At 38.4% G+C, this 1,153,433-nt stretch overlaps 1 protein-coding gene across 8 annotated transcripts; it reads right to left on the reverse strand.

Moving 5' to 3' along the window:
- Positions 1–199,164: 199,164 nt before the first annotated feature.
- ROBO1 (roundabout guidance receptor 1) lies at positions 199,165–948,145 on the reverse strand. 8 transcript variants are annotated; one of them, XM_075102145.1, is made up of 31 exons: positions 947,860–948,145; positions 851,384–851,524; positions 589,369–589,452; positions 477,047–477,373; positions 317,480–317,637; positions 290,601–290,721; positions 283,896–284,034; positions 282,484–282,623; positions 264,035–264,156; positions 261,964–262,135; positions 259,405–259,610; positions 257,912–257,993; positions 257,576–257,744; positions 257,309–257,475; positions 253,541–253,662; positions 250,855–251,086; positions 249,474–249,595; positions 245,785–245,956; positions 238,043–238,240; positions 234,616–234,642; positions 231,877–231,919; positions 227,424–227,578; positions 223,760–224,095; positions 221,226–221,333; positions 217,665–217,809; positions 217,102–217,353; positions 212,894–213,303; positions 210,960–211,112; positions 202,914–203,222; positions 201,451–201,650; positions 199,165–200,858 (listed from the first exon to the last, which is right to left on the reverse strand). In XM_075102145.1, the coding sequence occupies exons 2-31, from the start codon at positions 851,469–851,471 to the stop codon at positions 200,844–200,846; spliced, it is 4,974 nt and encodes a 1,657-aa protein (XP_074958246.1). In that variant the 5' UTR covers positions 851,472–851,524; positions 947,860–948,145; the 3' UTR covers positions 199,165–200,843. The 8 variants fall into 8 exon arrangements, with proteins under 8 accessions (XP_074958246.1, XP_074958253.1, XP_074958263.1 ...); XM_075102152.1 differs by lacking the exon at positions 589,369–589,452; XM_075102162.1 differs by lacking the exons at positions 589,369–589,452; positions 851,384–851,524; positions 947,860–948,145 and adding an exon at positions 522,813–523,658.
- Between the last annotated feature and the right edge of the window lie 205,288 nt (positions 948,146–1,153,433).

Here is a 1,153,433-nt window from a genome sequence, read left to right on the forward strand (position 1 = left end):
TGTGACTGGAAATGGGATGACTTATTTGGAAGGGTTTACATTCTTGTCCTGTTGAGTTGTCATTCTTCTTTTTTTCTTTGTTACAGATTTCACTGGCTGGAGAGAAATATATGTGTCCTTCCTGATAAGACTCAGTGTCTGGAGAAAATAGCCAAACCTGAATAGCTCTCAATGGACTTTTATTCTTCCTGGATTATCTTTTATTTACTAAGTCCTCTTAAACAATTAGTTTCAGTGTAAGAGTTACTTTGTAATTAAATTATATTAATAATAGCCTATTTCTGTTACACATGACACTGTAAAAGGTGTTCAATAACGACCTGATAGTACTTACTGAATTAATAAATTAATTAATTATCTGGGAAAGAGCTTCCCAGTGATGGCATTTTTCCATTGCATGATGAACATACATAGCAGACCATCATTCTAGCAGGCTGTGCAACTATTAATAGCGAGCTTTGCTATGCTCACTGGTTTTCTACTATTAAGAACTGTAATTTAACTATAATAATGTTGTCAACATATATATTGAAAAGGATCAAATTAGAATTTTACACCAAAATAAAGACCTCAGACCGGTTATGAAATAGCATCTAGTATAATCATTAAGCAGGAACTGAACTGGTAACATTAAGGATCTATGATTAGAAATATCTGAATAAGGTATAATTACTTTTATTAAGGAGCATAGAAACACTTTATATGTGTAGATCAAAACAAAACAGGCAGGAAATACTGGTGGTCCTTTGCTATACACAAATGTCAGGCTACTATTTTCAGTTAACAGTGTTCTCACAGGTCATTACAAGTGACATATCAGATTTGATTACTCTTTCTTAATAAAAGGGAATGCATAATTATGCCACTTTTTTCTTGGAATCAAGATCACAGTTGCAGGCTCAGGGGTTTTCATAGATTTTTTTGTTTGCGGCAAACTTTTTTCAAGCTCACCTGTGCATTCAGAGATGTTTGTGTTCATTTTAAAAGGTGGGGGCAAAAAGGAAAGTGAAAAAAAGCCATGGAAGTACCATATTGATTTTAGTGGCACACACTATCCATCACAAACAGCTAGCATACAGACGCACTTGTGAGTACACTTAGTTACCTTTATATACAGGATGACCTTTGAATCAGATCCTAGGTTGGCCAGCTTTCTACTGTGAAATGTCTGCCTTGAAGCTGGCAGAAGGAGCATGTGCCCAGTCCCATTCTGTTTATTCTCTGTAAGAAGGGGATAGAATTGGTATAAAATGTGTAGCTGGATTGTTTGAGCACCTGAGCAGAAGGTTCTTTGAATGCACCCTGGCTTTCTTCCTGTGTTGCTCTTCAACAATTCATTTTTACACCTAAGATGGTCTACCACCAACTTCAAGTATTTATAGACTGATTATAAAACATACTGAAGATTTACTTTTCCCTCTAGTTTCTGCGAGAACTTAAGAAGTTTTGAAAATTAAAACTCCAGATACCTAAGCTGGACAGGCAAAATTAGTGCACAGGGTTTTTCTTTGGTTTGGTTTCCTTTTTTTTTCCCCACAACTGACATGCCCAAAGTTACAGAGGGAGATAATGTTAGAGACAGTTGGTATTGAAACTCTGTCTTAAGAAAGATGTCATAGTTTGAGATCCAGACATCTGGTCATCATTAACTATTGCTGTTCACACATGATATTTTACTTAGACTGAACCAGGAGGCAGACGGTAATTTATATCCTGTAGTCAGTGGGAAAAAGTCTGGTAAAATGTAGAAGTGATCATAAATGGAAGTCTCTAGCAGGTTCAGCTGTGGGGCAAGGTCAGTGAGGAGACAGATTTAAGAAAGGAAATCACACCTTTGTGATTTTCCTGGCTTAGAATAGGGAGGCTCCACCTAAGCTCATCAGATGAGAGGTGGTGTTAAGGTACCTTTTCCAGAGAAAGTCAGGCTGTATGTAAAGATTTTGCAATATAAATGTTAAGCTGCTTTGTGGGTTTATTTGCTGTTGGTTTTTAGGTCTGTCTCTATAGCATTTTCTGGGGGGAAAAAATTACAACATTACTTCATTCAATTTCTGTTGGCATTGTGAAATGTTAGATTAATGGCTGTCAGGCAGTCAAATATCACAAGAGTTTGCCTGTGTACTTCCTAAATTTTGCCAAAGATTAAAATGTCATCACTACCATTATGGACATCGGTATACCTGAATGTACTGAATTATGCTGTGGATTATACTTTGAAAAGTTTCAGCAGCTGAGTATATTTCAACCATTCATCTCTTGTACTCAGCATTTCAAATCTTTATGAATTTGCTTCCTGGACTCAGTTTAATAACTCAGGAAAGACCACTAATTTAGCAGACTTCCACTTCAGATATTCTATTTTAAGCTTTAGCTCCTTGTATCTATACCTTTATAGTTTTTCCTAGTCTTTGAGGAGCTTTCTGAATTTGTACAAAGTTCAAGAAAGTTTATGATATGACTGCTTACATAGGCAGAAGGATTAACCAGTGAGATTGATGAAGTAATCTTGTGGGATCAAAGAATAAATTTTTTTAGATGACATTGAAATTAAAAGTATTTCACTGTTCTGGAAAGGCTTAAAAGAGGAAAGGGAAGAAGGGAAGAAGGGAAACGGAAAGAAGGGAAAGAGGGGAAAGGGAAAGGGAGAGGGAAGGGGAAGGGGAAAGGGAAGGGGAAGATGAGGCAGAAGGGAGCCTCCACTGTTATCTTTCAGTATGAAGAAGACTGCAGAAGACTAACAAGAGGCAGGGGCAGGGGTGGGAACGAAAACTGAGGTTTTTGGTTTTCATTTTAAAAAATGTCAGTGCAAGATGCAAAGCTCTCCTCTAAGTTGTTCTCTACTTAACCCAATTTTTGCTTCTGTGCACACCTGAACACCTGTAGGTTACCAGCTGTGCAAACTGGCAGGAGGTGCCATCCATGTGTAGAGGTCTTTGCTTTGCTTCCTTTCCAGGCAAGTAGTTCATGGCTTTCATTGGTTCAGCTAAGCACTGAATAGAGCCTTCAGAATTTGTCCCCACATACATTACTGATAGAAAAGACTCAAATGTCCCAGTTTCTGATCAGTGTATCTATTTCAGTGGCTCTGATAATAAATTTTGTCCTAATTTAATTAATACCTAGGCTTTTGGGGACGTTTATGCTTGTGCCTTTCTCCATACAGACAAAACAGCCATTGAAACCAATGAGCCAAGTAAAGGCTTTCCCACCCTTTCCTGGGGATGCACTAGAAAGCAATGTTGCAGGATTCCATGTTTATCTCTTCCCCCATGGCGTAACCATGTGCCTGATTACACCATCCCACCACCCCAGAGTATTTTTAAACTGCACTGAATTTGTTTCAATTCTCTCAGTTTTCTCTGTTAGTCTGATAGTTTGGATAAAATCTCATTGAGCTTGTGGACATACAGGCTATCCTTCAGTCATGATAAACATAAGAAACAATCCTCTTTTCAATGTGTATCTATGTGTGCACACAAACAGCAGAAGCATACCAGATGCAGACAGCTACAATGAGAAGATCACTTGCAGACTAAAACCAAGGAAAAGGTCTTGCTGGATATCGTGCTGGTGAAAACCTACTCTGAAAAAATTAAAACCAAAACAAAAAACAACCAAACAAAAAAGTCAGCTGTTGTGAGGTTTCTTATGTGTACAGGAAAGACTGGTTATAGTACCTTTTTTTGAAAATTAGATCGGTTTCAAAGAAACAGGTTTATCGTAATTAATGTTGCCTTCTAATAGAAGCAGAAATAAGTAAAAAGACACTGAACATTGTTGAACAGCTCATGTGAAAGGAACTAAATGATATTCATATAACAGACTTTTTCTTTCTGTGTTACTGGCCACTTCTGATTTTCATTTTGAGTTTTTGGCTCATTCGGTGTCAAAAAAGTAGCACATTTTTTCAAAAGAAACCAATACATTTGATGTCAAAAATGACATTAAGGAGTTCAGATCAAGAGTTAACATCAGTAATTTTACTCTGAGTGCAAGGATTGTCCCCAAAACAGAACGGATTAATGTGAGCTATTCAAATGAAAGCAAAAACTGATTAAAAATAAATTATGGAAGTGTGGTTTATATGGAAATGAACAAGTAAGATGTCCGAACAAGCTTGGTGATATGTTGAGGAAAAAAATGTGGGTTTTTTTATTTTTAGTTTTAATTTTTGAAACAGTTTTCTAATCTAGATTCAAACTTACTACATGACTGTCAAAGCTCTTCATGTGCCTTCATCCTGTATTTCCATTCCTCATCATAGCATGATTTTTTTCAATATTAATCTTCAGTATAAAGAACTTGCAAAAGCACTTTTTTTGAGTAGCAGGGAAATATAGGTGACCCATGGTACTCCATCAGAAACTACTAGCTTTCAGCATCCTTAACACTGATTAGCTTTAAGGTAATTGAGATCAGTTAATGTCTCACTGGGACAAGAACCTTATTTTCTTCAAAGTCTACCATAAAAACTTCTATCTGCAGTGAGAACTCTAGGAATTGAATGGGATTCCATCTCATTTTCTGCAGGCTGCTGAACATATTCTTTATAATTTTAAATTTAAACCTCTCTGGGATAGTCTCATGAAAATAGTGTTTCATTGGCTGCATAAGGGAGTAACAAAGTTGTTCCCCTCTTTCTGGTCAATTATATTGATTGTGATTCTGACATTTTAAAATTTATTTCTCCATTTACTCCAATTATATTAAGCATGATTGTTAAGATGATTGTCTTGGACTTCGAAAGACGTGCAATGAGCCAGCTCACTTGTAGCAGTGTCAAAGTTAATTAATTTTTCTAAAGCTAAAATGACCAGGGATGCATTCTGCTTTCTGTTTTGAATTAAAATCACTTTTTCACTGCTGTGTTATTCCCAGTTTGTATTGATTTTAGGTTCAAAGAGTATTAACTTCAATTCTAAATTTTCTTTTAACCTGTAGAGAACATGGAGGGATCACAAGCTCTGCTTAGATATTTCCCCAAGGGGCACATCCAAAGCTTAACGAAACATTCTCAGTGACTTAATTTCACTTGATGTCTTTGAAGAACCTTCTCTTTTATCCTTCAGGTTCAATTTTTTGGGAATGCTTTTATTCAAATGCAAAATATCCCAAAGTAAGGGTAGACTTTTGCAGCTGTAATTATTTGAACTTTTTCAAATGCCCAAAAGCAAAAACAACAAAAAAGAAAAATAGGTATTTAAAAGTAATTTTCATAAAAAAAAGAATATGTGGTGGGTTAACCTTGGCTAACATCCAATATCCCACCCAGCTGCTTGCTTACTCCCCTCTCGCAGCGGAATGGGGAAGAAAATAGGAAGAAAAGAACGAGAAAGCTCCCATATTGAGGTAAGGACAGGGAGATCAGTTAACTTTGTAACAAAACAGACTCAGACTGGGGAAAATATAATTTCTTGTAATTTTAAATAAATATTTAATTGCTGATTTGGGTACTGGTAAACCAAAAGACAAAATATTAAAACAACAATTCTCCTCCTCCTTTCCAAGGGTCAACTTCACTCCATCTCTGCAGATTCTACCACCTGAACAATGCAGGGCATACCAGGGGGCCACAGTCAGCATACAGCAATTTTCCTCTGTTGTTTCTTCCTTCTCACATCTTTTCTCTGCTCCAGCATCGGCTCTCCACGGCAGCAGCACCTTTGGGAACAGCCATGTGCTATGGCATGGGGTCATTCATGGGCTGCATGATACCTGGATCCAGTGGATACCTGGTCCAGTGACAAGTGGTACCTTCTGCTCTTCCTCCTCCTTCTCCTCTGACCTTGCCTTTTTTGTTACCAGTCTTTTTGTTCTCTTGCCCTGTCTCCATCTGGCTCTTTCTGCCCTTGCTTATACACATTTACTTCAAGGTGCCACCGCCATGGCCGCGGGGCTCAGCCGTGCCCTGGGGTGGGTGGGCTGGAGCCGGCTGGAACCGGCTGTGTCCAGCATGAGGCAGCCCCGGCCTCTCCTCACAGAGGCCGCCCTGCAGCCCCTGCCAGCACCGGTGCACCTGCACGCAATACAAATTCAAACAAAATATTTAAATCAAAACTTACCTCTGGGCCAGTTCTTAAAGATGTGGTCTCTATTTTTTTGCAGTTGCAGTTACTTTCAGCCAATAAAATCTATAGCTGAAGCAGTGTGGAGGAGCTATTACAGTCAGCCTTCTAGCTTGAAACAGGAGCGTGCTTTTTTTGGAAGCAAATTTAGTAATCACCCCTATCTACCATGACATGGTTCACACTGTGGTGCAGCCTCAGAGTACACAAACCTTACAGTGTCACCTCACCCACAAGGGAGGCCCCAGGGCACCCCTAGCCCGTGCTAAGCCCAGGCACAGCTCAGGAGTAGGGCCGAGCTGGTCTGAGCACCAGCATGCATGGGCATGGTCATGGCTGTGAACATGGGCACAGTCATGGACATGGGCACGGGCACATCTGTCAGCACCAACTGCTTTGCTGCCTGCTGTGGTCGATGTCTCGCTAGTGCACAAACAGATGCACTCACAAACATGCTGGTATTTGGTCCAGGGTCTGTCAGATGCCTCAAAGTATTGTGACCAGTGTGATATGATGTCTGCTTGCTGGACTACATGAGGTAAGCTCGACAGTATCAGTCTAAAACCTAGTGAGACAGAAGCCATATGATCAAAAAAAGATAAAAAATACAAGTTTGACGCAGTAATTACCCCTATGATAGCTCTTTCTGGGTAAGGCAAATTGGTGATGACAATGTAGGGAAATTTGCCTCTCTAGCACTGTTTTCTGAATAAAATTTCCCACAGCTGTCAATCAGGCCATTTTACCCTCACACTAAATTAGCACCATTTATTTTAAGTGTCTTTTGTACAACGCTGAAAGGTGAACTATGTGTTAATTCAACCTTGAGAATATGCTGTTGTGTTAAAAGTTCCTATCTTTGTGTAGCCGTTATCATTTCTTAACTAAAAGTCTTAGACAGATGAGCTTTACTTTCTCAGCTGGTCCTGATCTGTAGACTGTAACCTAAGAAGTACTGTTTGCTTTATAATTACTAGTGAATGATAATTTAACTTTGATAGTAGTTGTATATAGTTCCTTCTGATTTTACTGTGTAGCGGTAAGGTGTTGTCTGCTTCATATAACACTTAGTGTACCTGGATATTTTTTTAAAAAAAACCAGCAATTTCCCTTTAAAATTACTTTTGTATGTCTCCACTGTCAATAAAATGCTTTAAGACTGAGTGATGCATGAGACCTTGCATAGGGTTGTTAATGCTACAAGTAGTTTTACAAAGAGGTTATGGCAACTTAAAGCTGGGTATTTCAAAGTTAATTCTCAGGCAGATTACATTTTTCTCAAAATAAGAGCTACAAAACACAGGGTGCTAAAGCAGGGTATGCCAGGAACTGGTCACTGAGTTCAAGGATGATTTTTAATTCCTATCCATTATGAAGGTTTAATATTCTCATGGAAAGAGAGAGGACTTGGATTTCCATTCTGTTCTGGTTTTGGCTGGCATAGAGTTAATTTTCTTCACAGTAACTAGGATGGAGCTAGGTTTCGGGTTTGTGCTGAAAACAGTGTTGATAACACAGGGATGTTTCAGCTGTTACTGAGCAGTGCTTACACAGTGCCAAGGCCTTTTCTGCCTCTCACCCCACCCCACCAGCGAGTGGGCTGGGGTGCACAAGAAGCTGGGAGGGGGCACAGCTGGGACAGCTGACCCCAACTAACCAAAGGTATATTCCATACCATATGACGTCACACTCAGCATATAAACCTGGGGGAAGAAGAAGGAATGGGGGACACATGCAGAGTGATGGCGTTTTGTCTTCCCAAATAACTGTTATGCGTGATGGAGCCCTGCTTTCCTGGAGATGGCTGAACACCTGCCTGACCATGGAAAGCAGTGAATGAATTCCTTCTTTTGCTTTGTTTGTGTGCGCAGCTTTTGCTTTCTCAACCCACAAGTATCCTCACTTTTACTCTTCTGATTCTCCCCCCCACCCCACTGTGGAGGAGTGAGCAGGCAGCTGTGTGGTGCTTAGTTGCTGGCTGGGGTTAAACCATGACAAGGACTTATTTTATTCAATAATAATCATAGACACTGCTTCAGACAAAGACTGTATCCCACATTTCATCTTTCAGTGCCTGATCCCTTGACTGAAGACTTACACTCCTTAAGAAGCAATGAGAAGCTCTTTAGTAAGCTCTTTCAAGAAGCAATATTGTGCTCACTGTTCTTCTCCTGCCTGTCCCACATTAAATAAACTCTGACACAAAACCATGAAAGGTGCCAAGGCCTTCTAAGACTTGCCTATAGCCTACCATGAACGATGCTCTGAAAAGTAATGGCCGTGTAGGTTCTGGACCTGCAAATGCAAGAGAGGCTTCCTGACTGAGTTTAGAAAGGGACAGCTTTGGAAAAATGAAAACAGAAAACATTTACATTATTAGGTTTATCATAGATTAATAACCTTGGATGAGAATTATTTAATTATTAGTTTAAAATATTTCAGGTTTGCTCAGATTTGTTGTTTTCTCATGTATTAATATCAGGTAATATGGTCCCATAAAACAAGATGAACCATTACAATGAGACTTAGACACAGTACGTTTAGCCAAGTGCTTAATTCTTCTGTGTCTGCCACCTCCTTCCAGAGCCATGCAAATGCCTAGATGGCGGTGCTCATAAGCTTGAAACTCTCTCAGTGTCTGAGATGTCATCTTCATGCACAGATGCAGACCACTTTGGCTCACTTGAGCTACTTGGAGAGCCCAGATCACCTTTCATAGACAGAATCTGGCAGTACCATTTGTAGTTTCCTGAGGAGTCAATGCCAGGTTCATATCTGGAGCCTGCTCAGTGTGCTACAACTAAGACACGCTTAGGGTTTGAAATGGTGGTAGTGTCACTCACCTACCTCTTAGTGAAGGATAAGGAAGGACACCCATAGGTTGAAAATGGTCCACAAGTTGGTCCACCTGGCCACTGCCTTCCCTGAGACAGCGCAGAGCTCCCCCTGAGCTCACCCCAGCACATGCAGATAGGCCCCATACTGGGTACCGCTGGGAAGCATGAGCATCTGCTGGCTCAAGGACAAGGGAAACAGATAGTTGCTGATGAAAAAGAGGAATGAAGCAGGTGCTGCCACTGTGCAGGGAGGTGGATCATCCCTTTGGACAGATATTTGAAAGAGTGCAAGTGGCCAAGAAGAGCAGCTGTTTGAACCATATGGGCAGGTGTGTTTCTGTGCATGGGGGAAGGATAGGGCATCCTGGTGTGAATGGAGGGGAGAAGAGGCACTTGCAGGGAGGTGAGGCAGAGGCTGCTCTGGAGCCAGCAGGAGAAAGGACTTCCACAAGCACACTTGGCACTAGCTGTAAGTTGGCTCACCCTGGACCCTGTAACTTATTGGTTACTGTACAGTATACTCTCCATTTCCCAAAGTACCTGGGCTCTTCATTAAATCTCACCTTAACCACTCTGGCCTCAGCTGAGCTTTACATAACTGCATGGGAGACAGGCTTGTAAGATTAAGAAAATTTGGTACAGTCTCAGAGGTATCAAATAAACCTGAAACTACTTTAAATTTGTAACTTAAGAAGGATCTTCTTTCTGGTCTCTTGGTTAGAAAAAATATATATGGAAAATTTCATTTGGGAGTTTTTGCAAGCACTCAGATTTCATTCCATACCACTTTATCCACCCCTTATTGAAACTTTTCATCAGACATACAAATTGGATAATGTGAGGCCTCTCTTTAAAAAAATAAATGATTGAGCCTTTGCTAGCGAGCAAACCTATTTAATCAGCTTCCGTGTAGAAGCAGTTTTCAACATTAGCAACTGGATACCACCCATCAACATGACTTAGTGCAGCTGTGAAATGCTGCCAAACTTTTGTAATACAATTATTATGTGGTGGCATTGCATAGAATAAGCCAGGGCTGCCACTGTAAGCTCTCATTTGTAACAATTCTGTTTTTAAAAGCTGATGAAGAACATCAGGCAATTCTGTGGTACAAGGTGGATCTGGGAAATCTCAGAGAGTCCCAACTCTCACAGTACGAGACCTCTTATCAAATTAAAAGCCTGTTGTATTACTGTGTTGGTGCTTGCTTTCCTACAGAAAAATGCCAAAACATTCTTTTTCTGTGCAATTAAGTAAACATGAATTCCCAATATTTGCATGTCACAAATCAGGCTGCAGGAACTTATTGTAATGCCTTGCTGACTATTCAGAAAAAAATAGTACGCAAAAGTTTGTTGAATTAAATAAGATAAGTTTTCTATCAGTCTAATTCTCTAAGCAAGGAGGGAAAAACAGACCGTGTCTTTTAAATAATGGTGGGGTTTTTTCTACGAAAGCCAGGAGACTGTAAACTGTATGTGTAAACAAATAGTTCAGAAGAAACTCACCTGGTTATGGCTTTAAATAAAGACCTATGAATCCAGCCAGGACCTCAGAAAGGATCCTTAAGACTACTGAATTGTGTTAGTCCACAAGATCTTTACAGTACACGTTACTCTCAAATCTCAGGCAAAGACTCAGCTATGCAATGCTGACATTTAAATATATGTAATTATTTCCCACACACTAATGTAATAATGAAAGGTATATTGCTTCCTCACCTGTTAGTTCATTTAAGGTTTTATACTTTGTGGCCATATTTTGAAAGCTTTGCTCAGGGCAGACCCTGCTGCTGCAAACAAATCTTTGTCTGTAACCAGCTAAGCGGGGTTTTAGCAGCTTAGCTCCCCCTCTCATTATTTTCTGTTTCCCTGCAGAACTTGGCTCTTTCACCATTTACTTAACTACCAAATCTCACTTGCAATATGTTCTTTTCAGTCAAGTCATAACATTTCTCTGCTTTGCTCTTGCTTTTCTTTTTTTTGGATCCCTACTAAATAACACTGCTAGCTAAAGTCTGTATCATGTAATTCTGTGATTTTATCACTCATTAGCCTGGCATTTAAAACATTCTTCTTTCAGGACAGGATTTTATCTCAGTGAAACATTTCATTTCTTTACTGAAGAAGTTATTTACAGGATACTGTTTGCACTACCCTCATGCATCAAGAGGTAGAGAGGTGAGGAATCAATCATCTCATGTTGATGCATCACATCCTGTAACTTACATTTTGCTATTAATTAGTTATACTGGGTTTCCATCCTCGCTATAGGATGAGCAGGATGACTTCTGGTGATGTTAGGCCTTACAAATTCTTAGCTGACCCAGTTAATTTTAAGGACAAAAGGCAAGGATCTTCAGAGGTCAAAAACTGGATAGTTTATTTGCCAAACCCAAGATGTTTCTCGAGCACTGCTATATTTTGCTAAAAAGACCACGCAATTTTTAGCTGAAAAGCAAAGGTGCTGGCTGTGGAGCTCCTTCTATAGTCAGTTTGTCAAAAAGGCTTTGTGTTCTTTGGGGAAACCCACTTGATGGAGCAGATGTGATCTCATAGTTTGCTGCCACCAAAAGATAGAGGTCCTTTTCCACCTCCCCCTTGAGGCCGTGGAGTCCTGCCAATTTACTTTGGCCACTCATGCACCGCGGTGTGAGCCACTTTAACTCACTAAACAACTGGAATAGGGTGTGAATTGATTTCTGCTGGATTAGTGAGCTCCAAGGAAGCACATCAACCTGGGCAAGGGCAGAGATTATTTAATGGCCTTATTTGACAGGTGAAAGAAGAAATTGGAGTTGAAGCAAGCTCAGATTGGCTCGGGATATTTCACAACTCTTTGTGAAAGAATTGGGGTTCTATTTTTCTCCTTAATCTGCTCAAAAAACCCTGAGATGACAAAAAATCTAGGACATATACAACTAGGTTCTTGGGCTTTAATTCTGTTTAAGAACTCCTGAAGCACAAATTCTGTACTGTGTTTGAGCAGCTTTAAAGTGAGATGCAGAAAAAGGGAGGATTGCATGGAGTTATACATACTGTCTCGTCACCTTCACCTGGTTGTACTTATTTTCCCATTTGAAGTGCATAACTGTATGAGTTCTGTAAAGGTCAATTACTATGATCATTTTTCTATTTTAATTAGCTTTGGTTTGCATATTTGCATTTTTGTGAAATTTTGCTATAATTATTTCCTGCAATCTGGCAAATTCTCACCAACCCAGCTGCAGAGAGTTGCTGGAGAGTAAAACTTGACAGGAAACCTGGGAGTTAATTTTGTCTGTAGGGGATCCTAAGTTACCATAGAGATGGTGAGGGTGCTATCCCTTAATATTTAAAAGAAAAAAACCAGGAAAACAGTAAAAGCCCCAAAACCTGTGTTGTTCCAATGACTCCTAAAAGCTGGAATGGTCCCATGGGCCAAGGGCAGCCAGGTGTATCTTAGAATATGTGAGGAAATATTGACAGAAGGTGTTGGATCACAACCTTTGATGGCCTCGGTTTCTGGGAATTGCAATAGTGGAGAAAAATCAGCTGGCCTTCAGACACTCAGAAACTAACCTTCTCGAGCCATAGAGGAAATGTAATGCAGCTAAATTTCAGGAGGAACAACCTTCAGAAACTCTTGCTGCAAGCTCCAGGTTTACTGGAATAAACCTCTGAAATTCTGATGCATGGAAGTTTGATTAGAAGATATAGTAGTTGTTATTGTTTTTTTAGGGTCCTTTTTTATTACTTTCCAAACTTTGATTCACAAAGCATGTTTCTGGTCATACAAATTGCCACTGGGTTTGTGCTCGTCAAAATAAAAAGTTGGGGGGTTATGCTACATGTATACCATAGTTCAAAGAAAATCAAAATTGTGATGAATACTGAGAACTTGGACCTTCAGAACAACTTTGTTACAGAATTTTGAAAAAAGACCTCTATGTAGTCCGCATATATTCAGCTGTCTGTGTAGAATTAACATTTAGTTACGGAAAATATATCTGTTTAACTACTTGTTAGTTATAGGGGGGAAATCTATGCATTTTGCCATGGTTAAAGCTATATTTAAGTTAAATTTTCTTTTGGCAAACACCACAGTAAGTGGGTCAGCTTACAAACTGCTCTCTCCAAGGCAACTATTTGGGGAACATTCTTTACCCCAACAGTCTCTTTCTCTACATCCATGGGCACAACCTACTTTTAAAAATTCAGTCTAGCAATCTAACATAGATCTTTGATAAACCATACCATAGACCAAGCTACACTTTTGATTTTTCCATTTGCTCTCAGGCTGTTTGCTTATCTAAGCAGACTTTAAATTAGAAAATGCACCTAATTTCTCCTATTTCCCCGCCTATCATTTCTTAAACGGTTATTTTAATGTACGCTTAATACTTGGGGGACTTCCTAAACTCTAATGATTTATAACTCACTGTAGACTCAACCTTAAGAAACTTTATTTCATACTACAATCATGGTGTAATGATCACATAGGCAAATACAAATAGTTAGTAGAAATCAATAGGCCAAACACTGTTTTCTCATGTAAGCCTGCTAGCTCATAATACCCCCTTTGAAATCAATATATTTATTCTGGATTTACTGCTTCTTCCATGGCTAGCCTGATGCGAAGATCAAGACTTGGGATTTCTTAGAGTTTGTGTGTTGTACCGCTTGCCGAACAATGAAGTTTAGGCATCACTTCATAAAGGTAAATCAACCCTTTAAATATTTAAGAAGAAAGCTATCATAAATACTCTACCTGAATAGATTGAGAGGGAAACAACAGCATAACAGCAGAAAGAATGGTATCCACAACTAATTCTTTAATATTAATTTGTAATACAAATTTTGTTTATAGTTAGGATAATTTAAGAGAAGAAAATAAGAAGTCATCTATTCACAAAAGAAATATCAGACTTGATAGCTCACCCTTTGTAATACATACTAAATAGCATGTGTAAATGTTTTCATAAAATACTACCAGAAATCATATTAAGAAAAATTGAGTTCTAGATCAATATAAATTGTGTTTGCAGAAAATAAGATTTAACAGATTAGAAATGCAGTTAAAACATAGTTATAGAAAAAATGATAAATCCAGGAGAATAAAAGCAGTCTCCATTAGATGGGGAAGTGCTACATGATATCTATAAAGATTCGGAAGTTAAAATCACATATCAAAAACTAAACAGGTCTTGGAGCTGTCAATGTTTGAGTAGAAGAGTTCTAAGAAAAGCTTATTTTCTGCAAGAAATTGTTTGAATCTGTGAACCTCTGAGTGAACACTGGAACAATGCTGCACCACTGGGCTACGGAGAACACCATGGAGCCATGATTTGTCAGCATTCAGAGACGTTATTGAAAGCACTATTGATTTGCATGCTGGCTTTTTTTTTTTTTCCTGAGCAGCCAAGTGTGTTAATTCTGGTTCCCTGGATAATTCCCAATACCTAGTTATATTGAAGACTATATAGAATAAATGGTGTGACTCATTTTATCCTGAAATGATAGCTTTTTTCCTGCCTTTTTAAAAAATTGTTACTGCAAAGTCAGATCAGGTTAGGCAAACTGACTTTATCATTCTGTTAAGGAACTTTTTTCTTACCTTTTCTGCATAAGGCAAAGCGAAGATTTTCTAAAGCCGTATTTTAAAAAAATAAAATCTATTATTTGGAAAACATAGAATTCTCACGATTTTGAACTGGAATTTGGATACATAGGGTGGTCTTTGTCAGAGATCTGCCTTCTACCATCCCTGTAAAGGTCTACTCAAACTTGTTACATCATTGAGAAATCACTGTTCGTGTATGCCTGGTAATGATTTGTTAAATTTTTTAACAGTTATATATCCCAAAGGATACCATCTGCACTGACAGTGCTCCAGACAGGGCTGACAATTACTTCCTCTGCAATTGTCCTCTAAGGTGCTTCAGGCCATGCCTGGTCCAGCAGCTACACAGACAACTGAAAGTCTGTTGCTGTAGTGCTCTCAGTGGCACCCTACAAAGGACTCAAGAGGGGTGTAGTAAGAAGCCTCCCAGATTCAAACACACTGGAGATAAAACCTAGCAGTATTACGAGAGGAAAGATCCCAGGGTAAAGCATGGAGAGACAGAGACTGCAATGGCAGCCTTGGGTGGAAAGGACTGTGGTTCTTAGGGTGTAATGGGAGAAGAGCGTGGGCCTGTAAGGTTAGGGATGGTGGGACAAGAAGTCTGAGTGAGGAGGACAGTGAGATGTGATAAGGTCTCAAAGCAAAAGTCTAGGACTGGAGGCTACAAAGTGTGTGGAAAGGGAGAGCAAGAGAGAAACTGAACAAGGAAGCAGAGATGGAAACTGCATATGACTTATGAAACAAGCTTATTGTGTGACCTCAGGGTCATGTAACTTCCACACACTGAATCAGTTCCTGCAGTTTTAATGAAGTCTAGACTGGAGGGGGAAGCCATAAGCACCAACTCTAATCTTAGCCCCTTTGTTTCTGAGGCTGGCACTCTAATCCCATTGGGATATCTGCCACATCATTTAGACGAATCTGCCTTTCTTCCCCTAGGACCTCCCCTCTTTCCTGGCCTTGAATGATTCATCCTCCCCAGGAAATTTTCTCCTTTTTGTCCATAAATCTCCCAGCAGACCTGGCTCCAAGTCAGATGTTTCTTTCATCTCACAACCTTTACACTCACTTTGTTTATCTGTGAAGACACCGTTAACACTGGCACAGACAACACTTGAACATCCACACACCTCCTGACAGCCTTATATTCAAACCCTCTGCTTTGTTGTTGACCAGAGAACTCAACTGCACAAAAAATTCCACAACTATCAGAAACTGACCCCTAGCAAATGCACCCAAATTCTTCTTAAAGGCAACATTAAAAAAATGGTTTTTTTAAAGACAGAAGAAGCCACTATAGTTCTGTAGTTAGACAGTCTACATAAAGCAGCTTCTAGAATTTCAGCATACAACTCCTACTTTTCTGACTTGGGTAGCATAACTCCTTTCAGAAAGACAGACAGATGAACAAGCCAATGGTGATTTTTTTCTTCTTTTGTTTTGATTTTTTTTTCCTGAGGATAAGGGAAAATACATGGAGAAAGAGGCAAAAATCCTAGACTGTCTATGGCTGGTTAGACAAGGAATACCAATAATAAGATGTAGAAATGGGAATCCCATTCCTCACTTTTGAGCATAACTGTGAGCAAGCCCACAGATTTCTCTGTACCTCTTTTCCTCCAGCAGTATTGTTCTGTCTTTCTTCATTTAGCTGTGTGGAAAGCAGAGACATATTTGGGGTGTGTGTTTAGAGGCATTTGTCAGAAGATACCTTGCATATGACTGAAACAAAGTCCATTCCCAGCCTATGGTGCCAGCCTCTCCCTGCTTGTATTGCCTGAGATCTGAGAAAGCTTTTAGCAGCAAACTTTGAAGATATTTCCATCAACTACACGGAAGCGAATATAAAATTGCTTCTGATAAGCTTGCAGAAGAAGTGAGGACTGATGGCACAGAAAAAAAAATGACGACTGCAGGAGCTAGTCTACTTGGCAAATGGGTACCCTTTGGTCAAAATGCATTTCATTCTATCTCACCAAATGCCAGATAACTGACTAAGAAACACAAGTTAAGCCTAGAGAATGGAGTAGTTTGTCTTGGAAAGCAGTGACTCTGAAAGGAATTTAAGGGTCACAGCAGATATATGACTCCAAAAGCCTTCATGTGGTGCTGTGGGAAAAGGGTTAATGCTATCCATGGGTATATAAACACAGGAGTAGAGGGAGGTGAGCTTACCTCTGTGTGATTGTTATTGCAATACCTTGTGCTGTTCTGGTCTCCATATTTTTAAAGGATGTTGGTGAGGGTGCTAAAAAGAGCCATAAAAATTATTTAATGGCTGGAGACTTAATGACTTACAGTGAGAAGTTTAAAGCACTCATTTTGTTAAGCTTATAAAAAGGAAGATTGAAAGGTAATTTGATAATGGTTTATAACCACATGCATAGGAAAAAAACACCAGGGAACAAAGGATTCTTTAATCTACTAGGGGAAAAAAAGAAGTATAGAAAGAACTGATGACTAAAAGCTGAAACTGAAGATTAAAAATATGGTACATATTTTTAGCTAGAAAGGTAAAAATTGATGAAAATTAGCAGGGAAATGATGGACCCTCCATCTCTTACTGACATGTAGATCAAGACTGGACTCCTCTTCAGAAGTTGACTGTAACGAAGAAAATATTTTTAGTTATGTTAATGTAAAGGGAAAATGAAAAACAAAATAATAATGGTCTCCATCAACTTCCAATATTATTTTTTTTAATAGTCATGGCATGGGCAACAAAATTCTGTATTATTTGGCAGCTTGCCTGAACCTCAGAACTGTAAGTCCCCAGAGAGTGAAACAATGCAGAGGGTATAGTGTTAACATCCAAATCAACTGGACAGAGATGTGAACTTAGCTCTGCAGGAAAAAGTGAGTAAGACAATGGTTTGTACAGATAGATATTGGAAGAAGTTTGCCATCACATTTGTAGGACTTGCCAGAAGATACACAGCAAACATCATCTCCTTTCCCAACATTTATTTCGAATTAATTTGACCCCAGCTCTCTAAAAGTTAAGAGTCTTTTGTATTTAGACCATATTCAAATGGAGCATTCCCTTATGGAGTACATGAAGTGAAAGAACACTGAGCTAAAATGTCAGGGAAAAAAGTTCTCGGTAGAAAAATCCTTCATCTTTGAAAATAATTACAGGGGTTTTAGTCTGGGTTTGAATTTTATTTGTTTGCTTGCTTGTTTTCACATTACCTTTTTGCTTCCTTCCTCCCCTACTTTTCTGGGTATTTCTATATGTCCCACACAAGGCATCCAGGCTGGAATAGATCTCTGACAGGCATCTGCTCTTGTTACATCTGTTGTCCCCCTGGCTGTCTGTGCTGATTGACCGCACTTCACCTTACTGTTGAGACAGGAGGAGACTCTGGTCCTTGTTATTCTCCTTTAAGAGTGAGCAAATAATTCATAATGAATTGCTGATTTAGTTAATTTCACTCCCTCCTCCCTGTTTGTGAGTTATTTATGATTCTCATAAATACACTTGCTGAATAATTCCTATTAACAATTCTGGTCTGCATCTCATTTCAGAGCACTTCACTGCAAGTCTTCAATGTGTGACATTTGGGCTGTGTTATCTAGTTTAAAGAAAGGATTTCTGGTATACTTTTCCATCAGACGCCTGAATTCCTGGGATTCACTTTTCTTAACAGCTTAGGATAGTGTACCAAAGAAAAGAAAGACTCCTTCTTCTGTCACACGCACAGTGTGATCTCTGACAACCGTCGTCACCTTTCTCTGCCCCAGGTGTAAATTGGAGACAACACTTTCCTATTCACCTTTCATGCATGTATTTCTGTAATAAATAATGTTCTGTTAATAAACAGTATGTTAAATGAAGACTTTTCCAGTCTGGAAAATTATACTACCTCTTGTTTTCTCTCTCTTTCTTTTTTTAATATTTTTTTTTCTTTGTCTTTCTGAGTTCCTCCATGTTTCCTAGTATCTTCATGTCCTTTGTCACCTGGCACTAGAGGAGGTGCTGCCTCCTCGCTCATTCTGTCACTTTAGTCGTGATTCCTTTCCAGTCATGCAAGGATAGAGTCTAAACAAATTATATGAAATCCTGCCTTTAACATATTCCTCCAACAAGTAAAAAGAAAAAAGGCTGAGTGATTTCTGAACCTTGGGCCAGATATTACTATGTGAGGGGCTCTGTGTAGTACATTTATTGTGGCCACAGTGTCATTAATCATATAACACTGATACAGAATCACAGAATTACAGACTGGCAGGGGTTGGAAGGGACCTCTGGAGATCATCTCGTCCAACCCCCCTGCTTGAGCAGGCACACCCAGAGCAGGGGGCACAGGAACGCGTACAGGTGGGGTTTGAATGTCTCCGGGGAAGGAGACTCCACAGCCTCCCTGGACAGCCTGTGCCCCTGCTCTGGCACCCTCAAGAGACAGGTCAACCGTGAGCCTAAGGAACTTGAGTTGTAATAGCTCCACTCATGAACCTGGTAAATAGAAAACCACCATATTTCTTTGCTGTTCTTCAGCCTGCAAGGAAAATGTGGGCCTGGGAGAAAAGCACAGAAAGAGGATTTATTCTCATAGGTTTGTCTTTCAGATTCATTACAGTAATCACTTGGTCCATTCTTGCAATAATTTATGCTTTGTAAGTACAAGTCGTACTTGATGTTTTCTGTCTTACAGTTCTTGTTTTTCTTCTTAAAATTAATCTACTAACAATGCCGGCAGGAGGGAAGAGAAATATGTGTCAGACTCAAGGTAATGCATATGATTTGTATAGAGGTGGAAAAGAGGAACAAAATTAATTGCTTATTCATTGGTGGTAGACATCTAAGTAATAAGCACAAAGAACTGGAAATTCCCCTCATAGAGAGGTAATCTGGTCTAACTTGCTATGCTGAAACTCAGTGAGAAAGGTTGTATGGTTGGAATGTGAAAAAAAAATTGAAAATCACTGGCCACGATATTTTTTAGGATGAACAAGGCAGGGAGAATGATATTTGCTAATAAATATTGTTATCTCTCATTCAGAACTGGAGAGTCATGAGCATATGTAAATCAGTGTGGTCTAGTAGGGTGAGAGGTGGCTGTTTGTTACAGATCAAAATTAAACTAGCAAAGAGGATGAGTTACACATTCAGCAGTTGTCTGAACAGAAGCAAATGGTATTACAAATGAAACTGCAGTGGGGTGAGCATGAATAGCTATTTCAGATAATTTAAGACAGTTTCCTTATATAAAACTACTGCATTAAGATTAGCTAACTTCCCGGTCATCATGACAGTGGACAAAGGTGAATTGATCCTTAAAGCAAAATTACAGTGGTTGCCTAAACCCTGCCCAGTCATAGCCTGATAACATTCAATAAGCCTGAACAAATGCTGTAGTTTTAGACTTTCAGACTTAAATTTGACAACTAAATTATCCAAGTCTTAAGAACATTATATGTAAGGATTGGAAGGAAAAGAAAAGAAGAAAACCTCAACAAATGAAAGTAGGGAATATGCGTAAGATGTTTGCCAGTAATTAGAAAGCCAGCTCTGGCTCAAAGCACATTGTGGTTAAATGAGACACCTTCAAAACTCACAGCAGTTAAATGAGGTGGGAGAGCAGTACAGTGGCAAACTTGCTGTCTGACAGAACTGACTGTAGAGTTGCTCCGATTAGCAAGTAGTCCCCTTTGCAATAGTGACCGTTAGAAATATGTGACAGGGTGTTCACCTTTGAAAATGTGATCCAGATTTGAAGGTTTAGAATATACAGCAATTCCATTCAGTTAAATGAACACTCTTATGTAAAGTCTGTACACTATGGCTTTAGAAGTGGACTTCATAACCGTGGTCCTTGTGCCTGTTAATCACTGACACTCCAGACACAGATTACAAAGGCTTCTCCAAAAGCAGATTTTAGTTTCAGTAGCGTTGTTGCAAAAATATTGACCTACCCTAAGGGATACTGGTATTCAAATGACAATTTAGTCAGTTGTCACTCTTCTTATATTTATTAAAGGCAGTATTTAAAGCATGAGCTATTAGTAAGTTATGAGGACCTTCTTGTTATTTAAGTGATTTAGTTTCATTGGTTTTTATACCAACTTTTAACTTTCTTTCTCATAACTCAGGCAATAAACTACATATTATTGTATTAATATGTAATGTGTTATTATATTATTATTGGTATCCTCTCTGGATGTTCTGTGTATCGATAAATATTTTGGACCATGGCAGATATTGCTGAGCTGTTTCCAGTGAAGAGAAGATCTGCTAAAATGGATAATCCTTCTAAATGTACAGTTTGAATACACTCAGTAAAGATGCATGAGATTTTAGTTGCTAAAATACCCTATGCCTAGGATAAATGCTCTGAATTGTCTTCTGGAGGATTCTCTCATTCGTTATCTCTTACCCCTCTGTTGACTACAGGAGGCAGCCTAGTCAAACTGACCTAAAACTAGATGTCTGAAAGATGGTTTGCTAAGTGATTGGTTTGGTTTTTTCCTAAGCCATGGAAAAGTTGCAATATAAACCATTTAAAACCATTATAAAGGTTGTAGGATGAAACCTGTAAAAATTAGAAAATAATAATATTAAAACTTCTGGTGAAAATTTCATGTATTTTGGTATAAATTATATGACAGTCTAAATTGCATGATCACATTTTTCTTTTTTCCCTGTGAGTTCTCTTTGCTGTAATGTTCGCTTAATGAGCAACTATTCAAGATGGCTTTTATCATTATTGCCCAATGCATGCCTTTACAATTTATTTACTACACCCTGTCCAATCCTTCTCTGAAACCAGAAATATTAATTGCCCTGTGGATTTTTCTGATATCATCATTACTATAGCGTCTGAGTACTTCATAAACCATACCATAACACCTCTTTACAGCTAGAAATTCTAAAATCTCCAGATTATGCCTTATTCTTTGGAGGGTGTTGTATTATCTATAAAATCAGCTGCACCACAGGCTGATATGCCTGAGTCTTCTTAGTATCGTCAGTGGTGCTTATGTACCTCTGCTCTGTCACCTCCCGGAATAAATCTCTCCATGTCAGATTTAGGTCAGTTTAATGCTACTAAGAAACAGTTACACTCTTACACTGTTCAGGAAATGAAGTCATATGCAAATGAATAGAAATCAGATTGCAGTGAAACTCTTCAGACAAAATTTATTAGTCTCTGGCACATCAATCTAAGGGTGTGCATAAAAGATAGGTATCAGAATAATACTGCATCTTTCATAAAGCCTAAAATTTACAGTACCTATAATATCCTTATGCATAAACTTAAATGTGAATTGCCAATGTTTGCAATTATCTAGAAAATGGCCTGCTCTTATAATTATTAAAGCAAATGTATAAACCCTGGATGACAGAAAACACAATTTTACTGCTATTAAGAGACAATTTAATGTATGAAATCACATTAGCATGCTCAAAAGATGGCTTTCAATCTTTCACATGAACATTACAAACCTGTTCTATGGAACTTCAAAAAGAGGATGGATGATTTTTCAGAGATAAACCTTTATGAGTAGATTACTTGCACATTGCAAGTAAAGCAGAACAGCTATCTGCTGTCCTGAGAATCCATCAACTCTACAAACTTCCTTCATATACTAAGGAGTCAAACTACTTATATAAATCTGACATAAAAATTTTGTTTGGGACTAAAGCCAATTTCCAGTTCACATTCCTTAATATTAATTAGAAGTTTCTCTCCCACTTCAGGGGCTGGGAAGCAGGGAGGAGGAGGTGAAGGAGTTCTGTTCATGGGGCCTTTCACATACTCTGTGGCAGAATGAGGGAGGACTTAGACTCCCAGCTTCACCTGCCTGGCTGAGCTCAAACCAGTGACCAGGCTGGTATCCTAATGACAAACCACTGCATACTTGGAGGGGTGAGTGCAGACACATTGAGTACAGACCTGTCTGAAAACGTCTGGGTTTATATGCCTGAAGTTTCCTCTGTGAACCTGGTCTTTCTGCTGCTGCCCCTCCGATAGCAGCAGCTATCTCCCCCAGTCTTTCTCAAGAAGACTTCATCATCTCTTTGAGGATGTAGTCTATAGACATTTCTGAATGCCCTTACACTTCATCCTCAAAGAGAAGTTTAGAAAACTTCCCTGTCCTATTCTTTCTTTTCATTTGCCCGCCTGCCATATAGCTCGATGGCAATGTAGACTATTCCAGTTGGTACAACAGCTACAGTTTTTGACATAACTTTGTCTCATATCTGCTCTTTGGAGATGTACCTCCAGGTCCAGAAATAATAACAGCAGGAAAACTTACTTCCAATAGCATAGACATGATCCTGAATTTTGAGGATTACCCGGTTGTTGTACATTTTTACTAAAATGTTGTTTCTGTAGAAGTGCCACATTTTCTTGGCACAAAAGAACCTGCATCAAATTCATAGGAAGGTATCCAAAAGTGATCTGAGTGACAGAGCAGTGAACTGGCTGTCCAGGGAGGCTGTGGAGTCTCCTTCCCCGGAGACATTCAAAACCCGCCTGGACGTGTTCCTGTGCCCCCTGCTCTGGGTGTGCCTGCTCAAGCAGGGGGGTTGGACGAGATGATCTCCAGAGGTCCCTTCCTACCCCTGCCATTCTGGGATTCTGTGATTCTATGAAAAGGTAAGGTTGGAAAAATAGATATATTATATAATTTAGACATATTTTATGCTGTCTTTTTTATGAATAGCTTGCCTTTTTCATTATGGATTATTTAATGTCTGCCAAAAGTCAAGAGCCAGTTGTGCTGTAGCTATATTTCTGACTACCTGATAAATATGAAATCCAGTTTAATTTATGAGAGGACAGGTAAATGTGAGACCTTGATATAGACGATACATGAATGACAAAGGTCAAAAACAATAATAGACTTTTGTGTTTAAAGCTTAAATAATAACTCATAATCAGTAGAGATAGGAGAGAAAATGGAGGTCAAACACTGGTAGAAAGATTGAAGCAGCAAGTGCAGATGTTATTCAAACTGACAAAGTAAATATTATTTCAGTGAATGGCACATTCACTTTTTTTTTTCAGCTCCCATTTGTGATACGCTGTAAAACATTACCAGCCTGAATTAGAACTGCTTATCTGCTAAGAAAAGTGAGGGAAAGACGTGCATACAGGATCCATGCACGCAGAAACTGAGAGAGAAATCTTATTTGTGTAGACAGGCGTGTATGTATATAAATTCTTGGATTAGAAAATAGCACCCAAGCTCAGTTTTTATTGTTGTATAAACATGGCTGAATTTCAACTTTCATTTTCTACTTGAATTATCACCTACATATCCACCCATGAAAAAATTAAAATTATTTCCAAATAATTAAAACCAACCTCTGTCTTTCAATGCTAGAGGCTTCCATAGTTTCATACCCTCTGAGCTTTGATTAATAAGTCTTTAGTTGAAAGAAATTTTTATTAGGAGGGGACTCCAGGGACTATCTTCCTCTGAAATTTTTAGTGGTGTAAGATGGTATAGTTTAGAATTCAATTATGTGCATGGAATAAGAGATACATTTTTTACCAAAGAATTAAGAGTACTTGTTAGAATTCTTTATCATTTGTTTTCTTGAACTATGCATTAAATAAAGAGATTCAAATCTGTAGGAAGCCAGTGTCAATCAGTAGCTAGTGTCCATGTAAGGATGGATGTTTATGATCCATGGCGCAATGCAAGATCTCAGGACAAAGACAAAGCTTCAGGCTGAAGTCTAAGTGAAATAGGCTACGAAAAGAGCGATGTGGAGCAACGTAAAGCATAAACTATCTTCAGTCAGAAAAAAATAAGGAAAGATAAAGGATTTCTGAAGTGTTGGCTGACAGATATGTGCAAGGGCGAAGCGGTGCAGAAAAGAAAATAGACACCTCAGCATTGTCTCTTGAATGAAGAATTTATATGTGAACCCATTAGCTGTTGCTCAGAGCAGGGCACTGGGCAAGAGAGGAATATGAACAAAAATAGACTGAATACACTCACCTGGCCACATTCCATAGGGACTGACAATACTGGAGGATCATTTAGGAAAAAAAATTAAAATTACAACTTCAGTGGAGAGTAGAGAATAGGGTAATAGGGCTCACAAACCATCTGTATGTCATCCAGCTGTATGGCTGATAATCCTATAGAGAATGTGCTCGACAAAATATTTGTAAAGTGAGCCTGGTCATTTCTGCTTAAATAGCATAAGAATTGATGTAATGTCAAAAGTTACCACCTTTTACTGTTATATTGCCTTATACCTTCTGTTTGAGAACTAGCACAAACATTAATTCCAAACACATAAAGAGCATGTGACAAGTTCCAACAATAGAAAGAAAAGCTGTGCTACATTATGAATGGCAGTCTAGTTTCATCAAATTCTTGGTCACATAATGCAGAAAAAAATCCAACACATTACAGGCCAGAATTATAAAATAAGTAATCTCTTTACTGTGCAAGTCCATCTACATGAACCAAATGATCTCTTAGGCAAAGAGTAAATCAGAAAAAGTAAATCAATCAAATATTAAATGAGGAGAAGGAAGTGAGTTATTTTGCCTGCCCTCAGTGCTTTAAACAGCACATGCAAATCATATATGGTCATTGTGCAAGGCTGATATAATTGGATTCAGCACCCTTTTTTTGTATCCAACATGCTAGAATGCTAAAACAAAAATCTGCCCAATATTCATTAACATTAGTAAAATTAGTCTTTGAGCTTAAAGTATACAGTGCATTATGGACCAGTATGACTTCTAGGATCATTGTACTGTTGATACTTTTCTAAATAAGGAAAATCATAGAATATTGAAACACGGGCAAAAAGGAACCCAGTTTAGACAAACACAGAGCACTCTGATCCAGCAAGCTATGGTGGGACAAAATGAACCAAAGCATTTAAAGACTACTGGATCATCAACTCTCAAAGCTATCCTGGAGTTTATGAAAAGCCGCTTGCATAATCAGTGAATATATACTGATTAGCAATGGATTCAAGTGTACAGAAATGTGCAGGCTACTAACTGTACCAATCAAAAATTAATGATAAGATGTACAGAAGCATGCAGAATTATTTTAGTGATGACTGGTATGAAGAATAGAATTGTGATGAAGTTTGAAATGCACATGTAGTTTCTTTACTGCTCTCCACCTTATCATAGAATCATAGAATCATAGAACAGTTAGGGTTGGAAAAGACCCTTAAGATCATGGAGTCCAACCACTAACCTGTCACTGCTAAGTCCACCACTAAACCATATCATCAAGCACGTCTACCCTTCTTTTAAATACCTCCAGGGATAGAGACTCAACCACTTCCCTTGTCAGCCTGTTCCAATGTTTGACAACCCTTTCGGTGAAGAAGTTTTTCCTAATATTCAACCTAAACTTCCCCTGGCACAACTTGAGGCCATTTCCTCTCGTCCTATCACTTGTTACTAGGGAGAAGAGACCAACCCCTGCCTCGCTACAACCTCCTGTCAGGTAGTTGTAGAGAGCGATAAGGTCTCCCCTCAGCCTCCTCTTCTCCAGGCTAAACAACCCCAGCTCCCTCAGCCACTCCTCATAAGGCCTGCTCTCCAGACCCTTCACCAACTTCATTGCCCTTCTCTGGACACGCTCCAGCACCTCAATGTCCTTCTTGTAGTGAGGGGCCCAAAAGTGCACACAGTACTCGAGGTGCGGCTTCACCAGTGCCGAGTACAGGGGCACGATCACTGCCCTGCTCCTGCTGGCCACACTATTCCTGATACAAGCCAGGATGCCGTTGGCCTTCTTGGCCATGTGGGCACACTGCTGGCTCATGTTCAGCCGGCTGTCAACCAACATCCACCAGGTCCTTTTCCTCCAGGCAGCTCTCCAGCCACTCCTCCCCAAGCCTGTAGCATTGCATGGGGTTGTTGTGACCCAAGTGCAAGACCCGGCACTTGGTCTTGTTGAATCTCATACCGTTGGCTCTGGCCCAGCGATCCAGCCTGTCCAGGTCCCTCTGTAGGGCCTTCCTGCCCCCCAGCCGATTGACACTTCCACCCAGCTCGGTGTCATCTGCAAACTTACTGAGGGTGCACTCAATCCCCTCATCCAGATCGTCAATGAAGATATTGAACAGGACCGGCCCCAACACTGAGCCCTGGGGAACACCACTCATGACTGGCTGCCAACCGGATCTGACTCCATTCACCACCACTCTCTGGGCTCGGCCGTCCAGCCAGTTTTTAACCCAGCGCAGAGTGCACTTGTCCAAGCTGTAAGCAGCCAGCTTCTCCAGGAGAATGCTGTGGGAGAGAGTGTCAAATTCCTAGTAGACAATGTCCACAGCCTTCCCCTCATCCACTAAGTGGGTCACCTTATCATAGAAGGAGACCAGGTTATTGAGGCAGGACCTCCCTTTCATAAACCCATGCTGGCTGAGCCCGATCCCCTGGGTGTCCCACATGTGCTGCGTAATGGCATTCAAGATGATCTGCTCCATGACCTTTCCCGGCACCGAGGTCAGGCTGACAGGCCTGTAGTTCCCCGGATCCTCCTTCCAATCCTTCTTGTAGAGGGGCATCACATTCGTTAGTTTCCAGTCATCTGGGACCTCCCTGGTTGACCAGGACTGCTGATAAATGATGGAGAGGTCTAAAACATCTTCAGTATACTTGCCAGAGAACTATTGTGTTATTCCTGACTGGTATATTTAAAAAATAATTTTCTCTCCTAAATTACATAAGGCTGAGGTATAACGCAAAAATGTACTGCTTAACAGAAGGGAGAGCATCATCAATAAGAATGTCACAATCCATACTCTCAGAGAAGTTAGATCCAAACAGAATAATAGAATAATTCAGGTTGCAAGGTTCAGATTCAGAAGTCACTGGGTCCTACTCCACCACATGAAGCAAGGTCATCTGCAACAACTAATTAGGCACAGTTTCGGTGACAAGGGCTCCCTAAGATATCTTAGAGTAAGAGTGCAAGAGAGAGAATATCCTCCTTCAAGTCAAAACAGGGCTTGCTTTTATTTATTCTGTCCTGTCTCTGGAAGGTCTTTTGCAAATTAGAGCATTTAGTCTCTTAATGGCTAAAACTAATCTTTGTGAATACTCCTTTATATGTATAATCTGTCAAGTATTTCAGAAAAAGGTAGCTTCCAAACTATTAATTTTTCTTACCTCTATACAAAAAAAGTTTTGGTTTTCTCTTTCTTAAATAAAGCAGGTTTTTTTAATAAAGATTATTGTCATATGGCTAATTTCATGCCCCTAAGCTCCAAATCGGAGAATATTCTAACATCAAGTAACAGCGATGAAAGGCATTCTATGGCCTCCTTCGTTTTTGTAAGACTGCATCTGGACAGTGGTGGCATGTAACAGGAATGAAAGGGAAGGTGGGTTAAGTGGGAAAAGCAAACTGGTATGGATATTATAGGCTGCGATGTTGATGGCAGGTATGGTTACATCATTTCCAGAGGGATTTACGGTAGCTGTAGTCCAGAAGCTGTAAAAATTCTTGAGGGATACTAATGGAAATCACACAGCTAGTTCCTCCCAGAGAAACTCAGAAAACATAACCCTAAGAACAGATTCAATTACTACTTTTAAGCTATCTCTTGTTGCTGTGCAATTTTTCACGTCTCTGGACAATAATATTAATGTTTTTCCCTGAGCCACACTTTGTAGTGCACCGTGAACCTTCTTGTATGCTACAACTTTGATACCTTGCTCCCTGGCAGAGTGCAGAGTACACACACATGTACATGTACACACAGGCACACACACTCTGTTACAAGGCAGTTCTTACAAAGTTGGCAAAGGTTAAAATTAAGTTTTGGCATAGGTCTACCTTGTACTCAGATGGCAGTCAATAGATCTAACGGTACCATCAAGTACACAAAGTGTCTTTATAAATCTTTGGTGTTCAAATTAATTTCAGGCTGCTCTGCACGCTCATGCATCTACCAGTCTCTTATGTACCTGGGTTTTAATTGTTTCTCTCTTTGACATAATGAATGCCAGAAAGTAACCCTGAAGCACTGATTTTGCATCATAAATCACAGTGTCTTTTTAAAAGGGAAGGATAATTACAACAAAATAACAGTTCAAAACTGCTTGGAATTTATTTCTTACCTTTGACAAATAGTGGAGAAAATAATTGCCTAAAGACAATGTACAACACTGATTTAGATGGCTTGTTATGCACACATAGTGTATTCTGTGAAAACAACCTTCTTTCAAAAAAAAGCCACATTAATTTGTTCAGGGCAAAACACTGCACATTTGTAATTCCTTGTCTGTTTCTTAAAAGCCTGTGTGTCATATCTCTTCTGCCCTCTGTATATATGTGCGTTGTAGTTTATTTTAAAGAATCCTTCACTTTATAAGCCTGCTTTCTTATTGCTTCACTTACTTTTCATAAGAGTTGTTTTTCCTTGGCTTTTTTCCTTTTTAGCTCTTTTACTTTTGATGGAAATATGGTAAGATGCCAGGGTTATATGAACCACTGTGTTCTGGTACTGCTCTGCATGCTTACTCTCTTTCTGGTGTGGAACCTGTCTTTATAGATTCTGCTGCTTTTGCGGAAAGCTGCTTGAGGTCAGATAAAGTTATACTTGAAGATATGATGATCTCTTATAACTGCTGACCCAGACAAATAAATATTATTGGAATCATACACTAGCCATCAGACTGTACTAGACTCCTTCTTATGAAAAGCCAGGAAGAGTTGCCTTGTTCTTACTTTAAAGAAATATGAGGGTAACAGGCAAAGCCATTCCTGTTCAAGCTCACTAGCCTGAAGATGGTTCAGGTATGTCTATATGAGTTGCTGTTACTTTTGCATTTACTTGTGCTGTTATTTTTAAATAGTAAAGAAGACAGAGCCTGGATGATATAGGCAAGCTATTTTACCTCTCTTTTGCTGTTCCTCATCTCCAGTACTTTCTCTCCCCTTTTTAGATCCCATGTACAGTGCCTAAGACCTGTTTCACTAGGCTAGCACCTCCATTAAATTCACTCGGGTTTGTGTCTCCAAGCAGTCTGGGCAAACACTCTGCTCTTCAGGGTCAGGATTTACAAGAGAAAGCTGTTCAGCAGCTCATATGGAGCTGTCAGAATGAGGCTGCAATTTAATCTGAAGGTCTCCAGATACTACTGAAGTAGAAATGACATGAAGGATGGAAAGGCATAGAAAAAGCAGGTCGACTTGCTACTTCCACAAAGAGGGATATGGTCTGAGGGATCTGAATATAATTTTGTTCTCTTCCAAATTTTCTCTTTGCTTTCTTCCCTGTTATGAACTTCTCTTTGAGCTCTTTTGTGAATAGGATCCTTAGCTGTAACCAACCCCTTTCACGCACATAACAAGCTATTCTTACCTTCTTCTTTGTCCACCCTCCTCTACAGTGAGTTTCCCATGGCAGATCCACCATACTCAGGAGACAGTACTCAAACTGTAAAATAAAGAACAAACAGTACTCTTTAGCATGCCAAGATTTCACAAAATACTCTCAACGGAGGCTTATTTAATTACAGTATTTTATTTTTCATAAAGAATAACTTTAACAGCACACTAAAATATATAGCTAAGAATTACACTTATGTCTCCTTAACCTAGCAGGTCTACTTAATGAATTTACCATTGTTGTATACTTTTTCATAAACCATTGAGTAACTATGAATTTAATCATAATTAGCAAAATTATCTCTAGCAATGTACAACATTATTCCTTTCAAACTTTACTTGTGCTATTAAAAATTACTGTCCCAAGAAATTAGGAAGAAGACATTTTGAATTTGTTCTTCTAATACAAGGTCTGCCCAAAGCAAGCTGTGATTAACAAAATACCTCTGCTTGGAGCAACAGAAAATCAGAAATGTCAGTTTCTACAGAACAATTTGGTGATCTGAAGAAGGGCATCAAACCAGACTTCTTTTCCTGGACTGAAGATAATAGGGGCAGGAATGTCACAGGCATCAGCGAGAGGAGGGACTAAATTTTTTTCCTCAGGGTACCTTGGACAGAAGGAAAAGGAAAAGAACAGGGCACACCTGGGCAATTACACAGAATTGGGTTATTTGCTACTGGAGATGAGGCTTGAAGTCAAATGCTCACTGGAAGACAATGTAGAGGGCAGGAGGGAGAACTGATTAACCACCTATAGACAGTATTAAACAAAGAAATGTTGAAAGAGAATTATTAGAAAACCCATAAAGGATAGGAGCATCAAACTTCAAAACCCAGCTGGTAAGATTCTTTTCCATTTAAGGTTTCCTTGATTTCATTTGAATGTATCCTGTTATAACAATACTGTCAACATCCTACTGGAGTCACAGAAGTCTAGCTTCTGTTATTAAAAAATACCCCAGAATGGTTCATTGTCAGTATTCTCATTAGAGAAGAATGTTTCACGTACAAGTTAGCTGATACTTTTCTTAATGACTTAGATAATAGTAAAGCTCAATTAAATGTCTTTTTTTTCTTTACAAAACAACAACAATCAAATGGAAGTGACAGCAGTCAGAATACTAAAGCCACAACGGAAATTAAAATTTCCTAATAATGGGTGGATGCCGAAAGCCCAATTTATGTCTTTGGACATATTACTACAAAATTCATCATTGCCAAAGCATCATTTTTATGACATTTTTTAGAACAGCTTTTCATTAGCAGGATGTTTTGTTTCCTTTGCTTATTTATTAGTTGTGTAGTTTGGCAGCAACTATTGTAGAATAGTTCTTCAGAAGAAAACATTATATATTTTCTTATTATTTTACTATTGGAAGAAAACATAAATAAGGGTCTTTTTTCTTAACTGTACAACTAATATTCAAAATAACAAATTAACTGAGATATCAGTGTTCCCTCTTGGACTGGGTCCCAGGGAACCCCTCTCCAGCATTGGCCAGTTCCTGAGGTTAAGAGCTCAGTAACAGAATGACTTGCTTTAGACAAAGTTTCCTCCAATCTATGTTCTATGGTTTATACCTGGAAGCACAGCCAGTTTGTGGGGACGGGGGTTTATTATGAGGGTTTTTTCCCCTCATAAAAAAAAATAATAAAGCAAAGCATATATACAATGCCATGGGATGCATCTGTGCCCACTCTCAAAAGCTCTATAAAACATCTAATCTTGTCTCACAAAGTTCTCTGGCCTTACTGTCACCATGACAACACATTTCAACAGATACCTTGATCAGTATAAATCTGTCACTCATCTACTAATTATCTATTTCTGTGGAAACAATTTATCGAAAGCAAGTTAGGTAGCATCTGAACTGCAGACGGAATTTAATTTATTTACTTGGATCCAAACACTAATTTCACTTCTGTAAAGGACTGAAGAAGCATTCAGACTGAATATGCTGAGACCTTGGAGTTAAAATTTTAAATACATACATGAAGGATTTAAACTGTGGGTCCTACAAGGTTAAATCAAAATCCTTCAAGTTACTTTCAGGAAGGCATTACTTTGTTGAACATTGCTGCAGTGATTTCAGCAACAGTAACAAAGAATATTCATGCATGGCTGAAAATGTTTTAAGATCAACATGAATGATGTGCAAAAATGGTGGAGAAGGGAAACACTTAAATCAAACATATCTAAATGCTGATCTTCTGAGAATAGCCAGACACCTTTGGGTTATGCCTAAATGATATTGAAAGGAATATACTGTAGCAGGTCTCCTCCTTCTCATATTGCAGTGTGTTCTTTGGCATTCTGGACTGTTACCATTAACCTCTCAGCCTCAAGTATTTAGGCGGCAGCTTTTAATGTACTTTTAAGGATATGTACATGCATAGAATTACATAAATAGGCAAGTTGTGTACAATGCAGGCCACACTTTGATATAGATTTGGCTGAATAATGCTGGCAGGAAATAAAACAGCAGGAAAACCATCAGAAGTGGCAGACAAAGGACAGATTTCCAGAAGAACAAATAGTAAAGTGAACTAATCTGCAATCAGCAAAAGAGATATATTTGCTGGCCTTAATTAAGTTCACCTGAAGACTACCTGAAATACCAGGTTCTCAAGTTTATGCTGATTCTTTTCAGCTGGCATCCCATCTCCATTCAAAACAAAACAAAAAATTTATTTCTCTGTAAGCTTTTATACCATAGCCAATAAATTGCTTCCCAGTCAATGTCACTTATTTCCTCCTAATTATGAAATGTTAAATAAAACTGTCATTCTCCCCCATAAGAACTTCTGCTAGCCCAAACCCCAGATTTATTAATCAAAGGATCCTTAACAAAACTGTTTCTTCTTTTCTTAGTCAGTTGGTTTCAACACAAATTTCTCTATCCCTTTTCAGACAGTCCATTCTGACCCCAATTAAAATGTTCAGGGTTGTCCCCTGTGTTCAGCAGTGCTCAGCCAGTTCAGTCTGTCAGTTCTTCCAGCTCCCCACCCCTCCTCACACAATTATATCCACAGCTGCCAGTTCCCAAAGGGATCAGTCTCCAAAATTCTCATCTATGAAAACCTTACTCATATAAATAGTTCTAAGCAGGAAGATAAAACTAGGATACCAGATGTCAAGAAGTAAGTGGAACTGTAACCACCTTTAAAAATATATATATACTTTCAAACTATGTAGGACCTAAATAACATTTAGCATCTTGAAAGCATGGTAAAATAAATCAACTAGAAGAAACAAGTCTGTATTAAAATACCAGACAGTGTAAAAGAAACTTTTCAGACCTACACAGAAATTATAGAAAGGTTGGTATCTTGGAGGAAATAAAACCACAGACTTCCTATTGTTTAAAACGAGGTATGACAAGCATGAGCAGCAGAGAAAATGTCATTAAAGTTCTGTGTGGGAAAAGCTCTAAGTGTGTATCAATCAAGATAATATCAGTGGGAAAATGGCTTCAATCCACCAGTGGCTAAACCAGCAAGGTATACTTAGAAACATATGCTTACCTTGAAAATTTAATGCAGAAAGGAAAAGATTTAAGTAATCAGTTTGCGTGCTTAGCGATTCCCAGAAAGATTTTCAGCCCATCCTGTGTGAAAGTGTATGCTGGAACATAGCTATGGCTTTTGCTGTCAGGGTGTATTCTCATGGAAATTTCTAACTGAATCACTCAGTGGGCACATTTACATGGTAAAAAGCTGTAGGAAAATCTCCCAAAGCCAGAAGAAAGTTATACTGCCAAAACTGTTAAGCCCTAAGTGGGTTTCCAAATAAAATTCAGTTGCTCTATTGGGTGCCACTTGAATGAGTCAACAATAAACTAAGGCACTAGTTAAAAAAGGCCTTTTTAATATGGAAAAGTATCTTTCAGTTTCTGAAACAGCATCCCCCTTGAGAATAAACTGAAAGGTGAGACTTGTGAAAGGCTTTGTCCAGTCTCAGCCCAGTGCCTTTCATATGTTTAGAGATGCATTCTACTGTTGCTGCATATCAAGTTTGCGGCTTTAGTGTGGTTTTCATCAGTTGCGCAGAGCAAAAGAAACATTTCTTTGGACTTTAGACAGCTTTTTAACATTTTCCGTATTGTGACTAACCTTCTAACATACAGACCCATTCATGGACCACTTTCACTCCCTCTCCTGTTGACCTCATCTCACGCCTTTTCCTTCAGAAGTTCATCTGTTTGAGTACATGAAAAGTTCACAGAAGGTAAGATTAAAATGAACTTCAGTTAAGGGCTGTTGTGGAGGTTGTAATTAATTTCATATGGCAATGAGTCTTTGGAGACCCACTGTTATTTCATAAAGATCTTCATAATTTGTTTTGATCTGTAGGTTTCTTCAAGTACTCTTTATGTCATTGAGATAGAAAAGACATATTTGTTCTAAAAGCCAAATATCTGGAATGTATGGTTGACATATTATTGATGGTGACTTCAGGAAACAAAAAAAACCTGTGGTAAGAGGAGGTACGAAAAATCTTAGTGTTTGTGATGAATGCTACAAGACATTGGAGTTATAAATATATGCTGGGCTAAATTATTTCTTCTCTAAAAATACCAGTAAAATACCAGACGCAAATCTTGAATCTTAAGAAATTCAGTTACTTGAGCTCACCAAAATATTCCAGAATATGATTTCAGCATTATTAACCAGCTGTTAAAGAACTGGTACTCCTGCTCTTTACCTCTAGCAAATACTTTATGTAAGAATATTTTCTCTTTCGTTACTTGAAAAACGAGAGCAGCTGATAAAACCTAACATGAACCTTGGTCTGCTGAGGTTCACCCTTAAATACCACAACCACAGACTTCCACTGAGCTTTTGCCCATTCTGTGATTCTCTCTGTAGTGTTTCTTGTGCACTGTGATTATATTTCAAATGTGTTAACCAAGCTGCCTTTTTGTCATGTTTTACCCAGTTAGTAGGGTTGTACCTGGAGGGGTGGCTCCTACAAGATGCAAGATGTGGCAGCAGTTGAAGCCTAGTCTGTTTGAGAAGGGAGCGATATTTGCAATAAACATATATTTCAACCTTCCACATCCTGAAAAGTGCCAAAACCTCTACTTTCCTGTGAAATTTAAAGGTCCCTATGCAATATGACCTTTTTCCTACTTAAAAGTATATATTTAAATGCTTATTTAAAACCTTTTCTTTCCATATATAAAAGAGCATTTTCCAACTCATACCTAAATTTCCCAGCTTAGACCAGCCTTAATGCGGAGATTCAGAAGGTGGAATTATTTTCATTAAGACACACCTTAAAAAAATGCATGACTGGTGTTTGGGAGCACACATGATGCTGGTGGAGGCTTTGTTTTTCTGGTGAGACACAGGGCCAAAAAATTCAGTTGCAGTCATGATGGCCTTAAATTCTGCTTAATATTCCATTTGATTACAGTTCAGTCCTGTATAATCCTTTGTTTTCTGTTTAAATGCTTTGCTCCTATTTAAATTTTTCATTTACAGAACATAAAGTCTGACAAACAACAGCAGGAATTAACATATACTGAATATATGAAAAGAGCAATACCCATCATCTTTAGGAGCACAAATAAAATCCACTGCCAGATCTTCTCAATATTCACTGCGATATTTGAAAAAAACCCCACCCATCTGCCATGAAAGGAATTTTTCATGTTTATCCTTTCCCAGTCAAACAGGGTAGGTGGATAATAGCATTGAAAATAGGGGGTGAAAAGGGGGCTAAGTTTTAAATAGCACAGAAGATAGCAGCATATAGACAAGCTTGCTTTAATCAGTCAGCCAGCATTAGACAGTTTCAAAACCTGGCAGTTAACAGTGTTTTTCTTAGCTTGTGGTATTTGAAGGACATTGATATACACATCAAACAGAATTCAGGGCATGCATTGTGGAAGTGCCAGCTGAAGCTTTATATGTAAACTAAAGTTGGAATTCAATCCCTTTATCATACACAAGACATACAGACTCTTTCTCACCAAATTTCCACTCATTTTGAATGGAGAATGAATTTTCTGAGGATTTAAAGATAAACGTGTTCATTAAAATCTAGTATCTAACCAAAAATTGTCACATACTCTACACTAAAGATTTAGTGTAGGTCAAATTACATGGCAAGCTTGCAATGCTTGTGATGTTTTATTAATAATAAAATTTAGCATTAAAAATATAAAATGCTAAATTTCTTAAAGGGGTCTTACTAAAAACAAAACAAAACAAAACAAATCCCTTTTCTCTATGGAGGGCATGAACAAATGTCCATTCCCAAATCTTGATCTTTATTTTCTTGTTATACTCCTGCTTTAACCTTTCCATTGCTTTGCCCGTGTTCCGCTGTACACAAATGTGCATGTATGAGCATAAATATACCCAAATAACAACTTCCCTTTGCTTTCTGTGGCCACATTACCTCACCTGAAACTATTCCAGTCCAAATTCTTTTATCTTCCTGAAGTGTAACCCTTATTGAAATAATGATTTTTGCCATAATTTTTAATAACTAGCAGTTCAATAATCAGCAGAAGCAGCTGCATAACCTCTTCTCCAGGAGAGAATCACCAAGGCTATCTCCCAGTGATCTAAGGGAAACAGCAGAAATGGATGGCCTTCTCAAATAACCTCTTGAAAGCAAGTTGGTGACTTCAGTTGTATTATTGACAATGGAAAATGACAACTGTTTTGAAAGATATTTCTCTGTATACAACCTGTAAAACAACATTGTTTTCCTGAAGAGAACACTACTGGTTAGAGCATAACAGGGAAAGACTTAATGTATCTCTTCAGGTGGCTTTGTTGTCCTTATGATGAAATAACAAATTTTTCCTTGCGTGGGAATTGCAGGATATTTTCCCCTAAATGTTTGTACAGCAATGATACATGCTAATGAGAAACAAATGGAAGTCCTTGAAAATTAAGAAAGGCTTCTTAGCCCAAGCAACTAGTTACCAAATCTGCCAACTGTATTGTTAAATCATCATATGCAGTCTTTACAGAAAAGCTGTGGTATACCAAAAATGATAAACTAAACCCAGTTGCCTCACATTTTATGTATTTTACATTTGAGATATCAGGAAATATTTTTAATTGTTTCTAATGCTATCTGGAAAGGAAAGAGAGGGTGTAAAATGTAATGCAACACACTTCTAGGAAGAAAGGTAAGAAAGATTTGGAAACAGACTTATAATAAACACTTTAAAGATGAAAGACAATTACTTCTAGATAAATTCTGAATGTTTCAGCTGCCATGAAAAGGAACAATAAACATCTGGCAAATATGCTTGGGAAGATGTGACTAAGCAAAAGGCTTTGCATCTGGAAATAAATTTAGGATGCTGCAGTGCTTTGAAGATAAGACATCCCACCAAAGCTGCAGGTACAGTTGATCCCTGGGGGGGACTTGCAGCCCAAGATGCAGAGGGGGAACTGTGTCTCCTGCCAAAGTGTGTAGAGAGGGTGGAGTCTGGTCCTGCTGGTACCAGGCTCTGGGGAGGAATTCCCCTCCACAGGCACAGACTGGTACGCCTCCTTGCAAGGGCAAATGACAGCCAACACCCACTTCTAGGCAAGCATGCTACAAAATCCAGCATACTAAGAGTCTTTTCTTAAATATATTTAATGAGTCCTTTATGACTCTTGTAAGTAGCTACAGGATTTTATTCAGGACTGGAGAGCAATTTTTTTACATGTATGTAAAACTCCACTCAAGAATGGCAGCTGTTCCCATCCTAGCCAACAAGAGCAACAGATACTTAGACAACACACAGAAAGCTGTAGCCTTTTGAAAAGGAGGTATAAATCTCCAAGTTTATTTCTGTCCTTTACCTTAGCAATCCGTTTTTGTAGATTTTTGTACCACCATGCAGTGGTGAAAAGCTAAGGAATCATTTGGATGGAAGGCATGGTACAGTTGTAAGAAATTATCATCTTTGTTCAACAAATGTCACATAACTAATGAGAGGAAAAATTGTTTCTGTGAGCAATATTACTGCTTCTAAAAGATTAATGCTGATGAAAGAATAGCTAAACAACACCCTACCTATTCTAAATATTTTTAACTTCCTGAGGCAATGATTTTTGAACCTATACTGCGGATACATTTTTCTTATGTATCTCAGCTGTACAAACAGGAGAAGAGAAGAGAAGAGAAGAGAAGAGAAGAGAAGAGAAGAGAAGAGAAGAGAAGAGAAGAGAAGAGAAGAGAAGAGAAGAGAAGAGAAGAGAAGAGAAGAGAAGAGAAGAGAGAAGAGAGAATTGATTCACTGCTTGTATCAAAACATAACATTTTACACTAACTTCAGTATTTGGAAAACAAACTAGTGTTAAAATTTAAAAAAATGAAATTTTCTGAGATGTGAGAGGTTTGTGATCTTCATTGACTCCAGAGTGGTGCTTAAGGTGTCAGACTCACTGTAAAGCTACAGATATTAGTTACTGTGTGGTAAGCTAGACTAGGGATTCATGCTGTGTTAGCTACTCCACTGAAATTTCTCAAGTTTTCAGTTTGTAAATGTTTACCCTACAACAAATATGAGGAGCAAGTTATCTTACTTACTTGCTTGGGATAGAAGCATGCACACAGTTATTGCAAAGTAATTGAATCTGTAACTTGCTTATCCTATGGTGTCTTGTTCATGTAGCAACACCTGTAACACAGTGTACTTTGGAACAGATTTGCTAGTTTGTCTGGTTAAGGTCACTCAAAAATATTGATCTAAATAAACCAAATACATTTATTGTGGTTTTGTTAAATCACATTAAACTTGAAGTATTCATTAAGAACTTAAAATATCTGTTCAAACTTTAACTGAGCTTCATTTAGCTTAGTTCACATACAAGATAAGACCAGATTTAAGCTTGTACAGAAATTGTATCGCTTACCTAAAGTGATACAAATATAGAATCATAGAACGGTTTGGATTGGAAGACACCTTAAAGATCATCTAGTTCCATACCCCCTGCCATGGGCAAAGACATCTTCCACTAGGCCAGGTTGCTCAAAGCCCCATCCAACCTGGTCTTGAACTCTTCCAGGGATGGGGCATCCACAGCTTCCCTGGGTAACTTCTTCCAGTGCCCCTGCCTCATCATCCTCATGGTGAAGAATTCCTTTCTTATATCTAGGCTAAATCCACCGTCTTTCAGTTTAAAGTCATTAGCCCTTGTCCTATCGCTACCTGCCCTTGTAAAAAGTCCCTCTCCAGCCTTCTTGTAGGCCCCCTTGAGGTACTGAAAGGCTGCAATAAGGTCTCCCTGCAGCCTTCTCTTCTCCAGGCTGAACAACCTCAACTCTCTATGCCTGTCTTCACAGGAGAGGTGCTCCAGCCCTCGGATCATTCTTTGTGGCCCTCCTCTGGACTCCCTCTAACAGGTCCATGTCCTTCTTTTGTTGGGGGCCCCAGAGCTGGATGCAGCACTCCAGGTGGGGTCTCATGAGAGCAAAGTAGAGGTGCAGAATCACCTTCCTCAGCCTGCTGGCCATGCTGCTTTTGATGCAGTTGGCTTTCTGGGCTGCAAGCGCACATTCCAAGGTTGTGTTGAGCTTCTCATCAACTAACACCCCCAATCCCTTCTCCTCAGGGCTGCTCTCAATCTATTCTCCAGCCACCCTGTATTTGTGCTTGGGATTGCCCCAAATCCTATCAGATGAAGTAGCAACTCTGAGGCAAATCACTTTACAACTAGATAATTTTGTCACCAAGACTTACCTTTTAATTCTTATTTAACCTCAGATACCTTTAAGGCTTCTCCTAAAGTAGGTTTACCTACACTGCACTAGGACATTTATTTGATTACTGACTAACTAGTGGTAGCCAATAATGCTGGGAAAAAAGCTAGCAGGATAATAACTTCCGTCTTTCAAAGGAATTACTTTACTATAGAAGAGTCAAGATTACATTCAATAGCAACACAGTCAATATTTGAAAAATTGTCAGTCTCTTAATATTATATTTGCTTAGGGCAAAGCAGAAACATCCAAAGATTGCAGCAGAAAAATGTGTAGTGTCCTCTAGCCTTTAAGAAGCATGTTAACTACCTTAAGTCACCTGGTGACCAATTAACTGATGATAAAAGCGTCTCATGAAAAAATCTACTTCATGGTACATTTTGAAATTATTTGCTCCTAGAACATTTTCTCAGCAAAATGTACAGGTTTGGATCTCAATGAATCATAGAAAAACTCAAGGAATTACTTTGAAACACAGCTAAATCATATTGGGGAGGGTGGGCAAGAAGGCATTAACAGAGATTATCAGTTGGCCAATATAAATTGTTGTTTTCCAGCACAAGTAGGTGCAGGTCCAGAGCCCAAGTTTGGAAAACACACACAGATATATGCACACACATTTGCAGACACACAGAGTCATAGACTCATATAGATATGTATGCAGGCCCACACATGTGCCTACATATGCACATATTTGCATGACCAAAAATGCACAGACACTCACGTGCACACATGCACACACACAGATCCCACCCATGAAGGCAGCAGACTCTCTGCACCTACCACAGATTTGTTATGGTAGGTTGGCCTAAAATCTCAGAACAGCAGAAAACTATGGTTCCTTTTGTCCCAAGAAATACAGAAACGAAATTACATAATAAAAGAGACACTTGTTCTTCCCATTTCTATACTAATTCTAATGGCTGTCCCAGTGGACTTACTTTAAGGACCTTTGTGTACGTATCAGCCTGCACAGTTCCTTCCCTCACTATTCTTCTGTTAGTACCCAAAACCCAAAAATTATTTGCTCTGCTTTTGGCTGCGGTTTCTCTTCTCAGTGGAGAACAGAATCTCATGCCAAACCTACTGCCTAACATATAGATCAATAATGTGAAGTGATGCTGCCAGTGACACTGATATGGAGGGGCTGAAGGAGCCCTTCTGCTGTGCTGCTGGTCCCATGAGCCCAGAGGAGCAGCAGAAATGGCAGAAATGGGGAAACTGTGGCAGAAATGGGAAAATGTGGTAAGACACAGCAGGCACCACAGGAGTAGTTTTGGTGCTTGGGCAGATGTCACTGCCCTTGCGGTCAGTCCTGATCTTTCTTAGGGAAAAGGTAGAGCACTAGAGGGAAGTAGCTTCTGGGTTTAACCCATGGTATTACCTTGACCTATACTGTCCAGGTTTCACAGGGACTGCAGATAAGATTAAATACTAGATAAAATTAATAAAATCCCTAGTTTAATTGGCAGCTACTACTGATATTAAATAGACCCTCTTAAAGAATAGTGTTTCTGAATAACAAACGTTCAAATATAATTGAAAATGTGCTTAAGAGAAAGATTTTTTTGCAAAGCCTGTGAAACTGAGGATTAGGTTGAAGTATCCAACATGATCAATATCTTGCAATCGCATTAAAGCCTCAGGCAACAGGGGCCCTCATTCCTTCCCATTTCCTGTTTTCTGTTTTGTCTTTCTAGGCACCATCATAGGCAATCAGACATGAACAGAAAATGAATTTGCTACAAGCTAGTAGCATTGTAAGTGGCTTTGATATAAGCAGAACAAGGGTCGGTAACTTCTAAGCTTCAGTAGCCTGATAAGAATATTAAGTCCACCATTTATCCCCAATGAGTGCTTGATTAGCCATACAGTGCTCTGCTGACAGAGTTCACTAAAAATACATTATGCTAATAACACTTGAGTGCCAGCAACACTGGGAAAGCCCAAGTCTTAACACAAAGAAGAGTCATTATGGTATTTACCTGACAGATACAGCTACAGGCAAAAATATGACTTCCTAGTCCTGTTTGCAAAGATACAAGTAGAAACAGAGGTGACCCCTCAAAACAAGTAAGGGTTAGAAAAAATAAAAAGAAATACCTCACATTGGCATACTGGTATGTGGGAAAAATAGACGCTTAGTTTTTCAGAGCAGGCAGCTGTTAGTGGGGACAACTCATATATATTTATCTTTGTCTAAACTACATCATATGGCTATTCACTAGTGCCTCTTTCTGCGTGGTTTAAGATCAAATGTGTTTCCTCCTTGCTGGGTCCTTGCGCCACAATCAGGCATTCCCACTGCAGTCCCACAGCTCCTGCCTGTTCCCCAGCCCACTGCCATTGCCCTGCTACTTGTGCTCCTGCTAACACAGCATTTGCTGTCATCTAAGGAAGGATCTATAGGCTGTTTCTCTTCCTTAGCATCAGCTACAGGTGATACATACCCCAGCAACAATCCAAACTCTTCTTCAATGAATAGAAGACAGTTGGGTGGAAAGGTTCATTGCTACATCAAATTAACTCACTGAATCTTACAGCTTCTTCCAAACATTAAACACCCCAGTCCTCTTCACAGTTGTCTCGTCCTCTACCGTGGCTGCCAATGTGCAATTAGCAACCCGCCTAGCAGGCCTCTGGACTCCACACAGAAGACAGACGCATTCTGCAGCCGACTGCCTGGCTGCCAGCTATTGCACAGGCAAATTGGTTTGCAGTACTTGGCCATGGCTCACAGCAAGGGCAAGCAATCATTTCACAGACAGACAATGGTGAGTTTTTCAAAAAAGGATCAACCTTGGGAAAAAAGTGCCATTAACCTGGCCATTAGAACCAGTCAAACTTTTTTTTTTTTCCAAACATTTTACTAGTCAAATTGCTTTTTAAGCCCAGCCAACACTAAGTCAAATTTGCCAAACCGTTTCAAAGAACAAAGATAGCGTTTCAAAAGGCAAGTGAATATCTTTTTTATTTTAAAAAGGTTTGATTTTTTATATATTTTTAGATGTGCCATAAAATATTTGTAAGAGTTGATAAAAGTTAAAACCAGAAGATTTGCTTTGGAATGTGTAAAACATTTTGGTGTATCTGAAACATATCTTTGTGTTTAGTGCTTCATTTTGCCCAGAAAATGGAAGAACAAAAAATAACTTGGCACTCCACAAATTTTAAGAAATGTTGACAGCAAGCCAAAACCCCCAGCTACTCACAGTCAACAATTACAAGCACCAGACTGCTGAAATGCAAAGGTACAAAAGAGCTAAGTAATCTGATCTATTGTAGCTGCTTGTATGTGAAATAGTAATGTGAGAAAGGTCCAGGCAATGGAGAAAAGCAAGCACTTCCAAGCCACAATTTGTCTCATGCTAATGTAAATGCCTAAAATAGGTCAGATATATCATGCCTTAAAAATGTCAATTTCTCTGTACTGACTAGAGGGGAAACACAGGTGACTGGTGCTGGTGTAACATTCTACCTTACCAGTGCTGACAGTGGGGTGAGATGAATTTCTGCATTTAATAATTCACAAAAAAATAAAAAAAAAAATTTGCTGTGAAAGACCCAAAGTATGGGGCCAGAAACTGGAAGGACTGGCCAATGGAAAGGACATAAATTCTTGCTGACAACTCTGGCATTCAACATTTCATGCCTTACTTTTTCTCTTGTGTTTACCATTTTTTCTCACCTTTTCTTCCATTTAACCCTCTCATCTTTCTTTCCCCCCCGCCCCGTCTTCTGTCTTTCTCTCTTCAGACAACACAGCTTGATAGTTGTTTTTTTAGAAGTTACTGTTGACAGTGTCCACCTGCTTCTGTCATCTGCTTGCTATCTTTCATCGCCATTGGAAAATGAAAAAGGACACTTTAAAAACCATAAGCACTTGTGCATGGTAGGGTATGAGAATTTTCCCAAAATGACAAACTCTACTGCTGTCAGAAAGAAATGACATTAGATGTGGCTCCAAGCAAGGACTGCTCTGTTTTTTCGGACTTTAGCCCTACATGCCACCTTCATTACCCGCCATTTTTCAATGTATTGTCTGGATTCAGACCTCCCTTTGAAGTTTTGTTATGAAATCAAGTATTCCAGGAACCCTAACCTCAATTCTTCTGTCTCGCCCTTCAAGGACCTACTATGAATTCCATATGCAATATTCCAAGTTTTACATTCATCTGGTTTCCTTGCAAGCAAGACAGCAAAGTCCTTAGAGGGGCCTTAAAAGATTTTTCAGTCAGTCCAAATCTGGCTAACGGTTTCACTGTTGACTTCCATGTTAACAAGACAGTGAGCAAATTTGAAAAATATAACCCCTATACCTAAACAGAAGAGAGTTGTAGAGTTAGTAACAACAATTTAGCATGCATTCTTCCTTATGTATGCATACATATATGTATATGTACGTGTATATATATTCAAACTGCATCCATCTCTTAAATTTCTTTTCATTTTTAGCTACAGCTTTCTGATTATGCCTACTATACCCTAGAAAAAATACAGTAAGGATCACAACAAAAATCAAGGGCAATCTGTATCACCCCTACCTGTACAAAATCGTGTATTTGACTATACCTCTGAGGAAAGAGAGCAATGCCTTATCACCCCACTCCATAAAAGCAGTTTACAGGCACCAGGCAACTAAACAGAAAATATAATTCCAAAGGAACCCATCAGATTCCTGGATGACTGAACTGCTGATCACTTTATCTGGCTGTATGGAAAGTTAAAGCAAGCTAAAAGTTTTCAGTTTATAGTGAATAGTGTACTTAAGCAGCAGAAAATGATATACTTACTGTTCCACTCCAACTGCATGTGATATATGAAGTACAATGAATCCCAGTGAAAAAAAAGAAATTAAAACAGGTGATAAATAATCAAACTATACTGTTCATTAGCCTTGGTATTTATGCTATCATTTTGCAAGCAATAAGAAGCCACATGCAGTGGTAGTGCTTTTTGTGTCCTATTGTCCTTTATGTTTTGCCATTTACATTATCAATATTTCCCTTTTATCTTTTCCTTATTGTTCCATTTTCCTCCCCTTCTGGGGTTCTGCTATTGTCATTCACCAAATTTACTACCAGATTGAAATACTCTTTCATTTAAAAAGTTAATTATCCATCACTACAAACATGTCAATATAATTTCTCTAGTTAATTGTATGAAAGTTTATCCTGTTACCACCCTCTCTTTCCTGATAAATTCTCAGTTAATTCAGGAAAATAGGAAAGGGCAGATTTTTTTCCTGAGAGCTTATGAAAGTGATTTTTGACAGTGGAAGGATACATTTGGATACATGCAAACTACATTTGAGGCAGAACAGCTATGATCAGGCAAAATCCTGCCACTGATTTCTAAGAATTTCATCAAGGTAAGTGTACAGAAACTTCAGTAGATACTAAACATGAAGCAAATTGGAAGCAAACCACAATTCTTCCTTCAGTTAAACATCTGAAATTACTTTTATGGAAACTGGGGTCTTTGGCCCTTTTTTCCTGATTATTTAAAATCTCTCGTCATCTGTCTTTTTCATATTTGTGTGCTGTACACTTGGCAATGAGAGTGAGCATGTTAGACTCAGAAACAGTAATTAGTATCTGTTCATACAAATGTTCTGGCCTGTTTTTTCTCATTACTCAAACTCCATACACAAGACATGTTTAGAAGCATAAATTGTTTTCCTACTGCGCTTCTAATTAACACTTCCATTAAGACCCAGGCAGAGAGCATGGAACATACTGGAAGAAACTGCTGTTTACAAAAACGGTAATAAAATGTATACAAATATGTCCTGCAAAGTGCAATCAAGCCAGCTTGCATGACATGTGGATGTGTGTGTGTATGTAGGCACAAACAGATGTGGTACACTCACATGCAAGACTAATTTGTTCATTAACATTAAAAAAAAAATAGATGAATAACAGTCCATTAATTTTTATAATTACTTCTTGCGTGCCCATATCACTGCTTAATTTAGTTTCTGAAGCCCTTGATAGCTTCAGATTGGCTCCTTGGCATGATCATACAGGACCTTCAGTTACCTTCCACTGGTTTTACATTCACTTATTCTATGTAAAATTCAAATTGACCTTAAATTAAGATAAATAGTAAAAGTTTAGCCCTTTTTTTTCCCCATCTTAAAAGGCAGAATGAATTGATCACATGGATTTCTAAGCATCATAAATAGTTCTGGATTTCTAGAAGAGCTGATTTATGCCTTTGAATAAAAACATGCGTAATCTTTTTGATTTTGCATATATTCAGTACAAAACTGAGTGAGAAAAACCTCCAAGCAGCTGTAACTGAATTCCACCTCCAGAAATCCCATTGTGAGACTCAGGAGAGTCAATCCACAAGGAAAGAGATTAAACAAATAGTCTTGTGACCTCAAGCTTTGCACTGTGAGAGTAAGTTTGAAAGCCTGACAATTAACTGTAACTCAGGGTTGGTGATAGGGGGATATTGTTGTCTTTGTTTTTAATTACATTTTATTGAACAACTAAGTGATAAGCATCAGAAGACAAGATTGTCTTGGATCATCAAAGACAAGGGGAGTGTGTTTGTTCTGTGAATTCAGGCAAACTAAAAGAGCTTTTCCTGTGTTTACCTGAGTAATTAATGAAAGACCAAATTGCTTTTGAGCCAGCAGGCTGCAGTTAATTGGAGTTATGTGCATTCAGTGAACTTAGTGATTTGGAGTAAGAAGGATTTATAGTGTAGGTGACAACCCTTTTCAGGGAAATACCACAGCAAAGGCGGAATATTAGAAGACAGCTTCCAGATGATGTCATTTATGTAGACAGCTTTCTCTTTCAGTTAAATTTTGAGCATGGAAAAAGTAGTGGCTTAACTGAGCAAAATACTTGGAAAAAGTTTAGTTAAGTAACAAGTTTCAAAAGTGGGATTCAGACGTTCAGCCTATTGCTATTATTTTTTAACTGGTAAGATCAGTGAATTCAGAGAATTTTGGCAGTCTACCCTAAGGAAAATTATGTTTGCAGGGACAGACATGTCCTAATTTCTGAGGTTATTACCATGCCTGTTTTTCTAATATATCTCACTAAGGACTGGAGACATATTGTGATACTCTTGATCAGATGTAGTAGCATCTAATAATCACCTGTTATTATCAAATAATACTTAAGACAATCTGTTTTTAATTATACTACTCAAAATGCCAAGAATTATCAGTATTTGTAATCCTGTTTGTTATTTATTTTATTTTCCAGACCTGCCTGAATGTGTTCAGCAAAGTGTTCTTAGATAGAGCCATGACAGGACTGGGGATCAAAGACTGCCAATGGACAAACATACCGGGCTAAAGGACAAACAGAAAAGAAGGGGACACCCTTCTCCTTGATGAATGCTGTTATGTTAAACAGACAAGGTTCCTCCTGCCTCTCTGCTTGCTCTAGTAAACCTAGAGTTATTTTCTCTTCTTTCTCTTAGTCAAATCATTTTTCACTTATGTAAGAATACATTTAAAATAAAGATGAGGAAGTATTCTTCCTCCCTTCCTGAAGAAATTATCTTTTAGGTACATACACTCACTCTTGGATCTAGTTCTAACCAAATAACAATAAGGTCTGATCAGATCTCAATGTCAGCACACCTTATGAATTTGTGCACTAAATATTTATTTTATTTGTTTGGAAGATCTGTCAAATTTAGTTTTTTCTCCTTCACTCCCTTTTTTTTTCTCTACCAAAGCTCAAAACAATCTGAGTTCTTTCACTAAATAATTGCATTATACATTGTTGTAGGATAAATTAATTCTCACTCACTCCATCCTCTCTCTTATCTGTGCCCAAAAACCCTTTATCTGGATTTCTTGGAGTTTGTGATACTGCTGACTGGTGGATATTTCCATATATTTTTAGTTAGAAAAAATGTGAAATGGCAGGGTTGATTCACTTTCACATGACTTTAAATGGACTTGTTTGCTTTATATTATATTTTTCTGAAATAAGAGAAGTTAAAAGATATTCATTGTTCTCTGCCTTTAAAATTCATAATTTTACTGTTTTCCAGTAATGATTTTTATAGACAGTTTCAGAATTCTTTGTTCAAAATCAACAATCTACTTCTCCCTCCCCATCTCCCTTCCTTCTTTTTCTTCCTTGTCCTTTTCCAGTAAAAATGCTGATGAGCTGTACTGGTATTTCCACATACTTTCAAGCATAAAGTGTAATCAAAGTGGTATGTAAAATCTCATTGTCATCACTGGGCTCAGATCAGGCCTGAATGCCTTTACTCTGAGCCCTACTACTCAAATGCCTGCAACACTTTGTGGGAGGTAGTAAGATATTTTGACAGTTTTATTTTTAGCCTATCTTTTGGGACTAAAATTGTGCAGTGCATTAGAAAACTTCTTTCAGCCTCAAGTGCTGTGGGTGACTGCAGAGGCTGCAGTATAATCTGTGTTTAAGCTGTTATGGGCTAGATTCCCAGTGGCTTCCTTTCTAATTTGATAAACCTAGAGATCCATTACATTTTAATATGCAGTTCATGAGTTAATAGAAAAAGCTGGCTCAAATTAATAATAAAGCACTCATTTCCACACTGGACTTCAATCATTTCAGATGGCTGGATATTTACAAAGAACCAGAACTCTATAGGTTTCGCAAGCTGTGCTGCATGCGGGAAACAGCATGGAGCCATAGGGCGCCATTTTTTTTAAGCAGAGGCCTCCACTGAAGTCAATGAGGAACTGTACTGGAAAACTGGACCTCTATTTTTTGGTTAATTCAGGGCAAATTCTGGCACACTTGTTCCCATTGAGTAGGACCTTGCATTGTGAATAATGATAACGAAACTCTGGGACTCCGTGAGAAGAGTCGTCTCAGTGTGCATAATGTCAGCAGAACCTGGTCTTCTCCCTTCCCACACCCCCCACCCCAGTACAAAATGCTACAGAACAGGAGAACGGTACAGAATTCTTTGTTTCCATTGCAGTTGGTTGTTATTTTATACCTAAACCACCTAAGCATCATACAGCCAATGACCACTTAATGGCCCACATGCAAAAATACTATAAAATATATGCATTTGTATATGTATTTATAAATACACACATAAATATCTGTGTGTTCTCACTGTTAGCTATTTGAATTGTCAAATTCCATAGTTCGTTCTTCCACTTCCAAAACTGTTGAATACAACCGTGTGAGGCCAAAAGACTCAAGGCAACACCATTATTAAGTGTATATCAGTTACCTAGGGATGACTGACATTCAGTAACAGACATTTTGAGAAATACAAATATCATTATTTTCTCTGTTTATATAAGAATAACAGCCTTCTTTTAGAGAGATGGGAAATTTGCAAGGAAAGTACTGGTTTACTGCATGGTCAGTAGCTCTTCTACAGCCTTAGCAACATATTTTATAGTTCGATTTTCTTTCCTTGTTTGATGGCTGTTTTCATTACTTATTAGGATAATGTTGTAAAGTCACTGGTTGTTCATTGCACAATTCTGTAAATTATGTTAATTCACTGAACAAATTGTCACCAAAACAAAAGAAAAGGAACCATGCAGGCTTCTACGTAATGCCATGTATTTCCAATAGAGCTGAGAAGACCTATCTAAAAGTAATTTAAAAATCAGGGTAGAGAAAACAAAATACATTCTAAACTGATTTCTTTTGGTTGCACTCATTTGTACTTACTTTATAGGAAGATCTAGTGAACAAATTTTCTAAGAATAACAGTTTTGGAAAACATGAGCAAGGATACTTGCTGAAACACTTTTCCCATTTCCTTGTTCAGAACAGCTATATGCTGTATTGAACAATTATATTTTTTCAATTTGGAACTATTTTAGAAACCCAAAACATCAGAATTCTGACAATAAGTTCTTGTACACAAAGAAATGTTTTACAATTATAACTGGGTTGATACTTAGTTTTATCAGCAATACTATTCCTCTGAGGATAAATGGATTAATGCTATTAGTATGACATATTTTCATAGAACTGTGGCTGTATCACCACTTTCACCAGTATAATTATATCGGTTGTAGTGTGTACAATATTATTATTTACAAAGCAGGTTCACAAATAATGTTTGTTAATCAAGGAATTCAGAAAAAGTAGTAGATACACTGTGAATACTAAATATTTAAGCTGTCTGAAGATCCAGGTTTACTCTGAATAGCCAAATGGTTTTTGCAAGTGACAGTGTTCTCACAAACTACATGCAAATAAAAGAGAATTGATTGAATAATTAAATATCATGGTTTTTTTATATACAACTAATATTTGGTATCATTAATCCTGTGAATATATTATTACCCAACATAACAGTTCTGCAGAATTTATTGTGTTTCCGAGTTCATGTGAGAAAATACATACACAAAGGAATTTTTAATTTTTCATGATACAAAATTAATATTAAATGCAATGTATTTGATTCTCAGGCTTCCATGGACAAGAGACTTCAAATATTTCCTCTTCTAAAACTATCATTATCTGTGGAATTAGCTGACAAAGTAAATTGTAACTTATGGAACTACTTCTTTTGTAATGATTCATAATCACTGTATTTTTCCCTCTGGTTTTGCATGGAAACATATTTCCCATGCTTCATATTGAAGGTATCTAGACAAGCCAACAGGGATAAATACAAAGAAATAGAAAGAGAAAAATTCATAGTGTGATCTGTGGGACCAGAATCCCAATTCTGACATCCTGGACAATAAAAACACAGACCAACTGATCCAATTGGCAACTGGGCTCACCACTAGTGTATCCCAAAGGGGAAAATAAGACTGCTAATATTTAGCTAAAAGAGATGGAGAAATTAAATTAAAAATTGAAACCTTCAGTGAATTGCAAGTGTATCCCTTGCCTTCAAAATGGAAGTGTCTTTTTAGGAAAGGTATCGGTGTAATTCTGCTGCATAACACAAGAATTAGGCTCTGGAAATACAGCTTGATGTTACAGCCTTCCTTGCACAGAGGGTAAGGGATGGATGGGCTGGATAATGCCTCCAGCCCGTTGTGTTTTACCCTCTGGTCAACTACAAATGTCCATACATTCCTGGCTACTCAAAGTGGCCTGGCACAGAGCACACAAGATGAGATCCTGTGGGAGAGAGGGAGGGGGAGAGGAACAGGGAGAGGGAGAGGAGAGGCTATGGATTATTAGTTCCAGGCACAAAATCCAGCTTGCAGGCTTATTTTCTTATATGGCTTGTGTAGGCCTGTGTAGATAATTCAGATATCATAATGCCAAGTCACATAATAAATAAAAACCCAATTATACTCATCACCTCATATTTTGGCCTACGCAACGTTTGGCCTTATTCCATCCTATGGGATCATTTTCATGTAAAACAAGCCAGAAAGTTTAGCAAAGGAGAAATTGTTCCTAGGATAAGAGATATGCAGAGCTCCAGATACATGCCAAGCCCAGAGTTCTTTTAAAGGCATAACGATATGAGAAATTAATCTCAATGTGATTTGGGGATAAATTATATTTGTTGCTGCCTGATTTGTAGTGTAGAAAGAAAAAAGAGACACAAGGGGTTTCTCTCACACACACCTACAGATCCCAGCATGTAATTTTGCTGCATACCTCCATAGCAAGCAAATGATTCTTCCTAAGTTGTATCTAGAAAGGGAGAATGCATGAAAAAGGCCTTTTCAGCACACCAAACAGTACAGGTGCAAACTATCCCGTGTATTCTCTGTACGCTGAAAAAAAGCACAAAATAAAGGAAACAGGAAATACAGCTGTTCATTGCACTAACAAGCTGCTAGTAGCATTAGGCTTGATCCGCAAGATCTGCATTGCACTGAACAACTTGTAATCAACCTGCTGCCTGATGGAATTTGTAACAACATATTAGGCACAAAGGGTCTCTCCCCACCACAAGGCATCTCACCGAGGACAGAGTGTCCAGGAGCCAGCAGGTGCCAGGGGCCAACCTAATCCAGTCACATCAAATATTCCAAAGCGAACTTTTGAAGCTGTTCCCGTCCTCCAAATCATTAAATATTTGGGGGAAGAAGGAAGAGACAATGCAAGAATGACAACTAATATTCTGGTAGCACTGTTGTCAGGGTAGGATTCAAGTCTCTGCTCCATCAAAGATAACTAATTTTTTTATAAAAAGCACAAAGGATTCAGCAAGACAGAACTCAAGAGCCCTGAATCAGAATATGCTGCAATATGGTGATCAGCAAACTCCATCCAGTGTAGAAAACATGCTCAAGTAACTGCAATATCATTTTACAGGTGAGTTCTATAACCACTGAACTATTGGATAAAGAGACCACACTCTCCCCAGCTGTGCTTTCTGCAGATTTGAAATTGGTTTGACACTGCTTTCTGGATCAATTCCTCAAGTGAATTACACAAATAAATACCTATATTTCCAACTCTTGAGCTAGAAAGGGATCAGTACTGCCCTCTGTTTTCCTTTATATTTGTAAGAATATGTCGCCATATTCTTCCAATGACAAAAGCTGTTTCTAAATCCTTTGCATTAAGGACATCCAATTTTCATTTTTAATTTTTGCCCATAGAAATGAGTTTCCTGAAATCTAATGGAGTGTAAAGGAAGCAGCTCTTCCTTCTCAGAAGCAAATTTTCAAATAATTTTCAATGTGATGTTATGGTACTCTGTATACAAAGTTGTAACAAATCATTTATTTAAAACCATTAAAATTTCAAATATTACATAATTTTTTTAAATTAAATCAATGCATTTGAAGAAGGCTGTAAGAAGAAGAAAGCAACCTGCAGCCTAAAGCTAGGAATCTACTAATTAAGATATGCAATAAAAATGTTAATCATGTAAATTTAGGGAGTATGGGGGAAAGCGATTACATAATCCTCTTGGCACCGTATAATGTCTCAGTGCTCTCACACAGGAAAATGATGAGTAGGTAAACAAGTAAGAGAGAAAAAAACAGGTCCTTTGATTGTGGGCCAAAAAAGAAACTGTTCCAAATGGCTTCTCTAACCAACATTAACAGTTCAAGCAGAAAACATTTAGATGTAAGAGCTCTCTCTAGTGTGCCAGCCTGGGGACATCTCACAGAAACTAACCAAGCAGTCTGAGAAACTGGAGTATTTAAGATGATTCTTGTGTAGTATAGTCACAGCAATGTCTTTTGTTATTCTGTTTCTTTATAACTCTGTTCCCCCACTGCAAAACTATAGGTAAACAGGATATTTTGTTCTGTGTCCTGTATTATAGATGTTTCACTGCTAACCAACAAGTAGGTACTCGTAATTCATGCTTGCATGGATCCTTAAAGCAAGGGCTTTGGGATTACGTTGCTTTTAGCCTTGTTGCCCAGTAAGTATGGTGGTGTTTACAACAGGCTTTGTGCTAAGCTAGTAACACAGAAATCAACACCTATCAAGCTCTGTCTGGACTTGTTTTGGCCTAGCTGGAGCCATATTTAGTCTTGCTTAGCTGTAGCAACAATTATCTAATAATTTGGTAGCTGTTACCTACTTTGTTTTAGCTTGTGAACAACTGTATGGGGTAAAAGCAAGCAGCTATTCAGTGCAGAAATAACTATTTATGACTCTAGAATAAAATGAATAGTAGAGGAGTACTGGCACAGGGTGATAGCAGGAGTGTTTGAACTATGGGCACAGGAAGACACCAGGGACCCCAGGGCTATAAACGTGTCACCAGTGGTCAGTGAATGGTCATTAAAGGAATGCAACCATGTGAGGAGGGTAAAGTTAGTTTTAAGGATAACAAACAGAACAATGTACACGTATCTAACATAATTTAAATGTACCATACACAGTAAGGTGGAAACGTGAACCAACGAAGAAGCAGTAGGGCGTAGGTTATATTACAAAAATGTATACAATTACTCCAGACAGACCAGAAAGTGAGGAGAAAGGAAACATGTACATTGACATCTCAGTTCTCCCAAAAAAGGGCTTTGATGCTGATGACTAGCTGCAACCCTTCTCCCCCTGAACCAAAGCCTGAACCTTAGGATCCAGAAACACAGTGGAAAGATGACAGTAATACCAGAGAAACATAGAGATACTAGACTGTTTGTGTATACTAATCTTAAATGTATATAATTTCAATAGTAAGTGTTAATACAATTGTAAGGAGACTAATGGCTATTCTTTGATTAGTCTGTTGAGACTTAAGTGAGAATAACAACAAAGTCCCTGTTTGTGTGTGATATGTGCTTATTTTCCCTGTAACAAGATTTTGAGTGTAGCAAATAAGTGGGAATAAATGCAACTTACTCTGTAACCTGGGTGCAACAAACTGGCAACACTTGCAAGATGCACAATACCCCAGTGCATTTCTCTGGTGTTTCAAAAATGTGAGAAGATGCAATTCCACCAAGTTGCTGAGCCATTTTAGGAGATAATAATAATATGAAGTCCGTACGTACAGAGAAAGCATCTTCTCAACTTACCCAAGAATCCCCCGATCTGGAAGTGGGATAATAGAGAAAATGAAAATTGAGGATCATCCCAATTTCATAATAGATGTGAAATCTCTATCGTTGGCCACTGCAGCTCAAAGCTGTTTAGAACTGCCTGCCTGTCTGTCATGAATTTGTAAACCGGAACCACAGATTGGGGTTCACCCTTCTAGGCAGTATGCTTGTACTTTGGTTCTCTCCAGGACAGGTAAGCTCTTTGCTCAGGCAGATGGTAGGCCTTTTCTAGGGTTTTCCTCTCTTGGAGTAATTCCTTTTTAACATAAAAAAGATTGGTGCTTAACACCCAAAACAATGGTAGTCATTTTAGTTTTTCAGTACTGTTAAGATTTAAAATGCTTACTAAATAGTACAAGCATAAATTTCAGAGCACTTACTATCTTTTAATATAATTTACTTTTTCATTAGAAAGCAAAACAGTTAATCACAGCAATAGGCTAATTTCTGGCAAAAATAAACTCATTGGTACTAATTTTGGTGACATTTTCTTGCTACATTACTAACACTATAGCTTTAAATTTCCTGACCTGATTTTTTTATTTGTTATATTTACACTGAATTGTTTTGTCCAATACAAAGAATATTATGAATTAGGCTTTAAAAAATTATTCAGGTTAGGTGTAAGTCACTCTGTAAAGCTCAAACACTGTATTTATTTATTTATTACCTGGCTAAAGGTGCCTGCTGTTTTGGGATTATGTATATTGATTTCAGAGAGCTTGCTGTTATGAACTGCCTTAATACATCTCTCATTTCTATTACTTGCTTTCCAAAACAGTAATAATGATTTGCAATGTGCAGTTTTGATTGCAGTGGTAATACTTCTGTAGCTAATAAACAGAATTACTAACATGTGACCTCTTGACTGGAAAACCGCCAACAGTATGTTCAGTTTAACTTCATGAAACAAATTTGTGAGGGACCTGGATTTTTTTTTAATATGAAATGATTTATTTTTATATGAAAATGTTCATTTTGGTAAGGTGTGACAATGCAATATCAGAATAATGAAGAAAGAATTATATGAATTGAGATGAATGTATAATGTCTGTATGGAGATCACTTATCTTTTTTCTTAAATCAACATATTTTAAAGAAAGATATTTGAAGAGAAAAAGAAAAAAAATTAATTACTATATTACCTATATTGTAAAAAAATATGAAAATGATGATTTTTGTATCTAAGCCAGTCACATATGTCTCTCTTCTACTAATGTAAAAAAGGATGTGTCACAAAAGCTATGAAAGTAGAGAAATCAAATTAAAATAATATTTTTACTTTTTTCCCTAGTTATTGCCATTTTACATAGAAGGTAGCTTAGGAACAGAAGAGTTACCTGAGTTATCTGGGCACAGACTGGTCTGGCTGTTGATGTCCATTCACCTAAATCACCCTGGTGCACAAATGCAGTTCAGAAAGCACATCTGAGCCATTGTACAATCTTAGTCTTGATTTTAGTACCTTGGCTTTGTTTCCAAAGGCAACATATAAAGTTTTCTTCATACAGGTGGTGTTTTTCATGTAGTCTTCAAGTAGACATGGATTTCAGCACAATGCAAGTATTTCCAAAGATGAAATACAACCCCAATAGCATGCAGGTTGGGAACAAATCATGTATATCAAGGAGAAGTCTGGAGAATTAGGCTATAAATACACAGAAACAATGACAAACCTCTAACCCTTAACTGTGTACCACTACAGTCCAATACAATAATTTACTATGTCAATAAAACTGGAAGGAACATCAGCAAAAAATGCTTTTAAAAAGGAAAAAAATTCTCTTCCCAAGAATATCAGTGACAAAGGAAAGGTTAAAACAGCAATGAACATGCCTTTTTTCCTTTGCAGTCTGAAGTTTTAAAGAAAAAAAGAAATTTATTCCACTCGATAGCCAGTAATGTATATAATTAAATAGAAAGGTTTTGGAGGATGTGATTTTATGGTTACCGTAGCAACTAGTACCTAGATGGTCCATATTCCTATGCTCTTCTACCATAAAAAAAAAAAAAAATCCATCTATGACCCACTTGAAAACAAATAGGTCTGTACTCCTCAAATTCCCATTGTTCTTTGCAGGCATCTATTATCGCTCAGGATCAGGCTGGTGGGATAATCCTGCTCTGGAAATATTCCAGTAGTTTCACCAAACAGCAATATGCATCCTCTGTGGCTTGACCTATAGCATAGAAATGGAAAACTTGTGCACAGCCATATGCAGCTCTATTTGGCCATGTGTGGCTCTAATTCTACATATGGGGAGAGGAAAGGGAGATTTTAAATGGCTGTTGCATTTCATAGCCTAAGCTACTTACAATTAGAAAAGTTTTGGATTTTTTTACCAGTCACTCAACTACCCTTATCCCATCCCTTTAAGAACAATAAACTTTTGAAACCTTATTTATAGCGAGCAGAAGTTAGAAAGTTTTTCCCCAAGCTCACCTTGTTGTTGTTCTAGCATGAACTGAAGAAGAACTGAATCAGACGTGCTGAATAGCTTATTGCCAGAGAGAATTTTCCTGTGTTCATGTTGCTAAGAAAATCTGCTCACCAATCTCATGTTGTGCCTGAGAACTTAAAAGAAAGGGACAGCAGAAGTGTGACAGAGGGTACAAATTTATTATCTGTTGTAAAAACACGTAGTACTTGTGGACATTACTTAAATTATTTGTTCTGAGTTTAAAAGATCTCTAACTGCAAATCTTTCTCAGGTGAGTTTTTCAAAGGATGCAGTAACATTCAAGTATAAGAACAAAAATTCAGCCCAACAAAGTAAATTACAATTTTATTAAGTTTACCATCTCTTCTGTCAGAGGCATCACAAGTGTTACTCTTAATTTGACTCACCAGGAGCTTGCTTCTACCGTATGCACATATGACAGGCAGAATTAATAGTAACATTAATGTTAAAAAGGCAGGAAGATGTTCTTTTTTGTTTTCTACTGAAAAGTCTAGTTATCGTTCCAGACAAATTTGAGAGCAATTTCTTAAAATACCTCTCTCTCTTTTTCTTTTTTAAAGAAACATTTGTTTCTGTACTATCAGAGGTGGAAAAATAAAGCAAAACAACATAAAATGCCTCTTTATCACATATTGGTTTTAGGTCTTCTAATAATTGACTATACAGCCCAAGCAAATGTAATATATTTACTTATTAAATAAATATTTCTTATTAGAATGGCAGCTTCCCTTTTTACATTCCTTCACTCTTTTCCCTATGGGCCTTCCAATCCTTACTTGTAGACATCTTAACTTTAAATCATACCCATTTCACTTCTGTGATCAGAATATAAATACCCTGTACTGCCAGGCAGGCATATAAAAAACTACCTTTTCCTCCTCAGTCAGTTCATGCTTTTAGAATAACAGTGGGAAAAGTCCAGTTTTAGAAATAGGACTAGGGTGAGGTTTTATACAGGCAGTATTCTGCAAGTTTCTCTATAAGCCCTCATAGACTCCCAGTCCTCGCTGTACCTGCCAATCCATGTGCAGGAGACAGATGTTAGTCCTTCCACTTTGTTAACTACCTTGTCATAATACATAACCATTTATATATTATTTCATGGAGGTTTGGTTTACACAATTTAGTCTGCATTTCTACCTGTGCTTGAGTAGGATTGGAGACGTACTTGTTAAAGCTACTGGATTACCTTACATTTATATAGCTGGTTTTAATTTTATACCTTATACCTAAATTTTAAACCTTTATACCTAAAAATATTACCTTTAATATTCACATTACATAACAAATATTTTAAGTCTGTTCTATGCTCATTGCAGGTAACAAGTTTGCAGTTCTAAAACAGAGATCATTTGGCATCCTGCAGAGGTTAGGCAATGTTTGCACCAACCTGAGACAGGTTAGCTGTAAGTGTGGCAAGACAACCAAGCATCTAGCCCAACCATGCTGCATTTTGATGTTGCTCAGGTACAACCAGCAAGGACAGACACACTGTACCATGTACAGGCTGATCCATGAATTTCACGTGCATTTGAAAAGAGTCATCACATGTAAAAACTTATGTCCTGAGCAGTGTGTGACATTCAATCCAGAGATCTAGCAGAGACAAGAACAAGACCTGTACAAAATACATAGAGGCAGACTGCTGATGCCTAACAATGGGGCGTGCTGACCTCAAGCGCCCCACTGACGTTGGCAGTCAGCATGATGTGTGAGTGCACCACCCATGCGCTGGCATCAGGTATCAAGTCACTGGTCTCAAACCAAAAAGTTAGTGTTGTTTACATGCTTTGTAGGAGTCCTAAGCGGGGGATGATCCCTTCGGTCTCACTGTAATATATATATATATTTAACACTTTCCACTGTGCCAAATAAAAATGCAGAATGAACAATTCACAAGGTTAATAAACAAAGGTAGATTTTCTGATAGTCTATTATTTGTCTTAGACGAACTGCCTCATACATTTGACACATGTCCAGCACTATGGAAACACGAAACATGCTGCTGCCTCCTGACTTACGCTGCTATGACTGAAAGTGGAATTGGAATTATGTGAGGGGAGTTTAAGATGCTTCACCTTCAGTAAAACAGACCCTGCCCTTTTTCTTCTCAACACCAAATACAACTGCAAGTATGAGGCTATTCAGTGTATGGAGTCATAAAACACAGACATAATTCAGAAGAAATAATGAAGAAGTGCCAGGATTTCTGAAGCATGTCAATACTCCCTAAAATATTCCTACTGTAACCCTGCGCACTGTCAGACTCCAACTGAAGTAAGAAAGGGGAAGTTGGGAGGGCTGATGTTCACACACCATCAGTCCGAAGTTATTTAGCACAATTGTTTCTGTAATTGCAGCTCACTGGGAATGTTCAGTGTTCAATGGTCCTCGAAAATCAGACTTCCAATTGGCTGATGATGGGTTTTGTTAGATGCACACACTGAGCTGGGAAATTCAGCCACATATGTCAGGATCAGAGAATTCTCAAGACTGTCACAGGTTTTGAGTGAAGAGGGTCTTAGCAGGATTTAAGCTATTTTTCTTCATACAAATTCAAACAAATACACATATATAAGAGTCTAAGTTACTGGAATTCAGTAGCTGTTTTAAACTGGGGCAAGTGAAAAATTACTGTGACAACAGGAAATGCATTTTCTAAGAAAGGTCTTAAGGAACTTAAAACTAACCATTTACATACCACTACCTCTGACGAAATTGTTAAGTCTAACTGAGATGTCACAAAGGTTACAAAACTGAGTTTATAGAAAAAAAAAATGCAGATAGATTTTTTTAATTATTAGCAGCATATACAAACCATCCCTCAAGTTAAATGTGTTACCTTCAGGCTTCATCAGCAAAAGCAGTGACAGCCTTGGGGCTGGTGTAACAGAGAAACATGAGGAAATGTTCCTTTACAGGGGACACCAGATGACAAGTGTACACGCCTGCTTCAGGGGTGGGGGAGACAGGAGGAGACAGTGGCTTGAGACTGTAAAGGTGCAGGAGTACATACCCCTGCCCAGGACCACAGGTCGTCTCCACATCTGATAAATAGAGAAATCTCAGCAGGACTAAAGGAAAAAGTAGTGAACTGGTCCAAAGCTCTTCAAGGTTCTTTGGTACACTGCACTCCCTTCTAAATCCACACCCAAAGATACAATAATGACAAAACAGGGTGATAATTAAAGGCTATTTTACAGAGGCTTCTACTCTGCAGCAACTTAAACTATTGCAGTCAATAACACTGTTGCCTCAGGAAATACTGTGCCAGGTAAAATCATATCCCTAGGGGGAACAGAACTCTGTGTGCAAACACTTGATCTTACTTTATAGATGAGACTGTTCTCTGACAGTAAAGAAAATTACCGTCCATGTGTAGGAGCGGTATGAAAGAGCACTGTATGAATCTCAGTTTCGGACTGAGGAGCTCTGCTGTTCCTGGCGAGCAGCCTATTAGAGGTAGCCTAGATCTCTGTGGGTTTGCAGCCCAGTCTACAGCTTCTGCCTGCTTGACTTGGTGATAATACGCTGGACTGTCAGCTCTGCAGGGTGAGAAAGCTGATTCAGCCTCCTTGTCAGATGGAGCAGTGGCAGCCAAAGAGGGATAAGCCTCCGGGCTGGAAATGAGAGACCTAGTGGTGCCAAAGCTGCGATTTGCGAGCACACTCAGGGAGAGAGAGGCAACCCCAATGAAAGCACATGTAGGAAGGCACAGAAACCTGTGAGAGATGGGTGCAACAACATCACCAACAAAAAGATTGCAAACAGGCCATGAAATACATCTGTGTGAATAGTGCTACCATAGCCATCATTCTTCCCAAAACACATCACATCTGTTTTACAGAGATGTGCCAAAAGTGGACTGCCAAAAGTGGCCAGGCTCACAGGCACTCCCTTAACAACCTCTCCTGTTGCCACCACAGGCGGACCAGCTACTGTGGCAGATGAACCATTGCTACACCAGCCAGGGGACTTGTTTTCTTATCCCATCCGTTAAATTCTTGAACAGTAGTACAAAGCCACTGTAAAGAGACCAGCACATAAAATCCATTACTGAGTGGTATGCAAAGTTTAACCAAGACAACATTGCAAAGAAATAAAACGCACAATCAAAGCTTTATCTTTCACTATCTCCTACATGCTGCCTAGGTAATCTGCATATTTAAATAAAGCTTCCTAGTATTCATGCCTGAAGTGCCTACCAAGGGAAACTGAAGCCAGATGGTTAGATGTCATAGTGACTAAAAAAATTGCTTTTAAAAAGGTAGGATTCCAATAATTAATAGTCCAGATCTTCAGATAATGTAAACCACTGAAGTGAATTGCACAGTTCTGATTTACACTGCCACATGATCTAGTTGTGTGTGCCCAACCCTTATTCTCAAAAACATTTAGCACAGATTGCTTGAATAACTCATTTTTGAGATGGGGAGGGGAGAACCAAACCTCCCTTTGCTGAAAGCCTTTAAGGATGTGACATATTCTAAAACACTCTAAAACATAACCATGTGCTAATTAAAACTTCATACTTTTAAACAATAAAGGAGAGAAGAGATACAGCTCCAGCTGGAATAAACATCCACTACAGCGTACAGCCTAGGCAGGATTTCCAAAGGCACAAACGGCAGTGAGGCGCCTCCCATTGAGAACTGGTGATGACAGGTCAGGTCAGACTATTCTATACTCTCTCAGTATCCTCACAGAAAGATGTCAAAAAGCTTCTGAAGACAAAATGGCTGTCACTATTCTTTGCTGATCAAAGGAAATTTTGCTGTTTAAGTTTCAGCTTAATTCTTAGCACTCTGCAGAGTGGTTAAAAGATGTTATAGCTCTTCGCACCTGGTGGACTCTTGTGTTTCACCATTCATGGCAGTAATGAAGACAGATTAATGTTACTTATTTGCTGACACTGACAAGAGTAGCCTGTCTTTGTTTCTGTATTTTGTCATTAAAGTCTTGTTTCTCAGCCTCAAATAGCCCCAAGACGATGCACTGTAATAATTAAGTACAAAAAAAAAAAGTTTAGACAACATTAATAGACTGGGTGAGATCAACAAAAGGCAACAAATTGTACTCAATGCTGACAATTCAGCCCTAACACACTCCTGAGGTAGGAAACAAAAGAAGAAGATCGGTGGGTTTATTTATAAAGGTTTCCCCTCTTTGAATTAGTGTTCAGGGATCCCTGTTCATCAGGCAGTATCGGTAAAGTACCAAAAAAAGCCCCAAAACAAAGCAACAACAGCAAAGCTGAGTGGGTAGCACAGCACCAGAGCATGCTGCCCAGAGAGGCTGTCAAATCCGCAAATCAGTTTTGAAAAGTCCAGTTAGACCAAGCCAGAGCTGACCTGATCCAGCAGTGGCAACTGTGCTGCTTTGAGCTGGGGTTTCAACTAAAAGATCTTCAGTGGTCCGTTCCCACTGGCATTTTGGTGATTTGATGATTCTATGAAAACAATTGCAGGATGGTGTCCTGATGGCAGGATGTGCTTGGGCAGCTTACACCCTGACAAGAAAAGAAGTAATGCTGCTGTGCCTTTATAACTTATGCGCAGCCTGAGACTTTCCCTGCCTGCCAGTAGTGGTATAACTCTTACTGAAACAAGCAGGTAAAACATCCCCTAATGAAAATAGTTATACTTTTAAGTGCGGTTTTAATTACAGTGACAAAGACCATTGATTTTCACACATGGAAATAAATTTACTCTGATGCTTGTACTTACAAGACCCAGAACAGAAGTATGAAACTCTTGGCTTACTTCTTCTAAGTTCTTGAGCTGGCTTCTTTTATCTGCTTTATTTTTCTTTTATTAAGAATTAATTAAAGCAAGCTATCAAGCTCATCTTTCTACTGAAGTCATCCTTCTTTGCTTGGATAAGTACAGACAGTACTTACAGCTGCAAGCAGAGTAAAGTCTATTTTTAAAATTATTTTTATTTTAAAGTGTCCCTGCCAAGGTGATTAGCACTAAATCCAAATGAGCTTTTAACCTGCCTCCCTCACTGATGCTGACTTAACTAGTAAAATCCTGCAGCAACACCAGTTTTAAAAACCAGCCTTCAAAGCCATACCACAAAAGAAGGCTTCTTGAAGTCCAAGGAGATTATGTCTGCTCCAGCGCTCCTGTCAACTGTCATTGTCACTTACTAGGAGAATTTGATCAGATTTGTTCAGCCTGACCTCTGCTTTAGCTAGCCTGGACCTGTCTAAGACTGTGTGCGCCAGGTGCTCCCCATCGGGTTCCTGCTCACCTCTGCAGCCAGGCTTGGCTCCTTCCCAAATAGGGGTGTCAGGTCAGCTCTCCTCCCTGCTTGCCACTCATCTGCCCCTCCCAGCTGACAGGGAGTCCAGCCTCTCTGCCACTTGTCCTTCTCTTTCCTCATCTAGTGCTAACGGGTGTTCCACTTTCACCTTTCCTTTGTGTAACAGAGTGGGTATGTACATCCTCCCCAAATTCAGCAGCTTCACAATTAACCACACGGACTGAAATGGGGTTGTGGGGACCATAGCAGGGGGGAAGATCCTGCCGACGGGGCCCTCCCAGCACTAAGTTGTAAAACCTTCCTTTTATTTCAAATGTTTATTCACCATCAACTTCATTTTCTTTTACTCAGATCACATGCGTTTATTATGTAGAGAGCCAGTAGTGATGTTTTTAATTAAGGGTGTCTAATAATTTCCCTTATAGCTTTTGGTTTTCAGTATAGTTTATAACCCCAGGAATGTTAATCATTCCGGGCTAAATTTTGCATGCTTCATTTCTGCCTCAAGTGGAATTGAATACGGGATCATCAGCTACCCTGCTCCTGCTTCCTGTTTTCCTTCCCCAGAATATTCTCTTCCTTTAATAAAGTACAGTAGGCTGGGAGCCAGATGATCATAAATTGCACTTTCATAATTTCTACCGCATAATGTTAATAATTCTGTACAATTGTATCTGTAATCAAGCAAGATGTTATGCATCTTTGCATAGAAAGCAGAAAACTGTCAGTCCATCAGCTTGATTAATCAGTGAAGCAATGGAGGCCTTCAAAGGTTGTGCAAGGTCACCAGTGTATACTGGGATTAAAACTTTATGGAAGAAATGTGATGTTGTCCGCCATACACAATGCTTCTAGACTGCTTACTTTTGCAAAAATATTAACCAGAAGAAACCAAGACATGAAAAGAACTTCTGTAGTCATCAGATTTTTACACTCTGATTGCAGAGGATGCCATGCATACCATATAACGCATCAGAGACTCTCAGTTGAGCTGCAGACTACTACGCTATTCCGGCACTCATGATAGATGGCTGAAAGCCTAAATGCAGGTTTGCCAGATCAGCATGGGGAGTCACACATCATTTCTAAAGGTTGAAATAAAAAATTATTGTGATTATTAAAAAAAAAAAGTTATTTGAGTTTCCATTCCACTGAACATTTCAGTAGTAAATTCTGAAATAGAGTCTTGATGTTCTTGCTCCTTTCCTTTCCTTTCCTTTCCTTTCCTTTCCTTTCCTTTCCTTTCCTTTCCTTTCCTTTCCTTTCCTTTCCTTTCCTTTCCTTTCCTTTCCTTTCCTTTCCTTTCCTTTCCTTTCCTTTCCTTTCCTTTCCTTTCCTTTCCTTTCCTTTCCTTTCCTTTCCTTTCCTTTCCTTTCCTTTCCTTTCCTTTCCTTTCCTTTCCTTTCCTTTCCTCTCCTTTCCTTTCCTTTCCTTTCCTTTCCTTTCCTCTCCTTTCCTTTCCTCTCCTTTCCTTTCCTCTCCTTTCCTCTCCTTTCCTCTCCTTTCCTCTCCTTTCCTTTCCTCCCCTTCCCCTTCCCCTTCCCCTTCCCCTTCCCCTTCCCCTTCCCCTTCCCCTTCCCCTCCTTCACAAGGTTAAAATTACATGCAGAATGAAAATTGGGGATTTCAGATAAATCTCTCTTTTCCCTTCTACACCATGTCCCTTTTGGGAAGAACACTGATCTCAAAAACTCTCCAGAACTTGTAAGATCAGCTGCAGTCTGGGGAAGTTATAAGCAGTCACAACCCTCAGGACTGCTCAGCACCAGTAATTTGGGTGTGAGCTCTGGTGAGATCTATTCAGTTCTCAGGACTCCAGGCAGCAGAGTTGCCCTCTTTTCTTCTATTTAGTGCTACTGTCTTCAACAAATTGGCAAGACGGCTTTCTAGCCTATACTCATCCAGCATTCACCAGCTCAGAACAGGTGTCTCACATATTTTCTCCTTCATGGTTAGGCTGTTCAGAGGTCTTAAGGGAACAAGGTATTCAACAGATGTTGAGCACTGCTTGGTAAAGCAGAAGGGTAAGCATCTGTGGCCCAATCCTGGTCACCTAGGCTGTGAGAGCAGTTTCACTGAAGTTACTCTTCAAGCATGCAGAAAGCTGCCTTCACCTTTGGTACTCAGTGCAAGATCACTCACTCTTCTGCTTCTACTACAATACTTCAGTCCAATGGATAAGGAAGATGACCTGACTTTAAAGTTCTCCTTTTCTGTGAGGTTAACCTTCACTTTAATCCTTATACTTTTCATTCATTTTTGCGAGTGTGATTTCTTGAATATATCAGGTCATGAGTTTCAGCAGCAGAAAGAAAAGGGGCAAAACTCATTGTTAGACAAGAATGCTAATTCTGAGAGCAAGCATCGAAAGGTTGAGTCAGCCTGTGCCACATTGTGAGAGTTCAGCAATGCTCCATTCATTTGTGTGACAAGCCTCATTATGAGGCAGTTTTTAAAAGCAATTCATTCTAAGGAAGCTTTGGATACAGTTCCAAATGCAGAAAATAAAACCTGGGAGAACTGGGGAAAGCAAAAAGAGCAGGCAGCAGAATCAAGCAGGAAGGCATACAGAAATTGGCTCTTTTGCAAGCTCATTTTTTCATTATGTTTGACATTCTTTGGTAGACAGAACTGCACTGCACACTTGTGGCCTCAGGCAGTGAAGCTGGAAAAAGATATTTCAAGAACTGCAGAATACACGTGCAGCTGTATAACACAGGAATGATATAAAAACTGAATTGACAAGATCGTGATGCTAACTTGCTCCAGAATTACATCAGCCAAGGTAGTCTATTTTCAATTAGAAAATTCTACATATTCCTAACTATTTTACCACTTATTTTGACTCTTAGGAGGTGATCGAAAGATGTGGCATCTAAAGTTCAGTTGAAAAATTAATTTAAAGTCAAATCCATCACAAACAGGTTAGATTTTCTGAAGAAAAGCAGCAATATCTGGATGTTGTGGGTGAGTTTTTTTCAGAGATGAGTCACTGTCAGTAACCGTTCTATGCAGACAGCTAGAAAAATATGTAACTTGATGATGCCCTATGGGTTCTAACAACAATTTGTGATTGTCATTTTTAAGTCAACCACACCACCACCGAGAAATTAAAAGAAAACAAACAGTGTGTTGTGCTCCCTCTGCTGGTTCTGGAGCAGCAGGTGGTGACAAACGCCAGACCCAGAGCTCTGCTGTTTGGCACAATTCAGTGGCGATGAAACAGAAACAACAAGCTTTGACTTTCAGTGTGGTTTTGTAGGTAGCTGTTTTTGTTGTTATTAAACAAGTGAACAAAAAAGCCAAAATCTATTTTAGCTCCCTTTTAGAGGAAAAGTGCTCTTTTGAGAATGATAGAAAAATAATTTCTAATGTTTGCTGAACTTCACCTTGCAACAATCACCTCCTGGCCGATGCTTGGGGCAAGACTGTGAGTCTGAGTGGCTTGCAACAGTACAGATATTGTCAAACTCTCTTCAAGTACTTAATGCTATTAAGATTTTCAGTCTCAGACTGAGCTAATAGTTGATCAGGCCTCAGCTATGCTTATCAGCCCAGGAGAACTGAGGATTTAACTCTTATGCTCAGAGAATGTAAATACAAAAGACTTCCTATTAAAAAAAAATTGAAAGAGATGAGATTTCACATAAATAAACTAGTGTGCTCATGAAAGGAAATTTCTACTCACCAGGTTTACAGGAAACTGCAAATGAGTTTGAGATATGTTGATATTCTGGTATACTTTGATGTAAACAAAGTATTTCCTGTCCTACGCAGCATCCACAAGTGCTATGTAGAAGGATGGTTCCTCTCACCCAGCAATGGTACTTCTGCTGGTAGTTCCTGCAGGAAGAGGAAGGTGGAAGGAGTGATACCACAGCGCAGGGTGACCTCATGACTCCTGAAAAAGCGTCACATTTACCTTTTAGTAAAAAATGAAGAGAGAGCAGAAGTCTGGTGGAACTTCCTGGGTAGGTCAGATTTGATTCATACTAAATGAAGAACCTCTTAACCTTCAGAAGAACGGAAGTTGACCTTCTGCACATGAAACGATATTGGTAGATATTTTAGGTCTGATTAAAGCCGAGATTTGTTTCCACCATTAACTCGGGGGAAAACATGTGCTGTAAATAGAGAGTGGAATAAAGAAAATACATGCACAAACATCAACGATACATATAACCCCAACTTTCTCACTGTGAACTTGTGATGCTCTGAACAACCCAGATAACATGCATGTTAGACTTTCAATACATTGCTATGGCCCTAGAACTATAAAATATTATTCCACTACCAGGACATACATAATTCAACTAATTCTCTGTCCTTTTTCCTACTTCTGCTCTGGAACTGCATTCATACAATTCCTTCTATGTGAGCCACAGTTGTGGAGATCAATTGGGGAGTTCTCCTTTGGTGGCATAACTGAAAACCAGTGTAGTCCCAAGGCAGATACAGCTTCCCCAAGAACAACAGGATTGCACTAGCAGAGCACCTGTGTAAACAACTGGAGGACTAGGCCACCTTTTTGGTGCATCCCACACTTTTGACCTTAGCAGGCTCTTCATCATTTATAGAATTGCACTTAAAAGCAATTTCAGAGGGATATAAAATGCCTTCCTTCAGCAAAGTGACTTGTGTAAGGCACACATGAAAAAGCTGTGAGAAAATTCCACTGGCCATTTGATTAACTCTAAGGAACAGAACTTGCTAACATAATGGAGCATGACACATCATCAGGAGGCTGCATCTATCTGGAGAAGTGTCAAACAGCACAGTTTTATGAAGCATGAATAGTGTGCATTATGGAAAGAGAAAGAGATTTTAATTTTATTTCAACCTCAGCTACCAGCCCGCCACCCCTAGGGCAGAGACGCTTCCATATGCAGGATTGCATAGTTTAGAAAGTCACATAAATTATTGTGGCATGAATAACAGTAAAAGCATCAAAACCAGACTCTTCTTTGTTGGAAAATGTAGGTAAATTCCATCCTTTCTATGTTAATTTTTTTTTCTTTAAGGATATCCTACAGAAAATTAATTCTTGCTTTAAAACAAAGCGGACAAGGAATAACATAAAAATTGAACTACATAAATCATTCATTTGATTCAATTTTATAAGACAAAGATAGATTCAGGGAATACTTTCTTTGTGATTCGCTGAAAACTATTTTTCATGGGATCTATATGCTTAAATTTTCTGGATAGTTCAGAGCAATAATGTACCTCTGTGTACTATTTCCCTCTGTGAAAATTACAGCGTCTATGAATTATGTTTATAACATCCCAAAACTGGAGACAGATCAGATCTGGCAGTGTTAGGGTCTAATTTTAGAATGCACCCAGTTGCCTGATAATCATTTACAGCAGAGATGCTACTATGCTTTCTTATGAACTGCAGCTTATTATTTGTACTATATTACAGAAAAAATACCCTCCCTCATTTCTGCAATGACTTTTATATGACTAGATCCAGTAGAATGAAATCTCAGCATCTGAAGAAACAGCTTTAATTCCCGGACTAAGATTCAGCTTAGCTCCTACCCTGCGTGATGGTAGTTGCCTCACAGGGTCTGGGCTGGCTGTGGATCTATTCTCCCCAAGAGACCATATAAATGGCTGGAACCTTCATGACCACTTTTGGGCCATCCTCCCTTTCCTTCGGTTGCACTTTCAGTCTGGATTGAAATCCTGCTTCCTACATTTTCTTCCTTCTACGCAATGCCTTATAAAGAAATGATCTATTTCCACACTTGATTTTCTTTCTAGTCCATTTTAACTTATCAAACATCATTATTTCTGCTGAAAATGTCCTTTGGTGTCCTGAATACTCTATATTTGGCCTTAACGCCACTGCTAAATGATGTAATGAACTATTTTAATGAGAAAAGTCTCCACCAAACAGGTAACTGAGATGCTAATATCTTATTCTTAGAACTGTCACAATATTCATCAGGGTTAGGTAAAGATTGGGAATTAATTATTTCAGACAGGTATCTTTTCTGAAATTTTCAAGTGTCCTCATCAAGATTTGAGTAAAATATTCTCAGATCATTGCTCAAATATAATCTTCTTAGAAACAAAAATTACATAACCAGAATAATAATAAGCAAATTTAAGAGAAAAAAAAACGCACAACTGTATATAAAGGAGGCATTAAGACTCATTTTCAACTGAAATAATCAGACCAATTTCTTTCCTTTTCTACCTAATTTTCAATAAGTAGAAAGAGAATGTAAATAATATCCTGAGATACTGCAGAAGAATTATGGGGCAAATGATACCTGATCACTGTGCCCAGTTATTTTCTACGTACTAATTCCTGCACAGCATGGTCTGCTTGAGAGGTGCAAAAGATCAACAGCTGTAAAAACAGAGCAATAGCTGCACTGAAGTTTCACACCTGCACGGAGAGACTCCTTCATCAACTCTGTGAACTTTGTCCTTTATAAGGCGAAGGGCTTTTTAAGTGTCATGCTGCTGTTTCTTTAGTAAACAACAGGCATAATTAAAGCTATTATGTATCCTCCAGGCAAAAGGATACCAGTATTAAGTTAGAAAAAATATGGCTTAGGACTTAACTGTATTTCATTCAAACATAGATTTGTAATTCTTCTACTGTAGATGATAAAATGTTACCAAATGAAAAAAGCGGTAGTAAATTTTCGTTATTGCACAGGAAATGGCTGCAACACTTAGCTGTAAATGCAGTTCATAGTGAAGTGTTATTAATAAATAGGCTTCTGACAAGAAAAGTTTATTTAGTGCAGCATAATGTAAGTTGCACTGGATTGCATTGCATTTAGTAAACAGAGCTACCTACAGATCTGGAAATAACTATAGCTGGAGAAAAACAGGAGAGTTAACAGAATCACTTTGAAACTGTGAATTCAAACCCAGAAGTCAGTGATATAGTAATCTTTTGCTGGTCTCAAAAGAGACTAAGAAATTAGCAGAGAAGCAAGGTAGAACAAAAGAGCTGTAATTCATCATTCTCTGAGCTTTTTTTTTTTTTTTACAAAAAACGGTGGTAAGATGACTGGAAGAATTTAGTTTATTTTTTCCAAAACGATCAACTATGTAAGTGATACAGACCATATTGATAAATCATTAAAATGGAATGGAACTAACCCAAAAAAATAGGAAACCATGGCAACAGCTGCCCAAAACAGAATATCTCCATCTTTCATTTAGAAAACTTCAGCAGGTTGACTGAGTAATTCCATGCTGCAGAAATGCCTCTGGGATGTGCTTCTACTAGCATCCTTGTACCACCTGCTTTGGAAGTACTATACCATGGGCCTTAGCATTTGCACAGACTTCTGTAAAAGGAAAATGTCAGCTTCCATCTGATGTCTCAGTTTTGTAGTTACAAAAGATGTACATGAATAAGTGGTGGTTAGGCTTGTGGAAGCAAGATGCACACATGCAGAGAAGGCTCTGTGTGCTACATATTTCAGTGAGGTTGGAATCTGCCTCTTGATTTTTCCATCCAAGCAAAGTGATTATATGCTGAATGTACAGTGGATTTCATGCATGTGAAATAAGATCTATTCTGTACTAGCTGGGAAACGAGAGCCCAAAAAATTGCCCCTCAACTTCAGCATTAAGTATTTAAAGTATTAAGTATTTAAAAACTTCTTATAAGAAACATTTTTTAAAATATTTCCGATTTCATGACTGAAATGATTTATACAAAGACAGACCTTATGTTCTCCCCCTGCTGTTATTATAGACAATATTTTTACATCTCAGGGGAAGTGGTCTGAAAAAAGGTTTACATAGAGTGGTTAGGCTGGGGAATGACTACAGCTAAAGTACCTGGAGAATAAAACTAACAGCACCCTATAGGTTATAAAATAACAGTAATATAAAAAATAAGTTCTGCATTAAAAGCAGCATGGCCAGCAGGCTGAGGAAGGTGATTCTGCACCTCTACTTTGCTCTCATGAGACCCCACCTGGAGTGCTGCATCCAGCTCTGGGGCCCCCAACAAAAGAAGGACATGGACCTGTTAGAGGGAGTCCAGAGGAGGGCCACAAAGAATGATCCGAGGGCTGGAGCACCTCTCCTGTGAAGACAGGCATAGAGAGTTGAGGTTGTTCAGCCTGGAGAAGAGAAGGCTGCAGGGAGACCTTATTGCAGCCTTTCAGTACCTCAAGGGGGCCTACAAGAAGGCTGGAGAGGGACTTTTTACAAGGGCAGGTAGCGATAGGACAAGGGCTACTGACTTTAAACTGAAAGACGGTGGATTTAGCCTAGATATAAGAAAGGAATTCTTCACCATGAGGATGATGAGGCAGGGGCACTGGAAGAAGTTACCCAGGGAAGCTGTGGATGCCCCATCCCTGGAAGAGTTCAAGACCAGGTTGGATGGGGCTTTGAGCAACCTGGCCTAGTGGAAGGTGTCTTTGCCCATGGCAGGGGGTATGGAACTAGATGATCTTTAAGGTCCCTTCTGACCCAAACCATTCCATGATTCTATGAAAATTGAAGAGGTCATCCTAACTGGAGCCTATCACTGTAGGTAGAAAAAACATGGACAATAATCTTGTACTGTGAGGGAACTACACTAAACAGTTATGCTGAATGCATGTCTTGTAAGCAGGTAACTGGTGAGGTAAACAGCTTTCCATTCTGGTTTATAGATTACCTTGGAACATGCTTGATGAAAAAAATCCTAATTTACTACTGATTATCTTATAATGAAGGTCACCAAGGCTGATATATACCAATGTTTTATTGCCATGGGACTAATTCTTCCACTACAGGACATATTTTACCTATTTAACACTAAAATTTGGTCTGCTTACTCTTTGATGCATCTGCACCACGTCTTGTTCAGGATAGGTACTGGCGTACATCCCATGTTACTGAGTGCTCTAGCCAATAGGATTTCTATGGATAAAGAACAGCTGTTTCCTTCTCAGAGCAGAAGGCAGTAACACTTCCAGTTTAAGAATCAATATTTTAACTCAATCAGTATTTCAGCAATTTTACGATGTCTTTTGTGACAGCCCTTTTCCAATTAATCCCGTCAGAATCTATACTTCTGCTGGGATACAAACTTCTCCATTCAGGGATGCAAGCAGGCAATCCTGTGAAAACATGAATGTTAGTTAAGTATAAGCAAATAAAAAAGTAAACAACAGAAAGGCAGGCCTATGAATACCTCTAACACATAAAAAAAACCCCACATTAATTCCTCCCAAGGAGAGATAAGCTGCCACACTAAAAGATGTCTTCTAAGCTTGATACTTTATTGCAGCAAGAGCATGGAGGCAGATCCATCCCAGTAATTAGTTATTTAATTTTTATGTTTTCTTGCTGTTCATTGCAATGCATTTACAGCAAGTCATTTAAACTACATTCACTCTGAAAAATTAAGCCCTGGTACTCCATTTCAATCTTAAGAATTTATTTCATTGGCAGACATTAGAAGGACTCAGAAAATAAACACTTGAAAAGTAGACACAGGCTGTGTGTGCCTGGCTTAGTTTATAGGTCTAAGATCTTCTTTTTGCATGTACCATAAGCCTATAAATCCCATATTCAGAGATTCTGAGAAATAATTTCCAAGTACCTGAGTATTTTTCTAAGGTTCTGGTTACTCCTATGCAGCTGGCACCTCAGGTTTATTACATTTAAGAAACAAACAAAGCCATTTTAAACAACATCATTTTTTAAGACAAATTACCTTTCTGAAACTCCAAAGAAGTAATCTCACTCAGACACAGGAAGATCTATTGTCCTCTCATCCCTAGGCACAACTTCCATTAAAGCAGATCAAGGAGAAAATACACTTTCTAGTATTCAGATTTTTAAAACTACCTCAAATCAGATCCATGAAGAATATTAAGGCCATCTTAATTGACAAGCCATTAAAAAAGCGAGCAAAACACATATATTTTATTGAGCAGAAACAGCAATGTATTACACACAGGTTGCTACACTAGAACAACTCCATTTTACTGATTGCAGCATATTATCCTTTCGCCAGCAACACCAAGGTAAATGACAAAAAGAAGAAATAAAAAATCAGGGTGTAAGGCTCGAGTCCACTCTGGAAGAAAAGCAGTGGATGTCATTATGTGTTCTCTGTGGTTAACTAGAAAAATTGTGGAAAGCAGAGAGGGGAGTAAAGCTGTCATGAGTAACATCCCATTCTCCTTGTAGATAACCTTTATTTAAAGCCTCCTAGCCTGTTTCTGCCGCAGAATCTATAAAAACGTTATCAAAGAAATTTTAACTTCAGTGATAAAGTAAACATGAGCATCATGCTAAGATAGAAATTCTTCTCCTTCCATAACAGAAGCCACAGATGTTACTTTGTGTTTCTGTGTACGCAGCAGTTTTACAATCAACTCCGTACAGAAATAATTGGAACAGGTGGGGACTTCAGCAACATATGACCATGAATTTGTATCACAGCATCTCAAAATAAGATGCTGACTAAACTTAGAAAACATTTGTGGAAAAAAAAAAAAGATAATATCACCTTCTGCTTTTCTCCCTTTTTAATGTCCTCCTGAAACAACCAGCAATGTATATACATCCATAACGTATAAATATATCCTATACACCCTATATAATATCTCCCCACTATTTCTTTTAAGAGGTGAACAAAGGCCTTTCAGTACTCTAAGTCTGACAGTTATTCTCAGCACCCTGGAGTAAATGCCCTCCTTACGCTCCGTTTTTTTTGGAGCAGAGCCAGATAAAACACTCAAAGCTTAAGTTGGGTTTTGGTGTTTGGTTTTTTTCCCCCCAAATACTTTCATATTCTTTTCCACTGTTATAAAGAAAAAGACACATTGGGTAGTGTCCTATTAATACTAAAGGTTCATTGTTCACAGAAGGATTGGAAAGCGTCTGGAAATAAATCAAACTAATTTTTTTTACCATGCATGTCACCTAAACCTAAACATTTTTGTTACAACTTTACACTTATATGGAGCATTTTTTTAATATAATATTAGCATTCAAACTCTTTTACCCCTTCTTTCTGTTGCAGTGTTTGAGAAGGGGTGACAAAGCCTACTGTGTTCCAACTTTTGACCAGCTTCCTTTGCGTTTATAATATGTCATGCTGTAACTTTTGGGTCTGAATTTAGTATCCAGAAGGAAAAAGGTCCATGCCACTGATATTCTGTGGCTCAACCAGTTAAAGCATAATCTTCCTATAACTTAACTTCTGAGAAGAATTATGTATAACAGTGGGTTATTTCTTAGGTGCAATCTCTTTATTTTAGTAATTTTTTTAAAAAAGAATGCACATGAATTTTTTCCCCAAAACCAGAAGGTAAGAAGGAAAACAGTCAGTTTTCTTCCTCACCATTTCCAAGCCTGTTTCTCTAACAGCTTCTGTGTTAGAGAAACAGGCTTCTTTCTCCAACAACAACTATCTCTTTTACAAGAAAATTTTCTTTTCTCCATCCCAGGAACAGGGCAGATTTATCTCTCTGTCTTCTGATTCTCTACTTCAGAAATACATTATTTGGCCTGTCAGTCACTGCCCACCACCTCTGTTTGCAGCCAGTGCATGGGAAATGGGGCTGGGAGAGAGCACATGGGTGTCAGTTCTGCCATGCAAACCCAGACATTTCACCCTACCACAGCCACGGATACTCAGCTCCTTGCCTTTATGCTCTGAAGGACTAAGGAGTTCTCACAAGTTGTGGTCCATGGGCTGACCTGCATAGAGGATTACCCTCCAGCAAAAGGGCAGTACGAGTCTTCTGCCACTCCAGCTAGGTCTGAAATAGGTTGTCCATTGTACCTTTAGGTTTAACACTGCCTTTTGTTATGACCCAAGTTCTTGGACAGAGGCTTTGATGGCAGTAGTTACCAATACACAGAGTACATAGGAATATGTACAGCTGTGTTTATAATAAAGTACAACTTTGCCCTTAATAAAGGATGTCTAGTGTATGTGGTTCTGTTTAGGTTTGTCATCAGTGAAGGCTAGAAGCAGGATAAATATTATGATTGTATGAAGGATAACATATTTGGCAAAATATTACTTATGTTGATCAAGCCATTCCCATTTTACTTCCAATTCAGCAGTGCAGTGGGGTTAGTATTCACTCAGTTAGTACTTACACACAGATAGCTGAGGTGGTCCCGTATCCACTCTATAGCAAGTGGACAGAAAAAAAAAGATTTCCAATTTCTAATGTCAATAGTGATTTTTTTTGCCTAGTCTCTCTCCCAGTCAGCTGTTGGGATGTATGAGTGTGTGTACTTGCTAGTATACTGTAAAGGGCAAAGGACTTGCGATAACTTATCTGTACAGGACCAAGTCATCTTCTCTATTATGCTAATCTAATCTTATAGTAACTCAGGGGGCTCAATAAAGTTATTTTGGCAAAACTCTCACCCAGGATATTAAAATATGAGCAACCATACAGTTTAGTACAATTCTTTGGTTGAATCAGTCCTATTAGTGTAACATAAGATATTTCCCTACGTTATCAAGTGCTGTTCCTTCTGCATTATTGATAAACAGGCCCTTTTTACTGTATTCTTTTCATTGTATCATTCAAGAAAAGAGTATTTACATATGAACAGTAAAATTAGGGGGCTGAACTTTGTGTAAAGCTTCCTTATGGTATCTTCTGTGCTGTTTATGTTTGCCTTTTCTTTTTCTCCTAATATATGCCGCAGTGACAGAAGCTATAGACAGGAGATTGAAATGGAGAAAGGATCCTCCCTACCTGTAACTCGAGAACTATTGGCTGTTCTACAGTTCTAGTATCTTTTCACATAAAAGCAATACAATTTTTAATGCCAAGTCTATAGGTAGCATTTACAAATATGACTGAACTGCTTTGAAACTGTAAAAGGTATACTTTGCCTCTTAAATCCTTTAAGGATTTTGAAAAACTCTCAATTGATATTGGGTATAAGCATGGATGCTGATCAGTTGAAGTCTCCTCATTTTTTGAGGTTAGGTATAATTTACTGTTATATATAGTCCATATAGTCCTATTGATGAAGCCTTCTTACTCCAGCTACAGGAGGCATCGTGCTCACAGGCTCTCATCCTGCTGGGGGACTTCAGCCACCCCAACATCTGCTGGAAAAGCAACACAGCAAGCTATAGCCAATCCAGAAGACTCCTGGAATGCATTGAGGATAAATTCTTAAGCCAGGTAATACGCAGCCCTACCAGAGGGGATGTGGTACTGGACCTGCTGGTCACCAACACGTGAGCTAATTGGTGATGTCCAGGTTGGAGGCAGCCTGGGCTGCAGTGATCTCACACTGGTGGAGTTTGAAGTCCTGAGGGATATGGGTGAGGCAAAGAGTAAAGTCAGGACCCTGAATTTTAGGAAAGAAAACTTCCAGCTCTTCAAGGAATTAGTCAATAGGCCCCCCCTGAGAAACTGTTGTCAGGGACAAGGGAGCAGAACAGCACTGACAGAACTTTAAGGACACTTTCCCTAGAGTGCAAGAGCTCTTGATTCCCAGGTATAAGAAATGAGGAAAGGAAGGCAAGAGACCAGCATGGCTGAGTCAAGACCTGCTAGTCAAACTAAAGGGCAAGAAAGAAACCCACAGGGAGTGGAAAGAGGGACAGGTACCCTGGTACAGAGATGCTGCCCGGTTGTGTAGGCATAACAGTCAGGAAGGCCAAGAGATGGCTGGAGCTGAACTTGGCAAGGGATGCAAAGAATAATAAGAGGCCCTCTGTAGGTATGTCAGCCAGAAAAGGAAAGTCAAAGAAAGCATATCCCCTCCAATAAACAAGAATGCAAAGTGGTAACAACAGATGAGAAGGCTGAGGTACTCAACATTTTTTGCCTCAGTCTTCACTGTGAATCTCTCTTCCCACACCTTTCAAGTGGATGGACCACAAGACAGAGACTGGGGGAGAAAAGCCCCTCCCACTGTAAGAGAAGACCACATTCATCACCACCTGAGGAACCTGAACATAATAAGTCTATGGGTCCTGACGAGATGCATCCCAGAGTCCTGAGGGAATTGGCTGTTGTAGTTGTCAAGCCATTCTCCATGATATTTGAAAACTCATGGCCGTCAGGTGAAGTCCCTGGTGGCTGGACAAAGGGAAACATTTTTAAAAAGTGTGGAAAGGAGGACCCTGTCAGCCACACCTCTGTGCCTGGGGAGATCATGGAACAGATCCTCCTAGAAGCTGTGCTAAGACACATGGAGGACAGGGAAGTGATTTGAGGCAGCCAGCATGGCTTCACCAGGGACAAGTTCTGCCTGGCTAACCTAGTGGTGTTCTGTGATGGATTGACTACATCAGCAGACAAGGGAAGAGCTAAGGATGTCATCTATAAGGACATCTGAAAGGCCTTTGACACAATCCCTCACAACATCCTTCTCTCTAAACTAGAGAGATACAGATTTGGATGAGGAATTGGGTGGATGGTTGTATCTGGAGGGTAGTGGTCAACAGCTCAATGATCAGATGTAGATCAGTGACATGTGGTGTCCCTCAGGGGTTAGTATTGGGACCAGTACCATTTAATACTTTCATCAATTACATGAACAGGGAGACTGAGTGCACTTTCAGCAAGTTTGCAGAGTGGTACAGTTGACACACCTGAGGGGTGGGATGCCATCCAGATGGACCAGCACAAGCTCAAGCAGTGGGCCCATGTGAACTTTGTTAAGTCCAACAAGACCAAGTGCAGGGTCGTGCACATGGATCAGGGGAACCCTCAGTATCAATACAGACTGGGAGTGAAGGGACTGACACCAGCCCTACAGAGAAGGGCTTGGGGTTACTGGTGAAAGTAAAGCTGGACACGAGCCAGCAACATGCACTCACAGCCCAGAAGGCCAGCTATATCCTGGGCTTCATCAAAAGCAGCCTTGAGAAAAGGAGGCTCAGAGGGGATCTCATCACTGTGTACTAGTTCTTAAGGGGCAGCTACAAAGAAGATGGAGACTTCCTTTTTACACAGAGTCACATGGAGAGGACAAGGGGGAATGGACACAAATTGCTCTTGGGAAGATTCCAACTGGACACCAGAGGGAAATTTTTCACACTGAGGACAGTCACCCATTGGAATAATCTCCCCAGGGAAGTGGTTGACTTGGCCATGTTGGACACCTTCTAGAGTTGTCTGGACAGGGTGCTGGGCCATCTTATTTAGACTCTGCTCTTCCTAGAAAGGTTGGACTAGATGATCCCTGAGATCCCTTCCAAACTGTGATTCTGTGGAAAAAAAAAAAAAAAAAAGAAAAAAAAAGCAGCGTGGCCAGCAGGTTGAGGGAGGTGATTCTGCCCCTTTACTCCACTCAGGTGAGACCCCACCTGGAGTGCTGTGCCCAGCTTTGGAGCCCTCAGCACAGGAAAGATAAGGACCTGTAGAAGCAAGTCCAGAGGAGGGCCACAAAAGTGATCAGAGGGATGGAGCACCTCTCCTGATGAAGCAAGGCTGAAAGAATTGGGGTTGTTCAGCCAGGAGAAGAGAAGGCTCCAGGGAGATCTTATTGCAGCCTTTCAGTTCTTAAAGGGGGCTTATAAGAAATATGGGAGCAAACTTCTTAACAGGGCCAGTTGCGATAGAACACGGGGTAATGTTTTTTAAACTAAAAGAAGGTAGATTTAGACTAGATATAAGGAAGAAATTCTTTAGGGTGGTGAAGCACTGGCACAGGTTGCCCAGAGAGGTGGTAGATGCCCCATCCCTGGAAACATTCAAGGTCAGGCTGGACAGGGCTCTGAGCAACCTGATCTAGTTGAAGATGTCACTGCTCATGGCAGGGGGGCTGGACTAGATGACCTTTAAAGGTCCCTTGTAATCCAAACTATTCTATGAGATGCTAACAAAATCTTATGTTGCAGTCACAACTCCTGTTGACAATAACAAACTTCTGTTAGTATTGCTTACGCGTGTTCCTCAGAGTATGCCACAGCAGCTTCAATGGGAAGGCTTTCACTGGTAGAGAAGTGTTCTAAAGAATCACATCTCTAACTTGCCAAACTAGAAAAAAGTTTCCATCATAGAGGAATCCACAAGAAAACATTTTCATCATCCTTTGTTACACAGGTGACTATGTAAGAAGAATACAAGAAAGCAGGTGACCCAGCACTTGGTGCTGTTGCTTATAGCTTTTGAAAGAGTGGCTGTTTTGTTGATATGCTAAGATCTTGCCTTCTTGTTCCAGCAGTTGCCTTTAACAGCAGGAGTTAATGACTGTCTACAAAGACAAATCACATGCTAAAGAATTGGCCTTGTTCCCCTTGCCACTCTCCTGGAGCTAAAATGGGAAAAGTCTCCTAGCCTCGGCAGTGGCCCCGTTGCCAGTACAGGAAGTCAGAGCCAGCCTGCCCTCACTGGCAGAAATTCTGCACCATCTTCCCCCAGTACCGCTATCTAACACAAATAACTGGAAGCTCATTATTAACCATATTAAATTTGTTAAGTACCATACATATTTTCCTCAGCTTTGCATTATATGCAGTGTTTTAAACTGAAGCCATTTCTTTTTATAGTCTGTAGTCCCATTTTCTGATGTGAGTTGTCTGTCAGTTTTTTTCTTTGTTGGTAAAGAGGGCTTCACCCTTTTTTAAAGAGCATTAGATGCTAGTTGCTTTCATAAATAGAAGTAACTCGGTTGTTCTTTGATACATTTGCACTTCTGTAATATGTTGGGCTTTCATTTACCAGACCATCTCCAAATTAAGACAAATTGTTTGGCAACCTTGATGCACAATTTTCTTACGCTTATGTGAAATATGTAGCTATTTCACTAATGTATTTTAACCCCGGCTCTACATTCTTTACCATCATTCTTTGGTTCACAAGCTTAAAAAAGCTCTCTTCAGATCTATTTCCCTGCTGTCATATTTTCCTTTAGATATATTCTGAAGAAAGCTTCTTTTTCTGAATTGAAAAATGTCATAGCATGCTTTGTACTGTCTAATTTTTCATCTTATTAATACCAATACTATAATGTATTTGAACACTGCAATATTTTCATAAGATTCATTGGGGGGTCTATCTTTTTCCAGCACTACTCTAATGTTCAGATAATGAAGTGTGGGGGCTGAAATAGATAGCCTGCTGACCACCTGAACCCAGAAAGATTAAAATGTATGATTCAAAGCTGTTCAAGAGATATGCTTTCTGGAAGAAAGATTCCTGTAGCGCTCTATCATTAACATCTAGACACTTCATACCAGAAAACTCTGAGGATAGTAGAAATTAAATTGCTTCATGTAGCCAAAAATACATGTTTAGACAAAATGCTAGGTACAGGAATAAGGGTCATTGAGCTGCGTTTATGCTATCAATTAAGCTATTTGAAGAAATTTTTTTTTCTTCTGTAAAGGCTAAATTTTTAGGTGGCTCAGAAATGAACAAGTAACTGAAGTAAAACACCTCCTCTGGTATTTCTAGTAAGGAGGCAGAAAATGGCACCAATAAATATCGAACAAGGAGAATAAAAGCAACATGCTGATAATAAAGCTTCCTGTGACATTTTAGCCTCCAGAAGTTAGATGCCAAGGAAAAGGTATAATTAGTGAATTTGAATACATGCAGTAGTAAGAACAACTGTAAAGTACACACATTATTATCAGAAATTATTTTTTAACAAACATACCAGTGACGGACAGGGAACTGCAGGGGATTTTCAAGTTTTCAAAATGCAGATTTTATGGGAGCTATTAAGGAGGTAGAAAGCATAAAAGATTCAACAACATTAATTTTCATCAAAATTGTCTTTAATAATAAATGTTGTTGAAAACCTTAAACGCAGAAAATTTTGTGCATGTCTAATTACATTGAAAGAACTGTAGTGAACGAATATGGAGGTAATAACTTCCCTTCGACTTCTTCTAGACTTCTAGAAGTTAAAGACTGTGTCTTGGATCATAGCCTAGGTACTTTCTACAGACTGTCAGAAGAAATCCCCAGTCTGATTTGATGAAAACTCTTGGCTTAGTCAAGGGGCTTATTGACTTCATTCAGACTGAGTCTTCACTGACTTTTCAAAATAAAATTTACAGACAGCTGAACAAGGGCTTGAACTGTACTACTTTAAAGGATGTATTTAATTACCAAAACTCAATAACATTCATAAATGTTATTCTGTTCCAAATGTAGCTGTACTTTTAAATATAAAATACATTTTTATCTCCTTGCCTTCTTAAATAAAATACACATTGCAATAGCAAAGTGTAATTTTTCTGGCTTACTTCATTAATGTTACATCCAGATGTATTGCACAAACTCTCTGCAGAGGATCATTTATTGTACCTGGAAGCCCTGACACTTTGCTTGGTATGGAATACCCCGGCCAAGTCAGAGTCATCTGCATTTCAGAGGAATGTAAAGAGGTAAAAATCAAATTTTATTTGACACCTAGATTGTGCCTTGAGGCTACAAATCTGATGGTTTTTGATTAGTGAAAAGCATTGTGGTTGTGAGAACAGGTGGAATATGACAATTCAAGATGTTCCTAAGTGTCGTAAGGGATAAATAAACTTCAATGTCTTTGACAGGTGCTTCTAAGAGATAACTATAACCACTTCAGTCTCCAAGGTTTTTGTCCATGAATGAAACTTTTGGTAATCCATAAGCATTGTGACAAATTGTCAGCTCTTCTGCATTATTTTTAAGGAGGCTGGAGTTCAGCCTATCCTCTCTGCTCCCTAGGCTAATGGGAGACTTCTTTGGCGACTGCAAAGTTGGACGGGTTGCTATTTATCTTGCTGTGAAGTGAAGTTTTCTCACATAGCAAATCATTTTAGAAGGTGTTAACATTTCCCGTTCCCACTCATCAAAACACTTACCACGAAACAGATGCACCAAAGATGAATCAAGCTTGAACTCATACTTTAGCTACCAGGCTTCACTTTCAAGAGATCTATATAGGCAATTCAGATAACAAGAAGACAAAGCTGAGCTAACCAGGGGACAGCAAATTGCTCTCTTACTCTAAGGACAGCTTAGGTGAAGTAATGGGTTTACTTTTCTCTCCTAAATACTGAAACTAGATGGTATTTTGCACTGGCCAATCAAAAGGAGAGGATATCAAGATTTACTCTATTTTTATTAGCTATTCATGGCCCCAGGAGTTATTCCCTCCTACAGCATAGCTGCAGAATTGAAGTGTCCTGTTTGTAGGATAGTTTTCATTGCTTCTGTGTCCTGCATCAGAAAAGGAACTTTCTATTATATGTGGAGCTGTCAAAGGAAGACTGTGCTGAAAGACAGTCTTTCAGCAAGGTATGGAGGAAATGGAAGCAGCACAAAAGCACCCAGCTGGATAGGTTTCCAAGGCAAGAGAATATGCATATAGGTTGAAACAAACCCAAAAGCAACATCCAAGTTTAGTACCACTATCTAATATCCCCCTCTTATTTGTAATGATTAACCTTGAAAGAGTCAAGAGAATTTGGTTTACCATAACTAAACTATGTTTGCACCTTTTGAAGAATTTTTCCTGCTAATCCTCATAACCTCTTAACAGTCCACAACGATAGTTATTGCCTGGTACATTGGTGTGCTATTACCAGAATGAATCCTTTCAGTTGTGAGACCTCCAGGAATTTTAGCAAAAAATGTTTGCATAGGAAAGATCACAAATTAAAGCACCTGCTTTTCACTAATAAATGCACTAGGAATGCCTTTCTTCAAAGCATAATGAACAGTCATGAGCTTTTATCACTATGAGAATAAAGAGAACTAATTTGACAGTTCTGCCTTCAGTCTTCTTCGCACTTGTTTTATATCAAAATAACTCCTCTGACTTCACTGGGACTGCTTCTGCTTTGTACTGGGTTTTGAAAATAATCACATCTAAATTCTTTTATTTCAACAATGTCCTCATTTTTCTTAGATTTTTTTTTTTAAATTCTGAAGAAACTGTAAATGGGACCACCCCGGGTTTGCATGTGCTCCTTTGAACTGAAAAGCTAAGCTGTATGCTGTGCAAACTCCCTCAATGGCTTGACAAGAAGGGGCACAGCTTAGGTTTGGTCTTCGCAAGGTGTCCCTCTGACTCGTTTAAACCCTTTCATTAGTGCTAAACAGTCCTTCAGTCAGTGCCTTCTGTTGTCCCGTAGAAGTCAATACATCCTAAAAAGCTCACCTGAGGAGCTGGTTGAGGGCAGAGAATATTAGGTTTTGCCAGCCCCATAGTTACATGCCTGTGTGTTTCACTGCTTAATGCTTTCTACATAGGCACCAACAGAGAAGAACATACGCCTATAGGGGGTACAGCAGCCAATGCTGTATCCAAAATACAACCAGACACTTCACGTGTAAAAACAGAGAAAGGAAACATTTCAGAATACTTTTTTACAGGGCTGCGTACAAAAGCTTACTAATTAAAGTCGTGCTTGATTAGTACATGACATATGGTACTATTGATATTATTTAAACCATAACACAGCTGGATACTAATGCTGATGCATTTAATTTTAACCTAAACTGAAAAGTCTTACCTGTAAACTTTATATGCAAAAAGCTATGTTGAGACACAGGCCACAGTCTTCATACCTGAGAGAGCACATGGATCTCGTGCATGTGTGCCGGTCTGCAACACGGGGGTTCCCAAAGGAGTCGCCCTGTGATCTCCTTGTTCATCCATGCAGGTGCTTTTCCAAATTTGCTACACTTTAAAAAGAAGGCATGTACTTTTTTGCAGGCACGTCTTTATTCCTGTATTTTCTGATCAGGTTATACCAAGTATCTAGGACAGGCACATAATATGGATGAAATTAGGAGAAAACCCATGATTTGTCTAGCTTTTGTGGGGTCTGCTTATAAAAATTTTAAGTCTAAAATAACTTGAGAACTGTTTTCTTTCCATTGCTTTATGAGAAAACTCTCAAACAAAGCAGAGCTGATGAAATTTCTTGTCTACAATCATTTCAGATAAATCAAATAAATTACATGACCAAAAGGTTACACAAATTATTTAAACATCTGAGTGAAATCTTATGGGACCCATAAACATTTCTCAATGATAAAACATAACAATAAGAGTTTTCTTTGTGGAGGTTATGTGGAGGTTCTCTTGGATTCTTTATATATAAGAGCATAAAAAGTGATTCCTGGCATATATATATCAAATAAGGTTCTCTCTACCCCTTACATGTAGCTAGTATTTCTCTAAAATCTAATAGCATTATGGCTATAAACAGTAGAATATCCTGTATACAGGGATATGTTGAATGCTTACTAAAGCACTAACAAAATAGTATCTAGTTATTTAACACACTTATAAAAAAACCCCAAATAATGGAATATGAACTATGTATTATAATTTTTTGAAACATTACCTGCCTGTTTTTTAGTGTCTGAATAGTATGTTGCACAAAAGGATTCCCAAACATTAAAATACAATGAGAAATTCAAAAGTTGCAAGTTAAACTGTTTCAGAACAGTTCATTCAAATTTTTATTCCTGGTTTATGAAGATCCTACTCATCTGTTCGCATTGCTTTTTCAAAGTTCCCAAGCGCGGCATCATTTGCCTTTGTAGCTGCAGTTCCCTGGGTAAGTACAAGCTGACTTCCATCAAGCATGGTGTAATGAATAAATAGCTGTACACCACCTTCCCCCTCCTCCCAGGCTAAATACTTTTGTGGCTTATGAAAGAAAATTAACAGCAATAATACACTAAAGATGTTCTGTAATACCTAACCCTTGCATTTGGATGTACAATTGGTGTATGTAGAAATGCTAGTGGTATGTTAAAGTTACTACTTTACAGAATCTGAGCTTGCACTTTTGAAGTAAATAAGAATTAAATCACTGTGTTTCTTGCAGAAAGTGCTTGCCTTGTAAGCTCTTTATACAGGATTAGTTGTTTTGTAGTGTTTGTGTGGGGTGATGAGATTTGTATCTACAACCACTATCAAAATATAGATCCAGAGGTTTTCATTCCAAAGCAGAGACTTGATCACTTACTCAGGAAAACATTACTAGAGTTTCAATACGTAAATGTTATAGTATCAATTATTTGTGGGAGGAAAGTATCAAGAATGAACAGCAAAACACAAACCACCATGGAAAGATCAATAGTATCAACAATGCTGCCAGACTTTTTCTTGTTGTCTTGGACATAAATTGCAAATAGAAACTTGTGCTATGCCACTCTGTCTCAAAATTATAGATTTAAACCCACTAAAATTCAAGCCTTAGTAAATGAAACTATTTTTTCTTGTTGTCCCGCAGGACCTCAATGTTATTACATAAAGGAAACAGATGAATAAGACATATTGTTTCTACAACTAATTCTCAAAAACTATTTATGTATTTTATAAAAAGCAGATCACCTAGGGGTTGTTTTTTTCTGGATTATGTTGTTAAATTTAGTCACTCTAAAAATATGTTTCCAATATTCCTGCTTTGAACAGACCTACAACATCTTAGAGAAATGTAAAAAAAAAATAAAAATAAAAAATTGAATGTCAGCTATTTTCTGTCATCCTGTTGACATTTTTGCTGCTTTCACTGTTACATTTACCCATGCACACGCAATGGCATTATTTCAGCTAAGCAAATTTTAATTTCTTCTTTGTCTAAAGAAAAAAAGGACAAACAAAATGAAGCAGTGGCATATAAATTGATGCAAGCTAAACAATCTTTTGAGGGGGAAGGACAACTCTTTTTCAGAATGGTAAAATGTAGCAGGAACCACATTCTAACTAAATCATTTGGAAGTATCATATACAAAGTGCATTTATCAGCAGAATATGTGTGGTAAAACTGTATGATAGGGGTCTTTTTACTATTTCATTGCCTATAAGATTCTAAAAGTGAACTATTAGCATCATCTCTCTCATGTTCTAATTAAAACATTCAATGTTATCATAGCCGAGGCATAGTCCTTTTCAGATGGTTACGCCAGAGTTGTACATGATATGTTCATCACATTAAGACACATACCTTGAAATATTTTCCAGACAAGTAATTTGCTGTGCAGATGCAACCATTTAATGTCATTGAAAGAACACTAAATAGAGAAACTATAAGAAAAACACCTAGTATTTCAAATATACAGAGCTTTTTAGTTCTAAAGTAGAAATAAAAACCTATTCCTCAATTGCTATTGCCAAGATCTGGCTCAGTAGCATGAAAATGCATCTTCTGGATCGGAACTAATTTGTGTCTGGTAGTTTAATGTGGTCATAACCCTACATACTCTAATAAAAGGTGCATCTGATTTTCACATTAATCTAAGTTCATTTCTAGTCCCCCTGACATGATAAGACACATGAGTTTACATTGGTTGCAGCTTTACTACTCCTTGAAACCCTTCAGCTCATGAACCTACAGCTCTCATCCTTCACATAATTCTCACTTTTGGAACTGGTAAATTGGCAGTCCTGCCAGTTGACAAGTCCCCACCCTGGAATCAGTAGGGGTTCAGTGACAGTTTCTTCCCATCCATCCATATGACAGAAGTCCTAGCTTGATTTTTACCCTACATCTTAAATGCTGGCCATGCAGTGTAACACGGCAGGGAAACAAACCCACCAATCAACCCCACAGATATGTCTTATTTTGTATTAATATACACAATAAAAGTTCCATCTGTTTGGGGTTTTTTGCAGGCCTTGGTTCTAGCCAAGTATTTTACATCAGAAGGGTCCTCAGGCTTAGGTGACAACGAACACGGCTATTGGAAACGTAACGAACCCTTACCTCAGCACACCTGTAAATTTCCTTGTTAGTGTTACCATATTTGTGTAAAGGGTTTAATTGTAAACCAGAATCAGATCAGCTGATCATCTACAGCAAAACATTCCTCTAGTCACTGGAGATTCAAGATTTCCATACAGATTTGCTTTGGGTTTTTTTGTTTCTTACTTGGGAGGGAGTCACTCAACCTTTGTCCATTCTGTCTTTGGCTTCCAGCTGTGATAGTAGTTTTCCTGTCACTCCTACTTTTTGGGAACAATGCTGGGATGAACTGCTCAGATCATATTTGATCAGTGAACATGAAATAGATAATGTTTTTGCTTTTTACCAAGCTGACTATTTTATAACAGCTAGCGACAACCTCTGAATATCTCAGGTCCAGCTGCCAATCTTACCAGCTATCTTGTCCTTAGGTATATTCATTAGTTGAAAAGCAACACGTGAATGCTGGTGAATTTCTATAGCTCACATTCCCAAATACAATGAAAGCAGATGAATTTACAACTTTGTCAAAATAATCCACTTTAATGAGCAGAATATAAATATTTTACTCAAAAGGGAATTGCTGTTTACCTGTTATGACAATAAGGTTTTAGTGAATATTGAAAGTGTGTGCAAGAACAAGGATAGAAATTATACAGTGGTGTTACTGAGCAGGTACCTTGCAACAGCACAAAGGAGCCACAATCAGATACCCTCAGAAGCACACCTTTTATGGACACATGTTCTATGGTGCATGCATACCTTCCATGAGAAACAAAGTAGCCTGGAAAAATTAATTTGTAGACCACCAGTATAGTCAAAGACATTTTTGACTAACATTTGCTTCTTACTGTCAAAATGTTTATGATCATGTATCTTCTAAGCTAAAAATATTACATGTTTGAATAATGTACTTGGGGGAATGGATAGATGAGAGCCAAACATGCAGCTTCTTTTGAAGCATATGACCCAGCAACAGGATTTCCAGCTTCTTAAATATGATTCTATTGGTTTGGCAGATTTGATGTAGGATTCAACTTGCTGATTCCAAGTGAAACTGCAGTGGGTCAGTTGTGTGGTATTCTGTAGCTTGGTTTACAGCAAAAAGTGTTACATTAGTCTGCCAAAAAAGGGAATATTATATCTCTGTTTGTGCAAGACAAATCTGTTCCAGTGCAAAGTCGTCATGAGGCAATGATACTGATTCTCCCATGGAACAAAGAACTTTCCTAAAATGAAACTGGTTCAAGACACAAATTGCCCTGTGGTTCACTTGGTTTCCTGGTGAAAGAGACAGCCCTGTAGCACATTGAAGTCTGCCTACACGTACACTGCAAACCCTTCTATTTATGTAGCTATGGGCAAATTATTTATCTTTTGGCAAATTTTGAGTATAGTTTAAAGGCCAGATCCTGCATCCTTTGATATGAATGAGGCCAACAATGAGGCAATAGCAGGTTCCTAGTAGGGCTGAAAGGACAGTTGGTTAACACAAGTTAACCAACATCCTTGGCATCTGAAAACCTTATCTTTAAAAAGTAGAAATTAATAGTGACAAGCTGTCATAGGTTGAGGAGTGCCACAAAGGAAAACAGGAGGAGAATGTCTCTGCACATCTGAAGTCAAAAACGGCTGGCATCACTCCACATCCAATGCTTAAGTTGCCTTTGAATCCATCCCATGCCTAACCCTGCCCTAGTCCTGCCTTCAATAGCAAAAATACTCCAGAGTGGATAAAACAGCAGTTTTGGTATTGCTGTCCTAATACACACACCTCTGTGTGTAGGTGGAGAGACCCTGCCATAGAACCAAATAATGGTTGAGACTGGAAGGGACCTCTTGAGATCATCTAGTCCAAACCCCTGCCTCAGGCAAGATCAGTTTGGGATTTTGTTGTTGTTGTTTTTTTTTGTTTGGGGGTTGTTTTTTTTTAGGTTTTTGTTGTTTTTAAATAAGTAATGAGTATATTTTCCTGAGAAATCATGAAATACTTAAATACTTGAATGTAGAGTCTGCTAGGACAGTATTGGACCATTGTGAAGAGAGGGCCAAACCTGACATAGTCTCATCCATGTTATCTAGTACTCACAGAGTGATTTAACCTACCACCAGAACAACCCTGGATTTTGTCTAGTCGGGAATCTTCACATTTCCTTCAAGAAGAGTGCTGGAGTGAACTAGTATCTGTGGGGCAGAGAGCAGGGGCTTCAGAATTCAGGAGTGATGCGGGAGCTATGTGGTTTTACCACGCAGACTCATGTGGACATACGAAGGGCTCCTGCTAATGCACCAGCAACCAGCTCTCTCTGCAGAAAGAGCTTATCTCAGGGCGACTGAGCTACGTGTGAGCTTGCTGCTGCCTGAGCATTTGTTACCCTCTGTATGTGCTCACACAAGGTGCCAGGGGCCTCCGTGCCAGAACAAGTGTCTTGCTTGCTCTTCTGTCACCACAGCTTTGCCTTCACACTCCTGACTGAAATAGCTGTGCTGGCAGAATCCAGGGTAGATCTGTGCTTAGTTTCTGGAAACAAAGGAAAAGCACTTAAGGGAAGAGAACGTTTGAATAAATTTGTAATACACTGAAGATTGAAAGACAGGATGAAATTTAGATCTCTATTGTTGTTACATAGCTCGACATCCAAATTCTTACTATTCTGTTCAGGTTCAAAATCCCACACCTCATCACTGTGATCACTGAGTGCCTGCTGGCAATGGCTGAGATTTTCAAAGGACTGTAAGGGAGGCTGAATTTCAGTAAGGTTTGGACACCTGATTCTCCCATGATACCTTGATAATTCCAGCACACTAAATAAGTTTTTTTTTTCCTCTGGAAATTGTTTAAAAAAGAAAAAAAAGTGGTTAGGGTTCAAACACCAGAAATCAGCCCACAGCACTGAGAAATTAATTGCATAATGTTAGATCCCTTTCTAAGATTAGTGCTTACATCACCAAAAATAAACACATGCAGGACAAACTGATCTTAGGAAAACCAGAGTCCATCTGGGGGTAAGGGAAGATTTGTATTAAACAAACAGACAGAAATTTCTCCCCACACTGAAATATGGGATCATCCTTGAGAAAAAAAAAATTGCAGATGGATGGCAAAGCTCTGTCTAAAGAAAATCTAGTTATAGCAGAGGAAGAAAGCATATGTTCCAGATACATACTATAAATAGACTAGGTACTCTTATGGGATATATCAGCATACAGAAGAACCGCAACAGAAAATGCCAGAATAAATGTGCAGGGGTATTTTTTTTTTTGGTCCCGTCAGTTTCCTGCATGCATCCAGTGTCATTACAGTTCGTGGGGGTTTTGGGTTTTTTGTTGTTTTGTTTTTTTTTTAAACTCATCATATGTTTTTAAATCTAGTGTTTGATTCAAAATAAAACTAATTTGCATTGGCATAGTGGCTTAACTCACTGGTGTATTATTACTGTGTAAGCAGGTGTACCAGCAACTGCAAATAAATGCTTGCTGATGGAATCCCAGCAGGGTTTCTGATGAGTTTTCATTTTGTTCAACCTTACCCAGGAAATTATTGTGTAAAAAGCTTTGCTCTTAGTTCTTTGCCTGAAACATTATTTAGCTACACCTGGCCAAATTCACGGCAATTATATTAACTATTCATAGAGGACATACCAAAAATCCCATCAGCCTTTTTAAATCATTGTCTCAAAACCCATGTACGAACAGTGAAAAAATCCCCCTCAGATTAATATGCACAATGAGACTTCTGATCCAAATGCTGTTCGCTATATAACCTACATAGAGAAAGATAAAATGAAAGCTTTAAGGTGGAATCTAGGTGACACATCACTGGAATATTCTAACTGAAAGTATTTTACAGTAAAATATGTCATTCAAAGAAAAGTATTTATTTTTATTATGGTTTTGGCAACACATTTGGTCAAGTCATTAGAGTTCATTTTCATTTTAGTTATTTGGGCTGAAAGCATCTCCAGTTATTTTGCTGTTTGAGGGCTTAATGGCTTATTCAGATCAATTCAGAATACCCAAGAAATGCGCACCGGGTGCTGCATGTCCCACATTCTACAGTCTCCTATGAAGAAATTATTTAGGTCAATCTTTCTTACCTACAGTAAAGAGCAGGAAAAAAGTTTTCAGTTAAAGGCTGAAGAATAGCTATTGATGCTTTTATATAGTTCCACAACAGTAACCACCAAAAACACATAAAAAATCCACACCTAATGTTACATCAAGAATTGCAAATCACCTTCAAATATTACCAGGGTGATTACTTGAAAGCCAACAAACAAGATTAAAATAAATGTTTCCCTTTCCTACACTAGAAAGTGAGCATTTGACAAAGAATGGGAGTTAAAATGAGGTTTCCTATTGATTGCCATGAGTGTTTATGAATTCTTTTAAGTGATAATGATGGCAATTTACATATAAGGTAGAAAAATTGATAAAGTACCTAAAAAATTGCTATGAAAGGCTCTATAGAAAAACTGCACCATTATTGCAAAGCACAATGACCTACTTTTTCTTCTTTAATCCCACTCAGAAGAAAATATGTACTCAAGGCAGTAAAATTTTTTCCGGCTTAGAGTTAAATTTACCTTCCTGTTTAATTCCAAATTTATATACTATTGCACAAATTTTACTCACCTGTGATGTGAAAGTCACTGGACAGAATTCCTGCAGCACTGGGAATTGGCCAACCTACCCACTGAACCATCATGACATGACACCTGCCAGTAGCTGGAGGAACCAGTGTCTTGGCATGACTCATAAGGGCAGCATTTCAGGTTCCATTCAATGCAGTGTACCAGATTACACAAAAAATATAAAACATCCATCCTGTGAAGAGTTTCTTCTTCACAGCTTAGCTTTTAGTACTCAGAGCTGTCAATACCATGGAAAGGCTTGCAGACCTACCTTGCCCTGCTTAGAAACCATGATTTGGACAGACTCTTTACCTAAATCAGAGCAGAGAGAAGTAGTAACACTGGTGTCAGTAGGTTTTTGGATATCACTTCCAGATGCTTTTCAGCTGTGGAAACATTTATGCACAGCCAAGGGAAGAGGGTGAGGATAGCATAGTCACTTGAATACCCACATACAGACCTAACTTCTTTAAAAATATGTCTTGAATGCTTTGAGGAGGTTCCTATATGTATAAAAAAGTCACACTTGACTTTGGAAACGTAAATCTCTCACATCACTCAACTTTACTGCATAGTTTATCATTACCTTGTCATGGTTTTTAAGCAAAAAAGCAACATGTGAAGCAGGGTATAGAGCACAATGTGTGTCTAGGAAGCCATTATGTGGATAGCCTCAGTAATGAGCAGGAATATGACACCTTTTCTAGAGTTTGGACTGGGTTTTTCTGGCATCACACTGCCACCCCTCATTTGGGGAATACTATGCGGTTGCACTGTTATAGGTGCTTTGGAAGGGTGTCTCCTAGGAGCCAGCTATTTCCATCCTGCTGCAGGGCAGTCTCTCCTCTCTGTAAAAAGTGGCTGCTTCTGTTTCTCAGCTCCTGCTGAACTCAGCACTCAGCTGAATGTGCTGCCTCCTGCAGGGGCAAGGATCCCATTTTCCCCAGAAAAATGGGGTCCTGCTGCCTTCGGGCTGCTGACATGGCTCTGCATGAAGTTAGCTCCCACCTCTGTGATCCCACTTGCCTGCAAGCACAGCAGGATTGGGAGCTGTTACCTCTGCTGCAAGCAAAATTTCCATCTACTTAAAAAGCTGTGATTCACAAATCATGAGAACTCCAAATTTAGCAATGCAAGTTTTAGAAAAGCAGGAGTCCTGCCCTTTCTCCCCACTTGCCCTCAGACCTCAGGAGAAGCCTGAGCCTGAGCAAAGTCATAAACCCACCAGCTCCCCAGGAGCCAGGTGCAGGCTGGGGAAACTGCTTTAGAAGAAAATCTGTTGGGTTTTTTGTTTTTTTTTTTTAATTCAGTTAGGAAAGGAATGAGAAAGCAAGCATACAAGATGTACGGTTCATTTAAGAAGAGATGCGTAAACAGCATTTTTATCAGGTCAACCTGGAGAAGATGTGATACCTTGACAAAAATGTTTTCTCTCCCTTACTGAGATCTGCATGATAGACTGACTGGCAGAGCTTTTAATTGATTCTTTGTATTTCTGATCGCACTAGGGCCAGCAAGCATTCCTAACAGTTTCTAATTCCTCATCATGACATCCATTATGTTCACCTCTGAGATGTCTAAATGTATTCCATGTATAATGGCAATGTTATGTAAAATGCAAAATGACAGGAATACTTAGAATTCTTCAAAGCCACACTGTGGAAATCAACCTTATTTGTGCTAGCCATCCAATATGGGATTTGCATGTTTTGGTTTTCTACAGGCACGGTGAGAAACTCAACTATATAAGGGTTTAGACATTGCAGGTGGGCTAGTGTTATATCCCTTGTGGTTCCACTCTGAACAGAAAACCAAACACAAACAAAAATAATCTATACAAGAAGAACAAGCATGCTGACAGAGATTGTTTGACATTAGAAAAGCAAAGCTACAGCTGCCTACTCTTTGTTACAATGTCTACAGTAAATCTGGGATAAAGCTCACACAAGAAACAAAGAACTACCACAGAGGACACTTAAATAGAAGAAATAGATTCTGAAAGGTGTCAATTTAAGTAATTTAACTACGGCAAAGGAAAAATAAAACAGTTCTCTGAAATCTGAGCCTTTCAATTACAGAAAGCAGCTGTGAGAAAATCTAGCATCTCTTTGAAGCAGAAAAACAAGACAGTTGTATGACACAGGCAAGAAACTCTATTCATAAAATGCAGTGTGCTTTGCTTATCTATACAACACGGTGTCAATAACACTGTTCCTGAGCCTGAACTGTCAAGAGAGTTGTGCAAGGAGGCTGGACTAGATGATCTCTAAACGCCCCTTCCAACCCAAACCATTCCGTGATTCTGTGATTCTGTGATAGGTCTCCAGCATGGCAAAATGGCTTGTGTTCACAGAAACACATACGGCTCATTGGTTCATTGGTGTTATCTTGCTGTAGTGCCATATAGTAGCTGCCTCACAGGTCTCACCCAGCCTGGGAAAGTAAGAGAGTAGCCACTTAAAAGAAGAGCAAATCGTACTCTCCAGAGGGGCTCTGTAGGTTATGATTACATCAGAAAATTGTTAAGGCACTGTTTTAGGACTTGTAGGATTTGTAACTCAAAAGATGTTCCAAACTATGCTGAAAATAAACATAGTTTACTCTTCTGACAGCTGAGAGGAGGAAATCCAAGCTTCTTTGGGATTTACCAAATGTCTGGGAACAAATGTCCGGTCTGAAAAACTGCATGTGAAGAATAATTTGAACACAAAATGAATATCCGTGATGCAACTTTCTCCAACATCTGAGAAAGACCTGCAGCATTGCTCACACTCCAAATTCATCCACAGGTCGATTAACTAGTAGTGCTATAGCAACATGCAGAACCACTCGTTTTTGGCTTTGCATTAATGTGTATTATCTCCCAAATATCTGCAAGCCATATCTTCCTGTTTTGTCAAACAGAAGAAATATGAAAAGTCTCTTTAAAATAAAGAATTGAGATAAAGATATTAAACATGTGCTACTTCAAGAGCAACTAGATCATTGGTTCCTCCATATCATCACAAAAACAAGAGGTTCTTTTCTGAAACATATCAGAGCAAAAATCTATGAAGAACATCTGGGAGCCAGAACTGGCAAAATATAAGTTGAGAGCAGAAAGATTAAGTGAATTTTTTATTTTTTTTTATTTTGGAATTTGGATTTCACTCTAGTCTTTCTCAGCAGAGGCTCTTAATCAAATCAAAGTGCAGATAGAAGAGGTTGTGGACTGAATAGATTAAATGAACAGGAACAAATTGTCAGGTTCATATGCTACTCATCCAGCATTTTATCATAATTCAGGAATAAAATACCTTGTCTACTAATTATAGTGTATAACTTCTCTGTATTTACATGTGATAACTAGGAGGTGGCCAAATATCTGATATTTTAAAGGTTTTTGAGGATCTGACCTCCATGGAACTGCAAATTGATAAGTCTACCAGCAAAATGAGTAGAAGCATTATGAAGGAACTGATGGACTGCTGTACAAACAGGAAAAGAGAAATCAACACACCCTTTGGCAGGTAAGTCCAGACTCACAGATTGTTAGGGTTTTTTAAAGGAGTCAAAGGCATATGAATAAGACAGGCCTTGCTAATGCTAATCTCAAAATCTTTCACCATAGGCTTCTAAGGAAAATATCCAATCATGAAATAAGAGAAAAGGATCTTCCATAGATTAATTGATGATTAAAAAAAAAAAAAAAGGAAAAAAAGGTATTAGTAAATGGGAAGTTTTCATAGCAAAGGAAATGTCCAAAGGGGTCTGTGCTTTTGCTTTTCAGCATATTCATAAGTGATCTGAAAAAGGCATGGCAAAATTTGCGGCTGACACCAAGTTATTAAGGGTGGTGGTAAAAATTATGGTGAGTGAACCAAAGGAAACGGTAGGTAATGATAATGGCAGTTAAAATTCAAGATAGGTAGGTGTAAAGTGTTGCACAAAACTAGTCCTAGCTTGATAGATGAAATGATCACCTTGAAGATGACTGTTCCTATTTGGGAATGAGATCTTGGAGGGATAGCACTTCTAAACAGAATTCTTGGGTATAAAAAAACCCAAATAGAAAAGAGAGCAAAACCATTACACCCCTGTATAAACCTGTAATACACCAACTTGAAACTGTGTGCAGGCCTGACCTTCTGCAACTTGGAAAGAGTAACATGGAAGTGATAAAGGTTCAGGCAGGGACAACAAGGATGTGAAAAGTATGAATTTTTTTCTATAAGGGGACTTAATCAGCTAGGACTCATGAGCTTGAAAAGTTAAAAATAATAGGACATGCAATAGAGATCAAAAATAATGAGTGGCATGAACAGAATCATGAATGAATTATTATGTCTTCCAGCATAAGAACTAGGAAAGTTAGCAGGTGTTGAGTGCAAAACACAAAACAGAGGATCCTCTCACTGCTAAGCTGCGGAATTTTCTGAAGCAGGATGATGTGAATGATGAAAATTCAAGTTCCTCCTACAGGTCAGCTTCTTGGGAGGAAAAATTCATCACACCTAATATGAAAAGAAATAAGCTCTGGCACAGATAGTCCTTGAGCCACAAACTTTTGGAGGAAATTTTTTATGTAATGCCATTATTATACTCTTCAATCCACATCTACTAATGGCCACTGTCAAATCCTACCTCATTGAATTTAAGTCTTTTCCAGTATGACTACCCTTATGTACTTATCCTAAAAAATTTCCAGGCACATTACAAAAACAAGTCCAGGAAAAGAACCTTTCTTGAGAAAAGGTAGCAAATAAATCAGGGCCTACAGATCTCAACGAAAGTATTTAAGATAAATGTAAGTCTAAGAACCCTTCAGTTTTCTAGACATATTTTACAATTTATTTGTTATAAATGTTTAATGATACTTATTTTACTTCCTTTTTCAATATTTCTGAGCTCTCTGCAGGAAGAAGTTGGATCTGAAGATGAAGATGCGAAGGAAGATCGGGTAAAGATCACAAGGGAAACTGTGAAGAAGTATTTCAGAACGAAGAACAGGTAGCTTATTTTGAGTTTAAAAGACCACATGAAATGTAAGAAGAGCAGAAGAGAAGAATGGTACAAATAGCAGTTGGGATTTATAAACAGAAAGGATGAAGGAATTGTTAAATATTTTTTTAAATTTCTTCAGAAATTTGAATTGACAGAACACCTTCCCTACTTACACAATAAGGGACAGACTAAACCTCTTCTTGCTTTTGCCCCTTCTCTTAAAAGCCTCAAGCAATCTCTCCACAGAATCACATCCTTCCAACACTTAAGAAGATGATCCCTAAGCCTGTTAAAGGCATTTTACTAGCAAAATAATTTAGGCAAATTGTTTCAAGAACTTTTGAAGGAACCAAATTTAAACTTTACTTCAAATTTTGGAGTATCCACACTTTCAACATTTGAGAACAAGAAACCAGTAAATCTGGCTAAGCAAAGAGTAAACACAGGCTTTATTCTTCCTTCCAGCTACATCATTCTCTTTGTCAAGCACTTTTCAAAAATAGATTTCTGTGAGCTTCTTTGCATAAACACATCACTGAAACTCCTGCTGGGCAACTGCGTAAAGTAGTCATTTAAACTACCTTGCATAGGTACTGTGGGTTCTGTACATCTGGTATTTCCTATGGTAAGTTCTTAAATAATTTTCATAGTCATCAGAGGTTTGATTCATGACAACAAGAACATGTAGTTTCTCTTAAGTGAAAAATTATTGCTTGTGTCTTTTGTAAAGACTAAAATCTTGCATATTTCATTTGTAAATCTTAAAAGGCAGAATAAAAGCAGACACACTGGAAATCTAAGGCTTTGACTGTAACATTTTTTCAAAATATAAAATCCTTGAAGTAGAAAAAAAAAGAAGACACTTCTTAGTTCTTACCTTGACAAACTCCCTCTACAGAATCAAAAAGAGATAAGCCAACAAGGGATGAAGAAAACGGAAGAGGATTGTCATAGCAACCAGTTAAGAACATATTCAACACAGGAAACAATTGGATTAATCTTCTTTTTTAAGAACCACAGGACACACTGCACTGTTGAGTAACAGGGCATTTTTTAAAAGATAGTAAATTAAATCTCACTTCATTAAAATTTGTAGTTTATTTGCAGAGCTTTTGACTCATTCAAAGCATATATGACTTACAGGACCATAAATGAAAATGAAAAGAGCCAGGACTTCTGTTTGTTTAAATTACCTAGGCTGTAATTAAACCCATAGATTTTTGGTAGGAGACAAAGAAAAGGTGATATTACTTTTAAAAATTTGGAATAGACACTCTTGCACTGAAAATAAGAATATTAGAAAATTAAACTAGTCCAGGGCTAGAGTCTAAAGAATGTAATCCCAGCTATCCTTCCTCCTCATTTTTTCACAAGCCAATCTACTGTGCTACAGAAACCACACTTTTATTTTAGCATTGACATCAGCCGTTCACTTAGTCTTACTCAGACCCAATTGTACCACATTCAGTAGTCAAATACTGCTACATTGCTAGTTTTAAGAGAAAACATAGACACTTATTTACTTTTCCTTTCAGGATAGTCTTAATATAAGTAACACTTTACAAGATGTGTTTCTGAAGGACTTGTTTTCAGCCACTACATGCGTTCATGTCGAAGAATTCCAGGAAAGACTCATTAGCAGATGTGGATAGAAAACATTGTTGCTCATTAGCAAAGTTTTGATATAATGGTCCACCGTTTTTCAAAGAAAACCAAAGTGCTAAATACAGCCAAAGCGTTAAATACAGCCAAAGCCTGCTTTCATAGAGAAAGTTACAAATTCTGTAGAGCCAACACTTTCTTCTGCTAGTAAATAGTTTTTATAGGATTTCTATTTTTCGGCACAGAAGAATTTGCTCCAATAATAGGTTATTTGGTATTCTTCAAGTTTTCAGAAACAAACTGTATTTCCTACAAATCCTTTCCTCTGTGTAGCTGTTTATGTTTAAAAAGTCAAGGAAAAATACTGCATGAGCTAAATAAAAAGGGTGTTTATTACAAAATTGAAACCTGCCATTATTTTCTAGGAAGTTTAATGCATCTATCTATTTCAGATCCTTCAGGAAAAAGCATTATTCTTGCAACTATTAAGTCCTACATATTTCTGAAGTCTAAATTTTTACCCTCAGGGCTTCCTTCTTCAGATGCAAGAAAACAAAACACAGAAACTTATTCTGGTAGAAAGGATAAATTATAAGTTGGATCTCACTCATTCATTTGCTTTAAAATGCTTTAACAGATCCTAAATATTAAACCTAATTCTCCAACCCCAGGGCAGAGGCAGAGTGTTTACTGTATCTGCCTGTTTCTTGGCAGGCCCCTGGGAAGCACTCTTCGGTTCCTCAACCAGGCAGACAAGGGTGGTCCCCAGCCATGCAGTGCAGCAGAAGTGCTCCATGTCATCAGACCTGTCCCCAACACCTGCCCTTTCAATACTTACACCTCCCTTGCACCCCTGTCATGGCCAGACCTCACCAGTGCTCTCCCTACAGTGGCCTAGAGTGGCCACTTGTGCCTTCACCACTGTCTCTGTACAGCCGTGTGTCACTCACTATTGCTGCCCCTACTGTTGTCTTCATGGGAGAAAGCTGTGCTCTCTGTCATGCAGCTTTTGACAGTGGACCGAGCTGTCCCAACAGCCACAGCTTCCCCACAACAATGGGTGTATTTGGTGGTCAGGGACAAGCAGGCACTTCACTACTCTACAGACCTGGAAAAATCAGCAACAGGTACATTTCTGCATGATGACCTCCTTGCTTGGTGGCCTCACAAATATCTGATACGTCAACAGCATCTGCAGTACAGTACTTGCAAAACCAGCATCATGTGGGTTTGCTGCCCTGCTTCCTGCTTGCTTCTTCCCCCTCCTCTCTCCTTCCACACTCAGAGGCTTCTTCCACATCCCTGTTCTTGACTGGTCCCAGAAAGTGAATGAGTCACATTTGTGGAACTACTTGAGGTTCAGTTTTGAACTGTTTAAGAGCTGATCACAAAAAAGTACCAGTGATGGTAGCAGCTGAAACACACCCCTTAAAATTGAAAAAAAAAACAAACAAACAAAACCAAAACCAGAAGTTTGGCTTCCACTGTTTCCTGACATGCTCAAGCAGCCTTCTCTACAAACAGGTAAAGTGCTGGCCTGAAAGTGGCAGGGCAGACATGAAAGGCTGTGAGATTCTGTGAATTTCAACAAAAATGCTAGTAACCCCGTCCTCAAGAACACACAGAAAATGGAAACAGGCTCCGGCCCTACAGTTTGTCCATCATGCGATGTAGACATAAAGATTTAAAGATTTATGGCTCATACTTTAAACTGTCGGATGTCTAAGCTTCCTTCTGGTATTTTATGTTCCTGACTAGCATAGCTCTTATTTAATGTATTCAGCCTTTCATCTTACAGTAGCTAATTCATAAGTCAAATGCCCACTTATAGGATTTCAATTTCATCATTTGTTGTTTCATGTCCTCTTAGGATTTTGTTAAAACCCCTGATAAAAAGTTCCTGCTATTTGCCTTTTAATACTTAGCTGCATTTAATGAAGTCCCAACAAAGTATGTGTTGAAAGAACATACATCTTCAACTATTGTTGCTTTGTGTTGTCCTTACCTTTCATGAAGGATAAAGTGGTATTATTTTTTTTCCTGTATAAATACACCGATTTGCAATAGATTTATATTGTGCTTATATAAAATCAGGGATAGCTGAACACATTAGAGGGATTAAGAGTGTTAAGCACTGAAGAAAAAATTGTATTGTGCAAGTGTCAAAATTGCAAAATGCTACCAAAAAGAGAAGGTTTGAAAAGACAAAGTAGTGATATTTTTCTGCTTTTTTCCTATTGTAGGAAATGTGTATTAAATATTAACACAAATTATGGAGAAGCTGAATCCTCACCCTGGAAACCTATAGGAAATTGAACTTTGTTACAAAAACCTCAAAAGTTGGGGTTTTTATATTTTGGGTTTGTTTGGGGGTTTTTTTGGTTTTTTTTTTTTTTTTTAACATTACAATATAATAAATATTTTCCTTTTCTGTATTTAGCTTCATGACTATTGTATACAAAAACATCAGCAGAAATCTGCAATCAGTTCTAGAAGAATCCACATGAATTTATCTCCCAAATCTCTAAACAGAGGTTAATGAATGAACAGTCCTTGAACCTACACTGTATCTTGAGCATACTTGCAAATGCGGACAATCCACAAAACAGCAGAACACATTTAAACAACTTCCAAAGGGGCAGATAAAATTCTTTTGCCAAACAAACAAACATTATAACCAAAAGTCACACAAAGTTCAGATGGAATGAACGTGGCCACTTTGAAGTGGTCACTAATGACAAACTGCCTCCTACAGACATTTCAGTGACAACGCTGGAACATTTCAGGCCCATAGTTTCAGCAGTAAATACATTAGGCACTCATGCATTATCACGGTGAAGACCACTAGTAGAAGAAAATCCGTGATCTATAACACTATCCATTGGGAAAGTAATTTTTTAACAAAGTATGACTGGCAAAACAACCAGTTTGAGGCGGAATTTTGCTTTTATAGCTAAGGACTAAGTTGCATATATATGTCCTTTCCTTCAGTGCTGCTAGCTCAGACTTGTACTTCATTTTTGATATGAGTAGTCACTTACAATTCCAAAATTAATAAAATGATACAGTAAAAGGAAGCAATAAAAGCTGTATCATTTATCCCTATGAGTTTTCAATGTATTCTGGTTAGATCTCGTTGAATATTTTTTCACTGATAACTTTGTATTTCATTAATTTAGATTTCTGAGGTCATTTTTTTCTGAAAAAGAAAATTTTTCTACACTCGGACTTGCTAGTTGTTAAAGAAGTAAATTTACAAGGTCCTACAACTGAGGGAAATAACTTTTGAAAAACAGACAATGGAAAACTACTGCAAACTTACTGTAAGTGTAACCAGCTATATGAGATGGTGTGTAAGAACACATTATAATTTCAAACGAGCAGAAAAAAAAAAAAGAATATTGCTTAAAATTATAGAATTACCAAGACATTTGAATAAAAACTCATAAAATGATGTGTGAAACCTTTCTGAAAACTGAACCAATAGGCAGTATAAGGAAACAATTAGGATATTTGCTTCAAAACCACACTGCTGTTCCAACCCAAAAAAGCTAATGTAGACACAGCCTAGTCAGCCTGCTGAGGACAGATCCCCTACAGACACATCTATGTTTTTACACATGTGTATAGGTACATAAGTATGCATATAATACCAGTGTACAATAACATAGTGGTTTACAAAGTGAGCTGCTGATCAAAATACAGCAACAGAAAAGTTTAGAAGCCAACCTATTTTTTGTACCGTACAACCTTGCTCAGAGCAGAACTACAGAACATGGAGGTTGAGAGAAAAAATACATTGCTGTTATCAGGTTTCTGACTTTTATTTATTATCATTCACCACTGTGTAAAACTTCACTGGGTAATCTCATGTGACGTTCTTCTGCCTATGGTCCATGGACCGACAGCGACTTCTAAAAGTCACACGTGAAACCTATACATGCACTTTCCTGCGATTGCAAGCAAGTGGGACAATAAATAACGTAGAAGTGAAACACATAGATAAATACATATAATTTAGCCTAATTTTCAACTAATGTAAAGTAAACCACTGCAACAGTCTGTATAGAATGATTCAAGGGTTTGGGACTAGCATTGCTTCTTTTCTAGAAGGCTAGCTAAAGAGATTTAAAAGCAAGAGTCTATACATTGGCTGCCCTACTACAGCCACACTGTCATATATTTTCTTCTACAAACACCCACATCCACCCACGCTAGCTACATTTTAGAAATGGGGACCAAACCAACCTGTTTCAAGAAGGGTGTAGGAGACCTAGCTCCACGTCCAGTATAACATGACCATAAATATTCATGTGTTTAGATCAATACTGTAAGCAAGTCTCATTTCATAAGCGTATTTTGAGGCTTTAAAACAGAAGGCTGAACTGTCCCTTATTTTATTCTGTTCAGTACTACTGAAAGTGAAGTCACATTTTCTTAGTTAAGTCAAAAACAAAAGAACAAAAGCAACTTGTTTTGTTTGGAGGCTTTGCTTGCTTGGAAGCACTGGAGAGCTCAGATAGTCGAGTAAATGAGACAGCACTATTCATGGTTAGTTATGTCTCCTCCATGTTACTCTGACAGCTCAGCCATATGTCTTTAAATCTGCAAACAAGATAAATATGTGGTTTTGTGAGTAGTAAAATTGAAGAAACTCAGTTTCCTGTGTCTTTATGTTTTATTTCTGAATTTTCCCAGCCTGCTAGGTTTTTCTCTTCAGAGGAGCATTCACACATTCAGCGTAGATTTTCTGGTGTCTGATAAGGTAGTTGAGCTGGCTTGACAGTCTTTATCAGAACATACAGGTTCACAAAAATGTTTTGGAAAGATACACCAGAATTTAAAGTGAAGGAAGCCAACAAGTTTATACAGTAACAATCCTGAAAATCAATCTGTATCTATGTGGGTCTTTTTTTCATTTTCATCCGTGTTAGCTGGTGGGAGATCCTGGGCCTACTTCTCCAAGATTAGAAGCATGGTATCATCTCTCAAAACTAAAAGCTACAATAATGTTGGGCATATGTCAGCAAACAGTGAAAAGACTCTATATAGTTTGGTTTTTTTTAATATTTTCATGTTTATGGATATATGAACATTGTAGAATGAAGTCACCTGAGCCTTGCTTACTATAGTAAAAATATATACCCATACATAACATTGAACCAGGAGCTCCAGGGCAAAGGAATGTTTAAGGATAAAGGCATTTTTTGTTAGGCTATATGTCCCATTACTTTTCTGTGATTTTCAGTTCCTAATTTCTGTGGGTTTTGTACATTTGTACAGCATTAACAGAGGGCTTTTCAAAATTAGCCTCAGAACACTACAGAACACTACTTCAATAGATATTGTGTGCTTATACAAATGACTGTATAATGGATTTACAGGGCTTTAAGTGGGGGTATGTGTGGTTGGATGGACAGATTGATAGGTTTTTACACTTAACAGGAAGAGAACAACTGTTTTGTGCAGGTATAAATCTCTTTTGTGTGTTCGAATATTTGGGAACTTCATGCCATGATCCTGGTTTTATCTCCTGCCCAGATTAATAACCTAATAAATAGAAACAGAAAAGTAAAGAATAAAATGTGTGTGTTTGAAAATTCTTCTGTATTTAGGCATGTTGGGAATACTGGGCACTGATCTGATTTCACAACAACACAAGACCAGCAGACAGCAGAGAACTCATTTATCCTTCACACAGATCACAAAGTAAATATTCAGTCTTGTTGTTTGAGTGTTCTGTCTGGACACACTGCTCACATATTACATCTGACTACATTGCTTTGAACAAGTTCAGCTACAGCTACCAACAAACCTTTGTGATTTAAATTCCTCAGTCATTTTTCTCTTTATCGTCCAGATTTGATGTCTCATCTTCAACCGCCTTGGGCTACTACTGCTCTAACAACGCTCAGTCTAGAAAGCTGTCTAACCTAATGGAAAAGGTAAAAATCAGAAAACAGAATCACATGGACTTTGTTCTCTTATGAACTGTAGTTTATGTTCTGCATACTGTCCACAACGTTTTTGCTTATTTTTCATCATACTTCCATAGTCCGTTTTCTGAAATCTACAATAGTATAAATATTTTTATACCTCTGACTACCTCCAGGACTGAAAACATTAAATATTCAGAAATCATAACTCAGGCTGCAATAACATAAATATGAATAAATCTTAATTTTATATTCATATTCTTTTAAAAATGTCTTTGTAGTCCTCACATTGGAGCAGAAGAGCCTAGCAGGTAGCAGTCATATGAATAGAATTCCAAATGTATTGTTTTTGAAATTAAAGTGTTTTCGAAGGTGATCCGTTTTTTCAGTATTTGAGGCCATAGGTGAAAGATAGTGTGTGCCACATACTTTTCAATAGTCTTAAAAATCGAGTATCCATTAGTTCTTTCATATTCCTTCTTAAAAAAAAAAAAAACAGCAAAGAAACAAGAATCCCCAGATAATTTATGTCTGCTTGTTCTGTGCACAACAGAATATGCCATCATGAAGTGAGCTAATAGACCTAGGCAGCCTTCAGTATTGCATTTGAGGTTGGTCTTTGGTTGCATACAAAAGGAGAGAAGGAGAGGGAAAGGGGAAGGGGGGAAGGGGGGGGAAAGGGGGGAGAAGGGGGGGAAGAGGGGGGGAAGAGGGGGGGAAGAGGGAGGGAAGAGGAGGGGAAGAGGGGGGGAAGGGGGAGGAACAGGGGGGAACTGGGGGGAAGAGGGGGGAAGAGGGGGGAAGAGGGGGGGAAGGGGGGGGAAGGGGGGGAAGGGGGGAAGAGGGGGGGAAGAGGGGGGGAAGAGGGGGAGAAGAGGGGGAGAAGAGGGGGAGAAGGAGGGGGAGAAGGAGGGGGGGAAGAGGGGGGGAAGAGGGGGGGAAGAGGGGGGGAAGAGGGGGGGAAGAGGGGGGGAAGAGGGGGGAAGAGGGGGGAAGGGGGGGGAAGGGGGGGGAAGGGGGGGGAAGGGGGGGGAAGAGGGGGGGAAGAGGGGGGGAAGAGGGAGGGAAGAGGAGGGGAAGAGGGGGGGAAGGGGGAGGAACAGGGGGGAACTGGGGGGAAGAGGGGGGAAGAGGGGGGAAGAGGGGGGGAAGGGGGGGGAAGGGGGGGAAGGGGGGAAGAGGGGGGGAAGAGGGGGGGAAGAGGGGGAGAAGAGGGGGAGAAGAGGGGGAGAAGGAGGGGGAGAAGGAGGGGGGGAAGAGGGGGGGAAGAGGGGGGGAAGAGGGGGGGAAGAGGGGGGGAAGAGGGGGGGAAGAGGGGGGGAAGAGGGGGGGAAGAGGGGGGAAGAGGGGGGAAGGGGGGGGAAGGGGGGGAAGGGGGGGGAAGGGGGGGGAAGGGGGGGGAAGAGGGGGGGAAGAGGGGGGGAAGGGGGGGGAAGAGGGGGGGAAGAGGGGGGGAAGAGGGGGGGAAGAGGGGGGAAGAGGGGGGAAGAGGGGGGGAAGAGGGGGGGAAGAGGGGGGGAAGAGGGGGGGAAGAGGGGGGGAAGAGGGGGGGAAGAGGGGGGGAAGAGGGGGGGAAGAGGGGGGGAAGGGGGGGAAGGGGGGGAAGGGGGGGGGAAGAGGGGGGGAAGAGGGGGGGAAGAGGGGGGGAAGAGGGGGGGAAGAGGGGGGGAAGAGGGGGGGAAGAGGGGGGGAAGAGGGGGGGAAGAGTACCAATTAGCTGTATATTCCTCTCTGAGGACTAAAATTGCAGAAGACATGTGCCACTGAGTTTGCCTCTCTGCTGCCCAGGATTGGCTATAATAGAAAAATCTTCATGAGAATGTTCTTAATTCCAAACACCATTAGTCCCAAACACCATTAGTCCCAAACACCGAATGGAGCTCTATCCTTAACTGTTTAGGAATAAAATGCAATAATTTAACACTAGGTAGTCTGAGTGACAGAGTGATTGTAAAGTTAGTCTGACTGTAAAAAAGGGAAGGTGCCTGGAGGAGAAAAATGTACTCATAACAAGATTGAGTTCTAAACGCATTCAAGTGATTTATTTCTAGTATGTGTTTACCATTTATCTGTACAGACTGCTCATTAAAAAATGCATGTCCCAAGAGTCCAGGTCTCCATTTGAAATGCCGACAAATGCACTTTTGCACAAATGCCGAGTAGTAAATAAAAAATAAATTATCCAACTAAATAGTTTTTAACGAGGTTTAAATGGCAAAAAGAAACAAAGTAGTAGTGGAAGAAGGTTAGAAAAGATTCAGGCAAATCTCCATCTGGCTTTAGTATACAAAAGAAAAATAAGAGGAAAATAGAGATTCAGCAATGAATAAAGGACTGTCAATGGTATGGACAGTGAGAAACATCTGAGTTGTTTGTGAACTAATGTAAGGTGTAAATGAAGCAGCAAAATGAAATACTGGTATAAGATGGAAGAGCAGATACTAAAGAAAAAAATCTATAATCAAGCTTTGTAGGATTTAGTTTTAATTGGTTAAGGTCAGTAAACACTCTTTTTTGCTGTGTTTGTCTGTCTCTGCATTGTCAGGATACCTATTTCATGGTTGTAATTTCTGGACAACACAGCAATGACTGTGGACTCCTGGATAGGAAGTTCTGGGTCTCTAAAGTTATTGCAGGGAAGAAAGGATAAAACTGCTCAGAAATTACAATTACCAATAAGCATCAGCAATCAAACCTTGGTTTTAACACATAATTTTCAAGGAAAATGCAAAACCTAATATCAAGAAGCTTAATTAGAACACAAATATCAAAGGTACACACTAGAAAGTAAAATGTGAAAGTAAGAGAAATAAGGTAACTAATATAGACTACATAATTAATTTTAAGTACAATTATAAAATGAAGCTATTTCAGGATATAATAGTAAACAGATTTATTCACCAAATAACTACTGAGTCAGCAAGATGTGATTTTATGCTATTTTTAGATGAGGTTTTGGTAAGTGGCAAGGACAGAAAAGAAGAGCTGATTGCAGAAAATAACCTTGAATGGGGTGATCATGAGTGAATTCAATTTAAACTAAGATTAATAAACTATGGATTTCCATTTTGAAAAGACAGACTTCAAGATAGTGGAGTTATCTGGCCTGCATTGATGAATTAATGTGGAAGAGGCTTGGAATTCCTTTTAACCAAAAAGTGAAAGAAAAGATGTGGAATTCATACCCTAAGGAGAGAGTAAAAAGTTGTGTTACGGTCTGCATCCATACACATGGTCTTCTCCCATTTGCACTGATTTCGGTAGCTATATCAAATGCCATTCCCCATGAACATCTAAGATGCAACTTATGCACAACAAGAAGCACAACAGTTCTGTGTCATCTGCAATGCTCTCTATTGATTTGGGTTCATTCATCTCAGAATGGCAAGATTTGCTTGCAGAAAGCCTGAAATCTTTGTACTCTATAAATAAACTGTTTTCTCTTAATATTAAGTCTGATCTTGGCAGATATGTTGGTAAGGCAGGGTGCCAGCCCTTGAAAAACACTCGAGATTCCTCATTATCTGTATTCTTGTGTCCTTGAGTACTCAGAAAGTAGTTGATGTCAAAGATAGCCTCATGACTGGCCACAAAGAAAGAGGTTTTTTTCCACTTCCATATGTGAGAAAGAAATGAAATGTCTGGAAATCATCTCTAGGCTGCACAGACACTTCAATGTTCCAGCTGTTGCCACGAGACCTCTAGATTAACTGCCCACATGCCCAAAATTCTCAAAACCCACTAATAGGTTAAAGGCAAATGGAAAAACTTGCTGTAAATAAGTACATCATTAGCAGATGGAACATCACAAATCAGCAACAGAAGAGAATGGTAACATCTAAATAAACACATGTAGATTATATCAGTTTGTCCTGTGTTGTCAAGCAAAATCCTATCATTTAACTACCTACCCTGTGAGACCCTAAAAATTTTAAAAGTACCATTTGTGCCTACCTGACACAAATGTGTACACATACAGACAGTGATACTCTGTGGTAAAGGGCTTGATTACTTGTTTTTATATTGTTTCTTAAATCGGAGACTATCAAGCAAGAATCCAGGAAGTCTGAACTGCTGAACAATTCATAGGTTGAATTGAAGCAGAAGAGCAAGTAGAGGAACATATTTAGCCATTATCAGTTACATAGGAAAAACATTGGTTTGAAACCAGACACAAAGTTATGTTATCCTTTTTCCAAAAATTATTTTGTTGTTGTTGTTCTGAGGAAGCACTCTTTCGGGTAATGAAATTTTTGTCTTTATCAAAGAAAGGGCAAGCGTGTTCACACGGATGTGGACAAGCTATGTACCCAAAACATCATCCAAAATTAAGGAACTTGTTTTTCTTCACACAGAGGGTGACATATCAGCACAATTATGTATTTCTTCCAAACGCAAGAAAATTCCATACAAAAAACATTTCAAAGCTCAAGAAGCTTCAGTATTGAACAGAATCACTGACCTCTGGAAAACTCAAAATTAAGACACAATCCCTTCCTCTGACGTTATGTTATACTGACATAATATCAATAAGAATAAATGTGTCTTAGGCTAAATAAATTAATATAGCTGATACATCTTACTCTTACAATACCAATAAGTGTGACTGTGTCCCAACTTCAATATATTAGCATGATAAAGTATCAGTGAGAAAGCTATCACTGTAATCATTCCTACCCTTGTAACTGTAAACCTATACTTGAGCTGACATGTTCTCACAAGTCATTGACTGCTCCCAGGATTTAAAAAAGACATAAAATGGAAAAGATAAACAAACATAATCAGAGAACTGCTACAGATTTTAATACCATATATTTAATTCCATACTAAAGCTGCAGGCCAAGCAGCCTTTATTTTTTCAACTGTAGAGGTGTCTACAAGGTCTTGTTACATAGTTTACTATAATTTTAATCAATAATGGTAAAATAACAAGTTACTTGCTTTTCAAAATTGCCAGCTTCAGTATTAACAGTAATGGCACAATTCTCACAGATTTAATGGATAATCCAAAGCTCAGTGGCCAGTGCTTCACTGACTTTCACAAGCAGTGCGTCAGACCTCTGCTGGTGTAAACTTTATATTTAATAACATTTTATCTCATAACTTACAACCTATAAAAGAAGTAAATAAGATCCTACCTTTTTGATTATCATCCTCCTGACACCAAAAGAAAATTCTGTTATGTTTTCCTGTCCTAATAATATAAATTAATTTACCATTTTATGCAATTGAAGTTGTGCATCATATTTTTTATTCCTCTGTAAGTAAAATGGGAATATTGCTTAACTCACAGAGGGGATTTCAAGTTTAGCTTTATAATCATAGCTTTGAGTATCCTGAATGTAAAATTGCAAGCAAACACATTGTCCTTATATTGTACAAAATGAAGCAATTCTTTTCAGCAGGCACTTTCAAAGGTCTCCATGAGACAGTTTTCAATTACTTTTTCAATTGTTCAGTATTTACTACTAAACCTTAAGTTAAACAATTAGAAAATACTGTTAGAAGGCCACTGTCCTTAGGTTACTAGTCAGGTTTATCTCCAGTGTGAAAAGACCGTCCTTGAAAGTAGTCACAGCCTTCCTTCCAAATTGTTCTCACTGTTATTTGCTCAAGACATTCAGAAAACAGAACCTAGTACCAAATACCCTTTTCCTCCAAAAAATCTGTAGGCTAATTTTTATTGCACTATCTCTTTACCTCTGTTTCATTTCAAGCACTTCTGATTTTTCTTAATACTGATGCAATTTGGTTTTGAATTGGCAGTCTTGTATTTTTCTGCTTTATGATCATCTTTTCAAATGAAGGCATTGGACAAAGTCACTATATAATAGTCTACTCTAGAAACCTTTTTCCCCCATGTGTAGAAACGCAAAAAACACATATCATATACTTCTTTTAGGAATAAATACGTAACTGTGTTCCAAAACTACTTCAGTTTTACCTCTTTTTGCTCTCTTTGCATTGCTTAGATCTTGGATTAACTCAGGGATTAGATGCCTAGTTTGACATAAATGGCTGCTATTATAGTGTATTTAGGAGATTTATAGATTCAGGGAGTTGTAATAAACTGACTGAAGAAAGGAAGATAAACAGCTCCGAGGACATGAGGAAAAGACGGAGTGAGAGGGTACTAAGCAGCCTCCAGAAAGAAGTAAACTAGATTGGGAACTAATAGGAAGAGAGAAGGTGAGTAGTTCCCATGCGTTGCTGTGATATCATCTCTCATTTAATGCAAATCCATTGGAAGAGACTGCAAGGAGGACTTTGCTTTCATTTGGCTGTCAGAGAGAAGGGGAGGAACTGCTCTGGAAGATATTCGAGTAGCTGCTCACAGGTAGCAGTCCACAGGTCCCATTAATGGGGGGTTATTATCTCCTAGTGCAAAACAGATTTTCTCACTTCTCAGTGTGATTTTGCACAGCCAGAAGGGGCCTCTTCATCAACTCTCCTTGATAAGGAAGAGGGGGGCTAGGGGGTCCTCCATATGAAGTGAGGGGAAAAATAAATGGTGCATTAGGTGCATGAATGCAGTGTTACAGAGTTAGCCATGGCTGAGCCCAGCCCCTCTACTGTAACCCCTTCAGCACTCTGCTGGGGGGGATGAATTCCTCCTGAGGAAAGCAGAATGTGCCATGGAGGTGCTGTGCAGCACATCCCTCGGAGTGCCACTGCTGCCCTCAGCCAGTGGGACACACCCCAGGGAAAAATGTGGAAGCAATTCCTGCTCCTTGCTGAGCACAGGGGCTGTGACTGTCCATACAAGTTGGGGAAAAACCCTTCTAGCACTCTTGCCATCCTCCTTCTCCTCTGACGTTTTGCACCGATAAAAATTCTACACAAAATGGGGCTCTGAAAATGAAGCTGAGGATTTAAAATGAAGAAATTACCACTGCAGTCACGTTCACACAGCTTCTGTCCTCACCCAGTAGCAGTTCTTTAGAAAAGCACTTTGTGATACCTTGCTTGTAAACTCTATGATATAAAATTAAGTTCTTTGCCCTTCCTTGGCAAAAGGAAATATAAAAATCACCACTATAAATGCTGCATCCATCTTTTAAAATGTATAGCTTTTAAGACTATATCACACATGGTGAAAACAGATCAAGAAAACAGATTGAGGCTTTTTAAACCATCAGTTTTATCCTGCCAGCTACACTTATTCCCACTGTCATTTACTATCAACATTTTAGTGTTCCAAAAAAAGTGTAAAGACTCAAACATATTCTTGAAAAATAGTATAAGCTGCATGCTAATGAAGCCACTCTTCCTGAGGGTCTGTCTCCTGCTATTTGTCAATAAAGACATTTAAGTTTCTATAGTAAATAACGTCTGCTCCTTAGAACATATTGCAAAGCACCAAGAAGAAATAGGAGGATAACAAGTACCAGGCATTGTTACTTTGCTAAGAGAAACACTCATGACTCCCTCCATCAGTCACTATCTCCCCTCCCCAGACCTCCTGAAAATAACATCTAATTATTTGTTGTATCATTCAAAAATTTGGATTCCAGAATATGGCAACACAAATATTATATAGTGGACAGATCATTAAAACAGCACAATTTTTTGTGAACTGTAAATAATGAAAGAGAGAATCGGATCGATGCCATCATTCTCAGCAGTACATACAGCAGTTTTAAGAAGCTGAAGCTGACATCTGACTGACTTCTTAGCAAATATTACCTCTGGCTGCACTGGCAGATTCCACCATAATATCTGAGACTGAAACACTAACTGACTGCTGCCAAGCCAGGACTGAGCCTTGATTTTTATATTGCCTCCTTACTGTGTTTTTGTTTAGTTTTATTTGTTGGTTGGTTATGTTTCTTAAGAAATTATTAATTTGTGAAAGTATTTACATTTCTGCTTTACATTATCTCAACACACAGGAACAACAACAACAGCAAAGTATGCAAATACTTTCTCTCTCCAGTGGCCCAGAAAAGATTTATATGCTCTTATCTCTTAGCATTTTTGTTCTGTGCCATAAAAGCCATGAGAAATATGTGAGCATATAAAGGAAGGGGTAGCCAAGAGGATATACAAGTAATTTAGTTTTTATCCCAAATATAAACAACAATATTGTAGAGTGCATAGATAAGCACTGCTCCAGTTCCATCAGTGGGTTCTGCTGCTATCTATATGGCATATTTATCATTCATACAATGACCTTCAATCATTTACTTTGCTACACTACCAAGACCCCTCCATAGAATAAAGGCCAAGTTTTACAGAACGAGAGAATATTAGTCTTTCTATACAGTAGCTTTACATAGGTCTACATTTGCCATCAGGGTAAAGCAGGGCAACACACTTTCGCTCAGGTGCACCTACAGAGATTTCCCAGTGACTGAATTATTCATGAGTAATCTCAAGACAAAATACAATCTTTAAAGTATTGACTAACAGGACAAGGAGCAATGGGCACAAGTTGGAACACTTAATTCCACTTAAATATGAGGAAAAACTTCTTTCCTGTGCGGGTGCCAGAGCAGGGGCACAGGCTGCCCAGGGAGGGTGTGGAGTCTCCTTCCCTGGAGACATTCAAAACCCGCCTGGACGTGTTCCTGTGCCCCCTGCCCTGGGTGTGCCTGCTCAAGCTGGGGGGTTGGATGAGGTGATCTCCAGAGGTCCCTTCCAACCCCTGCCGTTCTGTGATTCTGTGATTCTCTGACTGGAAATTTGTGTTACTACTGGGGATGAGGCACATTTCTCATTCAAAACATCCCCAAGATGTTTGAGCACTACAGGATTGGAAACAGCAAGTATTCAATCCATATCCAAATGCATTTAAAATCTTCCACAGAGGTTTTCTCCCGAACCATTCTTGAACGCGGAGGAATGAGTTGGCTAGCAGGAGGAGCCCACCTCTCCCTGGGCAGCAGTAGGACATTTCTGTAACTTGAGAATATCCCCTGGCTGAAGACAGGCACAGTCTGTCTGTGAGTCATTTCTACCCAAACTATTCGTGTTAGCTGCACTGCTGAAAGAAGGGAAAAAATGAAGCCATATTTGCTGGCATTGGAGCAGAGAGATGCAACGTTACCTTCAGAAGATTGCATGAAGGTGTTTTACTCAGATTAAAAGGGAAAAAAAAAACAAACCACTTGAAACATAAGTACAGCCTTTGCAGTTACACTCAGTAGGATAACAGTTATAAGGACTATTAGCCTCCATATTACAGATCAGCAGAAGAGGTCAGGGACATATTTCAGCCAAGCAGTATATCTCAGCTAGGCAGAAGGAATTATTTTAATATCTTCTTTGGGCTATTCACTGGACTAAATCAAATGATATAAACAATCATTACAGAGTTTAGGGACCAGGGCTGCACTTAGAGTCCCTGGATTTCTATGGCTGTTGCCAGAAATAAATCAAAATTAGGGTGCATCCCCAGTGCTAGAGAGAGTCGCCTTGAGAAAGACCAGGCGATCGCTGAGGGTATTGGATAGGCCAGAAGTCAAAGAAAGGAACTGGTCTGGTTGTGCAATACTTGAACAGACCTACAATGGGGCTGAAAAGATAAGGAAGTCTTTTAGAGAGGTCTCTTGCACACCTTATTTTTAATGGCAGTGGTAAAATGCTGAAAGAGCTTTCTGTGTCTTTTTTTTTTTTCATTAAATTTGCATCCAAATGTAAGACTCAGAGAAGGGTTAAAAAGAGGCAATGAAGATATATAAAAGATTTTATATTCCTCTAGTATTTATTTTAGATTTTGAATGAAAAAAATGAAACGTTCAAATGAGAATCATTGGATTCCACACATTCCAATTTTAGGCAAATTTAGCTCAGAGTACGGGTACAAATTCCACTTTTCAGCCCTGTCCAGTAAACGTGCCCCAAACTACAGGTGAGGCCAGGCAGGAGGAAGGACTTTAATACTATCCAGCTAAATTCTCCCATTGATTGTGGGGAGGTGGGGGGAATGTCCTCTCTGCAATGTCAGAAAAATGCCGAAATCAAAATTACAATATTAAAAATAGATGTGACTTATCATACATTTTGAGAAGGATAATTTTGTCCTGCAGAAATGTAACAATATGAATTGCTGGTCAGTCTGGGATATTTATAAAGGTGTCTGCATTTTGCTCCTCCTTTTTGCATACTCTTTGCCTGTTAGGAACATTTTCTGAGTTTCACAATAAACATTTTATGCTTCTGTGTCCTGCAAGGTCAAATAAGCTTATGAAAACCAAGCTGCTGTCTGTCTGCCTTACCTCATCACTAAAATTCCCAGACAGAACAGAAACCCCAAAACTCATCAAAGCATTATCAGTTAGACTGGAGAGAATTAGAGCTGAATACTAATTTTAATACCTCTATTATGTATTCACAAGACAACTATACTTGAGGTTGAAATAAGCAACGTATCTTGAAGGACTCTTGTTTATTCACTCTTCCCCAGAAGAGGAGGAGTAACAATTCCATCTAATGAAGTGAGAAGGTGAAGGTAGTTTTACTTTCCAAGTGAGTTAGTTAAAGAGGCAATATCCTCTTGAATCTTTGAGATAAGCTTTAGGTCAAAAGTAGACAAATTAGCATAACATTCATATTAATATATTTCAGAATCAGATACAGAAACAACCTGCACTCTGAAACCTGCCTAATCACAGACAGCTAATTTTCAAAGGAGTTTTGGCACTCATTATGGTGATGGATGACAGTACTAAAAACATCAACATTTCCTTAAGATCTGCCATGCTTTGTAGGCACTTCTCTTATGTACTCCATGAATTGTATTTTACATTTTTCGTCATTTATTTAGATACTCAGAGAAGTAAAATGAGGTTCCTTGCTGAAGGTATTTTACCACACTGCAATAGGGCATTTGTGCACTTGCAACAGAGAGAAGCCGATACCTTATCATATTCTAGTACCAGGCAGTTGCAGCGCTGCTATTCTAAAGCTATTATTAACATATCCTAATGATAAATACACACAGACATTTGTACAAACACACACACAAAATATTCTGTATGTGAAGTACAGAATATTATGTGAAGTAAGCGTGCTTGTATTTATGGGCTTCTTCATGCCCACACATACAGACACACATACATACAAACACCTCTGCTCACATAGTTGTGTGTACAGGCTGTAGGAACTATCAACATGTACCAACCCACATGCTACTGTACACAGAAAAAGGCCCCTACAACTATTTCCTTAAGTTTTAATGGATTCCATTGATAAGGCTGGTTTAAGCAGCCTGCAATTCTGTGTTCACCTGACCTAGTCAACGTAGTAAGCTTGTTTCTAGAAAAACGTACATTTCTTATGGTCTCAAAATTCACTACTGCTGGAGAAAATTCATTTTGAAATACAGTATTAATTGTCAACAGAAATCAAATGCAGCCCTTTGCCCTGTGAGCACTGGAATTGGATAAATAGGTACTCAGGACCCCATCTTGGAAGTGTGTTAAGCATCTTTGGAGCCCATGAACACACTCGGCTTACACTGCCTACAAGGGAAACTGATATCTTTTGGCATTTTCTGGGTTCAGGCTCCTTTTGATTACAGTAAAAAGAGAACACAAAGGGTTCGTGCCTTTGGCAGCGCAGATTAGCCAAAAGCCCACATGCCTAAAAATAAGAAATGACTGGAGAGTGCAAGGCAATGGTAGGGATGATGGGAAGATTTACCCTGCAAGTTACTGGAACACAAACTGGCCATGGGCCTACTAGCAGCAGAAACTGGAGAGTGAGCCAAGGGAAGGGAGCTCATCTTGTCTGACATGAGAGCCGACACCAAGTTGGCAGCCCTGGTCACAGACATGACAGCTGTGAGTCTGGTTACAGCTTTCCCTCACCCGCCTCAGGGGCTCCCCTCCCGCTCTCATTTGTGATAGGAACAAAATCTGCAGCTCACTGGGTGCCACAGTGATCGATGCTACCACAGCATTTCTTATGGTGGTCACTTCCAGCTCACTGTTGGAAATGTCTTTATCATCTAAATATTATTTTTGCTCAGTTTCACAATATTGTTCCTCTTGCATCATCCTAAGACTCCCTTTCCTGCTTACTGTTTTCTGGACAACTTCTATTTATGGTCACCTCTGTCCCTTCGCTATCTGGGGCTGTGTAAAACGTAGTACAGAACACTGAATAAGATAGTCTCTATGTTCCTTTAAGCACTGTTACACTGGTAAAACCTTTGTTCTTTCCTGAAGAGCTCTCTGTCTGCTGGTACCTTCCTAATCCCTCATTATAAACATGATTCTTGGGGTCTCTTATGGCAGCTTGGCTGGCACAAGCTTGAGGGTAAGCAGGGAAATCGTTGGTGACATCCCAGCGTGGGGAGGTAGTGGCACAAGCGCTGCTGACAGCGCAAAGCAGAGTGGCTGTAAATTCCCTTTTATCGCTTGTCAGAGTGTAAGGCCTATGGGAGGGTCTGCATTTTTACTCTGTCCTTGCACACCACCTGGCACGAGGTGGTTCTCTTTCAGAAGAAGCAGCAGGAGACAGCTGCAGCTTGCAGCCTGAATGACTACATCCAGCTCCAGAGACCATGTTGCAACTATCCACCATGAGTGATGCCCACATCGATAAATATAACATGCTAACTTGATGTCCTTCTCTCAGTGCTTGGCCCAGGAAACTATGTTAGATTTAATAGCTGATTATAGCCTTTACACATAGCAACTTAATTCACTTTGATATCCAAGGTTTACTAGTGATCATAGTTGATCACAGGGTCATATATGTATTCACATGCAACATAAAGTGTTCAGCTGTTCAACCTCACTTGATGGAAACCAAAGACCACAACAAAAGGAAAAATTCAGTGAATGTTTTACGGGTTGGTGGGGTTTTGTCCTTCACTGTCTTTACAGTGTGTTTCATCTTGTATCTTTAAGCATTATAGATTCACAAGCATTATGCAAAGCATTATGAGGATAATCGGCACAATAGGGGTTCAGTATTTAATGAAAGTAACTCTTGTTTTTAATTATAGCATTTAAGATCATCTTATTGTCAAGTGGAATACAGCCTTGCTGTTTTGTGATTTGGCATCCATGGTTGGATTTAGGAAATATCGCATCACCCTCTCCTTTTACAATGAAGATCATTTCCCAGATTTTCAGGTAGCTGTATACATGTGATATACTTTAACTGGGAGCTTTCCAAAACCAGGACTGAATAGCAAACAAATCAAAGTATTGTATGAACATCCTAGGGGGAAATATTATTTTAACATACTGTAGATGAAGGAGGGCAGAAGTTCTGTTTTAGGTATCTCACTCCAAGATGTTTTTAACTTCTGGCATATATGGTTCCCCCTCTTTTGCAGTTTCTTCCTCCTAAAAAGAAAGTCCCATGACTAAAACAGCCCCAATGCTAGACTGCTTGGAGCAGACACTTTGGCTGCAGGTAATTAGACTTCACACATTTTGTATTTTCAATTATTTCATTTATGCTATAATCAATGTTTTTCACATGTAAGGAACACTAATTTGGACTAGAGATTTCTATCTTGCAAGAGAAACCAGCAAACAAAAGAATAGAAACCATGAGTAAAATATTGTTCCAATTCCTGTTTGCGTACAGATGTGCACTACACCTCAACAACAGCAAAAAGTAATTGTATCCAGACACATAGACATTTCAAGACTGAAAAAACCCTCATAATTGCTGTTTTAATGTTTGTATCTTTTGTGTGTATTTTAACCATATTTGCAATCTGCAAAGCTATTTGCCTGATGACATTATTATAAATCCATGAAATCCATCCTTTGAACAGATGGTGCTATAAAACACAATTGTATCTGGAAAGAGGTGTTTGAAGACATAGTGTATGTGTAGGCATACACGTGATGACACCTAGAAGGCCACAAAAGCTATGTAAAATAGATAAGCACACCAACTGGGAGGCCCAGTTTCCCAGGGTAGCTGATAGGTACGTCTTTTTCGTAATATCAAATACCATCTTTGCAAAGCTTGTAAAATAATACCCATTGGGTATAGGAACAAAGATCTCCACTGGTACTTCAGCAATATCTTTTTCCTGAAAGCTCTGTATTCCCTATAGATGATCTGTTTCAGCAAGAAAGAGATAAACAATATGTCATGTTATTTAGTTTCTCTGCATTTTCAGGTGAATTCTTTTTTTTATGGGGAAAAATCTGTTATTGGTATAAGAATGCAACAATTTAAACATTTCTTTTCATCATAACAGTAGCAACATTTATTTAGTAACTATTTGCAGCTTCTTTTCAATTAAAATATGCAGCAGAAATAATAAAAAGCCTGTAGTATATTATTTGACTTGATGTATATAAGAAGCTGGCTCCAAGTGCTGAAATTCATACAACATGTTGGCATAGCTCAAGGAGAGCAAATTTGCAATGAATGATGATAATTTGCACTGAAAGAAATTAGTGCCTATTTTGATTAGGAATTAGCCTTCTGTTCAAATTTCAGCAGAGTAATGTATTCATTCCTGGTTAGAGCATTAGCTGGGTTGAAAGGGTGAGAGAAAAGCTGGTGGACAAAGGGAAAATTAAAAAGTAAAAAGATTAAAGAGGTATTTCTCTAGTTCAGTAATAACGTAACTTATACAGTTCAAACAAAGAAATCACAACAAATGTGTTACACTTAAATGCACATCTACTATGGTACCCCATGTTGCCGACATAGGAACTCCTATTGTTCAGTTTTTAGGAGTACATTGGTCATCTTTGCATCTAATCACACCCAAATTGCTCAGTTTTGGAGGCAGGTAGAAACATTACCATTTTGTTACTTCCTGACAAGAAAGCAGCACTTGAGCAAATACTGTATCATTTGTACATTTGGCACGGTGTGCAGACAACGTAAGCTTTCCCTTAGTAACACTAATTTGATGTCAAACAAAGCACTTCACTAATGACTTTGGCCATGGGGTAGGTACTTAGCTAACAAAAATTGCCATTGGTCTTCTGACTTCATAGGCTATGACAACATACAGCCATTGAGGATGTAGTACATACTTCATAATTACATACATACAGATATTGGATAGCTAAGAGTTTGCTTCCTTCACTTTAGCCCTGATCTGGAAAAACAATTCATCAATTATCCTAAAACAATTCATGTTAAACCTACAGAAGCAGGCTTCAGACCTACTGAAATCTTCAGCTGCCCCACTATGGTTCTATCCAGGGTGCCACACCTGCCAGGACTACAATTCTTACAATTTCTAGCCAGGAAAAACACGTTTCCAGAAAGAATTTCTATAAATTCTGCTTTATGTATTGAAAAACGTGGTAGAGAACAAATGAATCCTGAGCAATCTCTGCTCAGCGAAAGTCAAAGCATTGGCTATAATGAAGTGGAACCTGGAAGGGTCTGCCATTCAAGTGTACAAGTGCTTTGAGGAATTAATCTATGAGATAAGCTTAAAAAATGCCAGTATTTCTGTTGTGGTGCCAGCTGTCAGAGTTCTGACAGTTTACCTCTGCACTGAATCTTCAGAACAAAGGAACTAGGTCATGAAACAGAAAATTTAAGCATATTCCCCATGAAACTTCCCTTAAAAAAAGAGCATTCAGGTTACTCAGTCAAGCACTGAAAATTCAGAAAATGACAACTTCAGGGCTGTACGTTCAACTTTAACTCTTCCTCTTTGTATACATGCACTGTTGAACTACTAATTATATGACTGCAGAAATAATTGTGTGTAAAGACCATACTTCAGCTGATGACAAAAAGGAGTGCGGTTATTTAATTTTAAATGATTAATCAAAACAGAAGTTTAAAATATCTTGGTGAACACGGCGCCTGTCCATCAGTGTTTTTAAGTTATTTATGATTAACCTGACAAAACTGCTCTTTTTAAAACTGAAATTAAGACAATTAGAAATATTAAAAAATATTTACAAATATTCTAAAGAAATTAGACTATTAAGTGCAAATAAGATCTCCTGCACAATGACAATAGCCTTCTGGGTTTTTTTCCCTCTGCAGAAAGATACCGAGTGTGGCCAATCTTTTCCTCAATTAATGTAATGTAAATTTAGGCTACTGAATGAATCTGGGCTTATGCGTTGAAGGTCTTGAAGTAAATCCAGTGAAAGCAAATCATGATCAGATGTAGAATTAACCTGAGGAGGAAAGGAACATCCCAATACCCAGGCCCATTGAGAAAGAAGTACCTGGACGATGGCAGCTCAGTCCATTTAGACATGAAGCCTGTGCAGCCAAGCTGTATGTTGCACTGCAACAAAATGGGAAGAGCCATGGGTCTAGTATTTCTTGGGTCCACTGAGGCCACAGCAGAGACAACTCTACCAGAAGCCATACACCCTTCTTATCCCCTAAGGTCTCCAAATTCAATGAAGTGCTCTAGCAATGATTATTTCTTTACCAGAGGAGAAAGTAGAAATCTAGAAAGGCTTGTTTAAGAAGGCGAAGGACTGGGACAGCATGGCAAAAATGAGATTGTTGTCTCATTTTCAACTTTAGGAATTGGAAGACATCACCTCCTTGTGTATCTTCCCCAACAAGCCCCTGCCACCTTCAAGCTCCTTCCCTTAGTCACCTACCTGTCCTCTTTCACTGCCTCAGTTTCCGCCCATCTCCAATCACAGTTCAGCTCCTTAGACCCCAAGGTGCTCTAACGCCATTGGTCAGCAGCACCTCTACATCTCTATGTTACTTTTTATTCTCCATATTGCTCTTTCTTCATCACTTCTTACTGGATAAGACAGGGGAAGATGGAGCAGCAGAGGCAGGGGAGTGCTACCTCTGGGCAGAGCTGATCTGACAGGTCTTTGCTCCAAGGACCAGTTCAGAAAAGCCAAGGCAAGGATTTTGGCCACCAACAGGAAGACACACCCTTAAGCTTTCTCTTTCCTACCCAGCTACTAATTTTTCAGAAGACAAAAATCATCAATTGCTTATAGCCAAAGGCTTTGACAGAGATTCATTCAGCATAACCCAACTTCAACTTCCTTATGCCACTCTTCAATATACAGCTCCCAGTGTAATTAAAGAGCTTATAGCTCAGAGAGTGCAAGTTTTAAAATGTTGATGGCCTCTGCAAGAGCAGCTCTGCTTCTTGTTCCCTTATGTCTTCCTGCTCCAGGTGGGAAAGGAAGGACACAGTCTATAGCTCCCCTTGTATCCAAAAGTTAAGGCAATGCATTTGCCTGGTCCCACTTTCTACCCAGACACAAAATACATGTACTGCGGAAAACACTCCTGAGGTTTGCAAAGTTTCTTCTGCTATTGGAGAAACTAATACAATGCTACCATAAATCAAACCTCAGTCTTTAATGAATGGGGCATTTCATAAAGAGAGACAAAATCTTTTATGAGGATAATAAAGCTGCAAAAAACCACGGAAGCTTTTGGGAATATGTTCTTCAAACCATGATTTCTTCAGGTCATGGATTTATGGGTCAAGTCTATTTAAAACACTGGCAATGAGTGTACAGTACCCTGTATAAGACACAGAGAAATAAGGCAGATTACATCTACTATGTACTTACAAAGCCATCGCTCATAAACTGTTCAGAGAATAAATGTTTCCTAAAGCCATTTTAAGCACACTGAAATATGCTCCCTGACAAACACATCCTTTACAACCTCTTCCAAGTCAGAAATGGTTTTCAGTTTAAAAACAGCAGATACTGTTTTTCTAAAGCAGTACAGAAGTGGCATATCCTTCTGCATAAAGTGCTTGCTTGGTGAAGATAATTGAGGATGGCAAATATATTATTTTTCTGTTCTATCCACCATGGCAATTAAAAACAACACTTAATTGTGTCAAGGTGCAAAACGACAATTTTAATTACACTGCCAGAGTAACATAAGAGGTTCACATGCAGTGTCTGCATCCTTGATTGGTCCAGGATCCTACAGAAGAAAAGAGAGAAATCCTTCCCTAGGGCAATGTTTCCTACCTCATTCGTGTTGATTTACTTCACAAATAACCTCGCTAACTTATTTTACTGACCTCCACGCAGCAGGTTTTTGAAAATAAAACCAAGATATTTTTCCCTTTTATGGAAATTTTATTATTTCACTCTATTTTAAATACTACTGAGGGAAGTATGTGCCATATACAGCATCATAGTTTACAGTCTGTCTTGTAATTTAAAATTGGTTATGAAGGTAAACAGAAATCATTCTAAAAGAGTGAAAAATTTTATTTTAAACAACCTTCACAATATCATTCAGGGCTCATGAAGTCCAGATTTCTCACTACCATTGCTATCACACGGAAGCACGCTCGGAAAACAGAACACCAAAAAGACCCTCTTCTCTTTAATTACGCCTTTACCTCTACCATCACTGAAACAGCATACCCTAAGGCAAACAGCAAACTCTTTCCTGAAAAGTTCATAAAGCAAACATGATCCATATATTTAAAAGTCTATTGCCCTTGTACCTTCAGGGAAAAAGGAATATTACTGAAATGATTAAGTTCATTTTACTGTCTAGTGCCTTTGAATAGTATTGTTAAATTGGAAAAAGAATATCACTACACTCTTGAAGCCAGGGTCTCTAATCCAGTGCTAGAGGCACATGGAACCATACCCACATGCTGCAGAAGATTAATATATTCAGATTTATATTAGATGTTTCAAGTTGAAGAGGGCAGTTTCACACTAATGCAATATACTAGCATAAATGGCTTTGTCAAAACAAGTTTTCCTGTGGTTTCTGACCTTTTTTTTCTTGAACTGTTACAAATACAGATTGTCTTAATCCTTCTTGTTTTTATTCAAACACCTGTGCTGGTACATATTCATAAAGAAGTTTCATACCCCTTCATGCATCTTCCACGTGTTTTTATTAAAGGTGTTTGGGAAGATTTTCCTCTTACCCCCTTCCTTGCTTCTTCAGGACAGTTAATTAAAATACTTCCACTGAGATGTACAACATGGACCCACTAACTAGTGTCAGCCATTGTGCAAAAATGAGCCAGTGTGTTGGGTAACTGGTTATTGCAACCTTTTTTTAATGGCAGCCTATGTCCTTATTGTGATTCAGCAGAACTGCTGAGGCATCGATTAGTGTGTGGTTTCTAAAAGCTTTTGTAATCCATGTTTAAAATGCCAGCTTCAACCTCAAAGCACAGCAGTCCCATAATCTCAAAACAAAATTTGGGCCTCAGTTTCCATTTACCTAAACTTCTTCAATAATAAAAATGTGTCTGCTGAAGACATCTGTTACAACTCAGTAACATCTAATTTTAATGGCAAATAATAGAGTTCAGCTCCATAAGATTAGAGGTTACGGGCTAGGCCTTTTGGCTGGCTTGGCGTCCCTGTTGAAATCTTCTGCCAGCCAACTTAATATATGCGTCAAGAAATCCCAGGGTCTTGATGATTCCCTGCACCTCCTAAGCCTCAAAATAAAACAATTCTGTCATCTCTTAATGCTTTGCTCCATTGCATTGTTGAGCCTATGGCAGTATCTGTTTGATGGGAATGACAATAATATTATTTCTTTTCACTAAAAATACAGGCTAAATGAGGAGAAATCCAGAGTTAATTATATGGTAGAAACATACGCTCTGCTGGAGAGGAGGCGGAGTTGCAAAAATCACTGTATTTCAGGCCAGCCCTGCTTGCTTTCCTGGATTTCAGATATTGGACTTTGTCAACCCAAAGCTTGAAACTCAAGTTTTTTTCAGATCAAATGTAGTCTTCTAGCACAAAACCACAAAATGGTACACAGCTACTGTAGAGGATGCTTTTGGAAAATAAATATAACAACGCTGCAATTCATAACAATCAAACCATCTGTGACTTTTAACAAAAGTTCCGCATTCCTTTTTAACCCAAAACCCTGTGAGAGATATTTATGATTGTCCTGGGTAATATATATATTAGTGAAATAACCAGATTTGAAATGCCTGTGGAAATCATGAGCAGAAAAAGGATACTGTCACTTCATTTAGCCTCTAACAGACCACCCAATCCAGTGAGTCACTAAATAGAACTGCTTGCTAAGACTTGCATGAATAAAGCTGCAGAGAGCCATTCACCAGAGACTCAAATGCTACTGAATAAGTCTCTGTAAAGCCAGCAGAATCTGGAAAGATTGTGCCATCAAAATCAATCTGCCCCATTTGAAAGCTGAGTAGCAGAAATATCGTAAGCTTTGGAAGTAAAATGATCAGACTCCCCACAGACTCGCTGCTGATGTTGCAGAGGTCTAAATGGCCTGCTGGACTTTTTTAGAGAGGAGAAAGCATGGGCCAGGTCATAATTTGGGTTTTACTGCCCCTCTGTGCCCTGTTTTCCCTCGGGGCATACACCCTTACTCTGACTGTCCCCTTTCCCAGCTCAGCAGCTTGCACTCTTTCTCCCTCCTTTGTAAGAGGGCTTACTATGATACTGTTTCTAGAGACTGTCCATGTAAAGCCAGTGCCTAAGAGGTACAAAAATTATCAAATCTGCCACTTGTGTGGCTCATACAAATTAAGAAACTGCAGTCCAGGAAAGGGAGAGTGCTCTGGAATAACATCACAGACCATCTCCCCAGTTAATGCCAGGCTTTCCTCAGCTATCACTCACAAGTAGCATTTTAATACACTATGATCTTGGTTCCTCACTATATCACTTCTGGTACAGTCATCTGAAGCTCTGCAAATCATGTGAAAACCAGGTGTCAGGTATTTTTATGTCATTTTAGTAGTCCTTTATGAACAAATCCATAACATAAAATTTGGAAGTGAGCAACCAAATTTTGACAAAAATAAAAACCAAAAACAAACCCAACCAAAAAAAAAACATTTAAAAGGCCCAAAGACTTTGGACGAGCCACTTGTACCTTTTATTCAAGCACAAGTCCATAAAATAGTCACACACTTCTCCAGACCCTTTTGCTCCTTTCTGTCTTTCCTCCAAGTTAGGATGAGGGCTGGCCACGAGCACCCATGTCAGCAGGCCGACACAGCTGACTGCATGACCACAGGCACAAGGGGATGCAACCAAGGAGCAAGACAGCCACAGCACCAGCATTTTAGAGGCTCTGTGGATGTAGTTTCAGACCTGCAGCTGAGCCAACTGACCGCTTACCTCCATGGAAAAGATTCTTACCACCACCCCTCCCCCCCTCTTCCTGGTACTGGCTCTGGCCTTCACGCAATCACTAGGTACATGACTTATTACTAATCAAATTAAAATAAAAAAAACAGATTTACTTTTTTTTTTTCCCTCTCCTTTCTGCCATAAACTATTTCCCTCCCATACTTTGTAGGAACAGTTACTGCAAGCTCACCCAAGGGCCACACCATGCTCAAGAAACACAGCAAGAGTGTGAGGCTGATAGGGGATGTGAAGGAGGGGGAAACCCCTTTTCAGAGATGACAAGCAATTACATCATTAAAACCTTGTCATGAAAACACATCTCCAGAGAGTGGGGGATGAGCCTGCAGGCTTAGCTGAACAGTTAGGATAAGCAATACTTACCTGCTATTTGCTCTTCCACATGAATGGCTAGGGAGCAGAAGTGGAGAAAAAGACAAGTGGGAAAAGCTCTGGTAATCTTTCTCTCTCTAGTCATTAGGTAGAACAGCTGAAAACAGTGTTTACCAAATGGGCTAAAGCACCTACTCAGCACTCCAGAGTGGGGAAGGTTAAGAGGATGCTGAAATCACAGCCACAGCTCATTCTCTTTTCTGTCCAGAGGTTAACTCTCCATCTCCCTCTTATTTAGGACATGCAGCAAAGCAACTGGCTAGCTCTTTGTGACTCGATGATTATTTTTGTTCATCGTGGCTTTTTGGAATGAACAAACATTAAGGAATGCTATTGTTTTTATCTTTTCTCAGTGCTACACCACATACCGCTTTTACTCCCCAGTTGTCTTTAATGAGACTCTCTGTGTGCTGGACACACCTGCAGAGCTCTTTAGGAACAGAAGATTGGTCATCATCAAGCAAATCTTTCTTTACCTCTCATGACTCTATTTATGATATACTGATTAATCAATCATCAGAGAGATTAAAGGTCAGCTTTGTAAAATAAATGGCTTATGGCTGCAGCAAATCATGGCTTTGAGATTTATTGGAAAAGGCTGTAAATTGTCAGTCATGTTATTACACAAATAAATCAGATAGTTACTACAAATTGATTAACTGATTCCAATTTTTTTAGGAACAAATTGTTGCTCCAACCTATTTTTCTCTCCTCTTGGACAAAATGATTGCTTTGTAGTCCAAGTGAATGATTGCCTGTGTGTCCAAGGCCACAGTTATTGCTTTAAGTTGCGTCACACTCATTAATGTTTTTTGAGCATTGTTCACCACAATTTGCTCTCACATGAGCACTGCTCCTCAGTTAAAAAGACTGAATCATACAATGGATGTTTGAGATGTTGAAAAGACTATTTCAACAGCATAATCAGCATTATATTTATATATGGAATAACACTACAATTAATATAGATAGGCTTTTTCAAGTTTCACAATAGAAATAGAGGACCAAGGATAATTTCCTACACTGAAAGAGAAACATTTAAGACCCTCTTATTATAGCTGTCTTACTGTAAACACGTCAGTATTGTGGGGTGAGGAGGGGAAAGAGATTTAATGGACTGTTTCAATAACAGAAAATAAAGTTGGCTGAAATTCAGGACATTCATTGCTGAGAATACAATGACATTTCTTAGCGAAAATAATTATACAGACATACATGAAATTAGAAATTAAGAGCCGACTAAGCACATTTAACTTACTCTTAGTCTCACTATATTTGCATCACCTGCATCTCAGATAAATCCCCCTGGGTCACAGCTGGTAGACACATTGGTTGAACTTACACTGTCAATTCAGATTACTCTCTCTTTCTTTTTACCTCCTTGTCACTGTGACCAGCCTCTCTGCACGCCTGTGGGATCCCTTCTGGAGAAAAAAAGATAGGTTCCTACCACCAGCTAAAACCCAGGCATGGCATCATGGCTTGATCAGCCGAGGCACTGCTCAGACGGATGGTATAGATAAGTCTGCACTGGGTTTTTCTGCTGCTGTAGAGCCCTGTCCTATGACGCTAGCAGGTCTTGCATCCTTGCACATCCGCTTGGCATGCCCTGCCTCAGGCACAACCTGAAGTGTCAGGTTTCCAGAACACAAATGCAAAAGGCTGTCATCTCCAGCACATTGCAAAGAAGTATCAATTATTAAAATACCTTAAAATAACCAAAACATCTCAGGATCAGAGAATGCCTCCTGGCCCTGCCTCAAACTACCCCAGAACTGGGAGCGTGTAGGGGGAAGGAAGAGACGTTCCTAACTGCAAGAGCCTTCATGGTCACTTATAAGAGGATGTACTAGCTCAGCCCGCTGCCGAGAATTTTAGAGCAGCACCACTCAAAACCGAAAAACTAAAAGCATCCCACTTGAAGGTCCATCATGAAAATTAGTATGGATATGTGAAAGGAATGGAACAGGCAAATATTGTGCACTGAATATATAATGGGCCAGAAGAACCTATGGGCGAGGCACAGAAAGCTGTGTGATAGGTGTGAGTCTGGGGTCATTCCATGTGCCATCCTTTGGGACTAGCCAGGTCTCCCTAAAAGATCTCTAAAGGGAAGGACCTGAAAACAAATCTCTTAATGCCAAGTTCAAGCAGTTTGGTAGAGTAAGAGTGGTTTGATGGACTGATAGGTGATGACACCCTTACATTTGCAGCACGTATGATTTGGGGTGTGCTTCAGACCAGATTAGGCTGTTCCAATGGGCCAAAAATACACACACAGAGGCTGCTCACAGTAAAGCAATCCCAAAATCTTGGCTTTCTTTGATGCATGTCCCTATAAAAACAAGTCTTGGAAGCCTTGAATGGTCGTCTTGCATGTTTCATGCAGAAGACTGAAGCGTGTCACTGCTCCCCCCATGATTGCCTGTAAAGTCTCACATGCAGCCACAAGCCTTATTTCTCTTCCTGCTCATTTCTGGTGCCTCTTCCCAGTCTCCTTTCTTAGTGTGAGTTCATTTAATGTCCAAACGAAGGCTTTGTAACGGTAGATGAAATCTTGCTTCTGCTACTGTGGGACAATACTGTGAGGGAGCAGACAGGGGTCCTCTGCAAAAGGAGTGAGGAATAAAACATATTAAATTACAGCTAACCACAGCAAATGCTTTGTCACTGGCAAACCCAGACCTCTGGGCTGGGTCAATGAGCCAGAGAGGTGGGACTGCAATGTTGCTTAGGTCTGAGACAACCATCACAGATAAGCCACTTTCAGCTGTGGAGGGACAAAACAGAGCCCCTTAGCTGTGTGTGATTGCTCCTTCACAAGACAAAATCCCAAACTTGTATTCAAGACAGTGACCATGGCTCGATGAGACCCCATCACCCTAGTCTGCAAAGAGGTCTTCAAGAAAGTCAAGTCATGACAGCCCTCACAGTCAAACTGTGATGATGATATACATCATCTTGCTGCAGCTCTGTGACCAACATCCTAACTCCAACAAAGGCTTCAGGTATTCCTTTTCACCCAATCTACTCTCCCTTACACACCCTCTATAAACTTGAATACAAAACTAGTGCTCTTGCCCTGGATGATATCTGAAGCAGAGTGTGCCCTGATGTAGACCATGATGGGAAGTCTCCAGATACTGCTTTGTAGACATCTTCTGTGGGTCTTAGGAATAGGGACCTGAATCAGCTCCAGAGGAAGTGCTACCTTTCTGGGTGTCCCACACTGTAAGCCCAAGACCCATAGTTGGGGCACTCAAAAGACTGACTGGCCCAGCCCGGTTTTGTCACCTGACCATCTGTACGAAGTCTCTGTAGTATGGACACAGTTTAAGTTGACACTGTTGCCCCATATCTTCAATAAAGGGACTTGATCTTCTTGAATATAATGTATCGCTTTGCTGGTCATTGTGTATGTGATTGCAGTCATGAGGTTAGTGATTGCTTGGATTGATAATAATGAAAGGTTATCCCGCCATCAGAAAAAGTTTTGGCCCTTAGGGCACAGGCTGATGTCAGCGTCACTGGAGCATTGTTCTGGAACTTCCATGAGAATAAAGAGAGGGGTCTTGCCATTTCCATGGTGAGCAGGAAGAAATGAACTATAATTCTTTAAAACAGTGATAGAATACAAAGAATGTTCAGCAACTGAAGATAAAGCAGTTAAAGGGAGAGGATCTTGAACAAAGAGAAGCCTGTATGATTGCCTGCAAATGTTAAGGAGCATATGTTTTATGGATCTTAGCATGCCATAAAGGAGCTGTTCTGGACATTGCAGGAGCTCTCATTGGTTTGTAAATCTTCAAGTGGCACGTGCATGCTTGGCATGCACAGGATGCCCTTGTGCTGTTGTGAACCAGTCATTGTGTTGCACCCCTGTGTCCTCCACAAGGGTTAGAGAACATTTGGTGCATATCAGCAGGAGAACTTCCAGCTTAGTCTCACTTGAAAGGATTCAAGTTTGCACACACCACACTAACTCTGTTAACCAAACTGATGCCTGGGAAGGTAGGATGATCTGCAATCCACTACAAAACAGTTCTAGCCCTATTACAAGGAAAATGCTAACACAATGCAAGCCACTTCTGTTACACAGATAATGGCTAGCAGAACTGTTTATGCTATCATGAAGCAGCAGCTCTGGCAATGTGGACAGCAGACCTGATTAGCAAGTCTGATTCATCCCGATCCCTCATTAGAGTCTTACCCCTTTGCATATACAGAAGCACAATAGCTCCTAAAACATCCACTTTGCCAAAATGAATAGAGCTGAAAAGAAGATATTGTTTGGTCTCCTGCATGTTGGAGTTCCTAGTCTCTGGAACGGTCCCAGCAGCTATGGGTTGCCGGTCATAAAACAGACAAGCTTGAGGATAAATATTTTATTGCAAAGATTTAAACTGGCAGGCCCTGAAAGAAGGAGCAGAAAGATAACCAAAATGTCACATTTTCCCTTCTGAACCTGAATGAAGCACAGTTCAGGCAAACCTGAGACTCTGGACCAGATGGCTAAAAGGTCTGGTCACCTCCGGCCTAGGAGGGGAGGGTACCAAGTGCTCTGCGTCACCAACTACTGGTTGGCCTCTGCCATTCATCTTTTTAGGAACTGTTGCTTTCAAGAAGGTATAATAGGGACTTGGCATAGTTTTTATGTAAACACATCGATCAAATGCCAGTTATCAAGTTATTATATAGCAGCTCATAACTCTTGAGGGGGCTAAAATTTCTACATGCTTGTTAACATACTTAAAAACCAAAAAGTGATAGGCTTCTCCATTGAAAAGAATCCACTAATCTGGTTAGGAGTTCATCTCACAAACACTAATGATACATGGACAAGTCAAAATTTACTGGTCTTAAAAGGTCAATAATACCTAGTAATTCCATTTAGGAATTTTTTAGGTAATTTCTTCATGCATGCTGACTCACATGCATCCTATATGCTAGATACTTATCTGTTGCAAATCGATCTTGTCCCATCAACTCAAAAATATTTCATTAGTTGGAACTAAGCTAATGCTTTTGTGATAGACTCCTTCCTGCAGATGCTTACAACACCAGATGGTCAGTGTAAGGTTATTGAATTCAATGGAGCAAGGCTGATTATCACCAGCTGAAAGCCCAGTCCTTCCTATAAGCATGACCAGTTATTCTGGGGAATTTTTTAAACTGTAACCTGAATACCTTAAAAAAGTTTGACAAAAGTTGCATGCTTTTTACAATGGGCTGTAAAACATTAAAAATGTCTATAAATGTTTTAAAGATTTAACAAAGCCAAATAAAAAAAAATCTCTGCAGGTTCATCCATTCCTATTCTGAAGTTCCCTGTGGGCACACTGCTGCATAGAAACTCTTTTTCCAGTGTAACAGAATATCCTTTTAATGACAAAAAGCTGTAATGTTATTCTTAACTCTTAGACTAATATTTGCTTTAGTTACATCATAATGAAGCTCTTTCTATAGAAATCAGCTGGGGAAAAAAAATCCCTATGGAACTGTAACAAACAGAATATGCCACCTAGCTCACTAATTTTAAAAGATCACAGTTATTTTTTCTGATATATCTAGTATGATACCTGTTATATACTTTCAAGTAGAACCAAGCAGAGCTGTTGAACTTTGCTTTTCAAATATCTTCTTTCTTTTCTTTTTCCTGTTTTGCCCTGAGGTCTCTGAACTTTGGCGAGTATATGAAAGTCCCCAAAATCCCCACTATTTTCTTTCTCTTTCTTCTGTTACTAGCCGTCTTCTGGGTTACCACTAAAAAAGCCACGCTGTAGTAAGCCAGCTGTAGGTGCTCCACTGTCTCTTGACAGTCAGTAGCCCAAAGAGCTGAGCAAACATGACTGCTGTTGAGCTCCCTTTAGGGTCCCCAAATATCGAAACGTCTTTCAAGTTGACCAGTAATAGAAGAAGTAAAATGCTGCCACTTAAAGATAGAATTCATTAACTTACTGCTCTGAATATTTGAAGTATAAGTAATAAGCAAAACTGTAACATACTAGCTTTCTTATATTGCTCAAGTATACCTATAAGTTCCACTGATAGATCTTGCCAGAAAAGAGTATAACTGGATCCATAAGTCAGAATTTAGAAATTCAAATGCCATCTTGGACAGTTATGAAGCCTTGATTTGATCATCCCAGTGAGGGATTTACATGTCCTACTGACCTACTCCAGTTTGAAAACTAAGAGCACAGAAATAAATCTTGAGGCTATTGAAGTAGATGGACAAATTTGCTTTGCTTTCCAAACAGATAGTATCTGGCACATTGCAAAATCACTGTAGAGAAACACATAATAAAATCAAGTTAGAAAAGTTGCTCTTAATCTGTTTTCAGAACACTGTGCAATGGCCCAAAATATTTGTATTCCTCTGTCAAGTACGTGTATATCCTATTATTTTAAAATAAGCTCCAGTATATCTTTAATATATCCCATAACTCCCTGAAAGGGTTTGCCAGTTTAAAGGAAAATATTTTCTGTCCCGTTGTACAATGTGTTTTAATACTGTGTTAAGCTGTTAAAAAAGACATTATAGCCTTCCTTAGGTTCTCTTCTTGGTGGCATTGCCACCACTGAGTTATTATGTAAATTATTGCAATCTGGTTAGCTCCTTCCGTCTCTTTTCTTAACAAAAAGGGTCTGAAAGTGCTAATCAAAATGTTGCAATTTACATATTAATGAAGTTTTCATAATGGCATTTGCTTCATATGCAATATGAATGGTATGGAGACTTTTCACTCTTCTTTTGAGCAACCACTACATTTTGATTTCCTGAAGTAGCTGAGGCACATTTGAAAAAAGAAAAGCAAAACTGTAAGTGCATCACAGTATGTCTCTCTATATATATCAATATTTCCATATGTCTTTGTTATCAGAGTGATACACTCCATCGTTTGAAGCTTAAACATAGCATCACTTGTGCCTGTGGACTGTCATTATTTACTCATATTCCCTTGAACACTTTTGTTGCAATCATTCTGCAAAATGCTAAAGGCACATTTTTCTGCTGAGACTGCTGAGAACAAATACGTAGTTAATCATTTCTGTGGTTTAAAAAAAAAAATAAAAAGAAAAGAAAAAACAGGGAGAGGGGGATGGAGAGAGAGGGAGAGAAATAAAGTTTTAAAATACCACAACCCACTCCTATGAAAAGTTGAAAGGTAAAAATTTGCCCTACAAGGATTAATGTCATGTTAAAAAAGCTAGGGAGGGAAGCACATTGAGTTTCCGTTTTCCAGTCCATTTTCTACTTTGTTGTTATTTTAAAATACAGCAACCACACAAATTGCGCCCAGTATTAGATGTTTAAAGAGTTCTAATTAAAGATATGGGATCACATCTATTTGTGAATCAATACAGTGGACTGTATTGATTTCTGCTTTCAGTTGAATAACCAAATGTAAACAAAGTTATGTTCCCTAAAGTCCTGATAGAAATTGTTAAGGAATGCCAAACAATATGTGTTATTCCAAGTAACAAATTGTCATCCATATTCAAATTGAATCTCCAATTGTTTTTTTACAAATTCCAGTTGTGGGATCTTGTTCAGTACTTTTCAGATAGACTGAAGAGTTCTTTACCACATTTTTTCTTCTCACTAAAAAATGGAGATGAGGCTAAATGTCTGTTTGCTAAACTAAATAGATCATGATGAATTTCTCAAAACAATCTATTTTCTTTAACTATTTTCTTTATTCCAATTTGAACCTTCTCTAGTATTTAACTATTTTCTTCAGGAGTGGACTCTAAACTTGAGCATTTCAGAAATGTTTCTTCTCAGTGATAGAAAATCTATAATCCTCATCATTTTCCCAGGCTTCTGCTCTTAACAATCCCATTGACCTTTTTTGGCCATAATTTCTATTGGGAGCTCATTTTCAGTGGGATAACCACTGTGACTCAGCTTCCTAAATTTGTAACTCTGTGAGACTTCTTTTTTATTATGTTCTCAACCCTTCAAGATAAAAGATTCTTTGTCAGGATAAGATCTAATATTGGATTACTTCCATGCTGGATGCAAAATATTTTGAGCTTAGAACAATACACATGGATGGCAGTCTTTAAGATATTTGAACCTTATAGCATGAAACTTTAAATGTTACTCAGATTCAAGACACCATCAGGAAACAGATTCACCTGTTTTCTAATAAAACAGCTTCAACGTAATTAACAGGCTTTCACAGTACTTTACTGTCATCCTCTACCTGAGGATGAGTTAGTGCTTTATCTGAGAACACTGGCACAGGAGTTTACAAATAATTTATCTCCAAATTTTCAGGAACAAAAAAATGAAAAATTAGATTTTTGTACAGAATTTCACTCCCTTTCTGCACTTTCTCACTCAATCCACAGTTTATCTCTTAGGGTCCAATCCAAAGCCAACAGAGCCAATATTATCCGGGCTCTAATGGAAGATTTGATTTGCATGGAATACGGTTTTTATCACTGAAAAAGAGACCTAGTAATGGTTGCACCTGAAGCTTCATGACAAATACTTCAAAAGTAGATTGAAGACATGTAGGAGTTATAGAATGATATTGGGGAAAGGATAATTTACACTGAATTTCAGAAAAACACTTGAGAATAAGATTGATTCAGCTACAGAGAATATTCCCAGGGGTGTTGATAAGTGTTTCATTGCTTTGACTATTTAGAACTAGTGATAAGGAATAAATATTTTTTCTTTTTTTAGTTCAAAGTGTTTGAAACTGAAGACATGTTAACTTCTATTTTTTGTTCTTTTTTGAAGCTGACATATGATCAATATTTTTAATTTACTGAAATAGCTAGTGTTTGAAAAATGATATATTTCAATAACTGTTTCAATCATATTTTCACTAAGCAGATCAGAATTAATCCACCAAGAGCACAAAATATAATCATAAGAATTTAATTATATATTTTTAAAAGTATTTTTTTCAACCAGAAAACCAAACCCACAGGAAAATGTAGAACACCTATATTTAGAACTAAGTTAAGTAATGCTTTGGCAATCACGACTGCTCTTTGCACCTCCTATCCAGTTCTTAATCTTTTATTGCCTGAAGGGAGAGGTAGGAATGATGTTCAGTGCCAGCCATCATGCCAGTGTCTCATATTGTTGTGCAGGGGAAAGATGGAAATACTTTGTGTACCTGTTCTCTTTGTCAAGATATCTTACACCCAAGCAGAGACCGGCAACCCTTCTAGCCATGTGAACTTCTTACCAAGAACATCATATGACTGAGGGCCATTTAACACATCCCACATACTCCAGAGACCAATGAGATGATCTCTGAGCAGGGTTAGTTGAAGCACAGCAATTGAAGAAGTTGCACTTAAGCAGTTCATAAGCTGCATGCACCTGAAAAGTTGCAAGTGGGACATCCTGATCTAACTCAGTGCTAGCATCTAAAGCAGGAAATAAAATAACCAGTATAATTCAGCACGCATAATGCATATAATATCTGATAACAGATAAGGAAGCAAACAGAAAATACTACTTTGAAACTTGCTTTTTCTCCATAGAACAGGTGGGAGATTAATTCCAACCTTGTATCATTTTTATGAGGAATTCTGGCAAGATGTTGATCCATCCTCCTTTTATGGTCATATTATTTATCCTTAAATTAGATACAGAAAATTAATTTTGTCAAAGGCTAAAGGTCCTGTTTTAGTGAGGAGAATGCTCTTGCCTGTAAAGATAGACGTTCTGGTGTTTTAGTGGCAGGTGAAGAAAAGAGATGGCTTTCTTTGTCATTTGGAACCAGAGGGGACACATATGTATATATAGGTATGCACATCTCAAAACAAAACCCTGCTTGGGAACTGGAATATGGTGTTTAATACTGTTATACTGTTAGAAGAGCCAGCTCACCTTTTGCCAATGCACCTCATATTCTTTTCCAAGCAATTCTCATGTACAGCTGAGGAACAAGGTCCTTCCAGAGCCAGTATTGGTAGGCAGCTTGCATGCAGCCAGCCTTGGTGTGAGTGATAAGGGATTTTACAAGCAATGACTTGGATAGTTCTCTGAAAGCTGGCATTCATGCCCAGGAGCCCTCCTGTTCACGTTCAGTTTTCTAGCATAGATATAAGCATACAGTTCTTCCAAGGATGAGAAGGGCATTAGATACACAGGTTTATTTTTATAAAACTTAGCTAACTATCTTTCTCTAGGATTCACTCACCCTTTGAGCAAATCAGGTGCTTTTTCCTATCTGTGATGTACCTTTGAAACTGGTGGGGGGTTTTCTTCATTTTTTTTATACATTTGATGGCTTTTTCAAATACATCGCAACTGGAACAAGGGTTTGTACAAATGCTACGACCAAAGAGCTAATCTTCTAAAGTAGATTTCACTCTGATTCCATGACAGTGGTGGAAGTATTATTCTCAAAATTGAAAGGCTCGGTTTTGAGGCATATCAATAATCTTCTGCAGTTGTTCTTTATTCCAGAAGGCATAGCACATATTCCAAATGCTGGAAAACAAATTACAAACTCACCTTCTGCTGTGAATGACAGGGAAACATCAAACACAACAGTGTATAGGTACCTGGAAAAACAAAACATAAAGAGTGTGCTGTGGAGGGTTCCCAATCAAGCATTCCTAAAGAAAGCAAAGTCACTGATCCATTCAGTCTCTGTTACTTCTCATCCCAGATCAAAAGGCCCAACAGAATTCTTTGTACTTTGTAAAAAAACATTACAGACAAAATTATTTCGAACCCAGCAAAACTGCCTTGCAGATTTTCTATTTTTGTGCAGATCTGCAGTGCATTCTGCCTCTCAGAAAACTCCAGCAGAGTTCCTTCTATAACATCAGTTATCTATCAGATTTGATCTCCTTAGAACAGATTTAGCAAAGAAGTGGAAACAGAGCAGCAAAAGGTTTAAAAGCATTCCCTGGGAAATACACTCTACAGGGCATCAGTATGAAATTACAGGGGAGGAAGGAAACGGGAGAGAAGCTTATTTCTAGTAAGGTGTGGCATCTGTGACATGCCTGGCTGAGGTATGGGAGGGAACAATGGAGATCTACACTGGCCAGCTGTTACCTGGGAAAGGCTCCACTACTTTAAGCACTCCATTTGTGTGGGTATTGTAAAGATTAAAAGGTGTATGGTAAATGAGTGGCAGAAGTGTCAGGGAAGAGGCAGAACAGTGGAGTATGGTGGGGAACCTGGATCCACAGTGTTGAGAGGAGCCTGGCTGGTGAAAGCAAAGAACCCTTGTTAGGAACCAATGAACCTCTCCAAGCTTAGGAATTACAGGATATTATGGTATGCATCATCAGTTTTGTAAAGAGCTGCAACTGAAGATAAACCTGGACCATCTCTGTTGACAAGTTTCTTTGCCACGTGAACTTTATTCCCCACTAAGTGAGAAAATATACCATTAGATATCAAATCCACCTCTGGAATAGGAATTTCAAAGTTCTTAATAAACACATTGCTTACTTCTATTACCTACCCTTTTTGCCTCATAAAGATAAATAAATGATTTGTAATTAAGTGCCATGGTGTCGTAATGAGTCCTGGCTACTTCATCGGGTTTATTTGTTATGAAAGACAATGTCACACTTCAATGAAATTAAGTTTGGAGTCCAGCCAGAAACATTTTCTGCACTGTAATTACGTTTCCTTTAGAAGAAAGGTGCTTTTAGTTAGTTATAACATCCTAGCTATGGCCAGGAGCACGAGGAAGAAAACATGTCATTCCCTCACATTAAGAAACAAGTGACAGGTGTCATTGTCCTAGAAATAGTAGGATACTACATAGATTTGGGGTGAACAGCAATGGTAGTCTATTAATATACTCTCCTTGTGAATCAGAAGTTCTCATGTTTTCGCATTTGGAAAATTGGCATGTCTAACAAGAGCAATGAGGAAATAAAGAACAAAATGTCAGTGGGGGAAAATGTGATGTTTGGAATTTATGGTAAGGATTTGAAAAAGACCATTTACCTGGAACCCTGAATGCACAGGTTCACTTCAAAGCATTTGTCAGTCTCCCAGTTTTAGTTGGGAGATACAGCCCTCTGACTTGGCTCTACATTTCAAACCTATGAGCAAGCAGATAAGGGGTTTGGGTTCATATGTCTGGAGACCAGTTGCTGTCCAAAACAATCACTTTCTCCTCTTTTTCTAACACTTACTTCCCAAGTAAAGCTAAAAAGCTTATTTCAAGTCACCTCACACCAGCAGTTAACTGAGATTTCTTGCTTTCTATGGTATTCTTGTTGGAAACAATTGCCAAGGTGTCCGGACTGTTGAATCACAGGGAAGTCGAGATTTAACCTTGGCAGAAAGCCATGTGATTGACATTTCCATTGCCAGAGTTTGTCCAAGTCATTTCAAGAGCCAACTAGATTTCATTTTGCCTTATCTGTGGGTTATCATTCTTACAAGAATCATCTCATTCTGGCGGGATCTTGATTTAAGGCTTTAAAAGTCAGCTGGGCTCAAACTGATTTTGCAAGGTCACAAACACTGCAGGTTCTCTCCATAATACAGAATTAGAAGATTGAGTGCCAGTCCTTTCAAGGTCCTAGAAACAGTTAGATGTGCCTTACAGTCTCATTCTCAATTAAGGCAATTTTTAAGGCTGTCAGCAGCTCACAATTTTATCTCATGGTTGTCACCTCAGTGTTTTTTCCAGGTGCACAGTCCTGACAAAAATTTGCCTCCCTTCCAACTGCAAGCTACTTCAAGAGCCCCTCTTTGTGTTAGATTTAGATAAGTACCTATTCCAAATTTTCATCCAATCAAATAAATTTTCCCTTCCTCAAAAATGTCTGCTGCTGTAATTGACTATCTCAACCATGGGGGTACATAAGATGGAACGCCTCCTTGCACCACACTTGCATATGAAGGATCAGCCATGCAAAATTGCTACCACGTTTGATTTAATTGCCAATTGTTTTATTAATTGACAATAATTAGTTATTGTCAAATATATTGCTGTTTTTCACACTAAGCCATTCCCCAGGGAAACAAAATAAGCACTGAACTGTTGGTAAGTAATTACAGGACATAGCTTTAATGGGTTTACTATGAAAATGCTATGAGTTAACTTGTGATATTACCATTCAATATATCCCTTTGGCTAGTAATTTTCTATTAGTTTCATTGCAAGAGGGAAGCTCACAAAATCCTAGGTGAGTAGTCATCATACACATGTGAACTGGCTCTGAGAGGCAGAGGTCCCACTGTGAGTACAGTTCAGAATTGATGCAGGCTGCATGCATATGAGCAATAAATGTGATACAGAGTGCACTTCTTGTAGGTTAGTCTGTCTAAGCCAAATCAATTGCATGGAGCAGACACCGCATGACTGATCCGTCCAGGAACTGTGAAACACTGTGAATATGTCATATGTTACATGAGCACCTTCTTCTGTGTTAGAAATATGAGACAGATCTCAGAGACCTTTTTCCTTTATAGAGGTTTTTTAAATTATTTTAGTTGGATGGCTCATGCCAACATGCAGCTCTGCATACATGAGGTATATTATGTGAGGTAATGACATTTAGGGGTGAGGGGGGAACCAATCCTATCAAATATTAACTTTTGAGGTAGCAACTACCAGCTGTTTTTAAATGTCTTCGTTTGCTAATTTTTACTGCCAAATGTCTCGTCCTTTAGTTGTTCCACTAAGCAATCTCTACCCACAAGATGCTCCTTAAGACCAAAAGTAAAGAAACTGCAAGCAAATGTTTTATTAACTTCTTGCAGCACCTTGAAGGAACAAGGCAAAACTATATAACCCAAATTACTAAAAAGATACTCTTTAACCAAGGGAGCCAACAAGCCACATAAAGTTTTATTTTAATAATGATGGTGAAACAGCACCATAAGTGCCACTACTTACTATCTGCATTGCAGTAATCTCAACAACAGAAGGTTACAAATCCTTCCCCACCAGAGCTTTGATACCAGTCCAGCCATGCGCTTAAGTAAATATACAACTTCAAGTACACCTACCAAATTAAAAATGCGACTAGTGCTTCAAGTTAAACAATGTGTTTAACAACTTTCCTGGGTCAGAAGCTTAAAATCTATTACTCTCTTTTTGGAAAACCAGCTTAGCAATGTTCAGCTATGAGATGCTTTATCTAATGAAGAATAAAGAAGGAAGCTTAATTTATATTCTTCCTTCAGTCTTTTCAAGTAAGACTAATTTCCATTTAGTTAGAAAATTGCTTCCTCATAAAAAGTGCCTCACAAACATACATGTCAGGGACTTCTGCTGTATCCATAAATATAACTATCCACAATATAGCCACCCAGGGATAGTCCTGTTATTTATTATATACCGTAAAGAACATCTTCTTCCCATCACTTTGAATTATCCTTGACGTCGTGCTCTGTACCTTCAGCAGGGCACTACTCTTTGTTTGAAAAGGTCACCGAAACCAAATACGGTGAACTAGCTGAAGTCTGGCCAGTAGCTTGTACAGCAAACAATAGCATTTCAATTTCAATTTCCCTATGGAGATGCCTCTATAGCCTGCTTGTGTTTTCCAGTGCCATTACTTGCAGTCAGGAATTCAAGGACTGTTAAAAAATAAAACCCCTTTTTTGTCACTTGTGTCTTCAATTTCCTACAGCTCTTATTATTTTTTTGTCATCCATTTCCTCTTACACACACAAGCATGCACTTTAGCCTACCTGTGACAGCATCAGAAACTGAGTGGAGGGGATGTCAAGGCCATATTCACTATTATGAAGTTTTCTGAAGACAAAAATGTTGCAAACTTCCTGTGTGCTAATAAAAAAAGGGAAAAAAAAAAAAAAAAAAGAAGTAATTTTGGTGTTCTGACCAAATAAGTCAGATGACATTTTCATCTGTTTGGACCAGCAGCATGACAGCTTCTGATACTATTGCAAACCATTCCTTAATTTGGGGTTTGTTTTTTTTTAACAGATGTGCTATGAGTAGTAAGCTGTGCTAGAATGATCAGTATTATGACTGGTCAGTGTTCATCAGTCTCATGGAGGAAGACGTAGCCCCTACTAACAAAATCTGAAAGTACTACTTGGTGGGGCTCAAGCTGGAGATGCTACATGGGAATACAACTGATTATTACAAGCATTTTCACATGTCTCAGATGTTCTGTATTTTCTTTCTGATTAGGTTCAAAAATCCTTGTGGTTCAGAGTGTGTCAGTCAATAATTCATACTCATGACTAAAACACAACTGCTTAAGGATTTTAGCAAGAGGCTTGGTTGACACTAGATGTAATTTGACAGAGTGAGGTGCAGTGTCTAACTGGGTCATGAAGCCTTTGTAAGGTAGCTATTTAACATCATTAAAGAATTTTTGTATCCTCAGTGAGCCATATACAATAGAACATAGGAGTCAATGTGTGCAAGCATCTGGAGAAAGCTCAGGACATAGAACTGGCAAAGCAAGTGGAACAACAAGTTCCATGGGTAAGCTACTGCTCAGTGCAGTCCTCAGCGGCAAAGCCAGGCTCTAACGCTGACGGCTCATGCTTGCAAATGAAATCACTGTCTGACTCATCACCCTGTATTTCCAGAATTACCTTGATATTTTGCTTGTAGGTTCCTGAAACATATTGCTTCCTCAGTCACAAATCTTGATGGTGCACGCAAAAAAGCCACAGCCTAAGGGAACAGGAACACAGTATCAGGTAGAATGAATAGAGTAAGATATTTACATTAATAACAAATAACTTGGTAATAGTCTATAAGTCTGATTTTTCAGACACTGTAGTGAGTACTTATAGATTAATTTGCCTTCTAACTGAAACAGTAATTCTGCAACAGTCACTTAGCTCCAAGATTACTATTGCATGGGTAGCAGTCCTTGACCAGGAAGACTCTACACCTGTTGAACAGCTATACATTCAGTACCTTACAACCTCGTGAGACTGCTGGGGAAGGCAAAAGGCTTCTGAACCTTAGTACCATTCTACTGTTTGCTGGAGAGAGAAATCCCCTCGTCCAAGTCCAGTGTAAACGATATCATCAGGTTTTTAGGAAATCTACTGAAGCAAAGGAAAGAAAATAACTGAATAAGTTAAATATATCATAAAGCTGATGACAAGCAAAATCTGTTTCAAAATCTGAGTTATTTTGACAATCTTGTTTAGACACTTCCATTTGGTTGGTGTCAGTCCAGAATTGTGCTCCTTCACAAGTAGCCTTTTGCTTGCTATTTTCTAGAAACTATGTGGGTAATTTGAGAACAATGAAATCATAACACAAAAAAAGTAGCACTACCTTTGATGAAAAACAATTGACCTGCAAGCTTCAGTCCCACTGTCAAAAGTGATGTGTAATATGTCAAAGCCAGCAGCATGACATGAGGAGACAAGCTGTGGCCATGCAGAGCCCCACAGGACAGACATCTCACCTGGCCTCTCTGTCACAGCCAGAACAGAGGAAGGGGCAAGCCCAAAACATACATCTAGAAGTATCACCTCATGAAATGGTGGGAACAGGCTCAGTCTTGAAAAGAAAAGGATAAGAATATATTTTTCTCCTTCACCAAGATAACTCCTTCATGAAATTAATCACTGTCAAGGGTGAAAATGGCATACATTATAAAATAAAATTATGTCAATTCTTCCTATACTGAATGCAGACAATACCACACAATAAAAACTGGGGGGAAAATTACAATTGAATTATGCAATACCAGATCTCAGAAATTTGTTATTTGTCTCTAAAGAAATTAAGTACCACAGCATGCTCTGTCAATGACCCTACACATTTTTGTTAATATTTCTCCATAATTGATGTCACAGACCTATCTCAGACTAATGCCATTATGTTTGCAAGTTTCTAGTGCTCTCATCATGGAACTTGGAAAGCAATTTCCCAAAGACTTCATCTGTTTCTGTCTTCGTTTTCTTGAACTCTCACACCTATGAATTATTTGTCTTCTAGTATTTCTCTTTGCTCAAGATACTAGAAATTTTCCTTTATGATCAGGTCTACATCACAAAGATCATGGCCCTGAATCATTTAAGAACACAAACTTGTTCTCAACCAGAAGAATGGTCTTTTTGAAAGTGGTGGAAACATTTCTAATTTTAAGTCATACATGTTTTTTTCAAGCCAGGGTCCATATTTTTTCTCTGGGACTGGACAAATCAGTCAGTAGCAGAAGCATGGAAGGAAGGGTGGAAGGAAGCCTGCTTGCAGCCTAGGCATACAAGTTGGGTTCTGTATGACACGAACATGCATGTGGCCTCTCACCTAGTGACCAGGTCCGTGCCTTCTCAGACACCCCAAACTATTGCACATGTTCCCAGTTCCCACAGGAACCCCAGATGCCCTCCTGCAAAATATTCCACTTAGGTGGAAACCTGCACCATGGCTCACCTCACCACAGCTGTCAAAGGTGTCTGCAGGTGCGGAAAGGTTTGTAAAAATTGGAGAATTTATTTCCTTCTTGCTCTTTTGCTTTACCTTCAAGAGTCGTCTGGGCAGGGTGCTGGGCCATCCTGTCTAGACTGTGCTCTTCCTAGAAAGGTTGGACTAGGTGATCCCTGAGGTCCCTTCCAGCCTGGGATTCTGTGATTCTGAGTTATTTTGTTGTCTCCCCCTGCCCATAATCAGAATTTGTCAATCCAATAAGAATGGGACCAGAGAGGAAGGGAACTATCAATCAAAAAGACCTTTAATTTCACCAGGGCTAATAATTTGCTCTGTACCAGCCTTAGCTCATCTCTGCCTCACTTCCCTGTCTGTAAAATGGAGCTAAGATTACTCCCCTGCATCTGTTACCAGGTAGTGCAGAGCTCTGAATGTGTTAAATGCAATGTTAAGTGTTGATAATTGGTTTAATTAGGAAATGTAGTCCTTGCCCCGAGCAGCTCACCATCTCCTGTCTCTTCTCAAAATCCGTTATTTTATTAGATTTTTTTTTTGGTTCCCCAATCTCCCTTTTAAGTAGACCACTTTCCCATTTTATTTTTTATTTGTTGTAAATACAGCAGCCGAATCCTTTGTTAGTTGAACTACCCTTTACAATTCAACATTCACTACTGCTAATTATGTTCTTGACTTGCTTATGCTTATTTTTAGAGATTTCCCAATCCAGCCCTCACTACTTTTTCTATATATTTTTAAAGAAGCCTTCTGTTTATAATTATTTTTACATTGCCACTTAAACAAACTTGCATCTGTTGCCTTTTTTCCCTCTAGACTGAACCAGGATAGATTTTAATTTTATCACCAACTGTTTCTAAAATACTTCTTAGAGTCTCCACCAGATTCCCTCTGCATAATAAAATCTTGACCAATAAAATACTAACCAAAACCTGTTAGGGCATTTCATGTTTTCTCAAAGTCAGGTTTCCTGCAGTCCAGAATGTTCACTTTGCTTCCACCAGTCTCCAAGAATATTTTGAACTAATGATATTGTAATGTCCTGGGTGTTTCTTTGCTTCAATCCTATTAATCATACTTGGTATATTTTCTAGGACTTGGTCCAAAATAGCCTCTAACCATCTGAAAGCTTCAATAAGCCGTGGAAGAAAGCAATCCTGAAATACCTCTCAAAATGTGTTCCTCCTCTTCATTTTCGTATTGAGCGGCATCCAAATCAACATCTGAGTAATTAAAACTCTGCCAGGATCAAATATCCTGCCTTGTTATAGGATTCTCCAGTGTGTAAAAACATTTGCTGATTCTGTGTTATTTTATTTTAACTACCCTAGAGATGTAAACTCTCTGTAGCATCCTAGAATCAACTTACCATTTATGGGTCTAATTTCTATACAGATTTCTATATGTCAGCCATAATATTTCTTTTCACAAATCAACATTCTGCCTAACCAGTTCACTTACATTCTGCTTTAATTTACTTAACACCTTGTCAGATTCTGTAGTCTTCATATTATAATTCTCTGCAAAAGTATTTAAAAATGTAGCCTACTTATACAATTAATAATATATTAAAAATATACAAAATATTAAAACATAATACAAGTGCATGGAAAAATATTGGCAAGGTGCATACACACAACAGAAAAGAATTGGAATAACTGCTTCAGAATTGCATTTGGTAGCCTTGCTAAAGTCTGCCTGACTTCCTTAGTCAAGTTACAGGTTTTGTAGTCACAGGCTCATGATTCTCCCTCACTGTCAGTACAAATGCTGTTGGTAGAAATGGATATCTGTTTAGCCTTTCAAGTGGAAAATGGGTCTTGATAGACCAGACAGACAGAAAAACAGAAATCAGAAAACAGTCTGATTAGATTAGATTAGAGTCATTGAAAAATGGGGTTGCAGTTCTCAAGGAGCATTGCACTAGTGAGGAAGCTGGGATATGGAGAGAGGAATACCAGTGGTAAAAAAAAATATGCCAGTTACTGAAGTAAGGCAGTCACTGAGAACCATCTCAGGCAGTGGAATATCGCAAAGACAGCTGGAATTACAGGGAAGTTATCTAGATAGGTAGGATGAAAATCCTGCACAAACTCAAGGGCCTTTGTTCAGGATTCAACACAGAATGAGACAAATTTCAGAGGCTGATAAGAATGGTTGGAGTTACGTGCCCTGTGTTCCCTGAACATATCTATGCTTCTTCCCTAAATAAAAGCTTTTTTCTTTTTTTGTTTCACCTACCATCAGCAAATAAAACTATTTTACACTCCCCTCTACACACGAATTTCTAAAATATTTCCAATTGCATATTGCCGATGTGATATTCCTTTCAGGAATCACAAGAAAATGCAGCAGGTTCATCCTTCTAATTTCTCTCAACTCACTAATCAACCTTCTCATTATCTTCACTAAGATTTGGCCTGTGCTGAATAATCATTTTCCAATTAGCCTTAGGCTTCTTACTTAAACGGTTATCCAAATGCTAATCAGTTTGCTCTGTCCTAGCAGAACTTCCATAGTGTCCACCTTGGTTCATGACATAATCCCCTTCTTTTCTTCTTTTGCTGCAAGCATCCCCTTTCTCTTAGTTACCCACAATGGGTACAAAACCATTAGCTACTTGGACAGCGAAGGGTTTTTTACATCTTTTTTCTAACTAGCATCTTCTTAGAATCCAGTGAGAGAGATGGATTTGGAAAAAAAGCTTCAGAAGAATTCTGACTTTCAGGGAACTATCAGATCATCCAGGCTCCCATTCAGATGTCCCGAACTAATGGCACCACCTTAGCTTTTCAAGCTTTAAAGTTTCCACATGTTCTATGGGAAAATAACAGCTTAGAAATACACTTGGGGAATTTCAGCATTGGGAAGCCACTGCTAGGGAAATCTTATGCAGGGCAGGATGAATATATGGCTTATCACTGTGTTCCTCTGTAATGGCTTAAATTGGAGTTCAGGAAATCTAGGGAAAGATTTAACATTGTGGACCTTGAGGAACTAGCTCTTGCCCAAAGCATATTCTCCTGAGCCTAGTGTCCACCTCCACAGAGTCATAGCTGCCCTCAACTATGAGGATGCCAGACCAGCACCAGTACAAACAGAACAGACCTAGAAATGTGTCCACTTGCTTCTTTGAACCCAAGCTTCTTCACAATGACCCAACAAAACCAGTTTGGTGTCTTTACATTGAACTCAGCTCTTCTCTTGATGGCATGCTGGTGCACAGCAGTACCTGAGGAGGAGCACCAGAAGGTAGCTTGATAGGCAGCTTTTTTTTTTTCCCTATTCCAGAGCTGGATAATCCATGCTCTACCTTTGCTCCTCCATCATATCTTTTAACTTTATTTTGGTTTTGCCAACAAGAATGCTGATGGTAGTCTCACACATACAGAAAAAAGACTGATAAATGTCTCAAATATGAACATTTTCCATGGAGCTTTGTTCACTTCTTCCAGAAAAAAAAAAAAGCAGACTGAAAAAAAACCCCAAACTTGAACTTTGCCTTTAATCTACCCTAGTTAAAGCAAATACATTTGCCAGGTGTTGAGAAAAATGCTAGGTGGTAAGGGAGAGTCGCCAGAACTCCTTTTCAACGCTGGCCTTTGTTCACATGATGATCATGGTATAGACATAACCATGGAGCTCTCAGTCTGCAGATGTGCTGAAAAAGGCATTAAGTGTCCATATTGCTATTTTACCTATGCTGGCAAATTATCCACATCAAGTAGGTGAATTCTTATAATACAAAAGTGGTACTGTCCTTGAAACTCTCAGTTTCATAGTGATTTTAAGTCAGTGTACACATTAGGGTTAACTTTATGTGGAAGGAGGTGTTCCTCTGCTTTTATATTCATTAAAATAGCTGTGTGTTTATTTTGATGTTAATATTCAGGCTACCTTATATTTCGGAACAAATATACATTACTTTTTTCAAGTACAAGCTCTTGTCTTTAAAAAAAGATATATTTCTTGTAATTTTCTGGAGGCTTGTGTACTTTATTTTAAACAACCAGTATTTCTCCCTTCTTTTCTCCCATGGATTTTTTTTTCCTAAGTAAAAAATGGAAATGAAAAATACCAGGGAAGAAAAATAATTTAAAAAAAAAGAATCATCATCTCTGATTAAAGATGCATTTTCTTCTTTCTCCTAAATAAGATAGTTTCCCCTCCCTGGAATATATACCACTGATAACAGCTTTCACCTTGATTCTTTTATAAGAGAAGAGGAAAAAAAATTTTTTTTTAGCCTTTTGACTGGTCTTTTCTGCAAAATATAAACTCTGGTTAAAAATCTTCACACATTATGCCCCCTCTAATTGTTATAGCTGTATTATAGCAGAGGATGGAATGTATGTGTCTACCTTTGATGAAAGAAAAGAAAGGAATGAAAAAGGAAGAAAGACATCTGGATTACCTTCACATTATACAGTATTATCGTTTGAAAGCATTGTTATTTCAGCAAAGCTTATTTTAGTTAATTCTCAAATTTCCAGAACAGGACAACACAGTCCAGAGAGGTGGCACATATACAGGAGGTCCCTACTCATTTTCAGCACTTGGAGTGATAAGGCTTAGCAAAAGTCTTCCTGAGATGATTAATGGCAGATTTGACTCTGGGAGGTAATTATAGGTTTTGACAAGAAGTTTGAGACTTTGGGGATGAAAGTGGCTGTGAAGGTTTCATGGAGGAAACCAATCCCTGACAGGCACAACATGCTCATTACAGAAAATTTGCAAAAGCACAGAGAGCTGTAAAATAAGCTAGGTACAGAAGAACATATTTTTATTAACCCCACTGCTGCTGATAGCAGATACATCTTCCTTGTTGTCTGGGGACTAAAGTGATTTGTAACCTCAGAAACTGCAGTCTTTTTAAGATGCAGAGGTTCATTTGCTTGTGAACTCCCTCGTATCCTCCCTCCTTCACCATTTTCTTTTGAGGGTTAGGCAGGGGGAGTGGAGGGAGGGAATATCAGATAAATAGTGTCATGAAAAATAAATCATGACTGATCAGAAATTTCTTCCCATAATGCAACTAGTTATATTTGCTGCTATCATTTTTTTAATTGTTTGGGTATCACCGGTGCTATGAATAAGGAAAATATTAAAGTGGCATAAGCATTTCTGATTCTCAGAACACTTATTTTCAGTATTCTGAAATATAATGTCTGAGAACTGGAACAAAGCCTAATTAAAAGGGCTTCCTCCAAGGAAAAGGTCCTTAAAGACAGCAGGGCTTCTGGTAGGAGCTCTTAGTGTCAGCAAGTGCCTTAGGCTATTCAAAGCAGCATCTCTCAGATGCATCAAACTAATGTTGAGATTGACCATCGTGTTACTACAACTGAGAAATACACTGACCAGGTTTTTACTGCAGACTGTCTTACTTCCCAGCTCTTTTGGAGATGGAGGGGGAACAGACTGTATCACACAGCAGAGACCAGAGCCCTAATGTCAATTCAGAACAGAACTTTTCCCCAAAGAAATATTTTTTTTCTTCCAGTGAATGAGAGCACTGAAATAGAATCAAGCTCTAGGAAAGGGCCATGAAAAGACTTATTGTCAAATCTAAATGTATTTACAAGTCATACACTCCTTTATATGTCTTGCCACTACCAGGTACAAACCTTCTTTTAGCAGTACCTTCAGGTTCCTTTGTGCCTTTTTGTCAATGTAAAGAAGTTGTAAACCTGCCTGCTCTGGCCAATTAAGTTGTTTTGTATTTCTGGAGTGGTGCAAAGGAAACCCAGCCCTCCTTCTCAGTTTTGTTTAATAAAATAGGATATATGGGGCACAAAGGAATCACAAAAGTCGGAGTGGAACAAGAGTCACGGGCCAGATTTTTGAGCTGCAATAAAATGGTGGCAATCCAAGGGAGAGATGGGAAATTATGCTAGCTGGGAGTCTGCCTCTGAGATTCCACAAATGCTGTTCTGTCAGAAAATAAAATGACATTATTAAGCCGCCTGTCACCACCATTCCCAAAAATATATCTTCTCAAAACATTTGTGGGAATCTGTGAAAAAGGGACATATGCCCAAGTTCATTTTTATGAGATCAGTTGTATTACTTCATATTAATTGTGAACAAATGCTCCAGCACAGCAGAGGCTTATCAAGACAGCCTGGGAACCTTCATGTGTCAAACGGGCACATCCTGGAGCAGGGAGTCAGCATGGGGCCATTTTACTTCCCTCCAAGGCCTTGTCCTGAGGTTTTGAGTAAAAATTAAATCAGAAGTTTGGCCTGGACTACAGTCCAAGAATAAATCTAACCTGCAATGCATAATGAAAACCTTAACAAACAGAAGAAAGGTGAGCAGCAGAGCTGCTCCCAAAGACACAACAGGAGCTTCGCTTTTCCAGGCAGAAATGAGTTCTTATTGTTACTATCCATACGCACATTCTCCACTGCATTAAAAACGTCTGTGATGTAGATAACCTCACTGTATTGAGGCACATAAGTCAAGATTCATTTAACCTAAATTCAGATATCTGCAATGTAGAAATTTCTCCTTGAGTTAGCCACCTTAGCATTGCTCTAGGATAAAAATTATCACTGTCTAGAAACGCCTATTTCACTAGTGTCCTCTACACTTCAGTTAGATAAAACCTGGTTTTGGCCTCCTGGTCTTCCACTATGATCAGCAACAAGAGTGAGCAAGATGATCTAGAGACTGATCCAGAGCATTTGTGATCCAAATTGTCCTTCTGGGATTCCTGTCATTGAACTGATTGAAAAGGGAGCCAAAACTGGTGGCTATCATGAAATAAACACTCTGAGAATGAGGCTTACCTCTCAAGCCTCACATAAGGTCCTCAGTTATGTGTCTGGAATTAGGTGGAAGGCATCTGGGTCTATACATTTCTGTTCAACAGGTATTTGCAGACTATACTTTCACTCAAATATATTAATTTAATGGTCTGTCTTCATAGAAAACACAAGAGGAATAAGACTAGATTGAGTACTGTAACACCTAAAGTTTTTTGTGACTCACCTATAACATTCAGTTTCACCTTCACTCCATAGTGAAAGAAGCAGCTACTGGAAGATCATGGTCTCAGGACCAGGCAGGTGAACATGAGGAAAAGCCAGATCGCACCATACAGAGTAAAGAAAATGATGTAACAAATTAAGCCTCAATGGTGAACTTAGTTAAAAAACTACAAGGGAAAAATGTTTTAAATTTTAAGGAAGTTATTTCATTCCCTATCTGCGGGAGCTTTTCAGAGCTGACCAATATATTCTCTGAAAGCAACTTCAGAGTTTTATGCATGAGAATTGGCAGAAACCGACCTTTACGTCTGTACATAAAATGCTCAGTAAGAATTGCTTGTGTTTTCATATAGCAAGGGCACAAAGTGCCATGAGATTCATGAGGCCAGTCACACCTAATGAAGGATGAGATAAAAAGCATCCCATGTATTTCAGCAGAATTGGAGTACATAGCTCCGTTTTCAAATAATTGCTGTCAAGACATAAAATAAAAACTCAAAAAGACATATGTCAAATAAAATTTTAATAACATATGAATCAGAATAAGTTGTGGCCTATTGTTTGAATATTCCAACAGTAGAAAAGGAGGTTAAATTCAGATGAATTATTCATTGACAATACTTGCTCATCTCTAGTATCTCTCTGTATAATTTAAAACAAAAAAAAAGGTGTGCCACAGAATAAAATCAGATTTTTTAGATACTTCCTTGAATCTAGGTGATGCAATTCCTGATCACTTTTCAAAATAATTATTTGCCATGGTTTAACCCCAGCCAATAACAAAGCACCACCCAGCCACTTGCTTACTCCCCCCTGATGGGATGGGGAAGAGAATCAGAAGAGTAAAAGTGAGAAAACTTGTGGGCTGAGATACAGACAGTTTAATAGGGGAAGCAAAAGACCCACGCACAAGCAAAGCAAAACGAGGAATTCACCCACTGCTTCCCACGGGCAGGCAGGTGTTCAGCCATCTCCAGGAAAGCAGGGCTCCATCACGCGTAACGGTTACTTGGGAAGACAAAACTCCATCACTCTGAACGTTCTCCCCTTCCTCCTTCTTCCCCCAGCTCTATATGCTGAGCATGACGCCATATGGTGTGGGACATCCCTTTGGTCAGTTGGGGTCAGCTGCCCCGGCTGTGTCCCCTCCCAGCTTCTTGTGCACCCCCAGCCTGCTCGCTGGTGGGGTGGGGTGAGAGGCAGAAAAGGTCTTGGCTCTGTGCAAGCGCTGCTCAGCAATAGCGGAAACACCCCTTTATTATCGACACTGTTTCCAGCACAAATCCAAAACACAGCCCCATGCTAACTACTGGGAACAAAATTAACTCTATCCCAGCCCAAATCAGCACATTATTAAGCACATGGAGAAAAATACTAATGCATAAAAAATTTATTCAGTGACAGATGACAAATACATTATTTATTGCTTCAAGTTATTGATGAGCTTTCATACCACCTCGTCATTCTGTTTTGCTCTGTAACTCATGAGCTATAAGATCATCAATAACTCATAATAAATAATGTATCCATAGCCAGTCCTTTGGGTAGCGACCCTTATTTATTTAGATATATGCACACTGATACGCACTTTCTCACCAAAAGGAAGTGGTCAGCACATTAAACAACGCTGATCTGCAGAGGTTTCAAGCTTATAGGCAAAGAATGAAAAAAAGGGATTGAGAACTTTACAATTTTTTTAGCTGTGTTTTTTAATGTTAAGAATGCATTGCTAGAATAATATGCAAATATGGAAGGTTATAATGGATCTGTTCAAGCCATATTTACAATAATTCAAAAGCATAATGAAAACCTATTTTAACAGATTTAATGTAAGCAAAGGGGACAAAATTAATACAGAGATTGGTGTGACTTGAGCCAACGAGCTGTACATTTTTAGGTTTGTGGATAATATTTGGTAAAGGTTAAACTGGAAAGTAAATTCAAGATGTAAGTTAGTCTTATAAAAATGACAATTACACATTATTGGACTGAATGAATGTTGTTAGTAAGAATAGATGGATTCTGATACAATAACATCATTTATAATAAGTAAATCTCTATTACCTTTTCATACTGTAACACAAATATTCCTGAATATTTGCACTGAGATGCCAATGCAGAGTGATTGCTGACGAAAATGCCCCTTTTTTTTGACCTGTATGATATTTCAAAGATATACAATGCAGTTATTAACTCTTTTTTCAACAAATGAAGTAAGAATTGGGTTAGTTCATGTCAGCTACACAATAGTATTCAAAATGGTTAACCTGTTAACCTGAGTTACAATTTGCATTTTCAAAAAGCAGCTGGAAGAGACCTTTTCTACATGCTTTGTCTTTGGGGAAAAAAAATGCTGGGGCCAGGCGCTAGAGCTTCCAACTCTATATGCTATGTGCTGGATTACATAGTTTTCTATTATTCTATCCCACCTTGTTTTCTTGTTTTATAATTTTCTATGTACATACATACTGAGAAGAAAATATGGGTATATTTAGCTGCATAAATTAGATGACTTGATGAAACATATAAGCAGGATGAACATGAACCATTAGTGCACTTTTTATCTTAAAAAAGCTAATATGATTGTACAACAATGCAAACCAAATATTTCCATAGGGACATGTATTATTAATTTTTTTTGTATAAGATCTTGACGACAATGTAGAGTACTGTAGGGATACTTTATGTAGTTTCAATCATGTACAGTCAAGGAAGACAGCTTCAGACTGGAACACAAAGAAAGAAAGGTGTCTAGGTTAATATGAGGACTAGAAGGGCTTCCTTTGTTCAGGTTAGGGAAAAAATTACTGTTCATATAAGTAGATATGTATATTTTGCAAGTGTGTGTGTGTGTGTGTGTGTGTGTGTGTGTGTGTGTTAAGGAAAGAGAGGGCTAAACATTCAAATGAAAAGCTATTTACGCTAAAAGACAGTGTATCCTTTGGCACAAGAACAAAGAGGAGGAAAACGTGGCCGGGAATAAGCTTGTACAGAAAATGAGAAGGTCTCCAGAGGAGTGAAGTTTTTAAGCAAATTTCTAGTCGAAGTAATAGGCCGCACAAAGAAAGAGCCTAACGGAAAAGGAAATTCTGTAACTCTATGAATGTCATTAGATAACACAAGGCCGGCTGTGGCTGCCCTTGACAACCCCAGGAACATTTCTTATGCTCTTACAGACTACGGTGTGATTTTTCCTCAATAAAGGCTAGCACAACTACATACAGAACCACAAAGTCTCAGCTCTAAGTGAGCAGAAGAAAAAAGAAACAATTAAAAGAAGTGCCTAATAAAAACCAAACAAACCAACAAACAAATCCCCGAAACCTCCCAGCTCTCAGCTGCTTTCTCAGTGCCCAGCACTGGAGCCATATGGCTAGCATCTTATCTTAGCAAGGCACAAAGACCATCACTACGAATTTATTCTTTTTGTATAGCACCTTTCTCCACAACTGAGAGGTGAGAGGCTGCTCACCAAGAAGTAACAAATACATATGGCTTTTACATATTAAAAAAGGTGCCTATGGAAACAACAGTGACTCACATCAACTGAAATCAATAGGTGTAGTAGCTGAATACACAGAAATAAAGAGCTGGCATGCCAAAAATCCTCAGTGCTTCCCACTGACTTCAGACTTGTGTTAGGAGAAGGTCCAAATTAATTCTGTATGTGTTATTAAAGTTTTCCATCATCCAAGGCAGAGATATGGTGAGGCCCCAGGGGCTGCAGTGAGCAGCTCTATGGCAGAGTGTGTGCACAGCTACCCTGAAGCTGGGGGGAATCCAAGCACCTCGATCCAGTCGTACAGGATGGAGGCCTGTGCTTGACTGCCGTGTAAGGCTCCAAGGTTGTCATATGCTGAAAATCAGAAACCAAACTCTGCCTTAGCAGAGTATAACAACACAGTCCCCACATATGGGCTGATTTCACACAGCGAGCATAAAGGAACAAATTACAGCAGCAAGCCACCTAAGAGTCTGGACTTTTTTTCCCTAAGAATAAAACGAACTAGTTCAATCCTCTACAGAATCTCATTATTCTTCTTTTTAAATCTGACATCTGCTGTCATATCCCGAATTTTACACTAGAAAGCAGTAGCCTGGAATTTCTGAAAAACGTACATTTTTCACGTTGCACTGAGACTGCAACAGCCTTACCTAACCAACTGGATCTATCTGTCACCTGCCATGCAGCACTTGCAATTTGTTTACAGTCAACTGCAAGGAGATATATAAAGTCCCCCAGATGAGGACGATGTTAAATTTACACAGACAAGTGACAAACGAGCTCAGAATGAGAATGCATACAAGAATAGCCTACAGTATGCCATTATATCATGACATAAATATATGACAACTACTCCAACCAATGCCCATGGCAAATGTTTTCCCATGTTACCACCACTAGAGTAATTTCTCTGTGCTGCAGTTTTTTCCTTTTTGCCTTTTTCCCTTGAATAAGAGATTTATTCTAAAGTAATAACAAATAAAAAGGCACCTATCAGAATAAGCAGATCATACTGTACTGAATGGGTTTCAGAACAACAGTCTAATTATTGCAGCTAATATAACTAATTTTTTGTGGATCAGTGTCCAGATACCAGTAATACGCTCTACCAGAAATAGACACATATACACTCCTTGGTAAATTATAAGAGAGATACTATAATCTCACTATGTCTATCATTACATCTAGACCCCAATGATCATAAACAGAATAACTTACCATATGTATCTGAAGAGTAATACAAAACAAACCTTTCAGTATACATGAACTGCAGCCTTTCATAAAAGGAGTGGCCTCTGCGTAAGTGTTAGCATGGGATTCAAGCTTCCTTCTGTCAAGCAGTATTTCCAGTTCTTTCAAAGCTTGAAAATCATGCCTCTGTAGAGAAGCAAAACAGAAATCCTCTGGGCACAAGAGAAATCCTCCCTAATCTCTCAAAATGAAGCTTACATCGCAGAAGGTGTTGCATAGATCTCGGGCTAATCCTCTGGAAGTGAAAGGCTATCTTTGAAAAACAAGGAAAAAGTGGCATCAACATGGCAACTTCCCCAATCTCTACAGATTGTTATTGGAGATAAGACTGATCCTTTTTCCAACATCTGACACATTTAAGAAGCAGCCTTTCAGTTTTAGAAGGGTAAACTTCTGTAGCCAACATAATCTCCTACCTAAACACACCCAACCCAGGATTTTCCAAAATAAGGATCCCACCTTTTCAGCTTGAAGCCCATCCCTGTCACTGATTATTCATACCTTTGCACTGTTTTACTGGGAAGCTATAATTTAGTTGAAGATGGTTGAAAAAGCACCCCACCTTTATTCAGAACAAAGATATAAACCAAGTTTCTTTCCCAGAGACAGTTGAGGCAAAAGTCATTGCCCAAATACAGGCCGATCAGTGCTAGTTGAAATCTAATCAAAGAGCTATGCCTGGAGTTTGTTTGTTTGTTTGAAGATGAATCCAGAACATCACATCAGGAATTAGAAAAGGCAGCAAGAAAATAATCTGTTTCTCAAAAGTCCAAGTGGTAAAACCTGGAGAAGGAGAGCTGGTAGGAAATCGTGAACTGTGATCAAGGATAATGAATCCTAGGTTTGGTTCCTAAAGAGTTCAGAAGACTCAGAATTTTTCTCTCTACTTTTTTTTTTTCAATGAAAGGCGAACACAGCAAGGAATTACCTGACTCCATCAACTGAATCTATCTCTAATAAATATAATCCACTGATTCCAACTAACCACTTAGTTCAAAAAAAAAGTTAATGTTTTCTTCTCTGTCAGTAAACATCTTTGCTGATTTTTGATATCTTATCCAACTTGAATGAGACACCTGGAATTGTCCCTGAGTATCAGACAAGACACCTTCTCTATGTCACACATATCACCAGCTGCTCCCTGGTCTTTCTAAGCTCATGTTATAGAAACATAATCAGGAAAGGTGGCTGGGAAGGAGCCATGGCACCTTTGGACCAAGTTCTTATTGCAGTTAACCAGAAGACTGCGACTTCATATTAAGCCTTGCTGTTTATTGTCTGCTCGGTAAAGATCTGACTGTAGTTCAAGACACACACTATGCATTACTAGTTTTTTGCAGAAAAAGGAGCAGTATTTTCAAATCCCAAAAGCTTTACAGAGTAAACACTCAAAGAATGCAACAGAGTCATCACTTTGCCACAGAAAAGCTAGGAGATGGACAGGAGTTGCCTGAAGTTACTCTAATAAAGAATAGGAATTTTGCGAAGGAGAAAGAAGCTTCATTATGTCCTTATGCAATCCAGTGCATGAAGCAATTTTCAAGTTCAAGACTAGTATAATTTATATTTAGACTTGCATAGCCCAGAAGAGCTGTCCCAGTTGTCAGGCAAAATGAGAGTAATTCAGGCAAGTAACCACTGAGCTTTTTTAGATACCCTAGAGTATTGCCTCCAGCCTTGCCTCCAGCTGCCACAGATCTTCCCCAAGTCCTACACCACATTTACGAGCCTTGCGAAGGTGTCTCAGGTGCCTAAGGACGTCTATCTAAAGTGGTCTACATACTTTTTTTCTAGGCAGCTGAATCTCACCCATTATGTTTTCCCTGGTTCTATGTTGGGGCAGTAAAGAAGATTGCAGTCCATGTTTCTTGACAGCCCTGGGATATGTTCTGTGCAAAAAGAACAGTTGCTCCAGCTTAACAACCCCTCTGTGTAAAAAGCAGCATAAAGAGGTCATATCAGAGCTGAAAATTGGGCCAAAGAGGGTATATTTTCCTCTGGATGCACAGTTATAATTGCTATTATGTTTAGGGAATTGGGCTTGATCACTGAATGGAAAACACTTTGCAATTAAGAGGGTTGAAAGCATAACTAGATTTGAATAATTGATGTTAATTTCCATTTGCAGAGAAGACTATCACAATGCTGAATCCAAATGCCATGCAATCTTCTGGTCCATCCCCTCATTTCTTGTTGCCATAAATTGCAAGGTAATGTTAACTGAAGGGCCTTGTACAGAATTGCTATATGGATCACATCCCAGTATACATCTGAATTCAGGAAGAACCCACGCTTGCATCACTTATGCTCATGAAGCAAGTTCTTTCCTTATTTGGCTATACAATTAACTTGAATGAAACTGAATGTAATGCCTTGAAAACAATACTAAATTAAATGGTAATGCAGTAATCCATCAATTACAACAGGGCAACTAATGGCTTGAAATAGCTTTGTATAAGAGTTTCTAGTTGGATTAATAATATAATTAATGCTATGTACTCGCCATTAAAGTAGGAAATAAAATATTGTTTTAGTTAATCTCTCTTTGTCATTGACGGGGAAGTGCAATGTAACCAAAATTAACATTCACTGCAATGGAGTGCCTAAGTATACAAGTATCTATCAAAAACCCCAACAACCAGAATTCTTCAACTATTAAAATATAGTTATTGCTGGGATTGCTGTAAGTATCAGAAATGGTGAAGACATTTTTAATAATTTAGGTATCCTAAATGCAATAACAGTCACACTTGCTTTGTACAGGTAAGAGAGAGAGAGGAAAATTTGAGCGATGCTGTGAGCTAGTAGCCTCAGTATTCAGTTGGTTTAGTTCTTTCAGAGGCACTACCAGAAACACAGTAAAATGGAAAAAAAGATAGGTATAAATTATCTGGTCAGCTGTAGTAAGAAGGAACAGAACAGAATCTATATTTGGTGAAATGTAGGGAAGCTCACTTCTCTGCTTTCTGATGTTACACATGCAGATGATCAGTTACTTTAGATTTTGACACTTTCTGCTGACATCAAACAAAGCTCGAGAACTGCAGAAATCCAAAGCCACATGCATGTGTTTAGTGTCCCTTGCGTGACATGCATGCAAAGAGACACACAGGAGATATCACCCTTTCTAGTCTCCGCCATTACACCCTGGATCTGAATTATGCCGATCACCCACCTGGTTTATTTAATTTACAAAAGCAATCTGTTCCACTGCCGACAGTTGTAAAACAGCCACCAGTTCCATGTTACAGAGCAGAGTACCCCATATTTACTCAGTAGATCCCAAAGACATGGCTTAACCACCCTTACCATCAGTTGAGAATGGGGTGGGAGCAGGAGGAGGCTCAAGAAGGCAGAGGAAGGGCAAGCACCCTCTCCCACCCTGATCCCACAGCAGGGACGTGTCTGTAGGCCTTCAGGGAGAGAAGGGAAGCTTATTTCCCTTATCCTGGCTCTCTTGCATTTTGTTCTGTCATGCAAAGCTGATGCCTGATGGCCAAAGCAGAGGGTACAGGCCTGCCCTCCAAGTGCTGCCAAGGGGGCACAGGGGTGGGGGTCAAAGCCAGAGGGAGAACAGTTCAGCTCAACCCATTTCCCACTGTTAAAACCATCCTGCTCACGCAATCTACAGATGGCAGAAGTCCTAATGTTCACACGGGAAAGCCATGCTGAAGTGTGTGATGTGCACAGGCATGCTGGGACTTTAAAGCCTTGTAGCCCACTCCTTTGAATACCTTTAGATCAGACAGCTCTGCACATAAGGTTGTATTTCAACAGTTGTTTAACACTTCCTATGGACCTAAAACGTAGCTATAAAAAGGAATCCAAAGCTCTGATTTCATGCTTTTTACGGAACATTTACCCCAAGAAACTGGTTAGCGCATGATGTAAGGTAAGGACACAAAGGTTTAAGTACAGTATCTATAAATAGAAGTAGGAACAAATATACACACAGACACATTGCAATTCATTGTGGTATGTTTACAGTGGGCTTTGAAGCACATATGAAAAAAACTCCATCGCAATGGGGTTTGCTCAGATGCTCCCCAGGAGAAATTATTTGCTCCTATACATCTTTGGACTGGTGAACTGGAAAGCAAAGATAATGGCACTGGCTCTTCCTTCTTTCACCTTTCCTTCTCTCAGGTTTTGTCTTGCCCAGTAGCTGAATAGACGCAGTTGTTTCTGAGCTGCAGAAAAGCAAGGAAATGGCAGTTCTGCTTTGCCTCCTAATGCTTTCCTCTGATTCCAGCAGAACACGCCGTGGGCAAGGTATATTCAAATACACTGTTAGCACATCCTACAGAGGTCACTTACAGAGTAAAAAGCTATCTTGTATTATTTACAAGAATTATTAGACAACATTTTGGCCACGGAGGCACAAAGAAACATCGTTAGATCATTAAAGCTCTAAAGTGCATGTAAAGCAGAAGGGTGTCTTTTTAAGAGGTTATCAAAGGATCCCACATGCGTATCAAGTCGACTCCAATGGAAGCAAAAAGAAATATGCCTGTTAACATTAATGGGAACTGCAGAGTAAGTTGAAAGGCATCCAATCTGGCTGTCCCTGAAAACTGGAGAATGCGTATTTCAGTAATGCTGAGATTTTAACTTGTGATTTAAGGGAATCGATACATTTCAGATAAGAAGTGTAGCCCATTAGACATCATGCCTAATAATCTGCAAATGTTTAACATATCCACACAGATTTTGTTGTTATTATTTGCTGTTTAGTGGGGGGAAGGTTGGTAAGGAAAATCAACTTTGCTTACCGTATTTATTTTACGCTTGCAAGGGAAATGGAAGAATACACAGGATACCATAAAACCCAAAGGGTGATTTGGAATAAAGGTTAAAATAACCATATGGGACAGAGTCTCCACTGACCTTGTGCATTCTCTCCTTTAAATGTAAATGCTGCCTTTCAAACCAAGAGTATTTTGTATTTCATTAGTGCCTGTGGAAGTACAATAAAAATGCAGAAAGTGTAAAAATCAGGCTTCTGTGAGATAGCTTGGATAAGCTAAAATTAGGAGCATATCCTACCCAATTAAGGGTTTCTTCTGTGTTACAGTCATGCCTAAGTATTTTCAAATATTGAAGGAAATTATTATGGGTATTTGTGGCTATACTTCTATGCTTCCCAAAGAGAGGAAAAGCTGCATGAGAAGCTTAGGTTTGGGGGGAAGGAGCACATGAAAGAGAGTGCAACAAAAGCAAAGGTTGGTGGTGGTGGTGGTGGGAGATCAAGAGGGAGAGAAAAAGTAATTTTGAAGTCATTTGGGTTGAGGAAGGACGAGGGAATTGCTTAGGGTTTTGGTTTTTGGTTTGTTTGTTTTTTTTAAAAATATTTGACTGTCTACAAATATCCTAGGTGTCTTAAAGTCTGGAACAGATTTGAATTATTAAGGGAGTGAATAACTAGCAAAAACAACTTCATTAAATTATGAATGGATGTGTTTTAATGCCCCTTAGCAGGAAAATACTGGTTCAAACAGAAATCTGTTCAAGTGTAGAACAGTGTCCCTCTCAGAAAACACAGTTCCTCTGCACTGCTTGGGATCTTTGGATAGTGGGATCAGGGACATGAAGCTGGGAACAATCCTGTGTGATCACCTTCTCCTATAATTTATTGACTGCTGTCATGGCATGTGGTACTGTGCAAACACTGCCCTAGGGTGTTTATCCTCTAAATCAGACACAGATAATAGAAGTCAGACACAAAATACCAGGGGAGACTCCAAACCAGATGGAGATAATCCATTTTATATCAGATGTGGATGTGACTTTCTCTTGGGCTGATTACGTCTTGTTAGAAAAGCGCTTTGCTCAAGGATTTAATTGAAAAGTGTCCATCAGTCCTACCAAGACAAAGAGCTCCCTTGCAGGAGGTGCAGCGTGGGTGCAACAGCTGTAAATTAAGAGCAGGGATCACAGTCCAGGGACACCCTGTGACTAAAGACGGTTTAGCTGAGCTTCTGGATGCAGCATAGTCACATCATGTAGTGCCAAACCTTGAGTAATTACTACATTATGAAGTAGCTGTTCTGCATCTCCAGAACAAAAAAAGCATGCTATGCTGACCTGCTGCCTCATTCAGAGCCAGCTTTTGTTTCTGTGCCTGGTCTTACACTGCACAGGCTGTATTTTACTCAAGAGGGAAGAAGAAAACTGAGTAGTTCTAGTGCAGTCTTTTGCCTACTTCAGCTGTTTAGACTGCAAGCTCTTCATGGGTCTGACCATATTTATGTATAGGAGGAGGATGCAACAATCCGACATGTGCTAAATAACTTCAGACCAAAAATTTTGGCAAACTCAATGACACACCTTTAAAATCATTGTAATAACCCTAAAAGAGAGCCATCAGGATCCCTAGGTACGACAACAGCATTGCCCAGTGCACCGAAAGTCTTCGCCAAGATAGTAACAACTAAAATTAACTCTTGGGCAATGGTCAAAGGACAGAAAGCCCCAGTGACTCACATGAGAGCGTTTCCCACAAAACAACCACTCTATCAGAATTCAGCCCTGATCTCAAGAGAAACGTGCAAAATGTTTCCAGACACAAGCTTGAGAACTAAAGTTTGTAAATCTACCAAATACCAAAAATTTCAAAGCCCAAGTAGCTGTTAGTTTTAAGACATCCTCAGTCTCATGCTCACCTACACTCCTACTGATCTCTTTAATTTCTGGAGGGTATGAACTATCGTTTTCTTTTCCTCTACTTTATTATCCCCTCCCAGCAGTAACATCCCCTCTACTTCCAACAGACCTAATACTTTTTGTCTCATGGTCTAACTGAGATTCAGCTAGTTAAACTCAGCTTATATTTAGCTTTGAAGTTTGCTGTTTCTATTGCAAACCTGAAAGGCGTGCAAAAGTAGTCCATTTCCTCTGCTAACTGTACTGGAAGTTTTATTAAAAGATGTTACCTCTGCCTAAAAACTTTTGGACACAAAACTAAGCTCCTGAAGGATTTCTAGAAGGGATTTTCAAATTTACCAGGTTTTTCCATTTACACCTTCATGAAAAGCAAAACAAATACTATTTCAAATATTTCCACTTACTTCTATGTGAATATTCCCAGTTATTGAACAGAGCCAATACTTTAGGCTGTATTTAGCACATGGAGGAACCTCAACTCCAGTACCATAAGATCTCATCCTCTCTGATCAACTCGGGTTTTTTTTTTTGCCAGATCACATCTTTCCTGGTATACAGTGGTCACCTTTCTTATTCAAGTGCACAGTGACCTCTGCACAGGGCTCACAGCTAGCCATTTTGCACTAAAGGGCAAGTCACCAAAACGAAATGTTTTTATTTGCATCAATAATTACTGAAAACTGGATTCTTTGAATCCTTATTCACATTTTGTCTATTTTGCTCTGCAATTAGTTTTGCTGGGATGAATGGGACCCTTGAAATCTAATGCATGCCTCAGTGAGGGTAAGTATAGTTGAATTGGGCCATAACAATGGATAAAGTAAACACATGCTTTTGTTGCCATCCATCCTGTTCTTAAAAGCCCTATTTAAAATAGCCATCAGACAAAGATGATGAAAAGACACAAAATGAGGCCATGAATAACAACATGATTCAGATTGAGAATCCTAACCCAAAATGGCCTTCAGAATTAATAGGCCATTCAAGGAAAAAGAATACCCTCAATAAAAACAACTATTTGTGTGAAACCCTCCCTTTATACCTTTAATTTACCCAGACATTTTCCTCCTGAGCTGCTGTTTTGCATGTATTCATGTGCTTCAGTACACACCCAGGAAGAAAGAGAAACTAGCTGTGCTATATATGTGATATATACAAAATGAGTAGAAAATACCCCTGCAGTTGCAGAACACCAAAATTCAGCTATTACAGCTGTGTGATGCAATTTGATTAGTTGCACAATAATACATAGATTATCACATTTGGAAATTACTGATTGATTTATTCTGGAAGTCAGTGGTAGCAACATTAAGTATACCTCCCATATGAAGAAAGCATTCAGATAGCTGTAAACTATAATATTAAAATTTGTACTTATATATAGAAGCCATTTTAACACATTTTCTCTTTTGTAATACAGAGCAATTATAAAGTATTTAAAATTATGCCATAATACTTTGGAAGATTGGGTGGCTCACACTTTGTTGCAGGGCAGGAAAGACTCACTATTTTTGGTGATATTTTCTTGAAAAAATTGTGTGCAATATTATGAGAATGTCTTACCAGCTCCTCTCAACTATATGATTGACATTGTGCACTCCAAAGACTCCTGAACAACTGGCTACAGAAATATCTATCCCCCCAATTTTTTATTCTTTACCTTCCTGAAAAACTTTTCAACCCATAAAAGTCTGTACAGTCTCTCTGCTAACAGGATTTTGCTCAAATTGCACTGGCTCTTACCTCGGGTATGAGTGATATTATTTTAGTAACAGTTATGACTTCCCTGAAGTACATGAATTTCCTTAAAAGTTTTCTAGTTAATGCAGGCAAAAGACACTATGTATTCAAAATTAATACAAAAATTAATTACAAAAAAATAAAGCAAAGTGAATTGGGCTTTTTTTTTTTTTTGAGGGGGGCAGGGGGTCCACTATGTTGTGCTTTGTTTAAAAGCACATGAATGTGTGAATACCTGGAAAACCATTTCACAACTGGGAAAAAGTAAAGAAGAATAAGAAACCAGACTAAGTCTGGGAAGGAAAATGGAATTTTGTCCAAAGTACTCAAAAAAACAGGGAACGCCCCATCTGACAAAAAAAAAAAAAAGGAAAAAGTCTTTCTGACTGAATCAGCCAGGAACAGTTGAAAGTTCTCAGAAACCAAATAAGTCATTATCCAAAATGCTATATGAAGAGACATCTGATAAAAAAAAAATCTCATATGCTCCACAAAGCTGGAGTCTGCAAAAGATTGCACATGCTGCTGCAAAAAGGAACATGCCAAGGCAATATCCCACCCTTAGTGAGAAGAGAGAGCTGCGTGAATTCTTTTGAACAGAGCAAGATTCTGTTAAATGTACCAAGGGCAGACTTCATGACCATTAAGGCAGAGTATGCATGACATTCTTGATTAGAAATGAGAAAAGACAAAACTCAGAATAATCTATAAGGAGAAAACATATTTCTGTTGGTTAAGAACATGGCAGTCCTTGGTCCACTAGAATTTGCAAGGTGCAACAAAAGTCATTGGAGATGTCATCCAAAAAGCGTATATAACATCTCAACAGATGAATAAAGGAATCTGAAGAACTACAAGTGCTAACATCAATGTGAAAGTTCTCCTCATTCTGAAGCACCAAGAAACAGAAAGCAAAGACAAATATTAAGAGACTCTACCCTCCATGATAACTAACTAAATATATATATTCACTTATATGTGTTCATATATACAGATATATCTCAAAGGTTGTTCAGTACTTACAGCGATAAACACCCAAGGGCAGATAACTGGTACTGATTTTCCTCCTGACACCTTGAGTGTCAGGGATGCCTTAGCTAGATCAAAGGACGAGAACATGCAGAATGTAATGAATTCTCCTGAGGAGGGTAAGGCGAATGATTGTAAGTTGTTGGAAACAAAGAGGTCTAAAAGAAATTCTGAAGATCATTAGGGACTGAAACAGAAGTAAACAATAAAAAGACAACTATAGGGTTCTATATTAATCTCAGATATGCAAACATTATTTCACATCAAAAACTGAATCATGAATGGAGCTCGTTCGTTAGAAAAAATTAGTAGGTAGTAGTTGACATTTTTACATTGGTTGTAAGAAAGAATGTCCGTGTCCTAGACTACTTAGACTCACTTCCCTCAGATAGTCTTACCAGATAATACTTCAGTTCAACAGTTATTTTTGCTACTCTCTATCCCTGAAATAGTGGGTATGACTATGCAATTTTCGGCAAATTACATGTTTTGACATAATCTGCTGAAAATCTAAATAAGAAACATGGAAAAACACCCTAAAGCCAGGCCTTTCTCCAGATTTAGCAGTGCTAGATTACAGTGAAATATAGGTTGCAAGCTGATAACATCTGGTTTGACAGAAATCAGAAAATAAAAATGTTTGCACTTATGTGAAAAGCACTGGAGAGTTCCAGCTGTACAAGACAAAACTCTCACTGTGATTTGGAGGTGAGGAAATGTCCATTAATTTCGCCAAAAGACAGCAAGTAGTCCTAAGGTCACAAACAGAGATGGCACCCAGGAATTAGCACCAGAGGGCCACAGATTGCTGTTCCCATCTCAGAAGCACACTTGGAAAAAGCATATATTCATTTCCCCAGTGACAGATAGCGGGGAAGACCAGAGGTAATGCTCCTGCCATTCTGTCAGACACAACAGGCTGATGCTGCTCAGCCTCGGGGCTTGGAGACACCAGAAAAATAGCACTGCTGGAGTCCATGGGGAAACATGTACATCTGCGAAGCAACACGTGGCGCTTCAGAGGCTACGAGAACATTGTTGGTTTATTGGGGGGGGAATGCATCTGTGAAACCTCCCCATCTTTTTTGTTGTTACTAGTTAATATCACTACATTTGGCTGCAGAAAGCAGGTATGGGAAGCTGTGCCTATAGAAAGTCATTGCTGGAGAGGTGAACCACTGGAGCTGTTGTGCTGTTTGGAGCATTACAGTATGCAGTAGTGAGCAGCCAGACTCTGCATAAAGCAAAAAACATCCAGCCCCTGATTCAGAGGGACTATTGGCCACATGTGCCATTAGTGAATGGGGAGGCAGCTCTAGGGACAGCTTAGCTCATCAAAAGCATATTGCTCCCATGAGGGAAAGGGCCTCTCCTGCTCTCACTCTTCTCCTTCACCAGAGACCCCCCCCTGGTTTTTGTACGGGTTTGCTCGCCATCCCTTAGCTCCTTAAGAAAGACACGTGGTGGGGTCTTGAGGAAACCATGGGGTTAATGCCTCAAACAAGGTGACGAGCAGGAGCCCAGGGCCAGGATTACCAGAAGGAATAAGGGAGGTGGGAATGGGACCCCCACCCTCTTTCAGTAGCAACGAGCTATTAATTTGCCTCAGCCATGTCTTATGGAACAACAGCCTGCAATCAATCTCTGCTCAGCATTAACTGCAGCAGCAGAGCGTTTCTGACAGGCTAAAAGCGCACAATGAATGGCAAGCAGAGATAGCAAGTGGTTTTGCTGAGCCGTTCTCCAACCTTCAGGTTGTAGAAATTGAAAGAAAAAAAAAAATGGTTGCCCCACCCTACTTTTGGGAAAAGGCCTCACATTCCTCTGTCCAATGCAAATCTACAAAATACTGGCATTTTTTACTGGAATAGAAGCAGCAAATACTAATTATTAACCAGTTACTACATATAGTTATTGGCTGAATCATATATGTTGAGCAGAGGAATCACCGCATCTGTTACGTGGGAGGCAGACATTGTACTGTAATGCGAATGAACTGAGTGTCAAGTAATTCAGTATTCTTGTTACAGCTTCAGAACAGATGTCATTTTGTCATAGCTACTGACACAATTTTGAAGATAAGAAGATTTGGAGATTTAGTCCATGATGTTTTAAAGCTAAACACAGACAGTATTAAAGCTTTAAATTTAAACATAAGCTAGATATGGCCTTACAAACATATGTTATATCAAACATATCCTAAAAAAAACATTTAGAAAATACCACCATACTCTTTTTAATTTATTGTAATTGTGGTACTAATGCTACTTCAGTTATTATTTTACCGTCTCATATATTATTAACCACTACTTTTACAGAATAATGTAGCCAGAAAACCTGACCCAAGATTGCTGTTCTGGAAAAAAAAAAAAAAAAAGAAGAAGAACTAATGAGGCTTGGTTTCCTTGGATTAAGTTTTATTGACTTTCATGTCTAGGATGATGTAAACTCCAATGCAAGCTTTTCTGTGTGAGTGGGACTGCTTAAATGAACATCTCCTGTGTGGATCCTCTGGTGTCTGGTACTGTATGAGCTTATGCTATAGCATTTTTTTTCAGTCAAGGGTGTTACAGAGTTTTTTTTATCCACCCAGCCTTGCATTTTCAGACAGCCCTGCAACATTAATAACTTTCGAAATTATGAACCCCATTCAGTTTTGACTGGGTTAGCCCAATAGGTTTGAGTCTATCTGTTGTGAGGAAAGACACTGGCCCATATCTGAAGGAACAGTGATCACTTAACCCTTGTTTGAATAGACGACTTTTAGTGGGTCTACCTTTAAAAAGAGAAATACTACATAACAATTAAAGATGCAGTAGGAATTTCTTCAGCGATCTCCAAGTTAATCTGAAGCCAACCAGGCTGGATATGGGTACGGGTCGAGACAAAGTGTGGAGTTAAGTACATAGGCAAGGTAGACTAAAGGAGAGGTAGCCCATACTGCTCTCTGGTCTACTACAGCTAACATACTGGTACTCAAAGTAGTTTAGGCCAGTTTAATGGCTAGATACACTTTTATATCCAGGTAAGCTGGAGTCCAATGCCATCTATATACATACGGCTATATCCCATTGTAGTCCTGATGTATATCAATATAAATGTAAGAGAAATCATTTCAATAAAAGAAAATGAGAAATGAGTCCAATCCAGACATGAAAACTTTACCACTTATTTTGAAAGAACTCTGTTCTGTGATTCTGGGTCCAGGGAAAAGGAAATACTAAATGCACTTGTAACTGTTTTCTAAATATTGCATGAGGATTTTCTTTACTGATTAAATAAACCTAGTAAAGGACTTTCATTCTGCCTAGTCATCTAAACTCTACATCAAACCAGTATTTGCTTTCTGCTGAGGTTTGGTCATGCCCACATGTACTACAGCAGATTTCAAACACATCAAACAGCACTCTGGCTGAATGGTTTGAAACCAAATCAAAAGTCTTGCCTTTGCAAGACTGAAAAAGGGACTCCTAGTGTTTTTGACAATGATTGAGCCAGGTCTTCCGGGAGCTTCCAAATCTTCTGCTAATACCTACTCAAACCTCTTCTTCTAGACATAGAAACACTACTGAAGAAATACTGCAAATGCTTATCAGTCTTTATCTCTTTTGATTCCTTTAACAAAGCTTTCAAATGAAGACCTCATGCAGATGTACTGCCAATGGTCTAAGCTGGTAAAAATAGTTTTAAAAAACCTACAGTGAATAGACTGAGCCCTCTGATTATCCTGCCTGTCTTTAGACATTTTAGTAACTTGTCTGTGATCCCTGACCACATAGTTGTTCACTGCTCATGATCATTTCTAATGCGGGAGGCTTATCCTTTCTTCTGCATTGTATCTGCACCCGAAGGCCATTGCTCCTGCAGTTCAAACATTTTTGCAATTAGTACACAACTATTGGTCTCACACTCACAAACACAGACTAGGAAAAAATGGCAAACTAACAAGTCAGGCAAAACTAGAATGGCCAGCACTGTATGGGCAAAATAGCCAAATAGCCAAAGTTTGTCCATCAGAGGACCACACATGTCAGTTTTCTCTTGAGGCTTGCTAAAATTTCCAAGGTGTGGGAGTTTGGAGTTTTCTTTTTCTTCCCCCCCCCCCCACTCTCCTTGAATTCTTTACTTTAAGCATATCCTAAACATGATCCCATTCCAGGACTTTGATTATTTTTTACTTTCTTAGGAAAAACACATCTTGCTCCGATTGTTACAGTTGTCAATGCCTTTTCTGTCATTGTTTTTCTACTGACACTTTAAGGGTAGATTTATTAAGGTCTGAAAGACATTTCCTTTTGGGGGCTTCTAGGGACTGGGGTGAAGAGGACAATGCGCCATTCCTGTGAAGTGCAAGGTGAAAGAAGCAGTTATGTTGTCCTTCAGATCTATTAATTCCTATAGGTGACTATCACCCTTCCTGAGTTCAATACACAACTGCAGGCTTGTGTGCTGAATCTTAATTCATGTACTTATTTCTCTCTATCGATTTCCTGCTATTGAATTTTCAGAAACACATGAATTAGAGAAACCTGTAGCTGTCATTTTATACTCAGTCAGATGAACGGTTAAAGACCAAACCATGACACAGTGAAATCCTCATAATCTTAAGAAATGGTTATAAACTAAAATGGGTTTGGCCCTCATTTGATTTTCAGGTTTTATTTATACTACTTTGGTCAGAGAAGTCCTTTATTTTCAGGAAAACAGATAAAAGTGTCTGAAAAACCAAACTCTAGTGTCTTGTTATGGAAACAAGGATATGTTAGGATATGAAAGCTGCTTAGGATATGAAAACTGTTTACCAGGATAAAAAGCACAAATCAGAGTCTCCAGACCTAAAACAGATCAAAATGTTTGTACTGGGGTTGTCACTCTCCTGCATTACAGCTGTAGCAGGAGAAGTGTCAGTTTTGTTCATTGCTGGTACCTCCCTGGGAGGGTACCTGGTGTTTGGTCGAAAGGCAGGCTGTGGTTTGTGGCACTCTGGCTCCTAGATGGCTCCTTACCTGTGTGTGCGTGTGGCATCTGGGCAGCTGAGAGGATTTCTGTCTCCTCAGAGTTGGCTGGCAAGGATGAGAAAGGATGAACATTGCCTGCATGGACCCCGCTGTGGGAAGGAGACTGAGAAACATTCAAGAAAGAGAAAAAGCAGGTACACATCCAGGCCTTCAAAAGACAGAAAAGAAATTCCCCCTTGGGAGCCAGGTGTTCATGTGTGGAGGTTTTCTGTACTTAAGAAATCTGGAGAGTGTTTCTGGACTGAGAACAAGGATGACCCTTATTGCAAGGGCATGATGGGCGGGAGGTCAGTCTTATCCTGCAGATACTATGTAAAATGCAAACGTTCTAGGCTGTCCTCCAGAAAAGCTTAGGGTTTGAGGGTCAAAATTCCCATTTTTTGTACATATTTTCCTGTGAGGTGGTTTGGCAGACCTACCTTGCCTTTTACTTGTAGTCCAGCCACAGCAGCAGCTAAGCATCTAACCCCATATGACTGGGGTTTTGCTAGTGGTGTTCTTTCTGCATTGCTGCTCATTCATCTTTTTATGTTTTCCCTTTCATTAAGAAAAGAATATCTATTTAATATTATGAACAAACAAGAACCTTTTTTTGAAGCCATGCCTTTTGTCATGGTATTACATCCCACCCATCATCAGACTCCAGTCCTTTTTGACAGGCTAATGTGATGCAAAAATGTCTAAATCCACAGGGGCAAAATATTCCTTGACAGACCTATCATAGAAAGCAGCATGCTGTTCCCTTGAACCTCTCATAGAGGAGAGAAGTCTGTGAAGGTGAGGGACCTGTGTCAGTGACAGGACTGATGATACCAAGAATAGCAATGTTGCCTTCTAGGTGAGTTGTGGCTACCAGAATAACTTAGCCTGGAAAATGGATTCAAATCTGCTGATGGTTGCAAGCCGCTTTGCATCTCTCTCATGCTGTGGGATACCAGACTCTTCCATTTCTGACCACTGGTATTAAATAAGCACTCCCCCTTGACGCACAGAGAAAGAAGTCTTTTCCTCAGAAAATGACATTGTATTTTAAAAACAAAGCTCTCTTAAGAACCAGTAAATATGATCAAATGTTTCTGCAAATTTGAGAATTCAAAATTTTCTGCTGTTCATGGGAAAAAACCCCTATACTTTTTCATCACATGCATCTGTACACATCTATGTACACATACATTTAGATATCTCTCTGTATATACATCTCTGTACACATACACAGAGTGCATAGATATGCAATACTCAGCACAACCTACTCATATTTCCCATCACTTCCTATTGCCCAAGAGCAGACTGAATACAGGTGGCCTCATAATAGCAAGCATAAAAACGACAAACATTTTTTTATTGTAGAATAATCCACACTGTCAGATGTACTGCCATCTGTGTTATTCAGTAATATTGCTCACCGCCTGCTGCCACCAGCACTGGTCCATTGTTGGAGAAATTACAGGAGATGCTTGGCTTTATGAGAGAGCTTGAAACTGGTCCCAGAGTCAAGTAGGACATAAACCCCAAACCTGGACTTAACATGTGTATTCAAATGGTGTCCCTGGCTGCTATACAACACCAGGCATGTCTGAAGGGAATGGTCTCCACTATTCCTTGTCAGAGACCAATGAGTTAAAATAATCAAGGCCAGAAAATGCTTTGTATGGTTGTGAGAGGAGATTAAAGATCCCAGTGACTCAAGCTTGCTTAAAACATTCGCCTCCGCAGCTGTCATCTCTGCTGTACTACAGAAACACTCCTAGCACCAAGCCGGTGCACAAATCAGACGTCAAACCTGCACCAGCTTCCACAGGACTGGGTGAATCCTCACAAGGATAAAACCTTTGTCACAATTTGGGGACTATTCTCTTTTCATTTTCTGTTACCGTATTGCGTTAAAATCAGGCCCAAACGAATGCTAGTCTACATCAACATTAAAATGAAGATGCTTTGCAGTAAGACCTTCTATGCTTGTAGTCAGCTCTTTGTTTTCTTCCCTTTTTCCTCACAGCCCCAAGTGCTAATGAAGAATACTTTCTGATATGACAAATGCTGTGGCAGTTTCATTTCTATAAGACTAGTACCTGCTTTTGTTTTACTGTAGGCAGTTATATTTTGAGAATGAAAAGGTTATAAAATTAAAACATTGCAAGACTGAGTGATGCTTCCATAATCACAACATTTTAAATAGATAAAAGAGAAAAAAAAATCTAAGCAAATAATTATCTTCAGTACAAAATACAGTTTAGTCACAAATATTTTGTCAGCCTTTGGCCTTTTTCTACATATGCAGTCATAATTCAAACCACCATCTCCTGTACAACAAATAAAACCTGCCAGATGGACTAAAGATTGGAGGTAATAATTACAGATTAAACATGGACTAGGCATGGTCCCAGTCGTCCCGTTCCACCTATGTCGGGCCTGACAAAATGTAGGAAGGGTTCCTACACTAATATTGCTTCAGGGGTGTTAAAAAGGTTTTTTCCCAGCCGTAATATTTGGACATGGCTTTATCAGTAAAACCATAGTGATCAAACACAAAAATCTTCAGAATGGCTTAGCAGTAATGCTACCTACCATAGGTTTGTATAATTTTCATATTGCTTCCAAACAAGGCTGTGGTAGTAGCCTTTCTCCATTCCTACACAATCCTCATCTGTGACAAAACTTGTTCTTTTTCATCTGGGTTTGAGCCCTTGAACAACCTAAGGTCAACTGATACCTTTTAGTCATCCATCATCAGTTTCTCTAATGTAATATTTATGCTATATTGTAATAATACAGTAATGCAATGATTTCATATGATAATGCAATGTAATCCTCTCTTTTTCTTTGCTCTGAAAGATCTTGAGTGAAGCTTTCAAAGTTGACTTCTCTCTTCACTGTCTCCCTCCAGCCCTGACATACTTCAACAGAGAAGCACAGTGTAGCTAGAGAGACCTCCATGTTATATTTTCTTTTACAAGATATCACATTGTAAGATTATAATGTGACATCTGTTTCACTGACCATTCTGCTATTCAGAACAAATGACGTTTTCATTCCTTCAGACTGTTGTTAATAGCTTCCATATATTTGCTGGAATCACCATAATATAGCAGCATCTCTTAGAATTAGAAAAAAAAAAAAAAAAGGCAAAAAACTGAGCATGTAATAAACACTGTAAATCATGTCTGAAAGGACAAAAAGTACCATTGAAGTAGATCGTAACCCTGGAAGAAGGATGAGTCAAGAACACAAGTAAGCATAAAAAAATCATTGCAGTTCTGAAAATGCTTTCAATAGGTATAAAATTTCCATTATATTACTGAAACGCATATATTTGATTGCTTTGTCTTTCACTTTCGTACTTCCTTTTAGTGCTATGAATAAGAAAGAAAGAGAAAAAAGATTAAAAAAGAGAAATGAAGAAAGCATAAAGCAGAAGATTAAATTGTACTTTTTAGTTCAGCCTTACAAAAAATCCATCAAATTAAAAAAGATTAAAAGCTTTGTTAAATTTTCTTCAAAAAGAAAAGTTACTTTTGATTCAAAAAAAATGTTGGTTAGCTAAGTGCAGTGAATATAAAATCTTGAACCTGGTGTTCCTCACTGATATATTAAAAGAAGACTCCAGGCATTAGAAGCTCCAAAAGAGAATTCCTTTTAGGTTATACATTGTTATGTTACAGCTATTCCCTTTCCTTTTCTTTGGGTTCTTCCTCTATATCCCTATAAATAGGAAAGCATATGCATAAATTGCACTTCTACATTCTTAAAAATAAATGTATTTATTAAAACTGAAGTCCTGGTAAATCTGGAATATATTTAAAATAAATTTAACCGTTGGAAAGGAAAAATACTATTAAGAACGTCACAGAGCGTGAAAATTAACTATGATATGTTAATTGCAGTTGAATTTTAAACAGAGCATGGACTCTATTACAAAAATGGTACATTGAGTTCAGCATAATAATAGTGTTCATTCTATCACAAACCAAAGGGTTTTTTAAACTCAAAAGTAAAGAATTATCAAGAAATGGGAGCATCACATCACACACAGTGTCTACTGATTATGCGTGTTTTCCAAACACTGATAGGGGTGGTATATGGCATCACTAGGAGAGGCTTAGTGAATATCTTGTCACTGAAATCTGTCTATTGCAGATTACAAATATTACCACATTTAGAACAAATTTTTGTCCAGGTTGCTCCTACCAGCAGTGTTTTTCAGGACTGGATTGACAGTCTGACTGCACCCATAATTTTCAGTTGGAGTTTCATGATCTGTTGTGCAATGGTGGCCAGCTCGGCACAGTGGGAAAGTCCATGATCCTATAAATGCCCCAAAAGACGTACCAAGATTTACCATGCATGTGCTGATCCACTGGGATGGGGTCCAAGTCACAAATCATTCCTTCCGCTCACAGGCAGGACAATGTTCCTGACCAGCAACAGTACAAGGATACCGTTCCTGTAAGCCTGGAGGCTTACCTTCTTGTCGTTGTGCTGCTTTTTTCTCTTTCCTTATACATGCATATATATGCACGCGCATGCATAGCTTATTGTGTTGACGATGCAGATAAAGACAAGAAAACATTTAGCTCTTGAGCGAAAACGCCTCCTTGCATGCTTTTTGGGCTATAATCTCAGCTATTATTAAATCTGTGAGCTGTTAAGCACCCTTATCTCCACTGAGATAACTAAGAGAAAAGGGTGGTTGGCACCTGGCAGCGTTGGGATCTAGATGATTTATAAAAGCTCAGTAGCCGCTTCTCTAATTCACAATAACTTGTATTGAGTATGATTTTATGTGTAAAAAGGATTTACCAGGTTCATCATAAAGACAAAACGGTGGACTATAATGAGGATTGGCAAGAAAAGTGAGGAGGAAGGGCACAGTATAATGGAAAAGAAAATGGAAAAAGTGAAACACAAAGAAGAGTGAGGAGAACAGAGGGAGAAGAATAAAGCTAGTTTCCTTTCAGAAAAAATCTCTTATAGCAGGGCTTCCTTATGCCAGTTACAACATACTCATACAGCATCCCAAAAAACCTTTCTCTTAGCAACCTTCATAGAAAGTGGTTGTTAGCAACATAGGGATGACTGAAAAGTCATTGTCTGGAGACTGATTAGGTTTCCAGCCTCACAGCTATTATTTCATCTTTCATTGTTACTCTGCTCAGTTATGTGCATTTCTTTATTTTTCTTCTGGCAACACATCTCCTCTACTTCAGCTTCTTTTCAGTTCATGGACCAAGGAATTCTACATTAGCTTTTTAAGTGGGACTCAGAGTAACAGCTGAGACTACCAATTTGCTCTCTTGACACAGATATTTCCTCTGGCCCAGAAGACACAGTAGCAAACTGCAGTGCAAAGAGGAGGACGCAAAGTCAGTGAAATAGATAGCTTACAAACAAGCGCAACCCAAAGGTGAAATGAGTCTGCGGGTAGCTGTTGCTCGATTAATGGAAGAAATAAAGCTAAACTACCGGCTCCAAGACAGTTAGCTGTCACAATGTCAGAGCTCAGGTAAGCCATTTTTTCCGAGACCGAATGTAAAATAACTTCTCCCTTTCATAATGGGCACATCTTTGTAAGCTCTGTGTTACAAAGGAGGTCTGCTTCTTTAGGAGACAAACAACATGCTTCCGTGACCCAAAGACAATACTGGGAGAGTGATCCTGGAGCTCTGAGGTAGATAAAAGGGATGTCAACCTCCAGCACTCCTTATTTTTTATATTCCCCAAAGTGCACCTGAGCAACTATTCAGCCCTCTCCTCTGCTTATCAGGGAAAGCTGCATTTTGGACTGAAAACTTGCTAAGAGCCAAACTTATAAGTAGCTACTGAAAACATTATTCTTTCTTTCATCTCTGCATTGCTTATTGAATATTAATGTGGCTCTGACTTTCTACCACCATCAAAATTCCCCAGCCATATCCTGGCACAAACCTCTGTTTCAGGATTTTTAACCTCATTTCTGCTCTGATAGTTTCCTGGTGCCTCTGTATTCCACACATCGCTTTACCCTTTTTTTGTGGGGACAAGTTAAGTGCCTTCCTGTTCCATTATACAGCTATAGCATACTACTACTCTTCCATAATTAAATACCTGCAAAAGAAATGGACTGACATGATGATGGATGTGATAGAGTCTGGAGGAGCGATGGTGGGGCGGGCATGTCAGCAAGGAGCCAGTACCAGTGGGAGCGTGTTGGCGCGGAAGAACCAGAGCAAGGAGAGATGCAGCAGCACTGTAGTTTGGCACAAATGACTCTGCAGTCATTATTCAGATGAGATCTCTCCAGCCAAACAGAGTGCTAGAAACTACATATCTGTGAAATAAGTATGCGGTTGTGGGTCATTAAGTCTACTGTATCTCTGTTCTCTATCTGATGGGGGCAATAATATTTGACTGTAATTTTTAAGAACGTCTGTGGTCACACGAAGGTTAGATTTCATATTTGCCAGATCTATTTTTTGTTTGTTTGTTTTCCATATGAAAAAAGTGTATAGAATATTCCTGGTTCAATGATAGCTAAAGCAGTGCTTATATATTTCTGTCATGGTCAAACAGTATCGTGTATGCATGCTTTTCCTGGGTTAATCTGAGAAAGAATGGGATAACAGGATAACAGAGCTGGCCCTCTTCCTGCAGGCTAACAACATATTGACTCTAAATTTTGTTCACGTACTACCTCTGCCAACAAAGTTGCTCCCTGAGCTATCAAACAATATAGATGCTCATGGCTTTTCCTTGACTTGGGAACTTCTAGCAATAATCTTTCAGGGTATAACAGTTTTCTTTCCTTTTTTTAAAAGTATGTCTCAATGTGATAGAGACTTGTCCATCATGATCTCACCTCTAAGTACTACACAGCCAAATACATGATTTGGAGGATTAAAATTTTGAGCCAAAGCACTTGGGAAGAAACAGAGATCTCTTTTGATGACTGCGTCACTTCAGAACCACAGTGCAGATCTCGTGCTATGCTGTTCTGATTTGTTGGGGTTTGTACCCTCATGATACTTTAGACTTCATTACTTACTGCAAACATGGAAAAAACAACAGCTAGAGCTCAGTGTTTGGGATGTAAAGTGTCTAGCTGTTCTGTCTTAAAAACACCAGAAAGGTAAAACTTAAATTTTCCCTGCTACACAAATTTGCACTAGGCTTCCAGTTCTTACAGGGACATTTTTAGCTATTATAAAACATTAATTTCTCTTTTTGGATAATGAGTCACGTAAACAATTTCAACTCCCTTATCTCATCTGTCCCTCAGAGGAGGGAAACATTCTTTTAGCTCTAGATGCTGGGCAGTATTGCTAAGGGATTTCAGTGTGGTAACAGCTCCCCACAGCCCACCCATCAGTGCAGCAATGAAACACAAGCCTTTGTGTTATTATTAATCCAAAATCCAAAAAAGTAATAATCAGCATGACCATTTTAATGTTTCCTACAGCACTGAATTGGAACTTCCCTTGTCATACATTCCTGTCAATCACTGTGGAAAAGCTTTGCCTGAGAGCAGAACTCATTCTGCTCAGCATGGAAGCTGAAAAATTCAGCTATGAGGCAGTTAGTGTTAATACGCGACCAGAAATGACATTAAGACAGTGAAAACTTCTGACAAACAAGAGTAAACAAATTTGAAGCTGTGACAAAAATATGCTCATACATATCCTTACAGTGGCTTAATAAACTAAGTCATATGTGACTTCTAGAAATACAGGGAAAACTGGTCTGCCTTTAAAGGTTCAGCGCTGATGCTTTAAAGTAAAAAAATCTGAGCCCTTCCGAAAACCTTGTTTCACAGCTTGCTGTCTGTTCCATCCTCATTTGCTCCATAATGCACATACTTCTTAAAATTAAATTACCAGGATAAAGGCTTGAATCTTTAATTTAAATAAAGTCATAACTAAATCTCCAGCTCTATTTTCTTGTTCCTGTGCTAAATGCACACCTATCTCACTCAGCCCACAGTGATGAATAATTAGTTACACCCTGCATTACTCTGAGTAGAAGAAGCTAAAGAAAAGTCTTCCCCACAAGAAAAAGGGCAGAACCCCTCCCTTTTTTTTTTTAATTTTTTTTTTTTCCTTTGGAAGCAGCAAGCATAGCTTCTCTCTTAGCTCAGGAGAAGAGGAAGCAATGGCAAGCAGATACTACATCCCAGTTTGCCCCTGCAATTTGCTGTCGTAGTACTGAGGTTCTTCCCTTGCATTCTTCCCTTGCAGCCGGGCCAGGGAGCTGGGCTGGAGGGAGCAGTGCTGTTGGGCAACAAGGCCATAGGGATGCATAAAGCAGAGTGTCCCGTTGCCTCCTAAATGAAGAAACCTGAAGCGACAAGGTCTCTGCTCATTGGATCAGATCTTGCTTCCTCTGTTACATTGCAGTGATGTCTTCAAACATCCTGAAGAGAGGTGTTTCTCCCTTTCCCTCCCTCTTGCTCTTTCACTGTCTTTTGCTCACTCTTCCCTTCTGTTTTTTTCCTGCTCCCTTTTCCTCCTTTTTTCTCTCTCTTGTTCTTTCTTCCTTTCTCTTCTTTTTAGCTCAGTCTGGGATACATTCACATGACCCCCTTTCACCAGAGACGAAATTGCTGCTATGAGTGCAAAAAGATTCTTTGATGGTGCTGCTAAGACGTTCAAGGGCAGAGCAACATTTTGCAAGCTGAAGTCTGTAACAGATCTTTCCCTAGGAAGAGTTCAAAAAAGGAATGGGGGTACCAAATATTGTGGAAATCCCTCCAGTTCATTCAATTTTCTGGAAATTAGCTTAGAGTGGTTTATCTCACACTTGTGCCTAAGTTGTAGATAAGTTGGAAAAAGTGAGAAGATATCCAAAACCTCTCTCTCTTGATCACCACCCATGAGATGAGCGCTTCTCCACCTAAGGAAAATGCCCAGCTCAGCTTTTCTGCAGAACAAATAAAAATAAATAAAATTATTTCTGGATCATGTTTTGTACAATACACCAAACTTGCGCCCGGAGCAAATTTTTACAGCCGAGTCATGAAACTCGAGAGGCAAAACCCATAATGAATATTATGACAGTGCCATTGTTCTGCTAATAATATAGTAATTTCAACCACTTAAAATAATACTGTGGCACAGAAAACATAGAACTGCCCTAGCAGACAAAAAGATTGAGTGAACGCAATTCAGAAAATCCGTATCATCAGACTCGATTTCTCGCTGTAGGGTAAATATCTGAAACAATATAAAGGGGATTCAGCTACATGATGCCCAGTTAAATCAAAGGGACCCCACACAGCTAAATCCCCCCATACAGACACTCCCATATTTCTGATATGACAATTAAGCTATGGGGTGCGAGCGCCGTTGCATTCACTCACGCTTACCCCATTAACCTCAGACCAGAAGCGAAGTACCAGCAGTACAGCCAGGCTTAGGTCAACAATACACAAGTCTTGTATTACTGCACTCTATTGCTATTAGGAGACGTTAGCTAGAAACATTTTTGTAGCTAACTAAGCAATGACGTTCTGGGCTGTAACTGTAATCAGCCCTATTCACTGCGAGCGAGTTCAGTGTCATGAATGGCGTTGATTACTCATGGTTTGTAAGGCTTCCAGACAATCAGATTACACAGTAGCTCGTGCCCATTTTATAATGATGTAACAGAGCAGTAAATAGAATTTTCATCAGAAATGCAACAAAAAACATCCCTACTTTCTTTACTTTATGTATCTGACCCTCCTCCAACATTTCCACCTGGAATCTCCTATTCAATATTACCAGGGATGAATTTGGCTGAAATTCCACGGACTAAAAAAGATCTATTTAACTTTGATTTTACTTCTGTGTTATCTGCTGTGATTTATTGAGGGTATCACAGTTTCACAGAACAGCTAGACATAAGCCTGTATTTTAAAATGTCCAGATCCATTCCTTTTTAAACGAGCTTTATTAATGTTATTAGATTCTATTTTAGCTTCATAACAGTAATAGGCTATAAAAATCTGCCTATGTTAATACAGAAGTGCCATAAGCCTAGAACGTAAAAGCAACATAGACATCCTTCAAGCTTTCACTAAGGATGAAATAACTTTCTTTCCTTAATCACTAAATAAAAAAAAAAACAAGTCAAAATACCAATATGTTGAAATGTAACAGTAATCATCATCACCAGTAGTCAATGATAATCCACAGGAGATCAAGTTCTGCTGAAACTAAGTAGAGGATTCTTCTAAGACTGCTTTGGTATCTATGCTAGGTGACTAATACAAGTGAGAAAGTGTACTTTCTGTTTAACTTTCTAACTGTTTAAAATCATTTGGGAGGGCAGTACTTTTCCTGACCTATGTGATAATGCTATTAGCTCTGGTAACTTGAGCCTCAGGGTGATCCCACACTGAAGCAATCAAACAATGTCTGAGCCGCAGGGTCCCCAACCCCAAGAGTTTTGTAGAGAAAGACAGAGCTAGACAAGACCAAAAAAGTAAAGGATCAAAGAGTAGTAGAGAAGCTACAATCTTGTTCTGCTTGCATAACTTGAGGTTAATACACAATATTTATTCATCACTAGGTATAAATCTGAGTGACTCTGACTAAGCTTAGCAGCAAGAGATTACTTGTGATTTAGTTATGTATCCGACTCAAAAGGATTATTTTAATACTTATATCAATATTACTTGGTTTGCACAGGCTGAGTGCTTGCCATGCTGTGACTGGAATTGGGAACTACAGAGTGTATCTTACCCTCCTAATGCCAGTTCCGTGGCTTGTTTCTGTCAAACAGAAATCGTCATTGTAAATCCTTGTTGTGATTGCAATGAGAGGCAGTATTATGAAGGTGTGAGGGGAGAAGAGGTATACTTCTGTGTGTTACCTGGACCCAAAGTGGGATCTGTTCAGTCAGAATTACTCTATTGGTAAACTTTACCCCAGCTTTTCCTTTAGTTTTTTTGGCCCGAACACAGGAAATCACTGAGATTAGATGTACACAACTAGGGTACTGGTATCTAGTTATCGAATCTCGACCGATGATACAAGGATCATAGGGTAGAGTGAGAGAAAAAGAAAACGTGAGCTTTCTACCCAGAGCAGAAAACACCAAAGCAATATTCGCTGCACACTATAAAAAAATATAAATCCTATACGCTGTAGATGATAAATAAATAATAAAAAATCACAATGATGAGTAGTGACAATATCAATAATAAAATAACACATGTGGAAAGAAAATAAAGCCAGAAAAAAAATCAAAATAATTAAAAACCAGAAAAGCAGAATATTTGTGAAATAAGGCTGTAATAACTAAGTATCCAGATAGCAAAGAAAACCTATGTGCTGGTTTTGGCTGAGAAGGGGTTAATTCTCCTCACTGTGGGGGTCGGCTACCTTTCCAGCTTCCCGCGCTCTGCCGCGTGGCAGGGGGGGCTGGGAGGGGCGGGGCCACGGGGGGGGCGGCTGACCCCGACTGGCCAATGGCAGGTTCATTCCATACCATGTGACACCGTGACCAGTATATTGAGGGGGGGCGGTGGCAGGGGGGAGGCAGCGCGGCGTCGGGTCGGTGGGCGGCTGTGGCGCGTGCGGTTTGTTTCGGCGGTTCGTTCCCCCTCTCCCCTCCCTTCCCCCCTCCCCCGGGGCTTTGCGCCTCTCGTTGTTCTCCTTTACATTGCATTTCTGTTGTTGTTTCTTTTAATTTTCATTATTAAACTGTTCTTATCCCAACCCACGAGCGTTACCCTTCTGATTCTCTCCCCCATCTACCGGCGGGGGAGTGAGCGAGCGGCTGTGTGGGGCTGAGCTGCCGCTAAACCACAACAGTCTTTTTGGCGCCCAACGTGGGGCTCAAGGGTTGGAGATAACAACAGCTGCTGGTCACAGCACCATGTTGTCCTTTTTGCAGTTGGCGTTAAAGATCAGTGTTGGTTTGTTGAGTCTGCTGTGTTCGGCTGTGATTAGTAATGTTTTGCCTACAAGATTTGTTATACAAACACTCGTTTTCAGCTCTATCTGGTATTTGGGGTTTTTGCTGCTAACCGTTACTGTACTTCGGATACCACCTTGTTGAGGCAATTAGCAATTATACCTCCTCCTCTGAGAGATTTTATATGGAGGAAATACAGAATAGTACCTTTGCAACTTTGTTCTATGATGTCTGTGCCTTTGTTACAACAATGTTTTTGTATCTTGAACATCCTTGGGTGGTTAAGGTGCACTTATTGTTAGTTTTTGGGCATGTTGTTTTGGTTTTGACTAAGCAACTTAAGAATATCACCCAGAAATCTGCCCCGAGGCTTGATAGTTACGAGTGGCAGGGCATGTGGGATAGCATGGGCAAATACCTAGGGCAGTGGGCACCCCCAGTGTTTTGGAGTTTCACCCCCGAACAAGTGCAGAATCCTAAAAAACTAGTAGAATATTTGGAGAAAGTATGTTGTTACGCTGGGAACTCCAGAGAGACACAGATAACTGCAACGTGCTGGGGCCTGGCCCATGCATACCGAGCCCTGCTCAACAGTATTCAGTGCCCCCAGGGGGAGGAGAATGTCTCTGGATTGAAATGCAAAGTGACTGGCACTGTAGACAATCCAGCCCTGACAACAGGCACTGCAGCCACTCAAACCCCCACAACAAGTACCGGAGCTAGCTCAGAAAATAAACCCGTACCAGTATCAGTTGCCCCCATACACAAGACGAAATACTGGAAGCGGACATCAACTCGTTTAGAACGGGATGATGAAGAACCAGGGCCATCGCGGGGAGAGGAGGGAGAAGTAATAAATGAAATAGAGACCACCCGATCCCTGTCCTTAAGCGAGTTGCGAGATATGCAAAAAGATTATAGCCGTCGTTCAGGTGAGCACATTGCCACCTGGCTGCTCCGATGCTGGGATAATGGGGCCAGTAGCCTGGAACTAGAGGGAAAAGAAGCCAAACAATTGGGATCCCTTCCTGGGGAAGGGGGCGTTAACAAAGCAATTGGAAAAAAACCACAAGCCCTCAGCCTCTGGAGGCGACTCCTGTCTGGAGTGAAGGAAAGGTATCCCTTTAAAGAAGATGTTACATATCGCCCAGGAAAATGGACAACTATGGAGAAAGGCATCCAGTATCTCAGGGAATTAGCTGTGTTTGAGGTGATTTATGGTGACCTAGACGATCAACGGTCATCCAAAGATCCAGATGAAGCCGAGTGCACACGACCCATGTGGCGGAAGTTTGTACGGAGCGCACCATCTTCGCATGCAAACTCATTGGCAGTGATGTCCTGGAAAGATGACGAGACACCAACGGTGGCAGAGGTGATAGATAGACTCCAGGATTACGACACAAATATCTCTTCCTCGCTTGTCTCTGCTGTGGAGAAACTATCCCAAGAGGTCCAGCAACTCAAAGAAGATCTGTCCTACTCCCCACCTCGACAGAGCAGTGTCTCAGCTGTTAGGAATAAGCGTCCTTTGTCTCAAAGAAGGGGATACACACCACGGGCCACCCTATGGTTCTACCTGCGTGACCACGGAGAGGACATGATGAGGTGGGATGGCAAGCCTACTTCGACCCTACAGGCACGAGTACATGAACTGCAAGGAAGAACAGTCACTCAGGGAGGCTCTTCCAGGAAAGCTGCCGCTCCAGTTTCCAGCGAGCAAGTCCCCAGACAGAGGAGTAGAAGTGCAGATTTTATTTCTAAGTGTAATAGAGGGACTCCTGATTCACATTTACAGGAAGTGAGTTGTGACTGCCATGATCAGGACTAGAGGGGCCCTGCCTCCAGCCAGGTGGAGGAAAGGGATAACCGGGCTTACTGGACTGTGTGGATCCGATGGCCTGGCACGTCCAACCCACAGGAGTATAAAGCTTTAGTGGACACCGGCGCACAGTGCACCTTAATGCCATCAAACTATATAGGGGCAGAACCCATCAGCATTGCTGGAATGACAGGGGGATCCCAAGAGCTAACTGTATTGGAGGCCGAAGTGAGCCTAACTGGCAATGAGTGGCAGAAGCACCCCATTGTGACTGGCCCAGAGGCTCCGTGCATCCTTGGCATAGACTACCTCAGGAGAGGGTATTTCAAGGACCCAAAAGGGTACAGGTGGGCTTTTGGTGTAGCTGCCTTGGAGACGGAGGAAACTGAACAGCTGTCTACCTTGCCCGGTCTCTCAAAGGACCCTTCTGTGGTGGGGTTGCTGAAGGTCAAAGAACAACAGGTGCCAATCGCCACCACAACAGTGCACCGGCGGCAATATCGCACCAACAGAGACTCTCTGATCCCCATCCATAAACTCATTCACCAACTGAGGAGCCAAGGAGTCATCAGTAAGACCCACTCACCCTTTAACAGTCCCATATGGCCAGTCCGGAAGTCTAATGGAGAGTGGAGACTAACAGTAGACTATCGTGGCCTGAATGAAGTCACTCCACCGTTGAGTGCTGCTGTGCCAGACATGCTAGAACTTCAATACGAACTGGAGTCAAAGGCAGCGAAGTGGTATGCCACAATTGATATTGCTAATGCATTCTTCTCAATCCCTCTGGCAGCAGAGTGCAGGCCACAGTTTGCTTTCACATGGAGGGGCGTCCAGTACACCTGGAATCGACTGCCCCAGAGGTGGAAACACAGTCCTACCATTTGCCATGGACTGATTCAGACTGTACTGGAACAGGGAGAAGCTCCAGAACACCTTCAGTACATTGATGACATCATTGTGTGGGGCAACACAGCGGAAGAAGTTTTTGAGAAAGGTGAGAAAATAGTCCAAATCCTTCTGAAAGCTGGTTTTGCCATAAAACAAAGTAAGGTGAAGGGACCTGCACGAGAAATCCAGTTCTTAGGAATCAAATGGCAAGATGGTCGTCATCAGATTCCAATGGATGTGATCAACAAAATAGCAGCCATGTCTCCACCAACTAGCAAAAAGGAAACACAAGCTTTCTTGGGCGTTGTGGGTTTTTGGAGAATGCATATTCCAAATTACAGTCTGATCGTGAGCCCTCTCTATCAAGTGACCCAGAAAAAGAATGATTTCAAATGGGGCCCTGAGCAAGGACAAGCCTTTGAACAGATTAAATGAGAAATAGTCCATGCAGTAGCTCTTGGGCCAGTCCGGGCAGGACAAGATGTAAAAAATGTGCTCTACACTGCAGCCGGGGAGAATGGCCCTACCTGGAGCCTCTGGCAGAAAGCACATGGGGAGACCCGGGGTCGACCCCTAGGGTTTTGGAGTCGGGGATACAGAGGGTCTGAAGCCCGCTATACTCCAACTGAAAAAGAGATATTGGCAGCATATGAAGGGGTCCGAGCTGCTTCTGAAGTGGTTGGTACTGAGGCACAGTTGCTCCTGGCACCCCGACTGCCAGTGCTGGGCTGGATGTTCAAAGGAAACATCCCCTCTACACACCATGCAACTGATGCTACGTGGAGTAAATGGGTTGCAGTGATCACCCAGCGGGCTCGAGTAGGAAACCCCAGTCGCCCAGGAATCTTGGAAGTGATCATGGACTGGCCAGAAGGCAAAGATTTTGGATTATCACCAGAGGAGGAGGTGACACGTGCTGAAGAAGCCCCACTGTATAACAAACTGACAGAAGACAAAAAGCAGTATGCCCTGTTCACTGATGGGTCCTGTTGCCTTGTGGGAAAGCACCGGGGATGGAAGGCTGCTGTATGGAGTCCTACACGACAAGTAGCAGAAACTGCTGAAGGAGAAGGTGAATCGAGCCAGTTTGCAGAGGTAAAGGCCATCCAGCTGGCCTTAGACATCGCTGAACGGGAAAAGTGGCCAGTGCTCTATCTCTATACTGACTCCTGGATGGTGGCAAATGCCCTGTGGGGCTGGCTGCAGCAATGGAAGCAAAGCAACTGGCAGCGCAGAGGCAAACCCATCTGGGCTGCCACATTGTGGCAAGATATTGCTGCCCGGGTAGAGAAACTGGTTGTAAAGGTACGGCATGTGGATGCTCACGTCCCCAAGAGTCGGGCCACTGAAGAACATCGAAACAACCAGCAGGTAGATCAGGCTGCCAAGATCGAAGTGGCTGAGGTGGATCTGGACTGGCAGCATAAGGGTGAACTATTTCTAGCTCGGTGGGCCCGTGACACCTCAGGCCATCAAGGGAGAGATGCAACATACAGGTGGGCTCGTGATCGAGGGGTGGACTTGACCATGGATATTATTGTACAGGTTATCCACGAATGTGACACATGCGCTGCAGTCAAGCAAGCGAAGCAGGTAAAGCCTCTGTGGTATGGGGGACGATGGCTGAAATATAAATATGGGGAGGCCTGGCAAATTGACTATATCACACTCCCACGGACCCGCCAAGGCAAGCGCCATGTGCTTACAATGGTAGAAACAACGACTGGCTGGCTGGAAACATATCCTGTCCCCCACGCCACTGCCCGGAACACTATCCTGGGTCTTGAGAAACAAGTCCTGTGGCGACGTGGCACCCCAGAGAGGATTGAGTCAGACAATGGGACTCATTTCTGAAATAGCCTCATAGACACCTGGGCCAAAGAGCACGGCATTGAGTGGGTGTATCACATCCCCTATCACGCACCAGCCTCTGGGAAAATTGAACGGTACAATGGACTGTTAAAAACTACACTGAGAGCAATGCGGGGTGGGACATTCAAGCACTGGGATACACATTTAGCAACAGCCATGTGGTTAGTCAACACGAGGGGATCTGCCAACCGAGCTGGCCCTGCCCAGTCAGAAATCCTACATACTGTGGGAGGGGATAGAGTCCCTGTAGTGCACACAAAAAGTATGCTGGGCAAAACAGTCTGGGTTCTTCCTGCCTCCGGCAAAGGCAAACCCATTCGTGGGATTGCTTTTGCTCGAGGACCTGGGTGCACTTGGTGGGCGATGCGGGAGGATGGAGAAATCCGATGTGTGCCTCAAGGGGATTTGATTTTGGGTGAAAACAGTCAATGAACTGAATGGCACAATGTGAACTGCTATACAATACTGTGTGTCACCTCTGTGTTGTATCAATGATATCAGAGTACGAGCCTCCCAACCCATGGAAGATCAACTATGAAACAAGCCGTGCAGCAGTGATGGAACGATGACTGACTCGGTATGCAGCAACCCAACGCCACACACCATCTCTCCCACCCGGAAAGACTGATACAACAGATGGAGCCCAGAGTCATGGACTGCGTGAACTCAATGGACATTTTAATGGACATTTTACAGGGAAGATCCATGAACTAAGGGAATGATGTCTGTGTATTATGTTAAAGGATGGGAAGGGGAGGGGTGGTGGTTGGTACGGTTGTATTGCATCATATGGGACCTGGGCATGGTGTAAATGGTATGGAATAAGGGGTGGAGAATGTGCTGGTTTTGGCTGAGAAGGGGTTAATTCTCCTCACTGTGGGGGTCGGCTACCTTTCCAGCTTCCCGTGCTCTGCCGCGTGGCAGGGGGGGCTGGGAGGGGCGGGGCCACGGGGGGGGGCGGCTGACCCCGACTGGCCAATGGCAGGTTCATTCCATACCATGTGACACCATGACCAGTATATTGAGGGGGGGCAGTGGCAGCGCGGAGGCGGCGCGGCGTCGGGTCGGCAGGTGTCGAGCGGCTGCGGCGCGTGCGGTTTGTTTCGGCGGTTCGTTCCCCCTCTCCCCTCCCTTCCCCCTCCCCCGGGGCTTTGCGCCTCTTGTTGTTCTCCTTTACATTGCATTTCTACTGTTGTTTCTTTTAATTTTCATTATTAAACTGTTCTTATCCCAACCCACGAGCGTTACCCTTCTGATTCTCTCCCCCATCTACCGGTGGGGAGTGAGCGAGCGGCTGTGTGGGGCTGAGCTGCCGCTAAACCACGACAACCTATTTAAGTGCTGAACACTAGTTGTTATATATGTATCAAGAAATATTCAGGGAAGATTTTGTTTTCAAGTTGGCTGCTTTCTTGCTAGTGCAGCTTCCAGCTACAGATATTATGTCAATGCATTTTGCAGATATGCTCATGACAGGAGACATATTAAAAATAAATCTGTAAAAGCGCTTAATGAATGTCAGTAGATCTGTAAATACTATTGAATTACTATTTTTTAGAAAATCCACACACCACAGCCAACAAGAATTAAAATGAAATGCCCACGTGCTCTTGAAATACATTAACAAATATTTTGCTTTCCTATTGTCATGACGCTCAAAGTCATTTTGTGTAGGAGCGCTCTAACTATTTATCAAAGACCTCTACTGGTAATTTGCAGGGAAATCATCTATGTCTTAGTTTAGACAAAGCATTAATTTTTATATTCAAGTAAAGGTCAACTACCATAGCCAGATGCAGCTGTAATGAAAACATGTTCTGCTGAACAATGAAATAGTTCTTTCCATATTCCATGTCAAATGCCTCTTTAAATTAGCTGTATTAAAACTGTACCCAAAAAAAGCACCCACTAATCCTTCAACTGGCGGGTATGATAAGGAATTAGTGAGATGTGAATTACAGGACTCAAACACGGAAACAGTACCAAGAAGAAAACACTTGAATAGTCTGAATTATAAGAAATGTTGGGACTGTTTAAAAGTAGCAAGGGCTAAACTGTTATGAATTACATTTTATAGTTTATATACCAGATTTTGTATGTGTTTATAGGATTTATAGAATTTTAGCCAATGCCGTTTAGAACAGAAGAGTAAAATATTATGAATGGTTTGGTCATATTCAGTGAAGAAATGGGAAAATTTGTGCTTAAAAACCCGTAGCACTTGCATTGTCCTGGGGACAAAGAAAGAGTCTGCACTAATTTATATGCACCTTTGATGACCTCTTCATGAACTTCTCTCACATGATTAGTGCAACAGTAAGAAGTGGGCCAAAATTATCTATGAACACGATTTATATAGTAACATTAGGATCTCATTTTGCAGCTTTTAATGAAAACATACTCTCAGCATTAAAAAATATTTTAAAAGTTATGGTCTACATCACAAAGCACTATGTATTATTGATAAAAGTATATCTTATAATTGCTGAGGTCGCACTGACTTCTAATAAAGCCACACTTAAGAATTTCTAGGAGTAAAACCAATTTATGTTAAAATGTGAACCCTAACTAAAGAGACTATAAAAGCTACCTGCCATAGTACTTTCCTTCAGAAAGAAAACTACCAAGCTTCTACAGATTTGCTGTTAAAGCCGTCTGTCTCTCTGTTGTCCTTGCTGCATTACTGCAGATTATGGTTCGGTTTCAGTTCAGTTCGAGGGGTAGCCTGAAAGACGGCAATATGGATCCAAGCAGCCTTCACATCATTAGAGTCTGGAAGCTAAGCAGACCTAGATTTTGAACGAAAACTCTGCTTAGAGGCCTCCAAACAAGATCAAGATTTCAATTGTATTTGCATCTGTATAAAGCCAGAAGGGTTTGGTTGAAACTGTAGACTTTCCTAAGCCAGCATTTTCAAGCTTCAGCGTCTGAAGAAATCACAGCTAGACATAAAACAGAATTCTCTTTTTTGTTTTTATTCCCTCTAAGAACCAAAGGTTAGTGTTTCAAAAATTTTCCACTGACAGGATTGGAAAAAATCCCCTGATAATCCAGAAAATGTTGAGTCCTTTCAAATCAATAATGTTTCATTTTTGCTGTGCTAACATGTAGTGACAAAACAGAATTGATAAAAATGAGAAATCAAAATTAACCCATTTCAGCATTTTCCAAGAAAAACATGCCTTGGAAGAAGCACAGCTGCACAAAACTTCCACCTTTCAGTAAAATAATACTTGCTACCTTTTTTTTTTAGAACAGCAAGTCTTCTTACCCTAAGAATGAAAGCAATATAAGCAGCTCCAAAAGTTCTTCTGAAGGAACTACTTGAGATGCTCAAATGTAAGCTTTCTGAGGTGTAATGGGAATGGTTATCTCAGTGGTAAAAATAAAGCCTGTATCTTAACACTGTAACTTCTTTTAAGTAAAGATGACAGGGATGGAATTAATCTTACCCACGTTCAGGCATCAGCAGCGCAGATACCTAAATCTGAGGTGGCCCTCCTGGTCCCCTGGCGTAGACCATCAGTCAAGAGAAAGAGGCAGTGTCAGAGCACGATTTATCTGACCTATTTTAGATATGGGTCTTAGTATGACATGAGTCGCACCAGAAAGGTGCCATTTCTTCTCCCACAAATGGGGCCAGAACGCAGTCCCAGCTCAGGCGTTGACCGCTATGGTCAGGTCAGAAGACGCTCACCCATGGGCTACAGATCACAACAAGAAAACCAGGGAACGTATCGCTGTCCTACCTAGAAAACGTGGATTTAATCTTGGCAATTAAAATAAGAGAAAGGTATGTGCCATCCATGCATGCATATGCCCAATTTATGCAAGGTTGTTGCCTAAACATGGCAGCTGGAATGAAAAATTCTTTCGGACAAGTTTGCCTACTCTCTTTCTTCTTTCTCCTGAAGAACAACATAAGATGTGGCTTTGCAATTTAATTAAATGTGACATTTGTTGCTATAAGCTACATACTTGCAAGTACAGTATTTACGCCAAGTATGAGCAATCCTAGAGTAATTATGGCTTAGGTTTTACAGAGGGCATGTCACTCAGCAGACAAGTTTCATGAAAGGCCTGAGAAAAAGAAATGCTAAAAAAAGGAAATTATGGGCCAGAAGGTTTAATGCTCCCAGCTGAATAAAGTGAAACTAGAAAGCCTCTTAATGACAGAGGAGCAGATATGACAATAATGATAATAAAAAACTAGAGGTTAGAGTTTAAGGTCAGACTGCCAAACCAGGCACTGTGCTCAGGCTGCTGAGAGGCAATTACTCCAAGACTTGCTAGGAGAAGCACTTTTTCCAAAGATCTGCTCCAGAGCCTTTGGGGCGTAATTCCCTTTCAATGATACAAGCTGGATACGAAAGACAATTTCAGGAGGTGGATGCAGAGAAGTAATGTCTACCAGGGGGGTGCCTGAACGTGTTCATAGGTAGACTCCATCTGAAAAATCATGCTACAGCTTTCGTGCTCCGGTGTATAACATCACCGGCAAAAGTCATAGGAGATAGTCAAGAAAATACATAAAGATATTTGGTAGTGGATACAATTTTCGAAAACTTTAATGCAAACTACACTTATTTTTTGCCGTGGAATGGATATTACGTTTAGAGTGGTTGATTTACCACTCTATAAACTACTGTGATTACATTTGTACTGGCATTTAAGTATCAGGTCACTGTAAGATACTTCAATAGCAATACAACATTATAAACTATTGTAAATCTCCTTCCCTTTCTGTGTGAGATTAAGCTATGCAGGTAGCAACGTTGTTACACTGAAATATTTGGGGAGGAGGTTACCTCTAATTACGCTGAGATATTAAAAATTACACAACCGTCATGTGAAGGGGCTTAAAATATTTGAATGTAGTAAAATGTGCTCAGGGGCTAAACCCTAGGCTTGTAAATAACTTAAGCATATTTGAAAATTATTTATTTTTACACTTAGCACCTTGGGTGAAAAAGATGTGCTCTCACGACACTGAATCACTCCTGCAGTCAGACAGAAATACGTAACACCTTATAAAAAAAGCACCAGTCCAAGAAAATCGCAAGAGGAGCTGAGTTGCCTCAATGAACTGCATGAAACTACCATGTGAGGGAATTTGTTTTCTACTCTCAAATTCAGGTATGGCAGTTAGGTCCTACTCATCATTAATGCGGCATCAGAGAAGCATCACCAGGCTCAGCAGAGCCTTCCTTGGGCCTGAACATGATCTGCTCAACTTTGAGAGCATCCTAGTTTCTGGTGACTGTGAGTTCTTCCCTGATGCCATGCTGGTACTGCCACCACGGCACTCTAGCTCCTTTGCACCGCATAAAATCTACCTTCTGGTTATAGGGTATTTATTCTCCCTGGCTTCCTGGTAACTTCCACTATCTCACAGGCTTGTCCTATTTTTGTCTTCTAGACCATGCCACTGGGAGGGGGGGTGGGGGTGTTCAGCTTTGCTTTTGGAGGGCTCATCTTCTCCCTTCTCATATTCTCATTTCTACTTCCTTACACTTTTTCTTTGAACTATCTCAGACATTCAGATGGTCTCAGCTGTCATCTTTCCAAATCGATTAAGACACCTCTAGTTCAGATTCAAGTTAGGGCGAAACATTCAACTTTGGACCCACCTCCAAAAGATAAGTTATTACAGGAATGAAGGTCATGATTTTCTGTCCATCCATTTAATTGTTTGAATAGTGAAACCAAGTTGACCACCGCAGCTTATCTCAAGCTATTGGTACTCTGCCATTTCTCCAAAAACACTAAGATAACTCTTCAGTTTTCTCTATCTTTAGATTGAGGTTTAGATGGAAAAGCCTGACTTTAATATTAACCTTAATGCCTTGCTCTGAAACTGAGTGTGATACACAGTCATTTCAGCCTGTTTCAGAAGCCACTTTCAGGGGAAAAGATGCATCTTGTGCTTTCACGACTTTCCTGATGAGTCCAGCTGTCAAAGGGTTACTACTGAAGAGTGAGATTTCGCTGGAATTTTAGACCAATTACACTGAGACCAAATAAAAATGGATCTGGATTTTCACATACAAACACAGCAAAGAGCTGTTTTTCCATGTGGATATAACAGCTCCTATTGAAAAGTTGCAGTATGACATGAATGAAAATCTCTTTACCACAATCCGCCAGTTTACAAAGAACATATCTGATTACAGAGCGTAGAAGCTTTTATTTTCCTATAAATTTGACCACAGCATCAGCTCCACATCCTATTTGTGGTTTTATAAGTACTGACACGATGACATCTACATGTCCCTCTCTTTCTACTGGAAGTACATTTTATGAGATATCTCAGGATTGCATTTGTTTTGCTTTGGTTTTATTGGTATAATCTCACCAGGAGCTTCTAAAACTTCCTGGGATCAACAAATACATTCAGGCCTTTTTCCTCCTCACGGCTGTTTACAACTGATGAATATCCAGCATATAATAGGCATTCATATTAATTCCTAAATGCATGACCTTGCATAGTGAACTATTTCACTTCATCCTATTTCTGTTACTCCAGTCCTCAAGGTGACCCACTCCTCCTCCACGCCAACAACTGTTCACAGCTCCGGTGATCAGCACATTCTGTTATCAGACCCCGGCTTTTGTGCCAAGTACTTTAATGAAAATATTAAATAAGTTTGTCCCAAAATTGATCCTCAAGGGGCTCTAATGATAGTCTCAGAATATCATTAGGCCTTACATTTTAATACTAATTATATTGTATTATTTACATTACGGCAGCAATGCTAGGCTCAACCGTCCTGCGGCACTACACACATATGTACACAGTAAGAGAGAGCCCTTGCCCAGAGGAGCCAACCACCTGAACTGACAAGACAAACGGAGACAGGCTGGAAGTAGTATTCTACTGTTTTGAGAGGCCATTATCTGGACGATGTTATGGCAGCTGTAACGAAGATTATCTGAGAATTTAACATTGTTTAAAAATTCGATTTCTGCTATCTGCAGATTAAGATGAGGGGAAAATAAAGAAATCCTGATATATCTTACTCAACTACAAGAATGATGATTTAAGGTTAGTAGAAAATTGAAATTTTTAAGCAGCTGGAAAGCTAACGGATCGTGATAAAGATACTTTACTACGTGTTATAATGCCTGAAGAAATATACAGAATTTTTCTTTGATGTTCTTCACAAATCCGCATGCTGTCACACAAGGCTTTTCTGGATGTGTTGAATGAGATTCCTACCCATTTAACAGAAACATTTTTTCAACATCAGTTTCTGCATTTCTGGGAAATTTTTAAACATACCATCTTTTGCCAATGCAAAATTGTTTTGATGATAATAATCAGCACCAATGAAGAACTGTAAGTATCACAAACAGCAGATACTTCAGGAAAGTACCCTTTATATTTTTCCTCTCAGATTTCCTTCGATCCTTTCTATAAATTGTCAGTAACAGTTGAATTTATTTCTTTAAAACTTGATGAATTTATTAAATCATTGGCTTTGTTAGGATCTTTGTCAGTATATCATTCATAACTGACAGTAACAAGATGTTCCTATTGTTAGCTGGACTAACACCCTCCATAGTCTGCCCTCAACATGAACTATAAAACAACTGAAATTGGTGCCTATGTGTTTTCCTGGAACTTGGAATCTGATTTTCCCCAGAGTGGGCATGATGTCAAAGCGTAGTGACAGTGTGCATGCATCCAAGAAAGCAAGCCTACAAGCAGTGAGCATGGAACAAAAAAAGAACCCACATAACATCTATTTTTTTGTTTTCCTTTTTTTTTTTTCCTATTTTTTTGTATTACAGATTTACTGCACTTCAGTGGACTGGTTATCTAACTAAATAAAAGCTCTCCAAAAGCTATTGAGAAACCATCTTGACTGTGATGGCAGAGCAAAACTGACAGAAGTGCTACTACTACTTACGGCTTACACAGAAACGTTCATATTCAGAGTGCTTGACAGACATTAAATTAATCCCACTGTATATTGATTCTAATTGCCACAGGGATTCAGACTGTTCTGAGGCATATCTGCTGCAAAAGTTAAGTGTCTGTAGCACCTTCCTACTGCAGGAAATACAGTTAAGCTCCAGTTTGTTATTTTAGTGACAATATTCTTTCAAGGATGTTTTCCTACATTTTAAAATGGGGCTCCGACATCCTGGTTGGTATGCCTTGTTGGCACAGCCTTATTTATCTCTCAGTTGTTTAAAAAATGGAGCTGAAATTCCTCATTTGAAAGTTTTATGATGATTAGTGTGATAGCCAAAAATGACAAACTCCATAGGAAATATCATCTGTTGTTTGTTTTCCTAACGCTTTCATACACAATACGGTAGGAACGAAATAGTGTTTACTTGTTCTTCTTTCAGAGGGAAAAACCCCCAAACAAACCACACAAAAAAATTTCTAAGCCCCTCTTCACCTCCCTTTTTCAGCTTTGAATTTTCATTCTAGGACACGTAACGTTTCTGACCAACTGCATTCCAAGCACGTGTGCACATGGTTACAGATCAGACTGTCAGGAGGACCAAATGTCTGGGGGTTTGACACCCTGATTTCTTTCATGGTCCAAGGCCAACATTCTGGAACGACAGCTTCCACCGCCTTACAGCTGGCTTCATGTTGCTGCCCGCCTCACTTCCTCTTCGTAGCACAGTGGACAAAGCCCTGCTAAAGGTAGAGGAGAAACACGTAAGTACATGTGGGCATAAGCAAGAACCGTATGGGGTGCTGCATTCCCAGAGCATCAGTCGGCTGAGCTTGTATTTGTGGCATTTATTACTGTGGAATGAAGGAAAACATTGCAAGGCTTCAGAAACCGAACATCAGCACTGTGCTACTCCTTCTCTGTGATTTTCATATATTCTCAGAGCACTTCTTGGAATCTAAGTTTCAGCTTATATTCTGTATAGCTGGGAAAAAAAAGCCACCTGTCTCACAGGAATGCGATGAGGGTGCCTACAGGAGAGGCTGTAATAGCATGGACAGGTGCCTAACACATAGGCAGGACAGTGTGCTAGTAGCATGTGCTCTGGATTTACTGCCTGCCTCTATTATAACCAGCCAGAGAGAGCTCTCAGGTATTGGTTTGCCAGCGAAGATGTTTTTGGTGTCATAGTACTGTGCAGAGTTCTAAGGGACAAATTAAAAATTCTCCCTGAAGAGCAGCATTTGCAAAATACTCACCAAAGGCATGAAAGTGTTCAACAAACAGAAAGGGTTTTAGCAAACTAGACAATCGGTCTTCATCCTGTATACTCTATGAAGGAGGTGTTGTAGAAGAAAAGGTAAAATGCAAGTGAAAACACTGTCATAATGCAAGCATAGAAGGGCAGAAAATTTTAGGTTGATAAACAAATGTACACTGTTTTCCTTTACACCTTGAACATGTAAAGCTGATGAGGACTCTTGTGAAGTCCTTCTGAAGCATTCAGTCTACAGCAGCAGCAGCAGCATAATAATATCCCTGTCCCTCCAAAATGGATCGCAGAAGAATGTTAGCTCGGGGAACACAAGATATAGATATATAGATGACAGATATATATATATGTATGTAAAGCTATATATACATATATATATGTAAAGCTATATGTACATATATGAAGCCTTTTGGCACTCATTTATTGTTTACATGTCTAAATAGATTCTGTTTCCTACAAGACCAGACTCCATTAGTACCTTGCATCGTTATACTCTCTGTACAATTATTTCAGGTACCAGTATCCAAGAAATAAAGACCTCAGGATTATGATGGCTTCTGAATTTTAAGCTGTCTAAGCCATCAAATGCTGCCACCTTTGTAACATCTGTTAATGATGGCTACGGCAAGGTAAGGTTCTGTTTCCATTTTAATTTGTATTAGTAAGGTGGGGTCAGATCAGTGGAGTACAGACTTGGCATGCCGCTGAGATAATTGTGGCAGGACCTAGTTCTCAGCTCCACTTTTGTCAGGCTTTTACTAGGTATGAGAAACTGCATTGCCCTGTACTCGGCTCAGCAGAGTGCAATTTCTTTTGCAAACATCTTGTTCAGGAGTATAATGAAATCTTTGATTCTGTGACAATTAACATTGCAGAAATAAAGATTCTTGGCCATTATTTTCATGCTATCCATAATGTCCTATTAGTTAACATTTGCTGAAAGAGGGGGAGTTTGGGTTTTGGGGTTTTCTTTTGCTTTATTTTGCTTTTGTCCTTCTATGCATCAAAGCCCATAAGGGCTCCTTTACTGTTATCCCTTGCTGCTGACTTTGAACCACACCTGTGCTTGAAGAACGGTAGGAGCCACAGAATAAAAGTCAATACTAAGTAGTTTTATTCTATATTTCCTGATATTTCTCTTGCTAAAAATACCTTAGGTCTGAAAAAAAAAAAATTCAATCAACACAATTTTTATCACCATGTCTTTGATTGTCAAGCTCCAAAAAAGATCTGAAAAGCAATTGGCTCCACTATGCCAGATACAGAGACTAGAGCCAAGTAGGTCCTCTCCTCATCATCTCATGCGACAAGAAAGCTGAATGCCACGGTGAATTAACCCCCCACTTTCCTCTTCTGGCAGCTTAAAATGAGCCCATTTGGTGTATATTTAGCAAGGACACAGAACAAAACAAGCATGCAGCAAGGATTTCACTCTTCTTGCAGTGTTCACTGCACTGTGATGGCTATTGTTTGCCAGTCTGTAAGGAGGTAATTCACTTCCAAGACAGTTCAATTCAACAGGATTTTTGCCATTAGCTTCAATGAGACTTCGGTTCCTCGGCTCCTCGAGTTTTTTTTCTCCTTATATCCCTTGATTCCCCTTCTCCACCTTGCCTTCCTGCTTTATGGCTTCCATAGAGACTGGATTCCAGTTTCACAAATTCCTTCTTCTCATTCTGAATAGGATGGAATTTTTTCCCATCCTCTGTATGGACATAAAAGGTAAAGGGATCCTCATTTCCATGGTGTCATCCCAAGTCTTTACCTATTTCTGTGATCTACAATTCAGTTGTGTGATGAAAAGAAAGGAATAGTTTAGTAAATAATGTTCCTACTCTTCAAATGTTTCACTTCCACAGACAGCACAATAGTGCATTGGCTTTTGTGAATAACGTATTTATAGGCAACAGAAAAATCATCATATACGATGAAAAAAAAAGTAAAGAAAATCAAACCTGAGGAAACAGTTCACACCAAGATCCACAGCTGGTGTCAATTTTAAGGATTCACCTTGTGATTTGAATTGTGAAATTTTCAGTTAGTTCAGTACAAAGTGAAGATGTTGAAGGACGTGCCCAGTGAGGGTGACGTCTGTAGCAACACTGAGGGTAAACCTCAAGCATCCATAAACACGTTCGCCTTTCAGCTGAGTGTTTGGAACAGACTCTCCGTTCCCAACCTTAATCTCAGCAAATACAAAACTGTATACACAGGCAAATATGCATTTGCAGATACCAGTATCTTCCTGCGTACACACTAAACGTATTACAATGCTTCTCTCATACATAAGCAGAAGAACTGTCTTTTGCAAAGAATTTTCATCTGTAACATAAGCAGCAACAATGCATAAACCCATTTTCTCCACCTCTAAGTACATAATTAATTTGAAAGTTTCACTTAAGGAATATGGTATTTTTGATTTTTCATACATGCTTCTGTTGCTGACAGTAAAGGAATCTCTTAGGAGCTGTGAATACAGAGGCTGGAGATCAGCTTTTGAAAAAGCATATTGCAGAATAGATGTTATGTTAGGCAGATCCTACATTTCCCTGTGGAAGTTCTTTCTTCCTTAAGTTTATTCAAACAATATAATAGATTATGGAAAACTAAAGTAGAAAAAGTTAAAAGCGACAGATTATGTAAAATTTACATGCTAACTAAAGCAATAAATTAACTAGGTTGGCATTTTAACAAATAGCTGGTTCTGGAACATAGGAAGTAAGGTGGTAGACAGTTCAAATGTATTTGCAGGAGCTGAAGGAAATTACATGGCTTAGCCTTCATGATCAGTTACAGCTAACCTACTCCTATAAAATTTTTGCAAATACAGATCTAGGGTATATTTGCATTACCCTACAATAATACCACTTTGTCATTTATGCTTCAAAATAAGTATGCTTTGGAAAATAAACAGATATATCGTGCTAAACCATATGCAAGGCATTTTCTAAAATTTTATCATTCTGATTGTTTTAGACATCTTTCATCGTACCCCAACAAATATTATTTTGAATAAAGTCAAACTAAAGGGTAACTCATACAGGATTTCACAGCACACGCTACAAGAAAAATCAAACTTCTGTGTTCTATTAATTCATCACACAAATGCTACGGATTTTCTAGTACAATACTTGTTTTCTTCAGGTATACAGCGTAATCAAAACCCCTGAACACTACCTTCTTCTGTTGTGTTGGCTTTCCAATCACTGAATTATTTTTTTGGTAAAGTGGCAATGAGTAAATGACCTAGTTTTACTGTACCTGAGTGCCAAAGATCAAGACAAGTGTGTATTGACACTGATTAACAGGAGTTATAATTTTGACCAAGCTGTCATATATTTTATTTTCATTATGGTGTTTTTGGTAAGAGCACAATGCACTGTGGACCCAATGCAGGTGCAAGAACCCTGTGACAACTCTGCAATGTAGTTTACCACAACTGAATGAAATCACAAAACAATCTAAATAACTTCTTAGGGAACACCGTCAACCATCAAACAAACTTACGATAACTCTTAATAAAAAAACTCACTGGGGAAGATTTCCCACTTACCACTGTTTGAGGTCAGAACTTCAGCTGGAGTCAGACTTCTAGTGAAGCTAAGCAGATGGACATGGACACCAGCTGGGGATCCAATGTGTGGCTTCCAGTATGTCACCACCCCAGTAAAGAATGGAGTGAGTACCTGTTATTTCAGGCATGCAGCACCAGTGTTTCTGGACAGATATACCTTCCAGAGGTCTACACACTACAGCTGCCACCAGATCCCAGTTTTGTGATGCAACTCTACACCTTTGGCAGCAGCTTAAGCTTTTGTGCCAAGTGGCTGACATGCTCAGGGACCCTGCCTCGAGCTCCACCTTGCTCCCCACACCCTGCTACGGCAATGGCTTTGTCCCAGACCATGGCCATTCCCAGTGCCAGGAAAGACAATCAGCTGCTGAAGCAGGCTGTGCCCATCGTATCAACCTCTCCATCCTTGTCCAAAGGAAAGGTACAGGCCAGATGGATGCCTCCTGTGGCAGTCAGGCCTATGGGCTCCTGTCCAGATTATGCTGGTGGCTCTAACACATGCCGGTCTGAACTTAGGCATGAAGGCTGAAGGCACCCCTAGGCAACATAGAAAGGTAACATATTTAACATATTCTACTATCTTAATATCTGCTTGAAAGCTACAATTATTTAAAAAAAAAACAAAAAAAAAAAAGACTTGAGGCTTATGCCTAATTAATTTGTCAAGCCTCTAGTGCTCTTCTGTGGCAAGATACCTGGTGCTGTAGTACACTGCAGCACCTTAGGATCCGGCTCCAGACTGTTTAAAGCTCTTGGGAAAGGAGAAGTATGGCAGTCAAAAAGACAAGGAGCAAAAGGTTTTTTTGAATAAAAGATACAGTGGTGTTTTTTTTGTTTGGTGTTTTTTTTTTTTTTTTTTTTTTTTTTAAACTGGGATGGTGGGTGCGGGGTAAGGAAGGGCAAGAATGAGGTGATGAGTAAGAGGAGAGGTTTACAAAAACACAAGAATGGAAAAGGGACCATCACCTACTTGACTGCGATCCCCAGCAGGACTCTGCCGACCACAGAGCGGCTAATGTGCAGGAGGACAGCAGGCACGTTAAGACAACTTGTATTTGTGCAGGCCCCAACAAACATACGACTCATAATATTCATTCCCTTCACATATTTGGATCTTCTTTCCTTTGTAACAAATGTATCTCACCCCTGAGGTGAATGCTTTTGTTGGTACAGATTTTCTTCATCAGCTCTCTCTGGAAATTGGCAGGCTAAGAGACGTTTTCGTTATCACAGTTCATGAAGCACCCAGAAATCAGATCTTTAAGGCAATCAATTGTAATTATGTAAAATCTTAGGCTGCATCCAGCTCTCCCACTTTGCTCGTGCTACTGTAACTGCATGATTTCAATGGAAAGATTCTGACTCTTAGCAATAGAAATAAGATCAGAGGTGGCCCTTAAATTATGTTTCAGGGAAGAGAAGAAACTACGCAAAAAAAGATAATGTATTTGAGAACATTTTTAATAAATAATGTGACAAAAATTACTTTTCTGATTACTGGATCCTCAGTATGCAAAATTATGGCTAAAATATGAGGTTTCTTACATGAACATAATGAAAACATTAATCACATGGATTGTTCCTTTAGTACTGCACACCCTTTCTATGGAACCTTTCTTTAAAAATTAGCTAAATGAAAAATTTCAGTCCTCGGTAAACACCAAAACACTTTTTTTTTCTTTTTTTTTTTTTTCATTGGGGCTAGTCCTGATAGCTGTCAATAAACAAACACACATTTTTCCATTAGCACCAATGACAAAGAAATTTTATAATTACAAAAAAGATCATAAAACCTACAGACGGAGGACATCATTTGGCAAATTCAATGCAACTAATGCCTCTATTCAGCTTTAATGATAATCCAATGTTGAAAGAGGCCACAGCAAAATTGATAATTTTCTGTAAGTCCAGGAAAAGTGAGAAGTGTTTTGATTATGGCCCACATTTACGTTTGTTACTTTACCATCTGTCATCATTCAAATATTCCAAATACAAACATAGAGCATTAACAAAAAGATGAAAAACATCCCAAACAAATGCTTAACATTTTCAATAAGACAAAAAAAAAGGTTAATAGTTACAATGGTTTACAAACAAAGTTTAGTGATTGTGCTTTTAAAACCAAAAAAAAAAAAAAAAGATAAGCAGTGCATTACAAAAAATTTACTCGCCAAGATCAAACAAAACTTCTTTAAGTGGCACTTCTTCAAGGTGAATTGACACAAGTAGAGGTCTGAGATTTGGGCCAGTAACAGTTAATGATATTACCCAAGCATTATTAAAAATGTCCATTGATTTTGCTGCTTATTTTCATAAGCATTTTTGAAGCTGAAAATTAGAAAAAGTTTCAGATAAACTTGCTCATGCCACGAATAGGCAAACAGCAATCACATTGGCTTACCTCCTGCCTATCCCAAAGGACATTTTTAATAAGAATGTACTTAATGATGAAAACGGAAAGACAAACCAAAGTACCACGGGGGATTTAAAATGAGTACATATTTACAATAAGAGCCACCTCATCCCAAGTTAATTTTACTTGCATTTCTAGAACTGTATCATCTGCAAAAGGTTAGCAAGAGACTGGCAGAAAACAAGACACACAGTCTGCACTGGAATTGCAAGATACCATTTGCACTAACTGCAGACTACAGTGAAACCCCTAGAATAAAAGAATGTTCTGCATGGTGTTCACTTTGAGGATCTTTTTAATCAATGCCGTATTTCTTGCAACGGTACCGCTTGGCTCACTGGTGTACCGGCAGTGTACTAACCACTGCCTTGCTGGGGAGAAACCTTGGGATCCCAGGCTCTGTTCTAATTCTGAAGCAGCAGCTGGCCCAAGTACCACAAAGAGCAGCTTACCTGCCTTCTTGGGCAGCGCAGGTGATGCACTTAGCGTTATGGAATAGGCAAGGGCCGTTCCTAAAAAGGAGGGTTTACAAAGAAAGAGTAAAATAAAAACTAGCGTTCTGATGGCATGAAGAAAAATGAAAAATTGTACACTCTGATTGCACTGAACATTATTTCTGGCGTCAAACATCATCAGACTTGAGGCATCTTAAGTGATTTTTTTTTTCTGATAAGATTTTAAAAGCCTGTTACAGTACATGTCGTCGTCTTCAGCTTTCCGTTTCCTGTATTAAAAAAACAATAAATGACTACATGTTATATTTTATTATTTAAAGTTTGTTTCACATATTTCTTAGAGGTTTGTTATCTTTGAATAATAATAACTACTTTTAATTATGTGCAGCAATGTGACTGCGCTTGGACACCCTTTCTACAATGAGGATTTAAACAGAATTAATATTAGGCAGCAAAAAAAGAAGAATAAAGTTCATGCCTTAATTTCTAACAAAATCTAGAATGATAAACTTTCAGAAAATGTGATAGGCAATGCCAAGGTGTTCTTAGATGCTCTAATGCTTTATTTTCATTTTTGAAAAAATCTGGATAATGTAAAGTGTACATTTAAATATTGTATTTCTGCAAGTTCTGTTCCATAGTGCAATGACAGTTATACTACACTACAGATTACTTGATTTTTTATGTTTTCGTCAATTCTTGAAGTTTCTTTTCTTGGCTTGTGCATAAGATCAATAGCTAAATGTACTAATTTTACTGAAGAACAATGTTTCTGTTTCAAGTGTGTTTTTTTCTTGGCCTCTGTCTAAGCACAGAAAATAGCCTTATTCTAGTCATCTTCAGCAGTACAACTGCAGTTACCTCCATCTCTTCTTCTTCCTCTTCTCCTTGTTCATACGCTCCCAGTACTTGCATTTCTGCAACATTCCTTCGGGCTATATTTGCTTGGTCTGCCCTCTGTCTGCCTCCTGATCCTCTTGATGACATAGAGCTGGAGGAGCTGGGATCTCTAGGATTATTTGATGTTGGAAACGTTGGTCTAGAATATGGCAGGATGTCCTCTGTATAATTAAATAGACGCATTGTTACGTTTGCAAGCCCAGAGATACTGTGATCCTAAGATTTCTGCATGCAGTTGATTTATTTTACTTTTTATGATCCTCAGTAGGTTTAAAGCGATGCCTGACAGGAATATGAAATACACTGTTTCCATAATAGCATTATAGAAGCTTTCTTGAGGAAATTTATAGTATCCACGTGGTAACATTCACCACAGAAAAACTAATTCATTATTACTGTCCACTTCATTTTAATTTATGATCACTGCTCTCTGTTCTACAGGAAAATGAAGAAAAAAATAACCCTTGTAGTATATTTTCATATGACTGAGTAGGAGGAAATGACAATACATGCATGATACTTGCAAGGAGCTCATTGCATCTACAGATTAGACCCCGTATTTCTCAAACTGAGTTTGAAACAAAATCGGCGGGAATGTTTTAAAATTTCAGCACCATCGTCTTAAGGTAAACTTCTAACAACTTTTCTCTACAGTAATCCTCTGTAATCAGTACCAATCTCTTACTAACGTGCCCATTTAACCAACTTACTGCCCAATCACCCCTGACATTGACACAAGATACCTGCAGGAATAAAGGAGCAGGCATTCGTATGAATCTCTGTTGAAAGCCTTAGTGAACACTTGGCAAATTCCATTAATTGTGTCCCATTAATTAGTAATCTTACCAACTTCTATACACAAGAGATTACATTGATCAGGTCTGATTCATATAATGCCATGTCACTTAGTATTTATAACTAATGCATTATTACTACAGCTTTCTTATTTTTTAAACAGGACCAGGCTTGCAAACAGACAAAAATGGGCCAAGTGCCTGCCCAATTCTTTGGCAGAAAAGTTAAATATCTGACTCACGGATCTACTATCTGACTTCACTCAGTTTCCTTGTAAATTAGATAGATTAGACATAGCTAGACTATAAATGTATGGTAGGGGCAAGGAGACTGACAGCCCTCGAGGAGTACTTCTGTTTGGGCTTCCTCGGCGTTAGTTTTAATTCATGATGGGTGCATAAGGAAAGCAAGATAGGAAAATCTATGCTTTCCATAAGATTTTGCTTCCATTTTACCCTAACAAGAACCTGCAACATGAGCTGTATTCGCACCTGTAATTAACAATAAATGGTGACAATTCAGCAGACCTAACTTCACTCACACCGTTGGTGTGAGAGACCTGGAAAGAGCTGCCTCTTCCCTGTGATCAACACACAATACCTCGTTAAACCCAGAGCATGCAAAATAACCTTGAAGAAGATGAGTTTTTGCTGGTGTGCCTTCTCGTTTTGGTGCTTTATTTCCTCGCAGTTTCCCATCATTTTGCTGCTCCTGTGATTCTCTCCGCTCTCCTGAATTTGTCCGCACGTCTGAATGCTGTCGCCCATCCACCCCGTCCCTCCCCTTGTAGCTCGCTCCTTTCCTTTCCGCAGACCTGTCTGTCCTCGCTTCTATAGAAGCAAGTTTTGGCAACATGACCGGCCGCACCTCCAGCTGTGATTTGGACTGGGCGGTTGGTGATTTTATTGCTGGAGGTGGCACAGGAGGGGGTGGCAAGTCTACAAAGTTGAAAAAGAATAATAATTACAATGACATCATACGCTAATGAAATTAAGAAATAATATTTAACTTCCACTGAATAAACCGATGCCCTATTTACTTTCAGGCCTCCCTCTGCCCTGCTCTCTCCACCCCAGAAAGTATTGTGTTACTGTTGTGACTGCTGATGGGTATTTTTCCAAAGCTTGACCTTTAAAAATGCAAAGTAAAGACCTCTCACTGCCTTTTCAAATCACAATATTTTCTTAAAAATCATTACAAAAAGCTGTAATATACTTTAGGCGCTTGGATATTAATATATCAGTTATGGATATCAACACAGAGTTAAAGATATTAACATTTTTTTGCTGATATTTATAATTTCTGCTGAGTCCACGCTAAGTCCATGCAACAACACAGCAGCTTGTGTTATAGTCACTCAAGCTCTTCAGTGTGCTGAGCATTAAAGCAAGTTGGCTGGGGTGTAAGAATGTATATCAGAAAGGATAAACTATATTAATTATTGCTTTCTTCTTCTGAAATAATAGGTTAATCTAACATACATGTATCCCTGATGTCTGTGGGCATCTCATGAGATATAAAAAAATCCACACTCAATCAATGAAGAAACAAGCTCTCAGGAAGAAAAAGAAAATAAAAAAAGGCACACAAGACACTTGAATTTGTCTCCTTAAGCCAGCACAGCTTAAGGGATTCTAAAATTCTGTATATTTTCAAACAGTATTTATAAGGTACACATATGTTTTAGTTAAATTTTTCTGTTCCTGCATTAAGATTTAAAACCAGAATGTATAAACTGTTCATCAGGATACAACAGTGCTCTGTGGAATATAAAATGTGAAGGAAAAAAATGTAAAAGTCAAACAAGGAAGGGACAATACAAAAGCAGTTCACCACAAAGCTGTAGGAACAAACTACATGCAAGAGAACAACAGGTTAAAAAAAGTGACATGTGAAAGATGTTTCTGAGGTTAACATTCTCAAGTAAGATTGCTAAAAAAAAACCCAAACAGCAGCACTATTAAAAAATGTAACTTCAGCATTTTATAATAGTGTGCATTCATTCTTTCTACTTCCACAAAAATCTTGGAGCAGCTGTGTTTTTCAAACACCATCACTACATATACAGCTAATTCAGAGCCTATTCAAGAGAACATTTCAACTGAAAATTAACTAAATTGGGCCAAGAATAAAGGTAGTACTCCTGAATAAGAAAAAAATAGGCATCTAACATATACATATAAATTCAGATATGGCAGATGCCAGATATTTTGAGAGGTTTTCTAGTGACACAAAGCGCAAATGACTTGATCTACCCCTGTCGAAAGGTGTAGCAATGCAGAATTCAGTGCTCTATGCAGGCTTACTGGGCACCATCCTCCATGTTAAACTGGTGACATAACTTGGAATTGCCCTTGACCTGTTTTAAATAAGACTGGAAATTTTATCGGTTGCCTAGACTAGGATGATGAGGAAGAAAGATGTCATAAAGTTAATTTCCTAGGGTTGGACTTACTTCAGGTAAATGAGATCTGTCACATCATTCTTGCTGCATTAACTCTACTGTCTTGGCAAAAGAACACAAAAAAATAGAAGAAAAAAAAAAAAAACACAAAAAACCAGCCAGGCAACCAAGAAGACCTCTTGTTCTAATTTATGGCTTGAATAACGGACCAAATCCTTTTAACAAGAAATGCAGAAATTTTTTTCCTTCTAAGAACAAGTTGGACATTTTTGTTTGGACAAGCCTTATATTCCTTGCAAATTATGTAGGGTGGTTTGTTTTTCGAACTCTGGCAGTTTGGGGAACATCAGTTTTAGATAGTAGCTAAAGGTAAACAATTCAATACTGACACGTGCTTTAAGCATCTACTTAACACTCAACATTTGCAGATGTATTTTACGAAAAAGCACTGTCATTTCCAGAACTTGAGAAGGCATAATGTAAATTAGCTGGAAGCCTGGATATACTAAGTGGCTGAATCAAAATAATTTTATTTATGGATTGGGAATTATTGTACTATAATGGAAGAACAAAGACACATCTGTGGGCAGTGGACTGGACTTGCTTAACTGAGGGAACTAAAACTGTAAAATGGAGAGGCACCTTCTGACTCAATGAGATATGAAATGAAACAGATTTTGGCAAGAAAGCACAGAACCAGTTACATTGCATTCCTCTGTTATCCATAATGCGTTAAACATGGTTTACAGTGGTAACGTCTGCCCAATACACAGCCTCAGCAATCGAACTCCGTAATTCTGCACATCAGAGCAGCATTCAGACCACCTCCTCTATGCATCTAAAATGCCCTGTGAACTCTAGACACCAAAGAGCAAACCAACCCACTTTCACTGGGCTGCCCAGCCCTGTAGATGCTTAAATTCAACATGTGCCTACAAGTGACAAGACATTTGCATCACAGGGATCCACAGGCACATGAGCTTATGTGTCAATACCCGCCCCAAAACATCTTGGTCTGAAGAAGTACATAACCTCTTACAACTCAACAACTAGGTGAAGAATTGTGTGAAGACCTCAGAATAGCATGTGATATGTTCCTTGAAAGCCCAGTGCATCATACTATGTCAGATCCAGCCCAAAGCTTATCGAGCACAGTAACTGTTCTTCAAAAGCATTGCTGGAGATGATGATGGTTCCCACCTTTGCAGAAGACTTTTAGTGATCGCAGAACTTGATCAGGATTTAAAAAATAAGATAACTCTTCATTAGGCTGAGGAGATTCAAACAATATTTTCCTTTCTCTGGAAAACATCCTTCTCGCATGTCTTCTCTCAGAAAAGGACGCATTGAATCAGCAGTGGACGAAGATACTCAAACTCCTACCTGCTCCTGCTACAAGTGTAGGCTTCTGGAACCATAGTTCATGCAATATCTTATGTCTCACATTCCCCACTCACTGTCTCTATTACGTTATCAGAGCACTGAATAGCCCTTCTGTTGAGCCTGCTGACGCAAAGGGAGTGTAGGTACTTAATACAAGCCTTTTCAGTCACCCTTGGAGCCAGTCTCCAACAGTTGTGACCCAGCAATGCACTGGCTGAATACCTAAGGGAAGGAACAGCATCTTTCCTGTGGCCTATAAAATACAACTTGGAACAAAATACTTTATCCAAGATTCCTATCCAGCTACACAGGACCATGAACAAATGAACAAAGTGGTGTTAAGTCTTGACTATGGAAAGGAAAGATGCATTGATATAAAAAGTTTCATAAAACTGCAGTAGCTCTATGGTACAGTAATAAATAGAGAAGCGATATTCTCTGTCAAGAACATTTTTGCAACCTGCAGGGAAACTATAAAAATCTTCATTATAACACAGTACTCCTCACTGAGAAGAATCCTTTACAGAGGAGAAAAAAACCCCAACCTTTTCAGAGGTCAACACTATTACACCCCTGTGGTATTTATTTTAACAGCTCAGATCACAGAGAATATCCAGATTCAATCTGCCTCCTCGAGTACAAACTGGCACACTTCTTATTAAAAGGAAAATGGAAGCTTCCATTGTAAGGAATAAAAAATAAATCACAAAGCAACATCAAACTAATATAAAGAACTCAGAAGTATTTGTTAAAGGTCAGCTGTGCTCACGTTTCATTCATGTCTATGTATTACTGTTGTACTGCTTCCCACTTAACTAAAACAATTAATGGATGCCATTTCATAGCACAGTCTGCAGGGGAAACCTTCCATATATGTCTTTTGAATGGAGCGACGATAATTTTCTAAATGAGAACATATATAGGAATCATGGGATAAGCAAAACAATAGGGGGGAAAAATAATCTGCTATGTTAGTTCGGCACTGAAGTGGAGAAACCACAAATAAGTGCAAAAAGATGAGTTGTAAGTAGTGACAAATGAGGGAAGTAGGCCTTGTTAGGCAACTCTCTCTTTTAAGCTCTATTGGGCTGTAGATTTCTACAGTCACACCGTGAAGAAAACAGCAGAGTTATAGATTTGATTCAGTAAAGGAGAAGACACAGAGTGAATTTTTTTCTACTGCATATTTATGCAGGGATGCAAAACTCAAGATCGTTCCTGACTTAGTAAAGCTTTAAGATAATTTAAGGTTCCTAGATACATAATAACCTCAGTTACTATTTATTTTCATGCCTTATCTTTCAAGAAACATGGCTCAAACTGTACATAATAACTGTATGAATAAACAGATACAGCAAAACCCAATATGATGTATAAAAGCAGTGGGTTGTTCGGTTGTAAGTTTTTTTTTGCCTGTATGTACATTTACATAATGCTTTTATCAAAACAGTTTTCATTCCACAAAAACTCCTTCAGTAACAAAATCAACATTTAAAAAATATCTAACAGTGGAATCAGAAGTAAGGACTGCAAAAAAAGCAGGGATCTAAGAATTATCATCATTCAGTAACAAGCTGTTTTTTAGCAGAGGTAAGAAATGCATTCCTAGGTATTTTTTACCTTGCTGAAATTTGTGCAGGATAGATTTATTTGTACTGCACAGGAAGAGGGAGACAAAAGTACAATGATGCTGGCATGCATAATGGCTTAATATTTCACAGTGAAAATTCAAGGAAATATTTGGCAGATATTCAGCTGCCCTAGTGGCTTGCCATTCGTAACACAGCTAAATAACTCCGCTGCAGTCTCAACCAGTTAGTTGTGAAAATGCTAGTATTTTTCCCGTTGTCAGAGATTTAAAAAAGAATCAGGATTTAAAGTCTCGTGTGAACTGTCAATAGCATAATTTCTACTGAAAGGCCTACTGAATCAAAGAAATTAAAAAATACTTTTATACTTTTTATCTAAATGATTACAATTCTGAGGGTTTATAACTACTAATAAATCAATTCAAGACAGTTCAGAAGAGACTTTCATATATATGATTTTACAAAAGACAAAAATATTCTTTTAAAATGTAAGTAGGTCAGGCAAGGTTGAGAAGGAGGATACATCTGTTTGGTGGTTCCTGTAATGCACTCTTAGTAGTTAACTCTCTAAAAGGCTAGATGAAGAGCAATTAAAAATTCATACACTTTAATCCTTACCACCTCCTGAGCAAAGATTTTTAGCAACAAATATAGAGAACATTTCGCTGCCTGGATGACTGACAAGGAACAAAACAACTGAGCTGAAATCCCATTCCACATAAAGTAGAAACTAATTTGAACTAATGCTAGCAGAAAATACAAAATTGTTACTGCTAATACAATGCAGAGTAGAACTGAGAGCACTCTATTTAAAAAAGGGTAGTAGGAGACCTTTCACTGCTACATTAGTAACAAATACACTTTCAGAAATACCAATCTCACAAATCTTGCTGTATAAAGGAGAAAAAAATACAAAATTTTTTAAGACTTAGATATATCGCTGCTGATAATACTCTCGATATTTTCGACCATTCATACAAAGACTTACTGATATATCTTTTCTGTCAACCAATCATGTAAATTCTTCATGACACTGGTATTTCATGAAACTGCTAGCAAATAGTAACTATTCAGGTAATTTGGGAACGGTAGAAAATTCTTTATACGTGAAAGTAAATTCCATTTTAAAAGCCGAGAAATTAATTAAGCCAACGCATTTTTCTCTTGTCAGTATTTATTCAATGCTTCTAGCCAAGAATAAATGCCTAAATTCAGAATTTCTGCTTTGCTCTACTACAAACACATGTATGTTCACACACACACCCCCACCCACACCCCCCCCCCCCAAAAATCTTTGTATCAGGCACTCCCTTATAAAAAAGATAAGTAACAACGTGACATGAAGCCAATGAAAAAACCTAAGTATATCTGGGAAAGGTGAATTGTGCTTAAAAAATGTTTCCTTCATGTCTCCTCTTTTATATCACTTTTAATTTTTACAGATGTTTCTAAAGGGACAATATACTAGATGTGGCTATTAAAATGAGTGGATAGAACCTTCAGTGAAGTTCCAAATATGCTTATGTTAATAGATTGGGGGGGAATCAAAACCAAACAAGCCCTTCAACCTTTGAACTGGGTTTTATTAGTTCTGCAGAAATTAAAGCCATAATTTGCTGTTCCCCGAATGACCACACTGTATTGCACACTAAACAGGTTAGGGGAAATTCCCACCTAATTAGAAAATACGCTGAAGAAAGCAGGTGCTATATAACACAAAACAAATATTGATCATGACTGTCAAATCTACCGCACTATCTAACCACAATGCTCTACGATTTAACTCTGTATAATTACTTTCACAAAACCCTGTCATCAAATACAGCGCCACCTCTTTATTTACTCCTGTGTTAGAACAAAACGGCCACATAAAATTCCTGTTCAGATTTTATTTCTGATGTCCTAGCTGTTGTGTTTGTATCGAGGTCTGATGCTCAGCCAATTATTCTGTTAAGAGCATTCTCTTCAAGAGAATAAAAGCTGATAAAATGTCCATAAAATCTTGCAAAATGCCATTACAAGGGTCTCGTAAATGTAACATTTCTGATACAGTTTTGGGATTCACACCTTGTGTTGTCCTTTCACAGAAGCATACACGCACAAAACCACTGTAATAACCTCTTGAAACCAGATATTATTCCAACAGCTTAGTTTCACTGACAGAAGGGGCCTGGGCATAAGCCAAGAGGCCCAGGTGCACTGTGTCATGCCTGCATCTAATGCAGCCTAGTATCAGATAGATGCTAGTGAGAGACAATACTCAGAATAAAGTACAGATAATAGCACGGACAACCACTCATTGCTAAATTACTTCTGCTCATCGTGCTGTGAGCTTTGTATTAAATTTTTTCGTCAAGTGGCAGGAATCATAGGGAGAAGTGGCTCAAAACTCCCTTCTTGTAACCCTGGATAAGGATCTATAACATTAGGCTTTCATATGATAATGGCAAATGATGCCCCTCTTTGAAAAATTTCAGACTGGTAATGAAAGTCCTAATCAGATTGTTGTTGCAGAGAATGAGGAGGTGGGGAACGATGCCTTACTTTCCCCTCCCCACCATTTGCAAATTTAGCAAACTTGACAAGATGGGTTAAGCCTTGCAGAATTTATCTTACATGAATTTCCAACAAAGCCCGTGGGTTGTTTTATAAAACTGGAAGGCAGTGCTTTAATAAAAGCTGCACCACCTGAGGCATTTTCATTAAAGGCTCTCTCTAGACAACATCACAATGTTTGCATTATCCTCCTACACTCCCAAGAGAATACAAGCACTACCTTTTCAGCAAGAGTTGATATTGTGTGTGAAGGCACGAAAGAAGATGATTAGATTTTGCTTTTACTCACAAAGTAACCGCTTGCAACAATGCTGCAGTCAGGATTAAAATTCATTGATTTGTGTTGCCCACCATTTGAATGGTATATTGCTTTTTTCAGGAAAAGATACATTCTGAAGGTTTTAATAGTTAGTCATGTGAACAAAGATTTTAATCCTAACCACACATTATTCTCAATGACTGTACTATTTATGCTCTCTGGGCTCTTAAATAATGACAGTAATTAGCCGATTAGGATACTACAGAAAACAGGTGCAAGGGTCTGCAGTGGAAGCATCAATGTACAGTATTAAGGAACTCTGGCATTCAAAATGATTAATCTGTTCAGTGTGTTTAGCAACAGGAAATACAAATCACTAAATTCTGAAGCATAACGTTATCTCTGTGGAGAAATTTCACACACACACACTGAATGCATATTCAGAAAGGTTCACTGACGTTTTCCCCCGTTTCAGTGGACTCACCATCTGTGTAGACTTCTCTGCGCAGATGTCCTGGCTGGTGTTTTTGCTTTTTGGCAGGTCGGACCTTCTGTATTACAACAGCACTCATGTTGCTATCGGTAGACATGGGGCTGGTGGGTCTAGGACAGTGTGATGCATGAAAATGTCTACGGCCTGGAAATTGTTACAGAACAATAGGTTTTATTTTCCTTATCTAAAATAAGACATTTCGTACTTTCTCTTTTTTCACATCAGAATGACCTAGTTATACAAAACCTGAAAATACACTGTTGGAACGATAACAGAACCCTCATCCTTCCTGTAATCAGTTTTAGAGTGAGCTGTAACTAAATTTGCTATCCTGTCAGTAGGCAGGTTGGCTTAGTTTCACAGAAATTATCCAACTGGTTGGTAGCTGGAAGCTCCTGCCCCAGGAAGCTGAACACCATTGGCAGTCAAGCACAGGCAGGCTTTTTGCCTTCCAGAAACAACAAAATATTTCACTTTTAAAAGGAGTTTCACCTCCCCTAGCTCTGGCAGCACGAGGCCACCCATGCCATAAGCAGAGCAAGTCACTAGCAGGTTTCAGGTACAGATGCCTCCTCTGCCTCTTTGAGTGAATTACCAGGAATGCATCGGGGATGTATGACTGGCATTTTGTCACAGCTTATTTGCAGATAAGAAGTGTCATATTTTTAGGATGTGTAGTCTGGTACGGGTAATAAAAATACATAAAAATCACTGCATAACATGAAGCCAACTGTTGTAAAATTATTTACGTGTAATGGGAACAGGATAAATAAATATGTACATTTACACATACATAGACACACATATTTCCATAAACATATATGTATAAAATGGATAAAATCCTGGCCCCATGGGTATGAATGGGAGTTTTGCCACCTACTTCAATCGGCCAGGATTTCATCCAGAATTACTAAATTACCTCCCCTCTCACTCTTCATGATGAGCAGCTGTGTTGAAATGAAACAAAGGACTGTTAACGGGGAGAGGGTATCAGAAATGGGAGGAAGGTTGCAAAGCTGTGGAGTCAGGGTGGCCACAGTTGTGACAGAGTACCTCTTCTCCAGGTTTGGCAGTTTAATAGGATTGATTGGCAAATATTCGTGGATCTGCTTGAAACCCGCGTGCCACTTTGCAGTATTCTTACTACTTAGCTGAACTATAACAGTATCTACTGGGCCTAGTTACTGATCAGGTTACTGATTACCTGTATATCCCTACAGGTAACCACTATGTTGTAAACCACTAAATATTTCAAATATCATATTTCGTATGTCCAGTGGTGATTTAGGAGGAAAAAAAGAAGCAAGAAACATATGCATAAGGCCTTGCTGCATATTCATAATCTATAATTCTAAACTGCAACTAATAACAGCTGTCATATTATGAAACCAGCACAAACCCAGTTCATCTCAATAATACAGCCGCAAGAACTTGAACAGCATTCTCCAAAAGACAACCACAAAAATATAAAATGGAAAACAAATATTACAATTCTTTTTCAAATCCAGGGGAAATACGACTCTAAAGGGTTATGACATTTCAATACAGAGGGATTAAATCTCATGAAGAGTGACTGAAAACACTGGGAACCTTTCATTAGGAAAAGGATACAATTCTGTAATCCTTTTTTTTTTCCTTTCTCATTCAGTTCTGGGTGGAAATCCACCAGCAGTGTTGAGGTTAGGCAGAAATCAATGAGACCAAAAAATCAGGAACTACTTATGAAAAACTGTGTAGAGTAGCAAGTTATTTGAACTGTTTCACCAAAACTCCTTTTCTGACACTTCCACCAGTGTAAATTGACACCCCCCACGGATTTCCACATGTTGTAAGAACAAGAATAATCCAGGAAGCAGTTGTGGATAAATACATTTCACAATGGCCTTTTTGTTTTCCTTCTCCCATCAAACAGAGGACAAACTCACCTCCTGCTGCATCCTGCATTTGACGTCTGGCTACTTTCAGGCCAGCATATTCCGCAGCTGCTGCAACAGCCTGTGCAAAATCTGCGTCGGTAAAAAATGATCCATCTGAAGAGCTAACGCTAGACCGCCCGCTTGAGATGTTATCTTCTTCGGAGGCTGAACCCCAGCCATTGATCATGGACCCTGTTACAGAGCTCTCCAAATCCCCAACGCTGGAGGCAGGTGTTTGCTCAAGGCCACGCAAAAGGAGCCTTCTGTTCTGCATCTTGGCAACTTCTACATCGGCCTCATCCTCCTCCTCTTCTGGTGCATCAGTATCCATATCAGAGACCAAGGGCCCTGAGATATATCCATAGGTGTGTGGTGGGGAGATAGGCCTTGGAGGGGGTGGAGGACTCACAGGCTGACGTCTGCACAAAAATACAAGGGTAAGAAGAATTGAAGTCACATAACAGAGTCACAGAAAATAACAGACTGATGAAAATACTTCTTTTATTTCCCAACAAGCTTGACTTGCCTTTTTAAATCAACAGAATATATCTGAAAGGTTCACTTTTTTTTGTTTTGTTTTGGGTTTTTTTAGTTTTTATTTTTGTGGTAAATCAGAACTGACTGACAGCTATGTCGTTTGAAATCTACCACAAAGAAATCTGATTTTTCAATATGATTCCTTTATCACTGATTTTAAAGAAAATTGGCTTATTTTGCATAAAGCTGTTCATTTTTCCTAAAACAGCACATGTACAGCCAGCTGAAGAGGTGGTTACAGTTCACGTGACTATTTAAAAAAATTATTTGTGCACCCTTGAGAGTATGAGCAAAAGAAGTGTCTGTATATTGCTCTAAAAGCTTGAAACTATCAATGACAACAGATGCCTCTATCCAAACAGATTGCTTCATAAATATTATCTTCCCTCCACCCACCCGTGATTCAGAAAGATATGAAAAGAGACAGTTATTTCATTATTTTTTAAATTGCTCTAGGTGGTAATATAAAGAAAGAATTCTCTACCATAACGTTAGTTCTAGGTCTTAAGGATACCAAAATGCATATAAATGTATTGGTTAATTTATTTTGAGCTTCCATCCTCAGTAATAGTGTCTCTAGCTTAAAGAGACAAAGTATTAGATACCATTAGATCAATGTTCTGTTTAGTTAATACTTCACTCAGAAATCCCAGATAGTAACAATGTCAACAGTTTTTCTTCACAGGGCCACAGGCATGCTCTTTAACTGCCATTTGTCTGATAGGAAGAAATACTTTCTGCAGCAATGGCTGCACTGTTGGCTTTGCTTATCAGGCATTTCTACTGCAGTCCGTTCTGCAAAAATTTCCAAAGTAATTTTCCTTTGTCAATTTTTCCCTCTGATTATCTCATTGACAAATAAATGGTGACTCTCATAAATTAGATCTTCTCTTTTGGGGGGGATGTGAGTTTTTTATTTTAATAAATGGGAATACTAATTTTGAAAGGAAAATTTAGCAAGAAAAAACCTAATACTTTGTGGCAAGAGCAAGCTGAAACCTCCCTGGGCTACTTCACCTAGCCACTGTTTTCCACTTGCTGTATTAAGTACTGAATGGAATGAAGAAAAGGTCAGTTAGGGATATATAGCCAATAATCATTTAATAGCCCCCTTCTCCTCCCAAATCCCAGAGGCCATTGCTACGGGAATCTCTACCTGCCTTTGACTAGAGACCTTGCCCAATAAAGTTTTACTGTCTTAATTTAATGCTCTTGTGACAACTGTCCTTGTAATATATTTGCCAGTCTTCCTGTTCCCTAGGCTTTGGTATTAGGAGAGAGGCAACTGGTTACAAAACATGTTAGGGTTCTTGAAAATATAGCTTGCCTGCCAACCTTTAAGGACAGGCTAATTGAGAGCAGCTGGTTCATGGGCATACAGAATTAACAATACTTCATTCACTTTATCTGATGCAGTGGTTCTTGCTATAACAGTGACATCGTCTCCTATCTCAGCTCTCCCTTTACATTGACATCACCTACTATCCCACTAAATCTTTTTTTCTCTGCTTGTCCACTCTTCCAGAGCACAGACTTCTACTTCAGTTTGCTATACTTCTAGCAAGCTTACCATACAGAGATATATTACAGTACACCATCACCACCAGAATCATATTCTAGATGCCTGGTTCTGATCAAAAATTGAGATAATATTCAGCAGAACTACAGGTAAAGCTAATAAAAAAGCACGACAAACAGTATTTTAGGTGTTATTTTCACTATAAAATCACCATTTACACACCTCCTGAAACAATAGAGAAGCACCACTCACAGTGTATTGTGAGTGAAAGTATTGTCACATCATATTCAAAACAGAAACCCCCCTTCCAGAATGGCTGCAGCTGTTGAGCACATGTACATCCAACTCCTAAACAGCAATACCATGGGTCGTATCAATGCTGTTAGATGGAAAAGGTAGTCAGCCAAGCCTTACAAATCAAGTAAATACGTGAATCCTTTTTAACTGATGAGATAAATGTAGCAAAAAGAAACAGTGTTTGAAAAAGTAAGATTAAAAAGACGTGTTTAGTCACTAACAATTCTAAAACTTTCAGCAAACCTAGACTTAACCACTGTAGGAAGAACAACATAAATTTAAATTCTATTTTTTCAGTCCACTCAATGAGTAAGCTGTATGCTCTAGGAGCTTAAATTGGAACATCCTTCCAGATACTTTTGCCACTTTCTTTGATGACATTTATGGTGACTAGCCATGAAGCTTTGTGTTGAGCAAACCTTCTACTTTCCAAGTGGTTGCTGGCTGGTTACGCATGTGTGCATACATCTGATTCCATGCGTACTCCACTCTGTACGTCAGTACGCATCTCCCACTCTCCAGAACATGGTAGCTGAGGCTCTGGAAAGTCACTCACAATGCATTGCTCACTTAGCATTTCCTTTTTCCATTAGTGTCCAGCTAGTTTAACCTCTAAATAACCCAGAAAACTTAAGTGATTAAAATGAAAACTTCTGTGCCCCGACACATCAGGGCCAATAGAAATTACAGGAAAATATTGCCAGCCACCCACTAATAAAAAGAGTGATTTTAAAGGCTCAGGAAGATAGAGGAAGAGAAAGAGATAATACAGTACAAGGAGTGTTACCATAAAGAATAAAGAAAACAAAACAAGGCAGACAAGTAGAAGTGGGGAGCAAAAGTAAAAGCCAATAGAGGCCCTTCAAAAAAAGGGCTTACTTAAAAAAGGGAAACAGAAAAATGAACCAATTTTTCAAAAACATTCTGGCAAATATATCCATAAATGTCCAGTAAGCTATATTAATAAAATCAAAGTTCTACCGTCTACTCAGCAAGATCAAATTAATTTCATCACAATAGGCCTGCACTTCACTCAAAATAAAAAATATGACTAGAATATTGCAGGTAAGTTTGTGTATTTGTGGTAACAAACAATATGTGCAAACCACTGGAGGAAAAATATAATAAAAGAAATATAATTTGGGATGGAAAAGCTGTGCCCTCTGAACAAAGTGCAAGACAGGTAAGCTGATGCTTACAGAAAAAGCCTCATTCAGAATTCACTATTTTATGGAAGAGAAGCTGTGAGACTGTATATGCAAAATAGTTTGTATTAAAAGCAACTCAGGGAAGAAACAGAATTTCCCTAGAACAAATATCTATCTTCATTAACATTGGCCATTCCTTTAAATAAGGGTAGGTGGAAATGTTAAGAAAATTTTGCAACCAATAATTTCCTGCATTAGGATTTATGAGAGGAGGAAAATCTATAGGTTACATAAATTATATATTTATATATATTCATACATATTAGTGACAAGTTAATTGCACAGTTACTGTGAAATAATGCATGCTATTTTATGGTAATAATGCAGTAAATCTATTGGAAACAATGGAACTGTAATTATATGGTAAGCTGTGTTAACGATACCACTTTAATATCCTGATGCTGTGAATTTAACTTATGTCAGCATCGTACGTACCGTAAAGTGATATACTGCATTTCTTTCCATGGAATAAGAATAAAGGAACATAATTATGTATTTCTTAGGTTACAAATAGTTCTAGCATCCTGGATTAGGAGTTAAATATTAACAGAAATTATCACGGGGAAAATCTTGGCCTCACTGAATTCAACATGAATTTTCAGTGGGGCCAGGATGACTTTTGTCACATCTTTCTCACTACATTTGCATTGACACACCTCCGGTCAGGTTGGTGTTGTATGTGTCCCAGATCTTCCTGACAGTCCTGTAACATGGGCTGGAGTTCTTCTTGGGGAGAGGGGGTGAGAGTGGCAGTTGACTGATGGCTATAGGAGACAGCGGCTGGAGAGGAAGCTGCTCCTCGGACAGGTGGAGTAGGACCTCGCTCATCTTCTTCCTCTTCCTCTAGCTCATCCTGCTGCAGATACATCCTTGCAGGTGGGACAGGACAAGGAATTTCTTGGTCATAGCTAAAATTAATTGTTTAAGAAAATAAGGACTTCGTTTTTTACTGTGTAATTAGCATATTTGACACAGATATAAATAGCCCAGAAATCAAAAATCATTGTTATATTTGTACTTGAAAACAGCTTAATAAGGATGTACTGAGTGGATGTACACCACTGTCAGAAAAGTGATCTCTAAATAGCCACACTACAGCTAGATGAGGAGCACCAAAACATTACTGAAGGAAGGTGTCTCTGCTGCCTCACAGGGCAAATTACAGTTCAAATAACTAGTGATTAAAATGAGAAATAGAAGTTGTATTCATTTTTCTTACCTTTCATCCACTGAAAGACTGTAATCTTCACTATTGCTATGGGGAGGTGGATGTGCTGGAGGGGGTGGAAGAAGATCTGCCCAGTTCATGCCAGCTTGCTTGGGAGCCTTTGGGGTCCGAGCACCCTTCTTGTGCCCTTGACTCCCTGTGAATAAAAAGCAGTACATATATGTAATGCTTTTAAATATCTCCTCACCACTAGCTTTGATAAACAAAATAACCATAGTCCCTCCCAGATCCTCTTGAATTCTCTGGGAATTTACTATTGTGCTGAGTTGGAAAAAACTGGCATTCCTCCTTTTTACACTGATTTGTAATTGTAGCTTCTTTGTAGAACTACTCTACATTTTAAGCAGTTGAATTTAACCAGAAACTTTACATACCGTGGAAAAAAAGCACGAGATACAAAACTGGAATTGTTAATAAATAGTGAAAATGCCATAAAATCATAAATGAATTTTACAAGCAATGTCATTAAGAGTGAGTTTCCTATTTCTATTAGTTACATTATAGATTATAATCTAAAACAAATGAGCTGTAGACATATTTTCTAAAGTGCCTTTATACTATTTAATTGCTGGAACCTAAAATACAATATGATACAGATATGATCTATTAAAGTTCCACTGTTGCATTAAGTCACTGAATATATGTAATTTGTACTTGTCCACTGAAACGTTTTAGGCACAATGAAATTACTAGTTTTAGTCTAAATGGCAGGTGCAGTTGAAAATAATTGCTGGAACAACTAAAATAACAGAAAAAAGAAGAAAGAAGATCGATGAAGTATGGCACACGTGTTTTCCACTACTATTACTGAGAAATTATACCTTATAATAGAACAACACAGATTTAACAGTTCCAGTAACTTTGAATAAGACCATTTATTCAGGTGGTCTTGAATTTTAACTTTGGACATGGCTTTACCGTTGTTCCTTGGTATTGTGCTGGTTTTGGCTGGGATTGAGTTAATTTTCTTCACAGTAGTTAGCATGGGGCTATGTCTTGGATTTGTGCTGGAAACAGTGCTGATAACACAGGGGTGTTTCCGCCATTGCTGAGCAGCGCTTGCACAGAGCCAAGGCCTTTTCTGCCTCTCACCCCACCCCACCAGCGAGCAGGCTGGGGGTGCACAAGAAGCTGGGAGGGGACACAGCTGGGACACCTGACGCCAACTGACCAAGGGATATCCCACACCATATGGCGTCATGCTCAGCATATAGAGCTGGACGAAGAAGGAAGGGGGAGATGTTTAGAGTAATGGCGTTTTGTCTTCCCAAGTAACCATTTCGCATGATGGAGCCCTGCTTTCCTGGAGACAGCTGAACACCTGCCTGCCCGTGGGAAGCAGTGAATGAATTCCTTGTTTTGCTTTGCTTGTGTGCGTGGCTTTTGCTTTACCTATTACACTGTCTTTATATTAGCCATGCGTTTTCTCACGTTTACTCTTCTGATTCTCTCCCTGATCCCACTGCGGGGGCAGTGAGCTGCTGTGTGGTGCTTGGCTGCCGGCTGGGGTTAAACCACAACAGGTATACCTTTTTATCCTTCTTTGTTTTTGTTACTTATTTAACTGCAGATAAAATCACTGTATTTTTGAGTATTTTTTAGAATCCTTCACATCTCTCTCTTCAACTGAGGCATGGTTTTATATTACCATAGTTAAGCCTTATACACATCATTAAATACATTGCAGTTGAGATTTAGGAAGCTTATTTTTCTCACTTCTGCTGTCTCAGATTTTCCATTCTTATGGACAGTAGTTCTGTTTATTATTGTCCCACATCAGCTGCCAGATACAAATATGTTATAGCTATGTAGAATTATTTTTCTGGTATCTCAGTATGTCAAGCAAGACCCTAACTATCCCAAGGCAACCATCATCTGCATTCTCTACCCTAAGCACCATGATATATACTAGGTTCAGCACAATTAATTTATTACTCTGGTCACCTTGCTTTGTTCCTGCTGGAGTCCTTGGTATAGCACTATAGATTGTTAGCGTTCTGAATAACTGTAATAGGTGTCAGCATGGAGAATACCACCTTCTCATTTTTTATTTGCATGGGTTCATACCCCTGAGATGTTTCATGCTGAATTTAATGTCTTAACATCATTGAGCACAGGCTCACCACCACATTCTGATGGTGTAGACCTGGGAATGGGCAAAAGCTAGCTCCCAGAAAATCCCTTAGCCACTGGGAGAATTGGGAGCAGTGCTTATCTCACCCAGCCACTGAGAACTCAGGCACCCAAAGGCACAGCAGGCTTGTCTACACGTTTGTGCCTCTGGTGTGCCTCAGTCACAATCAGTCAAGATGGAGCGCAGCTTAGGATTAAGGCAACTGGACTATCAAAGCCAACAGCAGGAGAAAAGGTGAAAAGAGAAGCCTTCATCTTGACTGGCAGATGTGAAGTCCAGGGCGTTAGTGATTGTGACCATAAGTCACCTTATAATTGGCCTGATGTAAATAAACATAGGCGATGTATCAGACAAAGTAAAGCCCCAAACCAAGCCTATGCACAGTTTCTGGTTAGCTCTGAACATTTCACATACCTCTACCAGAAACCAAAGCTGAAACGGGACAGGTTATACCATGATGAGACTTAAACCATATTCTGTGGTTCCAAAGAACAAAGCACAATTTCAGTGCCCTGCTTAGCATTCTTCAGCATAAAGAGTGGTCTTGTTTCAAGATTTTTACAAAGGAGTTTTAGATATTTTGCATAGGAGATGCTGACGAGAAACAAAATTTAATTATCTACTGTCTACATGTGAATGATGTACAAGAATAGTTTTGACATATAGCCACTGAAATCGTTGAAAATTTTATGTGTGCTTGCACACTCTTTTACTCAATAACATGCATGGGTTTAATTTTAAAAATAGAAAATTTCTTAAAGCATTTTTGTTAGGCATCATAGAATGGTTTGGGTTGAAAGGGACCTTAAGGATCATCTAGTTCCAACCCCCCTGCCGTGGTCAGGGACACCTTCCGCTAGACCAGGTTGCTCAAAGCCCCATCCAGCCTGGTCTTGAACACCCTCCAGGGATGGGGCATCACAATTTCTCTGGCTATCACTCAAATGTTCTGGTATCTTGAGCCTATTCATGAATAAGGTTGTCTTGGGTGAGTAGACCCAAGAGATGGAAAAGAAGTCAGGAAAGTACCAGGAAGGTAACACATAAATTTAAATCCTCTTTTTTTGTGACAGCTGAAAAGGAATTTCTACGACTCGCCTACCTGGAGGCCATAATATTAACCAGTAGGGCATTAACATCAGGGAATCCAACTTCTATTTGATTTCATGACTTTCATAGTTTTGGACAATCAATTACTTAATTGACATTTAGATGGCACTAAGCAATCATGAGGATGCAACAGAAATACAAGCACCTATTGGGCCAGTTTTTATACTGTTTAGCCTCCCTGTGCTGTATTACTGTCAGTGGGTCCCTCCCTGTCATCTCTTCTGTAAGTCCAGTACCTAGTGCTAACTATGGCTAGGGTGTCCAAATACCAAAAAACCTAAGGTTTGGAAAGCACTGTAGATACTCACCAGATGTACTACTGCCTCTGTCTGAGCTGTTGTAAGATCCACCTGTGTTCTGGTCGTAGGACTGGTTGTACGGAATAGTTGGAGCAATGTTGTCATTTACCCGGTAATCTGCAAGTTTAATAGTATAGTTAATGTTACCCTTCAGAAACACATCTACTTGTATATATCTATGTAATAACACAAAGCCCTGAAAATAACGAGGAAGAATTTTTTGAAAGGAAATAATTCTATAATCATGTTTTATTTTTATCATGTCTCTAACTGTGAGTTTAAGGAAAATCATGGGAACTTAGTAGCTCCACAGCAAAAACGAAGTAAACTGAAATTCTGTGCACAGGATTGTTGCAATGCCTCTGCAAGGATTAAGTCTCCATGTACATATATATGACCTGTGTGAGCACTTTGCATATGAACAAACCGTCACCTTGATTGATTTTCCATGGTCTCTGCTTAATTTACTCATACAGGGCGACCAAGGGTCTGTGGTAGCTACTTTTTGTATTTCAAAGGTGACAAACCCGGGTAGGAGTCAACCCTGCATTACAAGGGCTGAATGATCTGCTGGAACAACAATGCAGCTCCACTGAATTTGGTTTACAACAGAAGAGGTCTTTGTTTAACGCCTGCTGGCTCCAAGCAAGTTTCTATTTACATTGGGTCATGCAGCTTCTAGCTACAGGCAGGCTTTTTTTGCTAATGGCTATTACTGTAACTTCATTCTCCAGTTTCAAAGCACTTCATATACATATGTTACTTTTAAATCTAGATTTGGCAACCAGATCTGTAAAACTTTATCGGAAGTAAAATCTGACAAAACAGTACCCTCATGTCAAAAAGGAATTATAATTTACAGAGAACAGAGAGGAGCTGAGTTATTCTTCATACACCAAATAAAACTGCATCATAAACAGAACCACTGGACATAAAGTAGTGACAATGAAGCACAGCATGTTACTCATCAAAATGGTTATTTCCCATCACAAAAGCTATAGGTAAAATTGTCAGCAAGATGGTTTTGACTTAGGAAATGAGAAAATCAAGATCAGAATATTGACTCATAAAATATCAAATCCAAACAAAAATAAACAAAACTAAGAATCCGGTCCCCATCTGCTGCAGAAATGTTTGTGATAATGTAAGCATGGGAAAAGGAGCAAAATGATAAATTCCACACCAGAGTGTATTCCGTAATAGTTTCTCAGCTTAGTTGCATTCCAGAGACCACGCTGAAGCCCTACATACCACATATGTTTACACAGAGGATAAACAGTAAATCAGCACTCTGAAATATGTATATATGACTGTCAGCAGACAATGCTTTAAGGGGGCCTTTCCACACTACAATATACTAGAGAATATGCAGCTGTAATATACAGTTTGAAAGATGCAGTATCTTCCAGGGCATAAAAACCAAACATGTTTTAATTCTGAAACAGATATGTAATACACAGTTCATGAAAGAAAACATAATTACAAAAAAATACAGCTTTCACCCTCTAGTAAGGAGCCACAAAAATGGAATTTTCTTTTGACATGCTTATGTCAAGGGAAGGTGTCACATTTTATATTGCCCTTTGAACGCCTCTGTGAGTAGATGGGTCCAGTAGAGAAATCAACATTCCTGTAGTGAAACGTATTTACCGCATAACTTATCACTATGCGATCACTTGAGTTACAACAATCCATGCAAAAAGTTCCAAGTTAGAATGGGTCCAGTTCCTAGGGATACTCTTTTGCAAATCAGGTTATTAAAAGAGGTTGCATGGTAGCCTGGAGGACTAACAAGAAATCACATACCTATTTCTTCCAACTCCCACACATTATATTAAAGAAACATGCCCTCAAGGCCACAAAAGTACATTCTGATGCTTCCCGTTAACACTGAAATCAATTTATTTTTAGCTTCTGGATCCACAGACTTCAGTCAGGGTAACAAAGGAATTTAGTTTCCAAAACTGTGTGCGGTAGCACTGCCTCTCAATATGTGAATCGAAGGCTTGCTAGGACAAGTCTAAAATGAACTGGATCACTCCATTTATGTCCCCAGTGTACAACACAATACAATTTTACAGAGTTTGATATGCAAAATTTCATCCGTTTACATGAACATGTAGATTTAATTAGTCTCCATCCACGACTGGGAAGAGTGGGTTGACCTATTTAAAATTTAAGGTAGAGTATAATGTGACTGCCATGCATCTGGCTTATGAATAAAATATCTGGCCTCTGTCCTAACCAATCCCTCAACTACTATTAAATTTAAATTAATCTCAAATCCAGAGGAAATGTATTTAACTCTTTTCCAAAGATACAGCTTGTTATTTGTTATAATAAATTCAATATCTGAAGGTTATTGTGGTGCTAATTAACTTTCTGACACTGCTAACTGTGGATTTCTAAATCTAAAGAGGGAGAAGTCTAAAAGCACCACAGAAGTCTCTAATTGCTGAACCTGAAAGCTTTAGACTCCCAGCACCAGAAGGTCAAAACTCCTCTGATGCCTAAAGAGGAGAAACAAGCTAAAAGCTCTTCACCTTTGTTTAATTTGTTTTGCTCCATAATGTTGTACTGTATGGGTGCAACCTCTTGCTTTTGCTGAACAGAGGGTTTCCAGTGTTTCTCATTCGTATCCCCGCTGCCATTGTTAACATTATTGCTGATATTTGACTGGATGAGTTGAGTGGTAGCATAAGGAGTGGGCTGCCCAGGCTGGCTGACAAATCTTCCGTCCTTTAGATTTGGACTATTGAAGGTTTTCATCTCATTGATTTTGTTGCTGAGGTCCACGTCACCATATACAGTTGACTCAGGCAACATCAGGTTTGTTTGCTTGTTGTCCAGCTGATTGTTGTAATTTGCTATACAATCGGCTAACCACAGAGGAAAGAAAAAAGAAAAGGTCATTCTGTTCGCTTACACTATACTTTCAATGAAATTCCCTGTAAAAATGTTTTAGTGCATAACCATATAGCTTGCATCGCTGAAGCAGAGATACTGTGATTAGCCAAATAATTTACAGAATATTATTTACCTTATAAGCTACTGCTTCAGAAGTAGTGTTCACTGTTTTGATTCAGTTATAAATTCAGACCTTCTGAATTGTATCTAGAATGACTTACCTTGCTGGGCTTTTTCTACAGTGGCCATATAACATTCACAGTTTTAGACACTATTCTTGAAGCAGTACAGCTATCCAGTCAATAACTGCGATTAAAATAATTTGCATCGAAAGGAAAAAACAACCAAAACTTAATAGCGGGAAGAACTAAACATGACAGTCATCTCATGGTGTCTCAACAGCATTTAGACTTTCTTGTACTTGTGATAAGAAAGACAGATACAACACATTTTTGTAAAACAGACTGAAAGATGATTACACATAACAGAATTAAAGAGAAACAGTAAAATGTGAAAGGTAACTCAGTACCCAGTAGCAAGTCTTTATTGATCATCGTTTCCTTGTACAATCTTGTATTTTGGATTGAAACAAAAAGACAGGAAAGCAATCTGGAATTTTTTCTATTTTTAGTTGCTTTGGATATTGCAAAATAAGTAATACCATAGTAATACCATTGTCCTGTATGCTAAATAAATATCATATAGACAGCATGAATTGTCTCTTGTAATAGTTATTGCAGCATGAGATCACCACTTCTTGCACAGAGTAAATTAGACATGTATTGATGCTCTGGCCGCTACTCTGTGAACCAGTGCGCCTGCCTTTCCACGTTCTCTTGCCTCTGCGTGACAGCAGCTCCCCACACCTTTTTTTCTCCTCTCCATATTCATGGAGTTACACAGTCTGTGGGTCAGCAGTTGGAAGGCTTAGTGAAACCAGCATTCAATGATCATTAAGCAAAAAATCTCATTTGCCAGCTGATTAATGCATCAATAATTACATAACAATCACCAGGAATATAGTTTTCCTCCTTTAAAAGATGTGGTATTTACGCTAATGAGTTTGATTCAAGACCTGAAGTCCATTACCTGTGGCCACAATTAATTTACTGGAGAGGGCGCCAAGTAAAACTAAATGCACAATTCAGGATTTGTCCGTTATACTAAATGAAATAACTACTAAATACAGAGGATGTTCAATTTCAAAAATATTCCCTAATACACACTTTTTTGAGAAGTAGTTCCTGAAAAAGAGGAATAAAATACTACTTAAGGAAGAAAACCACTGATCCACATTTTCAGTGCTTAAGAAGCAGTATCAGAACATGCCACATACAACTTATCATTGCACATTTCATGCCCCCCAGCTTGTGTTTTTTGAAGGTTTTATTGTTTGATATATTTTTCTTTCTTATGTAAGCTGTTATTTATTGCTTCACAGTCTTCAACTTCTTGATTTCTACTTTTTAAATGTTTTCATTTCTGTTTTTTCTCTCACCTGCTGAAACCACGCTAGTCTTTCCTCCTTTCCAAGTCTATTGTATTATATTGGGCAATTATATACCCAGCATATTCTTCATTCCTAATACCTCATGCTTGGCTATAATATCCTTGCAGAGTCACTTTTAACATATATTTTACCTCCTTCCCTATTCAGCTACATCCGATTTGTGTGTAGGGCAATATAATTGATACAGCATATGCAGTAGGGACTTTTTTTTACATAGATACATTAGGATTCCTCTTACAAAGTACTTAAACAAAACTGGTTTACCTATGTAACAGAAGATTTATTCTGTTAGATTTTGTATAGCATCTACTTTTAGAACAACCTGTTCCCATTCTGTAGACGTGGAAGACAGTACCATACTAAAAGAAATTAAAAATGCACAGGTACTTACCGTATCCACAGCTATAGAGGGGATAGCCAGCTCTGCTGCTTCAGAGCATAAGCCAAGCCCAAGCTGACATAATTAAGAATATTTGCCAGATTTTCCAGGACAGAAGAGACCACTATGAGCATCTTGTCTGACCCTCAAGCTCATAAGCTTAACTTGAAAAGAAGGAATAACTTTGCAACACAACCAAACTCAATATAAAAGCTAAGTTGAGAAAGACTCTACTGCACCTCATGCCAAGAAGTTGTAATAGTTTACAACCCTCAAAAATGTGCATTCTCTTCCTTTCCTGAATTTGTTAAGTTTCAGTTACTAGAACTTGGTATGTCTGTTCTTGCCACAATAAAGAATATCTGTATCACAAAATTTTTATATAGGTATTTGTGGACGTGATATCCTCAGGCAGGGTAAGATACAAGTCTCTAATGTTAAAATCTCTCGCTTTCCTCTGAAGCACCTGGCACTGATCACTGTCAGACAGCATACTGCAGGAGATGAATTACCACCATCACATTATGATTGGTTTCACATTAATTACAGGAGGTAATGCTGTTTTGCACTTATGCAACTTCACTATAGGTACTCATACGCCCTCTCTGAAATGCTGGGAAATGCTACCAGCAAAAATCAGCTAGAGATGCTAGTAGTGGAAAAGACTCATTTTCATTCCTCGCCTGTAACACAAAACGGGCTAAACCAGAAGGAACCTGAGGTCTGTTTAAAACAAAATGTGCAACAGTTAGCGCTTCCAGATATATTTCCCCAACTGTGTTCCCACGGAACTCAGGAGGTTTTCTTCAAGGGCACTCCAAGTCCTGCCCAAGCTCCTGGGAACTACCACTTAACCTAACATTTCATAATTGCTTCTAGAGTGTGACGTTAACTTTTTTATCCACATGCCCGAAACAGAAAATGAGCTATCCAATTTTGTACAGAATGGCATCCCTCGGGAGGTTTTAAATGTGCCAAAGTTGACTGTCTTGCAAGTACTGTAGCAATGTTTTATTTCTCACTTCCCATCACACCCAAACCAGAAGGATAATCTCACTAGTGTCATTTTGGCACTTTTCTTTCCCCATCCAAGCAACAAGGATGTACAGAACAACCTAAAGATGACCTTATCTGCTCTTTTTCAGGTGCCGAAACATTTCAGTTCAGTTTGACTTTTGGTAACATTGAACTTTGCAGGGGCTCCTTCAGCCTACAGCTTGCTACAACTATCCAAGGGGGACCGAATAAAGGGACTCAAAAAGGGACCAAAAGATAATCACGACACAGAGAAACTCTATTAAGTCTAATCGCATTGGAAATATAATCCCAAACCAACCTGTACACTTCCTCAGGTATTGAAAGCATATAGTCTGTAAGGAAAAATTATTAGCAAGGTAGAAACATATCTAACCTGGTCGACTGTACGTCGTAAGGTTGCTATCACTGTTTCCATTGCCAGAGGTACAGCAGTTGATGGAGCAGTCATTGTGATTGTTCCCTGTGTTAGGCCAAGTATCTGCTAGCCATGGCTGAGCGGCTGGTTCACTGATGTTTAGGAGTCCTGGCCTTTAAAAACAAAGCTTGGTCATTTCAAAAATAAAACAAAAGCATTTTCACATTGCAATTATATTTCTCTCAAAAATAAAACAATAGCATATATTTAAAGGCTTGAGCATTGGAAAATACAGTTTGATTCAATTATTTCATGGTTTCTAGTCTCCTACATAACCTGTTCCTTGGTAAAACAGTCTGAAGTGAACATCTAAGGACAGTATCAGTTCAGTTTGCTGAACTATACATAGATGTTTGTGTGCAACCTTTAACTGTCATTATGGTTTTCTTTTGTTTTCGTTTGTTTGTTTTTCTGGGAAGGTTGTATTTTTATTTTTCTGCCCTTCTTCCTTTCTTAAAGAAAGCAAGGTAAAAGGAGGAAGTTGGCAAGTCAAACAAACAAAAAATGCACACATGGAAGTGAGATGGATATGTGGAAATAAGAGATGAGTTTGGATGTGAATAATCCCCAGTTCTTGGTGATTTATGAAGCCAAATTCTCCTCAACATCAGATAGTACTATTGTTGTGGATCAAAGGGAACAGCAGATTACAGAAACTTCTGTCACTTGGGAGTATTTGGATCTCACTACACATACTGAGTGTGTGATACATCTTTGTAATGAGTAAGCCACTTGCTTAATCTTTATGTGGGTGGAACAGCAGCAGCTCCTAAGCAAGTTTAAAGTAACTGTGAATACTCAACACCTCTAAAAATATCCAGATATCAATGCTGCATACTGGCTGCATTTGGAATTAAGTGTATTCCTGCCATCAGCAGAAAGAAATAGCATTCCTTAGTTTCCAAGTTGCTGAATTTTTCTAGTGAGTGTGAAAGATGCTCTGATTAATGTTTTGTAGCATCTTTGGTGCCTATTCAGTTTTCACTCTAACAATACAATGGCATGTTATAAGGTCCCACATAAGTACCACCCCCCCACCTACTTAAAATCGCCTTTGGTAACGAAGGTGCTTTTTAAAATAGACATTTTGAGCCACTGTCATACAAAAGAAAAAAAGAAAAGAAGAGAAGAGCATAGTCTCTTTCATCACAGGATTTAACAGGCAACTTTCCATTTGAAATAGTGTAGAAACTAGTCAACATAATATTAGATGTGATGCTTTTAAAAAAATAAAATATGCTAATCCTCTTAAACTGCAAGTTGAGAATACAAACGGCATGCAGTTAGTTGTGGGGGATATAGTCTGTCAGTGCTGCAGGCTTAAGTCATAGTCTTAGAGTGACATTTAAAAGATCTATATATACATGCTGATTTTGGCTGGGATTGAGTTAATTTTCTTCACAGTAGTTAGCATGGGGCTATGTCTTGGATTTGTGCTGGAAACAGTGTTGATAACACAGGGGTGTTTCCGCTATTGCTGAGCAGCGCTTGCACAGAGCCAAGGCCTTTTCTGCCTCTCACCCCACCCCACCAGCGAGCAGGCTGGGGGTGCACAAGAAGCTGGGAGGGGACACAGCTGGGACAGCTGACGCCAACTGACCAAGGGATATCCCACACCATATGGCATCACGCTCAGCATATAAAGTGGGGTGGGGGGAAGAAGAAAGAATGCGGGGGGCGTTCGGAGTGATGGAGTTTTGTCTTCTGAGGTAACGGTTATGCGTGATGGAGCCCTGCTTTCCTGGAGATGGCTGAACACCTGCCTGCCCATGGGAAGGACTGGATGAATACCTTCTTTTGCTTTGCTTGTGTGTGTGTCTTTTGCTTTCTCTTTGAAACTGTCTTTATCTCAACGCATGAGTTTTCCTGCTTTTACTCTTTTGATTCTCTCTCTGATGTCACTGACGGGGGAGTGAGTGAATGGCTGGGTGGTGTTTAGTTGCTGGCTGGGGTTAAACATATATGTTTCTGTACTGCATATGTCTGACAATTTAACACAGGAGGTGATGAGGCTTGACTTACTGTCCGGCTAACAAACCAGGCAATACACATGTACTAAACAAATATTTTCTGTAAACTGAAATAAATTTACAGCTTTCTAGTCCTGTGAGCAGGCCAGCTGATTTGAAATACCCTGCTTTTTTCCCTACCACACTTCTCTTACAATGAAACTGCACCTCAAAGCATTTGGAGGAGACAAAGCCTTCCACAATGTTTCAGCACTTTCAAGTCCTGTGTACTGGATTTTTGGCTAGAGAGTTAAAGGTCCTTTGCTTCTAAAATATACTTTGCATTCACACCTGATGTCATGGAAGAAATGTGGTGTGAGGTATACAAGTACAGGAAAACTCTACTAACTGGAGACATTTAAGTTGAACTGCAGGCAAGAGATGTTTGCATTACAGTTCCATACCCTGGTGATGATCAGAGATCGTAATTTCCAAAGATCTCAAATCTTTGCAGCAAATTCCTTGAATCCTTGAAATTACTGTACTGGGTCTGGAGTTGGGGGTGGACTGAGCAAGCAGCTGCATGGGCACCTGACTGCTGGCTGGAGTCAATCCACCACAACAACCATTACCCAAATCCTGTCCAGAAAAGGGATTGTCACAGAAATGGGTATTTATTCAGCACTGCAGAAGTGGGAATATGTCACTTATCACTGTGACATTCTGAAATCTGAATAATTTTTTTAACCTGTTCACATCACTGCACTCGGCAAAAATGTTAAACCTCTCCTAAACATTGCAACTATTTAAGGACGGGAAAACCTTAAGGTTGGAAATCAGAGTAAAGGTCTCATATGTAAAAATAACATTATTTTTTTTTTACATTGCAGAAGTATGTTCCATAGTCTACAAAATACAGAACAACATACAATCTATAAATGCTATATATGCAAATGAACAAAAGAAGCGTAGATGTTAGCACCTTGAAAAAATTATACTGCTAGATTGTGGCACTGACCCTTAAAACTAGGACAGTAAAAAGTGATGCTGTTTCTCCAGCAGCACCAAAATGACTGTATATGATGTAGATACTTCTGGGTTCATTTCTGTCCTCTGAGTCTACCTGAGTGTGCTTTGTCTAGCTTGCACTACGGGAAGAGTGAGAAAACATGGTGGCACAAAGAACACAAAGGATGTTCACTGTATCTTTTTGAACAACCTTGTCAGGGAAAGAGAGGCTTCATCTCTGTTCTCTCTTATTTTCCCACCATACTGGAGTGAAGGCAGCGACCCAGTGATTTACAGATCTGTCCATTCAAAAATCATATGGTAACTGTTCTACAGGTTTTCCTCCATGGTTCTGTGGCCTCGACAACACAGCAGCATATAGTGCTGGACAGAGACACCTGCAATTGGTCTTATCGTGTCAGGTTCAGCAGCAGGAGCAGCAGAGTAGCCTCGCCTCTGCACAGCATTCAAGTAGACTGGGAATGTTTAATTCTATGCCTAATCTTTACCATTACCAAATTTTTGTATGGTCTTGCAAATTAGGAATCACAAGATGCCAGTTGTGAAACAGGAATTGCTATAGGAATTTATCGCCCAGCTGCTCTCTGAGATTTCTGAGTTTATTTCAGCATCATGCCAAATCTTTAACTGAGATGCTTATAAAAAGGCATGCTTGAATGTGACCTAGGAAAAAAAAAAAAAGGTGCGCTACTAAAGCGACACTGCTCCGACCTGCCTTTTTGCTAAAATCAGTATTTTGCCTCCTGAAGAAAACTCCACCTTTATACAGGAAACATAAAATACTGTTTTGTCTGCTGTCATTCATTAAGCGGAAACCCAGTAAACATGTTTTAGTTAAATCTTCAATCTGGAATGGGCTAGGCTCTTGATGCGGGGGGCTTCAATTTTAAAACGTACCCGTTTCCCTCTCCTTCAGTGCCCTGCCTCCTGCAAGTGGTGCTTCAACTGTTCTGCATTCGTAGCAAGATTTTTTCCTTAAAAAGTCACCCTGTAAGCCGTTTATGTTTTCAGCAATTTTTTTTCCAATAAACGTTTCTTTTCTTTGTAGTATTTGTGAACCAGCTATATTTCTTAATCTTCATAAATGCCACGACTTAATTATTTTTACTTCCTTAATCAGCTGGTAAGCCAGGTCTTTATTTTGAAGTTAAAGTGCTCCCTCTGCTGCTCACGTTTTGAGATGCAGTTTTTACCGGTTAACAAAGCTGAAAATATTACAACTCATTCTTTAGAAATCAACCTAGAAATTCAAACCATATATCCTCCTTTTAAACAAAAAATATACGGCCAAAATGTATAAATTAATTTAATAAATTAAAACATGTCGTTGAAAGTGATTATTCTGCTATCACTTACAAAGAACACAGTACCCCTAGCACCCTTACATTTAGTTGCACACAATTTATAGCTTTAAAAATAAAGCACATAATTACCTGCCTCCACTGCTTACGGCCTCTCCTCCTCTCTGATACGTTACTGCAATAGTTAAAGATAAAAAAAGGAGATAATTTAAAAATCATAAAAGACTCCTTAAATAGCAGCACTAAATTTGCCTTTGTTTCATTTTAGCTAAGACAATAAACGTGCATTGTTTATACATTAATTCTGAGTCTCATCCAGCAAGCTATTCCTTCAAATGAAAGTTTATACATAATACTTGTGTCGCTTGATAACTATTAGTCTTAGCTCCAGCAAAATTTTGTATTTCAGTTCTGTTCTGAAACACACGCGTGCGCACACGTATGTATCGCTTAAGAAAGCAGGAAGCCATACATCAGGTTGAACTTATCCTTAACATAACTCTGCTGACTTCAGTGGAGTTACTCTGTGGAAGAATTTAGGTCATATATTTATTTCATGAATGGCTAGATGTTAAAGCTTTGCTCTGCCTTATTATTTTGGAAAGATCAAAGATGTATCATGATTCTATAACAAACCTTACTTCCAATGTAAACAGTGGCTCATTACAGCTGAACCTACTGCAACAACACATGCTCTTTCTGAATGTTACTGCACTATCCTCATGGAACAGGCACACTCAAAGTCCACAGAAGCTTCACATTTTATAACATTTTACAATTGGATTTATTAATGATATGTTTTATCTAAAAATCGAAATATACAAATCTTGGTAAAAAATGTCTGGCAGAAAGAATACTTCCTGAATTACAAGGAACGTTTTGCTAGCATTTCAGAAGCATTACACATTAACAAAGTGGACGCCCACCTGCATTTATTTGTTGGCATAGATTGCATATGCTTCACAGGAAGCATCATGGTTGAAAAGTTAGTTTCTAGGATGCAAACATCCAAGAAGAAACAGTGCTATAAGTTCTGCAGGTTTGCATAGAGTTTGGCAAAGGGTTAAGGAGCTTGCCTCCCTGCAAATGCTGGTGAATTCTACATTTTCCAACTAGGAATGTATTGAAAAAAAGCAGCCAAATTCTGCTCTTTAGAAGAACTCCAAACTGGGAGTCTGCAAGAGAGAGATAAATGCTGGCAGTGATTACAATAACAGGATTAAAATGTAGGATGCATTGCTACAGGTAAGTCTTTTACTATAAGTAATGCTAAAGAAGAGGGTCTGGTTCCATTTAAAGTCAATGGAAATAATGACTGGAATCTTGGACTGAAAAAGGATATTTTTTCCCTTTAAATGTTTTACATACTTCGTGTTTCTTCCAATTCTTTAAAAACCTCAGTGCTATTTATTTTGCAGCTTTGACATATCTTATGGAGCCCTGATATTTTCTTTTAATGTTAAGAATCCAACTGAGAAAATATATGTTAGCTAACCTACCAATCTCTGCAGAATGTCAGTAGTGTGCTACAATTGTGATTGCAAGAGAAGCCCTCTGTTAAGCCAATTAAAGTAACAGCAAAATAATAATAGTTTGAATTAGCCTCCACCGTGGATCTCAAAAGACTTCAGAAACATTAAGGGCCACTCTGACTCATGCTGAACGGTAAGCAACTCCACTGAACATAGTAGGATGACTTTTGAAACAGGATACTATTCAATGTGATTAAACGCATGTGGATAAGAATCTAACTCATTATGATTAGGTCTGTGCGGATGAATGCAGACAGACACGAGATTGCTTCATCTGCGGTCCAACTTGGAAGGATGTAACTCAGCTGCTGCCCGGAGGCCAAATTAGTACATTGCTGATTTTGAGCTAACACGCCCTGCTAACATGAGTGTGCAGAGGAGGGGGTAGGTGGTTTTCACCCTGCACGGATATCTATGTGCTGCAAGTCTCATAGACCTCTTGTGAAAATAAAGGATTTAGAACAAAGGAGAAAGAAACAACCTGTCTTATCACTCAGGCTGTAGTTAAAAGTACTGCACGCAGTATACTGGTGGATGCTGAATGTGCTGAATTGCGTCTACTGTAGAGGAAAAGCCGCTGAGCTGCCGGACTGTGGGACCAACTGAAGGCCAGCTCTACAAATGGAAAGGCTCTCATGGACTTGGGTGGGCTATGGCTCATTTCACATGTCACATTTTGTACATTTTGTACATTTCCAAGCAAAAGGAAACAGAAGATGATTTTAAACCCACCCTGAATGTGAAATGCACCTCTGTTTATGTAGAATGGGATGATTAATTTAAAATTTCATAGTACAAATACAGTTTAAGGCAGCAAGCAAAGAAATCTAACTGCTCTAACACTTTGATTTTCTGTATCTTCCAAAGCAGACAACTCCTAGGTCACTGGATTAATGCAGATTCAGAGGAAAGGAAAGACACAAATGTTTCACCAACTATAATCCCACTGAATCCCTTTCAAGTCAGCATCTGGACTCTGCTGAGTCATTCCTCCTCCATCAGAAGCACCTTTTGCATCGCTAGATGCAGAAGGCCACACTACTCCATCGTACTGTGCAAGAAAGGTGCCCAGGTTGTACAAACTGATGGGATCATGCTACAAAATGGCATGCTTGCATCCAATGGTATGCTGCAAAATGGTACACGCAAACGGAAAAAAGTGTCAGCTACAAAGCAAACACACACTACTTAGAGAACAAAATAATGATACCTGTCACTAATGAAATCGTTTTACAACAAACTTTCAGAACAGCTGGGGTGGTTATGTCAGAAAAAGAGAAACAGTACCACAAACACATGCTAAAGTAACAAAGAAGGGGGGAAAAGTGCAAATATATACCTGTTGGTGTGAAGGTAAAAGACGGGACTGAAAAATCAAAACAAAATACAAACTGGTTATTAAGCTGAAGAGAGAAAGGGAAACATACCACATTAGTATAAATCTAGCAGACAGCTGAACATAAAACAAATGTATATAACTAACCCAGTAGTTCAGTCACATTGATACAGAAATAAAATTAAATTTGCAATTCAGAAAGAAGCTTGTCTCTGCAGGTGCTAGTCTGAAAAAAAAGCTTGATATTCTATTGTGCTCCTGAGGGAACCGGACTGTGGTTTAGCCTTTCGCAATGCCTTGGTTTGGTATTTTAAGTTTTTCTGAAAATCCTAGCACAAACAAAACCCCCACACTGTTGACAATTTTAGAATGCAGAATGACAAATTCCTTAACAAAGCCTTATCAAGGTCCTATTGAATCTTATCTGCAGTTCACTAAGTAAATGCTCATTACACTGAACTAATAGGCACACTTAAGTATTCAGTAAGGAAATAATAATTATATAAAGGAACAAAGAGAACTGCTGTTTTACTCCCTCTGAATCAAGAACAGCACCAACTCTCACTGTAATAAAGACACTAAAATCTACCAAAGCAATTAATTTTTGTTTTCATAGATGAGACCATTAAACAGAGTTACTATCTTTCTTTCTTAAATGATCACTAAAAAAAAAGGTAAAAAAACTCCCTAGATGTAACACCTTTCTACCTTTCAACCCTTGGCTTTAAGAGGGAAAGGTTAACAACAGAACAATGACATTGCTTGACAATCTTCACTCTCACAGCTACTATAAATCCTCTTTGGATCAATAAGGTCTCTAATCCAAATACAGCACACTGGCGTCTGCTCTTCCTATTAGCACATGCTCCCCCTCCTGTTGACAAGACAGCATAGTTTTTCTGTCACTGATGGGCAGAAAAAGGCTAACATTGCCCTTTTCGATCTAATGACAGCAAAGCAATATGTAAGAGAAACAATAAAATATTCACTAAAAGTAGCCTTGAGACAGAATCTGATCAGCAAACCTGGCACAGAAAGAAAAGGTTCTGGCTAAGAGAACAACTGCTTAATCTAATTTTTACAATAACTCTGATATTTAGGGGGAGTCTAGAGTGTCTTCTTGTCATAATTTAGGATACACTGTAGTTTTTTCCCCCCTTTTACCAAGCCAATTTATTTCCAGGGATACGACCCTGAACAAAAAAAGAAAAACCTCTGAGCATTTGCCCATTTCAGGCTTCATTTGTAGCACAGCTCTTTATCTTGGGAATTCCATTGTACTTTCTTTGAGCTAGGCCTTTTCACACAGACAAGTTTAATTTAGCTACATCCAAAAATATAGAACCATAGTAACAAGCTTTCATTAAAATAGAAGGTGCATTTAAACCACAGCTATTCAAAAGAGAATCAAGTGTCTCAAAATTAATTTGCAATCACAGGGACATGAAAAAAAGGTCTTAAACTACTGCCTCATTACTCTTCTGTGAGCTAAGCACTAACCCTAGTTTAGTTTCTTAAGGAACTGAGGAACAGATGAACAGAGGTTCAACCGAATGAAATCTTTATCGCTACCACACGAAAGAACAACTTAATTCTCAGACTTTCTATTAATACTCTTCTGAGTGTTTAAAAGTGCTAGTACAATATGTATGTGTGGGAGTAGTGAAGTATTTTAACAGATGTCAGGCCTGAAGCTAAATATAAAAATTAATAAATAAATGCAAGACTGAAGAAAGTTTGGGCTTGCAGTGATGACTTGATGCACTGCACAGTGGCAAACTACTTTGCAATTTATATTTCACTAAAGATGGCTTTTTTTCTTGAATAACACTTGATAATGGAGATGCAGACCCTACTTTTCTGTATATTTTCATTGAAATCCCCACCAAATTACACAAAAGATATTTTTACAGATATTGAAAAACACAGCTGTTGTGAACAATAGCCGATGTCATTAAAGTAACCATTTTTAAGGACAAATTGTATGCGTTTTGCTTAATCATAGGTACTGCTGAAAGCATAGTGATGTTAGTTTGATAGAACTGTAGAAAGGCAGTATGGCAGCATGCTATTAGTAAAACAAAACAGCGCAGGCCAATGCAGCAGTATGTCGGGGTCTGTCTTATCTAAGAAACCCTAGCAGAACAAAATCAAAGGTGAAATTCATCCCTGATTTCTGTGGTTACAATTCCACTACAACTACTGTGCCTGAAGTCTACTGCGAGCATTGATACTTTAATAGCGTAGAGGGCACCTAAACTCTGCAACGCTCCCGAACTATTTCCATGTTTCCACTCATACAGTTGCTATTTTTAGCACTGCTTCTTCTTCATAGCAACACACTGCTACTGTTTAAAAACATTTGTGTTTTATTTGCCTGTCTTGCCCATCACACATTCATTCTTGAAGCAACTACAGAACATAATATCATGACACCTTTCATACATTAAGATGTGTGCACCTTTTGAGCCTAGGTCTAGCTTTTGATTGCTAAATATCAAACATTCTGCCTCTACTCCTTCAAAAGCAGGACCTCCCATTTTCTGCTACATTCCAGAATTTATGGTTCTTACTCTATGAGTGCCTGTGAGGTACTGCTTTGAGATGTAATAAACTGTAGCTTATTGAATTCAGCTTTAACTTTGGGGCTTAATCAAAAGATTACTGAATCAGAAGAAATCAAGTTTTTATTCCAGAGGATATTCCAGGTAGAGATTCTAGTTTTGCTTGTCACAGAGTACACCGTAAACCACTGCTTGCCCACCGACAATCTGATATAAAAGGTATCAATAACATGAAAACAAGGAGTGCATTAAGTTAGTCCCACTGCTGCCATTCTAACCGAATGCAGATGCAAGATGTGATAGCCCCAGAATTCAGGCCCAATGAAGGGTCTCCCAACAGCATTTATGAAAGTGTCTTGGAAAGTATTATGGACTATCGTGTTTTTGCAAACAGCCACTTCACCACGTTCCCCTGGAACACAAGGAAATTCAAGTACACACACCACAAGCGTTACTGTAATGTACACCACTGTTAGTATTCTTAGCAGCAAGCAAAGGCCCGAACCAGAGGGACGACAATGAGCTACCATCCACTTGCCTCCTTTCCAGATGGTACAGTGTCAGGTAGCAAGGGCATGTTGGAAGCTCCCAGCCTTAAATCCATCTTTGCATTTCTCATTTGTAGGAGTATCTTTATGAAAAGCTAGTCTAGGTATTTTGCTAAAGGCTTATGCTTTAAAGCCAGGATTAACACATGTAAGTACTGCTGCTTTCTGCATTGGCTCCTGACCCATACTTCCTGAAAGTACTGAAGTAATTTGATAATTCCTGCATCGAGTCTTAGAAGAACAAGAGACCGATGATAAAGTAAATAGCCAGTGAACAGGCACTCAGCAGCCAACAGGCTGAAATATATAATACGGCACCTTTTCTGATACCAGCGTAAGTACTAGTGAGTCCATTTCGCTTCTTCCTGTGGCGATATAACCAGATGCTGAAGACCATAAGGATAATCCAACAGGCTGCACCAATTCCAGCAATAAAGGCAGGCTGCTTTACTACATCAGAAATCTGCTGGGCTAAGCTGACTTGATCTTCTGAAGACACAGGGTTTCCATGAGAATCTGAAAAAAAGACACCCAAAGTAGCCAATTAATTTGAATGAGCAACTGTAAAAGGCAGCGTGAAAAGAACTGACATCACTGTAGTCCAGTTTTTCACAGTAAAATCCTTAAAACTGCTCTTCAGAATCTCTTTTTACAGGTCTACATAGAAATGGTTTGTTTTCCATACAAGACAGGTACATCCAACTCCACTGACTTTTGTTTTTTTAAGAAACCCACTAAAATCAGGCCACCAGGCACACAAATAAGAAGGTAGGCTCACACATTTCAAACTTGTGGACTGCTATTGTTTTTTTACTTTTATTTTAGCAAAGCAACACCAGCTTCAGGAAATTACTTAGAAAGTCAGCAAAGAACACAGAAAGTAAAAGAAAGCTCAAGTATGAAACATGCGTAGTCTGTTCTTTGAGCTCTGCAAATGGGTAGAAATCAGTTACCCAAACATCCACTCTCGTAACTGAAAATCACAGAGGAATTAAAAGTACACTCACATGAGGTTGGGTATGGAGGGATACATTTTAATTTAGCATTTCCTGACAATTGACTTAAATCTTGTATTAAACAGCCTAACATATTCTTTGCAGTCTCTCACTTTTACCTCAATTAAAAAAGACTGAATATTTAAAAGGATGTAAAGAAGTAAAAGTACAAAATAACCAATCCTGCCATCTTGATGTGGATGAAAAAGCTTAGGCATAACAAAAAAATGAGTTATGAATTGGTAAAAATAGTCAAGCAGTCTCATTATTACTGAACAAGCAGCCCTTTTCAAAAACAGTTTATCCTTAAATATCCCACATTAAAATAAAGAACATGAATTTTCCCACACGCTTTTGACTTTTTTTAATAGAGAAAGCACCTGTAAGAATCACTCTTTCCTGCTCTTCCCGTACTGAACTTTTGCAAGAACCTTCTAGGAACAGCAATAAGAATATTCAGTTAGTGACTAATGCTTTCTAACTGAAATGAAGCAACTCAAAGACAAAACACTGCCTTCCTGATTTTTTACTACTACAGTGAGCACTTACTGGAAATTTCATTACTGCACAGGGTGAGGGCAAGAATTTGAAACCTTTACTCAGAGCGGATATTGCTTTACACATTCCACAGCTTAGTCTTTGAAATACCCATTTTTACTCTTGTGTAACTCCAACAGTTAGTTGCTTTTTACTAAGGGTAGTGACATCAGATTCAGAATGAGAGATTAACGTTTTAAGGGGAAAGGTACTGTTATTAATTCTATTAATATAAACTACACAAGAAATGAAAACCTATTTACTTAAAAAAACTACACCTTTTCCCTATGAACTAAGCAGTGAATAGATTTTTTTTTTTTAATGATTACATGTCTTTCATTATTCCAAAACAAGCCTAAATAAAATATAAGAAGCTGCAACACAAACAGAAGACGGAATCGCAACAAATCATACAAATAACAAACCTCCTCTGGAAAAGGATACCTTTTGGAATGGGAAACGGTTAAATTAATAACAGCTTCTTCCAGGGAAGAATTCCAGGCTTCACTTTTTGCAACATCGAGGTCAAATACCAATTTTGCCAAGGAATCACCACTGCCTTTGACAGCTACCTTATTGGAAATTTTATTTCATATTTCAGGTCCCTTTATCTTCTGTGATCCTCAGTGCACTGCCTATTCTGAAAGTTCACCAGGCAGACTCATTCTTTTCTTACTAATACACCCTTTGTGTCTGCTGGGTTTATAGATTTCATGCCTATTTGTGCAAGGTTAAGCTGGGTTGCTTCAGATTTTATGGAGACAGCCAAGTGAAGTTCCACACAAGCAGCCAGATGGGCTTAAACGTATAAAGTATACTGTGACCAATGAATTAAATCTGTCACTCTCCATCTCATCTTTTGTCTCTTTGCAGCTGAGGCCATATTAAGATATGAAAACTTGGATCATCAGTCTCTTTTCAAAATGAGTAAGCCCACTATTTCTATATTTTTAAAGAGCTACACTACCTTGTACATCTTAATGGAATAGAACAAAAAAGAACCTACGGTCCTGACTAAATTTAGAAGACTGATAAATATTTTTCTCTAATCCTTTAAGTATATAGATTTATTCAACAAATCCAGGGGAAAAAAAATCACAAACTCAAAAGGCAATAATACTGTTTTTTAAACATGTCAACAATTCAGCCACACAGAAAGACGGTACTTTTGTATATACAAACATTTTGCCTTGCTCAGTCAATGAATGTCTGAAGATTACAAAATACTGAAGAATCTCTTCGAACATTTATGGTTCTACTTTTTTTATTGAAGATTTGTTTCATGGTATTATTTTCCTAGCCATTGCAAGCATAAAAACAGCCTATTAGTATATTTGCTGTTAAGAAATGAGGCTTATGGTGTGTTGTACATGGGTGGACTGTTAGAACCATTACTTTTATTTAGCTTGTATATATTTACACACACGGTGAATAGAAAAATGCATATGTGTTCATGTACAGTCATATAAACAGCATCATAGAAAAGATGATGGAAGGGCTTTCAAGAGGCCACATTTGACCCACATCCTGCTCCTCTTATAATTAAAAAATAGGAAGTAAGCTAAATATAAAGCAGAGGGAATTAACTCTAGTGAACCCTCATTACTAAAAATTTCCAGGAACATTATCTTGGAAGCCTGTCTTTGAGAGGGGCATCTTCCCTCTCCATAATAGGGCTGTGGGATCCTGAACGATCAGTCAGGAAAAAAGCTCTTCAACTAAAAAAAGTACTTTTTCTTCATCCCAGGAAATCTCTGGAAGCTTTGACTGAGATATAAACGGTTCATAATCAACATTCCTGTTCCTGCTTGCACTCCTCAGGGAGACGTGCCAAAATAATAAGCGAACATAAACATTCTACAGCAAAGAGCATCTTACTGCCAGAGCAGCAGCCGCAGCATTTAATGTACTTGAAAATGCCTTAGAGTTGTTGGCGCAGGCTGATCCCACAACTCCCTGAAACCAGCATATTATCACAGTGACTCATCCCTTCGTCTGCCCCAAGATAAGAGCCTTCTTTTTAATCACAGATAATGTTGCTATGGCTATTGCTCACAAGCGACCCGATTTGACTGTCTTGAAGCTCCAAGTTTCAAACTTCAATGAAAATGAACTAGAATTTACATCGAGATGAACCGGGACCTCTAATCCTCTAATGTTACATATTAATAACAACAACAACAACCACCACCATGATGTAAAAGCTAGCATTTAAGTTGTTAAATGTTAAATAAAAGATTAATATACAATTAAGATTGGAATGCCAAAGATTCAAAAAAGACAGGACAACCTTAACTTTGCCCTGTACGTGTAAAACCTATGGAACGATACTTTTCCATAAGTCTGCCTCATTTAGTATAAAAAATGTACAAACAGTAAGTAGGAAAATCGAAGTTTTGTTGGCATTGCTAATTCTGGCAATCCAAAACTTCCAAAACACCTGGAATCTGCAACTTAACGTTTGAGTGTTTCATCAAATGTATGTGCATGATGCAATATGAGAATTACTTGGTAAAATATTACCAGGTTATGAATATGCTGTTTTGCCTTCTCTCTAATTACACACGTTTCCAAAATTGGAAAAATATCAGTTTTGCACTTCAATCTTTTAACATACAGTTTGGAAAGACAGCACCGAACTGGTTTGGAAAGGTTTGCTGTGAGGGAAAAAAAAAGAGATTACTTTCTTTGAGTCGATATTTTTGCCTTGTGGCCTGCAAACAACAAAACAACCTTACAACTGTCACACTAGAAGTTCTTAAAGGGCTGACAGAAAAATATCCCTGAAGGCATGCTAGCTAGTTCACAAATCACACCTCCTAAGTGAAGCAATTAGCACTTACTTGTGTTTGGTGCACTTGAGACATCCACTGGTTGAATAATGCACTGAACATTTTTAATAATTGTGCAGACATCTCCTAATAACTAACTACATACCATATATTCATACAAATTATGTGTTAAGAGTAATATTAACTGCAGTTGTGGGACTTCTCAGAGCTGGTACCCTGAACAAAGTATGTTGCAATATATTCCAATTTCACTACTTTTTTGCCAACAAGCATAGGTAACACTGCCAAGCTATTGTAGGTGGTATCCCATCACTGTACCAAAGTTAGGCTAGAGATCAGCAAAAAATCATTTGTTGTGATAATTCTTGCCTTTCTGTACAGAGCATTTCTGTAATCAACATCATGACAAGACAAATGTTCTATCAAGATTCTAAGATTTTTTTCTCCACAGCACAGTATTGTAAGTACAATATAATGAGCTGTGGCTAACCCTCATGAAATACAAACTTTTCTTCCTTAACACCAAAGCTTTTGCACTCTTTATGTAAAACATCAGCTTTTCTTTTAAAACAAACAAGCAAGCAAACAAATGGTTTTCCAGACTTTGGAATTCCACAAGAAGTTTTCAAAGGTTATTCAAAAGCCAAGAGGAAAATTCAGAAGCCCCAAGGGGAGTGTTTTAAGACAACATATGATTTTTCAGTTTAAAGTCTCATGATTTTAAATACTGAAAGGTGATTTTTTAATAATAAGCAAGTATATCATTGGCTTGTCCGTGGTGGCACGGGAAGTCTGGGGTACTGCAGCTCAGTGAGCTGCTTCATGTCACCTGGGACATAGAAAATGAAAGAGCTTTGAGCTTACAATTTGTACCTGTCTTTGTAACAGGTTAAGTGCGTGCACAAGGTCAGTTATCACAGCTCAGCTGATGCATGGGACTGCAATTGCACGCCTCAGCTCTCAGAGAACCCAATGTCTCCTGTCCTCCCTCTTGTTCTGGAAGGCAGCCTCTGAAAGGTGAAGCTTCCTGCTGTCACACACCCGGCTGAAATTCTGCCCAGGCATTTCTCACCGTCACAAACCCAGGAGCACCCTGCACAGCATGCAGACTCAAATACAAGGTTGCTGCGCAAGACAGTAGGCTACCCTGGGGAAAAAAACCCTCTTCCTTGGATGGTCCAGAGCCAGCCACAACCTAGTCTCACAGTTTTGTAAGAAAAATGCACTATGAGGAGACAGACCTTTGATTTTAATGAAAAGTTCTTAAAAAAAAAAAGGTAAATGAATATCTAAATCGCATAGTATGTCCTGTTTCCACACACAGAATTCTTAATTAATTTAAAAAAACACAAAAAACCAAACCAAAACGTAAGGATTGTAACCTCAGGTGAGGTTTATATTGGATATTAGGAAAAATTTCAATACTGAAAGAGCGGTCAGGCATTGGAAGAGGCTGCCCAGAGAGGTCATGGAGTCACCATCCCTGGAGGTGTTAAAAAAAATGTGTAGATGTGGCACTTCAGGACATGGTTTAGGAGGCCTGGGGGTGTTGGGATGACAGTTGGATTTGATGAACCCAGAGGTCTTTTCCAACCTTAATGATTCTATGATTAATAATTCAGATATCAGGAAAAGATTTCCTGAAGGAACAGTTGGGGTCAGTGACAGAAACGTAGAAACTTGAAGTTGTCAGTGGCAAACACGCAGTTCCTAGAGCACGTAGGTACAGGGTGTCAAGGACTCTTTCAAAGCTTCTAAAAGCAGCATCCTTAGGCCTCTTTCCTCCCCCTCCCTGGCCTCCCTTCCTTCTCTCTGTAACCATGTAATTTATTGCTGGTGAAAAGTGCCAGTTGATGACATCAACAAATTAATATTCTTTCTTCAGAAGAGCTACCAGAAAACTCCAGTGTCTGCTCCACCCCCATACTGGGAGCACATCCAAGAACTAAGAATGCGATTCCTTGTGGGGGCTGTAGGAGAACTTGTATCACGGGGTACAATCAGGTAAACTGCAGCCATTCTCCTGACTTGATGATTTTAGGTTGATGGCTGCTACTAAAGGGTATTCCTTTTAAATTTAAGTGTTCATTTTCAACAGCCGCCTGCAGTTGCCTAAAGGACTGCAGCACTGTCTAGGTATTTCTTTGTGCTGTTTCCAGTGGCATGGATCTCGACAAGACTCCTCTCTCCAGGTCTTTGCCATGTAACAGCCAAATGATGGGATATTTACTACCGGATACGGATATGTAGATTTGGCCCTGGCACTTAATTAGAAGCAAGGAGTACAGACTATGAAAGCAAACCCCAGCCACAAGGAAATATATGGATTCTATCAGACTTGCACATTTGAACACCCTCTGAGGTATGTGATTGCTTCATGCTTTCTAACATAGTGTCAGTAAAGACCAGGAACCCAGAAGGAGGCAAAGATCTTACCCTGACAGAGCCTCATTTTTTGCTTTTTCCACTTACTAAAACCCCAGCGTGATTAAGTTCCATCATAAATTTCACCTTCAATTAGCTTTTCCTTATCATCAGAGAGAAGGAAAAAAAAAAGTGGTTATGAAGTCTTTGGCTTTCAACATTGAGGTCACCCCATTATTTTACACTCAAAAGCCTCACTAATTTAAAACTTTCAAAATCTAAGCCATGTAGAACAAACTTGACTTTGACTGGAAAGCTGGCTGTAGGAAGCTGTGAATGGAAACTGGCTGTAGGAAAGAACAATCCCACAAATAACTACGGGATTTTGCATATATTAATGGAATATCATATAAACTGTGTGTAATTTTGTTGTAAAATCTCTATTAACATAATTGGAAATCATATGCCTCTATAAGTTAAATAAGTTAAAGATGACCTTCATTTCAATAGCCAAAAAAATGTACATGTTATTTCCCAGAGAACATATGAGTCGTTCAGTCTTGTTTTCACAGGCAGCAATTACAGATTTTTGAATATAAAAAGTGAAATAACAAGGAAGCTCCACTGATGACACAGAGGTAGAAAGGACATAAAGTCCAAAGCAACATGCTGAGTTTGCTTTCACAATTACATACTGTGATGATAAGGTATTTTCATACAGGCATACTGGTAAAGCAGCATATGACTATACCTAAAGCTACTTTAAATAATCTTCAGCTAACCAACAGCAAAGATGCATTTCTCCCAGACACATCCAGGAGCAATGCCCCGGTCTGCATTTATGACGGAGAGATATTTGGTGTAAACGAAGTCAGAAGGTCAAGATTATTATAAGTCATCTGTGTACCTCTTTGTCCTGTACTCAGGTTATTTACTAGCGTTCACACATAGTTGATATTTATTGTGCCTAATTTTAGCATCCTCTTGGTTTTTTGCTTCAATAAAGAAAGATAAAATAAGATCAAGACAAATTACATCCCTAAAACTAAAGTGAGCCGATACTTAATGATTCATACTTCCCTATATGTTTTATTACACTTGTCTTAAGTGTGAAAATTCACTTTGAAAAAAATCAATAACCAAAAAGCACTGCTGAATTTAGAGATTAAAAAAAGCCACGTTGTTATAATTCCATCTTTAAAATGCAGTTCTAAGGCCAGTTTAAAACCAGAAATGCCAAATCCTGCTATTCCAGAGATCAAGTAACACTATCTATTTCACTTGTCTTGAAAGTATTTCTGGTGCCATAAAAGACAAAACCAAATAAACAAAAATAATTGAAACCAATAGATAGGATTACCAGCAGGCTTACCTAATTGGATAAACTGGGGATCGCTTTTCACTCCAGGTCCTGCCCCAGTACTTGCTGCCACTTCCACGCTGTATCGAATACCAGGAACTAAGGAGGGGATGACTACAGAAAAGGTGGAACCGTCTACTGTCTTGTTTATATGGTATCGACTTTCATTGCCAAGACACCAAACCTGCAGGGAAGTAAGCATATGGTATGTATAAATATTCAAAATTTGACACCAAAGGATACGTAGAAGGAAGGATGACACATTCCTTTCTGCTGGATAAAGAAATTTAGAATTTGTCACTAACACCTGCAGTCATGGATTGCTGCCCTATGCACTGTATCAATACTGAAAAGAAACTTCTTGTTCCAAAGAGCAGCTCCAACTACTACAATTATTTGATGGATTTATCATAATTAATTTACAGTTCAACCAATGACATCAGTCATTACAGCATTAGTAATATGGAACAAAGAAGGGAAGCCCCGTAGCCAAGAACAGTGCACATAAACAACAAAGTAAGAGCATTCAGTTAAATGACTTTATAATTCTCTTGTTCAGGAACCATTTGTCAAGCAAGGCTTTCTTCACTCAAGTGCAAGGGCAAGTTTTTCATTACATGATGTCACAAAACAACAGATGGCATGCTGGAATCCCAACTTTTTTGTTGTTTGTTTTTGTTTTTTTAAAATGGCAGCAAGAGGCAAGGATTGAGTAGCATGCCATCTTCTGTTGAGAGTCAACAGCATGATACCAGATCTAATTTTTTGGCTGAGATCAGGACACAGGCCTAATGACTTCAATTCACCCCTTTATAAATTACATCAGTGATATTAAATGATTGGGAGTAACAATATGATGAGATATTTTTATCTCTTTAGGCCTGCACCATTGATGTGGCAATTGCTTTTAAGAGTGTGGTTGAACTTCCAACTAATCTAGATCTGCTAAAACATTGATGAAGCCGTGTTGATTTCCTTTTCATGCCCTTTCCACAAATGTATTGCTCTACAATGAGTATTTGTAGAGTTAAGTTAAATTCAGTAAAGAATCTGTAAAGAAGCGAACTTTCCTGAGAACAGCAGCATTTCTGAACCTGTGCTGATTGTACACAGGAGGGAAGATTTTGCTTTTGACATATGGAGTCCCTAAAAGATTTAGTACCCAGATAGCTGCTTTTAATCCCTCGTGCAATTCTGCCACTGTGGAGATTGTCAGGTGAGTGAGCTCAAGTTTCACATACAGAACAATTGCTATGGCCCTTTCTGTAATGCCCTTTCTGCCCGGACGCTGGAAATTTTATTTCACTTTCAGGACATTTTAAGACCCTTTTTCCTTCTCTGGATGCCAAGGATTGAAACAAGGTTAGTGGGACACTGTGAGACAGTTTCAGAGGGACACTGAAATGTATTTTAAGCTCCTTTGAAATAGAATCCCAATGCAGCATATACATAAGTGCTGCTGTAGAGCAGGTCAGAGCACACCAAGAGAAGAGAATCTCCTTTTTATATTCTAAGTATACACTGTTTCACTCTGTAGTAGTAGTATAATTACTAGTAATATTAGTAATATTGCTCTTAAATCCTACAGGATGGTCCATGAAAATTTATGTAAATAAGAACACAATAAAGTGAGGAACAAAAGATTTAAATCTACGTTTTGACTTATGCCATTTTCACAAAAATTGTTACTGCCACCTTGTACAATGGTGTAGGCGCAAACAATAAAACCAATTTATTATGTACTTATACGTATGCACTAATTCATAAAAATGTTTTGTTCTTAGGCGCTCAGATACATGGAGAAATTCACAAAACAAGAATGTTAAGTTAAATATCAGGTTGTTCAGTAGTTGCCATACTATATTTGATTGTATACCTAAACAGGCAAGTGAAAACGAACTTTTAGAATGTTATGAAGGAAGGAGGAATTCACAATATAACAGACACATAACTGAAGAAAGAATTACTATAACAAGAGAATTTCTAACTTCATGCTAGGGAAGGAAGGAATGACTTTTGTTGTGATTTGAATTTCTGGCTTTTTCTGTGTGCTACTGACAGTTCTTCAATTAAGACTGTATCCTCCTTCCTATTTATTTTAACCTTTAATTAAAGTAGGCACACTCTTGCCTTAGATCTGAGTTGCTGAGAAAACAAAGGATTCCCCCTACATATGCATACCTTTTTTTCTGGGAGAAAACAGGAGATAGAAAAAACAAAGAGGAAAGAAAAAAGAGAAAATTTTACAAGACACCTATTTGGGCTGTTTTGTTATTAGTTCTTAATCTTAAATCACTGGTTCTGCATTTATTTAGTTTTTAGATGAGTATATTAATTACTTATAGCAACTTAAACAGCAATTACATATATATTCATCATGTCTGCTTTCTGTCCATGGTGAAAGCACAAAGGAAAATAAAGGTATCCACACAATAAATGTAGATGTGAAACGTGCCAGTGTGCCATCTACTGCCACACAAGCACTACAAGATGCTTGCTCCTACACCTGATAACCTGTTACCTCTGAATGCCAGGAGGTATGTTAGGTGCTATATCTACTGGTAAATGTGAATTTCCTGACTTCTATTGTTTTGTCCTTGCAACCTTAACATTCTTCTGATGCAGTTTCTTGATGGAAATAATTCCATCTCTTCAGCTCAAGGTCTGTCTTTAAATAAAATAAGTTTGCAAGTATTTTTTCTAATTATATCATAGATCTGAAACTAAGCCATAAACTGATTTTTTTTACCAGCTGACCTGGTTCTGAAAGGCATTTGATTATTCTAAATTGACCGTGATGCTTAGTGATCTCTTCCCTTTCCCATTTCTACTGAGAAAAAAAAAAATAGCAAAATGAGTTTTGATGGCTAGAAATATATCTGTAGCACAGTGTTTTAACCTGAAGAATAGTCAAGACATTATAGTCTGAAAAATTTTCTCAATAATGTGCATTTGTGGGACACTGAAACCAAAGATCCTGCCTCTCCGTGGCTATAAAGCTTACTTGATATCCACAGCTAGACATTTTAAATGTCTGTAGCTTGCTTAGGAAAAATAAGCTTAATTGACTTTGCTCTATAACTCACTGAAAAAGAATTTGAATTGAAAATAAATATAGTGTATGTTTCTAATCGAACATGAAATATTATTTTATAATGTACTTACATTTTGTTAAAAATTAAATAGCGTAATGAGAATTGTGTTTGTGTAAAAAATTTCTACACACTAAATACTTTTATTATAAAAGCACATGCTTTACTTGAAAGTTTTCCATTTGTTTTAACTACCCAGTTACACATAATTTACTCAGATGTTAACACTGTTAATTATTATCCCTGAGCTTTTCGAGTCATTAAGCATATTTACTACCTCAGCCAATGTCTCTGAGTCACAAAATGGTTCTCAAGCAGGTATGCTTCCCTCTCTAGTTGTATGCGCATTTCTCAAGTTATGATGAAGGCAAGAAGGTAGCTGTTTTAATTAAGAGTGTTGACCCTTTGCTTTGATTTATGGAGGCTGTTTAATTGCCTTCTACCATCTACACAGAATTACTAAATATGGAGTTTGAGGCAAAGAAGGGATTTTCTATCTCATTTACTCTGACTAACCGGTAGATGGAGCCAAGCATCCACGAACAACCTAATCTGCCACTACCCGGCCAATATCCCCTCTGCCAGGGGATCAAGGCATGACAGCAGTACCTTATATTCTTGAACCATCCCGTTTTGGTTGTCCTCGGGGGGCGGCTGCCAGGTGACCACAATAGCCGTCCCGTTCCCATCGTTCTTAGTTACTGAAACACTCTGAGGTGGAGCACTAGGAGCTGTTTGTTTGGAAAGAAGGATTGAACGGTTAAGTTTGTCACACATAGAAGTGAGCTTTTTTAAGAGGAAGATGGTTTCTGGGCTACACAAATGTATTCTTTTATGCCCCACCCTTCATTGAGGGCAGTTCCTGCCCACAAGATAAAAAGATACTGAAGGAAAGTGATGTGACCCTGCAACCTGGCTCCTCAGTTCTGCTGCAGTCTCGCTGTGCAGGACAGGGAAAGTCACACTCACCACCAGTCTCTCCACAGTCATTACCTGAATGTCACAGTCCTGAGCACTGAATTCCTCAAATCATCTCACCCAGGTTCAACAGTTTTGAAAAATAAAGTCTATAAATTGACCCCAACAGAATGCTAAATCTCAGTTCCTCTAGTGTGTAAACAATAATGAGTAATAAAAAGCTTATTAAGATCAGGACAGAATGTGTTAATATTAAGGCATTTATAATAATTTATGGTTTGCATTTTAAACAGTGTTCCTGAAAACTGGATGCTTAGCTCATGCTTGGGATGAATGCAGTTAAGCACACCTTTTCAACCACTCAAAGCAATAAACCAGATTTCCAGAGCATTTATTCTGGGGAGGGAAGAGAGAAGGGGAAAGGCTGCACCTCTCAACAGAGGCACCAAAATCCCTATTCAGAGGCACTGGCCATCTTGCATACTCATCATGCCTAAGCAGCAACAAAAGGAAGAGCTTCATGAACCTTCTCTTTTTAGCACATGTATGAGATGGAAATATATAATTTAGTCCACTATATCTGTTGCCCTCATTCATCTTTTCATTTTGTCTTACTGATTGATCCACATATAAAAGCCTACTAAAAATGTGGTTTCCATTCCCTCAGCTACAGCGCTTTGATGATTTCTGTGGTGTCTGCTATCTACTCAAGATAGTGATTAGCAGGTGCTTGAATCTGACAGAAGTCACTTGTGACCAGACCATGAACTCAGCAGGGAGGAGTGCACACTGCAGTGAAGATAAAAAGCGCATTTCCCATTGTGTGTTGGAGGGGATTTTTGCACATCTCTCTCTCTCTCTCTGTGTCTCTTGTGCACGGTTCTGAATATTTACTTCTGTATCACCAAACAATTCACATAATGATCAGTCCAACACAGCCTCCTCTGCTGCAGACTGCTGTTCTTGAACAGCACGCACTTCAAACAAAATCAAATAATGAACATATCAGAGGAAAGCAGGCCAGACTACTACTTCAAAAAGGAAAGATGAAGACAGTCTGGCTCCTACTTGCCTTCTTCCAGGGTCTTTGCAAATTTCACTTCGCTATCTGCCCCCTGAAACTCATTAAAAAAAGGGCGGGCCTTGATTTCGTAGTTTACACCTTTCTTCAGCTCGGGAATGATAACGCTGTTTTTGGTTGGAGTCCTCACTTCAAAGATTAACCACTCTGACTCTCCATAGGATGCTGGTGTAGGCCGGTACAGAATTTTGTATCCCTGAATATACTGGGATTGCTGGTCCACCTGGCGAGACAGCAGAACACACAACACATCATTTAACAAATATGAAGCAGGAATGATGTCCGTGACACTATGCACAGTCCTTGGACTACCCGTTCATTTTGTTCAAAATAAACAACACTGCCAAAGCAGATAAAGGCTCCTTGCATTACAGCAAATTACAGGCCTGATTCACAAGTGCATTAATCTGTTCGATGCTGGTAGAACTGTGCTGGTTTCTGTGGATTTATGAAGGCATTAAACAGGGATAATGGAGTTGTATAATATGGCCCAGCTCCATGAAATGAAGAGCCTTTGCATCTGCAGAGTGACGGAGCCCTGTACAGGCCAGACTTCTGCCCCCCTGAATCTGCCCAGCAGGGCAGGGGGCACATGGGGAAAGGGAGGGGGAGGGGGAGGGCAGGGGATCTACAGCTCCACAACTCAGGGTGATGAATACAGAGATCAAAGAGAGAGCCTGCCAACTCTCCTGAGGTGTGGAAGCCTCCCAAATTCCATGAAATGAGCACTGCTTCCTGCCTGCTTCCTTCTGGAGAAAGTGAACTGAAAGGGCAGCCAGCTGGCACTATCTCCATTGCTGTGATGAGGCTGGGCTCTGTCTGAGGGCAGATTTGTCCAAGCACTTCCTCCACGTCCACCCACTCAGCAGGAGGCTCCTCTGCTGGAGGGAAAGGGCTGTTTTGAGAGGGCTCTGAAGAGGCTTGTAAAACTCAGTGTGGTAACACAGCTGCGACTTGGAAAAGCAGATCAAAATGATGCTCAGTGGTCCTCAGTGCTTTTTAGACCGAGGTCATTTTATGTCACATGTACGGAGAAAGAGATCTTAATGTAAATGAGGGTCGGACTCAATGTATTTGGCTACATCTGAAACAGGAAGCTATCTTACAGCAGTGATCTTTCGTGGAGCATTCACTGTCTTTTAACTACCAGTTTCAATTTCTGATGAATTAGAAAATCCAGTAACAACAACAAAATTGTTAAAAGTGCATCAGATTTTCCCTCTTTTCAGAAATCTCATATATTGATATAATAAAACTGTTTTCTTGCTATTTTACTCCAAAAAGCAACACATTTCATTTTTAATAATCACACAAAGAATGTGTGTCTTAGCTGAAACTGAGGTAATGCTTATTTTTGAAATTGCAGAGAAGGCCACCCGAGAGACTGACAAAAACTGCCTGTCTGGAGAAGGTTGTTGTGTAACTAAAGGTCAAACAAAATCGTGCTAGAAACCTCAAAGATGTTTTAATATTATTAGTTAAAACAGGAGTTTGCCTGCTGCAGGTGGCCATACTGCAGGTGACAGCGTAATTACCGTGCAACACTGCAGATATTATTTGTACTCTTGCAGCACTGAGGAGCCCTGATCATGGACCAGGACTCTATTGGGCTAGGGCTCTTATATGAAGTCAAAACACCTTTTGTTCCTGTTCAAAATGTTCTGCCATGGCATGGCAGGGGCTACAGCCTGTGCTTTCCTGCACTGTCTCTGCCAATATATTGACATGTTCAGATGGAAGTCCTAAAAAGACCTCAAAGCTCAGTCCCTTTGGATTTATTCCTGCACCTGGTATATTTATCCCCCATTTTTCCTTCATTCTGCATTCTACTTTATAACTGCTCTTCTCTGAATTACATTTTCTTCTCTCATTGCTGGTACTTGCAGTTTCCCATGTTGTTCTTTCTCTTTATTTCTACCTCTTATTTGCTTCTACTCTCTCCCACAGTAAGCCATTTCTAATCCTTTCTCTCACTGAGGCCTCAGCCTCGTAAGCCTGCTTGAATCTTTTACACTATGTTCCCATTCCCCTTGCTTCAGGACTCCTACAGTATTGTTTCCTCACTCTCTCATTTCCTTTGCTATATCCTCCATGCGGCCAGCTTCCTACTTTCTCCTGCCAGAGCAACATCAATGCAACATCTGAAAACCATTTGCCCTTTTTGTCTCTTCATCCTGTACTGCTGGTACGTATAGCACCACGGCAAAGGATAGGTTCAGATGAGGCTATATGGGTTTGGGTGTGTTTCTCAGTATGTATGTAGGATGAAGGTAACACTTTCAAACAGAATTATGCAGTACTTCTCCCCACTGGTGACTGACAGACAGGGAAGTGCCCAAGTTATCTCATTAGGGGACTGATACACTTCCTACTGAAAGCAGCGCAAAAGCGTCAAATGATATGACTTAAGAAGGCTTTGATCAGTCCTTTAGCTTCCAGAGGACGACTCTGAAACTCTCACCATATTGTAAACAGCACTCTCTATGGAGACATAAAATGGTGAAAATGGGACAAAGCTTAATGAAGCAGGAAAGCAAACCCCAAGTAGCACTCATTCCAGAGGAAAACATTTGCAAGCATACAAACTACATGGCTTCTTTAAGTATGACTCCACTGCAGCCAAAAGTACAATTCAGCAGTATACACAACCACCTCCATGAAGCAGATCTATACTTACTGTCCAATGAACTTCAATTGAGGAGGAAGAAAGGATAGTAGGGTTGTGCAGATGTAGTACCACATCGCCTAGTTCTCTCTGGACCTGCTTGTGATCCACACCTTGACTTGTTGGTGGAACATCTGTAATAATTTAAGATTCCATTCTCACAAGTATATACGATTGTTAAAATAAGTATAGGTAAATACAAACAAATATACCATAAAGTATGTGATGCTGTCACCAATAAAGATTACCCTAGGTACTTCCCAATTCTGTAAGAAAAAAATAGACAAAGTATTTTCCCGAGCAAATCACCAATGCTTATGTAGTACCAAATCAATGCACTGCACTTTCTTCAACAAAGAGGAACAGAAGGAAATGCTGTGTAAGAAGAAAAAAACACACTCAGGGATGTCTTTGGTAAATTACTTCAGCAGCATCTCTTTATTCTTTCCCGCTGGGGGGAGAAAATGTTCTATTACCCATTGCAAATTCCAAGAGACCAGTAAACCTATAAAGAATGGCAAAAGCAGAAACCGTATCTTCAGATAAATTCATGAGCAAATTTACTGTTTTTAATTACAAAATAAATGTAACAACAGAGGGAAAGAAGTATGAGTCACGTGGCTGCAGCTCCTCTGATGGTAAGTGAGTTCTGTTAACAGGAGGCAGAGCACAGCTGGGTGCTGTCTGGCTCTTCTGACATTCGGTCTATCTTATAGCTAAAAGAATCGTTCACATGCATGAGAGGACAAATTCCTCTCAAAATACACAATGGTACAATGGAAACACATATTTTCTGCATGCAGAGCCCTTAAAAAGCATATTTAACTGAAATGGAATGACTGTCAGACATGTGTAAAATTTACAGGCCAATCACTAATAGGGTGTCTAAAATATACACGTACTGTGGACAGCAGAGTATTGATGTCATATATCTCTCTTTTATCACTTCATTTTAAACAAGTACCATGCTGACTATGGCTAAAAATCACAGACTGGGAAATTCATAAGAAGTACTTACAGTGATTTCTTTTTTTCTTTTTTTTTTTTTTTTATTTTTTAAATTAATCTAGTTCCAGATACAGAATAATGCATTACAAAAACTTTGCTCCAGCCTATTACTTCCCTGCCTGACCTCTGCTAGTGACAAAGCAAATTCAGGAAATCTTCAAGGGTTCTGTGTTCTGAAGACATTGGAAATTTCCATACCTGCCTGTTTACAAGAAGTACTGAAGCGAGAGTACACAGATATTGCACCTATATTTATGTACAACTACAGGACTACAGTAATAAGTCACTATAGGTGTGTAGACTATCTTGAAAGCTGAAGTTTGGATAGTGCAGTTGATGCTGATAGAGAAGATACTTATTAAATGCAAGTGCAACAGTTGTAAAGCATGCTTTTTGCACAGTGATCATATTCTCGGTTTACCAGCTTTTTGTCCTGTCTAAATAATAATAAAATAATGTAAGACTGCATTAGGACAAGGCATGAGGACAAGTTTCTTTCCAGAAATATAGTTCCCATTTGTGAATACAAAGCCTATGTCACTTTGAACTTTTATCATACAGTTTCTTCAACATATTTACAAGAAGATGAGATTTCTTCAATGTTAAAAAGCAAACTGAGGTTAGCATGCAGTCTAATGTGGGTGTGACGAATGTGGATTTTTTAGCAAGGAACGCTGATAACAGCAAAACAACAAAACCAAAAAACCTGCCACTGAGTCACTGCTGTATCCACATGTTGTATGTTCTGCCAAACAGTCCATTTATCAGACTATTTCCCTTCCCCCAAAGTTTGAAAGCAATAAAGATAGAAGCTTCTGTTTGGAGAGTTGCCTAAATATCACCCTGCTTAGAATGTAACAGGAAAGTCAGTGGAATAATTAATTCTATCTTTGCTAGTCATAAAAGATGAGTCATCAACAATATGCATCAAACTATTAATAGGCTCTGCTGTTTACACATCTGTGCTATACAGCAAGATGTGTGTTTTCTTGTTTCAGCTCCAAGCTTCCAAGACAGGGACTGTCAGTGAGAACACCTAAGCATGTTGCTGTTGATGTTGGTAAAGTGTAAAGATGGAGGTAGGTGAGGTTCCTAGTCTGGGTATGCATTTAGGGCAAGACTATACCACCCTCTAGGCAAAAGTGAACTGAAAAATTTTTGAACTTACTTAACTAGACCACAACTTCTACAAAACTGAAATGGAAGAAGAGTGGAACTGTTTTAAAGAACTTGACACTTGATCACATTTCCTACTACTGATGAAAATTCTATCTATTGGTTATCATTTTCATTCCAGCTTTCTGTGGTTCTCACGTCTTCAGCTGTACCAGAGGCCCAGAGGATGGCAAAGTTTTTCCATGCCATTATAAACCATTCAATTCTGTCGAGTGAATAGAGAACACTGCCTTACTCGCTGTTTTTGAGAGTCAGGTCAGTGATCAGCTCATTTGGGACATTCAGATCCCATACCTCTCTCATATCCAGGAATGAAACTACACTGCATGAAAAACAGCCTCATGCAGAACGCTGCAGCCTGCCTGCATAATAACACTTGCTGCCCTATTCACAGGAATACAGAAATCACTAAAAGATTACTAAATTTCTCCTTGGCATCAGACTTAGGAATCCATGCAATCCCTATCTGTCATGTGTCCGTGACTCTGCTGTCTATATATATACATTGAAACTGTCACCTATCAGAAGTAGTACGTAATAATAAAGGACAGCAATGTGAAATTGTTCACTCCCCAGGGCAGATGAGAAAGACTTGCTTTCAGACCAAGTTTAGAAAAAATGAAAAGTCACCAAAGGAAAAGACTTTGTTTCCTTTAAGGAACTTCCTTTCAAAAACAAACATGTACTTACTTATGCAAAAAAGAAACAAACATACATCACAGGCACTCTTAATAAGCCAGTGGGTCAATTTCTCCAGTGAGTCGGAAAAGCAGAAAAAGAACAATGATCTCTATCACTTTTACTTTGAAAAAGATTCCAGTTTTTCCCTTTTTAAGAGTCTAAGTATTTCTACTGGGAAAAAGTCCAGGCTGCGAAGTTGCAATGCATTATTCCCTGCACACCATCATAAGTGTCACTTATTTTCTACGGTGAACACAAAGTTATTTTAAATTTTACACAGCTGGATTCAGTCCATTGCTGGACTCAGCAGATGACTCCTTCATCCACTAGTACCCAGCCTTTTCTTCCACTTGGCTATCTGTAAGCATTGTCTCTCTTCCCTACTATTCTACTTTCAACAATTGTACTACTGAAATACTTTGAATATATTGCCAAAACATCTTCTTTACTGGCTCATGATGCCCAATTCCTTCAAATTTTAAGCTTCTCTCTTTCCTAATGCAGCAGAAACCAACTTAGATTATGTGCTTTTTCTCCCTCTGTCTCAGTCTTAAGCCTCATTTGATTCACTGGACATAATAACAACATCTCTATGGAATTTGAGGATTTGCGCGATAACTTAAAAAAATCAGAGATTACTTTTGTTGCTAACAAGAGCTATTCCGCAAGATGGAACTATCTTTGGATAAGAGATATTATGATTCCCTTAGGCAATGCAATATGCTGTCTACGCAGCTTTCAGAGTCTATGTTACAGAGAAATGCAAGTTTAAACACTGTATTTTATTATCTAGTATTTATTATAGCCAGGGTAGGTAGACAGTTGAAAGCTACCAGAATTCCTGCACCTGGTATTGTTCAGTCAACTTGTGGCAGCCACTGTGGACACCTAAAATGTTCAGTATCAAAAGCTTACCTTGAGTTTTCACTGGATCAGATATTTGGCTTGGGTCACTTAGTCCATATGCATTAGCTGCCCTCACAAGGAACAGATAAATTGCATTAGGTTTTAGCCCTTTAACTGCAAAACTCTCTGTTTTCACATTTTCAGCTACAGTTTGCCAGCTGCTCCCAGATGCGTGGCTAAGGATAAAACACACACGACAGCAGGTTAGCACGTGCTTTTTTAACAACACAGTATATATAAGTGTAAGTACAAGAAGATCACATGAGACTCATATACCTGAAGGCCTCAATTATGTAAGAGGTTGGTGTTGCACCTGAATTCAAATTAGGTTGCCATGACAAAGTTACTGTATTTCTGCTGACATCTGTAACCTCAGGTTTTGATGGAGCACTAGGAATCAAGTTTGGGTCAGTGGGTCTTGGTGGCTGCACTGGGACTCCAAACTCTAACAAAGGAGAGAGAAATGCTGAGTAGAGCCAGGAAGCAGCTGTAAGCTAAATGCTGTTCACATCTGCACCAGCAATTTATGACAGAGTGAGACAACTTCTGCATTTCAATTTCTGATTTTCCTTTATGCATTTTCTCCATGCAGAGAAACCCTAATTGATTTACCTTGGACCTCTATGTATGCACTCCATGTAGCTTCGCCACTTGGGGTTGAAGCAATGCAGGTGTACCGACCAGTGTCGCCCAGCTGAGCGGGAAAAGAGAAGAATAAATATTTGAAACAATCAGGCACTCAGTGGGATAGAAAAGTAATTACAGCTAAGTTCCCCCATGACTATAGATAAACGTATTATGCTGCAAAAACTTTGAACCAGAAACTTCTTCCATTAGAAGTTATGATTTCATGTGCTGCAAAATAAAAATGGATACTTATTTCTGAGCATTTGTTATAGAATTGGAAAAGCTGCAGATCCTTATTTGATGTTAGCTATTCTGTAATGAACAAACTGAAGGCCAACTCTTGTAGCATTTATTCCTTACTCTGCAGAGGTCCTAACAAACAAATTGGGAAGCAACTCAGATGACAAGACCCCATGCAACTGTCAACCTTCTGCCTAAATAATGCCTGGGGATTTGTCTGGGCTGCAGCACCGGAGAGCATGTCATCCTTAAAACAGAGCTTAAAAATTGCACAGGGCCTCGTACATGTGGGGTTCCCTGTGTTAGTATAAATTTCACTCTACAGCAGACCCAAAAAGGAACCTCCATATGCTATTCTTGTCCAGTTCTGAATGTTGGATTATTTGTCCATATGTGCCTTAATCACATTTCAAAAGAGTTCTTCTCTGAAAAGAAATGCTATTCTCCTAAGGTCCCAGCCTCAGCAGATGAGCTGAATGGAAGCGCTCAAAAATCGGAGGTTCAAACTCTAAGCCAGTGTAACTTGTAATTAGTAATAGGGCAACTCTAGGGATCACAGTAAAGTGATGTATTCAGCCTGATTAAAAAAAAAATACTGCATTTCAAACCACAGAAAAGATAGCAAAGAATAGCTAGTATGCCAAAACTTAACATTTTAAAACATTTTACAGCATGCAAGCCATGACGAGCAATACTGACCAGGTACTTGCTATAATTTGGTAAGGAAGGAATTTGCTAAGTATTTGACAGGTGCTTAATCATTTTAAGCAATGTTTACCCTGTCGAGTGAATATGTTTAAACTTTAAAAACTGTTTTGAAAAAGCTGCGTACATGGCTCTATTGCTGCAGTACTGTAAACAAAGGTTTTCTTTATAAACATTTGAAATAATTAAATCATTTTAATCTATTAATGCTAAAGCCCAAATAATTTAAAGATTTGTCTTACTGAAATACAAGTTTAGCTTTCCCCTTCATGTTTTAAGTACCAAATAATTCCCTTAACTAATACCTCTTAAAAGCATTTTCCCTTATGAAATCTGAAATACTGTGCAGAATAAGCCAAGGTGTTAAGCATAAAGAATGAACTCTCAGAAAGCGTGAAGTATCAAATATTTTAATACATTTCTTTAACACTTCTTCAATTGTAAATGCAGGCTTTACTATATCAGAAGTGCCTGGAGGTGAAAAAACAAAGTGAAACAAACAACAAGAAAACTTGTTTGCCAGTTCAAGGTACCTTGGCATATCGGATCTGTAATGCTCCGGTCTCCAGCTGCTTGATGCGGGAGTCCTGGGTAGAAATGAGGATCCCATCCTTTTTCCAGAGGATAGTGGGCATTAAAGTGCCTGTGGCCACACAGCTCAGTACTAAAGTACCATCTACAGCTACAGTCTGATTCACAGGACCCTGCCGAATGACAGGGGGAGGCCGGTCTGCAATCACTGCCAGAAGAAACAACAGGAGAGAAATTTCTGCAACTGGAAGCAATTTTCTAATCATTTAAGCAACAGCAGTTGCTTGAGGCTTTGAAACAAACTAAAGATAATTAAACAAGTAATTAAAGTTGGAGCCATGCATATTCAGGGCAGGGTGCATTATAATGATGCACAACTACAGAATACGAGAATGATACACAATGCAGTATTTTCAGAAAGTAAAGAAGTATTACGTATTACATAGTGGTATCCGCTAGGCATCCTCTAATTCCATTGCATTTATAAAGTGATAATGGAATGAGAAAGGACTTCCCAAATTCTTTGTCAAGGCACAGATTTCACCTTGTTCATCTTCTATTACGTAGCAAGCCTGTATAACAGAATTCATACTTTCAGCATTCAAAGGCAGAGGAAAAGGAGGTAGGCAGGCAGGGCATGCCTGGCAGGTAGGTACTTCTCAGAAAAACTTCATTGTGTACCATCAACTCATCCTGGTGCTGTTTCCTAATTGGGAGATGCCTAGCAGTAGGGTAAACACAAAGCTAGCGCATAGGAACATATTAAAAATTCTCAACTAAGAAATATTTTTCCAGTAGTTTCTGACTTTTAGTTTTTTCTTCCATTATCCAATGGATAATCAAAAAAAGAGGTAAAAGCTACCTCATTGTGTTTCACTGACCTCCTCTACCTGTACCATCCAACACGACAGGGACTGATGATCTGAAAATAGCCACAGCTTTAAAGGACGTAAATCTGTTCAGCAGTGTCATGGGGGTTCATGTAACTTAAAAACTGGTTTGGTAGCTGAAATAGAAACCTGAAGCGCTGATAATTTGTGAATATCAGGTATTTTGAAATTACTGTTCATAACAACAGAGAGGGTGTTAGGACTGCTTTGTTTGGCTAAATTCCATCTCCATAATTTCATTTGCATGTTCAAATGACACGCTGGGTTTTCAACTGCATAATTTATCCTTTGCTTCTTGTCCCAACCTGTTGCAATGCACAGCGAGACCATGAGTATCCTTCTCTGCAGAGACAGTCAAAGTAAGATCACTTATAGTTTGTATTTGACTTTGACAAGTTTGTAAAAAACTTTGCAGCTGTCAATGGTAAGAGGGTGACTGATCTGTGCTCTACAAGAAATCTAACGCCACTGAAATCCATGGCTAATTTCAGTGCCACCGAAGTTGATGGCAACTTTTATTACCTTTAGGAATACCAGGGTATCATTCTGCATACCCTGCCTTCACTTTTATAAAAGGACCAAAAAAATACCATCCCAAGACATTATACAAAACAACTACCCATCAGATCAATCCAGACCATATAGTCATAGTAAAGGAAATATACTTAAATTTATTTGCTTTTTTTCCAAGTTCAGATGGCATAGGTCATTAACAGAAAAACTCTTAATTTTCTTTTTTAAATTTATTTCTCACCTTGCCATGGCCTTCTCCCCAGTGAAAAAATGGATAAAACTGGATTAAGAAATGTGGTTTACCACTTGTGAGAAACCAGAAAGGATGCAGTCCTATTCCTCCAAACAATCTCAATCAGGTGGGTGTAAACAAATAATTTTATCCTCCAGGTTCACACCATGTTTCTGTGTTTTCTACAGGGCAAAGCCTAGTTTCTAGAAACTCTTTTCAGACATCAGCTTCCCTCCCCTCAAATTATCTCCACAGACTGCACCGAGCCTCTTTTTCCATAAGTGCTAAGATGATTATTTTTCCTGTGTATCTTTGCTATTAAAAATATTAAGCGTTTCTGATAATTGGCAAATTGGCCTCTCATCAGCATACACTACTACTTGCAGTCATGCTCCCTGTAGCTTTTTCATCTTAAATTTTTTTTCCCAACTGCTCCTAAAAAGGAATGTATAATAATATTGATTTGTATGTTATTCTACTGACTTCCATACAAGTTGAGGGTTTTTTCTTGCAATGCTGAGATATTAAAACACAGGAAAAAACCAGGTAAATGGAGATGCTAAGCAAATACACATAAAATAACAGGGATAAAGAGCTAGGCAGCAAGCAATCTACAAATAAACTGGATCTAATGGGTGAAGCTGAAAACAAGCCAGATAAATTAACAGATCTGACAAAATCCATAAACTGAAGTATAATCACTAAATAATATTTACTAAATACAACATGGAAATATAGTGTTACACAATATCCAAAATGTTAAACCCCTGACAGAGGTGGCTAAAACAGGACTTTTATGTTCAAATACGCATGCAATCCACATTTATGCAAAGCAGATTTTAAAGTAGTGCCGTATCACTCCACTGCTGTCTTCAAATAAAAATAAAAATAAAAAATTGGAAATGATGAAATAAAGGTATCATTACCATCAGTAACTTCCAAGTAGGCTTTTGTTATGATACTTCCTGCAACATTTAAAGTCTGGCAGATATAGTACCCAACATCAGATCTCTGGACGTTGGTGATAGTGAGGTCCCCTGTCTGGGAAACTGAAAATCGGCTGGATGACTGAGGGGGCTGGTATGAGAAAAGCAGATTCTACAAGATGTGTAAGAAAGAAAGCAGGGGAAAAAAGCGTTAAATAAATTCAAACATCAATAACCTTAACTCTAACATATCTAAACAAATTCATCTTTCCACATTATACATAAAACATTCTGCTCTTCATATCTTAAGCATGTCTATCCCACAACGTGACTAGCTTTTCTAGGATTTTTTTTTGAAAAAATAGGTGCAGATATGCACATACAATTGTGTAGTTCTTTTGGGATTGCTTTAACACCTTCTATGGTCAATGTTGGGCTTTACACCACGTTTAACAGGCACTAGTGATGATGTGATACGTACAGATACCATAATGGTGCCAGGAACTGTGGTGAACCTAAGAAATGTGTTTTAACATCCTTTTTCAGAACTCACTCCAGGGTATTCTATTTATTTCATTTAAATGCAGATGTTGGTTTACTTATTTGCATTTTAGCTTTTGCCTGCCTAAGAATGGAGCATTTTCTTTAAAAAGAGATGCTGTTTAGGTCCCTCTAATCATAGTGTTTGTGTTCTATATTGAGTCTTATTATATAGAATTAAATCCTATGCCAGTTTCTACTTAGAAGGTTTTGGTATGAAGTACATAGTATTTACCAACAGTGCCCAAAAATCAGAACTGCAATCAAAGTAATACAAGTCCTTTACACTAAATATTCCAAATTTCTACCTTTGGCTGAACAATTTGTGAATGAGAATACTTTAAGGTCACGGAGGCTATTTTTTTATCTCTCTCTCTTGCCTAGCTACATTTTGCATTTCCAAAAATCATCCAAAGGCATGGGACACAACATCCTCTACTTCAGTATTAGTAAACCCTATTCATTGACCTCCTCCTCCAGCTCCCTCAGTCATCACAAGTGGTCACCACTCAGTAGAATAAAAACGAGCCAGAAAAATTATGTACTAGAGAACACTTGGGGAAAAAAAATCCAGGTCACACAAAACTACAAGCATAATATACTGGTATACTTATGCCATTGAAGATTATAATCTAAATTTGGTTAGCAGTGTAGCTGTACTTAGACAGAAATGATGCAAACGGAGTAAAGAAGCCAATCTCTAAGTGTTCTCAATTTCTCTGGCCTATTGTTCTGTAACACAAAGAACCCTGTCATATGCTATTGCCCCATTCATTCCTTCATTCACAGGAAAACCAGAATCCCATATTCCTTCTTTCCTTCCAATAAAGAATACTTTGTGTCACATCACTCCTTCAAACGATGACTCTGAAAGAAAACTGATTCCCTTGCTGTGCTATATTGTGTTTCACCCACTGGCTTTCAAGATCCTTTACAAAGAAGCTGGAAATATTTTTCCTTCCCGTTCGAATAAGAAAGCTGGGAGAAAATGTGACCTTTTCAGGTATGACCTGTCAGCCAACTGACTGAGTGGCAAAGTGGATCTCCTTACCCCGAGATGAGAGTCCTACCCATGCAGTGATGCAGATCTATACAACAAACGGTTTAGTTCACCAGACACACAGAAACACATGGCAAACTAAGAGCTGCACCATAAACCCAGAGCTAAACTTTCTGAAAACTTGGGAGCGTTTGCCAGTTCAAACAAACTTCAGCATTGGTCATCTTGTCATCTCTTAAAAGTTCTCCCTGCTAGGTGAAAAAGATTTTCATAGTAGTGAAACACGGGATGTTTCTAGTTGTTTCATATATTTATTTTTACATTCATGGAGAAAAACATAGATATCCTTTCTAGTAAGGCTGACGTCATGTAGCATGCACATGACTTAGAAGTAGAGAAGAAATATCCAGCATCTCCAAGCTCTAGACCTATTTTCCACATCTTTAAAACAATAATTGAAATATTTTTCTCTCACGTGATATCATCTCTTCAAGAAACTGCCAGGCAGAAGGGACAGAAAAGCTGTTTTACCTGACTTCCCTCTCTCCGCCAAAAGATGGCCGGCTGAGGGTTCCCAGTTGCTTCACACTGGAAAGTCACCGTTCTCCCCAGTGCAGCTACCTGATCTCGAGGCTTTACAACAAACTGTGGAGGTTCTGAAAGGAAAATACCGGGGGGGGGGAGGAAAAAATCACACTACTATCAGAAGACCAAAGTTAGCCTGTTTGAAAGCACACATTGCCTACTGACTTTAAATGGTATAAAACAGAATAGTTAAGTTTCATTAATAAGGGGAGGCCGCACAAAGACACATCAGTCTCCAACAGCCACAGCTTCAGCATCACTCAGATCATCTTTCCTGTTGCTGGACCTCCCAGTTAAAACGCCGTGCATCATGTGCGTTTAGTACTGACCACTTTTACAAGGAAGTCCCACCGACTTAATGAGACAGCTTGCAGAGCAGCAGTCACTAACACGAACAAACTTGCTACAATTCGGGTTTCAAAGGAGGAGCACCGCTACAAGTCAGAGTGGAGAAATCTTTGAAGGACAACTGGCTCACAGGCCACACTTTGGCAAGGGTTGCAATAAACACTGAATTCAGGCTTCTATGCACAAAAGTCATCACCTTTAATTTAGGAAAGCTGAGGAGAGAAAAAGCACTTAATTGCTTATATAAGAGACTTTTGATGTAGTCAGGGTCTCAAAAACATTTAAAGGCAAAAGTCCCAGAAACACTATTGAACCATTTACAACCATTTAAAATCTTCCGTCCAATTACCGAAGAGGAATGAATTTAAAGGAACAGCAGAGCTAAATGTCTTGCTCATTTACATACGCAAGGGCATGTTCAAAAAAATATATATGCAAATGAAGGCAAATTTGAAACATCTGCTCAGCCTAACATTATAAATACTGCCAGCATTGGCCAAACTGTTTGATTTATACAGACTTCAACAACCCCTTCATCCAGTAGTAAAAAGAACGTAAATCATGTCAGTCACATTAAAAAACAAAAACAGCACAGACAACAATATTAGATATCTTGATGGGGCTACCACAGAAAAAAAAAATCCAGCTTGTTTTATAGGCTATTAACTCTCACTTCTTGAAAAATCTGCATTAAATGTAAGCCTATATACTTATTCATTTCCAATTCCTTCTGATCATCTGCCCAAAACTAATTATGCTCTCCCTCTTCTTTAGGTTGAGAATAAAGGCGATGTTTTGAATCTGACTTTAATAACTCATTGTTTTTTGTGTGTTTTTTTTTTTTTTCTTTCTTTCAAACACCTCTGTACATTGAGGACAGTCAACCATTGGAATAATCTTCCCAGGGAAGTGGTTGACTCGGCCATGTTGGACACCTTCAAGAGTCGTCTGGGCAGGGTGCTGGGCCATCTTGTCTAGACTGTGCTCTTCCTAGAAAGGTTGGACTAGACGATCCCTGAGGTCCCTTCCAGCCTGGGATTCTGTGATTCTGTGACTCTGTATTTACAAGGTTTTCCCTTAAAAAGAGAGTGAATCAAATAACTTAAAGGTATCACTCAATGTGTATTATAAACATCAAGTAATTATGGCTTTATCTAGAACGAATTAAATAACACTCAAAGTACTTCCTAAAGAAATTGCTCTGTTCCTGTGGGGCAGTACTTTCAGTTATCTGTTCCTCATGCCTTGTGTCTCTGCTCCCTATTGCATTCAGATTAGAATATACTCTTCCTATGACCTGGTTTGGGAGGAACTTTTAAAGCACAGTGTATTCTTATTTACATTTAGATGCAAATAGCATTTGCATCTTTCCTAGAATTTTCTTAGAGAAGAAACTACCCGAAGGGAAGTTGAGATTGACCTACAGTAATCAGCAAACTTCAAAACATTTAGCTCTGAAACTTTCAGTCAATACCTTAGAAGACGACGTGGGAAGACAGCATGTTTAATTTAGAACGGAAAGTGAAACTGTTGGGGGTTTGCCACAGGGTTGTAAGGTATGATGGTGAAAATGGAGATGAGGGTGAAGCACCTTTGTTAGGCTGTTGGATTCTAACAAGAAGAATAAATTTAGCATATAGTTAAATTTAGGGCTTGGCTGGTTCTGTACTAGTCTGTGACACAATGCCACAAAAAATGGAACTGAGGGTTTCTAAATCCTGTGTTAGTGAATAGGATTTATATGGTTTCAGATTTCATTAAACTTGAGAATGGGTTCAGCTATAAAGAGATTAAAATATTTCTAACCACTGGAGAAATAGCTGAATACCTGTGATTCTAGGATCTGAAGATGACTGTTCAGAGATTACTGAACACAAAAAATGAGGGGAGATTCAGTTTTTCAGGTAACCATAGTAGAATTTATGAAATGTAAATAGGTATATGTTTCTCTACATATTATTCTAAACGTAATTTGTACATATATTATTCTAAATATATATGCACATTATGCATATTATTCTAAATCTACTGCCAGTAAGGTAAATAATAAAAATCCTATTAGCTTCACCACCAGAGGAATTAAAACAGGGTTAAGTGAAACTTTGTCCATTCAATGTTTACTGTACTGGAAGCATTTTCACTGTCTTCTTTTTAACTTCAGTTTGCTTTCACACCTTGGGACACATATGTGTGGTATGTAATGAACATACTGTAAAAGATGCTGAAATAATAATCCACTTAAGGAAAGAACAACTTCTATCCTTGAGACCTTTAAAACAAAGATAATTTTTTATAGAATTCTTTGAAGCTTACCTAATGCAGTCACTGAAGAAAGAAGACATTAGGATTTGACTCGTTACATCATGTAAAAACAGACAGAAAGTTTGCAACCCATTACCTTTCTCTTTGCCATTAAGTTACCCATACTTCATGCAGAATTTATTCTGTGCGATGTGTCTTGTCAATAACAAGTAAAAGATGGGAGCTGACTGGTTGAAGGACATGGAAGGGGATGGATGGGAAGGGGAGGAGAAGTTCCCGTCACAGTGATACGATGACTAGAAGATGGCCAATAAAATTTCAACTTACCAGACACAACTAAAAAAAAAAACAAAACAAAAAGAAAACATGGAATAAATAAAATTGAATAGACATGAAACAAAGCAAAGAATAAAGCAAAATTAAAAAAAACCAAAAAAACCAAAAAGGACCCTTGGTAAACACCTTAGAAAGCACGCGTATATTCTGATACATGAAAAATAGGTTTAAAATGTTGAACCATATATTTTTTTATTTGATTGTTAAGCAGAAGTCTATATCAAATGCTGAAAAGCAGGCTGTAGGGGAAAACTGGTAACAGACTGAAATAACGATTAGGCAACCTGAGTTCTATTCCAAGCCTTTCCAATAAACCGTTGTGTAACCCTGAGTAAATTTTTTTTTTATATCATGATTATTTCTCTGCATCAAGAGCTCTCCATGGTAAAATTAATTGAAATCGCCAGTAAATACCACTCTGCAACATTGCTGAAATGAAACAGTGACATTTACACCCTTTCTAAAGCATCCAAACATCTGCAAATGGAAAATACTTTTCTGAGGCTAATAGCTATTACAAAGGTAGTTTATTAAAAAATTAATAATATGCTGAGGCATTTAGCCCACACACCAATCTCTTTAGTATAAGATTGCTGTATCAAGGTCATATTGCTCACTATTAAACTGCAAATGCAAACTAAACAATGCTTAAAACTAATTTGAAAAGACTCTTAACCCTACCCTCCCCCCCAATTTCACTAAAATATTCAAAGCCAGAAATTTATTGCAAAATATTAGATTTTTCAACAGAAATTGTCAGTAGATTATCTAATATTAAATTATCTTTCAACCATAGTTGAAAATTTTCATAAACTTTGAAATGGCACAGATCCTGGCAGGCTAACTTCACTTATAAAAGAAAGGCATGTTAGAAAGTGTTCCAACCACGTACCACTAACTGAAAGAACAGATTAGAAACAAAAATGTAAAAATTATGCGTATATAAAAATATACACAGATACTGACAAAAAAGTCAATCAAAAAAAGAGTAGTTGGTATAAGATAATTACAGTAAAAGTCCAAATATATATATATAAATGCATGTTACAAATACGAAGCCCTTCAACACTTTGGTCTTATCACTTTACATTGAGAGTAAACCAGCTATTGTTCAGCAGGGTACGCTTTCATATCAAGTAGGTAAGCAACTGTAACACACCATCCTCTGATAAAACACATGGAGGAAACTAATAATATCCAGTCTGCCGACATTCATTAGGCATGAGGAATACTGGCTTACTGTTCAAATAAATACAGAGGACTCCAGGTGTATTATGAAAATGAAGCAGAAAGAGAATCAGATATAATACTGGAATTTGGATTGTGTTGAAGCCAAGAAGCTGAAACTGAATGCACCAAAACCAGATCATACAGAGAATTTAGGTTTTATGTTATTACTTTTTTTTTTTAAAAAAAAATGGAAAGAAACCCAAACGGGAAGTTGAAATTGCCATTTTTCAAAAATTTGAGTTTCAATTTTAAGGAAATATTCTGGATGTACATTAGCCTTCTTTAAGTGTCAGGCTTCAGTATTTCTCAAAGAGAAAATCGGCGTGCATTATTCTGCTCTGATTTTCTGCAAGTAAGAGGAGTGGCCAAGAAATGATACACAAGAATTCCTGAGAGAAATATGCTTGTCTCCAAGACTCAGCTCATAGCTACTCTTGATCGCATCTAGGTATATATGACCCAGTAACCACTCCTTTTTAACTGAAAAGCTCTCTACTAAACTTGCAATTACAGTCTGACCTGCTCTGGAATTAGAAATGCTTCTCCATAAAACGCAACTCATATTCTACATGAAATAGCCTGATAAGAGACTTAATGGTATGCAATTCTTGCACAGAGGAGGTAACTCTAAATTACCAATTTTCCATTACTCGAGTAGTGCCAAAAAGAGAAAAGTTCAGCCTTCCTGGGAGCAATGCAAAGCTGCCTAAGCCCTCTACTGAAAGCTCACTTGAAAATTTCTAACAGATAGAAATCTGTCTTTGTTGCTCAATTAATTTTCTACAAATAAAATTAACTTGTAAGTGCTGAATTTACACTTTTCTTTTTACCAGACGGTTTTGTTATTTTAGCTCAAAAATAACCCTGCCAAGCATATGTATTTTTTTGCCCACCTGTAAAAACAGAGGGAATACTGATACATGAAAATAAATCCCTGTAGAAACAAGGAATCACATTGGTTGCAAATCTGCAGCAAAGGGTGAAATTTAAACAGTTCTGTCAGAGGGACATCATGGGGTTTTAAAAGAACAGCGACAATAGCAACAACTACAACAAAGACAATTCTCTTAGTTTGATTTACAACCTATTGATATCTAAGGTTACTGAAACTGAGAAGTACATAGTTTTTCCTCTATTATGGCACATTTTATTTGACAGCACTTTCAATTATAAAGTAAATTAATTTTCCATGTGTTAATCATGGCTTTTCACATGGCATTTAGGGGAATAACCTGTTTGTAAAGACAGGAAGTTAGAATGTAAAACCACAAATACCAAAGGAATAATATTTTTGTCTTTCCAATAATTTCCTTCACGTGTGAGGTTTTTCAGGGAAGACATGCCCAGTCACTGAACAAAAAACATAAGAAAAGCGGTTTCCAGACTAGTGACGTGGTATTTTAATGCCGTATTCTTGCCAGCAATCCTATCAACCTCACTGGGACTACGGGTATCATTAAATCCACTCAAAGATGTAGGAATTTGCAGTTTTAGGAATTAAACTACATATGCCAGATGTTAATGGAGCAACTATTGTATTTGACTGATGTAGTATTGTTGGGTCATAGAATAATCAGGTTGGAAGCAACCTTGGAGGTCTCTAGTCCAACCTCCTGCTCAAGCAGGGTCAGCTATGGGGTCAGACCAGGTTGCTCAGGGACTGATCGATCCAGTTGGGTCCTGAAAAATCCCAGGGACTGAGAATGCACAGCCTCTCTGGGCAACCCGCTCCACTGCTTGACTGTCCACACTGTGAAGAATTTCTCCTCGTATCCAGTCTCGATCTCCCTTGTTTCAACTTAAATCCATTGTCTCTTGTTCTCCCACCATGCACCACTGTGAAAAGCCTGGCTCCATCTTACCGACAACCTCCCTGTAGGTACTGGGGGCTGCTGTTATGTCCGTCCTGAAGTCACCTCTCCTCCAAGCTGTGCAAGCACCATTCTCTCAGCCCTTCCTCACAGGTACATATGAGACCTCAACATACTGTGCGTAATGCCTACATCTCTAAATAACACATTTTGCAATTCTCACAAAGGGAAAGACAAATGTTGATCTAGTGTTTCTCTATAACTCATTGGTTTCCCCATATTTAGAATTAAATATTACAGGGCGGTGTCTATTTCTTAGACTGGTATTGGACAAGCTATAAACCTCAAGTACCCATTCTTGAAAACTGTGGTAGTAATTATCTATCTCAAAGAGAGTAAAACTATAGAAATTTTCATTCATTTATACTAGTAAGGTGCTTTTGAGATCCTGAGATTCAAGGTGGTACTTAATTACTAAACAGTATTTTGTTCTGCATATTAAATACTTATTAATTATCGTTCTATTACTATTTATTAATACCTTCCAGGTGCTCAGACGATACCTTGTTATTCAGCAGACACAAGCTGAATACTTTCAATTTAAGCTCAACGTGTTTCATTTTTGATCATTTAAATAAAAATCTTCACGTCTTCAAGGACTGCTTGGCACCAATAAAGGCTATTATAAAGGAAGCAAGGAAGTGTAATTCTACGCCAGCGAAATGAAACAATCCCAATCTTCGGGCCAATAATTACATAAAACAATCAAGCTCATATACAATCTTTACTTTCTGTGTAAATCCGTGGCCATATGACTAATCTAGGAAATGGCAGTCACAATGAAATTTAGATTGCTTTCAATTCATTTTGTGATAGATTAACCCCAGTTCAAGGGAAAATATCAGAGGTTGAATGTGCCTGTGGAAACAAACTGGTAGGAGATGGGATGTGAGTATGAGCCAATGTGCTGGCAGAGACAGTGGAGCCTGGGAGCAGGCACCTCTGACGTGCTTGGCCAGGTAGAGACTAGACGGTGTGAGAGGAGATCCTCCAGAGCTAGCAACAGAGACAGTACAGAGATAGCTACATTACCTGTCATGGAGCATTGCAGTTCTACAAAATGGCTGAAACTCAGCTGTTTTCACCTTGGTGAAATGACTGGGTACAGGACATTTGGGTACTAGAGTTACATGCAGAGGAAATGGGAGAGTCTTGAGTACGTTTAGCAAACTGGTCGAACTCTGACTGCTCATTCCTTTAAAAAAATAAAGAAATTCTGAACAATTTTTCCAGTTCCTTTCCTAGTTCCAAACAAAAACTCAGCTAAGTCGCTGTCAACCTCTTCTTTCATATGTTTCATTGCTAAGCCTGCTAAACACTGAAATCTAATTAACTACTTTTTACCTTCAAGTATCTGAACAGGGACCATTGAATGCCTTTCTGCAACATGACTACCAGATATATATGCTGGTGTTTTGCAAAAACTATTATTAAGGGAGAGAGTTTAAGACAATGTGTCGTGTTTCATTTCCTGTTAGTGATTTGTACGCTATTTGTTCTTATCAAAGCAATCTGAAACACCCAATACCCTTGATATGCACATCTCTCTGCAGTCATTTGTGGAAAGTATCACTTTCTACAGAGAAACAAAGGCCAAAATCTCTTGTTCTGAAAAAAATATAAATGCTGCCATTCAGCTGCCTCCTGGTTTCAACCTCTGAAAAATAGGGGAAAATAACACCAGGTACATTACAAAAGAATTGGGATATATCTCTTTTCATCCTCATTGGTCTTTCTATTTTCAGATGTCACTTCTTGAGGTCCAGATACATGTATAAATAATTCATATTTTCCCAGATTTTCTGCTAAACTTCACATTCATGTGAGACCAGACTGGGACACCCTTACTCACCGTGAATGCTTTCACAGTACGTAGTCCCAGAGCATGAAGTGTGATACAGTGCAGTACAAATTTCTGAGGAAAGGTCTAACAGTCTGGCACCAAGCATGCCACAGCCATATAGTTGAGGTAAAATGTTTACATGAGATTTTTGGTGTTTCAAATCAAAAGTGATCACTTGTAATTCCAAACAGCCAGCAAGGGAGTGATCGTGGTTTATTACATTTATGATGACTGGAAAAATTCTGTTTTGGATTGCTGCTGATGTGTCAGATGAGCATTTCTTAAGTTTATACGAAAAAATGACTACGGTAACTTCAAAGTTACCAAAGGCAAGAAGACAGAAATCTAACTGATTTGAAAAGAAACAGTTTAATTGTTTTCTATAATGGTACTGTAAGTAGGGGAATGAAATTAAGAAAGAATACAGTTGACTGAATATTAGGAAAAATAGTTATGACTGTAAGATCATCTTTAGAAGTAGTGGAAACCTAGAAACCCGTAACAACGTTTCAGGTTCATGCACAGAAAAGTTAGTAAGGGGAAAATCCCAGTATCAACTAGCTGCTTTGTCCCTCAACATACTTCCCAAGTTTTTGGTTTTTATTTGTATTTATTTATTTATTGTTTACAATTGACCCAGATCCACTCTTCTGTCTGAATACTGCAGACTTGTCAGGGGCTGGGCAGTACCTTAGAAACAGGCTAGCCAGAGTCTGTGCCCTACATGAAAGCACCACCCTTAGGGTACCAGTGGGCTGCCAGCTGCAATTCTCACTGTGCACTTACCCAGCTGCGCTCCGAGCCAGCAGCCATGAGACAGCTGCAGTCTGGAAACCTGGTAGCCACGCCACCATGACACTCACTCTGACCATGCAGGGCAGAATATAATCTCTCATTTCCAGCACAGGACACATGTCTGGCAGGCTGGATTTATTTTACACCTCGCGACTTGGTACCCGGAGAAAAAAGGGCAGGTGCCTGTGTGTACTCAGAAGAGCTAACGTGCTCTAGGAGAAAGTGGTCTGACAACAACAAAGGCAAGTATTGCTCCTTGATGCTGACAGTACAAATAAAGCCTTGAAAATATAAGTGCATTTAGAGCCAGTACCCATACCAGGGAGAGACAAAGGCGAGAATACCGCTTTAGAACACATAGAATTATAGAGTCATTAAGGTTGGAAAAGACCTCTAGGATCATCAAGTCCAACGACCAACCCAACACTACCATGTCTCCTAACCCATGCCCTGAAGTGCCACGTCTGCACGTCTTTTAAATACCTCCACGGATGGCAACTCTACCACCTCTCTGGGCAGCCTGTTCCAGTGCCTTGGTCAGTAAAAAACTTACTCTTCCAGTAAATGAAATCTAAACCTCTCCTGATGCAGCTTGAAGCTGCTTTCTCTCGTTCTATCACTAGTGTCCTGGTTGAAGAGACCAACCCCCACCTCACTACAACCTCCTTTCAGGTAGTTGTAGAGAACGATAAGGTCTCCCCTCAGCCTCCTCTTCTCCAGGCTAAACAACTCCAGTTCTCTCAGCTGCTCCTCATAAGACCTGCTCTGCAGACCCTTCACATACCTAAACACATCCGTCACAACACACGCAGCGTGGCAGTTCAACATCATCAACTCTACCATCTGCTGATAAACAGCACAAGATCTGTGCATTAACCAAACGTCCTGCTTGGGTGCTATTCTGCTGTCAAAAGCTATCAAATGGCATTGACTCCTTATGGATTTCTGGCCATTTTGAGATTTAATTTAGGCTAAGAGGTGTTTCCCTCCTCAACTCAAATTGATGGGGCTCGGCAACAAAATCTGGTTCTCTCTCAGCTGTGCCTCAGTTGTGGAACTACATTATTTTAATGTCTGCTTCACAGCAGGCTAATGACTCTTCCCTTTAAAACATTTAAAAAGTCAAGATGAAAAGGGCTACACAAGCGTGTGTGTGTGTGTTTGTATCTGCATGTATGGGAGGAAGCTACTGCAAAAACTTTTTGGAAAAGAACAGTGTGTAAAATGTACTCACATGACATTTTTTGATTTGCAACTGATTTTGCTGATAAAAGCTACAAAACAAGAAAGTTCATAATCTCTCCTTCTGCAGGAGTCAGTGAAGATTTCTATAATAAAATGAAAAATGTGGAAATAGAATTTGCAGTGTGGTTTTAAAAGGTAACACTTCTCAGGTTAATACATGTAGTACACAGTTTAAATCTTTTATAAATCCTGTTGTCATTGCCTTGAGGTGACAAGACAAATCTGAAATATGGGGGTTAAAAGACAGAGAGAGGGAGAGAGGGATTTAAGGTCTTCCAGAAGTTTCCCTCCTATTCTCCCCTCCCCCTTCCTTGCTCTGAGTCCTCCTAAACCATCTTATAAACCACACACAATTTAGAGGGCACACTTAGGACAAGTCTAATTCCATCTATTTAAAAACTAGAGTAATGCAATAAACTGTGGAGTCCTGTTTCCCAGGCTTCTCTTTTTGGAGAAGAGTTGTCTTCCCGTGTTTAAAAAGAACTGAGGTAATTTTGGGCACTGATGCAACCTAAGTAGTCGTGGCTACAAATATTTATACTAAAGCCTTTTAAAAGAGCGAACAAAGACAGATTAATTTTAAATAAGCTGTGCAGAAGTACAGAAAGATTATGATAGCTAGATACTATTTGAAGAATTCTAAGGACCTTTCTACTGCATTTTTTGACTTAAGGGTAGTCGAGCTGTAAAGGAAACAGAGTGGGATTTTATTCCCAGCTGTTTATGATAGCACAGTTTTCTTCTTGGAAAGAAGTACTTGAAATCCATAGCAACCTAATAAGTTAAAGCTATGTCTGAAAAGTGGCCAAAGCCCCATGATCAATGGATACCAAACACACACTAAAAATGGAAGGACAATAAATCTCTATAGTGTGGTAACTTTTGCTCATTAAAAAAATGTTATTTTGGGCATGCAGTACTCAGTAAGGAATACTGTCAACTGAAACAGATACTATTTCAAAAGAAATCTGGACTTCTTTTTATGGGGACACCACAACCCCACACAGAGACAACCCAAGTCTACATATGGGACACTAATACCTGAACTTACTTTTTAATAATGTTAACAGGAAGGTAACAGTGACATACTAACAAATTTTAATTATAGGTAGCAAAACCCACAACATATAAGAATTCTGTACAAGATGGAATTAGCTGTCAGGTACTGAGATTTTTTACTGCGATGGAGGTAGAAAAGTGAACAAGTTGCTTAAGGAAATAATCAAAATGTGCAAAAATAAAATAAAATAAGAATTTCAGAGACACTCGGCCTGATTTTCATATAGTGAAGCAGTGGTTCACCTCTACCGAAAGACGATAATGCTATCAAAAATTGCTGGTAGTCTGAAACAAAAGTGCTGCTGCAGCTGTGATGGTCTAGGGATATTACCAAACATGTTTTGAGGTTTAGTCTTTAGTTAGGTTAGTTATACTCTTCAAGAAAAAAAACAATCTGACAAGATCTGAGCACCCAAGAATTCTGAAGGAAGAGGCACAGGAAAGGCCATCAGACCTTGCTGGTGGAAGACTGGACCACAGCAGAACTCTCAGGTGACTTCTTCCTCTGTAATGAGACTCAATGTGCTACCGTAACTGTATCAGAAGAGAGAGTAGCTGTTTAATTTGAGGAGGTGCAAGTCTAAATGGGCTCTCATTGTGCCACTGAAAGATGCGAAGAGAACAGAATCGCCTTCAATGCTGTGTTTAGGGAGCATAAGGTATTTATGAGAACAAGAGAAGCAACCTCATGTCCATCCAGACAGCTTTGGTTTTTTATTTCTCAATCCTCTCATCCTATTCCCTACTTAAATGGAAAAAAAAAATTCATCCCAAACTTTGGGAATTCATGTGTGGTCAGGGGGCATGAGGAGCATGCAGATACCTCCTGCAGAAGATAATGTGAGCATACTTGATACTTAGCAGTTTAACCTGAAGAAGCCATTTTTTTCTAGCATTGGAAGATTCTGATACTGAGCCCACTAGGTGATCTAGTTAGCCTATAAAGACTGTAAGATACTTTATTACTTTATTATTCTTGAATGTTATTCAGCACATAACAATAAAATATTTTAGTGTTCAACCAAAACACAATTCATAGTAACAAACAGTACTCAAAACAGCTATCAAAATAATGTTTGAACGCACTATTATTATAAGCCTGCTTTTTTTTGTTTTATCAAGGACCAATTCAGAAATTACTGATTTTAATGAGGCATGTACACTTAAAAAAAAAGAGAGTGCACTGTAAATACTGTATCGCCCTCATGAAAATTACTTACAGGCTATAAACAAGTCAAAAGTAAAGTGTGTATTACCTTTTTACGGATTTTTAGTATAATTTCATAAAGCCTAAATTTATTTCAGAACAAACACATAGCAGAAGTACTGTTTAACAAATAACCAATGAAAATTATTATTCCTACACTCTTACTTAACTTTATACATAAATCCAAAAATCTGCAAACTCAGCAACTTGTAGTAAAATTCTACTTTGTATATTCCAAAGACAGAATTATTGAAATGTTTTCTTCAAAAGAGCATTCACAAAATAAAGTTTGCAACAACGAAGCCTGACACACAAAGAATAGATTTTTCCCTAGCCATGGGATTTAGGAGACTGTAGGCACTAGAAGACAGTCTTCAGATTTTCTTTGCTACTTTTCAATTCAGTGCTGAAGTATGCTACACAAATCGACTTTCTTCCGTTCTCTGCAGCGAGTGATTAGAAGGTAGAATCTTAAAGAAATTTAGAGTAAATAAAACCCTGTCAGCAGGGAGACCCTCTAGCTTCAACTTATTTTTGTAGTAATGTTTCTCCAAATTACTTGGACTCCTCCTGCTCTACTTGCTCAGAAACATCTGTCTCAAGTCCTTGTTTCAAAGTACTAAGTTGCAGGAAGGAATCTCAAAAGTTTTAAAGTCTTATTTCCATGTAAGCAATTGCTGTCACTGTTGTGATGCTCTATGTAGAAAAAATAAAACCAAAAACAAACAACCCCCCCAAAAACATTTAAAAACTTAAAAACCACAGGAGCAGTTATTTATTAAAATGTTACATGGATTCTTTAGATGGCTTCCTCAGTTCCTTCTGATTAACTTCTAAGATTTATATTCTTTCACCAGAAATAGGTGGCAGTCAAACTCCTCAGATCCTTGATAGAAATCTTAAGTGTCATAGTTTACAGGAGTCATTAGGGGGAAAGGGCTGTCTCTTTAAGCTATACAAATCACAAGAGATGGTTTCTCTCATTCATCATGCCAAAAGCTTATTAATTGAAAAAAATCCTGAAGTTCATAGGACAATCACTGTTACTCCTTCCTCCTTCATGGGGACTGAAGACAGAATATGGCCTAAAATCAGTTCTTTCAAAAGGAGAAATAATAACTGAGAGACGATGTAGAGAACTTCAGACTTAAACTCAAATCCTAGTTTTAAAATTCAAGTGGTTAAATTCACCCACGATATTGTGAGTCCTTCACTGCAATACATAATATCCACCATATACCTCAATAGCATTTTTGTAATCCCATTAAAATCTGAATTTTGTTTTTGTTATTTTAACGTAGGTAGCTCAGACGCTTATGAAGCAACTACATTTACAACCAACTTATAATGTGTATCAGCGGCCTGTCACAGTGGAAACGTTTTTATGGTATCTGTCAGATAAAAGAGCAAATCCTATTCCTTTTCATTCTGGCTGGTATTCTCAGTCCTACCCAGAAGCCGTACCAAATAGACATCTTCTACGGTCTGCCTTAAAGCTGCTTTGTACAAAGAGAGGGTTGCAGGAGGAGGAAGTTCCAGACCTGAAGCATGTGCCACCTTTTCAGATTAAAATTCCTTGTCAGTTGACTAGTACAGCAAAAATCACAGCGAGAAGTCACTTATCAAAAGTTCTGCTCACTATCCACCTAGCAGACAAGCTCTGTTAACCCTAAAATTCATGACATCATAGGATAAAAAACCCTTGATATCAAAATCACCACTGTAAAATATGAATGGGCCAGCGTAATTTCCATAGGAATTCTTCTTTTTTGCTGCCAAACTGATAACACTGAATGTGTTTAGTGCCTTTGAAAGGCAAAATTTACATTTTGCAGTTCAGTCACTGCTGCCACATGTTTAGCTTAATATTAGACAGGGCACTGTAATAAGTTTTGCGAGCTCCTCCAGAGCCACTGCTTGAGGAAGGAGAGTTAAGTAGAACTCAAAGTTTGAGGACTGTTGTTCACTACCAACCTGCTGGTGACCGACCTACAGTCACCAACAGCTGCAGGGTTGGTATTGTTCTTGTGGGAAGTCCTCAAGTCAACCGACCTATTGATCTGCTGCTCTTTTGACTCCTTCTAAGTAGCAACTACACTGCCATTGCTATAATGGTTCCTGGTCAACTCCACAGTGGAACTTCCATGGGAGCCACAATTACCAATTGTATCAGAAGTAAAGCTTGTTTCAGCGTAATTATAAAGTAGATGTTAAAAAAGCCTAATTAAGTACTGCAAATGGAAGTGAAGCAAATGGAGGTAGGGAAAAATATTTAAAACCTTTTGTTGTTAGATTTACTTAAAAACATTTTTATGATGGAATGTGAAATTTGCAGATTTTTGAAGAAGCCCTACTTCTATTTGCATTAATGGTAAAACTAATTCTCTTTTAGAACTGAAGTTTTGAGACATGCATTTCTGGTAAATTTGTATGTCTTAGGAATGTGGGCTTCAATTATATATATAAAATAATGAAATATGTAATATTATAATTTCTACAGTCTTGCTTCAAGGAATAAAGCTAAGCAAATCACATAATAAGTCTCCAGAAAAGCATGAAAAATATCTTGCATATATATAAAAAATATATACGCAACAAAAATATCCAACTTGCTTAGTGCTACAGCAAGAGAGAAATCCACTGGTTCCAGAGATGCACTTTTGGACACTGTTTCCCTTTTCTGGAGCACATCAGCTAGTTGGTAAAATACAATGTATTGTGCTCTGGGCCGCTTCCTGGCAGTTTGCATTGACTGAGGTATTTATTTAATAATTAATCATCTCTTGAATGAAATGTTTCCACATGTATTTAGCAATGTCTCTGGATGCCTTACATATGCACTACATATTGCTGCAAAATGAAAACAGTGGACTGAGACACTCTAATTTTAGGAAAATGCAAACAACAGCAGGATTATATTTTCTTAACTATTTAATTTTTCAAGAAGAAAATAAAATAACCTGACAAACAGTTTCAAGGATGGGAATGCTTTTAAGCTGCAATAGTAAAAGACTAAGTGACGGGTTCAAACTTCTGCGTTAATACAGAGCTCCAAATTAGGTTTAAGAATATGACTGAAATCTCAATAAAAATACAGCCTCTGTACTTGACATAGGAAACCCCTATAACCCCCAAAGTTAGGAGTCTGTATAAAGGAAAACAGTGATTGCAATAATCAGAATCTGTGATGGTGGTGCCATGAGCAGGCAGAACACTAAAATGGAACTGATATTCCCACCTCTTTTTTGTGTTTTCTACAGTTAGCATCCTACTAAATGCAGTTGAACTATCTGAGTTGACAGTTCCCAATCCACAGACACAGACTGGGCCCATTTGCCTAGCTCAGAGGCACCGCTGTGCAGCTTTGCTGAGACAGGGAGAACTGCAGGGCATGCATCATGCCCTCCAACGTCTGCTAGATCAAGGAGGGTCAGAGCTGACCTGGAGGTAATAATACTGCCAGATCCAGGGCAGCTCTCTGCTGAGACACCAGGTTAGCTACTCGCTGCGTTTCATCAGCACGTCCCTGACACCTAGGTATCTCAATTAGGCCCGGTGTTGCACGCTCCACCTTTGAATACCCTAGATAACCCTGTATAGTGCAGCACATAGACAGGTCAATCACAGTGCTTGAGGCCTGACAAATGATGAGTACAGAAGAGGATATGCCCTCCTCTTAGCAGTGCTACCAACCCTAAGGCCCCAGCAGCATCCCGAAGAGCACCGCTTACAGCCCTTTCTGCTGTGTGCTATGTTTCATTCAGTGCAGCTGTACAGACACCTGACAGACAATGACTGCCCCTTTCCTAACACAGACACGTGACTTCTGGGGTTACTGTTAACAATGCTCACATTCTTTTTTGTAGTATAATCTGGCATGAAAACACCATAGCCTATCACTGAGATACTGAGGGGGTAAAAATCCAAATGAAACCCCCACAAAAAAAAACCCTCAAACCAAGCAAAACCCCCTTTTTGTCCTCTGCTGAATATAACAAGTCTACACAGTGGCAGGTGTAACTTCTGAGGCCACGATTTGTATCACAGCCCCCTATTTACAAAGATGTAACAGAAATAACTCTATTTGTCATAGCAGAACATACATTTAATAATCTTCACAGTCAACACATCACGTGACAGTTAACAAAAGCACAGAAGAGACTTGTCATTTCTGTTCCTTAAATTACCTGGAAAAAATACCACTCCTGAAAAAAAAAAATTCTCCTCAAAGAGCCACGTGTCCGTGAACAGCAACATCAATGTCATCTTAGCACCAAAACAAGAAGATCAAATCTACCTCTCAAGATGGAGCATAGTAAAAAACCTGACCTTTTAGGACAAAAAAAGTGTTTTCAAAAGGGAGAAGAGGAGGGGAGGAGGGGAGGGGAGGAGAGGAGAGGAGAGGAGGGGAGGAGGGGAGGGGAGGAGAGGAGAAGAGGGGAGGGGAGGGGGAAAATGTGGAAAAAAATCTGAATGGAAAATGCATGTTTTTTTAGAGGAGTCCTTTTTTTTTTCTTCCCATAAAACTAGGTCTCCTGGATACTCTAGTAAATGGCTTTTGATCATAATTTACTACATTACCAACTACAAATTGGCCTTACACATCACAGTTTCTCACATCAATCCCTTCTACGAAGACATTAGTACAGACACATGGCTCAGGAGTTAATCCATTCACACTGGGAAACAAATTATCCTATAACAGTATCCGAAGAGCAAAGCTGTTACAATGTAAATATGTACTGTGTAATACAAGTACTTTTAAAAAAATAAGGATCTTTCTGAATCAAGACTTAAGTTATGAACATGTTCGTTAAAAGTACCATTTCATTACCAAAATTGAAAAGATCTCACTCTAGATCTCAAAATACATACATAATTATGTAATTTTATATCTAAGTAGCACCATTAACCTAAATGAGATTACAGGAACATGTTTGCTTATTACTTTGAATAGGACTACAAAGGATTAGCGCTGCCAATAGCTTATTTCCAGCAATGTAACTGCTCAATCAGTCATAAAGCAAATTTTCTTAACAATAACATTTTACAAGATTAACAGCCGTTATAAGAAACAAGCTTCAAAACAAATTGCCATTTTAAAAAAAATTCAGCCTTTTTCTTTTGAATAAACTGTGTTTACTGCTCACATGTTAATCTTCAATTCTAAAACACTGAGCATAAGAGCTGGTTATTTTGCAAACATAAGGTATCAGGTTTGCTGTATAAACATCATGTTGACTAACAAAACATCTGAAAATTCTTGGTTTTATGAGAGCTTCAACAAAAGAATTCCTATTTTCCTAACAGCTACGGATATTAGGGACACCAAATGTTTTTGGTGGAAAAAGGAGAGCAGTTTAAGGACAAGACGCTTCGTGTTACAGTAAATGTGTCTAAATAGAGGCTTGTAACCAAATAAAATACTTTTAAGCCTCTGCTTCCCCCGAACTCCATAATGACTAATTCCCACTGAACAGAGAAACAGACAGAAGGACCATCAGTGCTTACAAAAAAGCATCAGGATGACATCATTGCCTCTCTGCTAGCCAGGAAAGGAAGAGAGGGATTATCTGAATAGTGAACATCTGGATTGTGTATATAAAGGCAATGAAGGATTTTTATACATATTAGTTCACTGAGTTCCACCAAAGTTTTGCCTTACGAAGAAACAGTAGTGCTATGATACACTTTTATAATGAAAAAGCAACAGGAATTCCAGTGGTCTGGGTTAGTGTATTACAAGATACACAGATTTATCATTCCCTGCCTCTTGATTATATTTAATTGAAAAAATTTGGCAGACACTTGAACTTACAACCCTTTCTTTTCAAGTTAAAACAAGGTAGTTTGGTAACACTGTTTTTTTCTTTTTTCTGTTAGGGTTTCAGATGCGAAGATTGCAAGTGACACGATTCTGATCACACTGAAGTTCAAAACATAATCAGTTCCCCATTCCAGCACTGTAAAGACTGCTTACAAAACTCCTTACATCTGAAGTGCTACTATTTCTTAAGAATACAACTCAAACCACATTTATATTTTTGCTTTTTTTTTTTTTAACAACACAGCATAGAGTTCCTGCTTAAGTAGCAACTCTACTAGTAGTGTATAGACTCAACTAGTCTGAGCATAGCAACACTATGAAGTTGCCATGCAAAAAAATCAACTTTAGTCTAGGTTAGAGTACTATGTAAAGAAACATTCTTACCTTGAACTGTCAGAGTTGCTGATGCTTCAGCTTTTCCAACCATATTTTCTGCAACACAAGTATACGAGCCCATGTCTCCTGCCATAACTTTCCGGATTTTCAAGGTATGATCATCACGGATTTCGTATCTTTAAATACATATAGTAAAAAAAAAAAAAATTAACAGGAATAATCGAAATTTGTACAATTTCTGTAAAGGGTAAAAGTATGGTACGTTTACTCCCAAATATTTTTATTTCTAAATTTCCCTTAGAAATACGCATAAATCCTTTAAAATTAGTAATGTAAATATAAAGTTTTAAAAGCAAAATATATCTAAATATTTGAAGACCTAATTCTGATTTAATTTGCAGTGTGAGTCAGTTTTACTGATGTCAGAAGAATTTCACTGGTGTAATACAATTGTAAACCTCTATCACAGGATGTTTAAATTGTTAGAAATCTTTTAACAAGTGAATGCAATAATAGTATTCTCCCTGTAATTCTTCCATCCGAATTAAGGATTTTTTTTTAATATGGTTGAAAAGAAAATACTGTTCTCAAGAAGATCAGAATTGCTTGAAAGTCAAGATAAACCACAATTCATTCAATAATTTGTTTTTAAAGAACAATGTGGCCTTTTATCATTTCCTCTCCTTTCATCAACTTTTTTCTCTTCTTTGTATAACACAGTCAATGTGTTTCTCTTTATGGAAGTAGATTTTTCTCTAAAAAATGCTGTAGTTTTGATTAAAGATATAGACTAGATTAACAGGATTTGGATGACCAACAGCCAACTGTTACAGGGTTTCTTCTTTCAGTCCCTTCCCCTAATACATTTTTAACTGATGACTGTGAATTCAAAGAAAATAAATAAATAATCTACCTATCACAGAATGTATTTCTTTTTAATAAGGTGGTTTATTTTTTGGCCAGAATTAGAGCAATGACAGAAAAAAAAAAGGTTAATTGGAAACTTAGTAACAAAAACATGTATAACGAAGGCAGCTTTCTACATTACCAGTCTATGTTTTGTATCAACCGTGATTCCAATATATACTTCTTGATGTTGCAATCTAATTTATTATTTGTTATACATTCTCCAAAACTTTCAGTAATTACAGAAGAATCTTCAGGTGAAGAATTAATCTGTATCAGATATTACTGATTGAACCTAGTTATTTTTTGCTGTATTTGTTGTGTGTTGTCACAACAAAAACTTGAGAACAAACCATTCTTAAGTTTCAATATAAATCATAACTTCAAATAGAGCTCAATGGTAACTAGAAATGTCGTATCAGATCAGCCTGATCTGATGGCCTTCTGCACTCACGAAAGAGAAATGCCAGCTGTCCAATGTTGAATGGCTACATCATATACTAAGCTAGATATCATAAAAGAGGTAAGTCCATGTACTGCACCTTGCTTTTGGTAATTCCCCATCATCCTTCCTCCATCTTACTGTAGGGACCGGGTCACCTCTTGCCTCACACTTGAACTCCGCACTGTCATCCACAGTTACAGCCAAATTACTTGGTCTCTTCACAAAAGATGGTCTCTCTGAAAGGAAAGGAAAGGAAAAAAAGGGATTAGTCCAGCATTTCTGTGCCCGAATTGTGATTTTCCCTGAAATGTGGCTGTTAGAGCAACAGCAGCAGGGTGACAGATCTGATGGAGGTGCCTCTGCCACCGCTCCTCTCGTTCCCAGCCCCAGGCAGAAGATCCGTAGCCCCACAGGTGGCCAGCACTGTGAAGCTCAGCACAGGAGGCAGATACTCTCAACAGTGGCTCAGGACCCAAGCACAGACTCACAGACTTCCTTACTTACGTATCATCGTCACAGCTAATACAGCTAAAGGAAAACACAATGTCCTGGTTTCAGCTGGAATAGAGTTAAATTTCTTCGTAGTAGCTAGTATGGGACTATGTTTTGGATTTTTGCTGGAAACAGCAGTGATAATGTGGAGATGTTTTAGTTGTTGCTAAGTAGCGCTTACACTGGTCAAGGACTTTTTCAGCTCCCCGTGCTCTGCTGGGTGCATGAGAAGCTGGGAGGGGGCACAGCCGGGACAGCTGACCCCAATTGACCAAGGGATGTCCCACAGTATATGATGTCATGCTCAGCATATAGAGCTGGGGAAGAAAGAGGGGGACATTTGGAGTGATGGCGTTTGTCTTCCCAAGTAACCGTTACGCGTGATGGAGCCTGGCTTTCCTGGAGATGGCTGAACACCTGCCTGCCCGTGGGAAGCAGTGAATGAATTCCTTGTTTTGCTTTGCTTCCACCCGCAGTTTCTGCTTTACCTATTAAACTGTCTTTATCTCAAACCATGAGTTGCCTCGCTTTTACTCTTCTGATTCTCTCCCCCATCCCACGAGGGGGGAGTGAGTGAGCAGCTGCGTGGTGCTTTTTTGCTGACTGGGGCTAAACCACGACAGTCCATTTTGGCACCCAACGTGGGGCACGAAAGGTTTGAGATAACGACAGATTTGATTGGAATGCACTAGATGGAATTTATAGTGGTTATTGCTGTTTAGCTATTAATTGGCAGGCTTCTGTGCTTGCTATGGGGCTTGCCTGACTTACTGTATGCCTTAAAATCTAGCGCTCATTAGTGGCTGCTTTTTGCTTTCGCTGCTTGCTGTACTGCTTATCACCTTACCATGCCGGGCCTGGGAACATTCTGATAACAGCCATGGCGATGCGCCTGGGCTGGCAGATGGCCAGGGCTCAGCTGCTGTTTCTGTGCTGCTGTACTGGACAGGCTGGAACTCTAGTGTAAACTCGAGTCAACGGGACTGTGACCTGAGGATGAGTCCATGTGGGAGCAGGACACCCCAAAGCATCTGTGTCTGTGTATAAGCCCGTGCCAAAGCAGGTATTTCTTGAAGCATCTGTGGCCTTGGTTATGTCTGTGCCACAGCAGGTATACCTCTGAGGCAATTGTGCCCCAAGGATATATCCATCTTGGAGAAGGTGGTACACCTCGAAGTGTCTGTGGCTGTAGATAAGTCCGTGCTGCAGCAGGTATACCTTGAAGCATCAGTGGCTGTGCATGAGGTCATGCCAGAGCACCTCAAAGTGTGTGGCCATGGATAAGCTCATAACGGAGCATGCTTACTTCTGGAGGGACTGCAGCCATGGGGCAAAGCCATGTTGGAGCAGGCTTTGCAGGGACTACAGCCATGAGCAAGGCTGTGTTGGAGCAGGTTTACTTCTGGAGGGACTGCAGCCATGGGCAAGGCCACGTTGGAGCAAGTTTACTTCTGGAGGGACTGCAGCTGTGGGTAAGGCCATGCTGGAGCAGGTATAGCTCTGAAAGCATTGAGGCCCATACAGATGGCCACGCTGGAACAGGCACACCTCGAAGCGGCTGTGGCTCTGGGTAAGTCTACACTGCAGCAGGTGTGCCCCTGGGGAGACTGTGGCTCCCGGGTAAGGCTCCACTTGGAGCAGGTACAACCCTGAAGGACTACAGCCTGTGGATAAGTCCAAACCAGAGCAGGGGCAAGGGGCGGAGTTCATTACGATGTTAAACCTGATGGTCTGGTCCAAATGGACCAGGAGCGGAGACTGTAATGGAAATACCTTTAAATTGTTCTAACCCGGGATTTGAGTTACATATTATGGAAATTACTATAGCAGAAACCCCTTGTTGCTAGCCAGTCTGGGAGCAAGGGGAGGAGTTCATTGCAATGTTAAAACCTACAACCTAGCCCAAAGGGGCCAGGGGTGGAGACTGTAATGGATATACCTTTAAATTGTTGTAACCTGTGATTTGAGTTGCATGTTATAGGAATTACTACAGCAAGAACCACCTGAACCAATGGAGGACAAGCCTTTCAAGAAGCAGTGCAAGTGCAGCAGTGACCTGACCTGAGCTGGCATTGGTGCCCAGTAACTCCACGCAACACACCACCTCTCCTGTCCTGAGTGACCACAAGAACAGGTGGAGACCAAAGCTGTGGACTGAATGATAGCCGTGTATTTTATCAAAGGATGGGAAGGAGGGGGTGGAGGTTAATGTAGTTGTATTGGATAGTGTGGAACCTGAGCATGATGTAAATGGTATGGAATAATGGGTGAATACTGTCCTGGTTTCAGCTGGAATAGAGTTAAATTTCTTTGTAGTAGCTAGTATGGGACTATGTTTTGGATTTTTGCTGGAAACAGCGGTGATAATGTGGAGATGTTTTAGTTGTTGCTAAGTAGCGCTTACACTGGTCAAGGACTGTTTCAGCTCCCCGTGCTCTGATGGGTGCACGAGAGGCTGGGAGGGGGCACAGCCAGGACAGCTGACCCCAATTGACCAAAGGGATATTCCATACCATATGACGTCATGCTCAGCATATAAAGCTGGGTGAAGAAGGAGGAAGGGGGGGACATTTGGAGTGATGGCGTTTGTCTTCCCAAGTAACCGTTACGCGTGATGAAGCCCGGCTTTCCTGGAGATGGCTGAACACCTGCCTGCCCGTGGGAAGCAGTGAATGAATTCCTTGTTTTGCTTTGCTTCCACCCGCAGTTTCTGCTTTACCTATTAAACTGTCTTTATCTCAGACCATGAGTTGCCTCACTTTTACTCTTCTGATTCTCTCCCCCAACCCACGAGGGGGGAGTGAGTGAGCGGCTGTGTGGTGCTTGGTTGCTGACTGGGGCTAAACCACGACACACAACTACACAGAAAATCTAAATACACATCCTCAGAAGAAGGCCTGCTGCAAGGACCCAGGCAAATGGCCACTCCTCTGCTGCACTGCTTCAAAAAGACAGAATGCACAAACTAAATGTTGTCTCACTGCAGGTTTTAACTCAATGGTGCCTCTAAATTCAAAGGCTAAGTAAGGTCCAGCACAGTATCTCTTTGAGGTTGCTTGCAGGTGTCAGCAGCAGCTAGCATTCAAGGCAATTGTTTCTAATGCTACATCAAAGAGACAACATCTTTCACTAGAACACATAAAGCAAACACCACCACCACCCCCCAGTGTTCTCTCTATAATTTTTGTTCACAAAAATTGCTGTTACCCCTGACGTACACTGCAGGACATGGATGACTCAAGTCCTGGCTGACCAGAGTCAGATTAATTGCTGCATGCTTTTTCTCAGGCTTTCTGAAACAAAACGGAATCTCAATAAAGGCTGTGCTATTCCAGCAACCCAGCTCCTAGCTAGAAATTTCAGGAAAGGGATCAACACACTTTTTAACCTGTAACAGGTTTCAAAGCTTTATGGTGCTGGGCTATTCATATTTCTGTATTTCCACACCAGGCTGGAGATCAGCGAGACTGCACATGCACAAGGCAGAATGTTTTTAACAATTTCTGGGATACTCCAGGAAGGATCTGCCACCTAGAAAGGCAGCACCAGATGACAACAGGATGTCCATGGAAGAACAGGGAAGGTTTAACAGGAGAGTGGTTGCCGGTTTCCTTAGCCTACGGCAAACAACCTTTTTGCCTATAAACCTGTGAACTCTCTGAGGGAGTTGAGAAGACAGTTGCATGTTTTGACTTGTACGTATTAAAGATATACATATAATCTCCCTGGAACTGGGAGAGTCTGAAGCCATTGGCACAATCAGGAAGTGTGAATAACCAAAAACATGCCACAGATTTCTCATAGGAGTACAAAACCAGCAGACAGAAGGATGAAGAGACAATCCCATATTCTTAGTGTCTCATGTGTGTGTTTGAAAAAGGTGATTCCAAATATTACTTTGACTTTGCAGATAAAGATACAGAGATTCTGCAATACAAAACCTTAGTGAATGGTTCAAAAAGGACTGAAGTGGAAATGTGAACTGAACAAAACTCTATAAAAGAGCTTCCTTTATTCTCGAGGATGTCCAGACCAATGGGACACTTGTGTTGTAGAAAAATTACTTTTGCTTGTAATGCTAGGCCAGAATGTTAGATGAAATAGCAAGTTCATCTTTAAGCTGTCAGTTCTAGCCTGGGTTCATACACAAGAAGTGAAAAATAAAGCAGAGACCTACAGCCATGAATCTAGCTGTGAATTAAAAAAAAATCCAAATATAGACATTCCCCCCCTGCCCCAGCCCCTTTCTTGTAGGTGCAGTAAAAAGGCAATCTGAATGCAAGAAAAGAACATTCCAGACTAAACTTCAGAGTAAGAACAGTTTGGGGAAGAATATTCAACTTAATTATGCAAGAGAGAAGGGACTGATCTGGTAAGGCCAGGACTGCTGCACAACTGCAAAACCCACAAGAGACACTCTGTTCTCTAGATCACCTTCCTAAAGGAAGAATAATAGTCCGAGGGTTTTTGTCTGCCCATTCATAATGGATAAGGGAAGTCAGCACCAATTTAAGTATCTATCTTTGTCACATGATGATTTGGTAAATACAGTGAAAGTTGAGGAAGGATCACTTTGAAACTTTCTAGTGTTACAGTTTCTGGCATGCAATCTTCCCTCTGATCTAAAGCAGAGCCCTAAAAGCAAAAGTTCAACTTCTAAATAACCAAAACCCATAAACAGAAGATTTACGTTGGAAGATTTTAATACATGAAGTCAGCATTTTTCTCATACTTTTTCACACATATCTAAGGCCTGAGTTGAAAGAATAAGGTGTATTAAAGACTTCTAGACACAGGCTGATAAGATATTCAAGGCTTTACTGTCCTGTTTGAAAAGAAAACCTCACTAGTTTTCCCAGGCTGAAAACCAGAAACATGTTTGAAGAGAAAACGAGATGAGGAAAAAGGCAAAGACAGACCTCTGTCTGCAATGCATGCCCCTTACAGGTATTCAGCAAGAGTAGTATTTTCCAACCTGGATTACCTAACAGTCCATACCATGGTTCCCTGGCTAGTAGTAGATTAGTGATAAGCAATTAACTAGTACAGTTAGTTAACTAGGAGACCAGTGTCGGGATTTTACTTGTGTAACTATGACTTTCTTTCAACTCTAGATTTCGTTTGGACGTTCTAAAAATCTATTTGATAATAAACTTCCTCCCAAAGTGCTTCAAAGGTGTCTATAAATAAAAAAAAAGACCAAAACCAACGAAACCAAACCAAAGAACAGTATAGTGGATTATAGGAAGTCTTCCTTAGCTTCTAAAAAGTCACACACTATCTTGCTGGATATTCAGTTTCATCGACTTTAAGATGGCGTATAATCTTGTTTTATTATGGAAAACCCCGCTTCAAATAAAACTCTGAACAGGACTTCCGGTTGCCTGAGTCCTAACTCTAAAAATGAGCAGAGACAGATAAAATTACCGAAGACTGACAAGACAGATCTTAAACCTGAATTAAAAAACCAAACCAAACCAAACCAAAACCAAACCAAAAACCAAGACAAAAAAGGTTAAAAAACAAGGCAAGAGCCAGGACTACTGCAGCAGCACTGTGATGGAAACCAGTCTGTTATAAACCATCGCTTGGATATTCACAGCCTGTGATGATAAAATATCTATTCCTTCTGCAGAAACAATTAAGCTATCTCAAGCCTCCCCTCCTTTAAAGTAAAATGGGACACATTTTGAATAAAAACTACCAAAGCTACATCTACAGTGATCGTGAGGCAATTCTCCCATGCTGAAGGTATCCTGAGATTGCACTTGGAGTTACAGTTTCTTTCTGCAATAACAACAAAAAATGCAATTTTCACTAAGCAGAGTTATCTTAAATGAAAATGTATATTTGATGTTCAGAGGAACTATAAATACCATTACTTGAACAAGTAGACCTGTTATATCTTTACAGACCTCAGTACACGCAACTACAAATGAAAGGGTAATGATTTAGAACAGAAATTTAGAATAATTCTGATTTTCTTTAACAAGAGGGAAAAATTAAGCCTCTACTTCTTAGTGATGTTAATTTTTGTTTTGCTATTATTTTACAATACTGATCCAGTCAGCAGGCACTGGAATTATTTTCGGTTCAAGAACTAAGTAAGAAAGTTCTTCTGATAGCAAAAACTGTCCCAGGTGGACTGCAAAGCCATTAACTGCCACCCTAGAATACAACCATGACAAAAACATTTTCATCATAAACACTGACAAGGAAATAGATGAGCATGATCCTTAATAAAAGGCTTACTAGGAAAAACAAAAGTTGGACATTCACATTAACACAGTCTTAAAGGAGGTGTTCTTACCTAAAACAGTGAGCTCCGCAACTTCACTTTCACGTTCTCCAACCATATTTGTTCCAACACAAACGTATTTGCCAGCGTCATTCTTTCTTGTGTATGTGATCATAAGCTTTCCTCCTCTGATCTAGGACAAATGAAGGATAATAAAAAACACTTTAATATGAACTAACGATTTGATAATATTTATTAACTTGAAAAAGGTTTTGTTACGGATAATAAAAACCCCAAGCTATCAGTGATTTTCCAACTCATACAAAAAAGCGGAAAAAAAAATTACTATTAACCTAGTTTCCTTCTCTTATGCAAAAAGCTTGCCTCTTGGTTTTACACCAGGATTTTAAAATCTCTCAGATTTGGACCCCTATTACTCTTTGCTTCATTCTGCAAAGTGTAATACTGGCAGTTCAACAGCCTGTTTAATGCTCGTTGGCCAGAAGGACTACAATTTCTTCCTATGTACTACTGCAGTTCGATATAATCAGTGGAGAGGAAAAATTAGCACTAGACATAAATCTCATTTTCACATCAAGTGCTGCAATTACTTTTTCCTGACAAGAAGTATGTATATGTTATCCTACCATTGGTCATGCTTGCTATTATTAATGAATTTTGTGTTTCTTTTGGGTTTCACAGAGTCACAGAATGGCAGGGGTTGGAAGGGACCTCTGGAGATCATGTTGTCCAACCCCCCTGCTTGAGCAGGCACACCCAGGGCAGGGGGCACAGGAACGTGTCCAGGCAGGTTTTGAATGTCTCCAGGGAAGGAGACTCCACACCCTCCCCGGGCAGCCTGTGCCCCTGCTCTGGCACCCGCACAGGAAAGAAGTTTTCCCTCATATTCAGGTGGATCTTTCCGTGTTCTAGCTTGAGCCCACTGGCAAAGGAAAATTTTTATTCTTTAGTTCTTCACCTTTAAATAAGTCATTTTAAAGGCTGACAAGCAATGGGGAGAAGCAATTAAATCCTTACTGGGAGATTAATAACATTCTGCTCTTAATTCTAAATTCAGTTTTTGAAGATATTAGAATTCAAATCACCCCAAAATTAGAAAACATACTTCCCCTTTGTGATTCCAAATCTTATTATTTTATTTAAAAAATATATATTAAAAGCATAGGAAGATCTCTGATCTCCCTTTAAAAGTATGTATTCTCCAATTTAATTAACAAAATGGTTGAACGAGTTTCAAAGTTCACCAAAATGCAGCAAAATTTATGTAGGCAACTGAATATGTACCATGTTTACTTTAATATGCAAACCTGACAATTACATTAATTGTATTTTTCGGTGAACATATGCTTGTAAGTCCAATCACATATGAAAACCACTGCAGTTCGAGGCATGGGTGGAAGTAAACAACAACAAATAAAAGCCACATATGAAGATACATGAAAGGGTCTAATGTGGTCAGTGACAAGGAGGAGAGCGTTCTCAATGAGGTATTTTGCTCAAGTTGCCTGCAGCTAGGAATCTATCCCTGAAAATCTGACATCTTGAGCCGCGTTGGGCTCTTATTATCATTGTAAGATGTACGTACGTAAAGATGACAGTCATTTATTGAGATAAATGAACATGCACATGCAACGTAGATAGTGTTGCATACAAATCTCATTCAGTTGCCTTTGGCACTCATTGTTTGAGAACAGAAAAGATATGCCCTTTATCATCCAGAAATCTAGTAAAGCTGAAATTTCAATGGGGATTTGAGGCACGAAGAATGAAAAAATAAAGGTGACCTGCACATAGACATTCCTCAAGAATCTGTGTGCGCTTTTAGATGGCTGACTGCCTGAAACGGTAAGCATGAGAAGAGAAAGTAACATATAACTAAAATTCTATCTATTTTTATTCCTTCTTACATCTCCCTAAATTACAGAAAGCTATTTATTTCCAATTAATCTATGCAAAGGATTAAAAAAACCCCAATTTTAGAAAGATCTCCACACGTTTTTTGGCGTGTTTGTATATCCAGATATATATGCAGAAATACATACTTTTCATGAATATCAATATCGAATATGCTGGATTTAACAGAGAAATGTATTTACATATCACAAGAATTTTCCAACTCAGCTGATTATTTCAAACCCATATAAACTGAAAGGACTGATTTTCATAGACATCTTAAGAGCTTAAGTCCTACAGATGTTCAGTAGCACTTGTGCTCCTCTGTGATTTTGGCACTTCAGAAAATCCCATTCAAACTCATTACAATATGACACAATGGTATATTTTGCACAGATTATAACCTCCAGCAAGAACTACCCTAGGAATTTCTTCTAGGAATCACCAGAAGACTCTTTTCAAAGCTAGATGGAGAGCAACATTAAAGCAGAAACATTTGAACTACTAAAACAAATCATTGAAAGCTGCTTTTCTTCCAAATTATTTCAGATTTACATAAGGAAGGAGAAGCAGAGGAAACATTCCCTCATGGACATCGAGGCAGACTTCCAAAGACGTGACATGCCTACTGAAGGAAGCTCTGCTTCCAAGACGGAATTCTGAATGTATCTGGTTATTTTTTCCTAGGGCTTTTCCTTTCTTGATCCTGTTTGTTTTCCTTAAAACGGAAGAAGGGTTTAGAACCTTAGCTACAATGATGTCTATACTACAATAAATTGTGATGAATTAAACAGTTACAGTAAAACGTACCACAAGGGCATGTGTAATTACATATGTCTAACTAGAGCATTCACAGATGGCTAGAAGAAAGCATACTTCCACTGGTGGGTCACTACCCAAGTTTTCCATTAAATTTTAACAATTAAGTACCCACCATCTCAGTAAGATTGATCAAGCCCTTCCATTTCTTAACAAGACATTGCAAATCAAACCTGTAGCTATGACATATTTACATTCTATATGTGCAATATTTGTCATTTTCTTTCAATAGCAAATGCTAGAAATACCTATGGACTATAGAGCAATGGCTTTAAGTAACAAAGGACGCAATGAAATACATGCATGCGAATTTTTGTAGGAACACATAAATAATCACTTCTACATTTCTTTGTCTTACTAAGTTCACATCCAGTAACCCAGAACTGTAGTTCTTATCCAGTATTTACAGCAGTAAAGAGCCAAACCACCTTTGGCGGCACTATCTGAAATCAGCCAAATTAGAACTAATCATAGTCTGTGGAAACTTAAGAGTTAATTGAGGCATTTTAATTTGAGTGCTTTGGCTCCTCTTCTCGTATTTGTGCCCTGCTCCAGAATACACCAGCTGGTCTTTATAGTAGCAAATGTTAAAATGGTTTGAAAAAGTGACAGGCAGGGTAGCATTTCATCTCAAACCTCCAGAAGAGCTGTTACCATACTGAACACAAAGAGAAGTCCTTTATTCCCAGTAAACAAGATATACCGAACAGTTTTATCACACTACTCTGGTAGATCCTGCATATCATGGGAAAAGAATTGCTTTGCTAACTGCCAAAGCTGTAAGTCCAATTCTGAAAAGACGGAAGTAAGTTATCATGTTTCATTTATACAGAAATGATGCCAAGGCACTTTTTGACTTTTCACGCCTTTTCAGGATTTTGTTCTGTCTGTGCCTCCCAGCAAATTTATAGAGGAATAGTACAGCATACTGATGAGGGGAAAAGGTTGTGATCAGTAGTTCACAGATGATCTTCCGTTGCCTGTAACATGCATGGATTGTTGTATGGATGTTAAGAGAGTATATGATAGCACGGTGACTTACAAAGACTTCTTGAAATCTGTTTTCTGTGACCTGCATGGCTGACCATATTTTGCTCCTCATGAGTAAATTGTTCATTCAGACAAAACCACTTCATTTATTTCTTTAAACAATAGTTGGAGATGTTCATACAGAAAACTCTAGGCACCCACAGAGTTAACTAGGTCCAGAATTGTAAATTATGGCCACCCAGCAGCAAAAAATCATATACAAATAATGAATTGACTCGGTCAGCCAATAAATCAAATCCACAAAAACTTACCCAAGGGTTCTACAACATACCACCAAGTATTCAGTATAGCTGTACACATATAGATATTTATCCTAAGACCATATTTTATATACCTATGCGTGTTGTGTGTGCATGTGTAAATTTCTGCATGTATAAATCCATACCCATCTGTGTTAAGAAATATTCTTATATACGTGGGTGATTCAATTACTCTTCACAGAAATGTGCTATGTAATATGAGAAAGAATGAACCCATGAGAGAAATGTTTGGGAATTTCAAATATAAATGTGACTGCAATTTTTTTTAACATTTTTTTAGCCCCTAATTTCATTCTATTTAATAAATGAAATCCGCTGCGTTGCAAAATTACTCTAAAGCAAATTTAAATTCATAAGAAAATGAAATTTAGACTGCAGAGCGAAATACTGACCTCTGTTTGTATAGCCAGTGTTTCTGCGTATGTAATATCAGAAATTTCACATATTTCAGTCTTCTACAGTACAGCATACATAATATCACATTTTATTTAAATGAATGTGACGGGCATGTGATAATAACCTGTCAGACATGGTCTTTGCTTTAAAAGTGTACCATCTAACTATAAATGACAATGAAACAGTTAGCAAACATGGTAAGTACAGGCAATTTTAATTAATAGCATCACCAATGGCAGGTACAAGTAAAACAGCTTTTGTTTCTTAAGTTAGGAAACACACAGTTTGCTCATTTCCCTCTATGCAGTCTGGCTTCCCAAAACAAATTAGTATATCCATATTATGTCTAATCATTGTGGCACAGACTGTAAGGCATGGAAATTCAGCAAGAGAAGACATCTTTGCAGTTTTAGCAAAGTTGAGTAAAAAAGAGTATAAATGAACACCCATCTTAAATTTTTATTTAAAAATGTGTATCTTGTTCTAAGCCTTACGAATCCCATGTATTCATCCCTAGCTACCTTAGCATGCTTAAACATCAGACACTAGACATAAAAAGTGTTTGGGCTAGATCTTCAACAATGGTTAAAGTTTGCTCTTGTTCAAAGTTCGCACAGAGGAGTCTGTCCCGCTTTCGGTTCCATTCTCTGGGACCCCGGGAAGGTACGTGCTGTCTCCTCCATATCAAACACACAAAAAATTCTATTTGAAAGAAGTTTAAAACATACTTTCAAGTGGTCTTCCTGTGCCAAAAAATCTGTTGTGACAAAGTGCAAGTCAATTATTCCCCCCTACCATACAGACCAACAAAACAGTCTTGCAATGAGGATAGGTCTGAAGGTAGAGTCTGTAGAGAATGGTGCAAAATGCATAGGAAGATAGCTTTACTTAGAAAGAAAGAGCATTCGCAGTAGATAAAATGGCAATAGATTCAAGCTGCTGCTTCTGGCACCCCTGCCAATCTGGCCAGGATACATCAGAGTCAGAACTGGATTCAAGTCTGCTCATGAGACTGCTTTTCCCTCTTTTATGGCCTCATTATTAATGGCTGTATCTACAAGATGATGGATATCTACAAAGGCTTAAGGGTTATCTGTGTCCTGAATTGTCTGGTGACTTCAGAAGGAGCTGAGGGTTATTGAGTACTTGGCATTATCACAAGACACCAAATATCAGAATTACCATATGTGTTTGATACCTCACCCAATTAACAAGATTGTGGAAGCAGCCAAGACATATGCAGTGTCACAAATCAACTTCACAAAAGAAAAATCCATACCTCAGCATATACACTTTTCAGAAGTTTAAAACTGTAACAATCTCAAACTTACTTTCCACAAACATTTGGCTTTTGTTAATCACAAAGGAAGATTTAATTCAAAATAGGCCGTATTGGCTCACATTAATTAGAACTAATTTCTGAACAGACAGCTATGTTTATATGAAAATATTTGAACCAGTAAAATACTTTCCTGAAATGTTTTCGCAGCTACAGTACAAAACATTTACTATGCAATATTTCCTTTCTTATTATAAACCAAGATTAAAATTCTACAACAAAAGCATGTTACGACTACCTTCGTGGTCTTAAATTTGATCTACCAAGATCTCAAAAAAAACCCCCAACAACCCCCAAAAAAACCACCCCCCCCCACCCCCCCCACCCCCCCAAAAAAAAAAAAAAAGTAGCAAATGCTTGCTTCGGAAACTGTTTTTCACAATGCTATTTACTGAGCATGGAAAAACCACTAAACTTAACTAATAGAAAACACATATGAGCATCCCATGGGTCAGTTAAAAAATATATGGAACTAACCAATCTTTCTGCAACACCCAAAGAAAGCCCAACTGAGCTCAACATGGGATCAGCGTGCATGTAGTGGCAACTACAATATTTCTGTAAAACTGTAAATTTAATGTCATGCATGAATCTTCCCTAGATGCACAGCTTTGGCTGCAATCAGAAAGAAAAGTGAACTTGAACTGAACTCGATGTCTGGTATGTCTTCATTTCTCTCCCCTTAAGCAAGTCATATGATTTGAAGTATCTGTTACACAGGAATTTTCTTTTAAGCATCACCAGCACTGTGTTATTTACACACCTCCAAGGATAAAATCCCAGACCAGCTGGGGTTAATTTGCCACACAAAATCTCTCAGTTTTTAATTATGTTACCTAAAGTATCACAAACGTAATATGGAAAAATAATCCTAACAAACCACAAATTTTATAACATATAAAAAACTCCTACCTGGTAACCATAAAAGAAACAACATAGCCCAATTCTACAGAGGAATTTAGCAGCCTGTTTCCCACTGAGAGCGCCTACACTGCAAAAGACAGATGCAAGGCCACTCTGCGTGGCTTTGTCAAAAGTCACCAGGAATGAAGCCAAGGACAGTTTCAGGCCAGCTCTCCAGGGACCACAAGGGCCCATTTACACGACCAGACCAGACTCCCCAGTGACTATGCATGCTGCAGAGCATGCCTAAACCCTCCAGACAGCACTGGGGGGCTGCAGGGGGCAGCAGTAGCACCACCATTACAGAGGAGTATGGGCTCTGCTGCTGATTTCAAGGGGATTTAAGTTCTTAACTGGCATAACAGGTATTGACCAATGTTGTCTTTTCTAAGCCTGGAGTTAATGTTGGCAGGACAATGACGTGGATTTAGGACAACTTGATATCATGGGGTGTATTTCCGTGATAGGAAGTTTCCTACTTTCCCCTAAGGAAAGAGGAGCTGTGCAGGGCATGAGTCTCCAACAGCAGAGTCCTAACTTTCAACCTCAAACCTTCGAAGTATGGGTAGATAAAACTTCACTAAGACTTGTAATCTGATGAAAGACATTTCTCACAGTGCAGATTTGTCGCAGCCTTTGTGCCAAAATAAGGGATTTTCCAAGGTCCTGATATAGTGTCTCCTAAAGGGAACTTTCTGACAGGACTCAAGTTATCAAGAGCTTTGAAGTAGACGTTCCTAGCTCCCACAAGAAACTGAAAGGCCTTTAACATGCAAAACCAAGGTTCCCCTAGACTTAAAAGTTCAATTGTGAAACAACAACAACAACAAAATCATCACAGTCTGAGAAGAGAGAGTAGAAATAAAAAAGAATTATTCACAATCTCTGTCTTGGTGTGGGTCTGTCCAGCGGGTCATTATTTTCTGCTTTGGCTTCAGGCATTCAGTGACTTTCTGAGACACAACAGATTTGGTTTAGACTCCCACTTGCCTTGAGGAGACAGCACATCCCCTCCGAGACTGGCTGTCCATGCTGGCTCCTTACTGAAGGGGATGAGAATTACAGGCTCCCGGATCCTTCTCGTGACCATTGCACTTCCTGCACTCGATTGCCTGTAAAAGCTCTCCTCCCTGGAGCTGGCACAGCAGCTTCTCAAGGGAAGAGGAATTTCTGCCTTCCTCTGGGAGTAAACCTGAGCCCTTTACGTCATAGAATACAAACTGAGAACACCAAACTAAGCAAATAAAATTTGTCACAGGTGGCAAAAATCCAGTTGATTCTTTCATACATTTCCAAGTTGATATTTTGACAGTTTTAAATTTTGAGACAGATTTGAGTTCTCGTTCAAAACATTTTCTTTCAAAGCTTTACGATCAGATTTACTTCCAAAGAAGTGTTGGCACTACCAACTAAGTGCCACAGATACACAAATATTTTGCAAAATATAACCTTGAAAAAATATAAAATGTTTTCTAACATAAATACTAAAAAACTGCCGATTCTCTGACTTTCGGCCAAGACCACACGTCATAGAAATGCGACCATGCTTCAAAAAAAGCACATAAACCTGGCTTCAGTTTCATTGCATTTACCTCTGTGCCTAAGCTTAGTAGAACTCTAACATTTATACTAAGACTATGCCGGACATACAGAGTTGAGAAAACATCAAACCTTTCACATAATTTGTTTAAGACTTTCAAAAAAAGGAACACATGCACCGTATTGTTCATTTTGCATGAACAGTTAAACACAAAATTCATATATTAATCTGCCACATTTCCCTCTTCCATCAGCGATCACTGCAGCACATGCAAATCATAAATCACAGATTTTCTTGTATTTTGTGGTCTGCACACAAGCGTTGTGCTACAGGCCTGAGGTAAAAATCTGCAGTCACAGACAACCACAAGCAAACCTGACTGTAACTTTCGTTTTTATTGAAGGATTACTGAAAAGCCACTGGGCTAGACATTACAGCTACAGATAAGGTCTCTGCTTGGAATATACTAAAATGTAAACTTACAAAGAATAAGGAGGAAAATGTATGGACAGAGAGGTGAAGATCAAATCCCCCAATTTCCCCAGCCCACACAGCAACTGCGCATCATTACTGTCATTTCTGTGCTCAACTTTTGATCCTCCAGACAGATCAACAGGCAGTGAAGGAACTACAGATCTTGGTCCATTCACAAATGCTCGGCCACAGGGGACTATACAATATAAGCTCATCTTTAGCAATAGACAGGGAAGCCAGGAGCTACTTGGAGTTTTTGTTACTCTTATAATAAGCCAGCACAGGTTGCAAGCAAGCAGAACAAAGCATACACTCTGTTCTCTGTATTGGGGTCATTGCTCCCTGATGCTCACACGTTTCCCATCGCCATCCTTCAACTACGATACCCTCTGAGAGTTGTTGGTTGTGGGTTACTGCTAAGCTTGCCACTGAGAAACACAGCTTCAGCGCCAGCAGGAACAGGCTGCCTACGGGTTCTGCTCCTCCCACTCGGCCCTCGCCTTTGGAGCAGCAAACCGCTTACCGCTCTGCTCCGTGTGTAAATGGAAGTGGTTACGGTGTGAATAGCCAAGGATGCTGAAGCAACCGAAGCTTGAAGAATGGTGCCTCTCCCTGTGCCTCGCCTGCAGCTGCTGGCTCTTGTCTGCCCCCGCTATTCAGGGGGACTCTCGAGCCATGCTGGGATAATTGCTTCCTTTGCAGGAGTTTCTTGCTGTTCCTCTCAGATGCTACGGTGGGTTTAAACTCCTGGTACAATGTTTGTTGTTGTTAAAAGGGTATTGTAAACTGCACCAACAGAAAAGGTGAGGGAAAAAGAAGTGGTTGGCAGGGGGGCGAAACTGTTCTAGACACTGGAAATATCAGCTTCCCAACTCTTCTCATTTGTATTTATGAAGCACAGTAAACTATGATCTAGCTGGCCAAGTTCTGTATGGAAATCAGTGTCTCCTGTTTGTGTCAGTTGGCTATTGATGGAACTGGCTTGCAAAATGGTAGAGAAATTGAAATTACTCTGCACTTTCATTTCCCCAGTTTTTCTTGTGGCTGAGTGCATGCCTTTTTTTGAACTAGTTCTATCCTAATGTAAGTAAGAAACTTTGACATCATCTGTGTGAAATGTGTAGAAACATAATGAATAGGAAGTGATCTTTACAGAAAACTAGAAGTGTTACCTGATCAGATTTCCATTCCTTTGGTATGAATTACCTTTTTTGTGACAGTGACAGGAAGTTAAAAGCTGCAGTTACATTCCCATAGTAAACTTTCTTCCCTAAAAACACAGCAACAGCCACACTACACTTCTAAAACAGATACAAATCTGAATGTTCAGTCTAAAGTGAACACTTAACTTTTAAAGACATTACTTTTTCTTTGCCAACTACACAGCCTGACAAACAGAAAAGAAGACATACCTTTGTATTTAGAAGGCTCACCTACCTAACATCCTGGCCACGTTTTTCAAAAGCAGATGGTAAAAGTTAGAAGACCTTAGCTGCTGGATAAGGTAAGGGGCAGTCAATACTTCTGACTCTCAGATGGACATACTGACTTGTCCAGGTTCGAGTTTGCAATTCCACTTTTAAAATCTGGTCCTGAATTCATGTCACCAAAAGGCGCTACCTGTAGCCCATGGCATGCAACACACCGGGTGCCATCCTGAACACGATGGGGGACCATTTACAAATGCGATGAGTATGAGCTGCCCATAGCTGGAGCCCCACCAAGGTCTGAACTCAACACTCTATGACTCCGATCAGCACCCCAAATGCATATAAATATTTTTAGGAAAAATATTTGTAACTGAAATTTCTCTGTGTTGTTCCTGTTACCGCAAATGTTTCCTTTGCTGGCTGACTTCCTATGTTGATGCACCTCACGGAAAAATAAGAAAAATGATGCAAAAACACACACTAAAAAATGCTGGGAAAAGTTGATGCATGTGAACAGGCATAGAAGGCAGCATTTAAAGGACTGTCCTGATAGCACCTATGCAAACAAAAGACCTTATCAATAAGCTTCCTTAGTCTTCTTGCCTTCTTTTCCAATACAAACAAACATTAACAGGATTAAGCACTACTGCAGTATGTAAACAAATTGCAGTAGGTCACACATCGGTACCCTGATGTCTGCATCAAGGTAAAATTTTACAGAAATTCAACAATGAAGTTCACCCTTTTTTATCTTACAGGACATGCTAGTTCCAACACAGGTTTTGCTTATTTATGTCCAGAAAAGGTAAAGAAATGATACCTTCTACCCTTGCAAATTCATTTTTAATGCAAGACTAGTAACGGGGGTTACAAACCCTAAATAAAGAAAACTTTCAGAAATTAAGGGAAAAAGTTCTAAAAACCCTCAAGCACAGTAATCATAAAACCAAAATAGTCAGCTGAATTAAGACTTCATCAACTATGCATTGTACTTTGCATAATACTATTAGGCATTGTACTTCATACAGACTTTTTCTGACATCCATACTGTTGATTTTTTGAAGAAAAAAGAAGGCCAAATTCTACTGAAAACCGATGTCAGTCATGACTAAAAAAGTCAAAACTTTAGAGAATGTGTGACATAGAGGGAAAGAAAGTGTTCTCATCATTCTCTTCACCTCTCAAACAGTTCTATGTGTTACTACACATTTGACAAAAGTGCCATAAAAATCTTAAAAAGTTTCATCCTTCGATGAGATCCACTTTCAGACTGTTTTGCTTCAATGGTTTCAGTGGATTGCAGTGAAATGCTACATGTCCTCCCCAGATCTAAAGTTTGGCAGGAAACGTTTGGTGGAATACAATACGAAAATTTCTACTATATTTCAGAAAAATGCTTAAATGATCCTTAAATATCTGAATACTGAATTCTAAACACTGAATTCTGGAAAATCCTATTATATTTTAAAATTTGTTCAAGACCTGTAAGAACTAAAGCATACATGCTGTACTATAGGTATTATTACTGACACTTTCAAATATCCATGCAAAGGACAATCTGATATGCAGGCATTCTATGCATAGAATATTAAAATATCATAGTTTCTGTACTTAGACTTGCCTTTAATAGTGCGTTACATTTTGATCTAGACTCATTCTGCTCACACAGCAAGCTGATTTAATAGGACAATTAGCTGGAAACATACCCACAAAGGTATGAACTTATGATCCTAATGGAATGTTTCAACAAATGCTTAGGAGAAATTCACCTTGAAGTGGAGAACTAGGACTGAGCCTCTGCTGAGCCTGACACACTTGTAGCCCAAAGCAGCAATTCTGCTCCTGAGACATAGGAGAAGGTGAAAGCCAAAGCAGGAAGAGGGATTTAATGAGATGCACACTTCCTTGAGGAGTGGAAAACCAGAAGCTCATTAAGTGGGGACTGGGAAGAAGGTATACATATGGGATTCCACCTGAAAGAAATTTTAGATGCTAAATTAATCAGCTAGGCATGTACACATTAGAGTGGTTTGAAGTATCGGTTCTTTTTCTGTATGATCATGTGGTTAAATAAACAATACTTTTCCTTTTCAGAAAGCTCTTTTGTGGCATTGTCAACCACTGTTCAAAAGCTTCCAAAGGGAAAAACCATGGGGTCACACCTAACTGGAGTTAGCATAGGTGGAAAATGCCAGAATTCTAACTGAAAGGAGTAAGTGATTTAAGGCTTGTTACCTAGAAGATTGTGTTCAGAAAGTTTACAGAGAGGACAGAAAAGGATACAGCACTGTCCCATTAATATCTCAACTCAACTGAATGTGTAGATGACAGAGAGTAACTTTGTATACAGTCTGAATGCTGCAGATAGGTACCTAAGTGTAATGCCTGTAGACCTGTTTTAAAGTAAAGAGGAAAGAATACAAAGGTAAAACCTTGTAGACTCTGTGCTGTTTGGGATTAAAAATAATCTCTGCAATTAGCAGGAAAAAAATTGCATTGGCATTCTCCACTGTACCTGAATAAATAGATCATCTTTACCTTATAAAACTTTTCAACTTTAGCTAGCATTCATTCTCCAATGAGAATATATGGAAGTCATATGAAAAAAATGTAGGAGTGAGAATAAAACTGATTTTGGTTTCCATTCCTTTTATTATTTCACAAACACAAAACAGTATCCAGAAGTAGATCCGGCTCATCAACTGGCCTATGTGTTTTATCAGAGGACAGTCTTGAAAAAATATGAACTTTGCTACGAGCACATTTACAGGGTACAATGTATTAAAATAATGAATTTTAATACGTATTTGGAAAAAACTGTGTCAACAGACTTCTCCCACAAAAGAGTTCCCTTGGCTAGATATCAGTCCCCCAGACAGGAACAGTATTTGCAATACAGTTTTCTGGGTTAGCAACTCAAAACCCATTTTAATTATAACAAGCTGATTATCCAATATGGTACCTTGGTAGGACAATTCCAAATAAACAAAGTGTCCTTAACCTGTCAGTAGCTAGAACTGATCCCACAAAGCCAACACTTAGTGATGTCCATTTGTCTGTCACCACATAATCTTTTCAACTGTGTAGCTATGTAGTACTGTAAGCAACAGTTCAGGTACGAATCTGCCCATTTTCAATTTTAAAAAGAAAATGCTTCCTCACCTTTTTATTATTGCTTATAAGCATATAGTTGTTATTTTAATAATTTAGGAAAAACAGGGATAAAGCTGTGAGTTTTAAAATTTGACATCTGTTTTTACACAAAACTAGAAAGAAACAATTCATTCTCAAAAATCATCAAAACATACTCCTATGAAACAGCAGTGTGAGACTGAGGCTTCTGTTTCAGTTATCTGAAACTGTGTAGGTTGATAAAGGCTCCAAATGAACAGGTACCCCGAACATCACAAGCCGTAATGATGTGTTAACCTTGGTGACAGTCAGAACAGAAGGGTCAAAGGTTCAGTTGGCATCCCTGGGGGTGATCCTTCAAGGTGAATTTGAGACTCATTGACAGGGCAGCACAGTAAAACTGACACTGCAGTCTAAGAAACATATAAGTTACAAAGATTAAGGACTTCCCCTTTCCTGAACTTCATATTCATAACAGTAGAAAATAGCCTTTGTTAAGCTGGTTAATGCATGGAGAACTGAGTTCTCCACCTGGTGAAATCCTGAAGCTGACTATTTTAAAAAGTTACCTTCTGTTTCCGAATCAGAAATAATTAGCAAAGCAGGCTCACAGGTTTATTTGCTCTGGTTATTCCAGCTACTCTTAATTTTGCAAATTTTAAACATTTTTCCTCCATGCCCTACTTAAAATGTTGAGACTGCTAAAATTAAAATTTCCTCTCCCACTGAAAAACCCATTACAAGAATAACAGATGCAACAGACGGCCTCTTATACTGGTGGTCCAAAGCCTTTGATTTTCTACGACAAAAGTAGAGTTACAGCTGTCACGTCCAGTTGGGTAATCCCTAATATTTAAAAATCACAAACACAAGAGATACCAGCTAAACATATAACACAGAAATTTTCTTAGCAGAAAGTCTCATGAGGACAAAAATGAGAATGAAAATGGAGTACGCCCATAAAACTCCAGCTGACAAAAGGAAAGTAATTTAATGGCAAACAAGCCAGTAACAACAAGAAGTGAAGCAGCAACAACAGGAACAAAAAGACAAAGAATGTCAACCCATTTAGCACTTCAAATAGGGGTTTCTCCCTTCCTATAAATTACACTATCTGCTTTCTTGGAAAGGGTGAAATATTGGTCTCAGTGAAGACAACGGTAATACTCACACTGACTTCAGCAGTGCCAGAGTTCCACACTGAGAGTTCAGGTTGCATGCGAAGAGTATTTTCATGAAACATACTACTCACAGTCTTTGTGACTGCAAATTTCCCAGGAGTTCCAATCATGCAAAGTACCTATTATAACTACGTTCCTAGTTTATTAATAAACTTTTGAGATCTTTGAGTACATGGGACAATCATTTCAAAACCATGTTGACACTTCAGAATATAAAGAGATGTTGTCTTTAAAATAAAAGGAGATCTCAAAATATTTGCACCCGGGCTAGATCCTGCAAGTATTACAGAGCCATAACCACCTAGAGTGGAGCATGGCCTAAATATCTAAGTGAGAATATTACTCTATCATTTTGTCTACAAAAAAAAGAGCCTATTCATAATTTAGGATGTAATAACATTTTTTACTTTGGCAAAGTGGCACAACACAGCTTTGTTGCAAAAGTGTCAGGCTGTTTTACATGTATGAATGCATTCAGTTCCATGACTCATGAAATGCTGAACAAGAGGTACTGAACAATTTAAAGGCTTGCCCAAAAATCACACAGGAAGATTGCAGCAGCCCAACAAACTGCTTTGTCCAGCTTGCAGACTTTCTACCTCAAGGCAATCTCTCCTTTACTGTTCAGTAATTTTCTCTGTAGGAAAATGTTTTGCAGCACACTTTCAAAAACCATGTTGCAATGACTGTATAGTCTCATGGTAAAAACAGCTTATCTTTAATTTTGTGTACAGGCTTGCCAGAGAGCAGAACCACTCATTCCTGGAGTCTGGAACATCCACCACAAACCATAAAATCGCTTTGATCAGATACCTGCAGTTTCTATGGTAACATTTTACCCTGAACAAGCAATTTTTTTCCTACTAGATTTGCATCAGGTCTTACACCAAGACAAATGCTCGAACTGAACACCAGATTCAAAGTAGTCCTAAGCGACAAATTACTCCAAATGAATGGGAAGAGCAAGATCTGCAGTCTGAAATGTGGGCTGTGGTGGAGGGAAGCCCAAGCCATCATGTCAACATCTTTTGCTTTCAAAAACTTGGCATTCTGAACGGCATAGCCCCTTGGAAAAGCAGTGGTGCAAAATACACAAACTTACAGTTAAGAAATCTTGAGTCATAATCATTGTGTTCAAGGAACCAAACTTCACACTTTGTGAGGGAAGGCAAAGTTACTTAAGCATACATCCAATTAAATTAATTATATTAAAATTAAATATTCAGAATTAAATGTATTCCACATAGCACTAAAAATATTTCAAGATATACACCAGGATGGTATTTTACTTTCTCAAGTTTTACTTTTTAAGAAGCATTATTTTCCCTGGAAGGTTTGTGAGGTTATTTCTCTCTTAAACTCATAGGGGGAAGAACTTATTCCCTTTTCCCCCTCTTAAATCTTGTATATCTTATAAATTTTTTTCTCCCCAATGCAGCCAGAACCAGGAGGCCTAGCAGAGGCAAGCAGACGACAGCAGAGAAGAGAGATGCAAAGCAAAGCTGTTGAGTTAGAAGAAAATGAGAATAATTAGACTGAAGTATAGCTAACCACCCATGCTTCCACGTTAAATAAAAGAACAATCTTTATGTGACCATGTGCCAAAGAGATTATTGTTAGACAGTGATTTTTCAGGAGGAAAAAAAGGATCAAGGCAGCAGGAGTATTAGCACGAATTGTCCTACAGCTAGATAAGGAAAGAAAGCAGCTTCATTTTCTTTCTTTTTTAAGGAGGGCAACCATAAGAAGGCAGACTTGGTCCTGCATAATATTACACAGGAGTCTGGAATAACACCCTGCAATGTGTGTGTTAGCCCCACACTACTGCACGTGGTGAATATCTGAACTTGGCAGTAAGTAATTGTGAGTATATTATTACCTGGAGAGAGAGAAGTACTCTGTTGGGTTGAGGAAACCCAAGAACTGAAAAATTATTATTTTTGAAGTGCTGTGATTTGGACTAGACTTTTCACATAACCAGAAGCATCACAGGAAACTCAGTAAGGCAAAACTATCCAAACAAAGTGAAATAAGCAAAAATGAAGTTGACAGAACTTTCAAAAACTAGACCAAAAAATCAAAGCAAACCAAACAAGAAGCTCTAATCATTTACATCTGTTAAAGGCTCCAAAAATGGGCACTGTTCTTCTCCACTATTTTTATTCTACATTTTTCTTTTGATTATGAGAACATAATATGTGCAAACTCAGCACATAGATTGTTGAGGTTTTATTAAACATGCTTTTAGAGTTAGTGTCATTTTTACTTCACAAAACTAATTCCTAAAAAAAGCATGATACACAATAAAGTCTCAGTTAGCAGTTATCCGATATTTAGATTTTAAGTGACAACATGTGGCTGCTGCGGTGTGCAAGCAACTAGGAATATAAAAAATGCCAAGAACAATCAAATTTATAAGGTCCACTAGAGACTTTCAAGAACAAGAATGTATTTTTTTCCTTCCCCCCAAATTCAGTGTTTGGAAAACAGTGAACACAGTGAGGAGCTGCATTGCTTCACTTCACTGATATAGACTCACCACAAATAATACTCTGTAATGTCTCAGAAATAGTGCCTCAATAACACCTCAAAAATACTTTGAAATACCTCTGTATATGTGGATAAAGTAAACTTAAATACAGTAAAAAATAATGTAAAAGGCTCACAGATCCTGAAGTCTGCATGAAAGAAACTTGGACCACAGAAGATCTGTAGGGATCTTAAGTCCCATGTCCAACAGACTGAACTCTACTCTGCTGTACACAGTGTGCATGCTTCCTAGCATGAGTACTAATGTTCAGTGTGCCAGATTCAAAAAGGCTTTCAAAGTTTGATTATCTGAATACTGCTTTGCTTCACATTGTTTTTGCTCATGATGAGGAACTGGAGAAGGCAGACAGTACAGCAGTCCCTAAGGGGCTGGGAAGAACGGTGTCTCCAGAAAGGGATTTTTAACTTAGGGGAGGATGTCCACACTCTACGTGTAGGATTTCCATATAGCCGATGAAGGGAGGGGAGGAGAAAAATTAACTTTCTAAACCCAATATTCATCTTTATTGTGTGTAATATAAGCAAAGGCTCCTTTCCTGACCATTTAAAAAACTAACCAAACAAAAATGTTTCTTTTTCATTAAGAGGATAAAATGAATGAAGAAATAATTTCCCTCCCACATCCTTTCTTCATCTCCTTTACCCATCCCAAAAAAACCCAACAACTAGACTGTCAGCCAAACAAAACAAAGAATTTACTTTCTCAGCATAATAAATCACCTTTGCTCCTAACCATTGAAATCCTGAAGTCCTACACGCTCTGGATAGCTCAAGTAACCTAGGCTGAGATAACAACCACCTGGTTTTTTATTATTTTTTTAAGGAGAAGCTTCCCAGACTCCATTTCTATAATTTCAGATGGTCCCAGAGGTTCAAAACTCTCAGTAAACCATTCCAACAAGAAAATCCTGGTAGTCTAATGTCTAGGCCTGTGGAAGTCTCAAAACTCAGATATCCTACACATAGCCTATTTGCTGCAGGCGTTTATTTTCTTTTACTATCTAGGTCATCAGTTCATGACTAGGGACAAAAGAAATCCGTGGAGAATTTTGACTCAGTGAGGAGTTTTCAAATTCCTTAAAGTTCACAGAGTATCTGCAAAAGAACTTAATTCTTCTTCACTTTACTTTTATATTTAGGAGTAGAAATCAGGATAAAATGAAGTAAAGCACGGAAAAATACACACTTAGTTCACATTAAAGGAGTGAAACAATACTGAGAAACCATAGTTATGCATGTCTAATGCCTAACATTTTACGTAGTGAGAAGACAAAATAGCTGAAGCAATGCGCATCACTGATACAAAGGAACGTTTTTGAAAGTTGTGAGAAAAACCAGAAAGAACAGATACTCTTAGCTATAGGGACAATACGATCAGCAATAACTTGGTTTAAAATGCCAGCAGTTCAATGGCCATAATGAACCTTTTAATCTAATGCTGAATTAGGATGAGTTTTAATTCCAGTAGTTTTGGTTAGTGTGAACACAGTCTATATATCTCGTAACCTCATACAGTAGGTTACACTATTACCGGGCGTGCCCTTGAGAACACACAAAGTCAGTCAGGTCCTAAATCCAAAATCTAGTCTGTGATAACCAGCACAAGCCTACAGAACCTGGTGTCCTCCCCAGTCCACAGATGTTTGACACTGGGCCACCCTTTTGCCCTGTGTCATGGTGTTCCTTCCCTTCCCACTAATTCCACAGACCAACATTATCCTCTGGAGATGTCCACTGAAAAGACGCATCACATCAAGTGTGAACTAATGCATGGTTTACCCTGTCCTACACTTCATTCAGCAACCTTGCAGAGGAGATTCTGGATTAATAATGAGACTTTTAAACTAATTAAAACAATGCCAGTCATTGAGCATAACTCAAACACTTTAGACTAACTGGCTAGCAGGTTTTTTCCTCACCATTTTCTTGCAGCAAACATCACGCTCATGGAGAAAACATCTTGTCCCCTAAACAAGTGTTTGAGACAGTTGATTGTAAGAGCTACAGAGAAGGAAGGGAATGTCCACACGGGCGTTTTCAGGCCATTTACTTTGGCTTGGCACGTGGAGACTCCAAGCCAACACAAGCTCATTTTGCCCTTACCCTCAGTGCAACAGAAGCTGTGTGGCCATATTAGTATAATACTGTGCCGGAGCGATCTAGCCTGTCTCTCAGCAGGGCTTATTAGCTCAGGCTTGGCGCCACATTAACCGCTGCCATATGGCTTCTGGTCGATTCAAAGAGCGAACTGAATGAGCTCACATCTGCCTGACGAAGTCTGTGTAGCTATGCGCTTTAAAATGGCAAACCTGCAAAAAGCTGTGAGGAGAGAATCTTGTAATAGGTTAGGATTTTCAATCCATGTTTACTTCAGTACTTGTAGAAATACAATCTGTCACTATTAACGGCTGTGGTCAGGGTTGGAATCTACTCATGGATGTGTTAGAGATGAAAAGTTTCACCTCAAAGAGCTGAGTCTGAAAAATGATGCGAGTACAGTAAGACTCCAAATAGGATGGAGGAAGAGAAAGCGGAAAATGAAGACAAAAAGGAAAGAATGCCCGATATTTTCTCTTCTTTCTGTTAGCCCAGTCTGTTAGTCAGATTTTTTACAGCCTTCCAAGATGAGCAGGGTTCTCTGCAGAAGATGTTATGTTTCTAAGGGCTCAACCAAAGAACCCACAATGTACAAAACGATGTGATAAATGCAAATCAAAGATTAATGTACCACTGAAAAGAGCTCAGATATGCCTGTGATAATAAAAAAAATGACAGGGGAAGTAGCAGCGCAGCAGAAGATACCCTGAGAACTCTCTGCCTTAACACAGAAAGAGCAGTTGTGCAGATGTGGAAGCTTGAGTGGTTTAGAAACAGCAGGAGAAACTGCAGGCACACAGAGAGAGTTGAGAAGGAAGATGGGAAAGGTGCCCTAATAATGCAGGAGACAACAGAAGCACATGCCATGGCCAGAACAGAAAGCAAGGGAGATGATCCAGAAGGCACATTTTGAATGGCTTGTGGAATCTGGAGAACACAGAGACTCCAGCAGGAGCAACGGGGACCCTGAAACAGCTTTAAGCGTGAACAGAGAAAAAACAATATCACATTTTGGGATAAATAAGAGCAAGAAATACCAGGGTTTAGAGCCATTATCACTATCCTCTGGGACAGCTATGTGGTTCCAAAATATTTTTAACAATTTTCTACATTTTTTTTCCCCTTGGAGTGCCAAGTTAACTCACAGCAGCTGCAGTTGTGTTGCCAGAGGAAGCAATATTAATAGTAGAAGAAATATAAATCATTAACAAAAACTGCTCTTGATCCTCAAGGAAGCTACTGTTGTAGGGATCAGCAGATGAAGGAAAAAGAGAGGTAGAGTGGGAAGCCAACCCTCCCAGGGAGTGAGAAAAAGAGACAGAATGAAGAAAAAGGACTGGGAAGAAAGGAAATTGCCAGGGGGGCAACAAATACATATTGGGACTCAGAATAAAAAATACTCTTCTCTTTCTAACCCTCCTGGAGCATATAGGAAATTGCTGCCTGCCCTTTAATCTGCCCCCCAAAAAAAGAAAAACAATTAAAATGAAATAAAACCCTGAACTGTAGGTACTTGCTCTCCACTTCCCCTCACCCCCATTGCTTTGTGTGCTGTGTACCCGGGCCATGATCTTTCACGCAGCTCTCCACAGGACTGACTTTGTTACCAGAAGCATTACATCTTCTACAGGAATATGCATTCTTTTCCTGTGTATCTAAAATACGTAATCTGGGGAGATTAAGATGTTAAGGAATTAATAAATTAATGAAAAAAGAGAGGAGGCCAGCAAAGAAAGAGAAGTAGAGGAGAAAGAAATAAGGATAAACATCTTGAATTAATTTGGAGTCGCACTGTAACAGTATGGTTTGCGTCAGGAGCATAGCTGTTTCAAAGGGTTAAGCCTGTTATTCCTGCACAGCACACATGAACAAATTCGATCAGGTTTTGTTTCCTTTTTCTCGATTCACCTCCCCTCTGCAATTTTTCCCACTGCAATTTAACTTTGGAAGGAAAGGCCCCTTTCCTAAATAGCAAATTAATTTCTGCTTTTTCCAGCGTTCCCTCCAATATGAACAACCCTTTTTCTTTTCCTTTTTAACTGATAGGCATCGTAATTTCTTCCATTTCTTTTTTCTTTCTTGTCATGACCAAGACCACGTTGGGATCACCTATGTAGTTTTAAACTTGCCAAAGCACGATGAGGCTGTGAATAGTCTCCACCAAGAAGAATGGACCAAGTTCTCTTTGACAATTCATTAACAAAAAATTTGGGGCAAATAAATAAAACGTCTTCCTGTGCATGGTATCTTTAAGGAAGTTTTCCTGTCACAGCAGAAGATCAGAGGCTTTGTTTTCACATTTTGTAGAAAACATTTTCATCACTCACTCGTGTAAAAATAGCACTGTGCAAGACACAATGCTTCGTATTTGTGATATACTATTTAAGGGCCAGGAAACGAAACAGGGATCAAGAATTCAAGTTACATTTTATCTAAAATAAGAGCCTAAGTCATTCAAAACTGTTGATGTCACAAGACAGCCACACAAAAAAGGAATGAAAACCTGTATGCATTATTCATCTTGTAACTTTGATCTTAAAAGCTAAGAAACTTGAACAAGGAAAGATAAATGGCTTCTCAAGCTTTTTCTTTTAAAAATCAAATGAGGACGATTCAGGATAAATGATAGGTAAGAGTTAATACGAAAGAGGGGGAAATTGCAATCACAGTGCTGCACCAAAGTTTCAATGCAAAAGCTTTGCTTTTTGTGTTCAATTACAAAGGATTTCTTTTTTAGATATCGGCACTCTTTTTCATGTATATGTAAAAGATTTTAGCTATTAAAATTTTATGTTCAGTATGCACAGCTTCTTTCTTCTACCACCTACATGATGGCTTCATGGGAACAATTAGGAAGCTTTCTGACACATGGGCTACTACTAGTCATGGGGCAGTAACAACAGAAGCTGTGAAACCCTGACCTCCAAGCCTTGCTCAAACACCAACTTGCTCCGGAGCTTATGCAAGATATGTATACGTTCTCCCACTGGGAAAGTATTGATAATTAAAGGCACTCTGACTGCATTCTGATTTTAATCGAGACTTTGTTAATTATGCAGTCATTGCCCCTAAAATAGGAGACAAATAAAGAGAGAGGCCCAAAAGTGCACAGCGGTTCTGCTGTGGAGATGGGAGATCCAACAAGATCCTCTTTGAACACTTTGTGCTCCTGAGTCTGTAATTATTGCCAGTTTTTGCCTAAAGATATGCTCAAAGGCCCCACCATCTTGGTTAGATTACTGATGTCAGCATCTTATATTCAGGCAATTGCATTTGGGATTCACAAAGAAGATGGAGCAGCAACACAGTTCCTTAAGGGAGGCTCTGAGCAAACCTAACACAGACAACGCCGCATTCATTACAAATCACAGCCATTTACATCAACAGCCAGAGGAAGAGTGCCTTTACATTACAGCATCCAGCAGGAGGTTTTGTTTATCTGAGCTTCCAAATTGTTACCTCCACACAAGCAGTTAGCACTAATCAGATGATAGACTGGGGCTAGGCAGGTGGGAGAAAAAGGCTGGGTGGATGCAAGGGCAGGTTGTGAGATGGAGGAAATGGACAGGGAATGAGGTGAAAATTTCATTGCAGTGGTGTGTGGTAGGACGGCAGTGGGGACACCATCTGAAAAGTAGTGGGAGGTTTTGGGATACAACAGGAAGATGGCTAAGAAGTGAATGGAGGCACACTGGAAATATTCACAGGCTTACAAGCAACCAATATTCACTGCAATTGCTGAGTGCCCAAGCAAGTGATTGCTAATGGTACTCATGGCCGTTGATGGTCCTGCGAACTGCATCTAGACAAAATACGTTTGGAAAGACCAAGCGCAGTGATTACAGGAGTCGGCAGAAACTATGAGACTGACTGTACTTCCTCCTCGGCCCGAGGGAATGCAAACTCATAGCTTTTGGTGCCAAGTTAAGTGCCTGAAACACGCGGCTCCATCCTAATGAAACTGGGCTGCCATGCAAAGGAGGTGGCTAGACTGATGGGGCTGGAAGGAGGCAGGTTCCTGGTGAGGATACCTAGAAGCCCAGAGTCCTGGCCTAGACCCTCGCTCCAAGCAATTCGCAGGTCTATGAACTTCACCTGGCAAGACAGCAATTCCAAATGCATAAACACTGCTAAGGGCTGGAAACAGAACGAGGAACTTCCCCACCCCGGTGAGCTCCCTTCTCTCTTACTCATAGAGAAGGAATTGCATCTTCTTTCTGCATTCTGTCTCACCTCCAGGAGGAGAGTCACACAGCCTCTCCCAGTGCAGACAGAACATTTCAGAAATAGGAAAAGTACATTTTATTTTTACATTGTTTGCAGTGAGAAATTAGAGCTATTCAATGGACTGCACTGAAGCACTCCTTTATCAGCTATGTATATATTCTAGGAGGGATTCTTGATTCCGCAGTAATCCCAAGAGAAAAATTAACTAGATGAGCACAGAATCACAGTAGTTCTGCTCTGGCCTCATGATAACTGTTTTTCAATTCAACAAATTAAGTTAAAGATAAGCATTTGCTTCACATGCAAGACTGTCGTTCCCGCTTCATTTGTAATATATGGAGAGGGATTAGCCACATCAAGCATATGCTTTCATACTGTGGTGTAAAGAATACACATGAGAAAAATTACGTTTAGCTCCAATGCACTGAGAGAACTGTTTATAGGCAACGTACTCAGGAGCAGAGAGAAAAAAAAATGTTTTGATGATGGCTCCTCATCAGACACACCCAGCGGACATGTGTACACTGAAGAGCCTACACCAAGTCTGACTTGGGCTAAAACTGAGCAGTACTGGCAGAGCTGTGCTCAGACAAAATGTCTGTTTCTATAATCCCCATCACAGATAGCTGTGCCCGTACCCTTATTTTAATTTCTTATTTGTTCCATTTGCTACTGGTTATAACCTGAAAAACATATATGTGTATTTCTCTTCAAAGCACATTTATTTGCCATACAAATAGACCAAAAGTATGCGAAGACTACTTTGATTTTTATTATCTCACCTACATAAATGTATCAATTTCCTTAACCCTACCAGGACAAAATAGTATTTTCTTTTTATTGCATTCCAGAAGAAGTTGTGCCTTAACTTGGATCTATTTAACTGCTGCTTATCTACATCTCTTGCTTCAAACTCTGTCAGGAACCAAGCTACCACCTCTGTTTCTCTGGCACCCTTAATACTCAGTCTGGAAAGCCCAGTTCTACTGACTCAAAGATCAACATTGTCATTTCAGACAAGAAAAAAAAGCTTCCATATATTAAAAACAAGGTTGCTTCATGGACATATCGCCTTTTGAAGAAAGTATAGATATGAATCAAAAAAGAGGTGTCAAGCATCATCCCTTATTCCAAAAGAAGTACAATCTTAATGTTCATTTTAAATCTCTTGTCAGAAGGGAAAACATTAATATGAAGTGCTTTGAACGGCCTTTGACACTTACAGAACTCTTAAAATGGCAATGAGTCAAAGATCAACAAGCCTTCAAGAATGAAAACAACTGGAAATGCTTTAGAAGTGGAGCCACTAAAGTATTTTCATTGATTAAATGCCCACTGGCATTACAAATATATTGAACACCAACACAGAGTTAGCTGTTTCCTGATCTCATAATTTCATGGCTTCAAAAGAAGTTAACACCTGTAAACTACATTACCTGAAATTTAGTCTCAGTGAGTCAATGACAATTTTGCCATCAAGTGAGTGTATGTGTTCATTTTAAATATAGGAACTTGTATGAAAACCTCCTTTTTTCTTTTTAAAAGGGTTGATTTAATGTAAAAATGAAATCTAATCACTTAAAACCTGACATCTTCATTCTTATTTCAGCTGCTGTACCCTTTTAATTCTTTATGTTCTTTGGAAATGACCTAAAGGAGATAAGTTAACAGAAATGGAATAATTCTAAGTCAGGTTTCAAAATTGATATTTTTTGCCCATCTGTCTTTTAGCATGTTGTCCACTCCAGGTCCCAGTCTCCCCGTGCCTCCCAGCCACTAGCAAGATAATACAGATGGCTACTGCAAAGCTGTTAAGACTTGCATCTGAATGCATCTTTATCCAGTTGGCAAGATCCTGCTACAGCTGTAAGTCGATGCAAATCTGCATTACAACGTCTCTTGCCTGTGTGAGAAGGCAGCCATGATATTAATCGTGCTGCTTAAGACAATGCCAGGCAAATATGATGTAAATGAATGCAGTTGGGCTAGCTATCGCAGCACTTTTAATTTACACCTCTGAAAACAAACACTCATTAGGGCACGTGAAACAAGGGTATATCTACACCTATACCAAAACTCATTTTCATTTGTTTGTTTTTGGAAACAGAAACTGATAATGCAAGATAACTCCACCAGATGTCATGGTGAAAGAATACTATGTAGGTGAGTATTTGATACAATCACCAGAAAAGAAAATCAAACTGAGGGTCTTTATTCCATCCTAAGCACAGTTTTAACAAAGACAGGTGGCACTGCCAGTCAGTGACAGTTGCTTTTGTTCTGGGTACGTCTTTGTTCCGGCAGCTGGGAGGAAGAGCAGTTTTCATGTATAACGAAAGAAATGTACTTAATAGGCAACACCTGAAAATCCTTCAAGAGAATAAACTATAGCAAAAAAAAAAAAAAGGGCATTTCAGGAAAGCATTTCCTGAAAAAAAAGTAGCACTGGAATCCTCCCTTTATCTCAGGTCAATTGACTTGTCACAGTGGGAAGGAGATTTGAAAAGGAAATTGCAAGTTCTTAGCAAGTAGATTGGAGGAATTGAGTTAACAGCCAGCAATCAGTAAAGGTTTGGTAGGGTACTTAAAAATTTAAATGTATGCATACACCACAACTATGGAACGCCTGAGCTTTGTCTTGTTTGTAAAAAACAAATGGAACAACAGACAATTTAAATCTCAAAAAAAAAAAAAGGTAATTTTTTACTCAGATTGCTGGGGTTAAAGTGTTCTTCCATTCAAGATCTCCCTCATTTCAGTATACAGTTGGGGTATATAAATCGTATGTGCCTCTGATCTTGTTTTATGCTGGTAATCCTCTCAGTACCAACAGGATTCTATATGGTATGTGCTTTCAGATGATACGGTTTCTCACCATATGGAAAGATGTTTTGTATCACCATGTTGGCAGCATATAAATGATTTTTGAACTCCACTTTTCATTGCCATTTCTTCAAGCCATTTAGGCTCAATAGCTTATTGTTTCACATGTCAGAAATTGAAAGAAGGATAGTTTTCTGTTTTGAGAAGCTGCTTTATCCATACTCTGAATAATTGTGCACTGTATTCAGCATAGCTACAGGTACAAAAGAGTTTTAACACCACCTGTAATGAGAAAATAGCTTAATTTGAGAGGGCAGGATACGCCACCACCTCTGTAAAGAAATGTGACCATATCCCCAAACCCTTCTTATCCTTTCTGTTACCACAATCTTCCAGCACAGATTCTTTTCAACAGAATTACAAAAGGAGGTCTCACCTAGACTACTAGTAGTTCCTTTTTCTAACCAAGGGAGGCAGATACTACAGGTTGCAGAAATTTGTAAGTGGATAAAAGGGAAGAAAATTATAGGACAGTGACAAATACAATGAATTTTATTTCCACAAGCTTCTAATTCCTCTGAGGAAGAGAAGAACATAGGTTTTGCATGGTCCTCTTCAACAAACAAATGTATGCCCTGGAATGAAGTAGGAAGAGAGAGGACACGTTCTAAGCGAAATGCAAACTCACCTTGCCTCTGAGGCAAGGGAAGGACAGATCCTAGAAAGTACAGCATGGCTGGATGCCCACACACTAAAGAGACTGGTAATTTTACATTAGTTGATTTTTGTGTTGTTTGAAAAACTTATTATACTTACTGTAATTCTCTCATCTTTGTCATCTAGAGGGGTCCCATCTTTTTTCCACGATATAGTGGGTTCTGGATGACCTCTTGGGGGCTGACATTCCATCACTGCAGGTTCACCCACGGCTACCATTACATCCGATGGATTTTGTCTGAAGTCGTCCCGTAGAACTGAAAGAATAAATAAAATAAATTAAAAATTACCCAACAATACACCAATAACACAGCAAAGTGTTTTGTTTTGGTGCTTAATGGTCCCTGTTGCCATTGTACTTTATATCGATGAACAATTCAGTTAATGAATTTCATTTGGCATCTGCAGATGATCTCTGGTACTTCCACACAGTGAAAGAGAAAACCCACGTACAATTCATATTTAACTTCCAACATACAAGTGAAGACTTAAGCACAGACAGAGGTGAAAGGCTGACACAGACATGGGACAGTCCACACAGAGAAGCTGCCTCACTGGGTTGTATTTAGCATAGCATCTGCCTAGTGTGTGAGCAGAGATTTCCTAGCACAGCTGAAGAAGGCACAATGTCTTCTGCTCAGGTAGAATGTCACTTGGGAAGAAGCACGGCAGAGATTGCTTTCTGCCCCTCTTTTTCTGAGGGATAAGGTCAGTCTGCCAATAACCCAAAGGTTTTTGCTTAAGGATTGGCCACTGGCCATATGAATTGCACCTACCCCTGAATTTATGGCAAAGGTGAACAAACTAGCTAAACCTCCCAGTTCTTAGATGACATTATAAGACACCAAACATTTGTGCAGCTTTAGCCAAACTCATCTTTGCAATATGGCTCGTTCTTTTTCAAGGGAAAAAAGGAAAAATTCCTGATCACTATGAGTCATCCCTTAGCCTGAGCCAGAACCACATCCTCCACTTGGAAGAAGTAAGTTTTACTACCTTTTCAAAGACGTAAATTTTTTTTTTGTGGCTTCATTACTAGAATTTGTTCTTTCTCATCATTTGGCCAAGTCCCAGGCCTAGGAAACTCTAGCTCCCTCCAACCACCTACTATGAATTTTATCAATAGCTTTGTGATTATTTTTCTTTTTGGGAGAGGAGAGACATCATATTGTGCTCAGCAGACCACTACACAGGGACACACTTTAACAGAATGATAGCATTCCTAAGCCTTACAAGTAAGTGGCATTAGGTTTAATCTAAAAATAAATAACTCACATGATAACAAATATACCATTCTAGTCCTCTCCACTGCTGTTACACCATCCACACTGAACAAAGGATATGGTAACGGGAAAGTACATTACAACCAAAGGACTTTTAGGATTTTGACAAAGCATCTGTCACTTGCTACCTGCAACAATCTTGTGTCAACAGTAATTAGTGCCAAGAATCTGCAGCAAAAAAATATATCCCCAAGCCACAGACCACAGATCTATGGACATTCACTGCTGAATAATGGTTTGGTTGTTAATGCTGCTTCAAAGAGAGGTGTGATTTATTGTTAGACATTAAGGAATGTGGGTGTGCTTACAGATTGGCAGGAGCACTGTCACCAAACCATTCCTCTCTATAAGGTCTTTCATGCTGTTAAGACATTTTAAAATGGTCTGAGGGCAAATGGGTCATCTGCTTTGGGACAGAGGGATATACCTTTCTCACACCTACTTTCTGCAATGCTGTATAATGTAAAACGAAGGGAGGGAGCAAAAATGACTTGCAGTCCTTTGTTTTGGAGGATTATTGGCAAATAGCCCTGTCAATAATCAGTAGGACTATCTTCTTTCTTCTCAAGTACATCTACCTTAGATTCGGACACCCTACCATTCAGTAGCTACAGTCGCAGGCCTGTGTGTCCCCCTTGGCTCATTATAACATAATACACAACAGGGGAAGTTCCAGATTGATACAGAAGTGTAGATGGGAATCAAAAGCAATAAATACAGGATATTTTACCACTGTTCTAGAAACTGATATAATTTCTGGAAGTAGCAAAGAACATCTGTGTACCAACAAGACTGAAGTATATTGTAGACCTCACAAGATGTCATCTGAATTTACCAATACCCTTCCATACTGATGCACTATCATTCCAAATACTTCAGTTTAATTACTGAGGTTTTGGGATGCCCTGGAGTCAGGAGATACTGATGCACTGAAAGAGGATAATCAATGATCAAATGTCTCTATCCTTTTAACAATACAAATTAACACAGCAGAATGATAGGACTTAATGAAGAAATTATAGAATAATTTAGGTTGGAAGGGACCTCTGGAGGTCACCTAGTCTGTAACAATGAGAGCTGTTGGATGAACATGTTCTCTTGTATGAACTAGGTCTCTTGAACAGACCTAGTCCAGAAAGTTTATTTAAAAAAACCAAAACCCCCAAAAAACAAAAACTAAACCCACAAAAAAAACCAAACAACCACCCACCCCAAAACAAACCAAAAAAACCCCCACACGCCTATTGCTTGGTATACAAAAACCTGAGAAAGTATACTCCATCTAAGAACAAAGAATTTCTCTCTCTAAAAAGCAAACAGGCTAGGGAAAATCGACAATGTTCTCAGCTATAAAATTAATCCAGGCTACAGCTAGAGGAAATAGTATGTTTTCAGAAAGGGGAATGATGTCATTTTTAGTTATTCAGAAAGGTAAGTCAAGACCAGTCCTTTAGCTTCCCTTCTGCTTTCAACAAAACTTTATTAAGTTTAACGTGCATTCTCTTAGCGCTTCCTTACTACATTCCCCTACATACTTATGCATCAAAATCAGACACATCAGTTATTTTGGTTATGGGAGCACTAATATACTACTCACATGTACTGAAAACCTTATATATACTTATTCCATTTATACTGAATATGACATTAATAACCAGATGCAACTTCTTGTGTTCCCAAGCGGCCCTGAAGCCATCCAGATACAGTAAATCATGGAGCATAACTGGCTGGGCTGACACTGTTTCTGCTGAAGTCAAAGAATTTTTTCTATTTACTTGAATAGAGACTTGATGCGGCTTAGAGCCACTGGTCATATTATTACCTCTTTTTTTTCACTTCTCCAAACTAAAGAACATAAAAGATGATGAAACGGATGTTCTACCATGTTACTAAAAAAACCCCCATGTATCCAGTTCCCAGTGCCAACAGCACATGAAAGCGTAGCAGAGTTTATTTGCTACACCACAGTCCTACTGCAACTCAATAAAAGGGGTGTTTTGACCAAGAAGCTTCTTGTTGCTGCAGAAGATTGTATCACTTGGACAAAGCTAAGACATATATAAAAAGAAGTGCCCTTAAGTTTGGAGAAAAAAAAAAAAAAAAAAAAATCAAGTGAAGTGATCTTAATAAGCCATAAGTGCTTTTCAAGTCTGAAAGATCTCATAAATCTAAGAGGAAAGCCTATCAGATAGCACCTCAGATGGCTTTTAGCACCTTTGAAGCCGCAAAGAAGTCCAGTACTTGCATAATAAAAACAAATTACTTCAGTAATTTCTACACTCCTTAGTCTCAGATCAGCTTTACAAGCACAGTACCTTGTCTGTAAACTAAGAGCTTTCACAAATTAACTAGTGCATAACAGAATGCCTTAGGAGGACATCAAAGGTTCAGGCCACAGATATATCAAAACAAGTATTTTTTTTTTTTTTACTATTAATTATTTTGGCTCTAACATCACATAATTAAACGCTAACAAAATGTAATCCATTAGAGATTACCCCACAGATAGTCATCATGTAATTATTTTTGCAGCTGTAAAGTAGATACATGCTCTGTTTTTTTGCCTCAGGCCCTGGCAATCTTGCATAAAGTTATAAATTTAATTTTTTTCCCTTACTAAAAAAATATCATTTTTTCTTTTCTGTCCTTCCTAGTCAAGGCTCACTGTAAATTGAGAATATATTTCCTTTTGAAGATATATTGGAAGTATACTTTGTAATCTAGTAGAGCATGTGCTTTCAGTCACCAAAGGGTCAAATTTCACCACATGCACCTCTTTCTATCTATATGCAGCTGTAATGAAAATAGATTAATTAAGTGGATGCTTGCCTTTTTTCCTTTTTTAACAAATTCTGTGTAGAATCTTTCTAGATATAACCACCTCCCCCCATTTCTGACATACTATGGGTAATGTTTTCTAACATTTTACTCTAATATTTTCTAAAATACAATGAATAAGGATCACAAGTATTGCCATTGCACAGGTAGGACAACTCCATAATCTTGCTGTGTAAACTCTGAACTCCTGTGCTTGTACTGAAAACATTTTTATGCTACACTTGCTGAACTCATCAGGCTCAAGAGTAACTTCTGTAACTCCACTTTAAAAGTCATCTACTCATACAACTATTTAAAACCATGTACTATTCAATCAATAAAGCAATTACACTTTCTCCAGAGACTCTTTCCCAGAGCAGAAGGGAACTAGCAATCACTTGAAGATAAATTTTTACTGACAAGCAACGTAATTAGGGACAGTATTTTTTGTGTAAACCCTAAACAGTGCTTTTCAAAATGCGGCAACTGGTGGTTTTTTTCTTAAGTTCTTCGCTGGCTACTATGAAAAAGAGTAGGGAGTCATTACTGGGTGAAATGGGAGGTAGGTAGGCAGGCGGGTTTTGCATATACACACTGCAGATATTTAAGAAAGATTATTGTAAAGAGTTTATCGTTAAATAACTGTGATCTAGTTCAAAGGCAATAAAGAAAAACAAAGCAAAACACAAGAAAAAGGAAACCAACCAGAAAGCTTTAGTCAGTAAGTGAAAAGAATGAATTTGTAAGGTACGCACTAATTACCATCATACATTGCGGATATCATGCCCTAACAGGTGGTATCGTTTAAGAACTGGAACTAAGAAAATCTCCTGGAAATTTTGATTACAGGTCTATTCTAGTCACACTGGCTACACACTTCATGCTACGTCAGTTCAAAGCAGCGCACCAAAATCTATCCAGGATCCCTAATCAACTAAGATATTACAGCCATGGTCACCTGGTGAACAGATGAAGAGAGAGAAATGAAGAAGTTTGGGGTGCAGTTTCACTATCAGATTAAGGCAATCTTAATCCGTTTTAATTCTTCTAAAAGAGATCATCCAGACTTGCATCCTGCTAACTCTCCTGCATTGCACTGGAGAAGAAAGCACCCTATTTTGCAAGGCTAGCTAGCTGTTGACTGAGATCAGTGAGCCATGGTGTCACACAATTAGGCAACTGAAGAGATCCCAACAACTTCCACTCTTTCAGCACGAAGATAATTTAAATGTTTCTTTGTATTGTAGCACGTGCCTCAAAAATCTGGAAAAGTGAAATAAATAGAAGAAATGCTTGCTCCTCCCATTGCTTTACAAAACAACCAGACCTCAACTAATGAGCAAGTTTCCTCCTAGCAAACAAAGATGTGCCAACATGAAACCATGTGCTAAAGCTGAGCAGTGTAACCCTACTCAAGGCCCACTGCCCTGCCTTATGACTAATTTTGTTATAAACCCCCATGAAATTGTTTTAATACCCACCAATTCTATTATCTTAATTCCTGTAAATTTATAACAAGTATTTCAATGTTTCTTTTCCATCCCCCCAAACAAAACAACGGCATTTCAAAGAAAGTTTCCATCTAATACAAAGAACAAAACAACAACAATGTGCACTTGCTGTAAAATGCTGTAAGATTAGGAAAACAAAAAATGGGATTCAGAAGGTTAATCCTGTGAACCCATAATCAAAGAGAAACTAGACACGTGGCCTAACAGTTTCTCTCTCCCACAGAGCCAGCCCTCCTGTGACTCAGGACTTCCCCGATTACAGAGTCTAAGAATTCACACTGAATAGGTTTCCAGATATGAGAGACTGGTCAATGTAAAGAGACTGATCATAAGCTGCAGCTAGATGTATGAAACAGCAGCAGTGAAATTAGATCACTTCTAAAATGTTAACAAAATGCACTGCCTCAATTACTGTAACCTTCAAATTGTTTTAAAATGTATTTTCTCCACAGAGCGCTGTTTTTGATTGATTGCTATTTATACAGCACCACCAAACCTGGATCTTGATATCTACTGAAGGTCAACTGTTACCCTCTCTGGAAAAAAGTGTCATTCCTTATTACATTAAGCAATACATGTTAGCAAATGTAACACCCGCATGCTTCTAAACCATTAATGTAGAAAGAAATCAAGGAGCACTGCACCTACTGGATCACATCTTTTAAAATTTATGACAAATACAAACGATAAGCTTGAATCAAGTGATAGGCTACACTGCAGAAGCCATTAAATATTGAGGCATTTGGTGGTAAACATACTGAATACATATAAAGACTTTAAAATAAATGCATTTATTGCCATTCATTATTTTTCATTCAGTTATTAAGAAATTTACAATTGTTAATATGGAGCTTAAGGAGCAGGTTCTAAAAAAGACTTCTGTAAAAACTGAAAGTTACTGACGATAATTACAAAATTTATGGAAACCACTCACAGTCAGTCTGATTTTATTTCACTAGTTGAAGATTTGGGCTTTAAGTATTGCCAGGAATCTTACCAGGCAACGTAACTGTCATCCCATAACAGTACTTCCATGTGTGGAAAGGAAAATGTAAATGAATTAGATGATGAATTGGGAATCAATTAAATGGCCAAATCTGATAAGTCATATGAAGAATAATTTTAACTCCTGTGAGAAGGGTAACTGACAGGCCTGAGAGAGCATGCTGCCGCACTGGGATTCCTAATTAAACCCTGAAGGATCTGTGGTGCCTCAGGCATGTGACTCTGAGAGTGTCCCTTAGGTTGATTGAAAATTGGAAATAGATAAGGAGAAAGGACCTAATTATTAATTTGATTGACTGTGTACAAAATGTGATCCCTCTCAACATCTTCCGCATATTATGGTCTGGGACAAGGCATTTACTACCTGTAAAATACCTCAGAATTTACCTTCTGGAAGAGCAGATTCATTTGTACAGACTGCAGAGACAGTTATTCACTTGTCCTAAATATTTAGCTATTTGCTTTTTTATTACTATTATTATTATTTTATTGTAGATTTCATTTTAGAGTTTTGGGGTTATTAGAATCACGCTTCATTACACACAATACTTTTAGTGTGACTAGCACAGCAGATTTCCAGACTTATGGACACAAACCAAGGGGGTTTAGACACAGTTCACAGAAGAACTGTGTCTTTGGGAAATCACAAATTAGTTTTCCCTAGGCAAAGAAGGGTTTACATCTTTAAATCCAAGGATTTGGGTGTGTTCTGTAAATAAAGAAGTTTTTTTCTGTACACTCCAAGTCAAGGTCCTGACGTCCAGTTTGCAATTAACTGTTAGCTGCAAAAGCCTTCCTTCAATGCAGATTATAATAGAAAAGAAGAATCAGATTAAGATGCTGCAGCAAGACCTTGTCTCGGCCCTCCAAATCAAAGCATAAAGAGATAACTGAAATGACAAGAGATATAAGGACCAAACAATGAAAGAGAAAAGGTGAGAAGACACTTCTCCAAAATGCCAGTGTTTGCCTTCACTACTTAGCAAACCTTATTTCAGGAGCAGAATGGTTTTCCCTTGTAAGAAAGAAGGCACAAAGCAACACAGAAATGCCAGTGTTCTGGAGCTCGGGATTCCAGGGAGAAGAATCAAGGAAGGAATACAGGCAGCAAGGACAGAATCAAACACTTAGCCAGTTTTCATTGAGCACTTAAAGCTGGGATATATGACACTGCAAGTGGAGCCACAATGCAATTGATTGAAAAGGTGTTGCTGCGAAACAGCAAGCTATGCTGGCTTGAAATGTGACTCTCTTCCCATAGTTTCTAAGCTGGAAAATCCCTCACTAGGCCGGAGCTGAAGGAACCTACTTTGCCTTAACTTGTGTTGTTAAAAGAGGATATACAACTCTTCCACAGACTTGACAATGAAACTGGCAGCACTGCCTCTGTAGTACAGGCAAGTCTTAAATGGCCGACGCTTGTAAAAGTGCTTATAATCATCCTTTCATGCTGAAGAAACCAAAAACTTATCAGAGGAGGTATTTTCGAGAAATAAAGATCCACACACCTGCGATAACAATGTTTCTGCAGCATAGCCCTACATCTGCATATGCACTGTGCTGTGTTTAGCTGAGGTCCTGCCTCAAGGCAATAATTCTAGCTGTGTCCTTCTGCTTAGCATTCAAATTTTTAGCATGTTGTAACTGTACCGCTACCATCAACATTTTTTGAAAGGACCCTATTTCCATGAAAAAATCCCCATTATGCTGTTAAAGTGGCTGAAAAACATGACATTTTAATATCAGAGAATACACAGTATTATTATCACACTCAACCAGCTAAGTCACATCTTTAATATTCTGGGAAATGATATTCCACTATTAAATCTGAGGTCAAGCCTGAAACATCAGTCAGAAGGTGCAAGATGCAGGCACTTCATACGGCTGAGTGGCTAATTCTAAATAACAGCAGAGCTAAGAACAGCGTTTGTTGGCACCAGACACTACAGCAAAGCCACGCTGCTCAAAACCGTTGCTGAGCTATTACATACACTTTATTCTATTGTTCTGTTGGTGTTGTATACAATTTCACTCTGTTGAAAGGAGCTACAGACCACAGAACTCCACAATCTTTTCTCACCTCTCCGGACCGCTATACAGCAGGGTATACCTGAGTTAGACAGTGGATGTTTCCTTAATTGTACTCTGCATGTCCAAATGCATGAATAAGTTATTCTTACGGTAATATTATCTTGTTTCTTTGCCTCCTAAAGCATTCACAATGTAAACTGACAACAGATTGCCACAGTAAAAACAGGCAAACTTTTTCAGAATTACATTTATGCCAAATATCATATACCTTTCAAATTACTTTTGCTGGGTTTAGAAAACTTTCTAGGAAATCACCTCAGGGAAAAATGGCAGACATCCTTATAGAGAGGTCATAGAGAAATATAGTCTGGATCTAATTCAATTAACTGCTTTGAGTTAGATCCCAAACAGTACAGGCAAACATTTGTTCTACCTCAGGCATATTCTAAAATACGAATCATTCCGCTTTCTCGGTATAAAGAAGCACAGTGCAATATCATACACTCATATTTTTTATTGCTCAGAATTTGAAAAATCTCTAGGCAGACATCTTCACAATTTACAGTGATAGCTCTTCATTTAGACAACCATCCAAAGGCTTCAAATATTGTAAAATTCTACCTAGAGCATTACAAAAAGTAGCAAAGTTAATAGCTACAACAATGAAAAATGGTATTGTAAGCAAATGGACATTACCAAATTCACCAAACCGGAACTCTGAACTGCAAGTCTTGGAGATTTATACGCTATCGTAAATGGCAAAAGACAATAAAATCATGCAGAAAAGTACTGCATTTGGACTCTTATTCTGGCTGCAATCCCTATGAGATACTTAAAGGCAATGTGCCAATTGATGAATATGTTAGTATTTAATGTGCAATAAGTGCTACTGAGTCAAAATCAGAGAAACATTGCCTGTTAAGCAAGGTCTGCCTTATTGCTGGCAGGAAGGAGTGCATGAAGTTTTGGATCACCCCGTGTGGTAAAACAGCAGCCAGAAGTCTGATTCAGAATTAACAAAAGGAAATGGAGGGCGATGCTCAGCATGAACAGAAATGCACGTAATGCCAGCCAGATTTCATTACTGAAGATTTTAATTTTGATTAAACGCTTCCTTCTATATTGGGTCACATTCATTGTTTTCAACCCTCTGTTTTCATTAATATTTTAATACACGCAGAACATTAAGTTGCATAACTTCAGCATTGCGGCTAAAGATAGAATCTTTAATAACAGCTACAAAAGAGAAGCTGGCATCCATTGCTGTCCACCTTTGTGATGCTGTGAGGCACCACGGGCCGGTAGGGACTTTGCAGCATACAAGACAACGCATCTGCACTCACCACCATGGAAAAGGAAAGTGGATGACTGTAACATTAGCTCAGGCTGTTTGAAATAGGAACTTATAAATGCATTCAAGACAACAGAAACCAGCATGACGGAAATGGCTGTGAAAATCAAAGGATCAAGGCAGTGAGTGCGTCTGGTGGAAATGTTGCTTTCACCTTTCTTTTACACCCTGTGAGAAACTGCAGTACAGCACAACTCCTTAAAAATTTCCCAGGAAATAGCAGCAGTAAAGAAACTGTAACATGTAATTTTAGCAATTTGACTGTTGTTTTTTTTTCTCCTTGTTTTTGCTATTTCTAACTCTTAATGACGAAACTTAAGTTTGGACAAAAGTCAAGACACCACACTTTTTCTTGATTCCATATGAGCTGGGGTTCCATTAGCAGAAGTGATCGATTTCCCTTGCCATTTCAGACCTGAACTGTGGGGTGCCATGATACACTCTACAAAGACCTGTAAACTCCATTAATTCGATTCCTATCAGTCCTAAGCAGCCCACATAGGTTAACTTCCTGGTAAACCACAAGACTCTTAGATTTCCATTAAGAACTGTTATAGAAAGAAAAGCAAATGTGCTATTGTGTGAGACCAGGATTCTTCTATTTCTCTATGAGCACTAAACACAATTAAATTTTCAAGTCAGGTCAGTGGAATGGTTCTTTTCTCTGTGTTTAAGCATAAAAAAGTAAAAACAATATGAAACTTGACCTAGATCGTCAATAGAAGCATAAAAATGAAAGTCATACATTTTCAGGACAGTTTTAAAAAGCACATACATTGCAACTGATTTTGGTAAACAGCATAATGAGAAGCCAGTGGCTTTGCAAGAAAAAAGCTACCAGTATCTTCTAATAGTTGACTCAGAAACAACTCGGTTAAGGGAAAAAAGCAAAACCACAAAACACTATCTGGATTGCCAAAATCCTCACACTTGTTTTACTGATATACTGTGAGAATGCATTTTTGCTGTTATAGGACTTGCTAGTAAACAAAAACTCCAGCTGCTTTGGTGCAGCTTACTTTCACTGTTAGACACTTTAAATCTTACTGGTGAATGGCACTGTGGAGGTTATTTACTGTTACTCATTACTATTAGTGTCTTTAGTGCAAAACAACATTGGCTTCAGCAGTCTACAGTCAGGAAGAATTCCAACTTCTGTTTTCCCACCCCACCTAGTTAGTTGGTGCAAAGAAGCTGTACCAGGCATGTCAGAATTTCAGTTAATTAGTTAGGTTTCTGGTCCGCACATTTATGTGGGCCTCCAGTAAATTCACAAGGTGTAATAAAAGAAATGAAAAATTAATTTTGGCTTCTGTTGCTTCCCTTCAGTTTTCCCCCAAACAGAGCAAAAACCAAACTCAAACACAAAATGGAAGTTCCTCCCTGGATGTGTTTATGTCAGTACTTCAGTCTGGATCCGGACTGCACTGTGAAGGAAGTCTCCAAATCCTTTCTACCAACCTAGCTTTCATTTGTATCTTGGATTGGGCTTGGAAAAGCAAAAACTGATTATTTGGAGGGGGGTGGATGGAACTCGACCAGAAGATGAACACCAGGTTCCAATGGATGTTCAGGCAAGAGACCGAACTGGAGGCCTCATGAAACATGCACAGCATAGACATCATTTCTCAGGCCCACTGTTTCCCTCTATAAATACACTTCTATTGGTTTGCGCTACTTGCAACTACTTGCTGTAGACATAACATACATATAGCACAACGAAGAACATCTGATTCCATAAAAATTCCCCATTAATAACCACTATAAAATTACCTTTTCCTCTCCCTATTTCTTTTAGCTACCACACCATGGCCTATCCACCAGTTCTTTCAACACCACCATGCCTTTCCTCACTCATGTCCACTAAATGACTATGGGATGAGTTACATGCCTGTCAATATTTATGTATTGTTTGCCCATCTGGGAGGCCAAAAAGGACAGAGATGTTTTAAGTTTATATTACAGGTTTTCTTTCAGTGTCTGTATCCATTTATTAGATTTTGGCCAGTGATCACAAAACCAACCCAGAGCAAGAGGGCTAAGACAAGCCTTCTCTTGTCAGGAAACAAGAAAATACGAAACAGCGAATAAGAATCTTCAAAGTCACCGTGTTCATTTATATATGAGAATCTAAAACAAAAAGAGAAATTATCTTTGCTAAAGAAAGTGCTTTGTTGTTGCTTGTATGTTTGAATGAAACTGATTGGCATCTTTCAGTAGCTTACCATGACAAATGATTACTCAGAAGCTTTGCTGAGCTTTCAGACTGAGGCACTACAGTTACTTAAGGTAGAAAATGCTTTTAAATAGTAGATACTCCTAATGTTTATACAAACTGTGAGGTGCATATAAGTACTCATTTTTCCGTGCTATCTTTCCTGTTCGCTTCACAGCAATTAGACATTCATCTCAGAACTGAAACACATAGTGTAGTACATAGTACCAAAATGCAATGCATGTATAATACAGCTAAATGTTAAAATATATTTGTCTATTTTGGATTTGTTGGGGGAAGGAGTCTATCTGTTGTGTTCTTACTAAAGCCACAGAAATAATAGTATTATATATCCACAAATCCACTGAATCAATGCACCTGGTTTAAAATGGGAACCCTTAAGTATGTAAAACTGAGTAGGGGAAAAAAAGGGAGTGGTTTTATCAGTAAACGGAAAGAAGCACTACTACTAACATTTACTCCCGTTTTTATGTCAAACTTCTGTTTTCACGCTAAGTCTGTATGAATAATGCCTAGGTAGCCTTTGTTATTTTAGCATGTAAAACTGTACAACAGACAAAACTATCTGATCTCTCAGAGGAAAATGTTTTAAAGAGCAAAGTGGTAACTCTATACATATTCATCTAAAAACCAGTAACAAATACCTCACTAAATTCTGTCAAGGTTCATGGAAACAATTGGGATTTGTATATACATCATTTGGATATAGGCCATTATCAAACTATCCAGAGAGTTAATCAACAGAGGACATTCGCAGCAAAACAAGACTGATGCTACATAATCAGAAACAGCAGAGCTGTAAACAATGGACATGCACATTATTCCCAAACAGTATAAATAATTTAAGACTTTCAGAACAGAAATTAATCTACATACCATTTGAAGCACACAGAACCACCAATTCAGACAGAATAATAAAAGGTAAGGGTAAAACGGATGGATAATTAAAAAGATACTTTCCAAGTGGGAATATACTTAGCTTAGCAGTGCTGGTAACAAGTAAAGAAATAAATATCAAGGAAAACCTATTATGTGTATGTGTTTTATATGATTCTTTTTTTTCAGAAGGGATTGGGTTTTTTTTCCTCTGGTATGATTGGACACTGAACCTGCTATATCCATCAACATCTACCTGATTAAGTCTTCATCTCTTTGAAGCTTCGATGTTTTATAGGGCATTCTTTGCAGAGAGATGGAAACAATCTGATGTGCCTGTATTTGAGATGGGAATTCTTTTAGCCCCTACTGCCCTAGAAGCCCATACCCTTTTGTCCCCAGATGAAGTCCCAACAGCGTACTTCAAAGGAAAAAGATATTCATGGTGTCTTAACCTTTCCTTTGAAACTGAATCTCTAGATCCAATATCATCTAGCAAGGCTAATTGCATAGTATGCAAGGGAATTACTATTATTTCAATATAACCCAGCATAGAGAAATGATGAAAGCTGAGGCACTGTTGTAACAAGCTTTACATAAAGACAACACTGCAAATGCACTATCAAAGGTGAATGTCTTGCACAGGTAAAACAGGAAGATTTCATTAATTACCTTTATAACCTTAACAACCTCATTCAAATATTGGCCAGCTTATCCTGCAAAGAAAACCTTCAGAGAAGAGGAAGAAAGAAGGGGGTGTGGGTGTGAACAAAAAGAATTGAGATATGAAAAAGGTATAGTTAGATTTACTGTGTATCTTTCATCATATTAACTCACTGTAGTTACTATTTATTTTACATTCAAATCTCCTTATTGTCTACAAGTTTTACATTTTCCTATAATAGAGGTCCTAATTACTCTAACAAGTGAATATATGATAAAGTAGAAAAAAATACGGAAATGAAACAGAGAAGCTAATAAGAAAATGTCATTGTAAACAAAGTAGAAATGTTATGCTTTTCATTAAATGTTCATATTTAAGACTGTCTACCTACCTACAAACCCAAGCCACATGTTCTAAACATCCTTTACAAGTCTGTGGCAAAATGTTGGCAGCTGCTCTATTACTTGACAGGAATTAGAAAATTAAGATTTAGAAATTAAGTTTTTATGTTCTAAAAGCCTAGTGATAACATTTTTGGAAGTCAAACATTGAAGAACCAGAAAGCAAGTTTTTTCCTGTTAGATAACTTCATCTTTTCAAAACGTCTCAATTCTAGGAAGTTATTTACTACATCACAGGAATTTACCATAGTAATTTACTGGAGTCCTTTTTAGCAGTGATACATACATACGTACTTCAAAATATTCACAGTACTACTGGACTTGAATCTTCTAAAATGAGTGGAGTTTGGATATTGCTATTTTCTTTCTTATACAGCAAGAAACAGTGCTAAAAAAAATTCTGAAGAAAGTGGCATGTGCACAAGTAGAGGTATGACCTAAACAGCAATTTGGAAAACTCCTAGTATGTTAGACAGCTTCTACTTTAAGAATGTAAACAAAAGGTGACTATTTTGGAGATAACTAGAAGCTTTGAACTAAAAAAGAGGAACCTTCTACTCCTCAAATGAAAATTCATACCTTCACAGAATCACAGAACGGCAGGGGTTGGAAGGGACCTCTGGAGATCATCTTGTCCAACCCCCGGGCTTGAGCAGGGACACCCAGAGCAGGGGGCACAGAAATGTGTCCAGGTGGGTTTTGAGTGTCTCCAGGGAAAGGACTCCACAGCCTCCCTGGGCAGCCTGTGCCCCTGCTCTGGCACCCTCACAGGAAAGAAGTTTACTCTCATGTTCAGGTGGAACTTCCTGTGTTCCACCTTGTGCCCATCGCCCCTTGGCCTGTCATTGGGCACCACTGAAAAGAGCCTAGTTCCATCCTCCTGACACCCATCCTTCAGATATTTATAGGTATTTATGAAATCCCCCCTCAGTCTTCTCTTCTCCCAGGTCTCTCAGCTGTTCCTCATATGGGAGATGCTCCAGTCCCCTGTTCATCTTGGTAGTTCTCCACTGGACTTGCTCAAGCAGTTCCCTGTCCTTCGTAAACTGCGGGGCCCAAAAGTGGACACAGCACTCCAAATGTGGTCTCACTAGGGCAGAGTAGAGGGGGAGGATAACCTCCCTCGACCTGCTGGCCACACTCCTTTTAATACACCCCAGGATACCATTGGCATTCTTGGCCACAAGGCCACAGTGCTGGCTCATGGTCAGCTTGCTGCCCACCAGCACTCCCAGGTCCTTCTCAACAGAGGTCTTTCTAGTAGTTCAGCCCCAAGCCTGTACTGGTGCATGGGGTTGTTCCTCCCCAGGGGCAGGACCTTGCACTTGTTCGTGTTGAATTTCACCAGCTTCCCCTCAGCCCAGCTCTCCAGCCTGTCCAGGTCTTGTTGGATGGCAGCACAGCCTTCTGGCGAATCAGCCACTCCTCCCAGTTTTGTATCATCAGCGAACTTGCTGAGGGTACACTCTGTCCCATTATCCAGGTCATTGATGAATATGTTGAACAGGACTGGACCCAGCACCGACCCCTGGGGAACACCACTAGTGACAGACCTCCATCCAGACTCTGCTCCATTGATCACGACTCTCTGAGTTCTGCTGTTGAGCCAGTTCTCAATCGACCCCGCTGTCCACTCATCCAACCCACACTTCTTTAGCTTGCCTGTGAGGAGGCTATGGGAGACAGTGTTGAATGCCTTACTGAAGTCAAGATAGACAACACCCACTGCTCTCCCTTCATCAACCCAGCCTGTCATGCAGTCATAGAAGGCTATCAGGTTGGTCAAGCATGATCTTCCCTTGGTGAATCCATGTTGACTACTTCTGAGAACCTTCTTGTCCTCTACATGCCTGGAGATGACCTCCAGGATGAACTGCTCCATCACCTTTCCAGGGATGCAGGTGAGGCTGACTGGCCTATAGTTCCCCAGGTCCTCCTTCTTGCCCTTTTTGAAGATGGGAGTGACATTTGCTGTCCTCCAGTCCTTCGGCACGTCTCCTGTCCTCCACAACCTTTCAAAGATGATGGAGAGTGGCTCAGCAAGAACATCCACCAGCTCCCTCAGCACTCGTGGGTGCATCCCATCAGGGCCCATGGATTTGTGAGGATCCAGTTTGCAGAGGTGGTCTCTGACCCAGTCCTTCTCAGCTGATGGTAAGTCTTCCTTTGTCCCAATTTGTCCTCTCTTCTCTGGGGGCTGAGATGCCTGAGGGCCAGCCTTAGCAGTAAAGACCAAGGCAAAGAAGGCATTCAGTAACTCCGCCTTCTCTGCATCCTGCGCTACCAGGGCCCCTTCCTTGTTCAGCAGCGGGCCCACTGTATCCCCAGTCTTCCTTTTACTGCTGATGTATTTAAAGAAGCCCTTCTTGTTGTCTTTGACTTGCATTGCCAGGTTTAATTCAAAGTGGGCCTTGGCCTTCCTCGTCGCATCTCTGCCCACCCTGACAACATTCCTATATTCCTCCCATGTGGCCAGTCCCTTCCTTCCACATACTGTGAACCTTAAATCAGTTCCATGGTTTTCATCATTACAAAAGTAAGAGAGAAGTACTGGATCCTAAGTTAGAAAAGTGCTTAAGCATGTCCCAACGCTTTTGGAGCAACAACAAGTGTAAGATATGTTTTATTCAAGTCAGTGAGAGACCTGTCAGTTCTCCCTATAAATTTCAAAAGCAGGGAAAAGGTCTTCAATCTTGTTGAAGTACAAGCATGGTGTTCAGATAACAACAACAACAAAAAAAAACCACCAGAAAAAAAACAACCAAAACAAATAATCAACAACAAGAACAAAAAAACACCCAAACCAAACCAACCATGAAAAAAACCCCAAAATTTGAACAACACTAACAATCAAAAATTTTATAGAATAGGAGCTGCCTTCTCTATTACCTTCTTACCTGAGAGTGGGGAGGTTGAATTACATTAGTTGCATTCAGCACTGCTTCATGCTACCTGTCATTATACACCAGGGACCACATACAATCTTATTCAGAACGAACAGTGGAACCCAAAGTCACTAAGGCCTGGTATCCAATAAGAAGATCCAGCTCCGCATGAGATACAGGGATTCAAGACAGCTTTGTCCACTGATGAAAGTTTTGTATGTTTAGCATATGAGGAGGTTGCAAATTTTTAAAATTAATGCTTTTGTACATTTATATATATATTCCCATTCTGTCCAGATACTTGATCAAAATAGCTTTTGTCTCTTCTGTTTCAAAATAAATGTAATGCACTTGCAAGTGCACATATTGTTTACCATAAAATAAAATGTGCCTAGAACTTACATGTTTACTTTAGGCAACATGATCAATCAAGAGAAATCAATCATGTCTTTGAAGGCAGCCAAACTCTTCAGAAATGGGCTGGATATTACTGGTTACTTTAATTATTTTTCCATGTGAGTCAATATTAGTAGCACCCAAGTTCAGCAAACACTGAAGCCATCACTCAGTATTTTTAAAGACATTTTATATCAGATGTAAAAGTTAAGCTTAAAATTTTTGATATAAATGTTTTTGAGGAAACAGTTATGAAAAAGAGCAAAGAAAATAAGGTTATCTTTAATTAAAAACAGAAATTAATATTGAGCGCCAAATAACACATTACTGATGTGGTAATTAAAATATTGTATTATGAAAGATAAATATGTTAGCAAACCAGAAGGATCTGGCCTTATTTTATTATACTTTAATAGAGGGGAAACAGAGTTAAACAGATGGCACTCAGGATTTCTCAATGAATTCAGCATCTGTGAGTACATGTTGCATAAATGCCAATTAACATGTGTCCGAGTAAATTTAAATCCCTTGCTGATAGAATGTAAGCCAACCTAGCTGGCTTAAGATCAAGGTTAAACTTAATAGTCGGCTCAACTTGTAGCAAGTTGCTCAAATTGTTCAGAAGTTCTCACTGAAATAACAGAACAGTGTTCCCATTGATTTGTATTTATTTACATTCATAACTCTCTTCTCAAGCATTGGGCTGGAGCACAAAGGAAAAAATAGCGCTATGTGAATCATTTGACAAGTCTAAATTGAAAAAATCCTTCTTTGATTTAAAAGGGTCTGCAGAAGTGTTCTGCAGACCTTTTCTGTTGGGTAGTTTTATGAAACAATCACTTCCGAGGTGTCTTCATAATTTTTATTAACCGCACAAGCCAGTTTTTACTTTCTTTTGCTGTTACTGACAAATTACCAATATCTTATATTAGGTTGTAATCTAAATTTTTCATACAATGCAAAGCGAATGTTGAATATTATATAGTAAAAAACGTACAGAATAGGCTACACTGACAAGTTAAAGCAGTGCTGTTATGCAACCCTAATTCAATTTGGCATTCAACTGCCTTGTAATAAAAAACGCAGAGACATGAACAGGAAAAACAGTACCTTTGGTATTAAAGAATTGAAGAAAAAAATTTTTAACCTCCAAAACTCACAAAACATTAAGTTTGCCATCTATTTCAAGAATTAAAAAGCATGGTTTAGCAGGTCTGTACCCAAGAAGGCTGAGCATCTACTCTCATGAGAAAAGAGAAGGCCTTTTCATGATGTTCTGAGCCATCCATAAAAATTTGGTTTCATTGACGGAACTGGGGCAATTGTACACCAAGCAAAGCTTGGATCTTTCGCAAAGCTAATCAATTAAGTGCCTTTATACATAATCCATGTGTGCAGCCTTTTCCCATACCAATTATTTCGTGCTGGCAGTGTTTTGTTGAGGGAAAAGCCAGTCAGAAACTATAAAACATACAACACAACAGCAAATGAAATTAAATGCCTGAAGTGCAAATTACTATCTAGGAAATGTAATCTGAACTATTCATGCATGTATACCACACTAGCAATAAATTAAATGATGGTTGTCAGGGAAAAGACCTAAATGTCATTAGGAAGAGTGCAGTGGAAACACTGGTGCCCCACTCAGCAACTATAAAATGAAATCTTTAAAGTGGGAAAACAAAAGGTTAATTCCTATTTTCTACAACAGCATGAATGAAGTGCCCCAGCAAGAAACATGCATTCCTATGTATCTTCAGATGACAGAAATCATAGTGGATTTTGAACAGTTCACTAATTCAGCAAAATCTGTTTCTTCGGCACTTCTGCAAGACTGGCTGGGGAAGACATACTGATGTCTTTACAGAAGGCCAATGCTCAACAGAATGCACACAAGGAGCCAGATTTCCAGACCTATTCAGCACTGAACTGTTAAAACTCTGGCTGAGGAGCATCACTGAAAATTAGGTCCCTCAGCATTTTAATAACTATAGACAAAGGCATTGGAGAAGAAAGGAAATTTAAAAAACCCAAAAGTCAGGGTCCACAAGAAGACATGTTTCCTCAATTGAATTATGAATTGGGTAATGTCAGCAGAATTTTCAGGTACAAATTTAAATAAGTAAGGACAGCACACTACTCTTGACCGCCTTGTGACTTGCACTCTTTTACTTAAGTGTAGAGTGCCTTCTGTAGGAACGGTAAAAGACTAAAATGTTGAAGTAGTCAAAGGTCATATAGTACAACATGGCTGACCATATAATTTACTGGGAGAAGCAGCACATGGTCCAAAATAAGAAAACCTGTCATTCAAAATACCAAGAAAAATAAACCAAAACAACTTCTGAGCACAGGTAGCATTCATCACAGAGGGAGGCTGAGGGAAGGAAAGACAGATGGACAGAGTAACTTAGCACAGCTGAAAACATGACCTGATGCTCACAGAGGGTGAACAAACAACCGATGGTGTCCACTTCAGGCCCTTTCTGTCCTCAGCCTCTACCTTCTGGGAGAAGCATTTTTGCCCGAGTCATCTGAAAAGAGGATGTCGGGGGCACAGCAAATTCCAATGGAGAAATGGAACAGACCCTGAAAGTCAGCCTTGCCTCAATCCCCTGCAGGAGAGCACCAGTGACAAGGAAGGAGAGGTCTGTGTGCTGTGTTCTTCTTTTGTACTTCTTTTGCTCTCCTGTTATTATTCCTGATTATACCGGTGCTTGACTTCTATTGGCTAATTTTCCAACCCTTTTCAGAGGCTTTATATCCTTGCACTTAAGTTTCACCAAAGTCAGGACAGGCCCCTTCCCCCAGTCTGCTGATAACGGCTGAATGTCACCTACATCACAGCAAACTACAAGATTTTTCAAAGTGGATTCAGACCTTTTGATGACAGAAGCTTTTCTAGCTTCACAAGCAGCAAGTTTTGCAACTGATGGTTTAGACATATTTGTCTCAAAGGTCTTGGAAAACGAAAGGCAGAGAGCCTAGTAGGATGGATCAGGCCCTATCAAGCACTAATCCTCACAATGATTGTAATGATACTTGGATTAGATTCTTTACTCTAGCTTCCAGTGTGCAAAAAACTATGATTCAACAATTGCTGTAATTCTCTGCAGCTGCACAAAAAATAAACACTTAAGGATTCAACTGAGCAGCTTTCATTGTTTTCTACTGTAACTGCTGCTCTGCGTAGCCAGAAGAGGTGACCTTGTAGCAACCTTGTTCTGTGGCTATGAATGAATGGAAATTTGAGTTTGACCTCACTTTATAACCTCTGCAAAAAAATTACACAACAATGATTTTGCGTCTTTATGTCAGATAAATATTTTATTCAATTGCTAGCCAGCAAATGCACTTTCAAAACACCTCACAACGCTGAATGTATTTTTAAAATATATTGCGGAATGAAGGAAAAAATTCAACTAATTTTTTAATATTTAAATATACTTGACATTTAAGAAATATGGGGCATATTTGCCTTAGCGAGACTGCATTATGGATTAAAAGTTTTAGCTTCCATTAGGAAGCAGTACCTAAGAATAGCACAGCTTTTTCTAATGTCTCTTTATGTACACAAGAACATCAATTTGTACCTAGCTTAAAAGAAACCTAAATTACAGGTAAGCCATCTAATGTGTCCCTTACTACCTTTTGGCAAGCTTAGTCTAATCATAGTTTTTCCACTAAATTACCCAGATCAACAAAAACCTGCACAATTATATCCTGCTCTCTAAAACAGCACATGATCTTTGCTCATGTGGGTAATTGCCAGGGTGGAAAATTGCAGTGAGGATGACGGTACAGATGTTCTCTTTCAGTTGACCAAACAAAATGAAAGAAAACAAATAATTCCTGTTTCATAATGACTTCTATTTAAAATACACTGTTTTATACACATTTGCACACACATAAACAAATACAATGGGAATTTTCAGCAGATTTTCTAACGGAAGATTACTTTCTTCTGTTGACAGTACAGGAAAAGATTAGATTTTAAGGGAAAGAAAGTATTAATAAAGCATCAACATGCGAAGAACAAATGTTCAATGTTTGCCAACTGTAAGAATGTAGAGTATGATACTTACTAAGTTAAAAGTTGTTGAAGAGGTTTCAAAAGCAGGATAGATACGCTGGAGAAAATCTTTTTCACTTGTATGCAAAGACGATAAACAAGCAATTTCAGCACTGACAGGATGAAAAAAGATTTGCCTGCAATCGTTATTACTGCTACATTTAGTGGCCCCCATCATTGAAACCAGAATTGCAGTTTAAGGTGATGAAGGTAGGTCATCACAGATAATGCCCTATGTATTCACCAGAGACTGTTGCAGAACCCTGCCCACAGAAGGGACATCTCACGAAATCAGTTTTCCAAAGCTCACAATCCCCTGCCCTCCTCCTCTCTTGTTCTCCTCTCCCCATAGGTACTCCCTGCTTTGTACACCTTTGGGAGCTGTTCTCCATTATATGTTCGTTCAGTGAGATTCTACCGAGCTGTGGAATTTTTTTTGTTTCGTACTATTAATTATTTTACATTGTACCCAAAAAAACATCAGCGAGCATCACTGCTGCCAGTTGAGGATTTTTACATTTAGGTTATTTCCAGAAGTACCCTGCTTATTCTCAAATACAAAGCAAAATGAACAAACAAGTCCTAGCAATTATTTTGCATTGACATACGTTGGCACCAGTCTTCAGTTATGACAATAGAGTGATCAAGATTTTTCTATGTTACAGGGAGACGCAACAAGGAGACACAGAACCAGGCAAAGGAGGTGGAGAGCTTAGAAGAGCTGCTGTTTGAAGATAGAACATAGCAGAACCCCTTTGTATAAAGCAACAGCAGTCATTTCCGTTAAAATGAGTAGCGTTCACGTATATCGGAAATGGAGGGGTTGGAACAGACCTTCTGCTGACCTGAGAGAATATAATATACTATGGGCAGTAGTGAAAACCTAATCGCCTTCCTTTACCAACACTGAGAAATATCTGGGCTGAAGATCTTCTATCAGTGTACCCAGGAGAAACAGAGATCTACACCATGTTATGCTTCCTATCTTTCAGTCCCTCATCAGCAAAAACATTTGTATATGAGAAGGAGGAGAACAAAGCTTAACGGGTGTCTTATATGCATACAGTTTTGCTTTCTGTGAGGAGTGCAAGAATCTGCCTCTCAAGAATAGCTGCATAACAAATTCTGGTGAGGCAGGCACACGGCAGAGACAAGCGTTGCCCACCTTCTATAGTCTAAGCAACAGTGCTTTAGTGTTGTCTGTCTTAAAGTTTGAGTTGCTTGGACACAAATAATACTTTTTCTTATTTAACATGGATATGAAAAAGACCAAGAGGCATCCAGGTCACATGCAGACAGCATGCTGCTATCACCTATCTCGAGTGCTCCATTACATCTAAGCCTATTATTAGGGAAGGGAGAATGTCTCAAAGTCAACATGAGATCGGAGACCAGGTATGTAGATGCTTATGTGTCTGGATTAAGAGGAAAAACTGGAAATAATCAATAAAGTTATCAACACTTTTAAAGGAACACAGTATCTCTTTCATGGTTCACAAGTGAATATCTTGCAAGGTGTGTAGCTGCTGCACAAAGGCTTGCTGGCACTCTTTACAACTCCTTCCATTACTGGTTCCTAACAGCACCACTGATCAGTTCTTTCAGATGATTCCATAACTACTGCCTCTCTGCACTGCTTTGCCATTCACTGTAAATATCATGTGTCAGAAAGGGAATAAATATCCATGTATGGTATAAACTGCAACTAAAGATCAACCAGATTTTTTCAAATGCCTTTTTACAAATCATGCTAAAAGCCATCTGCTCAGTGTTAGGCTAGACAGAAGAAGCACTAGAGGAACTGCCTTTCCCCAAGGTTTCTGAATACTGATAGGGAACAGAATATGCAATTATTTCACAGTAACATATGCACTGTTATGTATGCATAGTCCTGTATGATCTCTAACCATGAAGAGGGATGAAACTGTTCTTCCTATCAACCTCAAGTATGTGTTTTATTTATCCTCATTTAGAATAATCAAAAACATCTGACAAGTGTTTAACAATAACAAATACATAATTACTGAGAGATACAGATGGAAAGAGTAAGTCCACTATTTTTCAGCACTTCATAGTACTACCTGTCTGGAGGAGAGTCAGTTCCCATTTGCTTCCTCTGCAGAGCACATACCCATAACTACAGGCTAGGCTCACTCTCGCTTTGTAGATCAGCTTTACAGGCAACTAAGACAAAAATATAGCATCCCTTAGGAGTTTATCTCTAAAGCAGTCTGTCAAGGATCAGTCATACAAGGCAGGTTGCTGAGATGCTGACCATCTCTCAAATATGCAAGTAACAACAAGTCAAAAGAGGCATTTAATTTCTACGTAATGGCCTAACACCCACAGACTTAGCTGATGACTAAAAGATCCCTGTCATCCTCTTACACTTCAAAATATTTGCTCCAGGAGAATGGATGGGAGAGGGACAAAGCAGAGAACAACGTATTCACTGCCTCATAAGGAAAGTAAGTCTGAGGCATAATCTTCCTCCCCTCCCCCAGTCCAAAAACCAGGTTGTGGTGCAGGTTCTTCGCTACTTTTAAGTAGCAAAGTCCGATTAAGGTAAGCACTGAAGAGTGTGTTTCTCTTCACCATGCCCTGGCCACAGTTCTGGCTGATTGATCTGCACTTCTCCGACAACAGCTGAAAACAGCTTTTTCTGCAAAAAGAATCAACTTCAGAAACTTTGTGAATTATTTCTCGATTTGACTTGCATCACTGAATCACTCCAACAAATACGCGTTTAAATTTCAGAAATGACATATTAACGGTACTTAAATTGCCTCCCAAACAAAACTGACACCCATAGTATATATGCTGGTGACACACACAGGTTACCTCTCACACCCGAGAGGTCAGCAATTAAGTTCACATCTTGTTGTGATTCATGAAGAAACTTTTAATGTCACCCTTCTGAGCAGTGTCTCAAACACTAAGCTTTTGGTTTATCTGAAAAATAAAAACCTAGTACTGGCAGCTCCATCCTACTCTTATTTGTGAGCTCTGTTCTTGGCAAAAAGTTAGGCATTTCACCCGAGTAATTTAGCATGCAGAAGTTTCAGGCTTCAAGCTGCTTTAAGTATTTGGTGTTGAAAATAATCTTTTTTTTTTTTCTTTTTTTGCTTTTTTTTTACACTGTCTGCCTCCTGCACACAGATTGCAGAGTAACTACAATCAAGTTAGTACATCTCCACGGTGTGGTACCAGTGATGTGGGGATTCCACTGCAGGTCCGAAATCAGTGAAGCCACATAACTCAGCACCTGAAGTAACAAACCTACTTGTCAGCGTTTCCAAATCTGGGAACAGAACTGCTGATTGCCTCTGTAGTGTAAACATGCCTTTACTTTCTCTAGTCCCAGTTTCCCACCTGAAAAAACGCATGGCTTACCCCACAGCTAAAGGTCATAAAACATAAGAAATGTGAAGGCCGTATGAAAACCTCGGATAGATATAGAACATGACCTAGATCTAGATGTAAATACTGAAATGTAGTAAATCTGAGAGGATTTAGATCACTGAGCCCTTCAGAAACCAAAATGGCTTTATGTTAATGAAAATCCTTCCATTCTCTCCATATTGCTAAAAGCCCATGCACATATGTTAAGAAATTCAACTTACTCATAGCTTTCTGTGCTTAAGGTCCTATTTTTGCCACAAACACAGACAGGTTTTCCTTGACCACACTACCAATATGTTAACGTGAGAAGGTATTAACAAGATGCTTCGTTGCATTTGTTATATCCACATTAAGTTTTGAAATGAGAGCCTGCAAACCAGTCATTAAATAGATCTAAATCATACTGAAACTGTACAATGAGATTTTCTATTGTCTGTTTATAACATAAAAAGCACTGTAATCATTTATGTGATATGGATCTGATAATTTCCATTCACCTGTTCAAATGGGAGCAAGTGGTCAATAAAAGATGCCTATTTAAATGAAAAGTACCATAACTGGAATCTCATCTTTTCATTTGTTCTCATACTACCAAATCCTGCAGAGTAAACGGCTGTCAGATTTCTGGGGCAAAATATATGAGGACTTTACATCACTGATTTTTATTGGATAATGAGGCTGCTGCCGTACCTGGGTCTAGGCTACCATTTTATGTAGGCTCAAATTAAACTCACATTCTTCAAAAAGCTCCTTCAAGCTGTTGATATTATGTGTACTCTAATTATTGCTGTACTTTAAAGTTAGAAGTAATCACATTAACCTGAATTCATGTCAGACTGTTAAAGTTCAGAAATAGCTACAAGAGGTGACAGGAAGAAAGAGGACAGCAGTTCAATATATTCCTGGAGCTGGACTACACACAAATGTTCTACTCTTCCATAGGTTTCCACGTTTTCAAATTGCCTAAATAGCGATTGTTTTCTGTGACAAGACAAAAATTCACAATCTTACCAGAATCTGCATCTTGATCGATATGATTCCATTCAGACCACGAATTAGTTCCCCAAACTAAGAATCAACAGTTCCACATGCTTCAAACTCACATATACACACATGCAAACAAATACATCATGTTCACTGTCTGTCTGTCAGCAGTTCCGAAACAGCAGGCGATCCACTGGAAGTCCCAGTATTTCCCCATATCCTGACAGCAGCTTTGTGCCCTTCTGATTTCATAGGAGGCCTGGGGTTCATAATAGCTATACTAGCACTAACACAGGAATATGTTTCCAAGAAAACCTGCTTCCAAGCCTACTATGGGATTTTTTTGGGGTGGCTTGCTGTTGTTTTTTTTTTAAATACTTTTAAAAGCAGCATGCAGAGGCCAGCTCCTATGTAATTTACCAGAGAATATTTTTCAGCTAACTACCACGAGCCCTCCTGTGGTTCTGGACGCAATTCTGTAACACTGCTACAAGCTTACTGATCGCAAGACATTGTTGGATGCTTTTTTTGAAAAAAACTATGAGGAAGAGAAGACCAAATGTTAAAGTAATGCCAATCACCAAACTTGTACCAATAAAGCAAATTCAAAATTTAAGGTGAAATATTCCTTATTTATTGCACTGAATAACTACTTATAATTTTATATTTGGGTACACTCGTGGATGGTACCAAATTTCCAAGCTTTATATAAAATCACCTCCCCAAAAAAGACAACTGTTCTCCTTTGTGTCGTCTTTGGCGTTAGCCTATTATGATTTTCAACTGGCTGAAAACTGCTTCCTGAAACAAACTTGTAGCTCAAGTACAAATGCGTTCATACGTAATGAATGCAATGTGTTTTTAACATAATCAATAAAGCTTTGTGTTGAAGTACTCTCTCATCACTAAGAGATCATCTATATTCTACAAATGAATTCATTTTATTAATTCTAGTATGGAAGGATTACTGAAAACCCAGACTTTAGTCTATATTTAGGTTTGCATCAAACAGTTGTAATCATGTGACTGAATAATTTTCTGAACTAAAATTAAACTTGCACCCCGATAAAATAAGTGAACCTTGGTCAGTACAGCAGGATCTCTGTGGAAGAAGAGCCAACCTGGTAAGTTATAAAACTGAAGTCCATTTCATTGATGCTAAGTAATAGAAGGATTTATGAATAGTTTCTCTCCTTGTTACACCCAGATTACTGTGTCATCTGGGTGAGGCTGAGGGCTTAAAGAGTATTTCACCTAAACTAATAAACCTATTTACTGAATCTCAACTAAGTGCTGAAGTTTACTTCACTTCTAATGAGTGTTGACTGATCTTGGCAAATAATGTGAATTAGACCACACATAGCTGAGCCAGACAAGTCATCACTAGTCAGTGTGTCCCCAGGGAACAGAATGAATAAAAATGGTTTCTCAGCTTTTTTTTTTTTTTTTTGAATGATCACCACAAACACTCATGTTGATAGTAGCACTATCTTGACATGCTTTCAGAGCTGTTCTTAGCACTGGTAATATCTTGTCCCGTTGAGACTTCTTTTACAAGTTTAAAAAATTGAGCCATTTTAACAGTTTATTTTATTTTCATCTGTCCAAACACTTATAACACACTCATCACCCCCATGTTTGTAAGCCTGAGATTTGAGTGTTGTCATACAAAGGGTTAGTGTGCAAATCCCCCAGGGCTTGGAGTGCCCCACTTCAGACAAAAGGTTTCATCGCCAGTTTCCAGTGTAGCAGCGCTGGGCTGGCAAGGGGGTCTACTAAAAGGGATGCTGGATGGGGTGTCAGAGGACCCAGCTGGTTTGAGTCAGATTTTCCTGACACCCCGAACAACTCACATCTCTCTGCCTCGTTTTCCAAGCAGAATGGAAACAGCGACATCTCTCAAAAGCCTTTAGAAGTTATGCCTGGAAAACCTAACTAAAAATTCTCTATTACGACTCACTATTAAAAATGCACAAAATACCACTGAAAGGTTCAGGGTATTGCCACATCTACTTGCTTCTACCAAAAGCAATGCCATAATGCTACCAGACCTATTGCTATCCTGAAATCAAAACAGGAAAATTAATCCTGATCTGACAAAAACATGAACATGAAATACTGCGCACTTACAAGTTTTGCTGTTAGAAGTGAGAACTTGAAAAAGCATTTTTGTTTCCCTGGCTCGGGAACCAACTGTAACATGTCCTACACATCTGCCCTGATCTCTTGACCCGACTACGGCTGGAAGAAGGGAAGCCAATCTCTTCAGATGTACCTTTCATCACAAAAGTAACTTGGCAGAATTACTAACTTATTGCTCCCTGGACATCTTTTTTCCTCAGAATTCTGATTGCTGGGTTCAGAGCATGCGAGCGCAGCAAAGGCACCTGGGATGCTTCCCCGGGCCGGGAGGCTGGGCTGCGGAAGGTCAGAGACAGCCCAGCATCCACGGGGCCAAGGGCGGCCCCGTCCCACCAGGGCTGGGGGAGAGGGTGCCCCACAGTGTGGCAGGAGGCCACGGCCAGGGCCGACCCCAGGGATGGGGGACTGCCTGCCCCACACCCTGACACTGAAATGCAGAGGGCCGCTGCTTTCAGAGGAAGTAATGAGGGTGCCTGCACTTACTCCTTGTACTTACTTGTGCCAGAAAGACGTGGGAGACACATATTCAACCTCTCCACATCAGTAAATGCAGAACTGAATTGCTGAAGTTCAGTTACTGTACCTAGTCATAACCTGACTTATTCCTTCATGGACACTTACATTCGCGCTGCCTTTAACCTGGTTTTGGTTCAAAGTTTTACAGCCACTGGCCTCCCATAATTTTCTCCATAGTTTAGCTGTCTTTAAAATAAAGACAATTCACATACTATGTTATACAGAAATGTCATAATGGACAGATAAATCAGGCATTCTGTAAAACCCTTCAGGTGTGAAATCAGAATGAAGGCAAGATAAACTCTTCCAAAACACTATACAAAGGTTCAGTCTTATTTTCCATCTGAAGAAATCGTATGCTCCACTGACATTAGGTTTCCAAAAAATAAAAACCCAAAGAAACCCAACTCAAAACCAAATCAGTCCAACCCCCCTTTTTTGGCAAGGATGGGTATTACAGGCAGATTTGGAACACAAAACTGCTTGGACCACATCGCGCTACTGACCGTATCACCACACAGGAAGCTGGAGCTCTTCAAAGGTTATTTTAGAGACATCAAAAGCATTTGCAGCCTAATATAATAATAACACCTCCTTAAAAGTAACAATGCATCTGCTAAGCCTCTTTGTGCAAAGGACACAGCTCATTTGCTCCCTGGAGATTTTCGGCTGTGCTGTATATTAGCTTGAATGATCATAAAAAAAAGCAAATATTACCTGCCATGAATCTTTTTCTAAGTACATTGTGAGATGGTCCTGAAGTTCTTTTTAACTACACCCTTTGTTACCTGTATGTTTTCCAGATATCTAGGATCTGGGGCCAAAAAATGGTGCTTAAAAATACAAAACAACTCAATGTCAGTGTAGTGTTGGAGAAGGAAATTAGAATGCCCTTTGCATACTTCAGACAACCTGGAACAGGTAGAAGGAATTGGGGTTTCCTCTAATTGAAACCTAGTATCCAGATAAGCTTGCACACATCTAACCTTTGCTCTCTTATTACAAAGCTGTTCAATTACACGTGAGAAAATGGAGCACAATAAAAGCTATGGCATCTATTCACACCACAGGAATCCAGTTTAATTATTCCCACTAGGAGATATGAAGTATTTCCTAATGCAAATACTGGAGTCTCAGAACATCAACATCAAGGACCTTCACTGTATTTTTCCCCACAGGGAAGAAGTATAAAGAGTGTTGCATTTTACACTCAGTTTAAGCACAGTATTTTCTAATGGTCCTGCTATGGAATTAAAAAGGCAAATCTCTAAGCTATCAGTAAAGTCCTTGCATATTTTCGAACATGAAATATGAATCTGCATGATGGATTATTGCAAAATACAGCTATTTCTGTAAATATCGACAGAAATGGAACACAGTGCACTTCATTCATTCATGGACCTGCCATTAAAATATAAGTAGCATTCTGTAAGCACCAAACATTTTAGTGCTGTGTTTCACCGTTAGCTATGTAGTTACCACTTAGTACCAGTTATAATCAAAATGGGTGATACATTTGTAAAATATATCAAAGACCGAAATTTCATTTCTAAAGAAATGCCTCACGAGTGGCAATAAATGTAGGCTTTAAAGAGAGTAGATAGATTTGCTAATGGTTTGATCAACAAGTCAGAAGATTTTTAGGGCACAAAATTAAAAACTGAAGCTTCAACCTCAGCCAAATTAATATTTACTGCCATTTACAACCTCTCATTTACAACCTACAATATTTACAACCTCTAAGAAGAGGAGCTCCATCCCTGTTCTCTGCCAGTGCTCCACCCTCTGACCCTGCCCATGGTCACCTCTGTGTCCCTTTCATGAGTTGTTCTCAGAGTCTTCCTTTTCGACTTCCAAGTTACTTCCAGTGTCTTCTGCTGGTCTGTAAACCGAGGCAATTGCCAAGCAGTGACTTTCCATAGGCTGGTAGCTGCGCTCCATCACAGAACTCAGCTGCAGCACAGCTGATAGCCCCCAACACTACATACTCAAGTACTATAGAAATTAAAATTTATACTTCATATATTTTATAATAAATAAAAAAGAGTAAATAGGAGGGGGGAAAAGGTTTTGAATCTACAGGCAACCATACAAAGAGCCCATTGTATCTGCCCAGAGCTTATGGATTTTATCAAGTCCCCTGAAACAGCAACTGAGTCCCAGAGCACGCATCTGCCACGAACAAAAGCTTTTATTCCAGCAACAGAAATAGGAAATAGATTTTAAGAAAGTGTCTGTGTATTTTCATGAAAAGCATCTGTCATTTGATCCTGGGAGGAAAAAGGATCATGACTGGGCTATATTAAAAAAAAGTCACAAGGTTTAATCCTGGAGGAAAATTGCGATTTACATTGTCCTCCACGCTGTGCTAGCAATCCAAGCATTCTCACTTATACTGGAAACGGTTTGGTTGCAGATCACATTTACAAATAAAAGGAAATTGATCCTCAGTGCCTATGGTGAATGAAATAAACTAATATGTGAATTATATATATGTGCGCATATATATATATATATATATATATATATATATATATATATATATATGTCTTCATCCAAAATACTAAAGCTAAGGTAGGGTCTTCTTTCAGCATTATGTTCAAAAGTACACTTAAGCATAAAAAAAGTCTTTTCGATATAACATTTTTAACTTGATATATTATTTTTAAAAACGCCGGATAAGGGAAACGTTTTAGACAAATGTGGTAGATTTACCAGTTTAACTTCTGTACGGAGGCATATACACATCTTTGCCATCCACATAGCTTAAAATTGCTACCATGTGCCAAGTAAACTTTTGCAGATGTTCAGCAACAGAGTTCAAAGAAACTGCATTGTGTCTTCCTGGATATATACTAGCCAAATATATAAAACCAAAGAAATGTCAAGGTATCAAATGAAGTGTCCATTTGCTGATGTTCAGATAAACGAGAGATGCAGGACTCCTAATATTCTTTCTTTCCCATTATTTGAACTACATTCAAACAATGCTCTGCAGTTACTTTGAGCTTACATCGTGAGGCATTCCAGCTACACTATGACATGTTTTACAGTGACTTTTCCCCTTGGCTTTCAAAAGGATATTTCTACATCACAGTACATGCATGAATTCCTCCTCTGAGAAATTTTTGTGTGCGCACCTAGAAACTGTCCCCCTCTCTTTCAGCATTAGACATATTATCAAGAGAAAAAACACACTCTTGTTGGATTGGGGCTGCTTTTGTAAATTTAGTCACAAAAAACATTTAAGCATTTTGCTTGGTGGATGAATAATGTCCCAGAAAGGGTATGCCTAAATAAGGCATCACCTCTGCCCCAAAGGGTCTGCTTTTATTTTTTATTGCTTTAAGGACAAATATATTGCAAATTCATGTAATAAGTCTAAAAGTCATGTAATGAAGCCTGTAACTGTGTGCAAAGTTTAATTCATCATGTCCTGTTGACCGCTCACCTGTTTTATACTCCTTTGCCCACCAATCCATTTTCCCTAAGGCCATTTCTAGCATTCCTAACTTTTCAACATTTGAATGACTTCAATCACTTTTTAAAAATAAAAATAAAACCCTCTCCCCACCCCTACCAGGAAATATTTCCTTTCTTGCCATTGTTGGAATTTCCATTTACTTCTTTATCCCCAAAACACCCCCATACATACACTCCAGATTACACTTCCCGAAGGCACAGGACAAGCAATATTCAGTCCTGGAACAGTGACAGGTTTAACGTATAATATTTCACAGCCCATTAGGGCTGGAAAGTGAGGGTGTTTAGCATTTAGTGAGCTACAAATTCCCTTTCCAATAAGACAGAGCCTGCTCCTACTCTGGCTCATTCACCCACTCTCCTTCTATATGCATGTACATATATATGCACACGTATACACCCAGCCCAATACATATCTCTCTCATTCTCTATCAATCACATTTTTTCAACAGCAAATTTATGGAAAAGCTGTATTAGGCAATTTTTAAAGGGTTCTACAATTTATTGCTTATTATTTTCCTTTCTTTTCTAGTTCCACACAGGCGGATTTGTTCTATGAGACGAATTCAGTCAAGCAAAGGAAGAGATGAGGAATAATATCGATGCAAGTGAGAAATAATTCAAGAGAGTTTTATGCAGCTAGATTTTTATTCCATGCAAGTTATGCGGTACATAGAGAATTCATGGTGTTTTGGTATAACATAAAGGTTTTATTCGCCTTACCTTGCGATGAACTGCAGAAGTAACTTATGGCTTTCACATGCAATACCATCAAAATCCCTTGCCAATAAAAATGACTACCAACTCTTCATGCTTTCTTAAATCTAATATTTCCTCTCAGATACAATAGCCTATAATTATTACTATTGCAAAGTACAAGATTTTTTTTTTTTTTTAAACCAAAAAGACAATTAAATAGAAAACACCATTTTGTGAACAGCAAAATTAACAAAGCCTGATTTATGGTAGATTTGTGTTTCAACCAGTTACTCCAGTATCTAACAAGGTGGCAACACACTGCAGCTTTTCACTAGTTAGGTCATTTACAACAGCTGTGTTCTCTGGTGTCTTGTAAGGGCTGGACTCATGCACAGTACTTCCTCCAAGGTCTCTCCCTCTCTGCCTTTCTTACCTAGGTGACTATATTTCAGGAAATTTGTAGGAATGGAGTATCTGAGAAACTGGGCTCTTCTTCACCCCTTCAGATTTGGTTGAAATTGTCCAATGTGTTAAAAAATCTGTTGTTGCGGGAAGCACTCAGACGCATGTGGATGCACGTGTGCACACACACCCAGGCACACATAGTGTAATCATAAACCTCATTTCCTTCAGAAACCAGGCTAAAAATGACATAGCAACAGCAGATGTGAACACAGTTATGAAAAGCAGCTGCACGAGTTTTCCATGAAACAAACATACATAAGGTCAACATGCATACAGGTTCCTTTAACAAAGCTGAACTGGCAAGCCTTTGAAATATTTACATAGATATTTTAAATATCCTCTTTCTGTGGGGCAGAGGACATACATCTTGACTTCAGTTCATATAAGACATGTTCTTATTTTTTCTGGGTCAAATTCTTACCCACTGAAGTCAGTGGAAGCTTTATCTCTGATTTTTAAATCTACAGTCAGGATTTCTTTCTCTGAATACATTCATATACTTTCTGTGGTTGTGCTCATACATCCCCTTTCTCTGTCTACACTTATATGAATAATACATTTTTATATCTTCTCCATGCCATATATGAATATATTTGAGGAATTCCAAAATCTACCACTGCCAAAATATGCATGAAAACCTTTGTAACAAAATGAATTAAATCCCAGAAACACTTGGAAACAAGGATCACCACAAAACTATACTCTTAAGTAGAGAGACGAGCTTTTCACTGCTGCTGACAATGGAAAGCAGTTTGGGCTCTTTCAGACCAAGATGCGAGCATTTAGCAAACACTTTGTTACATTCAACTTCAAAAGCCATCTGGAAATTATACTGTGGCATAGAAACATAGGACTGCGAGGGTTCTTGAGGGGCAGCAGGATCCAGCCCCATCCTCCCCTCTTCTGCTATGCAAGAGATATTTAATCCAGAGAAGCCACAGCATACCTACCTTTTATACTCCACATTTCTTCTCTCATCCACTGCAGAAAGCTCAAGAAGAAACCAAAGCTAGCACCCTAATTAACCCCAAAATACTTCTTGTATTAAAGTATCTATTCCAAATATTAGTTTATACATGGCTTGACATTATTAGTTTCCAGCAGGTCACAGGAGCTACATTTCCTCCTTAGTACTCCTCAAGGAAAGCTTCCCACACGGAACATGCATAGTTTGAATGTTTCAGCTAACTAGACCATTACTTGCTGGTTTTATACCATTTCCATAGGTAAAAAGCGTTATGTTAACAGCTCCTATAGCAAATGCAGCAAAAGATTACAAAAAGCAATTATGTTTTGAAATACTCTAGCAAGGGCACCGTTTTGCAGTGTACTGACCATACCGTTAGGCAGTAATTAAAAACTCATACAATGATAAAATGGTTTAAGTTAGAAGGGACCTTTAAAGATCATCCAGCCCAACCCCTTCTTTATATAAGGGTTTTTATTTTCCTAAACTCTAATTTCACTGGGCTTTGTAGTGTGTTTAATGTAGCTTCTCCTTTGAAATGAGGGACAGTTTCATAGGAGATGAGCGAGTTCAGGGTGTTCTTTTTTAGCTGTATGGCTGATCCCTTATAGGCTAAAATTAAAGAACCCAACTGAAATATTGGATGAAGACATTACAATTAAAAAAATATATGCAGCAATCAAACTTTTACCAACTACCTCACTCACAAGCTGCTTTCCCATATCTAGCAGTTCGTCTCTCTTTTGCTTGGAGTAAGACTCAAAACACACTCAGTTACCTGTGCTGGAGAGATCTGGGTAAAAATTAGAAGAGATTAAGAACTATATGCATCTGATATTAAGGGCTCTGGCAGTCATACATTCGCAAGCTATAAACTGAAAATAGAGACTATTAGAACGTCGAGTGAAGCACAGATACCTTACAGTATTACAACTTCTCAATGTTCAGAAACCAAACAGCATTAACTGAAGTACACACTTAGCGATTACCAGTCTAGGTGCTATAACCGGGGTTAGTTATCTAAACTGAAATGTTTTCAGCTCACTCTAAAGTTTCCAAGCACTGCTGTGCTCTTTCCAAAAGAAAAACAGGCCATGTGCGTTTGCTGATGTTAATTTCTATGCAGTAGAACAGACTGTATTTCTGCATTTGAATGAATGAGCAAAGCAGTTGCTGAGACAAGGTCCCCTGAACTGCATGAAGCTCGGTAAATGCCTATGTGAATCCCCATTTGAAACACCATTATCAGTTTTACCACTTCTTCCCATTCTGTCACATTTGATCTTTCTCAAACGCTGGGGACACAGTGACAATTGGATTCTTATTAAGACTTTGCATAGTAAATGTTTCCTACAATATACGAGATTTAAAAAACTTCAACAGAGATGACAACACAATAAGTGCTCTGCCTGGTAAAAGGCATGCCACCTCCGAGGTGAGCACTCACTGTTTCGTTTACTTAGGAAGGGGTGGGAGAGGCAAGTTCAAATGAAGCCAGAAGATGAAGATATGAAATGTAAACATCAACATTAACTCAGTCCAGGATGACTCTACAAACATTTCAACTGCATTTTCAACAACACACAAAACTCATCATTAATGATGTCACCAAGTTTGCAGAGACAAAAGTAGAGTGCCCAGATTAATTTTGAAGGCTTATTTGTTGCCAGTGCTTCTCTGCTGTATCGGGAATATAATTAGAAGCCAGCAATCAAGGAAGGAGGTTGATCTGAGAAGCTGGTCTCCAGTGTGAGTGCTTGAACAATGTTATCTGTGCTCCCTGTCGAGAAAGACTGCTAGTACCCAATCTTGTTTAGTGTTTGGGATTAGAATTGTGCCCTAATTACACCTTGTTAACATTTTTTTTCTGCAATATAAATTCTAATTTTGTAAGCACATGCCTGTTCTTTTACTTTGCTAGAATATCTTTCTTTGTGTCTATAATTTTGTCATAAAATAAGAATAAGCTTAACGTGATGTGACAGTCATCAAGCACACTATTTCTCAGAAAGATATCCCCCTCCCCCCCAAAATATGTAAATATTATCTGGTGGCTTTTGTCCTCCCAGATGCGCTTTGGAATCTTCAGAATCAGGGCATGGTTTTTAGTTTAAGACTGCGGTCAGATCAATGAAAAGCCATCTCCACTTCAGTGTACAAACTGATACACAACTGCATGTAAGAGAGAACACAAAGCCAGATCGTAATGCCAGGGGCACTCCATTAACTTTGCAAGACCGTTATTTATCCCTCTGAAAAGGAAAGAAAAGTTCTGTTTCCTCAGTGAATCCTTGAAGTAAAATAAATACAACTGATTTTTGTTTTGCATCTGCATCAGGATCTGGCACATCCTGGATCAGCTTACCTGTGCTTGGCTGCTTAGTTCACTGGGGGCAGGTGGGGGGGTAGGGTGGGTCGGATATGATCAAAAAAACCAAAACACCCACCCCCAAACCCCAACAGAACAAAAATCCAACACACACCCACACACCCCCAAAAAAAAAAAACCAAACCCCACGAAAAGAAATCTCTCTGGCCTTGGCAAAGTCCTTTTCCCTCCTGGAAGCCCTCCCACAATAGTTATGGTTCTCGACACTTTTTAGTTTGGACAACTCAGACACCTCTGGGCTAGCTTGCCTTCTGCAGTCCTCTAGATTTCTTTGCTGAGCGTCTTGGATCAAGTTCCCAAACCCTTTCACTCATAAGCATTCTCATAACTCCCGCCTTTTGCATGCTCTTCTCATTTCTGAGCTGATTCTGGCACTAGTTTTTTCATAGTTCCTTTCCAGCAATGAGTCAATCTGTGGTGCAAGTCTCAGCACAGCAGCTGCCTTCATCTTCCTCTTATTTTAACTAGCAGCATTCTGCTTAGCATCTTACACAAGGCCAAACCTTAAAATGAGTTGCAGAGGTCAGCAGCAGCTTTGTTCTCTTTTGTCTGGAATTCAGGATTCCTCTGAGGCTTGTTGCTTCTCTCGAGTAGTGCACCGACACGGACAGATTCTCTTCACCTTTCCAGCAAGTTTTCAGATAAAGGGGCCTACTTAGATGGCAAACCCACCCGCTGAGAAAATGGTTACAGTTTGAAAAGAAAATATGGCATGATGTGCTTAAAGGATGGGAGCTTGCTTTAGATTTCATCTACCCCAAAAAAAATCACTCACTTGCACACACATGTTTGCTTTCTCTCTTTTATTAACCCCAAAAGTCAACACAGCTATGGAACACTGAAATGAATCTGACTTTGGATCCCATTGAGCACAATAAAATAGCCTAATCCTTGTCTTGTTCGTGAAATTTGCTTCTACTCAATCATAATGAAATGTAAGGAAGCCAGGAACTCTTCTATGAAACCTAAGGTGCTAATGAGGATATGCAGCCTAGAGGAAAAATACTTTTAAGGGAGTCAGGAAAGGAAATTTATTTGTTGGAAAGACAAGACTTTCAACTTATAAATCCAGCAGTATTTATATACAATAATTTTGCTTGCTGCTGTTACAGAAAGACCTCTAAAGCAGAACCAAATATCTAAAGTCAGCTCTTCCGTATGGTTTAGAACAAAATGCATTCATGCTATCATTTTCCTGTGCCACCAAATATCTGTCAAGTTTGGGATTTAGCAGCAGTTACAAAGCCATTACTGAAGCCCTGACATAACGAGGAACTCAGCATGCATCTACCTTCAACAAGGTAAGGAGCCCATTCTTCTTAACGTGGAGCACAGGTTGCATTTGCACGTGAGGTATCAGTTCAACTGGCTATTTTATGCTTTTAAATAGTGGAAATACTAGTACCACCACAAAGATCTAAACAAGGATTTCTTTAAAGTTTTTTACAAAGCTTTGTCCTTTCTTTTGCATTACAATGCAACAGTTCATATCAGATCAATCTTACTTTTATGTATTCCTTATTAAAATGCTGCAACTATTCCTGAATAAAATGTTTTTAATTAGTCAATCATTTCTGTAACTCTGAATTGTCATATCATAGAAAGATGTGTATGAGATTAGGAGTTGAAGTGAAATCTCAAATAGGATTCTGGCATTTGAAGGTTATTCGTCATATGGAGATTCATGCCATATCAGCCATTTTATGTATGGCTACATGGGAAACATCTGCAACGTCTAACAGCTGATAAAGAGCAACCTGCCCTGCTACTAAAAAAAGGAAGACTCTATTCAAAGGCTGCAGATAAGACTTAATGGACTGAGATTTCATAATGGAGAAATGATGGATAACATAGAGCTAATATATTCCACATACACAAAGCATTAAGAAAATATGTTAAAAAGAGAAACTTAAGCTTTTTTTTTTACCCTCATGTATTTGCAGCCCTGCATGAAACACGGATTTAACAGTTTTAAACAACTCTTTCAATACCAACTTTTCCAGAGATGCTATTGCTAAATTAAGATTGTGCGATTCCTTCTCCATCCCCCTCTCCCACCCATGTTTTGGCAAGTACTACTAAACACATTGTTTTAACCATGATAGAGCATGCAGGCTTAGAAAGGGCCTCGGAACATTAGCTTTGCTGGCCATTTTCACAGAGAAGAGGTTAAGCCACATAAATTTTAACAGTACTCTTGCTGGTCATTTTAGAGAGAAGCAAAGCTAGTTGGTGGCATGAAAAAGAAGGATGAAATTATAAGTTAAAGGCAGGGGGGACAGGATGAAAAACCTTTTCACCGACAGTAAACAAGCTTGACCTTTTGGAGGAGGGTAGTCTTTCCTAATACTGTAGCTCAAATGAGCTGAAAAGGAGATCTTAGCCCCACAGAATGATTTATAAAATGGTGAATGCTACAGCAGAAGAAAAGAGGGAACCTAAATGACAATGGATGAAGGAATTAATCCCCATGACCCTGGGCAGCGCATCACTTTTAGCTAGGTCTCAAACCAAATGCATCTGCAACTGCATACTCATTTCACTCCTTTGCAATCCTCTTCAGCAAAGGCCTGGCTTTGCGTCTCCGGTATATATATCTTCCCTATATTGTTAAATAAGTCCCTGATACTTCGTCTGGCTAAAGCTAGGACTGTAGCCTGGTTTTAGTTTCTGAGGTATTAAGGCATGGGAGTTTCAAAGCTAACAGAAATCTCGGAGACAACCAGAACTTCCACTCCAGATCAAGCCTACCACACCACAGCCCTTCACAATATTTGTAGCCCTGTCAACAGTTTTCCTTTCAAAATATATTGCTGAATCCAAACTTTAATCTAAAACATTTTATTTGGCCGGGAACTGCTACTTCTCAACCAAATGCTAATTGTGCCAACATTTTTTTCTTGTCTCAGTAACTCTGAGTTCTATTCTTGAAAAGATTGTTAAATATGTTACAAGACTTGCCCTTCACAGCAGTGATATTACACTAGTAAGTAAAGAGGCTTTCATCCTATAACAACCCTTAGCTCACAGCTTTCTTTACTGCATGTCAGTGAATAAAATGGGATAACCACGTGTTGTGGAAGTATAATTGGCTGAAGCGATCAATACGGTTGGCTTCCACTCGTGCGGTTTTCATAGCCACACAAATCAGTACACATTTGCCTAATTGCTCAGTAGGCGTTAAATAACAGAATGTGTGTTTTAGGACTGGCATTTAAAAAAAACATTAAAACAGTTTAAGGTCAATAACTGCTCCTAGGAATGCCAAAGGGGAAGTATGGTACCAAGATTTCTACATTTAAAAAAAAAAAGAAACAAAAAACCCACCCCACCCAAAACACAAACCCAACCCAAAAATAAACCCCTACGCAAGCAAATGCATCTGGTGAAAAAATTACTCTGTAAAATGGATTGGAAAAGTAACTTGATTCTGTAACTACTTTTCATAATTCAGCTCTTATGTTACCAGTAATGCTCCCAGGTCTGTGTGGGACAAAGGGAAGTTTGCATCCAAAAAAGTGATACATATGGCTTTAATTGCTTTTTGCAGGGAAGTCAGGGTCCAATGTAAAGAAAAGTTATTCCAAACTCCAGCTTGCAAACCAGGTTTTCATGTGAAAATTTCCAATAAAAAAGCAGCAACAGATGTGGCTGAGGCTATTAACTTGCTTGGGACATTTTTTTCAGTCTGTTCGCTTCCAATCAACTGCCATCTACTTCCTACTCACCACTGTTTTCGCTTAGTGCAGTCAAGACTTCCCTCACAAAATCTCTTCCCACAAAGAATCAGCTGTACATACAAAATTGTCCAACACTTTCCTTCTCTTCAGTTCTTTTTTATGAAAATAATACATGCCTGAGTTTTTCCTTTTATTCCTGAAATTATAGATTTAATATAGAGTATCATTTTTCAATGAGGTAATGAAATATGGTATCAAGCTACTGCACAGCAATGTAAGCTGTCTCTTCTAACACTAACCAAAGCAAGAGAACTCAACTTCAAACTTCTATAAAATATTACTAACATTTTCCTAATTCAATTCATTGGTCTTAGCTACAGTAATGCTGGGTGTTAGACACAGTAAACCTTCACTTACAGAAATTGTACCCAATGACACAATACAATTTTAATGTCATCAGAATAAATGCTACCTTTTTCTTAAACAAATTCATCTAAGACTTGCCATAAGGGAGAAGTATCTGCTGTTACATAGTCCACATTCCCCACTACCTGTGAACGTGTTTAACTCTGCAAGAGAACCGTTCGTATGTGGGTGGAAACCAGACAAAGACAGACTATGCAAAGCTAAATACTGGGGTCCAACGCAAAGATTAGCAGAGGATACGGGAAGAAACCTTTTAAAGTTTAAGGAAGAAGAAAAGATGATATGAGAGAGAGTGAAGGTGTCAGCAGAACAACAAAAACAGTAAAATTACATCACTTAATAAAATAAAACCATAATCTGAGTGTAAGATAGGCAGGTTTTTTTTTTTTTTAGGTCTGAGTAAATAAATAAATAAATACAGCAAGCACACTAGAGTGAAATAGAAATACTAAACAAACCACCTTAGGTAGGTGAAATTTTAGAAAGCACTGACATCTAGTTCTATAGAAGACAGTTGTTATTAGGACAAAATTATCTTTTTTGTCCGAAAATATAAATATTTTATTGAGTCCTTATGATTCACAGAAGATCTGGATTGTTACTACCTGTGACAGATATACAATAAGCAACTAAAACACAAGAATTCAGTTAAAATGCTGATCCATTTTGGGGGTTGCAAGCAACCACTAGAAACTGGCATCTGAATGAACTCCCTCCAGAACAAATCCTCACTTATATTTTCAACAAAATTATGGATGTGATGGTTGAAGTACGGAGTGAAAGAAAAACGCTCTATAAAGCTGCATTTATCCATCTTTTTGTTTTCTTCTGATTGCATTCTTTGTTATATACTTGGGGCAGGGATTATATATCTTTCATGTTCTTTGTATCTATTTTTCTGACATAATATTAAATCTGTCCAACATTTGGGCTTTCAAAACAACATTTCATTTATAACCAAGACATTAAAAAAAGCCCAAACAAAAAAAAGAAATTAAAATATTGCAAATGCTGACTTCATACGCAACCCCTTGAAAATGTGTAAAAAGAGGTGCACCTTACTCTATAGTCTACTTACTGTAATTTAGGTATCTTGCATTTAATGAAAAAACATTTACCAGTAACTTCCAAGTGAATATGAGGATACAAAATGCTCTGAAAAGCAGTGAGGCTTTCCTTCTATGCATATTCTCACGACAACATACTACCATGCAGATTCTTGATTTGGCTAGAGAGCACTTTTCAAATAAGAACACCTGACTATACTGAACAGACCCTGTAGCCCAACGATACTTTTTCTGCAGTGAAAATTTTCAGTAAAGAAGTCATCACAATGATAAATAAAAAAGGGAGTTTCTCAGTTTGGATACTGAACTCAGATTATTTTATGTGATAAGACAGCCCCAAAATTCTTTGATGAGCTGTGCAATCTAGCAATAAGAATCAATGACAGTACTATATTAAAAGACAACCTGAGAACTTCTTTTTGCTGTCCTTAAGCAAGTTTGCACTCTGCTCTCTATATTGGGTTTGCGTGGCAAGGTTTTGGTAGCGAGGGAGCTACAGGGGAGGCTTCTGTGAGAAGCTGCTAAAAGCTGCTAGAAGCTTCCCCCATGACCAATAGAGCCAGTGCCAGCCGGCTTCAAGATGGACCCACTGCTGGCCAATGCCGAGCCCAACAGCAACGTTGGTAGCGCCTCTGGGATAAGAGGAAAAAACCTGTACAACATCAACTGCAGCTGGAGAAAGGAGTGAGAATATGTGAGGAACAGCCCTGCAGACACCAAGGTCAGTGAAGAAGGAGGAGGAGGAGGTGCTCCAGGCACCAGAGCAGAGATTCCCCTGCAGCCCGTGGTGAAGACCATGGTGAGGCAGGCTGTGCCCCTGCAGCCCATGGAGGTTAATGGAGCAGCAGATATCCACCTGCAGCCCATGGAGGACCCCACACCCGAGCAGGTGGATGCCCAAAGGAGGCTGTGACCCCATGGGAAGCCCACACCAGAACAGGTTCCTGGCAGGACCCGTGGACCCATAGAGAAAGGAGCCCACACTGGAGCAGGTTTTCTGGCAGGGCTTGTGACCCCGTGGGGGACCCACACTGGATCAGTCTGTTCCTGAAGGACTTCATCCCATGGAAGGGACCCACACTGGAGCAGCTTGTGAAGAACTGCAGCCCATGGGAAGCACTCATGTTGGAGAAGTTTGTGGAGGACTGTTTCCTGTGGGAAGCACTCATGCTGGAGCAGGGGATGAGTATGAGGAGCCCTCCCCCTGAGGAGGAAGGAGCAGCAGAGACGATGTGTGATGAACTGACCGCAACCCCCATTCCCCGTCCCCCCTGCACCACTGGTGGGGAGGAGGAAGAGAAAATGCAGAGTAAACTTGAGCTTGGGAAGGAGCGGCAGGGATGGATAGAAGGTGTTTTTAAGATTTGATTTTTCATTATCCTAATCTGATTCAATTGGTAATAATTTAAATTATTTTTTTTCCCCAAGTCGAGTCTGGTTTGCCCGTGACAGTAATTGGCGAGTTATATGTTCCTTCCCCTGTCCAGCTGAGGAGGGGGAGTGATAGAGCAGCTTTGGTGGGCACCTGGATCCAGCCAGGGTCATCCCACCACACTCTCGTAAGCCTGAGCATAAAAAGGAAGAAAGGAACAGACAAAATTCCCAAGGTTCATGTTAACATTTCTAGTTCTTCTATGGCCATTTACAATGCACGTACAGTTCTTCTACAATTCAGTGGCTTATAATTGTGAATCCTATCTATGATGACACCTTCAATGTGAGAAAAAAGATATGCTGTTAATAATTACATTGTCAACTATGTATTTTCAGGTGATTTGAAAGCACAAGTAGAAGTAATCAAGTTAATATGCTTTGGCATATGTTAACCCAGTGCCCAACACATCTTTCGGGTTGTTCAGGAAATGTTCCTAGTGACTTTTAACATACTTTTAGGAGGAAATTCCTCAATATAACTGGGTGATATCTAGCTCTTTGGAGACTGCAGACACATGTATTCTCTTGAGCATTAATTTGGCTGGGAGTTTGGAAATATCAACAGTTTATGGACTAAAGCACAAGAAAAACAAGGAAAAAAATCCTGTTTATAAGAACATGGCCATCAGACATTTGTTACTGTTCTATAAAGGCCTTCCAAAGTTCATTAAAAATATATATAAGCCTTTTTGTTCTCTTCTTGAGAAAAGGCATATTGCCTCTGTACATAATGACAAGGATGTACTGGACAGGGATTTTGGTATCAATTCCTTCATCAAGAACAGCAGCATTGCCTCCATCATGCCCTCACAGACTGAGGTTGCAAATTACTTGACCAATGGAATTCGCTTGACAAATGATACAATTAAACTTTTGCACTACATCCCTGCTGTTACTTTCATTTTCTGTGCCTCTCGTTTCTCCTCTCTGCCACTCTTTCTCTGCAGCGACATTCAAATCTCAATTCTCTGCTGTTCTACTATCTCCAGTCTCATGAACAGTAGCAGGAAAGTGTCACACAGGAATGGCTTCAGATCTGATAATTAAAATAAGAGAATGGGCAAGGAGCTTATACTTGTGCTTTACAGCCACCAAGGCCAACAACATAAACTAACAACATCAATAATATTGTGTCATGCAAGCTATACTAATGTGCCGTGCCACCCGTGAGGCTGGTGGATTAAATATTTACAGTGCTTATCTATACGATTTCTTGGAGCAGTAGAAACCAGAGAAGATAGTTTTAGAGCGAGAAGCTTTGCAGGGTCTAACTTCAGGAAAGAGAACTAGGCTTTCTTCTGTCCATAGAAGTCTCTACTGCCTGCCAGGGAAAAGACATAAACAAGAAATCTTGCTCTGATACCTGCCTACCTACCTGCACACGTTTATTTTAAGGCAATACTCAACTCTATGCTTCTAATTTTATCTGAATGCAGGCATTTTCTCTAATAAGGGATGAAAATAAGTAGCTGAAAAGAATGTCCTATGGTCTGGAGAAAAGTCAAAAGACTTGAGCATCACCTGGGTGAAAGGATTAAGTTAAAGAACGGCTATGCAATAAGTCATGTGTACAAATATATTCTCCTTGCAATTCTTCCTCTTCTTACACAAATTCAATTTCTAGCCATCTAAAATGTGTGCAAGTTCAGCATGAGAGATCTCCCACTGATGTCAGTGTGCCTAAAGTCGGCATCGTGCTTCAGAAATTCTCTGAAACACTGTTAATGAAAGCCATGAACTGAAGTATACCAAGAAAGTGCTTAGTTTTCGCTTATTTTGAGTCTGTAATTATCTCAGTTTGATATAAATGGCTGACAACAGTACAAAAAACTAAGCAGTTCAATAATCACAAAAAAGGACAAAAGTAGTTCAGATAATTACCACACCAAAATAATTACAAAATTTTGGTGGCTGAAAAGATTACTAATTTGCACTTGTACTGCTGAAATATAGAATTCAAGATCCTGACGCTGCTACTGTGAACACTTGGGTTCTGGGACCTAGTCACTCTCCATAAGTTAGTTTCAGGACATTTGTTGGGTGACCACTTCCCAGTTTTTGGCTTTCTGTTAAAATCAAAATTTTTTTTTTTTTAAATTGGGTCATCCTATGCCCATTTATTCACAATAATTTTATATTCCAGTGATTTGATTTACTTGAAAAGTTTATTCCAATCACCGAGTATGTTTTTGTTCCTGCTTACTTTTGTAACCCATAGTCTATTACTCTGTAAACATCATCATTAAAGAATGTTCTTTTGTGGAAAAAAAATCCACAATTTTTTGTTTTTCTTGTTTTTTGTCTTTTTAGTTAACACTCAGGATCTAATAATATCTCTTTTCTTTCCTATCTGGAAACTTAATAGTCTAGCACTTCTCTATTTCTCATGTGGTTGTAACACAACACAGAGGAAAATCTTTAATTTTATAGCTTCATTATTACGATAAGTGAAGCTGAATAAAGAACTGCTCCTATAAAACTAAAGAACACCAAAGATTTGTAATTAGTATGGGCTCATAGATATTCATACATAGATTATGTACACTTTTGTACATTATAAAACATTCTTCTAAGGCCAATGCAAATTAAAATTTGCAAATTGTTCTGCATCTTTTTCTTTAAGAATACAACTGTTCACTTGTTAACACTGACATATTTATCTGGCCTTTCCCGGTTGTAGGAAAAAATTATGTCAATTTTCCCTCAGACTGCCTTCCTATTCTGTCACACACATTATTTCATGAAACATGAATCCAAACGTTCTGTTTCTTTTCAATTTCCTTTCACCACAAATTCCAGAGTCCCCCCCTCTATGGCTTTTAGTAACAATTCAGCCTTTCTAGTCTAACGGCAAAAACTCAATACTGCTGTCTTTAATCAGACTACTTTTCACTTCAATGTCTTCAATATGAAGATTCAACCATTTGTTAGAACTACTTCTTTCCAGGTCAGAAGTTATGCCTATGTTTCTACATTAAGCATCTATTCTCATAAGAAACAGCAGGGCTCAACAAGATATCTGAAAAACACAGAACACACACAGAGAAAGAAAAAGATAGAGTAATGGATTTTAATAAAGAACATCTTTCACAAGTTGTAATAATCAAGTACTCGGGCACTTCTAAAAGACTCAGGTGACTTTGTACTGGGATATGGGCCATTAGAATTATAGTTAATGCAAAGGTAACCCATAGTACTTAGAAAAGAAAAGAGAAAAAGGTGATGTTTAAATAATTAGAGGGACTCTTCCTCTCCAAATTAAGAACCATTCTATAGCTGGTTCAAACCATCTACAACTGCAAGTCTGTATCAGAATTCTGACAGCTAAATAGATGAAGGCCCAAAGCAGACAGGTTCAAATTGAGATCATAAAACTGACAAGATCCTGACGCTTGCTATCCTGAAAAGCTCACTAATACAAGATGTGACAGACTGTACAAATGAAAGGACACCATTTACTGATGGACTGAGGAGAAAAACACCATTATAAAGTGGAGTTTCTTTTTTCACTAGTTGCAGTTTTTGAATGGTTTGTCCTGTTGACAACATACTGCAAACTCTAACCTCAATGTGACAAAATGCATCACAGGTACACTGGTGAATCCCTATAAAAGTAAAGAATGGAAAATCATTTGATTAGAAGAGATAGCTGTCTTTCACATACTGCAGAAAGGCAAATCCCCAGCCTTGGATATACAGACTGTACAATATATACTGAACAGTCAAGTTTTACGCACTAACTCATCTAAGAACATCCTTGACTGTGAAGAACAATCACCCTTGATTAGCCACGTCTCTTAATCCCAAAGGAGTAGAATACTCCAAACTGCTAGAAACGACACGTGTAAATGGAATATCGTAACAACCAGTATGTAAGATACAAGAAAAACAAATTCCTCTGGATCTGTGGTCCAGCTGATGCTATAAAGACTAATGGTCTTAAAATCCTTTATGACCTTTCTTACGTTATTGAACAACAGTATATACAACCACCCAACTGCGCCATATAAGCTGTGAGACACAGGGAATATGCATTCTGAATTCAGTGCTCATATGAAAGATTCAAGTCACCCTTCCCACTGAGAGCTGAAGAAGGACAAACACCTGCGTGGATGCTTGAAGCTCACTTGTGTGGACTTCACATACATCAACAGAGACCTGCTGCCAGCTGCACATTCTGTTCAATCAAGAATACAAATTTTAGGTTCTTTACATCTATGTGCCACTGTAGGAGTGGAATATATCATGAGGAAAGATGGCCTACATTACAAATTGAAAACAGCATTAAAAGTGGATCTCAGGTTAACTCAACATTAAAAAAAAACCAGGAACATTGTCTGTTCTATTGGATTGTGTACATTTTAGGACTCTGTTCCAAAAGAACCAGATGTTTAAAATATATATATTAAGCTCAAAATCGGTTACTGAAATGAACAGCAGTTCTGATTCAGATATGTTTATGAACAGAGAGGTTATGCTGAAAGATATACAGGCATTTAAAAATGCTATGTATATTGGTGTATGACTCTCTGTATGTAAACTGGCCCCAAGTGTTATGCTTTGATTAATCCCTAAAAGGCAAACTTTCAAAACTACGGAAAATTCACAGTAACAGCAACTACATAAATTATACGGGGGGAAAAAAAGAAAAGGTTTACCTATAGGTAATACAGTTATTTCTTGAAAATTGGGGGTTTAGCCCACACATCCTTCTGCGATTTTTAAGGATGCAGATGGTAGGCACAGATTTGCTTCAACAGTGTCAATACTGTTTTTTCTCTTAAATGGGTAGGACTACATACTGACTGGCAATTACCTAAACTCTTCTGCGTTTTATCTAACCAGGTGACCTGGAAATCTGTTCAAATCGAAGTATTCTTTCATGGGATGTAAGTAAGGAAATGATAAAAAGTGGATTTAAAATTGCAGCAGCTTAGGCAAGAAAAATATTCAGACATGCTCATCCTGTCCCAAGGGGAAGTAAAGCAAAACAGAATACAGCTGAAAATGTTTTAGGATAACTCATCATGGAGAACTGCACATCACAGATTCCTAGTGGGATACAGAAATTACACCTCAATCACTGGTGTGCATATAGACTGGATTTTCAGTGGCTGAAAAATCTTGCCCTATGATGGTAATTAGTTGCTTTAGCACTGAGTTTTAAAATCAGATTTATGATCCTAATGCGGAACCATAGCTCCTTTTTACGTATTGATAATTATTTGCCCATTTAACTTTTTGATACAGTTGCAGTTTTGGAACAGCACAAATTAATGGTTTGATTTTCCTCTGAGCTGGTGGTAGCAAAAGCTTCGCATTAAGAGCGAGCTGTTGGAATACTGAATGTTAATTTAATAACAGAAGGGAGCCACCAAAGAAAGACCGAACAGTTTTCCCAGCGTTGAACTTCATATTGAGAAAGACAGGCATTGGAGAATGTAGTTTTCTTTCTAAAAATCTTTTCGGATGTGTAAAGGAAAAAAAAAAATTTAATACAGAATTTTGTAGAAGCTGCCTCAGACTGAAAAGTACTCCTGAGGTCAGCGCTATAGAAGAAAGATGACTCTAATAAGTCAAAGAATTAAGGCAATGAAAGTGAGATACTGCAGCCAGGTTATTGTCCTTAGATCTGATCCTAAGAATGAGGTAGAAAGAAACTTTTGAAGTGCTAGCAAGAGTAACCCTAAAGACATTTATTAGAAGGTACATAATTTGTACAAAACTCTACAAGAAGGCTGTAATGGAATATACCATGATTCTCTATTTCCTATTAAAAAAGGAAAGGGATATTCTGAAAAGACTAAGCACCTTTTGTTGGGAAGTTTAAACAGATTCTCACATTTCCAGTCCCCTGGTAGAAATTCAAGTGCGAAAGTTCCAGGTAAATCTTAATAAGGCTATGCAATTGAATTGATCTCACGGTGAACAAAAGGAAGGGAAATACTCTTCTAGAAGTGTTATTCAGTCCTTAGAGAAAGAGTTTCCCAGAAAACTGATGCCTGAGTATGTAGTTAGAGCCAAACAGGATTTTTACAACACACATCCAGGGGACGCATAACTCATGATGCGTGATCAAGCAACTGTATTGTTCTGATCTTACTTGTCATAGCACTTGAATGCTTCAAAATGATACTATGGCTAGGAAAACACACTTATATGCTTTCTACAGCTAGAGAACTGAAGCACAGATGAGCCAACGCATCCACAGTCACAAGCTGTCGATGAACAGGGAAGTCAGGACAACCAAGCATCAGATGAGCCTTCTAACTCTTCTGCTTTGGAGACCATGGAGGAAGACCTCAGCACTCACAGGGAAACAAGTCTGGAGAGTACTCACTGGGCTATTTTAATTCCTGTTACTGTAAAAGGGTACTTTGTACTATCCTAATCTGGAACTAAATTAGATGTAAAACTGATGACTGCAAAAATGATCTGTTAGTCTACTACGGATTGAATTAAGCACTGGATTTGGAGGAAGACTGAGCAGAGCTCTTCAGAGGAAAAAATTCCATGTTCTCTTGATCCTCCAAACCCAAAAGTGACTGAGATTTCACGCACATTTTTCAGCATATGCACCTGTGACAAGATTCAAGGCAGATTTGTTTAATGGACTGCATTTTGTCTCGTCTGCTCGCCTGGCATCGTACGTACGTACAAGACACCTTTGTGTACCGTAATCTGTATATGACTAAAAGACTTGGAAATGTATACTGTCTGACAGGTATGGACAGAGGCAGTGACCTCCTATTTAACTTCATCTAGAAAGCTAAACTCCACCTTATTTACATATGCATGGCTTAACTGAAATCAGTGAAGCTCCTTCTGTTTGCTTAGGCTAATAATATGGCCCAAGACATGTAATACAACAAGCCTCTAAGTACATCATCTCAGCTGTACAATAACACTTTTACTAGACATACTGATCACTGATTTAAAATATTAGACTTTGCCTATACAAATCATCTCATTCTGTTCCCTTGCTTTTAGTCAGATTTTGCTGCTAGCAAACAAAAACTTTCTCCTACTATCTCTTACTCATGTTCCTGGTACCAGGAACCCCAGAGCCACTCTATAAAACTCGATGCATGTCAAAAAGGCTATTTTGAGCGTTTTGACTTGGCTTTAAGCCAGCAAGATTATTTTGCAGGAAACGGACAGAACTGGAACATATTTTCTATTTACACTGATCAAGTCAGTCAGCTGGAATACATTGAAGAATTTGTTGGAGTTAAATTAAATTTTCTAGTAACTGCATCACCTGATATAGAAGCAACAGATCTTCTCAATTACAATAGGTTTATTTGAAGACCTGTTTCTTTCAGATTTTATGTCCACAACGATGACACATGAAACAACTTCAACTCTGCTTCATGCTGTACAGCTCAAGATCAAGCTCGTATTCTCCTGTGGCTAGGAATAAAACCGCACTAAATTTTAAATTATCTCTAATAAGCAGCATGTGCAAGTACACTTGTCAAAATTGCTCTGCTTACAGCAACAGCGGAAAAAAGTATTTTTTAATAATTGACTCATATTTACAGATGCTGAGTTTTAATTATTATATTCATTGGTAATTAGGAAAAATGTGGAATGCAATACATTTAATAGAAGATTGGGTTTTCTAAGAAATTAAGAGTCTCCTTAAGAAAAAGATGGAACCACTGAGTCAGAATTTAGTAATTCTTTGTAAGTCTTTTTAGACATTTGCTACTGCACAAAAATTTTTAAATTCCCTAGCACAATTTCTAACTTTTCTATCTACCTTTATAACTCAAAATAATATAAATTAATAGAAGAGGGATGCTAGTTTAAAAAAAAGTAGGAAAAAGTAAGCAAGCCAGGGAAATACTATTACACAATAAAATACTCAAATCTTGGAAAATATAAACAAGTAAAGTAAATTCATTGTTCTAACAATAAATAGTTAGGGCCTACAAATATCAATAATGCCAACCAGCAGGACTAGCAAACCAACCTGTTATATTTTTGTGATGGTGTTAGTGGTCTGTGTTGTGTTGATATCCTGGATTTTCATTTCCAGTTTAATAGCTGAACTTGATTTTGTTAAATACCTGCATTATATGTTTTCTTTTATGACTTTTTTGGCTCACAAAGAATGAGCAGAACTGCTTTAAGGTCCCCAGGGACCTGTTCTTAGTAGACTGCTATTTCCAACTGTTTTGGGTTGTGGGTTTGGTCTGTTGGTTTTTTTTCATTGTGGGTTGTTTTGTTGTTTTTTTTTTTAAACCATGATCTAAAACATAAAATCTGTATTGCAAGCATGCAGATGACAGAGAGATTAGTAAGCACATAAATAATTAAAGAATTAAAGCAACCTGGCTACTGCTACAGAATAATCTACCAAGTTAAACAGCTGCAAATCAACACAGTACATTTTATACTGACAAATCGAAAATAACACCTTTGATATTAAAATACAACTTACTGCAATAAGAGAACATAATCTAAGGTTTGGAAGGTCTTCATACAGCACAACAAAAACAATATAGATTGCAAACCCCTCAAATATGCTGTTGGCGGGGGAGAAGTATAGCTGCAGCAGTAGGGCTCCAAGCCAGAGCCCAACTAACCTTGGCACAATACTGCTCTGAGAGACAATCTGGTCACAAGCAAGTGAAACTAATCCGACATTACACTACCACTGAAAAAGGTTTACAAATTTCTCCTCTTCTGGCCAGAAGGCAGCTGTAGTGTTCTTTATGGGGACTTGGACCAGCTTGCTGACTCAAATGGAGACAAAGGTTTGGTTTTGGCTTTGTTTTTTTTTCATGGTAGGTTTAGTCAGATGAGCAAACTTGATTCACCATGCTACAACTTGGGTACAGGAGCCAACGCAGGGGGAGGAATGGGAACGTGTGGCTGTGGCTGAAGTAAGAACAGCCCGTTCCTTTCAGCAGCAGTGCAGCCTTTGACCAACTTTTAAGCCAACAAATAGCTACAGTGCTTCCAGAGCCACATCAAGAAAAACATGCCATATAGCAATGATTGCAGACAACTGCCATAACATGTTTCTAATGTAATACAGTGACCAAAGAAAAAAAAAAAGAAAAAAGCAGCATCAATACCACAATGGCTGTATACAAAGAGAAACTTCAAGTACAAGTGAAGACCTGGCGGTACCTTTACACAGTGGTAGAAGGCAACCTACCAGTTTTGGCTCCCGAAGTTCAAGACAGAGAGGCAGCCACCACTTCTAAGTCTTAAGAGAGAACCTAGACTTCCAGGCTGAACTGAGGACTGTAAGGAAATGCCATTCTTCACTTGATTCCCAGCAAGTTTAGATCACTATGTAAAACTGATCACATGCATTCTGGTCTGACTGCTTTTAGGTTTCACATTTTATTATTCTTTTTCTATTTCTGGGAAATGGAAAGCAGGAATAAAAGGAAAACTCTTAATTCCTTTAAAATTTTACATACTGGTCACAAACTACCAAAGAGCTACTACTCCTAGATGCCAGCCTGTGTGCACTGCTTGCTCACAGAGAGTCACGGTGATCCCACACACATAATCAGACGGGATGTATACCTGTAGGTCCTACTGACAGGAAGGGAAGGAGGACACAAATCGTCTCCCTTTTCAGCAAGCAAGGTTACACACCTGCTGAGATCATCTTAGCAAAATAATCATTTTGCACAGACCTCAAAAATTGATAATGTCCTAGTCTCTGCTGTCTTCAGCTGTTCTAAAAAATAATTTTATTTGTGTAAAGTTGCTAGTCTTAGCACGCAGATAACTGGGTGAAATTTAACAGATGTGACATGCACGGTCCCTATGAGACTAAATCGTTTATTGATCCTTCCCAGTCTTAAACATTATGAAAGCCAGACCTAGCGTGTGTAGCAGACAGATCTGAATTATGCTGAATCCCCAGATGAAAACAACTATTGTTGCTAATGACAATCACGGTGGTGGGAGGGATGGTGGTGAGGAGGTAGTTAAAAAAAAAGAAAAAAAATCAATGCAATATAAAATTATTTCCACTTTAACTAATTTAATTTGACTGAGCATGCAGCCAGATGCACCACATAGTTTGAGAAGATCTTTACTGCATGTATGCTTACAGGAGTATATGCAGATATGTATACCATCAGGTGGAATTCACAAACCATCGATTTGCCTATGCTTCCTCTAATGACACTCATCAAGGCAAAAGATCTGAGTCACAGCTAGAGGCATAGGGGACAGCAAAAGACTTCTTGCATTTTTCTAACTATATGCCCGTTTGTTTTGGTTCAACATGTGCCAATAAAGAAAAAATTTGAAACAACCGCGCACACACACAATTTACATAGACATTTTGCTTGCTCCTATTTTGACATTATTCAGGCCATGGACTGCTCTTGCTGCATTTGTACAGTTTCAAGCATAACAATGTTCTGGTCATAGCAGGAATCCCTAAGGTCTAGTGTAATATATGTAATGAGTAATAATGCAGTCGCCTGCTGTTTCCTGTGTCTCTAGCTGCTACGCTGACCTTTTTCTCTTGATATTGCACATGTCAGCTGGCTCCATTTGCTTCTGGAATTAGCATTAAAATGGCAATCCTTAGAGATTATGCTAAAGCCAGAATATTGATAATGGAGATTTTGAAAGAATTTCTAGTACTTTTTTTTTTAATTGCATATTATAAAATACAACACTTTTCCTATGATAATATGAAGCAAAGTTAAAACTTACTGGTTTCTTAAATAAAAAAAAAGAAAAAAAGAAAAAATTACGTTAAGAAATTTGTGTCAGGAGATATATAGCTCCATCTCCATCTCTTGTTGCCAAGAAAGGCTGTGGATGTATTTGTCAGAGCAATGCCATTAACGAGATTTCATTGTGAGCTTATCTTAACTGAAAGAATACCTCTTTCTCCTTTCTAAAATTACTGCTACAGACATGAAAATTCCTGCAATATTTGATGGGGTTTTAAAATGAAAGACAAACTAGATTAGTTTAAAAATCTGATCAATAGTTCTAAGATAGGTGGAAGGAACATAATACTTGACAAACAATAATATTCAGACACTGAAGTCATTGGTTAATGAAATTTTGCATGGATGTTGCATCTTGGAGGATTCCTGTCATGTTATATATCAAAGTTGTTATATATTAAATCTAATTCCTTCTGTTAACTTAACTGTGTTTTCTACATTTGTTTCGCCTGCCCTTTACCTGAAACTCAGTAGGAAGATATTGTCACAATAGATTTGCGAGACCATACGGAAGTTCAGGGAGAAATAAGATTAAGGAACAGCATACAACACAGCCGGCAACATAAAGGCTTTTTTTTGTTTGAAGATGAATCTTATTATTTAAAACTCTGAAATTGAATTTACACAGTATCTTTACAGTTTTTTTCCGGCGAACAAATATATATAAAGGAACCCATATCTCTGGATTCTTTTTGTTATGTTTATGATGCATGGAAACATATAAGGAAACACACTGAATTTGCACCGCAAGCTATTAACAATGTAAAGAAATACATTTGAGTACTGCGCTTCATAAATTATTTTTTAGTATCATCCCGATTATGTCTGCAGTATGTCAAACCTAAAACATTATTGCTTAGTTAAATATCTAAAAAGATGAATATTTCTAGTAAGAAAAAATTATACTTTAAACTGGCAAAAAAAGGATAAAATTCAATTGCTGAAAGTTGTAATTGGACACATTCAGTCCAGAAAATATAGAGAACACTCAACAGTCATGGAATGTAGTAGATTCTCCCTCATTTTACATCTTTTAATTAAGACTGGATGTCTGTCTTAAAGATATGCTCTACCTCAACCGCAAATTGCAGGCTGGATGTCGAAATTACTGAGTGAAATTCTAAGGCCTGTGTTATGCAGGAGGTCCATTCCTGGTCTACATTTATACTGAAATGAAAGGCACGCTAAAACTAAGTAGCACATAATTTGATTTCAGTGAATTTTGAAGTCAATGCGTGTTCTCATGGGACAGAAAGAAATAAAAGAAGAATGCAGGCACACTGACTGCAGTCTCTTTCTTCTAAATGAAGAGGATAATTTACCTTTCCTGTATGACAACACTTTCCTAACTATAGTAGTAGTACCCATGCCCTAGCAAAATATACCAGTGCATTAGAAAAACACAATTATTTACAGTATTTTTAAAATAGAAATAAATGTTACTTACTTAACTCATCTGTCATCGTGTCATTCAGACACCATCTCAGCTTACTACTCCACAATTCTGTGGAACAACTTAGAGTAATAATACTACCATTACAGATCAAGGGATTTTCACCACTTGAAATACCTACTATCAGGTATACATTTTCCTTCCCATTAACACAAAATGGAATTAAACTAGATTTCTAATAAACCCATGCGAAACGGTTTCTGCAACATCATACAAAGATTTTAGAATCTCTTTATACATAGTGCTGGGCGTGTTACAGCAAGAACCTTCTACACAATAACTCAAAAGTATCTCAACTGATGAGAATTTAAGGGCAGCAATAAAAAACACATACTGAAAGACTTAGAGGAATGGTTTATGCAGAAGTACGCAGGCATACTAACTTTTTCCCTTGCTAAGACGACATGAACTGGAACTACCCTGAAAACTGCCTCTGGGTATCAAGGGCAGAAAAGAGAGGCTGTGCTTAGACTGTACAAGTCTAGTGGCCTTATTTACACTGATACTCGCACTGAGCTTTGAACTTTAAACTGAAGCTCAGAACTTGCATACATTATTAAACACCAGCTATGGAGCATGGAGCCCCCCAGACGCTCCAAGGCCAGAAATGAGCCCGGCTGGGCTGACTCAGCACTACGTGCTGTGTAGGTGGATGCTCTCAAGTCCACAGGTTACAAAATCCTTCCCTCCCCCTCCTCTCCTGTTCTTGTTATTAGTGGGCTGGCACCAGGCTGGCAGCTTCAGGCAGCTCATCCCTATTCAGTTGTCAGAAGGATGTGGAGCCAGGATAAGCAACACCAGCCTTGCAGGTAAAGGCGGGCTGCTTCAGAGGAGACCTTGCTCATGTAAACAGCAGCACTGCGGAAGCAAACAGCTCAGGATAACCTGTTCTCCCAGGTTAACTTCCCATGCTGCTTGCCAGCCTCTGTAGTAGCGACAGGTGCTCACCTGTGCCTGAAAGACATCACAGCGCAAAAGCCCTCCTCTCCATCCAGAGCTTTTTCCTACTGCTTCTCAGCCCCAGTCTCTGATTGATGCTTACTATAGCAACTTTTTGATATACGCTGGAGCATGGAGAAAGGGAACCTGCTGTCCAAACAAAGGAATCAGAGAGAGAAAGAATATGGTTTAGAGATGACTGTGCGTACAAGTCCTCAGCGCTGGCCCAGCCCGCGTGGACACGCCATCGTTAAAAGCCTGGCTGCACTCGGCAGCTTCCCAACACCTTGCGTGCTGGCACTGTCTTCAGCACTGCCAGCCCGCACCACACAAGGCTTTCGACCCACGTGCACCAGCCTGTTAGGGGCTACAGGCCCTGCACGGAACAACTCACTCTTGCTGACACAGTTACTTTTTGTACCTCAAAAGCGACAGGTTGGTATATGGTCATTCTCCAACCAGGCTCATTTACATAAAAGCAAGAAAATCAAACCTACCTCAGCAAATAGGAAAAACAAAAAAATGGGGGTGGGGAGGAAGAGTGAAACTATCGAATAATGTGTAATTAGCTTGCAGGAAGCTGCTCCTGTGATGTGAAAGAAGCACCGATGTTTAAGTAATTAAAACGTTAACTTAATTACTCTCCTTTAGGAAGGAACTGCATTGGTGATGGGATGATGTAACAAGTTTCTCTCCTCTGTGAGCCTTTGGAAGGAAAAGCACTTAATTTTAAAACGCTTACTTGCCAGTGCTATGACATTATCACTTCTGATCATTCGTACAATACCAGTACCATTTCCCTAGTCCTACTCAACTTTTAACTAAGATGTCAAAGCTGTAATTTTCATCAAGGAATAAAACTGCAATGCATTTTTAAATGGCAGAATTACTCATTAACTTCACAGACTCCCTTATCTACTACTGAATGACCATCCCTGAGCTGTCTAACTGAGATCGCCTTAGGGAGTTGCTCCACTATCAGCTGAAGTAGCAGAACTCTTTGAAGTCATTCTCTTGTAACGTGAAGTTAAAAAGAAAACACTGCCTCTAAGGAATTCTAATTACAGTATTTCATTTCCAGGAAAATAGTTTTATTCTGACCCAATAGTTCAAGGTGCACACATATTTTTCTTGTCACTATGCTAAATTAATAAAGCAAAATATATATTTTAAATGTTTCCCATGCTGGAAGGTTTTAAATATGCAGTTTAAAAAAAAAAAAAATCGAGGTCAGAAACCATCTCCAATAAAGCAAATTAAACTGTAATGAGGATTAAAAATCAGGTCATTCGTCCGCTTTGCAGTTCTATTTACAGTGTGTCTACGTAGACTATTTACTAAAGTGTGTATATGAACAGATTAATGGGAGTGGAAAAGAATAGAATAAAGTCAGAAACAAGGAGAATATTGACAAATCAGGTTACAGTTTTTGTTGCTAAATACAAAACAGTTAAATAGATTGTATAAAGTTTCATTTCATTATGAAAGGCTACTTCACCCTTATTTTTAACCACAGTCAGATAATGGAAATATGTCTCTCACTAAAACCAACATACTTTAAATTGGTAGTCTGGAAAACGTTTTAGCATTTTGCTTTTCTGAAGAAAGTGAGGGAAAAGTCCATTCATTAAATCTCCAGAAAGGCAGTCACAAAGCAATGGCTTTGTGTGGACAGGCTCTAGCAAACAGGAATAAAAGTTCCCTAAGAAAACATTACTACTGTTTGGAAACGTTCATCCACCAACTTTAGAAAAAGTCATTTGGTGTCCTATGCTTCACAATCAATTTTATGAATATGGCAGAAATACAAAGACAACTGAACTAAGCCTACACAACAGTAATCTACATTGTTTATGTTACAAGACTGCATTCTAATTTTTCTACAGGGAGCACTTAGTGTTAAATTATAAAGCAATAATTTTTTACATAAAAATCCTACTGGGAAATGATATAACCTCAGTATTACAGAGGTAGTATGTCTAACAGATTAATTATACCAACTTAAGAATTCCAAGTTGCCTGTATTTAACCGACTGGGAAATGCACATTTCATTGTATTTTTAATGCTGTATTAATCTCCAGTATTTCAACTTACCCAGACGGTCAAATTAAACATTTTGGAATAGTACAGTGATATATCTTAAGTTTGTGTTACAGATATTCCCTGCTATGAAAGCTTAAGTATTCATTAGGAATTCAGGTGCAATAGAAAGGACTGATTAATTAAAAGACAAAAGATACGTGGTTTTACTACTTTTTGAAAGCCATTAAAGAAAGCAATAGGAGGCAATGGGATGAGCTTATCCTTACAGTTAGTTTGCCACCTTGTTTAAATGCTGCGTTCTGCTGAGCAAACCCAGCTCTCCGGAAGTTATGCCTCACTCCCACCATTCCTCTGGTCTTACAACTTGCATGATTCTGAGCACAACAAGAAGTCATTTGTTTGTATTTCTGTAGGTTTAGGAACAAAACTTCTCTTTATTGTCCCACGGGGTATAATGGGTTTGGCTACCAACAGGTGGCCTTTTCTAACAAGACCTACAGGACAGCACTGCAGAATCCGTATCACAGAGCGAGCAACGATGGAAATAGACAATGGAGGAAATGAAGAAGAAAACGGGAAAAGTTTCAGAATCTCTATTTCTAAAGGCATTTTCCCACATACTTATTCATGGACCCAGGTGTAAATGGCCCACTAATCATAAATGCTCCACAAATTCTGACTTGAACAGGTGGCAATATTTACCAGCTATATTATTCATATTATTTACACATGCTCACATTTAGGAACCTACTAATCAACAAAACATATTTGAAGAGTAATATTTCATAAAAGAATAGCAGAAAGACGACCAACATAAACAGGAAATTTCCACCACATTTATGAAAACAATAGTGCCTTTCATCTGCCTCCCCCAAATCCCTGCCTCCACTGGTGTCTCAACTAAAGAATTCATGAAGTATATCCATATTTAATCCAACTTTGTCATAAATTCAAAAACATTGTCTCCTCAAACTCTTAAAATACTTGAACACTTTTACCTGGAGATTGAGTTTTGCCAACACACTTCCCAAAAGATGTCAGCTAACTCTATAGGGTTAAAGAGAGACTAGAAAAGGATGACCTGCAAGTGTAGATGTGTCCTCAGAGGAAAAGGAGCAACAGCGCCCTAAAGAATGGATAAGACTGAAAGGGAGACATGATAACTGTCCTTGTTTATGTAAAAATTCCTTTCCTGTAACCTAGTAACGTATCAGACACGTTTCGGTTTCTTAAACACTGCTGAGAAGTTTTACTTGGACATGGTCATCTGTTGCCAGACTTGGGAGCGGGCTTGATGCGAATGGTTGAAGAAAGGTTACCTTACAACTCCTGGATCCTATTACAAAGCATGCCTCCTCTGACTCGCTTGCAAAATACGAAGAGCAAAATTTTTGTAGCACCAAAATTATGTTGGATGACATCCTCAAGTGTCAAAACTTCTGCTTTTGATTTGCTTATTTTAAATTCTTCAACTTTGAACTTTCTGTCAGGATGACAACAGGATGATCCCTTGAGGCTTGTTCTTTCTGGAGGTATGGATTAGAAGAATGATTTAACAAATCTTGATCCAAAAATGCTGCCACAGAATGAATTAAACCTTGGTATTGTGTAATGCAGAAACTGACTTCTGTGCTATTTTTTTTAAGTGGTCTTCATAACTTTACTTTGAATCACAGACTGAAGACAAAGTTATCTAAAACCATATTTAACAAACAAGTCATCGATAGAGGCAGTCCCAACTTCCATGAACTGCATGCCACAGTTCTTTGCAATGACTCCAAGCAAACTTGGTTTTGTCTGCCATGATAATATCTGGCGACAGGAGACTTTTTTTTTGCCTTTTCACTCAGTTTTTTAAATTTATTCTGGATGAACATGGAGGTATGTCAGCAAGTTAACAGATGGTTCAGAGGTTTCACAATAGTTTGCAAAATCACTATATTGAAAGGTTTAACAAGTTTTATGTAGAGAGATATGTAATGCCGCAGACTGGCAGGGATGAGAATTCCAGAGCCTTTCTTCATATTGCTAGTCACTATCACAGTGAATAAATCTTTCCATTTCAGATTTGCGTGTCCATGTGCGTGTACGTGCATGTTTACAAAGTCCCAAAACATCAGTAATATGATGAAAGAAAAACATAGGACTAGATAAATATACTTGGATGAATTTATGTGAGTGGTAGAGTCAAAGTCACCTGAAGAAGCTAGTTCTTGAAAAATACAGCTCCCTGCTCGGATTAGGAGGGCTATTCCAGTGATGCCCTTCTGCACCCAAACACAATATTTGTTTTCATTAGGCATTTTCTTCTCTATTGCTAATATGTAATAAAAAGGAATTTGTAAGATAACCAAGTCAAATACGATATTTGCTACACCGTCATTTCCGTAAGAGGGATAAGAGAAACACTGCTTGCCATTTTGCCTAATGCATAACTCAAAGACATTTCAACGGTAAAGGCACTACAAAAACGTATACAAGGCAGAACTGTTCCATGCTGGAGTCTTAAAATATTGCCATTGCTGCAGGGGATATTTCCACCCTACAGGATGCTGTCTGTAAGAACAAGTTCCTACACAGTTCCTACCTATTATACCTGCAGGACATAATGAGATTTGAAAGATTCAGTGTTGTATGAGTGATGCTTTTAAACAGAAGTAACTTTCCTAAAGAAGCAAGGTTTACATGGATAGATTGCTTATCTGTCTGCTTACCTGTCTCCTTCTGATAACTTTGTGGAATACAGTCACTTTCAACCAAATTTAACATCAGACTATGGTCTCTGAGATAATTACACTCCTACAAGTTTTGTGAAAATGAGCAGCTAAAGCCAGAGGAGTCTAAACTGGTGTTTCCAGCAAGAAAAAGCTTTTAGGCAGTAGCTGGCTTACAAATCAGCATAAACATAGATTAACCACAATAGCCCCATGGCTTATCTGAGCATCACAGACTACACAGAAATTAAGGGGGGTTATATGCGTACCTATCCAACCGTTGAAAAAGAATGAGGAAACAACCACCAGTACTTGGTTTTCCTCTTTGAACAGTATTTTTGCCTTTGCCTGTAGATTTGGGGTTTTAACAGAGGAAGTCTAGGTATCAGGATAGAGCACTCCAGTGTACAACCCTAATGTGAAGAAAGCTTTCCATGATGCTCCTCTACAGCCACCATGGAGAGGCAGAAAACACCTCTGACCCGCTGCTTTCTCCAACCCCTTCTGATGCTGCTAAAAGAAGCTCAGCTTCATGCATAGTGACAGAGTCTGGCAAATGGAACGTACCATTACATAATACAGCATATTCTTGACATTTCAAAAACATCTTCTACAGTAAAACCATTTGGCGTTTAATGATTGAACTGCTTTGTGTTATTCAAGTGCTGTAAAGGATACTGAGATTCAATGAGGAAATGAAATGAGAAAAGGAAAATTTGTGTTCCTTTCGATGCAATTACACATGCAACAGTCCCTATCTACCTAGCCCAGTTTTCCGTTTCTCCTAATTAAAAGCAATAAATCAGGACAGTTTATTGCTGTGTTTTGTGGTGTGGGTTTTTTTTTTTTTTCTAAAGAATGTTTTGACTTATCAGTTTGACATCTTCAGCATCAATTAACAACTGGACCTCAAAAGGGCATCTTCTGTCACATTCAGATCCATTCCAAAGCCTATTAACAAAAGCCTTTGGACTGAAACCTCACTTATACAGCAATAGGGCCGACAGAGATCACAGATTAGAGATGGATACATTTTATCGTAAAAGGACTGAATAACAATGGAATATCAGATTTGAGTAAAAGCATTATTTGCCTTTTCTGCACATTAGGCTTTGTCCTTCCAAAAAAGCTACATAGGAGATACCCATAAACTAGCCCTGAATCAAATGGTCCTGTGAAGCCCTCAGCCTCACACAGCACAGAGGTGCCCCTTTGAGTCTTGAAAGCAAGAGTATGCCTCATCACTGCCATACTGTGCCCACAAGGAAAACTTTATCATCTCCATGAGAGTACAGATTATTTTAAGGCCATACAATACAATCATTGCTGGCTGCACTGTGCCTCATCACACAGACATACAGAATACTATACAATGGGGTTTTTTTTCTTAATCCTTATTTCATTTTAATTAAGCAACTTAGATTAATAATAGAAAACAAGAACAGGAGAAAACTATTTCAGTCATGTCTGATATTTCTAATATTAATATCCTCTTAGGATTACAGATATAGTTTTACAGAACTGCTGAACTAAAGCACTGCCTTACAGACTGTGAAAAACTAAGTTTAAAAACATCTTTGGAGCGGCATTGCTTGATTTTTAAAATTTTCTTAAGCTACAAGCAAAAAATTGTATCAGGACCTTATGCTACATTTTAGTTAACTTTTAAAATTATTTTTAAACATGCAGAATCTCTACTGTGACAATGACTTAGACATTCATATTATTAAAAACTACAGTGAACTTGGATTAAAGCAGTAAAATCACTCTCTCTTAGTGCTATAGCATCTTTAAAAAAAAACAACCAACCACCCCAAAAAGCCAAAACCTGTTTCAAGACCTTCTAGTTTACCTTTCTAGTACACTTTTAGCTAAAGTAATCAAGATTAAAACAGAATAGAGTAAGTAGCCAAAAAGAAGTGAATTTGCTCAAGGTACAAAAAGATCTATGCTCCTCCTCTGAGTGAACACAGAGCTCATTTTCCAAGTCTCTTCTCTTAATGAGTAAGTGTTCAAGGATCTGAAGGTAGTTTTAGTCATTTAACTCTGGTTACAGTCAAGCAGAGTCTTGTTGCTAAAATCTCAATTACCACTTTGAGAACTGAAGTGTTGATGGAGGCTTTGTTTACGCCGCGTGTCTTCTGAAGGCTGTCTACAGTAAGATACTTTCTTCTTTAGGGAGCAAGTAACTTGGATCCAAATGACAGAAGAACAATGACCATAATATTTTTCATAAAACTGCTGGTGATAGCTTTCTAACTGCTCCAGTCAATGATAAATATCTCAAGATAAATGCTAATCCCAGATACAGAAATGTAAAAGCCACACCGACTTCATGAAAAGGCTCCCTAATAACTAAGTTGGAGCACTGTTTTTGTTCCTTGTCTGTCTTCAACAGAAAGCTTTAGCAGTGTCAGTGCTCGACTCCAAACATGTGGAAAACCCTCCCTGCTGAATTTAATACAGAATAATTCCGAGTTAAAAAATTCGGAATATGTACTTTATACCACCCCCAAACATTTGAGTACAAAGGGTGAGATAGGCAGTAACTACAGTACTTGACTACTTATCAATTTAGTAAATATTTCTACAGCAGTACAATGAAATTATTTGGCCTTTTATCTTAGTCCTCAGATTAACAAATAAGGATGACTCCAAAAACCAAAATTACTTTCACACAATTTTTAATGACATACCACCTATCTTTTAAGTACTGCTATAAAATGCATTCTCTTATTCAGAATTTGTAGAGTGATAAAGATAAATGGACATGGACAATGGCTAAAAATATCTGAGCTATGTCTAACATATATGAAAATACATCCACATTCACACAGAAGTATACAGACATATGTATATACAAAGAAAGCAAGTTAGCTTTATGTGCTTATGTGATACTACCTACTGCTGAAATAATAATAAAGTAACAAAACATTGTAATTGTTTTGTCAGAGAGAAATTTTGCTGGTTCCTCACCCGTCACTCCTCCAAAAGACTCTACAGACATATACCAAAAAACCCAGACATCTGTTTTTTGTGGTTTTGGCTCCATAGACAAAATCTGTTTGTAAACCTGTGATTTGAGATGGCCTGTGACTGGATATGGTAAAACAGTAGCATTAAAAAAAATGTACACATCATCATATACACGATATAACTTAAGTTAATAAGTTATAAGCTATAACTTCAGAGGACAATAGGAAACAGACTGATGCTTCGGAAATACCTGATTTATTTTTAACTCCTCTTTGACATCTACAGTTTATACAGTCAGAATATTTACTACCAAATTAGGATGGGTTTTCAAAAGCTCCCAATGTTGGTTAAATCTGCTACCACTAAAGTTAATGGAGGCCAGATTCACAGATGGTGTAAATCGGCTTAATCCTATCAAATCCAGCTTTGAGTATTTTATCACTAACCTCACTCAGTACAGATTAGGCCACTGCCGAGTCTTTTGAAAATCCCACTCCTTAATTCTTCTGCACACAGTAAATTTAAAGCCCAGTAATTAAAGAAAGGGAGAAAATAAAATTCTACGCAAAATGAGGCTACTAGCTCCAGAGGAGTCCAGTTATCCTCTCAACGAGCATCCCAGCTGAGGCCTGTAATCCCAGTTTTCAAAGACATACAACCTGCACATATTATTACTATTATTAAAAAGAATTCTGGCTCCTTCTAAGGGAAGTAGTAATATGCTGACTAACTCACTCATAACCAGCTACTCACTTGTGAACTAAATATTCTCAAAGCTATTTGATGAAATCAGGGGAGGCGAACAACATGTGCAATGGCTTTTTTTTTCTATTATCTTTAACTGAGCCAAATTAAGACTGTAATTATAATGTATTCATCTCATGATGCCACTGTACAATGAAAATACTGGTTCAGTTAGTTTGCCATCAATCTTAAGAAGTTGTAAATTACTCTGTAAATAATACCTTGAAAGCAAAGAAAGGGACTTTTTTTACCATAAGAGGAAGAGGGATGATGCCCTCTGCAAGGGTATCAACTTTTAGGGTCATAAAATTCATAGTGTATAAAGTCAAGCGAACACTGCTTGAGTACTGTTGATTTTCACTTATGTAGTGTAAAAACAAATCCACTAGCTTCAGCCATGCCAAAACATTTTCATTTGTTAGAAATAGCTTTGTACCACAGACAAAGAACTGGAGAAACCAAACTGCTGAAGCACTGAAGCGCCAAAGAATCGATTAGGTAGCACGATGACAGGACTGTATTGGCTAGTTTATATTTGTGCTGGTTTTGGCTGAGAAGGGGTTAATTCTCCTCACTGTGGGGGTCAGCTACCTTTCCAGCTTCCCGCGCTCTGCCGCGTGGCGTGGCAGGGGGGGCTGGGAGGGGCAGGGCCATGGTGGGGGCGGCTGACCCCGACTGGCCAATGGCAGGTTCATTCCATACCATGTGACACCATGACCAGTATATTGAGGGGGGGCAGTGGCAGCGCGCGGGCGGCGCGGCGTCGGGTCGGCGGGCGGCTGCGGCGCGTGCGGTTTGTTCCGGCGGTTCGTTCCCCCTCTCCCCTCCCCTCCCTTCCCCCCTCCCCCGGGGCTTTGCGCCTCTCATTGTTCTCCTTCACATTGCATTTCTACTGTTGTTTCTTTTAATTTTCATTATTAAACTGTTCTTATCCCAACCCACGAGCGTTACCCTTCTGATTCTCTTCCCCATCTACCGGTGGGGGAGTGAGCGAGCGACTGTGTGGGGCTGAGCTGCCGCTAAACCACGACAGTCTTTTTGGCGCCCAACGTGGGGCACGAGGGTTGGAGATAACAACAGCTGCTGGTCACAGCACCATGTTGTCCTTTTTGCAGTGGGTGTTAAAAATCGGTGTTGGTTGTTTGAGTCTGCTGTGTTCTGCTGTGATTAGTAATGTTTTGCCTACGAGATTTGTTATACAAACACTCGTTTTCAGCTTTACCTGGTATTTGGGGTTTTTGCTGAAACCGTTACTGTACTTCGGATACCACCTTGTTGAGGCAATTAGCAATTATACCTCCTCCTCTGAGAGATTTTATATGGAGGAAATACAGAATAATACCTTTGCAACTTTGTTCTATGATGTCTGTGCCTTTGTTACAACAACGTTTTTGTATCTTGAACATCCTTGGGTGGTTAAGGTGCAGTCATTGTTAGTTTTTGGGCATGTTGTTTTGGTTTTGACTAAGCAACTTAAGAATATCACCCAGAAATCTGCCCCGAGGCTTGATAGTTACGAGTGGCAGGGCATGTGGGATAGCATGGGCAAATACCTAGGGCAGTGGGCACCCCCAGTGTTTTGGAGTTTCACCCCCGAGCAAGTGCAGAATCCTAAAAAACTAGTAGAATATTTGGAAAAAGTATGTTGTTACGCTGGGAACTCCAGAGAGACACAGATAACTGCAACGTGCTGGGGTCTGGCCCATGCATACCGAGCCCTGCTCAACAGTATTCAGTGCCCCCAGGGGGAAGAGAATGTCTCTGGATTGAAATGCAAAGTGACTGGCACTGTAGACAATCCAGCCCTGACAACAGGCACTGCAGCCACTCAAACCCCCACAACAAGTACCGGAGCTAGCTCAGAAAATAAACCCGTACCAGTATCAGTTGCCCCCATACATAAGACGAAATATTGGAAGCGGACATCAACTCGTTTAGAACGGGATGATGAAGAACCAGGGCCATCGCGGGGAGAGGAGGGAGAAGTAATAAATGAAATAGAGACCACCCGATCCCTGTCCTTAAGCGAGTTGCGAGATATGCGAAAAGATTATAGCCGTCGTTCAGGTGAGCACATTGCCACCTGGCTGCTCCGATGCTGGGATAATGGGGCCAGTAGCCTGGAACTAGAGGGAAAAGAAGCCAAACAATTGGGATCCCTTTCTGGGGAAGGGGGCGTTGACAAAGCAATTGGAAAAAAACCACAAGCCCTCAGCCTCTGGAGGCGACTCCTGTCTGGAGTGAAGGAAAGGTATCCCTTTAAAGAAGATGTTACATATCGCCCAGGAAAATGGACAACTATGGAGAAAGGCATCCAGTATCTCAGGGAATTAGCTGTGTTTGAGGTGATTTATGGTGACCTGGATGATCAACGGTCATCCAAAGATCCAGATGAAGCCGAGTGCACACGACCCATGTGGCGGAAGTTTGTACGGAGCGCACCATCTTCGCATGCAAACTCATTGGCAGTGATGTCCTGGAAAGATGACGAGACACCAACGGTGGCAGAGGTGATAGATAGGCTCCGGGATTATGACACAAATATCTCTTCCTCGCTTGTCTCTGCTGTGGAGAAACTATCCCAAGAGGTCCAGCAACTCAAAGAAGATCTGTCCTACTCCCCACCTCGACAGAGCAGTGTCTCAGCTGTTAGGAATAAGCGTCCTTTGGCTCAAAGAAGGGGATACACACCACGGGCCACCCTATGGTTCTACCTGCGTGACCACGGAGAGGACATGATGAGGTGGGATGGCAAGCCTACTTCGACCCTACAGGCACGAGTACATGAACTGCAAGGAAGAACAGTCACTCAGGGAGGCTCTTCCAGGAAAGCTGCTGCTCCAGTTTCCAGCGAGCAAGTCCCCAGACAGAGGAGTAGAAGCGCAGATTTTATTTCTAAGTGTAATAGAGGGACTCCTGATTCACATTTACAGGAAGTGAGTTGTGACTGCCATGATCAGGACTAGAGGGGCCCTGCCTCCAGCCGGGTGGAGGAAAGGGATAACCGGGCTTACTGGACTGTGTGGATCCGATGGCCTGGCACGTCCGACCCACAGGAGTATAAAGCTTTAGTGGACACCGGCGCACAGTGCACCTTAATGCCATCAAACTATATAGGGGCAGAACCCATCAGCATTGCTGGAGTGACAGGGGGATCCCAAGAGCTAACTGTATTGGAGGCCGAAGTGAGCCTAACTGGCAATGAGTGGCAGAAGCACCCCATTGTGACTGGCCCAGAGGCTCCGTGCATCCTTGGTATAGACTACCTCAGGAGAGGGTATTTCAAGGACCCAAAAGGTTACAAGTGGGCTTTTGGTGTAGCTGCCTTGGAGACGGAGGAAACTGAACAGCTGTCTACCTTGCCCGGTCTCTCAAAGGACCCTTCTGTGGTGGGGTTGCTGAAGGTCAAAGAACAACAGGTGCCAATCGCCACCACAACAGTGCACCGGCGGCAATATCGCACCAACAGAGACTCTCTGATCCCCATCCATAAACTCATTCACCAACTGAGGAGCCAAGGAGTCATCAGTAAGACCCACTCACCCTTTAACAGTCCCATATGGCCAGTCCGGAAGTCTAATGGAGAGTGGAGACTAACAGTAGACTATCGTGGCCTGAATGAAGTCACTCCACCATTGAGTGCTGCTGTGCCAGACATGCTAGAACTTCAATACGAACTGGAGTCAAAGGCGGCCAAGTGGTATGCCACAATTGATATTGCTAATGCATTCTTCTCAATCCCTCTGGCAGCAGAGTGCAGGCCACAGTTTGCTTTCACATGGAGGGGCGTCCAGTACACCTGGAATCGACTGCCCCAGGGGTGGAAACACAGTCCTACCATTTGCCATGGACTGATTCAGACTGTACTGGAACAGGGAGAAGCTCCAGAACACCTTCAATACATTGATGACATCATTGTGTGGGGCAGCACAGCAGAAGAAGTTTTTGAGAAAGGTGAGAAAATAGTCCAAATCCTTCTGAAAGCTGGTTTTGCCATAAAACAAAGTAAGGTGAAGGGACCTGCACGAGAAATCCAGTTCTTAGGAATTAAATGGCAAGACGGTCGTCGTCAGATTCCAATGGATGTGATCAACAAAATAGCAGCCATGTCTCCACCAACTAGCAAAAAGGAAACACAAGCTTTCTTGGGCGTTGTGGGTTTTTGGAGAATGCATATTCCAAATTACAGTCTGATCGTGAGCCCTCTCTATCAAGTGACCCGGAAAAAGAATGATTTCAAATGGGGCCCTGAGCAACGACAAGCCTTTGAACAGATTAAACGAGAAATAGTCCATGCAGTAGCTCTTGGGCCAGTCCGGGCAGGACAAGATGTAAAAAATGTGCTCTACACTGCAGCCGGGGAGAATGGCCCTACCTGGAGTCTCTGGCAGAAAGCACCTGGGGAGACCCGGGGTCGACCCCTAGGGTTTTGGAGTCGGGGATACAGAGGGTCTGAAGCCCGCTATACTCCAACTGAAAAAGAGATATTGGCAGCATATGAAGGGGTTCGAGCTGCTTCAGAAGTGGTTGGTACTGAAGCACAGTTGCTCCTGGCACCCCGACTGCCAGTGCTGGGCTGGATGTTCAAAGGAAACATCCCCTCTACACACCATGCAACTGATGCTACGTGGAGTAAATGGGTTGCACTGATCACCCAGCGGGCTCGAGTAGGAAACCCCAGTCGCCCAGGAATCTTGGAAGTGATTATGGACTGGCCAGAAGGCAAAGATTTTGGATTATCACCAGAGGAGGAGGTGACACGTGCTGAAGAAGCCCCACTGTATAACAAACTGCCAGAAGATGAGAAGCAATATGCCCTGTTCACTGATGGGTCCTGTCGCCTTGTGGGAAAGCACCGGAGATGGAAGGCTGCTGTATGGAGTCCTACACGACAAGTAGCAGAAACTGCTGAAGGAGAAGGTGAATCGAGCCAGTTTGCAGAGGTAAAGGCCATCCAGCTGGCCTTAGACATCGCTGAACGGGAAAAGTGGCCAGTGCTCTATCTCTATACTGACTCCTGGATGGTGGCAAATGCCCTGTGGGGCTGGCTGCAGCAATGGAAGCAAAGCAACTGGCAGCGCAGAGGCAAACCCATCTGGGCTGCCACATTGTGGCAAGATATTGCTGCCCGGGTAGAGAAACTGGTTGTAAAGGTACGGCATGTGGATGCTCACGTCCCCAAGAGTCGGGCCACTGAAGAACATCGAAACAACCAGCAGGTAGATCGGGCTGCCAAGATTGAAGTGGCTGAGGTGGATCTGGACTGGCAGCATAAGGGTGAACTATTTCTAGCTCGGTGGGCCCATGACACCTCAGGCCATCAAGGGAGAGATGCAACATACAGGTGGGCTCGTGATCGAGGGGTGGACTTGACCATGGGTATTATTGCACAGGTTATCCACGAATGTGACACATGCGCTGCAATCAAGCAAGCGAAGCGGGTAAAGCCTCTGTGGTATGGGGGACGATGGCTGAAATATAAATATGGGGAGGCCTGGCAAATTGACTATATCACACTCCCACAGACCCGCCAAGGCAAGCGCCATGTGCTTACAATGGTAGAAACAACGACTGGCTGGCTGGAAACATATCCTGTCCCCCATGCCACTGCCCGGAACACTATCCTGGGTCTTGAGAAACAAGTCCTGTGGCGACATGGCACCCCAGAGAGAATTGAGTCAGACAATGGGACTCATTTCCGAAATAGCCTCATAGACACCTGGGCCAAAGAGCACGGCATTGAGTGGGTGTATCACATCCCCTATCACGCACCAGCCTCTGGGAAAATTGAAAGGTACAATGGACTGTTAAAAACCACACTGAGAGCAATGGGGGGTGGGACATTCAAGCACTGGGATACACATTTAGCAAAAGCCACGTGGTTAGTCAACACGAGGGGATCTGCCAACCGAGCTGGCCCTGCCCAGTCAGAAATCCTACATACTGTGGAAGGGGATAGAGTCCCTGTAGTGCACACAAAAAGTATGCTGGGCAAAACAGTCTGGGTTCTTCCTGCCTCTGGCAAAGGCAAACCCATTCGTGGGATTGTTTTTGCTCGAGGACCTGGGTGCACTTGGTGGGTGATGCGGGAGGATGGAGAAATCCGATGTGTGCCTCAAGGGGATTTGATTTTGGGTGAAAACAGTCAATGAACTGAATGGCACAATGTGAACTGCTATATAATATTGTGTGTCACCTCTGTGTTGTATCAATGATATCAGAGTACGAGCCTCCCAACCCATGGAAGATCAACTATGAAACAAGCCGTGCAGCAGTGATGGAACGATGACTGACTCGGTATGCAGCAACCCAACGCCACACACCATCTCTCCCACCCGGAAAGACTGATACAACAGATGGAGCCCAGAGTCATGGACTGCGTGAACTCAATGGACATTTTAATGGACATTTTACAGGGAAGATCCATGAACTAAGGGAATGATGTCTGTGTATTATGTTAAAGGATGGGAAGGGGAGGGGTGGTGGTTGGTACGGTTGTATTGCATCATATGGGACCTGGGCATGGTGTAAGTGGTATGGAATAAGGGGTGGAGAATGTGCTGGTTTTGGCTGAGAAGGGGTTAATTCTCCTCACTGTGGGGGTCAGCTACCTTTCCAGCTTCCCGCGCTCTGCCGCGTGGCGTGGCAGGGGGGGCTGGGAGGGGCAGGGCCATGGTGGGGGCGGCTGACCCCGACTGGCCAATGGCAGGTTCATTCCATACCATGTGACACCATGACCAGTATATTGAGGGGGGGGCAGTGGCAGCGCGCGGGCGGCGCGGCGTCGGGTCGGCGGGCGGCTGCGGCGCGTGCGGTTTGTTCCGGCGGTTCGTTCCCCCTCTCCCCTCCCCTCCCTTCCCCCCTCCCCCGGGGCTTTGCGCCTCTCATTGTTCTCCTTCACATTGCATTTCTACTGTTGTTTCTTTTAATTTTCATTATTAAACTGTTCTTATCCCAACCCACGAGCGTTACCCTTCTGATTCTCTTCCCCATCTACCGGTGGGGGAGTGAGCGAGCGACTGTGTGGGGCTGAGCTGCCGCTAAACCACGACAATATTTCACACAGTTTGGAAAAGCAAACCCGTTTTTGAAGTCCCTTCTATCTTGTTTGCAAACCCTCAGTCTGTATGTGGCAATTGAGATGGTAGAAAACCCACCCTTTCCACATTTAGTGCTCAGCACCTCTCTCTGAAGATATTGATGCTACAGAGCCAAAGAGGAATAGAAAGAAAATAAAAAGCATTTGATCAGCTGTGTATCAGGGAATAGTCTAACCTCCTGGCTGACTGCGCGGGTGGCCTGACAGAACAGTCAGGGACCGAGGATCAAGATTATGAGATGGCTGAAGGCAACACAAGCGACTCTCTTCTCCCCAGGGGCCCTGAAGGAATTGTGAAGAACTCCCAGCAATGTCTCTCTTGGGAAAAGCATACTACCAAAATCATAAACATTACAAACGAACATGTTTTCTTGCAGTTAGAAGGACAGGAGACACTTCCTGTTCTGCACACCTTTCTTACATTTCTGTGACGTTTTCTCCATAGCAAATGTCTTTAAAGAAAGTGAAAAAGTTATGCACATAATGTGGAGGCTTCCATGTTATAAAGACACAGGATGTGACAGGAAAATTGTTCCTGAGGTTTTTATGCTTATTTAGTTAAACACTGTGAAAGAGTTTCAATGGGATATCATCACTTCTCTGGCACAGAAAAAACTGAAAGGACTTTTAACTGAGACCAAAAATATGAAATAACAATTTCACTCTCGTTATTCTTTGAGACTGGAACCTGTCCCACAACCTGTTTCACAACTGGAATCTGATATTTAGAAAGACTCTGCCTTCTTTATCCCCTCATGAGTGTAGTCACACAACTGAAGGTTATAACAACACTTCAAGTGCTATTCTCTATGATAACCTTAAGTTTTGAGGCCCCCTAACATCTTACCCCTACATCTGTCCTCTCTTTAATCAGTTTCCTTTACTTCATTTTTCTCCACAGACAGCTAACTCTGATTTCTAAATAGCATCCCTGTAAGAGTAATGTTTCCCACAAAAGTCTCAAAGTCACAAAGCAGTTTTACCCAAGTTGTCCTGTTGCAATATTTACACAGAACTCAAAAATTGCTAGGCTGCTGATGGGCTGTCATCATAACTTACCATTTACTCTTTCCATGATTAGCTTATGTTCCCTCTGGCTGTTTTTTCTTTACCCATCTACCATCTCCCATCACACACCTACCTGCAGTGTGCATGGTATCACATACAGCACACATTGCATACAGTTTCTCCTTCTGTTTTCTTTCTCTAGCAACTGAAACGACTGAACTACAGCAACCACTTATTGCAGTGTTAATTAACAACAGAGGGGCAAGCACCCCTCCCAAGAGCAAGAACCATCTTTAACACTCACATTCAAAATGTATTCTCTAACCTTTCAGCAAGTTAAAACTTCTGAAACTTATCACACAAAGAGGTCATACAAAGCCGGAGGACGAAGAGGTGCTTGCTTTTAATTTGTAAGTGTACCTTTGCACTTAATTCCAGCAAGTAACAGCCTCCTTGAAATAGTGCTTTCAGATCTCAGGTTCTGTAGCAACACACAGGAATGATTATTTAATTTCTTCCTTCTTTTCATTCCAGGGAAATAACGAAGAGGGACAAATCTAGTTGCAAAGGAACCAAACAAGATCTCTTCCATGATGCACCCCTTGATAACTACACGTGTTCCAAATCTCCTTACAAAAGGTGGGATTTCAAAAGAATGTTGAAGGTTGCTCTCCATAGGAAAATGTAAGTACAATAAACTCTGCTATACTGTTCATAGGGATTTAAGTACAAAATCCAGAACAGAAATTAAAAAAAAAAAGAAAACCCCTCAGGCGTTAGATCTTTAAGCCTTGATTATTTGTCCAGCAAGGTGACAGATGGCAAATCTACTGTGATTATTAAAGCTCTTCCTCTGCATTGGCATCTGTTTTCCCTGGGGTAAGTAGAATAAGGGAGTTTGCCTGCCTAACAAAATCAGCCAAGTCTAGATACAACTCCTTTCAGTATATTAATACCGCACAGAACTACATATCCCCACATTGTCTTCCAGTATCATGCCTGCTAGTTATACATTAGGTTGTCATGATATTCTGTTCCAGTCTTTGCATAAAGGAGAACCTAAAGTGATATTAATTTACACCTATCTATTTCCAGTACATGAATTGCTGACATAAATAGGCTTCAAATATTACTGATCTCAGAGAACTGCAATTGTAGTCATGGAAACAAGATCCAAGCATCAATTTAAATTTGGGATTTGAAGTGAATGATCATTAAAATGAGGTTAGTATTGACAAACTCTTTGATACAGCTGTGTGTTCCTGCAAGCGTATCTAATCCCCTATCATACAGGCCTAGACTGAGTCCTAGATAAAACTGAAGCTGCAAGGATATCTGCATCTATGGATGGGCAATCTGGGGTGCCCGGATATTCAGAACACTGCATTAATGACAGGCTTTTTGTTCAATAAAAAAAAAAAAATTATTTGCTTCAGAGACCTGAAGGTACCAGCAGTTACCTGTGACATGTAACAGGAGTTTTTCATCCAGCTTAAAAGAAACAAAATAACATTCTATTTCATGTAAACTATGTAACAACATCCAGGGTAACAAAAGGAACTTGCTGAGCTTTTCCTCATAGTCAATCTTTTTGCTTTTTTGAAGCGTATGTAAACTCTAAGTGGTGTCTGGCAGGGACATGGGACAGTTCTGTTTTCTATTGTTTCAGAAGGAGAAACTATGACCTAGTTCAGAACTCTAACATTTAAGGTTTTTGTCTTCTCTGAAAACCAATTACATTCTTTCCCTCAAAATGTAAGGGTTAAATTTTGTTCTAAATGATATTTAGCACTATTTTGCCATTCCCTCTGAATTTTATTCACATTCATTACTAAGCGTGGAATGTTAGACTAAAATAATAAACTATAAGATAGTAAGCTTTGAGACTGTGATAATTATGATACGCATAAAGCTATATATCCATACACCTGCAATGATAATACTGTAATACTGTAACCTACTTTGCAGAAATAAACAACTGGTGTTCAAAGTATAAAACTTTTTTTTTTTGGGGGGGGGGGGGGAGGGGGGGAGGTGGCGCACATGGGCAAGGACTATAATTGATTCAGATGAGTTCCATTAACAGCTTTTTACAAATTATTGTAAACAAACCAAATAAAGGCATACCAAAGAAAAGAAGCCATTCGCACAATTAAAAGGTCAGTCAGCATATATAATTTATATAAGCCACATTACTGAACAAAGTAAACACTACCTCTCTGAGCTGACATCCTGGCAAAAAAAAAAAAAAGCAACCAAAAAACCCCACATCTTTCATGTCTTTGAGGTTAAAGTTGTTGTGAAGTGGTATACCTTGCTCTAGAGAAGAGGGCAAACACATACTTTATCTATGAAGAAGTGGGAAGGAAACAGACCCTCTCAGTGGTGTTCTATTTCTGAGCAAGATTAAAAGGAGGAAGCTTAAAACATGAAAAATGCAGCAATCAGGATCTTGTCTACCACTTTTCCATTTCCCACCCCCCCACTTGGTACAGATGTGAGTTAAAAGACAAGCAAGAAGCAAGAAAAATGCATGGGATAACAGGAGGAAGCTACCTGTTGTGAAACACGCAGGTTTACTCTCTCCTGAAAAAACTCATTGTTTAATTCTGAGAAATATTTTTGGCAGCCAGGTTTTCTAAACTTCTTAATTAGGGACAATTTGCCACCTAGATTATTAAACTGGCTGATTTATATAAAATGAGCCTTTTGGCCTTTTCAGTATAGAGAAAAAAACCCTATTAAATAGTATGACTCAGACATGTACCATAATTTTTCCAGCAACAAAACAAAAGGTCAAAGGCTGAGCTTAGAATTGACAGGTTAGCTGTGCTGTAAATCAATACTAGCCTTTGTTGACCACAGCGATCGCTTTATGGATAAAGGTCAAATCATTTAGAAGGTTCAAAGAATAGTAATGAAACCTCATGCTTAAACTCCTCCGTTTTTCTACACCCCCAAAATATACTTCTCCTGTATTAGTCTCCTACTGAACAGAAAGATGAAATGATGAACTATAAATCATTTAGTTACGAGTCATAAATGGGAGAGAGACAGAAATCATCATCCATAAACTCTAAAAGTTCCCCTGACACCAGAAATTAAGAGGATGATGCCTTTCCCTGCTGGCCTAAGAGACTGATTACTAGCACTGTGCTAGTGCTGGAAAATACCACTTAATTTGGAATTCACCATGAGACTACTAATTGGGTCAACAACCAGAAAGTGAAAGCCGGCAGTGACAGTCTGCCACTCAAGCATGCTTTTGCTATCCACTTAGAGAAATTTTATGCATCTGCAAGGAGCCACTAGCAACGGGATGCGGCTGCAATTACACGAGGAGAAGCAATGACGGGAGCAATACTAGTGGCACCTGTATGGAAGGTTGTGGGGTCTTTCCACTGCAAAACCTTCTGGTACCCAGCTAATGCTTTCTACAGCACTGCCTCCCTGATCATCCTATTACAAAGCAGTGCTCTAGGCCAGGTCAAACAGAAGAAATTTCACGGCTAGGCTAGAAGAGAGCATTTATTTTGAAAATAGAAGCGTCTTGACGAATCCAGAGTAGCTCTGACTGTCTTCTGTGAGAGAGAAACATGTTCATTGTCTACACTGAAAAGACAGAGCTAATTCATGCAGATCTTTTGGAACACACACATCTTATCTTGAGATAAATTGCTGCAAAAAGTTAGATAAAATGAAACCATAAAACATTTAATTATGTAATGTTTAGAGAGTCACCACTGGTTATTCCATTCTTACAAATTCTGTCACTGGGGTTTCCAGTGTTTACTTTGCAAACGCATTAAGGAAGGCAGTGCCTTGTCTGATCATTTCTTTTGATCTATTAAAGTTTTACTAGTTTCCACAATTTTTTGCTTACTGACTTAGCATTCTGGTTAGTTATCACTCAGCTTCTTGCCTATCGACAGATGCCTATCAGCAAGACTGTAAGCCACTTTGTCACTACACTGCAGGGGGGAGAGAGGTTTTCTCCTGTATTTCATCACCTTGGCAATCACTGACTTAGGATCTGGAAGAAAAGACAAATGCTTTTCTCTCAGTTTTGATGAAGGTCAGAGCAGGAATTTGTCCCTTCCTGGAAAGTCTCATACTATTATTATCTTACACTTCGCTGGAGTCAGTCAAGAAAGGTTAAAATGTCTGAGGTTCTCTCTGATGTCAGAAACATCAAGAAGCAAGTAACCCTCACATAAGCGCGTGGTCTTACCATGCGGTCTCAAAAGCTCTCCTCGCACTGCTCTGCTATTGTTCAATGCATTTCTGCCCATCATGTCAATGTAATTTATAAATGATTTGTACATCTGAAATACATTCTGTGTGCAACCTGATTCAAAGGTCATAATATGCAACTATCAAAAAGATTTAAACAAACCTCTTATGCTCAGTCTTTATGTGCCATGTTCTCTACTGAAATACTGCATTTTTTTTTTTCCGTGTTTAAAAAACAGCAACAGAATTCCTAACCTGGCTGTATGATGCATCAGTCAGTTCACGACAGACATCATACATAGATTACCTTAAAATGGAAATATTAATTTAAAATGGAAAGGCACTATTTTAAAAAGAAGGAAAAAAAAAATCTTCCTGTGGTTTTCCAAAAGCATTCCAACGAGGTTACTTACATTGCTTTGAAATTGGTTTGAGTTATGGGAAGGCCACAGCCTGAGACCGGCAGCTGAGACGGCAACAGAGATGAAAGTTTTTTAGCTTGCAGATTCAAGGGTGAACACAGCTGCTACAGCTGGTCCTCTCAGATCTCAACACTTACTATAGTGATTGAGAAAGTGATAACGTTTTGTGTCTTGGTTTGAAGAATGCATTAATAAAAACAGTCCTTAAACAGAACAAAAAAAAAAAAACCCAAAATGATTAATCAAACACTAGGCTTTTAGCCCTGGAAATTGAAGTGGGCTGATTTTAGGGAAACTGGGTTCTGTTAGGTACTTAATTATCATCTCTGCATGAAAACTGCCATTAGTGGGAGTCAGTACTTTTTTTTTTTGCTTCCCCCTAGAACAACCAGCACTTGTTCATGTTAATCCCACAAATTTGTTTCTGTTGATATACAACAGCATATACATGAAAGAGTCACAGAAGTTTGTTATAGAACATTAGAAAAAACCCAATTAAGACCATTAAATGTTGATCTAGGCAGATATACTGGGCAAGTGTGATACGAAGCACATTTTCAAAGAAAAACAGCAATAATAACCTAAGAGGAAAGGACAGGAGAACTTTAAGATCACTGTTCAGTAGTTGCTGAGCCCTCAACTCACAAATGATTGCATGATATTCTACATTCCCCTCCTGGAACTTCATAAGAAAGGTGTGGTGTGGAGGAGGAAAAAGACATAAATCTGGAATTTGGAAGAAAGTGCATTCTATTCCATACATACAATTTCAACAACATTGCTAATTTCAGAACTTACCTACAAACAAGTAGTGTTTTTTAAGCAAAATGGTAGCATGGCTACAGTTGTTGTTAAAGTATAAGTCTATGCAACCAACAAGAAATTAGTACTATTTTAACTGAGATTATCTATATCCTGGAAGAGAGAATAATTTTGTTAAAGTGTAGAGGAAAGCACCAAACCACAAACTCAAATTCAAATGTTCAGGTTCAATTTATAAATAGGTTTCAGTTCCCAACGGAGAACAATGAGAACTGCTGAACATAATAATGATGATGACACTAGTTCAATTAAGATGTTTAAACATGAACAGAGCAACTTTGAGAATTTGCCTCTATTCTTGGTCATTGTGCTGGTTTTGGCTGGGATTGAGTTAATTTTCTTCACAGTAGCTAGTATGGGACTGTCTTAGATTTGTGCTGGGAACAGTGCTGATAATACAGGGGTGTTTCAGCTATTGCTGAGCAGCGCTTGCACAGAGCCAAGGCCTTTTCTGCCTCTCACCCCACCCCACCAGCGAGCAGGCTGGGGGTGCACAGAGGGTTGGGAGGGGCCATAGTCAGGACAGCTGACCCCAACTGACCAAAGGGATGTCCCACAGTATATGATGTCACGCTCAGCATATAGAGCTGGGGGAAGAAGGAGGAAGTGGGGACACGTGCAGAGTGATGGCGTTTGTCTTCCCAAGTAACCGTTATGTGTGATGGAGCCCTGCTTTTCTAGAGATGGCTGAACGCCTGCCTGCCCATGGGAAGGAGTGAATGAATTCTTTGTTTCGCTTTGCTTGTGCATGCATGGCTTTTGCTTCCCCTATTAAACTACCTTTACTTCAACCATAGGTTTTCTCACCTTTACTCTTCCGATTCTCTCCCCCATCCCTCTGAGGGGAATGAGCGAGCAGATGGGTTGCTACTGGGGTTAACCCACAACAGTCAGCAACCAAGAGTTTGTAAAAAAAATAAACACCCTTTTCAAAAAAATAACACCAATGACTTCTTCAAAAAGACACCTGCAGTCACAGGTAGAATTATTTCGTACTGTGTTGTTGTAGACAATTTTATGAAGAATGTATTTCAAATCTGGAGCTTTTTATATATATAAAAAAATAATCTTTTACAAGAGATTGGAAATTATTTTGGTATGGAAATTTTTCTGGAAGAAAATTATCTAGCCAAAATTATAGAAAAACTTCAGGACTGAAATTAAACCAATGTACTTGACAGATAATGCAATGATGTTGCATCAGACATACTAGAAAACTATCTTGTCTTTCTTCGGTCACCTAAATACAGCTTATGAAGCTGATGATTCCTCTGTTATCAGCCAAACAAAATTTTCTTGTGTCTTAAATTCCTCCTAATTAGTTTTAAATGCTTTTTTTTAATATAAACTCATCATTGACTATAATAAAAGCTATCCTTCAAAACTTTGTTTATAAATTCCCTCTATTTCCCAATAGCGAAAAAGCTGAAAGCAAATAACCACTTGTATCGAAGTAGTCACGGTTCTATTAAGATAGCTAAACCACACAGGCAGTTGGAAATCAAAAAGAACTAAAAGCTGCAAGTCAGTATGCATGAAAACACACATTTAAACAGTCAAAAATCCAGAACTATTTACAGACAGTTTGCTTGTTAACTGTAATATGATCAGTGTTGGTTTACATCACAGGAGTGATAATGGAATTTTACAAAATCATCAAACTTGGTTCATGATAATTAATTAAAACAGTAAAGAAATGAAAAGTCCCTCTCCGCAGTAAACCTCATTTAAGAGCCACCAAGCAACAGATTTGGCATAAACTACTGTTACAACACAAAGAAACTTCAGATGTTTAATAATGTACCACACATGTAAGTCTTAAGCTGTGTTTTGATCAAATATTCTCAAGTAACGTCTTGACTGAAATGAACCCAATCATGATTTTTCTGCATAGAGCAAGCTTTAAAATAAACAGAAATGAACCTTTCCCCCGACCCTTTCTTGTTACTCAATAATGTACTTTTTTTTTTTAAAGGTGGAATCTTTGTGTCTACAAAAGGATTTTGTATGTTTTATTCAGATGCTCAAGAAACAAACTTCAGAGTAGTTAGTAATAAATATTATACTTTCAAACAGCAGGTGCAAATGCTTGAAGCTTTTGTTTCTGCAGTGTGGGAAGTGATTCATTTTAACATTGCTGGTTTTAATTAGCCAATAGTTGGAAAATGGATTTCAGACAAACAGCTTTCAGAGCTTTCAGACACAATTTTACGTTTAAAGAGGTATTCAGGGGAAAAGAAACGCACAACCTTCCTGAGAAATGCGCATATAGGAGGTAAATATTGATTCATTTACAGTGGGATTCTGGAGCTAATTAAGTCAACAATTGTCTGTTGTGGGCCTAGAATTTTTTTCTGATCTTCGAAAGTGTATTTCTTTCTAAGCTAGCGACTACCCCCATATTTTGGACTCTCCAACTAAAGGCTTTAGAAGCTGCCTGTATCAATATGAGCAGCACTGCTAGTACTTCAGTGCAGAAGACAAAGCCTCCAGTGAAGTGGATTCACCACATCCAGCTGTCTGTAAAAAAGTACCACATCATTTATTTCAGTTGTTATATACAGCAAATAGTGCAAAAATCTAAGTAGAGATCATGAAGCATTAGCTACAGCCAGAAGCAAGAGACAGCCTCACAGAGGCCAGAGCAGAGAAGGTCTTACAGACATGGGGAGACTCAGAGAACACCCGGCCCTGAGAGGGAGAAAGCTGGGGAAGTCCGTAAAAGCTTGATTTCCCATAGGATCCATGTGTATTTCACACTGCTCATGCTATAACTCCTCTGGAGGTAGACTAGACTTCAGGAAAAAAATCTAGCAAAAGACTGTCACTAGCACGAAGTGCAAAATGATCACAGAGCAGATGACACCCAACAGCAATTTAGCCTTCCAGCCAAAGACTGCCACTTTACTCTACTTTTGTATTTAGTTGAAACCTAAGTTTTCAGCAGTAGCCAGATTTGGTTCTCACCACTTGTATTCCTGGACAGCCAGGGATCCCATTACAGAATCTTATTATGGTGCACAGATATTCACGGACACTTTGAAAAATACTTGTTCTTTTTATCTCATACATTTCTTTTTAAATCCAGACACAGCTGCAAATCTCAGATAAGGAATAAATATCAAAACAAAGTCTTTTAATTCAGAGGGCTAGAATACTAACATGTCATGACCTTAATAATTCCTTTGAATATTTGACGTTGAAATATTATCCCTTCAACATCCAGCAGTGAAGCAGGTTTGAAAAAATTACCATTGGGATTGTCCTGCCTTACCAAAAATAACTGTTCCTTGGGGCTTATATTCCTTCTGCAAATCAAGGGTACCATCAGGTAATTCTGTTTGGCTACTGAACATTAAATGCAATATTTTCACTTAGATGCAATATTTGCATTTAAAAATTTCAAGACAACTACATTATCTCCTCCTTCAGAACTGACTTTGGGAATACATTCAGTGGGTGACTGCCACAACTTCAGTAAGAATACTTAGCATTTCAAAACCCCCCAAATCTCCATGACCCCAATGGAAACACTGGAGTAAGAAATACTCTTCTATTTTCTCAGTCCTTACTTAGATCTATTGGCATTGATCTATTCAAAATAAACCATCGAATCCTCCTAACCTTAAAATAACTGATGTATGACAGTGAAATTCCTACTTTGGAGTGTCAAACATGCTAGGAAAATTACAACTGCTGAAAATTTGGTATAACCGTCTGCAAAACTTTAGATGAAATAATGGAAAGAACTAGTGATGCTATTAATAGCAACTAATTTTAAGAAAAAAGATTCTGGTAATTACACAATCAGTGGAGTTTTAGGTCAGAATTACACATCCATGAGGTGCAATCAGCAAAAAGACAGACAAGAGCTCATACCATTTACATTAACAAAAGCACAGATCTACTTAAGAGTTTATAAGTGGGAACACTGCAGGTGTTTCTGGAATGGTTTTATACTTTTCCAATTAAAATATACAGCTATTTCTGACTTGATTAGGTAAGGCCTTTGCAGTTTGCGTGCTTGTTCAAGTAGCGTAGACTAACTTCCAATATTCCTTTGGGATTCACAAGGCATTCAAATTCACATCTACATCTTGTGGTGTTGTTTCCTGAGCAACCGGTCTAATAGGCTACCATGTAAAAACAAAGCAGCACAATAAAAATCGGCTTTTACAGCCATCATCTTTCTAAAATGAGGGTCACGACCAATAAGGCAGCCACGCTTTAGAACCCATCCCACATAAAGAAGATAATGCTAGGAAACAAACTTCAGATAGCGTAGCAGAGTTTTGTTTCCATGTCCCAAGCAGTTTTAGACATGAATTCAGAATGAGATGCTTACCTAAGCTGGGACAGTGCTAAATGCAAGTCCCCACAACAATAAAAAAGTAGACAGTTGGTAAAAGCATGGGCTACCAGCAACTTGCCAGTGCTTTTTTGAAATCTTTATTTGGGTTAAAACAAAACTTAAGCAGAATTTTTGTAGATCTAGTCTTAGATATCACCTGCAAAATTTAACTATTTTAAAATACTACTTTCCTTTTTGGTAAACGTAAGCTGGATATCAATTAAAACTGCAACATCTCTATCAGCTACAGCACAAAATTTGTAAGAGTTCTTTCTATGAGGTTAAGAAAAGTCTCCAAGATTTGCTATTGCTTTTAGAGAATCTGAAGGATAGCAGTAAAACTGTAAATAGTTATGCCAATGCCACACTACTGCTCAGTCAAATGCCCCAAAATAAATCCAAGCATTAAGAAAGTCAGGAAATAACATTATTTGTGGGGAAGTACGACCTAAAATCTCCTGTTACTGTGGGCAACCATGACCAAAAACTCAGACTGCGCAATGGAGATGAATGGCAGACACAAAACTTTGTATTCCTTCTTTATTTCTCAAGAGGCTTTGCCACGGGAGAACAGTTGAAAGCTCCTTCTCATCTCACCCTCAGTGTCAAAAGATAAATCCTGGCTAAAACCAAATCTATGAGGAGCTGAACAAGGTTCTGATCCATGCTAGATGCCAAACATAACAATTGGTATGACAAGGATATTGGACTTTGCATGAGGTTACAGCCTCCAGAATTTTGTCTACCATGTTTTGAAGATCTCCCTATAAAATCAAACTTTTTATTTAGACCAAGCAGACTGTGTTTCAAGTGGATGATCTCAACGTTTCTTTTCTAAGAGAATTCACCATAATAGCAGTCTCTGTAATAAACGGATGTAGACTGAAGTTTAACAAACTAATGGAGAAATACTTGAATTGAAGTCAATACTAAAAGGTGGTACAAGTATTGACGTTATTGTATTTTTCCTTGTGTTCATACAAAACCTGCTAAGCCTGAACAGATTATAAAAGCAAGTGAATGGGATAAGCCAATTTGTCATAGACCTTATCACTGCACTCCAAATATGTACATTAAGAGCAGAAAAATAAAAAGCTTCAAATCAGATGTTAGGACAATGGTAGAATAATAGTAATTACATGTCAGACAGAATTTTTCATTAAGTACCCCTTACTCCCCCAGCTCTGAAAAGCCTACAATATTGAGATATTTTAAGTATGTGAAGTCCCAACTCTATTTCCAGGCCACACAGAATCCATCCAAAATACCAGACACTTAAAAGAAAGTTACACGAAGAATTAAATACAAGATAATATTGCTGGTGAGCATCTGATATCTGTAACTACTTCCCCCCACCATAAGTTCTACACCAAAAACTACAACATTAAATGGGCAGTTTGCTTTTATAACTAAGCATTTCTTCTAAATATTACAATTAACTCACAAATGTTCTGCATTACATATAACATGAGTCTAAAACCTCTCCCTATGGTTCAAACAGTCTTTCTGCAAATCAGTGAAAGATTTTAATTTAGTGCAATAAGCTGGCAAACGAAACACCACTTCTGGCAGGCAAAGGTTTTAATGCTTTCTACCAATTTGCAGCCACTCCTGAAGCCATTTCAAGTTTGTATTTAGAACTACGCCACATTTATATTTAAAATAAGTGCTTTAGTATGTTTTGAGGATTTGACAAATTTTAAGAATTTTAAGAATTTTCTGAAACACTGTTTTCCACTCAAAGTGTATGTGGCTGATTCAGTAATTTCCAATTAAATCCCTTTCATTAGCACTCCGAAGGTTCCTTTTCAACTTTTTTAATTTTTGTTCTATGAAAATTATTTTAATATAATTCAGGCTGTAAATGATACAGTAAATATTTTTCAGTATGCTAACAACAGAACAACCTATGTATGTTTTGAAAGGGAATTAATTCTGAGAGAAGAATATATCTATAAGTGATCCAAAAGTCACCAAATGAATGGCAATACTGTGGCTCAGGTACCCGACTTCAACCCTAGAAAACGCAAATATTTAAGTCTTACACCTCATTTTATTTGCCTTCATTTCAACAATCCTCTGACAATGATTGCAGCTATTAAATTGAAGCCTGCAAATGAGCATTTTCTATTCACTCCTTTACAACCAGAAGTTTATCATTATCTAAGTAAACAAACCGCATGCTTTCACTAGAGATAATAAAACTATGATTAATTTCAATCATCAATGCATTTTAATCACATAGACCTACACTTATTTCATAACTTGTCTGCAATTTCAAAAGCATTTATCACTGTCATCATTTGTATGTATTTTTAGACCTCAGTCCTGTAAAGATTTATGTACTAGAAACACGTTCTAGTGTTGCTTTTTAATTCCCTTAGATAGAAGCCACGATTTATATTTTAAGTCTGTAATACGGACTTAAAGCTCTGAAATAGAATTAAATTATAATGGAATGTATTCCAGTTTTTAAGTTAAAGTAAATTCACAGAATCACAGAACGGCAGGGGTTGGAAGGGTCCTCTGGAGATCATCTTGACCAACCTCCCTGCTTGAGCAGGCACACCTGCTGGGTTTTGAAGGTCTCCAGGGAAGGAGACTCCACAACCTCTCTGGCAGCCTGTTCCACTGTTCTGTCACACTCGCAGTAATGAAGTTCCTCCTCATGTTCAGGTGGAACTTCCCGTGTTCCACCTTGTGCCCATTGCCCCTTGGCCTGTCGTTGGGCACCACTGAAAAGAGCCTAGTCCCATCATCCTGGCACCCTCCCTTTAGATACTGACAAGCATTGATAACATCCCCCCTCACTCATCTCTTCTCCAGGCTGAACAAACCCAGGTCTCTCAGCCTCTCCTCATAAGAGGGATGCTCCAGTCCCCTGATCACCTCTGTAGCTCTCCGCTGGACTCTCTCCAGTAGTTCCCTGTCTTTCTTGAACAGAGGAGCCCTGAACTGGATGCAGTACTCCACATGTGGCCTCACTGGGGCAGAGTAGAGGGGAAGGATAACCTCCCTCGACTGGCTGGCCACTCTCCTTTTAATGCAACCCAGGTGATTTTTTTGTTTTGTTTTAGATATTTAGAAGGTCTATCACTTCTTTTCTTGGTTTCAGACGGTAAGGTATAGAAACCACATCTGCTTTTGTCTACATACAGAACTTATGAACAATATTTTAATGTAGGCGCTGAAATTTAAGGAATGGTCACACATCTTGTAAGTTCAAACAAGAAAACCATTTAAAGAATCCGATATGCATGGCCATTTCTCAGCCTGAAAAAACTAGGTGCTGATACAATGACACACGAAAGCAGTGCCAGCAGCTGGCTCACAAGGCTACGGCAATCAACTCTTCCAACCTGTGGAGGAAATCAACTCACAACCAGCTCTTGAAAAACACGGTTTACCCCTTTGTTATTTAAAGGCATGCTCTTTTTCTATCCTGGAACTCTCTACTGATAGCCAAGGATCTTGGAACTCACAGAACCACAAGCTAAGTGACTACATTGCCTTTAACAAAGCATACGCAGTAATTTATAATGCACAACTAACATAGATTGTACACAAGTCCCAACAGTTAATTGAAACATAAGGTGACAGTGATTTTGGGTTCCATTTAAATTAACACAAATGTTAGCATTCATATAGAACTACTGTTGATATTTAAAAATATTATAGCAGAAACAAAACTGAATCTAGACGTGCTTCTAAACTGTTATGTACCTCAGCTGAAACTCAGCCTGTAAGGCACTATGGTGCAGACAGATGAACTTCACCATACTGGAATAACCACTTAAAGCAAACACTGAAAGGCAAAAGAAATATTACGTGAGTATTTCAGCAAAACAAGTCTGACCATCTCATAATTATCTGCACAACTCAACCAGTTAAGAAGATGGAACCTGCATTGTTTAGCAAAGATTGTTATACTCTTTGCTTCAGACTTGTAAAATAACCCAACCCATCTATTTCAATTTCACAAAAAAAACCCCCACGTACATAGCATTAGCCTAAGGTATTTAAGGGATTTCGTATCTTAAAGATTATTTTTTGTATAGTATTAAAATCCAAAAGTTATGTCATTCTCCATTATAGACCATTCATAATTAATCACAGAGCAGAAATAATATTTGAAAGAAGTAAAGACCAGAGTCCTCATGATACTGGGAAGCTATAAAGCAAAAGAGAAGGCAAAAGAGATTTTTTTTAAAAATTAAGAGTTTGTAAACTGCAAGGCAAATGGCTGCAGATTTAAAGGGCAAAAATGGGAATGGAGAAGGACATGGCAAAATGGAGAGTGGTTCAATGGAACACAAGGAGAAGGTGAGAGGGAAAGTAAATCTTGCCAAGAGAATGTGACGGCCACTAAACAGACCTAGAGAAAAATGACAGGAAATATGTTTAGAAATTAGGTAAGACATGGAAAGAAACCATGGGACTAGAATGTCACCTGTTCCCTCACAACAGGCAGGGGACTGAAGACAGGCAGAAGAAAGCAGAATAGCTTTCTGTTCTTGATAAAAGACTGAACACTGTCTCACAGCCAAAGAGAAAAATAATCACACATAAATTAGAAGTAATGTCTTTCCCGTCCTAAAAAGCACACTAATGTGATTAATCTGTAAAATTTTAAAACCAATCCAAATCAGACCAAACACAGTTGAGAATAACTCAGACATTTGAGTACTCTCCTACGTGAGAATAATAAATTTTAATTTTCTAGAATTTGTAGCTCGCAGTAATAGCAACTGAACTCTGGTTTACATTTATTGCATGTAGGAGAGAAAGTGCTTGTACTGATTTGAAAAGAGCGCTAAGTGAAAGTTATAGCACTTTCATTAAAGCGTGTCATGGCTATTGTCCAAAAGGGCTTCAGCACTGCTCTTATCTCTAATTAAAATATAACATTTGATTCTCTGTATCTGCCAATTTAGAAAGGATATGACTTATGAAGCATCAAAGGATACCGCAACTAGAAATCGTATTAGAGTTCAGAACAGCAAGGACTGCCAAAGAGCCGTCCTGCAGTTCATCATCTCAGAGTTAATATGTTGTCATTCCAGCAGCAGCACACCGTGAGCATACTTGCAAAAAATAAACCAGACAAAAAAATCCTTCAGGAAACAAATGACAGTTGACAACATACTCTTCTTTTATATGCACATATGAAAGACAGCAGGAGTGATGGAGAGACACAACAAGAGGGTTAACATCCTAAGATAAAGAAGGGGAGTGCATATATTTTGCTTAATATTAATGAGAATTGTTCCTAGAAGGCAGTCTCAGTCATACAACTGATTTGTGGAATTTTGCCAAGGACTAATGAGGCAAAACTTTCACCCACTGGGGTATTATTTTTTTCAGGTTAAAAAGAAACTGAAAACTGAAAAGTGGTCAAAAAACCTGCTCCTCCAGCCAGTCTTCAGTAACGTTTCCACTGCAGGACACAAGTATGGGTCGACTTTGCCATAATACGTAACAATTTTGTATGCAAAGCACCTCATGTGCCTACAAAGTAGTAGCCTGTATCTTGAATTACTGGTAATTATTTTCCGTAAAAACCTACTTTGTAAAATCATAATGTTGCACAAGAATCTTTTATATTGGGGAAAATATTTGAACCTGAGGGTATCTTTACGTTGCATAAAACTAAAACAGAATTTGTAAAAAAGCAAACTGGCCTATCAGCGTGAAGTGGGCTTCTCTCTCCAGGCAAGTCCTACAGTCCTCTAAAGTTCAAAACAGGCAAAGGCCATTTATCCTACTACTAGAAGTTTCTGCTCATTTACAGATCAGTGATTTTACAGAAAATACCGCAAGTCAAATCACACGCCATCATGGACACGCACAGAAATTTCAAGACTAACTCCATGATTGCCCGGAGCACTCCTCTTCCACCCAGGAACTGGTTAGGAAGAAATGTTATGATATTTACATTTGTTGAGATGATGAAAGAGCTGTGAGGGATGATGGAATACATGACTTTGGAATTCAGACTGTGATTTAGTGGCTTTTGCATGAACAAAGCATTCTGAAATCAGCGCCTGTCACATGGATCACTGGTGATTCAGAAAATATTTCAGTGGAAAAGATAGACACACAGGCCCTTGTTAGCATTTTGGCAACAGATCGTTGCAGTTTTCCTGCCAGACGTGCAGAAGCTGAACTGGCATAATGTCACGCTACACACTGTACATACTGCACGCATCTATCAGCTGTGATTGCTCTGGTAAAACAAATGGCATCTGAGATCCAATAGATATCAGTAAACAGTTCAAGCCTACTAATAGCTTGCCTCTCTAATTTGGCATTCCGTACAAATAACATCAGGCCATTTCTGCAGTTCTGAATAGAGAGCATTTACTTTTGGAAAGACAGACAGAAAGACACAAAACAAGAAGAAGGGAGGAAAAAAGGGACATGATTCAAGAAGAGAAAGATGCACAACTTGCTTTTTCTAAAACCACTGAATATATGCAGAATTCAATTCCTGTGCAATAGCTTTACACATGTAGCTGAGTGATTGAGTGCAGCTGGGATAAAACAGATGCTTGACTTTTTGCTGCTAGTTCCAGGCAGGAAAGTTAACAGCCACATGTTCTACATAGGCCGCTAGGGAAGTCCGGGCAAGACCTGTGGCAAGCCCTCTACTTCAGTACGACATACTTTTGTTTTTATCTGCATTGATGTTGCAAGCCCAGCAGCATGTATAAGAGAAGTCTAAGTCTTCTTCCATCTAGTGCTCAAGCTCATTAAATGTCACAAAATGTTTCAAATGGAGAAAGCAGAAAGGGCAAGGTTCATAATAGGATTTACAGAACAAAACATCCCTTTCACTCACTGTAACTTGGGAGAACATTCATATCAAAAGAAAAAAAAGCACCTAAATAAACAGTGGAAGAAGTTCAGTCATCTGACTGCCCTAAAAGCTGTTAAACAAAACTGATAAAGCTAACCTATTAATCCTCCAGCAGGACTACTGTAGAAATAATAATTTATGCAACCCCCCTGGTTACTCTGATGTCTTTATCTGTGGAAGTGCAGTGATCCCTAAATGTCTTTGACCTACTAAGTGCTAACAGATCAAACACTCAACAGCTTTTAATATATTTTCAGATTTAAGAGTCCTTCTAATCAGATGCTGACTCTCGAGTTCTCCGGCAATGAATGTTTCATAATATTCAGCCAAATACTGTTAAGAGTCAGAAAGTATCAACTCCTGGGGATTATACAGAATACATTCTCTGCATACAATTACAATAATTTTGTTTCCTAAATTCTTATCATTGGCAATATCGAGTGATTGAATGGAATAAGATCAGGCATGGTAATAATACTTAAATAATAAATTACTATGAAAAATATATGGAAATTTTTAGTATATAGCATTATAGCATTACGTACATTTATTTCTTTATACCTGCAAGGTACACTTGATATATTACATTTAGAAGTTTATACTAACAGGAAGTGTGAAGTGAAAATGAACTTTTTTGGACTGAAATTCCGTACGTTTATCATACTCACAAGGAAATAAACTATTCTTAACACAGCTCCAGATGTGGCATCATATTACAAAAAGAAACATATTAATTATAAATTGACCTACTCTACTGCATTAAAAAGAAAAAATATTTAGTAGTGCAATCAAACAAAAGCAGAGGGGAAATGAATGGTAAAGATTACCCAATACAAAAAAAAAACCTAACGACTGTAAGGGAGAATATTTTCTTAGGTTGTTGTCTTCAGTTATCAAATCAAAAGTAACAGCCTCAATCTAACCGAGAATAATGATAAGTTTTGTAAAATACTTATTGGCATTATAATATTCAGTTCTTCAGGTCTCCTTTATATGATGACCAAGCTTTTATAAGGACTTTGTAAGGAAGAATGAAGAAAAGATCAAGACAAAGGTTCATTAGAAGCCACTAAAATCTGTCCTGGAGAGAAAGACTGCCACTCACCTCAGTAAACTATTCTAAACATAACCCAGATCATCCTTCATTTGGTTCACTTCTGCTGTCACAGGAAGTACAACGTTATTTCAAGTTCGTCTCTACCTGGCAGAAATTAAATGCTAATAACATTTAATGACTCATTTTCCAGTTAATCTACTATTTGAATATAAGAATACTACACTAAGTGAAATCCTTCCAAACGTGCATCATTAATAAAACCACAGTATTCAAAATAGGGATTGAGAAGGCAAACATAATTTGCAATGTCTCCCAGTATGTAGCTTACCTTCTCATGAACTCAGATTTGATGATTGTTTTGTTGGTTTTTCAAGCCAAAAATTGCTTGCACTTTAGCAGTTTGCCAGAGGGAGAACAAACTCTGGTATCTTCTGAAGTGCAACAACGGAAGAACAATCAAGTGCATATCTGAACGGAACAATTGTACAATGTCACTCAGTTGGGTTAACAATAAATAATCAATCCTCTTTAAAAGATGCATTACTATGCTCTCATTTTTATTATGGAAAACACATTACCTTTTGAATAACATTTTATTAAATTATTTTTGTTCAAGCAAATGTTAATATATCACAATGTAAAATGAAAAAATGAGCATGAACTTTGGGGTTTGTTTCCCCTCCACACACACTGGGAGGATTATGAAGAATTCAGAACCTGACTTAACCTTATTGTCTCATCTTGCTGAAATGAAACCAACTGCCTGCATTTGTTCACAATAGCTGTCTAAAAGGAGAGCTGTTAAAGAAGAAAGCCTTCAACACATGATTTGCCACTACATACCTCACATTGTGACTTGCATTGAACAGGCCTGCAGGCTCCACTGAACCTCCTTCATCCTTCATCCTAAGCGCAGAAATAGGGTCCCAGAAGAAAGGAAACAGGTAGCAGTAGCCATGTCCTCTCTTTCTAATGTACAGAATAAGCACTGCTTGGAAGCCAGAAGGGGATTTGAGTCTTGATCTTTTGCTGAAGAATCCTCTCTCTGAAACCTGGATTTATAACTATTTGCAAACCAATAAAGTTGTCCGAACTTGTATTACAGGAAGTAGTACTCTCTACTTTCTGTGACAATAGCATCTTCTGCATTTCTGGGATTTATATGGAGTAAGAAAATAGCAGGAAGCACAAATAAGTAAGTCCTTTGAGATCTACATCTGAACAGTTAAACATTCACAATAACTAAACGACAGTATTCAGTTACTGTAAGAAAACCAGCAATGTCAAAAGTAGCCCGTAAAGATGATAGTGATTTCCACAGCTCTTTACTCAACACTTCACATTATATTTTGAACACAGACAAACTTCTTAATTGTTAGCATTTAATTAAAACAGAGTTTTTCCAACTAAACATAGCCAGTTGCATGGGAAGATTTTCTAAGGCAAAAAGGGGAACTTTTATTGAAACCATTGGGCAGATAAGCATAGCCTCTACTTGTGCATTTGGAAAGCATCACACCAGTGAATCCCTGAAAAATAAACATTAAATATTTCTGAACATTGTTGTTCACTGCTGTGAAGAAGGGAAATTATATATTTCACCAACACTGCAAATGCAATGATCCTCCTACTAACCTAAAGGAGGTCTGCTGCGGTAGGCTTGTCATAGGAAAAGTATAATGGCCACTAAGTCCAGACACTCTAATTGTTTTCTCCAGGGCTGCAAGGCTTGCTTGGAAGAGCAGCGTGCCACCCTTCACTGAGAATGATGGCTCCGCCTGGTGAATGCCAGGGAGAGATTGCTGCAGGGCTTCGGGCTGTAACGCCTCTCACTCACAAGAGTCGCCTTCACTGCCTGCAGACTTCCAAGGCATTTTGGATTTGTATAAATAGAGGTGAAGGAATAAAAGCCAAATGGAGGAAAACAGCACACAAGGAAAGATAATTAAACAGCAAAACTACCTAGGCTGCTGTTTTATCAACTATGTCCTCAGTCAGACACAAAGAAAGAACAGTAAGATTTGAAACCAGCAATACATCACATTAGTTATTACAGATACTGAGTAAGTTTCAGATTTACTGAATGGGAGGCAATAAAAATTTCCTTTCTAGATTGCCTTTTTAGGTGGTACGTATGCCAAGAACTACGAACAGACAAAGAAAGGAAAAGCATACCAACAGAGAAGAAACCAAGATAATTTCAGCAAGCTGAGGAGAAATGACAGGATGTCAAGCAAGACAGAAACCAAAATACATTTGTGCAACAACTCTCTCTTGCTATATTAAGTAGTGATTACATCTTGGCAATGTTCATATGCAGAAACGAGGCTGTTTAGAGGAGGAAAAAAAACCGAGACACTGTCCAGTTCAAAAACAAGGCAAACTTGTAACGATCTGGCTAAAAGGGAGTTGTGTTGTTCTGGCTCATTTGAGAGGGGTAGCTGGCAGGAAACAAACCTTTTGTCTCTTCTAATATTTGAATTCAGAAAATATTTTTTGGACACAAAAGAATATACTTCCCAAATCCTGGAGAAAATGTCTTTTCCTCTAGATGAAAGGGGCAAAGCTTAGAATAGAGTAAGAGAGTTGAAATAAAGCTTTTCTGTCTAACAAGCAGATGTTTTCTAGAGTATTGCTAGGGTATAAAAGAGAGTCTGGTGAGTGCTAGCATCGCAAGCAAGTGGTTGAACCTGTGTTCTTATCCAAACATCATTGAGCAATTCCCAGAAAGTGGTATGATGGAATTCCAGAGCACAATACAAAAACCTTCAGTTCTTCCTATGTATTAAGTCTCACCCAGCATGCAGACTAGTTTTACATCCCTTTTAAAACAAAGAATACCTATCATTTATACCACCTCTACTCAGATAAACTTTTGACTCTGCTACCTTAACATCAAGAATTATATTGAAATAAAATGCATCACAAAAGGATAGTTGACATTGTACGTGAAGCAACGCCTCTTGCACAAAAGTATGAAATATCATCAGCAGTAGCTACATAGTAACTACATTTGTGTTGCTAAATACTTGCCATGATATGGAAATAACAGCATACGTGCTCAGTGCTTAAGCGCTAATATTAGTTTCTTCCAAAAATACATTCAGATATTATTGACACAAGCATTTAACCTTTAGGTAACAAAACAGGATCTTTCTCTAGTAAATGGTATTAATTCACTGATAACCAAATTTACATGAGCTATGACTCTAAAATAAGTAGGAAAGATAGAAGGTAAATATTATTTGTATTGGCCTCCAAGTTGAAGTACTTTAGAAATAAGCCTTTAAAAAAAATAAATACCATACAAAAGAGAAAACAATTAGAAAAGAAAAAAACATCTATGACACTAAACAAGATTTATCTTTAGTAAATGAAAATTATTTCACTTCATTAAATGAAATTATGGACATCTAATTCAACATCTTCAAGATATCTTTCAGGAAAGGCCCATGGTACAGACTTGGATAGCTTCAGTGTTCTTACTCCAATTCTGCAGCAAATACAAGAGAATTATTCTCTGTTATTTTAGTAAGAAATAAAGATCACATATATTTCAGGCTAATTACTAGAGTCTGGAAAATTATTCCAAACTATTATGTACTTTTGTCTTCCATATAATTTCTGTATTTTAAAAATCCAACCATAATTTTCTCCTGTAAATTCTCCTGTAATTTCTCTCTGTAAAACATGGAGTGCCATCATCTGACATTTAGCAGAAGTGAAACCCTTCAGATATGAATCGATACTGTTGAGATTTTCCTCTTCATTTCAGTAGGTGATGACAAGTCAGACAGAAAGCAATTGCAATAAGTTGCACACATCCTGGAATTGCAACAAAGCTCAGTTTTGTTGTACTTGAGGGCCTGCAGTGTTTATACCATACTGTCAATTTTCTGTTATTATAATATCATTATCAAAATTCAAAACACAACATTGAGGTTCTTCAGACATGACTGCAACTCAACCTGAACAGGAACACTTTGTGGTAACCTGTATATTTTTATAACAGACCTAAGGAGTAAAAAAAAATGAAATCATGATGTAAGTTCTTTATTCTTCAAAAGACAAAGGTATTTCTCTCTTGCACGAGACCAACAAATCCAGAAAGCACAAGCTGCGCCAAATGAAAAACTGGCAAGGAAGCTTAAAGGACAAATTTAGCAGAGGCGAAGAATGCTTATTCTCAATTTGAGAGTATATGCACAGGTGCATGGGCACACACGTACACACACACACGAGATCTTTTCTTTATTACGCTCATGCTTTATTCTCCAGCCTCAAACAGGGTACCTCACTAACTGAGTGACAAGCCATCACATCAAGATACGACGTCTCTAGCTTGCCCAACCAAATATTGCATACACTCTGAATTGCCAGAAAATGGTTTCTGCAAGATGAAAGTCTGTCTGAAATTGCTAGTTGAAAATTCTATCTCATGCTCAGTGAGCTGACAAAAAATACTGAACATGCCAGAAAATGAACACATTCGGCTGTATCTTCCCTGAATTATTTTACATAAATATTGGATTTGGGGTTTTGACAGTGCTTATTTGTGAGGGTTTTTGACAAAAAAAGTCATTAAGTTGAGGGAAGCACGGGAGACACAGATGGACAAAAACATACGTTTGCTCTTCTAAACTAGAATCTACTGTTTGAATGCAAAGCATTAACCAGGAAAAGGAGACGTCAGGCTCTCATGGGATTATTTCATACCACAGCGTCTTCCAAACTTTATCCAATGCCTTGCTAGGGAAGTTTTTACAGTTCAATAATGAGAAACGGCCGATCTACTTGGCCCAAGATGAGTGCCAGTCAGGTGCTGAGAGGCCCCAGAGCTACAAGAACCTAAATAGTCATGTAGTCATGAATGCTGATTAGTTGGCACCAGAAGTACTTTTGTCCAACTTCGATAATTAACCACTCATCTAAATGCCCTCTACAGAACTTCTGAATTCACACAAGATACCTATCTGTGTATAGCAGGAGGCCCCTAAGTGTCTTTTTCAAATACCCCAACCATCTACCTTAAAGGTCACCTTTGTTTGTAAACCATTTGTGAAATGCCATGATTACTCTATCAGAAATGGACTTACCAAAAATGCTCCATTTATAAACCAACCAACCCACCTAATTGCTGAAGCTACAAAATCAAACTAGAATCTAACATCCAAGCTCTAGATTCTCCACCTTGCATACACTAATCAACATTCTACAAATGCCCCCCCCCCGTTGATAATTGTATAACTCTACTGTCCACAAAAGCTTGCCCTTGTGATGCTGGGAATAGCAACCTTGATATCAGTGAAGTTAACAAATTAAAATTCATGTTAATCTTGCTGGCCAAAAATCAACATAACTCTGATGTACAAGCTCCACAACGTACAAAGTAGAATTCGGACGACAAGTCCATTTTTCCGGGAGTAACAATTTACACAAGTTCTGCGACATACTCAGACTCAGAACTCTGAGAAGTTCATAAAAGCAGTGTATAGGAAAAGCTACTTGGTAAAAAACCCACAGGGTGTAACATTAAAATTTAGGAGGACTTCAAAACATGGAAAGACCTAATAGATCAATTATTACAGTTATGGCTCACAAATATTTCCCACTGATATTAGCATACACAGCACTAGCCCTAAGAAAAGGTCTGGATCTCATGAAGTTTTCTCCTATTAATTCTCATGGCATAATCCTCCCAGCAATGAGCGGTTCAACAAAACAATTCTCTCTCCCTTTAAGAAGATACTGGTCAGGAAGTTAGATATTGAATCAAGCAGCTACTAAACCAGACCACCCTCCTAGCTACCACATTAGATACCAGTCCTTTGGAAGCGCTACTAAAATGCTAAAAGCCAAGTCTGCAAAAAATTGGTTCCAGCAGACAGGAATGGAAACATCTGACTTAGTCTTGCTGTGGTGCACAGAACCAAGATTTTTCCTGTCATCTCACTCGAGTCCATGCTGCGTCGGCAGACAATGGGACTATTCTGAGTATGACCCTATTAAGCTGTGCAACTATAGCAAACTGCGAACTGAAAAATTGATTTGTTTACATGCAAGTCTAAACATTGTTTATCAATCAGATGGGAAGTGTCCTGCAGATAAATTTCCTCTCCAATTCCATGTACTAGGTTTTTCTCTTTCCAGAAGACTTTCCAAAAGCTCCAGTTAACATGATCAAAATGTGGCACTTTTTTTCTGTCCTTAAACGCTGTTTTGTAAAGCAGCTGACAAAGTCAGCTGACAGTATTAGCTTCAGCTCTGCTTTCTTTACATGTCCAAGACAAAACTCAAGTAAGCTGCTTTTTCGGCTTGGTTTAAACACATCATTGTGCCACTACAAATGGCATCAGCTCTGAGATGAAGTTTTATTATGTTCCTTTGTACAGTTTTAGTAGCAGTTCAGTTCTCACTGGTTTCATCCATCAGTTCTCCTCTCCACCTCTGTGTTTCTTTCTATGTTGCTCTCAAGGAATAAGATCAGAAGGCTTCAGCACATCAGGTCAACTGTCTCTGTTCATTTAACACCTTGCTAAAATAAACAATTTTTTCATGGCATTTAGTAAGGTTAATTCCTAGACATACACTCCACCCTTATACAGCAGAGAAAAAAGCAGATATTTGGAAACTTATTCCATTTAAGAAATTCAACCTAAGATAATTCTTTTCTATAGGTCTCCCTATAAGATCTGTCTTTTTCAGACTTTCATCTCTACAGGTCAAAGACATTCTGGCCACTGGGTGTCAGCCAGGCACACCACCAATCACTGTGAACATCTCATTAAATAATCAACTATATAAGCTGTTCCTCTTCGGGCATGAACAGTTACTACACTGGCTAGCTAGTTTCGTACAAGATTGCCTTTAACCTGAAGAGACCAAGTATTAGGATATAGACAGAAGAAACTCAGGTGATCTCGGAGAAAGCACCACATCAAACAGGCAATATCTCTAGGTCAAGCCAAAGCATATATGTACACACTCACAGTCAAAACCATTAAAACTCCTCTCAAAGAGGAAAAAGTGATTCATAAAGAAGGAGCCTTTTAAACTAAACTATATAAAATGGTGATAACTAGGCAACCATACTATACTAATTATACTTAATATTCAAAGATTAATAGGAACAACCAGCTCAAATTTTAGCTGTATATAACAATTTGATTTCAAGTTTTAATGTCTAGAATATGTGTATGTTGGATTGCATCCATTTCGGTAAATCTTCTCCTGTTAACTTAGATAATTGACTAAGACTCAGGTGCATCTGCCATTTGGTAGGATATAATTGTGAGACATCCATGGTAAATTTAAGGTTTAGTAAGAAAGAATAAACTGTTTTGATTAATGGATTGTTTTCTTTTTACAAACGCACAGAAAATTAAAAGCACCTGGAACCTGCAGGACATCTCTGCACATAAGACATTCTTAGTACAAGTTCCATCAATGCAAAAAAAATTTACCTTGCACATTATTTGACTAAACTTTCTGACTGAAGTGACCAGGTTACTCAAACAGTTATCCAGGCATCCATTAGCATGAAACAAAAGAAATGCCTGGACATATATAGTAAATTAGTACACAGAAAGCAGAAAACGAATGCTTCAACTATTATCTCAAGTGTATGCAGAAAAAAACTGCTGGATTTATTTATTTCACAACATGCATCATAAACATTTGAGAGAGACTCAAAAAATAGGCATATAAGGACTATAACAGTGCCACAGAAATTCATTTTTTTTAAATGATGAAATGTCTCTATTAAAAAAAAAAAAGTAAAATAACTTAGGTATTTGGGGTCCTTGATGCACACTACTCCAAGATTTTAAGGTATGCTATTACAAGACAAATCAAAAATATAAACCTTGTCAAAAGCACCAAAAGTAAAATAAGAAAAAAAAAATCAGGCTTAAGCTCCAAGGCAGAAATCCATAAGTGAATAAAACCAGAGATTTACAATGGAATTTGAGTTGCAACTTTAACTATAGCTTTCACAGTCAGGGACAGGGACAGTCATAGACATTACCCACTCACACAAAAGGGAAAAAAGTGTGTTTGGTACATCACAGCTGTCTTCCATTACCTTTAATTATCCATGTTCAGACCACACTAGGAACAAAGATATACAAGGAACAATAGTTAATTGCATGTTATAAGGCAACAGTGTAGTACTCTTTCCAGTACACAACATTCACTTGCAGTGAAAACCACCAGCATCCTCCTTGCAGGATACAAGGTTTTGCTTTACATTGTCGATGTTAAATCTGGTATTTTTTTTTTAAATCTATTGTTTTTGAAATCTGTTCCTTGTTAACTTTTATTCAAAGATGTAGCCTTACAGTCATGTGCTTCATAGCAAAAGATAAGTACAGATGTTCTGAATTAATGAGGCTAGTCCTTAGTTCCAATACAAAGTATATAAAGTTTCTAATATATTTATTGAGATCTGTCTTAGAATTGCCCCCAGAATTCCAACCAAAAAGCTGCTTCAGAACCTCACAACTCAAAATTCAACCCCCTTTTTAAATTTCTAGTCAGGTTTTATTTAACATAATCTTTTATTCACTTGTTCTTGGGTAAAATCTTGTCTTTTAACTGCAAGGAAACACCTTCCTCTGTACGCCATTCACACAGTACAGGCTTTTTGGCTCTCATTTTCACTAAGAGAAGTAAAGCTGCTCTTACAAGACACTTCTTACAACTCTGATTCATCATTCTTCCAGTCATTCTTGTAGCCCTCCTTAGCATCACATCTAGTCTCAGTTCATGTCTCTGGAACACGTGAGATAAGAGTTGCATACAGTATTTCAGATGAGGTCTCACCTAGTCTTACTACAGTGGCACAAAATGCTTCCTTATCTACTTAACAATAACATTTTTAAGCTAACTCTCACCAGATGGTGTGATACCCTCATACACCTTCTCATTTTCAGATACTTACGCTTCATAAAATAATTGGTTATATTTGACAGCTTTGTTATTCACCTTAAATGCAGGACTTTCTGTTCATCATTCCAGTACAGGGCTATGAGCTTCAGCCGATACTGAATTGAAAATTATTTTATCCCCTTTGCTGCGTGAAGTCCTAATACCAGTAATACCTGTAGACTCATGCTGTCACACAAGACTAAAGGTGACAATGTTTCAAAGTCAAAATCGGGGAGGGCGGGGGAATTTAATGACAGACTAACACACCTTTTCCTTAAAATACACTACCATTAAGAGGGTGAGGGAGTAAAGTATGGTTAAACATTCACCTGTCAAATTAAAAACCCACCACCACCCCAAACAATTTCCAAAACAGAATACATATGACCTTACACATTCACTTTCCCTCCCACTTCTATACTATTTGATAGTCCCACTACCATATTCATTATTGAAACAAAACCTTGAAGGCAAGGATTATGGGGAGTCAGACATTTGCAATGCTGGGTTAATCTCTTTTCCCTAACACCAAAATGCAGCAGTTTTCCTCAGACACGACTAAAAGGGTAAAAACTTATTCTGAGGAGGATGCTGAAAAGCCATCACGCTGAATAAAACCACACTTTGAAGTCAGCATGTTCAGCAGAAAGTTCCCTGTCATTAGGTAACAGAAATGCTGAGGAAAACAATCTTAAACCCCACCACTAAAGCAGGCACCTCGACTTCTCCATTTGTAAGGGAGATCCTAGCCAGTACCTTAAAAAGACGTAAATTCATAATAATGGATCGTTACCATAAACCACAGACTAATTTAAAGACAGACTGGTCTTTTGGGGTTTGCTTCACTCTCGAGAACATAAAACTCACATTTTTCATGCTATTGCTGCTGTAGAGCAGAGCAAGATTTGTTGTAACATCACCTCTTTACAAGATACAATCCCAAGACATGTGGTACTTTCCATAAAATTCTGACCTACTTTGTGGTTTCAAACTTGGCCTTCCCACTTGTTGAATTATGTCCCAACTTCTGTTGTTGCAATTCAGACATTTTCAACGTCAAGGATACTGAAAGAATTACAGAATTTGTGTGCAGGATAACTCTTTCTTTTCACATTTGAAGTAAATTTTAAAGTTTTTCCACCAGAAACAAAGTGATATTTCTGATGATGATGTACCCTTATCATACTCAGCTTTTTCAAGCCAGCTTCTTTGTAGCTTTCCTTGCTATGCATATGACTGAAAATACTTTTCTCTTCTTGCTATTTTACACAGTATTGAGCAAAAGCCAATATGGTTTCCTTTTTGGGCAGATGATTTTATAATTTAGCCATCTAATTTTACTTTGAACTTTCAATTTTCACACAATACCTTTCAGTATTGGATAGAAAACAAAGAAAAAGTATTTAGTCATGGTCCTTTTCTCACTTTGTCTTCAAACATACTTCAAACATTAAGCTACTCATAAAACCATTGCATTAAATTATCAGACTCAATCAAAAGTATCTTCCCTCTTCTCATTTTCTTCAATTCAAATGTTCTCCTTCCTTTCCAAAGGAGAAACTGCCTGAACAAAGCGCGTTATTCTTACATGTCTGATTTATTTTATTCGCCTTTCCAAGAGAACTGAGGTAACTGTGACTTTCAGAAGGATTTATTGTTTTGTTTGCACTGTTATCTCCCTCTGGAGATATCAGATTTTGCTGTCTCTCTTCTGCCAAAAGAGAAATAGATGGGCTAGCTAAACTGTTAGACCTTATTTCTGGGCTGCCCATATTCCTTTGTCCATTGACTGAAGCGCTGTCTGACGTAGTACGCCAGCACCAGGTCTCCCTCTTTCCCCAGGCTACTGCATAAACATTTCAATATCACTAGGATCACTAAACAATTGCTCAGAGAGTTCATCAGCTGCAAGGTTCCTGTCATGCTTACATCCATCCCTGGTAGTTCATTATTTAGATTAAAAATCAGACACCTAAATAGCAAAAGGGTTGCCAATGAGCTTCTGGATGAACAAAATCCAATCTCTAGCACAGTACAGATACTTTCCTCTTGGAAGTGTGACTACATCCCAAATTAATTAATTCACCTTTGTGCAATGTGCCTGGCATAAAAAGCAAGCATTTGTCCCCTCAATGATTCTACAACTGTGGCACAGTCCCATGGTTTTTCCTGTGGCACAGATTCTGCTACTTTGTCACATAAGCTGTTTGAAAACACTTGTCTCCTGGAAGTGAATTAAGAAAAATCTTAGCAGTTCCATTCATCAACTCACTATACCAAAAATGCCTTTTTAACAAAATAGTTTCCCCTGGAATATTTTTAGTACTGATATATTACATGAAAATAATATTCTGGAGGGATAGTGAATGCTTCTACTGTGAAAGAGTGTGCTACGTACCTGCTTGAGTGGTACTTGCTATCAGCATGCATTGTCATTCAGCATCAGCCTAAGGAGAACATTTGCATCTGTGTTTTAATAGATACTGCCCCAAATCTCTCTTTGTAACTCTATCTGAAATCCAACTCATCTTTTCATTCTTTCACCTCCCTTCTTGGCAGCTGGAAGGAACAGGGCATGGGGCATGTCCCGTCTCCACTCCAGCATGCCCCTGCCGTGGCTCAAATACAGTAGCTCTACATGCAACATGTACCATGAAAGGGCACCCTGAGATAATCACTGTTTTCTCAACGTAGAGAACAACAAAGCTGGACTAATGGGCACGTCACACAGCAAGGGTCCTGCTGCCTGTAGAGCTGCAGGGCCATTTTCACCCCACCAGAAGTTCATTCTTTCTCACATCTTGCCAGATGATCACAGTTACAAGCCAGAGTTGTTCTGTCAAAAGCTTGCTTACTTTAGTTATGTGAAAATGTGTTCTTGCTTTTGCTATCGTAATCACCGCACAAGACACATGAAAATAAGATTTATGCAAATCATATTAATGTCTCAAAACCCACATCTTTAGCTGGGAGAAAAGTGATATGGGGCCATGATAACAGTTTTCAAATGCGCACAGATTGCTGCAAAGAGAAAGAAAACAACTCTTGGTGTCCCTAGTGGACTGAACAAGGAGTAATATATTTAAATTACAGCAAGGATAATTTGGGTTAGATGTTATATAATGAAACAGTAGAATGGATTACACTCAGGAAATAGTGGAGTCTCCAACATTGCAGATATTTAAAAGTGGATTAGTCATTTACCAGGATTGATACTGGAGGCTGATTCAAGAGATCTGCTTTGCGATTCTTCCTGAAGAGTAGTGGAGAATGTCTCCTGTTGGCACTTTCTCTCAGGCTTAGACTTCAACTAGCTGAATAACATGACACTGGTATATACACTCACAATTAATGTTTATCTTTCAAACACTGTCCATTCTCATTTCCTTGGGAGACAAAATAATTTGAAGGACAAGTTTAGTGTAAGGCTTAACTGCCTACAGTACGACAGAAAAACTGTGGTAGTATGCAGCCAGCTAACAAAAGCCAGGCAATGCCAATACTTATCAAATGACAATAACAAGTTTGTTTACAATACAAAGTAGTCACAATAGCCATGTATTAAATATCATGTTAAACAAGGTATTCCACACCTCTGCTTCAGAGGCACATAAACCACCAACATTTTCTCAGGTATTTAGAAAAATATGGAACATCAGAGTTTACATGTTTAACAAAAATACCTTCAACTCCCTATACTTTTTTTAGACCCATGATACTTAAGAAATAAATACAAAAAATCTAAATAAACTTCACATAATAAGAGTATAGAGTCACTTAAAAGAATTAATAGTTCTCAACACAAAACAAATATTAGCCTTCCTCTCCAGTAACTCTCCAATTACAAAAACAAAATCCAATATTCTCAAATGTGGGAGAGCACACATACAAAGATCTGAAATGTGATCTTCATTACATGCAACCCATCATCCTTCAGATAGAAACCATCAGTTCCCTATTCCAACTAACACATGGGGAGCCTGCCTCTTCAAGAGGGCACAGAAAGAATCACTGAGTTCCTTCTGTTCATAAAAAACTTCAAATATAGAGCTATATTTCTTAGCAACACCCCTTTCCACTAAAACGTATACCCTTATCAATGATGCAGACAAGGGGATCAAGTACACCCCCAGTAAGTTTGCAGATGACACCAAGCTGGGTGGAAGTGTTGATCGGCTGGAGGGCAGGAAGGCCCTACAGAGGGATCTGGACAAGCTGGATCGATGGGCCAAGGCCAACTGCATGGGATCCAACAAGGCCAAGTGCCGGGTCCTGCACTTGGGTCACATCAACCCCATGCAACGCTACAGACTTGGGGAGGAGTGGCTGGAGAGTTGCCTGGAGGAAAAGGACCTGGGGTGTTGGTTGGCAGCCAGCTGAACAGGAGCCAGCGGTGTGCCCAGGTGGCCAAGAAGGCCAACGGCATCCTGGCTTGTGTCAGGAATAGCGTGGCCAGCAGGAGCAGGGAGGTGATCGTGCCCCTGTACTCGGCACTGGTGAGGCCGCACGTCAAGTACTGTGTGCACTTTTGGGCCCCTCACTACAAGAAGGGCATTGAGGTGCTGGACCGTGTCCAGAGAAGGGCAACAGAGTTGGTGAAGGGTCTGGAGAGCAGGCCTTATGAGAAGCGGTTGAGGGAACTGGGGTTGTTTAGTGTGGAGAAGAGGAGGCTGAGGGGAGACCTTATCGCTCTCTACAACTACCTGAAAGGAGGTTGTAGCGAGGCAGGTGTTGGTCTCTTCTCCCAGGTCACTAGTGATAGGATGAGAGGAAATGGCCTCAAGTTGTGTCAAGGGAGGTTTACATTGGATATTATGAAAAATTTCTTAACTGAAAGGGTTGTCAAGCATTGGAACAGGTTTGCCCAGCAAAGTGGTTGAGTCTCCATCCCGGAAGCTATTTAAAAGACATGTAGACGTGGTGCTTGAGGATATGGTTTAGTGGTGGACTTGGCAGTGAGAGGTTAGCGGTTGGACTCGATGATCTTAAGGGTCTTTTCCAACCTAAATGATTTTATGATATATTTTAATGATCGTAAAGAATTTAAAGGCACCCACAAACTATCTGTGAATCTGGTCATTTAAATAGCAATTTATTTATTTTAATACATGCTAATTCACCCATTAGTTCTCAGGCACTGAGATGATGCAGGTAACACTTTCTCATTGCTGTTATTTTAGTTCTATACAGAGTTTAAAATGTTTAGAACTTCATTGTATTACACATTTTCCTGAGGTCCCTTCCCAGCCTTCAATGTTCTGCTAGTCTTAGCACAGTATCTAAACTTTTTTTTTTTTTGGGGGGTGGGGGGTTGGGCAGGAGGGGATAGACTGGTGTCCATATGCCTTTTTCCTGTCCCCTATACTGACTGTTCTTTCTGCCTCACTGTTATGTGAGACAGGTGTCATCTTTTTTACTTTGAACAGGAAATCTGCTCCTGTTATTTTCTCCTCCACCTGCATCATTACTCCTATCTTCATCTAAAACCTTCACTTTCTACCAGTGAAGAAATACTAGAACTTATATCGTTCTCTCAGATTCTGTTAGCACTGGATTTGCAACATTTTGTTATAACCATTATTTCTTGATTTTATGTCTCCTTATCTTCCGGTTTTGCACTGTGGATGTTACTTGCATGTCTTTTGGGTTTTTTTCCCCCCTTACATTTGTTCCTTTGAAGTTCTTACGAGATTGTCTTCAACACTTCAAATACGTTCGGTAAGAAAACACAGTAGATCAGTGTTTTATCAAAACAACATGGAAAAATCCCATTTCATTTACTGAAAGTCCACCTTGGACAATTTAAAAGCTGCAATTTGATTCCAATTGCACCACATAAATGCCAGACAGAATGAAAAACTGTCACTGTAATTGGCAAGTTCAATATAGGATTTAAACACAGCAAGTCTCAGCTTTTATGGTGGCTTATTTATGTGTTATTTGTTGGTTCTGTGGGCGATAGAAAGAAAATGCAAAACACTGTCATCATTTTTAAAGCAAGTATGCAATTTTTCTCCCATGTAATATTGGGGATATTTATGTGACAGATTAAAAAAAATTGTCCACAAATGACTTCCCAGTACAAATGCTTTGTAATAATACATCTCCCTCTGACATCTACATTATATAATCCCTTTGTCCAAAATGCTTAAGTTATTCTATAGAAAATTAACCTACTATATATTTTAAACTTGAAAATTCAGTCTATCTTTGTCAGCGTTTGTTCTTCAAAACAAAAGTAAAGCATAGCTCCTTGATCATATACTATTGGATGTAACATTGGAAGACTGCAATAATGCAAACTTTACTGAATTTTACTTTTTGGGGTCAACAACCAAGATAATGAAAAAATTTGTTGCATTGTCACAGATATCACTAGTGTGGTGCAATGCATTTACTTATTTACTGCATGCTGTAAAGTGATTTGGTAAGAATTTCATTGTGTATTTAGGTTCAATTTCACATTTGTTTCCACCCAGTCGTCTGGCTCAAATACAAGTTTAAGAAATATGCAAGCAAAACCTATGTAGCATGTTTGATCTTATAAAAATTCATGAATATTGTTACCACATGCTTTCTTCACACACAAAAAGGAATCTAAATACCATCTGTGCAAGATAGACTAATTAGGGGATTAGGACCACAGAAGTTCTGCTCACTCACATGTTCAAGTGCCTGCTCCCTTGGCCACTTAAAAAAAAGTGGTGAAGAAGAGGAGAAAAGGGACAGCAGCACCCTTCCAGATCCAGTGTAGACAGGAGTTAACTACCCTGACAGAATTTAGTTGTCCAACTCTACCCACGGGAGCTTGCATTTTTTCCCTTGATGTATAATGCCTGGCCCAGCACAAGGCTTGTTAATAAACTTGGCACCAGATGAATCACATTTTAATAAGTTCAAACGATATTCTGCAACCAACTGGTATTTAATGGCTGCAGCATACTACAGGGACCAATTTTTCAGGATTTGGCACCAACAATAGAAAACTAAATGGTAAAAGCACATAAGTAGTTCTTAAACAAAATAAATGAAGTATAAACATAAGTAAAGGCTGTACTGAATGTATAAAAAGAGTGTGACTACACAGAAAAGCAAAGATCCATTTGGAACTACCTAATTTTAGAAATAGACATGATAAATATACAAAAAAATCTTCTATTAGAACAGAGTCACTAACATGCTTCACTATCAATTTAAAACTGTTTGTTTGCCATGTCATTTTTCGTCATCATGGGATAATTTATGAATGCGAGTAACAACACGCAACCAAAACCCTTAAAGGAAGATCACATCTTTGTATTTGAACATGAATTCTGAGAAGTTTCAACAGCTGATATCATATTCAACAATTTGACAGAAATTTGTAGAGCTAAGCAATGAACTCGCTCAGAAATACGTATTCCAAACTTTTTTTTCTTTTTGGCTCACCAAGTGCTCACAAACAGATGGGTTCTATTTGTTTAACATATTTAATAAATTTATTTTTGTATTTCATTTTTTTACCATTTCTGTTGCTGCCTGCTCATAGTTTGCTCTGAAGAATAATCAAAATGAGAGACTGGTCACGAATCACAATTATGCAACTAGCATGCTTCCTGACTGTGTATATCTTATATATCAACTTAAAAATTTATATTCTGAAAACATTTTCCAGTTTGAAGTTAAGTCAGAATATCTGTGTGGTATGGTCTATATATACCACAGGTATATACCTGTGGTATGTGGTGTGTACATATATATACACACACACACACCCCCACAGGCATAGTCTTTATTTGCAGACTATGGAAATGTTAAATGTACTCCCTGTTGCTATCCCAATCTTATAGTTAAGATAATGCCATACAAAAAGTCTAAGTGATATACCAAAGTTGAACAAGATAACTACGCGGGAAGGGGACATCAGGTCTCCAGGACCTTGCAAGTAGCATTCCCAAGACCAGATCATTGTGGCACCCCGGTAAAGCACAAGCACCTTTCCAAAGCACTGTTTAGTAAAAATGATAATCATTGTTTTGCAGTAATTTGGCTGGAGAAAGAAATAATTGAAGTCAGTAAATGTTGAGGTACCCAAAATTATTATGTCACTGAACCTAATTTTGATTTTCAGTGTTATCCCTTGTTTAGTCTAGCAATGCTATGGAAGACCGAAGATTGATTACAATGAATAATGTTTTGAAGTGATTTGGTAAGATACAACTGGCTGTCCAAAAGAAAAGCAAATCCCCAAACACAGTTTATTTAATTACTTGAGTGAGATTTTAAAGCAGCTCTGAAAAATCAGGGCTCTATTAACTTTCCTGAAAAGATTAGTTTTGAGTACAATTTCAGTAAATTCATTGAAACTAAAACTATGACTTTAATCAAGTATCCAGTAATTGGTCAAGCCAGAATGGACAGGCTTCTCCCAGCATTTTGGTCTTCCAACTAACCTACATAAATATTAGAGAAACAGAAGATGACAAATACCATATCCATGTTCCACAATGTGAGTAGTTAACTCAAAGTGTTCAAATTCAGAGCTCTCACTTGTTAGTGACTTATATCCCTTCTCCCATCCTGTACACTCTAGTGTCTTCTCAGATACTAGCTTCTGCAATGAACTCACGTGGTCAACAGATGTGAGGGTGCTGCTTACTCAGCTTAGGAAATGTTGCCAGAAGAGATTTGCTGCTTCAGGCTTCAGTAAATTAATCCCAGTAGTGACAAGGTTTATTTGTTTATCCAATACTTTGAAGAAAATACTGATGGCACAATTCTGGGCAAGGCTAAGGACAACTAAGCATTGGAAATAGCCTTGGAAAAGCCAAAGGTCTTCTGGAATGCTCTTTCAAGTCCCCATTACCTATAGGGTATTCACCTCAGAAAATCTGCTTACCCTTTACGAGATACTGCTGTTTGTTCTTCAAATGTTTACACAGCGAAAATTGTTAGTAACAGTGTATATATACATTTAAAGTCAAGGACACAAAGCTAGCCAGTGAGGGTAATTAAATCAAGTAAAGTGCAAGCTATGGAAGCTTTTTCCAAAGCTCTAAACTAGAAAGACAACAATTTTTTTTCAGCATAAATTCTTTCAAGACTGCTATTCTTAGAAATTCAACTTCTGCACAGTTGATTTTGTTTTAAATTTTTATGATCATAAGATGAAATCTAAACTAACAAAGGCAGATCAACTTTGCTTCCATTTTCAATATCTCACCTAGAAGAACAGGGGACAGCAAAGCTTTCCTCACTGTTCCGAAAGCCAACTCAACACTACAGAGTCATGGTAGTACTAAACCTAATTTTTTCCCTTTACCTGCCTGGTGAGTCAAAGAACTGCTACAAACCAGGCACTTGCTAGACTGCTTCTCTCTGTCTTTTGCCTACCATATTACATATGTTAGGATACCTTGCTTATCTATACCACAACAAAATTCTAACAGCTACTTGAAAAAGCCAATGCTGCAATATAGCTTTTTAACCTAATACAACTTAATTTTAAATATTATTTTAGTTGGACAGCCAGAGTCAGTGACACAGGAAAGAAATATCAAGAACTTACCACAAACTCTACGTATCTAATTGCAAATGCTCAAAAATAACACATGTATTAGGGAAACTGCAAACTGATCTTTCAAATCCTAAGTACTGCATGTAAGAATGAACTTCTCTCCAGCAACATTCACTACTCTTATGCTGATAAAAGCGTTACTGCCAGCAGGAGTATTTAAGTGATAAACTGTATGCTAGGCAACATAAAAAAGTTTGTCTGCTTTGGGTTCAGTGAAGAAAGAAAGAAATATGGAAAGTTCTATACTCAACTTTGATTTTCTTTATGTAGGCATGGATTTTCTACACTCAAGTTACACAGTTCCTACACAAAGTATGTATTTGTACAATATTTAACAGTGTAATATAGAACTGTACAATACTTCACGTTCCAGAAAATTTTCAACCTTTTTTCAATAATTTTCAATTATTGCCTTTTTTGTCAAGCCTTGACCTTCATTTTTAGCTTTTCCATGAACATTTATAAAACAAAGTAATTGAGTAAAAAAAAAAATCTGTGAAAGACACTCTGAGAGCTTACATGTGGGGAAAATGGAAATCTAAGTTCTGTCCACAACATAACTTAAAGGGAAATAATAATCTTCTGTGGTGCAGATACAAACATAATGTCATGTTTACTGGTAAATAAAGTATTACTAGTTAAAGCCAGTAGTTTCTGGACTTTATACTAAAAATCTCCACTAACTCAAATGAGCAGACAATTCAGAAACCTGTTGGATGTAATTATTTTTAACTCTTAAAGTTTCTACAGGAAAAAAAAATTTCAAAGCTGAGCTGGAACCTAATTGTTTCTTTTTCCTGATTCTGCCAAGCATGCTTTGCAACTGACACTTTGGGCTTTACGCTCATCCTCACTGAACGGCTCATTACTATCTCTGCCAGTTTAGGTTTCCTGATATTTACAACTTCATTTTGGGTTTTTTTTTCTCTGAAATACAGCATTTTTAAAAAGCTGTCAGGCTAGATAAATGAACTATTTACAACTGGAACTAATCTGCTAGATTCCACTTCCTCTACCAACACTATTAAGAGTCCCACGTTCTCAACTGTCACAGTGGGCCTTGGCAGGGTGTAATGGCAATGTCAAGTCTCAGTACTCAAGACTTGTAGCAGGAACAGCAAGAGGGAGCAAGGTTTGCTTCAGTCTGTTGCTGCTACAAGCATGCCCAGAAGATACAAACACAGGAAGGTGGCTGCAGAATGGCAAACACCAGATCTGGGTTATTTGCCATAGCCATGGATTTGAGTGAAGGACACATGAGCAACACACTGTCATCTTCTTTTCCCTTCTCCCAAAGGCAAACTGGTATGAGAAAGAAGGTTTAGGCTTAATTTATCAAGCATTTAGTAGAAAAAGCCAGAGGAAATTGAATTCATGAGCAACCACAGAAGCATGGGAGAACTTCAGCACTTCTCCCTGTAGACCGCCTCTAGTAAGTGATCAGTTCCTTACTTTTAATAATGTATGCCACCTCTTTTTGATCATGTTCCTAAAATAGCAGTTTTAAACCTCCTTCAAAAAAAAAAACTACTACATTTACTGCAGTAGCTGACAATTCTGTATGGAGGTTGCTGAGATTCTGCACCCTTGGGAAAACTGGTGCATTGCAGCGGAGCCAGCAGGCTAAGTAACAAAATGGAACCCAAGGCAACAGAGGGTTTGAAAGGCTCAAAGACGGTGTAAAGCCACTTCAGTTTGACTCCAGGCTGTATTCTTCGTGTCCCTGTTTGAACTCTACTGAATACTTAAAAAGTGCCACATATGATATTTATCTTTGTTGTTTCTCCATTGGCCTCTATAGCAAAAATATGTCTACCTATAAAACATAAGAACACAAAATAGTTCCTTGCAGGACTAGGCTCAAGGCCTGCTTTGCCCAGTATTATGTCCCCATTAGTAGTGAGCTGCAGATTCTTAAGTAACAGATTTAATAGAATTATTATTTTCCTAATACACAGAGTTCAGTTTCTGGCAGCCAGAAACTGTGGTTTGAATGAGTTTGCATCTGGACTTACATATTTAGTAGCCATTGACAGATTTATTCTTCATAGTTATTTCCTTTAGAAAAGTTTGTACTCGTATATTGCACCAACGAAGCCATTTCATCGTGCTAGAAGGAAAAAACCAGACTGAGATTTTCCAATTCAGTAAGTCGGTAATTTTCTTCAGTTTCTCCAGAACAATATCTCAATTAAGCAAAATGATACATCATTCTCAGTTCAACGGGAACGAGAGAAGACACAGAATCTTTTTGTCACAGTCATCTCGGACACCATGTAATCTTCAAAAATTACTTTCTCATTAGAAAGGACAACTAAAAAGTAGTGACAGAATTTTTCTGATTGTCACACGCAGGCTGTCGAAACACAAGAAAAACTTAGGAAATGTACTTTCCATGCCCATACTAGACCCTTAAGCCTTTTGCTCCTGATAACAACTACTTAATTTGGCCAAATGAACAAAATCTTCCTTTGAAAAGCACTTCCAGGACGAAAATTACCTAAGCTCCTCATTGAATAGAGCCTTTAAGTGTTATCATGGTTGTTACTCCAATGAGAAAGAATCCTGTCAATTTACCTGGAAGTACCCCGTTAATAAATCATTCATCGCAGGATGAATGCAACAATCATTTCATATATTAATATTTTAGGGTTTATGAGGCAATCACTACTGTAGGGAAGGACGTGCAGACAATGAAGACAAGAGAAAGGTTCTTCATCCTAATTCTACAGCTGCCCTCTCCCACTTTCTTTAAAAACAAACATACAAAAAACCCAGAAAAACACCCACAAACAAAACAGATAAATAACCAAACGAAACTAGCTGAGCCAACAAGGGCAATGGTCTAATGCTCACAGCAGAATCATTCAAGATATTCCTGGTGGTCTTCCAGAAGACAGAAAGAAAACAAGTTTTATCCAAAGTTACTGTCCAGCACAGAAAAGCCAAAATCAAATAAGTGATAGAAATATGACACTTAATTGAAAATGTGTCATTCAAATTTTATACACTTATTGGCTGGTTTAACTGCCCGTGTGACTGGAAGGGCTGAGCACCACCACACAACCTCTGATATCTCATGGTAGCCTAGAGTTCTGACTACTAGAGCTGACAGAATTACTACAACTGAGCCCCTTCCATAAATTCCCCTTAGCTCAAGAGCTGATTCTGAATACTAATTCTGCCTAATCTGTCAATACCAGGACCATTTTATTCCTGTTTCCTTCTAGTAAACTACAGACATTTTCTTATTACTTTTCCACCAACCATAGAACTGTTTCTACCCTCAGCTCTTTTATGATGTAGATGAATAGCAGTCTCAAAAACAACTGAATGTGTTTCACAGATACTCCGTTACAACAGGTATAATTGATTTTAAAACCTTTCCCAGACAATCTGGACAAATCCTGAAGTGAGTTCCTCAAGAGGCACTAGCTAATCTGAAAGAAAGAAACAAAACTCTTCCAAGATCTTCTCAGGGTTTAAACTTCTTAGAACCTTGCTTTTACTTTTCAAATTTACTGTGAGCAACAGAGAAAGGAGGACAGTTCTTCAATTGCCTTCCTGGACACATGGCGTTATTTAAATGCTTTATCAACATTTTGGAAAAGACCTCTCTTTCAAAACCAAGTTCTCACCACTTCCTTTGTGGTTGCACTTAAACAGTGGGCAATAGCATTAATTGAAACCAGCCAGCCAGATTTAGACTATGCACTCTGTTTGTTGTTTTAAATTCTTGAATATCAATTACCTTATTATTTTGTGATTAGCATGAAACATATGCATCTATGTCTTGTGGCTTTTGGCAGTGATTTAAAAAAAAATTCAGCGACTTTGCATACGGCTGTAAAACAGCATGTTTTCAGGCATTTTTAGCACTGACTAGAGCCATTCTCAATCTGGTCACCAGCATGAAGTCAATTAGGAGAGGCATGAAGCTTACGGCTGGGTGCAAAAATCAGCAATGGAGCAAAATTATCCTTTTTCTGGCTTCAGCCAGTAACTGCCACTGTATGTACATTTTTTTTTAAAACGCTTTCACTGTTAAGTATCAGCTTAAGCTTTAACTTTGTATCTTATCCAATTTTCTAAATCCTTCAATGAATGCAAATTGATGAACATATGAAAACAGAGCGCTAATTATGTAGAGCTCAGGGAGGTTATATACTAATTTACAGAAAATCCAGTTGCAGACACAGCTTTGGGATTCCTTTACCCACAATCCATTTTCAACCAGAGTGAAATTGGCCCAACCAAGCTTGTGCTGCAATGCATAAACATCCTACAAGAATATCCATGCAAATGGGAATCTCCCTGAATGTTTCACAAGCGTCCTGCATCATTACAGTCCACCCAGGGGAAAAAAAAAAAAACCACCCCCAAAACAAAACACACTACCTTGGCCCTGTCTATTTTTCTCACATAACAAGATCATGGTGAAAGCAAAGGAATATGATGAAGAGGCAGATCAGAAAAATCTTCCTACCAATCTCCCTAGTAACAGATTTCATTTCTTATATGATATGAGATCAGGGATTTATTAGGAAACAGGATGCATTACACAAACAAGTAATCTAGGACTGGACGAAATTCAAACTCCTTCATTTTTCTTCATTTTGCAAACTAAGGATAGATTTGCTTGTCTAGGTCACCTTCCACAGTAAAAGGACTATTCAGCTACATAATAAGGTATTTGTTACCCCTGCTGTGCATACATTGTTTTTCAATTTAGATAGGTCTGCTTTTTAAATTACTCCCAAACACCCTGCACCCCCACCCTTGGTATTTTAGTATGCATAGCTTAGCAGTCATGCGGTGTATGAACTGGATTTCCTTCAGAAGAAGCTAAGGGAGAAGACAGGGTCCTGGAGAAGAGCTAACATCATTCAGGCCAAGCATGCGGACCACACCTAGTTTAAAGTATAAACTCTAAGAGCCATAAACAGCTCATTCTGGAGCCTCACCCCAAACCTTTTCACTCCTATTACACTGTAGTGTTTGTCCACATCAATATAATCACAGTCTTGTTAAGTGTCCTTCAGCTTACGCTGGCGAGTTTAACAAAAGAAAGTTGAATCTCATATCCTATACAGTCGTCAGACATCAAGGAAACAACATGAGCTAGGTTCAAGAGGACACGTGGGAGGATGGAGTAACTAGGGTTTAGATGCTAATGACAGGAGGAGGTTTGGGATATACCAAATCTATCTCCTCTTTTTCAAGTGAAAGTGAATATTATAATGGATCTTTTCTGGAAACTGCTATTGTCTCTTCTGACACTGATTTAATTTTCTATTCAAAGTACTTCTTCAGGAAGTGCCATCAGCTTATTACATTCAAAAGACAACCATTTCATTAAGTGAACCTTTTTCTGATTGTTACCCCCTCAAAACAATTCTCTGGAAGAGCATCCACATTCTTTGGAATGTCAATTCCAAATGACACAGAGTGCAAAATACCAAAAGCCAGGAGATTTGAGCTGCAGCTCCAGCCTCCCAAAGAAAAACCTATTCAGTATGCTGTCACCTCTTGGATCGAACACCACCAGTGCACTTCTAAGTACAAAAGTGGACTTACACTTTGAAACTTTGAAACAGAACCACCAGGTTATCTCAAAACTTCATAATTATAACATTCCATCATGTCAAATTCACATTAAAACATAATCAGAATATTAACATTTTGATAGATGAATACAAAAGATGAATTTTTATAATGGGCACATCAATCAAATATTGGTATGTCTGATCTTAGCTTCTCTTTTTCTCTACTTTGAAAAAGATTTAAAGACACAGTCAAGATATCACAAGCAAAAAGCCCCAAAACACTACCCACAAGTGGAAATTCAGACAGTCCTACACAACACGGAGGTTTCCAAAAGGAGGAAATAAAAAAAGAAAAGAGAACAGATGAACACTGAACACTAGAGAAGGCAAAAGGAATCAGAGTTCAGAGTCACAAGCTCTGAACAAGGGCAGGAAAGCCCCTAGTCTCCAAGGCTTGTCACAGGGGGTTGTTTCAAACAAGCAGGCATATACAAACAACCACAAGTTAGGTACAATAGCTTGTCATGAGGTGAGAGAACTATGGAACTCACCTATCCCCATTCCTTACCACTACATACCCTTTTCCAAGCCTAAAATGGCAAAAAACCCAAACCAAAACCAAACATATGACACTAAATTTAGCCTTAGCCATTTAGTCATCTGCCAATGAAGCTCATTATCCATTTTGACAAAAGAAAAGTCCTTAGATTAATCACTAAATACAGCCAGGCATCCCAAGCAGTAGGTGGCCTTGCAGCTATAAGGACCATGGCTGGGACACCTGCCACTGGCTTCTCCACAGAGGAGAGCCAGACTTTCCAAAGGCTCTCATCACCCCCTCAGGTTGAAGCCAAACTCAGCCTGCCTAAGTTCTGGTAATCAATTAGCCAAGGTCCAGGCCAGCCCAGGAAGGGAATTATTTAAAAGGGAGGGTGGAGAGCAGATAGCACAAAGCTATCTCTTGCACTAGAAGAGCTTTTCATGTGCATATGTGCCTTGAGCATTGTTCTGCCACTGAAGAGCCACATTAATCAATGTTCAGGACTAGTTTAAATACAGAAGTGCAGAGCTGGCTATTCGTTGGTGATTTATTACCAGGCCCAACACACAGTTGATGTGAAACACGGGCAGTACTTTGGAAGCTGCCACCAACAGACAGAAGAAAGGGGATGTGGCAGTGGGTGTACGGAGGCACAGTCACACCAGCTCCATTTAACTGCCACGCGAGAGAAATGCAACGTCGGCAATCACCTCAGCAAAGATCCACAAAGCATCCCAAGGGACTGAATGCCTCATTTTGATTAGCAGAATTGTATAATTGCTGAGACTCCAGAAAATTAAAGCTTATGCAGTCATGAACACTGCCATTATATATACATACTGCCCTAAATGTCGTTTAGAAGTGCCGGGAACTGAGGTTATAAATTAAGATATCTACATCCCCCTCAGAAGGCTATGTAAGTTTCAAAGCTGTGTGTCCTTAAACAGGAAAAAAATAAAACCAGTTTCCATGTTCCTATAGTTCTAGAATTCTTGTAAGCCTTTTTAATTTAACCCCGAGATGGATGTTTCAAAAGCATCTTTCATTTTTTATGACTAGGGAATTTCTATTTAAAACTTGACCAAAATTGTCTCTGAAATCACCTCTTCTCTGGTTACATGCTTATGTCCCAGAGTACATATGATAATGTAGTATCTTCTCAACAAGTTCAGTCCTCTTAAAATTACTCAAGAAGAGAGGAAGGACAAAAAGCTCTCCGGCCCAAAAAAATATGAATATGTTAAACTCTGATTTCTCTTTTTTCCTCATGACAAATACTACAAGTAGCAATTGCACTTTTCAGTTATTACTGGGCAGTTAATATTTAAATTTTATCTTCAGATGCACAGATTATTTTTAAGTCAAAAAATGCTACTATAGCATACCTCATATTTAGGGGTTTTTTGCGTAAAATACAGATTACAGTAATGTGAACAAAAAGAACAGAAATTACATGGTAGAATTCTTAACACATGCATTGCACAAAGAAGAAACAATAAGAAATTGTTTCAGAAAGAAAAAGGAAATCACTGCACCTCAAAATACAAAGATCATGTTAATAGCCAGAGGTCACAAGTTTAAAAGTGTACCCAATAAGCTCTGACACCAATCCAAAATACATATGTTGCAAAGTGCCATCTGTGCAACGTATGTAAATGTTTTTTGTGATCTCTCTGGAAACTCAAAGGAAATATTACCCCAGCCTGTGGACAATTACACTTTGTCTGCTATTTCTAGGAAATTTAGGTTTGTGATCTTCATTCAAGGAGTGAGTCTTCACATTTGCTGGAATAATCTGTTAATTTGCTTTAAAGGATACAATCCCTGTGTTAATTCTGTTTTAAATACAACATACACACACAGAGTCCTCAGTGCCTTGGTTGGTTCTTGAAAGAACACTCCAAACCAGATGTAGCATTTGGCTGTAAAGCATTAAACCTATTGATATTACACTAACTGGCTTTGCCTCAGTGTCTACTGGATAAAATTAAAATTTAAAAAAGTTCTCGTCTTCCCGAATTCTGCATCACCAGAGCTAACATGTTCAGCCAAGTAAAGTGCCCTGTGTTTCTGGGTATGTTTCCTCATAATACCTTTATTTTCACAAAGCTTTATGGGAACACTTTTCTATATATCCTAAACAAATATGTCTCAGAAAAATCTGAAAACTTTCCCTAAAGCAACAGCTTCAAATTTCAGAGCCTGAAGAAACATTTAATCCATGCATTCTCATCTAAAACTTCTCTTTAAAATTAAAAAGGAAGTAACTTCTCTATGCTTTTTACTTCTAAGCTTCACTTGCAAGAATATTGCAAGTACACACAAATATACATAAAACAATTCAAAGATTTTTTTTTCCATTGCACTGCAACTTTATTAAATATTTGAGACTGCTACAATTACAAAATTAATCTGATCACTAGGTTTCAGTGCAATGGCTAGTCAGTGTAATATTGTACTTTAATTGACCTGAAGGTTTAAAAGTATCTCCCAAAGAAGGAACATTGCTCAGATTTACAAAGACAAAAGCAATTTAAAATTTATGGCATTTCTATAATTACCCAAATTAAATACAAGAAAGTTAGAAAGTACTTCTAGGATTTGTCCATGAATAGTTACTTTACACATTCATTAGTAAATCTTAGTACACACACACACTTTTAAATACCTTAACCTACTTGACAGGGGAAGCATAAAACAAGGTATAGCAATTAAAAAAATAAACATAAGTTTCAGAAACTAGAAAAGTTTACCTCCCTGAGGAACAGCAAATTTAGGTCTTATATAGTCCTGGAAGAAAGCAGGACTGTAATCATTATATTTGCAAATTATGTGGAATCAAGGAGAGCAAAAGCACTGAAGAACAGAAGCAGAGAAAGGCATCACATTTGAAGAAATATGTGAACAAAAACCAGGCATGTGGGTGGAACATAATCTGTACTGAGGTTGAAAAAAATGTATTCACTTTAACTATGAACTATAGAGGAAAAACTGGAATGAACTTGGGAAACGTTCAATATATTCACAAGAAACACATGAAAAGAAGATTGGCGATTGCAGGAGGATTACAGGCCTCAGGCAGCCATTAGTAAAATTATGAAGTACTGTATATGAGGATTCATTAACTATAATACTATTTACTTGGTTCAAAGAGAAACTGAAAAGGACATTATTGTAAGATTCTCTTATATAATTAAATACACAAATCAGAATTATAATGAGACAAAATGCAGATAGTATTATTTTGGGTCAATTTGCAGTTGATGCAAATCTGGACAGAGTTATTCACTATGGTATATTTATGTAAATATTCTACTGTTTTGAATGATGGCAACACAGAGAGAAAAAAGGAAGAAAACCAGAGCAAGTCTGAGGCCTATCATGTATAAAGCACACAGACTTTGAAATCAGCCATAAAGAATGTATTAGTTACTCCAGTGACAGCAGTCTTGGCAAAACACAGGCAAGAATTAAGAGCATTATAAAGAGCCAAGAATCCAGTATTTAGCTAGCTATGTAACAGTTTAAAAACAAGTGTCCTCTTCAAAAAAAAGATTACAAGATGAAATATGACAATGGGATAAAATCTATTACATCTAATACTTAAAAATCAAAGCTCAAGCCACAGGAAATCAAGCTAACTCAACATAGGTTATTCAAAAAAGCCGTTTACCTCACTTAACTAATTAAGTTAGTCTATTAGCCTTAGCTGGTTGTATAGGTCCCTGTTGAAATTATGCGAGCAGGACAGGCAACTCAAGGCTAAAGCTTTGCATGCACATGCTGTTTACTGATTTACTGTAGGAAGTCTATAAAAGTAGTATTCATGAGACACCATTCAAACAGTCACAGTCAGATGATACACAGTTCCTACTAACCCTACAGAGGGTAGTGTTTGCCTCACAGTTGCATCATGGGTTTTGACATGATTAAAAGAGTCAGGTAAGTTAATTTTTCTAACTAGTAGGCCATAACCTAGAACATGTAAACACTGTGCACCCATGCAAATACACCCTGTGTTTGCCCACTGAAGTAAATACTAACCTTAAGGGTCCACAATTACAACTGCAAGAATAATACACTCTGAGGTGCTCCTCGGCCTCCACTGAGCCTACTGAGAAAAGCATTTGCTATAATGGCAATTTTTTTTGTAACACAGGTGAGAAAGCGTCCAAATCAAAGACCTCTTGTCACTCAAGCAACAGGATTTCTGTAAAACTGCTTAGTTTGAGTACCATTACTGTGACTCCCATTTAAAATGGAAAACTAGGGGCTAAAGGCCCAAGATCCTCCAATTTCAAGTTTGGAAAGGCCTTCTCTAAATCTGAGAGGTACAATTAATGATTGTTATGACATACATTTCCAGTAGAATAGCCGTACCATGCCAGCATGAGAAGGAAAAAGACTAACAAATCACAGACTCATATTGTTGTCCAGAGAGGTAAAGTACTGCAAGGTCTCCTAGTTTTTTCTCATTTACAGCTAGGTGCACATTAATGTTTTACAGATACTTGGAAGGTAACAAAACAATTTGTTAATAAAACTCTAAAATACACTTCATTGGAAATCTGTTGAAGAAGTAGTTTATATTTAAAAACTAAAATCTCATTATACTATGAAACAAAAATTACGTTTTCATCCCCAAAGTGTTAGTTATACAAATATGTCTCCAAAGAATATTTTTCTTGAATAATTTTATTGAAATGCAAAAAGAACCGTCTCAGATGGCATTTTCTAACCAACTACTAAAAAATCCCTGAACAACCCTGACAGTGAAAGTGAGCTTTTTACCTTAATGTTTGAGCTAAAAAAAAAAAATCATTACAAAAGACAGCTTCAAAGAAAAGTCCCAATATAAATTAGCAATAATTCCTAAATGGAATTATCTATTTCAATTTCAATTCCTTCAGTTTCATTCTATCTCATGATACTTGAGGAGTCCCATTCACTTGAGGAGTTATCTGGTTAACAGGGTTGATGCCCTAGAGGAATCTTTGAAGACGTGATCTATTGTTACTGAACGACACAAAAGATATCTTCCAAACCTTATAAATCTCCAAGTAAGCTGTCCTTTAAAAGTGAAATTGAACCATCCATACACTTAGACCATATCTGATAAGGGCATTAGTTAACCCATGAAACACCTTACAATGTATTTTAATTGAAGGAATTTTTCTTAATCACAATACTGTGCTAAGATCAAATCAATGGTCATCTCTTGATAACCCAAATTTTATTTAAGCTACAAGAACCCATATGCTGAATAATTCTATTCAAGCTAATGAGAACTCAGGAGAATAAATTTACACAAATAAAATCAAATATAATTAACTTTTTGGGACAAGGGAAGAAACCTCCACAAGGCATTTACACACTAGCTTCAGTGTAAGTACTTAAATTTTTAAATAATATACATCAAGGATAAACACTGGAGGACTCGGAACGCTAGGATATAAGTGATGATAAACAGGACACTTTGTGCTGTTACCTGAGGTGTGATCTCACCTGTGCGCCATACAATCTTTGCATTCAAAGTCGACGCTTTTGTTTCTGCTGCTGCACCTTGCATTGAGCTGTTTTTAGCCAATTAATTTATTTCACACAGACAAGAATTATTTTTCCCCCCTTGTTTTAAACAATTCCCTTAGTGCCTTGAAGCCTGGTCTGGTTCAGTTTTGGATCAGGCAGATTGTTCCCCCTGCATGGACTTGAATGAAAAACATGGCAGTGGGGCAGTTCCCAGGCTGTGCAGCCTATCCAGCTGCAGGTCTACAGCTGGCCCACAGTCTCTTTAAAAATGGTTTTAATTAAAAACCTAAATGATCGTGTGCCTATTGGTCCTCGTGATGGTTCATTATTGGCCGTCACTTTTAATGTCTCATTTACTGCTGCAGAAGTTAAGGGGCAGCAAGGACAAGCAATCAACACAACCTTCCCTAAAGTAACTTTGACACAGCTCAATGTATGTGCTGTTTTTTCCAGTGTTATTAAGCCTTACTTGGAAATAGGGTGGGGGGAATCCACTTTAAATCAGATACTGATCTTGCCTATTTGGCTCACCTATTTTGTATTTGGGCTGATGTAACTTTTGTGGAAGGAATGCATCATTGGAAGACACGTTGATCTGTCAGTTTCTTGAAGATGTTCAGGATTATAAAACCTTTAAATAAGACCTGATGAAACACTTTAGCAAGCAAAAAGCAAATGAGGCATTCAAATGAGCATGAAAATCTTTTCTCCCCCCAACACAACTGTTTGTCACGTGACTAAACTCTGTGAGAAGCACAGCTAGTCACGCTGCACGTACATACATACATAGCTCACTGATGGACAAAGAAATCTAAGTTCTTTCTCTACAACCCTCCCCCCTTTTTCTTTTTTTTTTACAAAATGGGAGTGTTTACCATGCTCAAACTTCAAAGAACACTGATGCTGTCTCTCAATTTCGGAACTGTTATTAGTTCTTGAATCAATGTCAGTAATTCGTAAAAGCTGCAACTTAGTCTTTATTACCTGGGCTGTCATGGGAGAAGCATTACAAAAGCACTCACCGCAGGCATACACTTTGGTCACAAAACAATTCAGATGATTTTACTGATACTACTCAGGAGTAAGAGCTACAGGAAGACTGTTAACCCTGCCAGTAAATCAAGACTACCATAACATCTCTATGTGTAAGAAACACAGAAATAAATTAAGTCATAAAAAATAATCTTTCAAAAACAGAACAAAAGTAGCTACTGGCCTTGCCTCATATCCTGCCAGCACAAAGAATTCCTGCTCGCAAGAAAAACAGTCCATGTTGAAAGCAAGCAGAGAGGCCTGTGGGAATTTGAAAAGTGAAGGCCATTATTTCTAGGCTTTCATAGACAGAAATGTGATCAGAGCTCCAGGAAAATGCAGAAACCAGAAGACATGGCCATTTCAATTTTAACCACAAGAACTCTGAAAAGTGCAGTTATGCATAGCTGAGGCTCTTGAAATTATATCAGTATTACCACATAAGCCTTCACAATACAGTTAAATTAATATTTAATTTTATTCCAAGCAAGGTCCTTTTGACAAGGTAACCTGTTCTCTAACATGCACAAAATGAATTCAGATACGTAGCCTGACAAAAAAAAATAAATCCATTTGCTGGTTAAGGAACAGATTACTTTTTTTTATTTTACCAACTGGTCTTTAGGACAAAAATATCTTGACAGGCACATATTTGAATTCATTATTTCATTATCAGTTCTGGTAGTACTAGCACAGATTTGAGGGGTGGGGAGGGAGACAAGCGGCACAGGGGGAGTTGTCCAAAGAATATTCTGAGGAGAAACTTGATGTCTGGTCTCCATACAAAGTTGGACTGTTTTAATAAATCAATTCAACTTCACATGCTGACACACTTTAATGGCTCTACCACTGACTTGTATATTTTAACACGTGTCAGCAAATACACAGAAATAAGCCAAGCTGACATAAGAAGTTTGAGACCAGTACAAATATTCATTTGAGACACCGAATTTACTCAGTTAAATCAGCTTCAAAACCTACTTTAAAATGTAAACAAAGCATAGCAAGTGCATACACATAAACATATAACACTTATAAATCCCCAATGAGCCCGAGTCCTGAACATGCCAGAAACCTAGCTAGGGTGCAGCTTCTACAAAATAAGTAAGAAGGGGTTTTTGGTTTTGTCTGAGTGCGTTTCAAATGAATCTAAGCAGAAAGACAAAACACAGATATGTGGCATCCTTGTCTCTCTAATTTGCTGTTAGAAGACTACAGTAATAATATAAATATCAAGTTTATCTTCAAAACCATTACTTTAATAAGCCTTTGGCAAAGAATCATCCTTAAAACACACAAAAAACAATTATGGAAAGTGATATTAACATTAGGCTCCTGAACACTGCTCTGCTTTATTGAATATTCCCGTTATCCATGTTATTTGTGAACACTTACGATTACTCTTGACTTTAAAAAAAAAAGAAAAGGATTATTATATGTAAACTGGGAAGATGGACAATGTTTCCTCCTCTTATGAGCTGGCTAAAAAAAAAAAAAAAAAACAAAAAAACCACACACCCAATCAGTCAAACATACGCCACACTGACAGCAGATGACACCAATTATTCAAATTTTCTTGCTTTATACAGATTGTTCCTGAGTTAGATGATGTGACTTGCAATGCCAACCAAACCCAAAACCTAGGACTGACTGACCAAAGGAGAATTCTGTTCACCTCAGTTTTCACACCTGCAGAGGATATTTTTCAATTATTCAAGTCTATGAAAAATTGTTTATATTATTAGATTAAATTATAAACAGAAGCACAAATTATGTGATAACTCAGAACAAATGTTTACATTTTCTATGTAATCTAACAAAAATGAAGACAGAAATAAACAGAAGTAGGGACCTTCACAAATATGTGCTTTATTGTCTTACATTTTCTCTTCCTCTTTGGTAATAGTCTCCCCCCTCCAAATATTGTTGTATAATTACAGTGGAAATTGCTTAATATATAAATCAATATTTAATAAACTATAACTTCATAGGTGTATCTTAGGTTTATTCCTGCTAGAAAAACCTAATATATAGTGTACATATTGCAGCAAGAACTCCAGGACCCAGAGGCCATCACCTCTGCAGAAGTCAGCATGGAAACTCAGAAGTTCCCCCCTCTGACAAAAGCTCTGGATATGAGTTTCATGATGACATGACAGCCACGAGAAGTGACAGTCACCTCTGCACATCATGGAGAGTTAATCAACCAGCTCCATTTCATTAAAGTATAACCTTGCAGTGGCATTACCAGAACATAAAAGAAGCCGTGGCTCATGTTAAATACCATATTTTGAAAAAGAAGAAATTTTGAGACGATCACAGTAAAGAAACATTTTTGTTGAAGGACTGAAATTTGAAAGGACGTTTTCAAAATCATGAAACAGCAGCATCTAGGAACTATTTAAAATTCAGCAGGGAAGCACAATACTGGTGATTTTAATGTAGTAATATTTATTTAAAAATTTTGCCTGTTCCAATCAAATTTTTTAACAACTTTTTTTTTAAGGTTAGTGGGTAGGCGGGCAAAACACCGTCAAATTGATAGTGAACAAAAATTCTTGTTAAGGTGGGGGAAAACATTCTTGCATAGAAATTACTTAAATTTATAAAACATTAGCTTGACAGGCATGAATTGGCTCCTGACTTCTGATATGTAGAAGACACATTAGCTACCATATCTTCACACCCATACCTTTGGTAAATTAGACCACATCAAGTGTCTCCTCTAATAACTTCTGTGATAACCCAATTTTCCCTCTGTGATGGCCATTTCCATGCTTGTTTTCTTTCTCTCCTTATCTCAGTTACTTCCTTGTGTGCACCCTCCTCCCCCAATACTGGTTTAAGAAAACAAAACAATACAGTAGTTGGTGGCCATGTCCAAGTGAAAGTGAATATGCTGTTTGATTTCTTTATCCACAGTGTAAAAAAAGAATATAGAAAAAATTTACCTTTTTTCATAGAGCCAACTACAGCCCAACCTTTATAGACTGAACATTTGTCCTATTAATCTTTCACTTATAGATTTTCTGTAATATTTTTACCTAGTTCAAGAAGAAAAAGGAAATCTAGTTTTCAGAAGTCCAAAATATCAAAAGAACTCATTGGAAATTAAATACAGGAATAACTGTACCATGTTATAACTATTAAATTGGTCTAAAGAAAACATATTTATTGACAAGAATTTTTAGAACTGGCTTTTTTTTTTTAAATCTGGTTAGAGTGCACATACTAGAACAGGATGTACTTAGAAGTAAGCAACCCTATTTCAGATCAAAGGATTTTAGAGCCATTTCTAGCCAGAGAATGACATTATTTATACTACTGTCTCCACAGAGGATAAATCCATTTCTTGTTTGAAGAGGTTAGGCAATAAAGAGAGATTTATAAAACTAGTACAAATAATTGGTTTCCTTTTCCTTATCCTCTGTTGGCTTCAGTACATGTTGAATAACCTTAAACCTCCACCCAGTCCAGAGCAAAATATTTTTACTAAGATTTTACATTAATGTTTTCCTAAGAGATCTGCATAATTATCATTAGGTTTATACTGAACCAAAACCATATTTTAAAGGGAGATCTATCTGCATATATCTTCTCATACTGTCCTAAAATTTACGCTATGAAAAGCTCATTTTTCACCAAATCAATTTTACTATTTTATTCTTCTGTGGAAAATAAATAAAACATCCAGAAGACAAAAGAAGGGAAGAAATTTCTAGTTTATAAACACCAATATCAAGAATTCATTTAACAGAGAGTGAAGGCAGCAAAAAATAAGATAAACAGTGGCCTTAATCTCTGAAATCTGTTGACTGATACGAAGTTTTATTATGGCTTACTTTTTAGTTTAGTTCTCGATTAATACCAGCGTTGAGTCACTAGATCTATCCATCATTTTGTATACTGCAAGTACTATATCTCATTACCCCTTAAAAGACAGAACACTAAAAAATATTTTTTTAATTCATTAGCTAGAGGTAGCCCTTCAGAAAAAAAAAAGTCTTTTCATAAGCTGTGACAGTCATTGGTTTACAAATGTTATTAGGAAATTAACTCAAGGGTTTCAAGATTTTATTGCATTTCACACAGTCATTGATACTATCGTCAATAGCTACAACCTATTTTTAAAAGCACATCAGAGCTGATTATGCCTATCACTGACTACACTAAATAAAATCACTGAAAATGACTTTTAAATAAATATGAAGAGATGAGACTTAGAATGAAATAGTTTGTATCTTATATTCTATTTATCCATAACAGAGGTGAACAACACCAGCAAAGAACAACATTTTTTTTGAGTTAATTAAAAATGAAATCCTTCTAAACCATAATTGTAAAGGAGAGATTTCTCAGCAGAATGATTCAGTGCTAGTTTTCACGCTGTAATTTAGCAATTTGATCCTCTTACGCAAAAGACTTGGATACATAGTTAGCTGTAAGTTTCACATACTTAAAACTTTTTATTTCAAAGTGTCATAAGAATGAGCTTCAGCATTTTGCAAAATTATTGTCTAAATATTTGGTGTTTCTTTGATGACAGCTTGCCAATTAATGCAAATTACTACAGCACTTAATATACAACTTTAACACCTGGGCACCAGAAATTAGTGAGTATTCACTTATTCATTTCACAGAGGCTACTGAGCAATAAATCAGGCCTAATGGTTAGAATGCAACCTCTTACTGAAAATGGACAAATTGAACAGAACAAAAGAATATTTAACTTGCCTATAAATAGGTGCAGCTTTAGAAGCTTTATTAGTCTCTATTAGAAACACACAATAATTATCCAGCCAAAAGGAATGATATCACAAAAAGTCAAAGATGTTAGAGGGATGGTGTCCCCTTATTTTTCTCAAGTAAAGAAGTGAATAGCCAATTGCCTGTAAACACATCTTTATCATATACAAATCCAAGTATCACATACAAAAAAGAACATCAGGAGTTTTAGATGTTATTCATTTTCCTGTGGTCCCTTTGATCAGAGCCTCACATGCTGCTCCAGCAGAAGTAATGAAACAGACATTTGTGGGATTGTGTTTTCAATAACTACGCTAATACTGCACTGTTTCTCTGCTTCCCAATGCAAACACTAACCAAAGAAAAAAAAAAATCACATTTCAGAAAGAATTAATTCAGACAGACTCATTTATCATTAGGCGTATAGATACTGTAGTGATGAAGTGCCAAACCTAGTCCTTAGCTAGCAAGAGCAGCAGTGATGGAAGCTACAGGTACAAGCTTGTGCCAGGCAGTCTGCAGCGAACGCAGAGGTAAAATAAGGCTCAGTTCAGAAAACTGTTTTACTATAATGATCACACCATATAAGTTAACTCGGCTTTTTCACTGAACAGACTGAACATCTAGATTGAATGTGAACTCATTCAAACTGTTGATCGAAGCTGCCCGTGGGGTCCTTATCTAGTGACACACATCAATAAGCAATTTTTGAACTCAAACTGAAAGAGATCTTTCCTGTACAACTGCAGATCTACGAGATCCATGCTCTCCTTCCCCAGTTTCCTAACTCTTTGTATTATCTGGAATCTTAAAAGAGCCTGGACCTGTAGGAGATAAGAGGATGAGCTGATAACAGAGTGCTGTTGTGAGACTATACACATGCTTTGCATCAGTCAAGCTTCTGCTACAATGTGTGTCCAATTTTGGGTATCACTCTTCATTAAAAAAAAAAAAAGATAGAGTCAAACATCCGAAATAGTCCCTGGGAGTGTAACACTGATTACTAGAAAGTATGAAAAACCTGACATAAGAGGAAAGATCAACAGAGTTTGGATTTCTTAGGCAAAGGAAGCAACACTTAGGTGCAACAAGTAATAATGCTCTTCAAGTGGGCAAAAAACTTCTTGCAAAGAACACACTTGTACTCTCCATCTCCACAAATTACTGAACAAAGAATAAATTCCTGCTATTTCAATAATAATGACACAGCAAGGTCAAAGACTATGAAAATATTTGAAAAACTGGAGACTGCAAAGCATTACTGACTGCCTGGGGAGTTTACCAACTTCTCACTGGAGGTCTCCAAGGACAGGTCAGGCAACCATCCATCAGTAGTGATACAGGTATGGTTGGACAGGCTTTGGCGTAATGAGTTAGGACTAGATGGCTTCTGGGTTTTACACAAGCATAGAAAACAAGACATTTTAAGTTCATCCATTCTAAGTCAGATACATAAGACATTGCAACAAGCTAACAATTGGTTAGCCAAATTAAGAGAAACCTCCTTACAAAGAGTCAAGCACAGTTGATATTATGCTCAGAATCCTTGAAAAAAAAGTTATATTCTCCTAAAAATGTAAAGAAACAACTGTTGACTTGGTCTCCAGCACAAGACCATCAATAATGAACTACTTAAGACAGTGACCATAACACGCTGCAATTAACATCCAAAAGGAGAAATAATGAGCTAGAATAAAAAGGTGAACTACAGAAATCAAACAGAAATGTATTTTTGTTAAAACATTAGAAGAGCACTTTAAAAGATCATATTGTTGTAGCTGACAGAAATATTTAAAGATCCCATTAGAAATTAATCATATTTTGTCACTTTTAACAGAGTAACTGTTAACAACAAAAATACCAGGCAGCATATTTGCTCCTGACTTTTTCAAATTGTATTTTGTGGGTTTGTTTCGTTTCTATACACACAGTACATCCTGTAAATAGCTCCACAATGCTAACAATCACTGAGGGTGCAAGAGATCTATTGAAATCTTGTAGTCCAACCTTCCTGCTCAAGCACGGTCAGCTAGACCAGGCTGCTCAGGTCAACTATGTCCAGCCAGGTTTTGAGTTATCTCCACAGGTAGAGACTTCACAACCTCTCCAGGCAACTTGTTCCTCCCCCCTCACAGTAAAAAAGTTTCCTCCTGTGTTCAGATGGAATTTTGTGTGTTTTGATTTGTGCCCATTGTCTCTTCTCTTGTCACTGGCCACTACTGAGAAGAGTTTGGCTTCCTCTTATTCATTGCTTCCCACCAGTTAACTACAGACATGGCTAAGATCCCCCTGAGCCTCCTCTGCTCCAGGCTGAACAGTCCCAGCTCTCTCAGCCTTTCCTCATACAACAGACGCCCAAGTCCCTTAATCATCTTTGTGGCTCTGTGCTGGATGCACTCCAGTAAGTTTATTTCTCTCCTGTACTGAGAGGTCCAGCACTGGACCCAGCACTCCAGACATGTCTCACCAGAGCTGAACAGAAGAGAAGGATTACCTCACCTGACCTACTGGCGATGCTCTTCCTAGCACAGCCCAGAAGGATTGTGACCTTCTTAGCCAAATGGGTGTATTGCTGGGTTATGGTCAAGTTGTTGCCCACCAGGACCCCCAGGTCCTTCTCTGCAGAGCTGCTTCCCAACCTGTCAGCCCGCAGCCTGTAACTGCTATATGAAGTTATTCTTCCCCAGGGGCAGGATTTTGCACTTCCCACTGTCAAACTTCAAAAGGTTTCTCTCTGCCAGTTTGATTTCCTAAAACTAGTATGAAAGGCCAAAATATAAGTGCATTCAAAAGACACAAATTCTGCCAACAAGTTCTGTTCACCATTAGAAGCTGGGAAAGTACTCCAAGCACACCTGACATTTATTAAACCTTTTTCTGCCTTGGTATTTAATACTAAATAGTTGGATTTTTGGCCTGATGCAGCATTGCCCTTTCACATTCAGTAAGTTAGCATAAAAGGTGCAAGTCAAGGACACAGGAAGAAGTTAAGAAAAAAAGTTATCTTGACAAGAACTCCTTTCACATTCCTTCTCTTTATTAACAACATGTATTTGGTGAGATATACCTTCAGTTCCTAGAGTCTCTTCTGCACTAACACAACACATTTTTAGTGATAACATTCCAACCCGATCTATACTTTCCAATTACACTACCCTATAATTTCTCGGTAATAATTTCTACTGATCCTACTATTTGTCTGAATTATCAAAGCCTCTTTTCACTCATTCAGCTGTTAAATACTGAAAAATGTCTACAGTGGCTATTCAGTACTATATAATACTGTTCCAGTCCACCTTCTTCAAAGTAATATTAAGTCATCAAACCTGAACAAAACCTCTGAAACTGTAACCATGGACAACATATTACATGGCATCTCCAGTATATTACACATGGGACCTATTTCTGACATTACACTTTACTTCAAGAACTCCACCATTTACACAAAAACATGCAGTACAGTTTCTAACTGTATGTTTACTTTTCATCAAAGTGATGAACTGTTTTTAAATTTATAATCAAAAACATCAAAGTTGACAGTGAAGGATAATTTGTGAGAGAGATTACTAAGCAAAAAAAAATCAACTTTATTTCTTTTTCAATCCCATTCTAATTATCTTTTTAATCTCCCAGTTAATGGAAGTCTACTCTAAATGCTATTTTACTCTATTGTGTTTCCTTCCAGTTATATTAGTTAAGATGAGCACTGCAGTATATGTCTGCAAATCAACTAGGGTGGCTGTCTCTCCCAGTGTCTACTGACCAGAAGGCACAGCCCAAAAGCTAATGAGCTGCTAAACATTACTGCCATTGAAGAGAGATGTATTGTGAATTTGCAATTTTGCAAAACACCATGCACATAACTGATGATTCCTGTCAGTAGTTGTAGTGCAGGATCGCGATTGACTCCAAGATAACAATTAAAATGGAATACATTAAGTAACTCGTTATGGATAGGAGAAGCATAAAGCTTGTCACTGACTGTGGCTTCATCTCCCTGACACCACACTTCATGAAAGCTTTAATGATTTGTCAGGTATCATAGATGATGAGTCCATGTATAAAACTTATTTGGAATAGTCTATAGCTTTGCTCTACTGCAGACAAATCACGTATTTTATTTACTGAGGAATATAAACCTCTTTCATCAGGATGCCCAGACAGAAGAAAGGCTAAATGATTCAGAAGAAAAGTATTACCATACAGTCATTTCACTCATACAATATTAAAGATTTGATTCACAAAAGAACCTTAATTCCACATTGGACTTTACTGCTTTGTGCCTTAAGTTCCCATTTCACTGTAGAAGAAAAACAGATGGCTCAGAACCAGATTCACACAGAAAGATTTTGATAATTGCACTCTTGGACTCAGTATATAAATTCTGTTTATGACTTCCTTTAAACATTGACGCCCTTTTGTGAATTTAGACTGACCATTCACAAAAAAATTCAGGGCAGAATAATTTTGCCGAAACTAGTAAATGCTGAACAAGGAGCACATGAAATCTCAACCCTTTAGAGACTTAGGCATATATTTCAATGCTGAATTCATAAAACTTAATGGTCTAGATTTAGACCATAAGATTCCTCTTTTAAAAGAAAAAAGGGAGTGATTCCAAATATATCAATGTTTAGAAAATGTACCTTCTTCACAGTGGTCAAAGTTCTTGCCCATGTATCATCACATCCTCAGAGACCATCTCCCTAGCCATCTGACTGTTTTAAAGTGCACTCAATTATGTAAACATAAATAAATTATTAACAGTATTTTAAAAAAATCAGTTAACTCTTCACTTGTGACCAGCTCAAAATAAATTTCACATTTACTTTGGTCCCTTTCCACAAACCTGCTTTTGCCACCTTTGAACTCTCCTCCACCTTTCTGACTCACTGCTAGCATAAAATGTCTGTTTATATTTTGTCTGTGAAACCAAACACCAATATTGCTATGACTCCCTGAACCAATGTGACTGTTGTTTCAGTAGCAGCCATGTTCCTTCGTGACTAACAAAGTACATTTTCACTGACTCTGCTTTAAGTAGATATATATTTGTGCATACTGACCAATTGAACTATATGTATTCAAATGAAAACAGAAGTGACTTTACACCTTCTTACAGTAAGATTTCCAGCAGTGCATGTCAACCCATTGTAAAACAAAAAGATCTGTTGAGAAAAGCCCAGAATGTCAGGCTACAGATTTCAACATTTTCTTCAGATAATAACTTTTCATGCCACTTGAATTCTGAGGTGCAGTGAACTTTAAACACTAAAAATAAAGCTACACTGGTCCAAGGCTCAGACTTTTTGGAAAGGCTGTTTCTTTAAATGACAAATGAAAGCCAGACTTCGTTAAAATTAGACACATTTTCAATCTGAGGTGGGAGATAAAGCAATACACCAAACCAAGTTCAGAAATTTTCTATTTCTAATATCTTATTTTACTTCTCACACACACAAGAGCTGATAGGTCTGGAGACCTAAAAACTGTTATAGTTTTTTTTTGTGATTTGTTGGTTGGGTTTTTTTTGTTGTTTTGTTTTGTTTTGGGGGGGGGGGGGGTGTTTGGTTGTGTTTTGTTTTTGTTTTTAAACTAGTTTGCTGTGATACATTAGGTAAGTGCTAAGCTTGATCTTTTGCAACTAACAAAGCCTAAAGGACTAAATCTATGAACCATCACTTCCATTGTACTTTCCCTTTTAAGGCCAAAACCCAGCTTGCAAGCAGCAGTCAACATTATTAGCACCTAAGTGCATTGGCTCATGAAATATTGGACACTAAAATCAATCAGACTTTATCCTGGAAGCCTAGATAGAAATTGAGATGTTTCTAATGTGACTTTTGGAAATTAAAAAGGGAAAGAATTTTCATCATTGTCACTGATCATGGGTGGAAAAAACCACATGGACAGAACATTACAAACATTTTCATGCTTAGAAAATACTTGCTAAATGTGGATCTGTGAGCAGTAATCAAAAAAAAGCTGTTCTCCAAGGACACATATGACTAACAAGCTGGAACCAATTAAAGTCAAGTGAAATCCATTAGAACAGAAGATCGTCGAAGTTCTGCTCATGCCTCCCTCGGTGGCTATATGCTGCCTAAATATGTACATGCAACACAGAATAGGATAACCAGGAGTAAAGAGTTACTCTTCCACTGTTCACATTGGAGAAGAGATTCATTAACATTATTTCCAAAAGCTTTAGTACAACACTTAATGCACTGTATCACTAAAGTATATTTACTAGTCAATACAAAAATATTTCTTTGGCCATCTATTTAGGTTTCAAAAAGTAGTCTTTTGAAAAGTAATACTATAAAACAACCCCACATCTTGCCTTGTTTATGCAGGAACGCTTTAATTTGAGCACGTTTAAAACCTAAAAATATCTCTTCTGTAATATGAAAAAACCTTATAGTCTTACTTATTCAATAAAATAAGATTTGTTAATATTCTTTTTATTCCAGGCTGATTCATGTCAAATACATGTCTGTCTGTATAGAGAGAGATATCTTTCTTTGGGAATATCTTCAAAAGTTTAACTTGAATAATCTGGGAACCATCCCTAAACTTGAAAACCATGTTGATACTTTTGAATTTAACCTGCTTAGGGAAAAAAACATATCTACAGTGGTCATCTAAAATGAAGGTTAGTTACCGTAGCTCTTTTACCTGATGTTTCTTCTACCTCTAATTTAAAAGAAAAAGAGCTTTACCAAACAGCAATTAACCAGGGAAAATGCTGGCAAAATTGTTGATTTTCCTAAGCAATTTAGTTCTAGCTCTTCTACTGTAGAGTCTCTAGGTAATCATTTCATTCTAGTAAGGCCATTAAAACACTTTTTTAAACTCTTTTGTAAAATAATACATTTGGCTATTCATGAAGACTTCAAAGTTGAGAGCACTTTCTTGGTTAATATGAAAGTTTCTATTTCTAAAGTTAATTCATCAGAATTTCTTAAGAATTTCTGCTTTCACCTATCTAACCTTTATTACAATTCTAAGCCTCAGCAAGACCTCTACTAGAAAGTCCCAGCATAACCATGGGTTCTAAAACAACAGCCACCACCACAGACCAGTCTGTTCAGACAGAGATATGAAAATCTTTATCTCCAACTAACAATAAAGTGTCTGAACGTTGGCCTCCCTCAGACTTCGCAGTCCCTCCATCCCTCTCGCACCCTTCAGTAGATGTCCCTCTTTCCCCTCCTTCCTCCAGGACTGGTGTTGGCTGATCTCACCAATACAGCTTTAAAGACCGCTTCTGTGATAAAATTCCTAGAGCTTCTTCCCCGCTCCTGACCCATCCATTTTGTACTCTGTAACACTGTCCCTTGCAGTAGCTCAACATTACCAGAGCTTGTCTGGGGCTCTGACCACATCATCAGGTGGGATCGAGTAACCTTTATCAATTAACTGAACACAGCCACATGTAGAGACAGGCAAGTTTGGCTCCCACTTGCCAGTACGCAGAAGCAGGCGGTCAAATCCTGCAGGAGCCATGCCCGCAGCCTTTCACCGAACATCAGTACCCTTCTCCTCCACAATCTAGACAATTAGTAAATATTTAACAGAAAAATCAGCTGTGAGTAATACAATATTTGTTCCTAATTTCTCCTTGGGGCAGTGGGGGTGGTGGGCGGCAGGAAAAGAGGAAGCCAACCCATTGTACTCATGCTGGGAACCAAATTAACATGTTCAGAAAAGTTACACATGTATGTATAATAAGCAATATCGCTGGAAATAAACACAAGTTACAGAACAATTTTATTTCTTTTCTACATGACCTTAAATATTCTCCTAAATTAAATCAAAGGGGATGATTCTCAAACACTTCCTCAGTCTCCCATCAGACATTTAAAAGAAAAATCTATACAAATCATAAACTTTAAGATTTTATCTGCTATCTACTAATAAATATCATCATAGTTAACACATGTTAAGAGGTCTGTAATGCAAGCTGCATGCACCTTATATTACTACAAACATCAAATCACCATGCTTATGGAGAGGCAGTCTGATACCTCCAGCTTTGGGTATCACACAGACATAGATAAAAGGGTTAATATATACTCTGTATTGTTCTAACAAGCAAGATATCAGCTGGTAGGTGAGACCATACAGAAAAACACCACTGAAGCCCAAGGAAAATACCAGCTGTCTCCACTCAGAGAAGACAGATTACCACCTGTCCAGTTATCTTCCATACACAATACAAGGCACATTGGTCATTTTAACAGGGATAACTGTACCCATATGCTGTTTAATTTTGCACTGCACTCTTCCTACTTGTAAATATTCGTGATAGATAATTGTAAATTGTAGATTAGCCCAGTGGTTATGTTTAGCTAGAGGCTGAACTTCACGCTTACTTTAGCTCCCTGAAACTTTAATCTACAGTGTACTGTATTAGCACCACTACTTCAGGGAAACAACGGAAAGCAAACATATGCAAGCACACATACACACAGACAAAGGTAGGAAAAGAATTTTAAAAAAAATAAAATTTAAAAAATATTTTAAGAAAGAATTTTTTTTAAGTCACAGTCTGGCAAAAGAGCATTTAACAAGCTTTGTTTTATATTCTGTGAGAAGTCCTGCTTACATTTTAAGCAATACAACAATTACTGGTGTTAAAAGATCACAAATACTGTTGTAGGTTTAAAACCAATTAAGAAAAAGAAAAACTTCCCACATTCTATACAGCTAGAAAAAAAACCCTGCTCCAGTTACGTTTCACAATGTTAGTAGAACATGCCATTTATGACACAAAGACATGGTCAGCGCTTTTTTTTTTTAAAAGCAAATAACTAGAAACTCAGCAACAACTTTCTGTTGATTTGATTCTTGCATGTTAACTGAGGGTTTTTGTGTTTGAAATGTGGCTCTGAATAACTAGTTTTATAACACAACCTGAGTTTTATAAAGAAATAAGCAGGATAATTATCTACAGTGTAACTCTGCCACCTTCACAACCACTGCTCTTCTACCAAAAAAGCAGACTCAACCTGAATCCTCAGATCCCATAGGAGCTGCAAACTTTATTAGAATATTCTGGCTCTTCATATTATTAATTCTCTGTGTTAGAGGGAAAAAAAAAGGCACTTGAGAATCGCTGGCATGGAATACAGCTGACTGCTGTCTGTCAGCCAGATGTTAGTGGGTAAAGGCTGCATCATTTTCAAGGAACAGCAAGGATGTCTGAATAGGAGGCAGGAATACATCAATGAGGAGTGGGACGAAGGAGCTCCAATTTTGAGGGTCTCTGAAACTTCAGAGATTTGGGGTGCTCTCTAGCCTTGCTCTGTCCTTGCAAATACTTTGCCCTAGCAGATGTTCAGATGTTTGTTTGAACAAATGTTTGTAAAAAATGTTGAAATAATTATTTTGTATGAAGCTGTTGCATCATGGTCTAAACTGCTAGTTATTGCAGGGCTCAGACAATGCACTGTGGTTTTGACCCAGACTCAAGTATTCACTTATGCTGCTTTCAGTTTTAAAAAAAATTAAAGACCCAGAGCCTTGAAAGGTTTACACTAGAAGGATCACAGATTCCCTGTGAAATCTCTGTTTACTCACTCGTACCACTCACCCTATTAGATCAGGTGCGAAATTTGTGGCAGCTGAGCTGAAACCTAACACAATATCTATCCCTATGTTTGTTGCTAAAATAACAGCACAAATCAGAAATCTATCATCTAGCTTTTTCAGTTTTTTTTTAAATTCTCAATTTTCAAACAATAAAATGTCACCATGTATTTACTTATAATATATATTTTAATCCCTTCCTTGTCTACGCTTACTTGGTATTAAGTTGCTGAGTTAGCAAAAAAAATCCCACCCCCCCAAAAAAAAGCAAATCCATAGAACATGATTTTCAACAGTAACATATGATTTCTTATTAGAAATTCCAGGATAGAAAACATTAAATTGTCATAAAACTAAACAAAGGAAACTTTTAAAACATGTTATAATGTAGTTCAACATGCAACAGATGCAAAATTTCTTGACAAGTTGTCTTAAAATATCTAGTCATTTAATTATCTTCCACTTCACTGAAGCTGATAGAATTTATTTTTCTCAGCTGAAGCAAGTCAAGGCTTTTCTTGTGCTGATCTACATCACAACTGACATTTGCATGTTGCTTTTAATACAGCCTCAATTGCTCTGACAATAAGATTCTTTGAATATAAATTAATTTAGCTTCTTTAAATTGTTTCCCTATTTTGTAAGGGAAATACACATTAGATTAAATTAGAATTTAAAATAAAACTTCTAAGTTATATACAAAATAGTTTTTATATCTGAACTGCAGATACATTATTCATCCATATTCTATCTCCAGGTATATGCAGACTTATGTAACTTAATTGCCATATGTTTCCTCTGAGCATATTCAGCCGCATATACAAAGGATCATATACAAGTTAATTATATAGCTATACTCTGAGTCTGACCAAGTGGTAAGCTACCTTCTCAGCCCCAGTAGCACGTCACCCTGCCTGTGTCCCTGCCACCTGTGCCAGAGTTAATAGTTGGGTATCAAAGATACAGCTCTGCTTCAACTTCAAAATGGCAGCTTTTGCAACTCCAACTAAGTTTAACCACAACAGCCCATGAAACAGTAGTTATAACACTTTACTGCACTGAGCAAATGGTCTTGGATTATTATAAATGGACCAAAACCACAGATAAAAAATAAATTATTTCTAACAGCAAGTTTTACAGAAATTAAGGAATGCCTCAAGCTCTTACACATTGGAATTTCTTTCAAGAGCAGAAAAATTAAGTTGACTTAAAAATGTTACTTCAAAAGTTTCATACATGAGTTTATTCACTATAGAATAGTCTAATATTTTACCCTACAGTAGGATGTGACTATACTATACTAAACAGTAAATACTAAACACATTTATTTTTAGCTACTACATTAAATACATAAGTTTTTTTAACAATCAGTTCAAACAGACTCTCTTTCTAGAACATGGCCTTATAAATAGTCTGGCAGCAATATGTCACAGCCCCCTCCATGGTACCCTGACAGTGCGATGAGATTACCACCTTTGTCTGCTTATTCACACTCCTTTACCAAAAGCTATCCTCTCTGATACAGATCTGTTTAACTATGTTAGCCTAAATACTGGCTAAGTAACAGCCAGCATATAGCCTTTCCCTAACTTAGTTTTGTCAAAATAATTATGTACAGATTAAATAGCATAATTTAATTGTTTTTTTTCAAAACAGATCACCTTGACAGTGGCTACACATGCAGCTATGGTGCATCTGAGTGAGCCTGTAATAATGGTGGGGGAGGAAAGAAGCAAACAGCTGGGACCAAAAGCTCTTGGCTTAACTGTAGCCAGAAGAACACGTCTGACCTAAATTGACAGAGAAGCTCTTAGTGTCACACCCAGCCAATTCACCACCTCTGCAGTCACATGCTCAGAGGAAAGGGATGAGGTTAGTTTCCCAGTTCCTACTTCGAGCCACACAGCAACAAGCCCAATTGTCTGCCCAGGCTAACTAAGTCTAGTACTTCAGCAGCTGAGATCTGGAAAAGTGAATGCCACAGTACTGGAATTTCTTTCCCCATGCACCAAAATAGCCTGTACTTGCTGCTCTTCCACAGTTCCAAATGTAAAAAAAAAAAATTTTTCCAGAATACTTCCAAAGAAAGAATAAGCAACTATTCATTTTCAGATTTTTCCTGCTGTGGTACATTTTTGAGCCTATATAATCTCTCAAGTATTTAATTACCTATTCTGTCGTGCAACTATTATATTAATTACACCAGCTTTGACTTCTTATGGCATTGTGACTGAGATACAGCAATCCAGACCAGGAGCAGGCTAGTACCAGTCCTTTGCTGGTAGGCTTTCTCTGCACGCTTAAGTTGGTGAATAGACATCCAGGCTGAGCTATCTCGCATAAAACTAATATAACTCTTAAATAAAACTAATACTAAAACAAACCCTTCCAAACTATATTCAGGTTATTTATTTTAGGTGCAAACTCATTCATATTAACATCTACATTGTCGTCTTCTCATTCATGACATTTGCCAATGTGCTTAGTGACGCAGTAAGCTACATGGCTGTGGGGCTCCATTTCCCCTGCGAAACTACGCAAAGAATCACTTATCTCACCGTGCACAAAATGAGTCGTGGCACAGCATCACAAGATGTGCAACAGCAGGGTGGTTCAGCCCGTGGGTGCATCTGAGCTGAAAAATCCAGGAGACTCAAACCAAGCAGTAAACAGCTTTAGACCATGGCCGTGACTCAGTTCAGACTGTTAGCTCTGGTATCCAGCACCACTCACTCCAAATTGGCGGGAAGAACTTTCAAGACAAAGCCCAAGTTAAATATCCAAAGAGACTGAGCTACTGGCATTTGCTACCTCTGCCAGGGAAGAGTCTACAACAGCACTTTTAAAAAGTACAACACATCTGCTCCCTGCAGCTTATTCATCTCTTCCAACCCTTTTTCTATATTTTTACTCCTAGGCTAGTTGTGAAGCTCTTTTGATCCTGTGACTGCTGGATTTTATTCTATGGTCAGTATAAAAAAAATAAAACAGAGGGTGAAAATCAAGCAAAATGTTCCTAATGCCTTCCTGACTTGGTCAGTATCTATGCCTATAAATTCTAATTTTACAGAAGGACATGTTAATAAAAAGTTATTCTAGGAAAAAAAAAAGAATAAGATAGTAATACAGTAAAAGTTAGCAACAAAATTATTTGTATTTTCTTACTGGAGAACTTTCTCACAGATAAGAAAAAAATAACAGAGTTAAATCAGATGTCATTATATGACAAGAATAAAAGTAAATAAAAGTAAGCCAACCAAAGATGTTACGACCAGGATAAAGTAGGCTATTTTTCTCCTTTTAATATGTGCTTTCTGGAACTCTGGGACAGATTAGAAATAACTTTTTTTGCAAAGTTTCATAGAGAATTTAACGTAAAGATTTTTAATACAAAAAACCACACCACCATTTTCGTTTGGGTTCCTTTAAGTCTTTTTCCCTGTTGCCTGGAATAAAAATATATTTTTGTTTTGCCTATGTTAAGTGGTTTATACTTTCCTCTATTTTATTCCTTTGAAATATTAAGTTCTTGATCAAGACTCTGTATATTTATAAAGACTTTTCTTTAATTCACAAAAAAGGTAAAGTAAGGTCATATTGCATTTACTGAAATTTTCGTTTTCTCCCACACAACTGTGTACACTAAGAATCCGCTAAGAAAAGTCTGAGAGAGTGCAACTTTAAAAAGATCTATGCTGGATTGATATCTGCTTTCCTTGGTGCATCTCTTGCTTTCCCTCCCAGGTGAGAAAGTAGTGAAGTAAGCAATGAGCAACGGCTGAAAGGCATGCTTTATTCCATCAGGTTTATGCCAACCTGCCATCTCCCAATAAACTCAGGAACAGTTAGGCATTGACATTATTTTGAACTCTTTCCATACGACTAAAAGCTGACAGGGACTAGATGTTCTCCGCAGGAACCTTCCAAGCACAATGATTCTGAGGCTGGTTTAGAAACAACACTCTGTTACCTTTACATCTTTAAATACCCATCTTAGTAAAAGTATTTCTACGTTTATTTTGTATTAAAACTTTAATAATTTAACTATTATTTTTATTAAATGAACCTTGCAGCAGAAGGCCTTCATGCACACTAGACAACAGAATATTGCACTATGTTCAGAAAGGCAGAACATGCAAGGCCACTTCATACACACTAACAAATTATCTCCTCTAGGTAGTTGTACAACAAACATCTGTAAAAGCCTCACAGGGAGCATTCACTTATTTCAAATATAAAACAAACAAATTTGAAATACTCTTTAATTTAATTTATTTTATTTTATTTATTATTAATTTCATTTTTATTGGAGGTTCTGTGTTTTTTAAAAGGGGCTAACACATTGCTGGCTGTATGCAAAATCTGACATGCCCTCAAGGAATATCCCTGAACTTAAACATCTCAAATCATGTAATCAAGGAAGACCCCTTCCACAAAAGACTGTATTTTCCTCCTGAGAACATCAGGCATCTCAAAAACACTGAAAAAGTTAGGTCTTGCTGGTTTTTTGCTCTTAAAGTTTCTTTTTACCTGAAGTGAACTGGGAAATTAATGTTTACGAATTAAGAGAAAAGAGAAATATTACTTTAAAACATCAACAACATTTCTCACATTTCTCACCTTGAAATTCCTCCTCAAACTCATAAGCCCTAATGTCACAGTATCTTGAAGAAATTAATGTAAAACTCTACTAGATCTTTCAAGTTTAAGACCCTAACCACCTACTATCAGCATCATTTCACTTGAAAGAAATCTTGTATATTTTAAGATGATTCAGTGTCCTTACAGTGGGGAAATAAAGGCAACCAACACAATGTTTATCTTCGTAGTCCAAGAGACTTTTTCCTTTACTTTCTAAATTGCAAGCATCCAGGTTACAAGGAATTAAAACATTATTGAAATGTACCATTTCTACAAATTTGCTACAGCAGTGCTCTGCTGCTTTACACTGGGTTACATTTCCAACAGATTTTGCAGGGCTTTAATTCAAAGGACAATTATGATATTTGCAAGCAGGGATGTTTTTTCATCATAAGCGTATGCAACCAACTAACATTTTACTACTTCTAAGGAAAATATCAAAAAGAAGCTTTAAAATTACCCAGAGCAAATAATGCATTTATTCTTTAACCAGCTACTGTGGTTTTGCCCATTGATCAGGCTTACTGTACTTTTGCAAACAAGGAACAAATTGTTTGCATTAATTTTTACAATCTCCCCATCCAAATATTTCCAAGATAAATCTATTTCCCATTAAACAATAAATGACAGAGGGAAACACTCAAAAGGCAAATCTTAACTGTACCCACAACAATACCACCAAAGGCTTTGTTGAACTTTTCCAGTTACCTGGGTTTCAGCGCAGCTCATTTAAAACAGGAACCACTTCACTCCGTAAAGTAAAATGTTCTTCTGTCTTCTAGAGTTGTTACCAATTCCAGCGGGAAAAACTTAGATCTCTTTAGAAAACCCATAGACTATACAAATGAATCCCAAAAATACCTATTATTCTTTAATTCTGAAACTTAGTTCTTGTTTCTACTCATTTTTGAAAATACTTTACTTGGAATGAAACCTGAAAAGTAATGAAAATATTTTAGTTAAGTTTTCCTTAAATCCTACAATATGCAACATTAAGATGTTAAGCTGCAACACTCAGTGGAGCTGCCCTAGTAGAATGGCTAATCTGCCTCAAATACTTGTCAATGAAGACTGAGCTGGCACTTTTTCCTCAAAGTACTCACTAAAGCACTGCCTTTGTTGTATAGAACTACAATATACAAAGGTATATGGCTAAAGGTCTCTTTAGATTCACGTTCTACTCAGGCAGGGTAGAAAAGCTATACTAGTTCGGGGCCACAAAGCACATTAATACAAGTCTGAAATACTTCTTGGCCTCAGTGCTCTCTGACATAACTCCTTTAAAGAATTTTTTTTTTTCCCCTTTTAGGCCAGTTCCACCCTTGCCGTACTGTCTATTACAAAACCTGAAAACAGAGTACAGACTTCATTGATATACAGTCCTGAAAACTAAAACCAAGCTGCATTACATTTAAATAGTAATAATACACTCCAAAGTATATTTCATATTATTTTTAAATACTAATTAATTTCTCACTTTTTAAGACAGCAAGGAAAGAACTGGAAATTATGGGATTATTTGCTTTATAGAACACTTAAAAGATTATGTCTAAGGTTTTAAATACAATAACTTCTGCTCTACATTCATATGTGCAAATGTTTGGTACTTTGAATGTTAAGTTTGTTTGGGGAAGAAAAATCTGTAAAGAAAGAAAAATAGCAAATGAAAGTGACTTTAAGGACACGAATTTCTTGAGATAACTAGCCCTTCAGCAGACAAATGAAAAATAGTAGTAAGTAATAAAGATTAACAGCTCTTTTACTGGAAGCATGCTCAAGGCTGAAGTAAAAGCTGTGTAAGGATTCCATGGATAAAAGGCAAATAGTCTCCAAATCATTAAAATAAATTAAAATCTTTCACATTAGCATTTCCCATCCTTAACTAAAGGGGAAAGAAAAAACACCAGCCAAACAAAACAGGTTATTTCTGTTCCTGCCTAGTTGAACAGTTGAAAAGCTATTGGATTTTCCCATTGGAATTAACTTTCTCTCCACTAACAGAAGATCATGTCTGTATCACCAAAAGACTGCACACAAATCAGCTTTGTCCTCAACTACAGCCTTTTTTTCTTTCATCTTGAATTGAATCCAGATATGAACAGCAAGATTTCTTGCCTCCTTAAAATTTTCATAAACCTAAATGGTTCAGTGATAGCCAAAGGAGACTCTTCATATTACATTCCCTCCAAAATCTTACTATGCATTACAAACAATCTATCTAAAACTGCAGGGATTTGGCCTCTGCTCCACTAATGAACAAATTCAGGTGCTACCATCACACCATACAGCCAGCTTTCCCCAGGACATACACAGATGCTGACATTGGCAGGTAAATGGCTAGAGATAATGAAATGTTTCACTGATAAATAGCAAATTGAATATTTCCAAGACAAGATGCAAATCCTAGGTGCGAACAGAAGCCTGAAAGAGGTCCCAGTCACAAGACATCAAATTATTATGAAAAAAAATTTAATTTAAAAAATCCCTTCTAAAGAAAATCGCTTTAACCTTCACTGAAATGAAAGGCCCTTATGATCTCTGCATGCTACCATCTTATTTATCAACAGTTCTAATTATAAAGACTTTTATTGGCTAACAAGTCTTATTTCAGATCACCAGTAATCCTTACCATAGAGCAAAGCTGCAACAGAAACAATAGTCATCTACTAGGAACCTCTTACTGTAAACTAGTTCAAAATTTTTGTGACTACTATTTTTCTAAACAAAACGGCAAAGCATGCTCAGAAGCTATTTATGTGTTTTGACCTTCTTAACAATAATCACTGAAATCACATGCTTAACAATATTTAGAAAAAAATTTACTACTTTACCAAAAAAATCATCCTCCCTTATATTTTATTGATGACACAAAAAAACCACAATTACCTTCCCATCCCCATAAAGCTTACTTTTCCCCACCATAACAAAACACAACATCTGCCAGCACTAACTTTATTTCTATCCATAAAAAAGGTGAGGGCTTTCATATGGGTTTTTTTCTAATGTATTTTGGATAAAACTGTCTTTCATAAAGAGTACTTCTTTCCCTCTAATTAGCCCTAGTATAGCACTACTCCTTCCTGATTGTTATAGAAGCTCTCTCATTTCCAAGCACATCTTGAACTTCCTCAAGAAGGTGAAATCTGTAACATTTCCCAGTCATTGCCTTAAAGAAAATACAGCTGCAAAGCCTGCCGTAACTTTTTACAGCAGCCATATTACTTCCTTTATACATGATACAGTAAATCTAAGATACAAAAATAAAATGCACAAGTTCATAAACGATCTTTATTGCATGCAATAATTGAAGATGTATTTTGTATTTTACTTTTTAAGGTAGAGTTTCTCTGTGTATTAAATTAATAGAGCTTTGAGGAAGATGCCTGAATAACTTTGTGCAGATTTTTTATTTCAAGTGAGCTATATGTATATAAATACATGAAACCTATATAATATACACAGGTATATTTAATTAAACATTTTAAAAACAAGATCCTAGTACACTTTTATTTAGAAGATCAGCACACAAAACATAGGATACATTATCTAATGTTAAAATGTTTATTACTTGAAACAACTGAATCTATATGAACACTGACATGTCTTAATGTTACATTCAATTGATGTGTTTCCCTTGCAATTAAAAAAAAAGCAGTGTAATTTGTTCCAACGTTTGACACTCTGCTATGCTTATAGAAGAGCCCACCGTGATTATTTATTCCCACTATGCATATATATTTCAGATATGCTTTCTATTCACCAACCAGAAGAATCTCCAATACATCTACAGTAGGAACAATCAGATACAAATAATCATCAGGCATTAGTCACACTAAGCCATATGTCTCAACCAAATCATCAAGGGAAGAAATTTTTATTTCTCAAAAAAAATTTAAAGGAAAAGGCAAAAACTCAGATTATTAAGGTCAGGAATAAAGAGATCATTACACTTAATTTACCTCCTGTACTTCAGGTCTCAGCCACAACACAATGCTGAACTTGGGGCCAACAATACATACCAGCGGGAACAATCCCCCGTTTGCCTTCCTGGAAGAATAAGTTACTGAATTCCAGAGAGGCCTTCAACACAGTTTTTAAAAATATAAGCCTTTGGAAATAACAGACAAAATTTTACCTAGCTTTAACAGATTCACTAGCTTTTTTTGCCTTGTTGTGGGTAATGACCCCATTTCCAGGCCAGCACCACAACTGCCTGTCCAAGCCAACCCTGTGAGCAGCATTCCCTCCCCAAACCCTCCTGCAGCAGCACCTGCCCAAGGAGCCCGTGCCCAAGGGTGAACCCTGCAGTACAGGGCTGCCAAAGCCCCATTTCTACACTCAACTATCAAAAGCCTGAGATCCAGACGAGAAGATGAAACACAGCTGATTTAAGTGATAAAACTGCAGGCACAATAAATAGCATTATCAGAAAACAGACATACTTTTAAGAGCACCCAGAAACGGGATGAGGGGAAGAAAGGAAGGAGGCATAGAGCCCTGAGGGCCTAGCGCCTTCTGTCACTGGGCAGAGCACTTTCATTTTCCTACACAAGCCCAGCTGGCAGATCTGATGCCATTGAGTGCCCGCTGGCAGAGGTAGCTGAGGAATAAAGATTTCTTTTCTGTGAACTTTGCACATAATGTTTTACCTACTGATTAACATGATAGGCACAAAACTGTTTAGACATTCTTTAATGCCATAACTGTGGCCAGGGTAGTACACATATATATAGCTTCTTAGACACAGAATCCCTGCTTCTATTTTCATGTAAATATAGTACTAATTGGAATGTCTATATAGTATGAGTTGACTTGTAGCCTTAAGTTACCTTTTAACATTTGCTTTAACAAAACTATACTAGGTTGAACGAATGTCTCACATATACCAAGCTTTTCAAATTTGGAATCATTTGTGCAACTGTTTTCTAGGCCTGTTCCAACTTTCCAATGTCCTTTTTCGTGTGTGCGTGTGGACTCAGCATTTCAATAATGGTCCAGTCCTTTTCAGCATCACTCCCTGACAGACTATGGCCCCATAATGCTAAACTTCTGAACATACACCTTTCATGGTTAGACATATGATGTGGCATTTGAATGCAAGCATATATACTTGACAAGCCATTCAGTTCACATATGGACAGTGGACTTAGCTTTACCACTACTTGTTTATCTGTCAACATTTGTCTTACATGCAAATTCTGCAAGTTGTGACTAATGATTATTGGGTAATTCCATCTTGAGCTACGTACTCCTACTTCAGTGACTCTTTCTACATGATCTATGAACTTGGCAATTTTGTCAGTGTGTTTAGAGGAAACGGTCACTGCTCAATTCTTCCTATAAACTAGCCAGAAAATTTGAAGGAACGTAAATCATTTTTTCACCTTTAGTTTACACCACTCTTCTATGGACAAGCTCTCCTCAGACTCATCTAATCCTCTGTGGAGACTGGTTAAAATCAGGTTTCTTTTTTGTCTTAATTATAATCAGGAAAATATTGGACTTACTTTCTTCTTTCCAGTAAGAACATATTTAAATGATGACAGCGTACTAAAGGAGCAGAACCAGGGACTATGACTCCTAATTACTGCTCCCATTTTATACCCTCTTAACTTTGAAGCTCTGCATTTTTCTACAACACAGAGCAGAAATATGCACAAGTTGCAATTCTTCCTCCAGGATAAAGAAAACTAATTGGCAGCCTGAAGGCTGAATCCAGCCCCGCAAGACAGTTGTACTTGACTCCCGTGATGGCCTAGAGCAAGAGTCCACATTATGTACTGTGCTAAACAATTCGCTTAGCCCACAGGAGAGCAGGAGAGAAAAGGAAGTGAGGAGTAGGGGCGGAAGGAACAAAAGAGTATGCGTGATAGCTGACAGCTAAAATTTGAAGTGTAACCATTCCAGCACCTTTCCATATGGAGAGCAGTCAGCACAGAGCAGAGCTGGAGCAGGCTGCATCCTTCACAGGGTCTGCCCCAAACTGGGCCAAACCAAAGAAGGGTCCCTTCCTGCTGCAGTGACTCAGCCAACCATACCAGGCTCCAGGGTCTACATGCCTTTTGTAGCAGGTTTCTAAGAGGTAGCTTTGCTAGATCTACTAGATAATTAGGGTAGACCAGGAGTGAACCAGTGCTCCAAGAACCCCTATAAACAGAGGAGAGGAAGGCAGGACCATTCCTGTACCGGACCTACAATCTCTCCAAAGGGAGGTCATGCGGCTGGAGCAAAGAGATAGTTTGGATATTCTTGGTCTGGGCACAAAGTCCTCTTCTACGCATCCACTATGTATTAAAGCAAGGGGTCTGAATTTTAGTTTATAGGCTCTCCCTGAGCATGGATGAAATTAAAATCAATGACTCTCATATGCTTCTGCAGGAACAGTCACGAGCCCAGCAGGAACACATTAAACTGAAAGCCAAAAACACAACTATCCCTGTACCAGGCTCTCCAGCACCTTCTATAGCACCTATATATTATTAGGATTTCTCTTTTGTACCTTTCTCTCTCTAGGCAATGGAGGATTAAATACACAGTCTTAATTTATTCATCTGATCCATGAGCAGCTGGTGGGGGAAGGGCAGAGGGGCAGGGAGAGAGAAAAAAAGGGTGGCCCATAACCATAGGAATCAGCAATCCAGGCTCTAGAGGAATAAATCCACAGAAGAAAAATCAGAAATTACAAGTTAGAGAACTATATTTATATACCAGCACCACCCAAAAGGGATAATTTTTGGAACATTTCAAAGGACTTCTAAAGTTATCTGCAATTAGTTCTAAAAATAGCTATGAAACATTTCAAATAGTCCTTAAAGCAGAGTGATGAAGAGCAGCCTTGTGAAGAACAGATGTAGCAGTGAGTTCCCCATCTCATCACAGCTGACAGACATCTTTGTGACCCTCTGAGAACAAGAGATTTAATTTCTTCCTGCCTCAATTTTTCTGTCTAGAGAACAGAAAAAGTAAGACCTCCTTCCTTCCCAAGTATGAGTACAGTTGAACATTTATCAACTTTATAAATAAAGTTTTTACTTGATTTGAAATACCTACACAAAGACAGCAGAGTGGGGACTTCTCTCTTGCAAAAGAGAACGTCACAAAGCAAGGCTAAGATACCAGAATCCAAGTATATGCATTGATTCTTTCTTCTCTCCATGGACAATATTTACTAAGAATAGCTGGCCTTTATGAATTTTTTTCCTTTTTGGAAAGTATTGTGACTATTTTAGGCTTTAAAGCCTAATTACTTCAGCTAGCATTTTAAAATTAAACAGTTTGCAATGCCTACCATTACATCTTTAATTAACGTCAAAGGACTGGTTCAACTCATTAATAGCAAAAGTGCTACGCATTGAGGAGATTTTGATTATTTTTTATTTGACTAGCTAATTCCATGATCGCATTTTTTAATATTTCATTGTCCATTTTGTCAATAATTATTAATATACGTCTAGTACATCTTACTGTAGAAGGAAATTTTGCTATCATACCAAGTATCTTGCCAAAAATGCTGCCTGATGCTTATTTATGAAAGGACAGTCCTTTCCATTGTATTTCAATTTCTTTATTCAGAAAGTGGTACATAGGTAAATTTTCATATATTTTGAAGAAAATTTATCAGTTAACAAACCAAAACCATAGCTATTAGAAAGAGCAGTCCAGAAGTTGACGCAGTTTTATAGAACATCTTAGTAAAGTCACACTATCAGTGGAGCCTTTCCTGTCTTAAAACCTCACCACAGACTATACCAAAGAACTAATTCCACTAATAAAACTGGAGCCAAACAAATTATCTTCAGATAAAGATGTCTACAACAGAGACTTGCTAGTGTCTGATGAAAAATTTAAGAGCAGCATGGAATTCAAGGAATCCACTTAATTATTGCCATCTTACTCTTGAGGCATTTTTAGCCTATGTATTTTGTACTCTTTAGGGTGAAAAAGATTATTAATTTTTTTGAAATCAGATAAAAACCTCTATCTGTAGTATAATTGTTGAGTAAGGATAAGGCATTGAGCTGAATACCAGGCTTTTAACACAAAATTTCTGCCAGTAAAGCGTTTACTAATAGGAATTCAGGAACAAAAGCAACCAAGAACGCCTTTGCATCTGGAAATGGTTACAGAAACCAAAATGGTAACTGTGTATAAAGTAGCACAGTCAGAGATCAAGGTTTTGGTTTTTTTTCATTTAAGAACATGGGTTAGAAAAAATATTTAACATTTGTGCCTCCTTTTATTTTTTTTGTTAATTGGAATATATTAAAGTTGTAAATTAGTAAAAATAGTTTTTAGCATTTTTTCCACTTTATTATGGACTTTTGGAACTGAATAATAGCAGACGTATAGGTAAAATATTAAATTTCAGTCAAGCCAGCTCTAGCATACAGCTCTGCTCCAGTCACTTTTGGTAGCACAGAAGCACAAAGAAGCCCAGTTTAGAGAGTCCACATGTGTTTAATCTTTGATTAATTGAACAAAAACTAAGTGCCTCCAGACGTATTTCTTTTAATCATGGGAAAGATATCTTTTCAGTTGCTTTGCTAGTAGGAGAGAGTCAGCAGATGTCTGTCTGGTCTAAAGGGAATTTCTCTTTCTCTGGAGAAAACAGTTTAAATAGGAGAGGAACAGCCATATGCTGACTATGCACTGCTTAACAGATGACGTAGAGAAGCATCTACTACCACAGGGAGTAAAACAGGGCAGTTTTCAAATTATATTTCTTTCAGATTCAAAGCAATCAGCTGAAATCAATTTGCATACAGGATGCAAGTTAAGTCAGACAGTTCTCATCAAAACAGCTCACAGACAAAGATGCAAATCGATCTTTCTCAGGAGCATGATATTTAAGAAAGGTTTTAACCTGATAACAGTTAAAAGAAAGAAAATCAGTTTCTTCACTATTTCAAATACAGATGATACTTTTGTTTTTGGGGGAATGATGATTCAAAATAATAATGTCTCATTGATATGAAGTATTTGCCAAAGGTTCTAAATTCACACAGAAAAGGGTATTGGCACAATACAAATTTATCTCTAACTTTAGCTCAAGAGCAAGGCTTTCAGTACTTCAGGAAAATATCTCTTAAAATGTAGGACTGGGGAAAAAGCATCAGAACAACCAATGGATGAGGATTACTAGTCAGTATTTGTCTGACTATTCTTTTGCCCATAGGCCTATGTCCTATATTATCATGTAGGAAATGTAAACACTCAAAAATAGGAATGATCGCCCTTCACTTCATCACTACCAACACATCAGGGGGTGGTGGTGGTATGGAAATCAGAGTTTAAAGCAGAAACTTGGAGAGGGAAATACACTAGACATCTGTTAGCTGAAAACCACACAGGAAAACTCCCTTGGACCAGAGGAAGCTCACCAACCAGAAACACAGAGGAGACAGCCAATGGTCCCAATTCATTTGATAACTTCCACTAAGAAGCTCTCTCCAAACTCTGCTTGAGGCTCCATCTTTCACAGCCCACAGGGCACACAGGCTTGAGACATATCAAACTGCATGTCGCCTAACACCATGGGAAGGGAGGGAGAGTATGCAGCAGAGACTGAAAACAGGCTGTGATATCAAAACATCTGTTTTCTTCTTCATATAATTAGGATGCCTGCCTCTACTAGTATTTATACTTGATGCTAACAGTCTGAATTGTCTTCCACAGGCTTCTGAACAGCGACAGCAAAACTAAGGAAGGCTTTGGTATCAATTCACTATGTCAGTTGGATTCAGGAAAATGACATACATGTCTACCTCAGGCTCACACTTGGAAAAGTTGGGCCCTTTAAACCTGAACAATTTTAATTCAATTATTTTTTTCTCTGACACTAATGACCAGTGAGTCTAAATCTGCAACGCATAGCTTCCACCTTGTTCTAAGAATCAACTTCTCCAGTTCCGGTTCAAGGTTTCAGATGACCTTTTAGCCAGCAGAATCACCATTCCACAGAAAGACTGCTACCATATTCTTTGATTTATGAACTTGCAGATCTGCATTGCAATCTCTGGCAAGACTACAAAACGCATAATTTGCTTGATCATCCATCCCAGCATGGTCACCATAACATCCTAAATGACTCATCCACTTAAGAATAATCAGTATAGTTACAGTATAATAACGGATCAAGAACTCTGTTGGCTACAGGCAACCTGAATTCCTCTGTTCCACATAATTTCTGGGAAGACACAAAGATGTAAGAACAGCTTTCTTGGGTCAGACAAAGTGCTCATGTAGCCTATTATTTTGCCCTGACTTTGGCAGGAGTAGATAATGGCACTAAATAGGGATCTTTTTATGTGCTCTGTTTCACAGCAGTTGTATGTAATTCTCGTAGGTATCAGCATCTAGAAAAAGCTTTCATTTGTTCTATCAGTATCACTGTTATCCACGAACAGTAACACTGACCTGTGAACTGCTCTGAGAAGAGAATTAGGTATAATGCTCAATTACCATACAACCTCAGTAAAAGTCCTCTTAGTCTGTTTCTGAAATATATCAAATCTTAGCACTTCAGATCTAGTATGGAAGATATGAACAGTACATACTTCAAAACATCTCCATGGAACAAACAAAATCCTAACACACTAATCCTACAACTGTAGACTATACAACCTTCAGATCTTTAAAAATTACTCTTACATATTCCCAAATACAAACAAGTCATATTTCAGATGATTCACGTACAATTTTCCTTTAAGAATGGACTTAAACATAACTACAAAATAAAGTTCTACCATACCAAACTGTGTCACTTAGGAAACATTTTTAAGTTATGGCATTTACAGTCAAGCTTTGACGTTTTTAGCTTTCTAGGTTTTTTTTGTGTTTTAAATCTCTACATAATTTTATACCTCAATGCATAAGTTAGCCACATAACCTTCTCCATAGCATGCATATCCAGGTAACTCTGGTAAGGCGCATTCCTTATTTTATTTCTTTATTTAATGAGTACAGGCAAGACTAAATCATCAAAACTTCACCAAGCAATACCAAAAAAAGTAACTCTTCTTTTTGTCTCTCCCACTGCCCCTCCAAGGGTGGAGACTTGCCTGAAGAAACGTAGTCTTTGAACAAAACAATAAATGATAAAATAAAAAAATAAATACCTTTTGGGATATTTCAAAACCAACTGCATACTTGAAACAAAAATCATCCACAACTTTATGACACTTTGTCAAATAAAACTGTAACCAACATAAACAGCATGTTTGCCATACATAGGCTTTTGTTATAAAGCTGCAAAGTACTACGTACAGCATGCAAGTGCAGCAGGTCAGCTCTTTCCATTAAAAGCCTCTCTACCAGCATACTCTGAAACTTATCATCCATCCTCAGCAGCCTACAAAGTGAGGCAAGACTCTTCCCAAAGAATTCACTCTGTCATGTTCACTGCTACTGATAAAGTTCAGAAAGAAGCTCCAGAACCTATGGTGGAAGTGAAAAGCAATAAAAATATAAAACAAAATAAATAACTAAGACCTGCTCTTGACTTGGCATGAATACATATTCTTCCAAGTGAGTCCCCAGGCAACCAACTAAATCTTAGCTATCTTCACTATAGAAATGTTTGTTTTGGGTCCCATATAATAGGATTTGATCTCAAACAATTGACACTGAGGCAACACCTTTAAAGCCAAAGGAGTCTTAGTTTATGTGCACTTTGTACACAGACATTCTTTCTATCATCACTGGAACGGAAACAATTTTACATCCATCAATACTTCTAGAACAAATGTAGTTTGTGTTACTGTGTATCATCAAACTAAGTATGATTTCTTCTGATATGTTTATCAAGCACTAAATGGAAGCTCCAGTCTCCACCACAGCACGTGTCTACTGGCCCACTGCAAAGATGACGCAGAGCTAACAAAGTGATCATTGAGTTAAGACTGAGTTAATAAGACTTTTAGTGAAGTGGCAGTACGGATCATGGCTCTAGTAGCCATGTTCCACCCAAAAGTGAGGGGGGCTTCCCTCCCCAAGACAAAAAGAGAAAAGGTCATACTAAAACTAACAATAAATACCATAAGAAACACTGAAAGGTAGTCAACAAAAGTTGAGGGCATTTCTCCCCTGATCTGGTGAGGTATGAACTGTAAACCAGCGTGCAAATTAACAAAGTCATTACAATCATTTTAGCACAGCTTTTAACAACAAAATTCTTAAAGTTCTTTTAGTAAGAAATATTAAAATATAGTAAATGAGGTAGCTGTTGGAAGCACAGAAAATGTAACAGCATTATCTAATACGTATAGTCACTGTTGGTCATGACAGCAAATAAACAGAACTGTTGTTCTGAGGTTCACCCAATGCTACCACGATACAGACTGGTAGGACAATGTACTGCCAAAGCAGATCACCCCAGCAATTTTTGTTCTCATTTGGAAACTCCTGAAATATGTTTGTTTTGGATTTTTTGTTTGTTTGTTTGCACCATACTGAGTTAAAGGATTTCAGTCTGAAATGTGTCATTATTTCATTTTTAAACCCTGTGGACATTCATGGAGGGCTGTCGGGATGGCCATGGAAGGATCATGGAAGACCAGTTTTTCTAACCCTGAACTAGGAATATAATGGTAATAATAATAATAATAATAATATGATTAAGCCTGAGTATTGTGGGAGCCATAATATTTGAGCAGTTCCATTTGCTGCACTGCTAGACTTCTATGCACCCTCACTCCCCTATCTTGCTTTTGCGTTTGGCTGATTCATATTAGAAGTTAAAGGAGGCATACAGAGTAGAAATAGTTACATAAAATATGAACACAAAACCTCTCCTTACCTTTCACACTACTATCACTTTTTTATAGGTGAGAGTAAACACAATTGGGTAAGCCTTCTTTAAAATATGGGAAGTTTGTAAAACATCTGCTATTCTCATCAGGTCTGACTCAACATGTGACAAGATCTATTTTCATCTAGTAAAAAAATAGAAGTAAAAGGTTCACTTCTCAGACTTTCAGGGATGCTTAAGAGAGCATGCGTACATGCAAACACACACACTAGCATCTAGAAATATGACAGCAAGTTTCAAAGAAGTTATTTTTTAGTTTCTCCACATTTTCTCATTCACCCTCAAGTCTCATTAGGACAACTAGTTTTGCAGTGACATTGAGTGAGATTTCCGAGTAGTACTAATAAATGTCTTGAGTTCCAGAGTCAGCAGGAAGTTGGTTAGTAATGGAAACAGAATATTAGCAGAGTAAAAATAAGGCTGTAGGTATCTTTAAAAGTCAGGCAGGGGACTTAAAGGACTACATTGACATTCAAACTCTCAATGGTCTTTAACCGCCTGTAATGGCAGAAGAAAGTACCATACACAAACTTGTAAGAGTAGCTAAAATAACCATTCTTGCTTTCATCAACCAGAGATAACTACATTTAAAAAGCAGCATATCTGCATGCAACTTTGATATCATTGCAAAGAGATTTCTCCTAAGTGACATAACATCTTCGGTAAAATATGCTTCAGAGGCAGTTTAAAGTAATCCAGGCTTACCATGCAGGTGCAACAAGCATTGAAAGAGTCATGTTCAAGGTAAACCTACCACTGATAAATGGTAGGTTTTAAGAAGCATTAGGGACAGCACTACTATTAAAGCCTTCTATGCCTCAAACAACTTTTGTTAATGCCATTGCTTGTGGAAAGGGATTGTATAGTTTAACTCGGGTTTTTCCGATATGTACACATAGAAGCTTGAGATTTTTGTCAGATCGAAAGTAGTCTTTGTTATAATATGCACATAAGAATTCAAATTAAGTCACTTATCAGCAAGACATCAACAGCTCACATAAGAAAATCTGCAAATTTCTTCATTAATTTCAGCTTGGCTTCAAACATTGATGCTGGTCAACAGCAGTCAGGAGGACAAGTTTGCTAATGTAACCTCTCACCATACAGACTGAACATACGATAAAAAAGGCGCAAATAAATGACTTGTCACTGTGAGAAGGATATGGCTGTTTTAGAACCACTGAACAGACGGAGCTGTTAACTCACCTTTTGTATCAATCCTGTGCTATGTAAGGTTTTTGTTTGGTTTTGAAGTCACAGCACAGCAAGTCTATAACTGGGATATTCCTAGCATCTGCTGTAGAAAGTATTTTGACTATTATCCATTGTAAATTGAAAACAAATGGGAGCAAACTTATACACAACAGCTTAGTGTAAAATATCCTGTTATTGAGCTTAGAGGTAACACACATGTATATACTTCACAAATACTTTTGCAAAAGCATTGCTCTTGAGAAGCAAATCCATATATGAATGGAAAATAGACACACTGTGATAAAAATTACCCTAGCGCTTTCATGGCAAAAGTGAAATAAGCTTCTCTCAGAGAAACATTATTTGAAATAAAGATTCATTAAGCCACTGATCAGCAAACATAACCAACTTCATTTGCATTTTTCTTAGCATCCTCAAGAACTTCAGAGTGAAGAAAGATTAATATACCCCTACAGCTATTGTTGCCACTCTTGACATGGGTAGGTTTCTATATCATGCTACATAACAGACACTCATGAGATTGAGATAAAATTTTCCTCAAAAAGGGATAACTGGAGGAAAACAAAAGAAAAAAAATAAACACTGAATCTCACTATAACTCACCAATAACTGAATTTGATCTTGATCAGGTGCATCTGTCCTGAGAGATTCAAGCATATGAAGCAGCTGCAGTCACCTTCCAGTCTGCTAATGGGTAAGTTTCCACTTTTCCAAAACTTCTACTACTTTCAACTGTGAAAAATAACTTTTGTTTCCCAGATGTTTATGTGATAGTCAAAGCAGTCTCCAGCCCTTACTCTGAGGATCAAGCATGGTTCCATTTTGTGCTCCCCCCTGTAAAAGCTAGCATTTATAGAGAGAATCACCCAGTTTCATTTTGACAGGGACATGCCATTTCTCACGTTCTTTAGGACTTTTCACCACTGGAGAATGCATCACTGGTAGGCAGTAATCCGAAACCAGTTGCATTCCTCAAAAACAAAACAGGGAGCTTATTTAAGTAGCTCTGCAGTGATCAAAAGGCTGAGTTCAGGAAGTCAAGAGAGGGAGGCAAATGGACTTGAGACAGCCCAAGTCTGAAGGATGACTACAGACTTAGCTGATTACCCCATCACACACCCTTTCTGGGGTACCCTACTGAAACTTCATTCTACTGCAAATTAAGTTCAAACACATACAGCAAGTCTCCATTTCAAAAATTTTGTGGGAAGAATGTTTTAAATAAAGATCAAACCAGTCAACTATGAAAAAAATTCCCCCAATTAAACGGGAGTTACCTCTCTTATTTGACTTGTAATTCAGCTTTCTGCAGAGTTCCTATTTATGCAAATTTATATCCTTCCCATTTATGAAGGTCTTACAGATCTAAATTACACAGAAAATGTCATGTACTATTAAATTACAAAGCTATTTTGCACAGAGCTGTACAGCTTAGAATATTTTTACTAGTCTCTAAAGTGTCTGACAGATTTTAATTCTTGAAATATCAAGCGGCTTGCTGTTTGTTGAGGGAAAGTTACAGTCCCTGAACAGAATCAAACAGAATATAGACAGTGAAGGCTCAAGTACTCATTCTGTAGATTTAAGAAAGATACCACTCTTTACCAGCCAGAAGGAGTTTTTTTTTAAAGGCTTTTTTGGGGGCACAGTGTCAAGGAAATAAACTGCAGGAAACAAGGCTTCAAAAATATTTTAATATCTAAAATAACATTATAAAGAAGATATAACAAATCCCCAATGCTATGAGTAGACACATGGGATGTTCAAACATTTTGGAACAGCCACAAGAGGCAGAGACTGAAGAAGAATGAGACTTACTTAATTCAATTTGCTGATAATAAGTGGTATTTAGATCATATTCAATGGTACTAATTCAGGACTCCACTATCATGTCAACATACATACAAAAGTGGAAGAAAATGCAGCATCCTTTGGATTAAATGGCATGCACACCTCAGTCAAGTCAAAGAAAGGTTGATGAACAGAAAGGAACAAAGCAGAGGGAAAACTCTCTCTCCAATTTTATGATTTCAGTCTCTCCCCCATTGTGGCTATCACGACTAAAGCTATTTCTAAAGTTCTAAAATACACATGTATTTAAGAGAATAGAACAGCTTCTAATATATTGCATTTCTGAAATTTTTGTAGATTTGAAGTCCCTCTTTATTTTCTTCTTTGCAACTCTGGAATCTATGCATGGCGTACTCAAGAAAAACATCCAACTCATTACTTAGTCCACAAAGAATTTGTTGCCTATCTCAAAGACAAGCATTGGAACTGCTTTCTGCAGGAAGGAATAACAGACGTGAAAATCTATTTTTATTTTTACTATTAACCTGAATCTGAAGTCAAATCTACACATCCATTGAACAGTGAAGGAACATCATCTAATCGAAGTTGTTACTGTAAGGGGTCATGGAAAAAAATACTGTGATAAATTCCCTACCATGTTATGAAACAAACTGTTGCAGACAGAAGCTGCTGCTTCTCATGAAAGCTACCCGTTACAGTGCAAAAAACCCTGTTTCTGCTTTCTATATTTCACAACAGTTTTTTGGTTAAACTTGCAGCAAAGCATATAACCAAATGAATACTCCAAGTGATTTTCTGTACTTTGTAAATGGAAACCAAATAAAGGCAATTTTACTCGTAAACATACAAAAATTACTGTAACATAAGGATTTCTTAAACAGCAATTTTACATGACTACATGTATACAAATATAAATGCTGTGGTGCTCAAAACAGGTGTACTGAGAAGGTAATCAAAACAGTTTGCTGATTTGCAGCAATCCACTGTAAACGTAGCTACAGTTTATGATGACAATAGCCTTACAGCTATAATGCACAGATTTTGAATTTAATGCTAATTTATTCCACCAGCCTTCAACTCTTCCCTTGTTCCTCACCTCTTCTGTGTTATTTAAAGTGTTTTGGTGCTTTTGTACTGTCACATCACTACCTTTTCTACTAAAATCATAACCTTTTCTGTTAAAATTCTTTGTCTGTTATCTGCTGGTATACAATTAAAACTGTATACCATTACACCTACAAATCTTATTTCCAAATACAGATTGTGAATTATTTTTCCCCTTACAGCCTTGTTAGTGTTTATTTTCTGAAACTAGCTCTCAATATGAGAGTAATTTTGAGCTGGATTAACAATTTAATGCTATATTATTGTTAGGTGGTATCCATTTGAACCCCTTTTAGAAGATACTAATTTTTTTTTTTTTTTTTGTCTTGACTATTGCCAGAGGCTCTTAAAAATGTGGTGATACCAATATTTTGCATTCAGACCCTGTCAGGAGACTCTACTGTAATCACATGAAGATGACTTAAGGCAGGGGTGACAAACACCTTTAGCAATTAGTTGAATTGACGCATGCCACAGCATACCCACCACTGAAGTCTATCTCATCTTTCTGGGTCCTGATGAAAAATTGTGGAAGCCACAGAAACACTACACGCATTTCAAATATTACTTCAAGGTACCTCACAAACCAAAAGAACATGAAATAAGCACAACTGTCCATGCTGCTTTGCTGCATGGACACAATATTAAAACTCATTTTAAGAATCAACGAGCAGCGCTATAAAGTAAACAGCAGCAATAAAAATAAAAATTTCTTAAACGTTACCATTGTCTCAGAATTACACCTACAAGATACTAGATATAACATCTGGAAGTACGCAGTCAACATATAATTTAAACAGGTTATATATTTACTAGATAAGCATACTTCCAGCTAGCCAGACACTAATTACATTTATCACTAAAAGCAGCAACAAGAAAACAGCAGTGTCCTAGATCTTAATCATGTGTATTTACTGTATTGTAGTGATGCTTGGGATCTTTCTGGTATAAGAATGATGAAAATCCTTGGGATTTTCTGTGAATGTGAGCAAGAGTCGACAAAGGGCTCAAGCAATTGCACAAATTTATAGTCTAATTCCTTCGCCGTCTGTAAGAGTTATGAAAGTCTAGCTGCTCTTCTGAAGTTATACACCAATGGTGGCATTTAACTTGAGGCTTCTAACTTTTAGACATCAAAGCTACTTAACAACATGAATTGTTTAGTCAGAAAGATCAGTATTTTCAGAGAGAGACGCACCCAGTACTGTGCTAGCTCTTCAACATGATGCCAGATGAATTGCTGGAGATTGCTGAGGAAGACTATAAAAGCAACTTAAAACAGATACCTAACTTTTGAATTGTAAGGTTTCCTCTCATACTTCAGTATACCAAAACTGGTATTTTTTGACCTACACTTGTCCTTCTATATGAAGGCTTAAAATCCTTTCATGTACAGTCTCTTCCTTTAAGATAAGTAGAGTTTAAAGGCTATACAGGAAGAGATAAACATTACAAAGTGATGTGAACATACTTGACTGCTCCTTCCGTTGGCCAAATACTTAAAACTAGAGAGATAATTCATGGGCCACTTCTTTTAGAGGGGAAAAAAAAGTGTTCCTAAATCTGCCATTACTTTTTCTAGTGTTTTTGTTCAACAACAATTCCAAACATATCCTAATAGATCAAATCCTGGCTATCCTGCCTCCTATTACACATTGCATTTTGCATGGTTATCTGGAGAGGAAAAAACATCTATCACTTGAAATTAAGTATAAAAAAATCTAACAAACATTAAGTAATCATAATTGCATGGAAGCATAAAAGTAGTGAGAACGCATAAAAAGTCGAAACTTTTACAGCGATATGGTACCTCTTCTGACTATTTTTATGTTTTCCTATCTCCGTATTAATAACAATTAACCATACAGTTCTTCATTGCTTTTAAGCCAATACCTCAAAGGCAGCTCACACTTATTTTTGTTTTCCAATAACATCAAAGAAAGTAGCTGTTACCAAAGAGTGGGGAAAAAACCGATGTACTTACTTGCCACCTCCAGCGACGCATTGTGACTTACAGCTTCCCCAAGGTAATTCCTTGCCACACAGACATAGACCCCTTCATCTGGCCTACTCTTGCGCCCATGGACTATACGTAAGAAAAATAAAGACCCACTGGGCAGCAGCATGCGGTGGGAGCGTGGATCATCCTTGTCTGTTTCCACTCTTTCCCCGCCCTTGTACCACTCAATGGTGGGGGTCGGTCTTCCTTCTGCTTTACAGTTTAAAGTTGCTGGTTCTCCTTTGGAAACAATTAAATCAGAAGGGTGTTCGACAATTCGAGGTGGGAAATCTTCTTGCCGAAGACGGGAACCTGCAAAATGAAAATGCAAAGTTTTCTTAGGAGATCATTGCCAGGCACAGTCACTGGGTTTTTGCAATACAGCTACTTAACCATTTACCCTGTAGTACAGGATTTAGTAAAAACAGCTATTAACATCTTTTTAAGGTAGGAAAAAAACCCAACCTCTAATGCACTTCATTGTGTGCAAGGCTCTACCAAGTGAATACATTCAAAAGCATTTTTTCAACAGGTGACCTATATTAGTGAATTAAACTGCCATGTTCCTAAATCACAACCATTTTTATATTGATCTATTAATGTACATAAATTTATACATACACGCATATGTATGTAGAATAATGAAAAACTAATCCTACAGATATTCTACACACATCAGACCATCTCTACCAGAAAAACTGATACTGCTCTAATTCATAACACAAAGCCATAGCCAACCTCATTTGACCTTTTGGAAAGTCCATTAATTCATGCAGCATCTGCAGAATAAGTCTAACATCTCCAGCACCCACAAAGTTGCCTTATTTTACTTGCACTATCAGCTCTTTTTAGTCACTTGTTAAGCAGTACCATAGAGGTACAAATGTATGAGGTGTCTCAGTGCTTCTTTACACCTCCTGGGTCAACCTTTTACATTATAACTAATCCAGAATTCTGATACAAGGTGAGAGAACAATATCTGGGATAAAGGTTACAAGCAAACAAGATACTCTTCTAGAAAAGCATTCAATTTCAAACTAATTCAAACTGCAAGCCGATAATTACCAAGAAAAAACCTATAATAGTCCAGACAGATATATAACACAGAAGAATATGGCAACCAACTGGGTGCCCAAGAATTCCAAATAAGGAATAAGCAGCTACCAAAACTTCAGGGTTTTAAACTGTTGACTCAATTTCAAATTACTTTTTTCTTTAATATACAACTCTGCCACGGATAAAATCAGCCTCTTGGGTCACTAGTTCCTGATTATTAAAATGAGATGCCAAGATTCTTTATTAACATTAATAACATGGGTTTTGAACAACTGCAAAGCACCAGAAAGAAATACAAGATCTATTCACTGAAAGTTAATAGACCATAAACTGGTATGAAAAAAGGGAAGGAGACAAGGAGAGGAGAGTCCCAGAGAGACCTCTCTTTTCAATATCTACTCTGTGTGTGTATAATATATATAATATATATAATGAAAGTATTCTAAAATGTAGAACTTTCATGTAGAGTTTATTTCACATTTCCTTCACCTCAAGATAATAAATTAGAATTAAACATTACACTAATCAGCTAGTGCTAACCACACATTCCCAAGTCTCTGGTAGTATGGCTTTACTACAATGAAATATGTTTGCGTTCTGTATGCAGTAAAAGAGAGTTTTCTGAGAACATTACTGACCATTATGTTCAAATTAACTCAAACAGCAACAAACCTACTCTTTAGTCATTTGAAGAAAAGACAATATAAGTAGTATTGTGTTTAGGACTATATGCCTGAAATATAATAAGTATTTTATCATTTATCTAATTTGTCTATTTCTGTTCACAATATTGCAAGATTCTATAGCACCTAAAGCTACCAAGTAATTATATTCTACATTTATTTTTACCTGCAACAACTGCCTGAGACATGAAAACTAAAGTATGAGCAGACAGAACAGAAGGCAGGAAACTCACTAATCCTTTTGCGGGCTACACACCTCTGGGCAGCCTAGCCCTGCACATCACTATAAAGCAAGATTTTGAGCTGCACCTCCTAGAGGTAGGGCACAACCAATCCACTGAGAGAGGAGTTGAAAGTACAAGAGAATAAAATTGTGCCAACCAGCAGTGATCTTATGCAGTAGGTAAAAAAGCCTCTAATACACTTCTGTGTGCTCTGAGAGCATATCTCAGTCATTGCAAATTCTACTTCTGTCTACTCACCCTGAACTTTTACACAGCTTTTGTGAAAATCCCCTCATGCAATAATGTTGCCCTCTCAACTGGGGTGACCAATTTTAGACCTCTCTTTCCAAGGTAAAAATGCCTACACAGAGATAAAAACTTTATTGTGTTTATACTTCTACTCACTTATTATATACCTCACAAGGACAGGCACAGAAACAAAGGATTGGAGAACTGAAATTAATTGTCGTGTATCACTCTGGAAATATTAAAATCCAAGTTCAATGTAAAATGTTTAAAGATAGTTAAGAATTGTTTTAAAAAACAAAGTTTGCACATATACTAGTATTTATTTTCACAGATTACACTAGTCAACCAGCACACTATTTCGTACAAGCCTCCTATATTTTCTGTCAGCCTGTCCCAGACCACAAATAAATGAAAAACCATTTTCAGATATATCTTATGCACACTTTTCACACTGCCATTCAAGTCACTGTACACTAACTTCAAGTACTGTACAGAATGAAAGTTTAAAGACTGAGCTCTCAACTTTCTTGAAAACTGATACTCAAAACTCTTAGAGGGGAAAAAGTCTGCAGGAAGCTCCAGGAATGCTCATATACTTCTTAAATTTATTTGCTGGGTAACATTAGAGCAGTTAAAATGAGAGAAATGTCCATTAAAAAAATTTTTTTTCTTTATCTTAGCATTTGATAAAGTAACATTTCCCTAGAAAACGTCATTAAATTGCTTGAAACAGAAGGGGACAAAAGTTGCACGACTAGTTGAGTGGCACATAGTAAGAGCATTAACCACAGATTTAGTGACAACTGCCTGAGGGGCATAATGGCTTTGACAACCAAGTTATAATCTTTCTACATATCTACACTTTTCTAAAAAAAATCTTTCCTTTTAGCCTAGTTATTTAAGCTGCATTTACGTTCTACTGAGGAGCAGCTTCAATTAGCGACATAAATCTTACAGTGGGCACCAATCCTGTAATTTTCCTGTCAAAAATCCTTCCCAAAGGGATTTTTTTTTTCTTTTTGGCGGGGGGGGGGGGGGGGCAGGGAAGGGAATAGAAGCAGAACACCTATTGCACACTGAATCTGCCATTAAATATAAAACAGAGCTGCTTTTTCTTTCCCCCAAAGATGACAACACTGGGTTATGGGAACTAACCAACTTGTGTTCTCTGCTTTTATTATAATTCAAGCTTTCATAAAAAGTCAACAGGATGCCACCAATTAAAGTATGCCATACTAATTATTTCAGGCTGCTACTTAAAAGAACAATTATATGAAATCATGTTTCCAGTTTCTTGGACTGTGCCACAACTATTTTTACAAGAATTCAAACACTGAAATAAACAGATGTGAAGGTTTAAAGAAGGTTAGCATTAGATGAACGCTGAACTCATAGAGGCAAGATTTGCCTTTATTCCCACCTTAAAGCCTCCTGTTAGTAGCATATACAAATATCTTGTACTGAAAAACAGCAGGGAATGTGTTTAAATGGGAAAGCTGCTGGTATCAGGGGTACAAACACTGTGCTGTTCTCCTTTAGGGGGAAAACATGAGAGTTATGTGCTACTTTGAGTGCCTCAAATTAAACCATGCAGACTAAGACAGTTAAAAATCAAGATCATATCTACAGTTGATCTAAACTTCAGCTCAGATGGATATGGAAAACCTGACTTCAAGATCTATATATTGAAATAATAATTTATCCTGTGCCATAAAAATGTTGCATGACAGACTGTCTTTAGTCAAGTGCCAAAAAGCCAGTATACTCTTGGCCTCATTCCTTTTCCATTTCACAAGTGCAGCAGTTAACACTGATTTTCAGAGCACAAGATCTCAGCTCTTTTCTTTTACTGAAACACTTTACATCGTAACATAAGACCTGAGTGACTGGCCTAATTGGTATCAAAGGTATTAGAGTGAAATGCTAACAAAGAAAATCACGGGTTTAAAATCAGCGCTAGGTGATCCTTGCAAACAATTATACTTCAGAACATAGGAGCATTCCCAATTCCCCAGTATTTCCGCTACATATAATTTAACATCTTTCACAAATTTTTCAGAAAGTGGGGGATTTTTTTTTGCAGTTTTGTTTATGTTGACTGGAAAGATGATCCATAACTCTTGCTCTTGTGGTTAGAAATCCTTCTCTAATGCTCAGGTTAAACATCCCTGAGTAGTAAATACCTCATTCTTCCTGTGATTGAGCTGCCCCTTTAGTTCAGATCTCTCCACACACTTTTTGGCATTTTAGACCTTTGACATGCAGATTGCAACCTCCTCCTTTTTTATCATCCTCTTGGATTTCATTTTCTTGTTGCTGTTAGAAATCAGCAAACTAATCTCATCTGGTTTTCCCCTCATAAAATACACCCACCTTTTCCTCATCTTAAACTCTAATTTGAGTTCATCCTTTTTGTACATAAAAGGCCCAAAGCATATCCAGTTAAGAGGCAAGCAGACTTAGAATACTATTTCAAGAACACACTGCGAAGCAACATCACATCATGTTACAGGTGAAATATAACTAAAAGAAAAATCAAAGTATTTTTCTGAAAGTGGCTTTTCTGCCCAAAGACATGCAGCTAACCTAACATATTTGGTTTACCTGTTCTCAAAGACAGTGAATAATTTTTAAGGAAAAACAACAGGACAAGGAGGATCTGCAGAGATCTTTTGTTCCACTCGCTTTTTCTCGCCTTCTCCAATTTTTCTTTTTTTAATATTCTTACTCTTCGTATACTACCCTTGTTTAGCCTCAATAAACCATCTGATTTCTTCAGCTTTGTAGCCTGCAAGAATAGTGGATATTAAAAATCAACTATTTTGAGATTTCCTTTACCAGTATTCAGTCTTCCCTCCGTGACCAAATACATGAAGTAATTAACGAAGTCAATAATGCTGTGCCTACGCTTTTGGATTTTCCCAAAATGGACAACTACGTGAGAATAGAAATTTGACTTCTGAGTTCTACTTTGGCACAAAGTAGAAAGGCCAAAATTGCATTTAACTGGTACTTCTGAAACACTGATTTGAGAATAGCATTGGTCATTGTATCACTTTGGACTCTGAAAGCAGTGCTTGGCGCAGAGTTTCATTTACAACAGCTGTTCATCTCTCAAAACTGACTATTGAACATATAGTCTAGAAGAAAAAATATTATGCTTTTTACCTAAATCCTGCCATTACTTTGCAAGTAACAACTGTGAACATTTCCATAACTATTTTAAAAGGATGCTACCTCTATGAAAAAAAGATGTCAGGCAACAGAGGTGTTACAGTCCTGCAAGTGAGCTGGTATTGAATACTTGGACACAACAGCACTGTTACATCAGTTAATTAATGCCCACCCAGGACTACAGGTTTATTGAAATGCATTTCAAGATGTGTTTAATGTTTCCAAATACTGATCTAGGAATATGTCCAGTTCTTTCCAATAACTTAGATACCATAAAATGTGACTAGCAAGGCTCTCACTTTGGATCAGTAGAACCTGCAATTCCCCTATGTGTTCCCAATGAAGAATAACATCTCCATTTCTTTTTCTAAGCACACAATAGAAAACATGTGAGCAAGATGAAACTAAAAAGAAAAGCACTGAACACTAACTGATCATTCCTACCATGAAACCACTGTGAAGTTCCCTGAAAAAGAAGTTGGTTTTGTTTCTGTTTCACCATTACATCAAAGAATACTTTTGTTTCCTTCCTTTAATTGCTATTGGAGTTCCTCTTCCTAGTGAGAGATAAAATTATTAATACATATTGTTCTTCATTATCTCTGTTACTAAGGGATATTTTGGGGTAAAGCAAGTTGAACTTTAAATACAAAGTCTAATTATAAAATTTAAAAAGAAATTTTGTGGTCCTTGGCATTTAAACTTAAGTTGTAGGCGCCCACAAAACATTTTTCCTACTTAGAAAAGTAACGTTAAAGTATTTTATGTTGCTAAGACACTATGAATTACAATTACATTTCTGTCATAGCTATCACACTATCAGGAGGTGTCAGAAATCAATAATTTACTGTACACTTATGCTAGAGAAATCCTAGAATAACTACAGAGAGCCTGGAGCTTTAAGCCACATCTGTCTGTCTCTCTGAATCAAGAGATTAAGTGAGAGCTGTACTAAAAATGCCTCAAATCCAGACCGATCTTGTGCCTGGCTCTTATACTGAGAAAAGATGTAAGGCAAACATTGGAAGCTATAGATATTCAATTTACACAATACTCATATTGGTCAATTGAAAGGTAGTTAGATTAAATATTATTGCAATAAACTGAATAGACAAGGGAGAAAAATAAAAGCCATTTATATATTATGTTGGTCTAAGTGGTTTGTTTCCGTTCCTTACTCTGCAGCAATTCTGGACACATATGATTAAGTCAGAAAAAGTCAAATTTTTAGGCAAAGAGACTTCTGGAAAGAAGTATGCAATAGTTATTTAGATACTTTGCCTGGTGGGAATAAAAATATATATATATATATCTGTATCTATCTCAGCAGGTACTGTATTGCACAGACACTGAGTCTTTGTTTTAATACCTAAAGATGTATTTCCCAGGAGATGCTAAGAGAGACTAGCTCTCTGAAATAATCACTTTTAACAAAGAAGCTGAAAGTGGCAACAGTAAGAGTCACGCTTTAGTTTCTTAATCCAAAAATAAATACACTTTAAAATTGCTCTTGAACAAACTGTTTATTTTCGAGACACATGGCTTTACAGTCAACCTCTGTTACATGAACACACGTATGCTGGTTTTGGCTGACCAGGGGTTAATTCTCCTCACTGTGGGGGTCGGCTACCTTTCCAGCTTCCCGCGCTCTGCTGCGTGGCGGGGGGGCTGGGAGGGGTGGGGCCATGGCAGGGGCAGCTGACCCTGACTGGCCAATGGCAGGTTCATTCCATACCATGTGACTCCATGACCAGTACATTGGGGAGGGGCGGTGGCAGTTGCGGCTCAGGAGTGGTGTGGCATCGGGTCGGCGTGCGGTTTGTTTCAGGGGTTCATTCCCCTCCCCATTCCCACCCCGGGTTCCGCCCCTCTTGTTGGCCTCCTTTCCATTACATTTTGTTTGTTTGTTTTTTAATTTTACTTATTCAACTGTTCTTATCCCAACCCACGAGCGTTACCCTTCTGAATCTCTCCCCCATCTACTGGTGGGGGGAGTGAGCAAGCAAGCGGCTGTGTGGGGCTGAGTTGCCAGCTAAACCACAACAACATGCTAGTAGTCTGTCCAGTAGTTAGCATAAATAAGTCCTGACCTGGTTATTCATTAAATTAGCTAGAACATAAATTTAAAATAATATTTATATTGAGCTATGTAAAATGCTGACAATTACATAAGACCTCAGGCAGCAGGTGATCTTCCCAGTGTAAGAAAAGGCTCAGTTTCATTTTTGCTTTCCCTCCGTTCTGCTTTCTGGCAAGACATTTATCTCATCTGACTTCAGCAGATACTGGAGTATTCTTGAGATACCAAGTACGTAGAGCAGTGACCTTTACAACCAACCAAACTTCACTCAATAAAAATTAAAATATCCCACATCAAACTGGTAAGCTGGGAATAGCATTTTCCCTTCAAGAAAACACTAATGAAATTACAGGACTATTTTTCATTAATAATGCAAAATCAGCTATGACGCAGTTGAGCAACCGTACTATATTTGAAAACAAACACCGTGGTAATAAAGCCTACTTCATTAGTCATTTTGTCCTTGAAATGGCTGGAGCAATGCTGTGAGATATTTCCTATGCTGGGGTGGTATCAAGAAGAGCACAACAAGATGACTGAGAATGGATGAGATGCATCTGAAGGCAAGCTTGTCTTTGGAGATTTGGATATGACAAACTGCTTGGAGATGATCATACTAAGTTGCAGGAAGAGTGCAGCAATGGGAGTCAGGCAGGTACAGGGGGAACACAGAGAAGACCAAAGAATCATAGAATCGTTAAGGTTGGAAAAGACCCTTAAGATCATCGAGTCCAACTGCTAACCTATCACTGCCAAGTCCACCACTAAACCATATCCTCAAGCACTACATCTACCCTTCTTTTAAATACCTCCAGGGATGGAGACTCAATTTCTTCCCTCGGCAGCCTGTTCCAATGCCTGACAACCCTTTTGGTGAAGAAGTTTTTCCTAATATCCAACCTAAACTTCCCCTGGCACAGCTTGAGGCCATCTCCTCTTGTCCTATCCCTTGTTACTTGGGAGAAGAAACCAACACCCGCCTCGCTACAACCTCCTTTCAGGTAGTTGTAGAGAGCAATAAGGTCTCCCCTCAGCCTCCTCTTCTCCACACTAAACAACCCCAGTTCCCTCAGCCACTCCTCATAAGGCCTGCTCTCCAGACCCTTCACCAACTTCATTGCCCTTCTCTGGACACGCTCCAGCACCTCAATGTCCTTCTTGTAGTGAGGGGCCCAAAAGTGCACACAGTACTTGACGTGCGGCCTCACCAGTGCCGAGTACAGGGGCACGATCACCTCCCTGCTCCTGCTGGCCACACTATTCCTGACACAAGCCAGGATGCCGTTGGCCTTCTTGGCCACCTGGGCACACTGCTGGCTCCTGTTCAGCTGGCTGCCAACCAACACCCCCAGGTCCTTTTCCTCCAGGCAACTCTCCAGCCACTCCTCCCCAAGTCTGTAGCGTTGCATGGGGTTGTTGTGACCCAAGTGCAGAACCTGGCACTTGGCCTTGTTGAATCTCATACCGTTGGCTCTGGCCCAGCGATCCAGCCAGTCCACGTCCCTCTGTAGGGCCTTCCTGCCCTCCAGCCGATCGACACTTCCATCCAGCTTGGTGTCACCTGCGAACTTACTGAGGGTGCACTCAATCCCCTCATCCAGATCATCAATGAAGATATTGAACAGGACTGACCCCAACACTGAGCCCTGGGGAACCCCGCTCGTGACCTGCCACCAAATGGATTTGACTCCATTCACCACCACTCTCTGGGCTCGGCCATTTTTTAACCCAGCGCAGAGTGCACTTGTCCAAGCCATGATGCGAGATCTGCACCGACCCTGGAATGGGAGTCAAGAGTGTAAAAAGGATGGCTGAGGGAAAAGGGGTGGCAAAGGATTATCAAAGGGCTATAAATATTAGAACTGAAGTAAAGAGTGACTGGAAGACCAGTAAAGAAACAAGACACTTGAATATTCAAGTGATAGGACTTGATGATTCTGTTGATAACAGAGTTGAAAACATACTGGAAATCATCACTGGTTAAACAACCACTTGGGACATGGTAGGAAGATCTGGGACAGCTCAGAGCAATCACTGCTGCCCTTTTCTTCCATGACATACCATGTTCCTACACAAAGGAAGGCCTGACAGCTCTGATCTGTTGTTAGCAGCTTCACTAGCACACCTGAGAAGAGAAACCAACTACAGTAAATGGGGAAGTGTGGGAACAGAGGCTGGCATGAGACATCAAAGAGCTGCCATTTCCAGGGATTGCTCTTCTGTTGAGCAGCGAAGGATTAGGAAACAAAGAAGAGACTGTCAGGCTCCCTTCCTCTCCATTTCCATCCTTGTCCTCCACCATGTTTTATTCCAGACAGGAAGAGTATCTCCTGGGTTGTGAATCACTGATTTGCCAAATGCAACAGGAAAAACAGCTTGGAGAAAAACAATGGTAGCGCACCAAAACCAAAGGAGGACTCCTAGCTGCATTGAGGGAACAAAATGAACTGCCAATTCAGTGAAAATGTTTAGATCTGAAAATTAAATGTATTATATAAAATATTATATTAGTATACTTGCTTATAATGTATGTTATCTATTGTATTTTATTTATATATACACTGTGTGGGTAATTCAGATGGCAGACACACTGATGCAGAAAAATTTTATTTCACCTTGAGGTTTGTCTGTGATCAGTGTCAAATATTTCACCCACTTGTGATGTGATTACAGCACACTAGGCTATTTTACTGCACAATTTTACCTAGGTGGACAAAGAAAAAAAATGCAAAACATGTCTCTGGATTATCATACCCTTTAGTAAAAAAATATATCTAAAGATACACCTGCTTTTTGGGTGGTTGTTCTTTAAAATCATTTAATCATTAATACAAATGTAACACATTCTCTTTGTATTATTTCAGATGGGTTGCCCCCACATTCTTCCAGACTTTTCAAAGCCACCTCCTACCATGCTCAGGAATACTAATTTCTAATTCATTTCCAAGTCCAGATTCAGTGTGAGGTTGAACCTGGTACTGACCAACACATGTTCAAATGTCTGCGAGATGCTGAGAAAAGGGAAGAGGGATCCTCATTTCTACAGGACTATAGGGAAGCCAGAGAAACAGCAATTGCCAACAGGGCAAGGGTTTTCTCTTCTCCGCTGTACCAGGCAACACTACTCAACTCCGCGACAACAGAAACCCAGTATTTTAAGACCACAGCCAACGGCATTCCTAGGCTTTTGCCTCTGCCAATTTTGGTACACCTCATACAATCAATATTGCCATTTATTCTTGTTTCCAAAATAAATTCAAAGATAAATATGAGTAATCAAAACACGTATCCAAATTCCTACTTTAAGACAATTATAAGTTTGTTTCAGATGCAAGGGTGAGTGAAATATCAAAACTGCCCTCATGAATCCAAATGTTAGGTATTAATAGAAAGGGTAATGTCAGCTCAGGAATAAGTTTGAATTTAATTACTTACAGTGCTCATAACTTAGGACAGATTGTAACAATGGAATAAAAAGAATCACTATTAAGTAGTTCAGTTTCCTTATTTTTATTGTTGTTATTTTAATGTGTTAAAAATTTGGATTAAAACAGCTTTCTTTCACTCCTTTTAAATCAATTTGATTTTTTGTACAACATTAACTTTGGACAACTACAAAAAGGCCAGGCACTTTCAGTTACAAGTTGTTACTACCATAACACAATACTGTCACTTCAGTTACATAAGGAAGAATGGAAATGTAAATCCAAATGAAAAACTATTTTCAGTGAGTTGTTTACAACTACATAAAATGTACAGATCAGCATTACAATATTTTATAATTAATAGTTTAAAAAAATGGAAATCTAATAGCCACTTATTTAAAAGCCATCTATCTGTACCCTCTATCCAAAACACACCTTTATTAAAATATATAACTAATTAAATTAGTGTGAAAAGCGTAATAGATAACATGCTCTCAGGGGAAAGCAATAAGTATCTCTTCCTGTGAGGAAGAGAAAAATGGAACTATGATCCCACCAGTTTTGCAACTAAACAAGTGTTGAACTTGTAAGAACACCGCTAGTCAAATCAGACCATACTGCTGGACACTGGCATCTCAATGAGTCAATGAGGGACAATTTTGTTTGCAGCAATAAGGTAGAACCACTACAGTAATTTCAGAGAACCTGTGAAATATTTTACCTTCCCATATAAATGCAGATTTATCAAATACTCCTCAAAATACATTTCAGCTCATTTGTGTACTACCAAGCCATGAGTCACTCGGCATAGCAATCAACCCAACCACCACTGCATGATGACTGAAAATACCTTTCTGTTGCTGTTTTTCACCAATATAAAGATAAGTCAAAACAGCACACGAACTTTCACCCAAAATAAACTTCCACATATCAATGCCAACAAAAATCACCCTTTTCTGAGCAACTATGCAATGTTTTCATTTTGACTATGTTTGAATTTATTGTCCCTCAACAGGACAGAAAGTCCACTGGGTTTGGGTTTTGTTTCTTCAGAGGCTTCTCTGGTTCCAAATTCAAACTGAAAACCATAGATCTTCCACATGCCCGTTTCTTTTTACAATTGTTTCTACTTACTCCTTTACATAAAGCATAACTTTACAACACTATCATTGAATCCAACTGCAGATGCAGATAGAAAGCCACATCCCAGGACTTCCTTAGATGTAGCACAGTATGGGTCCAGAAGACTATCACTCAGTGAGTTTACTCTGAGGGATGAGGAATTAGTGTTGCCATTATCATCTGTGGTCTAACTTCCCATTACAGAGCATGACTGCTGAAAATCTAGTGACAAAAGTCATCAAAAATGTCAATCAACATCTCTGCCACTCTTATAACTTCGCAACTGGATTTTAGTTCTGGTAGTGAAAATGGTACAACTGGAATACAACCACAGTGAAGACTTTGGTGTCATTCAGTGCTACCACAAAGTTTCCTAAAAACAGGGCCTGGAGAAATTCCATTATTCAGGCTTCTGTATTTACTCTTATATAAACCTTAAGTTGTCTTGATTTCCTACACTCTAGCATCAAAAGTTCTCACACTTTGAGCTCCAAATTAAGTTATGAAGAAGGCTCTCTGGCACATGCCAAGAAACAAAGCTATGCAGGCCATCGCTCAGCTCCAGATACTCCTCCTCTACCAATGTACACTGCAAATTTCTGAGCTATCCAAATGCTAAAGTAAGACCAGTACAGAAGAAAAATTGGTTCACTGTAAGTAAAAGCTACGTTAAAGTGACTGAAGTAGAAAATATCACCTTTTTACACAGTAGAAAAAATCACAAGCAAGCAGCTCAGTGAAATTTCTCCATTATCTTATAGCTGAGCATGGGGAGATGTTTCAGCCAACAAGCTGAATGTTACCCGTAGGAAGAGTGAAGGGAAAAGCATAGCAGGTACCATGGTCTGAGAGGCACTCCCCCAGCTAGCAGTTTGACACTCTGCCAAATGAAACATATGGGTATAAATCGAAGTGAGGAAAGTACAAAGGATTTTCATTTTTCTTTTACAATCTCTAGAAGATTGCTGTACTAACCTCTCAATTCTCTCAACATAACAGCATGCCTTCTTGATAAAAGGTTCTACAGTGTATACAAAGCCCCCCTATATATATATATATTTAAAAAATACAGTTATCAATGTGGCTTTTAGTGTTTCTATCTAATTTTATACAACACAATCTGAATAAAGAAAGAAACTCAGGAAATATTTTCAAAATGAAAGTTCAAAGCACTCTTGTAGACACTAACTTCAGTCCTTCAAAGTGTGGAAGTTATATTTAAGATCTCTTTATAAAAAAAACAGGAGAAAAATAAAAAGCATACTCTGTCAAGTCGTTACTGATAAAAGAAATGGTAAAAATAAATGTTAACAGGCTATTTTCCTGAATATTCATAGCGAATTCTTCAGAAAACCTATTCCTAATAGCCTAAGTGTTCAGCAGCCTGAAATATATTTATACATTTAAAACAAAGCCTTTGAGAAGCCCTATATGATAGGCACACTCAAGGAAGACATTTAAATAGCACCTGGTTTAGGTGAGTTATTAACTTCTTCAGGAAAAAGTACTAAACCACAATTTTAAGGATAATTGTCTGAAGTCATTTATACTTTCAGAAAACAAAATATGTGAAATAGCCTTTTAAAGGATTAGTAACAAATCCCTAGAGGAATGCAGCCCACCTCAGTCAAATTTCAACCTTAAAAGCAAATTCTGACATAACCAGAACATTAATGAAGACAATGTTTATACCTTACATAGCATGCTAAATGTGAGAATTCTACAGATAAACAAAAATGCTGCTCACTCTGCCTACTGAAGCTTATAATGGAATGAAAAAAAAAGTCCAAGAAAGGCAGTAGCTTATGGTTGTTGAGCATGAGACTTAAGGAGTGAAGAACATAATTAGTAGTATGAGGAAAAAGTTAGAAAAATATAATTATTTGATCAAAAGAAAGTCAGGAGTGTGCTTTTATTTTTGATATTTTTAAATAACTTCAATAGCTAGTTTAACAACTAGCTTTTCAGTTACTATCATACAGAGTTCTCGTGAGGGGATTAGAGTGCTGGTAGAGAAACAGAGATCAATATTCAGAGGTCAACAATGGAAAAAGGAATGAGAGGGGAGAGGCAAGAGAAAGACACAGTGCTACATAACCATGAGGCCGAGTCAAAAGTAGCAGAGATTAATATAAGCAGCAAGCAAGGGAAGGGAAACAGATCTCAGAAGAGTTCTGCAAAACCGTAGGTGAAAATTAGAGGAACAGAGCTGTATGATTTCAGAAGAGTGTAATACATAATACAACATGACCACAGGCAAGCAGGCAGAGGTTTGTATGGGCTTGCATATATAAACGCAAATGATGATGAAGCCTCAAAATAATGAGGGAGAATAGCTGTTTGTAAACAACAATCACTGTGTGACAGGTGAAGGGGTTCAAACAAAGAAAAAGAGGTTACGCCAGGCATTAATAAGCTTTAGAGGAGTCTGTGTGCCCAGAAATATTACCCATCTTTTTTGCAACTTTGTCAGTAGATCTAAAAAACGGGCAGCTAGATTAAAAAAAATTCAACTAGGTATACTCCTTCAAAGGAAAGCTACTTTTCTCCAGTCTCTAAGACTCTAAGGTATTATTATATTATTAGAGTTTTCCTTCCAACAAATTAAACTGCATTTTACAAAGATGTAGAAATGCTGAGGAAAAGAAACCCTACTTATATTCATAGAAAGAAACAAATTTTAGCTCAAGTACAAGTATCTTACCTTCAGCTACTCAGGATAACAGTAATACTTCTTACTATGCATGCAAGCTCCCTGTTCACTAAGTTTGCACGTTCCTCTCTAATTTTTTAGAAAACGGACTAGTTTTAAATTACCATCTCCACTCCCTGCCTCCTTCCTTCCATGGCTACTCCGTGCTGAATTTGCTCAATCCCTCCAGAAAGATAAAGTAGGCCGGGACCTTTACTGCCAACACATAACATAAATCTCACTAGAAACTTACACTGTTCAAGTAGCTATATCCATCTCTGCTACAGCACAGGTAGGCCATCAGCCATGACTTGAGAGGCAGATACAAGGAACTAGAGGTTTTGCTCATTTTCATCCTTGCGAAGGGCTGTCCAAGGTTTTAAGCAGGCTTTTTCGCAACAGAGTTTCAAGGCTAATCATGAATGAGTACAGCATAATTTCTAAGTACTAAAAGGCAACCAATATATGGACTTTTCTACTTTATGTAAACAGCTATTTGAAACAAAAACCCCTCAACCTAAATTAAACCTTCAGTAGGACTAATTAGTAGGCCTTGAGGCTCACAGCTGCTCACCAGTACCCTCTGCAAAGGCTGAGAATTAAACACATGGTTAGGGGTTTAAACTGATGAACAGGTATCAGTATCAGTTGTCCCTTCTCTACAGGTGGAGCCCAGTCTTTTTAGTCTCTAATATACCATTATATGACTAATTAGTAGACATTATGGCACATGTATCAGTTTAAAGGAATTTTTAAAGGACAGATTAATCGTCATTTTTTAAATTCTTACTTTAAATGAACAGGAAATTCTCCCTTAGTGTTTTGATTAAAAACAAAGGCTAAGTATTGCTAAAAAACATTTATTAATGAAAGGGTCTTTTCTTAGAGATTGTAATGCAAATTGTCAGTCCCTATGTGTTGATTAGGAATTCTACTCTTAATTTGTTCTGTAATTTTATGATTGCTCCAAGTATTTATAAGCTGTCATATCTGCATTAGGAACACCGCACTGGAATAGCTACAGGACTTTCATATACATAAATTAATTATAAATAGCCAAGCTACATATGACAGATTCAACACTATTTGGTTCTCCATAAGGACAGTGGTAAGCAGGTAATTTTTAAGACTGTTAGGAAGGGAAAGACTGGGAAGTCTTAAACTGCTTAAATTTTTCAAACACAGCACATCATCATCATTGACAAACATTGCCATCAAAAGAGCACGAGTAAATTCATCAACTTTGAAAATTATGATCTAATGAAAAATAAATGGAAACTGGTGTATGAGGCTTAGAAGAAGGGAAGCAAAAGGTCTCCAAAATATTTCAGCCCAAATCCCATGTTTTATCATCAGGAAAACAATGGAAAAAAAAAAAGAAAAAAAATGAAAAGGGCTTCATGGACAGCCCAAAGCCCTCACAGAGACTGTGTGCCACTCAACCATATGTTCTTCTTTCAGCTTAAGAGTGATGTAGTGAGAAGCCATTCAAGGTCCTCTCTGGATATACTCCTAAGCGAAACCACTATACGTAAACACCAGGTGCTTGGCTTTTGCAGTAAAAAAAAAAAAGAAAAAAATCATCAGGACTTTCTGTTAGGTACATATACCCCCTACAGTGTGCAGAGGAAAGAAAATGACTCAATATATTTTTAACATTCTAAGCAGAAAATTACATAGAATTAGCTTACTTGGTGGGAAACTGCCTAACCAAGCCAAAGCCAAATCTCTTCTTTCTTCATGCCTTGCAGCTGAGGAAGGTGATGAGAGGGCCCATTTGTATCAGCAGTTAGAGAAGTCCCAGCACATAGAGAAGTCTTGAGATGAAGCCTCCAATCCATGGGCTACTCATCAATTTTACACAAAGCAGCTAAAATACCAATTTTAGAAGAAAGCGATGGGACTTTATGAAACCGAATTCCGCAGGTTTGTGATAGACAGTTACCTAACATGCTAGTGGACTGAATACCCTAAAGACCATAGGAAGAGTAGTCAGCATGAAGAGGGGCACAGAAAGTTGTGTCGGGGAGGGGAGAATTTGTCTGGCAGCATTTAGGCTTCCCTGTGATTAGGAAAGCGATCACGGAGGTTTCAGAATGGCAGTTTTAGACGTAGTTCCACTTCAGGTACCCAAGTCCCTTTCGGGTCCTAACTTTAACCTGGGTGCTTATTTCAGCTCTAGAAGAGAAACAGATATTTATTCACCCATTCATGGAAAATACCAGCCGCCCAATCTACTAACATCTGCAGAGCACTATTTAAATACTAATACAAATAATGGAGAACAAAACCAGAAACCTGAAAAGACTATGTTAGGTGCTGAATCTAATCAAAATTATTAAAACTTTGTTTTTTCCTTATCTCAAATGGCAGTTCCATGCTGATTTTAGTGCTATTTAGTCACTGCAATGACACTAAAAGGATCAAGAAGCACTTTTCAGAATATCCAGAAATCGCAAGCCCCAACAACACAGATACACAAAGCTTAACTGCTTAACAGTAAACATGTTGGGAGGGGCTTTTTTCCTTTATTATCAGTTAAAAAATAAATTAATATATTTGTAATCTGTGCAAACAACTGTTCTTACAAGCCAATATTACAATTTCACAACTGCTTTGTTAGGTAGCTTTCTTTCCTGTGCAAAAATATTTGGCATATTAAACAGGCTTTCCAAAATGGCAAGACACCATACCACTGTTAAATAAGATGGTCTTTGATTAGAAGAGAAAAGCTGATAAATTAGCAACAACATTATAGAAGTCTACTCAAGACACATTTCTATGTAAGACGATAGAGTCTGAGCTAAAGCTGACGACTTCTTATACTTAAGTCATTATATATAGCTTTAAGAATGAAAATAAAACCTGTGCCTTTCTCTTAAACAGGACTACTTCTCATCTAGTTGCTGTATTAGTTATTAACTGACCACACAACATTATCAATGAGACAGGAAAGTTCAATGTTTGTACTTGTAATTCTCCAGAAAGTCATCTGTTAACTGATGAAGACAGACACAGTGGATTGGGTTAAAGCCAATCTGAAGCAGAACAAGTTTTGTGCAAATGCTGAGCTACTAAAAACCTGTAAATGGAAGAATATCTTACTTGGAGATAAATTGCTAGCATAGGATAAAGCATTGAATAAAAGAAGAGTTGCTAAGTTACTTTGAAAAAACATATCAGAGAAAAGACTGGGTTTCGATCAGGAAGAAAAAATTTTTAAAAATCTAACAAAAAGACACTTCACATATAAGACTAGAGCACTCAAACTAAAAAAGCCACACAGCATATATTTGTCTGTTATTCTAATGACAGAAACGGAATACACTAAATATACATTCAACCAGTCATTCTATACACTTCATACACATGGCAGAAAGTGTTTCATGTAGTATACTTAAGGCACTTATTAGCAATGCAACAGACCGTTAACATGTCTGTTCTTACAATTAAAGTAATTGTCATCATTGTCTTGGCCTTTGTAATCACATTAAAAGTACTATTCTCTAACAAAATAAAAATAAAGGTGCTCACAGACCTATTCTGAAACCATCAGTTTACAAATTTAGGCAATAAAAAGGTTCTCTGAAGTACTAAGTCCCAGTGTGTTTCAATGGGATTCCAGTGCCTAAAATCTTAAAGCTGATTTGAAAACTGAAAAACTTAATATACTGCTGAGAAAGAATGTGGAGAGTTTGGTTGGTTGGTTTTTACTTTAGATCACTTGACCATAGAACTCTTCCCCTATTAGAGTGTGCCTACATACACACCAAATCAAATGGGTTACCTCAGCGACCATGTACCAACATTCATACATGTTTCACCAGTCAAGCTCTGAGTAAGTAATATTATGCGATGCTGACTAGAAGAAATAAAGCAAACAATCAGGAAGCTATACATTGAGTATTCTGCATGTGTATTTAAGCAAATGTCCCATCTCAGGTATCTCATCCCACCCTTTTCAGAGCCTAATAGTGCCCATCTTTAAGCAAGACTGGCTAAAGGAACCTGAGATATGAAGTGTAGTTTTCTATTCCTCATTTACTAAATACAAGAAAACTCTCCTTCCTTGACCTTGATAAAATATCAGCTTGTAATTCCTTGAAATTCCACCTTTAACAAAAAAAGAAATGCAGAATTACAGAATTGCAGTTGTTCAGCCTCACTTAATTACGCTCCTTAACTAGATTATTTTCTTCCACAAGAAGTCAGAGTTCGGTAGACCAACACAGACTATAGTTTCTCTCATATATCACCATAAATATAACTCAAACAAAACAAACTTAACCACTGTTTTGAAGTAAGACAATGGATTCCAAAAATATCCCTCATCCTAGTTTAAGTAAATATCCTTGATTAATTGCAAAAGGAATACTCATATAAACATACCAAATCAAGTCATAGTGAAGATCATCCTTGACCTTGATGAAAGCCTTTCTTGGTATATTTCAGGAGGAAAAATCCCCATTTTCCTGTTAATGCTCTCATAAAGCCTAGAACGAATTACTAAAAATCATTACTTTTATGTTAAAAGCTCTCATGATGACAGGAATGAATTAGCTGGGGACAGGAAGTAAGACGACAAATAATGCTAAAGAAGCCATCTCCACAAAACACTGCTGTGAATGCAAGTGCCTAAAGCCTTGCACACTCATTAGTATTGCTCATTGTAGTCTCCTCTCCCTCTCCATGCAACAATTTACCTGCTCTCCTTCACTAATGTACCATCTTCCCTTCCCCCCCTCCATTAAGAAGACTCCCTTCCTTATGAATACCTATCACTCACTCTACAGCATGCTGGCTCTCTGCTGAGACAGAACTCTATTAATAACTACCGGTGGAAAAAAGTCTGCAGGGGTAGGCAGAATTGTAGTGGTAAACAGAGCATTGCTTCCAGTGTAAAAAAAAAAAAAAGACAGTACACCACTAGACCCTACTCTGAACCAAATACTACTCCACACAACAATTCTATAAATCATTAAAGATAAACATTACTAAAATAAAACATAACTTAGTTAAAACAGCAAAGCTGGCTTGCGCATTTCTTCCAAGTAAATATGCTTTTAAGTTTAGCTTTCAATCAAAGTATGATAGGATGTCATAATTTGACAAAACGAGGTACTGTTCTCAAGACGAAAGATTTCTTCACATAGCTGAAAAAGAAGTTACATATTCACACCAGAGAATCCTTTTAAAAAAACAATACGTTGTTCGTACCTCTTCCTTTTCTATATACAAGGTCAACAAACTGCTGCATACAGATGATAGATTCCTCTGTCTTGCATATCAAGATATGTTAAAGACACCATTTCGTGACAGAGAAATAAATGAAGATATAAAATATGAAAGCAAATGTGGTTAACTTGACAAATTCCTATGCATACTTTATAAGAATCTATGTACTATTGACAGGAGTCTAAGTTATATTATAAACAAAGTTCAAAGCTATATTGCAACCGAAGTAATACAGCGCAATGTTGAAGATGTAACTTTATTACACTTTTAATTATGTATTGAATTGTCAAATATTCCTTTCCTTTTTAGTAAGGGTTTGAGGCTGTAGGCTTTTCAGTGTCTTTCATGCAGCCACTGTTGGATCACTTTTAGTTGTGACAAGGTCTCAGCGAAGTGATGAATAACACAAGCTGGTTTTAAGTTGGAATACCCTTGTGACTACTTCTAAACAGCTAGATATGAGACCAATAATAAAAACAACACCGTTCTATAAACCAAAACCAGATTTTTTTCCCCTGCAACGCATCAGCTCCTTTATGCTACAGATCTGTAAGTTACCTGAGAAATAGATCATTTATTCATTATGTCAAATCTTTGGTTTTTTTAAACTTAAATTTTAAAAAATTTTTAAAGTACTCCCAACATAAACTGTTATAGGAGCTGCCCGTATCTGCAGAACAAAAAGCAGTGCCTGAGACGCATGACCAATACATCTTCCATAAGAGATGTTCAAAATAAATTGTCTGTTTATACAAACAAGTGGAAAAGCTGAAAGATTAAATTTGTACTGCTGCCACCATCTCAATCAACAGCTGATTTTAGTGCCATAAATGAGTAAATTTAGCAGAGTACAGTTATTTCCCCCACGCTTCAAATTTAGCGACAATAGACGAAATCACAAACTCCCACAGAAATAGCAGGTCACCCAATCCTCCAGGACAGAAGAACAAGAATCTTGGGATATTACAGCATTATCAGGAGGAACACCGGTGCAGGACACCTAGAAAGGATTACAGGTTGGTTCTTTCTCTGTGAACCCCGAAGAAACTCAATAGACACAAATGGCAGGCGCTTTGAAACAATTTGCTGCAAACAACATTCATATGGTTAGGACATACTTGTCAAGTAGAGTACAGCACTACTAAATTCTTGTTATACTTGGATTTTTTGTTTACATAAAAGTATACACATTCTGCAAGACTAAGCAGATGAACTTAATATTTCTAAGTACCATTAAATTACATGGGTCTGGTGGCTCAGTTCAACTGAGAAAGTACCTACAACATCGGTATGGCATTTATAATTTAAAGCCTCAGATTGTTTAATATTAACCAAAGTTAAATATTACAAAAATAAGAAACACACATCAGCCAAACAGAAGAAACTTGTTCATTATGAAGAACCAACCTTAAGTCACTACCTGAGAGAAGTTAGATCTCCTTCCCAGAATCTCTAGCACTCGCAATAGCACTGCTGGCTCACTGCCATTGCTCCCAACTGGACCAACTTGGATCTTTACCTAGCTTTTTTTTATTTTTAAATGAATCTACTCAGATCAACTCATGATAAAGCTATTCTCCTCTCTTGACTAGATCCTTATTTACAAACTACGACTTTTGCTTTGACTTGCTAGGACTTTCAGCAAGCACAAACAATCACAATCACTCTTGCTTCGGAGAATGACCTTACTATTTTCACTTCATAGATATTGGTGAACGGCTCAGTGAGCCACAAGCTAAAGCTCCCCCATGCTTCAGAAGTTTTTGTTACAGAAGTCTACATTTTAATATAAATGTATATAATTGTCTCTCTAAATCATCAGCGTTAGCAACATAATTTGCCTAGAGCATCATGCTGCTTCTGCCAACCACAAATGGCAAGACTGTGCAGCATTAGTGACTACTGGAACACTGCACAGGAGCCTATGCATGCTTTCCTCCTCCCAAACACCCTCATACTACTCAACTAGAATAATCTTTAAAGAAATGTATATTCTAAGTATCAAGTACAATTTGACTCCACCTTGCAGAAATAGGTATTTCTATCATCAAACAGAAGTATTTCAAAAAATGTTGTTAATTCACCATCAGTTCATTTCTAGAAGCATTGTCTATGTACATCAAATAGTTCCCAAAATAACAAAACAATTTAAGAGACTTATCTGCAAAATGAGCTACTGATGTTTTATTTCTGTCCAGATTGCCCTACAGCTTCTATACTGTGATAGAACGTGCCAACATATCTTATAATACTGGAGAATCAGAGAAATTTACTGGATGTGCAAAAGGAAGTCGGGGGAGGGGGGAAGTTGTGGGAAATTCCAGTGTGAATCACCACTGAGGATGCCTGGGAGGGGAGAGGGAGCAGAAGAGAAAGAAAAGAAGAACACAGAAATAACTCCCCCTATAAAGAATGCTTTTCTATTGAAAACTAAACCAGACTTCGAAAGAGCGGCTGTGGATTCTTTAGACAGATGGTGTCAAGAGATCTGTCTATTAGTCACTTTGGCAGCAGCAGTATGGTGAGGGGGTTTGTAAAATGCCACTTAAAAACTCAACATAGAGACAAGTACATTAATTCAACTTTCCAATACATGACACTTTTTGCCACTTATCACGTAAAACTAGCTACTGTTCATGTCAGAGTTTGCAGTTTCTGCTGCAGTTTTAGACTGTAGTAGAAATGGACTTAAACCAAAACCCGACATGGGACAGCTGGCCTTAACAGGTGAAAAGCTCAGACCTAATGCCTTTCCTGTCAAAAGCCTTCTGCGTCTTTGCTTTTGCTTTCTTGTCAGAACTGAAGACACAGTGCTGTTTTCTCACTGACATACCATTTAAAATTGGAAGTCATGGTTGCTCATCCTCCTCCCTTCCCTATTGCAGGGTCTCTACTTAAAATGTTAGATCCCATTAGCAGGAAGTAATCTAATCTTAAACCTTAAATGCTTTAGTTTTAAATGTATCTGGTTTAACTCTCTGAATTTACATTCCAGGAATGTTTGACGCCAACAGATATAAATGAGGCATTCTTAAATGAAAACACATGAACCCTAGAATTCTTCACAACCCTGAAACCCCCTTGGTTAGCTTCTACGGAGAGGAAGTATTGCAAGGAATAAAAAAAAGAGACAACCTACCAAAAGTAAAAAATATATTTTGGAATTAAAATTGTAACACAACGTATTTTCATAGGACCTGAGAGGTTGGAGACAACTCTGATTTGACAGAATAGCTAAATGCATTAGGAACAAAGTCAAAGTTGTATTTAAGCAGAATTATGCACTAGCTAGTAAACGGCATGCATCTGGCTAAGTTCAACAAGTGTATGTAAAATAATACCACTCTACTAGACATGAAATATATTTTTAAAACACATATTCGTAGGATTACTCTCTTCCTCATTGTTAGTTCACTGATTAAAATAAGCTGTAGCAATAATGTTAAACAGCATTTCTGGTGGCAAGGAGCTCAAAGATTAACTTTTAATTCTCAGAACTATTTAGAACACTCAGGAATTCAGAGTCTACCCCACTGCCCTACTTTATTTCTCCACTAAGAAATGTAACTGAAAGAAGCAATAGTTGGATCCTGTTCATTTAAGGTGGAGGCAGATGCTTAACGCAGAACATTTGTCCTCAGTGGACAGACAGGTAGTTCCAATACCCATGGCCATTACCCATGTAAAAAGGAATGCATAAGCCAAACAAAGACAAGGTTGTCTTATCACAGGTAATGCACATGGTAGGAACACTCCTTGGAAAATGGTCAAGATCTAAGAGCAGAAGAATTGTAATTTAACTGCCCACTACAAAGCATTCCACCTGCCTAGCACAAAATCCAAGTCATACAGTTGCTGTTTTAATTAGAAAAGATTCATTGGTTATAACTCTGCCTCCACTGGCATGGCCAGTGTATCTTCAAGAACTTCTTCCTTCTCTTTGTTACTGTGCTAGAAGGGAAGGCATTTCTGGAAGAATCCACAGGACACACTTGAAGACAGGCAACAGCTCCTGGATGCAAGTATGTAGTCATGTTCAGATTAAATCAGCGAGACCTTAGCCTGCTTGTAAGATCTAACTCTGACCAAACGATACATATATATGGAGAACATACAATATGTAAAATATCAGTAAACCCCAAAAGTCCTTTCCACTACTATCTGTCATTAGAAAAGAAGTCCACCTTTGGTCTTTCCTTGAAGATGGATCCTAAACCATTAGTTGCGAGCCCCATGTGAGACTTTAAGAGGTTAATGATTTGATATGATGGAACAATATGGATAATGTGGAACTATCATCACCTTTACAGTATTTTCGATTAAGTTTCCATTTAATGATGCATGTATATATAGTAATGTACAAGGGGTTTGTTTTCACATTTACATAGCATCTTCATCCAAAACCTGGTGGAAACTACTTACACGTTATTTAATACTAGTCCTATAAACAATTAGTAAAATACTGCACTGTGTCTTTTATCATTCACCTTATAAAACTTAATTCTAGACTTTTTTTTAAGTCAACTATCTAGAAAAATTAAATGCTTTCTACTGTAGTACCACAACCTGCACAGACACACAAAAAAAATCAAAAACGCAGCTCCTGGCATTTCACACTGTTTAGACAAAACACTAGAGCAATACTGCTTTGCAACCAGAATGTTACGTAACATTTAAATTCACTCTGGAGTTTTGTGCTGTGGAACAGCATTTCCTTTACAGAAAAGGAATAGGGGCACTGTGGCCTTGTCTTCACACAGCAGCCTCAAGCAAGGTAGAGAGATAAAGAGGGTGTGGATGCAGGTGGAAGAGTATCATTTTCTAAGGAAACTGTAGCATTACCGTAGCAATGTTCCAACTAGTGTCACAAACAATTGTAGTCGGAGGAATCAAACACATATTCTTAGCAATGTGGATGGGAGGGCCAATGAATTGCTTTTCATTATATAGTTTTTAAATGGTATTTTCTGTTCTAATGAAACAGAAAGTACATTTTATAAACAGTATTCTCCCCTCCAGAACTTCCCAAACTATAACAAGCTGTTTAAATACACACGTGAAAGATTATAGGTATTTTTTTTTCTAACTATATGTAAGCTCCCTTATTTTAATAACACTCTAGGACACTTAACTTTTTCTTTAGGGATGAATATTGCCTCAAAGAAAATATTGCCCTCTCCTCTAGCGTGCCTGTATTTGTATTTGTGATGATGGAGACAGGCAGTAGTAGAGAATAAAAGGCTTGTCTAAAAGGAGTTGCTGAAAATCGTCAAAACTACTGGGTATTCACAAGAAGAGTGAATGCGCTAGGAAAAAAGATCACAACAGACTTAATAGTAATATGCTATGCAAGGATTAATATATTTCAAACTAAATAACTAGGTATCCTGAATGTAAAATATCGTAGTTTCGTCTGGAAGGCCAAGTTAATCCTTTCACTTACCTCTGAGAAGGAATTTGGAGTAAGACAAACAATTTGGAAGGAAGAAAAAGACATTTTTACCTTACTTAGGACAAAAAATTTTTTTGATTTTGGGATTTAATGACCCAAAAATAATAATTCAGTGCTCCATATCTGGAGCTGAATTACACCGAAGTACTAAGCAACATAATTATATATTTTCTTTAAGAAACATTCTTTATTACCTAGTAAACTCTGTTATTTAAATGTATTAAGAACAATACATGTTTATATTCAGGATAAATCCTACTGAATTATTTTGGTGTATCTCCTTTGTATAAAAAGCCTTTGTACAGAGAGAAGCAATGTAGGTGAAGAAAGCTTTCCAAGACACAGTAATGAGCACCTGTATTCAAGTATCAGAAAAAGCAATGACAAAAACACCAATGCAAAACAGAGAAAGCTAAAACTTATGAAGGACCTGAAACTGTCAACCAATAACTGATTATTTATGTAGCTGAAGTTTTACAGTATTTTGAAAAGGTATCTACCCTGATTTTTGTTGGACTTGAAAACACATGTTATACTAGCATAGTCATGTTACCTACTCCCAAATCCAGTTCAGTTCTGACACGTACTGAAATATGAGTGCACCAAACCCATTTGCTATATGGAGCCTGACTTGATTGTTCTAACAAGTACTTAATGATTTTTGCATGATTTTATTTATCAAATTTACAGTCTTAACTTTGAAGTCTATTCCCATGACAAGTTGCCTTCATTTCTTAGGAAGCAAGGAAGGAGAGAAAGAGTTTATCTTTAGAAACTAATATAATCTCTGCTTACAAGGTTTACTCCCCTTAAGACTGTTCAAAGTGAAAAAAGTAAGATAAAAAATATAATCAAAATAGTTGAGATTTTATCGCTGTGGTGAGGATATCTTAATCCAGTGAGAGGAAAAATGCTGCTAAATATAACCTAGAGAATTATTCTCTTCCTGCTGCTCCTAAAATTGAAAAATGGGGTTTTTTTCAATTATGTTGAGAAAATGTGTAGTGTTCAAGACTTCAAACACAAATATTATACTAAAAGTTATATGATTAATACTAACACATTTCAAGCAGGTGTAACACTTCCTGTACAATTCCAATATAATAAGGTAGTAACCGAACCTGATACATGAAAGTAAGCAATAATTTTTGTTGTTCTTAATAGATCTGCCTATTGCAAACCTAACCTCATGCTAGCACTCCTATCATGGACAAAAAGTCCAATTCATATTCCAACTATACCTTGAAGTAACTAAACCTTATCATGGGAAGAGTACTTGGAACATTTTAAAAATCGAATGCCAGTAGTTTCATATAGTACACATCAGCAGGGAAGATTAAGTGAAGATAATATCCAATACTTCTCAATAGTCTATGATAGGAGATAAAGAATTCTTTCTTTTTTTCCTACACTAATGAGTCACGGATTCAAATGTACATACATACACACAAAAACCACAGACAGAACTAGTGATTCATTATTAAAGGATTATAAAATATTTACCCCTAACAGAACATTTCCTTCAACTGTGAGACTAAAACCACTTCACTAGGATGGCAAGATATTGGATACACACTGATTTTTCCTTCATGGTGTTCAATGCAGTCTTGTTCTAAGACTGCACCCAAAAAGGTAAAATATGATTTCAAAACCCAGTATGTAGCTATTTTAATAAATCTTGTTCTTCAGACTCTACCAATTCTCTTCATGCTAGAAATATTTCCTTAAAAAACAACTACAGCTTGAGTAGCATCTACTTTTTATTGAATGCACATAACTAAAGCTGGCCAGTGTGTCAACAGCCTAACACAGAGAGGCATTAATTAGATCAACTGCTGAATACATCCCAGAATGCTATTGCTTCTCATGGTCCTCTTCCATTGCTTTCATGGAGTCCTAATTAGTGATTTCTTAATCCCATCAAAAACAAAACAAAAAAAAGACACCACCAGCAAAAAGCCAACCCGAAGTTACACTATGCCACTGCATAAACAGGTGACCATTTACACTAGGTCAAACCAAAACAGCGCATAAAAGCATCTTTACTCAATGTGAAGCTAAAGTGAAGAAAAGTCCTGCTTGCTTAATCTTTCTAGATTCCAGCTAATTAAAACAAAGGCTTTACATCACAGACCTGCTGACATCCTACACGTTAAAACACTAAGAAGTGGTGAATACCTGAACTGAATGTCTGTTGAAATGTACAGTTTCCAAAAGAAACTAAAGATTTCGATCCCCTAGTCCAGTTCCAATTCAGAAAGAAACACCAATTTACTTTTCACATTTTTCCTAGAATTTTTGTTCACTTATTTAATATTTTTAAGTCTATATGCTTACAGGCCAAATATATAAGTCTCTGGGACAGAGCCATATCCATGAAAACTAAGAAGCTTTGCATGCAATCTTTCAGGTGTGTGCACACTAGCATGCTTTTTGCCACTTTTCACAACCAAACTGTGGAAACATTGTTTCCTTTAGTTTAATTCACCCCCAGGTACAAATAGGCCTCTACTATTCTGACTAGATCTGTAATGGCATAGTAAACAAAGTTTAGGAGGTAAGAGTCCTGTCTGACACCTGCCCCGAAATCAGGTATTCGCCCTCTGACTGCCAAGTTATTTCACTGGGTACAAATATCAGCAAAATTGCAGTATTAACACTGACAATATTTAACCTAACTTCTTAAAGAGAAATGGGTTTTGATCCTACTTTATCCCCAAGGGTATTACTTCATATTTTAAAAAAATTAACTCGGTATGTAACTTAAGAGTAAAATAATAATTTCGTACACTACGATATATGTAAAGGCATAATTTTGCTTAACAGTTGCCAGGGAACTATGCACATTCCAAAACATACCAGATACATTATATAATATCTGACTTTAAAGTACATACATATGTATTTTAGACATACCTTAACATGTTCAAAGGAAAGTTAACTCAAACTGTAATTAAAACAAATCCCTATAAGCAGGGCAGGGCAAGCAAGACGTCTGGATAGACTGTTTTAAAAAAAAAAAAAGAAAAAAAAACCTAAGCAAAGCATTAAACGACAGAGCAATCACACAACCAAGTCAAACCAATACGTTTTCTGTTGCATGCTCCCACAATGCTATCAACTCTAGGGAATCTCCACTCCGGAAGGAAGTGCTGGGGAATTCCTGCATACAAGTCTTGCTCCTGAATAATCAGCAGAGATCACATGTCGCTGAGGACCTATAGGTCTCTCAACCCTCCACCTCCACCACCCTTACTATCATGCTTGCTGTGTTAAAATGCTGCTCCTCAAACTGTTGGCATGCAAGTGCCTCCAAATCCCCACTGACCTGGACCTAGAAAACAACTTCCTAATCAGCAGGCACACAGCTCAAGGCAGACCTTTGGACCGCTGCTCCTGCTGTCCAGCTGATGTACAGAAAGCAAGAGATTTCCCATGCTGTGAAGGTGATGCCAAACAAAATAGCTACCTGTGCTGGAGTATGCCTGCTCATCACAGACAAATTTGATAAGAGACCTGACTCAGGTCTATTTGCAACACTTGAGAATTTAAAAGGAAAACCATGCTTAAGTTACCCTAAACACAAAACCATGTATGATCCTCAGCTTTCTTACATGTACAAAGAACATTACAGATCTGGTAAAAAAATATTGAGTAAACTTTCCTTGTATTTGGCTATAACTTCCTTTATATCCCCTTAAGTCACATAACTGGCAAGTGAACATCTGATGATTCAAAGATCCTCTTGTGAGTCGCAGCTAGAAATGGCAACTAGTCTTATACAGTCAACCACGATGCAACCATGCCTTCAGCCTAGGACTGTCAACAACTCAGTTAAAAAAAATGTGATTATATCTGATACCATTTGGAAATATCCAGAACACATTCCAGGCTAAACTTTTCATTTGAAATTTGTGTGGATGGGGGAAAGGAACAAAGCTCCACATACTCTTGGTCTGAGACAAGTGTATCATTCTGCAAACGGTAATTCTTTGGCTTACTGCATTTTTTTCTTCCCTGATTATTTTTTAATGTTTGAAAAATTAAATATCAGCCCAGGCCTGTAGCTTTTTTATCAGAAAAATAGGAAATACACATTAAAGAATACAAACATTATACTTAGTTGCACCTACTATAAACGTACAGTCATTGATATGGAGAACAACTTACGTAAGAAACTTCAATAGATCTGCTTACAGGAGAAACGAAAACACCAGGCAGTAAAGAGTTGCTATTCAAGCTGAACAAAATAAATTTCTCCAGTCCTGCAAACACTTAGAACAACATTACATCTCGATAACGAAAACATCCCATCAGTTGGAAGAGTCTAGAGTCTCTCTGAGTGGCACTGAATTGTTAAGGGCAGGGAGGGGGGAGAGAAGAGAGTGAGTTGGCATTTTCCCTCCTCCTTTACTGCACACTCTTACAATATAAGTTTCTCTCTTACTTGCATGTCCTTTTTAAGTAGTACACAGTCCAATACTAAAAGCATCTGACTCCTCTCTGAGACTTAAAAACAGCACTTCTTGATAATGTTAGATTGGGAGACACTAATGGCTTAGTTACTCTGGTGGTCTTTGGATTCACCAGCTTTGTCACCTAGCTTGCTGGAAGGGCCACAATTTTCTCTTGACCTGAAGGCTACTATTTTTTGAACGACTGAAAATTCTAAGCATGACACTCTTGCAGTCCTCTGTAACATCCATTTGTATCTATAGGGACCAGGCTGATCCAAGCCTGTCTTTGATGCTCTGAATGGACATTCTCATGAGCTTCACCAAAGGCATAACCAGATTATATCCTGTTCAGTTCCTTCCACTGTGTAAGAGTGTCAGGTAAACACCAACTGTAAGACAACAAAATAAGCTGTTTCAGGGCAAAATACAGTGTTTATTTCATTTTCACTAGACATACCAAAAACCCTGGTATAGATGATGCCTTTATTCTCTAAACAGGGCAGGGCAAGCATCAGCAGTCTCCTCTAAAAGCACTCTTCAGTCTCCCCCACCTAGGAGCTGCTAATTATGTCAGTCATGTTGAATGATGACTGACAGTTTTGTGATATCACCTATTCTTCAACTGAGCTCAGATCACCCACTCATTTTATTAGTAGTGAGAGGATTTGGAATGAGAAGCTGAAGTACCTATTAGCGCTTTATTTCCAAAACAGCAACAGTTTGTAAACTTTTCATGTGTGAATAAATACTACTTGCAATAAACACAATCAGGATGTAGGAATGTTAACTTCTTCCTCAGAATAGAGGGAGAAGAAAACAAATACAAAACATCTAACCAATTTGAACTTTTCTTGTGGGATAAGCGCTTGCCTTTGAGTTTGCCAGTTGCTCATCTACTTGGGCAGAGTCCTAAGTGAAGTAAATTAACACTGGCTCATTGACTTCACTAGAACTACACTCCTTTACAACAGTTAAAGCTGACCTAAATTAAAGCAGCATTCTACACCAAGGAAGAGCTGCGTAAAGACAGCTGGAGCCAGGAACTGCAGTGTCTTTCTTCGGCATACTTCATCCTTATGCTGCACACCAGTCTTCCTCTTCTCTTGGGGCCTGCAGCCCTCCTTACACTGCAGTGATAACAAAGTGAGAGCTTATACAACCAGCAATTTCTAACTTACCAGCCCCAGCCAGCTCACAGCTGGTGGATGACTAGACAAAGCATGTGAAAGCTTGAGCAACTGCCCTTGAAACTTCAGGGAGGGAGTGGTGCCTGTGCTTGCCAGGCTAAGTTACAGAACTCCGTTTTCAATTGAATTTTATGGGCTTTGCCAGCCATCCTTCTAACAGTCAGAGACGTGTTCTGTCTGGAGCTGGTAGTTCCTTCTGACTGGTGATGTACTGTAAGGAAAGGAGGCTTGACACAAAGAGTGTCAGAGAAGAGGCAGGGAGAAAGAAAGAAAATTTGTGTAATTCAGAAGGGAGCACTATTAGGATACATCCACACCCTTAAAATTCTTTTCTAACATGCACAAATGTAGGCCTGAATACATAATCCAAACCACTAATTAAGGGAAAAAACCCAACAAAACCCCACAACTACTAGACCTCAAAGATTTCACATAACTTGGGGAGATACACAGCACCATTCAAGACTGCAAGAAGGACAAGCACATGAGCTCTGCAGCAAAATAAGATAATATTCAATAGACATAACTAGAAATAAAAGTTCTAAGAAGTCTCATTTTGAACTGGAGGCAAAACCAAACTGCCTACCTGCAGGTTTTAAGGAACAGGCTCTGGGAAAGCTACAAAGTCTGACACCTCCAAATCACTCAGTAGCAATAGGCATCCCCAAGCAAGCCTAAACAGAGGGCTATACTTCTCACTTTTCTCTTTTCACTTTTCCCCATGAACTGGTTAAATGAGGATATAGAGGCCATACTCAATTTTTTTATATCAAATGAGTGCACTTTGGGTGGGTGGTTTTTTTTTTGTTTGGTTTTTAAATTAGCTTAACCTTGTAAAATCAATTCTTATACTTACCAGGGCATGACATTGTTTACGTAAGACTAAGTGCAAAACCCTGACCTCTGTATTTCCATCATGACCTCAGAGAATAGAGCCCACTCACCCTACCCCAGTTCTTGCAACTTTAATTATGTTCAACAAAGCCACTGTGCTTTAAAACTATTATTTACCGAGACCAAAAGCTGTTTATTTTTATTCCTGTTAGTCACTTCCATTTTTGTTTTATTCCATTTATATGCCCTGGCTTTTGCCATCAGAGTTGCTGTCAGACTTGATCACTGCTTCAGAAGCAGCTGAACAGACACTTACGCTAGTATACAGCCCTATAAAAACCCACACCATTTAGCTTTTATCTGATGTAAAATGGAATTGATCATAAAAATTCAAAAAGCTTCCAAATTGCTTGGTTCTTTAATAAATCTTGGGGGGGGGGGAAGGTGGTGGCACACACACAGGGAACAAGGACAGGTCCTACCTGTCTCATTACTTACGATTTTAACATCATGAACCAGGCTGATCTCTTTAAAAGAAATTCAAGCCTTTCTGTACGACTTCCCCGTCAGTCCAAAAACACACACACTATTCCCACGTACTACTGAACTTCAATTTTCAGGAATACACCAAGTCAGAGAATTGAGTGAAAAGCCAAGTTACCAATCCAGCTTTCAAACTATCTAGAAGGAAAGCTTAAACACACTAGGGGGGTTTTATTAGGGTTTTATCGCAATAGGCTCTTCAAATTATTTAATAGCATATGAGCAAACCTAGAAAAATACATTAATGTTAGAAGTTAAGCTATAACAGTTTAAAGCTATTATATTTTAGTTTATCATTATCACTTAGTTTAAAGCCATTATCCTTTCACTTTACATTTAGAAGATGAACAGCCTAAATAAAAGTTGTATTAGAATCAGTTTATTTAACAGGACTTCTAAATTGAAATCAAAAGTATGCACTTTGAACTTTACGGCAAACTGCACAATCTTCACATTTTCTTTTCTGTACCACATGAGCTACTTGCTCAGTAGACATAAACAAGTAGAAAACAAGAGTTTCTTTGTTTGCATACATTAACTTAAAGCTGTAAAACTCATTCAGCCAAACTTTCACCTTTAAACCTTAACCTGACTCGTAACAACATTTGTAGCCTCTAAAATTACACTGCATGCACCCAGATGGAGTTAATCACCCTTCACTTTTGATGCGTAGAATAATGATCTACCACTTGAACTTGAGCCCTTAAAAGCCTGCAGAAAAATATGTACATATCCGTGTCTTAAATCAGTAGCGAAATAACAAAATTCTACCTAGCATTGCTGAGTTGAAAAGGAAAAACAAAACAAGACGTACAACTTGTAGCTCATGAAAGTTGAAAATAAGTGCACTTAAAGTCTCCTCAGAGAAGGAATTCATGCTTCCCAGCACATGCTATTGATCAGGCACCTGGTACTTTTAGGACAAATGACTGGTCGCAGAGGAAAGTCTGGCTTTACTTTTTATGCAATTTAAAATCGGGGGGGGCGAGAAATTAAGTAGAGATTTGCAATAGCATGTTCTAAAAGCTGATGAGCTTGTTATCATTTTAAATGGCTGACACCATTCTTTAAAGAAGTGATCTGTGCTTAACACTTTGTATACAATATATTATGGCTCCCTTCAAATACCGTGCTAGTAAAGAACCACACCGCATTCATTTTCAAACCTGAACAACAGCAAGAGTTGAGTATTTTTGCTATGTAAAAAAAAAAACAAAACATAACTATGTAAACCAAACTTAGATTTATGTATTACGCTCCTCTCACATTCCCGGCTAAACACCTCAGAAAAAAGGATATTATACAGCACAGGAAAATGCAAAGCCAAAAATGCTTTGAAATAAGTTATCAGACACACAAACAAACAAGTCAAACACAGCACATAAAAAAGAAGCTAAAACAAAACCAGTTCAGGTGTTGAGGAAGCAGGGGAATGACTGACTACAACAGGAATGACACCAACAGCACCAACACAACACACAATAAATCTAACTTTGCAATCAATGACAAAAACTGATCCTAAATTGCAGAATTTCATTAGTCTCGAAACTTTCCTCACTTCTTAAGTGACATTATTAATCATTTGTTTTTCCACACTATTAGGTTTTCTATATAATATCACATGGTGGAAGTGACATGCAACTTGAGCCACTGCAAGACAATATGAAAATTGAAATCAGTAGTTAAACTTCCTTTGACTTTAAGGGACTGAGAACTCATCCAGGTTTTGAGTCTTCCTCAGGTCACAAAAGGAATGAGTTGCTGTTTCTCTTTCATTTATGCTAATAGAGAAGAGCGCTATTTTTATTTTCTCTTTATTACTGCTTTTAAAAAAGGAATCCTCATTTTAAGACAAGTTTTAACAAGTACGTTACAGTCTGCACACCTAATGCGTTGGGTGGAGTAAAAGCCCTCAGAAACACAGTGCACAGAGCCAATAATGGACTTGTCGCCAACACCCTGTGATTTCATGACTGCTAGAACAAAAACAAATGCCACATTCATTTCATTGCAAAGAAAAAGGATTCATTAACTTGATGTGGCTTTCTACTTGACCTGCATAAGGCGAGTAAAACATAATTTCATTTTATGAGATTCAAAATCATCAGCTGCAAGCCTACAGGAATTGTGATGAAATTACCAAGTTACATGACTAACACTGGTAAATTCTAATTATTACTGGACTGTAGGTCACCATGACTTTTTAGCTGTGAGGTTGTTACTTTCCTTCCTGCAATAAGGTAACAGGCAAACGAAATGTGAATGTCTTTCTGTAAACAGGTAAAATAAAATGTTAATTCCTGTTGAGAACAGAAATATCAATCCTGAAGACAATAATCTGAGTGCAGACATTAAGCCAATCTTTTTGGAGTAATAACAATTTACTTCATTGACATTAAAATTGTCATTTCCTCCACCCACCCCCCCAAAAAAACCCACCAGTTATCAAGCTCAAATGTCCACCGTACCAATAGCACTTAGAGAGAAAAAAAAAAAAAAAGCTGCCTGTATCAATAACGTTCACTCCTTCTAGTCACAATGTTGAAGCACTGGGTCAGCCTAAATCTGCCAAACTTCCCAGTTTGGCTGTCCCAGCCCTTTACCTGGACAGAAATCCCTAAGGGGTTTGTAGGGGAAGAAAAATCCCCATCTGATATGGAGCACTTGGGGGCTGAGTGGGAGGGAATTAAGAGAGTCTCATTCCACACCATGGTAATGGCTACCACATAAACGTATAGATAGGAAAGAAGCAATCATTTAGCTTTAAAAAGTCTTACTTCCTTGCCTTCTGCTGGACACCCCCCCCAAAAAAAACAAACCACCAACATTAAAAAAAATGAGACTGACCTTAAGCAAGTAGGAAAACTGGCAACCCAGAAGTCAACAATGTTAGTACAGTTTTTTAAGCAACACAGTTTAGGGAACCTCAGCCCCTAGCTGACAGAGATTAAAGATTAATTCTATTTTACTATTTGCAGCGATAAGCCCAAGAAGGATAATATCTTATCCTAGAAGGGCCTACCTCCCTTTTATTTTCTGCCCCCTATGAATTTGCTGCAGAAAGGTCAACCATTTTAAGCAACAGCATCATAAATGATACCACTGTTTTTTTCTTTATACAGTTCTAAAAAAAAAATTAACACTTGAACACACACTTCACTGGTTTCTCTATTCCCTCCACTGAAAACTTGGAAGTAAACAGAGTGTATTTATATCAGTACTATAATCCTCCTGCAGAATGACAGCCTTTGAACATTTCGAGCACTATTCCTGATATGATACCAAGCTATATTAGCATTCAGCTCAGCAACTGCCAGAACCATGCTCAAGAAAAGTTAAAATAAGTACTCTGTATGTCTATAATCTAGTTTCACTTCATATGTTTCAATATTTTTCTTTCCCTACAGGCAACAGTTTAACACAAAGGAAAGAAAATAGAAAATAATTATTTTCCAAGAAGCAAAGTACTCACCAGCAGCAAAATTCCATCCTGCACACACCTTCCCATTTCAAAGGCTCTGACTGCTGCATACACATTTAAAAAGTCACCAAATGTTCCTCACAACAATTGCTCAAAAGTTAATTTCTTAGTTAAGAGAACTTTAGAGCAGCACTTAACAGATTTCTCGTTGTATCAAAAGGTAGGGAAAACTTTCTTCCACCATCTGTATTCAAGAGGTAAATAGTAACAATGGTTCCTTCTTTCTGCTTTGCATCTAATTTTAAATTATTCCTTTTAATTTTTAAGGGCTGTATAACCTAAGAAATTAGTCTCACTAATCACTACTGAATGATTTAACCTAGCCATTCCATTCCAGATGCCACTCAGTGCTAGAGATATGCTAATTTCTTCCAAGCTTTACCTCCTTTTGCAGTTGAAACCGTAATTTTCCACTTTGGTGGAGACAGGATTTTACTCCTTGTGCGGGGCCTCCTGCCAACCACTTTTATGCCCGAGGAGTGGCACAGTGCAAGTTCCATTCCACAGTTACATCAGACACCCTTTTCGTTAAACCTGTTCATTATATACATCCTTTCTCCCACATTCTGCTGCTACAGCATCATAGCCCTGAACTCTACCCTCTCCAGTGAGAGCTCCTGGTTTGGGTAGCAAAAAGTAAAGGTAAGGTAGGAACCAATTTCTTGTTTTCTCTTCTCTTGTCTCCCCACACTACTTTCTTGTTTGTTTTTTTTTTTTTTCTTTTATCACCTCCTACCATTAAACACTTTGATAGGGAAGTATCTGTCAACTGCTGTACCTAGGGCATCATCTATATTCCAAAACCAGAAAGTTGCAGTGAGAGAGTTGTTCTGTGAGTGGGAGGTGAGGGGGAACATTCAGAATCCACAAATCCCGGTTCTGACCTTGCCTAGCATCCACAAGATATCCCAGCACAAAGCTAGAGCAAGCATTGAGTTTAATAGCAGGTGCCAAGAAGTTTTGATAGAAGAGGAGTAGTGACATTGCTGAACATTTGATCCAAGCCCTGTATTTTATGACCCTGCTTATGCATTTACCAGAAAAAACACATCCACAACGTATGTTTGGATTTGGGGGCTGCTATCCTCCTCTTGGGCTTATATGCTTGGGCTCACTTGGCCAACAGGAGATGGCTAGTTTGAAAAGCCTGCTTTTGGCTGATGGTATTAGTAAAGTGCACTACAAAAGTGACAAGCCGTGAAGATTCTAAAAGACTAAATACACAAACACATTTTTTATTGGCTTCTCACCCTACACAGAGCTATAGATGCACATGCAAATTCAAAGGTATACAGCTTTGTTCAGTTACTTGGCTTTTAGGGAAATGTCCACCACAATCTCAATTTTTAAATGGGCTAAGTACCCACAATGATCCACAAACATTCGCAACTGAAGATAAAGTCAAACACTTCATGCAATTTAAACACTAGAATCAAGAATTTCAAAAGGCACTACTGATTTTAAGTGGCTCCAAATTTAGGCTGTAGGTTCCTAACTTCAACAATTCAATGTCCCAGATTACAAAAAAAGAAATCAGAGTTTTATAATTTAGTGACAATCAAGCCACTCTTTAAAGCATGTCCATCTGGTCACTATCAAAACCCCACTTCTTTCTCCTTTTACCTGCTTCCAGAAGAAAGGGAAGTTCATCCAGTGCACATCTTTAGGCCTATATTATATCCTAATTTCTAAGATGAGAAACTGATAATGTCTATTATGCTCCTGTAGAAGTAAATAGTAAAATTAAAGTCTTCTATAAATGAATTTAAAACCATGAATTGCTTTATACATCTAACCTTCAATGTAAAGGCATCTAAGCAGTTAGGTAAGAGGCAATATAACTAACCCAGAATGGAAAATAAATATCTTGCCTGGGGAAATGCTAATTTCAGAATGCACAAAATGCTAGCCAAGCACATTTTAATGCAATACTAGCATGAAACAGCTTAACACTGCTGAAGAAACCAAAATCGTGATTTATGTACAAGACCATTAAAGGAGCAGAAGACAAAGACTACAAAACTGAGTAACATCAAGAGTATGCAGGGTATACAGTTCTCTGACATGGCTGTCATGGATGACTTCAGATTTCATTGGTTGGAAATCAACCCGCGCTATACCCTCCACTGCAAGTCTGAGGAGATAGGTTGTTCCAAAGTTGAGCTTGTCCAACGGCTAATTCACTATACAAGATGCAGAAAATAAAGTATTAAGATTTTAAATCCAGAGCTCAGCACAAGGTTGTTGGCTTCACAGGTCTTTAATCTACAGTAAGGGGTGTTCATATTATTTTAATCATTCACTGTGTTAGCATTAGACTTAAGGTAACACAACACCATATTGAGCAAACACTTGCCAACAGAAAAGGGCAGCTTGAATAATTTTGCATATCTGGCTATGCATTTCTTCAAAGAAAGCATATGTATTTCAGGACTGCAGCAGTCCAGAGGACAATACTTGTTTTCTGATTAAAAAAATATTCAGACCTTTCAACAATTTCATATTCAACTAGCCATTTGGGCTAAGCTTAATTTATAGTATGTTATATTTACATTAAGTGCTCTATTTGTTTAACTTTCAGTGACTTAAATGTAACCAAATATAAACATTTAACATAGTACAGAAAACCCTATGCCCCTCTAGAGGTGTAAAGTCTGGTGGCAGAAAAAAAGGGGTGAATGGGAATACCTTGTGAAATTTACCCCTACCACCAGTGAGCAAACCCACAGAGGTACTCTCCTCTTGTTTAGATACGGAACCCAATTGTTTGCTATGGAAATTCTCTGAAAGCCAAGTAAGAAAGCAATCGTCAGCAACATATTTACTGTTTTGTGAAAGTATATATGCCAATACAAGTAGTCTATACATGCCAGCATTATGACTGAGACAACCAATACCTAAGATGTCTTTATACAAAAAAATTGGTTTTTATGCACTAACTGTATAGAATTTTTATTTAAAAATCCCTTAAGATAAAAAACAAATGCATTAAAAACAAGGTTGAAGACAACATAAAAAAATGCTATTGCTGTTATTAAAATCCACATATTGGGCATACATTTGACCTTCTGAAATAGATGTTCAAGTTACACTGTCAGGATGTCACTCCTCCTGCATCAACACATTGACATCATTTCACTAAAAGCTAGATGGAAAAGTGCTCCAGTTCTGTGTAGTTCTTTGGATAGTGGAGCAAAACGCAACTATAAATAAGCTTGACGACCTGAAATGTAGTTTCCACAAAGATGAAAAACTGCTTTTTAAACTTAAAACATGCTGATCCTTTATTTAGATCTACAAGTGCATTATCTGCTGATTAACAGTAGATCTTCCTTCCTAATGTTCCAAGTTCCTGTTTCTGGAAAATACAACATTACTTCCCACTTAAAAAAAAAAGTGAAGGCAAAAGATTTTCTATTCCCCTTCTCAGCACAGGGTTTGCCTCCTTTCAGTAAGGCCACCTTAAGGATGTACCATTCAATAAACTGTTTTGACCTCAGCAAATGAGAAACAACTTCTCTGCTCACAGGTGTGGACAGACCATTCTGCATCTTCCCCTTAACTGCAGCTGGTCAGACAACAAGTAGGCTCTAAATTAGAAGACTGGCCTGCCACAACTCACAAATCGTGTTATTGTCAGTGTATCTATTTTCTTTTAATCAGTCATACACAGACACATCAGTCTCTGTCAGAAACTTTCCCAAGCTTCAGAGCAAGAGAGGCATGGAAAATATCTACAAATCTCAGAGAACCCTAAAATAGTTTTCAGTATTGGACAGTCCTCAGCTTCATTAGTTGTTCATATACTCCTTCACTTTCCCAGTAAGAATAATTTTCTCACTTTATTTTCAAAAGACATGGAAAGAAATAGAACGTACTTTCCTTCAGCCTCTATTCATCGTTTTATCAAAGCATACGACATTTCCCCTACTACTTATACCTGAAATAGATACTCCAGGAAAGTTAAATGAGAATACTTACCTACCTCTCCCTCTAGCTGAGGGCTATTTGGTGTTAAACAACACCACAAATATAATACGATGGTAGGCCTCACAGACCAGGAATGTATCTCTTCACAGAATTTCCACAACCATATCTTATCATTTTTGTGGGTAAATCTGGGTAAATGCACAATTTTTCTAATTAAATCATTGTGTCAACTAACAAAGAAATTCTGGCATCCAGAATTGAATTCACCACCTTCTTATTTCAAAAAAGCTTAGCATCATCTTCAGGGAAAGCTAACTTCCAGTACCTGGCCTAAGTCTTTAAGTATCCTGATTATTAACTTAGCTCTTTAAAAAAAAAAAAAAGAAACAAAATCCAAAAACATAGAGTAACACAACTCCACACATCTGACTGAAAATGGAAGTCATTATGAGCTTCCCAGCTGCTCCTCTTTTTCACCTGTTGAGATTTTCCATGGTACTCTCAACTGTGCAAGTTCAACATAGTTGGCTGCCATCTATGGCCCATGTCTGCAGAACAAAATATTTGTTCTCACAAGACATTTTCTATCTTCACATTAAAAGCCCTTCTACCCACACCAATTCAGCACTGATTTAAGGCTAACACAGGGATGCCACTTGGCTGATGATTGCATGTGTGAAACATGCTATTAGTCAAATGGCAGTATTAGGACCTACATAGGTATTACTAAAGAAGGTATGAGAAGAAGATATAAACCAGTAAATTATATACCTTTAAAAGCACCTCTAACTTTCAAAATACTTGAGTATTTCTTTGTAGCTCTACTCTCACCTCTTGGTCAAGATTCTAGTCACCAACAGGAAAATACTCTTATTTTCTCTGCACAATTTATTGGTCCTAAAAATACACCTCAGTCAGTACTTAAGTTATTTCACTATTTACTTTACAGTTTTATGAAGAGGCACTTGGGTGAAAAGTTGAGGAAGGTTATCGCCACCGAACGTGATTATATAGCAGAATACACAAATAAAATGTGTCAGGACCTCAGCATATAAAAATCTTAAGTGCCCTTTAGATTGCTTGGAAAGAGTAGGTTCCTACTAACTTAGTGACCAAAAATAAACTTCAAAATATTAACAATTATTGACAACAAAGTCTCATTCCTAACTATTCATGTAAACAAAAACCCCAACAAATTTGCAACAATATCTTACACGTTGACAATGTTGAGCTTCACTACAAAAGAGAAATATTTTGAAGAAGCAGCTAAAACAGCTACCATGACATAAAGCCAAGTGACCGTTATTTGCACAACACATTTAATGACAACAAAAATAACAAATTGTAGAAGCTGAGCAAGTGACTGGACTTGCTAGCCCCAGCATATTATTAAATTAATTAGACAAAACTATCCCTTAATGAGACATAGTATTACACCTGTTTAGGATTGTGAAACAAAACTCCTCCAGTTATTTGCTAAATTTCAGTGCCAAACCAAAGGCAATATTATCTGAGAGCGAGGGAATAGGTTCTCAGATCCTTAAGTACAGCAGTAGGTTTCTCTATCTTGAATGTCTAAATATTTTCTCTCTCTAATTCTTACAAAAACAAGATAGGTTTTAGTCCCTCATCAGACCTCTTTGGACATCACTTCCAAGGAATTTTATATTTATTTTATATTATTTTATAGTAAAACAGCATTTGGTGTGGATATCACATGTTAATATTTGACATTAAACAACACCATTACAAATATTATCGGAAACCAGTGACACTTGGGTAATGGTCCATCTGTCTTTGTAGATCCAGTCAGAACGTTCAGCCTATAGTCTTTGGGCAGGACATTCAGGAGTATCCTTCACATAAATTCATGTTTTCTAATACAATCTTACAGAGCATACACAGTAATCCTCCAAAATTCAGTACCCTGAACATTACAGATGATGCCTGCTAATGAAAATACCCTGTTGCTTCAGGACTACATGACACTGAAGCAAGAAAACAGTTGACAACCAACGCCAACTGCAGAGAGCAAAAGTCAGCTTGAGCACTCTTCTGTTTTTAAACAGGTATTCAAATTAACTGCTAAGATAGATGAAAAAGTGTCTCTTTCTAGTTGAAAGGTAACAAACCCCACACTAAGATAAATTGAAAAGAAACCTCAAGCTTGATCACCATAGATACTATCAGTACTCACAAGGATAAGTGGTTTTGCATCAAACACCTGGATATGCAGAGAATATTCCATGACAAGTAAGGAATTATCACTTTCATAGAACATGGTTATTTCTTTTCTAGTTGGAAGTCCTCAAACACAATGCAAGCATGGCTAGCTCCTTCAACTCTAAGCAACTGACTCAATCTTTCTTAAAGATTTTTACAGTAAAATTACAGCAGCACACAATGCATTAGGGGTAGGTAAAAACACCTGTGTTTTATGTTTTCTTGGGTGACTTTTTTGCTTTACAGATTATGCACTCAGACGTTCATAATCATTTGAATGGCTGTGTAGTATTTTCTAAATCTCTTATTTTATTACTATTAGACAGAGAACACAGAAAAAGAACAGGAAACAATTCCTGAAATACTCCCCCATTTCACAAAGGGAAGCTTCCCTCTTTAAGGTGCAAACTTGTGAGACAAACAAACGAACAAAATATATCAAAGAAACAGCTGATTTATTTACTCCAATAGGTAGGCTAGCCAACTGGGAAGGACTTTGGGGGCACTCCATGGACACCCTTAAACTATTAACCGTCAGAAGATAACTCTCCCATGAAGGAATACAAGAGACAATTTTGCCCTCCACTGGCTAGAACAATCACTGGAAACCATGCCTGCCTCACTGCTGTCAGAGCTGCCTATTTCATACAGCATGAAAAGCCCTCGTGAGCAAATGTACCAATCCCATCTGAAGTACAGTAATTAGTACAGGATAGCGCAGACAGGAAAGGGAGGAAACATGTTGAGCAGGCGGAAATCATCTATGCAAGGAAATACCTTGTAGAAATATAAAGATTTCTGTGGAGGGCTTGGGGGGGGGGGGGGCGGGGGGGAAAATCACACAGCAACATGCTTAGCCTTGAGAATTGCTAGAGCAGTGAACACACGTGGAAAGCCAGAACCTTGACATTCCTATTCCCACCAAAAGCATTCTGCATGTTACTCGCCAGATAACTGAAAGCTTTTATTTTCTAAAAAACATTAATTCGATGCTGTTGTTTCTTGGGGGGTAGAAAGATGAAAACTCTATGGATTATAAAGGACAGACTTCCTCAAAATGGAGGAAAAAGGCAGAATGCAGGTAAACACTCGAGAAAACAAGCATACCAGAGAAGTACCCCTTAAAGCAATTTTTATGCTTATCTTTACTGAAAGAAGCATTGAAATTACACTGGGAGAGTAAGGGAGGAAAGCTGCCATATTCCGATGTTCAAAATTATTCAAATTTACATTTTTGCAACATTTATTAACCACAGGCTTAGATGAAAGACAGTACTTCACAGGATTGCAAAGAGGCAATACCACAGTAAAAATTAGGGTTTTAGATTCTAAGTGGTTTACCAATTACTGCTTTAACAACCACTAACCCACTTACCATTCTATTATTAAAGATTTCCTCCTCCCAATCCCCCAGTTATTTCCCACCTCTCAGTAGAAGTTTCTAACATCCCATTTAGAGTGTGGCCACGCAAACCATTGATTCAGTATTGGGTCTAAGTGAGGGAAGTGAAAATCTTCAGTGGAAAAGGGAGGAAAGGATCAATCAATTTGCAGGCAGATCAGCTGTCAGTAGAACTCAAAGGATTTCAGTGTGGAAACTGCTGTAGATGACTCCTGTCTGTCCTCCTGCACTGAGGCCATCTGCCCTCAAACTTCATCCTGCCAAAGGTTTCTGGCATCCCCATTGTTCTAGACACAAGACTATTTGATCACAATCTAGCTGAGGGGGAAAAGAAACCCCTCTGGTGAGTGAGTCGGAACAAAGTTTTTCTCTTGTGCTTCCCTCTATCTTTATTACTGACTTTGCTTACACAGCAAAATTAAAAGCCTCCATAAAAATCATGGCTTTTTTTCTTTTTTTTTTAACGTCCAACAGTTCAGCTGGAATCAACATTACTAAAGAGAACATCCCCATCCTCATAGGGGTGGGAAGCAATGAGAACAAAACACCTTACATCCATCTTACTCTACTGAGCATTTATGTGAGAAATAAATGGGGGGGGGGGAGGGGGGGGAACAAACAAACACACACCACCCACCACAAAACCCCAAACTGTTTCTTAACTTGGAGTTAAAGATACCCCCGTACAAAACTGAGTTACAGACTACGTTTATGAAGTCAACTTTTCCACAGCAGGGATGATCAGCATGAAAGATTTACAACAAGCAAAGCGGTGAAAAGGCTCTTCCCCATTCCAGTTGTTTCTTCCATTAGATAAAGAAGGCAATACAGAGACAAGCAAATGAGAAATAGCATGACTGTCACAGTCAAAAGCAAACAGGGTTAGAGCTACCTTCTTTTGAGAGAGAGAAATGCAAAGCTTTCCATATTCAAAGCCACAGAAACAAACCTCACACCTAACAGCAAAAATGTAATCGTTAGATTTATGATATAATCTAGAAATGGACGTAGGTTATTGCATTCAGTGACATAATTAAGACTTAAAGCTTCAGGCAGTGTACTTAAGTCTTTCAAAAACTTCATTCATTCATTTACTGACCAGGTGTCTCATGCTACCATAACTTTAACGACTCAAAGGAGTTCTCATCAAACTTATAAAAAATCAATTAAGGTTAGAAAAGTTAGCACCCTCACTAGCCTTAACTGTAACTCAAGGTTATATTGCGTTTACCCGTAGCTTAACGTACGACAAAAGGCGTTGCTGAGGACGGGAAGGAATACTGCAGCCCGGCAAACCCGGCCTCCGGGGAGCAGGAAGCTCACGCGGAAACACCCCCCCGCCCCAGCCCCCAGGCGCCCTCACGCCCCTCCGGGCCACTCCATGGCCCCGCCGCCTCCGGGCGGACGGGTAGGCACACCGGTCCGCAGTCACGGTAACGCAGCCCTGCATCGCATTCCGCGACACCGCGATTATAACAGCGGGTTTTGCTCAGCGTAAGCGCCCTATCAATGATAGCCTATTAGCGCGACCCTATCTTCAATCTACAGGCACGATAAGACGCCCCAACACGCATAAACCCCGCGCAAATAGTGACTAATGACCACTAATCCCCCCCCACCCCCTCAGCCATCTCTCCCGCTCCCATTGATCACGCCGGCGCGTCACTTCACACACGTGCGTAAACTTTACACGCCAAGGTGAAGCCAAGCCTGTCTCCCCAAGCCCCCCTCTCTCAACCGCCGTGCTCCCCACCCAGGACGGGCGTGCGGGGTTAACCCCTTCATGCGTGGGTCCGCGGCCCCGCCGGTTGGGAGTGGGAAGCGGCCGTTAACGGACCGCCAGGGGGTGGTGGGCACAGTACCTGCGGCCTCTCCCCCGGGGAGCTCCAGCCCACCTCCCGCGGGAGGCCGGGGCGCCCCCCGCCGCCGGGGCTCAGCGGCAGCCACCGCTACACCACACGGCCCCCAGGCGCTGCCGGCGGGGGGGACGGGGCGCCCACAGCTCCAGGGCCGCACCGGCGCCGCGTACCCCCGGGTCCCCGCGCCCAGCCCCGGGCAGCCCCCGCCCGCGGTGGCCACTGGCCGGCGGCAGCTGGCGGCACCGCGCCGGGGGGCAAAGGCGGCCCGGCTGCCCATGAGGCTTCGGTTCTGAAGCAAGCAACGGGCGGGAGGCGCGGGGAGGCCGGCTAGTGCATCGCTTCCCACCCCCCCACCTCCCCCAACCCCGCCAAACTGGGGCGGGCGGCGGGAGCGCGGCCACCGCCACGGCCTCGCACCGGACTCGCCCACGCGCGGTGGTTACCTGAGGTGAGACATATGAATCCAAAGAGGTAAAAGTGAGCAAACTCCGCGATCATTGTCCTCGGGTGGCGCCTGCAAGCAGTCTCATGCCAGAAGAGCGGGGTGGACACGAAGAGCCCCGCGTTGTAATTCCACAGAAGCTTAACGTAAGCGAGGTTCCCTAATCCCGCCGGACTCCTGGGGCGAGCCCTCTGCGGGAGGGCGCTGTCAGACCCGCGGGGCTCCAGCAGCAGCACGCCAGCTGCGGCCGGCCTCCCCTCTGCCGGCCCGGGCTTTCCTCAGCAGCGCCGTGACACTTCCCAGGACCATCCAAAGCGACAGAAGACAACAAAAGATCCCCGAGTTCCCGCAGCTGAGGTCCGGCCACCTCCCAACCGCAACTTGCTGCTCCGGCCCCAGGCTTGGCTCCGGGTGCTCGGGACGAGCCAGTAACGGAACGCGGCCGGGACGGGCACGGACCGGCCCCCGCCGCCCTCCGCGGAGGCGAGCAGGGAAGCGCCCTCGGCCGAGCGCCCCGCCAAGTCACTGGGCAGCCGAGGCGGGCGAAGGGCGGGCGGCGGCGCGGGACGAGCGGCGGACAGAGCGCGGCGGCGGGGGAGCGGCGGCGGCCCCCGCTCCCATCACGGGGGAAGGAGGCGGTCGCGTCGGGGGCCGCGGCGGAGCCCGGCCGCGGTCAGGCGGGGCGGCGGGCGGGGGAGCCCCGGCGGCTGCCTCTCGCCCTGCCCGGCATCGCCGCCGCCCCCTGCACGCGGGAATCCCAAACTCGCCCCCTCCCCAGCGCCGGAGGAGGGCACAGGAGGGGCGAAGGAAGAAAGGAAGGGGAGAGACAAGGAGAGGGCGAGCAAAACTTCCCCGGGCCAACGCCCCCAGCCCCCCGCCCGCCCTCGGTACAGCAGCAGCAGCGGGAGGAGGAGGAGGAGGAGGAGCGGCTGCTGGCCTTCCCCCGCCGCCGGGGCCGGGGAGCACGAGAGTCAGGCGGGGCCGAGCCCGCCGCGCCTGAACTTTCTGGTGTCACGTCGAGCCGCTGGCGGCTGCCGTGGGCTTCCCCTTCCCCGTCCCCCTCCCGGGGGGCCGCCGCCTCCGCCTCCTCCCCGCGCCGCCGCCGCGGCAGATCTGGTGCCGCCTCAGGACACCTTAAAGGAACCGCACCTATGCGGCCCCCGCACGACCGGTCCGGCCCGGCGGATCCCGCCCCACCCCGCTTCGCCCCGCCCGGAGCCGGCGCCGCTTCCCGCCCCCTCCCCCCGCCGGCCGGCAGCAGGGAAAGAGAGACCGGTCTGAGGTGAGGGCAGCAGCAGTCAAGGAAAAAGTTCAGGTTGCCCCCCGAAAACGAGCAAACAAACCCCCAGGTCGGGTCTCCGGGACCCCGGGCTCCAGACGGGAAATCGCCTCACGCACGTCGAGGCCTCCCTCGAGGTTACCGACGGGCTGGCTCGCCATCACCGGGCGACTGCGCGCCGCCAGGCAGCCCCTCGCGCCTCACGGTTCACCTGAGCATTTTCCTTCCCTCTGTTCTAAAGACCGATGGCACTGGCGAGAGGCACAGCGGGCAGGTACAGCGTGGTCTGGCGTTCCCGCGGCAGCGAGGAGGCTCTGGTCGGCCGGATGATCCCTAGTGCCTGCGGCCTGGCCACGCTCCAGGCGTGGATCAAACCTCTAGGACAAGCGTCCTCAAATCCTCGCTCCCGCAGCTGGGCGCAGACAACTACTTTGCAAAGCTACGGGAGCAGCTCTTACAGCCAGCTCCAGGTGGTCGTGATGCCTTTATCTCATGACACGAGAGGCAGTGGTAGGGAAAGAAGGCTTAAAAGGTAAGTAGGCAAGAAGGGTAGGAGGTAAGCCTTCGAGATCACTGCCTGACAAGTCAGGCGTGGCAGCGCTACTACCGCACAGCAAAACTCCAGCTATTCCCAAGTTTGATTCATTAGGGTATGAGGATTGAATGAAATGTACAAAAAAATTTTGTCTCCAAGAAGGGCGTTGGTTATATTAACCCCATTGGAAACGAGCCTTTTGTTGCCATGGGGTAATAAAACGCCAGAGAACCTTCCTTTACTTCCCATTGCAGGATTTATATGCACCCCACATTGTTATCACCCAGACAGGTTTGGATGCCCTCAGCCACCATCAGTCCAAGCGCACCGTGGTGGTGTGCCCCCGCATTTGCCCCGTTTTGCCTCCCTCAGGGTGGCAAACTGACTTAAAAGTCCAACAACAGAGTCCTGCGGGTTGCACTGAATCTCTTTTAGTCCACTTCTATGTGAGATCTGTAAAGACAAATCTTCAATAATGTAAAGCAAAACTGGTTTATGTTGGAAAAGGAAGTTCCTGTTTATGTATATCCAATGTCTCTGTGTATATATACACATATATATATCAGCAGCAACCAATCTGGCAAGATTGCCCAGTAAAACTGGTGAGAATAGACCAAACATGAGAACACTCAAAAGTTAGAACAATAACCTAGTGTTTTAACACCAATCAGACTAATTTTCAGAGAAAAAACTGAATTAGTGCACTACTTCAAACACATTTAGAAAACAATCATAACTGTGCAATCGCTAACAGTTAGTACTTTTGGATATGACAAGATTTCTTCAAGGTGTACCTAGCTAACAATTTCTGTTCAGTGACCTCATGCCATCGTTCTGCACTTCATGAAAGAAAAACGTACCAGTACCTCCAGAATTAAAGCACACTGCAAATCCAGTGAAGAGGTCCTAGATAATCCTTGAGCCCTAGTGAGAAGTTTGAGATTTCAATAAATTAAGTTTGGGCTGTTCTTTTTTTATTAAATAAATGCGAGTCACATGCAGGGCTGAAAATGAGCCTCAGGAGTTCATTTCTTTCACCTCCCTGTTCTGAGGCAGGGTCAAATGTAAGTAGACTCCCACTGTCAAGTATTTTTTAATCTCATTAGTATACATTTCTAATGACTGGAATTTCATATTCTCTTTAGGTAACCTGTTCCAGTTAGTATATAGTCAGATATTTTTTAAAGCCTATGCTAAATAGTCTCCAGGAAGAAAAGAAAATTTTGAAGACTTGTTTTTTATTCCTTCTGTAGTGTCAATACTTGGCAGACTCATGTTGTACTGAATTACATATTTTAATTGATTGCTTCTGTTAAAAAAGCAAACCCACAAATCTACAAGTCGGTCACTCTGTAGGGAATAAATGGGTTATACACACATATATTTTATATGTAAATGTATTTATTTACTTGTAAAGTGTCATGTTTATGTATCCCTGGTTTTATGTGATGCTGTCAATATTCCCTGTAATCTTTAATTGTAAAAACATCATTTTTAATGCATTTCTATGACATATGTATTATCTAGCAACATAAATTAATCCATTGACTTTGTAACTGGCAGCAAGCATATATGACATGGAGAGAAGGTAAATCAAGCATTTAGCTAATTCCCAGAGTGTTTTCTCTACTCAAGATAAGTCTGTTTCCTATGTAATAGTGAATAGTACGTTTCTAGAGTCACACACTTTTTTGCTTAAGTCATTCAAAAAAGGACCAGTAAAATTTTATTCTGTGTTGAAGTCTTATTTATGGTGGGTGTTAATTTTCTAATCTCACATTTCAGATACAGAGATACTCTAAATACAGCAGTGATTAAAGGTCTGAAGCTTGAATGACCTTGCCATATGATCCTGAGGTGAGCGTAAGTAAAACAGTTTAAAGCTTTTGTGCCACAGTTACTCCATCTTTAACAGGCATCTAAGCCTGTTTCTATCACTGTAAAGAAATCTTTATCCTTTGAGAAGTAGAGAGTCACTCTGCTGTAGGTACCTATAGTGAAAGTACACTAGAGCTTCAAAGACTTGTGCAATTTGTACTTAGATACTTCATAACCTAATATTTAGCTGTCAGTGTTTTCTTCGGAAAAAAATTACCAGGAGTGGATATATATTGCTCTAATTATAATTTTTAAAATTCATTTAAATTGTAGTAATATATAACAGCTGCACAGCTGAGTGAATCTCTTCAAATTGTAAGCCTACAGAAATTCATCAGAATATAAGTAATTGACATAATCTTTAATTCTGCAGATGTTCTTACAAAATGTGTGCTGTTCAAGTATCCTTATTGTCCTTAATACTGAGACATATATACATATATATGAGACACACACACACAAATATATATCTGTCAGAAAATGTTTCTAGGAAAAGGAGTATGGCTTTAACCTCTTCAGATCTGGGGAACGCTGCTTCTATGTGTATTAAAATGCAGATGTACTTGCTGTGTTAATTCTGTAATATATGCAGTGAAAATGCCTGAAAAATAATCAGATAAGATAAATTTGGTGGCATCTGAAAAGGACAAGGCAAAAATGTCATAAAATTGTATTCCACTCTAAACTATATCAATGGATAATTTTGACTCCAAAAAGCACAGAAAAAAAATAGCCCAGTTCCAGTGACATAAAGTCATGTTTTCAAATGAATTCTAAAACTACAGAAAATACAGTAATGTATGCATTTGATTGTACAATAACACACATCTACTGCATTCATCAGAGTGAAATATTAGCTCTAATTCCCAGCATTTATCTTTTTATTTAAATTACATGTAGTACTGAATGCACAACCGTTGAAGGTCTGAATTTTTAATCTGGTATTTATCTTCTTCTAAATCTTACCTCCCCACCCCCCGCCGTTTTTAAGGCTTACACAAACATGTAATTTCTGAGGGAAAAGGCTACTCCTATGCACAAAATTATACATGCTGCCTGTCTTTGAGGCACAGGACTCTGGTTGGGAATCCTCCAAGAAAAAGAAAAGGTTCTACAGAACTGATAGCTGTGATTCAGCAGATGGCACTCTTCCCTCAAAGTGACTGAAATCAGTGCTGCCTCTGATACAAGGGACAATGTGCTTTTAGAGATTATGTATTGCACGTTACCCAGAAGAATCTGAATTTCTGTAAGTACTAAAGATCCCAGGGTACTTCTCTCTAAAGGGAGAGGTATGCATATGATGTCTTGGGCATGTTATGAGGTTAACTGCACTCTCTCTCCACAAACCTTTTTGAACTTCAAATGACTCTTACCTTCCTGATCTTAAAACTACTGTGTAGCCTTCCAGTTATCTCCAGGAGCTGACTGCCAGAGATACCTATGTGCATGCTTGTGTATATTATATGATCACGGAGTTTATCATTCGGAGCATTCTGAGGCTGGGAGTGAGAATGACTGCACTCATGTGTGCGTGACATCCTCCTTGGCTTGGGTCTGCTTTCATATGATCAACCATATAGAATCAAGAATCCCACAAAAACAGCCAATGTACCTGAACATTCACCCACAGGAACTTACGTGATTCCATGTGTCCTGGCCTTTGTGGGTTTGTCCTTTCCCCCCTCTGCCCCGCAGTTAATCTCTTAATTACTTTAATGTTAGTTATTTACCTACTATAGTCTAAATTATGTTTAAATTACTGTATCACACTATGTTACTCTCAGAATGTAATACTAATTTAAAAAAAGCAGCCACATAAATAGTCCACCATATTCCTGCCATTGTTCTATCAGATACAACTACACTTCAAAAGCTGTTCCCTCCCCGACTGTTTAGGACACCACAGAAGTAATCTGTTTGATTATTTAATTGATTGTCCTCAAAAACTATTTAAAATCTTTTTTTCTAAGTGTAAGCATTAATAAGCTGAAAGGAAAAATACAAGAATTGTACATCTCTCGTTGTATATTTGCCTCTAAGTGTATTATAGGCCTAACCCATGGTAGGAATCCTACTGAGGTTAATAAACATATGTGACAGCAGAACAGTGTATAATTTCAGTAGTTTTTGCAGGTTTCAGTAGTAAAGAAATGGATTTTTCTATGTTAGAGCTAAACGAGCAGTGAAGTTGTTAGAAGAAGGAACACCGTAAAGTGTAGCTGAATATAAAAAGTGTATGGACAGCAAAAGCTTGAAAATCTACAGTTGCTATATAATGAATTGGGATAATGATTATGATGAAAAAAAACCAACTTATGATTTCTATGCCCATATAAGTCAATTTCTGCCTCTTTCTTGACCTGGCTGGTTACTGTCTAAACATGCTATTCAAAGAAATTATTTTCTTGTGTTTGATTGTTAGGGCCTTAACATGATTTTGCTTTTATTTACATTAATTTGGGGGTGTAACTCTTCTTTCTTTGATGTTACTTTTAATTACACTACTAGTGAAATCAGACTTCCAGTGTCTTTTATTGTGTGTAACATTTAGTATAGTACTCATAGTCATTGCAGAGTAAGGAATACTATCAATAATATATAAGATTTTATTTGCTATGTTGAATTCATAGAGACCCTAAACAACCTCAAGCCTCATTATGCTAGGTGAATAAAAACAACATGACAAAAGATCCTTTCTTCAAAGGGTTTATAAAGCAACATTATCAACGTAAAGAACTACAAGAAAAAATCACCACTGGCATAAACATGCAAAATTCCATTGAAGTTTATCCTTTAATACTCCTTTATATTAAGGGTGAATGTGGCTTTTCATTTCTGTTTCAAAGATGCTATAGCACATCCCCACTGGAGAGAAAAAAAAAATCACCAAAGCTATATTCCTTCTGTTCCCCCAGTAAAAAGTGCTAAGGGCATATTTTCTATTCAGTCTAGTCAGCAGACTAGCTCAAATGCTTTTTAAAAATTATTGTAATTATAGGAAATATTGCATACAACTTCTGCTCTGTGGTTTTGTTCCTGTAAATGACAAAATGCTAATCTGCTTAATATGTAATTTATATACAAACAACAAACAGTATTTATTACAAAACCAGTGTTATCTCTGATATGGCTAAACGAAGAGGGACCTGTCCCTGAAATCTCAGTATTTGCTTTAAATGTTTAACAAATGAGCCATTCAGTACTCACCATCTCCTTGTTTCTATACAGAACATAGGAAGAGTATGAGGGTGTCACCTAGTGGATTGTTTGGACTGCCTATAAGAGAGCTAACGAGCACAAACATCCAAATGGCATTGAATGAACTAACAAAATGGAAGAGAAAGGATTCTTTTTTCTTTATTTAATTACTCCAGGAATTGTGAAGCCTTCAACAGAGTGTTATTGTTCTGTAATATCTGCCTTGGGTTCCCATTCATGTCACAGAATCTACTGGCACTGAGAAGGGCTGTAAGAATGTTGCATCCAAAATTTTGAAGAGAAAATTACCCATGTGCCTGGGAAAGGTTTAATGTTACCACAGTCGACCATTTTTAATTAGTTGCACAAAACTTCTGTTTAAGATTACAAATAAGTGGAAGAAATGATATACAGTGCCCATAGGTTCCATCAACTGTATTTTAAAAGAAGGAACTATTCCATGGTTTTCAACAGGCCATCAAAAAAAGGGGGTTTACATGTATTAGTTTGAGATTGTTGTGTGCATTTATAATTCATGAATAGTTAAATTTAACCTTAGCAATCTGGAGATGAAAAGGATTATATAAACTATCCATCTTATTTCTTTGATTGAATTACTGCACATACTTAAAGCAGACGCCACTTAAGAACTGAATACCTGCAGTGAATTAACTCAGTCAAATGCAAAGCAGATACCCAAGCCAGCTCACCCAGTACAATTTCAATTGCATTTTGAAATTTAAATAACCAGCATACAATTTATAATTGCATGATGAAAGCCTATCTGATTCCATATATTTAACCTCTTTTAATTAAAAAAATGCTTACTATAGTTTTAATATTACATTCTGCCCTTGAGTGGAGGAAGGGAAAAAAGTAAGGATGGAACGACAGATGATAGAGACATCCTGTTTTAGTGCCTAGAGCATATATTTTATTACACCCCCTGAAGTTTTTCAGTGTGTGCTGTGTCACCAGCATGGGAAGAGGAGAAAGCCTTTGCCCCATGATGGTACACTTGTTTGCTGGTGTCAGAAGTACGTACTACCTGTTAGCAGACACAGTGTGCTACTGGAAGCACAGCAAAAATCTCACATTAGCACTACGCTTTGTGGGCCTTGCAAAGGCCTTGATACCCTGCTTGAAGTTGTAATATGTCTGTTTTAATGAACAAGTGGAACTGCCTCATTCTGTGTATAAGGGCTAGCCCAGCCTTAGCCTCTTCTGCATATACAGACAATCTAAAACTCCATGCAGAATGCCTTAGGTGAAAAGGTATAAAGAGCCCAGCAATCCTTATCCATACTGAAAGCTCTCAAAAACACACTTCAAGAGAACTGTGAAAATGTATATTAGTTTAATTACAAAACCAAAAATTTGTATGAGTAAAAACAAACTACCCCTACTTTTTGAGGTAGGAAAGAAAGGAAAAAAGGAGAACAGTTTAGTTAAGTTCCTCAGCCTCAAAACAGAGACTGGAGTTCTGTTGATCAGAAGTATCTTATTCTGCTAGATATTAAATGTTTTCTGTCCCTTAGAAGCATTTCTCTCCTCTTTAGGACACGGAGTTATTTTGGTGTTTTCTTTTTACTTTTTAATATTTTTTGTTCTCAAAACTGTTGCTCTAGGTCCTATTGGATTCTGGTGAGAAGTGCCCAAGTGATGTATGTTGTGAAGTTCAGTACTAGACACTGATAAAGTACAAAATCTGCTGGGCAAGTAAGGATTGCTGCTGAGGGAGAGGATGCTGTCAGTAAGTCTTGTACACCTTTTCATACAGCAGGCTATTTTATTTTAAAATAGTTCCTTCCAGCTTTGTGCAGAAAACAGCAGTACCAGGCTCCCATACTGCATACATCTCCTTTCTCTCAGAAGGCCAGGCTACCTTCAGAGTAAAAAGATAAAAAAAAAAACAAACAAAACCAAAGAAACAAAAAAACCCAACCAACCAAACAAAAAAAAAACCAGAAAAAAACCCAAAAAAACCAACAAACTAGACGGAAGGCTGTAGGCCCCAGATAAATATTTAATTAAAAAAGAAAACTGGTCTTGCATGTGTTCCCTTTAAAACCTCCCAAAGGACAAATCTGTCAGGGTATGTCTACATAGTTAGGAGCATCCAGTAACACAACTATTCCTCCCACTCTCTGAAACGGCCTGACATGAGCCAGCTCCAATCCAGAAGCTGAGTAAATATGCTATCATAGTGCCAAGCCTGAGCTAACACAGGTTGTGTCTCAACAGGCCTTATTAGCTCAGGCTCATTACTATAATAACATGGCTACATGGCTGCTGCACTGCAGCTGGCTTGCTGTGTGCGAGGAGCAGGCACTTAAGTATCTGCTCCTGACTGTGTAGACATGCCGTCAGCGTGTTCCTCCTCTTCTTCCCGGAGATTTTGTCATTTAATTTAAAGCCAGCAGCTGCCTCTCTCAAAAAACTGTACTGGCATAAAAGAAGAGCATTAAGAAATAGTATGTTTGTCAAAGGTTGTGGAGTGCTGACTGCCTTTAGCAGGTCAGAGGATCACTTCTGTTACACCGTAATGGTTTATTTGTTTCCCAAGTTTCCCAACGTTTTGCCAAGTAGAAAACACAACCGTAAGTAAGGATGACATAGGTATACAACTTCCAATTTCCTCTCTTCTTGCCTCTTAATGGAAAAGATGCAAGAGTAAATTACACACTGAGCACTGGAGGAGGCCTAAAAAATGCAGCAATCTGCTTTCAAATAAAAAGTTAAAATTGCACCCTTCTCTTTTATATAAATGGACAAGCTTTGTATTTCCCCAGTTGTTACTGAGTAGACACGATTTATCTCTATTTACCCTCAACTATACTGCTGGATGAACATCCTACTACATAGCTGGAGGGCAAGCCAGAGCTGCATGGACTCATAGCCAACCTCAAAGAATGCAACAAGAACAGAAAAATTGTGCTTTAAATCTTAATGCTGGAAGGAGACAGCACCAGCATGGTAGTTCAGATAGTAATATCAGACTAAATAAATACTCAGACCAAAGAAAGTCTCAGGCTAAGTTCTTTTAGACCACAACAGGAGAGGATATTACCTGGGATCTACCTCTTCCACATATGATCCCTGTGGTTGTAATTCTTGGGTGGGCAAGTAGAAAAGCAGCAGCAAGACACATACATTATATAGCAAAACACTCATTCTAAACCTACACCTACACCTACACCTACACACTTAGAAAAGTATTCCCAATAATTTTGCATTATTAATTTAATAAATTATTTTTGGTTTTAGCCTCAACTGACATTTTTAAATGTTGCTTCCTAATGATAGAGCTGGTAAACTGTCGTTTCTGTGTATTTAAAATTGATAATCTCACATAGAGATAACAACCTCAGGGCAGGGGAGATTGCCTTGGCATTGAGAGGGTTTGCAATATTGAACCTTTGCACGTTGCCATGAAAATGTGGTACTACCAAGGGACCTCTTCTTAACTGGTAGGGGAAACTATTCACCTGACTAGAAGTTGGAGAGGTTTCATTCAAACATATTCAGTTGGTTCTCTTTACAAACAACTTGATTTAGAATTTGAAAAATTAAAATTTGCTTCCCAACTTTTAAGAAAATATACATGCTTACTTTTTGCAACGCATTTTGGTATGCTATATTACTTGTGTTGCAACATTTGGATTTTGATTTAAAGAAACAAATGAGGTTTTAAAAACCGGATTTTTATTATTAAATGGGGACGTCCTCTCAGTCAGTTCAATGTGATCATTAGAGAGTCTACATGTCTTTCAGTAAAGTCCTTATCAAACCTCCAGTGTACTTTGTCTGTTCTTATCTGGATTGTTTCCAAAAAGTTTTTAGTTTTTAGTGAACTATGCTGTAATGCCCTCTGCTGGTATTAAGCTGGTAAAAGCACTTTAGATTTCCATTTTAGGTGATTCTAAAGAGGTATAAGAATGGTGTAAAGGCTGAGGGCTCAAACCACTATGAACTTCTACCAGTGCTCTAAGCTAGTGAGACGCTGTAAGAGGCTTTTAAGTAAAAACCAGCCAAATTGATCTTAAACAGTACCAAATTTGATATAAACTTTTTACAAAGCTGTCAAGACCTTTCAAGGTTTCTCAAGAAAGAATATTTGCTAAATTCTCAGAAATCAATGAAAAATTCCAGGCCTAAAGGAAGAAACTATTAAGAGCATCAACTGGCGTCCATTTAACTGCAAGAAGTTAAATCTGCATTAGCAAATCAACACTGTGACATTCTTATCAGAATAATCATGTTAGAATTCAGTATTTCAAATGGAATTTCAAAGCTCTTGGCTTACATTTTACCCAGCCAACACATGACAATAACTGTAGACCGATGCCACTGTTCAAACAAGAAACAGAATATATACACTAGGACTTACATGATACTCTTGGTCAATAGTCTAAATAGCTTTTAAGAAAATAGGAATGACAATTTAAACAGTTAAGTATACACATACTGAAGAATCCTGCTTCAATACTTTTATGGCATGAACAGGTGGAAGGAAGGAAATACTGAAAATCAACTTAAGTTTTTTCCTTCCCAACTTGCTACTGTCTTACAGAAAGCTTAGTGAGATGCTACCCATACCCAAGGAGTTAATTAATACTTTCTGTGAATAAATATCAAACACACAAGCATCTCCTGTGCAGCAAGATTAATCAAGTCATAATTGTTAAAGTGCCATATTATTTGAAGTATGTATTTCATAGTGGCTTGGTTAAAATGGTCTTAATTAGATAGGGTACTGATGAAAATAAGGTCTAGGATGTTCTTGGTTTTGTCTTTCAGTTTTCTCTGAGCACAGAGTAAAAATTACAAACGTGGCCTGAATTTGGCATCTTGGAAACATGAGTGAGAGTTTCAAAAGTGCTTTGCAGAGGGGGATGTTCAACTGCTACTGAAAGAACTCCCCTCGGTATTCTTGAAAATCCCATCCTTAAACCTTTATTATGAATCCCTTGAAAGAGATTTTAGCTTGAAGCCATGAATCTTCCCATCAGATATGCAGGGCAAATCACCAATTAACAGGAGACATGAAGGATTTTCTTGATTACAGTTTGGACTTGCATTTCTCTGGAGAGCTGCTTTTGTTCAAAACCAGCCTCTCTCCTCCATGTTTGAGCACACAGTATGTTTCACAATCAAAAACTGGACCATTTTAGTGCAACAGAAATATGGGTTTGATTAGTCTAAAATGTTTTAATGAGAGAAATCATTATACAAGAGCTGACATATTATTGTTTTGACACAACATCCTTTCAGATGGCAAAAACATTCTGCTTTTGTGTGACACAGTGGCATTGGATCCAAAAGATGAATACATGTAGATGTGCTAATAAACACGTTAAAGGCAAACATTAGCACTCAAGACTATTGTGTAGATTTAGGCTAATCCTTAGAGGGTTTTAGATTCTTGGATCTGCCTCATCCTAAGCTGGCAGTAGCTTGGGGTGACAACTCACTGCCCGAGAGCAGGTGTGGGAGGCATGCCTGCCACTTTTCAGATACGTATCAAAAGCTGGAGTCCATCTGTTTTCTTCCCCAACATTTTAATGATTTGCCATATCTCTGATTATCCATGTTATTTAAGCCACAGCGAAGACAACAGCGGAGATAAATTTTAAATAGCATAATGTAGTTGTCTTTGAAATCTGCTTTGCTCTGATGAGGATTGTAGTTGTTTTTATTTTGTTTGTTTGGGTTTAGGTTTTAAACTTAACATACTAACTACAAAAAATAGTTTGATCAGTTACCAGAGTTCCTATCAGTGAAATAATGTGAGGCCTAGCCTTTGTGAAATTTACTTTATTGCTTTTCTGGAAGACATTGTGCAATGTAGTCTACCGAAGTAACATTCTTGAACTGTCCCTTATCTCTTCTCTATTAAACAATGCATTACAGGTAATATTAGTCCCAATTATATATAAACATTTATTACTAAAGAGGTTAGTATTGTGCCCAGTGGCTAAAACAAGACATCTTGAAGAAATAGCATATTGTTTTATTATGGATTCAGGATAACCTGTTGATTTGACACTGATTTCTCACTTGAATAGTGGAGAGACTAAAGCAAGCACACAGTGGAAAACCCATCTTACAGAGAGGAGTGGACTTATTTCTAGAATCTTGGTACACAGACTTATGTAGATTGTTGTGGCACTTTAACAAGTAATTAAAGTATAGCAATCATGTAATATCCTTGCCCAAATGCAGCTATGCTTGCCATGATATTTTTCATAAAGCAATGGCCTCATTCTGAAAAAAAATCTGTCTTGGTAAAGAGTAAACTTAAGCTGTTCCAGGGGTGGCGGCCATTTCCGTGGCATAGCAATCTTCCCTGCGTCTCACAATCAAGCACATGCTAGCAGCAACAGGCAGAACGGAAAACTGAAAGGCCTTGTCTCTTTAATGCTCTATTGCTGCGCAGGTGACAATCCCTCAAGTCTGACTGAGATTCCATAATCATTAAGTTGGATCCAGGTCCATACACAAAATAACAACAAAATATTTATGTTCTGTCCACTCATTCTTCAAACATTTGCAGTCTGAAACACTGCCATGTCCAAGAAAGAGCACAGCAATTCTACCTCGTGAGGCTTGAGGTCATGACTTCTGGAGTAATGTGAAAGTCTTATTTCTGTCATATGCTGGAAAAACTAGGAGCATTGTATTTTTACCTACAGGAAAAAATAACTAAAGATGAATAGCTTTTTGGGTGCATTTATGCCAAACTGTTAACAAGTTTAGTAAGACATATGAAATAGGTTTCTCCTTTGGAAATCAGATACCAGCTTCTGGAACCAATATTTACTAACTTATTATTATTGTAATTATAATTGTAATTATAATTATAATTATATTATCCTATACTAACATGGTACTGAAGAGTCAAGGGAAGAAGTGGAATCTTCATTTCTTGACCCCTACAAATTAAGATAAGGTGCTTTTCTGGAAGCCTTAAGCAAAAACAAGCATACCTTATGGAGCCGAGTACAGGGGTTAAATGGGTGAAATATAAATGGCTTTTATAAGATCATACTTGTTAATCAAGTGGTCTTTTCTATCTTAAATGCTACCAATCATGCAACTGATACTAAACTATATATTATCTAGAAAACGAACATCAGTCTTTTAAAGATTTTATATACTACAACTAATTTAAAAGGTTTTATTTGTGCCTGCAACTATAACCACGCCACAGCTTGCAAAAGATTTCTATTCTATTGACAAAAATGAACAGAAATCCAAAACACAATAGTCTATACCCACAAAATGGGAATGAGTTACTGCTTTCACACCTCTTCAGTTAGTGGTTTCGAGACTACAGCGCAAGTTGATTACACTCATGTTCCTATTTATAAAAGTTAAGGGAATTTTCGATCTTTCAATAAAGTAATGTCTTCACCAGATTACAAGTGAGATTGGAAAACAAATCCTTCATTTAAATATGTGACGGAGTTGTACTAAGTACAATCACACATTGCTCAGCAAATCCACCAATAAAGTGAAACAAATACAGCTCCTCAAATGTTTCCATGAAATAAGTAATTAAAGGTTTTCTAGTATGCAGCTTCATGGAGTACAAAGAATAAATCACATAAAATAAAGGCAAGGCACTAACAACCCAATTTCATGCAGAATTCCAACTCCCGAAAGGTTTGAAGCCTCAGGCACTTAGAATTTACTGATCTCATTCAGAGAAATGATTTGCAGACCTAAATGAATATTTTAGGTTTTGTTCTTTGAGTCAAATGATCCATCTGTTTACTAAAACAATTCACTGCAAAGCCAAAGAGGTCATTTCAGGGTAAAGCCTCCATCTTAGCAAAGGGTAAACCAAACAGGCTGTCAAGTTGAACTATTTGAAGTATAAAGTGACATCAGGTAATGTTTGATGATGGTCAGATTGTATGATGTTTCCGCTGCAGCATTTTTAAGACTGGGATCCAAAGAATTGTTTTATTCAAAGGTATAACATTAACAAAGGCTTATATTTCTATATCGTTATCCTAGTGTTACGCTGTCAAATAGTGTTGAAAAGAAGCTTTATTTGTAAAAATGCATATACTTTGCAACTTACTAAACAACTTACAGCCACACCATTAGACAAGGAGGCATTTGTCAGCAGGCTATGAATTTTTAAGTTAAATCAAGGCAATAGCCATAAGCCAGAGGGTTTCTCATCTTCTCCTATTTTAGAATGAGAGATTCCGTTTATTTCAAATCACTGATTTGCAGTAAAGTTGGAATGCTTTGATGTGGGACTTGGTGGCAGGGGGAAAAGGGTAAAACCAGGATAGAATACATTCCTACATTGAGTAGGAAAATGTTTGTCTGAAATGAAACTCTGTGAAATCATGTAACTGTAATGTTACCAAAAATTTCAGTGGTGTTAGGTTTACAGTACAGCTTATACTAAAATCAAGGGAAAACTCCCTTTAAATGGATTATGGTCTCAAAATTAGAATCTATTTTTGCTTCCTAAAATAGAAGAATATTAGAGAAGTTACCATGGTGCTTCAAATGCCATCACCGTTCCCAAGAATTAGCAGAATATATAGAGAATAAGAGCTGTTCTCAGTGAGGTGATTCCCTTCGCATGGGTTTTTTTTCCTATTCCATGCATTAGAAACAGTCAGGTGGAAATGCTGTAGTAGTGACACTATGGATACTACAGAATATAGTGGAGGAAACTGACTTGAGCAAAAAAGCTGTATTGACAGTATTTTGTATACTCTTCCAACTCACAACCTTTGATATATTTGCAGCATCACATATGGTACAGCTCTGTGGAGCCCAGGGTTTAAAGGAGACCCTGTCCTGTTGAACTCAGATTTCCTTTCCTTGAACATAAATATCAGTCATTACCTCCAACAGAAAATACCAAGATAATTTGTTTTAATCATATGTTTTTCAAAAGTTTTGCAAAAAGCAAAAGTGTAAATTTGTAGAGCATTTTCTTTTCTGCAGTAATGACTTCTCTGTACCAGATTTAGAAGAGTGTTTCACAGAAGGTCGGCTGTCTAAAACCTAGTTCTGTCTGTATTCCATCTACAGCCAACACAGAGAAATGCGCAACTCCAGAGGCTTTTAAACGGATGGATCTTAACACACCTATCTTCGAACCGATGAATCGTCTTCTGGAGGTGCCTGTTTTTGCTCTCTTACTGCAGAGGCATGCATGATTGGCTTAGACTTGACCTAACAACTTCTCATACGCCTGGCAAGATAAATCCAACCTTTACATGTAGTACTAGAGGTCCACTTGAGTGAAGGATGTTGTTCTACTTGGAACAGATGTTCAAACAAAGGCATTGTCTATATCTAGCTTTAGATATATTTAACACAGGTCTTTGAGTTAGGAGTCTCTGCTGTAGACAAGGTCTGTGAAGAAATAGTGAAACTTCTTACTAAGACCCCTGAATCTGAGTGGTTTGGCTGAATCATCAGTCATCTGAATCATCTGAATGAAGCCGTTTCGTTGATTTTTTTTGCAGACAATTCTAAATCAGCTGTTTGCAGACATAAATTAATTTAAAACTGAAGTGGCTATAAGAAAGGGATAGAGTAATTACTCTGCAGTTTCTTTTAACACCATTACATTTCTCCTACTGTTATGCAAGGACAAACAGACAAACACAACTATGTTTCCCTGGCTAGCACTTTTGCAGTTCAAGGGGAAAGCGCTCAAGCTGTAGTAAAGGATTTCTGCTGAGCCTTACATATACACAATGTGTGTGCTGCTTTGTCTCCTTTGTCATTTATCCATTCTTGTATTTCAGAAGGAAACCATAATGAGCTCTGTGCAATTAAGATCTTGTCCTACAGTCTGTATTAGAGGTGTAAAATCTCTTCATGTCTAAAATCTTTTCATGTTTGTCTAGAAAGTTGCATCACTTCTTGGCTGACAGAAATTATATTGTCAATGTGCAAAAGTAGCATCAACAGTCTAATAAAGCAAACAGGGTACTAGGATGACTTTATTTTCATGGCCCTGGAATTGCAGGAGATCCTTTATCGGGGCAATGTTGCTTCTTCTTGTGCCCTGTTTCGGAAAATGCATTTTCCTTTGGAATTTGTGAAGATGAGAGAGAAATTGTAGTGAATCTATGTAAAATATCAGCATCAAAATCAAGCCTTATTCTCCAGACATGCTAGACATAGACACTAAGCAGGTGAAGAAGAATAATAAATCTAGCTATTTTCAATGGAAACCAGAAGAGTTCCCTGTGTTCTGCCATGTTCTGTACGGTACCGATGAAGTGTGATGATGATGATGACATAAAGCTGCCTCTTGCTTTACTCTGTTTTCACATCTTTTTTAAGTTTTAACACCCAAGCAAGTGTTTAATCGTAACTGCTTGTTTTCAAAGCCATAGATAAATTCTTCCAAAGCTCTTTAGATAAATGTTGAAAGTGCTGTTATGAAAACATATGTGTTGCTGTCTCTCTGTTTCTTCTTTCAAATCCATTCCTTTACGCGCTTCTTTTATACTGCTTTTGAGATTATTAGACACACAGGCTACAGGTAAAATACTGATATTACATAGATTTTATCTCATGAGAAAACAGATGCCATCTTTAAAATGATTTAAAGAGTACAGGTGCTTTATATTAATCAAAATCTTTTTTTGCTTTGAGTATAACAGTGTCAATTGAGGTGCTTATCTGTTCATGTTCTGTTCAGATAAATTACTGCTAATCATGTTTGAGGGCATGTTTAAGAGTCTTTAGGCTGGTTGTAGATATTGCACCGTTTCAAAACTATCATAAATATTATAATCTAACAGCTATAGTGCATCTGGATAACATTTAACCTGATCATAATCATTGCCACCTACTGTGCTACAGTAACCAAACATAAAAACATGTTGTCATTAGTCTCTGCAGACTACACTCGAACTATACAGTAAATATTTCTGACGTGGGTATCACATCCTTACCTGCTTGACTATCACTGTATATTCATATATTACAACTGTTAAAAATTGATTGCAAGATTGTAGCCTGTGCAATCTATTCAGACTTATTCCACTTTCTTATGCGAGTTGGCTGTGAGCAGGAGAGGCAGAAGAACTAAAGCTATTATTTTCATTACTCATTGCGAAAGATAGTTTTAAACTGGGGGAGGACAAGAGGTACCAAATTGATTCAGATAAAATGAAACCTTTTTTGACTCAAAACGTAGAGGTTCATGTGAGGTACACTTTCACTGGGTTGTAAGCCTGTTATCTTTCAGTATCACCAACAAAATAAACTGCACAATAGAAAGATAACCAAGTTGAGACTACTAAAAACATTTGGAGGTGGTAAAAAACACACTGGAAAAGATAAGGTGTGACTTGGCTGATGTTGCAAGGTGTAGCCATACAAAGTGCTCACTGAGAGAAGGGAGTAGGAGTGGGCAAAAGGAATCAGAAAACTTGGCTGTGAATTTCACATGATGATATTATGCTACCAAAAGGCAATAAGGGGAAAAGTGTGGGAGGGGAAATGGGGAAAGTAATACTGAAGACGGATCGTATGGAATATATTGAAGGAAACGAGGGAACAGGCAGATGCAGAAGCTGAGAAAAAGTGACAGCAATGCTCTAATGAGAAGTGGAAAGGACTAGAATAGCTTCAGCGAGTCTAGCAGCATTGCAATAACCCTGAGAAACCTAATGACATTCGGGAACTTAAACAAGGCCTCATATCTGGTGTGGATGCTATAAAGGTAAATGAAAATCTTTAGCAACAGCACCACTTGAGTTCTTATTCCAGTGTTATGACAGTTACTCACTGTTCATCAGACGACTGCACTGTTGAGAGGAGGACCGGGTTATGCATTAAATATCTGACTAGGAAAAAAAATCATCCTCTGAGCATACAGGAGTTCCTATCCCTTTCTGAAGAATACTCCCCTCCCTATTTTCTTTGACAGGAGTCAAACTGTTCAGTGTTAGACAAGGACTGGGCCTAAAAAACAGTCTCCAGTCATCACTGTGTTTATATTTTCCTCTCTGCTGCCTATCTTGGTAAATATGATTTTCCAAACACAGGGCCAGCCACCACTCTTCTTCAATCAAATTCTCCTAGAGACTCACAAGTGTCACATCAACCAATCCAGCACCTCATTATAAAACGGGGTAAAACACTGGGAAAAGAAAGCAAACACAAAAGAAAAATGTAAATAGCATCACTTCTTGGTTACCAGGTGCATCTTATCTTATCTCTCTCTGTCTCCCAGGCTGTAAATTCCTTAGGGGTAAGGGCTGTCTTAACAAGTGCTTTGTAGAGTGTTTATCACAGCATTACGCATGTGTTCTAGCACAGTGACAAATATGTCACAGAGGTGCTTTTCAGCTATTGTATGTTAGCTTATACAATACCATTTTGGGATTAATATCTCACATGATTTGTGTTTTGAAACAGCAAAACAAAAATCAAGATATTTGGATTTCATTGTCACCTTTCTAGGACAAAACTCCAGAAATTAGTGCCAAACCTGACTTCTAATTGAGGAAGAATGAGGAGATGCATGAGTAAAATGAGTATTTAATTTGTTCACTCCCAGTTTCTTTATGCTGAGATTTGCTGCTGCTTTGTTGAATTTTGACATGCTGGTCAGATTACATGAAACTTGGCAAACTGAACTGTCTTTATACAAAATTGCAAAACAAATTTCTAAAAACTGTCGTGAAGTAAGGACTGGCCATAGATCCCCACACTCTGAGCAAGACTGTTCACCTATTAGCCGACACAAGACATTCAAAGCATCTGTATTTTTGTATATGTCCACCCAATTTCTGCTTGGCTGTATTTCTGCAAAATCTTTTAACTCTAAGCGTACTGATTTCAGTTGATGCCAATGTAATTTAATCCCAAATTCATGGCATATTGGCCATTTTTAATCTAGCCCTTTCAAAGATTTTCCCTTGAAGCAGAGGCGTGGGGCTGAGCACTTTCTTTGCATTACCTGTAATGTAAGTTTGCATTTTTCCGTCCACCTAACAAGAGGTGATACTAAGAGAGGAATCAGTCATTTTTGACTCTTCTGGTACACTGATCTTTTATACTTTCTATTAATATTCCAAAATTACAGTGATAATATTTCTCATTTACTTCACTCTTTTCTGCAGTTTCCTAATCTGCTTTTCTCACAATCTCAGTGAAGCAGGTAGGTTGCATAAATAGAAATATTTTTGCCCAGTGGCTTAATACGCTGTGTCAGACAGTAAAAAAAGGATAGTTTCAGGGGTGCGATTAGACCTAGGAGATCAAAATTTACCTTCTTAAGCTCCAATCCAATCATCTACATATATATAGTTGAATTACATTTTGCATACAAGTCCATTAACCAAGGACCACATGACAATAGGTCTTATGGCTTATATTCCAACAATGAAAGAGAGCAATACTTCACATTTGAGCTAACAAGACACAGGAAAGCTGTTCAACAATGGTCAGCCTCTTATTTCTTGTGTATATGCACTGTGGTCGTCACGGACTTAATAGTAGCTAGTATTAAGAACAGAGCTAAAACCAAAGTTTCAGTTAGATCCAAGCAATGCCACTGTTGTCACTCTCCTTCCTTGTAAAAGAAACAGGTGTGCAATTGCATAACTTCTCTCCACTTTCATGTGGAACAGAATTACACTCACTTGTTATTTGTACCACCATTTTGTGGCAGCTCCTGGAAACCAAATATGCACCCTTGTGTTAGCGCTAGAACATGTCAATACACTTTAAAGTGATGAAAAGCAGAAGAGAATTTGGGGCTACATATATTTTGCTTCCTAAACCTCAGGTTTTAGAATATTAATTCTTCTGAAGCTACTTTAAATGAAAAGTGCCACTGCTAAGCAGAACTGCTAAGTCCTGCTGCTACTGCTAGCCAAAAATAGGAGGTCTGAAATTATTGATTACTTGAAAGAACTGCTTTGGCACCAGCTGCACGCTACTGAGAAATAGCACAAATGCAACAAATGGCTTACTTTGTTGGAGTTATTTTCTTAGATGCTGTGTATGAAAGATTTAGGCAGCTGTAAGGAGGGAGCTGAGATTACCTCCTCTCTGGTGTGGGGGAATCCAGACAGGGAGTTAGTGTGGGGTGAAACAAGCTCTTCAGTCAGGTTTTCTCTGCTAATTGCCACAAGGAAGTAAGGACTCACTAGAACGTACGTTTTGCTGTTCATCCCTAGTGCGGAAGGGGTAAAGCAAAGGTAATGCTTATTTAACGAGGATCCATGCCTATGAATAATATTTTCAGCCTTGAACTGAATTCCAAGTCTCAAAGTACGTGACAGATATACATCCATTTACTACAGGATGAAACATTACACCTAACCTATAATCACTGGAAGGCTTATTTTTCAAAACTCTGCATTCAGTATTGAAACAAAGACTTTTTTCCCTTTAAAATGAAAGAAGAGTAAAGTCACCATGCTGAGGAAATTATGCAAATTAAGCAGAGTCCATACAAACCAATTAGTTTCGAGATCAGAGGTGACATATTTTCTAACTAATACCAGTTTAAGTTTTTATTTATGAGCCTATAAATAAATATACCCTCACAGGAACATGTACGAAAGAAGACAGAGTTATCTATAGGTTAATTTTCCATACCACTAATATGTTATATTAATAAACAATAACCTCTGAAGAACAGTTTATTTGTAAATTACAGAATTCCTATTGTTGTCCTGTAGTCATGAGTTTACACAGGATTTTACAGACTAAAAATTTGCTAAGACCACGGACATAATGGCTAGATGCCTGGGGAGTCTTATAACAGACTCTTTGATTCAGAATATACTAGAGCAAGCATTCATTAGGTGATTTTCCTTGTGTCCACAATAACACCACCTGCCTTGAAATGGCTGCTTTGAGTCAGCTCTCCCCCAGAGCAGAGTCAGCTAGTGCTCTCCAGTGCATTGCATGCTCTTAATAGTGATGTACTATTTTTTCCCAAATACCACAGCATCTATTCATTTGGGAATCTGTAGCGAGCTGGACTGAGGCCAGAGAGTAGTTCCCCTGCTCTGACTGCTTCTGGCAGAGCTGCCATCGCTTGTAGCAGAATTTACTAGAGGTGCGTGGAAATTGTACTTATGGCTTCATAAGGAACTTTGCAACTCTATATTTTTTCCCTTTTCAGGCACCAAATAAAAAGAATATACAAAGCCTGAAGTATTTGGTTCCTGAAGAGGACATTGTCTAATTTTATCTTTACTACTAAAGTACATAATAAGTTATATGAGAAGTGCTTAAAAAAGGAAAATTTAAATGGCTCACTCAATCCTTATCTTATTGAAACACTTTATTTTTTATTTTCTCTTTTTATCTATTTCATTCATCTGAATTTTTTTTATAAATCACCATTTCAGGGGAAAAATTGTTTTGCTAAACATTAACTCCATTTAGCTATCATTAACATTGTTTTGCTTAACTGTGTTAATTTCACACATTAACTTTCCTGTGAAGGAATTACATTTTAAGTTTGATTTTGCACCAGCTATCCCTATTGAAAGGCTGTGCCTGAATTTTACTCCTCTGATGCACAGATGCCTTTTTCTAATTTGTAAGTTTATTTATAGCCACTTTACGCCTTTTTAGCATTGTGCCAACATTGGCTTTGTGTTTGATTGTTACCTTCTATGACTCTATGATTCTCTTTCCCTGATGAATATCTCCTCATGAATGCTTTGGGGAGCAAACCTTCTCCCTCAACTTTGTTTCTGCATCACTGTTTACTAGTTGTCATTTTGTGATTGATGTGTACACTCAGGTGGCTTTCCTTTATCATTTCACAATAATGAGTTCTCAAATTTGTGGTAGATAATCTAATTCCCATAGTTTATGACCTTTATGACTCAGTCCCACTTCAGTTTTGCTAGTCCATATGGTCAATACAGCTTTCCCTAAATGATGTTCTGGTATATTTCTGTATGATATCTCCAAATCTTACCATACATCATGTTCTCATACAAGGAGGGTTAGGAAAACTAGTAATCTAGGGCAGAGCAAAGACAAATATTTGAAAGATTCCACTGAAACTTTACTTCAACTTCAATATTTCTATAGTTCTCCCTTCAGCATCACGCTTTGAGTTGCTTACTCCATTTACTGATCTTATACTAGCTTCAGTCTTCTGCAATGTACTTTAATTTTTGCTTATATAGAAAAGAAAAAATATGTACCCAAGTCCAGGTATATCGAATATCTGCTTTTCTCTCATCTCTAGGTATCAGTTGTCAAAGAAAAATATGAGATCTCATAATTTGTCTTCATAGTCATCAAGTACAGAAAATCTTTTTTTTCCCTTCCCTTTCTCAGTCATAAATATGAATCTCATTTAACACCACTGTGATGACAGTGTTTTTCACAGTAAAAATCAATGTGCCTGTCAACACACAGTCTCCTTCCATCCACCATACTCTAAACACAAACCATGCAAAAACACAGTCCCTCTCTAATTTAGACCTAATACTACCAGTGCACAGCCCTGACCGTGTCAGGCAAGTGTGGGTAACTGAGGAGCAGGACATCTCACACCTTGGGTTTCAACACAGACTTCCAGCTTCCTACAAAACCTTTCCACACTGTCCCTGGTCCTCTAGCACGATCTCCGTTCTACTGTCTTTTCTAACTCCCCCAGAGAACTCAAAGCCAATGTCCATTCCCTCCTGCTCCATCAGCACTTCTACTGCACACCTCTCCTCATAGGAGCCATGCTCCGCACCTTCTGGATTTCTCTACCTTGGCTCCTCTTTCTGTACCGTCAGCTACTGGTGGAGCACCTCAGATTGGCTGAAGGGTAAACAAGAAAGCAGCTGGGGGAAGGGGGAAGCTCGTGCCCCTCACCAGAACTTACTCTGCTTCTAAACATGCTTTTGCCTTGAATGAGCTGCTTCCATTTTCCAGGCATCAATGCTAACATTCGTAGAGTCTGGGAATAAAAATCTGGTAAGTTTGTTTTGAATAGAAAACAAGCTGAAAATTAAATATAAGATTCAGCTGACATATTCTTTCCAGATTTGGTATTTCCTGGAAGGCTGCTTCTCTCATACCAGGTCCTCTCTAAGTCTTTGGTCAAAAACAGCATATCAAAAGGAATGGCCCTTAGCATCAGGTTAGATCTTTTTGCTATTCTTTATTCAAAGTAACTAAAAGTAATTTTGAAAAATTTCAGCACAGAAGCAAATGGAAATAACCAGAGTAGGTACTGAATCCTTCTCACGGCTGCTATAACTGGAACAGCAGCACTTTAATACTGCACCAATGTTTTTAACTCCAACAGTTTGTTTTTAATATCCCCCCAAAACTCTAGAAGTATTCCAAAGCACCTCGAGGTCTTTGCGATGGTAGCTTCTGTAGCACAGTGCAACAGTTAAAACTTCTGAAAAAGCCTGATCCTTTGGGAAACAAATAATCCATGTTTGCTTTCCCTGCCGGAATTTGTATTCTTGTGAAAGATGAGGCTCCAAGAAAACCCCAGAGCAACCCACACACACACACACACAAAAACACTGCCACTGGCATCTGCTTAAGGACCGATAGAATAGGCCAATGATTTGGGGGGCATCACGTCCTTTAAAAAAGTTCCCACACTCTGATGGCTGTCAATGGTGGTGCCAGTGAACCGTTACGCAAAAGTCCCCCAAACACTTTGTAAACTAGGATCCGGGAGGACAATAGTAAAGTTCAGTGCTGGAAAGAGATAGTGTACTGAATGCACAATGCCAAGCTTTGTCTGCAGGGGCTTCTGTCGAGGGAGAGGGCTACTTAATCTCCCCACTTGCCCTGGGGATTCTAGCTGTTTTAATGTGTCCTTTTTGAGAGCCTGTGAACTGTAGAATATAGGCTGGTAACAACTTTCTTTAGGACTGCCTCAGCAGAACCAAAAGCTGCCAACACAGAATACCAGCACAGTGGTGCTAATGAGCACAAAGAAGACCTTTAACTGTTTTTACAGCTACCGTGGCTAGGGTTTCATGTCATTCCTTGGTGAAGGAACTAATTCTTTGGCTTGTTTTATATGAGCCTAGCTTCTATCACGCTGCAGAGGATGGCCTCTTCACCCATTTTTCTTTTTTTTTTTTTTTTTTGAATAATAATAAAGCCTGATGCATCTTTAATGAACTGTGGGGCTTTCAGGCTTCCCCCCCCCCCTTCTTACTATATGGCATGCATACACAGTGCATATACACTGACTAATACAAAAAAATATTAAAATTATTATTGATTTGTCTAAGGATGAGTAGGAAATGCAAATCAAAATCACTGACATATATTTTAACATTCAGGGATAAACTTCTGAACACAGGGAAATTCCTGAAGTGAGAGCAGAATAAACCAATCATCTTTATTTCAGGACTGTTCTAATTTTTTGCATTTTTAGGCTATGTAATTTTTTTTTTATTTTAAGTAAGCTGTTTATTATATATTATGAATGAAACTGTGCTATAACTGAGAAAAGCAACATAGTAAAAATGACGCTATATATGAAAATGGATGCACAGTGCAAGCACAAAGACGTAGACCCTAAAACAATAGAACAAAATCAGAGATACCTTTTAGGGGAATGAATGACTTGAAGTAATTAAAGGAGCCCTTATAAATAAACATATGTACTCAAGGACTTTTCATTGTCCAACCAAAAATGTTTTCTTTATTAGCTACATACCACATTACCTACATGTGGACATAAAAAGTATAAATCATTTTCAGTTTAGTCTCTGTGAATGTTTGTCTCTGCATCAGTCTGATGACTGCACTTGTCAATGTACTCACGACAGGCTATATGAGCATTTGTATTTGACTGTTATTTCCTTCCCTCTAGGTATCTAGATCCCATATAAAATCTGCAGGTATAGATATCCATACTGATATCTAAATATCCTTTTGTTTTCTTTTCATCCTTCTTCATTTTCCTTTTCCTTTCTACTTCACTCTGAAATTTTGCATTAAAAATTAAAAAGATACAGTGCAACTAAGGTTGAAGTGTTAATGAGATACTCAGGGCAAAGGACATGTTCAAAAGCTGCAGTTAGTTGCTTTTTGCTGCAGTGGTGTAGGACAAAGCAGCACAGATGTTCTTTGTAAGTATGTGAGTTCTTCATATCAAATAATAAATGGACCATAAGTAACGGACTCTTGCATATGCAAGCCCAAAATGCAGCTGCTTGTTTCGAAGCATACTGTTGTCTCTTTGTGAATGAATGTACTTTATGGCCTCACGAGAAATCACAGATATTTACTCATATAAGCAAATCAAAACCAGGCTGATCAGATTGAATCCATGAGAAATGCACATGGTGATTAATCTGGAAGCATTACATTAACTCTACTTTTAGTACTTTAGGGCTTTCCCTATCTAGAATCATTAGTGCACCACTTTTTATGTGGAAAGCTCTGCTGTGAAGCAAAACTGCTTTGACATATACTGATGCCTCCTGAGATCAGCCAGCAAGGTGAGAACTCATGCTGAGACACTAGCTTTACACCTATCTGTCATGAGCCAAATCCATGACTCGTTTTAGTAAATTGTTGCTAATTTTGCACATGATGGCACAAGATGGTCATTGAAGTCAATTAAATAACATGGTTTAAGGAGGGAGAAAAAATATGGAATAAACACCTGTAATAAGTTTCATTCTAAGCTATACCAGAATTATGGGATACAGATTTAGGTATCTGACAAAAAAAGATAAACTATGCATGGCATCTTACAGGCAATGGGCTTTTGCTTGGCAAGAAACATTTGCTGAGAACCAAAAGCTCATACAAAACCAGTCCTCAGTCCTCAGTAACTCAGTCCTGCTCTAGAAAATCAAATAAACAATTTTGCTCAAGGATTTCTAGGGAATTAAACCAAGTTCTGCAGGATCAGTATTCAAGGATTTCTTTAAGCGGCCAGCCTAATAGATTAGGATTTCCCTAGAAACTGTGGCTTCAATTCAAGCCCAAGCCAATTGCTTTCATTTATTTCCCCTTGGTATTTTATACCAAAGCTGTTCTTATGGAATGTAACTTTTGAGGGTGACTCCAAAATACATAGCTAAGACAGCAATGGTGTTAGTGATGCCAGCATTTAATTAAATACAACCTCAAACAAAACAGAACAAAACAAAGCAGATGACAAAACAACACAGAGATTTGGAGTCTGTTGGTGTTTGAAGGAAAGAGAACACATGCAAACATAGTCTAATGCAATAAACTACTAATGAAAAATATGAAATTTATTCTAAAATTTTGCAGGCAAGTGTATGTTATTCAATCCATGAAAAAGCTGTAGGATGAACCCGCCGAACAGGTGGGAAATACCTTTTGTTTAGCCATGATGTGGGATAAAAAGTCTCAAAGAACTACAAACCCGTTAAATTTGCTTTGGAATGCTCTTATGGCACCAGGTTGGCTTATGTCTATCTGCAGGGAACGAACACCAGAAGATGTGGTAAGTGTAGAAATCATGAAGTGACATGATGTTTCTAAAAGAAAGGTTTTATGTCACTTGTACTTGCAGGCCCTGGTGTCGTGGAGCAGAAGTAAATATTTGTGAAAGGAGAATCAATGTGGCTGGAGCAAGGCCATGTTCACTGGCTGCCAGAACACTCCCCTTGATACATGGCAACTTGCCATAAATTAGAATTATCCTGGGGTTCCTCTGGGTTGTACCAGGGTATAGGCAGCTCCAGTACAAAAGCGTATAGATAGATTTTGTTGGTAGCTTGATATGTGACATGATGTTTGGTTACCTTGTGGAGGAGAGACCTCTTTGGATAGGAAAGGCTAAGGGAAAAATCTATTTTTCTGGCTTCAACAGAGAAAATTAATCTTTGTATTAGCAGTATAATTTCTGACCTAAAAAGCAGTTAGTTGGCCACAAGAGATTGGTTTTGGGTTCTCATGGATAAAGCAAAAAAGTGAAGAGGCAGAAAAAGGGAGATTAATTATATGAAAGCTACAGCCACATTTCCCTCTCTGAAACTGAAGTCTGAACAGAAAAGCTTCCATGGCTTTGCCGAGCAAGGAGCCAGTGCCTGTGGCTCACTGTGGATACAGGGAGCCCCTAGGTGACTATAAATTGCAGATCCCTGCATGAATGCAAATATAGCTACATTCACACATCTGTGTTTTATTAGGTCAATATTGGTTGCCAAAATAAGTATTATCATTTCCACTAATAAATAAATAGTATTCTTAGGACTAGTCAAATACAAACTTAATATTACTGCCACAGACAACACTGCTTCTACAGAAAAAAAAGCAAAGGTCTTGTTCTTTAGGCACGTTATTTTTGTGTACAAAGCACGAGTTATTTGATAGTGGAGTAATACAGTTTCCAGAAATTATCTGGTATAGCTGCAGCAAAATCTTTGTCCTAATAAACAACAGTCCCATTTGTGAGTTATGTCTTGTCTATATGAGGAAATGAATGTGCTGTGAACTAGCATGTGAATTAAAAGTATACTTGCTACTCAACACCAATTCCTTGTATGGATGTGCTAAGATCTAGATTCATCCACCTAATTTTGGGCATATAACTGAAGAATCCTAGTTAGGAGTGTAAGTCTCCTGCAGTTTTTCTGTTGCCAGTGAAGAATCCATTTCAGATTTCACTTACGCTCTAGAAGAATCTCTCTCCAGCTATCACCTGCATAGGGCAAGTAAATTGGGTGCCTCAAATTAAATACCAAAAGTTACATGAGATGTAGTGTGATGTAAGGGTGCACTGAAACAGCAAGGCAAATGTGTGCAAGGAGGCATCTTGCGTAGGTGTTGGCCCGGCTCTGTAATTGTCCCCTTTGTCCCCAGATCAGCAGTGAACAGGGGTTTGGTACTGTGACTGCTTATGCTATGCTGGCTCTCTGTATAGAAGGAAGAGTTCTGTCTTCAGGGCTGTCAAATCAATACTTTTTTTACAAGTTCAGTTTTTTACAAAGTTCACAGTTTTCTGGTGGAAAGGAAAGAGTATAAATAAAGAAAATATAATCCTCAGGCCCTTTCCCCCTCTCACTCCCACCCCAAAGGACATTACTATGTTCTGTCTGGTTTCTTTCAGCTTTAACATTTCCTGCTACACTCAGTGAAATTTAAACAAAATCACTTTTACAAACATTTAAATGGAAAAGTATGGAGTTTTGTCATTTCCCTCCTTGTGTAGCACTAATTAACAAAGCCTTTTTGTGAAAGCAAAAAGCTTTCCTTTTTTAGATCTGGCATGTTCCTCCTTACTGATTCCCAACTGTGGTGGCACAATCCAGTATTTTTGAACAATGATGAGAACAGAAATAGATGGAATTCAATAGAAGCATGAATAATGGCAACCAGAAACGGAGTGGTGACATAATCTGTCTTCCAAACTGACTTGAGATACAGTCAAGAAAACACCGCATTGTAACTTGTATGTTGTGATCGTCTCTGATAGGTATCACCAAATAATTCTCAGGACAGATTTATCTATTCCAGTTGGGCATTTGAACAGTTTTTAATGAAAGCTATGCTTACATACTTATGTCATGTGTGCCTTCAGCTCCCACATCCTAATGATTATCAGCTGGTTATTCTCCCTCTTGCGCTCGAAAAAGTGGAGGTTCTACAGCGTTTCCCATGCGGTGGTTTCTGAAAACACACTCAGGAAGGATACGCCATGGGAAGAACGTACTGAACAAAAATGTTCAAGGGGACAAAAGAGATGTAATGCTCTGTGAGCATTAAGATGCACAAATATGCGGAGAAATACAAGGGAATAACCTGAATGTGGTGTGAGACTGTTAAGATTTCAAAATTGAAGGAGGTGGAGGAATTTGTATTCACCAGAACAGCCCAGCTGATGCTTTGTTTTGTTTCCAACACCAAGCTATAAGCATGTTTTGTCAATGCTATATTAGGGTAACAGAAAGACGAATAAATTTTTTGAAATGGTACGGTTTTGCAGGGTTTTTTTAAATTAAAAAATATAATTAATTACTAGTAAATCAATCTAACACAGTGAAGATGCAACCTATTCAAATACTGGTTGAATTTACGGTCCTCAGAGGGATATGACCCATTACAATTTGCTGATTATTATAGCTTTTTGGGGAACAAGAGTTGCATGGCTGTTAAAGTTGTGCCACGATTTATCACAGTCTTCTGTTTTCATTTGTTTGTGACTTTCTGAAAGAGTCTTTTTTTGGGCTGAGACCTCTATAATTGGCCTCAGCACAATGGAACTCCTCCTCGCTCATCCCTCTTCCCTCCCCATCCCCCTGCCTTCAATCTGTTCAGCATTTTTGTGTTAGTGGTGAGTGGAAAAAATAGCACTTATTAGAGACTTTTTCTTTTGGCTTCACCATTATTGAAAAGCTGTCTAAAAAGAAACCAAGAGAATTTTTATTTGGCACAGTGAACGGCACAAGCTGCCCAGTTTAAAGGTGCAGTCGAAGTGGTGCTTTTGAAGGATGCTGGCAAAGTGCCTAGGAGGCATTTAAGTTATCTTTGCCACAGGCAGGTAAAATCCTTCCAGCTCCTTCCTGCTCGCTGACATAACGCCATGCCCACAACTCCCTAGAACACTTCCTGTTGCAATTGCCAAAAAGTAACTACTGAAAGCATACAAAAGTCAATACAGCAGCAAGATTAAATAGAGCATAGTGGAAGGAAAGGTGCTTTTGGGGCTACTGCAATGGTTTACAAGCTCTTTAAGTAAAGACCTCTCCTCCTTCTTTCAGATAGATCTGTGCATGATTTTCATCTCTATTTCCTTTACATGTGGCAATGACTGCTGCAATTGATCTGTCCTCCTCCATCTCTTTTCCTTCTTCCCATCATTTCTTTCTGATCTTTCTTCTCCCTTTTGCTCTACCCCTTTGTGAGATTTGCTAGTTGGAATTTAGTCTTTTTCACTTGCAGAGCCATTCCATTTGTTTTTGTTCTACTGCTGGTGTCAGTTCACTAGGGGTTACATGCAGCTAGTAGTAACACACCCTCCAAGAACTGTGAGGCTCCATTGTATTGACAAAAAAGGCAACAGGGAAAGAGAGCTCAAACCCCTGCCAAAGCGAGAGCTACAGTCCAACCATACAGACCTAGCACAGGACTGTGTATCAGAGGGCTGTCTATCAGCAGTCTGTGTCCGTGACTGATCGGTAACTTTTTTGGCACCTGTAAGCACTCCCTAACCTTTGTCTGCAATAGCTGGAAACTCTTTGGAATGGTTCCTCAGTGTATGTGAGTGCAAGGTTTAGGGCAAGACGACACTGCTTTTAGTTGGGATCCATAAATATGATTTCATTGCCTATAATTAATCACTGTAATATTGGATGTAGGTTCAAACATTCAGACTTGCTCCCCTCTTTCCTGCTCTTGAGTTTTGAGAAGTCATCTGGGCAAAGATGGGCCCTGGAGTCTCCTTGCATGCCTGCTTCGCATCAGTGGAATGCCCCTAATTTCACTCACATTCCTCCTCACCTAGATGAGGTCAAGGGGAGAAATAATCAGAACCAACCAGTGCTGTGTTGCTTGCACTTGATTAAATACACTGACACTATCATTAATCAAAGTTATGTTTTAATGGTATATTCACAGTGAAATATATGATTAATGCTATTGATACCAGAAGAACAACCTTCTCTTATCTTGCAACTACTTTGTCTTCTTTAAAATGATTGGCGATTTGCATTTGAGGGAATACATGAGTGAACGAATGCACATGTGTATTTATTCCTGGCTTTTATGTATTTATCCACAGTATCCATAATACAGATTTGCTTCTCTATGTATAAGGGTGCCACGTGTAATATATGCACAAATAATTTACATATGTGATTCAGCAGTGCATGCTTTTAGAGCAGCTTGTCATACCATTCGCTGCCTCCCAAGGAAAGCCTGGGGCAGCTGAGTAACAGCACTCTGCAGCAGGAGCTGGAAGACATTCTGCAATAGAGAAGCCCTCTTGTCTGAAGGCACAAAACATGGGTGTGAGGGCAAGAGCATATTTGGCATGACATTGATTTATGAGGTGCAATGTAGTCCTTCTGCATACCAAACACAGAGTGCAGGCTGGTGTGGAGATTAGAGGAGGTGAGGCCATACTTTATTTCCTGTCCCCTTGAGAGCCATTCTCAGCCCATAAGGACGTGGGATAAAGAAGTCTCTGTAAACACCTGTTTCTCTATTTTCCCTTTCTCATTCTGCACTGTTGTCATATCTAGGAAGAATCTAGCCCATATACTAATCCAACTTTTTTAAAACTTAAAACTGCAATCCATAAGGAATGGGTTTAGCAATCAAACAGATTACATTCTTTGCCATTCTCTAACGGGTCTTTAGAGTTTCAAGGCTTTGTAATTCCAGTCTCTGTGTGTACTACATACACTGCTTTTCCCTGAAGGAACTGAGAGAATTTGTCTTGATCACTGAAAACAGATGTTTGTAGCATATGCATCATGTGTTATAGCTATGTTGCATAAAAAATCGTTGAGAGGTTTCATCACATGCAGAATTACAGGTCTCCACTAGAGGGAGATCAGTAGAAAGCAGAAAAAAACATTCGGTATCCAAAAAGGATGATAGCAGCATGATCCTACTTTTCCCTAAACCGATGGGTTTAGGTATGTTGCTGTTTAGGCATTCTTACGTAACTATAATCCACCTATACATGCTTTTCAAGGTATGTGCATATTTATGCTAGAATTTATGGATTTTGGTTACTTCAAAATTGTCTTCTGTATGAAACAAGAAATTTCTACATTGGAGTTGACAATCTTAATAAGACCTAATTTTTAGCTTTATATTTTGCAAATTTGGTTTATATGTATGTTACAGCTGAAAACATATACATAAATACTTGAGAAATACAGCTAGAGGATCACACTGATGTTTAGCTTTTGTCTGGCTTCTGTACATTTTATTGGATATACTATAATTTGATATCTCAGGAAATACTTAAGCATGTGACATACTCTGTATTTATGGATTTTAGAATATGTCCCTCCCCAAAAGAAGATAAATCTCTGAAGAAGAAAGCAGTTCAATCATTTTAGCAATTAGAAGGCAAAATCAGCAATAAGACTTGGAAAGTACGTCTTAATAACTTAGTATTTCATAGTTGATAAAAAAAGACCAATACAATGCAGACAGTGTTTGAAAACAGAGGACACCATATAATGTCATGTCCTGGAATTTACAATTTTCACTCCTTGTTACCGTTCAATTACAACCATGTAGTTGGTATGCTGCCTTTTAGGAGCAGAATGTCTCCCTAGACTCTGTGTGTATTTACATGTTTTTCTAATGGCCATGCAATATAATAACCTCCACTCCTAAAAGTAGTGGTACCAGCCTCACTATAATAACTCTATTGGTTCATGGTGTTATAATAACTCTGGTTATTCTGTGCCTAAGAACTAGAAAATGAGAGTGAAATAGTAACAATATAGAACTGGAGTATTCTGTCAAACTAGACAAAATGGGCAAGAACACAGTGTGTGTGTGTATATATGTACACACAGTGTATATATATGTATTGCACAATGCATATCTGTATACAAACACACAGATTAAATGCATATGATTCAAATGGATTTCGTGATAATATGCATGTAGTATAAAAGATTTTATACCACTGTGTGGATGCGTCTTTTGCAAATGCCCCAAATAGGTCATCACAAAAGGAGATTACTCAGTGACAGTTTGTGAAAGACTATGAGTCCTTTCTGTTTCATAGATTTTACAGGCATTATTGCAGGAGTGTAAAAAGTTAATTTTCCGTGATCATTTGCCTGTTACATCTGAATACAGAGGTACAAGACTCCAACTTGCTCCTGTGCAAGGCAGTGACTCCAGCCTGTCCTAGGCATCAAACATTGGTGCCACTAATAACATTAGGGGTTACAACTCGTGATGCCACATTCAGAGGGTTCACCCCCTTCCCGTGACTCAGAACAGCTACAGCTACATGAAGAGCAATGCACTTTATTGTAAATTCTTCAGAAGAGTACAGCAACCGAGTTAACTAGAGGAAAATCACAATTTATATTGAAGTGTACTGGAGTTTTATCACCAGGGGCAATGCATTCTGGAAGGCAAATGGCTAAAGTTTTGTTAAATAAAGCTATGTGATATCGGTTGGGTTCACTTACTGGTAAACATGTATTTTTCAAAAGTGGACATCTCTGGCTGTCTTTCTTTCTTTGTCTCAGTCAAGCAATAACATACATTTGGCTAGCAGTGGATTTTGTTAATGTTTATGCTACCTAGATCTGAGAAAGTTGATATTCAAGTGGTATCCTAGATGTTGATTTCTAAAAGTGTAAACTCTTGCTTCTTAATAGCTCTTATTAAAAAAATATATTTTGAAACATTTTTTCTATTTGCAGTTGCAAATTTCTTTTTATCAATTCAGATTTAGACGCTTCTTAGAATTTCCCTTAAAATTCAGAAACACTAAGCTGGCTGTAAGTTTAAACAAAAAATAAATCTTAAAGACAATTTCTTATATCGTATGAAATACTGTTTTCCAATGAATTTTTATCAGGGTACAAAAGGCAAGCTTTAAAAAGAATGCTAAGGAGAGAAATCAAATCATTAATCCATCTAAAAGGTGACAGTTGTAGCCTGGAAATATTAGCATGCATATATGCAATGCAAATTCATTTTTACATCTATTTATGTTCACATGCATTTGCATTTACATTCAGATAGATGATTCATCATGCATTTTCATTCTGCCAAGTATGTTGGGAAAGTTGGGATGAAAATAACCAAAGTACAGCTGAAAAAAGGTGTAGTTTTTGTGCTATCTGGCTCTGATGGTGCAGATACTTTTTTTCTGCCTCTTGAGAACTGCTGTCTTTAGAAGCATGACATGAGCATGTTCTCCACCTGGTTGAAGCCTGAACATATTTATTCATAAATATGGTGTGCACTCACAGAGGTGGCATTATTTTGGATTAGTGCATATGGTTCTAACACTGTAGCTTACATCAGAGGGCTCAAAATGTCTACAACAGGCCGCTGCAAGATATAGGCAGATAGAGTAGAAGTTTCAGTAATCCGCTTTCGGAAGGGTGGTAAGTTAGTTTATCGTACGTAGTGGTTTTCACCCAGCTTGCACTAGGCGCTTATTCACAAATCTTCTTTTAGCTGAACCTGTGTCAACTGAAGAAGATTTATCCACGAGTCACTGCCTAACACCTCCCTGCTGGAAGTCAGGTTCCTACACAGGTGCTCTCTAACCTGTTCAGTGAAAACGAATGATGTGAGCTGAAGCAGTGACTTGTGTGTCTCTGTCACTCTGATTGATTAGGGAGCTTTCACAGGAGCAGCTGAGCCAGCAGCTCGCTGGAGGCTGTACCCTGCATACCCTCCAGCAAGATGAAGCAAAGAAAAGAGAGGGAAGACCAAAGGTACTAACTTCTTCAGCTATCTAGCTGAAGAAGATGTATGAGCAGGTCTGACCAGTTCAGGTAGATTCAGTTGCCACCCCTAGCAGACTACGAGGCTAACGTACAGGTTTAGGAATACGTACCTCAGCAGATAATCCCTGCCTCTTCAGCAGTATGTCTGCATGGCATTGTGCAGGAGAGTACAAGCCAGGTGTAGGCTGGCTCTGGAACATCCTGGCACAGTCTAGGTCAGTAAAACTTAACAGGAGCACAGGAACACTGACTGGATTTTAAGGCTGAGGATCATGAAATCATCTAAGTTACTTAAAGATCCATATAATTTTATGCCTTTTTCTGCAACCTGTGCTTAATAAACTGCATCACTGAATGAACCGCACTGTCATGGCCTCATGTTTCAAACATTTGAAGACCCTGAAAGATGAAGAATTCAGTGCTTCCTTGGCTGCTCTGTTAAAATGTGTTGCTTCTTTCTCAATCAAGTGTCTGGTTTTAACTGCCGTTCACTGTTATTCTAGATGCTGCCACCTTCCTCATCAAGAGCCATTTGTCAGGATGGTAACACACTGTGATCAGATTTCTCCTTGATCTTATTATTCATAATTAAGCTAAACAAACTAGGCTTATTAGTAGTCTTTCAGAGAGAAACACAGAACAGCTTATCTGACACTCTCCTGCATCCATTTTTTTCAGTATCCTCTGATATAGCATTAAAAAAGCAAAATATAGGACTTCTTACATCCTATAGGTTTGCATATAAAAATCCCAATCTACAGAAAATATATCAGGCAGAGTTAATGGCCCCAAAAGGACAATTTATCAGGCTTTCTATCTGTTTCAGATTCTGAAACAAGCTTTTAAACTGGAGATGTTTTTTCTACTTGTCTACCTTCTAAAGCTATGATTGGGAGACTGGGTCATATATAAGCTATAGTGATAAGCATTTTATGGATGTATAATTATATTGTTTAATACAAAATTATAATAATCAAGAATATGGGGTGGATCATTCTAAAGTTTGAACACAGAAGTGTTGTTTAGAATGAAGACTAGGATCCTAAACTCATTGAAATAAATGGAAACATCCTGTTGACTTCAGTGGCCTGAATACTTAGCATTTCTAATTTCCCAGAAAAGGGGTAATAGAAAATAATTACATTTTTCAGGGTGTTGGGGTGTTTTTTTTGTCCTTATTGTGCTACGTAAGAATGTTCAGAGTTGTTAAAAAAGATAGACATTGAATGCTGGTTAAAAAACCTCACCATATACATACAAAACCCCATCATTTTACCTGCAGAACTGTAGCAAAAAATTTAAAATTACAGGCATTACAAATATCGAATACTGGTTTTGCCGCAAAGGTGCTAAACAGGCTGCAGCACTGGGAATTCTGTGTAGTTTATCTTGTTACAACCTCTGCTTTAATTTATAGCAAAATTAATTCAGCATCGCATTTCTCTTCTTAGATCTTTAAAATAGAGACTGTCATTCCTACCAGATTATCCCGTATGAAGTGGTTTGATAATTTCCAAAATGAATTAGCTGAGCCATTAAGGCTGTTCATAATTAAGTTGTTGTCATTCATTTCTGAACCAAGCTCTGGAAATACAACAGAATTTTTTCCAATAAGTCAATTTTTTTTAATATCAGAAACCAATTGACCCAAATATTTTCATTGCCTTTAATAAAGGTGTAGTCCTGTTTTAATTTCTTAACCTCACACATTTAATATGAAGCTGTGAAAATTCTAGACCACTAATAATACGATGTGTCTCTTGTTCCCACAACAACAAGGAAAAAGAACACCTGTCTGACTTTGAAGCCACAACACTGAATTGTGTGGCAAAAGATCAAACAGAACAGCATTGTTTTCAATTGCTATTCATTTATGTGCTGCCAAAACACATTATACTGCTTTTAAAAAGTGTCGTGCTGATTTACCATTTCCAAAAACGATTGCATTTCTACAGATGATGAGCTCTGCTTCATCGCCTCTGTCAGAAATGAACACTTGCATTGTTAATTCTCTCATAGGTTCTGAAACACATAAAGGGGCTAACAAAGATTGTCAAAAATATGACTAATATTATTTAAGTGGTAGGTTTTGTTCCTATAAGATCTACTAAGCTTAATCTAAATAGAATCTAGGCAGATGTTGATGATGTAATTTTCTAGTTTTCTAAAAGACTGTGGATCTGAGACAACTATGACTGACATCAACAGATAATTTATCACTGCATTTTCAGTCAAGCCCAGAAAACTCTTTCCAAAGGAGCAAGATATTTATGCATGTGAATGGATCCATTTTATTTGTGTGATTCAAGTTTGGTGAACTGAGCCTTCAGCTGTCAAATTTTCTGACTGGTCACATTTTCAGAACTTCAGCATGTATTGGGTTTGCATGGCAAGGTTTTGGTAGCAGGGAGGGGCTACAGGAGTGACTTCTGTGAGAAGCTGCTAGGAGCTCCCCCATGTGTCCAACAGAGCCAGTGCCAGCTGGCTTCAGCATGGACCTGCCACTGGCCAAGGCCAAGCCAGTCAGCAACAGTGGTAGCGCCTCTGGGATAATGTATTTAAGAAAGGGAAAAACCCTGCACAACGGCAACTGCAGCTGGAGAGAGGAGTGAGAGTATGTGAGAGAAACAGCCCTGCAGACACCAAGGTCAGGAAGAAGGAAGGGGAGGAGGAACAAAGCTTCCCCTGCAGCCCATGGTGAAGACCATGGTGAGAGAGGCTGTCCACTTGCAGCCCATGGAGGTTAACGGTGGAGCAGATATCCACCTGCAGCCCATGGAGGACCCCATGCCAGAGCAGGTGGATGCCCAAAGGAGGCTGTGACCCCATGGAAAGCCTGTGCTGGAGCAGGATCCTGGCAGGATCTGTGCACCTGTGGAGAGAGGAGCCCACGCTGGAGCAGGTTTGCTGGTAGGACTTGTGACCCTGTGGGGGACCTACGCTGGAGCAGCTTGCGAAGAACTGCAGCCCGTGGGAAGGACTCCTGTTGGAGAAGTTCTTTGAAGACTGTCTCCCATGGGAGCAGGGGATGAGTGCGAGGAGTCCTCCCCCTGAGGAGGAAGGAGCAGCAGAGACAGTATGTGATGAACTGACTACAACCCCTATTCCACACCCCCCTGTGCTGCTAGTGGGGAGGAGGTACAGAAATCAGGAGTAAAGTTAAGCCTAGGAAGAAGGGAGGGGCTGGGGAAGGTGTTTTTAAGATTTAGTTTTTATTTTTTCATTATCTTACTCTGATCTGACTGGTGAAATATTATTTTCTCCCCCCCCCCCCCCATCGAGTCTGTTTTGCCCGTACAGTAGCTGGTGAGTGATCTCTACCTGTCCTGATCTCAACCCACGAGCCTTTTGTTATATTTTCTCTCCCCTGTCCAGCTGAGGAGGGGGAGTGATAGAGCAGTTTTCGTGAGCACCTGATATCCAGCCAGGGTCAACCCACCATGTCCTTTTTGGTGCCCAATGTAGGGCTCAAAGGGTTCAAGATAACAGATTTGGTCACAATACGCTAGATCAAATTTATAGTTGTTATTGCTATTTAGCTATTAACTGGTAGGCTGCTGTGCTTGTCATGGGGCTTGCTTGCCCTACTGTGTATGAGAATCTAGTGCTCGTTAGTGGCTGCTTTTTGCTTTCGCTGCTTGCTGTACTGCTTATCATCTTATTCTGCTGTGCCTGGGAACATTTTGATAAGAGCAATGGCCAGGTGCCTGGGTTGGCAGATGGCCAGGGCATCACTGCTCTTTCTGTGCTGCTGTACTGGACAGGCTGGAACTCCGGTGTGAACAGGAGGTACATCTTGAAGCATCTGTAGCCATGGTTATATCTGTGCTGCAGCAGGTATACCTCTGAAGGGATTGTGGCCCAAGGATAAGTCCACACTGGAGAACGTACAGCTTGAAGCATTGGTGGTTGTGGTTAAGTCTATGCTGCAGCAGGTACACCTTGAAGCATCAGTGGCTGTGCATGAGGTCATGCTGGAGCACCTCAAAGCATGTGGCCATGGGTAAGCCCTCAACAGAGCAGGTACACCCCTGGATGGAGGGACTGCAGCCATGGGCAACACCATGTTGAGCAGGTTTACTCCTGAAGGGACTGCGGCTGTGGGTAAGGCCACACTGGAGCAGGTGCACCTCAAAGTGACTGTGTCTGTGTATAAGTCTGTGCCACACGCTGTATACCCTTGGAGAGACTGTAGCTCACAGATAAGGCTCCCCTTGGAGCAGATACTCCCCTAAGGGAGTGCAGTCTGTGGATAAGTCCAAGCCAGAGCAGGGGCAAGGGGAGGAGTTCATTGCAATGTTAAACCCTATGGTCTGGTCCAAAGGGACCAGGGGTGGAGATTGCAGTGGAAATACCTTTAAATTGTTGTAACCTGTGATTTGAGATGCTTGTTACAGGAATTACTACAGCAGGAACCACCCGAACCAATGGAGGACAAGCCTTACAAGAAGCAGTGGAGGTGCAGCAGTGACCTAACCTGAGCTGGCTTTGGTGCCCAGGGACTCCACACAACACACCACCTCTCCTGTCCTGAGTGACCACCATAACAGAAGGAGCTCAAAGTCACGGACTAAATGAACTCTGTGGACATTTTGTGGACATCTGTGGACATTTCACAGGAGTTGTCCACAGACTAATGGAATTATATCTGCATATTATATCAAAGGATGGGAAGGGAGATGGTGGTTAATGAGGATGTATTGGATAGTGTGGGAACTGAGCATGACATAAATGGTACAGAATAAGGGGTGGAAAATGTGCTGGTTTTGACTCTCATAGATTTAATTTTCTTCACAGCAGCTAGCATGGGGCTGTGTTTTGATTTGTGCAGAAAACAGTGTTGATAACACAGGGATGTTTCGGCTATTGCTGAGCAGCGCTTGCACAGAGTCAAGGCCTTTTCTGCCTCTCACCCCACCCCACCAGCAAGCAGGCTGCAGGTGCACAAGGATTTGGGAGGGGGCACAGCCAGGACAGCTGACCCCAACTGACCAAAGGGATATCCCATACTATATGATGTCATGCTCAGCATAAAAGCTGGGGGAAGAAGAAGGAAGGGGGGGAAGTTTGGAGTGATGGCGTTTGTCTTCCCAAGTAACCGTTACGCGTGATGGAGCCCTGCCGTCCTGGGTATGGCTGAACACCTGCCTGCCCATGGGAAGGAATGGATGAATTCCTTGTTTTGCTTTGCTTGTGTGCGCAGCTTTGGCTTCCCCTATTAAACTGTCTTTATCTCAACCCACAAGTTTCCTCACTTTTACTCTTCTGATCCCCTTCTCCCCCATCCCACTGTGGGGGGAGTGAGCAAGTGGCTGGGTGGTACTTAGTTGCCAGCTGGGGTTAAACCACAATGCAGCACAAAATCCATTTACCTATACATCAACTAAGATTATTCAGACATTCATAGATCTGCACTTCCATAACTTGCAATTACATTATGCCTATGATCTCTCGGACTTGTTAGGGTGGAATCTGCCCATCACCCTCCCAAATGACAGGGCATCTTCCTCCTGACTAAAGGCTTAATGTTAAGAAGTGTCAGTTGAATAAAATTAAAATACAGCATTTCAACACTAATTTATACAAGGTAGCTGTAAGCCATTTTCATGAGTAGAGGTAAGTGAATCTTACTAAAAAGCAGGTGTAGCTTTCAAGGCTAGATTATGGGTTTTGGGTCAAAGCAAAGAATATATCATTGAATAAATTGCTATGACATACAGAGCATCAGGAAGGATTTGTGAAGAAGCATAAAACAGGTTAGTTACAAAATTTAGTAACTGAGGTTTTCCATCTAAAAGCACTTTATGCAAAACAAGCAACACTGTGAAACAATGGGATCCATCTTTTCAAAACTGACCTTCTTTTGTTTACTTTGAAAAATATTTTTTAAAAAAAATGCATTGCTTCAATGGACTTAAAAAAGCCTTTTCTGAATGCACATTTTATAGTATGAAACAGGATAGAAAAACCACGTAGTTTCTCAGTAGTCCAAAGCTGTCCAAGATTCTTAGCAAGACTTTCAAAGTGTTAAGAGAACATTATAAAATGATGCTGTAAGTGTAGAGAAATGGTGTCATAAAAAAGCTGTCTTCGGTGTTTTACAAAATGAACAGTTATGATTCTTGCCCTACAAAGTTTCTAGTCTTTGAGACAACTAAGTACGAATAGCAATGGGCAAAGAGAAAATTAAGATTTCAAAGAGAATTACCATGTGGTCTCTTTACCCCAATATGTTTCCAGCTCCCTGCACCATATTGATGTAATATGCAAAAATCTATAATGCTTATATTTTTCAACAGGGTTTTTAATAAGAGCCTAATTTTATATGTTCATCACACGAAGTTGGTAAAGCAAAACAATGTAGCAGAGATTGATCAAACTGAAGGAATCTCATTTTTTCCTACTACATGGCTCTTGAATTTGAACAAGTACTTTTATTTTTTCCTACTGGGTGGCTCTTGAATTTTAACAGAATCTGCCATTTTTATATTAATCAAAAGTTCAGAACACATGCAGAGACAAATGAAAACTACACCAAAGCATGTGCTAGAGAAATTCCTGCAAATGTGGACTTTGCACGGTTGTTTTTCGGTAGAAAAGAGTCAGCCATTTGAATTGTTTTGTTTTTTTCCCATAAAGTGGTTGTTCTTCTACATAGATTTCATCAATTGGAGTGACTGTTAGTAGGCAGCATTGAACCTCCAGTTGTTGAAAAATGAGAAAAAATAATAACAAAAACCACAGAAGTTTGTACATATGCTTTTTGTATGTATTCCCATCTTCCTGCAACCTGCCGTTACAGTTCAATTCCAAATAGTGCCTCAGTATCCCTTATCCTGCAGATACCCAAAATGAAAAGTAATAATGGATTATAGCCATTTCTAAGTATTTAAAAAATTCAGCTTTGAGTCTTGTGATTACTTTGATTAGTCTACAGTTCTGTAGATCTTAGTTACTATCCATCACTTATGCAAAAAGCTTTAGTCACACCAAATAATTTGTTAAGTTATTCCTCTTTATGATAGGTACAGTTCTCAGAATCATTCTTCCTCTAGCATTATAGACTTGCAATAAATCACTGAATTAATATAAAAAATAGGGGTGGTGAAATACTCTGCTCACTAAAATTAATAGCAAACTTCAGCCACTTCGACTTCTATTCACAGTATTTGCATTAGACATGCAGATTATTTAGTAGGCTCTTTTATCTCTCTATTGTACTAGTGTAATTCTAAAATTTGTTTTCTATAAATACATTTATGAAAACAAATTTCCATTTGTGTACAGAGAAACTGCACTTTTGGACCTGATATGCTCCTATCATTCCAACATAAGAACAAGTAAATCTTACAGTTTTTTACTAAGATTTTCAAGATTTTAGTAAGAAGTCAAAGATTTCTTTGAGAGACAGATAGTTTCTATCAAAAATAGCTGAAAACACAATCTTGTTTAATACAACGTTGCAAGAAAATTTCAGCCAGACAAAATAATGGCATAATTGTACTCATCAAAAACAGATATGCATAAATGGAAGCAGAGCATGTCCATTCAGAAAATAATCTAGTTTGGGACAAATCTACCAACCAAAGTTTAAAAAGAAATATAGGGTTATCTATTAAAATCTACAGCAAGCTCACTTATGCTGAAACACTCTGATCAGTACAACCAGAACTATTCATCCCACACATTTAATGAATGGTTTTGCAGAAACTACTTTTATTAACTGCTATAAGCCAAAAATAGGGTCACAGTTGCAGTACGGGGGTTCAGATCTAATTCCCCTAAAACATAGTGTGCATCTATATGTATTCATCAGAAATGTTAAATGTCAGAGCCTGCCCTAAGGATTTGTCTTCTGGGACCGACCCAAATGTGGACGCAGACTCTTCTCCTGCTCTGTTTTGGCCAGCTGTTTTTACAGAGTTTCAGACTACGATAAAAGAAAACTCAAAAGGAATAGATGACCTCATGAGATTTCCACTCCTTAGGGTAGAAGCCAACTAAGAGCAGTTTATGATATTTCCCAGCTGTCAAAGTCATAATGAAAGAGTCACATTGACTAATTTAATATAATATAAACAAGTACCTCCAGACTCCATTGACTTGGCCAACATCGAGTTTGCATTTAAAGATCTTCCAACAAACCAAAATCTGAGTTTGTTTTCTACAAATTTCTGTGTGCAATGATTCTGCAAAATATACCCTTTGCAGAAAACATTTCAAATTTCTTTCCAGAATGCCTCTGTTTAAAATAGCTGAATGTGATAACAGAACTATGTCAGTTTTCAGGTTTCTAGCATTTAAACCAAACATTTTAGTTTACAAGGATGGAAGCCGCTCTGTGGGATATTTCTGTGGCAGGTGGCAGCCTGCTTTCTTTCAACACACACCATGCATGCATTCATTAAAAAGAAAAAGAGAAAGCAGTGAATAAATTCCAATTTGGCATGATTATGTGATGTGTGGCCTCCTGTGCATGGAAACTCTCACCTATTGGCACTTACAATTTTAGTATCATGTAATTAAATTGATTTTTTTGTCAAGTCAGTTTTAAACTATGTCTTTGAGGTAAAAGGCCAGTGCATTAATCCACTGTGGTATTTATTATTTAAATACTAATCAAGAGGTCAATTAATGTTTTCATTGCTTTGTAAATGAGTAATGGAGTACTGCTCAGAGCTCTTGGGAGAGTCTACTGTTAAATAGGAATCTGATTTTGTTCCTTCTTTTCAAATGGCCCTGAATGTATTTATTATGCAGCTCTTGCCTTCTAGACGTTTTGCAGTTCATGTGAGTGGAGTGTTTCACTCGAACTCTAATCCCTATACTGCACATCCAAAAGCCCAAGCTTCTCAAATATCCTAGGATTCTAGTTCCATTCTTCAGGTCCAGGTCTATTTTGCAGTAAAAGGGTTTGATGAATATACAGCTGATTTAATTGTAAGAATTAAAGTCACTCCATGTGCCAGACATGAACTAGGAAGTTTCTATTTGACTTCATATTACCTACAATATTGAACAGAAGGGAAATCAACTCAGCAAAGGAAGATTAGCCACTTTGCTAAAATTGATTCGTGTGTATGGAAAAAGAGCTTTTGATGTATACATTCCTGAGTTTACTAACCACCTATATAAGCTCTATTTTCCCCACTCATTAGGGAAAACGTTATTTAATGCATTTTGTGTTAGAGCCAGACTTCAGTTCCTTTACCCTATGGGAATCAGAGGTGAACAGCTACTTCATCATAAAACGAAACTCCAGACTGCTATAAAGTGATCATGGCGTAACATACTTCTCCTCACGGTTATCATCTGTTTCATTCTAAACATTCAACTCTCAAAGGCTCCTGTCCCAAAAGTGTGCTGGCTGGCTCAGCTAGGAGCAGAGATGCCAGATGTCAGCATAGGAAAGGACTGGTTCAAGATCTTCATCCTAGCATGGTCTTGCTCACCGTCTCTCTGGAATCTGTCACTCTTCACTATTTCCTTTGGTTTCTTGTGCAAAGTGGAAAAATCAGATCAACAGGGCAAGACACACTCTCATATCAGTTTCTATGAAGAATATATAGAACTCTTCGAAAAAGTGATACTTACTTTTTTCCTACTCCTGCATTTGAGAAGAAATTTGACCAGCTAAAATATGATTTAATTACTGCCTCTGATGTTATAGAAGGAAGGAAGAGCAATAGACATAGCCTAGAACTCTTACATTGTTCAAATGCATTCTTCAAGTTAGGTCTCTAGTATTATCTGGACTAATTGGGCAGTTAGAGTGGGTTTTTTTATCTAAATGAATAACTGCAAGTAATGGCAAGCAAAATATATTTCACTATGACATCTCGGTGATCAAAACTAGTTTTTAAAGTGCCATAGAATGCAGTTTAGAAGCCATCACTACCATACTGATAAATAACACAAAAAGAGAAATACATACCCACAAGAGAGAGCTTGGGAAGAAGTTTAAGAGTTTTAGACCCTTAGAATATACACTCTACCCCAATAGAGAGGAGAGTAGGACCCAAGCATGACGATTAAAAAAGAAATGGAAAAAATGCAGGAACACTGAAGAACAGGGAACATGACTGAGCTCTGTACTTATACTGAAAGACAGAAATTTTCCTTCATGACTTTGTGTAAAACAAGCCCTTCTACTTAAGTCAAGTTGCAGACTGCCTCTTCTTTGACCTTGCTCATCTAGTCCTCATCTCTGATGTATGAAGTGAGAAGCAAGGTGCTGAAATGCAAATAAGGCTAGCAATGAAGATCACATATGTGCATGTGATGCTGGGACCTTCAAAGAGCCTCTAAAAGCAAATCTACCACAGAAATCCAGCATTGCTGCTACTCATCAAGATAGGCATACACTCAAGGCAATCAAGTAGGTTGTCTGTCACTTAGCAGAGGTAGTTAATTGACAATTCTCCACATCCATTTGAAGAAGGGTGCTTAATAATAGGATTTTCTGTCTTCCTATAAGGGATGCAGCTTCACTGTGCAGCTGGTTGTTTGGGTTTTTTTTTTTTGCATCAGAGTTTTATCTGGAACTGAAGCTTTGAAGTCTAGGTCCTGCTGTCAAGACTTATTTCCTTTATTGGCTCTTGCTCCCTCTGAGACTAAGGCAATATAAAAATTGAAACTGACAATTTTTCATTACTAATATATTTTTCATAGTTTTTGAACTTCATATTCAAAGGATTCTTCTCACAGAAGAAGAAAATCACGTTTAGTTTATATTACAGTAACACCCAAAAGCTTACTTTAAGCCAACTGCAATACGGTGCTCTTAAAAGGACAATTTCTGCTCCAGAGACCTTATGATTTTATATTATTTCTAACAGTTCTATTTCTGAGTATGCTGAGTGCTTAGCCAAGACGCAATCTGATGAATGAGGTTCAGAATATGACCACTGCTAATTAGCAGCTGTTAACAACTGAAAAGATGCATGAGGTACCAGTGCTTCAATGCCAACAGAGAGAAGGGTTTCCTACATGATGAGAGGTTATTCACAGGGCTGCACTGGTTCCCGAAGCAAGTCTATTGTTGTTGGCACCCATGCTGTAGGGACAAAGATCTTATCGGCTGCACGCAGGCACTAAGCCATCCTGACAGATGGTTTCTGTTGTGGGCAGAGCATGTGTGTTGTATGCAATATGTTAAGGCAATGATGCCCACTTAGGACAAGCAAAGTGTCTGCCTTACCTTGATTTTCCACACTGCCATTACCGACTCGGTTCTGAAGACAATGTGTTTTAAAAGCATGCTTAAACGGAGGTTTTCAGTACCCCTGGCCTTTGCAGAGAGCTTGAGAGGTAGGAAGGGTAACAGTAATGACAATCCCATCACCACCTTTCATCCTTCAGCTAGAAGAATCCAGTGGAATGAGCCAAAAATTTTTTGGTAGGCCTGCCAAGGTTTGTAAATATGTCAACAAGGGGAGGAAACTCTGCGATAGTCCCCGTGCTTGAATGAAAAGCACATGTGTGGACAACTGAATCTCTAGTGGTTTGAAGTGAGAGAGTTTTCTGTGTAACTGCTGATGTACTGTGGTAAAGGAGTTTTATTTACTGAAGGTATTTCAGATAGATGTACTTACTTAGTAGTTGGAAACTACTTTACTGAGAGCTTTTCTTAAATGACAGCAAACCAATTCATGACATTTTGTCCATTTACCTGCTTCACAGCACGGTAACATAATGCTTCTAGAAAAAATATTTTTAAGCCCCTAGAATTGAGAATGGTAAAGTTATTTTCCTCAGACCAATGAGAATTTTAGCTTTCTTTCAAACTGCACAGTGTCATCGGCAACGAATAATACATGACCATTACAGCACATGGTGTGAGAACAAATGGTTTCCTGACCGGGCAGATCAATGAAGCCGGGTTTCCTGAGGATTTCTTTCTTGCCTCCTCTCCCAGCACTGACATTGCCACAATTTGGTGCTTGCTCTTCTCATAACCTCTACGTTGTCTGCAGTGTAAGGCACTATCATCAGTTCTCCCACAGTCGTCTTGCACACTGTAAGATCTCAGCTCTCTCCTGTGTCTTCTGTTTACCATTTTAGAGATGTTAGCTGGCCAGGAGTCAGCCCATGCAGTAGGCAGCCTGCAGCTACATATCCCTTAATCTGCCAAGCAGCCCAAACAGAATGGGACCTGCCTTTTGGAGAAATAATAAGATCTTTCTCTTCTCTGTCAAATTCAGTTGACATTCAAATGTGAAAAGCAGGGCTGATCACAGACGTTTTGTTCACTTAGAAGTGCAGACAAATAAAGACTGTTTTTGCCCTTAAATCTAAAATATTCATACCATTTTGATGTATTATCCTACCTTTGAAGCAAATACTGCATTCCCTTTTTTTTTCTTTCCTGCTTAACATGTCGTGTTAACATTTTATTGACTGCAAAGCGTCTGATTATTATGGTTTATGTTGTATACAGAAGAACCCCCTGGCCCTCTTCCCTCGCTTTTCAACAAAGATTTACTAGTAAAGGCTGAAGTGCATAACAATGTTAAGGAGGCCTCATGATTTCCAGTATATCATGCTTCTGAGCCTTTATTCTGTTTTCATTACTTAACTGTGCTTTCTAAAATAACTGTCATTTATCAAAATGTAATGTACCTTTAATAAATATTCTCTTTTCATTTTGATTATATTTACTCTCTAACATGCAGTATTTGCAACAATCATTTTAAAAAGGGTTTTCCTTCGGAAGTATGGATATGAGAGGCTCTTTCCTGTTCAGCTGGAACTATATCGATCATAAAATCAAGAAAAAAATGGAAACAAGTCTGATCCAATTAAATTGTGAAACACATCTTTCTTCTGAACCCTTGTAGTTCGTTGCTTGCCGAGCTCAGTCTTATGTAACCAGAACCCAAGAGACTGTATTCTAAAGACAGAATGAAAAGCTTCTTACTGCATACCCTGATGTGGAACATGATGTTGTATAAAACTTTTAACATCATTAGGTTGCTGGTAGCTTGTTGAAGTCGGTAAGAACAGAAGATGTTTTCTGATATGTATTTCACTTGAGAAACTTATTCTTGGTTTGTATTGATTCATTCTGATGTATGGTAGCAATATCACGAAGTTTTGTAGCCTCTGAGTTCCAAACAAAGGTTATTTGGGAAACTTCATATATTTGTCTTATCGCTTTATATGATTATCTGTGAAAAGCATGCCTCATATTTTTAATACAGAGAGCCAGATCTTTTCCATCCACTGTAGCAGTCTCACTGCTGAAACAAAATGTAAATCCATTCACTCTGACATATGAAGAAACAATAGTTGTTTCATCATTGATTTCTGTGTATGTTTACAGTTCATCAATGGAAAAGTATTTCTGTAATGCAGTCATCTGTGAAATTCAACATTATTTTAATCCACAAGTTCATTTGTTTAGTGTTTTGGACCAATAGTATGTGTACCTGTCTTGTAATAAAGAGGATGTGTGACAATTAACTATTCTAAAACTTTATTCATCTTACATAGAGGTTACTTATCTAAGTATTTATAATGTGCCTTCCATTTTTTTACTCTTTTTCCTAAGAAAAGCATGTATTTTAGGAAGGAGAAACCTTATTTAATCTAAGACACAAATGTTAGTTTACTGTACCAGTTAAACAGATTCCTGGGCATTCATTCCTCTCTACTCTTAGGTGGTGTTAGAGGTGTAAAGAACTGGTAGCTGCAGAGTAAATGCTATGTTTGCTGCTTGAATCAGGTGTCTAGTTAGCCTTATATTTGCGCATCTATCTCAGTAGAATTCCTACTGATTTAAATCCAACCTGACCTATTTCCACTAGTTTCCTTATACAATACATCTGAAGAAGAGGGGTGGAGTTAGGCAGAGGTCAGATCCACAGCTAGATGGAATTCTAGGCATGGTTCCGTATAAATCTTTATAAGGCTTAATCCTTGCTTTGAGCAGTACTGAATAAAGGACTTGCCAGTCCTTTTTATTCTTTATTTTATTTTTTTCTTTATTTTATTCTTTCTTTTTTATTTATTTATTTCTTTATTTTATTCTTTATTATCCTTTATTTTATCCTATTTATTCAAAAGCAGTGCCCCCGAATTGCTGGCCACTGTGAACTGAACCACACCTTCATAAACAATGGTGTATTAATTTGGAACTCCTTAGGTTGCAATAATCTATATAAGTGGGACTATGGCATTTAGTAACTTGCATGCAACATATTAGTGTGGAATAATTTAAGACAGCACGTGGCAAAGATCAACAGGCCTGATCTAACTAAATTTACCATGCCAAAGGGGGTCGTTATTGAGATTTGAATTCCGTGTAATTAACTTTTGCCAAAATGATGCTTCACCTACTGGCATGTCATATAAATCATAATGATATTCCAAAGATGTAAAAAATTATATTAAGTGTTCTAATTTTTCAACTGCTTTAAAAAGAAAAGAAAGCCCCAAGCATTTTCATGAGAAGTCCTTGCATTCTTATTTTTAAGTGGTAGCTAATAATACAATCCCTTCAATACTCCACTCACTTAAATACAATGAAAATCTCAAGGGAGATAATTTAAGAAAATGAATGATATAGAGCTACCATATAAAATTCAGAATACCCTGAATGGTTTTTTTTAAAAAAGCTTTTTGATATATATCAGGTGTTACAGTAAAATCTATTTAGTGATTTAGAATTTTCCATCATATCACACTGAGAGCCATACAATGTAGAACAAAAAAGTATTATGCTTGATTTGGTAGTCAAGAGGAATTTCTATCTATAAATCAGAAATTGACTGAATACAATACGTATACCAGGTACCTTTGGGGAACATAAAGCTGTGAAACAGTTAGAGTGTAGTGGTACAGTTAATTTCTACTATTTTAGTATTATATTCCCAGGCTTTCATTAGGTGATCATTCTTTAAAGGAAATTTAATTGTTTCAAATCCCTTATGATTCTTGCCTGTATGTGAAAGGACGCATTGCAAATAAAAACAATTTCAGAATGACACAAAGTCTGTGCAGGAAGCTACAGCTTACTGCTTTTATTCTCTGGCAGTTTTTTGGCTTCTCATTTGAATATTGTATATTTAACCATTTAGTTTCTCTGCCATTTCTTTCTTATGCCAGAGGAGGTTGAATTAAAGTACGTTTCAAATTGGTACTTGTGTTGAACATAGGTACTTTAAGTTAGAAAGGACACATGTAGGAAGTCATGCTCAGATTATATAAGTATTGAATTGGCCTAATTTTTTGGCATCCTTAGGTTTTGCTGAAAGTGCTAAAGCGCTGAAGGATCAGCTTCAGTGGGACTATTTACAGAACATTTATGTGGTAGGTCCATTTATGGTATTCAAAATGAAGACCAATGAATACTTAATATGTTAATATTTTATTTACTAAATGATATTAATTTAATACATTTAATGTTGTTCCATGTACCTTTATATATTTTGATAAATAGTATTTAGCCTTTTCATGTAACAACCTTGATAATTAAGTGTATAAAATGTTATTAACGTCATAGATAATACACTTTACTCAGTCTTTACTCAGATTATCTCTGAATGCTCTTAATCAAAGAGTTAATTGTTTTGGAAAAGAAAATAAGGTATGTTATTGATTTCCTTTAGCAGCTAGTATTAATATGATAGATTAATAGACTCCTTTTTAAAGAAAAAGTATCAGCTGTAGAGAAATTTTTTTCATTACTGTCCTAGGAAAGTAGTGCTTGCTGTGCTAATGGCAGCATATTTTAGGTAAGTCTATTAATCTAATATCCTTGCCAGAATACAGAAGAAAATTTCTAAAGAAAAGAAAATAGAGGAAAGAATCTACTACTAGATGTATGATAAAAACATCAGAATAAGATTTCATTTCCCAGAAGAAGGTAATCTTTTCTACTTCTCTGAAAAACTATTTAAATGAGGTCTCATTAGCCTCCGTGGTTGGTGCTCAAGGTGTGCTGCTGCGTTTGCTAACCTTTTGATTAAATCCCCAGAGGTCTCGGACCTACTTCTTCTGTGCTGACCATCTAAAATATGTTCTGATGCACACTGTTGTTAAGGTAGTCCCAGAACCAGTATAATTAGTGAGCCTTAAGCTATTTAGAGCTTGAAAAGGCAAGAAACCATTCATATGGAAACTCACAGGCTTGGTGTCTCTTCAGACAGAATCAACAATTATCAGTGCAACCCTGGGAGCCTTTCATATACCTTATAAGACTACTTTCCTATTTTCTATAGACTATAAGACTACTTTCCTATTTACCTCTTTTTAAGCAGGTTTGCGTAAAAAAATATTGAAGTTTATCAATAATAGAAATTGTGAAGACAAGATAGGTGCAGAGATGGATGTTATTAATAATGGTGCAAAGGAAGGACAGGAGAAGTTGTAATCATCAGTACTTTTTCAAATGTAGCTGTTATTTAACTGTTGGGAAACAGAAGACCCTCACATACTATTAAAATATTTTCGTTTTGGTAGGTTTTCCATATACCGTAATGAACTAAACATCTCTGACTAACTAAAGAGAATGTTCCTCTGGGCTTTGTTTTGAGCAGTGTGCACTGAACCTTACAAATCATGGAGGTCAAGCTATGGCTTGTCCATCAGTCTGACTTACAGAATCTTAGAATAGTTTGGGTTGGAAACTACCTTAAAGATCACCTAGTTCCAAACCCCCTGTCATGGGCAGGGACACCTTCCACTAGGCCAGGTTGCTCAAAGCCACATCCAACCTGGTCTTGAACTCTTCCAGGGAGGGCGCATCCACAGCTTCCCTGGGAAATCTCTTCGTCATAGGGCAGTGTGTTCTTAATACTGACCTAAGAGCCCAAGAAACAGGTAGTGACTCGGTGGCAGCTACTGTCTGGGAGCTTTCACTGCAGCCAAGACCAGCTACCCCCTTTATCTGCTGCAGTGTATTTTCTGCATGTCCTCTTCTCCTCTCTATTGTATCTGCTACCACCAGAGCTGCTTCTGAATATGGGTTTGATGAGTTCAGCTGGGGAAAGTGCAAAAGGCAAAAGAGAGGGATGAGGGCTGATGGGGCCCTTCGTGGAAGGACAGAAGAGGTGGGTGCCATACAACCCAACAGCAGGAAAAGCAAGAGGGTAACTCTGTGGTGTGGCAGCCCTCCCCCATTACCTTACACTGGACAAAGACCCTTGATTGAGAGCAGAAATACAGGCCCAGGATTTCTGCACTTATCTGCAGCATTTCTGGGGCTCTACCCCAAAATACAGAACCTTTCAGCTTACAGCCTCTGGTGCGTCAATGCACGTGTGTTAGTGGGTCCTTCAGGAGGAAAAGGAAACAACCCCAGTGCTTTATCAGCTCATCCCTCCTTCCCACCTCTTCTGCTCTATGTACATGGGGACATGCAGAGAAAACCTATCCTATGACCAGACTAGTATACATGGTAAGGGGCCACAGGAGAATATGAAAATTGATAATGACCATTTATGCCTCAGGATGAAAGTTCAGGATAGCCAGTAATCTGGCCTGTTGGTTAAGAAATTCTTTAACCAAGACATTTCAGTGTTATTTTTAAAGAAACACATATCAATACCTGTAAATCAGAAGACTACATACAGTATGTGTCCTGTCATGACTCTCAGTAGCTTATAACCAACTCTCTAACTGGGCTAATACTTGAACATAGAAAGTTCAGAAAACGTTCAAACCCTCCCAGTCCTTCTCTTTTTCATGCCCAGACTCTCTTTTTCCTTCTATCCATACTATTTTCTTCCTTGCCTGCTTGTAGTGGCACCAAGAAGCCAAGCTCACTGACTCAGCAGGAAATACTGAATCGTTTATAAAGAGCCCTTTTGCAGGGAAAAGGCAGGGTAATCACTCAGGCTCTCGTAACTCTCCACTGTTGCTCCATTACAGTAGAAGAGACAAGCAGCCAGTGGGTATTTGCGGTGCTTCACCCACTGACTTCTATTAACACTTACCTAAAAATATTCCACTTACATGGAATATTCCACTGTATGCCAAACTACAGGTTATTTCACAAGAGAGGCTCATTATAATCCAAGCCCCAGACCTGTCTATGTACTCTATGTGCATATGTTGGAATCAGGTGGTTTCAGAATAATTCAGAATAAATTTTTATTCCATTGACCTCATCTAGTAAAAGGACAAGGAAACCCCACTGATTTTGAGATGCTGGAAAGCTAACTCAGAAGAGGATTTTATCTATTTATTAAAAAAGCTTATTGCAAGAGAAAGACTTCAAATTTAACCTTAACCATACTGATAAATCACAGATTTAAAATCCACTTCTATTATTAGAGTGCTCTAATGTAGTCCTAAAAGTATGTTCTTTACCCCTACTGGAAAAGATAAACAAATAAACAAGCAAAAAAAAAAAAAACAAAAAAATGTTCCATACCTTGCAGGACTGCACTCTCTGCTATCTTGGTAGCAAAAAGAAGGAAGCTACATTTTAAAAGCTGCTAGAGAACTTAGGATCCTATGTTGTTCTAGTTGGACTCATGCCCTTAACACATTTTTTAGTCATTTTTTTAAATCTTCCCATGAGTAGTATTTATTAGATCCATTGCTTGCTAAAGTAAATGGACTGTAGTTGGACGGGCATTGGATCAGTCTTACCATGAACAGATGTGTTATGGCTAGAGGGAAATCATATAGGCAGCAAAAGATTGTAGAAAATCATAATTTCTCACTGTATTCAGTTCAAGCTGTGTCCTGATGGATGTACAGCACTTTCTACCACTGCGCTACCCTGCCAGCACCACTGCAGAGCCTATCACAGGGACACAGTTTTAGGAATGCTAACTCAGCCATTTCAAACTGCATCACTTTGATACACTTGCCTGCCTAAATACAGCCATCCCACTTTGATCAGGCTGCCAAAATGACGCTTTTTCTTTATCTCAGTTCAGCTTCTGGACAGCAGATTTTAAGAGCATCTGCAGCTACAAAAAGAACTTAACCTTAATACAAGGACATTTTCCAACCAAAAAAGTAGAAAACTCATAAAATTGCCATCTGGGTATTACAAAATAATTATTCAGATTTTAAAACTAGCTGCATCCACTCTTCAGAGGACTTTTATAGACCTATTAAGAAAGAGGTCTCTCACCAAGTACATTCTTTCTATGTATTATATTTGCAGTCACATGGGTTTAAAAAAAATCACTTATCCTCTCTATTCTCTTCTCCTCTGAGTCCCTACTCTCTTGATAATATTTGTAGCTGTCTTGGTTTGGATCAATATTCAGCATGTTGGCAAGCACAGAAACACGGAGACAAGCTAGCCTGGCACACTTGTGTGTATGCTTCTATTGAATGTATATATAAATTATTTAGTTTATAAAGCACTTAAGGAACAGAAGTCTATTCTGACACATTTGTATAGCAAAAGCACATTCCTGTCAATAATGATAGGGCTTTAAAACTCTAGGTTGTGCTCCTGGAAGAAAGAGCAAGCAGCTCCTAATCTCAGTGGTGGTGGTTGTCTTTTTCTGGAAAGATAAAGCCTCTGCATTCTGGAGTTTAAGGGCAGCCCAAAAGATTTTGCTGTTCCTCATATCGCATAAGTACTAGTTTTTCAAGGAACATTTTTGGCCAAGAAAATAGCTAGCTTCAGGTAGGTTCAGATAAACAGAGCTTTTGTTGTTGTTGTTGTTAATTTTCTTACATTACAGAATCACAGACTGGCTGAGGTTGCAGGGACCTCTGGAGGTCATCTTGCCCAGTCCCCCTGCTCACGCAGGGCCACCTAGAGCTGGTTGCCCAGGACCACGTCCAGGTGACTTTTGAATATCTCTGTGAATAATCACAACCCCTCTAGGCAACCTGTGCCAGCACTCTGTCACCATCACAGTGAAAAAAAGTTTCCTGATGTTCAGACAAAACTGCCAATGTTTCAGTTTGCGCCCATTGCCTCTGGTCTTGCCACTGGGTACCACTGAAAAGAGCCTGGATCTGTCCTCTTTGCACCCTCCCATGAAGTATTTATATACATTGATGAGATCCCTGCCTGTTCTTACAAACTTTATTGGCATTTTAGCTCAATATTGTCTACTCTTATTAAACTAAAAAACAGCTCGCTGTGCTGATGTGCTGAAGTGAAGCCTAGATTACTTTATTTTTTTCCTCCAAATCTCAAATACATTCTTGCAAAACCCCCAAAGGGGATGGGGGATCAAATGTTGAGTGGGGTATCTATATCAGCTCTATTTTTCATTTAGCATTTATTTAATTGCTTGTTGCATACTATCTGATTGTCTTGTGGATATAATTTTGTTAGGTAAAAGTCTTAATAAACCCAGAAGCAGAAGGATTTATATTTAGATATATATAAATGCTATATAGAAATCCAGTTATCCTATGGGTAATATTGTATGCTCAAGAACTGACAATTGCAACAATATTCACACTATTGCCACAAATTCCTACAGTATCTTTCCCAAATAAGCTTTCTTTCTATTTTATCCATTTGATAATGGTCTGGAAGGTATAAATAAATAGCTACCATTTTGGAGGAAAAAATAACCCCAAAGGCATTTTCGGCCTCCTGTGATGTTCTCAGTGTTCATTAAAAATGGTCTCTAAACTCTATATAATGCTTAAACAATGCACCGTAGTTTTTTTCCAGAGAAACAGGCATCTTCCTCCCCCATCAGACTGTTATGCTAAATTTGCCATTTGAGGTTTTGTAAGAAATCCAGAACACTAATTTTCTCTAATCACTTGATCAGTAAGTTCATGATCCTTTCACGTTCCTTTTCCTTACTCTTGTGCTTGCTGCCAAAGTTTACCATTTTCATTGACGTGAAGACTGCAATACTATCCATTTGTTTTTAAGCAAAATATTTTTTAAAAAATCTACATATGAAATGATGAAACGCCTCTTTACACATCAGAGTAGAAGTAAATGATCTTACTGAAAATGAAACAAATGACTGTTTGCTATCCAAAAGTTTAAATCTACTATAAAGCAATTTGGTTCCCCTTGAGCAATACTTACTCCTAACAGAAAGAGCAAAACCTTATGTTTAGCTTTGCACCAATCCAGAAACAAGACAGATACATTTATTCTGCTAAAGATTAGACAGAAATAAATACAGAAAATAGTTTTTCAGTGGCTTTTGTGTGGGTGAGTTATGAGTGTTTGAGTGGGCTGGTTACTCCGTTCCAAGTTTAGCCAAACTGCAACCCTTCTTTTCCTGTTGGATACTCAGAAATTAACCATGAATTAGAAAAAAATAAAAGAGGCAAAACCAACCAACCAAACAAAAGAAAACAGGAGAACGAAGCAACTGGAGTTTATTACCTCACAAGAACCGTCTAATGGGAATAAAAGGAAAAATCGAAGAAGAGGCAGAGAATCTAGTCAAAAAGCTAGTGCAGGTTTGGAAAAGATTTCATAATATTCATAGTTAGAAAAAAATAAATTTAGGTTTCTGTCTATATGTACAAAATAATTTTGGATTTTATGCAGTAAAGAAAGCAGCAGTGAGTTTTAGTAGTAATATTTCACTGCCTTTTAGGAAGTATCAGAGAGAAACCCTATAAATAATATATTGTCCAGTACATTGTAAATTGTACTACAGAAAAATATCTCCTTTCTTATACAAGGGGCACTGAAAATCAATACAGTTCTTTCTAAAAAGGTCTCTACAATGTTTTAACACTTGTAGGTGATGGTTCAACTTGGTATGGTTTATGGTTACGTAACATACAAGAATCACACACACATAAAGCACTGAAACAAATTTCTGGTAGTACTTCCAGAAGGATCTGATAAAAATAACTCTGGATCTTCTGATATATGTTAATTGTTATTTTCTCATTCAGTGTTGATGTATAAAGCTGTAATGCTGGGACAAGAGTTGCAATTATAAGCAGTGCCACAAGGAGAGATCAGTTTTGGTGGGAAATCCTAATCTGGTAGATTCTTTGTTTTTCTAGACTGCCATGTATTGGGTTCAACACTGTCTCTCACAATGCTCCTGTATCTAGGCAGGGACATTATGGTCCGGATGGATGAACCACTAGATGAGGAAAGACTTGATGATTCATCATCTCAGAAGGTAATGGTTAATGTGCTGCAGCCTACCTGGAGGGCAGTAACAAGAAGGACCGCCAGGCTTAAGATCTTTATCAGTGACCTGGAGGAGGTGAGGAAGGGCAAGCTCACCATGCTTGCAGGCAAAACCTGCAAAAGAAAACTGGGGAAACCAGTCCACACACCCATCAGCAAGGCTGCCACCTGGATGGAGCCAGACTGGCTGGAGGAACAGGCCAACAGAAACCTAATGAAATTTAACAAATGCAAAGTCCTGCTGTGGGAAGGAAGGAAGAACCCCCTGCATCCATACAGGCTGGGACTGCCAGGCTTGGGAGCAGCTCTGCTGGGAAGGCCCTGGGGCTCTGGGCTGGCAGCAAGCTGAGTGTGAGCCTGCCCTGGCAGCAGAGACTGCCAGCAGCATCCTGGGATGGGTGCATGCACAGGTGCTAGATCAAGGAAAGGGATCCCCCTCTACTCCACACTCATGTGGAGTACTGCATCGAGTTTTGGGCCTCCCAGTACAAGAAAGACATTGATAAACTGGGACGAGTTCAGGGCTGGAGCACTTGCCTGGGAAGCTGAGGGTCGGGGCTTGTTCAGCCTGGGGGAGAGGCAGTTATAGGGGGACCAAACAGCCACCCGCCCATACTGACAGGGAGGTCACTGAGGAGGTGGAGACATGCTCTTCGCAGTGGTGCATGGCAGGGTGACAGACAACAGGCACAAGGCAAAAAATAAAGAGGTTCAGACTGAATATAAGGTGAAATTTTTTTCCCTATCAGGACAGGCAGGCAGTGGAGTGGGTTGCCTGGAGAGGCTGTGCCAGCTCTGTCCTTAGAGGTTTTCAAGATCTGACTGGATCAAGCCCTAAGCAGCCTGGTCTGACCCCATAACTGACCCTGCTTGAGCAGGAGGTTGGACTAGAGACCTCCAATGGTTGCTTCCGACCTGAATTATCCTGTAAATCCATGATCTATATAGTAATTATTATAAACATTATCAACAATACTAATATCTGAATTATAAGAAATTACCTTTCAATGTTCTTCTTTTCCTATAATACTCAGGAAAGTGTATTCTTTTAGACACAATAAATGAATGTTGCCATCTGTACAGTGCATTTCACTGCTATGCATTTAAAGAGACCGTGTGCATTACTAACTTCCTACTTCTTTAAATAAAACACATTGCATGGCTAAAACAAAAGACTAACTTGTATAACACACCCTGATGAGGATGGGGAGTGATCCTCTCTTACCTTTCTCATCCTGTGATAATTCATACTCTTTTGACCTTCTGGCAGAAATTTGCATGTCTGAACATCTTCACAAATTGCTTTGCATACTTAATTCACTGAACTGACAGCAGTGTCTGAGGGTAATTTGCTCTGTCTTTACTCTTGCTAGGAGGCCCTCAGCAGAAAGCCTCATCAACTCCAGGGGTTCCTGTCTGTGACAGTCCAAATGGAAAAGAGAAAGTATAATACGCTATGAACGCCTTTTGTTTTGATTTTACTTGTCTCATGATTAATTAGGAACACACAAACTCAAGATTAAAATTCTCATCCTGGGGAATCAAATCTAGCATGCATAGCCTATCATAGCTTGTCACAGATTTAAATCTTTTGAAAGGAGATTTCAAACCTCTGACTGAAAACTTCTCTGGAATCTGTTGCTGTAAACTAGCCTAAATTTCTATCCTCGATTAACTAGGGCCCATTTTATGTCCGCTAATTCTTTTGTCAAGTGGTAATGTATGAGTAAAAGCTTAGAATGACCCATTATAAAAGCACACATTTTGAGCAGTGTTTGAAGACGGGCTAATTACCAATAACTGGATTTCTTCAAATTGTATAGTCAATGTGCTCTGTACCTATTTTGGTTTTTTTGTTTTCTATGTGTTCTTTAAGAACATAAGGCTGACAACAAATGCCAGTCACATCCTCCTTTCATTAAGGCCTCTGTCAAAATAAGCTTTCTATTCCTAGAGTATTTTAATAGCCCCTTCCTGCACCTTCTCTAGCTCAAATTCATGTTCGTGAGATATAGTTGTTTAGAACAAGCCCCAGTATCTCAGCTATACGGGGGGGCTATACTGCTAGTAATGTCATTATTAGACAAATTCTTCACACAACATTTTGCAGTATTTCTTTCTGGGTGGGGTGGGAGGGGTGTCATTTTAAATTGGTCTGATGGCTACCACAAAACTTACTATCTGGTTGAGAAACATGAGATGTTGCCATTGCTTCCTGTTTTAATCAAAGCTCTGCCTTGAAGTATAACATAATAACCGGAGGAAGAAATTTTCTATAAAATTTTTCATAAAACCTGGCAGTGCAAGATTTATGTAAGGGGAAGTATCTGTGCTCCAATATTGCTACTATATGTTTTAATTAAATTAGTGCCTGAACATCGCTATTGTTGACAGGCAATTCTATCGATTGGTGTTATATTTATATTTATATGTCTATATTTATATCTATATTTTAATACATATTGAAAAAAAATCCACAGCATCTGTGTCAGAAGAGTGCTCGCAACGAGAAGAGCAGAATTGAAAGGACCTTTCTGGCAGTTTAGACTGACGTGGGGAACAGAGAGACTGCTGATAGACAAGAGCAGGGTATTTTCCCAAACCCCCCCCCCCCCCCCCCCTTTCTTTTTTTTAAATAAGCGTAACAGTATCCATCTGTTCCTGGATTTAGAGTGCAGATGTACTCTGAGAAGTAACTTCGTAAAATCGGTGTCATGGGGCGCTCTGTTCATTCTCCCAGTGACTCAGGAGCACACTTTTTCAGTTGGTAAGTTTTAAAAAAGAGAAAGACTATGAAAAATGCTTAACTGCTAGCTTTGCACTTATCCTGAGATGCAAAAGTCAAGCAGAAGTCTACTGTGTATTACCACTAGCAATAAGGATTCTGTGACTACAATTAAATTAATCTTGCTGCTATCTAATGTAGTGATTCATTCAGCTCTGTCAGACATCTGTTGGTTCTGCAGTGCAAACAAGTGTTTGTTTTTCTCTTCTGTTGTTGGACACGACGAACTCGGTGCAATACAAGGCATGCTGAAAACTTACTTGGAATACTTGTATGGAAACAAGATCTTTTTTTTGTTCAGACATCGCTACCTACCTGCTTCACAGATGAAATTACAGCCTCCTCCCAACCCAAAATATCCCAACTCTACAACCTACATATTCATTCACCACTTTTTGCAGCCCCTTAGCCAAACTCTACTTTTGTTTCATGCATTGTTTTCCCAATACGACTCATTCTTTCCAACTAATCCTTACACTAAAGCTGATAATTTAGAAGGAATTTAAAATCAAATAGCAACTATTTCTTTGCAACATCCTTATTTGTCATCCTGTTCCATATCATAGCTTTTTCTCCTCTTGCCTCTCCCTCTCAGCCACAAAATCTGTATGCGCATTTACTACCTCTCCTAATATGTTAGAAAAGAAATGGCTGAGAAGTACTCCATTTCTCACAGGATAAGTATTACTGTAGATTTCCACCTTTGATGTCAAAGAAGTCTTAGAAGTGTGTTCTTGAATGTGTTTTTAGAGCTACCACTTTTCAAATAAGGCAGTCTATAATACATAGGATAACCTAGGTAAAATTTCTGGAAGAGAAGAAGAAATGTCTCAGAAATGGCCCTGGAAGAGGTTTCCCCTTCATTTCTTGAAATGCTCACCAAGGGCAATCTGTCTTATTTGACAAGGGACAAGCGGTGATCCACTATGAACAAGTCTCCTGATCACATAACAACTTAGTAGTAAAAAAGAAAGGTAATGAGAGGAAAAGGGATGGGATCCCTTGCCATACAAAAGACCACCACCGCAGTGATTTCAGATCAGGGGAAAAAGATCGAAGGCTAACTTTGGGTCACAAGTGGGAACCACAGGATTTCTTTGCATACTGGAACAGTCTTTTGAGAAAACTATGAATGAAATAGTTTATTTGGAAATATTCCTTTAAAAAGCAATGAATCTACCTAATGAGGAGTGGTGATCCTTGTCTGCAAATGTTTGACTATATAGTGTTAATTTAACAAGCCATCATTCTGGTGTCTGTAACACAAGCGATACTCTGTGATCTGTTAAATGGTCCCCAATATTTATGTCACAGTTGATTTAACAGGAAATGTGCTACTTCCTGGAATATAATGCACATGCACACTTCAATAGCACAGCACAATGCGATCTTAGAGACTACTCTGCAGCCATTGATTATGCAGAAAATAACTGATGCTCATATTTGATGCTTACTGCGCTTGCGCTATTTTGGAGAGGAAAAAAGAAGCCTGTGAGCTAAGAGAGAATGGTTACTTTATTAATCAGGCTGGCAAACCACATGTGAAATCTGATGTGGAAATAGTAATTACTTTCCGCTTTTCTTGCAACTCTGCTCCAACAGATAAATATTAAAGAGAAAAGTATGTTTAGCAGTTTTAGCCAAGACAGTTTTATCCTATGCTCTTCAGGTTTCCTCACTCCTTGCTCCCTGCTGCAGGGTTGTGGCTCTCAAAGCTCCTCGGGCAGCAGGGGACATCATTCAGCATATCATCTGCTCCATTTGACCACTGACTACAAGCTCCTCTCTTGGAAATCCTGACGTTATTTAAGGCCCTCCCTTCTAGAGCTTTTTATCCACATTCTCCATCTGAGCTCCTCCAGTATCTTATTTGGATGATGTTCCATATTCCTCCTCTGATATACAGTGAGTTCCTCACCTAGATCTTTTTCCTTGCTTCCCTTCATTTTCTGTTTGTCCCTGTACTTCTTTCCAGGACTTCAATGAAAAAAATAACTATGGGTAAACCTAAGGTTTTCTTTCCACTCTAAAATAACTGTCCAAACAATAGTCCTATTCTGATATCGCTGCAGCCTAAACTTGACAAATAACTGAATTCCTACTTGCATCTTCCATTCCCCTCCCTTCCTTTGGCGATCAGAAAAGATTTCATTATATTCTCTGGTGCACGCTCCTATCACCTCCTTTCAGAACATAGATCCAAACTGATGGAGAGGTGGGATTACTTGCAATTGTTTTTAGGTATCTACATCACCGCTAGTCACCTAAAGTTCCATTAAAGTCTGTAGAAAGAGAAACAGGCATAGTTATAGAGCATTTTAGAGAACCACTTTGGATTCCTTCCTTAAGGCAAATTAAATACAACACAAAGTATCTAAATCATATGTTTTCATCCTACTGAATGTCCCTGTGATCTGGCCTGTTCTTTGTGCACATAGTTAAAATTGTAATTTTTTTTTTCACTGCTACACATCTTAACTCTGCCATTATTTTCCAATCTGGCCTTGACGGAGTAGAATTGGTCTTTTGTGCAGATGTAGAGAAGGTAATCTTCCTAGCTCACTTCTTTAAACTGACAGAGTTACAGTTAAAAGGTTTTGGTCTTCTAAACCCTAAATCCTTTGCTGAATCAATCCAGGTATGTCTAGCATCTTTAATATGCTACCTATGTGGTCACATCAGCTTTTAGATGTTTTTTATTCTTAGCATTTCTCTCATATCAAATATGCAAGAGAAAACCTTCCTATAAGCTCCTTCAGTTTAACATCAGTGTCATGCATATGGAACAATCCTCAGGGACTGAACTGCCTTTCTTGATTTGTTATTTAGTCAGCCCCTATTTATTTACATTACAAATACTTTCTAAAAGCGATCATCTTTAATATAGATGTGTAAAGAGCCTCTCCATTTAGGTCTACAGTTAATAACTAAAAATAATTATTTTGATAATAAAAATCTGACCTATAAAAAGTGCAACAATCTATTGGATACAACATTACTCTATTGATTAGGGAGATAAAAAAATCTAGAGTCCGGTCCTGTAACATACTAAGAATCATGAAAAGTCAAATACAAGTTCATCATTTTCCCATAATAATGGTCTTGAAATTTATCAATAACTTCAATCTTTATCTGAAATAGCTTGGGTTGGCAACTCCTCTCTCTCCCCTGAAACTGATGTGTTTCCCCTTTGGTGTGAGGTTACTTCTCAAAGCAAGTGCTTGCATCCACAGTGGAAACAACAGAACTTAATGGGGTTGCTAAAAATCTCCTGGTTTAAAGTGGACTTCAGGAGAACACACTGAAACGCTCTCTAGGACACATGCACCTCCACTTAAGAACAGTATGAAACAGCTGCATATATTCATCCTGCGAAACATATGTGGATAGCAAAATATGTAGGAAAAAATTATAATCTTCAGCCCTGAAGCTTCCCATAATAGCGAATGCTTTGCTCATTTACCTCACAGCTAAACTTACATGGAACTGGAAGATGTGCCCCATAGATGCATCCCTGCTCTCAGTATGAGTTAAAATGTATGATCCTACTGTATGACAGCAGTTATTAGCTTGTTTAGTTTTTGTCTATTCAGACACCACCTGAAGATAAATACAGGATTAAAAAATAAACTGCTGCTGTTTTGTTGTTTTGTTTTTTGTTTCTTTTTTCCACGGGTCCAGACACCCTGGACTTTATCTGAGTGATGTTAGCAATGAGTCTGAGAATTTTCAGTACAAACAAGCTTCTGCAATGGTTTTCCTTTTGGAGAATGGAATCCTATAGGTAAGAGAGAACAAAAACTGATCTAAGAATACTGCTGTAAAATCCAGGAAGTCCATATTAGGCCCACATAAATGGGCCCATAAATTAGAAAAGAATGTAATTTTACCTATAAGATTGTATTAGAGGTAATGTTATTTTAAAAAATCCTTACTGGTTACTATAGAAGCCTGTTGGACTAATTTTAATAAATACCTCAGGGATTTCCATATAAACCAAGGTATACTCACATAGTGCTACTGATTAATATTTAGTGGAGGAAAAACTACTGGATCATTAAATCTTTCAACATGAAAACTCCTTCGTTTAGTGCTCGTTCAAATAGAGGCACAAAACCTCCAATTAAAACCAGCCATCCTCTCGGTTTTCGTTTTTGTTCAGTTTGCGTTTGCTTCTAACTTAAGGCTGACTTTTGTGCTTGCTTAGAAAATGCAGATTAGAATACGGCCTAGAGTTAAGATCTGGAGCCTCTGGGGAGCTACTAGAGCAGGGTTTGATTTTGCCAGTGCTCTCAGATGACCCATTTGTCTCTGAGAGGCAGGTCGAACAGCCACAAGACCCCGCAGAGGCCTGTCCTCGGGCGCGGCGCCCAGATGCACGTGCGCACCTTGGTACGGGTGAAGGATGCTCGTAGGTGGACAGAAGCAGAAGGGTCTGTGCTCTGTTCAGGAAGCCGTCCCACGTCCCCATGCTCTCAGGGGAGCTGCTGTCCTATACCCTGCCTTATATGCCTTAAATACTGCCCTACAAGAGGAAGACAAAGTCTCCAATGAGGAGCAGGACCACCTGCAGCCCTAGCACCCGCTGCCTGCCATCACCCCCCCCCGGCACGCTTGCCATGGGGGTCCTGTGCCAGGCCTCCAGCCCCTCTGCGAAACATGTCGGCCGGAAAAGGCGATGGATGGTGTCTCTGCCCTGAATTCTTACCCCTGCTACTCCTGTGGCTAAGGGGGCCTGTGGAGGGCACATGAAGGGCTCCCTCTCCCACCACTGTGGGCAGATGTGAGGCTGTGGGGCGCAGGATTCTTCACCAGCCCCAGGCCAGGGGAGGAGCGAGGGGGCTGGAGGGGAAGCGACAGTTCCTCTCTAGGTAGAACTAAGCAACTTTATTAATAATAGAGTCTGACTCGTGGTCCCACGTAAATTAGTGGCTCTTTAAACACAAGACCCATGGATCACAATTCCCAGCCCTGTTTTCTGAAAGCAAAAATCTAACTTAAAAGTAAGTTTAAAAAAAGCATTCTTGAAGCTATATTAATTTTCTTTCTGCCAATATGATGACTCCATATGCATCAGGGAGCATAGATGTGCCAAACTCAGAGTGTGTGTGTGTGTGAGAATTTAGAAAAAAATTAATAGGAATATTCAGAGGGTAGAAAAGTCTAAATAATCCACATGCAGCAGGGTTCATGCTATGTTTTGCTAAGGCAGCACCTATCTTCTTGACTGAGGGGAAATTTGTACTGCTTTACTTTATCTTTTTAGAAAAAAAAGTGTTTTAAATGGGAAAAAAAACTATGTGTCAAGGTTTTAAACCACGTACAGGGATGGTTGCAAGGGCTAGGCGATGAAAGCTGTGATCATTTTAAGTGGTGTATAACCGACCTGAAGTTTTATGAATGAACAAGAAATTACTCCCTCTCTCTTATACCTGCCATTCCTCTTCTTGTATCCTGCAAGACTGTCATAGCTATGGATATCCGATTCACACACTTCTGTTAAAATCTTGACTACATGCATTTTTACAGTGTGAGCAGTAGTAGCACTAGTAACCCACCAATAAAGTATTTAAAGAATATCTTGCAGTTAAATGTCCAACTCATTCTCCCTCCTTCCCTTTCCAAAAGTTGCTACCACCAGAAGAATTAATACTTACCTTCACAACCTAAAAGTCATTTAGGTCTCGAGTCTGCCACTGTACTGGACACCAGTAGTTCATGAAAACCACAGGCTCAGGGACTCTGTAGCTGAGCCTGGGCTGTGGTGAGTAGTGTGACTCCTGGAGATAGGTATCATTGCAGTGTGCAGAGGAGTTACAGAATTGGGTCCTTCAGAGATCACTGCTGCAACACACCGTATGGCACTGCTTATCTGTGGCTTTTCTTATTTGGCCTAGAGACACGTTTCTCTACTTTATGCAAAGCAGAAGTCAATGAAGCAGATTCTTCTCCAATCACAGTTTAGTTTCACTTGGATTTTTTTCCCTGCTGCAATATCTTTTACTTTTGTTTATAACAGAAACAAAGGAGAAAAATAACCCCAAAACCCAAAATAAACATATGGAAAAATCCCTGCCTTTGGTCCTTGGAAAAATTTCTCTGAGGTGATATATTGCCTCATGCAGTAATATACCCAGTTTGAAGGAAAATAATGGGTGCATTGTTTAAACAATAGAAAATTACTTTAAACATTTAAATAATGGAAATGTACTAACACACACAAAAAGGCAGTCATCTTGGTTAGTTAAAAGGCACAATAATGTTTCCCAACAATACTAACAGCGCTGAACTCCTAGGGTGATGGTGAGAGATAGCCAGCTTGCAAAGATGATTGAAAAACCATGTACAGGTGGTAATGGCAGATGTAGGTGGAAAGTGTCAGAAGTAGGCAGTCAGGAATATTTTGGAAAGATGCACTCTACCTGTGTAGCCCAGCGAATTGTCGCCGTTATCAGAGGTGGGGAGTGGTGTCCCGCTGTCGTTCCCCCTCTCTAGGTCGTCAGAGTCTGTCGGAAACAACACCAGAGCTGCTGATGGGGTCACAGGAGTAACAGTAGTTGCCATTTCGATCACAACACGTCCAGACACAATTAAATCCACACACGACAGCAAGAGCCACAGTGCCAGCACACGGCACTCTTCATCCTTCCCCCACCTGCATGGTGGTGCCCAACGAAAGGCGGCCGGGAGCATTGCCTGGGGTCCCCAAAACGCTGCCCGCTGTCCCCCTCTGCCCACTCCCAAGCCTCACTCTGCAGCCCGCCAGGCGCGGTGGCCACCCTGCCAACCAGCCAGCACAGGCTGTGGTGAGCATATGGGGACGGGAAGGCAGGGGAGCTGAATGCTAGCATTGCTAATTTTCCACCTTATTGTTAATCAAAGCTATTGACTGTGATCACTCCCCATCATCGCTTCATCTCCTGGCAATTACAGACTCAGGGGACTTCACCTCTTTGTGGGGAGGAGGCGGGGGGACGACTGTGTCTTGGCAGGCATGGGGGGGGGGGGGCTGCTCTACCTCTTCTGGAAGACGGGGCAGGGGAAAGGGGTAAAGCCCCTCTATGAAAAGGCAACAGTTTAGCAGCATCAGGAGTAAGACGCATTTTCTGAGTTGAAAGATGCTTGCAAGGAAACACTCAATTGTAATGTCACATTGAAAAAAAAAAGAAATAAGGGAAGGCAGCTGGTCAGCTAAACACATAAATGAACATGTGTTTTAAGACCCCAAGATAAATTGCTGATCAAAACACCACAAAGCACCGCGAAGATAACTCATAATAATGAACTAAATAATTCAAAGCAAAAAATAAAACAAAAATCCCAGTGGCTCTGAAAAGGAAACGTCACGACCCAAAGGAATTTGTTGTCAATATCACTAGATCTTTTTACTCTTGTCTATACAGCTTAATATAAAACTGTTTATTAAACTTCAAATCTATTTTTATTTGCTTTTGATAGTATACTGTCCAACAGATAAGACCTAAAAAGAAACATTCTTATTTTGTTTAAAGAAAACTGCAAGAAGCAAATCTCTTTGCAAGAATATCACTACCAGAACAATAGGCTGCTTATTCCTTTTCTCGTTGACAGGTGTCAGATAATTTATTAATTATTGTAAAGACCCTGAATAGGAAAGAAATGTTTAGCGCTCTCTCACACAGGCATATTCTGGACTTCTATGATGACTGAAAGTAACAGTTCCTTTTCGATAAAATGCATATGCTACTAAAAATCATTCTGAAGTTTCACAAAACACCCTAAAGCAAGTATGTATGAAATTAAACTAGAAAACAACAGTAGTGGATTTTTTTTTCTAAATGCTTGATTTTCTAGCTCACTCCATCTAATTTTGGAAATGTGATGCCAAACATTCATACCCACCATTTGTTTTTTAAACAATCTTATAGACGCAGCATCCTTACAAATCAAAATCTTTTACCTGAATTACAAAAGAAAAACAAAAAGAAAACCAAAATCCTCAAGAACAATCCACATAAGGGGATTTATTGGAAAAAAATATTGCTTAAAAAAATTCAGTTAAAGAACTGATAACATGCCTTGTAAAATACTGTTGTGTAAATTAAGAAAATAAAACACCAAACAAAAGAAACCAACCAAACACCAAGATGTTGTTTCATCTTTGGCAGATGAAAAAAGTGAAATATGTTCATTTATTGGTCCATTCATCTTTGCTGGCTCACTAATGGCCAATGTCACGTACATCTTTAAAATCTGCTCTGAAAATGGCTGTAGAGTGACTAGCTCAACATTCTGCTTCTCCAGATTGCTCACTTATTTGCATTCAAGGATTGACTGGGTCAGAGTTTTAAATTACAGCAGTAAAGCACAGAAGGATGGGACTTCTTATTAAATTAAGAGGCAGAGGCTGTGCCCACTTTTTTAGATCAAATGTTTATAATCGACTACAGAAAGCTAAGACTGAGATTTCAAGCAACAAACCTGCTGATCATCATTTTAAAAGACTGATTGCCTTCTAGGAGATTTAACCGCACACTACTCAAAATGATGAAGAAGGAGGAAGACGCAACGAAAGCTACTGGAGTGTTCTACGTGTCAGTGTAACGTCTGGCATCATGTACAAAATATAATTGCATAAAGAATTGATCTTTTTTTATCCAAGATACTCCCTCTGACGTGGCATTCGCGGCAATGGGCCACCCTCCTCGTTACACCTCACAAAACAGCCGGTGCCAATGCCCGGTAGCAAGGCTCACTTAGGAGTTTAAATAGGAGCCGTCTCCATTTCAGAAATGCTGTGCATTCAATACAGCCAACTGAACACGAGAGCAGCAGCTTTAAAAACTAGACTACAACTACTTGCAGCCATTTAGGCATGAAAATCTTGGCTTCAGTCCCTCCACTGACAGAAATGAGGGGATTAGTCTTTTTTTAACACTACTGGTATTTACGTGATGTCTATTAGTGACAATGCACTTGTTATTTACAATCCAAAAGCACACAGACATTATTCACTCTCTCATTCTTTGAGAAATGCTACTTTTCCACCTGATATTAAACATGATATTCAAATAATGTTAAATTATGGCCTCTGGCTGGAAATGACTTTCACTAACGATGATCGCTGAAGTTCAGTTCTTGCTGTAGGTGAATTCTACCCATTTCATTGAACGATGTCTGGCCCAAGTCCTTCCTCTCAGGCTATTGCCCCCTGCACTGGGCTGAATTTAATTTCAGCTCTGTCTCAAGATCCAGCTTTGCCTTTGCTTGGGAGTCCCTGTTAAAACTTAACAGAAATAAATACTATTGACTTAAACGGCACGTTTCACCATGAGGCTGCTCTGAAGGCACTCTCTTGAATGGGGGGTAAAAGGCCTGAAAGTTAAAATGTGATCTATTTCTTATGACTACTGTGCTGTAGGATCAGGCAATTTTCCACTTGGTTTTGCTAAACATAATGAACTATTTCACATCCTTACACTTTTTGAACAAGTCGTCCTGCCAAAAAAAGTGAAAGGAATGAATTATCTAACCTGGAACAATTCACCTGATGTATGAAAAATTTACAGCTCAGTCTGAGTCAAAGCAAAGGCTGAACTCGATGCCCCATCCCTCACAGAAATGCCATAACCATCCTAAAACACGTTTCACAGAACTGACAGAGAGATGTCCCTCAAAACAACTCGCCAGCAAGGTTAAATATCTTGGTTGAATTTCTGCATCAGACTGGAGAAACTTAAACCAAGGTCTCTGATATCCTAGCCACTCAGAAAAGCCTATTTTCAGTGAAATAAAACTTACACCTCAAAAAACAGCTATGCAGTAATTGGTTGATTCATTAAGTAAACAAAAAAAAACCACCACAAACAAAACAAAGCCAAACAAACAAAAAACCAGAACAAAACAAAACCAATCATTTAATTCATCAGAAAATTATTTTTACCTGTACGTATGCAAAACTTCAGGAAGAAGGTAAAAACTTCCCCCCGCCCCCTTCCCCCCCTTTTGTTTTTTATTACCCCAAATGGGTTTATTTTGGAAGAGGAAGATGAGGAGCGAAGCCTTCATTACCAAAGAGAACAAAAGGAGAAAGGCACCCCCGACCAATGGCTACTACACCTTTCTTTCACAAAAGCGTTTGAAAGAGGCCTCATTTGAGAAGGGAACCCCCTCCCCGTGATGAAAAATACCTTGTTGCCTTTCCAGAGCCACATTCATTAAGTTGGACAAGTACCTTAATGCATTAATAAAACCCCAACAAACATCTATTTTGACTTGATAGGAGAGTGCTAAGTTTACCGGCACTGAGTGTTCTAGCATTTTGGTGGAATAGTTTCATGTTTAGTCAGTGCAGCCCAAGCACGGATGACACCTTCAAAGCAGCAAGAGGATTTGGCTTAATAATACAAGTTCAGAAGAAGCTTAGGTGGTCCAATGGCAGTCAGAGTGCACCAAAGATTTATGTGAATATGGGGAACCTTTTCCAATGAAATTTCCACTGAAATCTGTAAGTTACTCCATTTTATTGGACTGCAGCAGCAGCTACTAGACACCATTCATGCTTTAATTTACATATCTTTAACTCTTCAAAATGATCAGAAAATATGAATACTAAATATCTCCTATTGATATTCATTCTCTCAGCTCCTCCAACACCTCAAACCAGATGAACACATTTATTTTCACAGTTACTTATATTCGAGTACTTTGTGCAATCCTAACTTCAAAAATTATATTAAACATGCTTTTAACCATGGCTTTGCTGTTCATAGAAAATTCACCAGTGATTTTTTTTTTTCCTACTGGCAATAGAAAGTGATGCCATCATTATTGCTTCTTTTGTACCAAGGAGATATGTTTGTATGACACATTTTATTGATGATGCATCCTTAAAAGTCCCCAAATGATTCAGTATTGATGTCCTGGACCTTCCTCCTGGAGGACATAAAGAAAAATTGAAAAGACCTAAACAGACACAACTGCTTACTAGTGTAGGAATTCTCATGTGTCTGAGTTTCTACACTGGTCATTGTTTATCTAAAATTAAAGCCATCCACTGAAAACGTCTGACTACAAAAATAGTAACTTGCCATATTTAATTTCAAAATATATAACTTCGTTATTTCTTGTTATGTTTCTCTAAATTTCATTACCGTCATCAGCTCGGGGGTACAAAACTGGAAGGAAACTGCATGAACAGCATTTTTCAAATGAACATTAATAAAAGATTAGGGTGAAGCAAATGAATATAAACTACTATCAATATTAGAATTGTGTTCTACAAATTGGATCAATTCCCATTGATTCCTTTCTAGTGATCTAGAGGAATTCAGGAAGAGACATCAGGAAAAAAAACCCCTATTGTAACTGCATCAAACTGCAAGCTAAGATGAAGAACTAAATTAGTAGCCTGGTTTTTTTTCAGTATTTTGATTTATTCTAGGTTTTCATTGGAATTGCAGTAGAAATACACTAAATATATCTTGAGGGATATTTGATTTAATTCTACTTCTTCATTTGGTTATTCATAATGGCAAAACATTTTATGTTATCAGAGTACAGGCAAGTAAAGTTAAATTAACGTATCTATGAGAACTACCTTTGGTAGAGGGGAGCACTATCTAAAATTACATGTTTGCTTAGAAAAATGAAGACAAGCTTTCAAGAATGCAGACCTGTTCTTCAGATCTGGAACAAAATGGAAAAACTTCAAGGTATGTGCAGAATTGGGAATAATAGTGCCCAACGACAGGACAATGGCAATGGGCACATGTTGGAACACAGGAAGTTCCACTTAAATATGAGAAAAAAGCTTCTTCCCTCTGCGGGTGCCAGAGCAGGGGCACAGGCTGCCCAGGGAGGGTGTGGAGTCTCCTTCCCTGGAGACATTCAAAACCCGCCTGGACACCCTCCTGTGCCCCCTGCCCTGGGTGTGCCTGCTCAAGCAGGGGGGTTGGATGAGATGATCTCCAGAGGTCCCTCCCAACCCCTGCCGTTCTGTGACTCTGTGATTCTCTGATTAGGCCACCCTTAGACTATCACAGCTTGGTAAGCACTTACAGGCCTATATCAGAAGCCTGTGTAGCGTATGGCTGAGTAATCTGGAGAGTATCCTTACCAATGTTTCGTATTAGCTGAAAGGAAATATTCTATTCATTTTTATAAGACTTCATAGAGCAACTTTCTAGAGACATTCACATTCAGCCAGCTGACTTGTTTAAATTGGGTAACTTTAGGGAGTTATGACCATTTCCGTTAGCTAAGAGTCTCCACAAGTAAATAAGAACTTCTTCAATAAAAGTTTACACTGCTCAGCTGCCTCATCTTAAAAGTTAAGAAAGGTTTAAGCTAACGGGAAAAGGCAAGAATTTGTTCTCACATAATGGCTTTAATCCGAGGATCTAGCACAAGTAAATTACAAATAAATCCATAGGGATGCTTGTTATTAATAGCTGGTACAACTATGTTCCAGCCACTCAATATGTGGTTCTAAAAATAAAATGTACACTTATGCACAGGTACAGAAATGTTATTGTGCACAAAGAATTTTCTAATGAAAACATAATACTTTGTGGTGTAAAAACACCCTCAGAAACAGATGTTTCTAAAGCAAGTAAGAATACAGCTTTTATTTAATGCTTTCAGTATCTTTGTTTTGGTTGTCTTCAAAGACCAGTGCATATGACTGAAGTCCTGACAAAACCTCAGGAGTAGATGCTATTTAAACACCTTTCCTTCCCTTCATTTTCATGATTCATTCAATAACAGCCTTTAACTCAGTAAAAAGTAAATGAGAACTTCTAGTCATGCAAAAGCAGTAAACAACCTCTTTGCGTCTTATTTATTTATATTGGAAGTAGGTAGTAAACCAAGGTGTTAGTAACTTCAACACAGATCCAGCAAATATATTTTATGGAGTAGCCTAACTATGATTGTTGGGTTTGCTGTTTTGTTTTGTTGTTTTTGGGTTTTTTTTGTAAATCTGTGTTACTTCCTTTCAAATTCTAAAGCTGAAATCTTACGTGGGATCAGTCATGCAGGAAAACATATGAACATAATTACATAGCAACATTTCTGACTGACTTAAATTCTCAAAACATGCTACTGAGCAGAGACCACATAAACATGCACTGTAAGACTTTGATGCTCCCAACCTCTCTGTTTTCCTCTCCACTTCCCCCACACTCTGACTTCTCCTAGCTCTTCCTCACACTTCTTGGGTCATCCCTTGTAGGGATGCTCTGCATCTGCTCCCATTTCTTCCCTGCCAGATAAGCCTGAAGGCAACAGCCATTCAGGCTAATTAAGTGGTGCTGGAAGTGAGTTAACAGGTGGTGACCCCAGCTGCTTTTGTTCCAGGGGCAGATAAGAGACCCATCACTAGCCTGTATAAGGCATTATGATTAATTAGGACAAGAAGCCTTTTCCTAAGCAGGGACAACCAAATTTATAACAGAATTTTCTTCTCTAAGGCAGCAAGCAAACTTTCTCCATAAAATACCAAAATCAATGACTTATAAAGTGCTCACCAGTCATCTTGGCTATGTTCAGTATGGCATATGCATAAGACCTATCTGGCTTAGGTTTCTTCATATCAATATTTCATAGTTTCTTTTTACTGCAAGCTCTGAATTTGACCTTACTTTAGGAAATTTTCTGTCCCTTGGAGGCTCTCTTATTTTGTTTTCTTCCAAGTAAACTTACGTGTTTCTCAAGAGAGTTCTGATTACTGTGGGAACTACTATCAAGACATTTAAATAATAGCAACTAGCACCATGTACAGTTGAAGAACCAGCTATGCAAGCTTCCTGTGCAATCCTCCAACTCTGCTGGATTTCTTGCAACAATCCCCTTACCATTGTAATTAACTGTGTGAGACTACAGACAGTCCTCCAGGCATTAACCCCTGGACCTGCTGCTTCTATGACTTTAGCCTGTGACGTTGCTTTGAGGCTGAATTATGCAGCTGGCTTTACAAGTAGCTTCCTCCAAAATAGTAGCAAAGAACTTGGTTAATTTTCTCTTTACTGTAGAACTGGAGCAGAGCAAGAACCCACCATACCTAATTATCCCTTATTTTATTCAGCTGAGTGGTGAACTTAGGAAAGGTGATGAATTTCCCTCATTAATGAGTACTACAGAAGAACAACGAAAGTGCAGGAACTAATTCAACATGCCAATGCTAACAGCCTTGCAGGCACATGATTTGAAATTAAAACTACCACAAAAACGAACATTGAAGGGGACCTACACAATTCAAGAGCTGAGAAAGCCCTTTCTCTTTCCCTTTCTTTTCTGCATAGGCAAAGTCATCTTCTGAGTTGTCAAAGATATATCTGCAACACAGCTGTGTCATTTGCATTTTACTGGTCTATCTGCAGAGCTCAGCATGAAGAATAATATTAAATCAATGTGTATCATGCTTGTTTATAGAAAGAATGGACTTACTTGCACTAATACACTGTCCAGCAAGGGAATACCCTGGCACACTAAGTCTATTAAAACTGCTATATAAGTAAGAAAGTCTCTCTGATATTGCAAGAATCCCAGGTCCTTTTTTTCAAGACACACTCCTAGCTACACTTCTAGCTGTTCTGGTTTAGGTTCCCCCCCTTCCTTTTAGAAGGACAGCATTTTGAATAATTTTGCTGATGCCAATACATGTTCTCTACCTCCCAACAGTGACTTCAGACACATTGTGATTACTGGCACCCTTGTAGCATATAGATTTCTCAGAGGAAAGGTGCCTGGTTGTTGCTCTTCTCTGCTTTCCCTTCCCCTTTTGCCTTCCACAGTCCCACCCCTTTGGCTACCACAGAGAAGGCAGCAGGCAGGAGAGGCTCTGAAGGTCCTCTTCCTTTCATGCTTAAAGCCACTCACATTCTGTTTAACCTGTGTTCTGCACAAAGCAAAGGCCTGATAATGCTATATCCTTTGGGGCGACTCGATGATTTTAAAAAGATGTTTTAACCCTATCACAGCTTACAATTAAAATCTTTGTGGCCTCACAGAAAGTCATTTAGTAAGAAGTGTACAGGGATGATTTTGAAGTGAAATGAAAAGGTGCATTATAAGGTAAACAAATATTCACACTGACTTGTAAAAAGACATGGAGTTGAAAAACATAACCATGTTGACCAGTACAGCTCTACAGGAAAAAATTTACAACAAGCTACGGCCATTAACAAATGACAAATACATATCCATGTAAAGTAGTAGTAAATCAAGTCTGTCCAGAATTCGCTTTTCTATTGACCTTCCAAGACAGTGAATTAACCACAGATATCAAATGATTCTCACTTGCAACACAATTTTTTTTTTTTCCCAAAGACTCTTTTCTTTTATTCATACTAAATAGAGATAAGTACTTCAGGAAAGTTTTTGTCTTTTGTTATTAGATCACAGGCCTTCTTTCTGTGAAGCTCTTCCTAAGAGCTACCGCTTTTGTGCAGCATACTGAAATGTATTCTGCAAAGGAGGTTTTTAAGTTTGTCCCTTGGAGAGAAGAGAAGCCGTACAACAGGTGTTCCTCCTTTCTTTGTTTACCTGAGCTGACTACTCACCGCTCAAAATCATATCCTTAAGAAAACAAATGATGGAGCATGTAATCATTTGCCTGGAAAATTTGATATTAGGCTGAAGTCGTTTCTTGTTAAAGCAGCAAAATGCTCCCATTGACTGTATGCAGGGTTCTGTTAGCACAGCTGTGAATACTTCAGGGAAACAGGAGAAAGAGCCACAAATAAAGAATTAGCAATTGCTATCTAGCTCATAATGAAACATACACATACGTCCCAATCAACCTAATAATTCTCAGTCTAAACCAGGAAAAATTCATAAAATAGTGGAAAGTTAATTTAATAGTTCATAGTGGTTCTTTAGCATCTTCCAGCTGGGAATCTCATTTCTCAATGTGATTAATGTCAGCCTCAAAAGAAGGCACAGGGTCAAAAATTACTCCAAGTTTATGAACTCAAACTCCAGACAAAATAGAACAACGATGAAATGAAATAGCCAAGGAGAAGAATAATCAATAACTCTTCTATCTTGTCAGAATTCAGCTCTACAAAATTAATACCAGATAAGAAATCACACAACACAGCAAGGGGTACTTGGCTTTACAAGGATCTACAGATTTCTCTAGGTATTGTCAATTTGTAATATTGTGGACATTGAGCATGGGAATTACTAGCTAGAGGCAGTAATTTTGAAACAAAATAGGATCTTGAAGAGATCCATGGGAACCTCTGAAATAATTAGAGCTGCATCTGGAAGCAGAGAGCCCAAAGCAATAAAGCACAAACACTGAAAAATTATATGCTTTAAACGACACAAATATGATGAGAAAAATGCTACTGTAAATAACAAAAGCAGTCACATCAAAATTGTGATGGATAAGACTATCAAGATGGCAAAGACAGACCAAATCACGTATCTATGTTCAAAACTAACCAGACCTTTGAGATAAACTGCCCAATAAGGACATAACCTTCTCAGAAACTTCAGTTTGTCTGTTGGTAAGTAGAGGACAACATCTAAGTAGCAAACAGAATGAAATAGTTATGCCACCTTTAAAAAGCAAAACCAGAAAACCCACAGTGCTAGAGATGAGGAAATTAGGCTTCACATAGTAAGGCACTCATTCATCATCACAGCAATGAGTTGAAACTGGAAGTGCAGATGACTAAGAACGCATTGTGTCAGATTTACTTGTAGAAAGTTTCCCAGGTATCTCATTGCTGGCTAGGTCACAGCTTTAATATCTCAGAATTGAAGTACAACACTGTAAGAGTGACAGCTTGAAAAAAGAAAAATTTCTTTAGCAAACCCCAATTGTTTGTTTGTCCTAACTTCATTAAATGTGTTGGTGCAGCTGCTTTGGGCAGGAAATAAAAAATACTTCTGAAGCAACATTATACATATCATATGTTTCTAGCGTGATTGGTTCCATATTGTTGGGGCCCTCAAGTGCCTCTAGCAGAGTTCCTCAGCAAATTTTAACGTGTCAAACTGGATAAAAGTCAGAAGTAGATCCTTTATCCCTATGGGCTAGGATGACTGCCATTCAGCACAGACACTCCAACAGGGAAGATGATGCCCTGGCTTCGATCAGAGCACTGTATGCTCCCACAGGCTGCCGATAAGAGCACGTGGCCTGAGCCCTGAGGCGACTGCCAGCAGCCCCCTCCAAACTCCTGCATGCCCTGGAGCCCTCAGGGTTCTTCTCTGACTGGTCATGGCTGAGACCTCAGCCCAAGGGTGCCCTGGCTGAGTGGCAGTGGGGCCAGTAGCCCCCAGCCCTTGCTGGTTGCCACAGGTGGCCAACAGGCTACTGGATCACAGCAGATGTGTCACCAGACTAATCAGATGTCCTTCAGCAACACTTCTACTACCTAATCAATAGGGAAGCTTATAATCAAGTTAGATCTCACATTGAAAACTTTAGCTCAGTGCAGTGAATCTTTAAAACAGAATACACCAAGCAGCAAGTAAGTATACCACATAACAGACTGTGTCAGAAGATCAAGTCACTGATAAACACAGAGCTGTGGAACCAGATCTGTACACACCACCTGTCAGCTGCAAGCAACCGGTGCTCACAATTCAGTGATACATCATTACTACTACTGAATCTAAAGGACTGCATGCTGTGTCTCAAGGTTTGCTAGTTTGGAACTTCATCATATTATGATACTGAATATTTCCAGGTATGTCCAAGATTGCTTCAACTAGTACACTAAACTTCTACGACACCACAGACCACAATGGAAAAACTTCTCATATCATTACACACTTCAAATTTATTTTATCGACTTTGCTGGGAATACAGGTATGAAAGATTATGGGAAAAGGAGACAAGAGAACAAAACAAAAACACAAGAACCTAGAGAAATAAAAGCATATTTAGCAAAATAAAGACAATTAATCACCCCTCACTTTAGCAGGCCAGACTACAGAAAATTCCTGGAAAAACACTGTAATTTCAGAAGGTGCTAGATAAGGAAAAAAAAAGACTAACACATTGGATCAAATAACACATCCAGCTAGAGACTGATCTGATATTGAACACTGCGTAGAAAGTAAAACAACACAAAGCAGAACAGTATTGTTTTATTATACCAATTTAATATTTCAAATAGAAAAAAAAATGTCCTCCACAGACAGTGAGGAAATTTAAACATTAAAACAAAAGAAACAGTACTGAGTTTACATCATTCCCATTACTCAAGTTCTACGGTTTATCTATTCTGCTGGAACTTGTCCTGTTGCTGTTTTACAACTGGAGAGTGACCAAAGAGATGTGATATGATCTTGAAAGCATAACACGAGATAAATAAGCTGTAAGTGTAAGTGCGTGCTCAAAACTGAATACAACTGAAGCATTAACCAAGTCAGTGAAAAAGAGCTTACGTCTGAGATGAAGGCTTTTTCAAGCGCTCTTCAGCAAAAACTTCAAATATTATTAAGCATTTTAGATTTTTTCTTAGCTATAGAAGGCTGAGCAATGAGAACAAAAACATTTGCCACTAGAAATAATATAATTAAAAATAATATGTTTTCCCCATAGTTTTAATTTTTCTAAATGGCTATAACAAAAGGCTATGTTTTTGAAAATGCATTTACTCCCAGAAAGGGATGCACTAACACATACAAGATAAAGAAAGTTATGTTCAGTGATGAAAGGTAAACTGGGTAAAAAATTGAAATAAATAAATCTCCCATAAGCACTGACCGAACGTTAACTAGTTTTGTACTGATTAGCACTCATGCCTAAGAAGGCTCCCTAGGAAAGCTCCTATTTAAGCTTTTCTTATCAGGCAGAAACTTCAACATAATTATGTTTGACTAGATTCAAGCTGAGTCTTAGAGTCCTGCCCCCCCCAGTCATCCAAATCAGAGTCCTAACCAGAACCTTCCCTGGCTTCCTTGCAGCCTCCCACCACAAGTGTCTTTCTCAAGGCAACCAAAAGACAGAAGTTGGAGTATGGTGAGATCTTGTCCTAATATGCAGAAAAAATGTAACTCCATCCCCCATCCACTGGTTCAGACATAGCTTTGAGCTTCCATCTGTATTTAAGATTTTGGTTAAGATTAGCAAGCAAATTCAGAAGACAGTAGAGGAAGATACACCACAGATGCAGTCTATGGGATAACAGAAACCCTGTTCCGTAGAAAATCAGACTAAAGTAAAACACGTTCAAGCCCTTCCCCATCCCACTCAGCTGTATTTACCAATATGTATTTCATAATCTGAATTAGCAACACGACTACAAATAATGTATTTCAGAAGTCCGAATGACTGACTCCAGATTCACAATCTGAACAATTGTAAAGATTCTTACAATTTAAAATAAAGGCCAGTCGTAGGAAGAAAAAAAAATATCACTTGATGAAAAACGCTACAGGGACATGAAGATTTTTCTGATGATATAGTATCAAAGACAATTCAGTTGAATTTAAGCTGACCCCTCATTTATCATATCCTGTGGGTGAGTCAGTTAATGACCGTATTGATTCTGTGTTCATTCTTTTATACATCATCCAACCAAGGTGAAAATAACCATAATATATTAATTTCAGAGAAAAATATTTAAATGATAAATATTTTAAGCTGCAGTTAAGAATGATTATTATGCAACAGATTTGTTGTACTGAGATTATAGGACATATTCATATAATCACAGTGGGAAATAGCACATAATATGGACTAGGTGATCCCTTGAAGTAGTGTATTGCTAGTAACTAAAATGGACTTCAACAGAATTTTATCAGCTGAAGATCTGGTACATGTTAAATGCTACTTTTTGCTAAATGCGGGAATACTGCATTGCTCTAGGAATGTTTGATCATTCAGAGAACAATGATGAAATAGGTACCTGAGACCACAGTTTCTCTAGCCTACCAGTATATGAAGATGAGAAGAGAGGAAAATATTCCATTTCTACCCACATCGGATTTCACAGGCATCTATGGAGTTTGGGTTTTTGCTCTCACTGAAACATAAAGAGCAGAGCACATGGCTCCCACCCTAATGTTTCTCTTTTAAAGAAAAGTTGATCAACGAGAGAAATGGAAATTATCTTACTTCCACAGGGAGAAAGGATGCTCTGCATTTGCCTTCAATCTGTGAAGAAAGGCATAGAGCAGACTGAACAAGTATGTGATTAAAAAACAGCACAACGTATCTAATACTATCCGATCAACATAACATGCCTTTTAAAAGTACTTGAAGCAGCGTCAGTATTTTCTTTGACCTCCCTTTCACACAATGTAACTATTGTTCTGTCTTTCTTGTACAACTGGTTTTCTTTTTCCAACTAAAAGGCCTAACTAATGATCAATCCTTGATTCCCAGACCAATTCAATAAGTTATTATTTTATTAGTTGCATATTTAGAAAGTTTAATCTTTGCAAGGATCTTTTTTGGTATTTTCATCATTTAAAAGCCTTTTTCTCAACAGCAAACTTTTCCCCAATAAAGCAAAAAGTCTCCTGGCGTTTTTTTCAATATTTCAGGTTGTTCATTATTTCAGGTTTAGTTAGTAGGAAACAAAACAAAATTGAAAATGCATCTTTGTGAAAACCGTGTTTGCACTGGCTTCCATTAGCTGCTGAAAGGTCACTGTACTAAGGGAAGCTGCAAGGTGGTACGTAAGTTTATCTTATGATTTTACTTGACCTCTTTGGAGAAATGAAAAAGAGAGAGAGAAGGAGAGAGAGCACACATCTGGTCCATTTTGTAGCTCGTTTTAAGGAAACAATTGATTTCTTTTGTATTTTTATTACTAGAAAAACTGAAAACAGGTATCTTAGGAAAACAGAACCAGATCTCCCATTGCAAGGACACTCAGTAAAATCCAACTGCTGTCTCATGCAGTGCTCAACCACAGGAAAAACCTGGGCTTGAGAGGAGCCCCGACTGCCGCAGCTGGGGCTGGAGGCCCCGGAGGTCAGGGAGGTGTGGTGGCGCCTCCGGGGAGAGCTTCCTAGGGGCCCGACAGAGCTGAGGACAGCAGCTGCTGCTGCTGCTGGAAGGGGAGGAGATGGAATTATAGCGTGGAGTGGGGGGGCAGAGAAGGGAGAAAAGCAGAATGTCTGAAGGGATGAAAACACCACAGTTTCAATTTCATCCCTCTAATTTTCTTCAGAAATTGCTTTAGGGGGATGAAAGCCATCACTTGAAGCCTGATTCCTCTGTTTGCAGGCACCTACTGAGAGTAGAAGTGATAATGAACAAGCATTAAAACCAGTACAGACTGTTGCCTGAATCCCAATTAAGTCAGTGCAGCCAGACACACGTTCCTTCAACAAACATTGTGACAAGTTATTTTAGCCAACAGCACCAAAAAAATAGGCAGTTACAAGATGATTCCGCCACCCCAAATCCTTGCAAGTAAAAATACTCTTGCACAGTCTTACGGTCACAAAGACACAAACTTGAAACTTTGGAAACTGTAGAAGTAAAGCTGCATGACTGACCTTACTACACCTTCCCCAGCCCCATCTTAGTCATTAATTCCATGACCATACCAAAATATTCTCCCAGTGCAGAGAACAGATAATGCTTAGTCAACAAGCAGCTGTGCAATGTCTGGTTTCTCCTTATCGTTAATATAGATTCCAAACATCACTGAAATGATAGTTCCATTTTGCTAAGTGACTTTGCCCTGTAGTCATTGAAATCCAACGCATTCGAGGTATGTGGACAACAAACGCTGATTAGGAGTCAGGCTTCTTCAAAACCAACAAACGCACAGATGCCACTGCTGAATGTTCTGCCGATCTCAGCTAATACATTTTCCCCAAAAGCCTGTAAGCTGGAGGAGGTACTGTTATCATCTCCATTTTAAAGCTGGAGATCTAAGATGCTGTTGTGTTTAGAGTCAAGTTCTCTGAAGAAATTACTCTCTTCAGATTTTCACCACCAAGGCTTCCAGCATCATGTTTAAAAGCCCGAATGCTGGAGCTAGTACAGGGAGAAGAGGACACCAACGATGTCCCACTAACCTGATGATCTGTGTTTTGGAGCTTTTAGTCTGCTGTCTGATAGCACAAGGTTGACTAGTTTCAAAGCTTTAGCCTAGCTGGCCTGAGGCACCAAGCAAATCAAAAGTGTTATTTAGTCCAAATGGGACATTTCCTGCCTTCATGAACTTTACTAGGCCAATAAATAATTAATTGATTAACCTACAAAGCAGTATTTCCAATTCTTAGGAAAGGATTAGTAAGAACAAAATGTATCTGTCACTCCCACCAGATGTGTTTAAATGATGCAATGGTTGATCTGTAATATTCTGTGTAAGACTCACATTCAACGTCTACTTTTGCAAAAGACACTTAAATGTTATATTCAATCTTTAAAAATCTGGGTTTATGTTTGCACAGCTAATATGAAATCAAATATAAAATGCATACTTTGATTGCTGTCTTCTACATTTCTCTCCTTTTTCTTCCCCGTCCCTCTCTCAACAAAGGAAAAATCTAAGCCCTGTTGCCATTCGTAAGTATGCAAGTGGAAGAAAATTGATGGCTGAGGCAAAGTTCTATATGTGCTGCAGAAAATAAGGTCATGCTGACAAAGGTTCATTTTATTTAAAGGAAACAGTTTGTGACTGATTGCTTGGGAAGAAAACAAATGAAAAGCTATTTTATATAATGTTTTGGCTCCTGGAATCAAGACAGCTTAAAGAAGGAAATCTTAAGGAGAGACAGACATTTTGAAAGAAAGACTGCTAGCCTGGAAACAATTTCAGCTGCTAACTCTTGAAAACAAGTATCTTAATCTGTCGCTTTTTTTGCTGGATTACCATGATCAGATCAATTGTACTCAAATCCAGACAGGTACTAAGATGGCAGGCACCTCTGTGAATCTACTCCCAAGTCTCACTTTACCTGATTTATGAAACAGGAATAAAAGGTTTCTGAATTATAGAATATCCATGTCCATATCAAATTGAAATATCTCTTAATGTCTTTGTTATTACTATCCATTACACTATCAAAAGTGTTCTAGTAATAATCTCAGAGGGTTTGAGAAGCTATGAGGCATAAATTTATCTAAGACATTTCTTAACCACTTAACCTTCTTAGGCACTGAAAGTTAAAGAATTGTGTAAGTACAACTTTTATCTTACTAATCCTATACTTTGAAGAGAACGTTGTATTTGCATTGTAATTACATCTTCAGAAATCTCAGCTGCTGGACCCTGTAAAATAAATAGTTTTAGTAAGCCCAAGTTCACCACTACTCCTGAAAGCTGGCACTTTGCTGAGCATGTACAGTTATTAAGTATTCTACAAAATAATGATTTATGTCACATAGCACCATTCATTATTTAGAGGGAACAATTAGGAATTTCTTTGACATATAGAAAAATCTTAATACACAAAGTCTTGAAAATGTTCTTACTGCTAGTCTCTTAAATGGTCAAGTGACAATAAGTCAACTCAACTTTCTTAATATGAGACTCCTAAACTACAAAATCTAATTATGCCTACCAGATACGTACACTACATCTTAACAGATTAGTTTTTGTCATTACTGCAAACCAGTGTCAGAACTGCTTCTTGTATTTCTGTGCTACTACAGAAGCTGCTAGCAGCATTTAAACATGACATTTTGCAATATCAGTCAGTGTAATCCTGAAATGATACAAGCTGGAAATACTTTCTTTCTTCCCAGTGCTTCACTGAATGCAGACCCCACATTCACAAAAACCTGATTAGCAGCTTCCAAGACTGTTGACTCAGGTTCTGTTGATTTGTGTTATGAAATGAACTGCAAAATGAGTGGTTTGTTCATTCTCTATTACATAAAGCACCCTTTGACACCAAACTGAATTCTGGGATCGTGTCTGGGTGAAGAAGCCACAACAGCTTGCTCTTTTGTAGTTTAAGGAATTGGTGACCTTTTAAATATATCAAAAATTCTAATTTGGAAAGAGTAAATACTTCTCTAAATTATTTTTGCTTCATGAAGCTGAGCTAGCTGCAGCACACCCAGGTTATTCTCAAGACAAAGAAGTCCACACAAAAAAAATCTTGGCATCTACAAATGCCATATGGAGTTCCATGTGTCATTGTTGTATGACAAAATTATCTCCCTTTTTTTTTTTCCCCCAAGATATTTAAAATATATTGACATTTTTGCCAGTTCTTTTGCTTCCAAATCTGGGAGGAGGAGTGTTAAACTATTTTTGTGTCCAGAAGCGGAGAAAAATAATTAGCTTAGAAAACTCCCGCTATAGTCTGAAATGGCTTTTCCAGGCATAAAACTGCACATTATTAAGGCCTAGTGTTGTGGGACTTTCCATGGCTTGAGGCTAATGCTCTCCCCAAGCGAAGCTGAGGATCCATCCTTTCTCATGGTTTGATGCTCCTGTTTCTAACCTTCATGGTTTGTTAGCCAGGTGACCTTCAACCTTTGATCCTGGAAAGACTATTAGCAGTGACTCCAAGAGATTTGCCTCAATAGCACGGCTGTAGCGGAGCATTCCCAGGTGCATTATAAATGCAACTTATCACATCATTCTACAATTAAACAACGGGATATCATGATACACTCAGACTGCATATATATAAATATAACTAAATACACGTGCATATAAATAAAATTGGCATTTAGTGGAGATAAGTCAAGCTCCATCCATTTTGCTGCTCTGACCTGCTTTTATGTGCATATTCCCCACTTATCCTAATGCAAAATAGGATTTATGCTGGTACTTTGCTTCAAGCAAAATCTTAGTGTTATGACTGGGGAGGGTTCTTTAAACAATGCTATGGGAATCAATGATACAAACTACTAGAGAAATTATCCATGTGTTTCAACAGTTTTTGTTGAATTGGGGTGTAATCCCAGCTCTTTAGACTACAAACTAACATTTCAGAACTGGGGACAGGTTTGACTACATGTCAAGTAAACAATTCAACACCTGCCATGTTTGGGGCATTATTGTAACATCAATAATAAATAACATCCCAGACCTTGGAGCTGTTTAGAAGAATTGACAGCGAGAAATATTTTTGTTTCCCTCTCTTTTTCACTTTAATTCCCACCAGTTGCACTTCTGCCATCTCCTCAAGGTTCTCTGTAGTATTCCTCTTTGGTGTCCTCTAAAGGATTTCTTTCAGGATAAAAGGCTAAAAGGAAGCTTTGTATGTAAAAAATGTATCACCAGTTAAATTCTGCTGCGTTCGATATAGTTGTAAAACAAAGGTATACATGCTGTGGTATTTAGATACAAGATTTTGAAACAATCCTTAACTCATTCTTTTTTTTTTCCTGTTTAAATCATAGTTAAAATGAAGGTGTATGCCTAGGACATAAGGGCTATGACAATAGCCCATCTTCCAAAGAAGATGCAAAATAACATATTCCTTAAGGCAAGTAAGACAAAGCAGTATTGTTTTACTGATCTTATGGAATTTTAAATATATTTGTTTCACACATAACACAACATGATTCAAAACAGCTGACCAGAGGGTTAAGAAACAACTTTACTGACAATTACAACTTAAAATGGCTCCACTGACATCACTGTAACATGAACCAAAAGCCTCATCTTGCAAAGACTTTTGTGCTTCCTATTATGTGCTGTGGGAAGTCCCCCTGACCTCATAGCTTTGAAGGTTAAGCAGGCAACTATGTCTTCTCCTCTTTAGGGTTTAGTTGACTTGTGGTCTAGCAAATGAAGAACTAAGAATTGCCAAACTTAAAACTAATCATTTTTATCTGGGGGGCCAATAAGCATGTGGACTCAAAGGAAGGGAAAGACAGATAACAAAAGTAGAGTCACAAGGATGGAAGAGGGAAGAAAAAGGTTTGGTTGAGAAATGAGCCCCAGCTGCCGACTCACAGAAACATTTCTCAGTAAAGTTCATGAGGATGTTGCACGCGGATTCAGTATGCATGTGTGACTGCTGAATAATCCATGGATTAAGAGCCATAGACACAGTTAACATGCCTCCTGAGCTTTTAAATTCTAATAACTATCAAGGCTGAAAGATTCTCTTTTTATTTTCTCCAGTAAAGTTTATGGGTTGAATAACACACACTGAAAGTCTCTAGAGAGTTCCCATACCTATCTCGGCTGCACAGAACCCTTTGGTGATATTACTATGTAATCAATTATAAAGAAAGGGGAAAAAACATTTTCCAGACTGTTTCTGTAAACTTAAGTAGCTGAAAAATAAATATTGAGTCTACATAACAAATATCTTCATCAGTACTGAGGGAAAGATATAAACTCTAAACAAGCATAAAACCTGCCTCAACTTTCTGCTCCTCTCAGTCCACGGTTTCCATTTAAGAGAGCAACACAGGCAAAACCTGTCTTGAAATTTCTCCATCGTCATTACTAACAGAGCTGCATCACTGAAAACAACAACGGCTTAAAGCACCAAGATAGTCAATGCCCTCCTTTGTTACACAGTCTCCAAATACTTAGTAGTATGATAGGATGCATAAAATGTTCCAACTTCAGCAGAACATTGAACACACATTTAGGTTTATCCCCCTTAAACAGCAGTTAAGAATATACTCTAAGCATGTTTAAGCTACATTCATTTCAAAAGGTCTTAAGCATGGGGTTAGCGGCAGTTATATGCCTTGCCAAATAAGGATGGAAGTGCTATGAAATGAATATTGGTCTGCATTTGAATTTCCCAGTGTCTTTTTAAGACAGACTTTGAAAGTGGTTTATAAATATGTTCATTTATTATTGCATATTCACTAACAGACTTGTGCTGGGGAATCCTATAATAGCACAGTGCAGATTCCTCAGATTATACCAAAAAATCAAAATACCTATTATATGCAAAGTCTTTCCTGTAAAATGATATGCCAACTTCCATAATCATTTGCTATTCTCTCTTTAGAAAAATTTGATATCTTTTAAACCTCCTAATTACAATAACAAATAAAAAGTCCTTTTTAGTAATAGGGAAGGAAACTGGCATGGAATCACAATAAAGAAAAGCCAGCTGAGGAGCCTGCTAGAAAACAATACTATGTATAATTGGTGTTTAATTATGCAGAATTAACAAATGGCAGCAGCACTGGTTGTATTACTTGACCAGGGCTCTTTGCCAAGTCAACAAGCTGGTTCTAATGTAGGAAGTAGCCCATTCAGTTATCTGGCGCCTTTGAGCAGGGCCCTGACTGCTGCGTTCTCCATCTGTGTTGCCAAAAACATTTAGCAGAAGAAAGAAATCTGTTGATTTGCTAAAGCAAGATAAATTTTGGTCATTGATATGGGTGAATGCACCAATAAGATCATAAAAAAGTTTTCTAAATATTTTATTCATTTGTTGCCAACAATTTAGTAACACCATGAGAGCTCAAAATACTAATTATTATGAATTTGCAGGGTCTGTATATTATACAATAAAATATCAAACGTATTTATTTGAATATATTACCTCCACTAACCCCTCCCCTCTCCATACACACATATTTTAATGTATTTAAAAACATGTTTAAATATTTATGTTCTCTAGAGCCTCATTACATAATTTTCTCCTATGGTAAGCAATTAATTTGCATTTTGAAATGAACACAACTATGACGACACATATGAGAGGTTCCTGGAGAGCGCGTCTGCCAATGTCCCCACACTCAGAACCGTCCCCTGTAACAAACCTTAGCACTGGCCTCACCAGTAGCTCCTCCTGCTTCCCCACCAGAGGGTCTGCCGCACTCAAGAGGTCTGGCTGGGACACCTGTGACAAGGTGTGCTGACTCAGGGAAACTCAAACTCCATTTCAAAAAAGTGTTTTTGAAAACAACTCTTGGAGATCCCCAAAAGCATGTGGCGGTCTACCCCTTCTTCTGAACTTCTCTTTCATGCACAGGTTTCTTTGAGGGTTGTCACCATGATGATGGTAACAGTAGCAGACATACTGTCAAATAAATGAGAACCTTCAATGAGAAGTGCATTGATACATATATTTATGTTGTATATTTATGCTGTCCGCAGGAAGGCAGGAGACCTATTGAAAACCATGGACACAGAAGTAGATTTTGGGCTTTGATAGAACAGAGGATATGGACTGAAAGTATATAGAAAAAAGAAAGCTTCTGTCAACCAAACTCCTCTACAGATTTGCACAGATTCAGGTTCACCTGAGTAGCTGGTATGCTAAGATCCTGATTAGTTTTCTCTTAGATCAAACCAGGACTTGGATTACTGCAAGATACGATGAGCTAGTCCCTTCTGAAATCCTGGGAAAAAGGTTAATTTTGCCCTATCTTTCTCACGAAGAGTCGTTGTTACAGGAACCTGGTTGCAGCTTAAAAATCACAGAATCACAGGTTGGAAGGGACCTCAGGGATCATCTAGTCCAACCTTTCTAAAGAAACTAAGAACAGAAAGTCTTTGCTTTTGGTGCTTCTCAGGCGATAGGGTGCATGCAAACCAAGGACACCAATCTGTGGAGCGTGAAGTGCGATGCAGAGCTAAATCTAAAAATAATAGGCTTTAGAATTCAATGCTTATTTTAACCCCCACCTTCACTGGCAAAGAACAACAGTTTTCTCCTTCCTTTTTTGCCATACTTTTTCAATGACACTCAGTATCATAAAAAACAATTCTTAAATCCACAGCATGTTATGTTTGGAAACAGAAAGTTGTATAAAAATGCCCCTCTGTGTGTGCATGTATATCAGTATGCGACTTTATAAAGTTGAGCTATTTCCAATGCAAACATGAGGAAATCTGGATATCCTCATATATTCGACATTTTATAGGCCCAGTAAAACTTGATCAAAATCCACTTATACTTGTCGGTTGTGTGACTTAACCTTTAGGGTAGATTAATTAGATTAACAGACCACATACTGTAGATTCCAGTACTTCCTCAATGGCTATTAAATTACACAGAAGGAATTATGTTTTAGAGTCCTGCTTCCTTAAATCAAATTCCAGCCCTGTCACCTTTCTTTCATTTATTAGACTGCAAAGCTCTTGTTCCTTTTGTAATAAAAACTGAACCTCTGTTAAATTCCATCCTTAGCACTTGAAGTTATTAATGGTTGCTGTGCTTAGGATCAGATAACTTCAGACTCTGAGTCTACACCAGGAGAATACAACTCATGACAGGTATCCTACCAAAGGAGTAAAAAGGTGCCCCTTAATTTGCGAAGAGGCAGGGAGTAGCAGAACGTTCTTACTTTTAAGAGACCGGCTGCAAGCCACGCTGCACACAGACCGCAGCAGTGGAGTGCAGAGCAGCCACTGGCATGGCAGGAGGGAGCACCCGAGCTGGAAGACAAGGTACTGCTTGAAGGAGGCCAGTTCAGCTCTGACCATCAGGACGGATAACACTAACATGCAGAATGCCTTCTGGTTAAGGCATGGGGTTGGGTACATGGGGCTTAAAAAGTACCTCTGCAGCTTTCCCAATATGTTCGGTTTTTCTTTCTCAAAATGTTGTCCAGAGAGCGAGCAAAGATTTTTTACACTTGCCCTGTATTCCCAGACAGCAGGGAGCCTGGGCATGCACATAAGCATGAGCAGAATATCCAGGATTCCCCTGAAAACACCGAGAAGCTGTATACACACAACACAATGCAACTAGTGAGCTGAAGACAAGAGACATGGTTTTGGGATTTTTTGCACTCGCATCTACGTATAAACTGTTCCCAGGATATTATAAACAGCACAACAACTAAGAAACCTAGGTAAATACATAAAGCTTAAAAAACTAAGTTCTGAGTTCAGATCTTTGTTCTGAGAAGGCTGTACAGCTGGGAGGAGCGTAATGACAAGCAGTGCCAAGGGAAGGTCTGCCCTCTGCACTGCCTTTATGCAATGAGGCAGAGGAAGATGGAATCTAAAATCTGTGACACAAGAACATGACTACTGCACGCCTGCTGATGTACACTCTTCCACCCAAATGCCACCACGCTTCTGCTGTCATAATTGCTAGAAACACAGAAAGAGTTAGTATGGAAAAGTCAGTGATGGTGTATTTTTTTAAGCTATCAGGATGCCTGGACTAGCTTTGAGGCAGTGCCACACAAACAGGCACTGAACATATCGGTGTGTGCCCAGCCTCGGTCCCCATTAATGCTCCAGGCATCACAAACAGCATTCAGGACTGTCCCACTAGGATGTCAGAACAGCATCTCATCATCAAGACATCACGGTTTCATTCCTATTTCTCTGCAGCTCATTTCTGGCCCATGATATCAATTCTACAATACATGCCTAGCTTTCTCACTGCATTCACTGCTGATGCGGCTCCTTCTGTGCTCCCCATATTGCTGGAAGTATGTGCTGGCAGGTCCCATTACAGTTAGTACAGTTGCTTTAGTAGCGAGGGCAATCCATAGGTCCTAATGACAGGCCAATTATCTCTGAGGGTAGCAACTTACCCACAATTGTATTTCTCCAAAACCATGTAATTAAACCCATATGGCTTCAGTAAATAACAAAGCAGTCTTGGAGAAAAAGCTTGATGAATAGAGACAAAAGAATCCTCCACCTTTATTTACAATGTGCGAAAAGCCACCTACTTGTACACATTTTTAAGACAGAAATTTCCTTTCAATCCGAGGAGGCAGGCAGAGCCTTTGCGCAGCCTGAGACAAAGAGGGTTTGGAACAATGGATGAAATAGCAAACCCTGACAACCCTGCACTTGTGATCAGGTAGCAGAGCCCAGGAGGGGAGCCTGGTAAGGCAATTAGGAGCAGGTGAAGCTTGCCAAGAGAGACTTCAATCTTCAGGCAATCCATGTTAGAAGGGCTCCGACAGACCCTACAGAGGAATCCAAAGCTGCTTTAACTGCTCAGAACTTCTTCAGGGTTAAGAACTGAGTCCCACATCTGGTGCAAAGTATGACAAGCTGTGAAGTCTTCTTACTATAATCATGGCAGTGCGTAAAAGCATTATTTATATAGTGTTTTTTTTATTGGACTTTTAAGCCTGCTGATGCTGACATCTTTGTGTTTTGCACAGTAGGAAAAGGAAGAGTGTACATAGTTTATGCTATCTATTCTTGCCACCCTAATTTGGATGCCATCTACACCCCTGAGGATCCCTCCATGGCAGCAAGTTCCTCCACAGTGATTTAAAGCACCTGAACTACAACTACCATCTGGAAAACCTGTCCACGTTAATTAAGTACTTGTCAGCTAGAGATAAGCAGCTAAAATTTAATGCTTACAATAGGTGGTACAATACTGCACTGTAAATAATGCTGAAGGGTTTCTGCCCCAAAATGTGTAGAGTTCTAAATAAGAAAAGGAGGAAAAGGGACAGAGGCTTAATTTGCTATATGCCGCAATTTAGCAGCGGAGAGGGAAACGGTACCCAAGGTCTACTCCCCATTCACTAGGCTTCATTTGCGCAGCCAAAGACCTCTGTATGACCACGTTTAGAAGTTCAGTGAAAAATCTCCCACTGAAGAAAATCCTACCATGAATACCAGAAAAAAAGAAAAACATCCTCCTCCCTTCCTTGAACCTTGGAAAAATAAAATTCTTTACTGCCTTCATCTTCTCACTTAAGATATAAATCTGCATTCTGAACTCTATTTTTCTCCCATTTGATTACCACACTGAAACTGGGGGTAAAAAAGCACACAGTGAAAGATACATTCTTTGAATGAAAAAAGGAAAAATTCTTAGTGTCACAGATGGCTGTCAGGATGAAATGAAGCTTGTGTCTGCTGAGAGAATCAGACGTTAGTGTGAAATCTGAATAGAAAGGAACCTAGCAGAAGGCAACATTTCAAAAGGAGTTCAGCACCAACTGGCATTGTGAGGGTTAATTTACTGCCAGGAACTGCTGGGCTTTTCATTCTCAGTAGACACACAATAGACAGATCCCAAAAGTACCCATCATAATCACAGATGCTGGGGATTAATGCTAAAATGAAAGCTTCATGAATATTAAAAATATCAAAACTGCTAATGATGTAGCAGAGTTTGGAATAACAACCAATCTGAAAATCTAAGTGTGTGCCGTGCAGACATAGTGAGACACTGTCTTTTTAAAACTGATTAAACCTACTCAATTTGTAACAGAAAGAGGCTTATGCATATTAGGAGCTGAATTGACTGCCAAACTTTACAAATTGCACAGGCTAATTACCATAATTAAGCTTTGGATTGAAGAAGAAAATTCCATTTATCTCAGAATGACTCAGTGGAACTTCAACAAAGAAGGCAAAGTACATCAGATGGTTTGGCCTTTTATTTTTCCTTTTTTCTTTTTTTTTTTTTTTTTTTTTGCCTCTAAGTGGTGTTTCAAAAGCAGTTGTGAAAAAAATCATCAGAGTGACAGCATAGAAATACTTTTGCTTGAATATCAGGAAAAAACTGCATAATTTAGGAATCTGATTTTGGAATTTGTTGTAAACCCTCCCCTACAAACTTGTACAGTAAAATATGTTCTATTTTTCAAATATGAACTCTGAATCAGAGCGTAATGCAAAGCCACGTGTCTTTTATAACCTGAAGCCACATAGAATTCCTGTTACTATGCTGCTTCTGTTTCCTGGAGAGGACACTGGGTAGCGTTTGATCCACTGGATTCTCCTGCTATTATACATGTCTGTTCTTTGCCTGATTCTCATGCCGATGCAGAGAAGTTATCCTGAAAGATGAGAAAACAGCTACCACATTTTAAGATAAAGATTACATGTTATTCTACGACTCTGAGCTGGATCCAAAGTCCTCCGCTAATCTCAGATGGGATTTGGACATTGTCCTTAGGGAATGCTTAGTCTGAGAACAATAAAAGCACAGCTGTGAAAACTTTATTACGGGATACAGGAAAATGTCTTACTGTATTTCCTTTCCTTTCCCCATTTAGGAAGAAAACATAACATGAAGATCTTCCTTAAGCTTACCTATGCTTTTAAGTCACATATGTATGAGACCATACTTACATAGAGACATCATGCAAAGGACAACGCTGAGATACTGGGGGGAATATTAATCCTCCCATGTATAATGGCACTCTGACTTTTTGCCCATCTGTCACTTCAGTTTTGTTTGCTTTTATCTAATTTTTTGCTTCTAGGATGGTGATTATGATGATGTCTATACATTTTCAAGTCTCTTTACAGAATGCCTTGACAAAATGGTCCTGAAAAGATCTATGTACAGGTTCTTTTCTGGAAGATAAAGAAAACTCACAGTACCTAAAAAAAACCCAAACCAAATTAAACAGACCTGCATTGCATTCACTGAAGAACTCAGGACAGTTATAGCATAGCTACCATTATGGGCATTCTATAAATACTTGGAAAAATAAATGTGAATTAAAGGCCTAGGTAAACATATGAATGAAAACCAGGCAAAAATAAATAGATCATCATGTTCAAACGTTATTATATTCAGCTACATTAGAAGAATCATGGGGCCCTCAGAACAGAACTCTGCAAAGAGAAACCAGGAACATTTTCAAAATGGATACAACTAGAAGTGAGATATGTTACCCAAAAGAAGAGGGAGAAGAGCATAGTGGTATTTATCTATCAGCATTGGTGCTATCAAGAACCACCTGAATCGCCAGGAGCACATCTTTATTAAAGATCCACTACCATTATAAAAGAATATTATTCATATGTGAGCATTTAAGACAGAAGAAACTACCGGCTAGTTATAGTCCAGGATTTGCATCCATCAAGACAGATTCAAATTTTAATGTGATATTTCTCATCTCATCTGTACAAACCATACATACCTGCTTCTATGCAATTCTAATCCAAATAGCAACTAAAATACAGAAAGTAACACCGCATTTACTCCTTGAGGAATCATCAGAAATTATATTAATATACCAGCTCATGGGTACTTTTACAGAAATCTTCCATCTATGTGTGCCATGCCTTTCCCTCTTTTATATGGCTGCTAATGCAACCAGCTCTGAGATAGCCATTAGCTGAAATTCCCCACTCTGCAAACTGAGCATCCTGGCAGCAACTCCACTCTCTGCATTCTGAAAGATCAGAAGGCATTCACTTCACATGCTCAAAATTAAGCTTATGTTACTTCGTGTGGCGGCAGAAGAAAGAAATACAAGCTATGGAGACCCTCTAGTCATGAGGAATTTCTGCAGTTGGGACATATAAGTGATTATGTTGAAGATGGATGTATGTGAGCAACTTTGTCTGTTACTAATTTTGTATATGGAAACGTACTAGTCTTCTCATATAAGTTGGAAATAAGTCGACCAGACACAGTAGAGACACAAGTAGTAAAGGAAGAGGACAATCCCAGATTTACATGACTTTCACTCTTCCTTATGCTCATCCTCAGAAAACACACACACATTTATTATTGACAGATATAATAAGGAAGATTATCCTTTTTACCTTTTTTAAAGAATATTTTCTTGTCCTTGCATGGATCTATTCTGGAAGCACAGGCAGCTGTTATTGGATGAAATAGCAATAGAATAAGCTGCACTATAAATTGTCATAATGTGATTATGTCAGATTCTTTTTATATCAATCTGTTATCAGAGACTCCATTTTCTGTTTTTTCTTATGGTCCTGCACCCAATGGAAAGCTCCATGGCCAGGAACTGCACAGGCAGCTTGCAGCAGGCAAACCAATGAAATGTCCAAGCCCTGCTTTTAAGTAGAATGAAGAGGTTAAGTGGCATGTAAAGACAGAAAAAAAAAAAATTTTTTTTTAAATTTCATTATTCCTACAGTAAGACGCTGACTGACTGAACTCAAAATCAACATTCACAGTTCAACACCTTGAGTGAAAAATGCCAGCACTTAAGATGTCCATGCTTCACCTGACCTTTTGTCTGAGGGACCGTTCCTTGGTACCTGTGGCTAAAATGAACATCATAGAGATAACATACTACTTAATAAAACAATCTTTGTGCTTTCTCAGAAAATTTTTCCTTGCCCTCACTTTAAGGATTCATAGGTCTGTAAACAAGATCTTAAAACATGTAGTACTTGATATTTACAACCTTTTCAAGAAGAATACCCATACCTGAAGCAGGTCAAGCACAATTGTGTGTGCTATGCAAGGTGCCCTACTGTTAGTACTCCCTATTGTTTATCCTTCAAAAAAGAACAGGAAAGATAAATTCTAAATATTTGGGTTTTGAGTGAATGAATGTTCAGTTAATGATTCAAGGTTTCCCATAGTCTGTTCCCTTTCATTGGCCTGTTTGTCTTTAGTTTCTTGTTTAAACGAACTAACAAAACCACTTAAAATACCTCAATCCAATCTAAAATCCTGGAGAAGAGGCACAGGAAAGAAAAGCTACAGCTCTGTCATTTATTACATGCAGAAAACTAATGTCCTCAAAATATTTAAAACTAGTAAGAAGCACAAGGGTTGTGTATTATTGAAACTGCATTATTAAAATAAATTCATCCAAATAATCGGATAATTGCAAAATCTGTATTTTGCATTTCTAGAGAGAAAATAAAGCTGTATGTAAATGTTTTTTAGAGATGGTAAAGTAAGAAAAAAAAAACAACCAAGGTGGAGTCCTAAACCACTGATGTTTCACCAGTTTAACACAACATTAAGGAACTTTAGAAATTGGTATATTATTACTCAAGAGTAGTTTTATTACAATTTATAATATGCCTGTTATTTCTAAAATCACTCAGGACTTTCCTAAGTTTTCTTTACACACTTTCCTGTTCTGTGACAGTGGGCTAAAATCTTCACACCTTGCTCTGGTGTTAGGAACAGACATGCTGAAGAACTGTCCCCCCGCCAATGCTTTGGTGGGCTAAAAGAACCCGAAAGATGCCTTTGTTAAAACCTCTCGTTCTTGTGCCGGCCTAGAAGGAGTGGGGTAATTTTATCAGCTGATGATGATGAGGCTCTGGAAGTCTTCTGAGAAGCATAATATAGAATTGCACGCTTGGATGTTAATCTGTCAACGCAGTATAGCACAGACATACAGGTTTTAATTTTTTTTTCTTACTTTTAAAGTATTTCCAGATACAGAATAGAAAAAAATTAACTCAAGACACCTTGAGCCTTCAGTATGAAAATGCGTAGACATGATCTAAAAGATACCTGTAATGATCTTCAGAGGGAGAAATTTGGGAAATACCCCCAGGCTGACCTGTACTTGGGAAGAGAACATTTCTTTATATTGAACTATGGACCATAAATACGCTGAAATTTCATTTATTCTAAATCTTGAAATACGGATAAAATAGTGGCAGGATACCCCCACTCCGAGAATTAAGGAATATATTGCCTATCACCTGCAGGTTAGTGGTTCAAATTCTGTCAGATGTATAGTGACAGAAAGTCAATACAAACCAACGGCTGTTTCATGAACTACATGTGAATCAGGTAAGAAGTCCAAGAGCAGACCCCGGTATAGTGTAATTCCTGATGAGGAACAGCTGGTGGTTGGAGCAAAAAAGCCAAACTGAACTCCTCTCTAATAAAGACTCATCTTACTGGAGTATGCCTTTGAAAGTATGGGCTGCGCATCACTTGCACTGTAGATTCAAAAGCTCCATTTACCTTCGAATGTTGTTAATGGGGCATGAGCGTATACACAGAATCAATGTCACCAGGCACCATATTTCAGAACTCTGCAGAAGCATCTCTGCAGAGATCACTTTTGCTGCTCAGGGAAATGCATTCACCTCATAAAAATATGCACTTCAATAAATGGTATTCACTAATGCCCTTTCTTGCAAAGCAATAAGTGAAAATTATAATTTCAAAAAGGCTATATTGGTATTAGATGACTGAGTATTTTAATATTACTTAACCAACATTATGAGGATACTATTAGCGGTTTTTACTAGGTAGTACTCATAGAGTTTCAAAAACTTAAAAACTTTTTGAAGTTAAGTTTTTAAGGAGTGATTTTTTTGAAGAAGAATCACAGAATCACAGATTCACAGGTTGGAAGAAGAAGTAGTTTAAAGAAAAAGAGAGTGAAGAAAAGACAGGAGGATGCTAGTGAACATGCTGACTCTATTTTTTAAGAAGACATGAGTATTACTTAGGAGCAATTGTCTGATTTTCATGTAAGATTTTTCATTCTAGAAATTCATTTCCGGTACATTTCAATGAGTGATAAGTTACAAGTTAGTTTAACTCCCAGGAACCCCAAAGTGCACCTTTTTGGTGCTAGTCTAGCCAGAGCCACAGGGAATATGTCCAGGAAGCAAATTCACTGCTGCAGTAAATCAAGTTGCTTTTGAAATTTAATTTCCCACACTGGCCAGAGTTTTTGAGAAAATAGAAAAGCCAGCTCTTTACCACCTACGCTGTAGATAACGCAAAGGATTCTGCTAATACCATCTGGCAGCATAGTTAAAAAGTTAAATTATTTAAGTCATCAGAATTTAAATGACATGGTTTTGGAACAGATTTAAGCAGCTCCCAAATTAAATAAAATTAAAATTAGTAGGTTACAGAATAAAAAACGATCTAGAAAATACTGAAGTGATCTTACTAATGCTTTTATTCATACTGCACACATCATTGTCCTCTTCATTCCATATTTTCTCTTTTAATTACTCTCAGATTTTTATAAAATGCCATCTATTTCAGAACCTCAACCATACAATAGCTAATATAACACAAGTTTCCACTAACTTTATTTAAGGCAACAATTTTCATTCTATGCATTTTTAAAAGAACCTCAGATATCTACCCAGTGAAAATCCTTGGATTTTTACTCTCAGTTAGTCAAGTCACTTTAAGTAGATCTAGCTTCTTCTAACTAAAGTACGTACCTCTTCCACAATCTTTGTTTTTAATTAGTGTGAAGGCCAATCTAGAAATTAATCTCTGATGTACTTTTTGGTCACAGACAACTTCGTTCACCGTGGCTGATCTGCAGTTTTACCCATACAACTTTCTGAACAACAGAGAGGGGTGAAGTAGCTTTATACATCTTGGTTATAGCATAGGAAGAATGCTCTCAAGGAGCTGAGGAGCATCTGCAGTGCATTTCAAATAATAATGCAGATACTTGAAACATTTAAGAAAACCCTCCAAAAATCGGACATCCCTCCTCCACAAACACTTTTTCTTTGTGGAAAAGGACAACTTAATTTGTAATACCCTGCGAATTTAAAGTGCACCTACTTAGCAAAACCTCTTTTCAAACCACACAAAATTGTGGACATCTGTATCAAGGCTGGCTACTATTCTCCAATATCGGACAATAATATTAAACACCTGCTTTTACAGCCTACTGGATAAATATGGCTGCTTTTGACAGACAAGTACTGGAACTAAACCATCAAATTACAAACCAAGTTAATCTAGGGAGGAATAGAAGAGGTGGAAAGAGTTGAAACGGATACAAATGTCTGTTCGTGTGTAAGCAAGTGATAAATCATGGAGCACAATGTTGTTTCCTGGCATCTTTTTATAACGTGGCTAGAGACTGATGAAATACAGGACCAGCCACAGTAAATCTGATAACTGGTTCTATCAAGCCCAGATTTCTGTCTGTGCTGGTTGTTCAGAGAACTAAAATACACCTAACCTATTAGACAGTGTTAGAGGTGGAGGAAGACTACTAATAATCCACTTATGGTTAGAAGAATGAGTTAACTTATTTTTTCAAAGAGGAAAGACTAAAAAGAAAAGAAACAAAATATACTGCACATCAGAGAGATGCACCAAATGTTTCAGTAACTGTTGCTAATAGGAGTCCCATGCAACACACTTGGAGTGGAAATCACTGCCACATGTTAAATGTATTTAGGATGTGATGCAGAAGGGCAAGATTAGTACAAAAATTCCAAATATGTGCAGGGAAGGAGATAACCCCTAAGGAATTCCAGTTCCACACAATAAAGGTGAAACTGGTCTGCTCAGGTTTCTCCGGGCTAGCTGTAGCTACATCTGTGTTGCTATTCCCACCACCCATTTCATGTGCAGCTGCACCTAAACCTAACCGTGAGGAGAATCAGAGAACCCATCTGTGTTTGGCATAATATTGCCACAGGCACCGAGGTGGCAAACATGCAAATGAGCTGATTAATCAGGAGGTAATTATGCTTGGGTTACTCTTTCTGTTAGAGGACTGCTTTGATAGCAAGAACAGGTATTATACAAAGGAGCAGCTCAAAGGGGAAAACATTGCAGTACCCTGTGAGGCAGTTAAAGTCCTCTACAAGCGCATTTCCTTTAATATTTAGATGAACATTTCATTCATGAGAATAAGTTCATATGTCATTAACTAAGTGAATCTTGACAGCGAGAAGCAAGTCTATAAAATGTTGATTTCCAAAGTAAAGCATTTACATGGCACTTTCCCGCTGAAGTAATTCCCTGGCATAGGGTACAATCTATTTACTAATTTCCTTCAAGGACTATTTTCTCAGATTAACTGATTCTCATACCTTTCCACCTCTTAGGACTGTGTTGCTGTAAAACGGAGCAGGAGTCACTAAAGGAAGATTATCTGAAAAAAATATAAAAGGGCAAGATGGACTGAGCATCTTCACTGACTATGCAAAAATTGTTGGTTTTGAACTCAGATGGGCTATGTCAAAAAGCAAAAAATCCTCAGCACTTATGTTGCAGAGTAACAAGCAAACTTTTTGTGCCCAGAGTACAACTGTAAGGCAGTGGAGGATTTCTATCTCCAGCTTTGAGAGAGATTGCTCTAGAGGATGCTTGATGATAGCAATCAAGGAAAGCTATCCCAGCCTGCGACTCACGGATCAGCAGCTCTGGCTTACTGACTGCCTTACTTCCTCGATGGCTCCTCTGCATGCAGTGGGAATTGCTGCAGTTGGGGACTGGGTGTTATTCTGCAGGTAAGTACATTCTCAAACTGTGTTATTCTTATATTACTCAGTGTTCAGAACACAGCTGACATTATAACATTCGTTTCTGTATACTGTTTAATTCCCTATGTGTTTACATGCACGCATTTCTTACTTTTGAACTTCTATAGGATCTGGTCACGGACTGCCAGAATCACCAGAACGACATGCATGCTGGAGCTAATTCATGATACAAGGACTTCAATGCTTAGTTGCACTGATGATAATAAATCTCTATGGACTCAAGGCTATGTTATCTCTATCAGTTAAGGTTATTTTCCCCGCTGAGAAGATTTAGTACACTTCGCTGAGAGGGCAGCATGCCCAAGTAGGAAGCAGACTTTCACAGATGTCAAACACAATAGCCTGTTCACAGGTGAGAGTTACACAATGATTAGGATCACAATAGCAGAGGTTCGTATTTCTGGAGGGACCACTAAATGCCCCAGGATCCATTATTTATACTGAAAATATTTATATGTGCACAGGTATCGTTTGTCCAGCTTTCACCTCCTGAAGGGCCTAGCTTAGTATAGCAAACTGAGCTGAGACACAGGGACTTCAGCTCAGCCAGAGCCAGCCACAGCATGTCCATTCTCACTACCCAGGCACCTGCAACTCTCCATGCTTTCAGTGTGAAGAAATCTTGAAAGCAGAACTTGTACCTAGTATTAAACTTTGCAATAAACTAAGGATGAGAAGGATACACCTAATATATTTTTCCTCTGCAGGGAACTTCTCTGTCTCACATCTGTAGTGAGATGTCTATGGAGCATGTTTAAGAGGTGATGTGTGATTACTGCTCACTAGCATTCATACAAAAGCACCCTGTGCAGGTTAACTACAGCACTCCTCTAAAACACTTCAGTGCATCTCTCTTGCTGTTGCCTGGCCTTCTCGCTAATGTGCCTGATTATGTCTCTGATGGAAAGCTCTGCCAGTGTTTTTCTCCACTGGACTTCTTCAGAGTCTGGATGCTGGTCGCAAAAATCCGTCATTTTGGAACCTTGCTGATTCCAGCTGGGTGTTTGAACCCCATATTCATCTTCGATCGGGCTTATTTTAAAACTAATGAGCTGAAATATGCACAGCAGTGATTGATGACAGTAAATGAGTCTGTGTAGGGGACAGTCTCGTGGCAGCTGGCTCGCTTAGGAGTTCTTCAGTGCCTGAAGAGCTGGCTGTGGATTTGCCCCTGCTGTGCCTGGGGGAAGACTGATGATCCGCTGGATCCTTGCAAACTGAATAAGCGCTTTCCTATTCGGAAACTCTTCAGTCCTTTCACCTGAGTGCCTAAGCATTAGCCTATTTCCCACAGCATGCTACATGAGCTTGGGAGCTGAAGTAACACTGAAATCCAGTGCTAAATTCAGAGCCTTTGTTAGGGAAGAGGCTCCCACTGCTCACAGCTGCTCTCTGGCACCTGCATCTCTCTTGAAACAATACTAACATCTGTACCAACCAATGGAAAAAGTAGCAAATAAAGCTGAAAATATCTGTTCTCCAAAATATTCAGTGTTGTGTTATCAACTGTGACATTCTACACTGGCTGAACACTCTGAAAATTCACTGCAATTCCCTGAACCAAACTGCAACACAAAGATATATAAATAAATAAACAAATAAAATTTAACTCACTTCCTGTACATGAAACAGTTAATACAAGACAACTTCTTTAATATCCCTGCTGAGTAGACATGCTGGGCTGTCCCAGAGAAACTCAGACAACTACATTTTGTGGAAAGAAGAAAAACCAATAAACTTGAAGCTGTGGTGTCCCATCACTTGGGCTTTTTCCACTTCTTGCGGGGTGAGATGGGACATTGACCATATCTTTAGAGCGGATATGCCTACACCCTTCTCCTACGCTAGGTACCCAAAGTGGACCAGAGGATTAAAAAAAACAGGTTTTATTAAAAGAAAATCTTCAGTACTTAACTTCTAAAAGAGAGAAAACTCTACATACAGAAAAGAGACAAAAGTAATGTAAAAAGTCACAGACAATTCCCTCTGCTCTCTTTGCCTTGGTGTATATGCCTTAGCCCTTGGTTTCACTCACTTTTTGATTAGAGCAACTCTGACCAGTCTGAAGTTGTTTCTATCCCCACCATTGGCTGTAATTGATTTTTAATTTTTTTTTTACATGAGCTCTCGGTTGTATCTTTGGTGTGACTGTCTCCTTTTCCTTTTCATGTCAGTGACCCTCATTTATAAAACTTTTTTTTTCCCCGTAAGAGAATAAGAATCTGTCGACAAAATCAAGTAATTTCTTGTTCATCTATCTGTATTCCTGAAACAAAAAAATATTCTCTGTGAAAACACTTGTATCATTTGAAATCTTAGGTGTCACACGGGGTATGTTAAAAATCAACTGAAAAAAGAAGATGAACTAAAGAATGAGAGTTAAATTATTGCACAAACATAAGTTTTGCCAAGAGTGCATTATGCATTACCTATTTGTGTGGATAACACAGTATTTTTATTTTGTATCATAACTTCTTGAAAGAGTTTTACAGAAGACAAGAATCCCACCGCATTTAGAAGTCTAAAGCTACGTCACTGTGCTAGAGCTCTACACTGGTGAAGCCAGGGTTTTTGGTTTTTCACCAACAAAAATCAGTAGGGCATTTAAAAATATTCGGCTCAATTTGCCTGCCTATATTCAGCAAAAAATGAGTTATTTCCTTTTCAAAGTGCCAAGTCAGCCAAAAGGATAAAAGTTATTGTAGCCATGAGTCATCCCAGAAAATAGAAGGCTTACAGTTTACCTTTCTCTTCACTTATTGTGTAGAAATTATGCTACTTTTAAAACATGATGCATTACATGTATTCTTCCATATTCAGAGGTTTCTTCAGATTAATTTTGAATACAGCAATTCACAGCACATACCTTAAGTTTTCAGTTCTTCCAAAGAATAATAATGATGTGATTAAAATGGCTGTAAAAGAATATAGTGAAACCTTTTAGGTCATCTTTAGAAGCTTCACTAAAGCACTTTGAAATCATTTAAGCCACAAATATGTTCCTGAAAAGCATACTAAAAATATGGTATTTTAATTTAATTTTTTATCCTTTAAAGGAAACCTGTAAAAAGACTTCCCAATTTCTGCTGTTTTATTTTGCTTTCAAGAAATGTAGCTTTCATCAGCTACATGTGGAGCTGATACAAATATAAAGCTGACATAGGAACATCAGGCAGTTGGCAATACTTGTTAATACTTTCCATTGAGTGGACAGTTACAACTAACGTTGAGTAGATTTTTTTTTTACTGAAAACAGTAAAATTTGTCAGTATTGTTAACCTTAATAGTGAAAGAGCTGCCACACTGTAAAGAGTTATTAAGGAAGTTGTAATGAGGCAGCTCCAGGAACAACTGGATGTCATAATATTTGCTATTTGTTCCTAGCAGGCTGAAATGATGTGGAAATGGAACTGAAACTGTATCAACATAATGGCCCAGGGAAGGCTGCCCTCAAGTGATTTTTCTTTATTAGCATTATAAGCAGCTTCTGATACTATGACTAAAACACGCTGTTGATTTGCCTGCAAATTTTAGCAGGCCAGGCAGAATGCTCTTTCAGGTTACTGACGTCAGAGGCCCCAAAGGAGAATTTGGCATTTTTTCACCTTCGTACATGGATTAGAGTTTAGGTCCTCCCAGCGTAACCTGTTATGTACTGTTTACAATGTGCAAATATGTAAGTGGAAATCCGTGAAACGGATCCGTCTGTACGATTCGCAGCTTGGGCGGCATCCGATGCTCAGCCGTGTCATTCACTCAGCTTCATGCAATTCAGCTGGTGAACTTCAGCACCACAGCGTTCACTGGTTAAGCAGCAGACCGTACCGAGCACCTACTATAATACATCAGTGATTATGGCTTAGTTTCCCCTCTTATTACTGCAGTTCAATAACGAAAAAAATGGAAGGAAATTCTTAGGTCATCAGGTACAGTCCCTTGGTATTACAGGCAACCACATTTTGTAATCCCTTACGTAAACTGATCAAGCTCACTCAAACCTGTAATATTTTTATGGCCTTCAGAGATGGCAGCAGCAAGGTATATATATTTTGTTTTACACTGGATGAACTCTTCCTAGTTTTTTCTGTAGCCAAAGACTTAGCCCCACCCCCACCCCGCAACAAGCACAACAAAATTTTAGGAAAGAAAGCACTCAATGTATTAAAAAATAGCTGTCTCAAAGTTAGCCAAATACTTTTGTATGGTGAAAAAATCTAATATCATGCTATACTAACATTTATTTTAAATTATAAAAACCAAATACCTGTAATCACAAAATTGCCTTGAAATGTGAATTTTATTTTATGCTAAGCAATTGTGCCATACCAAGCTGCGGTTACCACTACAACTAGGGATGGGATTTAATTCAAAGCATTTGTGAAGCTGAAGTTGATCAAAGAATACAACATTTGCCAAAAATTCAGCTTAATTTGATTTGATCTAATATGTGGAATCATCCCTACTGCAACCAGAAGAAAAAGGATAAACAACACACACTGCATAGCAGAGCGGTTCGGCATCAGAAAATGAGCCTAATGAGACAGTATTATACTTACATCTGGATTATCCATCTATACATGTAGAATTTAAACTTGAACATATTGATGCCATCTTTCGAGCCAAACCTATCAATTTGTTTAAGGCCTGGAAATAGGAGTGGCAGAAAATATTTCTGATCCAAGGCTAAATAAGACCATTAAAAAAAATAAAGACAACTGGAACAAGTTGTATATTATTTTCCATGGGTCATGAAGAGCTGATAATTATCAGCAGTAGCACATCAGACATTCTTTAACTGAAGAATGGTGATTAGAACATTTGGTTATATTTTCAGATCACACTTTCATGTTGTTCAGAAAGCTGTCTTAAGAAAAACAAACACTTGCTTTACTTGGGTTTGCAGAACAGCAGCTTTATTTGTGGTCTCATGAAATGCTTCATACCTTGCTGATGACAGACGCGTACCTGTACTTCTTGTTCAAAGACAAGCTGGAAATCAGGGGTTTGGGCCAGAATATGCGTAATAAAATAGTTAGGTTCAAATTATGACTGTAGCAAGCACATGCTCAGTTTTCAATATGTAGGATGTGCTACGGCTTTCTTAGCTGTAAGGTAATCAGGTATATATTATAGCTTTCTCCAAACAGACTGACCTGGAAGAATGCAATGGCCCCAGAGCCAGCACCTGACTGCGGGGCGAAAGGGCGGTGGAGCGTTGGCAGCGACATCTGTGCTGTATTTGATTAGCAAGACCAGCTTCAGAAACAAATTCAGAGGATCAAGCTCAACTTCTTTTTGCAAAGATCTTGGTGCAGTGCTGGGGAGAGCAAGACATTTGACCTGGTGGCTGTTACTGTCAATCTCTGGACTTGGCAAAAACACAGCTTGGCAGCAGTAATTACAGCATCTTTTCCTGGGCTCAGTTTTTTATCGTACTTCATCTCGGACACTCATTTATGTATCTGGGAAGAGATGGGAGGATGACACTGTTCTCATGCAGTAACGTTTACAGCCACCTTTACCTCAAACCCTCAGTACATCCAAAAACAATAGTTACAAGTGAAAAAGAGCATGCTGAACCATCTGAAGAAATTCCATTTCTGTCACTACTATCAAGTACTCCAGACATATTTAAAATCTAAGGTATAATAACCCTGATTCTATAGTTCTAAAGCTGTGAAAACCACTTAAAAAAAATGGTGTGAAAACAAGGACCAAAAAGCCAAATTCAGGCCATTGTAGGTCTTGAAATACCAGCTCCAACTTTTCTTAAGAAACACAGATATCTCACCCAGAAATCAGGCTGTATTTGTTTTGCAGTTTGAGTGAGTCAGACACATAAATATTTAAGTTTTAATTCAATTGCCTCTCCTGCGGTCGATGAGTCACTACCACTATGATATCTGAGGAGTCTCACTAGGGGAGGTCCTGGAAATGTGTTATGACTCCCAAGTGGGTTCCAGCCGGAAAGTCTGTGAGCTGCACATTTAAAATGTATAAACTTATTTTCCTTTCGAACACTCAAAATATATGTAATGAACTAGAATGTGTTTGCGTCCTGGACAGCAAACAATCTTGCAGCCAGAAAAAATGTTTACTTTGTAAACACTGTTTTCTTTTCAGAAAACTGTTTTAGCAATAGGTTCCATGATGAAAAACAGTTTAGGTCATAAAAGACCTAAAAGAAATAGAAACTGTAACACTTTTTCTCCTCTCTAAGCTCCTGAAATTAACTTCCAAGATGTTACAGTCACTCCAATGCGCTAAAAATGCAGAGAACATACTTTATACAAATGGATGATGCAAGATAATGTCAAAGCCTTCGATCAATAGGGAGTATTATCAATCTCTCCGTACACAAGCTGCAAAGAGAGACTAATTAAAAACTGAAAAGCTACATCCCATTGGCGTACACCTTACAAATCAAGTGGGGAAGTCAGTTGAGACTGCAACATAAAAATAATTAATGCGAAGGTGTAAGAGAGGCATTTCCTTTTCTATACGACACTCTGTAATATTCCTGTAACCTTCCTGAGCCATCTTACCACCACTTAGCATGAAACGTGGCATCATTTACTCACTTGTGACAGCTCCTATTTTGACTCACACTGAATAGACCACGGGGTCAGTACCAAAGCAGCAGATGGACACCGAATTCCGTCCTGCTCTGAATTCAGGAGAAGCCACGTGATTCCTCTATAGAGGTACAGGCAAGAGAAGAAAAATAACCATGCCAGAGCTCAACAGGTCCAAAGCAATGACAATGGCAAAGCAAAAGACAAATCTTCACAACTTTCATGGCCTTGTAAGCCTTGCAGCCCCTCAGAGGTTCCTGACCCTAGCTGTGCACCAAGCCAGCTACTTTGCAGATGAAAAGTAAACCTGCTGCAGATGTCCTTACACAGACCAAAATCCCCAGGCCTCCAGCTACAAGTTATGGAGCCTGTCCAAATGAGTTCCCCATAGTCCACGTTTGACAACTCCCAGTCCTTAGAAAGAAGATCTCTACGCATCTCATGGGGATGAAGCCCAAAGTTGCATAACTTTGCTGCGCAGGTGTTAGTGTAGAAATATTAGGTGTGAGCACAGTATTACTAAATCTTCCCCCCAACAACCATCTGTTGTTATACCCTCGATCCAAATTCTGTATTTGTACATGAAATGCAAGGGTATGCACATAAACTGTGTAATTCCCCCCAAAACCAGGGACAAAACCCTTTGGTTTTCACTTCACTAGCATTTTGAAACTAGAATTGACATTTACCTGAAGTCCAGGCTTTCATATGTTGGTTGGTAGGTTTTGTGGCAGCTCAAATAGGCGTCACAATCTAATGGCACATATTTAGGAAAATGCTATTTTCACTGATCAGTAGTGATAACCCAGAACAGACACCCAAAGGAAACCTAATTTTACAGTACGCAAAAGCCCCTTTTACTATACACAGAAAGCCTTGCTTGCACATTCTTTTTTTTTTTTTTCTTTTCCTTCTGCCAACCTGTATTAATGAGGTGGTGGATATAGGAGAAAATGACATACTGCCTACATATGTTATTTCAGAATAAGGATTCCAAGAAGAACTCGGAATACAATGTCCCCACATGCTTCAGTTTAAACCCATCAGCTCTCTTGTTACACTGGCTTCTCTTTTTCACTTTGCAATAAGCATATCAATTTTCCAGATACTACACTACTTTTATGTGGCATTTTGTTCTCAACCATTGCATCCACCTTCAATTAATTTCATTTTTCTGAGATTCTTACAGGAGCGGCCACTTTCCTACGGTTACCCTGAACACAAGGATTTTCAGAGAGGGAAATATATGCCACGGGTAGTTTCATGGACACGGAACGACATCATGCCACTGGCGCCTGAAATTTAGCGGTTAACTGTGGGCGCTGCGGGGCTGCTTTCTATCACTGGTGTCAAATTTACAAGAAATCACCACAGAATGCCTTTAATGTCAGCTACAGTTTTCAGTTCTGGAAAGTATCAGAGGGATGCAAGGCAATGTATCCCTTCCCATGCACAGGGATTTGTCTTCCAAAGCTGGAGCTATTACAGATGATGGGCCATAGTTTGCAAACGATCGAGGCGTCACTGAACTACAAAGCATTTTTTTCTTTGCATCTCACATAAGTACGATAAAATTGAATTGTAAAGAAAAATAATCAGTTTACCTTTTTTTCTTTCACTAATTTAATGTTCAGATCTTAAGGGTGACTGGTGACTCCACAGGCTAGAGAAATTAACTGACATCACGTCATTACCTTGGACCTATACAGTCACAGGTAACTCTTCTGCAAAATGTTCATACAAAACAGAACATTTGCTTTCAGATAATTGTAAACTATGCTGCTATGCCCTCTAAATAATGTATTTTTGTTCATTAGAAATACAGGTCTAGAGTATTATCATGTGTAAATTAGCATTGTTTCATCAATAATTGCAGACACTTTAAAACAACAAAGTAACTAGTTTATTAACTAAATATTCACATTAAAATGGTAGCAAAAAAAAAGTGTTTGAATATGACTTATTACCACTGTAGCAAGAGTAGGGATTTTACATGCAATAATTTGGCAAGATTTGACATACAGTAGTTGTATTTTCCCAAAGGGAGAGCCAAAATCTGGCCAGATCTGTCATGGGTTTGTAAGTGTGCCAGATATGACACAGAATAGATGTGATTAATTATCTGAAGAATTATATGTAGATGTATTTTTATGAAATAGTCACAATCCCACTATGCAAGTCATCCCAACAACACCCGTCTTGCTGGGCAGCCTGAGATGAGGGAACAGAGAAATCTCACAGAGACAACGAGGTTCTAACAAGTACTGAAAAAAAGGAAAAAAAATCTCAACTGGCATTTATTTCTCATTCTAGAGTGATTTTTAAATCTCTTCCTTGCTCAGTTTCTCCTCATTTTGTCCATGGTATAAAACTACACCAAAGCATTCAATATTCACAAAAGCATATGGCTACTGGTTTGAATGACAAAATCCATGACAATAAATGACAAAATTTAAATTTCTGAAACATTCTTTAAATATATATGAAGTGGCTTAAATGTTAAAAAGGTCAAGCAACAAATGTGTGTTTCAATAACTTATTAAGAAGGCAATATTTTAATTAGGATCTCCTTTTTAAGATGTTCTTGTTTAAACCTTTCCTTAGCAGCTACAATAACAGAAAACACTTTTTTCAAAAAAAATCCTTGCTGTCTCTAGACAAGGAGTACAATATCTTTCCAAATTGAGCCACAGAAATAACTGTCATAATAAATCATAAAGATTACAACTAAAATGAAATAAGTTTAAAGACCATATTTTAGTAGATCTGGCACCAAAACACTATGTACTATGTATACTGTCAGACGATAATTTCCAGTTAAGCTTGAGTTACAGGAAAGCAGTATTTTAGACATGTTACGGTGCAGCCTCAGTGTTCTTGCAACTATAAAGGAATTCCAGAATTCCTTAGGCACAGTTCTGATTTTTGTGCCTTGGGGAAGACATAAAACAATTGCTTTATGGTCAATCAGTGAAGTCTTTAGAAGGCCTTGCTGGGGAAACTGCTACTGCCATCTGTAGTGAAACTGTATAGGCATAACTAAAACGGAGCACAAGTTATTCTTCCCTTATAAACTCAGACCTGCTGGAGTAATTCCTGTGAACAGCCACCTGCTCCTACAAGCCTTTTGTTCTATTTGAAAAATGGATGTTAGCTCCATACTAACTTCTGAATGAGAAATTCATTAAGCCAACCATTCACACAGCCATTCCATTGCAAAAATTACCTATGTTCCTATACCTCAAAATAATAAGTGATAACATGTCATTCAGATGTCATCCCTCTTAGACGGTATAATTAAAACACTCAAACTGCAAGTCAGAAGTGTGCAAGATAAAGGCAGATTTTGTAAGTTTTCACTTTTTTGAACTACGCATTGTAGAATTGCCCATATCCAACATATATGGTCATGTCACGACCTTCAAAGCCATTAGAATATCCAGCAGTCACGACAGTTGTGACGTTTCATGCTTTCACACTATCTATTCCAGACTGATCAACAGCTGAAGAAAAAGCTTGGCATTTTTTTCCCCTAGAGAATGACATCATCAAACCACCTTGAGGCAGAAACAGTTGTTTCCATGAGACATTGTGAGGTCACTGTGGACCCGGTCTTCAGCTGGTTCCATGCTGAACCACATCGCTATGACTCCTCTCATAGTGCCAAAGTTGTATTCCAAAGTGGAGAAGAAAAACACTTGAAACAGGTAAATTGCATAAGTTATACCTTGAATTTTGTCCCCTTCTGGATACATAATAGATGTCAGAAATAAGCTGCGAATTTTAAGTGGGAATTTTCTGACTACATACTACAGTTAGCACGTAGTACACATCTACATTATGGTAGGGGAAAGTATGAAGGACAAACTAGCAGGATAAGGCGCAGTCCATATCTACAATGGTAATCCTTGCCTGCTGAGGGATCCTACTCGGATTGTGGGCCAAAAGTGAAATTTATCGCTTCCGACCAGTCCCAAATGCACCACAGGAGCTGGAAACATTGCTAGGCCTGAGAGTGCCAAGTCCTGGCACTTGCTCTCCTTGCTGTGGATGTGCCAACAGCACTTCAGTGCCAGTGCGTGAAGAAAGATCGTGACTTTTTGTCACCATTCAGATGAAAGTGAAATTCTTAATTGCATGATAGCCAAACCCAACAAAATGGAATTTTAACCAAGGCCCAACTGTAAATACAAATCTGTTCCCTCACTTCATCCAGACTCTCAAAGACATGAATGCCCCTTTCTGTCCAGTTTCTGCACATTTATACTCCTCTGATGCCCTAGAATGAATGTCGTAAAATCACTGTTCACCTTGCAGTTTGTTCCGTGGGGTTGATCCCAAGGGAAAGCAAGATAATAAAAATCTCTTCATGAAGAATGCCCAGGCATTTTGTACTGATATTACATTGCTTTCAAATTGGTGGAATTAAAAAAGATGGAAAGGAAAAATCAATTTGATAGCTTTTGTTTGCCAAAACACAGTTGGTACATCAAAGCTACAAATTCAACGGTAACTCTTTGAAAATATGATCTGATGCAATGCACAGATTTGATGCTATAAGCATGTCATACGATTTGGATGTCCATGATGTGAAATACACATTTCCAACTCTGTTGACAGTGGCCTTCCTGTCACCTAAACAGGAAAAGAACATTTTAAATCCCTTTTCTGCTTTTGCTATTTTTAGTGTGTGCTCTTGGTAAGGAGGTGATACTCAGTTCCAACTGGTTACTAAATCACATTCATCAGATTATTTCTTTTAGTAGTAACTTTTTTTTATTAAACAGTAGATAGTTTATATCTTCAGAATTAACTTTTGAAACTCTAAAATATTATTCTTGTTCCAGTGCCTAGATGTCTGACTTTATTTCTAGACACTAGTCCAAATACTTGAAAATGCAACAGAGGTGAATTAGCAGACCATATTTAGCCACCAAGCAATGCCTTCTACAAAGGTCTTGCTGTTTTGAGCCTACTCATAGTCAGCCAGCCACCTTATCACTACTGTAAAAGATGTAAGATCATGCCATTTTGGGGTTCGGTTCATTTGCACTTATAACAAATATCACATGCACTTTCACATATGGCAGCACAACTGGGAACTTTGGTACAGCTCCTTGTGCCTTGGGAAGGGCTGGCTGGCAGCAGAGCCCTGCCAGGCCAGCCTGCAGGCAGCTGCCCGCTGGAGCTGAGTAGCTATAGGTGCCAAGACTAGAAGCAGGTTTCTAAAGCCCTTCCCCCTTTTTAAAATGCCTCTGGTTTTCTCTGTTCAAACACTTTGCAAATGAAGAAAATAGATTATCAGGTCACCCCTAATTAGCTACATGAGTGGTTCCTGGCACTGCTATATCTTTTTTACATGTAGGACATCACCCCAGTGAATTGATCCTCCTACACACATGCTGCAACTACCACTTTTCTATTTAAGTTATGAAGAATGCCTTTTTCCAGCAGGCACAGCACCCACTCAAGTGATGTGTGGTGCAGTTCATTCAGAAATACCTGTGTCACTGTTGTGCAGGAGTGTCAAAATGATGCCCCACAAAAGGAAGCCTGTAATACTGGGATCTGCCGGCAGCCCTGCTCTGCAGGTGTGTGACAGAAAGCAGGGTGGCAGGAAGGTGAGCTTTGAGAAGCACAGGCAATGTGCTTCTGCTTTGCCATGTTGCTCCCGTAAGAGCCAATGACTACGCGGAAGGGCGGGGGAAATGGGAGACCTCTAGATATGCTGGAGGTGGTTTGGATAAATTCAGTAATCACTGCCAGCATTTGTAGTATGAAAAGCAGAGGATGCGCTGCATCTTCTCCTCTGAGTCTGAATAAACAGCACCACCCTACTCTTCTCCTTTTGCTGTCGCGTGAACCGCCAATCCTGTTTCAAGACACTTAAACCAGCCACAACACACAAACAAGTTTCCAAATTATTTCGTTAGTAATTGTTTTTTCACTTAGAACATCTGCTGGGATAAATTAGGGATAGAATGTGGAAAGGATCAGCAACACGGGAAAAATGCTGAGGCCAGCTTCTCCTCAGAAGAAAGAAGTAAGACCGCCAGGATGAGGGCCTTAGCCTGATAAAATCAAGAATTAAGACACAGACCTTCTGTCTGACCTTGAAAAAAAATCACTTTGCTTCTGAATCAGATCTTAAAGTGACAGTATTGACACATTCTCCTTCATTATCAATAAGGCCTGCAAGCCTGTCAGATGACCTGGGAACAGAAACCATTAAAGCACACCGACATCGGTGCGACTGTTTTCCGATATGGATGACTTCAAATGGAATGAAATACATATGCACGTGCATACATCTCTTCATAAAGTACTTTCCTCAGGTTTATATGTTTGTGTTTAGTTTGAGAACAATGGAAGCAAAACATTTCCACTGATACATGTAATAATTTACTCCAAAATTCCCTGAAATGCATTGTTAATAGCGACAGCATGAATCCTGTCCTGTGTTTTTTTCCTCTCTACCTTACGTTCTTCTGAGAGACGGCATTAACTGTCACTTACGTGCACAATTCTAGTTATGTTTTGTTTATGGCTTTTCAGCAGCTCTGTAATCCTAGAGGATGAAAATATTTTCCATTTGCCACAGTGACACGTGCTGCAGAGAGAAAATATGAACAGCTGCAGGCTTCCCTAATAATGGGATCAGATAACACACTGTTCAGGATTTCAGTTTATCATTTTTCCTTAAAGGAAAAAGCAGGTCTTCTGTTCAGGCACCTCAATGTGAGACTACATAAGGACCATCACACTCTGGAGCAGAAGCGAGTGCTTCAAAACGAAACGTCTCTAGACTGTCTGGTGGAGGGACTTTCATCAATACAGATTCAGCCTATTTTAACCACCACCTTCTGAACCAAACTTACTGGCTTTAAATAAGCCATATGTGCTGTATGTGAGTACTCAAGAGTTCAGTCCTTTGCAATTAAACAAACTCTTCAGAAGAAAAAGCAGCCTGCAGGTCAAAGAAAATGAGGTGGTGAGTTGCCATTCCCGTACCGGAGAACTTTCAATATTTGTCAGTGATATATTAGGTCCATAAAAAATAAAATATCATTATTTAGGATGTTTACTTTAGCTTGGCTCTGAGAGGCATTTGTGACCTTACAGAAGTACTTCATTGGAGGTCATTATTTAGACTAAATTCCAGATACAGAAAACAAAGAGCCCTATTCATAACAACTAAGACAGCAAAGTATTCACAAGAGAAATGAGCAAGAATTTAAAAATGTAGACTAAATAGGACTGTGATTCAATAGAGGTCCCAATCCAGGAAAGCACCTCTGTAAAGCTAACTCTTTAAGCACATACTTATTTTCATTCTAAGCAGCAATGCATTTGACACAACTTTAAAAACACTTTAAAATCATTTTTTGACTCGGAACCTAGGTTTTGTCTTAACAAATTCCTTGATTATGTATGGATCAGACTTTATTAGAGAACAAAAGACCCACTACAGTATCAGTCACCACTGCAGTTATCAAACACTTCTTTTTCATGGTTCAGACTTAGAATCGTTCTTACCAAACGGCTAGAAGCACACAGGTCAGAAAGGGGTGAAACTTGTGGACATGCAACTTCATTGAATCAACAATAAGTAAGCGAGCCAGAAGAGGGAACTCTCTATTCCCAGGACATGCTGGAGAAGGATAGCCTGTAATACCTTGAGATCTGAATAAGCAGATCAGTTCTTAATGAATAGTTCATCTTTCTATCTTTTCAGCAATGAACACTACTGAAAATACTAGACACAAAGAACAAGCGATATCAGTGCGAGGAAGCCATTCTGTTTTGCCGTGAAGGATGCATCGGTTTCCCAAGGAATACAGAAGCACCGCTTATGTCAAGAGATCTCAGAAATATTCATGTATTTCAAGGTACCTACGAACATTCTCCAATGTAACAAGACAGATGGAACAAAAAGTCGAGAAGAGAATTGCTAAAGGCCATAAACTGTACAAAACAGTAAACTTCTGACTGAACTCAGGTCCATTTACAGAGGCTATGAAGAATGGGCCAGTGGCTGGAGAGGTCCTGAAGACTGGCATGTCAGTGAATATCAAGTCTAAAAAGAGTTGGGTATGAGATCTTTTCTGACAATCACTTGGAGTAAATACCACTTGATCTTCATTAGCTTCCTCCTATATGAAATGGGGATCTTTATTAGGGCAGTGCTGTCTTATACAAAATGCTCTGGTCATGAAAAGAGTAAAACTGTATATTTCAAGTTTTCTTCTTGAAGATATAGTGGAATAGTGGAAATTCTCACTGACATGTTAAACAAGACAGTCTTTGAAATAAATAAAATATTATCATGGAAGACCTTCAACAAACAACATTGTCAGTAAATGTCAGTGATTTACAAATGGAATTTTTTTGTTTCTTAAGTTGCTTCCTTTTCCACACCTGTCATTTTTAAAATGCTATTATAATGTGAAGGCTTTGTATAGGAGTGGTTACTACATGTACAGGCTGTACCACAGGGCTTACAAAGCCTTGGAGATGTTTGTAGTATTGTACTAACCATTAGTGAGACATAATGCCAAGAAAGGATAACTTTCTATAGAACATCCTTGAAAACCAATCCTCTTTCCCTATCTGTTGAATGTGGAGGTTGAAAAGCATTACAAAGACAGCGAAAATACTTTGCACTTTTGCAGAGATAGTAAAACAAATGCTATGTAACTCACTTATGGAATAGACATTTCTGCATCTATATTTATTATTTTTTAAGCCTTCACACTATTTAAAGACCATTGCTTTAACGACGCAACCTAGTACTTCTTCCAGATTGAAGAACAAAGTAGATTCCATCTAAATGAAGTTAATTTTGTTTAAATCATGGAGATTTTTTCTCTCATAGCAGGCATAAAGGGAAGAAAGCCTTCTAATCTCCCATTAGATGTATATAATTATATTAATATATTTTCTTCTAATATTTTAAGTCATTGCAGCAGATCTGATCTTTGTGTATGATCATCATTTTGATCTCTGAAAAGATGTTGATCCTGTAAAGAAGGAAACATCTCAGTTTCTAGCAGGAATGCTAACAGGAAATTGAAAAACATCTTTTTCTTGCTTTGAAGAAGAAAAAATACTTGCAACAGCTGGGATGTAGCCAAGAATGTACTTTGCCCTGTACATTCTTCATCTAATACATTGTTGTTTTGTTGTTACAGGCACAAGTCCATTTGCCATTGTTTTGAGGACTCCTAATGGTCACATACTTGCCAATCGGCTCACTTGCAGCTGAGGAAACCCTGACATCACTTACAAATATTTACAAAACTGTAAATCCTGATTTTGCTCAATCGTCTCAGGAAATACATATGTAGAGGTATATAAGCTTTTAATCAGCCTCATCTTCTGATAAGAATACTTCTATTAAAAACCAGTTTTTGAAACATACCAGCCTTGTTGTTTTTAATAGCAATATTGTCAAACTTCTTGAAATTATCTATGTCAAACAATTTCACTTTCTTCAGGAAAAAAACACATGTAGTCATTAATAAAATACATGATTGGGGTCCAATATGCTGGACTACAAGTAATAAGCAATAGTAATATGTTTGCAACAACAGAAACTGATATTAGGATTCCGTTTGAATCTTTCTCAATAATCACTATAACTATGAAATTCAAAATGAAGCCTACAACTTAGCTGGACCTGATCTTTGCATTACTTTACTGCCAAATTAACGATGATCAGTATTTACACTGATCAGGGTTATGGTTAGACCTGTATTTCAGAGAAGGACCAAAGCCTACAAAGAATCAGATACCATCAGCTATAGATTGCTTTTGCACTGTTCTGGACATTTTCTGAACATTCAAGATTCAAGCATTCTTAAACTGGAGGAATCTTTTTCCACCTTATGAAACAAATTAAAAATTCAAACCAATCCTTATCAGTTACAAAATTCTGATAGAGATTTGTATGAAGACATGAAATCCAAAAGGAAAAATTGCACTATGAATGTAGACTCTCATACATATGGAAGCACGGGAAGGTGAAAAGTGCAGAATTCATTCAAACATAATTTCACTGTACTGCTAAAATGCACAAAAAGTAGCTGCAAAATCTTTAATCCTAGCTTGCAGTTACTCCTCTGCCCTGCGAAGTATGAATTATCGAAGCACATGACACTAATTTTAACCATGGCTCATATTTTACTCTCATGTTCAAGAAGCCACAAAGATTTCCATTTTCTCCTACGCTGGTGTGTAGAAGTGCTGAATAAAGATTCAGATTTCCAGATATCACTGTATCTATTATACATGCTAACAGGATTAGCTAGCATTAGACTGGCATTCACAGGAAGCGTGATACAAAGTAAGACCTGAGGAATTCTCTCGGGAGGCAAAAGGTCTAAGTTGAGGCATGCATGATTTCAAAGCAATTCTTGGCACAATTAACTGCTTGACCTGCAAGATGAACAAGCATATCATTTAATTAATTGCCCAGCTTTTTTGAGCCGCGCTGCTCATTTTTCTCAGAAGTGAATGATAATATACTGCTACCAGATTTTAGAGAGACAATCAAAGAAATTATACATTAAATTGCCTGGTGATGAATCAGGACTGCATTTCACATTGCCCTCAATCTCTCCCATCAATTTTGCTGATGTGATATATATAGTTATGCAGCTTAATATTGCTGTAAAAATGAAGCAACGCTAATATTACTAGAAGTAGTTCTGGTTCTTACAGAAGTTCCGTATTTTTTTGTCTCCATGATAATAGGGGTAGAAAGATAAACTCTAAAATAAAGAGATTTTAAAATCCTTTATTAAGCAAGGTGTGAAATACCCAATTAATTCTGCTGCAAAAATAGTTTCTGTCACTTTCGGACTACACCAAATATACTCTATACTAACATCTATATAGTCTAGAGCCTGCAAGTCAGAACAAGAACCAATAACCACATAAGTAAATGGCTGGATTTTTATCTTTTCTTTCCATAGATATACACAAGTGTTTAATTTTTCCTTTAAGTTGGTATCTGCTTAGAAGTAAAACATGCTTTCTTTAGATTAGTGGCAGAAAATGCATTTGAAAATCTATTCTTTAACTTACAGTATGCACAAGAAAGCACACATGCTTTAATAATTTTAACTAGTGACTTTTAAAATTATTGTCATAGCACATAAGAAAAACCTGCTGCTTATGGAAAATGACAGTTTATTGTCTATAACTGTTCCTTCATGCAGTGTGCTCACAAACAGAAGACCTGCTTTACTGAGCCCTTATGATTTTCGTTTTGGCAACGAGGCTGGTATACATTTTATCAGTGTACTAAAGAATTCTTAGAGGACTTTGCCCCTCTACTCCACTCTGGTGAGATCCTACATAGAGCACTGCATCCAGCTCTGGAGTCCTCAGCACAGGAAAGACATGAACCTGTTGGAGCAAGTCCAGAGGGGGCCAGAAAAATGATCCGAGGGCTGGAGCACCTCTTCTGTGAGAACAGGCTGAGAGAGTTGGGGCTGTTCAGCCTGGAGAAGAGAAGGCTGTGGGGAGACCTTATTGCAGCCTTTCAGTACTTAACAGGGGTCTTATAAGAAAGATGGGGACAAACTTCTTCGGAGGGACAGTCGCGACAGGACAAGGGGTAATGTTTTTAAACTAAAGGAGAGTAGATTTAGACTAGATATACGGAAGAAATTCTTTAGCATGGTGAAACACTGGCACAGGTTGCCCAGAGAGGTGGTAGACGCCCCATCCCCGGAAACATTCAAGGTCAGGTTGGACGGGGCTCTGAGCAACCTGATCTAGTTGAAGATGTTCCTGCTTACTTCAGGGGCAGTTGGACTACATGACCTTTAATGGTCCCTTCCAACCCAAACCATTCTATGATTCTGTATTGCTTAAGGAAGATCAACCTGAAAATCTGGTTTACTCACATAGCTGGGAAGTTCTAGGAAAATTGTTCTGTGCTATTAAGAAGCTATAAAATTTTAATTGATCAAAATTTTGCTGTGGGGTCTCTATAGTTATGTCAAAAGTTCTAGGCATCCATAGAGCAAATGTGTTAACTTTTTCCCAGATATCATGTTAATCGTATGTAGTTTTTCAGTCAAATTAATTTTAAAAAGGGAGTAGAGTCACCAACAAATGCTTTTTAATTTCCAGTGTTTCTTTTAATTCTTCTTGGACTATACTGTTGTATTGCTGTTCTTTCCGCTGACCCCCATCATTAAAAATATAAAATTATTAGTTCAAACCACCTATATGAAGCCCATTATAAATATACGTGAAACAGTATTTAAACAACTAAGAAAACTGCTGTCTTTACATGACTAAGCTAAGCAAATAAAAAATTATGGCCACTTGATGTTCCCTTCCCTAATACTCCCATAAGGCAAAGCAGAGACCCATATGTATTTTGTTTGATTTAGTCATTTAGAACAGGCTACACTTTTTTCCTGTTTTTTTAAAATAACCACATCTTTGTATAATTTAGGTGGTAACCGATGAAATAGTTTTTCCTTTGTAAAAATGTGTATATTTATAAACTGTATAAATAATAGAACACTCACAAGAAGCCTCTAGTAATAATGTCTTCTAATGCTAACTTTTTAGTCTAAATGATTTCTCTTTGATCAAACAGCATCAATGTGTTGCAAAACCTGTTGCTTTTAACAGTTGGTGAAAGTGTAATAAAGTTTCAGAATGGCTTAAGAGTTTACTAAGGAATATATGAGGCAAAGGCAAGTTACATAGTGACTTTAAATGGAAATATAGTTCAAATCAGGCAAGGAGTTAAGCTGCAGGGATGAATGGAAGTGTATAAGTCTTTAGAGATGGAGGAAGCCAGCCTTTGTACCTCTTTTGGTCTCAGAACTATTCTTCCTGACAGCAAGAGATTTGCTATAAAAAGCACTTCACTCTTCCCAGTACTCTTCATTTACAAAGCATTAAAGATTTTCTATGACCTTATCAAGTCTTCACTTGCTCACGTTCACCTCTGCTCTAAAAAGTACCAACACGAGTTTTCTCTTTAATTCCCTAATATAATTAAGTTAAGCTTGAAGCAACTCTTCTCTTCTGTGATTAGCTTGAAGTTTGCTGTTTTTGACCTCGGTGCCTGAGAGCCAAGGAATCTGTATTTTCCAACTGTGCCACCTAGTCTAATAAAGTAATGTAAGAATCCCCAACAAGCCTTGTCCCTCGAGCCAGAACTCTCACCCAATTCAAACCAATTTATAAATATACATTATTTCTGAATGTGGAGACCTTAACACACACTGATGCTTTGAAACTAGCAGATTAATTATCTGGAAGAGCAGCCCTTCCACAGTTAAATTTTCATGGAAACACAGACACATCAAGACCCCAGCAACCTCTACCAGGAACATGTAAACAACACAGGGCAGCAAAAGGCAGGAAGGTTCCTGTATAATAAAGCAGTTTTCTATACAAGTAAATACATTTGAAGGAGGTAAGAGAAGCAACACCTCCAAACACAAAGGGTTTTTCTCAGAAGTCCAGTTTTCTTCCTCCTCCACCTCTCTTTGTTCACATAAACTTAACCACAGAACCTACTGATGTCAGAGAAGAAAATAAATTATCAGACTGCCGCTGCCACTCCCATTCCTTTTAACATGCAAGCCTGACAGAGTTGAGGCAGCCACAAATACATTGTAAGACAGAAAAGCGGCCCTAGGCTGCCTCCTGGTCTCTGATCTTTGGTGTCTTCTGGTCAAGAATATTCATTAGTAACAAAGAAAAACGGACTGATGGCATGCAACTCACCCATGCCTATCTGTAAAATATTGAAAAGACAGTCCATTGATTTGTACAGTTCACGGATTAACTATTTTAGCAATGTGCTGTCACACAAAGAAGGACAAGCGTGAACTCTGATAATTGTGCTGACACTGTAGAAAAAGGAATAATAACATTTCCTAATGCCTACCTATCCAAGTAGCTTCTTCTCCCTGTCTCTAAAATTATTGCTAGCAGGTATAAATGCCAACACAACTGACATATCTTCTGATTACTATCAGATCTGCACGTTTATTTCAAATAGGTAAAAATAAGATGAAAAATGACATTTACTATTTAGAAATCCTATGTGCATGTGGAATACCATATGACTATTCCTGTAGGCTTTTTACCTGCCCTAAGGCAGATGACCAAAATGCCTGCTGCATAATTTCCACAAAGTCCATCTCTGTCCCCATCCCAAGAGTCACAAAAGCACAAGCCAAGAAAGGCCACAGGGGGTGACATAGGCCATCTTGAAGAAAGCAGAGAACAATTTGTTTCTTAGTAAGGAAATAAAGGAAAATATTTTAATTTGCTGCATTCATGCTAGATGTCTTTGATATTAAAAAAATAATGTCCTAACATTACTTTCAGAAAGAAAAATGACTGGTACATTTAGTCAGTTAAGGTAAGGAAATTTCCTAAACAGCACAAACTTACCTGTCTGCTATGTGATACTCACTACATTTTCATAGAAATGGTGGTACACCTCCATAATTCCATCTCCCCAAGAATGTGTGGAAAGGTAAAGATGATCTTTTTATACAATACTCTACGCTTTAAAATTTTCAGTGGAATTACTGACATTTTGTTCTCAATGCAGGTGCCCCGGCGCTGGCAGGGGCTGCAGGGCGGCCTCTGTGAGGAGAAGCCAGGGCTGCCCCGGGCTGGACACAGCCGGTTCCAGCCGGCTCCAGCCCACCCATCGCAGGGCACGGCTGAGGGGGCCTCTGGAAAAAAATGTCAAAAAGAAGAAAGGAACAAAAAAGGTGTGAGAAACAGCCCTGTGAGCACAAAGGCAAGAGAAGGAGAAGGAGGGGGAGGAGTTGCTCCAAGTGGTGGAGCAGGGATCCCATGCAGCCCCTGGAGAGACCACACTGCACCAGGTATCCACATACTGCAGCTTGCAGAGGACCCCACGCTGGAGCAGGTGGATGTGCCCTGAAGGAAGCTGCAGCCCATGGAGAGCCCATGCAGGAGGAGGTTTACCCTGAAGGACTGCAGCCTGTGGGAAGGACCCATGCTGGAGCAGGGGAAACGTGTGAAGAGGAAGGAGCAGCAGAGATGAGCCCTTATGGACTGACCATGGGTCCTCCATTCTCCACCCCCTGGGCTGCTTGGGGGGAAGCAGGTAGAGGAGTTAGTAGTGAAGTTGAGCCAGGGAAATGTGTTTTATTTTTGGGTGGGTTTTTTTTTGTTTCTCACTATATTAATTGGCATCAATTTAGTTTTCTTCAAGTCAAGTCTGTTCTATCTGTGACAGTAATCGGTAAATGATCTGCCTGTCTTTATCTCGACCCACGAGCTTTTCCATCCTATTTACTCCCCTGTCCTGTTGAGGACAGGGAGTGAGCAAGCAGCTGGGCAGGTGTTTGGCACTTAGCCAAAGTTAACTCACCACACTTTTTCTCCAGATGATGCTTCCATGAACAGCATATCTGTCCAGACCCAAGATCTTCTATGAACCTTGACATTACAGAATTTCAACTACATAGTTAATAAAATATTAATATCCCATGAGGTAAGAACCATCTTGTCATCCCTAATTTATTTCTTTACAGAAAATTGACGTTTACAGATTGCTTGACTCCTCTAACATCATTTATTATTTCCATTGTAGCAGGACTTGAACCTACATATTCCATGTCTGACTCCTGGGCTGCAAGAAGTCAACCTGAAATGATACAATGCCTCACAATGTTGTTCAGCTTCCTGAGGGAAAGTAGCAACTACTGATGACATCTTTACAACAGCTACTTTTATTACTGCATGGTAACAGCATACTACCAACACTGATGAAATAAATTCCACTGAGGATACAAAAATAATTTTATAAACACCATCAAGTCCTCCTTATTCTTAATAATGTCACCTAAGTAAACCCTAAGTTGCACAGTAGCACTACCAAACCAGTTTCATTACATGCAGACCATGAAGGAAGCATGAGTGCCTTTGCCATAGAGGCACCAGCTGTATCAGGGGATTATAGCAGATGATTTTGCCAAGATCAACCAACCTGCTGTTGATTTCTGTTATTGAAGCGGCCTCCCAGCATAGTCTGTGCTAAAGCAGAATTTATCTGTGGAAAAATGTGCATCTTAGTTTCCAGTACAAAGAACTATCACTAGGAACAAACACTAACCCTAGGATTTAAAACAAAACAAAACAAAATGAAAACTAAAGGGGATCTAAAGTATAAGGAAATAGGTTCATCCAGCTACATATTTATTTCACAGGGGAGGTTACTGTAAGGACACCAAGGCTGACAAGTAAAGTAAAAAGGGCAAAAATATATAATTAAAAAAAGGCTCAGGACATAGGAATGAAAGGCCTACTAGCCTTTGGTTTTAGGCTAAATTTTCTTGAGAAGCTTCAGCCCACCAAAGGCAGATCTGCCGCTTCTCTTCAATCTTTCAACAGATCCAGCTGAAAACTAATCTCAGTCCCTTAAAAAACAAAACACCACCCCATAAAACAAACAAAGAAACACAGAATTTTGTTTTTAGCTTGATCAGATCCCTTATGTGGCTGAAGATGTGCCCACACAATACTAAGTCTGGTATTGGGTAACCTGTAAGAACCAAGTTTGTGGACCAGAAGTGGAAAGAAAGAGGAGTTGGATCATTTCCTCTAGTGGTCCATTCTGCCTTTAAAGAGATCTCAACTGCCTGTGATATTGCATCCCCACAAAAAAGATGCCAGATACAATTTTGAAAAAAGTACAAAGTAACATTATTCTTGTAAATCTGTGTGTGTAGCTCCCAGGCAGAACTGTTCATCTTTGTTTGTCACCTCAAGTCAAACTACAATACCTGGGAAGAGTTAAGCTCCTCACAATAACATTTACAACAGCCAGTAGCAAGAACAGAGTGTATTTTAGGTAAGCAATAGGAAATCCTGAAGAAGTAATTTCCATCCCCGCAGATAAACAAAACCCAGCTGGACATGGCCCCGAACAACCTGCTTGGGCTGACCCTGCTCTGAGCAGGGGGTTGGACCAGGCAATCTCCAGAGGTGCCTTCCTGCCTGTGATTGTCAGTGAAATTCACACCACCAAGACACCTTTAGGAGGCTCTATGGTGGTTGGAAATCCTCATCCCACAGCCACAGAAGTTTGGGGTTTCCTATCACTTTTGCTTTTGAGAATACCTTCTGCCCCACATAAAGTAAATGCTTTTATAAAAGTTCTCCAGAATTATATCTTTTGTTTTCTGACAGCTAAATGTATCACTATATTTCAAGTAGTAATATTTTTACTTTATTTTGAATACTAGTACAACACGCTAACTGATAGATTAAGGATTAAAAAACCAAAGCTATTTATACCCTAAAGATATCAAACAAAAAAAAAATCTCCATGTGTTGTCATTAAGATTTAAAACTTTCTGGCTATACCTTCTTCTCAGAAAGGTGCAATGATCTACTGTTTTCATGAAACTTTTTAGTACAACTTCTAATCTAAAAAAAATTGTTATTTTGTAGTCAGTAGTTTTTCTGGCAGGCCTTTAAACTACTCTTTCTTTGACTTACAGAGCTATCAGTCACTATTCAAAAGTCCTCAATAAACTAAATCGAATGCCCTAAAAGAAAGCCATCAATCATATTGACTAGTATTAAGAAAGGCCAACACCATGTTAATTGCATGCAAAATCAACAGGAATTTGCAAGTGATTTTCTCAAGCAGAATCCCTCCTATGCTTTGCATGTGTTGAATTACTAAGCAATCTTACCATAGGAGCAGCTCAGGAAATCACTTAATATTACCAAAACATAGGAAAAACAGTAGGACATGAAGAAATTTTTCTTTTAAAACTTTGGTTGCATCAAATAATAGCTACCACGCTCCTCTGATGTTTTAGGGTAGGGCTGCTCTCAGTGGCTGTGCACCTTCTAACATCCCAACAGCTGCTGCAGCTCTTGGACATTAGGCTCGCAGAAATCCCTGGCCAACTGAGTGTCAGTGTTTGAAGTGCAAGAAGTAGTAGTAGTGTAACATCCCTTACCAAGGACAACACGTTCAAATCCACTGAGCAAAAACCCCACTGCTACTGCCATATTTCTAAATTCCAGAAATATCCACTTTGGTGATCACACGATTCCTTTTGTAGAAGTCATAGCGTAATTCCTTATGAAGAGTATTAAAATTGTACGCACAGCTGTATCCATTTTAGTCTGACAAGCCTTTGTTCTTAGATTCAACCCTCTACTTCTTTCACTTTATAACTTGGGGGGATATCCTCGTATTGATGAGTTCAATGTTTCTTATATAACTCACTGAGCAGGAGAAGATAATTATCCCCTGAGTAAGGTCTGACACCTTTCTTCCCCGTTCCTTTTTTTTTCTTTAAAGAGTGGGTAGATGAAAGCATGCTTTTAGAATTTTATATTGTATGTAAAATAATCATACTTCTTTCCCATTTGATCTATATAATCTTTATCTAGCATCAGTCACATAAGCTTAAAAAACAACAGGGGCAGATCACATGAAAGCATTCTAGAGGGGCAGATGTGGAGATTAACAACTATGAGAAGGATACATTTTCACCGGCCTTCCAGACAGATCATAATATCTTTTAAGACAAAATTTTAATCCTGCAAGTAACAGTCTGATGACCTAAAACATTCTCGAAGTGTAGTATTATGTATGACATCTACACACGTTGGGGAGTTAAAATCCAAAAACATATAAAAACAAGTGGGGATTTTGGATAGTTTGGGCTTTTGTTTGTTTTAAAAGCAGCCTGTCAGCACTTCATGGTTCATTAAGAGAGTCATCTTGTGTTCTCCTTCAAATACTACTCCTTCTGGGAGACTTTTCTTAAGAATATGAAGGGCCAGATTGTGGGTTACACTCTGTCCACGTTGCACGCCTGTGTTGGCATAAAAAAGCTATAAAATTCAGAGCAATGCAGGCAAGACAGCTCAGCTGACCTAAGAGGCTACTGTAAGGGGCGGTTCATCCATTCCTTTGCTGTCTCCTTATTCTACCCCTTTTCTCTTTCACTCCCAGACACATGCTCTTGTGCCTCTCTTGCACTGGCTGGTACTAATCTGACTTAACAGGAGGCTGATATGGCTCACCCTGGTAGCAGTGAGTCTAGTTCCCTCCCCTTCCCCCCTTTATTACTTTTTTGTTCCTCTCTGAACTGCTTTGGTTTACCAAGGGGTCAACTGAGCACTGAGACAGAATACGGAGAAGAGGGAGGAGAACATGGGACCATCCCTTGCAGTGACAGTGAACCCTGCAATCAGCTAAGCCCATGTTGTCCAGTTACATTCTAATTCACCTAATTTCAATAGCTGAGAACCAGCAAATGGAAAGTACTGGCAACAGGAGCCTGTGTACCACTCAGCTCTCTACAGCACATTGCTGGGTGCAGTCCAAGCATTACTGTGCTCTGAAGTTCCTTTTAAACTAATTTTCAGGGAAAAAAAAACCAATGTAGCTGTACGCTTCTACGGGAGAACTTATCTTGGGCCGCATATCTCCGGGACACAGGGCTCTACCCACCCTGGGGACAGTGATGCACAGACATCAATATGATGGATACAAAATGTCCGTTTATTTAGCTGCGTCACACGCTTATATAGCTCTTGCGCTTCCTGTTCCTGCCACTCCTATGGGGAGGAGTCTGTCTTTCCGTCACATCCCGTGATCTTCCGGTCGCCGATCCCTGTCTATTCCCCTACAAACCAATTTAGAATAGCATTCAAAACTCTGAAATTTAGTCTGAAAGTAGGCCTCAACACTTAGAGATCAAGGGACGACAAGGCCTCCCCCCCATCTTGCGTCCTACTAGCTCAGCTTGTCTGAACCTAGAAGTATGGAGTTCTGCCTCCACCCATACAGTAGGAGGCATTGATTATATTACTGAAAGATGCATTTATTAACCAGTACCAGGAATTAATCAGGGGGCAAGGGAAGGGGAAAGAAAAGAATCATAATCCTTAATGCTGAAAAGCGAGAGAACCTGGATAAGTGTTTGGAAAAATTTTACAAGAGTCTTTGAAAGACCAAACTGAAGACATGGTCTGTTCAAAAATCCAGCTAGGTGAAAACTCAAATACATCCAGGAGGTCTTAGATCTAGGCATCACATTTGTTATAAATTGAGTAAGAAGTGAGCCTCCTGAGAAGCAACTCTGCTGCTCCCCCAGGTAATCTAACATTTTTTCTCTACAAGGTTACATGACTTGTAAAGATTACTCCAGTACTGGCTCTCCTGGGGAACAGAGTGGGAACAGCTGAATGGACTGATAATACTGAAGTATTGATTTGTTGGTCTAAACAGACTCACCGTCAGGCAAAACCTTTCCTGCAGTAGTTTCATGGGCAGGAATTCAGCCTGATCTTGCATTCAAACCTCAGTTTGCCAAGCAGCAGCAGCAGCACCGCCGACTGAAACAGCACCTCTCCTCCTCATGCCGTGTGCCCTTGGTCAGGCCAGGCCATCGGTGCCGACACCACAAAGAGAACCATACTCGGGAACGGACTCAGGCTCAAAATAATCTGCTTGGGGTTTTTGTGCACAGCTTTGTCTTTCTTTGGATCAATTTTTTAAATAAGTTACTTAATCCAATGGAACATAATGTCTCTAACATGGTTGAACTAAACCAGATTTTTCTGACATGAATAAAAAGCTGCTGATCCATTCCCCCTCCCAAACTCTACCTCCAGCCCTTTTTTAAAGAAAAATGCAACAATCGGGTTTAATTACTGCATTACTAACTATGTGTGCCCTACTAAGGGCTCAGATAAGTAAACTGAACCTTAGTTAAGGATTTAACTAAGTAGCCTCTTTAACTTGTTGCATGTGTGTTTTACCCATAGTACTGACTACATAAGACTAACAATTTTTCAGCAATGCCAGAGTCTCCTTGAAAATACTGACACCTTCAGTGAAGTACTGGAAATTAAATAAATACTGTATACTATGGAGAGATTTTCTCTGCTTTAACCCATATATGCCTGAAATAGAGTAAGCACAGATTCAGAATAACAAAGTCTAGTGTTTTAACTAAAAGATAAAAAGATGATAAGAAAACAGGATAAAAGTCCAAAAGCTGAAATCACAAGAGAAAATAAATGGAGATAGGTGTTGGGCATTAAAATAGTTTAAAGAAAGCACAATGCTCTTGAATGCCAATACAAGTACAACTCAGCGCAATATTCAGTGCAAGCATTCATATTTTCTTGAAAGGGTTAAAAATCTGAATAGTAAAGGTATGCTTAGATTAAGGTGCATGCTTAATTGTCAAGCAAATATCTAGATAGCTAAAGTGAGTCACAGAAATCAAAACATATGTCCTAAGCACTGAGAGTCTGAGGAGGTAAAGATTGATCAATTTGCAAAAATACAGCAAGCTAGTCCTCTTGAGCAATTTTTCATTTAAAAAAATGCGGTTAAAATGGTTTTTTCCTTGACACCACTTATCTGCTTTCTATCAGCTATTTAAATGGTTTATTCCCCCCCCCCCCCAAAAAAAAAAAAAAAACTTGCCAGGAGAAAAAAAACTTAACACGTTGAAGGCAAGCATACAGCTTTTAGTGAAAATCCTTTATTTTTCTGAACTTTTGATTTCTTGATAGAAAGGTCTCATAAAGGCACAGACCACAGCCAATACATAAACCTGGTGTTAACAGGAAGATATTAGCTTACAAGACTCTCAGGCTCTTAAATGAGCCAGGCTTTACTTTATCTTCGTGCAAGACACTTGACCTTATTTTTTAACCATGGCCAGTTTAGCTATACATTGGGTCTGGTACTCAAAATAAGAGTCAGCTCAGCAAAAATAAAGCGTTGTATCTGATTGGAACTAGCAATGCATATGTGGATTAAGTAGACTTTGTTAAGCTAAAACATTTCTGCAGGACTCAAATTCTTCTGATTAAATTATAATTTATATTATTTCTATTTATAAAATTATGAAAAATACTGCTATAGCCATTAATGCACTAACTGTGTGAACCCTCTTTATGTGTGCATGTTTACTGCAGCCACTGGAAGTGGAGCAACCTGGTTTGCTGGATCAGAGTTGTTCTAACTGCAGATCTGTCACCAAGTGTGCCGCCATTCTCTGGCGCCCATGCTGAAGGGGAACCTCCTGCTACAGACATTGTGTTATGGCACATAAAAGACAGAAATCCAGGTATGCCAGAGGATCCACTCCTACAACAAACAGGGGAGCTCATTCTTGGGTCACAAATACAGGACTGCTTGAATAATAAAGAAGTTGCCTCCTTCTACCACCTCTTCCATGTAGGAATTCAGTGAAAAATGTACAAGGTTACTTATTGAAGTTTTCCTCCTTTAGGATAACCCCCTCAAGCTTGCTTTTGCAATAGCAAGAAATTTGAGCCTGATGAAGGGCAGAGCTGGCTACAGTCAAATGGGATCCACATGCTTGTGCAACATGAAAAGGCAGAATAATAGAAAGAAGTTACTACATGTCATGACTGCAGAGTTTCCAGCCCAACTTCCTCCCATTTTCCTTACTGTCTGTCTCATTCTCATTCACATCACAAGTCTCTAAAAAATAAATAAAACCAGCTGGGCTTCTTTCTGTAGCATTATATCCAGGAAAGTATAGCTAAGCCCAGTGTTCAAGTTACACAAATATAGATCAGCTCAGGATGAGGTCCATAAAACTTCTGAAGTAACTCACCAGTATCATAAAAGCTCAAAACCACTGGCCAAGCCAAAAGGTCTAAAAACACTGGGAAGCAGCTGAAACTGGCAAAATTATAAGCAATTGAAAACAGACGTGGTAACAGAAAGTGTTAAGAAACTTTAGCTACAGACATTGCTGCCAACTCTAGCTATAAATCAGACAAGTAAAATGGGGGGCGAACCTTCAACAGTCTGTTCAGAGCTTTTTAAAATAAGAGCATGTCTGTTTATATACTTTTGTACAGTGCTAGAAAAATATGGTAATTAGAATGGAAATACTACTTTTTGCTTTACGCTAAGAACAGATTAAATAACGGATCTCCAGAATTTACAGAAAAATACAAAATAATAGAACTAAGGATTTCCCTTCATTTTTTCAGTGTCTTCTAAGGTTTTGTTAAGGTATCAACATTTGAAAAAAACTAGATCTCCCAACCAGCTTTGTTGAAAGTGTCATGAGCGTGTTCATCTTAATCTAGAATGTCAGCAAAATTCTCAATTAATTTCATTTCAATTATCAAGCATACTTCTTCAACAGTAGGAAAATAATTTGTATAGAACTATGGAATACTTTTTGAGTATCATAGGGTTAAGAGTGGGGTGAACAAGTGAGGCCCCTCCTAATTTTGGTCTTTGTGGCTAACCTTCCTCAGATCTGTTCGAGAAGTTTCTTCTTTCCATATTAAACCCCCAGACAAAATAATATTACTTGCCTCTTTTGCAGTGTTTTATATCTGGGATATATCCTCTCATCACAGAAATGTTGTCATTCCTCACCTTGCAGATGAGGAACAGAAGTGCTAGTCCCGTAGCAACTCAATAGTTAAGCTGGACAGATGGACCAAAATAATCAGAGCAAGGGACCCACATCCCCACTTCTCCTTCCGCTGAGCCCTGCCACTCCTCACGCCTAAGATGCACCACCACATCCCAGCCCTGGGCTCCAGGTCATCTTCTCACACCCTGCTCCATCCCCAAGGTATCCTGCCCTTTGCAGGATTTCCCTTATGTTATTCCTACCATTGTTGCTCCCGCAGCTCACTCTACTGATAGGTATTTATGACTTTTGATAACGCTAGTACTAGATAACCACTTGGAATGACACTTCAGCACTGACAAACTTTGTTCCATACACACAGCATAGGACTTCTCCAATGAGCCAGAGGCGGGCAAAGGAAAACTGTGATGAGGAAGACAAGTGAGAGTGGGAAGAAAGTAAAAAAGGAGGGCAGAAGCCTTGCTGTTCACTTTTAAGTACTGGTGATGCACTGATTACAAGTTATGTGCCAACTTCCTTACTCACACAAATAAGAGGTATTTCTAAAACACAATTCACCCTCAGCCAGGACTTGTGCTACTAAAGACATTTGTTGAAATACATAAAGAAAGGGGTTGTAGAAAAACATATGTAGTCAAGTTTTTATTAACTGTTTTATTATTTCAATTATTTTGCTCATGGCTTGGACAAGTGCACTCTGCGCTGGGTTAAAACTGGCTGGACAGCCGAGCCCAGAGAGTGGTGGTGAATGGAGTCAGATCCAGTTGGTGGCCGGTCACAAGCGGGGTTCCCCAGGGCTCAGTGTTGGGGCCGGTCCTGTTCACTATAGTCACTGATGATCTGGATGAGGGGATTGAGTGCACCCACAGTAAGTTTGCAGGTGACACCAAGCTGGGTGGAAGTGTCGATCGGCTGGAGGGCAGGAAGGCCCTACAGAGGGACCTGGACAGGCTGGATCGCTGGGCCAGAGCCAACGGTATGAGATTCAACAAGGCCAAGTGCCAGGTCCTGCACTTGGGTCACAACAACCCCATGCAACGCTACAGACTTGGGGAGGAGTGGCTGGAGAGCTGCCTGGAGGAAAAGGACCTGGGGGTGTTGGTTGGCAGCCGCCTGAACAGAAGCCAGCGGTGTGCCCAGGTGGCCAAGAAGGCCAATGGCATCCTGGCTTGTATCAGGAATAGTGTGGCCAGCAGGAGCAGGGAGGTGATCGTGCCCCTGTACTCGGCACTGGTGAGGCCGCACCTCGAGTACTGTGTGCACTTTTGGGCCCCTCACTACAAGAAGGACATTGAGGTGCTGGAGCGTGTCCAGAGAAGGGCAATGAAGTTGGTGAAGGGTCTAGAGAGCATGTCTGATGAAGAGAGGTTGAAGAGAGGTTGAAGAGACTGGAGTTGTTTAGTGTGGAGAAGAGGATGCTGAGGGGAGACCTTATCGCTCTCTACAACTACCTGAAAGGAGGTTGTAGCGAGGCGGGGGTCGGTCTCTTCTCACTAGTAACAAGCGATAGGACGAGAGGAAATGGCCTCAAGCTGCGCCAGGGGAAGTTTAGGTTGGATATTAGGAAAAACTTCTTCACCGAAAGGGTTGTCAGGCACTGGAACAGGCTGCCCAGAGAGGTGGTTGAGTCTCCATCCCTGAAGCTATTTAAAAGACATGTAGACGTGGTGCTTGAGGATATGGTTTAGTGGTGGACTTGGCAGTGATAGGTTAGCGGTTGGACTCGATGATCTTAAGGGTCTTTTCCAACCTTAATGATGCTATGATTCTATGATTAATTACCAGTAATGACTTAATCGTCATATTTATTCTCCCCTAGATAGCTTGATAATAAAATATACTACTACTTTCAAATAATTCTGGATTATCCTAAACATTGTTTCTGTAAAAGCTAAAGTAAATCTGTTACTGGCCTTGGCAGGAAATATAAGCTAACTAAGCATTTTATTCATTTTTCAAACTCTTACCTTATTGCTTCTCAGCTATATCTCTGTGTTTGAATGGCTACATAAAAAGTAAAGCTATGCAGTCTATTGATTTCAGCCAGCTTATCTAGCAGAGCTCTTACTTGCAAATTTTTTTTGCATACAGTTTTAAGGATTCAGTATTTCTTGCTCTAAATACTACTGGAAATACAAAACAGTTGAGCAGCTCTTGTTTATTGTAGTATGGAGCCAAGACAATAAATAAAACAATGGTTCAATGCTTCTTAGACATGTTTGAGTTTCTGTTCGATGCATTTCAGTATGACTTCAAGAATACATTGACCGATAGACAGTAATCTGGGTTTTCTGAACTAACACAAGCCCAAAAATTCTTTTACATGAAACGTGTTATTATATGGGACAGTTTCACTTTGATTTAACTACTTGCTGACTCAGTTTTAGTTGTTTTTAAGCACTGAAGAAATTGAAATATAGGAATTTTAGGAAAGAACAGACCTGAAAAGACTAAAATAAACCTCATTTACTTTGAAATAAATCAGTTAAATGGCAGACGTCACAGTATAGAGCCCTTTTATCCAGAAGACTAGTTCAAAAATTTTTTTTGCATAAATAGGAGAGTAGAGGTACATTACTATTGCTAGATTTGAATATCTACATATAGAATACACGGGGTTATCTAGAATAGGTATAGTTAGCAATGAAGTACGATATTAAATTACAATAAGAACAGAAACATGGCAGCAAGCACACACTAAATCTGTATCTGGGCGCAGTTTAAGAATTTCTATTCTGTAAATACAAAAAATAGGAAAATAAGGTGTGAAAAGCTTGTTTAAAATGCTTAATGTTGGTGAGCTATCCTTAAGCTGCTTTTCTGGACCATATAGTACCTGCCTTCTAGTAGGCCTACTTGATACAAACAAGACATACAATTATCTTGGATCTGAAGAATAAAGAATGCTAGCTCAGCATCTAGACTGTCCTTAAATAAACCTCTACTTTTCCTGTAAAAATTCCAGAGTGATTAGTTAGATACGAGCGGAAAAGATAAGTACAAATTGATCCACATCTAATCTAATAAACAGATGATCAAAACCTTATAGTTATTCTTGCACAAGTGTTCAAGAGTGTGGAACAAAACTTTCCATGCTTTGATCCACTGCAAAAAGATGTGAAGTCAGGTGTTTGGTAGTGAGAAAATACAGAGTAAAAGGGCTCGGAGTATTTTGTGTGGGTTTTTTTGTGTTCCCCAGCCCCCCAGCGATAAAAGTTAAACAGTTAGGGTGAGGCAGGCAACAAAGAAATAACGAACAGTATTGTTTTCTTTCATTTTGAACTTGAGAATGTCTCTAATGAGCAGAGAAGGAGAACCACTGGACCAGAATGTATTTAAAACAATTGGCTGGGTCAGGGTCAGTGTGCTCAGCGTTTGCCAGGACTGAAAGGAATTCAGATAGTAAATAGCACTATTTTCCTCCCTAAATTATAATCTCCTGAATCTATACCCACAGTGGCAGTAGTACACAAGACAAGGTAGTATTGAACAAGAATATATAATAGGTTAGCCATTTACCACTTATTACTGATTAGAGTGGCAGTCGATTCTGACCCTGTGGTGATTTACATGGTTTTTAGGCACTCATGCCTGCCTCGTGTCATCCTTACAGATCCTGAGCCCAGCTGCGTGTGACAGCCAGCCTCACCTCGTACATGAAGCAGAGCCCACAGGACAAGCCTGTGGCAGAAGGCAGTTGCAGGGCAGTGCTGGTACTAAACACTCTCTGAATCGATTCAGGAGCCACCTCAGCCCCTGGTGCTGGGTGGGCAGAGCCTGGTTCGGCCAAACTCAGCAGGGAAGGCAGGTTTGCACCAGGGGGGACAAGGGGACGCCTGGCACTGTGGTCCTGTACTGCACAAGCGCAGAGCCAGCGAGGCATCGTGCCACAGTGAGTAAACCTGGCACAACGAGGACCATAGCACAGAAGTACCCAAATGGCTCTGCAAGATGCAGCTTGTGGCTGGCTAATTACATTTCCCTGTCAGACCTGAAGTAACTCTCACTGGGGGCAAACTGGGCTTCTGCCCAGAACTACATAGCACATGCCACAGTATTCTATTGTCCTGAATGATCAAACACACAAATAACATTACCTTGAATGCTAGAAAACTCTCTCCTGAAAAAACATCTAGAAATATTTTCTAAACTTCAGGAAAGGGCAGAAGGTAATATGAAGGACAAATAGAAAAAAGTGGTCTGAAATTTATACACCTACCTTTTTCATTCTGGAGTTGTTATTTTTCATTTTTCTCTCTTAAACTAACCAGCTGCTTATTATTCTCCAGGATGTATTATCAAATGTGGTTTTGACTTGGTCAAATATCCTCCTTCTGTGCGAGGATGATTAGGCTAATGGAATTACATTATATATATTATTTACAGAGTACACGGGAATGGCTTAGCAAAAGTTCAGGTTGAACAACGCTCAAAAATGACTTTATTTTTGGCACTTGCCATGTTTGCAGAAGAAACAATATCTAAGGAAGTGCACTTAATGAAAGGAGTCTGTTTAATCAGCATAAAATAAACAGCTAAAAGCAGGTTGCACAAGGAGAAGCAATAAAAGAACAAGTGACTCGCTATGGTATTGTTTTCTTTTCAAGTTCTGCTCACAACAGAAGCTTTTCAGCAACTGTACTTAAATGCCTCAGTTTCAACACTAAATTCCATAAAGAAGAAAAAAAAACTTTCAGTCTTTTGTACTGTAATGCTCACAAGCCACCCTGGATTTTTTTAAGCCTTATAACATGCTCAAGTAAAAGGTAAAAGCACAAAATCGATAAATAGAGGGCACAATTTGTACACCAGATGCAAGTAAAAACAGTAACGGGGCATAAAGACTGCATTTTAACTGAAAAGCTATGTTCACTGTATAAATAAGCTTCTCTTAACAACACATACGTAGACTCGAGAGTACACATTGAATTTGGGAATGCACTGCCCCACTGGAAATGTTTACATGATCAGATCCTTTTATCCCAGTGGGACTTACAAAATTAAACCCTGGATTTTATTCCAATAGTAAACAGCTATGCTGCTATTTTGGTCTTAAGCTGCTACTAGAGCCAGACACAAATAATGCATACACTGTCTTTGGAATAATGATAATAGGATAAAAGGAAAAAAGGAAAAAAGAAAAAAACTTTTCTTCTCTTTCAGCAGCATTTCTTTTTAGAAGAGATTAAAATAATCTGACATTTTACTAAGTCACAGAAACAGAGAATTCCAAAATGCCAGTTTTAAACAAAACTGTCTTTTGCAAATTGCTTTATTAAGATAACAAGGCTTCAAATGCAACTCCTCCTCCTAGGAAATTAGAAGAAATCATATTTCCATCCCTAAAAGAAGGGTGCGCCGCACAAAAACCACTTTCTTCATCTGCTGAGTTCTCTCTGAAGGCGTTGCACATCAGCAGAAGAAGTTGGAGCACCCAGCTGAGTTATAGCAATGTGGTATATATGAGTTTGTTGTCTTATTGCTATAATTGAATAACAATCTCAATAGCCTCTGGTTCTGTGATCTGGAACAAGAGTTTTATACTAGAAGACACATACTTCTGCAGCATATTTTGGGTTTCGACTGTAGTTTCAGATTTTAAGTAAAGTGAAACTGGTTTCGCTGGCAAGACATCAGATAGGTATGTAGAAAAAGTAGTTAAAAGTTTTTCTTTAAAAACTCTCCAGCACAGGAATTAGAGTAAGAAGCAGGGCCAAGGATGAAAGGTGTGCTTGTCTTCAAAAAAGATTAATAAAAGGAGTCATACAACACCACAATGAAAAACAGTACAAGCGTAAAACCCCCAAGGTTTTCAGTTCATTGTACCTCACAATACAGGAACGAGAGAACAGTCCAAATGTTTAAGAAGTAGGAAGCTGAGAACAGTCAAAAGAGAACTTATTCGCCACCCTAAGAGACCATGGAAATCACTGCCAGAAGGCACAAGTGAGACAGCTATTAGGAGACTCAGAGATAAATTTTTCTGTTTCTTCTAATAATTGGTGGATGCCTATGTCCGTTGCTAATGCCGTGCAATGTTGTAGACGATTCTTTTCCTCAGGCCCAGCTTGCAATTGCTTACACCTTTCATTAGGCAGACAAAAGATCTTCATGGTGGATATAGTTGCAGAATGAAAGCATTGCAGGTTCGTAATAACCTCAGAGTGTCAATGTGATTCTACATCCTGGAATTTAAGATTTCTGGATTTTGTTTTCAGTTTCTTTCCTTACAAGCCAAACCTTAAAAAAAAAAAATAATCCACCACAACTTTCCTTCAAATCACTCATAACACTGACTACTGACAGCATTCTCTGCTGAGGAAGAACTAAAACAATATGGTGAAGGAAGCTTTGGTCAGCTTAATTTTCACAGAAACTAAAAGCCGTATACCAAATATGCCTAGAAACTTCCATTCCTAACTTCTATTCCAAAACAAATGCTTTGCAAATATGAAATGAAATGAATAATGTTCTGTCCGTGTGAATAAGGATTCTAGGATATAACTTATGATTAGCCTGAAGAGCCTGGAAGGTAAAAAAAAGGTACATGCCTGACAGCCATGAAGACAGCAGCAGCAGAGCACAGAAGACGTAAGAAAATTGTGATGTTATTCAAAGAACTACTGCCTCAAAGTGTATATGTGCTCTGAGAAAGCTAGGGAAGGCAGTACATTAAGACTTTTTTTCTAGAAACTAAATACAGGAGAAATAAAACTGACTAAAATTGTAGTGCTTTGTACTTACTGAACAGCTGCAGCACTCCAAGAACCTGGGGCCATGGCTGTAACGTACAGAAATGCAATAGTTCATAGAGCAGTTGCTGTGATGTGTAACATCTGAGAAGCAGCTCTGAATTTTAAGTAGAACTTGAAATAAAGCTTTGTCACCGATAAACTATGTTCATTGTTCTTTAGTTCAGAACAGCCACAATACCTATTATACTGTACTGCATCATACTGTAGCAGCATATTGATGCTATTCTGAAATGTCCTTTTTTTTTTTTTTTTCCATTAGGAGATGGGTTTCTAATTACCATCTGGGTTCTTTGATTTAGAGGTATTTTTATGTTCTGAGCTACTACGAAGTTCTTCACTTTTGCGGGATGTGAAGGGGGAGGGAAGGGAAGGAAAGGGGAGGGGAGGGATTTATTTTGTTTAAAGCAGTTTACTTTTGAAGAAAATTTCCATGAGGAAATATGTCTTAATTTTAAGGGTTTGCTTTTTATGTAATTAAGGATTTCACATTTTTGTACTGCATTTTACCTTTTTTTATGGTTAAAAATTTATTACCTTACATTTATTTCTGATGCTCCGTATATTTACAGTTGAAATATATATATACACACATATTGACATAAGAAAGTTCTGCCAAATTGTTTCAGATCAAGCGACATTTTGGAGAAAAGAAGAGGAGATATTTACTTAGTAGCAGCTGTCTGCAACAATTTAAAAAATGTACTAAAATAAAAATAGAAGAGAACATTTTGTGATATTCTGACATGATAGCAATAAAAGTGTGCTATTACTACTACTACCATGTAGTGATACATAAAGAAATAAAAATGTCACATATATAGAGTAAAATGATATTTCAAAAATATAAAAAAAAATTTTTCAGGAACATTTTTTAACTCTCTCTTCTATTATTTCCTTTTTACGGAAAATTTAAAGCACCTCCTAAATCTGAGAGGAAACTAAAATAGTGACAAACATAGGATTTCTAACAGCTGCAACTGCATTAAGCGTTATTAAGTCAACTTTTGAATTTATGCATATGAAGTTGTATATTAAGGGGCTTACCAAAATCTTATCTGACTGCACTGGATCAGAAATAACACATTGACATATATCAATTCAGTAATTTATCAGTTAAGATCTCATCAATAACTCCTCAAATAAGTATCAATAATTAACTCAGCAGTAATGCATAGCAATTTAGTAACTCCCCCAGAAAAGTTTATGTATAACAAGCCTTTGACTTCTATCACTAGTTTATCTTTTATATGGATTTTACATTAAACAGAATATATCAGAGGAAGGGCCAAATCTACTCTTGTAAATGGAGGAATTGCATCCATGCCTGGTTTATGATGAGCGCTATATACTTGAAAGAGGATCTGGAGGCTGTCCCTGCTTTTGCAGTCATTTGCTGAAGAGCAAGCTGGTGAGCTAGAAGACTTCTCTTCCACACCAGTGGTTTGCATTACCAGCTTAAAACTCTCTTATAACCACTTGAGAAGGAGCCCTGCTCCCAAGGTAGGCTTGCATCTTGTGCAGCTGATTCTGGACTACAAGAATTGTCCAGGACCCTGATTTTAAGACTTGTCATATCATACCTCTAGCTTGCCAGTTAACCTGAAACCTGCCTTGGCACTCAAGACGTGTTAAGGCAGAGGTAATGAAGCAACAAAGCAGTTAATCCATTATACTTAAAACATCAAGTATGAGCAGGTCTACAGAAAGGCATACACATATAAGGAAACAATTTGTACTTTAATTAATTTCCAAAAAGCTTCATTCTTGCTTTATCCAACTAACCAGATGCAATAACAGGTGATCAAAGGCTCAGAGCTGGGATCCAGGCCTACCCAGCCTTAATTTGAAGAACTTCTTCCATTGGACCATACCTCTGGTAGAATACACATAACCTTTTATTTTCAGAGTCTCCCCAGGATGCTTCTCAGACTCAGCCCTTCACCCACGAATATTTCACAACTTAATCAGGCCAATTATATCCCTTTTCTAGTAGAACTACTAACTGTCTTGGCCTAATTTAAGAAATATGGGTGTCCATTAGAAATGGCAAGGTGGAACCAGTAAACCTATAAAAAATTAAGAGAGGTGTAACCTTTTTTTTTTTAAATTGAAATATCGCACACTATCTCACACTAACATATATTAATATAACATACTGTATAGTCATATACAGTATGACTATGAATAGTATGAACAAAAAATATGCATAAGCTTCATTTGCAATTTTTTGGAGTGTTAAAGGCATTAGTTTATTTAGGGTGAACAATCTCTTAATCAAATTCATATTTATACTACTTCTCTGTAATGTTTTGGTTTAAATAGATGCAATATTTGCTTTCTACAGGAAATATCCATATAATGAATTTTGCAGATTGATGCATATCTCACTGCATAAATCTTAGTAAGTTTTTCAATTATAAAAGTTGCTAAGGAAGGAATCTGTAGAAGGAGCTGAGAGGTTAAAAAATCTCAGAGTGTAATTTATAATGTAGTAGGCTACCATGAATGCAGAAAAGATTCATAACTTCACACCATTTTGCAGAAAGAATAACTTAGGAAAGAAAGTGCTTGGGGAATTCACTAGACATGGAAGAGTATCTTTGCCTTGTAGCCATGCTTAATGAAGGTATTACATTTTTCTCGTCTGAGGCTGTCAACTTACCTTGCTGAGGTTCACAAATTCTCCCTTAAGAGACATTTGTATAGCACGCATTTCAAAAAAATGAGCTGAAGGATGGATATGAAGAGGGTGTCTTATGAACAGAATACAAGGAGCTGAATAAAACACTAGATTTAGCTGCTACACAGAGTTGTTTTATTCTCTTGCTTTGTTAAGATACCACCATTGCTTTTGCACAGACATGAAAGAAAAGACCAGATGAAAGTCAGGAAAAAGTGATGTAGGAAATGTGATAGCAGTGTAAAAGAAAAAGAAAAAAAATTTTAAAAATAGAGGGTACAGACACAAAAAGCCTGGGAATTAAAATGAGAGAAAAATATAAAAATGGACTTGCAAGACACCAGAAGACTACACAGTAAAAAAAAAAAAAAAGAGGAAAGGGAGAGAGGGAAAGAACTAGATAAAACTGGGGAAAAGCAAAAAAAGATAAAATCTTAAAGATAACAACAAAAGTGAGTTTGGAACATAAATCACTTGAGGTAATTAGCTTAATATTTAGTTCAATGATTTTCAAAGAGAAAAGGCTTCTAAGTAATTATATCTTCTGAATATAGGACTTGAATGACTTCGAAAGTTTTACTCAATAGAAATTATCTTGAGGAAAGGGAAGAGATTTTTGGAGAGAATAAGAGCTTTAGACAACATGTACAGCTACACGAAGTTAAAAATGGAAAAAGTAACTTAAAAAAAGGATCAAAGAGAAATTAAGGTAAGAAAATCAGTGAGAATAAGGGACTTTCAAGCTTTTTACTCAATTGCAGAATAAAGAAACAAAACAGGAAATGAATACAAATCAGGGACTTTCTTGACAGAACAAAGTTGAACATTAAAGGCAAATCTGTCATCTCAAACCCATGTATTTGCAGACAGTTTTGGTACTTCAATTTTTAGATATGACATTGAAACAGAGAATTCTCATTGAATTAGTAACTGTGAGCAAAAGACATCTCTTAAGTCATCATGTTACAAAGGCAAAACTGTGTTTTAAATTAACCTAATACATGTGACAGCATGTAATTGCATTGCTTCAAAAATCAGTCCACGAACAGGAGGGTGGCTCAGTCACATAGCCCCTTCTTATTTTCTGCTTGATCCACAGGGCAAGGTACTAACATTTATTTAAAATGGTATTTTAAATACTTTAAAAATGAATTGTTATTCAGTACATTTTAATTTTTAGGAACACACAAATTCAGACAGACTTAACCTGCATTGGAGCAGAATAAATGCATTGCTTATTGTCCCCAGTTTTCTTCAATAGTTTCCTGAGCACCAGGAAAAATGTGTGAGAAGTGCCAGCTAGGGAAAGCCTACTCCTGCTCCTGTCCTGAGGGGATGCTGAAAAGGGACCACAGAGAGGGACCTCTGTGGGGTCAGTGAACTTTCTGTTTGCTCAGAGGGGACAGCCTGGGTGTAGATCAAGAGAGTGCAGTGAAAAAGACGACATAATGTAACCCAAAGGAGATGGAATAAAGTCCTGGTCTTTGGACATCATCGCCTCCTAACCTAACCTCCTCTTACCGGGCTAGTCTCACTGCAGGTACCAGAGGTCTGGAGGACCTAGGGCTGTAGGAGCAGCAGAGAATTGGGGGAGAAGGACAGACTCAACTTCCCGCTCCTTTCCTCTCACCCTGCTCTGATCAGCCCAGGCCTCTTGTGAGCTGCAACAGATCCCAGGAAACTAGAACGGGACCAGATGTTACTGATACTATAAAATACTCTGTAGTTCTCAATGGTATATGCCCACTCCTAATACTTCATTGAAACCATGAAACGTTCATGATGACTTGTGGTCCTCATCCTTTATGTGTATCTGGCACTGCTGCAAAAAGGCCTTTGGAGATCACATTTATCTCTCAGGTCTCGGGCCTCAGTCTGAAGCTACCTGCTGTAAAGTACATATACTCACCTAAATACAGACATAATTTTCTTTTATTCCTAATATTATACATTTCTTAGTACTTAGGATTCTGCAAGAGACGGTCCCATCTCTAAATCAAGGCAGTTAAGACAAAGAAATACAAGGGAAAGACACAGAAAGGCAAAAACAATAACAAGACCCACTCACCCTTTCATTTCTATTGACAGCAGAAGTAGGAGACAATCCTGTGTTTTAACTGCCAGCATGGTGGTTTACTCTTCCCCACCTCCCCTGGCTATTTTGGAGTGTTGTATCTTGGTCAACCTTACAATTTCAGTTTGCCACCACCACAGATTTAATAGGAAATATTTAAATGGCTATCTTGGTCCATGGACTGGCTGCAGATAACTGATTGTCTAGCTTTGTAGTAAATCATAAGTCTGAAAAAAAACTTATTTTTAAAAAGCAGAAATTAAAATAATTCCTTGGTCACATAACAACAATGCAAAGACACTTTAAAAACATTCAAGTCTGAGTTAAATTTTCATTCAAAACCACCATTTTAAGCAGTAGATTTTTGTTTTATTTTTTGACAGTCAAAAGATTTTCCATATTCTCTTCTTTAGTCACAAAATTTTATAATGAAGAAGCTGTAAACAAAAGGTCATAAGAGGTAAGTCTTGAAAGCACTTGCCAAAGTGCACAACTAACATTTCAAAATGTCAAGCCAAACAGATCCTGATGTGTAACCCAGTGAAGGTATTTTATACTAGTAAAAAATTCAAACCATTTCTTTCAAATTAAAACTTAGACTATCTTAAAAAAAAAATATCTGCATTTCAGAAGGTTGTATTGTCCATCTACACTCAGGTGAAGGATTTAGTTCTGTGACCGTGATCAGTGACAGCAGTCTCAGTTATAATTTGTAGGCAAATAGTCTAAAGCCAGAGAATAAAAATTTAAAAAACATTAAAAAAAAAAAAAAAAAGACAGGCAGAGGTAGCCTTAAGAAGAGACAATAGAGAGGAAACCATGATTTGTGGAGGCAATGGCAACTTCCAGCTTCCCAGCTCTGCAGAAGACTTCCCTTTCTTCTGAAGGTGATACAGGGTCAACAGGGTCTGTAAAGCCACGGTACTCAAAACCAGTCTGTACTCATGTACTGTGACTGGACAATCCACCATAAGGGCGTCTGCCAGCATGTCAGTCAGGTCTAGGAACTGACACAGCAGTGTAGGCAAACCTTTTATGTACAGTAAGATTTCAGTCTCTTTTTTTTACCTTTTTTTAACAGCTTGCATGATTTTGATAATCATTTCCATCTGTCAAAACTGCTTGAAACATAACATTGCATATCAAAGCACATCTAGAATTAGTTAGTCTTGCATCTGCAATTACATTTTCAGCATATGTGAACCAGAAGCAAAATCTTGATGACAGAACTCACAGGGCAATATCTTAGCTTAACCTTGGGAAGGTGAAAATACCTTCATTTAATATTCATTGGCCTACCATCTTAGTTTTGATCAATATTCATTTCTGATGCTAATAAATCTTTACACTGTGCCAAGGACAGAGTCGTCAATAATTGCTTATTATAGTGAAAAATGGAAATATAATCTTGCATTTTATTCATTCCACACAAAGCAATTATGAGCCAGCATTAAAGTTTATAAAAGCATCTGTCTCAGGCTCCACCAGGTAAAAACAACTTAACATTTTCTGGGCAGCATGGCTGATTTGAACACCACAGAAAATTTGAGTTTCTTCTCAATGAGCCACAAAGTACCACCTCATTTAATACCTGTTATGTTGCAAGGAGATTATTCCATATGGACAATCAAGAGACGCATATCCCAAACAGTTTCTCATGGAGAAACTTTTTAGTAGATTCAGACCTCGTAGCTGAACACCATTCTTAAATTTTAGGCTAAACTTTTCTTTTCAAGATTTCATTCCCCTGCATTCTCTTAGACATCAAGAGTCAAAAGAGAGCTCCTGACAATACTTAAGGCAGTGCCAAAATTCCCATTGATTTCAACCAGGACATGGTCTCTCCCTAGGGAAATGAAGACAACTGTAAGTAATATTGGGAAAGCAGCCAAAAGGCTAAAATAGCCAATAGTGAATAACTGTATTTAATTTCAAAGTATCCTGATTTTGCCTGTAAAAACCATGCACACTCTACCAGCATCACTTCTGGCCCATACCAGTGAAGGAACATGCTTAATGGAATGGTGGTGTCATGAGAACAGGTCATGCAGATGAGAATGCAATACATAACGACTTGACATCTTCGTGCTTTGGGTCCTCTAATTCCAGTCCTAAAAGGAATTTTCAAGCCCATATGTAGGCTGCACACAAAGCTTACTGCACAATTAACTTCAACTGCTAAGTCTACTTTTTAAGTTTGATTCCATATAAGTCAGTGACTTTTGACTGTAATGATTAAGCTTTCTAATGGGATGCCACATGTTCACAGGGGCAAACAATCAATCAGTACAATATTCAAACCTCTTCATCAATGACCGCAGCAATTGCTCTTTATCACAGAGTCAGCAGTCTCCTGCTTTTAGCTGTCAGCCACACAAAAGCTGCTCAGTCCACTGCCTTTTTTGCCTCCGACACGAGATAGTGTGCCATTTATAGATAGCTAAAAAAAAAGGCAGTCATATGTTACTAAGTTTTCTGATTCTTGTCTTTTGATACAGTCTTTGCCTTTTTGTTAAAAAAAATAATTGTCATCTGATTTTACTGAAATCTAATTTAAACTTATGATAATTATGCAGCCAACAAGCCTCAAGGGATTATGTAGAAAGCCAATGGTACATTCTTTATCATCATAAATATTGTATTACTTCAAATGCACTTTGGAAATTCCATTCTCAGCATTTCTTAATGATATTCAGAACTCCAGGACAGAGCACACTCTTATCATCTGATGTTAGGACAAGTTCTACTGGTTGTGTATTATTTTTTCAATTACTGCAATATCAATCTTCCTTCATATTTCAATTATCCAGTAGAAGACAATATTATTATGCTAGTCAAAGGGTTGCTAAAATTCCTATTTAAATGCTTTTGATAAAAAAACTTGTAACATTTGCAAAGCTTTTACCACAGTAAGAAAAAGCCTGTATGCAACATTTTAGGCCATTAAAACAAAACAAAACAAACCCCACCAAACAACTTGGCAAAAAGCCAGCATATTTTCAGATATGTGTATTAATCTGTCTTAATACGCTAAAATGCTACTATGTGTTTTAATTAAATCCACCTGCTGTGGAGGAAGATTTTATTTCATGCCTCCAAAATACATGCTCAAAGTAATTTAAGGGCACTAATTGTTTCCGTCATTTAAAAGTCTTTCTTTATGGACCTCTGTTCATGACTGCCTTTAGGATATCTCTCTAGCTGACTTGCCACAGCTCCTTCATTTTTAAAGATGTGCTTGCTCCTGAAACTGCTATGCTTCGTAACTACTTAAATGCTTTGCTCTTAATTGCTGACATCAAAAAACAACCCACCTTGATACAAACACCTGATGTGCATTCCTTTCCCTTATGGCCTTTAGTTTGTAAAGGAACAAGTGGGACTTGTTCCTCCTGAAAACCAAATTGTGCAAGTGGCCTAAAAGGAAAGAGCTGCACAAATCACCCAGTCCCAGGCAGAAGACAGATATCACCTTTAAATTGTATTTTCTGCTTAAACACACTATTGTTCATTATGTGGATTCACAATATAAAATCTGAGCTGAAAATGTAATGAAAAAGACGCTGTGAGTGTGTCACATAGAATTCTACTTGCACGTTTGGTGATGGACTACATAGAGAGCAAGTAAGGCTGTGTGGCTGAAGGGTCACAGACTCTTGCTGTGCACTGCAGATTACTTTCTACAGCTTACATATCCCTTTTACTTCAGCTGTATAGCTGCTGGCTTGCTGTAAACAACATTAGGAACTCTGACCCACAGCTGTGGCTTTCTTTTTTGTTCTTCAGGGACCAGTCAAGGGTTGGGAGTGGAAAGGGACTTTGTTTTCATGGCTTCCCTCTGCGCCTGCAGCACATACACGTGGTTTCCTCTCAGATGCACACAGGTCCGATAAGCACAGCTAGTGGGACTAAACATAGCCCAAAGGCCATGTGGAAACAGTGCTGAAAGCTTCCTCAGATTGGCGATACCTCCTCCTGTATTTCAGAGGCAGTATGGGGAAGAGAAGATCAATGTCTAAAGAACACCTTTTTTATAGGTTAAAATGGATATACCCATTTCCCCAAACCAGCACAGAACAAGGTTTTAACCCCAAATTCAACACTGCATCAGAATGACAGCTTCTAGAAATCTTCAAGATACTGCCTCCCTGTCATAACTCAGGATGCAAGTAGAAGTCATGTGTCCCAAAGAGGAGGTGGAAAGAACAAAGCAAGCAGTGTTCTGAAATTAATTTAAGATAAAGTTCCAAACTGAGTAAATTCTCAAATATCACTTATTTCTCAATTCTTATTCCCACTCTATTTGTATAAGCGCATTCCAGGTTTTAATGTAAACTTCAGATGAAATACAGTTAAGTGTGACAGCTACTATTACTCAGGTGTAATTTAAAATGTGTTAGGTCTAGATGTGCAATAGGAGATAAATAAGTAATAAGAAAAGGAAAGTATAATGATAAATGCAAAAATAAATGCAAATAGACTATACAAAAATGCAGATTTTTTTTTCTAAATTCCAGAAATAATTCCTATTCATTATGCTTGGTTATGCTAACTCCCACGTTCACCTTCACCTGTTGCTCCCCTCCTCCCTTCCCACAGAAACGGTAAACCAGGCACCAGATCCAATCTACATACTGAAATGATCTGTCCACACAGCACTCGTAATCCCAGGGCCTAAAAAAAGAGCAAATGTTTACTTCAAGAGAACTTACTCAAAGTCAAAATTCAACCAGGAGCACAGGAGCAATTCTGCTGCTTCCTATCTCAGTCTTCATGCATGGTCCCTGCTGGCCACGTTGCCCTGAGCTAACAGATAAGGTGCTGTACCCCTTCAGATTCAATTGCTTTGAGTTCATGTCAGATGTCATGTCACAATACCTCCGGTGGCTCATACCTGCCTAGCTTCCTTCAAAAATGCAGCTAGTAACGGTTCTGTCATCCATCTAGGTCTCATCAGCACATGCAAGTCAGAGTCCCATCTGTGACCATAGATAACATCAACCTTATTCACTGCTAATCTAATGTTAGTTTTCCTAAAAGGAAAATTAAGCTTACATTCACTGATATAATAAGGATAAATTTCTACTGACGTATTCAATGTTTGACTAATATCATAACTTATTAATAAAATACCACAGATTTACATAGTCATTTGCAAACACATGGCTTTTTAATGGCTTATAAGAGTTGTGTGACCACAGTCTAAGCTACTTATCTGTCACAAAACTGCTGATTCCACATACTAAAGCTATCCATAGGTTTTCAGCATCTTTCTTGATTTGTGCTGACATTGTGCTTTTTGTACTACATACCTCTTCCTTTATTATGTATTGATTTTTATTCCTATTAACTATACAATTGTTTTAATCTTTTTTATCTTCCTTTTTAAGGTACTTATATCACATGAATTCATCTGTCATAGCTGGAGGCAGTCTAATTCAATAAATTATACTTAGCTTCTAATATATGAAAACAGTAGTTTCATACAACATTCAGGTTGTATGAAAAAACAACGTAGGTTAACAAATTATAAGTGCCTTTATACAAATGTCAATAGTTTCAAACTGCATTCTTTTTTACTAGTTAAATATTCCACTGAGATATTTTAAAATATAATGGTAAAACTAGCCACATATAAACACCGAGCATTTTAAAAATTGTAGCTCAGTAGGAACTGGATCCACAGATAAAGCCAATTTATTTGACTAAAATGGTGACTCCTCTCAAGATTTCCCTCAGTGACCTCTCATGGTCATCTAATAAAGAAAGGCTCCTTTATGGTCTGGGCAGCCCCTCTTTGCACAGTGTGTGTAAGTGCAACTCTTGACTATCCTAACATCTGGGGAGCAGCAGCCAACCCCAGGAATGCAAAGCTCAAGTCCTACTCTCTGCAGACACCAAGACAAAAGTACCCAAATTCTGTCCTTAACACTACAACTATGTTGTGGTGAGCGTAAGACAGGGCAACATTTTTGAAAAGGCTTAAATAACTTTGGCGTTTAAATCGTATAAAATTTTTGGGTGCTAAGCTCTTGAATACCTTAAAAATGTAATGCTATAGAGTTGTCTTTGTGAGGCAGAATTTGAAAGAGAGATGGGACGGGAAATTAAAAAGCACATACTATTTTGATACTAATTCTACCGTGAAAGCATTATCAGAGTGCAGTTAAGGAAGGTGATTTTCAGAAGTGAATGGGCCTATAACGTGGCACATGAGAAGACAGCAACAAGGAATGACCAGTTCTCACCCAGCGTGCTTTGCAGTAAACTCCTCCCCACTGATTCTGAAATCAGCTGCACCTTCTCAATTGCAATGTTTAAAGCTTGAACTTTGGACTCTCAGCATAAGCAATATAGAATTATAGAATGGTCTAGGTTGGAAGGAGCCATTAGAGGTCATCTAGTCCAACCCCCCTGCAGTGAGCAGGGACATCCCAACTAAATCAGGTTGCTCAGAGCCCCGTCCAACCTGACCTTGAATGTTTCCAGGGATGGGGCATCTACCACCTCTCTGGGCAACCTGTGCCAGTGTTTCACCACCCTCATTGTAAAAAGTTTTTCCATATATCCAGTCTAAATCTACCCGCCTTTAGTTTAAAACCATCACCCCTTGTCCTGTCACAGCAGGCCTTGCTGAAGAGGTTGCCCCATCTTTCCTATAGTCCCCCTTTAAGTACTCAAAGGCTGCAATAAGGTCTCCCCACAGCCTTCTCTTCTCCAGGCTGAACAGCCCCAACTCTCTCAGCCTTCTTTAAAAAAATTGGACATGGGAACCTAGGTAATGAACGAGGGAATGGAATCATCCCAAACCTAAAGAAAATGCTGTTTCATTCCCTGCTATGTGGTAATATAAAGAAACTAGACTACAGAATTATTTGAAGTATCTCAAATCTGATCTGATTTGGGGTAAACATGGAACATGATCCTTGCACGTCTGTGACTGTCTTCTCTCTCCCCTCTGAACCTACACCAAACTGAAAACCCTGAGAGGAAGAATGTGTCTTACTGGTCCAGGTGAGCAGATTTTCCCTCTTTTTATCCAACACATGCGCTCAGGTATTTCCACATCCCTTAAAAAGCCAGGCTTGGGTCTCAGTCCTTTAGCTGCCAGAAGGGAAGCGAGTGCTGACCCCTCACCCAAGCTTATCACACTCTGGCCTTTTAGCTTTCATCAAGACTCAACTGCTCAAGACTCCACCAATAACTGAAATAGCTGTGTCCCAGGGTGCCTACAAATCTAAGTTTCATGGCATAAGACTCCTAATTTTACTTTCAATAAATTATCCAATGTTTCTAGGTTACTTATAAAATTTCACAATTAAAAAGTAGTTTTTTAAAAATGCTGAATTCCCTGACTAGATGTATTTTATTAGCTATTTCTATAGCATAGGCAATTACAAAATCACCTAGATTAATGCAGCTTAGTTAATAATTTTGCAGTAAATTAATCTCGGCACCTCATACTCCAGAAAATAAGGTTTTTAATGAGCCAGCAGTGTGCCCAGAGACCAAGAAGGCCAATGGCATCCTGGCTTGTATCAGGAATAGTGTGGCCAGCAGGAGCAGGGAGGTGATCGTGCCCCTGTACTCGGCACTGGTGAGGCCGCACCTCGAGTACTGTGTGCACTTTTGGGCCCCTCACTACAAGAAGGACATTGAGGTGCTAGAGCGTGTCCAGAGAAGGGCAATGAAGTTGGTGAAGGGTCTAGAGAACAAGTCTTATGAGGAGTGGCGGTGGGAATTGGGGTTGTTTAGTGTGGAGAAGAGGAGGCTGAGGGGAGACCTTATCGCTCTCTACAACTACCTGAAAGGAGGTTGTAGCGAGGCGGGGGTCGGTCTCTTCTCCCTAGTAACAAGTGACAGGATGAGAGGAAATGGCCTCAAGCTGCGCCAGGGGAAGTTTAGGTTGGATATTAGGAAAAAATTCTTCACTGAAAGGGTTGTCAAACATTGGAAAAGGCTGCCCAGAAGGGTGGTGGACTCACCATCCCTGGAGCTGTTAAAAAAACATGTAGACGTGGCACTATGGGACATGGTTTAGGAGGCATGGTGGTGTTGGGTTGGCAGTTGGACTTGATGATCTTAGAGGTCTTTTCCAACCTTAATGATTCTAAGTTTTTGAATAAAAGTAATATCCTTCTTTAAAAAGTGTTTTGGATAGTAAATTCTATCAAACGATTTCTCCTGTTTGAGAACTTTCCTATCACAAGTGGAACCGTAGCAAGAGGATGTTCTAGCAGTTCTCCTAACCACCACCCCCAAGCACCTTCAAGGACACTACACCACATGAACGAAAACACAGGGAAGGCAAAAACGTTCTAATCAGAAAGCCTACTAGGCAAAGACTGAAACAGCTACAGCTCCTTTCTGCTTACAGGGCTAATATAGATAGGCACTATACAAAACTATTACTTGACACCAAGAAATAAAAATTCAAAACCAACTATTTTCAAGTTTGGTGTCAGGAGAAAAAAATTGCAGAACTGGAAGGGGAGAGGACATTTTGCACAGTTGTGTTTGATTTTTTTTGTACCTCTCTTCCTTTCCCCCTCTCCTGCCAAGAGGTAGAGGTGTAGCTCATGCGGAAACCCTGCTTACTGTCAATCATGGATGGAAAAAGAATGAAGCTAAAGCCTGACTAGAGCATCAATTCCCTGCTACAGCTCTTTAAAGTTATATATGTACACACACAAAAAAAAAAACAACCCCCAAAAAAACACTATCTATGTTCTACAGATATCTCAATTTTGACTGACCCAACTTTCGGGTTAAGACCATTTTTACGGGATGTTCATCAGCTTTCTTATTACCTGCAGTCAGAAGCTCAATTCTTACCACTTTGATTTGGCCTTCGGAGTTTGGATAATATCACATAAATATTTGGATTAAATCTGTAGTTGTGTGGTATAGTCCCAATTTCATTTACTAATTACATTCCAGATGTACATTCCATGCAGATACTTACCACTAATTGAAGATATTTAAAATAATTGCTCTAATGAATGCACCATTAAGAATTTCATCTAATAATTCTACTCCAGATTGTTTCAAAAAAAACCTCAGGAGATACAACCAATGATTGCATCTCCATCAAAAATGCTGTTTAATGTTTGGTATTTGAAAAGTAAGCCTACTGTAACAAAAAATAAATGAGTTCAATTCAACAGTATCCATCTCTAATTATGTCAATAAGATTTTAACAAGAAAGAATTTCGTTCTCTGGCTCTTAAGAGCTTGATTGTTAAATTCATAATGACATGGGAGCTGTCTTTCATTCAGCAGAGGAAAAAGAAAACCAGCAAAAAACAGATCCCCGAAATGAATATGTAGAGTTGAGGAGCCTAGTTTACTGTCACTGAATTTTATTCTCCTTTTCATTTTCCGTAATTGCAGCAAAATAGCTGCTCTTCAGGGGCATATTAAGGAAAGAATAGTAATTAAGCTTAGGAAGGTATAATCTGTATAAAAATGAATTAGAACTGACTCAGTCTAAAACTAACGTATTATAGATTCAAATGAAAACCTAGCTGTACACTGTGAATAGCTTATTCAAAAACACTTCCAGATTTCTAGATGTCAACTCTGTCACTCTGGGCACATTTATTATCCTCCTCAAAATGTGTAACCCTTCAATGAGAAAAACAGCATCGCCAAGGAGTCAACACTTCCCCTTCCCTAAGGAGTCATGTCTGGGAATACAAGCAAAAATCCTAGAACCAGATAAATAGAAACTCACTTTATGAATGAGCCTGCACAGTTTATCAACACAATCACTGAAATTGTCCATGTTATTTTAGCAAAACATATAGCCCATGCTCTATTTTTTAGCCAATTCCAGCAGTAAAGAAAACAATATCCTAAGGGCTTTTAAAAGCTAGTTTTCCAGCACAGCCTTGAGTTGAAGCAGTTTACTAGAACTACAGGAATTCACTGTTTAATAGTTCCTATACTTTGTTTCCAGCTAATGAACAGAGGAAGAAGGATCAACAATCCATAAACAATTGCTTTTTAGATGGTGTGCTTGACGAAGTAAGGCAGTGAAACCCTGTAGTCGGATGTATTTTATGGGACCATCTCACACAGTGCAAAGAAACTGGACAAAAAAATTTGTGGACTATTGGAACATACATTATCTACCAAATTTCCATTAAATGGCACAGACGTCAGTGAAAGATACCATCAGATTCACTGGACTTCACATTCCTGCGAGGTCAAAACTGGTCGACTTCCAAGTTTATACGACATAGGTGCTTTCCTCTCTCCCACTCCCTCACTCCAGCATTAGATCTTCCCTTATTGAAGGGATTAGAAATACACAGTTTATTCTGTCAAGTCTAAATACTAGATTTATTGTTAAAATTAGTTTAGTCAATATTTGCACAGAAGAAAATAAAAGGGCTTTAACCATACCTCTTAGATTTCTTCACTATAAATTATAAAACCAGAAATTAAATTAAACAGAAAGCAAAATAAAGCATGACCCTCCCTTACGACTAAATCATCTGTGGCAACCTGTACAAATGGATGTATTTTGGAATGTTCCCAAAATTGAACTGTTGAAGCTAGCTTTAAAACCAAGATGTGAATTAGCTTGTTATGCTGCACCCTTGACTTAACCCTCAAAGAAATGGCCAAAAGTTTGCTAGACAAGCAGATGAGGAAGGAAGCGCAGTGTCGCTGAAGGAATAAAATTTCTCTCCTCTGATTTCACAAAGCACTGCCCTCTGTATAGAAAATGTAAGAAATGTGGCACATGAAATGCTCTACTACCCCCAGAATAATCTGTTGTGTGATAATATTACTCTTTCTTATTTTTAGTTAAAAATTGTATTTTAATGATTATTACGCTACATTTCTTTCTGAGCATCATTCAGTATTTTCAACTTCCATCTTTCAATGACATAAGAAAATCTTATATATAAAAATTTATAAAACAGTAGAGAAAACAGGTGAGAATAGCTTCTTCTAGGATGTGACCCTAAGACTTGGAAAATGCATGACAGTTGTGTATGAAATTTATGCAAGCAAGAAGGGTTAGTGAAGCTTTACTATCAGACTAGAAGTACCGGTTTTAATTACTCTAAGAACACTTGCAACAGAACTGTATAAAAACCCAAGTAGATCTGAAATACTGTGCAATAACTTTCTGGTCTATGGATGCACGCACACACAGAACAGTGCCCTGTCATGCTCTTAACGCTGATGGGTAAGGCGCTGGCTCAGTTCCAGTCTGACACACATGGGCGTGCATTATAGCATGTCCTGGAAAATAGGCAGTTGGGTTTGAGTATGTAGGACTAGAGAAAAACTACCTCCTGCAGCATGCTAGATCGTAAAAGAGGTTTAAAATCTAATATAACAGGAGTTTGTAAAGTAGTCTTCTTTTTATTTTGAAAGACTTAACAGTGCATATCAAAGATATCACAAGCGTTTTACCTACATCATTTCTTTCGTAGTGCAATACAAAAAGAGAAACGTGCCCCAGCTCCTTATTGTATGTTAATATTAAATCATTACACACGGCAGCTGTTTTGTGTTCCATGTGGGTTTCAGTTTCTTTCTGACAGGTGTCCAAATCACAGAAACTATCCCCCACATGTAGTGGCAGCTGGCCACACTGCCATCTCTGAGATACCAGAAGGGGGAAAAGAGGGAGTTTGTTTACTGGGATGATTAATACAATCATTACATAGCTCTCTGTTTCGTCTGAAAACCAAGCAGAATTCAGAGCAATGTATTTTGAAGTATTTCAGAAAAGGTATTTCTAAAATTATAAGCAGGATATTGTTTTAGTATGGGGAAAAAAACACCTTAAAATTGCTTGAAATATTTGGTCAAAAAGCTGAAATAACATTTGCGGAGTTTTCCTTTAATTTAGTGAATTTTCCATAACATGGCTGTGTTCAAGTCAGGTAATCCTGTCATTGTAAGAATTCAGTGTAGTACAGAAATAGACCATGTCATTCCTGCATATCTGAATTTGGATTGTTGTGTACTCTTTGAATGTAGTAGTAATTTTTCTGGTAATAAGTGAGACCAGTTAAAATAAGACAGAGGTTTAATTTACGAAGTAACATTAGGTCAAATGTATTGTTATGTTTCTACTTCATTTACACTGGGAACACAACAATATTATTTTAAGCTGTCTGTTGGAGTGACAGTACAAGAACGACTGATATGCACTAAAAGATACAATGCAATAACACTTGCAACACCAGGTGAGGCAGAAGGTCAGCCTCCGCGGGCTGGTAGAACCCCACTGCACGCTGCTGTCCTTTCAATCGAGATATCAAACACCGTCGCAATGATAGCAGGACAGGTGAGACAGACCTTGCCGGGCTTTATAGAAACATATCCCGTTGAAAGGAACAGTGGCTGAAGAGCAAATGTTGGATTACTTCACTGAACAGCCTTTCCCAAACTCCGAGTCTGCCCGACATGCCGTGATCCAAGCTTCTCCAAGGTTTATGACTAGAAAAGAGAAGCTGAAGTCCAAATGAGCTTCATCTCACACTGATGCTCCTCCATTTTCCCTGTTAACTTCCAGGCTCTAAAGGGTTTAGCAGACTATTAACCATCTTGGTTGCAGTCTCATTCCCTGAAGAAATTCTAAACCTGGTATTGCAGAAAGGCATGGATATTTCATCCTCACACCTGCTAACCCTGGAGGAAAATATCTTTAAAACAATCTTCTGGGAATGCTTAAAAAAAATAAAAATCCTTAGAGCACATTCCCCAGAAATTTTAGAAATCTTCAAGAAGCACTGTGCCTTTGAAAAGGAAGCAAAAACCCTCAGCAACAAACAAGCCTAGTTAATTCAAAGCATATTTTCAAGTATCAGATATGCTTACTGTAGTAACTTCTGCTTCTACCATATAAAGTTATAGCTGAACAGTGCAAATGAAATGTATTCTATATTAAAAAAATCACAACGGGGGAAAAAAAGGTTTCTTTTTTTATTTTAAGAGGTTACAAGAGAAATAAGAGGGGATTTTTAAATGCTCGATCTACTCTTGCTAATAAATGTGTGTATAAGCATTAATGGATTCTGATTATCTGTAGTGCATCCAAAGGTGGTTCTCTTTCTGTTTAAAATTGCTTTTTAAAAAATACAGTAATTCCTACAACTATAATTCACAAAATATGTTACCTTTTAACTAGCATTATATTTAGAAATTATATGTATTTATTAACCTGGAGAAATTTTTAATTGAAAAGGTCACTACGTTTATAATCAGAAGGAGAAATCGCCCAAATTACATAAATGGGGCTCAGCTGTATACTATTTACAAGCCATTGCTAGTAAGGGAAGAGAGAAGCAGGTTGTCTTTTTCTCCTGAGTAGCTGCTAGGGCAGATGGACAATGCATGCAGGCAGATTCCTAGTGACATTATCTTCCTTCCTTCAACCCACCTCTCACTACAGCTACCTCAGGAGTTATTCCCTAATATGCTATCAGCAACTTAGCACAGAAGTCAATGTTTCTGGTGCAAACGCACACTATCCAGAGTGACGAAATCACAGTCCCACAGTTCTTTCTTTGCCTGTGCCTTACGAGAAGATAAGTTATCTATCTACACAAGGCAGAATGAAACAAGCTCAGATGGGAATTGTTCCTCAACAACGTAAGTCATGTGCTGATAAGCAATCCAAAACTCTGATTTTGGGTCCATGTGAAACCAAAAAGAGCAGATGCAGAATCTACTGGTCTGGCAATAAATCTCCCCTGCCCCCAGCACTGTGGTTTTCTTTATTGGATCGGCTGCCTTAGAAGTTCACAGCTGCCCCCAAGCCTGACCTTCAACCTTCTGCCGGACTTAGTGTTGCAAGTATTATTAACATTGTATCTTTTGGTGCATATCAGCAGTTATTGTCTTGTTTTGGAAGTTACTCTTTTCTCATTCAACGGGAGGTTAGCTGTTGAACATACAGGGGTGAGAGAGACTGTTGTAACTATTCGACCAACTATTGCTGCACCACTCACGCGTATGCCACAAAAAGGGGCACGGACACTTGGTACGTTTTTATATCATTGACTAGACTAAAGGCAGCGAGAACAGCCTGTTGTGCGATTACGTGAAGCCTGTTCCTATGGGCCACCGAAAGCAAGATGCGCAGATGCAATTCAGGGTAAAAGAAATAGTTCCTTTTCCTAATTCGAGGTGCGTAGTTATTAATTTATTATTTTAATTAGTAAAAGGATACCCAGAACAGACTTCTCCCCCCTCACCCCCTGACAAGGAGAATAAATGCGTAGGAAACAATAGCGTACTTTCTACCCTTCTTCACTGGCCTTCATGTTGACACAGACACAGAATTTGGGGAAGATCAGTGAATTTTGCAATTACAAGTACCAAACAGTCTGGGCAGGTTTCAAAATCTATCTGACCATGTTTCCATTATGAGATTTTCTCCAGTAGCGTAAATCTGTTTTACCTGACAAAGCCGGAGAGGCTCATGGCACTACATAATGAGCACAGACCCCCTTTTTTGCTATTCCAAAGTCATTTTTATGCTTTCATAAAGGTAGTACTACTAAGTACATGTTAAATATCATTAGTAATCATTTAAATGTATTAAAGGGAAAGACATGCGTAAATAGTATTTCTATTCTTGCATAAATTTATCTATGGTTCTGTTTATTTAAACTGATTGGTAATATAATCTGGTTATGAACTATAAATATTTTCTCCCATTCTGAGCATGACACTTTCTAATTTTGTTTGCAATATAATTATCCCTGTGTATCCCAGTGTATGCTTTAAAGCATATTTTTTTCCATATCAAAAATTAACTTCTTAAAATTTCCACTCTCCATGAATGCATAATTCAAATCTGTTTACTAAATGTTTTATACTAGTGTTCTGTGACCAGGAAAAGGAAGAGGTTTAAGCAACAGTATAAGGAAATTAATCTTTAGATCCAACCTGCCATTTTAAAATACCCCAATATATCTCTATTAGTCCAAAGCCAAAAGTCAACAGAAGTGCAGTCTGCCTAACCTCCTTATTCCTACATTAATCAATCTCATCCTGCTTCATTTTGCTTTTGGAATGGGAAATAAAAGAAATGAAGGGGGGGGTTGGAGGGAGAAGATGATTACACAAACATACACTTCAGGGACATAGATCCACTGCAGCTAGACTGTTGAAAAATATTCAATAAAATAAGTTAAGATAATGCTTTCTTTCTGCAAAAGAAAGATCAGTCATATTAATGAAATAGCCAAATGGAACCTTCAGGCCTATTGTAGTAAATCTCCAGTAAATTCCAATTAGTATTGAAGTAATAAGTCTGGAAATTATTTTTCTCTCTCTAAGTAATGCATATACTTAAAGGAAAAACAAATGATAATAACTTGGATGCCATCAACGACCAGGCCATTAGATAGCTAAACGCATCATGTATACTTACTATGTCATTAATTGACACACAGTTTTCAAGGTACACGTCTTTTAAAAACAAACAAAAAACAAACCAACCACACATCAGTAAATCAGAACCATAATGTTGCTCTTCAATACAGTGGTGCCCTGTGATGGCCACTTTCAAGCTGGCAGTCCCTTCCACTGACAAATCACCATAAAACATTCTGTTTTGAGAGCAGAAATCTCACTGTTGTAAATAAAAAGTCTTCAACAGAACAAAATAAAGATAAGTCAACAGCCATGTTGTACTAGTGCTTTGTGAAAGAGTGTATGAAGAGACATTTTTACATAAATGCTTTGTGCAATGTGTACATTATATTAAGCTAATAGTGAGTTTTCCTAAACGTTATTAGTTAAGGATACTTTCAGAAGTCAAAATTCAAGGCCAAAGGATGCTTACATTAGGTAAACGCTATAGATTTTTGACAAATACTATAATGAATACACTTTACCACATGTGAATCTAGAACCTGATCCCATCTGTGTTGACGTGAGGGTGAAACTGGAAGACAGAGATGCTTACCACTCACTCTCACCTGTTCCTTCTCCATTCCCATATATACAGTACAAAGTTGGAGAGAAATTCTGGATTTACTGGTATCAGAGACAAAATCTTATGGACTTCATAAGAATGGAGACTTAATCCCTGGGTCTCGGCAGTGAGTCTTAAATTGGGAGGTTCAACTTAAGACACAACTGATCCTTATGTTACTTTCCTCCATGATTTTGCACAACTCAGGACACTCCCAACACGACATACACAGTAAATATTCACACAGACCACCTCAATACCTCTGATCAGTAAAATAGGTCATAAAAGTTCCTTCTTTTGCCTTTGCTTGCTTTCCCCATGCTGGCTAGTAAATCAGAGCTAATACAGAGAAAAGGCAGCCCAGGAAAATCTGCCACCAGAAGGAACAAAGAAGAATCTATACAGCCTTCCCAAGACACCCCTGTAGCAGGCTTTTCTCCTTTCTATGGATTATGCCACGAAAGCAGTTCAATCACAGGCCAGAAGAATAAAGCAGAAGTTGTCTACCTCTTCCCAGCTGCTCTAATAGTGTACTTTTTTAGATAGCACAGATTGAAATCCACACATTGCATTTGCTTATCTGCTTCTATAGACATGCTCAGCACTGAAAAAAGGTGACTGTAGCTCTTGCTACTACGCAGCGACTTATGTTTATGCCAGTTCACCACTGCATACCTCCAAAGACCTGGTCACTCAGAGACTGCATTTTTATGCCACTATGATTTACAGAGTGTGAGGGGGACAATTACATAACTGTTTACTTAAACTCATAATTTCTCGGAAGCCCTACACAATCCTTTTGTTATCGTAATTTCTAACGGGCATATGTAGCATGAATATATCATGGCATGAAACTGGATATAGCTGACTTTGCCTGTCTGACTGGTGACTTACCGAGTCCTGCATGTCTGAACTTCTGGGAAACAGCTGCTGGTCCCACACTGAAATTAGAACATTTGAGCTCCTCTGATTTATGTTAATTCCCGTGGGAACAATGACATGAAAAATGAACACCACTTGTAAATAAAGTACCAGTTCTCTCAGGGGTGAAAAAAATACAAAATAATCTAATCTATTTCAGAACACACTAATCTATTTACCACCTTGCTACACTGAAACATATACAGTGTAATGGCATCTTAGAAAATAGAGCCTTGAGTATCCACAGCTATTCAAAGGAGGAGTTTATCTGTCCCTATCTTGCCATTATTTGAAGAACTAGTTTGCTCCAGTGATTGCATTGGTTTTAGTTGAGGAAGAAATATTATGATGTGGTGGGGCATGAGGGAGGCGAGTAAAAATGAAGTTCATGTAGAAAAAGACAAGGTACAGGAAATATGTCCAAGTGATCCAACTGTAAAGTAGTTCAGATTGTCTAAAATTTAGAAGCCATTACAGTTTATCTAGGAGTGATTGCTCAGCCTGACGGGAAACATTTGAAATCTGCTTTTTTAACATACTGGACTCTCACGGGAGACTCCACACAACATTACACTGTCCTCTGATCAAGGCTGGTGCTCATGAGACCAAGGCCAAAGCTGCTGGAAATGACTCCTCCAGGATTTAATAGTTTTTCCTGTAGAAGATTAATCCCTCAGAATATTTAGCATAGTCACAAAAATTGGTAAAAGCAAAGGAATAACTAGTTGTCTCTGAGACCAGAATATGACTGGATCATACAGTAGCATAGCTGAGATACTTATACTTGATGACCGTTTATCATTCAGGATTTATTGCTTCTGAAGCTCTAGCAAAAAAGCTCATCAGTTGGCAGTCTCTAAGTTTTACCTTATGAGCACAGACAGCCTTTAAGCATATAATCAGTCTGGAGATTCTGCTGTTTGAGTTACATGAAGCAGCAGAGCACAGGCAGAGTTACCTAATAAAAAAGTTCTCTTTTTTTCAGGGAACATCTCTCCATGCCATTAAGTCTTTTGCTAGGCTAGGTCGGAAAGGCGCAGTAATAGGAGGTCAGGGGAGGAAAGAGGCACAGTCAACGTGTTTGCAACTGCAGAGGACCAATGGCTAGAGCCATTTCAAAAGACAGAGCACTAACGTATTCTTACTAGTCATTTCCATATGAATGTTATATGCCAAGCTCAAGTCAGGGGTTAAGAAAAAGAAAGGGAAAAAAAAAAAGGTGAAGCAAAAGTGCCTCCCCCAGGTTTCTGTTGTCAAGATTTCATGTCATTTGTCAGTGTCATGTTTGAAAAGGCATAATATATAAAGGTAAAACCGACATCAACAGATTTAAGAAATTGTTGATTGTTTACTTAAGGAAGGAACTCCACAAAAGGTTCTTAGTTTTGATGTATAAAATTTAATGTGACAGACAACAACTTTACTGTGGTGTAATGCCGATTTGGAAATGGCCACTGAAGCCAAAAAGCAGGAATCAACAGTGGTATCTTCGTACAATGTGCTGATAAACTGTAATGCTTCAAAGGGCCCCAAAAGAAAATACACACGTATGAGCAACTGACTGAATACCTCCATGGTGTGCAGCTCTTCATATGAGCCTGTTTCAGGCACAGGGTGACTTGAATTTAAATTTTGATATGTTCTTGATATAACTCTTTGATATAATTTGAAAGTGTAGTTGACTAATCTGCAGTGGTATTAGTGCAAATAGCTCTGAAAAGAGGAGGAGGAAAGGATGGCTTTTGCCAAAGAAATAAGAAAACCTACAAATATCAAAGGACTGAAGCAAGGGCAGGGGAGCAAGACACAGCACTTCTTACAGATGTTTCGTTAATGATTTCCAATCCAATTGTGTCCCTTCTCAACATGCTAAAGGAGATTAAAGACTTTACTACAGTCTTCAGGGTTTAGAGGTAAATTAATGTGGAATAGGACTTATTGAAACTGGGGTTTGCACTAAAGTGACGTATAAAATAAACAGATGAAAACTGCTATCAGTAGAAGCTATTAATAAGAATTGAAATTTGGATTTTAATTTTTTTTTTTAAAACAACTGCACTGACTGAGGAGGATGAGGAACAGAATGTATACACTGGAAAGAAAGCTAAACTAAAAGGAAGAAGAATCTACTGTCACTTAATGTCTTACTGTCTAAATTTTTCTCAAAAACATAGGACTGGCAAGATCCAACACAACTACTTGGTTACATCAGGATGAAAACCCTGGGGTTGCAGATGGGGTACAGCATTATTACGAATTCTGAAATATGTCACAGTAATTTCTAACCTTACTTTAATATTTGCACGCTTTCCTTCAGAATTTCCAGCAAAGGAAAGGGGAGGTGAGAAACCCATATAAACAAAGTCAAATCTGTTTCACTAGTCACGTTCTACATTTACTAGTTTCCCTGAAATTACATTCCAAACTCCACGAAGTCAGCTTTCCAGTCTCTAAAACTTATATGAAAAGGTTTTGCCTTCAACATTTGGAAAACTCTTGAAGGAATATTTCTTAAGAGATGTGTATCAGTTGTTCTCATCCTTTTTTCCGGGTGCCTCAATTAAAAAAATAAAAATTGTCATCTACATACAATATACTTATATGTGTACCAAAAAAAAAGATAATATATATATAATAGAATAATAATTCTCCCTTCAGCAACTAGTCCGAAAGTACAGCAATTATGGCTTATGCTACAGCTCTTCATTAAGGAACCAGGAGTCCAAGATTTTGCTCATCAACAATGCAGTCGCTACAAATCCGAGGAGTAAAGACTGGATTTGTTTTTCTGTGTCCTAGCACTTTGTTTTCTCCAGAGGCGATGCTCAAAAAGCAAGTTTTACGCAAAACACACCACCACTTCATCAACTCTTCCATGATGCACAATAGAAACAATCACACTACAGAATTCTGTCAGTACTTGTTGTTTTCAGAAGTGATTGATGAGGGAAACAGTTATTTTTGAGCAGAGGACAATAAGGCATTAACATTTTAAGTCCATAATTTGATAACATGCTTGTCAAACCCAGTCCAGAAACAGGAGTACCAAACTCCATCTATTTCATGGCCAATGGATCCATACCATTGCAAGAATATTCACGCAGACAAATCCTGTTGCTGGGTGCACTAGGGTAAAGTCAAGCAGACAATCAGCATGTAATTTCTCTACTTTAACTACTGGACTAGCTAAACAGAAGAAGGGATTAGCAAAATGAAAAATACAAGAGAAAGCAAGCCTTCTGCATAGCAGGTAATGACGTGGTAAGGCATTCATATTCCAAAACTGACTATAGATTACTGGGCTGTAAGCTCACAGCATTGAAGGTACCTTTGCAACAATCCAGATGCTGAATCAACCATGGTGTCACAAAAGGAAAAAAAAGAGCAAACACCAAAAAAAGTTCCACCAAACAAAAACCACTGCCCCACCCCCAACATTCAGTCCAAATTAAAGGAATAACCTTAAATATTCCTTCTTGTACAACAGGTATTATGACACACTTATCTGGGTAATAATACACAGCAACAGTACAAAGTGCTGCCTTCTCTCTTTTTCCCCATTTATACCCTACATATATATATACACACATATATATACATAACTTCTATAACACTCCTGAAAAGTAAGTGAAGAGTGCATGATTGCTCTTTTATTAAGTATTGAGGGCAAATTCTAAGATCAAAATACTGATAAAACAATTTAAAATATATATACGCATATATTCGTGATTAAACTATTCAAGCACTTTTAAATTATAAATTGACAAGTATATGTGCTTCCATTGTGCTTGCTTTCCAGAGATTACCACTTAAGGTAGTTGAATATTGAACATCTTCCCCCGCAAACTGTGAATAGTTCTCCACCTGTGACAAGGAATGTCACTAGGAATATGACTGATTTTTTGGTATGGTTTGGCGTTTTTTGTTTGTTTTTGTTTACCAATACACCTTGGGACAGTGATATTTTAAGTAATTAAGGTGAGGGTTAGTAGTAGGAAGGTAAATTCTTTTTTCAACTTTTTTCAAATAATTTAATTTCTTCAGCTTAAATGAGACCAAGCCTTGCATATACGGCTTTGCTTTAACAGATAACATAAGAGGTTTTACACAAGACCCTTTTGTGTAAGGGATGTTTTGTTTGTTAAGATGAGGCAGATGGGCACGGTGGCGGAGCACACGCCTGTATGACACACTATCCTCCTTTCTCTCCTCTCTGCTTGGAGAACAGTTGTTTCCCCGAGACACTCCTTCCCCAAGCCCCTGGGAAGCCACACTAGCATCTAAGAGTGCAACCAAAGTTCAATGTCTCACTTTTCCTTCCAGACAGACAGGAACTCTCTCCTCCTCTTGTCTTTTTTCCTTCCATTTCTTATTTTGCAAACCTATACTAATCTTCACTTCAGGGGTGATAAGACTTCCAAAGAAAGATTATTAACCAGACTTTCTCCTGCATTTTTCACATCTTAGGAGTATTTCCCGGAGCAAAAATAAACAGAAAGATGCATGAATATAACTAACCCATCAGTGTTTCTACTTTGTCCTGAACTACCATCCTAGTACAGCTACTGCAATTCATCATATTTATGAAACGGTTGTAATGCAGCTGCTCTCAGCAGAATAATTTCTGTTGTTTCTACTGTACCCCCCTTAAATAGGGTCACTTGGATCCAACTGAAAGTAGTCTAGAACATACAGGGAGAGAGGAAGATGACCCTGGTCTGGAAGACCAATAAAGTAATTCTCACAGAAGCGAAGCCCTGGTGAAAGAAGCTTCACAGTGGAATAGGTTAGATCCAACCATTGTTCTGTTAGCTTCCTGGGGCCTTGAGTTTTGACCAAAACCAACACTTTTCCTATGGATTAACACAGAACAATGCAACTGCTTGCAGGTCTAACAACATTCCAGGTATGGCCTGTGAGGGAAATTAATACACTACATCCTTAACCTCATCTATTGTTTTTGCAGTACCATTCCTCAGAGCCTCTCCCTTTCAAACAGATACTGATCTTGTAGCTACTCTACAGCCACATAGCTAATACCAAATATTGTGCACAATCGTGCTTTCAGAATGATTTGTTTTAGCATGGGCTCCTGAACAGAGAGATGATGCTCAGGAGAAATCAGGGATAGAGTCCACCCTTGAACAGAGTCCTAATTAAAAAAAAAACAAGCAAACACACACACACAAACCCCAACAACCCTGCCCCAAAACAAACACCAAAAATAATAATTAAAAAAAAAAGGCAAAAATACCCCCAAACTCCCCAAAAGAAATACAAACACACCAGCGAAGAACTAGTATTCAAAAGTCTGCCCTATCAGCTGGAGTCCTCCACGCATTAAATATTTTTTCCACTGTAATTCGCCAAGGCAAAACAAAGATCAGTGGAAAGAAAACAGAAAAGCAAATGTTATGTCCTGCCAGCCCACAAGAAATATTGATGATAATTCATGTGGAAAAGAATTTAATGTTGAAGTTTATCAGCACTTGACACATGACACATTCTGAATAATTCGGAATTACTGTAGGTGATAAATGATCCAGACCTTTGTATCAATAGGAAGGGTCCGTTTCATAGCAGCCTTAATCTGTGTAGGCGTAGCCACAAAGAAATATGTTATTAATGAGAATTTCTCATTAAAAAGGAAAAAAAAAAAGAGAAGAAAAGAATCAAGAATCCACACACTGAACTCACTTAAAAGAAAATCCAGGTTTTTTTCCTCCAAGTGAGCAGTGAAACTCAATTCACACAGGATACCAAAAGAACAGGAAGCCCTATAAAATTGCAAATGCCTTTACACAGAGATCAATGGCAGCAGCTCAAAATTAATGAGAAAGAATTTTAAGAAAATGTATGTGACTGGCAAAATCTCTTAAAATCTGTTCAGCTGAAGAATCAAAGAGTACTTCTTAACCTCTTCTATCTTTATCTAACCTCTTCCCTAACCTCTCCTGCCTTTATGGAAGAGGTTAGGAAATAGTAGCAATTCATAGACTAGTTAATAATTTTAGAATGCTAAGTTCTGTAGAAAATGATAGTTAAAGCCATATTTTCTCTAAGTTTTATTAAATGTATATTTTTGAAAGTGCTGTGCACAAAAAGCAGAATATATTGGAAGCTGGAAAAGTGCAAAGGAGGCAAGAGCTTCATTTCTGTAATTCTGAAGATGAATATTGTCTGAACAAATATGTATTATAAAAATTTAAGATATTCTTCATGATAATAAGTAAAATAAGCAGTTAAGCTGTTATGCAAATCTCTGTAAGAGATTGTTTAAATAGAACATGGAAACATCTGCCTGTGTATTTTTCAGCACGCTTTCAAAAGGAATGTTGTCTCTACAAATAGCATCCTGTGAAAAGTCCCATTTTTTCCTAGAAATAAGTGTTCTCAATTAAAAGCCATTCTTTTCCATCGGTTACTATATAGCACTGACTTCCATCATTATCTGTTCCCTTCTCCATATACTCTTGGAATAGTTAAATCACTGAAATGCACCCAATCACTGTATTGCATTTATAATTTGGGGACAGGAGAGTGAGAGAATAAATTTGTGGAGATCTTTAGTAACAGTAAAAATTATCGAACATTGTTTGGCCACAACTGAGAAGTAAGGCTGCACCTTTCCTTTTAAATATGTTTATGTACAGTGTGTCTCGAGTCATCAGCACAAAGGGTTACCCAAAGGTGTAATAACTGGTGTCGGGGATCCTTTTCACACCTCCTGAAAAAAAAAAACCAGTTAGGTTTACTCAAGAAGACTCAGCTTGTAGTCCCTTTATTGTGATTGCTTGAAAGAGAATAAAAAAAGAAAGACAAGACACACACAGCGGACTGGCACAAAGACCTGGCAGAGTGTTAAGGAGATGGCAACAAGCACATGTCCTGCAGGTCTGGACATAGCTCCCACTTGGAAGGAGATATGTGAAAAGCCATGCGCAGCTGCCTGCCGCTGGCTAACTTAGCCTTGCTTGGGTTGCCTTTGCCGGCCTCCTGTAGCCACTGCGATGCGGCAGAAGAAGCTGCTTGCACAGACCAGACAATGCTGCAAATCAGAGCAAAGGGTTTATTTACTAAACCCAAACAGCTGCCATTTCCAGCGCAGCTCTCTCCTGCTTTCAGTTCACTCCAACTCCTGCTCTCCAGCAAAGGGTGGGGATGGCTACTGATGGACAGCCAGAACTATAAATATCCACGCTCTTGTTCTCTGGCCACACACTCATATCTCCTCGGGCATTCAAGGTCTTGAAATTCAAACCAAAGCCTCCAGAAAGAAATGCAGTTGTGTGCAATTCCAGGTTTTTTTTGTTGTTGTTTTTTCCAGGCAGCCGCGGCTATTGCTAAATCAGCACAAGAGCAGTTTGACATAATTATTTGCAGTCTCCCAGGCTGGCTAATCCCTGCTGAGCGAGGAGGCAAGCCTGCTTCTGTAGCCCTAGGAAGATAGGGAATAGAAAGCCTTCTGGCAGCAGATCAAAGAGTTACCCTGCTAGTTTGAAATACATAGAAGGCAGAGGCATTCTTAGCTTTTATTAATGTAGTGGATGATTTTCTTGTTTCACCGCTTAGCTGGCCATTTAGTTGACTATGCTGATTATCTGAGGGAGGCACAAGCCAGCAGACAGATGTAGAGCATGCACAGAGGAACCTGCAAAATCCTTTTCATCAACCTGAGGAAAAGCATCCAGCTAGAAATAGTTTTGCAAACCAGCCATTAATTGACAGGAAGTTTGGACAGCTCTGCATTTATCTGGCTACTACTAGACAAGCAAATCAGAGCATCTTTTGGTTTGTTTTTAAATGTGTACATTTAAAAGGGCAGCCTTTGGCTGCAGGGCGGCCTCTGTGAGGAGAGGCCGGGGCTGCCCCGGGCCGGGCACAGCCGGTTCCAGCCGGCTCCAGCCCACCCACCCCAGGGCACGGCTGAGCCCCACGGCCACGGTGGATGGCGGCGCCTCGGGGAGAGCCTGGGTAGGAAAGGGCAAAGGGCTGGACAGTCAGGGAGAGGAATGGGGGGAAAGTGTGAGAACCAACAAGCACTAAGGTCAGCGAGCGAGGATATGCTCCATGGTGCCCAAGCAGGGATTCACTGTGGGCCATGGAAAGCCCATGCTGTAAGCAGGGGAAAAGTGTCAGAGCAAAGCAGTGGCAGAAAGGAATCTCTATGTATTTATTGACTGTACCCTCCCCATGCCCCACTCCTTGCTGCTTGGGGCTGGGTATAGAGGAGTCAGGAGCGAAGCAACGACGTCGAGCCTGCGAAAAAGGGACCATGTGGAGGGAAACTGGTTTAGCTTTTGTCTTTGTTTCTCAACATCTGACTCTATTTTTAATTGGCAATAAATTGAATTTATTTTCCCCAAGTCAGGTCTATTTTGTCTGTGACAGTAACTGGTAAGCCATCTTCCTTGTCTTTATCTTGACACACAACCTTTCTCTTCCTATTTTCTCCTCATCCCACTCACAAGGGGGAAAGAGTGAGCAGCTGGGTGGGCATTTGGCTGTTAGCCAAGGCTAATCTACCACACAAATGGCCATATTGCTTTGGTTTCACAGAGCTTATGCAGGCTTTTCAAAATTGATTCAAGGAAAAAGCAGAATAAAAGAACTCTTTAGGAATGTTTTTGAAAAATGTCTTGATGATCTAGAACAAAAACATTTTGTGATACTGGAACTCCCTACAGATCGGAAGAAAGTCAGTGATCTCCATCTCAAATGTTAAAACATGCTAAGCAGTGCCAATTTAGGCTCAGTATCGCTCTCATTCATGCATGCTAAATGCAAGAACACACTGGATCAGAACAGAACTCTCCATGTCACAATGGCAGCAGTTTTCTATGCAGTTACTGCATGTGCAAATGACTTTTCAAGGTGGAGCGAGAAGTTCTGTTTTCTAATAAAGCTTTTCACTGCAGACAGTCTTATAACAAGAAATGAATTAATTCAAATCCATAAATTCTGCACCAGAAAAAGGAGAAATTGGAACCGTGTGAGACACAATCCGTGGTAAGGCATGATAATCTATAAGACCATATGTCAGTCATACTTACAACGGAAATGAAGGCACCACAGTCCCTAGTATGAAAAAGCCACTCCTCAGCCCTTTGATTGCTTGTGACAGATGAGAGCTAGAAAATACAGCATCCATATTTCATATCATACTGTAGATTGATGCATGCATATACTGCACTTTGAAAAACCTCCACTGTATTTCTGCATCATAATAAAATAATCTAAGAGTCCTCTCCCTTGCTGTATATCAAGATAAGCTGTGAGGAGAAAAGCAAACATCAAACAACAACAACAGCAAAGAAGTTTATTTCTGTATATTTCGTAGGTCTCCATGAATCAAATCCAAGAAGATATTGAAAATTCATATAGGTTTTCTTTGAAACATGTGCAACTGTCACATGCACTTTTTTCTTTAAATGCACAGCTGTCTAATTGAGCATTAACAATCTAATAAGGTACACAACAGGACCTGAAGAGCAACTTTTCTTTCAGACCCTGCAGTGCACAGGTTCTATATCACTCCCAGCTTTTTGATTAGATCATAATTATAACATGCCTCATTTAGAGCTACAGGAACCCTGACCCTGTCAACAGTACTGGACCATAACGTGTCCATCTTAATTAGATCTGATTAGTTCTGGGCCCAGATTTCATTGTGAATCTTAGCTCTGTTAAAAACTGCTCATCTGTTTGGCAGCTGCCGGTATTGCTAAGCATTTTTCATCATACTGCATGGGTGTGCTTTGCTCCTCCTGACTCCCCTGAGGCATTAGGGCTCAATGCAGCATTTTTGTTTGTCCCTCAGAATAAGGCAGATCATGGAAAGTAAATGAAAGAGGTAGAAGAGAAGCCTTTAACTGTTTTACAGACAATTTCACACTGTATCAGACTGGTCAATTATAGCATAATAAGGCTTAAAATTTGTAGTAGCAAGTCGGATTTTGGGAATAATAAAGGACGTTAAAAAAACCTCACAGATATGTTGAAATTGAAGACACATGAGCGTGCAAAATCACATGTGCCATCTGTGAGTAACAAAGTTGCACAAATAAGTGGTGTGGCCTTTTTTTTGTTGTTTTTGGGGGGGCTGCTGGGGTTGGGGTTTTTTTTTGGCGTTTTTTCTTTTTAAACATCAAAAAGTAGTAAAAGTTCTCAGCATTACAGTTCTGGGGGTGTTTCTCCACTGCAGTATTTTAATAATATTTTAATAATCTTAGAATGTACAGAAGCCTTCCACCTGTAATGATTTTATTTAATCTTGAGTTTTTGCAACACGCAATTGATACAAAGAAAATAAATCCCATCCATTTTAATACCCTTTCCCTCTTCTAAATTATAATAATTGTTTTTTCTTCTGTATCACACTTTTGGGGTGATATCAAAAGACCAATGTGGTTTCTCCTCTTATTAACAGTTATAACAGACATTCCCCAAGAATTACTTAGCAGTCTATTCTATAAGCTCAATTCCTATAGTTAATTTTCATAACTGTGTACCACTTAAAAAAAAAACACCAAAACACACCAACAAACAACAAACTAAACTCATAAACTTAGTTTACAAAAAAAATACTGGTACAATTGTGCTGCTAGAATTTACTCTGTATGCAATTATACTACTAGGTCTGACTACAAACCCCTCTTTCTTAAATCCTCCAATGATTCTCATGTATGGGCTATAATTGCAGTGGAATGCTGAAACATACTCAGCATTAATGGTACAGGACTTAAAAGCTGTGATTGTATACAATATGGCTACAACCATATTGGCTAGAAAAGGCATTTCCAAGAGCATCTACTATTCTCAAAAATGCAGAATTTTATTTAAATAATGAGACAACTGAGGCCACTCACAGAAGGTTGTCTCTACAGAGCTATAGTTTTTAAATCTCACTCTGCACATCTCTGGTTCTTAGCAAATGAAGAGAGAAGTCCTATGTGCTAACAAATTGTTTTTAGATGTATTTTATATCACAGCAAGAGTAACTTGCATCTACCCAAATATAGTTAATCTAGTATGAATTCCCAAGGATTTTAAAAGTTAGGAATATCTGAACAACATGACTTGTAAAAGCACAATATCAGAAAACTTACTGTTTGAATCAAAGTTTAAGGATGACTGAGCATTTTGGCCAGACATTTTCAGAAGTTAGAGGTAATCAATGCCTACCTTCAAGTTAACATAAGAGATGATATCAGAGTAAGATTATTTTGTTTTAAAACAAGAAAAAAAAACCACTTTTGATTCTTTAGTGCATGCTTCATTATTAATGCCACACTTCTTAAAGTGTCTGAATTTTGAAGTTTAGCTTTATAAAGGAAAACTGAATAAATGAAGAAAATCTGAACCTTATTTTTTTCTCTTCTATAAATCACAATAAATGTTGCAGCAAGTACAAAAATACTCAACAACAAAGTTTCCATTACTATAACTCCCTAAAGCCTTTTTTTTAATATGTGAAAATCCTAAGGAGGCAGCAAGGAAGTGTTATATTTAACTACCACCATAGTATCTGCATAGCAAAAAGAACTTGAATAAAACAGGCAAACAACCTTAGTCCAAATGATAGCTCCAAACCTATTATTGTTCCTTCCTGCTTCTCAAGTTTAAATAGAGGTAGGTTACCTCAACTACATTATATAGAAAGCCCTAAAAACCAGAAAGCCTTAATACTTAGGTTTCATTAAAGAACAGAAAATTAGAAGCAAAATGCTTTGAAGAAAAGAAATAACTACGTCTTTAGAAGTTTCAGGCATCATAACTGATGGTGCCCAAGGTATACTCAAGTATGTGATATTAGCTTTTTTTATTTATATACTTATTATTATTATAGAGTATTGAAAAAATCCACCTATTGCATATTCCTCTTCTGAAATTTCATCTTAGAACTTGCTTTGTAAGCACTGTTACTCCCCATTGAAAAATGTTTTCTGATTTTAGGAGTCTCAGTAGAGTAGAGGGAGGATATCCTTCCATTCTTCCATCTCAACTTCTTCAATCTACCAGATGTGCTGCTTTAAATAGAGCTGAGGATACCATTGACCATCTCTGCTGCCAGGGCAGGCTGCTGGCTCACGCTCAGCTTGCTGTCACCAGGAAGCAGGTCCTTTTCTGCAGAGCAGCCTCCCAGGCTGTTATGCTGCTTGGGGTCATTTCTTCCTAAGTTCAGGTCTTTGCATTTGTACTTGCTGAACTTCCTAATATTCCTGCTGGTCCGTTCCTTCAGCCTTAGTCCATCCAACCAGTATTTTACTCATCTAGTTGTCCATCCACTCAGACTGTAATACCTTAACTTGGGCACAGGAACACTGTAGGACACATTGGGGAAAGTTTTGCTGAAGGTGAGGTAAGTGGTATCTCTGCCTTTTCCTCATCTACAAATCCAGTTATTTTATTACAAAGGACAACCAGGTTGGTCAGATGTGATTTACCTTAGGTAACACAATCCATTCCCAGTCACTGACCACCTTCACATCCTCAAAATTTCTGCTTGCTGATTTCCCCAGAGATTGAAGTGAGGTCTGTAGTTCCCCAGATTGTCCTTTTGGCCTTTTCTGAAAGTGAGGAGCGTGTGACAGTTGCTCCAGGTCTCCCCTGGCCATATTGCTGATGCACAAATGGAAGAGAAGCAGGAGAAACTGTCCAAGGGTCAGATGAGCCTTGGCAGCCTCCATGACGTCCCAGCTGAGTCTCCAGCAAGCAGCAAGTCACCCTGGACAGTAGGTCCAGTCAGCAGACAGCACCCCCGTCCCCTGCAGCACAGAGTCTCCTGCCATGATCCCTTGGCACTTCCTCTCGTAGTGGACATGAGGTTCAGACTCAGCACCTGTGGTACTTCCCCAGAAGGAGCTCCCAGCCCCTCATCTGCCACTGGGCCACCAAACCTATTCTGCAGGTGCAGATCTGGGGGGGCAGGCAGAGCCATCCTCATGCTGCTGGAAGACACAAGCCTCCAGCCTTTGTAAAGATGGCAGTCCCCATTTGCAGCTCAATGAAGCAGCTTCCATCTGCCCTCTTCTGTGCAGATAGGGTGCAGGTACATTTCTACAGGCTCCTTGTGAAGATCCTCTTTTCTCTTCCTTCGTGACATGAAGTCTGCTCACCTCCTCCTGCAGCACCCTAACCTTGCAGGGACAGGCCCATTGGCACCGTGTACCTCCAGGGACGCGCAAGGACCCTGCTACCACCCCAGTCCTGGAGAGCAAAGCCCAGCCAGCCACCCCTAGAGCTACACCAAGCCCAGACCACAGGTGAGCTGGTGCAGCTGCCCCAGCCAGGGCTGTGGACTGGCCACTGTAACCTCACCACTAGGCTTGAGCAGCCCCTGCCTGAGTTTCTGCCAACCAGCCACATAAACTGCTGCCTCAAGTTTAATACTCACATGACAACCTTAACAATGGATGAATCTACTTTTGCTTAGAGTTTCCTCTACCCCTAACAGGATTCAAAACTGCATTACCACTTACGTAAGCTGAATTTATCTTCCACTTACTGTAACACAAGCATTTCCAGTGCCTTCAGCGGAATCCATACAGTTACAAGAACAAACACAACCGTACAGGATCATGCAAACTACAGGGGTTCTTGACACATTAAACGGTAATTACAATTTAGCCATTGACCCAAGTGAGTTGCACGTGTTAATTCAGGGAAAAAAAATTAATCTCATTTGCACTAAAGTGATCATCATTAAACTCTCCACAAATTCTTTTGAAAATTATTGCACAAACATTATAGTTATTAGGTATTAAACACACAGATTGCCATGGTAATCTTTGCAGCTTTATCCCGGTGAATAAATATGAATCATTGTACATCTGTGCATATTTCTCCCTGATCTCTGCTCTCTATTAAGAGTGTCATAATGTTTGCAGAAACAGAACATTTATCATAAAATTCCATGCATGCAACTTACTATAAATTAACACAGATATATTTTGAATAATGAGATCATTGATTGTGCAAAACACTGCTGTAAACATTAGAAGTTAAGTAAGTCACTATTTTAAGATACTGTGACCTCACTACATGAAGTTTCATAAAGCGGGAAAAAAACAGAGACTTTCCCAAAGTTTTTATGCAATACTTACTGCCATTAATCATAGAAAAAAATTTTGCATGAAAAGATTAATGTGCTTTGTATAATAAACAGTGTAAATTAAAATGAGTGTTACAAATCACTGGGAATGATTTTATTGAATTTATATCAACTAACAAAATACAGTACAAATTTGTATTCAAGTAATAAAAAACAGAACTCATGCTGTATTTTGTTAGTTGATATATTTACATTCCTTTGGGTCCTGTTGAAATTTCAACGGTACTGTTTTAGATTCATTCCTAATTTCACCGCATCAGCTGACAGAACAATGCCCAAGCACTTCGTGTTCTACCAGCAGTTAAAGGACATCAACTCACAGAAGCTGGCATATTGCTGGTTTTCCATTAGTATTTAAACCCGCATATATTCAACATACAAAAGATCGATTTCTACAGATTAATGATTACTATCAGTTATCCATGCATGTGCTAACTTAGAAGGATCATCTTTTCAGAAGCACATAGAAAATGGAAATCCTCACTTCTGAGGACTTCCCAAACCTGCCTAGTTTTGCTCTTTTAAATCTTTCAGGCTCCTGAAAGGCACCAGTAATTTTTCCCTCCAGTTCCAGAACTTCTTCACGGGCCATATCCCACCAGGAGTGCACAAGCCTATTAGGACAAGAACAGCAGTGTGGAAATACCCATCCTGTGGTACTGACAGAAACATACCAGTTTCTGCCTTCTTGACCCAGAAAGGCTGGCAATACCAAAACAGTTACATCGACATTGGTAGAGAACACGTCTGCCAGCGGTAAGAGCACCAGACCTTTTTCAAGAAAACCTTTCAAAACTGTCTTTGAAGGCAGAGCCCTGGGCACATGTACACTGAATCCAAAGCAAAAAATGAATTTGGAACTATGAATTTGTTATGGCTGAAAGAGCGGGTGAGACTTGCTGAGGACATAATCCATTTCTAGTGCTGTGTGGCAGCCAGTGACGAGCATCCAGTCGCTCATCACCTATTCCTACAGTAGCTGGTCTGCAGGTTTGGCACTGATGGGAAGGTGGGTCAGAAACTAGGAGAGCAGCAAAGAACAATTTAGTCCTGCAGACTCCACCATCACTTTTAGCAGTGTAATGAACATCCCATTTCTAAAAAGGCTTTACTTGATGGAGCAAAATATTAATTCTAAAAAAGTGTTTTCCCCCAGCAAGTGTTACAAATACTTGGCACGCCGGTAAGCAGGGGTGCGGAGGAAGAAATAGGGAACAAATATAAGGATTTTTTAATTCCTTTTGTTCCCTTAAAGGTAAGTCTAGGCCACAGCATTTAAGTCAATAAGCTATTAAAATTGCCTATGAACTACTGAAGCAAGAAAACATCTTGATGGTAAAATAAATTAGAACAGCGTTGTCCATTTCTCCCCACTGTTAGCTTAAAACATTCCAGGAATTACCAATAGCGAACTCCAAGCCCCTTTCCCTTACTGCTGTCATTACGTCTTCCATTCCCCCTCCCTTCCTTCCCTACCCACATAAAAACACAAATGCAAAACTAAGCAAGCCAACTCCAGCCAAGAGTCCTAGAAGCACACCAGCTAAATCTAAATATACTTCTAAATGGAAAAAATACCTACAGGGGAGGGGAAACACACATTGATTTGGGGTTTTGTTTTTTTAAACACAAAGGTGATTGTGAGAGATGTGCTTTAATCCATAGCACACTGCATGAAATAAATTCAGGCATGCTTTTAAAGCTTAATGAGTTGTTAGATTTATATATTGCCGCTCAATACCATCCCCCAAAAAATGGATGCCAAGCTTCATCTATGTAAATATATAGCCAAAATAAAAATGATCCATCATCAGGGAAATTAAATTGTCCCTAAAATACAAGGACTTCTGGAAATGATGAGGAAGAGAGAGCCCTGACAGTCAGATAGATTAATAGTGTGATAATAAATTAAACATAAACCACCAATCCCAGCTGCCCGAGATCTAATGGTCACTCAGGGACATTGCAGAGCTTTAACATCTGGTGCAAAGAGGGCAAAATTACCACTACACTGGCCTTTCACCTTCTAAAGGCACTGGGATTGCATATGGCACAGTTGCATGCGCACCAGATGCTCACTTAAAATGGGCAAAAAACCCTTCCCAGTAAACCCAAACAGTTTAAGTGATTTTAGGCCAAGTTAGATCACGACGAGTTTAAAAGAAAACAAAAACAGAATACTACTTTTTCTGTATAAGATTTCCTACTTGGGAGGCCTCTACTTAGATAAGAGAGGTACTTGTTTCATTCTAGGTCAAGTGAAAGGGCTGGCCATTAAGCCCTGGGAAGAAGCTTTGGGAAGCATTGGATAACAGTTGGCTCGCTCTAGCACGTTTTCAGCACACCCCCTTTCAAATGAAAATGGCTATGCCTGAAAGCACAAAGTTGCAATTTAGAAAACCAATGCCACAGCATACACAAATAATGAATTCCAAACCAATAAAAATGTAAATCCAAATTTAATGGGAGATTAAATACACAGGGAAATTAACATTAGATCAACAATTTTATCTTGCATACCAATATAATTTGTTTCATTCTTTCTTAATATTTGGGAAAAGAAGTGTGTCTAAAAGACTGACTACACTGTATACAATTGTGCCTAGCAGCACTGCAGTATTTAATCCGTATATAAAGGTTTATTTCTATTCACCACCAAAAGGTTTTCTTTAGTTATACCTTGTATCAATATGACAGTATTACATCAGACTGGGAGTACTTGCTTTGAATAAATGCGACCTTCATGAGTAAACGAGGGAATATTTGGGGATTTTGTCTTTTTGCTTGTTTTATTTTTTTTTTCTTCTTTTCTTAAAACGGTGTGTTTTTCTGCATATCTTACTATTCAAGCTGCCATTTGCTATTTAACCAACTACCTATTGCTCTTCTAACTACTAACAACTTCTCCTACTCAGGACATAATAAGCAGTTGGACAAAGCAGTAAATTCTTAACCATGCCTTCCCGAGGTGGACAAGCGGATCCCACCCCTACAGGCCCATGACTGCCCCACGCTACATGGCAATACAGCTTCACCTCAAACATGCTTCTGGAGTAGCATGACTTCCTTGAGAACTTTATACATGAGTGACTTCATGAAAATGGTAGTTTAAGGCTATGTAGATCTTTCCAGTAATTGCATAAAATCTTAACTGTCGTCTTGTTAGAAATTTTCTTCTTGTCATTTACTGAAGTATTTGTACAGCTTCTTACATAATGAAAATGCATTGTGTCTAGGTAACCATTTGTAATACCAAGTCATACAAAGAAAAACAAAAATTTCTTCCTGTGTGAAGAAGAGCAGGCAAGCATGGGAATGTTTCCTTCCATGCATCAAGCAGGGACTGGCAGCTGGCACTAAGACAGGCATTTTGTTACCTATGTGAAATATCACAATCCTAATCTTGCAAGGTTACATCATCACCAGAACTCAGTTGACTCCTCCAAAAGGAGAGATGGATAGTCTCGTTTTTGGCTCCTCCTCCTTTTTTTGAGATGATAGGAGTGGAGGAGAGGAAGGGAGACATGCTGGGGGGGTGGCGTGGGTGGGGAAGAACCTACAAAACTATAATTGTTAAATTTACGGGAACTTTTTGGAAGAGTGCTCTACATTTTTACTTTGGTTTTCTTTCACATGATGAGCAAATCATAAGTAGGAACCCTTTTCAAAAAAACAAAATAAAACCAACCAAACAAAAAGACATTACTTCAAAGCCTTCTTCCCCCAAAAAGGCCTAACACAGCACAGTACACATTAAAAGTTTGACTCAGTATCTGTGAGCTGAAACCAATTTTTGTTACATCTTTATCATGGTTAATCTCTAATGCAGCATATGTAATCCAGTATAGTCCAATACAGTACTCTTCTCCATCTCCACCAAAAATTAAAACAGGGGTACAATTACCCCATACTGCTCAGTGAACCCAGATGGTTATCACTGCAGTATCATCCTTACATTGTTGCTATTGTAGGTTGCTTTCTTTTTCTAAATGTAGCCTTCAAGAACAAAAATTTATACTATGCCACTTTAAACCAGGAATAGAAGTCTGCTGTAACACAAGTGTTAAAAGTATAACTATGTCTTTATGCTTGACTTCCAGTTTACTCAAAGACACATTCTGAACTTCTATTTTCTCTCCTTGTTCCTTTCAGTCTTCAACATTGTCACTTTTTTTCAGATTTCACAGATGTCTGAACATGCCTCATGGACCGGGTGTGTTCCGAATATAAAGCATAGAAGGCTTTGGGAAGAACGGGAAATGTTCTGCCATGCCAAACCTCCAAGTCCAACTAATACTAAGCCATCAACTACTTCCACAGAATCAAAGATGGAGCCTCTGAGTTACAGGACACAGGTGATTATTGATCATACCATGGTTTTACAACAATTTATCATGCATGGTCCTCTGAGGTCTTACAGCACTGTCTAAAGTACGGTTTGCGTTTAATATTTTAAAATTTGCACGTGCAAAAGACAGTATCATACAACTGAAGGTGAACATTTGGATAATGTATTTGTCAAACCGAAAGACACTGTTAAACTGATTCCCAAGTCAACTCCCTATTATTCAAGATTCCCCAATTAGAGGACCACCATACTAGTTGGGTTTCTACAGCAAGAACATATTCTGACATGAAACAAGAAAAAAAAGAATCTTGAACTGACAATAGGAGGGGAAGGGCCTATCACAGCAATTAAATAAGTTTTTACCATCTCTTGATGAGTTTTATTTTATTCTTGTTTTATGGTATTTTGTGGAATTGTATTACTAACAGAATGTTTTGCATATGAGCTGAACTCATGAGACAACATCTGGATGTTACATTCCATCTAATAGCATTCACAGAAACAGGCTGTTGGCATGAATATCATTCTCACAGCGAGAATGTCTCCATTTTATTTGTTTTACTCTTGGGCTCCTGTATAAAAATGCCTGGGTAAACACTGTCCACCTATCAGTTGAAGGATACACAAGGAGCTAGCAAGTTTTCTTCTTATATATATTCGTTTTATTACAGAAGACATTTCTATAGCATCTTTTGTGTACTATAATGCATTAAGATGAATCGCAGTACAGCACCAAGCTCAAGAGAGGTGACAAATATTAGTGAAGTTCTAATATTAAGGATTTTTGCATAGGCCTTTGACGTCTATGTGCCTCACCAACTCTGCAGAACATCAGAAAATATGAACACTTCTAGACTGTATCTCGTGAACAACTTAAACCATCAAAACAGGGGATCAAGACAGCAAAATGAGATGTTCAATTGCTTATAATTTTTCACTCTGACTGCTGCAAATATGTGACCAAGTTTTATGCCACTATGGTTGTGCCACCAGGAAACAATGTCAAATTTATGATTTTCTCAGAATTAGCTACCCCTTGTGTAACTAAGTTTTCACATACACAAAGCATTTCCAAAAATAACTATTCACATCACAACTTACAGTCACATTTTAAGGATTTTTCAACACAAATATGATAAGCAAGTATAACGCTTTAATGACTTACTGACACTTTCATCTGTTTTTATTTTACTGAGTTTATTTCAATCTCCGTATGTAGATGGTCCCATGACAAAAACACAGATATTTCATATTTCAGAGAAGTAACACAGGAAGTGGTCAGTGCAACAGAGGTGAGGGAACAACTTCCTTTGGTGCATAGGAAATGGGTCTAACCCTCCTCCTATTATGAGGGGAGGTGTGTGTGTATGTATTTATTTTGGAGGACAGCAAAGACTTTTCTTATGGTTGTAGACAGTAACCCTACTTTTCACTGTGAAAGTCGTCTTTTTTTTTTCCTTCCTCCTAATCTGTAGATCTGCCAGACAGATACTCACCTGGCAACACATTAAAAAACACACAAAAAGAAAACCCAACCGAAGAGCAACAACCTATTCATGATTGGTTTCTGTAGCTTTTTATGGGAAATAAACAAGTCTTCGTCTTATGCAACCCCATTATCCATACTCGAAAACAAAAACAAGCCCTAAAACATCAGGCACCGAAGCATGGTACCTGCAGGACTGATTACAGCCCTAGGAAGAAAACAGGCCATCTTCAGGAGCAGGTACAACATGCCCAAGTCCCTCACTCTCGACTCTATGTAAGAGAATAGCTTTTCTCATAGGTTCCATATGTCATCAGTCCCCATGTCACAGACCACCACCAGGGTAGGAGTTCACAGAACTCTCCTCTGGCAGCTCTGATGACTGATGAATTCTCAACAGAAAGTGATGTCATCAGCACTGTCATATGGTGCAAGGGCTGAACGCCTCAGCCCAGTATTGTTACCAGCAGCGACCTTTAGGATTTCCAGAATTCTTCTCCATATATAATGAATAAATGTCTCTAAATTAATTTGCAGTCTATAAAAGCATTTTTATCTATGGAATGGCTAACAGCCCTTATGTTTACTTAATGGCAGACTATGCTAGTACAATTTTGGCAATGAAGAAACGGTTCTGTAGCAAAAAGAAATTGTTTTGAACTTTCAGAAGGCATGGATACCCTTCCTTGGTTCTTGCCTTGGGAAATAACAAAAAAAAAAGGTGACAGAAACAGTCTGGTGGGTGATATTAGATACATATTAAAACTTTGACTTTTTTTTGGTTTTGTTTTAACTGAAATGGAGAGAAGCTGGATTAGTTTAAGAAGAAGCAAAACATTATATACATAGTTAGACTGGGAGTATGCACGAGATGTCTAGAGTAGGAAAAACAGAAATAATGTATTTTCAGGCTTGACAGCAGCTTCCTCCTTTACAGGCCTCAAAGGCAGTTTATTTTGATGCTACTGTTGGAACATATTTAAGTGACTAACCAGCACTTTTTCTGCCATAGTATGAAGTGGGGAGAGGGGTGGGGGGAGACGGGGAATCACAAAGAAACCAAACACAAACCCGTAGTGCATTACAAAATAATTTCTAACAGTCGTCTGACTACAGAAGGATAACATTGAAATATGGAGAAGTTAAGTATACGGTACGTGAACTAGACTGTCTGTATGTCCTCATATTTAGCTACAATATGATTTTCAGTTATCACTTCAACCTTCCCTTTTTATTCCTGCTTATATTGTCACTGGGCATTCAAATCTTTACTACAGTCAACATGCCACACCTCAACAGAGAAAGACAGCATTTGTCAAAGCTTGAGGGGAAGGGGAGAAAAAAAAAAAAGAAAAAAAAAGAGGTGCTGTGCTAGCTGAGATGCATATAAGAACCTGGATGAGAATTTTAGTTACGTGCATGAACAACAACTGCTATACTTAGGTATGAACATGTGATCGCAAGAAAAAGCTACCATGGCTTAATGAGTTATTGTTTGTTGGCTGAGCAATAATACCTGAGCATACACAAGCTCCCAGCTTGCTCCAAGCACAGAGTCTGGTATTTTTGCCCTTAAACATGCACCAGCAGGCCTGCACTCAATCTGACACAAGCCTCACTCTGACCTCTCATATATCAATGCTATGTCATTAACATGCAAACATCATGTTAGAGCTTGCACGTTTTGATGGGCACACTTAATTACAGATGCTTGATCTTTAAGGTACAGAACTGATTTCTGCACAAAAAAAAAAAACCCAAAACAAAATCATGTCAGAAGTGTCTCAACAACAGATACCATTTACCAGGTCATTCTGCCCTGAATACAGAGTACTGATATTTTTCTCCTTTGGCCCACTAAAGACAAAGAAAACAAGAACCTAACACTCAGCTACATGAATACAAAAATCACAAGGCAGAACAGAGCTGTTGAAAACAAGACTTTTTTACTTTGGGTGCTCCTGACTTCTTGATAATCATAGGGAAGTTAGATATTCAAATCTCACCTTTACATATTGGTGTGCAAAACCCTCACCTCCTCACTTTTCTGTGAATCTCCTCATAAGGGTAATTTGCCTTTGTGCAATCCTTCTACTTGTGTGCCCCAGCAACAGCTTGCAAGAGAAATAGGTAGTAATTCCAAAATTCTTCCTATTCAATTACATGAATCAGTTTCCATAGTTGTATTTCAAGAGATTTTACCAAAAAAAAAAAAAACAAACAAACAAAACCCACAAAACCCACCAACACACTATTTCAGGTCAGTTTCTAAACAACAGTACATACCTGTTATCATTTTAGTGCGCATTTTCTACACTAAAATTATTTACTACTTATTCATACGTTATCTGTTATAATACCAAGTAAAAATGCTGATGTATTAAGAGACAGACAATTGAAATATTTTAAATTGACAAACATTTTATTTTGGCCAATATTTGGTTACACTGAAATAACATTGGCTGACATTTCAAAATTAAACACATTTCACATGGGAAAGCTGGGTTTTATTTTTTATTTTTATTTCAATAAATAAAAAAGTGATAATATATCTTTTCACCCTTACTTGTCCTCAGATTAACTGCTGGGAGTACAACTGCAAACACTGTACAAGAATTTGGCAACTTCTAGCACAGATAAGTAATTTCTTTGAAAAAAATGAAGGAACATTGAGAAAATTCACTTATGCATGCCTCTTGCATACAGTAATGTCATCAATAATGCATGCCCGGTGACTTTTGGGTTTCTGTTTTACACAGTATGAATAACCAGTTCTTGTAATTTTATTGTAATCACAATGTTTCAGAACCGAAACTTTTCATAGCTACATTATCAATGACATCAACGCTACAACTTTTTTTTCTTTTGGTGGGGGACATGCGTGAGAATGCCAACGCTGGACAAGGCAATCACTTCACCAAAGTGAAATTACATTAAGGTTTTCATTACTAAAAAGGGCAATCAAATCCTTGTCAGATAGAACTAACTTCAATCCAGGCTGTATGAAAAGCCACAGCTAGAGATGGCATATGAAAAAGGAGCTATAAGGTAGGAATAAGGAAGGGAGGCAGAGGGGCCTTGGATTTGGGCCTCAGGAAGGTGGCCAACCTTGGCTGCCTGGCACCTGGAGAGAAGCACTGGGGGCTGCAAGCATTTCAGAAGCAGGCAGCAAGTCTGGCATGCAAGTCAAGACCAAGTATTGAGACAAGTCAACAAAAAGAAGTTTGGTGAGCGAGTGAGCACGAAAAAACCCCAAAGCTATGCAAGATGCTTGGATTTTGCATTGCAGCATATAAACTTTTTCACAAGGTTTTGTTCTGGCCTTTCCATTTGAGCTTTTTCTAGTCCTCAGCACAGGCATTCAGCTTCTGCTGGTACAGATTCTTCCCAGGTTCCAGGCAGTTTCCCACTCCACACTTGAGCATAATGAAAACTTGACTTAGACTTAGTCCTCTCAAAAAAAAAGTAAACTATGTTAACAACAGCCACCTGACCTTCTCAGAGGTGGAGCTACCTGGAGGTCTCTGCCTTCTGGTCCTGCAACAGGTCTTGTGTAGCACAGACACACTCTGGCCAGTACCTTGGTGCAGGCTGAGATCTGTCTGGCCAAGAGCTCCCAGAAACATATTTGTCTTTCGTTGGAGAACTGAGAGGGTAGGGAGTTATGTCAAGTAGGTAAATGCAGAAAAGGGAAATGTCAGCATACATCAGGAATAAATACATGGATCTAAACTGCAAATCTGTTCACCATACGTGCTGTTGGGACTGTAACTCTCCAACACTCCTTTCTTGGCATAAACAAAAAACAAGTTATACTGGATCCTAGGCTTGGCCTCCATAGTTTGGCATGCCTTACAACAACCACACTGCTTCTTTTGAGTTTCAAACTTCATGTAGTTCGTTGTTCATTAGCACTACTCTTTATTTAAAATGCTTTATTGAAAGGAGCTTTCCTTAAAGGTGTTTTCAGTGAAGTTTCTTTTCAATACAGGGTATTTACTCTATCATCAGTTATTCACACTAGTCACAAAATTTTGCCTTCCTAGATCTCTTAATTCTTGGACAACTCTGAAACGTTTGAGGTAAACTGAAAATCTGAAAGCTTCAGCATGTTTCACCTGTGGATAGAAGCCTATCTATGCTAGCATATACACCATATGATCTTTTTAAAGCATCCACAAAAAAGTGTTTCACAGACTTTTAATTAGCATTTGGGATTCTTAATATTGCTGACTTCCTGGTGCCTCCTTCTAACTTCTGCTTCTTAAAACAAGTACCATTTCTTCCAGTCTAAATCATCCTTACTAGCATTGGGACAAACATTTGGGCGTTAAGCTCTATCAGACTGAAAATACTTTATACGAGTGAATTTCCCTTCAAGAAAGAAACAACCCTCAATCACTAACACACACTGAAGAAGTTACATAGCAAGCCTGTGCTTTAACTAGAAACAGACATCAGAAGTCTGGCATCTGCTTGTATACGTGAGAATACTTTATGTTCAGCAGTAATTTTTGTTCATAGAGGTTACTTCCCAATAGACAAATGAATTAAGAAGGAAAATCGTATCCTATTCACCACGTCTTCCACTATTGAATTCTAGAGATTCCACCTCTAGCTGTTGAAGTACTTCCAAAACAACAACAAAAAAATCGATATTAATATCCAAACCTCAAAATTTTCTTTCTCCTAGTATCTGAGTCTGATTTAATGTAAACTAAATATGTAAGTAATAATTATAGTAAGTCTTCAACCATTAAATCATCTTAAAAAAAAATCAGGAACGAAATATTTTCATTCAATTGTTCTAACAAGTACCTCACATCTGTTTCATGAGAAAACCAAACCACAAATGTGCACTATAGGTAGTATTTCCAACGTCAGTGATAGTATAACCTAAACAACAGTGCACAATTATTTAGGGCTGTCTCTAAGCCCCAAGAGTGAAGTTATTTTAAAATTATTTTTCCTCAGTGCATCTTCTGGATGTTTTACTCATAAAAGGAGGAGGAAAAAAAAAAGATTTGTTTTTGTAACCTGTTTGTTCCTATAACATCATTTACTTTCCTTCCAAATGCATAATTGTTTTATATTCTTACTGTAGTATTTCTAATGCTGGTTTAGTCTGGATTATTTTTAATTAAGTGTTAGTATATTCTTCAAAACAATTATTCTATTCCTCAATAAAAATCAGAAGGAAAATTTTGTAATGAAGAGTTTTTACAGCCAAAATATGGGTTTGCCTTCAAAAGTTATATCTTATAAGAATCAAGTAATCACTCAGCATTTTACAAGAATTTTTTGTCTGTTTCCTTTAGTGTGCGCACACACACAGACGTGTATGTACATATTGATCAGGTTTTAGCACAACCTTTATCCTGGAGTAAGGCTTTCCTACAGACATACGAAGTTATTTTATATATATTTTCATGTTCCAATTTCCTATACAAAAAAATAAAACCAATGCCATTGTTTCTAACCAATCTCATTTCTAACCAATCTAACCAATTCTTAAGTTTAAAATGTCCTTCATCACAGACAGGAGACCAGCAGAGATAAGGATGGAGCATATCTACATTTGGCTAGCAGGACTATTCAGCCTCTAGTCCTTTCATTATTGGTCTCCACAAGATTTGGGGAGAATGTGAAAGGCAGCACAGAACAAGCACAAGAAAGGTAAGACACAGGGGCTTACTACGGTCACTCTTATTTTTGCTACTTTTCTACACATTAGAAACTGCACAGGTAAATATGTACTAGGTTCTACAGAAAGGTAAACAAACGTGTCTGTAGAAGATGAGAGCTCTCAGTGTCTGGCTGTACAAGACACCTTACCTTGGGCGTTCCTCTGCTACTGCAGGAAGTTGAAAGGCCATGATGTCCTCTGGAGCAATGGAAAACTGCTTAACTACATAGGGCGAGAGTTTCTTCTTAGATATCTTTCTTCCTGATGAAAAACAACTATGGCCAACTAACATGTTAACCAGTTAAATTGCTCATAACAGTCAGATACCTAAAACAATGTCCTACTTTGTTTCTTAATGGAGGCTCATTCTTGGAACACTCCAAGGGTCTATTCCAAGCTTTGGCCTCAGTCATAGGCGCAAAAAGCATTCCCCTCCCCATAAGCCTTTTCTAGTGACATTGGGAACATTTCCTCACAGGACAGTACAATTTCTCTTCTGATCAACTGCGCGCACATAGGCTAAAAGAAATGAGGAATTTTTTTGCGTAATGCCTAACTTATAACAGATCTTGACATCAAGCCAACAAGCTGGGCTCTGTTCTACCTGTACTTCCTTAAGCCAAGTTACAGCCCACTTTCTGCAGACACATTTCATGTCATTTGGCATCAGCCTGTAGCTAAGAAGTTTTCCTGATCCTTCTCTGCAAAGCAAGACATTTTAACGACCTGATATTTCATCATCTCCAAAGAAGAATATGAGAAGCTGTCTTAAGCTATCTCTTCTTGGCTATAAGCCTACTTTTTATGCTTGAAAACTGGGCTTCAGTAAGTATTGTCCAGCATTGCTTTAACTTTCTGCTTACTTTGAGAGATTTCCATGGAAAGAAATTAACAAATGAAGAAACATAACACATGACAAACTTACACAAATAATACAAAAATTTCCCTTTCGTTACAGCCTCACAGAAGCAGCCCTTACATAGGTATTGCTTGCAAACAACTTCAAACTGACAAACTTCCCCCTGTAAGGGCCAACTGATTATGCCAAAGAGCAACTAATTGTACATGTGATAGATACATGCAGGAATCAGCTGTTTTGCTTAAAATTAGTAGTTGCAGCCAATTCATACCACGAATGTGTTTCTAATAGAAAGCACAAGATTAGTCTTAGTTTTAAGCTCTTCCCTCATCTGAACTCAGTTGTAGTAAACAGTCGTTAATAAAATGCATTGCAGAACCCATTGGTTTCTGCAATTGTTAAAGTCCCCTTATTTTCCAGAGAGAAGTGAACTCTCATAATAAGCACAAACAACGTTGTCTATAAAGCAGAAAAGCCTGGCACTAGGCATGGAGTTGTTCAGTAACTGTCATTAAACCCAGAGGCTTATACCAAAGACCTCTCTACTGTAAGTGCAGGAAATAATCAGTTAACGCAAAAAATCCTGAAGAATTCTGACAAGGTACAGGAAAAATTGTGGTTTGCTCATAGCACGTGCTTTAAGATCAAACATGTGAAAAAAGCCTAATTCACTTGAGATTCAAGCTGAAAAAAGGTTTTTTTGTGGACATGAACTGGAGTTCCTCACAAAAGCTTATGAAGATGGTGCTCCTTGGTTCCCCCTCTGTAATCAGATGAGAGAAACAACCCTAATTGTCTCCCAGAGTGCTTCTCTCCAGCTGCTTTGAAAAAGATGAATCCTGCCCTTAGTGCCATTAAGCAAGAGCACTTACTTCCTCAAGTGGAATGACCTCCTGAACCACGGAGCCCCACAGCCTCCTGTTGTGAGCTGCGGGACCTACACCACTGTCGGTCATAAAGAACATACCAAACTCCTAACTTTATCCAGAAACAAAAGCAAGCCTGGAGTTAGTGATTAAAGCCAAGGGTGATGTATGAGAAGTCAGGACACCTCAGGTCTCTGTTAGTAGTCACCAAAGTTTGCACGTAAAACGCAGCAGTATGCAATATACACTACAGTAGCCTCACAAGTTACTTTCTGTGCTAGTAACAAGGAATTCAAGCACATTAAAGCCTATTTTGTGATATAATTAATATCTTCCTTATTAGACAAAAATCAGTATCATAACATGCAATCACACAAGACGCGATTTACTGCCCTGCCATACAAAAATCCCCATTGCTAACACTACGTGAAAGACCATCAGAGCCATTCCTCCAAATCCTTTTTTCATTTTGTACATCACCAGTCACCACAGATTGATGGGAACTCCAAGGCAGGTTCCCAAATCCCAGTCTAGCTCTCTTTGCTGTTGGAGTTATTGCTGTGAGGGGTGATGGCAGCACAGATTGCATTTTACCACCTCTTCTAATATGCGTATATAGAATACCTCCATCTGGTACAGAAATCAGAGTATAGATGTTATTAACTGAAGTGCAGTAAGGTGACTGTGAACAAGACTTCAGTGGTTTAAGTATCAAAATCTGCCATTGCTGAATGTGATTTGACCTTATAATAAAAGAGGCCTTGGTTTCTTTTGGGGTGTGGAGTTCAGCAGTTTTTCAGATCACAGTTTCTACTCTTTCTCAGAGCGCTGATTTTAAATAAAGGAAACATTACATCTGATATTATGCTTATCACTCTGGTATCATCCCTTTGATAAACAAACCCTTGGAAAGAATAACATAAAGGAAGAAGTTGATTATTATAGATCTCATAATACTGTTTGACTATAACGCAAAGATTTGCCTAGTTTTATTGCATGCAGTTGTGCAGTTGCCTAAACCCAGGTGCTTAGTGATATCTGAATGGCTTATAATATTCCTCCTAGTCTCCAGCTGGCTATTTCATTTGCTCTAGGGTAACCCAGACATCCCATGTATAGCTGGCACGTATGAGGAAGGACCTACAGGACATCAGTGACAATCCTGCGAAGCAGTTGGAAACTAGGAAATGTACTCTAAGATGACTTAAAGTCACAAAAACCATGCACAATTAGGCAACTGGATTCTGTCTTCAAAGACAGCCAAAGAACTATCACTAATCTGGGCAACTGCAGAGCAGAAAAGGAAAGGTACTCTATGTATTTGCAGCTGTTTTCAACTCTTTCCTGAGAGGAGAGACATGCCCAAGCAAATACTATCTGAACATATGTTATATTATATCTGTCCTATTTGTCTGAAACAAGTAATGAAAGAACTCAAGAAGCATTAACTGATGTTTACAGTACAGTAAAAAAATAGAAAGGAATTTTACTCAGGCAAAGATCATAACTGTTTCATTTACCTTAAAATACCATACAAAGTTCAAGTAGAATCGAATTACCGAGACCGATATAAGAGCACTAGCAAGGAAAATAGCAAGAGACAAACAGAAACAAGAAAAATCACCATACATTATTACAGTTTGCTGTACAGATGCCCATGAAAAAACACCCTTTTAAAGCAGTTGTTATATAGCAGGAATACTCCTTCAAGATGTCACCATTGCTTTTAATGGAGTTCACTCTTGCACTTTGAAAAACACGTAGCAAGAGAGTTTATCATTATGTTCCCCTAGATTCCACTGTTCTAAAAGTCGTTGGTGCACTGACTAAAACAGCAACAAACCCCAACCAAACACACCGCGCACACAAAACAATGGAAAAAACATATCCAGGATATTCAAGAGTGATTTAGACATTCAGATTCACATGGTAAAACACTGCAGCCATCCAAGTTGGGTGTAATTGAGCTTATTATTGAGAAAAAAAAAAAACAACCGGCTTTGGAGAAAAACTAAAAATCAAACAGGTGTCCCCAAAAGCCTGTTTAGAAAAAGAAAAGCTTACTGCATGTGTCATGGTAATCCTTCATACGATGCGTGATCTTCCATTCACCTGTCATATACCAGGACGATTATTTATTCATACGAAGTTCAATGCACAGTTGCAGAAAAGACAAATATTGAAGTTCTCGGCCCCTTCCACAAAAACCTGCCTACCAGGTTGCATCCTTGATTTAGATCAAGATCAGCCTGCTTTAGGTTCTGCTCAACCTGTGTTAAAATTACTCGATAATAAGGCAGTAATTTGTTTGCCTCTTCAGCATTTTAAGAGAGATTAATCTGCTACCGACATTTAATGGAAATTAAATCACAAGCATATTACAGGATAATTGGGAAGCATGAAGGGGGTTGCTCAGCTACAGTCATGCACATTCTGCTCTTTGAAATTACAGTGCCAAAGACTTGTCAGAGTTTCTTTTAGTTTCTCTGTAAAAGAAAGCAGAAGAATTTAGTCCCGAAAAGCTGTAACAGAAAGTGACTATCGAAGGCAAAAATACAGAACGCAGGTTGCAGCTGGCTGCCGCACAAAGCAGCTGAACAACTGCAGAGAGATGTGGGCAGCAGCGTGCCCAGCCTTGCGCTGCACTGGGGCGGACAGCGCGGCCGCCTTACTGCGGGGCCAAGACCAAGACCAGACACATGCTGCATGGGCGCAGCAAGAAGGGAGACAGTGACGGTTAAACCCTTTGTGGTTTTATTCTGTCTTACCTAGAACATTTTAGTTTTGTGGTTTTTAAGCAGTTAAATGGTCTAGTTTGTGTTCTGACAAAACTTGATCTGTTAGTGTTTGAAAGCATTGTGGTCAATCTCAGGCTGCTGGACTAAAGAACCCAACACAGGTTTCCCCACAGGTGTTAACTCTCTCATGACAAGAAGTATGGCTCTGCATACCGGAAGTCTATTTAATATACTCTACTGATACTTTTATCTACTTCACATCTTCAGATAAACAGACTCTCCTTCTGAAATTTCAGTTGCAAAAGACACAAAAAACTATGCATTTAATTACCCGTCTCCTGATAATTATTTGCAGCCTTCTCAAAACACAGAAACTTGATACAGCCCTCTGATACCCTTGATTATTAACAGAGAGCAGATTTTAGTCCTGATTAAATAACGAAACAAATCTGAGACAAACTCTAGACAAACCTGAAAACAGTGAAACTCAGTTACATGAAACTGTTTCCAACAATGGACTTGGCCCCATGTTACATTGCACATCATTGTTCTAATACCTCTACATCAAAAAAGGAATTATGTGGAAGTAGAACTAATTGCATCAGTCAAGACAGAATGATGATAGCTGAAGGCAGAACAAGAGTAAGCTGGACGCAATAAAGAATATCACAAGCTTTTTGATGCAAGTTTGATACTTGAGAGGAGAGAGGGGCGGCATGTGTGAGGCCTGGCTCAGGGCCAGAAGCAGCTGCTGTTTGGGTAAAGTCTCCTTTGATGGTGGTACCCAAGCAAGCCAGACTTGTGACTCTTAGATAAGGTGGATAAAACACGTAGGAGTTTGCACATCCAGGTTAGAACAGGTGGGTGCAGTCTCATGTGTTTTCTTGCAAGGTGCATTAGCAGTGCTGCTTTCCCCTTATGGCTCATATTCTTTACAGCAAGATAACAAGTAAAGATAAACTTGTCCCCAGAACCTCACGTCCAGGCAAAAACTGAACCGCAGCAGGACAACAACTAAGAAAATACCAACCAAAATCAATGCATTTCATTTTAAACAGAATGAAGTTTGGAAGCTGCATTCCATTCAGTTGCATTTTAGCAGTATAATACCAATTACAAACCAGAGTTAGCACAGCAAGACTTTCTTTGCCCTTACCTCAATGCAAGCAGCACAGTCCTGGATGGTCATCAGCTTGAACACATTATGCACAAGGAGGGTAGTTACAGGTCAAGAATGCTGTGCATTGGCAAGATTGTGTGGGAAAAAGCATATGGCACCTGCTGACACCCTACAGGCACTTCCCAATGCGTTACTCCTTCAAGAACACTAAATAAACAAGTCAAATTCTCATCCTGAGGTTTACAACTTATGGGCAGGCAGATTGCTGTGCCTACATGGTGCCTCACTGAAGTCAGCGTGGCTCTGTGCAGGTGCAGCTGTCCATATGCACATAGTAAACTGCAGGCTCAGAGCTTATACTTACTATCATAAAAAAAAAAAATAAAAAATCAAAGACAGGCAAAGAACAACAGGAAACTGGTTTACATTTTCCCTGCACTCTAAGTAATTGAATGTTTTGGAGAGAAAGAACTGATCCTGGTTCAATTTCTCTTTCCCCCTGTGTAGATGCTCAGGGAAAAGTCTCCCCAGAATAGCTTGGGAAAAGCAGCAGTAGATATTTTTACTTGCAAACTGGGGTTGTTGAAGTCACAGTAATCTAGTCAGAGTAAACTATAAAGAAGTATGATTCGCTACTGCTGAATCTATTTTGACTTCCTTATGTAGACATGAATCCTTAAAAAGAAAAGATACTGGCTGTAATACGCCTTGCTTTGTCAGGTCCTCAAAGTTTGGCTCAGGGAACGCATGGGAGTGGCATAAAGCAGACAGCTGTTGTTATAATCTTCACTAACCTCCTGTTTCATAACTGCTAGGCCATATTATAGGGAAAGCACATTGTAAGTATTACTTTTCAAAGTAACTTGGACTATACAGTTGTTGCTACATGAATACTTACGCTGGCATACAGGACAGAAAGCAGAGTTTCTGCAGTCTTAAGAAAGAAAATGGGTCAGAACCGCTATGGTCTGCTAAAGTGTGAGAAACAGGGTGAGAAAATGTAAGTCCCATTTTAGTCACCTGAATTCCCAGCTCTGAGGCTGGAAGTCATAGACTGTACGCTCCTTAAATCGTGATTTTTCAGTACGCTGTTCATTTTGTATGATGCCAGTTTGTCACCTTAGCATTGATTCAGAAGCCCCTTTCCATGAGCCAGCAAAGACTTGCAGAACTTATTTGATCAGTTTTTGCATTTAATCACAGTCTCATTTGCTTCTTGGTATTTGAGAAACCTCAGGAGACAGCAAAGCTTAGTGTCATGACAGAGCCATTTTCAAAGCAAGATTATCTCTCCCCCCACCCCCTTCTACTCTGATTGCATATAATTCCCAGGGAAAAAAAAAGACCAAAACAAAAAAAAATAACAAACACACAAAACAAAACAAAAAACCCAACCCAAACCCCAGCAGAAACCAGCCTTCTACAGCATGCTTATTTGGACTTCTGGCACAGGCAGACCTTCAAGACAGCTTTCCTTAAATAACATCTACCTTACAACAGAGATATTAAGGCTTATATTCACATGCAGCAAAGTTAATGGGCCACCTTTGCAGCCTCTTCTGTGTTTCATCTGTGTGGCAGATATTATGCAACCAGACACTTCCCCATTCACATTTGAGGTTAATATACTGGGAAATTAATTTTTTTTTCTACTCCAACATATGCATGACAGGTAATGCAGACCAGCCAGAGCAGGGCATGACTCCCTTCTGTCATGGTTCCTCAGCACAAGAGCCGCTCAGAAAGACTACATACAATTCTCCTGACACTTTGTGTATTCAATATATATTACTCAAAAGAACCAGGCTTAGGAGTTTTCACTCCACTGGGTTTTTAACAGCCAGAATAACACTTTTGGATTAGGAGGCAGTTAGGACAGGCTTAGCTGCAACAGTAAAGCAGAGCACAGCCCACAGACCTGCGTGCAGCCTCAACCAGCATTCTTTCTCCTTGCCTGAAGAATAATCCAGCATTACAGTTTGTTTGATTTTCATAATAGAAAACAGTTTGAGAATATAGCAAAATATTTTCCAGTCACTTGGTTGAAACTGAGTATTTTCTAGTTTAAAAAAATTGCTGAAGCATTTTGTGAGAGAGTCTGTTAAGCCCATTGTTTGGGAACTACTTTTAAGCCCCTGTTCTTCAATTTCCTGAGCAATGCCTTACGCGGCAGGTTGTAATCACTTCCATCCTTTTCAATATTTTAAATATGCCTATTTAAATCGACAGTCATAAAAAAACCAACCCTAAAACACTGAACTACAGTGAGTTTGTCTTTCTAGCCATTTAAAGAAAATATGGAAAGGGTATGACCTACAACAGCTTTTCTCTTCCAACCCCTTTTTAATGATGTTATATAATACATACATAACACTTGAAAGAGTATGGACTTTAAGGTGTCTTTTCTGTTAGATATTCACTGAACAACAAGGTTGGTAAAACCCACATTTTCTTAATTTTTTTCTCCCCCCAATAACTCCTTTTTCTCCAAGTGAAGCAAATGGCTTGCCTTTTTTGTGCTTTCGGAATTACAGCTTTTATGCGCTAAAGACACAGAAGAGTATCAAATCATCCACTAAAGTTCAGTACCCAAAGGGAAGACAAAATAAAAGCTTTTTTTTTTATCTATGATACTTCTTTCCTTCCAGACCAAATGTTTCTTAAATAATTTTTGCTTTTATTAGATGAATAAAAAAGTCAAACGTGAGTTTTATCTGTGTCTTCCCTAGGGAAAAAAAACAACACCTAGACTTGCACAAAACGCAAGTAGGATGTTAGTGGAAGCAAGTGAAGCATTCTTAAGAAAATGGAGTAATTTGAAAGCATAAACTACGTACAAGCAAATCTATGTGTGCTCCTGTACATGCCCATCTTTGAAACTTTGGGCTTATTTATCAACATCTTTAGGCAAGTCCAACAATAGTTAAAACGTTACCACCTCAGAGCTTTTGGATTTATATTTGAACACAATTTATAGCATAAAGCAAGAGATCTTGAGCATATTCTGAAGTAAAGCAAGAAACTACAAGAGTGCTTGCATTTTATAGTGACCCAGTTAAAATTCTTTCTCCATTAAAACTTTCATAAATAGGGTGTACTGTTTCTAATATTCAAAGAAATAAGCTCCAAGCATATCGCTCATCTCTTATATTGGTCTGCCATCTGTAGGTCACTCAGAAAATCCTTTATTCCTGCCATTTCAGACTGCTTTGTTCATTACTCTGCATTTTTCGGTAGATAGTAATTAGAAGTATTACCATCAGCAGTACCCTGTTCACATCATACACAGCTGATTTGCAAATCATTCCAGGCATAGGATCATCACGAGGGAGTTAATGCTCCTCCACACAAGAAATGCCACAATCCACAACGCAGAGTTGGTCTGTTATCCTCAGCTCTAAGGGCATCCTGGGATTATTAAGATGTAAGCTGGAGCCTCAGGAATGGCCATTTATAGCTGGGTAATACCAGCTTCTCAGCCCTATGTCTTTAGGCATTTTATCTCTGCTATGCCATACTGTAACTATATTGTGTGCGTGTATATACATGCGTACATACATTTATAAAAACGTGCACAAACACACATTCTTGCACCCCATGCGATTTCTCTGCAGGTTTCTTCCGAGTGTCACATAAGCAATGTTATTCAGGGATGCTGCATGAATAAAAACAATCTAATAGCCTTAAGGTGTAAAATACTCTTTCTGCTTTGAATGTCCTCAGCTAACCTCAGCTGCAATTTAGTTGTGAGCAGTCGGATCCTGCAGCAAACAGAAAACGCTGTGTCTGCATGTCATGCTCACAGATGTCGTTTAAACTGCTTGGTAGGAACAAGTGTTCCTTTAGAGATTACTCCCTTCCTATCTGTTATGATAGGAGAAGATAAAATAACTCTGGAATAGTTGAGACAAGGTATAGATAGAGGGCTCTGTGCCAGGATCTCCCAGATTTGTGCAGGTTGTCTAGCACATTTCAGGGTGTAAATTAAGTTACAGTCTATTGGGATTGTTGTGTGTCACACCAGCACAGACACACACAAATTCTCCTTAGATCCCTGTGTTCTGCACTGCGGCGACAAGCCCTTTATGAGGGATAAATTGCTTGGAGACACTTTCCTTCTATATTTCAGAGCCTTTCTGGAAGAAAAGGCAAAGGAGTCTTTAGGTTTACACATCAGTGAGTGGGTTCATCCAATATAGAGTTTTCACCAGTGATCTCAAGCATCTGTGAACACAGTTCCCACACTTAAGTAAGTATGGATATGAAACTGTACACAGTTCCTTTCCATGAAATCAGAGATTCCTAACAAGTCTCCGACCCTGCTGAAGCGAGAGAGATGCTCTTTTTGTTCAAGAAGTTCCAGACCACCGAAATCTACTCCACATGGTCTTGCCAAGTTTCATATGGCAAAGAACATCTGTACCGCAACACGTCTTATTGATCTGCGTGCAGAAATATCGCAGCTAGTTCTGAACAAATGGCTGGAGACCTAGAAGCAGCCGAGAGGTCCCTGCTTCAACTAGTTGCAGTGGGACTATGCTGCTCCCAGGGCTCTGGCTACTACTGCGGCCTATAGCTGTGTTGCACAGCATCGGTGCGTGCACATTCACTTGGAGCAGCTGATACTTTCAACGCCCAGTTTTTATATATTGTAAACATGCACAAAGAAACAGTAAAAGCATGGCTAGTGTACATGGTCAGCCCAGCCAGAATTTCTGCCTAAGTCTAAAAGATGTCAAGTTAATGATCACAAAGAAGGAAGGAGAAAAAAAAACCCAAACAAACAAACGACATCCTCCTTTATGATCTCCGCATGTATCATTCCTCTTCATATAATTGACTGGGTTTTTCCGAAATGTAGCTGTATGCTGCTGAAAATATAGACCACCCATCTGTTATCCCAGCCTTTCTTCTCCACAATTTAAATGTGAAAAGCCTAGTCAAATCACTTCAAAGCATATTATAATCTTTTCTTTCTGAAATCCATATTGAATTCCTCGTCCAGAAATCCATTTTTAAAAACGTGGCATAGAAAGGATACGCCATACTACTAATTTATCCCAAAGCCAAAACAAAACCCTACCGAAGTTAATTTTACTGCAATTAACTTGAGTGTTCAGTTCTGCCTTGGATGGCAGCAAAGCTGGCACTTCACCTGTTTTTTAAAAGAGCACAAGAGGAGGGAGGTTTCCCACACTTCCAAAATCAGAGCAGTGCCCTAGACGAGGGATAATCTTGCAGCACATCCCGAAGTGAAACTGCAAGGGATTGCTACCATCATTAGCAGAAGCAAGCGCAGACAGCCTGCATCTATCCAATAAGCTTCCTGACACTTTAAAGGCATCTTGGGCTTATTATCTGACAAAAAAAATGATACCTATAACTTCCCAATCCCACCTGAGCTTCTTTGCAGCAAGGTGGACTTAACTCCAAATTAATCTAGAAAGTCTTTCTATATTGGCATTGTTTCAAAAAAGAGGAGTAAATATTATAAAGAGGATTGACCAGTAGATGGTAAATCAGATCAAAGAGCCAAGTACCCTCTTTTGGACAGGTGTCAAGAAAGTGTTTGCACTTAAACACAGAACTGATACTTCCTCTGAATTATCAGTATCCTGTACACGGTGATATGCTCTACAGGCACTTACTAAGCTAGAGGTATTTTTTATTACATGTGCTAAGGGGGGTTTTCTGGGTATTTTCTTCCTCCTGTGCCATCTAAATATATTTTTTCAGGACTTGTTTGGGTTCCTACTAGTTTCCAGTCTCCACGCTCTCCTTCAGAAGAAATTTTACATGCAACAGCTTGTGGTCTCAGAAGCATCTCTTTCATGCATCAAAAAACCACCCACCCCTCAAAAAAAACCAGACGAAACAAAAAAAACCACCCAAACGAAAAAACCCAAAACAAAACACCAAACCAAACCCAAAAAACCCAACAAACCAAAAAACCAAACCAAAAAACCTGTCACCTGATGTCTGCTGGACCTTGAACTGGAAGACTATACTGTGCAGGCAATTGAGCACTTTGGTTCAGACTGCCAGACAAGTTTTTTTAATCTAATCCTAAATTGCCTCAGGAACAAAGAGTGCTGTACACGACTCTGTTTCAAAATACAGAGAGCTATAGCCAAAATACAAATTTATCCTTAATGTTGAGAAATGTTAAATTCAGAGGAGGATTTCCTATTCTGCAGTCTACAGCTGTGGGCTCCAGCATCCTATGACGAGATGCAGCGTGTGTGCAGTCCACAGCCCCAGCACAAACCTGGCTCATGTGCTGGCCAGTGAAAAAAATTCCTAGCTATCCCATAACTACCACATGATTATATCTGTCACAAATATTGAGCCACGCAGGAGAAAATCTGGGCCTGGAAACTTGAACTGTCATTCAGAACTTGAGACAATGAGGTATGTTTCTAATCATTTTACTTTTCAAATGCACATTTTTCCTGTAGAAGCCTGTCTATGGCAAATAAATTGGAAACAAATCTGAAGTTATATCACTGCACATCTGTGAGGTAAGCGAGCCACTGCAAGTCTATGCTCACAGCTTGAGAGCTGAGAGTGCAGAAAACTTACGATCTCAGGTGAGATGACGTGATCTCTGATGAAGGACCAATTGGATTATTATAAACAACTTGCAGTTAAGATTAAGCCTTTTTTTTTAAAAAAAAAAAACACTACAAATACGAGTTGTTGGGTTCAGTGTGGGGATATTTGGGCAACCGCTCAATGGTTAGTAGCATAGCGGAAGTCAGGCTGTTTTCCAATTACTTTTTGGAAATAACCAATCTATAATTACTGCTGTACTTAAATATATGTATCCTTGCTGATCAATACAGGTGTCTTGTGGCCTAAATAAAAGGCACTTCATGGTATCTTTCGAAGATAAGAGCATTATTAGCTTTGTGAAGAGGACAAACAAAATTGTTGGAATCCTCATAATTTCTCTGACCACAAAAGTGACAGACCCCAACATATTCCGATACTTGACTGTTCCAGCTGTGAAAACAAACTTTTCAAAGTTCCCAACCAGCAGGCTTTCACATTTCTGGGAAGTGAAACACTACTAGTTGTTTTATTTATGGTATCTTTGGTTTATGACAGTTAATGAGCTGTAATTTTATAAAAGAGAACAAAAACAGTACTTCGTGCCATCAAAAATAGCCATCAGCATTATTTATTGCAGATGTTTTAATCTATTGTGGTAATAATGAAACATTCATTGTTTTGCTACCCTGAGCAATCTGTGAGAAATTTAAAATGACAAAACCTCCCCCTTCTCTCCCCCCTGAAGCTTTTGCTCCTTTCCAGAAGGTTCTGTTGTGGAAGGGATAATGACGCGCTTAGTAAAAAGCATAGCTGAGGAAACAGCAAATGTACAAAAATAGTTTCACGATGAAGTTTAATCAATGCCTTCTGTAGAATGCAACTGTTTTGTAGACAAACAGGGCATTATAGGCCTGACTAAATGTTAAATATTAAGTCCTTGACTTGATAATATTAATGTAAAAAAGTTTCACAGTATTTACTCAGTGGTTTTAGTATTCCAACTTGAAGATGTACAAAAGCAAGCTGAAGACCATCAGTTCAGATGCATCCAGCCTCTGCTCTCATTAGGAACTACCACGGCTGTTCAATGATCTTATCAAAGCCAAGCAGACAGGTTCATGCATGCCAAAAAACACCTGCCAGAGAACAGGATATTGCTAACTGTTGGGGAAACTGGGTCAAACAGCTCTGCACTATAATCTGCCTTGTATCAGCAAAGGGTAGTGCTGGTACCTGCAAAAAGGCAACTCCTTCATGCTGATTCTTGGCTTCTCATCTAGTAAGCAATGACAGAGAGAAATCTGGGATGACTTTACCACTTGAGCTTCATCAACTTCCATGCAAAAATCATCAGGGGCAAACAAAACCAAACCCAACCCAATCCCTGGAGGCTCCCAGGACCAAGTTTTTGGTTCATGTTCCAATGAACACTTCACATTCCTCCTATTTCTCCGTTAGCTCAACTATTGACTAATGCAGCCCCACTCGCCTGGTAAAACAAGTAGACAACTTAATTTATAGCAGGTTTAGCATCTGTCAGGCAAGTAACAAGACAATCATTCACAAGGGTCTATACCTAAGAGAACGGGCAATTACTCAGCTGTCTGGAAAAGACAAAAGAAAAACTGAAAAATTTGTAGTGTGGTGAGCTCATGTTCCAGCGGTTGACTTTCTGCAATAACACTAAGGAGCAGGGAGCCCAACTTCCACAGTTCTCCAGTGTTTGCCAGCATTGTAGTTTCACTTAAAAGTTTAATCACAGAGGAAATAGCAAACTGGAGAAAAAGGGGATGCGTTGAGGAAGACAACCCATAGCTTAGATGAAGCCGTTTTGAGCTCACCATTACAATCTTATTGCTATAATCCAGTCTTAAGGAAACAAGTACTTTGTCTTTATTACAGTTAAAACTTAATTCTTCAAAGACTACTGCAAGCACTGCCTATTCCATTTTCACCGAAAGCAACTTTTCTATTACAGCTGCAAGAACGCACCACTCGTGCTCATGGGATACAACAGCTTATATTCACTTCCTTGCTCAGGCCACTTGAAGGAGTTCCCAGCAAGTACCAGCTCCCTGACTGTGCCCCAGACCTAGGTCTTGTACATATTCATCTTAGCCAGAACGACTGAAAGCCCTAGATGAAGCGCAATCCTCTGTGCCTACGTTCCTACCCTAATCCTTAATTTCCACTCCTCATATCAACCAGGCAGTGCAAGGGGAGCACTAGGGACCAGGGATCTTGCCCTTCATCACAGTTCATCAGCAAAATCAAGTCCTGTGAAGGTAGGCTGCAGTGAAAGAAAATTATGTTATCTGAGAGTGCTACCTACATTCTCTTAATCGCTTCTACAGCAACTATAGATGGAATTAAACTGTGAACCCTGTTCATAGGTAAAGTGACAATTAAAACCAGCATTATTATAGATGATCTGCGTTGCATTTCTTAAAGCATTTTCAAGGATATCAGGTACTATTTCACACACTTTCACGCTAGCCATACTGCAGGTAGCATCTTAGGATAGGCTACCCTATTTCTCTCTAAGTGCATTAAAAGCCACAATCACCTAGCAACATTCATTGCTATATTTTCCTCATCAAGCCAAGCCTCAGGTATGTCCTCAAACTCTTTCTGTCTTTATCTACCTCCACAATAGCCATATCTTCACAGCTCTCTGTTTCCTTTTTGAATTAGCTCAGTGATGCTATCTGCTTCAGAAAGATATGGTCTCTTCAGTTTAAGATTTCACAAAACTAACATAAAAACTTGGTAATATTAACATTACAGCAGAGATCTGTGCCTTGATGTTTGATTTACAGCTTCCTAGAGTTTGTTTGCCAGAGCCAAGAGATCTGCCTCAGCTTTAGACGCATTATTTGCACAGAGGTTTTTCACAGACTGTTTTCAATAGGTATGCTTTCAAATGTAAAACAAGGTAAACGCTGCTGACAATTGCCATTAATGGCAGGAGATTCCCTCCCCCAACCAAATGAAGCTCTTCAAGAGAGTTAATTACATTGCTAATGGGATCGAAAGACAAAGTAGCATTCAAAAGTGACCTTAAAGTAACCACTGTGATGCAGAACATGTCAATAGCCCTCATTGCCTATTTTATTTGTGGCAAACTGGTAGACAGGCTAGTGATATTCGCCTGTGTTATGAACAGTAAATCTGGGTTGTTTTTTTTTTTATTTACTTTAAGCCAAGGAACCTATCCTCCCACAGATGAGCTAATCCCATAGTGCAAGAGACCAAATACTTAGTTCCAATAGAGACTTTTCATGTGTGTGAATACTTAGCAGAAAACGTTGATACATTAAACCTATTAGAAGCAGACAGATAGCCAGGAATAAGGTTCCAACAACATTAAAGATACGTCAGAATTAAAGGGCACTGTGCCCTGCAGGCACACTGCAATTTGCTTTGCAAGCTGGTAAGAAACGCAATTTCAGAATAGTAATTTTCAACTTCGATGCCCAAACCCTTAGCTAAACACATGCACTGGAAAAACATCACACTGTATGCAAAAAGACCATTAGAGCCCCCAAAAAAACCAGCAAGCCAGGTGGTAACTGTGCCATACACACCACAGAACAGCAGTGATTCCAAATGTAAGACTGGACTCAGTATCATCACAAGCAAAAAGTGTGGTTCCTAAGATTGAAGGTCTTCTCAGAGCAATCACCCCTCAGAAGTACGAGAGGCAATCTTATGCTTCACAAGACTGATGACTACTTAGAGAGATGCTAGGATGTTTTTTGAGACAGCAGCTGTTGACAATAAAAACAAAACAAAACGAACATGCAGAATACCAGCAGGTAATCCCAAACTGCTGTTAGGAGAGGTAATTGCTAAAGAGATCCTTAGTCATCCTTATGCAGAAACTTCATGCCCAAAACAATTATCTCCCAACATGACTCAGTTAGCTGGAAAATGACAAACCTAAAGAAATGGTAGTTCTGTGAAACTACTTCCTTGATACAGGCCAGCACCCTGGCTTGTATCAGGAATAGCGTGGCCAGCAGGAGCAGGGAGGTGATCGTGCCCCTGTACTCGGCACTGGTGAGGCCGCACCTCGAGTACTGTGTGCACTTTTGGGCCCCTCACTACAAGAAGGACATTGAGGTGCTGGAGCGTGTCCAGAGAAGGGCAATGAAGTTGGTGAAGGGTCTAGAGAACAAGTCTTATGGGGACAGGCTGAGGGAACTGGGGTGGTTTAGTCTGGAGAAGCAGCTGAGGGGAGACCTTATCGCTCTCTCTACAACTACCTGAAAGGAGGTTGTAGCAAGGCGGGTGTTGGTCTCTTCTCCCAGGTCACTAGCAACAGAATAAGAGGAAACAGCTTCAAGCTGCATCAGGGGAAGTTTAGATTGGATATTAGGAAAAATTTCTTTACTGAAAGAGTGGTCAGGCACTGGAACAGGCTGCCCGAAGAGGTGGTGGCGTCGCCATCCATGGAGGTATTTAAAAGACGTGTATACGTGGCACTTCAGGGCATGGTTTAGGACACATGGTGGTGTTGGGTTGATGGTTGGACTTGATGATCCTAGAGGTCTTTTCCAACCTTAATGATTCTATGATGCTATAACAGAGCATTTTCCCGTACAATAAGGAATGCTGTTCGCATAGCTTCAGAACATTAGCAACCTAATACACCATGCATTATCTTTTAAGAACTTTTAGCACAACTATTAATTGCATTTATGCAGCATGTTAAAATAATCATGAACACATTACATTAAGCAGTTCTTATTAAGTTAAATGCAATTACAATTTACTCACTTTACAGTTAATGGCAAGATACAATTTTGCTCTTCACTGAACTGTATGTAGCTTATTCAGCTGACAGGGCTGCAATTTTATCTTTCAGACATTAAAATCATCAAGTGCACTTCAATCCCTTGTAATCAAAAGCTTCCTTTGATTTTCAGCAGCCTTACTCACTTCAATGAGATCAACAAGACTCAAACTCTTTTAGATACCACTTTCCTAAAGCCCAGTGGGGGAATTTTTGGAAGAGAAACAAGTTTACTCACTTTGATGTTCTGGACTCAGTAACAAGAAAAGCTTTGACTCTAGATTGCCAAGATCAGAACTAGAGATATGCCATGTGCTGCATTAAACTGCCAGCCTCACCATACCTAGGACCCTGCAACCAATGTAAGGCTTCAGTAAATAGAAATAAAAAAAAAAAAAAAAGGGGGGTGCGGGGGGGCCAGGACAACGCAACCTCCAAAACAATCTACAAGGTAAGCTTTAACCACATAAATTTAAACAACACAGAGAAAAGGATTCAAGAACAGCAATGGGGAAAAAAAGTTATTTTAGTTTTGTCTTCCCATGCCAATTTAAGCTACCAACTCAAGGCCAAAGGCCACCATATTATTATTTCCCCAGGGAAAACTACTTGGGCAACCTGTTCCCACCTCATTGTTGTATTCTCCCTGCCCCTAGCAAGAAGGCATACATTAAGGTTTGTTCCCTCCAAATTATTTCGTCTGTTTCCCAGTGCAGTTCAGCAGTAACCTCTCCAGACTGAACTGCAAGAATTAACCAGCTAAACATCACCTCTGGGGCTAGAAAACTTAACAAAAAAGCCTGCTCAAGACCAAACCAAGCTCAGACTGGAAAGCATACACTAAAACCCACCAAGGCAAAAAAATCAATACATAGCATTTTCATAACACAAGCATGATATCCCTGTATCTTGCAAAACAATTCTGTAACACCTACCTCCATCACCCATATAAATCCAAAGTCTTGATTTCAGTATGACCAGCCTGCTAATGTGCTGTTGTCTTTGATCCCACTCTTCTCTAACGGTGGGCAAGATCCACAGCTGATACAAATCAATCTCATCACTAAAGTCATTTCTGCCAGCGGAGGAAGGGGCCTCTTTTTACTCTGTGGCTTGGAGTACGCCTCACTTATTCTATCATTTGTCATCTCATACACAGCAGAGCTAGCCCAGAAATGGTTGTGTTTCTGACAGACAGCTACTCTCCCTACTTTAACTGGCACCTGACTTTCACGTTTTCCTGTTGAACTCTTGACAATAAAAACAATTTAAAGATCTGTGACAAAATAGTTATTGAAATCAGCTGCACGCTTTGAGTTTGACAAGTAGGGGTTTATTACTTCAGTCTAAGGGTATTCTTACACATATTTCTCTCCATAGATGGACTCAAGATAATTTGTAGCAGGAAGTCAAAACATTCGGCCAATTTAACAGCAGTCTTTAACTCTCCTTCATAAATAGGTGTGCACAAACTCTCTACATATTTAAACCCCAGAACCCATACAGACGGCTGACTATCCAAAAGCATGAAAATTCCTGAACTGTTCCTTTCCCCATCACCTCGCTTTGAGACTCGATGATCATATGAAACTTGTTGCATACAAAATTAATCTAAAAAGTGCAAGTACTATTTTAAGATCAGTACCTACTGACACTCCTCTCACTATACTACTTGCATTTTCTGTGAGATGAGAACACAGTGAGCTGTTTTCTGCGGCAGGATTCTGGAAGCCTTTTTGTCTCAGACGTTAAAACGCAACTGTCTAAATAAATATTCTGTACACAGAGAGATTTATACTGTAACTTTATACTACACATGAATAACTACATTAGAAGAATTAATGCATGAATGGAGCTTTTCTACATAATTTTGATCACCCTTCTGAAATTCAAACTCATAACCTATGCATGCACATTTTGCAAATTAAGCAAAATTTCTTGTCACCTGTGAAGCATGAAGAGTTGATTTCAAATCACCAGAATAACAACAGTTGACAGTCATGTAGCTTGAATGGCTCAGGTCCAAGTTGAAATGTTTTCTCACTTACAGTTTCAGAACTAAGAACTTCTTTGGACTTTTATATAATCATTTTACTATAAAGATATACCACTAAGGCTGAGGGCAAAAGAAAAAACAAACTCTCTCACAGTAATGAAAATATCTTACTGAAAAAAATGTGCCTTGCGTTCTACAGTATATTATTCCAAGAATTTTAAAGTTCTTAACAAATACTCTTAAGTACTTCACATTACTCCTTACAGTCTCACCTCTGTACTTTCTAACTCTTAAATGAATTTTTTAGTTGTCAGAAATGTATGAATACTATTGATAAGAACAAAAATAGCAGTCTAGAGGCAAAATTGAAGAACCGTTCCCTTTTAGTGCCTTTTTCCCAAGAACCAATAACTTTCTTGAACTTTCACCAGTGAGATCCAGATATTTTCCCGTGGTGCCATCCCCCATGAAAGTGATTGGTTTTAATTAAGCAAAAATACCTCTATCTCTTTTGAGTGAAAGAAATATTCTTCTGTGTTAGTAAGCACACAATTATCTTTCCTTTGAATAACTGGAGCAGGTGTAGTCTAGAAGACAAAATCTACTATAGGTGTATGTTTCAGTAAGTAGTTGTGCCCACCTGCCTCTGGAAGGTACTGGTTCTGTTACTATACGAACACACTGAAATTATGCACTAAATACACAAGATAAGTTTCCCTGACCTTGGAAATTATACCCTAAGAATGTGCTGTGTGATGGTGCAGAGATAATTAGAGTGCACAAATGAAATATTATGCTATATATTTGCATTCTTCTGAATGGGTAAAAACACTCGGTTTGCCATAGCCTTATTGCAGATGCCGTAGCACAAGGTGTGAAAGGGCTGAAAAAGTGCAAAAGTTCGTAGAAGACTAAAAGCCACAGAACTGATATGGAACAAGCCACAGAGATTTTGTCAGGGATTGACACTGACACAAGGGATTAAGAAAAGAGTGCATTTAAAAAAATAATCTAATGATGACTTAGTGTATGAATGCTCCCCCACTTCAGGACTGCAGCCTGAGCCTGTAACTGCTGTAGTGATGTACTGTAATAACAACACAGTGGCAAGCAAAGAGCGTGAACACATCTTTATGAATATGCACAAAGCAGAAAAAGTTTTGTATGATCAAAGGCAGTTGGATAATGCAAATGCGAACTAAATACTGGATTTTTAATCTGTATTCTGGCATTTTCAGAGAGCACTCATCAACGATTACATTAGTAGCATTTCGAGTATTTGAGCGTGAAATCACATTCAGTGTGGTTGGCAGCTTCAGTCTATTCTTTGGCAATTTCTAATTCTATTCCAAATGCTAGGCAGCTGCAAGGCAGTGACTTTTTTTTCGAAATATCATACCTGTATGAATACAACATATCTTCCAAGAGCTCTACAAACAACCAGCAACACACTGTCAGGCTGAACACAGCTGGCATTGCTTATGTTCCCCATCTCTGTGTATACACATAGGAGGCTTGGGCCTTTGGGTTCTGTTTTCCTTTATGTAACATCAAAACTCAGGTGAGCACCTATAACAGTTCGAGTCCAAGGTAATAGTAGCATTAAGTGTCACATTAGGCAAACCTGGGGTCAGACCGGGGAGGTTAAGGAGGCGTTTTTGCTAAATAGAACCAAAGGTATTGTAACAAGGTATTGCTTAAAGCAGCTGTGACACTTCTCGGCTGAATGGATATTTCTATCCTGCCTTCCACTGAGGCCAGCTAATCCTATGAGTGATACAAAACATGTCACAGAAGAACCTGGAATCTGTGTTTCACCGGTAACAGTGACATTGACCTTGCCAACTCCTAACAAAACAATTTTCTATTGTACTGATATAATGGTGAAAACTGAGCTGTTATGCCTGTTTCCTGTTCGTAGGAAAAGTCAGTTGCTATAACTTGCAACTAGATTGCTCTCATAGTTAAAAATAAAAAAAATTAAGTATACTTTGGAAGCTGTTGAGAAAAACATAGACAGCTGCAGAGGCTGATGTCACATCTCAAAATTTCCTGCAGATGTATTATTACTTTATTTATATTTATCTAATTCTTGCTAAACGGGAGAGATTTAATCCTAATATTTAACATAACATGTTTTGAAATATAAGTGCTCAGGTCTTCTGTAAGCAACTAATGAGAAGTTTCTTTCTGCTTTTTATTTTAGACCCTAATTTTATCATAGTAAGGGAACCTAGTTTATAGCTCGTGACTTCTTTTATCTAGAGAAAGTAATAATTACCCAACTGGCGAGTAAACACTTCTGATATATATGAGGGACATATATGGTGCTGTGCATACTTTAGAAGTACTACAGATTTGTTTTCAAGCTCTGCCACAAAAGAATTAATCCCTTTTGGTAATTACTTGACCATTGAGCAGCTTCTACTTGGCAGACTACTTACCATCAGATTCTACTTTTTTAATACTTCCTTCTCTGTATAAGTTGTGGAGACTGCTGTGTGTAATCTTGAGCCTGATTTACAGTTTGGTAACACCTTATTTTTGTTAGTGAGTAACATCACTTAAATGTAAAGCAGGGCTTTTTACAAGAGCACAAAGACTCAGATTTTCTAAGGTGGTCTCAGCACACTATTGTGTAATTGAAATCTTCAACTTCACATGTCAGTGAGATTGATCTGACTGCAAACACTCAGTTTCCCTAAGACACATGCTTTATTACGTGTTTTCTCTGTTGCTGAGATTCCTTTTCCTGGCTGCTCTGGAATTATGGATCCCTAGATATGTTCTTGGCTCCTGAGACATTTTCTGTTTTATTGAGGACCCCAAGCCCATAGCAGAGATGTGTTGTCCAAAAATGTTGTTGCACTTTGAGTGGTCCAAAGGCAAACTTTAGCCTAATGAGGTTAATTTCCCTAGGCTCCCCTTATTGGCTCTTTCAAAGGAAACTCTCTGCTGAGAAGCTTTGGGATTGCTAGGCTAAATTCAGCATTATAGAAATACCACCCTTATTTAGTTACTACCTTAATTGGCTTATACATCTGGTCTTTTGGACTCCAAACAAAACGCTAAATCATTTGATTCTGCCATAGCCCAGAGAAAAAACATTTTCCTCCATCATGAAAAAGCTGCTGTAGATTTTTCAGAGCTGCTTAAGTCCTAAAACTACAACTTCAATTTTTATTCTCTTGCTTATCTTCATTGTCATAAGCTGCTCCCTTTATGAGAAGAACTAGGTACTGAAAAGCATTCTCGCACAGCAGGAGAGAACGTGCTGCTATATATGTGCACTAGATTATGTATAACTTTTACTGGAATCTGTGCCAAAACAGTTTTATCAACGAAGAAATGCTTGAGCTAATCCAGAATTACATTTGTTTTCTACTTCTGCTGCAATGTCCTCAAAAGACCACATATGCCCAGATATTTCTGGATTGACCCTATTTCCCTAGCTGCTCGTAACATATGGCAACACTGTCAGTAACCATCATAAAATATCTCTAGAGCCAAAAACATGTACAAGAGGATACCCATATATAGACCTTGCACTATATACCGACGTATCAATATATACCGATGTATCAATATATACTTTTTTTTTTAGCCACACCATATTCTCATGAGCTTAGAACTACATGACAAGAATCTGTAAAACTACTAATTTTCTGTGTGGCTCTTGCGAATTCCCATACACACTTTGTCTATCATTGATCTCATCCATGAAGTCAAGACAGTAAACACAGTACTACTTATAGGACCTGGTAGTAATGCAAAGAAAATATATCAATTAATATCTTTAGATGCTAGAATTGCTGCAAGGTTGCTAGATTATATTCCTTGGGCTAGGGCTTCTTCAGAAACAAAATGCTTTTGGTAAAATACATCCAAAAAGGTTGAAACCCAGGATGAACTAACTCTTCAAGTCAGCTTTTGCTGCAGCACTGTTAGGTGACCACTGATGGTTCCTGTAGTTAAATTAAGCAGTGACAATGAGTCAGAAAGGGAAAATTGGTTCGTTCTGATGATACATATTTTCACAGAGCAGAAGGTGCTGCAGCTGCAGAAGGAAAGGGGGAGAACTTCTCAAAGAATCTGTCAGAAAACAAATCAGTAATGTTTGCTGTTCTTCAGCTACAGCATGACTCTCCAGAAATTAAGCTCTGGTATAGACTGAAGCATCTGCAGAAGCAGAATGATGGATAGTACTTACAACATATGGTAATAAATGGAACACATATCAAAAGTCAGAGATGTAACCTTACCAGAGTTACAGTTTAAGATTTTAATATTTAAGACAAGGAAAAAAACAAAAAAAAAGAAAAAAAAAAAAGGTGTGAACTTTATAATCTGGGTGGGATAAAACGCCTGTCAAAGATTTCCTTTGGCACCTGCCTCATCATTTTCATATTTCTCTAACAGTTCATACAAAAAGGGTTTCTGAAATACAGCAGACACTCCTGGGAGACAATCTGACAAAACAGGCTGAAGTCTGCATCCACCAGCACAATAGCATCATTGCTTCTCAGTCTACAATTTCCACATTATCTGGGAGGTGCTTATGTACACAGACTATCAGATGTCCAATTAAAGCTTAAAGGTGCTGCATATAAAATGCAAACTAAAATGTTTACAGTCATTAAAAAGAAGACATTAATGTCACAGTGTTACATGAAACTAAGCAGGCTTTGCTAAAAAAAAAAACCAAACCAAACAGTACTATTCAGAGCCATGTGATTTTTAAATCAAATATGGGATATAAAACCATTAGTAGCTGACATGTAAAACTGTAATATTCCCAATGGTCTTTAAGAAAAAAGAAAACCTAAGTCAGTGAGACTTTGTTTTCAAGGAAACATGGAGTTAGATTCTTTTTATGTTGCTGAACACACACAAAAAAGAAAAAAAGTAGCTTTATTGGTACCTGAACATTAATAAATCACATCAACAGATGTTAAAGCAACCAGAAATTGATTGTGAGAAAAATATTATCTTTGGATATTGTTGTAAAGGGACAACTGGTGTTAAGAAAGAAATAGGGTGTATCTGTAAAATGATACTGAAAACACTAGAAACAACAAAAAAAATTGGAACATATATTTATTAGTTTCTGTGGTTTCGTTTTTTTTTTTAATGAAGACGTACACAGAGACTGTTTATTGGACAGAGAAATTTAAAAAACTGTTATTTTAAGCAATATCTAAAACACCAAGCATCAAAGTAACATCTTGCTACACTGTCCTGTAACCTACTTTGGTTTTATTCCCTATGTTATGTGTTAGCTTCTCTTTACACAAAACAGTAGTCTTTCTCCACTAACAATACACAGGCCCCATCTGTTTCTCATTAAATACGTTACTTTTTCTGTAGCGCGCTGTGTTTCTGTTGCAGAAAGCTCTCTGAGAAAAATGGGTTTCATGACTAAGGATTTAGGTAAATTCTTAAAGTCTCCTCATCTCTAATTCAGCACATAGAAGAAGAAAGGTCAGCAACTGGGGGACGTTTCTTCCTCACTGACTCCTTCTGCTTGGAGTGTCCATGTGTTTCCTCACCCTGTGCTAGCAAAAGACACCCAGGGTAGCCCCAAAACATGCAAGGGCTTTCTCCGCACACTCTGTGATCTGTGACAGCCGAGAACTGTTTTGGGAGAGGAAGGATGAAGGTATGAAAGAGAGCAAGAGCTCCAAAAGGTAGCTCCTTTCCGCAAAGCCTGCTGAGGAGAAAAGGCAAATAAAAATGCAGTGAACAAAAGCAAGTCCATTTTGTGGACTGCAATATATCAGAGGAAACATTCCACAGGGGTAATTTCCCAGCCTGACAATTCAGTCCATTGGGTAGGCTGAAACATGTAAAAACCTTGATGAAAGGCAGTGTAATTGAGAGAAGCAAACTGATTGATTCTGAACATATGTAAAAGAATAGCAAATAAATGTATTTTTCTGTAGCAGCTACGTTTTTCAGCTCAAGTCCTCAGAGACAGATTTTTCACACAATGATTTACTACACAGTATATCCAGGTTTTAATTTTTGTAGATTCTTGTAATTTATACGATTTTCACATTATTTACTCAAATACAGACTTTTATTATGAGTTGTCAGTGCCTTCCTCCACTCAAGTATGTGGTTCCAAATGAAAAAGGCTTTTGTTCTATTTTGCCCAAATTCCTACCGAGCCCTGCAGCATGGATTTTCTTAGAGACACTAAGATCTTACATGTAGCATGAAAACAGGAGGTTGGGTAGGAGAGAGAGACCCTGTGAGCATCCTTTCTGCAGGAAAAGTTGGTGCCAAGGACAGAGGTTTGTGCTATAAATAGACAAAATGGGAGAGGAAGGAATTAAAAATATGCATGTGCCTTTAAAGATACTGAAAACATCCAATGTGAGACACACATCTATAGGCCTAATTATTTCTGCTGCATGTGAATTGCCTAATTTTTTGGTTTGGTTCCGTTTGATTTTTATATGCAATCTTGAGTAAAAGCACACTGATATTCCAAGTACTCTGTAAGGCACAAATCATGTTTCATGGCATTTTGCCTTAGTCATTTTGTATCACAATAAAAACATATAATGTTGTATCACAGTACCAAGATAAACTAGTTATGGCAAATAAATTATCATCTCATACATTCTTTTATTGTCTGATCCTGATTTTCTTAAATATATTCCTTGTAAATATAGGCAATACACTTCTGAAGAACAAACTCAGCATATGCATTGTTAAATGTATGTTCATTCATATTTGTATAAAGTTGCTTTAGGTAGTATGTGGCTAGTCCCTGAACGAACATACTATAGTCTTTGGTGCCTAATTGTATTGCAAACTTTTAATGAGAATGAGAACAGCCAAAATACTTGTCATTTTTCACTTGCAAGAATGCAAATATGGGTAATTATACAAAGAACAGCCATTCCCTAATCATTTGTGAACAAATCCAGTTTAAATGGATGTTTGCAAAAAGCAAGCGAATCACATCACTGATGGGGCCACTGAACAGCCATTTAGAAAATAAACTCAAGCTCACAAGCACCTCTTCAAGATTTGTACCAACAGTTGTCTTGAGTTTGCTCTCTTGTAGTTTTGGAATAGCAAAAGAAAGAAATGCAGCATTATCAACCACTTCCACTTTTGGAAGAGTCTTCTCTGATTTGGTGTTTTTATAGCCCAATTCAAAAATCCAAAGAACGTCCAGGAAACATGAAGTACATACTACCCTGGAGGTGCTCTATATAGAACAAGTTTCACGTTTATTATTTTGTTTCAGTGTTGTTCCTACATGCATCCTTTCACAATACAGAAATACCTCCCGGTTGACACCGAGTTCTGCTTCTAAAAAATGCATACACTTTATCTTGACTTGATTGTGGCATCTTCGTTCATTAATTCCTCACATAGAAATAAGTATTTCTATGAGTATTCATTGCCATAGGATTTGTTTTATATCTGTAACAAGACAGACAGATTTATAACATCAGTAGTCCAGCGTCATATCATTATAAAGCAATAATTTCACTCGAGGGCAGACCTGAAGCAGGACGGTGATGAATCAGGCAACTGTTCATTTTTAAGGATGTACAAATAACAAACCAAACAAATGGCATATCAGAAAAATATTTACAACCTATGTTATACTATATAAAAATAAAATTAATTAACAACTAAATTTACACTTGTTTTCTGGAAAACTACATTGTAGAGAAAAAACATAAAGCCTTCTTTGTAAGCAAAGACAAAGGACTGACTTAAGAAAGTCTTGAGGGTGCCAGTGGATTCCTATGTCTGTCTCTCTCTTGAAGCTTTGAGGCAGGCGTGCACAAGCATCATCACCATCAGTATCTGTGTAAACATAATAGCCTGTAGAAACACGTATGTGCTGAAATCATGATACAGAAATCAAGACTTTTGTAAAAAATCAACATGAAATGGAAAGCTTTTTATTTTGGCTAAAACATCTCACTTGCCCAATATAAGTAGCCCTGAAACATTGCTGTGTTCTCACTTGAACACAGGCAGTGGTAGCCCAATTTTCCAATCCTTCAACCTGCAGCCCCAGATCGTCATCTTGCTGAAATTCAACAGGTACTTCAGAGAGCCACATAAAGTAACTCTGATGGTGGAAATACCAGTCGAGTCCCCAGTTCTCCAAGAGTATGAAATAAAATCCCAGGGATAGACCAGAATACTGATCACAGAGCACTAGGTTGCTCATTTCCACAGGAAAGCTGGTTGCCCAGGGCTCACTGCCACGTGTGTCGGCAACACTCACACAGGGTACTGGCAAAGATGCAATAGATTGGAAAAGCTTGAAAATGCTTAAAAAATCACAACTGGGGCACCAGAAAAGTATGTGATAAAGGAGAAGGCACAAGGATAAGACAGAAGTGAAATGAACATGTGAGATGAAGGGATAAAGATACTCCCAAGTGCATGCCCAGGTAACACAGCATCGCTGTAGCCCCACTTGCGATTCCCTGGAGGGTTGGGAGGAATTGAGCCCTTGTCTCCTTTTGCTTTGCCGGTTGTGGGAAAGTAGACTGACAGTGGGATTTCAGATTCGCAAGAAGATAAGAAAGATCATCAAAAAGAGAACACCCCTTGAAGAGAAAAAGGAAATACATAAAGTGCTGTGATTCAGAGACGTTTTTCCCCTATTAGTAAGCAATGCATCTGTGTCTCATGTAGCTGGCCAGTCTTGTGGTTTTATTAGCAGTGGGACACCAGACAGTGTCTCAGTTACAGCTCCAGGCCGAGGAGATAAGTGGTGACTATTTGAATCTTCCTTGTGTTGGAAAAATCCTGAAAATGGAGGAGCTGAGTGCGAGTGCAGGGCTGTAGGATCACCGTAAAGAGGACGGCAGGGTTCTTTACTGTTCTTTTCTAAATCCTGAGATTTTTTAATCATGGTTTTAGATGTTTGGAGTTAATAACGGTGCTCTTGGCAAGAAAGCAGCCATAAATTGCTTATCTAGGTACTGGGTGGTCCCCATGTTCCTGCTTGGATACTTGTGCCTAATGATTCCATATATCACCAAGCAAAGAGGCAGAGGGAGATGAATTACTTGGGAGCCTGACTATCTAAGATAAGGAGAAGACAGAAGGGAATGCAATCACTGAGGGTTTAGTAGAGTTCATGAGGAGAATGGTGTTAACTCTTCCATTGTCCTTAGACAATTGCTAGAATAAGGAGTTACAAATTAAGAAAAGAAAAAAAGCTACTCTCGTAGGTGTTAGGAAATACGTATAATATTTTAAGACTTGACTACAGAGTAATTAAAAAGAAATTATCATCAAAAATACTTCAAGGACAATATACACAGGCTGGCTTTAACAGATGGTACAGGAAGGCCCACAAAGAGAAACGGGCATTTATATCTCAACATAACTAAGTTACAAAAAGATAAATTTTTGTTGTTGTTGTTGGTCAGAAGTAATAAATGAAAAATAAAGTTTCTAAAAATGTATAATTAAATAATTTTACACAAAAATAGAACAAATAGGAATACACAAATTACGCTTTCTTCACAGAAGTACTTCAAAATAATTAAAGGGTGCTCTTGAAATTGTGGCGTGTCTTACAGAAATGTAATCTTACAGCAGTTTCATTGACTATCTATCATATGGTACACTGTACACTGAAATTCAGTTCAATTCCATTCAAATTTATTAAAGGTCAAAAGTTCTGGGGCACCAGATGTTCCAAATTTTAATTACTCCAAAATCCTTATGCTTTTATGAATCAATGTCATCTCGCTGCTGTTTCTACCGTAAAATCTTACTGAGGGGATTTTAAAATAAAACAGTTCATTTTATCCTCATAACTTAGACACATTAAAGCTCTAAGTAAATTTATTTCTTGACATAAGAGGTCATTTCCTAGATCCTACAGACAGTGTGATGAAAGTGGGACACTGAAGTTAATACTACAGACAAAGTAGTTTGCATGAGAAATTGCAAATTAGTTAAATGGTAACAGCAGAAGTAGTTTGTTTTATGCCCTTCTGGATTCTCTTCTTTCCTCCTTATCTTTCCTTTCCTTTTTCTTTACTTTCCTTCAGCCTTCAGCTTTTAACTGTCACTTTTTTGTTTGCTTCCTATTCTCTCCCCTTTACTCCCTTTTTAAACCCCTCTCCTTCTTTTCTTAATCTCTCTTTTCGCCAATATTCTACATCTCTTATCAGCCATATCTACTCAAGCAGGAAAAAAAAGTCTCCTGCAACTGTCTTTTCTGTTCATAGTTCCTTTTAGATACTGAGTTATTTGACATTAGAATGTGATGAAATGCTATCCTCTGAGACAGTGCTGTGTGAAACAAGGCTTCTCATAAGGAACACAACCACCTGAAAGCAGAAAAAAAAAGTACTTTGAAAGTGGCCTCAAGGTTAGGAAAGGCTGTTTTAAACCTTTCTGATTACACTTTGACACCAAAGATCACTAAATGGTTTTGGTTTGGGATTCTGTTTAAAGCTTCCAGTGAAGCATGTAGTGCAAGATGATAATATTAGCAGGCAAACTTGCACATTTAAATTATTTGATACACGTCAGGGTTAAATACTGTAACAAAAGAGCAAATTTGAACATCAAAGACTACTCTGTAGCAGTTTAAGAGGAACAATTTTTTAATTCTTTTCTGTAAGATAAGGAACTTGCTGGTTTCTTTAAAAGAACACATTTTAGCAATCCAAAGCAGGTGTACTCAACCTTACACGTTTTACATATAATAATAATAAAATAAGACCATAATAAGGATAAAACTGCTTTATAAGATATTATCATTACTATGCAAAATATTTATAATATTTACCACCTTAATATTAGCTCTGTCCTCTATTCAGAGACCTTTATTGTTGAATAAGTACTTTACTGTTTACCCTCTTCTTCTATCAGTTTGAGCTGTAAAATGTTTGGAACATTAAATTCAGTATTCACAATGCACAATACATTCTGCTCTAGAGTGACAGTCTGTATCCTGTAACTGCATGGTTTGCCTTCTTGATGATCCTTTTGCCTACGTAAAGTTCCTCCCAAGGAACGAAGCACACACCCATGCACACTGTCAGCCCACAGGAGGCATGTGCATTGTTTATATTCTAAGCTTCAGCAGCAAAAATTTGAAGTAGAAGTCAGTTCTTTCTCAAGAGCCAGTCCTGCTGTGAGACCTTCGCTTTCAGATGCTTCCCTGGCACAAAATTTCTGTTAAAAATATTAAGATTCCATTAAAATCAGGTCTTCACAAATACCAACTAAACTTCAGGAAATTTTTACAATCATCCAGGTTCAGCAAGAGTATATTTTGTTCCAAAGTGCTCAAGTGAAAAAGGTATGGAGCTTTTAGAAAGTGTATGTATGTACCTATTACATACACTTATCTATGCGCGCATATGTGTGTGTATATATATATATCTACCTTCCAACATAAGAAGAATCAGTAAGAAAAGGTATCACTGTTCTTTGCTAGTGATATATTAGTGACAACTCTAATAATAACTATGGTTAAACAAAGACCATGACATTTGACATTGCTAGTGACAACTATAGTAAATAAGACAACGATGCTGATCTTAAGCTCCTTGCCTATAATGCAAAATGAATTGAACAATAGAAAGAATTCTTTTAACATCTTGTAAAAACAAACTTCATAAATCTATTTCTACTGAAAATACAAAACCACATTTTTACTCCAGCAATTCACTCTGTGACAACTTTAAATTCTGATCTTTATGTACGACATCCAAAACTTGTCCAGAAAATTACAGTTTTAGTCTCTGTGAGAAAATATATTTTATACACAGAGTAAGCAAACCATTTTGATTAAAATTTCCTAACAAAGAAAATTACATATAGTATAGCAATTAATATACAAACTTATGCATGCTGGATAATACGTGTGGACAATCTCCGACGAAAACACTATGGGCAGTATACAGCAATTAGTAATAACCATATAATATGTGGTTATATAAGCTATATAAAACTATAATACAGTTTTTCTGAGGGATGGTAAGACAGTCTTAATACATGGCCACTTCAGTATCAAAATAACAATGAGATTTCTTTGTATTACTTCCTGCAATCATAAGCATGTAAGATGTAAAATACAGGCATCCAAACAATAATTGTTGGCTTTCTTAAAAATGAACGGAAAAATGTAATAACATGCCAGAAGACACCATAGCACAAGCAGTTAACTAATGACATTTTATATATATTTAAACATTTTATATGTTTAATATTACCTCCAAGGTATGTTATTGCTGTCATCCCCCCGTCGCCCCACCTAGGCGTTGTTACAGTGAAAAGCAGAGATGTGTATGGGAATAAATCACCTTATTTTCCTTCCATACTATTTTTTGTTGTAGTTGCATTTGTCAGAAACGGTAATTTCTTCCCACTCTCCCCAAATCTGTTTTTACTCATCGAGCTGTGGTGGAGTAGAAACTAGGCTATAAAATTCCCAGGTCCAAGACACTTCTATGGGAAAGTAAAGAACAAAGCTTTGTCCAAGGAGGTGTAAACTCAGATAAAGCAAACACCACTCATAGACTCTTATTGTTGTCCTTGCTGGACTATTTGGTCATGCCTTTGAGACTCATGGCTAGACCTTGGGTCACAATGACTTTTCCAGGCAACTCATAATGCCTCTTAATGTACCATGATCTTCTTTGGAGAAGCATCACAGAGACTCTAAAGAAATGCAAAGTTATTCCACTACTTGGAGCAAAAGTATTTTGAAATATTTCCATACTGTAAATATAAAAGACTTTTAAAGCATTGTTATACTGCTATACCTGAATGCTTTAGTGAAAATTCCTGTTAAGTGATGCAGAAGCCAGCCATGCCCCCTTTCATTTAAAGTAATATTTTTTGGCTTGGGTTATGCAACTTAAGTGTAACCCAATTAAATGAACATATATATTACATAATCACACACCTTCTCAGAGTATTTTTTATTAGTATTTTAACTATGATGTGCAAAAATAACCCAGCAAGAGAACACCTTAGAGTACTCTGTCAATTGACAGGCAAAGATATAAAGATCAATAGCAATCGACAAAGAATCAATCTGCTATGATTACGTAGCATTTTGGCTTTCTCCTTTCTCAGAAAGATGGAGCCAGCTACTTCCCATAGCATCCAGCTCTGCATGATAGCTGCATTCTACTACTGGAGATATTTTTTGCATCATGGAGAGCAAAGCCAAACGGTATACAATTCAAATGATGTTACTGTAAAACCTCTCTTGTCCAGCAGTTGGTCCCAGTATGAATGTGGTGGAGCAGAAACTAACCTATAAAATTCCCAGTATGAATGTTGCAAACATTCAAATAAAAGGAACATTAAGGTCTGATCCAAAAACCTTCTCTTAATTTCAAGGGGACTTGATTCAGAACCATAACTTTTAACACATTCCGCAACTGATCTCTCTAAGCAATTAAGTATCACAATGTCAAAACAATATAAAAATTAATTTACATCCTTGTTTTTCCTTAAACCAAATATTAGTAATTTGCTGATGTGCTGGATTGAGGGTCCCCTGTCCTGAGAGAAGGAAGAAAGCCATCTGAATCCTTAAGGTCTAATACCCAACTACAGATGACATTAAATGACCTGTTATAATTACAAAACAATTTCCAAAAGATGTGGTGCTCTTCAACTCCTATATCTTTGTGTAATTTACTCATCAGAGCTAAACGCCATCCCAAACTGATTAACTTCAATAATGCTTTTCTGAGACATCAATATCCGTATCGTCATCTATTTAAGTTCTTTATAGAAAAAAATTGAGACTAAATACTCAGAATCACAAACTTCCAAACACTTGAAAATCAATTAATCAAAACAGAAAATACAGTATTTTTACTCTGGGAACTATCTTTTGTCATAAAATGTAGTGCTTGAAAAGATATACAGATACAGACCTTTTTACTGAGCAAGAAGCATTTCAACCAACCTATTTCAGGTCTTATATTTGTGCCTCAGTTTCCACACCCGTTAAATTAAAGGGCTCTTTTAGACATAATTAGTTAATACACTTAAGTATTTATAAGCTGTAGGATGCTATTTTTATGTGTCACTTATGCACACATTACCAGCCTGCTAGTTTGGGCAGTGTATTTTTCAGATGTAAATTACTTGTGAATGGATGAGGCAGTTCTCAGTTCCACTCAGTCCAGTGCCTCCTTCCTTAATGCTGCTGCTTTGGGGGACCAAGTGAAGTGGCAGATTTATTGATATGCATGCTCGTACTTGAGGAAAAAAAAATATTACTCAAGCTGCTGATCAGCTTCCAGACAACATGACTGTCAAGATAATACCCATCCCAAGGATACAAACAGCCACCCCTGTAAGTTCTGGTTATTTTAGGGACTTCCATTGTATATATTTTCCAGTCAACCACATCACATTTAGCTGAACTAAACTGAAAACCTGAATTCAACTTTCAATACTTCTTCCCCTTTTTGTAATCTAGGTATTTCTAAAAAAAAAGCATAGCAAAAATTCACAGGCATAATGACAATAGTATGTTGCCCATCCTGGGCATACTTATTTATACAGCTGGACAGGAATAAAGAATAATCTCAGCAAGAACTGAGTTGCCCTTTAAACGAAAATAATCATCTGGCTATTTCAGTCAAGCAACTGTGAATGCAGTAGGAAGTCTCATGCCCAAATATTATCATGACTCATCTACTTTCCCGTTCTAATAGTAATGTTCTTTTATCTTGTTAAGTGCAGCATTGATAAACCCTGCACAAGCTGCAATGCCGCATTAAATTCTCCTTTCTTAATCTGTAGATTTTAAACAGCATTTACCCATTTGTACCCATAAAGTTACCCAGTATAATCACCGTGGTTACAAGGTTCCTTCCCACAAACACTATACCTGTAAAATTTGCTACCTTTATCAATGCCAACATTTGAAAGAGCGTGCAAAATGGTAAGACTATAAATAGAAATGGTACAGCTGAAAGTAGCTTAGAAGTCTCACAACTCTCTGGAAACAGAGGAGTTAATCAGCCCAGGCAATTTGGAAAGCTTGCAGTGAAACACAGGACTGTACTGCAGATGTGTGGAGCAACAGAAGGTGTGGCCCGTGCTTTCTGCATGCATATTTAAACACCTAAAATTATAGGGCCTTAAGGTTATTATTAAAGAATAATCTCCTGAAGAGGGAGAATTACACAGCGAAACGAGGCCTAACACATTTCTTCAAACAGAGAGCCGAGACGAAGAGAAGGAAAAGCCTGGGTTACTCACGATTCTTTTCACCTCTCCACCTTGACCCCGCTTTTATTCTAGGCGTGATGTCCGCAGCAGCAGTTATGTCTACTAGCCCAAGCAGCAGCAGCAGCAGTGACAGCACAGCCATGCCAGGTAATAAAAAAAAAAAAAATCACCTCTACCTGGAGTACCGATAAAGATGAATTGGAAGACTTTCCTCAGGAATGAATAGTTGGAGCTAACAGCACTTACTCAGCAGAGGCAGAGGGAGATGTAAAATACTATTCCTACTAGAAATGTTTATTAAAGATTGTATTTCCATTGCATCGCTTATTTCCTTTATCCAGGGAATGTAAAAACAGACAGTCGTAAAGGCTTCCCCTAACCCGGAGCCTCTGGCACTCAGACGCAGGAAGAGATGCTCTGGCAGCTTTCTGTGGTCCCTCAGAAGCCACCGGCTCCTTACCTTCCTCTGCCACCTCTCAGCCCTTCCCAATGTTTATCAACATTCCCCACAGCACCCTAGCAGGGGACACAGCCGGGCTGAAACCGGAGGAGTCGTCTTCCCCTTCACTTGCGTATTTCACTGCACTTTAACAGAGCTGATGACATGGAACATTTTAATGTTGCACTCAAAACTTGCTACATTTATCAATGGGTGTAAAAACACAGTTTGTAAAGCTTCCTCCCCTACCCGCAAAGGGGGGGGGGGGGGGGGGGGGCAAGGAAAAAGAGGAAAAATAATATATCTAGATTGAGGAAAAAGGCTTAAAAAATAAAGAACTTTTTTTTTTTAAGCTGCTGAATAACTCTGTCTCTGATTCAGCATAAATATCTCCTATTTCTAGGGAAAATAACACAAACACTACCACCTGCCACCCAGGTTTCCGTCAGCAGACCCTGCATGAGTGGAACAGTTCACTGACAGTAAGAGAATCTCTCAGAATTTGTGTATCTAATCTATGTTACCTAACAAACCTTCACCCTGCAGCCCAACAGCCTCTGGGCAGCCAGTGCCCAGTGCAAGCAGACTCCGGTGCTTGCAGCATTAACAGCAGTGCTGTTGGAAGCTATTCAACTCCATATCTATCAGTGCCAGGGAGCTAGATCACAAACTTCCACGTGGCGATTGAAACGGTCTCGAGGGAAAACTGTATCAAAAATTATCTGCTAACTCTTTCACCAGTTACGAAATCATTCCACACGACCTATGGAGGCTCAGGAAAGCTTTATCCTGAGAGTTGAAAATCAGTATAATAAGACCAGAGTGCTTTTCACTCATAGTGACAGAGGGCTTTAGTCTGGATGAAGCTTACATTTATATTCAATGAAAGAAATTGCAAAATATCTAGTTCTTTAGCATCATAAGCATCAGCCTCAGGAATACTTAAAATTGTAACTTACTCAGTGGTCAAACTTATTTTCTTCATAGAATAGCAATAAATTAGCATTCCACAAGCTGATCTTCTGGATTACATGTTGCATATTGGCTGTTGTATAGATGCTACGGCTGTAACTGAGCTGCAGAATTAAGGAGGTTTTTGAATACAGTGCTGGAATCAATCTTTAGATGCAATTTCAATTGCAGATACAAAGCAAGCTATTTTAGTCTTAACAGTGCATCTATTAATTTATAGTGATCACAGCCACTGCTCTTTATGAAATTTCAGCTCAAAATGATTAGTGCTATTGAAATACTCTTCATTCAGGCCAGTTAGAGAAACCAGGAGAGGAGACCTGCTCTTATTTCTATTTGGGCTAACTACGTTCGGTACAAAAAGTGAAGTATTTACAGCACAGGACATAAAGAACCGGTGATCAGTCAAATCTCACACGTTACACAGTACAAGCAGTCTTCAGTTTCAGTCTGACCCCAGCAGCCCCCGCGGGGCTGTTCCCCTGTACAGATGACCAGGAGGGGGTTGTTTCTGAATACGGACTCAGCACTGTGTCTGGGCAGGGAGAGACTCACCACCTCCTCATCTCAGTGGAAGTTCCAGATGAAGAGGTTTGGTTTCTTTTCCATCATTTTATTCTACGGGAGTCACGCGTATGGGCTAAAGAACAACGGAGCATCAGTCCCATGGCTCCCATTGGGCCTTTGCTCCCTAGCAAAAATAACTCCTATGGAAACATACAGCATGAAACGAAATGGTTAAGATTTTCAGATTGCCTTTTTTAAAGCACATTCTAACTGCACATCCTGCAACATCTGAACTCATGCCAGGAAACTATATCAATACTCAGTCTCTAAAGATGACTCATTATGTTGCTGGTTATGTAAGACACCTGAACGCACCAAATTGTTCACTGCACCTAAATATGGCACAGGAGAAATCCTCAGTTAATACAGGGTGGTCCTTTAGGAGCACATTAGCAGTAATGTGGAATGGTGTCATTTACTATGAATGCAGAAAAATTGCCTTTTCAAGTGACAGCTGCAGCTCTGAGCACCAAAACCAAAAGCCTTTGTGATCTTGCAGTTGGTAGTGCACTGTCTGAAGGACAGAAGATAAAGATTTTCAAGAAAGAAAAAAAAAAGAGAAAGCATGGAGTTCCAGAATGAGCTACACAAAATGAACCTCAGCCAAAACCTTAAGCTGCCTCATAGAAGAAACCCCTACCTTGTAGCTAACGCTTGTTATTCTTTATTTCTTTATTTTTTTTATTTCTTTATTTTTATTTATTTTTATTTCTTTATTTTTTCTTTATTTTTATTTCTTGTTATTCTTTATTCTTTATTTCTATATATAGGTCCCAGATCTGAACCTAATTGAGCCTTGTGCTATGCAAAAGTAAAATGGTGCACGAGACTGGTGTTTCAGCAGATGCCTGCTCAGCTCTCAAGCCACACTTTTGTTTGGTATGCAGTCTTAACAGTGTTTATGGAAAGATTCAGAACTGTAGGCCAGACAGCTTTTTAGCTTACAAGACTAATGGAAGAGTACCTTTACGGACACAAGACCTGCACGGCCATTTTTGCACAGGTTGCATCCATTCATCCTGCCACAGGAGAAGGAGCTGTTGTCTTCGGAAAAGCTGCCCTGTGTTCTGATGGATGAGAAGGGATGCCTGAAGCAGCATCTCGTAAGTGACCATTTCTCTCTTCATTCACACAAAAAATGCAGTCAGACAGGGAAAACATCACCAAAAAAACTTTTAAATCACCTTGTCTAACAGAGTTCCTCATGTGCAATGTTGCTGGTTAGCAGGATAGTGGACAATTACTGCCATAGAAGCAATGCCAGTCCACCGCCTTCCCCACTGGAGCAATAGCAAGTAAAACCAAACTGATTAAGCATTCAGAGGTGTGAAGCCCAATAAAAGATGGAGTGCTCCTGTGTGATTCAGTGTTTTATAGCTCATTTAACCAGTTTCAGTTTCTGCTGTATAATTTCTGCTCATGTGAGTTCCTTAGCAATATGAAAGCTCAGTCAAAAGCAATGTAATTAATTCTGGAATTAGCCACGTGGACAACTTTTTCAGAGTTGCAGTGGGCCTCTTGAAGATGCTCCACCAAGACTGCATGCCTTTCTGACTTACACATAGCAGCTCAGTCAGAAGTTAAGGACTTGAAGATAAAATTACAAAATCAGTTTATGGTCTGTGTTAGACTGGTTCTATCTAGCCTTACTATGTCATTCTCTAAAAATGTCAGACATATTTAATTTCTTTTCTCCTCAGCTTTCATTATGCCCCAGCCTTGTAATTTTTGGTTTAGTGCGTCATAGGTAAAAGTCACTAGCAATTTACTGCACAGTTCTTTCCATGGATCAGTTATCTTCCACAGGGCTCTTTATCCATAAAGAACAGAACTTTCTTTACAGTTCTCCCTCCCTTCATTAGAGACTTCACCTTTAGCTTCTTCTAAAGGGTAGCAGAGCTCTCTGCAGCATCTTGGCACAGCTCTCCAGGAAGGGTTTGAAACAACTGTTCTCTCTTGTGCATTCATTCATCGAGACATGATGAAAGCTACAGCCTCTCTCATTGGAAGCCAGCGAGGCCATGAGGTCAGCCCTCTTGTGCACAGAAGTCCTTCTCCACTCTTCTCAAAGCCAAAGCCACTTCCTTACACAGAGACCTCTCTGTCACCTCTTCTGAAGAACCCACCACTGACTGTGTTGGAAATTGATGATCTGGGAAAGCCTTTTTTTTCCCCCAGAGGTCACATGCTGATTTAGTGCTGAGAGAGGACAGACCGACAAGGAAGAGCCTGGCCACTGTAGCACGGCCTCATGACTCATCCTCTCCTGAAAGTCACACTAGGACTGGATCAACTCATAAGTAAGGGCATCTATTGCTCTCTCCCTGTCTTATCACGGAGGGTAATGATCTGCCTTTTAGGGTCCTTGATTTTAAGGCATCTTTATCAAGTTTGCAAAACAAAGCAGGTCTCTATTTCTGCAGTATGAGCTGTACTTAATCCGCTGCCACACACTGTTCTTACATTGCCTTTGATGCATTTTTGCAAGTCTCCCATTTTAGAAGAAAGACTAAATCTGGTGACTATCACAGAGCCTTTGTGAAGCAGCCATACAGACACTTTAAGGCATTACAGGGTAACAGTTACAGAACTTGTTAAAGCTAAAAATGACTCAAGTTTTATTTTGCAGCCCCTAAGACTCTAACAGTTCTGGGGAGATCAACTCAGATGCAGCAATGCTCGCCATGAAAAAAGCGCAATTCTGTGAAGGGCACGCTCACATAATTCAGCAGTGGGGACCAGACCTACACACCATTTTACCTCTGCAAGCTTGGGGAAATGGTAAAGTTCCCAGATCAGCTTAGTAGAGTTTCTTTTTTTTAATTCCAAAAACCAAACAAAGGATCCTGAGGCTTTCTGTAGCTCATGGAGAGTACAAAACATGCCTTACATTATTTTTTTTATCATCCAAATACATAAAAGAAATATGCAAAATTTTCCACCCTACTAACATTTCCTTTACTTTTTCTGTTTACTTATTGAACACCATCAGTGCATTCGGCACTGTATAAACACATAAATTAATGTTACCTCTCCCCTAAAGACTTTATGGTCTAGCACAACTGTGTCTTAAAAGTCATCACTTCTATGAGGACACGTGTTTGTTTCTTAATTTCTTCACTTTTTAATTTAAATTCTCAACCATAACATCATACATTTTGCTAGCACCTTTTAAGTTCTTGGCGGTAGAGGAAAATAAATGTGTTCTGTGTAGATAGATACATGTGTACAAATCTTTAAGTGCATGTACATGCATCTATGTATACATGCTCCTGCTAATAAACTCACAAACACATAAACAGAGCAAGAGTTGCACAATTAAAAAATCAGCTTTGGTACATATTATTTAATCTTGACTGAAGTAACATTTGAGTAAACTAATCTTGGTTTGAGTTAACCAGCCTTACATATATATTCATTTATTGTATGCAATTGACATAGAATAAAGTTCCTCTTAATGAAAATTTTAGAAGAGATGAGCTGCTTTTTTTGAGGGAAAAATATAATTTTTCTTACTTGTGTGCCTTATCAATTTGCCATCTATCCTTATGCCCTCAAGTTAACACAGTTGGGTTTGTTTTTTTTTAAGTGCAAGGGTGTGAGGCTATCAACTATAAAAGACACTTCAAAACATATACAGAGATCAAAGAATATTACCAGACTTATTTTTTCCATCTGACTGCAAAAGAGTAGGCATTAGACAATGTCTGTAAAGCTAAGTCAGCAACTACAGTGTCTTTTACAAGAAAACCCACATTGCTGGCCAAACTAGTGTGAGAAAAGCAAGAATTATGGCTTCTTTTTTTTTTCTTATCTCCACCACGTAATTTTTTTCTCTTTGTTTGCAACAGACACTTTTAAGTCCATCAGGAAGTAAATGAGGGAAAAACTGATCCATAAACACGTAATAGTGAAGGGGTTTTGTTGTTATTGTTAAGAATGCAAAGTGTGTTCCTATGAGCTATCTCTGAATTTGCACTCAGGAAAAAAAAAAAAATCAGCCTTCCTAAGCAACCTAGATATCTGAGACATTGTAACTGGCTGAAGTCTAAATGAGAAAACACCTCTTAAGGGCTGCTATTTGAGCTGGACATAGCTAACTTATCCTTCACATCATGGCATCCCAGGAGAGTTTATGCATTTATAGTCAGTGTTAAAAAAAAAGACAAAAACAAACAAACAAACAAAAAACCCTAGCCAAATGGCAGAAGAGCAGGGCACTCCCACTCCAGCTGAGGTCAGGTATCTGAGTGATGCTGATGCTACCGCAGGCTACCAAGTCAAGTTCCTTCCTGTACCTTCTCCTTCCACAGCCACAAATAGCTTCTATGCAATACGCAATACAAAATTACTTCTTTAAAAGCAAAAAGTACCAGCAGAGTCTGAATTCCAACACAGCATTTAGTAAAGAAAGCACAGCTTTCACAGAAGCACCACATCTCAGTATCCCTTCTTAGCTCTGGTACTAAATCTTCATTTCAGCAAAAAAACTGACTACATCTCAAGAGCTCTCAGGACTCTTATGACAGCTTCTATTACAACATGGTACCTCTGTCTTTTACTGTTTTGACCCAAATAAATTGTCATAGCATGCCTTCTCATAATGATTATTTAGGATTTTTATGTGTGAGAGTACAACTAACAGATCTATACAGTTCTATGTGAACTGATATTTCAGCATAGCCAGTGATTTATGTTAGCATAAATGAGAAGCTGTATGAGACTACCGCAAGAATGCCTCCTAGATCATGTCGATAGTAAAATTTTATAAGATAATGTTGGTGCTTTTAACATAAAACTTATGGATTTAACACGTCCCAGACACATTTAATGTATGCAACTCATTTATCATTATCTGTTCTAGGAAACTGGTAATTTTTATCCTATTAATTCAGGCAAATGTAGGAGTGTTTACTGAGTGGTGGAGAATTATAAGATTATGTTCAGGCAAAAAATAAACACAAGAAAACTAAAATAAATATTGTTTAATGTAAAAATATGCCATCCTACTCAGCTCTCAAAATAAACTGCTAAACTGTGGTTGGCCTTCTGTTTTTCAAAAAATTATTGTTAGGCTAATCTGCCAGGCCTAATTTGCATTTCTATATTTACTTTTTCTCACCCACTAAAAATATAATGTTAGTGGGTTTCAAGAAAACATTCAGAGAAGATCTGGACATTTTATCATTGCGAGATGAAAGACAAAGCTTGTTCCATTTCTTCTTTATTTTTTATGCTTTTAAAACTTCTTCCCTTTTTGGTAATTGCTCTTTACTGAAATCTTTCTTACCTTTCCACCTAGCTCTGCCTTCTTTATTCTCTGTCTCTGTGAGCTACTCTCTTTTTTTCCAGTATATCCTCTGCTTTTCGTTCCTCACCTCCTCCTTCTGTACCTGCGGTTAACCAACCCCTGCTCAGCACCGAGGTACCACATGGAAGAGGTGCAAAGGAAAGGTAGCTGGGCTGAGAACTGCCAACACGAGCGAACAGATGATGAGAAACCAAGGCGAGGGTGGCGTTATCTCAGCAGCTGATTTTGAGTAGATGACATGAGATAAAACTGCGATATGCCTTGTACGCTGGCCCTGTTGGACGTTTCAGCTTAAAAGCCTGGAAACTGGAGCCACCCTACAAGTATATAAAAACCCATGAAATTTATCCCAGAAGATGGAGATATTCCTGGCATTCATTCTGTCCATTTAAGAGAAGCAATTGCTTGCTACTCATGCTTGCTGAATAGGGCATCATGCTGGAACACAAAATCAGCTGATTTTTCCTGGGGTGGGTGGTGCCAGAAGCATGGGGAACTATTTTGGCAGATGGGCAAGGAAGAGAACTATGACAAAATGTGTAAAAGCAGGTATAAGAGTCTGGATGAACTTTTTCTGCACCTGCCAATGCTATTCCAGCCTAAATTGCAATGCAGTGAAGGCATTACACTATCTTAATCCAAGTGGGTGAGGGCATCTCCTCTGCAGTGCTTCCATACTGATCAGAACATGAATAAAGGCCAACGTCTCACAGCCTAATAGAAAAAAACCCATCTCAGTTGAAGGATGACTTTAACAGGCAACTGCATTGGTGTTAATCAATGAATTTTTTTTTTCATAAAACATTTTTTTCATTTTTTACTTTTAGCTGAGAAAACTTAATTCTTTAATGTTGAATTTTATTATTAGGAGACTAAGGAACTTATAATCATGTTAGCAATTATATGGCTTGCGTCCCAAATGGTGCAAATAATTCAATGACCGTAGCAGAACTATAGCAAACTGTGAGCATCTGGCCTCCTCTGCTTTGATCAACATTTTCAAAGCTTGTTTGAGAAAGATGGATGCTCATTCCTATTAAGAGAACAATGGGAACTGGGTTTCCATGTATCCAGAGAGAAGGCAGTAATACAATTTTCAGCAGTCAATGGAAGTTAGCGGTCTGACTTCTATTTGTGCCTTTGAAAATCTCCCCAGTGAGATTCTTTGGGTGAATTAGAGCTGTGGGGTAATCTCCTAAATTGGAACAGAATCAATAAGCTAAATGAAAATATTTACCTTAAACTCTAATTTAAACCCTGGGCTGATGGAATTAAAAATGTTGTATCCTTAAGAGATGTATGGAAATAAAAAAGTCTCACCACTAATTGATACGTCATAAAGAGCATGGGGCTAAAATTACCATCTAAAATCTCATGCCAACTCTATGTTCAAGTGAAATATAGTACAAATATCTTTTTCTATGGGTTGGGATACAGTCAGAACAGAAGCCACTGTGCCTAGCTTTTGTTTATATATCAACCTAAAAAATACTTTCTCAGCTGATTCAGGGCAGCATTTCACTTTAGGTTTCATGCTGTACTACTGTACACAGATGTGTTAATGGAAATCAGCCCAAAGTTGAAAGTATGTATTTTTAATGAATTCCACACTTTCTAATCTAGAAAATCCAGTATAATATTTTGGTGTTTAGAATGATATCATAATAACCAAGACACAGAATAATAAACATTCCGAAGTATATGAGCTACTTGAAATTATTAACTTCATGAACAAAATCAATACTTTCCGCATAGTGTTTAGTAACTGCTTCCAGTATAAGCTCTGACTCGATAAATGCACAGAAGCTTTTGTCATCTGTTAGATGAAATTTCTTGTATGCCACCAGAAGGCTTGTTTAAGACTTGGGTTCATGTTATCATTTTTATCTATCATAAAGAGAAGCATTATTTGGGAGAATCATTGAAAATATGCATGAGATATAACCAGGAAATAACTGGAAACATCTAAGTGACTGTTTTAAAGATTACCAAATCACATTTTGGAGACATTTACTCTTGACCATTTACCTTTGAAAAAAAAAAACAAAACAAAAACCAAAAACCAAACCCCAACCAAAACCATAAAATGCAAACGCAGCATTCACTTCTCAGCAGGAGTCTGTTATGGGTATTAAAAAAAAAAAGTGTACATTTAAGTGAAAGATGTGGTTTTAACAACAGTGTGGCTGTCCTTACTAATACCAGGATGAAACATGGCTACATTCTGCTATGGAAGATGATTTTTTGAGATGCAGAGCTATGTAGCAATGTAATTTGCCAGCAGGCTTTTTTTTTCTTTTACAGATAAGATAGATATATGATTTATAACACAAAAATAAATAATAATCAGAAAAATAAAGTTAAAAACCCCTCAACTTTAGTACGGAAAGATGAGAGTGTTATTATCATACTTTCTCATAAGATGGGAATGATGAGGATCACCATTTATATCAGTATAAATCCCTGTCTATGAAAATGAATGCAACCTGAATGCTGTAGAATGGTTTCAGTACCTGCAGGTGTTGCCTCCCACAGAAAATCTAGTTTTTCTCTAATTAGTAAGCCTAGTTTATTCTTCTTCTCTTATTCTTTTTTTCCTGATTGTTTGATTTTCCATGCTAGCTAACACATTCGCTTCTCACTTACATGTGGACCTGTTGTCTCATACATTTGACAGCTTTCTGCTCAGTTGACAGCTATTCTGGGTGCATTCAGAGCTATTTTAAAGATGAAAGCTGTTAACATGACTTCCTCAGACAGGCCAGTTAGGACAATAGTTTTAAATTTATGTGAGTCTGTAAAAAGCCCCATTTTAAAAAAAATCAAAAGCACTCTCTTTTCTGTATCTTAATCAGATCTCAGAAAATATTAGCAGCAAGAGAAATACTGTTAGCTTACCAGATAGAAGACTAAATGTTTAAGTACAAAAATTATATTACTATTAAGGATTAGCATAAAATTTAAGTATATTTGCATATTGTGTACTGTAATAGGGAAGGTTTTTGAAAGGAGTAAAAACTAACCTCTAAAATTTACTGGATTTGCATATAGTGTATTCGCACTGCAAAGCTCATACGGGACTGTAGCCTGTAAAAACGAAGCCTGTAGAAGTATGCAGTATGACAGCCTGCCCGTGCCTTGCAAAGAAGTCTTCTCAAACTGAAGACTTGACATTAGCAAAACTAAAGACCAAGAGTGCCACGGAAGAGGTGAGTAAGTGCAAAGTATGAGTGGCAGTCCTTGGGATGAGTATGTACCCACGCAGACTCCAGGCTGACACGGCGGCAGCAGGCAGTCTGATGGAAGCTCATACTGGAAAAAGCCTGAATATGATTTTTGTGAGGCCCTGGAAGTAGGCAAAAGCATTCCTGGCTGACTTCCACTCCGCATTTCCTTCTCTCCACTGCAGACTGCTGCAGTTCGGCTCAAAATATCTAATACAAACCCAAAGGGCTGGCTCAAAGGTATTTTTTTGGATTTTAGATACACGACGTACACAGTATAAATGAATCTCAGCCTTGCTGTACAGGAACACGTTTAACATTCACATTGGTTTTGGAGTGAACCTCTGGCTCTAAAAGTGTTTTTTCTCCCATCATCTTCGAAGACCTACCATTAGCTTTTGTTATGCAGTGGGATTTTATTAATTAAAGTTTTTAAAAAAACAGTCAAAGCGAAGCCACAGTCAACTCTGATGTAAACAAACTCCACAGAAATCAAAAGCATTTGGTCCACAAACCTCAGGGCAGATTTCGATCCCACATAAATCCCAATGACATCTGGAAATAAGGAAAGAGGGGAGAGAGAACCCTGTAAGAACAGCACAGAGCTCTTTCCTTTGCTCATGGATGCTTTCATTCCCTCATCTTCATCTTCCTCCTCATTTTCTTCTCCTCCTCTCCATTCCCCACACTTCTTCACAAAACACACATGTAATTGGTCAGCTTGGACAACTCACATGGCATAGCTTTAGTTATGCCAATTCAGTTCATTTCAATAATTTATTCATTTACATAAAGTTGATTGGTTTATTGGTTTTTACTTTTAGAGGATTTTTTTTTACAGAAAAAATCAGCCTCGGCTGAATCAATCAACCTGTTTCCTTCATTCTACCTTTCTAGGGATTCTTTAATAATTTCTTCTTTTCCTCTCCTAATGTGATCGATTAAATGCAATTCCCTCTTTGAAGCAGTTCAAGTCTTTTTCATGGCTATATATTCTCTTACATATATATATATATACACACACATATTCAATATATATACAAAATAAATTAGGATATGTATTTACTCTTTGTTAGTAGTAAGTAAATAGGTGGAGAATAAAATGAAGCAAAACCTAACATCTTGTTTTGTAAGGTGATAGCTTCTCCTCTAACTAGCTGCTACACTTTGTAGCAGGCATTGTAAGGCCACCTGTGGATCCATTGCCATTTATCTGTAATTTAGCCTATTAGCCTTTACACTACGTGACATAATTCTCTGCTTACAACATATGTTGGCAGTTTCACTCTGTGAGGTCCATTTACTGAATCTGAAGTGTTAGCACATAGCAAAACTGTGCAGTGTATACACAGAAAACCCTAGAGTAACTCTATATTTGTAATCCGCATTGCTGCTTGATTTGTTTGGAATTAGATATATTTTAAATTCATGATTCTGAGGTATATGTAACTGCTTCATACATTCCCATGCTTACTGTGCTCATTGTATAATGCAATGTAGACCAGAAATTAGGAACTGCAACTTGCTATGTCACCGTTTAGGAAATGGTACGAAAGAAAAGGTGGAAAACCCCCAAACAAACAAACAAACCACCTGAAAGAAGAAGTAGGAAGAAGGAACTCAATTTCTCTTGAAATCAGCAGGAGTTATAACCAAAGGACAACTTACTCACTACTTAACAGAGTGATGAAACAGTCTATTAAATTTGCAGCTACAGGGAAATGTCTAAACTTGATTTCATGACTAACCCAAGCTCATCATATTGGCTTTTTAAACTTAACCCCAAATAAAGTCTGGAAAGCAATCCATTGTGAAAACTGTTTTTTAAAACATCTTTTTGTATTTTGTTTAATAAAATTCAGACTGTATCAAGCATTGTTAGAAGCAAATACTAGTGATTATAGTTGGCACCAACATAGCCAGATGAATTTTAAACAAACGACTTTTAACATGAAGAAAAACCAATTTTCATTGGTATTGTATTTAAATAGTCAACCAAATCTAAGAACATTTGGATCCAAAGTATGTAGCCAGCTGAAATGAAGGCTATGACAAGTGACTGTAGACATTATGAAGATCATTACACATACTTAACATGAAACACTGTTACACACTGCAATGCTGAGATGTGAAAGGCTCGGGGCATACCTTCTAAATCCTTTTCTATCAAATATAGGCTTGGGTCTATTAGTTCAAATTCCAAAGGTGAGGAGTCACCAGACCTATAAATATTCCTTTGATATATAGAACATTTTTTTCCTTCTGCAACATAGAACAATTGATTAATTAGCGTTTGCAAAAATATTGATGTAGACCTCTGGATAAAATTTGTTCTGGGATAGAAGCATGTGCTTTTGAACTTGAACCACCATAAGCTGATGAATAAATATTTGGCCTTGAACTAACTTGTGAAGTTCTGCATCAGCATTTTATAATTGTAGCACGTATTTCATTTTTATTGGCAAACCACAACTCATTAGAATAAACGTCTGATTTATACATAGCCAAACGGTACCATTTGTCAAATAGGAACATATGCACTTGGAAATAGTCAACCTTTTCCAGTAATTTCAGAATTTTTCACTGTTCTTGAAAGGGAGAGGTAATGGTTCTTAAATTTTCTAGAGTGTATATGAATAGCTTCAGGAGCCAAATCTTTTATTCTGTGTTTCTGTGCCAACAGATGGTTCCTTCAAAACCACCCTCCCGGTTTTTATCTTTGAAATAGTACTCCATGCAAGATTTCTGGTTCTGGCAGCAGAATATCCAGACTTTCTTTTATTCTTCTTTGAATCTTACGAACTTCAAATCCTCATGCAAAAAAAGCATGAGAACATGCTATTCTTTCAAGCACAGACAAGGGAACTGTAGAGAAGAAAATCGTAAGGCAGAATTTGAAAAGTAAAATGGTAAGAAGGATAAATGTAGAATGATGAAAAGGTGTAGTATTATAAGACAAAATTAAAATAAAAAATGAAAAGGAAAAACATCAGTAGAAAAAAACAGATTTATTTTTGTCAGGCACTTTGCTGGGAGCTGTGGAGCTGATAAACTATTCCAAGTAGTCTCTGGCAAAAGAGGATAGGAAATGTGAGGTCTGAGAGCCAAGAAACTTAAAATATGTATCACAATGACTTTCTAAACTGAGTTCCTCACATAAAAAAGTGGTCTCCACTCCAGTGAGATCAGTTGCAGTGTGCTTGCCACTCCTGTCTGAACATCTCTCTTTAATTTACAAAATGGTTAAAAAACATTAAAGCTAAAATCACATTATTTTTTTCTCTTCAGGATTGAAATACCTGAAGATTCATCTGTTCAAAACCTGCTTATTTTTGGGCATTTAATTTGCCCGAAATCCAGAAGGTATATTTATTGTTTAGTACTCTTTTTATAGGATCTCTTTTAAATAAAATTCTGTTAGACATTCTACAGCAGAACTTGTTTCTGAAATAGTCTATATGGTGGCTATAATTATAACAGTCTATAATGAAACACAGTATAAAATTGAAGTAATTTACAATAGTCTACCTAATGCTTGTAGCTTTGCTTACCAAGAAACTTTTAAAAACAGTATTATTTACTCACAACTATAAAATAATTGCTTTGTCATGGATCCTGACAAATAAAGCAGAATACTTTACTCACTAGACAAGAATGAGTGAGACTACATTAAAGTTATTAGAGCCTTTAAAATATCTCTATTGTATATTGTACAAATTGACAGTCCAAAAGTTTCAACCTAAGTCTAGTAAAGTTTTTCATCACTGAAACTATGACCTCACTCTCCATTTTGTTCTGAAAAACGTGTAGTTTGCTTGCTCATTTGTTCTTTAAAAAATTGAATGTGATACACTGAATTTCTTTTTGTTCCAGATTTTGCAATCTCAGCTTAACTATGAAACAAGATAATTACCAGTTAGGAATTATAACATGTGCAAAGCTTGAACATTTCCTTTTTTTTAGTAGCGTAAAAGTATTAGGTTCTTATATTCACTATGTATTGAACAAGGTATGTTATTGCAGCTAACACTAATACCAGTGTACGCTCTACAATGCATCTCTCCAGTTTTAATTTTATTAGAATACCATATATGCTGAATAATATCACTTTGGACTAATTCTGTTTGTTTTTGCTCCAGCCACACAGTGGAGGTTGGGTCATCCACCTCCTTCTGGAGAATGGGAATACAGCAGCAAGTCTTCAGTTAGCCATGGGGGCTGCTCCTGGCCCCATAAACACAAAAATAAAACCAGATGTCAGAGATCTGCAGAGGAGATTTGAGGATATCTTATGGCTCTCAGGCAGATAATAAAACTCCAATGACATTTTTAGATGAGGTAGTAGGATTTAAATATCACAAAATGCTCACATGGAGAATTTTAAGTTGTTTCTACCTCATACGATGTCAAAAACAATTCAGCCATCTTAAAAATGAATGCTATTCCAACTTTTTGTTTCTCACTCTCTCTCCCTCTTTCTTCCTAAATTAAGGAACGTGAAGAGTTATAAAGTTATAATAAAACTTGCACTTCAAAGAGAATGATCCAAAATAAGATACATGAAAGTTTTAGCACTATGGAAACAGATTAAAGTTATTTTTTCTGTTGAACGAAATTCTGTTTAGCTTCAACTTGTTTAAAAAATATTCAACAAACTTTTTGAAAGCAGAGGACCTATGTTCAAGATGGTGCAAAGCTATGAAGCCCCACACATTCTGGAGCTAATTCTGTAGCTTACAGTCACAAAAATATCCTTACAGAATACCATGCCCTTAGAGGTGATTTAGCCATATGAAGGTCAATGGAAATTTTTCCATTGGCTCGTACAGAATTTAGACAAAGACTTTGCGAAAAAGAAGTGTCAGAGTCTCAAAAAGACCTTTAAATGAGATGACTGGGGAAGGAAGCAAAGCACTGCTCTGGTCTGAAATGATAAATTCCAGAAAATATGCACACAATAAAAATCCCAGCTAATGATGAAGTGTCAATATTAAAATATGATATAATGTTATCAGATTAATTAATTTTCTGTACTCTGTAAGAATCATAGGCAGCTGCAAAATTTTAGAAAGGATTACAGTAGATTACTAAATGTGCTGAAGTAGTTTTGTCTTCCTTTAAATAGGATGGTCCTGTATTGCTTTTTTCTCATTAGAGTGCATGCTAAGGAAATAAGACGCGGTTTTCTGACTATGATTTTTAGGCATCTTTCACTAGACCATCCTTCTGAATTTTTCTATGTGTTTCATCTACAATTAAAGACAACTTAATATTGAAGTAGTTTACAATAATCCATCTAATGTCTTTAGCTTTGTTTACCAAGAAAGTTTTAAAAGCAATATTACTTACTCAAACTTCAATCTGATTTACTACTTTTTCTAAACTAATTTTTCCAGCAGAAATCTCATCCATGGATCTTGTTACTGATATCGTCCTCCTCCAGCTAATTTAATACAGGAGAATGTGTTACAGTCTTCACTGTTCCAAAAGCAAATGCTAATTCTAATTTAGTGATGTTTACAATGAACAATATACTAACAAAACACATTCCTATTACAAATATATTAAATATTGCCTTTGAAGTTTACGTTCTGTTTCATTAAGAATTCTAAAATTTAACCATTATACATGATGATGTTAAGCTATGAGATTTAAGTGGACTAATTCTCACAGCGAAGCTAGCAGATACATAGATAAGAATGCCCCTTACCAATATTTTTAGTGTATGTTTTGAAGCAAATAATTAAAAATATTTCTCCAGAAATAAGATGGAGGATAAGCACATACATCTGCCCACAGATAGTCCTCAGTGGATTATAAGTGGAAACTTCAGGTGAATTGATATAATCAATCCTGAAAAAAATCTCAAGACCTCACAAAGTGCCTACTGTATAATGTCCAAAAAATTAAAAAAAAAAGCCTTGGAAAGATCCTATAGACATAATTATCTTCTAGAAGAAAATGTCTGTTGTCAGTATAACTTACAGAGTACAGAAGATATAATGGTGAAGACAACAGTGGAGTGATAAAAGTATAGCTGATAAAAGAGACATGATCTCTCTGAAATTACCACATACCATATTTTCAGTCAAGACAAATGAGATTTTGAATTGATACAACACAGAAGTCAGGAATGTCAAAACTGTACTTTCTAAGAGTTCATTATGAAATGTAACTAGCACTGAAATTAATCTTTCTGCTGTCCAGAAATTACATTACAACATATAGCTCAGGGATATAGTCAACTAGTTAATATCTGTCCACAGAAAGCAGAAGTGCCTTTTTCAAGTCATTAGTCAGCCTTGGACAAGAAAAAGCCCAAGAATTTTATTTATGAGGGAAGATGGGTTACCACAGGGAAGCTTATCCATTTATTTCCCAGGATCTTCATCCATCTCTTCTGCCTGATGCCTAAACCGAAGATGAATCAGATCATAGACATGACAATTTACAGTCCAGTGTTTCAGTACAGAAGTGTACTGCGAGCAGTTCAGTAGCTGTTTAACATGCAGCTTATTCAGCTTCACAAATACAGAGAGATGAGGGTAGCAACTATTTTCCCATATGACCATTGCATCATCTTTTGTTTCTAAGTCAAAAAGGGCGAAATGCTACAAGTCACTTTGGTTAGTCAGTGTCAGTCAGCCACTTCCATCAGCCAAATTCAAGTTGGAGCTTAGGTTGTCCTACCATCCCCATGCTCATATGCACACTTGGGCCATGGATCAGGAACCTCTAGAGGAGGAATGACACTTCCTTAACACCTTTGAGGGTATTCTCCTTCCCCCAGGCTGGGTACCTCAGACTTAGGAAGAGATCAGCACCTGATATCCCACACTTAAACATTCATAAGTCACTTGCACAGGCTTTGGGCCAAAGCAAACAAGCAACAGTACAGACCAAAAGTTTATGCTTGGCTTCTGAGCCTTCACTTAGCCATGCTGCACAAAAATCTCTTGAGCTTTAAAATATTTCTGTGCCACGGACATCTTTCACTCTTCCCTCTGTCCATCTCTACAGAAAGGGTATAAACGCCTAGTAATTAAGAATCCGTGTCTTTGTCAGTGAGTTATTCGGTTCCAGCCACATGACACACCATGCAATTTCTGAAAGACCCTGATGTGGTAAATAGAAATAAATTGAAAAATCTTCTAATGACCACATCCATATCTTTGTAAGTTGCGAATATAACATGCCACAACAAAGAGAAACCCAAACTCAAGATCATATTCACTCAAAGAGAAAAAAATGCAATTGTAAGCCAGCAAAACTATGACATATGCAACAGAGAGCTACTGCCTGTCAGTATAATCTACTAGGAATACAATTCTTAAGCTCCATCCTTCTGGGCATGTGGGAAAAAGAAGTCATTACGGCAGTGGGAAGGGACAATATTCTTCTTTAAGGTCAGAGGGGCAACTCCTATTTACTGGCAAATAGACTCCTTAAAGCACGATGTGATCAAACGGACAATCCAGAACAAAGCCAAGGCACAATTGCCTGGTTTACTAATGTCACATACACTGATGTGAACTTGATATTAAAAGAAAACAGTTTTAGGCAGCACAAGAACTCCACATTTTGTGCATGTAAAATACCTTGCTATGAATATTAAAATATTATTGTTGTTATTGTGATGTGTGCTACTAGAAGGGTAAAATATGATTACGAAGATGAGCCTGCCCATGCACACAGTCTTGCACACGTTGCACACGGTGTATTAAGAATGGAGTTCTGCAACAGCTGACAGGACAGGGAAATGAGGGGAGGAGAGGGGGAGGGGAGGGAGAGGAATGGGGACAAGGAAAAGAAGAAAAGAAGGAGTCAGGGAAATGTAGACCCCCAGGCACGCAGCAACAATTTATTCAACCTGCCTGTTAGCTGTCAGGGTACTTCAAGCTCACTAGAATATGTTCCAGTACTGATAAAAAAAAATGTGTCACACAGAGGTGGAGGAAAAATAGAAACGCGTGTTGAAATTAGTGGCAGAAATCCATAATCCCTACTCAGCAATGCCTAGTAAATGAAAAAAAAGGTACAAGCAGCAGTAAACACTTTTTACCTGACCTTCAGCTAGGATTTTGTTACTATGGTTGGGATTGTTAGAGAGACTGGTAGAGATGCACCTTTGTTTAACATTTGCATCTCATCTCCTCTATGGCTGTCTGCCTGTGTGTGCGGGTGCGCACAGGTTTTGCCTAATGATTTTTCCAATTTAAAGTTCAGTTAATTTTGCGCAAACAGGTAGTGTTTATGAGAGTTATTAAACAAATGCTCTTTTTCTTTGCTTTATTAATTCCTTGTGTTCACAAAATACTTTTAGGTATCTGGTGTCCGAATTTCAGCTGTGTCCAAACATTTACTATTTTTGCTTGATATTGTTCTGTGGCTTGGATTCATATGTAATGGGAAACTGAAAAAAAATCAGGAGTGCCACACAAATCCACACTTCTGGCACAAATCTTCAAAGCAAAGTATGTTTGTACAAACATACATTAAATTTTCATTTTTTGAAACAATTTGCTGGGGGGAAAAATTATGTGGAGGAGCTCCAGAAATAATTCAGTACTGAAAACAAAACTTACCTCTAACTGCATGTTTGTAATTTAGTAACAGACGCTTAAAAATCTACAGTGTCTTTTTTTTAGTTAGATTACTTTCATTCCCTATTTTATCATCTGAATTTCTGCCCACAGCTAGTGTTTCCTAAAGGTGTTTTCCTGTATCATAAGGCAAAAAATTTATGGCATAAGGAATTGTTGGTGGTTTGTTTTTTTTTTTCCCCCTCTGGTGACAAGTAATACCTTGCAACAGATGCCATTCATTTCTTCTGGGTGAGCTTGATTCTTAGTGCGTTTGCAAGGTAATATAGGGAATGATTGATGAATAGTGTAAAGTAAATGAGTTGAGAAAAGTAATACTTTAGGAAAAACAGAAATGGGGTTGGGGTTTGAACATTGTGGTGGAGACAAAAGTGTGGTTAATGAAGAAGATAATAGGAAAGGGTAAGTTTTACAGCCTGCCTTGGCTCTTCCTATTAGAAGATCCAATCTCCCATATCCACCGGATGACAACTTAAAAGGGATCTTAGAGGCTGATAAAGCCCTCAGTGTTACACTGTCATGCTACTCTCACAAACAATCTACAACGATACCGTAGTGAAAAACTGGAGTCCTTTCATCCCTCTGACAAAGAGTAGGAAGATTAGAAAGACAAAAGATACAGTATCACACACATAAATAACTCACACGCATAAAATTAAGGGACGATGTTTAACATGATGCTCTTGCCAATGCCCTTGGCAACACCAGGTGCTAGTAATGGTGAGTTTGAACAGATCTGGTAAGTTGTGGCTAAAGCATCTAAAATAGGATTTTCAGAGGCACTCAATGTAGGTTTAACTGATCTTGCCAAAAGCAGCAGGAATTTTTTAATGCTGCCTTCAACAGAAAACAGAGTTGCATCATGGCTTCCTTTTGGATGTAGCTCTACTAATGATTTGTCTCTGGCTGAAACTGCGAAACTTTCCTGCAGTATAAAATTTGCCACACAAATACCTATGGCTTTGGTACCTGAGCATTTGATTGCTCTAAATCCCATGTTAGGCAAGGTGTCACACTGAAATCAAGGTAAACTTAAACCACTGAAGCATTCTGGGACCTTCTGGTTATAGGGCGTTTCACACCTGTGGGGCTACATCAGTGTTCTGGGCAGATCTACATGGTGCCGAAGAATAAACTGGTAGAATTCAACATGTTGGTTTTAATCTAAAAATCTCCAAGCGGTTTAAGAATGTGCCTTCCTCTGTGTGACAGACATCTGCAGCTATTTTATCATGAACACAAGGGGTGTGTTGGTTTGCATTCACTGAGTAGAACTGCACATCAGGAATGAAACATGCATGGCGCGGCCCCTTGATCATGCCCCTATGTCTTTACTTTCCAACCATACGGGAGCAGAGGCAGCTGACGTTCAGAAAGAGCAGAGCCATTATTTAGTTTTAGCGCGATGATCGTTTTCTTCTGTGCTATTCATTCGCACTTGTAATTGTGGACTGCAAGTTATGTTGGTCATCCAGAATTTGGGATAGACATTCCCTTCATTGCTTCCACCATTACAACATTGAGATAATTCTACAAACACAGAATGACTGAAGTTAAAGCACATCACAGAAGATTTCTTTAACAGTCAAGAACACTTCCTCATAGAAAATTCAGTTTTTTGGATCACATTTAGTTACGTAATTAGAGGATAAATCTCTCTCACTTGTACTAAATTCTCAGAGGCTAAACGCATGTCACTGAGTTGGATTTAATTTCTCATCTTGACGTACATGCTAACACATGATGAGAAAAGACTTTCATTTTGAAGTGTTGTACCTTGCAGTGATGTACCTTTAGCTGAATAAATATGCCTTGAAGATCTACACCTAGGTTTAACAATAATTCTGATGAATCAGGTAATGTGTAACATTTTACATCCATCCTTTTTTATTCTTTAGGAAATTAACGGAGTTAATTGTAGATTAGATGACCTGGATGCTTTGCCTTTCCTTTTGTAATCATTTTGAGACTAGTCTGTCAAAAAAATTAAGGTGAAATTTCAAAGATGAAAGGAAAGTGCACCTGCCAAAATGTCTCACTAATAAGAAATAATTTTAAAAGGAGGTTATTAAATACAATTTCGTCTGCATTTCATGTCAATGAAACCTGCTTGAACATTTCAAGCCCTTTCTCACCATTTTTTCAAATCACAACTTCCTATGTTGTCACAACTTGGGAATCCCAATGCATTATTTTTGCAAGTGCATACATCTACATGAGAAAGTGATTATTCAATTTATATCATCACTGCTACGCCCTACCATTGTTCCCACCACTGAAGAAAATGTTCTGTCAACATGACGATAGATGGCCTGGAGTCAGAACAGTGCAATTAACCTTTCTTAAGCTTATTCTCATTTAAGCAGGAAAATAGAATTTGAATTTTCTTTTCAGGGACTTCCGCGTTTTCAAAATTATTTTACAGTATGCAGAAGCTAAGCACTTTCTACATTTTTTATTTAAAAGCTGTGCAATTTTTGTATTAAATGTTTGCTTGTCATTCAAAAGAAACACTACTCTCATTATAATTAGCACACAAAAATATAACACTAAATAACAAGACGTCCCAAATAACAAGATTTTACAATACAGTTCAGATCTTGTGTTCTAATTTGTTTTCTGCTTTCCTGATTATGACTTTAAAATGCATACTCTTGAAGTTTTTAAGCATTCCTCTGGAAGCTTAGTCTCTACAAGAGAGCTTAAAACTATTTTTTTAAATGAAGAAGAAAAAATAGGGAACAAAATCCCGATGTTGTGAGTAAGAGCTAGGAGCTGATGGGAATTTCAAGCCTTGAAACAAGAGTGCAAGAGGTGGAAGCGTTGATTAACACACAGAGATCTTTTCCCGGACACAACAAAGGAGAATGAGCACAGCTGAGTCCACTTGTGACAGCTCCTGTTTAAAAAGGCTAAGTGACTTTTCAAAGTCACACAGGGATGACTTTGCCTTCTGATTTTCGTTCCCTTGCTCCATTAGATCTCCACAGTGCTCCACACACACACACTGACAGGAGGATGTGCATGAGCTAGTCATGACTGACAGTTTGCTGTACTGTCGTCACTACATAAGAAACGTTAAAAGAAAAAAGGAACTACAGACTACAAAGTCGGCTGCAGAAAATCTTGAAATATTACTTTCCAATGTTATTAACACCTCACGAGGTCAGTGAAAATTATACTTTTGTCTCTTAGAAAACATCTTCTGGTTGCATATTTAACTTTCTATCTTTCCTCCTAGTGGGAAGAGAAAATAAATAATGGAGTACCTCCCAGCGTAGCAGAAGACCTCCTTGCAAATCTTTTCTCATGTGAAAAGGTGTGTGGTTTTGTTTGGGGTTTTTGTTTTTTAAACCTTGAGTAATCCTACTGATATTACATTTCACAAGATTATATTTCCTAGAATAAAAGGGTATCTAGTAACTTTTCTAGTAACATTGGTCAGAGCATTTCCTTTGTGTTGGTTAGCCTGCCTCAGATTCAACAGAAAACAACGTGCTGTATTGCAGGAGAGATATTATCTGCGATACATCACCCTATTCCTAGTGGTACCTACCTGTAAAAGAGCCAGGATGCTACAAAACAGCTGTAGAGGCTGCCACAGTGAGTAAGGGAGATCGTCGTGATACAGGCACTCAGCAATGCGGCTGACTCCTCTACAGCGCTGACATTTACACTTCCAAAGAAAGTGTCTAGTGAACTAGAGCGGCCAGGCCAGAGGCTGAAACAGGTAATCTTCCTACAAGAACTGAGCAGGATATTGGAGTAAAACATTTTATCATCTGGTTAAAGATCCAGCAAGGCTAACTTGAGCATCACTCCAGACTCACCTTGGAACAACAGTCCTGGCTGTTTGAGCTATGAATGAGCACCTCCCGGAGACCAGGGTGGGCTACAGAGGTCTCTTTACTCCTTTGTAACCAGCTGGCTGAGGAAACTGACCTCACCTGACAGGGCAAGGGGTACCAGGAGGAACTACTGAGCGCATAAGGGGACTATTGGTGTGAATAAAACAGGAGAGTGTTAAATGGATCCTTAGGAAATTAATATCAAGCCTCAAATCTTTACCCAATTAAATACATAAATTGAAATAAATAAAGATATTAAAAAAAACATTTACTGCTGGGATATACTGCTGGGATCCACCATTTGCAGCTGGTTGATGAAAGCATTACAGAAATCACTGCTATAAACACATTTGGTTTAGGGTTTGGGGTTTTTTTTCCAGGAGTAATATGAACGAATCTTTATCAATTTTTTCTTACAAAAGAACTGACCGTGCTAGTGCAGAAAAGTGCTAACTTGCAGTGACTGAGGAGGAATATGAACTAATTTCACGTATCTTTGTGTACAGTAAAAATTAAGATGCATAGTTTAACTGAATTCTCCTTGCCTAACATAGATGGTAGTTTTTGTGTTCAGGATCTGAGATTTATTTTATCACTTCTCTCCAAATTTTATGTTTCTTTTTCCTTGCATTGCCGAAATGAACAATTAAAGGCTGATGATAGTCCATCTAAGGGCATGTATACAAAAATATAAAATGCAGTATTTGATTTTTCTCCCCTCAAAGAAGTAAAAATAAAAGCATGCTTTACATGCCTACCCTATGGTTTGATATCTGAGGCGGAGTTGTGAAAACTTCACGTATTGCAGCTTCCTACACAATTTAATTAATCCTTCACACCACTATGACTAAAGTAATGCATAATCCAATAGGACTTCATTCGTAATTTATCATCAGTTATTGTCTCTCATTGTAGTGTTAAATAATACCAACCTCATTTAATGTGTGAAATGAGTCCCATTGATTCCTTTGTCTTTATAATTGAAAGGGACAGTCCCATCAGTTTCATTAAAGGTTATTTGTCCTCTAACACATCAAACAAGATTTAAAGCTTAAATATAAAAAAAAAAAATCCATCACAAACACAAATAAGCCCAAAGGTAAAATTTATAAGGTCAGTGAAATACTAATATTAGGTTCAGCTACCCAAGCTTCCTGGAGACAGATAGCATATTAGCAGCTAGTACATGATTTCCCTGTGAAAATGGCAATAAAAGAAACAACTGTAACTTAAAAGCAATGTTAATATAGACTAGCATAACAATACACATTGCAGACCAGTGTACATTTCTGAAAAATATACTTTCATAACGGCTGTATCAGTAGCTAAGCCAGTCACACTTGTGTCACGCTCTGATTTAGGTCCCAGAGGATGCTGGGACAGCAGAAGCATCACTATGCAATCGTATTATTTTTGGCTTAGGAAGAGAAAATGCTTTTTAAGCAAGCAATCCAAGCCATAGATAAAAATCAGTCGTCCCTAATAAGTACCAGAATTGCCAATGGAGCTTAAAAATATGGAGGAACACATTTACTGGTCAGGGCAGTTAACCCTTTTTATGCTGGACTAGGCATGAAAGTGTAGTGTAATAATATTGGGACCTAGGCAGATGCTCAAGAGCCATAGTAGACTGTAAATAGGTGAGCAACTATTTCTTTTATATTCAGGGGTTTGGTCCATTATTATCCACTGTTTTTAGAATATTTTAGTTGCATTCTTCAGCCACGTTGGTGTACTATCTTAACCAGGAATCAAAGAGCAGGAAAAAAAAATAGCACTTAGCTATCTTGGAGAAACCATCACCTGAGTATTCATTGAGTTCAATATTATTATTCATGCATGAAAGAGCTACTTGTGACAAGCAGTTATGGATTAGAATTGATTCTTCACATTAGGCTTTAAGAATGAACCTTTACCTTTAACGTGTTATGTATTTCCCTGGTGTGAGAGACCACCTTCCTTCCTCCTCTTTATGGAGAGAAAGCAGTCTGTACTCCAGTCTGTACTGCAGCCCCAGATTATCTTCACTCTTCATATGTTGATTCACATTCTGTCTTTCTTGGCAAGAAAATTCAGATATGGGGTAGGGACTGGCTAACACTTGAGCTTTGCTTTTATGGGGTGCAAGAACTGAAATGGTTCAAACCAAGTTATCTCAGGCAATACAGATACATTACCTTCATTTTGAGAAAGACAAGGAAAGAAAGTTAAAACCTTTTAAGCAATTAGTACCTCACAACCAAGAAGTAAGCTGAAATTTCACAAATTTATCAGGAGGTTAGTGAAATGAACAAGTAAGTTAGTATAGCTTAATATTTTGTAACACATATTTCCTGCTTTCCATCTGGAAGTATGTTTTAGTTACTGCACCAAGAACGTATCACCTTAGCAAGGTCTCTGCAGTTAACTAGAGTTCTTCCCCTTATATAGTCTGCTCTGTCTTAAAATCCTTTCTTGGAAGATCAATATGTAGTTAACATTTATATGACCTAAGTCTTAGCTTGAAAACTTTGTACCTGAACACCATTTTCATCTTACTCATGTTTTATTTCTCCATAAGCATGTCAGGCAAATGTTTCTGGAAGTATTCATTCTCCTTTTATTAAATGTTTTTGGGTATCTTCAGGATGGACCTTTTTTTTTTTTCACAAAATGGCAGTGAGGAAGTTTCCTGGACTATTTAATGCATACAATACATATCAAAGAGCGAATTTCTCCTTTATCAAGCAGCAACTCAGTTTCATTCACAGACTTCAGCAAAATTAGCAACTGTTAATGAGCCTCGGCATACAGAGCAACAGAGCAACACGACAAATACATGTTTATTTCCATAGTTTATCTGAAATAATAAAGCTACCCTTTATCTCATGTTCTAGTCTTTTTTTACCAATACTTTAATATAATATAAATAGAAGTACATCTCTAAAAGCAAAGGACCCACAGGGAGAAGTATCACAGACCAAAGACTTTTCCAGCCCTTGAATTTTGGAGGAAAAAAGGGAAGCAACCTTTTCTCCTACATAGACATACACACAACAGTATCTCAGGTTTCCCCACGCTCTGAATCAAGCGCTTTCTAACACTGTGGGAAGGTCTTAGGTCGTAGGCTACTTGAGGAAGAATTTCAAACGGAGAAGTGGTCCCTGGCACCAGCCTCCTGCGTGACAGATCACCCCCCCTGCCCAACACAGCTCCAACGTGATGCTGATGGAAAGCCATCAGCTGCTTCAGCTGCCCCTCTGGGGTGAGGAGCAGAGAGGAAATAGCAGGTAAAGGTCTTTAGGCTTTTACACAAAGCAACTGCCATAATTTCCATCTGGGACATGATATATTTAACAGAAAGCTCTCTCCAAAATTCAGCACATAATCTATAAATCAAACCACGGACCCATAAGTAACATGAAAAGAAAGAGAAAGGCAACAGAAGATGATGATTGAGGGCATTCAACGAAAGGACCTAATAAATAACAGCAGAATAGAGGACAGGAGCAAAAACAAGATTAGGAGTGGGATTAGTAAGGGAAGAGCTGAATGGAAAGTATGAACATATTGAAGAACTTTTTCAATCTCCTCTTTGTCATTTTTGATACACAGAAGTGTTTACAATGTTTCTGTCACACTTTTTCAGTGTCCACTTTGTGACTTCCTATTCTTTAAACATTTTTTGTAATTACAGATATTACCATTTGACAATTCCATAATTACTCCCCACTTCAAGGCACTGTCTCTAATTTTGTGCTACAACACTCCTGCACCAGCGTGAAAAATTATTTATTCAGAAGTGAGTCATAGAAGAGCTTCACAGATATTTTAAGACACAAAACTGTCTTTATGGTTGGGACTTCCACTGTTCTCAAAATAAACACATCCATCTGTCTTGACTGGCTTAGAATGGTCTGTATATTCTCTTGATTAATAGTAGATGTTTTGTTTTCCTGCTCAGTTTTTTACCTTCAAAAAATACTGAGTCTATGCAAAAACTTCTACACATCAAATAAAATTACAGATTTACAATATACTACATCTTTTTCACTAATTCCTTTTTTTGACAACCTAGCTGGACAAGGTAGAATGAAATAAACTATCTTGTACAAAGGTATTCTTAGCATGTGCTAGAATTAAGATAGTTTGCTAATTGGTGTTTTATATTATTGAAAACTACTCTCTGTGTTGCTTCAGAACAGAAAAAAATGGAGAGTGAGGGGGTGCTGTAATTGGAATCTGAAGGAGACTCTGCGTTTAAATTTGCTATTGTTCATTTTAATGTCCCAGTATGGTTTCTCTATGATATCTGGTCAGCATTCTGAATTTCATTAAGTCTACTGGAATATGCTATGAAATATGATACCATATAAGCAATAAAAATTAAAAAAAATAGCCTTAGCTTCTTTCTGTCCATTTCTTTCTTTTCAAAAAGACAGAGTACATTAATGCCACCTCAGTAGTAAGCATTTATATATGACCTCTACATTTTGTATGTATCAAGTATGTTTTACTGCATTACAAGGGCAACTTTTATATCACAAAAGATGATCTCCAAGAAAAATATTCAGCTGTGTCCATCCAGAATCTGTAAGTAAATGCCAGGGTATGGAATTTGAAACACCATCCTGGTTAAAGCACGATGCTCCCCTGCATGTTTCATTCTGAAGGATGATAAGTCACTAAAATAATTAAGGGACTGGAGGTCTCTCCTATAAGGCAAGGCTGAGAGAGCTGGGGCTGTTTAGCCTAGAGAAAAGTAGGCTCAGGGGGATCTTGTCAATGTATAGAAGTATCTAAAGGGAGGGTGCAAAGAGGACAGAGCCAAGCTCTTTCCAGTGATGCCCCGTGACAGCATGAGAGGCAAAGGGCACAATCTGAAACACAGGAGGTGCTGTCTGAACATCAGGAAACACTTTTTCACTGTGAGGGTGACAGAGCACTGGCACAGGTTGCCCAGAGGGGTTGTGGAGTCTCCATCCCTGGAGACATTCAAAAGCTGTCTGGACATGGTCCTGAGCAGCCTGCTTTAGGTGGCTCTGCTTGAGCAGGTGGGCTGGATGACGTGACCTCCAGAGGTCCTTGCCAACTTCAACCATTCTGTGATTATACTACAGAAATGTCTAGCCATCCTAGCCAAGACTGCACATACCTGGTTAAGCAAGATGGACAGAAGGAACAGAAGCATGAAGGGAAAAACTAACTTTGCTTGCTAGAATAGAAATGAGCACACCTGAGTCCTGGAGCAGTGCTGTACTGCCTGGAGCAGGGACGCTGAAGATGTGGCATTCAGCAGCTACACGTCTGCTACACCACTGCTCCTCCAGGTATGCCACAAAATAAGCTAGATCCATGACCAGAAGCTGTCATTGCTGATAGACAGACTTGTCTTCATTGCTGTTGCTGAAGGCCTGAATTAGTCTAATGGAACAGGCACTCATAATTTTTACATATATACAAACAGAATATGTAAAAATGTGTTACTGACATCCAGCATTTCTATGGCATTCAGAACTTTAAATTTCTCTAGCTCTTTAAACTGCTAAGTAGTATCTCAGCCACAGTGCATTTTCTTTGGGGTATATACCTTATACAATCCCAAGGTTTATCTTCTTTAAATTAAACTAGCCCTCAGAAGCTTAACATTTAAGTCAGGATTACTTCTCAAGCAAACCAACACAGGCTGCACTCGAATATTCCAAATCAATGCACGACTAACAGGATTTTTCCTGCTGCAGACTGGCTAAATTAAAATACAATCTTAGTTACTGCTTCCTTTCTACTGATTACAGTCAAGGATGCAGCAACCTTTGCTGCTTGGGTAAACTCCTTCTGATATCTTAATGCAATTTACAGTACACCCTGGGATAATCCTGTGTTCAATATTGCTGAAGTGGCTTTTTCACTGGCCAGCGGTTTTGAGGAAAGCTCAAGACATTATCAGTTAGCAATCATTAATTAAGACTGTTTACTTTGAAACTGATTATAATACATATATCTGAACAAATGGTTTTAAATCTTTCATTACGTGAATATTAATTTTTAAAATTTCTTACAAAACTTCATTTTAGCCAGAAAACCCATTTAGTTAGATGCCAGTACCTTATTCAGAGGAAATTCAGTCAAATATGTATGCACATTTATGTACACGCAAGCTCTGTATTTGGTAATTTCAAAGACAGTACTGATATCTGATATCTCTATCTAATATCAGAGGAAGCATCCTCTAGCTTTGTTGTCAGATGAAAAACTTGTTCATAATGTGAATGACAAATTCTGCAGCATGCTCCTCTTCCTGTCCCTGGCCAGTAGGTGAGGGAAGGCAGCTTCCCCTAAAATGCAGAGGCTGACTTACATTTTGACTCCAACTAAAGTGCCTTTCCTCTACATTGTCGTTTAAAGCCAACATTTGCAGGAGGCTTCAGGTTTTACTGGACGACTCTTGTTAAGGAGCCACGATTGCCTACCAGCCGGTCAAAACAGCCAGAGACTCGGTGAACTATTTCACCTTTCTCAGAACAGGCAGCAAAGCAGGCAACAATTCATACTTCTAACAGTTAATATGAATGTTGTGATTATTCCCTTTTTGTGTGATAGCAATGCAGACAAAAGGTTAAAAAAGTGTTACTGGTAGACCTTTTACTATTTAAAATGGTATTAGATACCATTTTGTCCCTCTTTACACTGAGCCGAATTACTTTGGGAGGCTGAACAGTGACCGTTGTCTCCTAACTCCTGCATGAGGCCACTAAACTGATTAAATAGCCTACACCCTTTTGTCCCTTTTCAGTCATCTGCACGCCCTGACCAAATAAAACAATATTTTCATTCTCACATACAGTGTCCTCTGCACGTGTGCTCGCAACTTTCCCCGCCATGTTTGGGGACAATGTCTATTTATGAGAGTCCTCTGGCAGCCCCTTTCCATCCTGGGGTGCACTGAGTACCCAGCTGTCTTAAACCACGTCTACCCCTGCGCTGCTGCACAAGAGCAGCACAAAGCAGCTGGAGGATATTCCTGGGATCATTCCCTTACCTTTCCCTCTAAAATTCTTCTTTGAATTCAACGTATCTATCTTCCCTACTTTCATGGCTCTCCTCACTATCTTATCTAAGCACTGTACCACTTTTTCAATATACTTTGACACACCTGTGAGAAGGGAAGTATTTTTATTCTCCTTGCACTGACCTAGACTTGAGGTATGGAAAGTCTAATGGAGGAAAACCCACAGCTTATACGAATTCCCCTGTTCTTAGCAAATTCTGTAAACAGCTCAATGCATTAAGAACTGAAAAGGAAATAAAATTGTGTGTTGGATCTGTTTGCCTCTTCCAGAACAAATCATGAGAACACCTGAGATAACACCAACCTGCTTTTGGAATAGGGGCATTAGCTGCTATCAAACTGTATGTTTCTGCAGCATTAAGGTCAACAAGTAGAGGAGGACTACATTCAAGAACTCAAAGCTCAGCTAAAGTTATTATAACCTGAAATGCCTCAACTAGCTAAATCTATAAGCACAGAAGAATCCTTGTTTGGTTTTTTGGGAAAAAAACCCCAACCAATATTTTAACTATGTAAGCAAATGGTTGGATGACATTCTGGAGAAGAAGCAGTACAGTGAAATGGTCAGGAGAGTATTTACTGCATTTTGCAAAATAACTTAGCACAAAGTCATGCTCTAACTTTTTATTTTCTGTTTTACAAGTGGGAGTTCCCTCTCCATTCTTTTGCAATGCAACTAAAGAAGGTCACAAGTTCCCGGGTGGCCATCTTTTGAAGGCAGCTTCCATTCTTGTTCCTCCAAGCTCCTTTCTATCAGCACACACCAATGTCAAATGTAATTGCTGAACATAAAAAATGTTCTAATCAATGAAAAGGCCTAAAATGAAATAAATGGGTGGAACTAAACCATTAACTGAGCATTGTTCAGCATAGGGAGTGTTCTAGAAAAAAAGCTGCAAGACGAATTAACTTGAGATATTTGTAAGGAGAAAATCCGAGATCACGTCTGCCAAACTATAATTTAATCTGCTCCAAAGCAGAAAAATTAGATGGAACAGATAATTTCCATTACAGCGAAATGTTAAGCTAGTTGTAAGAGGCTTCTGTTTCTCGTGCTATTGTGGATATTTATATACACTAATTTGTAATTTTAAAGCAGATAACCTGGGGTTATTACCTATCAAACAGCCAAAGTGGACAGACCTTTTCAAAGGGCACATTTTACACCGATGGAAAGGAAGAAAGAAACTGAAACTTCTTTTCATTTTAGCTCTTACCCATTACTAAAATGGAGACAGCTGGATGGATTTTAGCACATAATGATACAGTCCATCTACCCGTGGAAACAGGTAGAGAGAGCTCAGCAGCTGTGATCAATGAACGAACGTATCTGCACTACAGTGACCTGATTGCAAATACAGAAATAATCCACAAAACCCCACTTTAACTAGAGACTTCACCCAGATGGTAGGCTTTGTATCACCTGAAAGACATCCTAGTTCTGATAATCAGGACAGAAAGTCAGAATATATTAAGCAAAGATCAGCTATAAAACTCAATTTAGCCTACAGTGAAGTATAAAATAAAAACTCCTGCCATGCCGTGGATGTCCACCCAATCATTGTCACAGAAAGTGCCTTGAAAGGTGTTACAGCCAAGATTCATACGAAGAGCCGATATTTAGTCAGGCCAAAAGTAGATCAGTCCTTTGTTTAGTCACCAAAATTAAAGGTGTTAGATAAGTTGGGGAAGAATAGTTTCAATTTTTCACTTCATGTTTTTTATTTGCTTTTAACAGACAGTTTCTGTAATGATAATAACTACATGATCTGTATCTGCAGGAATCATAAACTTACAACTGATGAACTGCGGTTCCTTTCCATAAAAGTGCGACCTGCTACTGAAATTAAAGATAGAAAATTTATTACAATGGACTTCCCACTTATGTACTAGCAAACTTTAAGAAATGTACTGTAATACAGGCTCACACTTAATTTTCATCTGCTGGATAGATTGCTGTGGAAAATATGTTGAAAAGTATCCCACATGTTATAGTAAGGACTGGCGGCATTTTCACTACTGGCAGAAGTGATGATAAACATCTGTCAGCCTCTAGACTGACTAGAGGCTATGAGAATTTGCTTAAACTGTTTATATAAAATCAGAGCATGTGGTCAACTGCAGAGGCTGGAAGGGACAATAATTCCTATGGCAGTCAAGGTCAAAGTGACCATCCCGCTGAAAAACACAGATACAATCACGCACTATTAGGTTTTACCGAACATTTTTGTTCGTTCAGACAACTGAAGAAACAAAGTCCCGGGGGAAAGAGCCAAGGGACCTTTCCAGGCACTGCCTTCAGAATCCTCAGCAACTTCTGAGTTACAGGACAAAGTCACATTTTAATATTGCTGCCTCATAGCAAGGGGTAAGGATGGTTTTGCCACAGGTAAATTAATAACCCATTAGTTATGCCTCCGGGTAACTGGCTGAAGTCGCATAAGGGTTTTCCCAGCTACAGAAAAAAAGTCTAATGAAATACAACCAGTGTATGTACACGTTCCTTGCTCTGACAGACAACAAACCACTTGTGGAACTTTTTGATGAAATGCGAGGGGGTGTTAGCCACGGCATCTGTTCAGCTGGGGCCCTGGTTTTGAATGTAGCTGCATGAATCTGGGATAATCAATTAGGTAGGGTGTCAGTATGCCAGCACAGATGTCCTCAGTCAATTGCAGATAATCATCAAGTTCTTTGAAATTTCTAGCAGAGATTGCATTACTCTTGGGACACCCTTGACCTGCCATCAGGAAAGGTTTCCCAGATAAGAAAAAGAAAAGGATCGTATCCTTTCCTAGTGCAGTAATATATACTGCAGGCTATCCATAACCTTGAAAGGGTTAGAACGATGCACTGAGAGCTGAATGCACCCCCCCAGTATGAAATCAAGACTTTACAGCATGATATGATCAATGGCATCAGTGATATCAGCAGACATTTTCCCCTCACAGTCTTTCCTGGGAAGACCAGCAGCTTCATGGAAGTGTAGCTTTTGCAAGGTCAGACAAAGGGACAGGGTTTTTAATTTCAGTGCATGCTTATTCAAGAAGGCACTTGAAATAAAAACAACTGTGTGTGGCAAAATGAGACAAAACTCTGTTTTACAGTGACTACAAGAAACACTTTCCCTATCAATGGTTCAAGTTTTACTAGTATGGACTTCAAAAACTTCCTAAGCAGGAATAAAACAAACCCAATAAAGTTTCTCCATAGCATCCAGCTTCAAACGTGGTGTTAGAAATCCTTTAGAGCCACTCAAGGGTATCAGTAGTATCAGCAAGGGTATCAGCTTGGAAACAAAAGATATCTTGATTTCTTTAGAAGCACAGGACAAGCTTTGAATCTGGAAGAACATCTCAGTGAGAAAACACAAACGAAGCTCATTTTGACTTAATCCATCACTGCACAAAGGATAATTATCACAGAAACAAAAGCCAAAAATGGCTACGATACCAAAGAAAGGGAGTTGGATCCAGAGAGCTATTTAGACTTACGGTCACCATATTCTGATTCTTAGTACAATTATAAAGACAGACCACACTTTTGATTTTTTTTTTGTGTTAAAGGAACTATTGATGTGCAGTGATGGGACAAGCAATAGCATCAATAACTTATCTACATAGGAAAGGACATGCAAGCAGGGGAGTCTTTTAACCAGCAGAGGTGCACCTGGAAGACCTAAGGAGAGAACAACTCCCACTTTTGCTGGAAATGCAATTTGAACATCCCGATAATTGCTGAGTGGGCCAGCAGATTGCGAAAGCAGGTATTAGCTACTTGAGACAAACCCTAATGCCTCCAGTTCAAACTACTCCAGGACAAAGCAAAGGGAAAAATAGCACTTAAATAGAAATAGGGAAAAAAAATTACATCAAGACTTTTAGACGAAAAAGATAAACACAGCAGAATAGGTATGCTAGAGTTAATCATGTCTACGTTTTAGTCAGGGCTGTGTGGCCGAGAGATAAACCAGCCAACCTTTATCTGGCCTGGGTTTCAGTAGTCAATCAGTTGTGACAGCATAGAGCTCACCACAGGCTAATTCATATATAAATAACTTCTGTGACTGCACTTTAAATATGTATGGGCTTACTTGGGTATGCATTGCATTTTCTGTTTTCTAAGTGAGGGTATTCACTCTCCACATATATTTGCTGTTTTATCGTATGGTTGACTTAAAGCAGCGAGTTCCTAGCATACTGAATGGTATGTAGTTTATTATTTTTGTTCCATTAAGCATTACTGAAAGCAAAATAAAACATAAAAAGCTGTATTCTTTGTCTGCTCTTTCTGAAGACTTTGGATAGATAGCATTAATTTTTCCCGCAAAGTTTTGCCCATTTCAGTGAGACTACTATGAAGAAGGAAGAAACCAGTTTGAGTGCTCTGTGAAGGCAATGATGGCTATCTCTATTCCTAAGTACTGACATAATGTGTCAGACACGCTGTAAGTTACAGCAAATTGTTCATAATGCAGTCAGGCTGAAGAGACAAGTGTGTGAATAATGAAGTATTTCACATATATTGAAGAAAATATTTTTCCGAGTTTGAGCATCCTACTGTATGGGCCAGTTCTTACGAACATGCTGTAAAACAACAACGCCCATTTTGACACTGAAATATTGATGTATCAATTCCTCTAAAGAAAAACTACTTCAAAGCTAGACTATATAAAAATGTTCCTATATGTTCTTTGGAAGGAGAGAAATAAGAACGCTCAACCCTTAGGTGTGAGCTTTGTGAGCCTCAAGAAACCAATGAGACAGCGAGCTTTATGCCAATGCCATCGATCAGATGTTGCTGTCTCACAGGACTGATTTAATTGTTTTGGACCAGGTTGGACCACCCTTATTCTGTTAAGAGTGTAATTGATTTAATTGTGATTACTTGCAGAGAAAAGTCCTATTCAGTGTATATAAGAAATGCAGGCTCCTACCCTAGTGAGCTAATGCAAGAGGAATACTCAGGTGAAAATTACACTTTCAGCTTTACAAGTTGGGTTTTTTTTTTTTTACACACTCTGCAAAGATTATATCCTTCAATTGTGTAAGATGGTGGTTTTTTTCCCCCTTCAAGTAACCTCCCAATGTTGCCATTAACCTACTCCAACATAAATACTAGCATATGCTCTGCTAACATGTGTCCTTCTAACAGACACTATATGCTTCCATTAGCCATAAAGGCATTTCCAACAAAGGAATGCTTGTGTTAAGACAGTCCAAGTGATAAATGAAATGCATATTAAGCCTTAATTGTAATTAATTATAAGTACATATAACAACAACCATGTTCAGTACCATATAAAATAGGATTGGTTTCTATTAACACCTATCAATGTGCAAGGTTTAGATAACAGTGCAAATTAATACAGACGAACACTAAATACAAAATCAATGAACTTTATCCAAGTCTGTTGAATAATGAAAAGATTTTAATAATACTGTTGTAGTTAAATGCCTGGTACATGTTGCCCTCTTGTGGAATCTGCGATAAAGTACAAGTTACTTTGTATTTATTTTTACGATTTTACAGTGATATTTTAATGTCTGGAATGTAATGATTTATTAAATTCGTGACATGAGGAGTTTATCATGATAAACACTGACTATATTCTGTAAATTGCTACATTTGACAAGCCAACCTAGGTAATTAACTCTAGTAAAACAGGCTCATGCACTGCAAACTGTAGAGACTTAGAATATTAGTCAATGTTCCATTTGTTCATTTGGAAAAGAAAAAAAAAAAGAAAACAAATATTACATAGAATTTTAGATCCTTGTTGAAGTTCAAATTTTCGCTAACCATGCAAAATGGTATTTTAGAATTTTCAGCTGTTTGTTACTGAAAATCTCAGGTTTACCTCACTTATGACTGCTACTACCTGCATCAGATACAACATAAATAGAATCCCTTGGATGCTTCACATTTTGCTATCAAATCTCTCGCATTCTTTAAATGCAGAGTAATTAAAATACTAACTTTCAAAGAACAATAAATTTAATCATCTTTTTTTAATACGTATTTAATAGAGTAATACCTTCCTTATTAACCAAGAAGAAAAGCAGGAAGCCTGAATTAAACATTTAATCAAACATTAGAGAACTAGAAAATAGATTTTAATGAGCTACAGAGAAGAATCAAGAACTTCAAAGGCAGTTTAACACACTATCAGGATATTTAAAAAGAGTTAAAAATTGAATTTTCCCTGGGAAAATCTGCTCATATAAGAATATGAATATTTTAATTCCTTTAGAATGTCTTTCCAACAGAAGGTAAGTTATATATAACACAATTACATAGCATTATATTTAGGGCAACTTCAGATACCTCTAAGTGGTTGTATTTTGTTGTTTGGTTGGTTTTTTTTTACCATTTCAGTTTGATTTCAGACACGAGTCAGTTTAGTACAACACTTGTACCCTTGATCAAAGATTCCCATCAGCTGTGGACAAAGGTCAGGTGTCCATGTTAATGTTATCAACAGTCTCTGATAGTGCTGACAGCTGGGTGTCACTGATACGTCTGCAGGATCTGATGGATTTGGTGTGATTGCTTTATTCTTCACCCACTGAGGTTTTATTTAGTTTAGAAAAAGGGGCTGAAGGGAGGTTGTGATTAGCTAACACATTTCAGTTCACCCTGTCCCATGACCCTTTTCCTAGCACTAGCACAAACTAAACATTTTACCTTGATTTGCCTGGATGAAATCAATCCAGGAGGCAGGGGCTTCGAAGTAGTTGGTATCCCTGGATTGTCTCACAAAAAAAGTAAATCTACAGGATTTTGAATTCTTTCAATATATGGGATTGTTTATGGAGACCGTGAACGACTTGGGGCCACAATGTCATTGATAAATATTTGGATGAATGGAAGTCCTCAAGCTTTGTTTTATTTCTAGCAACTCCCTCTTTCCTTCTCTCCCATTTGCAGTTCTTGGCTACGGCTTTCTCCTGCTCTAGGAGAACAATGAATAATGAGCATCCTATAAGCCGAGGTTGTGTAGACTGATCAGGCCCTTAACAACTTGCTAGCATCCTGAGATGATTTAACACACAGAAGTGTGTTAAAGGCAAATAGCATCTGCAATTTTTAATGCATTATGACTTTCCTATCAGCAACCTTATAACAAAATATAAGCTCAATGTTATTAATGTAGAAAAAAAACCTACTTCATATGGCTTATGCCAATATGAGATCAGCTGATCTGACTGAAAAGTAAAATTTTTTAACTTTTTTTTAAAGGGTTTGTTTATCAGAGCTAGTCTGATCAATTCTTTGAGCTGACTGACCACGTAGCTTCACAAACATTAATGCTGGCTCAAAGGAAGGGGAAGGATTGCCTGGCAGAGAGCACTGGGGAGAACACAACCAATGCTTTTTGTCAATGGTGTCAACTCCCTTTGACTTGATTGAGTTGTGAAGCAATACCACAGTTAGATGACCTAGGTGAAGTGAGGCTTTAGTGGTCCGAGGTCAACAATGCCCAGATTTTAAACCCCAAACCACCTACATATATCACAAGGCATTAGGCTCATGTGTTCACAAAGAGCAGCAGTACTAACAGAGCCTGCCCTTTTGACGAGGTCCTGTACCTTTATTCATGAAGAAGCATCATGTAGCAGAACCGATCTCCACACCAGAAAGGTATGGATCATGAAACCTTAGGAGCAATTGTCATAACATCCAAACTGAGGATAAATGAAAACATTTATTAAGGTGACTGCTTTTATATTCTTGCTCAAAAGCAGACATAAATATAGCACCAGTAACTCTAGTAATATCCAGGTGGCAATTGCTCTCATTTCAGGCAGCAAAACATACTTTCTTCTGACTTCTCACTTAGCCATTTACACCTTCATCTTACCTTATCTGATAAATCATCTTGAAAGGTACCATTTACCAGAGTCATGAAGGAGCAGTCAAGGTACTTGATATTTCTGTTCATTCTGACAAATGACTCGTACAGAGCAGAACATCAGCTGTGCACCAAAAACATTTTATCAATGAAAAAAACTACAGAAGTGTGAAAAAACCCTAGTCCTTCATATGCAGCACATACACAGAAAACTAAGTTACATCTCTGCAGTTGTCTAAAGCAATTTTTGGGTTTTCTGCAAGCCAGATACAGGCAAATCAGTGTTAGCTGATTATGGAGCTGAGCATAGCATGGTCAGGGTCTTGACCAGCCTGATGGCTTGCTCAGTCAAAGTTTTTAAGGTTTCAGTGTGATTATAACTTACTGGCGGAGCCACCCTGTCTTTGGATTACTTCTGCAGAGGAGAGTTAGAGAGTTTACCTGCAGAAAAAAAAAGGGGTGAAGATGTTTGGTGTGAAATGCTCCAAGAAAAAAATGTAGGCAATATTCAATACGGCAGTCACTGTGGAGAGAGGGTCCTAATCTCCAGCGTCCCTGTCATCTCCTTCATTTCCTCACAGCTTCAGGTGAAAAATACTTAACACTGTCCACACATAAGCTTCATAAATTAATGAGTTATATGAGAGGAAAAGGATAAATCTTAGAAAGCTTGTCTGCACCTGAATGCAAAAGAAAAGCAAAAAGATGGGATTTTAAGGTCATGCTTAGCAAGCTAACGGTCACGATTAAGTCTGTTGTAATCAAGAATTAAGATGACAGTCATACTAGATCTGAATTTCACCACTGCAACTTAGTGCAGAAGTAACTCTTAGTGTGGTCTGTGAAATATTCACTGATAGCTATGTTAGTAATTTATCAAGTGATGAAGTGATGACTGTGTCAAATGTACAAAAACATTACCTGATTTGCTCTTATAACACTTCCTTAGCATCTTACATACTCTGAAAATCAGGTTTTTAAACATAGCAAGCAAAAGTGCTTTCTGGTTTCTATCTGTCACTGAGTAATGCAGAAACACAAGTGGTTACTTGCAAGTCCCCTTTTACTAACACAATGATCGGCCCAAGACTATTAAGAAAGTCTGCAAACAGTCCCTTTGAGGAACAAATAAAAGCCATTCTGTATATACAAAGTACTTTCAGTTGGATAAAACATTTCATGGGTCATGATCAATGTTTCATATCCTGATAAATTTAGGTTAGCAGCTGTACTCCTTTTCAAAGGTCAGTGAAAAAAGTTCTGTGTTCAATAGACCTTCCAAAGGCTAGATGCCTCAAAAGGCCTCTAAAATAGCTTTTCTGTTTTTTTTCCCTCCAGAAATCAATATGCTTTAAAACATTTTACCTTCAAGAGTATTGCACTTTAAAAAGAATGTTTTAAATGCTGGACTATTCCCCCAAATATTTTTTAATTTAGCTCCCCCATATACAATGTTATTATACCCAAAGATACTACAACCCAACATTTAATGTTCAAAACATAGAGTCTTCTCTCATGGATTAATTTTTATTTTTGGTATTCAGAACTCAAAAAAAATACCTTTATTTAACACACTTCATGGGAGGTAGGAAGGGGTGAGAGGCCACAACATTAGCCCTACTGACATTCTTTGTGCTTTCCAGCTAGCAAAAGATTTATGCGGTACTTCAGTCTTCTGCTGACTTTGCTTCGTAGTGAACGTGCATGCATAGCAACTTTACAACTAAAATCAATGTAAAACTTTCAGATCTCTTGTTTGTTAGTCTGTTAACACAAAGCTCTTCTTTGCAGTAACATCTTGGCAGAGCAATACCTAATATGTTTTCCTATATTGAATGCTATTTTAATTATCTTAACACAAGGCGTATATGAAGAAGGCATTACTACAACATACTAAAGCATTTCAACCTGTTTCTGTTCTAAAACTGAATGATGATAATAATGACTTTCAAGCAAACCTGATTCTGAATACAACAAGGATAAGGAATATTAGCATTTGGTCCAAAATGTCCACAATGTCATTAAAATCAGTGGGTTCTGAATTAGTGCATTAGCCTCCAGCAACAGCCAAGGGTTAAACTGAACGTAATGGTAAAGCCCAGTAACAAAAGGAGGTTACACCTCTTTAATCATAGGATTTATAGTTTCTCTGTCATTTCTTATAGCTATCTGCAGCTTCTACATCTTCTGCTCTTCACTGAGTAAGAGTGAAGACACATCTACTGAATGTGATGGGTGACAGAAACCATGATCACAGCTTGTGGTAACCCATACAAGACTACTTATAAGGTACATGAACAATATGATAAAGAAGAGGTCCTGGGCAAAATACAGTGGGATTCAACTTAATTTGACATTTATTTACATAGGCCTCAGAATGTAAATTCTAAACTGACAAAATTGTTTATGTAAAGTATTATTTATTTTACTCATTCGTATCAAGACAGTGTTGAAAGGGGTAGCAAAAGCTTGCTTAGGCCATCCCTCCCTCCCTCTGGTAAGAACAGACATGGGTCTGCTGACTTCTTAGCCTATACCACAGTCCTGGAAAACTAGTCCAGGTGCCAGTCAAAGGGAGAGGTTAGGGCCAGTGGTGGCAGCAGACACTACTGGCAGGATGCATCTCTCATTTTCAGTTTTCCACCCACAGGAGGAGGTGCTACCCTTATCCTTTTTGACCACCTAATGGCTATTGGCATGGCCAGTGTAAAGCTAAAAAATTTTCCTTTGCTCTTCAGCCAGCACTCTGTCAAAGCTCTACTCCACATCAGCTGGGAGAGCAAAATTTATTTTTGCCTATATTGTTGAGGATCCCTGAGTCAGCTCTGCTAGAATGATCCCTCATGATGAAAAATTTATGGCTTTTACTCTGCCTTCCTCCCTTCCTTTTAATATCTTTCCCTCTTCCCCACAGTGTTCTTCCCAATTGGCTTTGGCAACCTCCCCAATTCCAGTTTAACATTCTCCATCATCAGTTTCAAAGTAAATGTATCTAACATCATGCCTCTATTTTGAGACCTCTATCCTTTGTTTTTAGACTGATGGCTTTTAAAGAGTCAGCCAAATGCCTAAACGTTTTAAATCAATAGTATTCTTTAAGACTTGCTTTAATCACTTAGATGAGACACCTAAGCAATTTCTAAGAGCAAAGTCACAACTCGTGGGAAGACGGAGTTATACAAGATAACACCATCAGCTGTGAAGTGCTGTGAACATCTAGAGATGTTGTAAAGTGCACAGTCAACTAAAAATAGTCAGCAAAGCACAGACATTGACTCCAAAATAAGAAAGTAAATCAAGTAATACCCCCTCTTTCCAGCTGCCTGCAAATTATCATTATCTCCACCCACTACAGGGCTCCAGCCCATTACAGTTGATGATAATCAGCAGAATGGAGAAGAGAATGGAGCTTTCCATCAGAGCCACCTGTACAAGAGCTCCAACAGGAGGGGAAGGGAAGGAAAGGGTCTGCCAGCCAACCTACTTTCTTGTACAGTAAGCCAGCCCTAACTAAGTCAGGGGAAAAACTACAACTGGGTTTACTCCAGAATTCTGTGGGCTTAATTTACAAGGAAATTTTCCGTCCCAGAAGAAAGTCACAACTTAAAGAAACATTCAAAAATGCACAGTATTTTAGCAACAACTTCATAAAAACCAGATACAAACATTTTCTTCAGTTTGCCTGGAGATTTCTCTGGATTACATTTTGATCTTTGTACTTTCCTCTTGCATTGGTTTATAGATAAATTCTTTGTCTATGATCTCTGAGAGAGTTTCTGCCACATCAACAAGTGAAAGAGATAAAAAACTGACCTAGATACACACTTTTACATATTATTAGTCATTTTTATGTACATTACTAGTTTATGAGTGGCACAAAATCTGTAGGAGGTAACTGCTATTTACACTCCACCTCTCCTTGCCTTCAGAATGGGGGAATGATGCATATGTGCTCAGAGGGTGCCAGATCGCTGCCTAGATTCAACTGGCAGGCAGCTCTCTGGGGTGGCACAGCAGCTGGCAGAAGTTGGGACAACCCTTCACATTTCTGCTTTTTGCCTAAAACTGTACCAGCCATAGTCAAGATGCAGCCAAAATATCTGGATTATTCTAAGGGACATGTAGTTACTAAAAGCCAGTGGGATATAGCTTCCAAAGGAATATGTCATATTCCAAAACTGTCTCTTGTGAAACTTCAAATTTCTGTGTCTGCTACTAACAGATTGCCTATCTTAGCAGAAACATATCCATTTTTGATTCATTCTTTCATTTCTTCCTAAAAATAGGACTAGAACCTTTAATGAAGGCCTAGTTTCAGTTCAAGGATAGACATTCCAAATAAGTCATAGAAAAGTGGCTACCTGCAGGTAGCAGAGCTGGTTGCTGCCTGTGCACATTCTGGGCAGGGGAGAACAGCTTTTGGGGGACTGTGTGGAGCTGAGACCCAGTCAGAGCCACCAAAGTAACTGGAACCAAGACCATATGCAATGACCCACCCGCAAAACACTGTGAGCAGAGAAAAGTTTACAGAACCTTCTTGCGGTATTTGACCAGAGCCCAAGTATTTCAAGAGAAGCATCTTGAGATACATTACATCTCAACTCAGTAGTAAGAAAACCAGTCCTTTAGGCAACAACAGCCAAGCGAGAGGAGCACGGAGCATTCCCCAAGCAGAAGAAATAGAAATATTCTGTATGTTGCACATCCAAGCAGACACTATGAGTCAATGGTAACCTGACCTTCACATAGAATATGTAATGTCTAGCAGCAGAGTTAGGGTTGAAAATCAAAATCTCATTTCCGGTTACTGATCTGTGAAATGCTTGTTGACAGCAGAAGAGTTTCAGAGAACAAATAATATCAAAAGAAATATCAGCAAACAAACTATGATATTTAATGACGCGTAAGATATATTTTTTATCTTTATTGACTGATCCATGCATCTGCAGATCTAGTCTTTCAGAAAACACTGTTAACAACAGGAGAACACCTTTGTTTTTACAGAGAGTAGCACATTTTGTCTTCATGCACTTACTGAAGAAGACAATAGCATTTCTAGGAAAGCAAGTTGCAAGTTTTTTATTATTTAGCTAATTTCTTGCTTTTAAAAGGAAAAACATCTCTTTAAGTGGAAATTTTGTCTTAAGCTGTGTATTTTGTCAAAACAGTTTTTTCTTAATTAACGTTACAAATGTTTCTGACAATTGAAAAAGCTGTCAGTAATATTGATGCTATAAATTATGAAATTTCAGTTGTTTAGAGTAATGGAGAATGAATACTGGGTAGAAGCATTGCTGACACCTTGAAAAGTCAGCTACGTAAATGTATTTGTTTCTTTCTGGAAATAAAACAGACCTCATTGGATTTTGTTGTGCACATGGAAGAATGCAAACTCGAATCCAATGACAGTAAATTGATTTTTTAAAATATATTTTTAACAATAGCCAAACAATGCAGCCAGAGCTATGTTTATTTACAGTATACAGTTTTGAAACTGTAACTTGGAGTTAATAACATATTTAAGTGGCTTGAATAAAAGAGGCACCTGAGCCTGTGAAGCTGTCAGCAGGAACTCCTTCGCAGCTCCAGCCCAATGGGTTTTAGTACATACATACATACATGTATAGGCGATACGCAAGCTAAAATTGTACATCTTGATTACATTTGGAATACGATGATAAAATGATTGCAAGGGTTGAAAAACAAGAAAATAATTTTCACTTTGAATTTACAGTCTTTTAATACTAACATGCTAGGGGAAAATAAGACTCTTTAATTACTATTGACTAGGATAGGGCAATGCATATAAATTTCTTAGCAGTCTTTTCTGGTGACCTAACTTTTATCTTCTTGAAGAGCCATTTCTGCCCAAGAATTAAAAAAAAAATAATAATCACATCTTACTACCTTTCTGCCTTTTCATTTTTCCTTCCCACTGCACCCTTTAGCGGTGTTTGTCCACTGCCTCTCCTTGGGCTCCCCCCTCAGCCCTTTCATGTTCATTCCCACGCTGAATAAGCATAGACCACCTCTGGTTTATGCTGCTGCTCTTCTTTCCCTACAGGATTATCAAAGAATTTGAGGTGCAAACATTTAAGAAACAAGATATACGTGTGTGACTAGAGGTAATAGGTAACTCCAGCAGTTCATAGCAGTAAATAAGTTGTTCATTTTGAGGCAATCAGCTAATACAAGCTGACAGTGGGGCCCTTTTCGCCATGTTCTTTCAATGTGCCAAGTACTATAGGCGAAAGGCTGGTGTAGCACAGAAAACAAATGGATGCCTGCATGTGTCATCTGTTCCAGGAACTAGTAGAGGGACAATGAGGACAGAGAAAATAGGAAAAAAAAACCCCAAACAAGTCTACATGCTTCATCTGCAGTGACTGGAAGATGTATGTTTTGGAAGAGGAAGGAAAAGAAAACCAGGCCAGACAAGCTTTCCTTGTTGGCATGGCTCCTTTTTTGTCTGCTGCTTCACAGTAAACCACTCTGTTGTTCTAAAGAGAGGGCAAAATACTCCCTCCCTTCTTTTATCCTTTTTCCCTTTAGAGTTATATCATGGTTGTTTAAAGTTTTCTGCAAAATACAGACGGTATGTTTGTTTAAACATACTGAGTGTTTTGCTCTAGACCACAATGCTGAATGAAAGGTTAGAAGTGGGCTCTTACTGAGGGGCACTTGCTTTCTCTCACAGCGAAAATGTTCCCCTTCTCTGGACAAGAGCATGAAAGCCTATTATTTTAGCATTATAAAAATGGATATCAAAACATGGAAACTGAAAATTATTTTTTCAGTGTCTTTTTCCTCCTCTCCATTAGTGGTAATTATGCAAGCATTTTTTATTTGTCTGTTCGCAATTGTGGACAATTACCAAGATACATACATTAAAAATTTCGATTCAAAATGTCAAAGCAATAGGATATGCAAAAATGCAACCACAAAGGATTTGAGATCACTGCATGGCAAACACATCATCTCTTCTTTTTGAGATGCAAATTTCCACATGAAATGTAAAAATTGTCTGCAGCCAACTAGAAAAATAACAGAGCTATGTCATGCCATCTCAATACACAGTTGAACATACTTATCCATCAGAGTTTTTACTACTGCATAAATAATGTATACCCACTTGACAGTTCTGAATAGCTATGTTGATTTTGACTTAAAAACAAATAATCCTGTTTATCTGTGAAGAATACAGAAATGAATGGATGCTGAGAAGTTATTGTGAAAGGAATAAAAACAAGTCAGGGTGCTGAGTGTTATAAATTTCAGACCGTATGAGATATTTTTGGAGGGCTGAACCCTGATAAAATCGATTTACTTTAATAGTTGCAAGAATATGTTCACACAAACCTGACTTATGGGATAAGGACCTTCTGCACTAGCAGTAGGCAATTCTCTTAGATAACTTGTACATATACCAAAAACGAGCGTTCTGTCCTTGATTCTTACATAACAGTTTTCTTCCTTTAGTCATAAGTTGCTTCACCCCAGAAAATAAAAATAGAAAGTTTAAACATGGAATGTTCTATAACATAAACTTCACGTTTGATAGCACAAAAAGGAGCAAAGGTCCTATTCTAGAACATAAAGTTAGCTTTTAAGATTATGAGGCACATCTGACAGAAAACAAAACAATGCATTGTTTTTTTGTTTCATAAGCATGCAAAATCTATAAATAGCAGCAGACAGGATTGTATCTTCCAGAAAGCAGAAAAAAAACCAACCTCCACTGAAAGTCTGTGGACTACAGTTCAAAGGTGAACTATTGCAGACCTGCAGCATGCTGTAATGCTGTTTGAGTTGTAGCTGAAGAAGTTCTTTGAGGACAAGCAGTCCACATACTGAAGGAGAGGAAAGGTAGAAACTTGCGCTATGATTGGACACAGAATGTGTGTGAAAGGTTAAATTACTACTATCTTGCACATGTAATTAAGAAATTAAATCAATGCTGTAATTCTTATTACAAGATGCTCCTTCAGTCATCATTTCTAACCAATGAAATTGAGAACTTATTAGAAAATTGGTTAAATACCCCAGTGACTCAGTGAATTCAGACTCACAGTTAAACTGCATCACTGAAAAAAATGTTTATTCCAAAGGACCCTACACAGTCCCATGGTCCAGTGGAATACAGCAATGACTGTGAAGTATTTAACAGAACATCAACCGTTTGCCAAATACTCGGAAGAAAAAAAAAAAGAAGTAAAAAAAAAAAAGCCTGGAAAACTGGATAAACCATAAAAATATGGGCAGTGCTAAATAGAAGAACTGGAAAAAAATACCATATATTTGTCAGAGCTGTCAATTAATCTATAGTAATATTAATGTTTTCTTTACCACCTTTCAGCTTTTTTATGAGATGATGCTTTTATATGACAATGCCCAGGGATTGATCAGAGGTAGTATAAACGTGGATAAGGAAGATTAGGGACACCATGCAGAATCCATCATGTACATTAAACAACAGTCTTAGGCATTTTATGGAATTCTTTTATGCATTCCAACTTAATCTGTAAATTTTGATAAGACTACAAGATATGAAGAGAGCATTTCAGATTTTGAAATAGGAAATGAGCCTACTTAAGTCTAAACAAAAGGTCATGGCAAATTAGTGCAACTCCACCAGAGTGAAAGGGTATGGAATGGATTTCACTGTTTATGGGTCTGATCCTTATTAAACATAAAATGTTATAAATTATGTATTTTCTTTTATTAGCTTTGTATTTCTTTTTTTTATTTCCCCATGAATTTTCATCTGTATTTCTTTTAAATCTCCTTACTCTCCTGTCATTTTCTCTGCCTCTCAGCATAGCTGGGATAATACTACTCCCGTTCTAGTGGTCTAGAGTTCATCAGTGGTTCATCTGTAATTCCTTGCATGTGATTTACTTTCAGTCAGCAAATGGTCTTTCATTCAGGACCTGGAAATGCACAGCACAGCTTAGCTTCCCACATAAAACACATTCTGGATCCCAACATGGCCAATGCCATACTCATTTTCCCATAGCCAGATGTATTATTGCCATAAAACTGAAGGCACCCTTCTTCTCATCTCCCTTTCCTCAGGAAATATCTCTTTAAGAACTCACTGTCATACTTTAGATTTCTGAAAATGCTTGGTTTGGTTTTTTTTTCTCAGTCATACCACTACTGATTATAATTTAGAATAAATTTGTAACAAAAAAAAAAAAAAAGGAGACCAAGAGAACCAACAGAAAAAACCCCAACACAGAAAAACAACCAGCCAATTAAACAGAAATGACTGGTGGAAGATAGTGGCTGTGCAAGATTTGAAGAAATCATTAAGAATCACTTTCCTAACCACAAGCTTTACTAACACAAAGATTAAATTAGTTGTAAAGCAAGCATGATAAAAAACTGTATTTAACTGGTATGTTTTATGTTCCAGAGTTTAACAGGGGTCCCATCAACACAGAATACTGTCCTGTACTATAACTTCCAGTCAAATAAGTTTCCACACATCCTAAGGCAGAAGTAATCTGATAAAGACTCCATCTTATAAGATCTGAAATAGAACCAATTATTTTCTAGTTTTAAAAGCCTAAATAATCAACCAAGCATTCAGAAGTCAAACACAACACAAATACAAGTGCCAAACAGTCAAAAGTAAACAGTCTGGGAAAAAAACCCAAAATCTGAAAGCCAATTATCCAAAGTGCTCGGTGACTATAGTAACAGATATGCTGTAAGGAACATCTGGACGCACTCCTAAAATAAATTTGCTCTTAACTAAACAAAAGAGAGTCCAAAATCATGGGACTGTAATAAAAATTTTTACAGCTCTACCAGTGAAAATGTTAGCCTCAACAACCACCAGTTAACTTACTCTCTCCAAGAGCGGTTCTACTTAGAATGCAAAAAAAAGCCATTTGTATTGAGCCTTCCCCCATTTTTGTTACATTTGCTTTCCACTAACAAATTCTGTTTCTCCGTCTTATTTTTAAAGGGTTTTATCCTAAAAATCTACCTCGAGAATCACTTTGCCGAAGTTGAAATTTGAGACGTTAAACACTAGATGGCAGAACAAGGCCGGAGCTGGGCATCTGCAAAAATAGGCCGCGCCTAAGCTCGCCTGCATTTCCACGGACGGCTTCAAATATTCCACCGTTTCTTTTTTCCGAGGAAAGCTGTCGGTGGTCACATCACAATCACCGCCCTACGCTTCGAGCGTTGCATGCGCACCCTGTTCTCTTTCCCTGAGAAAGAGCAGCGAGAGGCGCCGCCCCGGCAGCCCCCGGGCTCCCGCCTCCGCCGCCCGCTCCCGGGGCTCGGCCTCCCCGCGCCGGCGGCAGAACCCCCAGGCCGCGACGTCAGCTCCCGGGGCCAAACCGCGCTGACTTCAGAGAGCGGCGTGTTCACGTCGACAACGGCCAAAAAACTGAATGCAGGGTTTAGGATTCGGGCTGAAGTACAGATCAAAGAAAAAGGGTTTAGCTCTCAGGCTTGTCAAGGAATGTAACAATAACGCACACAGAAACAATACTTAGGACGCTAAACGCTCCAATGCTGAAATGAACAGATTAAAAAGACCTCTCCTAAAACTTGAAATTGCTCTCTATAAACGATATTAACTGAATTGAGATTTTAACAGAAATTAACGGGTGCCCTGGCTCACCTGTCCAACTTAATGCATAAGAGAATACAACGAAAAGCGCACCTAAACATATCAATGAAAGCAAGGTGCGATTCAGTTATATTGCCGCTGAAAGGAATTAAGATACCATTTTGCTCATAATCAGGCTCACAGACCCCTGTATCCCACCACATCTTTGGCAAATCCCACTGCAACACCTCAGCGGAGCAGCTCACATTTCGGGCAAGCGGGTAACAACGCGTGTTGGCGATCTGAGATGTTGGGTACAGCCGAACCTGAGCAGCGCTGCGTGCGATGTGCTGCTGATGGCACTAACACCTTTCAGATGGGACGGCAAATTTCACCGAGGCTGCACGGCAACTCTGCCTTTAATTCTCACATAGCAAACCTCATCGGTGGTAGCCAAAGGCTTTGCATAAGAGCAGCGCTGCATCCATTACAGCCTAGACATGTTAGGGAGCAGCACAAAAAAGGCAATGTATACACGCATTATCTGCTATCCTAAACCTTGTCCTAGCCATATTATATTTCTTCATACACCTGGAATTACACTTCAGAAGCTTCAGTTTTTCTGGTTTTGGCAGAGCTCTCCTACGCAGCCCCCTAGGAGCTCTCTGAACATACACTGCATGAAAACAAAAGGCAGAAATGTCACAAACTAAGGCAACAAATGGTCGGGGAGGGCTGCTGAGCTGCTGCTCCGGGGAAGGCAGAGCAGCTGTTCGGAGCTCTCCCACCTCACACAGAGCTGCTCCTGGCACTGCTGGGGAAAGGAAGGTGCAGCCAGGTGGCAATGGGACTCGCTCAAACGCATTTTGAAATAAAAGGGAATGGCTTGGGCAACAGCTACCATTTGTCATCAAATCTGTAAGTCACATTATGTTATTTCAGGCTTGTAATATCACATATATAATATTTCAGGCTTCATGCGGAACAATAGGCAGGAGATTGCTGCTTTGGGAGGATGACATTGCACTGTCTTCTAAGAATCAACACATAAGCATATAAACTACCGATAAAAGGTGAGAGAGGGGGAGAGAGGGAAAGGAGGGGGAGGAAGGGGAGGGAGAAGAAGGAGGCAAGGTAGAGAGAGAGAGGAAAAAGCCCCACTCCTTGTATGCCACTCACTGGCCATTCTTTGGTTCCTGTTTTGCCTCATTCTTAAAGTGGTACATTTAACTGGATTAAGCAGTAGTTTCAGCACAAATGGGTAGAAATAGTGAGAATATGGCTGGTCCACCAACTCCCCTTTCCCTTGGGTCACTATCGCCGTCATACGCAGCGGCAATGCCGCCGACATACCCTGCAGTCTGTTGTTCCTGCAGCCCTTCTCCAGCTCTCCCCCTGCAGCGCCAATGGAAAGAAACAGAAATGAACTCTAAAATGACCGAGAAAGGATCACAAGGAAATCAGATGACTGTACCTCAACAGACTCACTGTTGTTTTCTTTTTCCTCACAAATGCTTTGGCACTGTACAAGGGTAAATTCAGCAAAAAAGGATGCTATAGTATGCTAATATGAATTTCCTTTCATAGTTGTTCGCACCTAAGCTATGCAAGCCTTTATGTCTAGGGTATGATATTGCTCAGGTTAACTAGGCAGTGCAAGTTTACCTCTCATGTGCTTTAAAAAGCAGAACATCCCTAGTCATAAATATCCAAATGTGGTATTACAAACATAGCATAGGGATTCATTTCTTCCGTCTTTCTCTGGGATTAATTAGCTATCAACTGAAATCAGTCAAACTAGTGCAGAAGTACTACAAGGGGGGAAGGGAGACCCAAAATCCTCATAATCAAGTGGGTTCTGGGTAGCTCAATTTTTCTATAATTTTTCTGCTTTCCTATACCTCATCTTATATACAAACATCTTTACATATACACCCAGGAACCCATCTCACTGCTCTCTTTCAACCCTTTCTTTGCTAACAGAGCATTGCACAAACACTGTGGTGAAGGTAATTTCACAGCTTCTCACATGCTCCCAGCTTGCTCCCAGCTGTTTCAGAAACCTTATGCTCTTTTTTACCCAAGGAGAACAAACCTACTCATTTTTCACCTCAGGCTCTAGTCTCTTTCAAGCAGTTGCCAAGTTGCTACTGTATCACAATTACTCAGTTGGCATTAAAAAACCCACAAACAATGAATATACATATTTGATAAAGAACAAGGCTGGTAGAAAACCTACAAGTAGGTTTTCTGTTTGAGCCTGAGTATTACATAGGTGAACCAAAATATGACCCCAAATAATATCACCAGAGGAAAAACTGCTGGGAACACTTTGATGCCCACAATTTTTACTTACATATATACATCTGCTAAGTTCAAGAGTCTTCACACTTGACTGAGCATAACATCCTCTTTCATATTTGGAGATACCAGCTCTCCAGCATATTGACTGGATTAAAAATACTAATACTTAAGAAGAGGTTACTGAAGGATAGGAAAAGCTATTCTCCAGCTACACAAGAGCCATGGAGCAGCAACAGTAGGTGGCAGCAGGTGGCATATTTATATCCTCCGGAGTACTTTCTTTTTCTCAGAAGCCAAAGAAGCCATTGTACTTACTGACACAGACCAGAGAAGGTGCTAAAAGTTTACACAACTTCAAAAATTTTAGAGAAATTAATGGACAACCCCCGCCCCCACTAAGGACTGTTAAAGTGAAAGATACTACCTTGGGCTGGGAAATCCCTTGCAGTGTTTTAGGGACGTCAGCTTTCCTTGTTCTTATATGGCCTATGTATTCTCTGTTGGCAGTTTTGGATTTGAGGCATCAAGATAGATCACAATGGGTCCTGTGACAGCCTCTTCTACACTCTTGTTAAGCTGCAGCATATTTTGATGAGTGACATGTTAACCTCATCAGTTATTTCAAGGATTGCTATAGAATTTAGTTAAAGAAATACAACTTTAAATTTCTTGACTTTAAAGAAAAGATTTCATTAATAAAGTCTCTGCATACTGCTCTCCCGGGTTAATCAGACAGTCCAGCAAAATAACTAGCTTTTTCCAGGCTTTCCTGCATTTTTCTGTGTATTTTCATTCAGATTAGGGCAAGTTCCTAACTCAATAGAATTACTACTGAGCACAGTTATCACTCTGGCCATGGGTAAAAACATGTCATCCTCACTAATAGTGAGCATAAACAGAAACAGCTTTTAGTGCCATTAAACTAAACAAGACCTCTTGGACAGTAAAATATTATTTAAACTGATTAAGCACAGCAGAATCAGTCAGTATATGTGAGTTAGTTTATATTATTTTTATTTTGCCTCTCTGAACGTGAAAAGAATAACATCAGCTGTAATTTGCCATTGAAAGCTGATAACCATTTCTGACTTAAAGAAATTATGTTGCTAGTTACTTACAGGAACTTTGCTGTTTTATTTTGAAAGGAAACACCTTGTCACTGGTAGTTACAGAAATTGCCTACTGCCTTCAGCTTTGTAAAAAATTTCAAGCCCAATTAAACTTCTAGAAGTCTCTATAAATAAAAGCAATAAAAATCCAAATCCCCTGGAAAACCTTTTATATTAGTCTCTGACAGGGGAATTCAAATGGTCAGATTCTCCAGGGCTGCTCATGACAAACAATGGCTTAAGCCTATGACAGTGCTGGGGCTGGGGCTGGGGCAGGCACGCAGCACCAAAACACAATAGGTGGCAAAAGCCAAAGCTCTGCAGACAACAATAACCACTGTGCTTTGCCCAGGTGGGCATGTGAGCAATAGTAGCTTACACTAATATGGTAGGCTGACACGCCTGGAGTACAAGGATAGGTCCTCTCTGCGATCCCTTCTTTGAGGGACATAATTTCTTGCAGAGAGGTAAAGAACATAGCGGGCACTTACTCATTTTATATCTTAACGACCCCAGCAAGGTTTGGAAGAGAATGGCTTTTGAAACCATCTGCACACTATAGGTTTGGCAATTTTTATGTGAATTAGAAATTGCTATGAATGGCTTTATCATGAAAGTAAAGAGTACAGAATTTTAGTACCTATATAACTTTGATAGAAGTTGGTGTAAAGAGGAAAATACATGGGTCTTTGGCTAAAATCACTCAGTACAGCCTACCTGCAAGATTTTTGTAGGCTGTGGAAAATATATAAAATTCCCACGAATGCATATGCATTCAGTTATTTTGAAGCCTGATAACCAAATGCCTGAAATTTGATGTACTCTAGGCTGAATTAATTTTCAATGATGAAATTCTAAATGTTATGTAACACTACTTCTGAGTATATCTCTGTCTAAACACAAAGGGGTATATTTTCTTTTTAATGCACAGGGGAGTCATATACATAGCCACTATTAACAGCAGTGGATATTATAGGGAAAATATTCTATGTACAAAGAACAGATTCTATTTTTTCTTTATTTGACATATTGTATTTTATCAGTTGTCATACTACAATAAATCAACAAATAAGCATGTCTAAAAAGAAAATAAGATTGTGAATGACATGTAATCACAAATTCAGCCCTTCTTACAAATACAAGAATGGGTCAGAGCTATTCTGAGATACCACCAATTCTCTTTCTTACCATTTAAATTAAGACATTACAATGGTAGGTGGGTTCATGAGCTATGGAGTCTTGGAAGAAAACCAGTTGACAGTGGAAAACAATTTTAGAGAATCTGAACTACTTTAAAAAAATACATGAAAATGTGGATTCTGCTAAAATTTCTCTCTTTGACTTTGGGTGGATTTGGGATTCTGGGTAAAAAAAATCATTCAAAGAGAGAAGCAAAGTATGCACCTTGCAAAGACATGAGGAGTAATTATTACAGTTGAACTCGGCCTCAGTCGCATTCCCAGAGCCGGGCACTGGTACCTCCAGCTCCAGGTGGTTTTTAAACAGACTGCACATGCCTGTTCTGCTCTGAAGTGCAGACCCACCACTCCCTCACTCATCAGTGGCATCTTATTGCTTCCATAATGTCACTAAAATTTAGTGGGAATATTCAAGTGATAGCTGAACATAAATAACTGCATTGAGTCCATCCCTAAGTGGACAAAAGGAGGGAGACAGAAATCTAACTGCCATTTTGCCAGTGCTGAACTTTGGTACTGAGTGGTACATCCCCAGCTGTTTGCCAGAAATTGATGGCAGAAGAGATGTGTGCAGATCTCTTGAGTCTCAGTCTAACATCTGTACTACCAGGCTAATATCACTAACGTGTTGAAGGTACTCACAGCTTTGTCCTCCTGCGGAGGTCAGTGCACTGTGTCACTCCTCTCCCAATGAATGCTTCAAAAAGCAATCATCTCTCTCATTGACAGACATTTCTCTCTGCCAAACTGTTTTTTAATGGATCTCCACATATTCGGAGTATCTTACTTTTTCTGTCCCTCCCTATAAAATATCTTCTTTTTAGAAGCACATGATGCTATCCAACATAGATAAGTCACAGCTGAGCTAAGCGAAAAGCATATTTTGCTTGCCCATCTCCAGAGGAGATCACAGCCCCTAGCCTAGTCTAATCATTGTCTGGGATTGTAAACAGCATGCTGTAGCCTTCGGTTAAGACCCCTTGTAAAACAGCAAGGCATTCTGCTTTTATAGTCTCTTGCACATACTGGTATCGACTAGAACGCTTTCACTGAAGTCAATCTACAGTGACATAAAACCGTGCAATAGAAAATAGAAAAGAGAAAAGCTCTAAATACTCTGGTATTGCAACAAATCCAAAGAATAAAAAACAACACACGCATGATCAGAAAAAGTTTCACCAAATAAGAACAAGGTATTCTTTCATCCTCCACTAGGAAGCAGTATAATCATGTTTTTAACAATTTGGAAATAATAACTATTCAAGTCAGACTTCTGGAATATTTAAAGAGTGGACCCCAAGACAAAAAAAAGAAGAAAAAAAAGAAAGAAATAAAAAAGCCATTTCTGTCTGATGACTGTATCAACTACTTGTGACACTGAATGCCCCTACAGAGACGTAAAACTAGAGAGAATTCTGAACATAATGAAAAAGCTTCATGTATGATATTTCTGACACAATTAAAGGAGATCAACCTTTGCAGCCTTCTTGCATCGTTCCTGCACACAATTACCAAGCAAAAAAGGAGACAAAAAGCACAGAAGGCCTGCTACTGTATTATTTTGCACCATGCAAAGTGTTCAGATACAGTTTTTGAAAATGTCTGCTGTCTGCGTAGGATGCTTTTATAAAGCTGTGAGCAGTGTGGTGCATTTATAAGAATATGAAAAAGCTGACAATATTGTCATAAAATCTAATGGAACAGAATTTACCAGATTGGATTTTGGGCTCGATTAGTGTTTAAGAGATGCAAACGTGTGATAACTCTTGCTACCTATAGCATATTTTGTGATAGAGTTTAGTGACTGCGTCTTGAGCAAGAAGAGTAGGTGGCAAATATCTCACCTCTGTCTATACAATGGATCCATACTCTTCCTGATCCTTAAGCCCTAAAAAGGTCCTAATTATTTCAGTAGTAAAAGTGTCATATTCTTCACTGAGATTTCATTAAGAAGAAAAGTCTGAAGGCTTAGATTCTTTTGCAATTCAAATATCTCAACAAGATTACTTATTGTGGTAATAGCACTTAACATTTACACCCCTCATTCATCAACTACTTCACAAACATCAGCTAATAAGGCAGACTTAGATGTGTTTATTTTCTTTGCCTTCTAGACTAGGAACCCAATCCAGGGAAGTGGCTCATTAGTCAAACGCAATACATACCAAGTCCAGAAATGTTACTTTCCCTAGCTTTTTTTGCTCCCTGAAACCATCCTATCACACTTATCAGTATATATCCTGTTTCAGGAGATAGATAAAGTGAATACAGTGATTTAATATCTAAGACGTTTACGACTTTCCAGAGTATTAAATGTAGCTATTTTGCATCTTAACATCCATATAAAAGGTTGCTTAATTTCTGAGATGTTTCTAAATTAAGTTGTTAGCTTGATAAATATTTCATCATTTCCATCATTTGCAAATATATCATTGGTTTTATACTGATACACATAATGTACTTGTGTTATGTAACTACATATGCTTATCTCCCTTACATCTCTTCTAGGGAGAAAGTTTAAAAAATAGATATTTTGTACAAAATTGTGCTTCTTTTAAGTCCTGATTTATACTCTTGAAAGACCTGAAGCTCAAGTAATACTATGAACACTTTTCAGCTCTTCTGAATCCTTCATATTTTTCTTTCTTGAACATTAAGACATTTTACTTGTTCTTTCTAATTTAATTTCAGTAGTTTTGAAGACTGCTGACTAAGCCCTTGGCAAAACATCCTGTTGGTATTTATTCTAGCCTTAATGTAAAATGTCATTGAAATTCACACACACACAAAGGATCAGTGTATACATCGCCTAAGAGAGTTTACATGACCTCCTAGACAGAAGGGTCATCACTAGAAGGTAGATTAGGTTGAGCTGGGTAAACAGACTCACCCACTCCCATTTCATGCCTGACTCTGCTATCACATGAAATACATATTGCCAAATTACTAGCACTAATACACTTTCGATTATGGAAATGATTGCAGGAAACTGTATATGCTTTTACAAGCACAAAAACTTTAATATTGGGTAGGTCAGTGCCAAAGATTCTGTAAATCAATCTGTTAACCGAGGGAAGAGTGAGAAACAAAATAGGCCAAACATGATAAAGGAGAAGCAGAACAAAGATAATCTGGGAGTGCAGCCGGGCCTTAGTGAAGGCTATAGCAAAAATTGCTAAAACTGCAGAGTGAGGACTTTACTCAGACTTAAGACTTTATAGTTCTCCCCAAGCCTGTTGGTAAGGTTGCTGTGTGTATTTTGTGGGGAGGAAGACGGAAGAGTCCTTTATGAATTAATGCATTTTAAAATTTCTGCTCTATAGTAATAAAACACACTCTTTAAAGCAGCAGTACTGTGATTTCTTCCCCCCCAATGAACTCTTAAATATAGGACACAAGATTAAAAGATAGTACCATGTATCTTAGCAAGCAGTATAAATGATACGGAAATAAAATATAGCCTGGATGGCAGCATTCCAGCCTTCTTGGCTACTTGTCAACTCTCTGATGTGATGATATGCTGCATGAGACTTGCCTCCATATCTTCTACATGTAACCCTTATCTGACAGGGGTCTAAACAATGCCCTTTGCAGGAGACAGATTATGAATGCGGCAGTTTGTATTTCAAGCTAAATTCCACAATTAAGTATAATTATGTGCCATATGTTTTCATCCTTTCAATTTTATGTAGTATTGAAAGCTAAGTAAATACGTAGGCCTCTAAAATAATGGAATGTGTCACTGTCATGATGCAGTATTTGTGGTTTACTACAGTATATCTAAAATAAAAATACAATCAATGCAATTATTTCAAACTAAGGTATTTGAATTACAGGAGAGTTACCATAAGTCTGTGGAACAGTTTTTAAAGTTTGTCTGCCTGTACTTTTTCTATATTCGTGTCCCACTTCAGATCACAAAAGAACCAACATCAGTGCTCTCTAAAACCAATACGATCTCCCCAGGAAAACAAAAGAAGATACAATCTCCTCTCATATGTTTACAATGATAATACTAAAACCTGTGGTTTCATTCTTTCTTTTTCACCCAATCTATGACTACATGTCTCTGCAAGCTTGCTTCTAAATGAATTTCATTTTATAAACATAAGTAAAATTTGAAAGGTTTTTTAATTGAAATGCTGTAATATAAACCATTGATTCATTTAACTGAAGACTGTGAGAATACCTAAAAGTGCCCATCCTCACAAAGCATGAATGCTTTTGAAGCCAATTTGATGAAAACATCTTTCCTGAAGAACCCAAGGCAAAGTTATTCATTATGGTGGAGGTTTTTGGCCACAGTAATTGCAGCACAATTACTAGTCATCTCAACATTCTATAAGCACATTAACATATCTACTTGATTGAGAGAGATTCCACACTTATGAATAGGGGCGTACCCCAAGATCAACGCCTTCTTTTGTTTTCCTTTGTGGAAGGTTCACACCCAGAGTCAGTTTGAACTGAAAATCTAGGTAACATTGTGGCTCCTTTGAAGTCAGTTCCAGCACTGGCTGCAAGGGGACTAGGATCTCATGTGCTAAATTCAAGTACTTTTATGTAATTTCTTTGTTTGGACTTGGTTTTAGGGTTTGCTTCATTCTGAGGAAATAGTTATGCATTCAGGTAATAATTTCTCAGATACTTCCAGGAAATCATGACTTTTTTTTTTTTTTTTTACTCTTATTTTAAGAATTGTGCAAAAAAATAGACTCGTAATGGAAATGTTATTGCAACCATAATTACACTACAGGATCAGCTACGGCCTAACTTGTTGAGTTTCCTCAGAAAAGCCACTCTAATGATTTTTATCTGCTGGTTTGGATGGCATATTTAGGTCCAGCTTTAAAATAAGCAATATGCAGAGAAATATTTCATTATAAGGAATGTAGCTGAAGACTGTGTTAATTAAGCATTCAGGGCTCTCTACGGTCAGTGGCTTTATTTCTCCTCAAATAGTTTTCAACCGAAATGACAACTGCATAGTTACTATTCGTTGGTTTATACTAGTAACAATTAACATCCACTGTAGTAGTTTGCATACACAGTAACATGCTAAAAGATATGCCTAGTAATGGAATATAATTACAGAACAAACCAACAATGCTCCAATTTCGAAATCAGCAATGAAAGAGAGAAACAAAGGCAGCTTTAAGGAAATCTGGAAATCCTTCTTCCATAGTGGATATAGTTACTGGAACATTGCTTTTTTGGTTATTAAACCTCCACCTTAGAAAAAATATTCTATGAAAAAAACCAACAAACGAAAGACAAGTTCTGTACAATGACCTTGGAGTCCTACCACAGTTAACACTCTTACTACAAATCGGCACCAGTTAAATATAATATTTAAAAGACTGCAAGGAAATGTACCACAAATATGAATAATATTTTTTTTCTTCCTTCCTACTAAAGATTCATCATAGTAGCCAAAAGTCAGATAAAAATAAAACAAGCTTTTGTTTTCAGAGTTTGGAAAACTAATATTGTTTGCTCTATTGAGATGTCTGACTGCAACCTGAAACCACTAATTCTTGACCTCTACTCCAATACCAAGTTTCACAGTCTGCTTATGAGCATTTTATTATGAATAGAACAATTCAAAATTAAAATCCTTTGACTTTACTGAAACACTGCACTTCCATTAAGCTAATATGCTTTTGCTGAATTTTTAGTTAGCCTAAAATGCTGCACTTGTTTTATGAAGATTATACCTCTCACTCTCCATCTTGCAACAGATTCCAAAACGAACCAAAGCTTAAGAGTGTGATACTGAACCTCCCAAATAGTTTCCAGAGAAGGCTTTTTCCCTGATCTTGCACAAGCTGCTCCTTCAAAAAGTAGTTAAGATAGCATGTCCGGGGGGAGAAAGGGGAGAGGGTAAATCAGTTAAAGAGATAAAAGCAATAAGAAAATATTTAGCAAAGTCACAAGAGCAGAGCAAGCCAAATGAGTCAAGGCAAATTTGGTCCTCAGCCAGGAATCACTGGATTCCTGCAGCATACATGCAGGTGTATACCTAATATGACAGAAAGAAATAATAAGACCTTATGAAATCAGTAAAGAAGGTAATGCAAGCGATTAGCAGAGTCCAACAGATCTGTTAACCTTCTCAGCATTTTCAGACACTACATGTCCTGCACACCCTGCGTCAGTCTCTAGAGTGTATTTCCTATCTCCCTCCAACTCTCACTTAATTAGAGAGTTCACGCTATCCTGAAATCCCACAGGACCATGCCTTGGTGGCCAGCAGCAGAATTCAAGAAGCATTTCATGGCTCAGAGCCGGAACTGAGAGCTCACAGTCAGCCTCATCTCTCACTGGTACTTCTAAACCTCTATTCTGTTGCATAAATCTTTAAATAGCTTACACACTCTTTCTATTGATCACTGAGAAGGTATTTAACAAGTTTTGTTCAGGAAAAGATTAACTAGCTGTGATCTCGTCAGATTAGAAAGGAGACAATTAATTGATGATATGATCAACATGTAAATCCATGATTACCTGGAGCAGGTTTCTCTCATTACTAGGTAGAGAGGTTATGTTAGTTTCTGTACCACTTTTTTTTGTTTGTTTACCAATAAAGGCAATAAAGCCTTCCACTTTCCCCTCTCCTTCAGTATTTGTAGTACATTAAAGCTTTAGGGTATGAAGTGGTCTGAGCTGCAAAGGAAAAGATTGTATTTCGGTGAAACAGAAACAAAAGCCTATGGTCTCAGCTAGGCTATGAGGTGATGCACATAAGCATCAGAAAGCAGAACAAGGTATCATGAGATGTGTACAATGACAGTTTACTGTTTTTACAGCATTGCATGAATCAGCCAGGGATTTTGCACAGAACAGTTTGCTGGGGACCCCTCTTGGTTTTTTTCTCTCAGTTCTTACTGGCAATGGAACAAAATACAGCAGGTGGCTGGGACTCCATCTGGGTCCAGCGCTTAGCATTATTAAGCCACAACAGAAAATGACAGTGAGCCCACATCTTGGATACTACATACAATCGAAGGTAGTATACAGCAGAAATAGAAATAATACAGGAAAGAGCAACAAAGTTGATGGGAGACAGGTAGCAGAATTTGTATGAGTAGAGGTAAGGTAGTCTAGGGACTCTTCCAGTGATTTTGAATCTGAGGCTTGACCATTTTATTTTATGCAATTACTTTTGAAATAACCTTCTTCACGCCATTCTTGATTTTCATGCCTTTCAACATTTTTTCCCTAAGAAGCGACAAAAATAAATTCCTTTTCATACAATGCATATTTAAATTATAGCCCTGATTGCCACAAAACCTTGTGAACATCAAAAGTAGAAATTGTGACCCCTGCAGTGGGCGAAGGCTCTGAGGAGACAGGCAAGGCCTTTGTGCCCATGAAGCTCATGATGGGATGCAGGGAGTGACTGTCCACTCTTGATGCAATGGAAGCTGAACTTACCACAAGAGAGGGGGTCCAGAGGCTTTAGGCTACCTCAACTGTCTTCCTCAGCTAGCCAGACTGGTGAGATGCAGGTTGATACATCGCTCAGCCCAACACAGACTGCAGAAAGTGAACAGCTAACAAGCAAAGCTTAGAAGAGAGCAAAGGGCTGGAGCTGATTCGAACCCATGTACTCCTTCCAGAGGCTAGGGACACTCAGCCATTGTACTGGGATCTAGTTGTGCATTGCAATTGTTACACGCTGTTAAGTGTACTTACACTGTGATCTACACGCTCTGCTGCATCACTGTGCTAAATCAAAATCCCATGTCATGTCAGATAATGTCAAATAAGTAAATCTGATATTAAACATCAAACCCTTCACGTGTGGCATATCAAAAATAACCTGGTCAGAGAGAAGTGGACTCTTGACATTAATGCAGTCCAACATGGTTTGATCACTTAATGGAAGAAAAAGCCTTTAAGGACTATTAAACACCATTATTCAGTACAATCGTTCATCTGAGATTCCCTAACCTGCATGTGAGGGGAAATAACCATCTTATAACAGTTCTACTTCCCTAAGCTGTTGGCCAGTAAAAAACAAGCTGGCCCTTTAGCATGACCTGGTACATTGTTCTTGCATGGGATAATTCAGAAGCTCTAAAGCAGGTACCTCTGCTCAGTTCGTTTGTTTATTGGGGGTGCAGGGGCACAAGGGGTTGGCAGCAAAATTTAGTAATTTATTCTCCATTTTCATCTTCAGTGTGTGTCAGTTTTTGCAATGCAATAGAACGCTTACAGCTTGCATCCCATGACTATTCAATATATTTGGTAAGTGTTGTAAGAGATGTCTTCAAAGTCTCAGCAGAGTCTAAACAAAACGTCAGTTATGATCTTCTTAATATGCTTATTTATTAAAGTGTTTGTAAAATGTCAACAGATCAAGAAGGGAGAGTTCTTTTTCACACAGACTTTTCTGCTTAGAGTTGTCATGTCGGGGTCCCCCAGGTCTTGCCTTTCACTATTAGACTAGGCTGAAGTATATAGTTTGGAGGTCAGTAGTCCCCTGGTTCAAACACAGACATCTGTAAAATATGGATGTGATATCTGTCACTCTCCAGTCCCCTGGATAAGAAAAACCTGCATATTTTTAATAGCTTCTCATTCATTTTATACTCCTGTTATCTTAGCAGACTCGAATTTGTCCTATTTAATTTTTTTATAGTGTGAATAGTCCCAGAACCTCCCCAAACGCCCAGTCAAAAGAGGGAGGTATTTGTTCACAACCTTCATTGTCAGCAAGTCACACATACAGTTCATTTAGCATCTTATCACTGTCTGTAGCATCCTTGATTTCCCCTTTCTACACAATCAATGCATTTCTTATATATTAAAGTAAGGTTTTCATATGAATTCTCTATGTATAACAATAGCTCTTTTAATGTGTTTAAATGAATCTCAATTAGACCTAAATGACAACATTAGGAATCTATTTTCTACAGCCTTTTAGCAGTTATCCAGATTAGCTTCACCTCTGGTACATATATTGATACAAGAATTACAGCTAAAAGAAGTTTAGCTGGTTTTGTGGCAGACAATTTTTATGCTACCATTGCTGAAGACATATGTAAATATCAAACACTCTGTGACATTAGAATAACTATACTTTTGATTAACAATTGAATTTAAAATTATTAAAAAATAAACCACTCGTAGATTAAACTAGACAGAAAGACAGAAAACAAATTAAATTCTACCTTATTTTGTGACAGTTAATAAATCAACTTCAAACAAATTAGTGCATATGCTCAGAACAATCCTGCTTGAAAAATAATCTTTTGAGTTCACAGGAAGTGACACCTTAACGAACAAACTTAATTTCTCTGTTTTCACAAAGAAGTATGAAACAAAATTCTTCCTGCATACGTCTATGGACTCACACCTTCAAGTTAAATCCTGCCATAATCAACAAGCAGAGCATTTGACAAATTCCATTTGTTATTTCTTCTTTTTTTTTAATCTCTTGTCACTCTGCAATTCATCATGCTAAAAGCTTTGATCCCTAGCATTGAACAGACATGCATTTCCTAAATGACTAAAACTTATAGGCAAGTGTTTCCTTTTAGAGCTGTATGTAAATGCAATGTTAAATTTTATTTTTGCAATCTCTTTAATCAGAAACAAGGGAATTAGCCAGCTGTTTAGAACTCATGTTAAGATGTAATTAAGCATCTGATTGAATTTCTGTGCATATCAAACAGCAAAGGCTAGTATTTGCACACAAGACAGATCGCTTTCATTAAAATAAAAATCTTTTCACCAAATGACAACAGAAAGGGTTTACTCCAACGGTTTGTCTCTGAGATATCCTGCCGCAAGAAAGCACACATCAGAATGGCAAAAAAATTTGCTTTATGTGTCAATCATACCAACAGGATTCCTCACTGAGTGACACCTAGCTTTCTCTTACATCTGTACTGCATGCTACTGCAATACGCTAAGGAATTGCCTGTCTTGCAGGCTTCATAGAGGGGAAAAAAAACAGAAAACCACAAATTATCAATTACTCCAGTGTGGAAATAAGCCTTACTGCCACCTGTGCTTGTTTTTTTTTTTTTTTTATTTGTTGGGGAGTGGTTTTTGGTTTTCAATTACTAGTGAAAGACCTATTAAAACATATTACTGCTGAGTTGTATGTTTATATATCACATAAAGCCAGGATTATTATATCTGGTAAAGCAAACCCCAAATTTTCTCCTTTTCATGCAATATTGTCCAGAGATGAATATTAAGAAAGATCAGAATGTATTCTTTTATTTTTAATACTAACAGAGAAGTACAATAGTGAGCTAAACAAAAATAACCAACATGGGTTTATGGTGTAGGATGAAGATGGGTAAACAAATTATTAGTAAAAACTGCTTCTTTAAGTAATTTCATCTCAAGAGAAGTAGGAGCAGCCCCTTGACTATTGCAGTCAACTCTGATTTGGGTCAAAGCTTCCATATTCCCTTTGTGCTAGCTAGGAACAAAGCAGAGGCAGGAAGGAGTGCCTTTAAGGTAGGGTAGTTACTCTCTTTGTCTCCTCAGTTTCCAAGGGTGGAAGTAGGGTTTAATCACCGAGTTGTTCTCTTCCCAGGGCATTTCTGTTCTCTCTCACTGCTTAAGGGATGGGGCAGCAGACTGATGGTGACTCTTCCAGGAACAGTCTCTGTGTGTCTCACCGCAGTCCCTCTCCCAAGGACTTTCACTTGACTCAAGAAAGAACAGGGAAAGCAGCTGACTAGAAAGCGGTGGCACACGAGCTAGCGGCATCAAGCACCAGAGCCAAGAGCCACAGGACAATACGACTCTTAAGACACCAAATCAGTATGCTCAGTGTTGCCCAGCCTTATTCACATCCCACATGGTGGTGAGGGTCATGAATCTAACAAATTAGTCTGGTTTTGTAGAAATCCTTGATGTATAATACACACAGCGTGACTCCGAAAGATCCTAATCTGGAGTACCAGGGCAGACAGGGAGGGGGAGTAGAGTATCCAGAAAGTGAGAATACCTTTACCCAAGATATTGAAGGAGTTCCTGGCTTGGGGATCTGCACGCTCACTAGACATAAGCACACTGGACACCCTGAATTTTCCCGTTCTTACCTTCGTTCGTATGTTACACAGGAGGAATGCATTGGCTATGAGTTACTATGCAACACAAACCAGTCCTGTATTTGCTAATTCAGAGGAAAGGAACATCACAGTGCAACAGACTACATGTGCAATTCAGGTGTATTACTTTGGCTGCTTCTGATCACGACAGTTGAGAAAAAAATCCTTGTCTATGGCCGTCTTGCTATTCCTCTGCAAATTAACAAATATAAAATTTACAAAACATCTAAAAAATCACAAGTGTTGGGAGATGCGTTTGAGCATGAACTTGAAAGAGAGAGCCAATTTTGATATTGTGCTTATTTTATGCAGAGCTGTCTCATTCAGCTTACAAGAATGAGTTTCTGTAAGTTAAGTAATTTTCACTTAAGAGATTTTTTAGGAACTGTTCAGTAGAAAGTTTTCAGGTTTTGAGACAAAGGTAATTTTAAAAATTCAAAGGATTGTGCAAAGTTTTCCAAAGTGGTTCTCCTTCAAAATAGCAATTCGGTTTATAACAGAAAATGGCAATTATTTTAAATTAAATTCTATCTAGTCTACTTAATATAAGAAAGGTATATATTCCTAAGAAAGGAAAATGCTAATATTGGCATATTATCACAATGTTGACGAGATTCAGCTTTACATTTTTGAGCAACTACTATTGCTCATAACAAATATCTACATGGCTACTAGAAAATGCCACAGATGAAAGAGCGAGCTTGTTCTACAAAACAAGCCAAACCATACGCAAGCACCAACAAAGAACATTTTATCCACTCCAACAACATTGAATATTCTCCACCATAAATCACGAGCAGCAAACAATATTTCCTAAGATAAACATCTCGGGCAAAATATTGAGACTTATAACAAAGTTCCCCAAGCAAACACAACCTCCTTTAGCATAAACGATGCTGGAACAGGATATATGCATAGAAACTATATAACCCTACGTCTACAAATATACATGTAGAATTACATTAGCCACATGCCATGGTCTCCACTCGCCTGAGAACCACTGCCAGAAGGAACGTGCTGACTCAGATGGAGACCCCACACAAACACGCAGCTGTCCAGGTCTCCGGCTGCAGGGAGCGCCTGAGCCTGGCACTCACGTCGGAGGGCAGCAGAGACAACAGCTGCTTGCGGTGTGACCAGGAGGATGATCTACTCTGCCTGGTGGCAGAGCTGAAGGAGGAAGTGGAAGGGTTAAGGAACATCAGGGAGAGTGAGAGGGAGATAGATTGGTGGAGCCACACCTTATCATCCCCAGGGTCAAGTCAGCGGATGGAGGCTCCTCAAGAAGCTCCACAAGAAGCAGAGAATCCCCTACCCTATTGCCACCAAGCAGAAGGAGGGAACCTAAGAGATGGGGAGGAATGCAAACAGGTCCCTGCTCGGGCGGCAGGCGAATCTCCTGCCAGCCTTGCTCACCTTCCCAGCTCCCTTACACAACAGATATGGGGCTCTGGAACTTGAGGGCCAGGCAAATGAGGATGTAGGCGAAGGTCCATCTGGGGAGTTGCCTAGGGAGAGTTGGTCAGCCCCACGCATTATGACCGCCCCTGTTATGAAGAAAAGGAGGGTAGTTGTTGTAGGCGATTCCCTTCTGAGGGGGACAGAGGGACCAATATGCCGACCAGGCCCATCCCACAGGGAAGTCTGCTACCTCCCTGGGACCTGGGTCAGAGATGTTACTGGAAACTCCCTGGACTGGTACGGCCCTCTGATTACTACCCACTGTTGGTTGTGCAGTTGGGCAGTGATGAGGTTGTGGAAAGAAGCCCAAGAGCCATCAAAAGGGACTTCAGGGCACCGAGGTGACTGGTTGAAGAATCAGGAGCACAGGTAGTGTTTTCCTCAATCCTGTCAGTGGCAAGGAAGAACAATACTGAAAGGAACAGGTAGACTTATCTGATTAACACGTGGCTCAGAGGCTGGAGCCATCAGCAGAATTTTGTTTTTTTTTGATCTTGGGGAGGCTTACATGGCACCGGGCCTGCTGGCGGCAGATGGAGTTCACCTGTCTCAAAGGGGGAAAAGGATTCTTGCAAATGAATTGGCGGGGCTCATCGAGAGGGCTTTAAACTAGGTTCAAAGTGGGAGGAGGATGTAGCCAGGCCCACCAGAGAGAAGCCTAGGGGTGGCATGCCAGGGTTGGGGGTGAAACTGATAGACCAGCTCAAGTGCATCTATGCCAATGCACGCAGCATGGGTAACAAACAGGAGGAGCTGGAAGCCATTGTGCAGAGGGATAGCTATGACGTAGTTGCCATCACAAACACATGGTGGGATGACTCTTATGACTGGAGTGCTGCAATGGATGGCGATAAGCTCTTCAGAAGGGATAGGTAAGGATGGAGAGGTGATGGGGTGGCTCAGTATGTTCGGGAGTGCTTCGACTGAGTAGAGCTTAGCGACTTTGATGATAAGGTCAAGTGCTTATGGGTAAGGATGAGGAGGAAGGCAAACAAAGCAGATATCCTGCTGGGGGTCTGTTATAGACCACCCAACCAGGTTGAAGAGTTAGATGAAATGATGACTGAATAGTCGTCATGGTAAAATGAATCCCAAACTAATTACGATTGTTACTTATCAATTATGGTTCTTAAACTAAGGCTAGTTTGGACTTTTCCTGTCTCTTTTCCTTCTTCTGTAGAACAAAAATTAGATAATTCTCTTGCCCAAAATAATCTACACACAAAATTAAAGTTACACTCTCACAGCTACTCTCTAGCACTGGATACTAAATGCAGCTCTGCAAGTAAAACCCACTGTGGTAGATAAGATCTGCTTTCCTCAAACTCTGCTCATTTTTACAGTATTTAAACTTCATTCCAAAACTTCAGTTACTGTCACAGGAGAGACATTACTCAGTCAGTTTGGAGAAGGAATTCTTGAAAAAGTAACTGCTTTTGGACATTTTTTGAAACTTTGAATAAAACATTTGTTAAGGTTTGAGCTGTGTGAAGAGTTTAAAAAAAGCTTCATACACAGAGCACTCCATGCCATTAACTTGATAAAACTAGATTAAAAAAATGAGAAAGAATCAATTATTTTGCATGCAATTGTTAGCATTTTCCTGAGACTTGTTCAGGGCAGCATTCAGCCTAGATCTTCATAATCTTACTCTGAGACTGATTCCACTACTCACTCTTGCTCCTCAGGTGCTTTGTGCAACACTAATACCTGGATCTCTTGTGATGCAAGAAGGTCCAGTCAAGAACTATTTCAGTGAACAGCATGAAGAAAACTGGCCCATTACTATGAAGCTAGGAAGTTAGTTGATACCATGTAGCATTTCATTTTAGCTTTAAATACTCAGGTTCTGGAGCCACATGATTTGGTCAAGCACTCAACCATTATTTATTGATTTGCCTGAAGAGACTGAAAAAAATGTGAAGCTCAAATACAAAGAATCCAAATCACTGAAAATGAAAATAAATGGCATTTTTTCTCAGCCTATCTCATTATTTTTTTAAGCTTTGGATAGACAGTGTTGTATGTAAATGAAATTTTCAGCTTTAATTACTTCTATTAAGTTTTATCCGATTCCAAGTGAAGAGCAAAAAACAAATCAAAGATCAACTCTGATGCAACTGTGCTTCAGGTTAGACAGGGAACCCTCACACAGCTCATATTGATTCCAACAATGATTCCATAAAGTATTACAGAAGCAGAAGGTCTGCACACACTTCCTGAATTCAGTTCATTTTCCCTACTCTATATCAGTGTTTGTCCCTAAATAGTTTTCCCAAGCAAAAAAAGAAAAAGCCACAAGAACCTCCTCTCTTCCTCAGAAGACCTTAAAACTCCATTTAAGTATTTGTTCGCAGATAAGTACGAGTATAATATTTGTCAGTATATCTGAAATCCATTGTTCTTTATATGGAGCTATTGTCTGGAAACTAAACTATCTTAATAGTCACAGGTATTAAAAATAGAGGTTTAAATTTTTTTTTTTCAATAGAGCTGATTTTAGTTGTAAGTGTAGGAGACCACATGTCCCTATGCAATGGCATCATAGGCATTTCAGTCACACTTCACCTTGGGGGCTGAAGTACTTGTTGCCATGGCAACACCATGCTTAATGTGTTTCATTTTGTCTCTTTTCTCCTTTCATGAGTATGAACATAAAAAAAAAAAAAAAAGTAATATATCACACCATTTTCTAACCAAAATCTTATGAAAGTAAATGCTAATAATAATACCATCATAGGAGAGTTCATTTCCTAGACAAAGCATGGAAACAATATGCATTATAGAAAAAAGACAACCTGTTCTCTCAGAATCGAACTCCAAGGTTCAGTATTTTTAGCTTATTGGCAGCACCAGATGCTGTTTCCTTTAGTGGATAAGTACGATAAATATTTTTTTCCCTTCATTGAAGAAACAAATGTTATTAATTTTATATTTACATAACTGTGTACATATATGTATATCGTATTTTAATAAGTATTAAAATAATTTCTTAAAATTAGTGCTTTCTTATTTTACAGATGCATTAATATCTTCAATGAGATCATTGACAACCCTCAGAATGCAGTGTCTCTGCTGCTCTGACAACACCTTTTATTAACGAATAGGGCCAATAGCACTGTCTGTCTGTGCTAACAGGTATACACACACTTATTTATACATAATAAATGTGCGTATGCATATATGTATATATATGCATGCATATACATATCAAATACCTTAAAATGAGATGCAGAGTGCAAGTACTATTAGCAAGAGCTTAAAGTAGTGCCTGAGTAGTAACTAAGGTTGACACGTAGCTAGTTGCTTACTGGCCTGGCTTGTTTTGTTGATATTTTATCAGTCACTGGCAATGCAAGTGAATCTTCCAACTTTATGAAAAATAACTTTTACACAGGAAGTTTTGGGACCCTGCATATGCATGGCAATGGCCATGAGCATGCACAGCCTACTCCCATCCATCAAAAGTACCAAGGATGCACAGCAAATCTTCTAATTTCCTGAAATGACTGTGTGGTGGGGTTTTTTTTTAGCATCCATGTGATAAACATAATGCCAAATCTATGACTTGGTAGTGAGCACATCCTCAAGGTATGAGGATTGCAAAGGGACTTTTTGTTTCATTGCCAATATAAAGACTATAAAATGTAACACTTGAAGCTCCTTTTGCACTGGTAAAAATAACTCTAAAGAATGCACTCTGAAGAACGAGCCTTTTTATCACAAAAGGCCATGGTTTTACGCATACATATATGGTTTTACGTATATATGAATATGCTAAAGAAAAATCAGTTGAAAAATGTTTTTGAAAGTTCTGTTAAAGCAGTGAGGGATATTTTTGTACTGACTGAGACTATCATCAGGTCTAGAATGAAAGCATATTGAGATATGTAAGTACTCTCAATAAACTTTTCTGTAGTTTATAAAGCATATAAAACATACAAAGAAGTATACAGAGATTACATTTTCTGCTTCCTCCTTAGCCGAGTTCTTGACTGACCTCTTCATAACCAAGGAATCAGATTTAAATTCAACACTTCCCCATTTTTTCAGTCTGCTGAAATATTGTTTTTAAAGTTTAGAAAATACAGAGAAACAAATACCACACACACTTCACACTGCTTAACAGCTAAGTCTCAGAAGAATGGAAATACAGGAATTTGCAGTTTGTCTTTGCACCTGTAATCAAGCACATGATCTGGACATAACTTTAATACGACAGTCATCATGCAGCAGTAAGTTGTTCACAGAATCCTGAATCATTTTCTGCAAAGAGTCCACTTTACAGATCACAGAATCACAGAACGGCAGGGGTTGGAAAGGTCCTCTAGAGATATCTTGTCCAACCCCCCTGCTTGAGCAGGCACACCCAGGGCAGGGGGCACAGGAACGCGTCCAGGTGGGTTTTGAATGTCTCCAGGGAAGGAGACTCCACACCCTCCCCGGGCAGCCTGTGCCCCTGCTCTGGCACCCGCACAGGGAAGAAGTTTTTCCTCATATTGAGGTGGAACTTCCTGTGTTCCAACGTGTGCCCATTGCCCCTTGGCCTGTCATTGGGCACCACTGAAAAGAGCCCGGTCCCATCATCCTGATACCCGCCCTTTAGACATTTATAGGTATTGACGAAATCCCCCCCTCAGTCTTCTCTTCTCCAGGGTAAACAAACCCAGGTCTCTCAGCCTTTCCTCATAAGGGAGATGTTTCAGCCCCCTGATCACCTTGGTAGCTGGACTTGCTCAAGCAGTTCCACATCCTTCTTAAACTGGTGGGCCCAAAACTGGACACTACTCCAAATGCGGTCTCACCAGGGCAGAGTAGTGGGGGAAGAAATCTGAACCATTAGGACTTCAAATAAATAGTTTTCTGTCAGGTATGTTTCCCTTGTTATAGGAGTTAGAAAGCATGAGTAAGGTATGGAGGAGAGAGCAGAAAGAGCAGTTCTGGGGTTATACTTGCCAGAAGAAATGGATTAGAACTCTGTCTTAAAATGTGACAGCCAAGTCATTTAAAGCTGAGATTCTCACTAGTGATCTCTGTCCATTGCTCATATGCAGGTCTACACACAGCTGTGTAACACCTGATTTCCAAAACTGCTAAGCGCTCACAGCCGCCACTGAAGACAATGAGATTTGTGCTCTGCATGCTTCAAAGGCTACAAAAACTAGGTCTAAGGTTTCCCCAGCGGAAGATAAGAAGTAGGTACTTCTGATCTAATTTTCTCTTCATCTCAGATCTTCATTTATAAATCAGGATAACAACATCCCTTTTACCTTGCTGGAGTCACGTGAACGTAAGTTCAATGGTATTTCTAAATCACTCGGATACTTTTAGAATGCACACACTGGAAAAAAACATTAGAAAATTAATAGCTGTCTTCAAAGCTAACCAGTAAATTCAGCCTATATCCATACAACCGCGAACATTAAATGAGCACTACCGATTGTTTTAATTGCCATTCAGTTTGTCACATTCAATCCTTTATAATAGCTATTCGTTTTCTATGAGTATATCAGAAAGAGTAGTCGATGACATGGTTTGGCACACAGATTTTATGAGTGTGCATTTGGGATTGTCACTCATGGGTAGCTAAGTCAAAATATTAATTGTACAGATGAGTCTGAACAAATGGAAGCGAAGTGTTTCTGTTGCAGTGTTATGTGTTTTATATATAATGAATGGACTAATAAAAGTATTTGACAAGCACCTGAGAGGTTTAAGTAATTTTTAATTTTAACAATTATACTTACCTTGCTATATGCACTATAGTTTAGTTCTGCAATAGACATACAACATTTACTTGAGCCTACTTCACTTAGCCTGGGCGGAAGAAAAATATCTACATTATAAGGGTTTTTTCCTCTATTTAAAATACAGAAAAGATAATGTTATGACCTTGTTTTTGAATACAGTTAATGTTTTATGTGGAGACCTCCCGGGCTGCAGCATTTCCCAGCTACTGCTGCAGTGAATGCTGTGTATGCTGTGTTGGAAATTGAGATCTACTTTTTTTTAACATTCAAAACATCATTTGATTCACATAAACTTTATTAAAAATAACGATAAATTATTCCTTTACCTGTAACAAAACATATTTTTTCCTATTTCTGTTTATTTGGTTTTATCTTACAGTTACAAAAACAACATTAAGTTCAATACAAACTTAGCAAAGCCATAGCTGTATCTACAGCTCCTGCTTGTGCATGTTTTCCTTTGGGATCGACATCTTTATTGTTCTTTGAAAAACTTCTTACAGTTAAAGACTGCTTGCCACCCTACTCTCTCTCGCTCATGCACACAGGGGTACACACGTGCACACAGAAAGATGGAAATCTAGCAGCAAGTAAAAAGACTAACTTTTAAAAAGAGAAACATCATATTTTAGCTCTGCAAAGTTACATATATTTTTCAGCCAACTGAACCCAAACCTAAGTTCATATAATTAATATTGCCCCCACAGCAATTAATAAAGAAGTGCTGATCCTTATCTGCAAAGTTCATCATCCATTTACATCCTCACTATAAACCAGTAGAAACTGACACAAAACTAAGTTTTTAGGTTTTATTCGCTATAAACAGTTTGCTGGTAGCTTCTGGCCATGTAGCCAACAACAGCTTTCTTCCATCAGCAAATTATCTGGCAGTAAACTGGACATATAGTGTCTTTAATGTTGACTTATGAGGACTGACAGCTAAACATCCTATTACTCAGGGTTGACCATATGCACTTAAACGCATAAAATGAGAGGAAGATAGAAGATACAGAACAGCACATTTTCCACAAAGCATCACACTAAAACATTTCATCCCTGCTATTAAAAAGGCATGATACGAGTGTCATAAAAAAGTTGCTCATATTTTAAGCTGTCACTAAATTGATTAATGATTAAAAGGAGGTGAACAGTTCAGCAGAGTTAAGTCTGAATCTAATACATACCAAGGCACTAGCACTTGCTGAACAAAAACGATACTCTCTTTATTAGCTAGGTTCAGATTTGATGGGATGAACCATTCACCCAGACACAGTCATAACTCAAGAGAACTATAAGCAACAACATATCTTTTCTACTTTGGCATTTTATGTATAAATGGACAAACATAATATGGGTCAATCCTATTCTTTGTATTTAGAATAAAACCACTTGGAAATAGAATACTAAAAATATTATTAAATTAATATACTCTCATCAGAGTAGAAGTAGTCACCAACCATAATGCTGCACAGCTTCCCCATTAAATCATCTCAGGTAAAGAAAAAATTCAAATAAGGAGCCTTCTTGAAGGTAACTAGTGAAACAGGGAATATTGAAAACTACCAGAACTATATCCACAGAGCTCTATGCTTAATTTCACAATACCCTTAGGTTTCTTTACCTATGGAGCACTGGGCCATCATGAGTTTCCCTTCTGGCATATTTTTGGGTATGAAGAAACACTTAGCCTAAGGAGGGAATTTGCCCACCTCTCTCCTCATCTGTCTCTCTAACTGAAGAACATAAAATATGCAGGATCTAATGAATGAATGTTTAAAGGGCACTGAAAGGACAATTTAGAAGTATGGTTGCAGTTTTTAGAAAGATGTTTTTAATCACTTGTCATTAATTACAGTTATCACATTAATCTGTAATAGTGTGACCCGGCAAGGATAAGAACCATGGGCAAGTATACTGGTAGAGGGGAAAAAAGAGACTAATTAAAATTAAAAAGGAGTATCTTAGATAGAAAACAACAGAACTATAGGATACGATAAAAAGCAGCAGAGGTAAAATCTGACAATTAAATTGCTTAAATATTCTCAAAGTAAACTCTAAAGATTCTCAATGCAAGAAGTATGAAATAATGAAAATATATTTCAAGGTACATTAGCTCAAAACTTGTTAATAAATTCTCAGTTGTTACCAATTTCATAGCTAGTATAAATTTGTAATAATAAATAATGTGCGATAATAATTAAAATGTTTAATAATTAGTTGGTTTATTGGGGAAGGATCAGTGTCTGTTATGATGTATTTGAAGCAGCACTAGTTGTCAGGATGCTCTTGTCTCCTAGGACTGGTAAAGTGTATCCATTTCCTTAGGTGATTATGATTATTTGTTTAAAGGCGGGCATCATAGGCATTAATTAGAATCATTATGATAGATACTGTAACAAGCATACAGATATCTTATGCGATCCATGCCTGAAAATTTTGACATTCTAACTGAAAGGAAAAACAAAATTATTATAAAACAAACAAGGGGTATATGAAGACACAGAGTTCAATAACAAACCCTTGTGCTTACAGAAACAACCATATGCATAAATGAGATATCCTTTATCCTTTAATATATTGTATTTTCAAATGCCAGCTTCTATTTGATCTACTTTTCATTGGTTTCTCACTCATATCACTGCTGAAATAGTTTGATGTAAACTAATGTTCATAGTAAAAATTGAACAGCTTCTATCTGCAGTTGCTTCAGAAACTTTCACAAGTACAGGTTTCAGCAGACCTGTCTTATGAGGGAAGTGTATGTGCTGCAGTTACAACACAAAACATTGCCAAAAGTAACACTCTATTCATTATAGCTAAGCCTTATACAAATATAAGTGTACCTACAATTTGAGAATCAGATCAGTCTATTAACCAGGACACACATACAGATGTGTATCTTGTGATATTTAAGGGCATTAAATAAATTCCAACAACCAAGTTAAATTAACATGCAGAAATTATGCATGAATATCTGAAAGTACTTTTAACATGATTAATGAAGCCTGGAAGATAACTGCATTAAGAAACCAGTAGCATTAAACAAAGATAATTCTGTGTAAAAGAACAAAATTCATCAAAAATTTTAACAAATGGATGAAGGATTAAAGTTAAAAATCCAACTCAATTACAATCTATGGCCCCAATCCAGCAAACCACTTAAAGCATAAGTTTAGTTTTATCAAAGTTAACAGACCTCATCAGTCTAAAGATAAGCATCTGCCTAAGGCACTTCCGAGACTGGGGCCTGTGGATTCTGGGCAACTACACTGAAACACAACCCATTTGCCCCACAATAATTACATATTTAACTAATAATTAAAATACTGTCTGTCAAAACAAAATGTACTCTAAAAGGCTTCAGTAAAATGCAAACGCTAATGTTTCTATCACTGTTACACACAGCATAATCAGGAAAATTTCCAGGAAGCTAAATACGAGAGAACTGATCTCCAATCGCAGAAAGAAAGGATGCATTTTGCAACATTTTTTTCGTAATTTGTGCCTCTTATGAGCATATATATAATTTATGATAGTTATATGTAGCTGTCAAAAAAATCTTTCCATATGGTTTTATCAGATTTAAACATAGCCACTCAACCATCATTTAGCTTTTGCTTCAACTTTTTAGAACAGGAAAAAAATCTCCTAAACAAAAAGCAAAAGTAAGTCTTTTGGTATAGCGATAAGACCACTAACATTGGCTCCGGATATCAGTAGAGATCTCTGCTGAAAATTAGGGAGTAAATCATATTGGTAATTATGTTTTACATTGAAGAGACAGCTTAGAGAACAAACATTGCCTCTAGGAGTAGGCACATCTGAATGTGATAGCTGACGATCTCTTCACCACTGAATCAACAGCTGGGGATACTTTTTTTAGACATAGCTTCAGTAAGAACAACAAACAAACAGAACAAGGTATCGTAAAAATAACCTTGATTATTTGTATGTTGATTAACTCTAGAGATAGGCATCTAATATAAAATGCACCTGTAAACAAATGTTTAACAGTAAACTCATTACGAAAGAAAGTGCAATAGGAAAACCCAAAGACCAGACTGTGCTATTGCTCTGGAGTATTGAAGACAAAGATGAAAAAGAGAAACAGAAATTGTTTGCCAGCTACGAGGTAACCCTATTAGAGAATGGGTCCAGGCAGGACTTGCTGAACGATAGCAGGCATATGTTCATATTTTTCCTTTTTTAGGGCATAAAAATTGAGAAAACCTGAGAAATTGTGAATGCATGAAAATGTATTTTTTGTGTTTTCTAATAGTATTTGATGATACAATGCAATAGTATACTAAAATTTCACGTGAAGTATTTTATTTTTCCTTTGGCAATTGTAATAGAAGCAAACCAGGGTTGACTTCACCTAGTGGCTCGGTGACAGCTTTTGATTCTTTGAGGAGAAGGTTGTGGTGATCGTGCTCTTCTCTTGTAACAGTCTGATATCTAGAGCAGGAGAGTCCCTACAGATGTTTCAACACAGGAGATTTTATCTCAGGGAAGTGACAAATGTTTGAAGCACTAGTGGCAGTAGGAACAGGTTAAGGACTGGACATTTTCTCAATTCAGCCCTTTTAAAAAGGAGCAGGGCTAAAGTCCAAAGATTGGAAAGATGTCCTAACCACCAGAAGAGACAAGAAGTACCTTCTAAAACACAGGTATTGTTGCCTGAAGCCCAGTATAGACATTTTTGCTCTATTGCATATAGGGAGACATTCCAGTGTGTAATGGAGAGTCTTCTGCTTTGCATGGTATCATGTACAGTTTTTCATTGCCATAATTTTATAATATATAGAAACAATTTCTATTTTGGTGGGTTTGATTCCTTTATAAATAAATGTTTGAGCAATAATATGTACTCACAGAAAATATACAAAACATTGCTCACCAGAAACAACTATCCATATGGAAGAAAGCTATATATGTGACTTAGGTTAATTTGTTGGACAGAATTTAAGTAGCTAACTGTTAAATCTTTTAAAAAAAGAATATACATAGTAATAAAAATTTTTCCACTTTTCAGATAAATTTTTGGTAATTCAGCATTTTGTGTGATATTAATTTAGTTAACATGTAAAAATTGTTGATGGGTAGGACGTAGGCAATGTGTTCAATGGAACTTGGATGTAACAGCTCGCTCTTTCCAGATGGTGACCAAGACAGGAAATAACACTGTCATGACACAATTCCAGAGGATGCATATACTCAGAAACTGCCAATTCCTGCCTCACAAAAAAATGCTTCATAATATGCAATTCTATTTGAGATTCCCTGCTGTGAAAGCACTGTTTGTCTATGCCGCCAATATTCAATTGATTCCTTTGGAAAGCACTTGGGATAGGGTGTGATTGGCTCTATACCACTCTTCAATTAATGCATATTCCATTCTACTCTAAAAAACATTCTCTCTACCACAAGGTCAAGAAATAAATAAGCGACTTACCCATGAAATCCAGTATATACCTATTATTCTCAACTTCAGTATTTCTAATAATTCTATTATTTAATGTAACAGATGCACTGTGTTAAAGTTTTTCCCTTTTTAAGAACCAGAACACGTTTGGTATTTCAGTAAGTTCTTATTCATACAGCATCTACAAAGACTGTAATATTTATTTCAACATGAAAGTTGAATATAAAGCGAAAAACATTTTAGAAAAAGAGTGATCATAGCTTTCAAATAAACTCTACCACAGTCACTTCATCTCAGGTTCCCCCAGCTGGGTTTTAAAATTATTTTTAGCCTCTTTAGTCATAACTGAGGAAAACCAAATTATTTCAAATAAACAAACGGAAACATGGCTTTGTAAACTGTTTCCTTCCTTCCTGTCTTAAGTCAGAAAGAGACTGCTAGTTCAGCAGGTGTGAAATTCCAGTTTAAGTACAAGCTACTCTAATTTCACAGTTGAATCACAGAGTTGCCACAAAGTCCCCATTGAGCAAATTTCACATTTGCATGCATTCAAGGTCATTACTGAAGGTGATCGAAATGAGACTCGACACCTCCATTTATTTATTGTCAGGCAGTGGGTCTGAAATTTGCACTGACTCTAATCATTCTGATTCCACGTCTAAGTCAAGGTTATTGCAGTCTTTTCTTGCCTTGTCAAAGAAGAATTTCCACTTCTAAAACACTAGCTTTCAGTAATTCCCGTCTTTGATCAGATTTCAAGCTCAATAATTCTGACACAGATACTACACAATCTGCTTGTACATCGCTTCATCAATTCATATTATTACTTCTCATCGGATTAAAACAGCATCTTTTTCTTTCCTTTACCATATTCCTGAACAGTTCATTCACCTCAACATCTTAAATAACACAGAAGACAGTTTAAGACATATACATACCTATGTCTGTGTTTAAAAATATTACCCCCTATTTGTATACATATATTTTACATATATGCACATGGTGTATATAATATATATCCATGAAAATGTAAACATGCATATACAGACACTTATATAACAAGAGAGAATTTAGACTCTATATACTGATAGAAAAGACAGACTATGTGTGATTAATAGAAATTTGAATAACAGTTACAGTAGACATTCTATAATGAGAATGAAAATCACCCAAATATTGAAGTGTGCTGAAAATCTTACTGATTCATTATGTGTAATGAAAAATATTTCTGCTCAATAACTGGTTTTGAAAGTAAAGTCTTGAACTTCTGCAAAATATGTTCCTGCAAAAAAAATCAGTATATTTAGTCTCGGTTGGATTAGTATCAAAATAAGAAAATTTCACAGGTCTATGAGCAGTTCATATAAATGAGAATGTTTTTTCTCCATTATGTAGATGAAAAAATTTATGCACAGAAAGATTACAATACTTGTCCAAAATGACACATTGAACCAGAAGTGTTGAGAAGACACCACAGACTGTTTTGTGCAATTCCTTACTCTAAAAATTATGTGAGTATATCTACTCGTCCTTTCAGAGTTTGATCAAGTCCCAGGAGTAATTAATCTCACTTTTCTAGTATCCCGATACAGGTCCCGGAGTCTAGAGGTTTGTTGGTTTACTTTAATTGCATATTTTGCAGGCTTTGAGCCTAAACCTGGAACATGCTTCATTTAATCTATTATGATTTGTAGCTATTACAAAATAAATTTGTGATGTCAGACTAAGTCATGAAGTTAAACTACCCTAATTTTTAAGATCCAGCTCTATTTTCTTGGATTAGCTTCCATAGTTAGGTAATCTCTAAACAGACTAGAGAGGTAACTGCTATCAATTGATTTCCTTTCACTCACTAAAAAGCTTTCTGTTGAGCTGAAAAATAAGCAGTGAATTGATAAGTGTGAAATCAATTCCTTTTTACTCTTTGCAGGCCAAAGATAAATACTTGTAATAGAGTTGGAAGTTACAGCATACAGCTAACTTCTGATCCTTGTACTCTCTGTACTGCACTATATGTCAAAGTTATCAGTCAGAGTTTGTCTAATTCACAGATCCATTTCTCTTCCCTAAGAGAATTAAGTTCAAATGTCACTATAAGGAAGCATAGGAAGAACATCAAAAAAATAGTCATTTGGCCACTGCATTTATATAAACTGTTTTTCCACTGAGCATTTTGCTGACCTTAATATAGTGTATTCTTAATGTTACATGTTTAAGATCTTTTCTAGGTAGGCTGAAATATATCATCACTGTGGTATCTGGCTTTTTCAGTTACCACTGTGTTTATTCTCACATATACCTATGATTCAGGAAGTATCACTAACTTTACAGAACAACTGAAAATAACATAGCAGTATTAAATGAACTGAATTAAGCTGCACAAGCAGTCTACACAAAGGCCAAGAAAAGAATACTCATCTCACCACTGAATGCTTCACCCATAAGCATTTACTGATACTTCCTCTGGGAGATATTATCTATGCATCAAGGACGAGTTCAGTAATAATTATCAGTAAGAGAGACGACGTTTCTTCAATACAACGCAGTTTTTAAATTTGTTTCTGAAGCAATATTTTTCTGTAGTTTAAAACTAATTAATCATTTTTGCCTCTGAAAAATGTAAAATAGTGAGTTAATAAAATAAACACTTTGACACATTTTCCCAATCTTTTCTGTTTTCCATTCAAAAGTAAAGATGTGATTCCTTAGCCTTCTTTTAACTATTCTGAGGCAACCTTCTTCTCCTGACTGCAGGGCTGCACAAACATTTTCAGAAAGGAGGCAGTTCTGGGTACAAAGGCCAGAGGAACATCACAAATACCCTCTGTGCCTTTCCAGCTCTCCTTCAGAAATATCATGTCAACAAAAGGGCTCAGAAACCATAAACATGTTGCTTTTTACTTTAGGGCTTCTAGGAAAACTTCTATCAGATGCAGCATCATATGTTAACATGACATATCATATTGATAGTTTTGATATGCTAACACTGAAATATTTTTATTAATGTCTTGCTCTAATATAAAAATATCAAATACAATAAAGTGAAACAAAATGCGAAGTTACTAGCATTACTGACATGTTAGAATGAATCATACTGGAATTATATAAAATAAACATTGTAGATTTCAAATATATTTGAAAATTTTTTAAAATAAGAAAACCACTCAGGTTTTCTTTTCTTTTTCAGCAATGCCAAAAGAAAAATAAATAATAGTTTCACAATTAAACATTGTTTGGCGGTTTTGATGCCCATAGGTATTATAGGACTAATTTGCTTAAGAAGGCAGAAGATGTTTTTCTGGTGTAATATCGTCTTTCCCTGGTTATCTCAATGTTGACAGCATGGCAGATGACACAGACACACAGAACTCCATTACACCCCATCTTTAATAAGAAATCTGAGATGTTATGAATTAGCATTTTGCACCTATGGAGATTCAGCACTTCTCACTGCGATGACTCAATGAGAAAACACTGCCAGAAATCCATGGTGCACCTAGGCCCATGAGCGCAAGCTCTGTGCTCATGCCTGGTATCACTTTAAGAGATTACATAGCTAACGTTAGCATTGATCTCTAGATGGTACTATGTAGTTTCTTGATGAAGTTTAGATATTTCTACGATTCAGATTTCTTCTTTTAAGAATCAGATTATTATAAAAAACATTTACGGAATCTTTCCAGGATTCATGTTTTTTGTGCAGCTACATCAGTGAATTAAACATGCCACTGAGGTCCTTCAACGTGGAAGAACCCCCTTCTGTGCAAGCAAACTAGTTTACTCTCCAAAGGATGGAGAGAACAGAGGGACTGTTGTCTGGCTGACATTAACTGCTCCGCCATGCCTGGGGACTGGCTGGGCTTCTGGCTGGGCTGGGCCAACACCCATGCTAGGGGGTGGTCCAGGTATTCATCAGTGCAAACTGCCAGGTTTTGGTGGCCAGGAATGTTTTCATGAGAGTCTTTAATTTAGCAGGATGGGTACAACCTTACATGTGTAACTTCCAGTACTACAGTTAACCCAAAAAATTCAGCTGTGACAAGCATTTTGTACCTACATTTCAGGATATCTAGTTTGTAAGACCCTACACTGAGCTTTGACTTTCAGAAACTCGGAATATTCTCCTATTCAAATATAATGTACGAAGTGATTTCTTAGGGAAACATGCTCCTATCAGTCCTGAACATCATACTTGAAACCGTTATGCAGCTAGTACCTGTTAATGAAATGGTAAGAGGTGTGGGGAGTGTCTTCAGTTTTACTTTAAAATGCAATAAGGCGCTTAAATTCCTAGTTAAAGAGATTTTCAACTTTACAAAAGTCTAAAGCACTCAACAGGTTGCAGTAACTTCAGAAGACTTTGGATTCCAACGTCCAGACAATTATTAGGTTGTACTAACATCTGATAACAGTACAACTAACAACTATGTAATATGATATTTTGTAAGTCTTTTTCTGTAATACAAAACCTGAAAAAAGTAAAAGAAAGAACTAGATCAAACACAAGCCGCACCAAATCCTAAAATGCCTAGATAATTTAAAATTGCCCTTCATAAAATATCAGCTGAAAACTTGCTCCCGAGTGATATGTGACGTTCTGAATGCCACTATAACCCTTTTTAAAAGGCACAAAACAAAACTGTGGGTCACAAACACTATTGTTCTTTCTAAAACACATTGCAGATAATGACAAACTAATTCCTGAAGCCTTGACAACTTATTATCTGAAACGGAAATTGATATGTGTTCCTTTCCCATTAATCTTATGACAGAAAGGTGAGAAATATACATAAAATGCTTGATATTTAATGATTAGAAGAAAAACGTACCTTTTGAATAAAAACATCAGTTTTATCTTGTCTACCTGTTGCTCTGAGGGTTTTTCGTTAATTTGCTTTTGTGGAAGCAATAATTTTTACTTGAGTTCTAGGCTACATTTTTGAAAAGTAAAATGTAATATACAGAAGTCTATCAAGGAAATAGTACTTTAAGAAATACACAAAAATAAATTCACGCTGTCCCAGCAAGCCAGTGAGCAAATGATAGCTTTATAAGTGGATTTACAGAATTCTGCATTGTTTATAAACTCATTTTCTTACAGACATATAAAGCCAACGTCTGCTTACTTATCTTTCCTCCTTTGCCTTGAAAAAGATGCTACCCAGACTTTCCCAAAGAACCCATGTCAGGGTAACTTAGAGCAGCCATAGCCCAGCATAAGCACAGTACCTAAGGCATCTCACTACTGCTTTATCTATTTATGTTCATCACACACCTGTCAGAAAGTACATTGCAGTCTTACTTCTCAGATATGAAAGTCAAGCAAAGGTATCTGCCCGATAAAATTTTTAGGGACCTATACAGTCCCTATGGATATAGGGCGATGGAAATCTGATCTTCTTTTCTTCCAAGAATGGAAGAAATGAAGGTCTTTCTGTATTTGACTTTGAAGTTCGCCTGATGTCTGGAACCATACTTCCAAAAATGCCTAGAACTGCCTCCAGTCAGGAGGCCCATGAGTTCAGTTCAACTCCCCGAGATTCCTCAGTGCAGATCAATAAGATATGGGTTTGTTTCATGAAAGAATATTTGCTAGACAGAAAGCAGTACTCCTGAGCTGTGTGAACACCCTGCTGTCTGCCCGGCCTCCCTGCAAGCACTGCAGCCACTGGCTTGGGCATCTCACCTGGGCAGGAACTACCTGCAGAACCACCATCATGGCTTCAGCCCACCCAGAGAGGATTCAATGCACAAATATCTTCCAAGAACAGAGTAATATTAAGTTCTTCATTAAAAGAATGAAATAGCTACAAGGGAATATGTACTGTATTATAGAACATTGTGTAAAGGTGTTCAGGTACATCCTGAGCAAATGCAGTGAGGGATGAACAAAGGCGGCTCGTACTGTTGCTGCTGGGCTACACTGTGCAGCTGAGCAAAAGTGGTCTAGTCCTGTATGACTAGAATGAATACCTTTGATGTGAAAAGGGCCCTGACTGTGTATCTTTCAGCTGCCAGACACTCTATACGTGGGTTATAAAGACATCAGTTCATGTTATTGCTCAGATTCTCCTGCTTCTTTTAGTATGTACAATGTGAAGAAAACAAAAATTATTGCTGTTATACTGTGTTCTTATGAACAACTTTTTAGCTCGTCGGCTCCAACCTCACTACTTTTTTTTCCATAAAGACTACACTACAGTACACTCTAACATATATATTTACTTGTCAACTGGTTATATACACTGTAAAACTGCTAAGGCATATTCCTGGCATATCTAAAAAGCATATTGTGTTTTTTTCTTTAAATCAAGAAAATAAGTTTTGCTTAAAAAAAATTCAGCACAATTGAAAACAGTGATGGTGGAAAAGAAGGGACAGTTTAACTAGAGAGCTTTCTTTTTTTGTGCCTAAGTTTTGGGCAGGGAAATATATAAATATGAAATAAACATACTGGCTCTATAATTCTATTCTTAGCAGCCTGTACTGTTTCCAAAGACTTCTTAAACTATGAAGTTGCAAACTACAGACTTGCAGGTCCCACATTAGCCATTACAGTTTATGTAGTAGAAGGAGGAAATAGTCAATTCCCAAGTTGAAAAGCAGGTATTGTCATTGTTCTTTGCTTGTGGCTCATTTCTGCTTCAACCGAAGTCAAAAGTGAAATATCTATTGACTTCAGTTGAACAGAATCAAACACAAAGTGTGTGTGTTAATATAAATGCAAACCAGAATTAGTATGGGTGACATCGGTGACATGAACAAAATGAAAAGAAAACTCAAAGGAACCTGTAGAGCGAGCCCTGGAAAGGTTAAACTTTTGCAACTTCACGAGCAACTCTGAACTATTCAGGGAGGCTGTGCTTCTGGAGAGCAAGGAAATAACTTTGGTATCTTGGTTATGATAAGAGCTAACATTTAGGCATGTAGCTGCTAATAATTGTTTTAATGAATTTTGGTTTTCTAAGCATTTGATTTGGCAGAGAAAAAAAGGGGGAAAATTCAGGTAATCAGTTAGCTATATATCACCAGCAAAGTTAGACTTGGCAATTTGGAGAACCGGTGCTTTAGACTGTAAATACATAGTCTCTGACAATTTTTTAATATATTATTTCTTAGCATCAGAAAAATAAAAATCATTATTATAATGATTTATGACCCTTTTTTAAGTCTAAGCCGAGAACTTCGCATTTAGCTATGCAGCTGGTGAAAGAAAAAAGCTGCACTGTAAATAAATAGGGAGATGGCTTTATATAGGTCTTGCCCAAAATCCAATCTTATATATGAATGGCCCTGCCAAGGTCTGTCTAGCTCCTGCCTCCAACAGCAGTCAATGGTCAGTGCCATTCAGAGAGCGCATTACTGGGGCAAGGGTACAGTTCTCATTCCTTAATAAGCTTTTCCTATTTCCTAATTACCAATCATGAACTTTCAGTGCTAAAAGTATAATTTGGTATGTAATAGCACTTTTTTCCCATGAATTTTTCCAGGCATTTTTTGACATGACATCTTGTGGTAAGGAGTCCCTCAGTCTGACTAAATGTTACATAAAGGAAGAACAAGCTTGTTTGTTTGTTTGTTTTGGTTGAATGATTTGTTTTTTACAAATTCTTCCCCTGTAAATATTACTGAATGTTTCCAGTTCTTGAACCTGAAAAGCTAGTGGGCAATCATTCCAAACTCAGTTTCTCTGTTACAATCATGGTTTCTAAATCTCCATCCTACCTACCTTCACCCATCCCTCTCTCAAGGTCTGAAGAGTAATCTTGAGGGTCAGTCTTTCTGTGCAGTCATACCCACTATTTTTCTCCAGAGTTTTTCCAGCTCTGCTACATGCTTTAGAAGTGATAGGACTAAAACTAACTTCAGACAGTATTCAAAATGTTAGTACGCTCAAAATTTTTATATATGCATGTTAATGTCATTTGCCTTATTCTATATGCTTTTCCTAATAACACCTGATATTTGATTTGCCTTTTTTTTTTTGACTGTTATTGAGCCCTGAACTGGCATTTTCATAGAACTATCAATCATAACTCCAAGATCTCATTTCCATGTGATAATAGCTGGCTAGAAATCCATCATTACATATGTAAAGTTAGAATTGTTTATTTCCCACATGCATCACTTAAAATTTACCTAGATTGCATTTCACCTGCTATTTTACTACAGTCACTTAATATGGTAATATCTTTCTTCAGTTCATCATAGTCAGCCTTTGTTTTTATTACCTTGAAAAACTTGGTGTCATCAGTAAATTCTGTCTACTCATACACATCCCCTTTTTCAGTATTAATGAAAATGTTGAACAACCCAGACACATGTGTCTCTACTGGTGACCTCCCTCCTCTCTCAAGAGCAACCTTCTATTCCTACCTTCTGTTTCCTCACTGAACAGTCTCTGCTTGGAGGCTAGAATTCTGCCTTTATTTTTCAGCTCTTTCCCTTCCCCTTTTTTTTCCATCCTTTTGCACAAATCTCCTCAATGTCATCATATAATATTCTGCCCTGTTGTCCAGGTGCCTTCTACAACAAAAACAACAGCTGAAATAGGTAACTTCTGGACAGAAGGAGGATTGGTACTGCTCTACACAGGGATATATAACAAACCTAACCCTCAAATGCAAATAAGCAGGTTCTATTGTATGCATTTTTTCATAACTATTATAGGACAAAAACACCCAAACACACGCATAAAAACCCAAAACATTTTATATCCATCAGCTATATACAAAGGAAATCTCTGTGTCAGAAGTAATGAACCTAAAAATGACTGGCACAAGCTGCAATCTATCACTATGTTAAAGATTTGGGATACTTATTCTGTGTCAATGCAGATCATACTTTTTTTCCTCCACTTAATGCCTTGCCAACTCCTTAAAAAGTTACATTCATTGTCAATCATATTCCATCTGTACACCTTTAGAATGTGACTAACTCCAGCTTCAATATATGGTTATTAAAACCATTTTGAATCATTCCACAGCAGAATTTAAGTGTATGTAAATATTTATATATAATATGATTGACACTTTCATCATAATATGTTGACAATATTAATCTATCACAAAATTGATTTCTCCCCCTTTGGCTTTTACGTGGATAACCATGAGATATTCTATTGGTATCTATTTACAGTAAGTGTTATGTGATAAAAAAGGAGATTATTTTTCTTATTCCCCTGCTCAGATACTGACTGTAACACTAGAATGAAGTACCTGGGGCTTCCCAGCCAATAAGTGCTACCTGCAAGCAAGTACATAGGTAGTAAGCAAGGGATTTTGCTTCCTTGCAAAATAATCATTTTAATTAGCTTAGATATTAAATTGCAGGTATTAAACTGCTTCATGGGAAGATGTAAGGTTCTATACCGCTACTCCCATCTTTATTCCTTTCTTTTGTCCTCCTTCTCAGCAATCTTGCAAGAAGAATTATGAGAAAGGGTCCTTCTTAGTTGCAGTACTCTTCTCTTTTTCACTCTGATATCTGTAAAGCTCTAGACCCGTACTATCCACCCTACTCTCTCCATATGTGAACTCTAATACTAGCCCACTATACGGCATACTAGTCCACTGATATAAATAAGCCTTGGACCAGAATGACACATACCTTCCCTGTTCAGTAAGGTGACCTTAAAAAAACCATGACCACACAAAACTAACACCCCCGCCCCCCCAAAAATAAACCAAAACCCACCACTTCCCTTTAAATGTGAGAATAGCAATTTTTTTTTATTTTTAGTAAATGTGATATATACTTCCAAAATGCATTAAATCGATTGCTTTTCTTCACCCCACTGAGCACCTGAGTTTCTTCGTTATCATAGGTATTTCTGTAGATCTATGAATACGCCTTGAATATAATTTGTGAAGTACCTCCTACAATGTTTTCCTTATTCCACTCTTATACTCTCCGTTTGCTTGCTATTCAAAAGTCATTAAAACCAGAAAGTGCTGAACTAACTTGCATTTGACTGCTCATTTCAAACAATCGAATATGACATCTTATATCCGTATCTCGCATTTGTAGAAAGAACACAAATTATGCATCCCAGCAATTATATAAATTTTCCTAGGTGCTTTATCCACACCAGTAATTTTGAACACCTGAATACATCCCAAAAAGAATACGTAAAAACATATCAGCTTCTTGGCTGTTTTCTTGCTAATCTCTTAAATAGATTTCACAATCTTTCATTGCTCCCTAATAATACAGGCATAAAGCTGAGGTCTGAGTCACTACTTACACTGAGTAACAGCACAGACAATGCAGACATGTAGCACTAATATTCATACGAAGATCCAAATTTCTTCTCTGTTCATAAAATATAACAGGAGATAGAACCAGTAGCAACAAAATATGTATTAAACATAGCTACATGAAATCTGAAATAATTATTTGAAGATTAACTTTGGAAAAATACATTAAAATTACTATAAAAAATTTTGCAACGTGATGTACAAGCATCTGACAGCATGGCAGAAAAACCATAAAAGAAACTTCTTTTTCCATTCACAGATGCAGCTTCAATCCTGTGAATGAGTACCTTCATCTTTCGCTTGAAATCTCCCTTTAAGTCCCAGAATTAAAAGGAACAGATGAAAGAGCGCATCCCGTCAGCTTTCCCCCACCCTGTAGATTAGAGTGGTCACAGCAGGTAAACAGAAAGAGGTAGTATTTCACCCAATTAATTTCACAGCATGAATATAAGAAAATGGGTCATGGTATCTGAGTAGTAATTCTGCATTTGCTTGATTTATTTTAATGAAAAAATAACATGGATTGAGATAGTTCAGTATTTCACAACATGACCAGCATTCAAACATATTGTCCATGCCTTCTTTTATTAAAAATACAGATTAGTCACTAGCAAAGTATCATTATCTTTCTGCTATACGCCAGTACCACTTTGGAATGACTGTGTGTGACCACTAATTATATTTTGATAAGCCACGTAACAAGTTTCCATTTAAACATTAAAAAGAATCATTGGTAAAGGTATCCAACTGATTCTTCTTGCTATTGTAAATGCCACAGAATGTTTTTTCTGACACTACACATGAACCTATGTTATCATGCTGGTACACAGAAAAAGTCATGATCCATTAAGAAGGAGGCAAGTCTATCTGGGGTGGGAAGGGAAACACTGGGGAGAAAATGAGAGACGACAGGGACTAAAAAAAAAAAAGAGGTTCAGGCTGGAAATAAGGAGAATTTTTCTCCCCACGTGGACAGTCAAGCATCAGAACTGGTTGCCCAATCAGATGGTGCAAACTCAGTCTTTGAAGATTTCCAAGAAGTCACTGGACACAAACATGGACAACCTGGTCTGACCTGGTGGCTGACCCCGTTTTGAGCAGGAGGTTGCACTATTGGCCTCCCAAGGCTGTTCCAACCTGAACTGTTCTACAACCCTGTGACAGTCCACACTGTCTACAAGCTGGTTATATCATCAGGATAGAGCATACACTTGGTTTCCTTGCACAAAAACAACCTAGCTCTTGGGTGTTCAGGAGCGCTGGCAAACGTGTGCGTGCACATACACACTCTCAAGTTTAATGATAGCAGATGCAACCATAAGTTCCTCAAAAACCTGTACTGGGTACCATGTTCTGATTTATGTTACATGCATGTTGAAGTAAATAGGATTTAACTTGAGCAGAAAGACTGCCTATAAATATCCTGTCATTTTACTGTGTTTTGATATCTTCTGGGGGAAAAAATGTGAATATTATGATAACATGATGAATGCATTAATATATTTTGGAAGGAGATTTCTTTTCATCTGGTGACTTCACACTGATTCAGTGGACTGAAAGAATAAAAGGATAAGACTTCTAAGCTGTATGATGGATAACACTTACAAATATGCCAACTGACCCCCACCTTTAACCAAAGTAATGAGGTAGCTTAGTCTACAGCCTGGGATCAGTTATCTGACTGTGAGAAATGGGCGCCATGAATCCTCAGATTGGCAATAAAATATATTTTTAAAACAACTGCATAGATTATATATCAGTGAACATTTTAGTAATAGATAAATAAAAGTAATTGATGGTATGTTCTCACATTTTTCACAGATCTCCTTTCCATATTGAAGTCTTCCTGCTTTTAGTTTGAGTGATCAGTATTACTTTGTTACTACCTAGTACTTCACTGCTACCTTCTGCAATTCATTTTTTAAATACTTTTCCACTGTATCGTGCTTCCTCCACAGTTGGCAAGTACCCAGATAAAAGGGCCTTTATTCTTTCCTGCCTCTTCTTTATTCCTCACTGCATTTACAAGGAAGCAAGGGTAGGGAGCGCTTTCTCCGTTGATACATACAATTACACCTGGCAACTCCCCGATCTGAACTCGTTTCATTTCACTGCTGTAGCCTACAAAACCAAAAAGCACTCATCCTGTAATTTGGTATCTTTAAGAGTGAGTTCTTTTCTGAAGTTTGCTTTTGGTTTCAGAGTCTATCAGGAAATTTTTATTTATATAATTGTGATTTATATGAAGAGCTCAGGAAACTGAGTTCTCAACCTCTCTCTCTCAACAGTGCCCTGCCGAGTCATGCGGTAAACCCCTGAGCTATCTTGGAAGTCAACCCTGGTATAATCTGATTGAAGCTTGGCTGGGGGAAATGGACGTTTAGTGGGGCTCTTCATTGCAGACAGCACCGCTTCAACAGCAGACTTCAACATGCATGATTTTATATACAAAGAATTGTACTTATGCTGGATCTTTGTTTTACTTATTTTCTGACCCATAAGTCTTCCTCATTGCTGATTTATTTCCTTCAAAAATATAGCCAGAAAGACTAGGAGAATATTTATTTGCTATGTAGGATAGATTAAAAGAGGTTTGCTTTTTTATGAACTTCCAACATTTCCTCACCACATTGCTGACTTTCAGAAGATGAACCCAGCATGTAATTATTTTAATTCCAACATATTTCATCCTCTAGATGTGGAAAATCCTAGAAGACATCTATGGCCCTGCATAGCAGTGATTCTTTCAGTGATCTGAGAAGAGTGGATCAGGACAATGATCTTGTGCATCTCCGACCAGTGTACTGGATCAACTAATTTTCTATTATCTGTATTAAGAAATTATGTGCTCTTTTCTCGGACCTCCCCATCAGAAGTGATCTTTATGTGGTTAAAAAAAGGCAATTTTTAATACAGTCAACAGGAGTTTTGTGTTACACCTACATTTGTGTTAAATTTTTCAAAAGCAATTTAATCTAAGCAAAGAGCTTGTCAAAGAACAGAAAATGTATAAACCAGAAAAATGGAATATAAAGGTAGCACCACCCACATGTGAAAGAAAGATCCATAAATTAAGGAGAAGAAAAGAAGTGGTTCTTTTGGAGAAGATAATATAAAAGTTATCATTTTAAACTATGATGGATGCGGCATTTCACATATGTGGGGACTCTCCTCCAGTCAACATCTATTCTCCAAACGGAAAACTCTGTGCCTATGTTGTTTCATTACCGATACAAATATGCGGTAATACATAGACTAGATACTTTGGCAATGTTATCTGTTATACATCCATGGGCAGAGACCACTTATTCTTTCCCTTAATCTGTCAAGGATTCCTGTTAAACTGCTTGTGAACTGCATGAAAAAAATTAATTGTAGTTCAATATTATACAAATTGGTTTCAAATTAAAATAAATCCCCTAAAATTCAAAATTCCAAGCAAAAGGGAACTTAATCCTTATCTTGTAGCATTCCACATTTAGAAGTACCCTAACCTGTATTTTCCTGCAAGGCTGGAAAATACCACTGTTTATCTTCCATTAGAATTTAATTGAAAATGTACTATAGAGTGACCACAATCTATCATCTGAGAAATAAAAAAATAAAAAAGGAAGTATTTTGAAATTATATCTGACTTTCTTGCAACCAGTTTATATATTTGTCGTAAGTAATAATCCTTTGATTATGGGATGAGCTTCTCTATGCCAGACCCTGGTGCAAAATTCATAGGTCTTCTTTTACAAGGATGAAGTACAGTTATATCCATTCATCACCTTGTTTCCCCTCAAGCTGGCATTATGTTACAGCTCAGCTGTGTAAGGTCACCAGTAAACAGTAACCCCTAATTCTTTACAAATATTTTTTTAAGCTCTCTACTTATCACTGCAATAATTGAAACAGTATACAACTTACTATTCTGAAATCATATAAATTCAGATTAACTTACTAATAAAATTGTTTCCTGAGGAATCCATTTAGAAGTCAATTTTCTTGCACATTTGTCTGAATGTAGAGTAGTTGTCTGACTGACTGATGTGTTTTGATATCAAAGTATTACAAAGATACAGTGACTTTAGAGACTTCTGAGAAAGGCTCAATGGCTGTCTGACATGTTCAAATTGCACTGTGAGCACTAAAAAGTCTCCCTGAGTGGCACGTGGGAGGTTAATTCATGTCACTGGACACATCACCACACAGAGCTGAATCCTTTAGTTAATGTTCTTTTTACTTCTTTTTTTTTTTTTTTTTGCTTAGAAAGTAAATGTATATATTCCTAGGGCCCCTTTCCCATTTTCTTTCGCCTTTGGGCTACAGCTCCAATTCTCATATTGGAGCTGTTCACTGGCCTCTAAATATTCTCTTTAACAGCTAGTAAGCATGTGCCACAAATGCTGCTGTAAGGATACAAGCTGTCGGGTTTCCATCATTTAGTCTCTCTCCTCTCTGTTACTGTATTCCTTTAATTAATTTCACAGATATATTTAGCAAATACCTCTCAGCTATTTTTCTTGGTATTTCTCCTTTCCCCTAACTAGTAATCCCCAAGCCTCATGTATTTTGTTCTCTCTTTGTCCCTGCTAAGTTCAGAGAGCAGGGCTCCACAGTACAAATAATCTGTTCTTCCTTTCAATGCATGCTACGTTGAAGACTTGGACACAGGTATTTCTCAGAACACAACACATGAGCCACAGAAACTCAGCTTTTCAAATTCTTCTCAGCCCATCATATAAAAAGTTAGATATTACTTGATGGTCTTTCTGCAAAAATTTCAGTCTTATGCAGCTCCATTAATAACAGATCAGCAGAAGCAGCATTCACTACCCCAAAAGCAAAACTCAAACCCCCAAACCATTACAGAAAAACAGCAACTGGGAGATAAAAAATGGCACGTTGCCTACAGTGAAACCATCTATCTCCTTCTTTTCACTAACGGCATATAAACTGGGATCACTGCTCCCTTACTCAAATGAGAGTTTAAAATTTGCTGACTCAATTGTGCAATACAATTTTCAGAAATCAGTATGTAATTTGGCATTTCTTATCCCTAGGTATGGATGCTTACTGCTACAGCTAACAACGAAACTGAATTACAGCCCTAACATGGAGATTACATCTGAACCATGCTGGGGCAATGACTCCTGTATGTGCAAATTGAAGAGGCTTTTAATAATAGAGAAATAAAAATCATTCATGCAGAAGGCTGTGTAATAAACAGTATCAAAAGCAGAGCAATAATAATATGTGTATTTTTACTACGCTTGCAACATTGGGTGATAACTACATCTATAATTCACAAAGTACCTAAAAAATGCAGGAGCAACAAAACACTAACATCAACACGTTGAGTCATTAATCAGAAAATAAGATCAGTTTATGACTAGCAATTAATTCTAAAGGATTGTGACCTCTGCTGGTCCCACAATAACTCCAGGGTTAAGTCCCTGAATATTTTTAGATGCCAAAGGACACCAAGTATTTATAAAAACACGTATAGAAAACATCAATTTTCTAAATTCTATTTTCCTTCAAGTGAGACACCCTGGATTTTATGAAAATCACAGGCCTTTGATAAATCATGTGAGAACTCACGAGTAATTCTGAGAAATCTGAACATTTTCAAGTTTGGTTGGGAGTGTAGGAGAAAGATTAAAAAATCACAATGTCAAGAGACGGAACGATACTGTGGGAGTAAAATACCTATATGTACAATTATGCAAATTCTATCTGCATGTCCTATAAATTAGGGAATTGGGATATGCTTGTAAAGTTGGAATATGAAGGTTTATTTTCATGCTTATGAAATGAATAGATTGACATTTGAATTTCAAGCAGCGTGCAGAATGAAGTACTTCCTATGTATTCTTCCTCAATTTAAATTTAAATTAGTTCAATTAAACAGTTTTAAATTAGTTATGTTACTTCTAATTATTATAAACCCCATTTTTTCCATACCTTTCTTTGAAGTCCCTCTCTAAAGCAAGTCTTGATACCCAAACCTATCTGTATGTATATTTTTTGCAAGCATAAATCACTAGTGTGAATAAAAAACTGCAGCAAAACCCCAGAATTTTAAATGCCTATTGAAAATGAAAGATTCTGATTATCTTTTCTAACTACCATAGGGAAAAAAATCTCACCAAATTATTACATTTGCAGATACATATAGTCTAACAGCAAAGGCTGGGCCTTACTTCTGCAGTGTTCTGTTCCCCTGTCCTCTGCCAAGGAAGCTCTAACGAGCTGTGTATCTCATACCATGCTCAAATAGTTCCTTACAACAACACTGCTTCTGAGAAAACCTATCATATCCCAGTCTCCAGTCTGTCCATCTAAAGCCACTGCCTTGGTTATAAAGATGCAATTGGTTGCAGGGCTGCCATGTAAACTAATCATATAACCTATCCGGTTTACTCTGTAACACCACAAATCATTCTGCTGGCAAACTGAAGTTCATGCAGAAACAAGTATGTGGGGTAAAAACTTGTTAAAATACGTGGAACCATACCCTCAGAAAGAGCTTCATTGTTTTGGTAGAACAAATCAAACCATGCTAACTTAACCTGAAGAAGGTCAAGTTTTCATACACATTTTTGTTACTTCTTATTTATTATTTTACTATTTTATTTTTATAGTCTTTTGTAACAGAAAATGCCAAACAACTTTCAAAATAGATGTTGATTTCAACCTCAAAACTAAACTGGTTATTTTGTTTGTTTTCTGCAAAACTAGGATATTATACATGGGTTTGTAGTGTTTCATTTTTGTTTTTTATTTAAAAAGCAAATTTTAAAGAACATTTGGGAAATGTCAGTAAAATAATTCTATGTAAAACATTAATTTCTTCCTATTCTTTTCTTCTGTCTAGGTAACACTGTAAAGTTTATTCACATGGTAGAACACCTCTTTCAGTGGATAGGCTGAACACTGGTCACAATACCCAGCTGCAATATTTCATTTTGTTGTCATCTGTAAAACTGTGAACCAATGTTTTATTTATTATTGAAGCAAAGCCTGGTAATAAATTACTTCCTCTGGTGGTTCCTATGTTGCTCCCTTGAATTACATTCTTAAGCACCTTTTTTTTGTTGTTTTTTAATCTCACTTTTTCACTACATACACATTCTGGGACAAAAATATAATAAGGCAATTCAGAATTCTCCTCAGAGCCCAACAGCTGAAGAAGCTTGGGCATCTGAGGAGTGTGAAAATAATTGCTGTATCCATACTAGAGCAAGGGATGTCAAGGCTCCTTCACAATGTTGGTACTATTTCTTACACAGCATAGACGTTTCTTGTCTCAATAGAAAATGAGAATGTAGTTGTTAGCCTGGACAGTGTAGCTAGATTATTTGCTAAGGCGGCTCAGTATCTAAATGTGAAAAAAGGACTCGATACATTTGATCCAACATCAGACACTCACCAGGTATCATTACTGATTCCTTCTTTAGTCAGTGCCAAGACACAGGTAGTCAAGGAATAATTCAGCCCACTTCAGCCTTGACTGCAGCAGGGCCCTACCTCAGGTGTCTCCACTCAACATAAACTGGAATGAATTCAGCCCTCATAACTACTCCCTAAGTTATCTCCTTGGGCTTTACATGACTGAGCTTTCATGTTTCCTGAGACTGGTTAGCTTTCAGGCATCATTCCTGGAGTTAAAGCTCTAGGCATAACTCTTTTTCCGCTTCTGAGACCTGAGGTGCTCTGGCCTAGCTGCTGAAGCTTGTGACTCATTCTCCAAGCTTTTCAGCAGGCTCGCTCATGAGTCCTTTCCAAAATCACGTGAGGATGCTGAAGACTTCATAAAGGCTTTCAAAATTCCTCATTTGTGACAGCACAATGTCCAAACGATGCCACAAAATATATCATGTGTTCCCATAGCCTCGCTTACTTTTGAAAATACCAATGAACTCCAAATACTTCCCCTCTCTGCACTAGAGCTGCAAGCCTTCTGCATAATTTGGAGCTGCTGTCAGAACAGGTTGGGAAAAGCACTTCTCCTGTAATATCTCATCCTTATGCCTCTCATCAGCTAGGAAATGGAAAAGGCCTCACATTTAAAATCTGATTAAGACTTCTAAGCTGCACCTAAATTAGTGGGGCTGGCAGTACATCCTCAGCCTAACCCATGCTTCAGGCAAGGACCAAGGGCCTTTACCCTGCGCTTTGATTTTCCCGGAAAGAAAACAGGAGCACATGGGCTACAAGACAGCCACAGTACACTTTGCCTTGATCCGCGATTTGGATAATTATAGGATGAACACACTCAAGATAAACAACAGCATATCCACTGTTTAATCTAGAGGCAGGCCAGCTGTCAAAAGACAACAGACACCAAGGACAGGATTTATCTGACCAAAGGTAAATCCATACTCTTTCTTTAGTAAAGGGAGAGAACAGGCAACTACAGAGAGCCACCCCCAAAATGCACCTAGGACACATCAATGATACTCTGAATGGCCTCTCCTTATTAAGTATTTAGAGCCCAAGTCATCAGCTCAGGCGTGAGTATCTACAATACTAGGTATCTGCACCTGTGATGCTAGTTGGATGGATGACAAACACCAAGTGTCAGCATAGAGATGAAAAATCTGCCTCTCTGATAGGTCTGGGCAATGTGTTGCAACCTTGCACTGTGCTAGAAAATGCAATGAGGGAAAGTGTGTGTAAAGAAAACTAGGATCTCTTGTTTCAAGATGTTAAAAATATTATTTCTTCAGTTTATATATATTTGAGTATTTCTTAAGTTTGCTGATAAAAGTAATAATACTGTTAGACCACTGTTTCTGAACAGTTAGTTCAGAGTTCTACATAGGGCAGTACTAAAACTTAATTGTTGGTAAACCCCTATTGATTTTTTTCTCCCAAAACCTATAAACAAAAAAATATCAGACCTATGAATCAGTAGATATGCTAGAATATAAAACAGTGTAAGAGAATTTTCTATTGTATTACCTTAACATCATCACAGAACACTATACTCTCAAAGTATCTGAACTTCATAACTAGAAAATGATTTTCCTCACATAAGGGAATACTTCTTCCATTATTCAGATGGAAAAAATTGAGTACTACCATCCACAATACCTAGAGTTTCCACCAATATTGTACAGATAAACTGAGACATGGTAAGTCTAATTTTTTAAGAATATTTCACACTTTAATTGTGTTATGTTCACATATGTTTTGTTTCATTCTAATTGGGAATGCTCAGCCCTGCTGAAAAATGTGGTTCCTGGAAGTCAAATTAGACAGCTCATGAAATGACGTGTGGACTATTAGTGTCCACCTGTTGGCAGTTTGTTTGAAGACTCCTGTGCAGCAGCACTTAAGAAACCTGTGGCAGATGCATGGATGAACTCCAGTACTCTGCAGCTGCACAGTAAACAAGAAAAACAATATAAAACCAGCCGTTCTTTACAATATTACCCTGACCACAGTCCAGAAGCACTATGCACTCAAAGACAGGGGGATATCATAGAAAAATAAATTGTCCCATAAGCAGTAAATCTAATAAAGCACAGTCCTCTCTTCTCACATTTTCCCACCATGATAATCCCATATCTTTATGAAATACACTCAAGTCCTTTCAGCAGTGACTACCTTTCTCCTTCAGTCCCTCTACAACCTTCTACATTCCTTTTCCTTTCTTCTTTCCTTCACTGTCCTCCATGTCCCCTAGCTGTATATGACCAAACCCCAACATGCAGTGGCTTCATTCTGAGCTACGCCATGTGCTGATGAGAAATCGATGTCTGGGGGTACTAATCAAGATGTTTCTCTACATAGCCCAGTTCTCACAGGAATTTCACATCTCTCTGAATTCTCTTCTTGCGTTACACCCCAAAAAAATTGTAAATGGATTCCAATACTAGTGCAGGAAGGAGGGTTAAAAAAAAAAATGAGAGAAGAGTGGCTGATTTTCTTAACATGCAAGCATACGCTACTATCAGATAAGCTAAGTCCTGTTAAAAACAAGACAATACTATAAGTGCAAAAGAGTTCTAGCACACATGGAGAATATTACAGTACACAGCAGCAGCATGTCTACAAAAGGAATTTTGACAGTATGGACATAGAGCTGCTAGCATGAAATGCTATCTCGTGTTATACTAAACAGGATAATATGAAGTAAACAGGCTATGAGTGTGAATGTACTCAACAGACAAAGAAAATGTTCATTCATCTCAAATACTGGTGATGAATTATTAATAACCTAAGCATTTAATTTTATGACTCTGGTGTTCTTTTATTATAATTCATCATGTGCCATTTCCTTGGCTAAACCTTTTTCTGCCCTTCATCGTGAGGAAATACACGGCTTCAGAATCAAAGTATGTGGTCCAGAGGTCCTTCCTAACTCCTGACCAGCCTCTGGTATGTCCCCAGAGTCATCCCAATATGAATGGCAACACAGCAACTCCTCCTTTTTAGGAGTTTCTCTCTACTTTGTCTCGTAGTTGGAAGGAGGCAGAGATAGAGGACTCTTCATATGATCTAACAGAGAGAAGCACAAGGTAGTGAAGGATGAGACCCAGACTTTCCACATCTGTTTTCACACTCTTAGGACTGCTGTGCCTACAAGTAACAGTCATTCCACACCAATCCTTCTCTGTTCTTCCTCTTTTTCCTGTCCTTGTCCCACTCTGTTTTTCCCCTATCAGGTCAAATTCCCCAGCAGAATCTCTTTATTTTCCTAATGCCGTAATACAAACATCTTCTGACTCTTTTCCCACATTGTTTTCACCTGACTGGCTTGTCTGTTCAGCAGGTCCCACCTGGAAATTTATTTGGCATCACCGTGAGAGAACAAAGGATTGGGTAATCTTCCTGATCGCTTTACCAAAGTCCAACTCCTATTCTTCAAGAGCAATGATCACAGGGAAAACTTTGCTCATCCTTTCCAATCTAAGAATATTGAAAGATTTTTTTGCACATTCCATCAATATGTTGAATCCAACATCAGCCGCTGAATATGAGATTTCATTACAACTGGAGTACATTTGAGTTAAGTTTTCAATGAACTGACAAAAAGATGTCAATTTCAAGTTCTTGCTCCACGCTCTTAAAAGCGTGTACTAATAAGGGCAAAAGAGAGTCCTTATCTGACCTTTTCTTGAAAAGAAAAAAAAACAACCAAACAAAAAAAAAACCCGAAACCATTTCTGTTACGTTAAGCAAACATATGAATTTGGTTCACCTGGAAACATGGAAAATTGCAACCCAAATGATTAAGCTAGCCAAAAGGTAGGTCCTAATAACGGCAACTATCAATCACATAGCCAAGTTCCTTGCTTTATCACTACTGAAAATTGAAATAAACTTTTCAAGTGATGGAGAACTTTGCTGTATGGTTGGAACTGAACAGAAAAAGAAGAAATTAAAGGATAATTGCAGAAGTATAAAATTTCATGCTAATCCTGCATGTTTTACTTGCATAAACAGGCTTTTAAAAAAAAAAAACCACACAAGGCAAAACCAAACTTTCTGTAGACAAAAGTAAGATAGAGCAAACAGAAATATACATGAGGTAAGAATGAAGATTTCTGCAATAAAAAGGCTGCAAACCACTCTTTTACAGCTGGTGATTGAAACATGATATACCTCTATGAGACTGAATGAAGACATATATTGAAGATTAAAATAGGAAGACAAAAGCTTCAGTAGAAGATGGCTCAGATCGCCTAACTCTTCACTTTGACAGAATGAATTTCATTAGCAAGTTTTAATGGTGACTGCGAGTGCTCTGTGGCCTTTAATGGAATTTGTTACTTTGGCATTGTAATATTAAAATATTGTTTATGCTTTGTTATGTACATGAACACTTATGTCATCAACTATCAGAATAAGGATTTTATACAACTGGCCTAGAATGCAGCAGTTTTACTCTAGATCTTCCTTCAGTTTCAAAATATGTGGAAAAATGTGCTTTAATGAATTTTAAACATATTATTACTGTAGCCACATATATCACATATGCTTTTAGTCTTTTTTTGAAAAGAGGGTAGACTAGTTGGTTTATTCCTAGTATCAATATTCTGTCAGTCTTTCTGAATTGGCAAAATGGACTGTTCTGCAAATGCTGACCAAGGCATTTCACTTATTTCTTGCAAGGTGACTGTAACATAGATTGATTGGAATTTCTGCAGTAATAGAAAGGTTAAATATTTTGAACCAGAGCTCAAAGCCAGACTTGACACTGACTGAATACCTTCATAAGCTATGACTGACCTCAGACCATCTTTCTTCTCACTGTACTTAATTCCTTTGAAATACTAGATGATTCAGACTTTCCTGCTAAAGTGCGCACAATTTTTTTCTTCTAGTGTTTATAAAACCCTCTGCACAATCTTTCAAAAATGACAGGAGACAAAAACCTTAATAATGGAGTATTTCTAAAAAAACCCAGGAATTAGAAGCCAATTTCATTTACAAGCTATGTTATAACTTTTAAAATGTCTACAATAGGATAAAACACCATGAAGTCTCACAAGAAAAGCAGCACTATGAAATAAAGACAGCAGACAGTGAAAGAACAGCAGACCACAGTGTAAAGTCAAGGTCCCAGGCTAGCTTTAAATAAGCTAGCTCAGGTCCCAGAAGTAATCTAGCCGTGACAGTGGGGAGCTCAATTCAGGTAAGCTGTGTGAATACAGGAAAGAGCTGAATTCAAGTTAACATTTTGACCTCTCTTTGTAGCAAGCCCCTTCAAGGACAGAGAAGTTTTGAAAAGGATATGTTTTAAAGGAATGGAAATAAACTTCAAAGGGAGGGAGTAATCATTGTCCTCTTCCCAATCCTAAGTTTCATGCATTTTAGTTCAAATTCAGAATTGTCTGTATATTTTGAAAATTTAGGATAGAATACCATCAAATTCAAACACCGGTTTTGATCTGTGTATCAGATTGACGTGATTAACTTATGAGACCACTCCAAACTACCTTGTTCAGCCCAAATGCTAAAACTAAAGTTAATGCACAGGAAGCTTTCTGTCCTGCAACAGCCCCAACTTAAAACGAGAAGCCCCTCAGGAGCGCTATATCAGAAGCAGGCCACCAAATGGCTGAAAATACAAAGCAGATGTTAGCTTTTTTGTGTGAAGGTGGCTGAAGTAAACCTGAAGTTTACAGCAAAACTAATCACAGGTTTTTCAGATCATAAACAAATTAAAAACTGAAGGACAAAAATCAGACGTCATAAACAACTGATAAAAGCAAATGAAATAGTAAAATATAGGAAATAAACCAAGGGGAACCGGAAAATAATGAATCCAAGTACAAGTTAGGGGACAACCAAACGTACACAACCAAGAAGTGATTTAGCTCTTACTTAAACATCTGTAAACTCTTTCCCAGTCTTCCTCAGTGGAAGATGTAGTTGTGAACATCCACAGACTCTAACCTCTCTGCTAACTCCAATGCTGAATTAGCACAATGCTTAGGCCTGATTTAATAGCCAGATAAAATCCACCTTATCAGCTACCACCCAAAGGCAAAATTGTACTCACAAGACATGGGAAAAGGAGATGGTGGAAACTGATGAATAGAAGTGGTCGTGGGTATCGCATCTTTCAAAATTCTGATGCTTATGTGTTACATGCCAAATCAGCAAAGAAGCCTAAGTGTGCACCAGATCTCAAGCACTAAGGTATCCTAGAAATTCTAGAGTAACATATGATTAAAACAAGACATGATTAGACATTAAGTGATATCAAAAAATGCAAGTGATCAAATCTACGCTGGTTTGGTGCCAAGTTTTTAGGCAAGCGTTAGTGAACATCATAAAGCACGTTTCCTGAAATGGTACTGTACATGAACAGAACCTTTAATTTTACACTTACATATTTAGAGTGCCAGATGGATGTAAAGTGAACTGGAAATTGCTTAATCTTACTGTGAGTAGGCAGTACTGTAAACAAATGAAATCCTGAAGGGCATAACTGATCCATTTTGCAAAGACAGGAGAGAGAGAGAAAGGAAAGAAAAAAACCAAAAGCATCCTTTTGTAGAGTAGCATTAACTGCCTTTTTATTTTCATATATTAAAACTGTTACCTTGGAGGTCACCTCACCTGTGTGTCAAAATGAAATAGACTTAAAACCTCAGTTGTTTATGATCTGATTTAAAAAACAAGTTCTAAATAATATCATTAAATGTTACCCTTAGGGCAATGTTGGGGAGAAAAAAAAAAAAAGGACAAAGAAAAAACACACCCAAAATGTAATTAAAGAAATGTCTAAACATTGGAACTTAACAGTAAATGGCTAACCAGATGCGCTTTGAAGCACTTTTAAGGGTTCTTTCATCTTCACGGTAGCCTGTAACAATGCCTTGAGCAAAAAACATTTGTAAAGGATAGGTGTTTCTTTGTTTTCATACAACAGAGGAAGAAGAGTTGTCTTATTTAGTAGTAGCATACATTGAATATTTGACATCTTGTTTTGACAACTAGTGTACAATAAATTAATGTAAGAAAAATATTTAAACTGTATTAACAAAAATAGAAACTTACTGGAAGTCATGGTACCTGCAGCCTTATACTGTTTAATTTATCAAATATAAAATATCAACTCCTCTGAATACAGGCCATATATAAGTTTCTCTCTGGATTGGAATAATAGATGGTGGTTTTTAAACTGTAGAGAAAAGTAAAGTATTTTTCTAAACATTTATTTAAAAAGTCAGAATAAGGAAGACACAGCAACTAGTCAGTTACACATTGCTGTACTGATAACACCATCATGGACACAGTATAAATACTCAGAATAATGTTACTGTCAATCTAGCTCTACAGTTAAGGTTGAGGAAAAAAGCTTAAAATATAAAATTGTTTGCTTTCACCAGTTCCACTTTAATTTAAAATTCAGATTAGACAAAGGACAGTAATTTCCTGTTTAGTTTGTGCAAAAATTAGGTGGCAGACTCTGACAAAAGGATATTTTTTCTGCATGTGCAGATACAGGTGCATACAAATCACCCTTTGCCAAGGCAGAAACTGTGCAAATATGTTCGACACTTATTAAAATATTTAATAAAGCATCTCTAGACACTCTATTTCACAGCATTGAAAATAAATTAGCAAGTGTAGATAGGCCTACAGTAACCCCTTGAGTAGTCTTAAGTGTGAAAACACCATTGTAATTTCTTACATTCTTTCACTAATATGACTGAAATTAGTTTTATAATTGATGTTAAAGACATTAAATTGCTTTGAAGCTCTAACAGATTCATCATCTAAGTAAATATTAGATTTAATAGAGACTCTATGTCATTTTGTGCTCTACTTTTGTAACTGAAGATTGTTCTCAGGATAATTGATGAATTGTGTAAAGAAAAAATTATTCTTGTTAATTTTAATAGATGTAGAATAACTTCTGGTGAAAATTTTATTTATATTATCTACAAATGTATACAAAGCATTTATGCCAGTTTCTCCATTAACCACATGAAACACGATTTTGCAGAATTCTACTAAATGCATTCTTAGATTATTGTATGCAAATGCCTGTGCAGCAACTTTGGAGTGTTACAGAGCTATGTAAACTGGGAAAGCTTTTCAACATAAGTTTATAATGCCTATGATAGATACTCAAGCCCTGATTATGCCATTCTCATAATCAGCATATTTTTTCTCTAAGAAGCCTCAAGCATCAAGCAAAAGTATTCGTGAAGCAGGAAATGAGTATTTACCAACAATTTCACCAAGAAAAGCTTCAAAATCTCATCAACACATTTACAAAATCTTCGGCTGTGGCCAATCAAGCTCATATCAGAAAAACTGATTCCCTCCTTGTTATATATACTCAAACTTTTTTTATATGACCATGATTGTCGTTGAAATTTTTTCTTCCTGACTATCTTTTAATTTATTTTAGTAGGCAGACTTCCCAAAACCTTACTTTTGAGATTAGTATTGGTGAATGCTCTGTCAGTGCATCCAAAACAAGTAGAATATCTGCATGTATTGAGGAAAATCACAGGCAGAGGCTTCTAGAGGAAAAAAAATATGGAGGAAATGTCTCTGGGATTACATCCTCAAAAAGTAAGAGAAAAGAAAAGGAAACAAAGCAAAGCGTGCCTTCTTACACATGCACAGGAACAGCTTATAAAGGCGCCTACCTGCAGGCACAATAATAGCAGCTGTAGCATCTAACCTCTATCAGTCATAATCTAGAACAGTGCCACTTGCTATTAACCAAGCAATAGAGGAACTAAAATTACTTATAGTGGTCTACGCAAGTCACTCAGTTTGCTCCGGTGCATTTTGATGACTTAATTAGGACGACAGTGCAGCACATGTGGTTTTCCAGCCAGGTTCATCACAAAGGCCACATCATCAAAGCAGAAGAGTTGTATCTTCTACAGCTAGATTAAAAATAGGGATTTCTTCATTAAGTGTCTTGCAGCTGACTGTGCCTCTTGGTTTGTCTCCATCTATTCAGACAATTAAATAAAGCGTCATGCTTTATTTATTTCTTTTTAGAGGCTAATAAAGAAGCCATGAATTGAAGTACAGATGGCAATCTTTTTATTTATTAAGACCTCAGTGTACACAGTGACAATCTCTGGAAGGCAAGGCACGTGCTGGGACTTTTTTCTCCCCTTTTAATATATGTCCTCTTTTCAGGCACAACAGTTCTACTAACAGGAATTACAAGCCTTTGTCATCCTCCCAGGCAGAGAGGGGAGTTGGGGAAAAAAAGAAGAAATCACAACCCACCCCCTCCTTCCCCCAAACAAACAAACAAACAAAAAAAACCCCAGAAAACATAAGGTCACACCATAAAGGCAACAAATTTGAAACAATCTGAGTACTTTGAAAAAGTGTTCATGTCAATCAAAGTATAGATGATGGGTAAATGACAAAACTGTAAAAATCAGCTGCCATATAACTGATAGAGTCAGAACAAATTTAGTCACGATATTCCAAATTAAGAAAAAAATAAAAGCTATGTATTTTTACGTCTATCAGCAGGGATGGATTAATAGATGAATTACATAATCTTTATGTAGGTAAATTTACTGAAAACAGTATACAAGATTTACTACACAGTTTCCATTTTCTGATAACAAGAAATCATTATCTCTTGTAAGTAATCTGGTAATCTGGTTTGTACAGTCATAATGGAAATTATACATGGTAATATCATACCATGGAAACATTGTAATTTTTCCTTGATAACAAACACATTGTATCATAACATAATGTGATCTAGCATTAATTCATGAATATTGGGATATAGGAATATAAATTAGTGAAAAATATTTTTTAAATATTTTGCAAGGATGACATATTACCCTGCATTTCAAAGAAAGCTGAATACTCCATGAGGCAAGATGACTTTTCAGGTTTAAAGAGTTACTAACTGATAATTGTATGTCATTATGTATACTTACAAATGCATATACACATGCATACAAATATACAGTGGTCAAATTAGATGATCTCAGTTGGTACTCCTTTTCTTTCTACAAGAGGTAACAGTACGGTCTACGCACATTGCAGGGATAGGAGAGAAGGAAGAGGCAGATGTGAACACAAGCAGAGTCTTAACAAAAACACAGATATCAGGTTTTTTTCTTCTCTAATTTTAATTTTATTTAGTCTGTCTAAAAAAAGACCCTTTTTTGTAGGGGTTAGCCAAAATATGAGTGGTGTTTGGTTTGCTTTTTGGTTTGAGGGTTTTGGTGTTGGGTTTTTGTTTTGTGGTTTTTTTTTTAAGATCTGAATGGAAGAATATTTTCTATCTGCTTCAAGTTAATTGGATGTGAATGACAAAAACACATCTTTCCACATGTTCCTTGATCCCAGCAAGGCCTAAACTGCTGTTCTTTTTCTCTGAATTTGACCTTGAATACCACAATCTACAAACCCGATGGCACTTACAATGGGAAAAAATACATTAAATCATCATCCCTTGCTATATAGCACTTAGAGATGCATTTGTCACAGTTACCTTAAATTAGGATCACAAACACGTAATTTATGGCCAAGAGTGACATTTCATAAAGCCTGTGAAAACAAAATTACCAGAGAATGTGCACCAAAACATGGTATTTCTTGTCACTACAGTTTGTCAACAGAACAGTTCATCCAAGATGATCCTTTCTACAGTAGAAATTATATGATGGGAAGTTAAGAACATAACAGAGATTAATCTGTGGTCCTGATTAGTAAACTGGATTTGAGCTGGCAGTGTGCCTTTGACCGAGGGAAGGACACCAGCACACTGGGATGCTTTAGTGAAAGCATAACCAGCAGGTCAAGGGGTGATTAGTTCCCTCCAGTTGTCACTCATGAGCCTGCACATGGAAGTGTGCATCTAGTTTTGGGCCACTCACAAGAGGGAAACGGAAAAATGGAAGACAACTCAGAGAAGAGCATTTAAGTTGATCAGGGGGCTGGAGCATATGAGGTAGTGGGAGAGACTAAAGAAGGTGGTTATGAAATTTCCATCCCTGGAGGTGCTTAGCTGGACACGGCCCTGTGCAACCTGATTTAACTTTGAAGATAGCACTATTTTGAGCAAAAGAAAAAAAAAATTAGACTAAATGACCTCCATGTGTTTTCTGACCGCATCTTTTCCATGACTCTATGAGTGCTCTTACATCACAGCTACAGACTTCCAGTCTTGTATTTATATATGTCTTTAATCAAAAATAGCTAAAGGTTATCTTCATTTGGGCTCAGATTCAACGAAAGAATAACTGGAATTTGCATGGAGGACCTATATTTAATTATTTGGTCCAGTTAAATCATGGTCCTTCTGTCTTTAGAGTTAACATCTGTCTGGGACTTAAAGCTCTGTTCCTGAGGAGGAGTAGCTTTACCTGAGTTTTGAGTTTCTTGGCTTCTATCCTTTGCCTTTTTCCTGTTCAGGTGATCTGAAATGCTTACTGGCTCATCACAAAGTAGTGATGAGCATCACTTCGCTTTAAAACAACACAAAATTATAATCAACAAAACTCAGCTGTTGGGTCACTTGCTCAGAAAGGGTGAAAACTATCCTCAGGTACCTCCCAACTGAAGGAATTTAAATCCATATCCCCTACTCTTTGAAAAGTGTCAAGGGAGTACTGGTCACTAAATTTCCTTAAGCTCAGTGAGCTTTCACTCTTCCTTTACAGCTTCACAATCAGGGTCTTACATGGAATTCAAGCATCCAATTCTCTTTGCCTCTGAGCCTGTGCCAAAAGACAATCAACAGTTAAACTATGAGTTTGGTTTGACTGAACATTTCCTTTTCAACCATTATTCTCAGAAAAACCTGCACAACCATAAAACTAACTAAATTCTCTACCTGAACAATTCAACGCTTTATTCGGATCATTGAGAGATGGATTTTGGATATTTGATTGAAAATTCATTCAGGCACTTAAAAAGTACAGAAGAATGAATGAGTACTCATTACATTATACAAGACAGTGGTGATCTTTATGAAGCAGCAAATGAAGACCTTTCAGTCTAGGAACCATTTTTTCAAGGTACCTTCACAGGTTGCAGGGAAAGCAGAGGAATATAGCACTCCTTGTCAAAATGTATCAATCACACGTATGAAACCTAAGTATCATATTCAGACAACAAATTCAGTAGTTTGGCAAGCAGCTGACAGGGAAAAACTGCAATTCTTATTTTCACCAGCCAGATCATAGAGTCTTGAGTACTGAAAAGTTAACAGTGATTTTTAAAAAAATCACACCAAACAATTTATTTATATTACTGAATGATGATTAACTTGAGAAAAGCTCTGATGTAAGAGTTTCCAGATTCCAAAAATGATTGCTTACAGCTTAGCATGTTAGAGGTAGTGAAAAAAGACAATTTGAATTTATGAAAGTTTCATTGTGAATAACAACTCTCTCCCATTGAAAGAGGCAAACAAGCTACAATAGTGAATGTATTTCGTGTAGTGTTTCATCAGTAAGCCAAGAAGTATTAGGAAAAAGGAAATCTCAGATATTCTTGTCTAGCCCAGAGAGGGTCAAACCCTGGGCTGGTTCTCTTCAGGATTTCAGTAAGCTTCTGTGGTTATCAGAGAGAGTTGTTTTGCCTTTTTCTTTTTTTTTTTAGACTTACAGTAGTAAAACATATTTCTCAAAATTACATTTTACTATGCATATTTTATATAACTTATGCTTTGTTACATATCTGCGCGTCCTAAAGGGAAGTTATTTCCTGGAGAAACAATACGCTTCACAGATTTAAAAGTCAAAAAAAGTATCAGAAAAGCAGTCTTTTTTTTACTTAAAATTATGGAAATATGTCAGGCTTTCTAGTGAAACATCAGTCTTTGCTCAAGTACTGAGAAACAGTACTTGTAGACCATGGAGACCTACAAGCTTCTATGAAAATTTCTCAAAATTCTGGGTTCAAAAGAGGTCTTCAAGATCTACAGAGAATTCTATTACAGAAATCTATTAATCATCTACCAAGGACATTCAAAATTTGTCATTACAGGGTTTTACGAGGCTTTCTTTGTCCAGATAAATCTGTAAAGCTCAAGGATTGACTAAGTCCCGCCTATCTGGCACCTGTTCCTGTTCAGACGGAGGGGACTTCCACAATATTCCATGTGAAGGACCTGATGCTAACCCCAACCAAATCCATAAGGAATGCTCCTACTGTCTTTATTAACAGACCACAAATCTGAAATCTTGCAGTCACTTCTACTGATGTTAAAAAAAAAAAACACAAAACACAAACACACACACACACACAGAAAACAAACCCCAAACCAACCACAAAACAGTTTAAATTATTAAAATATTTTGCTGCGTGTGGAATTTATAGTTTTTCTATGTTTTTTTGGACAATGTAGTAACTGGTAATTTTAAAACGCTTCAACGACTTAACAGAAAACATAGAGCTCAACATATGCACCTAAACATAATATAACATTAGTCAATGCCACATTTTCTTACTTACCGTGCACTTTAAAATCAACTATCAAGTTTTCCAGATTTTAAATATGCAGAGCAACTGGAAAGAAAAATCACATCTTTGCCAGATAATGTTCAACCCCTGATTAAATAAAGATGTGCCAAGGCAGAGATACTTTATGCCTCAGGAGACAGCCATAGTGGAATTGCAAGTGTATTTTATATGTGAATTAGAGGTAAGATGTAATGACATGAGATGAAAGGCTCAGCCATGATTTTAATAAAGGGGGGAGACAGTACTTCCCTGTGGACCCCATATGCAAAAGAGTGAGACTCAACAAGAATATATTAAAAGATTCAGCAAAAACTACAAGAAATGTTTCAAAGTTATAAGACTACCATTAAAATTCATCACATTTTACTGAAGTAAAAAATTCCAGTTCTGAGGGTAAGCTTTAACACTTTTCTGATACTTTGTCATGTGAAATTACAGCTATGTCATCAATAAGCTGGAACAATTTTCATTTTTTTAGATAAAACAGAATTGGAGAGTTTGAAACCATAAAGCTTCATGTTTTTAAAGGTGTCTAATAATATAATCTAAAAATAATTTCATTAAATCTGTTATTTTGAAAGCATGTTTTTATTGAAATAAAATAACACTAAATTTAGTAGTACTATGATCACAGACATATTAGCTGCTTAGTGGTTTTAGCAATCCTCAGAAAAAGCTGTTACCTATTGCTCTATTGATATTTTTTATGGATACAGTAGAATTCCAAAGAACCATTATTTCCATTTTTTCTCCAATAAATGGAGGAAGAAGTTTGAGATTTTGCACAGGTCTCTCTCCTTCTGTGCATTAAAAAAAAAAAAACAAACCACAAAACCAACAAACAAACCAAAAAGGAGAAAGGCATGCCTTTGTAAGGAAAAGACATGAAAAGAGCAAGATGAATGGATGAACTGCTTAAAAGAAAAAAAAATCCTGCTTTATTTGATCTTTTGTGATAATCACACTCCTGGCACCCCGCCAGCGAGGCTGAGCACACTGACGTCTGGCCAAGTAGAGTAATCTCTTGGTTCAAGTCCGAGGTCTGTGATGAAAATTACAAATCAGGGACAAAGTCGAAATGCCACCTGTGATTTTATTCTGAAACTAATTTGATGGAAAAAGTAATACAATGCAAACAGCCTTTTTAGTAGAGTCTACAAACCTATGACTAAATTGAAACCAATGCAAGTGGATGGAGGTAGCTATCATGCAAATACATTTGGATCTGCAGGCATGCCTTTTAAAAAGAGCGGTAGATGTCTTTGTGACAGGTAAATTGCTCTGAAATTACGTTTGAAGTCCAAGGTCAAACTTTTAAAATGATAATTTTAACTTACATCTTCCTTTATTCTCGAGTCTTTTTGCATCTCCTACATAATGCATTTGAAACCAACAACACCAGAAAAAAAAAAAAAAAAAAAGATTGCAATTAATATCCTTAATTTACTTTCCATAAACCACTATTCATTATCGGTCAACAAACCCTTGAAGGAAAAAGCCTTTTCCTTTCTCTCTTCACTCAGCAGTCTATATTTGAATTAGCTGCCCAGAGATACATGGAGAAGAATTGTGTAGCCACAAAATTCAGCATACACAATGTATTCAACTTAGAAATCCAGCCAGTAGAGTCTTCTATGTTATTATTCAGACGCAAAGCAGAAAAAGCAGCCACAAAATATCAGCATGTCACTTTCTTTTTTATGTCTATTGAGTTTTCCTTCATTTTACTGAAGGGTTGTATGTTATTCACAGTACTGATCAAAGTTTGTTTGGGTTTTTCCTAACAAACATTGAAGATGAGTCAGAATGACTCAGAAGCTGGTTTTACAGATTTATTCTTTCAAAACAAAAAACCCAAACAACACAACAAAAGAGGTTTTGTCTCCTGTGTGCTACTTGAATAAAAATATACTCTTCACTTATCAAGTGACACAGATTACCTATTTTACCACCACGTTCTCTTATAAGTTGAATAGCATCTTGCCATTTTCACACATGCTTACTACTCCTCTCTCCACTAGTAAGACTTGCCATACGCAAGCACCAGGATGATTCCTGAAATATAGGACTTCACTGGAAACACTGCATTTCAGCTGTTTCACAGTCGCTGCTATTTTCCTTCTTCTTCAGGAGGGTTCTCTATAGATTCCCTATCCGCTTTGATATTCAAGTCCGTTTCTGCGTTCCCTCCATCAACAGTGCTAATCAAAGGAATGCTTTAATAGCCACCTTAACCTTCTCATACTTATATTTTCAGGCCACTCCTTTTCTATATCTTCCTTTGCAGTCAAAAAAAAGCAACTCATTGCAGCGTAGACAATACAGTTCTTATTAAATTCTGTGTTTTAAATATGCAGATATGCTTATAAGTTTCTTAACTACACACACACACAAATTAATACATGGAGAGAGAACTTGAGGTATATACAGGCACATATTCACACAGACAGCATAAAATTTAGTCATAAACACATGAACATTTATGTTTAAATAAAAGGTACCTACCTGGAATGAGCTGACCCAGTAACTGATGGCATCTGGAAAGGCTGAATACAGCTACTATGACCAAAAAAGGATAATCTTTCCATTTCATGGTGTGTCCTTCCTTGCATTACACCAGCTCAGCAACACTAACGTAAATGTTACCTGCAATACACAATGGAAATAAGACATTAATGATAAATTTAAGGTACTTCCAAATATTTTTACCCAGTGTAACTCTATGAAGTATGCTGGTTTCAACACAGTTTTAGCTATTAAATAATGTTAAATTTTCTAACAATTAGGAGATTGTAAACCACAACAGAATATTAACTATCCTTGCAGAGCAGACAAGCCCAAAACAGATGTTTTAAAGGGAGACATGAGAAGCCCCACAGTGCACGTGTATATTTTAAAGTGCTGCATGTTTTTCGGTGATGTAACCCAACATACTAAAGAATTTGTTCAGTTAGCAAGATAATTCAGTGTAGGTTGAATCCATCCCAGTTCAAGGACATGCTTAAACACTTGCCTACATTGCAAATGCTTCAACACTATTCAGCTTTCTATACAGCAGGGTTAAAACTTTAACGTAGTCCTCTTCTTATGACATGGTGTTTTGCTGAATGAGGATTAGGGATAATTTTACCCAGTAATAACTTGAAGAGTTAAAGTAACTTTCTGGTGAGTTTCTATGTTCTCAAGGGCAGAAAATTTTCATCTGACAGGCAGGAATATGGAATCTTTGAAGAAAGAAAACATTTTTAATAAAAATATGACTTTTACATTCATTTTTCTGACCACCACAGCCGTAGGTTGAGAAATATTCACAACTCCACCACTCATCCTACTCATTTCTTATGCTTCAGCTACGTTAGTGCTTAGTATGGACTTTGCCAGAACTCCTCACACCTTGTTTACAGCATACCAACCTGTTCAAAATGCCTTTCCTTTACAGATTTCTAAAAACATACAGTGTTTTTTAAAAACAGTAAGATGGTTTTTAGACAGTCTTTTTCATTAAATACACATAATCTGTAAATAAATGGGTTTAGTGCTTTGGGGTTTGGGGGTGGGGGTTGGTGTTTGTTTGTTTTTTATAAGGGCCTTTATCTCAATACAAGCCAAAATGTATAAAAACCTATGGCACTGTCAGCCACTTCTTCAGTCTGCTGGGACAGAGACTTTTCAGCTGTAAACGTAAGATATATTTAATGACTGCAGATAGAAGAGTTGCATCATTACTGGGAGTATTTGGTGTCATCTGACACTTGGATGTTCAAAAATGCATACGTTAAATATGAATAGATTCAATCACCTACACATGCTTCATTTTACATTTGCTTTTAGTGTTTCGTCTGTGCTCCTATTTCTTAGCAACCAGAAATAATACTCCATTTGCTGCTACTGCCACTACCTGAATCCTACAAAATATTTTTTCTTCATTTTTCTCACTTCATCTCCACTGCACACACAAAAAAGTTCCTTCTATTCCTGTTCTTTTAATTTCTCCTATCACTTGTATGATTGCTCTTCTGTTGCAAACAGCTTGACAGCTCTTAATGGCAGAGTTAACAGCAATTAATGGCCAAGGTGTTACATGCGGCTCTAAATGTTACGACTCCAAGACTGAAATGAGGATTTGCAACTTTAAGGTCTTCAGAATATTGATCTTTTTCTCTGCACAGCAATATAGGCTTGCTTTATACAACTATTTACCGCATTGGTTTCAGATTTCTACAGTTTCTTCACCTGTACTTTCTGCCTGCAAATACAAGATTGAATGTTGTTTCTGACTCAGAGCTGATGAGGCAGCCCACTGAATTTTGTTCACCAAACAAAAAAATAACACTTTCAGCTAAGGATTTACCTTGTCATTATAATGTGAGGTACTCACACAATATACATCGATATGAAAGAATCATTTCATTAATATGTGTTGCAAAATCATTCAAGAACTCATAGATTTAATAAGAATCTAAGTGTTCCCATCCAGTGGCACGACACAACTCCTACTGATCTCAATAGGAGTTAAGATCACACATTCTGGAGGCAGAATTGGTTTGTGGACCAAACTGTATTGGGTTTATGTGGCAAGGTGCTGGTAGAGGGGGTGCTGCAGGGTGACGACTCTGAGGAGAGGACAGGGGCTGCCCAGTGCCCAACACAGCTGGCTCCAGCAGACCCACCACGGGGCACAGCTGAGCCTGTCAGCCAACCTGATGGTGCCTCTGGGAAAACCTGTGTAAGAAAGGGCAAAATGCCAGATAGGCAGAGAAATAAGGGGAAAAAAAAGGGTCAGAAACATTAGAGGGAACAACAAGGTGAGAGTAGGAGAAGGGGGAGGAGATGTGCAGGGTGCCAGAGCAGATTCCTCTGCAGTCCATCGAGAGGGTCACGCTGGGGCAGATGTCCACACTGCAGCCTGTGGAAGACTCCAGGCTGGAGCAGGTGGATGTGCCCTGAAGGAAACTGCAGCCCATGGAGACCGACCCAGTAGCAGGTTTATCCCGAAGGACTGCAGCCCATGGGAAAGGCCCACATTGGAGCAGGGGAAAAGTGTGGGGAGGAAGAAGAAAAGGCGGAAAGGGGCTGTTATGGACTGACCACAACTTCCCATTCCCCATCCGCCTGCACTGCTCCAAAGAAAGGACTGGGGGGGTAGAGAGTTGGTGATGAAGGGGTGAAGTTGCGCCCAAGAAAAATGGGCCGGGGGAGGGATGTTTTAGGTTTTGCCTTTCTTTCTCACCATCCAACTCTATTTTAATCAGCAAAAAATTTTGCTCTTTAGCCAAGGTTTACCCACCACAACCATAAAGCTTGGGGGGAGATGAATCCCACCAAGATACTTTATGGCACTTGCCCTACCTGGGAAGGCAGTCCATGCGTTAATCCAAACTTTTGCCTTTTCCATACCTCTGCCTTTCATTTAATCAGTAGACTATGACTTCTTTTTAATCCCTTTGTATATGAGAGGGCTCCACAGGGAGCTCAGATGTTAACTGCCTGGCTGGTTTGCTAAAACCTTTTCTGCCCTTTACTTCTGCTTGTGTTTTATGTTTGAAATATAATACTTAATTCTAAAGCCTGGAATTATTTCAGTGTTATTACGAACATTATTCTTACAGAAAGTTTCAGTGAAGATGGCTTTAATGACACCAAGTAATTTTAATAAGAAAACAAAGCTTTTTAGTCTGTACTTTAAAAACGATTCTTGTAGATATTCAATGAAAACAATCCTGAATGTGAGGCTAATTCCCTGTACTCAGAGTATAGTGCTTTCTTCTGATATAGTAGCCCTGGTCACAGGGAGAATAAAGTAGAATAATATGTCATCAGAATGGAAAATGGTTTTCAGATATAAGCTGAGTTCAGCAGAAGAGAAACAAGATCTTTCTTATCATAGTTTACTGCCATAGTCCGCAATTCAACTACTATACTATAGTGGAAGAAACCCACAGAAACATATCACAACCAAAGGGATTCAGCTGGCAATTTAAAACACTGTTTCCCTTAGTACATACTAAAAACCCATGAAGTATCTGCCACATGCATTTAGAACCTCTATCCATATACAAATTTCTCAGTGTCATAATATTTTACTTTTTATTATAATAACTGAGTTAAATGTTTCTGTGCTTTGTCCTTCCCTGCAATTAGACTTTCAGTGTCTGAAATACAAAACTAATATTGCGAATAAGGACTGGCACTAATTAGATGTTGCCAGTGGCAGAAGAAGAATGCACTTACCATATAAACTTCAGCTGGCCTGAGACCTCACTTAATTCTATACCAAATGACTGCAGATCTACACCAGAATGTGCATAAAATATTCCAGTCCAATGAGTTGTCCAGAGTGCACAATGAAGATAAACACTGGCTCCTCTATGACATTATAATCATTAAAGAATCAATGGCAAATTAAACTGCACAAACCCAGAGGGGAAAAAAAGCACTATGGAAAATGCAGGGACAGGGCCTAATCAATTATTTTCTTCCAATTCCCAAGTATAGTGCTATTTATCACTATAGCCAGTGCAGCATTCTGCAGCAGAAGCAAAGACACTGAGACAAGACTAAAACCAATGCTGGTTTTCTTTATATTTCTCCCCGCCCCCCCCCTTTTTTGTTTTTGTTTGTGGTTTTTGTTTTTACAATTTGATTATGTTGCTTCTCTCAGAAATGGTAACCTGATTGGAAAGACTAGATTTTGGCAGTATGTTGAACAAAGGTCAGGTAATTAAGGTTCTAATTTGTAAAAGTAACTTCCCATTATAAAACTTAGGCACTTTGGTAAATGTTATGCTAAAGAGGATTGTTCACTTACAGGATGAAACAGAGTTTTGATGTGCCATGTCCCCAAAGGCCATTTCGGAGTAGACGGGCAAAATTTCACTGGAAGCAGAAAAAATAGGAAGATCTTCCTTTTGAAGCAATGTTAACTCATTTTGAATGCAGAAAATTTTTAAACCTTGTCATGCATTGTTAGGTCTGCTGATATTGGATGGACCTTCCTGTACTTTCAATCCTTGTGTTATAAAGTCCTGATGTCTATTAGTCAGACACTCAAGTCATCTGGTCAACTCTGTTTAGACTGACACTACTTCTGAACTTACTCATCCTGTGCATTATCATCACTAAAGTTATGTATCACTGAAATTAAGAACTTCCCTCTACTATTTTAAACATCCTGTCTTTGTTAAACTAAATTTATTTGGAGTTCCAGGAGGATGAGAAGGAAACGTTGCCATACATTGTCTCAACTGTTTCCATTTAGGAGCAAGAATGACAGAGGGTTGATGAACTAAGGGAAAAAAGTCTGGCCAGCTCCTTTTCTGTTATAAAGTAAATCAACTCTACTAAGATCAAAGCAGCTAAAAAAATGATAAATCTATTTAAACCAAAGTAGTTATCAGTATACAGCATATATGAATCTGGATTGTGATCCTTTCAGTGACAGTTTCAGCAGACATTCATGAAGCTCACCTTATTTAATCTTCTAGTATTCAAAAATATTTGCTTTTTTGCAACCAATAGTTAGGTCAGTTTTAACAGTTATGATGCAAGATTTACTTGTTTTAAGCTGTGAGGTTTGGGGTTTTTTTTTAAAATGCTGTGAGAAAATCAAGAGTAAAATAATTAATAGTAATAATAGTAATAGTAATGGATTGAATGTGCTCAATTTACCTTTCTAAGCTGGCAAGTGACAAACTTACACGTAAAAGAGTTTTACCTAGATTTTAACTGACTTGATTCTCCATATGGTATATTTACTGCCGAAGCAGTACCATAGGAAGACTTCACCTACTATAATTCAAAGGGAAAAAAAAAAAACTGCATCCATGTTCATCCACTCATACTGAAAGACTGCAGCAGAAACTCAAACAGCAGTATCAGCCTGACAAACTGTGGTATGTGACACAGGCTGTAGCCTATACCCTAAATACCCTCTACTATGCTGCCTACACATGAAAGCTCACTGTGAGGGGCCAAACTTATGACAAAAGAAACGTCTTTTCTCCCACCAGTCTCAGTCTCATAAACAATTTCTCTACCAGACATTATCCTAATCTCTAATGTTTCCTTCATGTGTCTGGTTATATAAACTGAGATTAATTTTGAATAAGGGACACTTTAACAAAGAAGTTTTTCTCAGTGAGGAGTACATAAGTGAGACAGTGAGCAACAGAACATGATTTCTGCATAAGGAAGCAATATATTTATAATGCAATAAATGTGCAATGCAAGGTATGAAGCATGAAGTGGAGTGTTAAGGACTATAAAGGAAAAAAAAACCCCTAAACCCAAACAATCCCATTAACTGTAAAGCAATGATTTCCAATTGTTCTGTGAAGTGGGGCCACTCAAGAAAATGGATAGTGCTTTGCAGGCTCCTGCCCCTGCCTGACCCCCGGAGTGTTGGTCTCTCTCAAGGAGTCAAATTAGGTTACTTAGCGCTTACTGTTCTCTGTCTTTTCTGTCTGCTGTGCCAGGAGAAATACAAAGACACTGTCCGAGCGTGCAGGGCTGGGGTTAGGAAAACTAAAACCCACCTGGGGGTCAGTGTGGAGAGGTATGTGAAGGGCAACAAGAAGGACTTCTATAAGTACATAAGCAGCAAAAGGAAGACCAGCGAAACTGAGGTGAGGGACCTGGGAACAGAGGACATGGGAAAGGCTGAGGTATTTGATGCCTCCTTTTATCTCAGTTTTTGTTGGAAAGACCAGCTTTCAGGAATCCCAGGCCCCTGAAACCACAGGGGAAGTCTGGACTAAGGAAGACTTGCTCTTAGTGGAGGAGGGTCAGGTTAGGGAGCACTTAAACCACCTGGGGTCACACACCAGTCCCTGGGACCTGACAGAATGCACCCATGAGAGCTGAGGGAGCTGCCCAACATCAGTGCAAGGCAACTCTTGATTAGCTTTAAAGGCTATGATGATCAGGAAAGGTTCCTGAGGACTGGAAGGAAGTAAATGTCACCTGTATCTTCAGGAATAAGGATTCAGGGAAGAGCAGGCCTGTCAGCCACATCTCGATCCCCGAGAAGGTGATGGATGAACCTATTCTGGAGACTGTATCCATATGCATGGAAGGACAAGATGGTTATCTGGAGTAGTCAACATGTTTTTATGAAGAGGAAATCATGTTTAACCAACCTGAAAGGTTTCCATGATGAGATGACTGGCTTGGTAGATAAGGGGAGACCAATGAATGATGTTTATCTTGACTTTAAGAAGGCCTTTGACACTGTCTTCCAAAGGAACCTCGTAAAGAAGCTCATGAAGTACAAACTAGATAAGCAGAGGGTAAAGTGGACTGAAAACTGAACTGCCAGACTTAAAGGATTGTTATCAATGTCACAAAGTCCAGCTGGAGCCCAGCCCCTTGTGGTATTCCCAAGGGGTTGCTACTGGGTCCAACACTGTTTAGCATCTTTACTAGTGACCTGGACAGTGAGACTGAGTACACCCTCAGCAAGTTTGCAGATGACATAAAACTGGGAGGAGTGACAGATATGCCAGAGTGTTGTGCCGCTATCAAGAGGAACCTCTGCAAGCTGGACAGTCTCATGAAGTTCAACAAAGGAAAACCCCAAGTCCTGCACCTCGTGAGTAATAACCCGAGGCACCAGTACACACTAGAGGCCAACCAGCTGGAAAGCAAGGACTCAGGGCTCCTGCTGCACAAGAAGTTGAGTCAGCAATGTGTCCTTGCAATAAAGAAGGCAAAAGGTATCCCGGCCTACTCTGGGAAGAGCATGGAAAGCAAGTCCTCCCCCTCTCCTCAGCACTGGTGAGGCCACACCTGGGGCGCTGGGTCCAGTGTTGGGCTCCCTAGTAAAAGACTGACAGCAGAGTAAATTCAGCAAAGTGGCATGAAGATGATTAATGGGTGGGAGCATCTGTCATATGGGGAGAGGTCAGGACTGTTCAGTCAGGAGAAGGCTCAGGGTGATCTGATCCACGTGGACAAATACCTGCTGGGAGGGAATGCAAAAGAGGGAGCCAGGCTCTTGTCAGTGGTGCCCAGTGACAGGACAAAAGGCACAAATTGAAACACAAGAAATTCTACTTAAACATAAGAAGAAACTTTTCTACTGTGAGGGTGATTCAACAGTGGAATAGGTAGCCCAGATAAATGTGGAGACTCCATCTTATATGCAAAACCAGGTAAGACACAGTCCTGGGCAACCTGCCCTGGCTGACCCTCAGCTGGCTGACCCTTCCCTGCCTCAGCTGTGATTGTCCTGCTTCACTGTTTGGGAACCACAGCACCAAAATCAGCAATCCATATACTGTTTCAGGAAAGGCAGTATTATAAAGTGTTGAGCACAGAATGAGTGAAGGCTACCTCTCACCAAAAACTGGACACAAAATGCTCAGAAGCTGTGGTGTAGAGTGACTAGGAAAGCTAGCAGCATCAAATGGGCCTGGAGCAGAATCTGACTGGATAGAGATAGTATGCTGGGCATGTTAGGGCATAAAAGAAAAAAAAAAAAAAAGATTAAAAAAAAGTAATACTAGAAAAATCACTTATCCTGTGAAAAGTCCTCAATGCATGGTCAAAAATGGAAAGTTGAAGAGGTTTGTGATGACATTTTGGAGGGAATAACCTTGTGATCCCACAGGTAAGCAGAACACACAGACTAACACTTAAATATGCTATGCAGCATTGTAAGCCATTGCCTGCCATTACAGCGCTTCTTGTGTTCAGGCTGATTATTCCCCTGGAATGCAAAAATCAATTCTAACTTGCAAACTATTATTTTGCACAGACCTGCGGTATTGCAGGTTTTGTTCTCTATTTTATATTCAGTCACAGGGGAGCAATCAGAGGCCAAAGGTAATTGGTAACAGTCACCAGTGAATTCATTGGACAAAACTCTCCTCAAATCCAGAAGGTGATTTCATTCTGCTAATTAGCCTTTTGTTAAATCTGCTGATATAGCTAAAAGCTGTGGGAAGAGGGGGGAGAACAGATTTGTGTTGTCGCTCTCAAGAAGCTATACAAGACAGCAAGAAGGAAAAATCTTAAGGTCTTAGCTAAAAGCTTTACAGTGCAGGACACTATCTCTGTGTGTCCACATGCACAAGCACTTGTGTGAGAGGAAGAGCTGATGTAGCTTTAGAGACACCTCTAATCTACTAAAATTTACTTGTGCTTCAAACCTAGAGGAAAGCCACACTTTGGGTTATTCTTCCCATTGTAGCCAGGCTGCCCAGCATAATTCTCGCTCGTAGTACACCAAATTTCTCTCTAATTAAAGCAGCCTGCCAAAGAAGCAGAACTGCGGTCTCCAGGAGCTTCAACAGACTCACTCCATGCAACTGTAAGAAACAAGGCTTCTGAAAACACCTGTCTGTTTTTTTTAAAAAATGCAATTTCATATTTTTCAAAATTGTATTCCCTTTAATCAACCTGAGCCTCCCTTTCTGCATAATAAGGGACCATCTCTTAATAAGGGCAAACAAGCAAATGTAAAGCAAATCCTGTAGTAACAGCACTACGGAAAACCCTATGGGAAAACTAATTCAGAGCTGGATTTGGATGTGGCACCATATACAAACGTAGGCATAAAGCAGGGAGGGGAAAGAAAAAAACAACCATTCTTGGTTAGTAGCTGGATCACTGACTGAGGCAGGGTGTCTGTAAAGAACTTACACATAGTCATGAGAATAAAAATTATAACAAAAATCATGGATTATCTATGAGGTTGCTACCTTTTAAATGCTTTGCCCTGTTTTAGTGAGATTTTCTTTTTCTTATTGTGATTCAATAACCAGGAAACAAAACTTCAACATGATTCTGAACCCAAATTACAAGACTGACAAGCATCAGATACTACTAGTCTATACGTACTCAGAAGAAAGCAACATTTATGATATAAAATCATTTTCTCGTTATTTCTTGAGTCTGGAAAAAGAGTATGACAAAAGTAAAAAGGAAAGTTCCCTTTAGGGATACTCCTACTTGTGAATGTCAGGAAGAAAGAAAGGGATACTCTACTATTATATCAGATACTTCCACCTTTCATTTTTATAAACTCCTTTTGCACATAAGTGATGCAAGAATAAAGTACCTTCTGTTTAAACTTAAATGGGTTCCTTCAAAGAGGTATGAACTTGTTAAAAGCAGTGCTATCTCTTCAGAATAAGAAGAATATGTTTGAACTCTAATCTAAATTTATGACAAATTCAGTATCAGTGGAATAAGCACCATGTTTTCCAATAGACAAATCTTAAGAGCTGGCTAAGTGTTAAAAACTTTGTGCGTTTTGAAAATACAACCAAGGAACGATCTAACTAAAGCGAGAACTTGCTCGTATCTTATAATACCAGTGCTCTACCTCTTTTTTTCCCTTTGGCATATTAAATCAACAGCTCATGTCTCAACTATAGAGACTTTCAAGAGAGTGGAAAAAAAATGGGTACTGTATCTGTTGTGGACTTCCCAATATGAAATACCATGTTTCCAAATTGCTTTTCTAGAACTACATACTCATCAATTTTTGTCATCAATACTCATCAATATAATTTTGTCATCAATACTCATCAATATCATTTTGTCATCAATACTCATCAATATCATTAGTTCTGCTTTCATGTAATTAGTAATTTCTCGATTTGTAAGAAATACTGTCAACATTCAAACACTATTAAGTAGTGGACATCTGAAGAAGTGAAGTGGTTGTTGTCAAAGATACTTCCAGAGTCACATGGAAAACAAATAGCATTTGATAGAAAGAAAGTCCAGTGACTGAAAGGTTAAAAAAAAAAATTCCTTTGACTGCATGTTGACTCCTCTGTTATACCTGATCTAAAAAAGCAAGGGTTTTTCAAAGGCATTTAGCTTTAAACATTCACAGTACCTTTGAATGTCCTCAGCAGGACCAGAAAAAAAGCATTCAATTTTCAAAGATAATTGTGTCAGATAACTGTCTCATCCCTTTTCAGAAACAATCTGATAAATACCTAATTACCAGCCAAGTGATTTCAGAGCCACACAGCTGGGCCTAAGAAAACGCTACAGGGAATGACAAGGTCCCCTAAAGCCATAGAGAGCAAGAGGCAGTTGGTTTGTGAATTACTTCATTTATTCAGCTGATAAAATGCATAGAAATTCCCCAGAGAAAACAAAGTATTCATAAAATGTTGAAATAGTAAACAGAATCAATATTTAACCGGAGAAGTAAAATATTAATTTTCAAATAAAGCAGGGCTACATACCACAGAACAATTATGTTCCAAAATCCACAACAGTAAATATTTGAGTCCTTAAAACCACTCATTTTTACGGAAAGCATTTGTACACTATTCAGTCTAACCATGTCTTGTGTTGCTATATAATGCTGTATAACAAGAAATTGGCTTGACAGTAATTTATACTGCAGTATTGTTGCAAACTAAAAAGCACTCTAATCTTAAAAAATTACAGTCTTAACTATCAAAGTGGAAAGAATTTATAAATTGTCACCAATGTTCAAGAACTACCTCATCCTTTTTGAAAAAACTATTAATCCAGCAATCCTTTCTAAAATCGCAGGAGTAGCTTCACTTTTAAGTTATCTTCACCAATTAAAAAAACCCACTGGTATATGTAGCATCTCAGATGTCAGTGAATCTTTTAAATTGTACATTGTAAAAGCCAATCCTGTAATCTGGCTGAATTCCTTGTGCTTGGAGAAGTGTTGGCCCCTACTACACACCCTAAATGTTAATGGAGTGGAGAGCATGAAATATCAACATAATGATGCAGAGTTCAGAATCACAGATGGGAAGCAGAAGATTACTGATAATGCTTCAACAATATTAAATTGACCAAGTTATATATTCCTCAGGCTTTATGAAATACGTGTTTGGTGTGTGAAAAATGCAACAGATCTGGAGTAGTAATCTCAAAAGTACACATTTCTGACCTAACTCTGCTCCCAGATTGGAGCAAACTGATTGGAATTTTGCAAATGCAATGAAATAGGGATGGATCTATGCACTTCTGTAAACCACACTCACGTGATTTAAAAATAAGGACACAAAAGATGTTACATATACACAGCAGAGAGGTGAGCCAATGGCTGTTGAGGCCACAATGTGGGAACAAAAATTTAAACTAAGCTGGTCACCTTTACTCTGGAGTGGAACAGTAGTGATCACACAGTCAAGAACAGAGGGACAGTTTTAAAACCTGTTCCTTTCAGATTCTCAGCGAGTAAGCGACAGCATTTCTGCATGCCTCATTATTCACCTTGCACATAAACATGAATTAAAGCTGTCCGAGAAGAGCTGACACTCTGCTAGCATTTAGGTTCCAGAAGTCAGGCACGCATATTCAGTGGGGCAGGCAGGAAAAAGTCCTGAGGTTTTGCTTGCCTGAAAATTAAGCTCTGACTTCAGATCACAGCTTTTGTGTAACTGGTGTTGTGAAAGTGTGTTTAAATACGGAAGTAAAATTCCCAGATAAATTCTCTCCCCAGCTACAATTTAGCAAAAAGAGACCTGAGTACTAGTCACTCAGCACAAAGAAAAGCCCAGCCTCCACTTCAGTGCATGGTAAGAGCTTTGAGTTCATCTAGCCTCCATGCTTCTTAGGCTTCTATCATGACAGAGGCAGTAAATGTCCCCTCATAAATTCAACACTCTGTGAAATAAAAAAAGGGAATACTAGACAGTCTCAGTGCACAAAGCAAAACATTGGATGCTTTCCACTGCAAAGCTATGAAACAATAAGCATTTTGGGATTGTGGACTGAAGCCTCCGGAGGCAAAAAGGCTTGCCAGAATTCTTTTCCCCTTGAGATTCAACTTTGAGGGAAAGAAAAATAGCTTGGCTTTTGCCCTTAATAAGAATGAGAGCAATTAGAAAGGATTTGCAGATCCTGCTGCACCAATGAGCCTTCTCAGAGACAGAAATTTACATCAGGATTCACAGAATATTCAGCTCTCCCCTAGAGCACATTCATCCTTCTGGGGTCGCTGGTAAAGGTGAAGCTTAAATATAAGGACTTTCAACCTTGTCTGCTTCTTGGTTAAATAGACTTGTGTGAAATGCTAACTCCTTGGGGGAAAGGAAGAAGATGCCACCTTTCATGAAGATACTGGAAGAGTGGCAGAATCCCTTTGAAACTGAGACTGATCTGATAAGGTCATTATGGTTGTTAATAGCAACTCTTTCCTCCGCTTCCTTGGATGAGGCCGTGGCATTTAGCTGCAGGTTGGGGCAGCGAGCAGCTGAGCTGTCATTGCAGGGGGATGCTGGGGACTGGCTGTGCCTCTGGAAAGCCCCGTCCTGTCCATATCCCAGCAGGCATAAAAGCATCTCCCTGTGAGAGGAGTACTATTGTCTCCTAGCTTTTCTGGGACCACAGCTAGTAGCTTTTAGCTATGTTTCATACTTAAAGTAGACTTTGCCATCTCACTGTCAATTTTGCTCCCACTAGCTTTGAAACCAGGAGTCCAGCGTGAAGAAAAACACAAAGATTTAAAGTAATTGCATTTCTTCAGCTCCTGAAACTGTAAATCTTTGGGTCAAAGGAAAAATAAAATAAACCATAATGTCACCACTCCCAGGCCCAAGAGGAATACAGGGAGGATGTAACCCTTACCTCTTTTGTCTGGCTAACTCATGCAGAACTCTACACCAGCTCCAGAGGAGTGAGATGCAGGGCAATGCAGTGGTGGGCCTTAAAGTATGTGGGAGGGAACAAAACAGGAGATCTGTCATTATTTCAGAGAGAAAGTTTAGTGGATGCAGGATGTGAATCTTTCAAAACCCAAGTCCTTCTGGTCCTGCTATTTCTGTTTCAGCCTCCTATGAGAATAGCCAACAATGGTGGGGGACCACGGACTATGTGCAACAAAGTGCTATGCTGTAAACCTTGATAAATCTCAAGTATGTTTTATGAAAGGGATTTATTTAGTCTATGTGCTGTCAACAACCTATGAAAAATTAAGGTATCATCAGCAAGCTCCTCCCAGAGCGTGATGCACTCCCTGTTCCTACAAGTAGGAGGGAAGACAGAATCTGAGGCAAGACCTGAAATCTCATTTTTAATGCTTCTACGGAACTGAAGTCTCAGGCAAAATATATTTTAAAACTGCACTAAATTTTATCAAGAGCAGGATATGCAGAAGAAGTTTCCCCTCATAATCTAAACATCCATTTGAAAATGCAGATCACTCCTAAAAAGAATATCATCACCTTTCCTGCCACCCCCCCTTTCTCCTTGGTCTCTCCTTTTAAGAAAATCCCTTACAGCATATTTTTAATCATCTCATCAGTTTTGGAACATAATTTAAGGTCTGAAGTTATCTGTTATAGAGCTAACAGTAGCAGAGAATTCAATTTGATAGATTGAATATTTTGAGCCTGGAAAACTTCCCATGTGATGATGCTCCCAAACCATTAATCCTATCTACTAGAAACAGAGAAGCTGTTAGTGGCCATTAGTATACGAAGTACAGTAAACAAGAGCGTACATTTTAAGTTTTGTTTCTAAGTATTATTGTAGAAAAATAAATAAAGAGGATAAAACTCCTAAAAATGCCCTGACGAGGAGAGCAGAACAGATACGGGAAAGAGAATGAAGGTTTTATTGACTCAGAAAGGCTATCCAAACTTAAAAATTCTGATGCAAAACTTGAAATTACATTTACATACAAGAGCAAACATAAAAAAACATGTGTCTCAATAAAAAATTCTGGAGTTTCAGCTACCCAGAGAGCACAGTAAACCAAAGCCTGGCAAAAATTTTAATTCATATTTCTCAATGGACTTTCCTCAGAGAAAACATTCAGCTCCAAAAAAAGGAATTTTGTTTTGTCAGAATATTGCTTTCACATGGAGGGGCGTCCAGTACACCTGGAATCGACTGCCCCAGGGGTGGAAACACAGTCCTACCATTTGCCATGGACTGATTCAGACTGTACTGGAACAGGGAGAAGCTCCAGAACACCTTCAGTACATTGATGACATCATTGTGTGGGGCAGCACAGCAGAAGAAGTTTTTGAGAAAGGTGAGAAAATAGTCCAAATCCTTCTGAAAGCTGGTTTTGCCATAAAACAAAGTAAGGTGAAGGGACCTGCACGAGAAATCCAGTTCTTAGGAATTAAATGGCAAGACGGTCGTCGTCAGATTCCAATGGATGTGATCAACAAAATAGCAGCCATGTCTCCACCAACTAGCAAAAAGGAAACACAAGCTTTCTTGGGCGTTGTGGGTTTTTGGAGAATGCATATTCCAAATTACAGTATGATTGTAAGCCCTCTCTATCAAGTGACCCGGAAAAAGAATGATTTCAAATGGGGCCCTGAGCAACGACAAGCCTTTGAACAGATTAAACGAGAAATAGTCCATGCAGTAGCTCTTGGGCCAGTCCGGGCAGGACAAGATGTAAAAAATGTGCTCTACACTGCAGCCGGGGAGAATGGCCCTACCTGGAGCCTCTGGCAGAAAGCACCTGGGGAGACCCGGGGTCGACCCCTAGGGTTTTGGAGTCGGGGATACAGAGGGTCTGAGGCCCGCTATACTCCAACTGAAAAAGAGATATTGGCAGCATATGAAGGGGTTCGAGCTGCTTCAGAAGTGGTTGGTACTGAAGCACAGTTGCTCCTGGCACCCCGACTGCCAGTGCTGGGCTGGATGTTCAAAGGAAACATCCCCTCTACACACCATGCAACTGATGCTACGTGGAGTAAATGGGTTGCACTGATCACCCAGCGGGCTCGAGTAGGAAACCCCAGTCGCCCAGGAATCTTGGAAGTGATTATGGACTGGCCAGAAGGCAAAGATTTTGGATTATCACCAGAGGAGGAGGTGACACGTGCTGAAGAAGCCCCACTGTATAACAAACTGCCAGAAGATGAGAAGCAATATGCCCTGTTCACTGATGGGTCCTGTCGCCTTGTGGGAAAGCACCGGAGATGGAAGGCTGCTGTATGGAGTCCTACACGACAAGTAGCAGAAACTGCTGAAGGAGAAGGTGAATCGAGCCAGTTTGCAGAGGTAAAGGCCATCCAGCTGGCCTTAGACATCGCTGAACGGGAAAAGTGGCCAGTGCTCTATCTCTATACTGACTCCTGGATGGTGGCAAATGCCTTGTGGGGCTGGCTGCAGCAATGGAAGCAAAGCAACTGGCAGCGCAGAGGCAAACCCATCTGGGCTGCCACATTGTGGCAAGATATTGCTGCCCGGGTAGAGAAACTGGTTGTAAAGGTACGGCATGTGGATGCTCACGTCCCCAAGAGTCGGGCCACTGAAGAACATCGAAACAACCAGCAGGTAGATCGGGCTGCCAAGATTGAAGTGGCTGAGGTGGATCTGGACTGGCAGCATAAGGGTGAACTATTTCTAGCTCGATGAGCCCATGACACCTCAGGCCATCAAGGGAGAGATGCAACATACAGGTGGGCTCGTGATCGAGGGGTGGACTTGACCATGGATATTATTGCACAGGTTATCCACGAATGTGACACATGCGCTGCAATCAAGCAAGCGAAGCGGGTAAAGCCTCTGTGGTATGGGGGACGATGGCTGAAATATAAATATGGGGAGGCCTGGCAAATTGACTATATCACACTCCCACAGACCCGCCAAGGCAAGCGCCATGTGCTTACAATGGTAGAAACAACGACTGGCTGGCTGGAAACATATCCTGTCCCCCACGCCACTGCCCGGAACACTATCCTGGGTCTTGAGAAACAAGTCCTGTGGCGATGTGGCACCCCAGAGAGGATTGAGTCAGACAATGGGACTCATTTCCGAAATAGCCTCATAGACACCTGGGCCAAAGAGCACGGCATTGAGTGGGTGTATCACATCCCCTATCACGCACCAGCCTCTGGGAAAATTGAAAGGTACAATGGACTGTTAAAAACCACACTGAGAGCAATGGGGGGTGGGACATTCAAGCACTGGGATACACATTTAGCAAAAGCCACGTGGTTAGTCAACACGAGGGGATCTGCCAACCGAGCTGGCCCTGCCCAGTCAGAAATCCTACATACTGTGGGAGGGGATAGAGTCCCTGTAGTGCACACAAAAAGTATGCTGGGCAAAACAGTCTGGGTTCTTCCTGCCTCTGGCAAAGGCAAACCCATTCGTGGGATTGTTTTTGCTCGAGGACCTGGGTGCACTTGGTGGGCGATGCGGGAGGATGGAGAAATCCGATGTGTGCCTCAAGGGGATTTGATTTTGGGTGAAAACAGTCAATGAACTGAATGGCACAATGTGAACTGCTATATAATATTGTGTGTCACCTCTGTGTTGTATCAATGATATCAGAGTACGAGCCTCCCAATCCATGGAAGATCAACTATGAAACAAGCCGTGCAGCAGTGATGGAACGATGACTGACTCGGCATGCAGCAACCCAACGCCACACACCATCTCTCCCACCCGGAAAGACTGATACAACAGATGGAGCCCAGAGTCATGGACTGGGTGAACTCAATGGACATTTTAATGGACATTTTACAGGGAAGATCCATGAACTAAGGGAATGATGTCTGTGTATTATGTTAAAGGATGGGAAGGGGAGGGGTGGTGGTTGGTACGGTTGTATTGCATCATATGGGACCTGGGCATGGTGTAAGTGGTATGGAATAAGGGGTGGAGAATGTGCTGGTTTTGGCTGAGAAGGGGTTAATTCTCCTCACTGTGGGGGTCAGCTACCTTTCCAGCTTCCCGCGCTCTGCCGCGTGGCGTGGCAGGGGGGGCTGGGAGGGGCAGGGCCATGGTGGGGGCGGCTGACCCCGACTGGCCAATGGCAGGTTCATTCCATACCATGTGACACCATGACCAGTATATGGAGGGGGGGCAGTGGCAGCGCAGAGGCGGCGCGGCGTTGGGTTGGCGGGCGGCTGCGGCGCGTGCGGTTTGTTTCGGCTGTTTGTTCCCCCTCTCCCCTCCCTTCCCCCCTCCCCCGGGGCTTTGCGCCTCTCGTTGTTCTCCTTTACATTGCATTTCTACTGTTGTTTCTTTTAATTTTCATTATTAAACTGTTCTTATCCCAACCCACGAGCGTTACCCTTCTGATTCTCTCCCCCATCTACCGGTGGGGGAGTGAGCGAGCGACTGTGTGGGGCTGAGCTGCCGCTAAACCACGACAGTCTCAATAAAAAATTCTGGAGTTTCAGCTACCCAGAGAGCACAGTAAACCAAAGCCTGGCAAAAATTTTAATTCATATTTCTCAATGGACTTTCCTCAGAGAAAACATTCAGCTCCAAAAAAAGGAATTTTGTTTTGTCAGAATATCTAATATACTAAAAGTTCAGGTTAACTAGTTAGTATTTTGACAGGTCCCCAGTTTCTAACACGGGTCCTCATGCATTTTGTATCTGTCAGATGCACAATCAGATGCTCACACATGTATCACGCTCCCTGTAACTACAACAGACACCAGCTATAAACATATTTTAAAAGTTATGGATGTGCCTGACATAACTGGTGTGACCTTTCCTAATAGAGGAACTGCTGTATAATCACTCTCAGGTGGGTGAGGAAATAAAACATCTTGAATCACTGAATTCAGTCACATCAGCAGGAATTTTAAAACGTGGACCAAATAACTAAACCGCTGTCTCCTAAACCTTCGGAGACAAAAGCTTGAATATTCCTGAGTGGACAGAAACAGAAATTGGAAATTTATAGAGGTGGACAACTGATTTCCTAGCAGTAAACCATAATGACCAAACTAACTTGTAATGGATGAATAATTAGGTAGGGCTAGGAGAAAAAGACTGAATCCACAGGAATTGTGTATTCATGACTTAATAATTTGCTGCATATCTGCATATTTAATTTAAACAGTTCTCACAGTCTGGGACTACTAGAGGAGTGACTACCATGCAAGCATTGCGACAGTATAATTTAAAAAAGGATAAGAATGATTCAAGAGAAACATTCCTATCTTTGACTTTTGAAGTTTTAATTCTCTTTCACTTAAATAGCTGTCTCTTTGGAAATACCTGAAATAAAGTGGCGTTCATCTTCTAACAAGCCCTACACTATCAGAAATAAGATACTAGTGGAGAAAGATAACAATATCGTATACTCTGAACTGGAAACTGAACTTAAGAATATTAATTAGATGCTAGAGAAAATTATGCACATGCTGGCTTGTGCTACTGGCACTTTTGGAAGGCAATATTGCTTTTCTAGGACTCCAAAAAAGGCAACATTAACTTAGTGAAACGAGGACACTGTAGAAAACTGTAGAAACTGTAGAACTGTAGAAAAACGCACTTAATCCTTTTGAAAATAATTATTTTGTTCTAATATTTCCATCAACTTGCCTTTCTGCCCCTTTCTCTTCCCCTTCCTTTCCTTTCAGATAAGTCTGGAGACGTAGATCTACATAGATAGGTTCTTTGCAGCACTTTAATGCTACAACCAGTGAGAAGAAAGCAGTGGATTAGACATTCATACAGCTTCAATGTAAATTTACTGACATTTTGAGTGTATCATTTATCATATAGTCAGATGAATTAATGGGTATTAATGAAGAGGTTCATAACATGCCTCAAACTCACATTCCTTGCACGCATTAAACTGATTCAGAGCTACTCTTCTCCAGTTTTTTCCCTGTTAGTGAGAGGGACATAAACTTATTTTAAATCCTTGCTCTCATCTGCGACAACCCATATCACAACCCATTTTCCATTAATTTATTGAAAAATGGATACTTAATTTGTTTTCAATCTACCTTGGAGATCTCCAGCATGTGTTGGCAGACAAAAAGTAAATTTGCTGAGTAGCACAAAGAACGTGCTTTATAGATACAAAATATCCCTAAACTTTTTAACTGGAAAAAAGTAACATATAATAATATTTTTCCAGGGAAATTAGTATGCCTTAGCATATTTGTACGTGCTTATACTATAAGACTTTGTCTTGCACAGCAAGCACTAAAATTGAAGCCTCTAATAATATATGATTGTAATTAATAAATCAATAATCAATACCAATAAAGCTTCTTTTGTACAACCACAAAGCAACTCAAGAATTTCAGTATCTGAAACAAAATATTTTAATTATTCCCTGGTACTCTTCACATTTCTTTTATGTCACCTCATGTGCCTATTTTACTAATACCTCTTTCACAGATACCAGCATTCTAACACCTGGTCAAACTTTGTTGACTCAGTCGTTACAAAGTCATTACCATGGGATGATCTGTTTGTAAGCAGGAAATCTACAACTATCCTGGTCTTTGCACGATATTTTATACCATGTGTTTGTAAATAGTTTCTTCCAAGTACATGTGTAACAATCACAATAACACTGTTCTTCCCTCTCGGCTGAGGCGATGCTGCCATGAGAAACAGTTTTTCAGTTCCTCATGGTGTCTCCTAGTTCCACAAAGACTCTGCTTATGCAGAGCACTCAAATAGCTCAAAGAGCCATGAATTGAAGTGCCAGCAGATGACAAATCAAAACCCCATTTTCATTAAAAAAAACCAAACCACTACCTCTCCTGGCATTTAAAGTTCTTGTCTGAAATTGGCTTGATGAAACAAGAAAGTTAAAATGAAGACAAGGAGAAAGTGTGTGTTTAAGTACACTGCCATGCTCGGCAGTGGGCCAAGATAGACAGACATTAGGACACACTCTAATGTATGGTTTGGAAGACAGCACCTTCATCAGTACACCAGGGAAAAATTTTACCTTTATCAATGCCTACAGAAAATAACTCTCTGATCCCCTCCCCCAGTAAAATCAGCTTTAAAATATTCTCACAGATAAAACATAACCAAATACAAAATAATTCATGACTGACAAGTTGCTGACATTCTTCAAAGCAACAGATGCTGCTCTACCTCAGCAGGCAAGGAAAACTAAGACAAATAGAAATGTAGTACATGAATAGAAATTAGAGAAGATTTGACTCCAGTGAAAAATAAGAGAATCCAAAGTTCCTGAAAGTAGTTTGAAAACCAACATTCCTTGGTAAGAACAAAATGTCCTGTTTTTCAAAAGGCATTCGGAAAATCAAATTTCCCTGAAAAAAAAAAACTTTTCCTGTTTAAATATTCAGACTCCAGTCTTCAAAAGCCGATATTTATGACTGCTCTTTTAGCAATTTGCTTCACTAATCTAAAATAGCATTGCTCACATTTACATATAAATTAAGCCAACTACATCATCACATTCTTTAAGCAGTTTACTTACTCTGTATTTGGCAAAGCATCTGTTTTAGTTTTCCATAATATAGAATATATCATATAGAAAATATGCATCTTCTCCGAACATCTGAAACGGAATAAACCAAACTGTATGCTCAGTGTGACACAGCAGATTCAGAATACAATATTAGAAGAAGGGAAGTAAGAAAACAGTGCAGGAATGACACAATATAGTTTTACTGCCTTGCCATTTAGTGCAACCTGTCAGTCTAACTGTAAGTCTAAACCACTAAATTTCACATATGAAAGTTAATCTGATCTGCTGGGCAAACATTCAGGCAATTTATTTTAGTGGATCACTGTCTCCATTCAAACATAAATCAAACCCAGTGTTACAGTAATAGAAGATACGAGAAGAACAACTTCTGGTAGCAGATCTATCTTCAAGTCCTGAAACCTGCAATAAAGGCACCCTTTAGTAAAAATATGTAGTCACCATCAATGCCTTTTGGGTTTTTTTTTGTTGTGATTCTGATACAGGCTTAATACAAATATTTACTAAACAGAATATATAAGCAGCTTTACTGACAAATCACAGATTAACTTCTCCACTCCTGACCTTTCTTTTTCTGCCTAATCTCCTACCTCAGCTGTCTCACTGATACCTCACCTAGCTGGCATGCCATCAGCTTAACATGGCCAAAATTGACCTCTTTGCCTTCCCACCCAAGCACTGCATCACCAGCATCCCTCCGTCGCTCAAGTCTGTAATAAAAATGTCATTTTTGTTTCACCTTTCCCTAGCCTTCCTAATCCAGATCATAAATAAATCTTTCTGCTGCTTCTTCTACACATTAAAGACAATTTTCTTCCTTTTTGCCTGCACAGCTAAATGCTCACTTAAGCTCTTGGTTCTCATTTTGATTCATTTTTTTCTCAAGCTCCATTACATCATATCAAGCATTCCCTTTCAGCCTATTCTAAATGCAGTTTTTAGTTTTATCTCCATTTAGGTTTCATCACAATGGGTGAAAATTCCAAAAGCATAAAACAGCCTAAAAACCAAAGATCCTTGAATCCATTTAGGATTCTAAATGGATATGGGTCATTTTTGTAAGCACTCATGCAGCTAAAGATGCAGATTATTATTAGACACATGAACATCTACAAAAGCTTCTCTCTCAGACAATGGCACATCAGCCCCTAAGTATCTTGGAAATTGGGCAATTTTACACACTTATCCACTCTTGCAATCCTTCTGCCACCTTCTTGTGTTTCATGCACCAATTTTTTCATATAATTTCTTAACTTTGTCCTTTTTTGCCTCCTCTTCTCTCGGCATTTTAAATTCTACTTCTCCTACCATGTACTTTTTATACAGCTTTGCCACTTTCTCCCATAAATTTCTGAAATTTCATTTCACTTCATGCCTTTGGCATAAAACATCCTCTGTGAACTTCCTCCTTAATGGTATACCTAAGTCTAAGGAGCAGTTCACTAATGGCAGCTAAGTTTAAGATGCTGAGTGCTACAATAGTAAAAAAGCAAGTAACTATTCATACAAAGCATGTATATTTATGTGTATATAAACAATATATATGTGATTGCATATTGTCACTCTTACAATGATTTTACATTCCAATCTGTCATTTATGTACCTTACAATGAGATTGCATATTCACTAGCAACAATAAATTGTTTATCTATATATATTAAACCCATAACTTCTAATAATTCATGCACAGAGACTATGTAGGAAATTATCAAACACTTGACACCACATTTTTAAAGCCAAACATCCATAAATATAAATAAACAATGTTTAAGTCTTTTCTCATTGTCTCTGCTTAGAATTCCCCTCTCTCATATATCACAGTACAATTTTGCTGAATTAACGGTTAGAAATCTAAGTTTTCAAGAGTAAATTAATAAAAAGGAAAGCGCTAAACTGGAGAAAAAAATATTTTTGTGTTGTTAGCCAGGGACAATGCGCATGGATCATGTGGTGTCCCCTGAAGCAGCAGTAAATTAACAATAGTGGTTCACAACTGACTCCAACAACAAAGTGAACTACCTGTTTTTCCTCCATCTGCCTGTTCTGAACTAAACTCGTGCTTAATGTCACAGAGGGACCTTTATTGGCTGGGAAAAACACCTGGCCCTGTGTCACACTTAAATGGCAAGCAGTTACGGGAAGAGCGGTCAGGGGGCCACAGCTCTCAGCCAGCACGCTTTCACTTCCAACCCAGGACACACGGAAAGGCGAGAGGAATGCCTCCCCAGGAACGGTGTGGTCTCAGATGCTTTGTTAAATAGGAAGTTTTGTCCTTGAATTCCATATTAACATAAACCACCCGTGACATCAAAATGGCAACAGCAGTTTCTCCTCTTTTTGGTGGACTGGGCTGACCTGTGCCCCTAACTAGCACCATTCCTAGGCTTGTCTTCCATGTGTCAAAATTTCTGTCCCTGTGAGAAAGACCATCAACCCTCTAGCTGTTTGCTCAGGTCTGGTGATGTTATAATTCCTGTAGGCACCCAGCAAGCTAGCCACTTTCTTTTTATTGGCTAAGTTTTTCACACTCAGTCTATGGTTTAGCTTCATAAATGCTACAGGGAGCATGAAGGACATAGTAAGAGTAGGCAGCCATGACTATGGAAGAGGAAGGGAGAAATTACCTTTGCTGGCTGCAGCTCACACTTGTGCTAAACTAAATGACTATATGACCATGCCTTTAGACCATGACCAAATCCCAACTCAAACTTGTCAGACATTCTTAATAATAAATCTCTACCTTCTGGATAGATTTTTAAGGTATACATATGTGAAGGAGCACAGCACAACAAAACAAAACCCCAGGGAGAAGGTATTCAATAGCATTCACAAGTAATCTTTACACATAATGTACCTCCTTAAGGAAAATTGCAGGTTTCTACTTGCAATAGAAAATACATATGTTCTTTCATTTACATATTCATTTCTCAGCTATAAAATAAAGCTATATTTAATTATTCTAATTAAAACATCAGACCCTGTTATTTAGTAAACACTGATGCTTTTTTTTTGCTATCAGAATGTTTCTGCTAAATACAACATGACGGCAAAAACTATCATTATCTATTCTATGAAAAGAACCCTAAGTTAACACCTATATTAATGCACCCCATAAAATACTTGGAATTCTTCCTTAAAAGAGGTACTAAAATTTCCCCCTTTAATTCATTAGGTTTCACTCAATTTTGATTGCTGCTATAAAATGCTATTTCTTTTTTACGATACCATGATCGGGTTTTTTGGCTTACCATAAAGAAAGTGAACATCAATCATTTGTATTATTCCATCATGATCAGTGCTCAGAAGGGAACGCTCAAGTAATTTTATTAAATCATGCATTACCTGCAGGCTGCAGTTAAGGAAAAACAAACCACTGAATCCAAAGCTCTAGTTATCAAAGAAATATGAATTGCCCTTTTCAATATGTATTATTAAGCATCCTGTACAAAAAACCTCTGGTACTGAAGCCAAAAATGATTCACATGAGATATGTTTAGGGATGAAGCACTAAGAAATTTCTGGCAGAAGTGCTAATTCTGCACATTTTCAATGATGGAATAAAATGGCCAACACATATATTAATCATCTGATATTATCTTTTGTATAACGGCATGTGCTCCTCTCTCTTTAATTGTCTCTAGCTGAAACAGCATTTGAGCTGAGTAGGGATTTGAGGATTAAGGTCGTAACAATACACAACCAGAACTGCTTTGCCAGGTCTTCCACTAGGTATATCTTGGCCGTAACTATCAAGGCCCCACTTCTGCTAAAAGTTGCCATCAACAGACCCAGGCAGTAAAGAATGTTGAAATGAGCCACACTCTAAGAGGCATTTCCTAGATTCCCATGAAAGAGTGTTTTTGACCAACAAAATGTGTTTTCCTTACATCTCATGGCAGGAGGAATAACCATGAGCACGATGCATTTTTTCACATGGGAGGGGGCTCCATGTCACTACTGACAACTGACTCATAACGATAGTTCCTCATGCCAGACTTTGTACTTTCTTACATCTGTCCAGAAGTTTGGAGAGGACTTTCTTCACATTCCTTCCTTTATGGTTCGGGGAACATAGTTGCCTCAAATGCTGTTGGATACCCAGCCCTGGATATAACTTAGTTACTTTGTACTGCACCATAACAAAGAGCACTATAAATACTGCCAGTAACAACGATAGCTTATTTCCACTGGGTTCCCAAACTTTGGCTGCAAGTCTGTGGGACCACTATTAGGGATTTTTCTGCACACTCCTGTTAAATTTAATTATCTTCTAGCTGTCAATTAAAATAGAGACATGCAAGTATGCCTCTGCATTCAAAATAAATGTTACTGAAGAGACAGAAGGGGTTAAAACCAGAGAAAAGGAATGTTTTAGGCTATATCTCTAGACAAGTCAAAACAATGTAATTAAACGCATTTATCTTCTTGCTTGCAAAGAGATATTGTGCTAACAAATTCATGAAAATGATGCAAGGAAGCCCCAAGTAGAGCAAAATGGCCAATTAGTTGCTTGCATATTTAAAAGAAGAAGGTGGAGGAAACAACCTAAATTCAACCCCTGGAGACTTACAAAGAATCTCTACCTCTAAGAGAGCGTGATTGCCTGGAAATAAAGGCTGGGAAAGAGCTAGTCACTTTAGAAACGGAGAAATAAAGCCCAAACTCATACTAGAGAACATTGCCTCCAAGAAGCATCTTATGGGAGAGCCATGGCAGTGTTCAGTTTCTGTGATATCTAGTTTGGCGTTACAGCAAGATTTGCAAGAGTAGCAGTCTTCCCAAATCTTTAATGGGCTGTGTGTATCTCTACTGTCTTTTTGAGCTGCTTCAGACCAATCCCCATTTCCTGTGCCAGTTGGCTTGGAGTAGCTCACATCTATACTGTTCTTTGCAACCTCTGCTTAGAGTTGCCTGGTTGCACTCCCACCACATGGCATTCAAAGTAATCTATGTCTTGGCACCTATACTGCAGATATTCACCCATGGGCATCTTTAGTACATTTGCCTATAGCATATCTACAACTGCTCAATAACCACTGGGTTTTGTCCAGGGATGCTTGTGCCTTATCACACAGGGGCCAGGGAGTGATATTATACCATGGAGTGAAGATGATCCAGGACACAGGTGCCCAGAACAGAAGGGCGAGTGATGCAACCTGAACCACAAAGCCAGTAAGAGTAGTTAGCAGTGTACTGAATCCGTGGATCAGGCCCGTACAGATCTGTAATACAAACTACAGTAACAGCGCAATATGGTTGACATACGTTGTCGTCTTACAAGATCTATTTGTTTTCCAAAAGATATACCAAATACTGAATCAAACTCTAAAATACAGTATTCTTGTTTTAGACATCCTGAGTTGAAAAGGAAACAAAGAAGGCGTTTTCTTTTAACACGGGTATTTTGGCAATACAAAAGATGCTTTTTTGGGTTGTGGGTTGGTTTGTTTTGGTTTTGGGTTTTTTTTGGGGGGGAGGGAGGGGTGTTGTTTGTGGGGGTTTTTTTGGGCACGGGGGTGTTGGGGTGGGTGGGAAGAGCAATTGTCTCTAGGAAAAAAGTTTTCCAGTTATGGTTGGCATTGACAATACTAAATTACTTACAAATTCTTTCAGGAATCTATCGGGTTTTTTTCTTTCACCATGTTCATATACTTAGCTATCTTCTCCTAGTGAAATGGTTAATTCTTACTGAGACTGTCTGGTGGAAGGGCAGCAAAAGAAAACCAAATGAACAAAATATCTCAAGATATTTTGTAAGATTCTATGACTAGTCAAGAGTAAGCAAAGCAGCATTTTGAAGATGCAACTCAAAAGCTAGTATTGGTAAGAGTTTCTCATTTATTTGTATAAATAAATTATTAATCCTATTAATTTGTATGTCAACTCTGCGTAATTCCGTGAAAAAGAAAAATTGAAAAATAAATAAAAGGATATAATAAACATAAATAACCAGAATTTATTAAACGCTTAATCTTCAGTAATGACACCTATTGGACATCTGTGGGGAAAGGTTCCGAAGCACAACTCATATCACCACTAATCCCTATGTTTATGATAAGGCATAGAAAAAACTGCTGTTGTTTCATGCCTGTACAAAGCTCCCTCTTTCTTCATTTGTTCAGAGTTTAATGTGTATAGGGAAAAGATTGCCAGGTAGCTAAGAGCTGAGACAGTTAAGGGACAGAAGTTTATACTTGCAACCACAACCGTGCCGTACTTTAGGGCTGGTGGAGGTGTCCCTACCCAAGGACTCCAGCACAGGAGGGTGGATTTCCTCTTCCAGCGAGCAACGTCTACTCCCCTCTGCTGGGCTTTGTGTCAGTATGTGCATCACTGTGCTTAGCACAGGAAGGAAATAAGACTCAAAGAAATAGTTAAAAAGATCTGGACCTCATTGTCCCCACAGAAAGACTTGCCCCATCCATAACTGCTGGACCCATCCCTCTCAAACTTTTCCTGAAGGAGTTTGAGGCAGATAGGCCTTTGCTCTCTCTCCTTTCCTCTCCCCTCCTGCAGTTTATTACATGGCATATTTTGGCAAAACGGGTAGAGTCTTGCTAGTACAATACTGGGCATCAGGAATAAGCAAACCTTTCTCTCCTGCCTATTAAATTTTGAAAATTTGCCTCAGGATTAAGTCCAGGTCTTTATTTTAATATCCATAAAATAGAACAAAATATCAATTAAAAAAATCCCAATTCTCTGCTTGTCACCCGACCAAAACGATGACGTTTGCTAGCTTTCACGTTTGAAGCTCTAGTGTCTGAGAAACAAAAGGCAATATCCATACACCTCACCATGTTTGAAGTAAGGAAGAGCATTTTCCTTCATAGGCATTCTACGCTATAGCACTAGTAAACATAATTCTGCTGACACCATTTATATCACTTCATAATGCTCCACCTGAACCTGCCTGAAGTTCTGGTACTGTACATGCAATTCTTAAGTGAGCTTAGATTTATACCCTATCATATAAATGTCAGCATTTTAATAAGGATAGTTGAAATTTGAAATAACTTACAGTTAATTTGAAAGTACACAGCTTACTGAGCTAAGAAACTTCTTCAAATGCTTTTAAGAAATATGGTAATTTATTTTGGCCTCCCTTATTTTGACTTAATTTAAATATGCAGTAATAAGTTCCTATTCTAGAGCTAGGACTATAGCCTGTATTTACGTAGAGTTGTGGCTACTTAGCTCATGGGAAAATAGCTAGGAAGTATAAAGATTGTTCATATTTGCTACTGAAAGAACGAGTTGAAAAATTAATACCTTCAATACAGGAGAGAGACAGTCTCCACAAAGGGTCAGAGATGCTAGAAAGCAGTAGTCAGATTAACTGTAGCCTCATCACTTGTCATGTTTCTAAAAATAACCACTGTTTGATAGAAATTAATTATTTTTACTGTCATATCAGTGGATCTTGCTTTATAGTACTGCCCTCTTGCTAGATGGTCAATAGGTCACACACATCTAGGAACGTCCTTGCATCCATTTAGAATAACTCTACATAAAGCCCATTTATCATGCCTTGGTAAAAAGCAGCTCTTCCCACCTGCACTTAAAAAAACCACCACCACAAAAAAACCCCACCACAACTTTCAACATGTATAGACTGGGTATAAATATATACAGAATTTGCTGAATCCCCCTCTCTAACAGTCTTCATTTATACATCTATCTATGCTGTTGTTTGCATCTCTCTGTTCCCAATAGTAACTTCAGCACCAGAGAGTTTTCTAGGAGAGGCAAGCAGTGCTGATTGATCGCTGCCTGGATTTCTCCCCCCCCGCCCCATCCAGAGCCTTTCACAATGGGCTCATTGCTTCCTCCCATCACCTTAGCCTGAATGCCTGAAGCAATGTATCCATATCTAAGCTTCAGATCAGATTTTCAAGGAGCAAAGGACCTAATTAAATCAACTGGAAAAGGAGTTTAATCAATAGCAAGCTATAAACTCCCATCTTTGTTTTATCTGTAAGTACATAAATTACAAAAGAAAAGTTGCATGCGGGAAAAGAGATTGAGAGAAGCACTATCCAATCTGCACTATCCAATGCTTCCATTAAATTAAGCTTCAAACTATTAAAAAGAATAGCTTGAATTTCAATCAGGAAGTGCAATATTCATTCTATGCTTTAATTGAGGCACATGAAAACCATATCCTTTTTTTCCTGTTTTCAGCTTTTCTTTTCAGCCCGCAGTTTCTGCTCTTTTAAAAACCTTTCCTTCAACTATTCAAGGTACAAAATTCTTTTCAATTTCCAGTATATCCTAGGCGGTAGATTTAACCACATACTGCAATCTCTGCCTTTGCCTATTCAGTTTTGAATGCAACATAATAGACACACATTCTTCTCAAATATGCCTTTATTATTCACAGTTTTCACCGTATTTTTTTTTAAATACCATGTGTGCTGTGTTATCTTGATGAGCTCCACAGCACATGGGCTTTTCTGTACTGTTAAAAGGGGCTTTGGCAATCCAAACAGCATTGATAATCAGAAGTACCACTTTCATTTCCTCTTTGCATGAAATAGGTCAGGTTTGCTTCTCTGTTCACGTTGTTCTTGCCATCTAAGCCTTTATAAGCCATAGGCTGCATTATTGTTTTGCATAACATCATCTTTGCAGGCTTCTGTTCTAGACTACACAAGGCTGAAGCCGTGAGTACCCATTACGATGCCACACCTATGTACACACATGCTCAACACTACGTGCCATACTGCACCTCAGACATGTTTGGTCTCAAGCAATTTCTTAAAGAGTACATTTTAAAATCTACAGAGTCCTCTTTGCTTATAGGTTTATCTAGAGGGCATAACGCAATACTGAATTTCCAGTCCATCCCACTGTGTCTGCTTTTGCGCATCTTAATTTGATTGCAAAGTATTAGACACGCATTCTTCTCAAACTTGCCTTGTTTCAGCTGCGTGCTGATACCTTCGTATACAAAATAAAAAGAGAGGATTCCACATTTCTAAAATGACACGCAGCATTTATCAAAAGAACTCTCTATCGTGGATCTGCAGCTGGCTTTCCATACACACATATGTGGATTAACTTCTTGGTATCTCTCCTGTCTTTCTTCGTGTAACCAGAATTCTCCTCAACTCCCACGGAAGCAGATATATCTGAGTGTAGTCCTCACTTTTGTTTAAACCAAACACTAAACTGGTATAGAAATGACAGTAAAAATATACCTCAATAGGTGAATATAACCTATATATATAATAGAAACAATTTTTTTCCCCAGTAATAGCTGCCTAAACCAAAAGTAATAAACCTGACTAATTTTTTCCCCTGGTTTCCTTCAAAACAAGATTTATGCAATCATATGCCATATACTCTGAATCCAAGACCATAACAGGTGTTGAATCGGTTCATAAACTATAAACAAATTTGAGAGGTGGGGTGTCAGAGAAAAACTTCTACATTTCCACATGGTGGAAATGGGCACCTGAACAGAGATGTCCATTAGTGCTCTCACTGAAGGGCAGCCAGCTGTTGGAGCTTTCCTCAGCAAACATCCAAACTGCATGGGCCACCCAGTTGACACGTCCAAGCTCAGGGCAACCCACAACTCCCTCATGATGTCAAAACCTCAGGTAGGGAAGGCTGGACTAGGCACCTGTCGGGTAACTAAAAGTACTGTGGAGAGATGAGGCTACATTCATGGCTTATGACGGAGCTCTTACAGAAGAAACAAAAACCTAAAAGAACATGCTTGATTTCCCTACAAAAACCCTAAAGAACACGTCTGCCGAGGAAAAGAGGAAATTAATGTTCTCAAAGGAACACTTATGCTGGTGACAGCCACCAATTCACCTTTCCCACCATCCTTAACTCTCCAAAGAACCTGAAATGAGACACTAATCAAAATCTGTAACCACCTATCACTACAGTAATCAAGTTTGTTATGATAAAAACTTGAAGAAATCTTAGATATGCAATGGATGGCAGATGTTGGTTTCATGAGAACAGATTGTTCCATAAAGCATGTGCTGCATAGCACTGAATTGGTATTTTTTTCAAGCTGTTATTCATCTTTGGAAAACTTTGGAAGCCCATTGCACTATTTGCCCTGCAAATCACATTTTTTTCATGTAAGGAAAAAAAATTGTTCAGAAAACAGTAAGAAAAGACTGAGTCATTCTAGTGAAAGTTATTTAAAATTTAAAATCAGATTTACTTAGTCTCCTCACTGTACGAGTATTTTAAAGTCATCACTTGCTTCAACTTTGCATTATGCTTACGACAGATAATTAATATATCCAGAATGTTCAACTAATGCCTCTTCCCAAAACTTACCCTATAAATGAGCATATACATATATATACACATAAGGCTGTGTATGTATCAGATGATGCTGAACAGTATAAATCCCTTACTAATGTTTTAAAGCAAAATATAAGAATGAAGTATAAAATTACGTCAGACTTACAACTGTTGAAGAGAAGAAATAAGGGAACGTTATTGTCCTCAGTGTATCACATGTGAGTTCTGAAAACTCTGAACCATTAGACTCATGCCAAAGTTTTTTCTCTTCTGCAAAAGAAATTGGAACATAGCGAACCTGAAACAATCCCCCCCAACCCCCATATTGGTACCTACTGAAAATGAATTGATGTACCTGTAAACTGCTTCACTTTGCAAGTAAAGAGTTGAAATTAATTCTTTAGCTTTTTTTTTTTCTTTGTTTGACAAGTTTGAGCTAAAAAGAAAAGCTGCAGTGGCAATAAAAATGGGGAAAAATTAATAAATTTAAAATTATATAGTTCTATGTGCATGCAGTACCTTGTGATGTTTTCAAGTTACAGTAAACAGTCAGTTATTCCATCAGCTGGCTGCATTTCACAAACTATGTGTTCACATTGCAAAAGAACTGAGCTTGCATCTTGGTAATTTAATCAACAGTAAAAACAAAGAGACACTTTACATAAGCAGTTTTAACATTGGGTTTTGTTTGTCAGCTTTGTCTCTTGTCTTCAGATAGAAACGCCCGTGGAAGGGAAAGTCTCTTCTACTCACTGATCTTCAGCTATTTTCATTTTGGGTCCTGTTTGCAACTAGGCCATGGGACACTAACAAGTTGTAAGAAACCGATTCTTACATACCCCTAATCTGAACATCTGATGTGTATATTCAGTTTGAAAGCTGCAAACATTTTTAAGGAAAGTAGTTCTCTGGTCTTTTGGTTCAGAGACAGTAACAGGGAGAATATTCCAAGCGTGTGTCCCTAAAAAAATGTGAAGTAAACAACAAAAGTTTTAAATCCAGAGAAAAATGTCTTTGAGCAGCAGAGAGAGTCAGAAATTCTTATTATATTCTGAAAAACATACTCCTTTGAAACAAATATTTCAGTACAGTAGTTTACAAAATGCCAAAAACCGGACTATAACTGTTTACCTTTATATAAATGTAGTTGCTAATTTATAAATGTGGTTAATGAAAGGCAACGTAGCTAAATCAAATCGGGTCTATGCTCACTAATTTCAATTTTCTGTTAATGCATTGGTTGCATTTTTTATTTTACTGAAGTAAGTTTTTGATGTCTGTTGTTAGCTACTGTTAAATGACCAGCTTTCTACCACATCTGGCTTCTAATTGCATTTAAAGAGCAGCTGCTCAAAAGTGCTCTGCCATTTATCAGCACTATGCATCATTTATGTTTTATAACAGCCAAAAACTCTTCAAAATTATGTTTCTCTGTTCCTAGCAGCTGGGTTGGGTTTGCATTAACCTGATGAGCCTTTACAAGATGCACCAAAGAGCCAAATGAACCTCTGCAGATGAAAATGAACCTCCTCCTGGAGTGTAAGTCTGAACCTGACCAGCGCTGAATGCTTACAAGGCCTGTTGAAGTCAAAAGGATGTCCAGATGCTCGACAGTGCTAATAATGAGGCTTGTGGCCTTCGGTCATTAAGAAGCTGATAAAGCAGACTAATTTGAAACAAATCTGACGCCTTAAGCCTTAAAATAAATCTTAACCCATTCAATATCTATGATTATTGTGGTTTGAGGAATAGAACAGAGACACTCAAGTTCCCAAATCCTTCAAGTAAGCAGGCAGATGACAAACACAACATGAACAGATGACAGTATTTTTCACTTTGTACTTTAAAAATTAATCCTGCCCATAGAAATGTTAATATTATATTTCCAATTCAGAGATCAGAAAATGGAACAGAACTGTAACATTGCTGACACACATGTAATTGGTTGCTTGGTTTGCTTCTCTCCATTTGGGGTAATATTTGACTTTGATATTTGTGCAGTACTTTATTGGATGAGAAAAAAAAATTATGCATCATACTAGTGTTTTTCTCACTTACAGCCCCGACATATCTTCCCGTTTTATTTTAAATCTTCCAGAATCAAGTCCTAAAAATTTCGTTGCCTTCAAATAAGCACTAAAATTTCCTGCTTATTAAAATATAAGCCTATAAATCCTAAGGTAATTATTCTTCTGTGTTCAACTGATATATATATATATATATATATAATATAAACACGCACTTTATTATTTTAGTCATTGCAAAGTAAAAACACAATAATTTGTTATTATGATCACTGTACTTATATAAATACGACACCTATTTAAGTGTGTTTTTCTTAACTTGCATTAGTACACACAATGGTGTAACCTAAGAATTTTAGAAGCTACAGCTTAGCATAGATACCATCATGTCAGGGTTATGAATTCAAAGGAAACATATTAGTGCTGTTGGTTTTTCTAATTTTTAATCTGTTTTTCAAAATCAGTTTGGAATTATTACTCTGTATTTACTCATTAAAAACTTCCGGTAAAGCTTATTAAAAGAAAGGGTCTGTGTTGTCTGATGCTGAGCATCTTTGTTATCCTCAACCAGTTATGTGAGGAACTCAGCACTGTAAATGGTACCTCTCCCTTTCTCACAGTGGCTTTCAAATATCCTTCAAGTTTGTCCCACAGAGCAATATTTTAAGAATGGGTAAGTTCAAGTGTTCTTTACATTCAGTATTGTAATATTTCACTTCAATGTCTGCAAGGGTAAAAAAAATTGATTAATATCCCTGTGAAAATTATGATTGTCTGTAGGACGTTGACATTCAGAGATCTAGATGCCACAGAAACTAGATTGTGACAATTTTTCCATTTCTCATGGATTATAGAACAGCTGTCAGACAGTAACAACTTACACTAACTATTAAGCTAGTCTGCATTTGAACTGGTGACCCAGGAGTGAAATATTCTCTCTCTCATGATCTTTCATTCTCTCATTAACAAGACCCCTGAGCCTTTCACTTCCCACTGAATAGATCTACTTCCCCCTTCCCTTAATTCAAAAGCATGTGTTTTCTTGATTACCCACTAAGATAGCTCTGACTGGTGCATCTCTTTCAGACACCCGTGACCAGGGACAGAACAATTGCTGGCTACCTAGAGACTTAATTACAACATGGAAAATGTAAAAGGCAATAAAGAGTACATACATTCTACCACTTGGCTAAGATACAGAAGATACAGACTGTAAAGAATTTGAAGGCTAAAAGTAAAAATGAAGACAAAAATGAAAAGCATAATGCTACATTTTTACAAGTGTACATATATACACACACACACTTGCACCACATGCACCTAGAGTTTGCTAGTGCTGAGACTCAACAAGAAAAAGTGGAGAGTTCATCCTGACAGCAAAGCACTAAGTTCAAAGAAACTATGTATCAGTGTATCTGCCCAAATGCTACAGTGAATGAACGCCTCCTCCTGCAAATATCACATTTTTTTCTTTCTTTCCAAGTCCTATAATATTATTAACAAACTGATACTTCTTAAAGGCACAAACTCCTGTAGGATTTTACTGAACATACCCTGAGGCAATGGATGTTGTAGAACTATAAAAATCACAGAAGGATATACTACAGAGTGGGGGAAAAAAAACCCACCCAGCCACCATCAAAAGACAGAAACCTGTCAAAGTGACTATATCTTTATACACTAGAGATGCAGAAAACTAGAACAACATGAAAGAGGAATAGGTAACAACCACTTAATCCTCAATGCAATGAAGGGCGGATGACAGCCAAACATCTAGGAGCAAGAAATATAAACTAATTAAGAAAGCATAGAAGGGATACCAAGCATTTAGCAGCCCAAAACCACAACTATGTTTTCATGCCATCCTGCTAAACATAATGGACAAGTAGGGAAGTGGAAAGATGAAAAGGGAACGAATATTCACAGCAGTTAGCTATATTTAAAAGACCTGGCATACCTGATTCCATGGATATGCAAGACTAAACAGGAGTCAGCAGTTAGCAGTAGGGTAGTAGCACAATAGCGAGTTAGTAGTTCTGAAACATACAATAGTTTTCCTCACATTTTTGACAAAAGGAACAACTGAAAGAAAGAAGCAGTTACTGGCCGCCTCTTATTTTTATAATCTGGGGTTTTTTTAAGGAATACTGAAAAGAAGTTCACAACCAACACGTAACAATGAAAACTGCATACATAAGTATAAACATACACGACTCAGCAAAGGGTCTGAGCTGAGACACACAAACCAGTCACATTTCTCAGTCAACTAGGTAATTAAAATTAAACCTGGCTTCCCTTACAAGTGAAGGTGATACCTTATGTTTTAATGTTTAATGTAGACGGGAATTCTAAGTGCTTAGATGCTTCTGCAGACCAGGGGTTAAATTACTCTCTCCTCTGTTTGAGCTCTAACCAAGAAGTATTTTATGAGTGCAGTAATGCACTTCAATAAATGGAGCTCGCGATGGATACTCACTTTTCTCTGGGGAATGAAGGAAACTTGTGTTCTCTTTCTACCTCACAGCTCACTGGAATTCTAAGGTATCCTTTGTAGTCACACAGCTTGCCATGTATTACTGGATATATTGCACTTATATAGATGCAGGAAGCAATTAAGTATAGCTCCTCACCTAGGGTATAACTATCTTAATCTCTTCAACTGTTACCTTCTTTACCCGTGCAAAAACCAAGTTATACTATTTCTTAACTCCAAGTTTCCATTTCAGTTTTGCGAAAAAATGGTGAAATAATCATAGTAAAGTTACACCCCATATATTTAAATTCTTATATCGATACAATAGCAATTCTATTACCATAATAATAGGTATATGAATATAAATAAATGCTTCACTTCATTTGTGTCAGCATTTGCAGAACATAATATGACAGAGAGCAGGGCTCCAGGGATTCATTTGACGTTACTGAACAACCTCTTAGCCTAGGATATGCCTTTAGTTGTCCTGCTACAGACAGTATACAAGGGAAGATCTACTGTTGGCTTTTGAATGAAAGTCTGAGACTGATCTGTGGAGCACAAAGAATTCACTAATGGAAATGCAAATAGTGTCACCTTTATAAAATAAAACAAACAAAAAAAAAAAGCAAGGAAAACCTAACAATTTAGCACCCGGATGAATACTTTCTTAAGAATGTTTCTCTGAAAGGGCCCTTGTGAAGACTCCTCCTGCATGCTCCTCAAGCCCCTGGAGCAATGGCTGAGATTTCTGGTATAAAATTGAGATAAAAAATTTTTCATTCCATTTCAAAAGCAATGAAATACAAGAGAGGTTTTTAGCTTCAGGAGACATAAAACTCAACAGTAACAAAATGTGCCCTAAAATATAAGGGGTTAGGATTGACTACTACATTACTAGGTACAACTCACAGAACTAATTTCTGAAAACTTAATAGCAACCTGCATGGGGTAATACTACCAAACCAATTTTAAACAATTATTTTTAATGGAAGTACACCACACATTAGAGAGACTCAGTTTAAAACTTCAGGTAATTTGGGGTATTCTGCCACAACAGGATTTCCAGCGTTCCAGCTGGGGAATATCCTACACCACACAAGGAATGATGCTACAGAAAAGAGCTTGTTACCACTGTAAACTGCAGAAGGAAGAGAAGGGGTGTGGGGGGAAGTAAAGCATCTCACTGGGGCTCCTTTAAGGATAGACTCCTGTTGGTTCTGTGCATATTGGATAGCACCTCATACCATGAGAAAAGTCAGGAAGGTCAGAGTTGTTATTCACAGCAGAAGGCTACTAAAGTAAAGATTTACAAGGGCATTAAAGATCATTTAAACAATAGCCTTTAGTTTATTCAGCAAAATAACAAGCAGCCTCATTTCCACATGTAATCACTTGGAGACAGATCCAGCCCTGCAGTTCACAAGTTCTTTTTTCTGTTCTTTCTTTTTTTTTTTTTTCTTTTTCCTTAATGAAATGTGGCCAACTCCCTGCTTTCTGTATTGTGTGATTCATGCACATCTGAACATAGAAAATCCATCAATTTCCCATTCTTACAGTGTCACATGGGGGGGAAAGAATTTTGATTTCTACAATATTAACAGCTTGACCCATAAATTTGTTTAAAATTAACATGGAAGAAGCCATCCCGAAAAAACTGTGGGTCACATGGCATGCCTGTGGCCTTCTACGACACAAAGGTAATGCGCAAGCTTTTCCTGAGTGAATGAGGTTAAGGTAGTATCACAGCTCTGAAGGAATTTGGGTTTTTTACTTTTTTTTTTTTAAATAGCTTGGTATGAAGAATATATTTGAATCCATAATTCTACAGTGGAGCTTTTATATTGTTCCACTGCTGATCTTTAACAGATTTTTAGATGTGCATCAATTGAGGAAGAATTTGGAATGGAATAAAAAGCAGACTAGAAAGTTATATGGCTGTATAAAATAGCAGTATAGGATAGCCATTTGCAAATATATTAGGCTGACCTTAACCAGGTGGAAATCTACAGTGTTTCATTTTACACCAGCTGAGAATCTGACCTATTGAATCTAAGGTGACATTTCCAATCAATCTTTTATTTATTTCACATTCATTTCCAGTTTTCTATATATTGTTTGAACCAATGTGAACTACATCTATTTAGCTGCTGCATTCAAGAGTCAGCATGATGACATTAAAAATAAAAAGGATGAAGTTCTGCTCTTTCTTTCCTTTTTTGCTCCTTTCTGTATGATTCACTATTCTCTATCAGAACTTGGTAATTCTTCTTCTTGGCACCATTCAAGGCTACCTTATCTTATTTCAGTAAATAAAACAGTCCGAAAATTGAAGTGGAAAGTGCAGAAAGTAAATTAGAGAGTAAGGATAAATTGAAGATGATCCAAAGCGTGAAAAGGAATTTATTTGTATTGCAATGAAATCGCTTGTAATGGGTTGCTTCAGCAATTTTATACCACGTGATAGAAGCCCGACCTGCCTTACACATCAAAGCAGGGGCCATGAGATCCACCGCAATGCCAATTCTCAGCCGAGGTCCATCCTTCGCACAGGTGGTGGGAGACTCTGCTCCTTCCTGCAGCATACCTACTCACGCAGCCAGGCTGGTATAGAGTTTGTACTCGTTTGGAAAAGCAAAAGGCAAGCAGGAAATTAACTATATTTATGTTTTACTTTTATTTCCCAGGAGTACTGCAGATACTGCCTTTCATTTGGGGTAAATAATGAGATGATTACCTCACATGTAGCAGTATGGAAAGAGGAGAGCAACAAGGAAAAGAACATGGAATAAGAAAATTACATGGGAACAGCTGATGAAGAATAGAATTAACATGTTAAGAGAAACAGCCATCTTCTGCAATGGGTCCAACCAGTACCCATTTATTCTACAAAAAGTTCAACCTAAAAAGATTGGGCAGCACATGGCTTTGCAGTGGTACAGTCCTTGCATACCGGGAAGCTGAAGCTGACGTCTTAGAGAGATGCTTGAAATTGAAAGCATTCTTACTAACTAACAAACTGGAATAAAAGAACCAGTTGGTAATCCTTGCATTATGCCACTGGAGATTACTACATGCAGTTAATTTGACAGTGCATTTATGTTTCAGATGCACTCAAAGGTGCAGAATACCGTACTTAGAAAATATTGCAGAATGTGGTAGAGGGAAATAGGACACTGGCAGCTGTGAAGGAAGCAGTTTGGATATAGCGTTTGGGAGGCAATAACAGATAACAGAGTAGCTGACTGATTGTTGAGAATGCATTCTCATGTCTTGGCTAGTAAACAAAGCTGATCAGAGTATAAAACCAATCTCATTTTGCTATATAGCTCTTGGACTTCCAACGTCTGTCAGAAACAAATCAACCCCTCTTTTTGATGAAGTTCATCCTCTTGCCCACAATAGCATGCAAAAATGTTCTTGGGATATAGGAAAATAAAGTACAAATTCTTGCATCTTCCACATCCCAGTCCCAACCTGGGAGCTCCACCCACAACTTTTCAGATTGCTGAGACATAAACTTGTCATTCAAATTCAATCTATGCACACCCTCAGTAAACACTTAAATTTCAATAAAACATCATGCTTATTGTACAAGTATTTTTGCTGAAGCGGATTCCTTTTCCTAAAAGCATTAATTCATCTAAGTTCACAGCTGTATTTACCCGCTCTTGAAAATGCTGTTTTCTCTCTACAAAAAACAAACAGCAATAAAAACACAAGAAAAACAACTGAAATGCATACCAGTGCCTGCATCTTGGAAAAACAATCCCACAGGCATGAAATTTTCAGATAAGGCTACAGAGCTTGAAACCCCATTGTCTGCAATTGTTTGAGCACAAGTAAGAGTGGCTTTTAACTAACCTTAATGTAAGTGTCTAACCAATAAATAAATACAGGTACCTTCAGGTACATGACTCACCTTAAATACCTCTTTTAGGAGGAAGTCACCTTCTGGAGATGGTCATTGCTCCCCACTATTTGTTCACGCTGTCAGAGCTTATAGTGCAAGTCAACCTGAAGATAACTGATTTAGGATGGCAGAATCCTTCCCACTATGGATACTTGGTTAACATTTTAGTATAACTAAAAACTGGAAGGAAAGAACTGTTCTTCTCAACACTTCTAGAAAGACATTTCTGATATGCAGCCAGCAAGGGAGTCCATCAGGAAACTGTTAAACCAGACTGTTTTCTCATCCCTTCTCTGCATACCGCAGGCTTTGCTCATTCCCAGTCTTTTCCTCATTGTCACTCATCTGTGACTTCATTCTCCATCTGTATTGCCGTATGCTGAGTGATAAGGTCATATCAAAATCCTACCCATAATTTAAAAAAAACAACCCAAACAAAACAAAAAAAACCCTGTTATGTAGTAGTGTGAGCAAAAGACCTAAGATTTAACAGCAGTATAAAAAAAAATGTCCTAACCTGCACCCCCCGCAAAATAAAAAGATAACCACTCTGCAAGTACATGAGTATAAAAGCAGTGTTACATACAAATTCTGCTTGTTTCCAAGCTCTTGGGTCTCAAACATCAAGACTTTGGACTGGCTTAGGCTGTTTTTGTCAAATCTGATAAAGAACCTTTTCTCTTTATTATATATTCCTATAAAAAGGAATAATAGGCTATAAGGTATTCTTTATAGTAGCCAAATCCAGACAAAGAAACCTGCAAAGTGGCTGAAGTAAACTGTTACGCAACAAAAGGGTTCTCTCTCCCTGCCTCGTGTTACTGCCTCACTTGCCCTGGCATCCTAAACTACCCAACAAAATGGTGGCAAAATTTATTTTGATACTAAGACTTCCAATGCCCTTAAAATTGCTGAGTCAATATCCTCTGCTCAGGATGCTACTTCTCATGGGTGATGAAGCAAAGAACACCTTAATCTGCACACATCAAGATAAGTAAAATTCATGTCAGCCCTTGTAAAACAGAACTACTGGTGCAGAAGGTCACTAAACATTTCAGGCCAAATGCTGAACTAAGGACCTGATCCTGCAAACTTTTCCTTGACAACACAAAGTCAATGGACTCAAAGGAGAACATCCAGAATATATGAAAAGAAGTGAGGATAAGCCCTTATTCGGGGCCTTTTGCACGAGCAGGGGGTATTATCCTGTAAATTTACCGTTGCTCTGGAATTCTGAAATTGGGTTACGCATTAAAAACTGTTAGTTATTCCTCTAATAGTCTAGGAAGAATTGTATGTATACGGACAGTGGAATATCAGTTCAGCAAAGGATTTAACATTGTGCTCTACAACTATTTCTACTCAGCAAACTTCTTTGCCTCATATTAAAACTTTAAATCCTCTAGGTAATACACAGCAGTGGAGAAAGCCACCACATATTGAAATGATGAGCTCAGGGGGAAGGTTTCAACGCCTATACAAACTGACAGTAATACTTGAAATTGTATTGTCCGACATAGTCAACCAAAAGCTATATAATTGCAGAATAAGAGGGGATAAAAAGCTAGAGTAAAAAATATATATATAAAACCCCAAAACCAGCTAGAATGTGTCAAACCAGGGGTTTCTCTAGCTTAGTACCCTCTCTGAGCACATCAGTCAATGAGGGACAAGAACAGTGCAGGTACACAGAGCTGCTTCTCTAGTGTGACTGCCCAGCTCCTGGCTGAGGAGGTTGCCAAGTCCGAGGTCAAACTCGAATCTTTAATCTTTACATTCGGTAGAGATTTTTCTTTTCCTGAATTTATTTAATCCATTTTGGCCGGTGCGGCATCCTTTGTCAATGCAATTCCTCTGCATTTCATAAATATCACACTTAAACAGAAATATTAGATTTCATTAATCAAAATCAAGCCTGGTTATTTTGGTGCTCCTTATAGGCAGAAAAACATTTAGTTACTGGCTCCTGATGGCTGATGGTTGGTACGGACGGTACAGGGAGGAGCTGTACGCTAGCACGGGCAGGTTGGGGTGCTGCTCCAGGCGACCAGAGGCATTACAATGCCATTGCTAGTGTTTTGTAAAGCTTTGCATGAGAAGCATGAAACGACTATGCTTCGGAACTTCTGAAACGCTTTGTTCACCTGCTTTTAACACAAATCTACAGTCTATTCCCTTAGCAGATGGATCTAAAGGACAGTATGGTCCGATTTTGTTAATCACCCTCCTGCTGTTTTCAATGTAAAGGGAAGGCTGAAGCACTTTACACTGATGTCGCCTCAGATCTATAAATGGAGAGAGTAAAGCAGGTGTCTCTGCACCACTCTGTCTCCACAGCTGCAGACTAGGAAGCAAGAAAGCATTGATATTGATTACATTATTTTTGGTTTTCCCATGGGAAACAACCTCTTCCAAAAAAATACTTGGTTTGCATTTGTTAACACAAGCTATAGCCCTCCAGATAGATTAAATAGTCTAGAGATTTAAAACAAAAAAACCAAAACCCACAACATAATTTTGCCTTCAATCTCTGTTTCTTCTCAGTATCCCTTGTGAGTTGCTGTTTAGCTGCAATAAGAGAGACAACCTGAAATGACCATAAAACTGGAGAAGAGAGGGAAAAAACCCCAAACTACCCTGTGTTAAATAAGTTTAGCATAAAGAAATTAAGGAAAAAAAAAAAGGACAGAAAAGGAAAGGAATTAAAACCACAAATGCAAATTTAAAAATAAGAAGTCACTTTCAAGTCTTCATGTGCAGAGTCCAATAATCATCAAAAAGCTGACTATAGGCTGCTCTACAGTGGATGTATTTCTATGGCAGGGTTTTCACTTTCTTAGGTTTTTTTAATATGATTTCAAACATCAGGGCTGGCTAATACAAAACAAAACTTGAAGGGAAACAGTAAAACAAAACACACATGGATAGCACAAGCCAACAGGTTGCAGAGTTTTGTAATCATACAATGCCATATAACATTGTTTGTGAAAAGTTTGTGTTCAGTAATCAGGGCTAACCCAAATTTGGAAAGAAAAAAGGCTAAAAGTTATTCTCAGTGTTAATACTTAAATTGAGTAACTTACATCAAAGTTTTTAATTACTGTGAAGCATGCTATTACACTCAAGTTCTGGTTCAAAAATTTTCAGAACCCGTAAGCACGGTTTGCGAATGAGCCTTCTCTAGCTTCAGGAACAGCAAGTAATGAACAACAAGCCTGACTGCGTCGTAAGACTTGATTCATAGAGGTTAGCTTCTTTAACTAGAACCCCTATATAACCCGTGATTTCAGGGAAATCCAGTAGAACTCCAAGTTGAGAGTTTCACTGAATTTTACCTTTTGTTCATTTGAGAAGTACTGTATTTGTACAGGGGACAGGGCAAATTTCAAAGACAGTGGAAGGAGGTAGGATTCCTCTCCTCCCACAGGGATTTTCAGAAGGTTAGTCCAAATTCGCTCCAAAATCCCTTTGTATGCAGATTATCACTCTTTCATTTGCATAAGAAATCCTTCCCTCAAATCTCACAGTTGTCATGCACCGTAGCAACTCTGGGCTATACCTTTGATTACATTATAAATTAATATTTGTCCTCGGCTTCCAATCAACAGGAAAGAGTATTTTGTCAAAAGGCGTGCCGTCAGCAACACTTGAGCATATTCATGAGGGCTTAGCGGTGATTACGGTGCTCAGGCACACGCAGCAGCCGAGCTTCTCTCACCGTGCTTTGTGCATGCTGCACCTTGCATCTTTCTGGAGATTTTCCATAGGCCCTAATAGCTCCCAGTAGGCCTCCCCACGGCAGACCTCCGCACAGCTGGGAAGCTGACGTTGCTATGGAGCACCACCACCATTACTGAATAAAGGTGCAAAACAGTGCATTACAGCTGACATGCAGCTATGGAAGGCATTAAGTGTCTTTACCGAGCTGTCACTTACAGCCCTGTGGGAGATCAGAGGCAAGTCACGGGTCCAGGAAAATAATATAGTGCATTAGCAATAACTGTGACAGAAAGCTGAAGGGGTTACACAGAATTAGTTATACCACATATGGCTGTACTTGGCAAAGGATGACTGAACTAATATTGACTGCATTACAGCGTATCACTCTGCTCTGGCCTTTCAGAAACTTTAAGGTATTGCTAGAGTGACAATCTGACAAGGAGCTATTACCTCTATTAAATAAATATATACATATATTAGGCATTATATGTGTACGTAAAAGACACATATGCATGAATGTCTACTCACTTTATCTATATAGGAGTTGAGCCAAACTCTCTTTTCAGGCTTACACATGCCAGTCTTATTTGCTGCCCTACGAGTTACGAACACGTATCCCGATAGCACGACTTAGCCTACTTATGTGTGCTTATAAGGCATAAGTAGCGCTCTTCATTATTTTATATTTCTGACACTCACTTCTACAACTTGGAAAGATTTCCATACAGTCAGATACAATAAATTAGGCATCATTATAATCCATCAAGTGTTTCTGATGCTGCCAACTTCTTCAGTTCTTGGAATCACTCATTATACAATACGCTTATTCATACATGTTTTTAACAGCAGGTTTACATGACTCAGGAAATACAGACTTTGTTCCTTCTCCTCCAGATTTTTCAGAGGAACACTATATCAACAGGCAGGTGGCCATACAACATCTATCAGTTGTTGCTTGGTATAAAAGCAAAGTCTGCTCTTGTATTAACATATAATTTACAGTCTTTGTGTAACTCCTTCCAGTTAAGCTCTCATATTCCTTTTACAAACTTTCCAATTATCTCACTAAATAAAATGCTCCACTGGGATACAAATGAATACACATACACATGAAATCCTAACCTTCATATGACATTCTGTGGATTTTCTGACTATATATACCTCAGGGTCAGAAAATAAGCAATTCTGAGTTACAATTACAGCTGTACTACAGGTTACCTTTACTTAACATATTAGATCCAGAGTTGTATCAGTTATGAATTCAGCTGACTAGTGATAATCTGCTACAGTGGAAAACACACACCTTCTGAACAAACCAAGATACTGCCTGTCTCCTATGTTTTCCGAGATCAACACTGTCCATATCAATTCATTAATGATTACTACTATAGATCACACTACAGTACAATATTAGCTTATCCATTAAGGATTTTATTGTATTCTGGTAATATTTAGGTGCTTGTGCTGGACCAGGACCTTTTCCACTGCAACACATGCAGTAGAAGCAAGAGGTTTTATCTCCTAAAGATCCCAAGACTTTTTCTCTTTTTAAAAAGACTACTTGTTTACTTTCATTATGGCTGGATATTATGTCATTACTCTAGAGTGCATTTTTTGAAAATGCAAAGCAATTCTTTGCTACAGCTTTTGACAAGAGTCAAGGAGTTGAGGGGCTTATGTTAAACCTCAGTAAAGTGGGGAGATTTGCTTTTACAATAAATTGCTTCAATTTTATGGGTCAGCTGGATAAAGCTTTGCAGATCTATGGAAACATAGCCCAGTTCCATGTTTCTCAGCTATCAGATCACACAACATGAAGTTAAATTATATCTCCACTATGAAAACAGCAAGTTAAATTAGACTGATTTAAAGCTATGATGAGATTAATTTGATCTTCAGCTAAGTTATTATAGACAAGCGTATGCAGAAGTTTTAAAGGAAAAAGTAGTGGTAAGTCAACCAACTCAAACATATAAGTTATGCTTAATTGGTAAAGCCTGGTCCAAAGATGCTCTCAGAATTCTTAGTTAAAAAGGAAATCCCAAGTTCAAATAAAAATACAGTAGAGGACAAGTCATAAGGTATTACATATTTAACAGAGGATGAAGAAAGGAAGCTCTCCTCTTCTCCCAGAAAATGCACAGTTCCTTTCAGTGTCCTTATTGGAGAGGTATAGGCGTTATTTCACATCTATTGCTGCCTGCACATTAAAAGACACTTCGATGCACCCTGGCCAAGCTTTTCTCTGTTATTTACATTTTGCCCATTGTTTGACTCCGTCCTCCTCTATAAAGAGACCTGTTAATGAAACTGTACGTATATAATTCATGGAGTGCTGTGTTCCAAATGACACAGAGAGCGACCTTGTCAACCGTTACCTAAATCAGTTAACTTGAACTGTTCAAATACGTAACAGAACAGCACTTCCATGATACAAATGCTTGATACCATACACATAAAAATTGCCTACAAAAAAAGGAGTTTGGGTTAATATTAGCTGTGGAGGTGCTGTTGGTTTGACACCACAGTATTAATTCAGTTTTCTCCAGTGGAGTAAGATGGTAGCATTGGTGTAGTGAATAGGAATACTATTTCCATAAAAATAATTTTTGATAATTCAGTAATTTCCATGCATGCTTTGAAGCTGGTATGTATTTGATGATGAATAACGAGTATTTTATATCATTTTTTAAATGAATACCTTATTTCATATGGGTTCGGCATGAAACAAAAAGAACACATCTTTCAAGAATTTTAAACTGAGACTTTCTGAAGTGTTTAGAGGAAGGAAGCAAAAGTTACACAGTTGTGAATTTCTGTCCTAAAGTAATGTTGTCTTTCTGTTAACAAAATATTTAAGTCCACTGCTACTAGCCAAATACAGATTTTTGTTAAATTTTGGGGGTTTTTAATTGCGACATACCTTTATTTTAGGATTTTCCCAAATAACTCAAATAATCATGGGTGAAAAAATGACAGATGCCCATTAGCATAACTGACTGCTCAAAAAATAACATTAATTCCTTATTACTTATAACATATTCATCCAAATGTTTCATTAACTTTGTAATGTAATATTAATGAGAGAGATAACTAAAATTTTCTGGACGCAGCAACTGCAAACTGCCAGCTAATCATTAAATCCCAGCTCTCCTTTCACTTAGTTTCATCTGCACAGGTCCCTCACAAATTCCCATTCACAGATCACAAAAGAACAATTTGGGTTACTTCAAGAATTAATTAGACATTTGTATGAAAGCCACTAGAACAACTGCTCCTCCTGCGAGTTCATAAAGCTGTTTAATTTGCTCTTGTATTTTCATTCAGAGAAGCTGGCAACACCACAATAAAACACAGCATGCAGAGATAGCAAGCCAAATTTCTTACTTAATTGTTCACTTTCATTTACTATGCTCATTTAAAAGATGCAAGCACTAACACCTTTTAACCTCTGCAGTGACACAGCTGGGGCACTCTTCACATATAATACGGAGTGACTTAGAATAATGCACCCCTTGTCAATCTGTAAAGAGCATTCAGGTTGAGATTTAAAGTCTGTACTTGCATTAGCAAAAGGATGAAAACCCCTCTCTTGTACAGTTTAGCTTTTATTATGTTTATATCTTAGCAGCTAATTGCCTGAAGAAAGGAAAAGAAATGCTGAACAGGAAGTATTGAAATGGGTATTAAATGCTACAGAATAATAAGACAGCATATTTACTGATTTCTTTTCTTTTTCTTTACATCTTAGCTTCTTTACTGAGGAGTTAAATATCCATTTGAATGACGCTCTTTTGCCAAAGCTGTCTTTATAAAGCTTCTATTGAGTAGAAGTAATAGACAGACTACTATGCGGGACGCAGGACAGATCAGATTTCTGTATTCAGCAGAGGTATTCCGCAAGAAACTTGGCTTAGCCACGGAAAGAATGTCACTAAAAAGTCAGAGTGTGCCCTGTGGAGAGCTAATCGAGGGTGGAGATGAAGATAATCCTCCCTCTGAACAGCAGCCCTGGCTAACCAGAGCTAAACATCTGTTTCATACTACCACAATATCTTTTCCTACTTTCTAACAACGGTGTTGGAAAGCACAGGTGCATCCTTTTCACCTTAAACATGAAAGCCCTTTTAAGGTTTTCAAATTTGTTATCTGCCACGGAAAATGCAGCCACTCAGACTTACATGCAATGCAAAAACTGGCGCTCTAGCATACCAGCACTGATGTCCATCTGTCAGCATGGCACTTAGCCCACACGCAAGGTGGAACAGCAGTTTCAATAGGGCGTAGGTGACAATTAAAAACAAATTTAGAGTGATAGCCTGCAGAAGGCAGAAAATAGCATATATTCTGCGAAGAGGCATTTCTGATGGTAAATACTGCCAAATGTTTTATTTTAAGGGATCACTTATGTTTATGATAGTGGGCATTATGAGTCAGATCTAAATGCCATGAAAGTCAAACTAGCCTTCTAAACACTGCAGAAAGTATACATATGTATTATGTGTCAAAGCCTGCTTTTACTAACTTGAATAGCAAGACTATTTAATTCATCAGGAAAAGAACTGAGGCCTTAGAGAACATGCCTTTTTCCAATCCATCTACATGACAGTGAAAACTCTCTATGCACAGAAAGTACTAATTACATGTGATTGACAAGGTAAAAAGAAAGACTGCCGTGCTTACCCTTAAAAAAAAAAAACACACACACAAAAAAACCCACAAAACACACACACAAAAAAAGCTTGGCTAGTCATAACTGTCGCCCTCCTCCCCCATGGCATACAGGTTGCAATTAAATAATATTCACTCCAGCTACCTCACAAATTATTTCTGAAATAAATGTATTACCAAGATAAACAAAATCTGGCAATTGGCATTTTTTCTTCAGAGAATAGCATTCAAGGAATAAAAAAAAATTTGCTAAAGCATTATTGTTTATTGACAAAAGGGACTCTCATTCTCATTTCCCTCCTCCTTCATTCCACTACCTACCTTCCAATCTCAGCTACTCCAGCCTTTCAAGACACTTTCCCTCCTACAGAATGTATTTCCCCAGATAAAGCGAAATGGAAAAATGCACAGCATAAACCCAACAATTTCTGTGAACCGCAAGAGGTGAGAAGGGAAGAGCTGCAAAGGCGGGAGAAAGACAAGCAGCAGCAGAGGACCAGCTGGATTCAAACAGGTCAGATCTCACAGGTATGAAATCCAAATTAAATACTATTGGAAACTGCTGAGTGTGGGAAGAACAGAGATGACAGTGGGGCAGAGGGGTCAAAACCAGAGCAGTTATGGGTTGTCAAGAGTTACAGACTGGTGTGCTGTCCAGCGCCTGCCTTCGGCTGAGGTTTTGGAGCTCTGCAGAGGCACAGTTGGAAGGCAAGCAGATGGAGCATGTGAACAGGGTTTGTCCTTCCCGGGAACATGGACGACACCACACCAGGCTCTCAGAGACATGACAACCTCTCCAAACACAACCAGTTCTTCCTCACTCTTACTTTTTCCCCACTTACAGCCTCATACCTAACACCATGTGCCTAATCCACGTCTGTCATCCTCAGATGTTTAGCTTATCTGTATATTCATCAACATTTGTATTCTGAAAGTTTGCAACAGATATTACTGTGTTTTCTGCAGCACATAAATGGATCCTGCCACTTTAAATGGAAATACGTTGCACAGGCACGCTGTTAAAGTATGGGAGTCGAACATTTTGGTATTAATGTAGTTCTTATCACTTGTTTCTGTGAGGTATGTCACACAAACAACCTTCCTCTTCCCAAGATTTACTTAAAGCTCTGTCTGAACAGGGAAATAACACCTCATTTCCAATGCCTGTCTTTGTTCTTCTGTTGAAATTACAGCGTTTCAAAGTGTCAAATTCAGCTATCAGGCAGATTTCTGCCACTACAACAGAATATATTTTTCTTTTCCTTTTTTTTTTTTTAAATAAGGAGGTGGGAGTAGAGTTGTTGTTATTCAAAGACAGAAAATAAGTCAAAAAATCCCCATCAAAAAAATGAGGTCGTCACAGCATATCTGATAAAATGCTCGACATTAATTTTCATTAATTCACACTGGATACGTAGCTAGTGTCTGTGGTATAAGGAACTGAACTTTACAAGGGTGTGCAAGCATCTGTCCTATGTTAGAAAAAGACACAAGAAGGATTTTCCAGAACGCTTGGCATCAAGTGCTTGTAATACCCAGTATCTGTAGGTGCAAGCTTGGACTGGGGTGACTTTTCTATTCAAATTTCCTCTTAGAGAAGCCTTGAAGAGTAAATTTCATATTTGGGAAAAAAATAGGACAATTTAATAACTCTGCATTTGTTTTCCATTTTCTTTCTCTCCCAGAACAACCTTATCACCCTCCTTCCCACTCTGAAAAATGTTAACTGCATCACACTTTCCCTGTACTGTATAATACAATCTCATTTACTGAAAATAGTTTGGGGGAGAGGAGCTTCTGAAAGATTTAGGGGTGGAGGAATTGCAACCTGACTGCCAGTTCCTGCAAATTAAAGTCACATTAGCTGAATTAATCACTGAAAAGCACAGAGTGAGATATCGCTAATAATACAGAACCTAAGGTAATATTCCAACTAATTTTGAGCTCAGAACAAAATTAATCATGCTCTAGACCACACAAGAGCTTCACAGAAGAGAAAGGAGAAGCTGTCAAACACTGGAATACAAACCAATGATGAGTACCAGTAACAGCAACCAGTTAGTAACACAGAACCATAAAGATACAACACAGTCCTTCTGTGTGGCCTAAAGAGTGTATTTCTTCAACTTTGGCAGTGAATTACAAAACCAACAGCCCGTTATTGAAATTTTCTTGCAAGTGGGGCTATCGTTGCATTCCACGTAATATTTAACAGACATACCTTAACAGATTTAAACTGCTATGATCTGAGATGGCAGAAAAACTGTGTTCTGATTTAATAGGATCCTAAATCACTAAAGCTAGTTAAACTACAAAGACAAAAAATTTTAGTTGAATCCACAGTGTTAATATACCGTGCAGAGTACAGAATCTGATTAGAGGATAAGTTTCTGCCTTTACCATGCCTAAATGTAACAACTTTGGAGAATATACATAAATTAGAGCATTCCCATGTTTATAACCTCCCCTCTTTTTCTTTTTCTTTTTTTCCCCCCCCCCCACCAAAATCAAGACCCGAAATTGTGGGAAAGTCTATTTGCTTATATCAAGAACCTTTAGCATTGTGTGCGCTGTCTTTAGGAGAGCTCCAGCAAAAAGACCTCTTTTTCTGCCATGCGACAGGGTGTGAGTGTGAATTTCCTGGTAAAGGCTCACAGAGCCTTCCCTAGAGTTTAAAGAACATCTGCCATGCTTTTCTATAAGTAGATGAGTTAAGAGGAGAATATTAAATAGTACCAAATCAAAGTGCCCTGATTTGGCTGCATTGAAAACAGACAAAGGGCAGTCTTGCAAAGAACATCTAAAGCATGGAGACAGAATAATAATTTAAAAATACAGAGACAAGTTAATAACAACAATAATAATATTATTTTTGTGTATTAAGGCAATACATCCTCTTTTTGTCACAGATGAGTAAACTAGGGTCTCTGAAAACTAATTTGGCCAGAAAACTACATGTACTGAGATGATCACCAGCCAGTTTCCTATCTCAGTGTGTGACTTAAAGTGGAGCCTTGTTACCTGAAGGGCTACAACTGGAGAAAGACATTATTGAAGCAATAGACAAATCTGTAGATTGAGTCAAAAATTTCATGACCTTTCTGGATGTAAGACTCCTGGATGAAGGGTGTTTCACGAATTGACTTCAGGTAGTCTAAACCCATAGCCTTATCCCTAGCTTTATAGGCTACGCTGCATCATTCTCTTGCCATCCTCATTTTTGACTGCACAGCAGCTTGACAACCCTGTATAGCTGTCGGTATGGTCTGTGGAAGCATCGGATAGCTACAAAACGAATGCATTAACACTAGCATAATGACTTGTTTGTGTCCGTATGTCACAAGTAGAAGAAAATCATGCTGGGAATTTGGAAAGAGCTGCTGTGCACTACCAGGGTGTTTCTGAATGCCAGCTGCAACACAAGTCCTTAAAACCAAGTCCTGCACAAGCAAAAATAAACACAGTTCTTGACTGCTTAAACCTCCACCTTCTAAAATACTGCATTTGCTCAGAGAAACCTAAAAGTACAATCTTTCCAAAATCTCAACCTTATCACCACTTCTTGTGGCCCCCACTACACAGCCACTGTAATATGTAGACAGGACTTTTATTTATATAAGGTCTGCCTAGTACTGAAATACCACCTAGAGAGTCTTTTTTCTGCCCATTTAACAATATCTTGGCAAAAACAGCCTAAGCAGAGACCCTTCCTGACTAAGATGGGGCTGGTGCAATGGGTTCACGGTTCTTCTTCTCCCCTCTCCTGTTTTGGGCAGAAGGAGCCATACCAACAGTGCACCGAACTCATGCCATTTCCCGCATCCTGCTTGTTCTTTAACCCCAAACCATAGATGCTCTTCTACACAGCTCTAAAAACCAAGTAACTCTGGGCATGCCTGTGGTCATTACCCTCATCCTATGTTGTTGTTGATCTAAGTCAAAGAGTTAACTGAGGATCAAGCACTTCACCTTTTGAAGGAAAACAGACGTCCTTCAAGCTGTAACTCCAGGAACCCATTCTTGGCATCAGAGATCAGAAAGGAGTAAATTAATCAGCCATTTCCTACTCTGTGAGTGGTTGCATCATTTTAGCAGCACACAGTGAGTACAAGTGACTGTCAGAAAGAAGGTGCTAGCCTGACTGAACCAGAACCAAACGGTGCCAGGGAAATTCCTGTCGTTCCTTAAGCTATAAAGAGGAAAACATTCACCCAGGTTATGCATGGTACTGAAGAGGGAAAAAAAAGGAAAAAAAAAATAGATATAATGTTTTGCAATTAGAAGGAAAGAAGTTTTACCAACAGGCTACAAAATGGATCATTAACCAAAACATCCATATACAGAAGCTCAGCAGATTTAGTGAGGCACCGTACAGATCATTAGCACTAGAGATAATAGCCATTGATTAAAAACTGACACATTGATCGTCTGTTCTGGCTTTTGATTTGCCTAAGGCACCCACCCAATTTCTTACAGTCTCCTACAGAATTTTATCCCCTAGATCATGAAAACTGTAGTTTCAGCTTCATAAGCACACATCCTTAGTCCATCTATTTGTGGTATTTATGCAGCACGTCTGTTGATAGGCTCCTGCCCATATAATTTAGTCATAAAACCTTGCCAGGACCATGACATGATTTGCTTCAAATTATTAAACCACTTTGTTCATTATTTATTATTGCAATATTGTTTGCCCTGTAACAGCTAGGGTTGTGTTAGCATTTCCATTACAAACACAGATACATCAAGGGATTTAAAACTTGACTGTAAAAATCTTGCTTTAGGCTGAGACTCTACAGGCAAGGTTTCAGCTGACAACAGATTTTTAAAAAAAAAAAAAACAAACACATTTTGTACTAAGAATAAATACAAAATCCACCTCCTACTAATTTGGCTATAGCAATACAGAAGAAAATCATTACCATTTGCTATCAAATCACTTTCACATACACATTTTCCTAAATTAAGATTTTTATAGCATGCCGTGGGTCATTTGGTTGTATTTCAAAATTATAAGGCAATTCAACTCCGTAAAGCTGGCCACTATATCTTTGTAGTAGTTTCATATTTTATGTATGGAACTCAGAATTTGTACAAAGGCATCATTCCCTGCACATGTAAATGTAACAAATTGCTATTTAAGGACACATAATGGGCATTTCTCAACCTCAATACCCATACAAACAGTTTGAATATAACTTTACAACCAAATCGAAAAAGCAAAATTAATATTAACATTCTTCTATACTGAATAATGTATTGCTTCTCCATAAAGGGCTGATGCTATTGCCTATGCCACCTCATCAGTGTTTACTGGAGTAGTGTATATTTTCTAAAAGTGTGACTATTATTTCTTCTGGGCATGTGTGTAGATATAAAATGTTGATACAAGGGTGAAATTATAGTTCTTACCAGCATTAGGATTTAAAATATTACTTTTGCAAATAAAGACTTCTGGTTTGCCAGTGATTTGCTAATAATTCAGATGCACAGAGTATCCTGTTCTGATGTATTAAAGAGATAGACAACTCACCTTCAAAGAAGGTGGAAGTAATCTTTGCTTGAGGCACGGCAAATTCCAATACAATTCACTTTTTCTATTAATACATAAGCAGATATATGATAAGGATTAATAATAAAGCTATACGGAGTCCGGCACTAGGTTGTCCCAGAAATCTTAAGCAGAATTTGTCCATTTGCTTGTTTATACATATCTATCCATAGGTAGCTCATGGGTTACCTAAATTTAGTATTTCAGTATGTCATAGATTTTCAGTTGGAATGACTTAAGTGACATATCCCTGAGATGGGAAGTTGGAAATTTAAGTAATCATTTGTTTTAGGCTTCCAAGTACTGCTATTTTGTAATCAAGAGGATTCTGTATTGCACCTGACTGCAGTTTGTGGAGTGTGAATTTGAGATTGAAATGGAGAAAGAAGAATAGGTTCAGGCTCACATGAGGTCACGCTTCAATGTTGAATTTAAATTCTATGACAGCTATATGATGTAACCAGAAGACCACTATTTTTACTTATGGAAAAATTACAGCAAAATTGTAAGTAAAATTTTTGAACTCCATCTTCAAAAAAATTTATGCTTGATAGATATACTATTTCCAAGATTTCTAGAGGAGTGCAACACTTTCATCTTGCAACAGCAAAACGAAACATGAAGACTCTACATATTTAAGAAAAAAATCATTTGAGTCACATCTCAGAATTCTTGATTCTCTCAAGGTTAAATCTGTATATCCTAGTATGAGTTAACGTATTATGTACTTTATCATATAGAGTCAATTAGGCTTGTATGTGAATAGATTCATCTACACCTTGAGCTGACTGTTTTTACAGTTAGCTATAGACATTTTACAGTCAGTGCAGATACATTTGTGGATGTATCCTTTCTCCCTTCCCCATGGTACCTTTATCTAAATTGGTATTTTAAATTAAAATGCTATCTATTGTCTCTGATGCACTTCTTCCCAAATCTTTTCCACACCCCCTCCACTCTGACCTTCATTTAGCCTTCAGTCACACACAAAAAAAAATAGTAGTGGAAAAGATCCTGAGAAATTATTCAGTACAGCCCTCTGATCAAAGGCTGCATCAAATATACCTTATGGCATTCCTGACAGATACGCTATTCTTGAGGCTATAGTACTATGGATATCTCACACTTTCCCCAACTAATCTATTCCACCGCTTTGCCATCTCTATCATTGGAAAGACTTGCCAGACATATAGAGAAGACTTCCATGTTGTCATGGAGAAGAGTTTGCTTGCATCTGTCTGCACATGCAAAGACTGAATTTTCTCACCTCAGGACTTAACAGTCTAGTTACCTCTCTCTTTACTTCGAAATCCTGTTTCTGAGATCATCTTATTGCTTTCTGCTCTGTAATTCCTCTTCTCTGGAAATGTATTTTCATACGTATCTGGCCCAGCAGATTCTCAGACTCGTTCTGAATAGTCTAATTTGATCCTAGTGTGCTAAAAAGCCTTACCCTAAAGAGCTAAAAAGCTCTCTCCCCTTTCCTTCCTAAGGCAACCCAATACCAGGCAAATGCCAAAGAAGATAACTTCCTAGCTGCAACTTGTATGACTATATTAAGGTTCCTACTAATCTTCTCCTTGTCAAGCAGGCCATAAACATGAGAGGACATGTATTTAGCTTTTTCAAGATGGGGAAGGAAAAAAAAAAAGTCTGAGTTACTTTCACATGAAGTACAGTTCTGTCCAAAAATCTTTTTAGAAATATTTAACACAGTTAAAAGTGAATGCTTTACCATAACTATGCAGTTCAATGAAAGACACTTGCCTATTAGGGCGCCTCATGGCCCGGCAGAGTTGATATGATGTCAACCTATGAGTAGAGGGCAGTGATCCAGGCAAGGCTGGATAATAACGTGCTGAAAGCATGGCTATTACTGGGGACACTAAACATCTATCATCAAATAACGTCAAATTGATTTGCAGGTCACCTTTAAGTAACCAATATATTCCACCTCTGTGCTCCTGCCTTTCCTAGTGAACTTCCTCTTCCAAACACTCCCATTGAGTGGGGAGAGGCAGCAACTATCAGGGACATCCTCAGTTCACATTAATCATGTAGCTCCATGAAAGACAGTGAATGGTATCTGTTTAGATGAGAAATGTGTTCTTACTCTACAGAAAAAACCCCTACAGTTTTCCAGACCTTCCATTTTTACTTTTTATTGTCTTTTTTTTCCCCCACGATGGCTTTTAATTGGTGTAAGTATTCTACCACCCAAAAGCTGTTAGAGGGGCATACACTGACATGCAAGAGCAGCACAAATCACAGATACAGTTAAAAAAGAATACAGCCCAGTTAACTAAACCACAGTAACTTCATTAATGAAAGATTTTTTTCGTCCTCTCCCTTGGTCTCTGCCCCTGCCCCGCCATATTTCAGAGTCAGCACAACACTGCCTGCACTCAGCTGCTTCATACACGCAAGGCTCTTCCCTCAGAAGAGAGGACGGGTAAACTGGTGCTCAGGGCACTTGCTTGCAGCTCTAGAAACTACTGCATCTGCAACTTCCCTGTGCTGTTCAATTCAGTTCCTTTGGAGAAATCAGTCCATGAATAAACGCAGGGGGCAGGAAAAAAAAAATATCCAAAGACCTACTGTGACTTTCAAAGTGCATCATTAAAGCCAGGACCACTAATCAGGTGCTCTAAAAACTCCTACTAAGTATCTTCAAGTAACTGAATAGCTGAAATTTGAAAATACATCAATAACTATTTCTGTTTCAACCACACTTCCTGCCACACAGCGGAGGTGACAGATACACCACAGTAGCTATTGATCTGGGGAGTTTAGCTTCCATTTCTTCTCTGGGTTTATCCCCTTTGACTGATTTAGAGAAAGACGTTTCCACTATGTTTCTTGTCAACAGGTTACTATGTTATTAAAGGAGTAGTTATTGATTGAAAGCCAGGACAACCTGGGCATCCCAGTAAATTTTCATTGAGAAATTTCTTTATATCACTTTGTGAATGCATTTCAAGCTGGAAATCAAAAATTAGTGTCTGAAATCATTAGGTGGATTTAAAATTAAGACTCTGAAAAGTTTGTTGCCAGCAACACAAATCCAGTTCCTACTAAGTCTTTTTGTCTGCTTAAATCGTTTTTTAATGTGTTGTCTCTGCCTGTTAGCTAAGCTACAAAGGAACTGCCTGGAGACTTTGGGAGTAAAATTCCAACTTGTTTTGTGAGGCAGCATCTATTTCCTTGTCAGAAGGAACTACCACAGGACCTCCCTCCTTCATGCCCCTCAGCACAGCCACGAGATTAAAGTTTTCTCTACAACACCCGGGGGAACACTCCAGAAAGCAGTTTAAAATTTAAACAGGTAGTTCAAAAGGAAACCACATTGCGATGGCAGGGTCCACTCATATGCTGAAGGGGAAGCAGGTTAACCAGAAGCTAGAAGACTCCCCCTTTGGAGTACAGCCCATGGACCCTCCCATGCTATTCTGGAGATACAAGGATGTGATTCAGGGAAGACCCTAATTGATCCCAGAGCTGGAAGGCCTCTTGGCTCAGGGGAGATAAGAACCGAACTGCTGGAGAGAGGCATAAATAGGCAGAGCATTAAAAAACATTAGGTTAAGAATGACCAAAGTTGGGATTACTTACTGATATTGATTTCCTGTAAAGCTAGGGGCAGCTATGAAAATGAAGAATTTCCCATTTTTCAAAACCATTTTAGAAAGTCACTTCTTTTAAAAGTTTTAATTTTCTTCATAGTCTGCAACACAACAAGCTGAGAAACAGTTATGTCGGCAGGACACAGAGTGGGCAGGTAAATAGGAACCCCTTAGCTTGTATTGCCACTATCTCTCATCCAGCCACAGCTTGGACAGCGACTCCTGATACCACAGAAACACGAATACAATCAAGTACAAGCACTGCCTTTTGGATAGTTTAAAAGTAAACTCCAAATTAACGACTGTACTTTTTTTCCTTAGCACCCCTTGCTAATCCTGCACAGACCCAAACCAGAAAGGGTCTAGTCTACACAAATTTCATTATCTACAATAAGCTTAAACCAATACAAGTCTCTAGTTGATACCCTTAATTTCATTCAGATGAAGGTCATATTGATTTACTTCGTATTGTTAAATTGACAGTCATAAACTATAACCATTCAAAACCTGACACTTCAGTAATTTAACTAAACTGGTATTTAAATCCGTTTTAGGTCAACTGGTAAAAATTATCTTTCTATACAAACCACATTCCTGACTTAAAACAAAAGGAATAGCTATATTCATGCTAGAATCAGATCTTTTCTTGAAACCCATTTGTCTGCCCTTGATTCCCTGTCTAACTTTTTATTTCTTATACAATACTGTTTTATGTATTCCCCCCTAGGGAATACAAACGTATCATATGCCATGTGTGAACCTGTAAACTCTTTTGAGACACAAGGGTAGTAAATTCTGAACAGTATCATTTCTAATGTCTGAATAACTCTACTGAGCAAACCATCCATCAAACACACAAGGAAAAGTCCTCCACAAGGTAAGAATTAGAGAAAGAAATAACAGTATAAAACTTGCCTGTTTACTTAACAATCACGTCTTATAACAAATACACCTATTCACTCATAGTCATGTGTAAATAGTTTATACATTTATATTTAATATAGTGTCACGGTCATCCTACAGATAATCCACAGGGCAACATTTGTAGAGGGATGCAGTACTGATTACTGCACCAACAGACACACCACAAAAACCAAACCCCACAGGCTTACAGAAGTCTAAATCTTTATCTCTCAGTGTTATCCTTAAATCCAAGAACAGCACTCTTATAGGCAAACTAAAATTATTTCTATTGAAGGTAAGCATTGCTTCTCAATTACGCTGTGGTGAGAAAATTTCAATTTGATTACTTTGACGTTTGATGCAGTCAGAAATCCATATTCAAACTACTCATAGGGAAAGATGGACAACACTTACAAAGAACTTAAAAATAACTAATTTTTAATTCATAATTGGTTGGACTAATTTATCACAAACTTACAAAGCAGCATCTTCAAACAAGAAGTGTTTTATTGCATTTTGTATCACTAAGGATATCCTGTACAGCCATCATTTTGGCTGGTAAAACAGCACACCAATAATTTCCATTACTTTCACTACTATATGTGAAGGTTGGATAGTAGTATCTTTACAGCTCATTACTTTCTAGATGTTTATTCAACTAATTACAATCATCCCTTAAGTAGGTGCAATCCATCATTTTAACAGATCAAAATCTCATTTTTTTTCCTGCGCTGCAAACAAGTTGGATGAAACATTAAGCTTCAATTTCACACAGAAATCTTTCTTTTAAAATAAGCGTAGTGATGGCAGAAGCACTTGCCTACAAATATGTATCAGCTGACAACCACAGAGATTTCTGTGAGCAACAGCATGCTGTGCTTACTTTGCGCCTGCGTGCCTTGGTAGGCTTGAAAACCTCGTGGACTTCACAGGCTGGGGTGGCTTCACCCCCTGACAGCAAGGTTTTGAGAGGACTCTGAGCCTGCTCCTTCTCCTTGCTTGCTTGGATGAGGCATCGTGGGTTTGTACCACGTTTCCCACACAAGTAACACCTGCAAGGAATGCTTCTCCCTAGTAAAACAATTCTGTACCGACTTGATCACACCCACCTTAACTCACAACTGTAGCAGGGGAGAGGGAAAGGTACTCACCCCCACCAGCCAGTGGAGGGGTAGATGGAAAGAAGCCTCCAAACCCTGCTCCCAGAGGGGCACTGGGGCACGGGCAGGCGGCAGGCGGGCCCTGCCTGCTCAGAAAGGGGAGCCCACAGAGGCCCCGGGGGCGAGAGCGGGGATGACCCCTGCTGTGGTGGCAGGAGGGGCTGGGATGCAGGAGGAGAGGGCTCTGGCTCCAGCTGTGCCTGGGTGAGGAAGGGAAGAGGCATTTGCCTCAGGGCTTAATTGTTTATGCTCGCTTGTTCCCCTTAATACTCAAATCAGCCATTAGAAGTTTGTTGTAATTGGCAACAAATTAAGTAAAATATCCCAGGGCTGAGACTGTTTTGCCCTTGCCAATATGTCGGATAGATACTTCTACAGCTAGCTTGCAATTAAGCACTGAAGGAGGCATCCATGCCACAAGACTCCTCCTTTTTAGACTTCAGCTTGTTATCGTTGGCCCTGTTCATACCCAATAACCTAAAAAGATGAGTGAATTATAATCAGAGGACTGACACCTTTCTGCAAATTTTGCAACAGAAACATACAGAAACAAAAAAGAATAGCTGTAGACATTCACACCAAACATGCCAGTCAGACCTCCCTGCCTCAGTTCATCTCCCAGGGAATGGAGTATGGAATTTGGCCTCACAGGAGCTAAAGAATTAAGAGCAATAAAAGTGGTAACAGAAAAATTTTAAAAGGCAAATAGCTAAAAGAAAAAGACAAAACTGATTCTAGAAGTCTTTAATTTTGTTTTCCTTCTGTTTAATTATTTTTCCAGTGCTCAGCTAAAATCTGTGTTCTGCTGAACTAGGCAATTTTACAAGTAGGGATTCAAAAGTATTTCCGTTCTGTTTACTTACATAAATTAACACGAAGTGCTCTTCCAATTCTGTCAAGTTGGTTAAAGCCACATTTAGTACAACTGATGTTAAAAGCAAAGACCAAAATACCCCCATCTTCGCAAAATAGATAAAATGCTCAATAATTCACGTGCTTCCAAAGCACCAAAACACTCCCTGTAATGAGTGATATATCTTTAAATACATTTAGCAGAGATTACATAGCCAGAACATAATTTTTGTTAGTACGTCCTTCACTAAGGCCATTTGAACTTCCAAGGATCTTAACGTAGCACAAAAATTAGTCAAAGAATCATAATTCTTATGAAATAAGAAAGGGTAAAGAACTAACATGTTAACCTCACCACAAATATGCATCCTTAATATTTCATTAAGTCACAGAGAAACACTAACTACAACAGTGGTAATTGCCAAATCCCACTGAAAATTGACTACCCTGCAAATATTTTATGTTCTTAACTACACATTATATAAATTTCAGATCTCATTAGTCTTACTGAGATCAACAGGATAAATCCTGCACTTTCAAGTCAGGGTCTTGAACAACTTTCGTCATACAGAACAAATAGGAAGTTAGAGTCAAATGAAGAGTCACACCAGTGTGTGGGAAAACCGAGTGTGGTTAGCCCATGAAAGGACTTAAGGTACTTAATCAAAAAAGAGATTCCTGACACAGCAGCACAACTAAGTCTTGACATCTCTTGTCCATTGACATTTGAGTTTTTGATGTTAATATCCTCAAGGTACCTAAATGTTGGTGTTTGAGAATTCTCAGCAGCACTGAAACTTGGCAGCTAACTATCTATCCCACCTGCAGTAACCTGGGACTCACAGAGGAGATGTTCCAGCACGCAGGTTGCCCAAGGTGCTCACCTGAAAGCAAGTTTACAGGTCAGGTATTCACGTACAAACAAAAGTTGCCACTGTCTGCTGTTCAGGTTCTAGCAGAGGCAGGGGCAGTGGCGCTCCTGGTTTACAGTTGATAGCTCCTTGTTGGGGACTGATGGGACCATTGACAAAAGTTCCTTTTTTGCTTTTTGAAGGAACTGTCACATTTCTCATGAGCCTGATTTGCAACAGGATGGTTTAGTATAAGATGAGTATAAGATTCACAGTCTCACCAGCTGAAAGAATTCAGTGTACACTTGTGCAGGAGTAGCAGAAGGACAAGCAGAAAGGGAAGGAGAGAGACAGGACAGGCCCCTGTACCCTGCTATACATTCTGGAATAGAAAGAGGACTGTGAAGCACCTCTGTGAGTAAGGGCTGTTTCCCATAGCTGCCTGTTACTAAGTACCTGATCCACTAGAGAGAAACTCGACCGCCTGCCGATCCTTGTCATCTGCAGAAGCATCCTCAGCTAAACAGGGCATATTCCATGAGCTCCCAGCTCTGTCCAAGCTCCCAGCCACAGCAGAAACCCACCAGGGAAGCCAGGTACGCTGCTTTACAGCCAGCCCATGGGGACCTCCATGCTGTCAGATTGCAGCAATAACAGAGACCAAAGCATGCAGATGAGAGCTGGATGGCATATCTCAACGAGCTACATTGTCATCTTTTTGTACAATGTAACTCTCCACCTCCCCCCAAAAACTCAGTGCAGATACAAATTCTACCAAGAGTGCCGCTGAAAAGTTTCACATATGAATCATTAGGATGAAGAAATCCCGGCAGGTTGCTTGTTTCGGGTTATTCTGGCTATTACCCATGCTCATAGCAACTGAGATCAATGGAAACGTCTCCCAAGTCCCAAATGTTATAAGGGGTTTCAATCAATCTCTTGGAAAAAAAGTATGATTTGATAGGTTTGTGATTCTCTTTCATGTAGAAAATAACAAAAAAGAACCACCCTAAGTTTGCTGTGCGTGCAAGATTAATACGAATGAGAAAATAAGACAAGCTCCCCCACGAGCTTTTAATATTAAAACTAGAAGAGCAAGCACAGTATGTTTAAAGCATTTGTTTAAATGTCAATATCCTGTCTGCTTCAGCAGCAATGCAGGTTTTTATGTCACTTCTGCCCGCTATCGATTAAACAATCATGATAGCTAATGAGGAAGGAAATGTGTTATTTTTAATTCCACACTGATTTTTAACTCTGTTATTTCAAACGTGAAATTACCTTTGTTGTTTTAAAAATCAGTATGTTCTTTAATATACACTCTGAAAACTATAAGCATGTACATTACACTATTTCTCAATAATTCACGCTCGTGTCCAAAGATATTTTCCTCCCTTCAAAATTCAATTAACCTTAATGAATTGCCCTACCACAAACTGTCAGTCAAGCAGAACATATAATCATTACGAATAAAGTTCTCAGAAAAGGCAAGGCCTAAATATTCAAGTGCAGTCTCCTCAGCTTCACGTAACCAGGGGTAGCGAAAAGAACATCTAGCTGAAACCCAGAGAAATCGTGCTCTGGAGGCACTGGCAAATGTCAGCGCACAGAGTTCTTACTACATGTGTCTGTGGAAGAGTTGCATTCAACCATTAATACAGACAATAAAGACATTTAACAATTTTGCCCTGCAACAGAAGTATGGTACGTGGAAGGATGACACCAAACGGACGCCCTGGGGCATGGAAGGGTAAGGATAGCAACTTCTCTTTGTATTCAAGCGTTACCTGTATACACCAATGGTGTCTGGTTTCTAACAAATATTAGCAAAAAGATCTAAGCTATGACTCTTGTAGGTGATTAATTTAGCAGGGCAATGTTTTCTAGAAACTTCCTAAAATTAACCAAAGTGGCATGTAGGATGAAAAACATTTCACTTTAAACATGGGAGTTCGGTTTATTGAGGTTTATTGTGCTGGTACATGCAAGTGTTTTGTTTTCAAATAAATGTGACTATTGCAAAGGATTTTATTGCGGGGTATTTTCTAGATTCACTGTAGGATATTACTTCTTGATTCTCTCCTCTCTTTTGGGAACTCACTTCCCAATGATTCAAGGTTTTTATATGGAATATATCAAGTGGTTCGTTTTCTCCTGTCAGGAGGATGATCTTTTAATGGTTTGTCTCAAGTACTGGTACACCCATACTTAGGTCCAGATGCCTTAAAAAGACTTTGTAGTGCGTGAATAGCATATTTTGTAGGGTGAATTGACATGCATGCTCAATAAAGTCAGCCAGACAGTGATTATTTGCTGTAGAGCCCACGTGGTTTGGCCTACAGAGGATAAATAAATGCAGTTCAGCTTTTCTTCCAAGCTTCGGACAGGAGTTTCATAAAAGAAGTTGGAGGAAGAACAGTTACAAAGTGGAATTATCTGAGTTATTACCAGAGAATTCAGTCTTTATCCACTAATATAATCTATGAAAATATTAGAGACATGAAAAGTAAAAGATTCTCATTTTGAGCAGTACTAACATGTTAAATGAGAAAAAATGACAGTTGACAGTAGTAAATTATTCCTTCCAACCATAAACAACCATCTTGCAGAAGAACTCTGAAGGTGGCATTGGTAATTCAAAAGTGACACTTCCTATGGAGTAAAAGTCTGCTTAGATGGATTAAATGCTTTTATGAAGCTAGACCTAGTCTCTGATACTTCTGTAGTAAAATCTCAAAGTCAAAATCTGCTTCAGGAAATAGGCATCAAATACATGCAGGGGTGTGATACAAGACACACAGTTTGAGATGTGTTTTACAGCACACCATTTAACTGTATCCACTCTCACCTTTATTTCCTAGTGCCTTGAGCACTGTAAAGTCACTAACAGTGAGGTTCAGGTGTGTACAGGAGCACCACACCTGTAGTGTGTTATTTCCACCTTTGATACATGACAGTAGCTGCCAAAGCCAAGGGCACAGCCCCTTGCCTCTTGGGAGGGATCTTTCAGATGGGGTCAGGCAGCATGGTGTTGAAGAGATTCTGGAAAGTAAGAGGTTGCCACTAGTGCAGGGAGAGCACCATGGGGTTGCATCGAAAAGCTTCCTGGTGCACAAAGTGAGAAGGAACTATGCCCCAGTTTCTCAGCTTTTTGCCAGAATGCCTGTCTCCCAACCTGTTCTGACATGGTGGATTGGCTCCTGGCATCCACAGCTGCCCTCTGCTAGACATACTTCCCATCCAGAGCCATACCCTTTAATGATGTGTTCAAAACTCTTCCTGCTGCAGATGAGGATTCATGTTGCATTTGACCACTCCCTGCAACTCCCTGGTCCCCCACATGACATCTTCTGAGGATGTTCATGGAGAGGTACACAATTCCTTTCTCCAGTTTTGCTGCTCTTCCCTATGACCTTAAGTCATTGCCAAGACACTTCTCCATTACCATCTCCACAGATTTAACAGAGGACAGGTAACCAAAGGTCCATAAACATCCAGTCAGTCTGATTATATTTCACTGATGGCCAGATCTCTTTAAAAAAACTGTACCTGTGCCATGCACATAAAAGATTAATTAAAACCAGACCATTTGAAAGAGCATAACAATACTACCATAAATTGTTACTAGGAATGCAGAAGCTTCCAGTTTTTCACCTAGCAGAGCTCGGTCAATTTTCTCATTTGTCATAGCCTGTGCTTTGCTACATTTCCTAGCTATAGTTTTAGCTTTGGAAAAGAAATAATTTATGAAAACAATTTTCTCAGAATTGCTCAAGAGAAAACAGTGCAAAAAGTCTTCACTAGAATTTCATGACTTACTCTAACAATTTTAATGCTTCAAAGCAAATCCATGCTTCTAAAGCTGCTTGACAGAGTCAGTTTGGCTTATCTGTAAAACTCTGCACCATATTTCACATCGAGATATATACCTTCATATCATATTTGCAGAAAAAAAATCTACCTAGCTCTGTGCTTTATTGAGTTACCTATTACTCATACTGATAATGCATTTTACAACATCATCCTATTTGGTAATCATTTAATGTTGGCCACTAAATCACTTTCAATTACTTGTGCTATGGCATTTGTGATATAACACAGCTTAAAAATATATTTCCACATTTTTAGACTTTTACCTACATGTTTTTATTCTATTATTAAGAATATCAGCTATTATTAAAATTACTGGAAGCTGATAGGGCTGAGGACTTGATACTACATTCAGATATACCAGCAATAGATATAAAAATTATATATATAAAATTATGTAGAAAAAAGGATGAAAATAATATTTTTCATTTCCTAATGATTCCACATTGATTAGCCTTCATATATAGTAGGTTCCACTACATGGAAAGTGTTCAGCAGCAGATCATGCCCAATGACAGACTGTTGTTTGTACAGAAACTTTGAACACAGTATTTGTGTATCGTCTTATCTGTAACTGCAAAAGGAAATGTCAGAGGTAGGATGGGGAACTGCAAGGCCAGGACAAATTTTAAAATATAGCTATCCAGCAATCAGAAGGTAGGGTGGTATGTGTGCTATGATACCCATCCGGGTTGATCTATCTCGCAGTGCTAACAGAAGTGCCCATGTGAAGGCGTGGGCTTTAATGCATGCTAGAGACCAAGTATAAACTCATGAGGACTCTGGGTAAGTAGCTCATGTCGAAGCCCATTTAACCACATTGCTGCCATGTTCCATGTTATCTGTGGAAGCTAGTACATAGCACAGATGCTATAATCACAAGTATTTTGGCTATGTCAGTTATTCTGCTCAAGATTGTTTTTAAGGTCTTTAAAAACAGCAGTGAAAACAGCAGTTAGATCTTAAATTTTCTTTAAAAAGCCGAACTAGCCAACAACAGCTTGAAGTCCTCCTATTATATTTAAACCTTTTTCACTTGTTTAGAAATGAAACTTTTAGTATTTTGCTCCTTAAGTTATCTGTCCCAGTCATGCAGACCTATCTAGCTCTTAAGACTTAGGCACAAATAATGACTAGATGGCAATTCCTCCTTACTCAAAATTAGGAATTTCAAGTATTTAATGAAATACAGCTATGGACTTGTAAAAAAAAAAAAAAAGGTGTGGTTTATGTACTTCAATATCAACTTCCTCCCACCAATATCAGGTCCAGGGTGAAACATCTCATCATTTTTATTATGATCGCGATTATTAAATATTGATCTTGACTCTTACTCAAAATTACTATTATTGCTTTCAGCTTCAGAGGTCAGTCATGGAAGTATACTGAAATACAGATTTAAAGGCTTTATCTCTGTATTCTGCTGTACCATTACTATTTAATTTACTAAGTTAAAGTAGTACTGCTGTTACAACTGCGTCTCCTGATGAGCTTCCGTGAATCATTTTCTGTTCTTTGGTGTTAGCATAACTCTCCTCATTCCAGCTTCCGGTTACCTGAAGCATACCGCAGGTCCTAACAGATCTCATCAACCCTTTATTTATCCAACTGCACCGACAAGCATACCCATCAAATAGTCAGAATGTAAGGTTTGTTCAATTGTTTACTTCGCCATTCCCAAATCGCCAAGTTATTCACAAATTTTTATTCGCGGTAAGGATTAATGCAGAAAAATATCCTAAGAACTCCACAGTGAGGCTTGAATTCAGCAGCAGTGAAAGCAGCACAGAAGGACACTCGGGTTCCTAGTGAATCAGCTACATCTCAGAACTATACCAACAGGACTTGAAAGCAGTCAGGTATTTTGTCATTATACTACCATATTAATTAAAGACCTCCTAAATTCCTGAAGGGCTTCAACTCTGAGGAAAAAAATAAACTACATATGCATTTGATTGCATAATAAGCAGCTACAAGCTATTCTGATCCAAGCAAGAAACAATGCCAGTTCTAAATTTATGTTTTAATCCTTCAGGAAGCAAGTGACAACAGGATAACAAATACCTAAAATTTTAGAAGATTTGTTGATTGCTTACGATTCTGAATTTAAACTTAGTGATTTCAGTGGATCTCACACTGCCTGAAACTGAAACTTGGAATATAGGAAGATATTGAGGGATTTCCACATGGTCCAAATCTGCACAAAAAAGCCCACCTTTGCGTTCACAATGAGCTACCGTGGAGATATGCGATGCTGTTACGGGTTCTAAACTTGCTTTTTTTTTTTTTTGTCAGGCAAAATTTCAAAGGCAGGTGATTCTGATTCTTCTGTTTTTTGCTATGCTGACTAAAATTTGCTGTAGGAGGGGTGGCACGTAGACAACAGTGTCGGTGAGAATCTGGTACAGCTCAGTACTGAATAATGATTAGAATCTGCTCATGTGTTGTTAACAGGAATTTAATCTGAGGAAGAGACACAGGCTGGCAACCATGGCAGTTGTAATCTGTGAGGAGAGGGGGTGGAACAGAGGAATCCTAACAAACTTCCCAACCTCGATAAATATTATTAAATAAAAATGTAGGGCTGGTCTATCAGTAGTGCATGCAAGATAGAGCTGGTCTTTAGGAGTGCTGTCTTGTGCTTTAAGTGCATTAAAATGTCATTATCTGTACTCAGCAAAGTACCTTTCTCACTTCCTTTCTTTAAGCCTTTTTGTAAGATATAATTACAATTAAGCAAAGACATGTTTATTGTCACGAAATGTATGCCAACGGCTCACACTAATGCAATCCAAACATTAGTATGAAACATTTTTCCAATTACTGCACAGACTCCCTATAGTGTTTCAAGCTGCTTTATGACATTTTAAACTCTGTATATAATACAGTCCTTTAGAAAGCTGCAAAATCTTTCTATTTCTTTCTTATGACCCAAGAAAACCTAAATCTATTAAAAGCACATTTTCATAGCAGCGGGATAAAAATGCTTTTACTACATTTATCTTCAAAATTGGTGGTGTTAAATAGTGCCAGGGGATAAATAACCATAAAATATAGCATTAGTGTACAGGGTACTGTTCTAACTAGGCATGATGGGATGTCTTTCCACCCTTTCATTTCTTCTTTCTATTTGTCCCATTAGAACTATGCAATCATTCATCAGTCACTGTGGCAAGCAGTGTTGCTCCATCATGACTGCTGCCTCAAATGAGACCTAAGAAAGGAAGCCACAGGGAGAAAATACAGTCCACAGCAGACCACAGATGTCCACACCTATATTCCTGACTGATTTTCTACCAAAACACTTTTGCTATTTGTGGAAATAATATTTTAACAGCTTCACATATGAGTTTTGAAATTCCGTTAGAGAAACATTCATTTAGCACGTTAGAAGGAACTAGCAAAAATGACTGAATAACTAATAACCACACCAAAAAACCAAGTTTCAGCTTTGATTTAAAACACACGTTACAATCTATCTCTGCTTCTGTTTCCTGGCACTTCCAGCAAATGTACAATAACTTAGTAAACCTGATCTGTCGAAGTGTTTGGGCTTTAAACAGATGCTATTTTTCCAGTCAAAATACTAATAATATTAGCATTGAAGCAATCCTAAAATAAACTTAAGTATTATATTTTGTTCATTTTTTTTGTTAAATTATCTATGATAAAGCCACAATTTTTTTTACTTAGATAACTCAGAAGAACAGTATGGTTTGTAGACAGAAGATGGCTTCTTGACATATATTTTGATAAAAATGCATCTAGCAGTTTCTTACCTATTATGCAACATCCACCAGCTATACAGAGAGGAGTAACTTACAAGAACATCTGACACATTTTTGTATGTATATAGTCTTGAAGAAATCAACAAGAATATTTAACTTCTCACTGAAGATTATTTTTCAGCAAAAAATATGAAAGATAACTGCCTGAATTTTGGGGCAAACCTAGAATATTTGCTATGTGCCTTACAGAAATCAATACGTTAAAATGTCACATTATAGTTCAAACATTGTCCTTTTTTTCATGCTTTAGCCCCAGCCAGCAACCAAGCACCACACCGCTGTTCACTCAGTCATGCCTGGTGGGACGGGGGAGAGAATTGGAAGAGTAAAAGTGAGAAAACTAATGGGTTGAGATAAAGACAGTTTAATAGGAAAAGCAAAACCTGTACATGGAAGCAAAGCAAACCAAGGAATTCCTCCACTCCTTCCCATGGGCAGGCAGGTGTTCAGCCATTCCCAGGAAAGCAGGGCTCCGTCACAGGTAACAGTACTTGGGAAGACAAACGCCATTACTCCAAATGTCCCCCCTCCACTTCCTTCTTCTTCCCCCAGCTTTATATGCTGAGCATGACGTCATATGGTATGGAATAACCTGTTGGTCAGTTGGGGTCAGCTGTCCCGGTTGTGCCCCCTCCCAGCCTCTCGTGCACCCGGCAGAGCACGGGGAGCTGAAAAGTCCTTGACTAGTGTAAGCCCTTACACTTAGAAACAACTAAAACATCAGGGTGTTATCAACATTATTCTCATACTAAATCCAAAACAGAGCACTATACTAGCTACAGTAAAGAAAATTAACTCTATCCCAGCCAAAACCATGACAGCTTTGTTTTTCAAAGGATAACAAGTAGCCTTTAAATAATTTTTAAATACTGAAATTGATTCTCAGAAAATTAAGCTTCTTTAGGAAATCTTGCAATGAATGTCCTGGAAGGACTGAAAATTGCACCTTCATATTGTGCATTGCATCAGACATTCATTAAGCACATTCTCATTACTTCCAAGTATGTCCTCTCCCTGATGGCTTAAAGAAAATAGACTTTTTTAAAAAACAACTAAACAAAAAACCCCATAACTGTTAATAAAAACTAACTATTTATTATAATTATTATCTTATATATAATAATAAATTAATAGAAATAATTTTAAAAACCTAAACTGAATAAAATGCAAGAAGAATTGAAAAAGAATGGAGTCTTCCTTTCAAAGGATAAATAATCTCTTGAACTTGTAGCTACTGAGAGCTCTAAACCATCTGGATTTTGTTAATCTAAATTATTTATGAAGTCAAGGAAAAGAAATATCATACTTCAAACCCATGATGTCTGAAGTACAGAGATCTGTAGACATGTATTTCTAAACCACTTGGGCAAGGCTGTGAGTCTTTTACTTATAAAATTAGCATTTAATTTCACTGAAATTAATGAGTGATCTTGAAAGAAAATTGCCATCAAAATAAACAGCAGAAGGCCTATGTGGATGATGTCCCCCATTTTTATGTTAAGGCCAGTACTCAACATATCTGTAGCTTTGACGACCTCACTGGGCACAGTACATGCTTTAAATGTTTTATTTGTTAACTACTTCTGAGTCAAAGCCTAAATCCACAAACACAATAGGCCTGACAAGGTCAGGGATTTATTTTAAATTCAAAGTGATTTTTTCAACTAGCATGGGCCAGAAACTTTAATTTGTTATGGAGACAAATGGATTAGTCATAATGGGAACTCTCCAACATCCAGATCAGTGGCAGTAAGGGATAAAGGAAAACAAGAACAAAGAAGAAAGGACACTGTAATCTGAATTATCGTTAACATCCATAAATTCATACAAGCATCCTGTATTGACACCACATCTGTTGCTAAAATGGATTTTGTGAAGTGTCTCAAAGCAACTTGGAGATGGCCCTTTTGTCATAGGAAGCACCACATAAAACTAGGAGAACTGAAATTATGGACAGTCACTTTGCAGCACAGGAAAAAATACCTTCCTTGCTTTCCCTCCAAGCTTGACACTTGTGCTTCACTGAAATTTCTAGCAGCTGTAGGAGCTTACTGTGCGTGTGAGTATATCTTCTAGCCCTTCCTTACAGAAAGAACGTTTCATTAGTATCATCAGGAGACAAAGACTGTTTCACAAACTTATTCTGAGAGCAGTTATGCCAGTTATTATGCTATCAAATACAAGCATAACAAAATAAAAAAGTCAAGGTGTTTGATCCACTTACCTAGAGCAACTACCCTGTAAGTCCAGAATTCAGCCAATACATTGGATTTGAATATATAGGTTGAACACTTCCAGCAGCAAAGCTAAATTAGAAATGTAAATAGACCTATGTTTTTTACTTTCATCCTTCAATTCATAATTAAGCAACACACTGAAAGACTTCTACCATGGCATCTAGCATGGTGGAGCCATCCCATCAGCTACAGCAGTATGGGAAGACAAGAGACCAACCTGTTGGCAATTTCTGAGAAGCACAAGCTGCATGTATTTGAAAGAGTGTTTTGAAATTACAGTAACACAGTATGCTTAACATAAATACTCTCTTAGGGAAAGAAAATTCAGCACTAGCTGGCTTGGATTACTATAGTTGACTATATGGTAAATTGCCATTCAAACTGGTTTCACTGTATCTTTATTTTATATTCTCAAGATCTAAGTGCTATATGGCTCACAAAGAAAAAAATACTGCTAGAGGGTGTTTAAATCTTTGGTGTATCTCCAAAAGGTCTGCTGGCTTAGAGTCTACGTACCCAGGAGGAACTATTTCTGACTTTAATTGTGTCTCAGACATTTCCATTAGCACTGTAAATATTCTGCACTGGAGAGTAAATGTCAGAGGACTCTGCTCAGAAAAATATTCCACAGTTTCATAGTCAAAAGGATACCTCTGCTACTACCTTTTCCACATTACTTAATTTTTCATGAATGACAGCGAGGACATAAAATAATGTCTCCACATAGAATATTCTGTAATAGACTTTTGACCAGCTGAACTAAGACACAGCTGGTTTATTCCTTAATCGGGGCCCCATAATGATGGTAACCTTTCATCTTGGGGGGGATCACTGAACCACAAGTGCTATTCTGAGAAGACAAAGCCTTTTGACTGACTTCACTGAGGATTTAGAGATGGGGCCAACAGATTTAAGGGATACTATTATCCATACTAGTATCAGATTTTGGTGGCAGGTAGAAGAGTTGTTTGGGCTTTTCATTTGTTGGTATTTAGAAGGGCAAATGAAATATCATACCGAGGTTTTTGCAGAACCTCTGCAACCTTAAAAGACTCCAAGTTTTTAAAAAATTTCTATCTGACATGACAGCACCTGAATAAAGGCAAGACCAACCCAATTTGTACACAGAAGTTGAAATCCAGTATATTCCATGAGCGTGTTATGACCATAGCCTCTAACAATGTTTCAAATATAGTACTAAAAAAAGTCTTCCCTACATTCAGCAAAAGCCTGAAAAGTTGCTGGAACACAAATTCTCACTGTAAGCAATCCCAAAGGCACACTTGGCGCTGCATTCTTTTTCATATGGTTTGAGGTTATGGAGAGACTATGATTCCCATGATACCTGTACAAGTTATACTCTGCCACAGGAAGCATGTGATTTTAGTTGTTGGAAAAGAAATACGATCTAATATGAAAAGCAAAAGATGACATCAACAAGCACATTGCTTATAAACCTGGTGAGGACTTATAACCTCCGTAAGACAAGGCAGATAAAACTTCATATTGCTAATGCAAAACAAAATAGCTTCAAGTTCTGAATATTACTTTTTTTTAAGAAAAATGTTTATTAGGTTTTTTTTAAAATTAATTTCTGTAAAGAATTAGACACTGTACAGATTCATGATAAAAAACAGTAGAAATTACAATGTTTTAACTGAACTCTAAGCATCTATGTTTGTAGGACCCTCTTCTGTCCTAGTTTAACCTGCAATAATTTTTATTTACATGAAATTGCTGAAGAAAAATTAGGTCTATCATCTACCAAACATTTAGATCCAGATCAGAGGTCACTGCCAGATTCTGCCTTGTATTTTCAAACAGTGTATACCACTTAATGTAGTTATAAAATTATCTCTTTTACTTCATTCATAGTTAATTCATGATTATGAAGATCAATAGCACAGTCTTACTGCATACTCTTCAGATCAATTACTGATGATGAATGTAAAAGAAATCAATTTCATGGACAAATTACATATCTACTTTAGAAGTTGCCTACCACTTATTGGCTCAGTCAACAGTAATTTGTATTTGTGTACTCTCAAAATTAAGGCTTCTTTTTCTTCTTATGCACATGACTCCTCTACAAGCATTGACCTCATCTTAAAACAAGTTTCAAAAAAGACAAAAACAATGTTTAGTTATTTTTCTATATATTATAGCCACTAAAGTTCAAAGTTACTCTTTCTGGAGAAACAACATTATTTTGTATAACTGTTACACACATACACAAGTTATACATACAGAAGGATGTTAATCAAAAATGCATTTTCCCGCTTTCCCTCATTCCATTATTGCTGCCTCTTTCCCCCCCGTTCTTCACTCTTCAAGGCATTTATGAAACCGTCAGTGTGTTTCTATCAAATCGTATTTGACAATGCTTATGTTTTTGCAGTCACGTGGAGCTCAAATTAAGAAAGAACTTATTTAGTCTTAAATTACTTATGGCTTATGCCAGCTAGAAAAAGTATCTACACTATTTGACATCATGTAGGTGTGGGTTATCCGGACTACAATGCAACACTATAGGATATGATCACAGTACATCCTCCTTGCCAAAAGTGGGGAGAAAGTGCAAGAAATGCAAGTCCTTTTGATATTTTTTAAATTATTTTTTAAATCTTAACAAGAATTCAACTCAGAACAATAATTTTTTAGTTTCTGTGATACACACCTCTTCTGCCTTCAACAGATTAGACTCCCTATCTGGGATATATTTTTTCCATTATGAAAGTTTTTATTTTTGTCCAGACACTGTGGTTTGTAGAACAACATCCTAGTAAGGATGCCTTATGAAACATATAGGGTAGCAGAAGAATCTGAATACTACATGGCCCCAAAAGGTATCATGTACTAGGCAAATCAGCAATTTAGCTGAATAAGAAAAATAAGGAAAAATGAGAAAAAAAAAAATTTCATGTATTATTATTTTTCAAAGCAAAACAAAAAAAAAGGGTAGATCATAAGGTAACCATTTTCTATTTAGTTAAAAAAACCTGACACCTTGTCAAAGTTGAAGGATTTTTTTGAAGGAATTTTTCCCCAACCTCACCTTAGCTGCATACTTACTGGTAAGTTTCCGTATTTAGATTAAAAATTTTCTTTGTCAGGAATACAAACACTGGCCTTCATTTTCATGTTCTAGTACAAACAAGCCAGTTCCTAATACTTTTTGCTGTAGTTTGTGATTTTTTTCTTTTCCAAAGCGAGTATTATCCAACATTCAACTGCTTTTCTGATCAAAGTTACTGTCTAAAGCCAAAATATTTCCTCGTTTGTTTCAAAAATTCAATAAGAATATGTATTGCACTAACTGCAGTGAATGCTTATTACAGCTACTTATTTGTTTAGCCTGCTTCCATAAAACTACAGTTTTTGTAATCCTTGTGAATGTCACTAAGACAAACAAACACACTTCAGTTAGGGATGCAAGACAGAAATGCTGAAGAATTAGAAATTGGAACATACTACGGGATAGTTCCTGTAACATATGTGGCCATCAATAGGACTTCTAACAAAAAACATTTAGCCAAATTAACTTTGCTACCTCACTTGGGGTTTCTTTTTTGTTTTGTGGTTGGTTTTTTTAAAAACCTTTTAATGGTCCCTTAGTTTTAGCAACCTAATCATCCAAATTTGGGTGGATGGATGGGTGGATGGATGGAAAAGAATTTCACAAAGCATGCTCAGATTTCATGTGCTATTTTGTTACAAAAATTATTATTTTTCTCAATAAGCATTAAACAACTAACTTAGTGACAAGCTACCGGGAGATACCAGGACATATACGCACTATTAATTCCAGAAACTTCTCTTGATGAAAACTAGCGTATTTTTATCCTATATTAAAACTATTTAACATCTTGATTAAATTGAACATGAAATACAACACAAATGTCCTTAATATACATACTCTGGTCCTGAGACAGCATTTTATAAACCAGCTTTCTCCCGAGATGTATCCATTTAGGTCATGAATAAATAGAGATTAACTGGGGATTATTCTGAGGTTAATTCATTCAGTAGAAACCCCCAGATATTCAGCTTTATGATTCTGGCAAGCTTTGTGGTCAAAGTTTTTCTTTCTAAGTGGTCTTATAAAAGGCTGAGACACAGAAGTTATCACTGCTCCATTTAAACAATTCAAAGTCACAAAATGAAGTTTGCAAGCGGAATACACACTAGAAAGCTGCAATGAAGGAAACTGATTTCATGTTATTCAGAGATCTATGATATGGATGAGAGAGAGAGAGAGAGAAAAAAAACATACAGCAGGAAAAACTTCTTTCCTCCTATTGTATCAGAGCAGTTTTTTCCCTTCAGGCTGCCTCAGGCCGCCAATTCTGCCTGTGAATACACTGCTGGTTTATCTCACATTCCTGTTTAACATAAGTTTCATCCCCCTTGTCTGGTTTTCACTCTCCCTATTAACAGGAACAGGAGAAGCAAAACCAAGCAAAAACCAACCCCTAAACAAGTATATCTATAAATCAGCTCAGAAAAAATAAAAACCATGTAGAAAGTTGTAGCCTTAAAAACCCCAAATGGTCATTACAAAATGAGGCAATATGGCAAATAAAACTCACAAAAGTTAAACACATTTATCATCTTCAGGAAAGCAAAGTTGTGTAGCAGCAGTGTCTTTTGGAAATTCTTATTTTTTTAAAACATAGCAATATTTTCATTTTAAATGGTTACCTTATCCTGAGCTGGACATCCAAGACTAGAGAGGTACGTGCTCTTACAACTTAAATTAGAGAATCAGACAAAGTCATAAAAAATCATTTTTCTTACTGCTGAGGCCCACTGTTACCTTTTCCATAGATCATACTAAGCACGGAATCGTGTTTTTCAGAATATGGGAGTAGCTGAATAATTTCATTTTAAGGATATAAGCAATAGTATAATTTATTATACATTTCTGAAAAGCTCAGATTTCAGTGCTCTTGTGGCAAGCATTTGAGTGTTTGGTGTTGGAGCAGATGGAACGTTTTACATCAAGGCTTTAATTCTCAATCCAAAAGGCATCGCTTTTGCTTCTGGTCAAAGGTGAATTTATTCCCTCTGCAAGCTCTGTCCTGGGGCTCTCCCTAAGCAGGCTCTGTCAACTGTGCGATGCTTCTGCCAAATTACGTGATGATTTTGTCATGTGGGCTAATACTCCCCTGTGATTCAGTTTTAATCAAATGCATAAAAGCGAAGCATTGTTGAACAGCACAGTAACAAGAACAACTGCTTTAGAGAGATATCAAAGTAGTACGTTTGGGTTTTAAAACTTGTGCACGCACAAATGTGAAAGCCCTGCCACACCTCAGAAAGGCTCTGCAAAGCAGTTACTACAGACAGTAACTCACACTCATAACTAACTTTAAATCTGTAACATTTTGAGTTGTAATGATACGAAATATTCTTTATATTGGAATGTATACTTTGGAGCAAGGGACTGAGTTCAGCAGGGGTGGATTTTAGGGCTGTTATCTCATACATACTCCAAGAGCGTCCAACTAACTTAGTAGAACTGTACAGTAACTTAAATAATAACCTATACAAACTTCAGGATAAGCTTTTAAAAGTCAGTGACAGCAGCAAGAGATGGCTCAGGCCACAGATGTAAGCTTCCGTGCTGAGGGATCCGGATCCTGAAGGTTTTGCAACCTATTAAAATTATACACTAATGAAGATGCTATAACTGGCTATCTCACCAAATACATGTATATAATTACTTTGTGCTGTACTATAGAAATGCCTGCTATAGTTGTGTAGGAATAGCATCTTACCCTTTACAGAGAATCATAAAATAAAATTAAATTAAATTAAATTATTAACATACAAGAATTCAAAGACTGTGTCTTGGTTAGCAGATGGTTTATGGATGGATAGCGGCAACCCTGTAGAGAGAAACAGTTGATGCTGACAACACGTGTCCATAATATACACCTTTCAAGGCCTTTTATTTCAGATTAGCTCTAGTCTGGCCCTATGGACTGAATGCCCATTTGCAGCTGGAGCGCATTAGTTACACTCCTGGAGTGTGCTAAGTCTTCCAAATCTGAATCCTAGTTTCATCTGAAAGGAATCAAGTTGAGGCACTCGAAAAGCACCACATGACATGAACTAAAGCACAATAAGAATGAAAGAAAAATATGCACTTCAAAAGCCTGCTCTTGATTCAAACTAACACACTAACGAAGATGCACCCTGAAAATGTGTGTGCATCTCAGCCACACACATATGCACATAAACATACATGTATTACTTACATAAATAAAGAAGTGTTTCTAGCAGAAACCAGTTGACATAATTTATCTGTTTTCTTCATGAGTTCATTTTCTGTTTACTGCAAGCCAGCATAGCTATATCAGGATTAATTTGCCCACTATTTTTTTAAGCTTCAGCCTAATTAAATATTTTAATACTTAAATGAACTTTATCATTCAATCTTCTCCTCCGCTGAAATTTGATCTCAGAATAGTGATTCGATAATTTGAAACTAGTTAAAATTGTGCATTATCATGGAATTCTGAATACTGAATTAGATGTGGCGCACACTTGTAAAATAAATGTTGCACATTAAACAAGTTGGTGTTCTGTAATACCACACATAGATTACCAGGGAAACTATCTGTGTACATTTATCTCACAATCTTGCCAAATACACCAGCTGATTTGCCTTGACAATACTTTCTCCATGTAAATAACAAGTGTGTTTTGTTTCCTAGCAGCAATGGCAAAATTAGCTTTAAATAATGACCCTTTGATACCACAAGAACAAACTGAAAGATGAACATGTGAAAATACTAGTTTAGAAATAAGGAAGTACTCAGCCACAAAATATGCTAGTATGACTCAAAAGACTGAGAAACATAATTTTTCATACGTAAGGATAGGGCAAAAAAGAGGGCTAGTGTATTCAGTCATTCACACAGTGAAGTCAGAATTTAGGGAGATTAAATGCTCATTATTCAATATTTCTATGGTAGTTTAGAAGACCCTGTGCTCAATTACAACCAGCAGATATTTGGATTATTTTTTAAACTCACATTAGTTGCTCATTTCCCTAAAGACAGTTTCCAATATGCATCTGTAGCAAAGTACTATATTCATAAGCGTGCACTGTTGCTCGGGGTTTCACATAGCACAACTTGTGAACACATGCTTACATTTGGTGACAATCTCCTTGGCTTTATATTTATGCATACTGAACAGTGTACGTTCAGTACATACAAGACTGTACACTGAAGAACAATGTAATAGCACTGTGCCAGAGCAGATACCCCAGGAAATACCTTCTTCCCAAAGGCTGCAGCACACAGACACTTTTTATAGAAAGCAATGTGGTTCATCCCTAAGGAGTTCAGCTGGCTGGTGCAGCGAAAGACCATGTCTTGTTAGGATGTCTTCGTTGCATAAGTATCCCAGAAGAATCGGGACCTGGTTTTAAATTCTGTGCTACTTAAAAAAAAAACCAACTTGTATTTCTGTCTGTATGTATACATTGTGTCCACCACAGTGGTATTTATATATGTATACCATTTATAGTAGCTGAATATTTTAGAAACTGGAATGCTCCAATATTACAAATGCTCAGAATCATCTGACGTTTACCAGTAATTAATGACACGAGGGATGTGGTGATAGGGTGAGCACCAGCACTGAAAAACTCCTGTCCACAGTACAAGTCCACAAATCTGACAGCATTGTTGGGAATGAAGGCAGGCAATTTTAACATGGAAAATGCTTTCCATGGAGTTCTGAATGAAGAATTGGAATTAAAATGCATTTCTTATGCGTACCAAAGTAGTATAACAAGAACAAAAGCTAACATTTAAAATGCAAATCTGCTAGTGTTGTGTGACACAGTGTGCGGTACGTCTCAAAGTCTTAAGGTTGACTAATTGAATTGCCATTGATAAGATGTCACTTAAAGAGACATCTCTGCAGTGAAACATGGGTTTGCTGCAAATGACCTGTCATTAGAGCCATGGGTAATGTCCGTGTGCAGACTGAAAAATATTGTAGCTCCCAGCAATATGCTCAGTAGGAGTTAAAACAGCAAGAATGGTAAGAAGTCAGTGTACCCGAACCACCAGAGAATTATGCCTCAGGTGCTACGTTAATTTACTTGTTGGCATACATTAATTGAAACCAATCAATAAAGCTGGTGGTACAACAGAGGGAATGCAAAATAAGTAATCGACTGCCACACTTACTCATTTTAAACTTGGAAAACAGGAATAATTTAGTCTAAGATCTTTCACTTTTGTCAATACAGATAATAGGATTACTTATTTATTTTCTATTCTTTCTGCACTAATTATAATAACTATAATGTCTTTCAAGAGCCCTCATGCAAACCCTGGTATTCTGATTAGCAGCTGTTAACTTGCATATAATGGGAGCAACTTCTTTCAACTGAGAAGTTAGAAAATATACCTTTTTACTACTACAAACAGTGCTAATCATTTTGTCATGCTGAAAACCACTATATATTTTAATAATTATACATTTGCAGTAAGTTTTTTCCCATTTACGATATACTAGCTTTTAAAATTTTTCATTCCTTAAAGGAAACATTTCAGAGTAGTTGTCTGAGAAGCACATAAAGAGCTGATGCCGTTCTTTTTACATTTTTGCATTAAATTTGCTTAATGTATTCATTCTATATGTCCAGTATTGACTGGTATAGCTTTTATTTTTTAGTCTAGAATGTTGTTGTCTTCTTTTTTTTTTTGCCTCTTTTTAAACATCTACCTGAAAGCTTTTGCATCTTCATTAGCTGTTGTGTTATTTACTACAGTTATTCCTGTGAGGTCCACCAGCCAGTCCGCAAGACCACACTGCCTTAAAAAAAAAAAAAAGTAGAGCCACCTCTTCATATGTGGAGAAATACACTCACAATTATCACCCTCGTTTCATGAAAACTCTTCATCCTTACTGATCTTCTGTTCCCAGATAGATCAATGGAAATCAGAGCACTGTTACTCACAACGGCTTTGCACAAGGAATGGATATCTACATCACGGCAAACATGGTACCACACACTATCACTATTTATTTGGTGGCATTAAGTTTTCTCAAAATTCGTCCAGAACGAACAAAATCTAAAAATTTAGCTTCTGTCAAATAAGGAACACTTCCTTCTACATTTGTAGCAGCATTACTTTCATTGTGATCATGCTCAAAGGCATATTTGTTCTCACTAGTATGTCTTAATTTTTCCTAGTCTGTTAAACTCCACACAATAGTGCTAAATTCAACCTCCAGACAAAGAACCGGATCTGCTACTGCTTTCCTTTGGCGTAGTTCATTAAAACAATGTAGATGTACAGATTTCCATCGGGTGTGATGCTGGCAAGCTCACTTTGCGACATGGTTTTCCCTGGTTTTGGGGAGGTGTGGGGAGACATGAAAGATGCTATACAGAAAAAAAAGACGAACTTGCAGATACTGATGAGTGGGCAGGATGTTTATTGTGAGATTGTCCACACCTGGCAGATTTTTCCCAGACTGATGTGTTTTGCTTGTAAGTGATCTGAACCATCCAGGTACAATTTCTATGTACATATATTCATCTCTAGACTCTTGCTTAATTTGGTTCTAAAACATCAGTTCTACATTATTATTATCATTTTCTAATGCAGCCTAATTACTTTTGATTCTTAGGGAAAAAAAATTATGCCAGCTATTATCTTTTTGTTAGATTAAGGATGCCATAACCATACAGATGTTACTTTTATCACAGATTCGTAGTGTAGGTGAGCACTAGAAGCATATATGGTGAGGGTTTGCTAATGGTGGTGCTGTTGCTTGACAAGCCTGAAAGCAAAATAGTAATTTACATCTGACTGGAAAGACAATTTTCTGTGAACTCACATAAGTTTAATGCAGGCCTTTTGAATTACCTCTCAATTACTAATGTGGCAGATAAGATTTGTGAAACACTGAGCAACACTATCAAAATTTCTTAGGTTCTTTTCTGTGACAGTGCTGTACAACAATATGGTATTATGGATACCTTTTTCAATGGGAGTTCTCCAGCCAAAGGTTAATTCAATTCCCAGAAAGGAGAAAGTCCTCGGTGCCAATTACTGTGTAATGTGTGAGACTGAATCCAAGGACTGAATCCCAGGTAGCTGCTACAGGAATTAGACCAAAGACTTAGGCTGAAACTCATCTTCCCTCTCTCATAGTCTCTAAATCTTATTCACAATTAAGAATTTCAATAGTTTGAAGTATCTTGAGCCTTTCAGTTTAAAGCCTAGAAGGAACACTACTGAAATCTCCTGTCATGAGATAATTCGAACTCAAATATATGGACCATAATTATAGAAGTGGAAATGTATACTTCCATCCCAAACTTTACCAGTCTTTTTTTTTTAATACTGGTAAAGAAAAGGCTCTATAGCAGGAAAAAGAAATATAATATTCTACATCAGACTGCTCAAAGTTTCTGCCATATATTTGCAGTTACAAAGCAGGATTCAGAGCCAGCTATTAAATATGTCTATTAAAATGACAAGTCACCTTTATGCATTTTGCACTACTCATTTAAGATACTAACAATGAATGATAACAGCTAAAGACATTCTAATTCACCTTTCTTGCAGTGATAAAGGCTAAATACTTCACATTTTATTCAGTCCCATATAGTTGATCAACTTCTGAGGTAAAATTGTTTCATATAACTTTTTTTATTGGAATAGAAGAGTTTAGTAGCTGCATTTGTGAGGGACAGAGCAAGAGCCAATTTAGGAATTTGTTTCATGACAGTAAATCTAGGGAATGTTCTCACATTTTCAGGAACTATTGTTGATAGTGACTTCACTTTTTTTTTTTTCCCTCCCCCCTCTCCTTTGAAAATTGTGCAGCTCAGCTTCCTCTGGAAAACTTAATAGGGGGACCCTGTGGTGACAACTTGTGCTGTGAAGCCTCCCTTCCTACAGATTCAGGTCCTAAATCCCTTCTCTGATTCTATTACAATAATCCCAGTTACAATTCATTCCCTTTCCTTCCAGTCATGGTGGAAGAGTGCACGTCATCAGGCTGACTCCACGGTTCCCAATTTCCCACCAGCACATGCCAAAGTTGCTCAGAAGGACGAACTAGCAAAGGATCTGGGACCGATCTAGAGTGGCACGCTCCTCTTTAGCCAGCCAAGAAGTACACACTGATCAATCATGCAGCAAGACTAACAGAAGAGATAAACATTGTGGTAATGTGGACATTAATTTGGGTCTCTCTCTTCTCCTCTGCTACTTGTAGGAACTTTGATATCTTCGAGACCTCAACCTCCCTAGCAAATTTAACTGAATAGTTGGATAGCTGATTCCAAGATTAGCTATAAACAGAGAGTGACTGTCATTGTAATTGATCAAGATTTTTTTCTTTACCTGTTTGAATCATGTGAGAGGAGGAAGGACGATTTCAAATTATCCCAGTGACAGGTACTAGACCCCACATATGTTGGCCAACACCACTGTGAAACCTAGCATGAATAACAGCATGACTGAAAGCCATTTGTATTGTATTCCCCTCCTCTCAAACAAGTTTTATCTTAAAGACTATGGCTTTATCAAATATGTATTCAATAAAATAACTTTGCAAAGAAGCAAGCAAAATGCATCCTACTATGAGCTGTTAAGTGTCATAAGATAAACAACAATGAAAGTACATATTTCTTATCAAAAGGAGACAGAACAGACAGACAAGGGGCTAAGGGATAATAATATTATTAAAGGCATACTACAGCAGCGCTTGTCCAAGCCACCCTTGCTAAAAAATAAATAAAATAAAATAAAATAAAATAAAATAAAATAAAATAAAATAAAATAAAATAAAATAAAATAAAATAAAATAAAATAAAATAAAATAAAAATAAAAATAAAAATCATTAGCAGCTTTGTAAAGAGATGAAGAAGGCCAGAAAGTATCCAGAGTATTTCAGCCGTATTTTTTGTTTGTCTTTTAATATACAATAATGCCTTGAAATCTCACTTGGGAGGAAAAAAAACCCACCTATAAGCACGTATGCTGTTTCTGTAGGATATATAATACTTGCATATCCTCAACCTAATGTTTGAAGTTTATAGTCAAAGATTCATTTTTAAAGCATTGTATAAATGGCTTCACAATTTAATTAAAGGCTTATAAGCTTATTCAATGGACTCTTCAGCATGTTCTGTTTACCACCTTATGACTACAAAGACATTATTTAGGGAACATTAACCTCAATCCTTCAGTTGAATCAAAACTTACAATTTTACACTTTTAAAGGTAAGTTATCTTGCACATAACATTACAATCAAAAAGTAGATTTCAAACACAATATAAAATAACTGCCCATCAATCTTCTCTACCAGACCTTCCACATGCATACTATCTTAGCCTGCAGATCCAATTATCCTCCAACATTTGCTGCTCATCCATGCTGAGATTATTCACCAGCCCTCCAGTTAGACTGCAATAAAAGGTCTGTAGGTACATTTACACTCAGAGAAATAAGGTATAAACGTTAGCACTGCAGTCCTCTCTTTTTGAGTTACATGCACAACCATAAACAGTGCCATAATGAATCAGGCTATTTCCAGCTACTTTATCCATTCATTTGTATGATATTTGGACTTGTTAATTTTCAGAAAAATCTAGGTGCCCCATACCTTCAAAATGACACAATTCTTGACCCAAAGGCCTTACAAATAAAAGTACTAATATCACATGGAAGATATTGCCTCCTGTTCCCAGACAGTCAAAGCGTGCCTCCAATGTGGGTATGTGATTACACTCTGTACAGGCAATCTCAGCTCCCTCTCACTGTTTTTTTTTTTTAAGCTTGACATTTTAAGAAAGTAATCATACATACTGAAACTGCATTGACCTCCAAGATTATGTTCTGCACAAGATTTGGCAGGCTTTCTGCTTCTCAGCAAAAAAATTAACAGCAGAATAACGATAAAATTATTTCTGATATTTCAGTCTTCAGGGTCTTTGCTCACTGCAGCAGTTGTACATCATGACAGAACAAAAACCCTCTGCCACAGGACATTGGTATGTGTTGCCAAAAATGTCAGAACCACAGTTTTCAGCCCAAAGCTGCAACTACTTGAACTGCAGGAGCCATTTCATTAGCTGACAGCTGCAATAAGCTGTTCTTTCTCTGTGTGGAGAAGCTACTGGTGGGAGGTACAATTCACACAGGCATACTCCATAAATCATATACCACTTAAAGAAAAATATACTTAAGAAAACATTTACAAAGTGCCATGCAACATCTTTCCTATTTATTGTCCTTACTTTCTTAGTTCATGCATCAACATTTTGTAACTCAAAAGCTCACAATTGACTTTAAACACATGGGCAAAATTCAGGAAAATTCAAACTTTTTGTTCCCATTTGTACTATTTCCGCTGATCTAGAGAATCTAGATTCTTGGTGTTCCTTGATGATCTATTTCTAGTGAATATATTCCTACTGACCTAGAGAAAATAAAATTATCTTCTTTAGTTACAGGTTGAAACCGTGATGATGGCGTTTGTTTACTATGTGCTAGTTTTGGCTGGGATAGGGTTAATTTTCTTCCCAGCAGCTAGTACGGGGCTAGGCTTTGGATTTGTGCTGAAAACAGTGTTGATTACACAGGGATGTGTTCATTATTGTTGAGCAGCGCTTGCACAGTCAAGGCCTTTTCTGCCCCTCACCCCACCAGCAAGTGAGCTGGGGTGCATGAGAAGCTGGGAGGGGACACAGCTGGGACAGCTGACCCCAGCTGACCAAAGGGAAATTCCACACCATATGGCATCACGCTCAGCATATAAACCTGGGGGAAGAAGAAGGAAAGGAGGGACGTTCAGAGTGATGGCATTTGTCTTCCCAAATAACCGTTTCACATGATGGAGCCCTGCTTTCCTGGAGATGGCTGAACACCTGCCTGCCCATGGGAAGGAGCGAATTAATTCCTTGGTTTGGTTTGCTTGTGTCCACGGCTTTTGCTTTCCCTATTAAACTGTCTTTATCCCAACCCACAAGTTTTCTCACTTTTACTTTTCCGATCCTCTCCCCCATCCCACCAGTTGGGAGTGAGCAAACAGCTGTCATGGTGCTTAGTTGCCAATTGGGGTTAAACCACGACATGCTGCTGTGTAAGGCAATATAAAATTGTAACTTGATGTGTAACTAGCTGAAAAAGGCACTAACACATTTCAAAACCATCTGGTATTAGTAAAATATAGTGTCTCATTGAACAGCATTAACATACGTAAGCACTTCCAAGCTTTTAATGCTGTGATAACCTTTAGTTTCCTAATTGTCTAAGGAAAGCTATGGACTGATAACTAGTAATGAAGGTGGTGGGAGTAGTCTTCAGTGTCACAAATGAGTGGTTGCCAGCCGTTACTGAGCCAGGCAAGTAATAGGCCTTCGGACACACCTTTTCAGATTGTTTCTGTATTATTCAAACATTTTTCATGGTAACCATTGAAAATTGCTGGTGGATAATAATGCAACCATATACTCAGCTTTGGTTTTTTTCTTTAAATGTGTATTACATTCTATACATGAACCCAAGACAGGTGTATAATCTCCATTCTCTTAGCTAACCTCCTCTATTCTTCACCAGTAGCCTATTGCTATACAAACAGAAATGTTATTTTTGAACAAAAATGACATTAAAAGAAAGATTTATCATGTAATGTTTGATATTGCATTTCCTGGGCTATTTTTTAATGTGGTGGGTTTTTTTTTTTAATTAAACAGCTTTTTCTCTTTAAGAGTTCTTCTCTAGCTTTACTTCAAATAGCACAAAGTTTTTATTTGTCTTTTTTTTTTTTTTTTTAATCTGGAACAGAGCACACTGAAGAAGATTCGTATGGGCATTTCACTTCTGACCTACAGTCATTTTACCTTAGATGATTAGTAAAAACCAATTTAAAAACTACTACTGCTTGAAGCAGAGTTTTGGAGAAGAGTGCCACATCTCTGCTACAGACACATAATCAGCTGTCACACACCCAGAATATTCCCCAGCACCAAGGACTCTCAAAAGCAAAGCAGGTCAAAACAGGCACCTTAGTCCTGCACTCCAGCAGTGGCTCTAGCCAGCAGGCAGTCCAGATGGAGCAGCATGCTGCCTCTAGAAGCACTCCTTATTCATTTGTTTTTTTCTGAGCCATTTTAAGAAGTTATGGAGAAGAAGAAACATACATTGCCAAGCTTACATATTTCCATTGCCTTTCTCCAGAATTATTCACAAGAAGAGTATCTGTTCCACTAGAGGGAGGAGCAGGCTCAGGAACTGAATTTCCAACTAGTGTTCCAGTGACACCTACAATAACAGCCTTATTTGTACGTGAAGGATAGTCTGTTGTCACAAAGAGGTGAAAGGACAAACCTGGAACATGAAGGTCCATTTATGTGGAAAAGTTCTATAACAACAACAAAAATCAAAAAAAGAAAAAGGAACAATCTCACCTGAGGGACATTTAATTTTCTGGTTTTGTTTCTGTTTTCTCCTGAAAAGGGGATGTGTTTTTAGTTACAAATAATGTATTTCATATTAAATTTCTAGATCATGTTTTTCTTTGACATTGGGATCAAACTACTGGGACAGAGCAGCAATTTGTAGCTTATTTCCTCTCTTGTAAAGGGCTTCACATAGATGTGGTTTTTCATGTATTCTGTCTTATTGCTAAGATTTGGTAACAAGCTACTATATTAATCTGAAAACAGGTATATTTAAGAACTTATAGATCATAAATACCTTGTAAAGTATGAAGATATTAATATTTCTAATTCCAATATTCTTCCCCAAAATATACTGGAGATAGAACAGACCTAGAGATTGCAAAGGTTCCATTTTTCCCTAAGAAACCTCAAGAACTACAAAGTCCCCATATCAGAGTTTCTATATGTGCACCTGCATATAACTATATGGCAACTCACTGTCATGAAAAGATTAAAGGTCATTCACTAGTGAAACTATTTTCAGCAGCTTTGGTTGGGACAAGTCCCATGACTGGTTAATGCAGCACAAAGGAAACAGGCTCATTAGAACAGCTGTATCTTATGCAGACAAGCAAGGCTACAAGGAGACATGGCTTTAGTCCAACCTATTCATCTCACCTGCCAGAGAACAGCTGTACCAGAAAGGAGGACGTTTATGGAAGAGCTGGAACCTGGCAGGTGTTCCTCTCCTCCTCATCCTCTGAAACAGTCAGCAGACTGATGCGCGATCTCCTCTTTAGGGCACGCTGTGATGGCATCCATACAAGTGACTTCTATGCTGTGCTAAGCACAGTAGCACACTACTGCCTTCTGGTTGGCTTTGACTAGCAGCTACAACATTTGAATCTTCTCCCTGATGACTAAGACAGTCTTAAAACAAACCCCTCTTGTGTTACGTCATCAATCTAGTAGAGGCTCCAACAAAGAGGAGTGCTGTATTTGGGGAGGAAGGCACAGGTACATGTTGGTTCCTAACAGCTTAGGCCACTGGTTTCACAGTGCATTAGCATATACCCCTAGAAAGCCCTGACTCTTAGAGAGGTTGTGCTTGCATTTTTACTGTAGCACATTCCATCAGGCCAGAAAGACATTATATATAGAGATTAAAAAATTTCTGCTTATCCTGGGCCAAAGACATTAAAAGCTCACTGGTATTAAGACAGAAGCCTTGAACTGGACGGGATGCAGACAGCAGGGTCAATATGCTTATGGAAGCCCCAGCAGGGAACATGTTGCATGATTTTATATTGCCTAGTGTTTGCTAAATATTTAGGCTTTCATGCTTCTCGTTACTGTAGCTCAGCCAAGAATGAATGAAAATCTGAGTAACTGAGGTCAGCTGAAATTTTCCTGCTTTCCCAGAGATGTGTGAGGGTTCAAACCATTCTCCTAAGCACCGTGTTATATTATAGTTAGAACAAGACCAGAAAGAGTTTTACAGTCATCCACGATTGCCTTCCCAGAACAGGGCAGTACTGCCTTGTACCAGACTGCAAGAAATCTTTAGCTGTTGCCTTTATTATAGGTTGTTCCTGACATCAGGATAAGACGACGTGTGTAGTCGGGAGACTAGAAAAGCACTGTAGAGTCGTATAGAGGTCAGTGAGAAGAAATCTGGTTTATTCCACTATTCCTAAAGTATACCGATTCCCCTTCCAAATGTCTTGGTCTGTGATGATAAGCAGATAAACAGAAAAGCTGTAGGATTCACAGTTGGTTCCTGTTGTCAGAAAAAACATTCTGACTAATATCATCCACCTATGGCTGGGCTCCCTCTGGATCAATGCAAGGTTAAGGCCACTGCCTCTTTTGATCTCTGCGGATTAGCACAGAACTTGTGGTCTCATTAGTCAGGTGATGCCAGGCATATAGCGTTCTTCAGCAACAGTAGATTATGAACTCTGCATCCTTTCAAAAAGTATCACACTAAAATTGATGTATTTTGCTTTACAGTATTCTGCATACCTTGACATAGATTAAGATGGGTTTCACCTGGTTTCATCTTTTAAAGTGCTGCTTATTCCTGCAACCTGCATAAAGTGAAATCATTTCATTGCCACGAAATCAAGGGGAATAGGTACAAAGAATTATTGTATTTGTACTTAAAGCTATTTATCGAGTGAACCAAATACATACTTATGACGACTTATCCTAAAATAACCAAAGAAAAGCTGCTAAGATTTTTTCCATCAGTGAAAAATCAGGGACCCGCTTTGAGCCTACAGGCAAATTGGGCATTTTTCCCATACAAATGTATATCTGTGACCTCAGGTAACAAACAAGAAATTTACTGTAATGACAGTAGAAATCTAGTCTGGCAGGTTTAGGACAACCATTTCTGAAAACCAGGTTGCAGTAGTTAAATTAACAATATTTAAAATAACTTTTTTACAGAAATACAGTTGTGAACTACATTGTCAATGTGAATGGACAGTTGTGTAGTTGCACATTAGCTCTCTCACACATGACATTAAGGAATGATATTGAGAGAGAGGAGTTACGGCCTCCAGAGAAAGTCAATTCAGGCCACCTACTTCAAAATCCTCCTACCAAAGATTTTGGGAGAATTATTACTCATTGCAAAAAGTTCACAGTCAGGATGGTTGCTAATATTATGGACATAATGTGAGAAATTAAAAAAAAAGAAATCACACATTGGCAATTCACATGCAAACACAAGCAAAAATATTTCAATTATATAAGCTACTGATAGAAACACAAGACCCCCCTCCAGTCAAGTAAGGCTGAATGTAGGTGATGTTTAAGTATGGCAGGGCATGAAAATGTCTGTCCTTCTCTTCACCATTTATGCTTAGTACATTTTAGTATTTGTTACCAGAACTTTTAAGATGAAAAAAAAACCACTATCTCAACACATGTCCCAGAGGTAAACTTTGTACCTTACACATACATTTAAAGATTGAATTTTTTTTACTTCTCAGTTAAAATGTTATGGATGGAGTTCTGTTCACCTGATTAAGAGGTGGGGATTGTTTAACTTATTCAGTTGAGATAATGCTTCAAGGTAGGGAAATACCACTTATTCTACACATTGTTCCGGAGCTATGAAATTAAAATCCTGGTTTGGGTACCGTGTCAAAGACAACCCAAATGATGTAAGAATCTTCATTCCACCATGACAGACCATGACTGTAAAGTTTTGGAAAATTTACTTTTTCCCCCCCCCTCAAAAAAGAACAGGAACACTTCTTGGTTTTGCTTGCCATCTAGTCTTTATCATTATTTAAATATAGATTTTTCATATGACTGGTTTCTGTAATAAGATTTACTAATGCCCAGAGGCAGTAAGTTGTGGGTTTCTCCAAAATACATTTCAGCGAACAAAGATAAAATTAACTTGCAGTGTCAAATCTCCATACAAGATGAATCATATTTGGACCCTCTAATTCCTTCTGCCATACTTTCCATTCTCTCATTCCTCTCCTCTTTCACCCAGAAGTGTGCCTATCTTTTCATAATGGAGTGTAGCTAGCTCAAAAGTGTGCCTTGCTTTCAGCCATATACAGCACACCCAATCAAAAAGTAGTTATTGGGAACATTTTTTCAGTGCTTCATTTCAATGCTGTAGGAAAACTTGATTACAGTACCATGATATAAGAAATAGAGATAAATTTTTACTTTCTTTAGATCTTATGTATGCAATGTTTTCAATAACAGCATTTTTTCCTTAATTTTAAGAACATCCAGAAGTGCTATTGGCCAAAAATACCTAGCTGCATCAGGGCCTTATCTGGGGACTGAAGCTGGCTTTGATTTATTTGAATATTTCAGTTAGAATCGTCTGCAGTCCTGTCTGCCTCTAAACAACTTGTTTAATTTTCCTGTTTAATTTTTAACACAGAAAGGATTTTTTTTTTTTTACTATTGTCAGCCATGAAAATTCAAACATGGGTTCAAAGAGTCAAGTCATATCCTTAAATGCATTTATCACTAATAAAATTCTTGACACAGCTGGGGTGGATTTGAGGCACAAACTTGCAGAAAAAATTTGTCTGAGTCACAACTACCACTAGTGATAAATGAGAATGAAAGAAAGTATTTGACTTTCAGATATTAAGTTGGGTGTGGCAGGACTTGCAGTCAGAAAAACTTTAGTAGATTTGGAAAGTTTTAGAAGGAATCAAAATGAGTTCACAACCCTCTTGTCCAGCTGTTCTTAGTAAAATCCTACTCTAAAGTCTTTGTGTTCTTGGAACAAGGGCAAGTTACAAACACTACTGCCGTTTGTTTAGATGCCTGTATTTGCCAAGGGCAGCACCGTATGCAGTGGATCTCCTCCTGCACTTAGGTGATCTGTTCTTAGATGTATTTTTCTTTGGAAGATCACTTCACCTTTCATGTTTAGTTTTTTAGTGCTTTCTAACACTAAATTATTTGGGTGTGGAAGTCTTAATAAAGACTGTAATGAAGTTCCTTAGGTCTTGTTTTTCTAGAATGTACTGCAGGACATTAGAAAGGGTGGTTACAGCAACTTAGTACATGTATGCTGACAGCGGTGTCTTACACTAGTGAAGTTTTTTCCATTACCTTTCTACATTTCCCTTTTTGAAATAAAAGATCTAGAAGAATAAAAAAATAAAATAAACTGAGTATTTAATTGACTATTGTGCCTGAGGTCAAATAAGCACAGAAAATACTAATTGTATCAACGTGTGATATATTCGATCACATATTCAAATATGGTTCTTTTTGATTAAATACTTACCACTCTAGCAAACTTTTTAATGTTAAAAGTCGCCATTGTGGACAACTGAATCCTAGTTTACCAGATGAGTCAAATTCTTCCTTGTGGTATTTTCAGGAGTGGAACAGACTCATTTTTATGGGGAGTAACAAAAGATACACACTTAAGTGCACTCTTCATGCCCCCATGCAACTGTTTATCCTCCCAAGCAGGGGCTCCAAGAGGGAAATCCAGAGCAGGCAACAGAATTTATGCAGAATTATTTCACCTAAATAGAAGAAAGTGATATAGAAAGTGCCACATTCTAATTGCTACTTACAGTGTTTCTCTCTTTAGCCTGAAAATTTCTCTGGAGAGGTGGGGATGACGCAGCACTTCCTCAACTAGGGAACTTAACCCCATAGCAATAAAGAAACAAGATTAAAGGGCTTTTGAACTCAGTGTCACTCCTTAGTTGGAGGTAAGTCCTGTGCTCTGAGCAAGGTGAGGATCCAGGCAGCACCAACTACAATACAAACCATGGCAGCTGTTTTACTTCAAAAGACTGAGGTGGAAAAAGGAGGAATGATATATTGTACATGAATTGCTTCACTCGGAAGTAAGGTACCTCAATTTCCACTACACTCTTGCCAGAAATGCAGGTCTCATGGTTCTTGTCTTCCCAGTAGAGATACCTCCTCAGCCCTAACTTAAACTATTCTATGTTATGGTTCAAGGAAGCTTTAAGGAAGATGGGCAAGTGGCATCTTCCATCCCTATTGTGCCAGGCTGCAAGGACAAAGGGATGACACTTGGGGCCAAAACGGCATGTAAGAAAAGTCAGTGGCCCAGGAACTCAGCACTTGGATGAAGGTAAGATTTTCTGGGCTCTGAATGCTACTCCTTAGACCAATTTTGGACATTATAACCACACTGTGTTTGTCTGAAGCCAGTTGTGTTATACGGAAGTCAGACCAGAATTAGCAATATCTCCCCTAGGTTGGGGACAACCAGTAGTCTACCAAATCACACTGCTGTTTCCTGCCAACTCATTTTCTCTCTCCTGCCACACTCATTTTGTTAACGTAAGGATCAACTTACACAGACTCTACGGAGCAAGAGATGAGTTGAGTAGGGAAAGAGGAAAAATGCACTCAATGCGTCCACGACTGACAGAGGAGAAAGGTAAAGGACACCTGGGGAAATAAATTTACCATCTGAAAATGTGAGAAATTCTCATGACTTGGCAGACCTGGAGCACAGACCTGGAAATGGCTAAGGAAAGACAGATGATGCAGCACTGAAAACAGAAGTGTTTCCAGTTACAGTTATGGAAGTTATGCAGAGATGACCAGGGAAGGCATGAGGATGGTACACACTTGGACCTTAAGATGGACAAGGACAGGTTAATGAGTGCAGAAGTTTGGAGAACAGAGAGACTTAATTGAGGCAAAGGACTGATGTGTTTGGCAGACCATAAATTGATGGTGGTGAGAGAGAACTGATGATTAGAAGATGGACAGGAAACAAAAGATTTATGGACTGAACAATTTAGACAGAATATTACAGGTGAAACACAGGATATCTGTTAAGCCTCTTGTAGATTGGAGGAAATATTTCATTATGCCCCCCTGTGTGCTGGGTAAGGATTACTTGAGTCCTCTGAAACCTTATGGTGCTGCTGCATTTTTAATTTACATGCTCAAGGTGTGTATAATTGCCTTATGACTCTTTCAAGGGTTATAGGGTTATTAATTTTCTCTGTCCTTTCTACAGCTTTTTTTTTTAAGGCTACCATGTTATAACTGCAGAGGAGGACACACAATATTTCTCTTCATATTTCTGTTGTGTGATGTATCACTTTGATGAGCCTAGAAATTTGAAATTATCTAAGCTTTTCTTGAAGAAGCCATTTTTCCTACAATACAGGCAAATATGTGCACAAACGCACCCAAATTGGTTGAATTATAGTATTATGGAACACAGAAAAAGATGGAAAAACCATTAGACCACAAGCTCCTCCTGAACCTATAACCAAGTGCTGAACCTGTAATTCCATAGGGCTCGACTAATACATGTAAAAATAAAGTGTTCACAAATAATGTTAGCAAGAAAAATTACTCTTGTTCTGCAGTTATTCTAGTATTTTCCTTGATCTTGATTGCTATCAAAGATGTAGCTAGGAAAGTAACAAGAACATCCAGAAACATGGTTGTACAAGGACATGTACTATGTATGTTAAAAAATAGGAGAATTTTCATTTTAAGCCACAGACAAGGCTATCTAGAAAAGATATACTGGTGGGAAAAGTAAAGCTTAAGCCCACTTTGTTTACTTCTTCATCTCGTCCTTTCACAAACACAGGTTTGTAGCTGCTGTTGGATTAACATGTTACACATAACTTGCCACCTGCTACCTGGGAGTCCAGGTCTGGCTCTAAGCAAAGCAACATGACATCACTAGATGTTTCTCAGGACATAGAACACACTTAAAAGGAGAAGTGCAAAATTTGGGCAAACAAAAAAAACCCCACAGTTTCCCAGTCACTTTCATGTTTTGACCTAAGAACTCCTTTGCTTGACAGCTGATTCTACCGCAGAAGGATCACAGCACATGGAATTCCTCTCACGTAAAAGGTAAAGAAAATATAAATCCCTCCCTTCTTCCATGCCCCCTTTAAAAAAACCAAACAAACAAACAAAAAAACACACCACAAAACCCAGACTTACCTGTTGAACTATACAAGTTTGCTAAATTTACACCTAGCCATATGCCACAACAAACAAGCCAGGGAAACCCAGACAAAACAAGAAAGACTTCTCTAAGTTGTATTTAATATACTTTACACATGAGGAAAGTATATTGCATTTGCTCATGCGTATACATTGAAATTTTCTATGGTTTCTGCAAAAAAAGTTTGAGTCCTCTGTGGCTAACACACTTGCCTCTAATGCTTAGGCTGAAGTTCAGATGTGCGCATAGGCCTTGAAAAGTTACTTGAAGGAAGTATTTTGTATGTATCATGTCCATGTGGATTGTGTTTCTTATTGTGGCCCAAATCCAGTTACAGCAAAAGACAATATGGAAAGTCCACAAAGTAAAAAAAAAAATTAAAAAAAAAAAAAGATAAAACCCAGGAATAGATGAAATCTCATGAACAAAGGAAAGCAACAGAACACTAATATCCTTCCCTCTTGTTAAGAATTTAGTTCTCTTTAAAAGCCTACTGGGAGATTACATCTAATAAACCTTTTATTTATGCTTTGGTGAAGACACTTGAAAAAAGCTTCATTCAAAATTGGTCGAGTTGTCCTCATTTCTCCAATACTCAACTGGTCGATAGTCAATATTGAGGATTCAATATTACCAAGGAAAGCAATAGGTAAGGATTGCAATTTCCTCTGACTGACTAAAAAGTCAGTGAACACCAACTAAGCTGTTTCACATCGCCACAATGGCATCCTTTGTTTTTATGAGAATTGTTATGGAAATCAGTGCAGCTTCTGGGCAAGCGTCAGTCATGGTACCAAAAAATGCTTGCAGGAATCTGTTATTGTAGGGGCTTGGGACACAATCGCTATACAATTTGAGGAAGTTTGGCAGTGTTTGCTGAAAGACTGAAAAAGTAATGAACTACTCTGAGAAGCACTAGAATAATTTTATTAGCTGTCTGCCTGTCTTCCCTGTCCCTGATCACCAAAAGCTAGGTCTCTTTCCCCATTCTTAGAGCCTGTTTACACCAGTGTAATGCCCCTGGAATTTGCAGCAGTGTGGGATGTAAGCAGAAAATATACATGCAGCCAAATAAAAAAATGAATGAAGAGAAGCAGCACATAGGGAAAAAAAAAAGTCAGACACTATGTTTGAAGATTAGCCTTATTACTCCATAATATAACAGGATATTTTAAGCTGTTTTGTGTACAAACTGCATCCAACAAAGGCTTTTCTCATTAATGAAGAGTATGAACTTCAGTTGAATACGAAGCCTTCTCAAATGCCAGATCTTGCCTATCAGTTGAACCTCAACACGCATCTATGGCACAACGGTCTAGGATTAGAGAACTGTCCCTCCTATCCACACATCTGTGAAAGACAGGTATGTCACAAACCATGTTTTTTTCTCCCCCAAAAATGCCTCTAAAGTTCTTCAGTGTACTCAAAATAATTAGTAACTCTAAAGATTTCGTTTTCGTAACTAAAATATGAAATACGAGCAAATTAAAATGCAAAACATCTTAAGACCATTTAAATCCATTTTTGAGTCACTGGTCGTGAATTAACCTTAACGTGTCCCAGTGAACACGAAGGGGAAAAAATAACCTACAACACTTTACAAAAAATACGGATACTGATAGCGTTAAAGGTAAACTTGTCAGCATCCTAATTTTCACGGATGTCACCTTTTCGCATTTCTCCCTTCGTATTCCATTTTTCTTTTTTTAAATAGCTTCACACTCAGGTGCGGCAACACTTCTGCAGCCCACCCTGCACAGAAAGAGCCCCTTGCCGTTAACCCTCCGGCGTGGCATTAGCCAGGGGGCCGAGCGGAGCCTCCCGCCCCGCCACGCAGCCGCGCCGCCCTCAGCGCCGCCCGCGACCCCGGGGCGGGGGGCGCCGGGTCCCCCCACAGCCGCCGGCGGTGGCGGCGGGCCGTGCCTTGCGTGGGGCTGCGGAACCCCCGCGGTGGCCGGCCCGGCCCACGGCAACGCACCCCTCCCGCGCATCCTCCGCGGGGGCGCTGCCCCGCGGGGCGGGGGCGGCGCGGGTTTGCGGCACTGCAGCAGCAGGAGCAGCTGCTGCAGCGGGGCCGGAGACCTCCCTCCTCCTCCTCCTCCCCCCCTCCCTCCCCACCCCCCCCGGCAGCGCCGGGGGGCTCCATTGTGCGGGGAGGCGCCGCACACCCGCCGGCTGCGCCCCGCCCCACCCCACCGCCCCCCCCACCCCGGGCGGCGCAGCCGGGTGCTGGCGGGTGCGCTACCACAGCCCTCCTCCCGTGCTGCCGCTTTCCATTTCTGAAGCTATTTACACACCTATACGTATACACACATACATACACGTATATATACCTATCCCCCCCTGCTCCCGTTGAACTCCGGCCCCGGCCCGCCCGGGATCGGGGGCCGGCGAGGGGAGAGGAGGGCGCTCCATCCCCCGGCAGAGCCGCTCCCGGCGGCGGCATCCTTCCCGCGGGAAGGGAAAAGGTTATCGCAAACGCGGCGAAAACAAAGCCGGAGCTTCTCTCCCCAGCCGGGGCCGGCGGGCTGCCGGGACCGCCCCGCCAGAAGTTGCGGCGGGGATCCTCCCCTCGCCCCCCCGCCCCACCTCGCTGTGCCTGCGCACCCCGCCGTTCCCCCGGGGCCGGCGGGCACAAGCGCTAAAACTTCTTTGTTAAGAAGGACCGAGGAGCCAAAGGGCGGCAATAAAGCGGGGGGACGCCGTCCCGGGGAAACCGCCGGCAACTTCACAGACAATAAGCACGCCTCCGCTACCTGCAGGGAAACTTGTTGGACCGCCCCCCCCCTCTTCCCCCACCCCACCCCCCCCCCCGGAACCCCGCGGGCATCCCCCTCTCCTTCCCGCCGTGACCCCTCCCGGCCCCGCCGGGGAACTGTTGCGGCGCTGGGAGCCGGTGCCCGGGGGCGGCGGAGCGGGGAGCGGCCACCCGCCTCCCGCCGCTGCCGGCGGCGGCCCCGCACCGGCCGCTACTTCGCTGCTAGTTGGGGGACTCACCCTCCGAGATCAGACGGCTCTCAGAAAACTAGCGGTTCCGTCATGCAGGCAGTCCTTTGCAACTTTCCTTGCACAGAGCGAGAACGCGTCGAGGTGCCTGTATGCAGAGAGAGAGGGAGCGCGCCGAAGGCGACAAGCTGTTCAGGAGAGTTTTGAATAAAAGGGGGATGAGACCGGATTTCTTCCCCGGTATCAGGACCCTGGGAGGAAGAAAAAAAAAAAAAAAAAAAAATCAAATCCTTCTTCAGAAGAGAATTCTCTCAGACCCGTTATCTGCGTTACTCTTAGCGCGCAGAGCGGGAGGCATTGCATACAAATAGATCCCAGTAGCGGCGGCTATTGGTGGCTGCGCGGGGCCGCCGGGTCCTACTGCTCCGGCGCCGGGGAGCTACAGAGCCGAGCGGCGGCTCCGGAGAGGGCACGGGCTGGGGGCGGGGGGGCCGCGGGGGCCGGGTCCCCTTAATTGATTCGTTACCTCGGGTATTGTAATACATGTTGCAATGTTTAAGCGGGAGAAAGCCACGTTACAAACGGATGTCATGCAAGCTCCCCTTCCATAGCTGCTCCTGCAGGGCTATTGTGCAGTCTGGTATGAGGAACGGGTCTGATTTTTAAAAAACAGGGCTTCATTTGTCTACAGCTTGCTTCCACCCCCCCCCACCGCCCAAATTATCCATCACGTTCCCTAATAATTGTGTAGTTACTTCAGTAATCAATTAGTCACTAAATTCCACTTACCTATGCTTTTTCTTTCTCAAGTTATTCCTTTCCGAGGTCACATCTGCTCCTTTCTGCAAACATTCTTAAAAATTAAGCAACTTATTCCCAATCAAAAGAGAAAAAGTAAATCATCAGGGCAAGTTTTCTCCATTATGGAATGCAAAGACAGCCGGTTTGCGATATTTAAATTATAGTCCTCATTGGACGTAGGAAATGATCGGACTGAAAGAAAATATCCCATTTGAAAATTCAGGCAGTGAAAAGAACAAAAAACGTGCAGCATTTGTGTATTGGCTGCTAAATGTAGAGTATATGTGAGGTAATGACGACGTAGGTCAACATAACTGAGAACAATGTAAGCACTTACATATATACACAAGGGTATCACACATAGCTAAACTGCCATTACTGTCTTGTAGATAATATACATTATATACTAAGCATACGTCTAGATAACAAACATTAATAGGCTTAAAATCGTAAGTATTTAATGAAGTCTTTTAAACAGTGTGTGAAGATTACCTGAAAATAACGTCTGCAATATATTGCAATGCATGACACAGTTAAAGGTCTAAACACGCCCACTTGCCCTACACGGGAGGGTGGAAATCTGTGACAAGGGGACATTGTTCAAGAGGTCCTGTGCGTAGGGTATTGCTGATAAGGCAAGGTCCTTACACTCTAGTTGAGAGCTATCAACGTAAATATAGGCAATATTAGAAATTCATTTTTACAAATATTATTGAAAAGTCACACGTACAGCACAAGGTTACTCGCCACCACCCCATTATTTCACCAGGTATATAGGTAGAAAGAGACAAAGTAAGTTTAAAACAAAACATGGAGGAAAACAGAGTGTTTAAACAACTCTTGCACTCTGAGAATCAAGTAGCAGATGGATCATTCTCTGAAGGAAATACTCTGCACACCTTGGAGGAAAGCAACCGACAGGGCAGGAGAGAATCAGGTTGTTACAATTTTTGATTGATTGTTGAGTTGAAATCGTCATTTAATGCGCAATTTTTGTGCATCAATATCTTCTGACAAGAGAAATACTACAGTATGAGTTCACAATCAGGTCTTGAAGTTCTGCATTTCAGACCTGCCTTATGACTTGCATCTTCAAGGCCTTACATCTTGGAAGAAGGTTCTAACTCTGTTCTTTGAATTCTGTTGCTGCATTGGTTTGGGTATTTTATCCCTTAGATAACAAGTATATCCCAAACCAGTAGCATTTCTGTTGTCAGAGGAGATATACTAGGACAATAAATAACAGTCTTCTGCGAATACACTCTTCAGTTATCACTGTAGTTACACAGGCACATTTTTTTTCTTTTTAAATAGAAGACATTTAAGTTTTGGCTATGTTACTTCAAAAACAGGTGACTATTGCGCTACTAAATACAAGTCGTAAAGGAAGATATTGTAGTTGTTTGCAGTTTAGACCAAGTTTTGTTTTACTGCTTCATTCTTGTTTCCCTTTAGGTCTACTTAGGACAAGTTCTGCTTACCTGAGAGTTCAGGGTATACCTCTCACCTCTTGTAGCTTGTTACTTCCATGGGCCTTCCACTTGCAATCATAACCTTAAGGAGATTCCTGATTAACATCAGTTTAAAAGAGAACAGGCTCAGGCCTATTGTATTTAACAAAATAATATAAAATCATTGGTATCACCTACAAATTTAATAAAAAGAGTAGATTAGTATAAGTGAAAATTAAGGAGGCAATAACCAACACCATTGCAATTAAGAAATTACCCTGTGTAGGAGAGAAATTGCCATGCCCATTGTAGAGCCTGCAGAGATTAATGAAATATGACTGTGAAACTGTTTTAATAGATAAATTGGGTGGGTGGTTAAACATCTGAGCAAAGATGATTGCTTTGTAGTGAAACAAAACAAAGAGGAATAAATCCCAAAGCTGCTCTATTACCACAATTAAAATGCAATTGCTTGATCAGTTATCAGTCTGGCTAATAGCTTGATGGAGGACAAGCAAATAAATAAAACATTACACTAACCAAAGCGCTCTGAAGTATAACAATATCTGTATTCATATATGTTACTTATTTGTATGCTTTTATGCCTAATACATATATAGTGCATTGCATAATGTAAGTAAGGCTGAATATAATGTGTTTAGCTATTTATCTGTAGCATACAAGTAAATATCACTGATACGTAATCACAATAATGCGTGAAGTGGGTAAACAGCGAATAAATGCTTAGATTGCTGATGTAATACATTCCAATATTTTCTAGATGTCTAAGAATCATCTTGTTTTACATACTTACCAGTCAAATTTTGGAGTATTTTCCCCTTGCAATAGTTTCCAAGGTCAGTGTATGTTATGACACATGTTGGTTTCCAACTTGCCTTTGGAAAATGACAGCCACCAACAGGAGTTCATGTGGACACAGGAGATCTTAGGGTGGTAGTAGAGCAAACAGTCACTGTCATGTATCAGCACTACAATTTTATACCTAGAAATCAGTAAAGCATGCGTTCTTGTATAGGAAGGTAAGTGGTAACATATATGTTTGTATGAAATAAAATCTAGTCAGAAAATGTAGGAAGGAAATAATGCGTGTGGAAAAAAGAAAATTAAGAAAGACTGAAATGAGACTTCAAAAAGGATCAGAAGAAAAACAATACAAAACTACATATATACAGAAATACTACATTGAACAGAAACACTCTATAAATAAAAGTAGACAATAAGAAAGAATAACAATCTTCCTTATAATAGAGATGTAAGACACAGGTAGGATTAAATAATGATTTCATGCAACTTAAGCTACCAGTTATATTTGTTGTGATGTATGAAGGGGTATAGTTGAAAAGGAACAGTCATTCTGCATACCTCTCCCTTATGCAGTCATGTACTTAGCCCTCCATGCAGTCATTTTATTCTAAAGCCCAAGATGGTTTCAGTCTGATTAACAGCTGTTGTCAACAGGTAGGAATAGTTGCAGACCACAACTCTGCTGGCTCTCAGCTGTGACCATTTTCTTTTTTTTTTTTTTTTTTTCTTTTCAGATGCTGTTATTGGGCTTGCAGTTAATAAAGGGGATGAGGTACTGTCAGTAGGCTGGTAACATTGCTTTGCCCCTTCATACAGTACACTCATGTTTGTGTTTAAGGATATCTGTGATGCAACTGAGAGAGAGGAAAGCATTTTGGCTGGGACTCAGTTGTGAGGAGGCTGAGGAAATGTAGTTAACTGGGGGGGAATAGTTAGCTCCATGAACATACATAGGAGATCAAATCCCCTTCAGATGCCACTGCTTTGGTTACAGAGTTGTTTATATGGAAGACCTGAAACCAGGTCTGATACATCTGTCAGTGGGGCTTGTGTGTTTATGCTTTGAGATGGCGCGGGACCAAAGTCCACGATTTCAGGATCTGTGTTCTTCTTTTTGCTCCTGGATTAACAAATTGCAGCAGGGCCAAAGATGTGCAGACTTGAAGCACAGGAAAATGGGATTTCTACGTTGTGAGAGAATGATGGCTCTCTGTTCCTGCTTTTTGAATGTGAAGGACAGAGTCACAATTTTTGTGTTTTCTACTGTAGTTCTCTAGTATTATCTTTTTAAATGTATGGTGGAATTGGTGACCTTCACATTGGATGGTCATTCTATATAGTACATGTTTAGGGTTTTTTTTCAGAGCTTAATAATAACTAACTAACTAGATATAAAACCCAAAGACTAACCCATGTGCTGTAGTAGTGCATGCACAAAAACTGAAGGTTAAAGTGAGCTTGAGGAAATTGTGAAAAATGGGAAACCATCACATATCCACTTAGTGAGGGCTGCAGGGAAAAGATAGCGTCAGGAAAAAGCTAAATAAGTTACTGCTATCCAAAGGGTATAGGAGGTAAAAAGAACTTCAAAAGTGTTTACCAGAGTGAAGCAAAGTGCCAGCGAGAAACTTTTCCTATTAGCAAATGAAAAGGAAAGTGAAGATTGAAAAAAATTGATTCAGACACTGAAGTAATTAATTTTCTGCATTCTTTTTCCTTCTGTTAAAGAAAACTAAAAGGTCATTGTGAAAATATTGTTGATGGAGCTTCTACCAAAAGTGAAAAAGCATGCCTAAAAAAATTAAATCTATGGAAGATATCAGTTCTAGATTATATCACTTTGGTCTTAAGCAAGTCAACATATGAAGACAGAATATCTTTAACTAGACCAACTGATGCAGCTGGGGAGTGGGAAGCTGACACTGATGACTGTATGAGTTCTCTGAGTCAGTTTATCTGACTTACATTCATAGACCATAACAGCTACACCAACACGACAACTTGCATTTTCATTTGAAACGTATCATGAAACATTCACTTTGAAATATTGGAAGCTGGACTTTTTTCATATTGGAGGAAAACTTGACAATTTTTGGAGACCAATTTAAAATATACTAATGCAAGTTGAAATATGAAACTAGAATGGTACAAATATTTCTTACGGGATGTAGATAACACTGGTTTTAATATAAACCGAAACAACAGTATAGAAAACATAACAATATTCACTATAACGGTACAGGGCTTCAGGTGTACATAAGGATGTGAACTGTTGTGGACCTCTGAACCTCAGGACTAGGTTCCCCTGAGGGCAGGGAGTGGCTAGTGCAGTTAGACTCGGAGCTCTTGATACCTAATTTCTAGTCACTCAATCCTCTACAGGAGCGTACAAACCTCCTGCCGCCACTGCTAACAAGTGAGCATGATCCTTCAGCTCAACCTGTGTTCTTGCTGGAGCAGTAGAGGATACAAAAAGGGTGGCAACTCTAGCTATTTTCCCTGTTATTTTTATGCTTGCTAAGATCCATTTGGGTACGTGAGTCTTGGGATAAAGCTAGATGCCAGTAAGCAGGCTGTGATGTTTGCACTCATACACCCTGTTAATCAAAGATTTGTAAAGGATGACTCATCCCAGCCACATTTCATCATATCTGAAAGGCCTCTAAGTGTGTATGGCAAAAGAGGTTGTGTCAAGAACTCAATACAACACATGAAAAAGTTGGTGAAGTTAGTATTGTGTGGACTCATTAAGGGGCTATAATACAAAGGAGTTATGTCAGCAAGTTTACTGCTGGGTAGAAAATAAAGTCCTATCTTGTTTCATACCTTTGTTGTTCAGATAGAAGAAGAACAGAGAGTTTTTCATTAAAACTATGATAAAGAGAGAAGCCAGTTCTCCAACAACGTATGTATTCAGCTGTTGGTCAATAATATTTTGTTAAGATAATATTTTGGGGAGGGAATTGAGTATTTAACTAAAAGAAAGAGTAGACCTTTTTTTAGGGAAACTCTAACTTTCTATTGAACAGTTGAATGCTAGGAAAGCAAAAATATTAATTGAATGCTTAAATTCAGAAACACTATCTTTGTGTCTCCCTAGTACAGCTGTAATGCTTCTGCATCATTTTGGTCCTGGTTTCTCAGCTATGCTTCATCATGGCTTGTATATTTCTTATGTACTGAAAACATTTTTTGAATGGAAAATAATTTTTATTAGCTCCAGGGTCTGTACACATCAGAGGGGAGAAAGGTGTTTAAAGAGCAAATACTCTCCTTTGCTTTAACAGGCAGGAGGAAATTATCATAGCCAATAGGAAAGGCAGGTGTGGATGGGAGGTTGTTTGTGGGGAGCTAGCTGTAAGGGACACTATTGTTCTTTAAAAACCTGGAATTTATTATTAGCTGCACCATATAATATACAGGAAGAATAAAGCAAGAGCTAGAAGATAGTAAAAGATCTGCCTTTTCTTAATCAGACTCCTGAGATGAATCACTGATAGGAGATGCCAATTAAGTAACTGCCAATGCATGCAGGTGTTTCCTTTTTGTTAGGGAAACCTTGAGTGACACCTATGAGAGGGAAGAGATAGGACGGGTGGGCTGAAGAATGGGGGAAAGTTTTTGTGGAAGGAGTGTTGTAGCTGAGAATATGTCCAGGTAAGTACACGCATAATATAAGCTGCTTAGGAGCCTTTTTTTTTCTTTATTGTTACTGAAGTGCACAAGGGTGTGTTGAATCTGTAAGCTTTGGGGAGTGAATCTGTTACTAGTTTGTGCATGAAAGGAAAATCTCATTCTGGTTAGAAGGTGAAGTTAACTTATCTAAACTAGTTCAATTTAGTTTATGGTAAAAGAGTTCCATTAAACTCATAAACGTGTGTCATTATGTAAGGTATTTCTGAGGCATATAAGCCCTATGTAATTGGGGGAGGCAAGGATATAAACTGGAAACAAAAAGGACAGGGAAAGAAATTAAAATGTTTAACTGGACTATAAGTATGTTTTACGGAATGAAAATGAACAATATAATATCTGGAAGGACTTCCCAGGAACTAGGCTTGTTAGGCGGTGAAATAGGAACTAACAAAGAACTGAAAGAGCCTTCTTAAATGGAAATATTTATGACTATTCTGCAGAAATCATTTAACAAAGGTTTCATAGGGAGCAATTCTACTTTTGTAAAGAGTTTCTATAAAGTGACTACTTGTAAGTTATACCATGTGTGAATCTAAGAATTTTTTTCCTTTGCTTTTGATGTCTAAGACTTATTCTATAATATTGTCTGATTGTTACACTGATCACTTAGATTTTGAGCCTTAACATTTCTTGTGAAGAAATTGTCATTTTATTTTGTAATGCTTCCTGGATTTTCATCCCTGACTTGTACCTATGAAGAACCTTGGAGAAAGTGGTGTTCTAGAAAACATTAAATCCTCTTTACGCTAAACTGATGAGGAAATTTCAAAGCCAAGAATCATGTTGGTTTACTTTTAAAAAAATTATGAGTTGAAATTCTTTGAAGATGGTTTGAAGTGCTGTGCCAGGAGGGAAAATAACCACCCCTGTCTTTCAAAAAGTCTCACTGAAACACTTTTTAAAGCAAACTGGAACAGTTTGGGCATCAGCCAAACCGTTCTTACACTGTGACCTTAAATTTCATAGAATCGTAGAATGTCCTGAGTTAGAAGGGACCCACAAGGATCATCAAGTCCAACTCCTGTCCCTGCACAGGACAACCCCAAATTTACACCATATCTCTGAAGGCATTGTCCAAGTGCTTCTTGAATATCATCAGACTTGGTGATTTCATCTAAACAATATTACACTGAACCACTGAAATGCATTTTTTCTTTTTGGTGGTTCTTTGTTTATTTCAGTGGCAGGGGAAAAACGTATTTGCAGTGCTGTGGTTCCAAAGACCTCCAGGGAGCATCACAAACATGTATGATGGTTCTTCAAAGCTCAGTATTGTATTTTTGGCTATGTTTTCTACATTAGCCAAATGATTTTAAGATTTCGTCTGGCAGGTTAGGTCCATGTCAGCTTTTTATTAAAGGAGTCTCAAGAATATACTTTTTTTTTCAGTTAAGGTTACCAAAACCTGAAATCAGTAAACAGGCTCAGTATCTATTTCAGCTGATTGTGTTAGAAGAATTTATGTTCCTTCCACATCTGTTTCTCTTTGGTTTTGATACTGATAATTACAAATGTGAATGAACATTTGGACTGTGCTTGGTGCACATGAGTGCTGCTGAAGTATTAAATATTATTGGATGTTGTATTTGGTATATTGGATAATAATTAATACTTATGGAAAGACATCCTAGACTTCATTTGGCCTCCATGGAGAAGTACGTGTCTGTCTGTGTGGGGTTGTAGAGCATGTTCTCAAAGGATCTTCCAATTTTAGGAAGAAGTCTAAAAGAAGAAAAGAGACTTCTTGTGTATCTTTCCTCCAGAATTTTTTGTGGTGGAAATGTGGAGCAGAAGACATTTTTTTCAGTGACAGACCAATAGAAACAAACCCTAGAACTTATGCACGCAAGTGTCATTTAAGGTTACTTCAAAAAGCCTATATTTGTTGTTTATTTAATCATTATTTCTTAAAAGGTATTTGCAATATGAAAATTGCAGAGGGGAAAAAAAAAGGCATTATTTTGACATCTGGAAAGAAAAATATGAATGACGGCTGAAATTTCCATTTCATGTCTTTTCACATATGTGCTCTAATAATTTCTATTTTTTATGCTCTTTGTATGGAGAAAACCATATAAGTGTAATCACGCCTGGGCCAGCTAGCTCTATCTAAGTGATATAGTTAGTTGTAGAGGCAGTGGCATGCCGGCTGCGAAAGAGTACCAAAAAGACTGTCAGAGATATCTTTGGATTTGGGAGACTTGTGTATGTGCTCTTGATAGGGAAAACAAGCCCTTGGCAGAGCTGCAGCCATTAACCAGAGCGAACAGTGTGAAAAGAGCGTCTAATTGTAGCAGGTGGTGAAGCAGGGAGGAGTAAGAGAAGAGGAATGTGGCCTGGAGTGGCATGAAAGGCAGTTCAGCTCTCCCAACAGGTCAGTAGCATTTTGGCAAGGGTAGACTCATCAAGGTGGGAGAATTTCTTCTGTTGCCTGCCCTGAGGAGGGTGTTAGTGTGGGAGGAGGGGGCCTCCTCATATTCCTTAGTGAAGCAACTGATTTTTGAAATAGAGCTGGCTTTCAGTAAAGATTTATTTAATTATTCTACATTACTCTGTTTATTCTCCTACTGCTGTTTTCTCTTCTTCAATTAAATACCATGTCAAGCCTCCTCATCTTCTAGTTATGTGAAGATATTAGCTTGTTGAGTCCAGAAGATTTATTTTATCAGCTTGCTAAAACTTGAAGCTATGGCTACTGGTTCATTTTTGGTAGAATCATGATGATTGTTTTTGCTAATTCTTCTTCATAATTAGGATTATCTGGCTAGTTATTTCTGAGGAAGAGCAAAACATGAATAACAAGTCTCAGTGGTTTTATAAAAGATAAGAAACAAATGCATCTTCCCAAATAATACCACCAGAGAGTCACCTATTCTGATATCTTCTTTTCTTCCTTCATCTCATAGTAGTTTCTAGAAAACAAATATAAATTTATCATTTCCACCTTTTGCTCCGTTTGAACCTCACATTTTTTGCTTCTCGTGAGAATAAAAGACAAATAATATGAAAATGAGATGCAACTGAATCTGAGTGAATAATCAGTGGCTAATTTTCTGTTGTCTTTCATTTACTGCCACCCTTAGTCTTTCTGAAACTTGAAAACAGTTGCCTAGTGTAGTAAGGAGGCCCAAAGGCAAAGGGACAAATTGCCTAGAAGGCTTCTGGAAAACTATATAAGTTAGGCTTGTCTGAAACTGAGAACCACACAGATTTTGTAACTGAAAGCATCTTCCGTTCTCTGTTTCTGTGAAGTGCATTTCACCCATGTAGACCTTTCATTAGTAAGGGTTCAGTCTGCCCCTTCTGTTCATGAGCTAAATAAATATACAGCTCTTTCTGCAGTGAAGAGACACAAGAAACCTGTCTATGCCCTGAGACTATAGAAGGCTGAAGCGTGCTTTTCCTACTGACAGCTAATACCCCTGATGGCTTCTCTGTGTTAGGAGAGAGACTTAACAACGTGGGAAGATGAAGGAAGCTCTTGGAAGTCAAGAACTGAGACTCCAGCTTGTATATGAGGAGATGTTAAGGGTGCTTTCAAAAGTGACTAAAAGCAGCACGTGATTTCTAGGAAAGACATGTAAGCGTCCCAAGCAGTGAGTAATAGACAGGGTTAAAAAAGAAAAAAAGGCAAACATGGGTGTATGAAAGCAAGAGAGCTGTGGCAGGCCGGCCCTTGGACCGACTGCTTTCAGAGGTCAAACTGAAGCAGAGAAAGAGCATGGACTGAAGAAATGAATAATGACTAGTGGGAGTCAAACATGATCTCTCTGGGCCTCAGTAGGAAAACCTAATATTGAGGAGTGCTAACAAGCTGAATCCCAGAGGCTGAGACAGTAAGAAATCATAGAATGGTTTGGGGTTGAAAGATCATCTAGTTCCAACCCCCCTGCCATGGGCAGGGACACCTTCCACTAGACCAGGTTGCTCAAAGCCCCATCCAACCTGGCTTTGAACACTTCCAGGGATGGGGCATCCACAACTTCTCTGGGCAACTTATTCCTGTGCCTCACCACCCTTATAGTGAAGAATTTCTTCCTTATATTGAATCTACATCTACCTTCATTCAGTTTAAAGCCATTATCCCATGTCCTATCACTACCTGCCCTTGTAAAAAGTCCCTCTCCGGCTTTCTTGTAGACCCCCTTCAGGTACTGGAAGGCTGCTATAAGGTCTCCCCAGAGCCTTCTCTTCTCCAGGCTGAACAACCCCAACTCTCTCAACCATTCTCCACAGGAAAGGTGTTCCAGCCCTCTGATTGTCTTTGTGGCCTCTCTCTGGACTCACTCCAACAGGTTTATGTCCTTCTTATGTTGGGGACCCAGAGCTGAATGCAGTACTCAAGGTGGGGGTCTCATGAGAGCAGAGTGGAGAGGCAGAATTGCCTCCCTTGACCTGCTGGCCATGCTTCTTTTGATGCAGCCCAGGATACAGTTGGCTTTCTGGGCTGAAAGTGCAGATTGCAAGGTCACATTGAGCTTCTCATCAACCAACACCCCCCAAGTCCTCCTCCTCCAGGGCTGATCTCAATCCATTCTCCAGCCACTCTGTATTTGTGCTTGGGATTGCCCCAACCCATGTACAGTACCTTGTACTTGACCTTGTTGAACTTCATGAGGTTCACACAGGTCCACCACTCAAGGCTGTCAAGGTTCCCTCTGGATGGCACCCCTTCCCTCCAGCATGTCAACTGCACCACGCAGCTTAGTGTGTAGTGATAATGTCCAGACCAAGGAAGAAAATGGAGTGTGATGTGAAGCCCATGGTAATATCTGAAATACAAATAAGATTCCTTTTTAAAACCACAGACACAACAAATAATGAAAATATTAATCCTATTGATGGCTTTTGGAGTGAATACTTTGTATGTGAGGAGGAAAAGTAATGATTTTCTGTGTCCTGAGACAGAGCTTCAAGTCTGTAAATGGGGTATTCCCCATTTACCGCAGTGCCTGAGTAGGTTATTTTCAAGAACTCTGTTGTGCTGTAGAAGGACTGTGACTGAAGACTTGAATTAGTGGAGTTTCCTCCAAGAGAGTTGTCAATAGAAATATTTTATCAATAAAGTTTATATTTATTTTTAAAGTAATACAGATATAGTTTCTACACACTCACTGAATTTAAGACTTCCGTCCATATAAATACGCCAAAGTAAGTGTTTACTATTCACTCATTGAGTAGTCCAGGAAAAGTTGCTTTTAGCCCACTTCCCTCCCCCTTCTGCACAAAACCAGGGCGGTCAACTAAAACAAAGTACATATAACTAATACTGCTCCTGTTATAATAGCACTTATTCTTGAAGTTAAACCCGTATGCAAAAACTAGCAGCTGAACTAAAATACTTTAAAAAAATTAAAGAAACTTGACATTAATGGTTGGCATATTCACTATTACAAAAGAGCATTAGGAATACTGCAAATTATAACATTTTAATTAACAAAACTTTTTCAAAACTTTTCTAATTTGAATTTTAACAGTGCTTTCAGCATTGAGGTAAATGTGCTTTAATGAAAACCATATCTGCCCATTTTACAAACGTCAGATTGACCTTACCTAATGTGTTGATGTTGCTAGAGGTGATGAAAAGACCGACGAATAAAGCAACTGGGAAATCCCTGAATTAACTGTTAAATGAAGGCCCACAACAGAACTTCAACTTTTGATATGTGTTGAAACTATCTCAAAGGATTTGAAATCTCCATTTGAATAGAAATTTTGGCATAAGAGGGAAAACCCGTATGGAAAGTCAAGTGTTCACAGTTTTAAAGTGAATTTTATAAGAACAGGTGTCCCATTTTGATGCATAACCAGAGACCACTGTTATCAATGCTGGTACTTCTGCTTGGTAGAACAAAGACCTAATTTGGCTGTCTTTAAGGTTCTCAAATCCTTGGAACGTACATTTTCTTCATGCTAATTGCAATCTGAAACGTCATTTTCTTCTGTAAAAGGGAATGCTTAATGGATCTAGGAAAAAAGCTGGCTTCAGTTTTGAGCGAGGAGGTTAATATTGTGCACCATTTTTCAGCAACGGCATTTGCTCTAGAATGAGAAAGCAGCGGCTTCATGCTGGACAGGCTTTAACGGAGCTGCTGTAAAGTGGGTTGAATCACAGCTAAGGTGTATCATCCCCTATACCCGCCATTTCATGAGAGCTCCCTGGAGAGCTCTACAGCTATTTTTGGTGTGGATTATAGGTATTATTATTTACATAGCATTGCACAGTATCTGGATACGGATAAAAGTATCTCTTGAAGAGCCAGGCATTTTGAAAGCTAGATTCACAAAGAAGATATAGAAGCATGTTCAGTACAATAACTTTACATTTAATCTTGCCTAAAACAGATTAATCTTTGTCACTCAAGCTTCAGTTGTTGAGTTTACAGATACTAGATATAAACTTGTGAAGACTGGAACTTCTGAAAGCATTAATAGGTAGTTGTGTATACTTTAAGGATATACAGTGGAACAGTTTTTGGCTCTTGCTTTTTGGTTTTTTTTGCACAAGTTAACGCCAGCTGATTCAATTCAAACTGAATTTTAGCCTTAAACATATTAGGACTTGCTCACTTCAGCAATTTTACCACTTTTCAATAAACAACTACAAAAATAAATGTAACTGATGTATCTGGGAGTTATCCGAGATCTGCAGGCTTTAGGACTCAAGCCTGCAGAGTTAAACATTTTGGTTAAATGCATTAAAACGCCTAATCACATAGTTTACTTGCAAAACGTTGAGTAGTTTCAATTAAGACATGTTAATGGACTACTCACATACCTTAATAACTTGTGTGGGTCACAAGTGCATGGCACATACTAACCTCTGATCACCTAGGAATTTATGGAACATGAAAGAAGAGCTGAAACAAAGCCGCATAATGAGTTGGGCTTTGTTTTCTTCAGTTCATTGATATGACCAAGGTTCTGTTGGATTTTCATGTAGATTGCCCCAGTCTGCATTCGCATTACAAATTTTTATTCTTATTGGAGTTAAATGAATATATAATACTCACATGGCTGTAACAATGAGTTTACAGGCTCACTTATTTTGTTTTATAATTCAGTATTGTAGTGGAATGAAAAGCAAATATTTTGCTATAATGGTTATGCTAATTGACTTTTAATGTTGTTTTATTTTCCAGCTACTCACCAGCAGTCTCCAAAGTTTAATAAAGCTCAAAACATTTAATTTTATTGCCTTGGACTATTGATTATCTGTTTAACACTAAGAACAATGTGATCTGTTGTCTTTGCCTTGCTGATTGACTGAATTATCTTGAAAAAAATAAGAGATGTGCATGAGGAGAATTTCATGCAATAAAAAATGTCACGTGTATGCATTACTCATGGCTATTGTACAAAACCCACAAGCCTTTAATCTCAGACTTGCAAAGGAAATACATTTTATTGTTTCACAACTGAACTTGATATTCCCTCAGGCATTACACCACCATTTATGTTTCTCTTCCTTGATTTTTATTGCCAGCTTAAGCTTATTTAAAGGAATGAATAGCATGCTGTCTACTATGAGACAAATATTAAAATTATACTTCAAAAACCCTACTAGATTTATTAGAGAGGGTTTATTTCGATCTTAGAAGTTAAATTATTACAGAAAGCCACGTCTGCTTCAAAGAAATAACAGAAAGAAAAAAAGTAAGAACACTAGAAGGCTACATCCGTTCCACCATTATGAAATAATTTTCACTTATCATAATGTGGCTATGAAAACTTGGAGAGTGGGAAGACTGGAAGAAGCTATTTACAGGACATAATGGGTTACTTTTTTTAGAAATAATTTATCAAAGCAAAACCATATTTTGCAGCAGTTTGTCAGAATACAGTGTTTCATTACAGTTAAACACTTCTTTTTGTTTGGAAGTATATTTTTCACTATCTGCTAATCATGTAGTTAGAAAGAACTACTAACTTTTAAATCTATGGAGCTCTTCTCTTTCTCCACAATTAATTCTTTTGAAAGCTGCCATGGTATTGACTGTGCTGCATCATTTTTGTGTTTGTGAAGAACAGATTCCAGGTGTTGTGGCAGCAGATGTTTTACTGTCAATGAGCTCATAGAAACTATTATTCTAGTGAATCAGTAAGTGTGATTTATTCCAGCTCACCAAGCACAAGATTACAAGTCTTTTATGCTAACTTTATTTTTAAGTATATCACGTCCTGTGTCTCTCAATTTTTGAAGGAGTGTGTAACACACTTAACAGGGACCCCTCATTTTTCTACATATCTTCAACTTCAGTCCTTGTACTGGGAATATCAGTTGCATTTACTGGAAAAAGGAAAACGAATGAGATAACAAATCATGCAGCAGTATTATTTCTGAGGAAGTAAATGGAGGTAGATACGTACAGAATGCTTTGGTGGTTGTTATTAGGCGCTCTATCTTTTCAAGAATATGCCTGTGGTTTTTTTTCTGTATATTCTGGAATATCAATGTTTGCTTGTGACTTGCTTCATTAATATGTGCTGTTTAGCCTGAAGAAAGCTGAAGAGTGACTGAAAGGCTGTTTTAGCAATTGTAGAGTTCGTAGGGTTAAGAAATAGGAAGTGCTATCAATTCCATATTAAAGATCACCTTTCTACACCCCCACCCCACTCCCCCGAGTTAAATTTTACCTTTAAGTTATACTGTCAGGAAAACTGAGCATAGAATGGTTTGGGTTAGATGGGACTTTTAAAGGTCATCTAGTAAACCCCCCCTGCAATGAGCAGTGCCATCTTCAGCTAGATCAGGTTGCTCAGAGCCCTGTCTAATCTGACCTTGAATGTTTCCAGGTATGGGGCATCTACCTACCGTCTACCACTGGGCAACCTGTCCCACTGTTTCACCAGGTATAACATGTAAGGTTATATATGAAAATAACAATATTCTCAGGATTTCGGCTACTCTTATCCTGGCTATGATTTTTTCATGAAAAAAAGAAAAACCAAAACTCAAAGAAAACTTAGTAGAGATCATAGTAATTTGTAGGTCCAAAATGAGTAGCATGCTTTCATTTTGTGATAACCTCCTAACCAATTCTAGTAAAGGCTTTTAGTTTCTGAACAATGTAGGTTTAAAATTGAGTTTTGGGTCCCTCCTTGTTGGTAATTTGGCGTATGTTTTGTCTCTTATTTGTGGAGAATTTACAAAAAGACCTGCAACTGCATTTCCTAGCATGTAAATTCAAGGGGATTGAACTAACCTTCTTCCTCAGTAAAGCTTATTTTTTTGGCTCCATCTCTCCAGTTCTCTCTAGCGTTAGGCAATGTAGAATAGTTACTTCTTCTTTCTTTGCTTTTACACCTGCTAGTTTTCAGCCATACGCCTTCCTTGGTCTGGATCACCAGTATCGCTGCCAGCACAGAGGACCTAGGAGAAATGAGCAATGGAACGGAGAAATGAAACGTCCTAGACTTACACTTGAATAAAATACAACCGTGGTATAAAACCCCTCCACTAAGCAGTTTTCCTTGTGATAAACCCCTTTGGGGCAGGCAAATTAGCCCCAGAGAACAGAGCTTCTGGCCAGTGCAGCTCCAAAGTGTCAGGTAATCTATGTGGGCACCCTGTCAGCTTCTGTCCTGGGTAGCAGTTGATTCATATTGCCTCTATAAACTCCATTCAACAATCATTCTTACCGCACCTTTTATGGGCCAACGTTTTGAATGTGCAGGACATATTAGGCAACTGTTATAAAGGGACATTAGAACGTTATATTACTCTAGAAAATTATCAAAAGGAGACTTTGCATGAGCTTTTGACCTATGTGCAAATATTTGCAATGTTGTTTAGTTTTCTCTACTTCAAAATAAAATTCCAATCTAAAAGCAACCAATAAATCACCGCATTGTTTTGGAGTTGGATGCAAACTTTTCTTTTTAAAAGTGATGTTTAAATGTTGACAACGTGTAATATTGTGGGTTTCTCTTTTTTTCCTGCAGAAAAATGTTTTATCAGCTCTTATCAAAGATATTCTGTCGCACGTAAGTTTGGAACTAGTTGAATTGATAACCAACTGGTAACATTAATCCTTAATATCTAGACATCTCTGCAAGTTTGTAAATTCTACCATTCTTGGTGAAACCCATTAAAAGTTTTTCAGGAAATGTTGTTTTCGATATACATTAAAACGTGCAGTTTCTGTAGCAGCCAAAATGTGCCTAAGCCCTTGGTTTCCTCCAGACAACAGGCAAATCAGTAAGGCGCTGATTGCAATTGTTAATTTCAACTGTTTTCACTGTGTTATTTTACTGTAATACTTTTTTCATGTATTTGCCACATATATATACTAAAGAAAATTGCAAATTTCAGATACAATTGCTTTTTGCAACAAAAGTAGTTTAGAAACTTTAGTAAAAGTAGTATGTTGATATAAAATATATATGGTATGAGAATTACAAGATACATCTTGTTGTAGCCAAGTATTGATTATTATTTTCTTCCTTGTGTTTAGAATATCATCACTATTATATATTTTTACATTAATTTTACACTTTTATTTTTTATTATTATTGTGTACTTATCATGTTTTAATAAAGAAAAAGGATAATCCATACTCGGGGGGGGACACGACAAAAAAAAACAAACCACCAAAAAAAGCCCCTAGCACGCAAGGCTTTATTTTGTATTTATTAAAGCAAGGTAGATATAACTATGGAATTATTTGGGAATGAAAGAGGAGAGAAGGTTTCAATGTAAAAGTACCTAAACTGCTTTAGAATTTAGGACTTTTAAATTTTAATGGAGTATCTAATGGACCACCAAATGTATCTGTATATTTTATCTGTGTCAGCTGTAGTAATGACTTCACATTTTCTAACTAATGTGTATAAATTATTTTAACATAGCCTATAAGATTTAAACAGAACAAGATATAGCACTGTGTCACAAAACTGTTCATAAAACACCTGCAAAAACAGATTTGATCTAAAAAAAATCTTTGCATTTTTTACCCTGTGAGGTTTGGGGTTAGGATAATTATCTCTTGGTGGCTCTGCTTCCTTATTAGAAAAACAGAGGAAATTGTTCTTTTAAGAAAGCTTTCTTCCTGCCTTTACGTTAGCTTAATTGTCGATGTGAATCTGCGTTATTCCCATAATACCCATCCATCCCTGCAGTTACAGTTCTCTCGTGTTAGTGTGACACTCTGAAGTGGTTGAGACAAAGATGCAATGCAAATGTAGAGCAGAACTGCCACGCATTTTTTTTGTGGTAGAAGTATGTGTGTCTCAGCATGCACCCGCACAAGGGTGTTGCGGCTGGGGTTCGGTTTCTCTGCCTTTTTTTAATATGTGCCTCCTACAAGTGCTTTGGTCCTTCTTTGGCCTTGTAATAGTTTTACCATCAAGTCTAAACAAGTTAGCATCAATCTTTCAGGTTTGACTTGCTCTGTTTGACTCGATCCATCGTTTAAATTCAGGGCTTCTTTTCTCCTTCTTGCTCTCTGTCTCGCATACTTTCATTCTCTCTTTGTGTGAGGTTTATATCTGAAAGAACAAATGTGATTGATTTGCAGACTAAAACCAAAAATCGGTTATCTCATGAAATAGACAGACAACCAAGCTTGACATTTTTATGGAAGGATGACATTTAGGATGCTCAGAAAAAAGTTCAGTTTGAGCAAAAGAATAAGGATAAACTCAAACTTATTTTCTGAGGCTTTGCAAACAATTTAGACGCCTAACGGACAAGAGGAAATTCTGTGTCTGCTGAAAGTCATCAGGTTTTGTTAACTCTGTAATGCTGTCAAATCTTTAAATGCCTATTGCTAGAGGATAATTTTGAATCCTACTTAATTAAAAGTAAAAATCATAGAAGAGAGAACAACTACGGCCTTAAAGTTAAAATTTGAAATATTTCTTTCTAAAGTTAGGAATGTGCTGTCGGGTGGGGGCCTTTTGGTGGTTGTTTTGTGGTGCTTTGGGGGGTTTGGTATTTTTCTTTTTCTTGCCTTTTTTTGTTTGTTTATTTCAGTTTTTTTGGCTGGTTGGGTTTTCTTGGGTGGTTCTTTTTGTTTTGGCTTTTTTTTCTTTTAAATAATAAAATCTAAGTGAGTGTTTCTCCTTATTCTGTGTAATAGCTGGGTTTATTTCTGGTTTGGAGCCTCTTGCCCTGCTGGACAGCAGGTGATTAGAATGCTCTGAAGCAACTGCTAGCACCTTAGGAAGGTGTTAATACCCTTTGCTGGTAAGTCATGACATGTTAGTGACGCTTTCAGATGGTTAAAGAGTAGTTCTTAAAATATTTTTATCCTAGAGGGTTATTGTGATGTTGACCTTGCTGCATGTAAAAAATCCAGGCTAACAAACAAACAAACAAATCCCTCTTTATTAAAAGTGACCCAAAAGGTCTGATGTTTTCTTAGCATCCTTTTTGATTCAAAACCCCCATGTCCTGGTTTTTGATGTCCAGAATGTTTTCCTCATGGTAACTACAGTTTTCTCTTCCCATTTGAATCTATGTAGCTTATTTAGGTAGAATCTGAATACCTTTCAATAATTTTTAAACATCAGTAGTAGTGCTGTTTTATTTCTAACATGAATAAAAAAGCAATCTTAAAATTCTGTTGTTTTGGTTGTAGCGCATATTTCTGTGCTAAGTTCTCTTTCTAAAGTACTTGCATAAAGGCATGAAGAAGCTTCCCAAAGAGATGTTTTAGTTCTAAAAAAGGTGGGGATTTCAATGTATTTCTCTTAATTTTTAAGAACTGCTTCTCTGTTTCTTTTTTTCTCTCTTAGTATTTCTCAACATGCCTCACCTTACTGTTTATTTTTTCATCCCACCTCTATTTTACCTTTTCCATTGTGCTACTAATCCACTGTGCATATGTGCTATGACCCCCTTTTTCCTTCCTCTGAAGCATCTGGTGTAGATTAGTGGTAAGATCAGGCTGTTAGTGTGGGCAAATTTGTGCTCTGCCTAAATTACAGGCAGACAACTAATATTCATCAGTGATTCTGTCTGAAATAGATAAAACTCAGCCCTTTTCAACATGTCACTGCTCTACTAGTGTGTAAGTCACTAGGTATTATACACCTTTAAAAAAAAAAGAACAACACTCAAGGTGCAAGATATAGTGTGAACTTTGCTTGAGGCTGAATGTTTTGGCTGTAAAACTTAGAGTTTTCTTGGAATAGGGAAGAAATAAGGGAAGAAGGAAAGGAGAAGTAAAAGAGAGATGCTAGATTTATTTGTCAGTATGAGGTTTTGGGGGCTTAGATCAGTTCTTCAAGACTACTCGTGGCTGATAGTTACAGAGGCATCTGGACTAACCCTACTTTATGCATAAAAAACCCATAGGGATAGGTTGCTGGGGTTTGAAGACACATTTTGCTCTTGTCCTTCTTTTAAATGCTTCTGTTTCCTTGGATACAGATAGCTACCCAAAAAGGCCTGCAATATTACATAATCCAATCTGATGGACACCAAAGTTGCAATTTCAACCCGAAATGACCTTGTTTTAATGGAGTTCTCCACAACGTGCACAGTGAAGTCTGAGCTGCTATTCATCAGAGGGTAGGAAGTATACTATTGCAAAGATACACTGATACAAATGAATGGTTATGAGAATTTTATGACCCACTCATTTCTTTAATATCTTAAGCAGGACGAAGCAATTGGCTGACTAATGAGATCTTAATGGGAGTAGTGGTCTGAGTGAGGGGAGTATAACTGTCTTCATTTAGTCTAAATCTGTCCTGCTTAGAAATTTACTGTCCTGAGAATTTTTCTTTTAATACTACAGAACTGGCACTGACAACATTACCAGCATATGTAATGGTTTGGAAAGGGCAATGACAGCAACAGAGAAAGTAATCTTAGCAAATGTAAGCATTGCTGGTGAGTGTTTGGAGGGGACCTGCATATTTTCAGGAACCAACTAGGATTTTCTTTTATCAAACCCCAGGACTTTAAATCTCTGTGGCCCGAAAGACAAAGTTCATAAATAATTGCTAGCAGTTAGAGTACATAGCTTTCATTTTAATTTCCTGCCAGAGATATACAACGTAATGTCGGAGTACAGTGAAATAAAACTTAGCTGCATGGGCTTTTGTTTGTTTGTCCTCTAATTTTATGTTTTAATTCACTCTTACTTCTTCCTATCACTTATTTTTTTTTCCTTCCTTCTGATGGTAAAGAGCTCCTCACTTGAAGAATTTTCTTTTAGCTGATGTATCTTTTCTACCTCAAGAAATTTTTTTGCTCTCCCTTTTTCCTTTTCATTCTTTTCCATCTGATTCTTCCTAGTCTGTTAGCAGACTAGCATAGTAACTACGAGTCTCACAGTTTATATTTACTTTCATTCCCCTTTTGGTCTAAAATTGCTTTCACAGATGTCTCTCTTACTGTTGTGTGTTTTGAAGTTTAACATCTTCAGGTCAATCAGGTCTCTTAAATTTATGTGGTGCTTTGTTACAGTGGCAGTACTACTGTAGCTGTTATGGTCTACAATATTTTGGCTGGAAGTAGCGTCTTAGACCAACTTATATAGTCTGGAAGAAAACCTGCAGCTTGTAGGGATATGTGCTCTTCCTGTCTAAAAGAGAAACAACAATCTTTAAAACTAAATACCACTTGAAAACAATTATTCTAACTTAATTAGCTGTGTTACTTAGACCGTGGGATAATAGATAATTGGCATCTGTGTCTGTATAGAGGTGTTAACCATGTCTCTACCTTTTTTTCCTGACTTACAAGAAAGGAAGAGAGTGAGTTTATCATCTGTGGGACATTTTCAGTTAACAGAGGAAAAATTGCAGTGTTCCATAAAAGCAGTGCCTCTGTCGAGTACGTAATTGTGAGTATCCTCTAGTGTTATGAATTCCAGTTTCCAGTTTGTATGGGAATTACTTCATCTTTTATAGGCTTTTTGGGAGCCTCCCTGGGGAGGGGAGGAGACAGGAGTCAGAGCTGACTCATGATAAATGCCCTTCGCTGGGTGCCTATGCCCTTTGTTGACTGTCTCTGTAAGGTCACTGTGAGGCTGTTGTTTCACCCAAGCAATTTGAGAAGCACTATTTGGTGTTTTGGATGATGTACCCTGCATTTTGCAAAGGGTGTGGGCTAGGTATGGGGTGGTTTTTTTCTGCTGTGGGAGGAGTCTTCTGGGGTTGTCCAGATTTGTGCTTTTCCCTTAGGTGTGGGCAGGTCATGTTTGATGTATGCCATGTTTTGGGGAGTTTCATGATAAGCAGGAGCTGTTTGAAGAGTAGGAGGTTTTGGGAAATAGCTTTTAAAATTGAAACTTCTTCTAGCACGGGTTATAACTTTTCAAGGGTTTTATTTTTGTACAAAATTTGTCCATAGGAGGTATTTTTCCCAGAACATGGTTCTATTTGGGTAAAAATCCTCTTTAGGTAGCTGAGTGGTATTGTCCTCAGAAAATATGGTGGTATTTTAAAAGGCGTCTCATATTGTTTATATTGTTGTATATAGAAAAATGAATTTATAATGACTAATTAGTACAACTACTACTGCTACTTTTATAGTAATAGTATCAGTAAGTAATGATTCTTCGTTCATAAGACATGTATTGAACTCTCTTTCACCTGGTTGGATGGATTGCTGGGTTTTTGGAGGTAGAAATTAGTCTTGGCAATCTCTTGATTGTTTTCTGCTAAAGCTAGTCATTTAGAGAGGATAAGAGATTCCTACAGGAGGCTCAGAGCTCCTCAGCCTAAACTGGTGGGTTGGTTTTTTTTGTTTTGTGGGTTTTGTTTGGTTTTGTTTTTGTTTTGCTTTGCTTTGGGTTTTGTTTTGGTTTTTTGTGTCTTTAGGATGACAGTTTGAGTACAGACCACTACTACCATAGGAGGGAGAGAGATAAAACACTTTTTTTAAAGTTTGTTGTAGTGGATAATCTCAGAGGTGCTTGTCAGCCTCACTGATGTAGTCTTTCTGTTTCAGGATTACTATCTCCTTTCTTTTGTCTGCTACTTTAATTACTATTTGATGGCTATGGACAGTATGGATTTTTCTGTCTGAAAGATAACAACCTTTTTCTCTTCTACAGTGCTTTCTGCTTTGTAGTCAGAAAACATCTTTCTTTCAGATGGTCTGACTAATATATGCAGTTAAATTTAATTGTTTGCAACCTGTATACAGGTTTGAAATTTCCTCTGTTTCAAAGCTGAAGTGCTTGTGTAGCTGAAAGTCTATTTTTATTTCCTGCTAAAGGATCTTTTTCTGTAGATCTTGTCTTAGCTTGGGCGAGAATCTGTTTTTAACACGGATCGTTATCCTAAATAAGATATTAAAGTGTGATTGAAATAGATTCCAGGTACAGCCTGGCTGTCATCAGTCTCCTACATTTTTTGGCGCACCTTTAGGCCCACCCCATTCAAAATAAGATATCAAAAATTCAGTACAACCAAGAATAGCTTTGCTTTAAAAGCAGTTAATTTAGGAAGCCATTTTATTAGCATGTTATACAATATAAAACTTCCTTAATAAACTTGCAACTCAGAATAGTCAGCTAAAATCTAAAAATCAAGTTTTAGTAAGCTTAGTCACATAAAGGCAGTGAAACCCAAAAAGCCAATCCACCTTTAAGAAATCCAAACTGCCTAAAGAATCCTAAAGAAGTACGCAGTTGCCTGAAATTAGAGAGGCAAAATTTAGGGCTTAATTTCAGTACTGTGATTTTTAGAATTCCCAGTCCTCTGGCTCCTGAAGTCTTGAAGAACATAAATTTTATTAGGTGACTATCCCTAAGAATCTAATATTTTTTCTTTATGTGCTACCCTAAACTGATGCTGCTCTGGCAGAACAGAATAGTTCAGCATATTTCATGGGTGTTGAGCTCAGATACCTGAGTAGCACCAAAGCACTGCTCTTAGGAGTGTATGTTATATTGATTTTTATTTTTTGTTAACAATTTTTTTGTCTCACAAATAAGGGCCAGGAGAGAGAACAGCTCTGTGTGAGAAAGGAAAATGGAGGGGGAAAGCATGAGCATGGACTGTGCTGGCCTGCTGCTCCTGTGGACCTACTGGCAAGGAGGGTGAAGGTGCCAGTGGTTGCAGGGGAAGCAGCCTGACCCAGTTCCTACAACGCCTCCCAAGCCTCTGGGGCTGCCCAGAGCTCAGGCGCAGAGAGACCAGGCTGTGGGACCAGGGCCAGTATGCTTGGACCCGGGGAAACTTTCTGCCGTAGGCCAGCACATACCTTTCCTCTATGCAAAACTCTCAGCTCAGCCCAAATCATACCTGTCAGGCAGAAGTAGAAATGGAGGAGATGGAGCTGCTGGTGGTACACTTTCTGTGTGATTACATATTAGATAAAGTACATAAACCAGTCCTTGGAGTAGGATTGCAATTACAGTCTTCCTTTCTCAATAAGGTGAATATCCTAATCATGGAAATAAGGGGTTATGGGCTGTGTCCGCTACAGTGAGATCACGGCTTTGCATTGCCAGTGGGGCATGATCACTATAATTGAGCAGAAGCCCAGGAGATAGAGAGTAGGAGAATAAGGGCCATAAAATCTATAGCGTTGTGTTTTAATATGGGTTTTTTTTTCCCTATGCTAAATTAACAGGTTTTACGTAGTAAGTGCACACATGCAAACAAAACACCTCAGACAATCTGAAGGAATAGCAACCATTTCAAGAAAACCAAGACTGATATCAGCACTTATTTTCCTGGAGGGAGTTACAGGTATTAATGATGATAGCATTTTGCAACAGAAATAGCATGTCCCTCTCTGTTACTGGCAGTGGGGAAAAACCCAACAGTATCAACAAAAACAAATTAAAGGAAACATATTTACTATAGTCACTAAACAGGCAAGAATGGAAGAGTTTGTCTGACAACAGTCAGTTGTCATGTGGTCAGAAAGCCACCAATGTGCAGAGCCAGCAGTTACGGACAGGCGTCCACCAGGGGAGAGAGTGAGTACACTCTCATTTTTCAGGAAGTTTAGACCACTTACCACACGAGCAGAAGAGATTATTGTGTGTTATTGAACCTTCCCTTCCCCCTCAAAGTAGGAGAAGCCACAACAACCTCCTTGGGCAGCACTTTAGATTCTTCTTCCTGATGATTAAATTCAAAACTGTAAGATGTGTTCCTTTTTCTCTGGAATGATAGATTAAGTGCTAGAAAGTATTTTAAAAAATAATTGGGATTTATATAATTTATAGCTTTACCTCTAATTACCTGTTTTAAGTGAATTTTAGTTTATGTAATGTATCTCTAAGATATATGACTGGTCTGGTCCCACTCTTGTTAGTGGGATCTCTGTAATTTTCCAATCCATTTTTGTTTTGGCACTCAGTTTGTAGCCCTATTAAGTCTGTCAAACCTTTTGACAGCCAACTCTCAGCATTTGCCAAGCTGGCTATCTTTACTTTGAGGAAGGAAACACTGATAGAGGTGGTTTTCTCTATAAGTGTTGATGATTATTATTTTTTTTCTTTAAAAGGACAAGTTCCAGACAGTGACTCATGCATGTCTTTGGGAAGCAGCCTATACATCACATACTTTATCAGGAGTAGGATGAAACCTAGTGCTGCAAAACACTGTTTCTAGAATTTTCGCTTTTACTAAAGTGAGCAATAGTCTTAATTGTACGTGTTGATACATATACAATTGTACAATGGCTAATTAAATGTCGTCTTGCTTTAGGTACATTTCTTCATGTTAAACTCTTGATGTAGTTGATGTAACTGGTTTTGACTCAGTGGAGCTAATTTATATTGGTTAAGGATCCGGTCAATTATTTTCTGCTTATGTCATCTTGTAAGAGGAAAATAACAAGGACTAAATTCATAACCTCATGTCTCATTAAGTACACCATCAAACATAAAAAATAGTTCATTAAATAATAAGTCTATATAACTAAGCAAGCTTGGCTGTAGTTGAAGATACAGATAGACTGCATGCATAACGGACAAGATAGGAAAACAAATTACAAAAAGGGCAAGTTCAACATAATGTCAAGAATGTGTTAAAATTCATTCAAACTCGCCATTGGGAGTTTTGGGGGAATGCCTTCATTTTTCTTTTAGAAATAAATACAGTTTGAGGAAATTAGGAGTACATTAAGATAACTAAGCCAGTACAAAAGTCCTCATATTGACAAATGGACCTTCAAATAACCATGTACAGCAACTTCTATAAAAGTTGGTGAGTGTGGTTCTGCTTATTACTCTCAATATTCCTGTATTGATAAACTGTTTAATAGCTGAAAAAAGGAACCTTTGGCCAGAATGTGCCTTTTTTTAACCACAGATGACGAAAAAGTAATATTTTATTGGAGAGGCGCCGACATGTACTTGTGATTATTTTAGGTGTTTGAGATGCTAAATTTAAATGATTTTGCGAATAAGACTAGGATTAGTTAAGGGCTTACAATCAAGCATATTATCAGACTTTACTGAACTGTTGTCTAGAACTAGGCAAATCTATAGCTGATACAATTTTTTTCCTGTGCTTTGTGGAAAGATACAGTTCTATATGCTTGGGCCTCATTTTTTGATTGAGTTCTATCATTCTATTTCTGCTCTCTGCCTAATGTCTGAAAATGTTTTAGTATGTTATTGTTACTTTTTTAAAAAAAGATTTAATTAGAAGTAGTTATTGGAAAAAGCAATTAATTCATTTTTAGAATTATAATCTAACTATTGCATGGCTAGTATTCTCCCGTGTAGGTGTAAATTATAATTTCTTTCCTATTACAGTATTTGCCAACAGGACATTCTGTTTTATGTACAAAACTATTTCTTCAGTACATTGCTTACAGTGCTTCCACAGATGGTGCTTTGCCTGGGTTGACAGGTCTGCTCTAAATCAGCCTGTATTATTCTAAACTTTGCCTTTTGGCTACTTGATTATATATGCAGGAAATAAAATATAGAGAATTATAGAAATTTCCTAAATCATTTAAAAGTGTGATATTTGGCCCAAATAAAATGGCTAAGGTCTTGAAGGCCGTTTGCTGTATGGCACAGATGTGTTTATGGTCTGTATCTGTCACAAATGACAGATCTATCTGTCACTAAGTGTCTGTTTGCTAATTATAAAGTTAACTTGTACTTCAGCGGCAGTGGCTAATCTTTTATCTGAATAGATACAGGGGTACACACTGCCAGAGGCAGTGTCCTCCTGAGGTAGAGCCCAAATCCTCTCTGCCTACTCCCATTCTAGTCTAAACAACAGGTGCATGTATTCCTGGACCTCCTTTGCTCCATAGTATGTCTCCTTTCTAGTATTTTTTTTCCCCTCTCTTATTTCTTAATTAAACGGATACTTTTTACCACTACAGATGAAATTATCCAATAATATCTGCAGTGATCAAAATAATGAACAAATGTTATTTTAAATATAGATGACTTTGCTTTTGAGTTTCTAATCAAATTGAGTGGAGAATTAAATTAAACAGTGATTGGACTTTGGGGAAAGCATTGTACCACCTAAATTTTAAACTGGCTTTTAATAATGTAATTCTAGTAGCACTTTCTAAAGTCTGCCTAACATTATTCAAGCAAGTTGGGATTTTCTGAATCACTGTAGACACAAGAAATATCATTTTAGCTATTTAGACCAGTGAACTTTTCAATATTGCTTCTTAAATAAACTCTGTGTCTTTGATTTTACTTTTTACTTTTTGTGCCATAATCTCTGCTGGAATATGGATAACAGAAGCCATGAATTTTTAGATAAAAGTGATAACCTACTGGCCTGTGCATAAGATTGCAATTTGGTAAATACTGACTTCATATCTGTGTGTTTTTGTCATTTTTCCGTGGCCTTACTTAAAGATAGATGAGCATTTCTCTACTTGTTTTCACTGAAACTTTCTTCCTAGGACTGTGGGTTTATGAATATTTTTATTTGACTATCTGCACAGGTTTAACTAATGGTTTCCTAAATAAATTGAAATCTATTCCTGGTTAAAAGATCTTGCAGCTTAAAGAAAAGAGGATTCGTCTAAGGACACAGGTCATGTGCCAGATCTTCACGTGGAAGATGTTTGTGGGTTGTTTTTTTTTTTCATTTGGTTTAGTGTTTTGGTTTTTTCTAAGCAGTGGCTGAAAAAATGCGAAGCAGGAATTCAAGGTTATTATCTTTCCCATTTACAGATGGGGAAAACTAAGGCATAAGGAAGCCTGGTGACTGGCCCACTGCCACCAGCTGTGCCGGTCACTTGTATAACGGCACTGACAGAGGTGTTGTACTTGCAAACAGACAAGGTAACTGCTTGGCCAGAATGCCATTGAGCTGAATGAGGTTTGCAGCTTGAATAAAGGGTGACTTCTTTTTTTCACCTCCCTCCCCTCTTTGTTCAGTCATGCAGACAAATTCTTAATGATCTTATCCAGCCTACTGTATTGCTGATATCAAGGACCCATAAAAATATGTAACCTTATACACCCATCACCCTTCTTGAGGAAGAGGCTATGTATGGTAAAAGCAAAAAGGTTTGCAGACAGCTGGAGTATGCCAACTTTGGGACCTGGGTACAGTGTGCAATTTGGATGGATGTGGGGAAAAAGGCATGAAAAGGGTTAATAAGGGCTTGCTAAAGCACAGCCTCAGGATAAGATGAAAGCAGGTGGGACACTGTAAATGCTTCTGGAGTCAAATCTTCAAAACTGTTAGCTATGGACTGATAAGACAGCTGCTAATAGGATTAGTAAACCAAAGTAGAATACTGCTAATCAGGACCCTGGAAATGTGAGAAGATAAATCACCAGAATGTAAAAGTGAGCAATGTCCTTCTAAACAACAAAAAAAAAGATTTTGTGTGATATTTGTCATTAAAGAATGAGACCCATTGTTTTTACTCCCACTTGCAAGGCCCAGTGAATAGAAAAGATTAGCAGTGAGCAGCAAAATCTTAGGGGGAAAAATGACCAAAGTCACCTTTCAAGCCACAAAAGCTGCAGCAACTGAATTTTTATGTTGCTTCCCAGCTCACCACGATGACTTACAGTTAACATTCGCAGCACTGCACTGCTGAGAACTAAAGGCTTACTCAGCAGAAGTAACGTAAGGTGAATACACGGTGCTTGTTCGTATGGGGTCAGCGTGAGCTGCAAATGCTTCGTACTATACCATCATCAATATTACTGGATAGGGAATGCAACCAAATGATAACAGGGCTAGCTATGACCTTGGTGTAAGTGACAAACACCTTACATTATAGCAGTTCACAGTGGCAATAAGTAATAGGGCTCGCAGAGGTGGCCATCAAATATAAGTAATTAACTGAAGCAATGCAGAGAGAATACATGAGCCTGGGAAATCATCCAAGAAAGAAGTATTAAAAAAAAGCCCAGTCTAACTGGAGGGAAAACACATTTTTGTTTTAAGACGGGAGACTTATGAAAGTTGCCGATAGCATCCTGGACTGGCTGGGGAATGGAGATAAGTTGGATGAATGCTATATAAAAAAATAAATATCTTGCATGGCTTGGACAATATCACATTAGCAGAACTTGTATTTTCTTTCCTGCTCACAAGTGAAGCATGTAACAAACTAATACGTATATCATGGGAGAGGGGAGGGAAAGCCGTGTCCAGAATAAGGCTTAAAATGTAAATATATCCAGGGCCAACATCCTGGACTTACAGTAAAGAATTATAACCTTAAGTTCTGTTTTTAATAGTTGGGTTTTTTTCTTATTCTCACCACTGTGGAGGGGAGGGGATGAGGCTTGAAAACATAATTGAAGTAGTGATGTCTTCCTGAGTCAGCAGTGGGGGGGTGGGGTGGGGAAATAAAATTAAAAGAAAAACTATTCCAGTGCAGAGGTGTGTCAGAACTACAGGTCACACAGAAAGCATTAGTCCTGCAGAGGCATTGCTAGCAATGGTGTGTGTGTTGTAGACTTTGCAAGCACGTACACCCTTATTAGAAGTATAAATTCAGAAGAGAGCCCTTTCTGCTGGCTTTGTCTCTAACCATCTATTGCTTTCAAAAGCTTTGAAATCTGTGCTGTAATGGATGCTCAGCCTCCAGACTGCTTCAGTCTCTCACTGCGAGAGGAGAGTGCTATCTTGCAAGTATCAAAAGCCTTTCGTATTGTTTCACAGTACATCGAACTTTGCTATCTGTCTTCATCGTATTCTGCTCCCCGCCTTTTCTGGAAACTGGGTGTTACAAAGTGAACATAGAACATTTGCAGTTTCTTGCAATAGGAAGAGCCACAGATTGTGCAGCTGTTAAACCCAATACATTTTGAGTAACCTCTGGAAAAGGCTTATGTTGAAATATTGAAGGAAAATAGAGGATACTGTTTTTCCCCCCCTTGTGCTTTCCAGGGACAGTTGCAAAACAACACATTACTTCAGCCCTTTGGGTAATCAAGGGCTAGGGCAAATGATCAGAAAGTTGTAAGTGGGTCATCCATTTGCAACTCTTCTCCCCGCCCCCGCCCTCCTTGGTTGAGGAATCTCATTTTTATAGAGGGCAGTAAGCACTTCTGTATGCAGAGGGAAGATTAATTGAGCTCTGTCTCTGCTTTGCTGGGAATCCCATAACTGGACAAGGAAGCAGGTGATATTCCCCCTTTTTTATGCCTTCCCTTTTCAATTTAGTAAGCAGGGGCAGTCTTGAGCAGGTGCTATGGAAAAGAAACAATTGCTTAAGATTGTCCTATGGCTCATATCAAAGGTGCTTCTGAAACTACATGACAAGCAGGGAGATTTGAGGGAGAGACAGAAATAGAACTTCACAGGCTACAGTTGGAGAGAGGTGACCCAGGGAACACATTATCAGTTCATGATCACACAAAAGACTGGTTTCCTTAACTGGAGTTGTGGACTTTTTCATCTATACCAGGAAATCAGATTTTCTTTTTAATCTGCACATACAGGTTTGCAAGTGTTCAATGTTTGCAAATCACCAGAATTTCTTAAGAGCTCAGCATTCAGTCTGCCAACTCTGTTTACAAGTAGCTGTTTTTCCTAAAGCCAAAACAGAAGCTGAACCCTCTTGAAAGGCAAGCCCAGATGCTTTCAAAAAGTAAAGACAATTTTAGCTTATATATGCTAGCAGCACGATGACTTCAAATCCTACAAACAAGTGGAGCTTGGTGGTCTTCAGCCTGGCAATTTCCAGTGTGTCTTGAAGAAAGTAGAGAACAATAGCAGGGAGGTTGCTGGAAATCTTATCTCTACGTGGGACAGTATTTAAGTCCTTTGTTTGTTCATGAATAGGTCTGGCAATATTTGAGAAGTAGAAATAATTATATGAATGCCTTGAAAATCTTCAGTTTTGTTTATTATCTATTTTTAGCAGTCAATCAGTTATAGGAATGAATATGCACTGGTGGATAGCTTCAAATACCGATTGTTCGAAGGTGCTTTATCAACGAGTCAGACACTGATATCTGAATCCTGCGGTGAAGGACAAATATTCAAACTCACTAAAGAATTTAAATAACACACTTCCTTCCAATGGACTCCAGAAAATGGGATGCTTATAGGCATTTCTGTGCTTTTCAAAATCTGCTCCTGAATACCAATGTTTAGAGAAGTATGAAACACCTAAAGAAATAAATTATATGCAGTGTACCACATGCAATTTTAAGGTAAAGGCCATGAACAATTCTTGAGTGTTATCTATCTGCAGAGTTATAAATAATGAAATATTTATTGCTGTATACATTTCTTTTAATTGAGTATTCCTCAGTGGTTACAAACTTTATCCCCATGTTTTTCCAGGAAGGTACCATGTCTGAAAACAGTAAGTAAACTTTTTCCTTGAGCACAGTCTTAGCTGGGAACAATGTTGAAGACAGTCTAGTTGTCCTTGTTCGTATCATATGAGGAATCATTCCTCTTTGCTTAAGTTTAGAAATTGTCTTGTCATGTTGAATATTATTCCAGTAAAATTCTGTGGAAAACTTTGGAAAGTCCCTGGAAACCCACACAGTGAGAGCTGGTAAGTTTGCTGCAAGCACATAGTTTTCACTGGCTGCCTGTAATTTCCTGAATTCATGGTACTTTATTTTATCCAGTCTTCCTAAAATGTAATTTTCCCTAAAATGGATAGATTTTTATGGATGTGTACATATGGTTCTTCTAAGATAGGCCCCTTTTTAGAAGAGAGAAGAAATCATTTCACTATGAAACCACCCAGAACAGTTGTTAGAACATATTTCCATCTACAGCTGATAGCCAGCTGGCAATGTCTCCTCGCTGACTGCAGATACTTGCCAGAACTAAACATGGTTTTGTCCTCCCTGCCTTCCAATTATGCTCTATTTTAATATTTTCTTTGTTTCTAATACTTCAGAATCATCTACCTTGTGGATGCAAATTATTTTGCATTAACTTTTTTCTTTTCAATATTTACCAGTGACCTATTTGATGGTAAAAATTTTCATACCAGAGAATTTCCCCTGCATCTGCATTCGATTCACCCTTTCAAAAACATGATGTCTTCATTGACTGATCCTTTGTAAGGCAGCTGTGAGGTCACCTCACTCTTTAAGACATATTATTGGAGCTAAACAAGTATTCTTCAACTAGATTGGAACAGATGAAATCAAAATTTGACACTTTATGTTGCAGTTTCTATATATTCAATTTGGGCATATTTTATAAAGACACTTCTGTTGAAATGTTTATCAACTATTTCCCTAAATAATATCCTGTTTATCTCAATAAGGTAAATAATATATTCTAAACAATATATTATTAATGTTTTGGGGCATATTATATACCTCATTTACAGAAATTTTGGTATCTTTCAGGATGTTGGACGTTACCATTAGCAGTAGTTAGACCAAGAAACATGGAAGAGTTTAGTGGACAACTAAAACCCATTTTGTTTTGTTTGGTGATTTTCCCCATGAAAAAACCCAGAAGTCTGGATGCTGGTAGAAACTACAATTTTTCAGCTTTTGTAGGAAAGTAAGAGTTAATATATGCTGATATGGGAATAACTTTGAGTGGTTTTTTTGCTAGGTATTTTAACTTAAAAACACTAAAGAGCGCTGCTGTACTAAAAATAAATTCTGTGTAATGCAAAAAAATGCAGTTGTACTTCGTACATATATTATTCTTTTGTATTAAACCCAGAAGTAGTCAAGGTACTATGCAAATTATTTTGGTAAATTATGGCTTTTTGTTTTTTGCAGTGCACTAACTGAAGAAAACTTGAGTGAAAGTTTTCCAAGTGTTGGATGTTATTTCACCTGATAATGTTTTTATCCATTGAATTTATTAAAATTTGTCTTTTCAGTCTGATGCCCAATTATCATAGCAGTCACTTCATAAAGATTTATAAACAGCAGGAATCAAAGAAACCTTATGAAGAGCACCTCTAGAAAATGGTTAGCATCCATTTGCTTTATATAGAGTTCTGGACCCTAACAGGTACCATGTACCTGCCTGGGTTTTTTTCTTGGATAGACTTTACCTTCCTGTGCACTTTCAAGTGTATTTGATTGAAAATAACAGAAAATTACAAAACCGCTTTTATTAAAAACTCCACTGTATTTTCTATAGTGCCTCTTCACACGGGCTACAAAATGATGCAGTTCCACTGGCCAGCACAAGGAGTTATCCACTTTACACTACACCTGATGTTGAACTCTCAGGATTTATTTCTGATTAGTTTTCTGTTAATATTCAATTCAATTTTGAAATAATCGTATTTCTACTGTCCTTCATGGAGTTCTCAAAATTGGTGAAGCTTCCCTTTCCCTACTTTGCTTTCTTGCCTTATAGTTCTTTAAAAAGTGGAAACACTCTATAGATATTATGAGGAACTAACAAATACTGCGGTGTGCTGAACCTTGTCTTTGAAGCGTGTCTCTTGTTACCTTTCCAATCAGTAGAAACATCCTATTTCACATTAATGCACTGAAATTTATTGCAGAAAAGTGAACAGAAAACGGCAGTAAAGAGCTGTCTCATATGAACTAGCTGTAGGGCAGCTGTACTTTAAAAAATGTTTTTCATGACACATTAATTCTTCAGAAATAATAATAAAATCAATGCATTAGAAGTTGCCATGGCTGATCACTGTCTATTATTTTTGAAACAATTTTAAAAGTGTTTTGTCCTCAGTGCACAGAGCATTCAAATCCCTTTCCGTGTGCTCTAATCCTTTAAACACATGAAATGTGTCTGAGACATTAAAGCTGCAAGTTTTAGAGAATGTCATAATATAAGAACTCTCTGGATGAGTTTTGAGATGTTGCACATACGAACAGAGAAGCTACAAGGCTGTTAGCCCTTTTTGACCCCTGAAGAGAAAATAAAATAGAGGCAAAAAAAAGGAATATTGAATCTCAAACTTCTGTGTGCAGCAGGGCAATGGAATTTCTTTTGAAGGGGAGCAGGGTGGTAACAATCTTACAGATTTGCTCTCTGATTGAATAAGGAGGTATAAAAAACCAGTAATGACAAGTGAGGAGACAAAGAAGGAAGAAAGGTTATTACAAAGCTAATCATAAACGAGCGGTGAAGATTGATAATGACATGCAACAACAAGAGAGAGGAAATAACTTGAAGTATGGTGGTGAAAAGGATGTGACTTCTTAATTAATGGAAACCTAACACAATCCAGTCTACAAGTAAGGATTCAGACCAAAAAAAAGTGGGTATTTCCATATTTTGCTCAGAATTAGTTTTACCTGTCTTTAAACATCTGCCAGCTTTTGCCCAGGGGTATGTTCACAGTGCATTTGGACTGCCAACAAACAGTGAGCTCTGATCAAGCTGGGTTGACATTAGAGCTCTTAAGAATCAAGTACGAGAAAACCTTGCTGAGTAACTCAACCAACTTGACCTTTGTGCTCTCTCAGATGAAGACTTCTATGCTGTGACCCATGAACTTGCACCAGCAAGCTCAGCACTCACTGCACTCTCTGGCAATTGAGCCAGGAATGGTAAAGGCTTCCTACTCTCCCACATTGCATGTGCTGTAAGGTTTGGCCTCTTTTCTGTTCCCTGTGAGTACATTGGGATGTGCTGCCTTCATCAGAGCTATGCATTTGTCCTGGTCTGGAGGCTTCAGCTGGAGCTCCTTTTAGTCCCTTCTTCGTGTATGCGTCCTTTTTTTGCCCCACATCTGCAGAGGTCTGGCACCGTGAGGCATAATATACGCCTAACAGGCAAAAATTACACCATTCATTGGGTTGACACCCCTAGTCTCTGGACAGGCTGATTTAATCTTTTCAAAATGAAGTGGCTATGCAATATCATGCTGTCCTGTCATACTATTTGTATATAAGACCTACTCGAAAACTGATCCAAGACAAATTCTTTGAGCTGTGGCTGACTTTGTGGAGAACTCTTAGTTGTCCAAGACAGCGTTTTTCACTAGTTTTGTTGTTGATACTGCCATATGTCTTGAATAAGGAGAGGGCTGCTTCACAAACCCACATTTATCTTATTATAATGTGGTACCGAATACGTGTTGCTCTTGCACAGCGCATGGAGCGATGACACAGAAGATAGGCACAGGGTATCAAACTCGGTATAGTCAGTCTCTGGATAGTTTGAAAGTAGCAGATTAGAGCAAAACAGGGAGCAAATCACACTGGTGATGTAAATGTATATGGGAGCATTCACCCTTGTTCCCTCCGTAGCCCAACAAAATGGTTACCGGTTACCTCCAAGCGTTTGACCTACGTTGTCTTACAGGCTTGTGAAGCTTTGATGGTCACCAGTGAAGGTATGGAACAGGTACGTGCTCAGAAAGATAAATATTTGAAACCTGCTTGCAAAAACTGAAAGAAAGAGGAAAGCGTGTTCACTACAAAGACTTTGTACTGTTATTGAAATTGAAGCCTAAGGTTTACTCAGCGCTCGTTCATTATGTTTGGCTTGTGTTGAGCAGTGATGAGCACATGACACTGATGCATGGACTAATCTTATAACAGATTTTTAATTGAACTGAGGAAAATACTTGTGGGGTCAAAGTTTTTAATAAATGAACAGATTAAATGTCCCATGAAAGGTACCATATGGTTTTTTAAAATCTCAATATTAGTTGCAAAGTCACAGTTAATTTAATTATACAGTCTCTCTGTCTTGAGATAATAAAGTAGACAGAGAATTATAATAATCAGAGAATGAAACCTTTGCTGTTGAGAGGCATTTTGAAAATGAAATGTTTGTATAACTGCTTTTAAATTATATTCATAAGGATATTATTTTAAAGACAATGTATTTAGGTCTTAACACAATGATTGGTAGTTTGTCATCTTCTGAGTTGTAACTTCTTATTGTCCTGGGTATCTCAACCTTTATGCGCGCACATTTTGCTCACAGTAAAGCAAAGATACTGTTGTAAACACATGAGAAACAAGTATCTTGGGCCACTGGTGGTAGGATTTCCCATTGATAAGTACACTGACCAACCTTTATGAACGGTACTACGTGTATGACTGTTACAGAACATCTTTTTAAGACAGCAGCTGCCTTCCAATGCACCTGCAGCTGTCATTAAAATGATTAAAAAAAATCTTAGGTATAATGAAAACCAGAATCTGCCATATTCTCTTCTTGACCAATAATGTATTCTGATAATATTTCTGAATCATTGTTATTTTTTGTTCATAATTTTTGAAATTTGCAAATGTCTATTCTTCTTTCCAACACAGTGCCGTTTACCAGCTATGATCACCACCAACATATTTCTGCTCTCCTGCTCTCCTCTCTATGAATGCTATACCTACATTGACTTTCTTCTTTCCAGGTAAATAAAAAAAGTCAAGTCTTTGAGTCATTAATTTGGATACCTACAAATATAATGGATTAAAGTTTGTCTTGTGGTTAACATAAAATATAGAACTTGTGTAAGCAATTAAAACTTAAACAAGATTATTCACAGAGCAAATGATCTCTACACCACTGAATATTCTGCTTTAATGACACAGTGAAATCAGCAGTCTATTCAGCAACAAACTTAGACACTGGTAAGAAATAACGATTTATTTCTTTTTTCAGATGTAGTGTAAAGAAAAATTCTTTTAGAGTTAAGTTTTTTTTCATTCTGGTCAAGTAACTTTCTTGAAGACGCACACTCGATGAAGTACTTTACGTTCTCCTGGAAATGGTTAATATATTTATGGTGTCTGAAGTTCCAAAATCTTATTAATAATTGGTAAAGAAATGAATATAGTAATAGAAAATGAACTAATTAGAAGTGTTTAATGAAAAAAAATTTAAAATCAATTTCATAAAAGCAGACAAAGTTTAAAGTAACTAAAATTCCACTGATCAGCAAAATCTAAGATGTTATTGTTCATTTTTTCTTTATTAACAACTTGATGAAGTCAGTATCTTTGTGACTAGAACGATGATCAGAATCTTTAATAAGTATCCACTCTGACTTCTTATAACAGAAGAAATGAGAGGGAAAGTCTAGAAGTTATGTCACGCTTCAACACTTACTGAATAGAAAAAGAACTGGTTTGAAATAGTGAATACCCAGAGGAAAGTGTAGTAGATAACCTAAATCATTAAAGCACATTATTGAGAAAGATTTAATTTTTTTTTTTCTTATCTCCTCCTGTTTTCAGGAGCACAGGTGTTTCTATAGACTTGTGATACTTTCTTGTATTAGGCAATTTCTGCCTTAAATATATTAGCCTTTCTTTTTCAAATGAACAGCTTTGAATACTTTCAATCACAAGTGTACGCAGTAGGCTAATACAGTTTTGATTATAATTATGGTGAAATATTTCTTATTTCTTGTCATAGTATTAAATTATGCAACATAGTTCCTTTTATGGCATGAAAGTTCGTATGTATACAAACAATTCCTGCTGATCGAAATGACACTATTACTGATGATTAAAAAAGTGTTGTATAGGAGGAAAAGGAATTGGAATGCTCCTCTGTGGAAAATGGTTTCATTAGATAGGTAACGTGATTTAAATTGACCAAAAATAGCCAATTGAGTTTTTGTCTGTGAAATACTATTTTTATAGTAGCTGAAATCAGAGAGAAGTGTGGGCACTTGTTTCTACCCTTGGGCGGACCCTGACTTGTAAGAAGAACAGAAGGGAAGGATGTTCAAATTTTGGTTAGAAGCAGGTAAAATGTGATGAAAAAATGAGAAAGTTGGTGGAACAGAAGTGGAAAAAATATTTTTTTTAAGATACCATGTGTCAATAATGTCAAAATATTTGATATTACATCACGATAAGAAGCAAGATGTTTGGATTACTAATGATACAATAATTTTATGGTAAATCTAATGTAAATAGTATCTAAATCCTGGTTTTAAAATTAAGCAAAATGGACCAACAGTCAAAATGTAATATTTCAGCATTATCAAAAAGAAAAAAAAAAGCTTTCATTCCATGTTAATTTTGGTATTTATTACATCTGACTGTAACTGTTGATAGCAGTAAGGAAGATCACCCTTCCTGATATTATGTTATTACAGTTATTGCTTCTCATACTCTTGTATTTGCTTTGCTTAAATTAGACTTTGTGATGATTCAGACTGTAGATCTCTGCAACTGAATAATTCTGATAGAGTGTATGGGGTTCATGTGTGTTTCTTAACTAGTCGTTCATGATAGTAAGTGCTCTACCTATCACATAACACCAATACTCAGAATAACCTACTGAGCAAAAAAACCCAAACCAGACAACAATTAAAAAAGAAAAGGCGATATTATAAATAGTTGCTGAAGAAGGAAGGTGTGCTGGGAAAATTATCAGGTCAGGCCTGGAACAGTTCATTTATCACAAATAGTGAGGAAAGAAGAGGGAAGTTTGTTCAAGTGGAAGTTTCTCAGCTGAAGAACAAATAAAACAAGCTGTTGAGAGACACAACAAGGGGGCAAGTGATGGTGAAAGAAACTTACCATAAAAGGCAGAGATTCTGATTTCGGGACTTCTGTGTGTACAGAAACTGAGGGATTTGGTCTCTGACCAGTTACATTTATGAAAGCAGATTGGGAGTGGGTGGCTAGCAGGGATGGTGCTGTTCTCATCTACACTGTTGTCCTCTCCAAGCTACAGGGGGACTTTGTTAGACTTTTCATGCAGCAGGTCTGTTTGCTAGCTTTAACTCTTCTGTTATCAGAGTGAGACTTTAGTCAGAAGCACCTGTTGCTTTAGTCTGATCTTGAAAACATGAACACAAGAATAGTTTTCTGCATGAGACCTGTCCCACTGGAGTAGTATCCTTGAAATTAATTACATGCCTAGAATTGTTCTCGTGAACAGGAATTTGTGAGTAGAAAGGAGGTATTTTCCTGTAATCCCAAGATGAAACCCCATCAATCTGGATGAGGTAAAAATTCTTCCATTTTTTCCTGGTTTCAGCTGGGATAGAGTCAATTTTCTTTCTAGTAGCTGGTATAGTGCTCTGCTTTGGATTCAGTATGAGAATGACAACACCCTGATGTTTTAGTTGTTGCTAAGCAGTGTTTACACTAGTCAAGGACTTTTCAGCTCCCCGTGCTCTGCCGGCTGCTGAAGAACCTGGGAAGGGGCACAGCTGGGGCAGCTGACCCCGACCGGCCAAAGGGGTATTCCGTACCATATGATGTCATGCTCAGCATATAAACTGGGGAGTTGGCCGGGGGGCAGCGATCATTACTTGGGGACTGGCTGGGTGTCCACGGGTGGTGAGCAGTTGCATCACTTGTTTTTCCTGGGTTTTGTTTCTCTCTCTCTCTCTCTTTCATTGTTTTCCTTCTAACTACAATGAATTTCCATTATAATTTTATTTTATTTCAGTTATTAAACTGTTCTTATCTCAGCCTATGAGTTTTCTTAATTTTGCTCCTCAGATTTTCTCCCCCATCCCACTGGGGTGGGGGGAGTGAGTGAGCAGCTGTGTGGTTCTTGGTTGCCAACTGGGGCTAAACCACGACACGTTTCCTTTTGTGTGCATATGTAGATACACCCTCCAACCATAAATGTCACAATCCTAAGAAAGTTGCAGTCTCTTTGATTTTAGTTTCCCTCTCCTCTAGCCCTCTTGATTCAAATATTCCCATTATTGATAGCAAGACAGGAAGATAATGGCAGACTACCAAAAAAAACCCCAACAAAACAGTAGCTAAAACATATATAACATTTGCATAAAATGTATTTGTAAAAACATGCTTTGATTAGTTAAGCACTCTTGTGATTAAGCACCCTATGTGTTGTGATTTTTTTCTTTAGTTTGTTATGCCTTTCCCTTTAAATCTTCTCTGGTTTTCATTTATTGTCTGTTCCTAATTGGTGGATCATGATGGTGAGTGAGTGCTTAACACTAAGTGTAACTAATCGTTAATATAGTTAGTGTACACTATTCACGCAGTCCCTTAAATGCAGAATAATGGAGAACTTCATGCAGATTTCTGTGGTACTTCAAAATATTTTAATATTGACCTTATATCACTTAGAGGTGTAGTGTTTTTATTAGGCGTGTGAATTGCTGTGGATCCTAGGATTTCCTGCTTCTTTTTTTTTTCTTTTTTTTTTCTTTTTTTTTTCTTTTTTTTTCTTTTTTTAACATAACTGAATTTTATGGAGAGGGTTCAATTTCATGGGCCTATTCAAAAAGCAGATGAAAAACAAAAAGTGACATCTCATAGGTTACCTACATGGCTGGAACATACTAAAGCCATTATACGGATGTTTGCTACCAGACATAACAGGGTACCTAATGACAGTAGTAGCTCATCATTTTGTGTACAAACTGTTACTGGTACACTTGGACATACTCAGTGGGTGCATTTCATAAATATTTGCTGATAGCTTTAGGCAAATGCTACAGTAAGCGTCACTTTGAAGCATTTTAAGCAGATGTTCTGGTGGTAACACATTTCAAATCTTGTAATAAAGCTAAAATGTATTGCATAGGAAATTGCATAGTTAAGTGTATTCATAATTTTTACACTCCTCTTCCCTTTTATGTAACTCTTCTTTCATGAACACTTTACAGTGATTTTGCAGAGGATCCTGTATTCACTTAGGTTCTCCATGCCAAGAAGCTGAGGCAGGACTGCTGCTCTCCTTGGTGCATCCCATGGTAGTGGTCCCTGTGCTGCCTGGTACTGAATGCATGCGCTGCCCATGCTAGGGCTTCCACCATATCCACACATACCGGTTCCCTTCTGCATGTCACTTTTGTCCAGTGGCTGGCTGGGATGCAGCTGGAACATGAACCTTAGGGACTAGAAACACATCCCGGGTGTAACAATTTAGATATATATGGGAAGTTCAGGATTCCATTCCAAGCACTTGTATGGACTAGGCTGTTATGACCACCTATTTCTGTCACCCTTGCTAAATGAGACTTGTTATGTCTCTGCCTGTTCCAGCCACCATCTGTTTCTACCACTTTCCTGCTGGTTTCACAGCACAGCCAACTCTCCCCTCCACTACCAATTCTTCTGCAGCCCCATTTTCACAAGTAGCAGAACAAAAGGCCCCTTTTTGTGCTCTCCACCTTGTGTTCTCCCTTCTAAGGTTCTTCATCTCAGTCCTTTATGCAAGATTTTTGCACCTAGTCTCCTTGTTTTGATAGACCCGTTTTTTCCCCCCCCTTCTTCCCTGGCTTAGGTCCTTGTTCAAGTGTTGTTTGACTGTCCTTCACACATGAACCTAATTTTATGCTTTCAAAATTACTACCTTCCCCCCCCACCCAGTTTCCTTTATTTACTATATCAACAGATCTTTTCTGAATTGGTTCCCATTATTTCACACAAGCTACCAATCCTATTTTTTTTCCTAATAGTTCTTATCCTAATCCAATTTTTTTTTGGTTTTTTTTTTTTTTATTTTAAAGTATGGATAGCCATCTCTCACCCAATCACCCAAAAGACTGTAAAGCATTTTGCTTAAAATTTACCAAAATGCAGCTTTTGCAAATGAGGCTGTTAGTCTACCTTGCATTAAGATATTAATTTCTCAAATGCCTTGGAGAAGCAGATAACTTAAGAAAATCCCCAGTAAATATCATGTTGTTTCCTTTTTATTCCATTTATCAGGTTTCAGTTATGTAAAATGGTACTACTTGTATTGGTATATGTATATGTATTGGTATATGTATATGGTATTACATCTTCACAAGTCTGAAGTAACTGGTATAAGTGTACTGTTTGTTTCTGCTATTTCTGTTTCATATTGTGGTATGTGAGCACCCAAAGTGTATCCTTTTTTCTTTCTAAGCATGGAGGGTTGACGGTAGCAGCTCCAGAGTTGCTAGCATTAGGGCGACAGGCTCAGCAGTGCTAGGAGACTGAGGCAGCTTTCCTATGCATTTCCAATTAATCCCAGCAGGTTGTCTCTTTGCGGCAGGATAATATATAAAGTGCACCATAAGACTATGGCACTTTCTTCTGTACAGATGGAAAAGAAAATACTTGTGTCTGTGTTTCAGATGCATAGCTAGACAGAGCTTGCTCATGGTCTTTTACACATGCATGTATTTTGAATATTCTGGAGTGTACAACACCATGAAGCAGGTGCTCTTTCTCAGCTGAAGATCCCATTACTTATTTTGAAAATCAAAAAAGAAAACCTGTGCACGTACTGGTGGAATAGTGAGATCCTAAGAGTCAAAGCAGACTAAATGATTACTCCTAATGTTCCCATAGCAGACTGGCTTCTTTTTTGTTTGGCACATCTATCATTGCTATGCTTGCTGTGCAGGATGTTATATATATACATGAATGAATTGTGCTAAGGTACTGGAATTGCTGGTACATGCCCTACCCCTGATGATGCATAAATGAAAACATGGATCGTGTTACTGCTACAGAAGGGCTAGAAGACGTACTCACACACAGAGTTTCTAAGATTCTGTAAACGATTAATTATCACAATTTGATTTTTATTTTTTGATGGAAGGCTTCATTAATCAACACTCCTAAACTATCAAAGTCATTATTGAATGATAGTTTATTATAATAGATTGCATTTCTTGCAGAGTGATACTGTTTTGCAGACATTTTGAATTGCAAATGAATAGCTACACATCTTTCGGATCTGTTAATGCATGCCAGATCAGAGCCAAATAGCCACTAGCTACACAGATATAGTGTGACATTTCTGAATTCTCTTGTTTTCTTCTAGAATCATATTTGCAGAAGTAGAATGAGTTAAAACAGCAAACATTTTTCTTAATGATTTTGTCAGCTGTACCAAGCCCTTTTTTTACATAAAGGCATAAATATTTTCCTTAACTTTCATATGATGTTTAGAAAAATGTATACATTACACCTGTTTAATGATCAAAAATTAAGTTGTTCTCATATGTTTATATGCTATATACATTCTTTCAAATATGGTTCAACCATTTTCTTAGTATTTACTTGACTGTGATCTAGCTAAAGAATTCATGTCGTCCCCCGTCCCCCCCCCAATCTGCTTATTGCATAAAATATATATTTATCTCCTGGAATGAAATAGGTAATTATTTAATGTTTAACATATTGTTCTGATAGGGGAAAAAAAAAAACCACCAGATGAAAATTTTACTTTCAGTGATATTTAAAAAGAATTTAAACCTTTCCCTGCTATTAACAAGTATGTACTTACTGCACATGGTTAGAAAAAAAATAATTTCTCTGAATCGCTGCATATTCATTAGTGAAGGATGAGCCTAAGGCCTCATTTTGCAGTGAAAGTGTATAGCAGGTGATTAAGCTTTAAAAGTGAAAACAAGATATTACATTCAATAGGTAAACTCCAGACTCTGATACAGTGGTAAGATAGATATTCTTGCTGGTAACAGCAGGAAATGTTCTTTGATGTGTTCTCTGGCAGTTCAGTACAAATGGTCCTTACACGAACGCTGACAGAATTGAAAACTAACCAGAGGAGTCAGCCTCTAAAACATGGCTCTTTAGAATCCTGTTTTGAGAATAGCTGTATAGTATTTTATAAATACGGTAAAATAAGTCAAACTAGCCAATTTTATATTACCAGTGTATAAAATAAATACTTTTTAAGAAAATGTTATTAAGACCTTTTTGGAAGAAGTGTTTATGTTTAAAGGTAAAAATCACTGAGGCTTTTGAATAGTGAAATTATAACCTGTCTAGAAACTAGTTTTTCAAAAGGTATTTTGTTTTCAGAGAGGACAAGAAATTAAGATTTACGTTTCTTACAAAATCTAAAAATTTCTTGAAATTGTATCAATGATATTTCATTTATATAGTTCTTAGAAAAAAAAGCATTTCCAAATAAACACAAATCCAATTTTTTTTGTTGTTGTCAACTTTCTAAAATGAATTGAAAGATTTTGGTTTTCTCTGTTATAACGTTAACCTGTGTCTCCATGTTCTTCCTTGGTATTTCACAACACAGACTGAACATCTCTAGTGCATGTTACTTTCTGAATGCTGTGCTCAGTTGAAGTAGGCTTCCCAATTTATGTAAAGGCTAACTTCCTCCCCTCACGTAGACCAAGAAAAACTCTCCCAGGCATCATGATATATATACTTCAGCCAAGGAGAAGCCAAACAATGTTTTCTAAAAAGCACTATGGTAAATTAATGAAAAACTAGGTATCTGGGTATAGCTGAAATTTTTTTCAACCTACAAAATATTTTGTTATTCTTTTCTAACAGAAAAGCTGTACCTGTGGTCATGCTTACTTTGGTACCTGATTCTCTGGCTCCAAAAGCTGATGGGAAGGTTCAGTCTGAAAAATGGGATTTGGGGCTGCATTGAAAGCAGGGCAAGGAGGGAGGCAAGACTCTGGCTTCCAGAGACCTCAGCTGTGGTGCGTGGATAAACTGGTAATGTGTATCCCTGCAGAGCCTCACTGTCACAATGTGTTTAGGTATGCAGGCACAAGCAGGGCCTCGGTGAACAATGACATCAGCTGGGTTTCTTATCCCAAAGACAGGGTGGAAGGAAGGAGAGAGTGGGAGCCTCTGGTCTGTCTCCTGCTGAGCCAGGGAAGGAAACAGCACTGGGGAGCTGCCAGATCCCTGCAGCATGAGGTGGTAGATGCCCCTGGAAATATTCAAGGTCATGCTGGACAGGGCTCTGAGCAACCTGATCTAGTTGGGGATGTCCGTGCTCACTGCAGAGGGGTTGGACTAGATGACCTCTAAAGGTACCTTCCAACCCAAACCATTCTGTGATTCTATCCAGATACAAATGCAAGTTTGTGTCAGAGCAATACTCTTTCCATCCTGTGTAGAATACATTATTTTTATTTATATGTGTTCCTGGCTGCATAACCGTACAGATGGAATGTCTTGGAATTATTTATTTGAAGGATAACATATATACACTATTTCTAATTTATAAATGATTACATTATACAGATAGCAAAAACAGGGCATAACCTAGCTGCTTGCAATGAAAATTGAACCTGGAAATAAAATACAGATGGTCTGTCATCCTCAGGGAAAGCTTTGGGTCCTATGAAAGCTATAATGCTCTAGAGTGTTCTACTGAGAAAAATAGAAATTATCCTTTCCAGGGAAGTACCACAGATTCCAGTCTTTCCATTTAATAAAATTCTGTATTGAAGGGATGTTGATGTGAATGCCACTAATTCTTGAAATAACCACTGCATCTACACTGAAGTGTTTCAAAGAAGCATAAGCGAATCTCCTGATTGCCAGAGGTGAAGCATTCTCAATTACCTCAAGTGCTAGTGACCTACACAGCAAGGATAGGCAGCCTTGGTTTTGATGACCACTTGGGAAAGAGGTTTAGCGTAGATGGGGTATGATCCTGGCTTTGAAATTTACATATATTGAAGACAAATTGTCCCCATCAGATGGGAGCGTAATATTGGTTGATTTTTTTTTTTTTTTTTTTTTTTTTTTTCATGGTTATATGGATAATGTTTGAATTATGATGGCTGGAAGGACAATGGTTCCTAGACAACAGAATCTGTTTATCTTAACTACAGGCTTTTTTTAGTTTTGTATTTGGCTCTGAAATTATTCAGGCGATTAAATAAAATGCAACCTACAACATCTGTTCTGAAGAAAAATTATTGAAATGTGTGAGCCAGTGATAGGAAAGAGGAAGAGATTTAGCTATTTTTTTCACTTCAATAATGATTTGACAACTGGTTACTCAATTTGTTCATGAGTATTTCCTAGTAATAGCGAGGAGAATAAGCAAATAAAACATGCATCTAAAAGTTTGGAGGCTAATTACAAACTCATGTGTCAGCAGTTCTGAATGATGAAAAATTTTTACTAGATATTTTAATGTAGCACTATTAATACAGTTAATATTCTCCTGCCTATTGGGAAGTTAGAGCAAAAATCTTTCCTCTATTAATTTGTCGCAATGCTTTGCCAGCAGGAATCTACTTAATTATATCTTAATTTGTGGTTTTAATGAATGCCATGAAATTGCTATTTTTTTTCTTAAATGCAGTACTTAGTATTCCAAGGAATGGAGTTACAACATACATGATATTAATAAAAAAAAAGGAATATTATAATATGTTTAGAATTAGTGTATGATCATAGAGCTATGCTTTAACAACTGCTTTAAAAAGTTTTCGGTCTAAAGACTGGATTTCATACACAAATTAAACTTTGGTCCCATGAAAATTGAGAATAAAATTCATATATTCTTCAGAGAGTCATGCAGAATTAAAAAATAAAATAAAATAGTTACATTAAAAGAAATAGAGAAAAAAATCAATACACTTTGTATACCTCTAATTTTAAAGTTATATAGGTATATAATTGCACATCTTTATAAAAACCATTTTATAATATGTTGATATGTAATTATGCATCTGCTGGGGTTTTACAAGACATCAGTTCTTTTACCAGTTACTTTTTTATACCTATTGATTTATACATACCTATTCATACATATCTATCTTTTATTCTTTTCTTCTTCTTTTCTTATACTCTCTTCAGGGGGAAGGAATACCAACAAGGTTATGTAGTTCCTATCAGATGCACTTACCTCTCTGATTAATGTCACTGAAATCAGTCCATGATAAGAAGTATAAGAAAAATAGGCAGCATAAACAAGACTAGCCTAGACTAGCCTGTTATTTTCATCTAGAAACATATAGCCTAGAAAAGGCACCAGAATTTAGTTGCAAGGAAGCTGAAATTATTCTTCTGATTGATGTTTGCTATTTCTCTCTGATGAAAGCAAATATAGTTCCTTACTATACAAAATCCGTAATATTAATTCACAGTGTTAATGGCTCCCAAAAGATTATTTAAACCAAACAAGATTTCATTGTCACCGGGGAGTGGCAAGCAAGAAGATCTTGGGATTTGCATAATAATTGGTTTGAAACAAGTGATATTCCATACAGTACTATGTATACAGAGTAATGAATATGGTAGCCACAGTCTGTGAGATCAGTATCAGGACTATAATGAAAGATGAATATTTTTCAGTCTTTGGAGGTTTTCGAACATCCATACAAGCTAATGAGCTAATTTAGATAAGCATTAAACATGAATTTAATCACACTACTGGTAATTATTAGCAGACACACAATATGAAGGCCTTTTAGTTTCCTTCAAAAGTTGTAATTAACCATAAAGAAAGTAAATTGTTTGACCTCATGCACTGCCTATAAATGACTCAACTAAAGACTTTTAGTTGTAATAAGATGCTTAGCTTAGAATCATTTTTCCTTATGTATTATTTAGCTGAAAGTAAAAGTGTATTTTTTGCCACATGTTAACTTAGGAGCAAAATCAGACTCTGTTTCTGAAAATGTTTCTCACTGAAATTAACCTGAACACCAAACCCATTTCCTAAGAGTATACACCATATGTTTATCTGACATGTGGCCGCATTCCCGTGCAATCTCCTGTGCTGGTCATGAGTTAGCAGGTAAGCATATAATTCCAGTAACCTTCCCAGCTCCTCTAAATGTTTAAAGTTAAGCATGTGAGTGAGGGTCTTGTGGATTAGAACAAAAAGCGTGCTCAGGTAAGACTCAGTGTTTTGCTTGGCATACACCAAGTGGACAGGCATACTTGGCCCCAAAAGGCTTGAGAGAGCAAGATTTCCTTGCTGACTGCCTACACCAGGCAGAGTGCTATGCTTCTCCTGCATTTCGATGAAAAAAAAAAAAAAAGTCTGCAGTATATATATATAAAAAAAGTCTATAAAAATTTTATTAAAGCATTTTTTAGATACAGTTTCCAGTCTTAGAAATGTGTGACTAAATAAATATTTTTAGTTTCTTTGTTTTAAAGGAAAAGTAGCTGCTACACAGTCTTGGTCCCTGAAGTTATGAATCTGGAAAGAAACGCTTAATAATCTAATTTCAAATAATGGAAGTGAACTGTTTTTTGAAAGCTGGCAAATGACAATGACTATGTTCAATTTCTCTCAGGCAGTGAGGTAGAGTACTTTCTTATTTAACAGAGTAGTGAGCTCATATACTTTTTCATTTTTCAATGGACCATTGCTCAAGAGCACGTCTTCCGTGCCTTTACTCAAGTTACACTTTTTCAGCAATATTGAAAAATGAAAATTTATATGAAAATAGATAAAATGGCTTTTTTTCCCAATGGATTATCAGTGATATAAAATTAACTTTTAAAAGATTTGTTGAAAGCAAATTTTTCACTGTAAAAATTGGTGGAGAAACCATTTTCTGTATAATACATTTTTTAGTAAAAAATTTTCAGCCAGGTCTCTGATCAGCTGTGTTATCTGTGCCTGTGATTAAGCTGAAGACTGTCTTTGGGCTTTAGCAGGTCAGCTGTCAACCTAAACTAGAATGTGCTGTGCTTTTGCACACAACGAAGTGAGTGAAGGGGAATCAGGCCAAAGCTACGTTTTTTTCTTATCTCAGAAATAGGTAAAAAAATGCGCCACATGTAAGATCTTTCCTTCAACACACTTAAATCTCATATGGCCTTTCTATGAAAACTTACTTCCAGCCCCAAACCCCACAATATTTGGGACAGGAGCAAGCAGAATTCATCAGACAGAAGTGGAGTTAATCAGCTATAGGGATTTAGGCGTCAACTAGAAGACAAAGTAATCAGCAGATTTTGAGCACTTTCTTCATTTGTGTAAAATCTTTCTGCTTCTTGCAACTGTTTCTCGTCTTTCACCCAACTTTGTTTTCCAGCTCTACTTTAGACCATCTTGCTCTCCTCCCTCCTCTCTCTTCCCCTGATGTAGAAACTATTTCTCCTATTGTTGCTTTTCTTTAGAAGTTTTTTTCAGAAAGGTTGGGTTTTGTTTTTGTTTTTCAAAAAAACAAAACAAAACTTTTTTCCAGAAATTTTCTTCTACTACTTCAGCTGCGTAATCCTTGCTAAATAGAGCATTCCTGAAATATTGTGGAGCTGTAATGGCTCCTGCAATTGCATTCGTCGGTTTATTTATGTTAGACATCTTTCTCTTATGCTCTGTTTATATAAGCAGTTACAACAGTGGAGCACACTATCTATAGACTAATTAGAATTTACCATAATAAACACAACTATTAATCATGATTTTCATTATTTTTTTGCTCTAATAATCACTTGATATAATCCAGAACAATGACAAGAGAATGATCATTAATAACAAACACTCAGTATTTACTGATTAATTAAAGCTGTTCATTAATTTATTTGAAGGATAGAGATTAAATGAACATGCCATTCATGTAATCGACTGTAAATGAAGAACAAAAATATCTTATTTTAGAGTTAAAATTTTCATGAAACTTTGTGGAGTACATTAAGGACCTTGTGACTGGAAAGCCACACTTGTTCCATGAAAAAAATTTATTTAATTCTCAGCCAGAGGACTCATAAGCTGTATGGTATATGTGTGAAATTACGTTAGGTAAGTATGAAAAAGTATTTTGCTTTGCATGCTCTGACTGCATGGAAAGAATATCGCTTGCTATATTTTTGTGCTCTGTCCACAGCAAATGAAGTTGTGACCTTATCCCTGTGTCTCATCTTGACATCTCTTGGTTCTGCTGTGTTTAACTAATATAATACAAATATAGGAAGTACCAACTTCTTGCAAGAATATAAAATTTGACTTTGAAAATGAATTTAACTCTTTTCGTTGTTGCCTCAGGCAGATCTCGAATTAAGTTACACCCATCTCTATGAAACTGATTTTTCCAGCTTTTCTATTGGAGTTACCTTAAACAACTGTGAATGTCTTCTTTTGTTTGTGCCTTTCACAATCTGTTTTTATAATACTCTAATTGCACTTAGATGTACTCCAGTTTTTTCACTGTGTCAAATTTGAGGATGAACATTTTCTCTCTGTTAGGTGTTCAGTTTTGGTTACAAACATGATTTTTTCTCATCTCTTAAAGTCTTCATCAAGAACCTAAAGCATTTTATCTCCTGCGCCTATGATCAAGATTTTCCCCTAATTTTTCTGTTTAGTAATAATACTGGAAAAGCATGAAATGAAATGAGAATCTGTGGTGATAACTCAAGAAAGAGAAAGGCTATTAGAAAAATGACTTATAGTAAGAAGTCTGTAGTATTTCCTGTTTTTAACAATGATTATCTTTCATGGTGTTGAAGGGCTGCCTGTCACTGTTGGGGTGCTGAGGAGGCTGTGCAAATACACAGCCACTTTTCAGTGACATGGTGGAAAATATACCCAATGCAGGTCAGTACTTACCCTGCCACTTTGGCTCCACTGCCCGCTGCGTAGAAATCTATGTCTGGGCTGTTGAATAATGAAAACTAATTTACTTGAGGTGTGTTGAATGTACTGATGCACTCAATGAGTTCCATAGAGTTTATTAAAGGGAATATTCTTCAACAAACTTCAGGAATATTGTCCCAAACTATGAAAAGAGTTTTTGAAACCAAAATAATCAAAACATAAATCTAACGGGTGTCAGCTGAAGAAATACCCAATTTTGCTTCTGTTTCTTTTTGTTATAAATTATTTCACGCCAACTGTGTCCCATATTTCCAAATTTCCAGAGCAGAGAGTCTGACCTCTGTAGAATGTGTTCTGAAACTCATTTGTATTTGGTCTCTCTGAACCCAAAGTTATCTTTCCAAGTTGTAAAATTTGGGTGTGGACTCATTCAAGCAGTGTAATATGTAGTAAAACTTTAAAAATTGCATTCCAAAAACATTTTCTTAAGGTCCTTCATGGTGGGACTAGATCATTCTCCTAGACCATGGCAGAGAAAGCAGTACACTTTCAACATCATTTGAGATTTGTTGTAGAAATTACATATTCAATTGTATGGCTTATGACTGGCATTTTGAAGTTTTCTTTTTTATACGCATGGGGTACAAGTGTTCAGTGTTAATCTGTGACAGAGCTGTGTTAATTTATATGACATGTTTGTCCAAAATGCTTGAGGCAGCTTCTTTTTTTCTTTTTTCTTTTTTCTTTTTTCTTTTTTTCTTTTTTCTTTTTTCTTTTTTCTTTTTTCTTTTTTTCTTTTTTCTTTTTTTCTTTTTTTCTTTTTTTCTTTTTTTCTTTTTTTCTTTTTTTCTTTTTTTCTTTTTTTCTTTTTTTTCATAGGAAAGGCACTATGGAAATTATAGTAATTTTTCTTATCTCAGTGAATCAGCATGTGCTGTAAAAGGTAGAAGAAATATTCCTTCATCATGCTTGCCATTCTCCTCCTTATCTTTGCATCATCAAATAAAAAAAAAATTTAAAAATCGAGAATCTTTTTGATCCATGTAGCTCCTTCAGTCATATATATTTAAGAAAAAAAACTCTTACTGAAAGAGTAAAAAAAAAAAAATCTCTGCATGTCTATGGAAGAAGAGGGTTCCAGTGGGATCTTGTTCATTCTGTGAGTTTTTGTGACCTCTGGATGAGCAGAAAGTTGCATATGAATATGTGGGCAAGCACCAGCAAGGCAGATGTTACACTTACTGACCTTCACTCACTGAAACTGATAATCAGTTTGGCTGTCATTCATTGTCCTTTTGAGGCTTTCTCGCAGCAAATGAATGCCAAGGAGACATATTTGATCCTGCAGGTCCTGCCAGAAATTAGGTTTGGACTTGGATATTTTGGAATGAATCCGAGTTGAGTTTGACAACAAAGGGAAGGCTGCTGCAGTAACACGTGCAGATGCTACGCTTCTCAATCTGTTTGTATGCTCCAGAGCAGGGAGACATCAGGGCCCTTTCCTGCCTTTCATGAGCGTGCCATGAGTGTGAAAGCAAAATATACAATAATGTCAAAATATATAATTCATTTATGCAGACAAACTGGCCAGTGAAGTTACACCTATGTAACCTAATGAATGGGGCATCAGTGTTACACTTAATAACAGGCAAATCATTAATGACCAGCATCAGAAGTCTTCTGCTTTGTAGTTTGGAAATCAGAATAGGATGAGAACACACATATCAAATAGTAAGATAAACATTTTATCACACAGCTAGCAATATCTTATATAGTTTAATCACCCATTAACTAAACTATGTTTCATAAAAAGCAAATTTGCGGTACTTTTTAATCAGATTTTTTTTCTTAATATTCCATTAGTGGTTTTCAGAGGTGCTGCAATGGTACATGAGGATGAACAACACTGCACCTGCATGTACTGAATAGAAAGAGTGTGGCAACAGAAACATAATAATGTTCAAGGACCAGAGCATATGAGGGTTTGTAAGACTTTAGAAGCTGCAGTGGGATAGTAGTAGAAGGTAGGTTCCTAGAGAAATAAAGGCTGGAGCCAACAATAAAAGGTACAAATACTGATGAAAATGTTGCAATCAATATTATTTGGAAAGATGTGACATGTTGCATATGATAAGGGAGCACATTCTTTGTCCCCTTCCTGAATAAAGGGGAGGTAGATACTCCTTAATTATTGCCCCTTTTTGTCAACAAATTATATTTTTCCAGCTTTTGGGTCAGTCAGTCACCTTATCAGCATTTAAAGCAGGAGAAATAATGTGAAGCCCGGTTTACTGGTAACCTGGTTTCTATACTCCTTTAGCCTCCCTCATGTGCTACCTTCTCCATCCTGTTTTTTTCTTTGATGTTTGCTGTCTTCTAGAATTTATCAGATTTGTAAGAGTACACAAAGTGGTAATGACAAACTGTATGGTGGTTTAGAAATACAGGATAAATGCATAAGGTTAATACCACAGTGAAGCAAGAACCTGCCGTGAACGCTGCAACCTTTTAAAGCACGTTTGGTCACTGGGTGTGTAATGTAAAACCTATTTTGTGCACACTGTATGAAATATGGATCTTGGTGTTTCCTATTCATTTTAGCAGAGAAAATACTTCACACAACTATATGCTTACATTCCAAGTAAAAATTGCGTCTTTATATTTCTTTTTGTGTGTGGCAGTGGAATTTGTTGGAGTGATACTGAGATATAAAACTTCCTCACCAGTCCTTTATTTTTTTCTTCCACTTTTATAGAAATCTGTTGATTTGAAATTATTTCTTGTGTTTCTGTTTTGCTGTACTAATCCCTGAGTGTACTGATAACCATAGCACATTACCTCCAATATCTGCTTTCTGAGAAGCCATTCACCAGCCTGCCTCTGCTTCCAGTGCAAAATCCTTTCCTATGCCTTTTGTTGCTGTTGGTACTTTTTCCTGAAGCAGCTTGGATTTAGGTGGAGTTACAGTTAACACTCTCCTATAAAAAGATGCTGGGATGGCAACAACCACGATCTTTTGAAATTCAAAAATGAGGGAGGAGTAGTCTTCAGGCTCATGTAGGCAGATGCTGCATTCTGGTACTGCTCCTGGATTGAACTCTCCTATGGCTGCTCTAAATGTTCCAGCACGTGGTAGCCAATAGACCTGTGCCTCACAGCCATCCAGAAACTCGGCAAAGCGAAATATGCTGAGTGTAACTTGAAAGTGGAGTGAAAAAAAGTATGCAGGAGAAAAAAAAGAAACTTAATTAGTGGTGTAAAACAAAGGTAATGTTGGTACATACTGGATTTAGACTACAAGTCTGTAATTGCAGCTTGCAGCTGAGGAGTGTACAGGACAGCTCATCGGGAAAGTCAGCTTGGCCCTTTTTCAGTCTGCAGTTTTGTATGCGGTGATCTGTTCTTCCAGCATAACTGTACTTGGCCAGGATGGCTGTAATGTGCTTTGCAAGCAGTTACTCCCCTATCAGGACTGTACTGGACAGCAGGTTTGGCAAAGGAAACCTGGGCAAGCAAACCCTCTCCCTCTGCCCCTGTATTTGCTCAGAGGACAGTAATTGGAAAGAGTTATATTACCTCAAGAATATTAGGGTGATCCCTTTATTATTTTGGCCTTCAATTGCCTTTCCATTACCAGCAGTGGACCAGTAAAATACTGGATTGAGGAAAAAATGCACAACCCTTTTTTTAAAATGCTGCAGTGTATTTTGAAGTTACTACATGTCCTTTATGGCTGTGCTGACCAGTTGACCCCTCAGTGTTACAAAGTCTCTGGGGTGTTGTTTGCCTTGCCATGCGGGGTTTACACCTCAGAGCAGAGCCATAGTTGGCGATGACCTGGGCTGTTAACAGTGCAGCATGCAATTTTGATGTTATAGTTTTGAGTTTCAGAGCACTCTCCAGTCATATGAGTTTCAGCGCCATTTGCTAACCCAGGCTATTTCTTGTTCCAGAGCTTTTAGCCTCTGTTTCCATGTCACTGCTGAGTGCAGATATGATTTGTGCTGGTTAAAAAGGTATTCAGAAAGATGAAAGGAAACAGCTTTTAGACAAGGGTGGAATAGTATTTACTTACTTGTATCCATGAATATGTTTTTGACTTTGCATTTTACACAAGGATTCTTTTTTTTTTTGAAAGAAAACTGACTGAAGATTTTTAAGATTTGTAAAAATGAACCTTAAGAGCATTGTTAATAAATGGATTTACATTACAAATACACTATGCATAATGTCATATGGGTGTGACCAAGTAAGTCTCCTTTTTAACCTAGCAATCCCCTTTAAGAAGTTCAATTTCCCTCATTCTCTTTTCTCTTTTTTTTCCAGTTCTGTGTTCTGACTACAAAAAACCTGCTGCCTTTGTGGCAATGGAAATGTTATCAGCAGCCCAAAACCAGCCCAGAGTGATATGCAGCCACTGAATCCTCTGAATCCTGCCCTGCCCTAGACCCTAATCTTGGCTTCAGTAATGAACACTTTTTTTAAAAAAAAATACAGAATACAGTTCAATCTCTGAAAAAATTGTGATCCTAGGGCTTTATGCAACACAGTCTTTCAGTTCTGAAGGGAAAAGGAAAAACCAGGAAAACACTCCTGACTGTGTGCAACTGAAAATTAGAAACCAGGTAGGGTGATACCAGAAGACTCTAAGATTGCAGTTTAGAGAATTCAGGAAAAAGTGGCCAACGTTAATTTTCAAGGCTCTTTGGCTCGGAAGGAAAAAAGAAATCCCTCAGTGTTTTGTTTCATTTTATTTTTCATGTGTTATGGTTTTCAGAATGGCATTTAGTATTGGTCACAAATGTGTATGTGGGGTTTGCTTTGTTTTGTTTATTTTGTCTGGGGAAAAGCATTAGTCAGAGTGCACTTTACACAAGAAATGTTATTGTTGGGCTTACACATGCAATTAAAAAAAGAAATCAGTTAAGAATTGTTTATTGTTTCCAGTATTAAATATAACAGTATAGAGTAAGCAAGGTGTAAAGTAGCATAATAGTGTCTGTCAGCCAATTCCAGTTTATTTGTTGAACTGGCTGTGAATGGATCTCATTCCACTGGCGTCAGTGATGTTCTGCTTATTACTGTGAGCTTGAGAGCAGTTGGTTATGGTTAAGAAAGATGCTAAATAATGAGACTTGAAGTACTCTTCTACAATTGCCAAGGTGCTGGTACTGAATATTTGGTCTACTCTGGAGAGGGGAACTTTGTGTCCAAGAAGAGATAGCAGGGAAACCTCAACCGTCCTCAAAACTGAATGTGCAGGACTGTCTCTGTGAGGAAGCCTGAGTCTGGGAGCTAACTCTGTGGTGATGTATGATGTGCTATTTTCAAATTCATACTGCTAAGTCTTCATTGAACTGTGTGTTTTTAATATACTTGGGTCTCTTCCCATCTGAGTACCTGCTTTAATTGTGCTCCCCCTTTGCACAGACCCTATATATCTCTAGGTATGGCAAAAATGGTATGAATATAGTTCATCAGAGGAACTCTCAGGTCCCTCTGCCGAAGAATTATTATTAAATAGATGGTATATTGGAGAGTGATTTTTGTGGCCTAAAAACACATGGCGTTAATGCACTGGTGCTGTCTAGGCCATTGGTAGATCAAAAGCTGTTGTCATGCTGGGGCCTTAGCTGGTGATGGGAAGGAGGATTTGGTTCACTCAGGTTGCTAGAGATGGAGCCTCAGAAGTGCAAGTCGTTTGTCCTACCTAAGCAGAGGGTGATCCTGGCCTTGGGACTGTCCTTGTTTGTTTGGTTTTCCTGTGGCCTGATGGTAGGCTGTTTACACTTAAGCTAATTATGGTGTGCTGAAATAAGTTATTGTTTTTTTCATTCCCATTATGGGTGGTGAGGAAGTGTGCTGGTTTTGACTGGGATAGAGTTAATTTTTCCCCGTTAGCTTGTATGGGGCTAAGTTTTGGATTTGTGCTGAAACCAGTGCTGATAACACAGGGGTGTTTCAGCTATTGCTGAGCAGCGCTTGCACAGAGCCAAGGCCTTTTCTGCCTCTCACCCCACCCCACCAGCGAGCAGGCTGGGGGTGCACAAGGAGCTGGGAGGGGACACAGCTGGGACACCTGACCTCAGCTGACCAAAGGGATGTCCCACACCATATGGCATCACGCTCAGCATATAAAGCTGGGGGAAGATTGGCAGGGAGGCTGTGGCTCGGGGACTGGCTGGGCATTGTTTGGTTGGTGGTGAGCAATGGTTTTCATTTGCATCACTTGTCTTGCTTGGGGGTTCTCTCTCTCTCTCTTAGTTATTTTCCTTTTCATGACAATTTTATTATTTTATTTTATTTCAATTTTTAAACTGTTCTTATCTCAACCTATGGGTTTCTCACTTTTACCATTCCAATTTTCTTCCCCCATCCCACCAGGGTGGGTGTGAGTAAGCGGCTATGTGGTACTTAGTTGCCAGCTGGGGTCAAACCATGACAGGAAGCAAAGGACTCTAAGAGGGAATGGTGAAAGGATATAACTTTGAAAGGAGAGGAGGAAGGCTATAGAAGGAAACGTAAACAAGACTGGGATAATTTGAGTTATAGAATACTTCACCTGGTGTTACTACTGAAAAATATCAGTACCCCAGGAACAGTAATTTGGTACATTAGTATGGGAAGAAACATCTTTTATTTCAGCACAAAGTGTGCTCTGGACACAGCAGAAACATATGGGGAGGTGAAAAAGCTCTTATTTCCTGGCAGCTTTGGAATCTCATAGAAAACAATGTTGAGGGCAGCACAGTCACCACAACAGACCGATACTGTAACAACCTAGAAGGCGGCTAATCTTGGTACCTGTAGTGGAGCCTGATGAAAAAGACAGCATTGCTTAAAAAGAAAAGAAGATTGGAGTAATGTGAACTCAAAGGGACCAATTATTTTTTTCAGCTGTCCTGGTCTCTCAGCCTAAAGGCACCTGCTGAACTATTCTTACTCTCATTTCAATCCAGAAAATTCACAGGTGGTTCATGTTAGGTTATGGGGACCTTCATAATCATCATTTTGATGTTACTACTACCCTGCTCACTGTATTTCAGTGCTTTAATCAGGGGACTGGTTTTCCTTATAGTCACAGATGGTTGCTGTTTGACAGGCTGACAGGCAGACAAAGTAAATAGGCATGAAAATAAAATATTCCTATGTTGGGTAGACACTGCTCTGTAATCCTTCTAGCTGCATTAGGATGGGGAGAGGGAATTGTGTATAAAGGTACACAGGAATCTTACATCATTCTCTCCTGGGCTGTCCTGTTGAAGATTTGATCAACAAAACTGAGCTTACAATGAAATTTCACTATTACTTTTTTGATTAAGGTGGTAAGTGTTGCCATTACATAGCACTGTGGCATTTCAAGGGTTTAGTCTGGAAAATTCCCATCTGGCAAAGATGTGCCTGATCCTGCATATCAATGGGAGTTTTGAGCACAGATCAATAGCAGGATAAAATGCTAAATAATTATTGCGTGTCTGTGCCTGTATCTACTTGCCTGCATTCACAATGAAAAGAAGAAGGAAAAAAAAAAAAAGGAATTTTGCAAAACACCCCTCACAAACTCTTGGGGTCACCAAAGATACTGATCCTAATATAGCAATAAACTAGTTACCTAGGCAGTATAAAAGGTTTTATGACAAATTTCTTTATTATGAAAAGAGAAATCCAATAAATCAATAGTGGATTTGAAATTGATGAAATACTTTGGGTTAAGGACTGTTCCATGACATTTGTGGCAACTCTTGAAGAAATCACAGAATCACAGGTTGGAAGGGACCTCAGGGATCATCTAGTCCAACCTTAATGTGACATCTGGTCAGTGAACTCTCCTGGGGTAATTTTGTGGGACTGGAAATCTGGTTTTACATAAAGAAATTGTTACTGACCTATTGATAAGATAGGGAACTGCTTCCTTTTTGGCAGGTTAGTCAGTAATAGAGAAAGTTAGTCCCACCAGCACTCAGATTGCTCTTTTGCAGTTAAACAGGAAAAAGAATCAAATAGGGAACTGGCTGACTGACCCTAGAAAAGGATGATAACATGATGAATTTCTCTTTCTCATTGTGTATCAGTTAAGGTGAGCCTAAAGCTATGATTTTTGTCATTACCTTTATTTTAATTGAAAATAATGAAGCTACCAAGAAAATTGGTTTTGGTTTATTGATACATTCCCTAACTAAAGACCAGCTCTTTATATTCAGTATTTGAAATAAATGATTTGGTTAATGTAAATCATTGAAAAGAAGCTCTATTACCAGGGAACTTTTGTATACAGCTCTCTCTCTTCTGTTTCCTGAATGATTTTGCTGGATCAGGTTTAGCTGGTCAATGAAGTTAAATAGCAGTTTGTCAAGTACTTCTGCTGAAAAAGTGATTCAAGCCTGTTATTCCTAAGGGCACTGAAAAAAAAAAGTGTTAATTTTTATTTAGGATTTAATCTTTTTTGGAACCTAATGGTGCATAAATACCTATGGCTCTTAGGCCATAGCTCCAGATTAGGACCTTTGAGTGAGCTTTCACTGCAAAGACTGCATCTCCCATCAATCCATAATTAATAGAACAAAACATACTTTGGGGGTGACTTCAGGTGCTAGTCTTTTGCCCGATAAACCCTGTGGTAACTTAGAAGCCTGGCCCCTGAAATTCTCAAGCAGGGCTGATGCGCAGATGGGAAGTGTGGTAAGAGGGGCTGGCAGCAGGGTTTGTGGGGGACTGGTTGCCCTTTACCCTCTGGTGGCAACTGTCCCTGTGCAGCAGAGCTCTGCCAACAGCTGGGGGGGCACACAGCCAGGCTGGCCAGGGCTGCGGCAGGTCAGCCCACAGCTAGGGTGGCACTGGGCTTCCAGAGCACCCTGGGACCAACAGCCTTGTCCCTTGCCAGACGGAGCTGCGCACTGCATGGTAGGCACTTCTCCGCTTAGAGGAAAACAAGCCAGCAGAAAGCAGCTTGCTTAAAGCTGCTCAACTTAATCCTGAAGGCTTTCGAACTGGGGCAGGCACCTACATATCATCATAGCTTGGGTTGCTTATGAAGAAGGAATCCTAGAGCAGCCTTAGGTTCTGCCACTGTTTTTGGAAATGCTTGCCTCTAGGATTTGACTTGGTTTGGTAATTTGGATTTGCTGATCCTGGTTGCCAAAGACAGTTTGCAATAATGGTGGGTTTTCCAGCTACTGAAAACAATGGGTTTCTTTTTAAGGAAAATATTTTAAACTGGTCCATTGCTTAAAAACAGTAGATATAATAATTTTAAAATTGAATTTTCTTTGTTTGGTATACAAAAAATTCCAACAGAGTGTATTTCATTAAGAAAAAGATTAAGTAGAAATCACAAACCATTGTTTTCAAATATAGTACTGACATTAGCAAAACCTGGAAATTAACACTTCAAATTTGTATCCGTAACTTACCTTCAGTTGGGTAAACAGATAGATATCTCTGGGTTAGTAAAATTATGTGTCTATCAGTGGAAAGAACCTAAATACAGACAGAAAAAAAGTGTTTTCACAGAAGAAATTGCTTGGTGGTGGTTTGCAATTGCTTTCCCAGGTTGAGATAAATTAAAGTCAAGGAAGACTGTATCTTAAAAAAAGGGCAAGAAGAGAACACAGAAGACCTCATGAAGAAATAACCAGCCATTATATCGTAAAAGCATATAAAAATACATATGAAATGCATATATTGAGATTTATGGATTATTTCCTAAATATTTGAAGTAGATGCTAATGCTCAAATTCTTTTTGATCTCAAGTATTAAAAAAAGTTAGACATCTCTGTGTAGCAATGAGTATCTGAAATAAGGATTGACCATGACTAAGTCAATCTCAACTGGAAAAATTTTTCTTTTTATTTGTACCTGTGTTAGATTCTGCTAGTCTTTCCATCGAGTTCTGTTGCTTCTCCCAGAATCTGCAAGAGGCCGGTTTTTCTAATTTTTCCACCCCTATGCTATGAACCAAAAGATATATTAGAAAATAGTTGAAAGTGTTATGGTTTTATTATTGAATCATGCTACATTATATGAGGCTTGAGGCTTTTCTGTGAGGTATGTGAAGGTGAAAAGAGATACAGAATTGTTCATGTAGGCTCAGGCTTTATTTCTGAGTAAACCCAAAGCTTTAATTGTTTGCCACAACATAGTTGTTTTCTTTCCCGTATGTTGATGACAGTCCTCAGTCTGCCTTCTGAAGAATTCTACCAGCCCTCTACACGGCAAATCTCACTTAGGTCTGTAAGATAAATGTGCGGATAGAAATATTTGTTGGATGTGTCCCATGGTATAACTTTTTTATTGTTTTCAGCACCAGAACTACTTCACTTAATTTCCTCTCCCTCACCTTCCATAGAATTTATATCTTGCTTTTTGTAAAATGAAAACCCCAAATGACTAAGGAACCCTTATTATTTCAGTTTAAATATTATGACTTAGCTGTTAACTTTGGTTAATACTGGCAAGAGTAACATTATCTATCTACAGTTTATATTAATAGATGTTAAAGTAATAGATGTATTTTTATTATCTTGGCTGATTTTTTCACTTTTCTGCATGTGTCTATCACTTCAGGAAAACTCATGAGTCAACACTGTTCCTCATATTAGAGAACTGAAAATGAGAAAAATCATTCAGCTTGTTCAGCTTGTGTCTTTGTATTAAATCAATCTTGAAATAATTTATCCTTCCCATGAGCCTTTCAGATACACAGATCTCATTTATGCAGCTTGTGTGCAACTTTCTGTACAGCTTTAATCTGATTTGCTTATCCATGTGCTTCTGCATGCTCACATTGGACCCTGGGCTTAATAGGATGCATGGCAAGTCTTCATGATGTTTCAGATACTCTGAGTAAATCAGATCATTAAAATACAGCTTAACCTAATGGACCACCCTGGAGTGTTTAAAAAAGAAAAAAAAAAGCCCAAACTAACAAAAAAACACCAAACCTTCTCCATATTAAAATGAACAAAACTGTTTTCTTTAGCAACTTCTACAGCACCGGAAAATTTTGTTTGCACAGTGTCATGATGCATGGGTGGGGGCTCTTTGTTGCTATTGTTGCATGAACAGGCTTGGTTTGTAATCAGAAACACTATAAAAAATAATTTATTATGCAGTATTCCAGTCTAATCAGGTTTACATATGCTAAGACCTTGGTCATGGATCTAAATATATTAAAGAATGACACAGAAATTTGTGTGCTTAATAAAGCACTTTTGAATATGTTTACTTTGTTTGACAGGTAAAATCATCTCATAATTAATTTAAGCCTAGATGGCAATGGCTGAAGCATATCTCTGGGCCAGAGGCTCCACAGAACCACTCTGACCCCAGGTCCAGAGCCCCCCAGCACCTTCTGTGCCTTGTGGGGAAGCTCTCTGTTAAGACACACAACCCACGTGCTTGTGTGGCTGGTGAGCTCCCTTTCGAGCCAGAGGGGACACAGGTATCACCTTTCTAGAACAAAGGCAATGCACAATTTCCTAATTTCTGCTGGAAAGAGGGGCTGCTGTTTACCTGCCTTACCCTGGCAGGGCAGGCTGCTCCCTCCCTGTGCGGTACAGTGGGGGATGCTCGCTCCTGACTGCCAAGGACATGGCTGAGCCTGGACTTGGATGCCAAAGCTCACAGGGGCATGTTTTAGGGTCCTGATTCCTCACTCTCTCGACCAGGGTCTAGTCTCCCATTCAGCCTGTGCATGTTTTATTAGCCTAACTCTTTATTTTATTTTGTGGGAATCAAGGTATACATAGAGTGACTGCTGCTAAACTGGCTCTTGCCCTGGCAGGGCACTGGGATGCAGCAAGGGCACGTCTCCAAACTTGTGAATGAAGGATTTCTCCCAGGCCAAATCAAATATCTGGGAGCCTTGATCTGAGAACGACTGACTGCAAAGGCAGAGGTAAGAAAGTGTTCTGCCTACTCTTCAGCATGTCAGAAATACTACACTGTAATTCCGGGAAAAAATGCCATCACGGAGGACTGGGACACTGATAAAAGTGCATTTCAAGCACAAAATGAATGAATCTTTCCAAAGACCTTAAAGATTCTTTATAAAGTGACATCAGCACTCAGTATTTCTTAATTGAGCTACTGGTTTTCAGTAGGCTGAAAACCAATTCAGTTACCTATTCTACCGCCATTTGCCATCTGATGGCAAATCATGTTTGACCTCGCTCTGTTGCTGTGCTAGGTTGATCACTGGTCAAGGCCTGAATCCCCTAATAGCAAACTGAAGTCACATCAGCACTCAAATGCTGCTGTGATCTGTAGCTACTGCTATTAAGGTGAACAATGTCTTGCTCCCTGACCCTTAGGCCAGCCTGTGAAGATGTACTACATTGATGTACATGGACCGCCTACATGCGGTTTGTGCAGAATAGCAAGCACTAGACACTACCCTTGAGATTACTAGCAGAACAAATAGAAGTGTCTATGTAAAAGAAAAAGGACTGGAGCTGCTGCTTCACAGGGTCTAGCATTAGTATTTCTGGTTTAAACACAATCACATACTCTATATAGATTAAATGATTGGGCCAACACAGTAGTGGAGAGGAATTTTAGGACAGAAAGAAAGAGCAGTTTAAAAAAAACAAAAAGAAGCTAAACAGAAAATATGATGGCTGAGAGTTTATTAAGCCTCAGGCAAATAAATTTAAACATAAGCATGAAGAATTAAGATAAAACGTAAGAGAAAATATAAAGATATTTTGTCTATCACCATGACTTCCTTCAGGTCTACCAGCCTGAGTCTAAACCAACATCAGGCCTCAAACAGATTCATGAATCTAGGATTTGAAGTGCTGCTTCCTCTAAAAGCTGAAGAAAATATAAAATCAGAATAGAGGTCAGAGGCTTAAACAGTACATCCCTTAGGAGGGAGACAGGAAAAAACCAAACCTGAAGACTTGCTTTGGACAAATGTATGTTTGTTTGTTTGTTTAAATTATGTATCAGAAAATACCAGCAGTTTTCAAAAATATAGAAATGATGTGGAAAATTCATTGGCAAAACCTTTGTCAAAAAAGAGAATTTCAGGTTTGAAATATTTTCCATCTATTGGTTTAGTGTCGAAGGTAGTTTGTTTGGATCTCAAACTTTGCATACCTGTACAGAACATGACAGGAAGGCTCACCAGATTCCTTCCAGAAAGAATATTTTCAGGAAATATTTCATGGTGCAATCCGATTAGCCTTTTTGTAGCTGCAAAACTCTTAATAAAAATAGCTCACTGAGTTCATGTGCATTGAGCAGCTCAAGTGAAAAGCCATCAGTGAAACTGAATTAAAACCATAGAGCCAAGGTCTCTCAGAGCAATGCGCATGATTTATACTAGAATAAACCAACATGTAGCAGAAGCAATTCTTCACACCACTGAGTTTTTGGCATGGGAGCTGGTCCCAGAATCCAAAACTTACTGCTTCAGCTTCCATATTTCTTAGTGTGTAGGAAAACCTAAACTACAACATCCTGTAATATTTTTGTGACATTTGAGACTAGAATATATGTGACCAAGGATCTAAAAAAACCCTGAAGTAAGTTGGGATTTATTTTTTTTTAATGGTCTTGATCATGATAGTAAATGGTATTTTCTTATCTGTAAAATGTAGTTGAGGTATTGTACCGTGTCCTGATTTTACCAGTTGAAGCCTCTTTCTTTTTTCATAGTCATAAAATATATGTCAAGCACTATGAGCAACTCCTTTATGCCTTGCTTGCAGTGCTGCAATTAGGATCATACTGTGTCACGTTCGAAGCTCAGTGACTGTTAAATGTGCTACGCCTGCATCACACTAACTACTATATCAGTCATTTTAGATGACCCCCTTGAAAATTGCTGCCAAAAGTTTATATGTCAGAAATCACTTTCAAAATGCTTATGAAGTGAAGAATTTTCACAGCTCTTTACCTACTCAAATACTAAAAACTGTCAGTCAATGAAATCAGGCTCGACAGTTTGTATTCCAAGACTCACCATTCAAAGATTTGCTTGAAAAATTATTCCTATCATCTGTCAGCAATTGGGTTCTGTGTTTAGTCAGTTGCTCACTTTTATATTGTAATAACCACTGGAAGTTGCTACCAAAGATCTGCCAGAACCCTTGTTATTATTTTTAAATGGGATGAACCAGGGACACGCACATCAGCACTGCAGTACTTGAACGCTGCCTGTCATGTGAGCTGGAAATTCAGTCCTCTTGCCCAAGTGTGTGGCTGCTTTCATTCAGAACTCTGTACTGTTTCGTTGGCATTTTCATTTCCAAGTGACAGCAAAAATATGACCTACATACTGAACACAGGGGATATATTTATCACCGAATCACAGGTTGGAAGGGACCTCAGGGATCGTCTAGTCCAACCTTTCTAGGAAGAGCACAGTCTAGACAAGATGCCCCAGCACCCTGTCCAGGCGACTCTTAAAGGTGTCCAACATGGCCGAGTCAACCACTTCCCTGGGGAGATTATTCCAATGGGTGACTGTCCTCACTGTGAAAAATTTTCCTCTCATGTCCAACCGGAATCTCCCCAGGAGCAACTTGTGTCCATCCCCCCTTGTCCTCTCCATGTGACTCCTTGTAAAAAGGGAGTCTCCATCTTCTTTGTCGCTGCCCCTTAAGTACTGATACATGGTGATGAGATCCCCTCTGAGCCTCCTTTTCTCAAGGCTAAACAAACCCAGTTCTCCCAGCCTATCCTCATAGGGCAGCTTCCCAGTCCTTTGATCATCTTGGTGGCCCTTCTCTGGACCCCTTCCAGCCTGTCCACATCCTTTTTGTACAGTGAGGACCAGAACTGTACACAGAACTCCAGGTGTCGCCTGACAAGTGCTGAGTAGAGCGGGATGATGACTTCTTTATCTCTGCTGGTGATGCCCTTTTTGATGCAGCCCAGCATCCCGTTGGCCTTCTTGGCTGCAGCAGCACACTGCTCGCTCATGTTGAGCTTCCTGTCCACCAGGACCCCCAGGTCCCTTTCCACAGAGCTGCTCTCCAGCCAGGTGGATCCCAGCCTGTGCTGCACTCCCAGATGATGTTTTCCCAGGTGCATGACCTTGCACTTCATAATGTTCTTGCTGGCCCACTCTTCCAGCCTACCCAGATCTCCCAGCAGAGCAGCTCTCCCTTCTGGAGTGTCTACTTCCCCACTCAACTTGGTGTCATCAGCAAACTTCATCAGGCTACACTTGATGCCATTATCCAGATCATTTATAAAGATATTGAATAACATCAGGCCCAATATTGATCCCTGGGGGACTCCAGTTGTGACAGGTTGCCACTTGGAAAAGGAGTTATTTACCACCACCCTTTGGGTGCGGCCTGTCAGCCAATTCCCCACCCACTGCACAGACCACTTGTCTAGGCCATAACGCATTAATTTCTCCAGGAAGAGACTGTGGGGGACCGTATCAAAGGCCTTGGAGAAGTCTAGGTAGACAGTGTCCACTGCCCGCCCCATGTCAACCAGGCAAGTCACTGTGTCATAGAAGGCCACCAGGTTTGTCAAGCATGATCTGCCCTTAGTGAAGCCATGTTGGCTTTTCCCAATCATGTGCTTCATTTGACTTGTGATGGCCCCCCAGGAGGGATCGTTCCATAACTTTCCCAGGGATTGAAGTGAGGCTGATGGGCCTATAGTTACCCGGATCCTCCCTCGAGCCCTTCTTGTAGATAAGGGTAACATTTGCCTTCCTCCCGTCCTCTGTGTCATCCCCCGTTCTCCATGACTTTTCAAAGCAGTTAACAATTGATAATAGTATTAGAGAAGGAGTTTAAAGCTTTTTAAGTTTTAAGAATTTGGTCTGTAAACTTACTTTATAGGTCTGTTACTGAGGATGAGATTTGATTTATGATTGAAACTATTTTATCTTTTTAATTTTCTGGAGAATTATACTAATCTGCTCTGTTATAGGTGGGACTTTAGTAATATGGCTTAGGTCCAAGCCTGAGCCTACAGAATCGATAGGCTAGGTTTTGGTGTTTATTTGTTAATAGCTGTATAGCCATCAGTATAGTGCTAAGAGTCAATATCTACAATCAACTGCTATTAATTAGAAATGAGTCACTCTTTTATTCATGAGTTCAAGGCTGGATGAACCTCCTGTTACAATGAATGGCAAAAGTGCAGTAGGACTTTTTGTACCCTGTTGCCAACCTGTACCAAACCTTTCTACTTCCTTGCTTTGTAACACAACCTCAATTTCACTGAGGAATTTCCTCAGTGCCGTTGGTCCTTTTGCTCAGCCTCAGCAAATAGAGGGGATTTAATTTCCTTTTTTGGCTTTCCAGATGACCCCAGCTCTAGGCCAAGGGCAGGACTTTGCATCCTGTCCTAGGAGGAGGGAAATTCAAACAGAAAAGGGGGAGATCTGTGTTCTTGTCTTGATTTCTGCTGCCTTTTGCATTAAACTCTCACTAGATAAACAAAAATAATGATGGACCAGGACACAACTGCAACCTATCCAGTATGTGTTAACCATGGAGATTTATATAGCTCTTGTAAGAGTGCTGCCTAATTTTCCTGTTGGGCCAACTGTCACTGAAATAGAAGTAAAAAAGGTTTCTTTCTTGTTTAAAGCCATCTTTTTTCTCCTGTGAAACAGGCTCTGTAGTCCCAGGAGAAGTAGTCAGCCACCAGGGCATTCAGCGCAGTGCTTCCTTGCCTCCTGCAGGAAGGAGATGCATCTTCCAGAGATCTGTCCCTGCCAAATGCCCAGCAGCAACCAAGTCTTCACATGCAAAGGACAAGCTATGTCACAGAGCTTCCTCTTAAAATGGTATGTCTATATGGCAGTTATAAGCACATACATATGTTTCCAAATAGATTTAGGTATGGAAATATTTCTGTTTTAACACTGTAATTATAAAAAAAGGACCCTAGCTGATGTTAAATGAATGCATGAACCATGCATAACAGTGGGAACACCTCCACTGAATTTCATGGGCATTCAACCAGGCTCTCCCCAGAAAAAGAGATTTTGAGATTCTCTGCTGGGTACAGAGAGTTCTGGGAATCAGATTGCCCTTGGACAGGAAGAGACAGAAGAGCATTTCTAACAGTCTGCTCTTGTTTTTCTGTAGTCTGTTGAGGAGCCTTTTTGCTGTCTGGCCTAGCCATTTTAAACACCAAGCCTTTGGATGGTATTTCTTTAGCTCTGGCCTCATTTCCCTGGCCTGTCACAGCATGTTAGCTATCAGAAATACTCTAAAAAACAGGTATCCAGCACAGGAATTTCTCCAAGAATAGAGCCAGTATATTTTTAATTGCATGATACGAAAATCTGTTGTATCTAATGTTCAATTTAGACACTCATCCCTTGGCATCATAAATGTGTGTGACCTTTTATTACAGACAAGAGAAAGTATTAGTCGGAAACAAACATGGTGCAAGGGAGTGGCTGCTTTCAAATCTGTTACCTATATAAAAGCAATCTAAAACAGATGACTGCTAATCTGAGACTCTAAAGGAGATGAGAGTAGGATTTCTTATTGGTTAATAGTGACAATAGTGCTTGGCATTTTGGGATTTGGTCAAATATATTGCTGAATCCAATCCCTTAGTTTGACTGTCATAGTCCTTTCCCCCCCACCCCCAAAGAATGCTAGAAACCACCACAGGAGGTTGGCAGCCATGGAATTTACTACAAAGCTTTTGAGGTTCCTGACTACCTCTTTTGGAGCCGCCTGTCAAGAAAACAAAGCAAGTCAGATTAGAAGGTTGAATCTAAACAAAATCGGACTCCTTAACCACTTGTTGTGTTATCTACTATTGTTGGAGTGATAAATCTGCTTAAGAACACAAGAATGTTATGTGCCAAGCACATAATAAAAATATGTGACACTCAATGTATCCCCCAAAGTACACAAAACAATGATAACTCCAGTACGAAGACCATCACCGGCCCTAATCTTAAGGCTAAAGCAGACTTGCTTGTGAACGTGTCTTAGTAGGATGACGAAAGGTCAGTGGTGTTGATGAGGAATTTTACTGTGAATAATGTAGGCTGTTCTGACAAGTTCTTTTTTTCTAGATTAAATTATATAAGGTAAAAAAGCAAGCCTTAAATAAGCAGGGCTAATTTAAGAATAAGATGTATAGTATTTTTAAAGGTCATTTTCCAGGAAGAAAAGTACTATCAAAACAATATTTGCCATATCGCATTTCTGGCTACAGGGCTATTTTTACTTTATTCCTTTTTTGATCATACCTCGGTGGGGACCATGTCTGGGCTGTCACTGATTCTGGTGGACAATGCAATTCCACTTGTAATTCCTACGGCCATTTGGCATGCAAACCCCCTGGACCAATTTAAACTCCCACTGCTGCTTTTGGAGTTCATGACCAGTGTCGAAAATGGTGACCAGACAGGTGCCTCAAAGTATTGTTTAATGGTGGGACCACAATACACTCACAAAGGGTAGTTTGCACCAACTGAAATATCTACGTTCATGATTATTTCACTTCAGTCTGTCCCCACCCTGCCTTGGAACCTAGGAATTTGGGTTTATTTATAAACTGTAGGAGTGGTATTTATCTGAGTGCAATTTCTTATGAGTGACTGCTTTTGTTCTCCAAAGAAGGATGGACTTTTCAAACCAGTTTCAAATCCTTTGCCTTCTCATTTTCTCTGTGCCTTTCCTCTTTGACAACCTAGTAGGGTGAGTTCAACAAGGGGTCAGCCCTTGTGTTGCCTCTCAAGTGGTACTAGATGGGTAGTTATCTGAAGGTGTTGCATTCTTTTCTACTCATGGGAACTATCCCTTTGTTAAGTTAAAGCTATACAATTGGACTAACATCTAATATATATAAAATACTTTTGCATTATTGCAAAATGGCTCTTGAATCAATGTGTTTACCTACTGCTATTTACAAGCACTGGCAAAGCTTGCTATTATAGTTTAGGTTTTTAACCCCAGTTTTGCATTCTGTCCCAAGAGTTTACTGCCTCTCAGAAATGTTAGCAGGAGAAAACATGTATATTGTCTTAGCTCAAATACTCTTTCACCAATAGTTTCTCCTGACTCTCCTGTGATAATGGTAAGCTCTGGCAAAGAGTGGGAAGGTGTTATTTTCTGCATCACAGTTTGCTAGAATTTATCTGTTAATCCCAAAACATCAGAAGTCCTGTACAGGATAAAAGAAATATTTCTGTGGTCTGTTTCAGATCTAACAGTCAGACTGGTCTCTCTACTAAGAGTGCTGTGTTATTCTTTCTTGTTAAGAGTCCTGGATACTATTTAAAAATAAATAAACCATCTTTCCTCTAAAGCTTGCCAACCTATATTTTATTTAGGATCCTCTTCTTTTGGCCAGATCCTGTAACTGTGGCAACATTCAGGGTCTTTGTCCATGAAAAAGCACATACTTTTTCAAAACAGTGAATGAAGATACAAAATATAAACTGATTTCTTTTTTCCTGAAATTATGAGCTGAAGAATGATTCATACAGATGGCTGTTGGCAAAAATGTGCACAAGAATGTCATTATCCAGGGAAGAAAGGGACCGCGATTAGGTAAATGTACACGTGGCAGTGATACTTTAATGGCGTAAGGTTTGCAAGTACAACTGCAATTGCTCAAGCACAGTAATGTCACATACAGTTACAATATATATGTTTCCAGCATATAGCTCTGGTAAGCTTTAGCATCACAGTAACAGAAACTATGACAAGCACTGTGAAATTGCTAAGTTCTCCCAGCTTGCTAAAGTCTGCAAGACCCCTCTGTTGGCCCTGCGAGCCCATCTCCCTCTGTGGGGGCTCCCAGGCTGCCCCAGGTGGGGTGCTGGGGTGGCCTGGAGAATAAGGTGGGGGGACACCCTTCTAGAAATTAGTTCTTCGTTGCTGGGGTCTCCAACACTGCTTTCTCTGGTTGGTCTCACTTCTTAGTCATAGAGTTACCTTTTTGTCCCCCCAAATCTCCATGACTGGGGGTCTTTTCTACTCCTCCTTTCCTCACTGCCCAATCATTTGTTGCCTCTGGGGAGTTGGCTCCGGAACTGCTACAGCTCCAGCACTTTTATCATTTTACCTTATGGCTTGGTAAATGTTAAATCAGTATTTTGCTAAATATGTTTAAACTAATTCAACAATTTGGTTATTGCCTGATTACTTCAGTCGGTAATTTGGTAAGTTCCTGTCTTGCTACAACAGATGTTAAATATATTTGTGTGGGGCTGGCAAATTGTTTGCTGACTCGTCTTGGTGAAACATTCCTTTTCCCCCCACCACTAGTTCATGATCTCTTGATGCCCTAAGGAGAAAAAAACATGGTGGGGTCGTTTTTCTGTTTTTCCTTTTCCCCTTTCTGTTCTTCTAGGTTCTTTTTTTTTTTTCCCTTTTAATCCAATTTCTCCCCCACACTTTTTTCTTTTTTTCCTGTTTTCCTCTCATTATTTTCTCATTATTATTCATTTTTCTGCTCCAGAACTTGAAGGATGTTAGCTTTCTTCAAAGGAAAAGATGGAATGCCCTAGGCTTGCTGTAGAAAAGTACTATTTATACTGCCTCTGCAACAGGTAGAACAATTCCTGAATTGCTTTTTGGAGCTTCCTTAACATCCAGCCATATCAGCACAGTGCTTGGTCCTCTGTGTGCTTCCTGTGGAAACGAGCCTTTTGCTGGATCCACTTTCTTTTGTCTTGACTGAGGGATTTCTTGAGAAGCAAAGAGCAAGCAGCGAAGAAAATGTTCTCCTCCCTTTGCACCTTCTCTTCTCTTTCCAGATTACCCACTGGTTTTTGTCTGCAGGCAAAACCAAGGAAGGCACTCCTCCTCTGTGGCCAAAGGAAATAAGGCTATATTGCTTGCTAAAGTAATTGTGAATTGAAACAATCAGTAGTAGAGAACTGACTGGAATAAAATCTTTTAACACAGAACCAGGTTAAGTGATTTATGTGATAATGTTGCTCCAAGTACCTCATAAGGCAATTTAGTTGTGTCGCCCCCCCTCAACAAAGTGTTAAAGAAAATATTTAAATTGGTCATAAAACTGAGAAAGTTTTACTAAATGCTTAGCCAGCTCAGCTATTGCTTGTGACCTTTTCTTCATGCTGTAGCTCAAATTTCATTAGAAGCTGCTTTTCCTTCAATTTAAATAATCCTTTAAAATCCTTATAAAAATGGAAGACACACATGCTTGAACTGTTTTTCTTCTACTAAAGCACACATTGCACAGATGAAACTGACTTTCAGATTATGATTTGCACAGTACTATATAATATAAATGCATCTGAAATTTATAGCACACCACGAACTGTTTAATACTCAACACTTAAACTGCTGTGTTTCCACAGCAAGCTGTAATAACTGAAGATTTAATACAGAACCTGATATCTGGGCAGTTATTAACATTGTTTTCTTAGTATTTTACTGCCTGCTTGTAAACACTAGTTTATTGAAATGTAACAGTATGTACATGGTAAAATAAACTGTGAAAAAGAACAGGTTGTTTTCTTTGCCAGAGGTACTGCAGATGTAAGTGAAAAAGTCTAGACCTTGAACTTAAACATCCAATCCTATATACAGAAAAAGTAAATCCCTTCCTACCACACTATTTTGACCTTGTGTAGCTGTTCAGGCTTTTAACAAACAGCCAGACGAAGTTGCTGCTCTGGAGATCTGGTTTGTTTGGGTTTGGTTTTTAAAGTCTGCTATTCCCTTTAAAGAAATAGGGTTCCCTCCCTTCCCCCTTTATAATCTGTAAAAAAATGGAAGGACACTTCAATGTACAGTGTTATTTTTACCAACGGGTCTTGTGCCAACAGAAATATAGCATTTAATTCTATTAGATTGCAGAGATTAAAAATACCCAAAGAATCTCAGTAAATTGTTATGACTTGGTATATTCATGTTCCAAAGTAAGTATTTTCTCTGATCTTATTTAAGTATATTTTAAGATTTCTAATTTCACTCTTTGTCACCTTTGATAACTATTTTAGGGTAAGACCTTAGCAAGTGTAAAAAACAAAACCAACCAAACAAAAAAGGAACCTTTATGCATAGATAGGAAAACTCTTGCCCAGGTGTTAAAGCCAGTGAAGTGTAATATTAACTGAGAAACTATTGGTCATCCAATAGATTTAAAAATTAGGGTAGGATGTTAAGGACTTACCTTCATTCCCCTAACTGAGAAAATCCTACCTAAACTGTCAGAGATAATCTGTACCCGTGTCCATAATGATTTTTGTGAAAGAAACCTATCTTGTTCATCAGGAAGGGGAATAGCAAAGGAAATTAGCAGCTGTTTTAGGAGGGAAGATGTCATAGGTTAAGTTGCTACCTGAACAGAATTAAGTTTAGAATCTGTACAAATAAAACGGGCTTTCACGTGCTTTTTATCCAGACCTTCACTTCCTAATGTTGGCCCTTTATTTCGAGACTTAAAGTCTTCAAGTGCTTCCTCTGTAATCCATGACATGATTTCTTGCTCTCTATCTACTGTTCTTTGGCTAGATCCTATGTTTCAGACCCCCTTTATGGAAGCTTTTCTTGCTTTGTCCACAAAGATAAGTAGCTGAGAAATGGAGCCAGACTCTAACTTGATGAAAGACCCTTCCCAGTTGTTTAGCCTGTATCAATTTTGTTCTAAAAAGAGAAATTTCTAATTACATTTGGTCTACAGCTAACTTCAAACATTGTGTGGCTGCTTCATATATACATATATAGTTATGTTGGAATTTTAAACACCTGACTAATACAATTTATTGCATGGGACTTCAGATCTAGGCAGTAGCATATCACAGATATGGCTGAGAAGGCATCTTGCATCCTTGATACCTTCTGAAAAGTTTAACCACACAAAGGCACTACCAGTACTTTGGATGTATTGAACCTCATAAAGAAAAAAAAAACCAAAACCCAACAAAACAGGGGTGTAAAAAGTCAAAAGTTACCTTCATAAGAGAAGAAGTGAGAAGCCATGTTAGGCTAGTCACTACTTTCACAGAATTCCCAGACCAACAATAAAGAATTTTGTGTGTGCACACGTGTGTTTTAATGTCTTGTAGATAGAAAAGAAATTCCAAAGAATTCTTCCTGTCCTATTTTTTTAAAATTTTAGTCTACAGTACTACAAATACACATTTCAGGATTATAAAAGAAATCTAAAAAAGAAAAAAGAGAATTTCCTGTGAAAGAACAGTGATTTATGTTTACCATAATGGAACTGAACTATTATTTGGAAAGGCAACAGTTTTTTTGTTAGTGCGAGTGAGTATTTTCTACATTTACAGGTAGAATAGACAGACAACAAAGGAAATATCTGCTACCAGTCTATTTTACTACTAGCTTTGGATTCATTCACTTGTACACAAAAAGAGTGAGCAGAATGGTTCTCTGATTCAGGCTGCAGCTATTTTTAGCTACATTGAGCGTATCTGTCACATACTATGTGTTTATACTGAGTGCAGATACCAGAGGAACTGTAACTAGAAGACTGTAGATTATGCAATAAAGACACAGAGCACTACATTTAACAGCATCGCTAGCCTTTTACCCCTTAGAATGACATTTTAAAAATCTGAACAAGACCTGAAAGGGCTTTAATAATTATGTTTCTTTTCTTCCAGTAGACAATAGAAGTGTCAAATAACAAAGTTTAGGTGAAATATGAAATGGCAGGATGTGATTCTTTTAATGAAATTTTCTTCTTGAAAATTCCCCTTTGGCTAAATAAATCAGCTGATATATATTCTATTAATCTAGTGGGAGATATGCTTCACAAACAGATGTTCATTCACTATATTCTACCATGACACTATGTGCATATAGTGTATAAAAGAATGTAGAGGGGCTTTGAGCAGAATCCAAGCATTTTAATACTCCTCAGTTGCTCTCAAGCACTGCAGCTCATTTCCTTTCACTCTCAGATTCCCCACCTGTGAATATACAGCCAATTACTTTTTTTGCAAAGACTGGTTTTGCTCCAACAGAATGACGAGAACTGTGGCCAAAGGTCTGATAGCTCCAGCACATCTTTTAACACGGGGTGAGTTTTGTATATCTTTGTTTTACCAGCCTAAGGCATTATGAAATCTTAATCCTGACTGTGCCATTTCAAAATGACTGAAGGAACTAGGACATTAAGGAATATACCCTAAAACCTGACATAAGTTTTCTGACATCCCAGGCTTAGGGTAAATAAAGCTGGTGCTTTTGATAAGCTGGCTTGATGTCATCATCTGGCACAAATGATGTATCACTAAATTAAAATTGCAGGTATGTTGGTGGTTTCTTCTGCATGTATATATTTAAGGCAGAAAAGTGCAGGAAGAGATTTCATTAACATAAATGACAAAAGCACATGAAAAATTAGGGTCTGCTGTCGAGGCAAAGACAATACTGCAGAGAGAAATCTTTTTCAAATCTGTCTATATAGGATTAAAGTTTAAAAACCTCTCATAATTACCTTCAAAGTGAACTTGTTTTTCATATCAGCATCTTATTTTAAAATATACAGGCATGCATAAGAAATAAATCCAAGTGAAGTATGCAAAATACGTGTTATTATGGCTCATTAGTGCTCAATGTGCATTCTAAGTACAGAGTATGCCATCGCATTGCTCCTGAACTCTGTAGCAGAGTTTGGGCAGGAAAGAGAGAGAGATGTAATGTAGAAAAAGAGTAGTCTGTGAAAAAGTCAGCATCTCCTAGACCACTAGCAGGTACCATCATCTACGCTTCAAACCTGAGAACTTAATGCCTTATCAAGCAAGAAAAGCTGCGTTTCATGCTGCTTTCCCACAACTATAAAATTTGCACAAACTGCAAGACAGTAGGGATCAGCTCATGCACTTGTTCCTGAGCAGTCCATATCAGACATTTCAATCCTGGTATGGAAATGATATATACCTGCACTTTGCAGTATAGATGACTACTCAGGCTGGCAAGCAATGGTAAACCGGCAACAGCAGATTCCCCTTTGTTTCAAGTCCGTCCCTTGTATCTCTTCTCATTGCTAATTTGCAACTTCAACCTTTAGCCTTGTCGCCAAGCACATAAGAAACCAGCATATTTCTTGGCTGACAAATTCATCTGTATCTGAGAATAAAATGATAGTAACCAGCAAAAGATGCGATTTAACACTATGGTAGCGTGTATGCTGATTTTAAAAAGTTACTTGCTTTACAGCTTTCAGTTTTGCCTTTCTAGCCTTGTTATTGTTTTGAAAACTGTTGTAATTACTAAGAAGGTTACTACTCCACTAACAGTATGATTTTTTTTTTTTATGTTTTAAGGCCAGGACCTTGCTTATTATGTCTAAAAAGAAGTTGGAGCTTGCTAGCTGATGATTCCTCCAGTGTCAAGAAAGTCTGACCTGGAAATGAGTAGGTTAAACTTAGCCCAATTGTGCATATATATATATCTCAAGGCTGGGTGAGGGAATATAAACCTTGAACAGAGTACTCCTCAGTCCACTAAGGAACAAATGCTGTGTGCAGACAGGCCCCCAGAAATCATGAAGTCCTCATTCACTTATGCTAGCATGGATTGCTGAGTTGTCTTGAAAGCATAAGACAGAATAAGTCTTAAATTCCAATTGTATTTGTGTGGAACATCACCACATGAACTAAGGTATTAAAGTACAAAGGGTATATAAGTCAAGCTCAAAAATCTGCAAAAGTAGACCTGAGTTTTATCCATCTGTACATCTTATTTTATCTTTCATGTTGCTATTTTCAAGACGGAACAAAGTTGTTAACATAAAATTAATTACCCCCCTTACACTAAGCTGCAATAGCACTCCTAAAGATGTCTATCTGAATAGAAATACGATAACTTACCAAGGCATCAGTGTGCGTTTCATCTACCTATTTATCATCTGATAAGCTACAAAATCATTCAGTAAAATCAGTATTATAAAATATTTGGATATTTCTAATATACTTATTATGTTACATGTTTTTTTCAGACTGTTCTTATTATATTCCTAGCTAATATTTTCTTGAAGGTTGAAAGGACAAGACAAAACATACTGGAAATCTGTTGGCTCTCACTTGATAGATTATAAAAAACTTCTGATCTTTTGATCTTGAAACAACACAACCTAAAAGCTTTTTCTTTTTGGCTGGAATCCCAGACTCCAAATGTCATTCAAAGGATACATTTTCATGATACACTCTTTGATACTCTACATCCTTGTATAAATTTGTATTTTTTGTAATTTGTTTGTTTTACATTGGTGCTTCCTGTGAGTTTTCTCATATTCAACTTCAACCATTTTATTGGGGGTGTAAAAGTCTAGACATTTAAAGTAGCATTTTAAAGAAGACTTCCAGCATAGAAATATCAGAACTTTCAGAAGTAGAAATTTAAAGTGGAGCAGTTAGTTTCCTCCACTTTCTCCATTGCTAGACGAAACCACAGAATTCTACAATAAACAAAGTGGTACCATACCATAATCAAGAAGAAAGAAGGATATTTGAGAGACAGACAGTAAGAACTGTTAGGAATTAGAAAAACTACCTTGCTCAAGTTTACTTGAGTAGAGCTGCCTCACCAACACATGGATTTTAATTTTCTTTTCTTTTTGTGGCTTATTATCAGCATCTAATTCTCTGGTTTTTAAAACATGGCTTGAGGTTGAAGGCAAGTTCCTTTGGCAATAGTGAAATACTTACTGTGGATAATTGGTGAACACACTTGGTGACAAATATGTGTAAAAAACCAGAAAATCCTTGTGATCTAATATTTCAATAAGTGCAAGTCAAGAAAATATTTGGCTTCAACCAACTTTAATTTAATGGGAAGAGCAGGAAATTGATTTACTGCAAATTGTTTCAATATTACTGCATAATACAGCCTTGCAAAATAGTCATGAAAATTTACTGGCATAGATGCAAATGTCTATTTGTCTGCCTTTTTTCACAGTAGTCAATCATCCTGGTGAATTAATAACTTTTATTCACTGCATTAAAAAATGCTACTCATTTCAGCATGTTGAATTAGCAAAAATTTGCCAAACTGCTGTACCATAAATACATTTTTCTGTATACTTTTCTTCTGTAAATAAATTGTATGTTGTAGCTCCACAGCTTGCTCATGTGTTGGAGATATAATCAATATTGAAATATTGTACTCTGCACAATTTTTTTGTTTGGTTTTTTTTATTTTTTAATTTTAGGAATGTTACAGGCATGAATAGTAGTAATGTTAGGTACATGATAAACCTATTTTGTAGGTTTTAGGTAACAGAGAAATATCTTTAGAGCTTTAAGTTATTAAAGCTACACATCTGTTAAGAAGTGTAGTATTCTTCTCATTAATGAAAATTATAACCTTTAAGTTCCAGGTTATGCTATATCAGTAGTGCAGTGCTAATGATTCACTATATCTCTCTGTATGTGTGCTTGCATAGAAGGTATAGACTCATAGATAGGCCTGGATGGATTTCACATACAAGACAGTTGATGATGATTTCAGTGATCTAACAATATACCTGGAGTGCACAGCATATATTATTATATACAATAAATATATTGCAACAGCCATAGTGAGTTGGCTCTGAGAAAGCTGAAACACTTCCATAGCTCTGCATATTCCTTTGGGTCCCAGGAACAGACTAGGTATCTCGATAAATTGAACCCATCTCTGGGATTCTTGTGTTTCTGCGGCAGACTTGCGTCATAACTTCCATAAAACCCATATATGGAGACATTTAAAGGAAATGATCCAAAAATGTTGCTGGAATTTTCAGAAGGAGACCATATATAGAGATTTTTTAGGATAATGTAAAACCCTAACATTAATTTTAATTGAGAACATTAACCTATATATTTTTATTTATTTGGATATTGACCTAATGATTTGAGCTGGGTGTAGAAGCAGTGGTGGTTTGTGTAAGATTTGGGGTTCAGTACCAAGTTTAGCATAAGTTGAAATGGAGCAAATTTCTCATTATGAAGTCCAGTCCTCCGTCATGCACTTCAGTGCACTTGGATGGCTCAGGTCTATGGTGTCCTGGATCTGGAATGGCATGTGGCAGGTAAGACTGAAAAATTATAACTTGTCCTAAAATTTCAAGACTTTTTTACACTGTAAAGAATCAGAAGCCTAGAAAATTAGGTCTCTATTCATATCCTCTTTGTCTTTATTCTGTAATGATTGTATTAGCTTTGATGAAACCAAACAGGTTTCAGCATGAACCAAAGTTCCATCTGAACCTTCCTTAGATCTGGAATAATTTTTCCAAAGTTAAACCATGCTCATTCAAGACCATAGCTATATAGAAAAAATGACAATTTCAAAGGAAAAAAAAAATCCACTTTTTTTCCAGTTAGATGTAATAGCTATCCATATTCCAGTAAACAGCTACTTTGACATTGGTTGAATGAAGATAATCGGTTCCAACCATGTTATTGAAAGCATTCTCTATATCACCAAGATTAATATGAAAAATCTGCTTTGATGCCAAACAAAAATTTTTGATGAATTTGTCATTTGATGATGTAGATCTGGTTGAGATGCTGGAGAGGGATTGTTGCACGAAGATCCCTGTCAGTGATGGGGCATTAAGGTGGGTGAGGAATTTCAGTTTTTAGAAGAGAGAAAAGACTGACAGTAAGAAAACTGAGCCGGAAGCAACAGAGGGGCAAGTTTCAACAAATACCTAGTGTTCCTAGAGTTCATGAGAAGGTTCAGAGTTGTCTGAAATACTAATGAAAAACAAATTGCTATAAGGAATATACTATGTAAGGCAACAAGCTAGTTTTACCAATAAAGAGGTGGGGAAAGAAAAGCACAAACCCAACCACTTATTTGCACAAACAGAAGCATTCTTTTGTTGCAGACTAAAAGTCAATGACTGAGAAGATAACAAAGGCATCTGTATGAGTGTTTATGACAGTAATTGCATCTGCCAACGGGTGGAATATTTTTCCACATTCAGGTGGGTGATGCCAGAACTGAAGATTAACTTTAGATCTGGGATATATTGTATAATTTTCTTTCTGGCACCACTGATTTAAATATAGGGATTGAGCTATGCAAGAGTGGGAAGCAGATAAACTATCATTAGCATCATTCTAGTAACACCAGCTGCAGTGAATACCAAACACTTTTATACTTAGCAGGGGAAAGTAAATGTAGCTGTACTGAGATTTAAATACCTATTAACAGCTTGTCCAGTGCCTGAGATTAGACTAGTCTCATGTCAGTTGATATGTTTCACTCACAAAGTGTTCTGCTTAACATTAAGCTAATCACTGTTTATTAAAAATGAAAATCATAAATACCTACAATAAATCAGACTGACCTATAGTATACTAGATCCATGCCTGATAGAATTTATTATTTCCTTCCTCTAATATCAACACACAAGATAAACTTTCAACAGTTCTGGCATTTAAACCTAAAATGTGGAGCGGGCTTTTGTTCTAGGGTTCTCAGAGTGGATTTTCTAATATAAATCTGTAGTTTGTCTGCATTTTTTTGTAGGAAAACAGCAGCCAAATAGTCTGTTGCTGCTGTAGAAAGCATTTCAGTACATGGTATAAAAGATTAAACCTCTTCTGAGTTTCCCACAAAAAAACCCAAAAAGGTACATTTTTCAGATTTTTCAGAGTAGATTACCCATGTATTTTTCAGTATGAATCAATGTACAGTAACACAGGAGTTACCAACGTAATTTCAGCCACACCAGTTCCATCTTTTGTTGCATTGTGAAGCTATTTGGACTACTTCTGTTGGTCACCACTTGTGGCATTGCCTTTAAAAATTAATGGTAAGAAGCAAAACATTTGTGCATCGGCAGGGTGCACCAGAAAGGATGTTTTGGCATTCAGTGGTTAGGATTCAGGATAGCCTCTCTCTGTTTTACGGCTACCATCTAATGTGTGGCTGCAGGACAGTGTCACTGTCCATTCATTTACGATCAATAATGTTAAGTCAGAGTCGAGCATGGCCTGGTTTGTATTCCAGTTTTATGAGTGTGACTCACTTTGGACTAAAATGTAGGTGAGTGCCACTGATTAGGAGCCCCGTGGAGTAGTGCGAAACTGCCTGTGAAATTCTTGCAGGTCCTGACCCAACCAGATTCTGAGGCCAAGACATGCAAAAATCAAGCTTTCAGAAAAACCTTGAAAACATATGCTTAAGTGAAACTGATTTCTTTATGATTTAAGTTAAGTACATCCTTAATGTGCTTCCCTTAAGACTGGCTTTGAGTTGCACTGAGAAAGAAGCTGAGGGTGTTAATTGCTTTGTACCATTTTGCCAGTGGTTTAGTAATTATAGTGTTGGAGAATTTATGGAGATTTTCTCACAGGAAAGCAAAAAAATCCTTCCTGGATGCTTATTTAGCTGCAATAATAGCAGACTGAACATGAGCATTTCAGGGGCAGTGGTAAAATTGCTATTGACTTCTCTGATTCAGAGAGAGGTATTTATATATCTGATCAAAAAAGGTAGTTACAGTTTTGGCTGGATAGGTAGTGGAATCAGTGGTGAGATATAGTCACAGTGATAAAGAAATAGAAGTAACTCTCAAAGTCTGCTCAGGTATCAGTCAATGCATGGTAATTCATTAGAAATCTTCTCTAAGAAATGGTCCTAAACCCTTATCTCATAGAGATCAGATGCAGTGGTACTGCTGAATGCTGTGTGACTAGGTCAGTTTTAAGAATTCTAATTGTCAAGCAAAATACATTTTTGTATTTTCAATACATCTCACGTAACAGAGGTTGACTTAAAGCAATTGTTAATCTCAGCTACTTTATCAAACTAGGATAATGCATACTGATTTTAAACATATTTATTTCCATAAAGAAAACAATAACCTGTCACCATAACCTTTGTAACTTTCTAGACCACTGTCCTTTCCTTAGTTGACTGACTGCTATTATTAGAACATTACACTAAATACACCATGTAGTATATTTTCTATTTTGCTTTTCAGGAGGTTATGGAGATTAAAACTTCAAAATAAGCTAGCACGGAAATGCTATCATTTCTGAAACGAACAGAGAATAATATATTTAGCAGTAAGTCTTCTCTTTACATGTGTTCTGGATATACTTTAGAGAAATTTTGTGTAGTACAAAGAATAAAGTGAGCAATTTGTATGTTGAGAAGGCAATATAATTCAAACTAAACTGATTTGGCTTCCTGTGTGCATTATATGGATGAAATGGGAAAAGAGAAAGCTTTGCTCTGCTCCTTTTTCCATTTCAGGATACAAGTAAAATTGCTTGTCCCCTGGCTTTTCTGAATCTGAGGGGCTGTAGACTACAAGCTTCATTCCTAAGCATTATGGAAACTCAGCTGCTCCAGCAAATATACATCATCACACACACATCTGGGCTGGCAGGATATTTCTGAGAAGAGTTTGTGCTTAACTGGAGATGTTACAGAACTGTTGAATCTTTGGATCACCAGAAAATATTTCCTCTAAAACAGAGGGAGCAGGAAATTTTCACAGGAAGAAAAGATGTTGCACTTACAAGAGCAACAGCTATAATCATTCTACTTGAAAGCCTACAAAAATTGCCTTCATGAAACCTCACACTCTTGACTAATAAAAATGGTAGTAGTAAGAAATATCTATAATAATATATAAATTTGGTATTTCATGCCATGTTACATATTTACCACCCTTCCAGGAAAACCTGGCACAGAGGAATAACAAGAGATAAAAAACGTAAGTGCCATGTTCAACCTCTGATGGTGATAAGAACATAAGAATCTTCTCTATCTTTATAAAAATAAGTGGACCTACTTGTCCTCCAGCATTAAATTTAACATTGGAAACTGCTAAAACTAGTGCATTGTGCCTTGAAAAATGTCTCAACCTTACCTTCTTTCAAGTAATTTTCCATCTACATCATTCACCAGTTCACTCGTGTTTGGACATAGGATTAAGGGAGGAATATGAAAGTAAAATTGTCGCTCTGATCATTCTTCAGCTATTTTTTGTTCGTTATCTCTCATTTTGGGCACAATGATGGAGCACTGCCTTAGACATATGTCAAAAATAGTACTGAGACTTGTTGCCTGCAAGTAAACAGTGGAGGCTGGAGAAATCAGGAAATGAAACAAGATTTCATTATTTGCCTTATGCAGTGTTACCACTAGGTGAACCCCAGTGGATGAAAGCTGCTGCAGCTCCGTGTCTCCAGCCATGGACAGTGGCGAGGCTGAGCATGTATTGCTATGTACACCTTTAGTATAAACTACAGCTGACTGTCTGGACTGAAGCGATGTACCACAACAGTGAGTATCCCCATACTACATGACTACAGGACCCAATACTTTTCTGTTGTGCCACTGAATGTGCAGAAGGAGAGTAAGCAAAAGTCAGTGGGAGTAGATGTTCCAGAGCTGACCTTTATCATGCTACTAAATTACAGGCTTCACCCCAGAATGTCCCTTAGAGTAGTTCCTTCTTGTCATGATCATCTATGTAGGTGGGAAGACATTGACATTCAGGAAGATAAATGTAGTGAGATTGACCCTCTGTATTGTTTATATTTTTGTCTCAGCACCTGAGGACTGCCTGGGGTGTGTGTTATAAGGCTGTACAGGCTTATGCTGTGGAAACAGAGAGAAGAAAGGCTCTATTAAGATTGTCAGCTGTAAAATAAAATCCCTCTAAAAATATTATTGAGAAGAGCTGAACTGTATGATATAAAATCTACACTATTTCTCCATTAGAAAAGGATAAACATTGCCTGGAAAGGTCTAACAGGCAAGGTGAGAGCACAGCAATGTAGGCTTTCTACATTAAAATAAAACAACAACAAAAAACCCAAAATAAAACACTTAGCATAAATTATTTCTGGAATCTATTTTCTCTGCTGGCAGATGACAGTGATTATACTAATTACAGTTATATTTTCTGCAGAAGTTTATGGATAATGTATGAAATTAAAATATTGCTTCAGATATTGTTTGTCAGAAGTCAAAATTACAGAGAGAAAAACTTCATGTGAACTTTTTGAGAGCAGTAATCTCAGGAAATGGGCAATCCAAGTTTAGCATTGTTTTGGCATTACATCCTCTTTGCAGTAAAATGCTGAACAGATGTATCTGATAGCAGTTGTAACCTATTCAGAAGGAAGACTGGCAGTGCTAACCTACCACTGGTAGAAAGCAATAACATGTCTCTGGAACCTGTTCACTACATATGGTCTGCCTGAGGTTACTGTCTTGCTTTTCTTACAATGTTACCCAATAAATCACAGAAAATATGGGTTCATTTTGAACTTAAATGAAATAAGACAAAAATAAAAAAAATAAAGAGCAGATTGTGAGGACTGCTGAATATTTTCATTTCAGACATGAAATAAGCCATTTATAAGACTAAACTATTTAAAAAAAAACTAAAATAATGCCACTAAAATGTCTTTATTGTTGCTTAATATACTTTTTTTTTTCCAAAAGAAATGCTATTGCAGCCAAGACTTATACAACATCTGCTGTGTTAATTATCAATGTATTACTAAGCCCTCAATTTCCTTACTCAAACATAATTCTTTAAAACATTACGAGAAACAATGGATTTAGGAGTATATCACTTGGGGATTTGATGTACTGTTCGACTTAGATTCTTTCATTCTGGCCAGATGGAGTTCATAAGAAGTTGTGGAGGAGGAAGCCTCTCAACTATTGCCAAAAAAATCTTTAATGCACATGCAAGACTTGCAAAAATGGAGAAAGAACAGGTTATCCAACGGTGGCTTATAGGAAGAAAATGCAGAGATTTTACATATAAATCAGTTATGTCCTTAATGTAAATTCAAAGGTAATTCCGTCGGAGAAAGCATGTTTCACATACATTGCATCTTCTATTTGAAATGAACCATTTGCTTAATCCATTCCCATATCAGTTTTCACAACTGTAGTACTTAAAATGCCATGGAGCAACAGGTGAGGAGTCGGAGTCTTCCTGTGCTATGTATCAAAGACTAGGACTTTGGAAGATAAAACAAAGGAGTGAGGTAAATGGTAAAAAAATCTGTGTATTTGATTTTAATATACTTACACTTGGGAAAAAAAGGTGTAGTTTCAGTTACTTAAGGTGGGATTGGCAACATCTGTGTCTGAGCTTGGCACCTTGACCTGCCTTTACATCAAGAGAGATGAGCTGCTACTTCCAGTAAGCCAGCTAACTTGTTTTTGATTGTTGTGCATGAAGAGAACTGTTAATGTTTCTAGTTTTCCATTAGTGCTACAGGCAGCCTAGAGAGGCAAGCTCAGATCTTAGTGTTTACTCAGTTTTCAGCAGCCAGGTGAATCCTTCCTCCTCAGCCGCTGGTATGTCATGCTACTGAGTTTATGCTGTGAACTAGAAGAAGCTGAGAAACAGTGCAGCTTAATTGTTTTCTTAATTTATTTCTTCATTTACTATACACGTGATCCTCTTCAGAGAGTGTAAATTGTCCTGGTATTCAGCAGCCAGGAGTCAAGCTCAGGCCAAATGGCATGTATGTTTATTTGAATAATGGGATGAGGTACAGAAAGACTCATCTTTGGGTCTAGGTATGCTCTGGGTAGGTGAATCTTGGGCCATCTTATTAGACTTGCCTGCTTATTAGACAAGCCTTGTGTGAATGAGTCCTTTGGACTATGCAGAGATTTGATGTGAATAAATTTTCTTTAAGGTGAAATAGACTTTTTTCCCTCAGGAAATATATTAATTTATTACACTCTATAGTATCTAGTAGGCTATATTTTAAAATATGTATAACATTCTTTATGCCTTCAGAAAATGTTTATTTTAAAAGGATCAACCATATAAATATATTTAGAGAAAATATGCATTTATCAAGTGGTACAACTGAGGTTCCTTTACTCGTCATCTTGGCAGTTCTTCTTGAGGAAAAAAATCTTGCTCCTTAGGAACAATGGGCCTCGTTCCTAGCAGTCATAAATCAAGACAAAGTAGCCTGGGGGATTTATACCAGAGAAGGATCTGCACCACCAGGTACAATTATTCCCAAAGGAGAATTCTTGGTGTAATTCCAATGAATTCACTGAATAAACGTGTCCCTTTAATCACATCTAAAATAATCTAGCTTCCTCATACGTGATGTTACTGGCTTGCAGAAAGAGATTTCTAATATGCTGTTTCCTATCTACTCACCGACTGAATTAGAACTAATAAGATGCCTTCATTGGTTTTCTTCTCTTATTCAGCCAATATTAGTACTTTGTTACTTTACTTTTAAAACGGTGAAATATTTTGCCAGTAAATAAAGATTAGGTTGTCTCAGTAGACTTAAAATCTTGATGAGTTTTTATTAGAAAATATATATACCCGTACCAAACATTTTTAAATGCAGTCTGTAGTTTAGCTTGACAAAGCTGTATTATTAATCTTTTAAGTTATCATTTCTGTGTCTTAACCTAATACCTACAAAGAGATGGGAAAACCGTAAGCTTTCAAAATAAAACAGTAAGTTATGAGCAGCAAGATATATGTTAGGAATTCATTTGGCCTTGCCTTTTCTGTTCTCTGAACAGAATAGAATATATTATAAATATTCTTGAGTTTTTGTAGTGCTTTGAAACCGCTGATGCTGTTTAGAAGCACTTTTATTCTAGTTTTGCAACTTTGAAATGAAGCAAGAGTAATAATTTTTGCTTGAAAGTTAGTATTTAATTTATACAAGAAATCTGGGGCCCTTGCAGAACAGTTAGTGTCATATGCTGAACCCCATAGAGACAATTATTATAATTTTTTTGCCATACCACAGAAAATAAAATTATGGATCTACAGATGCAATAAATAACAATTATGTAAAAGAAAAATGGTTTCTCCACTGAAAATAGATTTTGCTGTTTTCTCCTAGAGATTTATTTTCATCACAGATAGTTTATAAATTAAATAGCTGTGCTTGACAACAGAAAATGTTTATTTTCACAATTTAGCAGAAAGTTTTCTGCTAACTTTCATTTGAAGAAAATATGTAGTGAAGGTCAAACGCAAGACTTAGACAACTTCAAATTCATACAGGTTTTTTTTCCAAAACTATTTTTAAAAGGTTCTGATTTATTGAAATGTGAATCAGCAATAAAAAGTATAATATACAATTAAATGCACAAAACCTATGTTTAAATAACGTGAAGGTTGTGACACAATCTGACAAAAGACAGGAAATTTAAAGTTAAGGCTGCAACTCTGGCTTTAAGTCATGTCATGGAAAAACAGAGCGCATTATAGATAGAGTGTCAGCCTTAGCTTTCAATTTCCTGGCTTTTGTCAGTTTATGTCACAACGTTAATTACATTTAACATAACTTTTGGATTTAATTTCCTTGACTATTTTTCTCTAACTTCTTGTTGGTGCTGCTGTTGTTAAAAGGGAAAATAAATTTCATTACAGTTAAGAAGGTACATGTTATTTAGTAGAATGATTTTTTTTTTTTAAAAGTTGTACTGGTTTTGACTGGGATAGAGAGTTAATTCTTTCCGTAGTAGCTTGTATGGCACTATGTCTGGATTTGTTCTGAAACCAATATCCCTTGATAATACAGGGATGCTTTTGTTATTGCTGAGCAGTGCTTGCACAGTCAAAGCTGTTTCTGCCTCTCACCCCACCCCACCAGCGTGCAGGCTGGGGGTGCACAGGGGGTTGGGAGGGGGCACAGCTGGGACAGCTGACCCCAGCTGACCAAAGGGATGTCCCAGACCATAGGACGACACACTCAGCAATAAAAGCTGTGGAAGAAGGAGGAAGGGGGGAAACTGGGATTGATGGGATTTGTCTTCCCAAGTATCCATTTCACATGATGGAGCCCTGCTGTCCTGGACATGGCTGAACACCTGCCTGCCCGTGGGAAGCAGTGAATGAATGCCTTGTTTTGATTCGCTTGTGTGCGTGGTTTTTGCTTCCCCTGTTAAACTGTCTTTATCTCAACCCACGAGTTTTCTCACTTTTATAATTCTCTCCCTAATGCCACTGCAGGGGGAGCGAGTGAGCTGCTGGCTGGGGTTAAACCGCAACAAAACTGTATCAGGTATTTCTTAACGTCATAATAGATAACCTGGAAAGCCTATCTTTAAATATCCCATTATTGTTAATTAAGAATTGTTATGAATTAATTTTTTTACCTATTTGTTGAAGATATGGGTCTACCTATTTTTGCAAAAGCCTTTTGCACTAAAAATAAAAGGCACGGTATACACCAATTGTCAGCATATCACAATTTTAAGGTCAGAATAGATATGCTAGATAAAACAAAACTATGGTTTCTTAGGTGTTATGACACTGTATCGTTAGTGAGTCATGTTCTGCAACATAGAATTTATCAATTCTTTTGGAGCATCTATTAGGAGGAAAGGCTGAGAGACCTGGGTTTGTTTAGCCTGGAGGAGAGAAGGCTGAGGGGGACCTTATCAAAGCTTATAAATATCTAAAGGACGGGTGTCAAGAGGATTGGACTAGACTCTTCAGTGGTACCCAACGACAGGCCAAGGGGCAAAGGGCACAAGTTGGAACAGAGGAAGTTCCAGCTAAACATGAAGAAAAACTCCTTTCCTGTGCGGGTGCCAGAGCAGGGGCACAGGCTGCCCAGGGAGGCTGTGGAGTCTCCTTCCCCGGAGACATTCAAACCCCACCTGTACGCGGGTCCTGTGCCCCCTGCTCTGGGTGTGCCTGCTCAAGCAAGGGGGTTGGACAAGACGACCTCCAGAGGCCCCTTCCAACCCCTGCCATTCTGTGATTCTGGGATTCCAGCCAATGCAGTCTCATTGCACAAGGTAGAAAGCCTAACTAGGAGAGGAGGGCTCTGGCCTTGCTGTCCTTGCCACAGCCCCTGTAGAAGTTGGTGGGGACGTTGAGTGTACAGGAGCTCTGCTCTGAGTGAAAACTGCAGAACCAAGGCTGCAGTTTCACTGTTTTAATCTGCATTAAAATGAATGTACTGTAATCTCTTCAACAGTATTGCTATGGAGGTCAGCATGAAATAATACCTGGACTGGTCATCACTCCCAAAAGACTGAAGTATGCATTGAATGGTTTGCTTATGCCTCCTTAAAGTACAAAGTTCATAGTATCGAAGGCACTTGGGACACTGCCTTGTTACCAAAAATGTCACTGTATGGCAGACTAAGAACAGACTTTACAGAAATTTGTGAGGGGGCTAGGGAAGGGCAGGGATCTGTATCAGTTGCCTGATGAATTTGACAATATGACATTTTTCACAGGTTAGTAATTCTTTTAACTATTAGAAACTTGTAGGCTGCCCAGAGAAACAGAAGTCAAAATAATTTCATGGTATTTTAGCTGCTTCCCCTGGAAGTTCTCAGTCTCCATAAGCACTGATGACCAAATTATTGCCTTGTGAGGTGGTACTAGTAGGAGGAAATACTTCCACGCTCTGCTGACATAATTCTGCCCTCTATTCTTGTGCTTAATTTCCAGTTGGTTCCCGTATTTCAGTGGAAAACAGAACCATTATTTTTTAGAGTACTTTTCATTACCAAAAAATTGATTGATTTATTTATGTCTTTATTTAATTTATGCAGGACATAAGGACATTTTTGCTAAGGACAATTGATTATTACCTAACGCAGGAGCCCCTAGGTACTGGCCATAAATCTGATCTCACTTGGTGCATTCTTTGAAGTGTTATATCTACCTTGGAGCTGAAGCCTCGTAACATGCTATCCTTAGAAACCTGGGTGCAACACAGTGACTTTCAAAGCAGTTATTCCCCAGCTTGCAAGCTCTTCAGGAGCTTATATTTGATGTGGCTGATGAGAAGATGTTAGATCCATATTTGAACTGTGAATTTAGAATAGGAATCTTTTAGGTGTGTAAATAAATACATTTCCAAACAGTAAAAATTGACAATGAAATTTTATCTTTTCTAGTGTGATATTTCATTACAACTAAATAGGACAACTTTTCTACTTCAGTTTCTGGAACTGGACAGGCCAAATTAGCATTCCTTGAGGAATGCCAGGTCTTGGATCTGGTTTGAGATTTTGCCTCCTGATTATTGCTCATGCCTGCTTTTGCTCCCCCTGTTCAGCAGGAAAATCCATCAAGATTCAGTGACTTGCAAGTAAGTCAAACTTATACAGCCAGCTTTTTGTCTGACTAATATAGATTTTAAAATAACAGTTATGTTTCAGATTTAACCTGTATTCACTTTAAAGCTGTAGCTTACAATTCCGGAAACAAGCAAAAAACCCTACATCTGTGGGCATAGGTTTCATAGTAAATCAGGAACAAATATGCAAAACCAGTAAAAGTAGATGACTTAAATGACTTTAGTTGATCCAAGTTGGAATTTTTGCTCTCTTCACTACTGGCAAAAACCCATGGAATAGACTGTACTTGCAGATCTTGGAAACAATCTGTTTTCTATAAGAGGTCAGGCAGCTTAACTGGTATTTTTACTATTAAATACCTTTCAGTATACATTTTTTAACAGCTAAAGTATTTGTGAGTTTAAGAAAGTTTTGTCTGTCTTAAATGCAATAGAGTTTCCTTTTGGATAATGCCTTGTGATTTTGCTCAAATTCAATTTAGTGAAACAGTTTTGAATTATATATTCAGAATAAGATTCCCCCTATTCTCACTATTAGGTATCTGAGTAAATGATCACTGAAGTCAAAAGAAGGCTTTCTGTAGACTGCAGAGTGCTTTAGCCTGGGTCTTAGATTAATTTTTGTCTGCTCTTTGTTCCTCTGCTTTTTGCACACAGTAATTTAATTTGGTGTCCCAGTTTTGGGTTGTGAGTTTTTTGATGTTTTGGGGTTTTTGTTTTGTTTTGTTTTTGCATACACTACTGCTTAGATTCATTTCATTACAGCTTCAGAATTTATATTTTTGCTTGCCATTTGAATGTTCCCAGAAATCTAAGATATTCATAAGAAAAGGCATAACTTTTATAGGGAATAAAAATTTGATTGGTAAGTTTATGTGAATGTATGATTACATAAAAATTAGGGGGTTTGGGTTTATTTTATAACTGGTAATAATAAAGCTCTCTGATGAGCTGTAAAGTACACTGGTATGGAAAGCTACTTCTTAGTCACCACCACACATTATTTTCTACAGAGCCCTTCCCTGAAACAGTAATTTTTATACCGTATCTGCTAGTTTCATATGTTGCCCTTTTTTTTTCAGTAACTTAAGACCTATATGTTTAAAAATTAAACATTTCTCTAGAAATGTTTTAGCAAGTGATCTCATACGTTCTAGACTTCAATTCTTATTTTATTTTACAGTTTCTTGTTATTGTCAAGATAGAGCCAAAGCTCGAAAGAGGAAGCTGTGCCAATAAACGGTTTCTTCTTTATGTCACCAGCCTTTTGTCTTATTAGTCTTTCTTTTAAAATTCCTTATTTACCACATTCAGCAGGGCTGTGAACTGCTGCAATAAAAGCTACAGCTGTGTCTCCTTTTTTTTCTCCTTTTGCCTTCTGCTAAATATGCCCCAAATATGGTCAACAATGGTCTGTCTACCTAGGAAATAAGCATTGAAACTCTCTTTTGTTTTGTTACATTCCTCCTTTGCTGCCTGGAGGGGAGCAGGTTTTGTAGCACTTATAGCAGGTCAGCAGCAGCAGCAGCAGTCATGAAGAAGACTGGGTTGTAACCTCCTGTTAACGCTTCTAACCAGAAACTGGGTGGCTCAAGAATCCAACACCAGCAGCCCAGCGTCCATGTGGGCTGGTGTCTGCCCTTTTTCCACTTTTATTAGGGAGTCACTGTTGGGCCAAGAGGTCCTGAGGTTCCCCCAAGCTGCCCTGGTTCACTACCTCCAGAATGAGAATGGGGTAATGGCTCTCATTGGATATCTGATGGCACAGACCCAACCAGCAGTTCACGGCTGAGGGTGTTATCTCCAACCCGTGATTTGACACTGGGGACATAACCAACCGCTTAGGTCTGTTTACAACTGTGCTTTTCTTCAGCTGAGTCTGGCTTGGTGGACTCCAGGTAAATTTCTCATATAAACAAGAAAAAGGCCTGCTTTTGGTACTCAGGCAAGCCCACCCAACAGCTGCTGTTCTTCCTTTGTACTGTTACCAGATTTATGCTGACATCTCTACAGGAAAGGGAACTTTTAAAGCACGGCTTCCCTTTGAGCACCCAAGAATTAATTATTTAAAAAACGCTTTGTGAACTATATATTCTGTCTCATGCATATATTGTCTCAAGATGATCAGCCTTTTTGTATTGTGACATAAGAGGAAAAAGTTGCTTTGATTCTGGAAAAAATGTAAATTACCTGGAAGAAAAAAAAAGCAAGCTAACACTGTTCTGTAAGCAGGAGTTCAAAGAGACAAATACATGTGTTTTCTACTCATGCAACCTTGATATGGCTGATAGGATCTTTTGCCATCACTTCCTCCACTACAGATCCTGGTAGAAATCTGTTCCCATGAGCACCTTGACACTGCAGTCCCATCCCTACTTTTTAGTAGCAGAAGAGTGTGGTATAAGGTGTGGTATAATTGAAGGTGGCTGCACATTTCTGCTCTTTTTATTTACGCATAATGAACTGGGGCAAAGAGCTAATGACTTATTAAAAAAAAAGTGTAGACCCAGGCCAGTCTCCTGTTTAAGTGCCAAGAGTGTATTGAAGGAGGTGGGAATACACAGGTGAGGTGAAAAGGAGAACACAAGGAAAAATTGAAGCTCTCATTTTAGAGGCAGCGTTTTTTTTCTTCATTTAATGTAATCTTGCAATTGTATTTTCAGTTCCAGTTGACCCAAATACAATGTGAGATGAGCCATGATTTATCATACTAAGTCTTGAAAGGACCTTCCATGCTGGAAGCTTTTCAAGGTAAGTCAGTACCTCAGCACCTAGAAAGCAGGCATCACTGTTCACTTCTTACATAAATTATGAGTTATTAGCAGTTAAATTTCATTTACATCTTTTAATAAATGTGTATAGAAAAGCAATATAGGGCAGCGTCAAGCATGGCCCTTTTAGTACCTGAAGTGCCACGGTAAGAGAGGAAGGTGGTAGAAAATACATGTGGGGGCCCAGTTTAAATAAAACAAGTTGTATCAGTGGAGTACTTGTCAACTTCATAAGGTTTTTCATGTGATTAGTAACTGGAGATGTCCAGATTACCATTTCCTAACTAGCTCTTTCTTAGATTTATTTACTGGTCCTTGTAAATAGAGAGTAGTGACCAGTGAAGGTATTATCTGTGTGTGGAGCTGGGGTGAGTGGACAGGTCATATGGTAATTATGATTACTGTGTTTCCATTGATATATAATAAAATATTACTGCGGTGAATGTTTCCTGAGGCTCCTAGGTAAGACCACAGAACTTGACCTGCAACATGGGTATGCTTATTTCCAGATGCAGTTACCATATGTCTTCTGTACTAAAAACATTTAGATGTTACAAAATTATATTTTTCAAGATGATCCTATTTGGTGATATAATAAAATGTACTTAATCTACTGAGATGTCCAATTCTAGACGGTACCTGAAACTGAGGAAATATTTCATTCTTGATTTGGGAAGAAATCAAATGAAGACGAATTTCTGTTGATTTCCAAAAGATTACTCACTATTCCCCACTACGACAACTCACCACTGAAAGATGGTGTCTTGGTTACTCTTAAGTACAGTACTCTTAAGTACAGGTTACTCTTAAGTACTCCAGGCTGAGTATTTAAATATATATTTTAACAAATTGCTATTAAACAAAACCAGAGGTATGATAGCTTTTATGAGTTAAAATGAAGAAAACATTTTGCATACTGTTAATTTGATTTCTCATTTTAATCGTGTTAGTAAAATTACTACTTGTTTCATTTTCAGTACTCTTCCAATGGAAGAGACTATTTGCCTTAAGTAAAAAGTTCTGTGCGGTATTACTGTTTTTCTAACAGAACCTTGAATTTATGAAATGTAGCAATGGTGATACATTCTTTTGTTCATTCCAGGCTTCAGAATTTGCCAATACCTATGAGGCATTTGTTATCTCATAGTAACATATCTCTTATCTGTCTTACTGGTTAATTGCACCATTGCCCAGCACTATAAGCTGTATAACCTTGATTAATGTAAAACTACTGTTTGTGAGATTTCCCATATACCTGATGGGGAGGGCTCTACACCCTAAAAACTGAGAGATTATTAGGTGTTTTGTTATTATTTTGCAGTTTTTTTCAGAAGATTGGTACTTAGAAAGCAAACATATAAACATATGATGGTTATTAAACTGGTAAACAACTACTTAGATTCATAACCATTATTAAGTACAATATTGTGTGTACAGCATATGTAATAAACTTACATGTAAATGTATGTGTGAATTAGTGCATAAAGAAGCCCTGTGAGAATTTATGTACCATTTTCTGTTCATGGAGTTCTTTATAAACAGGACAGTTTCTTTGCAGGTGTTCTTAGGTAAGTATATAATTTTAATTTGAGGAGCACAATGGATTAATTTAGTGTAAAAAGAAGAAAAAAAGAGAAGAATATGGTAATATTTAGTTACAAGCATGTATTTTACTTTGTCAATTGCTGTTGTAATTTTGTGGGGCAGTTAAGAAAAAAAAATCGGAAATCTTTGCCAAAGGAAAACCACCAATCTTTGATTTCACTGAATCTGCTCCATTTCAAAGTGCTCAGACTCCTTGTCAGGAAGTCTGCATTACCTGTAGGAGTAAAGCATCACAAAATCTCATTTGCCACCCACATTTGTGCTGTGATAAATTTATATGTGGCTTATTATTCTGCCTGCTAATTTTTACCGCAAATCAGATGTAAAGAAATGAGTCAAATTCTAGATAAATTCTAGAACTGGGTTAATTATCTTTGATTTATGGTGGTGGCTCTTTCCTGCAAGCTTTAGTTTTCAGGATTAGCACATTTGGTATCCTTTTCTTTGTTTATAAAATAAATGTCCTTACATAGGATTCACAGTATGGACCCACTTTTTCCTTTTAAAGATGTAAAATCAAAACCAAAGAACTTGGAAAAAGTCATATAATTGTAAAAACATGTAATAATGCTTCCTTTATTTGTAATAATGCTTCCTTTATTTTTTTTTTTAAAGTTACCTCCAGCCACTCCTATTTTCATAAGCACTAATAGGACAATTGTCTTGTATGAGCTGATTGAGGAGAATTGCTTTCTCAGTCTTCTAAGCAGAAATTACAGTTGACATTTGCAAAAGGAAAGGGTGGCAGAACAGTGCAATAGTAAATGATGGTAAATAGCCCTACCATGTAAAACTCAAAAGTGGGAACAGATGTTTGATTTAGAGCCTTGCTAGGGAAAAAGGAAACACACTTTATATGTGGAGACAAGAATTTATTGTAAATCTAATTCAAATCTTGACAGCTTCATTAAAAAACCCCCCAAAATTATTTTCAGTCCAGTTGCAATGGTACTAATGCCTGCAGCCAAATTATCTAATAATGCAGAAAAACCTCTTTGGTAATACAGTTTAAATTTTTATGCACAAACTTGCTGATACCCGCCCCTTTTCCTCTGGTGCTATGATCATCCTTGCACTCTCCTCCTGGGCCCAAAAGGCAAAGGTTCAGCAGGATGGGGGGGACAAGGTTTTTCAGTGACGACAGCATCCTGAGCTCTTTTCTGCCAGGAACAAATGCCGCGGCAGCTGAGATGAGCCCACGCAAGTCCTGTGGCCCTGTGCTGTCAGGTCAATAAAATGTCTGGGACCTTTTATTAGTAAGTGTAAAAAATTGCATCTACTGGGCTAAAAGAAGCCTGCAAAATCTCTGGGCTTTGGCTTAATATCTAAATGTTTTAGTATTGACAGATAGGGTGGAGGTCAAATGGTAGGGGCCTTTGGTGTGCTGTTTGTAGAAGAGTTTCAATTTAGGGAAAAAGGGAATCATAATGATTTTTTGCTGATCTCTAGCTGATATCCTTTCCCTCTTTTGAAAACTCCTGTTTCATCCATACATTTAGCACAAAAATCAATCTAGTGTGAGATGCAGCAGGGCTTCGTAATCAGCTATTACAAAACAGGGAGGTTGAGCTTGGTATCAGAGAAAAAGAGGAGTTTCACTGTTGTCTGCAATTTAACTGGATGCACCAGGATGGTCCTCAAATATTGTCCAGCTATGGTGGCCCTTTATTCTCGTCCTTTCTATTCTAGCAGCCAGTATGAAGTTACACAATGGAAAAAATATGAAACTCTATTATTTAACTGTATTTAACTGTATTTAACTAATTATTTAACTGTATTTAACTGTCTTGTTTCTTTCTAGTTTTTGCACATTTGAAAGTCCTGGTCTGATAAAAAAAAACACAATAACAAGAAGGAAAATGTTAGAGATCAGCAAAACTCTGCAGATTAGATTGGTACTGAAAAAAAAATATATCAAGAAGGCTCTCCTTTCATCTACCTAAAATGAATTTGGTTGCAGGCGTAAATGCCTGGTCTGTATCCTAGTGACATCAACATCCATCTATTTGAATAAATCTTATGTGAAACTGGAACTTAACCCAAGCTGATTTTTTTTTTACTTCCAGATTTTGGTTAAACCCATGCATAATTTTGTGAAGACACAGGTGCTACCCATGTTTGCTATTTCCCTCCCTCACATTAATGATAACCTGTGTACAGTTTAAATTTCATTAGCAGTGTGTAAGTTTGATCTGTAACCTGGTAAAAATTTTTAGATACCACAAGGTGAATTAAAAATCTCTGTTTTGTGTGAAATGATGGCTGTGTGTCGCTATTCATAGAACTGACAGCTTGACTACGCTAGCTGGAATTTCACAATAAGTGAAGATCTTCCAAGCAGCAATGAGCACCAGCAATAATCCTAGTTTGAAATTGTTCCTATTTATTTGTTCTTTATGTAAAGATAAAAAGATGAGAATTGATGACCATATTATAACAATGCATGGTTATGAAACTCTCATTTAATGGAGTTTTGTATAACTGAGATCAGTATTTAAGTGCAGGAGCAATGTCAGTTATTCTTATGTGTAACTTTGTAGCTGGCAAAACACACTAGGTCATCTAATTCACCATTTGATGATCACATCTAGAAAAATCTGCTGTAGCCTTTTGTTAGAGAGCAGATTCACAGATAACGGGTAATATTGCCTACTGGAAATCCTGATGATGTTGAAAGGCTGAAATCTTGGGTGCATAAGTTATTTTAGGATCTAAAAACAATTTAAGAACAGTGGCATGCATCTAATTTGAATATGTAACTGTTGTGGTTTAGCCCCAGTCAGCAATCAAGCCCCATGCAGCCGCTCGCTCGCTCCCCCCGCAGTGGGAAGGGGGAGAGAATCAGAAGGGTACAAGTGAGAAAACTCGTGGGTTGAGATAAAGACAATTTAATAGGGAAAGCAAAAGCCTCACATGCAAGCAAAGCAAAACAAGGAATCCATTTACTGCTTCCCGTGGGCAGGCAGGCGTTCAGCCATCCCCAGGAAAGCCGGTCTCCATCACGCGTAACGGTTACTTGGGAAGGCAAACGCCATCACTCCCAGTGTCCCCCCTTTCCTCCTTCTTCCCCCAGCATTATATACTGAGCATGTTGTCATATGGTGTGGAATATCCCTTGGTCAGTTGGGGTCAGCTGTCCCAGCTGTGTCCCCTCCCAGCTTCTTGTGCACCTGCAGGGCATGGGGAGCTGAAACAGTCCTTGGCTAGTGTAAGTGCTACTTAGCAACAACTGAAACATCTCCGTATTATCAACACTGTTTTCAGTACAAATCCACAACTTAGCCCCATACTAGCTACTATGAAGAAAATTAATCCTCCCAGCTGAAACCAGGACAATTATGCAGATAATGTGAAAAACAGGCCTGTGGACTAAACTCTGACAGTCACAAGGAATAAGGTGATGGCCTCAATGGGGCAATACTTGCCCTGTACTTACTACTGAAGAGTCGACCAGGCTGGTATTTGGAAATAATTATAATATGATATAAACCCGTTATCTATTACAATAGTTGTGCAATATTTAACAAAACTTCTAATAAAGCTTAGAAAGTGAAGGGTGTCTTCTGAAGATATTTTGAAGGTTTTTCCTGACATTCAAGGCTCCAGAAAATCCAGGATGGTGTAATGACTGTACTACATAATTGGTGAACTCAAAGTGAGATTGGTGTTAACCTGATCTTAAAATATTTTCTGTCAGAAGCACATTTGGAGGAGAGAGATGAGGTTCAAATTATTTTTGTTATTTTTGTTTGCTACAAGAGAAAATTTTTGAAGCACTAGGAAACTTAGAGACTTGCGAAGTTTCTGTCTTGCGCAACATTTTCACAACCACTGTGTTCTTTTTTTTATTATTTTCCTTTTTTTCTTTTAAAGTGAGTTGTCATAGATTCCGGAAGTATTTCATTCAAAACAGCCCTTGAGCTGGGGCAACCAGTGTCACTTGCAGAACACTGCTCGTTTCCATGTCCGTAAGTGTCGGCATACATATGAGTGACCAAATGTCTACCCCACAGCAAATTTCTGCAACAGCAGATAATGTTCAGAGGCTTTCAGGAGACACATAGGAAAAAATAATAACAGTGAATGAATCTTTGTAATGAATCTAGTTCTGCTTTGAGCTCTCTTTGCCCCCTACCCCCCCAAAAAAAGCGCTAAATGGCTTTTTCAGTGACCGTTTTGGCACTATTATATCTTCACCACTTAGGAGAGCTTTTACCTTTAATTTTGGTGTATCCTGCTGTGGCCATGCTATTACTTAGCTACGACAAGAGTTTTAAAATTACAAACATGTGGGGCTAGGATTGCTGCATTTTGCTTTAGCCTTTCAAAGTGGCTTGTTGATGTTAATATACAGCACCCCTGCTGTGCTTTTTTCTTATTCTGACTTTCTTTTTTGTTACATTTTGCATGTGGAGCCTGAGTGATTAATATTTCATCAGTTCTTCAGTGCAGCATGACGCAAGGATGTGCTGCATTTGGATTTTCTTGAGCTCTGTTGCCACTGAATTGTGACTAATAGCTGGAGCTGGACCTCTAATGGTTTCATGGGATCACCATCAAATAGAAACAAACAACTGTTTGCCACATCATTAATCTATAAGAAGTTAATTAAACACTTTCCTTTGCATTTTAAACATGTTACCTTCTCTACAGTAGTAGAGGGTAGAGAATTAGTACTAGAGGTAGTAGAAATAGTGAATACTATTCTGATCATGTATACCACTGATTTGTCTTAATTCAATGTTGAATGTAAAATTCAATATACAATAGCATAGTTTCATTAGTAAAATAATTTGTCACAAATATGGAAATGTTACAAAATTTTATGAAAAAACTTTAATCTGTATATTTTGACTTTTGATCTGTATATGAGTTGACATAATGAAATGCATTTTAAGACTTAAAATTTTAACAATTTTAAAACGCCTAAATAAAACTCCTAAATAAAAAAGTGTGTGTGTATGTATGTGTGTACACACACATATATACATAAATACCAGACATTGATAACACAACTACCTCGTCTAGAATATATATTTGTTTTCATAAATTAAATTGGATGCAAATTTTCCATATTTAGCTTGAAATCATCTTGTACTTGTAACGAGAAACTTCAGGAAAAATAGGTTGTAGAACCCTCAATATATGACCGTAGAAATTGTAATTTCATTTTTTTCTAAATTAATGCATGCTTTATGGGTGCATGGATTGCTGTGTGATTCTTAAAATTGTTTTTTCACATGCATGTCAGATTGAATGCTTGCATTAGCCTTGCAAGCTAGCGACATTGGTGATGGTGGGTGGCAATCCAGAGACCAGAATGCCAAGATTACATCAGAAAAAAAATGACTTAAAAGTGGGGGGAAAAATCAGCTTAGCTAAATCTGCAAGGAACTCAGGCTGGAGGGTTCTTTGATTATATTTCTACCAGATAACCTATTTGAGCTACAGAATAAATGGATAATCCACATAAGTGCTCTTATCAGAAGCTTTTGGGTCTTTGTAGTGATCTCGGTAGGCTACAATTCTAGCAAAAACTCAGTGATCACATTAACAATAAGACAATCTGTTAATGTTGCCTTATTAAGTTATACGTACAAATATTTAATTTTCTCTGGTCAGTTTGCCACCGTTGCGGTTATTTTGTGAAAAATTTTGTGGAACTTTCTGCTCGTTATTTTCAAAACCTAAGGGAGTGTTTAACAGCAGACTTGTACCCAGGCTTAGCTGTGGAAGACAGACTTAAAGAAACAAACCAAACTATTCTTATATAAAGTAATGAGCACAAATGTATGAAAGTGATATAGTGTATATAAATATTTTAGAAAAATAAAGATATTTGGAAAATGAAGGGTAAAATATATGAACCTCATCTCAGAACTTTAAATAAACTTAATACTAATACAATGAACTACCTTAAAGATTCATAGAATCATAGAATGTCCTGAGTTGGAAGGGTCACACAAGGATCATTAAGTCCAACTCCTGTCCCTGCAAAGGACAAGCCCAAATTTACCCCATATCTCTGAGGGCCTTGCCCAAGTGCTTCTTTAATATAGTCAGGCTTGGTGCCGTGACTGCCTCCCTGGGTAGCCTGTTCCAGTGCTCCACCACCCTCTGGGTGAAGAACCTTTTCCAAATATCCAAACTAACCCTCCCCTGGCACATCTCCCGGCCATTCCCTTGGGTCCTGTCCTCGGTCACCAAAGAGATCAACGCCTGCCCCTCATCCTCCCCTAGTGAGGAAGCTGCAGACCACAGTGAGGGCTCCCCTCAGTTTCCTCTTCTCCAGGCTGAACAAACCAAGTTACTTTAGCTGCTCCTTGTACAGTTTCTCCTCTAAACCCTTCACCAGCTTCGTGGCCCTCCTCTGAACACTCTGTAGTAGCTTTATATCCTTAATGTACTGTGGCACCCAAAACTGCCCACAGCACTTGAGGTAAGGCCGCACCAGTGCAGAGCAGAGCGGGACAATCCCCTCCCTTGACCAGCTGCAGTACAGTGCTTGATGTACCCCAGGACACGGTTGGTCCTCTTGGCTGCCAGGGCACACTCTTGGCCCATATTCAACTTGCCATTGACTGGGACCCCCAGGTCCCTCTCTGCAGAGCTGCTCTCCAGCCTCTCATTCCCCAGTCTGTGCGTGCATCGAGGGTTGCCGTGCCCCAGGTGTAAAATCCGGCACTTGGTCTTGTTAAACTTCATATAGCTGATGATTGCCCAGCTCTCCTGTCTGTCCAGATCTCTCTGCAGGGCCTCTGCCCTCAAGAGTGTCAACAGCTCCTCCTAATTCAGTGAAATCAGCAAACTTAGTATTCTTTCAAGTCCTGCATCCAAGCCATGAACAAAGAGATTAAAGAGCACTGGCCCGAAGATGGATCCCTGCAGAACCCCACTAGTGACTGGCCACCAGCCCGATATAATCCCATTTACTATAACCCTTTGAGCCTGACCCATCAGCCAGTTGCTCACCCACTGCATTACATGTTTATCCAGCTGTGTGCTGGACATTTTGTCCAGGAGGATACTGTGAGAGGCAGTATCAAAAGCTTTATTGAAATCTAAAAAGATCACATCGACTGATTTTCCTTGATCAACTAGGTGGGTGACCTTGTCATAGAAGGAAATCAAATTTGTTAGGCAGGACTTTCCCCTCGTGAACCCGTGCTTTGCTGGGACCAACCACTGCCTTGTCTTTCAGGTGTTTTTCAGTAACTTCCAGAATACTTTTCTCAATTTTTCCAGGCACAGAAGTGAGACTGATGGGCCTGTAGTTACTAGGGTCATCCCTGTTGTCCTTCCTGAAGACCAGGACAATATTTGCCAGCTTCCAGTCAGCTGGGACCTTTCCAGATTCCCAAGACCATTGAAAAATCGTTGTGAGAGGTCTCGCTATGACGTTAGCCAGCTCTTTAAGTACGCTTGGATGAATCCCATCAGACCCCATTGACTTATAGGGATCTAGCTGGAGCAGCAACTCCTGCACACATTCAGGGTTTATTAGGAGTTTATCATACCCACAGCCATGGTTCCGTAGCCCAGGGCTGTGGGGTTCCCTGAGGCAACCATCGCTGTTGAAGACTGAGGCGAAGAAAGCATTAAATGTCTCTGCCTTATCTATGTCCCTGCTTGTGAGGTGACCATTCTTATCAAGCAACGGGCCAATGTTATTTCTGGCCTGCCTTTTGCCATTAATGTGTTTAAAAAAGCCCTTCTTATTGTCCTTCACGTTACTGGCCAGCTTCAACTCTAATTGAGTTTTGGCTGCACGTATTTCCTCCCTGCAGTGGCGAACAGCATCCCTTTAGTCCTCCCATGTCTCCTGACCTTGCTTCCACTGGCCATATACTTTCTTCATTATATTTTCATTCATTATATTTTATTTATGTTCTATGATCTATCAAAACAGAATGAAAAATATTCTTTTGACTGTTATTCCCATTAAGCCATTTCTAGTATTATAAAGTTTTCCTCCAAAATTAACAAAGAAAGAGGTATTGCAGCAGATAAATGTGAAAATCATATTGTATCATCAGCTTAATGGATCTGAATGCAAGCAGAGCCACATCCCTGACGACTTCAGTGGTTCCTAGTGTTTCCTGCATGGGTCTCCTGTAGGTAAGATCACTTCTCCTCTACCACTGCCTCCCACCTTTGACCCTTGTAGTGCGCTACTGGAGGAGAAACTCTGCATCCAGTGTTGCCAGTTCACATTTTTGTAATTATTTTCTTTACAGGCTTTACAACATTTGGGTGTGTTTTTTGAAGTCTGTCAAGGAAAATCAAGACATTGATTGACAGCGATAGCTGACAAATGTAGAAGATCCCAAAGCTTCCACTTTTAATGGTTGTGGTGAATATTTTGAAAATGAAACCTTAAAAGAAGAAACCAGAAAACCAGGAGAGGTAACATGAGAACTGCTATGATGCTTAGGGAGATGGGAACAGCTTATTTTTGAATGCTTAGAAGCTGTATTACTATGCATCGTAACTTGGTATCTTTGTCTGCATGTTGTCAGTAGTATATCAGCTGCCAAAAAGCACATACTGAAGAAGAATGGTAACTTAAACCAGTCTTCTGTAGCTCGGAGGGGTGCCTCAGCTGTCAGGGTGTTGGGTGTTCAGCAATGTAGATGTCTCAGTCTGTCGCATGGGAATCGTCCCACCCTGCAGCCACTATGACTTCAGCCTTAGTCTCTTTAGCATTGCTGTGTTATGGGGCTACCGAGCCATGATGACGAAAAAATGTTTTATTGTTAGAAAAAAGAGGAGTTCCAAAGAGGAAATCTCTGAAGTGTTTGTGTTGGAATGAACAAGTCCTGTTGGCTAGTAGATACCTCCATGAGGTATAACATTAAGGTTTAACTCCTCTCTCTGAATCATATGCAGAGCAGCAATTGTTTTGGAAAGTAGATAGTCTCTTCCCTTTCAATAGTCTTGGTTTGCTCCAGTGGAGTAAAAGAATATATGAAATCTTAAAACCTTTTTGGGGATGCAGGGAAAAAGAAAAAAAGAAAAAAAAAAAAAAATCTGGGCATGGACGGCAAAGCAATCTCTTTCCTGGAACTGTTTTTCCTCTTGGAGAGGTGAACCTTTACGAAGCTGAGGGAACAAAGGCAGCTTACATCCCCTTTCACTGGTGAGGCTTGATGTGAATAGGATGATAATGCATTTCCCTGCATATCTTTACCTGATAACTCTGCCCACTAGCATGGATTTGAACATGCCAGATGCCTGCCTCTAGCTCCTGGCAATATTGTTTTGTGTAGAGGAATGCAGCGCTGATGAAACAGGCATTGGGACTGATATCCAAAGAGACGGCAACGACAGTTGCAAGCTTCCTGTTGCTGTTTCAGTTGCATGGCTTACCCTTCTTCTGGCACAGCCACAGCCTTAAAATTCTTACACAGGCTCCATTTCCATTCAGTATTTGTTCTGCTAAGAGCATCAATTAAAGTCAATTGCAGTGGAGTTTTTATTTTGGGGAGCTATATGCAAGAAATATATTGAAACAACTTACGCATTTTATTAGAGCAAGAAAAATCTAGTCTTGTGTAACGTAACCTGCCATCACTTTGCTGTGCTATGACTGCAAGATGAAGAGTCAGACCTGTCTTGGTCCTGACCTCGGCTTAATCTGAACATTCAGTATAAATGTGTGTAAAACTCCATATCTCATTACTAGTCTCCTGGGTTTTTCCTAAACAAATACAGTGGATTAAAATGCAAGTTCATTAGGTTAAAGTGCTTAATTATCTTAAAACTCTCAGTGTTAGAGTCAGATGTCAGGATTTGATTAGCACTGCAGGGAGGCTCTGTAAGGAGCAAAATGGAAATAGCCATTGTCGTAGTATAGTTAAAATGCTATAAATACGTAAATAGGGACACAAATATGGGTCTAGATACATATGCAATATTTCTTAACTCTCAAATGAAATAATTAGCATAAATTATTTTGATGTATCCCTATCTCTGATCCTTAATTATATCAATGCTACATTATTTAATATTCCATGACAAGTTGTCATAATCACCTTCCCTTCAGTCTTGTTTATTGCCTTCTCTACTTATTAAAGTGCCTTTTATTTGTGTGAAGTGTAGAGGAAAAATTAATATCATTTATTTTTGACCTTTAATGCACCAAGCTATAGAGTTTTGGGACTCTCCCACATGGTGTGATATGACAATAAATTTTAACTCACAAAGATTACTCTAAAATGATTAATGAGCTACCACCCAGGGAAGAAATGGAAATACTGTGCCTTACCATAAGACAGCACAACTGTGTTAAAGCAATCAAGGGATCTGTATTTTCACCTTGCTCGTTTCATTGACTTTATTATTTGAGAAGAGTTGGTGTATAGGAAAGAGAGCAGAAGCTGATTTCCAGGTGAGAAAGACCTATGAACAGTGTACTGTAAAGGTTTCTTTACCAGGTACATATGGGATGAAATGGAGCTTGATGGTTTTCAGTGCACTGTTTGCAATTCAGTCCCTCCAGTAAGAGGAAATGGTCATGTAAACTGCCAAAATCCACATTCAGTTTCATTATTCTATTCACATTCTTGAAAAAGAACAAGAATCCAACTACTTAATAGAAGCAAACAGGAAATGAAATTGAAAACAATCATCAGATTAATTGCATGAAGTTCTTTTACCTGGCTGCTCTTAGCTTCAAGGGGCAGCCGAGTCAGCCGGTAGCTATATTTCTTCTGTGTTTGGGCTCTTTTTTTCCAGGGTGTTGGGTTTTTTTTTTCCTCCTACATAAGGATTTTATTCTTAAGGTATGATTATTTTCTCTTAAGAGCTTGAAATATTTTTTTTCTAACCCAAGATGAAACCTGCCACATACGACTGCACTGAAAGGTTCCTAACAGATGCAGTTGCAGGTGTGTTAGCGGTTGTGGTTTTCAGAGGCCAAGGCAAAGGGAGCTAAGCATGCCTCTGGTAGATGTGGCAGTGCCTATTACAAACTTTAGTTTGTGCCAGGTAGTGCTGAGTAAGAATTTGATGTGTTTTTGAGATGAAGCATCTCATCTCTTCCCTTTGGATGCCCCGTACGTTACACAATATTCATGATGGGTCTGCTCCACTGAGGCTGACGTATTTAATCTGCAGCTTGCTGTAGGGCTTTGAGACCTGTTAACCTGGTGAGGTTCAGGGATCAGCCTTCCAGCCTGTTTCAGTCCCAAGTGTGGCAGCTTTGCTGCAGGAATATTTCACTTGCAAGTCTCTCTCTTAAATGACACTATAATCAGATTTTTTACGTGGCATCAAAATGGTTCTGTAGATAGCTAGGGCAAAATCCTGCACCAGGGAAGGAAGTAGCAATGCTGTTGGAGGGGATGACAGCTGAATGCAAGTATTTGAGCAGGTGGTCTCCAGGGCAGAATTCAGAAGGCAGAGCTGAACCTGATTGTGGTCCCTTATACAAGTCACCTGCATTCACACGTGAGTTCCTCTGGAAAGAGAGAACAGTCATCCATTGAACACTGGTTGTAGCAGTTGGCATTTAATCCTTTGGATAATAATGACTCTGTATAGAGATATATCGAAAGTGAAGAGAAAAAAGAACAACAAAACCTTTTTTCTAAAAACCTGTGTTTGGAAGAAAATCTAACTGAAAGCAGAGATTGCAAGTTAAATTTTATCATCAACATCTTGTAGTTAATGCTTCCTAAAAGCATATTTGAAATATTTTAAAAGTTCACATTGAGGATGTGAAATGACATCCCACATTGGCCTTTTCTCATTTATGCTCAGCATTTTTGATTGCTTCTTTGTTCAGGCTTCAGCTTCTGCTTTGAGACCCTGTATCCTCAAGTTCTATCTTGCACTGATAACTGCCTTGCACTGACTCTAAAGTGTGTTCATACAGACATGCTGCTGTAAATGTATTAACCTTTGGGTTTCTGTGAATGTTCACAGTTTTATTCTCCTCCTCTTATGGGAGGAAAGGGAAAAGCAGGAAAGTACAAGCAGTGAGATAGTTAACTAGCTCCAAGACAGATGTTCATGTTGCTCTAATTTTGACAAAAGTACATTGGCTTCCTGTGAAGGAAAGGATTGATTTTTAAACATAGTATTTGCAGACCAAGCACTATGTGGCTCAAGTCCAGCTCTCCTGAAAGACTTATTAAGAGCCCCTCACATTCTCTTTGTTCTTTAGAAAATCATCAACTGCTTCAGACACCTACTGTAGCTTCCCTTTGGGTCATATACTAACATTCTTTTAATGGTTGCTTCTCTTATGTAGTGAACATTTATACTTTAATTTTAGAGGTTTTTAGAACATTTTTTAGTGTTCTTCATTAGTTAATTGCAAAAAGTCACCATATTCCTTCTGTAAACAAGAATTTGGTTACAGTTTCTTAGATTATGGTTTTCTATTATACAATCATTAGATTTGGTCTTCTAGCTCCAAAACATACCTTTAAGAAATATTTTTCAGTTCAGGTTTTTAAAATGGTTATGAATACTATTATTAGTATTTTAATTTTTATTTAATTTATTCTATTTTATTATTTTATTTTATTTATTATTACTAGTTTTCTTGTGAACAGGTTTATTTTATTATCAGGAATTTCAGTATTAATATTTACCATCTTGCTCTGATACAGGCCATAGCTTTGCAACTGATAGTAAAGGAAAAACATAAGGAACAGGTTTTTATGGGCTACAGCAGGCCATTGCAAAGCGAGACTTGGACTAACCTTCCAGTACAGAGGGTGTCTGACACTTTATATACACATTTGTATATATTTGTGTAGATACGGATGTATGTAAAAGGTCCTAGAAGTCTATCTATTTTCACTGTGAGCACTATTGTATGTTTGCCCTCAAACAGTCAAGACTGTGTGCTCCAACTTTATGATAGTGATGATATTACAGACATGCGAGAATAGGTCTAAGCCTTACAATAAGAATTTCTATATATTTGCATATTTGGTTCTAAATCTATTGCTTAATTACTTATGTATTTGCAAATTTATTTATGTATTTATATATAAAAGAGATTCTCCTCTTCCATTAATCTTTGTGCGCTAAATGTGTGCAATAGTTGTCAACTGTAACAGTGTGAACACAGAATAAGTCCGTTTAGCTTTCTGTTTCCATTTCCAAAATACATGTATTATTCCACTAAATGTTTAATTTAATATTTTCCAATGTTAAAACTATAGCTGAGTAAATATATATTTAAAGGGTTGTTTGGTCTCAGGTAAAAATTGAGGCAAAACCTAATAACAAAACAAAACAAAACATTCAGCTTTTTATCACTAATTTCCTGACTTTCTGTTTTGCATAAAAATGTTCTAAAGATAATATAATGTTTCGATTGCATTCACTTCTATATACAGGGTTCCTTATGTTATCACTTGTAACATGTTTTAAACAAAGTGACTGTCATTTATAGACATTGAGATCAGTCTTGGGGAAGGGGTCACCTACAGGAAAATGTAAGGAGTGTCACATTGCCATTCTCTTTCAAATCCAGTGTTACTAACTACTGTCTTATTAAAATGTCCTCCAAAATACAATTGTTCTTATCCTGAAGAAAAAGTGATGTTAAAATTTCAGAGCAATTTACCGTGTTTTTCTAAATAGTTTTCCTAACATGTATGCAGCTGTACAATATTTTTATCTCATTCTTTTTCTTTTCTTCTTTGATTTCCATGCATAGTGTTGTGGAACATAAAGAAAAAGTGTCTGTGAAACTGAAGACTGACATGGACTATCCTTTGGATAGAGCTGCTAGCCTTTATCCAAGACTCCAATGGTGGTTTCAGAAAGAAAGTAATTCTCAGGGTGATTTCTTTCTTTCTCTTTTTTTGCCTTCCCCCTTTCCCCCCCGCCCCGCCCTTTTGTTTCTGAAAGTATATTTTCTTCTTTATAACTAGTGAAACTGATCCTATTTTATCACAATTTAGATCTCCTAATTCCCTGCAGCAGACTCAATCTGCGGCGTGTTATGTTTGACATACTTGAGTCAGGGCTTAAATTCAAACTTTTGTCCCCGTTTAAGAAGGCAGAAAAATCTGCTGGCATAAATTGGCTGAACCTTAGTGCCCAGATAAAAATGTCACCCCTTTAAAATGCAGTAACATCAATGTGCAAAATACCACTATGATGGACTCTAATAGAACAAAATGTCTGTAGAGTTCCTAGCTTTCTTATCAGTTTTACTGCTTTTCATCTCCCACTGACTTGTAAAATAGTGCATGTGATTCAGTTTATTTATTCAGAATGCTGTGAGAATGGTCTTTTAAAGCAGAGTTTACTACATATATTTTTATTATTTTACAGTAAATGTATAAAGGCTTGAAAATAAACAGTAGGAGAGGCACGGACAAATGCCACAGCTGTTTAATAAATCAAAACGATTATGCTTACACTTATGCTGAAATGGGAATAGAGAAGGGAAAGGCCAGTTACAATTCAGCCTATAAACAATTTTTTGTGGTGACTAATCATCATGAAAAGTAGATAAGCATCATTTTCGTACCAGTGCTGTTACCATCCTTCTCTCAGGGAAAATTACAAAGGAAATGTAAGTGTCCTTTAAAGCATGATGGGATGTTTGGTATCCTTTTTTCTACCATCTAATGAGGCTCTCCAAGAATTGTAATGTTGGGGAATATTAGAGGCATGGATAAAGCACATTTAAGCATATATTTACAGTAAAGGATGAAGAAAGTAAAACAGAGATTCATTCACACAGTATAAAGCATGAGCTTTGGCTAGGGAGGTATTTCTGCAGGGTATGCAGCAGCTACAGCTCTGCCAAAGATTATCACCTGCAGAAAATCACACTTTGTAAGTTCTCAAAGGAGCAGAACATTTTTTGCCCTGCAGCTTTTTTTCTTTCATGAGGAAGAGACTGTTTCATGAAACATAGATCCTTTTTGTGTGTGAATACTTGTTAAAGTAAAATATCTCCCAACACTTTCATGCCAGGGCTAGACTATTAAAGATACAGGCATCTACTGGCTGAGTGCTGCAACATCCACCTGTTAGGTACTTGGCCTAGATGGTACCTGAAGCTGAGGATTAAGCACCTAAGCAGTGTAGCCCAGACAGGCTCATGATGGGTAGGTCCATCTGCATGTCTTGGACACCACAGTCAGATATCACCTCCAGTAGAATCTGTTGCTCACTGCTGCATGCAGGATCCTAGAGAAGATAAATCCTTGGCCAAAGTCAATATTCATGGTCAGAGCTGTTACTTTGCTTATATGGCCATCTCCACAAGCTGAGAATCATGCCCCCCAAAAAAAGAATTGAGGTGTACTTTACCTTCTGCCCTGGACACCTGAGCCAAGACTGATCCCAGCCATCTCCATTTGATATCTACAGCTATAACCATGCATCACTTTTCCCTTTAAAATGAGATCACTGTTAAGAAAATGTGGTGATTGTGATTATAAACGTACACATTTTATACAGGTAAAGTAGTTTTTATCTAATTTCATAATGGTTAAAGTATTGCTCAGGATCTGGAAGGTTTTATTTATCCTGGAGTTCCCCTGCCCTGATTCTAATTTCAAAGTTGTTCCAGCAAGTAGGGGACAAGTGAGGCTGGAGGAATGGTGGCATTCCCTATCCCCTCCCCTCCAGTGCCAGGAAGAGATCTGTCAACTTAAACCACAATATCCAGCCAATGCTCAGTATACTTGAGAGGAAGGATTTTTGGAAGACAATGGCTGAAACCCACATGCTTTGCACTAACTAATGAGATTTCCCCCCTGCCACCCCCACTCCGGGAAACATCTTATTGTCTTACAGAAGTTCAATCACAAATATAGATGTTGCAGGTTGTTTTCTTGGGAGAAAATAGGACTCCTCCTAATAAATATTCCCTAGTGAATGATCATAGTGGATTCTGAAGAGCTATGTAAGCTTTATGTTTTACTTTTACTTTTCATTTCAGTAACTAGCATGATAAAAATATGAATTTCATAGGCAGTTAAAAATATATCACTTTTTGATCTCTCAGGATTTAGATCAACATTATATTTCATTTCAGTTTACTAATCAGAACTTCTCCTTAGCCTATATCACTGTGAAGAAATACTACATCTAAAAGCTTCTGAACTAAAATTTGAGTCAAGCATTTATACATATATGTACAGATGTATTTTCACATATGTATATAAATGGTGGAAAATATGGTTTCTTTTGCTCGTAACATTTTATATTACCTCACATTAATTTTGTGGTGCGATTTGTTGAGCTCAGAATTTTAAAGTGTCTGCGTCCACAAGGCAGGAGAAGCTTTTGGAGAAAAATATTTCTAAGTGTAGTTCTTTACAGAGTTCTTGTGGGTATTGCCATCTTCTCTCATGTAAAAGCAGAAAGCTTGCAAGATGAACAGATGTTCCAAAAATTACTCCAGACTAAAAGATAATAAAATACACAGTGATGTCCCATCAAATTTGTTAGTTTTGTACTAAAGTAAGAAGACTTGGAGTGGCATCAGAGTACAGAAATAAATGAGAAAAGAGGAAATAAAGCAAACAAAATATTTAGCTACCTTTTTGAAAACTAATATTAATTTGAGTATCTTGAGAGCAGAATAGATAGGAAGTCACATATAAACACGTATAATCATAGGAATTAGCATGATATAGAATGAAGGTAGCATAGATTTAGCATACAGATGTCTTTCAAGCTCAGGGAAGCTGCACCAGCAGCAAAGTACAGAGCGATAAATAAAAACCCTGTGTGTAAGAGAATGAGACGAATGCTTCTTATATCGGTTTCAGAAAACAGAAAACAAGCAGTGAAGAAGAAAACAGCACAGGATTCAGGGGTTTGTCCTCAAAACCTTCTGAGTTCACTGGTATTGTTTTGCCCAGCATTTTGAGACCTTCATCAGAGATCTCTATCTCTAAACTGCAGCCACTGGCAGCAAGGGTAGGTTGTTTCCCCTGATAGGATTGACATTATGGAAGTCGTACTGAGCGAGCTATTTCCAGCATAAATAGAGCATTCTTGCTCTTTCATACAGGAGACAGAAGAGAGATCACTTGCTGCACCATGTGCTATTCTTGTTGCCTCTGTTAGGGAAGATTAAGTGAAAGTGTAACAGAATGATTGAGGAAGTGGGAGCCTAGCTTATAGGGGCAATGAAAAGACCTAGAAAATAAAAGCCATGTTTAAATGTATAAAAGACAAGCATGGAGCAGTGGGAAACTCTTCTCAGCTAAAAGATAACACTTGTCAAAGGACAAATAGAGATAACTTTACCGTATGTGAATTTATGCTGAAAATTAAAAGCAGCTTTGAAACTCTCAGATCAATGAGACAGGAAAAAATAGTTGCTAGGAATTTAACTGGCTGCAATATTAATCCTGTGCAGGACTTCAGAAGGGATTGTTTGATGTACTCACCTAAACCAGAAGAAGGTCCCTTTCAGCCTGTTTCCTGTTTTCTTGAGAGTCTGACCTTGCAGCAGAATATTTCAGCTAAGTACTTTGGCAATCAGTGTTTCGTCTTTCAGCAAAAGTGTCTGTGTTTGCCTTCCTGAAAGCTGAAATGTACGCATTTATATCTAAATATGCAGGCTTTAACCACTTTCACGTAATTGGATCAATGCACTAAACGTAGTTGCATGTGTGACACTAATAAACATATTTTCTTTGCATGGATTACGAGCATGTTCTGTAAGCACATTTTTGAAACATTCAATAGGTGTTTAGAAGTTTAAAGGCTATTTTCAGTAGAATTTGCATTCTCTAAAATAACCTGTTATTCAAATGTGAACTTTGACTACATCCTATTCTTACAGGTTACTAGTAGTAAAACTTAAGACCATTAAGGGCTTTTTAAATATTCACGTTACTTCTTTCCACTGACATGCTAATTGAATAACAAGGCTACTAACATAACTGCTATGTCCTCCGAAGCTGTTAATTCTGCCCAGTATATTTGTCATTTCATTGGCATGTTGTTGATTACAATGGTTACAAATTAATTTATGCATTGCGATGAGTTTTATTCACAGGGAATTGCAACGACAGCTATATTACTGGTACACCGTCTTTCTATAAGGCTTTTCATCCAAGCTTTAATAATGTAACCACATTCTTTAAATAAACAAATGTTTTTTTCAGTTATAAACTTTACAGGGATAGGTATGGGAGAAAAGGAATATTGCATATCTGGTTATACAAGCAGAAGGTCAAACCTTCATTATCACTATAGTCTCTTTGGGAATTTGGCAGAGGCTATGTTACTAGTAAGATAATTAGCATTACAAAAAGATTTATGTATTTTTAGCTGATTTTTCTTCTGACAATTTATGTCCATACCTGACACTGTGGAAAATGACTTGTCACGCTTAACGTTTTAACAAATTTTTATTAATTTTTTTTTCATAATGAAGCTATAACAAGATAAAAACAAAACAATAGTCAGTTCATGCTTTTAAGTATTCAGACTGGACTGCAAATGAATTCATTTTTCTGAAAACTGTATAAAAATTTTTAAAAGTCATTGTTGAAACTCGGTTTTTAAAACTCTTAGGAGCATAGTGGAAACAGAAAATTAATTTCTCCCTACAGCAAACTTAATTCTCCAGACTTATGGACTTCTCCAGGTGTTGTTTTTCTTGCACAGTGTTATGCCTTTGTTTGCTCTGCATTTTTAGCCTGTATTTACATGGCCTTTGTTGTTTAAGTGCTCAAGTTAACAAACACCTGACAGTAGGTATTGCAACCCCCTTCAGTGCCCAGAAACACATTTTGTAGTGCACATCCATCAAACTGGCACCTGAAGAACCCTGGGAAGGATTCTGTGTCTTAATGAAACTTTGACAACAGTAGAAGTGCCTTCAGAGATTTGTCCCCGAGTGTGACATGGGAAAAGTTAACAGATTGGTTCCCTTTCTAATTTATCATTTGTCAGGCCTTCAGGTATATATACTTTAATCTTGAATTTTTCATTGTCTGATATTCTGGACTTAATTTCCACACTGTGTTATGTCAAAACAAGAATAAATCATAAGGGAGCAGAAATATCTTTTTTTTTGTAAGAATAATATAAGAGAATGAGCTTTTTTTAAAAAAAATCAGGTAGTTATGGATATCTAATTGCATTATTTTTTTTTTAGTTTTCTAAGTAAATAGGCTGGATTAAGTAAAATCCCATAAACCGATTGCTAATTTTGTTTTTACCACTGTTTTTAAAAATGTTTATAAATTTATGCAACCTACAATTTCAGGTTATTTTAATTTTTAAAAAAAATCTTCTTACGATACTGTATTTTGTCATGACACACATTTAAAAGGTACAAAATTTCTGAATGAGACCAAAAAGTCTCCAGTCTGGCAAAAAGCCTGAGAGTCTCACGACATTAAAAAGTAAAATAAATGTAAATTTTTCTTCCCCCCCCGAATTATAAGTAACTCCTAAAAGAAGCACTAAAATATCTTGTCATTATCACATCATTTTCCAGAATGTAAGAGTAGATGACATTAAGATAAAAATTATAGAGATTAAAGTTTAACAACAACAAAAAAGCTAAGCTAGCATATTTATTTACTTATGTAAAAATTGTTTGTTCTCTTTTATCCTCACTAAGAACTGTTCGTGTAAGGTTTAGACCTGAACTTGAGAAAAAAGCAAACAAAACCCCCCAGAAACCCCATATCCTTTATTTAGACATGCAAATCAACAAACAATTTCAAAATGCCATTCTTGCTGTCAGTTCTTACTAGGATCCTTCAAATGGCTGAGAAGCTGACCAGGTACCTAAAATCCGAATATGGCTTTAGAGTCTTAACCTCAGGCTTCTATTTTGTTTGTTTTTTTTTAAAAGGATGGAACACCCATGAGCAAACTTAATAGAATTGAGGGACATAGGTAATTACATAAAACATGGATGATCCCTTTCCAGAAATAAAAAGTGTGGTTAAATTTTGCAGACCCTGCTTATTGTGTTTTTAATATTAGCGAACTTTGGGAAAAAAGATACTGTCAGATACAATATTGCTTTGTTATTACTATTAAAAGAATCCAAATCTGTCTGGTGTTTATGCCTTCAAAGTGTGGGATATGTAGCTTTTTTGGTAAGTCAGCCGGTGCTACAATTCCTCTTAAAACTTGGCATTTCCTCCTCTGTTTTTTTCTTCTCACTAACTCATTTTCCATGACTTTCTCCTAGGGTTTATCTCCTTGTTATTCTCATCTCTATTTTTCCTCTTTCCATTCATTTTCCTGCACTGCCTCTCATTTTTCTGTTTCCCATTCCAGTCCGTTTTCTCTACGTTTTCTGTTGCTGTTGAGATTCTCATTCTTCACTCTCCCTTCAGTTCTTTTATTCCCTTTCACTTCACTCCCACAATTTCTTCAGTGCCTCATTCTTTTAATTAGCCTCTCTTTTCTTCTTCTACTCTTGCCATTTGCTGCATTTACGTATACTGCATTTTCCTACCTTGCCCATATGTATCCTCTGTGTGGGGTCCCAGTAAAGGGTGGGTTTTTTTGTTTGCCCTTTTTACTCTGCTTTGGAGTCAGTCACTGTAAACACTGCAAATTTCATGAATTGCAATTTTAAAGGCAATCCCATCATCATTTTAGGAAGTAATCCCAGCATGCTGGTTTCCCATGTATGGATATGTGTGTCTTCATTCAAGGTACACACATGATTATGTGTCTCTTTCTATGGTGCTGTCCCATTTCTATGGTAACACTGCATATCTACCATTTGTGTGTGATGGAGATTCTAGCAAGTGGGCCCATGTAGCAGATCAAAGCACCTATAATATATAGAATGTTTTGAAGAAATTTAACTCCTTCATTTAGTCCATAAACTAAATGGAATTAAAACAGCATTTTTGTTGCTCTTTTTTTTTTGTTGTTGTTTTGTTTTTAAACAATCTGCATAATATGGTCAAAGAACAGAATAATAAAAAATTACATTCTTTCTTTCTATTTTAAGTAATACTTTTATCCTTAGGAAAGTTCTTGGATGACTGCTCTTCTGTTATGTGCTTACCAGTGAAATCTTTTCTAATGCCTGACTAGCTAACCAGTAATGCAAGACCTCCTCCAGGAAGGGGGACTGTGATGCTATAAGTAATGCCAGAAGTACAATTAGAGTCTGTGTTCCAGTATCTAAGGCAGATTTTAAAATGTTTTAAAAGTTCAACCATTAATACTGACAAATACGTCAGAATACTCATTGAAGAAAGGGGGAGACTTCTTGGCTTTCTTAGATTGGAGTGAACTCTTTCAGTGGTGCACAGCATAAAAAAGATTAGTTATTCTGAACTGTAGAAGCTGAATGCAACTTGCTGCAAAAATCATCAAAAGAAAGTCATGAACGACCTACTCAGCTAATGACTAAAAGCTTATCTGTGCTAGGAAGACCTTGAGCCAGTAGCAATGCTAAAATTTTGTCTAAGGTACACAGCAAAAATGAAGGCTCTTAGAAAACTAGCCTTCCTTTAAAAAATTGGGAATAGAATACACACAGGTTTGTGTAACAAGCTTTTCCTGGTACCGATATGATGATTATTATAAGTTTCCTAGGAATACGCTTGAGTGTGTACCACGTACCTGTATGTGTGCTATTTCACTCTTCAGGAGCAAAATCCATTAGGCTAACAGTGTTTATTTTGGCTGTTACATTTTTATAAATGCTTTTTTCTTAACATATCTTATGATAGCAAAATACTTATGACATAGAGGAATCTCAGCTTAGATGGAAGATTTAGATACCCCACTTGGGATTTAGGAAGAATGTAGGTATATGACTCTCAAGTGCAGTTCTGGAGAGGTTTACATGAGGGGAGAAGTCCTGACTTGCTGTCTCCCCCTTGCTCTTTTTTAATGATAGGCTATGTAGTATCAAAAACCACTCTGATGCTAAAGGCATAGGGCAACCCAGGGGAGCAGTGTCTCTTAGGTCACACAAAAGCATAACGCCTGTCTTTGGCCCAATTAGCCTTCCTTGCTTCACCTTAAAAAAAAAAAAAGCGTTTTAATGGGAAGGGAGGAAACTCATCCCTTCTAGACTGCCTTTTAAATTTGGGATAAGGTGCTGCCTGTGGGAGCTAGTGAGTTCCTGCAGTCTGAGGAGTGTAACAAGACTGGTTTTTTCAATTCCTGGGATAAAAATAAAACAAACCAAACCCCCACCTATTCCATGAACTTCTCCTTCTAGTGGCTGGATTGTTAGGCTTGGTTATTATGGTTCATTGATATCTTTGATACCAAAGATGCATACATCCTTATTATTATTTTTAAGCTACTCTTCTTTTTTGGAGAGTTTTCTCTCCCTTATGCTTTCTTTATAACTTTATTTAATCTCTCCTACTATAATCTCCCCATCTATAAGTTTAGGCCAATCTTCCTGATGAGACAGAAAAGCATTTCTTTTTTTTTTTTTTAATTTTCACTGAGAGGAATATTTTTGAATAATGGTGGATAAATTCAAGAAAGGGTTGGACCTGCCATAATGTAATATATATCTGGGTGGCCAGTATTTGAACAGCTGTACTATATCCTTCCAGATGTCCTACTCACAGTGCAGTTCTAAAATTAACAAGCTCCTCTAAGTCAAAGCTAAATGAATGTCTTTCACAGGTACTCAAGCTAATCTACAGGTAATGGATATCGAATTGTGTCAGACTGTAGTCTCTTAAGAAACATGGGTGAAAAGTCAAACAATTCAGTAGAGTGTACCAGAATACTTGTGAGACTCTATTCAATATCCATGGAGATATCAAACAAAGCAACAGTAATGAAAATGGAGCGATGTACGGAACCTTTGATGACAGAATTAATGAATGACTGAGATTTACTGGCTTCTGTTGCATTGCATTCATGTTAGTACAGAGAAACTACTGAAACAGCATTGATTTGTGGAAAAGGTTTACTACTGCAATTAATGTATTTGTAGCTATATCCAAATTCCCTGTGTATTAGTTACACTGGCATCGTGCAGATGGCAGAATAATTCTGTAGTGCACTGAAGCATATTTCAGCTGAAACAGCAGTGGACTCAGGTGACTGGAATACAACCGCATTTCCAGTTAAGGTGAATAAACAGTTAGCTTCATTAAATTCTGGTGTGGTCCCTACACCAGTCCTGTGCTGTCTGGACCAACAGATCATCCTGTCTGTCATTAGGTGTGTGTCTATTCAGGTTGGCTGATTTGGGTTAAAATAGCAATGAGGACAAGATAAGCTTGGCTTAAACTCTGTGGTAAGTGTGGCAAGTGGATTTCTTCCAACGTGAAAGCATCATTTGAAACAGAACGTGATGATTCTACACACACTTAGTAGTCAAAGGTAAGGAATTAATCTTAACCTATGTTACGACCTTAATCAAAGCAAGTGCCTGTGAGACATACGCCACACAACCAAAATCTGAACAGTTATGGATGCCTTTTCTCATCTATCAGACCTGCTGGGCAGGCTTCCATAAATCTTTTGCTGCTTGTTCATTAATGCGATAAACTGGCATTTTTCTAAGTACCATTTCCTTGCATATGTGTTTTGATTTGCCTCAAAAATTCAGACCTAACCATGCTGAGGTGAATCCAGTGAAGTCACTGGCATTTCATCAAGTTACATGTTAATCTAGTGTTTTGTCTCGTAGGTTTTATGGTGCAACTACAAATAGAACATTCAAGAGAAAAAGATGAGGGCTCATCAGTTTGAAGCTAGGTGGTCACAGCAATTTTATCACAGTTTTTGTATAAGCATAATGCTGTTTATAACAAAGATTTCAACGTATTAAATAATGGGTTAATAGGAATAAAATTTTGGTCCTCTAGAAGTCAAGAGGGACTTTGCAGTGGAGGGCCAGGATTTCATAAAGTATGAGGAAAAGTACAATAACAGTTTCTGAGTGTTAACCTTTGATATGAGCCTCCGAAAACAAGGATGCTCCTTAATTTTCCTGTTTTTTGTTGCAGACTGATTTATATTGTGGTTTACCTCCAGGTATCAATTATAACTTCCTTCACAAGGTCAAACACTAAGACAATCCCTCGTGAAAGTAGAATTTGCAGAATTATCATCTGCCTATTTTTCACACAGTTCTGATATACAAGAGCAGTTGTAGGGGGAAGAAGTATTTCTGCATGCATTAGCAAATATTTCTGTATAGTATTCTGTATCACTGAATGTAAATAAATGATTAATCAATGAATCATACAGTAAATAAATTAGATGGTGATATTCTGGCTGTTACACCACAGGCATTGTTGCACACAGGGAACAGGATACTTCTTCCAGAAGGGATATGGAATGGTACAAGCTCATCTCAATTCAGCCCCAGGCACCCATGCTCCCCACTGGCAGCTGAGTATTTAATTTCTTGGAGCATTTCTATTATTAATTTGTCTAACAGAAACAATCATCATAAAATTATTAGGTCTGCTCTCATAATCAGCATTGCATTATTAAAATCTGTAAAATCAATCAGATCGACACTGGTTTGTGCTAGTTGAGAATTTTGCCCTGCCAGCAGAAAGAATAAAGGAAATATGTATTTTTCAGGACATTGAAATGATGGCTATCTCTACTTGGAGGCACACATTTGAATAGAAAAGATTATAACTGGCTATGAGCTTTGTACGAACATGCTGCAGAAAAGGCATATTCTGTTACATGAGGCTAAAAAACTTGTTGCTGAAATCAGCTATAACATGAGAAGGGATTTTTTTTAACTATAAGAAAACAGGGATTAAAATCTCTGGGGATATACAGCAGAATCTACAATAGCAGCTCCCCCACCCCCAAGCCAGATAAGAAAGCCTATTAGGCAGATGGTATCACACATGAAAAAAGTGATCAAGCTGTGAGCAAGAGAGCCAGATCTACTTAGTGTGATAATTAGAAAAGAAAGAGCCCCAAAGGAAGTGCAGAATAGTGAAATATAGAGTCACAGCTGGAAAATGTGGTGGAGATTGTATTTTGGACCCAGGAATGGGTCAGATCAAGACAAAAAGAAGGAAGGACTGTGAAATTAGGGGGAAGAATTTGGGGAGAATGTGCCTATCAGATTGTGAGATTGCACTTCACTATCTTATTGAAAATAAGATTGATCTGATTCTTGTCTGAGCTAGCAGCAGTTCAGGAATTTGAACTACAACACCCCTACTCGATTTTTTAAATTCTGTTCTCTGTCCAACAATTCAAATTCTGTATTTGCTTGTCCTCTGCATGTGTGTAAGCAAGGTGAAGACAGCCATTTACTGCAATGAGCTTTAACTCGGTTCATAAAGTGGTGAAGTGGTTCTGTAGATACAAATTTGCATGTCTTACTAGCAAAAAGATAGCCACTAAGGCAGATCCGTGTTGTTATCTTACAGAATAATTGTATTTCGGGGTATCAAATCGTAAAAAAAAGAAAAAAAAAAACCAACCAAAAAAACCTTCCCATATTTATAAGTTGTTTGGTAATAGCAAAAAATATGAAACAGGAGGTTTTTTCCCCTGTTCTTGGTGCCTCAAATTCTCTTTTCAATTACTATAAAAAAGAATTATCTCCTTGCTGTGGTAAAACATCCTATTTTTTCCTCCCTGCTGCAGAGGATTTTAAAATTAGTACGTATTCAAAAAAACACCTAAGTCTTCTACAGATATCAAAAGAAAGTACTAGAATCCAGTGTACAAAGCAACTTCAACAAAATGTACACAGGGGTCAACTCCCCCAGAACCTAAGGCATACGGACCCATGCAGGCATTTTATTTCTTTGAACTTTTCTGTAGAAGATTTAAACAACAAGCACGCTGTGCCTGCATTTTGTCAAGAAGTTATGTTTTTATTATTATTAAAAATATTATTTTAAGTCCTTAGACAGCTTAATTTTTTTTATTTGTTAGTTTGTTAGGTTGACCTTTAGCTTCACTAAAATTTATGTTCAAATTAATCTTATTTCAAAGTTGCACTTCCAGACAATCCTAGCTTCAGCCTTTAAAACAATTAAGTAACCCTACTGACTCAACTTCACAACATACTGCTTATGAAACTCATGTAGCTAAAGAGTGAACATTCATGGTCATTAAGAAACTCCATATCTAAACTCCCATTCAGCTCTAAACAAACTCCATGGTAATGGTTCCATTGGTTTTGGGAGGGAAGATTTCAGGTTTTTTTCCATGATGCTACATTTAAGATGGAGATAATTTGGGGCCAATTCACACTGGTTCGGGTCTATATTTTCATGGGTAGAGAGCAGCATCACTGGTTTCCAAGGTTACTAGAGGAAAACTCATAGTGGACAATGATGATTCTTCCCCATGGGAACTCCTTTCAGTCACCATAACCTTTTTTTTTCTCTAATAGAGGAGACATATTCATTCATAAAAGACACAGCAATGCCTCAGCCTCTTTGTATGGACACGTTTGACCTTATTTATTATTTTTGTGGAAAAAGATAGAAGCAGGTATAACAAATGAAGGCTAATTATGTATTGTATAAAAGGACTATAGTTATCAGGTTTAAATTCTTCCCTTTGGTTTAATTTAATTTACTATTCCTTCTGTGGACATTAGCAGAAGAGGTAAATAGTGTCTTTGTACTTATCTTGGCACCATATACTAGTATGAGTTCTTCTATTATAATTTCTTATTTAACCCTTCTTACACCAAACTATTTTATTTTATTTTGTAGGGCTTTTTTCATATATGCTTTTGTTTCCCTCACCTTTAAATGTCCTGTGCTTCTGCTTTATCTCATTATTTTCTCCTTGTATGGGAAAAAAAAGAATATTAAAGATAAGGTCTAGTGGAATACTGTTGCTTACTTTTCTTTTTTCCTTTCTTTTTTGGTTAGTTATTCATGAAGGAGGGGGATTTGGGGGAATTCTTAATACAGTTATTCCTTTTGCATGCTTTGTTTTGCTTTTTTTAACTTTGTTTTGTTTTTAAAACAAATTTCTGCTTGCTTCAGGCAGAATGTTGTGTAGATTCATACTCCAGACTGAACAGGAGAGCCTTGAAGTGCCTTTCCAAGGGTAACATAGGAAATCTGATGAAAAACCTGTGAATCTGCATCCACATCTCATCTAAAGATCTTCAGTGTTTGTCACAAACGTATTTGTACTCTGTAATGTCAACATTAAAACTGGACAGATAATATTTATTCATACTTGTGAAGTCCTCTGAGTTTTAGAACGGAGGAAAAGAAAGGGGAGGACTTTTCAGTACTTCTAAATATAATATCCAGGCCCTGCACTTGTTCCAAAGATTATTACGTGCCCTTTGATTTTATGTTGACTTGGACATTTTGCGTAATCTGTTCACAGTTGTTGGATTTTTGAAGCCTCTGAGGCACTGAAGTCTCATTTATTTCACTAGAATGTAGACACCTAGCTAGCCTTTAAAACATTATTCTGGATTCACGTTTCCGTTCAAGTGCTTTTTACTTCTGATATCAAGTCTGAAGTGCAGCTTCTCAAAAGAGCGGGTCAGTGAGGCACTGTGCTCATGGTGCCTGAACGCACACACAGCAAATTCATCCAGTCCTCTGACTCCGGGAAGTGCTGAGTTGCTAATACCTGCAGTCCCACTAAGGGTCGGGGCTGGAACCGTGCCCCCTTCCTTCTTCTGCAGGCCACAGTAACACATGATAGAGAGGGGAAATAGCATCAGTTTACCCTCATGGCAAAACCGGAGCGACTAGAATGTCCCCGGCCCCTTGGACAACTGAGGCTCAGGTTCTTCTCAGGCTGAATGGAAGCAAAGGTTTAAATCCGTGGTTTTCCCTGCCCACACAATAAACTACGGCACTTTGAGGCAAGTCTTTAAGTCCTCCGTGCAATGATTATTTGATTGTTTATTGGGCCACACTGAAACAGAGTTGCTCAGTCGTCCAGTGTAATTACATGACAAGCCTGAAATAGAGAAATTGGCTGTCTTTCACATCTTTGATTCCTCACTGTTTATTTTATCTAACCACCACAAAAGAACTAGGCCCCAGTGGACCTCTTGGTTGATGCTGTTTCTTGTACTTGCTTCAGAGCAGGTGAATCTTTTTAGTGGCCTTGCTGTTTATGCAGACTATATGGGTAAATATATTTTGTGCTCACAGAAGATAATGATTTAAAATACAACCAACTAAAAAAATGGTGAAATGTCAAAGGCTGTTAGACTGTATTAAAATTACATTAAATGATAGCATAATAATGCTAAGATAAATAATTTTTCAGTTATCAGAGATTACAAAAGCATTTAAATGTTATTCTTATTAGTTTTTTTTGAAAAAAGTCACATGTAACAATACTAGAAGCAACTCCTTAAAAATTACATAACATATCCATTTAAAATGTTGTCTTATGAGATTCAAAGGTGCTGTTTTTGCTAACACATGGACGAGTAGGAAAACTCATTTCTGATTTATTCTTTTTTCACCCTAAAGAAATCTCAAAAAATTCCACTATGTACTTCTTGCAGCATTTAACAACTGTTTCTGTCTTTTCCTTTTTTTTTTTAACTTAATGTAATGAAGGTATAAAGTCAGCTTAAAAATATACATTTATGTATATTTGATCAGTTAGAGTTTTGTTTCATTATCTTTTGGACACCCACACTTCTACTGAAGTTGAATAGGACTTTAGGAATGGTTTTGCTGAAGGCTGCGGCATCAGTAATCTATTATTCTGTAGGAACATACAGTCCTTTGCATCACAGAGGAATTATTTTTCAAGTAATCATTTTAATAATTACTTAATAATAAATAGTAATAAAAACTTAGCAATAATATAGTAATAGCAGTAGCAGGAAAAGAAACCTTTACATCTCATTCTTTACTACTGAAGTAGATAAATCATTCATATCTGAAAGGCAATGTCTTTATTGCAGCCTTAGATGATACTTCCTATTTTCTTCAAGTTTTTCTTCAGGTTACTTTTCTTTATTCCAGAAGTCCTAGTAAATTTGAGTGTAGAGCAGTGCCAAAATATCACTGGAAGTAATTTGGCTTCATTAGATAGTTTAAACTGGGCAATACTAAAATCTATTAAACCCTCCCAAATGTATGTTTTTTCATATATGTATGTTTCTGTCTGTCACTTGTATCACTCTGCTTACCCATATGGAGTCAGAGAAACCAGGTGCTTAAAGTTTTTGTGCCTACAGTGTATAAGCAATCCTCAAAAGATTTTTTTTTTAATTCTTTTGGAATTGGTTACCCAAGTGATAAGACCTGTGATGAGTTCTTTGGGTTTGTATCAACTTTTGATTACAGCACAATAAATGATGATCTGGTCCCTGCCAGTTAGAGAAATTTCACTCCTGCAAAAGTGCACTGAGATCAGAAGCCTCCTTCCCTTTCCCAGATCCTTTGTCTACTTAGTATCCGTGTGCAGGATTACATGTCCGTATCACTGCATGTGTGAAAGAAAACGTGACTGAATACCATTTTGCTGACTCTAGAACAATTAGGAGCCAAAACAATTCTCAGCATCTTAGGGGCTTCTCACACGAGAACCAGCTGCTCTAGACACACACTGGCATTAACTGCTCCTAAGCTGCTCCTGTTTCCAATAGTCTTGCTGCACAGAGATGGAAGAGAGGTGACAGAAAGACTTCTGCAGTAGATTTACCCTAAGAACTATATGCTTTTGAGAAACTCCCTGAGTATACTTTTAGCACTTCTGAGGGCTTCCTTTATCCTTAATCTCATTCTATTCATGCCTTGCGGGCAACATGCAGTAACACGTCTCAGGTTCAGCCATTAGAAGTCTCCATATATAAGGGCAAAAGAAAAGTTATACTTTCACTTATATATGCTTTCGTCTATTAAAAATGGATGAAACTTTTTATCTTAATCTTGCCTTCTCTTGCATTTAATCGAAACATTTTAATTTCCTGGTCTGACCAGCTCCAGGAGTAGATTAATTTTATTTGGTGTGTGCTAAGTGAAAAACAAAAGGAATGTATATGTAAAGCTATTCACAAGTACACTCGGACACTAATTCCACTGCTCAGAGACGTTAATGCTGCAGCTTTGGTGCAGTAAAGCCACCTTTCCTCTTTGTCCTCTACTGTTCCTGACTTGGTGGCAGGATTGTGTATTATGGCTCAATCTCATAAATGCCTTCTTCTCAGTGTTGAATTTAGCGCTATGAATAAAACCACTGAAGATGGTAAATACATAATATTTCTTTCCACAGAGCAAATGAAGAGCAAAGTGTTCTGATACAGTAAGTGAAGCTGTTGTAGATAAAGAGGTTATATTCTGTTACAAAGCCAAACATTAGCAACTGATTTTCAAGCCATTATTTTTTAAGCCCTCAAAATAGACCATCAACTGCCTTGCATTAACATTTTCTTGTTAAAACAGTTGAGTCATAAAGTCTAAAATTTCAATGAATGTCAACCTTATCAGCGATAATAATGTGTAGATATTAATACACTCTCCATCTGTTCCTGCTTTCTTTCATTTTGTGAAAAATGATTCATTCAAGTAGGTAACAACCCATAGACTAACTAAAATGAAATTTACATCAGATGCTTGGTCAGAAAATTAATTTCACACAATATTCATAATACCTAAAAAAAGCGGGAGGTGGAAAAGGAAAGAGAGGCCTACTCCCACTCTTCCACTCCCACCCAAACCTTGCCTTTCATCATTGAAAATGTTCTGCTATGCACACACTCCCCACACATAATGGGCGAAAACTCTACAGTACATTGCTCTAGGTTTATGATGGTGCAAATTTGGAGAGTTTTTCACTGGCTATAACTCCATAGATATTCATTAATGTAATCCTGGAGTGATGAACTGAGGAATTAGGCCCTTTATTTTTAATAAAACTCCTATTATTACCAGGGTACATTTCCCAATTGAAATCTCATTTTCAAATATCAAGCTCGGTCTTGAAAACCTATGCAAACTTACCCACCACTGGGACTAGGTATTCTGAAGTTATTGATTTTGTTGAGGTTAGCTGAAACCCTACGTTTTGATATGCTGGGAGACTGACAGTGGGAACTCAGGCTTTGCCTCGTTTGCTGGGAGAAGGCAGTGTGCCCAAGCCATCCCATCGGTGCAGGGGATGCCTTCTCAGGTGCGCAGCACCTCTGCAGCCATCTGTTAGCTTCTGCAGTCCTGGGCAGAATCAGACCTGCTCAGGTCTGGCAGTTTGGCTGGTTGGTGCTGAGGAACATTTGCATCTCACCCTTCTGCTGCTGCTCAGAGACAAAGATGACATTTTGCCAACTCATTAATGGGACCTGCCTCCTAACTGAGGTGGCTTCAAGGTCATGTGATTGGTTCATAATTCAGGATTGCAAAATTGCTCCTTCAGAGTGTGAATCTTGGTATGCTTCAAGGAGAAATACATTCTCCATTTCTCCTCCTACGACTAATTGCCTGGCAGCAGAGTAACAGAAAAAGAAAGAAGGCCCTTCAGATTTCCACAGCGTTGTCCTTGAAAATGTGAACTGTACCTCTCATAAACAGACAGGATACTATATTTAGTATGAGATTCTAAAATAACAAAAGTGTAACATATACAGTATCGCATTCTTTGTTTGCAATTGTCCAAGTTATTTTAGACCAACCGTTATTTACTATGTGTGTTTTACATTTTTCTTCTAATACTATTAAGGAAGACAACTTTGGATCAATTTACTTGGAAACCATTAACTCAACCAAGGTGAAAGGTATAAAACACTCACTACTGCAGATTTGCTTGGCCTCTTTCCATCTGTTTGTGTATTTCATCCTTCAGGCTATTTTTATTAGTTCTGTTTGTATTTTTTCAGTGTGTCCTTTCCCTCAAAACGTAAGTTGCTAATAAGTGAGAAAAAGCCCATGGAAAGTAGAACCAATGACAAAAGCAGAATGCTTGAATAACCAAGAATATAACTTCAGGAGGTTCATTTTACTATTTCTTCATGTTTTTGTCACATACTGGACCCTTCAGTCTTTTGCCCTTTAAACTTTTACAATTTCTTACAAGCAGACTTTGATTAGCCTCTGCAATTACTTGATGCTGTTCTGAGAAATGTAAATGAATGTTGACCTGCTACTATTGAATTTTCTTTCTTCTGTTCTTAGTCTAGGAAATTTTCTTGTCCCATTGAAGAGTTTATAGCCTGGGATGGTTTGTAACACAGAAGGGCCATTAACCGCTGCCTGCGCTGCAGGCAGAAAAACGTACAAGACGTGAAAGACCTTTGTCATCCAGTACATTATGCAGGAGAAAATAGCCTTTAAATCAGCAGCGCTTGCATGCAGCCCTTCTTATTTTTTGGCTGAATTTTGTAAGTATCAGACAGGTAATTTTAAAGTTAATAGATCCACAGATTTGTGTAATCTGCACCTGTTCAGACATTCTCTTTCCTGAATGTTTTAAACACTGCAGATTACTTTCATAAATTCATGTTCGTATAAGACAAATATTATATGATGAATTCTTTTACATAGTGATATATATGGAAATCTAAAACATGGGTTTTTTTACATAAATCATTTGAAATGTGAACACAAAACTGAAGACCGAACCCTACTTTTCTTGAGAAGGGAAGGAGGAATAGGTGAAATAATGTCTAGTCCTGCATTGGCTCAAATCTTGTGCAAGGCCTCTCCAAGAAAATAGAATATGACATCTCATATCCCAGTTTCCCACTGGTAAAATGAAGGACAAAAATCTGGTTAAAAACCAGATATACTTCCAGGATACTGAAAATAAATCACTACATGTAAACAGATTACAGTTGCCACATGGAATTATTTAAATAGATATTTTAGACTGTCCTACATGATTGTGTAGATCTACTGTCTTGTATCAGACTGGGATTTGAGACTGTAAGTGAACACATAGGTCCTTTTAATCTCTGAGTATAGAAAATATTTGTGGGCTGAGAGATTAAGCCATGAACATCACCTTTGAATAATCCTTTTTGTTATATTATTTACATGTGAAGTTGGCCAAAATGAAGCATTTTTCCGGCAAAGGTGATTTCCACATTCTTTGATTATTTTTTCACAAATCACTATGAAAATTCAAGGTGTCAGTAACAAGAAAATTGTTTTGTTTTTGAAAATTTTCCATCTTTCTGCAGAAAATAAGTGATTATCTTTGAAATTTTCCTGTGAGTTGGATGCAGAGCTGAATCAGAAACACAAGGTTTGGTTTTAAAATGTCACTTCAGATAATACAAAGAAATTAAATTTCCAACAAAGGACATTTTCCTTTGCAGTAGATGCTGATAATACATCTTGTAATGTAACAGCCATCCAACTACAGTGATCAAAACCTGATCCTGTCTGATCCTGCAATTATTTATGAGGGCAAGTCATCTCACTGATATGAGTAGTCTCACTGTTATGATTAAAGTTCCCCATGTATAGTGTTGTTTCTAGATGGAGGGAGTAAAGAGAAATCTTTAAATATATTTTACACATGGCCACATGAAAAGTCTAAAATGCCATAATTCACACCAGACTGTTTTTCTTGGCAAAGAGAAAGGTCTGCCTTTTCTTTCATGTTTTTCCAAACTCACCACGGTCTCTGCTTAGTGAACAGAAAAAAAATCACATGAGACATTAGAAGTTCACTAGTCCAACACAACTGTTTCTGTGGATTAAATGAGGTTGGAAAGCTGCATTGTCTATAAATTATTGTGATTGTATCCGTTGCAATGAGAATCAGTATCAGTTTTAAATTAAAATATTGCGTTTGGTTTAAGGCAACCATAAATATCTTCATTAGTATCTCACCAGAGTCTGTGATTATTTGAAATAGCACAAAAGTACAGAGAAATTGCTAAAGGGCAAGACTGGTAGTGGGAATATTGTTTTCACACGCCCATCAATCCTTGTCTTACTTTAAGCTTGAGAATAAATAAAGATGAAAAATCTCACACATAATGACATTCATATTTGTTACAGAATTCTTTTTATTTATGATTGTTTGAGCAATAATACAGAAAATTCCTCTTTTGTGTGAGTCCTGCCCTTTATGCCACACAAAATAGAGACTTTTTTGTACATAACCTGAAGCAATTTACTAGAATTCTCAGTTTGAGCACACAAACAATATGTGAGATAGTTTAACTTTAATATATCATTAACACAAGTATTTCACAATTCACAGCCACTACAGCCATAACTATTGTTTGAAATGTCACATTCAGATTTTCAAATTAACAGACACAATTATTTTGTAGGTTGTATTCTGCCTCCTACCCTTTATTGGAATGGTCTTCTACCTGCACAGTAATTAATGGAGCTACTTGTTGAGCAAAGTACTTAAATGATTAAATGCAAAATATTTCAAAGACTGTTATAAAGCTCATGACCTGGAATGCATTTGAGTGTGTGGTGGGTAATAATGACAGCTGCTAAATTATTTTGGGCAATGAACACTTTCGATTCAGACATTAAATTAGACTGGAGAGTCTCTTAGTAGTGCCAAAAGACTTCTGCTGGTCATAAGTAAAGAAGGGACTGAAAAGGGCTGGAGAAGTGAAGGGTGAATGACTAGAGGAGGAAGGGATCTGTGGCATGTATGGAGTTCTTACACTGGAACTAGAAACTCCAGTTCAGCTGAGAGGGAGCATTTTTAGTAGATGACACTTAGTTTTGGGTTGGCTAAAATGGATTCTATTTGGGCCCAAGTGTTTATTTGAGATGTTGAGAACTAGTGGTAGAGAGAATTGCACCTGCTGGGGTAACCTTCAGCTCATTTTGGTCCTGGTGACTCAGCTAGGGAGGACTAAGCGTAATGACATATGAGAGCTGTAATACTGAGACTATAGTATGCAGATTTCCAGACTATTGGTGTTGTGAAGGATTAAAAGTTAAGAGAAAGCAGTTAGAATGAAGAGAATGAAAGGAAGCTGGAGGTCAAAAGAAAGGCACGTGACTTGAGGATGTACTTCAAAGCAAAACTTTTTTCCAAACAGATGTATGTATCTAGCATTTTTAAAATATGGCTGGAGCCCCTAGTCCACATAAAAATGGCAAAACAATTTACATTTATATGAGGTTTTATCAGATTTGCAAAAGGTAAACAAATATTTTTAAAAATATATACATAATATATATTTATGTCAGTAAGGCATTATGCCAAAAGGTAGCTGACTTTAAGCAGTCTATAGGGTGGGTAGTGGTTTTTTCCTGCTACTGGGGAATTTTTCTCATGACTAGGATTGATCACAGCTTCTTGGGTTTCTTTCTGTGAAAGGTACTTACCTGATTTTTTGAAGCCATTGAAGAAGTTAAGTTACCCTAGAAAAAGTTGCAGTGAAATGATGATGAGCCTTTTCCTTGATTTTTTTTCAGATACCTTTTCAGTGCCTTTGGTCATTCCTCATTGATTAATGCTCCGTGTCTAGAAATATTGTGAACTGCTCCTTGTGTTTTCTCCCCATTGTCCTCTTCTGAGGAAGCCTAAAACATCAACAGAAGGCTGTTGATCATGCCATAATATAGTCCGGCTATGAATAGCACTAGGAAAACAGAGAGTTCACCTGGCTCTACTGTAGATCATTTTGACAGCGAGAGATACCAATTACCCAGTGAAACTTCAGTATGGGGTTTAAGAACCGTCTGAAAGTTCATTGGATTCTTCATTGGTTTTGCATGTATCTTTGCATGTGTGTGCAGGAAGGTAGGAAAGACAGATCTGCAGTCAGAAGCAGCGAACAGTGGGTCTTTTCACCTCTTGCCCATATTTTCCATGTGGTAATAACTATTCTTTCCTTCTAACTTGCTAATACCACTGTTAACATGTCTGATCTTCCTGTTGCAATAACATAACTGTGGTTGCTGTCTGATTATTTCATGTTCATACTTTTCTTTATAAGGCACCTAAAAATCCAAGCTCAGGTTTTTCTGCTTCCATATGCACCAAATGGAATCAGAAGTTATTTCGTTTTCTTATATAAGCCATTCATCCTTGGTGTAGATGATTTGGCAGCCTAGCTGATATTGGCCTATTGTTGTCATTTATGCCTTTTTAAGTCACTAAATTAAGTTTTTGCATTTCTAAATTGTTAGCGATGTGCAATAAAAGCAAAATGCAGGAGAGTAACATAACTTCAATAGTAATTTTGGAAAAAAAAACCCTCCAAATTAAATCCTCCACATAACCTGGCAAGGTAATAAGATTGCTCAGCTTCAAAGTATGAGTTCATTTGAGTAGGGCAAAGTTGCTCATGTTTTCAGGGAGGGTAGAAAACAATTTGGAAAGATTTAGTTAATTAGCAGAAACAAAAGTGAAAATCCAACCTATTACATGTAGAAGCTATTAAGGAGACAGATGGATAAACAAAGCTGTTTTTCTCTTTGGCTTTGGGTTCAGTTATTAAGGGTGGAAAAATCAGCATAATCCTTTCATTTGCTCCAAATTCTAGGTCCATATTCAAAGCTGTGTGGGGGCAGTGCACGGGTTTTGAAAATTTAGCTTTTGTTTTGGTTACTCACACCATCTGGATTCTTGATTATAGCTGCATACACACACCACCAGGACAGCTGTCAGAATAGGTAATGGGTTGTGACTCCTTCTGCAGTTCTTCTCTCTTCACCATGTCTTTCTCTTTCCTATCCCTTCCACACCACACACCCCCAGCTGTAGAGCAGAAGCAGAAAAAACATCCAATGTCTATTTGGTCACTAGATATTATATCAGGAGGTTACACCCGCTGATAATTAACCAGTGATCTTCAGGCTAAACACTGCTTGCCTGAATGGGGAGAATTAAGCACGGAAAATGAGTGTTGGAAAAATACTACAGAAAAACTACAAAGTTTGGGATTCTTCATGGTTCCCTGGTCTACATAAGCCATTGTAGCAGCAAGATACCGCCCACTATATAGCTTCATTGGAAGGAAGGTCCACTATGTGAATTGAACACTGTGGTTTCATTTTTCCCTTTCTTCACCCAATTTGTCTCAACACATGCTATTCAGACACAACCAGGTCTTTTACTGATTTTTTCTTGTTTCTTGCACCTCCATCTAGAAATGTATCTCTGTTCCCTTGAACTTCACTTCTTTCGAAATCCCTTCATATCCAAGCACACACTAATATCCAGCTAGAGCAAGGAAACATATATTTTTCAACTCTTTAGAAAATGCAAGTGTGCAGCATGTTGGGGGAATAGCTGGATATTTCAAACTTAGTCATGCTTACTCATGTACCTCAATAGAAAAAAATACTCCCTACTTACTAACCTTATGTGTAAAACTGAAAGCCTGGGAAAATTAATTGTTCTGTTGCTTCTGCAGCACTGTGGAAAAGCTCTTTACATTTTTTAAATTAAATTAATCCCAGAGCAGTAACTAAACACATTATATGTTCAAAATATCAAAAATGTTCCCTGTGCCTCATACATAGACTTCTAGATTGATTTATATATACATGAAGTACTCAGCTTTGATATTACTAGCTAGCTGTACATTTTATGCATGCTCAATGTTTCCTTAATTTCTTCAAAATTTATATGAAATATTAATATGTGGTTTGGGAGAGTTTAGTTCATTAACTATAAATTAAGACTTGGCATTCATTATTTAGTAGTTAAATTCTGGCTTCCAGGTTTTGTACTCTTTGCTGTTCTAATTATTCTTTTCCTAATGGAAGTAATTACACAGTGGTACAACACAGGTCTAAAACTATCTCCCCAACATTTAAAAAGAAGCTTAAGTATCTTTATTTAGAAGTCAGAAGGTGATCCCAATGTACAATGGCTGCTTAACCCTGTGGAGGTGGAAGAAAATGACACATTTTTAAAATTTTACATCTTTACTTGTCTAATTTTTAATTAGGGTGGATATTCAAGTTGACAATTGCAAAAATAATATATACCTGTAATATTAAGTTGACCTGAATGAAGTACGTAAATGGCCTGGTTTCAGCTGGGATAGAGTTAATTTTCTTCATAGTAGCTAGTATGGGGCTAGGTTTTGGATTTGTGCTGGAAACAGTTGTGATAATGTGGAGGTGTTTCAGTTGTTGCTAAGTAGTTCTTACACTAGTCAAGGACTTTTTCAGCTCCCCGTGCTCTGCAGGTGCACAAGAAATGGGGAGGGGACACAGCTGGGACAGCTGCCCCCAACTGACCAAGGGGATATTCCACACCATAAGGCACCATGCTCAGTATATAAAGCTGGGGGAAGAGGAAGGAAGTGGGGGGGAGGCATTCAGAGTGATGGTGGTTGCCTTCCCAAGTAACATTTACGCATGATGGAGCCCTGCTTTCCTGGGGATGGCTGAACACCTGCCTGCCCATGGGAAGCAGTAAATGAATTCCTAGTTTTGCTTTGCTTGCACGTGCAGCTTTTGCTTTCCCTGTTAAACTGTCTTTATCTCAACCCATGAGTTTTCTCACTTTTACTCTTCTTTCTCTCTCCCTTCCCACTGCAGGGGGAGTGAGTGAGCAGCTGCGTGGGGCTTAGTTGATGGCTGGTGCTAAACCATTAGAGTAAACAAGCTATTTCCTTAACTGTGGGCCAGTCTTGTTATTCTTGCTCACACTGTAACGTCAGGTATTTCAACTATAATTCTTCCAAAGCTTGTAGGAGTACTTATGGATGAAGATTGTGCTTAATGGATTGCATAAATTATTGCAGCTCCAGTGAAGTCAAGAGAATCAAAGGGAACTACTGGTCAGAGTCCAGCTAAGAGCTATGAGGATGATCAGGGGGCTGGAGCATCTCTCTTATGAGGAAAAGCTGAGAGACCTGGGTTTATTCAGCTTGGAGAAGACTGAGGGGGGATCTTATCAATGCCTATAAATAGCTAAAGGGTAGGTGTCAGGACGATGGGACTAGGCTCATTTCAGCGGTGCCCAGTGACAGGCCAAGGGGCAATGGGCACAAGTTGGAACACGTGAAGTTCCAGCTAAACATGAAGAAAAACTCCTTTCCTGTGAGGGTGCCAGAGCAGTGGCAGAGGCTGCCCAGGGAGGCTGTGGAGTTTCCTTCCCTGGAAACATTAAAAAGCCACCTGTGCCCCTGTTCTAGGTGTACCTGCTCAAGCAGGGAGGTTGGATGAGATGATCTCCAGAGGTCCTTTCCACCACTACCATTCTGGGAGTATATTGGCCTATCTAATAAAAATAAGATCCATTGAAAATGAACTGATTTTCTGGATGAAGGACCTGATCCTAGAGGAATTTGTTATTTTCTTTAAAAAGTTAGTTTAGATGTTTACAATGCAGCATCTACATCTGAGCCAGCCATGTCAAACTCTCCTCATACTCAAGGGAGAAACAAACAATTTTAGAGCATACTTCTTATTCTAAGATTGTTATCTACTTAGAGGCGTAAGGATTCACACCTTAAATTAGCAGTTGTTATCTGCTGGGGAAATCGGAAGTGTCTAACTCAGGTATACATGCCTACATTGGGGAATCCTTATCCCCTTGTTTTGATGGATCTCATCCTAGGTCCTGAAATTTTTGCTGTAAAAAAGAAGAAACCAACCAAAATAATAAAGCAAATATATCAAAGGCTCGAGTGCAGCAAGCTACTTCTACAGTTCCTATTGTCTTTGCAATATTGTCAACAAGTAACAAATGTGGAAGTAGCAGAAACAAAAGTGAAATAGTGACCACAGCACTTGTTGAAAAAGATATGTCAAACTTCCCTCACCCCCCCCCCCCCGCTATTGCTATAGGACAAAAGTATGAAGGAAATGACCAAAATGTAATAGAAAATGTCTTAAACACTGATTTGGAAATTACCAAAAGATTTTGAAATACAAGGGGTTTTTTTCCCCTTCTTTTAACTAATGTCTGATTTGTACTTATCTTCTGTATCTGATCTGCCAGTCATTAAATTGTCATTGTTTCTCCTGAAGATTCCAGGCTTTGGAGTTCGGCTGGGAATTTAGTTACAAGACGAGGTAGAAGCAGAATGAGGTTGTTTGTCTCCTGCCTCTCTCACTACCTTGCCCATCCTCCCTGTATTAAAGAACACATTTTTCAAGTATAGGCTTTTTCCCATAAGGATTCTTCTTTAGATTTAATTTACTCTTCAAAATTCTCCTTCTCGTTCTTCATTCTGTGAACATATTGATAAAATATAAGGGAATGTGCTGATAGCAACACAAAAGGTGAGATTTATCATTCATGTTTTACTCTAGCACCTTCACTAACACAGAATTGTTGGTATGCTCTCAAAGATGAAAAAAGGGAAAAAATAATATGACTGCCTTAAAGAGACGAGGGGAGGGAAGGGAAGGCTGATGGCAGCTGTTCTTCCAGACACTGACACAGGAGCTCAGAGAACAAGAACAGACATTGCAGAATGTTCCTCGGGAAGCATCAGGCCATTTCATATAACCTAAATGTCTCCTTTATTTGATCCTAATAACACTATGCTATGGTCTACTATATAATAAAAATCTTATCAGCAGCAGCAGAGTTACTCATGCATGACTGACTAATTCCTCCAGTGTCAACATATAGAGTTTAAAATACCCTGTGGCACAAAAGGTTAGTTCTGCTGTCACTTCATCAGTGGAAAGAAGTGCATCTTGTCTTTCTTGGGTCAGTATGATCCTGCGCCTGATTACTCATACAAATCATGAACTGCAGTTGTATTATTTTGTCAGTGATAAATAGTATAAAAAACTGTCCATTTTCAACAGGCTATTTGCTAACTCCGACTTCTTCACAAAAATAGCAGAAATATTAAACTCAGTCTTACATTTATAGAAGCAATATACTCCCACATGATTTAAAAGCTTATTATTGAATTATTTGTTGTTTCACAAACCTCAAATGAAACAAACTATTCGGTTTCCTACACAGGTGTACAGCACAGAGTCACCATCAGATCTATAATGCGCAACAAAACCAAAACGCTCTTCAGCTAGATGATTGTTAGGCTTTTTTAATACTTAAACTGCCTCATTTAAAATAATTATAAATTAGCAACATTTTATGGTTTGAACGAGGATGATGGTAGTGATACATTTTTCAGTTATCCCTTTATGACCATAGCAAATGGACTGTGTGATTCACATCTACAGCTATTAAGGTGCCTTTGTTATAACCTCAGGCCTTTATCTTATCCTAGATGGGCTTCATGAAATGATGGTTCCCACCTTTGGGATTTATTAAGCAGATATGTTGTCCTTCACATTTCTGACAAAGGTCAGCTTCAGAATGTTGCTGTTTCCTACAAGCAATTACCAGAAAATACAAGTGTTGGAAATGCTTGGTATCTTAAACCTCAGGATAATGGTGCTGAGACTTTCCAGCTCCAGAGCAGGCTGGATCTAAATTCTATACAGTTGACTCCAGAAATGTGTTGAGCTCCTGCCACCTCTTTTAATACAGCCAAAATGTTCTATTTTTAACAATGGTCTTAATTTAATCAGCATAGTAGGAATTTTGGCTATGATGAGGGAAAGGACTGTCATTATCTCATTTATTTAAGTTGCTCCATTTTTCCAATGTGAATGAAGTTGCTGAGCAGAAAAATCCTCACAATTGTCATATCTTGTGGCTGTTTTGGGTCTAGTCAGAAATCTGCTGTATGCCACATCATTTGGAATATAAAGAATAAAGGGCAATGCACTCCAGTGACATAATAGCAACTTTAGAATGATTGAACTGCAACATATTGTGTGCCACCTTGTGACCTTGAGATCTGTGAATACCTGCATAAAGACATGAGGAAGTGAAGAGGAATAACAACACTGCTTCTAATAATGGAAAAATACTAGTCCACCAAAGTACTGATACCCGAGTTGCATAGCTGTTAATAAATTCTGATGAATATTCTAGGCCTTGGGAACATTCAGAGATGCAAAAGCCTGGCTTATCTGAGTTATTGTGCTCAAGATACATGCACAGGGAAAGGAAGGAATCCTCCCCTCTTCTGAACTACATTAAAACAAACGAACCCCAAAGCCTCAATGATTTTCTAACCTATTTTTGAAATTATTTCTACCTGGAATTAGTTGTTGTGCCTAAAATGAAGTAGTAGTTGACAAATCCGTATATTTCTTTTAAGGCTAAGGAAAACTGCAGACTGCCTGAGCCACTTGCACAGTCTCTTACAGCCCAGCCCTTCTGTAGCCTTTTTCACTCCAGATACAACAGCTCCAACAAACTTACCTGGAATAGATCTAAGTGTTGATCAGAAAGAGGAAAAACACCCAACAGACTTGGGAATATTATTCCTTATTCTATTATATTGCCCAATAGAGCTTTGGGAACTGCAGTGCACCCGTAACAGCCATTGAGCAAAGTACTAAATTCAAGTCTTGATATCACTTCTTGCAAAGGCACTAACCTTGAATTGAAATCAGAAAATAAACTCAGTTTGCTTCTGAACTAATAACAAATTTGATGCATCACTACGGATTTAGTACAGCTAGGCTGATGCAAAACCGATGTGCAAGTGCTAAGAAAATTATAAGAATTATTTGAAAATATTGGTGCAATATGTGCCATATAGATAGGTAGGAGCTTGCTGCAGAATGCATCACATGTAATTATATCTTTATGTTTCATGTAGAATTTGCTATGAGCACTTATCACACCTGAGTTCTCTCCTTCCACTAATGACAGCTGAAAACTGTAGTGCATTAAAAATGTGATGAGCATCAATTCCAAATTGCTTCTAGGGTGTGGTAAGAATCAATTAATATCTTCTGTTCTGACACAAATTCAAAGGCTACACTTGTCAAAAGCATATACTAGTGTAATTGTAGAATATGCAGTATGTATTGATGAGTATTCTAAGAGGAATATAGAGATAATTATATGCAACTGTACTTATAATGAAACAAAATCAATGTTATTTTCTACTGATCTTCACAGAGGCATAAAATAGATTCAATGCTAATAGTTCTGCTAATTGCACATATTCTTATGCATATTTATGAATATAAGATAACCACACTACTTCAGCATAAAGAAGCAGGGCTCTTAGTAGGACATTTACTAGCTAAAGCCATTAGAAAAATAAAAGTTAGTTTATAAAGAAAACAAGAAAAGAACACCACAGAAAGCTGTGCTGAAAAAAATATGGTCTCAATTTTAAGAACAGATTTTTGTAATACAAGTGCTTTCTTTTAATGGGTGTAAACCACATATTGTCCTATTTTATTTTGAATGTTTTGAAAAAGAAAAGCAATATGAAATATTTTAATTTTTTATTTAAATATCGTCAATTGCATGAACTCCGTGTTTCATGTAGCAGGCTGGTTTTTATAAACTGGAGAAATCCAATGCTATGCAAACATGATCTGAAAGATTTTAGAAATAATTAATATTTCCCAAATGTCAAGGATGACTAAAATTTTTATTGGAAAATTCCCTTAGAAACAGTTATTTTAATTTAAATATTTAATAATTTCTCCTTCTATTTCCTCTCCCTCCTTCCCATAGCTGTATTTTTGTCAGGTCATGGGGTTTCTTTTCTATTGCTTTCCTCACCTAACTTTATCTTCTTCCTACTCCTCGCTACCTTTTCCTGCCCCAGACTCCTACCTTTAGTGTTTCTTCCAGCTCTTGCCCTAGGACCTGCAGCTCCATTTCCTTTCCTGAGATGAAATGTCAGCCCATGCTCTCTTTTGCCACAAGGGATGAGAGGTGGGGCTGGTGTGTGCTGGTGGAGCAGCCTGCTGTCGCTCTCACCGTGGGATGGGACTGGTGAAGGCAATCACAGAGTCACCTGGGAAGAGGCAGTAGCCAGCCACAGCTGCCCTGGTGTCCGTATCAGAGACAGCGGCCACCAAACCTGCAGCCCAAGCTCTCCAAATCTTGTACTTATGCAAAGTAGTAACTGTGGCCATGCATTACAGGGACAGCTCCCATGTCAGAACTGCTTCACATTGCAGTCATGTCCTGGAGCCAGGTAACAGCCCTTGCTGTATCATCTTGTATCTACAGCTGCCCATGGGGTTCCCATGTTTGTAGCTCTAAGCTTGCAGCTCTTGGACATGAGAAGACTTCATGATGTCACTCACAGCATCTCTAAAACAGTAAAAAGTGTCACCTTTAATTTTTGATATAAAATATTACTGCTATTATTGCTTCAAAGATAAATATGATTTCTTGAATTCTTCTGTGATAATTTATAAAGGTGAAGAGAACATCTCCAGGGTGAATGTTACAGAAACAAGTAGTAAAACTGGAAAACCCCTCCTGTAGATGTTGGGAAGACAAACATCTGAGACCTGATCCACGAGGCACTCTGCTTGTAACAGCCTCACTAGAAAAGCAGTAAAGGAAACCATTTTTAGAATGAGCACACCTGTGAGCTGAAACAGCTAGAGTAAAAGAAAGTAGCCAGGTTGAGAGTGAGACACTGCAGAGGGGCTTGTTAGAAAGGAGCCAGAGCTCTTTACAGCCCTGGCTGAGACCTTGAGAATGGGACAATAAGGGTGAGTAATATTGCTTAAGAGCACAGCTTCTGTAAAGGGAAGCCATGACTCACAAATCTGTCTGAGTTCTTTGAAGGAGTGAACCAGCACTAGGATAGCATATCAGCAGTCAATATAGTGCCCTGAATTAAATTAAATTTAAATTATGCCTTTTATATTTTGAAATATATTCTATCATGGATAAGAAGTGAGTTCTTTTTCTTAGATTAATTAGAGGTTGAAAGAAGAATAGAAAGTTCATTACAAACACTGAGCTGAATGAAAGAAAACCCAACTGAATATTTATGTCACTGTAAATTACTGAGTGAAAACTAAAAATTGCCACAGTTTACTCATGACTGCCTCAATGTTTATAGAAAATGGATAGCTGTTGGCAGTGTCTGAAGAAGAAAATCAAAGCTGTGTGAAAAAGACAAGTGGCTTATCTTTGGCAGGGGAGAATGTACTTAGATCAATTAATGTAGACATTATATCATATAGCTACAAAGTGCCAATGTTTAGGAATAGTTTGAGTAGCCAAGATTTGGTCACTTGGAAAGTATTCTCAGAGATTTTACTTTTTGTGTCTACTGAGTTATCTAAGTTGTCTTTGCATAAATTATCTCTTGAATACTTTCAGTGAGTTAAATTTCACTGCTTTTATGATAATTCAGGAGTTCTTACACATTTGCTCTCTTGCAATGTGTATTCTTGGGATCATTCTTGACTCTATTTTGTGTATTTTGTCATATATTTCCCTATTAACACTTAAATATATTTGGAGAAAGAAAACAAATGAATGAGCATCACAGCTGAAAGGAAGCAAGAAAAGAAGTGGGATGGACATATTTTGGTTAGAACTAACTGCAGTTTTGCCTGGGAGGAATCTGGTAATGCATTCTCCTCCCTCAGAGCTCAACATATCTGTGTAAGTATTGCTGCTGCCCGTTGTAGCTGGACTCTCAAGGAATTTGAGGACTTAAAGCTTTATTCTGCTATTTGCTGAGAATTTCCTGATTTCTTTTTCCCTCCTTTTTTCTTCTACGCTGGTTTTCATTGCTTGAGATGAAAAGGTACAATCACTTTGTGGGATTGTTCTTTGGGCTTTGTTCTGTTTCAACAGTACAGCAACCATATTTCAAGAGCCATTGGCTTTGTATTCTGCTTCCCTGACTTTGGCAACCCTGCGCTACAACACATTTCCTGAATTACTTCCTTAATGCACACTGTTGCAAACAGCCTCACCTGTAGAATATACGGTTGATGTTGTCAGGCTTCGTTCTGACTGCACAGAAGAAAAATTTATATCTCATCCAATTTAGTATTGCCATGGATTGGAGTACACAAAGCAGACCTTTTAAGGTACTGGCAATTTTCAATGTGATATTTCAGCAGATTTCCAGCATTAATAATTTATGTAGCTAAGTTTATAAACTGCAGTTTTATTGAGGAAATGTTAAATTAAGTCTTCATCACAAAAATTGGTGGCTTTACTTCTGCCTTTTTAAATGAAAAATTTTAAACCAATACTGCAGCTAAACAAAATTGTAATTTTATTAAATCTAGCTTATGATTCAAAACTTCTGTTGAACTGCTGTTCTTATTTAGATGTCAATCATCTGCCTGTCTTTTAAGAAGTATACAAAATCCCAGACTGTGGAAATGAGGAAGAAAGTCAGGCTTATAAAGCTCAACCTTGCATACAGCTAGGGCAGTTATTTAACCTAGTGAAAGGTATAATCAAAGCTTGCAGAAATAACCTAGTTTAGAAAATAGTCATGTAATGAAAGTTGCCCCATAATACCACTATCCAAACAGTTAAGGTACTGTGGTGGGTTGAGCATGGCTGGCTGCCAGATGCCCACCCAGCTGCTCTCTCACTCTTCTTCAACAGGCCAAGAGGAGAAAATAAGAAGAAAATACTCAGGTTGAGATAAAGACAAGGACGTCACTTATCTGTTATGGTCATGGGCAAAACAGACTTAACTTGGGAAAAATTAATTTAATTTATTGTCAACTAAAATAGAATTAGATAATAAGAAGGAAAGAAAAGTTAAAATACACCTTCCCCCACTCCCCTTTTTTTCCAAGGGTCAACTTCACCCATTCATCCCCAGTTCCTCTTCCTCCTCTCCCAACCTGAGCAGCACAGGGGGATGGGTAATAGGGATTGTGTTTAGTCCATAACAGCATCTCTCTGCTGCTCCTTCCTCCTCACACTTTCCCCCTGTTCCATCGTGGGTCATTCCCGCAGGCTGCAGTTCTTCAGGATAAACCTGCTCCTGTGTGGGCTCTCCACAGGCCACTTCCCTCAGGCCACATCCACCTGCTCCAGCATATAGGAAAGTACAATATATTTTATAAGAAAAAAAATATATTTGGAAACATGTATTCATGCTCTTTTTCGTGTCACTGATATTCACAAGTAGCGTTTGGCCTCTAGGGACTGGGAAGAGTTTTCAACTCTTTGGAGTAACCAGATCTAACCTTTTTATAACCTCATTTTTCCATTCATAATTTTCTGGAAGATGAAGCATCTTTTTGGAATTATGTTGGGGAAAAAAATACATCTTTTCTTGATGCTAAGAGTAATTTTTGTAAAGATGAGTCTTATGACAGCTTTCTGTAACATTCCTCTGCTCATTTTTAAAATACATGTGGATATTTTACAGCTTTATTTTTTTTCTTGGAGATGCACAAGGAAGTAAACTACACAGAGGATTATCTCAGTTCAAGCTTTACAAACTTGGATCTCTCTAATGAACCTTTTCACCATGTACTACAACCATAAGCCACTTACAGAAGGAAATAGGAGTTTATATAGAACTGTAAAATCATGAGGCAAAATGACTACCTTAGAAGATCAAGAATCTGTTTAAGACTGGAAAAATAAACTGTATACCAAGAAAATTTTACTGCAGCTTTAGGAATATTTTTATTTTTATTTTAATTTCATGTTGATTTCTTGAAACAGTAAATTTGAAATAGAACAAAAACACCAAACACCATCTCATCAAGGCAAGTGCCATTAACATTTCATTAGGACTACCTGGTGTAGCTAGTGCTCCTGATCATGTTGTGTGAAACAGCTGGGCCTTGTTATCTTTCTTTATTTCATTCTGTCTTTCCCTATTCCTTTCTGTCTGCTTCCAGCTCTAACTATAACTCTAGTGAAACACAAGGAAGTACAAGCTAGAGGAAAACATGATGCTTACAAAGAAGATTGCCGAAGGCGAAGCATCTCAGCACTTCTGTTCAAATCTTTGCTGTTAAAACCTGTCTTCTCCAGCTGACCTGTTAGAAATCTTATGCACTAATTTTGTGGGCATTTGACTTTGTGCTTTTAAGCTTGTGTGTGTGTTGTGGGTTTTTTTTGTGTGTGTGGTGTTTTTTTTTTTTATTCCAGGGAGGTTAAACTTGTATGTTCTTTAGATTGGAACTTGTGCTGTTAAAAAAAAAAAGATTGGAAAAAAGAAGATAATTAGTGTTTTATGGCTCCTTTCTACTAAAGTCTATAGTTTTATGCTGTCTGGTTAATGCAGCTGAGTTAGCAGCACTGAATGGCATGTTTCATGCTCCACTAAACCTACTAGTGTCTAGTGTTTTAATAATATTTAGATTAATGAGATAAAACTTTTCAGTGGTCTGCTAATAAACACTGAAGCAAGAAAACAAGTCTTTCACAGTAAAATTTTGTTGATATAGGGATGCAGAGGCAGGAAGAGACTTTCAACCAGAAGAATGGCTTCTTCCTGCAGGGACATCGGGGGCAGGAGGGGAAGTCAACCAAACCCCCCCAAAACCCACATACAGTACCCTTAAGGAAGAAAAAGAGCAAAAATGGATTGTGATCACCAACCTAAGAAAAAGGAAGGAAAAAGCAAAAGAGCAGATAGGTACATCCCCCCCTGAACCAAACAAACCATCTTCCTAATAATACTCAGGAGGGGAAGGCCACTTTCCATTCATGTGATCAAGCCTCTGGAGTAAAAACCTGATGGAAAAACTTTCACCTGATGATATTTCATCAGTCTCCTCCTAATCCAGTGGGTAGGATAGTAAATGTATTATACAAATTGCATATGCGCAAGGAGTTCAAGATTAGGTTTTACAATCTGAAGGTACAGTAGTTAAAATAAAGCTGCTCTTGTTTCCATAGAAAGCCCATGAAAGAGTAAGAGAGAGTTTTCTAATGATAATCCAGCATTCAAAACACTTTTTCTTTCGCATGAAAGGCGAATGGATGCTTCCCCAATGGGGCATAACAAAATCCAGTTCTGTAGTCTATATATAGGTGAAATGTCCAATGCAGTAAACTTAGTTAACTGCCTGCTATATCAATCACATTTTAAAAGACCACTGAAAATCTTAAACAATTCAATTTTTGGAAGAATTGACAAGTTGGAAGGACTAATTCCATAGTAAAAATTTATTATTATAGAAAGCAAAAATATGTTTAAAGGGCAGTTTTGCTTAGATGAGAACCTTGAGGCCGGTTCCCTTGCCTATGAAAACAGCATGCAATTCACATCAACAAAGTAAAATAAGAGAAGTCAGCAGTCAATTTGACTAACTAAAATAGGTCTCACATAGAAGCCCAAAAAACAACTGTTCTAGCTACTTAAGTAACAATTTCATATATGTATTACGGAGGCAGTTTTGGAAACAGAAGGAAAATCAGATTAACTCCTAACTTCCAAAACAAAAATACACTGTCAGTATTATTTTGGATTTCTGATGTATGTAGCTAATAATGAAAGCCCTTATTTATTTACTACTTAAGTTCTCAATTTCTGTTTGAGAATAATTCTTGTTTTCCTATGTCCGATTTAAGAAGACTTAATGTTTAGCCTGGGTCTCCCAGCTAAAATCCAGTCACTACACACCCCAATAATCCAAATAATTTTTTGAGGGTGGAAGATAATTTTCACTTTTGCAGCTAAAAATGTTTTGGAGCAACAATGCCTGATGCTAAGTAGTTGCTGTATTCCGTTCTAGAAATGGTTGCTTTCACATGTAATTTAAGTGATTCCTGTACACGCATCACTCACAATTATGTAAAATGATTTGAGGATACATAAGAATATTCAGCCAGTGACTGAATAAGCAGCTAGTGTCCTTTATTTCTTTACTGAATCTGAACATTAAAAGTTTGAGCTACTTCAGGATTTTGGGCCAGTTTTAGTAGCAGTTCCCTTAAGATCTCAGTCAACCCCCCCAGCTGTGGTATGGAGCTGGTACCCTACTGTATCCGAAGTTATTACAAACCCGACTCAGTTCAGAAAGATCCTATATTTCATTAGCAACTAGTCAAGGAATGCAAGTCCACCGTCTCTTCCCCGTCTTCCCCCAAAGTCTTGAATATTTGCTTTTAACACTGATATTGCATGCCAGTTTTCAGTTGGCACGGTTGTATTCGGTTTGTATCTATTTGTGCTGAGTTAAATAATTTGGCTTTTTCGCCTTTTAAAATGAGCAATTAAAAGATAAATGCTATAAGACTCATAAAGTACTTATAATGTTTTTAAAGTTTGGTCTTAACTTGGGCATTAATTTTACTTCAGCATTTGAGATGGTGGCTTTGTTATAGGAGTTCAGTGAAAGGAAGGACAATAGTTACACTTTTAAAGTGCAATGGAGGTGAATAACAGCACCTAAGCTGTTTCTAAAATGATTTTGCTTATGCAATTTTGATTGTTGTGGGTGATTAGTACTGATCTTTTTAGCACAAAAATTACTTATCTTGGGAGGTTTGAAAATCATACTGTTTAACTGACAGGACATAAAGAAATAGACAGCAGGAGAAAAGTGGATTATGACAGCCTCTTAGGCTGTAGGGTACAGGGTAAAACAAGGAATTGAAAATCAGAAAAAAAAAAGCACCAAACCAAAACAAAATAAAGCACAAACAGCTGAGTGGAAAAAATGCCAGAGGGAACAGAAACTGCTGCAAGCAAGATTTACTATAATCATTCACGGAAGGTTTACAAAAGGATATTACAGCTACCTGGGAGACCAGAGCCCAGGGCCTTTTTGGCACACAATCTGGAGAGAAACTGTAATGCAGTAATTCACTGTTTTGGAATTCAATCATAATTGAACTGTTCGGAAGGCAGAAGGCAGCAAAAATGGTAAAAAAGTGAAAGTCAACTGATTTTCTTTAAGTAAATAATATTGATGCAATGACACTGTCAGAGACTGTCAAAAACAGTCTTCCACAGACAGTGTGAGGACTGTCATATCCACCTGAAAAAGTTAATATCCTACAGACTGGAGGTGAGCAGTCTTTATGTTAGTTTAATCCTGGAGACTTGCACTGGTTGAAAAAAGCAAACATTGACATCAGGAACAATTCCTGTCACAGCAAGGAGGTCCCACTCTGTGGGCTCTGACAATAAAACACTTTTGTGTAGATAAATCTCCTGTCTTTTAATGACTCTTCACAACTGCAGGGCAGTAATGCAATACATATCTTCATTGTTTTGATAGTAGGAAATGTATTTTTTCTCATCTGTTAAGAGCAGTTTCACCATGACTCTTACTAATGGCTGCTGGTGTGTCTTGTCAATTTTGTGACTTTGCTCATGAAATTTTTCCGTGTTTGCATCTTGTCCCCTTTTCTATATTTTTTTTTAATTGGAAGAAACTGGGGAAATAAGCTTTAATGGTAACATGTACTTTTTATACTGGCTTTAGTTTTGAAAAACTGTATGACGAGGGAAAGTAGAAGTACTAGCCACTCTGTCACCTGAAATGATTTTATTTAAAAGGGGTTGCAACTGCTGATGTGGCAGATCTGTAATTGCAAGCACCTAAGAGCTAGGGTACAAGGTCTCCTCTGTGGAGCTATGGCTTCATAACCTGCTTAAGCTATGAAACTGGGCAGATAAGAAAAGGGGGGACACACCTGCCTGTCTTCTCCTTCCCTGCCTAGGAGTCATTCATTCCAGCCTCACCAATGTGACAGTATTAATTATGCAGTGAATTAGATCACCTTGCCAACCTGACAATGTATTTGCTCTCTTTTGCTGTAGTTGTCTACCAGATCAGTTCCTTGAACCAGTTTACCTCACAGCCACCTTAGATGCGAGGGATGGGGAAGGGAACATTCCTTTCACCAGAGCAAAGGAGTGGGTGGTGGCCTGGGCTAAAACCATCTTACACTGTCCTGGGGCCACAGCTGATGTAGAGGGAGTATGCATCTGCATGACCTTGGCTACAGTATGTGAATGAGGAATGCATTATGGGTTGTCTCCAATGGTGAGAACTGGAACTGTGAAGCTTCCTAAACCACCTGTTAAATTTGTGTACAAGAGCACTCGATTCCTGGTCCTTCAGCTCTCTTTGCTTCTTGGTTTCCCCCTCTGTAAGGTGAGAAGGACAACCTTCTCCTTTTCCTGTGCTTTGTATGGCTTCTATATTTCTATAGCCAGGTTTTCAGGTGATGTGCTGTCCTTCTGCATGTCTGTGTGCAGTGCCTGGTACAACAGCATTGTGACCTCAGGAGAGGAGGGGAGAGGAAGGAGATGAGGATATCTCTCACTATTACAGTGACACAAATAAAAAATAGCAATGTGTTTATTGGGATTGAAATCTGTAACCCTGGCCAACTGTATCTGTAATTCATTCTGCTTTCTAGTGGCTGTCTATAAATTGGGTGTGGATCCTGGCTGCTGTGGTCAATTAACTCTTTCATTTTATTGAGTAGTTCTATAAATAATTATATAAAAACTATGTAAATCATCACAAATGTGTTATAATTATCTTTACAATTATTCTGTATCTCAGTGGGTATGGGGGGGGGGGGAATGAAACCTGTTCCTAGAGCATTTCTGGTTGCTAAGAAACAGTTACTTCAGTCATAGAAATTGTCTCTCACACCAGATACATTATTCTGGCAAATTGGACTTTCAGATTGAGTACCAAGGGAAAGGGGAACAATCAGAAATAGAGACAATTGCTATTACAGAGCTGCATGGGGTCTAGTATTTGTGTGTCAAGGGTTCTGGTTTTATATCTGCCTCTGTTTCTATTTTCATTAACTCTTTTTTCTTCTTCTTCTTCTTTCATTCCCTGCCTGCTCCCCCCCCCCCCCAAAAAAAAAACCAAACAAACCACCCAACAACCCCAAAAAAACAAAAACCCACCCAAAAAACATTTGGTAATGCAGCATACTATAACATCTGGTTTCTTCTTGGTGGGGGAGGGATGGTAAATATGAAGCTCACCAGGCCTTACTTCCCTCATCTTTTCAAAAAATAAAACCTGTGTTATGGGATTTAAGACAGCTTTCAGGAAAAGCATGTGGGGCAAGGGGCTCTGCTTTTTACAATATGTGGAGCAGATGGGGAAGGTAATAAAGTCCATTCTGCATCTGTTGCTCTGGTAGGTGACTGAAATTCTTTCTCCTTGCCAAGCCAGTGCTGTGCCACAGCCCGGTGCTGGGGTTCCTGGGGAGGGCAGGGTGTCTGTGCTGCAGGTGACCTCGTGAGGCTCCAGGAGCTGCTGAGCCCCAGATGGGACAGAACCCCCCCATCCCTGTGCAGGATGGACTGTGGGACAAGGTTTACAACACCTGTGCAAAGTGGGGGCTGGAGTGTCAGCCAGGACTTGATGCAACTTAGTATGTTTGTTGGACTGTGAGAAATGATACCCATGCTGTAAGAATGAAAGCACAGACATTTTCTGAAGAGGTAGTACAACAAGAAATCACTGAGTACACCCATTAGACCTGGCAGTAGTTTGTGTGTGTGTGTATAAAGCTCATCTACTCTTTATATAAATTATAAATTGCCCCACGTCTTCTTCAGACTAATCTATGTTCAATTCTTCTTTGCTACAGCTTCATATTTTGTTGACTTTGAGATGCCTTTTTTAAATATTGCAATTACATTATGTTACCATTGAATAAAATAAACAACGAAAACCCAGCTAGCTTTCTGTCAAAAGCAATGAAACCAAAAAAATCAATCTTTGCTGAAGCTCTTATAAATTCTGAACTATGTTACTCTATTTTGTGTTTGAACATCTTGGCTAATTAAATCTCTGGCCGAGTTTCTTCTGCAGCTTGCTCAAAGATTTATAACACTAAAGATCAGAAGGTTGAATCAAGAATTTAATAAAATGTGTTGTACAAAGAAAGAAGTTGTGTAGGTGTGCAGAATAATAAGTGCTCATTTTTGCACTCCTCATGTGGTTGTAATGAAAATTACTGCACATTTATTGAAATTGATTTAAGTTTCAATCTTACTTAGAAGTTTAAACATGTCATTAATTAATTACGTTATCTAAACAGATTTGAGGTATTGCTGAAAACCTTGTAGAAAAAAAAAAGGGTTGCTATTTTCATGTACAGTTTCTCCCATTTTATTTCTGTATGTTTGTGAGGTAGTGTGTCCATGTGTACATGTAAGCAGACCTAGTAATGTGTTGCAGTCAGTCATTCACAGATCTTACCAGAAACATACAGAGTATTATCCTACTGTGTGCTACTCAAATCACATTATAGTTAATAGATTGGTATTTTCTATGTTTGAGATAACAGAACTTCAAGAAATGTTTCCCAGGGCTTTTCTTCCCTATGAGTAATGGGATGGCACTTGTAAGAGCTATCTGTCTGCTACTGTAACATACAAATAAGGCAGCTTAGAAAAGACACAAGAGAAAAAATATGTCCAAATTCAATGGTTCTCTAAAGGTTGTGTAGCACGGCAAAATATTCAAAAGTCGTTTCTGCCTGATATCAGAGGGTTGTGTGGTTTATTTGGTGTTTTGTTCCTTTTTTGATATTTTGGGGGTTTTGTTTGTTTGTTTGTTTTTAAATTATGTCTTTCTGAAGTGTACTGTGCTCCTTTGCATTGTTTGAAAATCAGAGTTATAAGCTGACCTTTGAGGGAAGATAGAGTTTGACTGCTTTGTAATTCAAGGCCCAGAAGGTGTAAATTGGATACGATCCAAGTTTTTGTATTTAGAACATAACAGACGCTTTGAAAAGTAACCCAAACAATAAGGGAATTAGCTTTCTGAACTCTAATTTACTTTGCATCAGAGAATGATTGAAGTGTTGCCACATAATCTTTAAATACACTTTCTTGGGCAAACATTCCTCAAGGGAAGGATCAACCCATGATTTCATAAATCCATGCTCAAAACTGGCATTAGTCACACCTTTGAAAACATGAGTGATTATTGTTGAACACTTTTAAGGAACTGTAACTGAAAGGACTGGGATACACAGCTTCTGTCTTTATATATTCTACCCATCCCACTTACAGCTGCACCTGGGTGGACTCTGTCAGAAGGCTTGAAAGTATTCCTAAGACTTTTTTTTATACTTTGTATCTGCTTTCTTCATAAAGTAGTGACATTTTAGTGGGTCTGATTTTGGGGGTCACATCTTTCTTTTGAAGGCAGTAGGATGCTAAAAGAGCCCCAACAAATCTGACCAATACTGCACGTTGGCATTAACCTGCAACTCCCTAAATTCCATAGCAAGAATACCAGCTTTGGATCTGAACTTTGAATTCAGTGTCACAGGGAAACGATGGACTGTGGTGAAATCTCAAGACTTCTGTCCTCTTCCACGTGTGCTTTGCTTTTGGGGGGAGGTGGTATGTCAAAGCCACGGAAAATTGCCATTTTGACCTGCAGCTCTCTTCATGGTGCAGGGTCAGCATTCAGCATCCTCACTGCTATAGAGGAGATGTGAATGAAAGCCCTCTGCCTTGAGGCTGTGCCTCTTTGGGCTATTGGCAGCTATTAAGAGCTAATGTGGGGCTTGGGAGGGTTGCTCCAAGGAGGGGGAATAGGATGTTTCTCTCTCTCTTTTTGTGTTGCACAAGGTTCGGCTGTGTGGTGGATTGAACTTGGCGGCTCTACTGAGCAGAGTGATAGCACATGAAGTAAATAAACGGTTCAGCAGCAAACATTGTTGGCTGGAATTATTTCTCCCGAGACAGATTCTAAAGCAAAAATAGGTAATCCAGCATGAGATTCCCATTATAACTGCAAGTGCCATAGTTACACAAGGAATTGCATGTATTGATTAAAATCTCTTAAGAGAAGAGAAGGGAAATGAGCTGATGACAGTTCAAAGATTATCTTTTTCAAGAGAGTATGGCTTAAGGCCATGCAAGGAAGAGAAGAAAAAACTAAATTGATTGAAGGAGAACAGGGAATATGTTATCATCTGTTTCCTTAGACAGATAAGGCAAAAAAGGAAAAAAAAATTTAAATAGACTTACTAATATATTTTAATTATTACAGATAATATATTTGAAAATTAAGGGTGTCAGACAGGAAAAATCAAAGATGCATTTCATAAAGAGCATAAATTTATGTTTTCCAGAATGAATATCTTTGTCCATTTCTTTTAGTCACTCGTCTTGTACAGAGATTGAATAAATCTAATATAATTAGATTATTATTCATTATTATAAATAAATATAAAATATTAAAATGGCAAAAAAAGCAGATACATAAGTAAAATACAAAATTTTACAGCTAAGAGATATATTATTTTGAAATAAGTACTTGAAATATGATGGTGTATTCCCATAAACATAATGGTTTTCTTTTCCTTCCCCCCCCCCCACCCTTGATAAGTAAACCTTTTCTAATTCAGAGAAGGCAAGAAAACAGTAGACAATGTGTCCCATTGCAGACTGTAATTTAATGCAAGTCACTGTAGTCATGCTAACATGAAGTATTTAAAGTAAAATAGTGTCTGTGTTGCATTTAGATTCTATTTAGATAACAGGTAGTCTAAGAAGGCAATAATAATAGTATATATCCTTTCCATCGCGCCGATTCTTTACCAAGTCCCGAGTTAAAAGCAACTTCAGAAGGTGCTACACAGGATGAAAAGGGAAGACCAGATATGTCTTTCAGATGATGCTGTTCTGATATAAACAATTGTTTTGATATAGCGTAAGTATTTTACTGTGATAAATATGTATTCTATAGGTAGGAATAAACCAGCACAGTCAATGCCTCATTGTTAACATGTAAATAGCACCTTAGGAACATCTATAACTGTATTAGCCTTTATTAACATTTCTAAAGTTTTATTAAGATGAAAACGGAAAGCATGCAGCAATGCTGAACAAATCAATATAAGCATGTTGTCATAATGGAGCTTCAGTAATAAATCAAATTCCAAAATGATTATGCAAAGATAACACGAACACCCCTGTTAATATCTTGTCTCTTTCCAGAAAGATTATAGCAGACAAACTGCAGATAAATAAATAATCAACACCTATCCTTATTCAGAAGATGATGATGCGGGGAAACCGAAGTCCTACTTTCAACAGAAATGCTAAATGGTATGAAAAGCTAAATATAAGTCGCCAGGCAAATGTTAGATCACCACATGCAAAATTTGGAGCAGATATTAAAATCCTAACCTGAATTCAATTTTAGGTCTAGTTTTTATGGAAGAAGCTAACTTAATTTCTTTCATTTGAATATTGCTGTACCTTGGAATTTGGCATCTGACTCTTGGAGATACATGATCCTAAAATCCAGAATCCTCCAATACAAACGAACAGGGAAATATTAACAATATTAGGCAATCTAGACCAAAATTACCAAAGCTTCTTAAAAAAATTGATTCAGCTCTGAATTTACTTTATCATATGAAAGCCATGGATGTGACATCAGGCAACCAGTTATGTATTTCACTTGCTTTCATTACAGTTTCTTCCATGTCATGGAACTGGACATCCTGGCCATTAGAAAATGGCATTTTTGCCTTTGTGGAGGTAATTTTCATGTTTCTAATATACCAGTGCTATAGACACTTTTATTTAAGAGATTTTATTTTTTTTCCTTCTTCCTCAGAATTGACCACTTGATTGCAAAATTATACCTGAAGTCTTTTTCTTTAGATTTATGGACAAAAATAACCATTCTAGCTCAGCTAAAGTACACGCAAGTATGGCAAAAGAAGCCAGTGTGGTGAAGCAACAGGAAAAAAAACAACAGAACAGCCAAACATCTGCAAAGCTTTTTGATATAGGACTCTATTCTGAAGAGAAGTCTTAGCAACAGGCTTCTTGTAAAAAAACCTAAAATATTTTACAGGAAGAAAATTTGATGTAAACTGGAAAATATCAATCTTCACAAATATTCTAGATTGTAACCTCACAAGCATAAATTTCCTTTTTGACAGTGCTGTTCCCCTTTTAATTCCCACAGATCCATACACAACTGAGATTTAATTTAGTGTTTCAGGCATCTGTAGAGATGAAATTCTCAGTGACATTTCTGAATGAAATATTATATGTTATATGGAAAAATATGCTGTTCCACAAACAGAGAGATCTAGGTGAGAAAGGAAAAGAAATGAGCTATTTCTAGTGGTACAGTGATAATGCAATATTGTGAAAAGTTCGGTTCAGAATGAAAAATAATCAATACCTAATATGTCACCTACGTGATATAGGATGTCACATATCACTTTCAAGAGAGACTTGAGTGCTTGAACCCTATTGCTAAAAGTAAATGGCATTTAAAGCTTCTAAGGGCCAGAGACATTGAAAATTGGACTTAATCTTTTTTGTGATTTGGTTTCTTTCAGTTTCTGTTTTACATTTGTTAATTTTTATTAGGCTATATTTTGGTGATTTTTTAAAAAATGTATGCCAGGAAAGAAGTTTGGTGGTCATCATAGTGCAGTCCTCCTTTTTGTGAAGAAAAGACTAGGTGCTTGGGTGAAAAATTTGTCCGTATACATGTGAACTATCTACTGCGCTCTCAGCAAGATCATCACAGTCTATCTGGAGTGCTAGGGACATACCACTGAACAAATATTGGATTACATTATGCTTATAAACCTCAGGCATTGTGCACTTTTCTAAATTATTCACACATAATCACTCCAGGGGATTACACTTTAGGATGATGGGAGGATGCCTAAAATCAGACAGCCATGAAGTACCTTTTTTCTTCAGTGTGTTCTTGGAATACATTAATCTTGAAGCTTAAAATGCACAGTGATGAGTTTACCTATTTGGAAAAGATGATGATGATTGCAGATCTCCCAGATAACAAGTTAATTGCTATATTTAACTTAGTTATTGGAATGAAAGGTAGCTTTTTCCAAAAGACACTTTTAATGACAATTCTTTTTTATATGTGGCGTGGCTAGTCACTTTCAGTGGATAGGGTTGCTGCTCAGAAAAAACAAGCGTGTTAAATTCAATCTCTTGAACTAGTAATAGATTACTCTTATTAATAAAACTATGTACTTTGTGAAAAACGTGGTATGCCTAAGAAATGTTTAAAGTATAACTAGCAAACGTGATGGTGCACCTGCTTTTCCTACTCAACTTGATTTTTTCCTATTGTGAATAGAATATAAAATAATATTGGATACAGAGAGGAATTTTCAAAATTCATAGCATCTAATAAAACCTCCTGATATAACCATTCATGCCTTTCATGGACATTTTAATAAATTAACAGCTGTGAATGATGCAGAGAATAGAAGTAGAATATACTGATGTTCCTTCCTTCTTAGTTCTCAGCCTGACCAGGGCATCTCAGTAGAAAGCATTCAGTATAGTGAACTCTGGGGCAATAACATGAGAGAATATTCTTCATTTTTAAAGATGAAGTGGAATTTATTTTGATGACAGCTGACATGAACATACGCATCTTCTGCAGAACCTCACTTTAAAAGTAAATGAAAATATCCTGCAGAAATTATTGAAATGGTAGACAATTTTGAGATCAAAATGTTTTCTTTTGAAAATGAAACAGATAAAACATTTTTTTCTCCCTCATTTTGAAGTAATTAAGAAATCACAGAATAGCTGAGTTGGAAGGCACCTCTGGAGATCAACTGATCCAACCCCCTGCTCAAGCAGGGTCAGCCAAAACAGATTGCTCAGGGTTGTGTCCAGTTGGGTTTTGAATACCTCCACAGGTGAAGACCCCACAACCTCCCTGGGCAGCCTGTTCCAGTGTTCAGCCACCTTCACAACAGAAAAGTGTTTTCATATGTTTAAGTCAGGTTCCTTGTACTTCAGTTTGTGCCCATCGCCTCTTGTCTTGTCCCTGAGAACCGCCGAGAAGACCCTGTCTCCCTCTTTGCTCCCCCCACCAGGTATTTATACACATAGATCAGATCCCCTGAGCCTTTCCTCTCCAGGCTGGACAGTCCCAGCTCTATACCTCTTCTTGTGAGACAGATGCTCCTGTCCCTTAGACATGTTTGTGGCCCTTCTGTAGACTCAATCTAGTATGTTCCTGTCTCTCTTTTACTGGGGAGCGCAGCACTGGACCCAGTGTGTCTCACCAGTGCGGAGCAGAGGAGGAGGATCAAGCCCCTTGACCTGCTGGCAATACCTCTCCTAATGAAACTCAGGAAGCTGCTGGGTCCGCTACTTGTGAGGCCTAAAAAAAGGTCACTAATACATTTTGTGGTTTCCTCAGTTTGTGTACTTGATGGACTTCTGCGCAGAGGTATGGCCAGGAAGGCAAAAGAAGAAAATATGTAGCCAATGAAGAGAATAAAAAGTGACAGTAAAATAGGACTGTCTTTGAGAGCTCCTAGTGCTTAAATATAAAGAGATTTCAAACTAATGATGATGCTTTCACTTTCAAATGGTTTTTATTTTTCTATTTAGTGTAAAATACTTTTTTTCCTATAGGAAATATATTTCTCTTAAGGAAGAAACATAAGAATGGTCCCATGTATTCCCATACAGAATTTTAAATGTAGTTAGAAAGATCCCCAGACTAAGCAAGCTTAGTTTTATGGATCCTATTTGCATACAGATAATCAAATATAGCTACTGGGAGTGTTTCTAAGTTTGAATAAGACTGAACAACAAAAGAGTTGAGACCAGAGTAGCAATTCAGACTAGAATGAGAGCTGGACACCGGTGAACGGACCCTCTGAGAAGCCCCATAAGCAGTGTGAAAGTGGTTAAAAATGCTGCCATTTTACAAGCAATCACACTCCAAAAGTATGAGAAATAAACCACTTTCAGAATTTTTAGGAAGTGAGGATTCATTCATGTTTTTGAAGTAAAGATACATAAAGGTCTGAGTATGACTTCTTTTTTTTATTTTTAAATAGAGGTGCCACAAAACCTTGCAATTGGAGCTTGAAACACTTAGAGCTAACATTAGTTTTGCATATATTAGAGCAAAACTTATGCTAGGAAAATGGAGGTCTGTGTATGTCGAGACCTCGCAAATAGCATCCTAGTTCTTGAAAGGCAGGGAAAAAGATCCTCTGTGTTTTTTAGTTTATGGTTCAAATATACAAAGGTGAAAAGAAAGTGTTGTTACTAGAGTAAAAGTAATAAATCTGTTCTAAGTAGTTAAAAATAGCTCTTGATAAAATCCCCATGAGAAAGGAGATTTAGGATTAAAGGATTAAATTATTAAATCTTTTTATCCTGATGTGGTTCTTGAGGGTAATAAATCTTCCTCTGAGACTGATGAAAGAGAATATTTCTTCTAGGTGAACTGTGAAAATTATCCAGGAAGATACTGAGGGAGGTTATATACATATTTTCATTCCTAAACTTGTACATGAGTCATAAGTATGGTTGTGGATGTTATGACACTCAAAAAAAGAGAAAAACAAATGGACCCTTGAGGTCTTTACCACCAGATGCTGTATCCCTACAAAAGTTTTGTTAATGGTTCATCCAGCTGCCTTTCACAGTGGAGTTTCACCACTTCCTTGGGAAATCTTGTATATGCAAGTAAAGGAAACCTGGTTCATGTTCTTTAAGGTCGTAATCTGAGGGGAAAAAAATCAAGGTGGAGCAGATTTTTGTGGAAAAGAATGCAAGAAGCAGTACAACTTGTAGCTTGTAGGATATTTCTAATACCCTACTTCAAATTGTGTTAAATAGGAATTTTGCCACTGACCTTTCAGAATGAGAGACTCACAGGGCAGTAGAAAATAAGCTTGTTATCTAGGTAAGATTGTATTACATGGCAAATTACTAATGTGTCTTCTCACAATACTTGCTAATAATATGTAATTTTTTAATGAATAAGCATTTCCTCCTTTGATTAGTTTCTGTGTCAAAGTCTTCTTTCTTCTTCCACCACTACACTCCAGTATTGGTTTTGCCCCTTTTCCATACTGTGAATATGACCACGTATACCAAGCTGCATATCTTCATTAGGCTTTTTCTATTAGATGTCACAACAGATTAGAGAAGATTGATTGCCTGAAAAGACAGCAGAGTTTACTGTACGTGTAAGATTAAAAAAACCCAACCAAACAAGAAAATATGCCAGTGCATGCATGCAAATGGGTGCATGATCATCTATTTAAATTCAGATTTAAAAGGAATATATCCATTAGACAATCAAATAAGAATAAAACGACTTATCGAAAGCTTGTTACAGACTAAAGTTTCTAAGTTATATTTATACATGTAGTAAATTAATGTTACAGCTTTTTTTTTCTTTATTAGATCTGACCACATCAGTTACTTTCTATGTCTGAAAAAGCACACAGATTCTATACTGGAACATGGAACAAGTCCCAGGGTGTAAATACTCTTACATGAAGACCAGTGTCATCCCACATACCAGGGATTTTATTTAACATTTACTTAACCAAAATGGGAAAATTTATGATCAGAGCCTCTGTCATTTCTGATAGTCATCTCAAGTAACAAGACACAAAGCAATGAAATCAGGTTTTGTTTGTTACAGCACTTGCAGAGCTATGTGCAAAATTCAACTTAGCTGTGAATTTTAAAAAGGTACCAAGTTTCCAGCTTCTGTAATTCAGCAGGGCTAGCTAAATATTAATAAAAGTATGACATATTGCAAAGGTGAGCATTAATAGGTCATTGATGCACATGTGTAATTTTAGGAAGATACTGTAAAATTATAGCTAGAGTAAAATAAAACTGCAGCAAATATTTGGGGGATTAAAAGGGGAAAAAGCAATAATTTTATATAGAAATTATTGCAATCTCTGGGTAGTGTTTTGACAGGATTTCAATGAAAATGCAAGGCCTAGAACACTAACTAAATTACTAAAAAGTCCTTAAATGAAACAAGTGTTACATCTACTATGTGTCTGACTATGTTTTTATATGCTCGATTGTTTGCTTTATAAGTTACATTTCTCTACTTATATACTATAAATAATATTGTACATTAATTATCAGCAGCAGCACTAATTTTTCTTCATAGTCTTATAACCCTTTTGCAAAACCCTTAAAACATATATAGTATTCCAGGAGGAAGAAGAAGCCTCTGGTGTTATTCAGCGTTCATTTATACCAACAATACGGGTCATTATCATGGTAACAACAAAGAGGCTAGTAAGTTAGGAATACATTTTCAGAACGATACAATTCAGACGATATTAGTCTTTATGTAAAATTTTTGTATTTTTTCCCATCTACAAAATGGAACTTGTTTTCAAAAGCCTCTGGGTTAAAGTCAAAGGGGTCATCTCCAAGGAGGACCTCACAGTGGGCATCTGCTATCGACCTCCTAACCATGATGACAAAGCTGACAGAGCGATATTTGGGGCACTAAAGCAAGCTTCTGGCCAACAGAACCTGGTGCTGATGGGTGACTTCAACTACCCCGACATCTGCTGGAAGAACAATACGGCAGCTTGCATGTCATCTACCAAGTTCCTGGAATGCATAGAGGACTGCTTCCTCATACAAATGTTAGATGAGCCAACCAGGAAGGAGGCGCTGCTGGGCTTGCTGTTCACAAATCGAGAAAGCCTGCTGTGTAATATCTCGATTAGTGATAGCCTTGGCTGCAGTGACCACAATATTGTGGAGTTTGGGATCCTGCTGAGTGTGCTGAAGGTCACCCCTAAGACAAGGATTCTGGATTTTAGAAGAGCAAACTTCAGTGCACTCAGGGCTCAATTGGGAGGGATTCGATGGGAAGCTTCCATGGAAGACAAAGGAGCTAGTGAGTGCTGGGAATTCTTCAAGAACTCTCTATTGGAAGCACAAAGCCAATTTATCCCCTACAAAGGAAAGGGAAGTAAGCGGAGCAAGAGGCCCCCATGGCTCAACCATGACATCCTGGATCTACTCAAATCCAAAAGGGAAGCACACCAGAAATGGAGAAGTGGAGGATTATCCGCTGAGAACTAGAAGGGCATAGCCAGAGTGTGCAGAGATGCAGTTAGAAAAGCAAAAGCCCAATTTGAATTGAAACTGGCTGTAGACATAAAAAATAACAAGAAAGGGCTCTTCAGGTATGTCAACAATAAGCAGAAAAAGAAGGAAAACATAGGCCCACTGTTAAATGGAAAAGGAGAATCAATCACCAGTGATGCAGAAAAGGCAGAGGTCCTCAACACCTTCTTCACCGCTGTCTTTACCAGCACTGTTGGGTCCCAGGCTTTGGGAACAAAATTGTCGATTGAGCCAAACACTGACCCACCATCAGTGAAGGAAGAGTTAGTAGATGAATTACTACAGGAGCTTGACCCCCACAAATCAATGGGCCCTGACGCCATCCACCCGAGGGTGTTGAGAGAGCTGGCTGACATCATTGTAAGGCCACTCTCCATAATCTTCAAGAAGTCATGGAGAATGGGGGACGTCCCAGAGGACTGGAGGAAGGCAAGTGTTACCCCTATCTACAAGAAGGACTCAAGGGAGGATCCGGGTAACTATAGGCCCATCAGCCTTACTTCAATCCCTGGGAAAGTTATGGAACGATCCCTCCTGGGGGGCCATCACAAGTCAAATGAAGCACATGATTGGGAAAAGCCAACATGGCTTCACTTAGGGCAGATCATGCTTGACAAACCTGGTGGCCTTCTATGACAAAGTGACTTGCCTGGTTGACATGGGGTGGGCAGTGGACATTGTCTACCTAGACTTCTCCAAGGCCTTTGATACGGTCCCCCACAGTCTCTTCCTGGAGAAATTAATGCGTTATGGCCTAGACAAGTGGTCCGTGCAGTGGGTGGGGAATTGGCTGACAGGCCGCACCCAAAGGGTGGTGGTAAATAACTCCTTTTCCAAGTGGCAACCTGTCACAACTGGAGTCCCCCAGGGATCAATATTGGGCCCAATGTTATTTATTCAATATCTTTATAAATGATCTGGATAACGGCATCAAGTGTAGCCTGATGAAGCTTGCTGATGACACTAAGTTGAGTGGGGAAGTAGACACTCCAGAAGGGAGAGCTGCTCTGCTGGGAGATCTGGGTAGGCTGGAAGAGTGGGCCAGCAAGAACATTATGAAGTGCAAGGTCATGCACCTGGGAAAACATCATCTGGGAGTGCAGCACAGGCTGGGATCCACCTGGCTGGAGAGCAGCTCTGTGGAAAGGGACCTGGGGGTCCTGGTGGACAGGAAGCTCAACATGAGCGAACAGTGTGCTGCTGCAGCCAAGAAGGCCAATGGGATGCTGGGTTGCATCAAAAAGGGCATCGCCAGCAGAGATAAAGAAGTCATCATCCCGCTCTACTCAGCGCTTGTCAGGTGACACCTGGAGTTCTGTGTACAGTTCTGGTCCTCACTGTACAAAAAGGATGTGGACAGGCTGGAAGGGGTCCAGAGAAGGGCCACCAAGATGATCAAAGGACTGGGAAGCCTGCCCTATGAGGATAGGCTGGGAGAACTGGGTTTGTTCAGCTTTGAGAAAAGGAGGCTCAAAGGGGATCTCATCACCATGTGCCAGTACTTAAAGGGCAGCGACAAAGAAGATGGAGACTCCCTTTTTACACGGAGTCACATGGAGAGGACAAGGGGGAAAGGACACAAGTTGCTCCTGGGGAGATTCCGGTTGGACATGAGAGGAAAATTTTTCACAGTGAGGACAGTCACCCATTGGAATAATCTCCCCAGGGAAGTGATTGACTCGGCCATGTTGGACACCTTTAAGAGTCGCCTGGACAGGGTGCTGGGGCATCTTGTCTAGACTGTGCTCTTCCTAGAAAGGTTGGACTAGATGATCCCTGAGGTCCCTTCCAATCTGTGATTCTGTGATTCTGTGAAAAGAGGATGTCTCAATTCTCCTGGTGACAACATTGGATGAAACACAGAGACAATAGGTTAGTCTTATAGGAGACTATAATTTTCTAAGGATTTCAGATAAAAGGTAATTTGAAAGTTGTTTTGTACAGGACCCTTCTTTAAATCATCATGTTTAGCAACAGTCTACTACAAACACTAATACAAAAATGGTATCAAAATCGTGCCTCACATGTAACTGAGTCTATTAGATTATCAAAATAGAGTTTTCTCAAGTTCTGCTGACAGAATATATGGGAATAATTTAAAAAGAAGTTGTTCAATGCACTTGAATGATTACCAGTTGCTGACTATCAGCAAATGTTACAAGGTATTACAATTTATTATGAATTTGGCCCATTCTGTAAGTGACTGTCATATATCAGCTTATAATTAAACCTGCTGGTAGAGTGCTAGAGACATTGATATTAGATTTAAAATTGGCTTGTAGAAAATAAATGAATTCTCAGACCCAACTGGTCAGAAGCTTATACCGTCACTGCCCTTTTAGCACCATGATGCTTGTGGCTTTGGTGGAGGTATATAATCAGTCAGCTTTAAATGGCTTTCGCTGCATCTTCCTTTTTTTTTTTCCATACTTTTTCATAAATAAACCAACTTTGAATTTTCTCAATGGATTTGCTTAAGTGCGTACGAAAAGGTGATAGGGAGCTGAACAAAACATAGACAATGTTTCTTCTGTTCTTTTTTAATTGAGACTCATGAAAAGCTTGTTCTTTTAAATTGTCTACACTTAGCACCCCTCAGAGTGCATGGTGAATGACCATATTAAGTGGCTGTGCCTAAGAGCAGGCGAACTGTTCAGGATTGTAGTAAAGGTCCTTCAGGCCCAGTATTCTGTCGCTAGTGGTGGTCAGCTCCTGAAGTATAAGAATCAGGATTTAGACACAATGATTCACACTTCTGGCAAAAGTATATTTTTAATGATTTAACTGAATAGTTCACAAGACAGTTTGTACTCATAAGCAGGTCATCTTGAATATGAATTCATTATTTTTATGGTAATATGCAACAATCTTGCATTAAAGGCACCCTGAAAACAGCAGATAACATATTCTGTACCTCAATCTGCAGCACAGGTATCTATGACACATCATTTGACAACTGCTGCAATCTGACCACAAGCAGTAAAAAATGATTCCAGGATAAAGGTTTTAACTGTCTATATAATATTACATTAGTTTTCAGGCTGCTGGAAAGCTCTCTTTTGCAAGTTCCTTTTTCTTTTTTTTTAAATATACATATGCAAAGTTATACAAAGTGCTTTTAGTTTTCTCTTCTGTATTTTGTTGGAAAGTTCACTTACATTTGATGTAAAGTGTGTGTACACATTTAGCTATTAGATTTATTTGCTGATCAATACAGAAGCAGAATCAGAAGGTTACATTTTAAGTCATGCTTCAAAAATGTTGATGTTCTTATTTTCTCAGTGAAGTAAATGGATTTTGTTACTGATTTTAATAAACTATAATAATGTTGAGTGTTCTGAAAACATCCGTATATGTGTGTATATATATATCTATACACACACGTATATAGATGCACATAAATACACTCACTTTTATTTCTCTGTGGGGCAAAATACTGTATTTTAAATGGAGTTATGAGAGCCCTCATCAGGTTACAGCATACTGAAGGTTTCTGAAGGGTCCTTATGTGTCTTATCCTCTTCTGGTTGCTTAACTTTGATGCTGGAAATGTCAATTTAAAACAGAAGGTTATGTATTCTTTGTGGAAATCAACTATGTGTAATACCGCAATGCTTAGAATTATAAACCACACACTTAATACCACATTGATTTATAACAATACCTAAACATAGTTAGCTCAAACCTAAAGGAAACATATAGTTCTGAAGTTGATTTTTGCATTGTTTCATTCAAGAAACAGGTCAAGACCAAGATTTTCAAAAGACTATTAAGGTTTCAAGTGGCTTGTTTTTACTGATTGTTTTTAAGAGCTTTAACAACATTGAATTAATTTATATGTCCTTTTCAAAATCTTGCTTCACTATTAGTTTATGAAAAGTCAGGGGAAAAAAATTCTGGTGATAATTCTACCTGCTGCTTCTACTTTTGGGGAGCAATTTATTCTGTTTTCTAAGTCAAAGGATAAGGAATACAAAAACTCTCAAATCTGACAGTTTATCATGATACAGAGGGTGGAATGTAAGGTTAGAGGTGAGAAGTGATGGTGGGATCATAGAAGCCTTGGGATCTTTGACGCATATAATCCTGAGAAGGATCAGACCTTTATGTGTGGTCATATTAGGGGAGGGAGGATCCCTTGTAAGCTTACTTTGTGTTCCAAACCAAATTCTTTGTAACAATATTTTCTCCTTTCCTCCTCCAACACTTCAAAGTTTTGCTCGCTGTTCATCAGGGATACCTTTCATAAGCTTAAACACCCAAACTTCTAGCTGGTATGTTGATGTTATATCTATGAGGTTGTGTGTTGATGCATGTGAGGAGAGATGAAGAGGTTACATGCATATCTTCATAAATCCAAGAACAGATAGTATGTGTGGGAATTTTTGAACTTTGTACATCTAACACTTAAGCATCTACAGCTGACTAGACACCTACTTTTTTTCATCAATGAAAAGGAGTTGGCACTGCTATCTACTTCTGCTTGCATCCTAGAGTAAATATCTTAAGTAGACCAAAAGTACCATATCTTGAAAGTGTCTGCTTTTCTGTATTGGTTTTAAAAGGGAGCCAGTTCCTCAGCCCGGAAGGAGATGTCTCTACAAAGATGCCTGTAGATGGGTGAGATAAATCCCATCCATTGTGTATTAACAAATTGTACAGGCTCCTGTCCAAGTAATTTCCCAGTCCGTTCAGTGTGGGATTGTCTCTGACTGCAGGCATAAATCTTACTTCAGTGCTTATAAGGGTATTTTAGCTACCTCCGCTGTGTCCCCTTTCAGGTGGCAGGATGGCCCCGGAATGGCAGTTCTAAAATAGGATCCCATTTCAGTCTAGGTATACAGAGAAACAGTCCTTCACTCACAAAGTGCCAAATCAATGTATCATTCTGCCTAATTGCATGGATGGGGGAAAAAAAGCTGTTTTCTGTACACTGATGATATATGTAATTAGGCTTTCTGTAAGACCTCTCCTATTTATATCTGTGTTCTTTGTTATGAACATGGGGATGTTTTTCCATAAAACTGACAAGTTTATGTTAAATGGTGATCAGGTATATGTTATGGTCAAGTCTATCCAGGTACTTACAGCTTATGTCTAGACATACTTAGATAGCAGAATGAGTTAAAAGTTTGAATGAGGTGTCAGACTCCTCAAAATGCTCTAGAATGCATTTTACAGTGATTGAGAAGCAGCTGTACTTTTAGCAAGTGTGGTCCTTTGCTCACCTGAGTAATATTCACAGGGAGCTGCAAGCACGCCTTCTTCTCTTCTGAAATTTCTTGTTATATGAAATTATGCATTGTGTGTATCATAAATCAGCTTTGAGAAAATTCTACAGCAAATATTTTGGGATTTGAAGCTGCTAAGAAAATAGCAAATGGCTTGGTGACACCTGCTGCAGCAGTAACATTAAGAATTCTGTCAAGCAGAAGCCATTTGTCACCTACCCATACTGAGGAGGCAAAGTCAAGGCAAGCTTAATCTACACTGCTTCTATATTAGTGGAATAGCTGTTCAATAAAAGAGGTTGGCCCAGTAAGGGAAAGCCTTTTAGTGTAGTGTAAAGTGAAACAGCTAGCTCTGATGAGAATTAATGTTAACTGGGTTGCCCAATCCTTTCTACATTTAGCATGTATCATATGCCTATGGAAACTTACTGCTTTTTTGACTTCTAAAAGAAGTGAGTGGAATATCTGACACTTGCCTAAATGAATTTGCAAAAATACAGCTTATTTGTATGCCAGTTTAAGTGAGGAATGTGTAGAACTGCACTCTGAAAATGTGGATATTAGTTTAATATCAGTTCTGCTGTGCTAAGTAACTCAGCTAGGGTCATGAAATAAACACTGAAATCTACCTCTGGTAGGTAGATTTTTTTATTGTTATTATTCTGTTATATGCAAATTCCAAGGAAACTACCTAGACCTTGCTTGCACTATCAGGTTCCCCAACCCTCCCTGAATTAGCTTGCAGCTGCCATCCTGTTAGCTTTATTCTAGTTCTGCCAATGTGACAGCTATTGTGTTATCTGTCAGGAAGAAAGGATTTCTATCAGTCTCTCTTTCATTTACATTCTTAAACTGTTATTCTTAGAACTGTTCTTTGTATGCAGAAGATGTAAACGTGATTATCTAAAATGCATTACTTCTCATTTGTCTGTTTGCTACCCAATAGATTTCTGATTAGGTGAAATAATGGAACTCCTCACTATCAGCTGATTAACACAGTATTAAGCTCCATACTGTACTGGTTTTGATATGCTGCTGTGCTCAGATGAGGGGGTAGTGGGGAAGTTACTTCAATGAGCCTGAAAGCAAACTGTGGTCAGACTTTGCTGGTTTCTGGCCTGTGAGCCTTAATATTAAAATCATGTCTGGCTGGACAAACATCAGTTTTCCACAGGAGCTTTTGGTGTTTAGAATTCAAATGATTCTGCTATAGGTGACCCGCAGGGGTGGTACCAGGTCTCTGCAAAGTTAATGATTTAGGTCTAAGTCACAGAAGGCTCATTCTCTTTTGCTCAAGTCTTGTGTTTTTCAACGTTGTTATTAATCTGTGGTGGTGATACTGTTTTGCTAAGATGAGGTCATAGCTTATTATCTGATGGAAAGGTGGGACACAAACTTTCTTTTGCTTCAATAGCATAATCTAATTCAATCAGAACAGCATAAAAAGAATAGAAATTTTAAATGTCACTTACAAAATCCTTCAACGTTGGTATTTTATACATACACTAATGCAGCTGAACTAATTTAAGCCTGTGTTAACATAGCTCATGAAGCATATCGAGTGTTTAATTGCAATGCAAAAAGAACAAATAATGAGAATAAGTTACCCAAATTATTTCATTATAACATAATTAATGTGATGGGCAATTAAAGTCTGCATTTAAGTGTACTCATCACATTGTCATTCAAAATTACCTAAGCTAAGGTTAAAGGTGTTATTAAAAACATTAATTTAATTTGTTATATAAAAGGCAGATAATTATCATAAAATATTGCAAATGATAATGAGAAACACTTTAATGAAGTCTTGGTTTAATTAGTGGGGGTATCATTATGATTTGCCTGTGGGTAAAATGGCAGACTGTTAATATATTTTCTTTTCATTATGATTAGAGTCTTAGAGAGTTATTTAACAACTTATATGAAGAAATATAGGCTTACATTTATATCTTTGGGATGGTATCCTATTTTTCTCACTACAGATTTATGATATTAAAAAGATTTGATAAATCCAGTTTCTGAAGGTAGTGTTCCAAGCGTTGCTTATTGTGCTTAACCTCTCAATGGAATGTGATATCCACTGTTGGGAGTACTGCACAACAGAAAATCTCATGGAACTTGGAAGAACTCGAGAACCTTTCCTTAGTGGCTTTTGGCCTTTTCAGGCCATTATGAAAAAGTATTTGAAAAATGCTTTAAAATTGTATTTATGTTATACTAGGCTGTATCTCTAACTCAAGCCAAGAATTGTTCTACAACACAAGATAACTCAAAATAGCTTTCTTGGTGTAAAATTCTGAGACAAAGCCCCCCTTTTTAACTCCAAGAAGTTTGTGAGTGAGCCAAAACATTGAAGAAAAAGGTGTTTTAAACTCACTGCATTTTCATTTTCACTGAGTTTTGGAAATGATTTGGAAAGGTAACTTCTTCATCCCTTGCATGAAAAAAAATACTAGAAACAGACACTCAACTGGAGACTTCTGACGGGGAAACAGTTGTGCTTGAGAACTTGTTATCCTTGTGATCATAGTCTTTTTCATCCACTGCTTCTTGAGAGCTGGTAAATGCCATCAGAAGCTACCAGGTTGTTATTCAGAGGAGTCAGAATAATGTGGCAAAACCCCTGTAGGCTGAGGCAATTCTAGCTTCCTCATCTTTTCTGGTTACAGCAACAGCCATGAGGTTTTTTTCCTTAACAACAAAAGGGCTGTATTTCAGGGACAACATCTCACTCTGACGAATTTGGCTCAACTGCAAAAGATTAAAACCGCTACTCTCGTTTACTGTCTTCTGTTTTCCATCTCTTTTTTTTTCTGTTTCTCTTCCTTTCTATATCTGGCTTTCATATTTAATTCATAGTTAACATAGTAGCAAGGTAATGAATTCAACCCTCACTAATTACTGACTAATGCTTGTAGTCCAATAAGCACATTTCATTTGGCATAATTGTTTGTATGCATTATTATGCACAAGAATTCAGGTTTGGACAGATATTGGTAGAGGCTAAAGCCTCTTTTAATGAAAACAAAGTAAACTCTGACGTGCAAGCCATTACATGTATCCCTACATGATGTATTATAACACGTTTAGGTGAAGAGAAAGACCATAGAGATTTTCAGGAAGTCAGGTTGTTTGCTTAGAGAAATGAAACTAACATGGGTGTCTTTTCTGATTTTGGTAATGGCTACACTTTTCGACCAAGAACTGCCCAAAAGTTAATTTAAATTGCAATCTCATATATAATCTCATATAACTCATGGCTCTGTGGCAGGTGTCATCACTACAATTTTGGCGTTTTTGATAATGGGGTGGCCTACACAGCACCAGGCCTGCTGTCCTCTGGTGGATTCACATTTCTCAAAGGGGAAAGAGGGTCTTTGCTCATGAGCTTGCAGGGCTCATTGATAGAGCTTTAAACTAGACCGGAAGGAGGAAAAGGTTAATATCAGGCTTGCCCAAGACAAACTGAGGGACCACACACCAAGGTTAGACGAATGGAGCCAAGGTTAGAGGGACAGGGTGCTAGCAAGGGCACTCAGCAGTGGGGTAGCTCTGTATGTTAGAGAATGTTTGGATTGTCTAGAGCTTAATGATGGTGACAATAGGGTTGAGTCTTTATGGGTAAGAATCAGGGGGGAAGGCCAACAAGGAGGATATCATGGTGGGAGTCTTGCAGACCACCCAACCAGGATGAAGAGACAGATCAATACAAGCAGCTGGGAGAAGCCTCAGGATCTCTAGCCTTTGTCCTCGTGGGGGACTTCGGTCTACTGGATATATGCTGGAAACACAATACAGAGGAGAAGAAACAGTCTATGAGATTTCTAGAGTGTGTGGAATATAACTTCCTGACACAGCTGGTGAGTCAGTGTCATGGTTTAACTCCAGCCAGCAACTATCTGGAGGAGAATTTTGACCTTTGGAAGAAGGGGCAGGCAAGTCAGGAGGACTACAAAGTTGTAGTGAGCTTATTAGAAGGGTCAAAGCCCAGCTAGAGCTTAATCTGGCTGCTGCCTTAAAAGACAATAAAAATACTTCTATGAATATGTTATCAACAAAAGGAAGACTAAGGAGAATCTCCAGCCTTTAATAGATGTTGGAGTACAAAGGCTGAGGAAAAGCTCAGGTAGTTAATGCCTTCTTTGCCTCAGTCTTTAATAGTAAGACTAGCTGTTCTCTGGGTACCCAGGCCCCTGAGCTGGAAGACAAGGACAGGGAAAAGAATGAAGGCCCCATAATCCAAGGGGAACTGGCTGGTGACCTGCTACACCATTTAGACACTCACAAGTCTATGGAGCCAGATGAGATCTACTGAGAGTACTGAAGGAACTGGTAGAAGTTCTCACCAAGCCACTTTCCATCATTTATCAGCAGTCCTGGCTGGGAGGTCCCAATTGATGAGACATTAGCAAATGTGAGGCACATCTACAAGAAGGACCAGAAGGAGGATCCAAAGAGCTACTACAGGGAACTGCAGGCCTGTCAGTCTAACACGGCTAACCTCAGAGCTGGGAAAGGTTATGGAGCAGATAATTTTGAGTGCCATCACACGTCACATACAGGATAACTAGGTGATCAGAGCCAGTCAGCATGGATTTATGAAAGGCAGGTCTTGCTTAAATAACCCGATCTCCTTCTGTGAAAAGATCACATGCTTAAAAGATGAGGGAAAGGCTGTGGATGTTGTCTACCTGGACTTAAATAAAGCCTTTGACACCATTTCCCACAGCATTCTCCTGGACAAACTGGCTGCTCATGGCTTGGGTGGGTGTACTCTTTCCTGGGTAAAAAACTGACTGCATGGCTGGGCCCAAAGAGTTGTGGTGAGTAGAGTTAAATTCAGTTGGCAGCTGGACACACGTGGTGTTCCCCAGGGCTCAGTGTTGGGGCCGGTTCTGTTTTATACCTTTATCAATGATCTGGATGAGGGGATTGAGTGACTCTCAGTAAGTCTGCAGGTGACACCAAGCTGGGCGGGAGTGTTGATCTGCCTGAGGGTAGGAAGGCTCTGCAGAGGGATCTGGACAGGCTCGATCAATGGGACAAGGCCAACTGTATGAGATTTAACAAGGCCAAGTGCCGGGTCCTGCACTTGGCTCACAACAACCCCATGCAACGCTACCGGCTTGGGGAAGAGTGGCTGGAAAGATGTCTGGTGGAAAAGGACCTGGAGATGTTGGTCGACATCTGGCTGAACAGGAGCCAGCAGTGTACCCAGGTGGCCAAGAAGGCCAACAGCATCCTGGCTTGCATTAGAAATAGTGTGCCAGGAGGACTAAGGAAGTGATTGTCCCCCTGTACTCGGCATTGGTGAGGCTGCACCTTAAATATTGTGTTTAGTTTTGGGCCCCTCACTACAGGAAAGACATTGAGCTGCTGGTGTGTGTCCAAACAAAGAGCAACAAAGTTGGTGGAGGGTCTGGAGCTCAGGTCTTATGAGGAGCGTCTGAGGGAACTGGGGTTGTTTAGCCTGGGGAAAAGGAGGCTGAGGGGAGACCTTACCACTTTCTACAACCACCTGAAAGGAGGTTATAGCGAGGTGGGTGTTGGTCCCTTCTCCCAAGCAACAAGTGATAGGATGAGAGGAAATGGCCTCACATTGTGCCAGGGGAGATTTAGACTGGATATTAGGAAATAATAGTTCACTGAAAAGGTTGTCAGGCATTGGAACAGGTTGCCCAGGAAAGCGGTTGAGTCAGCAGCCCTGGAAGTATTTAAAAGACATTTGGATGTGGTGCTTCGGGCCATGGTTTAGAGGTGAACAGGCAGCATCAGGTTTATGGTTGGACTTGATGATCTTAAAGGTCTTTTTCAACCCATACAATTCTGTGTGTAAAAATATATAAAATACCACTGAATTTAAACTCTTTTAAAGAATTCATTTTTTTAATTATTTCAGTGAGATAGAATTATAATACACTACCTATATGAGCTGTATCTCAAGCAGTAATTTTTGTTTGATTTTTCAAATCAATTTCATAGATTTTTCTAGGTTAATAAGAGGAGAGGTACTCGTGGCAACCTCATAACTCTACTGTGCTCTACTTCACAAGTGGCAGCTACTTTAAAAATTGCTGATCTGTAGCTTGAGATACACCTGCCCCAATTGCCAATGTGATTATTTAAGACTAACAAAAGTACTTTAAATGACCCATTTTATCTCATAACCTGCTGGGTTATGGTCATGCCAAAGCAAACATCCACATCTGTCTGATGAGGAAGTGGGACTTGAGGGTACACTTTCAGTATGAGTTAAAATTATATTAGATATAACTGGATAGGTCAGAAAATATTTAGATATCCACATACAACCACAGTTACTAAACTCACCATAATTTTAATAATTAAAATTGGTATGTTTGACAGATATTTCCCATAAAATGGGGATATTGTAAAGATGTATTCATTTAAAATACTGTTTTCTAAAGGAATAACATTTATTGTTTTTTCTGAAGATGAATTGATAAATAGGTGCATATAAGTCATGACATATTCTATGTAGTGCTTATAGTATATTTTCATCATTAACTTGCACATTGCGTTAGTTTGTTGATCAGATATTCTTTCATGCTGAGGCAAGGCAAGCAGCTCATTTTACTCTCTAAAATCAATCTATTCAGGTGTAGTAACAGGCGGTTGAGGAAGGGCAAATAAAAGAAGTATGTTTTCTATTAATCAATTAGTTATTCATGAGTTCTGCAAAAATGCTGAATATGATTAGGTTTTCCTATGGGTTTCTGAAAATACTAGTCTACCTAAATTTCCCTCATGAGTCGATGAGACTGCTGGCAATTCCTGCAGAGCATATCAAAGCTCTGTAATATTTTATAATTTTTTCCTATTTTCTTCACACATAAGGAGAAGTTATATTTAGTTTGTTATACTGGATGAACTTTTTACACAGGCTTCTGCTAGTGGTTTTTAATTTGGTTACATATTTTTTAGGTTCCATTTTCTCCCCCCAAAAATTGATTGCATTTTAAATAGAATTCATGAAGAAAAATACCCATTAGGAATCATTTTTGCATTGGATATCTCAGTTTTGCCAGTTGTGAGAAGCATCTGATTCATCAAGGAACATGGAGAGATGAGGTCAGTGGCTATCCAGACCAAAATGTCTGCATTTCTTCCTCAGGATTTTACAGTTTTATGGTGCATATCCTGCAAATTGCTGTGCTCTTAAAGAAGAAGTCATGTGCCATTTAGGAGGATTTATGGGAAGGAGACTAGAGATTGATAGCATTAAATTATATGATGTTGACACCTCAGTGACACCTGAACTGCATGTATGCATGCACTAATGGCCAGCTTAAACACTTTGACTTCATTGCAAGATCCCTCTTTCCGTTCCCTTGGTCCGTTATCATTTGAGTAGTGTCTGAATAAGCTGGTTATTAGCCTACAAAGACGTCTCCTAGCAACATTTTTGTATGGACCAAAAGTGTACTTTTGGAAGGTATCTCATGCTTATACCAAACGTCTGTGTCTTAGTTTGCATCAATACTTTGGTGAGCACAAACGGCCCTCCTTTATGATGAAACTAACCTGAAAGATGCACTGTAAGTGGTTGCCATCCTTGAACAGGTATCAAGTCTACAGGACCAGACTAGTGTCGGTCCAAATTAAACCCCATGAAACATGGATAGTATAGTTATCAGCTCCTCAACACAGAAGTTTTCACTCTGTGGGTCATCTGTGCCCCTAGCTCCACATTACTTGTTCATGTAGAGGCAGCCTATGCTTCAATACTACATGTGGTTTGCATATATATTTGGACAGAGATCTCCTCGTCGCTGTCTGCCAAACAGCACAGATGTACTCTGTTCTTACACACAGCTGGGTACCTTCCAGCTGGAGTTACAGTGCAGCATAAACTCTGATGTCATATCCTCAGCTGAGTAAACTAAACCACACTTAAATTGCTTCAAACCTGGTAACAAGGTTAGGGAAAAACCTTGAAGAGTCTGGATTAGCTTTGTAGTGGTAGAAATTTTCACTTTCTGATACAGCAACAGCAATTTACCTTGCATTCATGGTGCAGTTAATGAGAGAGACTGCTACTAACATAGTCCATTTAGGGCAGCAGGTTTTCAGGTTTTTTAGTTGTAGACACAAAAATTTTGCTGGACTGTTAAAAATTGTTTCATGTCAGAGACTAGACCTAGATAAAGTGCATGACCTGTTGCATGAGATATAATTAACTTAGGAGCAGCTTGGCCGTATCTGAAGCAATAGAAAGCAATTTTCTTGAGAAAGGTTGAAAAAATCCATATTGATCAGTACTAAGTAGTAAAAATTTATTGCAATGTTGTCAGTTGCCTTATTCCAAATCAATACAAATCTCACCAAAAGCTTCTTAAATGCAATAAGAATCTGACAAGGCCTTTTTGTCACAGATTAGTGTTAAAGCAATGAAAAGGCCCCCAAGGAAAACTGTCTCTGACCAGAATGCTGGTTGTATCCCTTTTCAGCAGTACTCATTTTGGTATAGGACATCCCTATTGGCATTTTGGAACCCTGAAGAAAAGCTTAATGTTTTATCAGTTAACTAATGCAAATGTTAAGAAATGCCTAAAGACCTCAGATTTTTGACTGGTTTTATCAAATTGTAAAAGTTGTTAGTTTTCAGCAGAAAAAAAGCAATCAGCCACCTAAATAAGATAGATTGGCTATAGAAGGAACGCTCTTTCTGTTTATAATTAAAAAAAAAAAACTTTAATAAAAAAGTAATTTTAGTCAGACTAAGACCCTGTGGTAGTAATGTTGAAATTAGCACACACTGGGATGAGAGTAACGCTTTTCTTCCTAAAAAGGCAGTCTTGTAAACAAGAATTAGTACCACATTCAGAACAATTTCAACTCCACTGTAACATAGATAAAGATGTTGGTAAATTACCTTCCCAAAGCAGCACAATCCAATTTCAGGCAGCAAAGAACTAAAACAATATCCCCTGTTCTTTTAGAACAAAGGTTTTCAGAAATTCTTCCTGTACCAACATTTAGTTGATTAATTGGCATTACCATAGTAGTTTGCATGAAAAGAGCTATTTTATTTATTAAAGTATCATGTCCTTCTTTATTTCTGTAGAAAAGTACACACTTTTCATTAAATTCATTAAAAATTAATGAATCTACAATTAGTGATAAGTACCTACTTAACATGTTTTGAGTCATGTATTTTTTAAAGCTTGAAATGATGTCTTGATTTCATTGAGGCTGGAGACCTGAATGCCTGCAAATGTGTAGCCACAAATAATGCAAGTCCTATTGAAAGACAATGGCATTTTAGATCTTAAATCGCTTAGAAGCTGTTAAAAAATCACACTATTTTTGTCCTTTGTATAAGACAGTGTCTTATACATGATATAGCTCTTTACCCCTAGCTCTTTCAATATACACGTGCCAACATCCTGAGTCTGCGCTGCATTGGTGTATTCACTTATGCCAAGTCAATCCACACTTTTAGAACCAGACATTAATCTCACTTAAAAGACAGCAAATAAGAGGAGGAAATTGTTTCCTAAACCTTCTCTTGGGTGTTTCTAATGATATAAGTGCTGCTGCTGCGTTCCACCCGAAACTGAACAGGTTGTGTTAAATGCTTGCTCTCAACCAGGACAGCAAGTCTACTTCATTTCCTAGGTGGAGTCTGACGGAGACTGTCCACCAGCTAATAAAAAATAACTGGCTATTTAGAAGGCTGGGGCTACTTTCTAATTCAACTCCTGTACATTATTTTGTCAAATATTTAGAAATTTTCTCTGTATATACAAGGTTTCCCATGAATCACTATTTAAAAACAGGAGTAAAAAAAAGCAGGTAGAGCAGTGCATCTATAAATGAAAATACTTGAGAATATGGAGGGAAGGCCTGAAGAATAGAGGACAAACTTTCCAGAATGCAGAGTTCCAGAGTAACTAGATGTTGAAAATGCTATAAAGGAGAATAGCTATAAAGGAGAATAGCTATAAATTAGCTTCGCTTTATCTTGGTGCTGATGTGTTGAGACATTTGTCTCATAAGCTGCATCTGAAAGACAGCAAATTTTTGGAGGACTGCTGCATATCTATAAGGAATGCTTCCACTGGGGCTTATCAGTTCAACACAACAACTCAAACCTCTGAATTGCTAATTATGACGCTTTAGAGTGTCTAACAACAGAGCTGGAATTGTCTTTCCCAGATATGCAAATTTGGAAGCTTTCTGGAACCTTTCATTTTTTATGAGTTTCCAGCCAGGAAGGAAGCAAAGCTGAGAATCACACTTCCAATGTGGACTTAAACATGGCAAAAAAGACAGTTTCTGCTTATCGAGTTTCTGCTTATCCAGTTAGTCTTACTTAGTGAGTAAGACCATGGTAGAGAGGATCAGTAATCCACAGAACACAGAGGAACAAACTGAACCCTGAAAGAAACTGAAAAAGAGGAAACAGCAAGGTGAAAATGGAAGTGTATGAAAGACGTGGAAGCAAACCAGACTGAAGCAGTGGCTGGCATTTGGAAAGAGATGATGCTTTTACAGAAGGAAAAAATATTTTTTAAAAGCTCATGGGGGGAAAAAACCCTCAAAAACCCAAACCAACAAACAAAAAAACCACAAAACCCCCCAAAGTTCAGAAAGTATCTTTAATATTAGTCCTGTCTTAAATAGTAGGATAACGGTGACATGCAAGTGGTACTAGTGTCTGGCTGTATGAAGACTCCGTTTGGCCCCAGAGCTACTTTAACCACATTAGCTGAAACCCTGTCCAGTTGTCCACAGAGTTCTTGCCTGCAGAAACCATCCTTCAGCTACCTTCTGTCAGTGTCTGATTCCTGGTGGTAGAAGTAATGCTCCCCTGACATCTTCTCTGCAAATTATCAATGGTTTAAACTACTCAGTCCAACTCAGCATTAGAAAAAGTCAGCTGTTTACCAGTTTTACAGCAGAAGAAGCAACGCTTCCATATTGCCACTATTTTGCAGTTTTTCAGTGCTCTTCATCTCCTGCCTAGGATCAGAGGTTAACCTATTTATTTTATTTTAGAGCAGAACAGAGTAGGAGAGGAATAGCCACTTGGTCAGGCAACAGTTTAAACAGATGAGGGAAGTACAGTCACAGCAAATTCCAAGTCTGGTGCTAAATCAGCTTAGCTTATTGATAGGCATATTAGACATATTATCTTGGCCAGTTTTAGCTGAAAAGCAATGTAGAAAGCTGTTAAGAAACTGAGAGCAAAAATTTAATGTCTGAGACGCTGACAATTCATCAGTGGCTTACAGGCCTTTGAATGTCTACATATTCACATTAAAAGAGTCAGGACTAATTTTCATTCTAAATTAAATGAACAATTTAGAAAGAGAAAAGAGGTTGAAAGCAATTGCTAGCATTCAGATGGATTGTCATGAGTTTTTTCATCTTCTGTCATCTTTTTTTCATAAGCATGTAATGTGTGTATCTTTGTACTAAACAAAATCACTTCCAGACTCAGTCCTTAAGTCAAGTGCTTAGGGAAGTGTAGGGAAGTGCTTCATGCAAATGAAGCAAAAGATATTGTAGCTTTGTGTCACATATTATTTTTCTTCAGCCTGCTGAAAACAGAATTCTTACACTGCAATCAAGGGCAAAACTGTCTGCAGAGCAACATACAACTTACCTGGGTTTAACATTTCTGTTCTTAGTGGGCGTGATGGAGTTGATTGAGGGAGTGAGACCTCGGTGTGGCTTCAGGGCAAGAGTGAGACCTTGGTGGGAATTCAGGACAATGGAGGGATGCCTCAGAGGACACTGATTGGTGAGAATAGATCTTTCCCTGCTCCCAGACATGATCTGGGATCTAGTTTCTAGCACATTTTTTACGTTTCCACTACATTTATGGGAAGCTGCAGACGGTTTGTAATGTTCTCAACTGTTTCCCTGTCACCATAAAAGCAATACTTTATTTTAGTAGGTAGGGTAGAGAGATACAGAGTAGAAATGAGTCAGAAAAACAGTTATTTTAACATAAATACACCTGAACATTGGAAGAAGTTACAGCTAAGATGCAGTTTAGGAGGCTACTTCCTCTCACTTCTCAGCTGGTAGTCACCAGTCCTTTGAAAAGGCCCATGAAAATGACTACAAGAGTGTTTATTTAGTCCTTTTGGGCTGTTGTAAGACTTGAAATCTTTTCCCTGGTTTTCCTAATGAAACCCAAGGTTTTCATTAACTGAATATGCATTTTAGTTTTCATTGCAAAATCAGCACATGATGGCAGAATTTTATCAACGACAATGTCAGCTTCTCATGCTACCTTCTACTGAGAATACAGATCACAGCAAACCAGAGAAAACACAGTTCTTACATAGGAGGTGCACATAAAAAAGCATTCGATGTGCTATGTAGCCAATTTCATCATAGTCAATAGTGGATATGCAGAAATGGGCTTGAGAGAGTTATTTAGCGGGAGGTTTGCAGAGACAGCTGTTTTATTGACTGCTGCTTTCATGGAACAAAACACAGAAAAGAGGATTTTTGTAAGGCATTTGTAAGCCATGACTGTCTCTTTAGATGGTTTAGTTGTGTTAAAGGCTGGATTATGGAAGTGTCCTTATGTTCTGTGATGAATTAAAAAAAGATTTGCTGCCTTGGACAAGAAGAAGTCATGCACTCCAATACTAAGTAACATCTGCTATGTACTTTTATGCTACTTGCAGACTGTCAAACACGTAGTGGGGATCTATTGAAAAGGAGGCAGATTTCAATGTCCAATATATAACAACAGGTAACAGATGTTTTGGTCAGATGGTTAAACTAAAATATTCATTTTGTTACTGGTGTCTGAGACAGCAAATAAGACCAGAATTTATGGCTTAACAAACTTCTTATACAGTAATTTGCTTAAAAACCTCCTCAGGAGATAAAGCAACGTTATAAATAATTTTTATATTCCTATTGTCAAGTAATTCTATTTTAGAAGTTTGTGAATGGATCCTCAATTTTAACTTCACTGACCCAAGCACTTCTATCATATTTCCAGATTTTCTATGTATCCAGCAAATTAATTAAAACTGGGCACTTATAGATGGTTTGTATGATTTTAAAATGCATGTTGTGTATTTATAGGCATGTTCTGCTATGTCTAGGACTTCAATAGGGAAATGGGAACATAGCCTGGTGGAATGCTTTTCATATTGCTAGGATATTTTTACTTCTTTTTTGCATTAAGCTATGATACTCCTTTTAGCAGTCTGGTAAGACTTCATTTGACCATTCTAATTTAAGCTATTTGTCTTTAATTGACAAAGCAACTGTAGAAAGCCGAGAATGTGTTCACCAGGGTTCTCTGAAATCTCAGAGAAACAGAAACCTGAGTATTTCTCAGCAAGGCTGTTAAAGAAAGTAGATGAGTTCAGTCAGTTGTTTTTAAGGTGCTGTCGCTGCTCATGAAGGCCCTTAAATGGATAGCCTCAGTACTTTCGACACTGCTGTGGGAGTGCGAAAGGCCACTATGCCACCCGTGAAATGGCTACTGACTGATGGGACGCGCTGAGACTTTCAAAATATCATGGATGTTTGGAAAGCTTCAGGAGCGGTTGCTTCCCACCACACAGTTTGCCAAGTATCTGTACTGGCAATCTGACTATAAAGGGTGGAAGATCTGAGAACTGAAAGAAAATGTGGATATTCACATAGCACCATTTCTGGTTTATCCCATTATGATTTGTGAAACATAATTCAGCTGATGAAGTATTGCTGCATCCTTAAAACATGATTCTGTTGCCACATGTTATCCGTGATGTGTTTTCCTATCATTGCTGCTTTATTTCAATTGATGCACTCAAGTCCTCCACCCTTGGCAGTGGGGAATCTGATTTCCCTCCAGCTTCCCTCCAGTGCATCGCAGAACTCCTCAACTTAAACTATCTGACATGGTCATATCTTCTTTCTTAACGTGGAAACAGAGAATGAGGCAGATTTGTTGTTGTTATTATTTATCCATTTATTTGTTTGGTTGTTTATTATTTATTTATTTCAAGATCTGCTATTTATTAATCTGAACTGAGTGAGACAAAAACAACTGTTTTGTTTTTTAATTCCAGTTGGTTTGATTCCTGTATTTTCACATGTCAGATTCCTAAACTGACAGAGTACATAGACTTTTCAGAAATAAACTTAAAGAATTGCTTATCAGAGCCCTGCAGGTTGATGTCTATCCTTCCCCATGGTAACACTTTTTCAGCACAATAGCAGCCAGCAGAGTAGATAATGGGGCACTTCTGAACCTGAAAATTAGATGCTGTCTGCCATGACTAAAAAGGAAAATCTCATGGAGGAAGGATATGAAGAAAAGGGGATGAATTTGATTTTTGTTTTTATTAAAAAAATAAAAAGACAGATGGAAACATACAGGAAGTCAGTGTTAATAAGAGAGAGACGTGCACATGAAGTTAGGGAGATTGCCAAACAGACCAACATGTACAACTACCTGAAAAGAGTAATGCAGACTTTTTTCCACTCATTTAATATGTAGAAAGTTTGTTTGGAGTTATTTACTGGAAATTAGTGATTGTCTAAAAGAAACAGAGTCTCTTGTTTCCTTTCACATAATTACCTAGCCAGGTTATCTGGATATGTAAGACATTATTTTATATATAGAGAGAGATGAAGGTACTGCAGCACCTGTATTGCTATTTCCTTTTTACAGTGGCAATATTTACACATAACAGTGTGAAATGAACAGGTGAATTTTCCTAAGCTGACAGGAGAAAAAAGCATATGGACAATTGTATGATACAAATGAATAAGAGTTGTTTTCCAAAAACAAAACTGGGGGTTCTATTTAATTTTTTTCTTTAAATTGTCATGTATATACCTATTAATGAATCAACTGGTACAGGGGAGAGAAGAGAGGAGAAAGATTAAAACGTATATTTTTGTATGCAAACATTCCTTTGACTTTTCTATCAGTTGAGGGCTGTTTTATGCTTATAAAGTAAAAAGATGAACGAATTTCCTAAAAATTTCTCAGTAGTGGTTGCGGATGCTGGGCAACAATACCCCTTTTCTGATTGACAGCTACAGCACTCTAACTCCGTCTCTTATAATACAAACATCACACTGAATCTTTCACGAATAGATGTAGTCTCCTTCCCTTTATTAGCTTTCTCATCCCATAGAGCGCAGTCAGTATAGGCATCATTCCTGTCCTTTAGAAAGAAGTAGATTAGTCCATTTCCTCATGGGGTTTGCAAAGTCCTTCAATAGACGTGACTGGAAGAGGAAGAGGCTGAAGATAGTGGCCTAAGGGAATAAACTGCTGACTTGATAAATCTTTGGGTCTTAAGAGGTCATCTCTTGATGTCTGAAAGAAAGATTGACTTACCAGCGAATATGAGCACTAGTCTTTATGGCTTTGTGAGGTTTTTTTTAAGTAATATAGAAAACATTTGTATATGAGATACTTGTAAATTTTCTACAATACAGAAACAGCGTTTTCCTTTCCCAGGGCTTATGAAATTCTCATAGATTTATTTATTCTTTTTTACACTGTGTGCATGCTGTCCATGAGATGTGCAGGGAATTTTAATGAGTTTTTACACTAACAAATACAGCTATGAAATGCAACATAAAAAACCCCCTGAAACTCTGTGAACTTTTGTTATGTGTGACACCTCATAGACCCTAAAGAGTGTAAGAGCAGTGAACAACATATCATTAATGAAAATTCTGATGTTTCATATTGATTGTCCTGAGATGAAGACTCAGTTGCGGCTAAGAGCAGATTAAATTTAATTAATTTTCTTTTTCCTGGGGTATTTCATAACTTGTAAAGTAATACTCTGTCACAGGAGAACCTACATATTTTTGACAGGAAATTGCCACAAACATTTAACATTTTTTCACTCCTTACTACCAGTAGTTTCTAAAAACTCATAGACAGTTATGGTAATTGAGGAGGTGCCTCAGGAATCAAAGGTACTATTTTATTTTATTTTATTTTATTTTATTTTATTTTATTTTATTTTATTTTATTTTATTTTATTTTATCTTATCTTATCTTATCTTATCTTATCTTATTTTATTTTATTTTATTTTATTTTATTTTATTTTATTTTATTTTATTTTATTTTATTTTATTTTATTTTATTTTATTTTATTTTATTTTATTTTATTTTATTTTTCTATTCTATTCCATTCCATTCCATTCTGTTTTATTTTATTGTAACTGTATTACATAGGGGCTGCAGGCAAAGAGGTGTAATCTGCATGTCTTTGGACTGTGATTTAAGAAAGATTTACTTCCAAGACAACCAGACCAGCGTGTTGTGACACTGTCTGTGGAGGGTTAAGAGTCTGGGTTAGGGCATAGATCTTCAAAGGAGATCCACCTTAGGTGGATGGCCTGTGACTCCTTTTTGGCTCACATTAAATCTATTGGTAGACTATACTTTCTAGATATCTTTTGTTTCTGTAACTTGCTCTTGGCAAATTTCCTGCTGCTGCTTAGTACCCAGAATCCACAAAAGCACCAGGTACCTCTGGGTACTTCTGTGAGTGCAGAAGGCCATCTAGACTGCAGAAGGAGTCTAAAAGTACCTTTGTTACTTAGAGGAAATTACAAAATGCTACTCTTTCATGTAACATGCTCAAACTCTCATGATTTTTTAACTGAGAAGGGAGTTAGATTCAGATGTAAATTCTAGGCAATTTTTGGAGCCGATCTTGATTTCAATTTCACACTTGGTGCAAGTGTTGCACAGGTAGACCATAGTTTTATGGAAGCACGACAAATCTGTGAACAGAATCGGTGACCTACCTCCATTAAAAGATTTTTCTTAATTCCTTATTATTAGGATCTTACCCTGTGAAGTGGATTGGTATGTCTAAATAACATCTGTCAGGACAAGCAGTTGTATACAGTTCTGTTTTGGTGTGGGGTTTTTTGTTTGTTTTTGGTTTTTTTTTTTTAATACCTCTCTCCTGAGAGCTCTATAATCTAAGTCCAGATTGCTGCTGTCCTCTCCTGACAGGCTGGCAGAGAAGTATTGATCCATCATGGGAGGATGTGCAGAAGTGACAACAGCAGGGATTTTTATTTGCTCATCTCAGAAAAAAAAAGTACCAGAAGGCAGTGTTAGGTAATCTCCCATGCTTAAGGAGGAAGATGATGTGAGAAGAACAATGGGAAGAGTGCACTAGATTATTGCTTCCATTACAACTCAGGCAAGGGTGTGTTGGTGTTAAAGTTGCCTTGCTGAGAGTAAAAACACTAGTTTGTTGCAGTCTTAGGATCGTGTGCAACAGGATTGAAAGAAGCACTCTCTCACTTGGGGCCTACCCCCACAATCAAAACCAACTGCAAAAGAGACGTTTTGTCCAAAGGGTCCACAGAACATCTTGCCCACCACCTGACAGAGACCACAAAATATTACAAACATTTAGGGAAAACATACACTGTAAAAGAAGGAAAAAATCACAACTATAAAGAGCAAGGTGTTGCTTTTTGTCATAGGAAAAGGTACAGATTGAAATAAAAAGGAAGAGAGAGGAGTGTTTGGGGGCATTAGCAAAATTCAGCATTGAATAAATGCACTTGTTTCTACAATGCCTTTGACACAACACAGATTGTTGACTTTTTTTAGAAGAAAAGAAGAATAACAAAATTAATTTGGAATAGGAATTCATATGATTCACAAGTATATTCTGTATTTTTGGCTTCATAGTTCTGGATATGCTGTCAAAGAAATCAAATAAGTATAATGTCCCTGAAAACCAATCTGTTAGATTTAGTATAGCACAGGTGCATGGGGAAAAAATTTCATTAGTATTCAGCAGGTATATCTGAATTCTAGTCCATATACGTGAAAAGCAATTGTTCTGATGCCTAAATGTTGACTTTCACATTTTATTTTATGCTGTGTTAGGCCATGCCCTGTTAGGCTCCAGTTCTGCAATGCTCTGCATATGGCTGGATTGCTGCATTCAGACAGACTGCAGTGAAGTCAGCCAGCTCACAACAAATTCTAAAATTGGGGAAAAAGTGAAGAATATTAAATTGGAGAATAACATGTTTATTTTTGCAAAAGTAAATCCACAAAATATTTCTGGCTGGGGTAGCACAGGCTGGGATCAGGACAGAGAAGCACACTGTCACAAGAGCACTGCCTGTACTGCATGGTTTTCTAGATTTTTGTTCTGCTTTCTTTGCAAAAACATTTTTAGCTGTAAAATATCTTGCTCTCTCTTTCCTAGGGAGCACTTCTGAAATTCAAGGAGAGATACTTATCACAGCTTGATATTGTTCTTTACACAGAAGTAGAAAAAAAAATCCATTCTACTAGGCAATATAAAGCTTCTTAACTATCAGCCATCACCAAATAACAATATATTTTGTCTGTCATATGTTTAATATCTTGTGAAAATTAGGAAAGTTTTGTGACTGTTCTGTTTAATCCCAGTTAAGTCCCTTAACTACTAACTATTCTTTATTTATAGGTTAGTTGCCATCTTCATGACTCTAGCATTTCAGTCGCTGGAGTCTGGTCTTCACTGAGCCTTCTTTGATTTTTAAGAAAATGGAACTAAGCTGTTGTTCATATAGGGACAGTACAAAGGAAGAGGAGAAAGGAGAACAGGTCATTCTCCAGAAGCACTCTTGACTGGTCACCTCGGCTTTGTATCTTTGAAACTTATTCTCCATATCTAACATATCTCAGCTGTGTTATAATTTTTTCGGTAATAGTAATAGAGTAGCTGTGCCATAAAAATGGCTCAGAAAGATTGCATTAGGTAGATACATAAAACAACAGACAAGGAATATTCTCAAATTGAAGAATATAATTTGAAAATTATAGTCTGAATGAAACAAAGCATGATTACTCTTCCACTTGCCTGATGACCTCTTAGGACTCTGCTGCTAACTATCAGTGTGGAGAGTCGCTCCCTTGCAGCCTCTGACTTCGACAAGAAAATGTTTTCCTTGTTGGATGCGTGGATGCTTTTAATTGACACATACAGGTGGAAAAAAAAAAAACCAAAGGAGAGGAAAGGAAACAAAAATGCAGCACCAATGAGGCAAATAGTAGTGTCTATATTAGACTAACAGTAGTGCCTAATAATCCTTGTTACTAATTTCCTAACACAGATTCACACTGAAGAGTAAGTAGTAAATCCTAACATATTCACCAGTGGTTTTTAGTTAGTATGATTTATGACACACTACAAGAAATGAAAAGCCATTAAGAAGTTCTTTTTTAAAATCCTGAACTTTGCTTAGTTCTCTGGATAGCAGGAAAGTGTAATGTCAGCTTAAAAAAGCCTGAAACAAGAAGTGAGAAAGGGATGAAAAATAGAGGCAATATGCAGAATCCTCAATTGAAGAATGGTTTTGTATATGACTACTTTACATCTTCTATTTGAAAGGTAAGAGAATTTAATTCTGTTCCTTTGCTGGAAAGCATATGAAAAATGTATTTTAAGGGAGACCTTTAGGAAGCTCTTTTTTAATGCTTTTAAAACTAACTTTGTTTGAAAAAGCCTAGAGTGTTCTTGAAATTTACTTTAAGGAAGTGCAGCATTTTCTGAGAAAACTAGCCTCAAAGTAGTAAGAAATTGATTCTGTAATGATGCCCTTTTGCTACTACTTTGTTTCTGTTATACTAAATAGTTGATGTAGATATAATCATTCAATCTGATGTTGCAGCAGAATGAAAATTGATCAATATATCATTATTGATCAGTTTCTTTCTGATTGGCTTGGCAAATCTGTGTGTTATTTCTAGCCTCATGCAGCCAATCTAGCCTATCCAGAGTTAATCTAAATAAATGTTTGTGTCTACTAACAACAAGATTACAAAACAAGTAGATTATATAAAAACGAGCTGAACAATAACATAATTTTGTGTGTGTATATATATAAAAGCATTTAATATGTGCTTAAAATTAGGCATGAAATTATAATCACACTTAAATCTAGATGTGAAATAAAAGTATTTTGCTTAGTCACAGTCATAGTAGTCCAATAACCCCTCTGTTCAGCTTAATTTATGAAAGCCTGTAAAAATTACAGTTTCTAGGAACCATACACTATAACCCTGAGTATTTCAATATTTTCCATTGAATTCATGTAGGTGCTTTATTAACAAAACTTTTAAAATAGATTGAAATATTTCACAGCATTATAAAAAGGCATGTTGCAACCTGTTCATTTAGCACAATCCAATGAAGTAACATTAGACCCATGCTTTACCTACTTTTAATGTATTCTTTCCACACTTTGTGAACCACATTCAATAAATGTTTGTGATTCTGTGACTGCTTTCTCAGTTACCCTAGGAGCCTTATTTGGCTCCTGCACATGAAGCAGCCTGCTGGGTTTTCTTTCCCCTCCAAGTTTAGTACAATAATTTTTAATACCCAGTTAATCAAGATGCTAACCAGCAAACCATAATAAGTTCATCAGCTCAGAGTACTTTTAACATTCAATTCCAAATCTCTAGTGGATAATGTGCTGAAAATCTATTTATTTTATCAATTACATGTCTCCCCCAGCCTGGTTTCTTTATGGAATGACATCTGATTAAGAAACTGTGTCACAGCACAATTCTTTTTCTCTTTGGTTCTTTTTAGCATATATCCAGTGGTATAGAAATGCATGGGAGGACGGATCAAGTAACATTTGTGTAGCTCAGCCCGAGAGGTCAGATTATGCTTCTGCTACTCGGGTATCATGTGTTTAAACTGATGTAATTACAACATTATCCTATTATGTCAACAAAAAGAGGTGTCTGAAGCTGATTATCTTGCTGCTCTGTTGTTACCCTCCTTCATCTCATTTACTTTTTCTCAGTAAAGTGATTTAAAGAGAAGTAAATTGATTATCAGTTTTTTACTTACATATGTCTTAGATTTTAACCAGTGTTCACTGATTTCATGTTAGAATTATTTTGGAGAAAGAACAGAGAGTTAAAGGCTGTACCCTAAGGACTGATCCTTTTGGCTTCAGGCAAAGCTAAGAATTGTTCTGTGTAAAGAAGATTATAGAAAAACCAGATTCTTTAGGCCAATACCAAAAAGCAATTTATAGCCACTTTGTGAGCACTTGGTCTCTTGGACACAGACATCACAACCTGCTGAGACACTCCAATCATTCTCCTTTAAGAAAGGCCAATGAAAGCCAAGGTTATGCTTCAATATACACACTGGGAACTTCCCAACCCCTGGGCTCCTCAGTCAGATGGATAACTGCTCTTGCAAACCTGACAGCCTGATTCACACACATTTTTCAAAGAGGGGAGATGAAATAATTGAATCGATCAGTGTTCAATAGTCAATATTCAAAAACTGTACATGACAAGCAGCCCTGTGAAAGAGCAAAGTTATTGTATCCCCTGAGGATTGATTCCTCTTCTATATTCTTCGTCTCCAAATCATCCCAACAACATTTCACATCATCTTCCTGTTGATGAGTGTTGCTTTCTTTAGCCTACTCATTGGCTGATTTTATAGAACATAAAGTGATTTTAGTTTCTTATGAATGGATTGCCTTCTGGGCCCAGATGTTCTCCCAGGCTGAGGAACCTCTGTGCTGGTTTTGGCTGAGAAGGGGTTAATTCTCCTCACTGTGGGGGTCGGCTACATTTCCAGCTTCCCGCGCTCTGCCACGTGGCGGGGGGGGGGCTGGGAGGGGCGGGGCCATGGCGGGGGCGGCTGACCCCGACTGGCCAATGGCAGGTTCATTCCATCCACGTGACACCATGACCAGTATATTGAGGGGGGGCGGTTGCGGCTCGGGGAGGTGTGGTGTTGGGTGGCGAGTGGCTGTGTTGTGTGTGGTTTGTTTCAGTGGTTCATCCCTCTCCCTTCTCCCCCCCCCACCTCGTTTTGCACCTCTCATTGTTTTCCTTTCCATTGCATTCTTGTTGTTGTTTTCTTTTTTTATTTTAATTATTCAACTGTTCTTATCTCAATCCATGAGTGTTACCCTTCTGATTCTCTCCCCCATCTACTGGTGGGGGAGGGAGTGAGCGGCTGCGTGGGGCTGAGCTGCCAGCTAAACCACGACAACCTCATAGCCCTCGTTGGCCTGTGCAATTCTGTCAAGCTAAACACTGTTCTGAGCAGTCCAGATGGGTAAGGTCCAGTAAGGTACATCCTCTACAGCCACTGTTCTAGCACGGTGGAGGGCTAGGATTTGAACTCTGAACACTCAGCCTGGCCAAATAGTGCTGGGAAGAGAAGACAAGTTTTCATAAGGATTGCACACCCATCTCCTTGTTAACATAAATTCTCCCTTCCTCCCTCTTGCTCTCTTTCAATTTAGGGATCCATGTGCCACTGTGAGTGATGAGAATAAAAGAGAGTAAAACTAACTGTAAATCAGGTTGATAATACCATAAAATATGGTTAGAGAAAAGCTAGCTAGGAGTAAAGGGAGGTGTATCTTTGACAGAGTTGTGCATCTTTAAGAAAATATTCCAGCCAGTTGAATGCAGGTAAATCTTAGGAAATTATGAATAGCCTGGGATAAATCTGTGCTTTGTGAATTAACATAAATGACAGTCAGCTTGCCCAGCTATTGTCTGCTTATTACTGGGCCTGAGGGTGAAAGCAGGTTGCAACTTTCTAATCTTATGTTTCCAGTCTCAAGAATTTGGAAGTCAGGACTTGAGCAGTATAGCCTAATGAGACTGCTCTGAAAGCTAAAAGTATTCTTAATATGGATTTTGTTACTTTTAAATTTTCTTTCTGACTCCTGAGCTTTTAGGGTCTGTCCAACTCATTTTTACAGAAGAAAAAGTACTTAAAACAAAATCCAAACTTTTGCTAATTACAAACTACAAACTCAGGAATCTTCATAAATAGTATAACTCCCCCCTGCCACCCCCACCCCCCCGCAAGATTCTCAGTAAAACCAGAGAAGATTCTTCATTATCCTTTTTATAGAATTGTGAAGAAGACATGTCAGCCATAATAAAAACAAAAAAAATGACCAGGTGAATTTAGAGCTAAAGAGCTTTTTGCCACCCAAGTAGAAATAAGAGTTCCCCGAGGGACCACTGAGAACTGGCCACCAGTTGCCAGGCGTCAGTATCTTGGTAGTCACAAGAGTTCCCCACACAGTATACCTTCTTTGTTCAGCAAAGTGCTGAAATCACTAAGAGTCTTAAACATGAATTGTGGGATTGATATCTGTTATAGCTAGTCATAGTGAATATTGCAGCATCTTTTTGAAGAAATACATTCTTGGACATTTCCAGTTATTCCCTGGGAGCTGCCTAATATTATCTATTTCTCCTGTCTTATCCCTTCTTCTTCAGCAGCTGCTCCTTACCATGTAAGGCCAGATGAAACAGCAACAACAGAGCTGTGACTTATGCACCTTTTTAAAGAGGCTATAGCTGGAGGCAGACGGTCCCTATCAGTAGATCCCATATACAGGGAACTTCCTTGGTGTTGGCCATCTTGCAAAACAACACAACTGTCTGAGCTGTTGTTTAAATTGCAGTTTACAGAAGCAATGATTAATCAGAACAAAGTAGAAGTAAGGGAGCTAAAGGAGCCAGGGAGCTGGGTTCAGTTTAGACTGGGTGATTTTGCTTGCCATGAGGCATTGCTATGAGTGTCTGATCAGTGACAACAATAATGCTGAAAGATAATGTGGGGGTTTCCCTGGGAGCTGGGGGAGGAAGCCTTACAGCCTCCACATTTTGCAGTAGGAAATACTAGGTACTAGCCATGATCAGACCTGTAGCATATCATCTTCTTTGTAATTCGCACTTTAATAAAAATAAAGTATTTTCCTTAGACAGAAAATAAAGAACAGGGTTATTTTATATAACAATGAGTAATGAATAATTTTATATTAAATCCAAGACCATTTGTTCCTCTACTTGTACTGTTGCAGCTACTCCAGCAAGGTGGAATTAACTCGTTTAAAGACATGACAATACGGTGAGAGTTATGACAATAGTGGATTCCTAATGTGATGACTGAAGAGCTAAAATTGAAAGAAAAAAGTAATCTTAAGTTGAATGAAAGAAAAAAGAAATCTATTTTCCTCTTGCCACTTTGGGTCAAATGACATCTTTAAATTTAGCCAAATTTGATTACAATATATGAAATTAATTTATTTCCAACATATCTAAAATATTTTTATTTTTATATTAATTTTTCTTCTTTTTTTTTTTTCAAACCTATTTTCTAAATTACCCCTTACTTGCATGTTAAATCTTTTTACTTAAATGTTAAGTGAGAATGAAAAAAACACTAAACTTCAGCTAAGATGTTAATTTTTAATTGCACAGATTCAAACTACTCTCAGTCTGGGTGAAGTTGTGCAGATTGTGGAAGCTTGTCAACCACATACTAAAAGGATTCTGCACAGTTTGGAAGTAGGTGGTGAAAATCAGAAGTTAATTCTAGAAACCCACTTAAATGTATGTGTCTCTACATGTCTCTTTTCCTGAGTGCCCAGACTGAACGAGATATTATCATTGAACCAATACAAATCCATGAATACTCATCCATCACAGCAAGTACTAGAAATAGCAGCTGAAATCCAGCTCACAATCTAGCCTTTTTTTCGTTTATTCCCTAAATGAATTTGTAAATCGATGTTTAGCTAATAACCCGTCATTACATCTACAAGCTTATAATTTCAGCTTGTGAATGCTGTTTCATGGTAAATAAGGCTATTTTTTTCTGATATTATAACAGTGATCTGTGCAATAGAATAGCCATTTACTCAGTAGCATTCTGCAGAAATAGAATTCTACAGTTTCTGCAGCATATCTTTTAACGCGTTTTCTTGAAACCCTTACCCCTGATGGTGAAAGCTGACTTACAGCAGAAATTCACCCTGTTCAGAATTATTGTCAATAAACATGAAGATGTAATTTGAGTGATAATGAAAGAACATTTTATTGAAAATCTCCAGAGAGTCTGTTTCACAAGATATAATTGGAGCGGGGCTAAGAGTCTCCTGCACCAATTTCCAAACTAAGCATCTCAACCATCAAGATGTGTATATTTTAAAATTCTCAAGGGAAAAGAAGTAATGTAATCAATAACAATATAAGATTAGAATACAGCTATGCTGAAGTGGGCATATGAAGGGAACTGGAGAAGAACTCTAAAAGTAAAAATGCAATTTGTACACTGAAATGTTTGTCAATGTATTCTTAATATTCCTTTTCATCCATCTCTTTGAAACTGCTGGGACAGATCTTCAGGTGTTGCAAATAGTGCAGCTGCACTGACTAGCTCAGTTTACAGTGATAGAAGACATTGCAATTTTTAAATTTTTTTTTTTATAGATAAAGCACCAAGCATTTTGTTGGTGTAAGCTTTGCTTTCTGACACTTCTGTTTCAGGGCATATTAAGAATCCCAGAAATCTCCCTTACTCTTCTGTGGCTCTAAAATTACATCTGGAAATCAAAATGGATGTTTGGAACAACTGCCTTACCTTGCTAGTGTATTTTCAAAGACTTTATGACACCAGAATGACAAAATTTTCTTTGGTTATATGTTTGCTGCCTGGTAGCATTTAATTCTTTAACATCTTAGGCCTAAATTATTTGAGACATTTGTTTCAGAGGTAGCCTTCTTTCCTTCTTGATTAGTGCTTTGGTCACAAAAGCTGAAGCTGGAGCTCATCATTAAAGAAGACAACAGATTACTGGCTTTTCACAGCAAGGGAATCTTGTGGATGGAATCTGCTTTTCTCCCTGGCCCAAAATAACTCAAATCAATTGACCCTTAGCCCATTTCTTTCTTTTAATCTAAGCTTTTGTGAAGGAGTGAAAAGATCGGTATTTGAGAGCAAGGAGTGGTTTGAATTTCATTTGACTGCTGATTAGTCATCTTTTTTTTGGAGCTGATGAAAAGCTCTTGATTATTTTTAAAAATCATGTCAAAGGTACTGAGAGATGTTTATTTACCCAGTATCTTAGTTTAATATATTATGAGTAATTAAATTTTGTTATTTTATACCTGATCTTCACTTCACAAAAACAATGTTCCTTAAAGTTCTTCCTCTAATACAGATCAAAAATAAATGAGTTCTCATACTGCAAGCTTAGTGAAATTTAGAAACATCACCAACTTTCTAAATGCTGAGAAGAATATTGTATTGTTTGTCTTGGATACACAAACCAAGTTTTCTGTAGTTAGGAGTGTGTTCCATTAGACATGAATTAGCTATGATTTTCTTTGGGGTCCATTAGCAGGGCCACCGTTTCCATAGTTTTAAAAGGGTGCAAGAAGCAGTGACAAACAGTTTGCTTGTGTGCTACAAAAATAATTTTTTGCACTGATGCAATTCTCTTTCTCATGGCTTTCCTGCTCCCCTGTATCCTGTTATTTTTTTTCTCTAAAATAATTTAAAATATTTTCTTCTGGTTTTAGATATACTTTGGTCTTCTAAGCTTAAGACAAATATTTTACTTGTAAGTACAAACATTCATGTAAGCAAAAAAAAAAAGTATTCTAAATTTTGTAGCTGATAATCACAGAATCACAGAATGGTTTTGGTTGGAAGGGACCTTCAAAGGCCATCTAGTCCAACCCCCCTGCTGTGAGCAGGCACATCTCTAATCAGGTTGCTCAGAGCCCCGTCCAACCCCACCTTGAATGTTTCCAGGGATGGGGCCTCCACAATCTCCTGGGCAACCTGTGCCAGTGTTTCACCACCCACATTGTAAAATTTTTTTCCTTTATATCCAGTCTAAATCTACCCGCCTTTAGTTTAAAACCATCACCACTTGCCCTGTCACACAGGCCTTGCTAAAGAGATTGTCCCCATCCTGCCTGTAGTCCCCCTTTAAGTACTGAAAGGCCGCAATAAGGTCTCCCCGCAGCCTTCTCTTCTCCAGGCTGAACAACCCCGACTCTCTCAGCCTGTCCTCACAGGAGAGGTGCTCCAGCCCCCAGATCATTTTCGTAATAGGGGAAGGATTTTGGTGTGTGTTGTTACAAAATAGGCTTACAATCTCCTTTGCTTCAAAGACTGAAAACACAGCAAATTCTTTGTTTTAAAACCCTTCAATCAGTTTCTTTCCACATGAAACTTGTCTTTCTTTGCTTAATTCTGCTTACATGCAGAAGGAGGTGAATGGTTAAAACAGATATTCCTAAACTGTACCAGGAAAACATGAGCACTAAATTCAAGTATAACAGTGGCGATATTTCTGAATTTCTGTTTAGACATTGAGAAATAATTTATAGCATAGGTGCTTGACACTTAACAGCTTGAGAACCACTCTGCAGCTGAGCAAAGCTGCATGAAAGACACACAGTCCTAATAACCTCACTTTGTGCTGCCATTTTTACATAATATGTAAAGTGACCCTTGTGAATTTCCACAACCAACCATTTTTCTTAGTTGCCTTTTTATAGTTATTTAGTCATTGGTATCGTAGAAGAGTTATTTTTCTCTCCTTTGTGGATTCTTAGCAAAGCCTTGTACTCACAGGTTGGTGGCTGAGCTGTCAGGAGTCCCTACAGTAACCTTTGCAAGCATCACATTAGGGCAGTTCATTTTCATCTTATCTATTGTATGGTGTTATGTTAATCTTGTAATATCATTCACTATTGAAAATGTATGCATGGCATAAAGTTGTGCATTTCATTTAGCATTGGGGGGGTTGTTGGTGGGGTTTTGTCTTTTTTTCTTTTTTAACAGAAATGTTGAATGACTATGGAATATTAATATTGGCATAAAAATAAACAAAAGCAGTTTACCAGCTGGGAAGCTGGTTGTGTGTTGGCTTGATGAAATGGTGAAAAGTTGACTGGACAGACCATCTGAGTTAATGGGAAAAGAAGGATAGTGTGAAAATATGGATTTTACAGAACACCACTGTAGAGAGTGATACAACATTAGCCAAATACTTCAGAGCCTCCTTCGCTTCAGCAGGGCTTCTTCGCTTTAGTTCAGCCTTGGTCTTACTAGACCTTAACTGGTTCTTTAATGAGCCACAATCCAGATAAATCAACTGCAAACTTCTTGGCAGTGATTTTAATTTGAGAATCATTGGTTTAAATCCTTTTCCTATAAAATGGAAAACTTTACATTAATGGTAAACTTCAATGACCAAACTTTAGTATAGGGAGCAAGGAAAGGAAAAAAAGTTATAGTTGTATTATCATTTCCCTTACATCTGCCAGGCTAAACCATATCTGGAAATATCTGAACATAGAACCATAGAATCAAAACATCCCTTCCATTTTGTTGTGACAGATACGCCAAAACTCAGAAACATATCCATAATGGTGGTGTTTCTACAAAGAGTTTATTTTTTAATGGGGCCAAATTTCAACAAAATGCTAGGTAGTATGAGAGAGTTTTTCTTTTGGTTCAAAATGTTGTTATTCTGGAAGAAAATCATCTATCATATATTTTGCTCTGAAAGCAGACAAATGCTCACTTACCTGAGCTGCTAAATGGAGAATTGACAAACATGATCCTGGCAAAGTTTCATACATGAGAAAATTCTGAAATTATAATACTGCTCTTTAAAGAGGTAACATCCTCCATTATTCAGTCATCATCCTACATTATATACAGGTGGTCTATGCATCCTTTGGGTCTTAAGATACTAAAATCTAAGAGCTGCTTACTGTGTTCCTTTCCTGCTTTGTAGAAAAGAATGCATGAAGGCATCCAAGACCTCCAGATCCCATTTTTATAAGCTAAGTATCACAGATAGGCATTTATTTTATACCAGTACGTGTATGACAGGACTGCTAGAGCTGAGTGCCCAGCACAGCTGAAGGAAGTTACGATGTTATTTTCCAGTTAAGATATAATCCAGAAACATGTATGGGAGAAGACTGTGATTGAGGCATCTATATAAAATCTTCTTACCTCTGCATATACACATACATATTTGTACACACACACATATCTTTATATGGTTTAGGCATGAAGCTGTGTGCCAAGTAACTGTAATCGCAGAGAAAGATCCATTATGATCTTAACTAATTTTGCTTTTTGACAATTGAATTATTTTTCAGAATAGTTGGATTGCATGAAAGATGCCCTGTTTGCTTCTTTAGTATGCCCATCACGACAGCAGATGAGCACTTGCTGAAATGGGTGACTGAACTAATTTTGAATTTTTGTCATGTCAGAGGGAATGTTTAAATCGTGTCACTGGGTATGTGAACTAGCTGTCCAGTTTCCTCAGTCTTTCTATACTTGGTAAAGAGTATGGGAAAATGTAGGTCAAAACCTTCTCTAAATTGTCCTGCAGAGAAAGTTGTGTGTTGGTTTTTTCCTCTCTGTTGATTAGGATTTTATGGAGACTAAATAATTAATGCAGTAAGCTGAAAAGGTAATTAACAATGGTGGGAAGATTACCCCTTTTATTCATTCCCTCCTCTGAAGAATTTCTCCATAAAGTCAAATAACATTTTAAATGTTTGGATTATTTTCATTTTATGCTTTCAACACCCCCCCCCCCCCTTTCATTGTTAATTTCTTTAAGTATTTAAATACTTGACTACTTTTATGAATGCCAGTATTTATTACTAAACTTTATTTCCCAGGTATCCCACTCCTTACTTGGTCAGAAAGCTGTTCAGCACAGTGAGACATTGTCAGGACATTGTGATACCCTATAGCATGGGGAGAGAGGGAAAATCCCAACTCCCAAGTAAGCATGTTAAGACTGACAAAAGAGACACAGAAAGAGCTCTAAACAGAAACAAAACAAAAAAATCCAAACCCTAATGTGGTAGGAGGAGAATGACAGGCTGTGATTGCTATAGCTTTTTATCTCTGTAAATTTCAGTGATCAATGGTACTCTTCAAAAGATGTCACTGGGGTTTTTTTGGTCTTTCCACAAGAAATGATTGATAAATAAGTTTTAGACGGTATGTTCTTAGAATGAAATCTCATTGACAGTCTTCTTTTAATTATTTCAAACTAATAGCATTGTGCAATAAAGTGTTTCCACATTGCATAGTGAATATTTTCTCTCTTAAGGGTCTCTTTAGAGATGTGGCAAGTAAGGTCAGATGCCTCTTAACGGAAATAGAAATGAAAAGCACCACCTCATTGATTTCTTCTCCACTTCCAAAAATTAGATCTTTTTTTTCCACTCTGCCTCCTCATAATGATTCCAGATAACACCTACATAATAACAGACTAGTATGGAGAGGTATAATGCTTCATTTCAGTGATATTCTGTAGTAAGCTTATCATCGATTCAATTCGCTGCCACAAGATGTGGCTACAGTTGCTAAGGGAAGCTCTCAATGAAAGAATTCATCTGTGCATGGAAGAGAGTGAACCAAATTCATCCATGCTTTAAATCATCCAACTTTATTGGAACTGTCTCAAAAAAAAAATTTGTCCCACTCCATTTATCCATCACTCTACAGAAGGATGCCTTTCATAAAAGTTATTTTCCTCTTTGTTGCTCTGCTACTTACATATTTCACTCTTTGAGTAGCAATAGTGAATGATAAAGATGAAGATGAATATTTGGTGCCCTACTTCTGTAAAAGAAGTTCTTTTGCAAAGAGCTATCACTCTGAACATTTCACTCTAATTTACTTGTGAGACAAAGTATAAGCTTCACTGTAGAGACTGTAAGCTATGGGACTAAAAGCAAAACATGACAAAAATACTAATTTAGAAACAAAAATACTAATTTAGAAACAAAAAAATTAGTTTAGAAAAGCGCTTCTACCAATTGAAGAGAAACTATGTTTACATAGCAGTTCCGTTCAAGTTTACGTTGTCAAACAGTTCATAAATAACGGTTCCTCACAACATCACTGTGAATGAGGTAAAGTTATTTTTCCAGGACTAGTGACATGTGAACAGATTTGATGAGCGCTACAGAGATAGGCATCTAATCATCTGCTGAAGGAGTAGCTCTCATTTAAAATAAAATGTACACCCCACTAAAAAGAAAAGTCTTTCTGCCAATAAATCAGACACATTTCTTGAATTATGTTTCTGATAGTTTGCTGATCATCTTGGAAAGGCCAAGTTACAAGAAAATTTTTCACTCCTTACGCAAACCAAGTGAGCTAGGGGTTAAACTTGCAGAGCAATATTTGGTGGTGAGTAGGAAAAAGGTAATTGGTTCCTATTTATTGTGTTCTTAGTAATAACACTGAAAAACAGAATGGACTGAGAAACCAAGAGTGTACTGAAGTGTAAGACAAAGTGATAAAAATCAAATTACTCTTTCAGAACTCTTAATACAAGTCTATGTCACATTTTAAAGTATTATAAAATTGTGTGCATCTCTCTCAATTGAGCCTACTTGTATCTATTATAAATATTTATTTTGCATAAGAAAATCTAAAAATTCAGATCCGGGGTGTGTTGCCTTTTTCCCTAAACTAATGGCAGTTAAGAACATTTTATTCAATTTGAAATTCTACCTTTACATACTATTCCCCTCTGATACACAATTTTATACTTACAGAAATCTGTCAGTCATGAAGCACTTAAAAACTGTCAGATTAACAGAAAAAGATAGCAAGTGGCATTTAAAATATACTTATTGCTTGCATGCTACCTAAGGGGAAAATTTTAGTATTGTGTAGTTTGGATTAGTCATACATTGACAGCACGCTGGTTACATACTGAGGAAGCTTTCTCACTTTTGCTTCAGCACCCACCTAGCCTGACTCCTGCTTATTGCATCGCATAAAGCACAAATCTGCTCATTAGCAATATTTTAATCTGACATTTTATCTCCTAATAGATTGAACCTATCCTACTGTTTAACAAATACATCATTGAAAATTAACTGCCTAAATCAGCAATTAGATTTTCCACTACAGATAATAATCCCTCTAATGTCCAGGTAAGCTTTCCTTTTATTCCTGTAGAGGGTGCAGTACTCAAGAGTTTAGGTGTGTATTCAAGGAAAAACCGGACATTACATCTAAGAAATCCGTGTGGGACATTATATAATCAAATGTGATTGATGTGGCAGTGACCTTTTTCATGTACAGCTCTGGTACTGAACATGTTTGCTTTTTCTGTGAATCTGAATTCAGTTAAAGCTGTACCAGCTGCTAGAAAACTTATTGAAAAATCTATTACACAGAAGATGAAGGTGAAGGAACAAGGAACACAAAAGGCAAAACCTTGCAAATATGCTCACCTTTTGGAAAGATGAATAACCCCATCCATGTTAAAGGGAACATTTTGGCTATTTTATGTAAAATATGTATTCAAATGATTTGCTGAAACATAGCCTATATTTCTTGTTTCTTGTTAAGGCAAGGTCTACTGACATCATATAAATCTGATCTGGCATTGGTATTTCAGCTGACCACGTCATTCATAGATATGGTGGTTCTCTATTTTTGACTCCAAGTTAAAAAAACCCACAAGTAAGATGTGATATAAATTCAGATCATCAGAGAAACATTGATTTCTATGACAAGTGAACCCTGTCCTGCAAGCTTAAGGGAATGGAGGCAGTTATTCCATCTTTAGAAGGTCTGAATTATTTTATCATCCAGCTGGAAAGTAAAAGAAATATAGGAAAGCTGGCTGAGGTGAACTGAGGGGGAAATGTATTTTGAATGATGATGCCACCTAAATGACAATATATACTTTAGCTAAAGAAATAGTTTCATTCAAAGCCCTCTCAGATCCCTGCTCTGGGTGTACCCCCTCAAACAGGGGGGTTGGACAAGATGATCTCCAGAGGTCCCTTCCAACCCCTACTGTTCTGTGATTAGAAATCTTATGGTGATCAAAATAAACTTCGGATCAGACCATGTTTCTGGTTTGCTTTTATATGATAGGACAAAATGTAAACAGTTTTACATAAAATATTTTAACTAGTTGTAGGCCAGAAGTGACAGGATTGATTAAAAGAAAGCTCTAGTACTATCATTTTTGTGAAGTACTTAGTGGTGTTTTAGTGCTGTATCAAAGAATGAACATATTGCATCAGCTCATCCGAGGTATCATTGGATGAGTAGGGTGGAATATATTGAAATGTTGATCGTGTCGCACATTAGAGAGCTGTGTATTGACAAGGAGCTTCCATATTCAAGGTGTTGATTTTGATTTCTTGTTAAGCTCTTTCAGTGATTTGTGACTAATCTATATGTAATTTAAAGTATTCAATAGAATCTCCCACATCTCTATTTCGAAGGCCCTCTTCTTTGATAGAATATTTTCTGAACTTTATTACCCACTGATTACTGTTAAACATGTTGTGCACAAGCCTTGAGAGAGCTTGTCTAATGACTCGTAACTAGTTTGATAATGCACAAAATTTTCTTCCCCACCTATTAGTTTGATGTTCTGTGATCACTTTGTAAGAATTACAACATGAGATATTGCAAAACACATGTTAAGATGAAATTGAATTATGTTATTTACCTGAGATCGCAACTGTAATTGTTTAAGTCTAGGCATCATGTGCTCAGCAGAAGCCTGACTCTCGGCTGCCTGTTCTGTTCAATGTAGTGCTTGCCTCACCTTGGGACTGTGGTACCAATTTTAGCAGTTCTATTTTCCTCATTACTGAATATAGCTTCGATTAGTATGAATGGTGTTAGCTAGGACACAGGGGCACTCAGTTTTCCTTTGAAAAGCTGAACATTTACCCCGAAAACCTTATACAAGCTTCTGCTTCTTAAAATATTTAAAGGTTCTATAAACCATCATTAAATGGAAAAAAATAATGCCTACAGTAATAACAGAAAGAGGTTGAGAGGCAGTTCATAAGCTTTTTCCCACAATTTTTGGAAAGATGAGAAAAAGATATGAAAGATACCAAGTAGCTTTCCCTCCTTTTCTTTCGGAATAAAGATGTGCATGGCAGAAATGAGGGAAAACACGGAGATTAAATATCTTGGGCCCCTAATGCATAATGGCATGGACACTTTGATCACTATGTGAAGGTCTGGGAGAGCCTTGATTCAGAAACAGATCTGAATTTATATTCAGATGGTGAATCTCTCCCTTCATCACTATGCATGTTGCACAAATATGGATGAGAGCAAGAGCTAAGATCCCTTACTCTCTCACTTCTCCCCGCTGAGAACTACCAGATCAGAGTCTCTCTTCCCCAGTGAATAATAATTGTTTTATGCAGAGAGAAACATATTGCCAATACTGAAACTTGATGGTACAAATCCTATGACTGGAGTGCAGCTATCGATGTCTACAGGCTGTTCAGAAGGGACAGGCAAGGAAGGAGGAGTGGAGGCATTGCCCTCTACAAAAGAAATGGATAGATTGTGAAAAGCTGTCTCTGAAGAACAGCCATGAGCAGGTTGAAAGCTCCTGGGTAAGAATTAGAGATCGAGGAACAAAGGGAACCTTGTGGTTGATGTCTACCACAGGCTGCCTGATCAAGGGGACCCTACTGATGAAGCCTTCTTACTCCAGCTACAGGAGGCATTGCACTCACAGGCTCTCATCCTGCTGGGATATTTCAGCCACCCCAACATCTGCTGGAAAAGCAACACGGCAAGCTATAGACAATCCAGAAGACTCCTGGAATGCATTGAGGATAAATTCTTAAGCCAGGTAATAGGCAGCCCTACTAGAGGGGATGTGGTACTGGACCTGCTGGTCACCATTAGCTCACATTTGAGCTAATTGGGGATGTCCTGATTGGAGGCAGCCTGGGCTGCAGTGACCTCACACTGGTGGAGTTTGCAGTCCTGAGGGATATGGGTGAGGCAAAGAGTAAAGTCAGGACCCCGAATTTTAGGAACGCAAACTCCCAGCTGTTCAAGGAGTTAGTCAATAGGCCCCCCCTGGGAAGCTGCTGTCAGGGACAAGGGAGCAAAACAGCGCTAGCAGAACTTTGAGGATGCTTTCCCTAGAGTGCAAGAGCTCTTGATGCCCAGGTGTAAGAAATCCCCAGATTGCCCAGAGAGGTGGTAGATGCCCCACCCCTGGAAACATTCACGGTCAGGTTGGACAGGGCTCTGACCAACCTATTTTAGTTGAAGATGTCCCTGCTCACGCAGGGGGCTTGAACTGGATGACTTTTAAAAGTCACTTCCAACCCAAACTATTCTATGATTCTATGATATTCACAGAAGAACACTGAATCACAGAATCACAGATTGGAAGGGACCTCAGGGATCATCTAGTCCAACCTTTCTAGGAAGAGCACAGTCTAGACAAGATGCCCCAGCACCCTGTCCAGGCGACTCTTAAAGGTGTCCAACATGGCTGAGTCAATCACTTCCCTGGGGAGATTATTCCAATGGGTGACTGTCCTCACTGTGAAAAATTTTCCTCTCATGTCCAACCGGAATCTCCCCAGGAGCAACTTGTGTCCTTTCCCCCTTGTCCTCTCCATGTGACTCCGTGTAAAAAGGGAGTCTCCATCTTCTTTGTCGCTGCCCCTTAAGTACTGGCACATGGTGATGAGATCCCCTTTGAGCCTCCTTTTCTCAAGGCTGAACAAACCCAGTTCTCCCAGCCTATCCTTGTATGGCAGGCTTCCCTGTCCTCTGATCATCTTGGTGGCCCTTCTCTGGACCCCTTCCAGCCTGTCCACATCCTTTTTGTATCACAGGGACCATAACTGTACACAGAACTCCAGGTGTCACCTGACAAGCGCTGAGTAGAGCGGGATGACTTCTTTATCTCTGCTGGCGATGCCCTTTTTGATGCAACCCAGCATCCCGTTGGCCTTCTTGGCCGCAGCAGCACGCTGTTCGCTCATGTTGAGCTTCCTGTCCACCAGGACCCCCAGGTCCCTTTCCACAGAGCTGCTCTCCAGCCAGGTGGATCCCAGCCTGTGCTGCACTCCCAGATGATGTTTTCCCAGGTGCATGACCTTACACTTCTCCTTGTTGAACTTCATAATGTTCTTGCTGGCCCACTCTTCCAGCCTACCCAGATCTCCCAGCAGGGCAGCTCTCCCTTCTGGAGTGTCTACTTCCCCACTCAACTTAGTGTCATCAGCAAGCTTCATCAGGCTACACTTGATCCCATTATCCAGATCACTTATGAAGATATTGAATAACGTTGGGCCCAATATCAGTCCCTGGGGGACCCCACTAGTGACAGGTTGCCACTTGGAAAAGGAGCTATTTACCACCACCCTTTGGGAGCAGCCTGTCAGCCAATTCCCCACCCACTGCACAGACCACTTGTCTAGGCCATAACGCATTAATTTCTCCAGGAAGAGACTGTGGGGGACCGTATCAAAGGCCTTGGAGAAGTCCTTTCTGTGTATGTGCCACAAAAAGAGCACTCATAGGAATTGACAGAGGAAGCTTTGAAACACTGTGCTCCAGGTGATGTTCCCACAAGGGACTCTGCCACTTCCTGCTGGAGAAGTGAAGATATATAAGAATCAGCTCTATAATGCTGTCTTAAAATAACCATGTGAAATATTCTTATTAATGTGTTTTGCAAACTGTTGCCAAAAGAAAGCAGAGCTTTTTTCATTTGCTTTTTAGCAATAACTGTTACTATAAGTCACAAACTTAATTCACATAACTACTGTTATATAGTTTCTCATATTCTATCATAATTACAGATTTTTAACATAAATACCCATGATGCCTTAGAGAAGGTAATGTTCATTTCTGTGTAGAGAGGAAGCAGAGAGCGCTCAAACTCTGCAAACTCTGCAAACAGCATACTAAATGTTGCAGTTAAACCTGTTAGATGCAAATGAAATGAGATAAGGGAAAGATGATTACTGCAGCAATTTCCTATACCACTGTATTGTCTTCTTTCTTCTAGCGTTTCCTTCCACTGACTGATCAATTGGGTAAGCAGGTGATCATGGGGTTAAACAAAAAAAAGGCTAAAAAAAGGAAAAATGAAATTATTTTGTACTTTGGGCAAGCATCTCGCCCACCTTCAGGCACATCAAGGAGACAGTGCTTGCTGTCTAGCCAAACTGTGTCCCAAGCAGCACACAGCTCCAGTGAGGGGAACTGCTGGGAGTGTAAGAACATCAGGGTATGTAATGGTTTTATTCTCATGAAACATGAAAGCAGAAGATGCCAGGAGAAATAAAGTTTTGTACATCCTCTTCTGGATCTAGATGTGTCAGCTAAATATTAGCTGCCTGTAGCAGTTCATGAATTTTCAGCAAGTGTTACTATTCTCCACAGCTCCAACATTTATACTACAGTTTCATAATTTAATTCAAAGACAGACTGATTAGGCCACGTCTGGTTTTGCCAGTGTTTAACCAAATCCCATATCTCTGTCTGAGGGGAGTGTTAAGAGACTGCATTCTCTGAGCAAGGGTATGAAGCATAGCCATCCAGGCAAAATCTATCAGTTTACTATCCTCTGTGCAAAGGATGTTGTTGGCAAAAAAAAAAAAGTAAACCAGTGTATATTTTAAAATATAAAAATGTACAGAATTGTACAGAAAACTTAGGAGGACAAATGACATTGAGGAGTGCAGTGTGAGTCAGGGTGTGGCATGGGTTTGCTATTTACTTTGGTATCCTATTAGACTTCAACCTTTTCCGTCCGTGACTTTTATTTGCGTAGGCAAAAAAAAAGGTCTCCATTTCTTCAGGATTCCTAGGTGCCACATGGCCCTGTTGCAGCTGAGCTGGCCAATGTGTGGTATTTCTCCCCTGCTGAGGTGCAGAGGTCCTAGACAAAAAGCCCTGCTTTCTGCATGTGTCAGACTTACTATTCACAAGCTGCTCAACTATGTTGTGTATCCATCCATGTCACTATGTGAAATTTCACATATAGAAGTACAAAAGCCCGAACTTCGACTATATTCCAGGAAGCTGGAATATTACAAAGGTTTCCTTAATATATATCTGGTGGTTTTAAGGTTTAAATATCTTTTCTTCTCTTTAGCAATCGTATTAGCAAAGAGTGAGATTGCTGGAATCTCCCTCGGTATTGTCCCAGTTTTGTAGCATGTTCATGGCATTGTGTCGAGCATGTGTTTTGTGGATCACCTGGAGAATTGTGAGAGTCAGAGTGGCTGAGATGTTTAGGAACTAGAAAATTTCAAAAGCTAACAAGAATTGATTATGCAGTAACTGCAGAGATTTAACCATTTCATTTCTTTTTCACCAGTCATCTTCCTCCTCCTTCTCTCTGTCTCTCTACAAACAGATGCTTATAAAAATGGAAGTGTAGGTTTTGTTGCTTTGCATGGCTTGTCCCGGATTTTACTGATAGATAGAGAGTGTTGTGCTTTGGTCTGGATTACTGCCAGAGCAATAGTCATATCCAATGCCAAATTGCAGCACAAGACTATTTTGAATGACAGACTAAAGTATGTGTAAGGGTTTCTAAACAGGTGGTCTGGGATGTCTGATATCAACAGAGCATCTGGTCACTGGAGTGTGACTGCATTATATGTTGTACTCCTAATCTAAAGTAGCATTAGCAATGAGTGAAAAAGCTGGCATCTTTTCCAGACCTATCATTTTTTAACCTGTCCTGAGTACCCAAATATGGACAAATATGTGCTTTATGGCTAAAAGTACTTCGGTCAATCTATAATTTCTCTATTTAATATGTGCTTCTTAAATGACTAGACATCAGATTACCTTCACATATGTTAGAATATTTGTACAACATGGCTTTGCTTTCTTTTGTGAAGACACACAGCTGTTGCAAAACACTTGAGTAATTTTGACCTCTTTGTTCACTTACAACTGACTAGATAAAGTAAACATACTTTTATGTCTGCTTCATGTTACCAGCTGTATTAATATTAGGCTTATTAAATCAACAACATTACTTAAAATAGCCTTTGAGGGTGAGCATCCTTTCTCTCTTTGCAGTCAAGTGCTTATTAATAAAAATTTATCAGCAGTTTTAAGTGGGTAAGATAAGTAAAAGCCTGAAACACTTTCTGTTAGGTAACAACAGAAGGTGCTTGGGACAGATACTGCAGGGAACGTTTTTGCTAATACTGCAGGTTTTGCATTCTTTGATACAAGGAGCGTAACATTTTTCTTCAACGCGGAAATGAAGATTTAGATACAGGTATGACAGTATATGGTCACATTAAAAACACGGAATGTTCAATTTCATAGCATGTCAGCTCTTCCATGGTAACTCCTTATGTGCACATACTTTCCTGCAGTAAACAGAAAGTGATTCATGAGAGTATATCACACACTGAAAGATGAAATATAGGCCATGGTTTCAGATAGCAACATTTTTCAGTTAGGTTTCTGTTAATGGCTGGTTTTCCTCAGAGCATCACTCATTTACAGAAATCTGTGTAAGAAAGGTTTCTGGTTTATTATAAAGTTAAGGACTGATGAGGAAGTCTATAATGTTCTCTTTGTATAAGATGCTGGAATATCCCTCCCCACACTTAAACTCAGACTTAAAAGTGAAAAGATTGTTAAAAAATATCTCAAATAAGTGATGGAGCAAATCCTTTTTACATTCTTACATCTCTTCTGTTACTCTGATGACAGTTAGATTTGTTGTTTCAGATCAGGATTTGCACAAGAATGCAGCGCCACTCAGGATCATCCAGAAAGGAATTATGGTGCAAGCATTATTCATTTGCCCTTGTGAGCAAATCATAGTAATATCAGGGTGATACCTGATGACTATGTGTCGTTAAAAACAAAAAAGAAACTAACACAGAAACACCAGTAACAGGAACCCCTCTCTCTTCATGAAAAGGAAAATTATTCTGTAGAATATAGCCATTAGTGCTAACCATGACTGTATAACCTTGGACTGCAGAGATCATAGCTTTTCATTATGCAAAGCTGATGACCTTTCCCTTAAATTTCAGAGGTTATTAAAGGAGATGCTGTGCAGTTGTTTGCCTAACCATGTCACCTGTACAATCAGTGAACTGAATTCTCTAGTCTAAGTATACGTTTCCCAAGGCACTGGTCCAACCTATTTAATAAAAAATAAAACAACCACAAGAAACAAACACCTAACAAATATAAACTTACAATACTGCAAACACATACTAAAAAAAAAAAAAAAAGATTCATGGGTTGGTTTGTTTGAAAGAGGAGAAATCAAATGCTAAGCTTCTCTTCAACAATGGGCAGGACAGAGATGGTTGTCCAACTCCTGTCAGCTTACAGTATTAGAAAGAAATAACCAATATTTAGTTTCTATTACATTTTGAATTCCTATGAATACTGAAGTAAAGCAGTGTGTGAGAAACAGAGAGGTCTCTGACAAGCAGAAACCACATTTCTGCCTTATATTCCAAAACATTCTTTGGCTGGGTTTTAAACTACTGTATCTTGTTTTGTGCGATTTCACAAAGGACTAGCTGTCAGCATTAAAAAGTCAGCCTTTTAAGATGGTACAGTATATATGTGTATGCTGTTCCTCCATCAAATAGCTTTGAAATACCAAAGGTCATTGCCTGCTCTGGTACCAGAACTCTTGTAACATGCTGTGGTGTCTCAGGTACATCTGTGTGTTCATGTTAACTTTTTAATGGTGACAGCTTCATGGAGAAATGACTGCTGGTCTGAGGTGTTTCAGGCATTGTATCTTCTTTTCCGTTTGACTGAGAAAGAATTTCAGGCTTTACATTCAGATATACCAGCTATTATTAAAATCAATGTATTTGTTCTTATTAATGTGGTGCTATTAACTTCACAATTATAAAGCATGCAGGAGGTGCACCATTGAGACAGTGTAGCAATGGAGAAAATAAAGACAAGTATGAGTCAATTTATGAAACACGTCTCCATTTCTGTAAATCCACTAAAATCCAGTAGCACACTGGATTCAGAAATAATCTCTTCTGCTAGAACTCTAAAAAAATAGTTATTTTATGTCAGATTTTAAGATACTTTTTCCCTTCTGGACTGTCATAATGACAGAAGGAAGCAAGGAACGTGGGCTAGGGAGGGAGAGCTCTTTGCAAGCCAGGTCTGATGTGCTCCTTGCCACAGCTGTGGTCATTGCCTTATGTTCTGTGGGCAGCTGTAGGCGCAGCAACGATGTGCCACGTGCCTCTTACCTGCAATAAGTCCAAATGACCTTTGGGTCCATGGAAACACAAGGAAAACCAGCACAAACACCTCTGCAGGCCACCTCTCCATCCCCTGGCAGTCGAGAGGTTGACAGGGAGAGAAGCCAAAAAGCTGTGGGTGCACTCGCCTCCAGGCAGGACCCTGGCACACATGAGGAAATGCACTTATGGTTCTTGTGGGCTGGATAGTCTTGGGATGCCTCAGACAGCACACCATTATTGCTGCCCCCTGGCTTATGTCTTTTCTTGTCCTTATTTTTGTACAGTAATTTCTGGAAAGTTGCAAAAAAGTTTTTTTGCAGGAGGGTAGAATAAAGGTCTCAAAGCATACAGCAAAAGTAACATTAAGGGCTTGCCTATTTTGCAATTCGTTCACCTCTGGCTGTTTGGGCAAAACCACATTTCTCACCAACTGATTTGGTGAAGCTTGCCACAGTGACCCAATAACTTCACCTAATCAGGCCTGTGCTCTGATGAGCTTTTAAAAACTGCATGCCTTTGGATGGTTCTGATCAAAATATTGTTCTTCAGTTCATTCAGGAAAAAGGCTGCCTCTTTTCCATCCCACCTCCAGCTTCCTGTGTAAAATTGACAAATAGAAAAGGATGCTGGAAAAAGGAAGAGGGGTATTTTCAAGCTGGTATGTTAATAGTAATGATTTAAAAATGAAAACAATGACTTAATAGGTTGTCTCCAAAATTCAATTAATATTTTATTTTCTCTCTTTTAAGATTAAAAATTAGGTTACTTCCTAATACCTAATGAACTAGAAATAGCATTTCATAGAAGGAATGAGGGAACCAAATTGTCAGCAGTTACTGAAACATTATGAAGTTTTGAAAGGCTAGTAAGAACAAAACAAGACTGATAGGAGATGTACTTTAAACATCAGAAGTGTTCCATATACTTTATGTATAAATGTATTGCCTTACCTTTTTAATCAAGGGTATCACCTCTAATATACTTCACTGCTGAAACCAAGATCTTAAATTATTTTAAAATATTCTTTGTTAATTTTGCTAGAGCTGTGTTATGTATTAAAACTTGCATAGAAATGTAACAGCCAGAGTAATAAGACTGGAACCAGAATTCGTTTTACCTTCTAAATTAGACTTTTATAATAAATGGTAAATTGAAATGCCATTACAAAAAGGTTACCATTTTTTATTACATGAAGTTAAGAACTTAAATTTTACTAATGGTGCAATTTTCTCTGTAATTCATCTTTTACTTAATAGCATATAATTGTTTAAATAACATTTTAGTTCCTGTAAAAAGAAGGCATTGTTAGCAAGAAAGTCTGACTATTAGATAGCTCAGAAAAACCACAGAGTCCTCTTTTTCAGATGTTCAGATACATTACTTTGTATTTCACTAAGCCACAAGAGTATATAATTTTCTACACCACCAATTGATTTGTATTCTGGCTGATGACCTTAATCTCCTTCTCTTTTTTTCTAGCAAAACACTTGGGGGGGTGGGGTGTTAAAATTTTTTTTGGTGTGTGGTGTTCTTTTTTTACTAATCTTAATAAGGTGCTATGAATGCAATTTACTGAAATAGATTTGTAAGCGAAAGAAAAATGTGCTCAGAATTGCAATTAAGCCTGCTAGTGCCTACAGACAAGAATGTGCAATTTTAAGCTCAAAACTTTCAAACCCTCAGGTCTACCCTGCCCTCAAGGGATTCAGTCTCTCAGAATGCATAAATTTTATAGGTGAGGATGCTTTTAAAAATGCTGGTAGGAAGATCTCACCTAAATGCTAATTCACTTTAAGATCCACAAGATGTATTTGGGCAGCTGCATTTCTTTTAGTGCACAGAGTCAAAGACTGTGTGACCTAAGTCAAGTTGCATACCTTGCAGTCTAAAGCTGATTTGGGACTCATAACCTGCATGTTGAACTTCTAAGTCTTCTGAAACATGGTTAACATGCTCCAGCACAATCCCATTCACCACAAACACAACCCTTTTCATTCAAATTTGATGATGATGATGGCACCCGTCTCGTGTACAGGGGCTCAGTTGTTGGAGTCAGGCAGTGGGGACTAAGGATTGCATGTCTTGCTCAGTCTGATTGCCTAGCTCATACCAATGAGTGAGCTCACATCTGTCAATAAGCAGCGAGCAGGAGCTGGGTCCTGGGCCAGGGTGCTCCCACCATGCATCAGGGCAAAACAACTGCAGCACCCTGCTCCCCTTGGAGCCAGCTTGGGGACCACCGCATGGGAGAGAACGCAAGGATCATGGGGGCAGGCAGAAAACAAGCAAGACACTGTCCTGCAAGAAGGAGAGGTGCATTTCTCTGCTCTGCATGATATGTATCTTATCCAAAGACCTAATGCAAATGTGCAAGCTGTCCCTGGAGCTGGGAAAAAATCTATAATATTTCTATTGCTG

This window comes from Phalacrocorax aristotelis, chromosome 1 (genome assembly GCF_949628215.1).
Source record: "Phalacrocorax aristotelis chromosome 1, bGulAri2.1, whole genome shotgun sequence".
NCBI classification, from domain to species: domain Eukaryota; kingdom Metazoa; phylum Chordata; class Aves; order Suliformes; family Phalacrocoracidae; genus Phalacrocorax; species Phalacrocorax aristotelis.

What these genes read in the sequence shown, in the direction of transcription:
- ROBO1 (XM_075102128.1), bottom strand. Translation starts at nt 522,646, where the DNA reads ATGGGCAGCCGGGCCGCCTTTGCCCCCCGGCGCGGTGCCGCCAGCTGC. An exon ending in ACAAAGATGAGAGAATTACA is followed by an intron (nt 290,722 to 317,479) that starts GTAAGTATAATA and finishes CATTTGTCCTAG; the next exon opens with ATCAGAGGAGGAAAGCTTAT. An exon ending in CAGAGAAGTCTACACAGATG is followed by an intron (nt 203,223 to 210,959) that starts GTGAGTCCACTG and finishes TCAACTTTGTAG; the next exon opens with ACTTGCCACCCCCTCCTGTG.